General features: G+C 45.0%; 2 protein-coding genes across 5 annotated transcripts; both read left to right on the forward strand.

Annotated features, from left to right (window-relative positions):
- Positions 1 to 117,737: 117,737 nt before the first annotated feature.
- MEIKIN (meiotic kinetochore factor) lies at positions 117,738 to 755,268 on the forward strand. 2 transcript variants are annotated; one of them, XM_069202007.1, is made up of 15 exons: positions 117,738 to 117,996; positions 150,313 to 150,403; positions 243,037 to 243,121; positions 269,007 to 269,073; positions 314,959 to 315,099; positions 402,626 to 402,763; positions 492,078 to 492,117; positions 524,316 to 524,374; positions 578,508 to 578,602; positions 608,554 to 608,715; positions 630,673 to 630,756; positions 661,581 to 661,718; positions 685,690 to 685,782; positions 686,596 to 686,704; positions 754,643 to 755,268. In XM_069202007.1, exons 1-15 carry the CDS (start codon positions 117,846 to 117,848, stop codon positions 754,660 to 754,662), a joined length of 1,473 nt encoding a protein of 490 aa, XP_069058108.1. In that variant the 5' UTR covers positions 117,738 to 117,845; the 3' UTR covers positions 754,663 to 755,268. The 2 variants fall into 2 exon arrangements, with proteins under 2 accessions (XP_069058108.1, XP_069058109.1); XM_069202008.1 differs by lacking the exon at positions 754,643 to 755,268 and adding an exon at positions 686,861 to 686,984.
- A 99,455-nt stretch (positions 755,269 to 854,723) lies between these two features.
- FNIP1 (folliculin interacting protein 1) lies at positions 854,724 to 1,130,040 on the forward strand. Of its 3 annotated transcripts, none has more exons than XM_069199195.1 (18): positions 854,724 to 854,988; positions 950,644 to 950,770; positions 975,182 to 975,319; positions 989,976 to 990,076; positions 991,454 to 991,528; positions 998,190 to 998,281; positions 1,007,587 to 1,007,670; positions 1,008,716 to 1,008,787; positions 1,010,119 to 1,010,254; positions 1,017,948 to 1,018,149; positions 1,024,245 to 1,024,330; positions 1,052,222 to 1,052,368; positions 1,066,505 to 1,066,674; positions 1,078,585 to 1,080,001; positions 1,088,759 to 1,088,927; positions 1,106,685 to 1,106,882; positions 1,115,834 to 1,115,949; positions 1,125,269 to 1,130,040. In XM_069199195.1, the coding sequence occupies exons 1-18, from the start codon at positions 854,900 to 854,902 to the stop codon at positions 1,125,345 to 1,125,347; spliced, it is 3,498 nt and encodes a 1,165-aa protein (XP_069055296.1). In that variant the 5' UTR covers positions 854,724 to 854,899; the 3' UTR covers positions 1,125,348 to 1,130,040. The 3 variants fall into 3 exon arrangements, with proteins under 3 accessions (XP_069055296.1, XP_069055295.1, XP_069055297.1); XM_069199194.1 differs by lacking the exon at positions 854,724 to 854,988 and adding an exon at positions 930,886 to 931,103; XM_069199196.1 differs by lacking the exons at positions 854,724 to 854,988; positions 1,007,587 to 1,007,670 and adding an exon at positions 930,886 to 931,103.
- Positions 1,130,041 to 1,153,433: the final 23,393 nt, after the last annotated feature.

Genomic DNA, 1,153,433 nt, shown 5'->3' on the forward strand with positions numbered 1-1,153,433 from the left:
TGACATATGCAGAATGGAGATCAGTGGTTGAGAAAAACTTTGAACGCCCAATATAAGAGATCATTTCATGAATATGTAGAAGGGGATGACAATCCACCACCATGTTCTGATTGGCGGATCTCAAATCCACACACAATCTTAACTCACCATTTTTTTCTTTGTGATCACGATGGGAGCAACCGATTCTGATTAATCAGTTGGAGCAATTATGCCTTCAGATTGTAATTCATGTAGCAAATTCTTTAAATCCGTTCTAACTATTAATGGTACTGTTCTAACTTTGTGAACCAGTGGGATCACACTTTTCTTTAGCTTGATGTGATGCTCAAAGCCACATACAGAACCCACTTGATCTTTAAAGTCTTCAGGGAATAAAGTGACCATACGATCAGTAATATCATTAGACATAGTCACATTTGAAACATGATCATTCAAATCTAAATCAGGTAAATCTCCTAAAGTTATGCGAACATCATGACCATGGCGCCAAATAATTCCAAGAACGGACAAATCCTTCCACCCTATAATGTCCCGACCTTTGACAGCAACATATACCTTGGTAGATATGGATCTGCCTAAGCATTGCAAACTGGACTAAAAATAACCTAACAAATCAATGTCATGGTCCCCAAATGCCTTAGGGTTGATGTCTGCATATTGTCCTTCCACAATTTAAAGAACGTATGATTAGCTAAAATGGTGATTTGACCCCCCTAGTCAGCTAAAACGGAAATGTTTTTGTTATCAATGAGCACACTCAGGTTTACCAAAACATTCATTAGGAAGATCAACTGTTAATAAAACATTAGAGAATTCATTATAACATTGTGCAATATCTTCGTTCACATCCACATTGCTAATTCTCACTTTGTTATAACTACCCTTGTTACTTATCTGTGCCAAACAAGCACTTTGAAAATGGCCAATTTTCCAACAACAATTGCACCTTTTTCCTATTGCAGGACAAGAGGAATCATTCTTAAGATGATATTTAGAACAACAATGAAAACATGTCTGAGAATGTTTTCCTTTTTGTCCGTGACATGCTTTACTTTGTTTTCCTTGTTTATTACTCACTGTGCACACTACTTCTCCATTACTCACACAATCTAGAGAAGTGTTTTGGTTAGCTAAAACCATAGAAGTAGTTATTGATCTTTCTATTCCCTTCGCTATGTTAATAACTTCTTCAAGTGTGGGGTTGCGACAAGCTAAAATTCTCTCCTGAAGTTTGTTATGGAAACAATAGAAAACAAATTGGTCATGTATATAAATATCACCATTACTCCCAAATTCGCATTTGGAAGCTAGAACACTCATGTTAGCTAGATACTCTTCAATGGTTTCATCATCCAATTGCTTACACATGGCAAAATTAAAACGTTCTGTTAATACACAAGAGTCATCTCAATACTGCTACCTCATTCTTTCTTTTCCTTTTATGTAAATGTCCCACAACGTATCCCCCACCTCCAGGTGAAGGAATCACAGGTAAATTGTCAAATACACATTGACCTGCAACCCCAAGATGATTAAATAATAAAGCCATCTTCCTGTTAGAATAACCATTCTCATCAATAGCTGTGAGATAGTTCTAAAAAATGCATTACCAATCAGACCATTTAATATCAGGCTTTCGAGGTTTCTGTAGAAACGCTGGTGGTTGAATAATTCCTTGATTGGCCGCCATGATGGTTAACAAGTTAAATATTAAGCAAACTGAAGGCAACTGAGGCAGGTTGCTATGCAAGTTCTCCTAATACAGTGCTGGTAAAGGAGGAATACAAAAAAAACAAAAAGACAATCCAATGTGGCTGACGTAATACATTGTGGAAGTAACCAGGGCAACACTCTAGACAAAGCGCACGCGTTGCGTTAATGAAGGCTGATGATAACAAGCGCATCACATGATGCGAGCTTCGAAGCGAAGAAAGGTCTCGCCGACAGAAGAAACCACCAGTCCTCCAAAGTATATGAAACAAAACAAAAAAAAAACTCAAAGATTTGCCCATAACCACCAGAAAGCAGGTTTCCAAATTACGCAGGGTAAGAACAGCAAGCCATGGTCTCTCAAAGGAAACACAGAAGTCGTTGGTGGGTCCTTCCTCTCCTGAGTTACAACAAGGTGTACCCCACTTCTGGTACCAAATTGTAGCAGGGGCAGCGCTTGCGTATGGCGGGAAGAATAAGTAGAGTGTGACACCAAGCAGAGTTACGTTGTAAGAAAAGTTTATTCCATAAACAACGAGGACCCACAACCACAGCAGCAGCAAACGGTCTCTGGAACAAAGGTCAAACAACCGTCTACGTGACTGGAGTTGCAGAGCCATAGAGAGCCACCAATGAGATCGCAGTTCCTTTTAGTATACAAACAGAGACGACACAATAACATAAGGCTTAGGGAAAAATTATAAAATTACAATCAAAATAGAAAATAGCAATATTACTACACAGCAGCAAAGCAGGTTAGCAGGAATGCTACCTTTGCAGTGAATCTGTGCCGTGCTGCTGGTCAGCTTTTTCTGGCTGCTTGCTTGCTCCTGCAGTTGCTCTTACCAGAGGTGTTAAATTTCATCATCTAAGGATATGTGTAGTAGAGCACTGTGTATTGATAAGACCAGTTATACCAATAGCCTCCTAAGCAAACGTAATTCAAAGTATAACATGCATTTCTTTTTAGTATGCAAATGAAAAAGGTAGACCCAATCTTCATGTATATTTCATTTAGGTTTTTACTTCTTCATTAAATATTGTTCAAACCAATAGCAATCAAAGCTTGTCCTAGTGGATATCTTCTGCCTGAGGCCGTTGAATGTCCATGTCTAAACAAGCAGAACAATGTTCTTTATGAAGAGATTGTCAGCCGACATGGTACTAACTAGTGTTCCAAAAATCATAAGCAAAGACTCGTGAAAAGCAGTTCACAAAATGTTTTAATCAGGTTTAAGGACAACATTGGGGTGAGGTGGTCTGGCATTAAGATTTGAAGACTATACATAGAGTCCATATTCCTGGGTCATCTGATATGTTCTTGCTCATCATTGGAAGCAGGTTGGGCAATCTCACTGAAATTTTGGGGCATACTAATGAAAGACCAAAGACTTCTACGCTTAAGCTAATTGTCTGCTTTTTTGACGTCCACTGTGTTCATACCAAAATCTCATTTAGTTTTTTACCTTCCCCCTGTTTTTGAGCCCTAGGTGGGCAGTATTAGAATGTGCTTTTAAGGACTATGCATTATTTGCAGCTGTGGCTCGCGAAGGGGCAGTGCCGCACACGGGGTTAGAGGGGTAATAAAAATTAAATTATAAAATTACAAGAAAAACACTTACCTTTTTTGCCACCGCTGCACCACTCTATCCGCTTCTCCTCAGCAGGCAGGCACAGGCTCCCAGCCTGCCCTGCTGCCAATCTTGGCGGGCGCTCTCAGACAGACTGGGAGCCTGTGCATGCTTTGTCCAGCCCGGCAACACAGTGCCAGGCTGGAGAGAGCCCACTGCGTATGTGTGTTTTGCTGGCGCAAGACGGCCGGCCAAACATACATGCACAATGAGGGAGAGTGCTGTGCACGCCCCCCTCAGTGCACATCACAACCTGTGGCACCGCCCCTTTTACCAAAAAATGATAATAAACAAAGTTTATTATCATTTTTTGGTAAAATGTTTGCAGCTGCTGCTGCTGGCGGGGGCAACGCTCCTCCACCCTAATAGACGAGCTGCCCCTGCAAATTTGTATGTCATTTTAATCGTGTTCATCTATTGTATTTGTATTTGCATCATTTACACGGAAGACAAGTAGATGAACCTGTTGAATAACTCAGACATCGCAGGCAAAGTCCCCACTTGATGTCTTTATCTCTAGAAGCAACCTGCAGGGATTATGAACAGTGTGTAATCCTGGTAGCCGTGTCCAGGGCTCTTTCAGCTTTTCTATTTACCACTTCACCCTCAAGTTCTTTAAATGATAACCACTTTGTAGCACTGGTTCTGGATTTGGTTCCAGGATCTCAGGTTACTGGACTTATTATCACAAAGAGAGACATTACTGAGGAGGCTCTATAGTATCCTACCAGTGTAGAAGGGTGCTCTTTCATTCTCTAGTGGCATTTTACAATTTAGTCAGAAGAATGTCATGATACCGTTTGGTTGATTTTTGCAGACTGCAATGAAAATCCACAAATCCTCCACCAATAGAGATTTGTAAGCCAGGGACAAACAAAACCCAAACCAACTTATGTTGTCATGGAAAATGGAAATACGAATGTGAGAGAAAAAGCACTGCATGTCACTCCTTTATTTCTTGAAATTCAAGATGGCTCCCAAAGACTCGGATCTCAAACTAGAGGAAGCAGCAGCAGTGTAAATCCGCACATAGTAATGGGAGCATAGTGGTCAAATGATATAAACACATAGGGCCTCATTACGACGGTGGAGGCCGGAGGTAGCGCCGCCAACAGGCTGGCGGTGCTACATCAGGTATTCCGACAGCGGCTGTGAAGCCGCGGTCGCCCAGCCAGGTCCGGCGGTTTCCCGCCGGATTTCCCCCGGCTGGGGGAATCCTCCATGGCGGCGCTGCATTCCCGCCAGCCTGTTCCTGGCGGTTTACACCGCCAGGAAGAGGCTGGCGGGAACGGGTGTCGTGGGGCCCCTGGGGGCCCCTGCACTGCCCATGCCACTGGCATGGGCAGTGCAGGGGCCCCCTAACAGGGCCCCATTAAGATTTTCAGTGTCTGCTTGGCAGACACTGAAAATCGCGACGGGTGCAACTGCACCCGTCGCACCCCAGCAAATCCGCCGGCTCCATTTGGAGCCGGCTTAATCTTTGCTGGGGCTTTCCCGCTGGGCCGGCGGGCGATCTTTTGAAGATCGCCCGCCGGCCCAGCGGGAACGTTAGAATGGTCCCCGCGGTCATTTGACCGCGGGGCGGTGTTTGGGCGGTTTCCGCCCGCCGGGGTCGGAATGACCCCCATAGATATTTGTGCCAGTTCAATCAGTGTTGTAATTTGCTCAGTGTTATCAGTTGCTCCAAATGTTAAAACTTGTGGCAAACACATATCTTTCCTTTTTAATGTGCAATATGTGTTTAATGATTGATTTAAAATCACAATTAGGAGGGGACCTCAAGGGGGCATCCCTTTCTAATTACAAATTGCAATGGCTTGTAACCGCAACTACAGTTTCAAACATTTGAAACTGTACGATTTTTCTAGGGAGGTGGTAACCCATTCTCTCAATAGAAGCTCTCCAATGAAGAACGGTGTTGGGCGGCATTAGGGTGGAGCATGCAGGGTTCCCCAATGCCATGCCAAATATTTAAAAAAAAAGAAAAAAGAAAAAGCTTCTTTAAGGAACATGGGCTGCTCTTTCTTGTAGGCCACTACCCCAGTGTTTGTAATAACAGGGGTCACAAATAGTGAGGTTCCTAATTCATATTTATTATGCAGGCTGTTCTGTGACCCCTTGAGATCGACGGTTTTGTAATGCAACCTCTTTGTAGATAGGATGCGTTGTAAAATTAAAGCTGATACACACTTCACATCCCCTACTTGCAACTTGCCCGTTTATATATAAGGTACCAAGAGAGTATTACAAATACCCAAATACAATACTACATTGCTTTTAGGGGGATCTCGATAAGTGTGGAAATTCTGAATTCTTTGCTGTTGCACAGCTTAACAATCAAAAATGTAAAAAATATATAATGATTTATAAAGGCAATACAGCATGCAAGCCACAAATTCCTAAAAATAATGAACCATACAGTAAACAGAAGGTAAAACCAATTAACATTAAGAAAAGTGACTCATAATATGTTACATAGCGTATATATATAAGATGGAAAAGTATAGATTTGCTTTGTTATTAAGAGATAATAGCTGTTTGATTATTCAAATCACAGTTAATTCGTTAAAAAAGGAACGTAAGGCTCATCAAAAGATCTTGGAATTTGGTATTATGTGCTGCAAGACTGCAAAGGCAAGGTAAAGAAGTAGCAAGAAAAAATAAGGCAAACAAAATAGATGTGTTTAAAGTGAATTGCTAAAAGCCATTAAAAAGAACTGAGCATATGGATCATTCCTCTTAATTGCACAATCTAAGCTTTCTTGTACTAAAAAAGCTTCTATCATTTCAATACACAAAACTAGTAAGCAGGGCAAATAACAAGTAAATGGTCCAGAGTTTTACCTTTTTTGTCACAGAAACAGAAAAATACCATGTTGAGTTGTATTTTTCTGGTGTTCTACCACCTTGCTCAATCGCAAAGGGTCTACGCTCTTCTGAAACTACAGCTGGTTGTTTTTGACCAACAGAACAACACAGTTCTAATGAATCGAACAACTGTTGATATTGAAAACTCCAGAAGACCTTCTACTCTTAAAATATATAAGACATTGGGAACATTTTGTTAATTGTTGTACAACAAGAAATATACAGGCTGATTCCTGTGATTGTTTTAAAATATTGGACTTTCTAAGGGATATTTGTATTAGGCCTTTCCATATCTACTTTACGTAGTCAGTTTGCATCTACTAGACATTGAAAGACTTGAAAATGTAGAGTTTCCACAGCCTGGTGGGCAGAAAATCTGGATTTTATTAAAGACACAGAGGCTAATATTCAATCTCCTTCATTGACATTACTCCTGCAGTCATTTTAAAGAACACCGAACTTTGAAAACATTCCACAAGTCAATAAAAGCATAGACCCCTCAGCCATCTTCCTTATTTCTTTGCTAGTCAAACATGTTATAAATACATCTTCTTGAACAGCCTTAACCTCATCGGTTCGTGTGTCGGCCGACGCACGCACACCCTCCTTGGTGCAGGTCACGACCAGTGGCCGACGCCAGGAAGGGATTTAAAAAAATACTCTGGTGGGATATAGGGAGATCACTGGTGCGTATATAGGGAAACCACACCCACATATAAAAGTGATCTCTTTACACATGCCACCAGTTGTCTTGCAGCGCACGTCTTCTGAGCAATGCACATACTTCAACTGACTCATTTCAACTGTAGCTTTTAGGCAGCAATAAAAAAAGTCAAGCTAACTCTTGTGATTATGTTTCTGCTAGAGAAGGATAGGACTTTTGTCTAGCAGCAGTTTTGATGCCATAAAATAGCACAGATAGTTTATATGCCTACTGTAAAGATCAAATCTGTATTTTATGTGAATAGCTGAGTGGATTAGTAAAGCCAGCCATGTCCTGCGGTATAATGCAATTGAAATGTATGTGCAAGAGGGGCTATGGAGAGATGAAGGACACTTATGCTGGGTGGTAGTGAGGGAATTGAAGGAGGAGGAAGTCATGGGAGGGGGAGCACCAATAATGACTGTCAGACTGGGCCCCACAGGCGCAAAAGACTGTGACGATGGGTATGTGACAAGGTGAAGTAATAGTGTGTCTTTTTTGTTTTTTGAGTGTCTGGAGAGAACGTGCTGATTGAGGGAAGAAGCAATAGTAAGCTGACTGACCTTTGCTGTTGAATGCATCACACACCCCCGCCAGCAATTTTGTGACTGTCTATGTGGGCTAGTGTCTTAGAGCGACAGTTTAGCCAGTAGCAGAGATGGCATCTCGTTGGATGACTGCTGCTCAAGCCCTAACTCGGGTTATGGAGGACAGCTCTGACGTATGGATAAGAGATTGAGACAGCATCTGAGGTATAGGACAATGGAGCAGACTCTGGGAGTGATTTTTCAGTTTTCTACCCAGAATACCCTGCAAAGTTGAAATGCTGAATAAAAACTCTATTTTTATGGCATTTCTGTCACACAAACTACAGGAATATGCTGGGATCCACACAATTCCCACCACCCTGTGTTTCCTCACCTGTTCTGATAAAAACACTACCCCACTTGAGTGCCTGTACCTAGTGCCTATGTCAGGAATGGATCACTCCAGGGTCAACAGTTGCCCTCATGTAAGGACTAACATTGACTGTTGTGTGATCAATTTCTGTCACAGGCACTAGGCCTACCCACACAAGTGAGGTACCATTTTTATCAGGAGACTTGGAGGAATGCTTGGTGGAAGAAAGTTTGTGGCTCCCCTTAGATTCAAGAATTCGCCATCACCAAAATATGCAGCAAACTTGTTTTTTTCGCCACATTTTTAGGTTTGCAAAGGACTCTGGGTGACAGAACCTGGTGAGAGCCCCACAAGTCACCCCATCTGTATTCCCCTATGTGTCTATTTCCCATAAATGTATTGATTTGGTAGGTTTCCCTAGTTGCCGGCTGAGCTAGAGGCCACAATCCACAGCTAGGTACTTTGCAAAAAACGTGTCAGTTTCCATGATGTGTCTACTTTGTGTTTTGTGGCATTTCCTGCTGCGGGCACTAAGTCTACCCACACAAGTGAGGTATCATTTCTATTGGAAGACTTGGGGGGATGCTGGGTGGGAGGAAGTTTGTGGCTCCCCTCAGATTCCACAACTTTGCAGTACCAAAATGTGAGGAAAGAGTGGTTGTAGCCCAATTTTGAGGTTTGCAAAGGATTCTGGGTGACAGAACCCAGTGAGAGCCCAACAAGTCACCCCATACTGGATTGCCCTAGGTGTCTACTTTCCATAAATGTATAGGATTGGTAGGTTTCCACAGGTGCCAGCTGAACTACAGCCCAAAATCCACAGTTCGGTACTTTGCAAAAATCACATAATTTTGCAATGAAAAAATGTGATGTGTCCACATTTCATTTTGGGGGGTTTCCTGTTGCAGACTCTAGGCCTACCTAAACAAGTGAGGTCCAATTTTTATCTGGAGACATGGGGGAATGCTGGGTGGAAGGACGTTTGGGGCTTCCCTTAGATTCCAGAACTTTGCAGCACCAATATGTGAGGAAAGAGTGTTTTTAGCCCAATTTCGAGGTTTGCAAAGGATTCTGGGTGACAGAACCCTGTGAGAGTCCCACAAGTCATACCATCCTGGATTCCCCCGAGTGTCTATGTAGGAGGCTGGACTGCCTTGTAGTGAGTATCAAGGGGTACTTACACTTTGCACCAGGCCCAGGTATCCCTTATTAGTGTAGAGGGGTGTCTAGCAGCTTAGGCTGATAGAAAAGGTAGCTTAGCAGAGCAGCTTAGGCTGAACTAGGAGACGAGTGAAGCTCCTACAGTACCACTAGTGTCACTTGCACAATATCATAAGAAAACACAATACACAGATATACTAAAAATAAAGGTACTTTATTTTTATGACAATATGCCAAAAGTATCTCAGTGACTACCATCAGTATGAGGATAGCAAATATACTCAAGATATACGTACACAATACCAAAATATGCAGTAATAGCAATAGAAAACAGTGCAAACAACGTATAGTCACAATAGAATGCAATGGGGGCACATAGGGATAGGGGCAACACAAACCATATACTCTAGAAGTGGAATGCGAATCACGAATGGACCTCAAACCTATGTGAGCTCGTAGAGGGTCGCTGGGACTGTAAGAAAACAGTGAGGGTTAGAAAAATAGACCACCCCAAGACCCTGAAAAGTGGGTGCAAAGTGCACCTAAGTTCCCCAGAGAGCACAGAAGTCGTGATAGGGGAACTCTGCAAGAAAGACCAACACCAGCAATGCAACAACGATGGATTTCCAGACGAGAGTACCTGTGGAACAAGGGGACCAAGTCCAAAAGTCACGATCAAGTCAGGAGTGGGCAGATGCCCAGGAAATGCCAGCTGTGGGTGCAAAGAAGCTGCCACCGGATGGTAGAAGCTGTGGATTCTGCAAGAACGAAGAGGGCTAGAAACTTCCCCTTTGGAGGATGGATGTCCCACGTCGTGAAGAAGCTTGCAGAGGTGTTTTCGTGCAGAAAGACCGCAAACAAGCCTTGCTAGCTGCATGGGTCGCGGTTAGGATTTTTGGATGCTGCTGTGGCCCAGGAGGGACCAGGATGTCGCCAATTGCGTGAAGGGACAGAGGGGGCGCCCAGCAAGACAAGGAGCCCACTCATAAGCAAGCAGCACCCGCAGAAGTGCCGGAACAGGCACTACGAAGTGGAGTGAACCGAAGCTCACCCGAAGTCACAAAGGAAGGTCCCACGACGCCGGAGGACAACTCAGGAGGTCGTGCACTGCAGGTTAGAGTGCCGGGGACCCAAGCTTGGCTGTGCACAAAGGAAATCCTGGAAGAGTGCACAGGAGCTGGAGCAGCTGCAAATCACGCGGTTCCCAGCAATGCAGTCTAGCGTGGGGAGGCAAGGACTTACCTCCACCAAACTTGGACTGAAGAGTCACTGGACTGTGGGAGTCACTTGGACAGAGTTGCTGAGTTCAAGGGACCTCGCTCGTCGTGCTGAGAGGAGACCCAGAGGACCGGTGATGCAGTTCTTTGGTGCCTGCGGTTGCAGGGGGAAGATTCCATCGACCCACAGGAGATTTCTTCGGAGCTTCTAGTGCAGAGAGGAGGCAGACTACCCCCACAGCATGCACCACCAGGAAAACAGTCGAGAAGGCGTCAGGATCAGCGTTACAAGGTCGCAGTAGTCGTCTTTGCTACTTTGTTGCAGTTTTGCAGGCTTCCAGCGCGGTCAGCAGTCGATTCCTTGGCAGAAGGTCAAGAGAGAGATGCAGAGGAACTCTGATGAGCTCTTGCATTCGTTATCTAAGGAATTCCCCAAAGCAGAGACCCTAAATAGCCAGAAAAGGAGGTTTGGCTACTTAGGAGAGAGGATAGGCTAGCAACACCTGAAGGAGCCTATCAGAAGGAGTCTCTGACGTCACCTGCTGGCACTGGCCACTCAGAGCAGTCCAGTGTGCCAGCAGCACCTCTGTTTCCAAGATGGCAGAGGTCTGGAGCACACTGGAGGAGCTCTGGGCACCTCCCAGGGGAGGTGCAGGTCAGGGGAGTGGTCACTCCCCTTTCCTTTGTCCAGTTTCGCGCCAGAGCAGGGCTGGGGGATCCCTGAACCGGTGTAGACTGGCTTATGCAGAAATGGGCACCATCTGTGCCCATGAAAGCATTTCCAGAGGCTGGGGGAGGCTACTCCTCCCCAGCCCTGACACCTTTTTCCAAAGGGAGAGGGTGTAACACCCTCTCTCTCAGGAAGTCCTTTGTTCTGCCTTCCTGGGCCAAGCCTGGCTGGACCCCAGGAGGGCAGAAACCTGTCTGAGGGGTTGGCAGCAGCAGAAGCTGCAGTGAAACCCCATAAAAGGTAGTTTGGCAGTACCCGGGTCTGAGCTAGAGACTCGGGGGATCATGGAATTGTCTCCCCAATGCCAGAATGGCATGATCCTAGACATGTTACATGGCCATGTTCGGAGTTACCATTGTGACGCTATACATATGTCATGACATATGTATATTGCACGCGTGTAATGGTGTCCCCGCACTCACAAAGTCCGGCGAATTTGGCTAGTGCCAGGGTGCCCAAACACTAAGTAACTTAGCACCCAACCTTTACCAGGTAAAGGTTAGACATATAGGTGACTTTTAAGTTACTTAAGTGCAGTGGTAAATGGCTATGAAATAACGTGGATGTTATTTCACTCAGGCTGCACTGGCAGGCCTGTGTAAGAATTGTCAGATCTCCCTATGGGTGGCACAAGAAATGCTGCAGCCCATAGGGATCTCCTGGAACCCCAATACCCTGGGTACCTCAGTACCATATATTAGGGAATTATAAGGGTGTTCCAGTATGCCAATATGAATTGGTGAAATTGGTCACTAGCCTGTTAGTGACAATTTGTACAGAGAGAGCATAACCACTGAGGTTCTGGTTAGCAGAGCCTCAGTGAGACAGTTAGGCATCACACAGGGAACACATACATATAGGTCACAAACTTATGAGCACTGGGGTCCTGGCTAGCAGTGTCCCAGTGACACATAACAAACATACTGAAAACATAGGGTTTTCACTATGAGCACTGGGCCCTGGCTAGCAGGATCCCAGTGAGACAGTGAAAACACCCTGACATACACTCACAAACAGGCCAAAAGTGGGGGTAACAAGGCTAGAAAGAGGCTACTTTCTCACAGTCTACTTTCCATAACTCTACAGGTTTGGTAGGTTTCACTCCGTGCCGGCTGAGCTACAGCCCAAAATCCAAAGCTAGGCACTTTGCAAAAAAACACATTATTTTTCAATGGAAAAATGTGATGTGTCCATGTTGCGCTTTGGGGCGTTTCCTGTCACGGCACTAGGCCTATCCACACAAATGAGGTACCATTTTTATCAGGAGACTTGGGGTAACACAGAATAGAAGAACAAGTGTTATTGCCAATTGTCGTTCTCTACATTTTTGCCTTCCAAATGTAAGGCAGTGTGTAAGAAAGAAGTCATTTTGAGAAATGCCCTGTAATTCACATGCCAGTATGGGAACCCCCGAATTCAGAGATGTGCAAATAACCACTGTTTCTAAACTCCTTATCTTGTGCCCATTACGGCAATCCTTGATACCTATTTTACACTCTTTGCATTATACCAAATGAATTGCTGTATACCCGGTATACAATGAAAACCCATTGCAAGTTGCAGCTCATTTATTAACTCTGAGTAGCTTGGGTTCTTGATGAACCTACAAGACCTCTATATCCCAGCAGCCAGGAGGGTCCAGCAAAAATAACGGTATATTGCTTTCAAAAATATATCATAGTTGGAAAAAGTTACGGAAGAAAACATAGTCAGAAAGGACTGTTTTTTCAACTCAATTTCAATGTTTGTTTATATCAACTGTTACTTTCCGTAGGAAAATCTTGAAGGATCTACACAAATGACCCCTTGCTGAATTTAGAATTTTGGGGGTTATTACGACTTTGGAGGAGGTGTTAATCCGTCCCAAAAGTGACGGTAAAGTGACGGATATACCACCAGCCGTATTACGAGTCCATTATATCCTATGGAACTCATAATACGGCTGGTGGTATATCCGTCACTTTACTGTCACTTTTGGGACGGATTAACACCTCCTCCAAAGTTGTAATAACCCCCTTTGTCTACTTTCCAGAAATGTTTACCTGACCAGAATCCACCATTGTTTTCACACCCACTTCTGTCACTAACTGGAAGGAGGTTGAAAGCACAAAAAAATAGTAAAAATGGGGTATGTCCCAGTAAAATGCCAAAACTGTGTTGAAAAATGTGGTTTTCCGATTTAAGTCTGCATGTTCCTGAAAGCTGGGCAGATGGTGATTTTAGTACCGCAAACCCTTTGTTGAAGCCATTTGCAGGGAAAAAACAGATGCTTTCTTCTGCAGCACTTTTTCCCATTAAAAAACAAATAGCTGTTTTTGGCTAATTTCTTGGTCTCCCCCAGGGAACCCATAAACTCTGAGTACATTTACAATCCCCAGAATGTTGAAAAAAAAAGGGACACAAATTTGGCGTGGATAGCTTATGTGTTGAAAAAGTTATGGGAGCCTAGATGCAAACTCACCCAAATTGCCAAAAAAGGGCTCAGCACTGGAGGGGAAAAAGGCCCAGCAGCTGAGGGGTTAAAAACCTTTAAAGGATAAATCCAATATTCTCTCCTCCATCTTTCTGAATACATCACCAACTGTGAATAGCTAGATGTCTTTCTTCAGTTTACTTGTCCACAAGCTTCAAGTTAAGCAAAAATATGATTAAACAACAGAGAGATTAAAGGGAGGGATAATATTAGCCTCAGTGTCTTTAATAAAAACCAGATTTTCTGAACACCAGGCTGTGAAAAATCTACATTTTATGGCAAGATCCAGAGACTATCATTATGCAAGTTTAAAGCTTTTCAATTAGACAACGAGCTGCATTATCAACAGGTTTGAAATAAAACCTTCTGAAAGTACTGTAAATCGACAATTCTGCACACTTTAAAATGTCCTGAAGTGCACCACCTATCATAAAAACTTTCAAAGGAGCCACAACCACAAACACACTCACATCCACACCTGCTCTTAACATCACCCCCACAACCCACCTAGCAAGAGTGTGGGAAGTCACAACTCTCAAAGGCTTCTTAAATGAAATTAATAATTGTGACACACCCACTGGCCTCAAATTTGTTTCTCCTCTCATACTTCTTTACACAATGCATTGCACACAAGTTTTCATTTTCATTAAAAAATTTATAAAATATAGTTTTACAATTCGTTTTCGTACTCATGGATAAATAAAAACACCCCTTCCGAGGGTTACAATCCTACTTGTTACATCAAAAGTTTTCACGTCACATACTTTCCTAAATTATACTAAACACAATAAAGTGGCCAACTTCATTGACTGGTCCCTAACAGATAGAACACTAGTCAGTCCCCAACTCGCAATATATGTCAACACTTTAGTAACATCCCAAACAGAATTATGTCTGGAAAGTGGTGGTATTGCAATTCTAATGCTCTCAATAATCTCTGACCCACAGATAATCCATTCATCTGGACACAACTTGCTGCAATTGCTGCCCTATGAACATTAATAGTCTGATAAACTATCTATCTGATTATCAAACATTTCTCATAAATAATTAACAATCTCAACTACAACCACTGAAATGGGATCAAAACACTCCTCTCCAAACACCGGCAAACTCACTTCTTCCAACCCAGTCTACCCATCTTCCTTGTTCCAGGAACCCAAGATTCCTTGAAGAGATCTGAAGCCTTTGCTAAAAGACCTGGCACTTCCTAAACTCTCCTGAAATTCTCCAGGCCACTAGACTCAAATGACCTGTCCTCACCAGATTGTGTATTCGCCCTTCTGGACCCATCAGATTTTCTTGAAACATTAGTAACAACAGCAGAATATTCAAAGACAACTCCAATAGTATTGGAAACCATCTGAGATCTCCAAAGAGGAGTTACCACAGTCTCCTTCCACGTGTGAACCGTTAGAGCTACCTGAGCAATCATCACAAATGAAGAAAACGCATAAGGATGAAGATGTCTCTTGTCCTGATGAAATGCATCTACCCCTGCTGTCTCCGGATGCCAACTGAAAAATCTCTTCACTTGATTATTCAACCTGTTTCCAAACAGATCTACAGCAAATGGGCCCCAAACTCTCTCCAATTGCAAAGCCACTTCCCTGTTCAGTCTCCAATAGCTGGAATCCAGACACTTCCTTGAAACCCAATCTGCTTCTGAATTGGTCAGACCTGGAATAAGCTCCGCTTGCACAGATACTTTCCTCATTAGGCAGTAGTTCCAAAACACTCTTTCCAAGTTCGCTAAATCCTTTGACTTCGGAGCCCCCAATCTGTTTACACATCTCACTGCTAACACATTGTCCATTCTTAACAGATCTTAACAGAACCAAATACCGCACCTTGTTGCTTGTGAAACGCCTCTTTGCAAATCACCCTCCCAGCAACTCCAGACAATTTATATGCATCTTCGTTTCTTCCTCTGTCCAGCAACCTCCTTCTGACACAGCGCCAAAATAGGCACTCCAACCATCTAAATTTGCATCTTATTATATAACCAAATCTGGACTCTCTCCAAAAATTGCTCTCCCATCATCCCAAGCCTCCATATTTCTTAACCACCACTGAAGTTCTTGCTCACCTCCGAGGTATTATTGTCTCTGAATATTTCATCCCACTTCTCACATGAATAGCCTTCAGATGCTGAAGTGCTCAATAATTCAAAGTGGACATGCACATCAATATTTTTCCTTTTTCTTGACACCTTACCCTTTTTCTCTAATAGAGCATTTACCTCACCAGAAATTATCTTCCTCAGAACCAATTCCTAGTCTCCTCTCCAACCTACTGCCAACCTCTGAGGAAATCTTCTCAATTGCCTTCATAAATCCATCCTCTAACACCATCTCCTGTTTATTTTACATCCTCTCCTCAGACATTCAAGCTATCAAGCAATTGCTTCTCAAATCTCCCTAATCTTACAAAATAGCCGACCTACATTGTAATGCCAAAGGCTCATAAGCGGCTGAGTCGTACTTCTATTTCCACAGTCTCATAGTTCAATCCACTATGCCGCCTATGCGCTGAACCAGTGCATGAACCTGTGCTCTCCCGAGGAGCTGCCGAACCATTCAAGCAGCATGGCTTGAACCTGCACAAGGAGCTTAGAGCACGGAAGAACTCTCTCAGCAGAGCTGCAGAGCAAGGAACTCTGTTCCTTGCACGTGTACACACCAACAACGAAGCAGCTTTTAAAACTGCGCACAAGCCGACTTATGAGCTAAGCAGTTTTCAAAATGCGCACAAGCCAACCTGAACATAGCAGCTTTATTGCAACAAAAAAAAAAACACAATTAAGTCAAAATAAATGAGTTCTAAAGTGTTTTACGAATCCTTGAATCATGCTCAAATAACAATACCTAATTAGATAATGAGGTATTGGAAATAAATATTTTATAAACATATAACGTCTTCAATCACATCCTCAAAGTAAGAAAAAACAATCCATATACAAAGCCAAATCAACCCACATATTTAAACTCACAGCTTATTTAAAAATATACACAACATTTACACAAAGCACAAATAGTACTTATCTGCATGGAGCAGCAGCAAAAAAGAAGACAGGTTGTTAGGGTTCTGGCCTTTTATTGACTTGTGGAATGTTTTCAAACTTTTATCTTATTTAAAGTGGCTGCAGGAGTAGTGGCAATAAAGGTGATTGCATAATGTTAGCTTCCAGGTCTTGCCATAAAATTGTAGACCAATAGTCTGCTAATGTATTCCACACTAGGGGTTGGCACTGGTATTATCAGCTTTGCAGAACAGTAGATTTGTACGCTTGGAACTTGCTCCTATACTCCATTTGGCATATAAAGCTGTTTTCAGTTGCTGTGTGCACTACTATGTACAGCTCTGTTCATTAGATTTTATACAGAGATAGTGATAATAAAAGCAGATCCCTTGTTTTATTCGAATATGTTCACATTCCACCTAGCAAAGGATATTGGGGGTCATTACAACATTGGCGGTAAAAGCCACTTACCGGCGTGCAGAAGACCGCCAATACACCGCCACGGCCGCGGAATTCCGCCACAGCTATTATGACCCACATCTCGGAATCTGCCGAAATTCAGACACCCACACAAGTCCGCCACACCAAAGGTCAGTGATAAAGTGGCGAAAACAAATCCTCCACCGTCACGCCAACAGAAACACGCCCATGCTATTACGACCCATGAATCCACGTGGCGGTTTTTTATAGGCGGTACACACCGCTGCGCTCAAAATACACACACATCTCCAAAACACCACCACATTGGACAATTCAAAATACACACACCTGATACACATACAAACACCACTCCCACACACCCAACACAATATAAAACACACACCCACATCATCCACAAACCCCTACGACAAAACATTTGAGACGAAGGCGAGAGAGAGCACGGCAATAGACAACCCCACCACACAGAGGCACACAACACCATCACCCACACAACATCTACGCACAAAACACCCCACACCACTACACATCACCACACTCATCACCACATAACCACCCCACACATCAACTACTCCACCCCATGGCATGCCAAAGACACCCCAGGTTTTTGGAGGAGGAGCTCAGGGTCATGGTGGAGGAAATTGTACGGGTAGAGCCACAGCTATTTGGATCACAGGTGCAGCACACCTCTATAGCTAGGAAGATGGAGCTATGGCGAAGAATAGTGGACAGGGTCAACGCAGTGGGACAGCACCCAAGAAATCGTGAGGACATCAGGAAGAGGTGGAACGACCTACGGGGGAAGGTGCGTTCCGTGGTCTCCAGGCACAACATCGCGGTTCAGCGGACTGGCGGCGGACCCCCACCTCCTCCCCCACAACTAACAACATGGGAGGAGCAGGTCTTGACCATTATGCATCCTGAGGGCCTCGGAGGAGTCGGTGGAGGAATGGACACTGGTAAGTCAAATCTTAACTATCATATCCCCACCCTACCTGCATGCCATCACACACACCCACCTTCACACCCTCCCCTATCACTCCAACTCCTCACTAATGTACTAATAACACAAACCACCCATCTCAACACCAAGCCCTGCATGACACAACAAAGCAAGGACACCCATCACTAAAGCATGCCCACTGCACATACCCATAACAACCCTTAACCATCACCACACAAACCCCCACACAGGAATGCTAGCACTAGGGTACACGCTCACCCACCCATTGCACACCATGACACACACAGATGCAATAATCATGCTTTTATACCCCTGCAGGACCACTACCTAATGTCACCAGACAGTAGGGTCCAGACATCTCTACCCCACCCACAGAAGAGGCCCACAGTGATGACAGCAGCTCTGGCCAACTGGATCCAGATGACCAGCCCGGACCATCGTGGGCCTCGGGACAGTCGGTTCCCCTCGCACAGGCACAGCCCAACACTGACCTTCCACCCTCTGGTAACACCAGCACAGCACCCACCCAGCGGGCCCATACCTCCGTCTCCAGGACATGTCAATCAGCTGTGTGTCCACCACTACAGGGAACCCAGGATAACCCACCACCCCAACAACAACAGGGACCTGGGGGCAGTGGTAGTGGGCACACTGTCCAGGGGACGGAGGCACAGGAACACAGGGGGAACTGGGAGGTCTGCAGTGCAACAGGGGGCGGACAGGCCAAGGGAACCCACTCTCCACGAGGCCCACTCCTCCATTATGGGAGCATACCACCACTCCCAGGAGACAATGGCTACGGTCCTGGCTAAGTTTCAGGAGACCCAGCGCCTGCAGGAGGAACAGTATTTGGGGTTCAGGGAGGAACTCCGAACCATCAGCTCCACCCTGGGCACCATCGTAGGGGTGCTGAAGGACATACAGAACACCATGAGGGACACCGTGGCACTTCAAGGGGCCCCTGACACTAGCCTGGACGATGAACTGCCCACCACCTCCGCCGGCGCTAGTGGACAGGACGCCCCGCCACAGGACCACCACACCAGCACCCCACCCCCTGCAGACGGAGAACCACCATGCAAGCGGTCCCTGAGATCCAAGAACAGGACAGAGCACGATGGCAAGACCCCCGCCAAGAAATGAGACCATCCTGATTGTCATCCCACTGTCCCACTTTGTAACCCTGTCCATATTGAAACTGCCCCAGCTCCACTTCCTATGCCCATATGGGCAATGCACCTGTGAGACTAATAGACTGGACTCTGCCATGGACATTTCTCCACCATCACCCATCACCATTTTGCCACCCCCTCCAATAATTAGCACTTCAATAAACACTCTTGAACCACAAAACAATCTGGAGTCAGTCTGTGATTTTGAAAATGTGTATTAGCTATGACAATGACAAAATCCGTTCGAAAATGTAATGTCAACATACCTATGTCACACATCACAAGTCCATGAAGGATGCAAGCAGATGACACACGTTGGTAACCACACCTGTGAAACCGTAATGGAAATGTACAACTCAGTTACCAAATACTGCTTCAAATTGACAGACAGGATAGAGGTAGAAGTGTGAAAGTAAATGTACTAGTAAAGAAAGTGTTCTCATCTGTGTGTCACTGGAAATATTGCTGTATGACTGAGTCCCTGTTGTCAATGTCTTCTTCCTCTGCTTACTCCTCATCACTGTCCACAGGCTCCACAGCTGCCACAACACAGTCATCTGGACCATCCTCCTGCAGAAAAGGCACCTGGCGTCGCAAAGCAAGATTGTGAAGCATAGAGCAGGCGATGATGATCTGGCACACCTTCCTTGGTGAATAGAATAGGGAACCAACTGTCATATGGAGGCACCTGAACCTGGCCTTCAGGAGGTCGAAGGTGCGTTCGATCACCCTCCTAGTCTGCCCATGGGCCTCATTGTAGCGTTCCTCTGCCCTGGTCCTGGGATTCCTCACTGGGGTCAATAGCCATGATAGGTTGGGGTAACCAGAGTCCCCTAATAGCCACACCCGGTGCCTCTGGAGTTGACCCATCACATAAGGGATGCTGCTATTCCGCAGGATGTAGGCGTCATGCACTGAGCCAGGGAACATAGAATTTACCTGCGAGATGTACTGGTCTGCCAAACATACCATCTGTACATTCATCGAATGATAACTCTTCCGGTTCCTGTACACCTGTTCACTCCTGTGGGGGGGGACCAAAGCCACATGGGCAAAGAAGTCACCTTTAACTGTAGCCAAATCCTCCACCTGAGGGAAAACGATGTAGCTCCTCGTGTTTCAGCAGGGCAGACAACACTCTGGACAACACGTTGGAAAACATAGGCTGGGACATCCCTGATGCCATGGCCACTGTTGTTTGAAATGACCCACTTGCTAGGAAATGGAGCACTGATAGCACCTGCACTTGAGGGGGGATTCCTGTGGGATGGCGGATTGGTGGCATAAGGTCTGGCTCCAACTGGGTACACAGTTCCTGAATTGTGGCACGGTCAAACCTGTAGGTGATGATTAAATGTCGCTCCTCCATTGTCAACACGTCCACCAGTGGTTGGTACACCGGAGGATTCCGCCATCTCCTCACATGTCCCAGCTGACGGTGCCTAGGAAGGACAACAGCGACCACAGAGTCAAGCAATTCAGAGGTATGTACCCACAGCTACACAGAACACAAAACAAAATCCAAAAAGTCCAGACCTAGGTATGTGTGACGCAGTTGAAAATGAAGCCATGTGGGCCACTGAAATGGCGGATGCCTGACCTCTAAAGTGGGACAATGGGATGTGAGGTAACTGCACTGGCGTTGTACACCGTCGCGGTAGGTGGTCGTAGACCACGGCGCAATGCTGCATTGGTTAACATTGGACCCTATGGGTCCCAGGAGCCAATGACGAAGTGCGCCGGCGGTGATGATACGCACCGCTGCGGACGTCACCGCCATTTTCTATCTGTTCATTCACTCGATACCTGATCTTCGACAGGAGAGGACCTACACTGCAAGTGCTGCTGTGACCTCGGTCTGGAAGAGACAATGGCACGTGCGTTTGGGGAAAGGGCCCCTGCCTTCACTGCACAGGAGTTGGAGAAACTCGTGGACGGGGTCCTCCCCCAGTACACGCTACTCTACGGTCCTCCAGACCAACAGGTGAGTGCACAGGGTGCAAGTTGTATGGGCTATGCCTGGGTGGAGAGGGCTGTATGTAAGAAGGAAGGGGGCAGAGTTCTGCGAGCATGAAGGAGTGTGAATGCATGTGCCACATGGCAAGGGCAGGGATGTGGGTCACTCACTTCGACGGTGCAGTAGGTAATGACTTCTCTTCTACCCCTGTACATGTCATGTAGTTCAGCGCCCACCAGAAGAAGGATATTTGGCGTGCCATCGCCAAGGACATCCGGACCCTGGGGGTCCTCCAGAGACGGAGCACCCACTGCCGTAAAAGATGGGAGGTCATTCGCCACTGGACGGCGTAGTCTCAGCTGGGGATGGCCTCCCAATGTGGGAGGGGTGCCCGTCGCACCATGACCCCCCTGATGTTCCGGATCCTGGCGGTGGCCTACCCTGAGTTGGATGGGCGCATGAGGGCATCACAGCAGACACAAGGGGGTGAGTACACTCTCATTCGGCTGACTTTGCGTGCAGGGAAGGGGTCTGGGTGGGGGAGGAGGGCTGTGGGTTTCCCTAGGCCAGGGCGAGTTCCGTAGGCTAGGCCCCTCCGTAATGCAGGGCATGTGCCATTCCACCCCACCTCTGTAGAGTGCCAATTACAGGTATACATGCCCCTGTGTCATCTATGTGTGCAGATGTCCACCATAGCCATGTAGGCCATATCCCAGGAACTGCATCTGTAGTGCCCAAGAGCGCGGTGTAGTGCAGGGGGCTGCTGTGTCTGTATTGTCCGCCAACGGTAGCGGTAAGCCATGCACTCAACCTGTCTTTCTTCTGTTTCCCCACCCCTTTTTGTGCTCTCCCTGTTCTTGTGTGCATCAGCATCATCAGGCGGAGGTACAGTGGCACCAGAGCATGAGGGGGCTGCATCCCACATGGCCATGGAGGGCCACACCACGGACTCAGAATACACCAGTGGGACGGAGGGCGAGGGGAGCTTCACGGCGGTCACCGGATCAGCAACCAGCGACACAGACTTGTCCTCCGATGGGAGCTCCCTTGTGGTGGCGGCACCATCTGTGCCCCCCATTTATACAGGTACAGCTGCCACCCCCCTACCAGCACCGCCCTCCCAGCAGCCCCTCTGCCTTCGCCCCGTGCCCGCTCACCCAGGAGGATGGGCATCACCTTCGCCCCAGGCACCTCAGCCCCTGCCCCTGTCACCCCTGCTGCCCTCAGTGAGGAGGCCATTGACCTCCTCAGGTCACTCACTGTTGGGCAGTCTACCATTGTGAATGCCATCCACGGTGTAGAAAGGGAGTTGCAACACACTAATGCATTCCTGGAGGGCATTCATTCTGGTCAGGCTGCCCATCATCGAACCCTGCAATCACTGGCCTCAGCACTGATGGCAGCCATTGTCCCTGTGTCTAGCCTCCCCCCTCCAACTTCCTCCACCCAGACCCAATCTCCTGTACCTCTGCCTATCCCAAGCACACCATCAGACCAGCCTGCACACACCTCAACACCAGGGCAGCTCAGGCAAACATATGCACCACACATCACACAGGCACTCACACAAGCATCACCCACATACAGACACAGCAACATCCACTGCCTCCACTGTGTCCCCCTCCTCGTCTCCCTCCTCCCTCCCAGTGTCGTCTACACTCTCACCTGCATGCACTACCACTACAGCCACTAGGACTCGCACCAGAACACCCAGCACCACACCCCGCTCACCTGCACTCACCACCCCCACTACCATTTACACGTCCCCTGTGTCCTCTCCCAGTGTGTCTGTGACGCCCCCTCCCAAAGTACACAAACGCGGGCACATACACACCCAACATCCATCCACCTCACGACAGCCTCCAGAACATGCACCTGCACCCAAATCATCAAAAGTTACACCTCCTACAACCCCCTCCTCTTCCTCCACTCCCAGACCCCCTCCAGCTACCCGTCCCAGTGTTCGTCAGAAACTTTTCCTGAGCAACGTTGACCTCTTTCCCCCCCCCCCCCCCTCCATAGGTCCCGTAGTAGCACCTCAGCCAAAAAATGTCCGGTACCAGTGGTGCCTGTTAGAGGTATGTAGAGTGCACCGGGCACCAGGGCAGCCAGTGTGACACCGAGCCAAAGCACAGCCAGTCCCCCCCCTGTGAAGCACCAGAAGTTGGACAGTGCCCGACGGGAGAGGGTGAAGACTCCTGCCGGAAAAGCCGCTCACAAAGGTCCCAGGATGAGTGTCGAGTCAGCTGTGACTCCTCCCAAGGTGGGGAAGGGGCCGAAGAAGTCACCAAAGTCTGGGAAGAGCAGCACAGCGAAGAAGGCCACCATCATCCCCGCTGCCCAGGACACCACCGCCAGCCCTATCATCACTGGTCAGGAGACCACCGCCAGAGTCAGTGCCCAGGAGGGCAGCACAATTGTCACTGGTCAGGGGACCACCGCCAGAGTCAGTGCCCAGGAGGGCAGCACAATCGTCACTGGTCAGGAGACCACCGCCAGAGTCAGTGCCCAGGAGGGCAGCACAATCGTCACTGGTCAGGAGACCACCGCCAGAGTCAGTGCCCAGGAGGGCAGCACAATCATCACCGGTCAGGGGACCACCGCCAGAGTCAGTGCCCAGGAGGGCCCCGGCAGCCACAGCCCCACTGGGCAATGAGGGACCGCCATGGCACACACCGCTGCACAGGTCAGAGACAGCAAAGTGAAGCACCGCTGAACAGGGCAAAAACCGCCATGGCAAGCACCGCTGAACAAAGCAAGCACCGCTGAACAGGGCAAGCACCGCTGAACAGGGCAAAGACCGCCATGGCACACACCGCTGCACAGGTCAGAGACAGCAAAGTCAAGCACCACTGAACAGGGCAAAGACTGCCATGGCAAGCACCGCTGAACAAAGCAAGCACCGCCGAACAGGGCAAGCACCGCTGAACAGGGCAAGCACTGCCAACTCAAGCATCGCTAGCCCATGTGCGGCAGGGGCAGTGACGGAACTGGGACCGTAACGGGGAGAGTGATGCACTCTGGGCACCAGTCCCCCTCCAGAACCAGTGAACAGCATCCACTACCTGAGTCCTTAACAGGATGAAGCACTCTGGGCACCAGTCCCCCTCCAGAACCAGTGGAGACTGTTATCCACTTGAGAGTCTGTGGCTTTGCACTCCCCAGGATGGTACATTGGGCAAACCACCCACTGCAGAGACTTGAGAGACTGTGGCTTTGCACTCCCCAGGATGGTACAGTGGGCAAACCACCCACTGCATAGACTTGTGAGACTGTGGCTTTGCACTCCCCAGGATGGTACAGTGGGCAAACCACCCACTGCAGAGACTTGTGAGACTGTGGCTTTGCACTCCCCAGGATGGTACAGTGGGCAAACCACCCACTGCAGAGACTTGTGAGACTGTGGCTTTGCACTCCCCAGGATGGTACAGTGGGCAAACCACCCACTGCAAAGACTTGTGAGACTGTGGCTTTGCACTCCCCAGGATATATCAATGGGCATGGAGCCCCGTCATGGATCTGGCGTGGTGCTGTCATCCAGCTGAGGTGCCCCCCCTTTCCTTCCCCCTGAGGTGCCTGTTGTATTTCTATCTGATGCCCCTGCAGTGTTCTCTCCGTTTCTGGACAGGTATCGTGTGTGGGCCTCGCCCATGCATTTTGGGGCCAGTGGTCCACGGACATTGAATGGTGCATACCTGTACTACTAATGGTGATGTATATTTTTGGAATGTGTATATATTTCTGTATATATTAGCTTACTGTATTTTGAAACATTACAATGGTTGTACACATTTCCATTTGTCTTTGCATTCTTCCGGGGGGGTTGGGGGTTGTTACTGTGATGTTTGGAAATGCATTGGTGTGTGTGTTGTAGTGTGCGAGGGTCGGGTGGGGGTGGGGGTGTTGCGTGTGTGTGTCTCTGACTTTTGCCTCCCCTATGTCGTAGGTGCAGTACTCACCGTTGTCTTCGGCGCCGGCGTTGCTGATGTTCGTAGAGGAGCAGGAACACTATCGCAGGGAGTATTTGGAGTTCCGGCTCCATGGTGCCCTCCTTCCTCGTGGAGTGTGTTAAGGTGAGCGTTTTCCCATTGAAATGGATGTTTCCGCCGTGTTTTTATCCATGGTGAATCCGCCTCGGAAAAGGTGGCGGATTGGCCTGTTGTAATACTGTGGGCGGTACTTTGTCTTCCGCCTGTCTGTTGGCGGTGACCGCTGTGCTGCTTGTCTGTACCGCCGTGGAGGTCGGAGTGTTAAAGTGGCTGTCTTTGTTGGCGGTTTCCGCCACGGTCATAATTCCCTTTTTTTTCCGCCGACCTGTTTGCGGTATTACCACTGCTTTAACACCGTCTGCCAGGGTTGTAATGACCCCCATTGTGTTGCCTGCCTTCCACCCTAATCCTCCTACGAAATTTTATACATTAGATGTGCACAGAACATTGTCAATCTATTCAGACATCTTGAAGATATGTCTCACTGTTCTTGTATTAAAAGAGATCCTAATCATTTCAGTTTACAAGCACAGTATCAAAACAAACAATGAGAAAATGGTCCAGATTTTTTTTTTATCACAGATTTAAAAAACCTTACCATTTAGGCTTTAATTTTCTGTTTCTCTACCAGCTCGCCCAATAGTAAATTATCTACTGTCTTCTGAAATTAGGGATATTTATCTTTGACCAATGGAATCAAATCCTTTGTAATGGTTTGTGATTTAATGATGGTACTTACACAGCTCTGTCATCATGGATGCATGCAGTACCAAGTGATCTAATGTGGACCAGTCCCAGTAAAGAAGAGAAAATTATTATATAAATAAAATGTGGTTTCTGGCTTGTATCACAATCATACCCAATTCAGCATTGATGAAAATGCTAATGTATCAGCTGTGAAACTGCTTAAACAGATTAAGTGAAATTAAGATCATTGGGTTACTCTTAGGGCCCTTGACCAAGTTCCTCAAATAGCATTTTACGTTTTAGTAAAGACAGGGCAATGAGGGTGCCACCATCGCTCAGCTCCAAAGAGAACTTTTGAGATGGCTCAGTGTTTATAAACTCCTATTATTGTTTCCAGATAGTATTCCCCAAATATCAAACGGAACTTTGATATGCAGCTAATAAGAGAACTAATATTAAAAAGCTGTGAGTTGCCTGTGGTGTACAGCTAAATTACAATAATACTTACGCTACAAGAAGAGCTAAAAAAAACTGGTAATACCTCAGAAATCCTCATATGATCCCAGCTCACAGATTCAGAGCATGGGTGCTCAAAAAAACACATATTACAGAGGCGTTTTGTAATTTTCATGCATCCACGTTCCACAACCCGAAAATAATAGTTCAGGAAAAGCAAACATTTTGCAACACAAAACATTTAAATGCCAGCAATGCAAACATGTAAAGCCCCAAGTGAATAATTGAGATAACAAATGGAACAGGAATAATCCCAGAAGAAAATGTATCTTACTATCGTTTAAGGGTTAGACATATGTAGGGTGAGAGAAAATAGGTAGCTGGTAAACAGTTGCTTCCATCCATCAGAACGGATTATAGAGCACCAAACATACCTCTATGTGCTGATAAATGTTCCTATATCTACTCTGTTTTTTTAAAACAGGTACTCCGGGTAGTATAATTCCATGACTCCAATAAAACATATCCAAATTAGTCTTTCAAAATCAGGGTTTCGCTCCTAACCTTCATATTCTCAACGAGCTGCCAAGATTCAACATTAATGGAAATAGAATCAATTTAATTGTTTTTGAAACCTTCGTCAACCTCACTGGTGTATCATCGAAAGATGGATCACAACGGTAATGCCACCTTATCTTACACCCTGGAGTCAACATAGGAGTAAATCCCAATTTAAGCTGGTTCTTAAAGTCGCCTGTAACAATCCAAGCTAGCAGAGGCAATCCAAACTCACTACAAACTCTGGTGAAAAGTTAGATTTCTTGTACCCAACACTGAAACTAAAATAACTTTATCATCCCTAACCATGGCAGAGTTATTCTGGTATCGACTATATCAATCTTAGAATCTGGCAATATGTTGATCACTCCTATATGCGGTCACTGTAAAGTTTTTCCATTTCTAGTTACTTTTATTTTCTCCCGAGGACATAAGAGGGATTGTGATGGATGTTATGTCCCTGTGTTTACTGGGTTTTCTATTGCCCCACTTTTTCAGGCAAGGCCACATTCTTTCAAATGTTCTACAACTTCAAATGTGGCAATAGTGGAATCACAAGTGTTTAAAGTAGAGGTTTCAACGATTCTTTTTCAAAAGATCCATGGGAGTTGTCCTGTTTTTCTCTATTGTTCTGTTCACTGCAGTTAACTTAACCAGTGCTTTGAGACAAGTGACCTGTGTAAACATCTATGATATGTAGAACATACACCTTGTGCAGATAGGTGGATAGAGGCTTCCCTAAAGTTCTCTACTGGGAAATCTTTATCTAGTTCCATCCATTATAAACTAGCCATCTGTTGAAAGCCTCCATCACATCACAAAAGCCTTTCCTAGACTAAGCATGTACCTTTTAAGCTGTACCTCTGGTGATATAATATTTGTAAAGTGATTTCTCATAATACTGGCCAAGCAAGTCTTATCCAGCCATGTAGTGCCCAACTCCTCACTGCTTGCTTCAACAAAAATAAGATCTGGGTGTAAACTTGGGTCTGCAGTAATCAGCGGAAGAGGTACTTGGCTGCATAGCCATAGGATCAAACTCTACGGCTCAACCCACAGCACCCTTTTGTTGTGACACCACTCCCCACAACCAAGCGAGGCAACTCTTTGAAGCTGCTGAGAACCCTGATTCTGGGCAAATTACTTAATCTACCTGTGCCTACAAAATAAATGAATTTGTTCTTGCGTAATATAACTGATGCAAATGTAAAGCACTTCAATGTCTTCAGGTTGAGTTTGGGCGATAAATAACTTCAAAAGAAAGAAAGGAAAAAGAACCCTTCAAGACCAAGTGGAGCCACAGTTTTTCTCATAAATGACTGGTGTGCGGGCCAAGCACTGCTCCACCACTACAATCTTAACTAACATCATCGCTTGCAGTCCTTTTCCTCAACATTAGTAACAGAGATTGAGAGGGTCCAACTAAGGGGTGGTGCCGGAAATCTGGCATTAGAGTTCCACAAAGTAGCAAGCAAAGCAGTGCAAAACCTCATGCAGGGATCTGGATTTTTAATGACACAGATAAACTAAACTCTGCTTGGACAAGTATACATTGCAGCCACTCTCTAAATTATCTTCTCTTGAAATACTTCCAGCAGCACCAGACCACATAAGCTCTTCAAACTAAAAGTTGCAACCACAACGTTACAGGTGTTGTGATTGTTAGTTGAAGTCAAATCATCTGTGGAGCAAATGTAACCTTATGCTCTTCAACTTCTATCAACACAAATTAATGTCATAGCTGATCAATGGTAAATGTCTACAAAGGATATACTTGAATCTCATGCATGTCTTCATTACAGACTCTTAGTCAGTTCCAATCTTACTTAGGAGCAAGCGTATGCTATATTCAACATCCTTGCTAAATTTCACTTGCCGGCTTTCTTCCATCTTGCATACAGCTACACCCTATTTATCATTACAATCTTGCTTTTGGAATCTCAACTCGTAAACCACAGAAAGGGTTTATCATCCAGATAACATAACATCTGACAAAATTGGCCAATCTAGTGGTACGCCACACCCAAGCCTCCATATCAGCCCATTGAATGCAATCCATTTACTGCATAGAAAATACTGTTGTAAGGATCATGTCTTCCAGCACTGAGACCCTTTTTTCATTTCAGTTTGAAAACGTGTGTTATTAAACATGTAACAAGTGATGACTTGCTATTTCATCAAATGCACTTTTCTTACATGCTTTTATTCTGTAAATTTATAATGAAAATGTCTGATTAGCAAGATCAATCTAAAACACATTTGGTGATAATTTATTGACTATTTAGCTTATAACTTATCCCAGGAATATCGTAAATCTCATGTCTGTTTCGCTCCATAATTCTATTATTTTATATATTTTAATCACTTGCTTTAGGCTTCTTTCTTTTAGTTTAAGGTTCTTAAACACATTCAGGACAGGTTCCATTTGATCTATACTCTCCATTATAGTTAGCCTGTCTAGTTTGTTTACTTGTCTTCATCTTAGACAACTGAGGCTGCCATTCAGATATAGACATCAAAAAAACTCCCAGTCTCAGTCTCGGACAGGTACTTTTTTCAATGTCATATAACATCCACAGCCAAAATAGTGTAATCTGAAATGAAGTCCTTTCACCTTCTATGTACATAAGGAAATTCTGGGGCGCACAACTTGAAGCACATAATCTATGTCAGACATGTATCCCAGAATCTCCAATCTTTGATAAGATTCAGTATATAAGTACTGTCAGTTGACAACTTAGTTAAGACAGAAACTTCACACAGGTCACAGATGAAGATCCAGGAGAGCTCGGCATCAGATTCCATCTCAACCGAAGGAGCCTCAAGCAAGACTCAGAGAGGCTTACAAAGCATTCTATTCTGCCTTCATTAACTGGTGCCAAGATTGTGTTCTCTCATAGTCACAAACTCCTAGCTCTTGTCCTTGTGCTCGAAATAGCTGACAAGCTGTTCCAAACAGACAACAAACTCCGTTGTGAAGGTATGCGCACCACGTCCGAAACTCAGGCTTATTTATTCATCTGCTAGAACTAGCATAGTGCTTAGAGATAGCACAGTAACGTGTAAGGGCTATAAATAGTGATACTACGATTTTTCCCTGTTTTCACTGTCATAGAAAAGCTTAGCTACTTTTTATTACATTCTATGAGGTTACCAATATGATGTGCACTAGATGCTGGCATTTTAAAATAAGTATTTGAAAACAAATATGTTGAAATACATATTCCTCATCTAGTGGCCTTCGGTGTGTGAATCATTAATGAACAATTGTTTGGATTCCCACTGTTCCCTGTTAATAACCCAAAAGCATAGACGCCACCTCATTTATATATTAGATGGGGTTCTGCGGGGCGAAAATAACCTGTCTTTCACATTCAGCGCTGGTGCATTGGACTAAGTTCACCTGTGTCACTTGTGGTTGTGAAAACAAACCTTGTGGAACTGAGCCAGAGATTCAGTTTATGGAACATTACAACTACTGCTATAGTGATTTGGATCTTTGGCACTAGCGCTCTACACAGAAACCTTATAATGACCCAACCTAATGCTCCTGGCATGTGCCTCATTAAAGCCATCCCTGTCAGCTTTGAAATAATACATCCTTCGACAGTGACATCAAAAGTAGCAAAATCAAGTTTAACCTCCTCCTTGGATATCATAAAATTCCCCTTCCTGAAAAGGAGAAATTACTACAAATCTTTGGTTTTACACACTTGACTTCAATACACGAGACAACACCTTTAAATGTATCTTTCTTTAGTTGAATAGACTAAGATTTTGGTGGCCTGCTGTGACTACACAGAACACCTTCTGTACACTGTTCTCAAGAAACAGTTGTAAAACTCTGCCTTTCACTTTTTGGCCACTGCTAAAATGTGATGCAATATTGCATCAACACTTGATATTCATGACCTACCCTCACTGAATTATAAAAAACATCCTACCTGTTGAATTATAAAAAAAAATCTTACCAAAAACAGGGGGCGGCAGAAGTGAAGCTGCCTCAATTTATCCCAAAACGTTCACTTGCAAGGAAATTCATGGCCCATCTTATGAATCATTTCTGCACACAGTGATCAAATGCATCACCAGCTCAACCATTATGATTATCTATCACTCACCTACAAAATGACACACATCCTTTCCATCTCTTTGACCCTGCACAATATACATTAAGTATCTCTTAATACATCTTCATTGTCAGTAATCTTAACATCTGGGTTGACAATCCAACTGAAACCTACAGCATTCATATAATTGGGAAGCTGACAACTAAGGTAACTCCCAATTGGTTGACAGTCCAAACATTTTGAGTGGTTACAGCTTGGACATACTCTTCTCGATAATATCTGAACTTCACTAAAATGGTTAATAATGCTTCTCCGGGTCAGACTATGGCTTAGTTAACATTTTGATTGAGAAATAGCTTAGGACTAATTCATGGCCAGGACGCAGGCATCCTTAAGGAGAAAACTAGACTGTTAGATGGGTTAGAACCTGAGAGCGCCCTCTAACCACTTTCTACTAGAAACCTACCTTAAGCTCCATGTCAATGCGCCATCATCAAGGGAACGGGGTGGGTGGGAGGTATGGAGGATGGTAGGACTGCACAGGGGATGTGGAGGGCCCTCCCAGGCAGGGAGGGCTTTGGGGCACAAGGAGAGTAGGAAGGGCTGAAGGAAGCATGAGGGGCACCTGATGATGAGGCACAAGAGGTAAAAAAGATAATAAGAGGAAGCTATACAGTGCTGGGGCAATGCTGGCAAAGAAGACCTTTTACTTCTATGCTGAGGGCTAATGGAGGGGCAAATGCAATAAGTTCATGATGATTAATCATTGTTTAACTGAGAAACAAATTAGGATAATTTCAAGTAATGCAAATGGTATTAATAATCTGAGCAAACATAGATCCATTTTATTATGGCTCTGATCAACAGGCATGCAAATAATTCTTCTTCAAGAAACGCATCTTAAGGTAACTACAAAACAGCCAGCTTTACCAAATTATATATCACAGGCTTTTTTTGGATCAGCGAGTGCGGCAGTCGGGGGGGGGGGCACTATTTTGTTCACTCAAACGTTTACGGGTGAAGTGCTACGGGTTGTGTGCGACCAGAAAGCCCAATGCATCTTAGTGTCAGTAATAACTAATATCACTACAATCCATCTAGTCAGTTTTTATGGTCCCATTGAAGATAAGGTGACACCACTGCAGAATCTTTACAATCTTTTATCCTCTTCAATGGGACCAGTTTTGATTGGAGGGGATTTTATCTTATACAAGAGATTACTCATGACTGCTCTTGCCAAAATAAAGCACAGAATAAATTGAAATCAGCAAGGGTTTTGACACAAATCAAAAGGGACCTAGCTTTGATAAATTCCTGGAGAGCAAATCATCCCACAGAGCAGGAATTTACGTGTGTCTCTGAACTTTCTAATGCAGCATCTCTCATTGATTATTTTTTGGTATCATACAGCTAACGAACAGCAGGCTCTGGCATTATGTCGGATCCTTTTACCGATCACTCCGCCCCATATGTGGATTTAAAACTCAGTGACCCAGGGAGAGGTTCGATATGATGGGCTTCGTTGACTGAGGAGGACAAAGTAGCTAACATGTGGCTGGCATTAATCAACTTTTTACAAAGGAATCAAGGCACAGCCTCAAGCTATTTGATCTGGGGGACATGTAAGGCCTTGATAAGAGGAGACTGCATCGCTTAAATAGCTGGTTTAAATAGACCAAGATGCCAAGAAGTCGATACATTGCAATGGGAATGTGACCAGCCAGGAAGATGGATGCCAACTCAAAGACAGCACAATCTAAGGCAAGGCTGGTAAGAGCCTGCCAATAACTCAAGGAATACTTCATCTCACACAAGATCATTAATCAAAAGACTTGTTTCCAGAAAGAATACAAAGAGAGTGAACATACTGGGTGCTTTTTATCATGGACTATTAAACAAATTGCGCAATCAGGAGATTATCAGAGCTGTATCAGATTTTAAACGTAAAGTAATAACTGATAGTGAGCAAGTAGACAGAATATTTTTAGAGCATTACACTGATTTATATTCTTATAATCAAAGCCCCTCACCTGATCTAGTCAATACATTTCTTAACTCAGTCAGATTTCCTGTCATGTACAGGAAAGTATAGTCGCTCCTATTACATGACTGAAACTGCTGGAAGCTATCAAAACACTTCCTAACATCAAAGCATTCGACAATGACGGTAAACCATCAGAATTTTATGAGATATTCGCTGCCCTAACTGTAGACCCTCTGCTTACCTTATTTCATACATTATTTTTTTTCTTTTTTTTTCTTCTTTAGTTGTCCTCACAAATTGTCACCATTAAAGTCTCTTCAGGTGCACCAACCTCGAGGGTACAGGAAGCCAATAACCATCTAGGTCCCAGAATAAGACAAACTCCCAACCTAGCCAGGTGTTCTGCCTTCCTACTTATCTCGTATCAGAGCTTACAGAACCTCTCTGGAATGCACTTCTGAGTTCAAACAAGACCTTTATTGTTGTTAATTCTTCCCCACCCACAAGTTCTTGAGAGACAAATTAATAGATTTCAAGCACAAAAGTAGTCGCAGCAAGAAAACAAAATATATCACAGTACTTCTCAGTTGCAATGTACACAGCAGATTATATATTCAATGCAAAGCAAAAAAATTAAATTGCATCACCATTTGAGCAAGGCGGCAGGGCCTAACTCAGCTTCATCTTTCTGGGGTCTGCAAGTTGATGACTCCGGTCAACTGCGAGAAAGATATTATCTACCCAAACGGGAGACTGGCAACTGGCGCCTAGTTCCAGCCTGAAGTCAAGCAGATTCGAATCTAAATCTCTGAAGCCCCGAGTCATCCTTACAAAAGCGTGCCCCCTCCTCTCAGACTCGGGAAAACTACGCAAGCCTTCGGAGACTGACCAGATCTCCTATACTTCTCCTCTTCCCAAGCCTGAGCAGAAAGGAAAACACCAAATGTACTCTCTCTTATCAGGTCTAGTCTGGTGCGAAGAAAACAGCTTGGTTCATCTTGTGGAAAAACACAGCTTGGAAGAATACAGACATCTGCGATGTTTCAACTGCAATGTCTAACTCCACATTAAAGCCAATAGGCAGCTAACCTAAATATCAAATGTAATGTCTAATGTCATGTCAAAGCCATTAGGCAACTGAGCTGAATACAAAATGTGATTTCTAATATCATGTCAAAGCCAATAGGCAGCTAAGCTGAATACAAAATGTAATGTCTAATATCATGTCAAAGCCAATAGGCAGCTGAGCTGATTACAAAATGTAATGTCTAATATCATGTCAAAGCCAATAGGCAGCTGAGCTGAATACAAAATGTAATGTCTAATATCATGTCAAAGCCAATAGGCGGCTGAACTGAATACAGAATGTAATGGCTAATGCAATGTCAAAGCCAATAGGCGGCTAAACTGAATAAAACATATAGGTGGTCATTCCAACCTCAGCGGTCTTTTCAACAGACCGCCGAGGGACCGCCGTACGGTCTTCCGCACGGGCCATTCTGACTGCGCTCCGCCCGGTTCCGGACGAAGAGCCGCCAACAGCCATACTGGCGGCAGGCGGGGAAGTGGAGGTAGCTCCACCTCCACCGCCACGCCAACAGAACACCGCCCAGCGAATCACGACCTGTGATTCGCTGTGGCGGTGTTCTGTTGGCGTGGCGGTGTCGGCGGAGCTGCCCCCATGGGTCCCGTCCCCTCCCAGAGGATCACCGGAACAGGTAAGGTGATCGTCCGCTAGGGAAGGGGGTGTGGGGGTGTTGTGAGTTGTGTGCGTGCATGGGGGTGTGCGTGTGTGTATGTTGAGGGGGCGTGTGAGTGCGTGCATGAATGCGGGGGGGGGGGTGTATGTGCAGTGTGTGTATGTGCATGAGTGCGTGCATGAATGCGGGGGGGGTGTGTATGTGCAGTGTGTGTATGTGCATGAGTGCGTGCATGAATGCGGGGGTGTGTGTATGTGTATATGTTGGGGATTGGGGTGGGGGAGGGGGGTCCTGCAACCTTTTGGGGGTGGCAGGGGTGGTGGGGGGGTAGGGGAGGGAGTTGGGGTGGGGGTTGGGGGTGGGGGAGACCCCTATCAGTGCCAGGGAAGGGATCCCCTGGCACTGATAGTGCTTACCGCCATGGATTTCAAGGCTGTCCCAAACCGCATGAAATCCATGGCGGTAAGCCGCGGTCAGGCGGGTTGGAATACCGCCGGCGGTATGTGTCGACCGCCGGGCTGGAGACCCAAGTCTCCAGCCCGGCTCCAGCCCGGCAGTCGTTACCGCCGTGGCGGTCAGAACGGTGAAGCGGCGGCTGGCCATGGCGGTAACCGCCATGGTCAGAATACATGAAAAAAGACTGCCAGCCTGTTGGCGGTCTTACCGCCGCTTCACCGCCGACCGCCAGGGTTGGAATGACCACCATAATGTGCTACTGGTGAACATTAAGCAACTAATATGCGCAGTGGTGAAACACAAAGTCATTGGTCAAACACAATTAATAGCAGCACACCAGGTCAGGGCGAATAAGCTTTGGACACTGAACATTAAATGGCTCAGATCTTTAAAATATCCTGTGTCCGATCTCCAATCCTCCTTGGTTCTCTTTTATCTTCTTCTTTAAAGAAAAGAACAGAATGTATCCATTCCTTCCAATTGTGGGGGGGGTGTAATTTGAGCACAACTTCTACACACTTCTCTTCTCGCAAGTAATATTAGATAAAACACCAACCCTCTTTGATATAGGTTAAGATTAAGGGAGGGGAGAGGGAGGGAAGTAGGAGGAAGGGGAGAGGAGGGCGGCGTCAGTGTCTATATTTAATACCCCAAATATAATCAACTGAGGGGTCATTTCTACCACAAGACCCAGGGAGTTAGAAACTGTCTGACCCACCTCCGACCAAAATCCCAGTAGTTTTGGACACGAGGCAAACATATGAACATCATCTGCCTCCGAGCTGCTGCACTACTTACTCTCTGAAGTTGCGCTACTTCTCTTTATCTTTGCCAGCCTCTCAGGGGTCCAATCCGCCCTATGAAGGGTAAAAAGATGATTTTGCCTTAATGCAGATGATTTAACCTCGGAGTACAGTGTGGCAAAAGATACTTGCTATAACATTTCCAGCTCCTCCTCCAGTACATATCGCCCTATTTCCCATATAGTGGTTGTGATACAGTCTCAACTCTTGATAACAGATGTTGATACCATCGAGAGACTTCTTTCTTTATGTCACAGTTTGACAGTAAATCCTGCTCCATTTGAGTTAGTTCCAGGCCGAGACCTCCCTGACGTTTAAGCCACCCATTAATCAAGAAGACCTTGAATCTGGACAAAGTCCCTTGCGTCTTGTGGTTCTGAGAGAGCGTAGTTTAATATTACATATTATAGACGTGAAATGCTTATGATTAACAATACTGCATTAAATAAAATATTCATTGAAACATATTCATTAACGTAAAGGATTTTTTTCATATGTGTAAACTAATGTCGACTGTAAGAAATAATCGTTCATAGTATGCCTAACTGAGCACATTAAAACCGTATAAGACTGCATTCATTAGAACCGTATATCTTAAGTTAGCGTGAGTCAAAGAAAGCTGTGTAACTCTCATATTAAAAGCGTATTTTTCTGTCTCTTCAGTGTGCTGACTTGCAAAAGACCATGACCCAGCAATTGTTCTTTTCTTTACTTAATTCGTTACAGTACTAGAATCTCCCATCCGCATGCTAGTAGCTTTTAGTATAAAAAGATATGTGCTTCGAAATAATAATGGACACTTCCAAGGACGGTAAAGCGAGAAGAAGAGAACTTTTGACCCGAAGTGTGCCAAGACGGTGAAGTAACCCCGGATGAGCCACCTACGAAAAACGTCAATTATGAAGACCAATTAGAAAGTAGGAAATTATTGTGAAATGACAAAATGCATTACTTAATGTATAATTTGATAGGTTACCAATGGTGGGGTGTATTGACTGACCAATAGAATTTTGGGGGAATGTATCACGAAAAAGGGATAAAAACCCATGACACAAGAGACAAAGAGCATTAGGTAGGGAATGATATCGATTGCATCCCGAAACTCTGTCACTCTATTTGGTGATTTGAGACCTAGACAAAACCATCCTTGCCCATAGACTGCCCCATTACACTTTCCTCCTTATGAAGAGAGTGACCCTTGCCTTTAACTTAGATAGACTGACGGTGATCTAACTGATGTCCTTAAGACGAAGACTGATCCTGTATGCTGACCTATCTTGAGGAGGGTAATTATAGATGTTGCTAATGAAATCTACTTATATGCCTTTTCTTTCTAGGTACCAACTGCTGTGTGTTTTTGATTAGAGACCTTAGTTAGGTGTTTTCCAAATTGATGTTCTAAATTGTTTTGCATGAAGCCCAACATGCTAATGCTAATTAGAGGTTAGAGGAGGTATTCATTCCGACTGACAAACTGACGTGACTGACGTGGTGCTATGCTGAACTAGTATCTTTAGAAAGTTCGATGTATTACGATTCGCTTATATCCATCTGATTGTCTATGCTACTGATCTTTGCATTATTGAAAGCTTATTATGGTTGTCACCTTGCGATTATGCTTATTTGCTTCTTGGTTTTGAGATTGATGCATTTGCTATTAGATTGTAATCAATAGGGAATAAAATTCACAAAATTCCATTAAGGTGTGGTTATTCATGACTGAAAGGTCATGGTTGCGCCGAATGTTTATTAATGCCTAAAGTAAGATATATTTTGGTGTTAATTGTTGACAATGTTATTGACAAATTGATTGATATATTGATCAGTTACCTCGTCTTACGGTGTCTCACCACTGGGTCCAAAGATTCATCGGCCTAAAACGAGTCCTGATATGTATAAATTAACATAGACGGACGCGTTAACAGTTCCAAAACTCCCAGCTCAAAGCTATCCCATCTCCAATTAGCTGCCCCCATCTGATATCTCCACTGCTTTTAAAGGGCAGAGCCAAACCGTCAAGCAAACACTCCGGGGTCCCTGGTGTAGCCCAGGTAGGAGCTAATTTACTATAATGACCAATACCAAGAAAACATCTTATTTCATACCAACTAGTAGCAGCTGCTTGTAGGCATTATTTCATGAATTCTTGAATGGGAGCAAAATTCCAAAATACTTTACTGAAGCAATTATAGTGAGCTTCCTAATGAAAGATAAGTCACCCAAGTCTCCGGGCTCCTATCCGCAGATAAGTCTGCTTGACGCATACTATAAACTTTTTGCCAAAATCATGGCACTAAGACTTGCCCCTGCTGCTGCGTCAGTGGTAAATGGGGACCAAAATGGGTTCTTGCTGGGCAGGTCCATCTCCAGTAAAACAAACTTCATTGTTCAAGCTATTAATTATTTCCGTCAATAATATAAAAAAAATGCTAGATCCTGAAAAGGCATTTGATTGTGTTCAGTGGGAGGTCCTATTTACGATCTTCTCACACTTTGGCTTTCCTGCCAAGCTAATCGGGTTGCTGCATAATCTATATTCTAAGGCTGCAGCCAAGATTATGATCAATTCGCAGATAACTGGCTCTTTCCCCATACTTAGGGGCACGGGCCATGACTGTACGATGTCACTGGTTCTTTTTTCTTTGTTTTTGGAACACTTGGCTTCTGCTATTAGACAGGACCCGGACATTTTTGCACCTTTGGATGGCACCCCAAAACTTAAATTATTTGCAGACAGTATTGTGCTCTATTAGCAGGAAACGCTCTAAACACCCAGAACACTTTAGCAAAAATCCAGTCTTTTTCAGACGTTGGGGGCTATAACATCAACGAAGCTAAAACTGAAAGCCTGTTGTTCCACTGTTCACCTGAAATATTGCCTAGAGAGATGCAAGAACATTACTCAGACCCTCGCCCCATAAGATACCTAGGAATTTTTGTTACACATGATTTTTCAGAGCTTTACAAATTGAACTATATGGCCACTCTCAAAAAGGCATCTTCCATTTCGACCAATTGCCATCATCTTCAATTATCAATAGTGGGATGGGTTGCGTTCATCAAAATGTCAATCCTCCTCTGATTTATTTTAAGTTTTTCAAATGTCATGATCATTGTTAAGCAACTGTTTTCTGCAGGAATCGATCAGATGATATGGAAACTAATATGGCAAGGCAAAAAAACACACACAAAATTGCCCATTCCTCAACTCACTGTTGAAGATGGGGGGACCAGCACTTCCGCATATGCTTAAATATTATCAGGCAGCATGTTTCGAATGGCTGAATCGCGCTATAGCAGAGAATGTCTTTTCAAGCTATTTTTATCTACAGAAAATACTTACTGAGTTGGGGTCGCAGCTACGGGTATTTTTGAAAATACCACAATTGCCCCCAAAAATCTCGCTATAAGTTCCCTAATGCACTCATTAAAATGTTTTCACAAATTCAAGAAGGTTATCAGTTCCTCTTGATGCATCTCCAGATGCCTAGAGAGGACATCAGATCGACAGGCCTGAATTTGCAACAAAAATATCATTAAAAATGGGCCAAAATGGGTAATTTTAATTAGCAGTCAGATTAAAACATGGCGACGGATAGTGACAGATCATGAAAAAATCCCAACCTATTTAGCGTTTTTTGCCTCCAGATTCATCAACGCCTTCAGACCAACATAGCAGCTTCAAGTGGAGTAAAAGAGCACATCAACAAGGTGCATTTTGTTAAAACACGTACAGGCCCAGGGAACATGTATCAGACATTATGCCTGTATTCACACAATACCACTGCGCGACTGGCATTTGATTCTATTTCACAATTTATTGAGGGAAAGCTTGATTTCGCTTGTTGGGTCTGGTTTAACTGTATGTCCTATAAAGCCCTGCAGGGTGCCAACTTCAAATTCATAAAAAAAAAATCTAAATGGGCTCCATATGACTTTCCACATCACCTGCAGCAAATGATTCCAGATGCCTCCGCCAGGAGCTGTAGATGTAATCACCCTTGAGACGACTTGGTCCATACGGGCATTCTTTGCCCAAGACTGTTTGATTTTTAGAGTAGGATCTTTGGCTTTATGAGTGACAAATTGCAGGTACAATTCAAACAAGACATACAGGGAGCCCTGTTGGGAACTGCCCCGGCATATTGTCAACTGGGTCTGCGAAAACAACATTTTTTTTTATTTTTATCACTAGTAGCCAAGTCTTTGATTTTGAAAAGATGGAAGTCACAAGCGCTCCCACATTCGAGTCTTGGGGCATTAAAATGGATCAGGTTAGGGAGCTAGGAGAGGTATATGCGCAGTGGGAGCTGGGAAGAAAGCCGGAGGTATTTGGAGTCTTATTCGCAAAACTGATCAGAAGGGTGTGGTTGAAGAAGATGACGCACTTTGTCTTGTAAAAGTTCCTTCTTGTACCAGTGAATGAAATGTAAATTATATATTTTTTATTTTTATTATGACATGTACTTGAATTTATGCATCTGTATACCTGATTATTTAATAAAAAAATTAAAAAAGAGAAATTGGTTTGCAATAACCCCGAGCCTTTGACCAACCAAGGTAACAAAAGCAAAGAATATTATTTCCACTCAAGCAGCACTTGTCATTGATACCCTCAGCTTTATAACAGCACCAAGATCCTTGCAAATCGAAACCGAAAGCCAAAGCAGACTGTCAATACCTTTCTCCTATCATTACCCACAAATCTGCTCTGAGCAATAAATGGTTCACTGATAATCTTCCCTAAATGAAATGTAATGGAAGAGCACTGGAGAGACGTTAGTACATATCTGTACTCCAGATTAATAGCATTGACTGTGTGTCTTTAACCCCAAAACCTTCATGTCATCATCAGGGCTAAAAAAAGGTGAACTTCCAGACTCGCATTGGCTACTGCTGACAAGAATACAGTGGAACTTTCACTGCAGTGGAAAACACCAAGTCCCCCTAAAAAACTATGTGATACACTCCTTTTACAGTCTTTCAGTAAAAATCAAGTCCACCGGGGCAAGGACTGTCTCTCCTTCCTATCATTTGGAAGATTTCAATTTTCTATTGCTCAACCAGCAACTCCCTTTTATGTTTTTAAATGATTCAGTGTTCTGCATGACTAAGTCTGTGATAGAGCAGGGAATAGCGGGGTAATAATGTGACACAGTTTGTGGGCACACAAATTCTAGGGGTCATCTGCAAAGATTAAGGGGGTCATTCCGACCCCGGTGGGCGGCGGGCGCCGCCCGCCGGGCGGAGACCGCCAAAAGACCGTACGGCGGTCATTTTGACTTTCCCGCTGGGCAGGCGGGCGGGCGGCCTTTTGGCGGTCGCCCGCCTGCCCAGCGGGAAAGCCCCAGCAACGACGAAGCCGGCTCCGAATGGAGCCGGCGGAGTTGCTGGTGTGCGACGGGTGCAGTGGCACCCGTCGCGATTTTCAGTGTCTGCTTTGCAGACACTGAAAATCTTAATTGGGCCCTGTTAGGGCCCCACGACACCCGTTCCCGCCAGCCTCTTCCTGGCGGTGTAAACCGCCAGAAACAGGCTGGCGGGAAGGGGGTCGGAATCCCCATGGCGGCGCTGCTTGCAGCGCCGCCGTGGAGGATTCCCTGGGGCAGGGGAAAAACGGCGGGAAACCACCGGTTTCCCTTTTCTGACCGCGGCTTTACCGCCACGGTCAGAATTGCCCCTGAAGCACCGCCAGCCTGTTGACGGTGCTTCCTCCGTCCCCGGCCCTGGCGGTCCATGACCGCCAGGGTCGGAATGACCCCCTAAGTGTGCGGTATTCACAGAGGTTTGGAGCGGAATAGGAAGGACTTTCTCCACAGAAAAATAATGTTTTCTCTTTGTAGAAAAACATAAATTATTACATGTCAAATTTCATTTCAGCAGATTTTCTGCCTAGTAGACAACTGCAAATGAAAATATAAAGCTGCTAGAGTACTAATGGGAATCTACAGCTTTTGTAAAAGTAGGAGGGAATTTTGTAGTAGATTTCTGACTTTTACATAAATGTATGAATTTGTAACAATACGTTTCACAAGAGTGAATAAAAGTGAGGCTGGGATTCAAAGTATGAGACAGGCTTCTAACAAGCAAGAGTTAAAACTGAAGTAGGAACCTCATCATCTGATGTGAGATGGGATTCAAATTTACAGACTTGCTTTGTTAGTCACCCTGATTTGACGGAACAGAACAATCGTCAATCTATGAAAATCAGTCATTAAAAAGAGGTGGTAAATATCTCCTTGTAATCATGTATACTTCAAAAGACGAATACGAAATGTGAAAACATCGTGCAAAGGGGCTACTCCGCTGTTCACCATCAAAAAGCAGTTTAGGCCGAAAACTGACATGAGATAGGTGAAAGGTTCATTCAAAGATGTAGCAGAGTAAGAAACACGAAAGGGTAATTTGTTAAAGGCCAACTCATGTCTGACCAAACTGCAGGTATTATAGCACAGGAAACACAGACAGATCAGATACTGGGCCATAAGTGAATTTGCATAAAGCACACAGGTGCACGATTTACAATGGGTGCAGCGAAGAAACCAAATTCCAAACGCTCTGAAGCCTCGGACCCACAATGCTATCAGCACACACTTCAAATAATTAACATTTACAAAAGAGTATGTACACATTCATAGGTCAAAGAATGCTCAGTCAAACCTTTGCCGAATGTAGAATAAAGAGGGAATAATGTCTTAACCTAGGAATTAGGGGCCATGAGGTCACATAGTTTCGAGTGTTTTCCATGTTAATCTGTAAACTTGCAAGTTATTATTTGTTAATCATGGGTAATAAAGTATTGTACTGATTTGTATATAAGAGTCTGCTTGTTAACAGGCAGGTGAGTAAACCATAGAGGCAGGTCGTGCAGTGCTGAGGTGCAGTCCGAAGTGGTTTCCTGACAGTTAGTTAATACTGTCTTTGTAACTGCCAAGAAGAACCTGCGTGGTAATTTCTGAGCCAAGGGAGTGTATTAGTTCGCCCTGCTGCAGTTGGCGAGCCAGCCATGAGGTTCTTTTGTGCCCCCACCTGACGGCAGGAACCAGAAGACCAATTGCCCCCTGCTGCAGAGTGACCAGTGCAGACAAACTTTATGAGGTGAGCAGAAGCTGAGTTAATTGAAGTTCTGCCTGTGCATAGGGGGCTGAAAAGGCTCCAGGGACACCATCCCCTTGAAGGTGAGGACAAAATGAACCACGATCCTCCTTTTAAATAAGCGCACTCTTGCTGGCAATACTAAATGCAGAGGTAGCTGTAATGTAAGTGTGTGCTATTTTTATTTTTTTTACTTTGGAATCAGTAAGGTCATAAGGGTAAATTTGTCTTTTATCTTTGTGAATCAGTAGGACCTAACGGAAACGCATGCGAATCACATGCAATTTGTGTTTTTTCTTTGTGAATCAATAAGTCCGTAAGGGTAACACATGCGAATTGCCTGAGGTTTGTGTTTTTTCTTACTGACTCAATAAGACTGTAAGGGTAACACATGACACTTGCACGTAATTTGTGGTTTTCCTTAGTAAATCAGGAAGGCAATAAGGGTAACGCATGCAAGCTGTTTTTTTTAAAGTTTGGTTTGTTGAGTGACTGAAAGGTGACCGCATGTAGTAGAATGAAGTGTGGCCACAGTGCAATGTTGTTGTGCGATATTGTATAAATATGCAAACTGTTTCTTAATGTACTTTGCATCTAATGGAAAATTGAACTGTAATGTGCCTCGTCAGACTGGGTGGATAGAACTAAAAACTGAAAATCTATTGTAAAAATGGTACAGTAGAAAAAGTAGGCAACATTATTTTGCACCAGAAAGGTCATGTGTGCCCACTTTAAACGTACGGAAGCCTGGTAGCAGAAAAGGTAAAAGATTAAGAACACCTGAACATGGAGACCCCTCTTATAACATATGCAGAAGGTATACCCCAGTAACAGATTATAAAAGTATAACCTGGAGTGGTCTAAAGCCACCCAAAAGCATCCATATCCTTGGCCAAAAGAAGGAACGTTCGATGATAGAGCACTTGAGCATGTTGTTGCGCACTCCCGAAGTAAGTATGCAGGAGCCAAATTAAATAAAAGAGGATCCACCTTAACGTTGTGGAAATAATTATCTGAAAATTCAAAAGAATCCTCATCGGAAGAGACCTCGACTACTCCTTCTGTTCCCCCACCTCCATATGACCCTACAAGCACTACACCCACTGTTCCCAGAATCTACTCATTAGTGGAGCTGCAAGAAGCCACAGTAGGATTTGAAAACCCTGAAACTTAAACTCCTTCACACTTCCCTAAAGTGTCCCCAAGATGGCCCCTACGAATACTAAAACAAAACAGGGCAAGCACTCCTAGACAGCAAACCAGGATAGGGGATCCACAGTTTTCAGGGTTAATTAGAGGCACAGTTCGTACTTCATCTAGACCCTACCTTTCCCGGATAGGGGAAAAGCAAAGAGCAGACTTCAGGGGATAGCAATGACCAATCGCATTTTTCATCAGCTATGTCACAGTTGCTTCAGAAAAAGGACACTTCAGGTAAGATACTTAGGAAACCAGCATCCACCCCACAACAAATGGATGCAGGGAATACAGGGTGGAGAGACCATGTGCATGGGGCTGTCCTGTGATGCATACAGAACTATTAGAACAACTAATAGAGGCACTATCGCTACCGCAGGCAGTGGCAGTTGTGAAATGTGCAACACACACAAACGGATAGGATTTCGTGTCCCAGGGTAACGAGCTGGCAGATCAGGCAGCTAAGGATGCAGACAGACCTGCGCCCCCAAAGGTACCATTAAACTTACAACCTGCCTCTGTCCTGGTGGCTCAGACTGCCCGACCTGTGGAGACCAAAGCAAAGACTACCATAGACAAGGAAACACCCCACTATACTGAGTCCACAAGTTTACACCTGAGGGAATTACAGGAAGCTGTGTCATCAAACGAAAAGCAGCTATGGAAAAACAGAGGGTCCGTCCAGCCCGGAAGCAACCTAGTGTATAGACAGCTTCTATGGGAAAGCCAGTTATCCCATAGGCTTTGCTTGCAATTGCCATGGATTAGATTTAATTACCAGCCCACACTTCCAGGGACCATTTAGCAACCCAAATCCAGCATGACTGGTTTGCTCCCAATTTACATGATACAATAACCATGTAACCACCTAAGCTGCACGATTTGTCAGCAGTATTTCGCTAATCCCACTCCAAAAGTGATAAACTCCACTATTCCACAATGGCAAAGTCCCTTTAAGGCCCTCCACTTGGACTTTGCGGATATGATTGACTGGTGCAACAACTACAGGTACCTCAAAGTGGTGGTCTGCCCATTCTCTAGATGGATTGATGAAGGACCATGCATCCATTGTGATGCCAAATCAGCAGTCGCATTCCTGGTTCGGGAAGTGATTCCCCAATGGTGGTTCCCAAAAGCCATAAAATCTGACAATGGTATTCATTTTTGTAACACAAATCTTTGAACACCTAACAGTACTACTAGAGGTAAAGCACAAAATATCCTTTGCATACCACTGACAAAGTAATGGCATTGTAGAGAGCCTGAATGGCCCCTTAAAGAGTAAAATCAGCAAGTTGTCCACCACCCTAAATAAAAAGCTACATTGCTTGCCAATAGCACCGTTCTCCCTAAGGAATACCCCGAGTTCAGACCATCAACCTGACACCTCACCAAATAGTAACAGAAAGAACCATCAATGTGCAAGTCCCTTCCAATAGAAATAAATTCAGGGAGAAAGTTCGTCCCAAGCACTGAGAGATGAAATGCATATGTATTTGTGGAAATTAACAAAATGTACAAAGTTCATTTCCAAACAGATAACCAAAGGAAAAGAGCAGCACACCAACACTGAGGTAAACATTCCAGAAGTAAAAGTAGGAGATCAAGTGTTCATACAGAACTTTGTTCGCTGATGGGATGAGAACTTTTCAAGGGTCCCTACACCGTCACCATAATTATACAATCAGCTCTCAAAGTGGATGGTAGGAAACACTGAATTCATCACAGCATTGTGCTTCTCGACCCAGCTGCTCGTAAAAAATAATGGACAGTTCAAATTAAACAAGAAGGGGGATGAAGAGTGTCACCCTGAAATAGCCCTCTTCCAACCATATTGTTGGACTATTTTTTGAATGGACAATACCTAAGATATGTATTTTTGTTTTTGTATTACTTTTTTATCTCCTAAATCTATCCTTTTTTCTCTTTGCTTTCAAAGTACTCCCAAATTCTAATATCTGTATTGTCCAAAGAGAGGGCTCTAGTCACAATGTGACCCTAATGCTCATGTTAAGTTGTCAGTCAGACAATATATAGTATCAGCACGTCAGAAATAGACGCATAAGCCACAAATGAGTCATGCTTTGTGTGCTCCTTGATTCCCCATGCTACTAGTTCAAACAGACTACACTCCACAAATGAAGTACCATCATACATACCTCGTAGCCTATTACACCTCTACTGTGTAGAATAAAAGGCCATATGCAATTGACACACAGAGTAGTATGCTTTCTAGTTAACACCATAAGATATGACACGTTGCCAGAAGTACTATACATCCTTACAGACAGACAAGAGAGGAAATAAAACATATGATAAAAACAGGTGCCCCACTACCATAGATTGGTCACAGATAATCTTAGATCTAGGTTTTCTGGGGGTAAATGCCCACCAACTGAGTGTAAGAGCTATCTTGCAAAGCCCTTGCACCCAGATTGTGTCCCCTCAGCGTCAGAGGATCAGTCTTTGCTCATAACCAGTGGCATCCCGACATCGAGTTTTCCTGTAGGACCATGTCTTTGTGGGATGGCACTGACGTTAGCCGGGATGCTGTAAGGAAATGTACCCCCATCTGGGACAAAAACATTCCACCCTACAACTGGGTAGACAACATTGTAAATCCTCATACTGTTGTGAAACAAACCTATGTTTCCTTATGTTTCAGGGGAAACAGGACCATGGACGTAGGTCGTAATATTGGTTGCAAGGTCACAGTTTTCTACGCTGACATGCTGTATGTCCAGTTACCACCTAACTGGGGAGGACTTTTTTCCATGGTAACTTTGCATGCTTCAGTTTTAGTGATACCCGGAATAAGCATATCCGCTTTGCAGAAGTACCCATTAGCCATCCAGCAACCTTTCTACATCAGAGCCAGAAGAAGAGCACTGCAGAATACTATGGTACAAGCACATGGAAAGAAATCCCTTACGAACAACACTTGTTCAATGACATTGAACTTTTCTTTTGGAGCATCTTTCCATTTGTTCAAGCTAAGACAACCGCTTTTTGGCTCCAGATCACGAGTTAGGAACTCCTCAAGGTCATTAACACCACAAACGAGGGCTTCAACGCCATAAAAGAAGAACTGCGTGCCCTAAGAATAGTGGTGTTGCAACACCGTTATGTACTGGACCTTCCATGGAAGGGGTGTTTGTAAGAAGATAGGTACCGCATGCTGCATGTTCACTCCAGCAAATGACACAGAGAATGGAACTTTGTCAGAAGTAATACGGACACTGCATAATCTACAGACTAAAATTATAGATGAAGGAGTTGCCCCAGATAGTTGGTTTAGTGGTTGGTTTTCAGCACTACCATTCCAGATGCCAGGACTGTTGGAGGGTCTGTTACCAATGGCTGTGATCTTGCTACCAATATAGTGTATTACAGGCAATTTTAGCATGTGTTAGGAAACTAGGCATGCTGGAGGCTGGCTCATCCCCTGTCAATCACCACCACAGGGGTGGTGCCCTGAGCTCCTTCAGGTGGCCACTTGATTCTGCCATCTTGAATCCAAGGTAGGCAGAGGCCCCTGGGAGCATCTGAGTGGCTAGGTCAGACAGGTGATGTCAAAACTCCTCCTGATAGGTGGTCACTCTGATAGGTGACCAATCCCCCTTCCTGGGCTATTTAGGGTCTCTGGGACTGCAATTGGACCCTCCAGGAACCAAAAATCTGCAACTCCAGTGATGACTCCGCTCTGCAACATTGTTTCCCTGGCTCCTTCCAGCAACTGCAACATTTCCCTGGCTGTGCATCATCTGAGGGAGACAAGTCTTCAGCCTGCACAAGAAGCATGCAGGAGTCTCCCGTGAAGTGAAGGATTCACTCCCCTGCATCCACGGGCACCAACTGCAATGACGACCGACGTCATGGATCCTCTCTCCTCCGCAACTGCATGGATCCTGCATCACAGGTGGTGGTCTGGAGTGGTCCCCTTCGTCCTCTCCACCAGCTGTCCAACTTGGGAGACAGTAAGCCCATGCCTCTCCTTGCAGGACAGTACCACTGTGCACTGCAACGCTTGAAGCTACCTGGGCTTGTTGGCTCTTCTTCCAAAGGATCTTCAGGCTTCTTGTAGCCTCAGCCTCTAGCACTCTTTCCTGCAAAGCAGTCTTCCTGCCTGCTGCTCCAGCGACGTGTAACTCCTCTCCAGGTGTGCTGAGTGGGCCTCTCTGTGACTCCTGTGCCTGCTGCATGTGAGTTGCCTGTGGATGCAGCATCCTCGTCTTCCAACTCTCCTTACTGCTGAAGGGCACCTGCAACTCCCTTCCTTGGGTTGAGTCCCCCTGCACCTTCCTGGTCTCCAGCAGCTCTGCAACTCTTCATCTGCTACCCTTGCCTTTGCCAAGGCTTGTTGGTATTTTTTTCACACCACTGACTGACTGCAACTCTTCTTCCAACCTGGGACATCATCTGTATCACTTCTGGAACTGTTCTACGGCTCCTGTGCTGCACCACTGACTCCTTGTCTTCACTGTTGACTTGGTCCTGCATCTCCAGATGGGTGGGTAGTGGCTCCTGCCCCTACCGGACACTCCCACTCAAACTGGCCTTGGTCCCCTTCTTTTGCAGATCCTCTTCTGTCAGGATCCACCTTTGGGTTCTTCCAGTATTGTTTGGGTCTTGCACAAACCTTTTCCAAAATGTACCTGTAGGTTTGGAAAACTCCAGGTACTTACCTCTTCTCTCCTGGTCACAGGGGCACCATGGTACTTACCTTTTGGGGTTCGTAGTTCCCCCAGCTCCGTTCTACAGATTCCACTTCCTTGGGTGGGGGACTGACTTTCGCATTCCACTTACTTAGTATTTGGTTTGGTCTCCCTCAGGGTCTACATCATTTTCTGTTTTTTTCTCTGTTTTCTAATGGTTTCTATGTCAATCCCTGACTTCTGATATGTATACAATAGTGTGTTTACTCACCTTCTAGTGGGGAATTGCCTATATAGTATCTTAGTAATTGTGTTACCATAATAAAGTACCTTTATTTTTGTAACATTGTGTGGTTCTTTCATGTGTGGAAGTGATGTATGGCTGTAGTGGTATCACATCATTTGCATGTCTCCTAGATAAGTTGTGGCTGTTCATTCACAGCTACCTCTAGAAAGCCCTGGCTTCCTAGAAACTGCCTACACCTCAATAATAGGGGATACCTGGACCAGGTAAAAGGTGATAATACCATAGGTGCTCACCACACACCAGGCCAGCTTCCTACATAGTCTTGTCTTGGTTCATGGAGAAGTCCAGCAGCAGAATCCAGTGTCCAGGTCACAGACGAAGTTGTGAAGACAACTCTGGGGTCCCACCCTCAGAGTAGTCCTTAAATAACCCAGGAAGGGGGATGAACACATACTGCAGTAACCCACCTATCAGAGGTGGGGTAGGGGCACTATTCAACTGGATGAACCAGTCAGCTGCTCCCAGAGGTCTCTGCTCATCCTGTTTCCAAGATGGCAGAATCAAGTGGACACCTGGCAGAACTCTGGGCACCTCCCCTAGAGGAGGAGATGAACAGCAGGGTGGTCACTCCCCTGTCCTTTGTGAGCTTCGTGCCAGAGCAGGAGCTCGGGGTCTCCTGCACTGGAAGGAACCACTTGTGGAAGAAGGGCACCAAATCTACCCTTCAAAAAAGTCTGGTGGCACCTCAGGGGCACCCCACCCTAGCCCAGAGACACATATCTTTAAAGGAGAGGGGGTAACACATCTCTTCTATAGGAACTCATTTATTCTGCCTTCCCCTGCCCAAGTTAAGCTCAGCAGCAGGAGGCCAGAACAGTGTCTGGGGTTGACTGCAGCCCTGGCTTGCACACAGACCCTGCAAGGCTGACCAGGCAGACATGGGGGATCCTCCAAGGAACCCCCAAAGTACATGGTATCATGCAACTAACACTGGAACCAGTGTAGTTGCATGAATCCAACATGTTTGATACCAAACATGACTAGGGTCAGAGAAACCATTAAATAGTTAGACATCTTGTGAATGACCAGTGTCCACTACATACCTTAGAATAGTTTCCCCGCACTTACAAAGTCCACAAAATGGAGTCTGGGGTTTGTAGGGTTTCCACTGCTCATGCAGAAGTACCCTCACACTTAAAACCATGCACCCTGCCCATGGGCTGAAAGGCCCACTTTATCTCAACTAATTAATGCTGCGCTGAGACTCTACTGAGTTTCTTGAACCTGCATCGATCGATATTTGATATTTGACTCCAAAGATTTAGGCTTGAACCTCTCTATTTGGAGCTCTGTATGGTTTCTGACTGACACCGTTTTCTCATTCTTCCTAGATCCATTCCGAATCTTCGATTACTGACTCTTTCCTTCATGGAATGTGCTTAATGCATTTATTCTGATATTGATTGATTATTTTGACTCATTAACTATTGATTGATATTATTGACATTGCATGCTGGTTTAAAAAAAGATCAAACTAGTAAAAAGATTGCTAAATAAAGCTTTTGAACTCACACCAGCTCTCATCATTGACTGAAAATAATAACTGAAATCGTGATGACTATTTAATTGATGTGCAGCTCCTGGTTAATCTCATCTTACGTCAAAGGTTCATCGACCTGAGACACGGCTATTTCTCCTTGATGAGTTGGTAAGCCTTACCTCATCCACCAATATTTAATTGAGAACCCTGCTCCAGCAGAGGCGACCTCAGGAAGCTTAAGAAGAGCCAACCAAAGATTCAGGTTGCCTAATAGCATAAGATTGGGTGCTCTTGAGATTTTGTGAGACACAAGCGTCAGTAATGTGAGGCATGGCTTTAAAGAAAGGCCCAGGAGCTCTATGGATCAATAAACCCCCAACCAAAAGAGTCTGAGTAACAGAAATAGAAAAAGACAGATTCTCTGAGCCATTCGGAAGCCAATATACCATCATGTTGAACAATTACACTTCATATGTTGCATCAGTACTTTAGCCTGCTGCCTAAATGCCAGTGCAAAAAGTAATATATATATATATATATATATATATATATATATATATATATACGGGCATAGCAATTTCCACCAGTATTAATTTGAAAAAAATATTTTTTGTTGCATCACTTTGTTTTTGAGTGAGTTACATCAATCTGTATGATTTTTATTAAGTATATTTTTATGAGGCCTCTGTATTTTTATGGTGATGATATTACAATGCTTCCCTGCACTGTATAGGGGTTCTTTTCCATCTCTCCAATCAAACTTCCATTTCAGGTCCCTCATCTTCAATTTGAAGCTGGCAGCCAGGAGCTTCGATATTGGGAAGGTGGAGATGAGGGGGAATCTGTGGTTTGATATATTCAACCAGAATCTGCCATGTAGTGATAGCAGGACTGGCTCTTTGAATCATCATACTTCAAGAGGCATTTCCAGTATTTCATAGTAATTACTTACATAGCACTTCATACTTCTCTTCAGGCTCCGAAGCAGATTATAGGACAGGTACATAGGGTAGTGTTTAGTTTGAAAACTGGCGCAGTTCTGTGTGGTCCATATGGAAAGCATTTGGTTTTGCTTGTTTGTGACTAGAGGTGCTCTTATTTTTGATCACTGAGCCTAAACGAAGAACAGAACAGACAGCCAGACACGGTGCACTACCTGTCAAGCACCCAGTTCCATTCAAAGGCCAATAGATGTTGGTGGATTACTTTGCAGTTATCATTGTTTTTGGTGGCTGGCTTTGCAACTTGGATAGAGCATCTCTGCACTAAAGATCCAAGTAGTAAGGAAATTGTAGGAAACTCTCACCCTCACAATAAGCATAAGGGAGAATGAAGTATGGTCAATGATAGGCAGAGGGGTGCTCAATTGGGTGGGTTTTGCCTGGACTGCTATCTGAGGAAGTATCAAGCCTTGGGGTAGACTTGCACATTTCAGTGTTTTTCTCCGCATCAGTAATGTACTAGCCATGCAAATTAGCTCATCTAGAATTTACCAGCAGCTGCTTTGCAGAATGGTCACAGTGCTTTAGCACAAGCATGTCTTGAATCTCTATGGAAAGTGATTTGACTTTCACTCCTGTATCAGCTGGAGCATTTTCATCCTTCACAGGAATCAATGCTCATCAAGGTCAAAGGATCTTTGGACCCTGCTAAGAGTGAGTTAGAACCATTAACACCTTTTGCAATACAAACCAATTTCCTCATATAGCATGACCCATATGGCCATTCAAAGAAACCTCCAGTCAGGAAAAAAGTTAAGGGGGTTTATTACAAATTTCATCTCAGAGTTGTGTAGAAAATTCTCAAAACAAAATCATAAAGTTACAGAATCACCAAGGGTTGCCCAATGTGATGAAATAGGTAAGGCAAACTAACATTAAAAGAACTAGGTAGTCAATAAAGATGACACAGACCATCAGCAAAAGTATCTGATGAACAGAAAACAAGTGTTGTTCAGATTTAACAAGCATCAGTCAATTTCAAATTATAATTTCAGCTGGGCAGAGGGTAAAACCTACCATTGCCAAATTAAGGATTAACGTGCAAGGAGGAACACATGTGGGCAAAAGTCAAAAAGGGCACAAAGAATTTGAAAAAAGGTAATTTCGGGTCACAAAGTACTAACTATGGTGGGCAAAAGATAGGTAAAAAGGAAAGCATCAGCATGTTCGATCAATAGACTTGTGCAGGGGTCATGCTGGGGAATTGCAAACAAGCAATGCAGAGAGGGGCTCAGCATTCAGGATTCTTCATCAACAAAGAATCTGGGCATCCAGAGATCTGACCTCAATCTGATCAAAGTCCAACTAGTAACTGGTATATTAAAGTTCATAAAGCAATCTGATTCAACAAAGATGACAGTCCACTTTACGTTGCAGGGCATCTTCCAATTGCAATCGATCACACTACTCCAAGCTGGAACATCAGCATATCTTCCGAGGACTCTCAAGGGAACCTGATCCATCCATATAGCTCCACACAGGATTGAAACAATTGTATATAATGTCAGTCCATAGTTCTGGTTGCTCCATACTCAAGGACATTGTTGCACTTCTCTCTATGTCTAAAACAATAGGGGGCTCATACCAAAGCTAGTCTTCTCAGGAGAACAAAGTTGGAAGTAAAGCTCATGTTATGAAAATGAATCAGCATTTCCTGCAGTCATGAAATACTAGACCAACAGGCCTCACTTAGACTAATGCAAGTGAATTAAAGCAAAACATTTAGGGCCTGATTAAGAGTTTGGAGGTCGTGGATCGCCATGGCAGCGGTGGTCTGACCACCGCAGGCTTGACAGTCGAACCACTGTATTACGATGCATGAACTTCCATAGTGGAAAGACCTACACAGTCCCACCGGCACCGCTAGGCAACTCAGACCGCCGCAGTGCCAAGATAGGCTGATGAGGCCATCGGAGGCAGTATTTCGGACAGACACATTATGATACTGCCTTCTGCCAGCGTGAAAGTGGTGGTCCAAACACCACGTCCCAGCTGGCGGAAACAGAGACATTAAAGGAAGGAACTCACCTGCAGCCAGCATCACACATCCTGTGCCGCCATGGAGTGGATCACATACGTCCTGCTGCTTTGCTGCTCATAGATGGAGCATAAAATCTCCATTTATGTCCAATCCACATCAGGGGATCAAATCTAACACAATACATGCTGCTATTGGCCAACCCAAGATGAAATACTTACCATATCAAACAAAACACAATGCACTGACACCAAAATTGGATTGCCACCCACATATCCATACAGTGAACATCTACCCTTGTCTTGGGTGACACCAGCACTGCGCACAAAGTCATATCTTGCAAACCACAGCAAATGGTCAGCAATCAGGGTGGAAAACACACAATTGTAGGCAAACAACACAAATGATGCAGGCACAACAAAAACATAGAAAAGTAAAGGCATGACAAATGTGTACCCAAAAAACTACAACTTGAGTTTATTAACAGTAAATGCTGAAGAGCAAAAGCCATTAGCTAGCCCGAATAGTAGTCCATGCACAGTAGTGTGTTTAAGCTTGACTCCAATCACAGCCAGAAAAGCTTCACAGGAAGGGGCAACAAGTGGGCATGCAGGTACCTCAGGGATCATGCTTGGGTGGGGTCAGATTTGGGAGTGGTGGGCTTTTTCTTCGGGTGGGTGGGCTTCTTCTTTAGGGGGAGCGGTACAGGTGTTTTTAAGAGGGGCACTTGTTACAGGGTAGGACCTGGATATGGAAGGGATGGGTTGGGAGGAGAGTGGGATCCTCTTGGGTTTGGGAGAGGGGTGGAGGTTACAGGGGAAAAGGCACTGTCAAAAAAGAAACTTTCCTTGGAAAAAAGAGTAGGGTCTTCAAAAGGTACTGAGGTTTTGGAGGTTGAGGGAGTGGTGGTCTTGCCTGTGGGTGTTGATGGTTTTGGTGTGTGCATGTGTGAGGTATGCTTGGGTTTGGGAGGTGTCTGTTGCATGTGTGATTGTGGGCATTTGTGTGTCTTGGGGGGCTGTGAGGTGGAGGTGCTAGGTGATGGAGTGGTGGATGTGTGTGTGGGTGTTGGAGTAGAATCTGGGGGTATGATGGATGTGTTTGTGTGTGGGTGTTGGGGTGGTGGCTGGGGGTATGGTGGGTGTGACGGATGTGTCTGTGGTAGTGGTGTCTCGGGGTATGGCGTCTGAGGTATCTGGGTCTGTGGATTGTGAGGTGTTGTCTGGGTGCATGGTGGATGGGTCAATGGGTGTTGTGGTGGTGTGTGGGGGTAGGGTGCCTGAAGTGTGTGGGTCTGTGGGTTGTGAAGTGTTGTCTGGGTGTATGGTGGGTATGGTGGATGTGTCACTAGGTGTTGTGGTGGTGTCTGTGGGTATGGTACTTGTGGTGAGTGGGTCAGTGGAAGTGTCTGTGGGAATGGTGGTTGTTGTGGTGTCTGTGGGTGACTGCTGCGTGCCTGCGTGCCAGTGTGTCTTGTAGTGCACGTGTTTATGTGTGTTGCTTGTGTGTGAGTTGAGGTGGGTGTGTGCAGATGCGTCTGCAGGCTTCGGACAGGTAGGGGAATAGGGAATTTGGATTGAGAAGAAGGTGGTGTGAGGGATGTTTCTGGGGGTTGAATGGCTGTCGCCACTGAGGAGGCTAAAGCCTCAAAAGATCTTGGTAAGCCAGACATGGCACTATCAATGTCTTCCAGGTATGCAACCATCTGCTGGAGCGGGCTGCCCTACACCTGGATGGTATTCAGAATGGCAGTTTGACCCACAGAGACACTCCTCAGGAAGTCAATAGCCTCCACTCTCAGGGTAACAGGGGTAGGAGATAAGATGCCTGGGCCGAAAGAGGCGCCCACCCTCTTGGGTGCGGGAGCGCGGCCAACCGGTGGGGAGCAACATGGAGGGTGGTAATGGAACTGGGGTTGGCGCACAAGGATGGTACAGGAGCAGGTCCTGATGTGTCTGCCACCACTAGGTAGTGGCCATTGGAGGTAGAATCAGAAGATGACGAGGCTGATCCTGTGTCCTCCATAGCACTGGGTCCCTTCATGTCAGTGATGTCATGACTGGAGGTACCGTGGTCAGATGCTTCCCCACTTGATTCTGCCCTGTCTCCTTAGCTTGTCTGGGACGATGCTGAAATAAGAAAGAGAAATAGGGTCACTACATCTTTCTGATCACACTTGAACAACAGCTGTGATTAGCAAACATTATCATGATGTAAAATAGTCCCCTGCAACAAGGTCTACATTTGGCACACCATATGCATGCATGCTACATGAACTGTCAACAAATGACCACTGGAAATTCAGAATCACAAACATTGCATGGGTGATGTTGTGCTATCACAGTACCCATTGTACAAATAGGAGACCTAATCACCTTCAATGATTTGCCTCAGGTAGCATTCCTCAGTTACCTGTTGTCATACAATAGTAGGGCAATGCCAAGTTCATTTACACAGATCCCATACAAGTTCATGCACACAGATAATCGTAACATACACAATACCAGATCATTGATAAATGATGGTAAAAAATCCTGCCATGTTTCTGGCAGAAGCACTGTAGCCTGAAGAAGGTGACATAGAAATACGCATGTCACACTGGAAACAAATCAGCAATGCTCCATTCACTAAGTGTAAATTGTCCTGATGGAGTCATGGAGGTTGTACTAAGGTTGTTCAGATAAATAACACATCTTGCACGGAAATGTACACTGGAGACAAATTGTGTAAAACATCAGGGAGATATGTCTCCAAAACCCAAAACACAGCTAGCCCTAGTGATTACACCTCTCGTGATTGGTACCCCTGACAATAAAATACTCTGATTGCATCAGTAGAAGCCAATAGTCTTTTGAATGTTAGAGAGGCCCAGGGATTCTCAACTACTTGTAGGAGGTCCTCAACATGTTGCCCAATGGGAAGCCACACCATTGTCTCCATTTTCGGCACACAAACACAGATTTCCTTGGATGAATGGTTATATGTAGGAGGCTGGCCCTCTATGTAGTGTGCAAAGCTAGGCACACTGTGCAGGGGGTCCAGGCAACCACACACTGGTTTACAGAGGGAAAGACTAGACCACCTAATGCGCTAATCTTTGTGGTAGCTTGGCTAAGCAGTTAGGCTAATCTTGGAGTAGTGCAAATAATTTGTTGTACTCACAGTATCAATGAATGAAGACACACACTCAAAAGAATACCTCAAGACCTATTTACAACAATACTTCACATTTGTGTAACATTTTTAAGACCAAGTTCATGAAAATCAGGTAAGTTATGAATTTTTGAAGTTTTAATAAAAATTGTCTTTTTGTGCATAATTACGCACCATTGGAATCAATGGAGAACATACTTTGAAAATACATATAAAATCAGGCAATGCGTTTACCAATGTCTCCTTTTGCAGGTATGTCGAGGTCATCGGTGGGCACTATGGACCAGCTGGAGAATTTCAGCCGGCTCCCGGTTTCTGCAGGAACAGCTGGAGAAATTTGTTGGAGCTGGTGCCAGGCCAGTGTAAGGGGTCATTTGGGAAAGCACTGCACAGGAGGACTTAAAGGTAAGTCCGGTGGGTCCCCTTGGAGTGTTGAGGTCATAAGGGGTGGGGGACCCTTACAGCACAGCTGGATCTTGAGTGCTGGGCACAGGGCAGCTGGGTGCAAAGCAAATTGGTGAGCCAGGAGCAGGTGGAAGGTCTCTTTGAGGGTCCCCTGCAGGTCAGCAGGGGCTTCCTCTTGGTTCTTTTACAGTCCGGAGTGGACTGTCCTTCTGGGGGTCTGACGTTAGATGGTGAGTATCTAGGGTTATCGCATAGTTTGGCCACTGGAGGGTGCAGTGCCACCAGACTTGGCACACTTGCAGGGTGTGTCCTCACGGTCCGTTAGGTTGAGGTTGGTCTGGCTGTGGCATCCGGTTCCTTGGTCAACAGCTGGTCAGTGAAGTGCCTTTCACTGGGTCTTTGGTTCTTTGTTGCAGTAGAGGGATGCCTTCACTCTGGAGGGAGATATTTGGTGATTTTTGAAGAATAGAGGTCCTCTAGCGGTTTGTAGAGTCCATCCAACATCCAAGCAAACCCTCAGCGGTAACTGTCAATTCATGGGTGCAGCAGGCCGGGTTTGGCACCTTTTCTTATTTTGGCAGCAGGACTTCAGTTCTCGAGCCTTGGGTCTTCTTGTTGCTGGTCTAGTTTTGTTCTTGGAATCTGATTTCTTGGTCTAGGGATGCCCACTAAACACTGTATTTAGCGGGTGTTTAGGGTAGTACATGGTAGTGACCAAGGGGTCATCTACCTTAGGGTGGCTACACCCACTAAGTGACCACCTCCGGTGGGTAGAGGTCACTTCCCTACACCTGATTGGTTATTTTCCTTCCATGAAAGAAGGAGGAAAATGAAATGGAGAGGTCACCTCACATGCAACACCTTAGGGGTGATGCAAGCCGGGGATGAAATTTGTGTGGTTTCCTGTTGTTACTCCTGCCAAACGTGGGGGTTTGCAACGGGGGCACCCATCTGCTGCTAGTAGCAGATTTGGGGGGTGAGTTTCAAGGGCGGTAAGCCCTTTGAAGCTTGTTAGCAGGGCAGTGCACATTCCTGAGGGAGGGAGTATTTGCACCTCCACCCAAGAAGGGCTTTGTTTTGGGATCCAGAAAGCAGGATCTCTCACCCCAGGGTTCCACAATCCTGTCTGGTAGTGGCAGGCTGGTTGTGACCGGGCAGCAACTATACCAGGGTAGTTAGCTTTTGCAGGGGGGACCTCTAAGGCGACCCCAGGGTACATTTTGTAATATATCCAATACTGGTACCAGTTTGGATTTATCATTCTGAGTTGTTTGATACCAAGCAACGCAGGCTACAGAGTGGCCTTCATGCAGCTGTAAAACTCGTACTGACCAATATCCAGCACATGCATTCAAAATGGCCACTCTGTACACTTACTGTGTCCCTGGTTAGGCAAGGACACAGTAAAGGCAGAGGGTTGGCTTGCCTATAATGCATGCAGTGTTGGCCATGTCATGTTTGTGTTTTAGGATTGCACCAGGACACTCAACCTGGAATGGCAGCGCTGAGTGCACTTAGATGCAGGGTCCATGAGGGTGACACAATCTGAGCTGCTTCCCTCAGGATACTACCCTTAGTACCCCATGTCCTGGGTACCTAAGTACTATTTACTAGGGACTTCCAGTGGTAGCTAAAGGTGTTGCCAATAGTGTCAGTGCATCACAAACGTTGTAGGGAAAGAGATCTGGCCCAGGGAATCTGATTAGCAGGGGACCTGGGCACCAACATCTTTGAGACTACATCAAATACCAGGCAAAAGTGGGGGCTAACCACGACAAAATATGCCTGTTCTCACATTGTACACAACCACATATGATTCAGACGTAACTGCATGTCACTACATGATGCGTGCAACACTTAGGTAACAAACCTTCCCCATTTCACATGTGCAAAGCACTTCGCTACATGTTGACACAATAATTGCATCGAAATGCTCATTGAGGTTTAAAACAGTAGTCCTACCTGTCATGTCCTTCATTGCTACTGCAGTTGTGCATACCAAATGACATGCATTGACAGATGAGGGTACGTGTGAGCCACCAATCAATGGTGACACACTCCTGTCTGTGGCACCACATGAAATGTAACGCCATGACGTATGTCCAATAACAAACACATGTTGGCATGCACACATATGTGAAGGAATACAGAAACCATCCCATGAAGACAGGAAGACCATGCATGAAACAGCAGTGAAAATTATTTGGCAAAAGTGAAAGGAATGCATGCTAACATGTCGGCACAAGGAACATCATGTGGCCATCATCAATGTGGTTTGTGTGGCACTCTAAAGGGCACAGTGAGTTACACTATGCCTCTCATACAACAGTTTGGAAAGGCCATATGTGGACTAAATGATCTGTGGCATAATACACATTGCTTACAAAATTCTCAAATGACTCAAACAAGATGCATACATAGCTCATGCCGTCATGCACATACATGTTGTTTGAAATTTGTAACCATCATATCCAAAGAAATGTCATTGTTTGGCTATAAAGTCTCCTTGCCTAGATATATGCATGCAACACAAGGAGGATCTAGGCCTCAAAACACATCACACAACACAATGTGAATGTCCAATACATACAGTACTTTTCTCTAATACCTGCACCATGTACATCCCATTTATGCCACCCAAACTGCGGCAACAGGCACACAAGAAGTCTAACTGGCACACAGGGGCACATTGTAGCCTGGGAGGAGAGAAAGGATGATGTTGAACAGAGTCAATTGGGCCTATGAGATTCTTGCCTTCTTCTCGGGTGAGCCACTGAGCTGGCCATACAGGGGAAGGACCTCATGCACAAGCTTCTCCTGATCCGTGGAGGTGTTGATGGGAGCAGTGTCAGGAGTCAAGTGATTAATTTAACAAAACAGGCGTACCACGTATGCAGTCATCACCGCTGACAGTCACAGCCATTAGCCCACCTCCGCCACAGGCAACAATGTTAGTCTGTGTCTTCCGCGGTTGGTACCACACACCGCACAGATGACTTCTGCCGGCAGCCCTTTGGTGGTTGGAAACACAGTAAGGGTCCCCGTTAAATGAGTCACAACACCAATATATTTGTTGGATCATCAGAAACATCCCAAAGCAGTCTTGTGGTGTAGGTCCTACTACACAATCACCAGTGTAGTGTGTTGCTGAGCACAGGTGGCATATGATGGCGGTGCACTGTCCACCGCCGCTGATGGTATTTTTGGTGGTCAGAGAAAACTGTTAAATTTCGAGGGGCAACTGAGGAGCAGATAGTTGGCTGTTGCCCGTATCCATGATGTGGACACATATTTTGTCAACCAGAGGGGTCACATTTGACCCTTGTGTAGTTGACAGCTGTGATGTGTACTGGGTGTAATGTATTTCCAGTCAGAAGTGCTCTGTCAGATGATTTTGTTGGTATACATCATGTATGCTGGTGTGGACACAGTGACCAATGCTTCAACTCATGTATTTGCACACATAGGAACCCTGGGAGAGGGAGGATGCGACAAGTTCCAGCGTACCATCCATTGCCATACCTTCAAACCATGGAGGAATGCCACAATATAAAATTGTACCGTCTGAATTGGCAAACAATAGTGGAATTATGCCGTCAGTTGGAGCCAGATCTGATGCCTGACAACTTTAATCCAACCTGCCTACCACCCATTGTTCAAATCATGGCAGTATTGCAATTCCTGGCAATGGGGTCTTCCAACATACCGTGGACATATCTGCTGGTATGGCCCAACCTATGTTCAGTCTTGTGTTGAGAAATTTCCTATCAGCAATGTTGAAACACATTGACAGCTTTATCAGGTCCCCCAAAGTGAGGATTTAGCCAATGTGAAGACTGACTTGTATGGTTCTGTTCGCCTCCCACATGTGGTGGGAGTCACTGATGGTACACATGTTGCCTTGGTGCCACTGCAGGCCAGTGAAGAAGTCTATTGCAACAGGAAATATGTCCAGTCTATCAAAGTGCATGTTGTCTGTTTATCGGATCTCTACATCTCAAACACATATGCCCGTTTCACTGGTTCAGCCAATGATTCCTTCATAATGTGGATCAGCACCATACCTCAGCTGATGTCAGAACTGCAACCAGAGATGGCCTGGCTGGTTGGTAAGTCATATCTGTCCTGATTGATTGTGAGCAATGTCAGTTGCTACAATCATGAACCTTTCTTGGTTATGGATGCCGCTGAGGAATCCAACTACGCCAGGGGAAGCCCGCTTCAATGAGGCCCAGGAAAAAACACGGCATCTGTGGAGTAGGCTCTTGGGTTCCTGAAGGCCTGATTTCGCTGTCTGGACAAGTTTGGGGGAGCCCTTCTCTACTCACCCGGGAAAGTGTGTCAGATCACTGTAGCATACTACATGCTCCACATTGTCCTGCGGGGGAATACCCCTTACATCTGAGAGCAGGGGGCAGCATGCAGTGCCACCGGGTGAGAATCCTGAAATGCCAAATGAAGATGACAATGGAGAAGAGGAAGAAGGAGGAAGAAGCTGACTTTTGACGAGGTCTTATCAACAGCTTCTTCTCATCAATGTAAGTTTGTCATGTGATGTCATGAATTTGACTGTACAATGTTCTGTAGTTCTTTTTTTTTTTAAAACAAAGTTTTGATTAGCAGGCATGACTCGTATTCAACATTACAGTAGTATTTCAGTATACATCTGTTAGTCTGCACATTTTCAATGTTGCCCCCAATTGGAGCCAAAGCAATAAACATTTATTACTCAACTATCCCCTCTCTTTCCTTCTCCCCTTTCCCTAATGAGTCAAGTCCAATATGCATGGGGTGTGGTGTATCGTTGGGCCATCTAAGGCTAATATTTCTGTAGGTGGTGTAGTTCAGTGCCCTGTTGAAGTTGATCAGTAATATCATGGTGGAGGCGTCAGGTCTGGGATCGGTCCAGAGAAGGGTCAGGGGTGCTATGGGTAAATTCTTTCATACAATCTACCAAGGTCTCCCATGCCAGTGGTCTCTACCCGCTCTTGGTATCTCGGAAGACAGAGTCCCCTTCACAGAGTGCCCACTTTTCTAGTTCCCTGTGCCACCTAGTTACTCTTGGGCCATGCAGGTTTTTCCAGTTCATGGTTATTTCCCTCTTGGCCAGCATGTAGGCAAGGTCCTGGAATCTGCTGTTTTCCTTCATCTTAGGTGTATGCAGAAACCATCCAACAAACAGTGGCCCAGTGTGAATCACCTCCTCCCAAGGGTGGCTCCTCCATTAGGGCGGAGGAGTGTGGCCCCACCCACCAGTAGCGGCAGCTGCAAAACACTGAAAAGAAACAGAAAATAAACTTAGGTTAGTTTCCTTTCCTTTTAAAGGGGTGGGGCCATGGGGGTGACAAGCAGCGAGGGGGAGTGCTCAGCACTCCCACTCACTGTGCATGTATGTTTGGCCAGCTGTCTCTGGCCGGCCAAACACACATGCGCAGTTGGCTCTCTCCAGAGAGCCTGCACAGTTTCCCTGTCTGCCTGAGCAGCGTCAGGAATGGCCGCAGGGCAGGCTGGGATACTGTGCTCGCAGCCTGGAGCGACGAGGGACAGAGAAGCGGTGCGCAGCGGAGGAGGTAAGTGTTTTTGGTTTTATTTTTTTTCATTACATTTTTATTTACACTGCCCCACCCCACGTGCCGCCGTGCCCCGCCCATTCTCGTGAGCCGTGGCTTTCTCGTCCCCGTATGCTCCAAGTTGTGGGCAATCCCAGAACATGTGTTTGCATTCTGCTCCTAGTGTTCCACATATTGGGCACTTCGCCCCGTTGCATTGAAATGTCAGTTACTCTGCCCCGATGTCAAGTATGCTCTATGTAACATGAAAAGGTTCACTAGCCTAAATGTAGAATTTCTCAAAACCTTGGTGGTTCTCTCCAATATAATTTCCCAAGTTTTGTCTGGTATATGGGTTCCCAAATCTTCCCATTGAAGCTTCAGCGGTTCAAGGGGAAGGGTCGTATCTGTTCGTATTCTATTTTATAAGTTTGTGACTGCCTTAAACGTGCTTGACGAAACTGATAGATAGGTACTGGTAGCCTGTGCTTTGGGCTCAGTTAAGCCTGCACTCCAATGGTGACAAATGGCTGCAGTAACCGAGCCATGCAACAGAAAATGCCCCCTCGGTAGGTCAGCTCTGAGATCTTCAAAGGGGATCGGAGTGCCCTCTCTAAAAAGGCTACCAATTGTTGACACTCCAGCTGAGTTCCAAATATTTAACCCTTCCCATTTATCTATATGTGGCAAAGCTCTCAGGAACAATAAAGGGAATAAAGGGAAGTCCGGCGAGTAAGGAATTTTTGCCTTAGTTTTACGCAAATAGCGTGCCCAGCAATGAGTGAGCACCTGCAATTCAGGTGTGTCAACAAACCCCTCCCCCCACCTCCCCCCCGGGTTGTCAGATTCTCACCAAGACTTCTATCAGTCTCATTAGTGCAGGGGTAAAGGACTTCATCAATGCTTCAGGGATATGTCTACTCGCCAGCCACTGTGTTAACCACTGTTGCGCAGCAAGATGATCTGTCGACTGTCTTTGTAGTTTAGTAACAGCCAACCGTTTCCGATTGTTTCTGCATAGAAATTAAGTTACCAGGGTATCTAACTCCTTAAAGATGGTCCTGGTTATCCACACCAGCAGTACTTAAAAGTAGTATAGCAGTCTTGGTAACACTCTCATTTCAAGGAGTGCCACCCTGCCGACAAGCGTCAAGGGCAGTATCTGACAGAAGGCCATCCTTGCTTGAATGGATTGGATAGCTTGCCCCACATTACCGTTCAAAATATTGTCCATATCATGATATATTTTAACTCCCAAATAAGAGAGGCAGCGTGGTTCCCACAGTAATGCACCCAGGTTTGGGGGGGCCACACCAGTGGACCCCAGGGGGAAAAGACAGGACTTCTGCCAGTTCACGCCGAATCCCAATAGGGTATTGAACCTCCGGCAGATCTCTCCGCATATTTCTTTGGAACATAATCATCATCCGCATATAATGCACCATCAAGCACCACCTGCATGTATCCCCTGGTCCCCACCTCCCCTGTGGGCCAGGGCCACCAATGGTTCCATAGCTATCGCAAACAACAGCGGGGATAGGGGGCAACCCTGCCTGAGCCTCGCTCATCTGCATAGCTGTATGAAATTCTTCGGCCGGTGCAGACCATAGCCACCCGCTAAGTATTTTTCACCCAATCCCATCCTTGCCATCACGGCATAAAGAAAGCACCATTCAAGACTGTCAAATGTTTTTTCAATATCCATAGCCAGTACCCCCACCTCTGTCTTGTCATAGGTGGGGTCCTTCATGACAGCCAGCAGTCAAACAGATGATACCAACTGTATTCCGTCCTGGGACAAATCTCGCCTGGTCGGGGTGCACCAAATGTGCCATATGAGGGAGAAGCCGCATTGCCAGGATTTTGCTAAGAATCTTATAACCCAAATTCAGAATGGACAATGGCATATATGCACTTCACTCAGTCGCGGCTCTGCAGGGCTTTAAGAGGGGCCCAACCAGTGCCTTCCTCATCGTAGCTGGCAAGAGTCCCCTCTCCTTTGCAGCTTTATAAAGGGTGACTAGCTGTGGGCCTAATAGGTCAGAATATGCGGTACAGAACTCAACTGAGAAGCCATCTGTTCCAGGCGTCATACCCCTAGCTAAGTCCTTAATGGCGCTTCTAATCTCCTGCAATGTGATGCCCCCCCAGCTGTTCAGCTGTCTACTGTGTGAGTGAAGTGAGTGGCACCTGGTCCAAATATGCATGAGTGGGCTCTACATCACAGTGGAGGGTGCTTTTATATAGCCTCTCATAATGTTGCAGGAAATGGGCATTAATCTCTTCCTGTTTGTAAAGCTTGTCCCCCGTGGCTGTATGTACTTCCATATTGATCGACCTTCGCTTGGTTGGTGACGATATCCAGGCAAGCATTCTACCTGCGTTATCTCTCTGCATGAGCCCGCGAGACGTAGTTCTTGTAATCAAAGCAGCGAAGTCGCTCCACGTGGTCTGCTACTATCTCTTTTAATTCTAATAATCTATGCTGAACTTCTGGCTGGCCTGGCCTATTCTTTTCCTCCTCTCTCAATTTAACTTCCACCTCTAATGTGTCCCTAATCAATGCTCGCCGTACCCCCACTGACTCTGCTATACTTCTCCCCTCAACACCGCTTTGAAAGCGTCCCATTCAACTAATGGGCTGTTAGCTGTGGCAGTGGTTTTGATGAAGAAATGAGCAATATGGTGTCTCACTGCTTCTTGGTGGTGTGTATCTTCTAATGATTCTGATTTTAATTTCCATGTAAGTATACGAGGAAGGGCAAGCCCCCACCTCAGTGACAATAATATGGGGTTGTGGTCCGATATGGTGCGGGCCAAGTAATCAGCATTATGAATGGTTGAAAATACATCAGGGGTGCAAACGAAGGAATCCAGGCGTACGTGCAAGTCATGTAAATGGGAAAAGTATGAGTAGTGTTGGGTATGCAGGTATAACATACGATACGCCATGCATGTATGAGTCCCCATTGCGTTTGCCAGGTTGTAAACTGTGGTGCTACCCTTGCTACAGGGGAATCGTTCAATGGGGGGGTGGGACTGGTCCATGCCAGGGTCTGCCACACGGTTAAAGTTCTCTCCCAGCACTACTGACTGAATAAGAAGTTGAGCCAATCTGTCAGTAGGTTTTGTGAAAAATTAACCTTAAATGTATTAGGTACATAGACACTGACCAAGACTAAATCCTGGCCCTCTAATTTCCCCATGACAGCCACATAGCCCCCTTCTGGGTCGATGGAGCTATCCATGGGCTGAAACAGGACCCCAGCCGGTAGCCAGATCAGAGTACTTCTGGCATAAGCTGAATAAGTGGTATAATATACCTGTCCCCTCTGACATTTCTGAATAGGCCTCCCCTTAGTTAGCGTCATATGTGTTTCTTGGAGCATTGCCACATGAGCGCCTCGCCTCTGTAAATGGGAGAAGACCTTATACCTTTTTGACATCGTATGCATACCCCGGACGGTCCATGATATTAATTTATATGTTTCAAGTGTAGCCAATATCCTGCCTTAAAACTATGTTCCTCCGCACCCTCCCCCTCCATCCCAGTTCCATCAAATATTCTTTGATCTACCCCAAGCCTAGTTGTTTTCCCACAGAATCATGTGACTCATGGTTCCCCTTATAAACAAACTTCCCAACTCCCCTTGCCCAGGACAAAAAGGCAACTGTCTCTGATCCAAACTACAAATTATCAACTGTTCTCAATAAATTGGTAGCTGGCCACTTGAGTTGTTTAAAGAGTTCTACATCACCACCGCCCCCCCCCCCCCAATCATCCCCTCTCTAGAGTTTCACCTTCCCCAGCGCCCCCAACCAAGATCTCCCCCACAAATCCCTCCCTTCTCTCCGGAGATTGCTGGGCAGGTACTCAGCAAGTCAACTGTGTTTGTTCGACATTCACAGAGATCATGGGGGAGAGAGTCAAAAGATGCAGTCCGATGTCCCTCGTGTCAGCTCTGGTCCAGCCTCCTCTGATATACGTGTGATGACTGAGTCTCGGTCAGATCTTGAATGGTCTATCTCTTCGCCAAGTGTTGGGGTTGGGCTTTGGTCTCGACCGTTAGGAAAGGCTACTGCCCCCATCGCTTTTTTTGCATTCTTGTTGGACCTCCAATTTCGAAGGGGCTTATGTCGAGGTCGTCTATGTTGCGAGCTGTTACCCGTTTTGATGTCCATCCCAGTCAGCGCATGAGTGTCTATCCATTGCCAGACGTCTTCCGGACAATTAAAGAATTGCACCCCCTCTTCCGTTACAACACACAGCCGTCCGGAAACATCATGCCATACTGTGTGCCCCTCTGTCTTAATCTTTGTTTAGCCTCTTTGAAGGTAGCTCTCCATTTCTGCACTTCTCACAAAAAGTCTGGGAAAAGGCAAACTGTGCTGTTTTCCACTGTACAGCCACCTTTCTTCCTCGCCTGCCCCAGAAGACAGTCTCTGTCCCTATAATGTAAAAGTCTTGCTATGACCAGTCTTGGGAGAGCCCCTGGTGGGGGAGGGCACGCTGGGACCCTGTGTGCCAACTCCACGGCGAAAAAAGGCAAAAGTCCTTCCCCTGCTACTGTCTTCCGAAGCCAGGAATCCAGGAAATCCACAATATTATTCCTCTCTACGAGCTCAGGTAAGCCCATCACAAGGAGATTATTTTGCCTAGATCTGTTTTCAGTATCCTCTGCCCTCAGTTCCAGATCATGAATTTTCCTCTCCAACTTGCGTAATTTGTCAGTCGAATCATTTACAACTGGTAGAACCTCTTTGATTTGTTTCTCCAATGTAGATCCTCTTTCGCCAGCCCGCAGTGATCATATCGCAGTATGGTCAGGTCTGTTGCCAGTGCATCAATTTTTCCCTTCAGGGCTCCACAATAGGCCGTTATTACTGTAGAATGTCTTGGAGGATAGTGTCCCCAGAGCTCTCCCCAATGCAGTTGGTGCGTTTAGCGTCCACGCGTGGTATTAAGGAACCTGCAACTGCTTCCTCCCTTATCTCCGGGTCTCTCTTGCATCCTGTTTTCCCCATGGTTGGCTCTCACCAGGATCACAATGGTTGTCCCAGTCTGTTCTAGATTCTTATGGCGGGTGTTCATGCACCCAACCCAGTAAACTAATGATATAGCGTAGCCCGTGGCCCACTTCTCCACATTCAACTGGTGTGCAATTGTGTCTGCACCTCCATCACAACCCCATCAGTGCGCTCTTTTTGTTCCTGTTTACTTTTGCCTCCAAAACATTCAGTTCTACGTGTTGCCCGGGGCCCCCGGGCCCGTGCTGAGAAGCACAGGTGCAGTCATGGCCTCAGGGCTCTTGTTAGTCTGGGGCACAGCAGAGCACCATCCCAAGGCTCCTACAGCCGGGCGCCTCACCACTTCCAGACCCTACTTCCAGCTCCAGGCCATCCCGTCGTCAGAAACACCGCTCTCCGCTTACCCTCCATGGTATGTAGCGGGCTGTCCCCGAGTTGTCACTGTACCTCTGCGGGGTCACTTCAGGCAGGTAGATGAGAGGGGCCGTAGTTTATCACCTCCATGTGAGCCCTAATTGCTGTAGTGTCGGAGGTTCCATCTGGCTCCTCCTCGCTGCACACACCCCTTTTGACCAACCGCACCTTAAGGGTCTGTGGCGCCATATTGTTCGTAGCGGCCTCCACTGTGTTAGCAACTTCTGATATTAGATTTGCAGCTGCGCCGTTTTGAGCTCATTCTTCGTGGGGACCTTTAAGGGACATTGGCTGCACTTTTGGGGGCTTGGGAGGCACACTGGAAGTCAGGGCGTCATGGGGTGGGGAGATCACTGGCAGGAGCCTCATGGAGAGGCTCCTTCCTCCATTGGCGTCAGACCACGCCCCCCATGTACTGTAGTTGTGATAATGTGTGGAGTTAATACTTTGAAATAGTTAGGGAGCTGATACTTAGCCAAAGGTTGTTTGATGAGATAGCTTTTGACACATCCCTACTTTGAGAATGTTGCTTTCTTTGTGTCAGATTTATTGCAACGCACTTTATTTTCCAGATGCTTGCTCTGTGTCTTGTGTCATATGTATGGTTTCATGCATACATTCCTTGTTTTGTTCTTTGTTCAGGTACCTTCACCATGGCATCTTCATGTAGGCATTTCAGAATTGTGACATTGGTAGATATGTGAAGCTGGTCTGACATATGAAGTGGCCAAGGATTGTGCCAGGGAATGTAGGTCCCAGACTTTGGGTGTAGGAGATCTATGCCATGACAGCTTGCACAGTGATTAAATGGAAATGTAATAGTCTCCATTGGACTTGTTTCTTGTCCCGTGTTGGACCTGATGCATCATGTGCTTCATCATGTGGTCCGAAAATATGTAGTCGTAGGCTAAAATCATGTCAGTTACCCTTCACATTGGCTAAACATTATTTTTGTATGACATGTATGTAGCTGTTGATGTGTTTCATCTTTGTAGGCCAAAGAGTCGGTGCCAAATCACTGACATATGTATGTAACGCCAGATGCATAAGCACTGGATAATAATGACCGTGTGATCAGGAACTGTTGCACTGCCATCTGTTTGAGTCTTGTATGATAGGACTTTGAATTACTTTGGCGTGGTATGTGATATGGCCCCAGCTGATGACATCAACCACTTTAATGTTTGACTAGTCTACAGGACAGTGTCTGACAAATCCCTTCCTTCCATGGTCTGGAGGTCTGTACCTGTAAATATGTTGATTTACCCACTATGATTCAATCATGTATGATTTGCTTTGTTTCAGACATACTGACAGCCTATGTGCTGAAAAATGTAATAAAATATTTCCTTTGATAAGACACTTATAGGTATGTGTTTATGTGGAATGGTTGTAATCCTGAGCTGGACACTGTGTACATGAAACATATCCCATCTTGGAGAAGTACTGTGGATCATTATCATATGGTTCACGTGGTCAGACATATTTACATGGCAAAAGGTGAAATTAAAGACAGCAGAAAATGAGTCAGAAACAGGTGCATTTATTGGGAAGCTATAACTAACAGAAAATATATGTGACATGACTTGACTTAAAAAGTTAAATGTGAAGGGGTCAGTCATGGTGAATGAAATCAATGAAGTAGATCCCACACCACTGGAAGTCCAAAGTGCAGAGTACTCCTCTCATTGGAAATGTAAAGTGGTTCAGGATCAGTCATCAGAGTGAATATGTGACACAAGAAGGAGGACATTAAAGACTAGGATTACTACTGGCAATAGTGGGTGTCTTACCATCGGCGCCCCCTGGATTCTTGCAAGGACATTCCGCTTAAGTGGCGTGGGGGAGATCCACTGCTGCAGAGGTAGGAGTGTCTGCAGTTGTTTGTGCCTCTGGCAGGGCCTCCCTTCCTATGTCTGCCATAGATATAGTTTGGCATGATGTACTTGCCACACAGGAAGGGGTAGATGTTGGAAGTAAAACCCTGATCAGAGTGGTGTTAATTTCCCTCAGCACCCCTGTTAAGGTGCCCATTTCATTATGGACAAACATTATGTCTATCATGACCCTCTGCAGCTGCTTAATGTCTCACAGTTCAGCCAACACTTGGCCCATCACGCCTTGGGACTCCTGATAGACCCCCAAGACATGGCTTATGGTGTCCAGGCCAGAGCAGCCCCAATGGCCTCACTCCGTTGGCCCACAACATCCTTCCCATGCACCCTACCCCCACAAACCTGCACCCTTGGTACAGGGTGCCCTCTCCAACTGGGTCCTAGACCCTCAGTGTCCGAAGTGTCGAGGTGCACCTCAGGATCCAAGACTGGGGGATACATGATGGTGGAAACTTTGCTGGGTACACAAGTTGGGGGGTGCATGGTTGCCTGTGATGTTGAAGCAACACGGCTGGGAGGTGACAGGGTGGCCACAGTGAGATTCACTTTTGCTGTCTGACCAGGTGGCCCAGCTGGACCAGGACCTTCCTCCACATCCACGAGTGTTGTCATTACTGAGGGCTTCATCCAGGGGAGAAGAGGTAGTCTGTTCTGTGGCCTCCATACGCCCAGTGGCAGCTTGACCTGTTGATGAAGGACGTACATTGTTAATGGTTGAAGTGTGGCATTTACCTCCAAAGGTTTTCTGTTACAGTAGAGACATTCAACATTCTTAAGTTGTAGGTTAGTCTATTGTTCCATGTTACCATGGAATTGGGATATGTGACAAGATATGTGTGAAGATTGTCTAAACTATTTGATTCAAGCAGCTTATGAGATGTGCATTAGTTGCACTTTGGAAGATGTAATGAAAATGAAATCTTACCACCTGTGACACCAACACAGTGGAGGCAACATATGACTTTGAGCATTCGGAGACCAAGTTGAGTGAGATACAGACAAACACAGGACTTTGTTGTATATGTGACTGGAGTCATCACAGTGCTGTGTCAATGCAGCTTAAGGCTTTAGGAATACCTGCTGTACACACTTGGTAAGTTGTCATTCCCATCCTCAATAGTTTCATCTTGGGTTAGCAGGTCAAGATGGAGCTAGGTAGACAGACACGTCTCTGAGTTGAGCATGATCTGTATATTTCCCACTACCAGGTGAGTACACTTCAATTGAGAGTTAACAAACAGGGGTATATGGGCACGTGAATACTGGGCTGGTGGTTGGAGTCACAAAAACAGGGCCTCCTGGAGTTTCAGTCAGGTTACTCCCTCCACTTCCCAACACTTGACAAATTGTATCCTCCCAGGTGAGTGAAGGGCATTAGAGAGATTACAAACAGGTGTATTTGGGCAAGTGAAAAATGGGCTGGTGGTTGAAATTACAAAAACAGGGAAGTTCCAGTCAGGTCACTCTTCTACTTCACTTGGTACCCTCCCCCATAAGTACACTTCATTTAAGATTTGACAAATAGGGATATATGGGTAAGTGAACACTGGGCTGGTGGTTGGAGTTACAAAAACAGGGCCTCCTGGGAGTTCAGACAGGTCACTCCGTCTACTTCCCAACACTTGACAAATGGTATCCTCCGAGGTGAGTAAATGTGTCTGAGAGCTAACAAACTTGGGTATATGGGCAAGAAAACACTGGGCTGGTGGTAGGAATTATAGAAACAGAGCCTCCTGGGAGTTGCAGTTAGGTCACTCTCTCTACTTCCCAACACTTGACAAATGTTGGGTATTACATATCTGTAGGCAGACTGCATTTAGGTTTGAGCATACATTTACATGTTGAGACATACCATGATTCCTGGGATGATTTTTTGATATGGAAAGACTTACAGGCACCATTTCGACTTACAGCATGTGATGGGCCTTGGTAGCTGAGCTGATGTGTCCAACAACACACATTGATAGTTTTATATCTCAGATACGCTGGGCATTGATTGCTGGTGAAGCACATGAACAACACAGTGGCAAAAGTTGAGCTGTGGGCATGCAGGACATTGCATTTTTAAAAAGTTTTTGTGTGGTAACTTACCAGACTCCACTTCCCCAGGTATTCCTGTCAAGCCCTCAGGATGCGGGGTGGCCGAGATCTTCTCCACCCTGGGAAAGAATCTTAATGGGTTACTGGGAGGGCCAGTGCGTACAGCGTTCACTCTGTTGATGATCCTTTGTCACATTTCCATTTTCCCACTGAGAGGAATGTGCTGAACTTGGGCACCAAACAATTGTGGCTCTACTCTTATGATTTCATCCACCATGACTCTCGACTTAACTTCAGAAAAAATAGGTATTTTTGTTACGTGACATGGTGAACAACTAAAGTGGGTGGCAGGGACTTACTTAACAAAGAAATTGCAATAGAGATTGAGGGGGGTCATTCTGCCGGGGCCAGGGTCGGCGGGAGCACCGCCGACAGACCGGCGGTGCCCCGCAGGGCATTCTGACCGCGGCGGTTCGGCCGCGGTCAGATGCGGGAAACCGGCGGTCTCCCGCCAGTTTCCCGCTGCCCTGCAGAATCCTCCATGGCGGTGGAGTGGGGATTCTGACACCCCCTACCGCCATCCTGTTCCTGGCGGGTCTCCCGCCAGGAACAGGATGGCGGTAGGGGGTGCTGCGGGGCCCCTGGGGGCCCCTGCAGTGCCCATGCCAATGGCATGGGCACTGCAGGGGCCCCCGTAAGAGGGCCCCACAAAGTATTTCAGTGTCTGCTATGCAGACACTGAAATACGCGACGGGTGCCACTGCACCCGTCGCACCCCTGCAACTCCGCCGGCTCCATTCGGAGCCGGCATCCTCGTTGCAGGGGCATTTCCGCTGGGCCGGCGGGCGCTCTTTTGGAGAGCGCCCGCCGGCCCAGCGGAAATGTATGAATGGCCGCCACGGTCTTTTGACCGCGGTGCGGTCATTTGTCGGCGGGACCTTGGCAGGCGGCCTCGGCCGCCCGCCAAGGTCTGAATCAGGCCCTGAGTGTACAAAAGTGTGTGCAAGGTCTTATATGGGATGGCCAATAAAGGGTGCCTATTCTTTGTAAATTACCAAAAACGGTACTCGGGCTTCTTTGGGCTCCAGTTGAAATACAAAGCATAGTGGTGTGTGAAGGGGTGTGTTTAATATTGTGATTTGCAGGTGTGTCCACTGGACCAATGTGTCTCAGCTGTGTTGTTTTTTAATTTATCCAATGTGCACTTGTCTTTTACTTTGCTGGACGTATACCGCAGTGGTTGACTGCCTTTGGCTAACCGTCACGAGGAGACCGCCATGGTGACTGTGTGTTTGTAACAGGCTTGGTGGTTAGCCACGGTGCTGACGCGCTGGAGGTTGGACCACCTAGATACAAGGCTGCAGCGCCGCTGGATATCTGCCTTTTTGGCTGGCGGCAGTTCTGCCTGTTTGCATCCTAATACGGTGGGCTAAGGATCTCTGGTGCAGCAGTCTTTCCGACACCACCAACATGGCGGTCTGGCAGTCCGACCGCCAATCTGGTAATCCGGCCATGGATCAATACATTCTAATAGACACATTTGAATATGCAGACCTATGAATTCAACATTAATAATGATTCTTTAATATGCACATTTCAATCAGTATAACACAACACTGCATTTCTCTGTTTTTGCACAAATATTTAAATCATTAATCATTAGAAATTCAATATTGTTTTAATACATTCTGTTAGTCCAGGGTCTACATTATAACATAATATCAATTAAATCCTGCAAACATTAGATTTATCAGCGATACTACCAGGGTTTCCATCACAAGTTTAAACAAATGCAGTTTAAATGACTTCTCAGTGCATCTTTCTACATTCAAACTATTTTATTAAAGATTTATTTATTGGTTAATCAATGGTATCCGAGACATTACATAATAGCACATCATTAGACAATCATTCACTGCCACAAGCAGCCCCAATCTGTATACATCTGTGTAATTGATATTCTTTCAACAGCAATCTCAAGGAACAAGCGTGCAGTCATCATTGTCAAACAGTTAACAATTAACAGTTATGCCTAAATCAAAAAGCTCATGGAACTATGTGCATTGTGAAGGGATGGGTCGTCCGTGATCGAAGGTTAAGGAATGTGTCTGGGCCGGGGACCTCAAGTGGCATGAGGGTTAGGCCAAATCAGAGTGCACAAAGAGAAGTACTAATCTCCCATCGAGTGAAGTGAAGCACTTATCCTCCTAGAGTGTCCCCTCTTCATGGAGGGTGGAGATCGTTTTGGCCTCGACATTTAATACCAGGGGCTCCCAGCAGTCCCGATCTTGAACGGATAATTCCGTATGTCCACAGCCATTGAATGTAGTGTGCTTACACCCTTGCCCAAGTTAGCAGGTCTCATAGCAACTGCTGAATAGCCGGGGACACCGGAGTCTTCCATGCCATGGCTATCCTACGTTTGAAAGCAAGATCAATGAATCTATGTAGATAGTTGATGCCTTTTTTGTGAGGGCGAAGATCGAAGAGGCAAGAGGCGGGTGTGAGGGATGTGCAGTCAATTCTGTTACAATCTCAGTAACCTTGTTCCATGTACTTTGTAATACCGGGCACTCCCCTATCATATAATAAAAACTGCTGAGGGCAATGTGCATTGTGAGCATCCAGGGGTCAGTAAAGGAAACATGCGTGGAGTGCGATGAGGATCTAGATAGGCCTGATGTACATAGTTGAATTGTGTGAATCTGAATCTAGGGTTTCGGGATATCCCCTTTACTAGCTGTAAAGGTCTGTCCCATGCTGTGTCAGACAGTGGTTGCGGCTGCACTGCATCCTATTGAGCACATGCCGTCACCATGAGAGCTGGCCCTGGCACGTGGAGCGCTGTATAGAGGGGATACATGGCGTATCGTGTGCCCTCAGCCAAAAGTATGGTGTGTAACACCTGTGATGTGGGAGTTTCCCTTTCTGCGGTGCCCCAGGATACATGCATGGCCTGTTGCAGCATATAATAGGTGAGAAATTGCCTGGACACAATAGCATACGTTTTGGTGATGCCCTGGAATGTCATGAGTGTGCTTTCTAGTATAGATCTCCCGCTTGGGTTACCCCTGCCTTCATCCACCTGTCAAGATCAATAGCTCGGCTCTTTCCCTTATCTTAGATACATCCCATATGGGAACCTCCGATGAGTATGGAATGTGGGGGCCTTTAGAATGTGTAAAACGGCACCAACATGCGTGAGCCACTCTCATCTGTTGTGACACTTGTCTGTAAGGACATCAACCACTTTAAGGTTTACCTATTCTACAGGACAATATCTGACAAATCCCTTCCTTCCCTTCCTTCTGGAGGTCTGTACCTGTAAATACCTGTAAACATGTTAATTTACCCAGTATGATTCAATCATGTATGATGTGCAATGTTTCAGACATAATGACAGCCAAGTGTACACCTTAATTCTCCCCAGCCTCGCCTGGACAGAGGGCAGTTCCAAGCAGCCAGTCGAAGATAACCAAGCCAACAGCCATTGCAATTGTGCTGCTGCGTAGTACAATTCAAAATTTGTAGCTCCCAGCCCGCCTTCTGTCATCTGTCTAGAGCTTGGACAGGGCCACCCAACGGCGTCCGTCATTCCAAATAAGTTCGAGGAGTAGACGTTGAACATTCAAAAGAAGCCTCGTGACACAACGGCATCATCCGCGTAGAGAGAAATAACATGGTGATTTCCCACTTCTGGGACTCCCCAAGCCACAGCACGTTGGAGCGAGTAGCAAGCGAGGGGTTCCATTGCCAAAGCAAAGAGAAGCGGTCTGAAACAGGACACCCCTGACGTGTCTCTCTTTGTACAGCGAAGCGAAGCTGTCTGGTATCACCTGACCTTTTTTTACTGTGGCCAACGGTTCTGCGTACGTGTGAACCCATTGCAGAAATCAAGGTCCAAATCCCATGGCCTTAAGAGTCGAGAAGAGGAAATCCCAGCCTAAGGTGTCAAAGGATTTCTCAATGTCCAGTGACACTGCCACCTGGTCAAGGGCGTCTGGTGGGGTGTTGTGGATTTCCCGCAGTAGGCGTCGTATGTTGTGGAAAGTGCTACGGCCCGGTATGAAGCCTGACTGATCAGTATGGACTAAGTTATATAATACAGGAAGCAGTCGGTTCACCAGGATCTTCCCCAATATCTTGCAATCAAGATTCAATAAGGAAAGGGGACGATACGACCTAACATTTTACATTCAAACTAATAGCACTTTGATTAACATAATGCATATATTTTCACATATTGATGACATCTGTGACATGAGGGACAGCACTAAATTATCAATTACATCAGTCCCCATTTGATGGCGAAATAAACCATCACAAAATACTCCAAATCTCACTTTAATGAGACAATTCAAAATTTCAGAAGCTTGTTCAGGCAAGGTCTTCTGTAGTTCTCTAACCGCTTAAGGGTTCTATAATAAATACTTCTCCTAGTCTCCATCTTAGTCCCCTCCTTTGTTTGTCTATTCCATGCTCTCTTTTCTTTCAGCCTTTGTAAATACCAACAGCACTAAGACAAGACCATGATCATTAGGGGTCTCAAAATGGTTCCCACGTTTCCTCTCCCAAAGTTTTCAAACCACCTTCTAATGGCTGAAAAATCACTACCTATTGCTCCCCATGCACCTTACTGGTCCCTTTACAGGTCAGTCACGTTTGCAATGTATTTTCTCATCTCTTTACCCTTGTCAGGTATGTAAATGCAACATTGTTGCGCATGCAACATTTCCAAACTCTGCTTTCTTTTGCAAGGAGGATGTCTAACACAAGGTGATTTTGCAAAACCATTTTGGCAACCATTCCCATGCCCATTAACAATATGGCACCTGCAGTGTCTGTAGATAACCTATCTCCTATGGTAGACAGATTTCTAATCTTGCTATCATTCAGGGTAACACCTATTCATGGAATTATGGCACCAAAATTGTCTCCTATGATCTCTGAAGCACTAGTTCCTCTTTTGACTCTGGAGTTAGATTTCTCATCCTGGAGTGGATCATTAAAGTGGTCCACATGATATATCTTTGGAAAAACTACTCCCATGTAACATGTAACACACCAGCCGTTCGGCAGTTCGTAATAGGCATTTTTCCCACATATGAAATAAACACCTGGTATGGAGGGGTCTTGCCCAGCTAATATAAATGTCCAAACACTATTAAACAAAAACACATGTCTATATCCTCTAGTTCCTACAAAAAGTGTGCCCGTCTTGATCTAGGTCTATATATCCCTATGTGATACCAATTTGAAGCCAGGAATCCCTGATTTACAGTCACTGAATGTGTTGAGTCCTTTTCCCAATTTTGTAATACTATTCCTTTTTCTATTGTAGCCTTTGTAGCTCTTTTTCTTTCCTCAACTTGTCCAATTAACTTCTTCTCTGCTAAGAATGTATGTTAAATTGTTCTTGTGGGCATAAACTCTACCAAATGTCAATGTAGGCTCAAACAAACCTCCCACTGTGTCAATGTTCTTTGCAGTCTTACTTAAATGTTTCATGATGGGGACAACTAAAAACACTAGGTCATAACTTGAATAGAGGTATTGATAATACCCCTGCTGATATAACATTGCTAATAACAACCTACAAGAAATTGATATGATATGTGTACACTACAATATGCAATTCCTTCACTTACTGATGAAGACACAGTGGTATCTACATACTCATAAAGGAGCCTGTAATGCACATCTCAATCATTCACTATGGGCAAACTCAATCCAATGAGCATTACTATAATCATGTTACCTGCCACTACTACTATGCATATGTATTTCCATCTACTACCTCTATTGCGATACTACTCCATGAGTTCTCCAATTTCACACCAAGAATACGAATTCAAAAAATAAAAAATGCATCAAGCGGCTTTAATGTATCACTGTCTTTTTTCAGTCCTTTTTATTTGCAAACAAAGCAAAAATAAAAAATAGTCTCTTAAAAATTCAACTTATTCATAAAAAGTTCCTTAAAAGTTCATCAAGAGTTTTTCTCTACTTGCAAATGTTCAAAAAACTTCTACTAAACGTTCAACTGTCTCTAAAAAAGGCACAGCTCATAATCACTAATAATAACCTCCAAAACATTTGTCTTTGTTCATCAAGCAGCAATGAGATTCCAAAGTTCAGCTCCAATGCAATTTCAAACTCAAGAATGTTGAACTGGATTCAAATTGTTAAAGCAAACATTTGCAAATTCCTTCTCCTAGTCATTGGCAGCAAAATATGTCCATTCAGTTACTCAGCATCTTCGACTTGGTACTCTGTCTTTGATCTTCTGTTAACTTGCCCCTCAGTATCACTGTCACTCTGACTCAACTCTTCAGAGGTACTTGTACAGCTGGCACAGTTTGCTCTTTAGGCCAATTGTCTCCTGGTACAGCTTGTTTATATAACCCAAGTGGTCCTTCGTTAGCAACCGAGCTAGCATGAGTCAACTGATTCTGTCTCAATCTTTCTGTGCCATCTACTATTGTTGACTCGCTCAGAACCCCAACAGACCAAGTTTCTGCTTTAACAGCACCTTGTCCCATCCCAACAGCTTGGCCAACCTGATCCCTCTCACTCATTGTAACCAACCCTTCTGGAACAGATGCTGTATCATAAAGGGGACCTGAAAGTTTGCAAGTGTGTCTCGCATGTACCCAGGTCAGGAGACCTGCACACTTAACAGCCACACTGGCTACTAAAACCACCTGATGACCTTTCTGATGCAGTTCCAAGCATGCTTCCCTGATGTGCTTCTTGATCATGACCCAGTCATTTGAACATAGGTCATGGCAAAGCCCCTGATGCGGCTGTGCAGCAGCTTCTCCAACCTGGTGTGACAAAGAATGAACCACATTGTCCAGACCTTTGCAATAGTTCAACACCAGGTCAACTGAAATGTTCACAAGCGCATGTGCAGGTACTGATGGAAATCTCTTTGCTCTCCCCATAATAATTTAATGCGGGGACAATCCAGTCTTTCTGTCAGATGTACTGCACATACTCATCACGACAAGAGGCAGTGCGTCTGGACATTTCAAAGTGATGGATGCAAATACTTTCGCCAGTTTGGACTTCAGGGTTCCATTAATCGTTCTTTAAGTCCTGAAGCCTCAGGTCTGTAGCTGCAATGCAATCTTTGCTCAACTTGTAATGCCACACACCACAATATAAGGATCTTGCTGTTGAAATGAGTTCCTGTCTGGCTCTAGAGAAATCGATCGGAAAACCTAAACGCAATAGCAACTCCATACTTTCTACTGCAAGACTATCAATTCTCCTGATCGGGTAAGCTTCAACCCAGAGTGAAAAAAATGCAAACAATGACTAAGATGCTGCAGTCTATTGAACGGTCCTCCTGATCTACTTATATGACTCAGTGTGACAACTGTGCGTTTCTCTACCTTCATCTGTTGGCATGTGACACATCTTTGGCACAGGGCTTTTGCAATCATTCTGAATTTGGGTTAAACCATGTCTGCCTGAACGTTCTGATTATTGCATCCCTACTTATATGTGCTCATCCATGATAATGTTTAGCCATAGGCGACAATAAGCCAAATAGGCAACACTGCTCTTCAATCGCTTGAAACTCAATCATCATCCTCATTGCTTTTGACACATACTGCTCTGGGCCAACCCTGCTGTTCTCCCTCTGTCACTTCCTGTAATCTCTTAACTTCTTCCCAAGTATCAATAGTGGTTAAAAGGAAACTTTGACTTGTCTCATCATTTATCTTGTTGTCCCATTCTCCATTAAAAGAGGTGCAACTAATTGTGCAACATCTCGTCTCTTCATCAGCGTATGTTTTACCTAAGGTTACATAATCAGTAGATTTTCTGTGGGCCATACAATGTACTACTGCAGTTTTTGAAGACAGCTGTAGTGCATTCGACTAAGTGTAAATCTTATCATCATTCCAGATAGGGGCTCGAGAGGAGGCTATGCACCCTCTCTGGGTTCACAACTGTCCGAAACCATGAGCAACACAAAACCATACTGACTATCAGTGAAGAGGGTCACTTTAAGCTGTTCAGAAACACAGCAGGCGCTGGTAAGAGTGACCAATTCAGCTACTTGGGCAGAAAAGACTCCCAGAAGCCAGAAGACTTCTATCACACCTGAGACTGAGCAAACTGCATAACCAGCTCTCAGGGTACCATCTTTATCTCTTAAACAGGAGTAATCAATAAAAATGACAATCGTTTTCATCTAAGGGGACATCTTGAATATCAGGTTTTGGTTTGGTACACAATTCAGTCACACTGAGATGGTCATGCTCAACCTCATCCTCGCGGTCATTTGCATTTGCAACAGGATCTGCCAATAACCTAGCTGGATTCAGAATTGTACAACGTTTGAGATTAACATTCGATAAAGCAAGTATGACTTGTTTAGAATTGGTCAAACATGCACTTGTTAAGTATTGGGTCTTTTTACAGGTTAACAAAATTTCCACTGAACGGGGAATAAAAACGTTCAGGGGATGACCCATAGCAATGCCTTTTCACTGTTCTATGTTGACGCTCAGTGCGGTGACGCCTTTTAAACAACCAGGCAGAACCGAAGCCACAAGATCAAGACTGGCAGAAAAATAAGCTACAAGCTTGTTCACATTTCCATGTAGGTGTGTTAAAATTGAGAGAGCACATTCATCTTTCTCAGAGCAAAACAAAGAAAACATTTGTTATAATCAGGCATTTGCAGAGCTGGGGCTCAGCATAGGCTTTCTCTCAGCTCTGAGAAAGGCATGCATGCAGTTGTCATCCAATCATACCGGATAAGACACATCCTGGTGTGTCAGCCTCTGTAAAGGCTTGGCCAAAAAGGGAAAGTTTTAAATCCACTGGCGACAGTAGCCAACCATTCCCAGAAAGACTCAGACTTCTTACTGTTTGACAAGGGGATTCATTTTCAAAACTGCTGAGATTCTTGCCAGTCACGGCACGTGGCGGGGAGAGGACGTGAGCGGGGGTGGAGATGAGTTAATATTAAAATTAAAAACTCAAAAAAGTAACAAATAAATCAATAAATTCATTAAAAAAAAACAACAACAACAAAAAACGTACCTGCTTGCCGCACTGTGCTGCTCCTCCGTCCCTTCAGCTGACACAGGCTCCCAGCCTGCCCTGCGGCTAATCCAAACACTGCTTGATACTGCTGGCAGCATGAAAGCACTGTTCAAATTGGCTGGAGCACCTTGGCTGGGTACTCTGACGCAGAGAGGAAGTCTCTGTCTGCTCTCTCCAACCGGGCAACACAGTGGAGAGAGCCCTGTGCACGTGTGTTTGGCCGGCCTGAGACAGCCAACCAAACATACATGTGCACTGAGGGGGAGTGCTGCACTCCCCCTCTGTCTCCGTCATTCCCCACGGCCCCACCCCTTTTACAATAAGGTAACAAACTACAGGAAATTCCATATGATATGGGTACACTACGATATGCAATTCCTTCACTTACTAATGAAGACACAATAGAGTCTAAATACTCATAAAAGAGCTTGTACTGCACATTTCCAGATAAATCACCCGTAGACCCATCAATGTGTAAACATTTCTCATCTTTTTATATGGAGCATACTGATTCGCAATTAAATTTGCTAAATTTGGGGCACTTGTGGGTGTAACTTTCTCTGAATCACTCGCTTTGGGCAAACTCAATCCAATGAGCATTGCTATAATCATGTGACTGTCACTACTACTAAACCTATGCATGTGTATTTTCATTTACTACCTCTATCGGAATCCGACTCCATGAGTTCTCCAGTTTCAGACCAAGAATACGAATTCAAAAAAATCAAAAATGCATCAAGCTGCTTTATTGTATCACTGTCTTTTTTCAGTCCTTTTTATTTGTGAACAAAGCAATACACACATGCACACACGCATACCCACCTCCACCCACGCATGCACACATACATACCCACACACCCCAACATACCTTGTCGCACACATGCATCCACAACACACAACACTCACAATCGCTCACACATGCATGCATCCAACGTGACTCACACCCGCATGCACGCATCCCAAAACATATACCCACCCACCCACATACACACAACACCTTCCACTCCCCTCTCCAGGCAGTACCGTTGTTGGAGCAGGGGCAGCTGGAAGATACCATGTTACACGACAAAAGTAAACAAAGTGCAAGGAAAACAAAAGTACAATTACACAAATGATCTGATACATTTTAAATACATTAAAGCTTTTTTTCTTTCTTATTTTTAACACAATACCACACCACCTTCCTCTTCCAGAAAAATAAACATATATATATATATATATATACAAATATACATTATTTAACTTTGACAATCCTATTGAGATTCCACACATGACCATCATCCAACTTAACAGCACCTCTGTAAACTTCAATAATCTTAAAAACTCTACTAAAGTAAGGCTGCCCTCCACTAGTTCTTCCAGGCAACCTGACCTTAACCGAATCACCCACTCCAAAATGCAACTCCTTTACAGATTTCCTCATGTCATACACTTGTTTTCTTTTCTCCTGACAAGACAAATGGTTGCTCACTGCTGAATCTCTCCGACCTTCATAATTGAGTTGTTCCTTAGTGTAAACCTTAACCCACGGAGGATATACCATCGTACATCGTTGTGTAACATGGTATCTTCAAGCTGCCCCTTCTCCAACAACGGTACTGCCTGGAATGTGGAGAGTTGGCGAAGGAGCAGAGCAGGAGTGCAGCTTTCCTTCCGTCTTTTTTATATATCATCTACTTCAGACACTCCCTTCTCCGCTGTCCAAAATTTCCACAAGTGTGACATGGATTAGTCATTTTCAAAGCCTGAACATCAACAACACCTCCACTCTAATCTACGTGAGCACCACATCCTCTACCTCTGAGCTGAATAACATTTGTCACCTACTGTGGCATACCTGGCATTCCACCAGTATTCACCATCACCTGCAGGCTCTAACTTTCTATGCAGCCTTCAATTGCATCACCATTACCTTCTCTTTCAACTTTTTCTGTTTATTTTCCAATTCATTGCTGCAGCCTTTTGATTACCAGTGGATCTCATCAATCGGTTTGTTCTGCCAACAAATCAGATGCTGCTGAATGATCTCACTAATGTCTGGTTTCAATCCTTGCACAAACCTGAACACAAAATTATCCATATCTTTAGCTTCTATTGTTTCTATACCACTATGCTGTTTGAAAGCTTGCTGCATTTCTTTCCTAATGTGCATGGATTGACTCCTTGATCTCCTGAGCTGTTCTGTCAATTTCTGCCACTCAAAATCTTTAGGGGACACTTTGTTTTTCAGAAACACAATTACCTTATAATACTTTTTCATCATTTTTGCAAATGCTGCACCTGTAACTGGATCTCTTAAAGGTTCACTATCAGGCTAATTAACATTCCCTTTGCATTCATTCCGCAAATCAGTCAGAACCACAATGTCAAAAAATAGGTTAAAATCCTCACACAGGCATTTGAAAGTTTCACAAATCTCTCTGTATGCTTATACCACTAAACTGGTTTCTCTCTCAATCTTGAGTCATCAGGAACACCAAACAACATGGCCTTAACAGTGTCTCCTATGCCGATGATACCCAACTGATCCTCTCCCTGTCCGATGACCCTGTGAAGGCCCAGAGAAGTTTCCACAATGGGATGAGAGCAGTTGCCGCTTGGATGGATGCCAGCTGCCTCAATCTCAACTCGAACAAGATGGAGATCCTCGTAATTGGCTCCACCCTTTCCACCTGGAATATTTCCTGGTGGTCCACTGCACTGGAAATTGCCCCCACCCCCACGGAACACGCACGTAATCTAGACATCATCCTTGCCTCCTCTCTACCCATGACCTTCCAAGTTAACGCTGTCTCTTCGTCATGCTTCCACACCCTCCAAATCCTTCGAAAGATCTTCAAGTGGATCCCCTCTGACACAAGGAAGACAGTCACCCACCTACTCATCACTGGCAACCTGGACTACATCAGCGCACTCTATGCCGGCACCAACAAGAAGCAGCAATCATAACCACAAAGAATCCAGAATGCAGTAGCCAGACTCATCCTGGCCATTCCCCGACACAGCCACATTATCTCCCACCTCAGAGATCTACATTGGCTCCCAGTCAATAAGAGCATCACATACAAACTCCTGATCGACACCTACAACATAAGACCGGCATACCTCAACCACTGTCTCGCCTTCTACGTACCCAACAGACAACTCCGTTCATCCCAGCTCACCCTCACAGCCGTTCCTAAGATCTGGAAAAGCACAGCAGACGGAAGATCCTTCTCCTACCTCTCAGCCCGGACATGGCACACGCTACCTCTCAAACTCAGGCAGACAGCATCACTCAAGCAGTTCAGGAAGGACCTCAAGACCTGTCTCTTCGATTGAGCAGCATGTCCACAAACAGCTCCTTGGGACCCTACATGTGATTAGCTGCGCTTTAGAAATGATTGATTGATGGATTGATTTGCAAATGACAAAATATCACTCCTACTCCAAGGTACATGAACATAATCTCCACCTTGTATTTCTCGCATGGGCATCCTTTTCATATTGTCCTTGGCTTGTTTTGCTCCTCCCAGAGGCACAATGGTCATTAGTTTCTTATGATCTAATTTTTTGGCCCATCTGCCTTCCCACTTATCTATAGCTTCCCATTTATGAATGTATGTAATCAATCAATGTGCAATTTAATTCAAGGAGACATCATGTTGACTATGGGGGTCATTATGACCCCGGCGGTTGGTGATAATGTGGCCGTAGTACCGCAAACAGGCTGGCGGTACATACCACCACATTATGACATAGGCGGGTTGGCTGCAGCCAACCTGTCAATTTACCATACCGACCGCCATGGCAGTAGCAGCCGCTGGGCTGGAGATAGGAATCACCAGCCAGCGGCCACTATTGTATCGCCAGCGGCATCATGACCCTGCCTACTGCCATGGGTTTTGGTGGCGTTCGCAATGCCAGGAAAACCATGGCAGTAGGCCCTACCCTTGACAGTGAATTCCTTCCCTGTCATTAGTAGGAGGCTCAACTACCCCCCCACACTCCCCAGATGCCCCCCTCCATCCACACTCCCCCCCCCTTCAGATACCCCACACCCCTTCACACACACTCGCAGGCACGCACCACACATGCACTCACTAAAACAGGCATACACACATTCAGTCACGCATGCATCCATACATACATTCTCGCACACATCCGTACACACATTCACACTGACACGCATTCACATATCCATTCATACATGCATTCTCACACATGCATACACCCACGCAAAAAACACTACACACACATTCACATTCACCCACACACTCACACATTCATGCACACATCCCCAAACACACAACACCCCCTGGCCCCTCCCCTGTGGGAAACCCGACTTACCTGCATCCATGGGGTCTTCCGGCAGGGGGACGGACCAGGGCGCTGCTACCGCCAGCAGCGCCCCCAGCAGAACACCACCAGGCTGTATTATTTTTCATAATACGGCTGGTGGCGGTCTACTGGCGTGGCGCTGCTGGTGGTAGCAGCGCCAACTTAACACCGTCCGCAAGTATGGCCACAGCCGAATTTCCACCCTTCCTGTGGCAGAAATCCGTCTGTGGTCATAATTTGCCAGACGGATGTTCGCTTCAGCGACGGTCTTTTGGCAGCCATCGCCGCGGAGGTAGACGGCATTTACCGCCAATCTTATAATGAGGACCTATGTCTTTTGTGCTAAACTCCAATGTGTAACTTCTCTTCAGAGTTTTTAATTTTTCTAAAGCCACATCATATTTCTCTGCTACTTGAGCTAATCTCTCATAAGCCTGCCCTGCACGTTGTTTAATTTCTTTGCACATGAACCGCAGTTTGTCTTCTGTGTCAGTTTCCAATTGGGCTGTGTCCAACGTGCCTAAAATCATTTTGTTCAATTCTAATTTTAATCTGGACATATTCACTGATCTATCTCTCTCTGGGGTCTCTTCTGTTCCTGTACTGCAATTCGTTACACCTATTACACCTTAAGGATTCAAATTATTTAATCAATCTGTCAGCTGTTATGCAGTAAAACCTTGCAAACTGATTTTATTTCTCTGTGGTACTTCTGCTCTTGACTGTCTCATATTCTGCTGACTCGGGGCATTAACGTGTGACATGCTTTCTGGTGTGTTAAAAGGTACTCCTCTTTGCTGAATGCTGCAATGTGCAATTGAAATCTGATCAGGTCTGAGCATAAAATAGGGTGGTGTTCCCTGACGAAACCTTGCATCAGCTATAAATACTGTCTGACTTGTCCTTAAATTTGGGTCTACAATTTGTATAGGGGTTAACTGTCAAAAAAGAGAACCGCTTCTTCCCATTTCTGAATTGGTCAAATATATGTATCTCTGCATACCAACTGGTGAGATCATAGCTTATGTAACTGGTGTACTGGGAACTGTCTGAACATTTATAGAGTGGTCATTGCTTCCAGGCGTGCCTGAAGCATACAGAGAGACAATGAGACCTATAGTCATGGGAACTTTCAATGTATGTGGACTTATACTATTTGTCTGGTTCTGATGAATCCTCATTCCTACGCCCTATTCTGTTAAGCTTTGGGAGACCTCCTAGATGCAATTTCCTCGAGAAATCAAAAAAATATTCTGGGAAATAATCAGATGGGGTTGTGAAGGTCTTTCAAAGAACCTGGAAGCGAATTTCAGCCCACAACTTTGGGTCGGCCACTTTACTACCTTGTACCAAGGAGAAGGCAAGACTGTATTGAAAGGTCTCAACGATCTATTAGGCCAACACCAGGCCCTGAAGAGGGAAATTATAACTCAAGTGAGACAATATTACTAGGGAAGAACTGTGCCATCACGGCCCAGCAGCACAAGGAGCCCGTATATGAAACAGATGATCAGCTAATTACCATCAATATACCTTGCGCCATGAACACTTCTCAGGAATTTAGCCTAAAGGAAGTTGCCCAAGCCATCCTCTTGCAAAAACCAGATAAGGCAGCAGGCCCAGATAGAATTCCATCAGATGTCTATCGCAATCATTTAGCATTATGGTTACCAATACTAACTCGCTTTTATAATAGCATATGGTCCTCAGAATAAATTCCCTCATTGTGGAGAGAACCAGTAATTATTCCAATACAAGGATCCAGGGAAATGGTATGAAATTACAGGCCAATCTCATTGCTTAATAGTGCAGGAAAAATCTTTGCCAAATTGATTCTATCTCGCCCAGAACAGTGGTTAGAAGCAGGAGACCTAATATCACCATTCTAAGCAAGTTTTAGGTGGAGCCAGAGCACTACTAATCAACTCTTTAAGATGTATCTAATCTGCTCTAAATATGTCTCTTTAAAAAAACTCTCCACTGTATCTGGTATTTGTTGATCTTCAAACAGCATTCAACACTGTTGATCGACCTGCATTGTGGCAAACCTTGATGGATGGAAATGGGTGCTCCAGAAAGGATCCTGGAGTTAATAATCTCACTGCAGACTGGTACCACTACGAGGGTCAGATATAGTGCGAGAAATGACTACAAGTCAGAGATTCCGATTAAATGAGGAGTCAAACAAGGGTGCGTTTAAGAAGGAATTAGCATTACACAGAGCAGCATTAGCAGATTTTTTTAAACTACAAAATTACCAAAGGCTGCCATGGTTCACCCATGTGTCAAAAGGTCTGGCTGCCATTGCACTAGAAGAGCTTTGGCTCCATCCTGAAAAAAAAAAATCACAAAAGCCAGTTTTATGTTTGGTCCTTAAGGCATATTGGGACAATAAAAATCAGATGACTTGCAATCAACCCGGCCCTTAGCTAAAATGTTATTTAATCAAGAAGACAACCCGGCCCTCTTTAATGACAATGTCTCTCCAGCAGAAAGACGATCCCTCTATTTAAAAAAAAATTATGGGTACATTACTGGTGGCATCAATGACTAAAAGGTGGTCTCTAGATCCTCTGGGGGTGCGTGACTGCTGCCCCTGTGCTCTAGGTGTCCAAGAGACGTTAGCTCACTTCTTCCTGCTATGTCATTTCACACTCCATCTCAGCAAGCTGTCTCTGCAGCCACTGCTTAAAAAGCATGTGGATAGGAAATGCAAGGTGACTGAAGCTATGTGTATGTGATATGATGATAAAGACATTGTAATGACTATTTCAGCATACATTTCAGAGGCATGGAAATTAAGAGTGGCTACACCAAAAGATATTAGCAGCAACACAATAACTGCTGAGATATTATCTTAACAGTGCAACAGTGTACCCTGAGCTGGACATACCATCTGGCTAAGTATTGTGGGAAGTAATCCAAATGGTGCTATTGAGCTCATAAGTTGAGAAGCACCCATTGTTAGAGCAGCAGAATCAGTACTGAAGGGGGACGGTGCTCTAGGCCAGTAGCATCCTTGGAGCCTCCTTTATATGGGGTCATCTCCGGTTTAGTTTTAGGATTGTTATGTTACATACTTAAAATAGGTACTTTTAGATAATATTTATATACAATTATGTTGGAAATTTCAGTACTGACCTAAGAACTATTAAAACTTGTTTTCAGCTGACAAGAGCACCATGTGGGAAGGTAGCCAAATTAATTGGTAGACAAAGAGTCTATTCAGGACCTTCTGTCTTGTCAGGTCTTCCTAGTTACATCCTTTCAATATTCGCACATTAGTACTTTGGAAATATTGATTATTGGCTTTTATCCTTACATTCTTTTTAACCTTTTACGGGTTGGTCTGAGTACAATGTGAAGTTCCAACTGAATGAATTGGTCATCAAAGAAATTGTACAGGGCTATTGACAAAATTGTTCCACTATCAAACTGGGGCTATTTTTATGTATTTTGGATGTGATGTTTTAATGCTAAATTATTTAGTTGTTATGGTTGGTTAGGCTGAAACAATAAAGATTTTGATTTTTTTGAGTAAGTGCCACAATCCAATGCGTACGATGACTCCACAAAACCTTTAATAACCTAACACTTCACAACAGTCTTCAGGCCAAAAGCAATGCAAGCACCAAACCCTATTAATACTCGCACACCTGTCATCTGAAGGGAGGACGCTGGAATTTCATCAATCTCCAGAACGGACCATGGGACTAATATAATCCCTGCTACCTGATACACTTCTGTAAAAAGAATGTCCAGAGATTTTCATTTTTGATTTGTGTTTTTGGATCATTACAGAAGTAATATAACTTGGGCAGACAATGCTGATCCCGGACAAATTTTTCTGGACAACATTTTTAAAATTTCGGATGTGTGTATTGCTCTCACTTAAACTAAGAGGACACGATGCCAAAAGAATTCAAAGCTCTTAGTCTAAATAATAAATTTATGAAGGCACTTCCCAAATATCAAATAAAAGTAATACAAATAGATGAGAATAAGCATATAACTCAAATGCAGCAGAACATGTCTATATTCAAAGATAAATGCATATATAAGTGATCAAGACTGAAAAAGAAATGTGCAATGTGTTAACAGAGCCTGTATACATAAGCTAAATAATTAAGATTTAAAAATACATTGCCATGGGGGTTGTTAACAACATCCTCCCCAGCGCGACTTAGGCACCCTTGATCAGCCAAGACAGGAGACCCCCAATTGGGATCATAAATCAGATCCTGGGCAGTGCGTCCACTCCACAGCAAGCTCATGTCTTAGTGCCAAGTCTCTCAGTGTTTTATACCTTAAACCACCTCAAGAAGAAGATTCTAGAAACCCCCCCTCCCATCTGTTATGGAATTAAACACTGGCTGTGCTTTGTCTGTGTCGAAAACACCCAGAGGACCTGTCCAAGCACCCAATGTTTGCTCTGAGACAGACTTGTACATTCCTCTGATAAAAACAGTCTCAGCCTTGTGAACTCACATCTAGTCTGCATCTCACATTATATGTTCCAGGACTGCCCGACTCTCCGCAGGTGAAGAGAAAAACATGTTTTGTAAGGAAAAAATACTTGTGCTGCACTGCAGCAGGGCATGAAATGGAGTCACTCGCACAAAATGGATTTGATGGTCAAAAGATGGATAAATCTAAATAGCATCACACTCCACCCGTTGACCATTGACTCTCATAACGTACAGGTTTGAAATTAACCCTCTTAGGTCGAAACATGACGATTAGATTAGGCATTCATTGTGCACAGCAACACAGCATTATTATAACACAGATTACCATATTTGTCCCACCTAAAATAAAACAGAGCAGCCAAAATCAGGGAGCCATCCAAAGAACCGGTCGCACCACCCTTTGTCTATGTTTTGCATCACCCTCTTTACCAATTCATGCAAGGCTCCAATGTGAGACTGGATAGATTTAGAATGGTCCGACAAGTTAAAAGAACACATTCCTTCAAATTCTGAGCATCCATGATCGTGTTTTGAAAGCAAATAATCGATGGCGGCGCGATACTGAAAGGCAGCTTTTCTAGTACCTCACATATCTAATAACAATTCTGCTAAAGCAACAGATGTGTGATTAATATTCTTAACCATAAAACCCAAGTTTATTAATAACTCGAGTGTCATAAACAGCTAATCCTGGGACTCATACCAAGAAAGTCCTAAACTTACATATTCTGATCTAGATAATAACTGGACTCCAGAGTCACAGCCTTCACTCAGTTGAACTGCTTCCTTTGTTTTTCAAGTATGCAACGCTGAATGAAATGGAAACATAAGTCCTAGCCACGTGAAAGCAAACATGCTGTTATATCTGCTGGGATGTCAGTGTAATTGATATTACCACAAGAAAATAACCATCCGACAAGTAATTTAACATGCTTGATAGGACTAGCAGCTGACACTACATTCTTGCAGAACATACAGGGAGTGCAGAATTATTAGGCAAGTTGTATTTTTGAGGATTAATTTTATTATTGAACAACAACCATGTTCTCAATGAACCCAAAAAACTCATTAATATCAAAGCTGAATATTTTTGGAAGTAGTTTTTAGTTTGTTTTTAGTTTTAGCTATGTTAGGGGGATATCTGTGTGTGCAGGTGACTATTACTGTGCATAATTATTAGGCAACTTAACAAAAAAAAATATATACCCATTTCAATTATTTATTATTACCAGTGAAACCAATATAACATCTCAACATTCACAAATATACATTTCCGACATTCAAAAACAAAACAAAACAAAAACAAATCAGTGACCAATATAGCCACCTTTCTTTGCAAGGACACTCAAAAGCCTGCCATCTATGGATTCTGTCAGTGTTTTGATCTGTTCACCATCAACATTGCGTGCAGCAGCAACCACAGCCTCCCAGACACTGTTCAGAGAGGTGTACTGTTTTCCCTCCTTGTAAATCTCACATTTGATGATGGACCACAGGTTCTCAATGGGGTTCAGATCAGGTGAACAAGGAGGCCATGTCATTAGATTTCCTTCTTTTATACCCTTTCTTGCCAGCCACGCTGTGGAGTACTTGGACGCGTGTGATGGAGCATTGTCCTGCATGAGAATCATGTTTTTCTTGAAGGATGCAGACTTCTTCCTGTACCACTGCTTGAAGAAGGTGTCTTCCAGGAACTGGCAGTAGGACTGGGAGTTGAGCTTGACTCCATCCTCAACCCGAAAAGGCCCCACAAGCACATCTTTGATGATACCAGCCCAAACCAGTACTCCACCTCCACCTTGCTGGCGTCTGAGTCGGACTGGAGCTCTCTGCCCTTTACCAATCCAGCCACGGGCCCATCCATCTGGCCCATCAAGACTCACTCTCATTTCATCAGTCCATAAAACCTTAGAAAAATCAGTCTTGAGATATTTCTTGGCCCAGTCTTGACGTTTCAGCTTGTGTGTCTTGTTCGGTGGTGGTCGTCTTTCAGCCTTTCTTACCTTGGCCATGTCTCTGAGTATTGCACACCTTGTGCTTTTGGGCACTCCAGTGATGTTGCAGCTCTGAAATATGGCCAAACTGGTGGCAAGTGGCATCGTGGCAGCTGCACGCTTGACTTTTCTCAGTTCATGGGCAGTTATTTTGCGCCTTGGTTTTTCCACACGCTTCTTGCGACCCTGTTGACTATTTTGAATGAAACGCTTGATTGTTCGATGATCACGCTTCAGAAGCTTTGCAATTTTAAGAGTGCTGCATCCCTCTGCAAGATATCTCACTATTTTTGACTTTTCTGAGCCTGTCAAGTCCTTCTTTTGACCCATTTTGCCAAAGGAAAGGAAGTTGCCTAATAATTATGCACACCTGATATAGGGTGTTGATGTCATTAGACCACACCCCTTCTCATTACAGAGATGCACATCACCTAATATGCTTAATTGGTAGTAGGCTTTCGAGCCTATACAGCTTGGAGTAAGACAACATGCATAAAGAGGATGATGTGGTCAAAATACTCATTTGCCTAATAATTCTGCACTCCCTGTACTATTATTCACATTTTTACATGTTTTGTCAGTTCGTATCTGACATAGCACTTGTTGTTCCCACAGGATCTTTTGAGGGGGAACTGTTGTCACTTCAAGGTGCATTTGAGCACATTTTCCAATCTGTCACAAGCTAAACTGTAGCAGACGTCACCTGTGGTAATATTGTAGGTGATTAATTGGGTCAAGTTATTCCAATTATCAGTTGTTTCTTGACAAAGCCTGCATTACTCATAAAGTGAAAAATTAGTTTGTACATCACTTGCCTCCAGTGCCTCATCTTTATTGTTAGCGTTAAGTAATTGCAGCAAAACACTATCAGGATTTGGAATGGCAACTAGGCAGGTGGAAATGACATGGGTGGTGCTTTTCATATTAGTCATGCAAAAATCCGACGTGTTAACCACAGTCTTTCCTAGGTATATCCACACATTCTCCAAATGGTGAAGCAGAGGGGTCGATCGGTGCTGTCGGTCGGTCACTTTGGAGTTGGGGGCTTTCAGTCCCTGTGATAGGTTGGATTAAAGGACAACACGAGGTCTGGGAGTATAGTTAAAATGTGATTTATTGAAGAAAATAGTGACATAATGATTATGCTTTTCTCTGGGTTTCTTGGAGATTTTTCCTTAGGCAACTTCAGTCTCTTTTCCCTGGATCCTTACTTCTTTGTTATTTTTCTTCTCTTTCAGGGCTCCCAGGAAGCACATGCGGGGAGAAGAACAAGAACAGTATTGGTAAGTGGTTCTCTTCTTTACCTGTCTCTTATCCTTTTCTACCTCTTCTTTTCCTTACTCCTGTGTCTCACGCACATCTTGCTCTCTGTCTTCTTCCTTTTCTCTGTATTGGATATTACTAGCTCCTTTTCTTTCTCTCTCTCTCTCTTTTGCCTCTGTCCTATCTAGGACTCTGTGTCTCTTTTCTTACATTCCTGACTCTTATCTGTGGTTTTCCCTTTCTGCAGGTAGCTTTTCTGCCCTTCCTGTGAGTTCCTTCTTTCTACGCCCTCCCCTTCTCTTATCGTGCCTTCAGTGATTTCCTGGCAAACACCCTTTCTGCCGGTGATGTGCCTACGCTAGCTTTGTAAGCCTTTAATTGGTTTTATACCGCTGTGCCTTTTAGTGCAGACGTGCTCGTGAGGTGCCCGGTTTCCCTCCCCTTTGATGTCGTTTTCCTCCACCCACTCCCCCTTGTTTGGTGTTCCCGTTCCTCCCGTACCCCGGGTTGTTCTTAGTGGGGCGGACACACACACCTGAAAGTGCCACGCTTCTCCAGAAGCCTCCCGGAGCTGCTGCGGTGTTCCATTCTCCTGCTACAACCTCCTCGTCTTCTTCTTTCTTCCTGGACGGACATGACTCTTCCTCCTCCTTGCCGCCTCTCCCGTCCTTCTCGGGCATCGCCGTTTTCACCTCCTTCGATGTTCTGTTTCCATCTCGGCCCCTCCACGTCACCGCTGTCGACGATTCCTGATTGGGTCCTGCCCCAGGTCATTCCAGAGTACCTGGGGCAGGGTCAGCACCAGTTACGCTTGTGCACGAGCCGGTCAGAAACAGCCCGTCACAGTCCCTCTCGGCCCCACTTGGACACACCCAAACACACTGCACGTAAAGCATACAGCACAAAGGCACCTTGTAGTATGATCTGTTAAAGAGACAAGTATGATTATTCTCACAAATCACATTTATCAGCTGGTACATGTTCCCACTTTTCCTGTCTAACAGAATATTGTCTTTTCCTTTCACTATGATATCTGCTGGTTCATGGAGATGATTTTGGGGTTCTGCCCACACCTTAACACTAGGACTATTATCAGTGGAGCCAAAGCCTCCCTTTCCTCGCACTGTAAGAAAGACTAGGGCAGTTACCTTTTTGTCTTTTCCTCCATACACTGGAATGATCATAATTTGAGCAATTCTGTCTCGAGTTTGTATTACCAAATAAGCTTCTCTACTGTTCAATAAGAATACTTTAATTTCATCTTGATAGTCTGCATCGATCACTTCCCCCCAAGACCCGAATACCCTTGAGTGGCACCCCACATTGAGGAGCAATAAATCCGAAATGCTCCGGGGGGAACTTGCATTCCGACTCCTGTCTCAATGAGTACCATATCTCTTGGTTTCTGTCTATATATGTTCAAAGCATGCAAATCAAGACCTGCAGCCTCTAGGAAGCTGGTCTGATGTGTGGTGGACACCTATGTGTAACCCTATACCAGGTCCAAGTATCCCCTATTAGTGAAGTGTGGGCAGTGTCTAGGAAGCCAGGGATCTCTAGAGGAAGATGTGGATGAGCAGCCAAGACTTATCTAAGGGACATGCATAACTTATGCAATACCACTATAGTCACACAGCGCTATCACACATGAAAGAACCACACAGTGTTACAAAATAAAGATACTTTATTATGGTGACACACATACTAGAATACTAGTAGGCAGCCCCCCCAACTGGAAGTAAGTATACACACTATTTACATACACAATAGCAATCAGTAAGAAACAACAAGCATTGGCAAAAGAATGAGAAAATAGTGAGGGCCCAAGGGGAGAGCCAAACTATATACTAAGAAATTGGAGTCCCCTACCCAAGTACCTGGTTTTCCCCAAAATTAACAGGAGGACTTGGGAAAAGGATTGTGCAAGACCCAGAATAGATGGAAAGATCCCAAAGGTGAATTCTGGGGGAAGAGAACCTGCAAAGGAAAGGGACCCAGTCCAGTTCACAATGGAATGTCCGGTTGTGGCAGGAGCCACTATTCACCCTTCTGTGGATGCAGGACCAGGTCGAAGGGGGAAGAAGAAGAAGACCAACTGTGTAGCACAAGAGATAAAGAGGAGTCCCTGAAGTGATTCAGATGGTGTCCCACGATGGTTGTCGGGTTGCAGTAGGTTAATGGTGCCAGGGAACCACCAAGAAGCCTTGGCAAATGCAAAAGAAGAAAAGGAAGAGTTGCAAGGCTGAAGAGGACCAGCAAGGTCCAGGGGACTCGACCCAAGGAAGAGAGTCCAGGGTAACCCTCGGTAGTCACAGTGAGGCCCAGTCAGCACACCTGAAGAGTAGTCCCACACTGCTGAAGCAGCAGAGAGGAGACTGTGCTTGGCAGGAAGAAGTGCTGGGGGCAGGGGCTACATGGAGCCTAAAGAACCCTTGGAGCAGAAGCAAACAAGCCTTGGTAGCTGCAAGAGTCGCAGTGCACAGGGGTACTGTCCTACAAGGAGAGGCAAAGGCTTACAGTCTCCCAAGTTGGTCAGCTGGCACAGAGGACCAAGGGGACCACTCCAGACCACCACCTGTGATGCAGGAACCACGCAGTTCCAGAGGAGAGCAGATTCACAGAGCTAGTCGGGGTTGCAGTTGGTGCCTGCAGATGCGAGGGAGTGACTCCATCACTCTGAGGGAGATTCCTTCTTACTTCTTGGTGCAGGCTGACGTCTTGTTGACCTCAGAGGATGCACAGCCGGGGAAATGTTGCAGTTGCTAGAAGGAGCCGGAGAAACAATGTTGCACAGCGCAGTCATCGCTGAAGTTGCAGATTGTTGGTTCCTGAAGAGTACAGTTGCAGTTCCAGTGGCCAGAAGATGAAGTAAATGTTGCAAAGGCATCCTGGTGGAACCTTGCACATCAAATCTGAGGACCCACCCAAGAGAGAGAGACCCTAAATAGCCCTAAACTGGTGGTTTGATCACCTAGCAAGGTGACCACCTACCAGGAGGGGGCTGTGACGTCACCTACCTGACCTGGCACTCAGATGCTCCCAGTAGGAGCAATACTGGGGGTCCTCTAGGAGCCACCAAAGTGCCTGGAAACATATAACCAATACTGGCAACAGTATTGGGGTATGATTCTGACATGTTTGATACCAAACATGCCCATGTTCGGAGTTACCGTTATGTAGCTGGACACAGGTGTCCAGTACACGGGTAAAATGGCTTCCCCACACTTACAAAGTCCAGTGTAATGGAACTGCAGTTCGTAGGGCACATCTGCTCATGCAGGGGTGCCCTCACACACAGGGACCGGCACCCTGCCCTCTGGGCTGGAAGGACCTACCACAGGGGTGACTTACAGTGACCTGGTGCAGTGACCTACAGTGAAAGGGTGCGTGCACCTTTTCACGCAGGCTGCAATAGAAGGCCTGCAGACACGTTTTTGCATGGGCTCCCATGGGTGGCATAAGACATGCTGCAGCCCATGGGGAGCCCCTAGTGCCCCAATGCCCTGATTACCTAAGTATCATCTACTAAGGACTTATAAAGGGGCACCAGTATGCCAATTATGGGGTGTGCAAAGTCCCAGGTACCCAAATTTAGAAGGAGAGAGCACGATCACTGGGGTCCTGGTTAGCAGGTTCCCAGTGAAAACAGTCTAAGCATACTGACAGCAGGCAAAAAATGGGGCTTACCATGCCAGAAAGAGGGTACTTCACAGCAAAAGGTACTGTCTTTGTTTCCCAATACGTAATGGTATTGGTTGCCATATGGTGTTGTATTTGCAAAGCTGGGGATAACATTCGCATCAACTGAGTCTCTGCATTTGTCAAAGGTCTATTGTTCAGTGTTTGTAATGCTTCATTTAAATGATCACTCCAATTTTTCAGAGATCCATCTGACAGTTTTCTCTACTGAGATGTCAACAATCAATTATTAATTATCTCAATCTATCATGCAGATTGTGGGTAATATGGAACATGATAAATCCAGTGTATATTGTGCTGCAAACAGTAATCTTGCACCAACTTACGTTTGAAAGGGGATCCGTTATCACTTTGGATCTGGAGTGGGACTCCATAGTACAACATCAACAATTTACATGGAAACGCTATCAAGTAGCTAGAATAAGTATCCACCACTATACAAGCATTCTGACAACCTCGACTAACGGGCATTGGCCTGATGAAATCAATCTGCCCTGGCATCTTTCCTCTCCCCAACTGACTTCGGACGGTCTGCGGGACAGATCTCCGTTGTGTGTGTTGACAAATAGGACATTGGATAATCACAGTTTTGATCAAGTCTAGGGGAATGGGCATTCCTCTAATCTCTGCCAACCTGTTAGTGGCTGTCTCTCCTAGGTGTCCACAATTTTGGTGACCCAATTAGCCACCCCCCCAAGTTGGGATCCTGTGTTGCCACTTCTGCTTCTGAGATTTGGGCATTTTTGTCAGTAAGGGAATTAAACCACTGTTTAGTGAGTCAGTGGGACAGTGTGGGAGTGTTCATGATATACAGTGATTGTACTTTGCTGTAAGATTTCCCAAATGTCCTGCCACAATTATTTGCCCCACACCTCCAATGAATGTATTTGCCAGTTATCTGGATGCCATGTGGGGAACCAGGTAGCTAGTCCATTGGCAGGAGACCAAGAATCAATATAAATGTGACATTTCCCAGGTAATTCTTGTTTTAATGCTTGATACACAACATACAATTCTGCATATTAAATGCTTTCGTCTTCTCCAGTAGTAAAAAGCAACTTCTTGGTTTTTGAATTGTATGACACTGCCTTCCAATGCCTCTTGGCCCCCACATACTTGGCTGAAATGTCGGTGAACCACGTATGCTTCCTCTCCTCAGGATAGAAGGACTCAAATGGCTCACCCCACTTCACTGTTGACTCTCTTACCTCAGGCACCTCCTGCAACACCTCATAATCTTCTCTGGGGGCCTGTGCCACCTTTTCATGCAGGACCGCGGTTCCTGCTGGTCCCACCCAGGCCCTGTCCTGTATGTACCATTTCCACTTAATAACACTTGCTTCTTGTAGATGACCCATTCGGTGAGTTTTGGGTGAACTTATCACCCACAGTATTATCAGAATCTCAGGCCACAGAATCACATCGTGCCCTATTGTCATCAGTTCGATATCTGCTAGAGCCCAATAACATGCAATTAACTGCTTTTAAAATATTGTGTACCGCTCTCCAGAGTCTGGTAACTTTTTAGTCCAGAATCCTAGGTGTACCCTCTTTTTTCCCAGTTTTTCCACAAACTCCAATTTGCATATTACCCTTGAACTGTCACATGTAACTCAATGTTTCCCTCCTGTACGGGCCACAAATCTGAAGCATGTTGAATCACCTCCTTTGCCAATTCAAACGCACACTGCTGCTGCTCTCCCCATTCAAACTCATGTTTCTTTCAAATCACTTTGTACAAAGGGGCCAAAATCTGACTCAAGTGAGGCATGTGCTGCCTCAAAGATCAAACAGTCCAACGAACTGCTGACTTTCCTGCTTATTACAGGGTGTAGCAAATTCCAATATCTTTTGACTCACCTGCGGGAACACCTCCCTATGACCGATTCCATTGAATTCCTAGAAACTTTACACTTTGGGAGGGTCCTTGTAACATTTTGAGATTTATTTCCCACTACTTCCTTTGCAAATGTCCCACAATCCTGTCCAACTGAGTCTGCACCTGTTCTTGAGTTTCTCCCTGCACCATCATGTCATCAATGTAATGGGAAAGCTTGTGGCAGAACACCTGGAATGACAGATACTTCATCCAGGTGTTCTACCACCAGCTGGTGACAGATAGTAGGGCTATGTACATAGCCCACAGGAAGTTTTGAAAATTTAAATTGTCTCCCAATCCACGAAAACGAAAATTGCTCTTGATTGTCAGGGACCAACGGTACAGTGAAAAAAGCATTGGCAATATCAAATGCCGCATTCAAAGTCCCTTTATGTTTCTGTATCTTTTCAATCAAAGTGATGGTGTTTGGTACGGTGGCAGTCAAAGGTGGTGTATGTTTATTTAATTTGCAGTAATCAACTGTCATTCTCCAGCTCCCATCAGGTTTGCCCACGGGCCACACAGGATTATTCCACACAGTGGGGACCGAGGGCCACCACCCCGCTTCTACCAAATCCTGTATGGTCTTACTTACCTCCTCATGCTCTCCTTGGATCCGATACTGCTTCAAATGAACCACCTTGGTGGCTGGGGAACCTCCATCGTAAGCATTTTCAATTGATCCACCCTCATTGCTGCCGCTGAGATGTATCTTTTCAATCTGAATTGATAGCACCCATCTTCCAAATATAGAGTCATCCGCTTCAGAATATCAATTCCAAGAATATATTCAAAGAGGGGCACTATCAAGAAGGCGTATTCTCGTTTTGGCATTCTCCCTATTTTCATGTGGACATTGGTTTTCACTGTGGGGTTTTCTTTTTCACCTTACCCTGAATGGGGTACTGCTGTCCTTTAAACATTTTATTATTTCCAAATATCAAAGAGGTCTCCACTCCGGTGTCCACAAGGACCTCAGACCTTCTGAAGAATCCTGTTTTTCCAATACATTTCTAAGTCAACATGAGGTCTATTAGCCCTGCGAGCCCATCTCTGCATCGGAGCTTGGCCTATTTCCTAATCTGAATCTAACTTGTTGACTTGCATACAAGTCAAATCTGGATATATGTTCTTATGCCTGTGGGGCAACTACTTTTCCCCCCAATTGAACTTGATCAACCAGTGCCCGGTCTTCCTCTTCCTTCACTTTTGAGGGTCTCCTTTTCTCTCCCTCTCTGTCTTCCTCCTTAATTTCTGACTAGCCCTGACTCAGCCGCTTATTATCCTGCTTATTCAGCTTCCTGCGTCCCTCCTTTCTATCCCGCCATGACTTTTTATACATTTCCCACAGACTCTTGGTATCTATTCCATTTATCTGTTCTTTCATCACACCATTCTTCAACAATGCCATAAACATATCTCTCCTAAATACCCTGTTATTTTTGGTATGGCCCTCAGACCGAGAGGCTCTTTCAGGCTTTATCCGTTCTCCCAACTCACGGACTGCCTCAAGTATATCTTTCAATATGTTTCCTGTCTGATTAATTAGCAGAGTCATTATCATCTGCAAATTATTTGGTTTTGCACTGACACCATCAGTGGTGCATCCAACAAATTGTGAGCCTCATTCAGGCGGGCAGCAGTTTTCATACTTTCTTTCTTGATTCTCTGCATAGCATCTCTCAATGTGTACCAGGGCTTACCATTTGGTGGTCAGTCTGTTTGATATTTGTGATTACACTCTATAACCGCCAATTGTAACAAACTAGTCACTCTGTCATCCTCATATCCACTAAATTGCTCCTGTATAATGGGGTCAGTGCTAAGTGTACAGAACTTCTGTGCGTCTTCCACAGCGCCAATCTAGAAGCTCCTGTGTCAAACAATTGCACCATCAATGTAAGCAACGCTTGCCCAAGTTTTTGACAAAACCTATCCAAAACACTGATTACCTGCTGAGAATAATCTTGTAGGGAGAGCATCTCAACAAACACCTGCCAGATTCTGAGGGTTGTCTTGTATTTTCCGCCCAAATATGGGCTGTGCACGGACCACCTTCTGCTCTTCTGACTCACCCTGACCACCACTATTTTGATAACACTCTTCCCCAAAATCTGAAAACTCTGAAGAATCCCAAATATTACCATCCCAATCCTCTGGCTTCCAGTGTGACACCTTCTTTGGCAATGGCTAAATTAACCTTCCTTTTATTAACTCTTCACCATCTCTTCTTGTATTTAGACTGCGACATACGCACTCCGGCTCACTCAGCCGCGGTCTGATAAGTATTGAGTTTATCTTACAACAATTAGTTCTGACATGATAACATTGTGGAAGTATTTTTGGCTTTCACTATCAGTTTTTCCATCTGTTCACGTTCTGTTCTAATTGAACACATTTCTAAGGCATTTTACGATAAGCACATAAGAGGATTCAGCCTCTACGACCTAAAGTGGAAAGTTATTTTCATTTTTCAATTGGCACTTTCTACAAACAAGTTAATACATTTGCTGGCTCTGCATCTGCCATACACACATTCCAGTTTTCACTCAAGCCAGCACAGTGAGACCACTCATGCGCAAGCACACCATACGGAGCTATATCCCAACCCGGTATTTCATTTAGTGTATGGGAAGCTGCCTTTGTCTTTTTGCCAAATATTATTCAATGTAATATTTTAATTGGTATCCTGCAAAGTGATGCCAAAATGTATTACTCTTACTTAAACTAAGAGGACACGATGCCAAAAGAATTCAGCACTCTTAGTCTAAATAATAAATGTACTAAGGCACTTCCAAAATATCAAATAAAATTCATACAAATATATGTGAATAAGCACATAACTCAAATGCAGCAGCAAATGTGTATACACAAAGATAAATGCATATATCAGGTGGTCAACACTGAAAAAGAAATGTGCAATGTGTTAACAGAGCATGTACACATAAGCTAAATAATTAAGATTTAAAAATATATCACCATGGATGTTGTTAACATCATCCTCGCCAGCATGAATAGGGAACCCTTGATCAGCCAAGGCAGAAGACCCCCCGATTGGGATCACAAATCAGATCCTGGGCAGCACGCCCGCACCACAGGCAAGCTCCTGTCGTAGTGCCAAGTCTCCCTGTCTTTTATACTTTAAACCACCTCAAGAAGAAGATTCTAGGAACCCTCTTTTCCCTCTGTTATGGAATAACAACGTTGGCTGTACTTCGTCTGCGTCGAAAACGCCCATAGGAGCTTGCCAGGCTCCCAATGTTTGTTCTGAGACAGACCTGTAGATTCCTCTGATAAAAAAGTCTCAGCCTCGTGAACTTGTATCCAGTCTGCATCCCTCATAATATGTTCCAGCACTGTCCAACTCTTCGCAGATGAAGAGAAACATATGTTTCATAAGGAAAAAACACTTGCGCTGCCCTGCAGCAGGGCACAAAATCGAGTCACTCGTACAAAATGGAGTCAATGGTCAAGCGATGGTTAAATCTAAATAGCATCACAGTGTGTTGCAGTGATTATGTAATATTTCAGAAACCATGAGGCCTATATAGTTCAATTTGGTGTCAAACCATAGGTTTTAGGGAACAAGTAGTCCTATAGAGACAGAAAATATTTCATCAGAACAACCATTCTGTCATTTTCCAAAATGTCAGCTTTAGAATTATGTGTTTTAGCCATCATATTTCTTTTAGTTTTGTTTTTGCTTCAGGTTTTCTGTTGCTTCAAATTTGTAAATGTGAGTGAAACGGGTGATATCAGAGGATCTTTAACCCCTTGATAACTAAAAAAAACTGAGGACTCCTTCAACAAAGAAAAATGTGTCATATGACAAACTAATCTGAAAGAAAAGCTAACATCAACTGTGGCTGGACAGAAGAGTGCTTGAGATGCTGCAGAAATGAGGCAAGATGACGTTCACAAAAGATTGAAACTGATGGGTGAAGAGGATCAAATATTTTATCACTGTAACATCATGGCTACAAGGTACTAATTAAGGTGGGAAAAAGATAGGTAAAAAGGGAAAACATCAGCATGTCAGAAGCTCGATCAAGAGCTTCTTCTACAAGGTTAAGGAAGAAAGATCTGTAAGTCTCAATGGGGCATTGCAAAAGGGCAATGCAGAGAGGAGGAGGGGCTCAGCCTTCAGGATTCTTCATCAGAAACGCTTCTGAGCATCTTTAGATCTGACTTGGATCTGATCAAAGTCCAACTGGTCATTTGTATATTGAAGTATATAAAGCAATCTGATTCGCAAAAGGTGACAGTCTGCGTTACGTTGCAGGGGTATCATTCAACACCAATCAATCACACTACTCCAAGTTGAAACATCAAAATATCTTCCGAGGTCTGTCATGGAAACCTCATCCATCCTTGTAGTTCCACACAGGATTGAAACAATTGTACATAATGTCATTTCGCAGTTCTGGATGTTCGATATGCAAGGATATTGTTGCACATCTCTCTGTGTCTAAAACAATAGAGGTCTATTACCAAAGCTAGTCTTCTCATGGAAGCAAAGTAAGAAAGAAAGCTTACATTATGAAAACGAATCAGCAATTTCTGAATTTGAGGACTTACTAACACATAGACAAAAGGACATATCAGGCTGGCGGCTTCAAAGACTGGGGTGAGAAAGGCAGCCCGTGAAATTACAATATCCAGAATGCCCTTTACCTGCTTGTGGTTGGGACCTGTAATCAGCACTCCTAAAGGCGATTAGGCATCCTGTTTTGCGGCTATCGACTTTTTTATTTGTGTAAGCATGCTTTGTTGGTAATCTGGTTGACAGGAGCTCTAAAGACCTCCGCTTTAAGTCTGAAAGGTACCGAGCAGACCCTTTTATATTACTCTTTTTTCTATCAGCCAGGTTTTAATTTGCCATAGCCTGTTCCTTTTGTCTGCTCTTGGTAAACAGTTTGTTTTAATATGGGAGAAGTAAAAGCCAGCTGGCTTGGGCTCTTGCCTGGGCCTCAGCCACAGGCAAGAACAACGATCAACAGTTTTTTAGTTAGAGCAGTTGATGTCATTACAAATTAAATATTGCTGGCAGAAAGAAGACTCTCTCTTACATCAGAGGACTTGGTTACTTCGCTTTCAATGCCGGAAGTACAAATGAAAACGTCACAAATTACAAACTTTCAAGGAAGAGCTGCTGCTTCTCCTGATAACTCTGTTATTTGCCCTTCTGTACCATTAACATGGCGTTCGGAGGCGGGCTGGGTTGATATTAATGTGAAGTTCTGGGGAGAAATGGGAAAAGGTGCGGCCCCTATGGCTAATTCTGATTCATCTATTAACGTAATGGATGACCCTCTCCTTTCTTCTGTGTTTGAACTTGCTGCGAAGCACTGGAGGTGGGCACCAATTGTAAACACATCCACTGATTACCAAATGATGCTGGGGGTAAAACGGCTTGCTAAAGCTGTTTCTTCATCAAAGTCTACTACTGCCCAGGATTCGCTTTGTAAAGATATCTGTGGCCCACTTGATGATTTTTTTAAAAAAAAATTTAAATCTGTTTATTAAACACAAATTCCACACAACATTACCAGCTGTACATTCTTTTGCGATATATTTGCATACTTGTATAATTTTACACAGCATTGCCACACCAAAAGGTGTAAGAAGAAAGGAGGAAAAAGGGAAATTGAAGGGGAAAACAAGGGTAGCTGGGAGGGGAAACTTTTACAACTAAACCTAATAATGCGTAGGAGTTAAGGGCATAATAGAAGGAGAGTACGGCAACATTTAGCATGCAAGCTATTGTGATAAACAATTACAGCTTAATAAGATTGGCCAACCATTGACGATATCCGTGATTAATATAGAAAACACTTCCAGGCTGTAGAGGGTGTCTATGGAGTTGACAGTTTCAGGGGCAGGAGCATTTTACCTGTTGTGGTTGTATGTTTCATGCTTGTATGAACGTGTGGGGAGTAGTTGGGCGCAGTTGAGAAATGCCTTTTGAGGAGGAAGAGGGATATTAGCAGTGAGTGTATGTAAAGACAGTCAGAGTGAGTGCCGTGCGGCTAAGGTATTAGCAGTATCAGCACAAGCTGTAATGTTCGTGAGTTGAGACCCGTTCATGGGGGATACATGTCGTCTCTGGCCTCCATTGCCACCACAAATGTATCCCAGACCTCCGGGCCAACTAGGATAAGGCCTCTATGTTGTAGCAGGTGAAGTGTCTGGGCTTCAGCTTGAGATCAGCTATGTAAGTCACGTAGCCATGTCGCGTGAGAGGGAGCGTGTGGAGCTTTCCAATGTATTGCTATCAAGCGTTTATACACTACGAATGCCAGGTCAATGAATCTTTGCGTATGTTTGTCTGCTTTAGTGCGACGTCTTATACCAAGTAGGCAGGAGTCAGGAGTGGGCACTAGGGTGTGAGAGGAGATCTCTGCAGTGATCTCCGTCACTCGTTGCCAGGCCGAGTTTATTGGATGGCAACTCCAAACCATATGGTAGAAGTCAGCTGCTGGTGTAGCGCATCTAGGGTTGCTTGGTGTTGTATTGGGGTAGATTTTTTTAATGCGGGCTGGCGATAGATATGATTGGTGGAGGTAATTAAATTGAGTGTACCGCAGATGAGGATTGCGAGATATTGATTTGATTGTTGCAAGGGCAGTAATCCAAGCCTTCTGTGGTAATGGGGTAGGAAGGACAGCATCCCATCAAGCCTTTGCGTGTGGCAGTGTTGTGCATATTGCTCCGAGCAATGCTTTATATAATATGGTAATAATGCTCTTTGAGCTGCCAATGGTTAATATAGTGGTGAGCAGCGAGGACTCGGGAGGTTCCGAGTCTCCTGCACCCCAAATATCACTGAGCAGCAGCTTTATGGCATTAAATGTTAGGAAGGCCCCTTTCTGTATAATGCCTGCTGCCGCCAGTTCGGTAAAGGTGCGCAACACGGAGCTAGAATATAAGTCGCCCAGTAGGAGAGTGTTCATTTCACGTGTATCATGGTGCATTGACAGGGCTTGAATGCCCGGTAATTAGAGTAGTGGAAACAGAGGCGAGTAGAGGGAAGATGTAGACTTTGTTTGGACATATCTACGCCAGCAAAATCGGGCTACCTCTAGTAATATTAGTCTAGGAGATGTGTGGGGGGTGCTGGTTAGTATCGAGAGTAACAACTACTGTGGTGCTATATGTGACTGTAACATCCTACTTTCAGCTGACGGAGTGTCGCATAACCATTTAGACAGCCATGATAATTGGGCTGCTGCATAATATCTTTCGAAGTTAGGCATTCCTAATCCGCCCATCTCCAACGGATGTTGTGTAATTGACAGCGCTACTCTGCGTCTGTCTTTACCCCAGAGTAAATCCGTTAGTACTGATTGCAGCTTATGAAAAAAGGAACGTGGTAAGCACAACGGAAGTGCTGTAAAATAATATAGAAACCTTGGAAGGATGAGCATTTTGGCTATTGCCACTCGGCCCATTGGAGATAGGGGAAGTGAACTCCAGAAGGGTATCAAGCCACGAACGGACCCAAGGACCCTGTCTATGTTTCCTTCTTTTAGATCCGTGATGGAGTGATAAATCTGCACCCCCAGGTATTTAAAAGTTATGTGTGACCAGGGTAGTTTGTATTGCGGCAATAACATATGGTGTGCTACCGGGGACGGAGAAATCGGGAATACACTTGATTTGGACCAATTGACGTGTAAACCAGAGGCGACAGCGAAGGAGTCCAATAACTGCAAGACCTCAGCCAGATAAGCCGAGTGGTCGCGCAGATATATTAAGGCGTCATCCGCATACATAGATATAATGTGGTGGGTGTTAGCTTCCGGGATACCCCATATGTGTGCGTAACTCCTAAGTTTAATCGCTAGTGGCTCCATAGCAATAGCGAACAGCAATGGAGATAGTGGGCAGCCTTGTCTGGTGCCTCTGCCTATAGCAAATGCTTCAGAGATAATGCGTCCATTTTTAACCCGAGCAGTGGGCCTAGAATAAAGCGTTTTAATCCAGTTAGTGAAGCCGGCACCAAAGCCGAATGCTTTGAGTGTGTGTAGAAGATAGTTCCAGCTGAGTGTGTCGAATGCCTTTTCTATGTCTAGAGATAGGGCCACTGCTTCCGAGTTTGTATTACTATGTATTATGTGTAAGAGTCTCCTAATGTTCAGGAAAGTACTTCTGCCAGGAATGAAGCCTGATTGATCATGGTGTATTAAAGCCGGTTAAATAGGGGAGAAGACGGTTGCAAGTATTTTCCCTAGTAATTTACAGTCTGTATTCAGCAAGGAGAGCGGTCTATATGATTTGACATCTAAAGGGTCACGGCCCATTTTTGGGAGGACGACTATCAGTGCTTCGCGCATTGAGTCCGGCAATTGTAGTTTATTGTGTGCTTCGTTGAATACTTCTGTGAGTGGGTGTAATAAATGGGCAGCGTGAGAGTTGTAATATTCTATCGGCAGGCCGTCAGAGCCGGGTGTTTTATTACGTGCCATTTGTGATAATGCAAGACGCAACTCTTCAATAGTGATGGGACCGTCGAGTGCAGCAATATTATCAAGGATAAGTTGACACTTGGGGACCAGGCTTAGAGTGTTGATAATATGTTGTTCTGGAGGTTGTGGAGGGGACGTATAGAGGGTCCGATAATATGTGGAGAAGGCATCATTTATGCCTGCCTGGGTATTAACGATCGTATCAGAGTTTAAGCGTATTGCACCAATGGGTGTTGATTGTGGTGATTGTCGAGTCAGCCAAGCTAATAGTCTGCCAGATCTGTCGCCTTCAGCGTGTTGTCTGGTCATATAGTGTCTGTAATCGTGTTTGCTCAATCTATTATCTAACTCCTTATGAGAGGTCCTAAGCAAGTGCAGTGTTGTTAGTGCAGATTCACTATTATCATTTGCATTTTCTGCGTTACGAAGCTTTGTTTCTAAGTCTTGTAATTCCTTAATGAGTACCTTTCTGACCCCAACCGTGGCCGAAAGGCAGTGACCCCTTATCACCACTTTATGAGCATCCCATTCTATAGCACGGGATGATGTTGTATTTTTATTTGATAGAAAATAATCGGTTATACTTTTGGAGATATCTTTTTGAAAAGGAGGATCTAGGAGGGCTTCTGGTTGCAGCCGCCATGTTGGTATACGAGTGTGTATGTGTCCCCATGCCAATGTCAAACACAATGGGTTGTGGTCTGAGATCGTGCGTGCTAAATATTCAGATAAGCATATTTTGTGAATAACAGTGGCGGATACAAAGAATATATCTATCCTGGTATGCAGTTTATGAACTGGGGAGAAATAAGAGTACTCGCGGTGAGTGGGGTGATGCACCCTCCATATATCACTTAGGCCATTGTTCGATGCCCATTGCGCCAAAGATTCTGATGCGCGATTGGCGGGGGCTGCTATAAGTGGGGGGAATGAACGATCCATTTGAGTGTCCGGAACGCTATTAAAGTCGCCTCCCCATATGCATTCCAATGTAGGATCGCTGAGATTACCAGTAGTTAACGTGGACAAGAAGTCACGCTGGTTCGTGTTTGGGGAGTATAATGCGACCAGGGCTAATGAGGTCCCGTCTAAAGCACCTTCCAATATTACATATCTACCGCTCGGGTCACATTGCGTGTGGGAAGGTACAAACAGGACATTGGGTGCTATCCAGATGGCCACTCCGCGAGCAAAGGACGAAAAAGTGGTGCCGTATAGTTGCCCCTTCCATTTTGAACGTGTGGTGTCTAGGATAGATTTGGTGAAATGTGTCTCTTGTAGCAGAGCTATGTTTATTTGATGTCTTGTGAGAAAGGCGTGAACCCTTTGGCGCTTCCGAGGATTTGCCATACCCTTAACGTTCCATGTGAGTGTTTTATATTTTAGGGTACCTGGGTGCTTGTGAGTGGCCATAGTTGTTGTTTATGTGCATTACATAATTGGAATTATAATTATCTGGTGACCCTATATTAACTTTATAATGGGACTCAGTCGCTGCGATTAGCCAGCTATCAAGAGATAAGCTGCGAGCTGTGTTATTGTTGCTGCAATTGGCGTTGCTTGTGTATCTGCTGCTGCTTTTATGCTTGGCACGCCTACCATAGATCCCTACTCCTAATGGGAAGATGCACACTAAAGTGACACAAAACAAATAAGCTATTAACATATAAAAAAACAATACCGGAAAGTTCCAGTGTGAGGTAATTGTCCATATGGAGCTGGGGGGTGCCAGATAACGTTGATGCAAAGGTCCAGTCTTACCCTGCCCGGGTTACACATGGTTTAAAAAGGCGAAGCGCGACGGGTGGGGGGCACCTGTTGACTGCAGGACTGCGTATAGAAGCCACGAAGAAGCTGTGATGAGGCTTTTAGGCAGTGAGTGAGCCAGGTCGTGCATACATCAGATGTCGTCCGCTGTGCGTGGTGTAAGAAGCGGACCACATGTGGACTCAGTTGAGTCAGAGTTAAGATCTTGTTCCTGTTCAGTTTCCGTTTGCAGAGGTAGAGCGGCGGTGGGAGCATTGACAAAATTGGATGTCGTACGAAGGAGCCGAGAGCACTCGGATTTTGCCTGCTCAGGTGAGGGTCTGGCTCCCTGTCTTTTGCGTTGTTTACGGTATGGCGTGGAGAGGGATCTATTGTCGTTTTGAGTGCTTGCGTCTAACTGGTCCACCAAGCCCTTGGCGTGTAGCCAGGTCCAGGCATCTTCCGGGGTGGTGAAGAAGAGAGAGCGGGAGTCATCCTGTATCCGAAGTCAGGCTGGGAACATCAGTGCATATTTGATATCATGTTTGCGAAGGCATATTTTAACTTGGTAAAAGGAGTTGCGGTTTTTTTGCACTTCTGCTGTGAAGTCTGGATAAGCTGTTATCGTAGCATTTTCGTAGCACACTGGGCCTGATTTGCGGAATAATTGAAGGATAAGATCTCTGTCGCGGTAGTTAAGGAGTCTTATTATCAGAGGGCGTGGTTGCGAACCAGGTGTTGGAGGTCTGCCTGGGATTCTGTGTGCACGTTCAACCGAGAAGAACTTAGGGATTTTGTTTTTAAGGATTGTATCTATGAGCCATTGTTCAATAAACAGTTCCGCGCTGGAGCCCTCTGCGCGTTCAGGGAATCCCACTAGGCATATATTGTTACGGCGAGACCTCCCTTCTGCATCTTCTGTTCTACGTTTTAAGAGATCAACTTCTGTTGACAGCTGCGTTAGCTGTAGTTGCATGTCTTTCATAGAGCTGGGTAAGGACGCCGTGTCTTTTTCAAGTTCAGATACTCTATCAGCTAGAGCGTGTTGGTCAGTGCGGAGAATATTGAGTTCTTCTGTTACCGAGCCTATTTTGGCTTCCAAGGTGGTCTTAGTGTCTAGAATAGCTTGTAGGATTTTCTCAAATTGTGAAGTATGTGATTGCAAGGTTAGTTCCAACTTCTGTAGTGTTGATTGTGCATTGGGATGATTTTCCAGAGGAGGTGTTGTAGTGTGATCCATTTTGGCAAGAGGTGCACGGGTGGTCTTTAGTTTCACCATTTGAGAGATGCGGCAATGTCTGTAAGTTAGTATTACACTGAAGGACCCTCCGATGAAAGCTACCAAATCTGATGATGTGACAAGCCGGTCAAGCGGATCTTGCGACTGGCGATTAGCTGGGGGAGGAGCAGCTAGAAGTGTTAGCCTGCTGTTTAAAGAAGTTGCAGTTAGCAGTGTCAGCCGTATATAGTGGTGCTGAGGAGGCGTATATTTGTCGCTTTCAGGTCAGGCAGGGGCTGTGTTTGTGCGTATTATAAAGCACCAGCTCGGGAAGTATCGCCAGGAGACACTACTAATGTTTTTATCTGCCCTGCTTGCGGCCCAGTAATACGTGCGCAATTTACACTGTCACTGGCGTAGCACCGTTGCACCAGCTACATTGGTTTCATCCAGATTGGCTTCCCTAATGCTCTATGGAGGTGCAGTGGAGTTTAGGGTAATGACGTTGGGTAGAAGCGGTATTCCTGGGCTATAAGAACACACTCCCAGCTAGGTCTGAGGCTCTCAAAATGGCGGCTTCCGTTTTTGCAAGTGTTCGGTAATATCTTTTACTCGGGCTGCCTCCCGGGCCATCAACAGCTTCTATATTGTGCTTTGCAGATCTCGGTTGTAGGGCAGTGCCTCAGGGCGGAGCGCGGGAGCTCAGTGGTTGCCAGCAGGTAAAAGGAAATCGGACTAATCAGGCGCGCTCCGGCGCACCGTGCATTGAGGCAGGGCTATGCACGAGAGGGCTCAGCCGGCCCCGGGCGCGCCAGGCAGCCCCACGCAGGCTAGCGGACGGCTCCGACCCTCGCGGCGGGGTCGCGGCGTCAAGCCCTCACCTCGTTGCTGATGATGGGGTCCGGGTAACAGCTCCGGCGCGTCCGGAGCGCCGCCCCGTTCAGCTGGGCCAGGCAGACGCCGAGGTCTGCTAGGTAAGCGCGGGCCTCAACGGCGTTTTTTATTCTGCTTCTTCAGGATCGCGGCGCTCCCGGTCCCGATTGTTGAAGCCGCTCTTCGGGGTCTCTCGAACGGACACTACCCCCTGCCCCAGGGGGGGGCAAGGGCCGCGATGGCAGGATAATTGTGCGGGCTGGGCGACGGAGCTGTGTTTTACACAACTGCTCCGGTCGCCATCTTGGCCACGCCCCCACTTGATGATTTATTGGACTTGAAACGGGGCCCAGTTTTTACTTGTCTTGCGGCCCTAGAGTCCGAGCTACAAGTCTTGAAAGACCTTCGTAAAAGTGTCACCTGCCCTACCAGCTCCAAGCATCCTGGGGGAATTACAAAGAGGTGGGGTTGGAGGGGTGGGGGTTTGGCAGATACAGATGTCGTAGTAAAAGCTAACACAAGTATTGAGATAACAAAGGTCCCAATACAGGGTATACGCCATATTAGGAGAAACACGCCCAGGCACCATATGATAGCCGAGGGACTCAGTCCAAACGGTTGGCCTTGCAGGTGAAACCAGAAAAGGAAAGAAATACGTTACCTGTGATACATCTTACCCCGGCAGCAGGCCTATATGTAGTTATTTTGGTGAATCTCTCACCTTCAGCAGACAATGCAGTTGAGTCAACACAGGCCCTAATGAATAAGGCGGCTCACTGGTTATCACACAATTTACTGGGTCAGTGAAATTTGATGCAGGAGATCATTCTGGCATGGTGGGTGGGAGGAATTGGCCCCCTATCTCAAGTAACTCCAAGAGATACAATTGTTATTAATTTTTGCAATCCAAGTTTGGTGGGGGAAATTCATGCCAGAGTAAGAGTGGGAGGGGTGAAACAAAGTGAGATAAAAATCCTTCTGCTTGTTTTTCTTCTATCGTTATTTGAATTAGAACTTGTGGAAAGTACGTTTTGTCCTTTGCCGCTCCCAGGGGGCTTTTAAAGGAGGTAAAGATATGTATATTTCAACCCCAAATAGATTTAGCGTCTTTGCCTCCCTGGATCAAAATGACGAATGACAGAGTGCTCCTTCTGCCAAAAATGCTAGAGATAGGGATAATCCAAACCTGGAACATACCAAGCAGGAGAAATATACCATGCAGGAGAAATGTAACCAAGCTGCCCAAGTAGAAGGGATAGAAGAGCAAGACGAGCATAAAGAGCAAACTAGATTCACCGCTGGTGTGGCTATTGCCTCCCAGTTATAACCCTGTCAAAACCGGGTGGCAGTAAATGCCGGCCTGAGCATTATGTCGTGGAATATAGCAGGAGCATGGGAAAGGTTTTATCAGGACTGGTTACGTTTTGTTGGTATGCCTGATGTGATCTGCATGCAAGAGACCTGGATGGTTGGTCCTTTGGACTTGGAGGGCTTTTCTTCTTTGATCCAACCAGCCATACCTTTGACGGCCAGTAGACCCAGGGGTGGCCTTGCCACCTTTGTTTCATGAAGACTAGATAAGTTAAAAATGTCTGTAGTGCGGTCAACTCTGCAATTCTTGGTTTCCCTGATTTCTTTGGGGGGTAAGTGGGACATTTTGATAGTAAATTTCTATAATAGCATTTTTAGCAATTACGTGCATAGAGCCCTTCGAGAGTTTGATACATTTCTGGATAGTTTTTTATTAAATACGAGGGAGAAAATAATTGTGATTTGGCTGGGGGATTTCAACGTTCAACTATGTGACTTGGCCAAGACAAATGCATGTGGAGTTTGGTGGGATGACAAGGTTAAGTACAGGGTCCACTTCAAACATAATGCTTTGGGAGATGCATTGAATATGATGCTTTGCAAATTGGATTTGTTCATACTTGAACCGTTGGGGTGGGGGGTTTCAGGACAGAGACAATCCCCAACTTTTCTGGTGGGATAAATGGCAGTATGATAGATTTTGTAATTATTTCAGCTGATACTCGGCATTTGATGTCAGAATATAATATTGTCCCAAAGCAACCATAATCCGGTTTGCACTTTCTTAAATATTAACACTCAATGTAACCTTCCAGTGTCCAAGCAAAACTGGTCCTTTATTAAGAATAACGGTATCAGGATCGAATGAGAACAAATGAATCAATCTATTTTCTTAACTAAAATTATACAGGAAAATAGAAATCTGACTGTAAAGTGCTTGTCAGAGGAGTCTACTCATTCAACTGTCTTAGACGGTTTTAATAAAATATGTTCTGTAGTTAGTGAAGCCCTGACAGCCCGTAATCCCCCTAGGTCCACTCCTATTTACCGCTGGTTTAATAAGGCATGCTCTGGGGGCCATAAACGGCTGCTAAGTGCTTCAAGATCTACTCTTAGATGTTTGCAGGTGGTTAGTAGGGCAATCATTTTGGAGGCTAGAAAAGAAGAAATCAGGGCATTAACATGGGAGGATTTAACCGCAGCAGCTGCTACAAAAACCAACGTAAAGTTCTGGGAGGTTGTAAATCGCCCTTTTTTTTGCAGAATCCGATAGCCCAAAGTTGGAATCATACAACCCTGAAGCCAAAAGGGTCGCACATTACAAGGGAGTTTTTCAATCTAGTGTATTGGGACCATAGAGTAGTGAGGCCTAAGAGGCAGAATCTCCCCCAGTACCTTTAACACCCATTGACGTGGGGGAGGTTGTAATGACTTTAAATATCTCTGCCTCTGGTAAAGCCCTGGGCCCAGATTGGGTTCGGTTGACCTTTTTAAAACAGATATAAAACCACAGGTCCCTCTTTTAACAATAGCGCTTCGAAGTGCAGTTGATGGAAAAATTACAGATTCCTGGCGACTGGCTGCTCTTGTGCCGACTTTTAAGAAAGGAGATAGATCCTTGCCAACCTGTTATAGGCCAATCTCCCTGATAGATGTAATAGCTCAACTATTGGGGAGGGTAATTTTGGCTCACTCAGAAACATGGGTTGACGAACGCAAGGCTTTAATTACAGTTCAGTTTGGCTTTATGCCAGGGGTGGGTACTATGGAACAAGTATTAAATCTGCATCTTATTATCAGCAAGTTTGCCATTCACCTGGCTTTTATAGATCTGTCTTGCGCTTTTGACCTAGTAAACAGGGATAAATTATGGGCTATAATAGAGACTATGGATTCTGAACATGATTTGCTCACTTTGATTAGATCCCTTCATTATGACCTAAGAATAGTGAGAGAGCAGAAAAATAACGATCATAATTTGTTTTTTCATAGTCATACTATGTACTAATGAGTAAAATAATTTGGCTATCAATTTATGTTAGCACGAAAATAGTGCTTTACTTAGTGGCCGCCATTGATTGAAAGGCCTGCATATGTTTTCTAATGTTGAATTAAGGATGTAATGGAAAATATTCTGTCTCTTTAAGAACATGTTCTCTGCTAAAATAAATGCTGAAATAATAAGAGTATTTCTTGGTCTCTGCTGGGCCTGAAGAAGAGCATGGCCACTGTATTAAATGTTTCTAGTGTATTCCATGCTTATGACTTCATGTCCGTTGTATAACAGACTTCATTCATTGAATTTGCATACTTGTCTGCAGTTATGTTTCGAACTCATGTATTTCTCTTGAGGAAATGGTGTGGAGGAATGTTTCCATATCTTTGTAGCTACTGTCCAGCAACAGCGCATTCGGAAGATGCCGAACAAAAGGGCCTACAGATCGCAACCAGAGAAGGAAGTGTGCAAGATACATTTTGTAGAAGTTTGAATTACGTTAATAGTGTAGAAGCCAATCAGTGACTTTCAAATATTTTTTGTACCTTCTTTAGTGTATTCTTGATAGCTGATGTCTATGTAATTCGATGTTTTCTCCTGGTATAAGGTTTTTTACCCAATAGAATTGTTTTGTGAGTTTAATTTAATGTTCAGTTGCCATTGGTTTGGAACTCTTATTTTTCGTGGGTCCCAGAGACTTCACTTTATGCATTTGGTGTGATCTGTCACTTTGACACTTCATGCTTTGCCAGTCCGTCTACTGACATTCTGGTGTTTTATTAATTTCTAAATTTACTATGTCTGTTCAATACTGAACTAATGCTCTGATGGTTTATTAATCTATAGTCCAAACTCTAAACCGTCCCCCTTTTCTTGTTCCTGTCCTGATGCTGACTCTGTTGTCCTCCTGATGAAGTAGAAGTTGTTGCTGATTACCTTAGAGATTAAGTAAATGTATTAACTGTGTTGTTATTTGTCTTTTGTTTTCCAGGTACCAACTGCTACTGTTTTAATACTGCTGCTATTTTCATAGCGCCATAGATAGATGTTTTTTAAATTCATGTTACTAAATCTTTTACCTTAAGCCCAACATTTTAATGCTAATTAGTGGTTAGTGAGTGTTACTCTCATACTCATGAGTACTCATTGACTCTTTTCGTTTGTTGATTCAATGGATTCAATTTCTCTTGCTCAGATTCTATTGCTATGGTTTTGTGTATTCTCTATTGAAATAAAAATTCTCATTGCGTTGATTAAGCTTAGGTTCATTCGCCGACTCAATCAGCCTTTAGTGTTTCTTTACATGTATCAATTGAACTTGCGAATAATATTTGTGACTTTAGCATTGTTAATATATGGAAATAAATATTTTAACTTCTTAATAAACGTGTGTGGTTATTAATGGTAGCATTGATCTTGGTGTATCTTCATTGGTTTTATAATGGTGTATTGTTTGATATTTGACTTGATGCTTCTGACGTTTTCTTTAAAGTAGGTTTGTTATGGTTCATCGACCTATAGCTTGAAATCTACTATCTGGTCTGTTGTGACTAAAATATAGCAGAGATTTCTGCTTTAACAATGGCAGTAAGGTATGACCCCCAGGGAGAATTGTCATCCCATATTAATCGATCTAGGGGTTAGAAAGGGATTCATTTTAGCCCACTTTTTATAATTGGTCTATATTAATGGGATTTTGGACCACATGAATCATGTTGCTGCTGATGTACCTAGGATTGGAGAATGTGCAATTCCAATACTTTTATATGCAGATGACACAGTCTTATTAGCCCGCACTTCAAAGAGTTTGCAACTATTAATTAATTATTTTGGTGACTTTATGGAGGGGTAACATTTAAAAATAAATCATGATAATTCATTCATAATGTCTTGTGGTCCAAAATATTAAAAACATTATGACTCACACGATGGGGGAACTGCTCTGCAAAGAACAAATGCCTTTAACTATCTAGGAATCATTTTTAGCTCTAGCAATGCCTGGAAAGCTCATGTTGAAATAAAATTTCAACAGATGACAAAGAACTTGGAGGCAATCTTTCACTTTGCATGAAGTCTAAGACATAAACCGCTTCCAGAAATGCTTAAATTTATTTAAGGCAAATGCATTTCTGCAGCTACGCATCTGGGGCCTCCAAGATGTAGAACCTTTACAATGCGTTGAAAATGGTTTTGCAAGCTGCCTTTTGGCTATTCTTAAAAACACTGCTAATTTCAATTCACATGAGCAATTGGATTTCACCTATACGGAGGATCAGATTAAAAATTGCCTATGTTACTTTGGGCTAAATGTTGGTTGAATGCTGAAGGGAATTTCACTAGAGATTGTATTAGGGACTGCTTAGCTTTACACGGTATGGAGAAATTACCATGTCTTAAGTATGTGAAGAGTTTTGGCTGAGATTGGGCTCCCTGATATTTTTTTAGATCCAGAACACATGTGACGGGATGCCAAGACACTGATAAAACAATATAATGTGGAATTTTCTAGGACTAAAAGACTGCATAATATTTTAAACTTGAAAACAGTTGAGTGGTATTTCTCGATTGTGAAAACAGATTACACAGAGCCTTATTTATCTTGGTTCACAAATGTATATTATCATACTTTGCTATTTTTTTTAGGTTAGATCCGATACATTTTAAGTTTGCGTTTCCTGTGCAGTGTGGTTGTGCTACTCCAGCCATTCTACTAAACAAAGCACAAGTCACTTTATGATGTTTTGCCCTCTATATGAATCTCATAGAAAAGCTTTTTTAATTCCCTGTTTGAGAACGACCAGTTTTAGAAACTTTTGAAGAACCTTGTCTCCATGGAAATAGTTGCGCAGTCATGAATTTTATTAGATTTGCCCTTTGTATAGGCAATTGGTATGAGTTATTGTCATTGTAAATGGTAATTTAAGTAATTGTTGCTTTTAATGTTCTGGCTGTTTTTATTTCTTTTGGGTTTAATGAACAGTTACTGTTTCACTTGTGATTTTATGGCAATGATTTTGCCCAATAAAGATTATTTGGCTGACTGACACGAGGAACTTGAAAACTCTGAAGACATGCCCTTTAGAAGCCTTACATCAGTTTTAAATTTATTTCCAGTCAATTGTGTTGCAGGGAGGGGCTAATTTCTGAAATCTGTCTCACTAAATTGGCATAATTTTTATCCTAATTGCGTTAAGGTTGGAAGTATAACACACTGTAACACGTGTAATTGAAAAGTCACAAACAAGCAATCAAAAAAAGTAGGACCTTCGGTAAAGTCCAGCCCCGAATACCCCAAACTTCTGCCTCAAAGTTTCTTACCCAGCCTCCAAATCTATAATCTGCCCAAATCCGAACTCTGAAAACGCAAACCACCTTCTCTGGCTCGGAACATTGAACACTATCCAGCAGGAATCAGAGTGTATATCACCAGCTTTTGTAAGATTTTCTGGGACAGGCCGACGTTGCACAATGAACCCACCCACCTGTCTTCCATTGGACCAGGCCGACATTGACAGGCACCCTCTTCCCCACCGGCTACCTAATTAGGGCTGTCTTGCCCACGTGATCCAGGCCGAAACGGTTGTCTGACCCGCGGCTTCGAGGCAGGAGGCACTTATAGTTGGGACGCTGTGTACGTTGGTCGGGTCTTGAGGTCGAGTTGTCTGATTTTCCTACCCCCATCTTGATGCCAAAATGAACGCGTTGAAGCTGCGGAGGGCCAGCGCCACTAAAAAGCGAGCTGGGATTGGCCGGTGCTCATCTCCCGTGCCCGTGGCACTTCTGCCCCTGAAGAGAGTTGGTCGACTTGATGTGGTGGTTGCGACGGAGACCCGACGCTCAAAAAGTACAAGTCATATATATATATATTTGTGTATGCTCTTGAGTTATCATACATCCTGAGGCGCATATAGTCATACACATGGCTGTGTTTACATACCCCATGCATGCCAACATTTCAGAATAGGTAGGAGAATAAAAAAAAAATAATCGGGAGAATATATTTTTCCCATTGACTTCTATTGATTAAGAGGCAATTTCAGGAGGGAGACAGCCAAAACGGCTTACAAAACCGAGAGTCTGCCGGCTGAATATGGTCTATTTGCTCCATTCATTCATTTGTAGGGTGTGAGTGACGCCCTTTACTCAGATTGATCATATAAATAAAAAAGTGCCTAGACCGAAATCGGTTCATTTCTAGTACAAAAAAATCAGCCAGTTGCTTTAATAAAACCTCTAACTAGTCGAGCCGATCCAAAGGCATGGTTTGGCTCTAAGAGCCCTTCTACGACCTGAGCCATGAACGTGTTGTATATACTGTGTAAAAATATGATTACGTATTTTATCATTTGAAAAAAGTGTATTTGTTATATGTGCGGATGATTTGAAGTTTAGTAGATCAGAATGCATCACTGCATTAAGGAGCGTTCATCACAGGTACTTACAAACGTTCCTACCACCTTCTGTCCTGACTATAATGTCAATAGTGAACTATGGAAACTCAGTTGTATGTGCAACCTAAATGTGGGCTGGGTTTCTATGCAGTTAAAAAACAAAACAACAATAACAAAAGCCCTGGAAGCTGCCCTTGTCATTTTGTCAGCACGCACACCTTGCACGCGCACACCTATAAAATGGGCCACATTATTTGTTCTTTTTGTTTTTAGTTATTTATCCGAACAATATAAAACGTGCATAGATTTTTGTTTTGGTAAACGAGCAAGTAAATGGAGAAACAACGCTGATAGTGGTGGTGATTGTGGGGGGGTGGGGGGGGGGTAAGCCACACTATGTCTCGCAACAGACAGAGCAAGCCCTGTAGTAAGCGCCACCTAAAAGGGAGGTGAACTGAAATACATCAATTGCTTAGGATCAGTAATTGTACCACTCTTGTTTGTTCTTGATCTGGTATCTGCTCTTGGGTCTGTTAATGTTTTTGGTCCATTTCAAAAGCAGTTCCTCAACTTGGGTATTTCTCGAGTGTGTTTATGTGTTGAGGCTTTCTGACTGGGATTTACCAAGGTTTTTTTTTAGAGTGACAGTTTCACATAACAAGACCAGGGAAACTGCTTTCAGTTCACTAGTTTCCCAAACTTTTAGGAGTCCCTGGGTAGTCTAGAGTGTCTGGGCTCATTGTGCCAATGTGATCATTTTACCAGTGGTGTCCAGGAGCTTAACTTTGCAATAGACCGCACAATCGAACACCATTAAACCTCTTTTGCAGTTGATCTTCCTGGTAGCAAATTCCTGCCTATTTAGTAAGCTGGCCTGAATATCCCAACTTCCAGCCTATACTTTTACTTATGAAAAAGAAAATTACTGTACCTTTTTGTGCAACACTACACTGTACACTGACATCATGTTTAAGGGTCATGCTGCAACCAGGAGAACAGTCCCTGTTCCTCTAGAGCAGAGTTTAGTTATTAAATGTGCAAAACGGACTTTGTCCTCTTGAGGAAAGCCTTGGGAGAACAGTTTCTACTTCGCTCTTTTCCACTCCTGGGAACTGGTTAAGATCAAATTTGATGAGATAAGACGGCTCACCCTCTCCCATGTTAGTTTAAGTGCCTTCTGTCTATGCTGTTAGTATTTCACAGGCTGGGCCTGCGCTTATCTTTGGGGCAACACCGCTTGAGGTTGTGGAGATCTGATGTCTGTCCTGGCTCATCCTAAGGGACTGCTGTATGGATGTCTGAACACGCCCAGTCAGGGGAGTGTAGACATTGCCAGTACAAGCAAGGAAGTGGCTATTCCCGGTCATGCTGCTCGCTGTACACTGGCCCTGGCTTTGTGGGTTGTGCTTTGGGACCAAACAGAAGCCTCGTCTACAGAAACAAAGCTAGCAGCCCTTCTTGGGTATCTTGGCAGATATGATATTCTCTTGTGAATCACTTTCCTCTGTGATGACAGGGAATGCCTTCTTCCTGATTACAAATTGAAACTGTGAAATTCTGTTGTAGTTCAGTCAGTGCCTCGCACTTCTGTGCTGTAGTTTCTTTCAGCTGTATACCTGCAAACCATGCTAATAATCTTTAGGAAGGCCCCACGGGCACCTATGGTTAGTAAGGACACCCTGAACACAAAGCCAGACCCTTGGATATGAGTGGTGTATATCTTACCTGAGTTGCAGCATCTGCTTCTTTACTATTTCCCTCTATTAGGCAGTGTCCACATTCAAGGACACCTTTAACGCCCTTCCTAAACTGTCGGTCTGTTTGTTCATTAAAGGAAGTCCTCAGGGTAGCTTCTTTAGCCAGAGTGTAGAAGTCCCCAGGTTTCTTGTGCTCAAACCGGGCAAATGGGAGTTGGCAGTCAAGGCCCCAACCATGGAGCACTAAAGAGTTTCACAGTTGCCAGTGAGGAAGAATTTAATATTCTGGTAGAGAAACCTTGGAACACTGGCTGGATGTTTCAGTCTTATCTTTTGTACTAAAGATGCAGACAACGTTTGTATATATCAATAGTCCGCTCTGAGACTAAAATTTAGCAGATACAAACATTTGTTTACTTTTCTCGGATTGCACTATTCACAGGCTTTGTCTTTAGGTATCAACAGGAAGGCAGAGGGAAATATGGGGTCTTCTGTCAGGAAAGAACAAAAGACTGGGCACTTAAGAGAAAGCCCCAATAATATGTCTGGAATGAGTAGTAGACACTTGAAATTAGGTCGATTTTCGGTATGTTGATAACTTCAATATTTTGTCCTGGTTTCAGTTGGAAACTTCGGAGACCTTTCGCAGCCATTTCGGAAAACTAGATGCCTAGAGGAGCTTATGTAGATGCGGCCAGTGGTTCTTGCACTGAATGCCCTGCAAAAGTCAGAAACTAGCTGAAAAATAAAACTTAATTTCTCCACATTTCTGTAATGGTAAATTCCAGAATTTGTGGGGAACAGAAAAAGTCCCACCAAGTGCCCACACTTTTACCAATAAAAAATATAATTCACTTTGGCTGTGTGACTATTATACCTGATAGGAACGCACCAAATCTGTGGCCACGTGAACTCAATGTGAACTTCACCAGGTCACAATTTTGGACTATTCCTCTTCTGTTCAGTAGAGCCATTTACATGTGGAGTACTGTTTTTATTTGGAGAAGTGTGAGAACATTGACAGTAGGATTTGTGTTATTTTCCTGAAGTTCCTGAGTTTTCTGTCACAGAAAAGTGAGGAAATTGTGATCGTTTTTTTAAAATCCATGCTTTGATATTTTCAGAGAATTCTGGGTAGAAAAAGCGTTGGAATGCATGAAAGCCACATCACCGTGATCTCTTTGAAAACTCTAGTTTTCAGACATGTCAGAGGTTTTAGGCTTCACTGGGTGCTGACTGACAATTGGGCCCAAATACTGCAGATATCCTCCGTGCTCAAATATACTGAAAATCCATAAGTCTTACCTCCACACTTAGGCAAACTTTGGAGACCCAGAGAACACCGATTTAGAAACACTGACCATTGTCTTATTTAGTGCATTGTCCCGTCCAACCAAGCAGGAAAAGGGCGGTCTGGCACCCCGCAAAAGAAACCACATAAATGTGTAAATGTTGAAAACATGATTGTGCTAGGTTTCCATACATCTAAGGGGTGATATCTGTGAACAACAAGACAGGTACCGTAAACTGGCATTCTGATCACACTTAGTTTACAATTTTCCCAGAAACACTGCACTCAATTTCCCAAAAAGCACTACATCCAGTTTATCGCCTTTGGACACTTTCACCCCATAGAAAAAAATCCATACACTGCATTTCATTTTCCTTCAAAACGTCTCTGATGCTTTGTATCCGGTTTACCACATCTAGGCACACTGGACTCAAAGAAAACGTAACTTATCTGGTAGACCATTGCAGAGAACATGCAAAGGAACTAAGATTGGGGTGGGTCAAGCTTTAACAGGGCTATGTTCCTGCATGAAGGAGACTGGAGGAAATTGTATTGTTTTGGAAAAATAGATGCTAAAAATCAGTCAGGATGAGGGAGATATAGAAGTTGTGAGAAGACACATCAGGATGTGTAGATGATTAAAAAAACACATGGATGTGGTATGTTTCCATACATGCAAAAACAAGGTGATTGGATGATTGCTTGAATTAATCTCATCCATTGGTAATTGGTATGGGCCATGGGCTATTGCTTTTTCGCCCAACATGCCATTCTAGACAGGGACCTGCCGTATGCAAATCAATTTTGGTCCTGCTCCAGTAGGCACTGTCCAGCCTGAACTGCCAGCCAAAGTCCCCTCCAGATAGGAACACAAGCAATCCACATCGGTTTTACCTACTGAGGCCTCATCAGTGAGGTATAGTTTGAGTCCCATGGCACAGTGAGCACTGGATACAAATCTGGACATAGCCTTGCCACTTAGAACGTCTGCTGCAAAAATATAAAACTGAGGTGGCATGGTGGCCAAAGGAACAATGGGGTGGCATGCTACGTTGAGCTATTGCCAGTGGTTAGACTTATTGCAAGTATTCCTCCCTTTACCTTCCGCGAGTCTAATGTTTCTGTATATGCCAGGTATGATACTTTTTACTAAAAAAACACACACACAGAATTATGGTATCCCTATATAAATGGACATCTCTCATTTCTTTATAATTGGTGCCCAGTGACACACTCGGCCACCTATTATAAAGAAAAGACCTCCGAACTCGGCTGTAATAAGTTATTGTAGTCGTATTCTGATGTCACAAGGTAGCTGAGGTGAAAGATAGGTCAGGTCATGGAGCAGGTCCTTAACGCAACAAAAATGAAACATTGCTTTTCTTTCTTCTGCCTCTATTTTTCTAGCTTATGCTAACAGAAAAAAATGATTATTTTCTTCATTGCTTAGGTAATGATAGGAAAGTTAGAATCTTTCTGCATGTTTCTACATATTCTGAGCTACAACAGTTTTTTTCTTCTTTTTAAACTGCCTATTGAGCTGTTTCTATTATCTTTTTGCAACAAATATTTATTAGTGGTTTTATTTTTATTCGGAATGTTTGCAAATATGCTCTCTCTTTCTGGAAGAGCTATGCATCAGTGTTTTAAGTGGTTTGTGGGAAAGGTAATGAAAGGTGATTGTGTGACCATCTATTGTATGGGATATAATACCCCATGCCTTGGAGTTCCATAACCTAGTAAATGTCGTGTGATTATAGAACTCCTCGGTGACTTTGGATATCCTTATAATGTACAACAGGGGGTACTTTATCCTATATATTTCATTAAAAAAAATAATGAACGTTATATATAGGCTCATATTTTAAACATACAAAACCATACAATTTCAACTGTTCTAGTTAGTTATCTCAAGTAACTATAACTCATGCCCTAAGGTAACTATAGCCCACGCCCAAGCACAGTTTTTTCTTCAAAAGTTTTACTGCAAATATTACCATGATATTAGCCATGATGTTATCAAAGATGTCATGAGGGCCATAATTTGTGTGGTAATTAGCAGTGCATGGCCAGGGCACGAGTTAAAGTTACCTTAGGGCATGAGTTATAGTTACATGAGATAACTATACCAGCTGAGGTTCTATGGTTTTGTACGTTTAAAGTATGAGCCTAACTATAATGTCCATGTATAGACCTAGTATAGTCCCCAAAGGACAATCTGCGTATTGACAGCCAGCTTTCTGCCAAATGTGGTATAATTCCATCCAGTGGTTTGGGCTGTAGTCGTGTTCAAAGGTCCTATGGTAATTAACATGGAAACACAACTTTTTAGACCCCCCCCCCCCTTTTTGCTTGCCCTGCCCACCACCCTCGAGAGATCACCCTGAAACTTTCTGTGCACAAGAAGAATCATCGGTACCCTTTTGCTTTTTGAAAAGTTTGTGAAGATTCATCAAACGGTGCCAAAGATACAGGCAAGTCAAAAAATACTTTTTCTATGGAAACATGATCCTAAGTATAACTACCTACTGTCTTTGGTCTGTAGTCAACAACGCTTCAACCTCTACTTAGCATAAGGTATTCATCAGGACGGAGGTGAATAGACGAGCACCGCAATGTGGGGTGTAGCATCCACATAAAAGGAGGGGAACCGACTGGTGGAGCGGTGGTCACAATGATGGGCCAAGGGTATAACTCCTTCATGTGTCTTATTTTATTTTTTTAAATATATTTCTTTATTGGCATTTTCTTATATTACAACAGCAGGTCCCAATCATGTATCAGCAAACATGTCAGCACGTAGGGAAGCACCAATTGTAACAGTATAGACGTATAGCAACAAGCAGATGGAAAAGCAATAGGAGCACATGTAAACTTGCTGTTTCAACATTACAACAAAAGAAATGAGCTAAGTCCATACATTTCCCAAGGTGGCACCAAATATAGCAAAACTAATAGGAGCAAAAAAAACAAAAACATAATTATGGTAATATAAATTGTAAACAATGAACCAGGACCTCATGGGCTATAGGGATGCGTAACATCATAGTCCATGTAACTAGAATAAGAAAAAGGACAGGAGCATTTGTGACAGAGGCGACAAGCGTAGGGCACACTTTGCAGCCAGCCGTTCAGTGCATCGGATGGATTATAGGTGCCCGTTGGTTTTCTTGGGACCCTTCATAGTGGGCACAGCCTATGCTGATGCAACCCTGAAATAGTGGGTGTAGTCAGTAAATACGCAAGGATGTGTAACTTGTCCTAAAGTTTCAGCACATGTGTTTTTTCCACAGTATAGCAGCATCTCCTCCTCCCCAGGAGCTGTAAACCATGTAAAATGGTGTCATCTTCAGCTGTTGCCAATCCGTGTACCGCACGGAGCCAACTTCCAACCAAGGGTGGCTGCACTGCCTTCAGGTCATTGGTATCAAGCTCTTAAATAGGGCTATGCCCAGGTCTGCTAGTTTCATGTGGTGTTTGGTGCGTTTCGTTCGTTTAGTATTCCCCAACAGGCACAGCAAGGGGTCAGGTGGTAGTTGCACATCGACCACTGCTGATAGGTGCTCGATCGCCTGCACCCACACTCTTGCCAGCATCAGGGCACTCCCATATCCTACGGGGAAAAGTTGCATCCTAATATTCGCAGCTCGGGCACCACAGGGCCACTTCTAGGAACATCTTGTGTAACTGGTGTGCTGTAAGGTAGGTGTGGTACAGGTAATTGAACTGCATACATTTCAGGTGGGCATTGGGGAAGATGCGCTTCATCTGCTCCAGGGCCATCCCCCAATGCTTGGTTGACAGTACCACGCCCTAAGTACTCATACCATTGTACCTTATTGTGTACTGCATGACCTGCATCAGTAGCCTGCAGAGTCGTGTAGAGCCTTGTGAATGCTTTCCTACCTAGACGGTGTGTAAGAATGCACTGTAGCCCGTGGTGTAGGGCTGGTCCCTCCTGTCCCACTGCCCAAGTACTTCTTATCTCCAAGATAAACTCATTATGGGCTAGTAGTAGGCCTGCCCCAATCCCACACGCACCTCCTGAAAGAAGCGCAAGGCACCATTGTCGCATAGGTTCTCATTATCCTAATGAGACTACTGTATTGGGGCAGCAGAATCACCTGTACTGCGGGGGACTGAGTCTGAAACCGCTCCAGGTGATGCTTGTCGGCCTAATCTGGGTTTGTTCTGGCTAACTAGCAGTGCCTCATCTCCACCCAAGAATAGGGATGATTGGGCAACACATAAATGACTCCTCTGGGGAATCGTGGTTGCTCAGATCTCATCCGTTTCTCTCAGTTACATTAGTCTCACGTATGCAAGGACAGTCAGAGGTAGAGTATAGTTCAATAAGGTTTTATTGAAGTAACTGCATCTTAGATAAAACATGTTTTGCAATAACTAGGACGATGAAGCACAACAGGATTAAAATTGTGACAAGGAGAGTAAAACACAAAAATAACGCTACCATGTTGTCACTACAGTTTTTAAGAATAGTTCCTACCTAGGCTAGGATAGAGCACAGCATGTTCAGCTCTAATTCTGCCCTTCAGGTTCCCCCTGGGAAGACATCATCCCTCATACCTGATCAAGAGGCCTGTAGTCTACATAAGCAGCTGCAGTGAAGCATTCAGCAATCGGCATACAGTCATGGTCATATGGCTGGAATATCCCTCTAACGCACATGGGTCAAAAGTAGTGTTTTTATAATAAAACACCTGATGTTCCAAGAAAGGATCCCCACGTAAGAGTATATATGTTTCTGGGAACATTGGAGACAAAAAGTACCACTTTTGCCAGCAACCTATCTTATTGCAGCCTTGAGAAAGCACAGAGTGAAAGAAATGTCTTGTTTAAGAACGGGGTGCTGACCTAGGCTAAGAAGAGCTAGATAGAGAAAATAAAACAAGACCGCAAATGTAGCTATTGTTAAAATAATATAACAAAGCTAGAATAAAACATATCTAGGTTAAAGTGCACAGCGGAGGGCCTAGTTTGCTAAAATAACATGTCTAAAACTACAGCTAAAACGGCTACACAACACCCTCCCCTTGCCGGTTCAAAGGTTGTTCAAAGCCTAATTATGTACAAAAGCTACTAAAATTCAACCTAAGGCATTTATACGGGAATGACAATAATGACAAGTTAAAAAGACACTTGAGCATGTATGAAAAGGACAATTTAAAATGTTAATTGTGGCGTCAGGAAAATCCAAATTTCAAATGTCAAAGTCTGTTTTAAAGTTGCCAATTGAATCCGGGATAATTGAAGATAGGAAATCTTCCACTTTGGAAGTTGGTAAAGTAGGAAGTTCATCGCCATGAAAAACCAAGGAGCATTCGTGTTCCAAAGCCTGAGCTCCAGCCAAGGCAGCAGCATTCCGTGGTATGCCCAACAGTGCGTTTAGAACTGCATGATCTACAAAGGGCAACTCATAAACAGCTTCCTGTAGCAAACTCACCCTCAACGTGCATGTCTGGTAACGAGCCCTCAGCGAGACCATCAACAGATCAGCGTCCAATGAAAGGAAGCACTGTGTAGAAAGACATACTTTCAGTGCATATTCAAACTAGCACCAGAGGCACCAAAACACGGGCTGCACACCATGTAAAACCGGGGTTAATGACAGCGACCAGTCACACTCCAGTTGCTCCAGGAGCGATGCTCCAAAGTACTGCATCATGCGTTCACGACACAGCTGCGCTGGCGGAAGCACTTTCAGTCCTCCTTGTTGCAGCGGGACAACCTTTGTGCAGAGAGTGTAGCAATAGCAAAATGCCACCTATTATAGCCAAAGTGATCAGAAATCCCCCGAAAATACTGGAGCATATTGAGTGGTCGGCTGAAGATATTAAGCCGAATATAGAGGAGAAGTTGTAAACGAAACCAGAGTCAACACCCTTAAAGAAATTAGCAATTCCAGTAGTACTGGACGCAATAAATATCCATCCCACGAGTTCACCATAGTATCTCTGAAAGTTAGTACTTTAAAGGGACTGTATCTCTGCCGATGACCTTGCAACCTGAAGCGCATAGGTCTCGTGTGCAGATGTAAGCACCACATGTTTTTGAAACAATAAAGCCTTGAGTCTGCTCAACTTGTCAAAATTCACATTTGAAGTAGCGATATGGAGCCAAATCTCAGCTACTTCCCTCTGTCGTGTAGGAGGAAAAAGTAAGTTCCCGCAGCATGTAACAATTTTAGAGACCGAAACGACATAAACTATTCCGGCTGGCATTCCACAACAGCTCTCACTATTGAGGAGAACAAAGCTGCCATTCGAGAGCACCTGGAACACCGGTCTAATCAAGGGGCCTGGTATTCCCTTCAGGTAACAAGCCAAGTTTGCTGCTGAAGCGTTGCACACCCCGTGCAAGGACAGCTGTTTACAAACCATTGAATGGCTGACAGAAGTTTCGCATTTACTACCACTAAGAAAGATCTCTTTCATGCCACTGAGACATTTGTACGAGATGGGTAGCTCCCACACCTCATGGATGTAACTATCTCCTAGCAACATCACAAAACAAAATAAAATAAAATGATGGATGGAGTGTTGAAACTTTTCAAACACTCGCCCCCAGTCACAGATCTGGGTTTAGTCAATTTTTCTTTTGGTCGCCTAGTCACCCCAGTTTGAACCCAGCCATATGCAAATCAGTCTTGACCCTGTTCCCCATGGGAACAGTCCAGCCCGAACTGCCAGGCCAGGTCTTCCCTGGAAAGGAAACAAGCATCCTGGGACCAGTTTCAGGGTATCACCCTTCATCAGCCAGGCTAGCTTGAATCCAGTGGCACAGCGAGCAAGGGACCCACGTTGGGGCATACCCCTGCCACTTCGGGCACACAAAGCAGCATCACAAAACAAAATGATGGACGGGGTGTTAACTTTTCAAACACTCACCCCCTGTCACAGATGTGGGTTTAATCCATCGTTATTTTGCCTGCCACGTCACTGATTTGCATATGGCTGGGTCCAAACTGGGGTGGCATGGTGAGCAAAAGAACGATGGATTAAACCCAGATCTGTGAATGGGGGTGAGTGTCTGCATTGTTCAGCACTCCGTCCATCATCCTTTTGTGTTGTAACTATCTCCTAGCCTTTCATATCGGCCCACTGGAATGTGTTTTTAGCAGGATGTGAATTGAAGTGTTGAAATAGGCAGGTTGATAACCTTGTGTATTAACCACTCAGCAGATGGTGTTTCAGCCACAGTAAAAGGCAACTTTTCTAATTTCTCAATATTTAACATGACATAAGTAGCTTCTTTTTTAGCCATTAGTTGTAGTTATATGTCCCTTGCTCTAACGTGTTGCCAGGGAACGCGACCTGCCTTCAGTGTTTCTAGTGTCCAACCTAACTGCATAATGGACCTTATTTGACTCTGTCTGAGGTGTAAAGAGGACATGTTGCTTTGTACTATGTCTATCGCAAAAGAAACAATGTTGCTTAAGGTGTATATCCGGTCGGACAGGGTATTAATTCCATTATCTACCACAGCTAATGCCTTCTGTAAGTTTTCCTGATCTATTTGCCTTAACCGGACGACAGCTTCTTGTTGAGAAAGCTACCAAATATCATTATAGACTTCATATAAGAAGCGCCTTCTGCGTTGTTTTCTGGGGCCTAACAGGAAATCATGTAAGTCAGTGTTATTAGACAGGAGACTGAGGTGTTCTCTAACAGCATCTAGTGAGGAACCCTTCAACCATTGCTGGCATAGTTTCCCTACACTGTATTTTGTTACTATACCCACATGTTCAGATGACATATAGTGAGGGTCAGGCCTACTTGTTCTAAAACCCCCTGTGGAGTTTATAAAATGTTTGACACCCATTAGTATCTATTGGCCACAATAATCACCCACCAAAACGTGAAAGTGAAGCATTAAACGTGCCATTCTGGACCCATTCATCGAGCTGATCTTCAGTAGCATTTATATACTTTTGCCATTTGTAAAATTTTGCAGGGGCAGGAATACTGGGCGCATTAAAATTCCTAATTTTCCCTAAGCCTAAACAACCTGTGTGGTGTTCAGTTTCATTTAAAAATATCATTTGAACAGGTATCAGGCATGCTCTGAACAAAGCTTCCTTTCCTCTTATTTGCCAATTTGTTGTACCCCACACACTTTTTAAGTCAATCGACTTCAACCAATATTCATAGCCTTCTATAGCCAACCGGGAAACAAAGGAATCTGAATAAATGAATTTTGTATCTGTCAATAATATGTATACATTTTCCATAAATGCCAAATTGAAATAATGATTTAGCATTTTTAACATTGTGCTAAGAAAAATATGCAAAGTTTTCAGAATATGTTCTAGAACTTCTTTGTGGAGGAGTTGGACAATGTTCCCATTGTGTGTAATTAAATATAGCCTTTAGAGTACTTGCTCTGTGAATAAAATGGTTTCCATAATAATAATAGCAGAACATGTCACCATAATCTTCTTTGGATTGATAAACATCCTCAATTTCAAATACAGTAAAATACTGTAATTCAGTCAACATAGAATCAACTGTTTTCACATCCCAATCATCAGAAACAACTGTGGGTATTAATACATTGTTCATAGAAAGTTTAAACACATATGGTATATGAATGACCTCCGTCGGGACGTAAATATCAAATGTGACTCTATCCCAAATAATCCCATCAGGAATTGGTATAGCGGAAATGTTCACAAAAGACATGTCTCTGCAGATCTTGTGAGAAGAAAAATGGGGCTTTAGGACCTCATCCACCAGTTCAACGGTTGGTCGTTCAGGAAGGCAATGACCATGTATCAGTAGAAAGAAAGTAATAAAAAAGCCAATCTAAAGGAGGAAAACTAATATAGTCCAGGAAAGCCACAGATAGTTACACGGGAAAATAAAGTAATTTGATTTTAAGCCAATTTATCAGCTTACATGTTTGTGGCATTTCAGGTGTAGAAGAGGCAAATGAGTCCAAAAAGGTGTTGTTAATGTTGGCAAAGTATCCAGAAGCAGTTTGTGCAAAAACTGGAGCCGTATTTGAAGGAGGAGAACTGGTAGGGGTCTCTGCGGTGCTTCACTGTAAATGACGCCATCCGTTTGTGTAGAAGTCGAGTCAAATCGATCAGCAATTTCCGTGTTGCTTGTAGTAGATGTTAGTGTAACTAATGCAAGATCATTTCCCACCCTCCCCAAGCTCGGAGAGGTGTCAGCGTTGCTGCTCAAAACTTGTAGATGGACATCTTGACCAGTAGTGAGAGGGATTCGGGTACTACTGGTTGGTCTTCTTGGTCTGCTGGGCATGATCGGCCACATGGTGTAACTTGACATTGTCGATGGAGACAATGCAGTTTTCTTGAAAGGCAGCGGTGGTAGAATGACAGTTCTGGTACCGTGTACTACCAGGACTGGGACCGGTACATGATAGGAAGGACCAAACTCCTTTTTCACATCAGCTTATTCACGTATTAAATCCCCAACCTTTAGAATCCAGCCGGTAGACGTCATTGGTACTTCCTTAATTCCTACGGAGGCAGCACTGGCAAAAGCGTTGTCATCACGGAATTGTTGTAATTCCTATAAGACAGTGGCACGTTCATTTATGTCAAAAGGTGTTTCTGCCATCTCCGTGCCAGGGCCATCAAGATCTGGAACATAGAGTTCCAAGCAGACACTTGTATGAAGTACAACCGCCACCCCCCCCCCCGGGACTTTCTAGGCAGATTATTAAGTGCTCTCTGGACTCCATGCAGGGGATTAAGCCAACTACGAACCATACCTAATACTCTGGCTGTTAAGGATTGCTTTAAATCTCGGTTTCGTCGCTCCACGACACTGTTTACCTGAAATGGAGACAAGTAATGGAGTTGGACCCCTAACAAAGCCATGGCATCCCTGGATGCCCTTGAGGCGAAAGTAGGGCCCTGGCCCGAGTGGAAAGCTGCAGCTTATGTGCCGATAAAGACTTGCAAATCTTTAATAACAGTCTGAGTGTCAGCCGAGCGTTGTGGCCACACCCATAGAAATCTGGAGCAAGAGTTGACAGCAACTAAGATGTATTTAGATGCACTGTCTGCTGTTAGGGGACAGCAATGGTCCAAGTACACACTTTGTAGTGGTTTGTTAAAAATTAGGAGGGGTGTCTGCGGTGGACGTTTGCCATTGGAACCCTTAATTTGTTGGCAGATATCACAACAAAGGACATACTGCTTGGTCTGTTTATATAGACCTGGTCACCAATAACGTGCTTGCAATGATTATATTGTAGCCACCACACCTGCAGAAGCAGAGGCAACCCCCTCATGTGCTGCTTTAATCAACTCTGGTCTAAGGTCTTTATTTGGAATTACTCGAACTCCCATGCTTGGTATTTTTACTTCTGCATCAAGGAAGCCTCCTATCTGGTAGGAATATTTAGCAGGGAATGCTTTTGGTAAAGGCGTGCCTTCAGCCGTGGCTTTCACGGTAGCCCATATGTCATCATCCGGTTTCGTTCTAGAACGAGTTACTGCAGCAATAGAAGCCGTAGCTACTGCCAATTTGGCTACTTCATCAGCCAGCGTATTCCCAGCAAAGTTTATTTCAATGCACTGGTGTCCAAGTGTATGTACAATATGGACATTTGGTAGCGTTTCCTTTAGATCGCTACTTTCCCCCACAGAAGTCTGTGTTTGATGGTGTTAGCTTTGGAATCTCTGAACCCATTCTGGCGCCAGTAATGCAGATATTCATTAAAGGACTTGATACAATAGTATGAATCACAGACAATCAGCGTTAGCTGGTCAGGAGCCGTATGTTCCAGTGCCATCACCAGAGCCTTTAGCTCTGCTAGTTTTGCAGTGCAATCCCGTAGGGTTTGCATGAAAGCTTGTTGTGGATAGAATTTACTGCCCTCCATATAGCCGCTTACGACTGCGCAAGCAGCGGAGTATTGATGCTTAGTGCCTATTGCAGGTTGAGCGGAGCCATCGGTGTACATGAATCTTTGATATTGATCAATAGGCCAAGTATTTGCCAGAAGTGGGTATTTTAGTTCATATTGCAAAAATTCTTGAGTTTGTAACTTTGTATCAAAAATATAGTCAACATCAGTGGGTGTCAGAGACGTTGCCCATTGGCTCAAGGGCTGGGATTGGAGATATGACAATAATGTGATTCCCTTGGGCTAGTTGTCTTTCTTTAATGTTCACAAAACAAAAGAGGGTGGGAAAGTGATTGAAATGGCGCTCCTACTTTCAACCTATTTTCCTATACCCAAAGATAGTACACACGGTGCTCAAAACTAAGGTTTCACCCCCCAACACCTTACCTGATAACACTAATGTTATCAACACCATACAATAAGTAATGGCACACGTGTAAATCAATAAAGTAAATCAGTACATGATGTGTTACAAATATAATGGAATGACAACAATATATTCACAAATCCTGTCCTTTACATAGTTCAATAACTGTTTAATTCACATTATTGAAATTCTGCAGTCTGATCAACATGTCCCATCCAAAGAATTGTTTCACATGAAATGAACTCCTCATAAAGGTCAACACGTGTTTCATCCGGGGTGTACCCCTGGATTTCCTCCGGACCTCCTAGAATAATATTATCCATAATTAACAAAACAATATTTAATGTCAGTATTACATACATTATCTAGTCAGTAATCATACCATTTCTCCTTATCCAGCAGTGGTAACCATGCAAGTTATCAATCTCACCGGACCGTGAAGTCCCCCTATCTTAGTGAATAACAGTGTAATACCAAACATAAATAAAATGTGGCAGAAAATAAGCAATACAACCAAAAAGTAAATAATAGCCTATGTGCCATATGTTATACATGCTCACAGATTGAATCAATTTATCAGCCTTGGGGGTGCCACCAAAGTGTGTAGACCCGAAGAATAGATGATATATACCTTAGAATCTCATAGCGTATTGCTGTTCGGTATCTTGTACACTCTTGGTTTCTTTAGAGTATCAGAATGTTTACATGTAAGCTAGAGACACATGAATAAAAGTATTACTCAATACCCAGTGATCAATGTTCTACCAAAACTTATGAAATGGAATATTCATAATTTTCGCTTACCAATCTCTCAATATTGTCCATACGAGCAGTATACTAATTAGCCCAAACCCATATTCAACTTTGTTTCCTAAATTATTATAGAAAACCTAATTAAAACGCTGTCCGCTCCACGTAGTTGAAAAGAGCTTCCCTCCTGTAATTAGATAGATCCCTTACCCGAATCAAGTCGCCAATTTAGTTTAGTTTTCGCTCCCCGTGCCGCGAGTACGCCGACGCACCGTATTCGGACCCGAATCTCTTCGGACGAGTAATTTTAAAGCCCGCGATTTTATAATAAAAATAGAAAACGGACTCCAAACATGTTCTTGTGTGAATTGGGAAACACAAAGGACAGACTATTCGTATTTATTATAATCCCTTATCCCAGTAGACATAATAGAAAACGGACTAACCGACTAAGAAAAAAACCTAGTGCAGATTACAAACCATACATGATGGACCATTCTAACTATTAGATTGCCTATTTTAGATTCAATATCTTGCTGCCTTGTACTCAAGCTCATGATATTTGCTACAACTAAGTTAGCTCCATTGAACTAATTGTATAAAGATTATTAATAGAACCATTATACCTAAATTAAGATACACCAAAGTTCCCAAGTCACTAAACCATTGACCAGGCACAATATCAAAACGGGTCCAAACGGATGCACCGTATGTGCTACATGTGAAGTCAAGCCAACATGGCTACAACCCAAACTAAAATTAAAGAATAAATAAAATCCCCCATCCCTATTTTGAACTATATTTGTAAGAACTCAATTGCATTATCACCTTCCATCAATAACCTTATATTACAATACATTCTCCAAATCTTAAAGCACCTATTTACTAGTCTCCAAGGAAATACTCCATCTCATAGTCCGTATTCAATCCTTGCTCCACTGCTCCTAATTTAATAATCCAAATCGACTCTCTTCTCCGTAAGGCCAATTCCCTATTACCTCCCCTTGGATTCTAATCACAGTATTCAAAGCCAAAAAAATTAAATTCTTTATGAATTCCTTGTGCGTCACATACTCTCATATGTGAGGCTATAGGGTACCGCTCGTCTTCTTGCCTAATCGCTCTCCAATGTTCGGCAATTCTCACCTTGAGAGGGCGTATCGTACTTCCCACATAAATTCTCTCACATTTACACACAAGCATATACACTACATATTTAGTGTTACAGTCTATATGTGATTTGATATCCACTTTATGCCCACTCCTGTCATGGAATAATTTAGGTATAATGGTTCTATTAATAATCTTTATACAATTAGTTCGATGGAGATAACTTAGTTGTAGCAAATATCATGAGCTTGAGTACAAGGCAGTAAGATATTGAATCTAAAATAGGCAATCTAATTACAGGAGGTTAGCTCTTTTCAACTACGTGGAGCTGACAGCGTTTTAATTAGGTTTTCTATAATATTTTAGGAAACTAAGTCGAATACGGGTTTGGGCTAATTAGTATACTGCTCGTATGGACAATATTGAGAGATTGGTAAGCGAAAATTATGAATATTCCATTTCATAAGTTTTGGTAGAACATTGATCACTGGGTATTGAGTAATACCTTTATTCATGTGTCTCTAGCTTACATGTAAACATTCTGATACTCTAAAGAAAGCAAGGGTGTACAAGATACCGAACAGCAATACGCTATGAGATTCTAAGGTATATATCATCTATTCTTCGGGTCTAGACACTTTGGTGGCACCCCCAAGGCTGATAAATTGATTCAATCTGTGAGCATGTATAACATATGGCACATAGGCTATTATTTACTTTTTGGTTGTATTGCTTATTTTCTACCACATTTTATTTAGGTTTGGTATTACACTGTTGGTATAACAGTGTAATACCAAACCTAAATAAAACTAAGATAGGGGGACTTCACGGCCCGGTGAGATTGATAACTTGCATGGTTACCACTGCTGGATAAGGAGAAATGGTATGATTACTGACTAGATAATGTATGTAATATTGACATTAAATATTGTTTTGTTAATTATGGATAATATTATTCTAGGAGGTCCTGAGGAAATCCAGGGGTACACCCCGGATGAAACACATGTTGACCTTTATGAGGAGTTCATTTCATGTGAAACAATTCTTTGGATGGGACATGTTGATCGGACCACAGAATTTAATAATGTGAATTAAACAGTTATTGGAAAGGACAGGATTTGTGAATAAATTGTTGTCATTCCATTATATTTGTAACAGACCTTCATGAGGAGTTTATTTCCTGTGAAACAATTCTTTGGATGGGACATGTTGATCGGAATGCAGAATTTCAATAATGTGAATTAAACAGTTATTGAACTATGTAAAGGACAGGATTTGTGAATATATTGTTGTCATTCCATTATATTTGTAACACATCATGTACTGATTTACTTTATTGATTTACACGTGTGCCATTGCTTATTGTATGGTCTTTCTTTAATGACTGCCATCTGAACAGCAGTGAGAATTTTATCAGTGGGAGCAAAGCGTTGTTCTGCTGTTGAATACAGATGTGATTTGTATGCAGTCGGGACTGTCTCACCCTCATTGAATGTTACATAGGTGAAACCAATGCCACCATCAATTACTCTGATGACCAGATGATTTTTTTATTGCTCCTTGTGTGTAGGTGCTGTGCTGCAGGCATGTCTTGTTGCAATGCCCTGAGAATCTGTGTGTATGTTCAACTGTCCAGAATTTACTGGAAAAGTCTGGAGGTATTAAGTCATATAAGGGTTTTATGCGTGATGCGTAATCTGGAATGTAAATTCTGCCAAAATTTAGGAAACCCAATAGGGATTGGGAGTTTTTTTTAATTGTATTTGGAGGTTGTAACTGCGCATTTTTCTAAGAATTGCGGCGCTAGGCTCTTTCCATCACTTAATAATTCGTATCCCAGAAACAGGCCGCTAAGGAAGGCTATTTTTGAAGTTGAATTTATAGCCAAATTGGGCAAATCCCACAACAATGCGGGCTACCATCTTAGATGTTGTAGTAATTCATCATCTGTAAGGTAGATATCATCTACATAGGACAATGCCTCAGGGTCAATGTTGTGCAATATTGAAGTTACACGAGCTGAGAACAGCCCTGAACTGTTCTTATACCCCTGTGGTAAACAAAATATTATTTTCTGAGTGCCTAGTGGGCTGAATCTTGTTAGGTCGCTACTCTCGGGCACTATGTTTTGGCAGAAGAAACCATTGGTAATATCCAGTGTTGTTTCTGTATTTTTTGCGCACTGTGTTGTTCATAAGTGCCATGCTATGAGAGTTTTGTATAGCATATGTGAGTGTGTGACTGTTTAAGTGTATGTAGTCTAAGACTATTCTGTATAAATGGTCCGGTTTAGCTACAGGGAATAAACGATTATTCATTGGTGAGGCAAAGGGTTTGATTATGCCCTGGTACTCTAGTGTGAGGATTTCCTTCACGGGTGCTTTGGCATCATGTTTTATTGGATACTGGGGTTGAAGTTGGGGTTTATTCATAATTGCAATTACATGATAGAGGGAATCTTTATCGCACCCTACGTGGTAGAGATATAACGCGGGTGCCTGCGCCAATGCCCAATCAATGGCGTAGGATTCTGAGAGCATACCTTGAAAAAGGTGTGAGAAAGAATGTTTGATAACCTCTTCCCATATGGGCAAGTACAGACAAATTCAGGTGGCCAATCCCTTTCGGCCAGTAGAATATCATATATGTTTACAACAAGGTCCCAAAAGATTGCGTCGATTGTGCGTTCAATGTCTCCTAACTGCAACATTACTTTGTATACTCTGTCGGGTGTGGAGACACGCATGTCCACAGTTTCAACTTGTAAGAAGTCATCAGTTGCTTTCACCTCCAGATGCTCTTGAAGATTTTGGCGAACTATTGTGACCTCTGCTGCGCTGTGTAGCAAAGCTAGTGCCCACTTCTTGTTCTTCAATAGAGCCCTCTTCTTGAGTGGCATGACAAATCACAACTGCTGCCACTTTTTTCTTTTTTATTTGTGTTTTGTGTTGGGGAAGTTTCTCTTCTTTTTTTTAACAAACTTCTGTAGAGCATTGTGATTCCTGTCTCGGTTTCGCGTACTCAGTTCTTTGTTCTGACCACCCACCTCTCTCTCTGCGTTTTTCCCGTGAGTCCTGAAAGGAACGAGATTGGCGTGTATCACTATATCGATATCTGTCAGGCGTTTTAATATTATCTCTATTTCGGAGATTATATCTATTCTGTGGGGTCTCCGTATGCGGAGATTATCCCCTTTTTTTTAGTTGTTGTTTTTTATCCCAGTGTTTTTTAGAGCTGTCAGGAGCTTGCTTGGTAGTATCTTTATTAGATTTACTCTGAAACTGTGGTTTTGTGGGTCTGGCCCCGAGACTATCTCGACCAATACTAGAGTAAGTCTCAGAGATAATCTTTGGCAGCACACGTTCTTGATCCTGTAGAGGAACGTTCCGGAGCCACTGCTTCCCCTATAAGGTTACTTAATATAATTGAAGATACAGTGGCAAAATTGTCCATGATTTGCATCCCCAAGTCCAGGGACGGAGCAGTCCCGTATTCATCTTGAATTTGTTTTAATACTTCTGGTACATTGGCAAGTGTTGGTGTACAGTGTGCGGTAGTATAGAGCGTGGCAAATACTGTGCCCTAAGTATTGCAGTTATCTACTGTGGGAACCATCCCAAATGGCAAGCACATAGGAAATATTCTGTGCTTATCCTGAGGTCCTGCACGGGAAAATACTGCTTCCGGTGCACCTATTTTTTTTAGCTAACCAAAACTGAATCTCTTCTCGTTTGGCGGGTACTTTACCCACAATCGCATCTACGTTAGCAGGATTAATACCAGGCGTTACTGCATGTGGTTGCGCCTTGGCAGCATGTGCTGGGTTTGTATTTAATGTTTGCATTACAAACTGTACTAACAGTCTATATATTTCTGTAAGCTCAACATATAAGCTCCGGACTTCATCTACCGTCAAGTTTGTTGCATCAGGGTGCGGTGTATATGTGGCCAATAAAGGCCAGGTAGAACCATCATTACTTAGAGGACCTAACATAATGTGTAAGATTGTATGTGGTATGGCGCCATCAAGCCAATTATTATGTTGTTGATAAGATAAAGGTATTTGTAGATATGCATATGCTCTAAATTGTGCAGGCAAGTTTGCAAGTGTATAATGATGAAATGTATTTGTGTTCCCATCAGCTGCTGGAAATGTGATCCAAGAATAGGAAATTTCTGTTCTATAGGCTAGATGAGTCCCAACAACAAATGTTGGCCCCCTGGGCTGTTAGGCCATGTGCCAATAAATGTGCCAATAACTGTGCAGTAAGGGGTGGTCACAGATTGACTGCAATTGCTACCCGTTGCGGGTTCGCCATGAAGAATGGTAGATTTCGTTCAGAGATAAGCACACGAAATGGGGATTATCCTTTTAGAGTTCAAGCTTGAACAGCCTACAGCGTTAGTTAGATATTCCCTATTTAGCTGAGGAGGTAAATCCACAATACCACAGACGTCTCCGTAAATAGTACTGAGAGGTGTTTTTGCATGTAGTGAGACAGAGATACTTAGGAGGACCCGAAAATTAGTGCCTGACCAAATGTTGACGGCGCCATGTCACGTAGGTTCTCATTATCCAAATGAGACTACTGGATTTGGGGGGCAGATTCACCTGGACTGTGAGGGACTGAGTCTGAACCCGCTCCAGGTGATGCCTTTTGGCCTAATCCGGGTTTGTTCCAGCTAACTAGCAGTGCCTCATCTCCACCCAAGAGAAGGGATGATTGGGCAACCATGCACGTGACATAAATGACTCCTCAGGGGAATCGTGGTCACTCAGATCTCATCCATTTCTCTGTTACATTAGTCTCACGTATGCAAGGACAGTCGGAGGCAGAGTATAGTTCAATACGTTTTTATTGAAGTAACTGCATTGTAGATAATAAAGCATGTATTGCAATAACTAGGACAATGAAGCACAACAGGATTAAAATAGCGGCAAGGAGAGTAGAACACAAAAATAACGCTACCATGTTGTCACTACGGTTTTTAGGAATAGTTCCTACCTAGGCTAGGTTAGAGCACAGCATGTTAAGCACTAATTCTGCCCTTCAAGTTCCCCCTGGGAAGACATCATCCCTTAAATCTGAGCAAGGGGCCTGTAGTCTACATAGGCAGCTGCAGCAAAGGAATCAGCATAGAGTTGTGGTCATTAGGCTGGAATCTCCCTCTAACGTACAAGGGTCAAAGTAGTGTTTTTATAATAAAACAGCTGACGTTCCAAGAAATGATTCCCACTTAAGAGTATATATGTTTCTGTGCACATTTGAGAGCAAGTGTACCACTTTTGCAGGCAACCTATCTCACTGCAGCCTTGAGAAAACACAGAGTGAAAGAAATGTCTTGTTTAGGAATGCAGTGCCGACCTAGGGCAAAGAACAACTAGATAGAGAAAATAAAACAAGACCGCAAATGTGGCTATTGTTAAAATAATATAACATCCCAAGAATGGTCCAAGCGACATTTGTGGGGTGTAAGTAGTCCACGCACAGCGCGGCTGGATGTACCGATTCCAGCAAAGGTTAGCAACGTGTGCCTATCTGCCCAGACTCCTGGATGGTCCCCATGTGTCAGTAGCCAGTCCAGTATTTCAACATCACCCAGCTGCTCCCAGATAGCCCACCTTTCTCCCATCTTGATACCACCTAGCCACTACATGAGCCACTGTAGCTGTGCCGCCACAGAGGAGAGCTCAAGATCTGGCATCTCCAACCCACCCTCTATTATGGGCCGCTGGAGTGTCTGAAAGGACACACTCTTGCGAGCCCTGCCCCATATTAGTTCCGATAGTAGGCCTTGCAGGTCTCCAAAGAATACCCTGGTTGAGGTTACCGGCACTGCTGAAAAAAAACATAAAACTGCCATAGTACTATCATCTTTGCTATAGAAGCCTGTCTCATAGGTGATAGGGGCAGACATGTACAGAAACCCAAGGACTGACGCAGCAATGTAGGGTTCTACCATAATTACCGACTATAAGGTCTTTGTCAGTGTGGTATACATTGATACCTAGGTAGGTTTTGCTGCGCCAGGGCAGGTGGCTGGGCTCCAGCTCCCCCAAATTATCATGCTCTACCTAGTACACCCGGAGGCCTGACATTTCTCAGAAGAGATCTAGGAGATTAAATAAAGCTGGTAGTGTACACTTGTGTTCCTGGAGGTAGACCAACACGTCATCTGCTTTGAGGGAGACAGTGTGCCAGTCCTTTCTACCGCCACGCCACAGTCTGGGCCCTTCTCCAGCAGCAGCACGGCAGTGGCTCCATAGCCAGTTCAAGGATTATGGGAACTGCTCCGGTGTGTACCCCTGCCAAACCTGAACTGACATATTTGGAATCCCATTTGTACCCTGGCCTGTGGTGCAGAATAGAGCAGTTTGACCCAGCCAAGAAACACCAGACCCATCCCCATGGCCTCCAGCTCTAGTAATACATACAACCACCCCCACTGGTCAGGGAGGACAAGTGACTGAAATAGTGGAAGCAACCTATTGGCAAGCATCTTAATCAAGATTTTATGATCAGTGTTGAGCATTGATCGCGAGCGGTATGAAGTCATCTCTAATGGATCACTGAGTTCTGAGGGCAACAACATTAGGAGAGTCACACATAAATCTGTCATAAGGACTCGGGCAGCATGCTGCGCTGGTTCAACTGTGCTGGTTCACCTGTCAATAAACCACAAGTACCCTGGGGGCCAGGGTGGCTCTGAACATTGCATAATATTCCGCGTGGAACCCATGTTTTCCTGGAACCTTGTTCCAAGGCATCTGACGCATTGACACCTGTATCTCCTCGAGTTGTAAGGGCTGTTCCAGCTCCTGGAACTGCAGGGGGGTCGAGCGGGGGAGGGAGGCCCCTCGGATATAGTTCCTAATGTGATCTGAGGGTGGGGTTCACAGGAGGGGAATATAGCCCTTCATAGTACTGGACAAAGACCTCATTTATCTCCACTTGCATGTTTACAATGTCTCCAGCGGGGTACTAATCACAGGCGCATCTCAAGCTCCAAGACTTTACAGAGGAGGAAAGATCTCTCCCCAAGTAGTCTTAATGCAATGTCTCTGTATGATCATCCCACCCTACTCACTTGGATCTCACTGATCCCTCATTTTCCGCAAAGTATTGGGTTAAGTGTGTGCCAATAGTGTCTCTGTATGTTGTGTCAAGCAGGGCCTCTGTTCGCAGTTACCAAGTTGGTATCTCTGCCCTGAACTCCCCCAACGAAAGGCAATTTAGATAGGGCTATGTTCAGAAATTGTCTGGCCTAAGTATTCAGAGCTCAGCATACAGAGCCAGAACTCTGCGTTACAAAGGATATTATCTAGCCTTATGCGTACATGGTGACCGGAGCATAATGCGAGTATCCTGCCTCCCCTGGGTGACCCAACCACCAAACATTGTGGAGCTGCGCTCTGTCGGTCCTTTGTCTAATGTGTCCAGTCACCCGGTGACCATGGGTCCTGAGAAAGGGGGAGGGGTAATGAAGCCGTTGTAGGTCCAGGGGCCCATTGCTTGAAACAGTTGAAAGAGGAGATCCCCGTCTCCACAATTGAGCCTAGAAGAGGGGGTGGGGCAACAAGGAATCCTATGCATCCTCTTGATGGAAAATAACTTTGGAACCTGGTTAGCCAGGACAGTGGATGTCAGCCAATCCTCCAAGAAGAGCTCAACGCTGGGCCCTTCCGATCCTTCAGGTAAGCCCAGAAAATAAACATTGTTGTGCCAAGAGCACCCCTCAGCATCCCCCACCTTCGTCAGAAGCTGGAATAAGGGGGACCAAGCCATGATCATTAACAGTGCCATGGAGGGAGGAGGGGGTGAGAAGCACCTGTGCAGCCCGCAGTAGAGTAGCAGCATGGCAAACGAGGCCCCAGGCACAGTGTATTATTTCTACAGTATTGAAGGCTGTCACCTCTGCCAACTTTGGATGTGCCTCCTTCTGAAGCGGGAAGGGTTGGACACATCACATTTTTCCCACAGAAAAAAGAGGTGTTTTTTTGCAAAGTGCCTACCTGTGGATTTTGGCCTCTAGCTCAGCCGGCACCTAGGGAAACCTACCAAACCTGTGCATTTTTGAAAACTGGAGACCTAGGGGAATCCAAGATGGGGTGACTTGTGGGGCTCTCACCAAGTTCTGTTACCCAGAATTCTTTGCAAACCTCAAAATTTGGCTAAAACACTTTTTCCTTACATTTCGGTGAAAGAAAGATCTGGAATCTGAGAGGAGCCACAAATTTCCTTCCACCCAGCGTTCCCCCAAGTCTCCCAAGAAAAATGATACTTCACATGTGTGGGTGGGCCCGGTGCCTGCAACAGAAAAAGGGCAAAAACCTGTAGAGATTTAGGGGATAGCACAGCGAGTTGATAAGCACATATTTTTATTTTATACATCTTTAGGCTGACTCTGCTTTGGGGACTCACACAAGTGAGGTGTCATTTTACGTGGAAGACTGAGGGGAACACTGGGGAGTAGGAATTTTGTGCTGGAGCGGTGATCCTACAAAGAAAAGTCAGGAAAATATGCTTTTATTAAATTTTGAAGCTTGCAGAGGAGTCTGGGTAAGAAAATGTTGGGGGATCCATGCAAGCCACACCTCCTTGGGGTGTCTAGTTTAAAAAAATGTCTGGGTTTGGTAGGTTTCTCTAGATGAAGGCCGCACCCAGGACCAAAAACATAGATCCCCCCTTCCCTCCCCCAACACAGGTAGTTTTGTAATATATAATTTTGATGTTGCCACGTACGTCTGTGATGTGCCAAACACTAAAACTGTGAAAAGAAACGCACTTAGGTTATGTGAAAAAGACCCCACACCCACCAACCAAGTTGGTGGCATGCTTCATCATCGGGGTCCCACCTGAGATACCTAGCGTGTCACAAGTGTGTTGCGACGCCTGATTACAGCGGAGTAGGTTTTGTCATTTTTACCACACATACTGGTTGGATTTGGCACGAGGGTGAGTGATGGTTCAGTAGATCAAATTTTATTAACAAGAGATTTCACAAAAGTGAAATGCACTGTTAATAACTGTGAAAGACCAAAAAAACTGAGCCAGCTCGTGAGCTGTAAAGCCGTGTCAAGGCACCAACCGTTTTACAGTCCATTCACACACCTTTCATACATGACATGCGCAAGACCCTTCACGCCGCCAGCCACGGGCCCAGCACATGACAACACTCTCCTCGACAGACAGTGCCACTCAAGGGCCCATCACTTACATATGCCCACATACTTGATACAGCAATCACACTAGCTGATGGGAGTGTGTGCACCACCAGCCAAGCGCCACCCCACCCACACCGCCAGCCAAGCGCCACCCCACGCACACCGCCAGCCAAGCGCCACCCCACGCACACCACCATCACTTTTTTTTTTGTTTACAAACAACAAAGAAACCACTAACTAATTATAAAACAAGTACAAAACTATAAACACACAAGCTCTAACTAAATACATGACAGTAATGCCAGCCGTGAAACTGAAAATATAAAATAGGCAGTTTACGCTCACGGTATTTCCCAAAAATGATTTTTTGTGTGGTAACTCCTGAAACAGCCGGCCACACACAGCCCAGTCTTTGAAGGGCAATCGGGGCAGTACATCCGGCTCTCCTCTCTGGATACCTCTTCGGGCACATACTCTACATTTCTTTGTGGGCAAGTCTTTTTTTGGAAGTGGGAGGAATGTGATCTGGAAAGTGGTGATCTTTCAATCTAACCACATCCTCCACAACTGTTACTCTAGAAACTCTTGCCTGTTCCACCACAATAAGGCTCTCTATCACTGACTCCTGAAATTTAACAAATTTCATCCTTGACTCTGGTGAACAAAGTTGCCAAATGAAATAAATGTAGGGCCAACTTTTTATACCACTCGTAAGACTTACGAAGAGCAGTGTAAGGTTCCAACCTCTGATCTAACCTATGAACACCACCCATTTGCCTATTGTACTCCAATACACGCAGGATTGCGCACTTAGACAACCTGACCCCAAACAGTCACAGGGGAAGTACTGTCATCATGGATGGTAGTTAGCATGTACACATCCTTCCTGTCTGAAAATTTCAGAGCTAGCAGCTCATTATTCCGCAAGACACTGCACTGTCCCCTCTCACGTCGTTTACAGACCAGCTCCCTTGGATAGCCTTTCCGGTTAGGAAGGATTGTGCCAGAAGCAACAGTGTCCACTCTAAACAACTCCTTGAACAACTGTACTCCAGTGCAGAAATTATCTACGTACAAATGGTGACCTTTGTTAAACAGTCGTCTAGCAAGTTCCCACACAATTTTCTCGCTAACTCCAAAAGTATGTGGACAACCGGAAGGGGGGGGGAGGGTCAATACTGGAATCCCTACCAGCGTAGACCCGGAAATTATACATGTATCCGGTACTCCTTTCTGACAGCATATACAATTTAATTCCCTACCGTGCCCTCTTACTAGGAATGTACTGCTTGAAACGCCCCTTGAACAGGATCAAAGGCTAGTCCACACTTATCTCTTTCCTTGGAACATAGACCTCTGAAAACCGATCTACAAAATGATCAAGGACAGGCCTAATCTTAAAAAGACAGTCACAATCAGGGTGATCTTGTGGCAAGGCTAAAGCACTGTCTACAAAATGCAGCATACGAAGAGGAAGCAAATAGCGATTACGAGTCATAGTTGCATGAAATATAGCCGTTGCCATCAAGGGACTAGTAGACCAATAAGAAGCCTGGGACGGCTTCCTTATCAACCCCATCAAAAAAATCAGACCTAAAAACATTTTCATCTCTTCCAGATATGTGAGAACCCACTGAGTAGCTCTAGACTGAGGCCTAAGTCTGGCAGCGTGGTCCCTCAAATATTGCTCCGCATACAAATAAGTCTACGAACAATCTCTTCCAAAAATACATTGTCCATAAAAAAAGTGAAAGAAATTAAGTTTTCCGTATTGACTACACCCTGGGAGACCAGTAAATGCAGGTAACTGTGGCTGCTCCATGTTTGGGGCAATCCAGGTGTCAGGTCTTCTAATGGGAAACCCTTCAGCCCAGGTTGCTGCACTCTTGGCACATCAATGTCCTCCTCTAAAACAGGCCCTTCATCTGCACTGAGAGTGGCTTCCTCATCAGAAGAATCCTCTCTGACAGAACACTCACTGCCAGAATCTTTCACTTCCTCCTCTGCCTCAGATGCAGAGTCTGTCTCATCATCGTGGTCAGAAGACGACTCAAAAAGCATGACAACAACCTGCTGAGAAGTCACTCTGTGGCTAGCCATGATCCTTTCTCACGAATGAATTGCCAACAACAACCAGCACTAAAATAAGTAATAAACAAAGTGTAGCTTTATCATAAAGAGTTATGTACTAAAAAACTATACCACTCACTTGCCTGAATAAGCTACTTACCAGCAACTACTCTGCACAGACACAGCACTCGCCAATGATATCCCACTAAAAAGAAAAAAGCAAATTAGACATATGACAACACAAATACCATTGTGCTCAAATCTAAGGAAAATTTCACACACAATCCTGCATTAACTACACCACCTACAAACATGTCATTCATGCATGTCAACAATACTCCTTTGGAGTAAATTGCTTATACTTACCTAAAACATGCAACTATGCAAACCACGGGACAACTACTGCCAAAACCGCAAGGATCCACAGCAAAGGAAGCAAAAGCTTTGAACTAGAACAAAAAGAAGAAATAAACTGTTATAATCACAAATACTTCGCCAGTTGACAAACACCCCACCACCAAGGACTTAGAAATTATCCCTGGTGCCTAAGTGGCTTCTGCCCCCTTGGGGGTAGGTGGGCCTAAAAAAAATAGGTCTATCTGCTCCCCCAAGGGGAGCAGAAATGGCCATCAGTAATGTGCCCCCCTTTGGGGGGGTGACCCTTGCAAAAGGGGCTGCCTCTTCCCCCTCCTCCCCCACAAAACACACATAACATCCCTAGTGCCTAAGTGGATTCTGCCCCACTTGGGGGCAGATGGGCCTAAAAAAAATAGGCCGATCTGCCGCCAAGGGGGGCAGAAATGGCCAACAGCTCTAGACCCCATTTGGAGGGGGAGACACTTGCCAAAGGGGGTGCCCCCAGCACAGAAAAACTAAAGGGAACAAAAAAATAATTCCCTCCCATTTTGGTGGCTTCTGCAAAAAACAGCCCAAGCCCAAGGGGGGCAGAAATGGCCATCAGTAACGTGCCCCCTTTGGGGGGCGACCCTTGCCAAAGGTGCCCCTCCAACACAAAACACACAGGATCCCTGGTGCCTAAGGGGATTCTGTCCCAAGGGGGGCAGAAATGGCCAACAGATCTGTGCCCCCTTTAGGGGGCGACCCTTGCGAAAGGGGGTGCCGCAAGCACAAAAAAAATGGGGGGGGGGGGAAATCCCTGGCGTATTGGTGGTTTCTGCCCTCCTTGGGGGCAGATGGGCCTAAAAGAAATAGGCCCGTCTGCCCCCAAGGGGGGGCAGAAATGGCCAACACTAGTTCCCACCTTTGAGGGGGTGCGACCCTTGCCCAAGCAGTGCCCCCAAGGCACAAAAAACAGAAACACAATCCCTGGGGCCTAGTGGGTTTCAATTTCCCCCACCCGGGAGCGAGATTGGCCAAAAACATGGCGATCTAGCCCCAGGGGGAGGGGGGGGAGGGAGAACCATATCAAAAAATATTTCCCCTGGGGCAACGACCCTTGCCTAAGGGGTTGGTGCCCTAAAACTTTGTAATGAACATTTTCCCTGGTGTCTAGTGAGTTTCGACTCCCCCCTGGGGGCAGATCGGCTGATCTGCCCCCATGGGTGTCCAAAACAGGATTTATAATTGCTAACAAGGGGAGCGACCCTTGCCCAAGGGGTCGCTCCCCAAAATAAATGCCAGCGTAAATCTCTGGTGCCTAGTGGGGATTCCTGTTTCGATCGTGAAACAGAAATCCATTGAAAACAGGCACAGGGGGAAAGGAAAAACTCTTTCCTTTTCCCCCTGTGCCTGCTTTCCCCCCAAAACCCCCAAAAAGAGAAGGACTTACCAAAAATGCGTCCTTTCTCTATACGCGTTGGAAGCAAATTGCTTCCAGTGCGTCTTCGGCAGCTTCTGATTCTTCTTCCATCTCCGAGTGGGGGATGTGAGTGGGAGGCCCACAGGGGGAGCACGGTAACCGCGTGCATGGACGAGACCAGCTCGCCCTAGGCACCCGTGGGTAATCGGTCTCTTTAGGGCTGCTTCCATACGAGACGGGCTTTTGATAGTTCCTTTGTGTACCCATCATGAGGATATCGGCCAGGAACCTTCTGATTCTTCAAGGTTCGTTCTCTGAGCTTTATTGATGCACACCCTTGTATTATCTGCCCTCGTACCTCTTCCGCCTCATCTGCGAATCTGCAGGTGTTGGCCAGGTCTCGCAGCCTCATGTGTAATGAATCGATAGACTCTTCTGGTTGCTGTCGGGCTTGTCTGAAGACGAAACGCTTGTTATAAGTGTTGGCCATTGGTTCAAAATGCTTGTTTAGGGCTGCTATTAGGGTGGTATGCATTTTGGGAATGTCTTCAGGGAGGTTTTTGGAGATTTTATAAATATCCTTTCCTCCTAAATGGAGGATAATGGCCCGCTTTTGAGCGTCCTCCACTTTCGTTGCTTCGAAAAACAGTAGGACCCTTTCCACTGAGTCTCTCTACCTTGGAGCTTGTGCCAAAGGAGCACCTTCCACTACGAAAGGTTCTACAGGCGGAATGACAGACATGATGGAGGAGGGTGGGCATGTCTGCTTAGTGGAGGACACATGTTTGTACCAGAGAGCGACCTTTGTAGCAGTGGAACGTCAGTTGTTGGCTAAGTCGTAGGGGAAAGGGAGAGCAGCAGCTGTGCAGGCTCTGACAGGTGTACAACACGCTTGGTGGAGCAGCACTCCCTTCCTTGAGTGGTGCGTGTGGCTGAAGCGGTGAACTTTTGAAGTGGGCCTCTGGTGGGGCCGGCAGCGCAGCACCAGGAGGCCTTGGGGCGTGGTCTGGCCTTGTGGGTGGGGCGGAGGAGACAGGCCTGCTGTCATGAGATGTGCCCCGCAATCGGGACTCGCGCACGTGTTACCAAAAAATGCTGGCAGACGAATGTCAGCCTCCAGGCCAAGCAGGAACACTTACTGGACTCTGAGCGTTCATGGTGGGCAGTGACACTGCAGCAGTGCGGGGCAGCGTGGGTGCTGGAAAAGGCGTTGCAGTCCTCGTGGCACGAGCACGGGGCGAAGAGCACAGTGGGAACGGCTCCCTTGTCGCCAAATTGTAGTGTCGCCCGTGGCCGGCACTCCGTGTAACATAAATACTGCACACAAACACTGTTGGGTTTTCTTTGTGGCTGCGGGTGTTAACGCTCAGACACTCTGCAGCGAGGCTCTCACATGCGTCCTGCCCTTGTGTTACCACATCCACACTTTTATTTATTTTCTTGGTCACATGACCAAGGTCAAGATCAAACATTGCATAATAGAGAGGGGGGAAAACCCGTTGTTACAATACGTCACAGCACCCCTCCAGTCTCATCCATATTAGTAATGACCAGCATCCAGTTACCTCACTGGCGCGACACTACAGTGTTAGTGTGGGCTGCTTTGTGCTAGTAGATAGCCTATGTTTCCCCATTACAGTAAACAGTGCGTATATAGGCTTTAGTGGAAAGGGAAATAGTTAATAAGGTGATGAATTTGAATTTTCCAATAGTACGTTTTCGTCCCCCCTACCTCCTCCGCTCAGTAGATAGAAGCATAAATTACTCACAAAAGGCACGGGAGCAAAGAAAGGCACATGCCAACTTGGATCCACCTTCTCTTGCTGGAGATGTTAGAGAGGTGGTCCAGCCCAACCTCTTCCAGGCAATGACAGCTGCAAACAGGCCAGCGCCTTCCCCCGACGTAGTCCACGCAGCGATAGTCCTGCAGGCGCTTTCAAGTGCGTTTTGGCAGAAGACCCACCTCTTTTGCATTGTGGTGTCCATTGGGGGTTGCAGTTCCCAACAGCAGGTCACACACAGTCTGGGGCTCAAGACCCCCTTCAGTGCCCACAAACGGCCAGGTGAAGATGTCCCCTTACTTATCATTTACCTTTTTTATCTTTATTTATTAACTTCTTTGCTTGAGCTTACCGTTCCCTTCCCAGGTATGTAGTAATGAGGGATTGACATGTAAGTACAACCTGATTGTAAACTGCAATTCTAAGTGATTCGTAGTGGTCTCATAGGTTAAGCACATGGTGCTAGCCTTAATCTAGTAAAGTTGCGGAGTCCTATCTTGCGTCTGTCACACATGATCTGTTAGCCATAATTAGAGATTTCTCTATACTGACATAGTAAGAAGTGGAATGGAGTTACGTGTACAACTGTGCAGGGAAAGGAACAGGGCTACATAACCATATGTGTCACTCTTGATTTAAATTGAGCTGCAGCACCTTGGGCTTTTGAGAAGCAATACCCTACCGTTCTCTATTGAAGGCGATATGTTAGGAATACGAGAGGGGCACGGAGCACTAGAGTACTAGAGTTTACATTAAGGCATCATTTTGCAATATGTAAAAAGACGCAAACCAGGTTAGTAGTACTAATTTTAAGGTTATTGCATACAGGCATCGGGACTTTGTAACATCTATTTTTTTTGTTTGTTTGTTAAGGAAAATGGGTTAAACGCACTGGTAAAGTTTTGCCAAATATAGTGGAGAACTTTATTTCGGATGAGAATGGCAACCCATCAATGCAATGCAGGTTAGTAAAGATCATTTAAAAGAATGCACTATAATGTCGATAGCTTTTTATTTTAACCCAAGTTTACATGTTGCGGCAGTTAGGTGTGTTTGTTTGCTATACCTTTTTATTCTTATAAATTTAGTGGACACTGCACAGTGGCATGTCTGTAAAGAAGGTTTCTTTGAATTTTTCCTGCTTAGAATGTCTGTGGTAGCACCAAACAAGCATTAGCAAGCCAATAGGTCTCCCTTTTAATGGTCTCCCACTGAGTTATTAGCTTAGTCAATGCTGTGCACATATAAGTGGCCCTTTTAGGACTGGGTTACCCATCCTGTAATCTTAATGAATTATCGCAAAATCCATTGAAATCTGAATGGTCTTGGTGTTCTTTTTATTATTATTATTATTAACTGTTCCTAGATGGCTTACACTTTGTTTTAACGAAAGCATTGGCAAAGCCATTTGAACTTAGGTTTTCATTAAAATGCTTCTTCTCATACTAGCAGGTTTGTGGATGAATGAGTGAGTGAGTGAATGTAAGAATGAACCTTGACTAAACGGATGGACGAATGAGAGAGCAAAGGGTTGAATTAAGTGGTCGAAGAAGTGTCGAATGAAGTAAGATTATCAAAATAGTGAAGGTTAACAAACTGGTAGTGTGAGAGGACAATGGTAGGTGATGTCACAATGTATTGGACTGCATTTTGTGACGAAGGTAGTTGCATTGGCAAGTGTGACACTGACCATTTGAAACAGTGTACTTGTAAAAGGGGTAGCTTTCCTTGGTATTTGAGATTATTCTGCTTGTGGAGACGGGTGTCTACAAAGCAGCGACAGCATTATCTTTGCAGGGCATATAGACCTTTTTTTTGTTTCATTTTTTTGTTGAGTTGTTTTTTATATAGTCTTAACAAATAAAGGGTTTACTGTTTCCAAGCGTTGTAAATAGTTTAAGATTACCTACTTTCATGGCATTGTATTTACTGAGATTAGGAATACTAGTCTGTCAGAGCTTTCCAACATTTAAAGCCTTGACCCATAAGTAACTGCAGAGGTCAACAGCGAGCAAATACAAATATGCAACACAAATGCACTTTTATATACACATATTAAAATGCAACCTCTTTGCACACACGTTTACCAATAACAGACTTCGGCAAACAGAGAAATGCATAAAAACAAACACACCCAGAGGGCAGCACAAATAGACTAACGTGCCAACATGGCCACAACAATTATTATGGCCAAACCCAACCAAGAACATGGACACCTAAACCACGAACATAAACATAGACACACTCATAGACAAACATGCAAATAGCCACACATGGTACCACGTAAGGCGACAGACTTCACAAAGAGGCATGCAGACAGAACAGCTGCCCATTCCGTACAAACGTTTTGGACTTAAGGTGTCCGCTCAGTGGTAAATGTCCTTATTCCTTCTGCTGTGACAGCAGCAGGCACTGGATAGGGTCAGTATCTGTATCACCCACAAAAATTCTGCGAAGCAAATTGCCACCTGATACAACCTAAATTATAACAATCACAACAAATTCTTCTAACTCCTTGTCCCTCTCTTCATAAAGGCACACATACAAAACAGAGATATAGAGAGAGGAGGAGGAAAATAAAGAAAATGGGGAAAGAGAATTAACTCATTTAAAAAGTAACAGCTACCAAAAATATAATTCTGAAATGCTTCAATGTGGAAAGAGTGTAAGAATTCAGGTATTGCAATGCAAAATGAAGAATATAGGAGTATATGACACAGCAGACTTTTTCACGGAGAAGAGCAGCACAACGTATGCGCCTGCTGAGAAGGGGGCACCTTTTAAACGTGAGAGCAAAATATTTCAGATTAGGGTGCCCTATGCAATTCTGTGTTTTGATGTAGCACGGTGGAGGGGTAACAAATCCCACTTTAAACCAGAGACCTAAGATATAATTAATTATTTACCAATGTTGCCTTTAATTTTTGCTGTCTTTTGAAAGGTCAGACAAATATCTTGTGGACATAAAGCACATTAAAAGAAAATAATGTCACAACTCTTACACAGGTAGACACACAGATTATCCACTCCCCACAACCAGAACAGATTCCAGAAAAAGTGAATCTTGGTTGCTTTAATGGTAGATGGTACCTGGAAAATCCACAGGAGTCGTTCAAAAAGACCTTTTGGAGCTCTATGTTGCAGAGTTTTGGAAAATCACTGAAGAGGCAACCTATTGAGCTTCAAAAGTGATGCTGAGCTTGGAAGTGCCTCTGCCAAAAATGTCTTGGAAACTGATAATGTCATTTACTGACGAAATTCCCTAAGGTGATCCTGGAGATGAGAAGGGAGAACTTTGTCTTTTGAAATCTGCAGAAGTGGTGTCCTTACCATACCATGAAGGAGATCTCAATCTAGAGACTCTGGACCTTCTGATATCGCTCCTTGAACAGTGTTTGTGCAATAAACAAATGTTTACTAATCTGAGAAGGAAAGCAAGTGGAATGCTGATGAGGCTGTTCTCTGGGATGTTCCTGTTATCCACACAACTGCGGCCTGACTGGTGATGTACGCTGAGGGAGAACTCCCAAGTTGGTCATCTCAATCCTTTTTCTAGGAGGACTTTGAGAAGCAGGCATGAGTGTTTTCTAGGTGTGATGGCAGAAGTTTGAGGAGCTGACTACTCCGTTACTAGAATCTTATCTGCTAGTGCATCTGAATATTATCTGCTTCACATAACAGAGATATATTCTACCAAGGAAAGAGCACGTAATAGCCTGCAATAAAAGGACGTCTTCCCTGAGTTGTTTGTCTTCACTTCCATGGCAGTAACATCCACGACATCAATGGTATGCTTGACATCTGTCTCTCACTTGCTGTCTCTAGCTATGTACTTCTCGACATCCAGTGTCTTCCTGACATTAACTGTGCTCTTTGTATTGACCTTCTTCCCACGAGAGAACTCCTCCTCAATGGCAACTTTGATTATGATGTATTTGGCATTGATTGCAGCGATGCAGAATGAGAGTTTGATGGTGAATTCTTTGGTGTCGAAAAACCTGCTGATGCCAGCAGATTTCTTATTGTCTATATAAGTGCTACAGTACATTACAATCCATCATTTAAAATGCAGAAAAAACTGTGTGCTATGAAGTGTTGTATAAAACATTCACTATTAGCGCTTATTCGTCTTCATGTTAAACTAACAATGCAAGTAAAACTTGCACCTAGATAGTAAATATGACCTACGTTCCCCACCACCCAGCAGAGTTGCCAAACATACTATACTAGAAAAAACGTTAAGGAATTGGATCTCAGCTCCGACTAGTATTGCACATTAAAATTCCTTATTTGAAGCTGCTTAAAAAAAAACAAATTTAGATATCAATACAGTTCAAAGATTATTTATTACGTATTGGCTAGTAATAGTGAGTCATAGTTAATGGCATGTCTCGAATGATTGCAGAGTTTGACCAGTGGCCTTTAGTAAGTGTGTGAGGTCTCCACCGTAAAGATAATGATACTGTAAAAGGAACCACAATAAAAAAACTCCTAGATATATGGGCTATAAAACTTCAATGACACATATGCAGAGCCGGCCTTTCAGCCTATTAGGTTGTAACTAACCGATAGGTTAAGACTTTTACAAAGCAGCGCGCAAATACTCCCTATTGTACTAGCGAGACCTTACATTTCTGAGCAAATAAACAAGAGTGCAAATAACATCAGCTCAGCTTGAACGTCCCACAAGCCAAACTAGAAAGAAGGGAGCCACACAGATCAGGCTCACTCTGTCTCCGACTTTCTGAATCCCTTGAGAAAGCACTAGTGATGCCGCTGTCCGATGCCCTTGAAAATTAAGGAAAATGTTCAAACCATTGCTAGTTTTCCTTCTTGCCTACTGAAATGTAGTCCGGAAAGTGATAGGCAGTGTAAGGTGCACTGCAAAGAGCTGCCTACCGAGATACCACCCGGAGGAGGCATTTAATGAAGAAATAGAGGAGAATAACCTCACACACGTCACACATATGCTGCAAACAAATTAAGTAAATATCACTGAGCGCACAGTGACCGTGAGCCCGGCATCTGAAATGCACTTCTTTTTAGCGCACATGTGCACAGGTAAAATGAAGTACCTCACAGTGAAGAGTGCCAAGGAGCTGACCCCTTAGTGTATGCTAGGTACTGTGGTGGTCGAAAACAAAAGAGAATGGCACTTGAACAGACTAATGAATAACGCCCATTCACAAAAGTCCTGTATGTATGTACGTATGGATACATATGTTTCAAAAGTCAGACCTAAAAATAAAGCTCTTGGTCATTGAGTCTAACAGTTTGTCCTCTTGTCACACCGTTATTGATAATGTGTTACCTGGCTTTCACATCCCAAGTGTTTTCTGTGATGCTGATGCTGTGATATCCGTTCAGGAAAATACAAGCTGCTATAAAATACCACTAAAGAAATTTAGGGTGTGAAGGGGGACGGTGCCTGCATTTTGGAGGCACTTCTTCAGTTGAAACACTTAACGTTTTATCTCTAAATTTTCACTAACATATAACTTACAAAAGGAGCAAAAATAAATGTTTCACCTTATTAGTATTGGAGTTTACAAAGGTTACACATATGCGTATTCACTACCTTTTGCTTATGTTTGCGCTATAAAAATACCAAATACATTCAGACCACATGGCAGGATGGGTGCTAGAATACAGGTCCCTTCGGAGGCCTATACAGACATATTTTTTAAGTGTTTGGGGGGCAAAATTAATGATCTAAAAGATCTCAAAATTCGCAAGCAGTATCTAAGGCAGTAAGTCTCGCCATGATGTGTTTAAGATTTAAGTCACAGTTATCTACGACAAACTAAATGTTGTAAAAAAAATAAATATTGAATGTACAAAAAAACAATAACATTTTATTTCTCGTCTGACTTTTTTTAACCTGGTAACTAGGACGATTACTCCTCTTCTCAACCCTAGGTTTATTTTTTTCAAAGCTTGAACAGAAAAGTGCATTCTTTTGCAATATAAATGATTCTGTTTTCAAAGTGACACCAGCAGTAATGTTCTTTTACTGCTTACATAGGGGGCTTCTTCGATAGATATCGTAGTGACAACCGTCTTGCTTTGCACACAACAAGGTAACCTAACGCCAAGCAGGTGTTTTATATTCTGTGCTTAAATAATTATAAGATATGTTATGTTATAAGATATGTTATCCAGTTATTTTGTTATATGTAAATTGTGGCATTCTGTGTATAGAACCTGCTATATAGAACCTGCTTACGGAACAAGGCAACTGTCACTAAGAGATCCCAGTGATGGTAACCAAGGGATCTGATAGTTGGTGAGGAAGCAGAGAGAGCTTGTGTTGGATGGGGTGTTTGATTTGACCTTTAACTTTAATAAATGACAAAGGATTCCGTCGTAAATGGTGTCAACCCTCATCATTTCATTGGCGACGAGGTAGAGGAACCAACCTTGTGAAGTGTCAACACCCCAACACCACTGGATTTGTAAGTTGTGTGAAATCTTCGATGAACTCTGGTGAAAACACCGTGACGATGCGCATTGGTTGTGTGGCAGAGACTTATTACACAACTTCTTCAACTTACCTTCAATGCTGCTGTTCTCCATCTCTGTGCTGCTCTCCGTGAAAGAGTGTGGTAGCATTTAGTTCTGCCTGGTCGCATCCAGACCCGTGGACCGGACCGGAGGTGTGAATCCGTCTTCGTGGGCTGTTCTCCGTGAACCGGAGGCTTGCGCCTGAAGAGGAGGCTGCGGCCCCTGTCGCTGCTGCCCCGGTGAAAGAAGAGTCGGAATCCGTGAGGAGGGGCCCGCTCCTCCTCAGGCTGCCATCCTTCCCCGCGCACACTCGGTAGCCCAAGAACTCTTCGAGGCGAGGCGCTCGTTGTGCCGGTACGGCCGCAGCGTAAAGACTGGCTCAAGCAGTCTACGCGCCACCATCTGATCGGGCGCGGCACTACCATACTACGGAGCTGCGCAGAGTTGATTACGGAGCTGCGCAGACTGGCTCAAGCAGTCTACGCGCCACCATCCGATCGGGCGCGGCACTGCCATACGACGGAGCTGCGCAGAGCTAATTTCAAAAAGGTTCTTGACAGTTTTGAACAACGTGAACTTAGACGCTTGAAGTGTCAGTAGGTGGCGCTATTGCGCTGAAGAAGGAATAGAGTCGTGGGAAAGTACCTTCTAGAGCTAGGATTGTGATTTTTATGAATGTGCTCATTTATGTTCTATGTTCTACTTTGTAATCTATATATATATTCTTAAAATTTCTAGTTTTAAGTCATAGAGTGGTATAATGTTTAAAATTTGTATTGAAATATTATTTAATAGTACCATTCATCATGCAGAATGTTACTTGCCCTCCATTCTTCTTACCTTCCCCTGGTGAACCACAGATTCCGTGGAAGAAATGGAAAGGTGTGTTTACACATTATGCAAGAGTTTGTGGCACTTCTTTGAGTGCTGAGCGCAAGATGTCACTCTTGTTACACTGTCTAGGGGCGGACGGCCAGGAGGTTTTCGAAAATCTTCCTGAACTTTCTGTGGATGTTGCGAGTGAGCTCAATGACTTTGAGATTTGTATCAAAAAACTAGATTTACATTATTTACCTAAAGTTTCAACAGTTTTAGAAAGGTATCACTTTGGGAAAAGAACTCAACAACCAGGTGAATCTGTAGAGGAATACATCACAGTTCTCAGGAAACTTGCCTCCTCATGTAGTTTTGGGAGTAATAATGAGGAGAGGTTAAGAGACCAGTTTATGTTGGGTTGTAGTATTGAGAAAGCAAGAGAATCGTTTTGGAACAAAGATAATCCTCCTCTGAGTGAAGTGATTGGTATTGCTAAAATGCATGAACAAATTTTCAGTTGAAGAAATTAGGAGGACTAATCTATTTGAAAGAGAGAGTGATGTACATATTGTCGGTCATAAGAAGAACTCACAAGAGAGGATGAAATCTCAGAGGTTGGTCAAAGGGAGTTCAAAAGTCATTAAGGAGAAAGAACATTTCCAGGGAAGGTGTTATAGGTGTGGAGAACTGGGTCATTATGCCAACTTTAAAGGTTGTGTTGGATGGAAAGCTTCTTGCAAAAAATGTGGCAAGAAAGGACATGTTACTTTGTGTTGTAGGAGTGTAGACATAAAGAAAAAGAGGGTTCAAGAAATAAGTTTAGAAGATGATGATTTTTGTGAAGAATTTGTTTTACAGGTCAAAAAAGGTAACGGTGGTCCAATAGAGTCTGTACAAATTGAGGGAGTAAATATTCCCATGATGTTTGATTCGGGAGCAAAAATTACACTTATTCCAAGAGTTCTTTTTGAAAAACATCTCAGAGCTTTGGTGGTTCTTTTCAAGCCTGATATTTCACCTAAAGGGTATGGTGGAAAACCTATTAAGTTATTGGGTTACTTTATTGGCTCAATCCAATTCAAAGATAGGGTTACAGTTGGTAAGATCTATGTTTCCATGAGAGGTGATTCTCTCATTAGTTGGTTTCATCAGAGAGATCTCAAGGTGTACCTTGACCCCAATGAATCTCCATCTGTAAGATTGAAAAATGATGTATGCATTGATTCGGTGGAACATAATGGGTGTTTCAATGTTATCAGTTCGAGACCATCATTTGAACAAGAATTTCCAAATCTGTTTCAAAACAAACTTGGATGTATGCAAGGTTATGTGCATAAAATTAAGATGAAGAAGGGTGCCATACCTGTGGTCAGCAAAGTAAGAAGTGTGCCTTTAATGGTCAAAGAGAAAATGAAGACAGAATTAGATAAACTTATGCTGAATGGCATTATCAAGGAAGTGGAAGCTACTGAGTGGTTGGCTCCAGTGGTCATGGCTGTTAAGGCTAATGGCGAACCAAGACTTTGCATTGATTTGAGAGAATTGAATAAGTGTATAGTGGTGGATCATTATCCTTTGCCTAACATTAATGAAATGTTATCTTTAGTAGGAAGTGCAAATTGTTTCTCTTCTATAGATTTGACATCTGCCTACCACCAGATCACTTTACATGAAGACTCTCAGGATTTGACGGCGTTCATCACCCCTTTTGGCAGTTATAAGTTTATTCGTATGCCATTTGGCCTAGCTTCGGCTGCAGCTGTTTTTCAACGTGCCATGGAAAGACTGCTTGGAGGACTGCAAGGTATCAAAGTATACCAAGATGACATTCTTGTATATGGTAGAGATGAGAAAGAACACAATGAAAGAGTACGCCAAGTTCTCCAGAGACTTGAAAAGAGCGGTTTGACCTTAAAGGCGGGAAAATGCAAATTTAATCTTCGTGAAATTGATTATCTTGGTCACAAAATGTCTTCCAAGGGTATTGAACCAAAAAAAGAATTGGTTGATACCATTATTAATTTTTCTAGTCCTTCCTCAAAAGATGAGGTAGTGAGATTTCTTGGCATGGTTGAGTTCTACAGTAAATTTGTGGATCATTTTGCTGATAAGACTGCTTGTATGAGACAGTTGGTGAGGAAAGGTGTCACTTTTGATTGGAGTGAGGAGTGTGAAAAGGAGATTGTCTCATTAAAGCATAGTTTGAAATCTGCTGCTAGTTTAAATAGTTTTGAACCGGGACAGCATACAGTAATAATGTCGGATGCTAGCGTCAAAGGTCTTGGGGCTGTCTTGATACAAACATATGGTGGTGTTGAAAGAACAATACTTTTTTTATCAAGGTCCTTGAAAGGGGCAGAGTTAAACTATTCAGTTATCGAGAAGAAGGCATTGGCTGTGTTTTGGGCGGTGAACAAACTGAGGAAATTTGTGTGGGGTAGCAATTTCATAGTAAGAACGGACCATAAACCATTAAAATAAATTTTTGAAAAAAAAGGGTTAGATGCTGGTTCTGGTAGGATCAGAAAATGGGTAGTGGCCTTGCAGGAATTTACGTTTGGTGTGCAGTACATACCTGGGATTGAAAACAACCTGGCTGACTGTTGTTCAAGGTTGGTAAATGATGATATGAAGTCTGAGGATACTTCCTTGGATTGTGGGGATGACTTTGATGTGTGCATGATCAGGGATGGTATAATTAAGGAAAGTGACTGGATATTGGAGTTATTAGGTGATGAAGTTGTACAGAAAGTTATTAACAAAGTCAGAGGTGGTTGGGATGGTACTGAGAAGAATGATCAACAGTTATGCAGCTTTTGGAGAGTCAGAGATGAGTTATCAACTCAAGGTGATTTCTTATTGAGAGGAACGAGGCTTGTTCCTCCAAAGAAGTTGAGAGATGAATTAATTTCCATGGCTCATGAGTCATCCTGGTATTTCCAAAACAAAAGAGAGGTTAAGACTCATGTATTGGTGGCCAGGTATGGACTTATCAATTGAAAGATGTGTTGGGGAGTGTGCGGAGTGTTCCAATGCGGACAAGACTTTAATTTGTAGAACTCAACCCATGAAAGTGAGGGAGCTACCAAAAGAACCTTGGCAGGAAATTTCGTTGGACATTTTGGGTCCGATTAGATATTCGGGCTCTGATAAATATATTATTGTATTAATGGATATGTATTCAAGATGGCCCGAATTCAAAATCTCTAACTCTGTTGAGACACACAATGTAATACGTTTTCTTAATGATATTTTCGATAGAGAAGGGTTTCCTTCTTCTATTCTGACTGATAATGGTGTACAATTGGTCTCACAAGACATGGAACGCTTCTTGAGTGAAAGAGGCATTAAACGTAAGAAAACTTCTCTTTATCATCCTGAAACCAATGGAATGGTAGAGAGGTTAAATAGAGTATTAAAAGAAACTATTCAATTGGCTTTGGCTAATAATAAATGTTGGAAAGAGGAAGTGTCATGTAAAATCAGGATTTATCGGTTGACCCCTCATTCTGTTACAGGCATTTCACCTTTTGAGTTGTTCAGAAGGAGAAAACCAAACACATTAGTGTGTCCTTCATGGGTTAATGACAAGGTGGGTTTGAAATCTGCAATTGTATGTAATGATAAGTTGAAATGTTTAAAAGAGAGGAAAAAAATTGCTGACAGAAAGATTAGATTTGATATGCGCAGGCCAGTCAAGAAAGTGGTGATTCGAGTAGGTGATCTTGTCAAGGTAAAGAATCCTCGTTTTGGTCTTTCAAAAGAACATTCAAAATTCTCTAGACCACTTGTAGTTAAGAAAGTTCTGGGTAATGCTGTAAGAACTGAGGATCACAAAGTATGGAATGATGGAAGTGTAGTCAAAGTGAAGTCTGCTTGTGGGGAAGGTAAATCTGTGAGTGATGATGTAGAGGGAAAACATGATTTTGTCAACGATCATTTTTCACCAAGGAAGTCTTCAAGAATTATCAAGCGACCTAAAATTTTAGATGACTTTGTTTAGTGCTTATGTTTCCTTATCGTAGGTATCTTCATGTAAAAGTTCTCTTTCATAATCGGATACTCTTCATTGTTATTATTTTTCATGTCTTCTTTTGTTAATGAAAGGAGGGAGATGTGTGGCATTCTGTGTATAGAACCTAGTATATAGAACCTGCTTACAGAACCTAGCAACTGTCACTAAGAGATCCCAGTGATGGTAACCAAGGGATCTGACAGTTGGTTAGGAAGCAGAGAGAGAGAAGGCTTGTGTTGGATGGGGTGTTTGATTTGACCTTTAACTTTAATAAATGACGAAGGATTCCGTCGTAAATGGTGTCAACCCTCAACATTTCATAAATTCATTGTAAGTACAGGTTAAGACCTTGTTTTCAATTGTATCACACTGTACTGTGGCAACTGTTTAGAATATAGAACCTAGAGAAGGAGATCTCTTGCAGCTGTAGAAACAGATGGTCTGTTTGATGCTGTGCTGGCAATACATTCATCATATTACATTTACATTTACTCTGAACTGGAAACTTAATGCAACAAATATGGGGACGAGGGCCTGGAGTGTGTACCTGTTATCACCTTTGACTGCAGCACAGGAAGGGTAACATTTCTGGAGAATAATTTCTGGGGCTTTGAAACGCGCTCCCATATAATTCCTGGAGGCTTAAGGGACATTCTCTGTGTGCGCTAGTTTCCCTTTGCTGCTGGTGTCTGCAATATTATATTTGGGCATTTGGAGGTGCAATTTTAGCAAAGTACATATTTGAACGCTCTTTCCGCACGCTCCACAGCATTCATCGACATTGTTACTATCAGCTGTGTGCTGCTGGTGGTTACCACAATATTGTTTGAACTCCTGCCTACACGCGCTGCTGTCCTGTGCCCACAAATTGAATGTTTGTACAGGTTTGCGTTTTGCCTTTGCAAGCCTGTCTGAATTCGGAAAGCTACTTCAGGCTATGTTTGGGGCACCCTGTTTTCATCAGAACATTCCAGGCTTATTTTCTGTTTTTCAAGACGTGCTCTTTGGAATAAATAAGGAAACTGATCTGCTCTGAACTGCTTCATATGCTTGCCCCTGTAGATAAATACCTCACATTTCATTAGAGATTCTTACCGGAAGGATGGGTACTATTTGAGGAGACACGGTACATGCACTGCCTTGCCGTTGGACTGACTTCACCTACATTGAAAAAGGACTAACAGTGGATATGGGATTGTGTTGTTTGTAATAGAAATAAAGATGGGACAAATGCTTCTACAGGATCTATCCACATTAGGCAACGGTGACTACTTTATTAATAACAATTAGATAATTTTCTTTTCAGGGCTAATTAGCAGTTTCACAACAGTGACCATTTTGATAATTTTTATTTTATTAGTGACCACAGTGATTTCATTTAAAGTTGAGAGTACTTTAAAAGTGAAACATTTAGTCCCAGCCACGTTTTACAAAACAATGGGGAACTTGCAATAGGATGGATAAGATGGAAGAAAGAATTCATAATTTATATAAAGGCTATTGATGTCCAACAAATGAGTGCTGAGAGGAAGATAGCCATACTATTGCATTGTTTAGGGTCAGAAAGCCAAGTTGTGTTTAGAACTTTACTGCTAGTGGAAGGTCAAGGGGGCATTGACGTGTAACAGAAAGCATTATTAAGAATGGAACTGAGATTTAAGCCTACACCAGTATTGCACTAAACAGGTTCAGATTTTATATAAGATCACGGAAGGAAGGACAGTAATTTGATGAATTTCTCACTGTGTTGAGAATTCTTTCGGTGGCATGTAATATTGGGTCCATGACAGATAAAATGATCAAAGATCAGATTGTGGCACATTTAAAAAATACTGGAACAGTTATAGTTCATGGGCGACCCTGAATTACAAGATGCTATTGCTACTGCAAAAGCTTTGGAACAGTCAGAAAAGTGGATTACTTCAGTGTCAAACTAAAATTGTGGTAGTGAAGATGTTTGTACTGTTAACCACTCTGAAGACATTATATGTAGTGTGTATGCTGCACGGATACAAAATTCTAACAAGAATGGGGAAAAACGACACATGTTATACGTGTGGTAGCACCAGTCATATTGCTTTATTTGCCCAGCATCCTGCAGTTGGAAAATAATGTAATAAATGCATCCGGGGAGGACACTTTGCCTGTGTACACAAGGATATCGTAGGAAAGTACCCTCTTTTTGGCATGGTTCCCCCCACTTTTTGCCTGCTCTGACTTGACTGTTTTCAGTGGGATCCTGCTAACCAGGACCCCACTGATTGTGCTCTGTCCCTCTTAATTTGGTTGTCTAGGACTTTGCCCACCCCACAATTGAGATGCTGTTGCCTCTTTGTAGGTCCCTAGTATATGGTACTTAGGAACCCAGGACATTAGGGCACAAGGTTTCCTCATGGGCTGCAGCATGAATTGTGCCACCCATGGGAGCCCATGCAAAATGTGTTTGCAGGCCTGTCATTGCATCCTGCATGAAAAGGTGCATGCACTCTTTCACAACAGGTCACAGCACTAGGTCCCTGTAAGTCACCCCTATGGCTGGCCCTCCAAGCCGAGAGGGCAGGGTGCAGGTCCCTGTGTCTGAGGGCACCCCTGCATGAGCAGAGCTGCCCCTACAAACTCCAGTTCAATTACACTGGACTTCGTAAGTGTGGGGAAGCAATTTTTCCTATATACTGGACACAGTCTCTACCTGTGTCCGGCTACATAAAGGTAACTCCAAACTTGGGCATGTTTGGTATCAAAGATGTCGTAATCATACCCAAGCACTGTTTCCAGTATTGGTTGTATGATTCCATGCCCTCGGGGGGGCTCCTTAGAGGAACCCCAGGATTGCCCCTACCAGTCTTCTGGGATTTTCCAAGCAGCCTTCCCTGCTGCCACCCTCCAGACAGGTTTCTGCCCTCCTGCTGCTTGACAAGCTAAGGCAAAGGAAGGCAGAACAAAGGATTCCCTGTGGGAGAGGGAGGTAACATCCTCTCCCTTGGAAATAGGTGTTACAAGGCGTGGGAGGTGTAGCCCACCCAAGCCACTGGTTTGCTTTGAAGGGCACATTTGGTGCCCTCCTTGCATAAATAGGTTTGCACCAGCCCAGGAACCCTCGCTCCCTGCACTGCCCCCTCTTGATAGGTGGTCACCTAGCAGGTGACCAGGCCCCCTTTTAGGGCTATTTAGGATCTCCCTCTTAGGTGGATCCTCAGATTTGATGTGCAAGATTCCAGCAGGATTCCTCTGCATTGTTTACTTCATCGTCTGGCCACTGGAACCACAACTGGACTCAACATGTTTTTTCCGGCTCCTCCCAGCAGCTGCAACATTTCCCCAGATGTGCATCCTCTGAGGTTGACGAGAATCCTGCCTGCACCAAGAAGTAAGAAGGAATCTCCCTCGGAGTGAAGGAGTCACTCCCTTGCATTTGCAGGGACTAACTGAAACCACAACTGGCTGCGTGAATCTGCTCTCATCCAGAACTGCATGGATCCTGCATCTCAGGTGGGGGTCTGAAGTGGTCCCCATGGTCCTCTGTGCCAGCTGTTTAACTTAGGAGATGGTAAGCCCTTGCCTCTCCTTGAGGACACTACTCCTGTGCACTGCGACTCTTGTTGCTACCAAGGCTTGTTTGTTCCAACTTCAAGGGATCTTCAGTCTTCGTGTAGCCCCGCCTGGCCCCCAGAACCTCTTCCTGGCAAACACAGTATCCTCTCTGCTGCTCCAGCGGGGTGGGACTCCTCTACAGGTGTGCTGAGTGGGCCTCACTGCAACTTGGAAGTGGGTTGCCTGTGCAGTCTGCATCATCATCTGGTGACTTTCCCGACTGCTGAGAGTCACTCCGGACTCTCCTCCTTGGGCCAAGTCCCCTGGACTCTGCTGGTCCTCTTCAGCTTTGCAACTCGTCCTTTTCTTCTTTTGCATTTGCCAAGGCTTGTTGGTGGTTCTTTAGCACGACTGACCTACTGCAACCCAACAGCCGACATGAGACACCATGTGCACTGCTTCAGGAACTCCTCTTCATCTTCAGCACTGCACCGATGGTGGTCTTCTTCCCCTGTCAAGCGCGTCCTGCATCCACAGAAGGGTGAGTGGCTCCTGCCACAACCGGACACTCCATCACAAACTGGACTTGGTCTTCTTCCTTTGCAGGTCCTCTTCTGTCAGAATCCACCTTTTGGGTTCTTCCATTCTGGCCTTGTTCCTGCACAATCCTTTTCCTAAGTCCTCCTGTTGATTTTGGGGAAACCCAGGTACTTACCTCTGATCTCCTGGTCGCCACTCTGGTACTCTCCTCTTAGGGTTCCTAGTTCCTCCAGCTCCCCTCTAACGATTACACATCCTTGGGTGGGGGATGGTATTTCGCATTCCATTTATTTGGTATATGGTTTAGCCCTCCCGTAGGGCCCTCACTATTTTCTAATACTTTTGCCAATGCTGGATGTTTTTATGCTCCTTACTGATTGCTATTGTGTATAATTGGTGTGTTTACTTACCTCCATTTGGGGGTACTGCCTAATAATATTCTAGTGTTTGTGTTACCATAATAAATGAACTTTTTTTTTTTTTAACACTGTGGTTCTTTCATGTGTGATAGTTTTGTGTGACTACAGTGGTATTGAATAAGCTTTGTATGTCTCCTAGATAAGTTATGGTTTCCCATCCACAGCCACCACTAGAGAGCCCTGGCTTACTAGAGACTGCCTACACTTCAATAATAGGGGATACCTGGAACTGGACCATAGGTGTACACCACACATCTGGCCAGCTTCCTACAGATATAAAAAAAATAGTAATGTACATCCTAGAGGAAAGGTATCTTGCGTTGGAGAAGGTAGGGAGCAAAACAAAAAATGTGATTGTGTCAAAACAGAAGTGTGTAGTAGAGGAGTAGTGTTATCGATCAGGCATTTTACCACTGGTGAAGGGTAACATGAAATCAAAAGTCAAAATTCAAAGGTGGAGTGGCTCAAGTCAAGTTGTATATTGCTGAAAAGCGCCTGAATGTCCTTTGATGGAGGGAACAAATGAAATTGGGCATAATCCTTAATCCCAGGAATAAAGAACCAGTGTTGTTGGCTGTTGACAGTACTAAAGGAGGAACTGTGGTTTTTCAGTTTTAAAACGTATTTACAGGAGAAACAAAAATTGAGGAATGTTTCTACGAATGTTAGGGAAAAGTTAAGGTATACATGAAATGAGGAAAGAGGATATTATAGAAGAAATCGGGTCCTCGAAATGGGTGTCTCCCATAGTTTTGGCAAGGAAAGGAGATAATTCTTTGAAACTGTGGCCCTCATTATGACATTGGGGGACAGCTGACTGCCACACCGACGTTGGTGGTAGCACCATCGCCTGGCTGGCGGTGAAGACCTCCAAATTATGACCATGGGGGTGATCCCTCCTATAGACAGCAAATGTACCATCCAAACGGCCAGTGTGGTCTGTCCACTGACCATGACGGTTGCCTTCTTCAGGCTGCTGGAAGACACCGACCTGCCTACCATATTATGACATAGCAGACCGCCAGGATTTCCGGGCGGGGCCACCGCCACCGAAAGCCTAGCGGAAACACATCATATAAAAGGAGACACTCACCTTCAGGGACACAGAGGAGTCCGCGGCCGCCATGGAACCTGAACTGGAAGTCCTGCTGCACCACGAGATGGCAGTCCAGAAGCGCCAACGAAGACGACAACGGTGAGTACAGCCGCCTAGCCACTCCACTGGCAGGGGCATCATGGTGATGGTAGACAGGCAACTCAGGGGCAGAGGGGGTGATAGTGGTGCGGGGGTCCTTGGACTTGGGTTTGGGAGGGGCCGGGTCCTTGCTCTGTTGCTTAGGGGGCAGAGGTGGTTGCTTGGGGCCGGAGTGCCACTCTTGTGCCCCTTTGTGGCAGGTGTAGATGCAGGGAGAGGGACATGAGTGGACTTGGAGCTGGAGGTACTGGGCTGGGGGAGAGGGATTTTTCTCTTTCAGGCAGGACAGGGGGGGAAGAGGTCAAGGCGGGAAAGGAAAAGTTTCTTAGGTCCCAAGGGAAGGGTTGTGGGAAGAGGTTTGGGAGTGGAGGTAGAGGGAGTGATTGTAGGAGGAGTAGGTGTGCTGGACTTGGGTGCCAGTGCATGGACAGTGTGTGTGTATGTGTGTGAGGTGGATGGATGTTGAGTGCCTGAGTGCAAGCGTTTGTGTCATTGGAGGGGGGGGGGCAGACAGGGTGGGTGGTGTCTGCAAGTGAGATGGGTGTGCTGCATGAGGTTGTGATGGTGACTGTGCATGTGGTGTGTGGGGTTCTAGTCTGTGTGTCTGCTGGTGTGGTGACTATGGGCAAGGCTGTACAGATTGCAGAATCTGGGACTGATGATGCAGTGCTTCCAGGTATGAGTGTTGATGTGACTGTGAGGGAGGAGGAGGAAGGGGCTGCACTGGCTGTTGTCGTATGTGCATCTGTGTGTTGGCTGTGTGTGTGCGCTTGGGGAGTGAAGTGTGGTGCCTGTGTTTCTCTGTGCGAGTCCTGTCTGTTGTTTTGGGTGCATGCTTGTCACATTGTGTGTGTGGGATAGGTTGGGGGAGAGGGCTTTGGGGCTGGGTACAGGTAGTTGGAGGGGGGAACGGAAGAAACAGGGACACTGGCTGCCATCAGAGAGAAGGCCAGAGGCTGAAACGACCAAGAATGCCCTCCAGGTAGGCATTGCATTGCTGCATCTGGGATGCCAGCCCCTGGAGCATTCACCATGGTTGACTGCCCTAAAGAGATGGATCTCAGGAGGTCAATAGCCTCCTCAATGAGGGCAGCAGGGCTGACTGGGGCAGGGCCTGAGGTGCCTGGGGCGAAGGAGATGCCCAACCTCCTGGGTGAGCGGGCACGGGCAACTGGGTGGGGGCTACTGGGAGGGCAGTGCTGGTATGGGGTTGGCAGAAGATGAAGTAGCTGGGGTAGTCCCAGAGGGGTCTGCCACCACCAGGGAGCTTCCATCAGAGGAGGAACCTGAGTCAGATGTAGTTGCCCTGGTCTCCCCTGTGGTGCTACCCTCGCCCCCCCAACCCACTGGTCCCCTTGAGCGTCAGTGGACTCTGCCTCCTGGGTCCAGTGGGCTGCAGCTCCTCCACTCGCCTGTGCCCTGCTCCTTTATCAGATGATGCCAAATACACACAAGGACAGGATGAGAAAAGGAGAGAGGGTTGGGGAGAAAAAAGTGAGCCCAGGGTCAGTCACAGCACCAACAGCACATATGGCATACACATCACAATCTCTCAGTGGGACTAACACTGTGCAATATGGACCACAATAACAAACCATTACCTCAGGACACAGCAGTAAAGAACCCAAACACTTCCATCTGTACACCTACTGGGACTCAGTAAGCCATGTCTGCCATGGCATGCAGCTACTTACCAATACCAAATATACATACCTCCCTACATTGCTAAGCAGGACCACACAAGAATAGTCAAGCCCGCATATTGCGGTATCTACTGACTAGAACCTTGGTTTCAGTCAACAAAACAAAATACCATTGGGGGGGGGTGTGTCCGGCTCCGACAGGCACCCCTCTCTCGTTGGGAGGCCAGCCCCAGCTGGGCTTACATGGTCTTCCGGGCCCAGCGTCTCAGGTCCTCCCACTGTTTCCTGCAGTGGGTGCTCCGCCGGCTATTGACCCCCAGGGTCCGCACGTCATTGGCACGCCACAACCCTTTCTTCTGATGGGTGCTGACCGGCAGGGGAGACACAGGTAGAAGGACACCACTAACTCAACACTCCATTCTGTCACAGAAATGCCCTTCATACTGCATAGAACCCACATTAAGCACACACATGACCCGTACCTCTGCATACACATTGCGTGCAGCCAAACCCCGCCCCCCCAAATTACACACTGCCAGCACACACATACATTTTCATGCAGCCATGTCGCATATAATGTACCCATTATGTACTAACCTGTTGGTCTGGAGGCCCATACAACTGCCCATACAGGGGTAGGACCCCATCCACAAGCTTCTCCAACTCCTCCAGTGTGAAGGCTGGGGCCCTTTCCCCTGTAGCACGGGCCATCGCAGGTTCCAGACACAGGACACAGCAGCACACGGAGTGGAGATGTTAAAGTGTAGAGAGTGAGGAATCCAGTGAAGTGGTAAGGAGAAAATGTTGGTCACGTCTGCGGCGGTGAACACAATCACTGCCGGCGATGATCATTGTTGGCTCCTGTACTCCATAGAGCCCCAAGTTAGTCAATGAGGGGGGTTGCTCGGCGGTGCAGACCACCTCCCGCCAGGACAGCAAATGCCGGCGGAGTGAGGTCGCTTCCACCTGTCCCTTCATACAGGACAGGGGGTTGTCATTTCCTCATACTGGTACTCATGTTGGCCACATTTTTGTGCGTCATAGGTATCGATTGTACACACCAAGACACTTCCAGTCTTCTACTTACTGTGTGTACTGTGCTATTTTGTGTCCATACTTCTTGTAGTCACATCTCATATTTGGCTTACTTAAATACTGTGCTTGGAAGGGGTTTGGCTGCCTTCCTTAAACACATGAGCAGCTACATCGCATTCCCCCAGAGTGAAGATTTGCCCACTCTGAAGGCTGGATTCTACGAAATTGAACACATACCAGGTGATTGGGGCGTTTGATGGGACCCATATTGCCATGGTCCCTCCCAGGGCAAATGAGCAGGTCTACAGGAATAGGAAGAGTTACCACTCTCTGAATGTCCAGATGGTATCCCTTGCTGATCAATACATCTCCCACATCACTGCCAAGTTCCCTGGATCTGTGCATGATGCCTATGTATTGAGCAATAATATCGTCCCACAGGTGATGACATGACTACAGAGGCACAGAGTGTCACTTATAGGTGAATTTGAGTCTTCACAAAGTGCATGTCAGTGTACACTCACTACTTCCAAGTGACTTAAATACCCAAACCTGTCCTGGCTGTTGACCCCCTTTGAGGAATCCGGGAACAGGGGCAGAAAATCGGTACAATGAAGGACAGGGCCGTACCAGGAGGGTAGTTGAACGCACATTTGGTCTACTGAAAGCCAGGTTCCGGTGCCTCCATTTGACCGGTGGATCCATGTGCTACTCCTACGAGAAGGTCTGCCAGATAATGGTGGCTACCTGTATGCTGCACAATTTGGCACTCAGACGCAATGTGCCCTACCTGCAGGAAGAGGATGGAGACAATGCACCTGTGGCATCAGAGGACACTTGAAGACAGTGAGGAGGAGGAGGATGTGGACAACAGGACACATACAGCAGTACTTCCAATGACACTCAGGTAAGACTGTAAATCTATTCATATCTCCATTTAAGTTAAGTACAGTGTGCCAGCTGTGTTGTGCCAGTCACTACCTTTTCATGGCAGTTGACCGTCATTTATGACTTACCTTTTTGCAGATGTTGGTGTGGTCACAACTGTGTACTGATGTGATGACTACAGACTGCTTAAACACATTTTGTAGATGGATTCACACATTACGGGACATTTGCACAGGATAATACAGTCCAATACATTGCAAATGTATGTGTGATAAAGCACAAATACTCCAGTTGTGTTTAAGGGTGTTAATTTAAGTGACAAAAAGGAAGGGATAGTGCAATTGAGTGGGGTGATGGTGGACAAAAACTTGAGTGTAGTGGCCCAGTTGGTTTGTACCACAGGTCCAGTGTCAATGGGGACATAAGAAAAGGAGCAATGGCAGTCCAAAGTCTACAAGGTTACTCAGTGGCACAAAAGAGGGACATTCTGGAGTGGCTCATTTCCTGGCGGTGGTCTTGGTCTTGGCAACAGTCTCTGTCTGTTTGGGTTTCAGGAAACATTTGCTGGGTGGTTCACCTTCTGTAGGGGAGGGGTGCTGTTGATGGTGTTGCAGGTCCTCCTGTCCACGAGCTGCAGCCGATGTTGATGGCTGATGAGTGGACTGGCTAGTGGAAGTGGGCAGCTGGTGTGCTCTGTTCTCCCACATGGTGTTGGACATGTCACCCAGCACCCCTACAATAGAGGCCATGATGGCATTCCGGCCCTGCAGCCGCTGGGCCTCCTACATGATGTTGATCACCTGGCACATCCTGTCCTGGGATTTTTGGTATGCTCCCAGGACATGTGTGAGTGCCTCCTGGGCAGTCGGTTCCCTGGGCCTGGCCTCTCCGTGGCGCACAGCTGTCCTCCCACTGTCCCTGGCCCCCTGTGCCTGTGTCCCCTGAACGGTGTGCATACTCCCACTAAAACCAGGACCTTCACTGTCTTGCCTGTGTGTTCTCGACTCTGGTTCCTGTATAGGTGGGCACGCTATTGATGAACGTGTCCTGGGGACAGTGGTTTGGGGACTTTTGAATGGCTGCTGTGGTGTTGTAGTCGTAGGAGGGGCCCTGTGGTGGACTGGCTCTGGAAGCCAACTGACCTGTGGTCCCAGATGGGCCAGGGAGTTCATCCAGCTCGGGACATCCAGAGTTGCGGTCATCACTGAGGGCATCTACTGGTGGAGGACTGGGTTGCCGTGGCACCTGTAGAGATGTACGTGATTGGTTAGGGTCATTCTCTGTCACATATTCCCCGTTTCTGGCTTTCCCTGTGGTTTTGGTGTTTGTCCTCCCACCTTTGGTTAGTATATGGTGATGCATCGTGAGATTGGTAGTGCTACATGCTGTCCATGCATTGCTATTGTGTGTGCATGCAGAGCTGGAAGGGGTTTGCTTGCATGTTGTAGTGCATGCAGGGGTACATAATTGAGGGTGGTCATTGGGGTGGTGCACTGTTTGGGGTGGAGTGGGGTGTCTGGAGTCAGAGTGAGGGGGGTGACATGCCATGCCGGTATCGGTTGAAGTAGGGTAGGAGTGGTGACTTATCGGTGTCCAGCACCCTCAGGATGCAGGATTGCTAAGACTTGCTCCTCCCATGCTGTCAACTGTTGAGGAGGAGATGGGTGTCCACTGCCAGTCCTCATGATGGTGACCTGGTGCCTTGATGCAGTGGAAAGCACCTTCCCCCGTAGGTCTTTTCACCTCTTTCGAATGTCGTCCCTTTTGTGTGGATATTGTCCCACGGAGCTAACCCTGTCGACGATCCTCCACCTTAGCTCCATCTTTGTGGCAATGGAAATCTGCTGGACCTATGCCCCAAACAGATGTGACTCTACCCTGATGAGTTCCTACACCATAACCCGCAACTCCTCATCATTAAAATGGGGGTTCTTTTGTGGGGACATGCTTATTGTGTGGTGTGTTTGTTATGCAGAGAGTGTTCAGTGTTGAGGTAGGGTGTGTGATGCGTGACGGATGTATAGGTAGATGTGTGTGTGTGAACCGTTTTCTGAGGGTTTGGCCTGACAAGGTGTAGCAGTCTTTTCGTGTTTGCAAAGGATTGTGGATTATGTGAGGGGGTGTTTTATACTGCTGCTGATCGGTGTGTAGGGTGTGTGTATATGTGTCAGGTGTGGGTGTTTTGATCTGGCCAATGTTGGCTTCAAGTGGCCCATTGTGCCGCAGTGGTATGCACCACAGATGGGTGATGGCCGTTGAATGTCCACTGTGGTGATCCGTGGATCACAATTTGTAGGGCAGTGTTTTCCTGGCTTAGCGGGGAGAGTGGTGGGTCCGACATTTTTTTTCCTTCGTTGGATCTGGCGGACTTGTGGTTGTGACTGGTTTCTGTCAGTTGTGTGTTAATAAATCCTAATCTGGCAGGTGGATTATTGCCTCTGCGGCGGTGTGTTGGCAGCCGTCGCCATGGTGGTCTTCGCAAAAGACTGCCAATGTCATAATGAGGGCCTATATGTTGACTTGAGAGCTGTAAATGCCAGTTTTACTATGGGTTGTCTTCCCCTGACCAACATTAATGAGGTGGTATGCATGCTAGAGGGAGTAGTGGTATTTTCCACTCTTGATTTAAGATCTGCACACCATCAAATTTAATTTGAGGAGGACTTCAAACACTTGACTTCTTTCCTTATGCTGTTGGGGTTATACCAGTTCAAGAGGATGCTTTTTTGTTGAGCCTCAGCAGTGTCAGTGTTCCAAATGGCAAATTGCCACATCTTTAAGGATATGGACAAGTTTGTAAGATGTTTTCAGGATGATATTATCATATTTTCAAAGGATCATCATGAACACTTACATCATCTCAGCAAAGTGTGCAGAAGTTTGGAAGAACATGGATTAACCTTGCAAAGAAACAAATGTAAACTATTTTGTAGTTCTGTGGAGAATTTAGGACACACATTGTCTGGTGTTGGAGTGCTGCCTAAAAAATCTCTAGTGGATGTAACTGTAAAAGCACTGGCACCAGACACCTAAGAAAAGTTTCTCTCTTTCGCAGGAATGTGTGAGTACTATAGTAAATTCATTAGAGACTTTGCAACCAAGATAAACCTTTGCATGCATTAACAAGGAAAGATGTGTTATTTAACCAGATGGAAAAACAGCAACAAGCATTTCAAAGAATCAGAAACTATATTGTGGATGCCCCCATGCTGAAACCTTTTTGTAGGGGAAAAGAATGCATAATCAACGGCAGAAGCAAGTTTGTACGGGCTGGGAGGAGATTTGTCCCAACGACGAAGAAAAAAAAGAGTTGAATGTGGCCTTTGCATGAAGACCCCTTGATGACACTGAGAGATGATATACAGTGCCTGAAATAGAGTAGGTGGGGTGTGTTTGGGTGATTGAGCATGTTCACAATTATGTATGGGGATTTTCTTTTCTTTCGAGAACTGATCATAGGCTACTGCTGAAGATTTGTCACCAGGGGGTTGATGGAATGCTAAGGCTCTGATTGCAAGACTTACCTTGAGGTTGCAAGAGTATAGTTTTGAAGTAGAATATGTACTAGGAAAGAATAATGTCATGGCTGATTTCTTTTCCAGGTTGCCATTGTAGCAGTGGAAATGAGGATGTGAAGGAAGATGTGGGCATGATTGCCACCATTAAGGATGTGATGGAGAATGAGTTTGAAGGGATTGATGCAAAGTTATGGGTGGAAGTTAAATCAAAGATGAGCTATGGCAAAAAGTTCAGAAGTATATTGAGACTGGCTGACAGTGGAAGGCAAAAATGTCACATGAGATTTTACCCTTCTGTAAGGTTTCAGGGGAGTTAGAGCTGCAAGGAGCAATGCTTTTCAGGTATGGCAAGTGTGTTCCTGCTGCTGTGATGCAGGATGTGGTTCTTCGGTTGGCTCACGAAGAACATTTAGGAGTGTCTTCTATGAAGAGAACTTATTGGGGCAAGATTTTGGTGGCCAGGATTAGATAGGAAATTTGGCAGGGTGGTAAGAGAACGTAATGACTGTGTGAGAAGAGAAAAGACTTTTAGAGTGGCCTCAGCACCTTTGCAACCTGTGAAATGGACAGAATTTCCATGGCAGAATGTTGCTTTGGACATTTCAAGACCATTTTATTCTCTGCCACAAGATGCTAGGTTTGCTTTGGTACTCGTGCTATAGTTCGTAGTGACCTTAGATTAAGTTTGTAATGAAAATTACTACCAGTGTTGTCAAAGAAAGTTTTGCAAGAGAATGTTACCCAGAGGTGTTAATAACGGATAATTGGGTGCAATTGACGTCTAAGGATATGGAAGATGTCCTCAAGCTTTGTAAGATTTAACATGTTAAAACAGACTTGTGTAACCCTGAAAGAAATGGACAGGTGGAAAGGTTCAATCGTGTACTGAAGTACTTGAGTGGTGGAAGCATGGAAATTTAGTAGAATGGAAAAATATCCTGAGAAATAAATTGTGGTTGCATTGGATAACATTTCATACTATCATGGAGTCAGTCCTTTCAAATTGTTGTGGGAGCTCAAGAAGAAGTGGGTAAAGAAGAGTGTGAACGTTAATTGTGTGGCCAGGAAAGTGGAGCAGAAACAAAACATGGTGAAGAAATTGTATTATTTTAAGTGGAGAGTGAAAAAACCCAAGTTTGAAGTGGAGGAATTGGGTGAGAATCTGGTTACCAGGAATATTGATGATAAGTACATTAAAGTATGGCCAAGCAATGAAGGTGTTAAAAGATAACACAAATGGTGTCGTCACACAGGGTGGGAAAGTATGGAATGTCAGACGGGTAGCAAAGACTAAGGAGATGATGTAAGAGAGAAAGAAATTTGAAGAAAGTTCCCTGGTCAGGATTGGCAAATCTAAATTATATGAAGGATGCACAACAGAAGAAGAAAGGGTAGACATTGCTGAGTTGGTGATTAAGGGAGGAAATGAATCCTTGTGATTCGGTGGCATCAAGAGTAAAAGAGACAAGTGGAGACATGCCCCTGGAAAGTATAAAGATTTTGTGTCCTGCATAGTTCTTTAATTCTAGGCAGGAAGTTGTTATAGTCTATGCTTAAATAATTATAAGATATGTTATTCAGTTATTTTGTTATATGTATAGTCATTGTAAGCATAGATCCAGACTTTGGCCCTCATTACAACCCTAGCGGTAAATGCCACCTACCTCTGTGCTGACAGCCGCCAACATACCTTGACCGCGTCGCTATTCCGCTACGGGTATTATGCCCCACACTGAGAAATCCTCCACAATACAGACACCCACACAAGTCCGCCACACCGAAGGTCAGTAATAAACTGGCGATAGCAAAACCTACACCGTTACGCCAACAGAAATACTCCCACAGTATCACGACCCATGAATCACTGCAGTGGTCTTTCAAACGTGGTAAACTATTGGCGGTACACACCGCTGCGCTCAAAATACACACACATTTACAAAACACCACCACATTAGACAATTCAAACTACACACACCTGACACCGATACACATAGGTCACCCACACACTCACACCACTATAAAAAACACACCCACATTACCCACAACCCTTTACAGCGAAAAAAACGATAGCACAGAGAGAGAGAGAGACAAGGCAGGAGCACCCACTCAATCAGAGTCACAGAACACTATCACCCATACACCATCCACGCACATCACAGCATACACCGATACACATCACCCCAGACATCACCCCACACATCCCCACACATTTCATGCACACCACAACCATGGCACCCCAAAGACACCCCAGGTTCTCAGAGGAGGAGCTAAGGGTCATGGTGGAGGAAATCATCTGGGTAGAGCCTCGGATCACAGGTGCAGCAGACGTCCATAGCTAGGAAGATGGCGCTATGACAGAGAATAGTGGACCGGGTCAACGCCGTGAGACAGCACCCCAGAACAAGGGATGACATCAGGAAGAGGTGGAACGACCTACGGGGGAAGGTGCGTTCCGTGGTTGCAAGACACCAGGTAGCCGTACAGAGGACTGGTGGTAGAGCACCACCTCCTCCCCCACAACTAACAACATTGGAGGAGCAAGTCTTATCGATAATGCATCTTGAGGGCCTCGCAAGAGTAGCAGGAGGACTGGACTCTGGTAAATCATATCTTTAATATTATATCCCCCACCCTACCTGCATGCCATCACATACCCCAACCCTTACCCTCACTCCCATCACCTCACATATACCTCACCATCACAACCCACCCATCCCAATACTAAGCCCTGCATTCAACACCAATGCATGGACCCCCATCACAGACTTGCATGTGCACCCATCACCACAGCATGCCCAGTAAATCACCACTCACACAAGGCCAAGCTGACAGGGAAATCACAATCATAGAGGGAAACACACCCATGCACAATATGGCCCACGCAGATACTGCATTTGCATCCCCACAGGACCCATAGTCCACGTCACTGGAGAGGAGGTGCCAGCTACATCCAGTCCCCCCACAGAAGAGGCCCACAGTGACGACAGCAGCTCTGCACGCCTGGATCTCGATGACCAACCTGGCCCATCCGGGACCTCTGGACAGTCTGGTACCCAGGCACAGTTCCAACCCTCCACAGAGCCCCCTCCCCCCCCAGGAAACACCACCACAGCACCCACCCAGCAGGCCCATGCCACCGTTCCCAGGACACGTCAATCAGCAGTGTGCCACCACTACAGGGACCCTAGGCAACCCCACGAACCCAGGACGACCATGGACCTGGGGTCAGTGGCAGTGGGCACACCGTTCAGGGGACAGAGGCACAGGACAACAGGGAAGCTGGGAGGACTGCTGTGCGACAGGGGGAGGACAGGCCCAGGGAACCCACTCTCCACGAGGCGCACTCCAACATCATAGGAGCATAAGATCATTCCCAGGAGACGATGGGCCAGATACTGGCCAAGCTGCAGGAGTCCCAGCGGCTGCAGGAGGGGCAGTACCTGGGGATCAGGGAGGACCTAACAAAAATATACACCATCCTGGTCACCATTGCAGGGGTGCTGGCAGACACGGGCAGGACAATGAGGGAGGCTGTGGCATAACAACGGGCGCCTGACACTAGCCAAACTGAGGAACAGCCTTCCACCTCTGCCTGCGCTAGTGGACAGGAGGCCCCGCCACAGGACCAACAGGCCACCAGCACCCCACCCCCTGCGAAAGGAGAACCACCCCGCCAACGGTCCCTGCGATCCAGTCGGAAGACAGAGAACATTGCCAAGACCCCCGCCAGGAAATAAGACTCTCCTGATTGTCACCCTCGTGTCCCACACTGTCACCCTGCCCACCTGTGATACCAAGAGACTGGACTCTACCCTGAACTTCCTTCCACCATCAGCCCAGCCCCGTGCACCACCCCCTCTACTTATGAGCACCTAAATAAACACCCTTAGAACAAATACCAATCTGGAGTCTGTCAAATGATTCAAATATGTATTAGTACAACATTATCAAAGCATTGCAAATCAAAAGTACAGTGAAATATACTTTAAAATGACCGCTGGTGGGCAGCAGTACACATAGCAGGAGCCAGAGTGGGGCACAGACATCTGAAAAAGGAGACGCCAGAGGGTACAGTCAGTGGCCATAGACATAGGGAAACAGGCTGCCTTGTACAATGTCCAACAGCTAACTGAAATGTAAAGTGAAGTTACAGTGTCTTACCTGTGCATCACTGGAAGTACTGCCGAATAATATTGGTTCTGTGGTCAACATCTTCTTCCTCTGCCTCCTCTTCCTCACTGTCAACAGGCTCCACCGCTGCCACAAGACCATCTCCAGGCTCATCCTCCTGCAGAAAAGGCACCTTGTGCAACATGCAACGATGATCTGGCACACCTTCTTGGGTGAGTAGTACAGGGATCCACCTGTCAGATGGAGGCACCGGAACCTGGCCTTCAGGAGGCCGAAGGTTTGTTCTATAATCTTTCTTGTACCTCATTGTAACGTTCCTCTGCCCTTGTCCTGGCATTCCTCACAGGGGTCAGTAGCCCTGAGAGGTTGGGGTAACCAGAGTCACCTGGAAATATCGAGGGACAACTGTTAGACACACACTAACCCTTAGGGACAACCCCATACCCAGACACCTACTCATACTGTGTGGGGGCCCTTTGCTCACCTATTAGCCACACCTGGTGCCTCTGGAGTTGGCCCATCACATATGGGATGCTGCTATTCCTCAAGATATAGGCGTCATGCACAGAGCCAGGATATTTGGCATTCACATGGGAGATGTACTGGTCCACCAAACACACCATCTGCACATTCATTGAGTGATAGCTTTTTCTATTCCTGTAGACTTGTTCATTTCCCCGGGGAGGTGGGGGAGGAAAGACGACAAATGCCACATGTGTATCATCAGTGGCACCAGTAATGGGGATATGTCCCAGGGCATAAAAGTCAGCTTTCACTGTGGCCAAATCCTCCACCTGGGGGAACACTATGTAGCTGCGCAGATGTTTCAGCAGGGCAGAAGACACTCTGGTCAACACGTTAGAGAGCATTGGCTGAGACATCCCTGATGCCATGGCCACTGTTGTTTGGAAGGAACCACTTGCCAGGAAATTAGCACTGACAAGACTTGCACTAGAGGAGGGATACCTGTTGGTTGGCGGATAGCAGACATCAGGTCTGGCTCCAATTGGACAGACAGTTCTTGGATTGTGGCACGATCAAGTCTGTAGGTAATGATAATGTGTCTGTCCTCCATTGTCGCTAGGTCCACCAGGGGTCTGTACACCGGAGGATGCCACCATCTCATAATCTGCCTCAGCGGTTGAAGCCTATGGAAGAGCACGGTGAGCAGAGGGTCATATTCACACTTAAATTGCACTAATGATGAATTGTTGACTTTACAGAAACAGTATGTGAACTCGAGAGTCCGTTGATGTGCCAATGTCTGCTGTGACGCAGTTAGGTGCCATGCCCTGTGCCCCCCTGAAATGGCGGCTGCCTGACCTGTGAGGAGGGACAAGTGGAAATAAGGTAATTGAGCTGGCGTTGTGTGCCGTTGCGGTAGGCGGTTGATGACCGCAGCACAAATTCGCATTGGTTATTATTGGGCCCTATGGGTTCCAGGAGCCAGTGGCGATGTACGCTGGTGGTGACGGTACGCCCCGCCACGGACGTCACCGCCATTTTCTATCTAATCACTCACTTGCTACCTGGCCTTCAACAGGAGAGGACCTACACTGCAAGTGCTGCTGTGACCTGTGTTTGGAAGCGACAATGGCTCATGTGTCTGGGGAAAGAGCCCATGCCTTCACTGCGGAGGAGTTGGAGAAACTGGTGGTCCTACCCCAGTACACGTTGCTCTGCGGTCCTCCAGACAAGCAGGTGAGCACACTGTGAGCATGATGCGTGGGCCATGAATGTATTGACTGCTGTGTGTGTAAGCCATATGTAGGGGGGGCAGAGGGGTCCTGGCCAGAGTGCAGCATGTAAGGTGGTCAATGTATGTTTGTCAGGGGATGTGTGGGATCTGGTGGGCAATGAGTATGATGGTCCGAACAGCTGAATAATTCCTGTTTCTGCTGTCTTTTCCCTGCAGGTCAGCGCCCACCAGAAAAAGGGTATTTGGCTTGCCATCGCCAAGGAGGTGTGGACCCTGGGGGTCTTTGACAGGCGGAGCACCCACTGCCGCAAGAGATGGGAGGACCTGCGCCGCTGGCAAAGAAGACGGCGGAGGCCCAGCTGTGGCTGGCCTCCCAATGAGGAAGGGGTGCCTGTCGCACCATGACCCCCCCTGATGTTCCACATCCTGGCGGTGGCCTATTTGGAGTTGGATGGACGCTTGAAGGCATCACAGCAGCCATGAGGGGGTGAGTACAGAATCTGAAACATGACTTTTTGGTGTTGCTGGCATTGAACAAGTGTATCCTCTGTCTCCCCAGTCCTCCTTTTTTTGTTTTGTTACCCTGTCCTTGTGTGCATTAGCATCATCTGGTGGAGGAGCAGAGGCACTGGCGACGGATGGAGCTGCATTCCGCATGGCCCATGAGGCCAAATCCACCAAGGGTGAGGGCACCAGTGGGACGGAGGGTGAGGGGAGCACCACGACCGGGACAGGAGGGGAGACCACAGACAGCGACTCCTCCTCCGATGGAAGCTCCCAGGCGGTGGCGGACACCTCTGTGCCCGCCTCAACAACAGGTACCATCGCCACTCCCCCTACCAGCCCTGCCCTCCCAGCAGCCCCTCAGCATGTTTCCCGTGCCCGCTCACCCAGGAGGGTGGGCATCTCCTTCGCCCCAGGCACCTCAGGCCCTGCCCCAGTCAGCCTTGCTGCCCTCAGTAAGGAGGCTGTTGACCTCCTGAGATCCCTCTCTGTTGGGCAGTCAACCATACTGAATGCCATCCAGGGTTTTGCAGGGCATGTGCAACAAACAAATGCATACCTGGAGGGCATTCATTGTGCCGTAGCGGCCCAACAGAGAGCATCTCAGGCTCTGGCCTCAGCACTGATGGCAGTCCTTGTCCCTGTGTCTAGCCTCCCCCTCCAACTTTCTCTACCCAGACCCAATCCCCTCAACCCCAGCCTTTCCCAGGCACACCTTCATACCAGCATTCACCCAAATCAACACACAAAGGTGGCTCAGGCAAACATAAGCACCACACTTCATCTCACAGGCACTCACACAAGCACCATACCCATGCAGACACACCAACATCCACTGCCTCCACTGTGTCCCCCTCCTCCTCTTCGTTCACCTCCCTCCACCCACACCTGCATGCACTACATCCTCATCCACTACCTCCATCACCAGCACGCCCATCACAACACACCCCTCAAAGGCAGTCACCACCCCACAAACCACGTACACGTCCCCTGTGTCCTCTCCCAGTGTGTCTGTGACCCCTCCTCCCAAAGTACACAAACGCAAGCACCCACCCACCCAACAGCCATCCACCTCACAACAGCATCCAGCCCATGCATCTTCACCCAAACTCAGCAGAAAGACACCTCCTACAGACACTCCCTCTTCCTCAACTCCCAGACCCTCTCCATCTTCCGGCCCCAGTGTGTCTGAAAAACTTTTCCTGGAAAACATTGGCCTGTTCTGTAACCCCTCCCCAGCCCCCCCACCACCCTTCCCCCTGACCCCCATCCTTCCCCTCAGGCAAGGGTGTCCAGAACCCAGGCCAGCAGCTCAGCCACCAAGTCGGCGTCCGCTGTGGTACCTTCAACTCCCAGGGGCTTCAAGGGGGAACCCGTCAGGCTAGCCAGTGTGCCACCGACCCCTGCAAAGGACCATTCCATACTGCCACCTGCCGAGGTGAAGAAGGGGACAGCATGCACCAAGGGCAAGGAGCACGACCCACCCAGCAAGGCCTCCTCCAAAACTGCAGCTTCCAGAGCCAAGGTCCCAACAGCAGCTGCCAAGGTGAAGAAGGGGCCGAAAAGCCAAGGCAAGGCACCTCAGGAGTTGGATGGCCACCATCAGAACTGACAGCCCCGCCACATGCACTGCGGGCAGCACCCCATCACAAGCACCGCCACCTGCACCGCCACTACCATCACTACTGTCAGCAGCAGCATCCCCAGTGGCCAGCTGTCCGAGGCTGCAGGAGAAGGGCTGGTGCCTCTCTCCACCACTGGCAGCACCTGCACCACGGGCAGCACCGCCAGCATCCCCACCGCAAGCACCGCTGACAGTAGGACCACTAACAGCAGCAGCAACACCAGTGTGCATCCGTCCGGGGCTGCAGGAGACGGGCTGGAGCCTCCCACCACCACTGGCAGCAACCCCACCAGCACCACAACAACCACCAGTTTGCAGCCTTAGTAGCCGCAGGATGGAGTCTGGCCCTGCCTCCATGGACTTTCCTGCTACCTGTCCCCTGCAAATCCTGTGCCTCAGACACCCAGGTGAGGGAATATGAACTGCCACACCCCATGTGCTGCATCACTGGGCACCAAGCCCCCTCCAGACCCAGTGGAGAAAGGCATCCCCTCACCCAGTCCTTGGCAGGATGAAGCAGACTGGGCACAATGCCCCCTCCAGAACCTGTGGAGAAAGGCATCCACTCATCCAATCCTTGGCAGGATGAAGCACACTGGGCACAATGCCCCCTCCAGAACCTGTGGAGGAAGGCATCCATTCACCCAATTCTTGGCAGGATGAAGCACACTGGGCACCAAGCCCCCTCCAGAACCTGTGAAGACAGGCATCCACTTGAGAGACTGTGGCCTTGCATTCCCCAGGACCAAGCAGTGGGCAAACCACCCACTTGAGAGACTGAGGCTTTGCACTCCCCAGGACCAAGCAGTGGGCAACCCACCCACTAGAGAGACTCTGGCTTTACACTCCCCAAGGCCAAGCAGTGGGCAACCCACCCACTTTAGAGACTGTGGCTTTGCACTCCCCATGACCACTCGGTAGGCATGGAGCCACCTCGAGGAGCAGTGGCGTTATTCCATCTTCCGGCTGAGGTCCCCCCCACTTCCCCATCCCCCTGAGGTGCCTGTGTTTTTGACCTGATGCCCATGCTGTGTTCTCTCTGTATTGAGGCAGGAGTCAAGTGTGGGCTTGGCTCATGATTTTTGGCCCAGTGGGCGACGGACATTTGCAAAGGACAATGTACGACCTTATGTACATATTGTATATTTTTGTAAATACCGTTTTTTGAATAGTTACATATGTCTGCCTATTTCTAAAATATCACTGTTTAACTCAATTCCTTTTGTCCTTGCGTTCTTCTAGGGGATTACGGGGTGTAAATGTAATGTTGATGCATGTGTTTGTGTGTATGGTGTTGTGGGTGAGTGTGTTGCATGTGTGTGTCACTCTTTTTCCTCCCCCCGTGTGCATTACTCACCATGGTCGTTGCCGCCGCCTTTGATATTCCTTTTGTATGAGGAGGTACACCAGCATGGGGAGGACCTGTAACTCTGGCTCCAATGCGTCCTGGTTCTTTGTTGAGTGTTGAGAGGTGAGTGGTTTCCCTTCCGAATACTGTTTCCGTCGTGCTTTTGATGGCGTTGGTACCGCCCCGGAAAAGCTGGCGGATTGGCGGGTTGTAATGGGGTGGGTGGTACATTGTCTCCCGCCTGTCTGTTGGGGGTGACCGCCGCGGTGTTGGTTGCTACAGCCGTGGCGGTCGGAGTGTTAAAGTGGGTGTCTATGATGGCGGTTTCCGCATGGTCATGATCCCATTTTGTTTTTCCACCGGCCTGTTGGCAGGATTACCGCTGCTTTAACACAGACCGCCAGGGTTGTAATGAGGGCCTTTGTTTTCAATAGTATCGCACTGTACTATGACAGCTTTTTAGAATATAGAGCCTCGAGAAGGAGCTCTGTAGAAGCTGCAGAGCAGGGTGGTTTATTTGATGCTATGCTGCCAATAAATGCATCCTATTTACATGTGCTTTGGACTGTAAACGTAATTACCTCAACAAGGTCCCAGGCCAGCTCTCTCCCTGCTGCTGCATCTCTCTTGCTTCTTCCCCTTCTGAATGATTTCTCCTACTTTTCCCTCATTTTCTAATGCTTTGTCTCTAATTTCCCTGTTTTCTGAGTGCTTTCTCCTGCGTTCATTCATGATCAGCACACTAACGAGGGTGATGCCAAGGTTGCAAGCCTAGTCTGTGGGAGTGGGTCCAAGTTCTGCTAGCTTCCAGCTACGATCCCATATGGAGGTGTTTTTCCCGACGATCAGGACTTCGTCATGTGAGAGGTGAGCTTCAGGCAGTTAATTTTCATCCAGTCAGCTACAGTGGTCATGGCTTTGCAGAAGTTAGTTGTGGTGGTGGAGGGGTCTTCAGGATCAGTTAAGTATAGTCTTTGTAGGAGATGATGCTGAGTCTGTGTGATCTAACAATGTCAGCCAGGGGGATTAGGTAGGTATTGAACAATGTAGGGCTGAGGGAGGAACCTTGCAATATGCTGCAAATTATGCTTTTGGAGGCAGAGGTGAAGGGGGTAGTCAGATGCTCTGAGTGCACCTTGTCTGGAAGGAGACCATCCATTTGAGGGCGCTGTTTTGTATTCCGGTGCAGTGGAGTCTGTTGATGAGGGTGTGGTGGGAGACATTGACAAAAGTGGCTGATAGGTTGAGGAGGATCAGGGTGAGCTGCTGATTGATAGCCTTTTTGAGTAGTTTGGCCCGGTAGGGGAGTAGAGAGATGGGTCGGTACTTCTTGAGTTTGTTGTGGTCGGCGCAGTGTTTTTTTTCTGGAGGGGTTTGATTTCCGCATGTTGATGCTTGTCCGGAAAACTGCTGAGGTGATGGAGATTTTGAGGTTTTTGGTGAGAACCTAGCTGATGAGGTTGGTTAAGAGGTTGAATAGGTGGTGGGGGCATGGGTCGGTGGGTGCCCTGGAGTGAATGGATGACATGATGGCCGAGGTGGATTACTGGTGAGCTGTGTCCACTTGGAGATAGTATAGTACTGTTGGTGTGTGCTGGGGGGTTGAGAGAGCTGAGGCTGGAGGTGTGGTGAGCAAAAAACAATGGAATATACCCAGCTCTGTGACTGGCGATAAATGTTTGATTTGTTCCGCATTCCTTTCATCATCTGTTCTTTTTGCAGGAGAAGCGGCAGCATTAACAGTTGAAGAGTCCTTTGGTTACACAAGGGGAATGCGGTACAGCAATTGTTGTTGTGGCGCCCAGGATTCATGACTGTGAGCTCCTCTGTGGAGTAGCGGAGATTGGCTGCAGAGCCAGGGTCGCTGGGCGCAGTCCAGGCGCAGATGGGTGTTGACTGGCTTGCCTTTGTGGCGCCAGCGGCACACCAGCACTGCGGCCTCTATTAAGTAGATCCTAGGGGTGACGGGAGGAGGGAAAAAGTGGGAAGCAGGGCGGAAAAAGAGACAAAGAGAAAAAGAGGCAGAAAAGAGACAGCAATGAGGCAGAAAAAAAGACAAAGAAAAAAAGAGGCAGAAACAAGGCAGAAAAGAGACAATGAAGAGATCAGATAGAATAAGGAAAGAGGCAGAAACAAGTGCAATAGGCAATAAGACCAGGAGGAACGCTGGCAGCAAAGGGCACAAGGAGCAGCAAAAGGGAAAAATGACACAGAGGAGAGGAAGCGGAATCAGAAATTAAAAATGGCACAGAGAGGAAAGCAAATGGCACAGAGGAGAGGAAAAAAGTGCGTGAAAAGAGGCAATGACAATAGGGGAAGACAGCTAAGTGAAGGAGGGGGGCACATGAAGGCAGTGTCAGAAGAGCTATTGCAAGGACCTGCTAAATGGGGTCCTGCTGCGGCCTCCATTAAGTAGGTCCTGGAGGAGGCAGGGGTGACGGAAGGAGGAAAGAAGTGGGCAGGAGGGGCTGGGAGAGCGGGCTAAAAAAGAGAACCCGAGAAAAAGAGGCAGACAAGAGAAAAATAGAAAAAGGGGCAGAAAAGAGACAATAACGAGATAAGATAAAATAAGGAAAAAGAGGCAGAAACATGTGTAATAGGTAGGGGGAGGCACATGGAGCAGCAAAGGGCTTTGGAGAATAGAAGGGGATAACGGGCACGAAGAGGAAACTGCAAGGAGCACAAGAGGCAATAGAAATGAAAAATGGCACATAGAGGAGAGGAAACAGTACAGAGAGAAGAGGAAAAAAATGAGTGAAAAGTGTCAATGGCAGTGGGGCAAGAGAGCTAAGTGGGCGGATGCAGGATGGCAGTGTCAGACCTGTCGCAAAGAGAGCTGGTGCAAGGACCTGAGATCATCTGTGGCGTCCCAGAAGGATCCTCCCTCAGCCCCACCCTCTTTAATATGTGCATGATCCCCTGGTCAACACTGTCAGATCGTATGGACTCAACATGTGTCGATAAGACCAAGCTTATCCTCTTGCTGCCAGAAGACCCTTCCACCACCAGAACCAACTTTCACAGATGTATGGCGAATGTCACTGACTGGATAAGGACAACTGTCTCAAGCTCAACATGGACACAGTGGAAGTCTTCATCTTTGGGAACAACATGGAACGACACTTGCTGGCCTGCTGAACTCAGTCCTTCCCCCCACCCTGACTGACCACGCCTGCAACATCGGCATCAGCCTGTAGGGCAAGTTATCTATGGAGAAACAGTTAACTACAGTCTTGTCCATCTGATTCCACACGGTCTGCATGCTCTATATGATCCTCAGTTGGTTCCAGTTGACACCAGAAGGACCATCAATAAAGTCCTCGTACACCAGCAGGCTGGTCTTCGGTATCACTCTTTATGTAGGAATCACTGTACGCCTCCAGAAGAGAGTACAGAATACAAACCTCAGCTGCAAGACTTACCCTTGACCTCCCCAGATGGACTCGCATCACCCCGCACCTCAAGAAACTACACTGGCTCCCGAACCAGAAGAGATGCCAATTAGAGATGCTGACCCACACATACAAAGCCCTGCATAGCGAAGGATCAACATACATCAACAAACGAATCACCCTCTATCAACTGACCAGACACCTGCGATTTCCCCTTCCCTCGCAGACACCCCCAGGTTCTGCCGATCCAACAGCAGAGGATGCTCCTTCTCCCATCTGGCGGTCAAAGCCTGAAACTACCTTCCCCTGCACCTCAGGAGTGCTGCATTGCACAGGGTATTCCGAAAGGGTCTTAGGACATGGCAGTTCGAATTAACAGAGCACCGCATACCAGCTAGCAGCTTCAATGCCTTGAGACCATCACGGGTGATTTGCCGCCCTTTATGAATCCTGATTGATTGATTGATTGCCAAGGAGTAAGTAGATAAGAGAATGGTACTTCTTTTACCACTTCAGATATCTTTGAGGTTTCTGGTTCTTCCATTTCTACAATGAAACTATCTTCATGTCATTCACCACTTAGAGCCAAACTGTGGACACTTAACTAGGTAACATGTTTTTATTCGTTGATGGAGGCTCTTAAGGAACCCAAAGGATCCTCAATGGTAGTCACTTATTACTCTGCATCGTATTATATCGGTAGTAGTTAAAACTCAGCCACTGCTTTGGAAATACATTTACTTATTACTGTAAAAAAAAATGCGTGTGTAAAATTTAATTATAAGCTATCAATATTTTAGTTTTAAAAATGTTAATTGTTAGTGTCATCCCATTATTTCTTTAGCTATTTTTATAAGTTTAAAAACAAACATTATTTCTTATTTTACTGGTTAAACTCCAAATAAGGGATAAAACACCCCAAACCCACTCTTGTTTTTTTTGTTTTTTCCCTTCTAATACGATATATATCTCCATATACACACATATATATATATACACACACACACACACACAAAGGCCATAGACGAGAAACACACACATAATATATCACATATGTTAGAACCCCTAGAAATTAACCACACAAGTATATTCATACACAAACTTCTAATTCTCTGATTCCATAAACACGTATGTATGCACACATGTAAGTATATACGTTCATAATTTTATGTATACATATAGAAAATAGAAATATGTTTACTTTTTTTATTGTTACATATATATATATTTTTTTATAACAAGTGGTCCTCATTGTGGCGCGCATATTATGTTGGTGCCAGCGTGGGGAATGAACCCTTCCTCCCAATTGATTGTAAAACAAAACTGTAACTAGTTATGACGCTGCACTCCAGGAAGGTTTTCTTTGCTATTTAATCAACTACTATTCTCCCCTCCCTTTTAAATGCATGTCAGTGTACCACAGCAGTGGTGTGCCCTAGTCTTAAAAGTACACAATGCTGCTCCTTCAGTTGACACCGTGCGTAACTTTATGTTTAACTTTCACACTAAACTATCATTTCACTTTCTTTGCTCAGACCATGTAACTTTAACAGCAGTATGTTCAGATATGGACAAATTCGCTATGCTCATGTTCACCACAGAGTAGATTAGCTCCTGGGATAGGAATCCATAATCTATTCTTCATCTATGTACTTTCGAGCAGAATAAACATTCCTTGCTTTCTGGATGGAACACATGGCATGTTTTCACCAGACCCTGATCCTGAGGTTTTCTTTTTGACTTTTGGACAATGTCCCAGCATACGCCTACCTAATACCTCTCTTGTCTTTATCAGGGTCTCACACCATATTTACATCTCCAACAGGATCACTTTACCCTCAGTAGTAGCTTCCAAGTTTACTAGTACTTCTCTCGGAAATTAGATCTGCCCTACTTTGTGACCACAGATTTTAATTAGTGACACTTACTGCTGGAACACTTGCTTATGCACCCATATGTGTCTGTCTTCTGGATTTCTTTACTTTCAAGCATGCACCACTCTGTGCTTGTTTTCACAGTATGGTTAAGCCTGCTGATCTGGGTGATGCTGCAGTCCAGAATTCTAGGGGATAGCATTTGTGTTTCATCTGTAAAAGGTGCCCAGACATGGGGTTCTTGTAAGAATAATACTTGAATTCTGGATTCTGATGTAAATCTAGAGCTGGTATCTATTCGTGGGAGAATGAGACTCCTTCAAATTGAGAGAAACTTGAGTGTGGCGAATCATTGGCAAGCCTTAAATTTCTATACCTGTCTCCCCTCTCGTTTCCCCCATCACCCGCACATTCGGCAGTCAATATCTCTCTGTATTGATCCATCCACCTTCAACTAAACTATTAAACCTGACCTAGACTAGTCCTTTATGCCGGGGTACAGTAATTTATCTATTTTAATGTTGTAGTTCGTTCCTCACCCCATATAACAGTGTAATCTTGGAGCTGCTACTCCAGTTGAACACATTCATGAAAATCAAACGTAAAAAAGGCAGATTATATTAATTCCGATGCATAGAAATTGAGTTGTCTCATCCACAATAGTCTGGTAGTCTTTGAACAATGCTATAGATTTACTTCTTTAATGTTAAATCTATTTTGAATTAATGATTAATGAATATCGACTGAATTGTAAAAAGTAAAAGGTGGATGGACAACATTAGTACGTATGGTTGTGGTATTCCAGATGAGGGCTGTTGACTTTCCGTCTGGGTCCTCATAAACCTGTCTTGCTCCAGTCTCTTGCGCTGTCAGTGAAGAATGAAGTGCTGTCTCTTCTATTACCGCCTTCTTTAACCTAGTACTAATACTTACCCATGAGATAGCGCCACCTTTCAAGACAGGAATACACTACAAAAAATATTCTTTTCCTCTCAGTAGTATTAGATGACTACAGTTTCATGCCATGCAACACAATAATAATTCAGGCAGTGGCACAATCGTTTTTTTGTCAGTCTTCTCCAGACAAATCAGGCAGTGGATGTTTGTGGTTGCTTCTAGACAATTCGTTCCATCCTAAAGTGATATCACCTTTTGATGCTCTGTGGGGCTTGGCTTGCGGGAATGGATATCAGCACTGGAGACCCTTTGTTTGCGTCCTGCAGTATTAACTGTGATGATACCATATCTTCTACTGACGTCAGGGACACTGCACATTAAGTCAGTCCAAATCATCCTTTTTGCCCTTAGGCTTGTGGAAACAAAAGTTTATTTAGACTTAGGGCCTCATTATGACTTTGGTGGTCCTTTCATAGGACCACCGAAGCCGTGGCAGGCAAAAGACCGCCAGTAATGGAGGTCTTTTGCCCGCCATATTATGAGCTTTTCACTAGGCCAGCGGCCGAAAACCGCATTTCCGCCTGCTGGCCCAGTGGAAAACTCACCACAACATTGACACCGACTCGTAATCGAGTCAGCGGCAATGTTGTGGTGCGTCGGGTGTGACAGCACCGTCACGCGTTTCACTGCCCGTAATTCAGGCAGTGAAATGTGCGACGGTGCTGTCCACGGGGGCCCTCGCACAGCCATGCAAAGGCTGCTTGTAATCCCCAGGGCAGCGCTGCTTGCAACCAGGGGGTGCCGGCGGTCGGGCCGTGGCCCATCTGCCATGGTCATAATAGGGCAGTCGGACCGCCCTGTATGCGGCGGTCCAACCTCCATTGCGAGTGTGGCAGTCTTGAGACTGCCACTCTCGTAATGATGGCTTTAGTGTGTACTGAGGTATCCACTTGTCACAAACCCACTATTTATGGCACATAGAAGGACTGTTAGAAGAGAGAGTGTTAAGAAAGGCTGCACTGGATGTTTAAATCAGTGGAAAATACATAAATGGCATGATTGGCAGAGATGAGCATTTGGTGAATGGAGGAGGTGGCGAAAGAGACGGGATAAGGGAGAGGCAGATCAGTAGGAGAATTATAAGGTCCCAAGGCAGGTTTGTAAGGTCAGTGAGAAGCTAGGAGCCACAAAGGAGATTCCAGGTTCATTGGAGATGCGCTAGCAGACAGGAGAAATGGCTTCAAAATTTAATTTGTTGTAGGGCCCTCTGTAGCTGTAAGTTCATTCACTGTTGGTGTTTTCCCCACACGTTTGTTGGGTTTCCCTTTCTCCTGGTTTCTGTCATCTCAGGACATTGTATGCTCTGAAGGCTTGTTCCTGGCAGCTCCTGTTTGGGGTGCTGGATGTTTGTGACTGCTGGTGCTCCAGAGTCTGAGGAGGTTTTCTGGAACTTTCTGGGGTCTTCAAATATCTTTAAGCAGATTATCAGGTAAGCTAATGATAGAGTTCTGTCATGTTATGTCTTTACGGTCACTCTGAGTAAACAGTCTTTGCATTGTTTTCTTTAAGTGCTCGCACAGCGTGAGAAACTAGTGCCGATTTGAACCTTGTGAGGAGTGCCAAGCAGTATGGCGCTAATCTTACAAAGTTCAAGTCACTGTTGCCACATCCCTTATTTTTCTCTCTCTCGCTCCAAATCCCTCATTTCTCATTGAACAACAGTGGTTACAGAATTACTTATTTGAATCGTATTTTGGCATAATCATCCCACTACAGTGAAGATGCTGTTGAATTAACAGTGGAATTCTTTTTCACAGCATTGACTCGTGAGATTGTTTCGCGACAAAACTCTGCTGGTCTAGCATCTTATAAGTGATTTGTGTTGAATAGCACTGTCCGACCCTGCCACTCGTCTTGTTCAGACCTTTGACGCTGCTCTTTGCTTCTAATCTTGGGGCCCCTGATATACATCATATTCGTGTCTGCTTCCAAATCATCATTTTGTCCCGCTCTTCCACTTCAACTTCCTTGCCCTCCAAAGAATCTTCATGCTGATCATGAGATGTGTTTTTTGACAGATGGCAATTCTCACATCTAACATAAGGAAATGGTGGCCTTTGCATTTCAAATTGGACATAAAGACCTGTTTTAGTTGTTCATCTCTGTCAAAGTGGGCAGCATTGCATATTTGTGTCTATTTCCGTACTCACTGTGCCACATATTTTGCTCCTATTAGACATGCTCTGGAACCAGCAATAGACTTATCTTTTCTGCTGTGATGGGGTTGGTAAAACAGCTAAAGAGAGCTTCTGAAACCTATTGCACAGAGGCTTCAGTACTGGTAATATTGCTCTTTTTAAGGAGCCCCCATCCACCTCATAGAGGCCTTCATTCATGACCGGAAAGGTTTGCTTTTCCTGTGTTGCTTCCTATAGTTTGTAAACAAATTCCTACTCTTTTTGTCTTTACCAAATGAAAGCACCTTTTCAAACCTCCCTGAAAAACCCATTAAGGCTAAACCATATAAGCTAAAATCCCATGATGTTCTTGGGAACCTGCTGGAGGGCCTGTATTCCACCCTGGAAAGTTCTACTATCCTGTATACTATGATGATGTGTACACCTCTACGTCAATGAATCCAGCCAAAAGAGATTTACCAGGGAAAAATATCCAAAAGATATTCGAATGTGTGAAGATCAGCCTTCTGCAGGACAGAGAACAGAGTGGACAGGGCTGAGGCTGCGCTAACTGGTGTCATGGCATGTGCTTTATGAAATGCCATGGAAACGCCCAAGTGGAACAGACTGAGATAAGGCTGCAGCACTTAGCTCTCAAGTGCCTCTCCCTCTATTGCCCTTTAGACTTCGGCAACTAAGGAGTGTTAGAAATTGTCTCCAATTGGCAGCGGTATGCACCCTATCCAAGTAGGGACCACAATCCTAGTCTGGAAAAGTCTCAACACAACCAGAATTATCCTGTGCTTACCCTCCAGTAGCTTGGCATAGAGCAGGCAGGCTTAACTTGGAAGGCAATGTGTAAAGTATTTGTGCAATAACACCACAGAAAGTACTCCACACCAGTTTAGTAAAATAGATAATATTATGAATAAAATAAGACCAAAATGTTAAGAATCCAATATGCAGAAGTCAAGATATCACTTTTTACAGGTTTAGGTAAGTCTTAATCCACTGGAATCACTGGTTGTATCTTTTTAGCACAAAGTACCTGGGATGCATCAAAAATAACGATGCAGAGGGCCACAAAGAAGGTGATGCGTGGAAAAGAAGAGATGCATTGATTTTTCTGGTGCATGTAAGGTGATGCGTCAATTTCCAGGTGCGCAGCCTTGGCTCCTTACTGTGGTGTGGGGATATTTTGACGCGTCAAAAATCCAAAATGTGCTAGAAGTATGAAACGGGTGCTGGGTTGATCCGGTAGTCGATGCACTGATTTTATTTCCTGCCATCAGACAGGCACTCCATTGAATTTTGCAGGCATTGCGTTGATTTTCTTATGCAGCGGATATTCTTTTTCTGGTGAAGTTTTTGTTGGCCCTGAGACTTCTTAATGGGAGGCAAGCTCTTGGAGATCATTTTTGTGGGAAGGTAGTCCTTCCAGCAGAGTCAGGGAGAAGCAGGGCAACAAGCAGGAGAGCAGTCCTTCCAGAAAAGCAGTCCAGATGAGTCCTTTGGGCAGCACGGCAATCCCTCTGACAGACTCTAGTTGTAGGTCTAGAAGTGTCTGATTTTAGGGAGGAACACCAGACCCAGAATATATACCTAAATGTGCCTCTCAAGTGGAGATTACTTCAAAGAATGGTTTTGAAGTGCAGCAGTTCCTCTTTCAATCCAATCTTGTCTGTCAGGGCTCTATGAGAGGTTATCAGTCCTTTGTGTGGAGTCAGCCCACTAGCCTTTGAATTGTAAGTGAAAGCCCCTCCACCCTTCCCGCCCAGGATGACTCATCAGTATGCAGATGAATGCAGATGCAGCTGTGTGTCCTGTTTTCATGGCTGTTTGAGTGTAATGCACAAGAGGAGCTGTCAACCAGCACAGACCATATATGGATTGGAGACAGGCTGTAAGGCACAGAGAGCAGTAAGTGTAGAGAAATGCCTACTTTCTAAAAGTGGAATTTCTAAACTAGTATTGTTAAATTCAACTTCACCAGTAAGTAGAAATTGTCACTACCATTCCAACCATACCAAACATGACAATACCACTCCTTTCAGATCAGAAATTACCACTTAAACGTGCATAAGGGAATTTCCAATGCTGGCCTATGAGAGGAGCTGGCTTCACAGTAGTGAAAAATTACTTTAGGAGTTTTTCACTACTGGGACATGTAAAACTAACAAGTACATGTCCTACCTTTTAATTACACAACACCCTGCCCTATGGGCTACTTCGGGCCTGCCTTAGGGGTGACTTGTATGTAATAAAAGGGGAGTTTAAGACTTGGAAAAGCCAAGTTGAAGTGGCAGTAAACTGCACACATAGGCCCTGCAGCGGCAGACCCGAGACATGGTTAATGGGCTACTTATGTGGGTGGTACAATCAGGGCTGCAGGCCCACTAATAGCGTTTAATTTACAGGCCTGGGCACATGTAGTGCAATTTACTAGGGACTTACAAGTAAATTAAAATGCCAATTGTTAAGAGCCAATGTTACCATGTTTTAGGGATAGAGCACATGCATTTTTAGTGCTGGTTAGCAGTGGTATAGTGCCCAGAGCCCTAAGGCCAGCAAAACAACGTCAGAAAAAGAGGAGGAAGATACAGAGTTTGGGCTGACACTTCATAGAGGGCCAATTTTCAACAAGATGTAAAACAACAGCACTCTTTCCTTTCGCTGATGCAGTTGTAGGCTTTTCTGACATAAGGCCAAGTTATGGCTCACTGCTCTGAAGACATGCAGGAACCTTTTTTCGGGGAAACAAAGAAACAATCTTGCTACTTTAGCGAAACTAGTGAAAATTGTATTAATAACCATGATAAACATATTGAGTGATCAATAAACCCAAAATAAATAATTACACAACAACAACTTAGCACTAATCCATGGCCATAGAGGAGCCTGAAAAGAGGCCAGTATAGAGCCGGAAGTAGACTTTATTGAACTAGATGGTTGTGACTGTAGTTTAAACATCCCTGGTTTATAGGAAGTTATTTTTTTTTAACTTGTTGTGTTGGTGTTTTGGGCTACTCACTAGCAAAGCGAAGGAAAGCATAATCCATGGCTCCTGGCCTGACTTTGCATTATGAGTTTTTTGTAGGTTTATCCAGGTTAGGGCAAAGCTATAAACCACACACCAAGGTAGGGCAAGTATGTGACTCGCACCATTAGTTTCTGGAGATGTAATCTCCTGTACACTAATTCCCTACTAATACTCCTGCGTGGACAAATATTATTTATGGGCGGAAAGGCCTCACACAAGTGATCGTGGAATGCTTCATTTTTGACCGGTCTGCCCTGTCGGGTTAAGATGATACTAACCTGACAGTCTCAAACTTAACCCGAGAAAACTTGTTGGGAAAAGGGAGCTGAGAATAAAGTTTATCTTGGTAAATCCCAGGAAACAGATCAGTATACTAAAACTGCTTCAGTGTGTATCCAGGATCTCTCTTTTATTAGTTGGACCGCACAGGGTAGGATTAAAAATTGGTTGCTCCTATCTCAGGAGTGTCCTTAGAGGGTTGTCTATGAGCGATAAGGAGTCACAGTGGCAACATGTTTCAGCTCACCAAAAAAAAGGATATCCGCCTGGAGGAAAAATATTGCTTCCAGGGAAAGGGTCCTAGGCCTTCGTCAGGGCATGTCCGTCACTAGGTCCCTACTGTTTGTCATAAATGTCTAAATCATGCATGGAGATAAGTCCAATTCTTACCTAGCCCCTGTTGACACACCCTTCAGCTGTCATAGGGATGTGGCAGCACTATAGAGGCATGGTATTAGGTGTAATATGCCAGACCTACACCTTGATGAATGTGTGAATAAGGGTGAGGTCCCCCTACTTAGGGACTGAGGTTTAACCTGAACGACTGTACGTGGGGGGTGTGGTGAATCCTTATCACTCATAGACATCCCTCTAAGGACAAACTGGCTTACAAAAATGGACAGCGCTCTGCGTCACAGCACAAACAAATGTACTCAAGTTGGTCCAAGGTTGGTGCAAAATAAATCTTTTGTTTCATTCCTGTGAATTGCATTGGCACATATTTTCCCTCTGAGTTTAATGATAACATCAAGCCTTTGGGTATTCATGTCCTTATTTCTGACTGCCCCTAAATGCCCTAAGACTGTATATTTCTTGCTCAGTTAGTTACTTTTGCTGACATGTCTTATCACTACCATATTTTTATTGATTTTTGCCTGTGGTTATGACATTGGTCTGCATTTGTCTTCCTTTTTCAAATCTTTATATCTTGTCAGGGTTGACCATTGATTATCATTTTTTTTCTTTCTTTTTTTTTTACTTTTTCCTCACTCCAAAGTAAATTTTCTTGTGAAACTTACTTTTGATCTGTTTCTTGTAGGAAAGTATTCTCTTATTGGCATGGTTACCCCCACTTTTTGCCTGTCTGTGTGTTTTGACTGTGTTCACTGGGATCCTGCTAACCAGGACCCCAATAGCTGTACTCTCTTCCTCTATATTTGGTTGCTTAGGACTTGCACACCCCACAATTGGCATACTGATGCCCTTTTAGAAGTCCCAAGTATATGATGAGTAGCTATCCAAATGTGTCTGCAGGCCTGCCATTGCAGCCTGCGTGAAAAGGTGCATGTACCCTTTCACTACAGGTCACTGCAAGTCACCCCCCATGGTAGGCCCTCCTACCCCCGAGTGCGGGGTGCAGGTACATGTGTGTGAAGGAACCCCTGCCTGAGCAGAGCTGCCCCTATTAACTCCAGCTCCATTACACTGGACTTCGTAAGTGCGGGGAAGCCATTTTACCCATGTACTGGACACCAGTCACTACCTGTGGCCAGCTACATAATGGTAACTCCAAACCTGGGCATGTTTGGTATCAAACATGTCAGAATCATACCCCAACACTGTTGCCAGTATTGGTTGCATGATTCTATGCACTCTGGGGGCTCCTTGGAGGTCCCCCAGCATTACTCCTACTAGTCTTCTGGGGTTTTCTAGGCAGCCCGTGCTGCTGCCACCCCTCAGACAGGTTTTTGCTCTCCTGCTACTTCACCAGCTCAGGCAGAGAAAACAAGAACAAAGGATTTCCTGTGGGAGAGGGAGGCAACACCTTCTCCCTTGGAAGGAAAGAGGGGTTACATGGCTTGGGAGGGGTAGGCTCTCCAAGCCACTGGTATGTTTTCAAGGGCACATTTGGTGCCCTCCTTCCATAAACTGGTTTGCACCAGTCCAGGGACCCCTGGTCCCTGCTCTGGCGTGAAACTGGACAATGGACACTCACTTGTCCATCACTACCCCAGGGGTGGTGCCCAGAGCTCCTCTAGGTGGCCACTTGATTCTGTCATCTTGAATCCAAGGTGGGCAGAGGGGCCCCTGGGAGCATCTGAGTGGCCAGGTCAGGCAGGTGGCGTCACAGCCCCCTCCCAATAGGTGGTCACCCTGCTAGGTGACAATCCCCCTGAATATATAGGGTCTCCCTCTTGGATGGGTCCTCAGATTTGACATGCAAGATTCCTGCAGGACTCCTTTGCATCGTTTACTTCATCTTCTGGCCATTGGGGCTGCAACTGGACCCTTCAGGAACCAACAATCTGCACCTTGAGCGATGACTCTGCTCTGCAACATTGTTTCTCCGGCTCTTTCCAGCAACTACAACACTTCCCTGAGTCTTCAGCCTACACAAGAAGTAAGAAGGAATCTCCCTTGGAGTAAAGGAGTCACTCCCCTACATCCGCAGGCACTAACTGCAACGACGACAGGCTGCGTGGATCTTCTCTCCTCTGGAGCTGTGTGGATCCTGCATCACAGGTGGTGGTCTGGTGTGGTCCCTTGGTCCTCTCTACCAACTGTCCAACTTGGGAGATGGTAAGCCCTTGCCTGTCCTTGCAGGACAGTACCCCTTTGCACTGCAACTCTTGCAGCTACCAAGGCTTGTTTGTTCCTCCTCAAAGGGATCTTCAGGCTCTGGGTAACCCCGGCCTCCAGAACTTCTCCCTGCAACGCACAGTCTCCTGCCTGCTGCTCCAGCGACATGGGACACTTCTTCAGGTGTGCTGCGTGGGCCTCACTGCGACTCCTTTGCCTGCTGCCCGTGGGTCACCTGTGGGGGCAGCCTCCTCTTCTTGTGCCTCTCCCAGCTCCCGAGGGTCACCCCAGACTCCCCTCCTTGGGTTGAGTCCCCTGGGCCTTGCTCGTTCTCTTTAGCCTTGCAAAACCTCCTTGTCCGACTCTTACATTTGTCAAGACTTATTGGTGGCTTTCCAGTACCACTGACTGAGTGCATTACGACTGCTGACGTGGGACACCACTTGCATCACTTCTGACTCCTCTTCTGCTCCTGTGTTGCATGTTGACTTTCTTTGTCCACCGTCAACCTGGTCCTGTATCCACAGAAGGGTGGGTAGTGGCTCCTGCCACAACTGGACACTCTACCTCGAACTGGACTTGGTCCGATTCCTTTGCAGGTCCTCTTCTGTCAGGATCTACCTTTGGTCAATGTCATTGTCATTGTCATCTTTATTGTTCAGTTAATTAAAACCATTACAACAATAAGAAAACTAAAAACAAAATAAAAAAAATAAAAAGCCATTATCCTAATTTTAAAAAGTGTAGACACTTAAATTACCATTGAGCATATCATGCTGGTCTTACCACTTGTGCAGTTGCCTACACTATACGACTTCGTGAATTATATTACTCCACCTGCTGAGTTATCTACTGTTCCTTCTTTATACATTAAGGTCTAAAAGAGCTTGTGCAACTGACCTTCGGCTACGAGACTGTCTGTGACCCAGGTTTCTCAGAGAGTTCTTGTTCTTCTCTTAAGCCTCTGTACTCCATGCTAGCCACCACCACTGATTGGGAGGAGAGCCACATCAATGCTGCAACATTATTTTCACATCTGGCCCACGCCCAGACCCCCGGGTGTGAGGGGCAGATGTACAAGTGCACAACCCCAAGGCCAAAGCTACTGATTTAATTAACTGCCTCTTCCAGGAAGTTAAAGTGAGGCAGCAGCTTAAAAAATTTATGCTGAGGGGGCACAAGTGCATGTGCAAGTAACTTTAAGCTCCAAAACTGTCTGTGACCCAAGATTCTCAGAGAGTTCTTGTTCTACTTGTAACCCACTGTGCTCCATGCAAGCCACCTCCACTGACTGGGTGAACTGCCACCTCCAATGCTGTAACATATTTTGCACATCTGACAAAGGCCCAGATCACTGAGTGAGAGAAGCAAATGTTAGATGCCTCCAAACAAGTGTGCCCACCAAGGCCAGAGATACTGGTTTAGTTAACTGTCTCCTCTGAGAGGCTAAAGAGGGGCAGCAGCATAAAAGATGTAACCAACTTTCATACTGATAGACGCAAAGTCTGCAGACTTTTTTTTTCTTATGTGCAGGCCAAGAGGGGTTAAAGTCCTTGATTGGTAAGGCTAGCGTTCACATGTAAAGTATCTGCCGTCGGGTTTCCGCCTTTATTGACTCTAAAAGATATGGCTGAGGGGCCCCAACCAAGTGGGAATCATTTAGTTCTGGCACTCCTCGAGGGGATGGTTAATAAGTCTTGCTGCCTTGATATTTCCTTTGATCTTCTGTTAATTGTTGTTTTCCAGGTTGTAAACAAAACTGTTTCTGCCATATGAACGGTGTCTCCCATTTCAAAAGTTCTAAGTGCATCATTTACATGCAAATACAAGGGATTTCCAGGAGTTTAAAAAAATAGGTCTGAAGTAACTTTTTAAAGACTGCGGGTTTGCCTTCCTGAGCCTGATTTAATACTCAAGACGGATGCTTGGCAGTCTACCTTCTGCAATACGAGGCCCAGTTCTAATCTTAGCCCAGAGTGACGAACATATTTAGGTTGTTGTAGGATTTTTTTGTACGCTCTGCAGTGTGCTTGTTGTATAGTAGCTTCTGGGGATCCAGGATATGTCAGATTGCCATACTGCGGGGCTGGCAGTAGTCTCGCCTTCGTTACCCTCAATATTGGGGCTGCTGAAACACTTCTTAATTGGTTATTCAGTTGGGCTGTCCAGTATGTGATTGTGATTGTGATTGATTTGTTTCTATTAGCGCTTTTCTGTTTCCCTGCCAGGTTATTTTCAGTGAACCACACGCCAAGGTAGTTGTACTTCCTGGCTGTGCCGATGGTTTGACTTCCAAGTTATGATGTTTCTGTTCTTGTACCTTCCGAAAATGAGGACCTTTGTTTTTTCCTGATTTATTGCAATTGATTGGCTATGTTAAATGTGTTCATGGCGTTTAGCGCCCACTGTAAGCCCATTTTTGCACAGTCCATTATCACAATGTAGTTTGGCATGTTGCATGATTTGAAGCTTTGTGGGGACAATCTTTGGTGGGACCAAACAGCTAGCCTCCAAGTGTTTCCCTAGATCTGCTGTAAACAAAAACAGCAGTGGGGCCAGGACGCAGCCCTGCTTCAGGCCTCTATCTGTTTCTATTTTCCGAGTCATTGTGTCAGGACCAGCTGTTGATCAAACCCATGTGTGTGTGTGCAGTGAAGGAGCTGTGTGGGAATGCCCCATGCTGTCAACTTCCACCAGAGGGCGTCAGTCAACCCTATTGAAAGCCACGCTGTAACCCACAAAGCAGCAGATAATGGAAGATGGTTGTTTTTAACTGCTTGCTGCTGCAGGTAAGAGAGCGCCACAACATTATCCACTGTAAGGCCCCAGATCTGAAGCCAGATTGGAAAAAAACGGCAGGATATGAAACTCATGTACCCAAGCCTCTAGGTGGTCCAGCAGTATGCAGGTGTAGATTTTTGCCTCCACGTGCAGGAGAGCTATTAGATGATAATTTAAGGCAACTGTGCGATCTTCCTTTTTGTAATTTGGACTGAGTATGGACCCTCTCCAGGAGACTGGGACTGCAGTCGACTGATAGACTGTTAAAGAGCGGGAACAACCCCTTTGCCCAGTCCGTCGGGTAGCATTTGAACACAGAAGCTGGCAGACCGTTGGAACCTGGTGCATCGTCCTTACTTATACTCTTTATGACATTTTCTATCTCTCTGGCGGAGATGTGATCTAATTCTGCCCTTTTTGCTTCATCAGAAGCAACTGCCTGATCTGACCCATGGGCCTCCTTGGACCTTGATTCTTCTGCCTCCAAAGAGGGTACTTCATCATGGGGGAAAATGTGTACTGGGTTGTCTTGCATGACCCATGCAGCCTTTGAGACACCATACTCTCTTGGAACATTGCTACTCTTTAACTTGTTTACATGCTTACAGAATCAGGCATGGTTTGAGTCCTTTTACAGATGAAATAAGGGTTTCCCATTCTTTTCTACCCTTTGCCACCCTGCTCTCCCAAATTGTTTTCTTAAGAGATCCTCTATTGCTTGCTATCTGTGCCTCTGTGTAACTTGTGGGCTTTTGTTTGTGCACACGCTGAGCTCTGCTGATCACCCATCTTCCCTTAAGTATGGCTTTGTCTAGTTTTGATGCCGCACTTCTCAACGAGTCGCATTGAGATGGGTGAGCACTGGGAGATTTCCCTTGTAGCAAAGGTTTGAGATCAGCCACTGACTTCTCCCACCATGCGAAATCCAAGTGAGGTTCCAGGAGCCAGGCTTTTAGCCAGGAGTTTATGTGAATTGGGTATTATGATCTTCATTTAATTCTTCTTACTTGATGCAACTTTTCTATACCCGTTGATGGCCCTATCCTGATGATTTCTCCTTGTGAGTGAACTTGAAGATCTATAATGCATTTTAGCGTATTATGATTGCTCTCCGCTTTTCGGGTGCTTCAAAGTGGGTGAGCCTCGGAATCAACCTTTCTGACAAGAACACATAATAAATAATTGAGCCTTCCTTGAGAGTCGGGGTAAATACTAGCCTTCTGTTTTGCCAAGAACTCATGGCGAGATGATTTTAGTTCAAAGGATGTCCAGAAATGTTGTATTAATTGCCTCGCTATCTTGGGGGTTTCTTGTGACAGATCACCTAGCCCACTATACGTGACTATTTTGTGTCCAGGGTGGTCATAGATGACTGATTCCAAGGTATCCAGAAGTTCACAAATTGTTGCTGACTGTTAGAAGTTCAGTGCCCACCAAATTGGCTGAATGCTTAATGAAAATGGATAAACCATGAGAGGGACGGATGAAAATACTTTGGTGAGTTGCTGGCAAAAAGATCTCATAATAGCCTGAAAGATGAGACGGTGCAAGTTCCCAGGGTTCCTGCATGCGGATAATGTTGTTTTGAGTTTAAGTCACTGCTTCCCTGGACCTAGTAATTTTTCTAAGGCCTGCCGCATTCCACTACAAAATTAATAAAGATTTTGTTGATTTCAGGGAGTAGTGCACTGCACCCTCCACAATTATAGGGCCTACGGCTCATTCCATCTGGTGCATGAAACTCCTGTTCCCCCTGGAAACCTTGTGATACTGAGTGTATAACCGGGAGCACCTCTCTTCTGTTGTGTGTACAAACTACAGTTAAGACCTGCAAGGCCGCTGTTATGGAGGTCCTGCCATTCCCCCTCCCTGAAACTCCCCCCCCCCCCCCCCCGGGTTGATCCTCTTAAGACTGTTTTTGGCATTTCCCTGGTGCTGGTGTTTAGTAGAGCAAACAGATATTTGACAGGCGTGGGGATATATGTCGGTGCCCTATTCTGTGAACGACTCTTTCGGCCAATACCCCAGCTCTCTGAGCAGTCCTCTTCCAGATTGTTTTTGTGACATCTCAGGTAGCATTTGGAAGAGTGGCTCAAACCTAACCTAACCCAATTGATGTCCTCCAAGGAAATATGCCTAAGTGCTGGAACATGACTATAGAGCCGAAGTAAGTTTCTCCTGTTTAAGGAGTCAATGGGTCCTTTTGGAGTATTGCGTGTGATGAAAATTAGTTTGAGAGTCCTGTTCTATTAATTCAGTTGAAGCCTGCTTGATGGCCGACGGGGCGGCCTGTTGAGCCCCTAGCGAGGTACAGGGAGCTCTATACAGTAGAAGGGTATCTGTGAGAAACGTTATTAGTTGTAGTTGCAGCGGAACATTTGGCAGACACCCTGCGGCTTGTGTCGGTGGATAGTCCTGCAGACTCCCTTGGGCTGTAAAGTTTGCTTATATCTTGTAACAGCTTAGGGTGCGTGCTGGTGTGCCTGTGCACTTTTTTGACTAATGTGCTCCCAGGTGTCCTCTTCCGTGAATGGGGCTGTGATGATTGTTGCTGGATTTACTTTTGGGTGATTCCCAGTAGCTTGAGTGCCCTGATCCAGGGAAATTCTCTGGTTGCCGGGCACCCAGGTGTTGTTGATGCTCCTCTGGCGGCGGTTTCAGTTGATGAAGTATATCCAGTAGATTCAACTACCTCTAACCCCCTTGGAAAGGCTGACTGCATGTTCCTGAGGCTGGCCTTTTTCACTGGGCTCTTGTAGTCGAGCTTGCCCAATGAGTTTGATGTCCCCAGTCCTTCTATGGGAAGCTGGCAGTAACTCTTTCCACTTGGCCTTGTAAATGGCCTTTTCGTGTTGTCCGAGGCAGGAAGATTGGGAACAACTTCACTCAGCTGCTGTCTTCCTCGGCTTCGGGTGCCTTGCTTGCTTTGTGTCTATTGGCCACTCTGCTTTGGCACCTTTGTTTCCTGACTTGCTTTTTTAGCCTTTTCTTTGCTCTCCTTGAGAGGCCTGTTGCCAGATCTTGTAGGGACTTAGCAGGCTGGTTGCTGGCGTTTGCTAGATCTCCTTGGTTTTCAGGAAATTCTTAAATTTTTAGTTCCAGGTTAACCCTCTTGGGAGCCTCTACGTTCCCGCTTCGCATTATGACTAGCAAATCTCTATCTCCTTCCCAGACTGAGAGGAGCCCTTGTCCACCCCTGTTTTTTTGTAGTGGGCACTCTGCAGTACAGGAAGATTCTATGGCTGTTAGACCCCTAGCCTTGTAGTTAACTGAGGGGAGGTTACATGGTGTTGCCGCTGAGTCTGTGGTTTTTGAGCCTTTATCTGCCCTGCATACTTGGAGAGGAAGAGAGGGTGTCTCTGCTTTGATCTCATCTCTCTTTATGGTTGCCTTGACTACTCCAACTAGTTCGCTTAATATCTTGGGTAAAGTACTTATCTTGTCAATTATTGAGGAGCTTTGACACTGGAGACCCTTTGTTGTTGCGATGAAGTGACTTTTCAGTAACACAAACTTTGCTCCAATATCGAGTAGATGCATTGCCAGAGACTGAATCAGGTCAAGTTCTAAGTCCACCTTATTTGACTGCCACAGGAGGGCCCTTGCCATGGTGTCCTGCGAGGCTCTAATCGCTGCCAGCTCTTGTATTTCTGGCATGTTCTTGGATGTTACAGCGGCTCCCTCCCCATCTGAGGGCCTCAACGCTATTAAGGTATGTCTGAGTGTTTTATCGATCTGTGCCTCTGTGTTGTTGCGAAAGTGTTCCGACTGCACCCCAAGTTCCTGGTCTATAAAACTTGCCCTTTTCAAGCTGATGGCCAATGTTTTTGCTTCCGGAGCAGGGCTTTCTGGAGTTCCCAAGTGGGTTTTTCCCACCGCTGAATACCCATGCTCAGGTGTTAACTCAAGGTCATGAACAACTTGGGCGGTGGTCGCCATCTAATGTATTCAGTTTTCAAACCCTAGTATAGGGGAGCAAGCCACAAGTGAATTTAATTTCTGGGTTGCTTTGTCTTAGGTTATACTGTCACTACTATCTAGGAATACAGGTGTAGCAGAGCATACTTGAGTTATATACTCACTAGTGATGTAGGGATCATGAAGGATTGTTGTAAAGGCGAGGCTGAAGAAGATCTTTGCACTGTAGAGCTCCGAAGGGGGAACCTCTACGAATGCACCGCCAGTCAGTGTAGATGACAACATGTTTTCAAGTTGATTGTCTGAGGGCCCCCACTTCATGTGAGCCTTCTGGGTCACACTCTGATCCCGCTGCTGCAGTTTTGTGAAGGAATCGGATTATAGAGTTCTGTGCTTCTGGGCAGCCCTGAGGGGCTAGGTGGACTCTACTGCCAACTAGGGGGCCTTTACTGCAGTCTTCAAGCACCTTCCTTTCTGGAGATAATGGGGCACTTGCCCCCTTGTGAGTAGGTTGCGGGGTCGAGCTGTATCCCTGCCCTTGCCCTTACCTGTGTGTGTAATACTTCCTCTGTCATTCCTTGGCAAGATGTGCTTCATTGCTTCAGTGGGACTGAGTTCCACACTATTTGGTTCACATTGCACCTCGACTCTGTTTTTTTTGTTTTTTTTTGGACGGTTCAATAGCTCTGTACACCTGGACCTGATCCTGGACCTGGTGGTTAGCTGAGCAGCCACACCTCTCTACCTGTAGACCTGCAGCTTGCATTGTGTGGAGGGGCACAAGCACGAGCGAGAGTGTAGTGTGTGGTCTGGTTCGTGGACTCGGCTGGCCTGGAACTTGAGCGTAATTTGTAGTCCGGTTTCTATTCCACTGCGTTGCCACACCTCCCTGGTTGGCCCCTCAGATGATGGAGTTGCGGAGGGCCACGAGCACGCAGTTGCAGTTAAAGAGGCTTGAGGGTCATTGGCTCATGTATGAATCAATGTCCAAATGCCCAATGTCCAAAGAGACTGAGCAGCCCAGATGTATTAAACGGCAGCATATTAGGAGCTGATGGGGGTTGATAAAAACTGATGCAGCAGGGGCGGCAGAGCAGGTAAAGCAGGTATTTTATATAATATATTAATAAAAGGTAGGTCAAAAGAAACTCGCCTCAGTGCGGGTTCTTTAGTTGCCATCAGCATCCATTACTGCTCTGCCCAGGCTCGACGCACTCACTGTCGTGGTCTCTGAAGCTGCATCTCCGAGGTTGCCTGCCACTGGTATCCCTGTCACCTCCACTGCCTGCTCTGGGACCTGGAGTCTGGTGGCGTGAGGATGATAGAGCTTTGGCTTAATGGAGATTAGGCCCCACTTGGTGCTCGTGCCTGAGCTGCTAGTGCTGTGAGCCGCAAACCACAGTCTTGAATGCCACAACCTGATCTCTGTGCGGCTGTGCAGGTCAGCGGCTCACTGGCAGCGGCTCAGCCTGTCTCAATTTTGGTTTTGAGCTACACCATGGGGTTGGTAGCGATGAACGGCAGCAGCTGGCAGCAAGCTTCTCCTCCTCATCCTCTGTGTCTGGCACGTTACAAGCACATCAGGCTTTCGATTGACAACAGCGCTCTCCTACCATTAACACCTTGTTTGTTACAGCTTTTCCCATAAATATTTTTGCAACAGGTGTAACCTTGGCTGTGGCAGTATAGTATCATAACACTGTAATACTTTCACTGGAGTAGGTTCTTCCAGACTTGTCTGGGTCTTGCACAATCCTTTTCCAAAGTCCCCCTGTTTGTTTTGGGGAAAACCAGGTACTTACCTTGGCTCTTCTGGTCGCTGGGGGTCACTCTGGTACTCACCTCTTGGGGTTCTTAGTTCATCAAGCTCCCCTCTACTGATTCCACTTCCTTGGGTAGGGGACTGGCTTTCACATTCCACTTTCTTAGTATACGGATTGGCCCTCCCCTAGGGCCCTTACTATTTGCTATTGCTTTTGCCAGTGCCTATTGCTGTCCATGCCATTTACTGATTGCTAATGTGCATATAATAGTGTGTTTACTTACCTCCATTAGAGTATTGTTTATACAGTATTTTAGTATTTGTGGTACTAAATAAAGTACCTTTATTTTTGTAGCACTGTGTGGTTCTTTCATGTGTGTAAGTGCTGTGTGACTGTAGTGGTATTGCATAAGCTTTGCATGTCTCCTAGATAAGTATTGGCTGCTCATCCACAGCTACATCTAGAGATCCCTGGCTTCCTAGAAACTGCCTACACTTCACTAAGAGGGGATACCTGGACTTGGTATAACGTGAGAACACAATAGGTGCTCACCACACACCAGGCCCGCTTCCTACGTTTCACTTTCTTTGTATCCTCGTTAGTTGGTCTCACCTCCAAACTTCCTTTTTCCTTTTCTTCAAGACTATGCCTACACTTCCATTGGATACTTTATTTTTTTTTAAAATCTTTGCAAGCATTCTTCTGCTGTATATTATTACACTGAGCAATTCTGTTTGACCCTCAGGAGTTTGGAAACAGTGTGTTCCATTTCAGTGACATTTTGTTGAAGGAGCATGTTGTTTTTTTCTAGTGGTACAGGGTAATCTGAATCATTCCATTCTTCGTGTATACCTCTGATATAAAAAACATTATGGCCCTCATTACAGCATTGGCGGTAAATGCCGCTTCCCGCCGTGCAGAAGACCGCCAACACACCGCCGCGGAATTCCACCACAGCTATTATGACCCACATCTCGGAATCAGCCAAAATTCAGACACCCACACAAGTCCGCCACACCAAAGGTCAGTGATAAACTGGCGATAACAAAACCTCCACCGTCACGCCAACAGAAATACGCCCACACTATCACGACACATGAATCCATGCGGCGGTCTTTCAACCGCGGTATTCCATTGGCGGTACACACCGCCGCGCTTAAAATACACACACATTTACAAAACATCCCCACATTGGACAATTCAAAATACACATACCTGAGACACATACACACACCACTCCCACACACCCATTACAATATAAAACACACACCCACATCACCCACAAAATCCCACGACAAAAAATTCAGAAAGAAGGCCAGAGAGAGACACCACCAGCAAGAACAGCAGCATCCACATGCACACAACACCATCACCCACACAACTTCCACGCACCTTACACAACACACCACTACATATCACCACACTTATCACTTCACACTCCACCCCACACATCACCTACACCACCCCATGGCACGGCAAAGACACCCCAGGATCTCGGAAGAGGAGCTCAGGGTCATGGTGGAGGAAATCGTCTGGGTAGAGCCACAGCTATTAGGAGCACAGGTGCAGCACACCTCAGGAAGATGGAGCTATGGCGAAGAATAGTGGACAGGGTCAACGCAGTGGGACAACACCCAAGAAATCGGGAGGACATCAGGAAAAGGTGGAACGACCTACGGGGAAGGTGCGTTCCGTGGTCTCAAGACACCACCTGGTGGTTCAGCGGACTGGCGGTGGACCCCCACCTCCTCCCCCACAACTAACAACATGGGAGGAGCAGGCCTTGGGGATTCCGCATCCTGAGGGCCTCGCAGGAGTAGGTGGAGGAATGGACTCTGTTAAGTCAAAGCTTTACTATTACATCCCCCACCCTACCTGCATGCCAGCACATACCCCCATCCTCACCCTCATCCCCAGCACTCCAATTCCTCACACATGTCCCAACATCACAAACCACCCATCCCAACACCAAGCCCTGCATGCAACAACAAAGCATGGACACCCATCACCAAAGCATGCCCACTGCACATACCCATACAACCCCATAAACCATCATCACACAAGGTCCCACACAGAAATGCCAGCACTGGGGTACACGGTCACCCACCCATTGCATACCATGGCACACACAGATGCAATAATCATGCCTTTTCACCCCTGCAGGACCCCTACCCAACGTCACCAGACCGGAGGGTCCAGACATGTCCACTCCACCTACAGAAGAGGCCCACAGTGATGACAGCAGCTCTGTCCAACTGGATCTAGATGACCAGCCCGGACAATCGGGGACCTCTGGACAGTCGGTTCCCCTCACACAGGCACGGGCCACCACAGACCTTCCCCCCTCTGGAAACACTAGCACATACCTCCGTCCCCAGGACACGTCAATCAGCTGTGTGTCCACCACTACAGGGAACCCAGGCTAACCCACCACCCCAACAACAACAGGGACCTGGGGGCAGTGGCAGTGGGCACACGGTCCAGGGGACGGAGGCCCAAGAACACAGGGGAACTGGGAGGGCTGCTGTGCGACAGGGGGAGGACAGGCCAAGGGAACCCACTCTCCACGATGCCCTCTCCTCCATCATGGGAGCATACCACCACTCCCAGGAAACGATGGCAACGGTACTGGCCAAGTTTCAGGAGACCCAGCGCATGCAGAAGGAACAGTATTTGGGCTTCAGGGAAGAACTCAGAACCATCAGCTCCACCCTGGGTACCATCGTAGGGGTGCTGAAGGAAGTACTCAGCACCAGGAGGGACACTGTGGCACTACAAGGGGCCCCTGACAATAGCATGGACGATGAACTGCCCACCACCTCCGCCGGCGCTAGTGGTCAGTACGCCCCACCACAGCACCACCACACCAGCACCCCACCCCCTGCAGACGGAGAACCACCCCGCAAACGGTCCCTGAGATCCAGGAACAAGACGGAGAACGATGCCAAGACCCCCGCCAAGAAATGAGACCACCCTGATTGTCATCCTACTGTCCCACTTTGTCACCCTGTCCATAATTAAACTGCCCAAGCTCCACTTCCTATGCCCATATGGGCAATGCACCTGTGAGACTAATAGACTGGTCTCTGCCATGGACACTCCTCCGCCATCACCCCTCACCATTTAACTTCCCCCTCCAATATTTTGCATTTAAATAAACACACCTAAAGCACAAAATGATCTGGAGTCTGTCTGTGATTTCAAAATAGTGTATTTGAAATTACAGTGACAAAATGTTTTTGAAATAGTAATGTCAACATACCTATGTCACACAGCTCTAGTCCATGAGGAATTTAAGCAGATGACACACAGTGGGACCCAGATCTGTGAAACCGTAAGGGAAAGTGACAACTCAGTGACCATACACTGGGTGAAAACAGACCGGATAGAGGTAGTAGTATAAAAGTACATGTAGTAGGCAGGATGGTATTCTCACCTGTGTTTCACTGGAAATATTGCTGGATCACTGAGTCCCTGTTCTGCATGTGTTCTTCCTCTGCTTCATCCTCATCACTGTCCACAGGCTCCACAGCTGCCACAACACCGCCATTTGGACCATCCTCCTGCAGAAAAGGCACCTGTCATCGCAAAGCCAAGTTGTGAAGCATACAGCAGGCCACGATGATCTGGCACACCTTCTTTGGTGAGTAGAATAGGGATCCACCTGTCTTGTGGAGGCACCTGAACCTGGCTTTCAGGAGGCTGAATGTCCGCTCGATCACCCTCCTAGTTCGCCCATGGGCCTCATTGTAGCGTTCCTCTGCCCTGGTCCTGGGATTCCTCATTGGGGTCAGTAGCCATGACAGGTTGGTGTACCCAGAGTCACCTGCAAATGGCCAGGGACAACTGTTAGACACACACTAACCTGTAGGGATAACCCCAGACATCCATTCCCACTGTCTCGCTTCCAGGTGCTCACTTAATAGCCACACACGGTGCCTCTGGAGTTGACCCATCACATAAGGGATGCTGCTATTCCGCAGGATGTAGGCGTCATGCACTGAGCCAGGGAACATGGCATTCACATGGGAGATGTACTGGTCTGCCAAACATACCATCTGTACATTCATAGAATGATAACTCTTCCGGTTTCTGTACACCTGTTCACTCCTGTGGGGGGGGACCAAAGCCACATCAGTGGCACCTATGATGTTGGGGATATGTCCCAGGGCATAGAAATCACCTTTCACTGTAGGCAAATCCTCCACCTGAGGGAAAACGATGTAGCTCTGCATTTGTTTCAGAAGGGCAGACCACTCTGAACAATACGTTGGAAAACATAGGCTGGGGCATCCCTCATGCCATGGCCACAGTTGTTTGAAATGACCCACTTGCAAGGAAATGGAGCACTGACAGCACCTGCACTTGAAGGGGGATTCCTGTGGGATGGCAGATTGCTGACATTAGGTCTGGCTCCAACTGGGTACACAGTTCCTGTATTGTGGCACGGTCAAACCTGTAGGTGATTATCAAATGTCGCTCCTCCATTGTCGACAGGTCCACCAACGGTCGGTACACCGGAGGATGCCGCCATCTCCTCACATGTCCCAGCGGGCGGTGCCTATGAAGGACAACAGCGAGCACAGAGTCAAACAACTCAGAGGTACGTACCCACAGTTTACACAGAACACAAATCATACACAAAAGGTGGCCTGTATGTGTGTGTTGAGACTAGGCCTAGGTATGTGTGACGCAGTTGAAAATGAGGCCATGTGGGCCCCTGAAATGGCGGCTGCCTGACCTCTAAAGTGGGACAATGGGATGTGAGCTAACTGCGCTGGCTTTGTACACCGTCGCAGTAGGTGGTCAGAGACGGCGGCGCAATGCTGCATTGGTTAACATTGGACCCTATGGGTCCCAGGAGCCAATGACTATGTACGCCGGCAGTGATGGTACGCACTGCCGCGGACGTGACCGCCTTTTTCTATCACTTCAATCACTAGATACCTGATCTTCGACAGGAGAGGACCTACACTGCAAGTGCTGCTGTGACCTCAGTCTGGAAGAGACAATGGCTTGTGCGTCTGGGGAAAGGGCCCCTGCCTTCACATCGGAGGAGTTGGAGAAGCTCGTTGATGGGGTCCTCCCCCAGTACACGCTACTCTACGGTCCTCCAGACAAACAGGTAAGTACACAGGGAGCATGTTGCATGGGCTATGCCTGTGTGGAGAGGGCTGGATGGAAGAAGGAAGGGGGCAGAGTGCTGCGTGCATGTAAGATGGTGAGTGCATGTGCCACATGGCAAGGGTATGGATGGAGGCCACTCACTTTGACGGTGCAGTTGGTAATGACTTCTCTTCTTCCCCTGTACATTTCATGTAGGTCAGCGCCCACCAGAAGAAAGATATTTGGCGGGCCATCGCCAAGGACGTCCGGACCCTGGGGGGTCTACCACAGACGGAGCACCCACTGCCGGAAAAGATGGGAGGACATTCGCCGCTGGAGCAAGAAGACGGCGGAGGCTCAGCTGGGGATGGCCTCCCAACGTGGGAGGGGTGCCCGTCGAACCATGACCCCCCTGATGTTCAGGATCCTGGTGGTGGCCTACCCGGAGTTGGATAGGCGCTTGAGGGCATCACAGCAGACACAAGGGGGTGAGTACACTCTCATTCAGCTGACTTTGCGCGCAGTGGAGTTGTCTGGTGAGGGAGGAGGGCTGTGGGTTTCCCTAGGCCAGGGCGAGTTCGGTAGGCTAGGCCCCTCCGTAAGGCATGGCCCTGTGGCCCCCACCCCACCACTGTAGAGTGCAAGTACAGCTATTCATGCCCCTGTGTCATCTATGTGTGCAGATGTCATCCATAGCCTTGTCGGCCATTTCCCAAGAATTGCACTGTGGAGCCCAGGAGTGCGGCGTAGTGCAGGGGGCCTCTGTGTCTGTCTTGTCCGCCAACGGTAGGGGTAATCCATGCACTCAACATGTCTTTCTGCTGTCCCCCCCTCCCCCCCCCTTTTTTTTGGTCTTCCTGGTATTGTGTGCATTAGCATCATCAGGCGGAGGAGCAGTGGCACCGGAGCACGAGGGAGCTGCATCCCACATGGCCCTGGAGGGCGAGACTACGGAGTCAGAATTCACCAGTGAGACGGAGGGCGAGGGGAGCTCCACGTCGGGGACAGGAGCTGAGACCAGCGACACAGACTCGTCCTCTGATGGAAGCTCCCTTGTGGTGGCAGCAACATCTGTGCCCCCCCCCATCTACAGGTACAGCCGCCACCCCCCTCCCAGCAGCCCCTCAGCCTTCGCCCCGTGCCCTCTCACCCAGAAAGGTGGGCATCACCTTCGCCCCAGGCACCTCAGGCCCTGCCCCAGTCACCCCTGCTTCACTCAGTGAGGAGGCCATTGACCTCCTCAGGTCCCTCACTGTTGGGCAGTCTACCATTTTGAATGCCATCCAGGGTGTCGAAAGGCAGTTGCAACAAACTAATGCATTCCTGGAGGGCATTCATTCTGGTCAGACGGCCCTTCACCAAGCTTTTCAAACTCTGGCCTCAGCACTGATGGCAGCCATTGTCCCCGTCTCTAGCCTCCCCCCTCCAACTTCCTCCACCCAGACCCAATCCCTTGTACCTCTGCCTATGCCAAGCACACCATCAGATCAGCCTGCACACACCTCAACACACAAGGGAAGCTCAGGCAAACATAAGCACCACACATCCCACAGGCACTCACGCAAGCAACACACACATGCAGACACACCACCATCCACTGCCTCCACTGTGTCCCCCTCCTCGTCGTCTCCCTCCTCCCTCCCAGTCTCGTCTACACTCTTACCTGCATGCACTACCGCTACAGCCACTACGTCCCTCACCAGCACACCCCGCTCACGTGCAGTCACCACCCCCACTACCATTCACACGTCCCCGGTGTCCTCTCCCAGTGTGTCTGTGATGCCCCCTCCCAAGATACACAAACGCAGGCACTCGCCCACCCAACAGCCATCCACCTCACGACAGCCTCCAGCGCATGCACCTGCACCCAAAGTCACCAAACGTACACCTCTTACTACCACCACCTCTTCCTCCACTCCCAAACCCCCTCCTGCAACCTGTCCCAGTGTGTCCAAAAGAATTTTCCTGTCTAGCCCTGGCCTTTTTCCCACACCTCCCCCACCCCGTCCATCTCATAGGTCCTGAAGTAGCACCTCAGCCACATCATCTACGGGACCAGTGGTGCCTGTTGTCACAGGTATGTGGAGTGCACCGGCCACCAGGACAGCCAGTGTGGCACGGAGCCACAGCACAGCCAGTCCCCCACCTGTGAAGCATCAGAAGTTGGCCAGTGCCTGGCGGGAGAGGGGGAAGACTTCAGCCACCAAAGCTGCTCACAGGGGTCCCGGTGGGAGAGTGGAGTCAGCTGTTCCACCTCCCAAGGTGGGGAAGGGCCACAAGAAACCTGGCAAGTCTGGGAAGAGCTGCACGGCGGAGAAGACCGCCATCATCCCCGCTGCCCAGGAGGGCCCCGCCAGCCCCAGCCCAGCTGCCCAGGAGGGCCCCGCCAGCCCCAGCCCAGCTGCCCAGGAGGGCCCCGCCAGCCCCAGCCCAGCTGCCCAGGAGGGCCCCGCCAGCCCCATCCCAGCTGCCCAGGAGGGCCCCGCCAGCCCCATCCCAGCTGCCCAGGAGGGTCCAGGAGGGCCCCGCCAGCCCCATCCCAGCTGTCCAGGAGGGCCCCGCCAGCCCCAGCCCAGCTGCCCAGTAGGCCACCACCAGCCCCATCCCAGCTGCCCAGGAGGGCCCCGCCAGCACAAGCCCCACTGGGCCATGAAGGACCGCCAGCACAAGCCCCGCTGGGCCATGAAGGACCGCCAGCACAAGCCCCGCTGGGCCATGAAGGACCGCCAGCACAAGCCCCGCTGGGCCATGAAGGACCGCCAGCACAAGCCCCGCTGGGCCATGAAGGACCGCCAGCACAAGCCTCGCTGGGCCATGAAGGACCGCCAGCACAAGCCCCGCTGGGCCATGAAGGACCGCCAGCACAAGCCCCGCTGGGCCATGAAGGACCGCCAGCACAAGCCCCGCTGGGCCATGAAGGACCGCCAGCACAAGCCCCGCTGGGCCATGAAGGACCGCCAGCACAAGCCCCGCTGGGCCATGAAGGACCGCCAGCACAAGCACCGCTGGGCCGGGCACGGCCAGCACAAGCACCGCTGGGCCGGGCACGGCCAGCACAAGCACCGCTGGGCCGGGCACCGCCAACTCAAGCACCGCTGAACAGGGCACCGCCAACTCAAGCACCGCTGAACAGGGCACCGCCAACTCAACAGGGCACTGCCAACTCAAGCACCGCTGAACAGGGCACCGCCAACTCAAGCACCGCTGAACAGGGCACCGCCAACTCAAGCACCGCTGAACAGGGCACCGCCAACTCAACAGGGCACTGCCAACTCAAGCACCGCTGAACAGGGCACCGCCAACTCAAGCACCGCTGAACAGGGCACCGCCAAATCAAGCACCGCCGGACAGGGCACCGCCAAATCAAGCACCGCCGGACAGGGCACCGCCAAATCAAGCACCGCCGGACAGGGCACCGCCAAATCAAGCACCGCCGGACAGGGCACCGCCAACTCCAGCACCGCCGGACAGGGCACCGCCAACTCCAGCACCGCCGAACAGGGCACCGCCAACTCCAGCACCGCCGAACAGGGCACCGCCAACTCCAGCACCGCCGAACAGGGCACCGCCAACTCCAGCACCGCCGAACAGGGCACCGCCAACTCCAGCACCGCCGAACAGGGCACCGCCAACTCCAGCACCGCCGAACAGGGCACCGCCAACTCCAGCACCGCCGAACAGGGCACCGCCAACTCCAGCACCGCCGAACAGGGCACCGCCAACTCCAGCACCGCCGAACAGGGCACTGCCAACTCAAGCACTGCCGAACAGGGCACCGCCAAATCAAGCACCGCTGGGCCAGGCACCGCCAACTCAAGCACCGCTAGCCCATGAGCGGCAGGGGCACTGATGCAACTGGGTCCGTCACGGGGTGAGTGATGCACTCTGGGTACCAGTTCCCCTCCAGAACCAGTGAAGACATGCATCCACTACCTCTGTCCTTCACAGGATGAAGCACTCTAGGCACCAGTCCCCCTCCAGAACCAGTGGAGAGATCCATCCACTACCTCTGTCCTTCACAGGATGAAGCACTCTGGGCACCAGTCCCCCTCCAGAACCAGTGGAGAGATCCATCCACTACCTCTGTCCTTCACAGGATGAAGCACTCTGGGCACCAGTCCCCCTCCAGAACCAGTGGAGACATGCATCCACTACCTCTGTCCTTCACAGGATGAAGCACTCTGGGCACCAGTCCCCCTCCAGAACCAGTGGAGACATGCATCCACTACCTCTGTCCTTCACAGGATGAAGCACTCTGGGCACCAGTCCCCCTCCAGAACCAGTGGAGTGATCCATCCACTACCTCCTTCCTTCACTGGATGAAGCACTCTGGGCACCAGTTCCCCTCCAGAATCAGTGGAGACTGTTATCCACTTGAGAGACTGTGGCTTTGCACTCCCCCGGATATGGCAGTGGGCAAACCACCCACTGTAGAGACTTGAGAGACTGTGGCTTTGCACTCTCCAGGATTGAACAGTGGGCATTGAGCCCCCTCGTGGATCTGGTGTCGTGCACTCATCCGGCTGAGGTGCCCCCCCCTTCCCTTCCCCCTGAGGTGCCTGTTGTATTTCTATCTGATTCCCCTGCAGTGTTCTCTCTGTTTTGATCGGGTGTCAAGTGTGGACCTCGCCCATGCATTTTGGGCCCAGTGGTCCACGGACAATAAATGGTGCAATACCTGGACTTGTATTATTGGTGTATATATTTGTTTATGGTGTATATATATTTTTGAGTACTGGATTTTAATATATTACAATGGTTACACTCATTTCCTTTTGTCTTTGCATTCTTCCGGGGGGCTTGGGGGTGTAACTTTAATGTATCAACATGTATTAGTGTGTGTGTTGTAGTGGGTGAGGGTGGGAATTTGGGTGTTGCGTGTGTGTGTCTCTGTTTTTTGCCTCCCCCCTCCCCTGTGTCGTAGGTTTAGTACTCACCGTGGTCTTCGCTGCCGGCGTTCGTGCTCCTGGTAGAGGAACAGGAAGACTATCGCAGGTAGATTTTGGAGTTCCGGTTCCATGGTGTCCTCGTTCCTCGTGGGGTGTGTAGAGATAAGCGTTTTCCCTTCAGAATTCCTGTTTCCGCCGTGTTTTTATCCGCGGTGAAACCGCCCCGGAAAAGGTGGCGGATTGGCCTGTCATAATAGTGTGGGCGGTACATTGTCTCCCGCCTGTCTGTTGACGGTGACCGGCGCGCTGTTTGTTTGTACCACCGTGGCGGTCGAAGTGTTAAAGTGGCTGTCTTTGTTGGCGGTTTCCGCCACGGTCGTAATTGCAATTTTTTTTACCGCCGGCCTGTTGGCGGTCTTACTGCTGCTTTAACACCGTCCGCCAGGGTTGTTATGACCACCTATATGTTTGTCACTTACTTCACATGTGAACCTCGGGTTGAGATCTTTCTCATTGTGCATTTTAAAATACGTTTAGAACCCCTCTTCAATTAATTCCCGTAGAATGAGGAGATTCCCCATATTTTTTTAACCAAATTGCTATTTTGTTGACCGATGTTTCATTGTCCTCACACCACTCAAATATTTTCTCACCAGCCCACTGCCATATTTGCATAACTTTAGGCGTAAAACTGAATTACAATTTACCTATTGTGGGTTCCACATACCTGTTCTACATCACTCTTTTTAATAGGCACAAGTTACTGAGACAAATTCCATAATTTCAAATAGCATTTTAGTATGTTTATCTATTGTGCACTGGTCTTCCCTTAAGAAAATAACTACATGCATTGAGCCCTCATTGGTGCAGTATGATTGTGTAAAGTGATATCATGTCTAACTTAGACATTTTGTAGATATTGAGCTAGGTCATGCCATGAATCTCTTGCAATAATATTCGGTAGTATCATTTTATATATGTTTGTTACATTTATTTATTTTTTTTACTTTTTTTTTAAATGGAGGTGCCGATGCAGTGATAAATATACTCTGCTGGTATCTCCAACAACGATCGAATTGATTAAAGTTATGAATTTCTTGGAGTGTTCTGTTGTTTCCCATGCACTTTGGGAATAAGACTGTTGAGGTGATTGGGAATACCACTTTTAAATAATCATACTTTTTTATAGTAAATCCTTTGTTGCATCAGTTCGGTAACTTCCTACCAAGTTCCTTTTTAATTTTCACTATTGGATTATTATTTGCTCTGGAATTGTCATCAGACTTTCTTTATGTACTCCCTCTACCACCATACCACTATGTTCCTTGTTTATCTGCCTGCTTATTTTTTTTCTAGAATGCTGTTATGATTTTAAAGTCTCTTCTGCACTTTTTCTGTAGGTTATATCTCTAATTGTTGTAACATTTCAAACTTTTTAACTTCTTTTACTTGGCTGGTTTAATCCTGTGTCGTATTCCATAGTGGTTCACTGGCAGAGAATCACAGATGACCTCTTGGAGAAGCGAGTGAGTAGAAGAAGCAAGTGGAACTTAACAAGAGAACGTAATCACCAGTGATAATGCAGGATCCCTTCAGGACATACCAGGGAACACTAGGGCAGCCAGTTTGAGACTAGGGGCCTGTTTGAGGAGGTAGAGTCGTGGAGAGGGGGTGGACCTGGAGAGGGGCCACAGCAAACTAAGGCAAGGATGGGAATACTTCAGTCGGGCCTGCAGCAGTACCCCACAAGATCGCAGATGACTGATCTGGAGGATTGAAGACGTTAAGAGTGGAGCGTTCCACTACTTGTGACCACACCGGTGCCTTCCTTTCCACCATTGCCCATATTGTCCAGACTGACTACTGCCCCCTTTGCTCAAGCTAGCTCTGTCATTTTTGCCTCTTGCATCCTGAAGCAGCTGTTGGATTGTCCCTGCTATAACCATGAACTATCTTCCATCATCTTTCTTGCTCACTGGCCCCCTGGGACACTCCAGTGTGCCAGAGGGAGCAAGTCCACTATTGAAGGGAAGGAGGCAGCATAGCTCAGTATAATTATTGTTTTTAAATATCAAAATATTTGTTTTTAAACCGAGTAAAGTACATTTATATACGTATTTCTCTGTCGCAATATAGCATGCTAGCAACAAGTAATATTCCCAGTCATAATAGCTCCCTATCTCTGCCATACCTTGTTGTATTTCTGTGGACACCCTTGTGCAGTGCAAACAGATTTTTCAAGTTGGGCACACCAGTCCACTCCTGTTCTCCATCCCGCCAGGGTAGTGGTGCCGGGGGAATTCCACTGCTGTACAATGTCTCTTTTAGCCACCATTGTTGCAACACCTATGAACATACGGTCGGCCTGAGACCCTCCCAGGTCAGCCATCCCCAGCAACGCCACCCTTTGAATCAAGTCAAGATCTCTCTCAAGTATTTCCAAGATCTCATTGGGCACTCGTTACTGATACATAAAAATGATGGGGCAAGCCCAAACAACATAGTAAAAATCGTCTGGGTCCTCCGAGCAGCAGAAGCAGGTTGGGTGGGGGAATCTTACCAGCCTGATGCAGGCATATCATGGTTAGGTGTGTTGGGTACAAGTTGTTCAGCTGGGTAAATCGAAGGCGAGCAGAGGTGGCCGACATGACTGGTGCTATTTGGGCCTCCCTCCAATCCACCTTGTCAATTTCGCTAACTCATCCTTCCCAACAGATTTGGAGTTTGTCACCGTCATGTGGAGCGTTTGCAGTGAGTGAACGCCAAACCTGTGAGATTGTGCCCCTACCTATGTGGGCTATCGGGAGTTTGGCCTCCAAGGAGCTAAACGCTGGTACTTCCGCAGCCGGAGGTATGTTGGCCAGAAGTGCGTGTTTTAATTGTAGATATTTATGGAAGCGACCCTGTAGTTCTTGGACAGGAAAAATGTTTCTGTGATGCCACTCGTGTCCCATTTGAGGAAGCACTCTCAGCTTGCTTAGTGATGAAGCCAGCGGCCCGTCCACAGGGGAGTCATCCCCATCAGTGTACTGTTCCAACCAATAAATGGTAGTGCTGAACGCCAACAAATAAAAATCACGAGTGATGTCTGGTAGGGAGAGTGACAAAGGAGCGCCATGTAGCAGATCCAGGATGTAATTGAAGCTTAAGGAGCAGAGCTCCCCGCTATACGTCAGATCATCCCACCTGCCGCAGAACCATTCATTAATCACGACCATTTGGGAAGCAAGGTAATAACTCCTCAAGTCTACCATCCCCATTCCAACATCATAGAGGGTCTGTCAGCCATTATGAAATGCTATCCGGGAGCTACCACTGGATTAGAGAAATGAGCGGAGGGTGGAAATAAGAACACCAAACCCACTCTGAGGGATCAGAAGCAAGAAGTTTTTAAATACATAGAGAAAATGGGGGAGAACTGTAATTTTGAAGAGAGCGATGGAACCCATCACATGTAGGGGAAGCCGTGATTACTTCTGCATGTTGCTCTTCATTTTGGACACCAAACAGGATCAAATTAAGGTGACTAGTAAGTTCAGGGAGAAGGGAAACATGGAATGCTGGATACTTGAAAGAAAGGCATCGCAGAGGGCTGTCCAAGCTCCAGAGATGGGTGCTGGCGTCGCCTCCAGTTGGGACCAGCAGAGATTTGAAAGTGTTCATTTCGAGGCCTAAGGCCTCAGCAAATAAGGTAAGGAGGTGGAGTCAGTGTGGTTGTGAAGTGGGGTGTCGGCCAGGAATAGCAGAACATCGTCAGTGTAGGGAACGATCCTCTCCTCCGGCTCACCGGCCCATCTTCCCACCTAAGCTGGGCATCACAGCAGATGAGCCTCACTAGGGGTCAGTTGCATGGGCAAACAGTAGTGGGGACAGCCCTGGTGCATGCCCCATCGGATAGGGAAGCAGAGAGACAAAGCACCAATTACCCGGCCTTGGGCACAGACTTGGGAATAGAGGGCCCGATAAAGCTTCTCTAGTACCACCCTAAACTTGGGCTTTTGAGAACAGCCTTGGGGTAAGATCAGTCCACTGTATCAAACACCTTAAAATCTAGGAGACGCAATGCCACCAGAGGGCGGGATGTGCCCAGCCTGGCGAGTGCCACTTTGACTCTCCTGATACAGTGTCTTGTACTACCTCTGGGCATAAAGCCGCATATCACGAAGAATCAATAAGGTATAGTGGTTGTAGCAGGATGGCTAGGATTTTAGCATACAGCTCGATTTCAGTGAGATAGGCCTATAAGAGGAGAGTTTCTCAGTAGGGTGTCCCGGCTTGGGAATGACTACTGTCGAGGCAACGTCAAATTCAGGGGGGTAACATGTGCAGTTTGGCCACAGCAGTATATTCTTTAAGCAGAAATGGAAGTAGTTCAGTGCGGAACCAAAGGTAATACTTGAGAGGAAGGCCCAGGTGTTTTTCTGTTTTCACACACCGGCAAGGGCAGTAGTAATCTCTGCCAAAGTGATGGGTTAGTCTAATTTGAGGGCGAGGAAGGAAAGGAAAGCAGGTAGTGGTATATCACGTAATATGGGATGCTGAAGCACCTGGGGAGGGCGTGGTTGTTTGGCGTAAAGGTCTTAATAGGATGTAAAGGTCGGTAAAATGACAGGGGTCCGAGATAGACGTTAGCCCTCTGCATCTGTTAGCTGTGAAACAATGCAGGGAAACAGTCACTAAAGATTTAATTTGGATGACAAACATACATTAAGTAGAAACAGAAATGGAAAGGCACAAAGAAATGTTAAAATGGGCCACAGGTATATTATTGATAAAACTGGAAATTGAAGCACAGGAAAAGATCAACCACAAGGCAGTGCCCAATGACTGTTAACAAAAAGTGAAAGAGTGAAAAAGACCACAGTATGTAACAAAAAAATTAAGCAAAATCTTTAAAACTAATGTAAAGTCATTAAACCCTTTTCCCATCTTTGAAAGAAAAGATCCTTTTAACTCTGGGCAAATTGCTCCAGTCATTCAAAATCATCTCAGAAGCCAACATACTATACCAAAACGTATGGTAACAAGCTTCTAACGCAATTATATCAGAAGCAGATTTGATAAGTTATACAATCCGAGGGCACAAGAGGAAAAATGTGCCAAAACCAATGAAAGAGGCAAATAAAATAGTTGGTGATACTGACCAACATGTAGAGAGTCCTCTAGCAAAACTGGCAAGGCAATACAAAACAGCAGTTGCTCTAAGGTAATCATCACAGAACTGCACAAGGAAGTCCACAATAAATGTTCTGCAAAAAGAACAGCAGATGTAAAAAACATAGAGAAGATTTATATAAAACAGGGGTGGAAGCCCAAAAGCCTGAGCTACGAAAAAGAAAGAGTTACTGGTACCCTTAACAAGGGAAGATATGGGGGGGGTGGGGAGGGGGTCGGAGAGCAACGATGGTTGACAAATTTTAACGGGGCTCAGCAACGAAGCACTGATTATCCTTCATCTATCCATTAAAAGGCATCGCATCGAGAATCAAAACATCTCTGCTGATGCCGTTGACCCGCATGAAGAATCAGGCATCGAACGCGTTGGGCTGCTGTGTTGCTGGCTCCCAGTGCCTGGGTCTACTAGCGTGCATGTGAGCTGAAGCCAGGCGAGCCGTACTGCCTTTCTGCTGCAGGGAGAAACAAGAGCGCATCTACTTTCCCCCCTAGACAGGTGCCAAACTCTCTGGGTGTGAATTGCCACCCGGCAACTCACCTGACGGACCAGCGATGAGGAGCAACATGAGGCAGACCTGCTGCGGGGAACGGCCACCTAAGGTCTGGACCTGATTGGAATCACTCCTCTATGATATCGCAACTGCAGTTTCACAACTAAGTGGGCTGCGCTGATAAACTTGCACCTGTGTCGAGGCCGAGACCTGCAGCGTATTCTTCCTTGGGCTCCAGTGGAGGAGGAACCTGAGCGGCTGCTGCAGATTTGGCCCTCAACTTCTCCAGCCTAAGCGATTGTCCCCCACCCCCTTCTCTTCTTTGGGGGGTGGACAACCCCGTGCCTGCCTCGCTGTGTCCACACTGAGCCCCGCCTATCATTAAAAAGCAAAATCCCACTGTAATCAGCTGCTCCCCCCACCTGAATCCACCCCCCCCGGGTGCACCGGCCCAAACTTTGAAAGGGGGGGAGCTTCAGGACACAGACCGTGCACCAAACTTGTACTCCCTGCCAGAGCTTGATCATAGCATGCTCATATACCCCATTGCACATCACTACCCAATCACCAAGAAACCACAAAAAAGATATGTGACCCTGTTGGCTCAGGCAATGAAGGTGGCTCATCCAAAAATAGCCCTTCGATTCTTGACTCTTCATCCCCCTCTGATGTGACTCGGCAGACAATATAATTTGAAGTGCCAATTGCTCTGGACCCTGCCTGTACATTCTCAAAGAGGTCTCCTGTTGCTACTGCTAATACCCTGACTGAATCTGTGTCCAGTTGACGTTCACTTGAAATTGTCAGCTTTTATGCTGGGTGTGGTATTTACTTCTCTCTATTCCTTTCTCTTCCTACCCTCTTCCACACTTCTCCCATACTTCCCTTTCCCTTCCTTTCTAATTCCCTCTGCTTGCATTATTTATTAATAGTCCGGATCTATTTCACAGCACTGCTGTACACCATACTATGTAAAGTATCCTGTTATCACCTACACAATTGCTACTATTGATGGGCTCCCGCGGACATCCCCCCCTTTGGGTATGCTCTTCCTTTAACTTAGTTGCACTGGACTATGCATTTCGGCAGTTTTGGCAGATAACGGTTTCCCCTCATGCTTATATGGTATTTCTACTCTTTGTTCCTTGCGACCTAGGTTCATTTTTTGCCACATTTGTTGGTTACTGGAAGGAGCCTGGTCCCTTTCCTGCCCCTCTCCAGACTGGCAGCAGTGTTTGGGGTGCCCCTGTGGCTACTCTGCAACACCATGCTACTTTTCAGAAAAAATCCCGGTATTGATCAATGGCTCCCATTAACATTCTCATATGGAATGTGAGGGGTGTACACACAGCCGCGCGCAGGTTTTCCATCAACTCATACCTTAAAAGGCACTCCATCCATATTACGCTCCTGCAGGAAACACACTTCACGCTTACAGAGCACACTAGATTGCAGCAACGCTGGCGAGGACAGCTGTTCGCGACCCACTTCTCGTCCTATGCAAGGGGGCCCTTTATATGGATCAGGCCAGGTACCCTTTTTGACGAGCACAACTTAGATGCTGCGGGCCGCTGTGTGCTTGTGCTCACTGTTGTTGGGGTCAGTCTACATGTCAAACACAGAACAAGATCCCTTCTTTGCCACATTATCAGGCACCTTTTCCCGATGGAGTGGCCTTCCATGGCTTATAGGTGGTGACTTTTTGTTCTCGAGCCGGGACTTGATGCTCCAGCATTGGTGCTGGACCTATATCTGGTGCCAACGGATTGCTGCTGTCAGAGTGTACTCATTTGTCTCTGCCCCACACCAATTACACGAATGGCTAGATAGGATCCTCTGTACAGATAATCTGGTACAGACACTGCTTCACACTGATTAGTAGGGTCACACCCACTCTGACCATAACCCACAATTCCTACAACTGACGGACAATACCCCCCAATCAACCACTCACAAGTCATCCTCACAAGGCACCCTGACCCCCTTTGACATATTGACGGACAATACTGGCCTATCATAGGGTCAGTTTTTATTATACAACTCCCTATTAGTGTCACTGACCCAACACTGGGGTGACCTATCGACTGAACCGCGACTTACTTAGTGGTACAATACTTACAGGCCATGGGATCCTGAAGATGCCTAGTGCGCTGGCTAGCTGGCTCATTAGAAACTCACACTGCACACATGCATGCTGCCCTGCGCGCCGGGTTGGAAGATGACCTAGCCCGACCCTATACAGACAAGGAATGGGCTGCAGTCTTATAAAGCCCCACTAATGTACCATGCAATGCAAGATTTCGCCTTACTCAGTTTTGTATACTACATAGGACCTATTTCCCCCCTGCCAAAATCAAGCAATATTTCCACCACACCGGTGCAACCTGTACCCCATGTTCTTTGAAAGCAGCAGACCTGCTCCACATGCGGTGGTCCTGCCCTTCTCTTCAATCATACTGGCAGGGTGTATCGACTCAACCTGCACAACATGCACATCACTGCAAACATGGGAACCATGTACAGGGAGTGCAGAATTATTAGGCAAGTTGTATTTTTGAGGATTAATTTTATTATTGAACAACAACCATGTTCTCAATGAACCCAAAAAACTCATTAATATCAAAGCTGAATATTTTTGGAAGTAGTTTTTAGTTTGTTTTTAGTTTTAGCTATGTTAGGGGGATATCTGTGTGTGCAGGTGACTATTACTGTGCATAATTATTAGGCAACTTAACAAAAAAAAATATATACCCATTTCAATTATTTATTATTACCAGTGAAACCAATATAACATCTCAACATTCACAAATATACATTTCTGACATTCAAAAACAAAACAAAAACAAATCAGTGACCAATATAGCCACCTTTCTTTGCCAGGACACTCAAAAGCCTGCCATCCATGGATTCTGTCAGTGTTTTGATCTGTTCACCATCAACATTGCGTGCAGCAGCAACCACAGCCTCCCAGACACTGTTCAGAGAGGTGTACTGTTTTCCCTCCTTGTAAATCTCACATTTGATGATGGACCACAGGTTCTCAATAGGGTTCAGATCAGGTGAACAAGGAGGCCATGTCATTAGATTTCCTTCTTTTATACCCTTTCTTGCCAGCCACGCTGTGGAGTACTTGGACGCGTGTGATGGAGCATTGTCCTGCATGAGAATCATGTTTTTCTTGAAGGATGCAGACTTCTTCCTGTACCACTGCTTGAAGAAGGTGTCTTCCAGGAACTGGCAGTAGGACTGGGAGTTGAGCTTGACTCCATCCTCAACCCGAAAAGGCCCCACAAGCTCATCTTTGATGATACCAGCCCAAACCAGTACTCCACCTCCACCTTCCTGGCGTCTGAGTCGGACTGGAGCTCTCTGCCCTTTACCAATCCAGCCACGGGCCCATCCATCTGGCCCATCAAGACTCACTCTCATTTCATCAGTCCATAAAACCTTAGAAAAATCAGTCTTGAGATATTTCTTGGCCCAGTCTTGACGTTTCAGCTTGTGTGTCTTGTTCAGTGGTGGTCGTCTTTCAGCCTTTCTTACCTTGGCCATGTCTCTGAGTATTGCACACCTTGTGCTTTTGGGCACTCCAGTGATGTTGCAGCTCTGAAATATGGCCAAACTGGTGGCAAGTGGCATCGTGGCAGCTGCACGCTTGACTTTTCTCAGTTCATGGGCAGTTATTTTGCGCCTTGGTTTTTCCACACGCTTCTTGCGACCCTGTTGACTATTTTGAATGAAACGCTTGATTGTTCGATGATCACGCTTCAGAAGTTTTGCAATTTTAAGAGTGCTGCATCCCTCTGCAAGATATCTCACTATTTTTGACTTTTCTGAGCCTGTCAAGTCCTTCTTTTGACCCATTTTGCCAAAGGAAAGGAAGTTGCCTAATAATTATGCACACCTGATATAGGGTGTTGATGTCATTAGACCACACCCCTTCTCATTACAGAGATGCACATCACCTAATATGCTTAATTGGTAGTAGGCTTTCGAGCCTATACAGCTTGGAGTAAGACAACATGCATAAAGAGGATGATGTGGTCAAAATACTCATTTGCCTAATAATTCTGCACTCCCTGTATACTGGGTATTTTCCCCAGGGCTAAGAAACATAAAGCAACCTCTAGGTTCCTAGACTGAGGCATTCTGACGCCTAAACATTTTAACACCAGACGATGGAAGTCCCCTGAGCCCTTCTCTCTTGTTGCTTGGATGCGATCCCTACTGGTGTGGGTACAGGCAGAGGGGGGGTGGCTTTGCGGAAAGATGATAGAATGGGACTGTGCATATACCCACTGGCCTCCAGCTGGGATGTAATACTGACTGAGCTCGAGGCATTGCTGCTTGCTGAGGAAGGAAATACTGCGGACCTGTAACCTACAATGGGGGCCAAACATGACTTGAGGGAGTGCCCCACGAGCTGCCTGGGGTTTTGTCATCCGCTTTCCTTCCCTGCCCCAACCCAGATTGATTACACCTGGCCTGAGCTTGCCACAGCAGCATTGGATATTTGTCTGAATGAAGCGGACCAATGCGTGGGAGATGGGAAACTGCTGGGACTTATAGATACGGGCTCCAGTTACAGTTGTTACTGTTATTAAAAGAATTGTTATGTTCTTCAGAAACACTGAATCTTTTTTCCATGCCGTAAAGACATGAGTAATCGATCACTATGAGACCTTTCTGACTTACCTGTTATTTTGCTCTATCATGTATCCAGATGGCCGTGGGTACAAGTAAACCATCCGGCGCCTGCACGAGTCCTTGATTATAGAGTTTATACACAGGACTGCATCCCCGATTGTTGTTCTTGCAGAACATGTATGTTGTATGAAACCACTTCAAATTTAATGAAAAGACTCATGGAAAAAAAGAAGAGAAGACATGACATCTTAAATCGGGGACATATCATCAAGCTACTACTAAACACCCATGACGAATTATCTCCTCTAAACTCGACATACATAATTGCCATAGAAATCCAACCACCATGAGTTGTCCTCAATGTAATGAATATATGCTGGTAACCTGGTATTCAGAGGGTAGTGAACCCCATGTTTCCTAAAGAAAGTCTGTATTTTAGATATGTTGAATTAAAATAGAAAAATTAATAGAGCATGCATAATCAGAAATCCTATTTCTTAATTCGAGTGGGAAATTTTCTAAAAGAATTGGCCATTAGACCAGAAAACCTCTAATAAGAGGAAGAAGTAGATACTTCAACTTATAATAAACATTCCATTGGTGTGGAAAGAAATGAACAATAGGATAAAGCACTAAACATATCAATTTCCTGTGATCAAATTATAGGAAGACTGCAACAAGAAGGATGAACAACTGCTGTCAGGAGTAGAGTGAAGTTTACTTTTGGTTGCATTAGGAGCTACGTCAGACAGTCGAATACTGGCTCAAACTGCCTGGATATCATCTCCTGGAAACTTACAGGTTTGTTCTTGGAACATAGGTTGATTAAAAAGAATTACACAAAACCCAGAAGTAATATTCTGTTGAATGCAATTTTAAGTTACCTCACTGCAGAAAACTTGGGCCCTTATTACGAGTATGGTGACCCTAGGATCGCCAGACTCAGTGGGTGGTCGGATCGCTGCCAATATGATGGTCTGGCCTCCACATTACGACTGTGGCGAATGCACCACTGTTGGACCGCCAGCCCTGCCAGGCGACCTGGCGGCAAAAAGTGGCAGATCAGGCGGTCTGACAGTGGCGCATTCTTAATCCGCCAGAGCAGCATTGCAAGCAGTGCTGCCCTGGGGATTACGAGTCCCCTCTCTGCCAGCTTTTACATGTAAAAGCTAGTTTAGACGGGGGCACCATGGGCTGCACTGCCCATGCATTTTGGTATAGGCAGTGCAGGGGCCCCCATGGCCAGCCGTGTCGTGTTTTTCACTGTCTGCTTAGCAGACAGTAAAAAGCGCGATGGTTGCTGCTGCACCCGATGCACAGCAACTTTGCCACCAGCTCTATTATGAGCTGGCGTCCATGTTGTGGGCTGTTTCCTGCAGGGCCGGCAGGCGGAAACTCTGTATCCGCCCGCTGACCCAGCGGGAAACTCGTAATAGTCCTCGCAGCCAGGCCATCAAACTGGCGGTTTTCTGACCGCACGGCTTCGGTGGACGGGCTTTTCCGTCTGCCAGAGTCGTAATGAGGGTCCTGGAGTCTTCAAGCCTTTCCACTGATAGGTTACATTGAATTCCACAACTATGCAATCAAGGAATCAAATAAATGATGCAGTTGAGGAGGACTTCCCATCTACGTCTCCTCTGAATTACTACTTCAAACTTCATGCATAGTAATAAGTGAACCTTGAGTTCCAGTGATAACATTGAATTGGATGTCACAGGACACAGCAACCATATTCAGACTAAATATGTACGTTAATCCATTACCCACAGAAAAGAGATCAATTGTGAATATTCTACTACTTTTAATCATTTAATTAAAATATAAGAGTTATGATGCTCTTAAGATAATATCTGGTAATTTTATTTCTAATTTAATAGTGGACCATAAAGAAGGTGTACAAGTATTCCTTCAAAATGCCTACTCTAATGTCTCAGACCAGACCTTGGCAAATTTCTGCAGACACAGTAAAATAGAAGGACATCCTATCATTATATTTTTCGGTGGGAACAAGAGTGCTAAATGCAAGCTTCAAAGAAGATCAACTTACCATCCAAATGCATATTTCACAAAAGGTCACTCCATTTTAGATTGCAACATAGCAAGCCTGCCGTTAATAAAGTTTATCAACACCTTTCAAATAGAGTAATGTACAGAAAGAAATAATTTGCCACAGACATTTACAAATCTGAATGGCTGCCAGAAAGAAGCAATTTGTTTAATAGCATAACCAGAAACTGTTAATTGGATGAGGGAAAGATTAAATGGAGCAATACCTCAAAACATTCTTGTTGTTGCTGTATTTTATTAGGATCATGACAATTTGAGAATGAAAATTTTACTAACGAGTGGGAGTTATTTATAGAAAAGATTTTCAATAAATACCCGAATGTAGATTAGAAAAATGGAGCTATAATGTTTCCATCAATATCCAGTAATTGTTGGTTCACCAGCACCCTCACAGCAGGAAAAAAGCATTCAGTCTAGAATTGAGAAAAATGAGCAAAAAGCTGTTGAACACTTCACATCATAAAACAGTAAAGGATCCAAGACAGAAATATAAAAAGGCTGTATGTACAGCAAGAAAAATTATTTGAGAACCATTTTTTTTTTTTTTTTTTTCATTGGCGGTCGCCAATGAAAATAAAAGAATTTTGGTCAATCCTAAACTAGGCAATTAGCAAATAACACAACTATATCAAAGGATACATAGATTCACTTACTTGAATCACAACCTGGCAATCCGTAAAATGATCTGAGTAAAACTGATAGAAAGCTTTTGAAAGCAACCCACCTGAGGTCCAGACGACGTGGGAAGAATGCGATTAAATATCCTTGGAACGCAATCGGGACAATGACAGAAAAAAAATCTTTTCCGTTTCGATGGTGCATAACTTAAAAAATAAAAAAGGCAAAAAAGAGCTGAGAAGGATCAACCCTGCCAAAGGATTCTTTAAATTTAATATAAAATTTTGGTCAAGGAAACTAATCATCCTATTTAACCTTAATTGCTCAATAAAGAAATCCTGCATGCATGGAGGTGATCTTTTATACATCCAATGTATCAAAAGGGCAAGCAGTCAAACCCTAAGAACAACATACTGATTGCTCTGTAGGCAAAGCTAAATATTTTGCAGGCTTACTTCAAAATCTAGAAGCCTGGGAAATGGATCATAACTTAGGGCCTGATTTAGATCTTGACTGTATTACTGCCAATCCGCAGTGGCAGTGGACCTGAGTATGCTACTAAGTCGACGGTGTTCCGACTACTGTATTTAGATGTATTGAGGCTGACAGGCTGACCACCACAACAGAATGCTGTTCCTAGCTGACAAGGCTGGCGTGTTCCCACCGACCAGATTTAGATGTCACACTTATACAGGAGGGGTACTGGCATCGAATTGCTGATGGAGAGAACCCGTTCCGGGACCCAATGTACGTCCTACAATGACAGTAGCTATGGCATAAAGGTAAGTCTCAGTCTCTCTCTCTCTCTGTCACACAAACACGTCCAACTGCACAATACATAGATACTATTATCCATTGCCATTCCACCACAACACGTACATGCCGAAAATACACATTGTATTACATCCATGACACCACTTATCCACACTAATACACCCACACACGACACAACCACAACCAACACAACTACACACTCATCTACACAAAAGCACAACTGCACACATCACGACAATGACCACCACACAACACTCACCTGAATGTTACACACTCCAACACACAACCAAACATACACAATAACATCTGATCGATATGCAAGAGGCACACATATTGACACAGCCACATTACCCACTCCAGCTCCCTCCGCCTCAATCAGCCAATCTAGTCTCAACCACACATAGACGTACTGACTAGCATCCACAACTTGAAGCACAGCATTACAGGTACAGGTCCCCTTGCAGTGTGCACACATGAACATAAAAGACCAGTGTGACTGTAACACAATTGTGGTGCCAGCATTAATTTGATAATGAATACTGACACCAGAATGACATTTGTGTATGTGTTCAATGTCTTGTACTAGTGTGTCCCCACCCGTGTCCAACACAACAAATTTACTGTGACATGTATATGACTGCAGTGGTCCTGAGCTCATTTTCAGTGACCACACAACCGTATACTGGCAATGCGGATTACCTAACTTTGAGTCTGTTAATTAGGGGGTGGTCGTGTCTTCTCCATGGTCCAGTGGCAGCAGCCACAGAAGGTCTTGACCAGTCCCGTCCAGTTGAAAATAGTAGTGGAATCAGGGGGACAAAAGGTAGGTTTTTAGCTAATTTCCTCTCTAGTCCGCCAACTCAGGTATGGAGGTAGCACTGCCACATTTGGCTTGGGGGGAAGGCACATCAAAGTCTTCTCATTGGGAAGGGTGGCTGGAGTCCTGCCACCAGCCACTATTTCCAGTGGCGCCATCGACACGGTGAGGGTTCCTGGCGGAGTTGGTGGGGATTCGGACAGTCTATCCCATATGGTCCCTTAAACATCTAAATCGGACGGGTGGATGGCCAATGTGACGGACAAGTTTTCAATCAGAAAACCGAGGGCTGGACAGTTACCGCCAAGATATAAATCAGCCCCATATTCTCAATAAACCAAACAGGTTTTTGCCCAGGCAAGGACAAGTTATCAAATCTCTTGGCCCTGTCTTCCATTACTAGGAATGCCCTTGGAGGTCACTCCTTATAAAATGCCTGCTATGTGAAGCTTTAATCTGCAATTGATAGTCTTAAAAACAACATTATGGCCAAAATTGACCCATTGGGGAACACCAACTGATGTATTAAGAGGCATTCAACTACTTTATACAGACACTTGGATGCAAGTGAAGATCTGAGATGGCTGGATGGGTTCTGCAAAGAAACACACTATGAATGACCGTTAGCAGTGTTGTGTTGTGATACTAATCTTATTTACCCTTTAAGGTACAGATTTGCCCTTAGTTTTGACTAGTACCCTTCTTCCGAAGCTAGGAGGAAATCAACTATTGTGTTTATTCTATGCTGACGATGTAGTATTGCTCAGTAAAACACAGTTAGTTTACAGAGTTACTGACTACAGTAGCATATTACACCCAAATAAATGAGATGGAAATCACTGTCGGCAATATAAAAGTATTTGTTTTTTACCGAAGAGTAAAATGGTGCAGCAACAAGTTGCCATAGAACCAGAATGTACATATTTAGGTATTCTGTTTGACAATCGTGGAAGCTTTTTGCCACTTTGCATGCTTTTAAAATATAAAGCTTGCACTTCAGGGCTGACGTTTTTTAACACTCTTGAAGAACCTTGGAAGCCCATCATTACAACTTATTTTAAGAATTATAAGAGAAAAACTCCCCCCAACCATCATATACGAGTTCAAGGCATTATATGAAGGGAAGTAAACTTACTGGATGCAATTATAAGCAATACGTATAGGCAACACTTTCACCTCCAGAAGAATGTTTCTTAATCCCAAATCAGGTTAATGAAACCAAAAGGTTTGTTGCAACCAGCACTAAGGATGCGTTACAATTCACCACACCATACACTTTTTAAAAAAAAAAAAATATTTTTATTGATTTTATGTTCCAGTCATGTAATACAAATTGTTCAATTTTCAACCACAGGATAACCCAGTACAATATCTGGTAACTAAACCATTTAACAATCACAAACCCCCCCAATAATCACAAGACGGATCACTTCCAATTTTACAGTATCATTCCTAACTACACCCGCCATGAGTTTACCCTTGCTTTTTATCTTATGAAGGTATTCGCCCGTGACCAGTGTGGGCCCTGTTTTGCATGCGTTAGTTCCCTGGCTGATTGACGGGGGCACCATTCAAAATAATAAATGCGGGCAGTTGCCCATGTTTCCTACTCCTCGTGTATCGCTGGTACTACAGTAACGGGGATTTGACGGTATGTTGCTATGAGAGAGGGGGATAGGGGTGATGCGCATATGCTGTAGAGCCTGGGTGTCCTCTGGGTTTTATTTTGGTAGTGGGAGGTGCAGGGTAATTTGTGTCGTAGTTATTGCAAGTGTGTGTTCCCACATTCAAGGGGGCATCTCATCGTTTTTGGCCTCCAATTTTGTTACCAGATCGTCCCAGGTGGTGCACCCTGTGTGTTGTCTCCCCTCGCGTACCATACGTTTTAGTACCTGGTGTTCAGTACGAGCCCAGCGTAGTATTAGAGAGTGCCAGGATTTCAGATCGGGAGCCTTGGGGGCTTTCCAGTGTATCGCTATTAGTCTTTTATACATTAAAAAGGCTAAGTCTATAAACTTGTGTAGGTATCTTTGTTTTTTTGGTCTCTTTCTCAGACCCAGTAGGCAGGACCTGGGTTCTGCTATCAATGCAAGCCCCGTTAGCTCGGATACCTCCCCTACCACCTCCACCCAGGCCGTTTGTATTTTAGGGCAATCCCATACCATATGGTAGAATGGTGCTGACGGTGTTTTGCATCTTGGGCATACTGGCTCAGAATCGGGAAACATACGCTTTATCCTGGCTGGTGAGAGATATGTTTGATGCATGAAATTGAATTGAGTGTACCTAAATCTGGGATTCCTTGACACACCGCGGGTGTGGGATAAGACTTCTGGCCAATCTGCCTGTGGGATCGGTGTGGGGAGTACTGCGTTCCAACTCCCCCAGGCTTTCCCCGCCTGTGGTTCAGGAGTCTTGTTAAGTGTTTTGTATAAGTTGGATATTATTTTTGTTTGGTCATTATATTGTAAAAGCTGGTGAATTACTGGGAAAATCGCTGGTTCCAAAATTCCTGCCCCCCATATTTTCCTTATTTCGTGGCATACAGCGTGGTATGTCGGGAACTGACCCGGGCTTATCTCCGTGAGGGCCTGGAGAGCCTCAAACGACATTAATTTGCCATCCTCAAAGCAGTCTCCTACTGTCTGTATTCCTGCTTCACTCCACACCCTCGCAGCTTGCATTCCGGCTGCTGTCCCCACCAATAAGTAGTTGAGTGGTATGTGTGGGGAGTAGGGAAACTTATCCGCTCCTTTTTGCACATATTTAGCCCAACACACGTGTGCAACTGCAAGCAATGGGTTGACCTGTTCCGTTTTGGGGGGCTTAGATGACAGCCAATTTATGAGAGGGGTCCCGTTCCGCCGAGGCTCTAAGCTCATGGGTTCTGCCTGCTCTGGTCTGTGGATCCAATGTTGGACCCACTGAAGTTGCGCAGCTGCATAGTATCTTTCAAAATTAGGGGTTCCCAGGCCGCCATTATCTAGCGGGCGCTGTAGCGTGGTTAGTGCCACCCGTGCTCTGCCTCCACCCCAGATGAGCCGCAGTAGAGCTGTGTTTAAATTGCCAAAAAAGCTTTTGGGAATCAGTATCGGCAGGGCCGCAAAATAATATAGCAGTCTAGGTAGGATCAACATGTTGGCAATCGCCACCTTGCCGGGTGGCGAGAGCGGGAGCTTATTCCAGAATTGCAGGGAGCCTTTTATGGAGATTAGCGCCCTCCCCAAATTCCCGTCTCTCAAATCTTCTGTGCTATGATATATGTTTATCCCAAGATATTTAAATGTTGTCGGGCACCACTTTAGGTGCCCTAGCCTAGGGGCATCCTGATTGTTGGGAGTCCTCTTCGCCAGGGGAAACACACAGGACTTCTCCCAGTTTACCACAAGGCCTGACAGGCTTCCGAATTCAGCCAATAAGGATATTACAGCGGGAATAACTGCACAGCCATTTCTGATATATATTAAAGCATCATCTGCGTATAATGAGACCGTGTGGTATAACCTGTTTCTAATTATTCCCTATTCGTGTTCCATGAGGCGTATTCTCGCCGCTAATGGCTCCATTGCTATGGCAAACAATAGCGGGGATAGGGGGCAGCCCTGCCGTGTACCCCGGGAAATCGGGAAACTATCGGAAATCACCCCGCCCGTCTTCACCCTCGCACTTGGATTGGAATACAATGTCCGGACCCAACGGATGAAATTAGGGCCTATTCCCATGCGCACCATCGTTGCCAACAAGAAATCCCACTCCAGAGTATCAAAGGCCTTTTCTATGTCTAGTGAGAGCACCATTTCCTCCTGTGCATCACGGGGGTGTCCCCCATTATACTCAACAGTCTGCGAATATTTAGGAAGGTGTTACGCTTTGGAATTAAGCCATTTTGGTCCGTATGTATCACTGAGTGCATATGGGGGGCCAATCTATTAGCTAATATTTTGCCTAATATTTTGCAGTCGGTATTTAGAAGCGACAGTGGTCTATAGGATTTGACGTCCGTATGATCTCGGCCCTGTTTAGGGAGTACCACTATCATAGCTTCCCTTTGGGATATAGGTAGGCTTTCTTTAGTCCATGCCTCTGTGAACACTCCTAGCAGATGGGGTTTCAGGCTGGGTAGATAAGCTTTATATATATAATATTCCGAGGGGAGGCCATCTGACCCGGGTGCTTTGTTCCTGGGCAACTGCGCAAGGGCTAGTTCTATTTCTTCTGTTGTTATGGGGGATTCGATTATGTCTCTATCTGTTTGTGATAGGTGGGGCAGGAGGGAGTTCGCAAGAAAAGCCTCAAGTTGTGTAGCTGTGCACGAGGTGCGTTTAGTGTATAAGTTTGAGTAATAATTCCTAAATGTCTCGTTTATTTCTACTTGAGTGGTAGCCATCGCTTGCGCGCCCGCGCGAATGGCACCTATCGGGGCTTGCTGTCTATCTTCGCGGAGTAGCCAAGCTAGCATTCTGCTTGATCTATCTCCTTCCGTATGCAGTCTAGTTAAGTAGTAGTTATAGTCGTGACAGCGAAGTCTGCTGTCTACATCATTATATTTTGAGCGCTTTTCTTTGAGGACGGTGTTGGAAATTTCCCCTAGTGCTACCGCTTTTTCCGCTGTTCTTAGCTCCTTCTCTAGTTTGCTAATCTCTGCCTGTAGGGAGCGTCTCACTCCCCACGTAGTGGATATGCATACTCCGCGTGTTACTACTTTATGGGCGTCCACTCTGTCGCCCGAGTTGTTGCAAACATAGCGTTTATTTCCCAGTATTGGCTTATAGACTTCCCCAATATTTCGGTGAATGCTTGGTCTTGTAAGGCCTCCGTCTGAAATCTCCAAGTGGGGACTGCCTGACGTGCCCTACCCCAGTTCAGTATTACTCTCAGAGGCGCATGATCCGAGAGCGTCTTTGCTAAATATTCAGATTCGGTGACCAGTGCCCCTATTTCGCGAGTGCCCCATATTATGTCTATTCTAGTATGGGTGTTGTGTGGTACTGAGTAAAATGAATACTCTTTTTGTTCTGGATGACCTAGTCGCCATATGTCATGGAGTCTCATAACGTTTGCCCATTCTTGCAGGGGACCTGTAGGTTTCCTATTGGTTAGTGAGCTTGAATAGGTACTGGTTCTATCCAATACTGCAGATGGGGTACTATTAAAATCACCGCCCCAGATGGTTAAGGCCATGGGGTGGGACAGCAATGTTGGAGTGAGAGTGGAAAGAAAACCCGTGATGCCACTGTTTGGAGCGTATACCCCGAACATCGCCATTTGTCTGCCATCTAGTCCCCCTTCCACCACTACGTATCTCCCACCCTGATCTATCTTGTGTGCTGTCAAGAGGAATGGAACTCCTGCCGCGATCCAGATCAACACCCCCCTTGCGAATGCCGAGTATGTTGTGCCTATCAGCTGACCTCCCCATTTTGTGCGCAGGTCGCGTAGGTCCCCCTCTAACATGTGTGTCTCTTGCAAAATAGCTATATGTACTCCTAGTCGTTTGAGTCGTGCATGCACTCTGGCCCGTTTACTCAGCGCCCCAAGACCCCTAATATTCCATGTTACTATGATATACTGGTTTTTAGTGTTATTGCGGGAAGACATCATTTGGGATTCTGAGGGTGCATTACTGTGTTACGGATCTGGGGTCTAGGATTGGCCCATCTGGTCACTGCCATTCTGTAGCTGGTATTTAAATATAGCGGGCGCAGGTGTTCAACTTGTGCATTAAGTGATTCCGGAGCTTGCGTTTGTACTGGGCTATCAACCCCTACTTCCCTTATTAAACCCCCTACACTACTTTCAACTACTGTGAAACTACTAAACTTAAAAAAATGTGAAATAACCCATATCCGGTTGGATTTGCATAGTGGGATTCTCATATCGTTCAGATGTGGCTCTTATAGGGGGCTCACATCTTTCCGCAGACTTAGTCCGCTGATTTCGTCAGGCGCCCCACCTAGGTATGAATTTGTTCCCTCTGGCCCCGCCCGCCAATCATATTCCGCCCCCGTGCGCCCCCTATCCCTTAATCTAGCGTTTATGTCAAAGATACATATTGTTGGAGGCACCGTGTCCCCACACCTCGGCGGTACCACAAAGTCTCTGCAGAGTTACGGGTTTCAAGCATCATCGCTGGTGGTCTCACTGGGAGTGTGCGTATAGTTTTAAAGTTCGTCAGCAGTTCTGGGGGTGACCTTTGGGCCACCTAGTTCTCCTGTTAACGTGGATGTGGAGCTGGCTGTGTCTGAGTCCGATCCCAGCTCTGGGGGTTTTCTAGTTATTGCACTGTGACTTTGCATGTGTAACGGTGTCTCTTTTAGCACTTTTGCTCTTTCTTCTGCTGCTTGCCAGTCATTGGGCTGGCCCCTGGTGCGTCTTTTGGATCGCTTTCTTGCAGCAAGAGTTTGCCATTTCTCATCCCCTTCCTTGTCTTCCCGGGGGTGTGCTAGGCCCTTGGCATGGAGCCATGTCCAGGCATCTTCGGGGTTTGTGAATAAATGGGTGCGGTCCTCCATTACTACCCTTAGTTTGGCAGGGAAGAGCAGGGCGTATTTTATGTTATGTTCCCGTAGGCGTTGCTTAATTTTGATGAAAGAATTGCGTTGGTTCTGCACCTCTTGTGTAAAGTCTGGGTATGCGTTAATGTTCGAATCTTCATATTTGAATGGTCCTTTACTGCGGAATTGTTGCAATATTGCATCTCGATCTCTGTAGTTCAAGAACCTAGCAATCAATGGCCTGGGGGACAGGCCAGGGGCCGGGGGTCTACCCGGAATTCTGTAAGCCCTTTCAACTGAAAAAAACTTAGATGGAGCCCCATTTAACACCTCCTTGATTAGCCACTGCTCTAGGGAAATTTCTGATTCCGGTTGTCGCATGCTTTCTGGGAAACCCAGAAACCTCACGTTATTGCGACGCGCCCTGCTCTCCATTTCCTCTGATCTCCTAAGTACCTTCAGCTCCTCATCCATGCGCTGGATCTGCTTTTGATTTCCTTGCGCTATTGGAGTTAAGTCGGCTATATCAGCTTCTGTTGTTTTCACTTTTTCAGCTAGGCTTCGGTGGTCCACTCGCAGAAGGTTCAAGTCCTGCGCAACTGCGTCTATTTTGCTCTCCAGAGATGACTTAGTGTCCAATATTGCCTGCAGTACTTTCTCAAACTGAGCAGAATGCGCAAGAAGTGTACCCTCCAGTGACTGTAGGGATGGGTTAGATTGTTGGTCGGCTGACGTTAATCCTTGAGTGGTTCGGTCTGAATTCTTAGTTGCTTTGGCTCTGCCGGCCATTTTGGCTGTTTCGAGATCTCCTCTCAATCTACAATGAGTTTGCGCTTTTAGTCCACTTAGTTAGTTATTTTAAACTCTTACTGAGAGACCTGGGCGTGGTGTACACATTCGTTGTTAAGAGCGTGAGATTAACCAGCAATGCCAAGGGATGTTGTAGCCTTATTCAGGCGTGTGGGTTGCCTGGGGCCTTGTAGCCATAAACAGGCGCTGCAGCCATTGATTAATTTAGTGGTCCGGTGCTGGGTTCTCGTGGGACTGTCTGCAGGACCCACCGGGGCGTGCGGGGAGCGTAGGAGCTGGCGGGGAGCACTCTCTCCCACTTGTATGATGGCTGGGCTTGGTGCCAGAGGTTCCCCCTAATGTAGGGGGAGCGTATTTGAGGGCCGGGGGAGGCGGCATCGCGTGGGAAAGACCGCAACACAGGATAAACGACAGGCGCCGCGGATGGGCTTCATTTAGTGGAGGACAGTCATGTCAGGTGCCCAGCGCAGTCGGGTCTAGCGCAGGCCACGCGCCCGCTTCGTGCACCAGCCGTCCGCACCGCGCTGATTACCAGATCCAAGCTCTTGGGGGCACGCGGCCCACACCGGTCTTGCGCCCCTGAATTAATGGTGAGGTGGGGTGGGGGGTATGTCCAATAGTCCAGGAGCTTCCCCGCAGCGTTAGTTTTAATTTTTTCACCCCCCCAGATGCCCTCCTCACCTCATTCCTCTCGCTCCTTCTTTAAACCTCCTGCGTCCTTTTAATTTGCCATAGCGATGAATCTTCACTCCTGTGCAGGGATGCCCCTTCTCTGTGCTCCTCTGGCTTATGCACGTCCAAGATGGCGCTCTGGCCCCTCGGGCCGGCACCCGCCTCGCGCACCTCGGTGCGCCTCGAAAAAAAAAAAAAAAATTAAAAAAAGTTCTCAGTGCGGCCCGCTCGGCCGTGGCGCCTCAGCCACCCCGGGCGCCTGCACGCACAAGAGTGAGAGGCGGCCGAGCAACGCGAGAGCGCGACCGGGGCCGCAGGAGCAACCCCTCCCGCTCCTCACAGCATCCGGCGCGAGCCCGCGAAACACGGCTCCGGTGCGCGGAGCCCGCTACACACATCGGACGCTCCGGTCCTCCCCAGTCGGACCGCCGTCCCAGCCACACCAACAAGGCTACGGGGGGCGCCTTTCAGGATGTTTTCATCCAGCCGGGGACGGAGCGATCAGATCAAGCGACCGTCCCGGCCGCCATTTTGGCTCCTCCCCACACCATACACTTGACTATTTTATCTGAGCAGAAGTAATGACCTCAAGAGGAAAACATTCTGTAAGCACTATCTTACAACAGCTTTACAGAATGTGTAAATTAAGGTTCTTCAGTCATCTACAGTGGGATTTTATGTATTTAAAGAAGGATGTAAAAAACATTTGAAATGTATGTCTCCCCTTTAACACATAAAAAGCCTTCTGTAAGCGCTCACACTCCGGGGAATCTTAATAACCATAAGTTTACCAACTGGCAGGAGTAGCTTTGCAAGATATTCTCAAGACATATAAAATATGAATTGATGTCTTTTAGGTTTGGAAGATTTCTTATAGTAAACTTCAGTCCACTGTGGATTAAGCCATTGAATTACAATAACTGCTGGTTATGCCAATAAAAGACAAAAACAATTTTACATATCTCATGCATATGTCCTGCCTTCTCAAATGAACTAAGACGTTTGCTACGAGTGACATTCACTCAAATGGGAAACACTAATCCAAATTTTACATTTGCAATTAAATATGAACATTTCAATTTATGACACAAGCATTATGACGGTAATGCACTTGTAACACCTACCTTCTTGATCCTTTGATCGATAGTAGCTACCTTTTAAAAAAAGAAAAAAATGCCGTGCTAGGCCTTAGCTTTACGTTAAAAGAATTGTAAATAGTTTTATGAATTCACGATTCATAAATATGATGTATACCAAGTTTCTGCTTTTACTGTGCATATATTTTAACAAGTCAGAAAGCAGATTATAGTAAAAGAAATTGAATTTTTTTTAAAATAATTTCAACATTTTCTTAAGGTGAATATGTCTAATTTTACTGTGAATCGTGTAATGTTTTTTATTGACCAAGCAGACTAATTTCTTTCAATATTATTTAATGGAAGAGGTTACTTTGTTTCCCGGACAGAATATCAGTTTTCTTTTTAAGTTGCTACTACCCTCTTCATCAGCATTCAAGTCCACACCTTGGTTCCAATCCATATTTCCTCTTGATTCTTGTTTTCAGGGAACTAGAGCGTATGTATGTTTTTTTATTTTTTATGTCTGTAATCTGAATATTAATTCTCTCAATCACTCTTCTCAGTCCTACTCTAACACTTTCCTTTTTTTCATTATAGCTTTAAAGCCTGCCATAGCAGGCTATACCGGCCATTAAAGGCCCCCTCCAGCCGAAGGCGAGGGCCTTTAACAAGGGAGCATGACCTTAATGCTGGTATAGCCCAGTTGTGGAGGGATATAAGGCGATTAGAACATTCCACCACTTGAGAGCAGAATGCTCTAAGAAATAAAACAAAGGCCTTACAGAGCCCAAGGGGATTGAATTCCCCTCAGGCTTCGTGAGGCCTTTGTTCACAGCAGATGGAGCTATGAACCTGACACCATTGGAATGTTGGAGCTCCGGGCTTCTACCTGCCATAAGAAGCCCGCAGCTACTCCATTGTTTTCAGTGGAGCTCCCTACATTCCAATGTTCTAATATAGCCTTAGAACCCGCCGTAGCGGGCTCTGCCAGCTATTAAAGGCCCGCTCCCCGCGTTAAATGCCCGAGCCGAAGGCGAGGGCATTTAACAAGGGAGAGGGACTTTAATAGCCGGTAGAGCCCGCTACGGCGGGTTCTAAGGCTATTAGAACATTCTGCCACTCAGGGCAGAATGTTTCATTAAAAAAACAAATGTTCACGGAGCCCGAGGGGATTAAAATCCCCTTGGGCTCCGTGAGGCTTTGTTCACAGCTGCTGCTGTGAACAAAGCGAACATTGGAATGTTGGCGCTGCGGGCTTTTACCGGCCAGTAAAAGCCTGCAGCACTCCATTGTTTTCAATGGAGCCCCCAGCATTCCAATGTTCTAATATGGCATGAGATTTTAATAAACGTAACAAGTCGATTCATCTTCATTTCACCCGTATTTAAGTTTATGGTTTTGGCAAAAGTGAAGACCTTTCTTAATTACTGATTTCTCAGTTGGAGTTAACATTCTGCCTGATAGGTTTTATATTGCACATTGGCATTGCACACTGTGTAGTTATGTTTGAGTTGCATTTTCGGTTGAAAAATCATTTTGAGTTGCTTAGAACTTTGGTCTCTATGGATGAATCTGCAGCCAATGCAGCATATGCAGCCAATTGTGTGCACTTTTGTTAAGGATAAAATATGTTAATTGGTGAGGGGGGAGTCAAAAGATATTTTCCCATGTTTAGCTTCCATACGAAATTTTGGCACCATCTACAACAACAACAAAAAAACATCTACTAAACAGATTTACAACAGACGTGGCATGAAAGTACAACTTTACTCAGTCTGCTTTTCGTGGTTTGGTGTAAAACTATTCAGTAGTTTTTGTGATATTACTGTTTGAACAAGGTGCCCGGTGGGCTCAAAAGTGTTAACACTTTTTTATACCTTGTCAGTTGAAAAGGAATTTGTTTGGCACCATTGCCAAATATGCATGAAATGTGGCAGACAGGCACTCATTTTGAGTGGCCTGGAAAAGGGCCTGGATTTTCCGTACCCTGAGGGTTACCGATACGGGAATTCTGAGAGTCTCTTAAAAATGAGCAGTTAGTGAAGGAAATTGTAACTCGGGGTCAGATTCCCTCGGTAATTCCTCATTGCCCTGGATTTTCACACAATTTTTCACTACTTTCAGTAGCCAAAGTCTCCCTGTTAAAAAAAAAAAAAAGAAAAAAAAAGCACCACAGAACTAGGGGAGATGTTCAGAGAGAATCAAGTGTTCATGTAGTAATAAATTTATCACCATTCGATCAATTCACAGAAAATGTGGCAAAGAATTTGCAGGTTTCTAATTTTCTGTTAGGTCAGTTTTTAACCAAACCTTTGGGGTGAATCAAATATAAATGGTGTCAATAAAAGTTCCATTGACTAAAAACTTTGGTGCTGTATGATAAATCTATGAAAAATTAGGAAAAGTTAGTAAATTAATTTGGGTGCAAAGCCAGGCAGATCCTGCGAACCCCACTGCATACAGCTGAGGAGCACAGAATGGGTACATGGCAGGTAAATGTGATATATTATTAAAAACGCTAATAAAATTCATGGAAAAAAACTCAGTTAAAGGGTATAGTTCAATGAATACAAAATCAAAACCTCCCTGGAATTTGCTAGACATGATGGGAAGTTCTACATGCACACCATAGCTCATGCCTTACGCCATGCTCAGGGTACCCCTTAGCCAACAGCATGTTCAAAAAAGCTATGTACAAAGAACAAAAAAGGCCAGTACAGTATAATGCAGAAATGAGAGCATTTCTATAGAATAAGGCCATGTCACCTACTTATATAATAGTAGCAAAATATGACCCACCTACATTTTTTTAAGGTCTATTGTGGTAAAGGTTATGTTCAGGCCTTATTTAACACCAAATTTCCCTCAGGAAAATGTGCAATTCTCATTTGTAGTGAGGTTTTTAAAAATACCATTTCCTTTTTGCAAGGTGGTTATTTACAATTTGCTTCCTTGGATCCTGTCATGTACAAATAATGTGCCATCTAGGATGGAGAAGTGCATACAATAAAATGGTGGTGAACGTTTACTTCAGTGTGGATTTAGGTAATGGTAATCCTCACTTTTCTTGCTTCATAACATTTACCCACCAAGCCACCCTGTTGTCGTATCCTGGAGGAAAAAACAGGGGCAGCCACTGTGTGACACTTCGTGAAAACTTGAAACCTGGTTTTGAGTGGGGTGTTGGGGATATACACAACCACCTGGAAATCTGAGCAAGTGGAAGATAACACTCTGCCTTAGTCATATTTGGTGGTGGGATTCCCAAATAAGTTGCTCAAGAGAGATCAAGGACTTTTTCACAAAAATGAATGTTTCATATTTAATCTCCAGCGAGTTAAAGCAATTGGAAATACAAGCCGGCAGGTAACAGTTACCTTTTTAGTTTTGGTTCTCAATATTATTGTTCATCCTGATATTTGGTAATTTTTCAATAATTGTTGTAAAGAATCCTGATTTCTAAAACGGAAAACCACATGTTTTCATCCTCCTCATGCTGTCTGATGTGTAATTTAGGTGTCATTACAAGTGTGTTGCAGCTTCCCTACCTGCTAAAATAAAAAATGTTTGATATAGCTTATATTTAATTTATTGTTTTAAATTGACTAATAAATTAGAGTGTCAGTGGTGCTGTTTTCCAAATCCACAATAATGTGTATTCTCACTGTTATTTGAGAATAAGAATAATTCAATCTGTCATGCTTCTTTATTCATGTAATTTTTCTTTGAGAGTTTTCAGCCGGGTGACTAGTACTTCATTAAAATGATTCCGCTTTAGAGATAATAAAACAAAGTGCTGTTTGCAAGATAGAAGAAATTATTGTGAACATATCAAATATATCAAGAAATATGTTCTCTTGCCTCATGAGAAGAATGGCTCAACCACCTATATTATCTGATTGTATAGCACTGAAAACCCAGGAGTGGGCGAAACGTCTGAGCCAAATGAAGAAACCAGCCCTGTTAGTCAAATGACACTACTGCATGGGACAGTGAGTACATCTCTTTGCTCAGCTTATATTTGCTGCTTTGTGTGAACAATGCAGGTTTCAATTTTAATGCTTTGATTTGTAAAGATTAATCAGGCCAGTTTCTTAAACTACTCTTTGAAATGGGATCATTGTCTTGTTTGTAGAAATCTAGCTGATAGGAGAGTGACCAGAGATGATTATGGCTAAGGTTAAGCTCCCAAAAGAATGTTGATAGTTTCATTGCAGGCTAGGATTAATGCAGGCCATGCTGACCGGCTACTGGAAAGGTGTGTTCAAATGTGAGAGTGCAGAATAGTAAGTTGTGACGACTGGTTACTTGTTAGGTCAGGGGAACACAAACTGAATGATCCAAGTGAGCAGTCATTCTCCGTGACTGGTTTCTTGAAAAGTAATTGGGGGTCTTGTCTCAAGTACACTTTAATTTGTAAAAAAAAAAAAAAATTAATTGATGGGACAGATATGTGAACGCGCCTGAGAATGCTACTCAGTTGTGTATTTGATTTTCTGTACCAGACCAAAAGTGACATCATTGTTGGATTCCTGACTAGTTATACTGTATATTGTCTTAATCAAAACCATATCTGGTCGGAAGGGGGAGTAGGAAATCATTTCTTTAAAAAAAGGACCTTTGCAATGTTTCTACTGGAAAATATTTGGGGGAAGGATCAAGAGGATTCAGCAAACATAAATAACAAAAAAAGTTATAGATAATTGTAATACTACAGGGAAAGTTAAGTTGTCTTCAGAGTGGTAACTGTTAAACCAGTTTGTCCACAAATGGTTTACATGTGAACCAAATATAAAATAAACTACAATACCGAGTTTCTTCGGGATAACATTTTTTTTTCTTTTCCTGGCTATCATAAAGAACATTTTTGGTTGGATTATGGTTCTGCACTCCCTCGATTAGAGAAAGCAACAAAATGCAGAGTTTGAAAGCAAATTTCCTAGAATACCTTTGAAATCAAGTAGAACATGTGCAACATTTGGCTTACTTTCCTGCTCATCCGTATTGAATAGGTTCCTATGTCAGCCAGATTTGACCTCTTTCTTTGGTCCTCGGTGATTGAAACTCATTGGTAAACTTCTATGCTAGAACACCATTTTCTGCAGCAAAGACTCCTAAATCTAGAATAATTTCCCCCACATTTTTAAAGCTGAATTCTCTCAAATAAAAAAAACTTTTTTCATTACAGCATAGAAAAACATTTTCTGAAAATGGGAAAAGAGGCGAATTTTATTACATTTATTTTTAAAGGCTGTGGAGCCCACACTGTCTTTGAGAGATTAGCTCCAGAACTCATCAGGTCATTTTTCAGTGTATTAGTCTGCAGACAATTCCTAATGTGGGGATTAGGAGCGGGCTAGGTAGGAACCTGGGAAGGATGCAGTTGCTAGAGAGCTAATGTTAAAGTAAGTATCCTTTCCGCTCCTTGAAAGAATCTTTGGAAGATAAAAGATATTCTAGATAGGGCAGAACTTTTTTTTGTGATTCCAGTTGCCGCTAATCATCCAACTTTGTGAACCATATTTAGCCTCCATCTATAAGCTTCAGGAAACTCCTCCTCCTTTTTTAAACACATTTATGTTTTCATTCAAAAAAGTAAGCATTACGTGGGCGATAGATACTCAATGTAGTAGCAATGCAATAAATGGTAATACGACTTACAAAGAATACATTCTAGTATACTCGTCTAACAGACAGATAATAAAGGTTTACAAATTATGGAAAGCAGGTGTAGAAACAAATATGCGTAGAGCGACAAGCTTCATAGATAACAAACTTGAGTCACACAGCAGAGGAAACATGTACAGCTAAATAAAATAGAGAATAGGAAAAAAGAGTAGGAAAAGAGCGGGGGCAGTAAAAATGTATCTGCTACACCCTTGGAAGAAAGCTTATGTAGAAATGGAAGAGGAGTGCTGAAGCTACATAATTCCTCGCCAGGTTGAGGAGTGGGAGGGAGACATGAAAGTGTCTATAGTGTTTCAACTGTTTTGGGTAGGAGGAGCAAGCTTAAGGCAAGTATGGTGGCAGTGGAATATAACAGAACATGACGGACTAGTAGTGGAGAAAGAGGCAATAACATGGCATAGAAGAGCAAAGGATATGTGTCCATTGGTTGGGATGAATCAAACCACATAAAAAGTTGCTGAATCTTAACTCTTACCTATCATAGCCAAAACTAGAGACCCTTGTTCTTGATAAACTACCCCAGCCATCAGCTGTTGGGCTAGAAACGATTCTACTGGAAGGCAGTCAAAAATTACTGCTGTGTGCAGTTGTAAGAAAGGACATAATTTTTTATTTAGTCCCACTATTTCCTGCCTGGTTTTACTGACACAGTGTATGTACTTTCGCCTTCAAACTGGTACCTTGCATTGGTTTTACCTAATTGGCGTTGCTTTTCTGTAAACCCATGTTAGATAGCTAAGAAAATGTGATTATTAAAAGTTGTTTTCTCCTGAATTTTAAACATGTAAATCAGTGGTGAAAGTAGATGTAATATAATTGTAGTGGAAAAGCATTGTTAGATAAGTGTATCCTGCGCTGCCTGGAACTCGTTTGCCTCTCAGTTCTACTCCAGGGACTGACTGCACATCCCTGTCTGACTAACAGCCCTCCTCCTTGAAGACAATGGATTGGTCGTTGGCAGCAGGAAAGCCAGAGTGGTGTTAACAGAGGCATTTTAGCAGGCATCAACCATGTGGGAAGTGGAGGGGGACAGGAACAACTGATATCACAAAAGTCATTTTTCACAGCTCTTCCTTTAAAGTGGAAATGTCAAAAGGGGCTATAAGGAACTGCAACCATTGATTCCCAGAGCCACAATACAATTTCAGTCCACCGCAAGCAGTAGAGGAAATACGTGTTGACATTGACACATGAGAAGAAACCTCATTTATTTATCTGTGTGGCTAGAGTAAGGAACAAGCCTCCTGTAACTGGAGAAAGGCTAGGTCCGTTTTGATTGGACGGTTCAGGAAAGGTTTGTGGTAAAAAAAGAAAGTGCTGAAAAAGACGGGGAAACTGATTAAGGAAGTAGCCAAAATTGGATGTGGGGAATTATTCTGTCTCAAGCTGGTGCACAAGGTAAGAAAGGTACCTCTTCGCCATTTCATGAGAACGTTCCTGGGCATGGGATTAAGGCATTTGAAAGTTGGAAGAAAGAACACCCAAGGACCCGTGACGCCTGGTACCCCAGGACTTTAACTGCTCTCTAAGGGGCATTTGGTTGATTTCTGTTGCCTGCTACTGGTACACAAAAGCAGATGGACTTCTGCCTATAAGGAGTGCCTGCAGGAGTCCCGACTGGGGAGAGAGACCTGATGCCTTTAAATCTTTTTTGGGATCTGAATAATGCAGGAGTGTCCAGGATGAACATTCCCAGCAGTTGGAGACATTTGAAACTTGTTTATTCTTTTTACTCCTCAGGAGGAGCTGGGGAATTAGTTTTCCTCAGGCATGGAGCATCCTGGATGAACAAGAAGTCTAGGTGCATCCTGCTGGAAACTTTTTGCTGCGCTGAAAAATGCTATCAGTACGGTATCCGTACTCTTGCAGCCCTGCCCAAATGGAATTTCCAGTCTTGCCCCACTAGTGGATTTTGTGACCCAAATAGTGACTAAGTGTGAAGGTAAGCCCTTAAACTGGGACGAGGCTGCAAATCTAGTGGTAAGGTGGCGTTGGTAGCTACCAAATCCTGCTTTGTCATACTCTGAGCTTTTGGCACTAAAACTGGAAACTTCAGCTGGAACTCAATGATGTTGTATCCAGCTTTGAGGGACCCTCACCAGCTTCACCTTCTTGCCTTGTGCTGATGAAGTATTTGTTGCTCTGAAAAGTTGACCACATTTGAAAGTAAAAACTTTGAACGGTGCAGCTTACTTAGGCATGCCATTGTGGTTGGCCAGAAATTACAGTGAGATCTCCGTTGTCCACAAAATATAATGATGGACAATTTGTACTTCTTTAAAAATGTGTATATCAGTTCCTCTCATCCAATTGTAATTATTTTGGTGTCTTTTTGCTTCATATTGTCTCTTTTTTTCTAAATTGGTTTGGGAATTTTATTGTGATCCTGACTTTCTGTACTATGCTCTGTGAACTTAACATGTTTTTCTTGGGAAATTGCCTGCTGCTTGTGTGTTGCTACCAGAGGTTTTTTTTAAACAAATTTTTATTAATTTGAGGCCATTAAATACAGAAAACTTGAAATGACACACCTATCTCAGGACAGATTCTGTGCAGGAACAGTCAGTGACAAGGCAATGGTTTTGATCAGGTATATACAAAAGGTATGCATATATATGAAAAATGCAGTTACGAGAGCCCACCACAGTAACATGTACAATATTTCGCCCAGCCATTTTCCCGCGATCTTGGCATACTTACGAGGGGCAACCCTGTACTTCATAAACTGGTTTCTCTTGCCTAGCACAATACCCCACCCCTCTTCTCCAACTCGAAAGGGTTGGTGGTGTAGCGACCTTCCAACCTGCTGCAATGTCTCTTTTGTCAACCGTAAGGGAGGTGCCCAGGAAGATCCAATCCATTTTTGTTCTCCCTATACTTTCCATGACTCCCAATATCACAACCAACTGGGACAGTGGAACCTTTCATCCCAGGAGCTCTGAAAGTTCCTCCAGCAGCTTCATCCAATAATGTTGGATATGAGGACATGACCATATCATATGGTAAAAGTCTGCCAGGACTGTATCACATTAGACTAGGATCTTTGCTGCTATTCATGAACATGGAATATCCCGTATCTCCACAGCTCTACAAGATAGCACTTTCATTCATGTTTTAATATGTTTTTGTTCATGCTTTTCAATTTTAAAAAAACAGAAAGCAACACCTGTTGCCTTCTCCACCCACTTGCAGCTTCGTCCACCTTACCTGCTTGAGAACACCTTACATTCTAATGTTCTCCCTGATTGGCATCTTTGTGAAGTTTTAAGTACTCTACAACCCCACTTAGTATCTCAGTCTTATTATAGGATGGGTCTTACATCGTCTTGTAGTATAGGTTCATATTGGTGTCTTTGAGGATGTTTAATGCTCTCTGCCTTTTTCAGCACTGTAGTTTTTTGTAATCTTTTCCTAAGTTTCTTGTGAGCACGCTGCACAGTTTCTTAAAAATGGTTTCATTTCTCCATTTCAAACTAATGTCATTGTCTGTTCACCCATACGTTCTCTCTTAGGGTTGTTGCAATACTCTAGTCAGCCAAATGCAATATTTTTCGCTGCTAACAGCATATGTGAGAAGAGCTTTCTTTTCATATTGTGTAAAGCATATATGTTTTGATGGGCTGCCAAGAATTGCAACCTATAAGAAATTAGATTATTATTTTGAGAAGGGGTTGGTGATTAGCTTCTTGAGACTTTATCAAAACCTTCGGCAGGTGAACTCTGTCACTAAATGAATCAGAGATGAAACCCCTGGTAGCTATGGCACAGAGCTGAACTGGTTTCATTGACGGTGGTGTGTAAAGTAATAAAACTCCCAAACCAGATTAGAAAAATAGAGTAAAATTGTAAAAAACAAAATGGCAAAACTCCTTTAATGGGAATTGGAGAAGTGAATTTTTAAACTTGTAAGCAGGGCTAGTGGCAAAAAGCACAGTGTGCCAATGATAATCTTTGGTAGCGGTAGGCCAGAACCTAGGCATAATTTGATGCTGACGACAATGGAGCATGGTTCAGATACACTACCAGGTACGTCCTGGTCAAAGATTTTACCTTCTAACTTTAATCCCAGTTCACCAGAGGAGTAAACTTCTAAAGCCCCTCCATAGCCTCATGAGAGACACCCAGAGATTCACAGGGTGCCAGACAGCGGCCAAACAGCAATGTCTAGTCCAGATCAGACTGTCACTGGTTATCTGGGCAGTTAGCTACAGAGGTCTCTTGCAGCTTGTTGTGTGCCTGTAGCTTTAACAGGAGGTTGATCTTATGGCCCTTGGAATTCGCTTATTTTCTTGGATACACAAGGGCAAGCAGATCTAGTCCTTTTAGGGCACTTGTCAGATTTCAGAGAGCAGGTTCAGTCCTCTTCCGATCTTCCTCAGGTGCAGTATGGTTCTAAAGTGTGTAGCTGGAGATGTCACATTTATGCCTGTCATGAGCTAGTTGGTGGGAATGTCTTCTGGGCACCCATTAACCAATGGGGTAACAGTTCCTGGGGCCTATCCTAACCACGTTAGGCATTTTGAAGATGGCAAAGGTTTTCGGCCACACTAAACTTGGACTATGAGCACTGTGTTTGTTGGGGGGTGAGAGTGTACTATTGTAAATCTAGCATCCTCCCACATCAAACACTAAAATCCAGTTTTGGGCAGCCAGTGTACCCACAAACTTAGATACAGAAGTCTGGCAGAACAAAGCAGGGTTGTCCAGCAACCAGACAAGTCATACCCAAAAATTATTTTGCCATCCTCTTTCCGCCTTTTGAAGTGCACCCCATTATATGTAAAATCCCAGTAGACATTTTAAACACAATTTGATACTGTAATTTCAAAAGGAATCCTCACAGCCCCACTGTGCATATTCTACCAGGATCAGAGGGGTCATCCCTGCCCAGCCAGGTGAGCCTAGTGTTTACTCATGGGAAGCACTCCACACCTTTTCAATATGCTATCTACTAGCTGAAAGAAATTGTAGAGCAAATGCAAATAGGGCTCCATAGGCTTTTTTGGAGGGGTGAGGGGAGAGTGACTTTCTAAATGTACACTTTTGCTTAATATGTAACAAAAATCCGATTTCACAATTGAATTTGATTCTTAATAACTATTAAATCAAAATTATTTTTCTAACTGTTTCCTGACCAATATTAGCATTGTTAAATGTATTAATGAAACTCCACCCTTGCTACAGTGAAAATAGCTTTTGGGACATTTTCATTGTAAGGATATGTTTAACATTTGAATTCTTACATATCCTACTTTTAAATACCATGTACCTTGCCTTATGGGCAACAGGCCCTGAAAGTAAATAGGCTTTTTGCATGTTCCTCCCACTTTTTCCCCAATTTAGACTATTAGCTGCTGTTCATTTGAAGTTGAGAGTGCAGGGAGGCCTGCCAAACAGATCTCAGTGCCTGTTTTCTGACCCCTTACAAATTATATGTTAAATTGTCTGTCTATACTCAGTTGTCAAGGTCGGACTTACTTATAAATCCATAGCATATGGTACCCGGAGCACCAAATGCATGTAAGGCAGAGTACCCACCCAGGACTGCAGCATTGTTTGTGCCACCCTGAGTACAACAAAGTACAAAATGGCTTCCAGCCTGCCACTGCAGACTGGAAGGACAGTGTTTACACTTTTAGTTCAACTTTGCCATTTAAACTAATGGCAGAACCATCACTTCCTTTAACAATATATGTGTCTTCCCTAAGGAAGGCCTATAGAGCTCTGTGGCAAGGAGCTGTATATTATTAAGTAAGACATCTATTTTTCATATCGTAACAGCGACTCTTCGAAATTGTTGTTTTGCTGTGGAAAAGTTGGTAGCCCCCCGCTGACTAACTCGGGGTTACCGGCTGACACCCCAATCTGGCTAATTCCTGAATGGGACTACCTAACTAAGTACTGTAAGGTATCAAATTATTTGTGGCATTAAACCCAACCTGATGCTCAGGTCGAATGAAATGTCTCAATTAAATTTCTGCAACTTTTAGAAAGTTGACACGCTGTGCCTCTGCTAGTCCATTGGCCTCACAAAGGCTCTGGCCCACCGACTTTTGCCCACCTGGGGAAACATGTGAATGACTCCCAGGCTTAAGAAAAAAGGCAGTTGCTGCAGAGCAAGGTGTGAACTCCTCCTCTCAGGATGACCACTCAGGGTGCTGCTTTTTTTGGCAAATGGGGATAACACTCCTGGGCAGGCTGGCTTTTGTTCATGAAGACAAGTAGGAGACAGGGACAGAGAGGGAAACCCAGTGCCCTAACTGGATTTCCCAGCGACATGTAGCCCTCAGGTAGTCACCCCTCAAGGGAAGTCTACCAAGCGCCTGATGACCGAAGAAGGGTTCCGACATCTTGAAAGTGACTAGAGTAGCATGTTTTTGGTTGCATTTAAAATTGATAGTACCTCCTAAAATCTGTATCTCCAAAACCCTCAGTTGGATTTTGCTCATCAAGGTCTCTAAAAATTCATAAAAATTATACTCTGTTTATAAATTGGTGTCCTCGTTCTTTTGTGTTGTGTTAATTCTTTGTCTAGTACCGTTAAATGCTTCACACCAAGTTTCTTTGTTAATCCTTGCTGCTCGAAGCCAGAGCTACCCAGGGTTGAGCTAACAGTGACACAAATGAGCCTGACTGGACCCAATATAGTTTTTGCTAGTGTATTCCATGATAAGGCCCCACAACTATATCATATAATATACCTAAATCCTCACAGGGTCTATTAAGCATGACTTACAGAAATTTAAAAATAGGTTTTAGGCTTCACAAAATGGGTTATTTTGATAGTTTGAATTTTCGGTTTAAAAGTGCAACAGCCAAGATATAAATGGTAGGTGTGAGTTCATGTTTGAACTGCCACTGTAGTGGGGGGCCTGGAGGGTGTTACACTTCACTACTGACATTTAACTTACAGGCCCTGGGTGCACTTTGTACACTATACTAGGGACTACAAGGTAAGTTAAATCTGCCACATTTTGGGTATGCCGATTTCACCCTGCTGAAAGGGGGAGCCCAAGCACTTCATCACTTATTAGCTTGGATAAAGTGTTTATAGTTGTACAGCCAGCAAAAGTATATAGTCCAGCAAAAGGTGAAAAATCGGAGGTGACCCTTCAGAAAAGGCAAATTTCTTTCACAACCTATGTGCATTCCGCTGTGCAAGATCTTTTGACCTCCTCAATAGCCTAAATTCTTCCCAAAAGTATTTTATGCATGTTGAGTGGGACCAAAGGATTTGTTAGGGACCAATGTTGCTACAACCACTCCAACAGAACGTGACTCCTTGAAGCCCTATATTTACCAGTCTTGCAGGGGTGTGGTGCCTTTGGTTTAATATTTCCAACATTTCTTCTTTATCCCCTGTTCAACATAAAAAATCTATTTCCATTGCCCCTCGTTTTAATTTTATCCCAAATAATTTTTTCTACATTCTATGGAATGAAAATTTCTCTCCTTCCTTTAACACATTTAATAATCTGTGTATCCTGGAGATTGTCTGTCACTGTCATGATTAGGAAAAGGTTTTTTGAAGGATGTCAAATCCCTTATTGCTGCTCTTCAGTTTGGTATTGCTGGATACAGTGTCGAACATGGAAGTATCAAAAACTCTTCATCTCCAGCTGCTTAAAATCCTTTTTAAGTTGATTTAATAATTTTACCTGCACCATCCACATCATGTTCTTCAACGTTGTGCAACCTCCCTCCCACTGTTTCTGAAGGTCTCCGTATTAATGTCTTTTGTAAAATCAATGTTCCACCCTTAAAGGTGTAAATTGGGAAGGTATGAAGTCAGGCTTTTATGTGTGGCCAAACTCTTAAAGTGGTTACCTGCAGGAGATATGTAGAATCTGGGGTCTCTTAAAGCTTTGATGTCCAAGGCGCCTTTTGTGTCCAAGGTGCCTCACATAACAGCCCACCTCCTAACACCAGATCTTTCATACAAAAGTTTGACCCTTCGTTGGTTTCTCTTCTAGTATAGCCAGTGAGAAACATTGGATGAGTTGCATAATAATGAAGTAGGGTTGGGACTCCCATCGCCCAAATATCTTGACCCTTATTGTGCATTGCTTCTTAAAAACTCATCCTCTACCAAATGAAATGACAGTAGGTTTCTTTTTCTGCTGTACAGTCTTTGCGTATATGTAGTGCCATTGTTTGAAATAACATATGGCAGCAATGTGCTTTAACCAAATAAGGTTTTGTATTTCGAGCTTTTTAGACCTTTTCAGTTCAGTGAGGTTGATTTCCTAAATTTTTTCCAAGCACCCTGATAAATTAATACTCAGGTGTTTAGTGTATGTGCTCACTCATAGTAGACTAGAGTCCCGCACTTTAATGTATATATCTTGGTTTTTGGGGACTGAAAGTTTGGGATTTTTGATTCATATGGGATCATTTTAAATCCTTTGGTATTCTTATAATTCTTTCATTAGGTGGGGTAGGAAGTAAAGGGGCTATGTCAGTAAAAGAAGTAAATCACCAGCAAACACGGTGAGCTTAATTTCTTGTGGCCCTAATTGTATTCCCTTTATCAATTTATTAGCTCGAATCCTTTAGGTAAGTGGTTCTAGCATGAGTGCAAATAGGAAAGGTGAAAGGGGACACCCTTGCCTATTTCCTCACTGGATACGGTCATGTCAGGAGAGGGTGCTTATAGCCCTATCATGAGGGTACCCGGTAGAAAGCTGTTGCCATAACCGCTGCTCTGCTCACAGGGTATGCTCCGTAAAGTGTCAGTCGACCCTGACAAGCTCTTTCGATATCCAGGATAAGTACAACTGCTTTTCTGTTGCTTTTACTTCTGATGTCAGTTAATTGGAGGTCTCTGATGGTGTTATCAGTAGCTTGTCTGCCTTGAATGGAAATAGATTTATTCGGATGGACAAGATTCTTTATAACTGTTTCCAACCAAAGCATTGCTATTTTTAAGAGAATTTCTGCATACATAGTCGGTAACGAAACTGGTCTGTATGAAGGACAATCATCAGTCTATCGGGTTTGGGGATGAGGGATAATATTGATTCTGATATCACTCTCCCCTTGAGAATTATCTGCCTAGTAGACTTTGAGGAGTATTAACAGCAGTGTAGCACTGAAAAGGTTACACCTTCTCATAGAACTTTTCAAAGCACTATTTTTTTTCATTTCCTTCCCTCATACACAAATGGCCCCCCTCTTTTTTGACTTTCACTATGTGACTTTTCGCCTGGATTGCTCTAAGAAGGCTTATCAACAATCTACGATTTAGTTTTTGCCCAATCCATAAAATCAGTTATCTAGTCTTGGGGGTAAAAAAGCTAGTTCGGTCTGTTTTTAGCTAGAGCTCCAGTTTGTTCCCATACTGTTATACCTTTTCTCAATATTCTCTGATACTCTGTACTACTGTGTAGTTTTCCTAATCTTGTTAATTTGTTTATAACTTTCATAAGGGGAGCTGTTGCTTTTTATGAAATTTCCAAGAAGGACAGAATGTAGGGCCTTTCACTGCACTGATTTCCTCATGCCATTGTCTGTAGAGTGTTCCTTGATACTGTTGCATATGTTTTTTGTGACTGGGTCTCTTAATACTGCATTGTTGATGCATCAGAGTACCCCTCATTCCATGACAATATAAAGGGTCCACGTGTCATATCTTGAAATTCTAGTACTAGTGTTTTGTCTAGCAGGATGTAACCTGTACGGGCACAGCTTGCGTGTGCTGCTGAAAAGTGAGTGTACTCCTAGTGAATGGCCGGCTCACCACCCATCTGCCAATCCCAGTTCTTCCAGGGAAGTCATTGCTGAGATTGAAAACAGTCCCTTCCCCTCCAAATTTTCTTTGTGCTCTATGGAAGCTATTGTTAAAGACTCCCTATTGTGCATACCTTTTGCCGCCGCACATCCTAATTGTCTTTTAAATGCCCTTATGCTCCTAAGGCACATTTTAAATTGATTGGTACTCTTACACAAGCCATTTTCTTTTCTCCCCTGATGAAAAGTCTGGTACTGGAACATCTTTGTATTTGAGGTGCTTTAGATTCTGCTGCAATAAGTGAGTTTAACAAGTTAGCCCTAAGTCCATGTTTAATAGTGACAGTTTTTTAAAGATCCTTTTTCGCTTTGTGGGGCTGTTTAATCCCCTTGCATAAGGTGTAATAAACAAACTGTCGTAGTTTGGACTCTTGCTCTGTGCAAGACTGCTGGTTCCAGGATGACAGTACTGATGTTTGTAGGCGACTATGCCTATCCTACAACAAGTCGCAACTGTAATCCCAACCCCTCCGGCTCACTAGCAGTACTTCACCAACAACCCAAACAGTTAAAGGTGATTTGTGGCAGCCTTTACGCATGGACTCAGAAGTATGACATCTCAGGGAGTGTTGTGGTTAAACAGAGATTACCCGTTTCTCACAGATATACCATGTCTCAACCAAACACAGGTAATAACGAAGATGCAGTAATGTTTCAATACCTTTTATTTAATACAATCTGCAATCTGCGGTAAATCGCATGGGCTGCAATGATTAGGATAATGAACAGTGCAAGAGATAGAATTGTAAAGACGAGAGTCATGATTATGAAGACCCCCACCATCTTGCGTTAGCATGAAAAGACATAAAGTGTATAATATGCCCTAGTACCCTATCATAATAGGCCTAACCTTCTACCTAGAGGAGAGCTGGGTTTGTTAAACCTAATCTGCCAATGCCATGTCCCTGGAAGGAACCCTCAACCCTTGTTACCTTGAGATGAGGTCTCGAGCTTAGACCTCGGAAGAACACGAAGTCCGGGTCAGCGTCAAGGCGACGTGCAGCATCGATAGCAGCGATGGTATCAGGTCGGGATCCCTCTGATTATCTGTCTAAAGTGTGATGTATTTATACAGATCTACTTGGACCCCTGACGTAGATTGTTCCAAAACAATAGATAACACTGCATGCTTGGGACGGTAATTTCTAATGTGAGCACCTACAGTTTGTTTGTCTTTGTTGCATGAGTTGGCGCCTTAGCGCGGTGACACTGATAACATAACTCTAAACAAAAGGGCCCAACTATAAACAAGGCAGCCATCTTAGGAGAATTAATTAAATATATGGTCTAAGACAGAGCAAGCTACGTAGGTTAAATGTCACTAGGTGACGAGAGCACGAGTCTGTAAGCCAAAGGTTAAGCTAACTCCTGTTATCCCATTAAAACAAACTAGGATTCACTACAAAACTAGTCATTTGTGGCCATTCCAAGCGCTGTTGTCTTACAATGTGTGACACCTGAATGCTCAAGAGTAGTTTCAACTCTCCCACAACTTTACCCAACTCCTTTTTATTCCCTCTCCCATCCCAGACAACCAACAGTATAACATCTAAGTGACCTATCAATCCACAATAATGGGTATCTGATGTCATATCTGTCCTTTACAGGAGGCTGGCTCTGGCTGCACCCCTGAGGGAAAGACTAAATGTAAAGCAAAGTATGTAGAGCAAAGCAGCCCCTTTTGGACCAGTGGACTGGTGGCCTAGCCACCACACGGTCTTTTATTTGCAGTCTAGATGGTTTGAGGTTCCATCCTTTTTCTATTCTCAAGGATCTTAAACTGACTGTAATTCTTCGCCCCTTATATAGTTGTCCCCCGAGTCTTGGGTGTCTTTTGTTGGCTCTCCACTGACTTTTTGACAGTGTCCCTACTCATCACTGCATCTCACCAATATTTCTCCTTTCCTCTGTGCTTGTCTTTTGTGAGTTCAGGAGACCTTGCACTCTCTGGTTGAAGCAGTTCTGGTTATGTTATTGTCCTTCTCTTGGCAGGCTGAGGCTCGGTATTTGCAACTCCAAAACTAATGCGCGGGTAGAGGCACCATTTATAGTTGATGTCTTTGTTGCTCTAGAATATTGTTTTTCACCCGATAGCTTGCTTTTTTTAGGGTTATATCTGATAGATCCTGAAAGATCTAATCAGTTTTAAGAGACTGATCTTTCTCTTGATACTACCTTCAGAACCTTGTCAATTTGTTTAAAGTGGTGGAGATGTGCATGAAGATATTTGGAGATATTTTTGCTCCCGGGCTTTCCCCGGTGTCCTAGGATTTGAACAGGTTCTCTTTCTCCTTGGTTGAGAATAGCATCCAACACTTACTTTGTTACACCTTTCTCTTCTCTGCCTCTTTTGGATCTCTCTACTCTCCACATGTGACATGATCTCCAAGATACTCTTTCCACTCAAGACCATGATTGGAACTAACACAGTTGAACCTTTCTACCTGGCCATTAGTTTGTGGATCTTATATGGCAGTGGTGACATGCATGATGCCACAATTTCTAAGGAAATGTGTCATGGTAACAGACACTAACGGAATGCTTATCTCAGTGGCTAGTGGCCTAGGACGTCCTTCTCTGGAAAAAGCACTTTGAAACACTCAAAAGCTACTTCTGTGGTGATTTTTCAAACAAACTTAACCTCCAATAAATGGCTACTTAATCTGCAGTCAGATGGCAACTGTTAAGATGGTCCTGGAATACCAAAAGCTAACTTTTTGTGAAAGGTTGCACCTTTGTAATCTATTTTCTAAATGTTTCTGCTTCTTCTGAAGTCTAATCTGCTTTGAGGCGGGCCCTACATTCTTTAAGGTCGAGAGTTTATTTGTCTTGGACATTGTTCAGTGTTTTCAGCCTATTGCCTTACTCTTCACTTCTTTCAGACTGCATTTCAGGTCCATTCGGACTACCTCTATTTTTGTCTTTATTTCAAAGTAAAATTGCTTCGTAAAACGTTTATCTCTTACTCATTGTTTCATCTGTGTTCAAGGACTCGCCATCTTTCTTTTTAGTATTTTTTTTTTATTGTTTTGTCACGAAGAGACTTCTGATCCTGCTGAAATTGGTCTCTAACATTGATATCCTTCTGGTTGCTTTCTGCTACCATTTTGAGACTAGAGGGTCTAGTTGTGGAATGCTGGGAGGACTTGTATTGTTACATAAATACAACTGGGGAGCCATTTCCTTCTATCTTTCAGATTTTGTTGGGGCAACCAAATTTTCTTCTGTTGCACAATCGTTGCCTTTTTAGTTCTTCATGGGTTTGATATTCCCTGTATTTTCATCAAGGGGGATTCTACCTATGAGAGGGGGCAGGGAGTTTTCATGGTTGTCCATTGTTGTCCTGTCCGAGGCATATTTGTATTACTGCCTTTAATGGTTAGTTGACTAATTTGCACTGATTTTATAATTCAGTTTAAGTTCCTGTGGTGCCAGATTTTTCAGTGCGACCTGATCAGTCTATTGGAGTAAGCCTGCTGTGGACTCCCTTAGCCTCCTTTCCCCCACAAACATTGATCCTAAGTATTTGCCCAGTTTTTCTTGCTGACTGTGCTCGCCTGTTATTACAAGCGTATCTCATTTAGTATTTTGCCTGATTTTGTACATTTCTTGATCTAACCTCTGGCTGCTATTGTTGGGAATTTGGTGCTCTCTTCTAGACCTTACTGCTAGTTTGCACGTTTATTATGCTTCTTGGATATCCTTGGGAATCACCTTTTTTTCCCTTTGTTTCTACACTAATGGGAGCCCAAGCTGTCGTACACTTATCAGGAGTGTCATGTCGGGAATCTTAGACCAGTCCACATTGTCAATCAGGCCCACTGCTCTGTCCACAAACACTTTAGCTCCTGTTGAGTGTCTGCTTTCGGAATCACTCCCCTGTAGCTCCAAACTGCTCTTAGGAACTCTTCGTGTCTTTCTTGGCTGCCTTTTCTCAGCAGTGACAGCCTCTTGCATGTCCTGAGGCTTAAGTGCCATTTTGGTACAGTGCCCACCTGGTTGAGGCCACGCTATGTCTTCTTTCGTGGTTCCCTCACCTCCAGTTCCCCTGCTGGCTTACACGGGGTTTCTGTGGCTGTCATGATCTCCTTCTCTGGCATCCAGTATGTCATGCATATACTACTTTGCATCTTTCCTTAGATGGTGATACCCACCAGTGTAACTTGATACTCAAGCATTCTCGCTCCTGCTGGTGCTGCCATTTTGGCACAATGCTCACCTGGCTGTTGTTTGCCTGGCTGTCATTTTCTGCCTGTAGGGGGCACCTTCCTTCTTGTCCACTACTTAAACCGATCAACCTAGTTTGTTGCCAGACACCAGTCCGACCACCCAAGGGGTGGTTTTGGTTTGTGGTGTGAGGATATTCTTTCCCTGTGGCCAGAGCAGAGCTGCTGGACTATACGCTCTCATTTGGATAAGGCATAAAAAAACTTTGTTTTAATTCTTATGATCCTAAAGAAGGCATTTTATTAAGTCGATTTTTAAAAGAAAACCTAAACCTACTTTGCCCATTTTAATGAAAAATCCTCAACTATTTTTATTGAAGAAAGGCCAAACGTTTACCTTTTAAAACATAGGAGAAACGAAAGAACAATGTTGGTACAGGCATAGCTGGCTTAACAGCGCGGGCTTTGTAGAAAAACTGTGTTGAACCTTTAAGGCTAACCTGAGTATCAGAGAGTTAGTCTTCAGTTCATCATTTTGCACTGCTTTGTGAGGATCCCTGGACACGGACCATTTTTTAGTAAGAAGATTTTGCCCCTTAAGCTTTAGGATGTTAGTGTAGCTCATCGACTTCATCTTGAAGTCGAGCTTACCTCTTTCAAAGTGCCTTCTTTCATGAGAAACATCCCTTCATTAGTTATGAAATGCCTTAAATATGGGAGGGAAATATCTGAAAGACCCCCATGATCTTGGTGTTCTGTCTTACTGAGACCCATGGCATTAAGCAGTGTCCTCACTGTTTGAAGATGTCAAAGAGAGCTCTGCGAGACCGTGATGAATTAAAACTGAGAACAAGAAAATATGGCAAGTCAAATCCTCCTGTTAACTTTGATGGTCCTTTCTCATCTATAAAAAGGTTGGGTAGTCTACATGAGTTTCTGCCTCCTCCTTAAAGGTTTTACTGCTGCAGGAAGGTCATCACATGAAATAATGGTTAAAAGTCTTAAATTGACACTCCTGATCGCTGTCTGGGAAGTGGGCATGAGAGATCCGATGCCAAGTTTGCTGACACTATAGAAGATAAGAAATTTGCTGGCATCAGCTGAGGCAACCATCATCAAACTCTCCTTCTGCATTGTTGCAATCGATGCCAAAGACATCAAGATCAAAGTCACCATTGAAGATGTCATCTCTCATGTCAACAAGGTCAATAAGAGCACAGCTAATGTCAGAGGGATGCTGGATGTCGAGGTACATCACCAGAGACAGCAAGTGAGCGATAGATGTCAGGCATACCATTGATGTCGGGGAGATGATCGCTTTGGAAATGAAGACCTACAACTCAGGGAAGATGTCCTTTTATTGCAGGCTGATACGTTCTCTTTCCTTGGTAGAATCTCTCGCTCATGTGAAGCAGATATTATTCAGATGACTAGCAGAGAAGATTCTAGCAACGTAGGAGTCACCTCTTCAAGCTCCTGCCATTACTCCTAGAAAACATTGTCTGCTTCTCAAAGTCCTTCTAGAAAAAGGATTGAGATGACTAACTTGGAAGTTCTCCCTCAGCGTACATCAACAGTCAAGCCGCAGTAGTGTGGACAACAGGAACATCCCAGAGAACATCCTCATCAGCATTCCACTTGTTTTCCTTTGCAGGTTGGTATGCATTTGTTTATTGCAAAGACACTGTTGAAGGATCGATATGAAGTGGTGCACAGTCTCTAGATTGAGATCTCCTTCTTCATGGTATGGTAAGGACGTCCGTTCTACAGATTTCAAAAGATACAGTTCTTCTTCCTCATATTCAGGATCACCTCCGGGAATGCCACCAGTAGATGACTTTATCAGTTTTGTAGAAGTTTTGAGCAGAGGCACTTCCAAGCTCAGCATGACTTTTGAGGCTTGACCGGTTCCCTCTTCAGTGATTTGCACAACTCTGCAACATAGACCCCATCCAAAACCTCTTAAGCCTTTAGTTGCAGGTCTTTTGGAGCTACTCATGTGGATTATCCCGGCACCATTTGCCACTAAAGCAACCAAGCAAAGCTATTGGAAAAAAATATAAAAAATCCCTTCTCAAGCATCACTTTTTTCCGAAACTGATCTCGTTCTGACTGTCATCCTGGCTAATCTCTTGGCTTTTGAATACTTCTGTGGCCTTTGTATAGGGCGAGTTTCATGGCCAAGTCTCCCTGTTGTAAAGCCAGATGCCCAATCCTGTTCTGAGGTGTTTTTTGGATGTCAACTATTCATCTTCTTCACAAAACTTGAACTTTTCTTCAAGTAGGTGCTTCAAACTAACCAGTATATCACAGACACCTAAAAAGGGGCTATTCAGACCTTGTGCTACCTGCATGAAGAAGAGGTTTCATGTTGATAACCCACATGACAACTACATATACTGTCTCTACTCAAACCATAAGACCAGAGACTGCAAGGTATGTCAAACTTTCTACTAAAACCTTAAAAGATACAGAGTGTGTCTTCTCCTGCAGCTACAGACTTTAAAGACCAGAAGCAACCCTGTTTCTGACGATGACAGTGCCTCCTCTTCTCTGTCAGTCAGTAAAACTCCAGTGAAGAGGCATAGGGAGGATACCACCAACAAAACTCCAAAAAAGGTACTTAAGAAATCATCTGAGGGCTCCTGTAAGTGTTGCAGCGCTTCTAGAAACATTCTGCCAAGATGGATAAAATGAGGACAGATTCCTTATCAAAGTCTAAAAAGTAATGTCAGTCTGAGCCTCCAACACCACCTCTGCAGGTCAAACACAAGTAAAAAAAAAAAAAAAAACATTGTCTACACCCTTGATGGCAACATCGTCGACGATATTACTGGTAACAGCACAGGCATCGAGGAAAACTTCTGCCGTCGTCACCATTTCGGTGTCGACAGCAGCATCCACAGAGTCCTTCTCAACAGTCTTGCCATCTTCATCAGCGGTGTGTACCACTAAGTAGCTGTAACAATCTCTGTCGATGATATGTACCTTGTCGACGGTCATCCCATCATTGACGCTGCCGCCGAGGAACATCCTGATTACACTACTGCTGTTGACAACAATCCCATCTAGGATGCACCTGTCGACAACACCCCCATTGATGACCATCATGACAACGCCACCACCATTGATGACGACGGTTCACCTAACATCAACGATCATTGAAACACCGGCAAAGAGACCGAGACCATCAACACTGCCGCTTTTCTCGTCAACTATACAGAACCCGCTTGAAAGACATAAAAAACATAGCTTGAGACCATCTCAAATCTCCTAGTAAAGTCTCACGCCTATTACCGTCCCACCTGTTGAATGAGGATGATTCAGACAAAAATGGATTATATGGAGTATTTAAAAGCCCTTCCCAGTTGCATGTCAAATGTCTGGAATATTCAGACGATGACTCCTATTACAACCAGCAGTATTATCACCAACCATCTCGGCCACAACAGGAACTGGTATGTCTACCTTCTGGTTCGGTGTTGGACCTACAGGCTATGTTAACAGACTACAGAAAACTCTTCCTGCCAGTACCCACATCTGTACAACAACAACAAACTGCTGTGATGCCATCAAGACCACAGCAACCCCAAAACCCTCAGGTCTGTCCTCCGCCTTATTCGCACCCATCAAGACGAATGGGATGTATTTATCATACGAACACCTGCTTCTCCCATTCAGCCTACAGTAGAATTCTCCCCCAAGTCCCCCCACCCCCCCACCCTGGAGGATATAGGGGTTTTTCATAATTTATTGGAAAGAGCGGACACACTTTTTAATTTGCCAATGCCATCAGCACAGCAGGATTGTTTCCTGTATGTTTTTAAAGAGCTCTGCAAAAAAACAATCCGGGCTATCCCAGTCATTGATTACGTTTGGAACCAAGGTTGAAGATCATGCGCAACCCTGCAGCAGTCCCAGCAGTCTTAATAAAGCTAGACAAAAAATATATGGCCACAGACGACGCTCCGGCATGTTTTATAGGTCATCCAAAGCCAGACTCTGTTATTTCACAAGCAGCGCAACACCACTCTAGAAACCCTTCTGCACCTTTAACTACACCACCAGATAAGGAAGTAAGGCGCTTCTATAACCTCTGTAAACGTTTTTCTTTGATGTCTGCCATTGTAGTGCGAGCTGCAAACTCTCTGGCCCTCCTTGGAAGGTATGACGGGCAGCTATGGTCGAACATTGCCCAATATTTCGAAGAACTCCGGGAAATCATCAGGGGTGAAACAAAAAAGATATTATTGCAAGAACAACTTTCTTCTGCTGAGATAATTCACTGTGCACTCTATCGCAGCCATGGGTTTTAGACAATTGGCTGGGGCAGCAGTGTTAAGGCGACAAGGATGGCTTAAGGCCACTAATTTCCGGCCTGAGATGCAGACAAAGATTTTGGATCTCCCTTATGATGGGGAAGCATTATTCGGGAAGCACATTGATGATGCGTTTCAGGCTATAAAATTAGATACCGATACTGCCAGATCGCTTGGCACTCTCCAGTTCAGAAAAACAAGTTTTTGTGGAGCCTGGGGGAGACGCCAGCCTTCATTTTGTGGACGATACCAGCAATATAGATATCCAGTATACTATTCTGCTACCCATACCACCAGGCCGCAGTATCAGCAGCGGCAGCCACTTTCGGCGGCATACAGCAGGTCTCCAGAAAGAGGAAAGCCTAGGAGACAGGGCAAGGATTCCTCCCGTAGACAATGACTATGTTCGAGCACCAGCCACCTCTTGCTGTTCCCCATCAAAACCTCATGGAACTCTGAAAAATCACCTCCATCGCTGGCGTCAAATAACCAAAGATCAATGAGTACTAGATATAAAACAATTCGGCCACCTCCTACAGTTTATACAAATACCGCCATTAACACCACCTTCTCGGGTGCAACAACAACACCTGCGTTTACTCAACTTAGAAATGGATATTATGTTAAAAAAGGATGTAATAAAGATTGTGCCTTTTTCCCAAAGGGGGAAAGATTTTTACTCCCGCTTCTTCTTACTTCGAAAAAAGTCTTGATTATGGAGGCCGATTCTGGATTTAAGGAAGGTAATCAAGTACTTGAAAAAGAAAACTTTCTGCATGGTCACATAGCAGGACATCTTGCAACTTCTCGACAGAGTGGACTACATGGATTACCTAGGTCTTCAGGACACCTACTTTCATATACCCATTCATCCAAGTCACAGAAGATTACTGAGATTCACGGTAGCCGGCTAGCTCTTTCAATTCAAATTACTTCCCTTTAGCCTCAAATCCGCACCCCAGATTTTTACCAAATGGCTAGCTCGAGTCACAGCTTACCTCAGACGCAACCGACACCAAGTCTTCCCATACTTGGACGACTGGCTAGTAAAAGCACCCAATATCCAGGCAGCCCACACATCCATTGCAGCAACCCTGCTTTTTTTAAAGCAATTGGGCCTCAATTTCAATCAAGAGAAATCGATACTCCAGCCATCCAAACATATAGCATTTTTGGGAGCTATATTAGACACACAGCAGGCCAAAGCATACCCAACATTGGACAGGCAAGAAAAGTTGATCGCACTAGCGAAACGTCTGCAAACAAAAAAGTCTTTCAGTTCGACGATACAAATCATTATTATGAATGATGTCATCTTGTATCAATCTGATCCCATACTGTCATCTGCATATGCGCCCACTACAGGAGGAGCTGCACAAGCAATGGAAACAGGCACAAGGGTCTTTCGAAGACCTAATACAGGTAAGTCCACTAATGATAACATCTCTCAAATGGTAGACAGTTTGTGTAAATGTCTCGGTAGGACTACAATTCTTGTCTCAAATTCCCCCATTAACAATAACAATAGATATGTCAATGGACGGATGTGGCGCATACCTACAGGATCTTCAAGTAAGCGGCAAATGGCCCACCTCTCACCGCACTCTCCATATCAACCTCCTCGAACTGAGAGCAGTATTTTTGGCGTTACAAGCCTTTCTTCCAAGAATTCGCTGGACGTCTGTGCTTGTCAGAACAGACAATACCACGACAAGGCATTATATCAACAAGCAAGGAGGAACTCATTCCCATCTTCTACCCCAGGAAGCACAAACCATTTGGAATTGGTGCATTCAACATTAGGTGCACATAAAAACAGAATACGTCCCAGGCCATCAGAATGCCATTGCAGATTGTCTCAGCAGACTACCAACATCTACCCATGAATGGTAATTAGATCAACAGACACTGAATTAAATATTCCTTCAGTGGGGCAAGCCGAACCTGGATCTCTTAGCGACCTCCCAGAAAGCCAAATGCCGATTTTACACAAGCTGGCATTACCAGAGGGGTTTTGGGGAGATGCCTTTTTAATTGCATGGTTATGAGTCTATGCTTACGCTTTTCCTCCAGAAGGTGATCAGCAAGATAAAGTCAGAGTCCTGCCAGATAATACTAATAGCCCTTGGCTGGCCACGCCAACATTGGTACACAGAGCTTCTACTAATGTCCCTATGTCCACCCATAAAGATAAAGCCAATTCCGCCACTGGTCACCATGAACCCGGCCCAAGTGAGACATCTGAATCCCAAATTTCTGAGCTTGTTAGCATGGCTCCTAAGTTCATTGAATTCAGCCATTTAAACATCCCTAATGACTGCAAGGAAATAATAGACAAAGCCCGGGCAGACAGCAGAAACAAAACATGCTGCCTAAAGTGGAAACAATTCTGTTTGTGGCGTAAGTCTGCTAAAGTGCATCCTCGGTCTTCCTCTCTAGAAAAGATCTTACCTTACCTGTTGAATTTAGCGCGCTCAGGATTGCAACATGAATCTATTAAAGTTCAGCTGGCAGCCATCTCTTGCTTTAGAAGAATATCCGGTAAGTCATCTCTTTGGTCTTACAGGCTTATAAAGCAATTCTTAAAGGGTCTTTTTAAATCCTTTCCTTCAGTCAGACCCCCTCTTCTGACATGACAATTGAACATGGCTTTGGCCAACTCATAAAGGAACCTTTTGAGCCCATTCATAGGGCGGACATGAAATATCATACATGAAAGGTGGCACTCCTCCTAGCACTTGCTTCTACACATAGGGTTAGTGAAATGCAAGCGTTCACAATACAGGAGCGTTCTTTTACAATTCAGAGACGACAGAGTCCTTAAGTACCAACCCTAAATATATACCCAAGGTCCCCTCAGACTTTGATCTTAATGAATCTGTGGTATTGAGGACTTTCTTCCCTAGGCCCCAAATGGCGGTGGAAAGATCACTTCACTCGCTAGACCTGAAGAGATGTCTCAAGTTTTTTTTGGACAGAACTAAATATTAAAAAAATAAAAACAACACATTTTTTATAGCCTACATAACCTTAGAAAAGTGTTCCCAGTGACTAAACAGACTATTTCTCAGTGGATTACAAGTGCAACTGTTCATTGCCATCAGAAAGCTGGTTTACCTTTAGACTTTAAGGTATATACATTCAACTAGAGCCGTTTCCACGTCCTGTGCGCTATTTTCAGGAGTGTCATTACCGGACATCTGCCGAGCTGCAACGTGGGGAAAGGCACATACCTTCACAAGACACTATTGCTTAGATATTGAAACGCTTACGGATGCAGCAGTTGGGCAGTCAGTACTCAGACATCTGTTCCAATGAAGGTGAGCCCTTTGGTATTACCCACCATCCGCTTTGTTACTGTATAAATGCACATTTTCAATAATTTTGCAAGTCTTCTGTTACCATATTTAGAGCCAAACATTGCTGTAAAGGATGCTCATACCGTCTTATCATGCTAGAATGTTTATTTCGCTAATTACAGAAAATGTGCTACTTACTGCTTGCTATTCTTATTCAAGCATGTAAATCTATGAAAGTTCCAATACTGGAGTCAGAAATAAGTTACTTACCTGTAACTGTAGTTCTCCAGTATTGGAAAATTTCATAGATTCACATGCGAGCCACCCACCTCCCCTGAGCAGCTCACCTTCATTTCATCGGTATGGTCTTCCCATTAGCTCTACTGCTCAGAAAATCTGAGGGAATTCAGTTCCTCTCTGGAGGGTTCTAGAGGGTGGTGTAACCTGATTGGTGGATTCTGGAGTTTGGTCCATTTTTACTAAATGGCTGTGTGATATGTTACCAATCTAAAGGCCTAATGCCTGTAATGTGTATATACGTTACAGCACTGCTTTTGTATATCACCGGGGACTCCCATCTTGACTACGGGGAAGGATTCAAGCATGTGAATCTAAAAAAGTGTCCAATACTGGAGAACTATAGCTACAGGTAAAAAATGTATTTCTTCTCTGGCACATCTCTGTTTGGCTCCTATGCGGATTGTGGTATGCATAAAATGGAGTTGGAAGTGGATACCCTGAAAGTAGTTGGTCTGGAGAAGAAAAAGACTTCAGTCATACTAGTAGATAACAGCTGATTCAACACTCTTACTACCAGCCAGATATGTACTTGCAAAACAGGGGCAGCATTACCATCACCGCTCACAGTACAGGCAGATACGTCAATCGAGTAGGAGGATCGGCAGCCATCAACATTTACAGGGAAAATCCAGTCAAACACAAGACCATGATTCCTCTATTCCATCGTCATTGTTAACCACTTGTCAGAGAGGCAAAAGATTACAAGATTCCTGGGTGCTCTTATTTGTAAACAATGACAGAGCTTTGGGGCTCAATCTTTCCCCTCTGGGTGTTAAGCTTATAAATTCGAGCCTCCACAAGCTCCGTAGTTCGTTCATTACTGGCAGTGAGAGCTACAGAAAGAGTGCCAGATTCTCAGAGAAACTGAGGCAGAATATTTGGAATTGGCGAATATCCAAGAACCTTCCGATTCAAATGCATTCAAAAGGTTCACCTGCCAAGAGTTTAAAATTAACAGGCGGATACTCTAACCAGGTATATGAGGCTGTGACTTGGTCATCAGTAAAGGTTATCTGTGATGTATTTGAATGCTTGGAAACACCAACCATAGATCTCTTTGCCATGGCTGATACAGAAAATGTGAAGATTTTCACATCCAGGTTCCTGGAACAAGTCTATTGATGAGGTGTTTTACACCAACCCTTTCCCCAGCCCCCTCACATGGGAGTGCTGGCCAAAGTTAAACAAGATAAAACTAAGATTATTCCAATACGGCCTCAAAGGCCAATGGAGTGGAAGTACAAGGATTGGCTGCACCTGTCCAATGAAACCTAGGATGAAACCTAACAGGTACTTCCTGATTAGAGGCCAAGAGGAAGGTTCTGCTCTACAGTTTGATATTTCTGTGTTTGACTGCTTGCCTCCTGAACACTTGTAAAAAGTCCAGGTATAGAGCTTTCTAAGCTGAAAAGGCATGGATGGCCAGTAGCGAACCCTAATACAGTACAGAAGTCCTTCCAGTAGGTGGTAACTTACACACAATCCCAGACCATATTCTTTAATCCCTGCAGAGCGCTTACTTGGAGGTTCAGCATACCTTTTGCTAAACACTTTTTTCTGGATTCAGATTCCAGAAGGGAATATCCAAGTTGTTCCAAGATATCCAGGTTGGTCAAGGCTCTTCCCCTTGAACCCGCACATTGAAAGAGCTCGATTATTCTGTTCTCCATTCAAGAGTATGAGCAAAGATCCTATGATGGAGAAGAGGAAGCTTCGTACCTATATAACTTGTTCCGCGTCATAGGAAACCTTCCTGAATTCATGGACAACCCTTCCTGTTCCCCGAAACTCAGGGTGACATGCAATCTAGTAACAGTAAAGTTATGGGTCATTAAGGTGTCAGTGTAATCAACAACTTTAAAACTGAGAAACACTCGAAAATTAAAGAGAGTCAATGAAATGCAGATGCCTCTTTCTTTGTGCGGTGTTCAGTTCTATAGAGATCACACTTCCCATAATATATTCGTAATGCCTGCAGTGTATCAGAATCCTTGGTAATGGGAGAATTTCAATTTGAATATTAAACCTAACTTGACAGGTTGAAACTTTACTAGTTGTGTTAATATGTACATATTGCAACTGCAACCTTGAATGAGCACATTTTACTTTAATAAAATAATGTTAATAAAAAAAACTGAAATGTGAATTGGCTGCATCAAATGTTAATAGACTGGTAATTGGTACAGATTTTTGCATATTTGAATGGGCAGCATTCTCTACAAATGTGGATTACATGTTTTCCAAATGTGACAAAGCCAGCACGAGTTTCTTTTGCGCATGGGTAGCTACAAAGAATATACGTATTTTTTATTTCAGGAATCCATCTGCAGCAATTTGGAAAGTAAAACAAATATGAAGACTGTTGAGACCACACCAGATACGGGTACTTTTGACTGTCTTATACCTTTTGTTTCGATTTCTAAGTGGCGATCCAGTAGTCATTAACATCTGCATAAAAACAGTGTAGCTTGCTTACACATATTCTGATTGCACAGCATCGTCCAGACTTGGATAAACCTATTTAATTATAGCAGAAGAACCAAAATGGCAATTGCCTAAATGTAGATGTAATTTGATGTATGCTCATCCTTTGTTTCCGCAAAGGTTGATAATGTAAATATGCTAAATCTCTGCTTAATTATATTCTGTCCATTTTAATCATTCCTGTTACTAGTAGATTTTGGGCAGACTACATTAGCACTCTGTACTTTTCAACATGTGCTCTTTCTTTCAGTTTGATCATTTATAAACATATAGGGAATGTGCTATTAGTTTACAATTCAAATATAACGTGTCAAATATACATGCAGGTGCCTGTACCAAATACAGTTACCGACCTCGAAGATCCTTCTCCATGCAGTCTGTCTGCAGCAGAAATGTGAACCACATTTTTCCTCCTAAGTCGTTTCGACCTTTAAACATGTTTATTAGTTTTTTTTTTATAATAGCTGCTACAGGCATCACAGCAATAGGCGTCATGCCACCACATGCGGCTTGTGCAGATGTACAGTAGTGCTATACTCGCCCAGTTGTCTGGCTGTGACCCGGGTATCAACAATAAACACTGTAAAAGCAGGTAAAACAATCAAACAGAAATAAACATGCTTATGTAATCGTATTTGTTGTAAGACTAGTTAGATCATGCAGAAGGAGAGGGTTGGGTGTCCAGTTGGGGTAGTCAATAAGTGTGGCTGGTGGTTGTACATGTAGTCCGTGAGTGCAGTATCACACACCAATGATTATGGTGGTCATTATGAACAAGGCGGTAAAAACCGCCCTGGCGGTGGCGGTAACTACCGCCAACAGGCTGCTGGTACGGACCGCCAAATAATGAAGCATATGAAAAACAAGTTGTGGTCCATCCACACACTGCCATCTTTGTAGTCCCAACGAGGACAGAGGAGGCCTCCCACAGGCCGGCGGAAAGGACCTAGCCACCCACCAAATAATGAAACAACAGACCGCCATCAGTTCCGGGGCGGGAGCCACCGCTAGGCAAAGTGTGGCAGAAAAAAACAATATAAATGGAAACAGAAAACGCTGACGCAGACATGGAGTGAGAATTGGAAATAATGCCAGTGCTGCTTCTTGCCATATTCCTTCAGGACCATGACCGAAGACGACAGTAAGTACAGCCGCCTAGTACACATGGGAAGAAAGACCTACCCCACCCACCCTGCAACGCACTCCTAACCCCTCCCACATCCCAAGCTATACATACCATAACAAAATGTACTTACCAGACACAAGCCAACAAAGACCTGCAACAAAGTACACACATGTGCACACCACATCCCCACAGTGAAACGCTGAACAACATCACTATATTGTGCCAACAGCACTAAGGGCACTGAAATTTATTTACATGAAAAAAGTAATGTCCAAATAAGGCCTTTGGCCAGTCCATTAGAAAATCCCAGAATGGCCAATGTAGGCCGAACTTCACTCCCACATATTCAAAGGGTACTCCACTTGAAAGGAGCATCAATGGGGCAGCCAGGCACCTCAGGGAACAGGGACGGGTGGTAGCAGGGGTGGGGACTTATGTCTGGAAGTGGGGAGGGGGTTCAGCTTAGTTTTGGGAGGTGGAGGGGGTTTGGGCTTGCCCTTGGAAGGAAGGGGAGTGGGCTTGGAACGGGGGTGGCATAGGGACCTGGGGCAACACTGGGCTTCCTCCCTGGGGAAGGGGCTCAGGAATGGTAAGGGCGGACATGGACGAGGAAGGAGTGGACTGGGAAATGGCATGGGCACGTTTAGGTACAAGACTGGGTGGGCCAGTGGGCTCAGACAGGTCAACACGGGATAGGAAAAGCTTCTTTGGAGGGGATTTGGAGGCAGATCTGGGAGTTGAGGTTGAGGGAGTGCTCGTATCAGATGTAGGTGTGCCAGACATGGAGTCAGGTGCCTGTAAAGTATGCTTATGTGTGGTGGATGTGTGTGTTGTGGATGTGTGCTAATGTTTTTGTGTTTTGGGAGGGGGGGGTGGGCACAGTGGGACATGACAGGCTGCCAGTGTGTATGGATGTCTGTGTGTTGCAAGTGTCAATGTAGTCGTGGTGAGTGCAGGTGTAGTGCCTGGGGTGCATGTCTGGATGTCAGATGTGGTGACTGCACGAATGGGGGCAGCAGCAATGACTGAGGGTGCAGAGCGTGTGGGTGTGCATGGTGAGGTGACAGGGCGGCGGGGGAGGTCGACACACGGGGAAGTGGATGTTGTTGTGTGTGCTTTTGTATGTTGGGTGTGTGCATGCCGGTGGTGGGAAGTGTGGTGCTTGTGTTTTTCAGTGTGCTTCTTGCGTGTTGATCTGTGCGCATGTCTCTGTGTGCTTGGGATGGGTGAAGGGAGTGGGGTGCTGGAAGGGATAGAGAGGGTGGGAGTGAGGACGGAAAGAACAGGGTTACTGGCTGCCATCAAAGAGGAGGCCGGAGCCTGAAAAGATCTCTGTAGGCCAGACATGGCACTGTGAATGCCTTCCAGGTATGCATTGCTTTGCTGCATCTGGGGTGCTAGCCCATGGATGGCATTCACAATGGTTGTCTGCCATACAGAGATAGTTCTCAGGAGGTTAATAGCCTCCTCCGTGTGGGCAGCAGGGCTGACTGGGGCAGGGGATGAGGTGCCTGTGGCGAAGGAGACGCCCACCCTCCTGGGTGAACGGGCACCGGCAACTCGATGGAGAGCAACCAGGAGTGATGGTATTGGGGATGGCGGAAGATGGCAGAGAATGGGTGCGCCCAAGTATGGTCCGCCCCCACCAGGGAGCTGCCATCGGAGGAGGTATCATAGTCACTACCTCCAGTGGTAGTTGCCTCCCCTGTGGTACTCCCCTTGCCCTCCAACCCACTGGTCCCCTTGACGTCGCTCAACTCTGCCTCCTTGGAAATGTGGGCTGCTGCATTCCCACTCGCCGGTGCTTCAGCTCCCTCGCCAAATGATGCTAAAGTACACAAAGGACACAAGAGCACAGGGGTGGGGAAACGAAACACACACTCCCATCCAGGTCACGCACGTACCCTCAGCACAGACAACATACATAATGAATGTGCCCCTGACTAGTGGGCATGACCCCAGAATACACCACATAACCCTCATGAAACACGAACCTGATACACTGTGTGGAGTACACCCATGAGAGACCATGCCCAGCCAATGCACTTACAAGTCCATAAGGCCACAATGAATACCATTTGACAGAAAGGGGAACTCCCATTGGGCTATAGAGCCTGCCAAAACTAGCCTTTACACCATCCCAACGACTTGGAGAGGACAGGACTGCAGGAACACACCTGTCCAAGTGCCTGGCACTACAATGCATACATACCACGGCACCCAAATACATCCATCAAAGCGGTATCACACCAGTGTTGCTACTCACCTCCCTGTGGCTGCTGTGCTGCCTTCAAGCGCCCATCCAGCTCCAGGCAGGCCACCGCCAGAATGCGGAAGCCATTACGGGGGCAGGGTCCGACGGCCACCCCTTCCTCATTGGCAGGCCTTCCCCAGCTGGACCTCTCTGATCTTCCTGGCCCAGCGCCTCAGGTCCTCCCACCGCTTCCTGCAGTGGGTGCTCCACCGGTTATAGACCCCCAGGGTCCGCACCTCCTTGGCGATGGCTTGCCACAGGCCTTTCTTTTGATGGGCGCTGACCTGCATGGGACACACAAAGCAAATAAACAGACGTCAGTATGTGTGCACCGAATACAAATGCCATGTTGTTCCATATGGAATGGTCATTGTTGACAGGCAGGTTTTCAACTCACAGGTAGAACGTGCCAGACAATCTACGGCTGGGCAGTCACACATCGAACCCACATGCATACAGGCATCCGCCACAATCACACACATCTAAGGATGACAGATGCCAACTCACCTCCTCCTCTGGTCGCCCATACAACTTTGCATACAGGGTTAGGACCGTGTCCACCATCTTCTCCAGCTCCTCTGCGGTGAAGGCCAGGGCCTGTTCCCCTGTAACACGCACCATTTCAAGGACCAGAGTCAGGACACAGCAGCACACGCAGTGGAGTACTACCCTTTACGGTAATCAGGAGTCAAGTGTCTGACAAAATGGCGCAGGTACCGCATTGGTGTGCCCCGCAGGCAATGATCATGATTGGCCCAGGTTTCCCATTGATAACCATGTAATCCAATGATCAGGTGCATAGCGGTGAACACCGCCTTCCGCCATAACGACTAACGCCAGCCAAATTAAGTCACTTTCACTCTATCATACCTGGATGGCAGGAGGCTGCCATTTTGCTACCACCACGTCTCCATAGCCTGGCCAGGGTCCTCATCCAGGGACCCAATTTCTCTCCCCTTTGTCGTTTGCTGACATGATTCTATAATCCTCACATGTACTCATCTTTGGAAGTATGTCCACACTGTGATGCCATTATGACAGAGGTAACTCAGCATACAATTGCCTGATGGTGTACCTCATACATTCCGTTTGTGTGTGTCACCTGCGTGTTGCATTTTTAAAAAAACAGTGACATCATGGGATTCAAGTGTAAGTTGACATTCAGAATGTGTTCTCCCCATCCCCCCCATAGGTACAGACCCATGTGGTGGGGGAGGGCCCCATCTGTATACAGACCCCTGGTATATCTGGAAACTATGGAGGAACTTAGACTCAATAGAGCTACAATCCATGACCTATGTGCATTAATGGATCCTGCTCTGAAACCAGCAAATCTAAATCGGCATGCCATCCCTACAGCTGTGTAAGTGCTATCTGTGCTCCATTTTTTGGCACAGGCTCATTTCAGATGACAGTGGGCATGGGTGCAGGGGTCTCACAGGCAGTGTTCAGCCAAAACCTTTCCAAATTCCTGGATGCCTACATTCAACACTTGCTAACAAATGCCCAGTTTCCCCAAAGGGCTGAACTTCCCGGCATCAAATCTGGATTTTATGCCTTCGCTAATATCCCCCAGGTGATAGGTGCCATTGATGGAACTCACAGAACTCTCATACCCCCAAGAGTGAATGAACAGGTGCATTGAAATTGTAAGAACGATCACTCCATGAATGTACAATTGGTGTGTACTGCTGATCAGTACATATCACATGTCAGTGCCAGGTTCCAAGGCTTAGTCCATTATTCATTTGTCCTGAGAAACAGCAGTGTGCCACACATGATTGAACAACTACAAGGGTCAGAGGTTGGATCATAGGTGAGTGTGTATGACACTGTATCAGTACATAGCTGACAGCCAGGCTGTATGCAAGTAAGGGCAGTTTGTTCAAGTCCTCTTTCGCCCACTTTTGCAGATGATTCTGGCTACCCCAACATGCAATGGCTCCTGACACCTGAGAGGCATCCCAGGACAGATGCAGAGAGGAAGTATAATGAGGCCCATGGACTTACTAGGAGGGTGATTGAGCACTTTATAGGTCTCCTGAAGGCTAGATTTCATTGCCTCCATCTCACTGGGGGATCCCTGTGCTATGTCCCTGACAAGGTGTGTAAGATAGTGGTGGCCTGCTGCATGCTGCACAACTTGGCTGTGAGGAAAGCTATCCCATTTCTGGAAGAAGAGGGTGCTGCCCAACCAGCCCTGCAACTTCAGAGAGGGAATGAGAGTGATGGTGAGGAGGAAGAGGGGGAAGATCTCAACTCCATGACCCAGCTAATCCGCCTATACTTCCAGTGATTCTAAGGTACTGTTCAATGATGCTGATGTATTCACTTCATAGTTTGTCTGACTCAAGTGATAAGTACTGTGGTGTTTATTGTCCGCGACAATGCTAAATGATGATTGAAGTGGCATATGCTAGGAAACCCAATATTATTTACAGTGTGACATACTTCAGACACTACAGTCCGTTGGATCCCCTCATCCTATAAAGGTGTGATTATGATATTAAGTGGCTAATGCATACACACTCACAATTCCTATCTCATATTGACGAGGGACATACAATTTCAGTGCATAGGTGTATTTATTGAATGTAAGTGTCTTAGGACAGGGCAAGGTAGTGGGCACATGTTGCAAATATATATACTCTGGTACATATGCTCAGCTGTTGGTGGCACTGGATTTTGGTCCATGTGGCCATTGGAAGATGGTGTGATGGCAGTGGCATGTCAAAAAGGTATCTCAGTGGCACACAAGGGAGACAGTTCAGGGCAGAGTCACTTCCTGGCGCTGGGCTTGGTCTTGGCTGGTGTTTCAGTGCCATATCTGGGTCTGAGGGCACGTTTGCGAAGGTGCAGCTGGGCTGCAGGGGTAGGGGTGCTGGTTTCCTGCGTGTCCCTTGGCAGTGCCACCAGTCCAGTAGCTGCTGCAGATGTAGATGGCAGGACAGTGTCCTGGCTAGTGGTCGTGGCTTGCAGGTGGGCGCAGGACTCAGACTGGCTGTGGTACTGGTGCTGCAGCACCCCTGCTATGGAGGCCATGGTGGCATTGAGCTGATTCCATTGTTCCATGGCCTCCTGGTGGTGTGCTATCTGCAGCCTTTGATTCTGCTCCAGGGTGGCCAGGATCTGGCCCATCCTGTCCTGGTTATGGTGGTATGCTCCCAGGACCTCAGATATCACCTCCTGGGCTGCTGCATCCATCCTTTGGCCACACCCCTGGGCCACTGATGCCCTCGCACTGGCCCTAGCCTCCTTTGCCTGTGTCCCCTGCACAGGTCTGGCAGTCCCACTTGCAGTTGGCTCTTCATCATCCTGCCTGTTGGTGGGGGGAGAATCTGGCCCTGTACATGTAGGCTGCCAGTCTTTGGCCGGGAGACACTGGTGTGGCGTTGTTTGGCCAGAGCTGATGATGTTGGCTGGGTGGTAGGGGTGTCAGTGGTATCCTGGGTGGGGCTGCAGGAGGGTGACAGTCCAGGACTGTGTGATTGACCAGGGAGTTCCTCTATTTCCAGACATCCCTCTGCACTTTCCAGAGTGGGGCCTCTGTTTTCAGGTGGAGCGCTGGCACTCCTTGACGTCTCCGTCTGGGTGGCATGGATGGTGGTGCCTGTGTGTGGGGGAATAGACAGGTGGGTGCTGCGCTGCTCTGCACTATTTGATGGTTATATTCCCTCTGTCTTGGCATGCCAGGTCCCTTTGTGTACATTAGTTGCATTTTATGTGGGGGATGAAGGTGTGCGTTGTGTGTGCTGTAGTGTCACTGGAAATCCATGCAGGGGTAGGTGACTGTGCACAGGGGGCTGGATGGAGGTCTGTTTGTGGGATTGTGTGCATGCAGGGAATGTGGACTGGGTAGGGGATGGGGCCCTGGTGGTAGTGAGAGGGGTGGGGTGATACATGCATTATAGGTGGAGTGACTGTTACGTTATTGTAGTTGACTTACCCAAGTCCAGTCCTCCAGTGAGTCTGGTGAGGCCCTCCGGGTGCAGGATAGCCAGGACCTTCTCCTCCCAGTCGGTGTATTCGGGGGGGAATATGTGGGGGCCCAACACCAGTCTTCTGTATGGTGATGTTGGGCCTGGATGCCATTGACCGAACCTTCCTGCGCAGGTCGTTCCATTTCTTCCGGATGTCGTCCTTTGTGTGTGGATGGTTTCCCACTGCGTTGACCTTGTTGACTATTGTCTGCCATAGCTCCATCTTCCTGGCCACGGGTGTCTGCTGCACCTCTGCCCTGAATAGTTGTGGCTCATGGTTCTTAGCTTCCTGTCTGTGAAGCGGGCGTTCTTAGGGGGTGCCATGGTGTGTGTTGTGGGTGTGTGTTGTGGGTGTATTGGTGAGGATGCTATTATGTGCTTGTGTGTAGCTTCTGATGGTGTTTGGGGTATGTATGTGTTTTGGTGGTGTATTTGGGTGTGTGACTTGTGTGATGTTGGGTTCAATGTATGTGTGTTGTGTTGTCAATATCTGTCGTTCTGTTGGCGATGTAAAGGATTGTGGGGTGTGTATGTGAGTGTTTTATATTGTTGTGCATATGTGTCAGTTGTGTGGGTTTCAGATTTGCCAGTGTGTGCATTTGTTGTTGGTGGGTCCCATTGCTGGCTGTGGCAGTCTGTGCCGCCAATGGTCGTTCGGCATTCACTATCCGCCACGCTGATTTGAGCATCCTTATTTGGTGGGCGGAGGATTTGTCTGCATGGCGGTGGCGGGGTGGGGTGTACTGCCTTTCCGCCGTCGTAGGCCTCAGCGGTGGGTGGAGGTTGCAGACTTTTTGGAGGTTTAACTTTTTGGAATCATTATTCGGTGGTGTACAGTCTACCGCCACTGGCGGTCTTCTGTTCATCATCGCCACGGCGGTGACTACCGCCAAGTTCATAAAGAGGGCCTATATGTCTTGGGTTAGCGCAGCCATCCGGGGGACGAGAGTCATTCTTAGCTTACACGTTTAGTAGGAAGGTCTCCCACCATTTTACCCCCCCTCCAGAGCAGATGATTCTGCATGTTTGAAGCCACTGGATTGAATGGGCTCCGCGCCTGTCCATGTCAGCAGATCGCAAAGACATTGATGAAGGTCTGGGGGGACAGGTCATTTCCATGCCATAGCCACTCTGTGTTTATACAGGACAAAAGGAAGGTCAGTTAATCTGTGGAGGTACTTATTGCCTTTTCTGCGGGGGTGGAGACCTAGTAGGCAAGAGGAAGGTGTCAGGAGAAGGGCATGTGTTGTCAGTTCATTAACAGTCTCAGTCACACTGTGCCAGGTTAATTGTAGTATCAGACATTCCCATTCACTGTGTTGAATCCTGCCAGTTGCCGATTACAGCGGGGGCAGGAAGGGGAAAGCAATGGGAACATACGTTTAATACAGTGGAGGTTTAAATAGGCAAGGTGGACATAATTCAATTGTGTGAACCTGAACCTAGGGTTACGGGACACTCCTTTCACTAGTTGGCGCACTCTAATCCAATCTTTATCTGATAGTGGTTGTTGCAGCACCCCCATAACTCTATTGTCAGGGATCCCAGAGAGATGTAGGATTACATTCATGTATGCTATTTTTCAGTGGCAGGAAAGATTTATCCTTCACTTGTGACAGGCCTTCAACAGCCTTTATAAGTCCTGCTCTGTTTGATTGCCTATGGTGTAATGCACGGGGCCTGTTGCTGAGGTCCACTTTGTTTGATCGATGATTGTTCCCGTCACTTGTGGGTTTCTGATGATCCATCTCCAACAGAGTTTTTGCACCCAAAAAAGTCTTCAAGAATGTTAGAGTTGTGGAACTCTGAAGTTTGTCCTTTGAAAGTGATAAACATCACCGCTGGAACAAAAAGACCATATTTGAATGAATGTTGGTGGAACTGTAGATGCAGGGCTAAGAATTTCTTGCGCTGTTTTGCAGTCAAATGGGGAAAAACCTGCAGTAAGATGGATCTGGTGACTGTCCAGCCAGAATGGGCACTTGTGCTTTTTAGCTGCATATAGAATAGTCCATACCTAGGTGTCACTGTGAGGAGGTGGTACTGGCTCGGCATGAGCAAAGTTTAAGCGCACTCTGGAATTCTTGAGTTTCTAAGCCATTGTTTAGGAGACATGATAACATAGATTGTAGAAAGGTTGACATATCATTCCCCTTGCCTCTTCCCGCACTCTTCTTCCCATACTCCATGGATGCATATATTGTTCTTCTGGGAGTGGCCTGCAGGGTCCATGTCCTTCTTTGTGAGGCGCCAGAGCAATTAACCCCCCCCACACCCTAACCCCACCCCCATTCAGGTTGTTGACTCACATGTTATCAAGATCCTCAAGGCATTGGTCAACTACATCCACATGTTTATGGACCACTCCGAAGTTTCACTTTAAGAATTTTATTGCACCAGGTAAGCTGAAAATTGTGGTGCCAAAGCTGAACATTTTGGAAACTCAGCCATGTAATATCTGAAGATCATGTCAAGGGCTATGTCTGGTGTGGCGTTTGGAGGATGATCCCACTTAAGTGCCCGGAAGCTCCTCAGAAAATTTGAGTTAATGTGATGCCCTTGGGGCGGACAGATGGTAGTTCGTGATGCAATGACTTTCTGGTATGCCTGAGATCTTCGGCAAGCATAAAGCAAATTCAGAGTGGCAATATCCACCTGATAGAGGCACTGTTCAGACCTAAGTGTGGTTAGCGGTAATCAGATTGACCCCAGTGTATTACTCAGATCATCAGGTTGCTGAGGGACTCTGAAGAGAAAAAAAAAAAAAAGATTTTGGTCACCAAGAGGGCTATCACTCCAGCAGCTGGGGTCTTTGCCACATTTCCCCATATGAACAACAGAATACGAATCCCGGGTCAAGGGCCCACTCCTCTGACCTTTTCTGTGTGAAGCAGAATTCTCTTCAAACGAGGAATGGTGCAAGTGCAGATATGCGGCCTATCACTGGCCACGCACTAAATCAGTCTGTCAACGAACAACTAGGGGCTATACAGGGGAATCAGTGGGGAGCTGCACCCTTATGAAAGCAGAAGATGTCCTAAGATATGTCTTGCTCGGGTAGTAGGTCTTGACGTTTATGAGAGTAGGATTGCCTTTGCTTGTCTGTCACCCCCTATGCTCAAGGTAGGCAGTTCAGTTGATCCGTGTTCCAGCAGTGCTCATCCTTATATGTAAGGTACCCGGCAGGTTGTCTTTACGGAGACGCAGGCCTCCACCGCCTGAGCAGGCCTTGGCGACCTGGTGCTTACACATCTGTACTCGGTATGCAGATGGGGGAAGCAGCAGCAGGAAATCCTGTGGAAGTTGCCTAGAGTGCTCAGCAGTCTTCACAGGGGCTCAGGTTGGTAAGGACCATTCCATAACCTTGGTCCTTCCCAGCTGTAGGAAGGAGCCCAAGTCTCAGTTAAAAGCACCTTGTGCCTTGGCACAAGAGCATTTCACTGAGCAGTTGTCTTGCTCTGCTGGTGGCTTCACTCTCATGTATCCTCATTTTAGCTTTCTAGAGCACAGCCATAATGTCTGACAAAAGAACCCACTTATGTTGTTAATTTTTAAAAGAGATGCTTTATATTTTATTCCGTCAGGATGGCTTTGGGAGTGCCACCGTTTGTGAGGAATACAGAATGTTAGCACTGTAGTTTTTCATTAGATTGAAACCTGTTATCACACTTTATATGTGCTCCTTTTTTTAACCCTTAAAACCTGGCATTCACTACAATGCATTTCATTGAGGACCATGTCCCAAAGTCCTGTAAAGGCTGCCTAAATATGTTGTTGTCTTTGTTGTGGTCAACCAATGAAAAGGGGGAGGGGATCATTGCCCCTCCTACTCCTAATTGGCATTTGGTATCAGAGTGTGCTTAACTTGCCCCGCGGTTTTGGTTGAGCATAGCAGCGTGCAAGTGCTGCTTTTCTGACATGTTGGTAGCTAGGTGGGTTTTTAACCACGTCCGCCTCATGCCCATCACTTTTGTTCCTGGGCTTGCCTTTCAAAAATCCTTTGTTATCATTGGTAAATGCTTTGCATTTGTCACTCCTTGAGGCGTTTTTGTTACCGCCTTGGGGACGGACCCTGTACATGGATAATTGCTCTTTTGCTGATCAGTTTGACTGTGAGCTAACTTCTTTTTCCTTTTGTTTCACCTTCGAGCCCATGTTCGTGGTGGCCATGACGCTTTGAATCGACTCGCTTATGTTAACTGTTATATTTTTCATTTTCAATTTATGTGGCAAGTAAAGTCCAGTTAGGAATTAATAACTCTATCTCGAGGAAACAGGAGACCCATTTCATTGCAAATGCTTGGTTTTTACTTCTATCATATGACTGCTTTCAGTGAGCATGCCCAGACATTGACCCACTAGACCCCTCCAGACCACAAATTATGCTGTGGCAGAATCAAAGCTAAGGTTCAGTGGGAAAGCAAGTCTGTTGATGGCTACTCATTCAGGCTAGTCCTTTCAGGTCTGACTGAAAGACGAAACCCTCTGGTGGGAACATAAAAGTGAAGCATTTTGTGGTGCTCGAGTGCTTTTTAACGAGTTTTAGGAAACCAAAAGGTCACGGTGTTGTAACATAGTTCTCAGTGCATTGTGACACTCATTTCATATGTTCTCTTAGGATGCTTTTCCATCGTCTACACTGTAAGGGCGGCATTAGCAAAATAGATTGCTATGTATCATTTTGTTGAGCCAGTTTACTTTGGTGGTGCCTTTGTGTACATCATATTTTGCAGTGTAGAATGGAATTAAGAAACTTCCTATTTGTGGTTTAGCTTTAACCTAGATCCATGAGATAGTGGCAGATTTTTAGATGTCCATCGGGCGTATCACAGAGAGGGTGCGATTTACGAATGCATAGATGCCTTTACAAAATGTCTTGCCATAAGACGAATAAATGCATGTGTAGGAGGGAATGTCTGCTAAGTTAGAAGTAATAAGTGAAGTTCTGGTGCCGAGTATCATGTGGTTTTAGCATTGTCTACTGGAGCAAGGATTTCTCTACCATATCCAGTCTTTGTCGGCAGGAACCATGCTGTGCTTTTTTGGGTTTCAAAGACTTCTTTTGTTGGCTGTGCATGCAAGAGCTAATATTTTATTTGTTCCATTTGCCACCTTTTCCTGGCTTGCATGCGTCATGTTTCAAGTCCAGCTCCTGGCGCAGATAGTCCTTAGTCGCCACTGGAAATAAGGTGCCCAGTTTGGAAATTTTTAATTAGACCTACAATTGCTTCATTGAAAAGATTGATACATTCTGCAAGACCTTTGTGAGCAGCTCAGATTGCGTCTGCGTCACCATTAATTCTTTTTACGTTGAGCGACTAAGGGCCAGATGTAGCAAAACTAGGTTTTGCGACTCGGAAATTGTGACTCGGAGCGACTCGCAATTTCCGAGTCGCAAAACCATATGCAGAATGGTGTCTCAGACACCTTCTGCGAGTCGCTATAGGGTTGCAAAGACCCATCTCATTAACATTAATGAGGTGGGTCGCATTTTGCGACCCCATAGCGAGTCCCTGCACTCACAGGGATGGTGGCCTGCTGAAGTCAGCAGACCTCCATGTCTGTGACTGCTTTTTAAATAAAGCAGTTTTTTAATTTTTTATTTTGCAGCCCGTTTTCCTTAACGGAAAACGAGTTGCAAAATTAAAAAAATAACGAAACCTTTTGGTTTCGTTTTTTCAGAGTAGGCAGTGGTCCATTGGACCACTGCCTGCTCTGCAAAACCCTTTTTGGCAACATTCACAAAGGGGAAGGGGTACCATGGGGACCCCTTCCCTTTTGCAAATGGGTTACCACCAGTGTGACACTGGTGGTAACTGCAAATTGCTTTGCGACCGCATTCGCGGTCACAAAGCAATTTAGCATAGCGATGCGAGTCGCAAATAGGAAGGGAACACCCCTTCCTATTTGCGAGTCACATTCACAATTAGCGAGTCGGTACTGACTCGCAAATTGTGAATGTGCATCACAAACGGCATTTTGCATGGCGCAAACTGCGATTTTCGCAGTTTGCGCCGTGTAAAATGCTTTCTACATCTGGCCCTAAGACTGTATGAGACTCCTTTTAGTCACCCATCCGTACTTTGAGCTCTCAACCAGTTGTGTGATCTTGTTAGACTTTAATAATACAGGGATCCGTTTAATTTGGGGACCTGCTCATTCTTCAGTTGAGTGTGCAAGCTCTTTGACCTGTTGTAAGTATTGTGGGCTTTTAACCACGCCCACTGCATGTCCTTAATGCTTTACTTAAATGCTTTACGTTTGTCCCTCCTTGGGGAGGTCTTGTTAGTGCCTTGGTGACTGACCCTGTTACATGTATAATTGCACGATTGCCGACATATTTGTTTGAGCAAACAGCTTTTTCCTTTTGTGTGTCTCCACGCTTAAGGCGGTCATGGCGCTTTGAATCGGCTCGCTTATGTCAACTGTTTTACTTTTAATTTTCAATTTATGTGGCAAGAAAAGTCCAGTTAGGAATTTAGGTTTAAGATCTCTTTTATTGATTTTAAAGAGGTAAGAACAATACAACTTCTCCCACCTACAACCACTGTCCGGTGGGGAGACAGGTGAAAAAGGGGGAGGGTAAGATAGAGGCGAGGAGAAGGGAGGCACATAAGTTACAGTAAAATAGTTACATCACTCAATGGGCATAATCATAACGTACATTGCAAGTAAGAAATCCCTGTTGGGAGGACATCAGCCAGACTGATCAAGAGGGAGTCTTAATGAGACTCGTTAGTCGAAGGATGCATAGGTATGATAGGCATGTTGATTCCCTGAATTTGTTCGACATATATTGGATACATGGGTACCATGTTATCAAAGAGGGGCAGCGAGCTGGCCGCTGCTGCTGTCAGTTTTTCCATACCCATAAGGGCCCATGACTTGTGCAGCCAATCAGTATGAGTGGGAATGGTGCCAGAGCCCCATTGTGAAAGTAATAGTTGTTTAGCAGCCCCAGAGCCAAAGTAATAGCCTTAACCTTCGGTGTGCGAAGTGGAGATGTTTGAGGATTGGGAAGTCTCAATAGCACGTAGCTTGGGTATTGCGGTATGTTAGTGTCATGTATGTCATCTATCGCTTGGAGTTGCAGAAAGAGGTGATCTTCGGGCAGTGCCACAATATGTGAGTGAGTTTACCTTCCTGTCTGCACCGACACCAGCATCCGCCGTCACCGTGCGCCCTCCGCTTGGCCACCCATGCAGGTGTGTAGTACATGTAAAGGGCTATTTTCAAAATCATTTTTTGGTATTCATGGCACGCGCTATGACTCCTGCCCGGTGAAGGACATCTCACCACTCCCTGTGTGTAAATGTGCACTCGCATTCCTTCTCCCATCTGTGCCTTGCTGGTGTTGTGGAAAGTGCAGTCAGTGTGAGTAGCAAGTTGTAAATGTTAGACAGGAGCCGTTTGTCCGTATCCCTAGTCAATAACCATTTTTCAGATCCCGTGAGGGGTCGACTTGCAGGCGGGCATATCGCAGGCAAGTTTACCCAGTGATGAACGGCCATATACTGCCAGTATGTGGATGTCGGAAGGCTATACCTTTCCTGTAGATTGTGGAAGTCCATAACTTTGTCTTCGTCAAAAAGGTCACCTATCCCCTTGCAGTTTGCTACCTGCCAGGGTGTAAAGGCAAGTTCGCCAAATGCAGGGGGAAAGTCTGGGTCGCCAATGAGCCCAGCGTGGGGAGACCAGCGTGGATAGCCCTTTCAGAACCTGTACTTTGTCCCATTCTCCCATTGTGGCCCTCAAAATAGGGGAAACATACACCCGTGGTGGTCGGTCTTGGGGAGCCAAGGTACCATCCAGATGTTGATTCCTGCCAGTACCTGTTCGATAAAACACTAGTATTTCTCTGTAAGGGGTCGGGCCCATTCGACCATGTAACGCAGCTGTGCAGCATAATAATAGCTCAACAGGTGTGGGTCTCCCAACCCTCCCTCGTTTTGCGGGCGTTATGCCTGGGTCTTGGACATTCTAGCCCTCCCACCGCTCCAAATGTATTCCCAGATAAGTGCTTGCATTTTGTCTGGGAGGTTCGGGGGCGGTTGCAACAGCGAGGTCTAAGTAAGGTGAATTATTTTAGGCAGAAGTGTCATCTTGACCGCAGCTAGGTGGGCTAGCCAGGAGAGACTGTGTGCCTTCCACTTTGCGAAGGATGAGCATGCAGTGTTTAGTATCTTATTGTAGTTACTGTCTACTGTTGCCTGGTGGGACGTATCTGAAGGCCCAAGTACGTAATCCCTTGTGTAGGCCACGAGAAGGAAAAATTGGCCACTAGGGGCACCCTTTCAACGTCTGGAGTGGTGAGGTTCAGTATGGACAATATAGCAAGATTGGTTTTAAAACCTGATACCTTACTAAAGATGGTTAGCTCTGCCATGACCCCAGGGAGAGAAGTCTGAGGCTGGGTCAAGTAGGAACACGTTGTCTGCGTAGAGAGCCAATTTATGCGATCTACCACGCATTGGCACGCCTAAAATGTCCGGGTGCTGCCGTATATGCACAGCAAAGGGCTCCATATATAAGGCAAATAATACAGGCGAGAGGCGGCATCCTTGTCGGGTGCCCCTTAGAATAGGAAATTGCTGGGATAGTCCCCCATTGATGATGACCATGGCTCTAGGTTTATCATAATTATATTGGATCCACTCACCGAACCTGGGGCCACGTCCGAGTTTCCTTAAAACTGTGTGAAAATACTGCCAGTGTACTCGGTCAAAGGCCTTCTCTGCGTCAATGGAGAGAAGGAGGGCTGGAGTTTTAGAGCGATGAACCTTGTCCAGCAGGTGGCATAATCTCTTAGTATTGTCCCTACATGACCGTTCGGGGATGAACCCGGTTGGGTCCGGGTCTACCAGATCCTAAATGTACGGGTTCAGCCTATGAGCTAGGATACCTGTGAAGATTTTAGTGTCCACGTTTAGTAATGTAATGGATCTATAGGAGGAGCATAGTTGTGGGTCTTTCCACGGTTTTGGGATAACTCACTATACCCAGTTGCATCGTAGGTGGGAGGGGGTAGGATGAGCCCAGCACGTCACACAGCCGGGCCAGCACAGGGGCTAGCTGGGCTGCAAAGAGTTTATTTTAAAAACTGCTCCAAAACAGTCAGCGCCTGGGGCTTTACCCAGCAGCAGCCGGTGTATGCTTGCAAGGACTTCTGTGGATGTGATATCCCTCTCCAAGGTGGCAATGTCTACAGGTGGGATTCGGGGAAGATGGGCGGAGTCCAGATAGTCCTCCATTCCTTTATGGTCAAACTTCTCTGCGAATTATATGTCTGTGTAGAACCTCTGAAACTGATGACGGATCAGCTCTTCTTGGCATGTCAGTGTACCATCAGGCAGCCTTAGCTCTGCCACCTGCCGTTCCGTAACCTGTGTAACGGAGTCTGTGAGCCAGCAGGCGACCCGCCCGGTTTCCCCCAGCTTAGAACTTTTGGTTAGTCCGGAATAGGGCACACTCCACCTTATCTTCATCTAAAGCCCGTAGCTGCTTCTGATGAGTAGCTAGTGGCCTCCTCGTTGCTAGGGACCCAGTCTGGCTCTGTGCCACCTCCAGGGCCATGATGTCATCTTCTAGTTGTTGACGCTTATTCCGGCGTGTGACATTCAGTCTTGCTGCTATTGCTGTGAACTGACCTCTGATGACTGTTTAAAGGTTTCCCAAAGGGTTGTGATATTGGTTGCGGGGGTATCGTTTATAGTTAGAAAGTGGCTTATCGTGTCCTTAATTTCCGCCAAAATATTCTCATACGCTAAAAGTCTTACGCCAGTGTCGTCTACTTGGAGTGTATGTGGGTAGAGCAATGGAGAGCGTGAGCGGGGAATGATCTGAGATTGAGGCCACTCCAATTGCATAACAGGTAGTCAGAGTGGTAATACGTGGAGAGCTGAGGAAGAGGTCTATATGGGCATATGTCTGATGGGCGGCAGAGAAAAAGGAGAATGTTCTATTCGCTGGAGGTTGCCGGCGCCAGATGTCAGTCAGTCCTGCTCCCTCAACCCATTCCTGAAAACCCTTTGAGAAGGCTCCTGTCCGGCCGTATCTCTGGATGGACTTATCTAAGTGGGGATCTGTGACTGTATTAAAGTGTCCACCCACTACAATGTCTTTGTCAGACATCACTAGGATCCTCCCTAATGCATTTTTGAGGAAGCATTCTTGGTGCTCATTTGGCCCATAAATATTAGCTATCGTCAGCCTGCGCCCCTGCATGTCAATTTGCAAGGAGAAAAGCCTCCCAGGAATCTCAACCTGCACCTGGATCACCTTTCCTGGGAAGTTTGTGGCCAGTAAGATCGCCATCCCCACCTGCCGCCCAGGACTCGATGAGTGGAACTGACGGTCAAACCAGCCTGTCCTCAGTCTTTTCCAGTCTGAGCGAAGTGAGTGAGTTTCCTGTAATAGACATATGTCACTCTTCAGGTCTCTAAGCTGCAGTAGAAGGGCCTGTCTCTTCACTGGAGCGTTAAGGCCTCTTACATTAAGACTATGTACGGTTATCATTGGGGAGGTGGATGGGTGTCACTGTATTGTGTGTCGTATGACCAGTGCGTTATGAGTGTCCCTACGCATGAGCCCCTGAATGATGAGGAAAGAAGGTGCCGCACCCTCTGGGTCAGTGTGGGAAGGTTGTAAAAATGAGCAGTCAACATGGGATAACCTATTAACAGCGTTCCCTGTCTTGGGAACAGTCACTAGCAAGTACGGGGGTTTGGACCAGATCATTAGTCCGTTGGTTGTTTGAACACTGCTCTGATAAGTCGAAGCTCCGCCATCCGGTTGTCTAAGTCTATTGTCGCTTTGCCTTTACCATCTTGCGACTGCCTGCTTGAGTTATTCAATAAGCATCACCTTGTAAGCAGGGGGAGATCCCACACAGTGAGCCAGTTCATATTAATGGTCTGAGTCTGCTTCTGATACGCTGTCACGGCTGCGTAGACTTCTGAGTAGTGCCGCCCTCTCCTTTTGGCTCTCCACGTTGTAGGTTTGTGCGATTTATTCTATCGGGTATGTGTTTTCGGGCGTCCCCCGTCTGCTCTTGACGATTGTAGCTGTGATGCTGATTGCTGGGTTTGGTCTCCAAGATGCGGCGGCATCCCATCTAGGCCTTGCGCTTCTTCCAGTGTGCGGATGCTACGGGTTTCATTCTGCCAGGTGAAGTGGAGGCGAAAGGGGTGGCCCCATTTATATCTGATACATTCCTCTCTGAGAAGGTTAGTCACTGGCTGTTGTGCTCTATGCTGTTGCAGCGTTAACATCAATAAGTCCTGAAGAAAGCCGATCCGGGGCCCTGAAACTCAGTTGATGCTGTGTCGCAGTCCACTGCCATTATGACCTCTCGTTTATAATAATGCAGACAGGTTAGTATGTCCTGGGCCTGGCCCGGAGTGCAAGCAGGACGGCCAGCTCTGTGTTCTGTCCGGTACAGTGTTCTACTCCTTCGGTGCAAGGGCCACGTGGCGAAAGATTCGCACCATGAAATCCTCCAGGGCCCCTGTCACTGCTTGTGCCAGCACTCCTTTTATGCGAATGTTAAAGCAATGTGATCTGTTGTCTAGGTCCTCTAGTTGATACTGCAGCTCTTAGTTCTTGTCTTGTAGGGTGAGGAGTTCTCTCCAGTGGCAGTCCAGTTCCTCCTCTCGTGCGTCATATGTCTGTTCCAGCATGTCCACCCGCTGTCCCAGGTCGACCACCTCTCTCTTAAGGTCTTAAACGTCTACTGCTATTTCCTGTTTCAGTGTTGCAAAATCTTCATGTAGAGACCCAAAGAGTTGCTCAATGAATGCTCTTGTTAATGGCGCTCCATCGTCTTCTGATAGTCATTGTTCTGCTGTCATCGGGACCCCAGGTGGGGGTGCTTTTTTGGCAGGGGTTTTATTGAAGAGGCCTTTAAGAGAGCCCTCCTTCTTGTTGTGTCTCTGGGACGCCATTCCTGTTAATCTGTGCCTTATTAAAGGCTTTATCTGGACTGCTGTCCTCCTGTTGCTGCCTCAACCTACTCGCCACCCTAGGACTCCTGTTTGCATTTATATCTTCGGTATTTCACGGATGTGCGGTCAAGTGCAGCCATGTTCCTTCAAACATGCAACGTCTGGCCCCGGCGCGCGAGACGCCAGGGCAGGTGAATCTCCACCGCCGCACCAGCTTCAGTTAGTCCTTGTTCAGCTCGAGCCAGGGCCCGCTCTCAAAACACCATCTTCCTCCCATCTGAGCCTGCCCAACTCTCCAGGTCAGCAGGGCTCTGCTGTTTAGCTGCTAATCTAGGCCGCGCCGGCCGTTGCAGGCCCCGGTCACTTTCACTCTGTGCGACCGCGGCGATCGGTCGCATGCTCCGTCCCCACAGCAGTCCCTGCACAGGCCTTCTCCTTGGCCCCAGCTGGGACTTCTCACCTGGTTCTCCTATCCTGGGTCTTCCAGGTGCTCTCACCAGCAGCCTCACAAGGGCAACCAGGCCTGCTGTGAGCAGGTGAGGACCACTGTTCTCCAGGCGCCCGTCCTCTCTCTTTTACGCTCGTCCTGCACTGCAGCCCGGGTGCGCAATGCTCCGGGGCCCACCCGATGGACAGGGCCAACTGGGTACTACATGCGCATGCCTGTTGCGATCCGCAAGGTCAAGGTGCGGACCTCTTTGTCCTCCGCCCTATGAAGCATCCCCCCAGTTGGGGTTCTTCCTCCATGCTCCCCTATGCTCCAGGATCCACCCGGGCCCCGGCGCCTGCTCCAGCCGGCCCGGTCTCTTCCTCACACTATTCCAGTGGTGTCCAAGCCCACAGCCCAGCGGGGATCACACTCCAGGCTACAGCACCCACTGCGCTGCAGTGTCAGGCTCCCCTGCATGGTGAGCGGGTGGCGGTCCCACTGCGACTGCTCCGGATCTCATCCTACAGGGACTGCAGTCTTCTTGCAGCGCCACCAGCAGCACGCCGCGGCCAGCTCACCTGCCCCTTTGTAAGCCCCCCAGCGGGGGTCACAGCACCCGACAGTGGGACTCCTGGTCCATTTCTAGGCTCCGGTGCCTCCAGGGGACTCAGCGGGCACAGCTGCACCACCGGATGGTGTCAATGGGCGCCCAATTCGGTCTGTTCCACGGACCGACGGCAGAGCTCCGAAGGAACACTCCTACTCAGTGGCCATCTAAGCCACGCCCCCCAGTTAGGAACAGTCCTGAAATACCTAACTATGTAACTTTTTCATGACCACCCGGGCAAATCTTTAAGTGTAAACTCCTCATTAAAACTAACCAGATTTACGCAAATTAATGCTAATCGGGCTTTCTGAGTAAAGTTTTATTAGCTTGTCTGTCCTAGAGAAAGGATGAGCATCCATTTTTGTTACAGTACTGAGACCTCTATAATCTACACAGAACCTCATCTCTCTTTGAGAGTGGGGTTTTCGTACAAGGACTACATGACTAAACCAAGGGCTGTCTGAAGGCTCAGTAACTCCCAGTTCTAGCATCTTTTGCACTTCAGCTTTGACGCATTCCCTGACATGGGCAGATTGCCTGTATATTTTACTTTTGACAGGCAGGCTGTCACTTGTGTCAGTGGTGTGTTCACACCATGTAGTTTGATTAGGAGACAAATAAAAACAGTTCAGAGAACTGACCTAGATTTCTGCAATCTTCCTTTTGTTGCTCAGAGAGGCAGCCTGCCAGTACACCCCCATCTACTGAGACATCCACAGTATTGTGAGAGAAGAGGTCAGGGAGAGGGTCATTCTCTTCTTCCTGACCGTCATCAGTTGCCAGGAGCAGTCATGTCAGCCCTATCATAATAGGGTTTTTAGGCGATTCACATGAAGCTCCCTGTGGAGGCTTCTGGGAGTGCCTAGGTCAGTCAGGTAGGTGACCTCCCTTTTTCTCTCTACAGTAGTGTGTGGGCCGCGCCATTTGCCTTGGAGTACCCTGGGAGCCACTTGCTGGTAAACAGTCAGCACAGCCATCTGGGCATGCCACTGTTTCTGCAGTTCTTGGCTGGCCTGAAGATTTTTGGATGCCATCTTCATGTATTCGGCCATTCGAGATCTGAGGCCCACTACATAGTCCACAATGTCCTGTTTTGGATGCTTGAGAGGTTACTCCCAGCTGTCCTTCACAAGAGCAAGTGGACCCATAACAGGGTGTCCAAACAAAAGTTCAAAAGGGCTGTAGCCACTCTTGAGGCACCTCCTTGTAGGCAAAGAGGAGGCAAGGTAACAGGACATCCCAACTCCTTCTGAGTTTCTCTGAGAGTCCCCTTATCATGCCTTTGAGGGGTTTGTTGAACCTTCCAACTAACCCATTTATTTGAGAATGGTAAGGAGTGGTGAATTTATAAGTGACACCACTCTTTCCACGTGGCATAAAGGTAAGCAGACATGAAGTTTGCACCTCTAATACTATCTCTTTAGGAAACCCAACCCTTGAGAAGATTCCCTTTGGGCCTTAGCCAGTGCAGATGCTGTAGTGATCCTAAGAGGAATGGCCTCTGGATACCTGGTGGCATGGCCCACCACCACCAGTATGAATCTATTTCCAGAGGCAGTTGGAGAGTCCAGGGGGGCAACAATATCTACCCCAGCGATCTCAATAGGTACCCCAACCACTGGTAGTAGAATTAAGAGGGCCTTTAGGGATGCCACCTGACTTGCCACTGGCTTGACAGGTCACACAGGAACCACAGAACTCCTTGGGGTCTTCAGACGTAGGGCCAGTGAAAGTGAGGTACAAGCCTGTCCCAACTCTTGCTTAGCCCCAAGTGGCCTGCCAGTGGTATGTGCATGTGCCAAGGTTAACATGATCTCCCTAAATTTCACCAGGTTTAGTGTCCCTTGCAACTGAATAAAGGAGGCTGTTATCCCATTATACCCTATGGGTACCACTGACATCCCTTGTGCAGCCTCTTGTGCTGCAGCTTGCTACCTTAAGTTTTCCAATGTGGGACAGGTTTGCTGTTCCCGTCTGAGTTCCTCCCTGGTGGGCCCCCTAAACCCAAGATCTCAGCTGTGTCAGCTTTGAGCTCCTCTAGCGTAGGTTCCACCCAAGGAGTAGATTTCTCTCCCTCAGGAGTAGAATCCTTACTAGAAGCTTGAGCGGGGGTATATGTTTACCCTGATTGCCTTTCTTTTTAGGGGTCATTGCTCTGGGCTCCAGGGCTTCCTGTTCTCTTTTCTTTTTGGCCTGTGCTCTGGTCATGGCAAAGATGTGCCCAGGGCTGCCCAGCATTGCTGCATGGGCATCCAATTCCACTTCAACCCAAGCTAAAGTCTCCAAGTCATTACCTGTCAGACACTCTACAGGTAGATCAGAGGACCCTGCAACCTTTTTAGGGCCAGTAACCCCCCCACCCCAGGCTAAAGTCAATAACTGCCATGGAGTGGCACACAGTGGTATGGTGAGCATCAGTCACGTGGTACATGTAACCAAGAAGGTGTTGTTCCAGTGACACCAGTTTTTCAGTCACCATAGTAACACTGGCACCTGTCTCTGTAGGCTGCAGCCTCAACACCATTTATTAGAGAATGCTGCCTGTACTTAGCCATATTAAGTGGACAAGCAGCTAGGGTGGCAAAGTCAATGCCACTCTCAGAGGCCCACTCAGCCTCAGCGTTCCCCTTGACTACCCCAGAGCTCACTACAGTCCCCAAGGTGAGCCCAGCTATACTTTTGGACTGACTTCTATTATTACCACTACTATTGCTATTGCTAGGGGCACTAAGGGTACTAGTAGTAGTAGTGGTAGAAGGCTTTGTGCTCTTTTTAGGACAGGTTCATTCACCTGCCCTATGGCCTTGTTTTCTACAGATGTAGCACCAAGGTTTCTTGTGGGAAGGGGAAGAGGACTTATATCCCCCAGAAGAGTTTTGTGGGCCTGATGAAGATTCTTTTCCTTGTTTTTGTCCCCACCCATATCCTGATTCTTTCCTGAATCCTTCTTCTTGTGGGCACCCCCTGTGGGAGCTTTCCTACCAATCCTGGTGCGGACCCATTTGTCTGCCTTCTTTCCTAATTTTTGGGAAGAGATTAGATCAGAGTCTCTCTTTGAATCAGATTGCACTTTGCTTCCATGCAGTCAGCCTTCTAGAGCTTTAACAGAGCAGTCCAAAAAATCTATAAAATCCTGGAGGGACTCCTTTTTAGTCTACCTGAACTTGATTCTATATTGCTCAGTGATTAGCCCAAATCCATCTAAGAGTGCATTGCTGAGTGCTGCGTAATCATTTGCATCTACTTCTCTGACAGTGAGGAGTTTCTCTCTGGCTTTGTCAGAGGAGAGCCACAGGATTGCCGCCCACTGTCTCTGAGGGACCCTTTGTACTTTACAGACATTCTCTAAGGCAGTGAACCACTTGTGGATGTCATTTCCCACCTTGTAAGGTGGAACTATCTTAATTAGGTTCCTAAAGTCATAGGAGTTGATATTGCTGCCACCATGGGGAGCTAGCCCCAAATTCTGTCTCTCCCTCTCCACTGCTAAGGCCTCCCTATCTAGGGCTAACTGCTGCTGCAGTCTCGGCCTCACCTCCTCCAATCTCAGCTTCCTGAGTTCCCTATCTAGAGAATCTTCCCCTGAGGTGGAGCAGTGGGTCCCATCAGATACTGATGAGACATTGGTATTGACAGAGGAGGACCTGTCCCTCCTCCTGGGGACTCTCTGAACTATCCCTCTAGGAGTAAAAGTGGGCCTACTTTACTGTCTCCCCCCTTTTCATTACATGCAGTGCTCCTAATAGGGCTGTGGTGTACCAGAGATTCTTCCTGACCCTCTCCAGAGTAGCCTAATCTACCCTGTCTAAGGTTGGGGGGTGGGGGGGGTCATCCTCGACTATCTCCTCCCTCTGGATACATGAGTTGTCCTGGTCAGCCTGGAGGAGTAACCCCAGAAGTAGTTGGGATTTCTCCCTGTCATCCGCTTCCTGGAAGCGCACATCTCCCACAACTCTTGAAGAGTGCAGCTCTCATATTGCGAGTCTGGGACCTGAGTTGTGTTTTCCACTGAAGACATCTTGCTAGAATGGTGTGAGGGCACTGGGCTACTCTAACAACTACACTCCCTGAAAGTTTGGAGAAAGGACTACGCTAGACCCCCCAACTCACCCAAACTAAGTGACTAGTGATCCTGATCACTAAGTGCAGTGTGCTCCTAAAAACTATCAGTGGACTTTCCTGTGGAACGTTACTAGTGACAAAGTGGTAAGGCAATTGCAAGTGTCTTATTCCATCGCCTCAACACTAATGTAGGAAGCTGGCCTGGTGTGTGGTGGACACCTATTGTGAGACCACCCTATACAAGGTCCAGGTATCCCCTATTAGTGAAGTGTAGGCAGTGTCTAGGAAGCCAGGGCTCTCTAGAGGTAGCTGTGGATGAGCAGCCAAGACCTATCTAGGAGACATGCAAATCTTATGCAATACCACCATAGCCACACAACAACTTATCACACATGAAAGATCCACACAGTGTTACAAAAATAAAGGTACTTTATTATAGTAACACAACACTAGAACACTTATAGGCAGTCCCCCCCCCCCCCCAACTTGAGGTAAGTACACACTAATTATATACACAATAGCAATCAGTATATAGTATAGAAACAACAAGCATTGGCAATACATAGTAAAAAAATAGCAAGGACCCCAGGGAGCGGACCAAACCATATAACAAGAAAGTGGAATGTGAAATAAATTCCCTACCCAAGGATGTGGATTTGTTAGAGGGGAGCTGGAGGAACTAGGAACCCCAAGAGTGAGTACCAGAGTGAACCCCAGTGACCAGGAGAGCAGAGGTAAGTACCTGGTTTTTCCAAGGTCTAACAGGATGATTTACAAAATGGATTGGACGAGAAAAGGACCAGACAGAAAGAACCCAATGGAGGGTTCCAGTAGAAGAGGACCTGCAAAAGAAGGGGACAAAGTCCAGTCCACGATGGAGTGTCCATTGGGGGGCAGGAGCCACTACCCACCCTTATGTGTATGCAGAACCAGGTCGAAGTGGGGGAGAAGAAAACCACCTGTGGAGTGCCGGAGCTGAAGAGGAGTCCTTGGAGCAATGCAGATGGTGTCCCACTTCAGTTGTCGGGTTGCAGATGGTCAGTGGTGCAGGAGGACCAACAATAAGCCTTGACTAATGTAAGACAAACAAAAGCATAGTTGCAAGGCTGAAGAGGACCAGCTAGGCCCAGGGGACATGACCCTTGGAGGGGAACCCAAGGTGACCCTCAGCAATCGGGAGAGCCAACAGAAGCAGAAACAGCCCCCACATGCAACCCACTGACAGCAGGCACAATAAGTCTCAATAAGGCCCAGTCAGCACAGCTGAAGAGTCCCACGTCTCTGGAGCAGCAGAGAGGAGAGACTGTGCTTGGCAGGAGGTTGTGCTGGGGGCAAGGGCTACACAGAGTCTGAAGATCCCTTGGAGGAGGAGTAAAAAAGCCTTAGTCGCTGCAAGAGTTGCAGTGCACAGGGGTACTATGTCCTGCAAGGAGAGGCAAGGGCTTACTGTCTCCCAATTGGCCAGCTGCAGAGATGACCAAAGGGACCACTCCAGACCACTACCTGCAATGCCGGATCCACGCAGTTCCAGAGGAGAGCATATCCATGCAACTGGTTGTCATTGCAGTTGATGCCTGCAGATGCAGGGGAGTGATTGCCTTCACTCCAAGGGAGATTCTTTCTTGCCTCTTGGTGCAGGCTGAGGTCTCGCCGACCTCATAGGATACACATTCGGGGAAATGTTGTAGTTGCTGGAAGGAGCTGGAGAAACAATGTTGCAAAGTGGCGTCATCGCTCCAGTTGCAGATTGTCGGTGCCTGAAGAGTCCATTTGCGGTTCCAGTGGCCAGAAAATGAAATAAACGATGCAGAGGAGTCCTGGTGGAATCCTATACATCGAATCTGGGGATGCACCCTCAGGGCAGTCCCTAAATAGCCCTGAAAGGGGGTTTGGCCACCTAGTAAGGTGACCACCATCAGGGGGGGACTGTGACGTCCCCTGCCTGACCTGGCCACTCAGATGCTCCTAGAGGCCTCTGCACATCTTGGTTTCAAGATGACAGAATCAGGTAGTCAGCTGGAGGAGCTCTGGGCACCACTGTTAAGGTGGTGATGGACAGAGGAGTGGCCACTCCCCTTTCCTTTGTCCAGTTTCGCGCCAGAGCAGGTACCGGGGGTATCTGGACAGGTGCAAACTGGCTTATGCAAGGAGAGTACCAAATGTGCCCTTCAAAGAAAACCGGTGGCTTTGGGGAGGCTACACCTTCCAAGCCTTGTTACACCTATTTCCAAGGGAGAGGGTGTTGCCTCCCTCTCCCACAGGAAATCCTTTGTTTTATCTTCCTCTTCCTGAGCTGGTCAAGCTGCGGGAGGGCAGAAACTTGTCTGGGGGTGGCAGCAGCGCGGGCTGCCCGGAAAACCCCAGAGGACTAGTAGGAGCATGGAATCATGCAACCAGCAGTATTGGGATATGATTCTGACATGTTTGATACCAGACATGCCCACGTTCAGAGTTACCATTGTGTAGCTGGATGCAGATGGACATCTGTGTCCGGTACACGGGTAAAATGGCTTCCCTGCACTTACGAAGTCCATTGTAGTGGAACTGGAGTTAGTAGGGACACCTCTGCTCATGCAGGGTTACCCTCACACACAGGGACCTGCACCCTGCCACGATTTCCGGGGCAGAACCAATGCCATCAAAAGCCTGGCGGAAGCACTGCGCTATCAGAGACACAGAGAAGGACAAAGCCGCCATGGAACCGGAACTGCAAGGCTTCCCGATGCTCTTCTACGCCATGATATACCTGAAACACCAATGCCGACGAAGACAACAGTGAGTACAGCCGCCTAGCACACAAGGGAGGGAGGAAAAGGAGAGTGACACACACACACACATGCACAACACACATGATTTACACACACACCATTCACACGCACACCATACACCCAACCAGCTGCAGACGAAAAACAATAGTACACAACACACTGCATAATAATGCTAAGACAACAAGAAGGCAGTAATGAGAATGTATTGAATGGGAAGAGCCACCAAATGAACTAAAAGAGATATGTACAAAGGTCCACAAAGGGCCAATGCCCAGTCTAAAGTACAAAGGGGCCACAGGGCACAGTCCAAGGCCCAACTTGTTTCCTAACATCATCCGCACAGAAATCTCAGGTGGATGACTTGCCCACTGCTTCTGGAGGAGGCTCCTTGTACAGCAGTCCCAGGAGGGTGGCCTACATGCCCTCTGCTGGAGGGGAGGGCTGCACTGTCTCATCTGAAGGTGAGGACTGCACTGTCAGCAGGTGAAGGTGCCTCCTGGGCAACCTCTGCTGGAGGTGAGGGTTGCACTGTCTCAGCAGGTGAAGGTGCAGTCTCTGCAGGAGAAGTGGGCTGCACTGCCTCAGCTGGATGTGAGGGCTCCGTGACCACTAGTGGTGGTGTCACCCTGCCAGCCTCTGCTGGAGTCGAGGGCTTCATCCCCTTCATGGCAGGAGGTGCGGGCTCCTTCCCCTTCATGGCAGGAGTCGAGGGCTTCTTCCCCGTCATGGCAGGAGGTGAGGGCTCCTTCCCCTTCATGGCAGGCGTTGAGGGCTCCTTCCCCTTCATGGCAGGAGTTGAGGTCTCCTTCCCCTTCATGGCAGGGGGTATGGGATCCTTACCCTTCCTTGCTGGTGGAGTGGGATCAGTCACTGTCTTGCCTCCACGACTAGGAGGTGCCTCCACTGTCCGTGTGGACTGTTTGGCTGAGGTGCTGGGCTGGTTCATTGGGACCCTGCTCTTGCGGGCAGGACAGGGGAGGGGGAGGGAGCAGAGGTTGAGGGGAGTGGTTGTTGGAGGTGTATGTTGCTGGGCTTGGGTGCAGGTGCATGGGCAGTGTGCATGCCTGAGGTGGATGGGTGTCGGGTGTCTTGAGTGCTTGCGTTTGTGTCCTTCAGGAGGGGGGACAGACAGGGTGGGAGAGGACGTAGGGGACGCATGCATGGATGTTGTGGCGGTGTCTGCTAGTGAGGTGTGTGTGCTGCTTGGTGTGGTGATGCTGGTGGTGGATGTTGATGCAGTGCATACAGGTGGGAGTGTGGACGTCTCTGTGACGGAGGAGGAGGGGGAGACAGTGGAGGCAGTGGATGTGGTTGTGTGTGCTACTGTCTGGTGTTTGCATGAGTGCTTGTGGACTGAAGTGTGGTGCCTGTGTTTGACTGTGCTATTCTTGTGTGATGTCTTGTGTGCATGCCCGTCTGTATGTGTGCATGGGATGGGTTGGGGTTGAGGAGAATGGGACTGGGAAGTGGTAGTTGGAGGGGGGACAGTAGGAACAGGGACAATGGCTGCCATCAGAGCGGAGGCCTTAGCCTGAATCGATCTCTGTTGTGCCGCCAATCCACTGTGGATGCCCTCCAGGAATGCATTGCATTGCTGCATCTGGGATGCCAGCCCCTGGATGGCATTCACAATGATTGACTGCCCTACAGAGATGGATCTGAGGAGGTCAATAGCCTCCTCACTCAGGGCAGCAGGGCTCACTGAGGCGGGGCCTGAGGTGCGTGGGGCAAAGGAGATGCCCACCCTCCTGGGTGAGCGGGCACGGGCAACTCGCTGAGGGGCTACTGGGAGAGTGGTGCTGGTATGGGGGGGTGGATTTACCTGCAGCTGGGGTGGTCTCAGAGGTGTTCCTCACCACCAGGGAGCTTCCATCAGAGGAGATATCTGAGTCAGTGTTGTCAACTTCTGTCTCCACCGTGGTGCTCCCCTCGCCCTCGAGTTTAATTCACAAGTATAAAATCAATTCAAATACAGAATTTCCAAGCTAGCATGAAGGAAAGTTTCAATTCCATGAAGGATACCTACCTTATTAAAATAATAAACAAATTAAAAAAGGGTCATGCACTTGTTAGTACCTTGCTTTCTGGAAGGCTGTAAGCCTTATGCCAGACCTCTGTAGATACCACAATAGCTTATTTTTATATGTCCTATCAACATTTAGTAGTGGCAGCAGGCGCCATTTGAAAATGGTTGGGCGTGAAAGTTGTGGATGAGTGTAATGTCGCAGGCAAGCATGATGGACAAAAGAGGATGTTCTCATGCAAACAAAAATTGAAAAAAGGAGTAGCAAATGGTGCATTTTAAAGGACATTTGTGAAAGCAAAAAGGGTCATAAGTGTGAATGTTTGGTCTCGTAATATTTGAACACATTAAAAACTGTCCATATCTCACTGCATTAAGTATGTTCAACAATCGGTGTGCAAAACAAGGATTTAATTTTCACTGATTTTCTACTCTTTTCTGTCTGTATGCAGTCAAAGCTTTGTGTACATGCTGTGCAACCTGGTTGTGCTTCTCTGTTTTGTTGATTAATGGTTGGTGCACTGTAGGCAGACTGTTGCCTACCCAGCCACCTTTGCCTCCCACCAAACTGTCTGTATCGAGTGCAGCATATTTGCTAAACCTAGTGGTCAGAAGAGCAGCGAGCAAGATACTTCAAAGGGAAAGCTGGCTGAGATTACTTCTCCCAATGTTTACAGCCCAAGCCCATATGTGTCATCATGGCCATTCATTTATTCCCACCACCCGCCCCATGTAATGCTATTTGTATTTAACCACCAGATCCATCTTGACAACTGACTCCATTTTGTGTTTAACTTAGCTTCATACACCGTCACCGTCCGGTATTTTTCTGTGCACAGCTTGTGCAACATGTTTTCACTCTTTCTCCACAGGGCAAGTAAATAACATGGGGGAGTGAGGGAAAGATAAGGATGTCCTAGAAGAATGTTTATCGTACAACATGGAACATTTTGGTCTTGGGAGCGCACCTTGGGATGTGGCCAATCTCTAACGTGTTCTTTCAACACAGACTGGTACAGACTTACAATATGGGAGGGGGAAGTTTCTAGAATTCTCCTCTCTAGCTTGTTTAAGGTATTTAAGAGGGAAGCTTGATTACTGTGGTTAGACAGAACTCATTCCAGGAAAGGGATGCTTTTGCCCGGTTCACATGGAGTGTTGTTTTCTCTCTTTCGGCAGTCGTCTCGGTTCTCGACTTGAAGTTGGCAGGGAGATGATGGTCCTATCTTGCCCCATGGTGATGCATTTTTATTTCTACTTTATTTTTTTTAGCTTTGCATTGTGAATCAATATTTAATCACTGTATATGTAGATATATTATCCATGTTTGAAGTAGTGTATTTTCATTGTTTGTTTCCATGGTTTCCACTATTTATCTGCTGCTGTGATTATTTTCAGAAATGTATTCAGGTTGCTGCATTTGACCTGCATGCTTTTCCTTTGCGAACCTTGCAAAGTGGTTTAATAAATGTATCACTCAGACTAAGAGTGCTAAGTTGTTGGCATTCCTTTTATTTGTTGTTGTCTCAGTCTGAAGTAAATCAAAGCACCCCATCAAACACAGCATCTGTTACTCTGCCCATGTTTATGGGCCCACTCCTGACAAATGGTTTGTATTCTAGAGACTATGGCCCTCATTACAACCCTGGCGGTCTTTGACCGCCAGGGCTGTTTTGTCCGAAGCACCGCCAACAGGCTGGCGGTGCTTCACTGGGAATTATGACCGCGGCGAAAGCGCTGCGGTCGCACCGCCGGGACCGGTGGTTTCCTGCCACTTTTGTCCCAGCGGTTTAAATCCCCCAGGGCAGCGCTGCTTGGAGCCCTGCCCAGGGGATTACGAGTCCCCCTTCCGCCAGCCTTTTCATGGCGGTTTGAACCGCCATGAAAAGGCTGCCGGAAAGGGGAGTAGCGGGCCACTGACATGGGCAGTGCAGGGGCCCCCTGCCACGGCCCCATGCAGCTTTTTACCGTCTACATAGCAGACAGTGAAAAGCGCGATGGGTGCAACTGCACCCATCGCACAACCACACCACTGCCGGTTCCATTTGGAGCAGGCTCCTGTGTTGCGGCCCAGCGGGGATCTCCAAATAGACCCCGCGGGAGTGCGGCTGCATTGCGATTGCCACCAGCCAAGGTTGCAATGAGGGCCTAAGGGCCTGATTACAAGTTGGTCAGTCTTGGCACTGACATGGCCACAGCACAGGTTATACCGCTGCAGTGTTGGCAGTCCGACCACCGTATTACGATACATGCGGTTACATAGATGAGACTGCAGTGATCCCGCCCACATCACCAGTAAATCTAGACTCGGGCATTGGCAAGATAGGCCTTTGTGCCTGTCAGGAGGCTGACTGCCAGTGTTATTGCCAGACCAATTTTGAGGTAGCTTTCCGCTGACATGACTGTCGCGGTCCAACCACCACATCTGAGCTGGCAGAAAGAGAGAGCTATAAGGTTGAAAATCATGTGTACTCATCTTCACGCATCCTGTGCTGCCATGGAGCTGGTTGTACACGCACTTCCACTGTTTGTGCTGCTCAATGACTCCCAAAACTGATGCTGTTGTGTGCACAACAGACCATAAGCTAAACACGTATGCGTTTCCATCAACTCCACAGCAAATAGATGCCCCACCATGGACTTGGCGTAGGGGCTGTGGCCTGAGGGCCAAACATATTTTGTGGGCCCCTGTTAGGCGTTGTACTCAATGTATGACCCAGTCACAGCCCTATAATGTCCTCTTTGGACATGACACTGACACTGCACAGCCACACTACAACAATTGGTATGTGTGCACATCCCATAATCAGGAATAGTGATGTGTCTATAACATTGTGTCACACAACAGTCACTCCTCATCAATATCATGTCTACAAATCTAAGTGACACCATCACATTGCTCACATGTCATGGCCTGTCATGATATAAAAGAAACATTTGTAAGGATGTGCAATTTGAACTGAAACACACGTTCTCTGCTAAATCTCTGCAATGGACTTCCACATATCACCCACATTTCAAGATAATGTTACGTAAATGGAATGCAAAATAATTAGTGTGAAAAAGATTCAAAGGCCACAAAGTAAAGAATCCCTGCAGAGTAGGAACGCTTCCACCAGGGGGACCCCTGGAAGGCTGGTACCCTGGGCCACATTCCACTTCGCACTTGCCTGAAATGCACTATTTGCACAGGAACTGTGGCTTGATATATATCAGGGACAACCAATAGTATAACCAAGTGCCATGCATATATGGGAGATGTGTCAGTGCAAGTTATGAAAGGAAATACAGCATTAACAGCATGGGTCACACATTTAGATAAAGTATGTGTAAGGTACACGTGCATTAAAATGTATACAAAAGTATGAACATTGAACACCCTCTGTGTGGTACACAAATCTCTAGCTTGCACACATTAAACAAATGCCCAACCCACATCATTGGGAGAAAAGGACCCCAATTGATGTTAACACTGGCCAAGCCAAGATAACACACTTAACATATGAAACATCACCCAAAACAGTGTCAGCCCCTTTGGATTACATCCCACAAATCCATCCACTGAATATTTCCCCTTGTGCTGGGTGACTCCACCTCTGGTTCCAAGGTCAGATTATACCAACCACATCAGGGTGAAACAAACTGCTTGATCATTGCACTCAGCCATGTGTTTTGCTTAAAAGAGCATATTGGTAGTGGACTGTGTTCTTGGTCATTAGAACAATAGGTAAGGCACATCAGCATGCAGCTACTACCAGACCCACACAAACAATAATTATTCTTGTGTGTCGCACATGGGCCACCCCCAGTATTCATGGGGAGATGGCTGCCTCTACCACACAAAGATGCCAATGTAACATACATCAATCTGTCCAGGACTCAACCCTGGAGCTGCTGTGATTCCCTCAACTCCCCCTTCAAGCTCCGGGTAGGCCACTGTCAATATGCGGGCCATTAGGGGAGTTTAAGGGTCTGGTGTGCCCATTGTCCATGTTGGGAGGACAGGCTAAGCTGGACCTCCGTGGTCTTCAGGGCCAGCATCTCAGGTCCTCCCACCTTTTCTGACAATGCACGCTGCGCCGGTGATAGATTCCAAGGGTCCATACCTTCCTGTTGATGGCTCTCCAAATGGCTTGCTTCTGATTAGCGTTGACCTGTTAAGCCAACACAGTAGCGAAGTAACGTGTATTTGACCATTCCAAGGCCTAGATGTGTGAGATACAGGCAAACACACAACTTGGTGGGTAGATGTAGCAATAGACATCATGTGAGCAGTGCAGAGCCAATAGATAACCTGTAGGTGTCATTCATGACATCAGTAGTTTAATTTGGGGATACCAGGACAGCATCAAGATAGGTAGGCAGACACGTCTCCTAGTTAAGCATGGTTTGTACATTGCTTAGTCCATGATGAGTGAACATCAGTTGCCTCATGGTAGTTGTAAACATGTCACTTTCTAACTCCCAACACTAGACAAATGGTAAACTCCATGATGAGTGAACATCAGTTGTGACATGGCAAACAACTGTATTTGGGCAGGAACTCAATAGCCTCTTGCTTTGAGTTACAGAAACAGGGCCCCATGGTAGTTGTAGTCATGTCAGTCTCTCTACATCCTAATACTCGACAAATGGTTAGCCTTACATACCTGTTGCCACATTACTGTTAGGTTGGACCATAAATCCAACTTATACATATTGACACATACCATGGGTCCTGGGATTATGTTTTGATATTAAAACACTTACAGACCCCATTCCAACAAATGGCATGTAATGGAGATTGATACCTGTGATGTTGTGTACAATAATACACATTGACAATCTAAGGTCTCTGATATTTTAGTTATTGCATGTTAAGAAAGTAGATTAATAACACAGTGGCAGAAGCTAAGATGTGAGCATACAGGACATTGAAGTTTTGTGACAATTTCTGTGGTGTAATTTACTAGTCTGTGCTCCCCCAGCTATTCCTGTCAAGCCCTCAGTATGTAGGATGGCCAAGACCTTCTTCTCTCAAGGAAAGAGTTGTAATAAGTTGCTGGGAGGACCACCACCATAGGCCAGGGAACGTACCTTCCCCCTCTGGTCATTCCACCTCTTCCTAAAATCCTCCTTTGTGCACAAGGTGGTGCCTACATCATTCACTCGGTTGACTACCTTTTGCCACATTTCCATTTTGCTATTGAGAGGGGTATGTTGGACTTATAACGTCTACTCTTATAATTTCATCCACCGTGACTCTTAACTCATCTTCAGAAAAACATGGATTTTTAGAACGTGACATGACTGTAAATTAAAGTGGGTGACAAGGACTAAGAAACAAGACGTGATACTGGGAATTTTTTTTAAAGTTTGTTAAAGGTGTTAGAGGGGATAGGAAAAAAAGGTCTTCCATATCTCACAAAAATGAAACTATGATGTGTGGTCTCTGTCTTGCTCTGCTGCAGTGGAGAGGCAAAGGATCATGGTCTGTGATGGAGTGTTTTATGATGTGATTTGAAGGTGTGTCCACTTGGCCAGTGGACGTCATCTATGTTGTTTCTGAATCCATTCAATGGGCACTGTACTGGTGCTTTGCTTTGCTGAGTGTACCGCAGTGATCAACAGCTTCAAAGGGGCTGCAGTGTCAACTGTGTTTTTGTAATAGGCTTGGCGGTTGGCCGCGGCCATGATGGTGTCGGAGTATGCACTGCCAGCATTGCATCCAGCCGCGCCGCTGGCAGGCAGCAATATGTCGACACATTCGACAGTTGCGCCTATACACATCTTAATACAGAAGGCAGGAGAGAACCAGCACAACAGTCTTCTTGGGGCTGGCACCACGTTGGACCGGCGGACCCACCGACATAACTCGTAATCAGTCCCTAAGAAAGACATCACTGGCCCACTCTTTACTGCTCCTTACCATGTAAAAATTCAAAAGTCTGTGTTGAAGCTGATTCCGCAGGTTTCTTGATCCTGCTTCCACCCATGGGATCAATTTGCCTGTTTATGCCTGGATTGTAAGAAACACCCAGTGGACCAGGGGCTTTCACAACTTAGCAGCGCTGTGGCTTAGCTGCAATTCAGGATGGAAATTAGATGTAATTTGTTTTTTGTCCAGAATGAATCTTAGACAAGTTCAAATGAACGTGTAACATGGGCCATGTCACAGAGAGTTTTAAGGCCATATGTTAAAAAGTATTTTTGCGGTCGGAAATGGCCTGATTTCCAGAATTGAGCTGTTTCCGACCGCAGAAATGCTTTTACATATGACAGAGGACAAATTGTGATTCAGTAACATGTTACCAATCGCAATTTGTGTTGAATGATTTGGTATTTGTAAGGGACGTGTTTAGGTCATTCCTTCCAAATACCCAATTACAGTGTTATGTATGAACCGAATTACAGTTGCAAAAACAATTTTTTACGAACGCCACATGGGTGGTGGTAACCATTTGTCATTAGGACCCCCAGGGACCCCTTCCAATTTGTGCATTTTGAAACAAATAATTTTAAGAGTATATATTGGTCCAGGGGACGAGTACCTACTTAAAAAAATGAAACTTAAACATTTCATTTTATTTTTTGACACATCCTGTTTTTCTTTAAGGAAAATCTACTGCATTTAAAAAAACAAATAAATAAAAATTGCTTTATTATAAAGTAGTCACGGACAATGGTTGCCTGCTGACCCCAGCAAGCCACCATCCCTACGATACCTGCATTCATTTTGGGTCATGAACTACGACCTACCTCATTATCATTCATGACGAAGGTTGATTTGTGACTCAATAGGAATCACTATTTCAAACCTATATATTTTCTTTCATTAGGAATTGTGATTATCTTTAGGGGGAGAGTTATATGCAAAAGTGTCTGTGCCTGGTATTAGGTGGCATATGCATTTGGGACTAACCTTTTGATGCAGAGCTTTGTTTATTACGGAGAGGGCTGTGTGTACAAGTCACTTAATCTACCAGTCCAAGGAATGTGTGGTCTGGAGTGTAACACACTGCCCTGCTCAGAAAAAAAGTTGTAAATTAAAGAAGCTCGGGCCTTTTAACACCTAATACGTTTAATAGGGTAGTACATACTTGGTTGTAAACAGTGCTTTGGGGTGGAGTTGTATGCAGAAGTATGTCGACATGGAATGTATTGTTTGTTCACTGGGATAATGGCCTTAAGATGCAGACCTTTGTTTAGGGGAGCTACTGTGTGTACAGGTGACTTCATGTACCAGAATATAAGTATGGTGGAGCACTGAAGTCTTCATGCTAAGTTTTGAAGTCGGAGAGAAACTTGAATACTAAAAAGGCTCAGGCCTTTTTAACACCTAGTAGGTCTAGAGGGAAGTAGACACTGAGCTCTTAAGCTTTGCTTAGGAGGAGAGTTGCATGTAGAAGTGCCTGGTATAAGGTGATGAGTGCACTTGGGGACTGGCATTTTGCTGCAGAACCTACTAGTACAAGGTATGTATGACCTGGGACGGTAGTGTACACACTAAGCTATGTTCAGGGGGCAACTTGTTTATTAAAGCAGCTCTGGCCTTTTAACACCTAATATGTCTAGTAAGTGAATACCCACTTGTAAGCTTTACTTAGGGGGAGAGTTGTATGGTGAAGTACATCGGCCTGGAATTAATTGATGAGTTCACTGGGAGAATGGCATTTTGATGCGGACCCTTTGTATAGGGAGGCAACAGGTAACTTCATCCACCAGTACATGGTATGTGTGGTAGGGGACTGAAGTATTCATGCTCAGTTCTGCTCTGAGAGAAACTTCAATGTAAAAGAAGCTTAGTCCTTTTGGCTCCTAATGTGTCTAGTAGGGGACTAAACCCATAGGTCCTGTTTTTGATCCTGGCAGAGGTGTAACTCCATCACAACAGTCACGGATATTCTGGCCGCTGAAATATAAATCCCATTATATCCAGTGGGATTTATATTTTGACGCACAGGATATCCGTCACCATTGTGACGGAGTAACCCCTCTGCCAGGATCTAAATCATGTCATAAGTTCTGAGATTCCTTTAGGAGGACAGTTGTGTGCAGAAGTGGATGTGCCTCGTATTAAATGATGTGTGCACTTGGGAACTGGCCTTTTGGTGCAGAGCTTTGCTTAAGGAGAGAGCTGTGTGCACAAGTCATTTCACCTACAAGTAAACTGAATGTATGACCTGTACTGAAGTGTTCGAATTCAGCTCTGCTCAGAGAAAAACTTGTATGTTAGAACACCTAATGTGTCTAGTAGGGGACGAAACACTTAATTGTGAGCTTCCTTTAGGAGGAGAGTTGTATGATGAAGTGGGTGTGCCTGGCATTAGGTGATGTGTGCACCTTGGGACTGGCCTTTTGATGCGTTGTCATGTTTTATTTTGCATTTTATTCTATTAGTTTCATGGATATTATATTTTAAACAGTTTATGAAGACTGCTATAAAAAGCAAAGAAAGTAAAACCATTTTCACCTCTGCAGCAGTCAGTCTTCTTCCAATATCAGTTTGTTAGAACTAAAGGCAATCCGATTATCCTTTAGAGACTTCCTACTTTTTTGCCAGAAAAACTGATTTAAACACTGTTGGAAAACGTGTTAACAGTGTATGATCTCAACAAGGTAAGCAGTGTAGGGTCCAAGCAAGTATGTGAAGAAGCAATTAAGGTGTGCATGTGTGTTGTAGATGTCTACCTACAGCTTTTTTAGTGGGTGAGGAGAACGCAACATTGGATCTTCTCAATGGGATATTGAGAACTGCTCTCAGCTATAATCTGTGGATGAGCCACTCCACACATTTTTTGTCAGTAGAAAGAACACGAAGTGCAGAATGTTTGGTCCCTCAAATCCCCAAGAAAAGATCCAAGAAACGCACACCATCACTGATTTGTAAAAGTATCATGCTTTTACCCTCATTCCTTTTTTCAAGGGGTTGTTAAAAACATTTTGATTTGAAAGGCTCATGTGATTCTCATTGTCGTGGACAGGGCTAGAGAGCGATGATATATATATAGGATATTTATGCCTTTAGGTGTCTAGGGTCTTAGTCGACCCCCAAAGGGGAGAACATTTCAACATTCTACAGTTTGTGATTTTGCTTAATGATAAAAGATGGAATATTGAAATGGTTAGTCTTTCTGCTTGTTTTCACTTGCCTGATCACAGCTGGTCGTTTAAACTATCAGCAGTTTCTACATTCTCAAAAGAATTACACACTCATATTTCCTCCGGTCCCTTTCCATGTTCCCACATGTGACCAAGACCTAGCCTTGACGTGTTTCCTGTGTGAGAGGAACGTAATTGAACTACATCACTGAGACATGCAATCCAGACATCCATCTACACAGTGTTGTGTTTTAATAGCACTGTGTAGTTGGTTCATGCCTCGGCCCTCTCAGCCCCCTCCTCCTCCTCTTTCCATGAGGAGCTTTAGACGAGGCCGAGAGGGCTATCCCGCACACTAGCAGTGCTCCTGAAAAAACTAAAATCATGTTTTCAGGAACACTACTAAATTTAACGATGCACAGTTTCAAGACAGGGAGGCAAAGTGCAGAACGTCGGGCTTCACAGGAGACAGGCAAGCTGCGTACTGGAGCTCCTGACAAGGAACCACCAGTATGTGTTTGTCTATCAGTTGTGATAAAAGCATACTAAATCTAGTACCCTTTAGTCGGCTGTTATTTTTTCCACAGTCGTAAGAAATGTTAATTTCAGCGTCATGGAAAAAACAGATGTCCTACACGCTTTGGAGAATCAGGTTAATTTCATGTTGTCAGGTTAATTTCATGTTGTCTGACCATTCCTGTGAGCCCTTTTTGTGTCTGAGTAGCTGATAGGTATAGGATGTTTGTTACAATCAAAGGCGTTGCTGGGCTTTTTGTAGTCTGCAGATTTTGAAGGTAGTACTTCGAGCAGTCTTGAAGCACTAAAGAAAGCAGGGTGCCTTGGTCTGAAAAACACTAAAAAAGTGGGCTTTATGTGTTTCTTAATGCCCTGCGCAGCCTTTTACACATGCTTTCTACTGGTAACCAGGAATGAGAGGGAAACCCTTTCAATGCACTGGTGTTCAGTGTTTGCTTGTGTGTTCCCATCTTTCACTTGGTGCCTAAGTTGATCTGCAAGATGAATAGAAAACCATGTACTCTGAACCTACTGATCCCTGTGTGGCAAGAAATATTTGGTTCATGGATCTGATCCGAGCGACCCACAGTCCAGGAATTGCATTCATGAACAGTTCAGACCTGGAAATAAGTCTGTGTGCTACATTACAAATTTGTATCGATCATTTAATTCTTAAGGGTCTTGAGCACCTAGAACACAGACATCTTGAAATTCCTCCAGCCTTTGTGAAAATACTTGCGCAAACAAGAGCTTTTGACCAATAGGGCTTTGCTGAAAAGGAAATAATTTTACAACTGGTATGCTGAGCAAAGATTGCATGCCATGTCCTTCTAACCTCATCAGCTAATGCCATACTTGATGTAAATTCTTAAATTAGGTTTCAAACGTAAATCCATAGAGGTTCATTACTCAGCAATTTTAAAATGTCACAAGATCCATATTTCTACTTTGCCATTTCCCCATAGGATTTTAAAGGTTTTGTAGGACATTCTTATTCAGTCTTGTCATAACAGACGTGACTACCTTTTTAAATCCATCCACAAGACTGAAACAAAATTTCAGACTTGGAAAGTTTGCCCTATAGATAGCCCTAAGGTGCTTCATTCTAGTCTGAGAGACCGGCTTTCTCCATACAAGAACCTTGCTTTGCTTTAGATAAAAGAAAACTTTATTGTCTTAATGTGTGTTATTGACTCATGTCATATTATATAATACACACACACGCGCTCACTCACTTGATCTGTCGCTCTTGATCGATCAGGTAGTGATTACTCGGGATAAATGGATTATTGGACTATAGAGCTAATCCTGAATTCCCCCGAAAAGGACACCAAAACCAGAGACTGTCCTATTAAAGCTAATCTTCTAAAATCCTTAGTCTGTTAAAGAAAGAAAACAGCAACTCAGTAATGTACCCCCTCAGCAAACCATTAAAAGCGCTAAACAGCACAACTTAGAACATCTATCCTAAACTATTGAAACGGGGGTGGGTAGCGTTCCCACAATTAATGACAACAGGGTAAAATACTAAATTAGTTATATGTAGCAGATTCACCACTGATAGTGTAACAGAACACTTGTTAAATGCCAAATTAACTTTTAATTTATTTTTAGCCAGGACCTTTCTTGTGAGAAATTGCAGGACCCTATTCATTTACATTGGATATACTGGCGTTTTAGAAGCTATGCCAAAATATTTAATTTCCATACATATTGTACATTTTATTGTTTAGTGCTAAAAGTTGTCTGGAAAGGCACCCTTCTAATAGATCAATAGCAAGTGGCAAGAGTCGTAAAACAAAGGTATCCAAGACAGCCTCTTAAACATCTAAATTAAATGCCTGCATTTTTTAATGTACAGTTTAGGGCTGATGTCACATGTAAAACTGTTCTCATGGTTGGGCTGCATTCAAAAAGAAAAGGGACCTTGAGGATAAAATAACCCCTCCACACTGATGATAATCTGTACATGGATTTGGAGGAGGTCAGTAGATTGGGCATTTCCCCAGATACTGAGTTGTTCTCCCCCCAAAGCCATCAACATAAAAGAGTACTTTCTTTGCTGTGATCACAAGATTTGCAGCTGAAATATTAAATCTAGAGCTTCCATCTATGGAAGTTAGAACTAAGGTGTTAACAGAAGTTTTGCAAACTGGGCAGCCTTCCTCTGAACCTCAACTGCCATTCAGTGAAGCCCTGACTGATAACCTAATAAGCACCTGGTCTACGGCTTGTTCCTGTTCACCGTTGAACAGGCAGATAGCCTGTTACCACTGGCTGATGCCGGGCGACCCTTCTTGACGCAGAACATTGCACCATACATTCTGGTGGTTCAGGCTTCCATCTGCAGGGTAAAACTGAATTGATTCCATTATGGCTCTTACCCGCTCCACCAACCTGCCCCCATAAGTCAGAAAGTCAAAGAGAATTGAAGTATTTAGGAAACAAATTACTTCATGGGCCAGCCTTGCCATTTGAGTAAGTGCCAGCTCGGGAGATATCCAGTTGCTTTACTAGACATGTTTAGTGAGAGTTTGCCTGCAGTCCCTGAGAAATGTTGGGCCAACCTAAATCAGCCCCTCTAGGATTGTCAGGATGGGGCAAAATACTTCATCTTTTCTGGCCTGGACATTAATGATTGCTTGGGCAGGGAAAACAGCAATATTCTTCAGCTTCACACATGAATGAGATCCACAGGCTTTTCTGGTGACATGCAGGCTTCTCTGATGTCCCACGGATCTCGTTTCTATGGCGATATGACCAATACTGCACTAGCATGCTTTTAAGAAAGGCATGCCACAACACATTCCTTGCACCCCTCTACTCTGGCACTTAATACCCCCAGCAGTTTCACAACTTTTGAGGCAACTTCAGAGGTTTTACGTACCGGCATCGCAAAGTCTAACAGCCTCTACAATAGGCACACCAGTCCTTTCAGTGTCAGGGTGCAGACCAAGCAGACAACTTCCAGGCCACTGGAGTCGGTGAACTTCCAGTTTCCTGCGCCTGTGGCATCAGCCTCCAAACTGCTTTAGTTGTCCCTTGGTGGCACAGGACCATGCTGTGTGATGCAGGATATGACATCTTCTCTAAGGGTGACAAAATATATAATCTGACAGCTGAATCCTTCATTTTTTTTAAACGGAACTTTGTCCTGTCATTCCTTTTTGTCCCATCACATCTTCTACCCACATGAGAGCAGATTTCAGAGAAGCACTTGTCTATCTTCTTATAGGAGGTGTAGGTTCTCTTGGATAAAAGAGACCTAGAGATGGTCTTTAAATAAGAATTGGCTGCTATTGGTGCTATTTCCTCACACTAAAGGAGAACGATATCCTTTTACCTATTTTTTTTTTATGTCTGCCCTCTAGAGGCCTTCTTGTGTAAGGGCACATACAAGATGCTCACATTGTTCTAGGTTCTGTCTCCCTTGAATCCAGGAGACTGGATGATGGTTTTAGACATGCAGGATTCCTACTTTTATGTGCCCTTCATGGAGTTCTACAGGTGCTACTTGCGGTCAAGGGTAGGCCAGGAGCATTGTACATTTGGCATGCTCCCCTCCGGCCTCACCAACGCCCCTCAGGTGTTCTCGAAAGTGGTGGCAGTGGTCACAGCACACCTTCGGAGGTTGGGGATTCCAGTTTTCTCTACTGCTATGTCTAGCAGTTTTAGAACGGGCTCGCCACAGTTGTACACCACCTCCACACAACGGCTAACCTCCTAGCATCATTGTGGTTCACTATCAACATTTTGAAATCCCACATGACTCCTTTGCGGAGGCTTACTTTCATCTGGGCGGTTCTGGATACAGTGCATTTATGGGCCTTTACTCTTTGACGGTGAGGACATTGAGGCAATGAGTCTGATGTCTCATCCTTAGTCTAGAGACTTACAGAGAGTGGCTCTGAGGCTTCTTGCATCCTGCTCATTGGCTATGCCAGGTGACACATACCGGCTCCAGCAGGGGAACCTGAAGTCTCCGGGGGCCCAGAAGCAGAGGAACCTGTCTGATTCCTACCAGGTTTCGAAGGAGACTGCACAAGATCAGCTACTTGACTGCAGTTGGACCAGAGTCAGACCACTCTTTCTGCCTGACTCAGAACTATTGGTGGTTCTGGATACATCATCACTGGGATAGGGGGGTTGTCTGGGAGAAATGGAGACCTGTGACTCTGGTCTCCACCAGAAACCCGTCTTCACATCAACCTGTTGGAGTTGTAAGCCCTTTTCCTGGCACTGAAAGCCTTCCTGTGGCCTATTATAGGAAGGGTAGCTCAGATCCTCATGGACAGTACCTCCGGCATGTGGTACTGCAGCAAACGGGGTGAGGTGGGGTCCTGGACTCCGTGCCAAGAGGCAGTCACTCTCTTGAGCTAGCTGGAGCATCAGGGCATTTCCCTGGTGATGAGCCACCAAGCAGGATTCTTGAACACCGGGGTGGAGTAACTCAGCCAACAGCATCTAGAAGATTACGAAAGGCAGTTAAATCTTGAAGTGTCTCAGGGATCTTTCTAGCAGTAGCTAGTACACTGGCTAGATCTTTTTGCCACTGTTGAACCTTTAGTGTAAAAACCCTTACATGATAGAGTTTTCAAGGAAGCTCTCTCTTAGAGACACATTCTGGCTAGAGTGGAGGAGGGGACTTTGTACTCATTTCTGCCACTGCCTCCCCTGCCCAAGTTTTGAATTTTTTTGTTATACTTTATTATATTGCCCTAATTGGGATGAGTATGCCCGGACGTGGATCCCTTGCACACTGTCTCACTGTAACCAAGCTATACCCAGCTGATAAGCCCCATAAAAAAGGACAAAATCAGTCCTTCGTTACTTGTGTTCTGGGTTTCAGGGAGGATCTGGATTGGCAGTTTGGTCTGGAGTGTTCCTATTGGAGTTGGGTTAAAACTGATTTGCATATAGTTGGGTCCAAACAGAAGTGGCATGGTGTGCAAAATAATGGTAAATTGGGATGTGGCCCGAGTAATTACCAGTGACTGAGATTAATTCAAGCACTCCAGCCATCACTTTTTGTATACTTTAGCAGGTTCTGAATTATGCACAAATCATCATAGTGGCTCCAGTGTGGGCCGGGAGTGTCAGGAACCTGGATTTCTGGGAATGAGCACCTGTCCTTTGAGCAGGCTCCAACTTCGAGAGTCTGTCCTGTCAACACAGGGTCCTGGACCCCAACCTGCATAATCTGCACCTCGATATACATAGATTTTGAGTTGCAGCAGTTGGTTGGATTTGATCTTCCTCCCATAGTTGTGGATGTCATCGCTGTTGCCCAGGCATCCCTCTACGAAGTCTGTATGCCAGGTGTTGGGACAAACTCTAGTTTATTGCCTGGTGTGTTGTAAGCCTAACTGTCAGATATCTTGTTTGTTTTATATCTGTTCAAGCAAGGCATTGCAGCAGGCACCATTGATGGTTACTTGTCGGCCCTTTTGCGCTTGCTGGCCCAGCTATTTTTGTTCAATCACCAGTTGTGATGAGGTGCTTCAAAGGTTTGACACATGTTTTCCCCTGAACCCTTTAAGGTGCCACAGTGGTAAGTGAGATTCTGGTTTTCAGTTTCCTTATGTGCAGTCCCTGTAAACCGATGCACAACTGTCCTCTGTTTTCTGACTCTGAAGAGTGTATTCCTGGTTGGGATAACTTGAGCCAGTTGCTTGAGTGAACTCTGAGTGCTCTCGGTGCAGCGATTGCACCTACTTTTTCTTTAAAAAAAAAAAAAGAAATTTGATGTTGAGGACCAGGGCAGCCTTTTTTCCAGAGATCATGGCTCCGTTTTACATTGGACAATCCATCATACTCCTAATGTTATTTGCTCACCCTCAACCCTTGGAAGAGGAAAAGAGACTCTATTAGCTATACCTCATGAGAGCCTTAATCTTTTTCATCGATTGCATCATGAGACAAACAGTCAGCTTTGTGTGAGGTTCTCTGGGGCAGAGCAAGACAAGGCGGTGCAGAAAACCGTGTTCTTCAAGGTAGTCATCTGCCTTAGGATCTGCTATGCATTAGCCAAGAATCAGCCTCCAGTATGAGAGGGCCCACTCCACCAGGGCCAAGGCTGCTGCTTTGGCATATGGAGTGCCTATTCATCATTTCTGACAGGCTGAGAAGTGGGCATTAGTGCATATATCACAAAGTACTACTGGCTTGAGAGTTGGGTCTATTGGAAAAGTCGTGTTGCCGTTTAGTCCTACAGGACTATTAGATCTGTCCCCATTCCACAGACTCAGTGCCCTGGAGGATACTGGTTTGGTATCTGTTCTAAAGTTGAGGAATCTACAGTTAGAAGTTTCCATCTGAAGTGCTAGCTACTTACTTTTGATAACGTTGTTTGATTATCCATCTAATCACATATTCTTCACAGCCCTCCCGCCTCCCTGTTCTGTGGAGTGAACTACTTTTTTCAATCCAAAGAAGACCCAAATTAGAACGCTGTACACTGGTACCTCTGCTTATGGTTGAGATACTGTACTAGTCCTGAACAGTGACAAGAAAGAAACTGATTTAAATATACAGCAGTGGCACTTATATGAGGCTCCATCATCACTTCCAAGACGGAATGAAATTAACATGGAGCTGCATGACACCACCTCGTGGTGCGCCACAGCAGTGCTGTTTTAAATTTCCCAGATTCAGTGTGTCACCTGGGAATATTCTAAAAGTGAGGAGTTTATATAGAGTATTCACTAGAATGAGCACTACTGAAGGTAAGTAAGTTGTTCTTCAAGGACTAAGTTACCTGTTCTGAGAAGGCTATTGATACTGTAGTGCAAAACTAGTGTTTTTCGGTGGATTGTAGTGCTTGTGGTACATATTTAAGTATCTGCTCATCTTTAAGTAAGGCTTAGAGAAACCTTATCTTTATTTATGTCATCAACTTCACTACATGTATTACTATTATAATTCCAGTTAATCAGTGCACAAATTAATAATACTGCGGAGTGTAGTTTTTGAATATTACTTTTTTTGTCTTGCAGGGCTTTCTGTTCCTACTGGTGTTTCTTCATATTTAATTAATTGTTTAGACACAGTGTCTATGTCTGAATCCACGGAGTTGACCAGCAACTTGACTATTTTCTCATCACCAGAAGTATTTAGGGGTGAAGATGAAAGTTCAGGTAAATGTGACAGTGGATTGTAATACTTTTTGCTCAGAGTGATTAATTTTTTAGTTACCTATTCTTAGGCCATTCTGTGCTCCAGTGGTCCAGTTCATTCACATTCCCAACTACCTGGTAATCGTCTGCATTTGTGTGATACACTATAAATGTACGTTTTCCATTAGATCTAACTTCAACATTTTACTTTTGAAAACAGTGATAATGGTATCCAGTGGTGTATTTAGGGACGTACATAGAGTTCAAAGGTTATAAAACTTCTGATGTGGAGAGTGAAGCTGAGGCTCTATAGGGAATGAAAGATGAAGGATGACTGCTCCTCCCCAGACAACTCTACTATTGCTATTTCTGCTTCATAGGATCTTAATTGATCGTCATAAATGTTAGAATAAATCCACTCTGTATTTGGACTCCATAACACTTCAATTGAATATAATTTTTCAAAGATTTTTCGTCTGGATTGTATAGATCCATAGGAAGTACAGATCACTTGAAAGCATATTCAAAGCCAATTTTTGTTCTAAATGTAGCCTTTTAGTGTAAAGTGCCCATTTCCAGACTGTGTTTGGGGATCCAGAAGCAAAAAGGCTAAACACTATTATGAAAGAGTAAATGCAATAGACTCACATTGAAACTGAGTAAAAGTGTCCTCTCTGTTTAAAACTCTAGAAGATTCCGGATCCATGACCTATTGGAATGGCAGTTGCCGCCCAGATCAATTTATTTTTTCCATCTTGTGAGGCAAAGATCTCAGAGAATTTGAGATGCTTCACACCTCTTGTTTTTTTTTTTCTCTCAAATTCTTCCATGGAAGTTCAGTTTGTTTTTTTACTCAGTGATCTGCTCCCTAGTAAAGACCTTTTTTCCTGTTTGTGGTAGAAATGCCTTCTTTGTTTTCCAGATGCCCATCCAGTGGAAGACCGAAGGCAGTGTCAGACGTAGACACAGGCACATTTCAAATTGATAGTTTCTTGCCCACCTTCGCCATCAGAGATGACAAAGGGTCCCACGCCCTTAGCATGTTCTCCACTGATGTCAAAGAAAACACATTTTACAGTATTGACATACTCAAGTCCCTCATCAACATGCAAGCAAACAGCCTTCAAGATATCAAAACACCCCCTATCTCCGTCTAAGTGATCCAGGACGGTGACATTGCCATTTCTCACAATGTTGATGGTTTTGTCTACAACAGCTCGGTCACATCATTATACGCACTTGACAACTACTTTCCACTCACCCAGAATGGTATCGCCATGCTCTTTGGATTAGTCTAGCGTTACTCTAAGAGTCTTCCTCCTTATTATCGCTATCACCTAGGTTGTGCTAGAGCTACACAGAAAGAAAGTCCATCAAGATCAGCCTATGAACCATGACCAGTTCTACTTCCTCTTTGACCTATAAGACCAATTACTCCACCTGAAGGTCTGATGCATACATGGTTAAGACCTCTCAGTTTCTCCTCCAGCAATGGTGTCCTGACCCACATCAGTGTCCTTTTTAAGGAGGCCTAAATTGACACACCCCTCTCTCCCCCCCCCCCCCCCCCAGCCATTACAGCCACCCCATAGGAGTACGTAGAAGACATCCTCCACTTGCCTGAAAGAAGAAAAGGCTTAGATCACAATCAAGAGGAAAATCTCCTTATACACACTTTGATGTTCATTCATCACAGCCTTCTTCCTGTCTAGCTGCCTCACCATATTGGGTATTGCCTTTGATGATATTACTAAGTTTCAGAAAGATCGTGCAAGGGGAGTGTTGAAACTTAATATTCAAACAGACTCTTCAATCTCATGTTATCTGTCATCTTTCAAGCTTTGCAATCTAGATCTGCTCCAAAGCCACTTTTACCTTCAGTGTTGGTGTTGTTAGATATTGTTGAATACAAGTTTTTTTGTTCAGCTGTTCTTATGCTTAATAAGAAAAAAGCAGTGTGTGCAGCAGGCACAGTCTGAAACATAACACAAAGGTTCTTACTCTGTTCCTAAAAGCAGGAGGCACCCTAGAATGTTGTTGATAGTGATGGCTTGCTGCACCCTCATTATACTGATGATGCCTTATACATCGATTTACGGAATTTCAGTGGGCTTGATGACTGATACCGACATCTGAGCCATTGCTTCCTTGTAATGATGCCATCACAGATACCTTAATGGCTACTTGGTTAAAGCCTTTTCCTTGCCCAACTGTGAATAGACAGGTGACCAGATATCACAGACCGGCACCTGGTAACCTGGAATTTTTCACCAAGTACCCCGCCCCAGAGAGTTTGATTTCATGTGCTACAAACAGTAAGGTGAATCCAAACCGATTTCCTACCACTCCTCAGGATAGGGAATACAAGAGGATTGATGCTTTTGGCAAGTGTATGTATTCTGTCGCCTCTCTAGCACTGCTGTCCATAACTGCATTTTTTCTGCAGGGCCACTTAACACATGTCCTTTGGGACAGAACTAGTGATATGTTGCTGGAAACCTGGAAGATCTTTGGGCATCTTTTATTCAGATACAACATGTTGTACAGGATGCGGACAAATTGGTGATCTGTACAAGTCAGATTGCCTCAGTATTAAAGTTGTTACCAGTGTTCTTCGTAGACACAGAGGGATGTGATCCACATTATTCACTTGAACCATGATCCCTAATGTGTACTTTCTTTAATTGGCCTACTTCTTCAGAGAAGAGGCAGGCAACAGAGGTACAGTGCGCTTCTTAGAAACGGTAACTCCCGCCAGACAGTTCCTGTATTAGTGCTCAAAATCTGTAGGCTATTCCTTAGTGCTGACATATAGTCAAAGAGATTTCCTAGCAAGTGATTCAGTAGGCATTCAGTTCCTTTCGAGGCTGTGGAGGCGGGTCTGGCAGGCAACGTGCAGGGGCCTCCATGTTCCAATTTCTCCTCTCCTGCTACAAGTTCTCCAAGGTCCAACAAACTACTTGAGTTTACCTTGATGGTTTTGTGCACAATTAGTGGGATGGAGGAGCAGGACTCCCAGATTGGCAATCCATCAAGTTTGACAGTTGGGTTTTACAGTTTGTTCAAAATGACTATTTTATCTTAACTCTTCTCCTCGTCCAATATTACCCCCACACCAGAAAGGTTTTCTGATGAGCAGATATTGGTCTTGTTAAAGGAGGTGCCCCTGTTGCTCTCTAAGGATGCCATTGAGATGTTGCCAGGCTCAGAACGGGTGGAGGTTGTTACACTCTATATTGCCCTGCCCAAAAAACAGATGGGGTCTCCCGGCCTATCTTGTACTTTTGATCCTTGAATGCCTTTCTGCAGGAGGTCAAATAAAATATGCTTACACTGGCCCAGTTGTTGTCTGCCGTGGACTGGGGTGGCAGGATGGCATCCTTGCACTTGCAGGATGTGTATGTTCATATACACTTTGTGCAGTCCCACAGACATTATCTTCCCTTTAGCCCTATCAGTGCCCCTAAGGTGTTAATGAAGCTGATGGTGTGGTTGCTACTCATCTTCCCCGTATTTTCATACCTCGACCACTGGCACCTGAATGTGGGCTCACCACAGTCAGTCATGGAGAACCTCTGGATGACAGCAGACTGCTTGACATTGTTGGGTTTCACTATAAACAAGCCAAAGTCCCACTTGATTCCTTCACAGTGCCTTCCATTCACTGAAACGGTCTTGGACAAAGTGGAGTTTGGGGCTTTCCTTCTGGTGCAGTGAGTCCAGGACATTCAAGCTAATATCCTGATGTTTCGGGCTCAATTCTGGATCACAATAAGAGTGAACTGAGGATTCCTGGACTTTTAGCCTTGTGCAACCTCTTCCTCGGCTATGCCAGGCGCAACATGAATGCTCTACATTGTAACTTGAAATTATAATGGACCCAGCATCAAGACACACTTGTCAACACAGTCCAGGTCTCAGAGGAAATAGTTTGAGATTTGCAGTAGTGGCTGCAAAAACACATTTGGTCCAGCAGAAGATCCCTCTCCCTTCCCCACCACGAGCGAACAGTGGTGGCAGACGTGTCAATGGTAGGCCGGAGAGGTCATATAGAGGAGCTAGAGATCAGGGGACTCTGGTTGCTGGCTGAGGGTAGACATCAATTTGTTGGGGCTGTGGGCTGCTTGTCTGGCTCTCAAGGCCTTCTTGCCATTCATCAAGGGGATGAGAGCTACAGATTCCTTTAGAATTTCCTGGCATCAGCTTGGAATCCAGAACTTTTGCAGAGCAATACCCTTGCATGTGCCATCAGGTGGCGTTCTTCAGATTCATGTGGCGTCGTCAGTCATGGTCGCCTATAAAGGCACCACCCAGGTGCACGTACGTCCGTTCCTTTTCAACAAACCTCCACGCCAGAAGTGCAGAGCCATGGAAATAACTAACAGTTTGTCTGTGCCAGCAAACCAGGGCCCTGAAAGTGACAATCCCTGATCCTAGCAGACGTATCCACAGAGCGGGGAGGCATAGGTGGGTGTAAGGAATCTGCAGCTAGATTGTCTCTACCAGATAATGCGTTACCGAAGGTAAGTAGCTTGTTCATCTGATAGAGACTCCTAGCTGCATATTCCTTACCTTTTAGAATATATACCCAGGCCACCACCCACGGAAAATTCAGCTTGTCTCCTCAGGGTCAGCCTCTTCTCATCCGTCCACTCCATATTTAAAGATAAAGGAGACTAGTCATTGTTCTCCTTCCTCTGAACCGTCAACATCAAGAAAAGCATCACTAAAGTTCTAGTCGACGACAACACCAATGTCGACGATGCCTTAGACGACGACCAATACATCCACCGTCATCATCATCTTGTCGGCTCGGCGATCGTCATTAGCATCGTTGACGACCATACAGGCACCAACCTCCTCAACAATAGTACGTGCCACTGTGGATTTGACATCACCACCAGTAGAGAAGAAACTGCCGTTGACAACCTTACCTTTTGGAGTCGTCAACAAAGACTCCTCCACCAACTGTGTCCCATCCGTTGATGAGGACACTGTCAATGATAACACAGTCGTCGATGACATGGTTGACCGCATCAACCTCAATGAGTCCATCATCATTGACACCACCAGCAATGAATCCATTGTCGATGACAGCACCATCGACGGTGCCACAGATGACATCATCTGCCTCAAAAGAAATAGTGCCACAATACTCTATTGCGGCCACCTCCTCAGATTCTGCTACCACAGTCGGGATTACTAAAGTCACAAAGACTACTTTGCATACTGATGACACCTCTCCTAGCAAAGTTTCACCCTTACTACCTAGCCATCTCTTGGACTGGGAAGAGTGTGAGGATGAGAGACCATCCTGGGACGCGCACAGTCCATTGGAATTACACATCAAATACCAAGGTGATGATGAATGTGACCAGCAGGACTATGAGTCATGTTATACCCCTCATGGCAGACAATACGAGCCGTTCCAATAGATTTAACCACGCAATACAGTGCATATGCCTACATCATTGATTCAAGACCTTCAGTCCATGCTTCAGGGCTACAAACAAAGGTTTCCGGATTTGGCTCTGGACCAACCACAACAGCCTCTGCCACAGCAGGCTACTTCTCCGGCTACACCAAGAAACATGCCTCCACCTCCAGTGTCACCTAGGTTTACACCTGCTTCTACTATAGCTGGACCTCCCAGAGAGGATGATTTGATTACTGCAACTCACAGTGGTTCCTGCTTCTACGCGACGCATGTACACACGCAATACTTTCACTTCAATTAGTCCGCCTCAATGCGTTTTGGAGCAACGTCTGCAGCATGCTTTGCCTAGTAACAACGTTTTAAAGACATGTGCTGATTTCTGCATGATCCAGAGAGTCATGAGTCATTTTTAGAAGGAGTTCACATTTGAATTGATACCAGGAAGCATTTCACACAACAAATACAAATATATATATATTTTTTTTTATAAAGAACTCTTATTGAGTAAAATAATCAGAAAAGAAATACAAGTTAAAACACAAATAGTGTGGCACCATTAAACCAAAATACATTGTTCGTCCCATTGGCCCCCTTAGGCTCCACAGACACTGGAAGTGTGTATTCGTCTAGTTTTGAGACTTTAGTTCACAGTATAACAACAGGTAGCGGTACTATATACGCGCACCCTGGACCCCTCTCCCTCATCACGGAGGCATCATGTCCGAGGCTGGTATAGTTCGTCATTCATGGGCACAGACAGGTTAGTTGTCTAACGTGTTTACCCATTTCCCCCATATTCTATTGTGCTTGTTTGGGCATCCCCTTGCTTCATATATCGGTTTTTCGCATTGCGCGCACCAGTCCACCCCTCGCCTCCACTTGGCTAAAGCCGGCGCTGTTTCGGCCTTCCAATCTACCATGATGTCTCTTTTTGCCACCAAGCAAGCCACTCCAAGGAAGGTCCGATTCGCTCTAGTTAGTCCCGTTTCCCCCGTAGCCCCCAGCAGAAGCCATGTAGGAGACATCTCCACCTCAGATTGTAGGACTTCTGAGATCTCTCCTATGACTGCCCTCCAGTACGTCTCTGACTGGGCTGGCCCAGACCATATGAAAAAAGTCGGCCTCCGGGTTGGGGCATCGGGGGCAATTAGCTGTAGGCCGGAGGCCTGCTTTAAAGAGTCTTTTGGGGGTGAGGTATGCTGCATGCAGATAGAGGGTTTGTAACATTTGGAATCACGAGGAGATGGCCAGTGATCGGGGAGCCATCAACGCTTCTCTCCAATCTGTTTCTTCTATTGGACCCACCCAGCTCTCCCATTTTGAACGGAGTCCCTCAAGAGGTGGGGAGGTGTTGGTAAGTATAGTGCGGTATAGCTGAGAGATTCCCCCCCTGCCCAGGCTTCCCATCAGTACCTTCGCTTCCAGTGGGCTGTGTTCTGGAAAATGGTCCCCTGGTCGCACATGTACTAACAGGGCGTGTCTAAGTTGTAAATATTTGTGGAATTGGGTGTTGTTCAGTGAGTAGGTTCCTTGGAGTTCCCCAAATGATCGCAGGTGTGGCCCTCCCCATACATCTCCCAGGGTGGATATTCCAATGTTGTCCCATTTCTGGAAGCCTTCCAATGCGGTGACTTCCGCCAACCACTTCCCTTGCCAAAGAGGGGTCTGCTGAGTGAGACGGCTCCACCAGCCCGACACCCTATGGGCTGGTTGCCACCCTGTGAGAGTCATCCTAGTCACTTCCGTAGTGTCTCGTGAGATCGGGCCCCCGTACATCGCGTTCAAAATTCCCTTGTAGCCTATTGTTTGGAGTTCCAGTCTGTATGCTGGGTCTGTCCAGCCCCCCCCCCACCCCCCCCCCCCCCCTAACCAGTCGTTAATCACCAGCAGGTGTGTTGCTAGATAATAGAAATAGATGTTGGACATTCCCAGCCCCCCGTCGTGGATATATCGCTGACAAATAGTAAGGGATAGCTTGGGGCGGGAGCCATGCCACAAGAATTGGCGCGCTGTTGATTCCACTTCCTTGAACCACTTCCTAGGGATTGGGTGTGGGAAGTTCTGCAGCTGGTATAGGAACCTGGGAAGTATCATCATTTTATAAAGTGCTATCCTGCCCAGTAGATTAAGGGGAAGGCTCCGCCACCGCTGGAGATCGTCTTTAATTTTCCTAACCAGTGGGGTGATGTTTAATTCCCATGTCATTTCAGGTAAGAAGGCTATGTGTACGTCCAAGTATTTAAAGCTATTGTGACGGATCAGTATGTTTTGTTGCCAGTCAACACAATCTCTAGAGGGGTGCAGGGGGATCAACAAGGATTTGCCCGGGTTTAAGGTCAGACCTGAGGCCTGTGAGAAAAGGTCTAGTAATTGTAGGATTCGTGGGCCACTCAAGGCAGGGTTAGCAAGGTAGATGAGGACATCGTCTGCGTACAATGCTACTCGGTCCTCTGGGCCAGCAGGCCATGACCAACCCTCCAGTAGGGGGTCCTCCCTTATCAACCTCGCCAGTGTTTCTATCGCTAGTGCGAATAGTAACGGGGACAGTGGGCATCCCTGTCGAGTTCCCCGACGGATGGGAAACGGTTCGGAGGCTACACCGTTTACCTGGACACGTGCGGTTGGGTTAGAATATATAATAGCTTTACAAGACCGCAGAATTTAGGCCCACCGCCGTTATTCCGTAGGACGTGTTCCAGGTAGGACCAGTCCACAGTGTCAAAGGCCTTTTAGAAATCAAGTAGAAAAAGGGCCAAAGGGGAACGGGTCAGGGTCCCGCGGTGTGCCAGGGCAGCGTGTAGTCGTCTGATGCAGTGTCTAGTGCTACGTGGCGGCATAAACCCACACTGGTCCGGGTGTACCAGCGATGGGAGTATAACCCTCAATCTAGTGGCGAGTACAGTTGACAGCACCTTAATCTCGGTGTTCAGGAGAGAGATAGGTCTGTATGCCGAGCGGTTGTGAGACGGGGGTTGGGTTTTCGGGATCACCACTATTGTGGCTTGGTCAATCCCGGAAGGGAAACAGCCATTCTTCTCAGCCTCATTGTACATATTGAGCAGGTGAGAGCTTAGAATGTCCCCACACCTGTTGTAAAGTTCCGACGGGAAGCCATCCGGGCCAGGTGTTTTGCCCGTTGATAAGCTGGATATTGCCGCTGTAATTTCAGCCAGTGTTATGGCAACGTCTAAGCTTTCCCTGGCCGTTTGTGTAATTTTTGGAAGAGCGATGTCATCTAGGAGGGGGGGCTTCCTTCTCGGCCAGGGGGCGGGGGCGTTCCGCATATAGTTGCGCATAATAAGAGGCGAAGCTTTTGGCAATTTCACTCGGTGTCTTCGCAATTAAACCTGTCTCATCCGTGATTTCCGGGATAATTCTATCGGCTAGTGGACGTGAGGCCAACCAGTGTAGGAGTTTACCATTCTTGTCCCCCCAGCCGTACATATGGGCCATTGAGGCCCTCCAGGAATGTTTAGCAGATTCCAGTACTACCTGCCTTATCTCTTCCCTGACCATGGTAAGTTGCCTCGGGATAGATGTTGAAGCGGCTGTGGTGTCCAGTCCTTCAAGGTATGTTACCCTGGCTTCGAGTTTCTCCACCCGTGAGTCACGGGCACGTTCCCGTATACGGACAAGGTGCTTGGTGTAGCCTCTGAGTGAGGCCTTGCATGCGGCCCAGATCGTGCCCGGGGATTGTACAGATCCTACGTTAAGGTCAAAATATTGGGTGAGGTGGTCCCTAAGCTCGAGAGTGTATTCCTCTTCTTGTAGGTGCCAAGCGTTCATGCGCCACATCAGGCGCTGGGTCGGGTCAATGCCTCCCAGTCTGATTTGCACTGGAGAGTGGTCAGAAACCCCTCGAGGTAGTATTTCCGCATAGGTGACCTTAGAGACATCGAGAGCAGGCATGAACACAAGGTCAATTCTGGCCTGGGATTGGTGGGCAGCCGATTTGTGTGTGTGTATTGCCGCGTCCTGGGGTGCCAGGTCCTCCACACCTCACACAGACCTAGACCATTGGCCCACCCATTCAAGATCGACGCCCTTCCGGACTGCGCGGTGGATACAGATCCAGAGACGTCCAGTCTGGGGTCTAAGACGGAGTTAAAATCCCCTCCTATTAGTGTGGTGCCTTGGGGGAGGTCTGTCAGAACCCGGCGGAGCGCGAGTAGAAAGGCATTTAGTCCGGCCGGAGGGGCGTATGCACTCACGACCTTAAACGGTGGGCCGTTTAACGTTCCCGTCACCACCACGAGTGTGTGGTTGTGACTACAATGGGCAATGTGCGGTGGAATAGGATGGCCACCCCCCTAGAACCTCTTGTGAACCCTGCGTGGAAAACCTCATCGTATCCCCCCCTCGCCAGCATAGGGCATTTAGTACTGAGGAGGTGTGTCTCTTGTAACAAAACCATTGATGGGGCATACCTGCGCAGGGTGCTAAGTACCGCGGATCTCTTGATTTTGTCTAGTAGACCGTTTATGTTCCATGAAAGGACCTGTGTCAGTGAGGATGCCAGGTGTATGTTGCTAAGGTCGTGAAGTATTGGGAGCCCATTCGGGGGCCCAGAGACCGACTATCTAAACGCGAAGGGTCAGTGTGACTGGTGCAACAAAGGAAACTTAACAAAACAACTGTACTAAGCCTTAAAGAACCTCCCCTCCCACCCCCCCCCAACCTCCCTCACCCCATACTTCTACCCAGGAAGCATCTGTTGCCCAAGTACCCAACTGGGGTGTCACAGCCAGGTGGGCTGTCACTAAGTGGAGTGATGGACCCCTCCATTCAGAGGGATCAGTTGCAATCGGCTAGTAGTGGCCAAACTTTGGATATTGCTAGAAACCGCCACTTTGCGGCGTGTGTGTGTCCCTATTTCAATCTGCGCGGGTCAATGCCATGTGTGGTAGATTCCCCCTAATATAACAGAACCCAACATGTTGAACCGCCTTATCCAAGTGTGGGGGATTGACTCAGGCAATCTCCCCCTGGCCCTTGACCCGGGACTTGGTCTCCCAGGGAGCCCCTGGGGTCCCAACCCACGAGTCCAGGTTTGAAACACTGTCCTTGTCCTTCTCCGCCGGGGCGTCCGCACTCCTCTGCCTCCCGCGTCTGGACCTTGTCCTCCTGCAGCCTCTCCGTATGTTCAGGTGGGGAGCTGGTCCAGCACTGGGGCCTCCCCGGGTTGGTCCGCGGGCCCCTCCAGCTCCTCACCCCTTCCTCCGTAAGCCAGTCCCACGCCTCTTCAGGCGACTCGAAGAAGTGTGCCTTGCCGGCCAGGATAACTTTGAGGCGTGCGGGGAAGAGGAGCATGTAGGAAAGTTGCATCGCTCTGAGTTTTTGTTTTACTTGTTCGTATGACAGACGTTGGGCCTGGACCTCTCGGGTGTAATCGGGGAAAATTAGAATTTGGTGGTTGTCCCAGAGGAGGTCGGGGGAGCGTCTAGCCTCCCTAAGAATAGTGTTGCGGTCTTTAAAGTTTAGAAAGCGAGCAATCATGGGTCTCCTAGGCCCGCCCGGTGGAGGCCGCGGGGCCAGGGCCCTGTTAGCCCGTTCAGTTGCGAACTATGGTGAAAAGGTGTGTTCTGGCATCCAGGACTTAATCGAGCCCTCCAGGAATTCAAGGGTTTTGTTTTCTTCCACTCCCTCCGGGAAGCCCACAAAGCGCAGATTGTTGCGCCTAGAGCGGTTTTCGGCGTCTTCGGCCCGGCGATGCAGTTCGCCAGTTCGAGTTTGTAGTTGGTTTACCTTGGTCCTGAGGTCCGCCAGGTCGTCTTCGGTCTGTGAGACGCTATTTTCCACTTCCGTAATCCTGCCCACTGCTTTTCTAAGGTCTTGTCTGATGAGGCCCACATCTTCTCTCACCTCCCCAATTTTTGTTTCTACCGCCTGCTGTGATATTTGGATTGCCTGAAGGATAGCACTGACTCCGTTCGGAGACGGGTCGCCAGGCGTGGTCTCCCCCGAGGGGCCGCCGGCGCGGTGAACTGATCGATCTTTTGTTGGGACGACTGCGGCTGCCTGGAGGTCCTATCCTTCCCCATGGTCCACTCAGGGGACGAGCCAAGTATCCGCGGCGTTGTCCGACTGCGTTGGCGGGGTCCGGTCATTCCAAGTACCCTCCGCGCACACCGGTTCCCCAGAGGGTGCGCCCAGGGGGGGTTCGTGCTCAAGCCCGTCTCCAGGGCCGGGCACCAGCCCGCAGCACCGAGGCAGAAATCCACAGCCGTGGGGCGAAACCCCAGAGTCCCCACACTCCTCCACCTCGCAGTGGGGCAGGGTCACTCACTGCGTCAAATAGGAGGAGGAGGAGGGGGTCTGGTCCAGTCGTCCTTGCCTTCGCCCCGTCCGGTCAGGGCCACTCCTGTTCCCCAGGATATATGGGGGGGGGGGGGGTCTCGGGACCCTACGCTCCCACCAGACGGCGCGGCCCCTCTCTGGCACTGCTCCCTCGGCTCCTTCGTTGACCCCCGGCCTCGGTTCAGGCCCAGCCGGGGGGCATGACACACCCCCAGTCTCGACTGGGTCTCAAATACAGTGCGGGGCCGGGGGGGGGGGGTGAGCAATGTTCCCTCAAATTTTTTTCCACTGTGTGCGGCAGTGTGCGGTCTCTGTGCGCTGCAGCCAAGGATACGTGCGCCAAGAAATTGACCATTCAGGCGCGCGCAGCACATAACTAGCCAAGATCTTTGGCATTAGCCTCTCCATACCACTAAAGCAAAAAAGGGATATCATTGCTCCATGCAATAGGGCATCAAGGCAGTTTTGTGACCTGGTTGCACACCCCAAGGACATGACCTGTTAAGTGCCACCTACACCCCAGTTAGAGAAAACAGAGGAACATTGCCCGCGGCCTCTAAACGCTGTTTTCATTGACTTCAATCCAGATTCAAATATGAGCATTTTCTGCAATAGGAGAGCACGACTATCGCTCTAAAAGACTTATTTGAGCTGAGAAAGTGATAATGCATATAAACAACTATGAAGTATGACAATGATGGAAAAGTTGATAACAGCACATTTCCTACTGTTCTGAAGCATTTCCTAGCTCATTAACCATTAATTTTCAACATAAATATCACTTGCTCGCTTGTATGCTAAAGTACACCAAATGATATTTAAAACACTCCCCGTGGCATTTAAACGCTGTTTTCATTCACTTCAATCCAGATTCAAATATGAGCATTATCTACCTTAGGGGAGCACGTATATCGCTCTAAAAGGCTTTTTTATTAACATGCGCGCTTGCCGAAGGGGCCTGCGTGATGGGGGAAGGAACGGTGCGCGCGCGCCTTAAAAGAAACATTGGGGGTGAGTCCGCTTCCTCTCTCCCCGATCCCCGACTCAGTCAAGACTCGAGAGGGGGGGGCCCAAGCGTCCATGGGTGCCCCGACGGCCGTCTTTATTCGGGCCTCCTGCCCATATGCACCCAGCTGGTGCACGGCTCTGCTGCCTCCTCTTCCCGTTCCTCGGGTTCGGCTCCGGTGCAGATTACATCAGGGGGCTGTCCGGCTCAGGGGGGCCGCTCCAGGAGATGTCAGGCGGGGCCGCCGCCTCCTCCCTCCGCCGCACGGGACAGCACTGCGCCACCTCCGGGGCACCAGCAGACACGATGCGGCCTCACCGAGCCCCGCCCGGCAATGCGGCCAGGCCGGGCGCGCAAGGCACGGTGCCGCAAGGAGCTCTGGCCCCAGCCGCTGGAGGTCCGGTTAGTTTTCTAAGGGAGCACGAGCTGCCGGAAGCCGCGGCTCACGGCCGATCGGGAGCCCCAACTGCCAGAACACCCCCGGGGGTCCCGTGAGTGAAGGGACAGGATCCAAGAGGTCGATATATCTGGGCGGATGACGGAGGGGTCCGGAGCACTCTGAGTGCGACCGCCATCTTGACGCCCGTAGCCATCTGTGGAAATACAAATATTTTTACGTTTTGTTGGTGTATTATTATTGCATTTTAAATATACCTGCTACAAACAGCTTGTTGGAACCTCAGTGAAAACAGACATGGCTTCATTACTTTCTATGCAACATCAGTTCATTCAGCCTCCATCTTTTATACAAAGGCCTGGAAAACCACCAATAAAATGGAAGCAGTGGTTTAAACTCTTCCAAAATTATCTTGTTGCAATAGATGCAAATGCATTTTCTCCGGCAAGAAAGTTAGATTTATTATATGGTAGTTTAGGACACGCTGCTCAAGAAGTGTTTGACAATTTACCTGTTGTGAATATCACTAGAGGGCAAGCAGGAGATAACGCAGTGGAGCTGGACCAATGTCAAGAAGCAATTGAGAGACTTAGCAAACATTATTGCGAGGAACCCAGCATTTTGCTTGAAAGACACACATTCGTAAAGAGAAAATAGAATGCTGATGAAAGTATAGAAGAGTACATCTCAGTGTTGAGAATTTAGGGGGTGATTCTGACCTCGGCGGTAAAATGCCCTTACCGCCGGTCAGAAGACCGCCATAACACCGCCGCGGCCGCGGTCAACCGCCACGGTCATTCTGACCCACAACGGCCAAACCTCCAAAAATCCGTCCTCCACTGCAGACCGCCACATCGGCGGGCAGCGATAAACTGGAGATGACCAAACCTCCACCGTCACGCCAACAGAAATACGCCCATGCCATTACGACCCACGAATCCACACGGCGGTCATTCAAACGCGGTATTCCATTGGCGCTACACACCGCCGCGGTCAGAATACACACACATCACCAAAACACAGCCACATTGGACAATTTGAAAAACACACACCTGATACACATACACACACCACTCCCACACAATCAACCAACTATAAAACACACACCCACATCACCCACAAACCCCTGCGACCCCAATTACTGAGAGAAGGAGAGAGAGACACAGCAGACAATCCAAAGCAAGACACACTGAGGCACACTACACCATCACACACACACCACATAGTAGCACAAAGCACCACTCACCAACACACTCCTCATCACATACACCACCCCACACCTCACCCACACCACCCCATGGCACCCCAAAGGCATCCACGATTTTCGGACCAAGAACTCCGGGTCATGGTGGAGGAAATCCTAAGAGTGGAACCCCAGCTCTTCGGCTCGCAGGTGCAGCACACCAGTATAGCCAGGAAGGCGGAGCTATGGCAGCGGATCGTGGACAGGGTCAACGCGGTGGGACAGCATCCCAGGAATAGGGAGGACATCCGCAAAAGATGGAACGACCTACGGGGGAAGGTCCGGTCGATGGTCTCCAGGCACAACATCGCGGTCCAGAAGACTGGCGGCGGACCCCCACCCACCCCTCCCGAATTTACATCGTGGGAGCAAGAGGTCTTGACCATCCTGCATCCTCAGGGCCTCGCAGGAGTAGCCGGAGGAATGGACTCTGGTAAGTCCCATCTCAACTACTATATCCCCCACACCCCACCAGCATGCCAACCCACACCCCCACCCTCACCCACAACCCCCCAGCACACATCCTTCCTGACAATGTCTCACCAGCACAACCCACCCATCCCAACACCAACTCCTGCATGCCAACACAAACCATGGGCACCCATCACCTAAGCATGACCACTGCACTAACCCCTCCCCCCCACTAAATACCCTCACAACACCTCCCTCCAGGGAATGCCTGCACTGGGGGACAAGGGCACCCACAACACGCATGCTATTGCACACACAGAAACAATAACCAAACTCTCTTACCCCATGCAGGACCCGAACGACAACACACCAGCCAGGAGGGTCCAGAAGTGTCCATCCCACCACCGGAACAGGCCCACACTGAGGATAGCAGCTCTGTCGACAGTGAACCTGATGACCAGCCCGGACCATCGGGGACCTCTGGGCAGTCGGTTCCCCTCACCCAGACACAGGCCACACCAGACCCGACGCCCTCTGCCGACACCAGCACAGCTCCCACCCAGCGGGCCCATGCCTCTGTCTCTAGGACAGCTCAATCAGCGGTGTGTCTGCCACTACAGGGCACCCAGGCTAACCCGACACCCCAACAACAACAGGGACCTGGGGGCAGTGGGAGCGGGCACACCGGCCAGGGGACAGAGGCCGGGGGAAACCGGGCAGCTCGGAGGGCTGCTGTGCGACAGGGGGGGGAGGAGAGGCCCAGGGAACCCACTCTCCAAAAGGCCCTCACCACCCTCATGGGGGCCTACCACCACTCCCAAGAAACGATGGCGACGGTACTGGCCAGGTTCACTGAGATCCAGGCACAGCAGGAGGAACGCTACATGGGGTTCAGGTAGGAGCTGAGAATCATCGGGACCGCAATGGGGACCATCGTCCTGGCCCTCCACAGGATAGAGGACGCGTTGCGGGACCATGGTGCACCACACAGGGCCCCTGTCACTAGGCCGGACCAGGAACAGCCTACCACCTCCGCCGGCGCTAGTGGACAGGAGGTCCCAACACCTCGACAGCCCCCCAGAACCCCACCTCCTGCTGAAGAACAACCACCCCGTAAGAGGAGCCTGAGACCAAAGAAAAAGACAGAGTAGGATGTCAAGACCCCCGCCAGCAGGACATACCCCCTCAAGTCTTCCCACTGTCCCACATTGCCACCCTGTCCAACCATGAACTGCCTATGCTCCATCCTTCCACAGGCAAAAGAACAATGCACCTGTGAGACTGAGAACTGGACTCTGCCATGGATATTCCTCCACCCCCACTCATCACCCTTAGAATCACATGTACCGGTATCTAGCACTGTAAATAAATCACATTTTGCACACAAACCTGTTTTGAGTCATGCTGTATTATTAACAAAGGGATAACATATTACTGTTCAATTTCTGTTCTGTCAATTAGTCATGACAACATACCAATGTCAATACGCTGTATTTCATGGGCGAACCAAGCAGAAGTCAGGTACTGAGTCAGACAGCACTGAGAAGGGAAGGGAAAGGCATAAATTAATAAAAAACATCTGTGGGGAACTACAGAAAGTACAGATGCAGGAGGCTAGAAGCAATTGTGAAATGGCGTGGGTGATTCTTACCTGGGTGTTACTGGAAATACTGTTGTATCACTCTGTCCCTATTGTCTGTGTCGTCCTCAGAGTCTTCCTCCTCTTCACTCTCCACAGGCTCCACGGCTTCTACAACACCACCATCTGGACCATCCTCCTGCAGGAAAGGCACCTGGCGTCGCAAAGCCAGGTTGTGAAGCATACAGCACGCCACGATGATATGGCACACCTTCTTTGGTGAGTACATTAGGGATCCACCAGTCATATGCAGGCACCTAAACCTGGCCTTCAGGAGGCCAAAGGTTCGCTCAATCACCCTCCTTGTACGCCCATGGGCCTCATTGTAGCGTTCCTCTGCCCTTGTCCGGGGATTCCTTACTGGGGTCAGTAGCCACGGCAGGTTGGGGTAACCAGAGTCACCTATTAGCCACACACGTTGTCTCTGTAGCTGCTCCATCACATAGGGGATGCTGCTATTTCGCATCACATACGCGTCATGCACTGACCCTGGGAACTTGGCATTTACATGGGAGATGTACTGGTCAGCCAAACAGACCACCTGGACATTCATCGAATGATAATTCTTTCTGTTTCGGTACACCTGCTCATCGTCTTTTGGGGGTACCAAAGCCACATGGGTCCCATCAATGGCACCAATGATGTTGGGGATATGTCCAAGGGCATAGAAATCACCCTTCACTGTGGGCAAGTCACCCTCCTCGGGGAAAATGATGTAGCTCCGCATGAGTTTCATCAGGGCAGACAACACTCTGCTCAAAATCTTAGAAAACATAGGCTGAGACATTCCAGATGACATGGCCACTGTGGTCTGGAATGACCCACTGGCCAAAAAATGGAGGACTGACAAACCTGCACCTGTGGGTTGGCGGATGGGGGACATCAGGGCTGGCTCCAGCTGGGCACACAGTTCATGGATAGTGGCACGGTCAAGTCGGTATCGAAGGATTATATGGCGTTCTTCCATTGTCGACAGGTCCACCAGCGGTCGGTACACGCGAGGATTCCTCCTTCTCATCCCAAGTCCCAGCGGACGGTGCCTAGGAAGGACAACATGGAGCACAGAGTCAGCCAAACCACAGGTACGTACAGACAGCTTGCACAGTTAAAGAATGGCAATGGGTTGAAAGGCGTGTATGTGTGGCAATGCAAGGCCTAGGCCTGTGTGTCGCAGTCAAAATTAAGCCATGTGGGCCCTTGAAATGGCGGCTGCCTGACCTGTGAAGTGGGACAATGGGATGTGAGGTCACTGCGCTGGCGGGGCAAACCGTGGCGGTAGGCGGTCGAAGACCGCGGCGCAAAGCCGCATTGGTTAACATTGAAGCCTATGGGTTTCAGGAGCCAATAACTAAGTGCGCCGGCGGTCGCGGTACGCACCGCCGCGGTACGCACCGCCGCGGACGTGACCGCCATTTTCTATCTGCTTAATCACTCGAGACCTGATCATCCACAGGAGAGGACCTATACTGCAAGTGCTGCTGTGACCTCGGTCTGGAAGATACAATGGCTGCTGTGACTGGGGAAAGGGCCCCTGCCTTCACGTCTGAAGAATTGGACAAGCTCGTGGATGGGGTCCTCCCCCAGTATGCGCTACTCTACGGTCCTCCAGACCAACAAGTGAGTACCCCGGGTGCTAATGGAATGGGCTATGCCTGTGTGGATTGGGGTGGATGTAAGTTGGTGGGGTGGGGGGCGAATGAGGAGTGCAACGCCCGACAGATGAGAGCATGTACCATAGATTACATCTAACATGCAGGCCATTGATGATTTCCTCCTTTCCACCCTGTACATGTCTAATAGGTCAGCGCCCATCAGAAGATCGAGATATGGCGTGCCATCGCCAAGGAAGTCCGGACCTTGGGGGTCCACAACAGACGGGGCACCCACTGCCGCAAGAGGTGGGAGGACATCCGCCGCGGAACAAGGAAGACCGCAGAAACACTGCTGGGGATGGCCTCCCAACCTAGGAGGGGTGCCAGTCGCACCATGACCCCCCTGATGTCCCGGATCCTGGCGGTGGCCTACCCTGAATTGGATGGGCGCTTTAAGACATCACAGCAGACACAAGGGGGTGAGTATCAGCACATTCTCCTATCTTTCTGCGCAGTGGAGGCGTCTGGGTGGGGGAGGAGGGCTGTGGGTGACATTAGGCCAGGGCGCTTTCTGTAGTGTAGTCCTCTCCCTTAGGCATGGCCCTGTGCCCCCGGCCCCCACCTCTGTAGGGTGACAAGTACAGCCATTGAAGGTCCAGCATCTCCCATGTGCGCCTTTGACGTCTCTTGGCCTGTTGTCTTAGTCAGTAGTACTGAGTAGTGTACCCCGAATGCGCGGCTTAGTGCATTAGGCACCTGTGTCTGTCCTCTCCGCCAACGGTGTTGACATTGCATGCACTCAACCTGGTCTTCTTTTTTCTCCCCCCACCCTTTCTCTTCATCTTCTTGTGCATGTGTGCATTAGCATCATCAGGCGGAGGAGATATGGCATCGGAGCACGAGGGAGCTGCAGGACACAAGGCCCCGGTGGGCCCAGGAACAGACACCGAGGGCACCAGTGATCCGGAGGGCGAGGGGAGCACCACGACGGGGACCGCTGGTGAGAGCAGCGAAAGCGACACGTCCTCGGATGGGAGCTCCCTAGGGGTGGCGGCAACATCCGTGCCCCCGCCTCTACAGGTACAGCCGCCACCCAGCGCACCAGCCCCGCCCTCCCAGCAGCCCCTCAGTCTTCGCTCCGTGCCGGTTCGCCCAGGAAGGCGCGCGTCTCCTTCGCCCCAGGCACCTCAGCCCCTGCCCCTGTTGCCCCTGCTGCCCTCAGTGCGGAGCTCATTGACCTGGTAAGGACGCTCATTGTTGGGCAGACGACCCTTCTGAATGCCATCCAGGGTGTGCAAAGGGAGGTGCAACAGAGCAATGCGTACCTGGAGGGCATTCATTCGGGTCAGGCTGCCCATCAACGAGCGTTCACTGCTCTGGCCTCAGCACTGACGGCAGCCATTGTCCCTGTTTCCAGCCTCCCTCTTCTGACTGCCTCCAGCCTGTCTCTGTCTCCTGTTCCTCAGCCTATCCCATCCACACCATCAGACCAGCCTGCACACACCTCAACACCCAAGAGCAGCTCATCCAAACACAAGCACCACAGATCCCGCAAACACTCACCCGAGCAACACCCAGATGCAGACATGCCAACAGCCACTGCCACCCCTGTGTCCCCCTCCTCCTCGTCTCCCTCCTCCCTCCCTGTGACGTCTACACTCACACCTGCATGCACCCCAACATCAGCCAGTGCTTCCATCACCACCTCACCCTCCAGTACAGTCCACACTCGTGCAGTCACCACCCCCACTGCCATGTACACGTCCCCTGTGTCCTCTCCCACTGTGTCTGTCACCCCCTCTTCCAAGACACACAAACGCAGGCAGCCACCCACCCAACAGCCATCCACCTCACGACAGCCTACAGCACCAGCACCTTCACCCAATGACAGCACACCTGACTCTCCTACAACCACCTCCTCTACCTCCACTTCCATCTCCACTTCTCCTACCCTTTACCTTGGCCCTAAAAAACTTTTCCTGGCTAACCTTAACCTCTTTCCCCCCGATGACCTCCCCCATCCATCTTCAAAGAGTCCCAAGAGCACCGCAGCCACCACCAGCCCAGCTTCGGGTGTCACTGTTGTGCCTGGGTTCTGGAGCCCACCCTTTGCCAGCAGTGACACATCAATCAGCAGCAAGGACACGTCCAGCCCCCCCCGGCAAGAGGACCCGCAAAACCAAGGACCGCCGTGCGAGGACCGACAGGGCTGCCCCCAAGGAGCAATGTGCGGCCACTTCACCACCCACACCATCTGGGGGAGGCAAGGGCCCGAGAGCCCCATCAAAGGAGCGGAAGGGCAGCAGGAGCGCGGAGAAGGTGGACCCCACATGCCACATCCCAGCTGGGAAGGAGGACACTAAGGAGGCCAGGAGTCCGTCCCCGAAGGGTCCAGAAACGTCACGGTCCGAGGGCGACTGAACAGGGAGTCCAGGCCAGGTCTGGCTCCCTTGACCTGCTGGATGGGCACCGCTGAACAGGGCCCGCGGTGCAGAAGAGCACCGCTGAACAGGGCCCCGCCGTGGAGATAGGCACCGCTGAACAGGGCCCGCGGTGCAGAAGAGCACCGCTGAACAGGGCCCCGCCGTGGAGATAGGCACCGCTGAACAGGGCCCGCGGTGCAGAAGAGCACCGCTGAACAGGGCCCCGCCGTGGAGATGGGCACCGCTGAACAGGGCCCGCGGTGCAGAAGAGCACCGCTGAACAGGGCCCCACCGTCTCAAGCACCGCTCCGCTGGGCCCTTCCTGTCAAGCACCGCTCCGCTGGGCCCCGCCGTCTCAAGCACCGCTCCGCTGGGCCCTTCCTCTCAAGCACCGCTCCGCTGGGCCCCGCCGTCTCAAGCACCGCTCCGCTGGGCCCTTCCTCTCAAGCACCGCTCCGCTGGGCCCTTCCTCTCAAGCACCGCTCCGCTGGGCCCTTCCTCTCAAGCACCGCTCCGCTGGGCCCCGCCGTCTCAAGCACCGCTCCGCTGGGCCCTTCCTCTCAAGCACTGCTCCGCTGGGCCCCGCCGTCTCAAGCACCGCTCCGCTGGGCCCTTCCTCTCAAGCACCGCTCCGCTGGGCCCTTCCTCTCAAGCACCGCTCCGCTGGGCCCTTCCTCTCAAGCACCGCTCCGCTGGGCCCCGCCGTCTCAAGCACCGCTCCGCTGGGCCCTTCCTCTCAAGCACCGCTCCGCTGGGCCCTTCCTCTCAAGCACCGCTCCGCTGGGCCCTTCCTCTCAAGCACCGCTCCGCTGGGCCCTTCCTCTCAAGCACCGCTCCGCTGGGCCCCGCCGTCTCAAGCACCGCTCCGCTGGGCCCTTCCTGTCAAGCACCGCTCCGCTGGGCCCTTCCTCTCAAGCACCGCTCCGCTGGGCCCTTCCTCTCAAGCACCGCTCCGCTGGGCCCTTCCTCTCAAGCACCGCTCCGCTGGGCCCCGCCGTCTCAAGCACCGCTCCGCTGGGCCCTTCCTCTCAAGCACCGCTCCGCTGGGCCCCGCCGTCTCAAGCACCGCTCCGCTGGGCCCTTCCTCTCAAGCACCGCTCCGCTGGGCCCTTCCTCTCAAGCACCGCTCCGCTGGGCCCTTCCTCTCAAGCACCGCTCCGCTGGGCCCCGCCGTCTCAAGCACCGCTGAACAGGGCACCGCCGTTTCAAGCACCGTTGATGGTTCATTGTGCCCACCATGCCTCCTCCTTGACCAGTGGAGACTGTCATCCACCTGATGGACTGTGGCTTTGCACTCCCCAGGATGGTCCAGTGGGCAATCCACCCACTGCAGAGACTTGAGAGACTGTGGCTTTGCACTCCCCAGGATGGCCCAGTGGGCAGCCCACCCACTGTAGAGACATTGAGAGACTGTGGCTTTGCACTCCCCAGGATGGCCCAGTGGGCAGCCCACCCACTGTAGAGACATTGAGAGACTGTGGCTTTGCACTCCCCAGGATGGTCCAGTGGGCAATCCACCCACTGCAGAGACTTGAGAGACTGTGGCTTTGCACTCCCCAGGATGGTCCCGTGGGCATGGTGGCTCCTCGTGGATCTGGCGTTGTGGACTCATGTGGCTGTGGTGCCCCCCCCTTCCCTTCCCCCTGAGGTGCCTGTAGTTTTTACATCTGATGCCCCTGCAGTGTTCTCTCCAAAGGACTCAGGTCTCCTGTGTGGGCTTTGCCCTTGTTTCTCAAGACTTTGGCCCACGGACATGCTGAATTCGTAGGATGTGCAGGACTTGGTACTTCAGTTATACACTGATGTGTATGTCATTTGTTTTGTTGTGGATATCTTTCATGGTTGTACGCTAATTTTCTGGAGCTTTTTGGTACATAAATATTTATTCCAAATATGATTATGTCCTAGCATTTTTCAGGGGTGTTTGGGTGGTGTCACTGTGACTTGGTGCTCTGCATTGGTGAGTACATGATTGGGGGGGGGGGTCGCATATGTATGTGCCCGTAACCTTTCGTCCTCCCCCTCCCGTGTGTCGTAGGTGCAGTACTCACCGTTGTCGTCTGCGCCGGACTTCGTACTCGTGGTAGATGAGAAGGTAGACGAGAGCAGGTAGGATGTTTAATTCGGGTTCCATGCTGTCCTCCGTACTCGTGGAGTGTGTTTTGGTGAGCGTTTTCCCGTTCGTAGTCTGTTTCCGCCGTGTTTTTATCGGCGGTGCTCCCGCCCCGGAAAAGGTGGCGGATTGGTGAGTTATGATAGTGTGGGCGGTACATTGTCTGCCGCCTGCCTGTTGGCGGTGACCGCCGCGCTGTTTGTCTGTACCGCCGCGGCGGTCGGAGTGTTAAGTTGGCGGGCTGTGTTGGCGGTTCCCGCCAGGGTCAGAATTCCATTTTTTGGACCGCCAGCCTGTTGGCGGGTTGGCCGCCACTTTAACACCGACCGCCAGGGTTAGAATCACCCCCTTAATCTGCCACATGTGAATTTGGAGCAAACATTGACATGGCTATTTGTGATCAATTTGTGTTTAATTGTTGTTATTCATGCAAAATTCAGGAAAGATTACTAGCACGTAGGAATCCTACACTTGCAGAGGTTATTGAGCTAGCTAAAGGTTTTGAACGCTCCATGATTTCTTCAAAAGCTCTAAACGAAGAAGTCCCTGTAAATTAGAAGAGTCTACACAAATGTTATGCGATGTCAGTATGAATGATAAGACAGGAAGAAAATTTGCAAGAAAACAAGTCATGAAATGTTTCAGATGTGGGTCCAAGAGTCATATTGCTAACAATCCTACTTGTCCAGCAATATCAAAGCGTTGTATGTTATGTAAAAAAGTTGGCCATTTTCAGGTAGCATGTAGAATGAATAAGACTAATGTTAAGATCAACAGTGTGTTGAAACGAAAGAAAGTGTACTATTAACTGTGGAATGCAATTCAGTTACTGAAACTGGCAGCATTAAAGGTCCAGTGGTTGATGCCAGAATTCATAATGTCACAATACAAGTTATGGCTTATTCAGGGTCTCCCATAACCATTTTCCGAGATTCTACATTTTTAGAGATGTACGACGCTAAAATACAATTATTGCCTTCTGATGTTAATCCGTTGGCATTTGGTGAGAAAGAAATTGAAATGCTTGGGTATTTTGTAACTGACATAGAATGTTTGGGACGGAATACAAATTCCAAAGTATATATTGCCATTAAAGGGAGAAACATTGTCGGATGGAAGGACTCAGCCAAATGGGTTATTATCTAGTCCCTAGTTCTGACAATCCAATTCGAAGGGGTGATGATAATGTGGAACAAATTGTAAGTGTGAATTCAATTTCTCAGGATGTAGAAGTTATTTTAAAGAAATTTGACAATGTATTCCTGGAAAGAATAGGTCTGGTTAAAGGATTTGAACATCATATTAGTCTTAAATCAGATGCAAAGTCAGTTATTCAGTACGCAATATGCCTCTTAGTATTAGAAAGGATTTGAAGAAAACTTTAGAGGATTTGTGTTCGCAAAATATAATTAAACCAAATGAATGTTCTCAGTGGGTTTCTCCGGTCGTTGTAGCTAAGAAAAAGTCAGGTGAACGTAGGTTGTGTGTTGATTTGCGCACATTGAATAAGAACATTGTTGTGGATTGCCATCCCATACCTAAAATTCAGGAGTTGTTAGCAAACTTAGGTGGGGCGGAAATTTTCTCTCTGTTAGATCTGCGTTCTGCATATCACCAGATTACCTTGTTGTCTACTTCTAGGGAACTTGCCACATTCGTAACGCCGTTTGGAGTTTTTGGGTACTGTAGGCTTCCGTTTGGTGTGGCATCAGCGGCTAGCGTTTTCCAAAGATTAATGGCCAAATTGTTTGGTGTTATGCAGGGTGTACACGCATATGAAGATGACATACTGATTTATGCAAAAAGCACTCTTAAATACAATCAAATTTTGGAGAGAGTACTAAAACGTTGTCTGAGGTTGGAATGAATGTAAGGTGAGACAAATTTAAGCTTGGGGTGAGGAATTTGGAGTACGTAGGTCACACAATTTCGTCACATGGTATAACACCTAAATTCTCTTTAAGTGCTATACAGGAAGCCAAATGCCAAAGGATGGAAATAGCCTTAAGTCATTCTTAGGACTTGCTGAGTATTACGCACGGTTTGTACAAGGATATTCATGTGAAGGAGAACCATTGAGAATGTTGTTAAGGAAAGGATGAAGTTTGAATGGACAGAACAATTGGAAGAGACATTTAAGAAGGTGAAGAACATGATAATTGAAGCTCCTGCATTGTACCCTTATAAATCTGAATGTAAGTGCATCATCACTGTAGATGCCAGTTAGACAGGGTTATGTGCAGTTTTAAGTCAGAGGGTTAATAATAAAAAGCAAACGGTTGGGATTGCTTCATGGACTCTCACACCATCAGAAAAACTGTATAGTACTATAGAAAGGGAAGCGTTGGCAGCTGTATAGGCAATTCAAAAATTAATAGTAGACATATTGGGGCGTGAATTTGATTTGTACACAGATCACAAACCCTTGATGCATAATCTTTGTGGTAAAATTTATAGCAATTTATCTTCCAGATTAGTAAGGTTATTATTCAAACTTCAAGATTACAGTTTTACAAAATTTTCAGGCTGATTGCTTTTCTGGGATGTCAGTAGAGAATAATGATGCAGAAGTTTTAGATGATATGGAATGTGTAGTTGCGATTCTAGATGCAATTGAGGAAAGTGGTGGTACAATTACAGAAGAGAAGTTGTTAGAAGCAAGCCAATCTGACGCGAATTTATCTAAAATAGTCCAATATATTTCACAAGGATGGCCTGAAATAAAATATTTGTCTGGTGACTTAAAGAAATACTTAAAAATAGCTAATGAATTAGCTGTAGTTAATGGCATAGTGATGCGTGGAGAGTTGTTTATTCCACCTGAAAACATAAGATATAATTTGGTTATGATTGCGCATCAGGGGCATTTAGGATTTTCTAAAACATGTAAAAGGATAAAACAATTTGATTGGTGCCCATCCTTCAAGAATGATGTAAAATCTTTGATTGGCAGTTGTCCCAATTGTTTAGTCTCAGATAAGCATTGGAAGACAAATGAACATCCTCTGTAACCTGTTCCTTTTCCTGTATGTGCTTGGGAAAAGGTAGGTTTGGATTTCTTTGGACCATTTTTGATGTTACCTTATGGTATGAGATATCTCATAGTCTTAATTGACTATCATTCTAAATGGATTTATCATTTGTTTGTAGAGGCTCGTAATACAAATTCTGCTATTACATTTTTGGAGTCTGTATTTAAAATTGAAGGGACGCCTAAAGTGATTGTAACTGATAATGGGACTCGCTCTGTGTCAGAACGAATGATGAACTTTTTGAAAAGACATGATATTAAAAATTACCAAGTTGCTTTGTATTCACTGAGTTCTAATGGGTTAGTAGAGAGAGCGAACAGGATTATGAAGGAAGGGATACAAACCGCGCTTACTTCAAGACGCAATGTAATGGAGAAGATATGGCATTATAATGTCACTCCACATTGTACAACTGAAGAGTCACTTTTTCAGTTATTAAGAGGGCGCAGTGTATATATGAATTTAAATCCTAGTTGGTTAGAAGAAACAACTGGTGTTCAGCAAAAAATACAGAACATTGATGAGATTTCAGGCAAGGTGGCTTTGAAAACAGTTTAAAATGAAAGAGCTTTTCGACAGGAAACATAGTTGTTGTAGTAAAGAATTCCAGGATGGAGATTGGGTCTTGATCAGAAACCCAGGAAGAGTTTAAAAAAAAAAAAGGAGAGTCTCAAAGTTTTCCATTCCAGTGAAAGTGTTGAAAGTTACAAAAAAATCTCTTCTATTGGAAGGGAAAGGTTGGTGGAATAAAAGGAAAGTGGTTAAACTTTCGGCAATGCACGCAGACATAATTAAAAGTAAGAGACGAATGGAGGATGGTTGTGATTGGCAGTCCTGGTTTCTACCGCGAGTGGAAATATAAACAAAATAATAGGGATGTAAATATTCAATAAGAAGGAAATTTACATCAGGCTGATCATCCTAGAATGGTTTCTTTTCGGTGAGAGAAATTAGAGTACCACAAAAGTTTCAGGACTACGTCGTGTATTAAGAGGGGGACTGTTTCAATTTATTTTGGTAAAAGGGGGAAAAGATGTAGTGGGTGTAATTGGAAGGAATGTAGAATGGAGGCAGTGGAATGATCGGAGTCGCGTAGCATTCTGGCAGCGACAGGTTTGTCAGTTGTGACCAGGACGCTGCAAGAGCAGGACTTCGGAGGATCTGGTGGGCATGTGCTTTTAATAAATCAAAATCAGAATTTACCAGTTCCTGCCGTGTGACTTTCTTCTTCACACAGGGTTCAAGTTTTCCCCTACTTAGATGATTGGCTGCGAAAAGCGCCAACTCCGCAGCAGACCTCCCCAGTCACTAATGCCTGCCTTGCCTTGTCACAGTCTAGGGCTAACAATAAACCACCAAAAGTCAGCTACCATTTTAACACGCAAAATGATTTTCCTGGTTGCAAAACTCAACAGAGTCGAAAACAAGGCTTACCTTTCAGAAGAAAGACAGCAAAAATTATCCAATCTACCTCCGAAATGATCCAGAAGAAAGTTTGTTCCTCTGAGACTCTTCAGGTCAATAAACCTTGTACCTCTAGCGCCCCGAAGATGAGACCACCTCAGGAGGAACTGCAACGTCAATGGATCCAGTCTCAAGGGTCCTTCGGGGACTTCATAAATGTTACACAAAGGATAGTAGAAGCATTACAGTGGTGGACTTGCATCAATCACATTTCTTAGGGGGTTGACGTTCCTTACCCCAGTTCCAGAATTCATCATCACAATGGACGCTTCTCTTCAGGGCTAGGACGGTCATTTGCAAGTCATGTGCATCTAGAGAAAGTGGTCCAGCTATCAGAAACAGATGCAGATCAGTCTCTTTGTGTTAAAGGCAATTTTTCTCACTCTCCAAGCTTTTCTCTCACAGATATCAGGTTCATCTGTGCTGGTGTGCACGGATAATTTGACCAGCATGTATTACATCAACAAGTAGGGAGGAACACGATCCCTATCCCTTTCACAAGAAACTCAAGCTCTCTCTCAGTGGCCCACATTACACAGGATTTCTCTAAAAGCAGAACATGTACCTTGCGTCAGCAATGCTCTTGCAGATGCACTCATCAGGACGGAGGACAGGTGCCACGAATGTGAGCTAGATCAACAAGAGGTGGACAAGACCTTTTCGTTCTGGGGCCGACCGGCATTGGATCTCTTTGGTACCAACAAGTATGCTTAATGCCGGTTCTACACCAGTTGATATCCACTCCTGGGATCGTGAGGAAATGCCCTTTCGATGTTATGGTCTGGGTTCTTTGCCTACGCTCCGCACCCCCTCCCCCCTTCCTGCTGATCTCCAGGGTTCTCAACAAGATAAAAGTAGAGCATTGCTGGCTCATCCTAATAGCTCCCAGGTGGCCTAGACAGCATTAGTTCACAGAGCTTATCCTCTTATCTGTGACCAAACCCATATGACTTTCCAAGAAGTGGACACTACAACGAGGAGCAGAGGTCAGATATTACACCTGGAACCTGCCTCTCACCAGTGGCACGCATGGATCCTGAGTTCTATGAATTCCAGAACATGAATATTGACCAGGAATGTAGGATAATACTTTCCAGAGCATGGGCCGAAAGTAGGAACAAAACTTACAGGTTGAAGTGGCGAAGATTCTGCGTTTGGTACCAGAAAAACGAATTGCACCCATTTGTGGCTTCTCCTGAACAAATTATACCTTACCTGCTCTCACTGGCCAAGTCCGGACTCCTCCATGCCTAGGTTAAAGTGCACCTGGCTGCAATATCTAGATAAAGGCGTTTAACAAACACAGCTTCTCTCTGTTCCTCCAGACTCATAAAGCAGTTTATGAAAGGGTTCTTTTGCACATTCCCTTCTGTCTGACCACCTCCTCTGGAGTGGCATCTCAACATTGTTCTTTTCTTTCCCAACTAATGAAATACCCATTCGAGGTCGGAACTCTTCTTTCTCTCACTTCTACCAGGAGGGTCAGTGACATACAGGCTTTATCGATTAAGCTCAGATGACTTCCTGCTTTTCTCAGATGACTTTGTCCTTCTCTGAACATACCCAAGATATCTTCCAAAGGTTTCTTCTCATTTTCATTGGAACGAGCCAATCATATTGTGGAAATTTTTTCCAAATCATATCCGTCTACTCCAGCTGAAAGAACTCTTTACACATGAGCCTCTTTCTCAGTTAATGGTTTACTGATTAATGATTGTTTTCCTTGTGTTCCTTCTCCAAGTATTCATTAATGCATGTTGTAAAATTTTGCAAGTATTTTCAATCAGATTGAACATATTATTTTAAATACTGCCTATGCATAGCTATTTTGTTGCTTATGTTTACTGTTGTGAACTGTTTTTGTCTTGGCCCACCATCCACTAAGCGTCATGACAGTTGCTTTAAGTACTGCTTACTATTTTGATTGAAGCATGTGACTCTATGAAAGATCCAATATTGAATAAGAAAACAAGTTACTTACCTGTGACTGCAGTTATCCAGTATTGGTATCTTTTATAGATTCACATGGCATCCACCCTCCTTCCCTTTGAGGCTCACCTTCTATTTCAGTATATACCTCACTGTTGTGCTAGAAAATCTGAGGGAAAGAGCCTCTATTGGGAGTATTTCCAAGAGAGGCTGGCACCTGATTGGTCATAGGTCAAGTTTGGTTCTTTTTTCAAAATGATATAGATAGGCTATTTGATTGAAGGCTACTGCCATTCTAGCCTACAGTGATTCCTACATGCTGCTTTCCTAAGGTACCATGGGACTCCCACTTCGGGGACTGATTCAAGCATGTGAATCTATTAAAGTTTAAAGTTATTGATACTGGATTACTACAGTTACAGGTAAGTAACTTGGTTTCTCTTCTGCCATAACTAGGACATCAGTAGAGGTCAGGAGTGATGTAGAGAGGCCTATAAGTATGCCGTTTACGGACATGCCGCTTGGAGAACATGTAGTGCATTGCGATGCATTATGCCACAAAAATGGATAGGAAAAGGAGGAGTTACCAGACCATACTGTATTAACTAATAGCAAAGAGAGGTTAGACAACATCCAAACCAGGGGTGCTACCCCGGTCCCGGTATTAGCTGCTACAAAGAAAGCAAGAATATTTCAGAAGGGTATGATTGACAAGGAGGAGCGGCCCCCAACTACTGTTAAGGAGGATGTTTTAACTCAAAGGGGGAAGGAATATTAAAAAGCAATGGATCTAAAAATGAATTAGCAGATCATACAGGTATAACATCAGTCCAGAGAAGTATAAGTAAAAATCATGCAACTAATGTTAAAGTAGGGGCTAACCCTACCTATCCCATTTGTAAGACACGTCTGTAGGCCAGATGGTAAGGAAGATGCCCTGAAGTTGGAAGAAGTATCCAACTGACTATGTAACAAGGCTGAAAGTAAGCGGCCTAAAAAGCGTAAAATACTGAACAAAAAAGAGATTTACAAGAGAAGGAAAAACCTTTTTGTTGGACCGGTCAGTCTTAGGGTGGTCTTCCCACAAACATTTTATCTTCACCTTTTCTACTTTTCTGAAATTGTTTGTGCTGGACTTAGGACTTTGTGCACCTTACCACTGCTAACCAGTGCTAAAGCGCTTGTGCTCACTCCCTAAACCATGGTAAAATGGGCTTACACTTGATTGGCATCTTAATTTACCTATAGCCCCTTAGAGTATGTCCCAGGTCTGCCATTGTAAGCTGTATGCAGTTTTAAACTGCCAATTCTAGTTGACCTAATAACACTTTTGCCATACCTAAAACACCCCTTTTCATAGCTTTAAGCAACACCTAAAGTAGGCTGTTGACAGCCCATAGGACAGGGTGCCTTGTAATTAGTACTTGGATATGTACTTTTACGTTTTACATGTCCTGGTAGTGAAAAACTGGCAAATTCATTTTTCACTACTGTGAGGCCTACCTTTCCCTTAGGAAACATTATATTTAATAAGTGTTAACATTTGATTAAGAGCAGATTGAAAAATAATATTTGGTGTCTGGTGAAATGGAATTTAAAACCCCTTTTTATTGGTAAAGTTGTATTTTAAGTGAAGTCTCAAAATGCCACTTTTAGAAAGTTGGCAGGTTGGTGGGGAGATGCTGTGAACAACCCCACTTAGACTATGCCCTGCTGTTGCACATAGAACTTCACACTAGCATGTTGTGTCTGCAGACAGACTGTAACCAGAGCAGGGAGGCAGGAAATTCAAGACTTGAGAGGCCTTTAGAAGTTTCTCCAGCTTCAAAGGAGGTGCCAGGAATAAAAATGAGACCGTGAGACCCCCTCTTCATTTCACTTTCTGGGCCTGCAAAAGGACTCTTCGGACTGCCTGCTGCTGTGGCCTGCTGGGCCATTCTTGGTGCAGCAAAGGACGCCTTTGCTGCACCAGAATGGCTGTTCTTATGCCGGAAGCCTGCTCTGATACACCAGAGGTCTGCCCTGCTGCTTGAGCCCTTTCTCTTGTCCTTAAACTTAGGGCTTCCAGAGAGACTTCAAGGGCTATTTGGCTGGTCTCCTGATCAGATACTAGGGGACAGAAAAGGCTCCAACCATCTTGAACCCGCACCTGGACCCTGCCTGAGGGAGTCTTGACCCTCCAAGCAGTGCATTTGCAGTCCTGGACCCTTTACAGTTGTGTTAAAGGTTCATGGATAGCCTAAATCTAAAACTTAGGACTTTGCCCTGCCTGCTCATCAGTGCACCTAAGTTACATCGCCAATCGGCTGACTATGTGACAGCTCCTGATAAGTTCTTCTCCACAGCAGCAAATCCTGTTTAGTGGCTCTTCACAGAAGGGTTATCCGGCCCTGTGGATCCTTCATCGGCTGCAGCCTGAAGCTTCTTTCCGCAGGAGATTTTCAAATTCCAAAAAAGAGACTACTTCCGAATGTAGGAAACTTAAACACAACTTCACCCATTGGCTCGCCTACGAGAACGCAGATACCACCATCTGCCTTGCCCTGCTGAACTTTATTTCCTCAGACGCTTTGTTTAAAAATGTCTTTTATGTTCAAAGTTTAGCAGAGACCAGGCCCAATCCATTTTGTGTATCCAACCCCCCACTCCATCGCGATCAGCCATAACTTTTGACTTTGCCCCGATGTCATGCAACTAGATGTCTGCAGTTGGGGCTTTGATAGTTTAGGTGGTATCTTCCACTTTAAACTTTAAAAATCTATAACTCTGGTTCTACTGATTGGACTTTTGTTGTTTTGGTTTAAAATAATGTATTAAAATGTATTCTATGTTTATAAAGTTGTGTGGGATTTTTCTTTTGTTGTTTTCACTTTATTACTGTTTATGTGATGCATAAATACTTTACACATTTAATTAGAAGTAAGCCTGACTGCTTTTGTGTCAAGCTGTCAGAAGGTTAATTTAGTGACTTTTTGTGGTTCACCCTGGCAAGGATTGTGGCTGTTGCTTGAGTATGGGTTTACCCCTCCTTAACTGGCAAAACATAAGTTCTGGTGAAGTTACAACCTGCCAAGGCAAAGGCACCCCGTCCGCAATGGAGATGGAAACTCCATCACAAACCTTAAACCCACCAGCCTTGCCTTCCTGACCCATGACAGTGATGACTCCTCATTCTCCACACCCTTCTCCTGTGCAGCAAATCCACACTCACTCGCCCCTTACAGGGCCCCAGCCCAATGCAATTCCCAGCCCTCCTAGTTGCCACTACTATCTCTCAAACCCTCACAGATCAATATTATCCAACGGATACCTGCTCAACTAGTGCTGTCCTGATACGCACCTACAGTATTTTTCTCCACTAACATTCCCGCCCTCCTGCATGTCTTCAAATCATACCAGTGTTACGACTGTCCTAATTATCATATCTACCTCGATTGCTATTTTCTCTTATATGGGCCGAGTGGTTACAAAGGATATACGTTAAATCGCTTTTGTTTGAATCAAATGAATTTGACATGGTTAGCCAAGGTCTGATTAGATATGCCCTGTTTTGCCTTGATCGGTCTTGATTTCACATGTCCTGATTTCGCTTTGTGTGACTAATTATATTGATTGCTATTTTCTTCCTTTGTTGCACCTAAGTTCTGGCCACGTTATATTAAGTTAGTACTGGCTTTGTTTGGTTGAAACGTAGACTGTAACCACATCAATCTCTGTACCCCGGAGTATGACTGGTATCTCTAAAAGTGATAACATTGAAAGATATAGGAATAGTAATGTAGGAAGCTGGCCCAGTGTGTGGTAGACACATATGGGGTTACACCCTATACTGGGTCCAAGCAAACCCCCATTAGTTAGTTTTAGTGTCTAGACAGCCAGGGCTCTCTAAGGTAGCTATGGTGAGCAGCCAAGACTTATCCAGAAGGCATGTGCAGCACTTGCAATACCACAGTAGTCACACAGTAACTTATCACACATGAAAGGAACCACACAGTGTTGAAAAAATAAATGTACTTTATTACAGGCACACCAAACTAGACTACCATTGGTATGCCTCCCTCTGGAGGTATGAACACACAAGATATACATAGGTAAGTAATCAGGAAAAGCATAAATTAGCAAGGGCCCTATGGGGGCTAGCCCATATACTAAAACAAATTGAATGCAAATTGGTGTCCCCCACCAGAATGTATGGCATAGATAGACAAGGGCTGGGGGAGAGTGTAACCCCAAAAGGTAAGTACTTAGAAGATCCTCAGCGGCTGGGTGCAAAGAGGTAAGTTACCCAGTTCAACCACAGTCTAACATGAGGACATCGCGAATGGAGAATGCAGAAGCAGGACTGGACCATTGTAACCAAAGGGCAGATCCTGGGTGAAGAGGATCAGCAAAAGAAGGGGACAGAGTCCAGTCCACCCAGGAGGATCGAGGCGGGGCAGGGGCCAATGCGCACCCTTCTGTAGCTGAAGATCCAGATCGACGGTGATGAAGTCCAGCTGTGGGGTCCAGGAGCTGCAGAAGAGTCCCTGAAGTCACCTATGAGCTGTCACTCGTTGATCGCCGGTTTGCAGACACGTCAGTGTTCAGGAAGACCGCCAACAAGCACAGGCAATTGCAAAAGAAGCTGTCTGAGGTTTTGCAGAGAGGTGGATGACCAGCAAGGTCCTGCGGACTCAACGCTTGGGGGGAGTCCAGGCTGACCCTCAGAAGATAAGAGCCTTCAGAAGCAGTCGGAGTCCCCACAAGCAACCTACTGTCAGCAGGCACAGCAAGTGGTAGTGAGACCCAGTCAGCACACCTGAAGAGGATTCCCACATTGTTGAAGCAGCATAGAGGAGACTGTCCTTGGAGATGTACAGTGCTGGGGGCTAGGGCTACTTGGAGTCTGAAGAGCCCTCAGAGCAAGAGTCAATAAGCCTTGGTTGGTGCAACATTTGTTATGCACATGAATTCTGTCCCAGAGGCAAAGGCTCACATTCTTCCACTTTGGATAGAAGGCAGAGAGGACCCAGGGGATCCCTCAGAACCATCACATGTGTTGGAGAATCTTCGCAGATCCAGAGGACAGAAGATCCCACTAGCTGGACGTTGTTGCCTTAGGTGCTTGCCGGTGCAGAGGACGGACTGCTTCACTGCAAGGGAGATTCCTTCTTGCTTCGTGGTGCAACTGAAGTCTTGCCGACCCCAGAGGATACACAGCTGTGGAAATGTTGCAAAATGCGGACAGGAGCCGCGGAAGCAATGTTGCAAGGAGAAGTCTTCTCAGGTGGTGAAGTCTTGTTTGATTTCTGCGCAGCCCAGCAGCGGTTCTGGAGGGCAGGAACAGAAAATGTCTTTTACAGAGAGGTCCTAGTGGAGCCTTGCACGATGAATCAGGGGACCCAACCTCAAGGGAGTCCCTAAATAGCCCACAAAACAGGGTTTTGTCACTCTCTGGGGTGACCACCTATCGGGAACGGTCACTGACGTCAGCTACCTGGTGTATCCAGTCAGATACTCCCAGAGGCCTCTGCCCATCTTGGTTCCAAGATGGCAGAACCAAGTGGCTCCCTGGAGAATCTCTGGGCACCACCCTAGGGGTGGAGCTAGACAGGGGAGTGGACACTACCCTTTAATTTGTATGCTTCGCATCAGAGCAGGGACCAGTGGTCCCTGGACTGGTGCAAACTGGATTATGCAACAAAGACACCAAATGAGCCCTTCAAAGCAGGCTCAGGGTGTGGGGAGGCTACCCCTCCTCTGCCCAGTAACGCCTATTTCTAAAGGAGAGGAGGTTGCATCCTTTGTTCTGCTGTTCCCTCATTGAGGTCAATCAGAAGGAGGACAGATTTGTGCCTGAGGGGCTGCAGCAGCATGGGCTGCCCACAGACCCTGGAAAATTGGTAGGAGCAGAACTTGGTGATCCTCTAAGGAACTCCCAAAGTGCATGGGATCATGCCAAAAATACTGTTATCAGTATTGGGGTATGATTCTGACATATTTGATACCAAAAATGCCCAGATTTGGAGTTACCATTATGTAGCTGGGCCACAGGTATCAACCTGTGGCCAGTACATAGCTAAAATGGCTTCCCCGCACTTGCAAGGTCCAGGGAATTGGGACTGGAGTTCGTAGGGGCACCTCTTCTCATGCAGGGCTTCCAACACACACAGGGACCTACACCCTGCCCTTTGGGCTGAAAGAGATTACCATAGGGATGACTTAGAGACCAGGTGTAGTGACTAGCAGTAAAAGGGTGCATGCACCATTTCACACAGGCTGCAGAGGACAGGCATACAGACACAGTTTGCATGGGCTCCCTTGGGTAGCTTATAACATGCTCCAGCCCATGGGAGACCTGGTGTACCAATACACTGGGTACCGAAGTACCATCTACCAGGGGTACACCAGTATGCCAATTGTGGGGTATAAGAAGTACCAAGACAACCACATTTAGAGGAGAGGAGCACAATCACTTGGGTCCTGATTAGCAGGATTCAAGTGAAAACAGTTGAAGCACACTGACATCAAGGAAAAAGTGGAGGTAATCATGACAGAAATAGGTGACTTTCCTACAGGTATGTTTTCAGAAACATCTAGCAGCACATGGAGAAATGTAAGCAACAATATTGCAGTTTATTTCCTTTAATATAAGCAGACTGATTTTTATCCACCTGGATGACTTCCATATCCTAGTTATAGATGTCTTGCTATGCCACCAACCTAGAATATACAGCAAAAAAGGACCAAAGTTCAGCAGGTTGTCCAGCACCAAAACAAGAAAACTAGAACCAGCGCAAAAGCAGGTGCATAACTGGCCCGAAGTAGCTATTGAAGCTTCAATGACTTTACTATATCACAGTGGTTGATCAGTCAAAGGTTGTCAAACTACTCGTTCTGAGGGGATCTTCTACCTTCGTGTTCCTCATCTTTTGAATATCTAGGGTACCAGTCTGGATACAGAAACTTTCTCAATAGCTTTCCCACACTGGTAGGTGGCACTTGTTCCATAACAGCGCTGCAGGTAACACCCTGTGATGTCAGTGGGCTCATGGAGCACCCCTGCCGGTGTACCAGCATCAGTTCCCTTTTTTCTGTTCCATTGACACGTTCCAGAGCTCTTTGACTCTCCTCAAACCTGTGATTGTTACTCAGTGATTTCTGTCTTCTAAATAAAGTTATGCAAAGTTTTCCCTCTCAGTGTTGTCAACAAAACGATCCGATTTCAAGCCATGTTGCAGCCTATCATGGATTACTTCATCATGGACCCTCAAAATCTGTCTCAGGTGCCCATGATCGGATCAGGACATAGACTGCCAAAAGATGCCTCCGAGGGTCAAAATGTTAATGGCCCGAGCGCGGGATGAAACCTGGGAACCGCGACGTCCTGTCCCAGTCACCATCACCACTGTCTTTGAAATCTTTGCAAAAGAACCACACGAAGTAGAGGCGCAAATCCAGATATCAGCACCGGAATTAGGTCACAAAGACCTGCAATTTCACCTCGATGAGCATCGGACTAGGAACATCCAACAGAAGAGGATTCTTCACCTGCGACTCCATCGGACCCAATGCCTGTGGCTCTATGTCGAATCCTGATAATCCTCCATCTGTGTGGCCGATTCCAAGGCCCCACATTTGACAGACGTACCCAGAGATTCCAGCACCTGGGACAGATCTGACTTTCTTTTTAAACTCAATGTTCAGCATGTTTAATAGAGCGATGCTTCTGTCTGGTGTGCTAACTGACCCTATGGGACTGATGGCCTATCCTATAAGAGGCTTGCCAATACCTTACAATTGGCACACATCACACCATTTTTGCTATTGTCTCAGGTGTCCTGGATAAATCCTACTCCAGGGCTGAAGACACCAATGCTGTCGCCTCCACTTGTTATGCCGACAACCTTACCAATGCCATCAGAACACAACCTATCTTTAGTGTCATAATGGCTGCTACCAGTGCTGCAAGCGTCTCCTCCAACGCAACTGCCCTGCAAGCAACTTCAACACAACCGCAGATTTTTCTCCCACCCTTTTGGCACTTCAGCTGGATACTCTACCCCTGATTCCCCACTGGTGTAGAAAGGAGATTCAGATGCTGATTAAAAAGGGCAGACATTTCTTTCAGGACTCAGAATCTCAAGAAGATCCAAATACTGATGAGGTATCCAATAATGGATCCACATTTTGAAGGCTTAAAGGAGGTCAGTGACCTTGACACTTCTCCGGAGTGGAAACTACTATCTCCTCAGGGGATTACCGCTCCCACCACTGTGTAATAAGGCAGCTGAAATGCTAGATTTGTAACTTCCAACAGCAGAGGATAATTTGAATATTCTTAAAGAAGATCTGCATTCCACCTCCCACTCATCAGAACCTCTCCTTCCTTTCATTGAAACTCTGGCAGAGCCTATATTGGCAATATGAGAGAAACCAATGACTTTCACCACTGTGTCCAGCTCAGTAGCTTGGCACTACAAACTGGCTTCTGAAGACCTTGATTTCCTTTCAACACATCCTCCTCCAGAAAATCTAATAGCACAAGCTTCCTCTCCATCTAAATTGTCCCCTGGATCCTTCCCTTTCACACCATCTGGCAGAGTGAAAAAAGATGTAATAGTATGTCAAAAATATGTTTTCATTGGGGAGTATGGCTTTTAAGTCCATCAATACTACTTGCCTTCTGGACAGATATGTTCATACTTTGTCGTACTCTGCTCAGGCTGCCCTCCCTAACTTGTCATCTGAGCTCCAACTCCATTTTACAGAGCCTAAGGGGATGGACATGCTGCTGCAAAACAGGTTATTCAATCTGGCCTAGATACTGCAGACTCAGTGGTAAGAGCCAAGAAGACATCTGTCTCCCTCTGTCAACATGCCTGGTTGAGGAACTCAGGCCTTTCACAGAATGTCCAGACCACACTTATGAACTGATTATTTGACAGATCTTATGTCTTTGGTGCTGAAGGGGACTCAATGCTAGAAGGTTCAAAGACAGGAAGCCACAGACTGATCCCATGGTTTGCAGTCTCTACCTAGAAATTACCGACTGTTTAAGAAATTTCTGGTGTTATGCAGAGGTTTTTCCTTTTCACATACACCCGCAATACCCAACTCACCAACGACCACAGCAGAAGGCGAACCCGTTTTGCAGACAAAACAGAGGATGTAACTGATTCAGACAGCGTGCCCTACCTCTTTTCCCCATATGTTCCTCCTCCTCCTCCTCCCCAGTCATTGCAGGGTACCAGCCCTAGTTTTTGCCTTACCTAAACACACACTCAGTTTTTTGGAGGACAGGTATCCTCCTTCCCACAAGTATGCAGGACCATCACTTCAGAGCTTTGGGTCTTGCAGTTTGTGAAGTGGGGCTATGCCCTACCCATCCAACAATTACCACCTCTCATCTCCCCTCGACCATCTGCACATCTTTCAACAAGAAGTGCACAATCGGGTTGGTTCCAGAACAGGAAGGAGGTCAGGGATTGTACTCTCAGTACTTCTTGATCCACAAAAAGGATGACGGTCTTTGTCCGATCCTAGACCTCATAGTTTTGAGCTAGATCCTCTAAAAGGAAAAGTACAAACTGCTGGCCCTTGCTCAAGTTCTGCTAGCGCTGGAAGCAGAAGACTGAATGGTGTCTGTCAACCTGCAGCCAATCTTAGACAGGTGGGAAACCCACTATTCCTTTACCTGGATCACTGGCTCATCGAGACCAGAATTTCACAGATAGTGTCTCGCTGTTAGCAAGATATAACCAAGTTGTTGTTCGACTTGTTTTTTTTTTTATCAACAAGCCCTTTCAGTACATCTTGTTTATCGAGTAGTTCTGGACACCACATACAGATAGTATGAGCACCCTCGTATTGACTCAGATCGTCCACGACCCTACACACACTGCAGGATACAAACTGGACCCCATTTTCTCCTCAAGCAATCACGTCAAGTACAGCCATGTCACAGAAATCACTTGGGCCGATCACTCTATTGTCCACTTCAGCATTTCCAGCCCCACACCTCCACTTCCAAGATGATGAATGCCCCCCACCAGAGGTGTATCAAAATCCCAGAGACCAGTTGGGCAGATGCCCTCAGCACCTCCAACCCCGCCAAACCACCTTCTTTGAACAGGGAGTGAAATACTTCAATGCCTGTATCCCTAATTGCACCAACAGAATCATCCCCATCAAGAGCAAACAACCAACATCGTTAAGGAATTAAGGAATTCTACAACACGGCTGCCAGCGAAAACATCACACCCTCACAGGAGATGTGCGACAACATCACCCACTTCTTCCACGACAAGATCGCAACCGTATAAAGAAACTTCAAACCCCAACCCACACCTCGATAGATAGGCGATAATCGACATATCCCACACACGGACTACCTGAAACATCCTCTCCACCCAGGAGATCACCTTTACCTTGAAATCCATCCACTCAGGAACTCCCACAGACCCATGCCTGCACCATATCTTCAACCTTAGAAATGAAAGGATTGGCCAGTAACTCGCCACCCTGCTCAACAGCTCTGTCACCACTGCAACATTTCCTGACTCCTGGAAACACACCTAAGTCAGACTACTACTCAAAAAACCCTTTGCGGACTCAAAGAAACCCCAAAATTACCACCTAATCTCACTGCTCCCCTTCCCACCGAAGGTACTGGAAAAGATCATCAGCAAGCAACTCATGACATACCTGGAGCAGAGCTAGCTGCTTGATGCCTCCCAGTCTGGCTTCCGCAACAATCACAACACAAAATCTCCCCTGATTGCACCCTAGATGACATTCAAACCCTCCTCGACTGAGGAGAAACAGCAGCTTTGATCCTCCTCGACATCTTGGCAGCCTTTGACACCGTATCCCACATGGAGATCGAAAAGACTCCACCACATCAGTGTCCAAGAGGACGTGCTCAGATGGATCACCTCCTTCCTCACCAGAAGAACCCAGAGAATCCACCTCCAGCCTTTCAACTCTGAACCCAAGGTGATCACCTGCGGCGTCCCCCAGAGCTCAGCCCTGTGCTTTTCAACGCATATGGGACCCTGCAGGTCAACATAGTCAGATCACGCAGTCTCAACAGAATTTCCTCCGCAGATGACACATAGGGGGTTATTCTAACTTTGGAGGAGTGTTAATCCGTCCCAAAAGTGACGGTAAAGTGACGGATATACCACCAGCCATATTACGAGTTCCATAGGATATAATGGACTCGTAATACGGCTGGTGGTAAATCCGTCACTTTTCCGTCACTTTTGGGACGGATTAACACCTCCTCCAAAGTTAGAATAACCCCCATAACCTCTTATTCATCGACCCCTCCACCACCAGAACCTACTTCCACAGATAAACGACAAGCGTCGCTGACTGGATGAAGAACAACTGCCTGCAGCTGCACACAGACACGACGGAAGTACTGATCTTTGGCAATAGCAGCAACACATGGAACGACTCCTGGTGGCCATCAGAACTAGGACCCGCACCCTATCCCTCTGACCATGCCAGAAGCCTCAGAATCATCCTTGACCACAAGTTCACCATGAAACCGCAGATCAATGCAGTCTCTTCCACCTGCTTCCTCACTTTGCGCATTCTATGTAAGATCTTCAAGGGGCTACCACTACACACGCGATGCACCGTGACACAGGAACTCATCACCAGCAGACTGGACTACGGCAACGCCCCTTACGTAGGAATTGCTGCACACCTCCTACAGAGACTTCAGACCATACAGAACGCCGCAGCCAGACTCGGCCTTCCTAGGCGAATCCACATCACACCCCACCTCAGGCAACTCCACTGACTCCCCGTACAGAAGAGATGCCAATTCAGGCTGCTGACTCACACACACAAGGCTGTACACAACCAAGGACCTGCACACATTAACCGCCGCTGGAGCTTCCACCAACCGTCAAGAAGACTACGCTCTGCCTCCCTTTCACTTGCCTATACTCCTTGCATCTACTGAAGCAGAAGTGGAGGACGCTACTTCTTTCCTATTGCAGCAAAAACCTGGAACAGCCTCCCCACGCACTTCCAAACCATCATCTCAGTTCTGGACTTCTGAACGACCCTCAAGACCTGGCTGTTTGAATAGGCCTCCAGGACCTGCAAGTGACTCAGTACCCTATTGGGTGATTAGCTGCACTTTATAAATCTTGATTGATTGATTGACGTTGAGTCTTCCTTCCACCTTAGTGGATTCAAGATATTCAGGCTATGATTCTGATGTTTCAGGAATGAGCAGTTATTCTTGTCCTGATATACTTTTGTCTACTCAGTCTGCAAGTCACCAGCATTGCACGCTGACACATGAAGGCCCTCTAGTGTTTCCTCCACAGGAAGTGGCTGCAACACGACAAAGATCTTAAAATCCATATCAAGATCTCCAGGGACACAGCAGCGGATCTGCTGTGGTGGAATGTGAACAGAAACCTTTCTCAAGGAAAGCCATTTCACCTTCTTCCTTTGGTGGCAACAGTGATCACCAATGCCTCTGCTCCCGGTGTGAAGCTCATCTGGAGGAACTGGAGATCAGAGGATTCTGGTCTCCTGGAGAAGAGTTTATACATATAAATCTACTGGAATTGCAGGTGATGCATCTGGCTCTCAAGGCCTTTCTCCCTTCCATTTGCAGTCAGTCCATCCAGATCTTGACAGACAATACAACAGCAGTATAGTTCCTTAACAAGCAAAGGGAAGTAGGGTTGCTTCGCCTCTTCAGAGAAGCTTTGCAACTCTGGTCCTGGCTTGGTAGAAATCATGAGGTCGGAATGCTCAACTTGCCTATGGACAAACGCCGCCAGCATCATCCTGCCAACCCAGAATGGCAACTCCATACAGGAAAAGTCTGACATTTTCCAGCTGTGTGGATTCCTCAGATAATGCTTTTAGCCACTCATGCCTTCCAGTATATAATGTAGGGAGCAATGGGGGAACGCGTTTCCCCTGAGGTGGAACTCTCTGCTTCATTACACGTTTCATCCCATACCTCTCATTCTTTGCATTTTGATGAAGATTTGTTTCAACTGGGCCCAAATAATCATTGTTGTCCCAGACTGACCACAAAGGATGTGGTATGCAGACCTCATTCACTTTTCACTGTGCCCTAGGCTCTGTCTCCCTCACAGAGTACACTTCTTCTGGCGATAACAGGATCCGGTTCTATTCCCCAGCCTCCAGAGACTCCACTTACATGTCTAAGTTATTTTTCCTTGTCTCCTTAAGCGGTGGATATTAATTTATGTTTTAGAAGAAACTCCACCAAAACTGTTTATTGTGGCAGATGGCTCGAATTTGTTTAATTGGTGTACAGACAAATCAGCAGAACCTCTTCAGGCTCACCTGTCTGACATTCTTCATTTTGTTCTCTCGCTGCCGCAGAAGGGCTGCACAGTTGCTACCGTTAAGGGTTATTGGTCTACCTTAGTGCCTATCTATTTACTCACTCAACCATCTCTCTTTAAATATTTAATTGTTCGGAGATTCCTTAAAGGGCTCACAAACAAGTACCATGCTACTCCCTTTTATTATGACATAATTCATTATCAGTTTGGTTCTTAGCTTTCCCCTTTGTTTACTAACATTTAAGATAATTTTCTTAATCACTATCTACTCTGCAAGGGGCAAAGCAAACTTCTAGCATTAAGCATGAATCCTCCTTCACTTCCTTCTTCCCCATCAAGCTGGTATTAAGAACCAGGGCTGCCGTCCTGCCTAAACTAATTACCCCCTTCCACATAGGTCAATCTGTTACCCTTTCCACATTCTATCCTCCTCCCATATACAACTGAAGAGGAGGAAAGACTTAATCGTATTGATCCCAAGAGAGTGGTTAGCTTCTGCGTGGACCGAAGATGTGCTTTCATGCTTGAGGATCAGCTTTTTATGGGGAATGTTGTAAAGATAAAGAGCAAGGCAGCCCACAAATGAACAGTGTCAAGATGGATAATCCTGTGAATCACGATCTACTATGCCATAGCGCATAAGGAGCCTCCAGAAGGTATTTGTGCCCACTCTAACAAAGCCAAGTCTTCTACCTCAGCTCTAGTGAGATGAGTCTCTGTAGCAGTTATCTGCAGAGTAGCAAGTTGGTTATCGCTCCACACCTTTGTGAAACACTATTATTTGGACTCCAAAGTGAGGAGGGATGGTCACTTTGCTCGCTCAGTTCTTCAGGATTTTTTGATATAGGTAGCCTTGCACACTCCTCCGGAAGTGGAACTGTTTAGGGAATCTATTCAAAAGATGAGGAATCTGCAGGTAGAAATATCCATCAGAAGAACAAGTTACTTACCATTGGTAACACTTTTTGTAGTGGATATTGTATCTATATGCTGATTCTTCACCGACATACCCACCTCAACATTGCGTGGTTGTCTGTATCAGAAGACCTGGTTCCAGTTTTTCAAACATCTGTTTTGCAGCAGTACTGTTGATTCTCAAGATTTTTTGCTTTGATCTGAGAGGTAAATACCTTCCTGTAACACGCAAAACCTGTACCTATTTGCGAAATAATTTGGCATAGCAATATTTCCATGAGGTTAACAGCAGTCATTGTTTTTGTAGTTAGGTGGAGGGTTTGCTTCCATTGTATATTGCATTTTGAAACCTTTCCTTTTTTAATCTTCATTTCAGAGTGCATTCAACAGATTGAGCCCATCCCCCTCACTCGCCATTGGCTTTATTAATTACGAACACGAGTTGTCTTGTGTGAAGACTATTTGAAATTTAGAATCTATTTGTAAGAAGTAGGACTATTTGTAAGAAGTAGGATTATTTGTAGGCGACTACCCACCTCAGGAAATGATCACAACCCTTGCTATTGTGAACCTTTATTGTCACTAAAGTACTTTGAGCTCAACCCTCTGGAGCTATGGCACAGAACAGATACTTAACGCACTGCAACGTGTAAAATATTTATGGAGTAACAAAACAATTATAAACTCAAAATGCAAAACAATAAAAATCCCAAACTGAGGTTGAAAATTAGAGTATGTTTTAATAAACAAGTTGACACCAAAATGACAAACATCCAGTAAGCAGAATTGGAGATATGACTTTTCGAGTAGGAATAGTGCCAAGAAGCACAAAGTGCCACTGATACTCATTGGTTGTGGTTGGTTGTGGTTGATTGGGCCCTGGGTGCAATGCGAGGCTGACTGCGATGGAGCACAGGTAGGATAGACCAATCTGTTTCGTTTTGTCAAAGATTTTACCTCATGACATAGTCCTTGAAGTCCCAGTCCACCACAGGAGTATAGTTCTAAATGCCCCAGGATCTCAGGGGAGCCACTTAGAGACTCAAAGGGTGTCAGGCAGAGTTCAACAGTAGAGTCCATTCTTGGTCCACTGGTCAGCTGGGCAGTTGCAAGAATGCCCACTTGTAGCTTGTGATATCACTGTAGCTTGAACAGGAGGTCGTCCTTATGGCCCTTGGGGGTTCAGTTCTTTGTTCTGGGTACAAGAAGTGGCTAGTCCTGTCCGTCAGCCTCTTCTCAGGTCAGCGACAGCAGGTCCAGTCCCCTACTGTTCTTCCTCAGGTTCAGCATTGTTCTAAAGTAGGTTCCTGGATGTGCCTCTTTTATGCCTGGCACGAGCTAGTGATTAAGAGTGACTCCTGGGCATGCCCTAACCAATGGACATGAACACATGTTCCTGTGGCCAACCCTACCCATTTTTAACTTTTTTAAGATAACGAAAGTCTTGGTCCACACTCCACTTAGGCTTGGGGAACTTCTGGGGTGTGTGTGGAGAGTGTTCTGTCGTAATCCAAATGACCTTCCACACTGAACACTAATGTCTAAATTAAGGCAGCTGAGCCAACCCAAAAATAAGTCTGGTAGGACAAAACAGGGTTCTTCAGCAGCTAGACAGTAGCTGCACAAGAATTGTCATGGCATCCTGTTCCCTTCCTTTCAAGTGCATCCCAGGTGTTGCGAGTGAACCCAGCAGACTTGTCAAGCAGGATTTTAAACTCAAGCAGAATTTTACACTGTGATGTCAAGAAGGATGCTCCCAATCCCGACCTTTCTGCTCATCCCAAGAGCCATCCCTGCCTATTAGGGTCAACATGTCAATCACAGTGATCTGTTGTGCAACCCCTACAAGGAATTGCACACCTCTGTCACACATTACTCAAGCCAAGTGCAGGTTGTGGAAAGCTGGAGAATTAATGCAAATTAGCCTCCAGGGGCCTCACGCGGGAAAAGGGTAACTTTTCAAAAGTTACTTTTCCTTAACATTTATTAAAAATGTAACTTAACATTGAATTTGATTTTAATAGCTATTACAAATAGTTGTTGAATTACTTTTTTTTTTAGCTAGTCCCATTTCCAAGTTACAGTTTAAGAATTGTAAAATGTACTCTGGTTTTCTACACAAAACAGCTAGGATTGCCATAGCTTTAGGATGTTAGTCACTGTAAGTACATGTTAACATAACATTACATTTCTACGTTTCCTACTTTTAAATACCATGTGCCACATCTTGTAGTCCACAAGGCCTACATGGGGGGGGACTTGTTAATGTTTAAAAGATAGGTTTTTACCTCTCAAAAGGACTTACTTTGACAGGATGAATCGCAGTTTTACACTGCTACAGTCAAGGCCGCACAGGGTAGGCCTAAAGATGTTTGCGCGCCACTGTAGATGATGGCACAATAGGTGCTGCAGTCTACTGGTTGCATTTACGTTTCTGGCCCGGAGTACATCATGTACCATGTACTAGGGACTTCGAGGTGAGTTACATATACCAATTAGGAGTATGCCAGTTCGATTCACCAATATTTAAAAGGTGAGCAAAAGCTCTTTGCTACTGGTTCGAAAGGGTAAAGGGCACAGAGTTCAAAAGCCAGCAAGAGGTGAATAGTCCCGGGTTACAATGCAGAAAATGCATATTTCCTGCATGAATGATATCAACACTTAAATGCATCCCTTGAAAATCAGTGTTGTTTGCAAATTAGAACTATGTTTACAGCAGTGCACATTAAAACAAAAGTGTTCAGTTGACACCACTATGCACAGTGTACTGGCAAATATTTTATTTTAGCTATATATGTAGATTTGTACGTTTACATTGAAATGACTAATTGAGAGAGTTGTTGCTTATATGCTGATGCACAAATTCAACACATGAAAATATTGCCACCCCAAGATCATCTTGAAAATGACTTTGTGTTTCTACATGTCAACAGGCAATTTGTGTTCATGGCGTCCTTTCACTGTTGACCTCTGGCCTATGTCCTATTTAAAAGTAGAATGAAAACGTTGTATTTTACTTTTTCTTAAATTAGAACTTACATGCACAGGTGATGAAAGAAAGTGGCAAATTACTACCAGACACCAAAAATACATTTCTTCAACATGTCTCATGAGTGTAGTCACACTTTTCCTATTTTGTGGTCATAAAATGCATAAATGCTGATGGGGTGTATTGGGAAAGTGTGTAATTATCCCTCATGGTTGCAATTTCCTGCATTAAATATGTCTGCCGTCAAAGTTGAGTCTAGTAAAATTACTTTGGTGATCGTGGTTAAAAGTTTTTATTCCATTTGTTGGCTCATTTCCCTAGGTGATGGTCCTTGTGATGTTTCAGTTTTTAAATGCTCAATTTATGGAGCCTAATTTTTTGTAATTATTGAAACATTTTTTGTGTAATTTTGTAGCATCTGTTTGAGAAAGGTGTCACATCGATTGTAGTGTACCAAGTGGTTATAACATTAGCAGTAATTTAAGTTTGACTTATATTTTGAGAAAGAAATGTCCTTACTGACAAGCATGCAGAGTGCGAAGAAGCTCTGCTAGTTATCTTGTGCTAAAAGAAGCAGTGTAACTGTTTAAGGAGCTGTGCAATATTTGAAGATGTCAAGTCTCCAGTAGATGGTTTTACCATAATCCATCTTCACACAAATCCACACATCCAAAATCCCTCTTGCTACTATGATCTCCCTAACTCTTTCCACAGACTCTTGTCTCCTCCATCTCTTTTATTCATCCCAAGCCTCTTATAATTACTATAAACTCCCAATTAACACTTCTAGATTCCTCCCTCCTCTATCCCTCCATTAGTGTAGTCAATCCAACTAACAAACTCACACATCCTCTGCTCAAATTCCTTAATAATAATACTAATACTGTACTCGTATTTTCCCTGTACTAATCGCCACTAATTCCTCTTGGGTTCCAGAGTAGCATGCTACTCACCGAAAAGCTCTTCGACGCCTAGTCAGGGGTACTAAGCGCTATATAAATACTATTACCATTACAATTATATCCTCTTTGTTGCATTAAAAAGTGCACTATCTTATAAAGTCTGTTTCATTTATTTGCCTTTAACAAGTTCAATAAAATGGGTGATTATTGACATCAGCACGCCAGTATAGGCACTTTATGGCCCCAGTAATGTCACAGGTGTTGTGTGCAGCGCCATGATGGAGCTAGGTAAGGAAAGTAAATTGTTCATCATGGAGTTAATGTCAAAGTAGGGGGTGCCACCAAGAGCAGTGGCCAGGAGTGGGCTTGGTTGGTCACTGCCCTGGCAGGTAATAACAAAGGTACAACCACAGAAGGATCAGACTGAAGTCTGCATAATTACAATCTCTCTGACCAAGTAAATGACCCTTGGATTACAAGTTCTGTGACCAAATATATGACTCTTGGATGCATGCCTCTACAGGACGAGGAATGGTTAAGGTTTATTAATTACTGTGATTTGCTGCTTTCCTGAGACTTAGGTTCTGTCCAAAAGTGGTATCGATGGGTTCACAGTGGTATCAATGGGTCCACAGAATTAAGTAGTGGCACAAGGTTCCAAAAAAGGTCAACCGATGGGGTGATGGGCAATTCAGTATGCATATCCTCTAATTCTAATTGTGAGATGCTCAGAAGTCCTATGATCTTAGCCAGAAAGCTTAATTGACTATGTCATCACAAACATGGATAATTGGGGAAATGTGATCGATATGGTAATTGTAAGGAGGATTAAAAGTGGCCATTGTCCCCTTGTAGCTAGTCTTACACTAAGCATTAGGGGACAGCCAGACCACAGTGAAGACATTTGTATAGCCAGTCTTCCTGGTGCTCTGTTTAATAATACGAGAGCTATACATTGGAGCTCTGTAAATACCTTGATGAGATCCCAGTACTCAGTGGTATTCTTGTGAATTTAGAAAATACTATTCTTAATACAATTAATGTTAGAAATAACAATATATTAGTTCTGGACGAGTCAATGTTGTCTGAGATCAGAGCACTGTGGACATATACAACTATTAATCGTAAGCCACTAGCAAATACCTTTAACAATTACACTTGGTAGAGTGCTAGGATATGAATCACAAAGTCTCACTAGTGTTTCTCTAACAACATCTTAATATGCAAGTGGCGCTCTAATTCCAAGTATGTAGGTGGGAATATAAACCACTATTAAAAGCTAAAAAGCAAGCTGCATAAAATACACTATGGGCTGAGGTAAGTGAAGTGGCTGCTGAGAATTAATCCAAGAGGTTCGGGTAAGTTGTATTGTACAGAGAGCAACAGTAAATAAACAGGAATGTCATATTGGTCCAAAAGAATGTGTTACTATTATATGAATCTATTTATGGACAGCAACTCGGGTAGGCATTATCAATCACCCATGGGCAAGAAGCCCACCGGGAAATATCCTCCATTGAATTTTTTAACAGGAAGTCAAGAAAACCTTGCCCAGTTTGAAAAAGAACAAAGCCCCTAGCCCAGACTTTGTCCCTATTGATTTGTTCCAGTCGAGCCCAATACTTTGGCCCCTATACTTGCCACACTCTTAAATGCTGCCATTGCCATTGCATATTTACCTCGCCTTTGGCGTTATGCTATTCTGATATCATTATACAGGAAAGACGGCTGGGGTAGCACCTCAAACAACTGTCCAGTCTCATTATTAGACAGGTCTGGTAAGGTATTTGGTAAAGTTACATTGAACAGACTCCAGGGTTGGGTGAATAACTGGAGTATTCCTTCCATGACCCAATCAGGTCAAGGATTGAAACTATAGGCCAGGCCATCCTTTCTAGACATGACGTGCTACAAATACTTGGTAGTTAAGAGGACGCCTTGTTGACAGTACAAATCTATGCCACTCCTTGAATGGCAGGGAGACCTGAAGGTGATAATGGGTTTACATGCCGGCAACACAGCCAAAGTTTGTGTTGGGACGGCTGGTGAATGCATCAAAACATTTCTGATTGAGAAGAGAGTAGGGCAGTGATGCGTTCCTCTGCATCCATACCTTTTTCTAAACGACCTGGTAGCCTTTTTAATGGAAACCCCTCTTGATGTCTCTGTTATTGTAGGTCGTACGTCCCAGTGTTCCTCTTTGCAGATTATGCATTTCAACTACCTGGAACCGAAAACTCAATGCACAAGCTACTGGGGAGATTTGTCGGCAATTGTGTCAAGAAATGGTTAACAATTATTGCACAGAAAATCAAGGTTCTGTCACTGAAGCCGCCCCTAATTTAACGAGAAAATTAATGGTCTATGGAGAACAATATGACTATATAGGCATTTGCTTTACTAAACTCCTTCACTGGTAGAGTCAGATAGCTACGGCGTGTACTGTATTGCTACAAACATCACAATGGTTGTGCTCAAATCTTTACAGAAAATTGCCAGCCAGTAAATTAGCACCATTCTTCAAATATATAAACACAAAGTTAGAGCTGCTGCCACATATGGTGCCGAGCTGTGGGGGCATAACAATTTATCAAGCCTTGCAAGCAGTTGAGAACAATTTTGTAATAGCTCTGCTAAGATTATTCCGGGCACCGACTTATTGGTACTGTATCTAGAAATTGGTCTAACAGCAACTTCAGATCTTGCTGAAATAAAACCTGTCTTGTAATGGATTGGGCTGCTGCGAAACCCGAAAGCCACCATATGTTTACAATCAGTGTCAGAAGTGGAAAATAATGGTAGGTTTGGTTAAAAGAAAAAAAAAAACACTCGTTGTAAGTTAAGGGACTATTAACTACCCTGCAACTGGAATTTCTTTGGGCAGACCCCAGAAAGGGAGATCATGGCACAGCGAAAATTGTGAAAGAACTCTGTCAGGCATTCAAGTGGGATACAATTATTCCCAGGGTCAGATCGTGTAGCCTGATAGCAGATAACACTGAGCACAACATGGGACTGGGATATAAAGAGCTATTTAGATCTGAACCATCCTGAGCTGAAACGCCACTTTTATCTTTAGATTGGAAGCTTTTCCCACCAAAGAATATATTGTGAGATTTGCAGATCTCACTATGGAAAGTGAATGCTGTAATAAATGTTTGGGTAAGAAAAGTATCATGCATCTTTTGCTATTCGTACTAAGCATGGAAGACTTTATTAAAGGTGTCTCCTACCCTTGTTTAGGTTTTATAAAATGAGATCATCCATGAGCGCTATGTCCCTCTATTACAAGACTGAAAACGTTATGATTTTTAGTTCTATATCCTCCTGTGTATGCGCAGTGTGGCCATCAATTATCAGAACCCAGCACTGCTCCTTTTAGTACATTAGCCACAAACTGAATGTTGATTGCCCTATATTGGTATTGCACTAGCTTTTAACTATATTCGCTACAGATGACTGCACCTTATTGAAGTTAGTTGGGGCATGGCGAGAAATATGGTTGCTGCAACCTAGTATATATAAATCTGCACCCTACGGTTTTGTCTTTGTACTAGTGGATTAGGATGGAATTTTAACTTTGATGCGTGTTTGTATATTACTGAAATATGGCAAGGAATTTAAGACCCTATAATCTTGTTTACACACTTTCACTTTATTGTGCCTCCATGTCCAAATGGTGAGGTTATGGATGTTGCAAAACTTCAAAAATAAATGTATTTTACTGTGCACCCTTGTAATAATGTTCCATCTTTGAATTATACCCATAATTATTGACTGCATTTTATTGAAATAAGGCGGACATTAATGGATTTTGCATTTTTACTCATTTATTTCACTTTATTGTCTTTTTTTGTACAAGTTATTGTGCCGGGCACTGGCAGTAAATTTGTGCCAAGATGTGGGGATCGCAAAACCGAATCCTTGGAGGCAAAACTGTCGAATGTCCTCTTTTGTTTTGTCTTTAGCCCAGCAAGACCTACCATCAAGGGCCAAGCAGTCATGTAAGAGGAGCCTGTTAGGAAACATGTCCTCCTTCTGCCAGATGGACAGCCAGAGTAACAAGGGGTGCAATTTGATTAGGTCGGAGATGTACTCCAGACCCACTTCCTCATGAAGCATCTCAGAGGGTGTACTCTGGGGGACATTAAGAAGGCCTCTCAAGAAGGAATTCTCAAAGACCTGGAGCTGAGAAGAGGACACATAGCCTCAGATGTTACATCGAAAACAGGCCATCGTGACATACTCAGTCTTGAAAACTCTTGACATTGTCTCCACATGAGTCTCTCACAACTGCCTAGCCAAAATCCCATTTATAGCAGAGTTAAACCTGACTGTATTTGTCTTCAGCAAAAGTTTCCAGGAGAGTCTAGAGTCTAATAGATCCCTAAATACGAAAAAAATTCCACCCTCTAAATGGCCTGGCCCTTAAACGAGAACTTTTTAGACCTAGTGTTCCTTAACACATAACATGGGATTTGGAATAATTGGTGGTGAAATCAAGGCCATCCATGAAGTTGACAAAACAACCGAGGAGCGGCTACAGGCCCTTGGCCATACGTGATAAAAGTACAGCATCATCCGCATATAGGAGAACAGGTAGTGTGCGACCATCTTCAGTACATTCACTCCAGAATCTGACAGGGCCATCTCCGGACTGGTAGTGTAGAGAGTGAAGAGAAAGGGAACACCCACCTCTTGCGCTTCAGGGGCTGGGTGCATCCCCCATCCAGCCCATATTAACAGAGGCATCTAAGCCCTCATGAATGGTGTGCAAAAAGGAAAGCAGGGCTGGTTTGACCCCCATAACTCCAAGAACAGCCCATAGCTTACCTCAATTTACTCTATAGAAGGCCGAACTTAGGTCCATGAAGGCCCCTCTCTTCACCTGGTATACTTCATGACCAGCATGTAAAGATTCAGGGTCTGGTCAACAGTGTCCCGTCCAGCCTAAAACCATATGGGACTTCTGAAAGGACATTGTTGTCTTCGGCCCAGGTTAAAAGGCGATTCGTCAAAACCCTTCCCAACACCTTAACCTCCCTATCCACCAGTGAGAAGACAAAAGCAAGCAGGGTCAGCCATGTTTCCTTTCATAAGGATCAGGATGATAATGGAGTGCTTCCAGTTCGATGGAAACAACCGCCCACCCCCCCTACCACCAGCCGCATTAATATGTGGTGTTAAAATAGGTGCCCTTGGATCAACCTCCAATTTAAATGAATCACCAGAATACCATCAGGGTCCAGAGCCTTGCCCTCTGGGAGGGACATAATGGCTCTCCTAACCTCCTCCCATTGAAAACGAAGATCAGGTGATACCTGCTCAACAGGCATAGAATCTTCACTAGACTCAAGGTAATAAATGGCTCTGAAATTGTCTAGCCATGCCTGAGGGGAAATTGTCAGTGCCTGTATGCTCACTTGCTCGGTGGAAAAGAAAGGATGGTTCACAACCCTCCAAAACTATGTGCTGTTGCGCAGGACACAAGCCCCCAACAACATATCCGAATGCTTTCTCTTAAGAGTATTCTTCCTCTCCAAGCGAGCCATGCGATAACTCACCCTGGCATTCCTCAATTCCTCCATGTCCTGGGGCTGCCTGTGTGGAGCAGCCATCAGCACCCTGTGAGCCTGGGAACATGCTTTATCAAACCATCCAATAGGCTGTGCGGCATGAGCTGCAGTGGGGGCAGTAAGGGCTGACTTAATATAAGTGACAATATTAGAAAGAGCCAGCAAGATGTTGGAATCAGAGGCCCCATGTAGGATGCTGGCCTGGTTTGTAGTGCGTACCAAAGGTACTTACACCTTATACCAGGTCCAGTCATACCGTACTAGTGAAATGTAATCAGTGTTTAGAAGCCAGGCTGTCTAGGGGTAGCTGTAGCTGAGCAGCCAAGGCTGATCTAGGAGACATGCAAAGCTCATGCAATACCACTGTAGTCCCACAGTTCTCATATACATGAAAGAAAATACTCAGTGTTACAAAAATAAAGGTACTTTATTTTGGTAACACAAATTCCAAAAATACCTTAGAGACTATACTCCCTTGGGAGGTAAGTAATATACATGGTATATATACTAGAATGCAGAAATAGCTGTAAAAACAGTTAGAAAACAGTGCAAATAGTAGAAATCACAATAGGCTGCAATGGGCCTAGGGGAAACACAAACCATATACTAAAATAGTGGAATGCGAAAGTCGGTTCCCCACCTAGGCAAGTGTTGTGTGTAGAAGAGGGCAGGAGTGTATGAAAACACCAAAGGTAAGTTATAGAACCAACCCCAGAGCCCAGGAAAGTAGGAGTAAATCACAGTAAATTTCCTAGATCACACAAGAACACATGATAGAAGAAAATGCCAGAACCAGAAGAGACTGCAAGACACCAACAATGGATTCCTGGACCTGAAGACCTGTGGAAGAAGGGGACCAAGTCCAAGAAGCACTGAAGAGTCCAGGGAGAACAGGAGCCCCTGAGAACCCAGATGAAGGTGCAAAAGAAGACCCCACCCATGAAGAACAGTCAGTACTGCACCCAAGAAGACGGATGTGGGTTCCTGGTTGGTGCAGATGGTGTTCCATGCTGGATGGATGATTGCAGTCTGGTTTATGTCGCTGGATTCTGCCAACAAGTCTTGGCACACGCAAAGCATGCAGTTAGTGGAAAATGGCGCTGCCCGGGACCAGGAGGGACCTGGTGGCCTCTACCCAGGATGGGAAGACAGAGAGGGCTCTCAGCCACCCAGAGAGCCCTCAGAAGAGCAAGCAGTGCGCACAGGAGTCCCACAGCACGGGGACAAAGGAGGTGCAAATGGAGGCCCACACAGCGCAACACAAGGGGATCCCACGCCGCCGGATAACCACTCAGGATGCTGTGCATTGCAGGATGGAGCGCTGGGGGCCAAAGCTGTGCTGTGCATGAAGAACTTCGTGGAAGGTCACACACAAGCCTTGGCAACTGCAAATCACGCAGTGCAAGAGGGTACTGTCTTGCATGGGGAGGCAAGCTCTTATTTCCACCACAGTTGGACTCCTGGACCTTAGGACAGTGGGGGTCACTTTAGTCCCCCCGACTGTCGTCAGGAGAGGGGACCCACGCCACCGATTGTCGTCAGGAGAGGGGTGCCTGCTGAAGCAGGGAAGTGTCTCCTTCACTTCAAGGGAGATTCCTTTGCTTCTTTTGGTGGAGGCTAAAGACAGGCAGTCCTTGGAGGATGCACGACCTGGAAACAGTTGCAGTTGCTGGCAGGAGCATGTTGCAGAAGTCATCTTTGCTTCTTTGTTGCAGTTTGTAGAGTTCCTGGGGGTCCAGATGCAGTTTCGTCGGTAGAAGATGAAGGAAAGGATGTAGAGGATTCCTGCTGGAGTCATGCAATCCGAATCTGAGGAAACACCCAGAGGAGAGACCCTAAATAGCCCTGAAAGGGAGATTGGTCAGTTACACAGGTAAGCACTTATCAGAGGAGGGCTCTGACATCACCTGCTGGCACTGGCCACTCAGATGTTCCCAGAGTGCCCCACCACCTTGGAATCCAAGATGGCAAAACCCAGGGACACTCTGGAGGATTCTGGGCACCACCCCTGGGGTGGTGATGGACAGGGGAGTGGTCACTCCCCTTTCCTTTGTCCAGTTTTGCGCCAGAGCAGGGACTGGGGTCCCGGAACCGGTGTAGACTGGATTATGCAAGGAGGGCACCGTCTGTGCCCTTCAAAGCATTTCCAGAGACTCGGGGAGGCTACCCCTCCCATGCATGTAACCTCTATTTCCAAAGGGAGAGGGTGTAACACCCCTTTCCAAAAGGGAATGCTTTGTTCTGCCTTCCTGAGCTCGAGCTGCTTGAGCAACAGGAGGGCAGAAACCTGTCTGTGAGGTGGCGGCAGCTGGGGCTGCCTGGAAAACCTCAGAAGGCTGGTATGGCAGTACTAGGGGTCCACTGTGGAGCCCCCAGACTGCATTGAATTGTAAAACCAATACTAGAATCAGTATTGAGGTACAATTTATAGGTGTTAGACACCTTACATGGCTATATTCGGAGTTACCATTGTGAAGCTAGACATAGGTACTGACCTATGTCCAGTGCACGCGTAAAATGGCGTTCCTGCACTCAAGAAGTCAGGAAAAATGGTCCTGGATAACATGGGGGCACCTCTGCTAGTGGAGGGGTGCCCTCACACACAGGTACTTTGCACCCCGCCTTTAGGGTTGGAAGGCCTGATATATAGGTGACTTATAAGTGAACTGGTGCAGTGAAAATGGCAGTGAAAGAGTGCATGCACTATTTCACGCTGGCTGCAATGGCAGTCCTGCGGAAGCCTTTGCATGTGCTCTCTAAGAGTGGCAAAAGTAATACTGCAGCCCATAGGGATCCCAGATACTGGGTTACCAGTATGTAGCGACAAATTTGGAAGGAGAGAGAGCATAAGCACTTGGGGTCCTGATTGGCAGGATCCCAGAAGCACAGTCAAACACACTGACATCAGGCAGAAATTGGTGAAATTGGGGGTAACATGCCAAAAAGAGGGTACTTTACTACACCCCATCATCATGACACATGCTAAAGTCCTGTGGGCAGCACAAAAGGGGAGAGGAATTAAACTCTGTTGGTACCATCTTGGCCCACTTAAGTCCACGCCCCTGGGCTATAGTAGGAACCGGTTCCAGGCGAGAAAAAAGGCCTCTGGCCCAGTCACAGATGCGGACCACGTAAAGGAAAATGAAAAGGATTTGTGCTCACTCATCAGGTGCCAAACTACCCTATAGACGATTAATGATGCAAATAAACAGTTGGAACCATAAATGTAATCAATAATGAAGCTAATGTCTGTTCCCATAAAATCTGCAACTCATTATTAATGTCCCACTGAAAAAAAAAAAAGAAATCACAAGAGAATGATCTACAAACAAGTGGAACCGGTCACCTAAGTGAGCTATGTTTCAGGTGTACCTGATCCCACACCTCCGAACTGCCAGAATGCAGGGGCAACAAATGGTGAGGAGGACTTTCAGAATACCTATAAGGCACGCTAAAACAAAAGTTGTAGTCTGGGGGCTTTGTGTTGGTTGAGCTAAGTTTGGTTTTGTGAAGAGAATGCTAGGTTTTTATTTTTTCCTGACCTGAGCCATAACAGATTATCTGTGAAAAAGGCACTACTGGACCGGAGACCAAAGCTGGAAGCCAAGAATGAAACAGCGGCGTTCTCTGCTATTCTGAGTAGAGCAACAGGCTGAAGTTTGCAAAGGTTGATTCTGCTAAGCACTTTTTGGAGGGTCTGTGAATCTAGTACAGATGAGTGAACGTCAGCTTCCTAATTTGCGGTTCTGAGGAGTGTGTGTGGGGGGGGGGGGGTGTCTGTCATCCTTAGTGGACTAAGGGCATATTTGTTTCATCTCCTTCTGGGGAATCACTGATGAATGTTTAATCTACTGTGGATCTTATGTTCTTTCTTCTGGCACTCTTCTTCCTATTCCATTGAATTTGTGATTCGACATATGAGTTTATTTATTCTGTGCGTATTCTTATCCGTATCCGTTTTATTGACATGTTTGTGGTTTGGAAACAATTTTGTTTAGCAATATCTTTCTCTCTTGCATTGCTTTCCTATACACAGTTAAAAAGATCGAAGCCTGCAAATTCTTGAATAAATATTTACGTAAATGAATAGCTTCTTTTCTCGCTGCTCACAACACTTTTTTGCCTGTGTAATTTGGTTCCAAGACACTCTACTTCACAGAAACTGATTTCATCCTTGTATCCAGTTTTCGCTGAAGCCTGATGTCTTCTATTTTAAAGTTGTTTTAAATATTTTCTCCAGACTGGGAATATGCGTACCTTGTGAGGGTGTCTGTAGCATTGTTTTTCCTTCAATGGGAATGACACATTAGAAATAGTGAAGACATAGTGCTGGAATGGGGGGGAAACATAGGAAAACACCTCTAGATGTTACCTAGCACTGCAAAACTTTGAGTGGAGTAGAAAAAAATTGCACATTTTGTAAAATAATATTTCCCAAAAAAGTTCAACAGACACCTGGAGTGTTCCAGGATGCCCCTCAAACTAAAAAGGAAAAAGAAACATACTATAACGAAACTACTGTTACAAGGCATTGTGAGATTTTGGAAGCTTCTGGGCTGTTAAAAGGGCTTGATGTTTTTTAAATTCTTCTAATATAAACTTTCAGGATTTGGGTGTATTATATGGTTTTCCTGTGTGGCCTTACTGTGGAATATACTCCAAAAAACTGTCTTGGGTCCAGTCAGGCTCATTTGTACAACCTTTAGCTCAACCCTGGGTAGCTGTGGCTTCAAGCAGCTAGGCTTATCAAAGGAACTTAGTGTAAAGCATTTAACAGTACCAAAACAATTAAATAAAGTCATACAACATGAAGGAAATAGGACACCAATTTATAAAAATAGATTGTATTTTTTATGAATTTTAAAGACCTTGATTAGCAAAATCCATCAGAGGGATCCGGACATACACATTTTTAAAGATATAATCACTTTCTTTTAAATTCAACTGGAAACAAGCATTGGTCAACAAAAAGTTTGGAAACTTTTCAAAAGTTTGTAAAATTTACTTTGACTACTTGGCCTAATATGGATCACCAAATCCAACAGGATGATGAATTTCGGGAGGGCCAGTGGGGTGGATGTAGACAGTTAACTGGCCACTGTAGCATTTTCCAGTCCAGTTCCAAACTTTACAGCATGACCGCCATAGACTATAATGGAGTGGTCCTGATGCTGGGTATACAGGATTAAAAGATGCTTTGGTTGCTGTGCGGTTGACAGGGGTGCCTTTGTGGTGATTCCTTGGCCTAAGTCGCTCAACAAAGGGCGGGATTCAACAAAGTCTTCTGTAGGACATTAGAAGCACAGCTGCTGCTGGGCTACTGGTCTCCGGACACAGGGGTTGGAGTGAAATCCTTTGGTGGAGGTTTGTGTCCCTTTTGGGTAACTAATCTGGACTCTGACAACACTCTTGTGTCTGGCAGACTCGGTGCAGCTTTTGACTGTTGAAGATTGGTCTCTTGGGGGACCTAAAGGTAGGTGTAAGGAAATGCCTCCTTGGCATGGTTGCCCCCTGACTTTTTGCCTTTGCTGATGCTATGTTTACAATTGAAAGTGTGCTGAGGCCTGCTAACCAGGCCCCAGCACCAGTGTTCTTTCCCTAACCTGTACTTTTGTATCCACAATTGGCAGACCCTGGCATCCAGATAAGTCCCTTGTAACTGGTACTTCTAGTACCAAGGGCCCTGATGCCAAGGAAGGTCTCTAAGGGCTGCAGCATGTCTTATGCCACCCTGGAGACCTCTCACTCAGCACAGACACACTGCTTGCCAGCTTGTGTGTGCTAGTGAGGACAAAACGAGTAAGTCGACATGGCACTCCCCTCAGGGTGCCATGCCAGCCTCTCACTGCCTATGCAGTATAGGTAAGACACCCCTCTAGCAGGCCTCACAGCCCTAAGGCAGGGTGCACTATACCATAGGTGAGGGTACCAGTGCATGAGCATGGTACCCCTACAGTGTCTAAACAAAACCTTAGACATTGTAAGTGCAGGGTAGCCATAAGAGTATATGGTCTGGGAGTCTGTCAAACACGAACTCCACAGCACCATAATGGCTACACTGAAAACTGGGAAGTTTGGTATCAAACTTCTCAGCACAATAAATGCACACTGATGCCAGTGTACATTTTATTGTAAAATACACCACAGAGGGCACCTTAGAGGTGCCCCCTGAAACTTAACCGACTGTCTGTGTAGGCTGACTAGTTCCAGCAGCCTGCCACACCAGAGACATGTTGCTGGCCCCATGGGGAGAGTGCCTTTGTCACTCTGAGGCCAGTAACAAAGCCTGCACTGGGTGGAGATGCTAACACCTCCCCCAGGCAGGAGCTGTAACACCTGGCGGTGAGCCTCAAAGGCTCACCCCTTTGTCACAGCCCAGCAGGGCACTCCAGCTTAGTGGAGTTGCCCGCCCCCTCCGGCCACGGCCCCCACTTTTGGCGGCAAGGCTGGAGGGAACAAAGAAAGCAACAAGGAGGAGTCACTGGCCAGTCAGGACAGCCCCTAAGGTGTCCTGAGCTGAGGTGACTCTGACTTTTAGAAATCCTCCATCTTGCAGATGGAGGATTCCCCCAATAGGGTTAGGATTGTGACCCCCTCCCCTTGGGAGGAGGCACAAAGAGGGTGTACCCACCCTTAGGGCTAGTAGCCATTGGCTACTAACCCCCCAGACCTAAACACGCCCTTAAATTTAGTATTTAAGGGCTACCCTGAACCCTAGAAAATTAGATTCCTGCAACTACAAGAAGAAGGACTGCCTAGCTGAAAACCCCTGCAGAGGAAGACCAGAAGACGACAACTGCCTTGGCTCCAGAAACTCACCGGCCTGTCTCCTGCCTTCCAAAGATCCTGCTCCAGCGACGCCTTCCAAAGGGACCAGCGACCTCGACATCCTCTGAGGACTGCCCCTGCTTCGAAAAGACAAGAAACTCCCGAGGACAGCGGACCTGCTCCAAGAAAGGCTGCAACTTTGTTTCCAGCAGCCTTGAAAGAACCCTGCAAGCTCCCCGCAAGAAGCGTGAGACTTGCAACACTGCACCCGGCGACCCCGACTCGGCTGGTGGAGATCCAACACCTCAGGAGGGACCCCAGGACTACTCTGATACTGTGAGTACCAAAACCTGTCCCCCCTGAGCCCCCACAGCGCCGCCTGCAGAGGGAATCCCGAGGCTTCCCCTGACCGCGACTCTTTGAATCCTAAGTCCCGACGCCTGGGAGAGACCCTGCACCCACAGCCCCCAGGACCTGAAGGACCGGACTTTCACTGGAGAAGTGACCCCCAGGAGTCCCTCTCCCTTGCCCAAGTGGAGGTTTCCCCGAGGAATCCCCCCCTTGCCTGCCTGCAGCGCTGAAGAGATCCCGAGATCTCTCATAGACTAACATTGCGAACCCGACGCTTGTTTCTACACTGCACCCGGCCGCCCCCGCGCTGCTGAGGGTGAAATTTCTGTGTGGGCTTGTGTCCCCCCGGTGCCCTACAAAACCCCCCTGGTCTGCCCTCCGAAGACGCGGGTACTTACCTGCAAGCAGACCGGAACCGGGGCACCCCCTTCTCTCCATTCTAGCCTATGTGTTTTGGGCACCACTTGGAACTCTGCACCTGACCGGCCCTGAGCTGCTGGTGTGGTGACTTTGGGGTTGCTCTGAACCCCCAACGGTGGGCTACCTTGGACCAAGAACTGAACCCTGTAAGTGTCTTACTTACCTGGTAAAACTAACAAAAACTTACCTCCCCTAGGAACTGTGAAAATTGCACTAAGTGTCCACTTTTAAAACAGCTATTTGTCAATAACTTGAAAAGTATACATGCAATTTTTATGATTTAAAGTTCCTAAAGTACTTACCTGCAATACCTTTCGAATGAGATATTACATGTAGAATTTGAACCTATGGTTCTTAAAATAAACTAAGAAAATATATTTTTCTATACAAAAACCTATTGGCTGGATTTGTCTCTGAGTGTGTGTACCTCATTTATTGTCTATGTGTATGTACAACAAATGCTTAACACTACTCCTTGGATAAGCCTACTGCTCGACCACACTACCACAAAATAGAGCATTAGTATTATCTCTTTTTACCACTATTTTACCTCTAAGGGGAACCCTTGGACTCTGTGCATGCTATTCCTTACTTTGAAATAGCACATACAGAGCCAACTTCCTACATTGGTGGATCAGCGGTGGGGTACAAGACTTTGCATTTGCTGGACTACTCAGCCAATACCTGATCACACGACAAATTCCAAAATTGTCATTAGAAATTGATTTTTACAATTTGAAAAGTTTTCTAAATTCTTAAAAGACCTGCTAGGGCCTTGTGTTAGATCCTGTTTAGCATTTCTTTTAGAGTTTAAAAGTTTGTAAAAGTTTGAATTAGATTCTAGAACCAGTTGTAGATTCTTAAAAAGTATTCCAACTTTTAGAAGCAAAATGTCTAGCACAGATGTGACTGTGGTGGAACTCGACACCACACCTTACCTCCATCTTAAGATGAGGGAGCTAAGGTCACTCTGTAAAATAAAGAAAATAACAATGGGCCCCAAACCTACCAAAATACAGCTCCAGGAGCTTTTGGCAGAGTTTGAAAAGGCCAACCCCTCTGAGGGTGGCAACTCAGAGGAAGAGGATAGTGACTTGGAGGAAACTTCCCCCCTACCAGTCCTATCTAGGGAGAACAGGGTCCCTCAAACCCTGACTCCAAAAATAATAGTCAGAGATGCTGGTTCCCTCACAGGAGAGACCAACACCTCTGAAATCACTGAGGATAACCCCAGTGAAGAGGACATCCAGTTAGCCAGGATGGCCAAAAGATTGGCTTTGGAAAGACAGATCCTAGCCATAGAGAGGGAAAGACAAGAGATGGGCCTAGGACCCATCAATGGTGGCAGCAACATAAATAGGGTCAGAGATTCTCCTGACATGTTGAAAATCCCTAAAGGGATTGTAACTAAATATGAAGATGGTGATTACATCACCAAATGGTTCACAGCTTTTGAGAGGGCTTGTGTAACCAGAAAAGTGAACAGATCTCACTGGGGTGCTCTCCTTTGGGAAATGTTCACAGGAAAGTGTAGGGATAGACTCCTCACACTCTCTGGACAAGATGCAGAATCTTATGACCTCATGAAGGGTACCCTGATTGAGGGCTTTGGATTCTCCACTGAGGAGTATAGGATTAGATTCAGGGGGGCTCAAAAATCCTCGAGCCAGACCTGGGTTGACTTTGTAGACTACTCAGTGAAAACACTAGATGGTTGGATTCAAGGCAGTGGTGTAAGTAATTATGATGGGCTGTACAATTTATTTGTGAAAGAACACCTATTGAGTAATTGTTTCAATGATAAACTGCATCAGCATCTGGTAGACCTAGGACCAATTTCTCCCCAAGAATTGGGAAAGAAGGCGGACCATTGGGTCAAGACAAGGGTGTCCAAGACTTCAACAGGGGGTGACCAAAAGAAAGGGGTCACAAAGACTCCCCAGGGGAAGGGTGATGAGACAACCAAAACTAAAAATAGTAAAGAGTCTTCTACAGGCCCCCAAAAACCTGCACAGGAGGGTGGGCCCAGAGCCTCTTCACAAAACAATGGGTACAAGGGTAAAAACTTTGATCCCAAAAAGGCCTGGTGTCATAGCTGTAAACAGCATGGACACCAAACTGGAGACAAGGCCTGTCCCAAGAAAGGTTCCACTCCAAACTCCCATCCAGGTAACACTGGTATGGCTAGTCTCCAAGTGGGATCAACAGTGTGCCCAGAGCAAATCAGGGTCCACACTAAAGCTACTCTAGTTTCTGAGGGTGGGGTGGATTTAGCCACACTAGCTGTCTGGCCGCCTAACATGCAAAAATACAGACAGCAACTCTTAATTAATGGGACTAGAATAGAGGGCCTGAGGGATACAGGTGCCAGTGTCACCATGGTGACAGAGAAACTGGTTTCCCCTGGCCAATACCTGACTGGAAAAACTTACACAGTCACCAACGCTGACAATCAGAGAAAAGTACATCCCATGGCAATGGTTACTTTAGAATGGGGAGGGGTCAATGGCCTGAAACAGGTGGTGGTCTCCTCAAATATCCCAGTGGACTGTCTGCTTGGAAATGACCTGGAGTCCTCAGCATGGGCTGAGGTAGAACTAAAAACCCATGCAGCAATGCTGGGTATCCCTGAACTGGTGTGTGTGAAAACAAGAGCACAATGCAAGGCACAGGGTGAAAAAGTAGAGCTGGAGTCTGGAAAAATGGCCCAGCCTACCAAGAGAACAGGAAAGTCAGTTGGGAAACCAACTGCAACACAGCAAAAGAAAGGGAACCTCTCTTCTCAGGAAGAAGTTCTGCCCTCTGAGGGAACTGAGCCTTTGGAGCTTGAACCTTATCAGGTTGAGCTCTTAGGCCCAGGGGGACCCTCAAGGGAGGAGCTGTGTAAGGGACAAGAAACCTGTCCCTCTCTTGAAGGCCTTAGGCAGCAAGCTGCTGAAGAGTCCAAGGGCAAGAAAAATGGAACACATAGGGTCTATTGGGAAGATGGACTCCTGTACACTGAGGCCAGAGACCCCAAACCTGGTGCCACTAGGAGAGTGGTAGTGCCTCAGCGGTTCAGAGAGTTCATCCTAACATTGGCCCATGACATTCCCCTTGCTGGACATTTGGGACAAACCAAGACGTGGGAGAGGCTAGTCAACCACTTCTACTGGCCCAATATGTCCAACATGGTTAAGGAGTTTTGCCTCTCCTGCCCCACCTGTCAAGCCAGTGGTAAGACAGGTGGGCACCCAAAGGCCCCCCTGATTCCACTTCCAGTGGTGGGGGTCCCCTTTGAAAGAGTGGGTGTGGACATAGTTGGTCCACTGGAACCTCCCACAGCCTCAGGAAATATGTATATCCTGGTAGTAGTGGATCATGCTACCAGGTATCCTGAAGCTATTCCCCTTAGGTCGACTACTGCCCCTGCAGTAGCCAAGGCCCTCATTGGTATCTTTACCAGAGTGGGTTTCCCTAAGGAGGTGGTGTCTGACAGAGGTACCAACTTCATGTCAGCATACCTGAAACATATGTGGAATGAGTGTGGAGTGACTTATAAATTCACTACACCTTACCATCCACAAACTAATGGCTTAGTTGAGAGATTCAACAAGACATTAAAGGGCATGATCATGGGGCTCCCAGAAAAGCTCAAAAGGAGATGGGATGTCCTCTTGCCATGTCTGCTTTTCGCTTACAGAGAGGTGCCACAGAAGGGAGTAGGATTCTCACCCTTTGAACTTCTGTTTGGTCATCCTGTAAGGGGACCACTTGCTCTTGTTAAAGAAGGCTGGGAGAGACCTCTTCATGAGCCTAAACAAGACATAGTGGACTATGTACTTGGCCTTCGCTCTAGAATGGCAGAGTACATGGAAAAGGCAACCAAAAACCTTGAGGCCAGCCAACAGCTCCAGAAGTTTTGGTATGACCAAAAGGCTGCACTGGTTGAGTTCCAACCAGGGCAGAAAGTCTGGGTTCTGGAGCCTGTGGCTCCCAGGGCACTCCAGGACAAATGGAGTGGCCCTTACCCAGTGCTAGAAAGGAAGAGTCAGGTCACCTACCTGGTGGACCTGGGCACAAGCAGGAGCCCCAAGAGGGTGATCCATGTGAACCGCCTTAAGCTCTTCCATGACAGGGCTGATGTGAATCTGTTGATGGTAACAGATGAGGATCAGGAGGCAGAGAGTGAACCTCTCCCTGATCTTCTGTCATCAGACCCAAAAGATGGCACAGTAGATGGAGTGATCTACTCAGACACCCTCTCTGGCCAACAGCAAGCTGATTGTAGGAGAGTCCTACAACAGTTTCCCGAACTCTTCTCCTTAACCCCTGGTCAGACACACCTGTGTACCCATGATGTGGACACAGGAGACAGCATGCCTGTCAAAAACAAAATCTTTAGACAGTCTGACCATGTTAAGGAAAGCATCAAGGTGGAAGTCCACAAGATGCTGGAATTGGGAGTAATTGAGCGCTCTGACAGCCCCTGGGCTAGCCCAGTGGTCTTAGTCCCCAAACCTCACACCAAAGATGGAAAGAAAGAGATGAGGTTTTGTGTGGACTACAGAGGGCTCAATTCTGTCACCAAGACAGATGCTCATCCAATTCCTAGAGCTGATGAGCTCATGGATAAATTAGGTGCTGCCAAATTCTTAAGTACCTTTGACTTGACAGCAGGGTACTGGCAAATAAAAATGGCACCTGGAGCAAAAGAGAAAACAGCATTCTCCACACCTGATGGGCATTATCAGTTTACTGTTATGCCCTTTGGTTTAAAGAATGCCCCTGCCACCTTCCAAAGGTTGGTGAATCAAGTCCTTGCTGGCTTGGAGTCCTTTAGCACAGCTTATCTTGATGATATTGCTGTCTTTAGCTCCACCTGGCAGGATCACCTGGTCCACCTGAAGAAGGTTTTGAAGGCTCTGCAATCTGCAGGCCTCTCTATCAAGGCATCCAAATGCCAGATAGGGCAGGGAACTGTGGTTTACTTGGGCCACCTTGTAGGTGGAGGCCAAGTTCAGCCACTCCAACCCAAGATCCAGACTATTCTGGACTGGGTAGCTCCAAAAACCCAGACTCAAGTCAGGGCATTCCTTGGCTTGACTGGGTATTACAGGAGGTTTGTGAAGGGATATGGATCCATTGTGACAGCCCTCACTGAACTCACCTCCAAGAAAATGCCCAAGAAAGTGAACTGGACTGTGGAATGCCAACAGGCCTTTGACACCCTGAAACAAGCAATGTGCTCAGCACCAGTTCTAAAAGCTCCAGATTATTCTAAGCAGTTCATTGTGCAGACTGATGCCTCTGAACATGGGATAGGGGCAGTTTTGTCCCAAACAAATGATGATGGCCTTGACCAGCCTGTTGCTTTCATTAGCAGGAGGTTACTCCCCAGGGAGCAGCGTTGGAGTGCCATTGAGAGGGAGGCCTTTGCTGTGGTTTGGTCCCTGAAGAAGCTGAGACCATACCTCTTTGGGACTCACTTCCTAGTTCAAACTGACCACAGACCTCTCAAATGGCTGATGCAAATGAAAGGTGAAAATCCTAAACTGTTGAGGTGGTCCATCTCCCTACAGGGAATGGACTTTATAGTGGAACACAGACCTGGGACTGCCAATGCAGATGGCCTTTCCAGGTTCTTCCACTTAGAAAATGAAGACTCTCTTGGGAAAGGTTAGTCTCATCCTCTTTCGTTTTGGGGGGGGTTGTGTAAGGAAATGCCTCCTTGGCATGGTTGCCCCCTGACTTTTTGCCTTTGCTGATGCTATGTTTACAATTGAAAGTGTGCTGAGGCCTGCTAACCAGGCCCCAGCACCAGTGTTCTTTCCCTAACCTGTACTTTTGTATCCACAATTGGCAGACCCTGGCATCCAGATAAGTCCCTTGTAACTGGTACTTCTAGTACCAAGGGCCCTGATGCCAAGGAAGGTCTCTAAGGGCTGCAGCATGTCTTATGCCACCCTGGAGACCTCTCACTCAGCACAGACACACTGCTTGCCAGCTTGTGTGTGCTAGTGAGGACAAAACGAGTAAGTCGACATGGCACTCCCCTCAGGGTGCCATGCCAGCCTCTCACTGCCTATGCAGTATAGGTAAGACACCCCTCTAGCAGGCCTTACAGCCCTAAGGCAGGGTGCACTATACCATAGGTGAGGGTACCAGTGCATGAGCATGGTACCCCTACAGTGTCTAAACAAAACCTTAGACATTGTAAGTGCAGGGTAGCCATAAGAGTATATGGTCTGGGAGTCTGTCAAACACGAACTCCACAGCACCATAATGGCTACACTGAAAACTGGGAAGTTTGGTATCAAACTTCTCAGCACAATAAATGCACACTGATGCCAGTGTACATTTTATTGTAAAATACACCACAGAGGGCACCTTAGAGGTGCCCCCTGAAACTTAACCGACTGTCTGTGTAGGCTGACTAGTTCCAGCAGCCTGCCACACCAGAGACATGTTGCTGGCCCCATGGGGAGAGTGCCTTTGTCACTCTGAGGCCAGTAACAAAGCCTGCACTGGGTGGAGATGCTAACACCTCCCCCAGGCAGGAGCTGTAACACCTGGCGGTGAGCCTCAAAGGCTCACCCCTTTGTCACAGCCCAGCAGGGCACTCCAGCTTAGTGGAGTTGCCCGCCCCCTCCGGCCACGGCCCCCACTTTTGGCGGCAAGGCTGGAGGGAACAAAGAAAGCAACAAGGAGGAGTCACTGGCCAGTCAGGACAGCCCCTAAGGTGTCCTGAGCTGAGGTGACTCTGACTTTTAGAAATCCTCCATCTTGCAGATGGAGGATTCCCCCAATAGGGTTAGGATTGTGACCCCCTCCCCTTGGGAGGAGGCACAAAGAGGGTGTACCCACCCTCAGGGCTAGTAGCCATTGGCTACTAACCCCCCAGACCTAAACACGCCCTTAAATTTAGTATTTAAGGGCTACCCTGAACCCTAGAAAATTAGATTCCTGCAACTACAAGAAGAAGGACTGCCTAGCTGAAAACCCCTGCAGAGGAAGACCAGAAGACGACAACTGCCTTGGCTCCAGAAACTCACCGGCCTGTCTCCTGCCTTCCAAAGATCCTGCTCCAGCGACGCCTTCCAAAGGGACCAGCGACCTCGACATCCTCTGAGGACTGCCCCTGCTTCGAAAAGACAAGAAACTCCCGAGGACAGCGGACCTGCTCCAAGAAAGGCTGCAACTTTGTTTCCAGCAGCCTTGAAAGAACCCTGCAAGCTCCCCGCAAGAAGCGTGAGACTTGCAACACTGCACCCGGCGACCCCGACTCGGCTGGTGGAGATCCAACACCTCAGGAGGGACCCCAGGACTACTCTGATACTGTGAGTACCAAAACCTGTCCCCCCTGAGCCCCCACAGCGCCGCCTGCAGAGGGAATCCCGAGGCTTCCCCTGACCGCGACTCTTTGAATCCTAAGTCCCGACGCCTGGGAGAGACCCTGCACCCGCAGCCCCCAGGACCTGAAGGACCGGACTTTCACTGGAGAAGTGACCCCCAGGAGTCCCTCTCCCTTGCCCAAGTGGAGGTTTCCCCGAGGAATCCCCCCTTGCCTGCCTGCAGCGCTGAAGAGATCCCGAGATCTCTCATAGACTAACATTGCGAACCCGACGCTTGTTTCTACACTGCACCCGGCCGCCCCCGCGCTGCTGAGGGTGAAATTTCTGTGTGGGCTTGTGTCCCCCCCGGTGCCCTACAAAACCCCCCTGGTCTGCCCTCCGAAGACGCGGGTACTTACCTGCAAGCAGACCGGAACCGGGGCACCCCCTTCTCTCCATTCTAGCCTATGTGTTTTGGGCACCACTTGGAACTCTGCACCTGACCGGCCCTGAGCTGCTGGTGTGGTGACTTTGGGGTTGCTCTGAACCCCCAACGGTGGGCTACCTTGGACCAAGAACTGAACCCTGTAAGTGTCTTACTTACCTGGTAAAACTAACAAAAACTTACCTCCCCTAGGAACTGTGAAAATTGCACTAAGTGTCCACTTTTAAAACAGCTATTTGTCAATAACTTGAAAAGTATACATGCAATTTTTATGATTTAAAGTTCCTAAAGTACTTACCTGCAATACCTTTCGAATGAGATATTACATGTAGAATTTGAACCTATGGTTCTTAAAATAAACTAAGAAAAGATATTTTTCTATACAAAAACCTATTGGCTGGATTTGTCTCTGAGTGTGTGTACCTCATTTATTGTCTATGTGTATGTACAACAAATGCTTAACACTACTCCTTGGATAAGCCTACTGCTCGACCACACTACCACAAAATAGAGCATTAGTATTATCTCTTTTTACCACTATTTTACCTCTAAGGGGAACCCTTGGACTCTGTGCATGCTATTCCTTACTTTGAAATAGCACATACAGAGCCAACTTCCTACATTGGTGGATCAGCGGTGGGGTACAAGACTTTGCATTTGCTGGACTACTCAGCCAATACCTGATCACACGACAAATTCCAAAATTGTCATTAGAAATTGATTTTTACAATTTGAAAAGTTTTCTAAATTCTTAAAAGACCTGCTAGGGCCTTGTGTTAGATCCTGTTTAGCATTTCTTTTAGAGTTTAAAAGTTTGTAAAAGTTTGAATTAGATTCTAGAACCAGTTGTAGATTCTTAAAAAGTATTCCAACTTTTAGAAGCAAAATGTCTAGCACAGATGTGACTGTGGTGGAACTCGACACCACACCTTACCTCCATCTTAAGATGAGGGAGCTAAGGTCACTCTGTAAAATAAAGAAAATAACAATGGGCCCCAAACCTACCAAAATACAGCTCCAGGAGCTTTTGGCAGAGTTTGAAAAGGCCAACCCCTCTGAGGGTGGCAACTCAGAGGAAGAGGATAGTGACTTGGAGGAAACTTCCCCCCTACCAGTCCTATCTAGGGAGAACAGGGTCCCTCAAACCCTGACTCCAAAAATAATAGTCAGAGATGCTGGTTCCCTCACAGGAGAGACCAACACCTCTGAAATCACTGAGGATAACCCCAGTGAAGAGGACATCCAGTTAGCCAGGATGGCCAAAAGATTGGCTTTGGAAAGACAGATCCTAGCCATAGAGAGGGAAAGACAAGAGATGGGCCTAGGACCCATCAATGGTGGCAGCAACATAAATAGGGTCAGAGATTCTCCTGACATGTTGAAAATCCCTAAAGGGATTGTAACTAAATATGAAGATGGTGATTACATCACCAAATGGTTCACAGCTTTTGAGAGGGCTTGTGTAACCAGAAAAGTGAACAGATCTCACTGGGGTGCTCTCCTTTGGGAAATGTTCACAGGAAAGTGTAGGGATAGACTCCTCACACTCTCTGGACAAGATGCAGAATCTTATGACCTCATGAAGGGTACCCTGATTGAGGGCTTTGGATTCTCCACTGAGGAGTATAGGATTAGATTCAGGGGGGCTCAAAAATCCTCGAGCCAGACCTGGGTTGACTTTGTAGACTACTCAGTGAAAACACTAGATGGTTGGATTCAAGGCAGTGGTGTAAGTAATTATGATGGGCTGTACAATTTATTTGTGAAAGAACACCTATTGAGTAATTGTTTCAATGATAAACTGCATCAGCATCTGGTAGACCTAGGACCAATTTCTCCCCAAGAATTGGGAAAGAAGGCGGACCATTGGGTCAAGACAAGGGTGTCCAAGACTTCAACAGGGGGTGACCAAAAGAAAGGGGTCACAAAGACTCCCCAGGGGAAGGGTGATGAGACAACCAAAACTAAAAATAGTAAAGAGTCTTCTACAGGCCCCCAAAAACCTGCACAGGAGGGTGGGCCCAGAGCCTCTTCACAAAACAATGGGTACAAGGGTAAAAACTTTGATCCCAAAAAGGCCTGGTGTCATAGCTGTAAACAGCATGGACACCAAACTGGAGACAAGGCCTGTCCCAAGAAAGGTTCCACTCCAAACTCCCATCCAGGTAACACTGGTATGGCTAGTCTCCAAGTGGGATCAACAGTGTGCCCAGAGCAAATCAGGGTCCACACTAAAGCTACTCTAGTTTCTGAGGGTGGGGTGGATTTAGCCACACTAGCTGTCTGGCCGCCTAACATGCAAAAATACAGACAGCAACTCTTAATTAATGGGACTAGAATAGAGGGCCTGAGGGATACAGGTGCCAGTGTCACCATGGTGACAGAGAAACTGGTTTCCCCTGGCCAATACCTGACTGGAAAAACTTACACAGTCACCAACGCTGACAATCAGAGAAAAGTACATCCCATGGCAATGGTTACTTTAGAATGGGGAGGGGTCAATGGCCTGAAACAGGTGGTGGTCTCCTCAAATATCCCAGTGGACTGTCTGCTTGGAAATGACCTGGAGTCCTCAGCATGGGCTGAGGTAGAACTAAAAACCCATGCAGCAATGCTGGGTATCCCTGAACTGGTGTGTGTGAAAACAAGAGCACAATGCAAGGCACAGGGTGAAAAAGTAGAGCTGGAGTCTGGAAAAATGGCCCAGCCTACCAAGAGAACAGGAAAGTCAGTTGGGAAACCAACTGCAACACAGCAAAAGAAAGGGAACCTCTCTTCTCAGGAAGAAGTTCTGCCCTCTGAGGGAACTGAGCCTTTGGAGCTTGAACCTTATCAGGTTGAGCTCTTAGGCCCAGGGGGACCCTCAAGGGAGGAGCTGTGTAAGGGACAAGAAACCTGTCCCTCTCTTGAAGGCCTTAGGCAGCAAGCTGCTGAAGAGTCCAAGGGCAAGAAAAATGGAACACATAGGGTCTATTGGGAAGATGGACTCCTGTACACTGAGGCCAGAGACCCCAAACCTGGTGCCACTAGGAGAGTGGTAGTGCCTCAGCGGTTCAGAGAGTTCATCCTAACATTGGCCCATGACATTCCCCTTGCTGGACATTTGGGACAAACCAAGACGTGGGAGAGGCTAGTCAACCACTTCTACTGGCCCAATATGTCCAACATGGTTAAGGAGTTTTGCCTCTCCTGCCCCACCTGTCAAGCCAGTGGTAAGACAGGTGGGCACCCAAAGGCCCCCCTGATTCCACTTCCAGTGGTGGGGGTCCCCTTTGAAAGAGTGGGTGTGGACATAGTTGGTCCACTGGAACCTCCCACAGCCTCAGGAAATATGTATATCCTGGTAGTAGTGGATCATGCTACCAGGTATCCTGAAGCTATTCCCCTTAGGTCGACTACTGCCCCTGCAGTAGCCAAGGCCCTCATTGGTATCTTTACCAGAGTGGGTTTCCCTAAGGAGGTGGTGTCTGACAGAGGTACCAACTTCATGTCAGCATACCTGAAACATATGTGGAATGAGTGTGGAGTGACTTATAAATTCACTACACCTTACCATCCACAAACTAATGGCTTAGTTGAGAGATTCAACAAGACATTAAAGGGCATGATCATGGGGCTCCCAGAAAAGCTCAAAAGGAGATGGGATGTCCTCTTGCCATGTCTGCTTTTCGCTTACAGAGAGGTGCCACAGAAGGGAGTAGGATTCTCACCCTTTGAACTTCTGTTTGGTCATCCTGTAAGGGGACCACTTGCTCTTGTTAAAGAAGGCTGGGAGAGACCTCTTCATGAGCCTAAACAAGACATAGTGGACTATGTACTTGGCCTTCGCTCTAGAATGGCAGAGTACATGGAAAAGGCAACCAAAAACCTTGAGGCCAGCCAACAGCTCCAGAAGTTTTGGTATGACCAAAAGGCTGCACTGGTTGAGTTCCAACCAGGGCAGAAAGTCTGGGTTCTGGAGCCTGTGGCTCCCAGGGCACTCCAGGACAAATGGAGTGGCCCTTACCCAGTGCTAGAAAGGAAGAGTCAGGTCACCTACCTGGTGGACCTGGGCACAAGCAGGAGCCCCAAGAGGGTGATCCATGTGAACCGCCTTAAGCTCTTCCATGACAGGGCTGATGTGAATCTGTTGATGGTAACAGATGAGGATCAGGAGGCAGAGAGTGAACCTCTCCCTGATCTTCTGTCATCAGACCCAAAAGATGGCACAGTAGATGGAGTGATCTACTCAGACACCCTCTCTGGCCAACAGCAAGCTGATTGTAGGAGAGTCCTACAACAGTTTCCCGAACTCTTCTCCTTAACCCCTGGTCAGACACACCTGTGTACCCATGATGTGGACACAGGAGACAGCATGCCTGTCAAAAACAAAATCTTTAGACAGTCTGACCATGTTAAGGAAAGCATCAAGGTGGAAGTCCACAAGATGCTGGAATTGGGAGTAATTGAGCGCTCTGACAGCCCCTGGGCTAGCCCAGTGGTCTTAGTCCCCAAACCTCACACCAAAGATGGAAAGAAAGAGATGAGGTTTTGTGTGGACTACAGAGGGCTCAATTCTGTCACCAAGACAGATGCTCATCCAATTCCTAGAGCTGATGAGCTCATGGATAAATTAGGTGCTGCCAAATTCTTAAGTACCTTTGACTTGACAGCAGGGTACTGGCAAATAAAAATGGCACCTGGAGCAAAAGAGAAAACAGCATTCTCCACACCTGATGGGCATTATCAGTTTACTGTTATGCCCTTTGGTTTAAAGAATGCCCCTGCCACCTTCCAAAGGTTGGTGAATCAAGTCCTTGCTGGCTTGGAGTCCTTTAGCACAGCTTATCTTGATGATATTGCTGTCTTTAGCTCCACCTGGCAGGATCACCTGGTCCACCTGAAGAAGGTTTTGAAGGCTCTGCAATCTGCAGGCCTCTCTATCAAGGCATCCAAATGCCAGATAGGGCAGGGAACTGTGGTTTACTTGGGCCACCTTGTAGGTGGAGGCCAAGTTCAGCCACTCCAACCCAAGATCCAGACTATTCTGGACTGGGTAGCTCCAAAAACCCAGACTCAAGTCAGGGCATTCCTTGGCTTGACTGGGTATTACAGGAGGTTTGTGAAGGGATATGGATCCATTGTGACAGCCCTCACTGAACTCACCTCCAAGAAAATGCCCAAGAAAGTGAACTGGACTGTGGAATGCCAACAGGCCTTTGACACCCTGAAACAAGCAATGTGCTCAGCACCAGTTCTAAAAGCTCCAGATTATTCTAAGCAGTTCATTGTGCAGACTGATGCCTCTGAACATGGGATAGGGGCAGTTTTGTCCCAAACAAATGATGATGGCCTTGACCAGCCTGTTGCTTTCATTAGCAGGAGGTTACTCCCCAGGGAGCAGCGTTGGAGTGCCATTGAGAGGGAGGCCTTTGCTGTGGTTTGGTCCCTGAAGAAGCTGAGACCATACCTCTTTGGGACTCACTTCCTAGTTCAAACTGACCACAGACCTCTCAAATGGCTGATGCAAATGAAAGGTGAAAATCCTAAACTGTTGAGGTGGTCCATCTCCCTACAGGGAATGGACTTTATAGTGGAACACAGACCTGGGACTGCCCATGCCAATGCAGATGGCCTTTCCAGGTTCTTCCACTTAGAAAATGAAGACTCTCTTGGGAAAGGTTAGTCTCATCCTCTTTCGTTTTGGGGGGGGTTGTGTAAGGAAATGCCTCCTTGGCATGGTTGCCCCCTGACTTTTTGCCTTTGCTGATGCTATGTTTACAATTGAAAGTGTGCTGAGGCCTGCTAACCAGGCCCCAGCACCAGTGTTCTTTCCCTAACCTGTACTTTTGTATCCACAATTGGCAGACCCTGGCATCCAGATAAGTCCCTTGTAACTGGTACTTCTAGTACCAAGGGCCCTGATGCCAAGGAAGGTCTCTAAGGGCTGCAGCATGTCTTATGCCACCCTGGAGACCTCTCACTCAGCACAGACACACTGCTTGCCAGCTTGTGTGTGCTAGTGAGGACAAAACGAGTAAGTCGACATGGCACTCCCCTCAGGGTGCCATGCCAGCCTCTCACTGCCTATGCAGTATAGGTAAGACACCCCTCTAGCAGGCCTTACAGCCCTAAGGCAGGGTGCACTATACCATAGGTGAGGGTACCAGTGCATGAGCATGGTACCCCTACAGTGTCTAAACAAAACCTTAGACATTGTAAGTGCAGGGTAGCCATAAGAGTATATGGTCTGGGAGTCTGTCAAACACGAACTCCACAGCACCATAATGGCTACACTGAAAACTGGGAAGTTTGGTATCAAACTTCTCAGCACAATAAATGCACACTGATGCCAGTGTACATTTTATTGTAAAATACACCACAGAGGGCACCTTAGAGGTGCCCCCTGAAACTTAACCGACTGTCTGTGTAGGCTGACTAGTTCCAGCAGCCTGCCACACCAGAGACATGTTGCTGGCCCCATGGGGAGAGTGCCTTTGTCACTCTGAGGCCAGTAACAAAGCCTGCACTGGGTGGAGATGCTAACACCTCCCCCAGGCAGGAGCTGTAACACCTGGCGGTGAGCCTCAAAGGCTCACCCCTTTGTCACAGCCCAGCAGGGCACTCCAGCTTAGTGGAGTTGCCCGCCCCCTCCGGCCACGGCCCCCACTTTTGGCGGCAAGGCTGGAGGGAACAAAGAAAGCAACAAGGAGGAGTCACTGGCCAGTCAGGACAGCCCCTAAGGTGTCCTGAGCTGAGGTGACTCTGACTTTTAGAAATCCTCCATCTTGCAGATGGAGGATTCCCCCAATAGGGTTAGGATTGTGACCCCCTCCCCTTGGGAGGAGGCACAAAGAGGGTGTACCCACCCTCAGGGCTAGTAGCCATTGGCTACTAACCCCCCAGACCTAAACACGCCCTTAAATTTAGTATTTAAGGGCTACCCTGAACCCTAGAAAATTAGATTCCTGCAACTACAAGAAGAAGGACTGCCTAGCTGAAAACCCCTGCAGAGGAAGACCAGAAGACGACAACTGCCTTGGCTCCAGAAACTCACCGGCCTGTCTCCTGCCTTCCAAAGATCCTGCTCCAGCGACGCCTTCCAAAGGGACCAGCGACCTCGACATCCTCTGAGGACTGCCCCTGCTTCGAAAAGACAAGAAACTCCCGAGGACAGCGGACCTGCTCCAAGAAAGGCTGCAACTTTGTTTCCAGCAGCCTTGAAAGAACCCTGCAAGCTCCCCGCAAGAAGCGTGAGACTTGCAACACTGCACCCGGCGACCCCGACTCGGCTGGTGGAGATCCAACACCTCAGGAGGGACCCCAGGACTACTCTGATACTGTGAGTACCAAAACCTGTCCCCCCTGAGCCCCCACAGCGCCGCCTGCAGAGGGAATCCCGAGGCTTCCCCTGACCGCGACTCTTTGAATCCTAAGTCCCGACGCCTGGGAGAGACCCTGCACCCGCAGCCCCCAGGACCTGAAGGACCGGACTTTCACTGGAGAAGTGACCCCCAGGAGTCCCTCTCCCTTGCCCAAGTGGAGGTTTCCCCGAGGAATCCCCCCTTGCCTGCCTGCAGCGCTGAAGAGATCCCGAGATCTCTCATAGACTAACATTGCGAACCCGACGCTTGTTTCTACACTGCACCCGGCCGCCCCCGCGCTGCTGAGGGTGAAATTTCTGTGTGGGCTTGTGTCCCCCCCGGTGCCCTACAAAACCCCCCTGGTCTGCCCTCCGAAGACGCGGGTACTTACCTGCAAGCAGACCGGAACCGGGGCACCCCCTTCTCTCCATTCTAGCCTATGTGTTTTGGGCACCACTTGGAACTCTGCACCTGACCGGCCCTGAGCTGCTGGTGTGGTGACTTTGGGGTTGCTCTGAACCCCCAACGGTGGGCTACCTTGGACCAAGAACTGAACCCTGTAAGTGTCTTACTTACCTGGTAAAACTAACAAAAACTTACCTCCCCTAGGAACTGTGAAAATTGCACTAAGTGTCCACTTTTAAAACAGCTATTTGTCAATAACTTGAAAAGTATACATGCAATTTTTATGATTTAAAGTTCCTAAAGTACTTACCTGCAATACCTTTCGAATGAGATATTACATGTAGAATTTGAACCTATGGTTCTTAAAATAAACTAAGAAAAGATATTTTTCTATACAAAAACCTATTGGCTGGATTTGTCTCTGAGTGTGTGTACCTCATTTATTGTCTATGTGTATGTACAACAAATGCTTAACACTACTCCTTGGATAAGCCTACTGCTCGACCACACTACCACAAAATAGAGCATTAGTATTATCTCTTTTTACCACTATTTTACCTCTAAGGGGAACCCTTGGACTCTGTGCATGCTATTCCTTACTTTGAAATAGCACATACAGAGCCAACTTCCTACAGTAGGTAACTGTGAATCTTCTGTGGTGGCTACCAACATGCCGGTTTGGGCTTCTTCAGTCCAAGGAGTAGTAGGTGTGGTCCAGCAAGACGGTGCAGACTCTTTGTGTGATACAGGGAGCAGCCGGATAGTCTTTCTTTGATCCTTGTTCCATTTCTGATGTTTATGTAAGGTTCAGAATGCCAGAGGTGCCATATTTATCCCAGGAAAGGGCTCTGAGGGGGCAACACTGTCACTAGCCAATGGGCCAGCAGGTTCCCTCCTTCTTGGTGTCACATTTTCAGCAAAGTGTAGCATTTGGCAGTCCCTGGGTGAACTCGTGTAGCCACCCTTAAGATGTCTGAACGCTTCCGCAACTGTGAGGAGCTTGGTAGCCCACCCTAGAGGTTTAGTTATTTGAGGGCTACTCACATACATACACACACACACACACACGGAAAAAACGGTTTGAGCACAGGCCTTCCCTCTCTGGATTGTCTCCAGCCTGTCTACCTGAACAAAGAGCAGCCTCTCTGGAGTGTTATCGCCATTTGCCCAGCAAAGTGGGCTTCCCCTTTGAAGCTCGCCCTTTGGTAATGCCCCAAATGCCTTCCTGCAAAGGGGAGGTAACACCTCACTCTTTTACGGTCTGCTATTGTTCCTAAGCCTGGGAGACATTGACACAACTCCTCAAGGTGTGGGGGGGGGGGGGGGGGGGGGGGGAAGCAGTCTGTTGGCCAGTGGCCCGTGTGAGGATACTGGACTAGCTGGATCACAGAGTAGCAACTTTATAAAAGTTGCATTAGGTTAATATTGAGGTTCAATTCGACCTGGGCATTGGGCCGGTTGTAATGCCATGATTAATTTGATACCTTACAGTACCCTGATAGGTAGTCCCATTCACAAGTTATCCAGGCTGGGGTGCCAGCCGGTAACCCTGTATTAGCCAATAGTGCTACCAACGTTACCACAGCAAAACAACACCAAAGTGTTGCTGCTAAGACACATGAAAAATATATGTCCAACGTAACAATATACAGCTCCCTGCTATAGGGCTCTACAGGCCTTCCTTAGGGGAGACTTGCTTATAATGTCAAGGAAAGAGGTTGCTTTGTCATTAGTTTAAATGACAAAGTCGAGCTTGCAGTGTGACCACTGCTCTTCAAGTCTGCTGTGCCAGACTGGGAGCCATTTTGTACTTTGTCACACACGGGGATCTATTTATGTTACTCTATAAAATAAATACTATAAATATTTTACAGAATTCATAGAAGCACCCCTCAGCCAGCACGTCTTACGTTTTTTTAAACCAGAGAAATGGATTCCTTTGCACGTCATTGTCCTTGGAGAACAAGAAGGAACACATCAGCGTGGGTGCCACCCATGCCTACAAATCAGCCGCACTCATTTTGGTGGTTCAACACCATTAACTTGCAAGGCCAAAATCTATAATCTTAAACATTTTATTTCTAAGTCCAGCATTCTCTACCTTCTTGAGTAAAAAGGACTGAAATACAAAGAGGAAAACACACCTGCTTAATTAGTGAAGATTTTAAATGTGAATGGCTTATTCTAGTCATGAGGGAATACCCTTCCAGAAAATCCTATCATATGCCTCAAGGGGTGGGGATAACCGTACTAGATTTAGAAGAAGCTCATTTGAGACTTTTCAATCCAAGGAGAAACTGAAAAATATAATCTACCTATGGTCGAATTTGAGAGACAAGGGCTGGAGATGAGATTGTCCAAAAAGTTTTACCCCAAGTTAAAGACTTAATTTCCCTTTCCATACATGATCTACTGTTCTTACTATAAATATTATATATGTTGCTTCATTTGCAAATCACAAACTATTTCATCTTTCTCATTTGTACTTTTCTGTAAGAATTTTCTTTTGTAGGCTGTTTTCCATTTGGTAGAATTGTTCCATCCCCGAAAAGAAGGAATTCAGAGGTACTAGTTTTAGAACGTTTCATGAGCTCTCCTTCAAAATGAGTATGTTTGGAAAAACAACCTGCAAAATTCATCATGTGACATTTTTCTGAGGAAAAAAGTTAGGAATTATTTTTTGGAAAGCATGTCGACACTTTGAACGTGTTTACAATTTCTACGTTCGACTAAGATATGCCAATCTATTTTAGTTTTTAATAGAACAGGATATACTTTTGTTAGTGCCGTCAATATTATGTTCAACATAAGGCATATAAAGAGTGACTGCTATTTGCTTTAACCATCCACACTGTGTAGAAGAGATGACCTGAGTGATAGAGGTACTTCTAATAGAGCTGGGGTCCAGCTGGTTATGATGCAACTGTTGTTGTATTCTTCTACTCGTAGTCCACCAATTAATAAATAAAACAAGATAACACATACCGCCTGCAATTTTGAATGCAGAAAAATTCTTAAATCATTACCTTGAATAATATATATAAGCAACATGGCATGGCCTTCAAACCTGTTCTTCAGCCATCAGAAACCAAGAACCTGCCTTGAAGTTAATTACTTTTCTCAAGAGGAGCAAACCACGCTTCTCTACTGATAACATACCATCAGAAGGTGAATCTGATCAGTCAGCATTTGGAAGGCACCAGTACCACAATAGCACTGTGAGGCCACAACAACAGCAGAATGAGACAACACATCAAAACATAGAAAACAATGTGTGTTAGAAATGGGGTCTTTGGTTGGCAGTCAGATTACCCCCTGTCCAAGCAAGGACCCTCACTCTAGTCAGGGTAAAAGAGAATCACCCTCAGCTAACCCCTGCTTTTACCCCCTTGGTAGCGTGGCACGAGGAGCAGGCTTAACTTCAGAGTGCTAGGTGTAAAGTATTTGTACCAACACACACAGTAACTTAATGAAAACACTACAGAATGACACAACACAGGTTTAGAAAAATAGAAAATATTTATCTAAACAAAACAAGACCAAAACGACAAAAATCCACAATACTCAAGTCAAGTTCTCAATTAAAAGCAAAAAGAATCTTCATGTAGTTTTAAACACACACTAACACTGTTAGCGTGAAAATGTACCTTGGGTGCGTCAAAAAGGGCTTGCGATGCATCGATTTCACTCACGAGCAAGACCTTGCGTCGTTTCTCCTTTCGTCAATTCAAGGTGTGTCGTTTCTTCTCTCTGCAGAAGAGCAGTGCGTCGATCCGGTCAGCACTCTCGGGTCCGGGCAAGCCTTGCGTTGTTTTTACACGCCCAGTGGTACTTGCGTCGGAAATCCAGCCGCACAATGATCTGAAAATCAGGCAGCAGGTGTTGCGATCCCACCAGCCTCTGTGCAGCGATGCTGCACAGCATTTCTCCAGCTCCGTGTGTCGATTCTTCGGTTGCGTTGCAGGCGAGCGTCTATTATCAGCCGCAGATCGGAGTTGCGTCGATCTTTTCCCAGCATGGCGTCCTGTGCGTGGATTTCTTCCTCGTAGGCTGCCAGTTTCTCCTTTCAGGGTCCCAGGAACTGGATGGGCACCACTTGGCAGAGTAGGAGTCTCTCCAGAGACTCCAGGTGATGGCAGAGAGAAGTCTTTGCTGTCCCTGAGACTTCAAACAACAGGAGGCAAGCTCTATATCAAGCCCTTGGAGATCTTCACAAGCTTGAAGGCACACAAAGTCTAGTCTTTGCCCTCTTACTCTGGCAGAAGCAGCAACTGCAGGATAGTTCCACAGAGCACAGTCACAGGCAGGGCAGCTCTTCTTCCTCAGCTCTTCATCTCTTCTCCAGGCAGAGGTTCCTCTTGGTTTCCAGAAGTGTTCTAAAGTCTGTGGCTTTGGGTGCCCTTCTTATACCCGTTTTCTCCTTTGAATAGACCTGCTTCAAAGCAAAGTCTCTCTTGAATGTGAAATCCTGGCTTGGCCAGGCCAGGCCCCAGACACTCACCAGGGGGTTGGGGACTGCATTGTATGAGGGCAGGCACAGCCATTTCAGGTGTAAGTGACCACTCCTCCCCTCTCTCCTAGCACAGATGGCTCATCAGGATATGCAGACTACATCCCAGCTCCCTTTGTGTCACTGTCTAGTTGTGAGGTGCAACCAGCCCAGCTGACAAACTGACCCAGACAGAGAATCCACAAACAGGCAGAGTCACATAAATGGTATAAGCAAGAAAATGCTCACTTTCTAAAAGTGGCATTTTCAAACACACAATCTTAAAATCAACTTCACAAAAAGATGTATTTTTAAATTATGAGCTCAGAGACTCCAAACTCCACATGTCCATCCGCTCCCAAAGGGAATCTACACTTGAATCAGATTTAAAGGTAGCCCCCAGGTTAACCTATGAGAGGGACAGGTCTTGCAACAGTGACAAACAAATTTAGCAATATTTCACTGTCAGGACATATAAAACACATTACTATGGGCCTCATTACAACCTTGGCGGGCGGAGGTTGAACCGCCGTGCCCATTTCGACATCCCCGCTGGGCCAGCGGGCGGAAACAGAGTTTCTGCCCGCCGGCCTAGCGAGGATGTGGGCCGCAACATGGGAGCCAGCTCCAAACGGAGCCGGCGGTGTTGCAGCCGTGCGACGGGTGCAGTGGAACCCGTCGCACTTTTCACTGTCTGCTGTGCAGACAGTGAAAAGCAGTGTGGGGCTGTGCCAGGGGGCCCCTGCACTGCCTACCACCATGGACAGGTTGGCAGGAAGGGGACATTTAGACTGCCGGGACGACCGTGGCGGGAAACCGCCGGGACGACCGTGGCGGGAAACCACTGGGACGACTGTGGTGGGAAACCGCCGGTCCCTGCGGTGCGACCGCTGCGCTTCCGCCGCGATTGTAATCACCGAGTTTGGACCGCCAGCCTGTTGGCAGGACAACCTCCAAAACAGCCCTGGCGGTCTTTGCCCGCCAGGGTTGTAATGAGGGCCTATATGTCCTACCTTGACCATACACTGCACCCTGCCCTTGGGGCTAACTACGGCCTACCTTAGTGGTGTCTGATATGTAAGAAAAGGGAAGGTTTAGGCCTGGCAAGAGGGTACAGTTTCCAATTCGAATTTACAGTTAAAACTGCACACACAGACACTGCAATGTCAGGTCTGAGACATGATTACAGAGCTACTTATGTGGGTGGCACAACCAGAGCTGCAGACCCACCAGTAGCATTTGATGTACAGGCCCTGGGCACCTCTAGTGCACTGTACTAAGGACTTACTAATAAATCAAATATGCCAATCATGGATAAGCCAATTACATACACATTTTGTAAAGGAGTACTTGCACTTTAGCACGGGTTAGCAGTGGTAAAGTGCCCAGCGTAACAAAAACAGCAAAATCAGAGTCCAGCACACATCAACAACCTGGGAAACTGAGGCAAAAAGTTAAGGGAGACCATGCCAAGGATGAAAAGTCTAACAATGTGACTGTGTTCTCCCTTTCCACCCGAAAAAACCCAAAACCCTCAGTCGTTGGCACTTCTGCCCTGAAACTAGCATGCAAATCAGGGTAGAAAAAGCAGCAGATGGAAAAGAAGAATCTACCTGACAGAAGATCTCCTCCCTAAAGCAGAGCATTTTAAGATATTCATGGAAATTTGTTCTATAAACGAAAGCCAACTAGCACCAGCCTCCAGAGCCCTAGAAATGACCTGGCAGTGACAAGCAAGTGCACAGTGGCGACATCTCTTCGCCTGTTGCCAACACTTTTTTAGGTTCTGAATGGACAGTGAACGTGGATGTGGGGCAGTCTGTGACAACCATTGGAGAAAGTGGAAACAAATATATTGCTGTCCAACCTTTATGAATATGGTCCTATTAAAGTAAATGGGGAATAAATCCACTTTAGGTGAGTGGTACAGGTTTAGAAAAAGGAGGGCCTTATTGAAATCTGTTGAGGCACATTGAGTTTTTTAGGGGTGAATATTTTGAAGTGAGTGACACCATCCAAATGGTGAGATGACAAGTGTGCAACCTTTTACGCATGTTTAAAATCCCTTACCGCCGTTGAATTTGTGCAGCAATTCAGGTAGGTCATGTTGGAGTGCTTTGGCTTAGCCAATGCATCTCAAGCAAGTCAAGAAGAACTGCCAAAACCAAAATAGGAGCAAGCTGATGCTAGGTAGACCACAGTGCAAGGGCCACATCCTGCACAGGGGGGTTGAGAAGGAGTAGTTGTAGGTGTGGCTGAGTGAGAATAAAGAAGGGCAATATAGTGGTTAGTTGACCACAAAACTTTAAGCCCCTAAATGTCATGGCTTCAAGGACAGACCACCCAGCCAATAGCAACTTAAAAATAAAAAACAAGCATTGGCAAAGCTATTAGGTCTCGCAGTGGCTGAAAGACTTTTGGCAATTCTTGTTAAGTTTTGTCATGGTTTTTGCAAAACGTTATTGTTCTGGAAGCTGTTTTGCCCTCATTAAATCTAAAAAACACATTGGCTAAAGGAAAAGGTGATTTTCCTGGTTTCATAAAAATACACATTACTGTGGTACACCTGACATGGAAGGAAACTACCTTGTGTGTGGCTATGGTCAAGCCGAAACTCATAGTAAAGTCAGTCAGTGGCTGAGGCTACATTGCCCCTTGATGCATGGTGGAGTGAGTGGAAGAAAAATGTGAATGACGCAGTCACAGAGTAATGGATGTAGTCTGGTTGAAAACCCCTATAAGTAATTATGGTATACATACTTTAATTAAAATCAAATGATGTTGGCTAACACAGACCTAAAGAAGCCATCGATCTGACTTTGGCTGCTAGCCTCGCTTTTCAGAAGGCAAGAAAAAAAGGGAGTGGAGGCAGGAAAAAAAGAATAGGCAGCCAAAGAAGGAATGAAGAAGGGCCAAAAATAAAGGAAGGAAAGCAAAACTGACGGGAGGGAGGCAAAAAAGCAAGGAAGGCATAAAGGAAGAAAGGAGAAAAGAGGCAAAATACGGAAGAAGAAATGAAAGAGCAAAAGGAAGAAGACACCATTGAAAAAGGAAGGCTAAAAAGAGAATAGGAAATAGTGCGAAAAAGAAAGGAGAGCATGCAAAAGGAAAGAAAGAATGAAAGAAAGGCCTGGTTATGGCAAAAAAATAAAAATAAAGAAGGTAAAGATGGAAAGGAAGAAGGCAAGGTTGCAAAGAAAGAAGGAAGCCAATGAGCGAATGAAAGAAACAAGGCAAAACAAAGAAGGAAAGAAACAAGGGAAGAAATAACAAAGGTAAGAAAGCAGAAAAGTTAACGTAAAAAAGGCTAAAAAGGAAGAGAGAAAGACGGCAAGAAATAAAGATGTATAACCGAATTTAAAGGGAAAGAAGGATAGAAAAGGGAAGGCAAAAAATAAAGTAAAAAGAATGAAAGAAAGAAAAAATTAAAGCCAGCAAAAAAGAAGGAAATAATGAAGGGTGAAAAGGAGAAAATAGGCAAAAAATGAAGGCAAGAGAAAGAAGCAATGAAGGAAACAAAAAAGAAAAAAGGGTGAAGGCAAAAAGAGGAGAAAGAAAGAAGGTAAGAAGAAACAGAAGGAAAAAAGGCAAAAAAGGAGGAAAAATTGAAAAATTAAATAAAAAAATATTAGGAAAGAAAGTATGAAAGAAAAGGGGGGAAATCAATAAAGGAAAGAAAGAGGGTTCACAGTATAAAATACTGGATACTGAAACCAAAATTACACCCTAGTTATGTGCAAAAAAAAAAAAAAAAAAAATGGTAAACACTTGTGCTGCAAATGAAACACAAAGTTTTTTCTTTTTTCCCCTTGGTATAATTTATTAAAGAACCATTGCTGAAACAGAGACCAGGAACAGAATCTGTTATGCTGTGTAGTAGGAGCAGTCCACTTCAAAAGAAATTTACAAACGCATTGGCAAGAGACTGGGACTGATGAAGCTGGAATATACCCTGTGTTCACTTCAAATGCGTTCTACTATCACATCAGCCAGCTACTAACAGGAACTAAACTGTAGGAAAGCGCCCTCTTTCTTGGCACGGTTACCCCCCATTTTCTGCTTTTCAGTGTGTTTGACTGTGTTCACTGGGATCCTGATAACGAGGACCCCAGTGATTATGCTCTTTCCCTTTTAACTTGGTAACTGTACCGTTTTCTTCCCACAATTGGCATTTGGTCTCCCATGTCTCCCCTAGTATATGGTTCCTAGATACCCAGGGCACTGGGGTACCAGGGGATCCCTATGGGCTGCAGCAGTTTTTCCTACACCCACAGGGAGCTCATGCAAAGGGTTCAGCAGACCTGCCATTGCAGTCTGCGTGAAACTGGTGCAAGCACTCGTTTTCACTACAGGTCACTGCACCAGGTCACTGTAAGTCACCTCTGTGGTAGGCTTTCTCAGCCAAGAGGGCAGGGTGCAGGTATCTGTGTGTGAGGGCACCCCTGCACTAGCAGAGGTGCCCCCACAAACTCCAGGCCCATTGTACATGACTTACTGAGTGCGGGAACACCATTTTAAATGTGTACTGGACATAGGTCACTACCTATGTCCAGCCACATAATGGTAACTCCGAACCTGGGCATGTTTGGTATCAAACATGTCAGAATCATACCCCAATACTATTGTAAGTATTGGAAGTATGATTCCATGCACTCTGGGGGCTCCTTAGAAGACCCCCAGCATTCCTACCACCAGTCTTACAGAGTTTTCTGGGCAGCCCAAACTGCTGCCACCACTCACAGGTTTCTGCCCTCCTGCTGCTTGATCTGATCAAGCCCAAGAAGGCAGAACAAAGGATTTCCTTTGAGAGAAGGAGGTAACACCTTCTCCCTTTGGAAATAGGAGTGACTGGCTCGTGAATGTTAGCATTCCCAAGCCACTGGTATGCTTTGAAGGGTACATTGGTTGCTATAAACCAGTCCACACTGGTTCATGGACCCCCCCCAGTCCCTGCTCTGGCACGAAACTGGACAATGGAAAGGGGAATGACCACTCCTCTGTCCATCACCACCTCAGGGGTAGCGCTCAGAGCTCCTCCAGAGGGTCCCTGGGTTCTCCCATCTTGTAGTCAAGGTTGACAGGGAACTCTGGGAGCAGCTGAGTGGCGTGGCCAGGCAGGTGACGTCAGAGCCCCATCCTGATAGGTGCTTACCTGGTTAGGTGACCAATACCCCTTTCAGGGTTATTTAGCGTCTCTCTCTTGGGTGGGTCCTCAGGTTCGGCTTCCAACACTCCAGCAGGATTCCTCTGCAACCTCCACTTCGACTGCTGACCACTGGAACTGCGACGGGACCTGCACAAGAAGGAGGAATCTCCTTTGGAGTGAATGAGTCACTCCCCTTCATCCGCAGGACCTGCTGCAACGATGACCGGCTGTGTGGATCTTCCCTCAACTTGAGCTGCGTGGATCCTGCGTTATGGGTGGTGTTCCGGTGTAGTCCTCATGGTCCTCTCTGCCAGCTGTCCAACTTTGGTGGAGGTAAGCCTTTTCTTTCCCACACCGGACAGTACCCTTATGCACCGCGTCTCTAGCAGCTGCCAAGGCTTGTTTGCATCTCCTCCAAGGGATCTTCAGATGACATGTAGCTCCAGTCTCCAGCACTCCTTCCTGCGAAGCACAGCCCTCTGTGTGGTTCTCCGGCGGCCTGGAATCCCTTCCTGTAGTGCTGTGTGGGGTCCTTCTACGACTTCTGTATCCCCATCCTGTGGGTGTTGTCTCCGCTCCTGTGAACTCTGTGCGATGCTGAGGGTTCCTTGTGACTCCCCCTCCTGGGTTGAGTCCTCCTGGGCCTTGCTGGTCCCTGGCAGCACCACTTTTCCACTAACTGTGCATTTGTCTTTGCCAAGGCTTGTTGCTGGAATTTCTGCACCAACACCCATCTGCAATCTTCACTCCAGTGTAGGACATCTGCATCCATCAGGAACTCTTCTCCATCTCCATTGCTGCAGTGGTGAGCTGTTCTTCATAATCGTCGACCAACTCCTGCAAGTACAGCAGGGTGGGTAGTAGCTCCTACTCCTCCTGGACTCCACTGCGACTCTTGGACTTAGTCCCCTCTCTCCACAGCTCTTCTTCTCCAGGAATCCACCCCTGGTTTCTTTCAGTTTTGTCTGTGCGTCATCTTTTCTTCTTTTTCCTCCTTTTGGGTGGTTTGGGGAAATTCCAGTGATTTACTCCTGCTTCCCTGGTCGCTGGGGGGGTACTGTATTAGTTACCTCTTTGGTTTTCTAGTACTTCCAGCTCCCCTCTACACCTTCCACTTAGCTAGGTGGGGGGGTCCTGTGCTGGCATTCCATGTGTTTAGTATGTGGTTTTGGCCCCCCATGGTCACTATTGGTTATTGCTATTTGCACTGTTTTCTAACCTTTTCTATGCCTATCTCTGATTAATAGTTTGTATTTTTAGTGTATTACTTATGCCGTATTGGAAAGTTGACACTTTTAGAAATTTGTGGTATAGTGTTCCAAAAATAAAGTACCTTTATTTTTGTACAACTGGGTGTTTTCTTTGATGTGTTTAAGTGCTGCGTGGCTACAGTGGTATTGTATAAGGTTTGCTCGTCTCCTAGATAAGCCTTGGCTGCTCATCCACAGATACCTCTAGAGAGCCTGGCTTCTAGACACTGTTACACTTCACTAAGAGAGGATACCTGGACCTAGCATGAGTACCTTAGGTAGCCACCACACACCAGGCCAGCTTCCTACATAAACTACCTGGTTTGGGATGATGTGCTCATTATGAAAGAGCAAAATATAGTCACTCAAAGTGACGATACAGAGGTTTAAGTAGGATGGCCCATTGCCCTATGCTGTTTGCTGTAGTGGGTGGAAGCAAAATGGGAATGACACAATAGACCAGTGGGTGAAGAGAGGTGGCTAAAAGCTCGTTTAGGAAAGTATACCACACATTATTTCAATAAAATCAAAAGGTCTTGGCTAATGGCAGACCTAAAAAATGCAAACAGCCACTGGATGAAGGATGAAGGCTTACAGACCACTTTTCTTCTGCCTGTATGTTTGTGTATTGGTAACAAGGTCTCAGGCAGAAGGCTGCAGCTTTCTGTCGACGAGATGTTTCTTGCCTTCTGTACGCATTTGTTGTCTTTGTAGTGGTGCCTAATTATTTGGTTTTGAAATGACTCGCACATGCCTATAAATATTCATTTTTATGAATTAAATAAAGAGACCCATGATGAAGAACTACGCTTATAGTAATTGATATTCTCCTTAAGAACTAAGAATATTAGGAATGCTATAGTAATTAGCCTTTTTTTGCTGTTCGTTTATACCTGTTTTTGTTACTTTATTTAGGTACATCTTCTCTGAAAACAGTCATGACCACGACTGTGTCAAAGTGGCTTAAATACAAGAATTCCACACTATTGGATTCAAGCAATGCTGTTGACATTGATGTACTGCCTCAACTTTCCAACGTTTCAGAAATTATAGGTAATGGTACCCGTCAGTTTATTTTTAAAAGGTTCTTAATGCACCATTGGTACTGTAAGATTTAAAAGTGGAGCTTTTCAAAATTTCCTTTCCTATCATCTAACACTTTTCTGTGTCTATTTAATCATTTGCATTTTTTAGGTCTATTTAATTCCCACTTGTGCCAGCCTGTAGTAGGCCTACTTTGTAACCTTCGTTGTTTTGGGGGGGGCAAGTAGGTCACCATTCTTTCAACCTGTGAAAGGCGACACCGTGGCACATTAAGTGAGGCGTCTTACATCGCTACATTAGCTGTCATCTAAAACATGTTGACATATCGTTGCTTCTAAATTAATTTGCTAGTCACCTATATTTCAGAATACTGCATGTGAGCCTATCCAGAGTTCTCCAAAGTTTTTCTTTTCGAAATATGAATGAGGAGGTAGCTGGGTCTGCGTGGTTTCCTTCCTGCTAACGATGTGATTGATGCCTTTGATCGCCCTTCTACTTAAATCTTCTCTCCTTTTCAATTTTAACGCTTCTTAGATCTCTCTAATGATTTGTAGAGACTGATAAAATACGCTTACTTTGTAAGTAGTGCGCGTTGTTATTGGAATTAACAAGCGCACCGGAGCAGGTCTTATATGGTTGTACGATGGAATAAGCCAGTGTAAGTACACCAATATTAGTTGAAGAGGAATCAAGAAGGCGAAGGCCTACAGTAAAAAATGTATCAAATAAAAAATAAATCCTAGCTATTATAAAGGAAAGATTAAATTATCTTAATGCACAGAGCCTAAACGTGCTCCTTTTTCTTTTCAGGATAACTCAGCAGTGAAGAAGAGCATAAGTTGTTTCACAATGAACCGCTACTTTTCCAAAGGATCTGGAAAGTAGAACTACGACTTATTACTTTTCTTCTGCCATCCTGTTCTTAGAAATGTCCTATATGCACCATTCCGAACAGTTTTCTGCAACATGGCACTCTATCGATCTCTGATTGTACTTGATTAAATCGCGCTGTCGGTGCCTGCTTGCATTCTAATCATATGGAACGAACAGTCTCATTAATAAACCAACCTATCTTTATGTTGTTCTTGTAGGCCGTTTTAAGTTCTTTACTTTAGATTGCTCGTCTTTTATTTTGTTATTTTTTCCTTTCTCGGTAGGCTAGGGAGGAGCAGCTAGGCTGTAGTTTTATGTCAGTTCGCCTCCCCATGTTTTAATTTTCGTTGAACTGACGACCTACTTTCCACGAAGTTCTAGTTGTTTGGCTTCTCTCCATTTTCGGGGGGCGGGTCCGACAGACTGCTTTTAGCTGGCTGATTTGTGGGGCTTGAGGCGTCCGTGCGCAGCGCGTGCGTCGAAGGCAAGTCGATCTGTAGCCTGAAAATGTGCGGTGTTAGGAGCGCTGTTACTTCTCGCAAATAACAGCGCCAGGGAGGAGAACTCATCCTCTATTCCAGCCAAGTTCCAGTAAGTGCTATTCATTTTCCAACATCGGCAACCTTCTTGCACTTGTACTCCAGGCCGAACCTTCTGCCACTGGTGTCACAGCCGGTCTTCCTTCAGTTTCAAGGTGGATTCTTATTTGTCTTGTATTTGCAGTTTACCGGATACCACCGCTACTCTGCTAGCCTCTGCATCGTTTGATGTGCCCGCTCCTAATATCCTTATTAATACAACCCCTTGGTGGCTCCTCTTAAACGCGCACTTCACAGATTCATACTACAGTACCGCTGTGATTTGATTTTTGTCACCAACACGTGGCTTCTTGAAAGTTTAATCATCCGACGTAGCCTCTGCCAACTCATCAGGATTCAACGTCCACCATAGGAACCACCTTTAAGGCGGGATTGCTATCCTCTTTAAATATGTGCTCTTCTCCTCAATAGCTTGGTAAGGATCTTCCTTTGTTTAGTATCTTTACCTATACCACTGCCATCTGTGCTGAAGTTTACCATCCCATGGACCGGATGGCTTTTTCCCTGAGACCCCTCCAGAGACTCGCAATACATTCCAGTCCAGGTCTACAGTTTTACTCCTACTTTAGACCTCAACCCTTTCCATTTTGAGGTCAACTCGCTTTTTCGTACCTATGACTCAATGTGGAGCAATATGACAAGAGCTCCACACACTAAGTAGGGTCACATTGTCGGCCCTATTATTTGACCTTCAATGATATTCCTCCACTACATCTTAGTCAGTAAGATCACCTTAGCATACCCTTTTGTATCCCTTTATGTTCTAACCCTGTACGTTCATTATACACCCTGTTTCTGTCCCACCTCCTACTTCCACTTCAAAATCATTCTAAAACCACTCCAGCTTCCTACTTTAAAGCCTTGTCTGACCTTTGCCGCCCACCCCTTTATATAGGTAACGTTCTCTGAGGAGGCCTCTAACTTTCTTGTTGGATTAAACCTGCTCTTTATACCCCTAGCACTTTAAAAAGGCAACATCCTTTACGTTGTCTGCCCCTCAATGCCTTGGTTTTCTCCAGAGCATGTGGAAGCCAATTGGCAGTGTAAAATCCTGGAAATGCCTAGGTGTTCTACTTGCTGCCAAGCTAATAAAATATTGAAATGAAAGGCTCCAAGGCCTTACGAACCAGCTATTTCCTCTGCCTGTGTATGCCATTTTCATTACCTAGGCTGCCCTTTTTGCCCTGTTTTTTTTGTTTTTGTTTGTTTTTGTTTTTTTTAAATTGTCAACAGCTTTATATTAACTTCCTGGCCTACCACTTTTGCTCCTTTATGCAGGAGTTCACTAAATCTCTCTCAAAACTTTTCCAAAATAATATTAATAGAATATGCTTCCTCTTTACCAGCAACACTGACCAGTATTACCCAAGCTTCCCCTACGACATGGTGCTACTTTCTCCAGGCTGTATCTGGCCTCAGCTCACAGAGTTCCTTAAACTTACCCTGGATCCTACTTCTATTTTTTACAATGCTAAAATGTAGTTCCCCATCTGAGATTGCCAATTAGCAAAGATGTTACCTGTCCCTGCTTCCAGGTTCTTTGCAACACTTCTCTCCAAACGGCCAAGGTTCCTACAGAGTGGAAAATATCACAATCCTTCTAAAAAAAATTGACAGCCAATCTTACCATTCTGTCTAAATTTGAACTCTTTGTGTTGCTTGTTCTGCCTTCCAGTGTTCTAGAAAAGTATGTTAACCTTCAACTTACTGAGAGATCAACAATTTTTTCTGTTCCAACCAGTCTTTCTTTTGCCCCGTCACAGTACTGAATCTGCCTTGGTTTCTTTCACTGGTGCCTTGTAACCTGTTGGATCTGGTAGTTCTGCCACCCAGATGCTTATTGATTTATCTGCTCCCTTCAGTAGTTTCCCCCGCTTTACTCCTTCACCGGCTATCATATTGCGGGGTGTCTGGTGTGGCCCGTCATGGGATCAAGTATTTTATTTGATTGCTCCAAGGTAGTGCATCTCCTGCTGTAAAATCTCCTTTTCTTGTGATGTAGGGAAATAATAGAAATACATTTTATAGACTTTTCCACAAATATAAAATCCCAAACGCAAATACAAACATTTCAGGTGAGGGATAGGTTTAAAACCTTTGTAAGTAGTGAACTGGCCTAATCCTAATAAAAGGATGTACTGAAAAAGATTACTGTTGGTCCTGAAAAAACCCATAGGTCATAGTGCACATTAGTTTTAAGAAACACAATGAGAGATTTGACAGCAGAAAATTGTTTTGCATAGTCTTTGAGAATGGAGCACATGGTGGTGTAAACAAAGGTGGATTCTGCCTTAGCACAAGCCTGTTGAGAATATGTTAAAGTGAGATAGGCTGGGATAAGTCCAGTGACATCAAATCCTAATATCTATATGGCCTCTTTTGTATGCCTAATGGTGGCCTAAGGGCTAATTGTTGCTGCTTATGCCAACTATAGCCCTTTTGCTCTCAGTCTTGACTCTTAATTTACATACTTTGCCTACTTTTTCCACTCTTGTATTTTGACTGTAGAATCTTGGATGAATACTGTAAGGAAATCCCTCTTTTTGCATGATCACCCTCAAAGTTTTGTATTGATGCTGCTGGTTTTTCAATCTGAGAGTGCACCAAGGCCTACTCCTCAGACCTCAGTGCCAGTGTTCTTACCCATTACAAAATGTATTTTGAACTGGCTACCACCAATTGGCATAAGCTGACTTACTTATACGTCCATAGTGTATGGTACTGAGGTAAATCTTTTGCGAGGTCCTGCAACCTACACCTCACTCAACAGCATCTCTGCTTCCTTTCAGTGAAGCCTTAGCAGATCCTGTCCTGGCCGCTTGCGCAAAGCCATGGTCATCTCCATCTGCCACCAGGACCATTGCCAAATATTACATACCAGCATAGGCGTTGAATATCATAAAAATGTTGCTAAACCTGCAGGTTGAGTAACTTGAATGATCTACTCTACCATAACTGTAATATACTTGACCGATAAACATGTCTCAAATTGCGTGAACCTAGGCAAATATTTAAGTTTACAGTCTCGCCTTTTTCTTCATTCTCACATGAAGTGTGCCTTCAAATATGTGAGCTCAGTATTTCTGCTGTACAAAAACACTTCTTTCTCTGATTAACAAAGTTTAGTTTGCTAATAGCATTGCTACCAGGGCAGGAGTGTTTCTAGGTTTATGTGTAAACACTCGTGTTTACTAAATATATTACTAAAGCATGATATGGTCGCACCCGGTCATTTACAGACAGAAAATTTCCATAAACTTTCCCTCTAACTTGCAGCTTTGCTGATAAAACTATATAATGTATTAACAAATCTGTGAAAATCGGGTTTCAGAAAATATATTTATTATTTGCACATCACCAAGTAAAGTCTTCTGATTTGGTTTAATCCTATTAAAATATTTTATCATCACACGAAAGTACAAACAATGGGCTTTTACAACTACTGAAATACATTTTGAAATGTTTGTACAGTTGACTTGGCTATTTAAATGTTGTGTGTTAGGAAAAAACTGATAAAATGCTGGAACTCTGCAGTCAGAAGGAAAATTAATTGTAAGACAGACCGACTTTTGACCTCTGTCTCAGAACACAGAGCAAATGTGACAAGAAAAAGATTTAAAGGCCTCCAATTTCTGACTGAACAGAACACCTGTTTTTTGTCAACTCGTCAGAATGCGCGAGTAGGTCCTAAAAATAGATTGATCTTGTAAAATATGACTCGCCATGGTGAGTGGGTGAGTAGAATGTTCGGGGCCTGCAGCACCGGGTGACCTCCCAGTTTCTCTCTGAGCGCTCTTCCCCTGAAATCCTAGTCTTGCAGTCCTTTTCATCCTCCAAATTCTCAGCTGGCAACTTCCTTTCTGATCCGGTCGACAGAAAATCTAAGTGGTTGGAAGCACAGTCCTAAAGATGTTCACGTCTGGGTGCCTTGCTCTGAAATTGTTAAACATCACATATCTTCTTGGCAGATATAGCCACCGCTTATAGGATTTGGCCAGTCTCGTAAGATCTAAACTGCCAGACAATCTTAAGTCTCACTTTTTGGACATTATTTGTTATGGCCGTGCTGCTGTAGGTCATGTAATCCAGTCTGGCCTAAACAGTGCTTATTCTCTTGCCACAGGTATAGGAACGTCGGCAGTGGTACACAGACATGCGTAACTCAGGACATCAGGATTGTGTAATGAAGTCCAGTCAACCATAATTGACCTGCTAATTGACAGCTTAAAGCTTTTTGATGATGGGGCAGATGCTGCCCTGGAACTCTTTAAAATAGTTTGACGACTGTCTAATTCTTCGGGTTACAGACACAGAAGAGAGACACCCAAGGATGTCACAAATTTCAGGGTTTCGGAAGAAGCCTCAACTTCAATGAGTGTCAGTTGGGTATCGCAAAGCCGTGGAAAGGACAGAGGTCTGATCCAGTCAGCCATTTCCTTGTCCTTGGCCACCAGGAAGAAGCAGCTCTAACTTGTCCTTTTCGGAAGTCCTTCTCAGAACATTTTTCCAATGGGAGGCAGGGTGTCCTTTTTTCCTCTATCCTAGAGGGCAAAAGCTCTGAACCAGAGGGTACTACAAATTGTAGAAGGCTGGTATTCCCCACCCTTTTGCCAGTTCCTTCCCCTTGTTCACACTGACCATTCAGATCCTTTGGATTATCACCTCCTCCTACTGGTACTCTTATTTTTATATGCAAATCCTGAAGTACCACAAGTGGCACTTATGATTTGTAGTTGGCACAAAATCAGTTTGCAATACTCCCTTCGAGTTTAACATCTACACCATGGATCCTCACAGGGTGGTAGCAGTAGCGGCCCCCATCTCAGAATGTTGGGGATTCCAGTCTTTGTCTACCAGGGTGACTGATGCCTAAAAGTCAAGACTCTGGCGAGGACTCTTTACATCTGCATTCAGCAGTATCTCGTCTGCATAACCTGAATATTCCATGAAAGTACCTAAATGTCTCTGGGAGCCCCTCACTCCCTCCTGTTCGTAGGAGCAATACTGGATAACACATTGACGCAATCCTTTTCGCCTGTGCAGAGGATATGTTACATCAATGCACTGCCTCCGTACTTTCAGGAAGGTGCTTGCATTACAGTCCTGTATGCTCTAAACCTTCCTGGTCTTCAGGCTTCTTACATTGTTCTGGCCATGCATGCCCATTGGCACATCAAGGCCCTTCAAGTATGTAGCTACAAGCAGGGATTCCAACATGTTTTGGTTTAAGTGGAACTTTCCTCTGCACTACGCATTTTCTTCCATACCCTTGATTCCTTGATTTCTGATGAAGATCTGCCAAGACTAGTTCCAAGTCATCTTAGTAGATTCAGATTGTCCAAGAAGGTTATGGTACGCAGACCTTCAACACCCCTCCCTGTGTCCCCCCACTTCTTCTTCCGTTAATGGTGGATCTTCTCTCCAGGTGGAGATATATATCCTTCAAGTGGGTCCTCTATCAGAAACCTCAAAGTGTATATCTTCATGCATAGAGATTGAGCAGGACTCTTGATTGCCTTCCAATTGCCTAATAACATGGTGAATGTGATCTTATCTGCCAGTTATTACTCTGCAAAAACTGCTTATTTCGAGAGGTAGCATAGTTTTGTCACTTGGTGCAGATTGGGTGATTAAAAGCACAGCTGTCTGGCATTCTTAGGTTCTCACTTTGTTTGGTCTAGGAGGGATGTGCTTTAGATACAGTGAAAGTGTTCCATTGCCTCCCAGACCAACCACCCCTTTTTCAGTCCGCCCTTACTGTTCTTTAAAGGTCTGACCAACATAGTTCTTCCTTCTCTTTTTATTTTGCAGGAGTGTAATTTAAAACTGGTTCTTAAATTTTTTAATGGGAGCAACATTTAACCCCTTTCACAGGCTCTTATCCATTAAAATATTTTTTTTCAGGTGGCCTTTACTTCGGCCAGACATGTTTGTGAGCTGTAAGCATTGAGTGTCAAGCCGCCCCTCACCTTTTATTTTTTTTATCCATTCTAGATAGACCTGAGAACCAGAGCTGCTTTCCTCTCAAAGGTAGTAATCCCTTTATATCTGGATCAGTCCATCACTCTACTATCCTTCTTTACCCCACCTCATCCTACAAAGTAAGGTGAGAGTTAGTTGCAAAGGCTGAATCCAAAAAGTGTGGTGAGATTTTATTTTGACCTCATGAAGAACATCATTGTGGATGATCACCTTTTTATGGGCTCCATAAGTAGTACAAAAGGAAAATCAGCCTTATCTAGGTGGATTATGTTGTGCACTAAGATCTGCTTTGTCTCTAGTGCCATAAAGAACCACCAGAGGACATTGGGGCACACTCCATGAGAGCTAAGGCCTTAATATCTATCCAAGCCAGGGTAGAACCATGTAGGTAACATCTCCAAAGTTGTCGCTTAGTGATTCCTCCACACCTTTGCCAAGCATTATTGTCCGGATTCAGAGGTGAACCGCAATAGACATTTTGCCCAATCTGTGCTACAGGCCTTTCTGGTATAACCATCTATCAAGGCCCTCCATTCAATAGGTGGATATTGCTTGGGAATTGTAGATAACTTGCCCTTTCTGCACCGGCACCCCGGATTTTTTTGGTAAACTTATCATTTTGTTGACTGTAGAAGTTACAGTTTTAAATTGCAAATTTGTCCCATCAAAACAACCCCTTTTGCCTGATCAAAATGTTACTTTCACCCCTGTGTCAGCCCCATTGCCCCTAAGGCCGGGTGCATGGCATTTAAAACTAGGACATGTAGGAATTGAACCTAACACATGTCCAATCAGAAAACACAACAAAAAAGCTAATTTTGCTGTAAGAAGGCTGGCTGTTTCACAGCAAAACAATGGATTACAATATTGCATTTAATAATAAGTTGGTTAGGAACTAATAGAAAAATAATTAAACAGCTATTTGAATTAGTTATTAAAAATCACATTCAATAGTTAAGCTGGATTGTTGATAATTAAGGAAAGTGTTCTTTAAAAAAATTCAATTTTCCCTGCCTAAAGCATCCATAGGCCCATTTGCCTTATTTCTCCTCCTTACGCCAACCAGTAATTAACAGTTACCTTTGGAGTGATGGTGTGATATGCTTCCCAGGAACAAACAGTAGGCTGACCTGAATGGGAAGAGATGACCCCTCTGAACCTGACCGAATTTTCAGGATTAGGGCTGTGAGCATCCTTTTTTACATTAGTGTCAAAAATTGCCAGAGTGCCAAATCCTCCTTGACAGATCGACTGGGATTTTACATGAAACACTTGGAGTGCACTTGGAAGGAATTGAAACAGGATAGCAAGAAAATTCCTGGGTATCCACTGTCTCATTGCTGGAAACCCTGCATTGTTCTACCAGACATCCAGCTCTGCATTTATTGGGGGGTACAGGGATTGTCCCAAACTTGATTTTAGTGTTGGATGTGGGAGGACCCTCCACACACATCCAGCCCTTGGAGTCCAAATGTAGTATGGCTAAAGATTTCCATCATCCTGAAAACACCAAAAGTGGATAGCGTTAGCCCCAGAAACTTTCACCGCATTGGTTGGCTAGAGCTTGACTAGGGGTTATTCCAGTCCACTAGCTTGTGCCAGATAGAAATGTGGCTTCCCCAGCCATCTACTTCAGAACATCCCTGGACCTGTGGAAGATCATATTTGGACTGAACTTGCTGTCTGAGAGCTAAGAAGAATATAGAAGACTGCACCTACACTGTCTTGTACCTAGAACAATGGTGCCTATGAAAGGCCTTTTCCTGCAACTGTCCAGCTGGACAGTGACCACTGGAACTGGACTACATCCTACTGTTCTGCCTATACTTGACAAATTGTGAGTCTCTAAGTGCCTCACCTGAGGTCCTGGAGGGCATACAGTGGCCAGCCTGCCTTTACACAGTTTTGTATGATTCAGGTCCCATTGGCCACCTAGAGTCTTTGACGTACATTGTGGAAAATGTTGTGACCATCAACATCTGCCTGTTTACTATTTATAACTTGCGGTTCCATTCTGTTTTCACCGCTATCAGCTCTATAGCTGGTACCATTTAAAAAACAACACACTTACTCCTGTTAGGCACTGTTCTGCAGCAAATACCTCCGCATTTGCCTCTTGCTGAGCCTCCAGTCAAAGTCTTACATCTCATGGATACTTCTACCTTCAAATACCTTTCCACTTGACTTTCCAAGGCACTAGACTGGAGCAGTGAACCTTAGATTTAGCTCTCCATTGCGGGTAAGAGTACTAGCTCCATCTTGATGGATGAGATAGAGTTATGGGGACATCAATGGAGCCATATAGTGCCCACTCCAGTGCGCTGTTACTTTGTACCTTCCTATGGAGATCCTGAGCTTCTCTCCACAGGTATGAGCTGAAATTTGCTTGCAGGATAAGTTGTTTAGTCCACCTAAAAAAAAAAGAGGGGTTAAGTTCTGTCACAAGCGCAAAAAATGTCTGTCCTTGATGCCTTGGTTCTAGGCAGGAATCAATACCACATGAGAAATGCCTTAGCATGAACTGTAAGACAATCAAGGAAAGGGAGGCTAAATTCTTTATGTTCGTGTCCAGGATAATCAAGTTCAGAAAAGTTGAAATGAAGATCCAATATTGCTTCCAACGCTTCAGCTCATCCAGTTCCTCTATATTTAAAAAAGTAAGCGAGGCCCAGAAACATGGGGATGGGTCAAAAAAGATGTGTTTCCAAAGTTAATTCCCATAGGGAATTTGGTGTATATCTGTTCAGTAGTTTCTGAGAAATTAAAATCCAAATTTGTTTCTGTAGGGAGTTGAAGGCTCCGCGAACCCCCCTGATCTCGTGCTGAGATCTGATTGGCTGCCAACACTTCAACAAGGAAGTGTTGGCAACCATGTTGGGACTCTGTTTCAGTCGAGTCCCAGAAAAAAAGATGATAAAATGAAAAGGGGCCAGGGTAGGGACACCCTGATCCCTTAGTTCTGGTACTGGGTGTAGGCAGCTTGACTGGTCTGAGGTGAGCACTTGTGGTGTTATCACCTTATACCAGGTCCAGGTATCCCATTTAAGTGTAGGCAGTGTCTAGAAAGCCAGGACTCTCTAGAGCTAGCTGTGGATGAGCAGCCAAGACTTATCTAGGAGACATGCAAAGCTTATGTAATACCACTACAGTCACACAGAACTTCCACACATGAAAGAACCGCACAGTGTTACAAAAATAAAGGTACTTTATTATAGCAACACAAATACTAAAATACTGTATAGGCAATACCCCAACTGGAAGTAAATAAACACACTAGTAAATTCACATTAGTAATCAGTAACTTGCATAGAAAGCAATAGACATTGGTGAAAGCAATAGCACACAGTAAGGGCTCTAGGGGAGGGTCAAACCATATACTAAAAAAAGTGGAATGTGAAAGGCAGTCCTCCACCCAAGGAAATGGAATCAGTAGAGGGGAGTGGGAGGAACTAGGAACCCCAAGAGGTGAGTACCAGAGTTACCCCCAGCGACTAGGAGAGCAGAGGTAAGTACCTGGTTTTCCCCAAAACCAACAAGAGGACTTTGGATTGTTCACGACACAGACAAGACTGGAAGAACCCAAATATGGATCCTGACAGAAGAGGACCTGCAAAGGAAGGGGACGAACTCCACTTTGAGTTGGAGTGTCCGGTTGTGGCAGGAGCCAATACCCACCCTTCTGGTCATCCGGGACCAGGTCGACGGTGGAGGATGACGGTCAGCAGTGCAGCACAGGAGCAGAAGAGGAGTTCCAGAAGTGAAGCATGTGATGTCCCACATTGACGGTCGTAAAGCAGACGGTCAGTGGTGCTAGAAAACCACCAAAAAGCCTTGACAAATGCAAGAGTTGGATGAGAAAGTTTTGCAAGGCTGAAGAGGACCAGCAAGGTCCAGGGGGCTCGACCCAAGGAGGTGTGTCCGGGGTGACCCCCAGCAGCTGGGAGAGTCACAAGAAGAGGCAGCTTCCACAGGCGACCCACGGGCAGCAGGCACAGGAGTCACAGTGAGGCCCACTCAGCACACCTGAAGAGGAGTCCCACGTCGCTGGAGCAACAGGCAGGAGACTGTGCATTGCAGGAACAGTTGCTAGGGGGGGGGGGGGGGCAGGGCTACACGGAGCCTGAAGATCCTTGGAGGAGGAACAAACAAGCCTTGGTAGTTGCAAGAGTCGCAGTGCACAGGGGTACTGTCCTGCAAGGAGAGGCAAGGGCTTACCGTCTCCCAAGTTGGACAGCTGGTAGAGAGGACCAAGGGGACCACTCCAGGCCACCACCTCGGATACAGGTTCCATGCAGCTGTGGAAGAGAGAAGATCCACTCAGCCAGTCGTTGTTGCAGTTGGCGCCTGCAGATGAAGAGGAGTGACTGCTTCACTCCAAGGTAGATTCCTCCTTACTTTTGTGCGGGCTGAAGACTCATCGCCCTCAGAGGATGCACAACTGGGGAAATGTTGCAGTTGCTGGATGGATCTAGAGAAACATTTTGCAGAGAGGAGTCGTCGCTGAAGTTGCAGATTGTCGGTTCCCGGAGGGTCCAGTTGCAGTCCCAGTGGCCAGAAGTAAACAATGCAGAGTAGTCCTGCTGGAAACTTGAACCTCGAATCTGAGGACCCATCTAAGAGGGAGACCCTAAATAGCCCAGGAAGGGGGATTGGTCACATAGCAGGGTGACCACCTATCAGGAGGTGGCTCTGACATCACCTGCCTGACCTGGCCACTCAGATCCTCCGAGGTGCCTCTGATTACCTTGGATTCAAGATGGCAAAATCAAATGGCCGCCTGGAGGAGCTCAAGGCACCACCCCTGGGGTGGTGATGGACAGGGGAGTGGTCACTCCCCTCTCCAATGTCCAGTTTAGTGCCAGAGCAGGGACTGGGGGTCTTTGGGCTGGTGCAATCCAGTTGCTGCAAGGAGTACACCAAATGTGCCCTTCAAAGCATAGCGGTGGCTTGGGGAGGCTACCCCTCCCAGCCATGTAACACCTATTCTGAAGGGAGAGGGTGTTATCTCCCACAGGAAATCCTTTGTTATGCCTTTCTCTGCCTGAGCTGGTCAAGCAGCAGAAGGGCAGAAACCTATCCAGGGGGTGGCAGTAGTCCCAGAAAACCCTAGAAGACTAGTAGGAGCAATGCTGGTTGTCCTCTAAGGAGCCCCCAGAGTGCATGGAATCATACAGCCAATACTGCCAACAGTATTGGGGTATGATTCTGACATGTTTGATACCAAACATGCCCAAGTTTGGAGTTACCATTATGTAACCCTCACTTACGAAGTATCTTTTCACACAGGCTGCAATGGAAGGCCTAAAGAGACATTTTGCATGGGCTCCCATGGGTGGCTCAATACATGCTGCAGCCCATGGGGATCCCATGGTGCCCCAATGCCCTGGGTACCTAGGTACCATATACTAGGGACTTACATGGGAGCACCAGTATACCAATTGTGAGTTGTGCAAAGTCCTAAGCAACCAAATCTAGAGGGAGAGAGCACAGTCCTGTTTTGCAGGATCCCAGTTAACACTGTCAAAGCACACTGACAGCAGGCAAAAGTGGGTGTAACCATGTCAAAAAGAGGGTAATTTTGTACACTGGGGTCCCAGAACCTCCCCCAACGAGAGAAAAAAAAAAAAAAAGATAAATCAGCAGGAGCTGCAGCGGCCAGCCCCTGCTGCGTACGGCCGGAGGCTATAAGTAGCAGGGGTTGAGTGGTTATAGGGGTTGGCCGAAGGACCTGGCTGCAGGCCAGGCCCTGTGGCCAGTGGCCTCCGTGCACTGGTTGGATTAACGTAATATAGTTACTTGAAATAATTGTAACTATAACAGGCGAATTTCTGTGGTTTTGTACATTTAAAATGTGAGCCTAACTAGAACATCCCTGCAACCTTAGTTTTTTTCATTGAATTTTTGTGTTTTTAAAAATTCTGTTTCTTAACCATAGATTCCTTGCAACTTTTGTTTTTTTCAGTGAAAATGTGTGTGTGTGTGTGTGTGTGTGTATATATATATATATGCAAAAAACACTCTATTTTTGCTCACCTCAAATGTCTGCTTATCTAGCAAAGTTTTTAAGCATAGGATCAGCACAGTGCTATCTACGCTGAGCTAGATAGTGACAAAGGCCCTCATTACAACTCTGGCGGACTTTGTTAAAGCGGCGTTAATACCACCAACAGGCCGGCGGTAAAAAAAAAATGGGATTACGACCACGGCGGAAACCGCCATCACAGACAGCCACTTTAACACTCCGACCGCCACGTCAGTAGCAACAAACACCGTGACGGTGAGCGCCAAGACAGGCGGAAGCAATGTACCGCCCACCCCATTACAACCCACCAGCTTTTCCGTGGCAGTACCAACACCATAAAAAGCACGGCGGAAACCGTCTTTAGAAGGGAAACCACTCACTGCTCAACACTCAACGAAGAACCAGGAAGCCATGGAGCCCAAGCTGCAGGTCCTCCCCATGCTGGTGAATCTGCTCATATACCAGGAACAATAAAGACGGAGGCGGCGACGACCACGGTGAGTACTGCACCTAATACACAAGGGAGGGGGAGAGGAAAAAGAGTGACACACACAAGCAGCATCCCCACCCTCACCCACAACACCATACACATAAACAGATCCAACAACATTACAGATACACCCTGTAACCTCCTGGAAGAACGCAAGGACTAAAGGAAGTGAGTCAAACCAGTGATAGTTCAGAAATAGGCAGATACACAATAGAATTCGAAAAACAGTATTTACAGAAATATACAAAATGTACAAAAGTCCATACACTGTCCTTCACAAATGTTCGTGGGTCACTGAGCCAAAAATCATGGGCCAAGCCCACACTTGACTCCTGCCTCAATACGGAGAGAACACTGTAGGGGCATCAAGTCGAAAACACATAGGCACCTCAGCGGGAAGGGGGAGGGCACCTCAGCCGGAAGATGGGAAAACACCACTGCTCCTCGAGAGGGCTCCATGCCCACTGCTTGGTCCTGGGCAGTGCAAAGCCACAGTTTCTCTAGTGAGTGGTTTTCCCACTGCTTGGTCCTGGGGAGTGCAAAGCCACAGTCTCTGGAGTGGATGGCTTCTCCACTGGTTCTGGAGGTGGCTTGGTGGCCAGAGTGCTTCATCCTGCCAAGGATAAGGGGAGTGGATGCCTTTCTCCACTGGTTCTGGAGGGGGCTTGATGCCCAGAGTGCTTCATCCTGCCAAGGATAAGGGGAGTGGATGCCTTTCTCCACTGGTTCTGGAGGGGGCTTGGTACTCAGTCATGCAGTACTTGGGTTGTGCCAGTACACATTTCCTCACCTGGGTTCTGAGGCATGAGATTTTCAGGGAACAGGGAGCATGATAGTTCATGGAGGCAGGGCTAGACTCCCATCCTGCGGCGCCTAAGGCTGCTACGGCCACACGCTAGGGCTGCTGGTGCTGGTAGTGGTCCTACTGTCAGCGGTGCAGGTGGCGGTGCTTGCGTCGGGGATGCTGTGGGTGCTGGCCCTGGTGCTGGTGCTGCCAGTGGTGGTGGGAGGCTCCAACCCTTCTCCTGCAGCCTCAGACGGCTGCCCACTGGGGATGCTGCTGCTGACCGAATTGGTGGCAGCGGCGGTGCAGGTGGCGGTGCTTGCGGTAGAGCTGCTGGCGGTGCTGCACGCGGTGCAGGTGTCGGGGCTGGCACTTCTGCTGGTGGGCACCAGGGCTTCACCTGCAGTGCCTTGCCATTGATTTTCTTCCCCTTCCTCACTTTGGCAGATGCTTTTGTGCCCTTGGCTTTGTCAGCTGGAGGTTTGGAAGAGGCCTTGTTGGGTGGGCCGTGCTCCTTGCCCTTGCTGCATGGTGGCCCCTTCTTCACCTTGGCCGGTGGCGGAATGGTATGATCCTTTGCAGGGGTTGGTGGTACACTGGCTTCCCTGACGGATACCCCCTTTGAGCCTTTGGGAGTTTCAGGTTCCACGTTGGATGGCGACTTGGTGGCCGAGGTGCTGGGCTGGGTTCTGGACACCCCGACCCGAGGGGAAGGACGGGGACGGGGACGGGGAGGGATAGGGAACAGGTCAGTGTTTGCCGGGAAAAGTTTTTTAGACACACTGGGGCGGGAAGATGGAGAGGGTTTGGGAGTGGAGGAGAGGGAGTGCTTGTAGGAGGTGTCTTTCTGCTGAGTTTGGGCGAGGGTGCAAGTGCTGGATGCTGTTGTGAGGTGGATGGCTGTTGGGTGGGTGCTTGCGTTTGTGTACTTTGGGAGGCAGGGACACAGACACACTGGGAGGGGACACACGGGACGTGTGCATGGTTGTGGGGGTGGTGACTGCTAGTGAGGGGCGTGTTGTGATGGGCGTGCTGGTGATGGAAGTAGTGGATGAGGATGTAGTGCATGCAGGTGTGAGTGGAGACGAAATTGGGAGGGAGGTGGACGAAGAGGAGGAGGAGGAGACAGTGGAGGCAGTGGATGTTGGTGTGTCTGCATTGGGATGATGTTTGTGTGAAGGTCTGTGAGATGAAGTGTGGTGATTATGTTTGCCTGAGCCACCTTTGTGTGATGATTTAGGTGAATGCTGGTCTGAAGGTGTGCCTGGGATAGGCTGGGGCTGAGGGGATTGGGTCTGGGTAGAGGAAGTTGTAGGGGTGAGGCTAGACACAGGGACAAGGGCTGCCATCAGTGCTGATGCCAGAGCCTGAAATGCTCTCTGTTGGGCCGCCACGCCAGAGTGAATGCCCTCCAGGTATGCATTTGTTTATTGGAAATGCCCTGCTACACCCTGGATGGCATTCAGAATGGTTGACTGCCCAAAAGTGAGGGATCTCAGCAGATCAATAGCCTCCTCACTGAGGGCAGCAGGGCTGACTGGGGCAGGGCCTGAGGTGCCTGGGGCGAAGGAGATGCCCACCCTCCTGGGTGAGCGGGAATGGGGAACACGCTGAGGGGCTGCTGGGAGGGTGGTGCTGGTGGGGGGGGGGTGGCGGCGGCTGTACCTGTTGGGGTGGGCACATAAGTGTCTGCCCAATGAGCTTCCAACAGAGGAGTCGCCGCTGTCTGTGGTGTCCCCTCCTGTCCCCTTTGTGGAGCTCCCCTCGCCCTCCATCCCACTGGTGCCCTCACCCTCGGTGGATTGGGCCTCCAGGCCCATGTGGGATGCAGCTCCCTCCGTAGCCGGTGCCTCTGCCCCTCCACCAGATGATGCTAATGCACACAAGGACAGGGTGACAAAACCAAAAGGGGGGGGGGGGGGGGAGACAGAGGATACACTTGGTCAATGCCAGCAACAACACTACTGTTGGTGTACAAAACACACAGGGAATAGCCCTATGCACTAGGCCATGCACTAACCGTTACAATGCCATTCACCAGCTCATGGGGTACAATGCCTAACGCCATCAACTGCACACCTGAAACCCATAGGACCCTGCCCAGAAGTAGATGGCCGCCAACACTATTGAGGTAGGAGTGAATCAGATCCTGCCCAACAAGGGACCTACTCTGTCATGTTCGCCCTGGCCTAGGGGCACCCACAGCCCACATCCCCCACCCAGGTACCTCCTAACGAGCGCAAGGTCAGGGTTCAGATTCTGTACTCACCCCCTTGTGGCTGCTGTGAGGCCTTCAAGTGCCCATCCAACTCTGGATAGGCCACTGCCGGATGCGGAACATCAGGAGGGTCACCCCTTCCTCATTGGGAGGCCAGCCCCAGCCGGGCCCTTGCCGCTTCTTTGCCCAGCGGCGCAGGTCCTCCTACCTCTTGTGGCAGTGGATGCTCTGCCTGTCAAAGACCCCCAGGGTCCGCACCTCCTTGGTTATGGCACACCAAATACCCTTTTTCTGCATGGAAAAGACAGCAGAAAAGGGAATTATTCACTCCTCCGGACAGACATACTCATTGCCCACCAGATCCCACACATCCCCTGACGCACATACATTGACCCCCTTACATGGTGCACTCTGGCCAGGACCCCTCTGCCCCCCCCCAACATGTCTTACGCACACAGCAGTCCATACATTAACAGCCGACGCATCATGCTCCCGGTGTACTCACCTGTACCTGTTTGTCTGGAGGACCGTAGAGTAATGTGTACTGGGGTAGGACCCCATCCACCAGTTTCTCCAACTCCTCCGCAGTGAAAGCTTGAGCCCTTTCCCCAGACACATGAGCCATAGTCGCTTCCAGACACAGGTCACAGCAGCACTTGCAGTGTAGGTCCTCTCCTGTTGAAGGCCAGGTAGCAAGTGAGTGCACAGATAGAAAATGGCGGTGACGTCCGCAGCGGTGCGTACCGTCACCGCCGGCGTACATCGCCATTGGCTCCAGGAACCCATAGGGCCCTATAATAACCATTGCGAGCTTGCGCGGCGGACATCGACTGCCTACTATGACGGCACGCAACGCCAGCGCAATTACCTCATTTCCACTTGTCCCTCTTCACAGGTCAGGCAGTCGCCATTTCAAGGAGGCACAGGGCATGGCACCTAACTGCGTCACAGCAGACATTGGCACATCCACGGACTCTCAAATTCATATACTGTTTCTGTAAAGTAAACAAATCCTCATTAGTGCAACATAAGTGTGAATATGACCCTCTGCTCACCGTTCTCTTTCATAGGGTTCAACCGCTGAGGAAGAATATGAGATGGCGGAATCCTCCAGTGTACAGACCCCTAGTGGACCTAGTGACAATGGAGGACAGACACATTATCATTACCTACAGACTTAATCGTGCCCCAATCCAAGAACTATGTGCCCAATTGGAGCCAGACCTGATACCTGCTATCCGCCAACCCACAGGTATCCCCCCTCTAGTGCAGGTCCTGTCAGTGCTCCATTTCCTGGCAAGTAGTTCCTTCCAAACAACAGTGGCCATGGCATCAGGGATGTCTCAGCCAATGTTCTCTAACGTATTGCCAGGGTGGCTCCCTGTACTACTCACCCAAGAAGGTGTGCCAGATCATCGTAGCATGTTGCACAACCTGGCCTTGAGACGCCAGGTGCCTTTTCTGCAGGAGGATGTGCCTGGAGATGGTCTTGTGGCAGCGGTGGAGCCTGTGGACAGTGAGGAAGAGGAGGCAGAGGAAGAAGATGTTGACAACAGAACCAATATTATTCGGCAGCACTTCCATTGACACACAGGTAAGACACTGTAACTTCATTTAACATTTTAGTTATCTCTTGGACATTGTACAAGCCAGCCTGTTTCCCTATGTTTATGGCCACTGACTGTACCCTTTGGCGTTTCCATTTTCAGATCTGTGTGCCCCACTCTGGCTCCTGCTATGTGTACTGCTGCCCACCAGAGATCATCCTACAGTATTATTCACTGTACTTTTGAGTTGCAATGCTTTATGTTGTACTAATACATATTTGAATAATTTGACAGACTCCAGATTGGTATTTGTTCCAAGGGTGTTTATTAAAGTGCTCATAAGTAGAGGGAGTGGTGCAAGGGGCTGATGGTGGAGGAAAGTCCAGGGTAGAGTCCAGTCTCTTGGTATCACAGGTTCATTGTCCAAGGGGGCATAGGGAGTGGGGCAATGGCAGTTCAAAGTGGACAGGGTGACAGAGTGGGACACAAGGGTGACATTCAGGAGAGTCTTATTTCCTGGTGGGGGTCTTTGCAATGTTCTCCGGCTTCTGCCTGGATCGCAGGGAGCGTTTGCGGGGTGGTTCTCCTTCTGCAGGGGGTGGGGTGCTGGTGGCCTGTTGGTCCTGTGGCGGGGCCTCCTGTCCACTAGCGCCGGCAGAGGTTGAAGGCTGTTCCTTGGTGTGGCTAGTGTCAGAGGCCCGTTGTTGTGCCACTGCCTCCCTCATGGTTTGCCCATGTCAGCCAGCACTCCTGCAATGGTGACCAGGATGCTGTATATTTTTGTTAGATCATCCCTGATCCCCAGGTTCTGCCCCTCCTGCAGCGGCTGGGTCTCCTTCAGCTTGGCCAGTATCTGGCCCATCCTCTCCTAGGAATGGTGGTATGCTTCCAGGATGTTGGAGTGTGCCTTGTGGAGAGTGGGTTCCCTGGGCCTGTCCTCCCCCTGTCACACAGCAGTCCTTCCAGCTTCCCTGTTGTCCTGTGCCTCTGTCCCCTTAACCGTGTGCCCACTGCCACTGACCCAAAGTCCCTGATTTGCATGGGTTTGTGGTGTTGCCTAGGGTCCCTGTAGTGGTGGACACACTGCTGATTGACGTGTCCTTGGGACAGTAGCATGGGCCCGGAGGGTGGGTGCTGTGCTGGTGTTTCCTGAGGGGGGAGGCTCTGTGGTGGATTGGGAATGTGGCAGGGGAACCGGCTGTCCAGACGTCCCTGATGGGCCATGTTGGTCATCCTGGTGCAGGGGGTGCAGAACTGCTGTAGTTACTGTGGGCCTCTTCTGTGGGGGGACTGGATGTAGCTGGCAGCTCCTCTCCGGTGACGTTGAGTAGGGGTCCTGTGGGGATGCAAATGCAGTGTTCGTGTATCTGCGTGGGCCATATTGTGCATGGGTGTGTTTCCCTATGACTGTGATTTCCCTGTTGGTTTGGCCTTGTGTGAGTGGTGATTTACTGGGCATGCTGTGGTGATGGGTGTCCATGCAGGTCTGTGATGGGGTCCCTGCATTGGTGTTGCACGCAGGGCTTGGTATTGGGATGGGTGGGGTGTGATGTTGGGGTATATGTGAGGTGATGGGAGTGAGGGTAAGGGTGGGGGTAGGTGATGGCATGCAGGTAGGGTGGGGGATACAGTAGTAAAGATTGACTTACCAGAGTCCAGTCCTCCTGCTACTCCTGTAAGGCCCTCAGGATGCATTATTGCCAAGACTTGCTCCTCCCATGTTGTTAGTTGTGGGGGAGAAGGTGGAGGTCCACGGCCAGTCCTCTGTACTGCTACCTGGTGTCTTGCAACCACAGAACGCACCTTCCCCCGTAGGTTGTTCCACCTCTTCCTGATGTCATCCCGTGTTCTTGGGTGCTTTCCTACGGCGTTGAACCTGATCACTATTCTCCGCCATAGCTCCATCTTCCTAGCAATGGACGTCTGCAGCACCTGTGATTCGAAAAGCTGTGGCTCTACCCATATGATTTCCTCCACCATTACCCTTAGCTCCTCCTCTGAAAACCTGGGGTGTCTTTGGGGTGCTATGGATGTGGTGCGAGTGATATGTGTGAGGATTTGTTGGTGATGTGTGGGGTGATGTGTTGTGGTATATGCTGTGATGTGCGTGGATGGTGTATTGGTGATGGTGTTCTGTGCCTCTGATTGAGTGGGTGCTCCTGCTTTATCTCTCCCTGTGTGCTATCTTTTTTTCGCTATAAAGGGTTGTGGGTAATGTGGGTGGGTTTTTTATAGTGGTGTGAGTGTGTGGGTGTGTTGTGTGTATATGTGTCAGGCGTGTGTAGTTTGAATTGTCCAATGCGGTGTAGTTTTGTAAATGTGTGTGTATTTGAGTGCAGCGGTGATTCGTGGGTCATGATACTGTGGGCACATTCCTGTTGGCGTAACGGTGTGGGTTTTGCTATTGCCAATTTCTCACTGACCTTTGGTGTGGCGGACTTGTGTGGGTGTCTGTATGGTGGCGGATTTCTTTGGCGGCCTTCAACACGGCTGTAGGCGGCATTTACTGCCAGGGATGCAATGAGGGCCAAAGTCTTTTGCCATTTGTACAGGAAAATCTTTAAGCATAGGATTGACACAGTGTCATCCTCACCGAGCTGTAAAAAGACAAAAGCCATTTACCACTCCAGTATTGCAGCTTTGGACTGGTAAAATACTGTCCAAGCCAACCTGGAATGAGCAAAGCAACCTCCGACACTTGCTTTGCTCTCACTAGAGTTCTTCAGAGGGGTTTAGCTTTGTCCAGACTTTGCTGGTGTTGCAGGGTGCTCCTTACTGGAGCTGCTGTCCACCTAAATTTGGGAACTTCCCAGATCACTCTCTTGTTTTGTTTTTTTGCATAATTTATGCGTTACTCTAACCCTGAAAAGGCCTTGTTCTTTTATTTAACTATCTAACTATATATATATATATATATATATATATATATATATATATATATATATATATATATTAAACCTACTGGAGGTGTTTGCTAGTTATATTTAGTACCAAGTTTCCATTGGAAAAGTGTTTTGCTAATAACTGGTGCTTTTTGATTAATATTTACGAAATTTTCAAAACTAATACAGCAGTTGGTTCAACTCCTGTCCTGTTAGTTTTGCAGTGATCTGTCAAGCGGGGGCTGAGGAAAGGAGGTTGTCTCAAAACGGGTTTTCCCATACATTTTCCAATAGAGATTTTGAGCACGAACTGCTGGATGGAACTACACCAAACTTGGCAGGAAGATAGCTCTTGGTCCAGAAAGCATGATTTTTGTGATTTGGTGTAAATCCGTTTAGTAGTTTTTGAGATATTAAAAGCAAACCAAATTTGTATACCTAGAGGCACAAACAATTCTCAGATCTTTGGACCACATTGCAAGGCAAGATTTACTGCAGCTGCGCTCAGCATTTCAACAGGAATAAACTGATTCTTCACAGCGGGTAGAGCGCCAGGGGACAGAACAGGATGATCCCGCTCACACTGGAGTTCTCCCTGAGGTGAGCTAAACTAGCCATGTAATTGAAGCTTACTATGCCGAAGCGGGCCAGTGTATGCCAAAGGTGATATTAATTGCAGCATTAACATGTGCCAAAACTAATCAGACAAGGAACTTCTATATCTTAACATGGGAAATGTAATCAATATAATATGCCAGTAAGCAAAGTCTACTGTAATCTTCTGACTGAGACAGAGAAATGAAATGCACTGAACCGTTACAAAGTGTCAACTTGCCAGATCACTATGAACAACTCAAAGCAGCACCACAGTGGTTTCAGTGCATGTACTGACAACATCTGATAATTACATGTATGCTCACGATTTTCGTAACCAAAGCCGCATTTGGATAATTGCTACTAAACAAACACTGTTCTTATCAGACAAACTTCAATTACGAAACAAAGTGAGACCAATAAATCACATATGGAGAGTATCACTGAACTCATTAAGTCATTGTTCTGCAAAGTTGAATGTATATGAATATTGTGAACTACGCCACTGCTAGCATGATCAGCAGCAATCCATGCCGAAAATGCAGACTTTTAATGGAGTGCTATACAAAGTACTATACAAAGGACCAGCTTCACAACTAGACCCTGACAGGGTGGATAAAGTATAAATCAATTACATGGTATGTGAAGGGGATAAGAAGTAGGAAAGACATGTCCACGAAACTGAGGCGGATAAAATCTGGTTGTTCCGGTTGAACAAATGTTTCAAAAGTAATTGGGCGAGGAACTACTACAAATTAATTATTTCTAAAAGTGACATGGTGAGAAACTTACCCAATATGTGTTAATATGCTGAATTTACTGTAATCCTCTGACTGATGTGGACAGAATACACACAGTGAACCACTACAAAGTGTTAATTTGTCAGATTACCATGAACAACTTAATCAATGGCGGAGCAACTTTCAGTGCTTGTATCAACAATAATTGAGAATTACATTTATGTTGATCATCATGGTAACCAAAGCACATTTGGTTAAGTGTTGCTAAAATAAACAGCATTCGCAAGCAGACAAACTTAAATTACAAAATAAAGTGAGACCAATAAACCACACATGGAGAGTATCACTGAATTCACTAAAGCCATCTCTTTGCAAAGTTGGATGTTTATGAAAACTGTAAATGATTTACCTGCAAGCATAACTGGCAGCAACATACACTGTAAATTCAGAGTTTAAATGACCTTGCTAATGACATGAAAATATGATATGAAGAATTAGCGTCACAACTAGCTTCGGACAGAGTGGAAGAAATGTAAATCAGTTATGTGGTTTATAAAAGACAAGAAACCATAAAGCTGTCTCTATAGCAATTAGCTACACTGAGACTGATAAAATTTACTTCTTCAAACTGCAACATTGTCTCCAACTCTTGACATCGTTTGATAATATTCACACTCTATTTGAATTTCCAAAAGACAAGGCACCGGGAAGCGTCGTCTATGGCAGTTCGTTTACTAAAACGGAGAAGTTAAATATACGAACGGCACATTGTCTTTACTAAGAGAATCCTCTCAAATGACTCAGGTTGCCTTGGAGTGGCTATATCACAAAAACTCAACACTGCTTGAAAGTCATTTCATATAATAAGGGAACAATCACCACCCAATATATAAAAATACCGCCAAATTTATTGTATATACAGTAATACATGCTTATAACCAACACTTTCACAGCCTTGATCATTCATTATGAGGTATCTTCACATTAACTTATGAAGTGAAAGACATACATTTTTGTTGAATCAAAAAACTAAACTAATTACAGAGCGGTACATGCAGCTATTTACGCAATAGAGGCCATATAAGGTAATCAAACCAACAAAGCGGCGTCACAGTGTCAGTTTATAGGATCTACTGATAATGTTGTTGATGGATCGAATGAAACAGTAACAGAGGCTATCCTAAAACAATTTTTTATTCAGATAGTATGAATGTAAAGTAAAGAGATTGGATCTGCGGATCAAGCCCTAATACGAAAAATACACTTACTCGTAGACACACTTAAACACTCTGTCACACACCCATGCTATTACTCACCCGCCCACTCGTAGACTCACAGAGGCTCTCACACAAGAAACTTAGGCACCCACAAAAAAGTCACACACCCACTCAGAGACCCATACAACCACTCACACACCCACACAACCTCTACATACCCACTAATAGACCCATATAGCCAATCATACATCCATTCATACAGCCACTCATACAGCCACTAAAGAGCAATGGTTACAGGGATGTTATAGTTAGGAAATCGAATTCAGTAATTTGAGATGCCTTCAGTGATGTCACTGACCATGTAATGAGTGATGTAATATGTGTGATCATAAGCAGTGCATTGTGAGGGGGTTAGTTATAGCTTAGGTAACTATAACAGCTGAATTTCTATGGTTTTGTGAATGCAAAATTAAAATGGTCCTGTTCCCTTTTGTTTTTCTAATGTGTGTGTGTGTGTATGTATAAATGTATTTACATTGCACATATGCAGCCTATAACAGGGGATAAAAATGCCCATTTTGTACTGCGTTTTTATTTGAAAGCATCTCACAATTATGAAAGCTTTCCGTAATGCAGAAACAAGATACCATAAAATGTAATCACAGCATTTATTTGAAAAGAAAACTGAAAGGGAATTAAAGGCATAGTTAACCTATAGGCTGAATTTAAAGCGTGACAGAGAAAAATGGGTTCAATGCCTTTAAAATCTCACAGGACCATGTATCCTATCATGTCCCACAGGTGACAGGTCAGTTCTTTTTTCCGGCTCCTACAGTTAGGATTCTGGAACACTGAGCTCTGCAGTTTCTTTAACATTTTATCAAGAAAGTACACAAAACTGTTTTTCTGACTGAAAAATATATTTTTTCTGTAAAATCAGGTCTTCACTTTTTGTGAAGTGCCCTTCTTGTGGAAAAAATAGGCGCAGACTGATCTATATTCGATTTGTATTGTTTATCTCCCCGATTCTCACCTTCCAGAGACATGTCATCACTGTCAAAAGCTGTGTAAAAGAACTGAGAGAAGATCAGGCTGCACGGCCTGCGAGAGAGAGGAAAGGTAGGATCTTCAAGTGGCTTTGGGGAGTATCAGTCCTCCTACAGAGAGCCTTTCTCGCAGAAGATCTCATGAGGCACAAGAGAAACACCACCCATCCTCAACGTTGGCAGGGAGGGAATTGAAATCCATGGAAATTTCCTTCAATGACAACAGATACCCATAAGGAGATGAGGAGTTTGTTGATGTTGAGTTCACACCAGTTGACATCGAGACAACCAGAGGGGCTAATGTCGACATCGAAGACTCCACCTAATGGACTGTTGAGGTCAACAGCAACTCCCATTCATCACAGCTGCATGTTTTGCCAACGTAGTAAGTGGAGCCTGGATCTCTGGCACCGGTTAGACCCTCTGCTGATCCCCCTGTGAATCCTTCACCACATTGGATGGAAAGTTGGTGCTGGTACAGTGAACCTCCTTAGAGTGCTGGCTCAGATTATTCAGACCTGCTCTCCATCCAGGGTCACTCCATGTACTCCATCACCAAAACGTACTCTTCCTCTGGCATTCTCTCCAGAGTTGCCATCCACATTTCTAAGGAGATATATAATTTCCCTGCAGTCTCCAAGCAGGTCCAACACCCCCACAGAGGCATAGATCACCCAGGTCTGCCTCCAAATTGCGACAATCCCATTGATCCAGATTGTGCTGTAGTAGGTGTAGTACACTTTCTGGGTCTACCACGTTCCTCTGTAAGGGATTACTCACCAATACTGTAAGACACATGACCTGCAAGGGGTATCTCATGTGGATGACTTAATTGCATTCAATTATGTGTCAGTCAGAGACGCAACAGAACTAAACATTGAAATACCAGTGCCTACAACATCGTTCTCGGTCATATTTAAATCTCTGCATCACAGAGCAGGATCAAGACCACTCCTACGTCTGGTCCCTGGCTTGCTAGAAGTGGTGATGCAACTTTTCCTGACTCCAGCTGCTCTACGAAATGCGCTGTTATGGATCCTGAAAAGAATAAGGCACCAGGACCTGTTATGTCTAAGGACTGATTCACCACCAGACTCAGTCATTGTAGCCGCTGCTCGAAATAATCACTCTGCTGCTGCCTTGTCATCAGTGCCTCCAGATAAGGACAGCCAGCAGAAGAAAGCTATAGGAAAAAAGATGTGCAGCACATCCGCCTCTTGCAGGAAGGTGGCCAGCGCCTCTGCCTTGCTACGGAAGTACAACAGTCAAAATGGGGAGCACCCTGTCTTCCATTCCAGCATTTGTGTGCCCAAGGCATCATGGTAAATGCAGTCATTAGCACGAATTTGAATAGAGTTTTGAAAGTTTTTCACCATAAGTTGGTGCGGCGAGTGCCGTATCTTCGGACAAGTGTTTCTGGCTATTTGGCCGTCATCAGCGAAGAGCAACGTGTAGCTGGCGGGGTTGCTTGAAATGCAGCCTTGAAAGTATTCACAGGTTTAAGTACCACTCAAGAAGGCGCACAGGTGCTTCACCCGAGCTCGTCAGCTCAGAGGCTCACGGGAGCCTTAATTACAACAGTCAAAATGGGGAGCACCCTGTGTTCCATTCCAGCATTTGTTACCCCAAGGCATCATGGTAAATGCAGTCATTAGAACGAATTTGAATAGAGTTTTGAAAGTTTTTCACCATAAGTTGGTGCGGCGAGTGCCGTATCTTCGGAAGTACAGTAGGTCTGTCTGGGACTCGCTTCCCAGGATCACAGAAAAGCTACCAAAATAGAACAGCCAGGACTTCTAGAAATCCTCCATGAGGGAGGCTTAGTCTCCAGCCAGGTCATTAGTGCAGCTGCGGATTTATCAGACCTGGCAGCACCCCGATATTCCCATGGCATCAGTGCCAAAAGGTCATCCTGGCTAAGCCTCACAGGACTGAATCCTGAGGCACAACTTCCATACACTGGCAACTCACTGTTTGGCTCACATGCGGACAACAAAATAGGCAAGGTGAAAACTGAGCTAGATACACTGAAGGCTGTGGGCCTCGAGAAACAGAAAGATTTCAGAAGACGATACTGGCCTTATGAAAGCACTCTTATCAGTAGAGGGTGCAAACCCCTCACTTGGTTACACAACAGCAGCACCGGCTTGATTGCATTATCATCCCTGCAGACTGGCTTGAGGGAGAGGAGCTCCTCGTCAACCTGCACCTTCTTCCAAGACACCTGCCAAACAGTGAGCCTATGCTTCCCCTTATCTGGTTGGGGGAAGTATCATCAGACACCTAGATGCATGATGCTCCATCACAAGAGACAAGTGGGTTTTGAATATTGTTCAAAATGGCTACTCACTTTGATTGAAGTCTCCTCCGCCCGCTGTCCCACCTACAAAAACATAATGTCATCAGCGAGTCCTCCTACAAAACAAAGTTACTGGTCAGCTCCAAAAGGAGGCCATAGAAGAGGTCCCATTTTTTTCAAAGGGGACGGGGTGTTTACTTATGCTATTTCCTAGTGTGCAAAAAAGGCCTAGGCCAAGAATTTAGACCCATTCTGGGCTTGAGACTTCTGAACAAGTTTATATGCAAATTAAAATTCAGGATGTTTGCCCTGTACCTGATCTGCACCAACTTCATCAGGGGGACTGGATGTGTTTCTTCGATCTACAGGATGCCTACTTCCACATTCAGATTGCCACAGCCCACCGAATGTTTCTACCATTCTCAGTGGCAGCATACCCAAGGAGGAAATGGGTATTCATCTACCTCTACTTAGACGACCAACTCATGAAAAGCTCCTCCTGTCACAAACGGCAAGACATTATTGTATCTGTGTCGAGACCCTGTACAATCTAGACATCCAAATCAATTTCAGGAAGTCGATGCAAACACCATGCCAACAGATACACTACGTGGTGGCAACTCTAGACACAAAGGCCGCAAGAGTGTATCCTTCGGAGGAGAGATTATCCTCAATCAATTTTATGGGTGTCACAATCTCCTGAACACTCATCCTCCATTGGCCAGACAAGTAGCATCTCTTCTAGCATCAGTGTCCTCTTGCCTCTTCAGTTTCCCACATGCTAGGTTACACATGAGACCTCCACCACAAACTCTAGAGGATCAGTGACCTCAGTTCTTGGACCGCTGGGATGATGAGTTGACCCTCTCACAAGATGCTCTTCAATCGGTACCATGGTGGTCTTACTGTCCAGAACGACTAATAGGAGTCCCCTTCCACCAGGACCCTCCTACACAGACTCTCATCACGGATGTCTCCCTCTAGGGTTGGGGCTCCTACATGGGTCCCCTACAGACTCAAGGACTGTGGTTGGACAAGGAAAAGCAGTATTACATGACATGCTGGAGCGGAGGGTGTTCTATCTAGCCCTCAAGTCATTTTTTCCATCCATAACAACAAGTTCTCTCCTGGTCCAAACAGACAACACAACCACAATGCATTACTTAAACAAACAAGTTGGGGCTCGTTCTCGCCCTCCTATCTCCAGAGACACAGGCCATTTGAAACTGGCTAATAGCCAGGAACCTGCCAGGAGTCCAAAACACCCAAGTGTTCTTTCAGTCGCACCTTCACTGAAAATCACAACTGGATTCTACACAACAAAGTCGTACAAGACATCTTTTGATAATGGGGGCAGCTGCAAATCGACTTGTTGGCAGATGAAAACAACAAAGAATGGCTAGACTTTGCATCCAGGTTTTCACGACCAGGGTCCAAGGGGAATGCTCTTTTGATAAACTAGTCAGGGAAATTTCTTTACGCATTTCCCCTAACTCTGCTGATCCCTACAAAAATTAACAAACTGTATAGATCCAGGACCAGGATGATCCTCGTAGCTCCGGAACGGTGGTTCCCAGTTCTCCTGTACCTTTCAGAAAGACCACACAAAAGGTTGTCAGGCAGACAGGATCTCCTGTACAAGCTCGGAGGACAGATTTTCCATTCCAACCTGCCCTTGCTGAGCTTGACAGCATCGCTCCTGAATTCCTCCTGTAATGGCATTTAGGCCTCTTGCATGATTGGATGGACATTCTCAGAGTCCAAAAGACCTTGCATTCAAGTCGAAGCACTTTTATTTGTGATGTGCCATAAATGATCATCTTCCAATTTTGGGTCAACAGAATGTCACCTGGTAATATATGTTTATTAGTTAATAAAAACTATAAACCTGTGTTCAGCACATCACATGTAAATCACACATTAAAATTGATAAAACATGCACAAATAACATATTCTAATACCATAAATCATTAAAATCCAAATACACCCGCAGAGACAATGCCTTGTGGCCCTTTCCAGATGCTAAGCATGAAATAATACATTCAATCTAAAGGTGCTTCTGTGCCTAAAATACAAAGTGCAAAGATTCTTGATATGGCAGGATGGTTATCTCCTCAGTAGTTTGTTATAACTGTACGGTGCATGTGAAAATAAAGTATCAGGTGCAAAAATGCATGCGTCAGACTTTTGGTTTAGCAGGATAGGGTACTATTCAACTTTTTACCCATAGCAGCCCGCTATGACAACACCAGAACTCCATTTGAGATTTCGTGCTTAAACCCACTAATTTGGGTACTCCCCCATTGAGCCCTTACAACCCCCCCATCATTTTACACACAACAGAGAACTTGCCACTGTGTGCCCCACACCACCGAACCCTGCCCCCACCCCCATACACTCTACCCTGCCTCCCCCTGCCCCCCAGCCCGTCTGCACTGGCTTTTATGACTTAAGTTTAGGGTGTGTAGACACTATGGGGGTTATTCTAACTTTGGAGGAGGTGTTAATCTGTCCCAAAAGTGACGGAAAAGTGACGGATTTACCACCAGCCGTATTACGAGTCCATTATATCCTATGGAACTCGTAATACGGCTGGTGGTATATCCGTCACTTTACCGTCACTTTTGGGACGGATTAACACTCCTCCAAAGTTAGAATAACCCCCTATGTTCCCTTCTTGGAGCCCATCCTTACTGACTTCTAATGGCCCTGGTTGAGACACACACATCTTGATAACAAGTTCTTTAAAAATGTCCAGGAATTGCACTAGCTGGAAATATAGAGCGTCATGTTCCTAGGATCCAGTGATTGAAGTACAGCCGATCTGCATGTTCTTATCCCCAGCACCCTAAATTCCTTCTTCAGCAGGGACCTCTGCTGCTAACCCATGGCTGGGCAGATACAGAGACTATGCAGAAACATCTTGTTCGACTACGGAAACAAGCAATATTGCATATCCTGACTAGGGTCGTTTCTTGCCATTTTGGTGCAAAGTGGAGAGTAGGTAGTTCTTCTAGTCCTGTTCTTAGAAACGTTAGCTTGACCTTCATAGTGTATGCTGCTTCCAAAAGTATCTGGACCTTTTCAGTGTCATAGGAGTTCAGCACTAGCCCTTCCATTAGTGCGCCTGGCTACTGCTTCTTTGTCTTGTAGCCAGCTTTGCAACTTAATACTTTTATTTAGTAGCCTTTTGAACTCATGTCTTTTTATCCAGTCTCCAAAGATTGCCCAACCCAAGCATTTCTATACTGTCTTCCAAGACCTTTTTGTATAACCTTTTCCTCTTTGTAGGTTAATGATCCGTCCAGACCAGGATGGCTAGAGTGCACTTTGCAGCAGATCTCCATTTCTGGCAGCATTTTATATACGCTCTAGGCCTAGCTAGTAACTGCTTTATTAATGAAAACTCTAACCTGACTTGAGCTGGTGATGCAGAATTTGGCAGCTGGAAGACTTGCTTGTATGCTTTACCCACCATTGTGTCCAGTAGGGTTGCGTCAGCACCCATCATCACTCCACCTCGATAGGAGAAGGTAGTAATCAACTTAGCCTTCATTATTTCAGCCAGTGTCAGACGTTATGAGCTTGAATTGTTTTTTGCCAGTTTCAGAAATGCAAAGGGCCTTTTCCTTGATAGCTTCTGTTTGGGGGGTATATGTGGTGCACAATTTATGCTGATTCAAGATCCGGCAATTTAACCAGACCACCTTTGTTTTCTTTAAGTGGATTTCAAGCCGATTGTCCTCTGCATATGTCGCTAGGCGATCTATCAGCCTTTGCAGACCTATCCTGGTGTTGCTGAGAAGGAGTAGGTCATCTGCATTCAGGATGTTCGACAGCAGTGAGTCACCGAAGCTGAGTGCATGTGATGCCAACTCATCAAGAGCCAGTGAAAGATCTGAAATGTACAAATTGAATAGAAAAGGGGCAAGAGCCCACCCCTGCTTTAAGCTTGTCGAGGATTTTACTTCTTTTGGCTGGCATGAGCCTTCTCACACCTTGATTTTGTCCCGGGGGTCTGTATAGCCCATCTCAATTGCCTTTAACAGGTTTTCTGGAATTCTCCACTGGCGAAGCTTTGCCCATAGCTTACTGCGTGGAACACGGTCAAATTCTGCTTTAAAATCAACAAAGCACATGCACAGCAGTGTGTGGGATATGTTTGCTCAACTGAGAATTAGACCCACTGCTGTAAGGGAAGTTAGCTTTCCTTTTGTAAACGTGGTTTGGTTTTTTGCGCCCACGCTTCTAGATCTTGGAGCAAAAGTGTTGAAAATAATTTAAGGCCTGCATTCACAAAAGCTAGTAAGCGGTCGTTACTTGAAGAGGAGGCAGCTCTCCCTTTGAAGAATGGATATATTCCAGCTTCCCAGAGTGGAACCCTGTCTTGAGGATCGTGTTAAACATTATAGTTCAAAAAAGTTCCCACTCTTTTGTTTGAAGACGCCTGATCGATGCCGTTTGGGCTTGGGGCAAAATCAAGACAGGGTTTCTCAATGGTTTTAGTCACTGCCAGAACAGTATACTCTAGTAGTATACTTGTGGCGGCTGATCTACGATTCCCCGGGTAGTGTTCTGGGCATCTGCCATTTCACAAGATCTGGTTGATTGCGACTTCAAGTGCCCCACTCAGTCATCCTCACTAATGTTTGCATTGAAGGCCAATCTGGGGCCTTTCTCAATGTCATTGATCAACGTCCAGAACTGATTTGAAATTTTCTTTTTTGAAGCGTAGAGGAGTTTTGCCTAGATAACTTCTTACTTATTTCTTTTGTGGGCTCTTATCTCTCTTTTAAGCTCTCGTCTCTCTTTTCGCAGGGAGGTAAAAAAAAAATTCTGATTATATGGGTTGCCTGCATAATTTACTGACATTGGCCCTCCTTACATGAATATATGTTGGCATGACTGTGTTCTTACAGGATCCAACATGAGCGCTCTTGGTTGTGCACTTAGCCAGATATTTAGTAGTTACATAATTTGTGAAATGTTCACAGGCTTCTATCGGGTTCAATTCATTTTGAGTGAAGAGCTTGAGGGTTTCTGCGGCCTCTCCTATTAGGGCTTGTATGTCTTTTGGGTCCCACTGTAGGCGCTTTAAGTTTTCAGTGTGGGCATTTTCTAGCAGGGCCCTTGGGGCCTCCAATTTATATTTTCTGGTTCCAGTAATTGATTGTGGGTGATGGCATTCTCCGAACTGTGAGTGTTACTAAAGCTCACTATGCTGGCTTATAATTCATGATTTACCATTGTGTAATCTAGGTAGGAGTCTGACCTGTTGGCTGCCCTGGACCATGTTGGCTGATTATCGCCTGGCAGAGGTCCATTTAGCAAAATCAATCAAGCAAGCTCACATGCTTTTACTAGTTTTCCCCCCACCTTGTCCTTTCGTTTATAATGGGGATGACTCTCGACTGAAAGTGGGCCACAGTGGCCTCGGCGTGTTCCTCGTTTCGCTGGTGGAACAGGTTAAAACTGAAGTTTCCTGTAACAACCCGGTGTGTTTGCTGAGATAGGTTTTTAAAATATATGATGTTTTTGATAAACTTGTCTGCTGGCTTGGCTTTTTTCTTTTAGCTGATGTACACGTTTACCAGTAACACTGATTTACCAGATTGAGGTGCCCAATTACCCAGGAGCAGGGCCAAAAACTAGGGATCATTCATAGGTAGTTTCATGGCTTTTATGTGTAAGTTGGAATTGACATAAACTGCCAAGCCTCCCCTTGCCCTTCCAAAAGGGCTTCTTTTCTGTGCTGGTGTGGTGAACTCCACAAATCCAATTAAGGGGATGCTACCTTGGACCCTTGTTTCCTGTATGACTGCGATATCAAATGAAAAATATTCCACCATGACAGGATCTTCATTTTTTGGCTGTAATCCTCCCATGTTCCTTGAGCAGATGCTTAGACCACCCCACTCCATGGTACCAGTAGGGCCTCTATTCAGTCTTTTGAGTCCGTCCAGGAGAGAATGGCTGGCAACCAACCCCAGTCTGCCTGGGGTGCCTGCATCCTTACTTTCTGGTGTCACTCCACAAATGCTTCCTCTCTGCTAATATGGATGGTGAAGCCGGGGGGGTTTCCTATGAGTTGGGGAGTGAGTAACCAAGGGGTTACCGCCTGAATCGCCTCTCAATATAGAGGCAATTCGGGCTTAACCGTCATAAATCTGCCTCTGTTCTCTCAACGGTGGGGGGTAGCTGTCCCCCGCAAAGGGGATCACTTCTATTCCCCAATTATTCACTTGTTTCTTATGCTGCAGGATCCTTGCTGGGATCTTCTGGTCAACAAATGTGATTAGCGTTAGATATGAATGCTGCCTTCCTCTTGCTGGCAGGAACTTATTTGATTCAATGTCTACTGAAGGGACCCTGTTTAAACCTGGGAATGCCTTCATTAATTTTAATATGTTTGAATGATTTAGGACATCCTGCAGCCTCCTAGATTTGAATTCTGATATCCATAGCACCACCCAATCTCCAATCGGAGGCTGGGATCGTCTCTGGCCGTTAACTACTGACATGTCATTGGATCCCTCCCTGGTGCCCACCCTGTTGGTGCTGCCCTTATCCTGCTCTTGGCTCCACTGTTGTCCGTACTCCACTGGAAGCTGTCGTGGGCACAGTGCATCTCTGGGCCATCCCAGGTGCTAGTTACGCAGGTATTACCTTCTTCTTGTGTTAGATGCCGAATTGCAGACTCAGGTTGCCTCTCCCCAGGTGCAGCAAGCAGTTTCTCTCTTAAATGGTACCATCTCAGGGGTGGCTGGATGGTAGTACCTGAAGACGTGTCTTGTTCCTTAGTGGTGGTGTATCACCTTCCTTGCTCACTTTATCTGGGATTATGCCCACATTTGGGTCGGGGTCAGAAAAGGTACCATGGTGCCAGTGGGCCAGAGGGCTACTTTGTTTGTGCTCTTCCTTACCTATTTCCTTTCACTTTGTCAGTGCTAGGTGAACGCCATTCGGGACCCTGTGTGCAACAGGTGCGGTTTGTCCTTCAGGGACCGGTCATTGTTGGACTGCGGAGGCAGACTGCCTATCCCATCGTCCTTAGGGTCCACAAGCTTGTGCTATTCTCTGATGGTGCTTTGCTTGTATAACCTGTAGATGAATTTGCACGTTAGGTCACCTGGCTTGCCGCCTTTAGATGTAAGGTTAACTTTTGCTTCCCCAAGTATGACCTTGAGGATTCTTGGAAGCTGCACTAACTTGCCAACCACCGCCTTGCAGGTACCCAGGGTGAAGTCATTATCTTTGTTGGCTTGGACTTGTGTGATCATGGTGTTTAGCTTTTCCAACTTGTCATCAATGCCTTACACAAAGACCACCATGATTGAATAGGTCCGCCTGAATGTCCATTTTATTGGCATGGTGGTTGAGGGCAGTCACTGTCACTGTCACTTGCGTAGAGTTCAAGATGGCAAACCACAGTTAATTTGTATCAGTTGGTCATGGAGAATCAAACTGGTGTCCTGTTAGACTTGCCATGCCCTCGGCTTGCTGTACCAGCACGGATCCACTGGCAGACTTGACTGGCTTTGTGCAGCCGAATTTGCTGGTGCTGGGGCTGTACTCTGTCAGTTCCAAGCCCTTGGCTATACTCAACTCTGGGAAGAAGCAGAAGCCTGAATAGGGGCTATGGGGGGGGGGGGGGGGGTTGTTGTGCAGTGCCAGTGTTTTGCTTCTGATCAGACCCCAATAATGACTGGCCATTACATTGAGTAGATTAAATCGAGCAATTTACTTGGTGTTCCCTTCCCTTGCATGCTGCATCCTCCATAGATCTGCGGCTGGCTCCACTGTAGTGACCCAGGCTGAGGGGGTGGGGCCCTCATTTTTCAGGACTACTTTGGTGAAATAAGGGTCCTGGGCAGTGAATCCATTTGTGTGACCATTGTTTAAGGGCCACAGGACTGCTGTGGCCACAGCATCTTTTCTGTCCCCTTCAACAGAATGGACGTCACTGTTGAATGGCAGTGTTGAATCTTCCATTCCTTATCTCATTTAGCGAATGAAAGGAATATGATATCTTTGCCACTTTTGGTTGTATTTGGTATCCCTGGGGCTGTCCGACCAGTAGGCCACATTCTGCAGGATCCATTTCCAGGCAAAGGTCGAGCACCTCTGTACTCTCTTCAGTTTCTCCTGCTTGATTACCCCGTGGAGTGTCCTTAGTTATTGTGCATTTGGCTCTCCTCTTTAAAGAAGTCTCTTTCACCTTTGTCTCTCTTTTTCTTTTATTGGGGTCCTGCTGGCCCTGATTTCTGTTTGCCTGACCTCACTTTTTGCTGGGTGCTTTCCCAGTGGGAGCCAAAGATTTTGCTGGCTGTCCACACAGGGGTCCTGGACTTTTGTCTCCTGGAACTCCTGGGTCAATTATCCATCCAGGCTCCCACAGTCCTGCGCCTCCTCACCCCCCTGACTAATAGTCTCTGCTCCCTTGTCAATGCACAGGATTTTTTTTATTAGCAAACAATGTATTTCATTCCCTTGTTGTTTTCTTTTCGAATAAAGGCTGTGATTACACTTTATGGTCTCATGTTTCTGCATTACAGAAAACGTTCATAACTGTGAGATGCTCTTAAATGAAAACTCAATGTCATTTTGGCTTTTTAGCCCTTATTATAGGCTGCTATATATAAATATAGTTATATCAGAGTGTGGACCATGTTTCCAAAGAAAAAACGTTTTTTGACTTGCCAATATCTTTGGCACCTTTTGATTAATCTTCACGACATTTCCCAAAAAGTGTGCCAGTGATTCTTGTTGCACATGGGAATTTTTGGGGTGAACTGACAAGCGAGGGCCGAGAAGAAGGGGCAGGTCAAAAAAATGTGTGTTTCCCATGTTAGTTCCCATCGGAGGTTTTAACACGGCTACAGCCCAAACTGCTGGACAGAAGTACACCAAATTTGACATAAAGCTAGATTTTGTTCTGCAGATTGTGCTTTTGGTTATTTGGTGTAAATCAGTTCAGTACGTTTTGAGATATTAAGGCGAAAATACATTTGTATATCTGTGGCTGTGACATCTTTGTGAATAATGACAAACCTGTTCGCAGAGCACTGATTGGCTGCCAACACTTCAAACTAGGAAGTGTGGCAGCCATCTCCCAGGGAATAAGTGAGAAAAAAGAAAAAGGGGCCAGGGCAGGTAAACTCTGACCCCTTAGCTCTGGGGTTGTAGCGGGACACTGACAGGGCAAAATAGCACATAAAAGAAACATATAGCCACAATTTTGCAACAGTTGCAAACATGCAGGAAAAAAAAAAAGAAGCAAGGTCTCCTGCGCTTGCTTTTATGAAGCCCCGGGTGGTCAAGGTCCTGGGGAGATTTTGAAATAAAGGAGGGGGGCCCACTGGACTCTCCTCCTAGGGCATTTTGATGCCCTGGGGACCATCACCTCCCCGGGGCTTATTTATAATGAATGTGGGACTCCCCCACAGCCCAAGGGGACCGCCACCTCCCCGGGGATTTTTTTCAAGCTCTCCCTGCAGGTGGGAGCAATGCCGGCTCCTGTAGGATGTGAGGAGCCGGCTAGAACCGTGGGGCCTTCAGGCTCCCCCAGCAGTCCTGTCACTCTCTCTCTTCCATCCCATAAATGGATGGAGGTGAGGGAGAGATTGTTAATTCAATGGTCTCTCAATACAATGACTTCAAAGAGTCAGACTAGCAAGATATTTGGTAAGAATGTTATAGTTCCGTTTGGATGCAGAACAGAGACACTTCTGGCCTAATGGTCAAGGTCTTGTGCTGTCACTCAGTAGGCTTAAGGTTCAAATCCTAGTATAGCTTGGCAGTGTCGGTTTATTTTTTTAGTGTTTTCACGGTTAACCATTCCTAGTGATGGAACATTGAAGTATTTTTCCCCTCAAAATCTGTGGGTTGATAATCATAGCTAAGTCTGGATACTGCACAGTAAGAAGCTACTTCTGGCCTAGTGGTTAAGGTCTCAGACTTGCAGTCTAGGTTAGTCTGTGGTAATATCCTGCTTTAGTTTATTTTCAACCACATATATTTAAGTTACATACTGAAAGTTGATGTCACTCTTTTTAATTGACAAAAACATTTTTATTTTAAATTTTTCTGGAAACCTCTCATTCTAAGAATATCATTCATCAAAGCCTAAATTGCTCTCTCTCAATCTCTCACTTTCTCTCTCTCTCTCTCTCTCTCTCTCTCTCTCTCTCTCTCTCTCTCTCTCTCTCTCTCTCTCTCTCCCTCTCTCTCTCAATTGCTCTCTCTCTCTCTCTCTCTCTCTCTCTCTCTCTCTCTCTCTCTCTCTCTCTCTCTCTCTCTCTCTCTCTCTCTCTCTCTCTCTCTCTCTCTCACTCCCTCACTCCCTCTCTCTCTCTCAGCAGTGGGTGGTTAGGCGCAAGGTTGGGTGGTTATAGGGGGTCGGCCAGACTACCTGGCAGAAGCCCAGCCCTGCGGGCATCTTCCACCACGCACAGACAGCGGTGGTTGGATTAATGTATAGTAATAAAAATTACTATATTAAAAAAAAAAAAAAAAAAAATCACTGAAAAAAACAAACGTTACAGGGATGTTATAGTAAGCCATATTCCTCCCAGTATCCCCCTTCCCTTCTGAACTGCCTGAAGAGCGGCATAGATTCCCCTTGAAGGAGTATATGCATCCCATTTGCAGGGAGTGTATAGATTCTGAAGGTCTGCAGCCGTATAATTGGGCCAATGGATATTTAAGATTATGAAAAACAGGTATGCCCTAGCGTTCTGCAGCCAACTTTCCTATTTATCACAACAGTCAGAAGACAGTCTACAAATATTGTAGCAGGAAGTGGCAGCCTTCAATACGCAGAGCTTTCATCAAGGTAATGGTCACAGCCCATCTCAGAAGTCAGAGATCCCTGTGTTCCTGTACCTCAAAAAGCTGCTGCTCAAAGCTGTCACTACAGTTGATTTCACATAACTTGCAGGCAATAGTATCTCTGCCGTTCAACTTGGGTTTTTGCATCAGTAAGTCCACGGCTTAAACTCTCTCATTGACTCCTGTTTTTAGGGAAAGTGCTGGATACAGTATTGCTTCAAGCCTTCCCTCCTCTGCAGAGGATATAAGATATTCTGGAAGTGATTGAGTTGTTTTGATAGAAGCTTGGATTCCAGTGATGGTGGTTCTTATCCTGCTGGGTCTGCTGGCTCATTGAATCATCCTGGCTGTGCACACATGCTGGCATATAAAGGCTCAGCAGGAAGTGGTACTAGCACAAAAAAGATCAAACGGACTCTATTGCGATCTTCTGGGATACTGCTCTGGACTGCCTCATTTTTGGCAGATGATGTCCTCCAGCCGTGGCCCTGATGGTGATGAATGAATCCACCCGAGTGCAGCGCTCATATGGGGCAACTGGAAACCAAAGGAGCAGGTACTTCATATCAACCTGCTTGAATTGAGGGTAATTCAGGCCCTTGAGGCCTTTCTCCCTTTCTTTCTTGGCCAGTCCATCCAGATCTTGACTCACAGTATGACTGTTATTTCATATATCAAAGAACTCGGAGGAATGTACTCGTAACCTTTTCTGTTGAAAAACAGTGAGGCTCTGGACCTGGACACATCGTCATGGAAAGCGGCTAGTCATCAACCATCTGGCTAACTCTCTAAACACCAGGGCCGACAGCCTCAGTCAGCATAATTTTCCAAACCTTGAGTGGTGCCTCCCTCCAGAGGTGGTTCTGCACATCTTTGCCTATCGGCACACACCTCAGGCAGACCTCATTGATGCTAACAACAATGTATATTGCTAGATGTTCTGTACCCTCCTCTATCCATAGCAATGAGCCATGGGGGAAACATTTCGGTTTAAGTGGAATTTTCCACTTCACTGCATGTTTCGTCTTATTCCCTTTATTCGTTGGGTTCTGAGGATGATCCTTCACGACCTGGCCAAAGCCATAGTCATTGCTCCTGACTGGCTGAGGGTGGTGTGGTATACAGAGGTGCCACACCCCTCACTGTGTCCCTGCTCACTCAGACCTCTTCCAGGCTGAGTGGCAGATTCTGCCCCCAACCTTCACAACTTACACTTTCATATCTGGCGATTAAGCAAGGACACCTAATCTCTTTACAAGTGCTATCAGTGGTGGATGACATGATCCTGTCTACTCATTACCCCTCAGGGAGGTCAGGAGGTGAAAGAGATGTCAGTTGTTGTGCTGAACAACATGCTGGTCCCTTGAAGGCTTGTCTGTTTTAGATTTTCCAGTGGGTGCTCGGGCGCTCAGTGGCCCACAAGGGTTTTGTGGTGGGCACTAATAATAAGCACATGGCAGCCTTGTCAGCATTTCTGTGCCTATCGGATCAACTTTGCATCTTTAGGTGGCTTCTAGTGATGACATTTCATGAAATCATGAAATGTGTTTTCTCTTATTCCCTTTGTCATGCCCCACTGGGATCTGAACTGGATGTTCACATTTTTGATGGGTGGTTCCTTTGATCTCCTCCAGTTGTCACCAGCATTTATTAACTCTCAGGACTGTTATTCTGGTGGTCATTACTGTGGCAAGGCACATCCTTGAATCACTGGCACTGAACATCCGCCTGCCATTTACATGCTTCATCATGGACAAGGTTTTCCTCAGAAATAATGTGGCTTTCCTACCCAAGGTGGTGACTTCCTTTCATCTGAGGGAGCAGTTGTTCTGACTGGATCCCAGGCGTATGGTTAGCTGTTACTTTGACTGCACCATAGAGATCAGTTCTGACAACCAGTGCTTCACAGGGTCTATGCTAGAAGTGCAGCTTCAGAATCTATTCAAGACATGAAGACTCTACAGGTGGAAAGTTCAGTGAGAAGAACAAGTTACCTTTAGTAACAATCTTTCTGGTGGATATTCTGTTTCCTTGCAGAGTATTCACCAGTCCACACATCTTGCTGTTCTGGTGGATAGTCATAAGCATGATTAATAAGAGTCCAAATTTGATTGGCGCTCCGCACCACCATAATATTTGGCTTTTTTCCTGTTTCCACCTCTAGGGACACGGATAGAACAAGCATTGGCTAAGCCAGTAGGTCTTGCCTTTGCAAGAGCCATTGGCTTTTGGCAATATCTTTTTTTAAATATTAGAAATATTTTTATTTTTCTGTGAAAACAAAACAGCCAGTGGCTCTTCTAGGATAGACGATTCGTACATGATTCAACCCATACCTCCCCCTTTCCAATCCCCTGGATGAAACCTAATTTGGATAGGAACTGATTTGTGAGTCCGCTGTAGCCTCATCCATCTAGGCCATAGTGTGTCTACCATTTATTCCAGACTCTCTCATATTTACAGGGCTATCCTCTTGCAGTATATATGGTCTCCTTCTAGGCACACCAGTCCATGCCATTCGTCCAGGCCACTTTAGTGGGAGCCACAGGGGAGTTTCACTGCCTGGCTATATCGCTCTTCACCACCAGTGTGTGACAGCCCCGCAAACTGTCCTGTCTCCACTGGGGACCCCCAAGATCATCCAAGATGCCCAGCAGCGCAATCCTAGAGTGTGCTTCAATGTGCATTCTCAATATGCAGGCCAAAGTGACTACAACAGTACCCCAATATCTGTGGATTATGAGGCATGACCACACCATTTGTTAGAAATCCCCTATGGGATCATGGCATTCGTGGCATGCTGGGGAAGACCAGCTTTCCACAGATGAAGGGGTGTAAGGTATGCCTGGTGGAGAAACTAGAACTGTACAAGCCAAAGTCTCACTGAGGTCGCCATCACTCAGCTGCCATACATGCGTCCCACCAGTTGGCCTCATCCAACGCTCTCACACATTCTTCCCATTTCACCCTCAAGGGACCCATGAGATCCAGGGAGTGTGCTACCCAGGGTCTTATAAATCTTTGAGACTCCGCCTCTCACATGGAACCTATAAGTAAATGCCCTTCCAGTGTATTACATTCTGGAACTTTATCCAATTCACCCTGATATTCAAGAAGCTCATGTTGAAGCTGTAGATATTGAAGGAACTGGGAAGTAGTCATTTGGAAGTCCATGTGGAGGTCCTGAAAGGATTTGATATAGTCCCGATCCCATACATCCTTCAGGCATGATATCCCTATACAGTCCCATCCACGAAAGTCCTCTTGGTTTTTCACGTGGACCAGTCACCAACCCTTCGGTAGGGGAGTCTCAAGTGAGGGTTTGTGATCTCAGCAGATCTTCCACACCCGGAACACTACTTGGGTCAATTCTGGAAGGGTTGCTGGTATGGGCGCCCCATAGAGGATGCCTGTTATATTATTCAAGTCAAGTAGGGCCAATTCTCCCTTGTAGGTTGGGTCCCCCCATCTCCAATGCGTTCAGTCATTTATGGTCAAGAGTTGGGCTCCCCAGTAATAAAGGTAGATGTCCTTCATGATGAGCCCTCCCATATATGGTACAAACACATTTGCAAAAGCAAACCTTGGGGTGTTTGTGCACCCATATAAACCTTCACCCCATGGCTTCCAGGGAATTGAACCAAGACTGTGGCATACAGAGAGGGTAGTTCTGGAGAACATCCAGTAGCCTCAGGAGGATCATCATTTTGAAAAGAGCTATTCTACCGAGAGGGTTGAGGGGTAATTTGTCCCACCAAGACATATCTTCTCAGGCCTTCTGTGTCAGAAGACATAGTTTGGAGCTGCAGGTATTGGTAGTGTCTTTTAGATATATTGTAAGCAAAATGCATCACATGCGCCTTCTATGTCAGACCTAAAAAGAATGAAAAAATAAAATACGGTGAAGAACAATCTAGAATATAGTGTATTATAATATGACCTCCAGAAAAACCAATCCCAGTGCAAATATAAAATTTCTGGCAGTGAGGAGTCTACTGAAAGAAATCATAAAAAGGGATTCCTCATGCACACACACACACACACCTCTGCCCTACCTCCAACCCCCTACTAAGGTGAGGCCTCAAGATCGAAGAAATAAAGGGCAAACACACATTCTTACAACAGGTAATTAAGTTAGAAAAAATAATACATAAACATACCTGCAGGACAAGCATTGTATGATCAAGCTCTCTCCTATGAAAAACACAGCAGGCTCTTATAATGCACTCTGCCTGGATTGCCCCTTTGCAGCCAAAAATAAATCACGGGGTAAAGCTCAGCAGCATTAAAAGGTATATTCATATGGCGCTCACACGTCAGCAGGATGTCACAAATATAAGCCTTAGGAGAAAGTAATAAACTTTTCCCAAGGCTGTGTGAAAGATGAATAAAAGGAAGGAGCCTAGTCAGTGTGCAAATTCACGGCATCCTTACTCCCTTAACCAACACCACAGAAGATGACCACAAGCCTCTGAAGAACAATAAAGATCTCTGCGGGGGGCATGGCCAAGGGCGTCAAGATGTGAGGCGCATGCTTAGAGTGCTCGCAGACCCCTTTGTCGCCATTGCTGCCTCTAAGCTGCTCAGCTGATCCCTTGTACTGTTTCTCAGTACATGCTGCCTGAGTAGCAGTGAGCTCCTAAAGACTGTGGCGCCAGCAGTGGGCTTGAAATGGAGACATGCGTGAACGTATCAAAATGGCAACTGGCATGGACTGACAACCCAGACGGCCGCGAAAGACCCAGAATGAAATGCGTCTGTGGCCAGATGGGCCTGAGTTATTCTGCAACTCCAGTAAAGTGCCTTCCGCAAAGATTCTCCCCCACCCTGACTACCTACAGTGCTGCCTGTTCCTCCCAGCCCATGACCTGGATTGATCGCCGGAACTCGGTGAGTGTAGCTGCCAGCACTTTGCCTCCTGCGCTGAGCTCCACTGCTCTGCTGCAGCGACCGGGTGAAAAGGCCCAAATTAGATGTGTGACCGCCCTCCACTGAAGTAATATTAGCCCTGCTGGGAGCTGCTGGGCCTGACGGCCCCCTTTCCGAGCCCTGTAAAACCATTGAGACGTAGGCTTGTGGCCCGGACTAAGATTAATCGGCAGACTCCTGCTGAGGTACAACATATCCCCCCCCCAACCACCACCAACGATATTCCTATTGGAGGGACGGAATGCCAAAGGCAAAACTTTGGTTGACCACCATTCTTCATATGTTTGTAGCACGCTGCAACTTTGGAATTTGCAAGATGGCAGACGCGTCAAGGAAGTCAGCACAAGCTAATCAGAGGGGTCACCTTGGAAGGCGGCACACTTGAACTGATCCTTTGGAGAGGCTGGTAGCGTCTCTTCAGCACCCGTGTATTTCCTTACAGAAAGAAAACTCCCACCATTCGAAGCACCTCAGTGCATGTCCTGCCTCATAGTTCTAGGCTTCACAGGTATCGCAAGTACTGTCTGTATCTCCATTCTCACAGTTTGTGAAGAGTTTGAGTCTTAATCCGTAAATTAGAAGGTCAAGACGTATTTTCCTTGTTTTCTTCTTCTTTTTTTTTTTTTTTTTTTTGCAGAAAACATTCAATTGAAGATAACAATTACCAGCAGCATCGATATTTCTCACAGAAAAAACTTTGCAGACTGTTTAACCTGGCGAATATTCGATTACCCCAAAAACTTAAAATATTATTCGACATTGTATTGCAATACAGAAAAGAAAGATCTAATTTACAATTGAATCCGACATATCACTCACTCAAATAATACAATCTATAATATCATTCTGTTACAGGGTTGTTACCCTGTTCATGTTAACTGTGATTTTAATTTATTAAGTGACAGAACCCTACATGAAAGAGAGGAGCGCTAGTCTTGCTAAATGGGGGAATGAGTTATTGAAGTATACCAAATAGGAAAAACTTTTTCCCTGACATTAGCATATCTGTTAAAATGTAAATGGTTTGTTTGTGTTTGCCTTGCAGGTCGCTGTTACATATAGCACCAGAGAAGCAAGACGCTAAGAATTCCCTGCGAGGCAGTCTCGTTCAACTTCCCCTTTCCCCCTCGTTGATGTCGTGGGATGACTGTATTGTTAGTCATTGTGGATATTAGTGTGGGGACGTTGGCTCCAGCTTCTGCTCCTGAGGAACTCAGCTGTTCGGTCCTAACACTGCGGCCTAAGCATAGAACCGACAGGCTCAAACTGATGCACAGTACACCCAAAAGCGAAGCTAGGGGCTGGAGAAGCATGTAGACAGAGATTGGACTTTGGTTAGTGTTGCAGCTAGCATCTCGCTTCTTGTGCTGGGCTCTGCTACCGTCCTGCTGTTGCTATCTGGGTGAAGATGCCTGATTCGGATGCGCTAGGGCCCCCCCCCTTGAAACATTAGTAGTGCTGCTGTGAGCTGAAAGTCCTCTACCTGCGCCCTGTAACATCCTTGCGGCATAGGCCCGCCCCCTGAAGAAGCCACATTGGCAAGCTCCAGTTGAGGTGCAACATACCCCGGAGCTGCGCTCCTACTGCTGCGATGAGGGTGGGGAGGCCTGAATTGAACGAGCTATCCCTCAGCCCCCTTGAAACATCCCTGACGGCTCCATGATTGTGCTCTGTCACATTTTTGAGCGTAGGCCTTTGGCCCATAGCATGGAACTGGCAAGCCCCATCTTTCACACAGCATACCTAGGAGCGGCGCTGGGAGCCTCAACACCTGGAGAAGTGCCTGGAGGGATAGGAGAGGCCCTTAAACAGCCCACAACATCACTGCTTACCTGTTGCCACAAGAATGTGTGGAGATCAGAGTCCGATGTACTGCCCCCTGGAGCATTCTTGACCCTGTTGGGGCCACCGACCCTGAGGACCTCCTTACTTATGCCACATAACACCTTAGGGCATAGGCCCACGACCTGGAAACTGGAACCAGTGAACCCCCAACTGAGGTGGAATACACCCTAGAGCAGCACAGGGGAAATTCAAACCTGAAGAAACACCTGGTGGGGTAGTAGCTGAAGCTGCCCTGGGGCTCTGTGTAAAAACCAGTCAGCTGCTTGTGATTGAGTGCCCTTGAAACTAAGATCTAGTTGGGGAGTCGGCCGTTACCGGATGGTCTGAATTACACCTTTGTGCTTCACGAGACACAGAGATCGCCTCACTCCCCCCGTCCATAATACCCTCCAAGAACTTTGATCTTGCAGTGAGGTACCTCCTCCCTGTACCTTCCTGCGCTGTCTAATCACAGGTAGCAGAGCTACAGACTTATAGATCAATACCCCTGACTCGCATTCTCTGACCCAGAGTGAGAACGGAGACCCTTTGACCTGTGAATATATGTGGACACAGAGATCTGAACGGACTGACCATTAAAAGCCACCTACACCCATTCAACACCCCCACATGCTTCACTGTGCCGAACATCATCTATTCAGACCTGCTGACCCCTCAAGGCCGGAAACAAGCCCTTGTCACGCCGCTGCCACTTACTGTGGCCACACTACATTTATCTATTTTTGACAAGACCAGTTCTCCTCTTCCAATCCTCTCCACCACAAAGTGAAGGAGAAAAAGCTGTGTAGTCTGTTAGCTGTACGCCTTCTCACCTGTGATTGGTTCCATTTCCTCCCCCGGCTATACGACAGCTTGAACTGCTGCACCATAGTGGCAAGCAGACCGATGCCCTGGAGGTAAGCTAAAAGCCAGGAGCAAAGCTAAACTGGCACATTCAATACCTGCTCAATCGTGTATGGACCAATACACTACTAGCCCCACCACTGGTGCTGTTGGAAAAGACACAATGGAGAAAACATCTGGGGCCTCCAGTGATCTCTCTACTATCCTCCACACCATTCAAACATCCCAGTCAGCTGTAGAAACTATATTTGGGGAAGTGCGTGAAGATGTCGCCCTGCTGAGTCAAGACCTGTGCTACGCTGCAGCCCAAATTATTGAGGCAGAAGCACGGCCATCCATAGTGGAGGATGATGTCAGCACTCTAACACCCAAAGGTCAAAGCTGCTTGCCGAAACAGCTGAACGCCACGCTGAAGATGCCAAAAATTGATGTTTTGCAGAAATAACATCTGAATCATAGGCTTCCCAGAAGGAAGAGAATCGCAACAGGCTGCGGGCTTCCTAGAGGCTTAGATTAAAAGCTGGCTGTTGGCTGACCTTCTCTCACCGTGGTTTGCAGTTGAACGGCCTCACCGCGTCCTAACTCCTAATCCACCACCAGGTGCGCCTCCTAGGCCAATTATTGCATGCATCCTAGGTATCTGTGGCAGAGATGCTGTCCTTTGAGAGGCCCGTAACTCCCTGGATCTTCGTTGCGGGGGAGCCAAGGTCCTCTTATTCCTGGATTATACATGTGAAGTCCAGAATCGCAGATGCTCCTTTTTTAAGGTCAAACAAAAACGGAGAGCTATGGTTCTCCAATATCGCCTCCTCTTTCCAATTAGGCTTCGAGTGATTCACATGGACAAATCCCACTTCTTTGACTCACCAGAGACAGATTGGCAGTGGCTCACAGAAGATTGCCACCAGTGTCATCCGATGGGGACTCCCGCACATCCCTCCAACAACCTTGGGCTGCCCCACACTGAGCTAGAGCTGGGGCCCCAACAACGTCAGACCTGCACCCGGCGGTGACATCGTGGACCCCCTTCGGAGTCCTGCTCCAGGTCCCCTGTGTCTGTTGAAACCCATCAACCTTGACAGAGACAGAACAACTCTCTGAATTAGACAAGGATCCTCTCCTGACTACAAAAGATCCTGGAATACCACTACATGCTCCGTTGCAGGGCAAAGTAGATTTTGATTTTTGTCGTAGCCCCGCAATGTTTTTACTCTGTAAAGACCCATGACCGTGCATACAAGAACATTATCCACCTGAAATAGCTTATTGAGCTATAAATCAGTGACTATCATGTGTCTTTCATAGAGGAGGGGTCCACTCCACCATGCTCCTGTTTCTACAGTAATGTTTTACTACGCTTTTGTTCAGGAGGGTGACAGATGCTTCTAGGAGGGAAGAATGGGGAAGGAAAGGTGTTGGAGGGGTTGGGATTAAGTAAAGTTTTATTGTTTGATTTGTTAAATGTCCCACCTCATATGGCACTATTTATTTTCAAGATTCCTCATACACAGACACGCTTCTTTTATAAATCAGCCCAGAAAACACATTTTGACTGGCACCAGATGGTATATACTACAGCTCATTCAACACTTTGCTAGATGAACGGCTACAGTAGTGGTCACCCTTCCCCCGCGTACACATATCTTGGAACATCCCTACAGTCACACATATGCGTGTCCCATCATGGAATGTTAACGGTCTGTTAGACTGTGTTAAACATGCAGCAATCCTCACCTTTGCCCATACCCACTCTAAGGATTTACTACTACTTCAAGAAACTAATCTCCTGGACACCCTATGTCCCTTACTGGCCTGGAGAGGTTGCAACAGGGTGTATCATGCGGGACATGCCAGAGGATCCAGAGGACTAGCCATATTGCTCCGTATGTCCTTCCCTATGGTGGTCTTCCAGGAGATTGGCAACCCCCAAGGCCGCTACTTAATCCTTACTGGAACAATTTAGGGACGCTCCATTAATCTGGTGAGTGTATATGTTCTGTCAATAGCTCTCCTTATGCCTTTCTCCCTGACCTTTCTTCACACTTACTAGTCTTGCCTTAGGGGTTGACAATGATAGGAGGAAACTTTAATTCAGTTCTGGCTCCTGCACTTACGCCTTAGGGCCTCCCTCCACCTCTCGACATACAAATGCTCGCCACCTAAACAACTGGACAGCATCACTGGGCTTGTGTGATGTGTGGCGCACATGGCATCTGAGACGCCGGCAATTCACACGTACCTCTGCAGCACATCATACTCACTCCTGCATAGACTTAGTACTAATGCCGGCATTCGACTGCCGCTGCATAACCCAGATTCAGATTTTACTGAGGCACTTCTGACCATTCTCCGATCCTTATTCACCTCGGTCCTAGGGACGGAGTACTCCCAATGTGGCTCCTTAATGCTTGGTGTCTACAGGATAAAACCTATGTAAGCGCCTTGGAAAAAGCACTCCAGAACTACTTTAGAGATAATATGGGTTTAGTCTCCTCTACAAGCACCATGTAGGTGACTATAAAGCGACTTTGCAAGGATTCTCCAAGGGTTATCTTCAGACTCATGCACAGAACCGTTTGCTTGAGATTACCCAACTAGAGACCTGTGCTCTTCGGTTGGAAGCTGATATAGCAAATGACCTCAACAAAGTTTTGACCCGCACGCTGAATCTGCTGAGAGAAGAACTGCGTCAGTAGTCTCTCAAGGCAGCCAAGTGTGTCTGGCGAGAAACCCAGGCCAACATTTACAGATGGGTTCAGAAAAACGGTGATCTACTATATTCGCCCGTCTCCCACCAACAAACCTTGAGGATTGTACCTGAACTTAGATGGCGATGGCAAAAAAGTATACACCCTAGTTGATGTGGCACAAACCTTTGTCTGCTATTGTCGTAAATTTTATGCTTAACCATGACTCGGCATACTCTATACAGTTGCCTCACAGAGCTGTCCCTCCCCTGTCTATCTTAAGCAGAAGTCCCAGTGCTGGACGAACCTCTCACAGATTTAGAAAAAAACGCAGCCCTCTTAGAAATGCTTTCCAACTGACTATTATACCACTTTTCAGGAAACCTTAGTACCAAAATTGTTGGCCCTTTACAAAGAGGTGGAACAAACTGGCACTTTCCCACCTGAACTAGAAACAGCAACAATTGTTGTAATACCGAAAACTCAACCTCCTTCTACGTCCTGCGTGGCCTAGTGGCCCATATCCCTCATCAATTGTGAGGTTAAACTATATGCTACTATATTGGTTTACCAGCTTAAACATGTCCTTTCCACCTTCATCCATCCAGATCAATGTGACTTTATGCCTATGCGAAGCACAAGGCACTGCATCTGGGGCCTCTGTGTGGCCCTTTCCCAGTGGCATTGCCTCCCAATTGAGCTGGCACTGCTCTTTCTTGATTTTGAAAAGGCGTTTGATACAGAGGACTGGAGCTACTTGGGGGGCAGTCTTGGAGTTCGGGGGATGGGACCCCATTTTGTAAATTGGTTAGAGCCCTTTAATTCCACCCAGCAGTACGGGTGCAGATTATTGGAGTCTTATCAGATGCCTTCCCTATTCAACAGGGAACTAGGCAGGGGTCCCCCATCCCCTGTCCTATTCACTCTAGTGATTGAACCATTAGCCTTTTTGATCTGCAGTGATCCTCAAATCCAAGGCTGGAGGTGGGAATGAGAAGAGAAGATCCCATCGCATTATATGCGGATGATCTCCTCCTATACCTGGCTAACCCTGCCCTTACAGCCCCCTGCTGCCTCCACATTCTTCAGTGCTTTGGAGATGCCTCAGGCCTCCGATTGAACTTCAAGTCTGTGCTCATGCCCTTGGCTTCCCCTCGGAACTGCTTTGCCTGGCAGAAGGACATCCCCATAATCTCCTTAGCGTCAAGTGCATGGGTATCTGGATAACTCTACACCCAGAACTGACTTGGTGTCTTAACCTGGAACACCTGATGAAGAAAACTAAACAGGACCTCACTAGATAGCTCTCTGTACCTCTAAATGTGATAGGCTGAGTCTCTCTTTACAAAATGATGATCTTACCACGGTTCCTCTACGTATTCCAGAATACTCTACTTAATATACCACAGAGGTGGTTTAGACTACAGGACAGACATGTAACCTCATTCCTGTGGTGAGGTACCCGACCCAGACCTGCTTTTAAGACATGTCAGCGTATGGTATATGACGGTGGTTTGGGAATGTCAAACTTGTAATTTTATTACTTGTCCTCTCACCTCATTGTGATCCACGACTGGTTCAATGGTGGCTAGGCAGACCCTGCTTATTAATTAGAATGTCCTTTCAAGGTTTTCCTCCCATCTTATCTATCCTGTATGGTTCACTGATCCCACGAGATATGGCGCCCATTACTAAAATAGTATTGTTGGCCTGGAGAGCAGCCCTTACGACACATCCACTGGACAAACAAACTTACACAACAAACGCCCCTCTTGCTCTGCACTTGGCTTCCCAAGGCTGCACGATTGCAAGGTTTTTGTGCAGTGGGATCTCATTGGCCTGAGCGGCTGGGAGATGTCTGGTTGCGTACACATATACAATCGTTTCAGGACCTACAATCTGAATACCCACTTGCGCACACACAATTTTATAAATACTTACAAATGCAACATGCCCTTCACACTATGGTCTCTGGAGATGACCCCCTACTGCAGTTTAGCCCCTTGGAGGCCAAACTCATCTTTGGAAACATTAGGCAGAGGAAAAATCTCGCAAATTTACCGCACACTTGTCATCAATACCCCTGGAGACTTAACCTCTTAGATTCCTTTGGGAGGGTTTGATAGTGCCATTTGACGATGATGATTGGCATGATGCATTAATGTCCCCCAAAACCCTTACCACTTCTTCACGCCTGCGGTTGGTTCAGTTTTACTACCTCCATGCTGCCTACCTCTCCCCGCAGTGTCTTGGCTGGGCACGTCTCCTTGAGAAGCCTGATTGCCCCCGCTTTGGCTCTACCCTAGCAGATTTTTATCATATGGTGTGCGATTGTCCCCTAATTCAATGCTGCTGGTCAGCGATCACAAGCAGCCATACTGAGATACTGGGCTGGGAGGTTCCCCTCTCTCTCCTTGTGGTTCTATTGGGGTGGTTTTTTTAGGGTTAGGATGGAACAGGAGCTGATGGAACATGTTTGGGAACGGCCCTCATGGTTGCCAAACGAGAAATTATGATCCACTGAAAAGCACATTGATCCCTCACTCTCTCACAGTGGAGCCGAGGAGTTGACTGGTATGCTCAACTGGAGAAGTCAGGCTATGAGGTCAGAGGGTGCCCTAGGAAACACAATAGAGTATGGGGGAAATGGTTGGGACAATATCTAAGATCTCTCTAAGACACTTTTTGCAAGGTGAGGGGATGATCATTCGACAACTAACGAACTATAATTGCGGTGTGTCAATCTGTTTGTATAATCCTGATATGAGTAATAGAAGGAAGTGATGTAAATCAATGGAATTTCTACTGTTCTCTAAATTTGTTACTAAAAAATAAAATCTCTGGAGGCCGCTACAAAAGTAAACAAATGGCAGAGTCCGTCAGGCATGTGCACCATGGTAGCATTGATTACCATGTATCTCCATCTCCACAAGAACTCACACATAGACATTTGCAATATACAACAAATATAAAAAAGCAGGTCTGTGCACTCAGGAGAGATGCCATGACCTACATATGTTGGTAATAAGTGCTAAATGCTGCCACTCTTTGTTCCTCTGTTTGAGCTTTCTCTAATCCTGGAAAAGCTTAACACCAAAAAATAAGAGAAGCCCTGCGCCTGAGGCTCGGAAGTCATTGATGAGAACTTCCTCCACAAACCATAAAATAAAAACCACACTATTAAATAATCAACTCAGAATACCATGCCAGAGAAAGTGGAGGTAATAGCTCCCAGTGTGCTGACTGCGCACTTGCTGCTCAGAGCACGTGAATTGTGCTTGCCGTATGTGCTGTGTGGTACAGCTTCTGGTGTGATCATAATGTGTGTAATGTTCTCACACGTTGTGTGCTTGAGCTGCTTACAGCATGCAAAGCGTGCTTGCAGTGTGTGATTTGTGCTACAGCATGCATTGTGCTCAGAATGTACAGTGTTCCCAGGTGCTGAGTGGGAAAAGAAGCAACATGACCCGGGATACGGGAGTTGCTGAAAACACAAGCACTCATGTGGAGTGTTTCAGAACACATTTAAAATGTAGCTCCAAAAACTGCAGCAGTGGAAGGACACAAGTACTTAGTCCATGCTCCAAGGAAGGGGCAAACTCAAGAGGCGATATGATATACACATATTGTGCCAAATAGAAAAGAAACAAATGCTTTTCACTCTGAAGCTGACAGGGCCTATGGGCCGGCTGTAGTCCACTAACTGTAAACAAAATTCCTCCAAGAGACCTGTTATGCGCTTTCTATGTAAGACCTAAAAATGAACTGAGAACTGACGTCAGGGTGCTGTTTATCTCCAATGATGTGACATTAACTTTACCTCTGCCATCAAGATGAACCAGTGCCCCTTTCCGGCACAGGAGAACCAATACAAAGGTTTCTGGATCCGGTCTAACATCTGGGATGCTCAATAGGTGAGGAATCTGCAGGTAGATAGAGTTCCCACCAGAAAGATCACTATCAAAAGTAACTATCTTTTTCTTCTCACCCCCAGGAGAAAAGGAGAACCAACAGCATCCTGACACTGATATTTCAGACTATGGTTAGAATGACAGTGGTGGTTAGGGTGATATTCAGGACAGTGTCCTCCATGATGAGCTGGTGCCTGAATTCATTGAGTAAGTAATGAGTGATGGTGCAAGCTAGAGTCTTAACCTGGAGATTCACCTCCTGATGACATTAATAATTTTTACAGTTTTTTATAGACAGTGCTGAAAAATTAAGGAGTGTGTCAAAAATTGTCAGCTTATCACTACAGTAGAGATGGAAACATTTCTCATCAACTTTAAAGACAGGAGATCAGTCAGTCATTTTGTTACTCGTCTGCTTGTGAAAGCACTTACTTGCATGAAAAATCCAACAACAGGCACACCTTTCATTGCTGGACTTGAGAAAAAGTGTGAAGCAACAGAATATGCTAAGCTTGCCTTCTTAACCAAGTAAAATTAAAACCAGCCACATCAGTAACTACAAAGAGACATTTTTGTCATGCCTCATTTCCTTGTTGACACCATCAGACAAATGGGTTGAAGCCTTTGGTTCAGTTGCATTCAAGATTTTGAAGCATGCTACGGTAGGCAGCTATGGCACTGTATCTATCGCACCTTCCCTTGATAAATTGCTTATAGGTGCAAGAAAACATGCCAGATCTTTATTCTTTGAATGTGAACTAGTTTCACCGGCATGAATAGTTGGTTTCTTAGAAGCCTCAAATAACCGTTTCAGGCAGATGGCAACAGAGAATCTCCAGTCGCCTCCTAAGAACACCCCTAAAACTAAAGGGAGCTGGTCAAGCTGAGAGTAATAGCTTGTAGGAAAGTACCCACTTTTTGGCATGATTACCCCCACTTTTTGCCTGCTGTCAGTATGTTTTGACTGTCTTCACTGGGATCCTTCTAACCAGGGCTCCAGTGACTGTGCTCCCTATCTCTAAATTTGATTGCTTAGAACTTAGCCCACCCCACAATTGGCATACTGGTTCTTCCATATAAGTCCCTAGTATAGGGGCATTGAGGCACCAGGGGTTCTCCATGGGCTGCAACATGCATTGTGCCACCCATGGGAGCCCATGCAAAATGTGTCTGCAGGCCTGCCATTCCATGCACCCTTTCACTACAGGACACTAAGTCACCCCTATAGTAGGCGCTCCTACCCCAAAGGGCAGAGTGCAGGTACCCATGTGTGAGGGCACTCCTGCACTAGCAGAGGTGCCCCAACAAACTTCAGGCCCATTTTCCTCAACTTCGTGAGTACAGGGACGCCATTTTACACATGTACTGGACATAAGTCATTACCTTTGTCCAGCTACATAATGGTAACTCCGAACCTGGACATGTTTGGTATCAAACATGTTGGAATCACACCCCAATACTGTTGCCAGTATTTATTGTATGATTCCATGCACTCTGGGGCTCCTGAAAGGACCCCCAGCATTGCTTCCTCTAGTCTTTTGGAGTTTTCCAGGCAGTCCGCACTGCACCCACCCTTGAGACAAGTTTCTACCCTCCTGCTGCTTGATCAGTTCAGGCAGAGGAAGGCAAAACAAAGGATTTTCTGTTGGAGAGGGAGTTAACACCCTCTCCCTTGGAAATAGGTGTTACATGGCTTTGGAGGGGTAGCCTCCCCCAGCACATTTGGTGCCCTCCTTGCATAAACCAGCTTGCACTAGTCCAGGGACCGCCTCTGTTTCTGCTCTGGCGCGAAACTGGACAGTGGAAAGGGGAGTGACCACTCCCCTGTCCATAACCACCACAGGGTTGGTGCTCAGAGCTCCTCCAAGCGGCATCTTGATTCTGTTATCTTGAATCCAAGGTGAGCTGAGTGGCCAAGTCAGGCAGGTGACGTCACAACTCCCTCTTGATAGGTGGTCACCTTGCTAGGTGACAGACCCCCTTCCTGGGCTATTTAGGGTCTCACTCTCGTGGGTCCTCAGATTCAACATGCAGAATTCCTCTGCATCATTTACTTCATCTTTTGGCCACTGGGACTGCAACTGGACCCTTCAGGAGCTGACAATCTGCAACTCCAGCAACAACTCCACTTTGCAACATTGTTTCTCGGGCTCCATCCAGCATCTGCAACGTTTCCCTGGCTGTGCATCCTCTGAGGACGACGAGTCTTCAGCCTGCACAAGAAGTATGAAGGAATCCCCTTTGGAGTGGAGTCACTCCCCTACATCTGCAGACACCAACTGCTCCATCTGCCCGCTTAAAGAACGGATTCAGGAACACATTAGAGCTATTAGGAACAATCACCCTAACTACCCCGTGGCAGCACATTATAATTCGATACACACTGCCTCTGAGGTTCTAAATTTCATGTTTCCTGGTATTACACACATTACTAGGGATGCAAGAGGGGATATTTGGTCTCTAAGCTCAGGAAGTGTGAAGCTAAGTGGATTATCAAACTTCGTGCAGTTGACCTGGGTTTGAACACTGAAAGAGAACTACATGTGTTCTTTTAGTACATACTGTAGACGGGTCTCATCGCCCTCGTCTACGGCATCGTCGGAATGGCGCCTTTCGCGTACCTCGTCCGATTCCCTTACGCGTCTCCATGGAGACGCGTGGAGGCCGGACGACCGACACCGGATTTCCGGGTCGCCGAGGTCAAAGTGAGAGAGGAAGGAACCGCGAGAGATGAAGGAACTGCGAGAGAGGAGAGAGCCGCGAGAGAGGAGAGAGCCGCGAGAGAGGAAGGAACCACGAAAGAGGAGAGAGCCGCGAGAGAGGAAGGAGCCGCGAGAGAGGAAGGAGCCGCGAGAGAGGAGAGAGCCGCGAGAGAGGAGAGAGCCGCGAGAGAGGAGAGAGCCGCGAGAGAGGAGAGAGCCGCGAGAGGGGAGAGAGCCGCGAAAGGAGACAAGCCCCGCCACGACCCAGGAGGGTCGTGGCTTAACAAGGTACAGTCCCTGTTGAAGGGACAGCTGTATACCGAGAGCAGCCACAAGGGGAACAAAAGGGAGGGGCTGGGTAGAAAAGAGGCACCGGGGACGGAGCACGGAAACGGGACAGGCGGGGCTGAGCACCAGAAGCCGGGTGGCGCCACTCAACCCTAAAACCCCTGTCACAGCTTCACAAGGGCATAGCTCTATACCTGCAACCCCTAACCCACTGGCCTCAGTATTTTTTCCATTCACCCTACCTCACCCTTACTAACCTAACCCAAGCCCCACACACACCGCCACTTACCGGTTTTCCTGTTCATGTCTTCTTCTTTTTTCCGGGATCCCCGAGAGAGAGAGAGAGAGACAGAGAGGAAAAGGCGTGACCAGGAGCCCACCACTACCTAGAAAAGAAGGAACAAGACAGAAAATTAAATCAAGAAGACCCTACAGAAAGCAACTCCAACACTAAGGACAATTTGTACGGACAGTTCAAATATTCATACGGAACCAATTAAACAACCCCTTTTTCCACCCCTAAAACGGGTTTGAGTCCTTTGTACCGCCGAGTCTTCCACAGTGGTGTCAGAAGTAGGATTAAGGTCCCAGGCGGTACAGAAAGCTCGACACCATGGGAGAGAAACCCACAATAGAGGACATGATAAAACAATTGTCCGAGGGCCAACGCCACCTACAATTGGTATGGGAGGCACACCAGAGGGAGGCTAAGGAGGACCGAGAGGCCCTTCAAACAGCTTTGAAAAGCCAAGCCACCATAATGGCTAATAACCAGCTGGTGCACGAGACCGCACTTCAGAAATTGACCGACACCATTGCAGCCAGCAAGGTCCACCCGAACGTTCCCAGCTCGGTACTGCAAAAATATCAGGAGGGAGAAGACCTTGACTCCTTCTTTACAAACTTTGAAAGGGTGGCCTCTTCAGCTCAATGGCCGGAAGACCGGTGGGGTCAATATATAGCCCCCCTTTTGACAGGTATCCTCCAGACCGCATACCAGGCTGCGAATCCAGGGGGCACAACCCCATATACGGACATTAAGAAGAGTATTTTAGAGAGAGTGGGGCACGACACTGAATATTACCGTATGAAGTTCCGGAAAGTAAAATGGGGACCGAATGAAGATCCCCGCACCTTCTACTTCCGAGTCAAGGACTTAGGCCTGAAGTGGTTGGGACCTTTAGGGACCGACCGCGAAGACGTCATTAAAGCCATTATCTTGGAACAATACCTAGACTCCCTTCCTGAGGGTACACGAAATTGGATACGACAGCACCCTAAGATAGACACTGAGCTGGCAGTTGATCTGGCCTGTGCTTACCACCGGTCTGTGGATGTTAAGACCCTGGCTCCCCGGAACCTAAGCAAACCATCCATAGGACCCCTTAAGTATACACCCCGACGATCCCTCGAGGAACCTGGGCCCTCCCGAAGCGGAGAACCTAGCCCCATGCAACAACCCCAATGTTTCAACTGTGGCGAATGGGGCCACATCGCAAGAGGATGTCCTAAAAAGCATGAGGGGGTGGAGCCCATGGAAATAGGGGTCACCCGGGGTAGTGTGTTATGTATTGGGAAAGGAAGTAGTATTTTTAAACAGGTCATAAAGATAAATGGAACCCCAGTAGAGGCCTTGATTGACTCAGGTTGTAGCCAGTCAGTGATACGCCGGGATGTGATAAAAACCGTAAGCTCGACTCCGAGGGAGTGGGTTACAATATGCTGTATCCACGGAGACAGGGCCAATTACCCCTTGGAATTGGTCAGAATATAATGGGCAACATATCACGATTCCCTTCCTATAGGCATAATGGACCACTTAATAGAAGAATGCGTCATTGGCACTGATTATTCTAGATTCACTGATCTCTTAGATCAATCGAGAAAATCCAAGCCAACCACCGATTGGTGGTTGGATGCCCCGTTTGCTAACAGCCACATTGAGGGTTCTCCATTTAGGAGGAAGCTAACCCGGAAGGAAAAAAGAGAAGAAAAACTAAAGTATGCCATAGACAGAACGGAGAGTTCCCCAGAAAAGAGAGTAGCCAGCCTTGACAGTGTCCCCGTCTCTTTTAAAAGGAGTCAGCGCGAAGACCCTACCCTCGTACACGCTTGGAAGAATGCCAAAAGCACCTTTACCGGAGAGGTAGGACCATACTTCTTAGTCCATAAAAACCTATTATATAGAGTCATGACCACGGCAATAGGAGAGAAGAAACAATTAGTGGTACCAGAGGCCTACCGGACACAGGTGTTGTTCCTAGCCCATAACCAACCAGGGGGGTGGGGTGGGGGGCATTATGGCCGAGAAAAAACCGATGAATATTTATTGAGGCGTTTTTATTGGCCCGGAGTCTATGCACACATCCGAAAGTATTGTACCCAATGTCCTAGATGTCAGTTGGTTGAATCAGGAACTTTAAGGAGAGCCCCTTTGCAACCTCTACCTATTATAGACACTCCTTTTAGACGCGTGGGTATGGATCTGGTCGGCCCCCTTTTACCATCTTCTAAGAGACATACACATATACTCGTCCTCGTAGACTACGCTACCAGATACCCTGAGGCGCTACCTCTGACCAGCACCACCACTAAATCGGTTGCCCAAGCCATGATAACGTTTTTATCCCGCGTAGGTTTCCCTCAAGAAATCCTCACTGACCAAGGTACTCCCTTTGTATCAAGTCTTATGAAACAGATATGTAAGACCCTAGGGATTTCCCAGATAAAAACCGCAGTATACCATCCTCAAACGGACGGGTTAGTAGAAAGATATAACCGCACCATTAAGACACTACTACGGAAAATAGTAGATGACTCTGGGAAAGACTGGGACCAAAAACTACACCTGGTTATGTATGCCATCCGAACGCATGAACAGTCCTCCACTGGACATAGTCCGTTCGAACTGGTATTTGGGAGGCAACCCCGTAATTTACTGGACATGGCAGCAGAAATGTGGGAGGAGGAGAATTCTGAAGAAAAACCCCTTCTAGAATACATTCACAAGTTAGAAACACAACTACAAACAGTTTGGGAAGATGTGCGATATCATTTAGAAAAAGCACAAGAAACACAAAAGACATATTATGATCAAGGCACCAAACTACGGGTTCTCCAATCCAACTACCAAGTTCTAATAATGCAACCCACGTCTGAACATAAACTACTGGCCAAATGGCAAGGTCCTTACCGGGTAATAAAAGCAGTTTCTCCCGTCACCTATCTTATTGAAATCAATGACCATCCAAAACGAACCCAAATCTATCATATTAATCTTCTAAAAAAAAATGGGAAAAGCCTGAATTCAACCCTAACCTCCCGGCTATTGGGTGCCTAATAACACCAAACACGGGGTTAGGACTTAATCTGTGTCCCACGCCGAAAGCAGAACAACCCCAAAGCCCCTGTATCAATGATTCCCTGTCCCAGGCAGAAAAAAGCCAACTAACCACGTTGTTACAACAGTACTCAGGGTTTTTCTCAGAGACCCCAGGCCGGACGTCTCTGGTTCAACACCATATTAGAACACCAGAGGGTCAGACAATACGCCTACGGCCATACCGGATTCCCGAGGCAAGGAAACATATAATCGAGGAAGAAATAACGAAAATGTTATCCTTAAAAGTTATTGAACCCTCCACCAGCCCTTGGTGTTCCCTCGTCGTTCTTGTTCCAAAACCGGATGGGACCATCCGGTTTTGTATCGACTTCAGGAGGCTAAACGACATATCCCTATTCGACACGTATCCTATTCCCCGGGTAGACGAGGTATTGGAAAAAATAGGTAAAGCTCGTTATATGTCTACCATTGACCTAACGAAAGGTTATTGGCAGATTCCCTTGGCCCCAGCTGACAAAGAGAAGACAGCCTTTGCAACCCAATCCGGTCTATATAATTTTACTGTTCTTCCCTTTGGTCTTCATGGTGCACCTGCTACATTCCAACGCTTAATGGACCGGCTCTTACGACCGTTCCAAGCATTCGCGGCCGCATACCTCAATGATATTGTCATCTTTAGCGATTCTTGGCCGGAACATTTACAACATCTAGAAAGAGTGTTTCATTCATTAGTGAGGGCCGGCTTAACGGCCAATCCCAAGAAATGTGTACTCGGACAAACTCAAATTGCTTATCTTGGGTTCATTATTGGAAAAGGGGTCCTGCGTCCTCAAAAAGATAAGGTTGAGGCAATTACACAGATACCCATCCCCAAAACCAAGAACTCCGTTCCTTTTTAGGATTGGTAGGATATTACTGTAGATTTATCCCACAATATTCCACCATTGCAGCCCCCCTCACCGACCTTCTAAAGAAACATTTCCCCACCAAACTTCCCCCTTTTTCGGCCTCTCAGATTCGGGGGTTCCACTTACTCAGAGATTCCCTTACGACAGAACCAGTTTTACGGTGTCCGGATTTTTCCAAACCCTTCCACCTCTACACAGACGCTTCCAACGTCGGTCTTGGCGCCGTATTAGCCCAGCCCGATGAGATGGGTCATGATCACCCTATTGTGTATATTAGTCGCAAACTCCCCCCGAGAGAAGTGCACTATCCTACCTTCGAGAAGGAATGCCTGGCCATAAAATGGGTCATTGAATGTTTACAATATTACCTTTTGGGTAGACCTTTTGTCCTCTACACTGACCACGCCCCTTTGACCTGGCTGGCCTCCCATAAGCACACTAATTCCGGGGTTTTGCGCTGGTTCCTTGAACTCCAGCGTTTTTCCTTTCAGGTCCGGCACATTTCCGGAACCCGACAATGCCCTGCTGATTTTCTCTCCGGCTGTCCGGACTCTGCGGTCCTCTACCAGTCCCGATCTTGGGATGGGGAGTGTAGACGGGTCTCATCGCCCTCATCTACTGCATCGTCGGAATGGCGCCTTTCGCGTACCTCGTCCGATTCCCTTACGCGTCTCCATGGAGACGCGTGGAGGCCGGACGAACGACCGACAACGGATTTCCAGGTGGCCGAGGTCAAAGCGAGAGAGGAAGGAACCACGAGAGAGGAGAGAGCCGCGAGAGAGGAAGGAACCGCGAGAGAGGAAGGAACCGCGAGAAAGGAGAGAGCCGCGAGAGAGGAGAGAGCCGCGAAAGAAGGAGACAAGCCCCGCCACGACCCAGGAGGGTCGTGGCTTAACAAGGTACGGTCCCTGTTGAAGGGACAGCTGTATACCGAGAGCAGCCACAAGGGGAACAAAAGGGAGGGGCTGGGTAGAAAAGAGGCACTGGGGACGGAGCACGGAAACGGGACAGGTGGGGCTGAGCACCAGAAGCCGGGTGACGCCACTCAACCCTAAAACCCCTGTCACAGCTTCACAAGGGCATAGCTCTATACCTGCAACCCCTAACCCACTGGCCTCAGTATTTTTTCCATTCACCCTCCCTCACCCTTACTAACCTAACCCAAGCCCCACACACACCGCCACTTACCGGTTGTCCTGTTCATGTCTTCTTCTTTTTTTCGGGATCCCCGCAAGAGAGAGAGAGAGACACAGAGAGACAGAGAGGAAAAGGCATGACCAGGAGCCCACCACAACCTAGAAAAGAAGGAACAAGACAGAACATTAAATCAAGAAGACCCTACAGAAAGCAACTCCAACACTAAGGACAATTTGTACGGACAGTTCAAATATTCATACGGAACCAATTAAACAACCCCTTTTTCCACCCCTGGGTTCGAGTCCTTTGTACCGCCGAGTCTTCCACACATACCTTACAACTTTATTGGATGTTATGTACACAGTCACTTGACTGATATATTTTTCACGTTTTAAACACTAACCCAAAGGAGCCTCCCCCCCAACAAACCCCCCCCCTCCCCCCCCCCCCCCCCCCTCCATCGTTTTCCCATGTCCCATTAATTGTATTAGTTATGGTATTACATCTCTGTGGGGACTCTTCTGGAGTCAACTGACAACTGATTGTAGTAATATGTCTCTCTAATGTCCATTCATTTAGGCTTATTTACAGTCCTTATTGGCACTTTACATTTCTCTGTTCCAAATACTTATGTACATACTTGAATATTTTTGTATTGTCACTAGTCACTCTGTAAGTTGACACCTCAATTTTTGAGGATTTTTTTGTAAGCCATTATCAGGATGCCATAATGTTCATATAATTTGTTCACTCTTTTACTGGTTTTACCATTTTCCTTTACATCACCACAGATCGGTGTTTCTTTCAGCCCTTTTTCAACACTAACCATCAGATTTTTACAACACTCCAAAATGTCTCTTTTACCGTTCCTGACTTCCCCACTTGTCTTCCCCTCATTTTTCTATGTTTACAGGACTCTTAAAATCCCATCATCATGGCTGCCCTCGGCACAAACGCTTCTCTCCCGCACTGACAGCAGGCTCACTTTTACCGAGGTAAGCGACGTGTGACTGTTTGGTTTTCTCTGGCCTTAGGAGCACCGCTCCACAATTTTGGTGTTACCATTAGTACCATAACTCTGTTTCTTGCCGCCCGTGTAGCTACACTTGTACTACGGCAGACATACGCCTGGTTCCACGCTGCCGTTTTAGTGACCGCTTTACTGAGTTATTTTTTTGACATGGGATTGGGTCCTTGTGTCACCGTCTTCCTGCCTTATACCACTGTGCTCATGTAACCTTGATTTTATTCAAGCGTTTTTTTGGTGATTTGCTCGCACACGTTTCTTATAATGGAGTTACATTATACGTAGCAGCTGGAGTCATTATCCTTTTTTTAAACAGTATGCTTTGTTTTGCCTCCATCGACTCTCCGTATACTACATTATATTTTTTCAGGCTACATTTGTGGCCATTTACCTTTGGGCTGTGCCTATGTTATGACGCACCTTAGGACTATGAGGATTATGATTATGGAATGACGACCATCCGATGGATTTGATGTCCATGTCTTTAAATAAAAGAACCTACTACAACTAAACCTAACTGGAGGACTTTTTTTTGTACAAACTCTCATGAGTGCTGCGGTATCTGGGACAAACCTTGCTTGGTGTTTCTTCTGAACACCACATTATGCTCTGGGGTAGTGGAGCTTATCTCACCGCATTGCACCATAGCTCTCCGTTAATACAATATTTGGGAAGTGCACCCTGTTCTGCCACCACTACCTACTATTCGCCGTGTATACCAACTGCAACAACAACAGGCTGCATGGATCCTCTCTCCTCCAGAACTGTGTGGGTCCTGCATCACAGGTGGTGGTCTGGAGTGGTCTCCTTGATCCTCTCTACCAGCTGTCCAGCTTGGGAGACGGTGAGCCCTTGCCTCTCCTTGCAGGACAGTACCCCTCTGCACCACAACTCTTGCAGCTACCAAGGCTTGTTTGTTCTTCCTTCAAGGGAACTTCATGCTCCGTGTAGCCTCAGCCCTTAGTACTCCTTCCGGCAAAGTACAGTCTCCTGCTTACTGCTCCAGCGACGTGGGACTCCTCCTCAGGTGTGCTGAGTGGGCTTCACCGCGACTCCTGTGCCTGCTGCCCATGGTCACCTTTGGGGGTTGCCTCCTCTTCTTGTGACACTGCCAGCTGCTGAGGGTCACCTCGAATTCTCTGCCTTGGGTTGAGTCCCCTGGGCCTTGCTGGTCCTCTTTAGCCTTGCAAAACCTTCTTCTCCACTCGTGTGTGCCAAGGCTTGTTGGTGGTTTTCCAGCACCACTAACTGACTTAGGACATAACTTGTCCACCATCATCCTGGTCCTGCATCCACAGAAGGGTTTGTAGTGGCTCCTGCCACAGTCAAGACACTCCAACTCGAACTGGACCTGTCCCCTTTGCAGGTTCTCTTCTGTCAGGATCCACCTTTGATTTCTTCCAATCTTGTCTGGGTCTTGCACGGTCCTTTTCCAAAGTCCTCCTGTTGGTTTTGTAGAAAGCCAGGTGCTCTTCTCTCTTGGTTGCTGAGAGGCACCCTGGTACTTACCTCTTGGGGTTCCTAGTTCCCCCAGTTCCCCTTTACTGAGTCCACTTTCTTGGGTGGGGAACTGCCTTTAACATTCCTCTTTTTTACTACCCTCACTATTTGCTAGGGCCTCACTATTTGCTATTGGTTTTTAGGCTATTTCCTGATTGCTAATGCATATATAATAGTGTGTTTATTTACCTCCACTTGGGGTATTGCCTATACAGTATTTTAGTATTTCTGTTACTATAATAAAGTATCTTTATTTTTGTAACACTGTGTGGTTCTTTCATGTATGTAAGTACTGTGTGTCTATAATGGCATTGCTTAAGCCTTGCATGTCTCCTATATAGCTAATTCAGAGCTACCTTTAGAGAGCCCTGGCTTCCTATGCACTGCCTACACTTCACTAATTGGGGATACCGGGACCTGGTATAAGGTGATAAAGCCATAGGTGCTCAACACACACCAGGCCAACTTCCTACATAGTTCCCAGCTTAAGTTAGGATGTTTTAGTAATCAGGCCTGCTAATCAGGCCTGTGAGCCCTGCCGTTGAATTTCCTACTTCAGTTCAAGGGGTATTCTTGTCTGTGGTCCAGTAGTACTCTCCAATTCACTGCCACTATTTCTTACTGCTTGGCTGCTACAGACTTAGAATAGGCTCCAGATCCATTCTCACAACAAATTCTTGTTTAATGGCTAAAGCGCTGCCATCCTATTTAAACCAAAATATCAATCTTCCATATTTTTCCTACAGTCATTCACAATGGCTTATAGGGTCCTGCAGTATTTGGATCTAAATTACTCCTTAAATTCTACACTGGCAGGAAAAAGACTTTCAGAAAATCACATCCACTATTTGTGACATTTGATAACACCAATAAATATTCAGCAGAAGCAATGTACATGTTCACTCCACCCGAAGCATGACTGCCATGGCTGCACTCTGTGGAGGTGACAATCTCAGACATCTGTGAGGCACCAACTTGTTCTTTAGTGCACACCTTTGCAAAGCATTACTGCCTTGACATCCAGAAGACTTCTGAAATGAAAGGATAAGCTGCAGTGTACAATTGTTATTAAAGCATGTGAATCTATGAAAGATCAAGTGTCTGAGATGAAAAATATACTTACCTGTAACTACAGTTCTCCACGTTGGCATTTTTCATTGGATTGCTATTTTTCATTGATTTACTTACAACCTTCACCTCTTCAAAAATTAGGCTATTTTAATGAAAGAATTCAGGTTTGAGCACATAATGGGGTGTGTTTCTGGCTGTTTCAGTGTTGTTTGAATGTATGGGGATGACGGCTGGAAATATTAAAGCACGTGACTCTAAAAAAGATACTAAGTTTGGAGAACTGTTTTTAAAGGTCACTTTTCCCCCCTGCATGACCCATCACTACTAAAGTGCTAGAATGGGCAAAGAAACTGCAGCAGAAGACTTTCTCAAATATAAGATTGTGCTCCCCAGGTTGAAATTCTACTATCATACCCTCAAAAACCCTAAAATACTTTTCCACACCAAGCTTCAGAATGCCTGGAAAACTAAGATAGGAAGTTAAATAAAACGTGGGTTTGGTCCTTTTGACAATAGTAAATGTTACCCCCTCCTGGTTAAGCTTCCTGCTTGACAAATACAGTTCTCAGACATCTTCCATGCCAACAATTTAGTCAGCGGATTGATTGTTTCCCAAACCTATCTTAATTCAGCACCCTCTTAAGAAGCATATGCCATACTTTGTTAGCATCTGAAACCTGAATTGCTGCAGATCAGGTAATTAATCTGATGAGCTTGAAGACCAGGCCTGCTGTATGAGATAGGGTGCTTGTCAGAATGGCCTGGGATTATGCACCATCTCTTGTAATCTTCTTTGCCACTAGTCAAAGACTGCTATCAAGCAGCATCAGGTGAGAATTTAGAAATAGACAATTTCTCAGGCACCTTTGAAGGCAATCCTGCGACATTCCAGAAGAAATAGAAATCCGACTCACCACCTCCAAAGTAGTATTATCAGGATCAAGCTTGAATTCTGCCCCTCCTGTTATTACGAATGGAGAAAATATGTAGTTGATCACTTTGACCAGTCCTACTCAAATGGCCCACCTCTGCTGTGTCTAGCTCTCGCCTTCAATGTCTAAAGATGATTATCTGAACATTAAGCCCCAAAGCAACAGTTCTGCTGAGCAGGGAACACATCGGTCTATTCATGCTCTGAATGACCTGTGTCAAGTTTCAAATTGCTGAAGCTCTTGAGATACTACAAATTCCAATCAACAATCATGTGCGTTCCTTGCAACACATTCCACTGTCACATATATTTCTTGGGGTCGTGGCCAAGACGGTGACCGGTGCGGACAATAGCTGAATAGCTCTGCTCCCAACTCAGAAGTTATCCTGCTGGAGCACCCCACCCGGACACCCCAAAATGTCAGACTTGTGGTCCTGATCAACACGGGCAGACTGAGTTGTGCAGTATGATCTCAATCCGCCTGCTGGTGACGGCCAGTGCACCCGGTGGCCGTGTAGCCTGCATGACCGACTCAGGAGAGGAGACAGAGCCCTACCGTGGCCTGTTTTGGTGCTGAGTGGGCAGCGAGAGTGCGGCAGGACGCAGTCTTGCCTGCCAGCTTGTGTTCGGCAGTCGGATGGGACCGCAACACCGGTACTGGACGTGGCATCAGGAGGAACGTACGGTGAGCTGGAGGTGCTTTGTCGCCTCGAGGAGATGGAATATGCGCCACGTAGTGTAGGCATGCTCATCAGAGGACAAGCTGTGCTTGCCATGGCACTAAGACCCAGGTGAGAGCGCATCTAGAGTTGCTGGCCTCTCCTTTGGAGCGGAAGGCTGCCCCCTTCGACATTCTGCAAAGTCCTTGGCAGGGACACGGATGGAGTCCCATAGGTGGGAAGCCCTGCACGAACCGGCACCAGGGGACATCAATATAGATTGCAGGAGGTGGATGAGATGGGCTCCTGACTCCCATCGGCTGTGCTGGGCGTGGAAGCCAAGCTGCAAAAGGCACTGTAGAGTGGAATTGCTCTGCCACAAGATCAGCCCTGGGGGAGGGCCGCCAGCAAACTGTGTGGGCTCAGTACAATACAGAGGACCTGGAAAATAAGGACCAGCCCTGGTGCACTCAGGGCGTTTACTCCCAATCAACTCACTCGGACAGTGACATGAGGCGAGTGAGGAGCCATGAAGGGTTGAGAGCTTTGGCCCCCTGTTATAGGAATGGTACCTGACTGTACCCCTAACTATCTGGTCGTTGAGAGCGGGGGAATGAGAGTTGCACACCAGTGGGTGGGAATATCCCAATCAGCTGCACTCATGGTCAAACCAAAGGCAGTTCGGTTGCCGCCACTTGCTGAGGGAACAATGCCACTCCTTTCCACCTCCACTAAAGACAGCGTGGCAACCCTACATCAGATGAACGTGACTCCGTAGGCTCATTCTGCACTATTCGATAAGCACCTTCAGGCAGTATTAGGCACTAAAACGACTTTGGAAATAAAAATGTACTTTGTGGTGCAGGAAGTCAATGTGCTCCAAGTAGATCATCGGAAACTTGAAAGGGTGTCTGAGAACGAAACCTCATTGGCTGTGGTATAACCAGAGGTTAAAGACCTTCGGAAACAGTTAACACAACTGATGCCAGAGGTCTCCTGTCTGCAACGCAGAGCAGAGGATGCTGAGAGATGCTCACAGAGAAATAACTTTCTTTTTCTGGGGTTTCTGGAGCGTGCGGAGACGCCTAATGCCGAATTATTCCTTGAACAATGGTTGAAGGCGAAGGTGTTGGCAAATGATGTACTGCCTTTCTTCTCAATAGAATGTGCACATCGGATTCCGCCATGACCTGGCGCCCCACCCCGACCATTAATAGCCCGTCTCCTCAATTTCCGTGACCGCAGTTTGATTCTTCAAAGCTCCGAACACAGGGCCCCTGGAAGTTTGACAATATTTCCATCTTGGCCTACCCGGACTACAGTATGGTGGTGCAACACAAGTGAACTTCATACATCAAAGTCAAACAGCTTCTTTGTGAATGTAACATCACTTAGTCCTTGTTGTTTCCAGCATGACTATGGGTAGTGGATGAGGGAAAACTCATATTTTCCCTTCACCTGAAGATGCATGGATGTGGTTGCATGCTAAGGGCTTGGTTAAACTGCATCGTGAGGACCCTCTATAGGGAGCTTGGCTGACACCTCAACTCAGGAGCAAAAAGAGATCTGGCATCAAGGTGTACTCCTCCAAGGCACAAGCCACTGAGGGCCAAGCACAGGCACTACTCGAGGCAACCAAACTTCCTTTCAATCAATATGCTGCCCTCCTCAACCATAAAGTATTGGATTCTAACTCGTCCATTGGCCGCTCTAGCAAGTCCACAATTCCCTAAGTGCTAGGTTGGAAGTAACTCCACGTTCAGCTGATGAACTCTAATACTACATAATAACTACGGATGATAACATTCCATTCCTAAACTACGAGTAAGGGCGAACTCGCCTTCAAAAGCATGGATGTCGGAGCTCAGGTCTTGCACTTATTGTGTCGCTCTGTGAAGTTCAGCTCCTGAGCCTGCTGACCACACGTGCTCGTTTTTACGCCGTCTCCCTGAGGGATCTGGTATTCCTGGTGCAGGCATAATCAGATGGCGAATAAGGGGGTCCGAGAGGGTGATGAAACTTCAGCAATTGATACAGGCTGGAAGAGACATGGGGCCTGATTCTAACTTTGGAGGACGGTGTTAAACCGTCCCAAAAGTGGCGGATATACCACCTACCGTATTACGAGTTCCATAGGATATAATGGACTCGTAATACGGTAGGTGGTATATCCGCCACTTTTGGGACGGTTTAACACCGTCCTCCAAACTTAGAATCAGGCCCATGATGTCAACGTCTCACGCCTACGCCCCCCACTTTACGTGGATTCCCGAATGGACACATTTCAAAGCATTATTATTAACGGTGCCTGTTGTGCTCACACATTACGGGGTGGTTAAGGCCCTGTTGGCCATAGCCCTGGTGGGTCGAACACTGTTTATTGGTTTTTGACACTGACATTGAGTAACGGTAGGGGAGGGGCACTTGGATGGGGGTCGGAGACCTACTTCTTTTATTGTCTTCCACTGTGGCCATAGTGAAAGATCACAAGACAACAACCCACACACTGTTCCACATAATCACGCACACATGAAGATTGACAGCTATAATGTATTAACGTGGAACGTAAGAGGTATGGCCAATCCCATCAAATGCAATAGGATATATGCATACTTAAAACGTCACAGGGTCCACATAGCGATCCTGCAAGAAACGATTCTCACAGATAGAGACTTGCATAACATTAAAAGTAAATGGCGAGGGCTAGCGCATGGTACAGTAACGTCAGCATTTGCCAAAGGGGTGTTAATATGGTTGGCTTCAGAGGCTCCCTTTGTAGTAGAACATTCTACAGTGGATAGGGAGGACAGATACGTGCTGTTGGAGGGTTCTTTAGATGGCAAATCCCTATCAATAGCTGGAATATATGCCCCCAATTCAAAGCAGGTGGATTTCCTGAGGTCAATCACACCTACGCTGTTCCAGGACCCAATGGCTAATGGCATATGGGGGGGAGGGGCACGACTTTAACTTCGTACCGAATGGGGATATGGACAGATCTTATCCTCCATTGGTAGGCGCTCCCAGCAGGACAATGGTGAGTGAATTGTACCATTGGATGTCCGAAAGAGAACTCTATGACATATGGTGCCTTTTACATCCTGAGGATCGAGAATACTCCTTCTGTTCCCCAGTACATAGGTTACATACCCGTATAGACTTGCTGTTAGGTCCTGCCGGTCTGGCCCATGACGCTTAGGGGGTGGACTACTTAGCCAAGATGCTGTCAAATCACTGCCCATTGAGGGTCAACATGCACTGGGGGAGACTGCACACTTGCATACCTACTTGGTGTCTACAGCCCGATATGTTGGTGGATTCTCCCTTCCGCCAAGAATTGATTGATTGGATTTCCAAATACTTCGAATTAAATGGAAGGACAGCCAGAACATGTGCACGGGCAGTGGAGTGGGATGCCCATAAGGTGGTTGTGCAAGGTCATTGCCTCATGACTACAGAAGGAGTACAAAACACTCTGGTACGGGAACTAGCCTCACTAGAAATAGACCTGCGCAGCATGGAATGTGCAGTAGCACAGGGCTTATCTGACCCTGATGCTCTCCGCAAACCATGCGCACGACATAGAGAGGTAGACATGTGTTTGCGCATTTATGATTACCGACATTACATCTCTAGGTCACATGCGGAGGGCGATCGCTCTGGCAGGCTGCTGGCATGACTGACCCGGGGCGAGCAGCAACATACTCCCATTGGGGCAATAAAGCTTGACCCAGGAATTGTGATCAATACTCAAATGGCTATAAACAATGCCTTTCGACTTCACTATAGCACACTTTGGGTGTCATTCTGACTTTGGCGGGCGGTGGAGGCCGCCCGCCAAAGTCCCGGCGTCAGAATACCGCTGCGCGGTCAAAAGACCGCCGCGGTAATTCTGAGTTTCCCGCTGGGCTGGCAGGCGACCGCCAGAAGGCCGCCCGCCAGCCCAGCGGGAAACCCCCTTCCATGAGGATGCCGGCTCCGAATGGAGCCGGCGGAGTGGAAGGGGTGCGACGGGTGCAGTTGCACCCGTCGCGATTTTCAGTGTCTGCTTGACACTGAAAATCTTGGTGGGGCCCTGTTAGGGGGCCCCTGCAGTGCCCATGCCATTGGCATGGGCACTGCAGGGGCCCCACGACACCCATTACCGCCAGCCAGGTCAAAACCGCCAGAACCAGGCTGGCGGTAAGGGGGTCGGAATCCCCATGGCGGCGCTGCCTGCAGCGCCGCCATGGAGGATTCCCTAGGGCAGCGGGAAACCGGCGGGACACCGCTGGTTTCCCGTTTCTGACCCCGGCTGTACCGCTGCGGTCAGAATGCCCATGGATGCACCGCCAGCCTGTTGGCAGTGCATCCGCGGTCCCCGGCCCTGGCGGTAGACAACCGCCAGGGTCGGAATGACCCCCTTTATGTGGCGGGATCGGACCTCCCCAGCTACACAATTAGCAGACTTTTTTAATTCGCTTCCCCTTCCTCACCTTACTCCACTACAACGAATGGGAGTTGAATGAATCTATAGAGATTGATGAGATCCAAGCAGCATTGCGTCAATTAGCCCGTAACAACATGAGTTACAGATGGAATATTATGCCACGTTCACTACACAATTATCTAAACCATTTCTGGAAGTGCTACACGGAGCACAAACGCGAGGGCAACTCACAGACTCATAATGTGGATCTATGATTGTGGTTTTGCCCAAGCCAGGCCAGCCCCTATAGGTGTGGTCCTACAGGCCCTTGTCATTGCTTAACTTGGATTGTGAGATATTGGGCAAGGACCTTGCGAACCGGTTGCTCCAGCTGATGACATACTTGGTCCACGAGAACCAGTCAGATTTCATTCCAGGACAGAACACTTTACCTAATTGTCAGACGACTCTTGTGGTTAACGAAAGACACGCCAGATGGGGAACATGATAGAGTTGCAGAGTCATTAGACATTGAGAAAGCCTTTGACACCCTCAGGTGGCATTTCCTAAAAGAGGCTATACGCAATATGGGATTTGGTGAGGGATTTTAAAGTTGGATCGGTATCTTGTACTCAAACCTCATTGCCCGTGTTAAAACAGGCCAGGTCATTTCTGAATGCTTCCCCATCTGTTGGGGCACCAGACAAGGGTGTCCCTTATCACCACTGTTACTTGTGTTAGCGATTGAGCCATTAGCAGCTCAGCTCTGACTGCGGGTGCAATAATGGGGGTTACCCGAATTTGGCAAACAACATATAGTATCCCTTTATGCCAATGATGCGCTAATATACTTATATAAATGTGTGTTATTTCTCACTGAGCTTTTACAACTACTAGATTACTTTGGGGATTTATCCGGCTTTCATGTAAATTGGTTGAAATCTTGCTTGTTCCTGTTGACTCTGATACCGGAAAGTTTGCAGCCTGTTCTCCCAATCCATAGACTTCCATGGTGCCACTTTACTTTCAAGTATCTTGGCATCCAAATCTACCACACTAAAGAGGACCTAGTGGAGGGTAATTTTGGACGCGCAGTCCGTGCGATTAAGGGATCCTTACTGTTTTGGGGGTCATTACCACTGTCGCTTTTGGACAGAGTGCCAATTGCGAAAATGATAATACTCCCCAGACTGCTATATTTCTTTACTGCACTTCCGTTAGCAGTAGCTTGCTCATTCTTCAGAACCCTGAATGGCTTGATGCTAGGCTTAATATGAGGGAATGGCTGTCGGCAAGTCGCGCTTACTGAAACACATAACCCGCTTGCAAAAGGGGGCCCGGGCATGCCGAATTACGAGCTGTATTATGCGGCGGCGCAACTGCAGTGGCCACTTCAATGGCTATAGAACTCCCCCAGTATGGAGACAATGCTAGTACATGACAGTCTGGGAAGGACAAGTACACTTACATGGTTACAGGACTACACTATCCCTCCCCTGCGAGGAAACAACCTGATGGAGGTGGCTCGCACATGCTGGAGCCGTTACGTACACGGACGGGACTTAATCTCACCTTACTTGCCTAAGATTCAGCTGCTAGATATCCCAGATGCATGGAAACTACATACACAACACATCTTAGAACCATGGCTAGAGCTGGGAATACATACCATAGGTGACCTATTTAAGGAAGGTCTCATCATGACGTACACGGAATTAGATGACACTTATGGCATAGGCCCAGGGCGATTTCTAACCTACTGCGCACTAACAACTTATACATAACATCTGGCGAGGCAGAGATGCGGAAACCTTGATTTCACCTATATTACATGACATATTGTCTGGCATAGGTTCTAAATACATCATATCCCAGTTGTGTAGCTCTCTCCTTGGGAACCTTGACACAGATAGGCAGGGGCGCGGGTGAGATGGGATGGGCCCCTCCATGAACCACTAACGCAATCTGCATGGACCACAGCGCTTCGAATGATAAAGGAGGTATCACATAACCCAAGATTCCGCTTCACTCGGTTTAATTATTTGCATCAAACCTACCTGTCCTCACACCGGCTCCATTGCATGTTCCCTCACACTAATTAAGTCTGCCCACGCTGCAGGGAACTGGATGCTACTTTCTATCACATGATATGGAATTGCCCACCTGTACAACGGACCTGACATGAAATTATCTCCTTGACAGGGGAATTGGTTGGTCATTCATTATTTCCTACACCGGAATTCTGCCTGCTAGGCATACGTACGAGGTTGAAGAAAGATTGACAAATGCACAGGTGTGTAGATTTGGCATTTATATTATTCAAACGCCTCGTACCAATGCAATGGAAAGCACCAGGTGCACCAGACTCACACCACTGGCTGGGTGATTTGTTGAAGTGGGTGATGGTGGAAGCACAAGCACTTCATTCTCTCAACAATAGGGCTGGGGCTCTGGGACAATTTTATAATTAAAATTGAGGCCAAAAACGACATTCCACCTCACCCCTCGGAATAGTTGTGTCCCACTATTGTATCGTGTCGGGGGTGAGATGACGGGGTTGTTCTTCCTCTTTTGAACTTTGTTTCTGTACGTGAATGTTGTACTCTACATTTTCAATAATTGTCATGATGCTCGGATCTCCCTTTATTGGTGACCCTCCCCTTTCTATGTTGTACTTTTGTTCTATTAAGGAAGATATGCTTACAGTAGCTTAAGTCGGATGTCGGTTGTAAGTGTTGCACTTAATAACTAATAAAGAGATTTACAAAAGAAACCCAAAACATATATTTCTTGCTTCAGATAATGTTGCCTGAAGTTCATGGCTAGATCTGCTAAACGGCTGTACTTAGGGCCTCATTACGACCGTGGTGGCCGGTGGTAAGCTGGTGGTGTACCATCAGTAGATTATGACCGTGGCGCATAAGCCACGGCCATACTGCTGGCCCCTCCAACATACCGCCAGGCTTCTTTCTGGTGGTCATAATCCCGAGGGCAGCGGTGCAAGCACTGCTGCCCTGGGGATTAGGAGTCCCCAACCTCCAGCCTGTCCATGGCAGTAAAGACCGCTGTGGAAAGGCTGGCAGTAAGGGGGACTCGGGGTGCCCCTGGGGCCCTTGCACTGCCCATGCACTTGGCCCCCAGGCACAGCCCCATTGCGCATTTCCCTGCCCAAATTTCGGGCAGTGAAATGCGCATCCGCTGCACATCAACATTGCACCGGCTCTATTATGAGCCGGCAGCAATGTTGATGTGACTTTTCTGCTGGGCCAGCGGACGGAAACACTGTCTTTCTGTAAGACCGCCGAAGTCGTAATGATTGCCTTAGTGCCACCCATGTACTTGACTTACCGTACTGCTGCTGCTTTGTCTGCCCTTTACAGCATGCAACATCTCTCTCTTATTTTTGTACAGTTTTTGTTTACATCAAATGTACCCAGGAGAAAGTAAGTGCAAAATGTGTGTGGCGGTTCAGCTCTTTGCCTGACCACCTTTCGAGTGCATAAAGTTGTCCACCACTGCCTTCCCAAGCTGCCCCACTCATCTGATTTTTTTTTAATGAATTCTAATGTCATACCAAAAAGTGCTCTGCAGCTCTAGTTCTCCATATGGTCCATTCAGAATTTGATCTCTGTCCTGCCCCTCCATTAGAGGTCGATGATCTACTTGTAGGACCAGTCTCCCAAAGTAAGAGTCTTCTGCCTCTAAATAGCTTTGTAGCACGAGGACTCTGAAGACTCACCTGGGTAAAGGATGGCAGAAGGCTAACTATTCTTGCTAACTGTTGCAGCAAAAGGTTGTCTCTTCTCAACATCTCCCTGAGTGCTTTCTTGACCCTTAACACAGTGGGCTAGTAGGTAAAACTCCAGGGACCTTTTGGAAACTAAGTCTGGCCTATCCTTGTTTATGAGTAGCTGCAAGTTTAAAAGCATGTCACAGCCATTTGCACTTGCTTATGAAGACCCTCCTAATCTTAAGCCTTCAAGATCATGTTGTCCAAGGATAGGTCTCATACACTCCTAGCTCTCAAATAGGCCTGTCACTACCACTTTTGTGAAGCTTCACGCCACAAAGAAGGGACTGAGTGGTAGACCACAGATGTTTTAAAGTGAATTTCCAAAATCTGTGATGTTGACCGAAGAAGGGCAGTGTTCGATGGGCATCCTTGAGGTAGCAGCCTCATCATCCAGTTTCTTAGAAGATTGGTTGCAACCATCTTGAATTGTCTGTAAACATGTCAAAAACTGAATACTTTTCAGGTTACCACTGATCTGCAACACTAGTGTTTTTTCTTAATTATTTACAAACTGCAAAGAAAATCTGGCAATTGTTGATGAGAATGATTGCTTATTGCATTGCCATTTCTGCAACTTCTTCTATCTACAGCTGCTGTTTATTCGAAAGGTTAATACATGACTGACAACCTCGAGAGTTGAGTTGGAGATCCATAAAACTTTGTGCAGAAGCCACCCTCACTTTATTTCAAAATCCTGGTGTCCCTTGCCAGCCTGCCCCAGTTGTGTATAAAATACATGTGCCCCTAAGTTTCCATGGGAAAATATTTTACTTTCATTTGTCTTCATTCCAGAATAGTTTCATTTATATTTGTGGCCCCTTCCCGACCTCATTGAAAGCACCTGTTTCAAGCTATGCCTTGTGGATGGAAGAACTTCTTGATTCACCTCTGGTCCTTCTTTGCCCACTCCATTTCATGGGAGCTCTGAAACCTATTGTCATAAATCTTCTATCCCGGGGTAGTAGAAGTATTCCCAAACTTGAACAGTTACTTCTCAAAGGCTTCCCCAAACGGGCATCTCTTTGCCATGGCCTCTGTCTTGGATATGGCTAGGTCTCATATTTTATCCCCTTTGCGTGGAAATAGGATGGTGAATATTACTTAGCAGTCAGTTTTACCCCAATTGCAAGTATAATATCTGGCAACTACAGTATCTCTGAACCTGTTTGTTTGCCTCTGAAGCAATATCCAGAATTTTTAGTAAAGAGCAAGACATGTCTCGGAGTTTGCCCTGGCAAGCCTTCCAAGAGCATGCTTATTTCTTTGTTGAAATCCATTGAAAATGCCCCCATAAAACATGAACGTTTTTTACTCAGTATCTGGCGTGTGTTCCTCCTGGCCATCCAGTGATTGTCCGAGGCATTTAGCGCTTCACTTATTTCTATGGTTTCTAACCATTTTGTCAACTTTTCACAACACCGCTGACGTACTGCCTGATGACGCTGAGTGATATATTTCTTCTAATCTCCTGACCGTTCAGGCTTGTGCCATCATAAGTTGCTTTGAGGTACTCTCTGTCCCTTAAAAGATATGTCTCTGATGCCAAGAGTGGGTTTTTACAAACACCCCCATCTCAGAGTCATTAGAATGATGATTCTCCAGTATTGGATCTTTCGTAGGTTCACATGCTTGAATCATCCCCATCGTCGAGGTGGGAGTCCCATGGTACCTTTCAATAAAGCAGTAAGTGAACTACCCTAGGCCTTAATGGCAATAGACAGTCACTAATATAGCATATCCATGTTCTTTTTTTGTTAAAAAAAAAAAAAAAAAAAAAAAAAAGAGCCAAACTTGAACTACAACCAATCAGGTGACAGCGCCCTCTAGAACACTCCCAACAGAGGCTGATTCCCTCAGATTTTCTACCACACGTCGTGTGAAGGGAGTCTCTCTGGACTCTGCTCAGTTACTATTCTTTCTCAGTGAACTGACAGGATAAATTTGTTTCAGAATCATCAGATTTTCACTGGACATTATGTCCCAACCAACTAAAAAAGGACTTTTCAGAATCTGTGACACCTGTGGGAAGAAAAGACTTCATGTTGATGACCCACGCAAGAGGTGTATATATTGAGAGGTGTATATATTGTCTACATCCGGATCACAAAATGAGGGACTGTAAAATATGTTGCACCTTTACTCATAAGACTCTTAAAGACTGAGAAGGGAGACTATTACTATGGCTGTAGAAGCAAAAAGCAAAAGAGTGCCCTTCTTCTGATGAGAGTGAGGCCTCTTGACAGGTCTCTCACTCTCTAAAAAGGCCTGAACTCAAAGAGAAACTCTCCTCAGAACCACCACAGACGGCACTTAAAAAATTTAAACACCTTTCACTGGAGTCATCATCTTAAGAACGTTATCCACAGGTCTTAAAAAAAGTTCATTCAGAGCCTGCGACTCCATCTATAGACAAAAGCACCCCCACAAATTGCTTCACTATCTTTACCGTTGACAGCATAAATGAAGAAATTTCCTCTGGGGTCTGAAAAAAGGGCCTTGTCGACCAGAGAACCGCTGATGACACACTCGTTGATGATTGCGCCCATGATGACGACAGCCACATCAACATTTACTACAGCGGTGTCTCTGATGATTAAGTCATAGCCGAGGGACATGTAGACGAGAGACCTGTCGACAATGGATTTGTCAATGATTCCACTGACACTCCCTTCGATGACATCCTTACCGCCGCCGAACAAATCACCTGGAAACACTCAAACAAATTTTTGCTGCTGTCTTTAATATCATTGAAGAAAAAGTTGTCCATAATATTACCTATACATACTTTTCCAAGCAAGGCATTACCATATCTCCCCCAACACCTTTTGGATGACAAGGATAACGGATTTACTGAGGACGAAGGCCCCTTTGGTGCGGCTAGCAGTCCATCTGAACTTCATGTCAAATGTCAGGGTTAGGATGACGATGACAACCAATACCACAATGACTACATCTCTGCGAGAGACCAAGCAGAACCCTTGCAGTCTGAATATTGCGATTAGGATACCTCTATAACTATGCCAATGTCCTTGGCTACAAACCTTCAGAACATGTTGGATTATTATAGAAGGCTTCCACCCTCCGCTCCTGCAGCACCAGTTAGACAACCTTATGAGCCGTAAACAGTACCTCAAACATGTCTCTCAATTCAGACAAGGTTTTCACCTACACCGGATGTTACTATCTCCTTGACCCTACCGCCACAAGATTGGGAGGGAAGGATAATGGATAATACAGTAAGGCCTAGTGAGTGGGACGACTACTTAATACCCACTCCATCTTTACCTTTTGCAGCGCCTGTAGGCTCTCCACCAGAGGATATAGGCGGATTCCACAATCTGATGGAGAGAGCAGCAAAACGTTTTTAGTTACACATTCTTACTAGGGTTACAGATTGTTTTGTCTATGCCTTTAAGGGGCCAGCAAAAAAGTCAGTGACAGCCATTCCGATTGCGGATTTCATATGGGATGAGGGCCTAAAATCAATTCTCAGTTCATATACCACGTTTGGAGAAGAAATATAAAGCCCTAGAATATTCTCCAACTTGTTTGATAGGCAGTTCTAATCCGAATTCTGTGGTGTCTCAAGCGGCACAACGCTGCTCAAAGAATCCCGCCACACCAGGATCATTTCCTCCTGATAGAGAGGGACGTTGGCTCAAACGTCAGTAAAATAAATTCTCCACCATGGCAGGTATGACAGTTAAAGCTGCAAATTCTAGCCAGGTATGACTAACAAATGTGGTCCGATATATCAACACACATGGACCACCTACCTGAAGATGCTAAGCTGGACCAAGGAAACTACTACAAGAAGGGGAACGGGATTCAGACAACTGGCTGGGGCCGCAGTTTTACGCAGGCAGGGTTGGCTAAAATCCACCTCCTTTCGCTCGGAGATACAGAGCAAAATGCTGAATACGTCATACAATGGGGAATCCCTCTTCGGTAAATACGTGGATGAAGCTTTGCAGTCCATCAAGGTGGACACGGATACAGCAAGATCTCTGGACACATTGCAATATAGAAAACAGCCCTTTCGAGGGGTTAGAGGCAGAGGAACTTACTCCTTTCAGGGAGGATACCAACCATATAGACAGCAATTTCGAACATGTCAGACATCCTATCGACTGCAATATGGACAACAACAACAGCAGTATAGATTACCACCAACAGCAGTGTACAAGCACCCCACAAGGGGAAAGCTTTCTACCTGGGGCAGGGAAGCAGACAGATTGCAATGACCACACATTGGTACCAGCTACCTACCCCTCTCCTGTATCCAAGATCGGAGGCCACATAACAAATCACTTCCTACAGTGGTCAGCGATAACATCGGATAGATGGGTACTAGATATAGTTTCCAGAGGACACACTTTGGAATTCCTCCAGAAGGCTCCAAATACCCCTATTCAAAAAGGCCGGGGGTTTTACTCCTGCTTTTTACTGGTGAAAAAACCTTCCGGAGATTGGTGTCCCAGTCTAGATTTGCAAGCTTTAAACAAGTTTCTGAAAACATTTCGTATGGAAACACTTCAGGACATTCTAATCCTCTTAAATGCTGGAGATCACATAACATCTCTAGATCTCCAAGATGCGTATTTTCATAGCCCAATACATTGAAATCATCGCAAATTTCTCCATTTGCAGGTAGCTGGTACACATCTACAAGTCAAGGTCCTACCATTTGGACAAGTCAGCCCCCAGAATTTTTACCAAAAATGCTGGCCCAAGTAGCAGCTCATCTGAGACAGCTAGGAATCCAGGTGTTCCCATACTTGATGGAGGTCATAAAGGCATCAACACACCATCAAGTGTTGGAACACACGTCCATTTGTCTTACAGTTACAAAAGTCTGGTCCTTACTGTCAATTATCAAAAGTCGCATATCCATCCCACAACAAAGTTGAATTTCTTGGGAGCACAAAACAAAGTATTTCCATCCCAGGAATGGTAGCGAAAAATCTACCAGATGGCTCACAAGCTCTCTGCAAAACAAAAGTACATTTCAGTACGGACCTACAAATCGTTCATGGGAATAGTTTCTTCATGCATTACACTTCTCCAGAATTGACGACTACGTATGTAGCCACTTCAAGAAGAACTAGAGAAGCAGTGGCTCCAGGTAAATGGCTCCTTTGAAGATCAGATTCAGATCACATCCGAGATAAAAACTGCAATTTCTTGGTAGACAAAACACTCAGATCTGTCCATGGGGCTCCCAAATCTACAGCAAATTCCAAATTTTATCATAACCATGGATGCTTCCCTCGAAGGTTGGGGTGCCCAACCTTCAGGATTTACAAATAAGTGGCAACTGGACTCGAACAGACAAAAAGCGTCACATGAACCAGCTAGAGCTGAAAGTAGTCGAGCTCGTACTCAAGGCCTTCTTAGCAAAAATTCATCTGTCAACAGTCCTCATAAGAACAGACAACACCACTAGTATGTTCTACCTGAGCAACTGGAGGAACGATATCATTAGCGTTATCATATCAGGCCTGACGCATTTGGAAATGGGCCCTGGAAAATCAAATTTCTCTGAAAGCAGAACATGTTCGGGACAGTCCAACCTCATGGCAGCCTCATTAAGCAGAACGATCATCCTGTATCATGAGTTGGAACAGGACTATCAGATTCTCAACAAGCTTTTCCAAAGATGGAGCAGGCCAAATTTCGATCGTTTTGCCACAAACGAAAAAAAAAATGCCTATATTACGCAAGCTGGCATCCCAAAAAAGGGTTGTGTGCGAAATGTCTTTAGATGAGATGGTCAGGAATTTATGCCTATGCTTTTCCCCCGTTTCCATTGATCTCCAGGGTGATCAGCAAGATGAAACAGATGTCATCTCCTCATAGCACCCAAATGGCCCAGAAAGTTCTTGTACACAGAACTCCCTCTGTACTCTGAAAGACCACATGTTCAACTCGGACAGACACCAGCCTTACTGACCATCATGAACCAGGGCCAAGTCACACATCCGGACCCATCATCTCTAAACTTACCGGCCTGGCTCCTGAATTCAATGAATTTTCCGGCATAAGCATTCCACAAGAATGCAGAGAGATACTGGCAAAAGCCAGGGCCGATACTACCAATAGGACCTATGAGTTTGAATGGAAGCTCCTCTGCTTGTGATGTGTCACTTCAGGGATCCACCCTCTAACATAGTAGTCGGAGCAGATACTCCCTTTTTTGTTCCACCTAGAAAAATCCAGACTTTCTTATTACTCATTAAAGGTACATTTGGCAGCAATTTCAAGGTTCAGACGTTCTCAGGATGCTCCTTCCTTATGGGCTTCCCAAATTACAAAGCAATTCCTCAAAGGACTTTTTAGGGCGTTACCTTCAGTTCAAAAACCTCCCCCGTTATGGTTCTTAGATATAGTGCTAGGACAGCTCATGAAGCCGCAATTTGAGCCTATTCACAAGTCAGAATTAAAGTACCTTATTTGGAATACATCACTTTTACTAGTTCTCACATCAACTAAGAGGGTGAGTGACATCCATGCCTTTACCATCAAAGACCCTTTTCTTCAGTTTATGGCAAACAGTGTGATACTTTGAACAAGTCTTAAGTATATACCGAAGGTTCCATTGGAACGCTATCTAAAGAAGCCAGTAATCTTGCAAACGTTCTTTCCATATCTGCAAACAGCTGCAGAAGAAGCCCTACATTCGCTTGATGTGAAAAGATGTCTAAAATTCTATCTACAAAGGACCAATCAAATAAAAAAAAAACAGGCCAACTGTTTGAAGCTTGTGGAAATGCAAAGAAGGGTTGCACCGTATCAAAACAGACCATCGCCATATGGATTGGTTTGACTATACAGTTTTGTCATTGTCAGGCTGGGAAGCCCTTACAGAGCAAGGTTAAAGCCCATTCCACAGGAGCTGTAGCCACATCTGCAACTCTCTTAGTTGGAGTGCCTATACAACACATTTACCGGGCAGGAAAGTGGTCCAGTGGACACATGTTTACGAAGCACTATTGCCTGGATGAGACCTACAAAATGGATGCACCTGTGTCGGCAAGCAGTGTTAAGACATCTATTACACAAAGGTGAGCCCCTAATTTTTCCCACCTTCCACTTAATAGATGTTATAAAGACTTGATTAATATTATTATTATTAAGATTATTACAATTATTTGTGGTTATTATATGTTATTGTTATCATGATTAAAGTTATTGTTAGGATGAAACATGCTGCTCGCTATTCTAATTCAAGCATGTGAATCTATGAAAGATCCAATACTGGAGAAGAAGATTGGTAACTTATCTTTAACTATTGTTCTCCAGTATTGGCATCTTTAATAGACTGACATGCAACCCACTCTCCTCCCCTTAGAGGCTTCCATCAAATCAGCAAATAAGTACTTCACACTCATACTAGAACATCTGAGGGAATCAGTCTCTGTTGGTAGTGTTCTAGGGAGTTCTTTTGCTGGATTGGTTTTAGTACTAGTTTGGTTGAAAAATGACATGGATAGGCTATATCAGTGACTGCCTATTGCCTTAAGGCCTAGGGTAGGTCACTTAACTGCTATATTACTGCTATATTAAAAGATACCATGGGAGTCCCACCTCAACGACTGGGATGATTCAAGCGTGTGAATCTATGAAAGTTACCAATACTGGAGAACAATAGTTACAAGTAAGTAACCAGTTATCTGATAGAGACTTCTAGCTGCAGCTTCCTTACCTTAGAATTCCCTGGCGTCTGCTTTGAATCCGGAGCTTTTTCTGAGCAGTAGCCTGCGCGCACAACGTTGGGCGGCATCGTTCGGATCCTCGTGCGTCGACCAGCTCCGCGTGCATCGTCAGCGTCGTTTGAGCAGTCTATGATGTCACGGTTGTCTATATAGATGCCGTCTCGGCGCGTGTACGTCAGTTCTTTTCCTTTTTTTTGGAAAGAGCTACCCTGCTTCGACGGTTTGACAATGATTTTTTTGACTGTTTGAAGTCATATCTTCGAGAAAGACAGGATTCAAGCCGTGTGGTGTGTGTCATCGCACCATGTCGGTGACGGATCTGCACCAAGTTTGTCTTTGGTGCCTGGAGAAGGACCACGATTCCACCTCGTGCTCCGACTGTCGGGCCATGGCGCCGAAGGCCTTGAGGGAGAGATCCCTTAAGCTTCTTGCGGCCTGACATTCGTCTTCGGTCGGCGCGACTCTGTGGAGGTCACGGTCCCGCAGTAGGAGGAGGTCGCGGCACAGCTCCCGGAGCCCCAAGTCCTCTTCCTCGCATTCGAGGTCATCCAAAGTTAAGAGGCACAAGAAGAAGAGGTCCAAGCTCCACGTCTTCCCCCCCTTTCCGGGGACTGGATAGACCCCTGCTCAAATAAAAGAGTTTTACGAGGCCATGCGTCTCGTTTTTGAGCGGGTTGCACCCTCGGGTGGGTCTTCGAGCCCTGCGGGGTCAGCAGGGGCCCCTTCGGATTCGAAGCCGGTGGCTTCGGCCTCGGTGCCGTTGGGGACCCCGGGATCAGATACCGGATCCGGACCGGCGCAGGTCTCTCACAGTCGACTTCCTTCGGCGCCGGGTCCGACGTCGACGATTCCGGTGGCAGCCCCACCCTTATTCCGGATGAGCCGGAGCGACGTCGTACAACGTCGACTCCGACTTCGACTGAGCCAATTTGACCCAGATCATTGTCTGAGCATTATTTAGACCAGCCAGACGCAGGAGAGGAATGGGAGGGGTCTGCGTACCCTTTAGAATCTGGATTGCAACAGGACTGGTATGAGGATCTAGGGGAGGCCAGTGGACTGGACACGTCTCCAGATACTGGTATGCTCTCTCCTAATGTGGCTACGGAGGAGGGTACTTCTTTCGCTATGGTGGTGCGTAGGGCAGCTGAGGTCTTGGACCTAGATTTGCCTACGGTGCCAGTCAGGACGAACATCCTGACAGAAGTGCTTGAGCCGGGGGTGTCAACATCAGAGCCGTTGTTGCTCTTCAATGAGGCTCTTACAGACGTCCTTCTGGGTACGTGGTCAAAACCGAGCACAGGGGCTCCTGTGAATAGGACGGTCGGCCGCCGCCATAGACCTGCTCCCAGTGATCCTAGTTTCCTGACACAACACCCCACTCCTGAGAGCTTGGTTGTCCAAGCTTCTACTTCTTCCCGTGGTGCCTTCCCTTCCGCTCTCTCGGATGGGGAATCCAAGAGGCTGGATCAGCTTGGGAAGAAGATGTTTTCTTCCACCAGCCTGGCATTTGAGGCCCGTAAACACCTCTTGCCTATTGGGCCGTTATTCCCATACTTTATGGGATACGGTGGCACAGATGCTGCCCCAGGTCCCGAAGGGTGTACGGGACACTCTCACCCAGGCTGTCAAGGATGGGAGAGATGCAGCCAAGTTTACGATCCGGTGTGGTTTGGACACGACCGACTCGCTGGGCACAGCGATTTCATTGTCAGTGGCCCTACGTCGCCATGCTTGGCTACGTTCTATTGGTTTTTCAGGTATTGTCCTGTCCAGCTTGATGGACATGCCCTTTGATGGCTCTCGCCTTTTTGGCGAAAAGGCAGACTCCGTGCTTGAGAGGTTCAAGGATTCTCAGGCCACGGCCAGATCCTTGGGCCTTTTAGCGCCAGCATGACAGCAGTCTGCCTTTCGCCCCTTTCGAGGCTTCGGAAGGGGTGTGGTACCACGCCAGCCACAGTTCAGCCACCATCCTCAGGCTTCACAGCATCCCGAAAGAGGACGTGGTCGTGGTACCATCAGACCCAGTGGGTCTGGCCAGAGGTCAGCCGCCACACAGCCCCCTCCACTGCGCCCAAGCCCTCATAGTGTGGTTCTGCGGGATCATGTCTGTCCAGTTGGAGGGAGGATTCATTTTCATCTTCCTCACTGGCTTTCCATCACCACGGACAAGTGGGTCCTGCAGATCATACAGAAGGGCTACTCCCTTCCCTTCCAGTCTTTCCCCTCCTTCTATCCCTCCAACAAAGGAATGGCCGATGGAGGACCATCTAGCTTTGCTCCGCGAGGAAGTTACAGCTCTCTTGGCCAAGGGAGCCATAGAAAGAGTCCCGATAACAGAAGTGGGCAGTGGTTGTTATTCCCGCTACTTTCGGATTCCAAAAAAGAACAAAGGCCTTCGCCCTATCTTGGTTTTAAGGTACGTCAAACTCTTCCTCAAGAAGGAGAAATTCAAGATGCTCACTCTTGCTCAGGTTTTGTCTGCCCTAGACCAAGGAGACTGGATGGTAGCGTTGGATTTGCAGGTTGCATATTTCCATATTCCTATCCTGCCAGCCCACAGGCGTTACCTGCGGTTCAAGGTGGGCCACGAGCACTTTCAGTTTACCGTGCTTCCTTTTGGTCTCACCAGTGCCCCTCGGGTGTTCACAAAGGTGATGGCGGTGGTGGCAGCTCATTTGCGCAGGTCAGGGATTTCAGTCTTCCCCTACCTAGACGATTGGCTGTTGAAGGCTCCTACGCCCCAAGCTCTTGTCACCCACCTCCAGACGACGGCGGACCTCTTGCATTCGCTGGGGTTCACTATAAATGTGCGGAAGTCACACCTGACTCCCTCTCAGAAGCTTACTTTCATCGGAGCTGTTCGGGACACAGTGCAGTATCGGGCTTATCCTCCCGATCAGCGGGTCCAGGATATTCAGGTTATGATTCCGATGTTTCAGCCTCTATCCTGGATCTCTGTGAGACAGACTCTGAGGCTGCTGGGACTCATGGCTTCCTGCATCCTGTTGGTCAAGCATGCCAGATGGCGCATGAGGGCTCTGCAGTGGGACCTGAAGTTCCAATGGGCACAGCATCAGGGAAATCTTACCGACGAGGTTCAGATCTCGGAGGGGACTGCAAAAGATCTGCAGTTGTGGTTAGTGAACTGTGAGTGGGTCAAAGGCAGACCCCTCTCCCTTCCCCAACCAGATCTAACGGTAGTGACAGATGCGTCACTTCTGGGTTGGGGCGGCCATCTGGGGGAGGTGGAGATCAGAGGTCACTGGTCTCTGGCGGAATCCGGACTCCACATCAACTTGCTGGAGCTTCAGGCGATCCGGCTAGCATTAAAAGCATTTCTTCCTGTTGTGAAAGGGAAGGTGGTGCAGGTGTTCATGGACAACACTACCGCAATGTGGTACTGCAACAAGCAGGGCAGTGTAGGGTTATGGACCCTTTGTCAAGAGGCTTTACGACTCTGGACATGGCTGGAACAGCAGGGCATGACCCTGGTGGTTCAACACCTGGCAGGCTCTCTGAACGCCAGAGCAGACAAACTCAGCCGAAAATGCTTGGAGGATCATAAATGGTGTCTCCATCCGGAGGTGGCGCAAGGACTCTTTCAGCAGTGGGGAGAGCCTTGGTTAGATCTGTTCGCCTCCGCAGAGAACGCGCAATGTCAGCAGTTTTGCGTGTTGGAGTTTCCAAGGGGGCTATTGCTAAGTGATGCTTTTCGTCGTGAGTGGAGTTCAGGCCTCTTGTACGCCTTTCTGCCTATACCACTTCTGCCCAGAGTTCTCAAGAAAATCAAGAACGACCGCGCCCAAGTAATCCTAGTGGCTCCAGATTGGGCATGGAGAGTTTGGTATCCAGAGCTTCTCAAAATGAGTATCGGTCCTCCAATCAGGCTGCCTCTTCGGGAGGATCTTCTGTCGCAGCAGCAGGGGAAGGTTCTCCACCCGAACCTGTCAACTCTGCGCCTTCATGCGTGGAGATTGAGCGGCGACAGTTGATGGTTTATGACCTCCCTCCCGAGGTCTGTGATGTCATTCTGGCAGCCAGGCGTCCCTCTGCTAAGTTGATCTACGCCTGCCGTTGGAAACGTTTTGTTTCATATTGTTCAGAGAGGTCTATTGATCCTCTTTCTTCTTCTCTGTCTAACATTCATTTGTTTATTTTGTCTCTTGCCCAGCAGGGCTCCTCCTTGGGGACTCTCAAGGGCTATCTTGCATCCTTATCGGCTTTTCTTCAGTTGCCCGATCAACCATCTCTGTTTAAATCACCTATAGTACAGAGGATTTTGAAAGGGCTTGTGCATCTATTCCCGCCAGTGCCTTTCGTTATGCCCCAGTGGGATCTTAATTTGGTTCTTACCTTCCTTATGTGTGCTCCCTTCGAGCTCTTGCATAACTGTCCTCTTTGGCTGCTCACTATTAAGACAGCCTTTTTGGTGGCAATTACATCTGCCAGAAGAGTTAGTGAGCTACAGGCTTTGTCATCAAAACCGCCGTATCTCACAATCTTTCCTGAAAAAGTGGTTCTCAGTACTCCTGCCTCTTTCCGCCCCAAGGTGGGGACCCCTTTCCATCTGGGTCAAAATATCACCCTGCCCACCTTCTTTGCACCACCGCATCCCTCTAAGGAAGAGGAGCGTCTCCATCAGCTGGACCCAAAAAGAGCGTTATCGTTCTACCTTGACCGCACTAAAGAGTTCCGGGTGGACGACCAACTCTTTGTGGGGTATGTTGGTGCAAAGAAGGGTCGGGCAGTGCAGAAACGATCCATTTCATGCTGGTTCGTTCTCTGTATAAAGATATGCTATGCTTTGGCAAAGAAGCAGCCTCCAGAGGACTTGAGAGCTCATTCTACTAGGGGGAAAGCTGCTACCACTGCGTTAGCACATGGCGTACCGGTGGTGGACATCTGCCAGGCTGCAACGTGGGCTTCTTTGCACACGTTTGCAAAACACTACTGCCTGGATAGTCAGGTGAGAAGAGAGGGGCATTTTGCCCGGTCTGTTTTGCAAGACTTTCTGGTGTAAAAATCTCCTTCAGACCCACCCCATAGGTTGAGGCTTGGGTATCTATTCTAAAATAAGGAAGCTGCAGCTAGAAGTCTCTATCAGATGAACAAGTTACTTACCTTCGGTAACGAGGTATTTGGTAGAGACTCTATCTAGCTGCAGATTCCTTACACCCGCCCAAACCTCCCCGCTCTGCGGATATTTTTCTTATGTAGATATATTATTTATATATATATATATATATATATATATATATATATATATGTGTGTGTGTGTATTTATGTGTACATACGTATATTTTTGATCTTGGCATTTTTGCCTTCCTTAAAGGCATGAAAGAATTTTTGCTTCAAACAGTCAAAGAGGTGAAATCCATAATGGTTGGTTCTTCCATGACTGCGCTTCTGGCGTGGGAAGTTGTGGAAAAGAACTGACGTACGCGCGCCGAGACGGCGTCTATATAGACAACCGTGACGCCATAGACTGCTCCTACGACGCTGACGACGCATGTGGAGCTGGTCAACGGCGCACACGCAGAGTACTGCTCAGAAAAAACTCCAGATTCGAAGCTGACGCCAGGGAATTCCAAGGTAAGGAATCTGCAGCTAGATAGAGTCTCTACCAGATACCTCGTTACCCAAGGTAAGTAACTTGTTCTTCTTTGACATCTGTCACAATCTCCTCACATTTTGAAGAGACATTGTCTCTGGTGGTGTCTCTTGCACGCCTAAATTGCACTGATGAGTGGAAAAGTCAGCCTTAGATGTGATAAGTTACCTCATCTTAAATTCCTGGCCTGACACCCCTTATTACACAACACGGTTGCATGAGTGCAAAGAGACATGGATTGACAGGCACTAGACAGTGAAGTGTCCCACTATGCTTTCTGGCACATGCGTAATAGAATTGATTCTGGTGAAAATCAGACCTCATCAAAGAGTTTGGTTTGTGTGGAAAGGAATGGAAGTAAGAGATTAGAAAAACAAGCTGGCACATCACCAGTAAATATATCCAAGTTGTTTAGTGTAAATAAAATCTACAAGTTTGTCCACTACAAAACATTATGGTGTATATTTTAAAGCAGCTTAGCTATTCAATGTAAGCGTAAGACTAATATTGTTCATTTTTCAGTACCAGGAATGTCATTTCAGTTTAACAGACAACCGATTTGACTAAGAATTGTGTGAACTCCTTACATGAATTTACGTGAATAAAGCAAATGCAATGGGACAATTGGTAAACTGTCAATAGGCATGTAAGTAAAGAGGTAATATTGTCAGAATATGCAACCAGGTTGCGTAAATTATGTGGCAAGAAAATGATGCGACCGGGTACATTTGGTGATATTACTTTACAAATGTTCTTTTTTCACGTGTCAGTACGGTCTGGGTAAATGATTTGCATCATTAGTACCAAATTAGCACCCAAATGCATTAAAAAGCAACTGTAAGATGGCCAGTCAACCTTTGCACAAGCCCTTCCACTGCATGACAGCAAGGGGCACCACTATTTTAGTAATTCTTTATCTGTTTGAGCTAAAAAGAATTAAAAAAGAACCTACAGATTGTGCAGCAGGTGACGGATTATGTGGCAAATGTGGCGTGTCTTTACTTATGTAGAAAATTCTGTTGCTGTAGAAACACATAATTCCAGTGGACCTGCATTGAGGTTGAAGCTGCATTGTTGCACAGCTGCACCAAAATGTTCCTTCCTTTGAATACTTGCCACTTACAAATATCAGCATACTATTGCTTGGGCCTTGATATTCAGCCGGCTCCCAGTGGCCCTTATGTTTGTGCAAAAAACGAATTGCAAAACAAGACAGACTATGTATAGTATTTTATAGAAAACAGTTAAATAAGACTTAGGCTGTCATTACAACCCTGGCGGTCTAAAGACCACCAGAGCCACGGTGGCAGTCTAACTGCCGCCAAAGTTGTGGGCCGACCTCTTGGCGGTGGTCAGACCGCCATATTTTGACTGTGGCAGTTGGGCCACGATCGGACCGCCAATTTCCCTGCATGTAGCGTTGCCCTGGGGATTATGACCCCCCTCTCTGCTAGCTTTTACATGGCGGTTGCACCTCCATGTAAAAGCTGACAGAGATGAGGTGCAGGGGGCCACATGGGGGTCCCTGCTCTGCCCATACACTTGGCATGGTCAGCCCGTCACACTTTTCACTGTCTGCTGTTGCACCCTCCGCACCACAACATTGTTGACGGCTCAATTATGAGCCGGCGTCAATGTTGTGGGATGTTTTCAGCTGGGCAATGGGAGAAAACACAGTTTCCTACTGCTGACCCAGTGGGGAACTCGTAATGGGGCCTGTGGGAAGGCGGCAGCCTGACTGCTGGAGTTTAGCAGGCAGCCTTTTCCGCCCGCCAAACTCGTAATGACCCCCTTAGCGTCTTATATATAAAATATATTGTATACTGTGAAGGTTAAAGAAACAGAATGTAATATGTTCAGCTAAAAAAAATTTGCTATATTTATTTTAGATCCTTCTTCAAAACATCTACCAGGTGAACATACTGAGAGGTAAGGTACGGTGGACTGCAGTAAATTACTGTTCTTAAGCACAATCACTTGAAAAAGCATTTATGTTGTGATTTAGGCAATGCAAACATAAGTAACATTCTGTTTCCATTTATTATTTTTACATTTTGTGTAGTGCAAATCAGGCCAGCCGAGCGTTGGAGAGCTTTACCTAGCAGCGACGTGGCATTGCGAGTCATACATGCAAGAAGCATGTTTAGGCAAATAATTTACAGTATAAAAAGATTAGGATGGTAAAATCTTTAAAAGCATACCACTGAGAAAATTACAGATCCAGCTCAAAGGCAAATTATTTATATTTAGTATAAATTAAAATGCTTTGAATAAGAGGAACAAGAGCCAACACTAATTGTATATTGTCATATGTTTTTGTTGTAAGAAATGTGTGTGCAGTGCCCAAAAACTTTTTTTATATGAGGTAATTGCTCACTTTTGTATTTGTTTTTCTGTGTGCGATAAATGTTATTCAATTACAGTTGTTCTGGATAAAATGTATTAATGCTAGGGAGAGGTAATTGGTTTTGCCTTCTCAATGCAAATATTTTTTTTCAAGTTAATTACAGTGTTGGCTCTTGTTTCTTTTGTGTAGTTTGATTGCCCTAGCTCGCTGTTTTATAGGCCATACCCCTCTTCTATTACGTTTGAATAAGAGGAAGCCAGGTGGCAACATGTACATCACTTGACCGTTACTTGCATTATTCCATTTCATACGTTGCTTGGAATTAGTTTGCATTCCATAAATTTAACAAGTATGATAGATCTATTTCTAGAACTATTCTAAAATGAAGCACATTTCTTTTAGTAGTATTTAGAATGTGATTAATGCCTAGAAAGGTCAAAAGAGCAATGTAACTAAGTTAGTAAGACTTAATATGACGCTGTATCGGTAGGCTTTTCAGTAGAGTAGGATAATGTAGCCCTTTAGACAGTGTAGGAGGGAGTCCCAAATCTGGCACACCTCCTGTGAAGGTTGGGTAGCCTTTCAAGGTGTCTCATAAGAAGGGATACCTGCATTTGAAGCTATCAATTTCCCCCAGACATTGTAACATAATGAGAATGGGGTAATAGGAACAAATATTTACCTTCCTGTAACCTGTCTTGCCCCCATGTGAAGGACTGCTTTGATGGGTTTGAATTTCATATGAACCTATCAGGAGAGAATGGCATGGCAATTGCCTAGTCTTGTGAGTAAGAGTGATTGCTCTGTAGGTTCGGTATCCGATTATGGTATGAAGAATTTAATCTCTCCTAGAAATCTCAAATGTGGGTGTGCATTTCTAGATGGATTATTAATGTCTACTTGAAACTTTTCTGTTATCAAGGACACACATCAGGATTTGTCATGCTCTGTAATTTCAGTCATTGATGTTAAAGGGGTTAAGGCTGAAGTTGAGATCAGCAAAACTACGTTAGGTTGACTTTTTGATGATGTGTAATCATTGATTGTAAGGTCCTGATTGTCTAAATTGAATTAGATTCTTTTTTCTAGAGGAAATCTTTTGTTACAGCTGATCAGCAGAATAAAGAAAAGGAACATCTGGCATGTTGAAGTGATAATAAAGGTTTCATATAAAGTTTAAAAAAGGTAGCTGTAAGGATTTAGCATTGAGATCTATGTCATCTAATCTTTGAAGATATTTATGAATATTGTATATCTCTGCCTTCTTGTGTAATCCTGGAGCACATTTTATTAGAGAAAATGTTCGCTTTTGGGGACAAAAACTTTTTAAACTATCTTAATTGTGTCACAGTTGGACTAAAAAGCATATTTTAATTTAAACTATTTTTCCATTATTTTTACAGACCAAATTTGTGCCCGTCACTAACAGCAATGTAAACAATATCTTAAAGTACTCTTAATGTGTGCCTTGGAGTACGCCTTTGGTCATTTCAGTTCCAACTCCTGATTCAATTGCTTTCTTTCCTTGTGTTTGTCCCTCCCCTAAAGCTTTTAGTTTTCAGCCTGCTTTCTGATTGCTTGAGTGTATCTTTCCATGACTAACATTAGTGCATTATTATTCTTGTTGCTTTTCCTATGCCATTTACACTAGGAGTGTTCATTGTGCTTGTTCCTCTCTCTTTTCCAGCCACCCAGTCATTCTTGGTTCCCTGACCTCCTGTTCCTTGTTCCACTCTGACACCAATCATTGCTGGACGTCAGTATCTCTCACTCAACTCCCTTGTCTCTATTTACCTCACCAGTCATTCTTTGTTCATGCACTGCCTCCTCGTACTGTGTGCATATTACTCTCTACGCTGATGCTTCTACCGTTGCACCAGCCATTCAGCTTAAATTGGTATTTCTTATACTTAGAGGCTTGTGACTCAAATTTACAAGAACTGGCAAAGCTGGTAATGGCCTTCAGATGAAATAATTGTGCTCTCTCCTTACACGAACATAACAATCAAGAAAGAAATAGATTATTTGATACAAGACAAGCAAGATCATAGACTGAATTCTGGACAATTTATAAAATACTGAAGTTCTCATTTACAACTCTCAGTGCATAGTGAGAATAATGAAAAACTATGTTAACACAAAAATGTGAAATGTGGATTCTAAGCACAGCTAGAACTTTAAAACTTTGTCATGTTAAAATGGACAGAGACAGAACTATCTATTGTGGTTTATCTTGATGCTGAAAGGCATTCAACTTTGTTGAATGGCCGTTTTTCAAAACAATGTTAAAGAAAATTGGCTTTGGTCCCTAGTTCTGAAGCTAGGTGGAGCTCCTTAGGTCTGTTGGCTAACACGGAGCTTAATGGGACCCTATTGAAACCATTCTTTATAGGAAAAGGTAATAGACAGGGATGCTCTCATCTCCAGTTTTATTCAGTTTAGTTCTTAAACTATTAGCACACTGGAAATGGGGAGACCCTTTACTAAGAGGCGTAAGGTAGCACAATGACTGGGAGGGCAGGCAGAACTTCTGTGTATGACGACGATTTACACCTGTATTTGGCAGGCTCTTAGTTCTCTCTGAACAGAATAGGGCACATCCTTTGAGTGTTTGGACAGTATTTTGCTTTCAGAATTAACTGGTCGAATTGGATTGTGTCCTCTCACTGAATGAAGACCTCCAACAAAATGCTGGCCCTCCCTGCATGGTCACTGCAAACGTTTGTCTTCACTACCTTCCTTTGCTGAACCCTTTTTTGTTGGCTTTGAATACTCTGGCCCTCATTATGTCCCTGGTGGTCAAATGTGACGATATTACTGCCAACAGGCTGGAGGTACATACCGCCATATTATGAGTTTGGCGGTTCAGCTCAAACAACCTGCCACTTCTCCTCTCATACTGCCATGGCAGTATGAGCCGCCGGGCTGGAGATGTCAATCCCCGACATGGCGGCCCACAGAGTACCGCTAGCGGCATTATGAGCCAGCCTACCACCATGGTTTCCCTGGCGTTAGCAACGCCACAAAAACCATGGCGGTAGGCCCTACCAGTGACAGGGAATTCCTTCCCTGTCACCAGTAGGCGGCTCCCCCATCCCCCACCAACACTTACCATTCACCCCCACTCCCTCCATCCAAACCCCCCCCCCGATTCATGCACCTCCCCACCCCCTCTGATACACACATTCACGACCCCCATAAACATGCACGCACACCACCCCCATCCCCACTACAGTCACAGCATCTCTCACCCCCCTCCCTGCATACACGCACACATACTCCCACTCGCACCACGCATACACCCATTCACATACACTAACATACACACATTCACTGGCATACACACATTCACATACGCATTTGTCCAGACATACTCACACACGTTCTTACACACAGACGCCCTGACAATCAGACATGCACTCATTTCACCATACTTACACGCATCCACTCACATGCATACGACCAAGCATACAACACAACATACACGGACGCATTCACACAGGCACTCACACACTCGGACACACACATCACCACCCATTCTCCCACTACCCTCCCCTGTCGGATGCCCGACTTACCTTGTCCGGCGAGGAGGTTGTCTGACAGGGAACAGGAAGGAGCACTGCTACCGCCAGCAGCGCCCTGCCAGTAGGACACCGCCAGGCCGTATTTCTGCTCAAAATACAGCTGGCGGCGTTCTACTGGCGGGGCGGTGCTAGTGTTAGCAGTGCCAGGTCTCCACCATCCCCCAGTTTGAACATTGCTGGATTTCCACCCTTATTGTGGCGGACGTCAGGCAGTGCTCATAATCTGGCGGACAGATGGTTGCCGCCATGGTGGTATGTTGGAGGCCATCATCCGCCAAAGTTATAATTAGGACCTCTGTATTTTACCATGGCTAACCAGTGCTAAAGTGCTTGTGCTCTCTCCTGCCATGGTAACATTTGGCTACACCTAATTGACACATTTATTTTACTTGTAAGTCCCTAATAAAATGGTACTACATGTATACAGGACCTGTTATTTAAATGCTACAAGTGGGCATGCAGCAGTCATTGTGCCCCCCACTAAAGTCGCCTTTTAAGACAGGCCTGCATCTTCATACCATAGTACGGTTTTAAACTGCCATTTCAACCTGGCAAAATAAACCTTTTGCCAGGCATAAGCGTTTTAATACATACAAGTTACCAAGGGTAGGTCTTAAGGGACTTATGGCAGGGTGCGTTGTATTTAAATAGTAGGGCATGTGGTTGTAAGTTACATCCTGTATAGCGTTTAAACTCAGATTAAATGTAATTTAACATCCTCTTTAGTGATAAAACCGGATTTTAAGTTACAGTTCTGAAAATGCAGTTTTGAGAAAGCTGTCAATTCCTTGCCCTAATTATTTGTGCTTTCTGCCTGTATCCTGGATCACAGCCGTGAATGGCTCTGCTGTTAGGATTTGTGTATTTCTCCCAGACAGTGACCTAAAAGGATGGAGATGTGTGTAGTATGGGCTATTTTCACAGGATGGCTGTGGGTGGAGCTGTGCTTTGCCCCACTTACACTTCAAAGTGCTTACCTGCAGCACACACAAACAAATATGACAAGTCTTTTTTCACCTCAGACGTCTTGGTGCCCTAACAGTGCAAGTGAAGACATTTCCAGAACCAGACGTAAGGGTAGTATATGGGATCCCACTACTTCAAAGGTTGGCACCAGGTATAAATATTGGCTGCCTTAACCTGTGGATAGCACAGAAGGACTTCCTTGTTCCCCAGAGGGCTGCCTTTCTGCTACCAGAGGACTGCTCTGCTGCTTAAGGACTGCTTTGATCACAGACATCTTGCTGACCTCTTGTGTAAGCTTCAGGGACCCAAGAAGTTCAAGAGGCCTCCCTGCAACTGGCCAGCTGACCAACTGTACTAGATCTGCCTGAACCTGCAGCTGGACCTATCTGATAGAGAGTTCTAGTTGCAGATTCCTTACCTTACAATTCCCCCCAGGCGTCAATCTGTATCCGGAGATTTTTCTCAAGCAGTACCCCTGCATGCTGTCAGGTGGTGTCTGTTGGCTCCGGATCCACTATCAGCTTCATGCGTGCTGGCTATGATGTTGCAGGACCTATTTAGGCGCCACCCCGGCATGCTGACGTCAGCAAGTGCAGATCCAAAGAAGACCTAGCCCTCAATCACTTTTTTACTGGTCTTTTTTTTACTTTTTGTTTAAGATTTTTGAGTGTCCACACTCCTGGTGCATCGAGGATGTTGTCATGCAAGACCTGGTTCAATCCCCTTTGAACCTGTCATCGGGCGATGTCTGTGACGGAGCCACATCTCATGGGCTTGTGTTGTCTGGGGCACAAATATGACCCTAAGTTGTGTTCCAAGTGCCAAACTATGAATCCGAAAGCTTTGAGGGAGCTGTCCCTAAAGCTCGGCACTCGGCTCAGCTTTGCTCCCGATCTTGCTCAAGAGGAAGGTCCCTAGAACGGTCGTGGAGCCCCCATTTTTCACCGCCCCACTCCAAGTCCTCGGGGTGGGGGGTCGGGAAAGTCGAAGCAGGAAAAGAAGTTGAAGAACAGATGTTCTTCGACTTCATCTCTGTCCGTTGACTGATAAGGAAAAGGAGCGTTGTCGTTCCAGTCCTCTGTACTCGGAGCCTGCGTCTGGGTCGACTCTGCGCCTCCTCGAGTTTCTGGGCACCCTTGCGCAACTCTGTGAGTTTTATGAGGCCATGCACCTCAAATTTGGGCAGTCTCACTCTGTTGGAGCGCCTTCGGGCAGCTCAGAGTCATTGAGGGCCCCCTCGGGTTCCACACCTGCAGCTTTGCCTCAGCTCTGAGGGTCAGCCATGGGTCCCTGGACCAGCTAGAATTTTCCATAGACTGGTGGACGGAGCTGGGTGAGCCCAGTCGTCTGGATTCTTCCCCTGACACTGGCATGCTTTCTCCCCTACTGTGGCTATGGAGGAGGGAGTGTCCTTCTCAATGGTGGTGCAGAGAGCAGCCGAGGTCCTCGGCCTAGAGCTGCCTTCAGTGGCAGTCAGGGCTAACCTCCTGACAGAGGTGCTTCAGCCTGGGGCTTCTACTCTTGAACCCCTTTTGCCCTTCAATGAAGCCCTCACTGATGTCCTGCTTTAGACCTGGTCCAAACCCATTACAGGGGCTCCTGTGAACAGGGCAATTGCCAGTCTCAATAGACCTGCTCCAAATGTCCCAGTGTTTCAAATGGAGCACCCAACCCCTGAGAGTTTGGCTAGCCAAGCCTCCACATCCCCTGGAGCATTCCCTTCCGCACCCCCAGATAGGGAATGCAAGAGGCTGAATCCGCTTGGGAAGAAGATGTTTTCTTCTCCAGCCTGGCATCAGTGAACACTGCTTGCCTTTTGGGCCGTTACACCCGTAGTTTATGGGACACAGTTGCACAGGTGCTGCCACAGGTCCCGGAGGAGACCCGGGCCATTCTTTCCCAAGCTGTTGCTGATGGGAGAGACACAGCGTGGTTCACAATACGACGTGGGCTGCGTACAACCAACTCACTAGGCAGATCAGTTGCATCAACAGTTGTCTTGAGACGCTAAACCTCATTGAGGACATCTGGCTTTTCAGGGGATGTCCAATCAACCCTTATAGACATGCCCTTTTGTAGGAAAGCACTCTTTTTGACATGGTTAGCCCCCACTTTCTGCCTGGTTTCTAATGTGACTTTGATTGCTGGTACTGAGTCCCTCCTAACCAGGTCCTCAGTACCAGATCTCTTTCCCCAAAACTGCACAGTTGTTTTGCACAATTGACAAACTCTTTAGCTACCACTGTAAGTCCCTAGTAAAAGGGCTGAAGCACCAGTTGTGCCCCACACAGTGCTGCCATTGCAGACTGCGAGTGTTGGTGCAGGCTAAATTTAAAACATGACCTGGCACACACCCCTCTGTGCCACATCCCCTATCACTTTATGTGCCAGGTGCAAGTCACCCCTAAAGCAAGTTGCATCAAGACACATGTGAAGGCATATATGCATGAGCAGATATGCCCAGGCTATGTCTCTGTTAATTCTGAGACATAGTAAGTGCACAGGGAAGCCATTTTAAATGCATGTGCTGGACACTGGTCATTACAAGTTGAGGTCCCCAGCTATATATTGGCCTCTCTAAATTCTGGGATGTTTGGTATCATATATCTCAGAATATTAAACCTTCACTGACCCCAGTGATGGATTTATTAAAAAAACATAACCCAGAGGGCACCTTAGAGGTGCTCCCTGGGAACCTACCAACTACTGGTGTGTTGACTAACCAGGTGAGCCACCACAGATGCGTTTATGGCCCCTCAAGGTGCGAGCCAGTGCTCTTGAGGGCCTGGGTCAAAGGCTTGCACTGGGCAGAGGTGTGACCTCTTCTCCCAGGCAGGATGGACATTCCATGGCAGGAAGCTTCAAAGGCTTTGCTGCCTTTGTAATGCGACCTGGGTCTCTCCAAATGGCGGAGACGACCAACCCCCGTGCCCTGGCCCCCCTTTTGGTGTCAACACAGGTGGGACAATTTGTTAAATTATGAGGAGTGCCCACGTCATGCCAGTTCTATGCCTAAGGTGGACTAGCTGAATTGGACCCTGCTTTTCAAATTCCTCCATCTTGAATGGAAGGAATTAGGCCACAAGGGTTAGGGGTATGCCCACTTCTCAGTTGAAGTGGTCATGAAGTTGTAGTCAACCTAAAGGGGGTCAGCTCATTGGCTGCCACCTGGTACTCCCTGTAATTCCCCTAAATCCAGTATTTAGGTGGCACTCCTGAACCCCAGAACTCATATTTTGACAACCAAAGAAGACCCAGACAAATAAGAGTTGCATCTGCAGATGAAAAGAAGCAGCAGCTGACCACGAAGGGCTGTCTGCTGAGCTCAAAAGACCCTGCACAAGAAGCCAGTTCATCCAGCCTTCAATAAAGACTCAAGTGTCCCAGGGGCAGAGGATCTGCTCAGCAAGAAGAAAACTCTAAGGAAAAGACTGCAGCTGCTGGATCTCAGAAACCAGACACCAGAAGTGGCCACTGCATCCGACATCCATGACCTGCGGTGAAGCCAACCAACGGTCCCAATGCAGGTCCCCTGCTGCCCAGAGACCGAGCCCAGTGTGGTGTCCCCTATCTTGGACTCTCCCGTCACTGCACTCAAGCCCCCTTTCCCATGTGCTTGTGGTGAGAGAAAATCCAACACATCCAGCAACCACTGCACTTGTGACCCCAGCTGAGGTGGGTCACTGGTGCCAGTGACATCCCCAGGCACCTAAGATCTTGATTCCACCCTGGGTCCACCCCTGCCAGGCTTCCCGACGATGCCTGCAGCCTCAACACACAGGACCCCCTGTCTGCGATTGCTCCCGGAAGTGAAAACCCAACGCCTAAAGACACCCCAGCATCCGTTGCCCCTGGGCACAGGAGAAGAGGACCAAAGGTGCACCCATGTCCTCGTGCACCCAAGTCTACTACTTACCTGCTTGTTGTCCCTGACTGGCTTCCTAGCCAGAGCCTGAAGCCGGTTTGTCACGAGGTCCAACTCCCATAAAGAACTATTAGGCACCCGACGCCTTACTGCATCTTTGTACCCGGCCACCCCACTGCCGCCTGGGGTGACCTTTTGGTGTGTTTCTGATCAGTTCACAGTACTTACCTTTGTTCTATGAGATTGGCTTCGTAAGTCTTTGTTAACCCTAGATTTGCTGAATACAGCAAATACAGGGTTTGTATTTGCAGTATTTGTTTTTCCTCCATAGGATAACATTGAGAGAACTGTGAAAATTGCACTGTTGATTTTTTTTTTTTTACTGCAAAGTATTTATGCTTAAAATCTACTTCCCTGATTACAAAGTTCTTGGGTTTGAAACATGTAAAAATAATTATTTTTCTAAATTGGTCTCTGATTCATTTATTTATTCATTGAGTGTTTGTCTCATTTATTGCCTCTGTGAGTACAACAAATGCTTAGCACTACCCTCTGATGAGCCTAACTGCTCGTCCTCACTACCACAAATAGAGTATTAGTCCTATCTACTTTTGCCTCTGCAATATCAATTGGGGCCAACCGGACTCACTGCACAGTGTGCTTCATTTTAGTGCACTATATAGACAGCCAGCTTCCTACACCTTTCTTTCGAGACAAAGCAGACTCTGTGCTCGAGCGCTTTAAGTAGGCCCGGGCAGCAGCCATGTCCCTAAGTCTCACAACTGCTCCTTACCCCCCTCGGTCTGCTTTTCTCCCCTTTTGTGGCTACAGAGGGCGTGCCCAACCACATACATTCCCCTCTAGCAACTGTGCTGCGGATGCTTCCCAGCTTCTGTGCGGCTGGGCTAAACGGCTATCCGATGTCCTCGTTGATCAGGGAGCCCGAGGTTTAGCCAGTCCACCGATTTCACCCCCCCCCCTCCCCCCAAACATCAGGGAAATCTCTCTGACATGGTTCAGATGTCAGAGGAAACTGTGCAAGATCTGCAGTGGTGGCTTTTAAACTGCGATTGGGTCAAAGGCAGATCCCTGTCCCTTCCCCACCCAGATCTAACAGTAGTGACAGATGCGTCGCTCCTGGGATGGGGCGGCCACATGGGAGAGTCGAAGATCAGAGGTGTCTGGTCTCTGGCGGAGCCCAGGCTCTATATCAATCTTTTGGAGCTCAGGCTGGCATTGAAAGCATTCCTTCCCTCCCTCAAAGGGAAAGTATTGCAGGTGTTCATGGACAATACCACTGCCATTTGGTACTGCAACAAGCAGATCTGCGCCTCTGGACATGGCTAGAACATCAGGGCATTTCCCTGGTGGTTGAACACCTGGCGCTCTCTTTGAATGCCACAGCGGACGAACTCCTCCGATAATGCCTGGTCAATCACGAATGGCGTCTCCATCCGGTGGTGGTGGAAGGACTCATTCAGCAGTGGGGAGAGCCTTGGTTAGATCTGTTCGCCTCCACAGAGAACACGCAGTGTCTCCAGTTTTACGCGTTGATGTTTCCACGATGGCACTCGCTCAGTGATGCTTCTCGTCTCGAGTGGAGCTCAGGCCTAGTGTACGCATTTCCATCCATACTACCTCTGCCCATAGTACTCAAGAAGATCAAGAACGACCGGGCCCGTAATACTTGTGGCTCCGGACTGGGCATAAAGAGCCTGGTTTCCGAAGCTGTTGAATGTGGTCAGCGATCCACTTATCAGACTCCCCCATCAGGAGGATCTTCCGTCACAGCAGCAGGGGAGGGTTCTCCACCCGTACCTGTCCATTCCCCACCTTCTTGCGTGGCGAATGAGCAGTGGCAGGTCACAGCTTTTGACCTACTGCCCGAAGTCTGTAACGTTATGTTCGATGGCATCTGTTGCTGCAGATACACATGTTGTGCACAGTCCGCCATCTGGTGTTGGGTCGGAGTGTTACAAGTTGTTTTTCTTCGAAGAAGTCTTTCGAGTCACGAGACCGAGGGACTCCTCCTCTTTGCTTCCATTGCGCATGGGCGTCGGCTCCATCTTAGATTGTTTTTTTTCCGCCCTCGGGTTCGGACGTGTTCCTTTTCGCTCCGGGTTTCGGGACGGAAAGATAGTCAAAACTTCGAAAAATTACGTCGGTATTGTTTCGCTCGGGATCGGGATAGTTGGAATCGACACCGAATCGTGAAGAGCTCCGGTAGCCCTTCGGGGTAATTTCGATCCCCCGTCGGGCCTGGTCGGCCCGACCGCGTGTAACATCGACACCGATGGAACGGACCCCGTTCCGATTCTGTCCTAAATGCCACAATAAATATCCATATACGGACCAACATTTGGTCTGTAACTTGTGCCTGTCACCCGAGCACAAAGAAGAAACTTGTGAGGCCTGTCGTGCGTTCCGGTCCCGAAAAACTCTCCGTGACCGTCGAGCCAGAAGACTACAGATGGCATCCACGCCGACAGAACACCGAGAGTTCGAGGAACAAGGAGAAGAGGAGGAAGCCTTCTCCGTCCATGACTCGGACTCGGATGAATTCGACGTCGACGAAACTGTGAGTAGGACGTCGAAAAGCACACAGCACAAGAAAACAGACAAGGGCCAGGGGACGCCACTGCCAACCGGCCATGGCTCAACCCATAAAGGTGACCGTCCGTCGGCACCGAAAAAGGCCGAACTGGTGCCCAGATCGTCCGACTCGGGTCGAGACACAGGCACGCAACATTCTCGGGACCGAGAAAGTGTTGCCGAAAAAGATCGACGCCGAGAAGGCGGAGCCGACGCTGCTCGACGCAGAGACAGCGGCACCGAGGATGATCGACGCCGAGAAGGCTCGACTCCGAAAAAGAAGAGATTTGCCTCGGAGCCGAAAACAAAAAAGGACACAGTTTCGGTGCCAAAACAATCACCAACCGAAACCACTACCGGCTCATATTCAGAGGAACATTCATTGTCCTCTCAAATGCGTAAGCACAGGTTTGAGGAGGAGCTACAGACTACCGATGTGGACCATACACAAAAGAGGATCTTCATCCAGAGTGGCACGGGGAAGATTAGCACTCTTCCACCAATCAAGAGGAAAAGGAGAATAGAGTTCCAAACTGAACTACTAACACCACAAGCAAAGGTGGCAAAGAAAGCAACTCCGCCACCCTCTCCTCCACCTGTAACTCAAATTTCACCGGCACAAACTCCGTCACATTCACCGGCTCACACCACCATGAGCCAAGATGACCAAGATGCTTGGGACCTATACGACGCACCAGTGTCAGACAATAGCCCAGAGTCATACCCTACCAAGCCATCACCACCCGAGGACAGCACAGCATATGCGCAGGTGGTAGCTAGGGCAGCAGAATTCCACAACGTGTCGTTACACACAGAACCTGTCGAGGATGACTTCCTTTTTAACACTCTCTCCTCCACCCATAGCAACTACCAAAGCCTGCCTATGCTTCCGGGAATGCTAAGGCACGCGAAGCAAATCTTCAAAGACCCCGTCAAGAGTAGAGCAATCACTCCAAGGGTAGAGAAGAAATATAAAGCACCTCCCACAGACCCTGCTTTTATCACCTCTCAACTGCCACCAGACTCAGTCGTGGTAGGAGCAGCTCGCAAAAGAGCCAATTCACACACATCGGGCGATGCACCACCCCCGGATAAGGAAAGCCGAAAATTCGACGCAGCTGGGAAAAGAGTCGCTGTACAAGCTGCCAGCCAGTGGCGCATCGCCAACTCTCAGGCGCTCCTAGCGCGCTATGACAGAGCCCATTGGGATGAGATGCAGCATCTCATCGAGCATCTCCCCAAGGAATTTCAGAAGCGGGCAAAACAAGTGGTTGAGGAGGGACAAAACATCTCCAATAACCAAATACGCTCCTCTATGGATGCAGCGGACACAGCTGCAAGAACAATAAACACTGCAGTTACCATCAGAAGGCACGCATGGTTGCGCACATCTGGCTTTAAGCCAGAAATACAGCAAGCAGTACTCAATATGCCGTTCAACGAACAACAACTGTTCGGACCAGAGGTTGACACGGCGATTGAGAAGCTGAAAAAGGACACTGACACAGCCAAAGCCATGGGCGCGCTCTACTCCCCGCAGAGCAGAGGCACTTTCGGCACCTTCCGTAAAACAACATTCAGAGGAGGGTTTCGGGGTCAAGCCACACAAGCCAGCACCTCACAATCAACACCGTCTACCTACCAGGGACAGTACCAAAGGGGAGGTTTTCGGGGCCAGTACAGAGGAGGACAATTCCCGAGAAACCGGAGGAAATTTCAAAGCCCCAAAACACCAACAACCAAACAGTGACTTACAGGTCACTCAACCCCTCCACATAACACCAGTGGGGGGAAGACTAAGTCAGTTTTATCAATCATGGGTGAATATAACAACAGACACTTGGGTCTTAGCAATTATCCAACATGGTTATTGCATAGAATTTCTACAGATCCCTCCAAATATCCCAGCCAAAACACAAAAAATTTCAAAACAGCATTTAGACCTCCTAGAAATAGAAGTTCAAGCACTACTGCAAAAAGAAGCGATAGAACTGGTACCATGTACAGAAATAAACACAGGAGTCTATTCACTGTATTTTCTAATACCCAAAAAGGACAAAACACTGAGGCCAATCTTAGATCTCAGAATACTAAACACCTACATCAAATCAGACCACTTTCACATGGTCACACTACAAGAAGTGTTACCACTGCTAAAGCAACAAGATTACATGACAACCTTAGATCTCAAAGACGTGTATTTCCACATACCGATACATCCTTCGCACAGGAAATACCTAAGGTTTGTATTCAAGGGAATACACTATCAATTCAAAGTCTTACCGTTCGGTATAACAACCGCACCAAGGGTGTTTACCAAATGCCTAGCAGTAGTAGCTGCACACATCAGAAGACAGCAAATACACGTATTCCCGTATCTAGACGATTGGCTAATCAAGACCAACTCGCTAACAAAATGTTCACAACACACAGAGTATGTCTTACAAACCCTCTACAAACTCGGGTTCTCCCTCAACTACACAAAATCAAACATTGTGCCGTGCAAAATACAGCACTACTTAGGAGCGGTAATCAACACAACAAAAGGATTAGCCACTCCGAGTCCACAGAGGGTTCAAAATTTTCACAAGGTCATACAGGCCATATTATCCAACACTAAAAATACAGGCAAAAGTAGTTTTAAAACTCCTAGGCATGATGTCCTCATGCATAGCCATTGTCCCAAACGCAAGACTGCACATGAGGCCCTTACAACAGTGCCTAGCATCACAATGGTCACATGCACAGGGTCACCTTCTAGATCTGGTGTTGATAGACCGCCAAACATACATCTCGCTTCTATGGTGGAACAGTACAAATTTAAACAAAGGGCGGCCGTTCCAAGACCCAGTGCTACAATACGTAATAACAACAGATGCTTCCATGACAGGGTGGGGAGCACACCTCGATCACCACAGCATCCAAGGACAATGGGACGTACATCAAACAAAACTGCATATAAATCACCTCGAATTACTAGCAGTATTCCTGGCGCTAAAAGCATTTCAACCCATCATAGCCCACAAATACGTTCTTGTCAAAACAGACAACATGACAACAATGTATTACCTAAACAAGCAAGGGGGCACTCACTCGACACAGCTATGTCTCCTAGCACAAAAGATTTGGCAATGGGCAATTCACAACCACATTCGCCTAATTGCTCAGTTTATTCCAGGGATCCAAAATCAACTAGCAGACAATCTCTCTCGAGATCACCAACAAGTCCACGAATGGGAGATTCACTCCCAAATCCTAAACACTTACTTCAAAATTTGGGGTACACCGCAAATAGACCTATTTGCCACAAAGGAGAACGCAAAATGCCGAAACTTCGCATCCAGGTACCCACACAGACAGTCCCAAGGCAATGCCCTATGGATGAACTGATCAGGGAAATTTGCATACGCTTTTCCCCCTCTCCCTCTCCTTCCATATCTAGTAAACAAATTGAGTCAAAACAAACTCAAACTCATATTAATAGCACCAACATGGGCAAGACAACCTTGGTACACAACACTACTAGACCTGTCAGTAGTACCACACGTCAAGTTACCCAACAGGCCAGATCTGTTAACACAACACAAACAGCAGATCAGGCATCCAAACCCAGCATCGCTCAATCTAGCAATCTGGCTCCTGAAATCCTAGAATTCGGACATTTAAACCTCACTCAAGAATGTTTGGAAGTCATAAAACAAGCTAGAAGGCCATCCACTAGACACTGCTATGCAAGCAAATGGAAAAGGTTTGTTTGCTACTGCCATAACAATCAAGTTCATCCATTACACGCATCCCCAAAAGATGTAGTGGGATACTTACTACACTTACAAAAGTCAAATCTAGCCTTCTCTTCCATAAAAATACACCTTGCAGCAATATCTGCATACCTGCAGACTACTCATTCGACTTCACTGTTCAGGATACCCGTCATTAAAGCATTTATGGAGAGCCTACGAAGAATAATACCACCAAGAACACCACCAGTTCCTTCATGGAACCTTAACATCGTCTTGACAAGACTCATGGGACCACCTTTTGAACCCATGCATTCTTGTGAAATACAATTCTTAACCTGGAAAGTTGCATTTCTCATTGCCATCACATCTCTAAGAAGAGTAAGTGAAATTCAGGCATTTACAATACAAGAACCTTTTATCCAAATACACAAAAATAAGGTTGTACTAAGAACCAATCCTAAATTCCTACCAAAGGTTATTTCACCGTTCTACTTAAATCAAACGGTAGAGTTACCAGTGTTCTTCCCACAGCCAGACTCAGTAGCTGAAAGGGCACTACATACATTAGATGTCAAAAGAGCACTAATGTACTACATCGACAGAACAAAAGAGGTTAGGAAAACAAAACAACTGTTTATTGCATTTCAAAAACCTCATACAGGAAACCCAATATCAAAACAAGGTATAGCCAGATGGATAGTTAAATGCATCCAAACCTGCTATCTTAAAGCAAAGAGACAACTGCCCATTACACCAAGGGCACACTCAACCAGGAAAAAAGGCGCTAGCATGGCATTCCTAGGAAATATTCCAATGCACGAAATATGTAAGGCAGCCACATGGTCCACGCCTCACACATTTACTAAACACTACTGTGTAGACGTGCTATCCGCACAACAGGCCACAGTAGGTCAAGCCATACTGAGAACTTTGTTTCAGACTACTTCCACTCCTACAGGCTGAGCCACCGCTTTTGGGGAGATAACTGCTTACTAGTCTATGCACAACATGTGTATCTGCAGCAACAGATGCCATCGAACTGAAAATGTCACTTACCCAGTGTACATCTGTTCGTGGCATTGGTCGCTGCAGATTCACATGTGCCCACCCGCCTCCCCGGGAGCCTGTAGCCGTCGGAAGTTATCTTCAACATCTGTACATTTGTATATATATATATTACTTAACCTTAATTTGTACATACTTATTCATTCCATTGCATGGGCACTATTACTAACACACACAACTCCTACCTCACCCTCTGCGGGGAAAACAATCTAAGATGGAGCCGACACCCATGCGCAATGGAAGCAAAGAGGAGGAGTCCCTCGGTCTCGTGACTCGAAAGACTTCTTCGAAGAAAAACAACTTGTAACACTCCGACCCAACACCAGATGGCGGACTGTGCACAACATGTGAATCTGCAGCGACCAATGCCACGAACAGATGTACACTGGGTAAGTGACATTTTCATTTGGCAGCCAGGCATCAATCCACCAAAACGGTAAATGCCTTTTGTGACAAGGTGCCCAGACAAGTCTGTTACTCCCCTCTATATCCCTCTTTCCAAGGTACTTCTTTTTATACTTTCCTTGCCCCAGCAGGGCTCTGCTTTGAGCACCATCAAAGGTTATTTGTCTCCTATCTCTGCATTTCTGAGATTACCTGACCAACCCTCTTTGTTTACGTCTCCTTCAGTTAGTAGGTTCCTTAAGGGACTTACCCATATGTTTCCTCCATCACCATTTACAATGCCCCAACGGGATTTGAATTTGGTTTTTACTTTCTTAATGTGCGCTCCTTTTGACCCACTTCATAATTGTCCTCTCAGGCTTCTGATGTTAAAAACAGCCTTCTTTGTGGCTATTACACCTGTCCGCCGGGTGAGTGAGCTGCAGGCATTGTCATCTGAGCTACCCTACCTTTTCATCTATCCTGACAAAGGCTTCCTTTTTGCCAAAAGTGGTCACGCCCTTTCATGCAGGCCAATCAATCACCTTGTCTACATTTTACGCACCCCCCTCATGCTAGGGAAGAGGAGAGACTCCACCGCCTGGACCCAAAAAGAACGTTGGCATTCACCTTGATCGTACCAAAGAGTTCCGGGTAGTTGATGAACTCTTTGTTCAATATGTGGCTGTGAAGAACAGTCAGGCAGTGCAGAAGAAAAACATCCATAGAATGGTCGTTCTCTTCATTAAAATGTGCAATGCATTTGCTATAAAGCAACCCCGGATAGTTTGTGCTCTCACTCTACCAGAGCTACCGCTACAACAACCACTGCGTTAGCACGCGGAGTTCCAGTCGTGGACATCTGTCAGGCAGCTATGTGGACTTCACTGCACACCTCCACTAAACTCAACTGTCTGGGCAGTCAGGTCTAAAGAGACGGGAACTTTGCATGTTCGGACCTGCAGAACTTCCAAGTATGATAGTTTGCAGACCCAACCCTGTGGATGGTATTGCTTGGGTAAAAGGAATCTGGAACTAGAAGTCGCTAGCAGATGAACAAGTTACTTACCCTCAGTAAGACATTGTCTAGTAGAGACACATTCTAGTTGCAGATTCCTTACCGACCCACCCTTCATCCCTGCTCTTTGAACTGATTTCTAGGCACAGGGACTTCCCTTTCAGGGCCCTGGTTTTGACGCATCAGTGGTCAGTGTTATTCATGGCTCAGCGCTTCTGGCATGGAAAGTCGTAAAAAGAAACTGACATCAGCGCACAGGGGTAGTGCCTATATAGGTCCTGGATGTCATTTACAGCACACACCATGTCGACTACGTAGGCAGAGCAGACCAGTTCCACCTGAGAAAACTCTCTGGATCCAGACTGACCCCTGGGGGAAATTCTAAGGTACGCAACCTGCATCTAGAATATGACTCTACCAGATAACGTGTTACCGAAGGCAAGTAACTTGTTCACCTGAGCCCTTCTGGGTGCTGTTAGAGTGAGTTCCTGATCCCCAAAAGGTTCCTTTCCAAATCCTGATCACTTGGCAATCATCAGTTGAACTCCTGCTTTAAAAGAAAAAGGTGCAATCCTGAAGTGTTGGGCTCTTCTCAACCACAAATAGGCTTGTTCGTGCCAAGACTCTGCTGCATATGATGACTGCCAAAGCAGAGCTCCAGTGAACCTGACTCCTTGTGCTATAGCGACCACCGGTGATGAGAGAGCTGCGTATCGCACTACAGCAGTGAAAACCTTTGGTGACCACCAAGATGAAGCTACAGTAACTACCATCTGAAACACAAAGCCTGCTCTTTGCTCTACAGTGCCAAACATCTGATGCTGCTCTACGCAGCCTCCTCCACCGTGAACCGAAATCTTTGCGCCACACTTTGAGAAGGTAACATTTTCAGGTGGACTAACCTGGTCCCTGTATCCGGCCTGCACTCCATCGTAGTTGGCCTGAACTTGCGACTTTCCCGCAGTCTAGCACGGCCTAGCACCATCAGATGACTGCAAGTGGCACACTGTCCTTTTATGCACTATGTCTACCTAAAACGTTAAATTTGCATATCTCTGTTTCTAGTTATTGGATTTTTATTGTTCTGGTATCATATTTATTAAAATATTCTTTATTTTTCTAAATTGGTTTGGGATTTTTCTTTTCTTGCTTTGTTACTTTATTACTGTTTATGTGTTGCATAAATACTTTACACAGTACCCTGCGTTAAGCCTGATTGCATTGACTTTTGTGGTTCGCCCCGACAAGGAATGTGGTTGTTGCTTGAGTAGGGTCAGTCAATCAATCAGGATTTATAAAATGCTGCAAATCAGCCTTCAGAGGGTCTCATGCTTGTGGGCAAGGATCTTCAACCCTCCTCACCAAACATCCCAGTTTCTTGCAATAATCCATGACAGTTTTCTGATAGGGGCTTAAATATGTGCATGTTTGTTTAACTCAGTCCATTAAAGAGATTTGGAAAAGGTCCTAACCAAATTTAAAGGCGATGTGGCACATTGGAGGTTGCTTCTTTTTCTTTGTCCTGTATTGAGTGGCTGTATTTAGATAATTTATCTGTCCACATTTTTATGTAAATGACAGAATATGCCTTGGGGGCCTAGAAAGCTGGTATGCTAGATGGCTGCGCCTCTGTGAGGTCCGGTGGTCGGGGGCAGCATCTGCACAAAATCGCTTATTTGCGCACCCACCTAAGTTAGATGGGGCATTTGCTTTTGAGGATCCTCTCAAGACAATCCAGCAGAGGCAGTTGGTCACCAAGAGAGCTGTGTCCGATGGACTGCAGCTGTGCAGGCTACTATCTGGCTTGTACTATCCAAACTGGATTATGTTAATGGCCTCTACCATGGATCATCTCTATCTATTGTGAATAAACTACAATGTATTCAGAACTCTGCAGCCAGGCTACTATTACATGTAAAGCCACAAGCCCACATCTCCCCTGCCTTGAGAGCACTACACTGGTTACCCGTTGGAAGAAGATGCACCTTCAAGCTGCTTTGTATCACCCACAAAGCTATACATGGAACAGGACCGCTTTTTATTAGAAACAAAATAACGAAATACATTCAACAAAGAAACCTCTGCTCAAAATTGGCACCCCGCCTTAAAACACCACCATACAAGAAAAAGACTATAGGTGGTACATCCTTCTCCGTTCAAGCAGCCAAACTATGGAATTCATTACCCCCAACTATAAGTTCCACAGATAGCTATCTTGTCTTCAGAAGACGACTCAAGAGTTGGCTCTTTCCTTCATAACCACCATATTCAAACAGATATGGACTGCATATGCCTGTGTTGATAAATATTTTTTTATCTGATTTGTTTATATTCTAAATATATATAATTCTTTAGAAAATATGTATCGCTACTATGTCATAACAATAAACTACACACGTACTCTTTAAACCTGTTTAACTAATGTATATTAACTCACGGTTTAAATATGTATGGGCATGTTCGATGGCATGTGTTGCTGCATATACACATGCTATGCACAGGTCCTGCCATCTAGTGTTGGGCTCGGAGTGTTACAAGTACCGTAGTTTTTCTTCGAAGAAGTGTTTTCGAGTCACGGGACCGAGTGACTCCTCCTTTTCGGCTCCATTGCGCATGGGTATCGACTCCATCTTAGATTGTTTTCTTTCCGCCATCGGGTTCGGACGTGTTCCTCTTCACTCCGGTTGTTCGAGTCGGAAAAACTTATAATCCATCGAAAATGGTTGGTATTGTTTTCGATCGCGTGCCATCCAGCATCGACACCTCGGTACCGGCGGATACACATCTTCGGTTGCCCTTCAGGGCACCCGCGCCTAACTTGGGCCTGGTTTACCCGACCACAAGTATCGGTGAAGCCTCATGGACTGGACCCCGTTCAGATTCTGCCCTTGGTGCCACGCCAAGTATCCCTACACAGATCAACATCTGGTTTGTAATCAGTGACTTTATCATTGCCTTCCCTCAACACACTTCCCCTGTGGGAGGAAGACTGAAAATGTTCCACGACCAATGGTTAGACATCACAACAGACACATGGGTACTATCCATTTTCCAACATGGTTACTGCATAGAGTACACACAATTTCCTCCAGACATTCCCCCAAAAGCGCACAAACTTTCATCGCAACATCTTGCAATGTTACAAACAGAAGTACAGGCACTATTACTCAAACAAGCCATAGAACTAGTGCCGCATCATCAAAAAGGAACAGGGGGTTTACTCCCTGTACTTCCTTATTCCCAAGAAAGACAAAACATTAAGGCCAATATTGGATCTCGGGACTCTCAACCTCTACATCCGATCAGAACACTTTCACATGGTAACACTACAAGATGTAGTCCCACTTCTACAACAGGGAGAATTTATGACAACACTGGATCTAAAAGATGCGTATTTTCACATACCCATCCATCCAGCTCACAGAAAATACCTCAGGTTTGTTATACAAGGAAAACATTACCAATTCAAGGTATTACCCTTCGGGATAACAACAGCCCCCAGAGTCTTTACAAAATGCTTTGCTGTAGCCGCAGCATAAATAAGGAGACAACATATGCATGTATTCCCATATCTCGACGATTGGCTAATAAAAGCCAACACTCAAAAGCAGTGTCAACATCACACACGTTATGTAATAGATACCCTACACACACTAGGGTTCTCAATAAATTACCACAAATCACACCTGCAACCATCGCAAATTCAGCAGTACTTAGGGGCTACACTAAACACTCAAAAAGCGCTTGCAAATCCAAGCCCACAAAGAGTGCAATCGTTCCACACCATATTGCCAAAAATTCAGCCAAACCGGCACTACACTGTCCATTTTGTCATGAAACTGCTAGGTATGATGGCATCATGCATCGCCATTGTCCCAAACGCAAGGTTACACATGCAGCCCTTACAACAGTGCCTCGCAAAACAATGGTCGCAGGCACACGGTCATCTCCAAGATCTAGTGTTGATAGACCGCCAAACACACATTTCGCTTCAGTGGTGGAATCCCACAAATTTAAACCACGGGCGGCCATTTTAAGACCCTGTTCCTCACGCCATTCTCACAACGGAAGCATCAATGATTGGGTGGGGAGCACACCTCAACAATCACAATATTCAGGGACAATGGGGCAACAAACAGAAACAGCTTCACATAGATCACTTAGAACTGCTAGCAGTCTCCCTAGCACTAAGAGCCTTTCAACCTCTTCTTGCTCACAAACACATTCTTGTCAGAACAGACAATATGACAACAATGTACTACTTAAACAAACAAGGAGGAACCCACTCATCACAACTTTGCCTTTTAGCACAATAAAATTGGCATTGGGCAATTCACAACAACATTCAGTTGGTAGCTCAATAAATTCCAGGGATTCACAATCAGTTAGCAGACTACCGCAGTCGAGATCACCAACAAACTCGCGAGTGGGAAATTCACCCCAGGTACTTCACAAATACTTTCGTCAGTGGGGGACAACAAACATAGATCTGTTCGCCACCAACCACAATGCAAAATGCCCAAACTTCGCGTCCAGGTACCCACACCCTCAGTCCAAGGGCAGTTCTCTATGGATCAACTGGTCAGGGATATTTGCTTATGCTTTTCCCCCTCTCCCGCTCATTCCATTTTTGGTTAACAAACTACGTCCAAACAAACTCAAACTCATACTTATAGCACCAATGTGGGCACGCCAGCCATGGTACACCACACTGCTAGACCTGTCAATAGTACCACACGTCAAACTCCGAAACAGGCCAGACCTGCTGACACAGAACAAACAGCAGATCAGACACCCCAATCCAGCGATGCTCAATCTGGCTCCTGAAATCTTAGAGTTTGGGTATCTAAATCTTCCACCAGAGTGTATGGAAGTCATTAAACAGGCAAGAAAACCTACTACCAGGCAGTGTTATGCTAACAAATGGAAAAGATTTGTTTTCTACTGTCAAGCAAAACACATAACACTTTCAGACCCATACAAGACATCATAAGTTATTTACTCCACCTACAAAAAGCAAATCTAGCTTTTTCATCCATCAAAATACATCTCACAGCAATTTCTGCTTATTTGCAAAATAAACAGACCAAATCCCTATTTAGGGTACCAGTCATTAAAGCTTTCATGGAGGGCCTAAAACGAATCATACCTCCAAGAACGCCACCAGTACCCTCATGGAATCTTAACATTGTACTTAGACGACTCATGGGTCCACCATTTGAACCCATGCACTCTTGTCATATTCAATTCCTAACTTGGAAAGTAGCATTTCTAGTGGCAATCACTTCATTATGAAGTGTTAGTGCGATACAAGCATTCACTATTGGCTAACCCTTTATACAAGTACATAAACATAAGGTTGTACTCCTCACAAACCCTACATTTCTACCTAAAGTCATCTCACTGTTTCATTTAAACCAAACAGTGGAACTCCCAGTCTTCTTCCCACAGCTAGACTCAGTGGCAGAAAGAGCACTACATACATTGGATATTAAAAGAGCTCTAATTTATTTACATCGACAGAACAAAATCATTTCGTAAAACTAAACAGTTGTTTGTCGCATTCCACAAACCCCATACTGGTAATCCTATATCAAAACTTGGCATAGCCAGGTTGATAGTGAAATGTATACAAACTTGTTACCTAAAGGCTAAAAGACAAATGCTAATTACGCCAAAGGCGCACTCCACTAGGAAAAAAGGAGCAACAATGGCAATTCTAGGAAACATACCAATGACTGAAATTTGTAAGGCAGCCACGTGGTCGACACCTCATACATTTCCTAAGCATTACTGTGTAGATGTGTTAGCAACACAACAAGCCACAGTAGGACAGGCTGTACTAAGAACATTATTTCAGACAACTTCAACTCCTACACGCTGACCACCGCTTAGGGGATGATTACTACTTTGTAGTCTATGCATAGCATGTGTATCTGCAGCTACACATGCCATCGAACGGAAAATGTCACTTACCCAGTGTACATCTCTTCGTGGCATGTTCCGCTGCAGATTCACATGCGCCCTCCGTCCTCCCCGGGAGCCTGTAGCCGTTTAAGTTACATTTAAAATTTGTACATATGTATATACATCTCTATTCCATTGCATGGACACCTCTTTATTTAAACTCTGTTTATACATCTCTATTCCATTGCATGGACGTCTCTTTCTTTACACTCTATCACTCCTACCTTATCCTCTGTGGGAAAACAATCTAAGATGGAGTCTATGCCCATGCGCAATGGAGCCGAAAAGGAGGAGTCACTCGGCCCCGTGACTCGCAAAGACTTCTTCGAATAAAAACAATTTGTAACAATCCGAGCCCAACACTAGATGGCAGGACCTGTGCATAGCATGTGAATCTGCAGCGGAACATGCCACAAACAGATTTACACTGGGTAAGTGACATTTTCCATATGTGTGTTTGTGTGTGTATTCGTGTGTGTGTGTGTGTGTGTGTGTGTGTGTGTGTGTGTGTGTGTGTGTATATATATATATATATATATATATATATATATGTTATTCTATGCTTAACATGTTCATAGGTCATTGCATAGCTCCTAGATAAGTTGTTTTATTAGATACTTATGAGTCCCAGATCTCGTTTTATAGCACACCGATCAAATGTTTGTTATCATAGGTATTTGGCTATTCAAAAATTGTGTAAAGATAAATATATGTTGGAAAAGTACACTTATTAATTAACTTCAAATATTACAAATCTTGTAAGTCTGTGTTTATACAATACTACTTTTCTTCTCATATTATAAATGCCTTGGACATATATTCCTTTACTATGTACTTACATATCTATTTAATACTCTAGTCCTACTGTACTAGATAAAAAAATAAACAAAAATACAATAAAATCTATAAATAAAATTAAAATTATAAATACATCTAATAAAAAATATATATATTAATAATAAAGAATAAATAACTTAAATGAAAAAGATGAAAAATGTGTGTGTGTATATATATATATATACATATATATATATAAAAAATTATAAATAAAAAATATTATATTTTTACTCTCTCGTGAGCTTTACTTTGTCTACTCATCACCATGTCATGTCTCTATCAATCTATCCTCCATTCCCACTCTGACTCATCCCAAATCCATTCTTCTACTTTCATCTCCTAAATAACCCTGCCTAAGCTCTTCCCACCTCTTCCACATCTAACTCACCCAATCCTCAGTTTACTACCATGATCTTCCAAACAACCCTACTAAATTCTCCCTCATTTATCTCACCTTTAACTCATCCAAAACCCCTCCTGCTACTTGATCTCCCTAACAATTTCCAGACTCTTCCCTCCTCCATCCCCCCCTTTACTCATTCCAAGCCTGATCCTATTACTATAAACTCCCAATTAACACTTCTGTATTCTTCCCTCCTCCACCCCTCCATTACTCCAGTCAGTCCAACTAACAAACTCAAATGTCCGCTGCTCAACTTAACTCATAATAATACTAAAACTGTACTCCTATTTCCATATACTAATCCACCACTCTACTACTTCACTACTCCCCGAAAAGCGCTTAGACGCCTCGTCAGGGGTAGTAAGCGCTATATAAATACTATTAAAATACAATACAATATATGGAGTGCTGCAGAGATAAAAAACCTGGTGTCTGAGGAAGGACTCTATGGTTTTGCTGGAGAGCTGTGTTGAGTGGCTCCTCAGGGCTAAAGGAATGGTAGCAGTCATTGCTGGACCACAACGAGACGCTTTCTCTTATTGTACTTTGCCTCTGTTTTAATTTATTTCTCTTGCTACATTTTTAAGTATGCTACATAATGTGCTTTGGGAGCCCCAGATAGTTTACATGGAAGATGGTTGCACCTCAGTGAAGTCCTGGTGTTCAGATGACAGAATCTGCTCCAGTTTGCTTATTTGCGCACCTACCTAAAGCAGAGCCTGGTACAGACTGTGATGTACAGAAAACTGGTGAGAGTGTGGCGGTGCCATGCTGGTTCTTAGGCTGCCACCTGGATGAGATTGTGAACCTGGAGCTTACTATGCACATTTCCTCTCTGGCTGGAGACTGTTGCGTCCAGCCCTAAACCTAATTGTGGTCCAGCCTCCCCTCTAAAATACTCTGCAGCCTGGTTGGGGCTGCTTGGTGGGAGTGGGAATCGCCGGGGTCAATGCATTACCAGAGTGTCTTGAGATTGCATGTGACATTTCCGACTAGAATAAGAAGCTGGTTTGGGAAGCCATAACCTCCTACCCTGACAAAGCACAGCGGTGCCATACTTCAGATGAGAGCTTGCCGCGTCTCCTGTTCAGCTGTGTGTTATACCTTGCATGCTTAGACTTCACATTGTCGGCACTACTCGACTTTCTCATGATGGGAAAAATGAACAATCGCCAGGACAAACTGCAATTTGAAGCCTGTTGTATTCCTCACACCACATCTACTACAAAATGTGCCTCTCTGGGTCTACAATCTGATTTCTTTACCAAGTTAGATCCGGTGCTTCAAACCTTACTATGAGATAGGGTACACCTAGAATTGGCTCAAAACACTACAACAGGAGATATATGATGGAAACTTTGTGTTGTCAGATGTGAGGAGATACTGCTGGGCAGCCTAACTGATGACAATGAATAATTGGCCCACCTCCTGCTGTGGGAACTATCTGTTAGTGTGGACAGGTGTGTGATGGACAGCAGTGGAATATGTGAGCAGACCACTGTCAGAAAAGCATTGGGGATCCTGACAAATCTTACAGAAGCAAAATTGATGTTGTGGAAAATGGCACTGCTATTGATATGTTGGAAGGCAAAGATTGTTTTAGGCGCTGTTAGGGTACAAAACAGCATTCTGTGAAGTTCATGGCTTGAAAGGGTTCAACAATTGGGACATGATTAGGATCCTGATGCTTGGAGATCTGAGGCTACGAAGATATTTAAGGCCTTCAAAGATGAATATTATCTGCTGATACTCAGAGGTTCTGAAATATATTGAAACACACTTTAGCTAAGTACTCTAAAGAGCTGATGGAAGTTCAGGATTTCTTATCCCTTAAACATAGAGTGCTCAGCCCCTGTGCGAAACAAGACAATACATCAGCTGTAGAGGACCTGGCTAAACAATGTCCTTGACACATTGAATACACTGAGGGAAAAGTGAGACATTGAGCTTAGATTAGTAGTTGAGAGAGAATAGGAAGAGGCTTGTGGATAATCTCATGTATTTCCGATAAGATCTGTTTTTAAATGAGTCTACTTGAGAATGTTTCATCATATTAACTATACCAGAATACAATTTGGCAGAACCATTGACCGGCAATGCTTAGGGTATCTAGGGAAGAGGGTATGTTTGGCCACATACTTTAGCAATGTCCCTGGACAGAGGGGTTCTGCCAGCAAAGCGATGGTGGGTCATCAGGTGATGGTACGAAGAGGCTGTGTGGATTGCGCTCCACAGATAACACTGTTGGGCATATGGTGTGAACATGCTTTTGAAATGTTCAACAATGATTTATATTGTAGGTTTAATGATTTTTAGATGGGATGTGGCCAGGATGTGCAAGAGTCTGCCTTCCCAACAATTTAACACATAGCAAAGCAATATGGATTGGGGTATGACAGCCAAAAATATATTTTGATTGAGATTTCTAGCTTCAGATTGATCACCTTGTGAATTTCCCCAGGCTGAATTTGGAAACTTCAGTAGGGAGTATTCTCATGTGCGTTCACAGATGATATCCAATGGACATGACACTGGGGTGACTATAACTGCATCACTGCCGCTCGCTGATGCCGCTTTGCTTTCCACACCTGCTGATGCGGATCCAGAGCTTCTTGAATCCTGACAGATTTTTCCCTGAAGTTTCTTCAAGTGTGTAGACAGTGTTATGTTATGTTATGTTTTTTATATAGTGCATGGCTACCCGAAGGCCTCCCAGCGCTAGAGGGACAACTCTCCAAAAATAGGGAAGCATAGCAAACATATTAGAACAGCCAGGTTTTTAATCCTTTCCGAAAACTCAATTCATGACTTGTGGAACAAAGACTTTGTGGGAGGGAATTCCACAGTTTGGCTCCAAGATAAGCCATTATGGTGCCTCCCCATCTGGATTTCTTAACTCTAGGTACGTAGGCAAGGGCTGCTGAGGTGGATCTAAGTTTTCTGGTTGGAATGTAGAAAGATGCAAGGGTCTTTGAATGCCTAGAACCTCTGTTATATAGTGATCTGTGCATAAAGCACAGGGTTTTAAACATTATACGTTGTTCCACTGGGAGCCAATGAAGGTCAGCAAGAGCAGTTTTAACCGAGGGATGCCTCGGTATATCTAAGATAAGCCGGGCCGTGGCATTTTGAACTACTTGCAGTTTCCTTTTGACATATCTTGGAGACCCAAGCAATAATCAGTTTCCATAGTCCAATCTAGAAATAATGAGAGCCTGAACAATGAGTCTTCTTGCCAGAAACGGAAGTATGGCAAAGATTTTTCTCAAGAGCCTCTTTATACTAAAGCACGTGGCAGAGATTTTCTTAGCTTGGTGTTCCAAAGTGAGTTGAGGGTCCAGCCAAACTCCCAGACTTTTAATGTAGTTCTTTGGCGCTGGTAGCTCCTCCAAGGAAATCGGCAGCCAAAAATATATTTTGGCAGCCTGGGGTTAATACCCGGATGTGAACTCTGGCGTAGTATCATTACTTCAGTTTTATCTTTGTTTAATTGAAGCATACTAGCGGTCATCCATCTTAATACTGCCTGTAAACAGCGAAGCAGAAGGCAGTCATCGGGCCTGAATTGGAGGAGAAAGAAACCACCAACTGTGTGTCATCAGCATAGGAGACCAGAGAAATCCTGAATGACTCCACTGTCTTGGCCACTGGAGCCATATATATGTTAAATAATGTGGGTCTGAGGGAGGAGCCCTTTGGCACCCCACAGTTGCTTTTAAATTTACTGGAAAGGTATGACCGATCCAGAACCTGGAATGTTCTTCCCTTCAGAAATGCGGAAAGCCAGTTAAGTGCATTTCCCTCAATTCCCATTTCCTTTATCCTCTGACACAACAGCTGTTGATCTACTGTGTCAAAAGCTGCACTGAGGTCCAGGAGTATAATTACCGTAGGGCGTCCCATTTCCAGGCTCTTCCTAGCCTCTTCCATAACAGTGGTCAAGGCTGATTGAGTATTGAGAAAGGAGGGGGTCTGGGTCGAAGGGGGATCCTGACTTGAGAGCTGATAAAGAGGAAGCTACCTGATCCTGGTACATAAGGGAGCAATGAGAAAAGGAGGCCGCACCTCTGAAATAAGGATGTATCACTTCCTCCGAGAGAGGCTCATTGTTTGAAAAACTCAAAAAAATATCTGCAATTTCTTGTTGAAAGAATAGAGCTAAATTATTGCTGTGTTCTTGTGAGGCTTCAATTAATTTGTCCTCCGAATGTGAATTAAAGATTTCTTTAAATAACGTAAATATCTCTATCGAGGAGTTGGGAGATTGTTCAATCCTATCAGCATAATAGGTACTTTGGGCTGATTTAATTTCTGCATGATAGTCTAATAGCCTTCCTATATTCTTCCTTTAAAGCTGGTTCATAAGTTTTTCTCCAACGTCTTTCTAAACGTCTACATTTCCTTTTTAAAGTTTGCAAATGAGGAGTAAACCATGGGGTGCCCGTCTTCTGGCAACTGCCCTTTTTCTTGTTGTAAGGGAGTAAACTATCTAGACCATCCTTGATCCATTCATTAAATGAGTCTGTATTAATGTCATTCATGTCACTATAGATGGGTTTACTGTCTATCAGGATACAGTTCCAGTCGCTGGCATTGAGTTTATGCCAGTGCCTGAAAGGTTGACCTGATACTTTCGTAGAACTAGGGTTGGAGGATATGACTTAAGTTTAGTGAAATTAGGAAGTGATCTGACCAGGCTACTGGAAGTGGAGGCTTAGAAAATAGGCCAACTAAATTGCTAAAAACTAGGTCAGTAGTGTGTCCTTTCTCATGAGTAGGGCATCTAACTAATTGATCCAGTTCTAAAGCCTCCATACCAGCCAGTGGCACCACTTGAGATTACAGGTTTTAAGTAATGTTGTGACTGTAGCCAGCAGATATCAGTGATGGACCCCCAGCAGGTCTGCCTATGGTGCCTTGGCTCCAAACACGGCTTGGCGTAGTGTCTGGGTTGTGCCAAGATGAATAAGAAGGCCATGTGTGACCGCTCGAAACCCAGTCGATCCAAAAAGTGCACATGGGTCCCCATTGAAGTCGAGACTGTGACTGGTCACCATCTTCTTCATGGAGCTCAAGTAAGTCCAAAAAGTCACTCAAAAAGCATAAAAAACATAGGTTTCTTTTGCCCCGCCACTCCCTCCAAGACGCTCCAAGCACCCCTAGGCCACGGGATTGTTCCTCTAACGCGGATCTGATTCCTATGCTAGTTCCACTTCAGTTGTTTCCCCGACCAGTGATTACACAACAGCTCCAGTAGCAAAGGGTGACTGTGTGTGAGATTTTGGGGGCTGCACCTGAACTCTCTGGAGCCGCATGGAGCAGATGGATCCCATAGACGGGTTATCGTCAGCAAATGCTTTCTTGCCATGTACTGTGACCCTCTATCTCTTACGAAAGTCAACACCTTTACCGGTGTCTGCTCCACCTGTTAATTCCACCCTCAGCGGCACGCTCGACATCATGACTGACAGTACCAGCTCGAGTATTGACGACTGCACTGATGTAATGGCTTTTTCCAAACGTCAACTGAGCGCTGCTGATGAATCAGCAGCGGTGTTAATCCATTTAGGATTTTGTTGCACTTCACTCGATCTGGTCACCCGGAAGCAGTTCATGATCAAATAGCATTTCACAGTTGAGTGTAAAGCATATTAAGATTCGCAATAAAAATGGACAAGTATAAAAGTCAGTCATGAAGACCAAATTCAGTTGTTAGAATCAGTCATTTAAGTCAACAGTGTGACATAAACCTCAGAATATGTGCAGAGAATAAATGAACAGAATATACAGCGTTCAGTTCTAGGAAAATGAATAAGTTATAAATTAAATGTCGGACTGACAGAGTGATGCCTTCTAAGGATCAGGGAAACTGAGCCCAACACCCTCAGGGTAAGGCTCATTATATGAGGCGAAGTACAATAAGGTCCATACATTTGATTTGAAAGTACATAGGCCCAGAAATCTCACCCAGTCACGTTAAAGAAATAAGAATACATTTTAAAATCTGGCCATGGAAAACATTCACTATGCTAACACAGCACTGTGTTTCAAAACACTGTTTCCACATCATCAGGCAGGTGCTGAGCAATAAGGTAGGGGGGAAGGACCGACAGATGACTACTTGAAGGGGAAAGATGTAGACAGAGAGCCTCACCCATTTTGAAATTGAGGCATACATTAACTGTATTAAAATAAACACACTTGTCAACAGAGTAGCTTGCTTTCAGTATGCTTTTTAATACAATTATACATTTTTATTAAAACCACTACACCATCACTGACACTGAACACAACACCATTAGTCTTATCAGATTCAACGACCTTTGCCCCAACTCTCAGGACTCAGCATTAGGAACCAGTCATTTATGCGCAACAAGATACTGGGAATAATGACTATGACAACCAGTATGACAATGAAGGCAGCATATTTGACAATCTTCAGGATGCAAGTGGTCTGGACACTTTACCAGACCTTGGGTTTTCTGCACCTAAAACCTATGGCTACTGAGCTGTCCGCCTCCTTTGCATCAGTGATTCGGATAGTGCATGAGGTGATAGGCCTTAATTTACCCACTCAAGAGGTCAAAGCCAACATACTTACAGATATCCTCAACCCAGCTCAATCCAGCAAAGAGCCTCTACTCCCCTTTAATGAGGCCCTGTCTGATATTTTGGTGGGCACTAGGGGCCAAACCAGGATCTTGGCCATCTCTCAATAGACAAGTGGTAAGGTGGGTCAGGTCTCCTCCTAGAGATACAAAGTTTTTAGTTCAACACCTTAGTCCAGAGAGCTTTGTGGTACAGGTGTCTTCCAACCACCTGAACCCCGTTTGGTTTCTTTCCACTCGAAAGGTAATCAAAAAGAATGGAGACATCAGCCTCGCTTTCAGGTCAGTCAACATAACATGCCCTTCTAGGCAGGAATTCACACATTATGAGGCAGAGTCTTGGATAACCTGCTAGCTATTGTGGGGGAATTCCATGCAATCTCACAGAGGCTTTTTTTGAACGGGCATAAATAGTTGACAGAACAGTAAATGCAGAAGCCCCAAATGTTCCACGGATGAACGATCCTGTAACTTAGACTGGGGTTTGTGGACACAGGTAACATATTCAGTCCAAAAATGTAGTTGAAACAACCATGTGGCAGCGAGCTGCAGTAATTGAGACCAACCTATAAGTAAGTTGTAAGAGGTTTAACAACAATAATAGTAGTATATGAAAGGTGAAAACGAATAGCACCTAGTATTTGTAGTTTTATTGGTAGGAAATTGTGCAGACAGACAAGGCCTAGCATTTTTCTTAAGATTGCCTTTGTTTCTGTTTGCATGTATGTCATTGATTCTATTTTAATTGTAGGGACCGTTGTGTTGTCAAAGAAGCTTCACCATTTGTCCACATATCCACCACCGTAGCAGGTAATTGCTGCCTTACTAGTGTTTCAAAATCTTCTGGTATGCATGCACAGTATTTTTCAATACACTATTCTATTTTATTATTTTGGATACTCGTTCCTGTAGTATTTTTCCAACTCGCTGATGACTTCTTTGTGGCAAAATCAATACCAGATCTAGTTAACGTAAATAAAGCTTTCTAAGTTTGAAAACCTACATGTGCACCCTTCCAGCTCCCTACTCTAACCTTACCTATCAGCCTCTTCCTCAGTTAAGTGAGAACATAATCATTTCACATCTGCAGCTGTAGGTTTTTGAAGCCACCTACAGTTACCATTAAGCCAGTTCTTCAGCATTGCTTCTCTGTTTCTACTCTTGGTTACACCCCTCTCTTCCTCAGCCCCATCTTTCGTGGCCTCGTAAGTATGGCTAATGAGGAGGTTACTACAATGTATTTTCAACACTTTTGATCACTATTTTGCACTGCCTTTATTTCTGTCCTTCAGTATATGGCTCAAAGCTAGGAACCCCCATGACACTTGCTTGGACAGTTTAAACTAGAATGTTTCTGTTAAATGTTATAGTTAGGCTAACTTTATTAGCCAAGGAGATTCGGAAAGATACAAAGATAACTACTACTTCTGAAAGGTCCCATTTACTCCAGTCACCTGCCTTTAGAAAAGGTGTGCCCAGTGTTTTCTATAATGATAGCTATTTCTGATCAATGAAAAAAGTCCTGAGCAGCTAATGGCTGTCACCATTGTTGCAGTACTGACTAGATGAAATACAATCACAATTATGACCACACCTTGCAGGATTAGTAGTAGTGACTAACCAGATATATGTCATTTTTTAGAGAGGCAAAATATTGTCATACACAAATATCAAATCCAGCATATTGGCTAATAAAATAACATGAAAGTACTTATGATTAAGCATAGATTTACTAATATTATTTCCACATCCACGTTCCTTAGAGGTAGATATTTCTTATGGATACCTCTAACCACATATGAACTTTCCCGAGGCATTAGACTGGATCCGGAAGCTTTAAAGCAGTACTCGTGTGTTCTGGTAAGTGGTGTGGGCTCCGAACCAAAGTCGTGCTGCTCCGGAGGTGATGAGTGCCAGCCATGCCTCCCGACATCAGTTACTTTCTTTCTGTGCCTTTAGATGCAGATCTGAAACTTCTCCTTGATCTTTCAGACCACTATTTTTCTCCAGATATAACCAGTGTGCATAGGAACATGTCACTCCGAAGATGACTGTTGAAAACAGATGTCTTGACATACCCTCTTGAAGTCTTCTTATTGAGCCTGGGGGGTCAGAGCACAACTCCAGAGCCTGCACATCCTGCTCCTAGATGAAGGCCATATGGGACAGTGAGACCAAACTTTATATTGCCAAACACAAGCAGTCCCAGTTCAATTTGAAAGGAAGGTCCCAACTCTCTACCAAACCTGTTCCTACTGCAGATCATCATTGCGGTCAATCCTTTGGATAGCGCCAAGAAAAAGCATAAGAATTTGAAGTGACAGTATGCCTCTTCCTGATACTCTCGTGCTCCAGAAAGGGCACAAGGGCATCAACATTTCTCCTATTGCAGCTCATTCCAAGTCTGGTCCCAGCATACCCTGAATTCCCAGGGTGAGCTGACATTCTAGCAAGTAGAGTCCTTCAGAGAGGCCATGCTGTGAATTTTCAGTACTTTGCAAGCTCCGTCTAGCACGCATTCTGACCCCAAGGATCTGCAGTCGGATTTCAGCTGGCAGGTCAGTCCTTCGTGCCGTCTGTGCATCTTGAACCTGTAGCGAGTCCATCACGACTCTGATGCAGACTTCTGTCCCGGTGCCATTTCCTGCACTGCACCGGTATTATTTACACCAATGCCACAATAGGGTGCGCTATACGGCTCTGAGCAGAATCCACCTCATCTGAGATCACACCAGCTCTGACGAGCCCGCTACCACTAGGCAATCCTTTATATTCTATATATAACCTTGCCCTTACCACGTGGTAGGGTCTAAACTTTACACAAACATTTTGGCACTGACTCAGACAGTGATAACTATGGTAAAGGGGATGATTATGTTCCTTAATATGATGAGGAAAAACTGGTATGAAGAAGTTCAAGATGTCAGTGGCCTAGAGACAATTCTCCATATGCTGGCCTTGTGTTTTCCCTGCTCCTGCCATGAGGAAAGTGCCTCCTTGGCAGTTGGTGTGTGAAGGGTGGCAGATATTCTAGACTTACAGCCCTCCAATATAGATGTGAAGACTAATGTGTTAAGTGAGGTACTTCCCCCTGGTCAGGCTCCTGAAGTGTGCCTGTTATCATTTATTGAGGCCCTTACAGATACCCTTATGGGCAATTGGTCAAAACCATGAAACCATGTTCAGGTCAGCCTGGTAATAGACAGGTTGCTTGTCGTCATTGTCTTGCAGCTGGGGACCCTGGCTTTATTACTCAACATCCGATGCCGGAGAGCCTCATGGTACAGGTGTCCACAAGGAAAGTGAATCCTAATGCTTTCCCTCCACTCCACCTACTCACAATTTTACCCAAACATAAACATTTGAGAAACAATTTTTTTCCCCTATGAGCCTTCTCTTTAGGTCAGTGAATGTCAGCTGCCTTCTAGACCGCTATTCTCATGCTCTTTAGGATGCAGTCACTTTCGGTCTCCTTCACTGAGGCTACTGAAGGTGGTTGCGATGCTGCAAAGTGAATTATACGTTCTGGCACCACAGACTGCTTAGATCCAACAATAGGCATTGGTATTGGTCTTCTGTGCCACACCTGGATGAGTCACAGGCTTTCCTAAAATGTCCAGGCATCCTTAATGGATATGCAGTTTAATAGCTCTCTCCTTTTTGGTGAGAAAGTGGACTAGGAACTGTTTAAGGACAGCAGAGCCACAGCATATTCCTTGGGCCTTTTTGCTCCAGCTGGACAAATCTACCTAGAATGTGGCCCTCCCGTAGCTTTGATAGAGGTTTTCCTTTAGCTAATGCCAGACCTCCCTTCATCAACCTAAGAAGCATTTCAGCCCTTATGTGTCTTAGGCTGCAGTTCTCTTAGACAGCGCTCAGGACAGCAGAGACAACATGCTGCTGAATCCTCTGGTCTCATAACAGATGCAGCTACAAAGCCTCCTTTTTGTGTCCTTGCAGGCGCAGCCAACCAGTCGAAGCCAGGATCTCATGTTCTCTCAAAGGGTGGTAGGCCTCCGTCACTTGCGGAGAAGAACAATGTTGATGCAGATCCACACAATACCAGCTACCGACGTGCATGAGTACTGCTTTAAATTTTCTGGCTCCAGTCCGACAATGGGTTAATATTCACAAGGTGAGGATTCTTCTGTTAGCTAGAGTATCCACCCAAAAAAACATTACCAAAGTTGGGTAACTTGTTCATCTTCAAGATAAATATGGATTCTGATAGCGACTCCCCACCTTTTGAAAATTTGCCTACGCATCAGACTGCATCCATAAACTTTTCAGCAGCACCCCTGCTTGCCGATGGGTGGTGCTGTGTGGCTGTGCCATTCCGGAAATGACATCCAGAGCCTGTGGTGCCTCGGATTGAGTCACGGCTCTTAAGGCCTGCAGTGACTGAATATCGATGAACCTAAAGGCGGTGCAAGACTGCGAGGCCAAGCTACATCATCAAACACTGGAAGACTCTGCAACAAGACTGGCCCAAGTTGAAAATTTGGTTCCAGTCCCATTCAAGATCTAGAAATCTCCAGAATTGTTTCAGGGGTCTGTCTTCCTTTTGATCCAAATCTTCAGTTAATTTGAAGAGAAACCACAAGAAATGCAAGCAGGACTTGGCCTCTTCCTGCCACTCACACTCCCATGAGAAGGAACTCTTGAAGTTGTTTGAATTTCAAGCCAATCTTGCAGCTTGTTCAGGCTCAACCTGAGTTTTCTGGGCCATCCACCATTCCAAGCAGATGGAATAGCTCAGCCTGGCTATTTCCAGGCTCTTTCAATTAATCAGTATTTGTAAAGCGTGGTTACCGTGAGGGTCTCAAGGCGCCGCCTCCGAACAGCCATGTCTTGAGGTTCTTCCTGAAGATGATTAGCGACGGGCTTTGTCTGAGGTGCAGGGAGAGGTTGTTCCAGCTCTTCGCTGCAGTGTAGGTAAAGGATCGTCCTCAGGCGGTGATTTTGCAGATGCGAGGGACGGTCGGCCAGGGCCATCTGGGCGGAGTGGAGGGAATCTGGCGGGGTGTAGAAGGAGATGAAGTGGTTTAGGTAGGCTGGTCCTGCGTTATGTATGGCCTTTTACATGTGGGTGAAAAGCTTGAAGGTGATTTGTTTCTCGACCAGTAGCCAGTGGAGGATCCTCAGGTGTTGGGAGATGTGTTCTAAGCGAGGGAGGTCTGCCGGCGGTATTCTGGGTGCGTTGAAGTTTTTTGATGTTCCTAGTTGAGGTGCAGCGTAAAGGGCATTGCCGTAGTTGAGTTTGCTTGTGATTAAGGCTTGGGTGACTGTCCTGCGCCAGTCTGCTGTGATCCATCTGGAGATCTTCAGGAGTTTGTAGTGTGTGTGCCAACAGGAGGAGGCAACAGAGTTTACCTGGTGGGTCATGGATAGGGAGGAGTTGAGGATGATTCCTAAATTGCAGGCGTGTTCATTTGGTGCAGGGGGGGGTGAGAGGGTGCTGAGGGATGTGGGCCACCAAGTCTCGTTCCAAGCTGAGGTGGCGTTTCCGAAGATGATGAGCTCCATCTTATCGGAGTTGAGCTTGGGGCAGCTTTCTCTCATCCAGGTGGCGACGGCTTCCATTTCTGCCTGAAAGTTCCTTTTGTCCGTGTCTGGTCAATGATGAGTTGTGTGTCATCGGCATGTGACACTATGTTCATACTGTGGCTTCTGACGATGGCAGCAAGAGGGGCCATATATACTTTGAACACTCAGGGACTCAGTGAGGATCCTTAGGGGGCTCCACAGTTGACTCCTGTGGGTCTGGAGGTGTAGGGCGGGAGTCTGACCCTCTGCATCCTCCCGGAGAGTAAGGAGTGGATCCATTCAGGGCTTTTACGCATATTCCTATGCCGTGGAGTCTGGTGTGCAGAGTGCTGTGGGAGACCGTGTTGAAAGCTGCTGAGAGGTCAAGGAGTATGAGTGCTGCGGTGTGGCCGTGGCCTAGGAGTAATCGGATGTCGTTGGTGGATGCTAGGAGTGCTGTCTCCATGCTATGATTGCTGCGGAAGCCGGACTAGGAGCTGTCCAGGGAGTTGTGGGCCTCCATGCAATTCCGTAGTTGTGCGTTAATTGCTTTCTCTAGTACTTTGGTGTGGTAGGATAGCAGCGAGATGGGCTGGAAATTCTCTAGTTCTGATGGGTCGGCTGAAGGTTTCTTCAGGAGAGGGCGTATTTTGGCGTGTTTCCAGTCCTCCTCGGAAGGTGCCCATGCTGATGGAGCAATTGATTGTGTCAAGAAGAGCTGGCTCTGATGTATATGTGGTGCGGGCAGGGGTCTGAGGGGGCTCCGGAGTGGGTGCTGTTCATGATGGTGACTTTTTCCTCTGTGGTGAGCGTGACCATTTGTGTATGGTCTGGGCGGGTTCTGGGGTGTGTCGGTTGCAGGTTCCGGTGCCAGGTGACAGGAAGCAGTCCTGGATCTTGTGGTGGAAAAAGGAGGCAAGTTTGTCGCAGAGGTCCTGTGACAGGGGGATGCTGGAGGCTTTGGAGGGGGGTTCTGTGAACTCGTTGATGACTGAGAAGAGTACCTTAGAGTTGTGTGCGGAGGAGTTGATGTGCTCCCGGAGTGTGTTCTTGATTTTTCGTCGGTGGGCAACGGCAGCGGCTCTGAGTGAGGGGAGGTCTTCGCTGGATTGGCTGTTCCCCCATTTTTTTTCTAAACGTCTGCGGGTACGCTTTGATTTTTGGAGTTCGGTGGTGAACCAGCTGGCCTTCTAAGGTACGCATTTGGCCGATGTCAGCCTGAGAGGGGCTAGAGTGTCTACGCATTCAGTGATCCATCTGTTGAGATTGCCTGATGCTGTGTTGGAATTGTCAAAAGGGGGAGTGAGGGATTTGGCGAGTGATAAGGTGAGCTGCTCGTTGGTGATTTTGTTCCATTTCCTGCGGGGGTTCTAGAGGTGGAGGTGTGGCTGCTGGGTGTGGTGATTGTGAAGTTTATGCAGCGGTGGTCAGTCCAGTTTCGTGGTGATCCAGTCACTTGAGGTGAAGATGGGGACCAGTGTGTGTCCTGCGATGTGTGTGGGTGCGGAGACCAGATGTCTGAGGCCGATGGTGGTGAGGTTGTCGAGTAGAGCGGTAGTGCTTGGGTCGGTGCAGTCCTTGAGGTGGAAGTTCAGGTCGCCGAGGAGGAGGTAGTCGGTTGATGCCAGGGCCTGGGGGATAGCGGTGTCTAAGATGCCACCTGGCCCATGCCCAGTTTTTATAGACGATGTCTAAGACGTTGTCTATAAAAACTGGTTGTGGGCCAAGTGGCCTCTATACCAGGGTGCTGCTGCTGAAGGAGTTGTGGTTGGAGTGGACCAGGAAGCGAAGGTGTTCCATGGTGGTGCAGTAATCTTCTTGGACGGCCTTGACATGTAGTGAGGACTTGTGTACGATGGCGAGTCCTCCACCTGGGCGGGAGGGCCAGTCCCTCCAGTAACCATGGGAATGGCGATGTCTGGAACGGAGGTGGGGTTGGTCCAGGTCTTGTCTGCTGCCCTCCCCAGCTCCTCTGGCTGCTGCTACCTCTGTGTCGTCCCTGCGCCTCATCCCAGGTGGTTTAGTGGCCATCACAAGTAAGTATTTTCCTTTTCTTTTCTTATCTCTGTCGCTCTTTCACGCTTGCATTTTCTGCCTTTTTCTTCTATCATCCCTAATTGTTCCCTAGAGCTTTTTCCTTTCTCCCCTCTTTCTCTGCCCCCGCAAAGCACCTTTCCCACCCTCATACCTCCTAGCTGACAACTCCCTCCCCCCACCCCTTCCTAATGACGGCCACAGCACTGTGAGAGGGCAACTGCACTGACCTCCTGGTCAGGGTCTGCTGTCCTTCCCAGCTCATCTGGCTGCTGCTGGTTCTGACTTTTGCCTGGGATGAACTGAGAGTCTCCTGACTCTCAATTTGAGGCCCTCCTCCACACAGTCTAGTGGCCATCACAAGTAAGTATTTTCCTTTTCTTTTCTTCTCTCTGTCGCTCTTTCACTCTTGTCTGCACCCGTCCGTGCCTGGACTGCGCCCAGCGCCAGGAACCTTGGATCTCTGTTAAACCTCCCCCTGGACTGCCTCCGTTACAACTCCAAGACCGTCCTGTGCCTCAACATCGGACGTCTCAACAACTGCTGCACCATCTCCCCCAAGGACACCCACGGACCTTTCACGTGCAGGAACTGCATCTTCAGCACCTCAACAAACAGAAGGTACTCTCTGTACACACAAAGATAACAACCACCTCCACAGCTCCATCAACTGCCTGCTCCTGAAAACCCTCTCCCTCCAGAAACACGCCACTGAACTCTGGGACCTGATCAAGACCAACCGACCGGACATCGCCTTTGGTTCCTTGTTGACATCCTCTGCCACTCCTTTGCACTTCAAGGAACCAAGAGGTTTCCAGCTGGGTTACCACTAAAGGGTTTGCCCACAGCGCCTGTGGGACCCTCTGAGCACATAACAGGCGACATCCAGCTCCATTCTTGACTTCACCTCCAGCGCCACGGTCCATGCTAGTTCTGGCACATTGCATTGGACAATTGAGGCCTCCTTTATTGGAGTCAACATCAAAGTCATGTCAGTGCAGTTCCACCTCAGAGTGGCACCTGGCTGCAGTTGAGGCTCCATCTTCCTCTGCTTGATCCATCTTTACAGTGAAAGCAGCACACCATGCATTCCATGTTGCACACATATTCAGATAATGATTATGATGCGGGTAATAAGATTGCCCAACCTTATCATGAGGAGAATTGTTATGATAACCAACATTAGGCCTTTGGCATTGATACCTCCCCTAAATCCAGACTCCTCTCACCTGCATGGCCCTGCCATTAAGAAGAATGCTTCTTACACCATGGTGATGCGTAGGATGGTGCAAGTCCCTAGCCTCCAGCTACTCACCCTGAAGGTCAATACCAATTAACTTATGGAATCTTTCAGCTGCTGTGGCAGACATCTGCTGAGCTCCTCCTACCATTTAAGAAGACCCCTACTGACCCTTTGTTGGGTGCATAGGACAACCTTTGCTCTAGTCCCGCGGTCAACTATCACATCGCATGACGCCAATGCCTGGCCCTGGGCAACCCAGCATTTTTACCTCTTCCCACATCGCCTGCAAGCTTGGTGATACAGGCGTCTGCAAGCAAAAATAATCCTAACACCTTTCCAACTACTTCCCCTGATAGGGAGCTGAAACTATTTGAGATGTTCGGAAGGAGAGTCTTTTCATTCACCAGCTTTGCGCTCAGATTTATAAATGCCTGCTGGTGTGCTATTCTCAAGCCATTTAGGACTCAGTTTGTCAAATTTTCCCAAGTGTCCCTGATGATCGTCGAGTTGTCCATCCTTGGGCCATACAGGACAGTTGTGACGCGTCCAATTTTACAATTCATTGTGGCTTGGTGACGACTGATTCTATCAGGTGGGCCATTGACATTAGTGTCACAATTCTCTTCTGCGCATAGCTGTGGTTCACCGGTTTTTCAGGTGATGTCCAGTCGCCCCTCATGGACATGCTGTTACTCGGGACTCGTCTATTTGGGGACAGGGCAGTCTCCGCTCTTGAGCAGTTCAAGGAGGAAGGGCTACAACATGCTCCTCGCGCCCATGTGACCCACATCGCCAACCACACCTTTTCTTTAGTGGCTTTGCCCCATCCTGTTAGCCAATCCAACCCCAGCATGGTGCCCAACAGTTTTGTGGTTGTGGTGTCCACCGCCCTCGAGGTGAAGATAAATGGGTGGTCCAGTCCACTTTTCCCCTGTGCCATCTGGATCCATGCCTTCTAGGTCAGAGCCAGAGCCCTACTCCTGTGGGCTAGGACTTGGGGAGGAATGGGAGTCACTGGACCGTGAAGAATACCAGCACTGTGAAGAAAGGCCTAACATGGACTGGTGTGAGGAACTGGGTGAAGCAACCAGACTGGATACTTCCCCAGATACTAGCATGCTTTCTCTCCCTACCATGACTACTGAGGAGGGGGAGCGTCTTTTGAGATGGTGTGGGAGGGCAGCGGAGGTCCTGGACCTTAGACTGCCTTCGGTGGCAGTCAAGACTAAGTTGCTGCAACTGGGAGTCTCCCCTTCAGAACCGCTTCTCTGGTTCAACGAAGCCGACATTGACGTCCTACTGGGGACACAGTCCAAATTCAGCACAGGGGCTCCGGTGAATAGGAGGATTGTCTGTCGCCACTACCCAGCCCTAGACGACCCAAAACGTCTCACCTAACCCCTCTACCCCAGGGAGCTTGGTGGTCCAAGCGTCTATCTCCCATTTAAATCCTGGTGCATTACCTACCGCATTCCCAGACAGGGAACCCAAGAAGTTGGACACGCTGGGGAAGGAGATGTTTTCTTCCACCAGCCTGGCTTTGCAGTTTGAAAAATGAATGCCTTTTGGGCTGCTACCACCACGCCTTGTGGGATACGGTTGCACAGGTGCTGCCAACTATTCTGGAGGAGGCCTGGGCCATATTCTCTCAGGTTGTCGCCTGTGGGAGAGATGCTGCAAAGTTCACCATACGTTGTGGTCTTGACTTGACCTACTCACTGGGCAGAGCGGTTTTATCAACAGTGGCCTTGAGGAGCCACGCCTGGTTGAGAACAGTTGGCTTTTCTGGGGATGTCCAGAAGTCTCTAATGGACGAGCCCTTTGATGGCTCCTGTCACTTTTGGAGAACAGACGGATTTGGCGCTTTAAAGACAGTCAGGCTAGTCCCTCCCGTTTGTGACCAGCACTCCTCCCATGCCACCATTTTACGACAGGCTTACAGAGGATCACATACCCATTCTCTGCCAGAAAGCCTCGGCTCTGTTGGCCAAGGGGGCCATAAAGAGGGTGCAGATGCCAGAAATGGGTCATGGTTGCTATTCCTGCTACTTTCTGGTGCCGAAAAATGATGGAGGCCTGCTTCCTACCCTGGACCTACAGCCCCTCAACTACTTCAAGAAAGAGAAGTTCAAAATGCTCATGTTAGCCCAGGTCCTGTCTGTCCTGAGCCCAGGAGATTGTATGATAGTGTTGGACGTGCAAGACACCTACTTCCACGTTCCCATCCTTTCTGCCCACAGGCATTGCCTGCGGTACATGGTAGGCCAAGAGCATTTTCAATATTACTGTGCTCTCCTTTGGCCTCACCAGCACCCCTTGGGTGTTTACCAAGGTGATGGCTGTGATTGCAGCTCATCTGTGGAAATTGTGGATGCCAGTCTTCCCCTTATCTCGACGACTTACTGTTGAAGGCGGGCTCGCCCCAGGGTGTCATCTCCCACCTCCAGACTACAGTGGACCCTCTTGTATTCACTAGGGATTCACTATCAAGGTGCCAAAGTCACACCTGATTCCTTCTCAGACGCTCCCTTTCATCAAAGGAGTTTCAGACCTATCCTCCCGAACTGAGGGTCAAGGATATTCCGGCTATGATACTGATGTTTCAGCCTCTATCCTGGATTTTTGTGAGATGGACCTTGAGGCTGTAGGAACTCAACTTCCTGCTTCTTGCTGGCAACACATGCTTGCTGGCATATGTGGGCTCTGCAGTGGGGACCTGAAGTTTCAATGGGACCAGCATCAGGGGAATCTCTCGGACACGGTCTCGACATCGGAGGGAACTGCAAAAGATCTACTGTGGTGTCTAACAAATCGTAATTCTGTCAGCTGCAGACCACTCTCCCTTTCCCAACCAGATCTCACAGTAGTGACAGATGTGTCATTCCTGGGATGGGGCGGATATATGTAAGAGGTGGCGATCAGAGGTCTCTGGTTTCTGGTGGAGTCAGGACTCCACATTAACCACTTGGAGATCCGTGCGATCCAACTGGCATTGAAATTCTTTCTACCCTCCAAGAAAAGGCCAGTGTAGGTGTTCACAGACAACACCACTGCCATGTAGTACTGCACCAAACAAAGCGGGTCAGGGTCATGGACCTTTGTCAAGAGGCCCTGTACCTTTGGACATGGCTGGAATATCAGTCCGTATCCCTGGTGGTTTACCACCTGATGAGTTCTCTGAATGCGAGGTCAGACTAACTCAGCTGTCGATGCCTAGCGGGTCACAAATGGCATCTCCTTTCAGAGGTGGCTCAATGTCTCAATGGTGGGGAGAGCCTTTGTTTGAGCTGTTGGCATGTGCTGAGAATGCGCAGTGTTAGCAGTTTTGGGTACTAGAGTTTCCAAGGGGGCTCTTATTAGTAGATGTTTTTTGTCTCAAGTGGAACTCACGCCTCCTCCACACCTTTCTGCCAATACCTCTCCTGCCAAGTGTTCTCAAGAAGATCTAGAACGACCAGGCCCACAAGTAATCCTTGTGACACCAGACTGAGCACATAGAGTCTGGTATACGGAGCATTGCCATCTATCCTCCGATCAGGTTGCCCATTCAAGAGCATCTTTTGTTGCAGCAGCAGGGGAGGGTCCTCCCCCCAAACCTGTCCATTGCCTTTGTTATGGAGATTGAGCAGCAGCAGTTGATAGCTTTAAACCTTCCTCCCGAAGTCTGTGATGTCATCTTGGCAGCCAGGGATCCCTCCACCAAGATGGTATACGCCTGCTGTTGGCAAAAAATTGTGGCATGGTGTGTGCAGAAAAACAAATTGATCTCCTTTCTGCCACCTCCCCCCTCACCTTTCTTACTCAAGTTCTGCTTTTTATTCTCTGTCTTGCCCAGCAGGGCTCTGGTCTAGGCACTCTAAAGGCTATTGATCTGCCATTTCTGCCTTTTTGCGCTACCTGACCAGCCCATCCCTCTTCAAGCCTCCAATTGTACGTAGGTTACTAAAAGTTCTGGTTCATCTTTTTCATCCTCTACTATTTATCATGACTCAGTGGGATCTTAATCTTTTAAAAACTTTTTTGATGTCTGTTCCCTTCATGCCACGTTACAATTCTCACCTCAGGCTCCTTACGATCAAAACAGCCTTCTATGTGGCCATCACATCTGCCCAAAGCATAAGTGAGTCTTTATCCTGCAAACCTCCATGCATTTTCATCCATCCTGACAAACAGGTGCTTCGCAGTAGGGCCTCCTTTCTCCCGAAAGTGGTGACTCCATTTCAATTAGCCCAATCCATCACTACTTTTTACATTGCTCCACATCCCTACAAAGAAGAAGAGAGATTTCACCACCTGGACCCAAAAAAAACATTGCTGCTCTACCATGATCGATCAAAAGAGTTCCAGGTGGGCAACCAACTCTTGCTAGGGTATGTTGGAGTGAAGAAAGGAAGGGCGGGGCAGAAGCGCACCATCTCCAGATGGCTTGTACTCGGTATTAACATTTGCTACGCACTGGCCAAAAAGCAGCCCCGTGAGGGCTTGCAAGCTTATTCCAGCAGAGCTGAAGCCTTGAACACTGCATTAGCACATAGATTTCTGGTCTTGGATATCTACCAGGCAGCGATGTTGGCCTCCTGGCACACATTTACGAAGCACTACTGCCTGACCAGTTAGGCCTATCGAGACAGGCACTTTGCTCATTCGGTCCTGCAGGACTTCCTTGTGTGAAATATTCCCCAGACCCACCACTAGGGATGGTATTGCTAATGTATCTATCCTAAAGTAAGGAATCTGTGTCTAGAAATCTCTATCTGATGAACAAGTTATTTACCTTTGTCAACTCCTTATCTGGTAGAGACGATCTCTTGCTGAAGATTCTTTACTGACTCTTCCATCCTCACTGTGCTGCAAATGGATTTCTAGGGCAGTTCTGTTCCTGATCAGGGCCCTAGTTTTCCACACCAGTGTCTCAGCTCTTCTGACATGGAAGGTTGTGGAAAAAAACTGATGTCAGCGCACCTGGGTGGTGCCTATATAGACACTGTGAGTGTCACTGGGCAGACGAGTCAACTCTGAGTCGAACAACGCCAATTACTGGCATGAAGGATTGCTGCTTATGAAAAATCTTCTGGATCCAGCCTTATGCCTGGGGATAATTCTAAGGTAAGGAATCTGCGGCTAGACATAGGGGGTCATTACAACATTGGAGGTAAAAGGCGCTTACCGCCGTGCCGAAGACCGCCAATACACTTCCGCGGTGGCGGGAGACCGCCACAGCTATTATGACACACATCACGGAATCCGCCGAAATTCAGACACCCACACAAGTCAACCACACCAAAGGTCAGCGATAAATATGCGGAAACAAATCCTCCACCTCCACGCCAACAGAAACACGCCCATGCTATTACGACCCGCGAATCCACGCGGCGGTCTTTCAACCGCGGTATTCCATTGGCGGTACACACCGCCACATAGGACAATTCAAAATACACACACCTGATACACATACAAGCACCACTCCCACACATCCAATACAATATAAAACACACACTCACATCACCCACAAACCCCTACGACCACCAATTAGAGACGAAGGCCATAGAGAGACAGCTCAGAATAGATAACACCATCACACAGAGGCACACTACACCATCACCCACACAACATCCACGCACAAAACACCACATACCACTACACCCACCACACTCATCAACACATACACCACCCCACACATCACACACACCACCCCATGTCACGCCAAAGACACCCCGCTTCTCCGAGGAGGAGCTCAGGGTCATGGTGGAGGAAATCATCAGGGTAGAGCCACAGCTATTTGGCGCACAGGTACAGTACACATCCATAGCCAGGAAGATGGAGCTATGGCAAAGCACCGCTGAACAGTCCATAGGCAGCCATGGCAAAGCACCGCTGAACAAGGCCAAGACCGCCATGGTGAAGACCGCTGAACAGGGCAAAGACCATGTGGGTATGAATAGTGCGGCACATCAGGCATCGTTCTCCCATGTGCAGCTGGGACAGTGACAGGACAGGTACTTTCACGGGGAGACTCATCCAGTCTGGGCACCAGTCCCCCTCCAGAACCAGTGGAGACCTGCATCTACCTGAGAGACTGTGGCTTTGCACTCCCCAGGATATGGCAGTGGGCAATCCACCCACTGTAGAGACTTGAGAGACTGTGGCTTTGCACTCCCCAGGATGGCACAGTGGGCAACCCACCCACTGTAGGGACTTGAGAGACTGTGGCTTTGCACTCCCCAGGATGGCACAGTGGGCAAACCACCCACTGTAGTGACTTGAGAGACTGTGGCTTTGCACTCCCCAGGATACATCAATGGGCATGGAGACCCGTCGTGGATCTGGCTTCGCATTCATGTGGCTGAGGTGCCCCCCTTCCCTTCCCCCTGAGGTGCCTGTAGTGTTTCTATCTGATGCCCCGGCAGTGTTCTCTCGGATTTTGGTCAGGTATCTATTGTGGGCGTCGCCCATGCATTTTTGGACTGTTGGTGCACGGACATTGTTGTGTACATATCTGCACTACTTCTTGTTTTGTACATTTATTTTTGACAGATTTCGTGATATATATCCGTATATTTTTTAATGAGTTGTATATTGGCTAAATACAAAGTTTGGGCGCTATTCGCTTTGTCATTGCATTCTTCCGGGGGGGTTGTGGGTTGTTACTGTGATTTTTGTGACTGCCTTGGTGTGTATGTTGTAATATGCGAGGGTGGGGGTGTTTGGTGGGTGTCCCCGTAACTTTTGCCTCCCCGTGTCGTAGGTGCAGTACTCACTGGTATGTTCTGCGCCTACGTCGCTGTTGGTCGTCGATGAGCAGGAATGCAAGGGCAGGTAAGATTTGTAGTTCCGGGTCCATGGAGTCTTCGTTCCTCGTGGGATGTGTTGAGGTGAGCGTTTTCCCATTGCAAAAGCTGTTTCCGCCGTGTTTTTATCCACGGCGAATCCGCCACGGAAAAGGTGGCGGATTGGTGTGTTGTGATAGTGTGGGCGGTACATTGTCTTCCGCCTGTCTGTTGGCGGTGACCGCCGTGCTGTTTGTCTGTACCGCCCTGGCGGGCGATGTGTTAAAGTGGCTGTCTATGTTGGCGGTTTCCGCCAGGGTCGTAATTCCATTTTTTTGTCCGCTGGCCTGTTTGCGGTATTACAGCAGCTTTAACACCGTCCGCCAGGGTTTGTAATGACCACCATAGTCTCTACCAGATAAGGCATTACCGAAAGTAAGTGACTTGTTCATCAGAAGAATAAGTTGCTTTCTTTCGGTAACGCTCTTTCTGGTAGAGAGACAAGCCAGCAGGAGATTCTTCACCAGCTCTCCCATCCTATCTTTCATGTGATTGAACGCTATCTGCTAATAATATCCCAAGTCTAGGAATCTGCACACTTGTCACACTCGTTTGCTTTTAAGGCTCTGTATCTGGGAGCACGGACAGCCTTGAAAGCAACTGTCAGCACACAGGAGTTACTCCTGCATAGGTTCTGCACATCATTCCATGAGCGGAATGGCGTCACTGGAGCCGCACAGCACCATCTACGGATGCACAGAGGTACCATTGAAAGTTTCCAGATCCAGTCTGTCACCTGGTCAGTATTCAAAAAGTAAGGAATCTCCGGTTAGATAGTCTCTTCCAGAAAGAATATTACTGAAGGTGAGTAACTAATTTGTTAAGAATGTAAATACAATTACTTATAAATGCCTACCTTAATGATTTAATGGTAATCCATATTCTGGATACACCATTTTGGCTGAATAATATTTAAAACTTGGTATTGTAGTGAAACACCAAATAATGCAAAGCATCAGACAGAAGTGTCCATCATAAACTGCTGTTAGTAACCCTAAATGCAGGCTCCTCATGTTGCAAATATTCCCTGGTGTCGGACTAGATCCACAAACTGTTCAGCAGTACCTCTGGGTGCCAGTAGGTGGTGTTTTGCCACTCCACGATGGCAGCTTTCAGCTCCAGAAATGACGTGCAGAGCCACATATAAGCGGCACCCATGTGCGCTATCAGTTCTTTTTTTCTATGCCCCCAGACACAGATCTGGAAGTATTCTCTTGTCCTGGACAAGACTGTTTCTCTAAAAATATCTAATATACCAGTGTGCCAAGGAAATGTCACCTCTTAGGACCCCAAGATTCAAGCCCAGTAGGGATTGCTACAAACACATGTCTGTGACAGATACCTTTCAGGTATGCCTTTTTTGCTCGGGGTCAGAACACAACTCTGGGTCCTGTAGCAATGTGCCTAGGTAAACCCAGTGGGTAGACCGGGACTGTGTGGCAAAGCTTTACATCACTAACAATAATTAAAAAAAAAAATCTAACCTTGATTGATTTAGATTGATAAGAAGATCCAGTTTAAGCTCACAAATGTGTTCCTGCAGCAGATCTTTGTTGCGGTTGAAGTCATTTGGTAAGTCTAAAAAGAAATTCAAAAAGCCCAAGCTTGACTCGCCCCGTCCCACCATTCTGGAAATCCAGAGAAGACACAAGGCTGTCACTTGCCTCTCTGTGTCTCTGATGAACGCTTTAATTTTCATAGCCAATTCCGATCAATGTCCCAAGGCAGCTGAAATTGGTGGACCTTTTGGGATATCCCAGTAGATTTTACAAAGTCGACCATCGTCCCAAGGCACCCCGAATTTCCAGGCACATTGTTATGTTGCAGTAAACGTTACAAAGCACAGCTGTGCTTTTTTGGCATCCTGCCAACTCCCTCTGGCATGCCCCCAGGCCACATTAAACTGTGAAGAACTCCAACTGGATTATTTGCAGTACTTTCACTTTTAGCACCAGTAGAACCCTCTGATGCGGGTTCCGCACCAGCTTTGGTACTGCCCTAGGTGCCGGCATCGCAATCTGTGCCAGACCCTTGAGTAGCAACACCATCGACACTGGAGGAAAACACACAGCCAATTGTGCTCTCTGACTTTGTGCGAAACTTAAGGAAAGCAAGGCTGCACCCTGAAGCCAGCAGGGTGCAATCTTCTGGCAACCCTTCTGACTCTGACACATTGCCATGGCCTCAAGAAAGGGCTCAAATGCTCTCTTATCATTTCAGACTGACTCGGACCAGTCAGTTCAATGAAGAAGATGTGCTTGTACCGAAATACGTAGATGACAATTGGTATGAGGTATTATAAGATACTGGACACTTCTCCAGGCTCTGGGGTGGTCTCTTCCCCTGGCCCTGCTACATAAGGCAGTGCTTCCTTTCACTTTGGTAATATTGAGAGTGACTCAGGTACTTGGCCTCCAACTTCCAACCATGGAGGTAAAGGCAAATGTCCTGACTTGGGCCCATTAAATAGGTCGAACACACACACAGAGCACCTACTCCTTTTTAATGAGGCCCTAAGAGGGACCTTTCTAGGGGCATGATCAAAGCCATGCTCTGGGTCCCCAGTAAACTAGTAAATTGCTCTGCATCATGATCCTACTCTGGGTGACCTGGCTTTTTTGACTAACCACCCCACTCCGAAAGCTTAGTGGTGCAAGTGTCTACCAGTTAGATAACCCAGATACTTTTCTCACAGCTCCCCCAGCCCGGGAATCATAAAGTGTATTGAGACCTTCTACAAGCACATTTGCCTCCACCAGCCTTGCCCTGCTCTTGGCTGAGGCCATTTGTCTCCTAGGCTGCTACGTCTAAGCACTTTAAGATTCTGTGGCATAGGTTTTGCATGCTGTACTAGATGATCTTCGGTCTTCTCTCACTAATACCATTCAGGACGGCCTTGATGCAACAGTTTGATACACTGTTGGAGTGGACATAACTAATTGCACAGACTGGCCAACAGGCTTCAGCGCAACACTTATACGACCTGTCTGGATGCAGTCTACCATAATGTCAGGGATGGTTCAGACTTCATTCATGGACATGCCCTTTTACGGCTCTTGCCTCTTCGAAAAGAAAACAGACCCAGCCCTTGATTGTTTTAACAATAGCATAGCCACAGCGTGCTCCTTGGGCGTATGTGCCTTTGTGAGACATTTTCATCAACAATTTCACCCCCTCTAGAGCTTCGGTAGGGTCTACAACGGTCAACAACATCCTACGCCCCCAGCCCAGCAAGCTTCCCAGCCGTTTCATGGCTAAGGCTACTCGTCCCACAGATCACGTCTAAATCAAGTACAGCTTACAGCCCAGTCACCTGCCCTTTCAACTGCTGCTTCTGCAAAAAAGCTTTGGTTTAGCCTTCCAGACATTCAGTCACCTTGTCTGGTACAGGAACTGTTTTTTTTTCAAGGGTGGCTAGCAATTACTTCGTATAAGCAAATTGGCTGGCAGGGCTACGCCCTATTTCTGTCCACTCCGCCACACAGTCCACCTGTTAGACCTGACAGCCTTAGGGTGGTCACCCCTAACTTTTTGCCTCCCTCCCTCCACATTTTGTACACTGTTTTTGCTGGTTTTGGATGGACGTTACCACTGCTAACCAGTGCTAAAGTGCATATGCTCTCTCCCTTAAAACATGGTGACATTGGTTCATACCCAATTGGCTTATTTAGTCTACTTGTAAGACCCCAGTAAAGTGTACTGCAGGTGACCAGGGCCTGTAGATTAAATGCTACAAGTGTGCCGGCAGCACTGATTGTGCCACCCACATAAGTAGCCCCTAACCATGCCTTAGGCCTGCCATTGCAAGGACTGTGTGTGCAGTTTCATTGCCACTTTGACTTGGCATTTAAAAGTACTTGCCAAGCCTTAAACTCCCTTTTTTCTACATATGTCACCTCTAAGGTATGCTTGAGGTAAACCATAGGGCAGGGTGTCATGAAGGTAAAAGGCAGGACATGTACCTGTGTAGTTAAATGTCCTGGTAGTGTAAAATTCCTAAATTTGTTTTACACTGCTGTGAGGCCTGCTCCTTTCATGGGCTAACATTAGGGCTACCCTGATATACTGTTTGAGTGTTAGCTTCTGATCTGAAAGGAGCAACAAGGTCATATTTAGTATGGCCAGAATGGTAATACAAAATCCTGCTGACTGATGAAGTTGGATTTAATATTACTATTTAAGAAATGCCACTTTTAGACAGTGAGCATTTCTCTGCACTTAAATCCTTTTGTGCCTCACAATCTACGTCTGGCTGGGTTAGTTGACAGCTCTGTTGTGCATTTTACTCAGACAACTCCAAACACAGGATGCTCAGTCACACCTGCATACATCTGCATACTGAATAGGTCTTTCTGTGCTGGGAGGGTGGAGGGCCTGACACTTACATGTCAAATGACATTGGCCTGCCCTCACACAATGGACTGCCACACCCCCTACTGGGACTCTGGCAGACAGGATGGAACTGAAAGGAGACCTTGTGCACTTATAAGCCACTCTTTGAAGTCTCCCCCACTTCAAAGGCACATTTGGGTATTTAAACTGGGCCTCTGACCCTACCAACTCAGACACTTCTGGACCTCAACCTGCAACCTGTCAAGAGGAACTGTCTGGCTGCCCAAAGGACTCACCTCACTGCTTTTCTGCAAAGGACTGCTGCCCTGCTGTTGCCCTGCTGCCTTGCTGTCCTCTGGCTCTGCTGAGAAGTCTCTCCAAGAGCTTGGATTGAGCTTGCCTCTTGTTTTCTGAAGTCTCAAGGCCAAAAAGACTTCACCTCTGCAAAGAACTCCTTGTGCGGCGAAATTTCAACACACAGCCTGCCAGAAACAACGCACAGCCTGCATCACGATAAGAAAATCACTGCACGCCGAACCGGAATGACGCAGCCTGGCTCCCTGAGTCGAGATTGATGCAGCGTCAGCGTTGCGACCAGAACTTCGATGCACAGCTGACTGGATCGACGCATAGCCGAGCCAGAACGACTTCCTGTGAGAAGAATCGATGCTGCGCCTGCCGTGCAACAGAAATGTCCCTGCATCACCCACCGGATCAACGCAGCTGTGACTTTGTCCTGAACACCCATGATTTCTCCGCATTGTTCCCGGGGCATCTAAATACCCCGCAACCCAAACAGGATCCAAGTCTGCACGCGGGAAATCGATGCAAGGCCCTGGCTGTGTGAAAAATATCGACACATCGTCTGTGTACGCCCGGAGAAACCGACGCATACCTCCCTGTTTCCATGCATATCCTCTTCTGCGGTTCTTTGCGGATAATTTAGATGCAAACCAGGTGCTTTATGATTTCAAGAGACACTTACTGCTTTTAAGAACTTAAAACTCTTTTTATCATCCTTTAAAGTTATATTTCAACGCGTATTTATCAAATCTTGGTCGTTTTGACCTTATTTTATCCAGATAGATATTCAATATTTTTTTAAACCTGTGTGGTGTATTTTTGTGGTGTTTATACTGTGTTATTGCATGATTTATTGCACAAATGCTTTACACATTGCCTTCAAAGTTAAGCCTGACTGCTCAGTGCCAAGCTACCAGAGGGTGGACACAGGATAATTTTGATTGTGTGTGACTTACCCTGACTAGAATGAGGGTCCTTGCTTGGACAAGGGGTAACCTGACTGCAAACCAAAGACCCCATTTCCAACACCACCATTCTCGAGGCGTGACATAAGACCATCTCTCCATCTTGTACCAGGAGGTGGAGGCCCTTCTGGCCTAAGGGAGCATAGAGATGGTCCCGACATTGGAACTGGGCACTGGCTGTTACTTGTGCTACTTCCTAGTGCCAAAAACGTCATATTGTAGACCTTCGCCTTTTCAATACCTTTCTGCAAAAGAACAAATTTAAAGTGCTCACCCTAGTCCAGATCTTGTCTGCCCTCATCCCTGTAGTATATAGTAGTGTTGGATCTGCAGGAAGCTTATCCCCTATCCTGGAGGTCCACAGACATCTGTGTTTTATGGTGTGGGAGGAGCCTTTTCAGTTCTTCTCTTTGGCCTCTTTAGTGCTGGTAAGGTGTTCATGAAAGTGATGGCAGTGGTCGCAGGACATCTTTGGATGTAGGCAGTCCCGTTCTTCCCCTACCTCAATGACTGGCTATTGAAGGCTGACTCGCCCGAGGCAGTCGTCATCCAATTCCAGACATTTGGCAGAGACTCTCCCGTTCGTCAGAGCCATTCTGGGCATGATACAGTTTCTTGCCTTCCTAAAAGAGGGGAGAGTTCAGGATATTCAAGCTATGGTCCAATTATTTACACCTCGGTCCAGGTTGTCAGAGTAGGTGACTTTGAGGCTGCTGGGACTACTAGCCTCCTGCACCATGCTGGTAAAGAAAGCCAGATGGAATATACAGGCTCTGCATTGGGATCTGAAGTCCGAGTGGACATAGCACCAAGGAGATCTCTCTGATCAGGTCCAAATTTTGGAGGCGGGTGCAAAAGCCCAGCAGTGGCGGCGGCTGGATTGCTATTTGATTAGCCTCAGACCCCTCTCCTTATCCCATCCAGAGCTTACAGTGATGATGAATGACCTACTTCTGGGTTGGGAAGGTCATCTGGGATAGGAGGAGATGAGAGGCTTTTTGATGAAGTCAAGTCATTTTCTAGGCATTGAAAGTCTTCTGCCACCATAAAAGATAGTTCAGGTGCTCATGGAAAACACCACCGCCATGTGGTACTGCAAAAAAGCAGGACAATATGAAGTCATCAGCTCTTTGTCACAAGACGCTGCAGATCTTGCTGGATCGCCAGGGGATTTTCCCATGTGGTACACCACCTGGTGTGGTCTTTAAACAACAGGGAAGACAAACTCATTTGTAGATGCCCGGCAGATTATGAATGCCACCTAGAACCGGAGGTGATGCAGGGAATCTTCTGTGACTTGGGAAAACCCTGGCTTGATCTCTTTCCCACTGCAGAGAACATGCAATTCGCAATTATGCACGCTGTAGTTTCCAAGATGGCTCTCTCAGAGACTCATTCCATCTAGAGTAGAGCTTAGGACTCCTGCAAGCCTCTCATTGCAACCTCTTCTGCCATGATTTCTGAAGAATATCAGGAACGTCTGGACCCATGTCACCCCAGTGCTGCCAGACCGGGGAAGGAGAGTTTAATACCCAAAACTCCTGGGCATGAGCATCTGTCTTCTAATCAGGCTGCTACTTCAGGAGCGGTTTTTGTCACAGGTGCAGGGCGGAGTCCTGTACTGAGACTAAGCAATCTTCATTTCCATGATAATTTTAAGAGCATTTGATCTTCCTCTTGATGTTGTAAATGTCACCTTTGCAGCAAGGCGTGTCTATATGAAATATGTATACACCTGCTGATGGGACAGGTTGGTCGTTTGGTGCTGTACTTGGCAGAGTGACCTACTGCAAGTCAAACTGTCCGAAGTATTGCTTTTTGTGTTGATCCAAGCTCAACAAGGACTTGCTTTGGGCACAGTTAAGGGCTATTTATCAGCTCTTTTGGTCTTTTTGCAGTTGCCTGATCAGCCTTCCTTATTTCTATCACCTGTGTGATGTGTTTTTGAAAGGTTTGTAGCATTTGTTCCCATCTACATCTTTCCTCATGCCTAAATGGAACTTGAATGTAGTCTTCACTTTCCTGATTTATACTCTTAGAGTTGCTACATAGCTGTCAATTGCGGCTCCCGAATCTCAGGATAGTTTTCTGTATCGCTATAACATTGCACAAGGTGTGAGTAAACTAGAAGCTGTCTCTGTCAGACCGTCCCTGACATTCTTTCCAGGCAAGCTGGTGCTAGGGACTCAAGCTTCTTTTCTACTAAAGGTGATAACCTCTTTTCATGTTGGGCAAACTATCACCCTCCTGATATTCTTCATCCCACCTCACCCTTCTAGGTAGGGGGAAACACTCCACTGACTGCAACCTAAAAGAGCTCAAAGTTTCTACATTGATCGTACCAAGGAGTTTTTTGTTGAATATGCTGGGGTAAAGAAATGGACCATCTCCTCCTGGATCAATATCTGCATTGAAATCTGCAACACATTAGCTAAGAAGCACTCTGCAGAGGGTTTGCTGGCTCATTTTAACATAGTCAAGGCTGCTACCACTGTTGCAGACATATGTCCTGGACATTTGCCAGTCTGCTTTGTGGTTTGATACGCTCACAGAGCTCTACTGTATAGAATGCCAGGTCTGTCAGAGAGACAGTTTACCCAGAGACAGTTTACCCACTTTGTCTTGCAGAACATTTTGATCTGAGCTAGTTCACATGCTTTGGCATCTATTCTCACGATCAGGAATCTGAAGTTAGAATTATAGATCAGAAGATCAACTTGTTTGCCTTCTGTAATGCATTTTCTTATGGATACTTTTTCTAACTGCAGATACCTTACTGAACCTCTCACCAACCCTGTTCCTTGAACAGGACCTTTTTTCCCATCTTAAAAGGTCCTGAAGTCTAGAGATCTGCACACTGGTCACCCCAATCTGCTGCTGTGCTCTGTGTCTGGGTGCTCAGACGGCCTAAAAACCAACTAATGTCAACCTGAGTAGGTGGCATTGGTATGTGGCTTGGCACATTGCTTCTGGAGAGGAATAGTGTGGGTACTGAGCTGCATGATGCCACGTACCGGTGTTTAGAGATACTGTTGAAACGTTTCTAGATCTAATATGACACCTGGGGAATATTCACAAGGTGAGGAATCTGCATTTAGAGTATCCACTAGAAAGATCTTTACTGAAGCTAAGTAACTTGCTTGTCAATAAAATCTTTATCTGTATAAAATGCCTCTGTGTGAATAATGCCACACCAAAAAGGAAATATAGATATACAGCTCCTCAAGTTGGTTTGAATTGTCATTCAAAGATTAGCTTTAAATATAATTTGGATTTCTAGTCCTTTTGTTTTCAAACATCAGCATATCAGTTTCTCAAAATACATGTTATTCTGTCATATCAAATATGCACTTTCCATATTGAGTTAACCCACTTAAAGAACATCATGTCTCTTTTGGGAAAAAGTTTTGAGGATACAGATGTGTAGTGTTGCCGTCTTCAAAATGGCTGGACCGTATGAATTACTGTGCCAAGCTTCACTGCACGAAGCTTACTGACAATCTACTAGTAGCTCTTGAGCTAGTCTCTGAAGATCACTGCTCTTGTTATTTGTATAGATGACTTATATATGATATTGTATTCTGTGCACTCCTGAGGATTATTGCTTAAGAATTTTAATGATCAATTTACACTGGTGAGCCTCAACTCTTTGCCTTCTTGTCAAATGAAAGGATGGCCAAGGCAATACTGCTGCATCTTTTGAGTGATAGTCCATATAGTAGGTATACTTTCTCATTCATCTTGTTTCAGTTTCCATGTTTGTTGACAGATGTTGATCTCTGCATTATTAATTGTGCATACCCTTTGTTAATGGTTTGGTTCCTGAAGGCTGGCTAATGGTTGAAAGGTACTGAGGAGAAAGTAAAAGAAAAACTATGTTCACTTGTTGACGAGGTAGCAGGAATTCTACTCCATGACTGACCCTTGAATTTTAGTATTTCTGGTGGACACTTCCCCCTGCATATTCCTCACCTATCGACTGGGTCCAGAAACATCAAAACTCTGTCGCTGGTAAGGTGCTTTGACTTTTTGTCAAGGCCCAAAGTGGCGTCAAATCTATGTGATGCACCTCACCCACAACTAGAATGTAAAACTGATTTGTAGCAGCCTGACACAGGACATTCTGTGTCTCTTTAGGGAAGTTGTGGTTAGCAGAGCCTATCCCTTTCTCTCATTATCACAAGTCTCACACACACATAGACCGACAATAAAATACAGAACAGTTTTCACTGCATTTTTTTTAAAAGTCTGCAATCAACAAAAAACTATATGTGCTGAGGTTATTAAGAAGATGAAACAGAGCACAATCAGGATTGTTACCACAAGTGAAAAGAAAATAAACAACCCCAGCATATTGAAATAAGCATCTGCATAGGAATCCTACCCAAATACCTAGCTTCCAAGTGAGAGCATTGGTGTGATAGCCCAAATCTGCCTGTACTTACACCATGAAAGGAACACCCACCCCCATTACCTGAAAAGGGTTTTCTCGCCGTCTCCTTGGTTGGCTGCAGAGCCAGGGATGAAGTCAGCAAATGGGCAGTGAAATGGCATACAGCATGGGTGGATCTCCTTGCTGGAATGAACTCTTTAACCTTCTTTGGTCCGGTATAATGTTTTTATAACGAAAGATGTTTGTGTTCTGGGAAACAGGCCTGAAGTGATCATGTGTCTAAGTGTTGGGCTGTCTGCGCACTCTTGTGGCAGCAATACTAGATAGATTGTCATGTACCGCCTTGGACAGAGGTACACAGTGAAATGTTGTGCACTGAGAACAATAACAATGCTTTCGCAGAATAACAACTTATTAGGGAAAATAAAGCATCCACACTAAAAGCAGGCTGTGCTAAAATGAATAAAAATGGATGAGAATAGAGCGTGTATCTGGGTAAAAGGGCAAGGCCACAGACCTAAGCTAAACTACCTTAAGCAAGGCTCTAAAATGAGTCCACAGCAGTATGGCTACTTCTTCTGCTGTTTGTCCCTACCAAACATTTGTAGAGCCGCTAAATGGAGTAAAAGGGATACATTTAGCCGGCATTACTGAATATAACAGTTACAAGTGATGCACAGTAGGTAAGCAGTGGTTTTACACCGATTTCAGTGAGATGAGCTCCTCTTTCTTTTTCTTTTCTACCATAATGCCTGTCCCCTCCCCCTCCCCACCACCAATATAGTGTTCTGTTAATTTTGATACGTGCTTGCTATTCAGAACCAAGCATGTGAATCTATGACAGGATCAATTCTGGGGTAAAAACAAGTTAATTACCTGTACACTGTAATCCTTCAGCATGAATATCTTTCATAGAGTCCCATTCAATCTGGCCTCCTCCCCAATAGAAGCTCACAACTCTTGACTACCTCTAATATTTTATCTCTACACTGGTGTTGACAAATCTGAGATAGGATGACCCTTAAGAAAAAGGGTGCCTCTTGAGCTGCTTCCTGGTTGGCTTGAGTTTGGTTCTTCTATAATGTGAATTGGTTATCAAGGACACTGTTTTAAGCTTAGATAAGCTATGCTTTTCCCTTATAGTGCTTATTATGTTTACCATGGGACTCCCACATTGACAACAAGGAAGATTAAATCATGTGAATCTATGAATGATGTCAATACCTGAGAACTACAGTGTACAGGTAAGTAAGTTGCTTTTCCTGCTTTTGGCTGGCAATCATTTAAAAAAAAGACATTTGTATGATACTAGAATGAAAATAAAGCCCATGGATGGAAGGCTAGGAGTTTGTGAAGGCCCAGAGAATGGAATTTGGGTTATTTTGTGGATACAATGCCTTCAGGGACAGGGTCACAGAGGGCAAGATCTAAGTATCAGTCAGAGGAGATGAGATCCTGACTTGGCCGCAGTGGAAGGAGTTGGGGAGAGTTCCAGGGCCTCAGTGCTAAAACATAAGTCATAGTGTATGAGGTTATGTACAAATGCTTTGATGCTTAAAGGCCTTTTATTGAAGTCTATCAGAATTTAGTATGTCTTAAAACCTACATAAAAAAAGGCTGAAGAGGGATGCAATTCCTCTTGTGTCAAAGATGGGTAGGTAACCTGTTAGGGTGCAAGCTCAACTGAAGGATTAATTGGAGAGACTTACCAGCCTTTGGGGGTGGTGGGGGGTCATCGCCCCGGTGGAGTCAGACGAGTTGGTGGCTATCATAGTTGTGGCTAAGAACGAATGAGCGGTGAGGCCCACTTATGGAATGACCTAAGGGATTTAAATAGAGAAGTAGCAGTTGATAGGTACCCCTCTCCAGTATCTTGGTGATGTTGTCAACATTAGGGGACGCTAAGATTTTCACCACACTTGACATAGCATCTGCCTAACATCAGGTGTGCCTGCATGAGGATTAGCTGGAAATCTTTGTTCATTACACCTGTGGGTGCGTTCAACTTCCTGCACATTCCCGAAGGCTTTGTTTCTGCTTCCTCTGTCTTCATGAGTGCCTTGGTTTCCTTTCTAGATTGTATAGGAGGTATAAAATGCTCTCTGGGTGACAACTTATTGTATGGACGTTCTTGGTGTGAGCACAACAAAAGGTTAAGGTGGGTTGTAGGCTTTGCTTTGAGGGCTAATAAGTTGTGGTTTGGCTAAAGTAATATTAGCTATCCAGTTCATCATGTATCACCTGGGTGTGTACGGCAAAAAGGAAAGTTGTGTGCACCTTCAGCAATCTTTCCTATAAACAAGGGTAAATTGCTCTCTTTCTTGGTCATGGTGAAATTTTGTAGCTGGTTTGTGCAAGGATAAGCTGAATACAATAGCCACATGAGGATTCTGCTAAAGAAAAGGTTATTTTCCAAACCTACTTAAACTGAAAACATTTTGCAGGCTCAGAGGCTGGTGGTGTGCATCAAATGTACATGCTGTGTGGCAGTGGAATGGAAGGTGCACCTTGCAACGCTGAAACACAACGGACTAAATGTTCACACTGTCCTGTGAATTCTGACAGGAGTTTGAGACTGCAGCAGGCATCTTAGATTGCCAAGTATAACTTTCTTCTTGTTTCGTTAAAACCCAGCCAGCCAGAACCCTTATTTCGTGGATTTTTGCTGGAGGACCAGTCATCTTCATTGGAGGTTTTAGACATTCTGATTCAGAGTTCTGTTTTGGAAATCCAGTCTAGTGTGAAATAAACATGAACTGTTTTTGAAAATAGACTTTTTTGAATCTGCATGAAACTTGCCAAAAAATAAACAAGAAAAAAAGCTAAAGTACACCTGCTTTGCTTTTTGATGGCAAGGCTTGTGCGGGGATGAGGGTTTAAATAGGAGTCCCAAACCTGCACATGTCCCATTTTAATGCCCTTGGGACTCTTTGCTCCTCAACATAGAAAAAAACAGCCGACAGAACCAACCACCATCAGTGGCACATGACTGAAGACCATGTGCAGAGTGGGTTGGCCACCTGCAGAGGTTGAGGTACAGGGCCTGGCCAGAGCTCAGGGCATGTTGCCAACCGCCAGCGAAGAAACTCTGGGATGAGCTTGGTGAGCAGTAACAATAGTAATTTTATGATGTTAAGGGAGTCCATTCTTTGGGTTGAGACTTCCATCACTCTTGGAAGGGAAATAACAAATTCTTTAAAGATTATGGACCTACAATTTGCCTTTCTGTCCCCTACTATCTCAACCGGTCATTAATTGCACCCCATTTTCTCAAATTTGAATGGCCTGAAAGTTGGTAACCAAGGCTCGATAACCTGGAATGACCACTTTGTGGTCCGTTTACCTTTACATTAGCTTTGGTTCCAGCAAAAAAAAAACTCAAATTACATCCGCAAAGGGAGGCGCTAGAACAATTTCTGTCCCTCCTTGTGGATTAAGAAATCTGTACTAAATGGGAAGCCCACATATGTGATTAGGTTGAAAACTTTCCTAGTGATGTAATTACTTGTTAAATCTCAATAAAGCTATGACTGACTCCTTAAATTAACCACACCCTTTGAAATGTATAAAGAAAGCCAGTAGTGGGAAAGAAAACCTTTGGTTCACACCATAACTGGTCAAGAGAAAACTAAAACTCCGCAGAGCCAAGAGACACTGGCGTAGGACTTACAGGGATCAGTCTGAAATGAATTTCCTAGATAAAGCAAGATAACATCACTAGAAAATTAAAGTAGCCATGGCCAATTACATAAATAACCACATAGGAGACATTCCCAATGTCTCAAAAGAACTATTCAGGATTATTTACCAATTACAGTGTTAGAAATGAGGTCTCCAGTTTGCACCCTGTCCAAGTAGGGACCCTCACTCTAGCCAAGGTAAGGGAGTCACACACCTAAGATATAACCCCTGCCCACCCCCTTGGTAGCCTGGCTCAAGCAGCCAGACTTATCACAAAGGCAGTGTGTATAGTATTCGTGTACACACACAAACACACAGTAACACAGTGAAATCTCCACAAAAAACACTCAACACCATTTTGGAAAAATACCCAATATTTATCTGAGTTAAACAAGACCAAAACAGCAAAAGTCCAACATACACAAGTAGAGATATCACTTTTAAAGATCTAAAGGAGTCTTAATCTTGAAGAATCAATGGTTGTATCCTTATAACACACAGTACCTTGGATATATGAAGAACAAAGACAATGCAGGCCGCAAAGGAGGACCTTCGTCGGTAAAGCAAGCTGCTTTGATTCTCTTCCCGCATTGATTTTTCAGCCGTGGTACAGGCGCTGCGTCAATTTGTTTTTAATTTGTTTTTTTTTTGCCACAACGGTCTGGTGCATGGATTTTTCTTCAGGTCATCAGCTTCCACTTCCAAGGGCCCAGGGACTGGATTTGGCAACACTTGGGAAGTCAGGACTCTCAGCAGAAGAGCCAAGGCACTGACAGTTGAAGTCTTTGATGTCCCTGGGACTTCTTAACAGGAGGCAAGCTCAGTTCAAGCCCTTGGAGAACCTTTGCAAGCAGGATGTAGAGAGCAGGGACCAGTCCTTTCACTCCCAAGACAGAAGCAGCAGTTTAGCAGAGCAAGGCAACAGACGGAGTGGCAGTTCCTCCTACAGCATCAGGCTCTTCTCCCTGGCAGAATGCCCTCAGTCCAGAAGTATTCTGAAGTTGTTGTTCCAGAGGCCCAATACTTATACTCATTTCTCATTTCTGCCTTTGAAGTAGGCAAACTTCAAAGGAAAGTCTCTATAGTGCACAAGATCCTGCCTCTCCCTGTTCTGGCCACAAACACACTCCAGGGGGTTGGAGACCCTATTTAGGTGCAAGCGTCAGCTACTCCCACCACTCTGGCCCAGGAAGACCCATCAGAATATGCAGGGCACACCTCAGCTCCCTTTGTGTGACCATCGTAGAGTGATTTCACAAACAGCCCAACGGTCCTCATGACCCAGACGTGTATTCCACAGCCAGACAGAGGAACAGAATGGCATTTTCAAACTTAGTATTTAAAAATCAGCTTTGCTAAAAGAGGTATTTTTAAAAATTGTGAGCTCAGAGTCCCCAGACTCAATATTTCCATCTGCTCCTAATGGAACATTACACTTAAAATATATTTCAAAGCAATCCCCATGTTACCCCGTGGGAGAGATTGGCCTTGCAATAGTGAAAACTAAATTTAGCAGCATTTCACTATTAGGACATGTAAAACACACCAGTACATGTTCGACCTTTTACATACACTGCACCTTGCACATGGGGCTGCCTTGGGCCTACGTTAGGGGTAACTTACATGTAGTAAAAGGGAAGGTTTGGGCCTGGCAAGTGGGTACACTTGTCACGTCAAACTGGTAGTTCTAAATTGCCCTCACAGATACTGCAGTGGCAGGTCTGAGACATGTTTACAGGGCTACTCATGTGGGTGGCACAATTAGTGCTGCAGGCCCACTATTAACATTTAATTTATATTCCCTGGGCACACATGGCACACTGTAATGGGAACTTAGTAGTAAATCAAATAAGCCAATCATGGATATAACAATTACCAATACAATTTAAAACAGAGAACACTTGCACTTTGGCACTGGTCAGCAATGGTAAAGTGCCCAGAGCCCTAACACCAGCAAAAACAGATGAGGAAAAATAGGAGGAAAAGGCCCAAAGTTTGAGGATAACCCTCCAAAAAGGGTTATTCCAACATACAAGAACTCCTGTTTATCTATGAGGGAGGTGGTGGTGATGATGGTGCCTCTGAAACATGGTCAAGACATGCCAGTCCAAACCCTTGCTCTCTAAGATAAATGTGGGCAATAACTTTTTAGGCAAAATAGCAGAATCACTGAACGGGGAAGACACATTAACTGGTACTTCAGAACCATTTGGGGTTTATTTCAAAATGCACCTTTTCACGCAGCCTGCAATGGCAGGCCTGCAGACACATTTTGTTTGGGCTCCACTGGGTGGCACAATACATGGTTCAGCCCATGGGGAACCCCAGGTGCCCCAATGCCCTGGATACCTAGGTACCATATACTAGGGATTTATATGGGGGGGGCTATTATGCCAATAATCGGGTGTGCTAAGTACTGAGCAAACAAATTTAGAGGGAGAAAAGTGCAAAATCATTGGAGTCCTGGTTAACCGGATCCCAGTAAACACAATCAGTACACACTGACAGCAGGCCAAATGTAGGGGTAACCATACCACAAAGAGAGTACTTTTCTACAGGGAAGCCGTTCAGGTTCCCATGGACACCACCACTGCCATCAACTGCCATTTGTTTCAGGAATAAGGAAGTGGGTGGGGTCCTAGGTCCTGTGCCAGTAGTCACTTAGTTGCTGGAGTCTCAGGGTACTTCCCAGGTTGTGAGCCACCTATCAGAATTTTTGAATGTCAGGACAGACTAACTCAGTGGTGCCTGGATTATTGTGAATGGCAGTCACACTTGAGGTGGCGCAGGGCATCTTCCAGCAATGGGGAGAAGCCTGGCTACATATTTTCAGCACCACCGACATGGCACTGTGTCAACACATTTGCATGCTGGACCTTCCAAGAAGGTTCTCTCTGAGACGTACTCCAGATAGAGTGGCTCACAAGATTCTGATATGTCTTTCCCCCGCTGTCTCTCCTGTTCCAAGTTCTGAAGAAGATAAGGAATGACCAGCCCAAGTCATCCTAGTGACCCTGGTCTTGGCCAGGAGAGTGCGGTGGGTGGTACCTGGAACTTTTGGGCTTGAGCATGTCTCCTCTGATCAGGCATCAGCTTCCGAAAAATCTTCTGTCGCAGTAACAGGGCACGGTCCTGCATCTGAAACCTGCACAATCTGCACCTCTATTTTTTTAGATTGAGGGGTGGCGAGCTATTCTTCTTAAAGTTGTGGGATGTCATTCTGGCTGGCAGATGTCCTTCTACAAAGTTGGCCTACACAAGGCACTGGGACGAGTTTGTAGCTTAGGCTGGCACCTACAATACCTGCCCCTTACAGGTCAAACTGTTGGATGTCATGTCTTTGTTTGTTTGATCTGTGGCCCGGCAAGGCATTGTAGTGGACACTGTTAAAGGTTATTCTTCAGCTCTTTTGGCCTTTTTTGATTACTGCAACAGCCGTCCTTGTTCAGATTAGCCATTGTGATAAGGTTTCTATTAGGTTTTACTCATTTGTTTCTCCCAAATCCTTTGTGATGCCATAGTGGGAACTTAATTTGGTACTCACTTTACTCATGCACGTCATTCAAAGCAATGCACATCTGCCCAATTCATCTCCTGACTCGTTGAGTTTCTTGTCACAGTATTTCTGCACTGATGCTAATTATTTGTCCCAGAAGAACCACACAAAGAGCTGATCGTCCACCCAATGGCCTTTGGTAAGACTGATGTAAAAACGTAAAGCTTGTTTGGGGTCCAGACAATAACGTTTCTCCTCCTCTTTTAAAGGGAGGGACAGAGCAAAGAACATTAGGAGAGTGATGTATTTTCGAACGTGAAAAGCAGTCATAGGCCACCCTAGTCCTCAGCACCACTTTATCTGTGAATATGAGTGTGTAAAGCGGCTGCACAGAGAGTTTGGTTCATACGATGAGCCAAAAGGATTAGTTACTTACCTGTAAATCCTAGTTCTCTTCCAGGGGTATCCTCATCAAAGTCATAAACATTGAATATTCCCGCCTTTGTGCGGGGACCCCGGAGCATATATATATAAAATACATACATATTATCATGTGTAAAACAGCAATGCAGGTTATAATCATAAATAGGCTAAAATGCTTTATTTCTATGCAAGTTTTTTTTTTTTTTTTTTTTTTTTATATTATATTATAAAATCACAATAGATCATAAATATCTACCTAAGCCCCAAAAACTGGACTTAGGGAAGTAAACAGCAGTAAATAGCAGAGAAAAATAGAAAAAACCACATTGAAAAACAATGAAGCATTCTTAGCCAATAGGCTGCATGCAGGTTAACACAGGAGAACCATAAAAACTTTGGCACCGTGCCTTTAAGACCCTGAGCACCTCCAGTATCCCACCATGCCTCAGGGGTGAAGGGAAGGTGACAGTTGGTTCACAGTTAGGTCAGTTCTTTTTTCCGGCTTCTTCTGAGAGGATCCTGGAGCATTGAGCTCTCAGTTTTTCTGAGTTTTCCTCAGAAAAATTCTTTAAAAAAGCGTTTTTCACTTTTCACTCGACAAGTAATATCTTTGTCTGAGCTAGGAAGGTTTTTTCTGACAGAAAAATGCCTTCTCTTTTTGTAAAATGTCCCTCTTGTGGGAAGAAGAAAGCCCAGTCAGACCCACACTCTCTGTGTATTGTCTGCCTGCCACAGAGTCACTGTCCTGACACCTGCAAGTATTGTAAGAACATGTCAAGGAGGACTCTCAAAGACAGAGAGAAGATCAGGCTACATGGGCTTCAGGAGAGGAAAAAGTCAACATCCTCTTCACTTCCCAGACCTACAGCAGAAGGAATGACCCGTTCGACGTCGACAGGTAGGATTGTACCTGTTTGTTCTCCATCGACGTCATCGGCACCACCGTCTCACCGGCATAGATCGCCGTCGACGGCGACCAGACCGACGTCGAGGGACAAAACGTCGAAACATGGACACAGGGGTACATCTCCGTCGACGGCAGGCCGCCGTTCGACGTCGAGTCATCTCCGGCGCTCCCGTTCGCCGTTGAGAACGTCTCACCCCTTGGCGTCGAAGGACACGACACCAAAAACACCTCGACGGCATGAACATCCGCCGTCGACCACTCGCCACTCAACGTCGAGGCACACGACGGCGAGTAGGTCCAGGTCCCGTGATAGGCGATCGGCGTCAAGACACTCGACGGCAAGACCTCCGACGTCAGGACATTCGACGTCGAGAGCAGATCAGCCAGCGCAACCTTCGACGTCGAGGATACAATCGACGTCGACACAACCTTCAGCGGTGTCACAGGCAGTGGAGCCAGCGGACAAAGCTCCCTCACCGGTGGTCTCTATAAGGAGTGCATCATCCCATTCCAGAGCATCGGGGCATGTTTCTCCCATCACAGCATCCCCGGATTCACAATACTCGAGGATGTATTCTCCTACCGCCTCATTACCGAGAACGCCATCGCCTACAGCTAGAGCAGGACGGGCTCGTTCTGCTTCTCGTCAGCCGACCACAAGACCTGCGCACTCTGCTACAGCCTCTCGGAGCAGGTCCCGTTCCCGAAGGAGAACCAGGTCACGAACACCACGCAGAAGATCACCTTCTTGGTCTTCTTCAGGATCGTCTGTGGGGCGCTACTCCCCCACACTCACAGATTCTCCACCTGCTAGGATTTCCCCGGTGGATGATATCACCACTTTTAATGAGGTTCTTCTAAGGGGAGCGCAGAAGCTAAATATTGAGGTACCAGAGCCGGCCACCTCATCCTCAGTTATCTTTGAGACCCTACAACACAGATCAGTCTCGAGAAAACTGCTGCCACTAGTACCGGGTTTGCTGCAACCGACTATGGACACTTTTCTGTCTCCAGCCACTCTCAAGTCTGCCCCTGCTAGGATTCAAAAGAAATACAAAGCTCCGGAACAAGATCCTTTATTCCTGCGGAAGGATCCGCCACCGGACTCTGTGATCTTAGCCGCAGCCAGAAAGACACACTCTGTGGCATCATCTTCCACAGTCCCCCCGGATAAGGAGAGCAGACACCTAGACTCTCTGGGGAGAAAGATGTGCGGTACGGCGGCATCTGCTATGAAGGTCTCCAGCGCCTCAGCACTTCTGGGCAGATATGACCGCTCTCTGTGGGACTCACTCCACAGATTTACAGAAAAGTTGCCCAGGGAAGATAGACAGGACTTCCAGGAAATCTTGCAGGAAGGAGGCCTAGTATCTAACCAGGTCATCAGCGCGGCGGCGGACGGGGCGGATTTGGCTGCGCATGGGTATGCGCACGGAATCTGCGCTAGGAGGTCTTCCTGGCTACGGCTCACGGGTCTGAAGCAGGAAGCACAGCAGCGCATTTTGAACCTCCCATTCAGCGGGAGTTCGTTGTTCGGTACCCACGCGGATGAAGAGATGGCCCGAATGAAAACGGAAGTCGACACGATGAGGGCAGTGGGCCTGGAACGTAAAAAAGACTTCAGGCGGAGGTACAGGCCGTATGACAGACGACCATTCCAGCAGAGGGTTCAAACCCCTCACTGGTCTCAAAGGCCACAACAACGACAGGGACGTCCCCTGTTTCAGGCACGTAGATCCACAAGAGACAGAGGGTCAAGTAGACCTCAACAGTCTACAGCAAAGACGCCATCAAAGCAATGAGGCATTGCTTCCCTCAGCACTGTGCACCACTCCGGTGGGGGGAAGTGTTACGCATCATCTTCGCGAGTGGCACTCAATCACAAAAGACAAATGGGTGCTCAATATTGTCGAACATGGCTATTCTCTCCTTTTCAAAAAACCTCCTCCACACTTGCCGCCAGCAAGGTGTTTTCCTTCTCATCTCAGCCTGCTACGCAAGGAAGTTCTCGCACTCCTACAAAAGAAAGCTGTAGAAAAGGTTCCTCCGGCACAAAAAGGAAAAGGGGTGTACTCCCGTTACTTTCTGGTGGCGAAAAAAGGTCAACAGGGCCTCTTCAGACCAATTCTGGACTTACGGCTCCTGAACAAGTACATAAGAAAACAAAAGTTCAGGATGCTAGCCCTTCACCAGATTGTCCCGCAACTGCATCAGGGAGACTGGATGTGCTCCATCGATCTACAGGATGCATATTTTCACATCCCAATAGCAACCAAACATCGGAAATTTTTACGTTTCCAGATAGCGTCACAGCACTACCAATTCAGAGTCCTTCCATTCGGCCTGAAGTCTGCACCCCGAGTCTTTTCAAAATGTGTAGCAGTGGTAGCGGCACACCTTCGAAGACAAAAAATATTCGTCTATCCCTACCTGGACGACTGGCTAGTGAAGGCCTCATCTCCGGATCAGGCGAGAAAACATCGAGATATCGTTCTAAGAACTTTCGAGTCTCTAGGTCTTCAAATCAACCACGACAAGTCAACCTTGATTCCAACACAAAACCTCCGCTACCTGGGAGCGATACTAAACACAGAGCTCCAAAGAGTGTATCCTTCGGAGGAACGACTTTTATCAATCCACAGGAAGTGTCAACATCTATTAACAGCCGATGCACCTACAGCTCGTCAGGTGACATCGCTTCTGGGCTCCATGGCTTCATGCATCTTCATTGTCCCGAATGCCAGGCTACGCATGAGGCCCCTTCAGGAGGCATTAGAGAACAATTGGAGCCAAAAGACTGGTCACTGGGAGGACAGAGTTCGACTACCAGCAGTGGCTTTTCAATCACTACAATGGTGGATGCACAGACCTCACCTGTCGATAGGTTCTCCGTTTCACCAGACAATTCCAGTCGACACTCTGGTGACGGATGCGTCTCTTCAGGGTTGGGGTGCTCATCTGGGTTCCTTCCAAGCTCAGGGTCTGTGGTCCGACAAGGAAAAGAACTATCACATAAATCTACTGGAACTCAGAGCAGTCCATCTGGCTCTCAAATCTTTCTCTCCATTGGTTCAGGGGAAATCTATCCTAGTTCAGACAGACAATACAACCACAATGTATTACCTGAACAAACAGGGGGGAACAAGATCACTACCTCTGTCTCGAGAATCCCAAACGATATGGCATTGGCTCCTGGCCAGGGGAATGTCTATCACAGCGGTACACCTGCCAGGTCAGCAAAACGTAGAGGCAGATTTCCTGAGCAGACATCTGGAAGACGCGCACGACTGGGTGCTACACGACGAAGTCGTCGAGGACATCTTCGGTCAATGGGGTCGACCTCAGTTGGATCTCTTTGCAGACGAAACAAACAAAAAATGCCCAGACTTCGCGTCCAGGTTCTGCCGTCCGGGATCTCAAGGGAATGCCCTGTTGATCAACTGGTCAGGGACATTTCTCTACGCCTTTCCACCGATTCCCCTCATACCGGCAGTAATCAACAAATTTTACAAATCCAGAACCAGAATGATTCTGATAGCGCCACAATGGCCCCGCCAATTCTGGTACACGGACCTACTCAACTTATCGGAAAGACCTCACAGGAGGTTGCCGTGCAGACCGGATCTCCTGAGCAGGATGGAAGGCAGAATCCTACATCCCAACCTTCCCTCTCTGAGCTTGACAGCATGGCTCCTGAATTCCTACAGTATGGGCACCTAGGGCTCTCACAGGAGTGCATGAGCATCTTGAAAGAGTCAAAACGACCTTCCACGCGGCGTTCTTACGCTTTTAAGTGGAAGAGATTTTACATCTGGTGCTCTCAACAAGGTATAAATCCCATACGAGCTCAGGAGGACGTCATACTATCCTATTTACTTCATCTGGCGAAGTCTGGTCTGCAGGTATCTTCTATTAAGGTTCATTTATCTGCAATTACAGCGTATCGTAAGTCGCCTTCTCAGGAATCCTTCTTTACGATACCTGTAGTCAAGGATTTTTTAGAAGGCTTGAAAAAGGTTTTTCCTCCCATTCGGAGACCTTCTCCTCCATGGGAACTGAATGTAGTCCTGTCAAAACTTATGGGCCCTCCCTTTGAACCTATCCACAAGGCCTCTTTACAGCACCTTACGTGGAAGACGGCTTTTTTGGTGGCCATTACTTCAGCGAGGAGGGTCAGCGAAATTCAGGCTCTGTCTTGTAGAGAACCGTACACGGTTTTTCACGATAATAGAGTGGTTCTGCGAACTCACCCATCTTTCCTTCCGAAGGTGGTGTCAGAATTCCATATCAATCAGACTATATCTTTACCGACTTTCTTTCCCAATCCGGAGACTCCGGCTGAGAAAGCATTGCATTCTTTAGACTTAAAAAGAGTGCTGAAATTCTATTTGGACAAAACAAAACCGATTAGACATTCTAACCATTTGTTTCTGAATTATGGTCATTTAAGAACAGGAGAGGCAGCGTCTAAACGAACTATATCAAGATGGATTGTGTCTTGTATTGTTAACACTTACCAACTGGCTAATAAGCAATTACTGGCTAGGCCAAAAGCGCATTCCACAAGGGGAAAAGCGGCTACTGCTGCCCTCCTTAACAATGTACCAATTTCCGAGATTTGTAAGGCTGCTACATGGAAGTCTGTGCATACCTTTACTAAGCATTACTGTTTAGACTCGGATGCAAGAGCGGATGCCCAGGTGGGGCAGGCCTCTCTTAGAAATCTATTTGCATGAATATGTATTCTTTCCTGCACTTCTTTCGGACAGTCCGCAGAGTTTAGGGATGGGCTTGCTAATCTATTCAATGTTTATGACTATTGATGAGGATCCCCTGGAAGAGAAGGATTAGTTACTTACCTGTAAATCCTAGTTCTCTTCCAGGGGTATCCTCATCAAAGTCATAAACAACCCACCCTCCTCCCCGGACTTAAGTCTCCTAGAAGTGCAGGACAGATTATCTTTCTGATCAGTTACACAGATTGTCACCGTAAAAAAGTACTGACCTAACTGTGAACCAACTGTCACCTTCCCTTCACCCCTGAGGCATGGTGGGATACTGGAGGTGCTCAGGGTCTTAAAGGCACGGTGCCAAAGTTTTTATGGTTCTCCTGTGTTAACCTGCATGCAGCCTATTGGCTAAGAATGCTTCATTGTTTTTCAATGTGGTTTTTTCTATTTTTCTCTGCTATTTACTGCTGTTTACTTCCCTAAGTCCAGTTTTTGGGGCTTAGGTAGATATTTATGATCTATTGTGATTTTATAATATAATATAAAAAAAAAAAAAATAAAAAAAAAAACTTGCATAGAAATAAAGCATTTTAGCCTATTTATGATTATAACCTGCATTGCTGTTTTACACATGATAATATGTATGTATTTTATATATATATGCTCCGGGGTCCCCGCACAAAGGCGGGAATATTCAATGTTTATGACTTTGATGAGGATACCCCTGGAAGAGAACTAGGATTTACAGGTAAGTAACTAATCCTTTTGGCTCATCGTATGAACCAAACTCTCTGTGCAGCCGCTTTACACACTCATATTCACAGATAAAGTGGTGCTGAGGACTAGGGTGGCCTATGACTGCTTTTCACGTTCGAAAATACATCACTCTCCTAATGTTCTTTGCTCTGTCCCTCCCTTTAAAAGAGGAGGAGAAACGTTATTGTCTGGACCCCAAACAAGCTTTACGTTTTTACATCAGTCTTACCAAAGGCCATTGGGTGGACGATCAGCTCTTTGTGTGGTTCTTCTGGGACAAATAATTAGCATCAGTGCAGAAAATAACTGTCAAGGTGTACACACTGGGGAGAAAGCAGCCTTCTGAGGGGGTTGTGGTCCCATTCTATCAGGGCCAGAGTTCCACAACTGTACTGCAATGCAAAGTGCCTGTCCTTGGCATCTGTCAGACCGCAACACAACTGATAGTACCCCCTTCATGAAGCACTACTACTATGAGATCAAGGTCCAACAGGAGGGGAATTATGGCTGTTGGGTCCTGCAGGGCTTTTTGGTCTGAGCCATTGCACAAACACACCCCTTTGGGAGGTACTGGATTGGTGTCTATTCCAAAGGTGAGAAATCTTCAGAAGAAGTATCTATCAGAAGACAAAGTTGATTGCTGTCAATACTGCTGTTGCTGGTGAATAGTCTAACAGTAGATTCCCCATTTCCCTCCCTTCTCCCCATTCTGTGGAATGGTCTCTTTCTTTGCCTAAAACAAAGTCCGAAATTATAGATCTGCACACTCTTACCTATGGTTATTGTTAGGCTTGGAGGGTGCAGACAAAGTCAAGAAAGAAACCTATTAATCGACATGGGTGACTCGCATACATCAATATCAAAGTGAAACCGCACAGTACCGCCTACTTACATCTAGATTTAATTGCACCACTACAGTGATTATCAATTCCCTTACTAAAAGTCATGAAGTGAACATAGTTATTAATGTGTGGTTAAAAAGCGACCAAGCTTAGAGACATTTGTGATATGTATTTTCTACAGTTAAGACTGTGGGGATTTTTTCTATTTAACTGATGCCACTCACAATTGGTGCAGGAGAGGGGAGCAATTGACTGAACCATCCTTAACAACACCGATTTACAAAAAAGGGTCTGAGGCACACAACACATTTGTGAATTACTGGTGCTTAAAATATTGTGGCGCTCGAGCCTCGAGGACCAACTATCTCAATCTTCTAACCCAGGAGAAAACTCAATAAAATTGAAAAAGGTGATTCGGCATCCACATCCAGGTAGTATTTTCAGTTAATATGCACAGTAAACATTCATGATTACACAGCACAATGCACAAACTCCCTGAATTTTTTCAGCTTTTGGATCTTTTTCTAAGAGTCTTGAACCAGTGCACTTTTGAGCATACTCTGGTTGTTTTTTAGTGATTTACCAGCTGATACTATGCTTTAAGAATGCACACTGAACCAGCCCTGAAGAAATCCTTTTTGGATAAAACGTGGTGGCTACAGCAAAATCAGAGAAGTAAAAGAAATATTTTAAATGAAAGAAACATGAATAAGGAAACCCTTTCATTGAGGAAAGCAATTCTGGTAGTATGTCAATTGTGCTGTCTAACCATGAATGTTTACTGTGTGTATTAACTGAAAATACTAACTGGATGTGGGCGCTGAGTCACATTTTTTCATTCTTAACGTTTACAAAGAAAGCAGATTAATGGAGTTACAAGAGTGATGTCATACATAACGGTGACAAACCTATACCCCTTGACATATAGCACTATAGCAGCCACATTTAGTAAAATTTCGCCAGGACTCGTAAGGGAACTTAAGGTTCACCCCATCAACATAATATTTCGCCAACTGGGAGATCTTGGTAAGCTAATGTCTAGTATAGAGAAAGGTTCTGTCTTCAACACTCCTACGTCTATAAAAAGAATGAGGGCTGAACAGGAAGCAGACTAGGGGTCACCTCTATTGGATAAACAAATTGGGAACTGGTTAACTGTAGATCCTTAACCCGAAACTCTAGATTCAAGCTAATACTTTTAAGGGATTTCACTTGGTGTATTACATAAATTGAACCCACATCTTGATGGCCAATGCCTTATATTCTGCATTGAAATGGGCACATTCTATCAAAGCCGTGGAAGCGCCTAATAGTGTTTACATTTTGATAGCTAATCATCAAAGTACCACACGATTGATTTCAAGTTGGAAAGTGGCCATGTATTGGCTCGGTATGGTGCCAGTGAAGAAACAAAAAATATTAACTACTGAGTCTGGGCACCTGGCATTAGTGTGAACGAAAAGATGCAGTGTCAGGCAAAAAGTGACATTTAATATGGACTTGTACCTGCTGAGTATGATGAAGCATATGACTTGCAGCACATACTGTGCTGGTATATCCGTCAGGCATACTGCCTCCATGATGTGAATCTATGAGATTACAACCATAAGATTCAGATTCTGTTGTAATTGAAGATTCCTTCTTAGTAAGTAGGAGTTAAGTAGCCAGTTCACGTAGGTTAACAAGGTATGGGTTTATTGAAGCTGTTACGTTACTTAATAAAATACCTCAACAGAAGCAGCATCCTCTCTGCTCAGCCTACTCTTTCTGTCATCCATCCTTCCAGTCACTCACCAACATTCTATGACTTCTTAAACTGGCTGAGCAGAGTAGGAAAACGAGAGCTGTGTACAGAACGCATTAGAAACACAGCGGATTATAACCGATTCTCCTCTTGAGACAAGGCTACATCATATATTGTCAAGAACTGTGTTTTATTTCATTGTAAAAGGTCAGGCAAAATAAATGACATGTGAAAATGCACAATGCAGTTGCTGCTTTTACAGATATTTTCAGAATGTGATACTGTATAAGATAAACTTATGTAATGTGTTCTTCTACTGACAGTGCTGAGCAGTTGAACTACCTCTGTGTTAAGGACACTATTGCAAGGATCAAAGGAACTGCTGGAGTCACAGTCACCAAAAACAGAAACTGCCAAAACATGGAAAAAATGCCAGCATAAATTCTGCTCTCACTGGAAAATCCAGAGACCTCATCTGTTGCACCTACTTAGGCTGTTGTTTAAGTTCTGTAGCAATTGATTGAAAGCAGAAATTCAAGCTGGCGGGCACCACGACTGAGTCTAGGGTTCATGCTCTAGTCTTCATTTTTAGTGCAAGTACTGAACTGCCTTAGAATTCAAACAGTGCAGCGAGTAGTGTCTCCTCATTTCTCCTGCTCATTTAAGAGTTTTTCGCGGGTTATTTCCTTTTTTTGGGTCCCAACTTCTCAGAATGTTTAGTGTGCACTCCAGGGTTAATTCCCAATTTCTCTAGTTCATGTTTTGAAGGAAAATAATTTGAGTTCTTGTAAAGTTGTTCCTTAGCTTTTCTAAGAAACCGAAGACATTACAGTAAGACTATTTTTCTTGGATCGGGAAAGATTTGTTTATGTAAAGAAAAGAAGGTGTGCAGGAAAATTATAACAGAACATTTTATGTCTCAATCTTTTTGAATAGCAGCATATAGACTTGAGAGACTTTATTGTAACTCAGTGCCTATGTACTGCAGAGACTGTTTCAGAGATGTCATACTTCTGCTGTACAGCCACTGATATTTCTTAATTTCTGAGAGAGAAGCTATTGCCTCATATATAAGTTAAGAGTAGCTTCTATCTTATGCTCAGTCGTAGAGGCTGAACTTCCCTTCAATGCAGCCCTCCTTTAGTAACTTGGGAAAGACATAATTAGCGGAAAAGAATAGACGGTTGGGCATCTGTTGCCAGAGGCAGTCTCTCTTTCTATCCCAATCCCTTTCCCCCTATGGGTGCATGCAGTCGAGAAGTAAGTTAGAGCCACTCCTTGCGTGTAGCAGCAGACAAGGATTGGGAAATATAATCTGCTCCTATAGAATCTGAGTTACAAGCTTTGTCTTGACAGTCTGTGATTGTAGTCTGTTGCTTATTGTTTATGGTACACAACCCTCTAAAACCAATCTGAAATATAAAAATACCCAAGGCATTTTAGGCATTTATATGTCACCTATGGACCCAATTCAATGGGTATAGTCATTTGAAAAAGATGAATCTCCAAATATATAAATTAACTAGTTACCTGGTCCTTGACTAATCAACCAAAAGCCCACTCTGCTCTATGTATTGCAATACAAGCAAATTTGCTGAGGAACAATTCTTAAACTCAGCGTACACATTTCCTGTCTTGTATTGTAGTATTCTGATGTGGTTTTGTTGTTTTGCTGTCGCTCAAATTACTACATTTTAATTGTGAAGTTAATGATCTTTAACTGACTTTGGAAACTATTCAAACTCATTTTTCATTTTCATCTATGAAAAGTCATAGAAATTGATACAAAAGGTTGTGCTACCTATTTCAATATTATAGTGTTTTTCAAACAGGTAATATCTTTGTGACCATTATTTGAAAAAAGTAGGTTTACGAGGTTTTAAATGGTTATAAGAATAGTATTTCTTCGTCATGAGCCTCTTCTCTCTGCTTGTCCCCTCCCCCCAACTTCTTGGTTTGACCAGTATGGACCGATACACATCACTGTACCCAGTATGGTCATATATCACTAGGAGAGAGTTGTCAATTTCCCCCCCTCTTCTTTTTTGCGACCTCTCCGCCCACTAGCCTGGCTCCTGGTCTCCCTCTCCCTATAGCCAGACCCCTTGTATTCTGACACGTTATCCACTGACTCACCCATTCTGTCCTGGATCTCTGACAGTTGGCTTCTTTCCAGTTCCCCAGTACTGCGGGAACTGGGGTCTTTACCAGGTCTACAAGGTTTAAATACCCACCCCATGGGTGCAGGAGCACTGAGTTTAGTGCAACATTGCTTGTGCAAGGAATTCCAGGTTACTGTGGCCGCACACAACCCACTGAGCATATCTGTTCATGTGGGTCCATGTTTTATGGGATACTAACAGACCTTTCAAGGGTTCAGGGATGCAGTGGTGATCCAGACTATCATTTAATGATTTACACACTCAAGGATCACTTGTAACAGTATATGCATTTTGATGTTTATTTCAAAGTAATACGTTTAAAACTCATGAATGTATTGCACACAATATTGTCTGGTAACATACAAAAAAAAAAAAATTTAAAGCAGCTAAGCGTTTCATGAACAGTTTAAACAGCCAGCTAAGATTGTGTCTGCAAGATCACTATCCTTGCACTAGTCAATGAAAGCAAAATGCTTTGCAGAGCCTCGGAGTCTTGCTGGAGCATTCTTCTGTTAAGATGAAATATGGTGCTGCACCCATCTGGATCTGTGTCTGTATCTATGCTCTGTCTGAAGTTTTTGTCTCTTCAGTGGTCAGTTCTGGAAGGCTTGCATATGATTGACTACTGCCATTTGGCCTGCATTGCAGAATTAAATGGGGACACTAGATCTAACCTGCCTGAACCTGTGGGATGTAAAGTACATCACCAATGTAAATGTAGATATTGCGAGGATGTTCTAGACTTGTCACCCGAGAGTGTAGCAGATCAGGCTGAATGATGCTTAGGCATAAATTCCACTTTTAAAAGTTCTGTGAAATATGACAACAATGTTGACTGTGAATAAAAGTGCAGACAAACTAAATGGAACCTGTCTTGTATGTGTTTAAGAAACAAAGACTAAAATAAAGAAGCCTAAAAGCAAGTGATTAAAAGAAATTAAATAATAGAAATATGAAGGGGAACTGTGATTGTGTTTGACATCCCTGGAATAACTTCAAAACTATACAATCCCTGAATGTTTTTGCATGATGTTTCTTACCATAACTTCATGACACATTTACAGAAAAGAAGCAGAGGCTAGAAACATCTGTCTGATGGAATTACAGTTCATCACTTGTTGCATTTTCAATAAAACATGTTTTTAAATTGAAATGAAAAAGGTCTCTTCTTCAGAAGACTTGAGTTTAGGACAAAAGTGTATTACTAGTCCCGCCCCTTCCCTTCCTAGTTTGTCACTTTCAGCTACATCTACATGAGTCTGCACACTCACATATTTCAAATGGCATCTTTTATGAACTGATTCTTACTTTACATTTCCTTTACTGTCTCTTAGAAGACTTACTGTAAGTTTTGATTTTAAGGAAGTCCTGCTTTCCATATAATCGTGCATCTCTGACATACACTGATGTAACCCAATCAGCCATTTTTGTGACAGCTGTTATATCTGATAAAGACTTCTAGTTGCAGAGTCCTTACCTTAGAATTTCCCCCAGGCGTCAGAGTGGATCCTGAGATTGTTCTTCGAGCAGTACACTTGAGCGCTCTTGCGTGGCGTCGATCGACACTGCATCTGTCGTTGGTGTCTTGGTCGGTCTCATGACGTTGTGGTCGTATATAGATGCCACCTCGCCACTCTGACGTTAGTTCTTTTCTTTCCGCACCAGCCCATGCGCAGATCCGGAGAAGAGCTACCCTTAGTCGGTTTTTGACTGACTTTTTGAGCCTTTGTGACCTACTTGGCGCATCAAGATGCCTTCCTACAAGACCGGATTCAAGCTGTGTGACTCCTTTCACCACATGATGTTGGTGATGGATCTGCACCTCATGTGCTTGTGGTGCCTGGAGCGCAACTATGACCCGAAGTCGTGCTGCGGATGCTGGGCCATGAACCCAAAAGCTTTGAGGGAGTGGTCCATAAAGCTCATGGAGGCCTGGCGCTCGGCTACGCGTCGCTCCTGATCTCGTTCGAGAGGAAGGTCACAAGACCGTTTGCAGAGCCATCACCACTCATCCTCGTCCCACTCCAAATCGTCTGGACACTTGAGTGGCAAGAAGAAGTTGAAAAGGGCCTAACATTTTTCGACTTCACCCCAGGAGAATGATGCTCTAGGCCTCCGTCCTCAGAGCTTGCATCTTGGTAGGCTCTGTGCCTTCTCGAATTTCCGGGAGCCGGAGCCACCCCTGCCCAACTCAGAGTTTTACAATGCCATGTAAGCCTTCAGTCCCAGTTGGGTGGGAGGAGGCACCCTCCTGTTCCGCAGCTTTGGCCTCAACTCTAGAGGGCACCCTTTGGATCCATTCCAACACCAGCCATGCCATCGTGACCTTTCCTGACTCTGGGAAGCACGTCAACACTTCTGATGCCGATCAAGCCCATGATCGACGTCAATCCCATACTAATTCCTGAGACTGATCCGGAGCTGGAATGATGTCACCCAACACCAAATCCGTTCCGCAGATTGTAGCCTGACTTTTATGCCTATCGGTACCGGTAGGGTGAGAGTATGGAGGGGTTGCTGGACCCTTTAAAATTCCAGCTAGAAGATCCTGAAATGGACTGGACTCAGGAACTGGACAAAGCCAGTGGTCTTGACACCTCCCATGACGCTGGTATGCTTTCTCCCCCTACTGTGGCCATGGAGGAGGGAGCCTCATATTCAGATGTGGTAAGGAGAGCAGCCGAGGTCCTGGGCCTCGAGATGCCTTCCGTGGCTGTCAGGACTAAACTCCTGACTGAGGTGCTTCAGCCTGGGGCTTCTACGTCTGAATCCCTGTTGCCATTCAATGAAGCCCTTACTGATGTCCTGCTGGAGACATGGCCTAAACCCAGCACAGGGACTCCTATCAACAGGACAACTGCCCACGGCCATAGGCCTGCGCCTAACAACGCTAAATTCCTGATCCAACATCCTACACGTGAGAGTTTGGTCATCCAGGCTTCCTCCTCTTCTAGTGCGTTTCCTTCCACACCCCAGACAGGGAATCAAAACAACTGGACCAATTTGGGAAGAAAATGTTCTCTTCCTCCAGTCTGGCTTTGTGGTCCGTGGACACTGCTTGCCTTTTGGGCTGCTGTACCCATACTTTATGGGTTACGGTCGTGCAGGTGCTGCCACACGTCCCGGAGAGGCCCGGGCCATTGTTTCTCAAGCTGTTGCTGACGGGAGAGATGTAGCCAAGTTTGCGATTCGTTGTGGGCTGGACATGACCTACTCAGTAGGTAGATCAGTTGCGCCATGGGTGGCCTTGAGTCTCCATGCTTGGCTGAGGATGTCTGGCTTTTCAGGAGATGTCCAGCAATCACTTATGGACATGCACTTCTATGGCACCCGTCTCTTTGGAGACAAACTGGCTCAGCGCTCAAGCGCTTTAAGGAGTCCCAGTCTATGACTCTGTCCCTTGGTCTCGCAGCTTCTCCTCACCCCCCTAGTCTGCTTTTCGCCCCTTTCATGGCTATGGAAGGGGCATCTAACCACTTCCATGTCCCTCCGGCCACCATGCCATGCACGCTGCCCAGCCTCAGCATGGCTGCAGATGCAGTGATGCAATGCCCTTATGGATCAGGGAGCCAGCAGTCGCCAACACCCCCCGCGCAGCCTCTAAACCTTCCCGGTATGTCGACCCATCGCCATCACCGCCCCACTGGGAATCCATCACGACGGACAGGTGGGTTTTGCAAATAGTCTGAAGGGACTACTCCCTCTCCTTCAAGACTATCCCTCAGACCATGCCACCACCCTCCGGTCGGATGACGGAGGATCACTTGATGCTTCTCTACGTGGAAGTTACAGCTCACTTGGCCAAGAGAGTCATAGACAGGGTCCCTGTGCGAGAAGTAGCTTGTGGTTGTTATTCCCGCTAGTTTCTGGTGCCCAAAGAATACAAGTGCATCCGCTGTATCCTCGACCTCTGGTCCCTCAATCTCTTCCTCAGAAAGGAGAAGTTCAAAATGCTCACTCTGGCTCAGGTCCTATCTGTCCTGAGCCCTGAAGACTGGATGGTAGCATTGGACTTGCAGGACGCCTACTTTCACATTCCTGTCATGCCTGCCTACAGATGTTATTTGCGGTTTGTGGTAGGTCACGAGCACTTTGTTTACCGTGCTCCCCTTTGGCCTTGCCAGTGCGCTTCAGGTGTTCATGAAAGTGATGGCGGTGGTCTCAGCTCATCTGCTCAGGCTAGGGGATGCAGTCTTCCCCGTACCTCAGCGACTGGCTGTTGAAGGAGGGCTGGCCCCAGGCTGTTGTCTCCGACCTCCTGAGTACAGCGAACAACCTGCGATAGCTGGGGTTCACTATAAATAAGCAGTAGTCTCACCTGACTCCCCCTTCCATCAGAGCTGTTCGGGATACAGTGCAGTTTAGGGCCTATCCTCCCAAGCAGCAAGTCTGGGGTATTCAGGCTATGATACCTATGATTCAGCCTCTGTCCTGGTTTTTCGGTGACTGAGGCTGCTGGGCCTCATGGCCTCCTTTATCCTGCTGGTCACACATGACAGATAGCATATAGAGGCTCTCCAGTGGGACCTGAAGTTCCAGTGGGCGCAGAATCAGAGTAATCTCTCTGACATGGTCCAGATCTTGCAGGGAACTGCACAAGATCTGCAGTGGTGTCTTTCGAACAGCAATTGGGTCAACTGCAGATACCTCTCATTCCCCCAACCAGATCTCACAATAGTGACAGATGCAGCACTCCAGGATGGGGAGGCCATACGGGGGAGGCGGAGAACAGAGGCGTCTGGTCTTTGGCGGAGTCTGGCCTGCACATAAATCTTCTGGCGCTCAGATAGATCAGGCTTGCATTGAAAGCATTGCATCACTTAAAGGGAAAGTGGTGCAGGTGTTCACAGACAACACAACCGTCATGTACTGCAACAAGCACGGCGGAGTGTGATCGTGGACTGTTTGTCAGGAGGCTGTATGTCTCCTGGACATGGGTGGAACCTTAGGGAATATCCCTAGTGGTTCAACATCTGGTGGGCTCTCTAAACGTCAGAGTGGCTGAACTCAGCCGTCAATGCATGGTCGATCAAGAATGGCGTTACCATCTGGAGGTGGCGCAAGGTCTCCTTCAGCAATGGGGAAGACCTTGGTTAGATCTCTTTGCCTCTGTAGAGAATGTGCAATGTCAGCCCTTTTGTTCGCTGGAGTTTCTTGTGGCACTCGCTCGGTGACGCTTTTCATCTTGAGTGGATCTCAGGCCTCCTATACGCCTTTCCTCCAATACCCCTTCTGCCCAGAGTTCTCAAGAAGAGCAAGAATGACCAGGCTCAAGTAATCCTTGTGGCTCCAGACTGGGCACAAAGGATGTGGTATCCTGAGCTTCTAAGCATGGCCATCGATCTCCAACTAAGACTACCTATTCGGGAGGATCTTCTGTCGCAGCAGCAGCAAACGGTTCTTCACAGGAACCTGTCCAGTCTCCGCCTCCTCTTTAGCGGTGGCAGTTGACAGCTTTCGACCTTCCACCTGGTCTGAAATGTGATCTTGGCAGCCAGGAATCCCTCCACCAAAAAAGGATATGCCTGTCGTTGGGACAGATTTGTGGCTTGGTGTACCAATAAGCCTTTCTGCACCTCTGTCTGAGGTTCTTTTTTTTGCATTCTCTCTTGCCCAACAGGGCTCTGCTTTGGGCACCCTTAAAGGCTATCTGTCTGCCATCTCTGTTTTCCTCAGCCTGCCAGACCAACCCTCCTTGTTTAAATCTCCCATTGGGAGATTCCTCAAAGGTCTTACCCACATGTTTCCGCCTATCCTGTTCATAATGCCCCAGTGGGATTTGAACTTGGTACTCACATACCTCGTGTGTGCTTCCTTTGAGCCCCTTCATAATTGTCCTCTTCAATTTCTCACTTTAAAGGCAGCCTTTCTTGTAGCCACCATCTCTGCTCATACAGGGAGTGAGCTGCAAGCTCTTTCTTCGAAGCCACCCTTTATATCTGTCCATCCTGACAAAGGGGTGCTTTGTACCAGGGTCTCTTTCCTCCCTAATGTGGTCACGCCCTTTCATATAGGCCAAGCCATTACCTTACCTACTTTTTACACAACCCCCACATCCTACTCATGAAAAGGAGAGACTCTACCATCTGGATCCAAAAAGAGCCTTGGTGTTCTACCTCAATCCGTCCCAAAATTTCCAGGTGGACAATCAGTTCTTCGTTGGTTTTGTCGGTGCGAACAAAGGTCAGGTGGTGCAGAAAAGGACCATCTCTAGAGGGGTTGTTCTCCTCATCAAAATGTGCTACGCTTTAGCTGAGATGCAACTTCCTGAGGGTTTGCTTGCTCACTCTACCAGAGCAACTGCTGCAACCACTGTGTTAGCACACGGAGTTCCAGTCCTGGACATCTGGCAGACAGCAACATGGGCGTCCCTGCACAGCATCGCTACATACAACTGCCTGGACAGTCAGGTCCGCAGGGATGGCTATGTGGACTGTTCGGTCCTGCAGGACTTCTTAGTGTGATCTTGGTTCACAGACTCACCTCTGGGGATGGGATTGCTTGGATATCTATTCTAAGGTAAGTTATCTGCAACTAGAAGTCTCTATTGGATGAACAAGTTACTTACCTTCGCTAACAAATTATCTGGTAGACATTTTCCTTACTGACTCTGCTCTGTGAACTGATTTCTAGGGATAGGGACACCTTTTTGTTCAGGTCCCTAGTTCTGGCACACCAGTCTGTGTTCATGGTTCCGTGCTTCTGGCGTGGAAAGTCGTGAAAAGAAACGGACATCAGCGTGCCGGGGTGGCACCTATAGACGACTGCGACGTCATCACAGCAACCACAACGCCACCTGACAGCGTGCAAGGGTACTGCTCAAAGAATCTCTGAATCCTGTCTGACGCCTGGGGGAAATTCTAAGGTAAGGAATCTGCAACTAGAATATGTCTCTAACAGATGATTAGTTACTGAAGGTAAATATCTTGTTATTCATTGCAAGCTGCTGATTTTTAGTGCAAAATAAATAAAAAAAAGATGTTTAAAGTAGGTAGGTTTCACATGAACTATGACAAAAAATACTTTGTCTTCAGAGATAGTTATATAACACACACACATACATATATATATATATATATATATACAAATTAAATCATCCATAAGGAATGCCTAAGCATTCAATTGTAATGGATATTAAAAGTATTAACATTGATATTGAACAAGCATCTAAAGTGCAAATTAGCGCAAGACAGTCGCAACATTTTAAAAAAGCAGTCCTTACATTTTTTATTGCAAACTCTGATAGACACCTTTCTGGGTTCAGAAGTAATCTTTTTAAGCATCCAGACAGTCTCAAAATCTGTTACTGCAAGCTGGTTAATCTGGTTATAGTGTGGCTTTGCACTAAACATACTCAGTGTAGAAGCTAGAACCCCATAGGGTTTACTAGTTGAAGCACTCGCAACTGGTGTGCCCAAAGGCTAATCACTGTTCTAGTCACATGTGAAACGTCACTTAAACAGTTCATCAGACTCCAACTAAAAGATGGTGCGATACTTCAATTTATTTTAGTGTAAATAAAATATTATCCTTTAAAAGATCAAATGTTACTTCACACTTGAATGAAAACGAGGACTTTTAAAAACGCATACTTTATCCCAATGCATTTCGGGTAGAACCCTTCATCAGGAAAAAAAAACCGGCAAAATATTTGTTATACACGGAGGTCAGGCATGGAAATCGCAAAGTACATAAATACATTAACCCATGAAAAAAGGTAATAAGGAAATAAAGAAATAAACTCCAGTTCACTGCTTTGCTAGCATGCAACATGCCCACAAGCTATTTTGTGTATCCGTCAAAGCATTTTTAAAAGTGCACGGATGCGTCATGAGAACCATTTGCGCCCAAAGTACAGTGCTAGTACAAACGTAGCTCATCCAAACCAGCATGCGCAGAGCGCGGAACCACCACATGCACCTGGTGCCAAAATGTTTGCCAGTGGTGTGTTCTACAAAAAAAACTACTATATCCCCATGCATATGAACCTGCGTGCAAACACCAAACAATGAACAATACTTCAAACATACCGAGTGCTTCACAGTGGATTGCTCACAAAGCAAGGTATCCAACAAATGAACAAATAAGCTTGTAGTGCAGGGGGAAGTTGAAAACAGCGAGATTTTAAAAAACAAAAAGAAAACAGGATTAGTGTATATGAAACAGCACGGCGATGTCGCCGTGTGCAAACAAGTGTCAGCGAACCATTAATGTCAGACCAGCTTCAAGCAAAAACATTCATGTGCACGCAGTCACCATGTCGTGCAAAAACGCTTGCCTTTCCAGGTGTTCTCGTGACCGGACCGCCGGTGTAATTGAGTTTTTACAATGTGCACGGCTCTCAGTGAACACGTATTAGTATCAAACAACATGGCGTGCACAGAGAAAACAGACTCAACTGAAGTGTGAACCGCAGCGTGCACCCCAGTGTGACCGGTGAAGAAAAGAGATAATGAAACAAACGAGTAAAAGCTTAGGGCCAGATGTAAAAAGGGTTTTGCGACTCGCAAACGGCGAAAAACGCCGTTTGCGAGGCACAAAAGCCTCTCCGCTATGCAGAAATGCATTTTGCGAGTCGGATCCGACTCGCAAAATGCATTTCCGACTCGCAAATAGGATGGGGTGTTCCCTTCCTATTTGCGACTCGCAATGCTTTTCAATTTCATTTGTGACCGCAAAAGCGGTCGCAAATGAAATCGCCGTTACCATCCACTTGAAGTGGATGGTAACCCAGTCGCAAACGGGAAGGGGTCCCCAGGGGACCCCTTCCACTTTGTGAATGGAAACAAAAATAATTTTTCAGAGCAGGTAGTGGTCCTATGGCCACTGCCTGCTCTTAAAAATACCGAAACAAAAGGTTTCGTTTTTTTTCTAAGTGCAGCTCGTTTTCCTTTAAGGAAAACGGGCTGCAGATAGAACAAAAAAACTGCTTTATTAAAAAGCAGTCACGGACATGGTGGTCTGCTGTCTCCAGCAGGCCACCATCCCCGTGAGTGCCCATACTCGCAATGTGGTCGCAAACTGCGACCCACCTCATTAATATTAATGAGGTGGGTCTTTGCGACCCCATTGCAGGTTGCAGAAGGTGTCTGAGACACCTTTCTGCATAGCAAATTGCGACTTGCAATTTGCGAGTCGCACGGACTCGCAAATTGCAAGTCGCAATTTGCTTTTTTGCTACATCTGGCCCTTAGTGTGTTGACAGTCTTAAGAACGAATAAGAATCAGCACACGTGGAAAATAAATAGAATTGAAATATAAACAAATGGATTGCGGATATAAGGTAAATGCCCAAATTGACTGAGCTGAAGTGAGGTAGCTTAAAAGTCCAGCAGACACAGAACAAAGAGGTAATATAACACACGTGTGAAAATGAGAAAAAATATTGAAAATATAGTACAAGGTAAATACTGTCTGTTTCTAAATAGAATAACAGTTGTAAAACGTGTACGTTCGGTGGTGTTGTAAATTCAGTTATGTAATAAACATATGTGCAACATTGCCGGACAAACAAAGAACAATGAACATATGTAAAGCATGCCTGAAAAAGAAAACGAGAACATGAAAAATGCAATACAAAGTGGATGTTGTCCGCTACTAATTAGAGTAGAAATCATAAAGTGTGTATGTCCAGGGATAATACAAATGCCATTATATGGTACACATGTATGCAGCAGGGCAATCTGTGTTTATGATCAAGTGGTCATTGGGTTGCCTGTGCAACATAGAGCAGGCATGTCCTAATCTGAGGCAGGGGATCAGATGTACGGTTCACCCAGTGCAACTTCATCAATAGTTTTTCACCAAAGGAAAGCCCCTCCCAAAACCCTATCAAGTACACATTCAAAACATGCTAAAGCTGCGATAATAAGTTACGTGCTAAGAGTTACATTAACAACGCTGAACACGAATCATGACTCAACAAAATAGCATCAAAGAAAACAGAACATTTCCAATTTGTCATTCAATCCATAAGGCAAAAGACTGTTTAGGTACTTTATCTAGAAGGTTTGTCTTTGCGCTAATGCTCTGTGATTGTCAATTTCTGGTTTTAACCTCACTGCTTCTAGGATGGTGAACCTTATTTGAGCAACGGTATGGTTGCGTTCAAGCCAATGGACCACTAAACTGGAATTTCTGTTCCTTTTTTGGATCATGCTTCTATGTTCAGTCAACCGATTTTTGATCTTTCGTTCAGGCACATAAAGGCGGCCACACGGGCATTTGATGGCATAGATAACGTGTGATGTGTTGCAATACAATGTGTGATATAACTTTACCCTGTGATCAGTTATTGGGTGAGTTATGGTGTCTCCTACTATTACATTATTGCAATGTACAAGGTTGAAGCATTTATTTAGCCGGTGTAATGTAGTCAGATTGTTGTCAGATACAACACTCTCACAGCAATCTATGTGATGCATTTATGTGTTCATGCTATAAAAAATGAACTCTCGCATTTTTGTAGGAAACCATCGGTATAAAATGAAGCATCCTAGGTCTGTATAAAATGGTGTAGATGTTTAAAGCCTTTATAAGTGTTCATGTTGCCAAAATTAAAACTCTTGTATTTTTGTAGGAAAACATCTGTATAAAATGAGGCATCCTAGGGAGAATACACCTACAAGTACACGAAGGGCAAGTCCCAGTCTGCCTGCAAAACCTCATAAAAACGTGAGTGACTTGAGAAAAACAGTCTGCAGTCATTGTTTTTGGTTTTGCGTTAGTGGTGTCTGTTTTAGAGGAACTGCAGTCGCTATTTAATGATGAAGATAACTTAGTGTTTTTGGCATGTGTGGCTGTAGATCACATGCTTTGCATAAGTCCGCCATTTAGTGTTGGGCTCATTATTGAGTGACTCCTATCGGTGATGGGGCACATGGATATCGAGATTGTTTTGTCTACGCCGTCTGGTTTGGACGTGTTTCCTCTCGCTCCGGTAGATCTCTGTTCGGTCTCTCTCGAACTTTCCTTTCTTTCAAAGACTATACTATTTTGATTGTGTATTTCTAAAATTAAACTAAACTATCTGATTCTCATCATCTGGGTCAGTTAGATGCCCTTAGGGGCATCCACGCACCTTCTAGGGCCTACTTTGTCAAGTGCTGTCGAAATATGCAGGGCTAATGGAACAAAATCAGTTTAGGTTCTGTCCTCGATGCCACTCCAAGTTCCCGCACACAGATCAACACTTGGTATGTAACTTGTGATTGTCCCTGGAACTTATAGTGGAAAACTGCAATTCTTGTAGGTCTTTTTGATCTAAAAAGACTCTCCGGGATGCGAAGAGCATGTCGGTTGAAGATGGCATTGTAGACACTCCCGACATCTTCGGAGAGGAACATTTACAAGAGGAAATTGGCCATCGAACTGAGACTGTGAGTCGTACGTCGAATCTGACATCCAGAGCCAATCGATTCCAGCAGCACAATACGTCAGTACAACAGCCCCATAGTCCCACATAAAAATTTCCAAAAAGACTTATAAACTGGTCATCGGTCCACCACTGCCTTCGGGCCAAGGTCTGATCCAAAAATTACATTTGGATGCCCCACCCTCCAGCTCGCCACCGAAAATTGCCAAGACGCCTTCGGCATCGACCAGAGACTCGCCATCATCCCACTCAATTTTGGGATTGAGTTGAGCTTTGAATTGAGCTCTTTGGCTCCGAGAAAGAAGCTTTAACCATCCGCTTCGGAGCCGACACCTTAGTTTCAACTAGAGGCTCAGATCTATAAACTGTGGAGCCAATTTTAGAAGTAATGGATGCTCCTCATCACCAAATTCACATGCAAAAAGGAATGGGGAAAATCATTGCTTCTCACCCTGTTCCAATCAAAAAGAGGCTTACCTTTCAAGAATCATTGGACACTGCTCCTCCTCCTAAAAAATGTCTCCAAGGAAAAGGACAAGGCTCCAGATGAACCTCAGCCTTCTCCACCTCATTCTCCTCACACTCCCGTACTTCCTCTTACTCCTCCACCAGCACAATCTCCTACATTGCTTATAGAACCACAATTTTCTCCACAATGATCATCATCACCTCATAGAGATGATTTAGGTGATGTTCCACAGGTTGTACAACCATGGGATGTATATGATCCAGATCCCATACTCTCTATTGTCCAAGATTTATATCCAGCAAGGCCTTCACTCCCTGAAGATGCAACAGCATACAATCAACTTATTTCAAGGGCAGTGGTATACCATAATGTACAGCTACACATCAAAGAGAATTTTCTCTTTAATATATTAACCAACACTCGTAAAGAGTCAGTTCCTACCAATGCTGCCAGGTATGCTTAGTCCTGACGGAGATTTTCAAAGAACCTGTTAGTGTAAGGGTTATTACCCCAAGGGTTGACAAAAAGTACAAAGCAGCACCCTCAGATCCAATATTTATAAAATCACTACTACCCCCTGATTCTATTGTAGTGAGGGCCGCGGCGCGGAAGCAAGCTAATAGTCAGACCACAGGAGATGATCTTCCTCCTGATAAGGAAAGTAAAAAACTGGATGCAGCAGACTAAATTGTAACTGTGCAAGCTGCTAATCATTGGAGAATTGCAAATTCTCATGCACTCCTAGCAAGGTATAAAAGGGCCCACTGGAATGAGATGGAGGAACTGCTCCAGTACCTTCCACAGGAACATCAAAAAAGAGGTCAGGAGATAGTCTCAGAAGGGCAGGACATCTAAAATAATTCAATTAGATGTGTCATTGATGCAGCGGGTACAGCAGCACATTGTGTAAACACCAGTGTTCTTAGCAGAAGGCATGCTTGGCTTTGGTGTTCAGTCTTCAAGCCAGTAATACAACAGGCATTTCTCAACATGCCTTACGATAAAGAAAGCTTGTTTGACCCGGAGGTTAATACCACAAGTGACAAGCTGAAAAAAGATTCAGAGACAGCTAAGGCTATAGAGGCCCTACTAACTCCACCAAGTACAGGTACTTTTCGTAGATCACAGTTTAGGTAAGGTTTCAAACCATCAACTGTCCAGCCTTTCAACTCCCAAACAAAACAAGGAACACATTTTTACATCAGAGGCTCTTACAGGGGCGCAAATAATAAGAACAGAGGTAGAGGTTCTGCCTCAAATACAAGACACTGACTTCTTACAGAGCCCCACAGCACACACCTCTCTAGTGGGGGGGGGGACGGTAGACTAGGAAATTTCTATCCTCAGTGGTCCAATATCACCACAGATCAATGGGTTCTATCAAATATCCAACATGTTTATTGTCTAGAACTCTCTACCACTCCACCAAATATTCCCCCTTGTGTCACAAACTCTCAAACAACCATCTCATTCTCTTGAAAGAAGAGGTGCAATCCTTTCTTCTCAAATGGGCTATAAAACCAGTTTCCATGTCTCAACAAGGGTTAGGAGTATATTCCCTATATTTCCTTGTATTAAAGAAAGACCGGTCATTAAGAGCAATTTTGGATCTCAGCCCGCTCAATCTATACATACTTTCAGAGCATTTTCATATGGTCACTCTGCAAGATGGTATTCCACTAATACAGCAAGGAGATTACATGACGGCATTAATTCTCAAAGATGCTTATTTCCACATTCCCAGGCATCCAACTCATCGCAAATACCTCAGATTTGTCATTGCCGGGAAATATTATAAATTCAAGGTTCTACCATTTGGGGTAACGACCGCTCCAGGGTTTTCACCAAATGCATAGCAGTAGTGGCTGTATTCCGCAGAAGACAACATATTCATGTTTTCCCATACTTGGACAATTGACTCATCAAAACCAGTACCATCCAACAATGACTCAAACATACTCGGTGCACAGTAAACCTTATACACACTCTTGTATTCACAGCCAACTTTCTCAAATCCCATCTCCACCTCTCCCAGATACAGCCTTATCTGGGAGCAATTCACAATTCTCACCCAGGGTTGGTATATTCAAACCCAGCAATGGGATCAAGCTTTCCAAAATCTCCTGTCTCAATTACAGGAAAACCACACTTGCGTGGTGAGACTAGTGATGCAGCTATTAGGGGTGATGGCTTCCTGCATTGCCATCGTTCCTCATGCCAGACTACACATGCGTCCATTGTGCAGTGTCTGTCTCGTCAGTAGTCTCAGTCATAGGGTCATCTTCAGGATCTAGTGTTGTTGGATCGCCAGACTCACCGCTCTCTGCAGTGGTGGAATCCCGCCAACCTTTCAAAGAGGTGGACCTTTCGAGACCCTATGCCTCAAATCACTCTCACTACATATGCATCACAGATAGATTAGGGAGCTCACCTCAAAAACCTTACAATACAAGGAAGATGGGATCCCATTCAACAAACTTATCACATCAACTACTTGGAGTTACTAGCAGTCTTTCTAGCACTCAAAAGCATTTCTGCCACAACTTTCACAAAGTGGTTCTAGTCCGTACAGACAACACAACAACCAAGTATTATCTTCAGAAACACAGGGAGGGGGACACTCATCTCAATTGTCTTTTCTATCTCAGACAATTTGGAAATGGGTAATTCACAATCACATTCAGTTACTTGGCAGAATATTTCCCACAAATGGACAATCTGTTTGCAGACTTCCTAAATAGGATGCAACAAGAAGTCTAGGAATGGGAACTTCACCCACAAGTATATCACCAATACTTTCACCTGTGGGGAACAACAGAAATAGATCTCTTTGCTACCATTGGAAATCCAAAATGCAAAACTTTGCGTCCAGATACCCACAGTCCAAGGGCAGTGCTCTATGGATAAATTGGTCAGGGATATTTGCTTATGCTTTTCTGCTTCTCCGACTCGTTCCATTTCTGGTTTGCAAACTGAGGCAAGCATCGCTCACCATGATCCTTGTTAGCCCCCACATGGGCACGTCAGCCTTGGTACACAACACTGTTGTATCTGTCCATGGTTCCACACCAGAATCTTCCGAACAGATCAGATCTTTTGGCTCAAAAGCTAGGTCAAATCAGATATCCAGACCCCAAAACACTCAATCTCGCGATATGGCTCTTGAAGTCATAGAGCTTGGGTATTTACAACTTCTCTCTGAATATATATATGGACATTCTTAGAGAGGCACGTAAACCTACAACTAGACAGTGTTATGCTGCAAAATGGAAACATTTTGTGTGCTACTGGCAACCTAAACACATTGACCCACTCAAAGCATCAGTGCAAGACATTGCTTTTTATCTGCTACATTTACAAAAGGCAAATTTAGCATACTCATCTATTAGACTTGATTTAGCAGCTATAGCTGCTTACCTCCAAAACAGACAACATATTTCTTTGTTCGGAATTCCTGTAATTAAATAATTTATGGAAGGACTTAAGAGGGTTATTCCACCCAGGGTTCCTCTATCTCCAGTGTGGAACCTTCATGTTGTCCTTACTAGACTCATGGGTCCACCGTTTGAATCTATGCACTCCTTTCTTTGCAGTTTCTTTCTTGGAAAGTTGCCTTTTTAGTGGCTATCACTTCCCTATGACATATACGTGAATTACAAGCTTTCACTTTAGAAGAACCCTTTTTTTACAAGTACATAAAGATAGACTAGTCCTTAGGACAAACTCTAAATTTCTCCCAAAAGTAGTTTCACGATTTCGAATTAACCAACCAGTTGAGCTTTCTGTTTTTCCCCACAGCCAGACTCATTCGCTGAAAGAGCTCTGCACACACTAGATGGTAAAAGAGCTCTTATCTATTACATTGATAGAACCAAAAGTTTTAGAAAATCTAAACAGCTTTTTATAGCCTTTTGAATGCCTCACAAAGGCAAACCACTTAAAAAACTGGGATAGCTTGATGGATAGTCAAATGTACTCAGACTTGCTTTCTGAAAGCTAAAAGACAATTACTTACACCTCCTATAGCACACTCTACTAGAAAAAAAAGGTTCTTCTATGGCCTTTTTAGGAAACATTCCAATAGCAGATATTTGGAAAGCTGCTACTTGGTCTACACCACATATATTTACTAAGCACTATTGTGTAGATGTGTTAGTTCACCAACAGGCCCCAGGCAGAGCACAGGACACTTTTTCATACTACTCCAACTCCTACAGGCTAGCCACATTTACTTGGAGGGTTTACAGTTGATGCACAGCATGTGTATCTACAGCCAAGCATGCCATTGAACGGAAACTGTTACTTACCCAGTGGACTTCTGTTAGTGGCATGTAATGCTGTAGATTCACATGCACGCACCCTCCTCCCCAGAAGTCTGCGGTCGTTGTAGAATTTTAAGGCAAATATTGTACATATGTATGTTCAATGGCATGTGTAGCTGTGTATACCCATGCTTTGCATAATCCGACATCTAGTGTTTGGCTCAGAGTGTTACACTTTGTTTTTCTTCAATGAAGGTTTCACAGGATCGAGTGACTCCTCTTCTGCATAATACTGTGCATGAGCATTGAGTCCTTTGTTAGATTGTTTTCTTTCCGCCGTCTGGTTCGGATGTGTTTCTGCTCGTTCCAGTGAATCTTGGTTCGGTACTTCTGAACTTATACTATTTTTCTAGAATACCATCGGTATTGTTTCAGTCGCTTTTTCAATCTATTGTCGATCTGATTTAGACTTTCGGGTCGAATTCTTACCTTAAAGGGGCCTCGCCCTTTAAGGGTCTACTTCAATATCGGGCTGATGGAACGAACTTCGATTCAGTTCTGTCCTCTGTCACGCTAAATTACCAAACATCTACCAATATTTCGTGTGTAAACTCTATTTCCCGATCATCGAGAAGAAACTTGCGACTCTTGCAGATCATTTGTATCTAAAAAGACTCCCCGGGACCGCAGAGCTCGTCGTCTCGAAATGGCGTCCAAGTCCACAGAAGACACACCTGACATTTTTGGTGAAGAACACACACAGGATTATTGTATTGTACTGTAAATTATTTATAGAGCGCATTCCGGCCGTAGCATCGTATCGCTAACATAACATCACAAGAGGAACCTGAAAAGATTGGTAAAAGAAAAAGATATGCCAAAAGCTAGGATATCAGCAGAGTAGAAAAACAGCAAAAGGAGAAAGAGGGCTGCAAGAGTGAATGGTGCTTAATCTAGTCTGAAAATAACCAGGTTTTGAGCGGCTTTCGGAAATGGAAGTACATCTCCTCCATCTTGATGGGAAGGGGGAGAGAGTTCCAGGTTCTTGCCGCTGTAACTGAGAAGGCTTTATTCCCCCATCTGGCCGTACGGCAGCGAGGGATACATTTCATTTCCAGTGCCGACGATCTAAGCTGACGTCCTGGCTTGCAGGGCCGTAAAGTTGAGCTTAAATAGTTACAGCCTTCCTGATGAATAGCCTTATTGGTAAGATAGAGTACTTTAAATGTATTCCATTTGTCCACCGGTAGCCAGTGCAACTGTCTTAAACTACTGCTATCTAATGAGGAATTCGGTAGTTCCAGAATTAAGTGAGCCGCCGCACTCTGAATTAATTGTAATCGCTTAAGAGAGACCTACTTAATGTTAAGCATCAGTGCATCACAATAATTTAGTCTGGAAATCACTAATGCTAAGGTCACCCGAATTTTGAATTCTCTTTGAAGAAAAGGAAAAGTTTTCTCTATCATTTTCAGGCACCAATAGCAACTTTTAACTGTGCTACTAATTTGATGCTCGAAGGAGAGAGTCCTATCAAACAAGAGACTGAGGTTTCTAACCAAGAAGCTAGGTGCAGGGCATTCATTGCAGGACTTAGCCACCAGCGAGTGCCCCATATATTGGTATCCAGGCCAAAAAGGAGAATTTCCATCTTTTCTCCGTTCAATTTCAGCCAGTTGTTACTCATCCACTCACTGATTTCATTCATACATATGTGAACTCTGTCTGCCGCCTCCTCCCAGTTCTGATTAACGGTACAATCAGCTGGGTGTCATCGGCATAGGAAACCACTTGAAATCCAAAGGAGCGGATCAATCTGGCAAGAGGAGCCACATATAAATTAGACAAGGTGGGGCTGAGTGATAATCCTTGTGGAACTCCACAAGGAAGTTGAAATGGAAGAGCTCTGAACTCTCCGCAGCTAACCGTATTAGATCTATCCATCAGAAAAGACTCTAAAATATCAAGTGCCTTATCTCTAAAGCCAGCTTGATAAAGACGTTGTAGCAACAGATGGGGAGATATAGGGGGTCATAGGGACCGCCGTGCGGAAGACCGCCAGTAGTGGCGGTTTGCCGCTCGGCATATTATGACTGTTGGCTGCTCTCCGTCCTTTTTACGACGGAGAGCCGCCAACAGCCATACTGGCGGGCGGCGGGGAAGTGGAGGTTGCTCCACCTCCACCGCCACGCCAACAGAACACCGCCCAGCGAATCACGTCCTGTGATTCGGCGCGGCGGTGTTCTGTTGGCGGTGTGGTGTCGGCGGAGCAGCCCCATGGCTCCCATCCCCTCCCGGAGGATCGACGGACAAGGTAAGTCGATTGTCCGTTAGGGGAGGGGGTGGGGAGGTGTTGTGTGTGTGTTGTGTGGGTGCATGGGGGTGTGCGTCTGTGTATGTAGAGGGGGGTTTGAGTGCGTGTATGCTTGCAGGTGTGTTGCGTGTGTTGGGAATGAGTGCATGTATGTCTGTATGGATGTCTGTATGGATGTGTGCGTCTATGTCTGTATATGGGTGTGCGTGTCTGACTGAGTGTGTGGATGTAGACATGTATGTTGGTGTGTGTGCGTGTATGTGTGTTGGTGCGTGCGTGTCGTGTGTGTGTGAGTTATGTGATGTTGGGGGTCGGGGAGGGGGGCCCTGCCACCTTTGGTGGGTGGCAGGGGTGGTGGGGGGTGTAGGGGAGGGAGTCGGTGTGGGGGTGTAGGGTGGGGGAGACCCATATCAGTGCCAGGGAAGGAATTCCCTGGCACTGATATGGCTTACCGCCATGGATTTCATGGCGGTTCCTACCGCTGGAAATCCACGGCGGTAAGCCGGGTCTAAATACTGGCAGCGGTATTGTGACGGCCGCCGGGCTGGAGACCCAGGTCTCCAGCCCAGCGGTCGTCTCCGCCCTGGCGGGCGGAACGGTGAAGCGGCGGATGACCATGGCGGTAACCGCCATGGTCATAATAAAAAAAAAAAAGACCGCCAGCCTGTTGGCGGTCTTACCGCCGCTTTAACACCGTCCGCCAGGGTTGTAATGACCCCCATAGTATCAAATGCCGCAGAGAGATCTAAGAGTACCAAAATAGCACCTTCCCTCTGATCAACTTTCCTCCGGATCATGTCTGCAGAGGAGAGCAGGGCGGATTCAGTGCTGTGATCTTTACGGAACCCATGTTGTGACGGGTCCAGGACCCCACTCATCTGAAAAGAGCTAGCCAGCTCATTATTAAGATGTTTCTCCAGTATTTTAGCTGCAGCTGGCAGCACGGAGATGGGACGTAAATTATTTAAATCATAGGATTCCTCGCCCGGTTTCTTAGGGAGAGGAATAACAATGGATTCCTTCCAAGCAGGAGGAAAGCGTCCTTCCGTCAAGATTTCTTGATAAACTGGTACAAGGGCGGTCAAAATCAAATCAGGAACTAGATTTAAAATCTTAGACGAACATGGGTCTAAAGGAGAACCTAATTTCAATCCTCCTAGAAGTTATTTAATTGTAGGTGCCTGTAACATTGAAAAGCAAGTGAGCTTAGGGCCAAGATCTTGAACCAGAACTATTCCATGGTCATCCCCTCTCATCTCCGTAAGTGGCTGCTTAAAATTGGCATGAAGTTGAAGAATTTTATTCTTAAAAAAATCAGCAACCCTTTAGCAAAACTCCAAAGAGTTCTCTAACACCGGGGCAGAGGGGGGGAGAAGTGAGAGTCCGGACCATCTTAAAAAGTTCTCTGGGCCCATTATCCGCTTCTATAATTTTATGGATATAGAATTCTGTTTTAGCTTTTTCGATTGCTGATTTATAGTTCTCTAACTGAGCCCTAAGCTTGGCTCTCTCCTCTGGGTCCTGGTGGAACCTCCACCTCCTTTCCTGACATCTATAAAGTCTCTGAAAAGTTTTTAGTTCCTCCGTATGTCAGGGGGAGGATATAGTCCTCTCAGCCTTAAGGTCCTACTTGACCAGGGGGGCCAACCTATTGATGGCCCCTCTAAGTCCTTGTTCAAAACCCTTCCACACTGACATGGAGGTTTCTCTAGCCTGGTTCCACCCGGCCTTGAGGGCATGAGTCAAATTCTGCTCCTCAATCTTGTGCCAGTGTCTAGGGAATTTAAAGGCAGGAGATACTTCAGGAGGGACCACGAAGCATGCAGCTTTTATAGTAAGCAGATGGTGGTCTGTCCAGTCCATGGGAGAGTTGTCTAGTCTGCAGAAATTATCATGACGCACAAAAATGGCATCTAATGTGTGTCCTGCAAGATGTTTGGGAACTGTGCTTTTGCTATCACAATCCAGACTTGCCCTTAAATCAAGAAACTCCTATATTGCTGAGTCCGCTGTGTGTTCTAGATTAATGTTGAAATCCCCCAGTATTAAGGCCTTTGGAGCTATAGCAATGGGTTCAATCAGAGCTGGCCAGGAGGATAAGAAGGCATTTTTAGGGCCTGGTGGACAATAAATTAACAAACCCTCAAAAATTAACAAGTGTTGTTGTCTTCTCTTAAAATAGCCCCATTCACAAAGTGCAGCATTGACCTTTAGAGGTTCCAGTGTACAATGCAAGTTATTCCTAAAAATTGTCAAACCTCCTCCCTTCTTCCCAGCCCTATCAATCCTGGCAAACAAATACTCCGAGGGAGAGGCAGCCAATAAATCGGAGGTAGAATCCTCTCTGGCCCATGTTTCAGCGATGAAGAGGCAATTTAAGTTATACACTTCAATCATCTCTCTTATTTCCACACATTGTTTGCTAAATGAGCGTACATTAATCAGGCTAAATTTAATAAATTGGACAGTCTTATTTTCTAAATTAGCTGATTGGATAGAAGCTTTTAACTTCACCACCGGATAATCTTTGTTTCCCATAATGTTATGTTCCCAGTTACATATCCCACACTTCCATCCCTTAATCTGATTAGGGTCAGCCTGGTCACAGCCCTTATGCGAGTTACTAGCATGAATGTGCAAAAGTTCTTGTCTGGTATAATTATATACTGAGAGGGCTGGGAAGGCAGCATCAAGGAGCCTGGGCCCTGGGCCCTGTCGGGTGCGGATGGGCGCAGACGGGCTTGCGCGCCATCAGCGTGCATCCCCATCAACTTAAATGCTGGTTGGTGATTCGACCGCGAAAGCCGTACGAGCTACTAGACCGCCCCCAACCTTTACCCCCAAGATGGCTGCCGCTGCTACCGACCAGGAAGGGCTCTCACAGGCCCTTCACCACAGAAAGTTGACTGGCAGTCACGCAGCAGTCAAAACAGTTGTAACAGGACCCAAATTAAGAAAAAGTCTAATATCACAATCTAAAAAACATCACCTAAAATAATACAGCACCAAAATAAAAACTGTTTTAAAATTGTCCCTCAATATAAAAAGATGCTAAAGCATTTAGCAACAAAGGTGCAATAAAATGCACTAACACAGAAAGAAAAGCGAAGAAATATCATAAATACTTGCGATGTATGCGCTGCACGGCTGCATCCCCATCGGCTTAAATACCGGTTGGTGATCGGACTGCGAAAGCCAAGTGAGCAACTAGACTGCCCGCCCAACCTCTAACCCCAAGATGGCCGCCACTGCTACCGACCGAGGAGGGCTCTCACAGGATTAAGTATAACAAGGGGCAGCATTGTCCATCCAAGACTCCGACTCCGATCAACACTTCAATGATAATAGCCACTACATACCTCTGGCGCAGTACGTAAGTATAACTGCCCTGTCATACCAAACATAAAGACACTAAGAAAGACTCCAGCACTGGCCGTTGGTCCTCCACTGTCTTAGGGCCATGGTCAGATCTGAAAAATTTGTCCGGATGACCAACCTTTGGGTGCAGCACTGAAAACAAAGACTAGAGTGCACTCAGGATCGATAAAACAGACAGCTGAAGCTGTCTCAGCACTGAGCTGAAAATTTGAAGGGTCATCGTCGGTGCCGGAATAAAATGGCAGCAACTTCGGAGCTGACATTTTCAGTTTGAGTTAAACACTCAGGCCCTCATTGCGACCTGGTTGTCGGTGATAAAGTGGTGGTAATGCCGCCAACAGTCTGGCGGTAACTACTGCCAAATTATGACGATGGCGGAAAGATCTCTGAAAGACAGCCAATGTACCACACTGACTGCCAGGGCGGAAAAAAGTCACCACGGGTGTAGCTGCCTACAGCCAGGTGGAAGCCAAAGTTCTGCCCACCATAGTATGACAACACAATCTGCCACCTTTTCCGGGGTGGTACCAATGCCATCAAAAGCCTGGTGGAAACACAGTACAGAAGTGAATGGAACCCGAACTGCAAGTATTGCCGATGATACTCTATGTTATGCTCCACCACGAACATCAACGCCGACGAAGACGATGGCGGTGAGTACAGCCATCTAGCACACAAGGGAGAGGGTTAGGAAAACGAGAGTGACACACACACGCACAACACACCCCATACACACACAACATACACACAACCAGCAGCACAAGAAAACAATTTATCCCTGTAAATCGGCTGAATAATGCAAGGACAACAGGAATTTATGAAAGTGATTGTAATAAGATCAACACAATATTGGTAATAAATTTACCAATGCAGCAGATATGTACAAATGTACAAAAAAGGGACACTGCCCAGTCCTCAGTTCACAGGGGCCACATGGCCACAGGGCAAAGTCCAAGGCCCCACTCGTGACCTGCATCAGTACGGAGAGAACACTGCAGGGACATCAGTTGTCAAATAGGCAGGCACCTCAGGAGGTGTGGGGGGGGGGGCACCGCAGCTGGATGCGGAAACAAGACCACTGGTTCTGGAGGGGGCAACATGCTCTGTGCTTGGTCCTGGGGAGTGCAAGGCCACAGTCTCTCTGGTGGGTGTCTTGCCCACTGGTTCTGGAGGGGGCAACATGCCCTGTGCTTGGTCCTGGGGAGTGCAAGGCCACAGTCTCTCTGGTGGGTGTCTTGCCCACTGGTTCTGCAGGGGGCAGGTCGCACAGCAGCCCATGGATGCTGGATCACACTGCGTCTGCCGGCGGTGACAGCTACACTGTGGTGGTGGTGGTATTGGGAGGCTCCTGCTTTGCCCAGGCACCCTGCAATGGCTGCACTGTGGTGGTAGTAGGAGGCTCCTCCTCTGCCCCTGCACCCTGCGATGGCTGCACTGTGGTGGTGGTGGTGGGAGGCTCCTGCTCAGCCCCTGCGCCCACTGATGGCTGCACAACCACGGTTGGTGGTGGGGGCTCCGTGATAGCTGCTGGTGCAGGCTCCTTCCCCTTCTTGCTTGCTGTTGCAGGCTCCTTCTTGCTTGCTGTTGCAGGCTCCTTCCCCTTTCTGCTTGCTAGTGCAGGCTCCTTCCTCTTCTTGCTTACTGGTGCAGGCTCCTTCCCCTTCTTGCTTACTGGCGAAGGCTCCTTCCCCTTCTTTCTTGCTAGTGCAGGCTCCTTCCCCTTCTTGCTTGCTGGTGCAGGCTCCTTTCCCTTCCTGCTTGCTGGTGCAGGCTCCTTTCTGCTGGCTGGTGCAGGCTCCTTCCCCTTTCTGCTGGCTGGTGCAGGCTCCTTCCCCTTTCTGCTGGCTGGTGCAGGCTCCTTCCCCTTTCTGCTGGCTGGTGCAGGCTCCTTCCCCTTTCTGCTGGCTGGTGCAGGCTCCTTCCCCTTTCTGCTGGCTGGTGCAGGCTCCTTCCCCTTCTTGCTTGCTGGTGCAGGCCCCTTCCCCTTCTTGCTTGCTGGTGCAGGCCCCTTCCCCTTTCTGCTGGCTGGTGCAGGCTCCTTCCCCTGTTTGCTGGCTGGTGTAGGCTCCTTCCCCTTCAGTATTTGTGGCCTGAAATCCTTTCCACCACGAGTAGGTGGGGATGGAACTGGGCCAGTGGACTGTGTGGCTGAGGTGCTTGGCTGGGTTCTTGATGCCCTGGCCATACGTGCAGGACGAGGGGAGTAGGGACGAGGTCTGGTAGAAAGGAAAAGCTTTTTAGAGTGCTTGCGTTAGTGTACCTTAGGGGGGGAGGACAGACACGGTGGGAGAGGACACAGTGGACGTGTGCATGGATGTTGTGGATGTGTCTGCCAGTGAGGTGTGTGTTCTGCTTGGGGTGGTGCTGATGCAGGTAGTGGATGATGTAGTGCATGCAGGTGTGACTGTGAACTTAACTGGGTGGGAGTTGGAGGAGGAGGAAGAGGGAGAGACAGTGGAAATAGTGGATGTTGTTGTGTCTCATCTGGATGGTGTTTGTGTGAGTGTCTGGAGGCCCATACAGCAGTCCGTATTGGGGTAGGACCCCATCCACCAGTTTCTCCAACTCCTTCGAAGTGAAGACTGGGGCCCTTCCCTTTCCCCGGTCACATGGGCCATGGTAGGTTCCAGACACACGTCACAGCAGCACATGCAGTGTAGGTCCTCTCCTATGGATGGTCAGGAAACAAGTGAGGAATCTGATAGAAAATGGCGGTCTCGTCCGTGGTTGATGCATACCGCCACGGCTGGCTTAGATCACCTTTGGCCACTGTACCCCATAGGGCCCAATATTAACCAATGAGGAATAACACCGCGGTTCCCGACCGCCTCCCGCTATGGCACACGTCAGCGGAATTACCTCGCTTCCACCTGTCCCTCCACACAGGACAGGCGGACGCCATTTCAGGGGGGTGCAGGCCTATAAAATACTGCTGCGTCACATTTGAAATAGGCACATACTGGACAAATCACACTGACCCATTACATGTTTACAGAATGCAAACTACTGTTGTGGCCCCATTGTTCAGTTTGTGACAGGCTCATCACTCTTTTGTCCCATAGATTTCTATCGCTGCAGATGAATAGGAGATGGAGACATATCCCTGTGTACAGACCCACAGTGGACTTGGCTACACTGGAGGACAGGCTCATAATACTCACCTATATACTGGACAGCACCACAATCACAGAGCTGTGTGCCCAGTTGGAGCCAGACCTGATATCAGCTATCCGTCAGCCTACTGGGATCCCTCCTCTTGTGCAAGTGCTATCAGTACTCCATTTCCTGGCAACTGGTTCTTTCCAAGTGACAGTGGGCTTGGCAGCAGTAATGTCACAGCCAATGTTCTCAATAGTGCTGGCAAGAGTATTGTCTGCCCTGATAAAACATGTGCAGCTACATTACATTCCCCCAGGTTTATCATTCGACTACTGTGAAGGCAGAGTTTTATGCAATGGGACATATCCCCAATATAATTGGGGCGATTGATGGCATTTTTATCCCTCCCCCGCCAGAATAAACAGGTTTTCAGGAATCGTAAGAGTTTCCACTCCATGAATGTGCAGATGGTGTACTTGGCGGACCAGTACATTGCCCACGTAAATGCTAAGTATCCAGGGTCGGTGCATTATGCCTTTGTCTTGAGGAATAGCGGCATCCCAAATGTTATGGCCCAACTACAGAGGCACAGGGTGTGGCTAATAGGTGATCCCTGGTTCCCACCCAGTATATGTTGGTGTATGGTGTGGGCCATGTAGGATAGTGAAATGTTGTCCCTCAATAATTGCAGGTGACTCTGCCTACCCAAACCTATCACGGCTGCTGACCCCTGTGAAGAATGCCAGGACAAGGCCAGACGAACGTTATAATGAGGCACATGGGCGAACCATAAGGATAAATAAAAGGATCTTTGTCCTTCTGAAGGCCAGGTTCTGGTGCCTCCATCTAACAGGTGGATCCCTGTGCTACTCACCCAAGAAGGTCTGCCAGATATTAGTAGCATGCTGCATGTGGCACAACCTGGCCCTCAGACGCCATGTACCTTTTCTGCAGGAGGAGGAGACTGGAAATGCCCCTGTGGCAGCAGTTGACCCTCTGGACAGCGAGGATGAGGAGGCAGAGGATGAGGACAACAGAACAACTGTAATCCGTCAGTACTTCCAATGAAACATACAGTGTAAATTTACATTTCAATGGCTGTGGTTGTATTCTGTGTGGCATTGGCATGCTGGTAATTCCCAATCCCAATCCAATGCCCACTTACTGCTCCCTCTGGCTATTCATTTTGCAGATGTTGGTGGTTTAGCAAATACTCTTGGTGTGATCACTACAGCCAGCTACAGGTCATTATTCTTTGCTCATTCTATGTACAGTTCATTTGCAGTGGTTTTACCTGTTTCAAACAATACATATTTGATATACATGACATACTCGCGATCAGTTTTTTTCTAAGGATATTTATTGAAGTGTTAACATATAGGGAGAAGGTGCAATCGAATGGGTTGATGATAGATGAAAGTCCAGGGTATTGCTCCAGTCCGTTTGTAGTACAGGTGCAGAGTCCAAGGGGACATAGGAAGGGGAGCAATGGCAGTTCGGGGTGGAAAAGGTTGCCTGTGTGGGACACAAGGGGGACAATCAGGAGACTCTCATTTCCTGCTGCAGGGAACGTTTGCGGGGTGGTTCACCTTCTGCAGGGGGAGGGGTGCTGGTGGCCTGAGAGTCCTGTGGTGGGGCCTCCTGGCCACTAGCCGCAGCAGAAGTGGAAGGCTGTTCAGATGACTGGCTAGTGGCAGGGGCCTGCTGATGTGACACTGCCTCCCTCATAAAGTTGACAGTGTCTGCCAGCACTCCTGCTATGGAGATCAGGGTGTTGTTGATGGCCTGCAAGTCCTCCCTGTTCCCCTGATACTGTCCCTCCTGCAGCCGTCCAGGATCTGACCCATTGTGTCCTGGGATAGTTGGTAGGCTCCCAGGATCTCGGAGTGTGCCTACTGGGCAGTCGGTTCTCTGGCCTGTCCTCTGCCTGGTGCACAGCAGTCCTCCCAGTGTCCCTCGTGGACTGTGCCTCTGTGCCCAGAACCGTGTGCCCAGTACCATTGACCCCAGGTCCATGTTTGTTTTAAGTATGAGGTGTGACCTGGGGTCTCTGTACAGGTAGACACAATGCTGATTGACGTGTCCTTGGGACAGAGGTGTGGGTACGCTGGGTGGGTGCTGTGGTGGTGTTTCCTGATGAGGGATGCTCTGTGGTGGTCTGTGACCAGTGCTTGGGCTGTCCAGTGGTCCCTGATGGGCCAGGTAGATCGTCCAGATCCTGAAGACCAGAGTTACTGTCATCACTGTGGGCCTCTTCAGTTGGGGGACTGGATAGTGCTGGCACCTCCTCTCCAGTGACATTGGCAGAGGTACCTGTGGTGATGTAAATGATGTGTTATGGTTAATGTGTATGATATATTGTACATCCGTGGCTTCCCTCTATGGTTGGTGTTGCCCTGCCAACTTTTACTTGTGTATGTTGGTGTATGGTGGGATTGTTAGTTCTCTATGCTGTGCATGCTTTAGTGATGAGTGTCCATGCATCGGTACAGCATGCAGGGCTTGGCATTGGGATTAGGGAGGTGTGATGGTGGAGTGTGTGGGATGTAGTGGAGTGATGGGAGTGAGGGTATGTGATGGCATGCAGGTAGGGGGTGATAATAGTTGAGAGTTGACTTACCAGAGTCCAGCCCTCCTCCGACTCCAGCCAGGCCCTCAGGATGCAGTATTGCCAAGACTTGCTCCTCCCATGCTGTGAGTTGTGGGGGAAGAGATGGGGGTCCACCGCCAGTCCTCTGGATAGCGAGCTGGTGTCTTGCTGCTATGGAACGTACCTTCCCCTGTAGGTCATTCCACCTCTTCCTGATGTAGTCCCTTGTTCTGAGGTGCTGTTCCACAAAGTTGACCCTGTTCACGATTCTCCGCTAAAGCTCCATCTTCCGAGTTATAGATATTTGCTGCACCTGTGCTCCAAATGTCTGTGGCTCTACCTTGACAATTTCCTCCACCATGACCTTAACTCCTCCTCTGTGAAACGGGGGTGTCTTTGTGGTGCCATGGGTGTTATGTGAGGGTGTGTTGGGTAATGTTTTGGGTAGTGTGATGTGGTGTGTGGCTCTAGTAGGCTACGTGGTCTTGGTGTCAGTCTCATGCCAATGATTTGTATTCATAAGGGGTTGTGGGTACTGTCGGTGTGTGTTTTAAAGTGTTGTGGGTGTGGTGTGTGTATGGGTGTCAGGTGTGTGTATTGTTTGAATTGTTTCATGTGGTGGTGTTTTGTCTGCGGGTGTCCATTGTGAGTGTGGGGGGGTGTACCGCCAATGGTTTACTGCCGTTGAATGTCCGCTGTGGTGATTTGTGGGTCATATTGTGGTGGGCGTTGTTCTGTTGCCGTAACGGTGTGGGTTGTGATACCGCCACTTTATCACTGACCTTTGGTCTGGCGGATTTGTGTCTGTGACTGAATTCTGTTGGATTGGTGTGTGTGTGTGTGTGTGATGATATGGTGAACGGATATCCGCCGCGGTAAGTTGTCAGCCGTCAGCGTGGCGGTAAGCGGGATTTACCGCCAACATCATAATGAGGGCCTCAGTGTCTAAAACGTCAGATTCGCAAGCCACAAGTAGTAAACATACTACTTCTACCCAAGAATCATTGGACATACAACTTATTTTAGAGGTGATGAATGCTAAACAGCAAAAATTGCACATTCAGAAGGACACAGGAAGAGTAATTGATACTTCTCCAATGTCCTTTAAGAGGAAATTAACTTTTCATGAGACCTTAGAGGATGCACCTCCACCAAACAGGGTCTCAAAAGACTAGAAGCAGGAAAAGGCTACAAAACAAAAACAGCCTTCATCACCACTTTCTCCTACTCTTCCTTCCACACCACCACCATTACCCACATATGAAACGCAGTTTTCACCACAGACATCCTCACCAGATAGGGATGACTTTAGTGATGACCAGCAGGATATGGATCCATGGGATGTATATGATCCTGATCCCATTCTTACACATGGCCCAGACCTGTATCCTGCTAGACCTTCCCCACCAGAAGACACTACTGCACATAACCAGGTTATAGCCAGAGCAGCTGCCTTTCATAATGAGCAGATGCATACATATCATATAGAGCAAGATTTCCTCTTTGACAGATTAGCGTCTACAAACAAAAAATAGCAATGTCTCCCAGTGCTCCCAGGAATGCTCAGACATTCATCTGACATTTTCAAAGAACAAGTGAAGACCACAGCAGACCTCCATGTTCGTGACTGCTTTTAAATAAAGCAGGAAAACGAGCTGCACTTAAAAAAAAAACGAAACCTTTAGTTTCGGTATTTTTTCAGGGCAGGTAGTGGTCCCTTGGACCACTACCTGCCCTGAAAAAATTGTTTTGGTTCCATTCACAAAGGGGAAGGGGTCCCATGGGGACCCCTTCCAATTTGCGAGGGGGTTACCATCCACTTCAAGTGGATGGTAACTGCGACACCAAATGGTATTGCATACCACTACCGGTCCCGACTAGCAAAATGCATTTCTGCATAGGAAAATGCGATTTGCGACTCGCAAACGGCAGTTTTTGCCGTTTGCGACTCGCAAATCCTTTCCTACATCTGGCCCATAAAAGCCTTTATGGGGGGGGGGGGGATCTTAAGAGTCATTCCACCAGCTCCTTTGTGGAATCTTAACATCGTACTAACAAGATGCCTGGGGCCACCATTGGAACATATGCATTGTTGTACTCTACAGCAGTGGTTCCCAACCTGTGGTCCGGGGTCCGTGAAGCCTCCTCAGGGGGTCCGTGACTGATTAGTAAATTAAATAAGATCAACAGATTAGGTTCCCAGTTTTCAGTACTGAATCAGGGGGTCCCCAGATTCCAATAATGATTCGGTGGAGGTCCCCTGGATCCAGTAATGATAACGTTGGGGTGCACAGAAGTCAAAAGGTTGGGAACCACTGCTTTACAGTTTCTATCGTGGAAGGTTGCTTTCTTAGTAGCAATCACTTCTTTAAGAAGAGTTAGCGAAATTCAAGCGTTCACTTTAGAAGAACCTTTCTTTCAAATCCAGTTCTTAAACAAATACAAAATTCTTACCAAAGGTAGTTTCACCTTTTCATATCAATCAGTTAGTGGAGTTGCTTTCCAGTGCCAGATTCAGTTGCTGAAAGAGCTCTACACACCCATGATGTTAACAGCTCTCCCATACTGTATAGACAGAACAAAAGATTTTAGGAAATCAAAACAACTCTTTTTGGCATTTTCAGAACCTCACAAAGGTAATCCTATCTCAAAAAATGGGTTACATGGCTAGTGAAGTGTATTAAAACCTGCTATCTTAAAGCTAAAAGACAGTTACCAGTAACTCCTAAAGCACATTCCACTAGGAAAAAAGGAGCTTCAATGGCATTCTTGCGGACTATACCAATGGCAGGCATATTTAAAGCTGCCACACGGTCTACGCCATACACATTTACTAAACACTACTGTGTGGGTGTGCTATCTAGCCAACAAGCAAAGGTTGGACAGCTAAAACATTATTTCAAGCTACTTCAACTCCTACAGGCTAACCACCGCTTACTTTGGAGGGGACTTCTTTACAGTCTATGCAAAGCATTTGTATCTACAGCTACACATGCCATCAAACTGAAAATGTTACTTACCCAGTAGACATCTGTTCGTGGCATGTAGTGCTGCAGATTCACGTGCTCTCCCTCCTCCACGGGAGCCTATAGTCGTAGTACAATATATTGTATATCTATATATACATTGCATAGACATTTAATTTCTTTACTATACATGTACTTATACATTTATACACTCTTTACTTCATCCGCCTGCGGGAAAACAATCTTGACAAATGACTCAATGCCCATGTGCAGTATTACCGAGAGGAGGAGTCCCTTGACCTCGTGACTCAAAAAGATTCTTTGAACAAAAACAACATGCAACTCTCCGAGCCCAACACTAAATGTCGGACTTATGCAAAGCACGTGAATCTGCAGCACTAAATGCCATGAACAGATGTCTACTGGGTAAGTAACATTTTCCTTTCTATTTTTATTTAATAAACCAAAGGTAAAAGAACACAGTAACAAAATTCTGACTGTCTTACTGGTCACCACTATCCTCTTCCCTTCTTTTCCAAATTAATTTCAAGCATGATATTGTAAAAGATGACTGAGCATTGGACCTAGAAAAGTAGGACTTTTTTTAAGAGTAAAATGAGGGCCACTCAATTTAAGACAAAAAGTCCAAACGGACTTGCAAAGGACGGGAATATGTTATTTATGAAGTGATCCTTGGTGATATATCACAATTTGCTTCCTTGACATTCTGTATTTATTGACAAACTATGATGTATTTGAGCAAAAATGTTTGCTACTTATGTCTGAAAGATTTGTACTTTGTTGTGGAATGGGCTTCTGCCTTGAGTCGATAAATGGTGAAATGTTCATACATACCTTTTAGACTAAATTACTCATGCAGAGTTCAAGTAGTGGAAAAATGCTTCAGTAAACTTTTGGCAGTTGGTGGAGTCCTTGTACATGGTTCATATAGTGTTGGGAATACTGTTTATGATATTTGTGAGTCCACAAAATATTAGAAGTGTACTCCAAATGTAGGTTGTAAACTACAGAAACGGATTTCCAGCAATATTTTCAGCATACATTGTGAGAGCCTGACGGACTCAGTTATGATGGAGAAAGCTTTTATCAATATTAAGTCTTTGAAGAAAACCGAGAGGGAAAGGTCTTTAGTATGGCATATAAGGCTTTCTGAGGAAAGGTTAACTCTATTTGTGAATGTGCTTGGTAGATGTTCTGAATACAGCAGGTGCAAAACCTCGTCGGTTTGAAAGCATTTGACAGCATGGTAGATGAATTCATCGCTTCCATTAAAATGTCCATACATCCTTGCAGAGGATATAAATGTCCAGGTTGTAACAGTTCCATTGCCAGACTGCCAAGGTGAATGATAGAAGGTTGCAATGCTGGATCTGACTACTTATCCTGAAGAGGTGGACATTGTGAAAAGTGTAGAAGGTCTGTAAACCACCAGTGACAATTATTCTTATATATAGTTCTGCTTGCAGTTTCATCCCCTCTTGAATATTCTAGACACCAGACTGAATCTGGAAACTTGTGACAGCTCTCCCACACAAGTAAGGGGCACTTGTTCCATCTCAACACCACAAGTGGTACCACCCGAGCACCCTAATGTCACTTCGGGATTTTGTTTTTGTTTGCTTTTTTTTTTTACACCTTTCAACGTGGGCCAAGAGTTTCTTTCCTTAGGTTTGAGGTCCTTTTCGTTGCTCTCCAATTACCTACTTCAAAATAGTGCCTTGTTGTAGGGCAATGTGCCCCATCTCCTTCCTTCCACCAAAAGGAAGCAGAGTTTTAGCCTTAACGCACATATGACAGCCAGATGTCAAACATAGTCTCCTATGATGACAGTCTGTGGTGCCTCCATTCGAGTCTTCCCCGCCCGAGCGATTGCCAGTGGCTGAGATGAATTCAAGCATTCCATCCATCACCATTTTCTTTATGCATTTGCCATCCTCAGTCCACTGGGTATGCCCAGACATGGGTCACTGGTTCAATGTGTCACTGAAACCAGCCTATAGCAGGCTGAAAAGCCCTAACTAGGGCGAAACCGGTCCTAGGTTGCTTGTTTTCCGGGTCAGGGAGGGCCAGGCCTGGCAGTTCGGGCTGAACCGTTCCCATGAGGAGCAGGGTCAAGACTGATTTGTATATGGCGGAGTCCAAACTCCGGTGGCACGGTTGGCAAAAAAATGATGTATTGGGATGCAGCGAGCGATTGCCAGTGGCTGAGATTAATTCAAGCATTCCATCCATCACCTTGTTCTTTTTGCATTTGCCGCCTCTGTTCGTGGCACAATTTCAGATCGTGTGACCTGCTTCTCTGGATGATCTCTAAGAAGTAAAAGAATGGGGGGTGGGTTGTTGTGCTCAACAGTTGTCCAGATTTTGCTCCATTCTGCTCCATTTTCCATTCTTCTCCTTCATCAAAGTCCTCCAAGGAACAGGAGGAAGCATTAAAAAAAGAGATAACACTCCTAGGAGACGATTGAGCTCAAAAGGTAGGTCGCCTGCAGGCTCTCTCGACTGAAGTGAAATAGTTGGAGATTATTCCTCCACAAGAGACCCCCTCTGTAAATGCCTTTGACGACACTTGCACCAGATTACCTGAAGTTTATAACTTCAGTGTCTGGCCTGAATTTATTCCTCTATGCTATTATGAAAATGTTAAGCTGCGTTGGTCCCCTCTCGAGGGCCATTAGGCCCCTTTCAACTGTTTAGGACACTGCTCGGGAGCTCAGTGACAGGACCACCTTTGGCAATGAGAATCTTTTTGTTCCAATGGAACGCCTTTGTTCTGCAAGACATTGTTCCATTGCAGGGGACTTGCCAGTTCCTCTTTCCCTATTGCCTACACCACCACCTCCTCCGCCCGTGTCAAAACGCGCAATCCAAGAGGGAGGTTCAGCAGTTACTTGTTGAGCATACATGCAGGGAGGAGCATATAGGTGTCTGTCAAAACCATTGGGACACCGTATTATTCCCACAAATCCTGGTATTCCTGTACCTCACCGACTGGCTTCACAAAGCCAAATCATCAAAGTTGGCATCACACCACTTGCAGGGGACACCATTCCTGCTGTCCGTCTTGAATTTTTACATTTACGCATCCAAGTCTCACCTAGAACACAACTGTGAAAACTTCCTCCTCCACAGAGATATTTGGACTTTCGGAATATGATTATGAATGTTTTGTGCAGAAGCTCTGATTTTATTCCTGATGGTTCTCTGCCTGCTGGATCTGGCTTAGCATCCTCTTAGTCACAACGTTCACTGGCATATGACGAGGGTGCCTTGCAAGCGGTGGTTCCAGCTCGCAGGAGTTGGGTCGTCTCCAGAAACACAGCAGCAGACTCGGATTGAGGGTCAGCAGAGGAGAATCTCATTCAAGGGATGTTCGTCTGTCTTCCTCCTGCTGTGGTCCAGGTACTAACAGGTTCACCCTCAAGTGGGTTGAGCATTTAGGTGACCAGATATCAGAGGCTTAATCCTGCTCAGATTTAGGGCAGTTAAACAGCTTCCAATTACTTTTTCCCTTTTCTTCATCTTCAGTCTGTCCAGATCCTGATGGACTACATGACTGCAATGTGGTATGTCAACAGTCAGGGAGGAGTTGGGTTTCATTTTCTCTGTCTGTCAGCTCTGAAGCTTTGGGCCTGAGTGTACCAGAATGAAATGGGGCTCTGAGAAACCAGGCCACCATCCTCAATCATCTTGCTGCCTACGAGTGGCTCCTCCACTCAAATGTGGTTTAGGACTCTTTGCTCACTGGGGGTCACCTCAGGTGTATTTCTTTGTCCTTCACAACACTGTCCAGTGGGGAGACGCTGTTCCCTCCAGTATCCTTATGGGATATTTTTCAGTTGAAGTGGAGGTTTCTGTTTATCCTCATGTTTCCTCCCATACCCTTGATTCATCAAGTTCTGAGGAAGATTCACCAAGACCAGGCCCATGTCATTCTCATCTCCATGGACGGGCTGGGAACTATGTTGTATACAGACCTGCAACACCTCTCCCTGTGTCCCTACTCTCCATTTTCTTCTTAGGGCATATTTCCTCTCCCAGTTGGAGGGACAGATTCTGCACCTCAACCTCCAGCACCTACACCTGCTTAGAGACTGAGTGAGAGCATCAGAGTTCTTACCAGCTGCCACTGGAGGTAATCAGTCGGATATTTTCTACTTGTCACCCCTCCACGAAGTCGGTGCACTGAGGGAGGTTAAATAGACTCTTTTCTTGGTGTGCTGAACATCATGCAGACACCTTGATGTCTCACTTGTAGAAGACACTCCTGTTTGTCCTCACTTTGGGCCATTAGGGCTGTGCAGAGGACACCGTTAAAGGGTACACTGCAACCTTGTTGGCTTTTCTGTGCCTCCCGGAACAGCCGTCTCTCTTCAGGTAACCTGTAGTGTTGAGACTTCTGAACATACTGGCAAACAGGTTTCCTCTAACTCGCTTTGTAGCACGCCAGCGGGATTTGGACCTGGTTTTGACTTTCTTGATGGGTGCTCCCTTTGAGGACCTCCAGAGTTAGACTTCAAGACCATTTTCTGGTTGCTGTTACCTTGGTAAGACCTTGGTTACCTTGGTAAGTACCAGGTACTAAGCCTTCATCCATCGTTTACATGCTCCTGCTGGGAAACTTTACCTTAGAACTGAAGCAGCTTTTGTCCCTACGGTGGTGACTCGCATTCATCTGGTTCACTGTATCTGTCTCCCTACCTTTCATCTCTCCTTAACACAAACCCAGAGAGAATAAATGGTTGCGCTAGCTGGACCTCTGTTGTGCGGCTAACTCTTTGATGGACCATGCCAAAGCAATTGGGCCTGATGACCAGCTTTTCATGGGTTACATAGGAAATAAGAAGGTCATGATGGTAAAGAAGAGGACTTTGTCTTGCTGGATGTTCTTGTGCATCAAGATGTGTTACGCCCTTGCAAAGAAAGAACTGCCTGCTGAAAGCCGGATTCATTCCACCATGGCCAGCAGAGTGCCTGTAGCTTATATTTGCTGAGTGGCAACATGGACTTCCATTCAGACCTTCACCAAACATTACGGCTTGGCTTCAGATATGGAAAGTGATGGCCAGTTTGCTCGCTCAATCCTTCAGGAGTTCCTCTTTTGACCATTCTTTCACACCCACATCTGGGTGTGGGTAGTACTTTTAAATCCCTTCAAGAGGTTTCTAATTTGCAGGTAGAAACATCCATCAGACTCAAAAGTTACATTTGGTAACAATCTTTCCGGTGGATACTGCACCTGCAGCTGCCTCGCCTACACCCCCTCATCCTCGTTATGAAAGGAAGTCTAATAGGTCTTATAATAAGGTTCCAAGATAGATTGATGCACTGTACCGCTATGTTGCTGATCTCTTCCTTTGAATCTATCTTGAACAGCACTGTAAATGTACATGGGAGCAGACGTCTGGGGTCCAGAGTGGGCGCTGAATGGCTCCAATTAGTTCACCACAACTCCACTTCTGGTGTCAAGATGGAGCCAGCACTCCCTTCCAGCGCAGGAGAGTTTTGTCAGAAGTTTTGGAACAAGTCTGACGCCTTGGATATACAAGAGATCAGAGTTCTATTAGAATTATCCTAACTTTGACATTTCTGAATTTGATGGTGACCCTTGGAATCAGGTATATTGTTGAAAAAGCATAAACAGACTTTAGTGACCAGCTTATCAAAATGGAATTCCCCAATAAGCCCTTTTAGTAGAATCTGGAGGTATAGCTTGGAAATTTTTTCCTTTTCTGTGTTTGCAAATAAATCTGGGGAAAACTTCATCCACAAAAGCCATCATGCAGCACTTCCTTTATAACCCACTTGTTACTTTTTTGAAAGCTTCAAAACTTAATTCCTATTCAGGTTCCTTCCATTTTGTTCAGGTAATGCACTGGAGTGGTGTTATCTATCTGAGTAAAAAGAGTTTGACTTGATTTTTGGGAGAAATACTTTGACATGTGGTGGGTCGCTTTTAGTTTTGAGAGATTGATATGGTATTGATATGGTATAGCTTCTTTTCTGACCATATGCCCTGAACCCATGGATGTTCCATGTGAGCTTTCCATACCACAAGGAAGACATCCATAAGTACATTCTGTGACGTTGTATCTGAAGAAAAGGAACACCTTTCGGAAGATTCTCTGAAGAACACCAGGGAAACTAATGGATGCACAGCTTCTGTTGGAGTTTGTATTAACAGCTGATTGAGACTTGGCACAAGTGATCCACCAGACTCAGTAGCACTGGTCTCAATGTCCTTTTGCATGAGGAACCAGGAAGATGCACAGTGCCATGGACCCAGCAGAGAAGAGATCTGACGGGCCATCGCATATAAAGTCTTTGGAAGATTGAGATCCTTCAGACAGATAAAAGAAAATCTCTACTTCAAAAGATACTCCTTTGCTGACTTTATCTTGGAATGCTCCCATATAGTGAATGAATTGGAATGGGATTGATGTTGAGTTTGCTTGATTTACCCTCATGACTTTAGGGTAGTCACTGCTGAAGCTCTTCTTACGGGGACAATTTCAGCAGTCCGTCATCCAGGTAAGGATAAATGAAAAACCTTTTTGTCCTAAAGTGTGCAGTGATCTACGCCATGCATTAAACAAATATATGTATATATTGTCAGAGATTTGAGTCTGGTAAGGATTGTTGCCCACCATCAAGTTCAGGAATGTGCAATATTTCTTTACAATCAGAATGTAAAATTAGCGATCCTGTAGATCTCTGGTGCACATCCAGTCTCCTTACTGTGGCTCGATCTGATGGAGCAGTAACATGTGAAATCTTTCTTTTCTACCTATCTGCTTGCTGTTTTGTGGTTAAGAATGGGCCTGAAATCTTGTGCTGGTCTTTCCTGTTCCTTTTTGGGAAGTAGGGACCTTTTCTTACAATTTTCTTGTTTAGTAAAATGTTAACATTTTCTGAAGTAGATTTTGGTGGATTTGAGCAGGCTCTGTGGGGGGCATGGTGGAGGAGAACCTCCGAACCTCAGAATAGCTATTTTCTACAATGTTGGGAACCCATATGTGTAGTGATAGTTGTCCACTGATTCTCCTGTCTCTCTCTCTCTGTCTCTCTTTCTCTCTCTGAAGTGGCAAATAGAAAAGAGGCAATGGAAGTGTTGATGCCTAACAGGAGGCAGAAGCCTGATATCCTCCTCTGTCTTTGATGTCCTGAATTGGTCAAGTTGTTTCTTTTACTTCTGCAGTATATACTATTGCGACCACTGACTGGTTTGAACCCTCTGTTAAGAACAGATGTGGTCTTAAGTCTAATTGCTGTACTGTTTTCTGCATTTCTTTCCTTTTTCAAGTCATCTGCCTTCAGGGTCTCTAACTTCATGCCTTGCATGTTTTCATCCGCATAAGAGCCAGATATAGAAGTCTCAGAAGAGGGTAGATTTAACTTCTTTACTGGGTTGCTGGCGTTGTGCCGAAAAAGTGAGAGTGTTTCATTGTCTATTTTCTTGAATCTTTTGACTTCAAAGGTTGTCTCCACTTTGCACCTGCTTCCGACAGCGAGCATGTGGCAGCTATTCCCAACCTCTGTCGTCCAGGAGCATCAGTACTTCTTTCGGCAGGGTCTCTCCTGAACTACATTTTGGGGAGTATTTTGAGGTGATGAAGCAAATTGTGGTAGAATGGGCACCCATTCCATGCCTCTCTGACCTTCCAGAAGCAGATTATTGGCACCACTGCTGGTCTTCAGCATGATCTTCACCCTATCTTTCTGTCCTTAAGTGTCCTCCCAGACATTTCTCCCCATAAGGGCACTCTTCGGGGTGGTGAGAATCTTGACGGTAAACAATGCAGATGCTGTGGAAGTTTGGTGTCTGGCTTCTCGATCACTGAGCTTGGACTTCGACTTGTTTTGCCTTAGACATCTTTCCAAACCATTTACAAAGGAAAGTCCTACAGAATCTTGCTCTTTGGCAGGACCATTTAGTGCTTATCACTATAATGAAGATTCCTATAGAGGCGAACTAGGATTACATGTACATAAATATTCCTTTTCAACAACTCCTCTTTATCTTCTGATCCATTCATCCTAGAGTCTCATTATGAAGCAGTCATGGGGGAATAACATACCTTGACTTTGCAGTTGATGGATAACCTTGATCCATTTTTAGAGGCGAAAGATCTGGTATCATACATTGCCCAATACAATGTTCTCTTGCAGGATCTGTCTGAAAGCTGCAAAATACAAATCATTGTGGGTTAGTCATCTCAGATGTGTACTGTTGCCATACTTCCCTCATCTGTGAGCAGTAAAGTGGATGCAAATGGTGGCCAAGATACGTTTAAAGAAGCCACCATAATTTTGGCTGTAAATGTTGTCATAAAAATTTGGACCTCACACTCATTTTCAGGAAGGTCACTTGAGGTTGAAAACTATTGTATACTTGGCCTTCACAACTCCACTGACCCAACTATCTGCTTTCACCCCTACCTCAAATAAACAAATGAGTATTTTATGAGTTATACTCACCTTGTGGGCCTCTGTAAGCTAGTATTGAATACCCTTCTTAGGACAAAGTTCCGAGCTAGGATCTAAAAACTAGGCAATCTTATCTGTTTAGTATGAAAAACAACACAAATGATTGGATAATGTGAAGGTTTATTCGTATATAAACATCACACAATGTACAAATTAAGGTGTGTAATTCCATTTGTTGTAATATTTTCTCAAAATGGGAAACTTTTTATCAAGTATGCTATAGATGCTTTTTACTAGGTTATAGGTCAACTCTGACACCTCTAGGACATTTGGTATAATTTTGTGTCTATGTTGTTAGAGCTATTCGTTTTTATTCTTTTTTTATTAGGAATTGTTGTTATAGCGACTGAAGCGCGTAGGCAGAAAATACTGTTCATTTTAGCTTCGGCATGGTACATAAGCATTTATCAGGGTGTTAGCATTTACATTAAGAAATGGGTGATAAACATACCCTTGACAATACAAATATGTTTACTTTTGTGTACATATTACAATGGCATATTTTCATGGAAGTAAGGATTTGCTGTGGATAGTTACTCAATTTTTTACAAGATGGTGTGTTTTGTGAGAGCAGTCTTGCAGGTGGTGAGCAAAGAGATCAAGAGGTTTCAGCCAGAGGAGAGTTCCAGTCCAAAGGTCCCAGTAAATCGTATCACTGAAATCGGGGTGCATATGCAGATTTGGGTGTACTTAGGCAATTAAGGTCGGCTAAGTGTGAGTCTTTTTTGTAACATTTTATTGAACAATTAAAGGGATCCTGCATTATTTGTGACAACAAGGGATTACTGTGCTATACAGCTCATGGTGCAGGCTGCGGATAACGGAGAGCTGCTTAGTGATAATAACATGGTGTAGCTATACATACAAAAGGCATAGCTGTCAGAGCAGAGTCTTAATGGACAGTCATTCACACCGAATCTTATATCAATAGGTATGAATGAAGGGAAGCCACAAAAATCTTTAGTCTAGACTTAGGGCAAAGTCCCTCTGCATAAATATTTATTTGAGCTTGGCAGTAGGTCATATCTTGGATATAATTACTGTTTTTTGCGATGGATCCACTCATCCAGATTATTGCCTCCCACCTGTTGGCAAGTAGAAGGGCCATTTTGACAATTGTCTTGCTGCGGTGGGCACGTCAGCTGTAGCTCTGAGAATTGCCAGCTGAGGGTCCGTGCCAAATGGATATTAGCTAACAGTAACTTAACAAGTTGGAAGACTTCAGCTCAAGGGGGATTTGAGGATTATCATTTATGGCTTTCAAAACAGGCCAATAATTAGTGGAGTTCTCTATTTGTATCTGACACCAACAAGCCTTCTTGGTGATGGTAAATGAAGGTAGGAGTGTGCTTCTGAATAATGGAAGGGGGTGGTTTGTGATCGGGGTTAAGTCGTTGTCTAATGCTTCACAAGAGTATTTGCTGGAAGTCCACCATACAACTGTTAGTGGTCAAGCGTGCTAGGGGTAATTGAGGAAGTAAGTGTTAAGTAACTGAAATCTGACTGCTGTAGCTGCTGAGTGGTGAGGACTTAAGTGTATTGAGTTTTCTGGCTGAGGGCTTAGATGTTTGGGTATGCGGTTTAGTCCTTGTCTTCTGGATTTTGAACTTTTTTTTTTAAAGGATTCAGCATATGTATTGTGTGCTCTTTTCACATTTATTCCAGCTCAGCAATTCAAATAAAATAAAGAAATCTCGATGCAAGAAAAAAGTGGTGTTTTCCCTCCCTCTGGACTACAGAGCTCCTGCATGCACCTGGGGTGAATGTTCAAATGCCCCCACCAACGCATCTGTACGCGAACCATATGAAAATGTCAATACTTATTCGGTATGTATTGATGACTTTTAAAATTTAGATCTTTAATTAAAGTATTGTTTTTGTTCTTGGTACAGAGGTAACAAAGGTTCATATTATGAGCCCTGGTATAGTTTGGCTAGACATGCTATAATTGGAAAACAGAATGCAGTCATCTCTTACAGCTGTACAAATATGAGACGTCATACTTTGCACATGGAAATGAATTACTGACATGCATGCATTCTGGGATGGAATTCAGTTATCTTATATTTCATTCATTAAGGACATCTGGTCTCCAGAAAAGTCGAGGTATTACCACTCCAACATGGCAGATTTGCGTTAGGATCTGATTTGAGCTCGCCTGCTTTTGGCATGAATTGCTTGAGTCACTTGAGTTGTTTTCAAGGTACTTAAGGAGATTGCCTACGTCGTATGGCTATTTCACCAAACAGAAACTGTGTTTGTGGCACTGTGGTGTAGATACACATGCTGTGCGTACTCCTACTATCTAGTGTCGGGCTCAGATGTGTGCAACTTGTTTTGCTTTGAATCTTTTTCGAGTCTCGGACCTAGTGACACCGCCCCTATTGCTGGTAATGTGCTTGGGCATCAACTCAATTGTTTGATTGGATTTTTTTTCCACCATCGTACTCGGAACTGCTTCTTTGGGACTCCAGTTTTAAATTGTGTTGCGTTTGTACCAGGTCTGTTAGGATCTCTCTTTTCCAAAATGGTTGAAGAAACAGTGTATTTTCTTTGTATGTTCGCATCATCTTCTTGCCTCAGCCCTGGTCCATGGTGTTGACATTTCCATTGGCTTGGCCTTCCGGGCCCTCTTCACCGGCCCCAGCTTTAGAAAATGAACAAGTAATGGACAGAACTCCATTGCGCTTCTGCCTGACCTGTCAAGTGGTGTACCCCAGGACAAACCTCCATCCAGTTCACAAACTCTGTCTGTCCCAGACCATCAGGAATTCTTCTGCTCAGCATATTTTAACTTCAAGTCTAAGAAGACCTTTTGATACTGCCAAGATCAACGTCTCACATCGCAGCTGTGGTGCACAGCCATTCTGAAGGCTGTCCGAACCTGTTTGGGGAACAGTTTCTAGACGCTGAGCAACTCCCAAGGGTTCCTGGAGCAGTTCAGATCCACATTCTTGAACACGAATCGGACTTGGATGTTGATGAGTCTCCACCTGTTCAGCCTGCTTCCGTCAGATTGACCTCAGTGAGTACCAACTCCCCTCCTCCTAATCCTGAACAAAATATAGTACACAAGAATTGCCCTTGAGGGCGACGAGCTTAGGGTTTGCAGGCTAAACATAAGGCCTTCGGTCTGCCACTGCCTCACGGCCATGGTCAGCACCAAGAAACCAAGTTGAGCTGAAGAAACTATCCTCAACTTCAAATCCCGGCTGTAAATTGTACTTGTCAGCTTCGACAGTCGCCTTGAGGCCGCCCTCAGTGTCAGAGCAGGTACAACCTCCTCTAAGCCTCACTTTACATCAAAGCGTGTTTCCAAAACCCACCAGGTAACTTTGACTTCAGCAAGCTCCTCGGCACTGATGCTTTGCTCCAAGCAAAACACCTGATGACTTCTACAAGCTCATCCTCCTGGGCACCAAAAAAATAGGACACGCAGTGCAACCTCCTCTCTAGTCTCTGATGATTAGGAGCAGCCTATTCTTTAATGGCTTCAACAGGAGCTCGACTCCAGGCATCACTGAGCTCACCTTCAGCCTGGGAATCGACATACTCTGTCTAAGCCTGTTCCTCCAAAGGGGCAGCTGACTTTTGAGGAGGCCATCTATCCACCCTTAGACCCTGTGCCCAAGAAACCTCTGCGCCACCTCATTCCTCACCCTCTCCACACCTTGTCACCCCATACACGTCCACCCTCATCCATGCTTACAGGGGCTGCTTCCTCAGTGTCTTTTAGTGTTCCCCTTTTTTAGACTGTGAGGGAAATAGTTCTACGTCTTCTAACTAGTACCATGACACATCAGGCGCCCCTCATCCCTACAGTGTTATATGGGACGATTATATCCACCTGGTGATACCGACCCTCTCCCTGATGATACCCCCTCTTACTACAAAGTGCTGCAAAGGGCTACCACTTACAATAAAGTCATCATTCGTGAGGAGCTAGAGGATGCAGACTTCCTCACAAAGACCTTGCCTTCCATGCAGAGGTCTATGCAATTCTTTCCAATGCTTACACTTATACCTTTATGGAGCTGGCCAAAACTTGTGTTATTACGCCCAAGGTGGACAAAAGGTTTAGTGCGGATCCAAGGTGTTTACCAACTGCATGGCCATGTTGAATGCTTAAATGTTGAAGCACACCAACCACATCTTTCTTTACCTGGACGACTTGCTGAACAAGAGAGCCATGCAACACCAGTACCTAGCACACACCCAGCCTACCCGTTTACTCCCTCATGGCCTTGGGCTCCGCACCAATATGATTAAGTCTCATCTTCCTGTATTTTGTGAGCTCAATGCTGCTAGCACTCTCAAACCATTACCATCTTTTCAGCCAGTTTGCCAGGTAACATTCAGCAGAGGGTTGCGCTTCGTTATCATGATGTCAACCATCATCGCTATACTCCCTTACGTCAGGTTACGCAGGTGCCCGCTGCGAAGTGCCTAGGGACATAAGAGTTTCATGTGGAGAGTTTATATAGATAATCTAGTATCTAGTGTTGGTATTTTGACCCTAAAACATCACTCTGCAGTTGGCAAATGCAAATTACCTGTTGCAGAGACAGACTTCTTTTTCTCAAACCGGTTCCGCAGGAGACCCTAACCAGGGTCTCCTCACTCACCGGCTGGAGAGCGTACCTATATCATTTCACCATTTGCGAGATGTGAACGTCTGACCCATAGACCCTCTAAACCAACCACTCAGATGTCCTTTACTAGTTTTATTCCGAACAGACTTACTACTGGTCTGTTTTACAATGCAGGGAGTAATCCACTCACCATAGTTGTCATCACTAGCTAAGAAAGCAAGATGGCTAAGCTTCACCACACCATCCACACCCACAGTCCATAAGCAGTGCACTGTTGGTGAATTGGTCAGGAATATTTGCTTACATTTTATCCGCCTTTCCCACTCCGTCCACTCATGGGTCAAAGGCTGTGGTTATCATGATTCGCTTCCCTTCTGCCCTCTCTAACATTGGTACGCCATTTAAGGTTTTGCACTCTGTGATTTGTCCTTCAGCTTCTCATTAGAAGCTCCAACAGGTTGGACCGTCTCACCCAAAAACCACAACACCCTGTAGCACCTCACCTCTCAGCAGCTTAACCTTCTGGTATGGTTCCAGAGGTCTTACAGTTTACATACCTTAACCTCCCGAAAGACTGCCTGGCAATTCTCAGGGACACAAGCAGGCCCATCAATAGGGACTGCTACACACTCAGTTGGCAACGGTTCCTGCAGTACTGGTTTGGCTACACGTGGCGTTCTTTTGCAACCTCAGTACAGGACCTTGCCTGATACTTCCCCCACCTACTGAAAACAGGACTTAATTACACCTCCATTATGTTACATTCAAGTGACGCATTGCCTATTTATAGAGTAGGTGACATACTACCATGCTCCCACTTTTAGCTATTAAGGCTTTTATAGAAGGCCTAAAACAAATCATTCCACCTTGTCCCTCCACTCCTGCATGGTGATTCAACATGGTTCTCATGAGGATCTTGATCCCTTCTATGAAACAACTTCACTATTGCTCACTTTAATCCTTTTCTTAGAAGGTGACTTTACTCGTAGCCATAACTTCTCCCAGGTGGGCAGTTGGGTATCGAACTCTTGGAAGTACTTTTCTTTCAGGGCCATCATGTTAGTGGTTTTCAGATCCGAATACTAACCTCCTCTTCGAGATGGTCTTTAAGTTTCTTTCCAATGAAGCCCTTCCGTTAGACACTTGAGCTTTTTTGTGTCCCACTACAAACCATATAAGGGGCATGCTATTTTCAACCCAAGTGTTGCATGCTGGCACCCAAAAGTGTGCAAACCTGCTACATATCTATCGTATTCATCATCCTCAGGCTAAGCCACTTCTTTTGGGAGGGATGCTTTACAGTCTAAACACAGCATGTGTACCTACAGCCTCACATGCCACAAATGGAAAATATTATTTACCCTGTAAGGATCTGTTTGCGACATGTAGTGCTGTAGATTCACATGCGCGCACCCTCCACCTTGGTCACCGGTTTGTTGACCTTTTTACTTACTAACATTATCGTTGAAATACGTTGCATGGTCATCTTTGCTACATCACTATGCTCCATCTACAATTTTGCCCTCTGTGCAGGTAAATCAATCTAACAATGGAGTTGCTGCATATAGGCATTACAAGCAGTAGGCAGAGCCACTAGGTCCTGTGACTCAAAAATAGTTTGTCAAAGGAAAACAACTTGCACATGTCCAAACCCAGTACTAGATGGCAGGAGTAAGCACAGCATGTGACTTTACAGCACTACATGCCACAGACAGATAATTAAAAGGTGAGTAATATTTTCCATCTCTGTCCAAGGCTGGGCCATTTTAGATGTGGTTAGATTAGTTAAATTTATCATTACCAGGTATTAAACCAGACTCTTAACTATCCCATGCATAACCTGCTCAGTAGCAGAACAAATGTATAAAAGAACAATGACAGGACCTCCTTGTTTTTACTGAACATACACTTTATTTCAAGGAGTTCCATTGATAGTCGTAAGCACTGTATTGCCCAGTGCACTTTATAAAAAAAAAAATATAGATTCCTCTAGAAAATTGAATATTTTCTCTTAAAAATTAATACTTCTGACTTCTTGTGCTGAAGGCTGGATTGTCCATTTTATTTAGAAAACCATCCAGTTTTTTTTTTTTTTTTAACTCACTACGAACAGAACAGTGGCAAGAAAACCTTACAAACATTTTTTAAAAGAAAATGTGGAAAAATAGAGTGCAATGTAGGTAGGGGCTGGAAATCAGGCATTGCTCCTTTAAGGGAGCATATACCACAGGTATCCGGGTCATGCATTGTCAGCGACAGTGCTTCAGTTCTTTTTCCGTCTGCCTGCAACAGAATTGTGGAGTACAGAACTCAGCCTTTATTGTCCTTTTTGTGAAAAAAAATATTTCAAAACCCTTGCTTAAAGAATTTCATTCGACATCAGGAGTATTTTTTTCTGACCGATAACTTTTATTCCACAGAGATATGCTGTCTCTTTTTGAAATTACCTTCCTGTGAAAGGAAGAAGGTTCAGACTAATACACATTACATCCGCATAGTCTCTCTCCCTGAATTCAGTTGTCTTGATAAGTGTTCCCACTGTCAGAATATGTCAAGGAGGACCCTGGGGAATTGGGTGTAGGTTAACCTCTATGAATTTGCAGACCAGTGTAGGGAATAACAGTCCACATCAGAGAGGAGTTGTAAGGGGGCATGGAGAGGTGGCTCCTTCCATCTTCATTATATAAGAATGCCTCCAGACGAATATCTAGAAGTAAGGTCATTATATTTTTAATAATCGGGTAATAACTTAATATGTAATGTGTTCAGACAACATCTTGTAATGATTTTAAGTAACTGATCATGAATAAATTAATTCATTCTTTCATGTTGAGGTTGAGCTTTGGGTAAGTACTGGACATCAAGATCTGGCTGAGGTGCTGGCAGTGTTTAAGATGTTGGATGTCTAAAGCGGAGGAGACTTTCAAGTATCGTTCAAGTATTCGACTTTGTGTTTTGTCGATGCTGACATACTGGTGAATTTTAATGCCTTTATCTGTGATTTGAGCCCAGTGGGTCTCCTTGTAGAGGTTGTAAATTATTGGGACACTATAAAACTAGAGGGGACTTCACAGATGTTCGGTATCTTTTAGGACCAGGAGGTGCTCATGTGAACAAACAGCTGTCCATTTGAAAAGCAGGAATAGAACCAGTTAGGGACATTGGCAGTGAGTCACATTTGAGACACCTGGGTGTGGATGAGAGTACCATGGCTGACTATGTCGAAAGCCAGATAGTTCTGTCTGCAGGTAATTGTTAGCATTGATGTGATCTTGGAGTAGACTGCTTTTTTGATCCTCTTGCTAACGAAAGAAAGATGAGTAATGGTCTGTAGTTGGCAATATAAGGTGGCCGGTGGTTCTGGCGTTAGTCACTTCTAGACTTGACTGTTGTAATTCATTGCTGCTCAATGCAAACAAATCTTCTTTAGATAAATTGCAGTCAATTCAGAATGCAGCAGCACGTTTAACCTTGAATCTCCTTCAGTCTATATCTGCCAGTAGATGTGTAGCATCTTTACACTGGCTTCCGATTAAGAAGAGAATTATCTTTAAAACACTCTGTCTCACGCACAAAGCATTACAGTCGGAGGGATGCGACTATTTGAAGTCTACTCTGCATCTTTATCAACCGTCGAGACACCTGAGATCCTCTTCCAAATCTATGATCAAGGTGCCTCGTTGTAATAAGGCCAGATGGGGAGACCGGGCCTTTACGGTGGAAGCAGCTAAGCTCTGGAATGGCATGCCCCTCTCACTTCGTCAAATTACGATTCATCTCTCTTTTAGGAAAAGCCTTAAAACCTGGCTCTTCGCAAATTAGATTCTTTTGGGGTAGTCTTTGTTCTTTTTCCCTGTATCTCTGGTTTGACTAGCGCTACAATGCTTTTGCCGGAATGCGCTCTACAAATAGCTCAATACAATACAATACAATCTAATCACAGTCAAGTATAGGTTTCTTTGGGAGTGAGAGAATCTTGCCAATCTTGAGTGTTGCTAGGTGACTCGAGGTAACAGCTTCCACGATGAGAGCTTTGATGAAGGAAGAGGGTAATACATCTTCATCATAGGGAGCGACTTAAATGGAATTGAGTATGTCTGAGAGATCTGCAAAGGATGGGACTTTGAAGGATGTGCATAGTGGGATCCTGCAAGGAGAGGTTGAGTGTTTATGAAAGAGGCTGTTGAAATTGCATTTGTCTGTGAATTGTGGGATTGAAGGATCAGGCAGGGGGATGATTGCTTCAAAGAGCATTGTGCTTCTCTTGGTGGCTTTATTGATGCTGTTCATATAATACTCAGCTTTGGCGGATGTGATGAAGTGTCTACATGTTTCTAGGAGGAACTTCAGCATCATAATGTCATAAGGAGGTTTAGATTTCTTCCATTTTCTTTCCTGTTTGTGGATGGGTGATCGCTCTCTGCCTCTGCCAACACTGCAGCTTCCTGGTGTGGCAGTTCCAACTTCATTAGCAGGGGAGCCCTCAACACAAACTTTGTCATCTTCTTCTCCAGTTAATTTGGTGAGTGACAAGGAAATCATACTCTCCTTCTTAGTGCCACAAACACTGCTCCACCCAATCACACTCTACTTAGAGATTACATGGCTTTCATGGACACCATACACGAAGGACCATCTTCTCTAGGTCATCTGCTTCCTTTTTGTCTTACAAAAGATACTATCCAAACCTAAATGATTCTCTGCAGTTTACAGTTTCACCAATTGATGACCTACAAAGAAGGCTTGACTGGGTTGGGGGAGGGGGACGCTGCAAAATTAAATATTCTTTTGTCTACGGTTTCATCATCGGTAGCTGTTTTTGAAACACTGTGTTGCCACTCTGCAGCTCAGCCATTGCTTCTTGCTCCTGGGGTTTTGGAACCTGTTATGGACCTCTTTTTGACACTAGGTTCCACCAAAGCGGCTCGAGCAACACTACAGAAAAAATGCTTGGTCCAAGACAAGGATCCTCTTTTGTTAAGAGCAGATCATGTAATTTGTTTTATTAGTGAGGAGCTACCACTGTACTGCACTAACGTTAACATTTCCTGCTGTAAAGGACAGCAAGCTCCTAAAGTCTGTAGGTAGGAACATCTGGGCCACATCTGGTCCTGTTTTAAAAGCGGCCAATTGTTCATTTTACTTGACAAATATAACAGGTACTTTTGAAAATCATTACAGTCTTTGTTGGTCAGATTTCATCATGAAGACAGAAGATTTAAAGGCGGGGCTGAGAGAAGGCTTGATGTTCTCAATCCAAATCATTAGTTCACCTGAAGATTTTTCCCACCTTGATCACTGCTACTCCCGTGCCCTGGCTACTTCACCCAGAGTTGCCTGATGTATCTTTGATCTTTGGGGCACACATCAGGTGTACTTTTTCTCCAACCAGTCAATGCCTAGTTTTCTGTGCTCTCTGTAATCCCTTACAGGGAACCTTCAGGGACACATTTTGCTTGAAGTCGAGCTTTCCTCTTTACTGTGCCTTTGCTTCCATGCCCTTGATTCCTCTGATGGGAGGATGATCCGCCTGAACCAGGCCCAAGTCATCTTAATAGCCTTGGACTAGCTAAGAAGGTTTTGGAAGGCTAACCAGATGCACCTTTCTTTATGCCCCCTACTTGGTCTCCATCACAAAGTAGACCTCCTCTTGCAGCCTCAGAGGCAGGTATTGCACTTCAAACATCCAGAGCCTCTATCATTATACCTGGAGATTGAGCCGAATACTTTTAGCTCTACCTCCTGAATTGGTGAATTTCATGCTAAATGGCAACAAACGGTTCACTAAAATTCTATATTCTGCATGCCGGATTAGGTCTGTGAGTGTAGTGTAGAAAGCAACACCTTAAATTTCAAGGTATTGGCAGTGCTGCTCAGTCTTCCCAGGGTTCTTACCACTCCAAGAGCACGAGTACATCTCAAAGCTCAACAGGAAGCTAATCACAAAAATGAAGCACACAGTATGGCATACTTGCGCAAAATTTGTCCAGATGCATTGTGGTAAATGTAGTGCATGATAACAGTCACTTTAGTTGAAAGCTTTTAGTACCTAACACTGGTTGTTTCAACAATAGTGAATGGTGTTACTCTCTACTGAAGAAAAACAAATATCATGAAATGTGTCTAGACATACTAGGGCACTGACTGCACCAACACTGGTGAATGTTAGACTTTCAGCTACAAGGTCAATGTTTCACTGCCGCTTCAGAACTGGCCCCATGGGTGGCAGCAGGGGTACTGAAAATGGAAGATCTGTATGAGGACGGCACACTTAGCCTTTTGCGCTTTGGCGTCAGCAAAAGGCTTACCCCCGGGCAAGTTTTACTGCACGCCTCCCTTACTGGCGCATTACAGAGACAGTGGGGTGAGATATGTAATGAACCACCCATGCACCTTACTATACAGCACCTCCATGGCATGGGCCCGGGACACCACTTAGTATGCTGGCTAGCTAGCTCTCAGGGTGTACACACAGCTTCATCGCTGGTGTCCTTGCGTGAGAAATGGGTGCTAAACCTTTCCCACCCTTGTACTGATTAAGAATGGTCTACTATACTGCAAAGTCCCACCTATATCCCATGAAACGCACGGTTTCGGTTCATTCAGTTATACATCGTTCTAAGGGCTTTCCTCACCCCCTCAAAAATTAACAGGTACTTCAACTCCTCCAACGCCGCTTGTCCACGCTAGGCACTGGTTGATGCAGTTATAGTACATATGTTGTGGGCTTCGCAACAGCAATCATATTGGGATGGGGTACTGCATTGTGTAATACAATGCACCGACTGAACCATTTCAAACACTTGGGAGGTGTGCATATTGGGTGTACACGCAGAAGCAAGAAACATAAGCTTACATCCCACTTCACGGATTTGGGACTACTCTTAGCTAAGAGAATGATCACACGAAAGTGTAAGTCAACGATCCTCCGCACCTGGTGGCCTGGCTTCACTCATTCACAAATTGGTCACAAGCTGAAAGTGTGGCACTATGGCGTGAGAATCCATGGGATTGCAAAGACAACCTATGGCCAGCGAGTGGGATACCATAATGGTGTGCCTCCATGAGGATTCTCCTGAAGTGTCGAAACCATGTGACACCCAGCTGTCTCCAGACATCGCGGAGGGGGGAATGGCACTAACCTAAGCTCTGTTCTGCACTCCTACGATGCACTCATATACACGCTGGCGGTCCTTACACTGCACCTAGTTACCCTTAATTAGGTAATAATTAGATGAGGCACATCCGTTTTTTTTAGGTAACGATAGAGGATGGAAATGTAACTTAGCATTTGTGGGCAAAGTTGTTATTGTTATGCCCCTGTCTGTTCATACTCCGAATAGTTTCTTTATAATGTTCTAGTTATAGGTATACACTGCTGTATATTGTTGGCGACGCTGGATGTTTCACACCTTGCTCAGCTCTGGCGTAACTGCTTGAAACTGTGGTAGGATAGCTCTGCCGTTCTGCAACACTTTTTGTAACCAGACAAATGGGGTTGGGTGGACATTGCTGCTGCAAATACTCTATGTATCCAGAAATATTATGTTAAGAATTGCAACTTGAGAGCGAGTGTTACCCCAATGAAGTGCGGAAAGTAAATATCAATCTCACCATATTACTGAACACTCTGTAAAATGTACATGCAGTTATCTGTAATACTTATACTAAAAACAACAATAAACAGATTAAATAAAAAAGACTTCCAGCTAAAGTCATTATCATGAACCGCGTTTAGCGCAATCTCTGTGAATTATGTGCTAGTATGCCAGGCAGTAATCTCCCTCCCATCTTTTGTGATGGGCACCTTTCGATCTCGTAATTACTCCTTGGAATTTCACCACATGTATGGGAATCGTGGCTACCCTCCTTCACAAACAGATGAATTTAATTTAACAATACATGGGCAGTTGGCTTATCAAGTCCTACAATACACAGAAGAAAAGTTAAAACCTTCAGATAAGTATATCTCCATCATATAGGTCTTACGGTCAACTACCCAAAGTATACCACCATTATAGTCCTGATTGTAACACAAGTAGGAGTTACATTGGATACAAACAAATACAAATGGTTTCCTTTGTGGAGACATTTCATCCATCTCACAACTGTCTCCAACTGATGGCTACACAGAACACAACAGCTCAACAAATGTTCTGCCATCTTGGTTCAAATCATAAAGATTGTTCCTTGGCAGTTTGACTATCCCATTTAAATGATCTGCCTTTGGTTAAAAGAAACAAACTGCAGCACAGCAGCATCAACGTGCTAAGGCTCAGAGCAGTCCACCTGGCTCCCATGGCCTTCCTACTGTCTCTGATGACAAGATCAGTCCTATTGATGGTCTCAACCACCACGAGGCACCTGGTCCAGGACACTGATTGGACGTTCTTACAGCCTGTAAATGACCTCTGTTAAGGAATCTCTCCATAAAATTGGTACACCTTCCAACTGTTCAAAATTCTCAAGTGGATATACTCATCACATACTACAAAGAAAATCACAAGTGGTTCATCAACGATAACTGACTTCTGCACTTCTTTGCAGTTTGAGGTTTCTGGGAAACAGATCTTTTTGTCTCACCCAGGTGACTGGGGGGAGTCGAAAGAGGCCCCTGTGAGACAAATGTGCCCTTGTTGGTCATCCTGTCGAGCTATGTCATCAATAATCTGCTGGGAAGACAAAGGGTGCAAGCTTGGCAGGGGAATCTTCACTTATAGTATTTGCAGGTGTTCAAAGTGTGACAGGATGAAGTCAAAGTGATAGATGGCAGGAAAGCAGCTATAAGCTAGTTGATCCATCATGTGCATGTAGTTTCACTGATAGATCTGGCTGGTGGTTGACACTTACCTGGAAAGTTGGAGTCTCACCGTATTTGTTCACAGGCCTACCTTTCAAATCTCAGAAAGCGGTTGCACATCACTGTTCTGTAGCATAGAAGGTTGAGTTGATCCTGAGAGTGCACATCACTGGAAAGATGGTGTTGCTCTTGACAGACAGTAAGGCAGCTGTGTTCTATATACTAATGCCAGGCAGCACTCGCTCAATGAACCTGTCCACTGAAGCTCGGTAAATCAAGAGCCGGACTTCCAAACTGAATATTGGCCTGACAGCAAGACACTACCAAGTCATCTTAAGTGACAAAGCACACAGCCTCGGCAAGTCAGCTTCTGAGTCACATAAGCGGTGTTTTTTTTCTTTAGTGCAAAGTTAAGATAGACCTCTTTCTGAGAAGGAAAAGCTGCATATGCTTTACCGTTGTCTCCAGAGTCTACAAAAAAAAGGTCGCTTGAGGATGGGATCTCTGTCCATTGGGTAGAAAATGTATTGTACCTTCAGCCGAGAATGGAGTGCTTGTTGAAGTTTGTAGTAGCCTGTGATAAGAACAATTGATGTGGATGTTTCAGCCTCGAAAAGAACTGATCTCAAGGCCATCTTTGTCCGATGGCTAGTGGATTGCACCAAGTTTGCTTACCAGAATATGGTCAGAAAATTACCCAGCTGGATGACTGACCATTTGATGACCATTTGAAGACGTGTTTACTGTCAATGTGCGGCTGATCTTAATTTGCAAATTAGTCACCAAGAGTTAAGTGCAGAACTTCTCCAAACATTACTGCCTGGACACTGAACCAGTACATTTATGCTGCCTTTGGACAGTTGGTGCTAAAACGCTTTTTTCTGGATAGAGCAACTACTCACCCTTCTCTCAATTACTTACTCCTTCAAATAATAAGCAAATCGATAAAAGATCCACTGCAGAAGAAGAATCCATTGCTTACCTCTAAAAGTGGTTCTTAACCAGACAATTCCCTTGTTGGTACAGCATTTTACAAACAGTCGCCTCTGATTTTGAACAACGTAATGGTCAAGACTGGTATGGCTACAGTGCAGGGAGGTGAGATTAAAGTAAGCTTAACTGACTGCAGAAAGTATGATCTCTGGGGTATCATCTGTAAAGATATAAGTTCCATCTTTATTTGACTTTAAGTTTCCCTACTGGGTGTGGGGTAAGGGATGTTGAGTGAGTTAGAGGGGATATTGAAATAGCATGTAAAACTATAAAAGGCACAGATGCTGAAGAAACACCTTTATATATTGATAACAAAGTCCTGCTACCCACCCTTCTGAGGCCTTTTTGAATTCATTAATTGCCCCCACCACTTCTTTTCCTGTTCAGTGACTGAAAATAAATTTGTGTAGCTCGAACAACTGCTTCCCAAGGAAGCATCCCGGCGCTAATTCAGGTGGATAAATTAAAATGATAACAGTTTCACTCTCCCGCAAACAATCTCTGCACTTCCCTGACTAAACATGTTTTTAGATTTGATTTAAAAACCGTTTCTGAAGCTTCACCTCGCAGACTCTCGGTCAGGGAGTTCCAAATAGATGCCAAAAAGGCAAAAAAACTCCCACCTGCTCTCGCCTTTTGTATCCTGGTAAGACAGGAGATTTTGACTTGATGAGCATTCTTAAAGGTGTATATTTGATTATTCTCTTCTGAATATACAATGGGCGTTTTGTGTAAGGCTCATATACAAAAGCCTTAAATTTGATTTGTGCCTGACCAGTAACCAATGCAAACATTTCAGGCCTTTTCACACCAACTGTCTTTTAAGGATATTTAAAACCAGTCAAGCTGCAACATTCTGCATTCTTTGCAGCTTGTTTATCAACTTATTTGTTGCTCTCAGGTATAGTACATAGCCATAATCTAGCCTATGTGTAATTAGAGCATTTACAATATCTTTCAGAGTGGAAACTGGGAGAAACTTTATTGTCTTTCTTAATGATTTTAATAGGGCAAAACCTACTGCTGCGGTCAACTGTACCAGTTGTTGAAATTATAAATTTGTGTCCAGCTTCACCCCTAGAATCTTTGTTAAAGACGTTTGGGTCTGTGAGTCTCCTAGCTCTACTGGCCATAATTTCGGTATGTCCAATGGGGATACAGTGCCAAAGACTAAGATGTCCGATCTGTCTGAAATCAACTGCAGGCAACTATTGCCCAGCCAATTAGCTACTGCTGAAAGACAGCAATGGAAGTTTGCATTTCTAGTAACATCTAGCTGCTGGATCTGCTAGGTGTCATCTGCACAGGATACAATATTAAAGTCTAACGGCTCCACTTTTAAGGCCAGTGGATCTAGATATATATATATGTGTTCGATGGTATGTGTAGCTGCAGATACACATGTTGTGCACTGTTCCTGCCATCTAGTGTTGGGCTCGGAGTGTTACAAGTTGTTTTTCTTCGAAGTTTTCGAGTCACGGGACCTAGTGACTCATATATATATATATATATATATATATATATATATATATATATATATATATATATGTTCGATGGCATGTGTAGCTGCAGATACACATGCTGTGCACATCCCGCCATCTGGTGTTGGGCTCGGAGTGTTACAAGTTGTTTTTCTTCGAAGAAGTCTTTTCGAGTCACGAGATCGAGGGACTCCTCCCATTTCGGCTCCATTGCGCATGGGCGTCGACTCCATCTTAGATAGTTTTTTTTCTGCCATCGGGTTCGGACGTGTTCCTTTTCGCTCTGTGTTTCGGGTCGGAAAGTTAGTTAGAATCTCGGAAAAATCGTCGGTATTGTTTGCGTTCGATATCGGGTTAGTTACAACAGATCGACACCGATTTTTGAAGAGCTCCGGTGGCCCTTCGGGGTTTTTTCGATCCCCCATCGGGGCCTGGTCGGCCCGGCCACGTGTCTCTTCAAGGCTGATGGAACGGACCCCATTCCGCTTCTGCCCAAAATCCGTATACAGATCAGCATCTGGTCTGTAACTTGTGTCTGTCTCCAGAGCACAAGGAGGATACCTGTGAAGCCTGTCGAGCGTTTCGGTCGAGGAAGACACTAAGAGACCGAAGAGCAAGAAGACTGCAGATGGCATCGGCGCCGACAGGACAAGGTCGTTTCGAGGACGAAGAAGAAACCTTCTCCATCCAGGAATCGGACTCGGACGAGCTCGATCCGAAGAAACGCCGAAAACCGTGAGTAAGACGTCGAAACATAAAACTCACGAGAAGTCAACAAAAGCCCAGGGGACGCCACCACCAACAGGCCATGGCTTAACCCGAAAAATAGGTGACCGATCATCGGCACCGAAAAAGGGCACGCTGGTGGTGAAGTCATCCGACTCCGGTCGAGATACAGCCACACAGCAATCTCGGGCCCGAGACAGCGGCTTCGAGCAGATTCGGCACCGAGACAGTGGCACCGAAATGGGTCGGCACCGAGACACCACGACGCCGAAAATAAAAAAGGTTTCCTCGGAGCCCAAAAAGGCTACCGAAAAGGTTTCGATTCCGAAACAGCCAGCCTCGGAACCGAAAACAGGTTCCTACACAGAGGAACAAGGATTGTCCTCCCAGATGCAAGGACATAAGTTCGGAGAAGAACTTGAATCAGTAGAGCCAGACTACACTCAAAGACGGCTCCACATTCAAAAAGACACAGGGAAGATAAGCACTCTTCCCCCAATTAAGATAAAAAGAAGACTTGCCTTTCAAGAAAAGGACAAGCAGCCACAGGCAAAGGTGGCAAGACAAACAAGTCCACCACCATCTCCACCACCATCAATGCACACATCACCAGTAGCCACTCCACCACTGATGCAATCCCCGACTCATACTGCAATGAGTCAAGATGATCCCGACGCATGGGACCTTTATGATGCTCCTGTATCAGATAACCAGACTTTTACCCTGCGAGGCCGTCACCACCTGAAGACAGTACATCCTACACGCAGGTGGTCGCAAGGGCAGCAGCTTTTCATAATGTCAGCTTGCATGCAGAACCAATTGAGGATGACTTTTTGTTTAATACACTATCCTCCACTCATAGCCAATACCAAAGCTTACCTATGCTCCCTGGAATGCTAAAACATTCCAAACAAATATTTCAGGATCCTGTAAAAGGCAGAGCCATAACCCCAAGGGTGGAGAAAAAGTACAAGCCACCGCCAACAGACACTATTTATATTACGCAGCAATTAACACCAGACTCTGTGGTTGTCGGGGCAGCTCGCAAGAGAGCAAACTCTCATAGCTCGGGAGACGCACCACCTCCAGACAAGGAAAGTTGCAAATTCGATGCTGCGGGTAAAAGGGTTGCAGCACAAGCAGCAAACCAATGGCGCATTGCCAACTCACAAGCACTTTTGGCAAGATACGATAGAGCTCATTGGGACGAAATGCAGCATTTCATCGAACACTTACCCAAAGAGTTCCAGAAAAGGGCACAACAAGTGGTGAAGGAAGGACAAAGTATCTCCAATAATCAGATACGGTCAGCAATGGATGCAGCAGATACTGCTGCAAGGACAGTAAATACTGCAATAACGATAAGGAGACACGCATGGTTGCGTACGTCAGGATTCAAGCTGGAAATACAACAAGCCGTGCTGAATATGCCTTTTAATGAACAGCAGTTGTTTGGGCCGGAAGTCGACACTGCTATTGAAAAACTCAAAAAGGATACTGATACGGCAAAAGCCATGGGCGCACTCTACTCCCCACAGAGCAGAGGCACTTTTCGTAAAACACAATTTAGGGGAGGGTTTTGAGGTCAACCTACAAAGACCACAACCTCACAAGCAAGGCCCACTTATCAAAGCCAATATCAGCGGGGAAGTTTTCGGGGGCAATATAGAGGGGGACAATTCCAAAAGAATAGCGGGAAGTTCCAGAGCCCCAAAACTCCTCAAAACAAACAGTGACTTCCAAGTCACACATCCCCAACACACAACACCTGTGGGGGGGAGACTAAGCAAATTTTACAAACATTGGGAGGAGATAACAACAGACACTTGGGTACTGGCAATTATCCAGCATGGTTATTGCATAGAATTTCTCAAATTCCCTCCAAACATTCCACCGAAAACACACAATATGTCGAAACAACATATAGATCTTCTAGGACTAGAAGTTCAAGCATTGCTACAGAAAGAAGCAATAGAATTAGTACCAAACCAACAGAAAGGAACAGGAGTTTACTCTCTGTACTTTCTTATACCCAAAAAAGACAAGACTCTGAGACCTATATTAGATCTCAGAACATTAAATACCTACATCAAATCAGATCACTTTCACATGGTGACATTACAGGACGTAATTCCACTGCTCAAACAAAAAGATTTTATGACAACACTCGACCTAAAGGATGCATATTTCCATATACCGATACATCCTTCACACAGAAAGTACTTAATGTTTGTATTCCAAGGGGTACATTACCAATTCAAGGTGTTGCCATTCGGAATAACAACTGCGCCAAGAATTTTTACAAAATGCCTGGTAGTCGTAGCTGCACATATCAGAAGGCAGCAAATACATGTGTTCCCGTACCTAGACGATTGGTTAATCAAAACCAACACGCTACAACGGTGTTCACAACACACAAAGTATGTCATAGAAACCCTCCACAAACTAGGGTTCTCAATCAACTACACAAAGTCACACCTTCTGCTGTGTCAGACACAGCAATACTTAGGGGCAACAATCAACACAACAAAAGGGATTGCCACTCCAAGTCCACAAAGGGTTCTGGCATTTCACAATGTAATACATGCCATGTATCCAAAACAAAAAATACAAGTCAAAATGGTGATGAAACTCCTAGGCATGATGTCCTCATGCATAGCCATTGTCCCAAACGCAAGGTTGCACATGCGGCCCTTACAACAGTGCCTAGCATCACAATGGTCAACTTCTGGATCTGGTGTTGGTAGACCGCCAAACATACACCTCGCTTCAATGGTGGAACAGTATAAATTTAAACCAAGTACGGCCTTTCCAAGACCCAGTGCCACAATATGTGATAACAACAGATGCCTCCATGATAGGATGGGGAGCACACCTCAATCAACACAGCATCCAAGGACAATGGAACACTCAACAAAAACAGTTTCACATAAATCACTTAGAACTATTAGCAGTATTTCTAGCGCTAAAAGCATTTCAACCCATAATAACACACAAACACATTCTTGTCAAAACAGACAACATGACAACGATGTATTACCTAAACAAACAGGGAGGGACACACTCAATGCAGTTGTCTCTCCTAGCACAGAAAATATGGTATTGGGCGATTCACAACCACATTCGCCTAATAGCACAATTTATTCCAGGAATTCAGAATCAGTTAGCAGACAATCTCTCTCGGGATCACCAACAGATCCACGAATGGGAGATTCACCCCCAAATACTAAACTCTTACTTCCAAAGTTGGGGAACACCACAAATAGATCTATTTGCAACAAAGGAAAACGCAAAATGCCAAAACTTCGCATCCAGGTACCCACAAGATCAGTCTCAGGGCAATGCGTTATGGATGAGTTGGTCAGGGATATTTGCTTACGCTTTTCCCCCTCTCCCACTCATTCCATATCTGGTAAACAAGTTGAGTCAAAACAAACTCAAACTCATACTAATAGCACCAACATGGGCAAGACAACCTTGGTACACAACACTACTAGACCTCTCAGTAGTGCCTCATGTCAAACTACCAAACAGACCAGATCTGTTAACGCAACACAAACAACAGATCAGACACCCATATCCAGCATCGCTGAATCTAGCAATTTGGCTCCTGAAGTCCTAGAGTTCGGACACTTAGGCCTTACACAGGAATGTATGGAGGTCATAAAACAAGCTAGGAAACCTACCACTAAACATTGCTATGCAAATAAGTGGAAAAGATTTGTTTATTACTGCCATAATAATCAAATTCAACCCTTACACGCATCTGCCGAAGATATCGTAAGATACTTACTACATCTGCAAAAGTCAAAGCTAGCTTTTTCGTCCATTAAAATACATCTTACTGCAATTTCAGCTTACCTGCAAATTACGCACACAACTTCACTATTTACAATACCAGTCATAAAAGCGTTTATGGAAGGCCTAAAGAGAATTATACCACCAAGAACACCACCAGTTCCTTCATGGAACCTCAACATTGTCTTAACGCGACTCATGGGTTCACCTTTTGAGCCCATGCACTCTTGCCAAATGCAATACTTAACATGGAAAGTTGCATTTTTAATTGCCATCACATCTGTAAGAAGAGTAAGTGAGATTCAAGCATTTACCATACAAGAACCATTTATTCAAATACACAAGCATAAAGTAGTTCTACGGACAAATCCTAAATTTTTACCAAAAGTCATATCACCTTTCCACTTGAATCAAACAGTAGAACTACCAGTGATCTTCCCACAGCCAGATTCCGTAGCTGAAAGAGCACTACATACGTTAGACATCAAAAGAGCGTTAATGTATTACATTGACAGAACAAAACTAATTCGAAAAACAAAACAATTATTTATTGCTTTCCAAAAACCTCATACAGGAAATCCAATTTCTAAACAAGGCATTGCTAGATGGATAGTTAAGTGCATTCAAACCTGTTATCTTAAAGCAAAAAGAGAACTGCCTATTACACCAAAGGCACACTCAACTAGAAAGAAAGGCGCTACCATGGCCTTTCTAGGAAATATTCCAATGACCGAAATATGTAAGGCAGCTACATGGTCTACGCCTCATACATTTACCAAACACTACTGTGTAGATGTGTTAACGGCACAACAAGCCACAGTAGGTCAAGCAGTACTACGAACACTGTTTCAAACAACTTCAACTCCTACAGGCTGAACCACCGCTTTTGGGGAGATAACTGCTTACTAGTCTATGCACAGCATGTGTATCTGCAGCTACACATGCCATTGAACGGAAAATGTCACTTACCCAGTGTACATCTGTTCGTGGCATGAGTCGCTGCAGATTCACATGTGCCCACCCGCCTCCCCGGGAGCCTGTAGCCGTTTAGAAGTTGATCTTGAACATTTGTAAATTTATAAATATATTACTTTAAACTACATTATGTACATACGTATTCACTCCATTGCATGGGCACTATTACTAGCATACACAACTCCTACCTCACCCTCTGCGGGGAAAACAATCTAAGATGGAGTCGACGCCCATGCACAATGGAGCCGAAATGGGAGGAGTCCCTCGATCTCGTGACTCAAAAAGACTTCTTCGAAGAAAAACAACTTGTAACACTCCGAGCCCAACACCAGATGGCGGGATGTGCACAGCATGTGAATCTGCAGCGACTCATGCCACGAACAGATGTACACTGGGTAAGTGACATTTTCCATATATATATATATATATATATATATATATATTCAAACAAAAAATGGTCTAAAGGTTGCTGGGTGGTGCACTCCACTGCCGGTGCTCGTGATGGAGAGGACCAGTCTCGAAAAATATAATTCACCAAAAGTATTCACTGCACTCCATGAAGTTCAAATAGTGCCTATTTATTAATGCCAAATTAACAACCACCAACGCGTTTCAACTCCCCAAGGAGTCTTGTTCACAGTGAATGAGTCCCTTTTCCCTTTTGCTATTTATACCCCATAGTGCCTCATTATTTACAATGCATTCTGGATAATATAGTTTTACATTTAAAAGGCATTTGTATGATTTTCCTATCCTCTACGAAACAGACAGAGGAAACAATAAATTACATGGAAGGGATTGGAGAAGAAAAATTTGTGATAAATCTATCCAATCACGTATTAACAAAGGAAGAAGAAAATATATTTAACAAAGGCTTGTCATTTTGTCCAGAACATCATATGGACAGAGTGGAAACCAAAATAGACACTTATAAGTTCATCAGAAAGATCAAGTTAGCAAAACACTTCAGCAAACACCAACAGAGACCCAAGGATAAATAAAGTACACAAATTGATGTGGGTCTAAGAATTGATCAAATAGAGGATGTAAAAGTTTGTTCTGACCTAATACACAACTTAGAAGATGATGAAATGACGTCAACTCAGATATTGGAAACTATTGGAATATCAACAAATGTTCATAAATATAGTCAGTTTAAACCAATCTCAGATTTTGCCCGATTTTAAGCCCAGGAAACAAAGTGGATCTTAATTGGTTAACAATAATGTACTAATATGAAAATGCCTTTTACAAGCTTTGTCTGTGATCTACTTTTAGTCAGTGATGACTATCTGTACTTCTTGGCTCCTGCAAATGCAACGTACTTCAGTGCTTATTATTGTTATCTAGCTTTGGGTTGGTGGGTTTCTCTACAGCCGCACAAGTCTATTATTAATCTTCTCTTTCTTACAAACAATGCTATTTAATTGTGCCTGGACTCTGGGCTCCTTTATTTTGAGGCTGGGTCACAAGTAGATCAGAAATCAGACAGGGCGAAGAGAGGCCATTAGTAACATGAGGACGTGCACTAGAGGTTCAACTACGTAGTTGCTGGTGGTGAGACAGAGAGTGGGGGAGCCAGAGCTAAAGGAGGGGATAGAAACACAAACAAGGAGGGGAATAGAAAAACAAATAAGGAGGGTTACAGCATTCAGTGAAGGATGAGAGAATGGGATCTATATCCACCACGGAAGCAAGACTGCCCGTAAACCTAACAGACGGGACCGAAACAAGCTCTTAGATCAAAACATACACAAGAGACGTAAGACACTCCAGCAAGACCTAGAAAAACGAGAACACAGTAGCTTGCAGAATACTCTTGCACAAACCTCTCTTGTGACAATTTTGTATTTAGTTCTTTTGTTTATTCTGCAGTATGTGTAGGAAACGTTTTCTGGTAGCCCTAGGATGTTGTGTTGTGCTGTTACTTCTGTACATGTAAGGTCCAGCCTTACTATTTTTTTTGTGAACTTGTTCAGGTCCTACTGATGTAATACTGTAATTTTAGAAGAACATATAAAGGTCTAAATCCCTGTGACCTCCATTCCCCAGGCACAGTTGTACGATTGCTTTTTGCATTATCTTTTAAGCTGTCATGTCATTGGTCCAAGGGGCGTAACAAAGGCCTCCGCAGCCCCTGCGGAGGCGGGTGGTGAACCTGGGGGGTGGGGGAGGGGCTCAGCACAGTACACTGTGCAACCGACAGAGGGCCTCTGGCAGTGTCCACCTAGCTGGGTCCTTAGTGTGGGGGCCACATTTTGCATAACCCTTCTCATGTTTCGTTGCGCCACTGATTGGTCCATCATTCTAATGATGCACAAGAGTTGCAAACTTGTTATGAGTTTAAAGTAAGTAAAGCATTCAAAACGAGTCTTAGATAAACTGTTCTGAATACACCATTTTTCTTTTGTACATACAGCAAGCTCAATGTAGTGAAATAGTCACAGAGAAAGACAGAGCGTTACTAACAAGTACACCATTCTGTAACAAAGAAGATTTAGCGGTAAGTGAAAAGTAAAAAAAAAGTACTGTTAAAAGCTGCTTAAGAAAAATGACGTGACAATTGGCCTGAATGTCGCACTATTATTTGTGATTTGATTGCGATTGTCTAACCTAGTGTTTGTAGGAAAGATGTTGTTTTGAAAACTCCCCACTTTTTAGTAGACTAAACATGTTAGCATGCATTAAGTATGGTATGTAATTTGTCCTTGTCCCCGTACCATAAAGAAGAAACCTGCGATGCCTGTCGGTCTTTTCGATTCAAAAAGATCCTCCAGGACTGAAGAGCAGGTCGATGTGAGATGGCGTAGAAGACACCGGGCGACACTCCAGATATTTTCAGGGAAGAGCATGCACAGGATGAGATTGAACAGGAGGAGGCCTTTGCCATAGAATATTCGAAGTCGAACACTCAATCTAACATCGAAAGTCAGCTGCTCACCTCAGCGCAACCTGTGAGTACATCAACACGACCTCCCATACAAAGACTCTAAAGAAACCCCACAAACAAACAGGTTGTCAGTCCACCACTGCCTTCGGGCCATGGTCGGATCCGAAAGTTACCTTCCGATGCCCCTCCTTCTGTCTCTGCACAGAAAATAGCCAAGACTCAGCCGCCTTCGACTTCGACCTCTGGCCCGGCAGCATCTCACAGAGCCTGGGGATCAAGTCGACCCTTTGATCCGAGCAAGAAGCCTTCCACATTGGCTTCAGAGCCGACAGCTTCAGGTTGACACAAGGTTTCCACTCTGAAAACTTCGGAACCAAACATTCTGTCTTCCAGAGACTCCAGTAATTTCTCGGAAGCAGCTTCTCACCAATGGAGCCAATCCTCAAAATAATGGATGCTCGTCAGCACCAGCTCCATACCCAGAAGGGAACAGGAAGAACAATTTCTTCTCCCCCGTCCTAATCGAGAGGAAACTTACCTTTCAAGAGACCTTGTACACCTAGAAAGGTCTCCAAGGACAAGGCTCTAGTTTGCCCCCAGCCTTCTCCACCACACTTTCCTGTGCTTCCTCCTACTCCACCACCTCTCCAAACTCCTCCACCTATTGTTGAGTCACAGTTTTCTCCACAAGGTTCACCACCACCTCAGGGAGATGACTTGGGGGACATACCACAAGATATTGACCCATGGGATCATGCGATCCAGATCCTGTTTTACCAAATGACCCAGATTTTTACCTTGCACACCCTTCACCTCCTGAAGATGCAACTTTATATCAGCAGGTCATAACACCAGGAAGTGCATATCACAACGTATAAATGCACACTGACGCTATTGAGGAGGATTTTCTCTTCAATACACTGACTACCACCCATAAAGAAAGTCAGTTTTTGCCTATGTTACCAGGTGTGCTTAGACATGCTACAAACATTTTTGAAGAACCTGTTAGGTCAAGAGTTGTTACCCCAAGGGTCGATAGAAAATATAAGGCTGCATCTACAGACGCTATATTTATTCGGTCACAAATATTTCCAGTCTCTTTAGTCGTCAGCACAGCACGGAAACGTGCTAAAAGCCAATCAACGGGAGATGCACCTCCCCCTGATAAGGAGAGCAAAAAACCTAGATGTAGCAGGGAAAATAGTAGCAGCACATGCTGCCAGTCATTGGTGTATTGCCAATTCGCAGGCACTCTTGGCACGTGACGACAGGGCCCCCTGGGACAAAATGGAGGATCTTCTCCAGTACCTCCCTGAGAAACATTGCAAAAGGGGACAGGAAATAGCTTCTGAAGGACAAACTATTTCAAACAATTCCATTAGGTATGCCACTGATGCATCTGATACTGCAGCATGTGGTATTAATGCCAGTATGATTATCAGAAGGCATGCTTGGCTCAGATGTTCAGGCTTCAAGACTGAAGTTCAGCAGGCAGTTCTGAACATGCCTTTTGACTGGGGAACACTTGTTTGGTCAGGAGGTTGACACCATCATAGAAAAGCTCAAGAAGGATTCTGAAACAGCAAAGGCTACGGGGGCCCTACTCGCTGCACCACAAAGGGGTAATTCTCATCACCCACAATTCAGGGGAGGCTTCAAACAATCGTCTACTGAGCCTTCTACCTCCCAAACCAAGCACAGCACCAATTTCTATAATAAAGGTCCCTTCAGAGGTGGAAATAATAAAGGTAAAGGAAATGCGTCCACCTCTAGGGCGACTGTCTCTAATGCATGCTTACACTTACACTTTCCACTGGCTTACACCTCTCCAGTAGGGGTAAGACTACTGCATTTCTATCCACAATGGTCTTCTATCACCACAGATCAGTGCGTTCTATCAATTATCCATCATGGTTACCGTCTATAACTCATCTCCACTCCACCAAATATTCCCCTTGCACTCATAAACTTTCACAAGACCATCTTACTCTTTCAAAAAAAAGAGGTACAATCCCTTCTTCTCAAAGGGGCTATAGTGCCGGTTCCCCCTCACAACAAGGGGTAGTATACTCGCTGTACCTCCTTGTATCAAAGAAAGATGGCTCACTAAGACTGATTCTAGATCTCAGACCACTCAATCTAGTCATTCTATCAGAGCATTTCCTTATGGTTACTCTCCAAGATGTCATTCCGCTATTACAGGAAAGTGACCTAATGACAGCTTTAGATCTGAAGTATGCATACTTTCACTTTCACATTAATCCAACACACCGCAATTACCTCAGATTTGTCATTGCGGGGAAACATCAATTCAAGGACAATGCCCTGTGGATATTTTCTTACGCCTTTCCATCTCTCTCGTTCGCAAAATGAGACAAACATCACTCACCATGATCCATGCAGCTTCCACATGGGCACGTCACCTTTAGCTCACAACACCTTTGGATCTGTCTGTAGTTCCTCACGAGAAACTCCGCAACCGGCCTGACCTTCTCACTCAAAATTATGGTTAAATCAGAGATCCAGACCCCAAAACACTCAATCTTTTGATATGGCTCCTGAAGTCATGGAGTTTAGTTATTTGCATCTCCCATCAGAATGTATGGAAATTCTTAAACAGGCATGGAAACCTACAACTCAACAGTGTTATATTGCAAATGGAAACGTTTTGTCTGCTACTGTCAACCCAAACACATTGACCTACTCAAAGCCTCAGTTCAAGACATTGTTATCTACTACATTTACAAAAAGCAAACTTAGCATACTCATCTATTAGGCTTTATTCAGCGGCTATAGTTGCACCTCCAAAATAGACCACAAATCTCTTTATTCAGGTTTCCGGTTATCAAATCCGTCATGGAAGGCCTCAAAAGTCTCATTCCACCCAGAGTTCCCTCAGCCCCATTATGGAACCCTAATGTTGTACTTACTTGACTTGTGGGTCTACTATTTGAGGCATTCCTGTTGTTTGCAGTTTCTTTCATGGAAGGTAGCCTTTTTAGCAGCTATCACTTCTCTAAGACGTATAAGTGAAAAACAGGCCCTACCTTTATAATAACCACTCTTCTAGTTACACATATATTACATTGATATGACTAAGAAGTTTAGGAAATCTAAAGAGCTTATTGTATTTTCCATTCCTCATAAAGGCAATCTAATTTTAAAAAATGGCATAGCCAGATGGATAGTCAAGTTTATTTAAACGTGCTATCTTAAAGCCAAAAGGCAGTTAATTATTGCTCTCAGAGCACATTCCACTAGAAAAAAGGGTGCTTCCATGGCTTTTTAGGTAACATTCCAGTGGAAGACATTTCTAAGGCTGCTACTTGATCTACATCACATACTTTTACTCAACATTATTGTGTAGATCTTTTAGCACACCAACAAGCTAATGTTAGCCAAGCGGTGCTCAGGACACTTTTTCTAGCAACTCCAACAGGCTAGCCACCGCTTACTTGGAGGGGACTGCTTTACAGTCCAGGCAAAGCATGTGTATCTACAGCCACACATTCCATCAAACGGAAAATGTTTCTTAACCATTAGACATCTGTTCGTGGTATGTAGTGCTGTTGATTCACACGTGCCCTCCCCGGAAGCTTGTGCATGTTGTAGGGGCATTCTTGTATAAATATTGTAATACACTGCATGGACATCTTTTTCTTACTCACTATATATACTTCTTACCTGACCTGCCTGTGGGAAAACAATCTAACAAAGGACTCTATACCCATGTGCAGAATCACTGAGAGGAGTCACTCTACCTCGTGACTCCAAAAGATTCTTCAAACAAAAACAACTTGCAACACTCCAAATCCAAAACTCAATGGCGGACTTATGCAAAGCATGTGAATCTACAGCACTACATGCCACAAGTAGATGTCTACTGGGTAAGTAACATTTTCATTTACTTATGCCACTGAAGCTCTGCTTAGGAGTTAGGAGAATCTCCAAAACCCTATCACATTGGGAGGTGGGGGTGGTGGGTGCATCCTTCGTCACACTTCATCTACAGCTTCACCAGGTGGTGGGGGAAAGAGGCGAGGTGGCACGTCACAGCATTTTCCTGAATTCAATTTATTTACATTAAAGTGCAAAATCAGAGGAAAAAAATATCTGACTCATTTCAGCTAAATAATCTACTATATAGTGTTGTGTGTGTTTATTTTGATATATATATATATATATATATGTATGTTCGATGGCATGTGTAGCTGCAGATACACATGCTGTGCATATCTCACCATCTAGTGTTAAGCTCGGAGTGTTACAAGTTGTTTTTCTTTGAAGAAGTCTTTTTTCGAGTGTTCGGGTCTACTGCGCCATAGCCTGATGGATCGAACTCCATTCCAATTCTGTCCTCGGTGCCCCGTTAAATTTCCTTATAATGACCAGCACTTGGGGGGTCATTCTGACTTTGGCGGGCGGCGGACGCCACCCGCCAAAGTAACCCCGTCGAAAGACCGCTCCGCGGTCAAAAGAGCGCGGGGGTCATTTCGATTTTCCCGCTGGCCCGGCGGGCGACCACCAAAAGGGCGCCCGCCGGCCCAGCGGGAAAGACCCTGCAACAATGAAGCCGGCTCCGAATGGATCCCGGCGGAGTTGCAGGGGTGCGACGGGTGCAGTTGCACCCGTCGCGATTTTCACTGTCTGCAAAGCAGATAGTGAAAATCTTTATGGGGCCCTGTTAGGTGGCCCTGCGCTGCCCATGCCAGTGGCATGGGCAGTGCAGGGGCCCCCAGGGGCCCCACAACACCCGTTCCCGCCATCCTGTTTCTGGCGGTGAAAACCGCCAGAAACAGGCTGGCGGGAAGGGGGTCGGAATCCCCATGGCGGCGGAGTTGCAGGGGTGCGACGGGTGCAGTTGCACCCGTCGCGATTTTCACTGTCTGCAAAGCAGACAGTGAAAATCTTTATGGGGCCCTGTTAGGGGACCCTGCACTGCCCATGCCAGTGGCATGGGCAGTGCAGGGGCCACCAGGGGCCCCACGACACCCGTTCCCGCCATCCTGTTTCTGGTGGTGAAAACCGCCAGAAACAGGCTGGCGGGAAGGGGGTCGGAATCCCAAGCAGCGCCGCCATGGAGGATTCTCCAGGCCAGGGGAAATCCGGCGGGAAACCGCCGGATCCCCTTTTCTGACCGCGGCTTTACCGCCTCGGTCAAAATGGCCCTGGAAGCACCGCCAGCCTGTTGGCGGTGCTTCCGTGTCCCTCCACCCTGGCGGTCCATGACCGCCAGGGTTGGAATGAGGGCCTTGGTCTGCAATCTCTGCCTTTCCCCTGAACATCGTGAGGAAAACTGTGAAGCATGTCGCTCGAAGAAAACACTACGCGATCGAAAGGCACAAAGACAGGAGATGGCGTAGAAGCACACAGAGTCCACCACTGACACCCTCAAAGAGGAGCAGGAACAGACGGCAGTTTCAACCCCAGATTCCGAACAATGATCAGACAACAACAGCCAGCCAGTAGCAGCAGTGCAGTGTTGCGTGGCCTCTCATTATCCTAAATGAGACTACTGGATTTCTAGGTAGCAGGATAGTTCCTGGTGTGGGGGACTGAGTCTGACCCACTTGGAAGGACTTCTGTCACCTTCATTCCGGTCTTGCTACGGCTAACTAGCAGTGCCTCATCTCTCCCAAGGGGAAGGGATGATTGGGCAGCCGAGCGCATGACATCTTTAGAACTTCTCAGGGAAGTCGTGGTCACTCAGGTCCCAACCAACTCTCTCATTTACAGTATGATCTCATACACAAATGACATAGGCAGTTTAAGTTTTATATATTGTTTTTAATAAAACAACTGCATTTTAGATAATAAGGCGGGAGCCGCAATAACCAGAACCATACAACACAGTAGGATTGAAATAGTCACGATGAGAGTGAAACATAAAAACAACGCTATCAAGGTGTTAATAGATTCTATTCTCTCTCAGTAGGTTATATTTTGAGCACAGCATGTTAAGCTACTAACTTGCCTTTCAGATTCCCCGGGAACACATCAACCCTCATACCTGAGCAAAGGCCTGTGATCTGGTTCAGCATCTGCAACAAGGCAGTCAGCGTCTAGTTGTGGTTCCCTGGTCGGAATCTCCCTCTTCCTTGTATTAGGACAAGGAAGTGTTTATATAACTAACATGTCAGTGTGATCACAAAACGTCCCTACGCAAGAATGTATCCAGAGACTAAACTCCTACCACGTCTATCGGCAATGTACCAGACTGTATCCTTGACTGAAGCACAGAGTGAGCAAGAATGTGAGAATGTGTTATTGAGAACTCCAGTGCTGAAGTAGGCTAAACAGTGTGATATAAAAAATAAAACAAGACCGTAGAACTGGCTATTTAAAAAATAACAGTACGAAGCTGAATAAAATGCATTTAGAGCAAAGTGCACAGAGGCTCTATGCTGCAAGCAAGGAATAAAATACATCCAGGGCAAAGTGCGCCAAGGCCTAATGCCAGAAGCGAACGCACAAAGGATACATAAAAATGACCACACTACTCCCTCCCCTTGTCGGTAGTAAGTGGTTCTAACCAAAAACAAAAAACAAAAATACTATGCCCCAGATATAAAAATATACAAAACATATTTCGACAAGTCCAGAGGACAGCAAAGCACAGAACCATATTTAATTTTGTAAGCATGTGACGGTAAAGCCGAATCAATACAATGTCAATTTAGAGGAAAACCCAATTTCAAACGGAAGCCACGGAAAGCAGGATATCCTCCACTTCGGCAGATGTCAACACCGGAAAATCCAATCCAAATACTATCATGGAGCAGGTGTGTTCCAAAGCCCCAGAATCATCCAAGGCGGCACCCCGTGTAGGGCCCAAGAACGAGACCATACCATCTTCCGCCAGGAAGGGAATCTCGTAAACAGCCTCACGAAGCAAACGCAACCGCAGTGCACATGTCTGGAAATGAGGCCTAATCTGGAATATCAAGAGATTAGCATCAACCACTGGGGGGCACTGCAGTGAGAGACAGAGAGCCATCGCATGTTCAAACGAGCACCAGAGGCACCGAAACACGGGTTGCACACAATCCAGAACTGGTCGGAATGACAGAGACCAGTCACACTCCAAATATCCCAGGAGTGTTGCTCCAAAATGCTGCATCATTCGCTCATGACACAGCTGCGCTGATGGGAGCACCCATTTTCAATCCTGTCGCGGTGGGACAGCCATTGCGGAAGAACAACAGCAACAGCAAAACACCAGCCAATAAAGCCAAAGTTATCGGAAATCCCCCAAAGATGCTTCCGAAAATTTAATGAATAGCCGAAGGTATCAAACCGAATATGGAAGAGAAGGCATGAGCAACCCCAACACTAAAGGCTTTAAAAAAATGTGCAATTCCAGCAGTGCTGGATGCATTAAATATACGTCCCACGAGTTCACCAAAGTGACTCGGAAAGTTAGAATTTAAAAGGGACTGTATTTCTGCTGATGACCTCGCCACGTGAAGTGCGTAGGTCTCGCGTGCAGATGTAAGGGCCACATGCTTTTGAAACAATAGAGCCTTTAGTCGACTCAACTTGTTGAAATTCACCTTGGAAGTAGCAATGTGAGGCCAGATGTCTGCTACCTCCCTAAATTGAGTGGGGGGAAACAAAACATTTCCGCAGCACGTAACGGCCTTGGTGACAACGACCACGTAAACTATTCCGGCACACATGCCACAACAGGCTTCACTGTTAAGAAGGATGTAGCTGCCGTTTGAAAGCACCTGGAATGTGTTTTTAATCACGGGGACTGGAACTCCCTTTAGATAGCAAGCCAAATTTGCAACCGAGGCATTATACGCCCCATGCAAGGACAGCTGCTTACAAACCATCGAATGGCTGACAGAAGTTTCACATTCGCTACCGCTAAGAAAAACCTCCCTCATACCATTAAGACATCTGTATAAAAAGGGAAGCTCCCACACCTCATGTATGTAACTGTCTCCCAATTTCTCATATCTGCCCACCGGAATATGCTTCAAACAAGAAGTGAATTGCAGAGTGGAAATAGGCAAATTTATAACCCCGTGTATCAACCATTCAGCTGACGGAATCTCAGCCACAGTAAAAGGCAACTTCTCCAACTTTTCAATATTCAACATCACATATGCCGCCCCTTTTTTAGCCATCAGCTGCTGCTGACGCGTCAAATTAAAGAAAAAAAAAATCGCCCTGGCTTTGATGTGCTGCCACGGAACGCGACCCGCCTTCAATGTCTGTAGAGTCCAACCCAACTGCATAATGGACCGCGTTTGACACTGCCCATGATATAAAGAAGACATATCCGATCTAATAATGCCTATAGCAGAGGAAACAATGTTGTCATTCGTATATACACGGTCGGACAAGGTATGCATTCCATTATCTACAACAGACAATGCTTGTTTCAAATTCTCCTGATCTATCTGCCTCAACCGGGCCGCTGCCTCCTGTTGTGAAAGTTTACATATCTCATTGTACACTTCATACAAAAAACGTTTTTTCCAGGGCATTCTTGGACCTGACAAAAAAATCTTGCAAGTCAGTATAATTAGACAGTAACATGAGATGTGTCTTAACTGCATCTAGTGTGGATGACTTTAACCATTGTTGACAAAGTTTCCCTACGCTATATGTAGTAATGATATCAGCATGTTCTGGTGATATGTAGTGAGGGTCTGCCCTACTAGTCCTGAAACCCCCCGAAGAGGTGACAAAACGTTGATGACACCCATTAGTGTCTATGGGCCACAATAACCACCCGCCTGGACGTGTCAATGAAGTGTTAAGCGTACCATTCTGGACCCAGTCTGTAAGCTCACTAAACGTGGCATTAATATAATGTTGCCAATCTTTCAGTTTGGAAGGGACAGGTATGCCAGACATATTTAATTCTATAATCGTTGCTAAGCCTAAACCGCTAGTCTGTTGTACAGTGTCATTTAAGAAAATCATCTGGACAGGAAGAATACATGCCCTAAACAATGTGTCCCTACCCCGCATTTGCCAATTTTTCGTTCCCCAAACACTTTTCAAATCAAGAGTTTTGGACCAGTATTCATACCCCTCAACAGATAGTTTGGATACAAACAAATTGGAATACAGTAATTTAGTATCAGTCAACAACATTTGCTTATTAGCATGCGGAGTAACTCTAAAATAATATGACTTAGCACTCTGTTGATGATGCCCAGAAAAATATGCAAATTTGTCAGAATAAGTTTTAGAACTCACCTGTGGAGGAGTCGGGCAATGTTCCCACTGCATATACTCAAATATTGATTTAGGGCTACTGGCTTTATGAATAAAGTGGTGTCCATAATAATTGTAACAAAACATGTCACCATAATTATCTCTAAACTGGCAAGCATCTTCATTCTCATAGACAGTATAATACTGCAATTCTGTTAACATAGAATCAACTGTCTTCACATCCCAATCGTCAGATACAATGCCTGGTATAACAATATCATTCATTGATAATTTGAGAACATATGGTATTTGAATTATTTCAGTGGGACTATAGATATCAAACATTACTCTATCCCACACAATCCCATCCGGAATTGGTACAGCAGAAATGTTCACAGAGGACAAGTCTCTTCGAACCATGTGTGATGAAAAATGCGGTTTCAACACCTTCTCCACCTGCTCAATCTCAGATCGTTCAGGAAGAAAATGACCATGTATCACCAGAAAAAAGGTGAGAACAAACCTCAGCCACAGGAAAAAAGCCATCACAGTCATAAACAGCCACAGATAGTTCCAAGGAAAAACAAAATACGTATGTTTGAGCCAATACGACAGCTTACATGGACCCAGGGCTGGTGTTGAAGAGGACGAAGAGTCCGACACGGCATCATCATTGTTATTAAAGCAGTCCTCGCAAAAAGGTACAACCGTAAACAAAGGGGCAGATTGTGTCTCTCGGCGTGGTACACTGTAGATAACAGCTTCAGTACCATCAGTACTCACAGCAACTTGATCAAAAGATTCCAAACTATTCGCCGTCAGTGGAACAATCGCAAGATCAGCGTCCACCCTCCCCATGCTCGGAGAGGAAACAGCATCGGTGCGAATCACCTGCAGTGGAACATCATCCCCAGTAGTGAGAGGGATTCCGGAACTACTGGGCGTTCCTCTTGGTCTGCTGTGCAGAATCGGCCACATGTTGTAACTTGACATTGTCGATGGATACAAAGCGATTTCCTTTGGCCCCTTGCAACTGCGGCAAAATCACAGTTCTTGTGCCGTGGACCCCTAACACAGGGACTGGTGCTCAATACGAAGGGCATTATTTTTTAACTGCGACCTTTTCACGCACAAGATCCCCAACTCTGGGAATCCAACCAGTGGGCGTCACTGGTTCATCCTTAATTCCTGTGGAGGCAGCACTGGCAGAAGAGTTATCTTCACGGAATTGTTGTAAATCCTGCAAAACAGTGACACGATCATTTATGTCAAAGGGCGTATCTGCCGCCTCCACACCAGGACCATCCAGATCAGGAACATACCTTCGCGTTCCAAACAGGCACTCATATGAAGTACGACCCCCCAGGGACCTTCTAGGAAAGTTATTCAGTGCTCTCTGTACTCCATACAGGTGGGCTAGCCAGCTACGACCTGTACCTATAACTCTCGCCGTTAAGGATTGCTTTAAATCACAATTTAAACGCTCCACGACAGAATTTCCCTTGGGATGAAATGGAGACGAGAACTGGAGTTGGACTCCCCAATGAAGCCATGCTTAGAGGCAAAAGCAGGGCCCTGGTCCGAATGAAAAGCCGCAGCTGCATATGTATCGACAAAGATGCGCAAATCTTTAATAACGGTCCGAGCTGACATTGAACCTATTTTGGAAGTTATGGACAGTAAGCAGAGAAGAATACAAATCCAGAAAGAGACTGGAAAAATTGTTTCTCCACCTCCACAGACTAAAAGAAAGCTAGCATTTCAGGAGACTCTTGATACTGGCCCACCACCAGCCAAAAAATTTCAAGCGGAAGGAAAAGCATTCACCGCAGCTTTCTTTCTCACCACAACCTGTCACTCCACTACCACTACCGTCAATATCATACTCACATACTTATTCACAGGGAGACACTGTGGACCCATGGGACGCTTAGGATTCGGATGCTATACCGTCTAATGATCCAGATCTCTACCCTACTAAGCAATCCCCACCAGAGGATAGTACGGTTTCTAACCAAGTTATATCTAGGGCAGCTGCATATCATGGGGTACAAATGCATTCGGAACCTTTAGAGGAGGATTTTATTTTTAATACACTATCCTCAACACATAAGCAGTACCAGTGCTTACCAGTGCTTCCTGGTATGCTTAGGCACGCAGAGGAAATATTTAAGGAACCAGTTAAAGCTAGGGTTCTAACTTCAAGGATTGATTAAAAAAAAATACAAGCCTGCACCAACAGATCCAATGTACATCACACAACAATTACCACCAGATTCTATTGTGGTCAGTGCGGTCAGGAAGTGTGCTAATAGTCAGTCTTCAGGGGATACCCCACCCCCTGACAAAGAAAGCAGAAAATTTGATGCTGCGGGGGGAAAAGGGTGGCAACACAGGTAGCCAACCAATGGCGTATTGCCAATTCCCAGGCCCTGTTGGCGAGATACGACAGGGCACATTGGGATGAAATGCAAGAATACTTGCAATACCTACCCATAGAACACCAAAAAAGGGCGCAACAAATTGTAGAAGAAGGTTAGGCCATACCAAATAACCAGATTAGGTCTGCTCTAGATGCAGCTGACACTGCAGCTAGAGGAATTAATATCAGCAGCACAATAAGACGACATGCATGGTTGAGGTCCTCCGGTTTTAAACCTGAAATACAACAGGCAGTGCTTAATATGCCGTTCGATAAACAGCAACTCTTTGGACCAGAGGTAGACACAACCATTGAAAAACTCAGGAAAGACTCTGATACTGCAAAAGCCATGGGAGCCCTTTATACCACTCCTTTTTGAGGTTCCTTTCAGAACCACAGTTTAGGGGAGGTTTTAAAAACCAAACTGCAGAGGCTTCCACCTCCCATCAAAAACAAGCACAGCAGTACTATTCAAGAGGGTCATTTAGAGGTTCTTACAGAGGACATAATCTCAGGGCCAGAGGAAAATTTACAGCCTCAAAGGGTGCTTCCACACCCACTAAACAATGACTTCCCAAACATCCCACAATTCCATATGTCTCCTGTGGGAGGAAGACTGCAACAATTCCATTCCCGCACATCAGTGGGTATTCTCAATTATCCGCAATGGTTACTGCCTAGACCTCATCTCCACTCCACCAAATATCCCCCCTCGTTCTCACAGACTCTCTCCAAAACACACTGTTCTATTAAAAAAAAAAAAAGAGCTGCAATCTCTATTACTCAAGGGGACAATAGAAATGGTTCCCATCTCACAGCAAGGGACAGGAGTATACTCTCTATACTGCCTTATACCAAAAAAGGCTGGTACCCATTCGAGATCTCAGACCTCTAAATCTATATATCCTGTCACAACATTTTCCCATGGTCACTCTACAGGTTGTCATTCCCCTGCTACAAAAACAAGATTACATGACCATGTTAGATCTAAAAGACGCTTACTTCCACATTCCCATGCATCCAGCTCACTGCAAGTACCTAAGGTTCGTAATGTCAGCCAGCCACTACCAATTCAAAGTACTACCCTTTGGAGTAAAACCAGCACCTAGAGTGTTCAAAAAATGTCTAGCTGTAGTAGTAGCATACCTCAGAAGACACCACATACATGTCTTCCCTAATCTAGACAATTGGTTAATAAATTCCAGCACCATTCTACAATGCCAACAACACACACAATACACAATAAATACCCTAAACACTAGGGTTCACAATCAATTAGCAGAAATCTCATCTTCAACCAGCACAAACTAAACCGCTTTTTGTTGCTTTCCAACAACCTCATCAAGGTAATCCCATTTCAAAACAAGGATAAGCTAGATGGATCATAATAACTCCAAAAGCACATTCCACTAGGAAAAAAGGTGCCCCTATGGCATTCTTAGGAAATATATCTAATGGCAGATATATGCAAAGCTGCCACATGGTCCTCACCACATCCATTCACAAAACATTACTGTGAATATTTGTTATCTAGACAACAAGTTAATGTTGGACAAGCAGTGTTAAAAACACTATTTCAAACCACTTGAACTCCTACAGACTAACCACTGCTTATTTGGGAGGAGAACTGCCTCTTAGTCTATGCACAGCATGTGTATCTGCAGCTACACATGCCATTGAACGGAAAATGTCTCTTACCCAGTGTACATCTGCTCTTGGCATGTAGTGCTGCCTATTCACATGCGCCCTCTCTCCTCCCTGGAAGCCTGTAGTCGTAGTACTCATTTGTACATACGTATGTATATATTTGCATGGACATCTTATTTACTTTTTATATATCTATAGTTGTACATACACAATCTTTCACTCCTTATTTCACCCTTCTGCTGGAAAACAATCTAACAAAGGAGTCGATGCCCATGTGCACTATCAACGAGAGGAGGAGTCACTCGTCCTGTGACTCTAAAACAGACTTCTTTGAAGAAAAACAACTTGTAACACTCTGAGCCCAACACTAGATGGCGAGATAGGCACAGCATGTGAATCTGCAGCACTACATGCCACGAACAGATGTACACTGGGTACGTGACATTTTCAAAAAAAAAAAATATATATATATATATATACATATATATATATATATACAAAAAAGAATAGAGAACTCTGGGTAGTTCCCAAGTTTAGGTGGAGAGCAGCTCTAGTAAGGAGCACCCTGCAACACCAGCGACACTCTAGATTTGCTCACCTCAAATGTCTGTTTATCTAGCAAAGTTTTTAAGCATTGGATCAGCAAAATACCATCCAAGCCATTTTACCAGTCCAAAGCTGTAATACTGTGTCTGGAGTGGTAAATGGCTTTTGTCATTTTACAGCTCGGCAAGGTTGACACTGTGTCAAACCTATGCTTAAAGACTTTGCTGTACAAATGGCAAAAGACTTTGTCACTATCTAGCTCGGCGTGGATAGCACTGTGCTGATCCAATGCTTAAAAACTTTGCTAGATAAACAGACATTTGAGGTGAGCAAATCTAGAGTGTCGCTGGTGTTGCAGGGTGCTCCTTACTAGAGCTGCTCTCCACCTAAACTTGGGAACTACCCAGAGTTCTCTATTCTTTTTTGCATAATTTATGCGGCACTCTAACCCTGAAAGGGATTTCTTTTGATATATATACATATATACACTCTCCATAGGTAGTTAAAATCCAGTGATGGTTTAGAATTAAACCCAAAACCCACTACAATGTGCATGCTATGGTCAGGATACTCTACATACTCTCACAACAGTCATGCAAAACATAACTCGCAGAGCAAATGTTTTTGACCTAACCCCTAATGAAACAGATGCATTTATAAAGGAAATAAATCATCTTACATATTGTCATTGCCACTTTGTCAGACAACTATGACTGTAGTACATGTCAGAACTGTTTAAGAAAGAACTCTTCAGACCTTGTGACACCTGTGGCAAGAAAAGACTACATTCAGAAGATCCTCATACAGAATGTGTATATTGTCTTCATCCCACAAGGTGACAAACTGCAAGATATGCAGAACTTTGTCCACAAAAACCTTAAAAACCTTCAAGGACCATGAGGGAAGGCATTTACTTTGGCTTCAGGAACTTAAAAACAAGACTGCCATAGTTTCTGAGGAAGAAGATAGTGAGTGTTCCATCTCCTCACAAACTTCCAGAAAGAGGGAAAGGTTTTGCCATGATTCCCCTCATTGCAGTAAAAAAGCTGTGTAAAAGACCCACCATGGATCTGCAGAAGACTCCTTTCATGAGGAAAATAAAAATTGGTTTCTTGATACTCTAAATCTGAGCCCTCAACTCCATCTGCAACCTTTCTTATAAAGCCTAAGTCATTATCTGAACAAGAAGCCAAAAATCCCTACTAAATTATAGTTGTTGACGCAAAAAACATAGTCGACGGCACTCATGAGAAGCCCGACGACGATTTCACCAAAATTATAACAAAAAAGTATAACCACCGTCAACAACCTCATCGTCATCAGTGCCACCGTCTACGATCACCTCGTCGACGACACCATCGTTGACGCAGATGTTGGAAAAATCATCCTCGTCGTCGGCAAAACCAAAAAGAAGCCCATCCGCCTTATTGTTACCTTACTGTCTACAGACTGTTTCCTCTGTGATTTCAAGGATCAGTCTAGAAAGACAGGGCAAAACCAATTATAGGAATGAAGGAGTTATAATCATGAAGACACCAGCAACCGTCATTGCCATCCTCCCTAGAATAGACAAAAAATATAAAGCGCTGGAGGATTCACCTGCTTGTTTGATCAGACATCCAAAGCCTGATTCGGTCATCTCTCAGGCCGCGCAACATTGGTGTAAGAATCCTTCCACCTCAATAACTTCTTTGCCTGACAAAGAGGGCAGAAAATGTACAGTCATGTCAGGTATGACTGTCTGAGCTGCAAACTTACTGGCCATTTTGGGACATTATGATTGCCAAATGTGGTCAGACATCACCCCATACCTAGATTTACTGCTATACGATAAGAAGACCAAGGCCTCACACATTTTGCAGGAGGGCAAAAGAGCAGCATCTGAGATTATTAATGGCACAATAGATAGTGCATCCATAGGTTTCCAGCAATTGGAAGGATTGGCTGTACTTCAACGCCAAGGTTGGCTTTTGGCCACCTCATTCCGCCTGTAAGTGCAAACCAAAACCCTGGAAATGCCCTTTGATGGCGACTCTATTTGGAAAGCACGTCGATGACGTGCTACAGACCATAAAGACAGACACAGAAACAGCTAGATCCCTCAGAACTCTCCAGTTTCGTAAGACGCCTTTCCGCAGCGCACGTGGCTGCAGATCTTACTCGTATCATGAAAGATACCAAAGATACCAGTTACAATCTTTCCAGCAGCCCTTTCAATCACCCTACCATCAACATTAACCTTATTGTGCTGCATCATCGCAGCCTACTCTAGGCAGCCCAGAAAAAGACAGCCCGCTTCGGCCAGAGATACTACTAGAAAGCAGTGACAGTTTTAAAGTACCGGCTATCACCCCTTCTCACCATTCAGTGGGTGTCAGAATTTCTCATTATTCACATCAGTGGACCAAAATAACTATGGACAAAGGGGGTCCTGAATCATATCAAACATGGACATTGTAGCAACATCCCTCTTTTTGGCATGGTTACCCCTACTTTTTAGGGTCAAGCGCGCAAGTGCTCTAGCCTGTTGTATTCTCTCAGTGGGCTTTTAACCATGTTCACTCTTGCTATTTATTCTCTGGTGTACTTGCCTTAAATGCTGCATGTTTATTGGTGCATTTCGTGAAATGTCCCACCCTTGTGTGCGGAGTTCCTTCCCCAGGCGCTTTAACTAAGTGAACATTTCTGTTGACCATCACACTACGTCACGCTTTCTCCTGTTACAGCGTGTGATGGTCCCTCCTCCAGTTTCGGTTTGCCTTTCATCCGAGCTGCGATCCTTTCTAGACATTAATTCAGGGAGCCAATAACTGTTGCGCTCGTGGCGGCGGTGGCACTTTGAATTGGCTTGTTATTCGCTACCCTTCGCTTAGCCACATCTCGCGTGCCTGCATGTTGTACATGCTGAACTAAGTCTATCTAAATTGGCACTTTGTGTCCTTTTTCACACACGTCTGCATGACGGGCAGAAGTACGTAACGTATACCTCAGACGTGGCCGCCTGCCTTGAAAACGCAAATGCGACGTTTGGACTGAAAAGTATCAGGAATCACATTTACTAGAGGGCGTGTCTGACACCCAATCATTCCCTCGACAGCTTACACGATCCGTATGTGTATCCCGCCCCATCACTTCTCGTCCACCCATGTGATATGTTCTGCTTTCTGCCTACAACCAGCGCTCGAAGTCAGAATAAGCATGTGCGCTGCATGAGTCAAACTACTAGAAATCGCACATTAGATGTATTAGTTTAGTGTGCAGACAGCTAGTTAGAAAATGTAGTACATGCACTGTAAAGTTAGCAGCGGATTGTGTTTCAGTGAATTAGAGCAGTCTGCTTAAAAATGCGCTTTGAAAGTTCAGAGGAATAGTCTTAGTCCAGATCAAAAACACTATTCTGTGATGTCTGACCTTAATATGACCTTGAACGTATGAAGTTTTGCTCCAAAGCCACACCAAGCCTGCCCTGCATCAGTGGCGTAAAGCACCATGATGAGGCTCCACTTCAGAATTTGATGAGGGGCTTCCGAGTATTCCATATTTCACAGATGTACATTGGCCTTGGAATGAATGGGGTGGGGGTGCCTTGAAGGGTTGGGGCCCCTTGAATGTTTAACGCGCTGTAGAGGCCGGCGTTACTCCCCTTCCCACATGGAGAGCAAATCTGGCAATTTGCGATGTTGCTCTTTTACCGAAAGGGTTTATAGGTCTTGGCCTCATAAATAGCTCTGGAGCAGAGCAAGCTAGAAAAAAACTTCTGCCCTAGTTTATGGGAAGGAATGTCAGATGAAGAGGGCAGATATACTTTCCACCATTTTGCCCGGGACATTTTTAATAGAATACTTGCGGGTACTCCAGGGAATTTAAGTCTTTCTGATTAGGTTATTATTGTACTAATGAAAAAAGAAAATTGTAGAAGAATATAGTCGCTTTTTAAAAAGGGACATAATGCTGAAAACACGGCAGAAGGATGACCGTTCAACTTCCTTAAATAGTGTTTTTTTTTGTTGATTGACTTCTATAGAAGCAATGTAAATGCTTTATGCACAGCTTTGGTCCACTTTTAATGTCTGCTCCTATATGGAAAGAGATAGGTCTGAGCCACGAACAGGTAATGTGTATGTGCAGTTTGTTTTTTAAGGAGATTTTATAAAACCAAATCTAAAAAATATTGAATTAAAGAAGTCTAGTGAGCTACACAACCTTAACAGTGAAATAACTTGTATCCAATTATAAAGATATGACCACAGCACACGACTCATAAAGAGTACAAAGGTACAGAAGTACACATATGATAATGAATAGTGTAGTCCTCTTCTTAGTGTTCCAGATAAATATTTAATTGGCTCAAGAGTTGTGTACCAGTATGTACAGCCAACACGTGTTTCGTCACACAGTGACTTTTTCAAGGCGATATATTAAATGAAAAATCAAGTGTCTATCAGAGGAGATGAAGCAAATGCGCGGTCTGTATGTGTATTCTAATAAATGGTTGAATAGATACATGATTCCATTCTTAATTAAGCGTTGAGCCAGATGAACCTTGGTAAGTCCTATAGAGCAAGTAGCGGCGAATGTGTCGCGTTATGGAATGTCATGTATCTATTCTGTTGAAGGGGGTCAGGCTCAGGGATGATCTCTGTGGAAGGTGTATGGTGCCAGGCTGAATGACTGGGTCCTTCCAGTAAGGAGGGAGCAGGTACATCAGCACGTGTGTCCTTGGATTCCAATGTCACGTAGACGTTGGGTGAGGATGGATGGCAGACCAGATCAGATGTTGTAGAGAGGTCTATGAGGGTGAAGGCTGCTGTGTCTCTTCTGTCGAAAGTCATGCAGCTGTCATTTGTGGCTGCAATGAGGGCTATTTCTGTGCTCTGTTAGGTCTGAAACCAAACTGAATCCTGCTGAGGAGTTGGTGGTCATTGAGGTATTCGGTGAAGTGTCGGGTGATGATTTTCTCTTAAGACCTTGGCAGAAATGGTAGCTGTGAGATCTGTCTGTAGTTTGTGTGCGTTGAAGGATCCACATAGGGTGAGCCACATTCTTTTCCATACATTTTCACATATATAGTTAGAAGGGATATTTGCGGGTATGATGTGCAGTCCCAAATTTCTTTTTTATTGCAATAGACTAGAATTCTTGCCAACTACTATTAAGGGGGATTATCCCATATGAAGTTCTTTATTGCACTAACCAATGGACTATAGGCACAACAGTTTTATATACAAATTGTAATGTTCCATAGAAAGACCATCTGTTCCGGCCACCTTCCAATTTGAGAAATATTGCATTGTGACTAACCCTCTTAGAGCTGTTTTGCTGTGTCAGAAATTGCAAACCAGTTGGACTCTGTGTAAAACATATGTATTGCATTTACTGTAATGCACTTGGGGCAAACTGGGTGCTGGAAGGGATGTAAAGCAGTGTGCTCCCACCCTTCTCCTGTTTTAAAAGGCTCCCTTGAGGTAATGAGCTGACGAGCTCTGGCTGATGCACCTGTGTGCCAGTCAGCGGTACTGAGACTTCAGAAGACTTTGGAAGCTTTTTCAGCAACCTTAAAAAACAATTTCTGCTCTCTACTGAAGAAAGACGAACTCAAGAAACACACCAACAAGGGTGAAAAACTAGTCCACCGCTGAAGGAAGCATGAACCTGTTCTGCATCTCCCATACTACATCGGGGCAAACTAAATGCTGGGATGTGAGGCAGTGTGCTCCCACCCTTCTTTTGTTTAAAACATATATACATCCAATATATTTGCTCACGTTTTTTTGTTTTTAAAAAAACAGAATTTTATTGCATTTTTTTGCATCAATAGATAGTACATTGTTAAAACAATAGTGTGTTGTCAGGGGTATTTTTGAGAGGGTCTATAGTGACTTCTATTATATACGGATAGCCCCTATAAGCCTAATCTCCAATATAATGCAGTCACCACTTTCTGATTCCTTACATAGTGTCATCTTGTAGTTGGTGTTTTATTTCTTAAACTACATATTGGCGGTACATACCGCTGCACTCAAAATACACACACACATACAAAACTACACCACATAGGACAATTCAAACTACACACACCTGACACACATACACACACCACACCCACACCACTATAAAACACACACCCACATTACACACAACCCTTTACGACTCAATTTTTTTTTTACAACTGAGAGACACACCAAGAGCACCCACAGAATCAGAGCCACAGAACCCCACACCCATACACCATCCACGCACCTCACAGCACACACCCCAACACATCACCCCACACACCCTCACACGCACCACACACACTACACCCATGGCACCACAAAGGCACCCCAGGTTCTCAGGAGGAGCTAAGGGTCATGGTGGAGGAAATCATCCGGTTAGAGCCACAGGTATTTGGATCACAGGTGCAGCAGACATCCATTGCCAGGAAGATGGAGCTATGGTGGAGAATCATGGACAGGGTCAATGGCGTGGAACAGCACCCAAGAACAAGGGATGACATCAGAAGAAGTGGAATGACCTACGGGGGAAGGTACGTTCCGTGGTTGCAAGACACCAGATAGCTGTACAGAGGACTGGCGGTGGACCCTCTCCTTCCCCCCCACAACTGACAACATGGAAGGAGCAAGTCTTGGCAATACTGCATCCTGAGGACCTGGCAGGAGTAGCAGGAGGACTGAACTCTGGTAAGTCAACTCTTTATTACTTTCACCCCCCCTACCTGAATGCCATCACAAACTCCCACCCCTACCCTCACTCCCATCACTGCCTCACCTCCCACATACCGCACCATCACAACCCACTCATCCCAATACCAAGCCCTGCATGTAACACCAATGCATGGACCCCCATCACAGACCTGCATGGACACCCATCACTAAAGCATGCACATTAGAGAGAATCACCAAGCCCACAAAATCTCTACTCAAAAAAGGCAAAGCTGACAGGGCAATCACAACCATACAGGGCAACACACCCATGCACAAAGTGTCACATGAAAAAGCTATAGCACTGCATTTACATCGCTACAGTTCTCCCACCCAGCGTCACTGGAGAGGAGGTGCCAGCAACATCCAGTCCCCCCACAGAAGAGGCCCACAGTGATGACAGCAGCTCTGGACGCCTGGATCTGGATGACCAACCTGGCCCATCAGGGATCTCCGGACTGTCTGTTACCCAGGCACAGTCCCATACCACCACTGAGCCTCCCCCCTCAGGAAACACCAGCACAGCACCCACCCAGCGGGCCCTTACCTCTGTCCCCGGGACACGTCAATCAGCAGTGTGTCCACCACTACAGGGACCCCAGTCAAACCCACAAACACAGGATAATCAGGGACCTGGGGTCAGTGGCAGTGGGCACACAGGTCAGGGGACAGAGGCACAGGAAAACTGGGAAGCTGGGAGGACTGCCCAGGGAACCGACTCTCCACGAGGCACTCACCAACATCCTAGGAGCATACCACCATTCCCAGGAGACGATGGGCTAGATACTGGACAAGTTGCAGGAGACCCAGCGGCTGCAGGGTGGACAGTACATGTGGATCAGGGAGGACTTGAAGCACATAAACACCACCCTGGTCACCATTGCAGGGGTGCTGGCTGACATGGCCAACACCATGAGGGAGGCAGTGGCATACCACCGGGCCCCTGACACTAGCCAAACTGATGAACAGCCCTCCACCTCCGCTGCCGCTAATGGACAGGATGCCCCACCACAGGGACAACAGGCCACTAGCACCCCATCCCTTGCAGAAGGAGAACCACCCCGCAAACGTTCCCTGCGATCCAGGCAGAAGCCAGAAAACATTGCCAAGATCCCCACCAGGAAATAAGACTCTCCTGATTGTCACCCTTGTGGTGTCCCACTCTGTCACCCTGTCCACCTTGAACTGCCATTGTTCCCCTTCCTATGCCCCCTTGGACAATGCACCTGTGATACAAATAGACTCTACCCTGGACGCTCCTCCATCATCACCCCAGCCCATTGCACATCCCCTTCTACCGCTTAGCACTTAAATAAACACCGTTTGAAAAAATACAAGTATGGAGTATGTCAAATGATTGAACTATGTATTCGTTTAACAAGGTTTATACACCGCAATACAACTGTACAGTAATGTATACATAGGAATGACCTGTAGTTGGCAGCAGTCAACACACCAGGTGCCAGAGTGGGGCACAGCCATAGAAGTGGGAGAATCTGCCTGCCATGTACAATGTCAAATACAAAACTGTCAATGCAAAGTGAAGTTAGTGTCTTACCTGTGTGTCACTGGAAGTACTGTTATATAATAGTTGTTCTGTTGCCCCACGCCCATCTCCAGCCCCCTCCTCCTGCAGAAAAGGCACCTGGCGTCTCAAGGCAAGGTTATGCAGCATGCCACGATTATCTGGCACACTGTCTTGGGTGAGTAGCACAGGGATCCACCTCTTAGATGCAGGCACTGCAACCTGGCTTTCAGGAGGCCGAATGTCCTCTCAATTATTCTCCTTGTTTGCCCATGTGCCTCATTGTAATGTTCCTCTGCCCTTGTCCTGGGATTCCTCACTGGAATCAGTAGCCATGAGAGTTTGGGGTAACCAGAGTCACCTGCAATTATCGAGGGACACCTGTTAGACACACACTAACCCTTAGGGCCCACACCATAACCATGCACCAACATCCACTGGGTGGAAACCAGGGCTCACCTATTAGCCACTCCCGGTGCCTCTGGAGTTGAGCCATCACAAATGGGATGCTGCTATTCCTCAGGATACAGGCATCATGCACAGAGCCAGGATACTTAGCATCGACATGGGAGATGTACTGGTCCGCCAGGCACACTATTTGTACATTCATCAAGTGAAAGCTCTTTCGATTTCTGAACACCTGTTCATTTCTCTGGGGGGGACAAATGCAATATGTGTACCATTAATTGCCCCAGTAATGTTGGGGATATGTCCCATTGCATAGAAGTCCGCTTTCACTGTGGCCAAATCCTCAACCTGGGGAAAACGATGTAGCTGTGCATGTGTTTAATCAGGGCAGACAACACTCTGGACAGCAGTATTGAGAACATTGGCTGTGACATTACATCTGCCAAGCCCACTGTCACTTGGAAGGAGCCAGTTGCCAAGAAATGGACCACAGATAGGACTTGCACAAGAGGGGGGATCCCGGTGGGGTGACGGATAGCAGATATCAGGTCAGGCTCCAGTTGGGCACACAGCTCTGTGATTGTGGCCCTGTCAAGTCTATAGGTGAGGATAATGTGCCTGTCCTTCATTGTTGACAAGCCCACCATCGGTCTGTACACGGGGGGGATGTCTCCATCTCCTCTTCATCCGCACTGGTTGTACTCTGGGGGGCAAAATGGGGAGCAGCTGGTCAGTATTCCACATTTCCAAACACTATACTGCATTACATGTTGTGACTGTAATAGTATGTCGTTGGATAGGCCCAAATGGTGCCTATGTGTACTGTGACACACTTAGGTGTCATGGCCTGACTGTGGGTGCTCCTAGGCCACGCCGGACATCACAGGGTAGGTTCCATGTTGGGCAGGGGCTGATGAATACCACCTCCAACCAAGCTAGTTGGCATCCACTACTGGGCAGGGGTCTGTGGGTCTCGGGTATGCTGCTATTGGCGTTAGCTATTCCTGTCCATGGGCTGGTGACTAGCATTGTGACTGGTAGTGCATTGCCTAGTGCGTAGGGCTGTTCCGTGTGAGTGTGTGTGTAGGGTACGCCAATGGTGGTGATGTTGCTGCCATTGACCAAGCGTATCCTTTCTCTCCCCTCCACTTTGTGTTCTGTCACCCTGTCTTTATGTGCATTAGCATCATCTGGCGGAGGAGCAGAGGCACCGGTGATGGAGGGAGCTGCATCCCACAAGGCCCATGAGGCTGAATCCACCGACGGTGAGGGCACCAGTGGGATGGAGGGCGAGGGGAGCACCATGGTGGAGACAGGAGGGGACAGTCCGGACAGTGATACCTCCTCCGATGGAAGCTCCTTGCTGGTGGCAGACACCTCTGTGCCCACCCCAACTACAGGTACAGCCGCCACCCCCGTGCCAGCACCGCCCTCCAAGCAGTCCCTCAGCGAGTTTCCCGTGCCCGCTCACCCAGGAGGTTGGGCATCTCTTTAACTCCAGGCACCTCAGGCCCTGCCCCACTTAGCCCTGCTGCCCTGAGTGAGGAGGCTATTGAGCTCCTGCGATCCATCTCTGTTGGGCAGTCAGCCCTAGTGAATGCCACCCAGGGGCTGGAAGCCCATTTGCAACAAACAAAATGCATTCCTGGAGGGCATGCACTCTGGCATGGTGGCCCAACAGAGATCAATCCAGGCTCTCACCTCCTCCCTGATGGCAGCCATTGTCCCTGCCTCTAGCCTCCCCCCTCCAACTTCCTCTGCCCAGTCCCATTCCCATCAACCCCATCCTATCCCAAGCACACATTCAGACCAGAAATGCACCCAAGACAACACACATGAGTGGCTCAGGCAAACACAAGCACCACACATCATCCCACAGGCACTCACACAAACACCATCCAGATGCAGACATAACAACACCCACTGCCTCCACTGTGTCTCCCCTCCTCCTCGTCCATCGGCCTCCCAGTAGCGTCTCCAATCACACTTGCATGCACTACATCCTCATCCACTACCCCATCACCATCATGCCTATCACTACACACCCCTCACTGGCAGTCACAACCGCCACATCCATGCATACGTCCCCTGTGTCCTCTCCCACTGTGTCTGTGCCCCCCCTCCTAATTTGCGCAAGCACTCAGACACCCAACAGCCATCCATCTCAGAACAGCATCCAGCCCATGCACCTGCACCCAAACACAGCACAGACACCTCCTACAACCACTCCATCTTCCTCCACTCCCAAACCTTCACCCTCTTCCCACCCCAGTGTCCGTAAGAAGCACCTCAGCCACCCAGTCTGCAGCCACAGTAGTGTTGGCAGCTCTTCAGGTGGCAGAGGCTCCAGAGAACCAACCATCAGCACTGACAGTGTGCTTGCATAAGCTGCCAATGGGTAGGGCAAGGAGGCACGACCAGCTGCCAAGGGGAAGGGCAAGGAGGCACCACCAGTTGCAAGGGGAAGGGCTAGGAGGCACCACCAGCTGCCAAGGGGACGGGCAAGGAGGCACCACCAGCTGACAAGGAGGCACCACCAGCTGCCAAGAGCAAGGGCTAGGAGGCACTACCAGCTGCCAAGGGGAAGGGCAAGGAGGCACCACCAGCTGCCAAGGGGAGGGGCAAAGGGCTTGCACCTGCAGACAGGACAGACAGGAGGCCTGGTGCTGGGACTGATTCTGAGCCCCCACCGCCAACCATGGTGGTTCAGCCGTCCGAGGCTGCAGGGGAAGGGCTGGAGCCTCCTCCCAACCTACCTGCACACCACCAGCACCTCTGCCAGTAGCAGCAGCCCCAGTGGGAAGCCGTCCAAGGCTGCATGGGTTGGGCTGGTGCCTCCCCCCACCACTGCCAGCCCCGACACCAGCACTGCCACCACTGAGCAGCCCTCACCGCCGGCGGGCAGTGTGTAGTCCTACCTTTATGGGCCGAATTGCGTCCTGGACCCTGCAAATCCTGTGGGTCTGACACCCAGGTGAGAGACTGTGCCCTTGCACTCCCCAAGATCTGCATCACAGGGCACAATGCCCCCTCCAAAACCAGTGGAGAAGCCATCCACTCACCCCCCCCTTGCCAAAATGAAGCACACAGGGCACAAGGCCCCCTCCAGAACCAGTGGAAGAAGCCATCCACTCACCCTCTCCTCGTCAGGATGAAGCACACAGGGCACAAGGCTCCCTCCAGAACCAGTGGAAGAAGCCACCCACTAGAGAGACTGTGGCCTTGCACTCCCCAGGACCAAGCAGTGGGCAAACCACCCACTTGAGAGATTGTGGCTTTACACTCCCCAGGACCAAGCAGTGGGCAAACCACCCACTAGAGAGACTGTGGCCTTGCTCTCCCTAGGACAGCGCAAAGGGCATGTTGCCCCCTCCAGGACTAGTGGTGTTGTACCATCTTCCGCCTGAGGGCCCCCCCCATTCCCTGTCCCCCTGAGGTGCCTGTGTATTTTCGACCTGATGCCCCAGGAGTGTTCTCTCCGAGATGTTGCAGGAGTCAAGTGGGGCCTTGGCCTATGTGATGTGGACCTGTGGCCCACGGACATTGAGGACTGGGCAGTGTCCCTCCATTTGTATATATGTGTATACTGTTTTGATTTTGAAGCACGATTTGCTAGTATTTTATCCTTTTGCAATTACTTAAATCAATTCCTTTTATCCTTGCATTATTCCTGAGGGGTACGGGGTGTATATGCAATGTTACTGCATCTGCTTGTGTGTATGGTGTTGGGGGTGGGGGTGTTCTGTGTTGCGTATGTGTGTCACTCTCTTTTTCCTCCCCCCTCCCTTCTGTGCTAGGCGGCAGTACTCCCCGTGGTCGTCTTCGCCGGCATTGATGTTCGTAGTAAATGAGGAGGTATATAATCATGGGAAATATGTGCAACTCGGGTTCCATGGCGTCGTGGTTCTTCCTTGAGACTCCAGAGGTGAGTCTGTTGCCTTCTGTGTTGTGTTTCTGCCGTGCTTTTCGATGTCGTTGGTACCGCCCTGAAAAAGGTGGCAGATAGGTGGGTCATATTACTGTGGGCAGTACATTGTCTTCCGCCTGGCTGTTGGTCTTTAACGCCACAGTGCTTGTTGGTACTGCCGTGGCGGTTGGTGTGTTAAAGTGGCTGTCTGTGTGGGCAGTTTCCGCAGTGGTCATAATTCAATTTTTTTTTACCGCCGGCCTGTTGCCGGTATTACCGCCGCTTTATCACCGCCTGCCAGGGTTTTAATGAGGGCCTTAGTTTAGTATTGGCGGAGATGTCCACCAATCAATGTCGAGGAGGTGGCTGCAGTCAACAGCTTACATCCGGCCCGACTTACCCCCACCCACTAGCATTGTCATCTTATGGCTGCTCCCCGGCTTTGTTCTATAGTCTCTGACCAAGATTGTATCCATCACTGATATCACATCAGTCGGTCACCTCAAGATCTGGTCCTCCATGCCCAACAGCTGTGCAATTAGTTCCCTTAATCCAGTGCTCTTCTTGGGTAAATAGTGAGTAGGGAATGCCCCCCAACCACCGTCAGGTGCTAGGCCATTCGTAGTAGTTATCAGTGAGTCTCAGAAGCATTCATCTGCTATGTTGGGGGTGATTTTGGGCATCTCAACTGCCGAATGGTCCGAAGAGCCACCTTCACTAGATATTGAGGCCTTGCTATTTGTTTTTGTCGCCGTCGAGCTGGTGCCTTCTCATCTCTTTCGGCTCATCTCAGCCACTATTTCCATCGCTCTTTGCTGATCTTTTCATGCCTCCTTTTCAGTTAATGTGCTTCCATTTGCGCTTTTGTCTACCAGAGGTGTACGGATAGGTCCAGGTTGCTCTTGGAGGTCCAGCCAGTCCCATACTTCCTTGGGTGATTGAAAAAAATGCGTCCCCTTAGCTTTGGAGACTCTAAGCCGGGCAGGAAACATCATGGCATACTTCACAATCAAATGTCTTAGTCTCGGCTTTGCTTTAATGAACGTCACTCTTTGTTTTTGTATGTCCTTAGTAAAGTCCAAGAACATCATCACTTTTTGATTGTCCACAATTATCTCATGTTTCGCTCGCACCTTTGCCAGGATGAGGTTGCGAAATCGGTAATGGTAGAGACGAGCTACAATAGGCCTTGGAAGCATTCCGGGTTGCAGTGGCTTTGCAGGGACCCTATCCGCCCTCTCCAATGCATAGAAGGTGGAGAGTCCCTCTGGTGCTATCTCCGCTCTCAGCCATCTCTCCAGGTAAGATAATGCATTTCCCCTGCTCCACTCTTTCGGGCATACGTATGATGCGGATATTATTCATCCGGGACATATTCTCTCTGTTCTCTGCTCGGAGTTCTAGGGTGTGCACCTTCGCCTCCACCATAGCTAGCCTGGTCTGCAAGCATCCTTCCTAGGGGTTAAGCTCCATTAGTGTTTTCTCAGCCGCAGTTACTCTTTCGGCCAATTGCCGATGGTCGTACTTAAGAATGCCAAGGTCTACTCTCAGTGCATCTATCTTGGTTTCTATTGATTCTCTCGTGGTTGTGGATGGCTTGCAGGATGTCCATCAGTGTTGGGTATCGCTGGGGTTCTTCTGTTGTGGTATTCAGTCTCGTTGAGAGCGTCCCACTGCCCTCCGCTGCTCCCCCGATCCGTCCTTTTTTTTATTCATCTTTCCCATGCCGGCAATTAGGGGCAAATAGCCTCTCAGGGACATCTCCAGTCAGATGGCGGCCTTCTAGTCTACATGCACTCTGATCCATTCTATCTGAGGGCTCCAAAGGTCTTAATGTGTCGCTACTTCGGCGGGATTGAGCGCCTTTCCCCCTCCTTGTTCTTTTTAGATCATCATGGTGCTCTGGGCGATAGCCCATGATGTCGTGCCAGGCCATGTTCTCCTCTCAATGTGGGCTTCTTGTACCGGGTTTGTGCTCATCTCTGGTACCCTAGGCCCGGTCCACGGCTCCTCGAAGTTTTAGGCCCAGGGGTGCACAGAGTCAGCCTCCCCCATGGCTTCTAAGTCACTCTAGTGTTTCTGTCACGTTTCCTTACTATTTGTCTTCAGGGCGCACTCTTAGATCTGCTGCATGTCTCGTAGCTGTGGGTCCTCTGCTGCCTCCAATGCTATTGCCATGGTCTCCCTCCTAAGTTCCCCCGATGCTCCGTCAGCGCCATCTGTCTAGCAATCCAGCTCCTCACCTCTGTCCTTTATTTCTGCTGGTGTTCTTTGGGAGTGCTGTCTGATGCTTTGCTCTGCAATCCCCTTGGTTTTCTTCTGTCTCTTCTTCCACCGGACAGTACTGTCGGCAGTTAGCCAGGGTCGCCAGTTGCTCACAGGTTCTTCTTTCCGGCCTGGGTGTCCTCTGCTGTTCTGTAGGAGTCCCTTTAGCCATGTTCTATGCCATTTTGTCTCAGCCCATCGCGGTTGCGTGGGCCGCTCAGTACAGGGACTCAGACGGCATCCTTTGTTCCCTCGTGCCGTTTTCGGGGTTTGCAGCGGGGGCCCAGGCTAGTTATAGGGGGAATACCGGAGAGCCCAATCTCATTAGTGCCTCCGTTTGTTCAGGATTGCTAGGGATGTGGGGTTGACAGCTGGGAGCTCAGCAATGCACGTCGTATTGCATCGGCCACTGGCCACGTGCCCTCCCTGCGCCTACCCTCCCCTCTTCTAAAACTGGGGATGTACAATTTTTTCCATTAATTCCATTTAAACAAATGTCTCAAAAAATTGAGAGTTGGATAGGAGAGCATGTTTGAAGATTCAAGCAGACAGTCGAGCAGAACCCCATAATAAATGGGTCTAGACATGAATATTTGGCAAGCATTGTCTATTTAAAGAGTAATGCTTGCATGATGTTTTGCTGTGTTGCTAAATATCAATATCAACTGTGCCCTAAATGTCTGATTTTAATGATACTTTGGCATAATTCATTGGAAATTATTTTCTTTATGGGTTAGTAAGACCATGACGGTGAACATCAAGTTTTTAGTTTGTAGCCACCGGATGCTCCTAAGGGTCAGTAAAGACAGCATTAATTTACCACATTACCCCTCGGGTGACTCACCTAACTCCTTCGTTGTACTTGTATAGCCCATAGAGCATAGTAGTGTTTCTGTGTGTGTATATCTTTTGCCAGTGATCTTTTATGTCATTTGTATTTAATGTGTATTGAAAATAGCTAGCTCAACTGAAAAAATGTGAATTCATTTGGATTTTAGCTCCATAAAAGTGCTTATAAAAATATTCTGTAATGATTCAGATGCCATGAAAATATATACTCATCTGCTTATATTTGGTGATCTGTCTTATAGTTTAAAAATTAGACTGAACTTTAGGTGAGCATAATTTTGTTCTCACTTATAGTCATAACATTTCATAAAGCCAAGCTTCCTACTATTTAAATTTGAATGCCCTGGGTTACACTGAATGAGGACTGAATGTAAGGTCAATATATTTACGGTGTCATCAGTGGTAGTCTTAATCCCCAGGATGTTTTCCTATTTCCTAAAGCCAAGCTTTATACCATTCTGATTTGAGCACACTTAGTTAAATTTTTCCACCAGAATTCGTTACATTCAGAAGTGTTAGAAAGTGTTCAGTGGTGATATGGATGGAGAGGCCCACTCCAGAGCTGGGATTACGCTGGAGGACTGTACATATGTTGATAATCATCTCTTATGAAATAATCAGAATTTAGAGCTTAAATAGCTTATTATGGGTCTTCATTAATGTTGTTTTGTTTTAAAAAAATTATTGTTGGTTACGATTTATCACCACAGCACCACACTGACCACAGTCAATGGGAATACAGACTATTACGTGTGGTCCTAGCATGTACAGAAAAGGCATTGTACTGAAGTATGGCCAGCATTGTAATTAGCCTATCTGTCTGCATTAGTAGAATTTGGTTTACAAATAAACCTTATACGTAATTGTGTGACCTGTTGTGTTTGGAAAACCATTGCATTCATTTATCAAATGTTTCACAAAGATGTTGTGTTGTCCTTTGTATAGTTTTTACTTTCAATAAGTGTTTAATAACTGTAACTTTTTTTATAGCTGGATATCTCACCAGTACACATGCCAACATTGGATGAAGAACTGGTCCCGAATGAAACTGGTCCTTTTGTTTGTTCAAGTGAAATTGTTGCTACTTCTTCCAGTCTGGAAAATAGCCGACAAAGCAAAGTCCCACAGGTGTTAAATCTGCATTTGTCTGTGTTTTTGTACAAATTATTATAGTAATAGAATAAGGCTAATGTTGTTGCTATCAGTGCATCTGCTACTACTATTACATAATTATCAGCATTTACAATGCATTCTGAGCTAGCTACAACTTGTGGGTCAGGTACAGTCCATATTGGGTGATTTACAGTACCCCAGGCATTGCTTATTGATTGAAACAACATCCATGGCAATCTTTCACTAAGGGAAAATTCCCTCGCCTTTTTGGACAACTGTACAAGCAGCTGCACAGAAATTAGTTCAGCACAGCTCCTTAGCGTTTTTCTTTCTCTTTTAGAAACTTGTTTGTACACTGATCCAAGGGACTATTACGTGGGACTCATAAATGAAAACTGTATACTAAACACACAAGAGGTCCTTGTTGTTATGGTGTCAGACGCACTTTGCTATCTTAGGCACTGGTTGAGATATTGAGCATGGAAGGGATGCCTGCAGTGTGGTTGCCTTTTTTGTGTGAAAAGTGGATTTTTTGTGTTAGGGTTGGAACACATCTGGTTGTACTGCATACTGTGTAAATCATGAATGTTTTGAGAGTAAATGAGACAGTTGTTTTATCATGAAGGTAGAATATTTGCCATACATCCAAATTGAGTAATATACAGAACAGCATTACTCTGCTCTGAAGCAAATTGAGCTACAAGCAATGTGTTCTTTATTGACGTCCTTTTTTTATGTAATGATATTCTGTACTAAGCGGTGTTTTGGCTAAATGTTGCTGTCTAGTAGGAATGGCGGCTCTGCAGCAGCAGTTGTATGCCAGTGAGGATGTTATATGCCAGTGAGGATGTTATTCACGTCCTCTTACTATGCACACTTTTAGTAGGTCCCACGCCCACTCCGTCTGCAAACGTGCCACAGAAGTCTGGGGCACCATCACCAGCCTTTCCAGGGGCATCAGCGTCATCTCCGAAACATGGCACAAACCATCTGGAAACCCTGATATCGCCAACACCACCCTCAGTGGTTACAAGATGATACACAGTGGCCGCGGCAACAAACAAAACGGCGGAATCGCCATAATTTTCAAACACATCATCAGGTGCTCCATCATTGACGACCCCACACCGCTCATGGAACACCTCAACTTCCTACTTCTGTTGTGTACCTATTTTAGCCATATTCTAAACACGTTGTTTTAGCTAAGCCTGCGGCTGTGCACTTTAACCCGATTACATTTTATTGAGCGTTGCTTTTTTTTTCTAGAAATAGCTACATTTGCAGTGCTGTTTTATTTTCTCTATCTCATTGTTCTTTCGCCTATGAAAGCATCACATTCTTAGGAGGGCATGTAGTTCATTGTGTGCTTTCTCCAAGGCTACAGTCAGATAGGGTTGCCGACAAACGTGGTATGCTGTGTCTCTAGTATTCACAGAAACACACTCCTACATGGGGACCATTTCTTAGAATGTCAGCTGTTTTATTATATAATCAGCACTTAGCCCCAGACACGTTAGAGGGAGATTCCAGCCAGAGGACCAGGACTGTATGCTGATTGCTGCAAGCTTTGCTACAGCTACTCGCTTAGACGGCCAAGCCCAGAACCAGATGGGACGGTGTCTCTTTAGACCTCAGGCCGATTCTTCAGGTATGATGATGATGTTCTCCCAGAGGGAAACTCGAAGGGCAGATTAGGCTTAGTATGCTGCGCTCATACTTAGCGTAGGTAAGGGGCTCTAGATCCACTCCCCTGTTTAGACAGCATGGTAGAACTGTTATTATGTTTTACACTTTTAGTCACATGCCTGCTCCTATTGGTTTTTATCATCCTTGTTATTTCTATGCATCTGCTTTTATCTAAGATGCAGATATTTTAATAAATAGTTATTTAAATATATTCTGCCTCCGTTGTCTTTGCCTGAGTGAGATCTTGGCTACTGAGAGAAAGGGATGCGATCTGATGTACCACAACTCCCTGGAGAGTCTATCTTACCATGAGCCCGGTTGCCATAATTATCTTGGTCCGAGATGGGGCGCTGCTAGTTAGTCGGAAACCCTGGTTTAGGCCGATAGGTGTCACCTGGTGTGGAATTGTACTCAGAACCCACAACCCAGGCGATCTTACCGCGCAAATCCAGTCACCTCATTACCCTAATGAGAACCTACACGACACTTCAACCTGACCCAAAGACCACAATAGGAGACACCCTTGCCTACAGACCTCCAGGACCCCGTGCCACTTTCTGCAACATCTCCAACTCATCGCCCCCCGCCCCCTAGTCATTGGCTCCCACCTCTACATCCTACTCTGCGACCTCAACCTCCACATCGACGACCCCAGTGACACCAACGCCACCACCGTCCTGGAAAGCCTTAATAACATTGGCCTTACCCAACTGGTCACACTCACTATGCCGGCCACACACTCAACACCATCTACACCTCCAGAAACAGAATCAAGTTCAGCCACACCACCGAACTCACCTGGACTGACCATGCCATTGTGCACTTCACCATCGCAGAAGCCAACCACACCACCTTCAGGCAACAGATCTCCCACCACTCCTTGGCCAAGGTCACCGAAACCACGTGGACACGGGCCCTCTCCTCCTCCCACACTGAAGCCACTGCTGACCTCAGCCAAGCAGTTCAGAACGTCACCTCCTTGATCACAGACTACACCAACAGGGTGACCCCACTGAAACCAGCAAAAACCAACAGAACCTCCAAACGAGCCAGCTGGTTCACTACAGAGCGCCTACCCGTGAACCACAAATGTTAGCAACTTGGGAAGTGATAGCGCACCACCAAGAACCCTGCCAACAGAGCCACCTACAAAGCAGACCTCAGCACCTACCACCGACACATCAAAGAGGCCAAGAAAGCAGCCCTGGCCACCCACATGAACTCGGCAGCCAACCACACCATGGAACTTTTCAAAATAGTAGAATTTTTCCATCCTGACAGCCACAGAGAACACCATTCATCCCTCCCAAGAACTCTGCAACACCCTCTCGGATTTCTTCCACAACAAGATTATCAACATCTATCACAGTTTTAACTCCCAGGCGGCTACCTTCAAACCTGGCAACACGAACCAACAGGCTAACGTCAGCCCGACTATCACCGCCTGGACCCCGCTCACCCCCTCAGCCATCATGACCTCCATCCACTCTGGTGCACCCACTGACCCCTGCCCCGACTACCTCTACAACCTCAGAACCAACTAGATCAGAACGCACCTTATCAGCATCAATGCCTCCTTCTCCACTGCAACCTTCCCAGACAATCAGAAACATTCAAACGTCAAACCCCTCCTGAAGAAACGCTCCTCCGACCCCACAACCTAAAAAACTACCGCCTGATCTCCCTGCTCCACTTCCCGGCCAAGGTTCTAGAGAAAGCCATCAACCTCCAACTGAACACCTTCCTAGAACGGAACCGCCTCAGTCAGGATTCCGTGCAAACCTCAGCACTGAGACTGCTCTGATAGCCACCACAGATGACATCAGAAGACTCCTCGACTGTGGAAAAACATCTGCTCTGGTCCTACTCGTCCTTAGGAATACAAGATGACACCTGTAAAAATTTGTAAAAAGACACCCTCAAGTGGATCGCCTCCTTCCTCACAGGACACACCCAAAGAATCTGTCTGCCCCCTTCACTTCAGCACCCAGATATAATCTGCGGTGTACCCCATTGATCAGCCCTACCCTATTCAACACCTACATGACCACCCTCGCAAACCTCATCCGATCCCATGGAATCAGCATCATCTTCTACACCGACGATACACAACTTATCCTTTCCCGCACCCATGACCCGGCCAATACCAACTTCCCGAGTGCCATGACTGACTTAGCCAACTGCATGAGAGACAACCACCTCAAGCTGAACTCTGACAAAACTGAAGTACTGATCTTCGGGAGCAACACCTCCGCCTGGGGCAATAGCTGGTGGCCAACCCAACTCCGACCCAGTCCTACCCTTGCGGACCACGCCCACAACCTAAAGATCGTCCTTGACAGTCAACTGACCATGAAACGCCAGGTCACCATAGTCTTAGCTCCTGTTTCCACATCCTCTTCATGCTCCACAGACTCTTCAAATGGATCCCTACCAAAACCAGGAAGACCGTCACTCAAGCTCTCGTCACTAGCTGCCTCGACTACAGCATTGCCCTCTAAGCCGCCATCTCCACCCAGTTACTCAGAAGACTACAGACCGTACAGAACGCAGCAGCCTGACTCGTCCTAGACCTCCTAAGACGCACTTGCATAACCCCTCACTTGAGGAACCTCCACTGGCTCCCCATCCAGCAGAGATACCAAGTCAAGATCCTCGCCTACATGGCCCTCCATGACCTCAGACCCTCTTACATTAACCAATGTCTTATGTTCCATCAACCCTCCAGACCACTCTGCCTCTGTTTTCCTCCCACACACCCTCCACAAATACTTTGCAGCCACTGTAGCGGCCGCACCTTCTCATACATCGCTTCAAGAGCCTGGAACGACCTGCCACCCCGCCTCCAGAACTCCTCCTCACTGAGAGACTTCAGGAAGAAGCTTAAGACCTGTCTCTTCGACTAGGCAGAGCGCCCAGATAACCAACAAGATGATAGTGTGCACCATACAAATGCGTATTGATTGATTGATTGATTGATCATTGTGGCAGACTACTACACCAAGGAGAGAAAGCAACTTTTCAAATTGCGTGCCTTATGCTAATATTCTGCTTAGTTATTGTTTGTATTGTCTACACCAGTGGTTTTAAAACTTTTTAGTGACAGACAAGGTGTGAAGGGCAGAGGTTTGAGGAATATGTAGAAACCCTGCCCCTTTGACACCCACTGCCAGCCAGTATATAGATGACAAAAATGTTAGTGATGGCCCACTATAGAGTGGTTTACTGCCACTAATTGTTTTCACTTAAAAGAAAGCACTCTTATCAGCATGATGCTTCTCTTGGCTCCAACCCCCACCCCTATCCAAAATCAGTGAAGACCCCATAGGGGGGCCCACACCCCAGTCTGAAGTCTTCTGGTCTATAAACCGTAAACATATGCTGAATGACTGCCTTATTTGCTAAACATTTTTCACAAGTCATTGAAGCACGCAAAAAGGCCTGCTTTCTTACTCAGATGTACTAGAAATACCCTACATCAGGGAATGATTCAGAAACAAGTGTTCCACTTTCTTCTCCATCAAATAAGGCACAAGGAACTATGAATTTCACATTATTGGGCATAAAGACATGAAAGGTTCCATTACCCAAATCTGTTTACATGCTAAATATTACTTAATTCAAATCCAATTTACCTTCTTAGAAGACCTCATACAATCTCACTGTATCTCTCTCGGAGGCTATTGATACAGTTGACCATTCGACATTCTATCCCTTTTGTCATCCTGGTTGAATTTTAGTAAGAGAGTCTTTGATTAGTTACATCATTCCTCTGGCTGTACTCAATGCTACCTGATGAATACCCCCATGTCCTACGCTTTACCCATACATTGTGGAATACCCCAGGGTTCCATCCTTTCTCCAGCGTTTTTAAGTCCAAACACTAGGGCATATGGTAGCCAGGTTTAGGGTGTCCATTCATCAGTGTGCTGTTGACACCCAACTCTATTACATGTCACCACAGTTGATATTTGACCTCCAGCGTGCTCTCAAGCGATCAGAACCTGGATGGCACAAGGAATTTTCAAATTCATTCCTAGTAAAACAGCCTATCATATAAAATAAACCTCAGTTCTCATCCTTGCCCTTTTTCTTGTTTAAAATGGTACCAGATTTTTGGTTGCTGAATATGACACGCCTCTTGCGTTTCTTCCTGATTTAAAACATTCTCTTGTGAGCACACACCACCAAAAAAGTAGGCTGTCCACTTTCAATGTTCTCTTCCCCAGTCTGTGAAATCATTCCTCTCTGTTCAAGTAAGTATTTCCTGGTGCCAGCTGTTGCTTATGGGGACTATGCTCCCATAACCAAGGTCTCTAAATGTTCTCTTCTACATTCACCTACAATACTGATCAAGAGAAGCAGATTAATCCTATTCTTTAATATTTGAACTGCCTGCTGTGTAGAATTTACACTTACTTGCCTTACAATATAAGGTTCTTACCTTGCAACAGCCCTCATATTTAGCAGCGTAACTCCTGATCTCTGTTGAGTTGCGCACCAATAGTATTACGATTCGTGCTCGCTTTCATGTCGGATTTGCCAGGAAATCACACATGGCCAGTCAAGCATTTTCACTGGCCACGCTGTTTTATCCCTCTCTTAGACTTAGTCACTATTTTCACCCTCTATTAGACTTGGTCCTACGCTACTTGTTGATTTTTCTTCCTCCCTTTAGCTGATAATGTATTTATTGTGATTGTAGTATTTGTTAATGAAATTTCGTAGTTACCTTTTTTTAAAATTTATTTTATTGACAGTTTAGATAGTGAATAGTCACAATGCAGAACTATCTGCAGGACAATCAAAGAACTAGACTTAATCTAGCAGCAGTCAGAAGACCTCTACTGAAGAAAACATATCCTACATGCTGCAAGAAGACCACATTCATATATCAAGCTCAACTTAGAAAAATTTGCCAGGGCACCCCACATTTTAAGATTATTTTGAAGGCATCTGGGGTTCATAAATCGAGGTCCCATTTCGATCTACTCCAGTTCCTCATCTTTTAAGTCTTTGGTTGCTGGGACCATAACATTTTTGGGCAGTGACTTTTTTTGTCATGACCACTTGTAAGTTGACAAAGACTTGTAGAAATCATTGAGTTGGAGCTCACCAAAGATTTTAGGGGGTTATTACAACTTTGGAGGAAGTGGTAATCCGTCCCAAAAGTGACGGTAAAGTGACGGATATACCACCAGCCGTATTACGAGTCCATTATATCCTATGGAACTCGTAATACGGCTGGTGTTAAATCCGTCACATTTGGGACGGATTACCACCTCCTCCAAAGTTGTAATAACCCCCTTAGTGTCTTAGTGTCCCTATCCCAAAAGGTCTCGACTAATACGCAGTTCCAGACAATCTAAAAGAAACTGCTTTCAGTAATTGGCAGCGTATATTTAGTTATACATTCTGGTTATAGTGAAATATAATCAGTGCTGATTAAATTAGATGAGCCAGAAGCTGAACAAGATAGTTTGGAATGACTATGGTCTTGTAGACCCTGAAGATGTTTTGGTTAGACTTGCCATAGTGCATTCAAACCCTAAGGGAACTTAAATCAGGTTCATATTGTAGGTCTCGGATTCCAGGCTTGGCGGTCCTTCTCTACTTGCATGCTGTGGGTCACCGGTACTTGAGGGTTCTCCAGTGGTGTCTCCATGTGGAATGGTTTCAAGATGGTGGTATACTGTTAGACATATCAAGATCTCTCTCGGACACTGCAGCAGATCTCACGTGGTGCTTGTAAAGGAGAGCCTGTCCTGTGTGCAATTCTTTTGCCCACCAGCAGCCTTAGTGGTAATGGAGATGGATCAACTTTATTGGGTGAATGTGGGGGAGCAAGTTGTTTGGGGGCCACTAGGAGGAGCTCTCAAAGGAAAGGGGATTCCATATCAACGTGCTTGAACTGTGAGTGATTTACGTGGCCTTAAAGGCCCTCTGCCCCTTGCTTTGCAACAGCATGGGGCAGAAGTAATCTTGCGACCACATGTGGCATCTCCACCTGCAGGTGGTACACACCAACTTTACCCTGTAGGCACTCCTAAGGTCGACACTTGTGCAAATATGAATTGTCTGCTGTTCCGTGCCTTCCAGTTTTGATTGCAAGGGGCATTTCGTCTGATATGGTGTTTTCCTCTGCACTACGCATTGCTCATTCCCTTGATTCCTCGAGTTTTTAGGAAACTGTGCCAGGACCAGCCAGAAGCGATTCTGGCTGGCCCAGACTGTCCAGTATGGTAAGAAGAAGACCTGCACCTGTCTGTATTCTTCAGCGAGTAGTCATAACAGACTACTTCCTGAAGTCCGTGGGGCAGGTGCTGCATCCCACCTCTACCTCCTTCATGCCTGAAGATTGAGCAAGGACATTTTATTTTATTCCATCTGCCATCAAAGGTGGTAGATATCACCCTCCCAGCACATTTCCGGGAAACCCCAAGTGGGTAGCTGAGTGCTATATTAAACTCTTTAATAATAATAATCACCCCTCCACAAAATCTGTCTATGACAAGTATTTTGTTTCCTGGTGCACAGGGGAAAGTTATGACCTTCCTGAAGAATGTGCTTTTCTGATGTGTTCCGCTTTTTTTAGTCCTGCAAGTTTGTGTAGTGGGCACAGTTAAAGGATTATGTTTTTGGTGTATTCTATGGGAAACGTTTTGCTGCAGGTAAACTTTACTTGACTGGAACAGCAGACACTCCCTTCTCCATGGAATCTCTCTGTACCTGAGGTAAGTGTCCATTGACACAAAGTTTTTCAAGCACCTCAGTAGGCACATCTTGGGGCGGTGGTGGCAAATGGCTTGCGATGATACTGTGCAGTTTCTTGAGCAGTTGTCTGGCAGTGAGCATCTAGTTGCCCTTCTCTATTCACTACATTCCCCTGTAATTAGCAATCTCTCAATACTGTGCCAGAACAGCAGGCCCTGGTTTTGTTTCCCTATTCGTAGGCTCTCTGCTGGGAAGCTATCCATATCCCCAATCCTTTCAGTGGGCTGCAGTCTTGAGTGTCTAACTCCCAAAATATCATACTGCCCCCAGCAGCACAGTATTGCGCTTCTAGATGGCTTCCAAGTTGATGGAATAGCTTGAATTTTGTATTTATTTAGTTTTGGAGGTGTAACCCACAGTTCTACCTCTCAGCGCTGATCTGTAAGGGTGTTTACAAAGTTCTCTTTAATGAGAAACAAAATAGTGCTAGTTAGTGCAAAGTTTTTTTTTTTTTTTAATTTAAATACACTACCAATGCTGCCAGCTTGTTAGGGGGAATGGTGTGATAGTCCTCTTACTAAGAAGGGGGATTCCTTGATCACATATAAGTATGTTACTGGCATGAAGGAATATTCTGTTAGTAAGGAACTCCCACAAATGTGGGGCAACCCTGACACTAGATGGAAATCTAAATGACATAGGGAATGGTCACCATAGTGGGCCTGTTGCGGACTGTATCAGTTGAGAGGCTAATTCACCGTCCTGTAAAAAACCAGTCCGGATGGGGCCTATGATAGGAGAGAGCCCAGAATTTGTATGAAGGTTCCCTACAGTGATGGTGAGGCATAGGCATTTAGGAAAGATCAGCACTACCCCACCTACCATTCCTGTCATCATAAGAAATTTGCCCAGCTGGTCCTGCCGATACCTGCTAACCTAATGTGTTGATTTTAAAGTAGGCTAGCTAGGTTTCTCAGTCATCACCAGTGTGCATAATTGTATCCAAACGACATTTTCTTAGTAATTACAAATGATGCCCTCAGGACCGCTTCTATGATTTGGTCATATAGCATGTTTATGTAAGTGATCCGGCTTTCCGACTGTCAGCCCTAACGTTGCCCTCCTTCAGTTGCTCATGACCACAGAAATGCAAATTCTGTGTGCAAATAACGAAAAACTAAATACAAGCAAGCTCACACAAGTGTAACATCTCCTTCCCACCACCTTCCCCACACATGTAACGAGGAAGCATCTGAGTTTAAATTGGAGATAGGAAAAACACTAATGAAAGACCTGTCTAGCAATACCAGTCCAACTACGTTCCCAAAATAACCCGTTCCATTTTGAGAAACAAAATGCAGGATCCTCGGGTGAGTCATAGGTCATCACAAACTGTTTAGTCTTCTCCACTCTAGAAGGGTTGTCCACCTCTATCAGCATCTTGGTGTGAGAACGTTGATTCTTAGTTGCAGCGGATGGTAGTCCTCTTCAAGTAATAATGGCACCATTCTTTACTAGGTGTAGTTAGGTCTCAATTTAAACCAGAGCTAAACCCTTGGTACCTATAGCACAGAGCAGGCAGGAGAAATGTGTGGTACATTTATCAGTAACAGGAGTTAAAAAATAAAACACAACATAATAAAAATCCCACTCCAATTTATAAAAATAGAGAACATTTTAATGAACAAATAGACACCAAAACAACAAACATTGGATGTGGTGAACCACAGATAAAATTAGTTTTATCTAGTGCAAAAAGGCACAAAGCGCCAACTGCAGGTATCTGGTCATGCCAGAGTGGGGCCAAGTCAAAGATTAAGGCTAACAATGAAGGAACACGGGTCAAATACAGGGGCCAGTCCCGGTGGGGAAAAGTCCTCATCAGTGGGTTGGGCTGTAGGGGCTCGTCGACGGTGGCCAGCTGGAATGCAGGCCCTCGGTGGGAGCCCCAGTTCCTGCAGAAAGTTCAAGGCTGTTGATGTCAGAGGCAGGAAAATTCTGAGCACTAGAAGTCTGAAATTGGGCCCTGAAAGGCATCCTCCGGACTGCTGCTCGATATTGGTCCCAAAAAAGTCACCCAAGGTTTGGACTTGGAAACTTTTCTAAAAGTCAGGATCCTTTCATAGGGACAAACCAGCGAGTTGAATCTGACCAGCAGTTCACATTGGTGACTGTGGCTCTGCAGCAGTCCAGTGGTAGCTTCTGGCTCTTTTGCAGAAAAGTTCAGAAATAGTTGTACAATATAAAGGGGTGGAAGGGTTCACACTAACACCAGCCAAGGGTCCAGTAACTTTTGGGTACCACTTAGGGGTTATGGAAGGACTAGCTTTTGAAGTCCATTCTTCTGACCTGTGTACAAATGGGGACTAGATCCAGTACTTGATTTATTTTTTTGTTTTGTTCTGAAGAGGGTACTGAAGATGTCACTTTTATGCCAAGTTCAAGCCTGTTAGTGGGGGAAACTCCTGGCCATTACATGACCAGTGTGGTAAATGTTCCCACTAGTGTCCCTACCCTTTTCTGCAGCACTTCTTGTGAGTTTTAATGTAGACTATTCCACAGCACTCCTCTCTACCTAAAACCAATAAAAAGAACATTTCCCTTGTACAGACCTACCTGGGTCCACCCAGAAGTGTTGCAAGGATAACAGGCAAACCCTCCCTTATGTTAACTAAACTGATTCTGAGGCCAGACCCTATGCCAGTGGGATTAAAAAAGGGGGAAACCTAGGTGTGAATTGCATCTGTGTGTGACAGGGTAGGCAGATTTTGAGGTTTAATTAAGTTCCTAACCACAGCCTGATGGCCATCCTGTCGGAGTAGGAGGGCGAATATCTCCCCATACCCAATCCTTTTGTTCACTGTCTGGGAGCAATACACATCTCACCCCAGAAGATCCATTAACAGTCAGGTGACACCGAACAGAGACAGAAAGGCACATTCAGCTTAGGCAGGAAAATGCAAACTTTCAAAAAGTGACTCTTAAAAAAAGTAATTTAAAATCCAAAGTGGACATGAGATTGAATTTTAAATGTCTATTAATGTGAGCCCTTGAATCATGTTTCTAGCTATTCCGAAACTGATGCTATGCATTAAATTGTGTTCAAATATAACCCACAGCTTTTCTGTGGGCGAACCAGCCATGCCACAGTGAAAAACAACTGGAGATTTTTCACTGCCAGGACATGTAAAACTTGAATATATATTTCCTGCTTTGTAAATACCGTACATCCTGCCCTGTGGGCATTCAGAGCCTACCTTAGGGGTGACTTATAAGTATTAAAAGAGAAGGTTTTGGCCTGGCAAATGTTTATTTTACCTGTTTGAATTTGCAGTTTTAAAACTGCACACTCTGGCTACTGTGGCAGACCTAGAAACATGCTTTGCCTTGTCACTTTAGTGGTGGCACAATGCCGCAGTCCACTAATGACTTTTATCTTAGATGCCATGGAAACACTTGCGACCATATATTAGTGACTTCTAGGTAAGTTAAATATGCCAATTCGGATTTTTAACTGGCTCAGTGACTTTGTAGAGGGTCCGAGCACATGCATTGGGACCTGGATAGCAGGATCCCTGTGTATAGAGTCCAAAAATTAACAGCATCAGTTAAAACAATTTGGGGATGATCATGCAAAAAGGGACGGTCTTGTACAATTGTCAACAACCACCAAGTCAAGTCTGTGACACATTGAGACAGACAACTAGGTTTTCACTCCCAAATCTTTGGTTAACTATCAAGACTGACTGGGCTTCACACTGAGTGTCTCAATCTTTTCATGTAGTTCTTATGAAACCTGCCAGCTATTCCAGGCCACAGGGGTGTTTAGATTTAGCGCTGAGATTCTTGTGCGCCATCATCCAGTCCCAATCATTTTTGAGACAAAAAATTCAGCTTGCTGGTTAAACAAACACATTTATCCCCTCAGCTGCGGAGTCTCTCTCTCTCTAGAATGCAAATACCTTTTTTGGCTATTTGGGGTTGTTTGCGCTTAGGTCTCCATAAATTCTTTACACATAATCCATATTTGCGTTCTTTTCTCCCAACATCCAGGGGAGTTCCAAAGCTACCCAGGATTTAGTGATTACCATGGCCTTCGAGGAGACTGAACGAAATAGCCAAAATATAGGTGAATTTGGGGATTTTTGGGAAAGATTGAATATATTTATCCCTTCCGCTGCTAAGCCTTTCCCCCTAGAATGCAAAGCCCTTTTTTGGCTGTTTGGGGTTGTTTGCGTTTAGGCCTCCATAGGTTTTTTTCCACATAATCCAAATTTGCATTCTTTATTCCCAACATCCAGGAGAGTTCCAAAGGTATACAGGATTTGGTGATCCCCTTGGCCCTAGATGGACTGAAAAATAGTCAAAATATAGCTGAATTTCGGTATTTTGTGGAAAGATTGGAAAAAAGTGCTCTGCAAGAAGCGTCTGTTTCTGTTCCTAAAAATGGCATCAACAAAAGGTTTGCTGTGCTAAAGTCCTCATTTTCCTGGCTTTCGGAAATATGCAGGGTGGAGTAAAAAAAAACAGGTTTTTTAACCACAGTTTTGTCATTTTTCAAGGAGGCAGCCCATTTTTCCACCTTTTTGTGCTTTCAACCTACTTCCGTTTTGTGGTAGAAATCAGGGTGATCCTGGCAAGCTATAGATTTCTGCAAAGTAGAAAAAATAATTTGTTGAGCAAGGGGTCATTTGTGTAGATCCCTCAAGGTTTTCCTAAAGAAACTAACTGTTAAAATAAAAATAAATATTAAGAATGAGTAGGAAAAAAATGTCCTTTTGTAATGTTTTCATTTGTAACTTCTTGTAAAAATTGCTGATTTACAAAACCAATATACCAATATGTCTGTTAGACCCTTCTGGTTGTGGGATATGTAGGATTTGTAGGTTGTCCGAGAACCCAAGATACTCAGAGCCAACAACTGAGCTGCACCGTACAATGGATTTTCATTGAGTAGAGACAAATTGATATAGTGAAATACATAGTAATAGGTACCAAGGAAACCTTTGTATTTCTAAAATGGGGAAAAGATACAGCGTTTAGGGCCAGTGGTTATTTGTACATTTCTGAATGTGTGAATATCCATACTAGCATGTGATTCAGACTGCATTTTTCAAAATATCTTCTTTCTTATGCACTGGCTTACAATTGGATTGCATAAATGCAGAAAAATTCAATTGATAATATAAAAATGTTCTACTACTCTCTATTACCACAGGTCTCCTGATAAGAATGGTATCTCATATGTGTAGGTAGGCCTAGTGCCTGCAACAGGAAAAGGCCCAGTCCACAACATGGACGCCTGACATTTTTTCACTGAAAACGGTCTCTTTTTTGCAATGTGCCTACCTGTGGATTTTCGGCCCTAGCTCAACCAGCACCTATGAACATCTTGGAAATCCTGTCCATATTTGCAAATTGGACACCTAGGGTTATCCAGGGTGAAGCGACTTGTGTGGCTCCCACCAGGGTTTCCTACCCAAAATCCCTGGCAAACCACAAACTTTGGCTAAAAACACATTTTCCTCACATTTCTGTGATGGAAAGTTCTGGAAACTGATGGGAGCAACTAAGGCCCTCATTACAACCCTGGTGGTAAATGCCACCTACCGCCATGCTGACGGCCGCCAACATACCGTGACCACAGCGGTATACCGCTACGGTTATTATGACCCACACATAGAAATCTGCCACTATACAGTCACCCACACAAGTCTGCCAACCCAAAGGTCAGTGATAAACTGGCGATACCAAAACCCACACTGTTACACCAACAGAAATATGCTCACAGTATCAGGACCCACGAATCACCGCAGCGGTCTTTCATCTGTGGTAAACCATTGGCGGTACACACTGCTGTGCTCAAAATACACACACACATACAAAAATACACCACATTGCACAATTCAAAATACAGACCCCTGATACACATACACACCACACCCACACACTCAGACCAATATAAAACACACACCCACATTACCCACAACCCTTTCAACGAAAAAAAAGATTGCCAACAGAGAGACAAGCCAGGAGCACCCACTGAAGCTGAGCCACAGAACACCATCACCCATACACCATCCACGCACCTCACAGCACACACTCCAAAACATCACCCCACACACCCTCACACATACCACTCACACCACATCCATGGCACCCCAAAGACACCCCAGGTTTTCAAACGAAGAGCTAAGGGTCATGGTGGAGGAAATCATCCGGGTAGAGCCACACCTATTCGGATCACCAGTGCAGCAGACGTCCATTGCAAGGAAGATGGAGCTATGGTGGAGAATCGTGGACAGGGTCAACGCCGTGTGAGAGCACCCAAGAACAAGGGATGACATCAGGAAGAGGTGGAACGACCTACGGGGGAAGGTGTGTTCCGTGGTTGCAAGACACCTGGTAGCTGTACAGAGAACTGGCGGTGGACTCCCTCCTCCTCTCCCACAACTAACAACATGAGAGGAGCAAGTCTTGGCCATCATGCATCCTGAGGGCCTGGCAGGAGTAGCAGGAGGACTGGACTCAGGTAAGTCAAATCTTTACTACTATATCCCCCACCCTACCTGCATGCCATCACAAACTCCTACACCTACCCCCATCACTCCAACACCTCAAATATACCCCACTATCACAACCCACCCATCCCAATACCAAGCCCTGCATGCCACACCAATCCATGGACCCCGTTCACAGACCTGCATGGACACCCATCACTACAGCATGCCCATTAGAGAGAATCACCTAGCCCACAAAATCACCACTCACACAAGGCAAAGCTGACAGGGCAATCACAACCATTCAGGGAAAAACACTCATGCACAACATGGCACACGCAGATACAATAACACTGCATTTACATCCCCACAGGACCCCCACTCAACATCACTGGAGAGGAGGTGCCACCAACATCCATTCCCCCCACAGAGGAGACCCACAGTGATGACAGCAGCTCTGCACGCCTGGATCACGATGACCAACCTGGCCCATCAGGGACTTCTGGACAGTCGGTTACCCTGCCACAGTCCCAACCCACCACAGAGCCTCCCCCCCCAGGAAACACCAGCACAGTACCCACTCAGTGGGCCCATCCCACTGACCCCAGAACACATCAGTCAGCAGTGTGTCCACCACTACAGGAACCCCAGGCAACCCCATAAACCCATGCAAATCAGGGACCTGGGGTCAGTGGCAGTAGGCACACAGTTCAGGGGACAGAGGCACTGGACAACAGGGAAGCTGGGAGGACTGCTGTGGGACAGGGGGAGGACCGGCCCAGGGAACCCACTCTCCATGAGGCACTCACCAACATCCTGGGAGCATACCACCATTGCCAGGAGACCATGGGCCAGATACTGGCCAAGTTGCAGGAGACCCAGGGGCTGCAGGAGGGACAGTACCTGGGGATCAGGGAGGACCTCAAACACATCTACACCATCCTAGTCACCATAGCAGGGGCGCTGGCTGAAATGGCCAGCACCATGAGTGAGGCAGTGGCAATCAACGGGCCCCTGACACTAGCCACACCGATGAGCAGCCCTCCACCTCACCGGCACGAGTAGACAGGAGGCCCCGCCATTGGAAGAACAGGCCACCAGCATCCCACCCTCCGCAGAAGGAGAACCACCCACAAATGGTCCCTGTGATCCAGGCAGAAGCCAGAGACTATTGCCAAGACCCCGCCAGGATATAAGACACTCTTGATTGTCACCCCATTGGACAATGCGGCTGTGACACCAAGAGACTGGACTTTATCCTGGACTTTGCTTCACCATCACCCCAGCCCATTGCACACACCCCTCTACTTATTAGCACTTAGATAAACACCCTTGGAACAAATACACATTTGTCTGTCAGTCTGTCAATTGATTGAAATATGTATTAGTACAACTTTCAGAAAACATTGCAATTCATACGTACAGTAATTTATACATTGGTATGGCCTGTAGTGGGCAGCAGTAAACATACCAGGAGCCAGAGTGGACCACAGAGATCTGAAAATAGAGATGGCAAAGGGAACAGTAAGTGGCCATAGACATAGGGAAATCATGCTGCAATGTACAATGTCCAACAGAAAACTGAAAAGTAAAGTGAAGTTACAGTGTCTTACCTGTGTGTCACTGGAAGTACTACTGTATGATATTACTTCTGTTGTCCACATCTTCTTCCTCTGCCTCCTCTTCCTCACTGTCCACAGGCTCCACCGCTGCCATAAGACCATCTCCAGGCTCATCCTCCTGCAGAAAAGGCACCTGGCATCTCAAGGCCAGATTGTGCAACATGCAACGTGCAACGATGATCTGGCACACCTTCTTGGGTGAGTAGTACAGGGATCAACCTGTCAGATGGAGACACCGGAACCTGGCCTTCAGGAGGCCGAAGGTTCTCTCAATAATCCTCCTTGTTTGCCCATGTGCCTCATTGTAACGTTCCTCTGCCCTTGTTCTGGCATTCCTCGCTGGGGTCAGTAGCCATGAGAGGTTGGGGTAACCAGAGTCACCTGCAAACATCGAGGGACCACTGATATGGTTGGCCATGAGTGTGATGGTCTGGACGGTATTACTAATCCCTTTTCTGCTGTATTTTTCCTCAAGGTCAGTGCCGATCAGAAAAAGGGTATTTGGCATGCCATTGCCAAGGAGGTTCGGAACCTGGGGGTCTTTAACAGGCGGATCACCCACTGCTGCAAACGTGGGAGGAACTGCGCCGCTGGGCAAGGAAGAAGGCAGAGGCCCAGCTGGGGCTGGCCTCCCAACGAGGAAGGAGTGCCCGTCGTACCCTGACCCCCCTGATGTTCCGCATCCTGGCAGTGACCTATCCGGAGTTGGAGGTGCGCTTGAAGGGATCACAGCAGCCACAAGGGGGTAGGTACAAATTCAGATTCATAAGTTGGCATGCATTAACGTTTTACCTGGGTGGGGGATGTGGGTGCCCCTAGACCAGGGTGAACATGGCAGGGTCGGTCCCTTGTTGGGCAGGCTCTGAAGCACTCCAAACCCAATGGTGTTAGAGGGGCATCTACTACTGGGCAGGGTTCTGTGGGTTTCAGGTGTGCAGCTGATGGCATTATGCCATCTTCCCCATGGGCTTGTGACTAGCATTGTAACTGGTAGTGCATGGCCTAGTGCATAGGGCACCTCCCTGTGTGTTGTGTACGCCAACGGTAGTGGTGTTGCAGGCATTGACCAAGTGTATCCTCTGTCTCTCCTCCCCCTTTTTGTTTTGTCACCCTGTCCTTGTGTGCATTAGCATCATCTGGTGGAGGAGCAGAGGCTCCGGCGAAGGAGGGAGCTGCATCCCACATGGGCCTGGAGGCTAAATCCACCAATGGTGATGGCACCAGTGGGGCGGAGGGCGAGGAGAGCACCACGACGGAGACAGGAGGGGACACTACAGACAGTGGCGACTCCTCCGATTGAAGCTCCCTGGCAGTGGCGGACACCTCTGTGCCCACCCAAAAAACAGGTACAGCTGCCACCCCCCTAGCAGCACCACCCTCTCAGCAGCCCCTCAGCGTGTTTCCTGTGCCTGCTTACCCAAGAGGGTGGGCATCTCCTTTGCCCCAGGCACCTCAGGCCCTGCCCAAGTCAGCCCTGCTGCCCTCAGTAAGGAGGCTATTGACCTCCTGAGATCCCTCACTGTGGTGCAGTCAACCATTCTGAAGGATGTCAAGAGGCATTTGCAACAAACAAATGCATACCTAGAGGGCATTCACTCTGGTGTGGCGGCCCAACAGAGAGCATTTCAGGATCTGGCCTCCGCACTGATGGCAGCCATTGTCCCTGTCTTTAGCCTTCCCCCTCCAACTTCCTCTACCCAGTCCCAGTCCCAATCCCCCCAACCTATCCCAAGTACACCTTCAGACCAGCATTCATCCACATCAACACACAAAAGTGGCTCAGGCAAACACAAGCACCACACTTCATCTCACAGGCACTCACACAGGCACCATCCCCATGCAGACACACCAACATCCACTTCCTCCACTGTGTCCCCTCCTCCTCCTTGTCCACCTCCCTCCCAGTAGCATCTCCACTCACACCTGCATGCACTACATCCTCATCCACTACCTCCATCACCAGCACGCTCATCACTACACACCCCTCACTGGCAGTTACCACCCCCACGTCCATGCATACGTCCCCTGTGTCCTCTCCCACTGTCTGTGACTGCTCCTCCCAAAGCACACACCCACCCAACAGCCATCCACCTCACAACAGCATCCAGCTCATGCACCTGCACCCAAACACAGCAGACTGACACCTCCTACAATGACTCCCTCTTCCTCCACTCCCAAACCTTCACCCTCTTCCCGCCCCAATGTCCCTAAGAAATGTTTCCCAGCCAACATTGACCTGTTCCCTACCCCCTTCCCCCTCCCCTGTCCTTCCCCTCGGGCCAAGGTGGCCAAAACCCAGCCCAGCACCCCAGCCACCAAGTCCACGTCCGCTGTGGTTCCTGCAGTTGTCATAGGCTCAAAGGGGGCAGCAGTCCGTGGCTGCAAGTGAAGGGCTGGAGCCTCCCCCCCACCACTGGCAGCACTGGCACCTCCACTGAGGCAAGCACTGCCACCTTCACCGCTGACAGTAGCACCACTGGCAGCAGCAGTACCAGTGTACAGCTGTCCGAGGCTGCAGGAGAAGGGCTGGAGCCTCCCACCACCACTGGCAGCACCCCCACCACCACCGGCACTACCACCACTGTGCAGCCGTAGCCAGCGGATGGACTGTAGCCCTGCCTCCATGGACTATCATGCATCCTGAACACTGCAAATCTCGTGGCTCTGACACCCCCGGTGAGTGACTGTGACCTGGCACCCCCCAATTGCTGCATCACTGGGCACCAAGCCCCCTCCAGAACCAGTGGAGAAAGGCATCCGCTCACCCTATCCTTAGCAGGATGAAGCACACTGTGCACCATGCCCCCTCCAGAACCAGTGGAGAAAGGCATCCACTCACCCTATCCTTGGCAGGATGAAGCACAATGGGCACAAAGGCCCCTCCAGAACAAGTGGAAGAAGCTAACCACTTGAGAGACTCTGGCCTTGCACTCCCCAGGACCAGGCAGTGGGCAAACCACCCACTTGAGAGACTGTGGCTTTGCACTCCCCAGGACCAGGCAGTGGGCAAACCATCCACTTGAGAGACTGTGGCCTTGCACTCCCCAGGACCAGGCAGTGGACAACCCACCCCCTGGAGAGACTGGCTTTGCACTCCCTAGGCCAATGCTGTTGGCATGGAGCCCCCTAAAGGAGCAGTGGCATAGTACCATCTTCCGGCTGAGGTGCCCCCCTTCCCTGTCCCCCTGAGGTGCTTGTGTGTTTTCGACCTGATGCCCCTGCAGTTTTCCCTCCGTTTTGAGGCAGGAGTCAGGTGTGGGCTTGTCCTATGTGTTTTCGCCCAGTGGGCCACGGACGACTTTTTGTATGGACATTGTCCCTCATTTTGTATATATTGTACATACTGTTTATTTAATTCTGAACGTATTTCTCTTCATTTCTAATATTACACTAATTTGACTCCATTCCTTTTGTCCTTGCGTTCTTCCAGAGGGTAACCGGTGTATATGTAAAGTTGTTGCATTTGTTTGTGTGTATGTTGTTGGGGGTGAGAGTGGGGATGTTGCGTGTGTGTCACTCTCTTTTTCCTCCCTCCTCCTCTGTGTGCTAGGTGCTGTACTCACCGTGGTCGTCGTCGCTGCCGTTGGTACTCCTGATGTATGAGAAGATACACCAGCATGGGCAGGACGTGCAGCTCGGGCTCCCTGGTGTCCTGGTTCTTCCTTGAGTGTCAAGAGGTGAGTGGTTTCCCTTCCAAGTAATGTTTCCCCCGTGCTTTTGATGGCATTGGTACCGCCCGGAAAAGCTGGCAGATGGGCGGGTTGTAATGGGGTGGGCGGTACATTGTCTTCCGCCTGGCTGTTGCCGGTTACCGCCGCGGTGTTTGTTGCTACTGCTGTGGCGGTCGGAGTGTTAAAGTGGCTGTATGTGTTGGCGGTTTCCGTGGTGGTCGTGATTCCATTTTTTTTATTTAACACCAGCCTGTTGACGGTATTACCGCTGCTTTAACACCGACCGCCAGGGTTGTAATGAGGGCCTAAGTTTCTACCACATACTATTCCCTCAAGTCTCCTGATAAAAATTATGCTTCACATGTGTGTTTAGGGCTAGTACCTGAGACAGGAAAGGCCACAAAAGGCAATGTAGACATGTCACATTTTCCACTGAAACCTGACCCTTTTTATATTTTTACAATGTGTTTAGCTATGGATTTTGAGCCCTAGCTCAGCTAGCATCTAGAGACATACCATAAACCTGTAAAATGTTTTAAAACTAGATACCTAAGGGAATGTAGGGAGGTGTGGCTCCCATCAGGTTTTCCTACCCAGAATCCCTTGCAAACCTCAAACTTTTACTAAAAACATGTGTTCCTCACATTTCTGTGACAGAAAGTTCTAGAATCTGCAGGGAGCAACTCATTTCCTACCACCTACCGTTCACCCAAGTCTCCTGAATAAAATGATACCTCACTTGTGTGGGAAGGACAAGTTTTTTAGTTTTGGACCCTAGATCAGCCAGAATGTAGAGAAACGTAGTACATTTCTTAAAAACTAGCCACCTAGGGAAATCCTGGGTGGGGTTACTTCAGTGGCTACCACCAAGTTGTCCTACCCAGAAGCCTTTGCAAACCTCAAACTTTGACTACAAAAATACATTTTCCTCACCTGTCTGTGATGACAAATTCTGGAATCTGCAGGGAGCTCCTAATTTGTATTTAAATAGGGAGCGACCCTTGCCCAAAGGGTCGCTCCTCGCAAAAAAAAGAACATCCCTGGTGTCTAGTGAATGCATTTCTGCTGCACAGTTGCTGTCCCACTTGCAATCCTGCAGCAGGAATACACTGTAGAGAGACACCAGGGGATGTCTCCCTGTCCTCCTGGGACCAAAAACATATTTGTATCCTGGACGCTGGAAGTTTTTGATGATTTCAATGCACCATGCACGTGCTGATGTCATCAGATCTCAGGGGAAGGGATCAGGGGTGGCAGCGGAGTCGTTTAGGTTTAGGCTGCCATCCCTGGTGGTGGTTGCATGAGCGGGGTGCCCCGTAGACAGGTGCGAAGACATGCTGGACATGTCCTCAGTATCCTAGCGCCAGTGCTGAAGACATGTCCAGCATGTCCTTAGCACCCAAACAGTTAATGTTCATATTTTATGTTCTTGCTTGACACTAAAGTAACTTCAGAGGATTTTCTTTCACTGAACCTCCCTTATATATGCTAGAAAAACTGACTCAGAACTCTAACCTTATTGTTCAAAACATTTTTTTTTAAATCTCAATTTGGTCTTTGTAAATGAGTGTTTTGGTACTCATAAGCTCTGAAAGATCCCTGCAAGAGATTTCTTCAGGAGTGCACATTGAGCTCAATCAGTTATGAAGCATGGGATAAGTCATGCAGCCACTCCTCCAGAAGTCATTCCGGATGGATCCACTCTGCACCCTTTGAGTTCCATGACTGAGAGGTTGTTATACTGCATCCTTCTTTCTCTGAGAGAGAAGGGTGCAGTATGACAGAAAAATGTTGCATGCTGCCGTTACAGGACTCTGGAACTTAATCACCTGTCTTAATGCTATTTAAAAAAAAAAAAAACATAATAATACAAGGAGGCAGGATGAGGATACCCTGCCCACTTAGTCCCTGTGGGACTGACCTAGAGAGAGCACTACTGGGGCCAAAGTATTTAAACAAATAAAAATAAAAAAAAAGGTTCACCATCCCCAAGGGCTGAAATGTGCGCACACACATCTACCCCATCCCCCCATCCACGACGTTTGGTGACAGAATGTAGCAAAACATTTAAGTGTTGATAGGGGTCAGCTTGGCAAGTGGAGGCTAGCCTTTTTCTGTAAGGCACAGATTGCAGTTTATTTAGAAGGCAACAAACTAACCCCCCCCCCCCCACCCCACACACACCAAATAGGACTAAATGAATAGTAAAATAAAATTCGACAACTATGACAGCTGTGCCACCAGACTAAAAATCATAACATTTTATTATTTATCAAAAAGACATGTATTATAAATGCCCATATATGTATAAATATCTGAGAGATTAAAAAATAAACACCATACAGTTTATAGGATTAGTAAACCTTCTCAGTTCTTATCATCAGAAAGTTGAATAGATCCCAATTCCTTATTTCAGACACACAGTCGTGAGGAATGAAGTTCAAAATATTAGTTGATGTATTGCATGGTATAGCTTGTTGACCACTTTCTTCAGGACATTTGTTTGTACATTTTCCTCACACAAATTCTGATCGAGTTATTGGCATGTAAGGAAGTTAGGAACATGCCTACAAACAAACAAACATAAAACACAATAACCATATGCAATATTATTTGCATAAACAGAACATTACATAACCTACATCGCTTAAATAAGGAGGATATTCAAAAAACCCAAGGCAACAACTCTACATGGAACATTGTTGTCTCAACAAAAGGTTTTACAGTTTGATTATCAAAAAAAGTCCATATTTCTTTTAATTAAACGTCAAAAACAGGTATTTTAGCTATGTCCTTCCACCTGTTAATATACCACCACAAACCTCTGTCCGTAGAGCGAGGGAGGGGAGGCGCTCGCTGACTTAAAGCAGCGACAGCAGGATTTTCTAATCTTGCTGTGTGATCCAACTCGGTGGTTTTACACCTTCCGTCGCAGTTGTTTAATGATATGTCCAAAAAGTTAGTGAAAGCAGTTTTTTAAGTGTTTGGACACGTGCTGGAAGGGGTTTAATTCCAAGTATCGCATTCCAATGTGGCTCGTGGACGAAATCAAGTTGAAGCTCAGGCGAAAACTGTACCTTCTTTATAGTTCTTCCTTCCTTAGCTGCGCTTAGATTTAGCCTGGACATTATTACGCTTCCTGTGCCGCGATGCGTTTGACACTGTTCTGGATGTAGTCGTTGTGTTTAGATGTGATGCAGGTTGTGATTCTTTTAATATTTTGTACTTTGTACCCATTTGTTGATTTAGTGGAATATTTTCACTTTCTTTCCAAACAGTGAATCACTATGTTCCATTGATGATATTGCACCACAATTTCCGCCGTCATTAGCATTTGCACGTGGTACCAGTGTTTTTTAAACTCCTCCGAATATGGCATTCTGTGCAAAATTTCGCATGGTAATTTTTTGCCCCCTCAAAATGCCTGCCCCCCCCCCCCAATAGTTATTCCCCCATACTTAGGACTTTGACTCATAAGTGTTCGGTGCTGGCAGAATGTTACTGAGTGGTTAATGTAATTACATGTATCTGATAATTAAGGCCCTAGTGTCGGGTTCTCTTGTCTCTACGTAGAGTGCATTCCATAGGTGGATTCAACATAAGAATGACTAAATGGAAAATTAAAACATGTCCTTGTAAGTTGTTTCAGTGCTGCAAGAAAAACAAGAGTCACCAACAGTTGTGAATAATTATAAGAACAGCAGTTCAGTGCACCGTTATTACATTAATATTTTTGATAATTTGCTTAAATATTATTTTGTTTGTCTTGTTTTTATGTACCACCTTGGTACAGTCAGTGATGGATATCAGCACCAGAAAAGCCGAATTTGAGGGAACGTCCCAGAACATTGAAGATAAATGCCAGAATATCCAACAAAAGAGAGAGGTGACGTGGGTTTAATACGTTGGAAGTATCTTTTTAACCTTATAATTGTTTCCCTGAATTGTTTTGTCATTTAATTGAGAGCCAAAATATCGATCTGCAACAATATTGAGTGTAGAATATTTGCTAACACTATGATCTGAAGGTAGCTATGTATAGATAAGTGTAAATATACTATTTGTGATTCCTCCTATACGTACATTGAAGATATACATGTCAAGAGTAAAGATTTACTTACTTCTAAATACTTACATTGAACATTATAATTCGTAACTACACTTCTGTGGGACTAGATAGTGGCAGTCTCTTTCCATGAGTAGGACATTTCAGAAGAATGTTCCAGAAGTTTATAGTTGGAAAAAGTATATTAAGGTAATTTTGTTTTCTTGAGAACAAATGTGAGAGATGCATCAGCCGTGATGCTCAGTAAATAGGTGGGAAATATGCTATTTGAAAGCTGTATAAAAACATTTTGCTGTCAGCATAGATATAACGAGAACCCAGACATACTGATCGGGGCAACTTGGTGAGCTACATGTGTTCTGCATCGCTTAATGCATCAGACAAAGAGTGGCATAAGGAGGACTGGCTATATGTAATCCATAGCCTCTCATATTGTTCTTATTCACACATGTGATACGTACAGCACATCGCATAGAAAAACTTCTGATTTTAATAAACACAAGTTGTTGCTTGGACTGTGCAGTTGAGTGTTGGCTCTTTTATTGTTTGTCAACTTAAATATTGTGAAAGTGTATACAAATAATGTATTAATTGTTCTTTATTTTCTGGTGCTTTGTTTTTATCTGTTACTAGCCCAAGAGCTACCCAATTTGTCCACTTCTAACGTTTATGGAAAAAGATGTTTACCCTAAACCTAAAGTTGCTCCGACGTACAGACCCATACCAAAAGGGATACCTATAGGTAATAGAAGTTTAACTTGTTTCTGGGTGTGATCATTCTGTGTCACTTGTTAATTGGTTAGTCATCACAAGTGATAATTTAGAAAAAGTGAGTTTTTTTTAATACTAATACCACTGTAATGCTCTTTTAATTTCTTCATGTGTTTCCCTCGTTTAGGTTACAAACTCTGAGGCAGCATCAGTGATGTATTGGTTGAAAAACCCTTGACCATCGATAGAATTGCATGGGCCACAAGGGAAAACATGTCCTCTTATTTTCAATCAATGTCCCCTGACTGTCCTCATTTTCTTAAATCCTACATAAATCATTTGTTTAAATCTTTTGCCAGTTCTGTCCTGATTTCTGATCTTACCCAACTTCACAGTGTCAAGTGTAACCTTTAAATTATTTGTTTTAATAAAAAGCTATTTACTTTTTCTAGATGTTGCCACTAAGGTTGTTAATAATGCAGTTTCCACCACAATAATCATTTCCATTGAAAAGGTTAAAATTGAGGGCACTCCAAATAGAGAGGAAAAAAACTTGAAAGGTCTATTTAGCGGATGATGAACTTGTAATCCTCTGGTCAGCATCTGCTTTAAGCCTGGAAATGGGCAGTGAAAATGACATACAGAGCATGTACACAGTTTAGAGACTGGCCATGATCCACCTGGAACAGAAATTCCTGCTTAAAAAAAAAGAACACAAAATATAATTTGGAAAGCTTCTTGGCAAAAAATAACTGGTGAGTGCTATAGTAAAGAAATGAAGACTTAGACACCCTGGTAGGTTTGATTCTGCAGGAAAACTGAGTGAAGAAAACCTCATTTAGAGAAACCTACACTTCAGTGACGCACTGACTGATAGCTTGTGGGATATATGGATCAAACCCTATTCTTCCCTGCAATTAATTGGGCAAGAGACCAGATGACAAGCCCGTGCCAGGAGACATGTTTGTTCACGACCTCTTACGTCAGAAAGTTTGCTTGTCGAGGCATCTACCAGCAGACTGAATCCAAACACTTTCCCCACTGCGCCTTGGGATATAAAGTACAAACACATGGAGGCTTTTGGGAAAGAGATGTTCACCTCTGCCAACTGTGCCTGAGGCTCTATTATTTCCATCTGTGTCCTGGGTTCTATCACGCATTGTCGGACATAATCGCCGACAGTCCCAAAGAAAACAGAACAAATCTGACAACACATTATCCATGATGAGCAGAATGTGATCAGTACTGGACGCTACTTACTACTTGGGCTGGGCAGTCCTTGGCAGTGTAGTGTTGGTGTCATGCCTCGATGAGATCCTCAGGTTTTTCATAACATTCAGGTACACTGATGGAAATGCCGTTTAACAGCAATCTGCTTTTTGCAACAAAGCATATTCTGCACTATAACTCTTTCAGGAATTCAGGGTGACTGCACACTCTTTTGGTCCATCTGCAACTATGTGGCAGTATCCCTAACAGTTTTGCGCCTTTAAAGGTTTTCAGCAAGGGTTATTAACAAATCCAGCTCCAAGAACCACCACAATAGCAGAATGCCCTCACCCCTTCCCTCGCCAACGTTCTCAAGGCCAGAGTCGGGTATCAAGCCAGCAGTTGTTTGGCCTTCATGGACAGCACACTGACCAATCACCTGCCACTCATGCCAGTGTTACTACATCGCTTTAAATGGCAGTGTTTGGCAAGTTGTTACTCAATTGGAGGCAGGATACAACATTTTCCCCGGTAGTGGCAGAGCATCAGTTGGTGCTCTAGGTAGTCTAAGTATTCAGCTTGCCATTCTTTGCGCTTCCATCAAACATACCACCAGTTACAGATCATTTTTCAGGTGGCTATTTGTCTGCCCTCTAGCAAGAGGTTCTGGCCAAAGGAGAAACAATCATTTGATATGCAGTAAATCTTGCATTTGTGAGAGTTAGAGGAATTGGCGTTGATAAATGACAATGGGCCTGATTACAACTTTGGAGGAGGTGTTAATCCGTCTCAAATGTGACGGATATACCACCAGCCGTATTCCGAGTTCCATAGGATATAATGGACTCGTAATACGGCTGGTGGTATATCCATCACTTTACCGTCACTTTTGGGACGGATTAACACCTCCTCCAAAGTTGTAATCAGGCCCAATGTCTTTTATCAGTGTGTTTTGGTTTGGAGTGTAGTAGATGTATGCCAGGCGCCACAGCAACCCTCCCAGGCCTGTCGCTGCAGGAGAGAGGACACAAGGCCACCATCTTAGGAGTGCTTTTACCTCATTCCTATACACTGGCTGTGATACCCTAGCGATGCAATTCTTTCTAGTGTGTTTACCTAAACTTTTATTGCACCAATCAAGCCACAAAGAGGCACCTTCATGGCATTTAACCTGGAGAATGTGGGTGTCAAAAGAGTTAGGAGCAAAGAATAGGGGGCAGACATATATTTCTGTGTTAACCTTTAAAAGGAATTATTCCTCTACATTGGCAATACAACCTAACTTTTAAAAACATTCACTGTGTGACAAGAGAATAACAGAAGAGGCAGCTTAACTGCAAAATAATAATAGCTATTTTATCTGATAGAGATTTCAAGTTGTAGATTCCTTACCTACCATCTGCAGGAGCACGGCCCCTGGTTGGTCCCCGACTCATGCTTGACGTGGACGTTACCACACTCTTGGCCTTGTGGCCTGTGTACTCCCAGGAAGCCTGTACCTTGGGATGGGATGGGCGACTTGCTGACTAGACTGACTATGACGTGCAGCTTACATGAGCAAGTGACCGACCAGTACTTACTTTTGCATACCCTCTTTGGGTTTTAGTATCATTATAGGAGAAGTATTAATAGTGGTCCTGAAGAAGCGTCACTGGATCATTTGTGACCATCTAGATGCAAAACATGTTGACCTAGCATCATAGGATCTGGGGCACGACCCATTATCCTTTACCAGAGTGCAGCTGAGCATTATCTCCACCAGCACTCCCTTTTTCATTTTTTAATCTTGACCTTAACCTATTTCTGAATTATTAAATATGATGGCAATGAATCTGAGCCAATTTTATTATTTTCTTTTTTTTCTCTCTCCTTCATACACCTGTAGTCTGTGTTCATCATAGATCTGACCATTATTGGCATAAGATCTTCGGTTAAGAACCACCACCTTTACAAGGGGTGGCCCGTCAGACATTGCAGCGCCGGTCTGATGAGGAGCTTGCCCAGTGATGAAGCTTGACATCCTATTGGGTGTGTGAGGGCTCTCCTTGCTCCTGACTATCAATAGCCCTGTGTCTTTTTCAGCACTTTCATTTTTGGAACAGTGTACTTTGTAATTTTCATTGATTCCTTACCTTGGACTTTCCTCCAAGCGTCAGACTCGATCTGGAGATTTTTCTTCAAGCTGTACTCTCCGCGCCATCAGGTGCCATCAGTCAACTCCACGTTCGTCGTAGGCATCATGGTTGCCATGATGCTGTAGCGGTCGTACTTAAGCGCCACCCCGGCGCTCTGACATCAGCTCTTTTCTTTCCACGCCACTCGCCGACTCTGAGAAGAGCAAACCTGGTCAATTTTTAGACCGATTTCGACCTTTTTGTTTGACTTTTTGGTGTACATAAGAATGTCTCGTAAGATTGTCTTCAAGCCCTACGACACCTGTCACCGCATGATGTTGGTGATGGACCAGCACCTGGTCTGTTTGTGGTGTCTGGAGCGCAACCACGACTCGAAATCGTGCTGAGTGCCAGGCCATGAACCTGAAGGCTTTGAGATAGTAGTCACTAAAGCTAATGATGGCTCTGCGCACAACTCCGCGTCGCTCCCGGTCTTGCACGAGAGGAAGATCTCGAGACCACTCGTGGAGTCATCACCACTCCTCCTCCTCCCATTCAAAATCGTCCGGACATTCGGGTCATAAAAAGAAGTTGAAGAAGGCTAAGCATTCTTTGACTTCACCCCGTTGCACGGGAGATGCGACGCGGGGATGAACATCAACCCTCGATGCCTCAGTCTGCAGAGCCTACTTCTAGGTCAGCTCCAAACCTCCCCAAGTTTCCGGTAGCCAGAGCCACCCCTGCCCAGCCTAAGGAGTTTTATGGGGCCATGTGTCTTGTTTTTGGTCAGACTGAATCCCCTGCGGTGTCTGGGGGGTCTGGGTATTTGAGTGGGGGCCCTTAAGTTCTGCGCTGGCAGCTCCGGCCCCAGCTTTCGAGGGCCCCTCCGAATCTGTTCTCAGATCCGTGCCATTGCTGGTCATACCATAGCGACTTTCCCTTGCACCAGCTAAGATGTCGACTCTCCTGAAGTCGGTTAGGCCTGTAATCAACGTCATCCAAATCCTGATCCCTGATGACCCGGAACAGCGTTGATCTCTCCCTACCGTGGCTACAGCAGAGGAAGCATCTCACCCCATGGTGGTCAGTAGGGCAGCTGAGGTCCTTGGCCTTGAGCTTCCCACTGTGTCAGTCAGGACTAACCTCCTGACAGGTGCTTCAGCCTTTGGCTTCTACTTCGGAGACTGTACTTCTATTTAATGAACCACTCACTGATATCCTTCTGGGTTCTTGGTCCAGGCCCAGCACAAAGGCTCCTATGAATAGGACAATTTCGCCATTGGCCTGTCCCGAATGAGCCTCAATTCCTGTCCCAACACCATACGCCTGGGAGCTTTGTCTTCCAGGCTTCCTCGTCATCTAGCGCATTTCTATCTGCTCCCCCAGATAGGAAATCAGAGACTGGACCAAATTGAGAAGATAATCTTTTCTTCCTCCAGTCTGGCATTGTAGTCCATAAACACTGCATGCCTTTTGAGCCGCTACACCCGTTCACTGTGGGATACGGTCGCACAGGTATTGCTGCAGTTCCCGGAGGAGGTCCGGGCTGTCATCTCCCAAGCTGTTGCTGACGGGAGGGAGGAGGCTAAGTTCACAATTTGTTGTGGGGTGGACATGACCGACTTAGTGGGCAGATCAGTTGTGTTGACGGTGGCCTTGAGGCGCCATGCCTGATTAAAGGCTTCTGGTTTCTCAAGAGATGTCAAACAGAGTCTCATGGACATGCCCTTCGACGGCACCCGTCTCTTCGGAGACAAACCAGACTCAGCCCCCAAGAGGTCCAAGGAGTCCCAAGCAACGGCTCATTTCCTTGGCCTAGCGACTGCCCCTCGCCCATCACAGTCTGCTTTTCGCCCCTTTGGTGGCCACAGAAGAGGCTCCCTGTTGCATCCTTACCCTGCCAGCCACATGGCCGCACATGCTTCCCAGCCACTGTGCGGCTGTTGATGCAGAGTCCCACGGGCTCGTGGAAGAGGGAACCAGAGGTCTGCCCAGTCCACCACCACCCCAGCAGCCTCCAAGCCTTCCTAGTCCGTCCCCCCATCTCATACCAGTTGGAGGCAGTATTCGCCATCACCTACCCCACTGGGAATCCAATGTGACGGACAGGTGTTTTTTTTTAGATGATCCGAAGGGGCTGCTCGCTCCCCTCTGGGACTGCCCCTTTGGCCATGCCTCCATCCTATGGACGCTTATCAGAGGCTCATCTGGCACTTCTCCGCAAGGAAGTCACTGCTCTCTTGGCCAAGGGAGCGATTGAGAGGGTCCCCGCCCCAGAAGTAGGTTGTGGTTGTTAATCCTACTACTTTCTGGTACCCAAAAAGGATAAGGGCCTTTATCCTATCCTATCTGTTCCTCAAGAAGGAGAAGTTCAAAATGCTCACTCTGGCTCAGGTCCTATCTGCCTTGGACCCAGGAGACTGGATGGCAGCGTTGGACTTGCAGGACACTTACTACCATATACCAGTCTTGCCTGCCTATAGGCGCTACTTGAGATTCGTGGTAGGTCACAAGCTTTTTCAATTTACCATGCTTCCCTTCGGCCTTACCAGTGTCCCTTGGGTGTTCACGAAAGTGACGGCGGTTGTTGCAGCTCATCTGCGCAGGTAAGTGGTTTCAGTCTTCCCCTACCTCAACTGCTGGCTGTTGAAGGCAAACACGTCCCAGAAAGTCTTCTCCTACCTTCAGACTATGGCAAACCTTCTGCATTTGCTGGAGTTATATAAAGTGCCGAAGTCACACCTGACTCCTTCTCAGACACTACCTTTCATCGGAGCTGTTCTGGACATAGTGCAGTTTCGGGCTGATCCTCCAAAAAATTGAGTCCAGGATATTCAGGCTATGATTCTGATGTTTCAGCCTCTATCCTGAATTTTGGTAATAACGACTCTGAGGCTGCTGGGACTCATGGCCTCCTGCATCCTGCTGGTGAAATATGCCAGATGGCATAAGCGCGCTCTGCAGTGGGACTTGAAGTTCCAATGGGCGCAGCACCAAGGGAATCTCTCCCACATGGTTCAGATCTCGGAGGGAACTGAGAACGACCTGCTTTGGTGGCTTTTGAATTGCGACTGGGTCAGCTTCAGATTCCTTTCCCTTCCCAAACCAGATATCACAGTAATGACAGATGCGTCACTCGTGGGATGGCAAGCTACACAGTAGTAATCCACCAGGGCAGCGCTGTTAGCAGCGCTGCCCAGAGGATTACGAGTCCCCCTACCGCCAGCCTTTTCCTTGAACCGCCAGGAAAAGGCTGGCGGTACGGGGAGTCGCGGGGCCCCTGCACTGCCCATGCCACTGGCATGGGCAGTGCAGGGGCCCCCTGACAGGGCCCTGTGCAGCTTTTCACTGTCTGCATAGCAGACAGTGAAAAGCGTGACAGGTGCAACTGCACCCGTCGCATGGCCGCAACACTGCCGGCTCCGTTTGGAGCCGGCCCCTGTGTTGCGATCGAAATTCCCGCTGGCTGGCGGGCGGAAAATATGTTTCTGCCCGCCGGCCTAGCGGGGATCTCTAAATGGCCGTGGTGGGGCCGCCCAGTGGTCCAATCTGGGCCATAATCTCCCCTTGCTACCAAAAAATAATGTGTTGTTGTGTAATGTAACTGGTGCTCATGTAAAAGCGCTGTAATACCTTTGTATCGAGTTCACACTACATAAAACTGCAAAATAAATGGATAAAAACGACCCCACAGACATGGCAAAGAAACAGCAAGATGCTCGAAACCAAGGAAGATGAAGAAACAACATACCGCCATGAGCAAAGCGGCGAGACAAAATCAAAAGTAGCACGCCACACTATAGTACATGGATGATCATGCAATAATCCATGTAACAGGTTCAGTCCCCAAAGTGGCAACAAAACAGTCTCAAGGCGGGACAAACAAAAGCATTTATCAACAACATCAAGGGATTTTTGAAAGGCAGGCCCAGGAACAAATGAAAGTGATGGGTGCGGTTAAAGCACACAGAATGGATTACAACATGTTGAGATGAGCAGCGCTTTTTCCCTGCTATGCTTGACCTAATAAGGATTAGATGTTGTTCTTGTTATTTCCTGGTGCTAAAGAAGGATGGAGGCCGTTGTCCGATTTTAGATCTTCACCCTCTCAATTCTTTCTTGAAGTACAAGTTCAAGATGCTTACACTAGACCAGGGTCTATCTCCCCTGGATCCCGGAGACCAGATGGTAGCGCTTGACTTGCAGGATGTCTAATTTCACATCCCTTTCCCGCAGTCCAATTGTGTTACCTTTGGATCAAGGTGTATTTGGAGGATTTACAGTTTTTGATGCTCCCACTTGAGCACATCAGTGCCCCTCTAGTGTTCACAAAAATTATGGCAATAGTCAGAGCACATCTTGGAGGTTGGGAATAGCAGTCTTCCTTTACCTTGCAAATCGTTAATGACAATAGCTCATGACAGTTAATTGTAGACCATCTTCAGACGACAGCAAACCTCCACACTTCTTTGGTGTTCTCATCAATGTTTTAAAGTCACACCTGACTCCTTCCCGGATGCTCCCTTTCATCAAGGCTGTTCTGAGTACAGTAATTATTTAAGCCTTTCCACTGGCTCTAAGAGTCCAGGTCATTCAGTGTATGAATCCATCCACAAAAATCATCTGTGCTGGGGGAAGTTTGTGCTTGATGCACTGATTGTCAGGTAAAACTGTTGCATGACAGATTATCATATGTGCTGCTTTTTGAGTTATCTTTAGCCCAGCACAAACTTGCTGTGGCCACTTTTAAAAGTTTTCTGCCTTTTTACATTTACTAGTTCAGCCTTTCTTGTTCAAATCGCTTGTTGTGATGCATTTAGGTTTTCTGTTCTTGATTGTATGGCGTTTCTCTCGTGTCATGTTTGTCCCACTCAAGAAGCATCTTGGTCTTACCGCTTTTTGATAGGATGAGATGTATCCTTTGCTGTGTATGATGGACTATTTTGTGTTGCTTTGTGTCCCTCCATGCTCTCCCCCTACTGTTGTGGCCTTCCACTCTCTATAAAGTATTAGTCCAAAGCACTTGCCTGTCCACATACCAGTCGTGTGCTGTCACCGCCACCCACCCCTGTATTGGTGAGGACCCATCTTTAAATGGATTTGAACTATTCCAAGATGGCTACTCTTGTCTGTGCATACGTGTGGTAGCCATCTAGGAATGGTTTCTTTTGTTTTAAGAAAACTCATTTGCAAATGGCCTTTTCATGTGCACACACATTTTTAAATGGATTTTCTTAAAATAGAAATCTTCCCAAGATGGCAGCCACATATGCAGGTGCACAGTCAGTGGCCATCTTGAAATAATTTTTCTTCAAACAAAAGAAAAAAGTAAGATGGCTGCAACTCCTGTATGTGCACTGTAGGAAGCTGACCTCATGTGTTGTGAGCACCTGTGGTGTTATCACGTTATACCAGGTCCAGGTATCCCCTATTAGTGAGGCGTAGACAGTGTCATGGAAGCCAAGGATCTCTAGGGGTAGCTGTGGATGAGCACCAAGACTTATATAGTAGACATACAAAGCTTATGCAATACCACTACAGTCACACAGCACTTACACACATGAAAGAACCACATAGTGTTAAAAAAATAAAGATACTTAATTATGGTAACACAAATACTAAAATACTGTGCAGGTAGTACTCCGCTAAAATGTGAGTAAACACACTATTATATACACATTAAAAGTCAGTGGTTAGCATAGAAAACAATAAAACAATAGACAAAACTAAAGGCACTAGAGGAAGACCAAACCATATACTAAGTGGAATGCGAAAGGCAGTGTCCCATCCAAGGAAGTGGAAGCTGTAGAAAGGAGGTGGAGAAACTAGGACCCCCAAAAGGTAAGTACCAGGGTCCCCCCCAGCGACCAGGACAGTAGAGGTAAGTACCTGTTTTTTCCCCCAAACCCACAGGAGAGCTTTGGAAAAGAACTGTGCAAGACCCAGACAAGACTGGAAAAAACTAAATATGGAGCCCGACCGAGGAGGACCTGCAAAAGAAGGGGACCAAGTCCAGTTAAAGATGGAGTGTCCGGTTGTGGCTGCAGGACCAGGTCCACGGTGGAGAAAAGCAGTCAGCTGTGCAGCACCGGAGCAGGAGAAGAGTTCCAGAATTGATGCAGGCGATGTCCCACAACGGAAGAAGAGTTGAAGTCAGTCAGTGGTGTTGGAAAACCACCAACAAGCCTTGGCAAATGCAAAAGTTGGAGAAGAAGGTTTTGCAAGGCTGAAGAGGACCAGCAAGGCCCAGGGGATTAGACCCAAGGATGGGAGTCTGGGGTGACCCTAAGCAGCTGGGATAGTCACAAGAAGAGGAGGGGGCCCTCACAGGCGACCCACAGGCAGCAGGCACAGTATTCTCAGTGAGGCCCACTCAGCACACCTGGAGAGGAGTCCCCTGTCACTGGAGCAGCAGGCAGGAGACGGTGCTTTGCACGGTAGAGTGCTGGAGGCTGGGGCTGCACAGAGCCTGACGATCCTTTGGAGGAGGAACAAACAAGCCTTGGTAGCGGCAAGAGTTGTGGTCCAAAGTGGCATTGTCCTGCGAGGCAAAGCAAGGGCTTACCATCTCCCAAGTTGGACAGCTGGAAGGAGCCGGAGCAGCAATGTTGCAGAGCAACGTTGTCACTGGAGTTGCAGATTGTCGGTTCCTGCAGGGTCCATTTGCAGTCCCGGTGGCCAGAAGATGAATTAAACGATGCAGTGAGTCATGCTGGAATCTTGTATGTCGAATCAGACTATCCACCCGGGAGGGAGACCTTAAATAGCCCAGAAAGGAGGTTTGGTCACCCAGCAGGGTGAGAGCACCTATCAGGAGGGGGCTGTGACTTCGCCTACCTAACCTCGCCATTCAGATGTTCTTAGGGGCCACTGCCCACCTTGCATTCAAGATGGCAGAATCAAGTGGCCACCTGGAGGCACTCTGGGCACCACCTGGGGTGGTAATGGACAGGGGAGTAGTTACTCCCTTTTCCATTGTCCTGTTTCACACCAAAGCAGGGACCAGCGGAAGCTGCTCTATGCAAGGAGGGCACCAAATGTGCCCTTCAAAGCATACCAGTGGCTTGGGGAGGCTACCCCTCCCAAGCCATGTAACACCTATTTCAAAAGGGAGAGGGTGTTGCCTCCCTCTCCCAAAGGAAATCCTTTGTTCTATCTCCCTCTGTGTGGACTAGTCAAGCAGCAGGAGGGCAGAAACCTGTCTGTGGGGAGGCAGCAGCACTGTCAGTCCGTAAAAACCCAGAAGACTGGTAGGAGCAATGCTCTAAGGAGCCCCCCGGGTGCATGGAATCATACAACTAATACTGGCAACAGTATTGGGGTATAATTACCACATGTTTGATGCCAAACATGCCCAGGTTCAAAGTTACCATTAAGTAGAAGGACACAGGTACAATGGCTTCCCCGCACTTATGAAGTCCAGAAAAATGGAGTTGGAGTTCATAGGGGCACCTCTGTTCATGCAGGGGTGCCCTCACACACCGGTACCTGCACCCTGCCTTCTGGGCTAGGAAGGCCTGTCTCCTTATAGGGAGAGAGCACAGTCACTTGGGGTCCTGGTTAGCAGGATCCCAGTGAACACAGTCAAAAACACATTGACAGTAGGCAAAACGTGGCGGAACCATGCCAAAAAGAGGGTGATTTCCTACATGCACTGTGGCTGTCTTCAAAACAAAAACATTGGCAAAGCCCAGTACATGCCAGGGGTGAAACTAAATTTGACTTACCAATGATGTTTTTTTACTTTTTTAGTAGATTCAGCTGCAAAGATAGGTGTTCACTATGTGTCTAATTGGTATGTTGAATACGTTTTACATCCCTCATGAGGCCCAGATTACTTACATTTGTTCTCCAGAGAAATATTTTACAAAAGAAAGTAGTGGAGACCAGAGTAGGGTAATTCAATTGGGAAGGTATCTAATGATTTTAGGATTGCAATTTCAGTATTTGAAGTATTTGATTTTAGACCATTGTTTCCAGCTCTGGTCTCAGATGCCTCAGGGCACTAAAATTCATCTTTCTTATGACAGTTATGTGTGTGTCACTGGCACAGGAGTGTACAAATATATGGTAGGCATGTCAGTGATTCAGCTGGGCCTTAATATAAATGGCTAAGCCATATCATATGCACAGTATGGATTGGTCCAGGTTTATGATTTCGTAGGCTTCACTGTGGTATTGGACAATAACAACCTTTTCTAGTCTTTTTGCACTCCTGTGAAGTCTACTGTGCAGCTGTTCTGAGCTGGGCTTAAGTTGTCTTTCGTTCGAGAAGGGGGATAACAATTAGTATTTTACAGATGTTTGCTGCTTTGAGAGAGCCCTTTGTGAAGGCAGTTGTTGGCGTAGCAATAATTTTTTTTGGTCTTCAGCATCTGTGACAGATGAGTCTTTGCCAAGCAGTAGTCCTTTTAACCATGACACTATATCTGTGAAGCAGGCTGGTGTGATGAAAAAGCTTCTGAGAGAAGGCGGTAGAGGTATTGTGGATGTCTGTGGCAGATCTTTGTTAATGAAGAAGATGCCATAGATGTTGCAACCTTCTTTCATATGAAGAGTGCCAGTCGGTATGCATTTGGGTGTGGTGACTTTTTAAACTGCCTTGAAATGTTTGCAGACACTGTTGATGGCTTCCTTATCATCCAGCAAAATACTGTAGTTTTGTGCCATAGACTTTCTTGTGGTGGGTGGTGCACAATCTTTCTTATCCAAATTAGGACCTGAATGTTTTAAATATTTTCTGTGACTTTAATATTCATTGTTCTTGGTTTGTTTAACGTAATCCTGATTCCAGAAAGCATTTAAAAAGAAAGTTCACTCATAAACAATGGTAGGGTAGTGGTTGTGTCGTGGGGAAAAGCCTAATAAATCATCCACAAATTGTCGATTTTTAAGTGCGTGGGTTACATCGGTCTGCTTGATGTTGCTGTTATGTCTAATTTTTGGTGAGGTGATTACAATGATAACACAGACATGAGTGGAGATAAAGGAGATCCCTGGCACGTGTGCTTTTTTAGCTGGACTCTCAGGGAAAGCTATCTGTTCAATTTAATCTTCCTGATTTATGAAACTATGCTAAACTACGTTTCTTCATAAATGTTGCAAATCCAGATTTATCCACTGTAGCAAAGTAGCCTTTTTCTAACTTGGTTACCCCCACTTTTGGCCTGTTTGCCAGGGTGTTTGACTGTGTCTATTGGGATCCTGCTAATCAGGACCCCAGTAGTTATACTCTCTCCCTTAAATTATGTTTGCTATCTACTGTTAACCCAGTATTTCACCCACAGTTGACAAACTGGTGCCCCATTATAAGTCCCTAGAATATGGTACTTAGGTACCCAGGGTATTGGGGTTCCAGGAGATCCCTGTAGGCTGCAGCATATCTTTTGCCACCCATAGGGCGCCCATGCAAAGGCTTCTACAGGACTGTCATTGCAGCCTGTGTGAAAAGGTGCATGCACCCTTTTCTCCACCACTTACACTGCACCAGGTCACTTATAAGTCACCCCTAACGCAGGCCCTCAGGGCAGGGTGCAGAGTACTTGTGTGTGAGGGCAGCCCAGCACTAGCAGATTTGCCCCCATGACCTCCAGGACCATTTCCCCGATGTCTTGAGTGCGGGGATGCCATTTTATGCATGTACTGGACATAGGTCACCACCCATGTCCAGCTACATAATGGTAACTAGGAAATGGAACATAGGCAAGTTTCGTATCAAACATGTTGGAACCATACTCCAATGCTTTTCATGCATTGGTTGTATGATTCCATGCACTCTGGGGGTTCCTCAAAGAACCCCCAGTATTGCCATTCCAGCCTTCTGAGGTTTTCCAGGCAGCCCCAACTGCTGCCACCTCTCAGACAAGTTTCTGCCCTCCTGTTGCTTGAGCGGCTCAAACCCAAGAATGCAGAACAAAGGATTTCCTTTGGAAGAGGAGTATTATACCCTCTGCCTTTGGAAATAGGTGTTACAGGCTTGGGAGGGGTAGCCTCCCCAAGCCACTGGAAATGCTTTGAATGGCACATTTGGTGCCCTCCTTCTTGCATAATCCAGTCTACAATGGTTCAGGGACCCCCCCAGTCCCTGCTCTAGCTAGAAACTGGACAAAGGAAGGGTGAGTGACCACTCTCCTGTCCATCACCACCCCAGGGGTGGTGTTCAGAGCTCCTGCTGAGGGTCCCTGGGTTTTCCCATCTTGGATTCTAAGTTGGCAGGGAACTTTGGGAGCATCTGAGTGGCCACTGCCAGCAGGTAACGTCAGAGCCCTCCCCTAATAGGTGCTTACCTGTGTAGCTGACCACTCCCCCTTTCAGGGCTATTTAGGGTCTCTTTCTAGGTTGGTTCTTCAGATTCAGATTGAAAGACTGCAGCAGGAACCCTCTGCATCCTTTACTTCACCTTCTCACTGAAGAAACTGTATCTGGACCCTCCAGGAACCCTACAAACTGCAACAAAGATGCAAAACCGACTTCTGCAACATTGTATCGTCAGCTCCTGCCGGCAACTGCAACTGTTTCCCGGTCATGCGTCCTCCGAGGACTGCCTGTCATCAGCCTGCACCAGAAGACCAAAGGAATCTCCCTTAGAGCCTGCATAACGGGTAGTGGACTGAAGTGGTCCTGATGTCCTACGGTCCAACTTTGGTGGAGGTAAGAGTTTGCCCCCCCCCCCCCCAACGGAAGACAGTACCCTCGTGCCCTGCATGTTTTGCAGTTGCCAGGGTGTTGCATGGGCTCTCATTATTCTAAATGAGACTACTGGATTTCTAGGTAGCAGGATCGTTCCAGGTGTGAGGGACTGAGTCTGACCCACTTGGAAGTACCTCTGTCACCCTAAATCCGGTTTTGCTCTGGCTAACTAGCAGTGCCTCATCTCTCCCATGGGGAAGGGATGATTGGGCAGCTGAGCGCATGACATCTTTAGAACTTCTCAGGGAAGTCGTGGTCACTCAGATCCAAACCCGCTCTCTCATTTACAATATGATCTCATATACAAATGACAAAGGCAGTTTGAGTTTTATATATATATTGTTTTTTAATAAAACGACTGCATTTTAGATAATAAGGCATGAGCCGCAATAACCAGAACCATACAACACAGTAAGATTGAAATAGTCACGATGAGAGTGAAACATAAGAGCAACGCTATCATGGTGTTAGTGGATTCTATTCTCTCTCTCAGTTAGTTATATTTCGAGCACAGCATGTTAAGCTACTAACTTGCCTTTCAGATTCCCCGGGAAGCCATCATCCCTCATACCTGAGCAAAGGCCTGTGATCTGGTTCAGCATCTGCAACGAGGCAGTCAGCGTCTAGTTGTGGTTCCCTGGTCGGAATCTCCCTCTTGCGTGTATTAGGACAAGGAAGTGTTTTTATAACTAACATGTCAGTGTGATCACAAAATGTCCCTACGCAAGAATGCCAAAGACTAAACTCCTACCACGTCTATCGGCAATGTACCAGACTGTATCCTTGACTGAAGCACAGAGTGAACAAGAATGTGTTATTGAAAACTCCAGTGCTGAAGTAGGCTAAACAGTTTGATATAAAAAATAAAACAAGACCGTAGAACTGGCTATTTGAAAAATAACAGTACGAAGCTGAATAAAAAACATTTAGAGCAAAGTGCACAGAGGCTCTATGCTGCGAGCAAAGCAATAAAAGACATCCAGGGCAAAGTGCACAAAGGCCTAAAGCCTGAAGCTAACACGCAAAGGATACATAAAACTGACCACACTACACCCTCCCCTTGTCGGTAGCAAGTGGTTCTAATCAACATGATAATAAAAATGTGCCCCAAATGTAAAAATATACAAAATACATTTCGACAAGTCCAGAGGACACCAAAGCATAAAACTAAATTTAAATTTGTAAGCATGTGACGGAAAGCCAAATCGCTACAATGTCAATTTAATAAAAAATAAATAAAAAAATCCAATTTTAAATGGAAGCCACGGAAAGCAGGAGATCCTCCACTTCGACAGATGTCAACACTGGAAAATCCACGCCAAATACTGTCATGGAGCAGGTGTGTTCCAAATCCCCAGAACCATCCAAGGCGGCACCCCGTGCAGGGCCTATGAATGAGACAATACCATCTTCCTCCAGGAAGGGAATCTCGTAAACTTCCTCACGAAGCAAACGGAACCGCAGTGCACAAGTCTGGGAATGAGCCCTAATCGGGAACATCAACAGATCAGCATCAACCACTGGGGGGCGCTGTAGTGAGAGACAGAGAGCCAGTGCATGTTCAAACGAGCACCAAAGGCACCGAAACACGGGTTGCACACAATCCAAAACTGGTCGGAATGACAGAGACCAGTCACACTCCAACTGTCCCAGGAGTGTTGCTCCAAAATGCTGCATCATGCGCTCACGACACAGCTGCGCTGATGGGAGCGCCAATATTGGATCTCGTTGCGGTGGGACAGCCATTGCGGAAGAACAACAGCAAAACACCAGCCAATAAAGCCAAAGTTATCGGAAATCCCCCAAAAATGCTTCCGAAAATAAAATGAATAGCCAAAGCTATCAAACCGAATATGGAAGAGAAGGTATGAGCAAAACCAACACCAACAGCTTTGAAAAAATGAGCAATTCCAGCAGTGCTGGATGCATTAAATATACGTCCCACGAGTTCACCAAAGTGGCTCGGAAAGTTAGTATTTAATAGGGACTTTATTTCTGCTGATGACCTCGCCACCTGAAGTGCGTAGGTCTCGCGTGCAGATGTAAGGGCCACATGCTTTTGAAACAATAGAGCCTTCAGTCGACTCAACTTGTCGAAATTCACCTTGGAAGTAGCAATGTGAGGCCAGATGTCCGCTACCTCCCTAAATTGAGTGGGGGGAAACAACACATTCCCACAGCACGTAACGGCCTTGGTGACAACGACCACGTAAACTATTCCGGCACGCATGCCACAACAGGCTTCGCTGTTAAGAAGGACGTAGCTGCCGATTGAAAGCACCTGGAAAGTGTTTTTAATCATGGGGACTGGAACTCCCTTTAGATAACAAGCCAAGTTCGCAACCGAGGCATTACACGCCCCATGCAAAGACAGCTGCTTACAAACCATCGAATGGTTGACAGACGTTTCGCATTCACTACCGCTAAGAAAAACCTCCCTCATACCATTAAGACATCTGTATAAAAAGGGAAGCTCCCACAGCTCATGTATGTAACTGTCTCCCAATTTCTCATATCTGCCCACCGGAATATGCTTCAAACAAGAAGTGAATTGCAGAGTGGAAATAGGCAAATTTATAACCCCGTGTATCAACCACTCAGCTGACGGAATCTCAGCCACAGTAAAAGGCAACTTCTCCAACTTTTCAATATTTAACATAACATATGTTGCTTCCTTTTTAGCCATTAGCTGTTGTTGACGTGTCAAATTAAAGGAAACAAATATCTCCCTGGCTCGGATGTGCTGCCACGGAACGCGACCTGCCTTTAATGTCTGTAGAGTCCAACCCAACTGCATAATGGACCGCGTTTGACTCTGCCCATGATATAAAGAAGACATATTTGATCTAATAATGTCTATAGCAGAGGAAACAATGCTATCTATCGTATATACACGGTCAGACAGGGTATGCATTCCATTATCCACAACAGATAATGCTTGTTTCAAATTCTCTTGATCTATCTGCCTCAACCGGGCCGCCGCCTCCTGTTGTGAAAGTTTCCATATCTCATTGTACACTTCATACAGAAAACTTTTTCTCCAGGGCACTCTTGGCCCTGACAAAAAATCTTGCAAGTCAGTATGATTAGACAGTAACGTGAGATGTGTCTTAACTGCATCCAGCGTGGATGACTTCAACCATTGTTGACACAGTTTCCCCACGCTATATGTAGTAATGATATCAGCATGTTCCGGTGATATGTAGCGAGGGTCTGCCCTACTAGTCCTGAACCCCCCCGAAGAGGTGACAAAACGCTGATGACACCCATTAGTGTCTATGGGCCACAATAACTACCCGCCTGGACGTGTCAATGAAGTGTTAAGCGTACCATTCTGGACCCAGTCTGTAAGCTCACTAAACGTGGCATTAATATATTGCTGCTAATTTTTCATTTTGGAAGGGACAGGAATGCTAGGCAAATTCAAGTCTCTAATTGTTGCTAAGCCCAAACAGCTAGTCTGTTGTACAGTGTCATTTAAGAAGATCATTTGGACAGGAATAATACATGCCCTAAACAATGTGTCCCTACCCCACATTTGCCAATTTTTTGTTCCCCAAACACTTTTCAAATCAACAGTTTTGGACCAGTATTCATACCCCTCAACCGAAAGTTTGGATACAAACAAATTAGAATACAGTAATTTAGTATCAGTCAATAACATCTGCTTATTAGCATGCAGAGTAACCTTAAAATAGTAAGACTTAGCACTCTGTTGATGATGCCCAGAAAAATATGCAAATTTATCAGAATAAGTTTTAGAACTCCCCTGTGGAGGAGTCGGGCAATGTTCCCATTGCATATACTCAAATATCGATTTAGGGCTACTAGCTTTATCAATAAAGTGGTGTCCATAATAATTGTAACAAAACATGTCACCATAATTATCTCTAAACTGGTAAGCATCTTCATTTTCATAGACAGTATAATACTGCAATTCTGTCAACATAGAATCAACTGTCTTCACATCCCAATCATCATATACAATGCCTTGTAATACTATATCATTCATTGATAATTTGAGAACATACGGTATTTGAATTATTTCTGTGCGACCATATATATCAAACATTACTTTATCCCACAAAATCCCATCCAGAATTGGTACAGCAGAAATGTTCACAAAGGACAAGTCTCTTCGAACCATATGTGATGAAAAATGCGGTTTCAACACCTTCTCCACGTGCTCAATCTCAGATCGTTCAGGAAGAAAATTACCATGTATCACCAGAAAAAAGGTAACAACAAACCCCAGCCATAGGAAAAAAGTCATCACAGTCATGAAAAGCCACAGATAGTTCCAAGGAACAACAAAATATGTGTGTTTAAGCCAACACAGCAGCTTACGTGGACCCAGGGCTGGTGTTGAAGAGGACGAAGAGTCCGACACGGTATCATCATTGGTATTAAAGCAGCCGGAGGCAGTTCTCGCAAAAGGTGCAACCGTAAACAAAGGAGCAGATTGTGGCTCTCGCCGTGGTACGCTGTAGATAACACCTTCAGCAACATCAGTAGTCACAGCAACATGATCAAAAGATTCCAAATTATTCGCCGTTAGTGGAACAATCGCAAGATCAGCTTCCACCCTCCCCAAGCTCGGAGAGGAAACCGCGTCGGTGCAAATCACCTGCAGCGGAACATCGTCCCCGGTAGTGAGAGGGATTCGGGAACTACTGGGCGTTCCTCTTGGTCTGCTGTGCAGAATCGGCCACATGTTGTAACTTGACATTGTCGATGGAAACATAGCGATTTCCTTTGGCCCCTTGCAGCGGTGGCAAAATCACAGTTCTCGTGCCGTGGATCCCTAGTACAGGGACTGGCACTCGAAAGGAAGGGCCATATTCTTTTTTCACTGCGACCTTTTCACGCACAAGATCACCAATTCTGGGAATCCAACCAGTAGGCGTTACTGGTTCATCCTTAATTCCTGTGGAGGCAGCACTGGCAGAAGAGTTATCTTCACGGAATTGTTGTAAATCCTGCAAAACAGTGACACGATCATTTATGTCAAACGGCGTATCTGCCGTCTCCACACCAGGACCATCTAGATCAGGAACATACATTTGTGTTCCAAACAGGCACTCATATGAAGTACGACCCCCCAGGGACCTTCTAGGCAAGTTATTAAGTGCTCTCTGTACTCCATACAGGTGGACTAGCCAACTACGACCCGTACCTATAACCCTGGCCGTTAAGGATTGCTTTAAATCGCCATTTAAACGCTCCACAACAGAATTTCCCTCGGGATGAAATGGAGACGAGAACTGGAGCTGGACCCCCAACAAAGCCATGGTGTCCCTGAATGCCTTAGAGGCAAAAACAGGGCCCTGGTCCGAATGAAAAGCTGCAACTGCATATGTATCGACAAAGATGCGCAAAACTTTAATTACAGTCCGAGCGTCAGCCGAGCGCTGTTGCCAGACCCACACAAATCTGGAGCACGAATCTACAGCCACCAATATATATTTGTATGCACTATCTGGTGTCAGCGGACCACAATGATCCAAGTACACACACTGTAAAGGTTGATTCGATATTAGAAGGGGCGTCTAGCCGTAGAAACTTTAATTTGTTGACAGATGTCACAACAAAGGACATACTGCTTTGTCTCCTTATAGAGACCAGGCCACCAATAACAAGCCTGTAAGAGTGAAATTGTGGCTGCCACGCCTGCATGTGCAGATGCCGCCCCCTCATGTGCTGCAGTAATTAATCGCGGTCGCTCAATTTTATTGGGCATCTCACGTACACCAACGCCTGGGATTTTAACCTCCGCGTTCAGCATACCACCCATGGAATAGTGATATTTGGAAGGGAATCCTTTAGGATATGGCGTGCCATCAGCCGTAGCCTTTATGGCAGCCAAAATCTCTGTGTCTGGTTTGGAACTCGAACGAGTTACTGCGGCTACAGTGGCAACTGCCACTGCCGATTTCGCGGCTTCATCAGCCAAAGTATTCCCAGCAACGTGTATTCCAACACGCTGGTGTCCAAGTGTATGCACAACATGGACTTTAGGAAGCGTTTCCTTCAGATCCGCAACCTTCCCCCACAGCAATCTGTGTTTTATGGTGTTACCCTTGGAAACTCTGAACCCATTCAACCTCCAGTAATGTAAATATTCATTGAAAGACTGAACACAGTAATAGGAATCACAAACAGTGTGAATATTGCCGGATTCGCATGTTCCAAGGCTAACAACAGAGCTTTCAGCTCAGCCAACTGTGCCGTACAGTCTCCCAAGGTCTGTGTATAAGTATGTTGGGGGCAGAACTTCTCCCCCTCCATATGGCCGCTCACCACCGCACATGCAGCAGAATACTGTTGTTTAGTCCCAACCGCTTGTTGCGCAGAGCCATCGGTGTACATGACCACCTGATATTGATCAATAGGCAATGTGCCAGCGGGAACTGGGTACTCCATTTCATATTGAAGAAATTCCTGAGTCTGCAGTTTAGGGTCAAATATGTAATCTACATCAGTGGCTGTCAAAGACGTTGCCCATTCTATCCATCGCGGGTGTAAAGCTTTAGAATTAGTAACACTCGCTTTTGTAACAGTCTCTAAGGCTGGAATCGGGGAGACGACAATGATGCGTTGGCCCTGGGCAAGAGGACGTTCTTTAATGACAGCCATCTGTACAGCAGTGAGAATTTTCTCAGTTTGTGCAAAACGTTGTTCTGCAGCAGAATACAAGTGGGACTTGTATGCTATTGGGACTGTCTCACCCTCATTAAAGGTGACATATGTAAACCCAACGGCCCCAGCTATAACCCTGATGAGAAGATGTGTCTTATTGTCCCGTGTGTGTAAATGCTTTACCGCTAAGAGATCAGTTTGCAAATCTCGAAGAATATATGTATGCTCAATTGTCCAAAATATACTCGAAACATTTGGGCGAATACACTCATATAATGACTTTATACGTGTAGCATAATCAGGAATGTAAGTTCTGCCAAAATTTAGAAATCCCAATAACGACTGGAGTTTTCGAATCGTATTAGGAGGTTGCAACTGTGCACATTTTTCCAAAAAGTGTGGCGCTAAGCTCTTGCCCTCATTCGACAGCTCATATCCCAGGAAAATGACGCTGAGGAAGACCATTTTTGATTTTTTAAAATTAAATTTGTAGCCAATTTCGGCAAATCCCACAACAATGCGGGCTACCAGCCTTAAATGTTGTAGTAACTCATCATCTGTCAGATATATATCATCGACATATGACAAAGCTTCAGGGTCCAACTCGTGCAAAATTTCAGTCACACGAGCCGAAAACAGTCCTGGGCTATTCTTATACCCCTGAGGCAAACGACAAAAAATTTTCTGAGAGCCAAACACACTAAAGCTTGTAAAATCCTTACTTTCGGGCGCTATATTTTGGCAGAAGAAACCATTCGAGATATCTAAAGTTGTTTTGTATTTCTTACACACAATATTATTCATGAGCGCTGCGCTGTGTGAATTTTGTATTGCATATGTGCGTGTATGTCCATTTAAATGTCTGTAATCCACCACTATCCTATAAGAATGGTCCGGTTTAGCTACAGGAAATAAGGAATTATTCATCAGGGAGACACAGGGTTCAATAACTCCCTGGTACTCCAATTGTGTAAGAATTTTCCTTACTGATGCCCTTGCTTCAAATTTTATAGGATATTGCGGTTGCGGCTGAGGTTAGCCCTTAATCGGAATTACATGATAAGGTGAATCCCTATCCCACCCTACATGATTTCTATATAAGGCGGGTGCCTGTGCCAGAGCCCATGTAGTACTATAGGACTCTGCAAGTTCTCCCGAAACAAGTGGTGAGAACGAAGGTGTAATAACCTCCTCCCGAACTGGACAGTCGCTAACAAAGCCTGGGGGCCAATCCTGTTCGGCCAGCAGAATGTCATACAATTTGACTACACGATCCCAAAAGATGGTGTTTATAGTGCGCTCAGTGTCCCCTTCTAATTGCAAAGTTACTGTATAAACTCGATCGGGATCAGAGACACGCATATCTGCTGTTTCGACTTGTATGAAGTCATCAGTTGCTTTCACCTCCAGATGCTCTAGAAGATTCCGGAGAACTATTGTGACCTCTGCCGCGCTGTCTAACAGTGCTAATGCCCATGTATTGTTCTTCAAGAGAACTCTCTTCTTGTGTGGCATGTCTAACTGAGACTGCCGCCACCTTCTTCTTTTTAAACTGCTGCTTTTGTTGGATCGGTTTCTCTTCTTTCTTGACAGAAACCTCTGTTGAGCGTTGTGATTCCTGTCTCGGTTTCACGTACTCTGTTCTCCGCTCTGACCGCCCACCTCTCTCATTTCTCTTTTCCGATGAGTCCTGAAAGGAACGAGATTGGCGTGTATCAGTATATTGATATCTATCAGGCGTCTTCAAATTATCGCTATTCCTGATATTATACCTAGTCTGCTGGGTCTCCGGTTGCGGAGATCCTCCCCTTTCTTTTTTAGGCGTTTGTTTTTTTTTTCTCCCAGCGCTTTTTAGTACCCTCAGGTTGCTGTTGTTTAGTAGTATCCTTACTACCCTTACTTTGAAACTGTGGTTTCTGTGGTCTAGCCCCTAGGCTATCACGACCGATACTGGAATATGTTTCCGCTATTATTCTCGGCAGCTCCCACTCCTGATCAAGTTGCAGGACGTCACGAAGACGCATATGCACCGCTAGTGCCACTGCTTCCCCTTTTAGATTACTCAGTATGAAGGAAGAAACCTTGGCAAAATTGCCAATCAGTTGCATCCCTAGATCTAAGGCTGGGGCAGCCCCCTATTCATCTTGAATTTGTTTAAGCACTTCTGGTAAATTAGCTAATGTTTGTGTACCGTGTGCTGTAGTGTAGTGCGCGGCAAACACCGTGCCCCATGTATTACAGTGGTCCACAGTAGGAACCATACCAAACGGTAAACACATCGTCAATATTCTATGTTTATCCTGAGGTCCCGTATGGGGAAATACTGCTTCCAGCTTATTAATTTTTTGCGCCAGCCAAAATGGAGTTTCCTCTCGTTTTGCCAGTACTTTACCCATAACTGAGTGTACAGTGGCCGGATTGATACCCGGAACCACTGCATGTGGTTGCGCCGGAGCAGCACGCGCTGCGTTTGTATTTAGTGTCTGCATTACAAATTGAACTAAGCGTCTATATGTAGCCGTTAAGTCTGTATATAAACGACGAACTTCAGCCACCACCAATTGAGCAACCGTAGGATGTGGTGTATATGTAGCCAATAAAGGCCAGGTCGGACCATCATTACTTAGTGGACCTAACCTAACTTGTGCTATGGTGTGTGGGAGGGCGCCATCAAGCCAATTATGGTGTTCTTGATAAGATAAAGGTATCTCTAAGTATGCATATGCCCTGTATTGTCCAGGGGCATTTGCAACAGTGTAATCATGAAAAGTGTGTGATGCCCCATCAACTGCCGGAAATACGACCCAAGAATAAAAAAGCTCTGTTCTATAGGCTGCATGGGCGTCCACCACAAACGTGACCGGACCCCCCTGGTTCGTCAGACCATGTGCTATCAGATGTCCTGTGAGCGGGTGTCGCATATTAAGTGCGATGTTCACTACTTGGGGATTCGCCATTATGAAAACAGCACTAGGTCAGAGAAGGCACACCAAAATCAGGGTTTTCCTTTCAGAGTTCAAGCTTGAACAACCGACCACAAAATGATAGGACGTACCTATATTGTGGTGACGGAAATCCTCAGCGCCACGGACGTCTCCGTTAACGGAACCGAGGAGTCAATATATATATGAGACCGAGAGAGTCAGCCGGACCCGAAAATTAGAACCAGACCAATCGTTGGCGGCGCCATGTCGCGTGGGCTCTCATTATCCTAAATGAGACTACTGGATTTCTAGGTAGCAGGATCGTTCCAGGTGTGGGGGACTGAGTCTGACCCACTTGGAAGTACCTCTGTCACCCTAAATCCGGTTTTGCTCCGGCTAACTAGCAGTGCCTCATCTCTCCCATGGGGAAGGGATGATTGGGCAGCCGAGCGCATGACATCTTTGGAACTTGTCACGGAAGTCGTGGTCACTCAGATCCAAACCCGCTCTCTCATTTACAGTATCATCTCATATACAAATGACAAAGGCAGTTTGAGTTTTATATATATATTGTTTTTTAATAAAACTACTTCATTTAAGATAATAAGGCATGAGCCGCAATAACCAGAACCATACAACACAGTAGGATTGAAATAGTCACGATGAGAGTGAAACATAAGAACAACGCTATCATGGTGTTAGTGGATTCTATTCTCTCTCTCAGTTAGTTATATTTCGAGCACAGCATGTTAAGCTACTAACTTGCCTTTCAGATTCCCCGGGAAGCCATCAACCCTCATACCTGAGCAAAGGCCTGTGATCTGGTTCAGCATCTGCAACGAGGCAGTCAGCGTCTAGTTGTGGTTCCCTGGTCGGAATCTCCCTCTTGCGTGTATTAGGACAAGGAAGTGTTTTTATAACTAACATGTCAGTGTGATCACAAAATGTCCCTACGCAAGAATGCCAGACTAAACTCCTACCTCGTCTATCGGCAATGTACCAGACTGTATCATTGACTGAAGCACAGAGTGAACAAGAATGTGTTATTGAAAACTCCAGTGCTGAAGTAGGCTAAACAGTGTGATATAAAAAATAAAACAAGACCGTAGAACTGTCTATTTGAAAAATAACAGTACAAAGCTGAATAAAAAGCATTTAGAGCAAAGTGCACAGAGGCTCTATGCTGCGAGCAAAGCAATAAAAGACATCCAGGGCAAAGTGCACAAAGGCCTAAAGCCTGAAGCTAACACGTAGTGCTGCGTGGGCCTCCTTTTTCACCTTCTTTGCCCTCGTGCTGTTAGGACTCCTGTGCGCGCTGCCTTGTCTTCTGTGGCTCTCTGAGTTGCTGAGAGCCCCCTCTGATGCAAACCAGACTGCAATCGTCCATCCTTCGTGGAACATCATCCTGTTCTCCCGGGACTCTTCTGTGCTTCTTGGACTTGGTCTCCATTTTTCACAGGACTTCAGGTCCAGGAATCTACTCTTGGTGTCTCTTTAGTCTCTTCTGGTTCTTGCATAATCCTCTTTCTCGTGTTCTTGTGTTTTCGGTGAAAGTTACTGTGATTTACTCCTGCTTTCCTGGGCTCTGGAGTGGGTACTATTACTTACCTTTGGCGTTTTCTAATACTCCCAGCGCCCCTCTACACCCTGCACATGCCTAGGTGGGAAACCGGCATTCACATTCCGCTTTCTTAGTATATGGTTTGTGTTCCCTCTAGGCCCATTTCTAACTATTGTGATCATCACTGTTTTCTAAAAGTTTTTACACCTGTTTCTGCATACTAGTGTATATAATGTGTGTATTACTTACCTTCTCTTTATGGTATTTTCGGTATTTATGTCACCAAAATAAAGTACCTTTATTTTTGTTACACTGAGTATTTTCTTTCATGTGTGAGTACTGTGTGACTACAATGTTATTGCATGAGCTTTGCATGTCTACTAGATAAGCCTTGTCTGCTCAGCTACCCCTACCCTTAGAGGGCCTGGCTTCTAGACACTACCTACATTTCACTAACAAGGGATAACTGGACCTGGCATAAGGTGTAAGTACCGTAGGTACCCACTACAAACCGGACCAGCCTCCTACATCCACAGATTGGAAAATTCCCTGTATATTGACTTGCTCAGAAGGCTGTCATCCAGAGGAAAAAATTGGTACCTGAATACTTAGGCTCAGGTTAATATTTTTCATATTAAGTAGTGTTACGTACATATTTATTGTTTCTGTTAGAGACTTAGAACCACATATTCCTCAACTTAGAATGTTATCCTGGCGTTGGAACTGAATCCGGAAATTCTTGAGCAGTACCTCTGCGGGCCAGTAGGTAATGTCGATCAGCGCTGCATCGGAAGTGATTTTGCAGTGTCCATATAGGCGCCACCCTGGTTCGCTGTCATCAGTTCTTTTCTTTCTTTTTTTTTTTTTTTACATGTTTATTGTTTTTTTTTTTTGCATCGTACACAATAATAATACAGGGCATTGCAGCCCATCGCGTAAAGGAAATAGCATAATGAATGAAGGCAATAGGTGGACAGTACACATTAGCTGTTTCCTCTGGGAACATTTCTTAATCACCAGTCACTTCGCATACTGTAGGGAAGTAGCCTCTTTCTAACATGGTTACCCCCACTTTTTGCCTGTTTGTCAGTATATTGACTGTGTTCATTGGGATCCTGCTAACTAGGACCCTTGTGATTATGCTCTCCCTTTCAAACATGGTTTCTGGAACATTTTTCAACCCACGTTTTGCATACTGGTGCCTGATCGCGTCCTCTCACGATGCACTCTCCCTTTTTCTCGGCAAAAAATGGGGGTCAACCATGTCAGAAAGAGGATACTTTCCTACACATAGATTCAAATTTAGAGCCATTTGTTTCACCGACAGTGCTAGCAGTGAAGTTTATTAAATGTACGTTGCATACCTGTCCATTTGTATTGGCCTTGACATTCTAAACAATGAGCATCCTCCAGGTAATGTGAAAATCTTATCAAACTAGAACATGTAACTGTTTCAACATTAGTGGAACTAGTGGTCTCTGAGGGGGCCAGATAAAGGATGTCTCGGTGTATAATGTTAGCGGGGATGGTGTGCATGTGCTTATTTCTTGTATGTACCTGATGGTGTCACCTACACATTTGTCTGTCATGTCCTATGCAATTAGGGAGAGTGGGAACAGGGCCATCTTAGTAACCAGCATCTCACCAGTGATCTGTTCCAAGTATGCAACGTCTCTTGTCGTAGTGGTAGAGTCAATGATGTACAGTGGCATGTTGTGTCTCATCTAGTGCTGCCCAGTCTCCAGACCAGCAGTTTCCTCTCTGTGGGTGGGTGCGGCTTCACTTTTTCCGTCGGTCTCACTCTGCTTAGACCCCGTGCCCCCCATCTCCTCTTCCCAGGTGTTCCCTACTCTCCGACACCTCAGCTTATAGTCTCACTATGGGACGTCTTGTGAGTCCACAGGCAGCTTCCCACCCCAGAATGCTCTCTTCCGCCCTAGACCACAGGGTTACATCTTTAGCCTAGGCCTCTACCAACCGTCGCGTCACAGATTTCCAGTGCAGTGCGGTTTTATGGCAAGTGCCAGGTCCAAAAATCTAGAGCCTATTTTGAGCCTTTTGGGCCTGGGAAATCCTCCGATCAAGCATATTTCTAAGATACAGGGAAGAGAAAGTTTCAATGTCTCACAGAGAAGGAGCAACACCTCACTCCAGTAAACCTATAGATTTGGACATTTCCATATCATGTGACCAAAGTCCGCAGGTGGCATGTGCGGCATTCCTGAGGTTCTCTGCCGTAAATCACTTGTAGTCTGTGCGGTGTAAGGTACGTCATGTGCAAAATGTTAAATTGCGTGTACGTGAGTCAAATTATGGGAGATTCTTTGTGGAGAGGCCAATATCCTATCCCAGTCCCTATTGCTTACCTCTCAGTCCAGCATCTCTTCCCATCTAGCTGTAAGTATTGCCAGTGGTCTCTGACCCATCTCTAATAAGGATCTGTAGAACAATGTCACCTGCCGTCGTGCTGAGCCTAGTGTAAGCAGTAGTAGAAGCACTGCATGTTGTGGGGGGTTATTCTCTTTTCCCTCCCCATAGATTTGCATAGGTCCTCACTAGCGCCTCATATGTCAGGAATTGGCCATGAGGTACAGCATATTGCTCTTCCAGGCCGTCCAGTGGTAGAAAGACATCGACCGAAAAACAGTCTCCCACTGTCCCCACTCCAGCCTCCGCCCAACTCTGCGGCTGAGCTGAGGTAAAGCAGCCAACCAAGATACCATGAAGCAATTCCACCAATGGCAAGAAAGCAATCCCACCAGTGGCAAGGTTGAGGCTTATAGTGGCGCCCTCTGTGTCCTCGCGTTGCTACACCACCAGCTGTACAGATACACCTGCAGTAAAACAACCAGCCACATGATTAAGTCATGGTAATGTGGCATTAAGCCAAGAAGGTCTAAAGCGCCTCTGTGGGTGCTATCCAGCCACCTAGCCACCCAGTGCTGTTGTGTGGTCAAGTAATATAATTCAAAGTTGGGGCACCAAAGCCACTGCATGCATAAGAGCATCTCAGTACTGTCAACCACACTCTATGGTGGTCGCCATCGCAAATCAGCTCATATAGGGGGGCATTCAACTGCTGGAACCATGCCACAGGAATTTTAACAAGTAGGTTTGTGAAAAAGTATAGTAAGCACAGCAGCATCACCATCTTGGAGATGGATACGCGGGCCATAAGCGACAGCTGTAGGGACCTCCAAACGTCAACACAGGATCGAAGAGAACATAGTGCTTGCCCCAAGTTACCTTTCAGCAGGTCATCTACCCGATGGTAGACTTGTATGCCCAAATATTTAAAGGTTTCTGGTGCCCAGATTAGTCCCGTGGGAAGATCGGGCAGTCTGAGGGCTCCTTAGACTCACAGGAACAGGCATGTCATGGCCCACTGGACTTTTAGCCAGAAAGGGCCCCAGAGGTCTCCAGTTGGCTCATCATCTCGCCAGGCCCCTTCGTGAGATTTGCTAGGTATAGGAGGAGGTCATTTGCGTATAATGAAATAACATGTTTATGCCCCTCTAGTGATATTCCATCCCCCTCCATTTATCCAGAATAGTTCCGCCAATAGCTCAATGGCTACTGCAAGCAATGGGCGACGGGGAAATCCCTGCCACATACCTCTAAAAACTTCATAAGCAGTGGAGATGACAATCCCAGTCTTTACCCGTGCAGTTGGTACAGCATAGAGGAGAGCAGAGCAACCCACTTCATCCTCTCCCATACCCATCCAGCGCATTAATTTCATCAAAGTCTCACCTTAGCGAGTCGGAAGCCTTTTCAAGGTCTTGCCGGCATGAGCATCACATTTGGTGCGTCCTGGACCTCTGATTGGTAGAGAATATGGTAGAGCCTCCTTAGGTTGAGAGAGGTGCTACGGTGTGGTATGAAGGCATTCTGGTCTTCGTGTACTAAGGTCTCCAGATAGGTGAGGATCTGGTTGATATTTTGCTCAGTATTTTGAAGCCTCTGTTGAACATAGACAGGGGGCAGAACGCTGTAACAGTGGCCCGAAGTGTTGGTCTTGGGGAGAGGAATGATTGTCATGCTGTGTGTGATGTCCTTGAGGGTATCCCTTTCCCAGTCTTTGGGCCAGAAGGCCCACAAAGTTTTTATAGAACTCCGCTGGGAGCTCATTGGGCCCTGGGGTTTTACCCCAGGCCATGTCTTTTATGGCTTGCCAAATCTGCTGAGTTGTCACTGGACCCCCAATATTACGCTGTGCCTCTTCTGTCAGTCGGGAGGAGGAGGTAGGTGGTCTAAGAACTTGTCTTGCCTATTATCTGGGAGAATTTTTGGGCTGCTTTATGGGGTTGCATAGTAGTTGCTGAACTCATTATTAATTTGTCTCGGAGAGAAATATGCACACTGATCGCCACCGTAAGGTGATCAGAGTGCCACACACAACGATGAATAAGCCAGGCCAGTAGTCGTCCCGACTTGCCCTCTGTGTCATGTATTTTGGCTACATAGGTCTTCTAGTCATGGCATCTGTCTTTCTAGTATGGTTTTGTAGTGTTCTTTTGTATCCAGAAGGAGACTGTGAGAGGCAGGGCCTGCTCCCGGGGTATTATCTATTGAATGAAGTGTGGCATCTAGTGTGCATAGTTCTGCCTTAAGTTCCTTGCTAATGCCAGTTGTTTGTCCCATGCATTTACCCTGGACCACCACCTTAAAGGCCTCCAATTCTGTCAAAATGGATAATGTGCAGTGATTCACAGTGAAATATTCAGTAATGGCTGTGTGCAGTGTTTCTCTGTAGCAGGGATCTTCTAGCACCGGCGGCTGCAGGTGCCAGGTGGGGATCACCGGTCTGCTGTCCATGAGCCGCAGGCCCAAAAGTATAGGGCTATTGTCAGACAGTGTCCAACCTAAGTACCCTGTAAAGGTGACGTGCTAGCATAGTCTACTAGAACATAGGAATTTGTTTATCCTAGTTTGAAGCGACTACAAGTAGGAGTAAAAACGAGTAGTCCGGCTCTGTACCATGTTGGACATGCCAGTCTACCTCTCACCAAGATATTTAGCCCTGCTTCATCGACCCAGGATTGTAGAAATTCAAAGGGGGAACCCGGCCCTAACCCAAATCAGCACACACCATGCATAGGCGGAATAGGCAGTGGATAGAGTTGGCCATGCCATCTGTAGCGAAGCCTCTCTACTTCAACCCCTTTAAAATGGGTCTCCTGTAGCATAGCGATCTGTACACTTCTGTGAGTCAAATACCTATGTATTTTGTGTCTCTTGGCTGCAGATCTCATCCCCTGGACATTCCAGGTCATACAGTTGCAGCCTGTGGATCCATCAACCATAATGGTACATCATTCATATGAAACATCCATGCACTCATCTGCATCATTTGCATCATCATCCCCCACTCTTCTCAAATAGGGACCCCGCAGAGACAAAACATATTTCCCAACAGGTAACTCCCAGTACCCAGGGCCACACAGCAGTGGCCGGCCACCCAAACTTACAGTAACCAACAGTGAGTGTCATAGTCAAAGCTCCACTAGACTCTTGGAAGGGGTCAAGTGGGAGGGTGCAAGTAAATATGGCACAAAGGATGTGAGTCTGCTCTGGCCCTTTAATAGCAGTTTTGCTGAGAGGGGATCTAGTTCTATCCTCTTTTTGTTGTTTGTGAGGACCCATCTCATGCAAGCCCTGGCCCAGTTAATGCCATTTGTTCTGCAAAGAATCTTGCGTCCTCACGTGCTGTCCTCATGGTGCTATGCCCCACCAGTGACTGAGATTCTGTATATTTTTTAGCATATTAATTGTAAATGGGCCTTCTGCAAATTTCCAAGAGGTCAGTCCAATAAAAGGGTCTACCTAGTGTTAGGCGAAGTCATCAGCATTTTTCCGGGTCACCACTGGCAAGTCGCCCCTGGCCAAAAATGAGTTGCCTGAATCCACAGAGTGTTTGTCTGAAGCGTGTTCTAATTTAGACTCTGAGCGATACCGTGTCGCTAAGACAGCTGCTGCCTACAAGCATGCTTTCACTCTCCTTTCGCCTCCTCTCCGATTTGTCTTTGTGTGAGACTCTTGCTCCTAGACCTGTGGTCCCGCTCCCTCTGTCTGCGTTTATCTCCACCTTCAAGCCACAAATCTACTGCAAGTGATTCCACTTTATAGTTGCTGAGCAAACTCCATGCTGACTGAGGGTCTTTATAGTCCAGTATGATCTTCATTTTGGCTGGGAATATCAAGGAGTATTGTGTAGCGCTTTCTTCACTTCTACATAAGAAGCTCTCTTGGACTGCACCATAGCTGTACAGTCCAGGAACAGTGACAGTTTTCCATTTCCAGCGACATTTGGGCCAGTCGTCCTTGCTTGGTGCAGTAGTGTGTCTGTCTCAAAAAAGCAGGAGCCTGTCTACCACCAGACGTGGTGGATGGCCAGGGGCCGGCTGTTTGGTAGGCATGTGCGCGCTCAAAGGCGAAGAAGGGTATCAAGTGTTCGGGGCAATCTCAGTCTTCATCCGACGTTCAAGGTAAGTTACCATGCCATTCCCTTCGGTCCCTTCTGCGAGGCCCACTATGTGGACATTATTGCGCCTATCACTGCCTTCAGCATCCTCATCCCGATGCTCTAAGGTGCACACTTTGTCCGACAGGGCCTCAACTATTATCACTAGTGGGATGCAGAAGAGAAATTAGGCCAGTGTTAAAATCTAAAGTTGCTACCTGAGGTGAGGCAATTGCGTTGGTTTAGTAGTCAGACCTCATAGAGCAGAGCAGCTGCCACTCCGAGGCACCAGCGTTTAGTTCAAGGTTTTCAGATACAGCATAGGCCTCAGGGTGGGAGTATTTGCAATCTGCCGGTCCTCTCACCTAGTCCACTCCCCTTGCCAGCATTGATGTTCAATCTGCGTCACCTGGGGACACTGTAAAACTGGGCATGGGAGGTAGACAATCACTCCCTGGTTTCTTTTTCATAAAATCAGTTATTTAGTGGGATTCCAAGCAACAGTCTACTGGAGGTTTTGTGGCAGCCACTTGTGTTGGCGCACCAAGAGTACAGGGTGGCAGCCACAGGATTGGTCCAGTCCTTCCTCTCGTTATATGAGGGCCACAGCTCAATACTTCAGGGTGCACAAGTAGCTGATGGCTACCAGAATTGTCAAGTGCTGCAGAATTTTGTAAGCAGTAGGCAAAGGGGGTGGGCCCCCCTTCGCTGTTGTCATTTCTTGTCCTTTCAGGAGCGTGGGGAGCATGGGGTGGGGATATATAAGGGCTGCTCGGTAGAGCAACCCCAAGTGCCCGTTGTTCCCAAGTTCAAGTGTCTCTGCTCTAGTAGTGTGGCGCATCCTGAGTCCGAGGCGGCAGTGGGGCTGACTGTCTTCGTTGGCAAGTATTATTTGGCTCAAAGACCCCTGCAGCGGAGCATTACCTCCTCAGGTCACCATGGGAAGCCAGTATTTTCCAGGGGATGCAGTTTGCTGGCAGGGTTGTCCCCTAGGCGAGGCCATGAGGCCGTCCCACACCTCGCCCTGTTGCGACATCCTCCTACAAGGACTGTAGCCGCAGCTCCCTGGGCTCCACTAGCAATGCTCATAAAGTTGTGCGGCAGGGTAGTTGGGCAGCTCTGACAACGCTGCAGGCGCCTGCCTCCCCTTCTATGTGCGGCCCGGCCCAAGCCATCGTGTAGGCCCAATTTATGCAATCTTGCCTGCCTATTTCCATATTCCCATTCTCGTGAGGCACAGAAAATATCTCAGATTCGAGGTGGCCGGATGTCACTACCAGTTTAGAGTACTAGCAATTGTGTTAAAATACGGCTCACAAATTTTCACCAAATACCTGCCACCAGCAGCAGCCTACTTCAGACTGAGTGGACATCATGTTTCCATACTTAGACGATCGGTTAATAAAAGCACACTCCTGCAGGGTTGCAAGGGACCTCACAAGGGCTTGCCTACAACTGTTCAAGAAATTTGGCTGTTACTTAAAAAATGAGAAATCCATTGTAATCCCACGAATTACAACAAAATTTCTGGCAGCTATCATAAATACAAATATTTTCAAGGTGTTTCCCACAGAAGAGACCGTAAGAAAGATGATTAAACAGGGATCTTCCCTGTCGCAAAAAAGGTTGATTTCAGTACGGAAATACAAATCATTCCTAGGACTGATGTCTTGCATCCCTCTCATACCAAACTGCCAGTTGTACATGAGGCCACTTCAAAAGCAACTGGACAGGCAGTGGACACAGTACAAGGGAGTGTTCGACATTGTCCAGATAATGCCAGAAATGGTGTCAGTGATGCTTTGGTGGACAAAAAGAGGAAACATGGGGAAAAGGGTCAATATTCTTAGTCAAAACCACAAATCTCATTATATAAACAGATGCATCAATGGAAGTATGGGAGCACATCTCCAAAATTTATAAGTGATCCGAAAATGGTCATAAGAAGACAGGAAGAAACATATCATGCTTCAGCAGCTGCAGGCAGTAGAGCTGGGTCTGAAAGCTTTCTTTCCAAGGCTAGATGGGTTGGATGTTTTAATCTGCAACGACAACACAACCACAATGTTTCACTTAAACAGAAAGGCACAAGATCATAAGAGCAGGAGATTTGTTCCTGGTGCCTAAAAAACAAGATTACCATGAAAGTGGAACATGGTCAGGGCACATAAAACCAATGGGAGCGGGCAAACTAAGCAGGGCACTGGATGAATTGAATGAGTGAGAGCTGTCAGACGACCAACTCAAGAACATTTTCTACAAATGGAGAAACTCATTCCCTGGATCTTTTCACAACTCACAAAAACCAAAAAAATGCTGGCACTGCGCAAGCAGGTTCCCCACACAAAGGATCATTGGGGAATGCACTTCAGATGACTTGGGCGGGCATGTTCGAGTACACTTGCCAGCCGATACCTTTGATTCCACAGATACTATTCAAACTGAAACTGGGGTCGTGCAGGATCATACTGAAAGCCCTGGTATGGCTGAGACAGTGCTGGTATTCGGAGCTGCTCCTAATATCAGAACAGTGACACTCGCAACTCAAACCAGTCTTGAGATGATGGCATGGCATACATCCAAACATAGCATCCTTACATTTAGCAGCCTACATTCTGAATACTATCAATTCTATCAGTTAGCTATCCCTCAATAATGCAGAGACATCTTAGCAAAAGCTAGGGCAGAATCTACAAACTAGCGATATTGTAACTGGTGTGCAGCTAATGATTGTCATCCTTTTTCTTCAGAACCTGCACAGATCTTGCCATATCTTCTCAGCTAGTTCGGCCTCTGCAACACTTCTGTTCGAGTTCACCTCACTGCGGTTTCCAGATACAGATGCTCTTGCAATAAGAAGTCTGATAGATTATTAAAATAATTCCTAATGGGATTATTTAGAGCTTTACCACCAATAAGAAAACCACTGATAACATGGCAGTTAAATAAATACGGTCATGTCACAGTTAATGAGGCCTGTTGAGCTGATTCATATAGCTGACATCAAGCACCTTACATGGAAAACAGCACTTCTCCAGCACTCACATCTGTCAGGTGTGTCAGCGAGATACAAGCATTTATGATGCAGGACCCTTATATGCAGTTCAGAAAGGACAGTCATCTTACGTGCTAATTGCAAGTTCATACCCAATGTTCCCACAGATTTTCACCTCAATGAATCAGCTGTCCTAAAGACCTTTTTCTAGAATTCTCAAATGAAGCGGAAAGATCATTTCACACCTTCGATGTCAAGAGATGCCTTAAATTTTATTTAGAAAACAATAGACCCTTCAGAAAATCAGACCAACTTTTTGTCTCATTTGCGCCTCCAAGAAAAGGTCATCCAGTCTCAAAAGCAACCATAGTGAGATGGGTATCAACAGCTATCCCTTTTAGCCATGAAACAGTGGGAAGACCACTGGCATTGAAGGTGCACACCCACTCTACCAGAAGCGTTGCAACCTCAGTTGCTCTGTTCGCAGGAGTATCACTGTTGAACATTTACAAAGTGTGTAGGAAAGTGCCCTCTTTTTGGCGTGGTTACCCCCACTTTTTGCCTGCTGTCAGTATGTTTTGACTGCAAACCAGGACCCCAGTGATTGTGCTCTCTCCCTCTAAATTTGGTTGCCTAGGACTTTGCACAACACACGATTGTCATACTGGTGCCCCTAGTCTATGGTACTTAGGTACCCTGTGCTTTGGGGCACCAGGGGTTCCCCGTGGGCTCCAGCATGTATTATGCCACCCATTTGAGCCCATGCAAAATGTCTCTACAGGCCTGCCATTGCAGCCTGCGTAAAAAGGTGCATGCACCCTTTCACTACAGGTTGCTACACCAGGTCACTGTAAGTCACCCTTATAGTAGGCCCTCCTAGCCCAGACGGTAGGGTGCAGGTACCTTTGTGTGAGGACACACCTGCATGAGCAGAGGTGCCCCGACCATATCAACTCTATTACACTGGACTTTGTAAGTGCGGGGAAACCGTTTTACCTGTGTACTGGACACAAGTGACTACTTGTATCCAGGAACATAAGCTACATAACTCCGAACCTGGACATGTTTGGTATTAAACATGTCGGAATCATACCCCAATACTGTTGCCTGTATTGGTTGTATGATTCCATGCACTCTGGGGACTCCTTAGAGGAACCCCCCAGTAATGATCCTACTAGTCTTTCAGGGTTTTGCAAGCAGCTCGTGCGGCTGCCACCCCACAGACATGTTTCCACTCTCCTGCTGCTTTACCATCTCAGGCAGGGGAAGGCAGAACAAAGGATTTTCTGTGGAAGAAGGATGCAACACCACCTCCCCTTGGAAATAGGTGTTACATGGCTTGGGAGGGCTAGCCTCCCCAAGCCCCTGGTATGCTTTGAAGGGTACATTTGGTGCCCTCCTTTCATAAACCGGTTTGTACCAGTCCAGGGACCCCCGGTACCTGCTCTGCCATGAAACTGGACAAAGGAAAGAGGAATGACCACTTCCCTGTCCATCATCACCCCAGGGTTGGTGCCCAGAGCTCCTCCATCTTGAATCCAAGAGCTCCTTCGCAGTCTTGACAGCCAGGCTGTGGGAAGCACTCCTGGTGAACCTGCGTAGAGCTCCCTCAGTTTCGATTTTCATGAAAGAACTGAAAACCTTTCTTTTCAACAAAAGCTGCCCCCTCCCTTTCCTTCACTATATTTATTGATAATCAGTCCTTCCTTGAGTGCCAAGACGCAATTGACGGAGCAGCTGAGCACTCTACAAATGGCTTTTGATTGAAGACCTTAAATATATTCCTAGCTCTAGATATAAGCCGGTGGTGGTTCACAGACCACCTACAGCTGTCCAGTTGATCCACACAGAAAGTTGCAATGCAGACGGCAGATATCCTGCTTTAGTTTGTGGGCCAGGACTTGCATCCCAACGTTGCATTGTTAACCTTAACAGTTTGCCCCAAACTCATTCAATTTGGTATTAAACCCTTGCCAAGGCTATTTTGTCATTCTCAATAGAGCTAAATGTCCACTAACCATAGTATTGTATACTCTTAAACTTAAAGAGAGTCTATATCTGTGGCAACCAGAACCCTTTATCCATCTAGACACCATGGAAACGTAATACTCTATTTAAAGTACACCTTTCAACTATTTCTTATGGAATGGTCAGTCACAAACCTTTTTCACAAAGATTTTCTAAAGGGTATTAGGAAGTTCTTCCACCAGTCAGCCCACCCTCACAACCTTGGGAACTTTTTAAAAATATTTTTTACTGAGTTATAACAAACCATCACATTATATGGAAACAACTATAGTCATTTGTAAATATTACATCACAATATATCATGCATACAAAATGTAATGTGTGTCCATCTTAGTCTTAGTCAGTGTACTAGTACAGATAACTAGTGTGTGTGTCGTAGCTGTACATACAAGAAATATCATCACACTCTGCAGCATACGTATGGTTTCTATCCGGTTATTCAACGTCCCCTGTTCCATCGCCTGTGAACACTGCAACCTGTACCTCTGAGCTATATCGGTATGATTGTGCAAGAAATCACCTTAGGGGCCGCATATGTCATTGGATCCAGAGGTGATAGGTTGAAGAAAGGTGTAAATGTAGCATTGTTGCAGGTAGTTATATCTCAAATTCACTCTTCCTTACTCTGGTCTGTTGCTTTACACCAGTACATAGCCACTCTCTGTTCAGTCTTTCTTTGAGTGTTGTTTTTACATATCTGCAGATCCAACTCTCTGGGAACGTAACATTGTCCTCTTTAAACTAACTTGTCTTCCTTTTGAACCAATACAAAAACATCCTTTCAGCTGTTGAGTTGTCTTGGAAAGCTGTGCTCCAAGTTGGTATTACCTCTGTTCATTTGGTCAGTGAGATGCACATTCCTTGTTGTCATAAGCTTTGACAGTTTTCTTTAAAAACAAGGTAGTAGAACTCATTCCAAATTTTCTACCAAAGATAGTGTCATATTACAGTGTCAATAAACCCATTTCCTTGCCAACCTTTTTTCAAAATCCATCTTCCCGAAATGAAAAATCCATTCAACACTTGATGTGAAGAGAGTTCAGAAATTCTATCTTGATACCATGAAAGACCTGTTTGCCAAGCACATATCTCTTCTACAGATGTCTTCTATTGGGTTTTGCCACAAGAAGGCAGTCCACTTCTAGATAGATAATTTCTTGTATTTTGCCTTGTTAGCTGACAAATAACATTTCCCCTGCGAGGCCTGAGCTCACTGTACTGTGGCAAAAGCTGCAGCAACAGCTCTACAAAGGAATTTGGCCATTTCAGAAGTGTGTAAAGCTGCCACTTGGAACGTGATTTACCACACTGTTGGCTGCACAGGTTTACCGCTATGTTACAGTATTTGACATGGATTCAGTCACAAGGTTTAATGGTAACTCTTAGGCACTGATTCTGTAGGTCCCTCTTAGATAGACCAAGCAAACTCTGAGGCCTTACAGAAAAGGGCTTGCTCCTCAATACTGTTGTTCATTAGATGTCTAGTGTATGGTTTTATGTTTGACAAAGCTTATGTATCTGTGGAGAATTTAGTGTTGGCAAAAAAAAAAAGATACTAAACAGATCTTTTTTCCAACATTTTTTTTTAATCTTCCTTAGATTCTCATGCTTTTCGTAGTTAACCCTGTTTGCCATGTCTTTGTTTCAATTACTTTCCGCTTCTACTAAACAAATCTGAGTACTTTTTTACATCAGTTAGTTTTCCTATGCTAGATCTTTACTTGCCAGAGAAGAATTATTCAAATAAGGTTGTACATATAAATGATAAAGACTAGTAGCAGTACAGGGTAGTAACTTTTACTTAGCAATATTGGCTTGAAACTTCAGTATAAAGTGGGTGTACCTGAATAATATCAACAAAGGTAATAAATAGCAAGTCAGCCCTCATTTTCCACTGTTGTAATGCTCTTAATGTTATGGCTAGTGTGCAATTTAATTTATATACTGATGTTAACGGAGCTTATAATTGCGCTAGACAATCTTTCATAGACTCTAACATATAAAGCCAATGGCATCTAATGAATGACCCAAGACAATGGGCCAGACCCAGATAATAAATGTGGCCTAATCTGATAAGCCTTAGGAGTAGCCACATTGTATGATCCAAACAAAACACCTGGTTTCCTAACTACCATGTCTCCAGTAGGTAAATCCCCACTCAGTTATAACAGCATATCTGATAGAGAATTCTAGCTGCAGGTTCCTTACCTTAGAATATTCGTCAGACTGGATCTGGAAAGTGTTGCAGAGTTCCCCTGTGCCTGGTAGCTGGTGTCGAACAGCTCTGTGTCAGCGTGATAAGCGCCTTCCACACTGCAAGAGACACGTGCAGTGGCTTTATAGGCTCCACCAAAGCACGCTGACGTCACTTTCTTTCTTTCTGCACCAGCTGCCTGTGTAGTGTGGTCAGTTTTATGTTTCCTTTGTGCGTTAGCTTCAGGCGTTAGGCCTTTGTGCACTTTGCCCTGGATGTATTTTATTCCTTTGCTTGCAGCATAGAGCCTCTGTGCACTTTGCTCTAAATGCTTTTTATTCAGCCTCATACTGTTATTTTTTAAATAGCCAGTTCTACGGTCTTGTTTCATTTTTTATATCACACTGTTTAGCCTACTTCAGCACTGGAGTTTTCAATAACACATTCTTGTTCACCCTGTGCTTCTGTCAAGGATACAGTCTGGTACATTGCCGATAGACGTGGTAGGAGTTTAGTCTTTGGCATTCTTGCGTAGGGACATTTTGTGATCACACTGACATGTTAGTTATAAAAACACTTCCTTGTCCTAATACACGCAAGAGGGAGATTCCGACCAGGGAACCACAACTAGACGCTGACTGCCTCGTTGCAGATGCTGAACCAGATCACAGGCCTTTGCTCAGGTATGAGGGTTGATGGCTTCCCAGGGAATCTGAAAGGCAAGTTAGAAGCTTAACATGCTGTGCTCGAAATAGAACTAACTGAGAGAGAGTAGAATTTATTAACACCATGATAGCGTTATTCTTATGTTTCACTCTCCTCGTGACTATTTCAATCCTACTGTGTTGTATGGTTCTGGTTATCGCGGCTCACGCCTTAATATCTAAAATGCAGTCGTTTTATTAAAACAATCTATAAAACTCAAACTGCCTTTGTCATTTGTATATGAGATCATACTGTAAATGAGAGAGCTGGTTTGGATCTGAGTGACCACGACTTCCCTGAGAAGTTCCAAAGATGTCATGCGCTCAGCTGCCCAATCATCTCTTCCCCTGGGGAGAAATGAGGCACTGCTAGTTAGCCGGAGCAAAACCGGATTTGGGGTGACAGTGGTACTTCCAAGTGGGTAAGACTTAGGGGGTCATTCTGACCCTGGCGGTAAAATCCGCCAGGGCCAACGACCGCGGGAGCACCGCCAACAGGCTGGCGGTGCTCCCATGGGCATTCTGACCGCGGCGGTACAGCCGCGGTCAGAAACGGGAAACCGGCGGTGTACCGCCGGTTTCCCGCTGCCCTGGGGAGCCATGGGGATTCTGACCCCCATTACCGCCATCCTGTTCCTGGCGATGGCGGTAAGGGGTGTTGTGGGGCCCTGGGGGCCCCTGCAGTGCCCATGCCAATGGCATGAGCACTGCAGGGGCCCCCGTAACAGGGCCCCACCAAGATTTTCAGTGTCTGCCATGCAGACACTGAAAATAGTGACGGGTGCAACTGCACCCGTCACACCCCTTCCACTCCGCCGGCTCCATTCGGAGCCGGCATCCTCATGGAAGGGTGTTTCCCGCTGGGTGGGCGGGCGACCTTCTGGCGGTCGCCCGCCCACCCAGCGGGAAACCCAGAATACCCGCGGCGGTCTTTTGACCGCGCAGCGGTATTCTGGCGGTTCCAGCCAGGCCGGCGGCTTCCGCCGCTGGCCGGGGTCAGAATGACCCCCTTAGTCCCCCACACCAGGAACAACCCTGCTACCTAGAAATCCAGTAGTCTCATTTAGGATAATGAGAGCACACTCGACATGGCGCTGCCAACGATTGGTCTGGCTCTAATTTTCGGGTCCGGCTGACTCTCTCGGTCTCATATATATATATATTGACTCCTCAGTTCCGTTAACGGAGACATCCGTGGCGCTGAGGATTTCCACCACCACAATATAGGTACATCCTATTGTTTTGTGGTCGGTTGTTCAAGCTTGAACTCTGAAAGGAAAACCCCGATATTGGTGTGCCTTCTCTGAACTAGTGCTGTTTTTATAATGGCGAATCCTCAAGTAGTGAATATAGCGCTTAATATGCGACAACCGCTCACAGGACATCTGATAGCACATGGTCTGACGAACCAGGGGGGTCCGGTCACGTTTGTGGTGGACGCCCATGCAGCCTATAGAACAGAGCTTTTTTATTCTTGGGTCGTTTTTCCAGCAGTTGATGGGGGTACACACACCTTTCATGATTACACTATTGCGAATGTCCCTGGACAATACAGGGCATATGCATACTTAGAGATACCTTTATCTTATCAAGAACACCATAATTGGCTTGATGACGCCCTCCCACACACAGTAGCACAGGTTAGGTTAGGTCCACTGAGTAATGATGGTCCTACCTGGCCTTTATTGGCTACATATACACCATATCCTGCGGTTGCTAACTTAGCGGTGGCTGAAGTTCGTCGTTTATATATAGACTTAGCGACTACATATAGAAGATTAGTTCAGTTTGTAATGCAGACACTAAATACAAATGTAGCGCATGCTGCTCCAGGGCAACCACATGCGGTGATTCCGGGTATCAATCCGGCCACTGTACACTCAGTTATGGGTAAAGTACCGGCGAAACGAGAGGAAACTCCATTTTGGCTGGCGCAAAAAATGAATACGCTGGAAGCAGTATTTCCCCATACGGGACCTCAGGATAAACATCGAATATTGACGATGTGTTTGCCGTATAGAATGGTTCCTACTGTGGACCGTTGTAATACCTGGGGCACGGGGTTGCCGTGCTCTACACTACAGCACACGGTACACCAACATTGGCTAATCTACCGGAAGTGCTAAAACAAATTCAAGATAAATATGGGGCTGCCCCAGCCTTAGATTTAGGGATGCAGCTGATGGGCAAGTTTGCCGCAGTTTCTTTTATTATATTGAGTAATCTCAAGGGAGAGGCAGTGGCACTGGCAGTGCGTATGCGTCTTCGTGACGTCCCGCAGCTTAATCAAGAGCGGGAGCTGCAGAGAATAATAGCGGAAACATATTTGAGTATCGGTCGTGATAGCCTAGGAGCTAGACCGCAAAAATCACAGTTACAGGGTTAGAGTAGTAAGGATACTATTAAACAACAGCAACCTAGCAACCTGAGGGTACTAAAAAGCGCTGGGAGAAAAAACAACAAACACCTAAAAAAGACAGGGGACAATCTCCGCAACCGGAGACTCCACAGAACAGGTATAATCTCAGGAATAGGGATAATTTGAAGACACCTGATAGATATCAATATACTGATACACGCCAATCTCGTTCCTTTCAGGACTCATCGGAAAAGAGAAATGAGAGAGGTGGGCGGTCAGAGCGGAGAACAGAGTACGTGAAACCGAGACAGGAATCACAACGCTCAACTGAGGTTTCTGTCAAGAAAGAAGAGAAACCGATCCAACAAAAACAGCAATTTAAAAAGAAGAAGGTGGCGGCAGTCTCAGTTAGACATGCCGCACAAGAAGAGAGTTCTCTTGAAGAACAAGACGTGGGCGTTAGCACTGTTAGACAGTGCGACAGAGGTCACAATAGTTCACCGGAATCTTCTAGAGCATCTGGAGGTGAAAGCAACTGATGACTTCATACAAGTCGAAACAGCAGATATGCGTGTCTCTGATCCCGATAGAGTTTATACACTAACTTTACAATTAGAAGGGGACATTGAGCGCACTATAAACACCATCTTTTGGGACCGTGTGGTCAAATTGTATGACATTCTGCTGGCCGAACAGGATTGGCCCCCAGACTTTGTTCGCGACTGTCCAGTTGGGGAGGAGGTTATTACACCTTCATTCTCACCACTTGTTCCGGGAGAACTAGCAGAGTCCTATAGTAATAAATGGGCTCTGGCACAAGCACCCACCATCATCATCATCATCCGCTTTATTCGATCAATGACCATAAAAGCACATAAAAACAAAGATAATAAGTAATACTTAAGTAAATAAATAAATACACATCTATAAATTGGTATAAAAACATTAAAACAATAACTTGAATTACACATAAGACTCTAAAACTTATCTATAAAAGAAATGAGGCCTTAAATTACTTTTTGAAGATGGCATCGTATGCGCCAAGCTGTTACTAAATACTTGCTTACTAAAAGAATTACGTCGGTTGAATTATGGCTTTTTAGAACCCGTAGAGCCAAAGAGCAGTTCTTAAATCCCATAGCCCTGCAAAAATTGCGAATCCATTTTGATCGCGGAATCGCATAGGCTGGGCAGAAGAACATGAAGTACTCAATGGTTTCAAAAGTACTGCCACAGGCAGGGCATATATCGGGAAGATTAATCGACCCCCACCTATGGATCAATGACATCAAGGGCAAAGAGCCAAAACGAAACCTTGCATATAAGCTCTTGCCCTGCAAATCCGGTATAATATCCAGATAGGATTCAAACTTTGGGGACCATTTAATATCAATGAAGGAATTAATTAAGCAACCATGGGATTTGTGGGTTATGTAGTTATCCCTAACATAAGACCAATAGGTTAACTTTAAAACATTTTTATGCCGTCTCTCTAGTTTATGGGGATTTTCCCAATAATCACCCAGGCCCAATAGCCGAAGCCAATGGGCCACATGGCGAATCCAGGGAAGAGTGATAGCGTTTTGGCATTTTAATAGATCGAGTAATGAGGTCTTATATATATCTAGTTCGGGGGTTATCCATAACCTGATCCAATAAAGGAGAGGTCTTAGAGTAGCTAGATCTGCCACTCGGCTTAACCCCAGATCTAGAAATAATGGAAGCAGGGGTGTGGTGCGTGGGCATGCAGTTAAAGCCCTTGCAAAATTGTTTTCCCCCACACTAATCTTGTTACAGTTAGCGTAACCCCATACCTCCGCTCCGTACAGGGCTGCACCTTGAGCCTTAGCTGTATAAATTTTTATTGCTGGGGAAACAACTTTTGTAGAGGTGCTTTGATAGCAACGCAATATAGATGAGGCTCTGTGTTGTAGGAGCCCTGCACTTTTTGTAATCTGCTCTTCCCATGATAGTGTACTAGTTAGCCTGACTCCCAGGTAATCTATAGAGCTTACTTCCTTCAAGGGTACTCCCTCAATATGAATGGAACATTTTTTCCTAGGTCCCTTGGATAACACCATCAGTTTTTTTTTGTTAATATTAACCTCCAACCCATGATCGCTACAAAATTGGTTAAACCGGTCAACGAGGGTTTGCAACCCCATTGGTGTCTTAGAGATGAGAAGCGAATCATCGTCTAAGAGCAGGATGGGGATTTTTTGTGTGTTCAGGGAGGGGGCATCATTCTGGCCTATGGACACAGCCTTTACTACTTCATTGATAAATATGGTGAACAGTAGGGGGGCTAGCACACAACCTTGGCGAACTCCCCTTCTAATTGGGATCTGTTCTGTCAGTTCGCCTTGTTCACCCCACCTCACTTGGGCACCCACCTTATATAGAAATCATGTGCGGTGGGGTGGGATAGGGATTCACCTTATCATGTAATTCCGATAAAGGGCGAACCTCAGCCGCAACCGCAATATCCTATAAAATTTGAAGCTAGGGCATCGGTAAGGAAAATACTTACACAATTGGAGTACCAGGGAGTTATTGAACCCTGTGTCTCGCTGATGAATAATCCCTTATTTCCTGTAGCTAAACCGGACCATTCTTATAGGATAGTGGTGGATTACAGACATTTAAATGGACATACACGCACATATGCAATACAAAATTCACACAGCGCAGCGCTCATGAATAATATTGTGCGTAAGGAATACAAAACAACTTTAGATATCTCAAATGGATTCTTCTGCCATAATATAGCGCCCGAAAGTAGGGACTATACGAGCTTTAGTGCATTTGGCTCTCAGAAAAAGTTTTGTCGTTTGCCTCAGGGGTATAAGAATAGCCCCGGATTATTTTCGGCTTGTGTAACTGAAATTCTGCACGAGTTGGACCCTGAAGCTTTGTCATATGTTGATGATATATATCTGACAGACGATGAGTTACTGCAACATTTAAGGCGGGTAGCGCGCATTGTTGTGGGATTTGCTGAAATTGGCTACAAATTTAATTTTAAAAAATCAAGAATTGCCTTCCTCAGCGTCATTTTCCTGGGATATGAGTTGTCGAATGAGGGCAAGAGCTTAGCGCAACACTTTTTGGAAAAATTTGCACAGTTGCAACCTCCTAATACGATCCGGAAACTCCAGTCGTTATGTAAGTTCTGCCAAAATTTAGAAAAATTTTGGCAGAACTTACATTCCTGATTACGCTACACGTATAAAACCATTATACGAGTTGATTCTCCCGAATTTCTCGAGTAGATTTTGGACGAATGAACATACACATATTCTTCACGATTTGCAAACTGATCTCTTAGCTGTAAAGCATTTACACACTCTGGACAATAAAACATATCTGGTCATCAGAGTTATACCTGGGGCCATTGGGTTTACATATGTCACCTTTAATGAGGGTGAGACAGTCCCGATAGCATACAAGTCCCACTTGTACTCTGCTGCGGAACAACGTTTTGCACAGACTGAGAAAATTCTCACTGCTGTACAGATGGCTGTGATTAAAGAACGACCTCTTGCCCAGGGCCAACGCATCGTTGTCGTTTCCCCGATTCCAGCCTTAGAGGCTGTTACAAAAGCGAGTGTTCCTAATTCAAAAGCTTTACACCCGCGATGGATACAATGGGCAACGTCTTTGACAGCCACTGATGTAGATTACATATTTGACCCTAAACTGCAGACTCAAGAATTTCTTCAATATGAAATGGAGTACCCAGTTCCCGCTGGCACATTGCCTATTGATCAATATCAGGTGGTCATGTACACCGATGGCTCTGCGCAACCGGCGGTTGGGACTAAACAACAGTATTCTGCTGCATGTGCGATGGTGAGCGGCTATATGGAGGGGAAAAGTTCTGCCCCCAACATACTTATACACAGACCTTGGGAGACTGTACAGCGCAGTTGGCTGAGCTGAAAGCTCTGTTGTTAGCCTTGGAACATGCGGATCCGGCAATAGTCACACTGCTGGTTTGTGATTCCTATTACTGTGTTCAGTCTTTCAATGAATATTTACATTACTCGAGGTTGAATGGGTTCATAGATTCCAAAGGGTAACACCATTAAACACAAATTGCTGTGGGGGAAGGTTGCGAATCAGAAGGAAACGCTTCCTAAAGTCCATTTTGTGGATACACTTGGACACCAGCGCGTTGGAATACACGTTGCTGGGAATACTTTGGCTGATGAAGCCGCGAAATCGGCAGTGGCAGTTGCCACTGTGGCCGCAGTAACTCGCTCGAGTTCCAAACCAGACACAGAGATTTTGGCTGCCATAAAGGCTACGGCTGATGGCACGCCATTTCCTAAAGGATTCCCTTCTAAATATAGTTACTGCATGGGTGGTATGCTGAACGCTGTGGTTAAAATCCCAGGCGTTGGTGTACGTGAAATGCCCAATAAAATTGAGCGACCTCGATAAATTACTGCAGCACATGAGGGGGCGGCATCTGCACATGCAGGTGTGGCTGCCACCATTTCACTCTTACAGGCTCGTTATTGGTGGCCTGGTCTCTATAAGGAGACAAAGCAGTTTGTCCTTTGTTGTGATATCTGCCAACAAATTAAAGTTTCCACGGCTAGACGCCCGCAGCAGACGCCCCTTCTGATATCAAATAAACCTTTACAGTGTGTGTACTTGGATCATTGTGGTCCGCTGTCACCAGATAGTGCATACAAATGTATATTGGTTGCTGTAGATTCGTGCTCCAGATTTGTGTGGGTCTGGCCACAGCGCTCAGCTGACGCTCAAACTGTTATTAAAGATTTGCGTATCTTTGTCGATACATATGCAGTTGCGGCTTTTCATTCGGACCAGGGCCCTGCTTTTGCCTCTAAGGCATTCAGGGACACCATGGCTTCGTTGGGGGTCCAGCTCCAGTTCTCGTCTCCATTTCATCCTGAGGGAAATTCTGTTGTGGAGCGTTTAAATCGCGATTTAAAGCAATCCTTAACGGCCAGTTTTATAGGTGCGGGTCGTAGTTGGCTAGCCCACCTGTATGGAGTACAGAGAGCACTTAATAACTTGCCTAGAAGGTCCCTGGGGGGTCGTACTTCATATGAGTGCCTGTTTGGAACACAAATGTATGTTCCTGATCTAGATGGTCCTGGTGTGGAGACGGCAGATACGCCCTTTGACATAAATGATTGTGTCACTGTTTTACAGGATTTACAACAATTCCGTGAAGATAACTCTTCTGCCAGTGCTGCCTCCACAGGAATTAAGGATGAACCAGTAACGCCAACTGGTTGGATTCCCAGGATTGGGGATCTTGTGCGTGAAAAGGTCGCAGTGAAAAAAGAATTTGGCCCTTCATATCGAGTGCCAGTCCCTGTGCTAGGGATCCACGGCACAAGAACTGTGATTTTGCCACCGCTGCAAGGGGCCAAGGGTAATCGCTTTGTTTCCATTGATAATGTCAAGTTACAACATGTGGCCGATTCTGCACAGCAGACCAAGAGGGACACCCAGTAGTTCCAGAATCCCTCTCACTACTGGGGACGAAGTTCCGCTGCAGGTGATTTCCACTGATGCTATTTCCTCTCCGAGCTTGGGGAGGGTGGAAGCTGATCTTGCGATTGTTCCACTTGCAGCAAATAATTTGGAATCTTTTGATCAAGTTGCTGTGAGTATTCCTGATGTTACTGAAAGTGTAGTCTACAGCGTACCAAGGCGGGAGCCACAATCTGCTCCTTTGTTTACGGTTGCACCTTTTGCGAGAACTGCCTCAGGCTGCTTCAACACCACTGATGATGCCGTGTCGGACTCCTCGTCCTCTTCAACGTCAAGCCCTGGGTCCATGTAAGATGCTGTGTTGGCTCAAAAATACATATTTTGTTGTTCCGTGGAACTATCTGTGGCTTTTCATGGCTGTGATGACTTTTTTTCTGTGGCTGGGGTTTGTTGTTACTTTTTTTCTGGTGATACAAGGTCATTTTCTTCCTGAACGATCTGAGATTGAGCACATGGAGAAGGTGTTGAAACCGCATTTTTCATCACATATGGTTCGAAGAGACTTGTCCTTTGTGAACATTTCTGCTGTACCGATTCCAGATGGGATTGTGTGGGATAGAGTATTGTTTGATATATATGGTCCCACTGAAATAATTCAAATACCGTATGTTCTCAAATTGTCAATGAATGATATCGTTATACCAGGCATTGTATCTAATGATTGGGATGTGAAGACAGTAGATTCTATGCTGACTGAATTGCAATATTATACTGTCTATGAAAATGAAGATGCTTACCAATTTAGAGATAATTATGGTGACATGATTTGCTATAATTATTATGGACACCACTTTATTCATAAAGCTAGTAGCCCTAAATCAATATTTGAGTATATGCAATGGGAACATTGCCCGACTCCTCCACAGGGGAGTTCTAAAACTTATTCTGATAAATTTGCATATTTTTCTGGGCACAATCAACAAAGTGCTAAGTCTTACTATTTTAAGGTTACTCTGCATACTAATAAGCAAATGTTATTGACTGATACTAAATTACTGTATTCAAATTTGTTTGTATCCAAACTTTCATTTGAGGGGTATGACTACTGGTCCAAAACTGTTGATTTGAAAAGTGTCTGGGGAACGAAAAATTGGCAAATGCGGGGTAGGGACACATTGTTTAGGGCATGTATCATTCCTGTCCAAATGATTTTCTTAGATGACACTGTACAACAGACTAGCTGTTTGGGCTTAGCAACAATTAGAGACTTGAATTTGCGTAGCACACCTGTCCCTTCCAAATTGAAAAATTGGCAGCAATATGTTAATGCCACATTTAGAGAGCTTACAGACTGGGTCCAGAATGGTACGCTTAACACTTCATTGACACTAATAGGTGTCATCAACGTTTTGTCACCTCTTCGGGGGTGTTCAGGACTAGTAGGGCAGACCCTTGCTACATATCACCAGAACATGCTGATATCATTACTACATATAGTGTGGGGAAACTTTGTCAACAATGGTTAAAGTCATCCACGCTAGATGCAGTTAAATCATATATCACGTTACTGTCTAATAATACTGACTTGCAAGATTTTTTGTCAGGTCCAAGAGTACCCCGGAAGAAACGCTTTTTGTATGAAGTGTACTATGAGATTTGGAAACTTTCACAACAAGAGGCGGCGGCCCGGTTAAGGCAGATAGATCAGGAGAATTTAAGACAAGCATTGTCTGTTGTGGATAATGGAATGCATACCCTATCCGACCGTGTATATACGATTGATAACATTGTTTCCTCTGCTATAGATATTATTAAATCAGATATGTCTTCGTTATATCATGGGCAGAGTCAAACGCGGTACATCATGCAGTTGGGTTGGACTCTACAGACATTAAAGGCAGGTCGCGTTCCGTGGCAGCACATCCGAGCCAGGGAGATTTTTTTTTTCCTTTAATTTGACACGTCAACAACAGCTAATGGCTAAAAAGGAAGGGATGTATGTTTTGTTAAATATTGAAAAGTTGGAGAAGTTGCCTTTTACTGTGGCTGAGATTCCGTCTGCTGAGTGGTTGATTCACGGGGTTATCAATTTGCCTATATCCACTCTACAATTTACTTCTTGTTTGAAGCATATTCCGGTGGGTAGATATGAGAAGTTGGGAGACAGTTACATACATGAGGTGTGGGAGCTTCCCTTTTTATACAGATGTCTTAATGGTATGAGGGAGGTTTTTCTTAGCGGTAGCGAATGCGAAACTTCTGTCAGCCATTCGATGGTTTGTAAGCAGCTGTCTTTGCATGGTGCGTGTAATGCCTCGGTTACGAATTTGGCTTGCTATCTTAAGGGAGTTCCAGTCCTAGTAATTAAAAACACTTTCCAGGTGCTTTCAAACGGCAGCTACGTCCTTCTTAACAGTGAAGCCTGTTGTGGCATGCGTGCCGGAATAGTTTACGTAGTCGTTGTCACCAAGGCTGTTACGTGCTGCAGGAATGTGTTGTTTCCCCCACTCAATTTAGGGAGGTAGCGGACATCTGGCCTCACATTGCTACTTCCAAGGTGAATTTCGACAAGTTGAGTCGACTAAAGGCTCTGTTGTTTCAAAAGCATGTGGCCCTTACATCTGCACGCGAGACCTACGCACTTCAGGTGGCGAGGTCATCAGCAGAAATACAGTCCATATTAAATACTAACTTTCCGAACCACTTTGGTGAACTCGTGGGACGTATATTTAATGCGTCCAGCACTGCTGGAATTGCACATTTTTTCAAAGCCGTTGGTGTTGGTTTTGCTCATACCTTCTCTTCCATATTCGGTTTGATATCTTTGGCTATTCATTCTATTTTCTGAAGCATTTTTGGGGGATTTCCGATTACTTTGGCTTTGTTGGCTGGTGTTTTGCTGTTGCTGGTATTCTTCCGTAATGGCTGTCCCGCCGCAACGAGATCCAATATTGGCGCTCCCGTCAGCACAGCTGTGTCGTGAACGCATGATGCAGCATTTTGGAGCAACACTCCTGGGACAATTGGAGTGTGACTGGTCTCGGTCATTCTGACCAGTTTTGGATTGTGTGCAACCCGTGTTTCGGTGTCTTTGGTGCTCGTTTGAACATGCACTGGCTCTCTGTCTCTCACTGCAGCGCCCCCCGGTGGTTGATGCTAATCTGTTGATGTTCCCGATTAGGGCTCATTCCCAGACTTGTGTACTGCGGTTGCATTTGCTTCGTGAGGCAGTTTATGAGATTCCCTTCCTGTAGGAAGATGGTATTGTCTAATTCATAGGCCCTGCACAGGGTGCCTCCCTGGATGGTTCTGGGGCTTTGGAACACATCTGCTCCATGATAGTTTTTGGCGTGGATTTTCCAGTGTTGACATCTGTCGAAGTGGAGGATCTCCTGCTTTCTGTGGCTTCCGTTTAAGAATTGGATTTTTTGTAATTGACATTGTAATGATTTGGCTTTACCGTCACATGCTTACACATTTAAATTGTTTAATGCTTTGATGTCCTCTGGACTTGTCGAAATATGTTTTGTATAGTTTTGTATCTGGGGCATATTTTTATTTTTTATTTTTGATTAGAACCACTTGCTACCGACAAGGGGAGGGTGTAGTGTGGTCAGTTTTATGTATCCTTTGTGCGTTTGCTTCAGGCGTTAGGCCTTTGTGCACTTTGCCCTGGATGTATCTTATTCCTTTGCTTGCAGCATAGAGCCTCTGTGCACTTTGCTCTAAATACTTTTTATTCAGCCTCATACTGTTATTTTTCAAATAGCCAGTTCTACGGTCTTGTTTTATTTTTTATATCACACTGTTTAGCCTACTCCAGCACTGGAGTTTTCAATAACACATTCTTGTTCACTCTGTGCTTCTGTCAAGGATACAGTCTGGTACATTGCCGATAGACGTGGTAGGAGTTTAGTCTTTGGCATTCTTGCGTAGGGACATTTTGTGATCACACTGACATGTTAGTTATAAAAACACTTCCTTGTCCTAATACACGCAAGAGGGAGATTCCGACCAGGGAACCACAACTAGACGCTGACTGCCTCATTGGAGATGCTAAACCAGATCACAGGCCTTTGCTGAGGTATGAGGGTTGATGGCTTCCCAGGGAATCTGAAAGGCAAGTTAGAAGCTTAACATGCTGTGCTCGAAATAGAACTAACTGAGAGAGAGTAGAATTTATTAACACCATGATAGCGTTATTCTTATGTTTCACTCTCCTCGTGACTATTTCAATCCTACTGTGTTGTATGGTTCTGGTTATCGCGGCTCACGCCTTAATATCTAAAATGCAGTTGTTTTATTAAAACAATCTATAAAACTCAAATTGCCTTTGTCATTTGTATATGAGATCATACTGTAAATGAGAGAGCTGGTTTGGATCTGAGTGACCATGATTTCCCTGAGAATTTCCAAAGATGTCATGCGCTCGGCTGCCCAATCATCTCTTCCCCTGGGGAGAAATGAGGCACTGCTAGTTAGCCGGAGCAAAACCGGATTTGGGGTGACAGTGGTCCTTCCAAGTGGGTAAGACTTAGTCCCCCACACCAGGAACAACCCTGCTACCTAGAAATCCAGTAGTCTCATTTAGGATAATGAGAGCCCACGCGACACCTGAATCTGGAAGAGCTATTCTGGTCTTTGGGGGTGTATAGGGATGTTCCCCAAAATATCTGTGGGTTGCCTATGTTACCTTCAAATGTATATGATGGACCATCACCTGATTTGCTTGTCATACATGTCTCTGTGGCCTGCCCGATGGCTGCATTATGAATCTGAAAGCGATTCAGGAGCGGGTGATGGAGCTCCTGGCAGCTCAACATCGAGCTACTTTGCACAGCTCTTTGTCTACATCACATGAAAGACCCTGGGATTACTCTTAGTTATTCCCATCAGTCGTTGTCGCAGTGGAAAATGTCAGGTAAGTCCTACAAACACAAGGTCAAGAAGTCAAAGCTCTCTTTACTTCACGGCATCGTTCCAAGTCAGCGCCGGAACGGTGCCATAACTCTAGACCTTGCTCGGCATTCCACCTGTGAACCCCGCGTCTGGGTCTACTCCACACCTCCTCTAATTTCCAAGAGCTGGCACAATCCCACCCAACTCAGAGTTTTATGAGGCAGAACACCTTATATTCGGATGTGTGATAAGCAAGAAAAATCACAAAAGCATTCAATGAACATTTAGTGACTGTACAGCATAGAAGTTATTCCAGGAATGTTGTAAATCTTATGACTGTTTCCCTCCATAATTCTATTATTTTATCTATTTTAATCACATGTTTTTAGTCTTCTTTCTTTTTTAGTTTTAGGTACTTAAACACATACAGGAACAGGTTCGATTTGACCTGTAGTCTCCAATTTTAGTTAGCAACACAAAAGGATGATGGACGGAGTGCTGACAATGCAAACACTCACCCCCAGTCACAGATCTGGGTTTAATCCATCGTTCTTTTGCCCACCATGCCACCCCAGTTTGGACCCAGCCATATGCAAATCAGTCTTGACCCTGTTTCGCATGGGAACAGTCCAGCCCGAACTGCCAGGCCAGGTCCTCCCTGACCGGAAACAAGCATCCTGGGACCGGTTTCGGGGTTTCACCCCTCGTCAACCAGGCTAACTTGAATCCAGTGGCATGGGAAGCACGGGACCCACGTCTGGGCATACCCTTCCCACTTAGGGCGACAAAGCAAAAACAACAAGTTCTGGACGGAATGCTGAACATTGTCAAACATTCACCCCCAGTACAGTGATCGGGGCCTAAATCCATCGTTTTTTTGCTGCCCATGCCATTCCAGTTTGGACCCAGCCATATGCAAATCAGTCTTGACCCTGTTCCCCATGGGAACAGTCCAGCCCGAACTGCTAGGCCAGGTCTTCCCTGGACTGGAAACAAGCATCCTGGGACCGGTTTCGGGGTTTCACCCCTCGTCAGCCAGGCTAGCTTGAATCCAGTGACATGGGAAGCACAGGACCCACGTCTGGGCATACCTTTCCCACTTAGGGCGACAAAGCAAAAACAACAAGTGATGGACGGAATGCTGAACATTGTCAAACATTCACCCCCAGTACAGTGATCTGGGCCTAAATCCATAGTTTTTAGCAAAGCGAAGCATTCTATTCTGCCTTCACAAACTGGTACCAGGATTGTGTTCTCTCGTAGACACAGTCTCTTAGCTTTTTGCCTTGTGCTCATAATAATTGATAATCTATTCCAGATAGACAACAAACCCTGTTGTCCAGGTATGTGCACCACCTTCAAAACTCAGACTTATTATTTATTCATCTGTTGGAACTAGCGTAGCGCTTAGAGATAGCCCATTGAGGGTTTAAGGGCTATAAATTGTGATGTTACTAATTTTCCCTGTTATTGAAAAGTTTAGCTGCTTTTTATTATCTTCAGTGATGTTACCAATGTTATGTGCACTAGATTCCGGCATTCTAAAATAACTATTTTAAAATAAATATACAGTTTCCCCTGATCTTGAGTGTGTAGTAAGTCAAAGGCATTGACACAACCTCATTTATGTACTGGGTAGTTTTCTGTGGGGAAACAATAACCTGTTTTTCACATTCAGTGCTGGTGCATTGAACTAAGATCACTTGTGGGTAAGAAAACAAACCATGTGGAATTAAGCCAAAAACTCAGTTTCCGCAACATGGGGACCTAGCATTCTTCACCCAGCATCTCACTCCTGAGAGGCTGGTGGTTCAGACATCAGCATCCAAGGTCACACTGGATAAGGAATTCAAAGGGCTGGATACCTTTGGGAAGTGGATATTTTCCTCCACCAGCCTTGCACTGCTGTCAGTGAACACTGCATGCCTTGTGAGCTGATACAGCCACATGGTGCTGGATTTGGTTGTGCAAGTGCTGTGTGCGGTCTTCGAGGGGGCCCGAGCCATCCTGACCCAGTCTATTCTGATAGCAGGGACACAGCAAAGTTCACAATACAATGCAGACTCGACATGACAGACTCACTTGGCTCCATTGCCACTCTGAGCTGAGATCAGCTGATTTCTCTGAAGATTTCCAGGCATCTCTTACAGACATGCCCTTCAGTGGCACTCACCATCAAAGGGCATGTCTGTAAGTGGCTGCTTAAGTGCAACAACCAATCAGTCAGTTACTTGTTAAGTGTGCTACTCACCCGGTAGGGTCTTAAGGCGGCGGGGGTCTACTGCTCGAAAAGCTAGGTCTTGAGATGCTTCCAGAAGGTCCTTGGTCAGCCGTAGGTTGACGGGGAGGGAGTTCCAGGTCTTGGTGGAGAGGTGGGAGAAGGATCTGCTGCCGGCTGTGGTACGGTGGATGCGGGGAAACGCTGAAGAGGGCGAGGTTGGCGGAGCAGGCGTGTCAGGATGTAGAAGTTGAGACGCTCGTTGAGGTAGGGCGGTCCGGCTTCGTGGAGAGCCTTGTGAGGGTGGATCAGGAGTTTGAAGATGATCCTTTTGTTGACGGGGAGCCAGTGGAGGTCTCTGAGGTGGGCTGAGATGTGTTTGTGGCGAGGGAGGTTAAGTATGAGTTGTGCTGAGGCTTTCTGAATGCGCTGAAGTTTTCAGGCTGCTTAAGCGCTTCAATGAGAATAGAGTCTCTGCCCAGTGGTTGGAACTTACCGGGCCCCGCACCACCTACATTCTTCCTTTCACTCCTTCATGGCAATGGTAGGGGCTTTCAGCTGCATACTTTCCAACAGAGCCACCACAGGCAACAGGCTTCACTGCCTTTTGTGGCCACAGACACAGCTTCCACTAGTCCCATGGGAACCGAGGCCAGAGTTCTGCCCAGTCTGCCACCGCCTGGCAGCCACAGCCTCAAAACACCTTTAAAATGCTCTTGCAACAAAACGGGCACCCTGTTGGAGGTAGGATCATGCACCACCTACCCCAATGGCAAGCTATTTAATTGGACAAGGGGGTGCTCCAAATTGTCCGGCATGGTTACTCCATTCCACTCCTAGAGAACCCACTGCCTATTCCACCGCCCTCAGATCGACTCACTGAGGACCACCTCGCCTTGCTGCACCAGGAAGTGTAGACACCTTCTGCCAAAGAAGCCATCAAGAGGGTGCCGATATCATAAGTAGGCCATTTCTGCTACTTTGGTGCCCAAGGAGGACAGAAGACTCCACCCTATTATAGATCTGCTCCCTCTCAACACCGTCCTGAGAAAGCAGAAATTCAAGATGTTAACATTTGCCCAGGTTTTTTCTGCACTGGACCCTAGAAACTGTATAGTAGTATTGGGCCTAGCAGAATACCTGTGGACCAGGATCATCTCCAGATTACGGTGCTCCCCTTTGGTCTCACCAGTGCCCCTTGGGTGTTCATGAAGGTAGGGGCCGTGGTTGCAGCACTCCTGTGGAGGTTAGGGGTCCCAGTCTTCCCCTACCATGACGACAGGTTGCTGAAGATAGGCTGGCTTCAGGCAGTCATCACCCACCTTCAGACTGCGGTGGACCTCCTGTATTCACTGGAGTTCACTATCAGCATTCACACCTGACTCCTCTCAGATGCTCCCTTTCATTTGAGCCATCCTGAACACAGTGCAATTCTATGCCTTCCCTTCGCAATGGAAAGACAGAGACATTCAGGCCATAGTACTGACGTTTCATCCTCAGTCCTGGATTTTGGCAAAACTTTAATTTAAAACTGCTGGTTCTGATGGCCTCTAGCATCCTGTCAATGAGGTACGCTTGATGGCGTATGTGGACTCTGCAGTGAGATCTGAAGTCCCAGTGTGCGCAGCATCAAGGGAATCCAGTAACATTTTTGACGGACTGCAAAAGATCTGCAGCAATAGTTACAGGACTACGATTGAACATTAGGCCCCTCTCTGTTCCCCACCCGGAGCTGACAACAGTGACCCATGCATCACTTCTGGGTGGGTGGCCATCTTGGAAAGATGGAGATCAGGGGCCTCTGGTCTCCGGCGAGGGGTCGGCTCAACATCATTCTTCTGGAGCTGAGAGTGATTGACTTGGCATTGAAAGCCTTCCTTGAAAGGGAAGCTGGTCCAGCTTTTTGCGAACAGCACTACCACCATGTGGTACTGCAGCAAGCAGAGTGGAGCGGGATGGTGGACCCTGTGCTAGGAGGCTCTCGCTTCTGGACATGGCTGGAACGTGAGGACATTTTTCGGGATGTACACCACCTGGCCGAATCTCTAAATGCCAGGGTGGACAAATTGTCATCAATGCCTCCTGGCAGCTGCATCTGGAGGTGGCTCAAGGTCTCTTTCAGGACTAAGGAGAACCTTAGCTAAATCTATTGTCCTCCGCAAGAATGCGCAATGTCGGCGCTTCTGCGTGCTGGAGTTTCCGAAATGGCTGTCGCTCAGCAACATGTTCCAACTAAACTGGAGTACAGGACTTATTTGTGCCTCTCCCCAATACTTCTCCTCCCTAGAGTATTCAAGAAGATCAGAACCGATTTGGCCCAAGTCATTTTGATGGCTCTGGATTGGGGGAGGAGAGTATGGTATTCGGACATCCTGAGCATGATTATCTGTCCTTTGATCAGGCTGCCCTTTCGAGAGGATCTGCTGTCACAGCAACAGGGCGGGATCCTGCACCTAAACATGCGCACACTCCACCTTTATGCATGGAGATTGAGAGGCCTTCCTCCCAAGGTCTGTGACTTCATCTTGGCAGCCAGGCGCCCATCAACAAAAACTGTATATGTTGCTGTTAGAAAAAGTTTGTGACTTGGTGTGCTGAGAAACAAACTGAATGTTTCTGCATCCCTGCCCGAAGTGGTGGTGTTAGTTCTTTCCATAGGCCCAGCAAGACCTTGCTCTGGGGTCAGCTAAGGGGCACCGTTCAGCTTTTTGCTGTTGATGTTCGTCCCTCCCTATTTAGGTCACCAGTTTAGTAAAAGGTCTTCATCATATATTTCCTCCCACACCTTTAGTTAAGTCCCAATGACACCTTTGTTTGGTTCTGATATTGTTGATGTGTTCTGCATTTGAACCCAGGAATATCTATCCTCTCAGACTTTTGACAACAAAAAACATCAATCAATCAATCAATCAAATAATTTCTTAAGCACACTACTCACCCAGTAGAGTCTCAAGGTGCTGGGGGGGTGGGGGGGGTTGGTGGCCGATTACTGCTCGAAAAGGCATGTTTTTATGTGCTTTCTGAAGGTTAGTAGGTCCTGGGTCGTGCGTAGGTTGGTGGGGATGGAGTTACAGGTCTTGGCGGCGAGGTGGGAGAAGGATCTGCCGCCAGAGGTGGTGCGTTGGATGCAGAGGACTGTGGCGAGGGTGAGGTCGGCGGAGCAGAGCTGGCGATGTGGAAGTTTACTCGTTCGTTGAGGTAGGCCGGTCCAGTGTCGTGGAGGGCTTTGTGAGCGTGGACGAGGACCTTGAAAATGATCCTTTTGTTGATTGGCAACCAGTGTAGGGATCTGAGGTGGGTGGATATGTGTTCATGGCGAGGGAGGTTGAGGATAAGTCGTGGGGCTACGTTCTGGATTCGCTGGAGTTTTCTTTGAAGTTTGGCTGTTGTCCCTGCATACAAACCGTTGCCGTAGTCCAGTCTGCTGCTGATGAGGGCGTGGGTGACTGTTCTTTTTGTTTCTAGGGGTATCCATTTGAAAGTCTTGCGTAGCATGCGAAGGGTGTTGAAGCAGGAGGATGATATGGCATTGATTTGCTGGGTCATGGAGTGGGATGAGTCCAGTATGATGCCAAGGTTGCGTGCGTGAGTGGTGGGTGCTGGGGATGGTCCGACGGTGGTGGACCACCAGGAGTCGTTCCATGCTGTCTTGTTGGGTCCGAAGATGATGATTTCTGTTTTGTTTGAGTTCAATTTGAGGTGGCTTGTTGCCATCCATTTGGCGGTGTTGAGGAGTCTGGCGTGCAGGTTAATCTTGCCGGTGGCTGGGTTCCCGGTGAGGGAGATGATGACCTGGGTGTGGTCAGCGTAAGAAGTGATGGTGATGCCGTGGGGGCGGAGGATGTTGGCGAGAGGAGCCATGTAGATGTTGAAGAGGGTGGGATTGAGAAAGGATCCTTGGGGGACCCCACAGATGATCTTGGTGGCTGTAGACCGGAAAGGAGGGAGGTGAACTCTTTGGGTTCTTTCGGAGAGGAAGGAGGTGAGTGTAAAGATCTTCCCTCAAGAGTCCGTTTTAATCTTCTTTTATTTTCTTTAATGTGATACAACAAATTTAGACACCTTCAGCACAGCCTCTCCACACCTCGTACTCCACGACCGTTTTCCCCTACATTCCATCCTTCACCCCATCATTACCTCATCACATTCCACATTGGATTAATGAAAGATGACATCATTACACACCTCCCCCTTTCAATATAACAAAATTTTTAAACCCTGTTCTATAGAATTAAACAATCCTACGCAATGACATTTAACGATATGAACATATTAACAATTAACTTTAAAAATGCGTCCCATGCTCCATGTAGAACCATTCTCTAAGATCACAACATTTTTTTTTAACATCCTGCACAAATTGCGGAGGAAAATACTTGCTTTCTCCCTTCACAACAATCCCACTTTTTTTCACTGCTACCCAATCTCCCTTTTGTATATGGCAACCTTTAGTACACATCCTTTTGTTATATTGTAAAGCACTTTTCTCCTGTAATCTCTCTACCCTAGCTTTTATAGACTCCCTGTCCACTATCACTTTTTGATTGCCCTTTAACCATACTGGACATTCCAATACTCCAGGCTCCCTACCCTTCAATGATACAAATGGTGACACTCCTGTCGTAGAATGGGGAGTGGTACGATACGTCCACATCATTTTATTTAATTCTCTTTTCAAAGGAAGTTGGTTAGCCAAGGACAATTAGATGTTATCCAAGATCAATCGATTTATTCTTTCCACTAAACCATTGGCTTGTGGATGGAAAAGAGCTACTTTCTCATGCCGGATTCCCATTTTTCATAAGTAACCAACCATTTCAGATTATATAAACTGTACACCATTATCAGACACTATTGACTTAGGAATACCCTCTTCCAAAAATACCTCTTCAAAGAACTAAATAACCTCCCTGGTTCTCACATGGTCCACCACTTTGGTGACAAACCACGTGGAGTGGTAATCAATTAGTACAAGTAGATACCTACACTTCATACCCAACTTAAACACTGGTCCAATAAAATCCACTGCCATTTTCCCCCAAGGTCCACTTGGAAACTTTATAGGTGCTAGGGGAGCTTGTCTTATTACCTTGGTCTTATCACTATTGGCACATGCAAAACAGTCCTTCACTACATCTTCAACCTGTTTATCCATCTCTGGCCAGCAAAACGACTGTCTTACCTTTCTCTTCATCATTCCCCTGCCAAGATGTCCCTGATGCGTGATCTCTATAATGTGTCTCCTTATGCCAGCAGGAGGAACAAGCTGATCCCTTCTCTGTAATCTACCATTAGCTGGTCTTTGACTTTAAAATACCCAACCAAGTCACCACAATTGTTCCCACTGTCCTCCCTCCAACAATTTACTACCTTTTCCTTCACAATTTTTAACACCGGATCAGTGGTCACAGCATCTTCCCATTCTTGAGCCGTTATGGCCAACTCACCCAAAACGGTCCCTATAATATCTTCCATTCCATCCTCTACAAGCTCCCCACTATTCTCGGGCACTCTAGAAAGATAATCTGCAACAACATTCTTACTCCCTTTCACAAATTCCACCACGAAATTATAACTCAACACAGATAGTAACCACTTAGAAATTCGTGGCGTAACGCTACCTTCAAGCCCACGACCACCTTTGAAAATATACGTTAATGGTTTGTGATCTGTCCTCAATTTAAAGGGTAACCCCCATAAGTAAAATCTGAAATGGTTAATTCCCCAACAACATGCTAGGGCCTCCCTTTCAATTAGAGAGTATGACATTTCAGCACCTTGTAGTCTTCTAGATGCAAAACCAATTATAAGTTCCTCACCCTCCTTAATCTGCGTTAATACAGCTCCAATGCCCACATCACTAGCATCAGTGGTTAAAAAGGTTTTGGCATTTATATCGAATATGCCCAGAGTGGGAACCTTCAAGATACAATCTTTTAATTTTTTGAAGGAATCTTTACAACTCTCATCCCACTTGTACACTACACCTTTTTTCATGAGCCTTCTTAATGGTTCCACAATCTCAGTAAAGTTTTTCACAAATTTTGAACAATATTCAGCAAGTCCCAGAAATGATCTCAACTCATCTTTTGAACTCGGTTCAGGGGCATGTTCAATTGCAGATACTATGTTCTTTTTAGGCCTGATTCCATTTTTACTTATGACGTGTCCCAAGTACGTCACCTCCTGTTTCCGAACTTGACATTTTTCCCTCTTAATTGTTAATCCATTCTCCTTTAACCTTTCCATCACTTCCAGAAACAAAAGATCATGATGGGATTCGCTCTCGCCCACAATCAGTATATCATCCTGAAAACATAATATTTGAGACATATCACCAAAGATTCGCTCCATCATCCTTTGAAATACCGCGGAAGCAGAGGCAAGTCCAAATGGCATTCTCTTATACCGGAAGGCCCCCAACGGAGTCACAAAGGATGTCAAATGTCGCGAATCTGGATGTAAATTTATTTGGTGGTACGCGGAAGACATATCTAAGACTGTAAACACATTCCCCTTTACTCTTATTGACAACATTTCTGCAATGTTAGGCAGTGGTTGCCGATCGACCCATATGCACTTGTTGAGATCCCTAAGATCTATACATAAGCAGACTTTTCCGCCCTCCTTCAGTGCTACAACCACCGGAGCTAACCACTCCGAAGATTCTATGGGTTCGATGATGCCTTCCCTCAACAGCTTTTCTAGTTCTTGCTTTAAAGGCTCCCTCATCAAATTCGGAATGTTTCTCATTTTGTGTACTACAGGTGTAACGTTCTTCTTCAGTATGATTTTATGGGAAAATCCCTTCAGAAAGCCTAATTTTCCAGAAAAAACCTCTGGAAACTTAACAATAAAGCTATATTGTAATGATTCCGACACCACTTCAATATCCACCTCTTTGGTCAGCAATACCGGTTCCTTTGCATTGGGATTTAGAATTATACCAAGGTCTTTTTGATGACGCCAACCCAGGAGATTTGTTCCATAGTCTGTAACATATACTTTACCGCTAATGATCCTTCCTTTGAAAGAGATTGACATCCAGCGCATTCCGACAATCTCTATTCTCTTTCCCGCATAACCCACAGCTTTTATATCAGGAACCGATAGGTTTTTATGCGCTGAGTCCATCCATCTGGAATCATACATTTCTCTAGATATAAGGGTAAACAAACTTCCCGAATCCACTAGGAGTTTGACCCATACATTGTCCAACAATATTTCAGCATGAGGCTTCTCTAATACATCTGTACTCTCTTTTTTTATCATTTTAATTGACGCTCCATTATGGTCATCAGGAAACACTTTTTCATTTACAGTCAAAATTATGTCTTCCATCGTCTCAAACACATCTTGAACTTCCTGTATGGTCTTATTCCCTACATTGCTGCTTCTTAACCTACAAACCTTAGCAAAATGTCCCCTCTTACCACAAGAACGACAAATAGCATTTCTGGCCGCACATGTTCTACTTGATGCTATGTGCCCAGGTGCATCACAACGGTAGCATTTTATTACTCTCCATTCCTGTACTTTACGTTTTTCTTCAGCATTTACTTTTGTTGTTTCAAAATTCTTGGTTGGCTTGCTCCACTCTACTTTGATATGTGGATCATCCTTCTTTCTGAGTTCTGTTACAATTCTTGGTTCTCCCTCCTTAGGAACTTCCTCAATTTTTTTTTTAACCACACAGCCGCATGTTCCATCCCTTTAGCAATTCGTATAGCCTCCTCCAGGTTCGGGTATTTCACTAATAATTTCTCTCGTATCCTCTTATCATATGCACACCGTACAATTTGATCCCATATAAGAGAATCTAACAATTGATGAAATTCACAAGATAATGCCAAACCTCTCAAACTTGCTGCATATGATGCTATATCTTCATCTTCTCGTTGTACCCTAGAAAAGAACTTATGTCGTTGTAGCACAAGATTCGTTTTTGGCGTGAATTGTTCGTTGAGCATTTGCATAGACATATCAAAGACGTTAATTGGTTGTCCATCGCCCAGTCCCAGAGATACCTCTGGGAAGTTTTCGTATATCCTTCTTCCCTCAATGCCAAGATGATGTAACAAGATAGCTTGTCGCCTTGGAGGAGCATACCAGTCACTACCTATGGCCAACATATAAGTATTAAAAATCTTTTTCCACTGTTTCCAAGGAATTGGCGGATCCCCAGGAGTTGCCAGGAACGGTGGAGGCGCAGATATCCCTTGATCACTCATCTCTACTAATATATATATTATTACTATAATTGTTTTTTTTTTAATTTTATTTTACTTATACTATACTATACTTTTCCTTAATTATTTATTTACACTCCTCTATTATTTATTTATATCACTCTATAGGTTTCCTTTTCATCGTAGCTTGAAATCCTTCCTATTGTTCCTTGACCTCTAGTCCTTTCTTAGTTTCCAATGTCTTCAACGTAGTCCTTCTTCAGTGTTATCAATTTGCCTGGATCTGGTTTTCACTGATTAAACCTTTAATCAGTTTTGGTTTCAGGAGCGTCGAGGTGTTTCAAGGTATTTCCAAAATTAATTGGTTTATTTGTTTGAAGTGCGCATCTAGTTTAATATGTTTAATTCACTTGACTCCGTAAACTTCCTGACGTCGAGACGCATTGCTTTAATCACCATGCAGCGCGATCCGTGCATGCGATTAAGGACCGTTGATTATTTTTAAACGCTTCAGTTTTCACGCGTTTAAAGATTAGTATCGTCCACTTGTTTACAATGTAACTCGGATCAGCGCATTGAATTCTTTTGACACCTCTGACCTTTTAATCGACGCGATTACTTAAACAATGAAGATCAAGCTTAGCGTGTGCAGTATACGCGATTAAGCACTGTCTAAAAATGTTCGTGTTTCCATGCTCCGCATTTTCCGCCCAAGCTCCGTTTAAAGGGCAACGTCTTAAAAGTTCAGTCTCAGTATTATTTGACATGAATTGTTACCTTTGAATAACCATCCAGCAATCCAGGAGTGAAGGTGTCCTTTACCTGTCTCCTGCACAGGTTGCCTGCATCCTCGTCGCCAATGTAAAGATCTTCTGTCAAGAGTCCGTTTTAATCTTCTTTTATTTTCTTTAATGTGATACAACAAATTTAGACACCTTCAGCACAGCCTCTCCACACCTCGTACTCCACGACCATTTTCCCCTACATTCCATCCTTCACCCCATCATTACCTCATCACATTCCACATTGGAATAATGAAAGATGACATCATTACAGTGAGCCAGTCCAGGGCCCTGTGGCGAATTCCGGCGTCAAACAGGCGTGCGCGAAGTGTTTGGTGGTATATTGTGTCAAAAGCTGCAGAGAGGTCTAGGAGGATGAGGGCGACGGTCTCGCCCTTGTCCACTCTGGTCATGATGTCGTCTGTGCAGGCGATGAGGGCGGTCTCAGTACTGTGGTTCTTGCGGAATCCAGATTGGGAGGCGTCGAGTATATTGTTTTCTTCAAGGAAGCGAGATAGTTGTGCGTTGACTATCTTCTCGGCGACCTTTGCGGCAAGGTGGGAAAAAAAATGGGTCGGTAGTTGGTGAGGTCTTCCGGGTCTTTGGGTTTTTTGAGAAGAGCGTTGACTTCGGCGTGCTCCCAAATATCTGGGAAGGTTGCGGTTTGAAGGAACTGTTGATGATGGCACGGAGCTGGGGAGCGATGATTTGGCTGGCCATGTTGAAAATGTGGTGGGGGCACGGGTCTGTTGGGGAGCCTGAGTGGATGGAGTTCATGGTTTTGCCGATTTCTTCGTTGGTGGGGGTCCAGGTGTTCAGTCGGTTGGTGCGGCAGGGTGTTGGTTGTGTCGGTGGTGGTAGTGGTTGGTGCTGATGATGAGGGTGATGAGAAGCTGTCGTGTATGTCTGCAATTTTGCAGTGGAAGAAGTTGGAGAGGGAGTTGCAGAGGTCTTGGGAATGTGGGGGGCAATGGTGCAGGATTTGGGTTTGGTTAGTTCTTTTATGATGGCAAAGAGTTCCTTGCTGTTGTGTGTTGTTGCCTATGCGTTCTTTGTAGAATGATCGTTTGGTGGTCCGGATGAGTTGGTGGTGTTTGGGCATGGCTGTTTTGGGGGCGGAGAAGTTGCTCATTGAGGGTTCTTGGCGCCAGGCTTTCTCAGTTTTTCGGCATTCTCGTTTGGAAGATTGAAGTTCTGTGGTGAACCAGGGGGCGGTCTTGGCGGTGCGGGTGTTGTTGTTTGTTTTCAAAGGGGCGAGGGAGTCTGTGCAGGTTTCTAGCCATCGTGTGAGGTTGTGGGCAGCAGTGTTGGGGTCGTTCGTGATGGGTGGTGGAGCTTGTGAGAGGTTGGAGAGCAGGTGTTCCTTGGAGATCTTATTCCACTTGCGGTAGGGTGTGGTGAGTTGTTGGTGGTGGATTTCATGAAGGAGAAGTGGACGCAGTGGTGGTCAGTCCAGTGGAGTTCGGTGGTGTGAGCGAAGGTGATGTGGTTGCTGGAGGTGAAGATGGCGTCTAGCTTGTATCCCGCTGAGTGGGTGGGTGAGGTGACCAGTTGCTTGAGGTCGAGGTTTGTGAGGTTGTCCAGCAGGGCTGTGGTGTTGCAGTCGTGGGTGCTTTCCAGGTGAAAGTTGAGGTCACCAAGGCGTATGTAGTCTGTGGAGGAGAGGGCATGGGAGCTGATGGTATCGGCGATGGTGTCACAGAATGGGGGGTGGGGTCCTGGTGGTCTGTAGATGAGGGTTCTTCTAAGGGTGGTGTTAGCGTTTATGTGTATTTGAAAGTGTAGGTGTTCTGCATTGTCTAGGGAGTCGTTGGTGTTGGTGGAGATTTTGATGGAGTTTTTGTGTATTATGGCGATACCTCCTCCTGGTTTGTTGGTGCGGTCTCTACATGTGATTTTGTAACTCTCTGGGATGGCGATGGCGATGTCAGGTTCTGATGAGGGGTTCATCTATGTTTCAGTGAGGAAGGCAATGTCAGGGGAGTTTGTGGTGAGTAGGTCTTACTGGTGGCCATCACATAGGCCAAGAGAGTCAACGAGATGAAGGCTCACACTATCCAACCACCATATTACAGTTTCTTCCCAGACAATTTGGTTTTCGGAACCCTTGCCTCCTTTCTGCCAATGGTTGTGACATCCTATCACACTGGCCAAACCATCATGCTGATGACTTTTGTGCTCCACCCCCCTCTCTCCAAGGAAAAACGATTCCACCTGAACTATAAGAGAAGAGTGTCTTTCTGTGTAGACAGTACAGAGGAACATCGGGTGGACAATCAAGACTTCAGGGTTCACTGCTTCAAAGAAGGCAAAAGAAGTGCAGAAATGGACCATTACCATTGACCAGAAAGCACCCCCGGAGGGCTTGCGGATTTATTCAACATGATGCAAGGCTGCATCTACTGCGTTAGTTCACGGAATTCCTGTTCTGGATATCTGTTAGGCTGTAATATGGGAATCTTTACATTAACAATACATTACTGCCTTGAGAGTCAAGGGCGTTTCGCCTGTTCGATCATCTGACTTTTTTTTTTGGTCTGAGTCAATTTGCAGACCCACCTCCGAGAAAGTATTGCTTTGGTATCTATTCCAAGGTAAGGAATCTGTAGCTAGAAGTCTCTATCAGATGAATACGTTACTTAGCTTAAGCAGTGCCTTATCTGGTAGAGACTTTATCAAGCTACAGATTCCTTACAGACCCTCCCATCCTCGCTGTCCTGTGACATGACCCTTTTCAACTTCAAAATGTCCTTATAGGTCCTAAGAATCAGCCCACTGGTCATTGACTTTCCGCTGTGGCTACGTACTTCTGGTGCTACACCAATCAGAAACTGAAGCTGGGGTGGTGCCTATATAGCTACTGCATACATCACATATGGCGCAGCCTATCACACTAGTGCATAACCATTAGACGCCACCTACGGACAAGCATGGGGACTGATCAAGATTTTCCAGATCCAGTCTGATGCCTGGAGAATATTCCAAGGTAGGGAGTGTGTGACTAGATAGTCTCGATCAGAATAGTTGTTACCAAAGGTAATTAACTTCTTTGTGGCTATTTTATGCACCCCCCTTGTAACCCTCCATGACCCATGTACTGTAGCAAGCATTGCCTCCACCCTTTCTACACTCCAAAACAAATACCCTCTTCCTTTTAAGGCATAGAAATCCTACCTTAAACTGAGGTGCAGTGGTTCTACCTTTGATGCCCTTTAATTTAGTCCTTCTCATTGTATTTGAGGAGGCAGGGAGGCATATTTTGAAAAGCATGTTGCTCATACTCCCTTTTTTCTTCATTACTCCCAGGACTTCTCATTGTCATTATCATCTGTGAGCTTTAGCCGAAGCAAGTACGCCCATTCTGGTCTCAGTTCGCCGGCCTCTGATGTAGTTTGAGGGTTGTTTTTTTTGTTACCCAACAAAATGAAATGAATCTTGTCTTATTCTCCCTCTAATCCCTTTGGCCCTGAAGAACTGTACGCTGGAGTCCTCTAAAACAGTTATCCAGTACAGTATACCAAATATTTGTCAAATGTTAATAATATTTGTAGTAGTTTATTAGTTGCTACAGCGATGTCTCTACATTTCAGTTGGTAGGGCAATTGATTTGGGGTGGAGGAGGTACCGGAAGACATGGAATAAAAAATGCTAAATAGGAAAATGATAACAGATAAACAAAAACATAATCACAAAAACAATACCAAGGTTTCTCTTGACAGGCTGCAGAAATTTGCCATGTGAGAGTCAACAACCTTGTGTGTAACAAACAATAAGTGCAACACCACTGGGAATGCAGCACAGGAATCTCACTAAAACTGGTGTAATGATGAAACTACATGCAGTAAATGTCGTCCAGTTTCTTTGTATTTTCTTTGTAACTATTTTGAAGTACATTTTGAATAATTGGTTTATAATGCCATTTTCCAAATATAGTGATATGGTATTGGAATAGAGTATTTTGCAGATATTTGTAGTATATTTTGATCTGCTTGCTTACTTCAGGACTAGTCCTAGTAATGTGTTTTAATTACATTTGAGACAGTGTGTTGATAAAATGGCTAACATAGTAGAAGGTTCTAGTGTTATAATTTGTCCTGAAATAAACTTCGGATAATTTTAAACCAAAGCTTGCTTTGCACATTATTTACCAACATCACTGTGGAGAACAAGGATCTGTTCCTTTTTTTATTTTCCATTTCAATTAGCAGTTAAAACACATTTGCCTGTCCCTGCAAGAAACCAGCAAGTCACCCATGATTCAATCGGTTCATAGTTCATTCTGTTATACCAAAATCTAACTTTATACTAAGATTCTATGACAATAGGATGAGCAGAAGTAGGACTTTCACTTGGCCTAAGCCTTGAAGCAAGTCTTCTCTACCCTTTTACCCCATGTGTTCCATTTAAAGACATGTGACAGTGGCTGTGCACCCCTGAGCAAGTGATTAACAAAGCTTTTGAAGAAACTAGTACACATCTTTTATACACAATACATTTATATAGTGTGTTTCTTGTCTTTTTCAGATTTTCTGACCCTACTCTAAGTTGGTCCTACAGTAACTTCCTGGCTGATCATATGTTTCCAGTGGTGAAAAAATTGTGAAGAGTGAAATCCATTTTGAACATATACGGGCAAGACTCAGAGAAGTCTTATTTTTTGTTAAAATCCAAGCTTTAGTGGGTGGTAAAAAAACATATCACCCCACAATGCTTTTAAAGTGGCATGCAAATGACTTTGTATTTTGTAAACAGGTATTGTTTGGTTTGTAAGTACCAGAGAACCTTGTTTAAAAAAAATAAGAATTGCACCATTTAAGCTTAATACTTGTCCTTGTCTTCAGATGTGTGCTTACATCACACCATGCATTAGCATTGATTGGTTGTATTTTGGTTCACTCCCTAGCACTAACGCTTCACAGACTTTGAATTGAAGCATGTGCTTTATTTTTGTTTCCTTTACATGGGTTTTTTGGCATCCTTGAAGATGTTGTGTATTAGTCTAAAGTTTGAAAAATGTTACTTAGAAAGCAAAAAGATAAGTATTTGTAAAGTTTCTTTTCTGTATTGAATTATAGTGGAAAAAAGTTTTTAAAAAAGTGGTCTAAAATGTACATTACTAAAAATAGGAAGTACTTTGGTTTGTTAAAATAGTTGAAACACTGAATCTTGAATAAATGTGAAATATATATAAAAAAGTTTATTTGTCAACAGGCTCATAATGGCAAGGGTGCTGCAAGGTGTCAGTTACAAAGGTGCATTGCCAGTCTTCTTTTTCCTCTTTCTTCTGGATACCTCATTTTGAATATAATCCTATATATTAGTAACAGCTTGATGAAAGGATGTTCCTGTTTACTTTAACTTCTATCATGCCACTGCCAAAAAATATCACTATTTAGTGGATGATTTACTTCAATGATTTAAGATATGCCCTGCCATCAGTACAGGGTTTGAAAATGTACAAGCAGCTTGTTTTTGTGAGAAGTCCTTGGGATGCATCATGCCTTCTCTTTTTTACCACCCAATGTCACAGTCATGAGAGTATCACTCATCGCACCTTCATTCCCTCTACAAAGTCATTCTTGGTCATGTCATCAGTATTTTGGTGCCTTACAAATATCTGGTTCTTTTTTCCTAATAGTTTGTCTCAGTAGGGGGTTTTAAAGTCTCCATAATTAACTCCTCTAATGCTGTGTAAGTTGAGGTCAGGTCCTCAGCACTCGCGTGTTTCAAGGAGGATCTTCCCTACCAGGATCTTCAGCAGATGTGCTTCTGCTGCAGCTTCTATGATCTTCAATACATTGATGACATTAACGTGATTATTGGGATGCTGGCTACAATCTGGGAGAGGATTGCCGCCTTAGAATGGTTCATTAACTTAATATCCTTTTGAATAAGGTGCAAAATTAACTTTCAGCTTTCAGCATTTAAAGATTTGTTGTGTTTGCCTGATTTGCTGTAATACAATTTGTCCTTTTGAAGACCCCATTTCTAAGTAACCTTGGGGTGGAAACATCACCAAGTTTGTGTCTGGCTCAAAATGGAATTTGTAGAATGAGCATTAGGATCTACTAGACCGTTGCCGTGGCTAATGTGATATTGATCCAGCCATTGACTTACACTTTTTGAGTGATTTCCAATTTCTAATGTCAGTACAGTACTTTGACAACTTATGTGTACTGTGCTGTTTTTTTCACCTAATCTTTTCCACCAGTTAAGTATTTTGGATTTAAATGTATTCCATTAATTATCTTTTCTGATGGCTATTTCTGACTGCAGATTCCTCCCCTTGTGAATACTCCCTATGCATCAAACTTTATCTTGTAATATTTCAGAAGTACCTCTGCGTCTCAGCAGATGGCGTTGTGTGACTCCATTTCGATGTGGTTCTGCTCTGGAAGTGAAGTGCAGAGCTTCATAGAAGCTTCACCAATGTGCTCTGATGTTATTTCTTTTATTTCCACACCTTCTGGAGCTGATTGGGAGTGTCTCCCTTGTCTTTTGATCCTAGTTTTCTTCTCAAATTATCCAGTGAGCAAAGAAAATGTCCCCCCTAACTGACAGGGTTCAAACCGTGCAGAGTCTGTCACAGATACCTGTGTTGGACCTGTACAAACTTGGTTTATGGTGCCTAGGGTCTGGATCATAGCTCAAAGGCCTGTGGAGTCTGTGCCCAGATGAACCCAAAAGTTATTTTGGAATGCATAAGCCAAACACTACATCACAAAGCATAAGCAGACCCCGCACTGTGAGAGGTCTAAGTCAAAAGAATGGTCCTGTTCCCAACCATGAACTTGTTCCCTCAGCAGGTCTCTGTCCTAGTCGAAGTCTTTGTGGAGGTGAAGAAGAAATATAAAAAATGTAAGGAGGAAATGGCCTTACCCTGCCACTCTCAAACTCCAGAGAGTGTGCAAAGGCATCAGCGTGCTTCTAGGTCTTGGTCCCATCTCCATCACAGTCTATTCCGTCGCTCCCCATGAATCACACTGACTTTTCAGGTCATTGTCAATGTTGCAGCAAGTAGAAACCTTCAGGGAGGCCACTGTATGGATATTCAACAGTTTACTGATTCTGAATGGATCTCCTTGGAGCCCTAAGGAAACCCAGGGTCCCCCAGTTAGACGTTGCCAGCAGGTCCACACTCTGCACCTTCTGTGCCCCTTGATTCCACATCTGGTCCTGCACTGACTTCGGTGCCCACTTCAGCTCTGCTGCGACCAACTGTGTCGGACCCATTTGCATCAGTGCCATTTAAAACAAAGAAGGATGTGCAGCATGTAGTGCTACCCAACACCTAACTGAATCCACCATGACTTCAACCTAAGGTGGTGACTGGCATGCAACCTCTTGTTAATTCCTCTAATACTTTGCCCTTAATGCATGGTAGGTTCCAGATTTTGCATAACTCAGTTGGCACAGATTTTGACAGTGACAACCATGAGAAAGTGGACAGTTATTTTCCCAGTATAATGACAACAGCTGGTATGAAGAGCAACAGCATTCCATTGGGTTTGACACTTTGCTTGATGTTGCTTTTGTGTCTCCTCCAGGTCCTATTATGAAGGAAAGTGCTTCTTTCACTGTTGTGATGCGAAGGGCAACTAAACTGCCAAGCATAGAGATTAAAACTCGTGTACTACCTGAAGTTTTGCAGCCTTCTCAGACTCCCATTGAGTCACTGCAATCCTTCAGAGAGGCACTTATGTTTAACACTTGGGCCAAATCCTTTTCAGCACTACCGCTCAGTAGGCCAGTTGCCTATCCGCCTGCGCCTGTCAATCCAGCCTTCCTAAAACAGCATTCCACTCCAGAGAGCCTGGTGGTCCATGCCTCCAACACTGGCATCAGTTTAAATACTTTTTCTCCCACTTCTCCCGATTGTGAGTCTAAACAAATTGAGTCTTTTTGGAAAGAATGTTCCCCTTCACAAGCCTTGCCCTTAGATCAGTCAATGCCAGCTATCTTCTTGCCCATGCCCTTTGTGATACAGTAGCTCAGGTTTTCGGCATCTCTCACTCAGGCCATTCAGGACTTCGGCGATGCGGCAAAATTTGTAATACGGTCAGGACTGGACACATCTGATTGCTTGGGACGTGCCTTGGGCATCTGTGTGTCTATCCATGGCCACGCTTGCATGAGATCCACAGCTTTCCCGGGGAATGTTCACTCATCTTAAATTGATATACCCTTTGTCAGATCCTGCCTTTTTGGGGATAAATCCAACTCCACTTCAGATTCCATTAAAGAGAACAGAGCCACAATACGTTCCTTGGGACAGTCTGCTCCCCAAAGGCAATTCCACCAACAATTTCAAACCTGTTTGTAGCTATGGTTTTCCCATCAGCCAAAACTAGACTACTCTTCCACCCTATCTGGCTTTTCAGCCCTTTCATGGCTGCTCTACCCAGAGACATTGAGGTCCGCATGGGCAATGCCGCAACTGCAAAACCGCTTTTATGTGTCCTTGCTGGCAGGAAGCGACAAAATAATTGTCTGGTAAGGGGAACCGGCATGTACACAAACAAGTGGAGGAATTTAGGGAGGGTAATCATTTTAGTAAGGGCGACTGGACCCAGCCATAGAAAGTAGCAGTCTGGTCCACACAGGTTTTCTGTCCTCAAGCCTCAGGAGTGTCCTGTTGTAGTTGTCATGTATGACGGCATCCAAGTCTTTCCCAATCCAATGGCTGTAAGCATCCTGCCTCCCTAGCCTCCTCATACATGGCCAGTAGTTCTTATGGGCCAGGATATTGGAGTATTCTTTACAAAAGAGGGGAGTGAGACCATTGTCTCCAGGAATACTGCAGATTACTTGTTGGAAGTCTTCAGTGGAAAAGGTACTGAAGAACGGCATATGAGCATCATCAAGCCAGAGAAGTTGAATAGTGTCCAAGTATTGTAAATTCTGTTCAGGGGTGGGGTTTGTGCATGTGCTGACACCGCGGCTAGTGTAGATAAAGTGAAAAGTGTGCTTCACATTGTCTCAGCCCATTTGGGCTGTGCCAAAGCAGTTGACCAGTTCAATAATATGAGCTGGTCTGGAGCTTACAAATGAGTTGGGCCAGTGTTTTCCCAACCCTATCTCCCACCCAATATCGTCTTGCAACTGTGTCTTTGCCAAGATGGTGGGTCTGTTGCATTGCTGCTTCATATTGTCAGTTTACGTCTGATGTTGACAAGCTGTCGTGAGTCTCATTCCATCCTCCCCTAAAAGCAGCTCAGGGCTCTTTGGCCTACTTGGAGTTTTCCCTGTTCCCTCATATAGCCAGCCTAGCCATGGTTGCCACATCTCACTCTGATTATATGGTGTGAGCACCCCCTTTCCCCTCCCACTCTGCTGAAGACTAGCTACTGTTTTGGCTCTTTCTTAGGTTGAGCATAGCAGCGCACAAGTGCTGCTTTTCTACCTGTTATCTTTTCTGTGGGCTTTAAGCATGCCCATCTCACACCCATCACTGTCATTCATTTCTGGGCTTATCTTTCAACAATCCCTTGATGTCATTGGTATATGCTTTACATTTGTCCCGCCTTGAGGCTATTTTTTTGTGCCATGCAGACTGACCCCTATTACACAGATGATTGCACGATTGCCGATGTACATTTGTGAATGTGAACTTCTTTTTTTCTTTTGTCTCTCCCCTTTGTGCTTCATGGCAGCCATGGCACTTTGAGCGTGAACCATGCAAAATTGATGCTGGTCTCATTGTTCACACTGTTAACTAATCAGAGTCATTTCAATTTTGCTTTTGTCTCTCCCGTTCATGCTCCAAGGCTTTCGAAAAACCCTTGTAATTGGTAAATGCTTTACCTAAAAAAACAAAAACACAGAAATCATTAAAGCAGCTTTCCCGGCATAGAGGGAGAGACAATACTACATTATTCACTACACTCTGGGAAACTCGCCCCATAATGCTCTGCAGGCATTCTTATTCAATACATCTTTTACCATAACTCAGCATGGCATGTGGTAGTCCTAGGACAATAGGACCCCCACCAAAGCGTTCAGCATAACATACTCTTTCTGTTTAGGTCATATCTGGGTCCCTCACACTAGGTTAGTGGTGACCCTAAAATAATAACACATCCCACCTTTCAGTGTATTTTTAAGCTCTCTTATGGCTGGAATTTTTGTTTTGCACCTGGGAGTAGTTTGTGTTTTAAGGGCCTTGTTTGTAAAAATATTCCAGTAGGCTTACTAGCCCTTCAGGTATATGCAGGTCCACAGGAATTATGTGACAGAAAGGACCAAAATATACAGCAGGGTTGACTCATTTATGTGGCAAACAAAATCCAGTTATGCATTTGCAACGCCAAGAGCTCCAACTGAAGTCAATGTGAGACCTATTGCATTGCAAATGCTTGTTACTCACTTCATGTGGCGTTCTGGATATCTGTGCGGCCTCATGGTGAGACTCGTGTGTCACAGTTGCGGCTGGAGCAGCCGCACAGTGATTGTGTAGTGGCTGTCAAGTGAGTGGGGGAGTGATTCAGCTGGGAGGAGCTACTATGCTCCAATTGGTGGACTAGCCGTCGCTTGACCGGGGGCACATTGCTCTGGTGCTGTAGACAGCTAGTTCTAGCGCACCTTTAGTCACTCAAATGCTTGGCTAAATCTTTTCCCCGTACCTGGAATGCGGATGGGTTCCCCAATGCTGGATCCATTGCTCCTGGACTCCTGCCCTCTTCAGTGCCTAACACCATTTCCTGCCGGCCTGATGGCGTCATGCTTTCTGCTGCATGGACCTTAGCAGTTCCCTTTTGACATGCGTGGAAGCATAAGACTTCAAACATTTTCTTTTCTCACCTTGCTTCTTTTTCCCTATTCCCCTTCCCGTTCTGTGCACTGTGTTTTGTTTTTGGGGATACTACTTGCTTCCTTGGATGTCCTACAGAGAGCTGATACTTTACTGTATTACCTGTTCGTCTCCCTTCCTGCTCCTTTTTTCCAACTCCTACGAATACAAGGCTGCTGTATAATTTCTCCCTCCTCGCAGTCTTGATTGTTTTTTTCCCAGGAATTGGCTTGTCCTATTTCTCATTGGGTCCTGTGCTGTTAATAGGAACATTGTCGCAAATTCACTCCTATGGATAAACAGGAGTATGGTGTTCATCTGTTTACGGTGGTATAATGGGAGTATCATATTGGATGTGAGGCACTCCATAACGTGGATGAGGATATACTTCTGATGTTTCATTTGAGTTCGTTGGATGGTGTCACTGTCTGTGGCGCACGTCTGAGTGCACTGATACTCACCTCCTCTGCATTTTGTCCCTTTTGTAAGGACACCTGTTCGGAGCATACCACTCTGTCCATTAGAACGCAGCCTGCAGAACCTATATCGAACATCTACCTCGAGTGAGTTGACTGTCGTCAGGAATATTCCTTCTCGTTTCTCCCTTTTTCCCCCTTTCGGCTACCCACCCTCATCTGTTTTCTACTCTGTGTGGAGGGTTAGTCCTGAGGTGAAGGGACGGACTATCTCAGTTTCTGGAAATCGGGTGACTGGGACCCCAAAACAATGATAAAGATTCAAGAACAGTGGCTATCAAGGAAGCTTAGGGAGTTCTCCGATCCTGCATCAAGTAAATACTGGGTATAATTTTGGTTTCAAACATTGGGAGTAAAGCCAAGGATGTGTAATGAGGAAAAGTAAAACACACAAAGGATTAGTTGAAGGCAAGTGGGTGAAACTAGAAATGCTTCTGACATACTCTTTCAGTGCTATTGCAGCAACAATGTTGCAAGTTTGAAAATGGTAAGGAAGGAACTGATGGATCTAGGCAGGTGGTCTGAAGGATTCAGAGGATATGAAAAGGGTGTGGTTTGCGAGGGTTTGGGAAATAACACATTATAATACATTGGTGTGAGTCATTACTTAAGTAACAAGCATTACTTTCACCATGTGCAACCCTCTCCCCAAAACCCAGAGTGATTTGCCTTCATGCAGCATTGAGGCAATACTTTAGAAAGGTGTGTGAAGTTGTTTTTCTTCGAAGAAGGCTTTCGAATCAGGAGATCGAGTGGCTCCTCCTGTGGGTGATAGAGTGCATGGGCATTGAGTCCTTTGTTAGATTGTTTTCTTTCCGCCATTGGGGTCGATTATACACCCTTCGGGGCGACCTTGCTCTTTTTGGGCCTTGCTTCGATGTGTTGTAGTCGAACAATGTTAGGCTGATGGAATGGACTCCATTTTGCTTTTGCCCTCAGTGTCACGCCAAGTTTTCATACACCGGTCGGCACTCTGTGTGCAATCTCTTGTCTCTTTCTGGATCACATAGAGAGGGCTGTGATGCTTGCCAGTCATTTCATTCCAAGAAGACTCTTAAGGATTGAATAGTGCATTGAGTGGAGATTGCGCCAAATTGGCACACCATGCAACCATTTCCATTGCAGACTCTGATCCGGATCGAGATTCCAATGTCGACGGCCAATCCATCCCACCGACGCGGTAGGTGAGTACATCAGCCCCTTCCCATCCAACAATCAAAAGAAAATAAACTTTCCAAGAAACTTTAGGAGCTGGGCCTCCACCTGCTAAAATATTTCTACAAAAGGAGAAACCAAAGGGACCACAACAGCCTTCGCCACCACATTCTCCTTTACTTTCTGCTTCTCCACCTCCTGATACTCCACCACCTTCACCTACACAGCTTCCTCCACAATCCCCTGTTTCACCACATAGGGACAATTTATACCACACTCAAGAGGATATAGATCCATGGTACATATATGACAGATCCTATTCCTCTCAATGATCATAATTTATACCCTGCAAGGCCATCTCCCCCTGAAGATATCACTGCTTACAATCAGGTCATAGCAAGAACAGCTGCGTATCATAGTGTACAACTATGTACAGATTTTTTATTTGATACCTTAACCTCTACTCATAAAGAGTATCAGTGTCTCCCTATACTCCCAGGCATGCTTAAACATGCAGAGGACATTTTCAAAGAACCAGTAAAATACAGAATCATTACCCCCAGGGTGGATAAAAACTATAAACCTGCACCCTCGGTTTCGGTTTTTAATAGAACACAATTACTGGCTGACTCTATACTGGGCAGTGCAGCAAGAAAGAGGGCCAGTAGCCAATCTACTTGGGATGATCCTCCTCCAGACAAGGAAAGTCGCAAATTTGATGCAGCGGGTAAAAGAGTAACAACTCAAGCTGCTAACCAGTTGAGGATTGCAAACTCTCAAGCACTTTTAGCAAGATGTGATAGGGCTCATTGGGGCCAAATGGAAGTAGGAAGGGCAGGCTATTTCCAATAACCAAATCGGATCCGCTATAGATGCAGCAGATACATCGGCAAGGGGTATCAACATCAGTATCATCATTAGAAGACACACGTGGTTAATGGCTTCTGGTTTTAAGCCAGAAATACAACAGGCAGTGTTGAATATGCCCTTTAATTTATTATTTATACAATAGAGAAGCTGAAAAAGGACTCTGAAACAGGTAAACCTATGGGGGCGTTATACACTACACCTACTCTGGGAACTTTTTAGGGGTGGTTTCAAATCATTAACCACAGAACCATCCACATGACAACAAAAACAATGGCCACACTTCTACAACAGAGGCTCCTTTAGAGGCTCTTACAGAGGAAATAATTATAGAGGAAAGGGTAAATCAGCTGCGCCAAGAAGTTCTCTCACCTCAACAAAACAGTGGCTTCTTACACATCCTCACAGTGCATACATCTCCTTTGGGAGGAAGACTGGATTTGTTTTACCCACAATGGCACAACATTATTACAGATCAATGAGTTCTGTCAATTATCCAACATGGTTATTGCCTAGAACTCATCTCTACTCCAACAAACATTCCCCCGCGTTCACACAAACTTAACTCTGGAACATCTCAATTTATAAAAACAGGAGGTCCAATTGCTACTATTCAAATGTGCCATAGAGATGGTACCTATATCCCAACAAAGGTCCGGAGTGTACTCACTATACTTCCTCATACCAAAGAAAGATGGTACTCTCAGACCAATCTTAGATCTAAGACCCCTCAATCAATATATTCTTTCAGAACACTTTCACATGGTCACTCTACAAGATATCATTCCCTTACTACAGAAACAAGATTACATGACCGCATTAGATCTAAAAGATGCTTATTTTCAGATTCCCATACATCCAGCACATCGAAAATATCTAAGATTTTGTTATAGCAGGAAAGCACTACCAATCCAAAGTACTACCATTCGAAGGAACAACTGCACCAAGGGAATTCACCACATGCCTAGCTGTAGTTGCATCATTCCTCAGAAGACAACACATACATGTCTTTGTATCTGGATTACTGGCTCATAAAAGCCAGTACAATTCAAATCTATCAACAGTATACAGTGGACATCTGTAGGAGGCTGGCCTGGCTTATAGTGGGTACCTTGTGGTACTTACACCCCGTGCCAGGTCCAGTTATCCCTTATTAGTAGAATAGAGGTGTTTCTAGCAGCCTAGGCTGATTGAAGGTAGCTATGGCAAATCAGCTTAGGCTGAACTAGGAGACATGCAAAGCTCCTACTATACTACTTATATCATACAGCACAATATCATAAGAAAACACAATACTCAGAGTTACTAAAAATAAAGGTACTTTATTTTTATGACAGTGTGCCAAAAGTATCTCAGTGAGTACCCTCAGTTAGAAGGTAAGTAATATACACAAGTCATATGTACACAAACCCAAAAAAGGTAAGTAATAGTAAGAAAGGTAATGCAAACAGTGTAGAATTACAATAGGATGCAAAAGGTGAACATAGGTCTAGCTGCAACACAAACCATATACTCCAAAAGTGGAATGCGAATCACGAATGGACCCAAGACCTATGGGAGCTTGTAGAGGGTCGCTTGGACTGTAAGAAAACAGTCAGGGTGTCCAAGATACCCCACCCCAAGACCCTGAAAAGTAGGAGTAAAGTACCCCTACTGCCCCAGTAGGACACAATAGTCGTATTAAGGCGATTCTGCAAGAACCACAAACACCAGCAAAACACTAAAGACGGATTCCTGGACCTGAGGACCTGCAAGGCAAGGGGACCAAGTCCAAGAGTCGCGATAGTGTCCAAGGGGGCAGAAGCCCAGAAAACCCCGGAGGAAGGTGCAAGAAGGCTGCTTCTGGGTGGAAGAAGCCAAGGATTCTGCAACAATAAAAAGGGCTAGGAACCTCTCCTTTGGATGGAAGATGTCCTACGGCGTGCTGGATGTTGCAGAAGTGTTTCCACGCAGAAATACGGCAAACAAGCCTTGCTAGCTGCAAGGGTTGCAGTAGAGGTTTTTGGGTGCTGCTGGGGACCATGAAGGACCAGGATGTCACTCCTTGGAGGAGGAGACAGAGGGGGCGCTCAGAAACTCAGAGAGCCCCCACAGAAGCAGGCAGCACCCGCAGAAGTACCGGAGCAGGCACTTACAAGATTTATGAACCGGAGCTGGCTCAGAGTCACAAAGGAGGGTCCCACGACGTCAGAGTCCAACTCAGGGGGTTGAGCACTGCAGGACGGAGTGCTGGGGACCCAGGCTAGGCTGTGCACAAAGGAATCCTTGGAGAAGTGCACAGAAGCCGGAGCAGCTGCAAGTCACGCAGTACACAGGTTTGCAGTCTAGCGTGGGGAGGCAAGGACTTACCTCCACCAAACTTAGACTGAAGGATCACTGGACTGTGGGAGTCACTTGGATAGAGTTCCTGTGTTCCAGGGTCTGAGTTAGTTACTTCAGGGCATGAGTTAGTTACATGAAATAACTCGTACTATAAAAACTGAATGTCTATGTTGTTTGTGTGTAAAATCTGAACCAAACTATAGAGTCCCAGTAAACTTCGTTTTTCAGTGAATTTTTGGTTTTGCTAATTACGTTGATGCCGTTTGACAAATCTTGACACATTTTTAAAAAATCGTATGCTATTCTGTTCACCTTCTAGTCTAGTGGGGGCCAAGAAAGGTGGGGGAGGTGCCCAAAACGCTTTTTCCCCTATGCAATATCTATGGGGATTTTTCATTTTTGAACACGACTACAGCCCAAACTGCTGAACATATTTACACCACATTTTGCAGAAAGCTAGAGCTTGGCCAAGAAATGTGTTCAGTAGTTTTGGTGTTATTAAAGAAATTAAAAATAGATATCTCGGGAAGAGGATCTACATGATCTGGGCGAAAAGCAAGGTCCTGATTGATTGACCGCAATGGAAAGTTGCAGCCTCCATTTTGTTTCTTGGCTGGGCTCCGGAGTGAAAACATAAATAACCATTGGAAAAGCTAATAGGTCTTGCCTTTTCAAGAGTTTTTTCCTCTGTTGTACTGTAGTTATGTGGTCATTCTATAGATACTGTAGAAACTTTCAGAAACCCTTCATATAAAACTGATGGGCTGCACATGCCCCATCAGTGTTAGCTTTAATTGGGACTAGAGTTCTCTGGACCTGGTGACGGCAGACTGCTCCTCTCAGCACCGTTCGTGGCATCTCAGACGGTAGACCAGCCAGCCAGCTTCTGTGCTTGCCCGCCACCACTGTAGACACAATTGCCTTTCAGAAGGTGCCTGATGCTTTATAATATTCCAGTTGCTCTGGCCGCCATTTACGGTAACTCTTAGAATTATTTTGTGCAGTCCTGAAATGTGAATATTTTATTTTCACTTGGTAAACAGCCAAGGATGTCACAGCAATTCCAATATATTCTTTTTTGTTGTAATGCAATCCAACAACTATTGCTTTTCATGCTCTTTTCCAGAGGAGAATATAGCCATCCCTCAGAATGTGTTCACAATATAAATTACATTAATAACTTGTCCCCAGAGTTGGATAAAGCCAGAGAGTGACTTACAAAGCAGGGCCTATGCTTCATAGGGTGTCACTTAGACCTTGTATTAGCCTTTCATATACACAAACACAAGAGTGCGCTGCCCTTAGCAACGCTCACTAGCTACTTGCGATGAAAGGAAATAACACCAGGATTTATTCTATATTTTTTTAAGTCAAATGTACAGAAGCGAAAGAAAAATGCCCACCCATCCCCTTAGAAAGACAGCATTCTTGGAAACCTGACCGCTTCAAATGTTTGTTGAGCCTCTAATTTGGTGTCCAGACAAAAAATGTGTCCTTTTTCCCCCAAGCAGTGTAAATTCTCTCTAGTGGACGGAAGTAAGAAGGCAGGAGGGAGCCTCGGCCTGGGGAACTTATTGGGGCAATAAAGTTCAGCTTGAAAGCCATTTCAGGGCAATGTGTGCCAAAGGCAAACGGAGAAAAGCTTTCCCTCTTCTCCAAATGTGCGTGTTTCTGCTTTTACTGTCTGCTGGCGCTTGTTCGGTCTATGTGAATGTGTGCGCATTGTCATCAGTGTGCAGAGTACATATTTTTGTGGAGCTACACCTAGGTGCATGCAAAAACTTTATGTGCAGAGACAGACAGTTCTGAGCCACATGCGTGTTGGTATGTAGTAAATACGTTTGTGCTGGTGCGTGAGTAATTATCAAGCTGAACTCTTGTTCTATGAAGACTCACGTGCCTCCCTTTCTTTCATGTGTATCCCCAAACGGACAGTTTTGAAACTGTGCAGGCAACATAGCCATTTCTGATAGTGAAACATCTCCATCAATTTAGACGTCTTCTGGTACGCGCTAAATAAAGTATTGTGGAGTCTGTTCGCACATACTCTGGTGGAGTATATAGACAAGAACACATGCCTCCACGCATATAAAACTTATATATGAATGCTGAACACGCTTTAAAGATGGAGGCATGTGGATACTTCTACCACCAGTTAAGTAAGGCCTGCCTCACATCTGCAACCTTCACACACTTTCTCTGCAGTGTTCTGGTCTTCAAAGAAACCCTATGATCTGCCTTTGTTTCCATGAGCTAACAAATAAACAGCCCAGGTGGACTTCAGAAAGAATGCCAGGGCATGTAGTGTGAATGCACTAAATACATTTAATAAACAAAAAAATGAAGGGGAGCAGGTCAAATTTCGGAAAACAAACCCGCTCTCCGGAGTCAAGTCAAAATAACTACATATGCAAAGTCCGTCTTGTTCTTGGTCACAATGACAGGGTAATATGGCCCATCTTACTAAACTGAGCGAAATCGGTTTTGTCGTGTTTTCCATTCAGATAAAAGCACCAAACAGAAAAATAGGGCATTAGTCAATACTACCCAAAAAAACATTACATTTTTGGAGTATCTTTCATGTGGCCTTATGTTTGACAATTCTCATATTGGTCTCCTCAAAGAAAAAGCAGCGCATTTCTGAAATTATACAAAATGGCTCATGTCTTCCTCTGGGTACCTAAACACATGTTCAAAAGTGAAACTTAAAAAGTTTCTGAAAGCATTTTACACGTTTTTTTCTTATTTCATTCTTTTTTTTTATTTCAATGCAGTCTTCTTAAGCGATAAAACCGAGTCTTGATGTGTGATTTCAGACAGACCCGAGTGTTTTGAGTAGCATCAAAGGTAATTATGCACAAAAGGACGTTCAGAACAGCAAAAATGCATTTAGGATCACGTCGGTGTCGAGCAGGATTCTGTTTAAATTATACTCGCGCAGAGCATCACAAAGCCAAACTGTGAATATATGACCAGTAGATGGCAGCAAATAGCATGTTTTCACATGTCTTTGAATTGCTATTTGCAAAGGGAAATAGACTATGCTTTCTTAAATAAACCAAAAACACTCTACTTTTACTACAAACTCTCCTTAATTAGTGTGTAGTCTCCTATTTATGAACAAAAACATTGAACGTTATTTTCTTTCTTACGACAAGGATGTGTTCAGTTCTCTCCGGGTTCAGATGAGAGGTTAACAAAGTACCACAAATCTTAACAAACAATATCTTCCATAAAGTGGCTAAAGTAATTTTTTTCCCATATATGCACAGACAAAGGGTATTACATCCCACACTGAGCACCTTCAGCTGAACCTTTAGAGCAGGCAATGGAGGGGGAGGTGCGGAAAGTATGGCAGCAAACAAGGGGTTGGAGAGGTCAGGAGCAAAGATGCAATAAAATATGGGCACTGAAGCTGAACACACACCCACAGTGTAACACGAGCAGGAATGAAAAGGATAGTCCCCCAAACTAACAGATAAACAACCAGTGCGTAAAGATACAGTCCTTGATCCCTGCTCCTTTGGAGGAAGCAAAAGACAAAAAGGTAGGACAAAGAGGAAGGTTTGACCACTAGCAAGCAAGGATTTTTAAAGGACACTGAGTCAAACAAATGAAAAGCAGTGGGGGGGTTGCAAGCCCGTGTGCGAGCCACTCACCTGAATTCCAGGCATCCTGATGGGGCAACAACAATCCCCCAATCCTGGTGAGCCATATTCCTTTACTATTGTCTCTCTATTACAGGAAATAAATGATCTAAGGTAGAAGATGGAAAAGGAGAGAGGGGACTCTGCAGGAAGATGACCGGAGGCTGTCCAGAGGATGAGAAATGCCAAAACTTGACTGGAAGCTGGTCAAAGAACGAGAAACACTGGAATTCAATTGGGGGCAGGCTGGAATTTGACTTGACTGGAAACAGGTGAGCAGAGCAATAGGTACAAAGTCGAGCAAGGCCTCAGACTCACAAGCATCCTTAAGTAAGCAAATGTCCACGTGTGCATTTTTGGCAGTTGATTGCGTATTAAGGAAATAAGCAATTATCCTCCTAATTCTGGCACATGTTCAATACAGATTACATTGTGATTTCAGACATGCCCCTTTGCGAGTGTTTTCAGTAGCCTCAAAAGTAATTATGCACAAAATGACGTTCAGAAAATAAAAAATGCATTTAGGGTCATGTCTATTTAAATTAGACTCACACGCAGAGCTTCACAAAGCCAAACTGCAAATATATGACCAGTAGATGTCAACAAATAGCAAGTTTTCACATGTCCTTGAAATGCTGTGCACAAAGGGAAATAGACTATGCTCTAATTTTACTACAGAATCTCCTTAATTAGTGCAACGTCTCCTATTTATGAACCGAAACATTGAACGTTATTTTCTTTCTTATGTGTTCATTTTTCTCCGGGTCCAGATGAGGGGTTAACAAAGCACCAGAAATCTTCACAAACAATATCTTTCACAAAAGTGGCTAAAGTGATTCGTGGCACATGTTCAATACAGATCACATTGTGAAGAGCACATGTTTTGGCAGTTACAGTTGGCACAAGTTTAGCAGGTGGAATACAATGTGTATAATCAACATGCATTAGTTATAATAAATGAGACATTTAACAAGCAGTGGTTATTGCAAACTTGATATTCAAGGATGTAATGAATATACCCAAATAAGTCTGAGTGTTGCAGGCAACAGCACCTTACTGTAATTGAGCTCTTGGATGTGTCTGTGTACCCACAACAGTTCTCCCCCTCCAAAAGCCGACGTGCTGGGGGTGGTTTCATAGCATTTTTTTGGGGCCTGCTGGGCTAATTTTACGAGTAGAGAGCTATGCTAAATCTCCAGTTTGGTACATGAGTTCAGGGCTTCTGTGTTAGTCAGAATGTAATTTTGTTTGAGTCTTGTGTTTAGCTGGCTTGTTTTTTGCTTTCCTTTGGATGTCCTGTAATCAGTGACGGAGGGGACTGAAAGGATTAAGTTTGGAGGGGTTACTGGAAGATTATGGGGATGGGTGCTGGTGAGAAAATAAAATGGTGAGCACCCTAATCCTGAGTGGATCAAGTTGTATGTGGATTCTGCCAATGGTAGGGCTTGGTCCCATGTCCCAGTTAGTGAGGACAGGAGGCACCTGAGTGTTTTTTCTAATGTCAGATTTTTTTTTTTCTGCTTGACCATCCATTTGAGGGTGATAACCAATGTATAGGGATAAGAACAAGGCCTTCCAGAATCTTGATGTGAATTGACTTCCACGATCGGAGATCATTTTCGTGGGCAAGCCATGGAGTTTGATTATATGGTGTAGGAACAGAGCGATGAGCTCAGCAGCTGTTGGTAATTTCTTGAGTGGCACGAAATGTGCCATTTTTGACAAGAGGTCTAACACAGTGGTATATTTGTTAGATTCTGGTAAGTCTGTAATAAAATCCATGCTGACTGTGTGCCATAGTTTAGGGGGAATTGGCAATGGTTGGAGAAGGCCAGCGAGGTGTGAAGATTTATTTCGAGCACAGGTTGGGCATGAATTTACATGGTCATAAACATCTTGGCACATGGTTTTCCACCAAACCTTTCGTGAATAGTTTTCTAAAGCCTTTTGTATACCCTGGATGTCCAGCCAGAGCAGAATCATGACTCTAGACTAGTACTTGATGTTGCACTTCCTGCATTGGAATATACAATTTCCCTGAATGCAGGTAATAGTCCTGTTCAATCGTATTATATGGTTTTCTGAGCCACTGTTTACGGGGAGGTCTTTCGACGCCTTCTTGACATTATCCATGAATGTATCTATTGTGGTTAGAGCTAGCACTTTGTCTGCAGGTATTATACTGGAAGGGTTACAAGAACTAGCTTCCTTTGGGTGCCCTATATGTGACAAGATATCTGACTGAAGTTATTTGGTCCCTGGTCTATATGTGATAATGAAATCAAAATCTCTGAAGAAGTGAAGCCAGCACATTTGTTTAGGGGTCAAAGCCTTAACTGAACTAAAGAATTGCACATTCTTATGGTCGGTGTACATGGTGGCAGTGCGCTTTGCTCGCAGCAAATGATGTCGCCACTCAGTAAATGCTGTTTTAATAGTTCTCTTTCAGCAATGGTATAATTTTGTTCATCTGGAAGGAGTTTTTACGAATAAATGTCTGCAGGATGGAGATGCCCTGTTTGTGGATCTTTTTGCAATAATGCACCTCCCAGAGCGGATTGAGAAGCATCAGCTTCAGCATAAAATGGTTGCTCAGGATCTGGGTGGCGTAAAATGAGAGCAGGGGTGAAACTTCTTATGAGAGTTCTGAAAGCATGTTCTGCTGCTCAAGACCAGATAAATGGTTGTCTCTTCTTTAATAAGATGGTTCTAGGGAACACTGGGAATTGTGGGATGAAGGGCCTATAAAAATTGGCGAAACCAAGAATCTTTTGAACATCTTTAACAGATATAGGGGTTGGGCATGAAAGAATAGTGTCTACATTTTTGGGGTCCATGGTAATGCTACTGGGTGATAAGTGATATTCAACGAACTCTACTGAGTCAGTGTTAAAGGTACATTTTTGTAATTTGGCATACAGGGAGTGTTCACATAGATGTTGCAGAATGGCCCTAATGTGCGGAGTGTGTTTTTTCTTATTTTTAGAGAATATCAAGATGTCATCTATATAGACACCAGCACAAACATCTAGGAACTCATGTAATACATCATTGATGAAGTATTAGAATGCCACTGGGGCATTGTAAAGCCCAGAAGGTATCACTGTGTATTCGAACAAACAAAACATTGTCTAAAGGCGGTCTTCCATTTGTCTCCTTCCTTGAGCTTGGTGTAAATGGTCGACCCCTGGACTTGGTCCAGCAAGACCGGTATCAGAGGCAAGGGGTAAGGATTTTTTATGGTTGCTTTAATAACCATTCTGTAATCAACACAAGCCTGCAAATCTCAAGATTTTGTTGCCACGAAGAAAAGAGGTGACAAAATGGGAATGTCTTATAAACCTCAAATCCAACAACTCATCCGAATACTTTTGCAGATATTGATTCCTAGGTTCTGTGAATGCATATATTCTACTGCAAGGAAGGACTGCACCAGGAACTAGGTCTATCCGACAATCATAAACCCCATGGGGTGGCAACTGAGTTGCTTTGACTGAGTCAAAGACGTCTTGGAAAACCTGATATTTTTCTGGTAGAATAGTGGGAGAAGGGTCATTGGTTGCAGCAGAATGTAGGGGTGTCGTCGGACAGCGGACTTCTTGATAGCATGTGGTCATGCAGAAGGTGGAGTCCAAGGTGACTATTTGAGGAACCCAATCACTTTTAGGATTATGGTGTTCCTGCTAGGGAATATTAAAAATAACACCAAAGGTGGGGGTTTCAGTTAAGTCAAAGGTTGTCTCTTCTGTATGTCCATTGTCACATAGTATAGTTAACGGGTTAGTGTGAAACCGAATAAGGCCAGAGGACAAGGCTGAGCCACCAACTGCCCTAACTGGTTCAGGTACGGTTTTGGTAGCACGTGACACTCCCAGATCGGCTGCTAGGGCCAGATCAAGGAAGTTACCTGTAGCACCCGACGCTATGGGCACTACTTTGTCTATTTTGAAGGGATAGAATGAGGGTTACTCTAATAGTCAGGTGTCTAGGTACACGGTTTAGGACATTAATCAAGTATTGGAGATCAGGTAAAGGGACCATCTCAGAGAGGCGATCTCAGTTCTCTCCGAGAGCATTTCTTTTCCTGCTGCAGTTCGGGAACACTCAAACTAGCAACAGCTTTTTTCTTTTTAGGTTTTACTGTGCAATCTTGTGCAAAGTGACCGGATTTACCACAATATAGGCACAGATTGGCCTTACAGTGCTGTTCCTTCTCCTCAATAGGTAACGGACTTCTAACTCCCCAATTTGCTTGGGTTGTGGTTTCTGTGCATTTTATTCGATTTCTTTATCTGTTTTTAAAACAACTAACCTGTGTTTGCTCCAAGAGTGTTCAGATTTCCTTTCTCCTAACCGAAGATCTAGTCTCACCACTAAATCAATAAATTGTGTGCAATTTTCTGGTAACACAACGATATGGGATAAACTATCTTTTAAATCATCCCTCGAGCCTCTGTTAAAAAGTGAGGTTTTTTCCAAGCTATCTAGTCTCAGTAAATAACCTGTTGAAAGTAGTAATGTAAGTGAGGAGGTCCTTGGACCCTTGTCGTAAATGTAATAACTTGTTACCACAAGACTGGATAAAACATGTTTGTGAATAATCATGTTAGGGCTGCCTTAAAGTCAGCAAAATTATATAGGATGGGATCATTGTTAACAATAAGTGGAACAGATCAATTGGCGGCAACACTACCAAGATAGGAAAGTTCAAAAGCTACCTTAGCAGCATCAGATGTAATATTTGAGGTTTACACAAGAATGCATTGGCTCATGAAAGAGGCAAAGTGAGAACTATCCCCAGTGAATTTTTCAGGGTTGGCCAACAGCACACATGTCAGAGTGGTCACTGTTACATGTAGATTCTGGTCAGATGAATTATCAGGAGTGGAATTGGAGGGTTGAGTAACGAATTTTGGGGTTTAATAATGTGCAGTCGACCTGAGGGATCCCAATACTGCATAAAGGATGTGAAACGTGTTAGTGTCTCCCTAAGCTCCTGATTCTTAGTTTGTAATTTCAGGTCTTGTGCCTGTAAATTTTGTACTAGAACTGCCAACTGCTCTGTAGGGGTTAAATGATCTGATTCAGTTACAGACTTATGATCTATGATGAGTTTTCCCCAAGGGAATGTTGAGGCTTTGTTTTCTGTTCTTTGCGAGCCACTCACCTGAATTCCAGGCGTTCCGATGGGGTGATGACAATTCCTCAATCCCGGTGAGGACTAACGTGACCGTGATGAAGAGTACATTGCCCTCTCGCAAGTCATCAAGGGGAACGGGTTTTGGGAAGAGAAAAAGAGAAAATACCAGCTTCTACTTCATGGACTGCAGAATTGGACTTCTGGACCCTGGACTGTGTGCCGTGTTGGGCGTCAGGACTTCTGATTTCTCAAAATACTGGGTTCTTCTTTTTTAGGATTCTGGGCTGCAAAAGATGTACTTCATTAATATATTGAATTTGCATAAGCTACTACAAAATGTCAGTTATTGTTCACACATTGTGCATACGTTTCTATAAGGCTGAACAAGTCTCTTCCTCTTTTTACAATAGTTTCATAGTCTCTGAAGCAACGTCCAAACTCAAAAACAATCAACTGGAATAGAGGGCGCCTTTGTGTTCTGTCATAATCTCTTGCCAATAATAGCTTTGATAAACTTGCTCTATTTCTGATCTCCTATTTCTCAGGGCAGAGCTTGTTCCAGGAAATATGTCTTTCTTTAATGTCTTTTTAGGGGTATCTTGGATTCCTTCCCAAACGATAAATCACGCTAGTTCTTCTTGTCATAAATTATTTAAAAGACCGAGCTCTGTTTTGTTTCATTTAAGCAATTAATCTTTCTTTGCCTTGAAATGAAGGTACTCGCCTGAAAATTTCAGCAAGAACCCAGACTGGGTTTTTTCACCTTTCTGATTTTCTCTCTTTTTCAGGAAATGCGGGATCATAGGCACAAGACGTAAGAGAAGAGCCGACTGGAGGGCGGGTATCGACAGAACTCGACTGGAGGCTGGCAGGAGTATGAGAAATGCTGGAACGTGACTGGAAGCTAGTCGGAGAACGAGGAACACTGGAAATCTACTGGAGAAAGGCAAGAGGACAAGGAACTTGACTTACACTGGAACTCCACTGGAAGCAGACTGGAGAACAAGTGACTTGACATACTCTGGAACTCCACTGGAAGCTGGCTGGAGAACAAGGAACTTGACCTGACTGGAAACAGGTGAGCAGAGCAATAGGTACAAAGCCAAGCAAGTCCTCAGACTCACAAGCATCCTTAAATAAGCAACAGTGCACATGTGTTTTTTCCAGTTGATTGCTTGTTAAGTAAATGAACAGTTATCCTCCTGATTGTGGCACATGTTCAATGCACATTTTGAAGAGCACATGTTTGGCAGTTACAGTTGGAAAGGCAATTGGTAGCTTGTTAAGGAAATGAGCAATTATACAGATCACATTGTGAAGAGCACATGTTTTGGCAGTTACAGTGGGCACAAGTTTAGCAGGTGTAATACAATGTGTATAATAAACAAGCATTGGCTATAATAAATGAGACATTTACCAAGCATTGGTTACTGCAGACTAGATATTCAAGGATATAATGAGTATACCATAAAAAAGTCTGAATGCTGCAAGCAACAGCACCTTACGGTAATCAAGCTTTTGGATGTGGTAGTGTACACACAACAGCCCACAAAGAAGTATATACAAAATAAATGCAAGCTCTACCTATGAAAACACACAAGGTGCCAGGATTGAGGTACAGATTGAGGTGTCTCTGAGTGACTCCTCATGGACAAAAAAAGTTGCCCAGTTTAAAAAAAATAATTATTGTTTGCCAATCTGCTGATCCACCGTGGTGCACAGTGCGACCTGCCCCCCATTGTAAACCTGCAATCGATCCACGGATCCGAAGCACAAGGAATTAAAAAACAAAAAAACTCACACACCATACTCCCGCCGCGGACAACCAAAGGTTGTGCACAGTGTGGGGTTGGGAGCAAGCAGGTGACAGGTGGCTTCCAGAGTTTAGGTGTGTCACTAGGAAACATCCGGAACAACTAGGTCTAAACCACTACTTGCCTGAACCACTACTGCTAAACAACTAAAAAGTCTCTACAACTAAGTACTGAACAACTACTGTCTAAACAACAATTGTGCCTGAATAACAATTGCCTGAACAACTAATTTTAAGGTAAGGTTTTCCTTTTGGTTTTTATGGTTTATTAGTTGTTTAGAATGTATATATATATTAGTTGTTCAGGTAATTGTTATTCAGACACAATAGTTGTTCAGACAGTAGTTGTTCAGTACTTAGTTGTAGAGACTTTTTAGTTGTTTAGCAGTAGTGGTTTAGGCTATAGTTGTTTAGGACCTATTTGTTCTGTCACATATTCGGGTCACTTGTAAAGGGCAATGGGGTTGCACTAGTGGAAATGTGGGAGACCCAGCTAGATCCTAGGATGTGGCCACCACCAGCGCACTGTCACAGCTCTGTCCTGGTGTAATCTTCCAACATGTACATAGCGGCACTCGCAAAGCAGTAACCTACAGTAGAAAAAGGAGGTCCTTTATCTTATCCAGCTGGAGCCAACCCAAAATTCTCACCTAAAGGACCACTCACTCTCTTTTAGTTTGAGTCTTTCTCTGCCAGGGAATACTCTGGAGCACCCCGATGCCATTGAGGAAACAAAGGCGCTTAGCTTGTTGTCTCTTCACAAGTGCTTAACTGCAGATAAAGTATGTTTTCAAGACAGGTATTTTACATTTCAGGCTTTGTAGGAAAGTGATGTGCATGCAATATAATAATGTCAGCTGTATCTGAATATAGCAATAATTATAGTAATAACGATATATGTAGCACATCAATATATATTTACTACTTAATGGAATAATTTTAGTGATTTTTGAATGGCGATAGATTAAGAAAACCAACAGTAAGTTTGTAAATGTAAGCCTTGCAGCATGCATGATACTTCTTGGTGTTGGTTTCAGGTTTTTAAAGGCTGCATTCTCTTCATGTAGACACATGGGTGTTGTGGATTCAGGAAATGAAAACGACACAACTCTGATTGGCAAATAATATGAGCATTTATGAATAACGGACGGGAGGGCACCACAGCTCAATGACTGATACCACACTCAACTTTGTCATCATGAACCACTTCTTTCAAAATACCTTGAATGCATCTTACCACTTGTCATGCACATTGATTTAAGCGCTTGCTTGGTACATTGTTATCTCTACTTACGTTAGCACAAAGCAATATTTCTCCTTGAGAAAGCATCTAATTACAGATTTACAGAAAAGCGAAGGTTACACATCTGTCATGGACACATTTGCTAATAACCATAGTGCCTTTTGATCTCACATTCTGAAGCCTATCAATATGTCCTTCCTCAGCTAACTCCACGCTTGGAAACATTTCTGTCTATCCTCCCTTGCACAGCTGCTGGCCTTCAGCATCAAAGCTTATCATGTTCCCTTTCCAAAACCACCATGGTGTACGCTTTCCCTTGTGACCGTGGATCAGAATGTGTGCTCTCCCAGTGAGTGTGTTATCAAGTTATGGCTCAAGCTTTCGTGTTGTGGCCTTCTGCATCCAGCTGCATTATGAATAAATGTTTCTGCTTATCCCTGTCCTTACACCCCTGCATCCTCTCTATCCTTGGCTCTCTATTTGGACATAATGAACTTTTTAGGCCTGTATTCTTCTCTGATCGTGTACGATTCTGCATATTTTCCTCCTATTTCATGCATTAGCAAAAGTGTGCCTTCTCTTTTTTCCACATTTTCAGTAACATTCCATCCTTTAGTTGAACTTTCAACTACTATCTCACCTTCCTTGCTACATACATTCATTAGATGGTATTTGTGGTCCTTGTCCTCCTTCACTTTCCTGACCGACCTAAAAGTGAACATCCCACTCAACTTCTGGCTAACCCTCTTGCAGAATCCTACCACTACCTGGAAGATACAGTACATCAATAGGATCACCTCGAGGATCGAGAATAACCCCTTAAACAGTCCTGACAACCAGGATGGCATCCATACAAACCACCCTGAAAACCCCCCGTCTGCCATCTTCTTCCACAGGTTATGTAGAATTTGTATGGCCTCCGTTATTGTTCTGTTGTCTGCATCGTTAGCTGGCACGTACGTACAGCAGACAGTTCTGATTTTGGCACAAACCCCACCCTCCATGGCCGTCAAGTCCAGCACATCACCCTCACAGCCCTCATTTCGTCCTTGACTGCATTGAAACCATCTTCAGTCGCGTTAATGGTCTTCATCAGTTCCCATTTGGTTATTTGCAGCCAGCGGGCAGTTGCCTTTGCTTTGACGAATGGGAAGATGCTTCCAAAGAACAACTGGGCATCATCAAACAACCTGTGCTTTTGTGGAACTTCTTTCCAGGTTGTAGTGCCTAAATAATCTGCAGATCTCTTCTTCGGATGGTGTGGCAATGTGGTGGGACGGCTCAAGGGATGTAACTTTGACCACCCCTAGACCAAGGAGCATGTCACCAAGGAGGGGATGTGCACAGTAACGAAAGAACAAAGACCTCTCCATCTGGAAGGAAGTCGCATATACAGCCATTCTTTTCACTGCCAATAGTAGTCCATCAGACTGGAGGTGCACCATTGCATGTCCGCATTGTAGCTTGTGGTGATGCAATTGATGTTCCTCCGCACCGGACGGTTCCATTTCCCCTGAAACATAAAAAGAAAACAGTTGGTGTTCTACCTGCTCGAAGAGTGGATGGCGTTTCTTCCCCAGGTTAATCTGGATATATTTTCGTCCCATATAGCCTGACATTTTTGTTATTGCTATTGTTATTATAGTTATTTTTTGCTATTGTCACTCTGATTTCCCATCCATAAAGAGAAAGCTTTACATCCAAATGTTGCACCATGGTGCCACTGACCATACACGCAAACTGATCCGTTCGACAATATGGCCTCTCCTGACAATCATGGGGGATAGGTGTGGCAGAGTAGTTCATACAGAAAAGTGTAGGTCGTGAAATTCCCAGGATTCTCTGCTCTAATATTCTAGTTTTCCATTTCTTACTCTTACACCTCATGACTCCTCTCCCAGCCATTGTTTCTAACTTTACTATTAACTCCGTGTGGTCTGTCAGGACATTCATTATATCGGCTAACTCCTCCTCATATTGTGTGGTGTTTACTAGGAACGCCCCCTGCCTTATTTTGTAAGGGTTGCATCTGTGCTCACATTCTACAAAGATACAGGTGTAATAAACATTGAATAACATTCAGGGGTACCTCTTTTGATGATTTCAGCCTGTCTGTGTCTCTAGCATGTGGAATCAGGGAACAAACAAAACATGACTTATTAGTAGTCTGCATGCCTATCTCTGTCATATGTTGGTACCACATGTTATCTAGCAAACTAACATGGATATTATGGGCTACATTTTCATACTTATATACATCTCTCAGCAGGCACTTAGTATACTGACATATTGCCATGCATGGGCTAAAATACTATTGAAATGCAATTGCTAGCATAACAAGACATGAACAAAATTGAAATACATGGGGAGGTTGTCCTTCATCTTTTTCTTTGCCCTCCTCTAAACGTTCCTGTGAAGATGGCGATGCGTGACATGAAGCAGGGGCCATTCGAACGTCTGACAGATGTGTCCATGGCTTCCTGCCCTCCACTTTTACTGCTGTGGAGGTGCTCTGGATAGCTAAGTAGGGGCCCTCTTTCCTGCTGTCTCTCCATCGTCGTACGGAATTGCGGACGTACACTTGCTGGCCCACGGTTTAGAAAAGAACTTGGCAGACTTCAATAACTGAGATAAATAACTACTCATCTCCTGTCCTAAAACCACAGCTGTCTTTTGAGCATCTGTTTTGTCGAGCTATTGTTAAGGGAGTTGGCATAGGACGCCCTGTCACTATCTGGTGAGGGGTCAAGTGATGATTACTTCCTGGTTTGTTTCTGAGTGCAAATAAAGCTTGTGGTAGGCAATATAGCCAGTTTTTCTGTAGTGTGGCACATAGTTTACTGATTTTGTTTTTTAAAAGGCCGTTAAGGCGTTCCACTGTACCATTACTTTGGGGATGATAAACAGATGACAATTTATGTTTTATTCCTAGAGAGGTGCAGATGTGCTGAAACATTGCATTAACAAAGTATGTGCCGTTATCTGAGCAGATCACTTCTGTGATTCCCCACCTAGGTATCACCTCTCATCAGAAAATTGGCTGCTGCTTTAGCATCATTATGTACACATGGTCCTGCCTCGATCCACCTCGAAAAAGGGCAGACCACCACAATAAGGTATCTATAATTGTTGCAACTCTCAATCATGTCGACACAATCTAAATGTAAATGTTTAAATGGGCGCGGTATTGTTGAGGTAATGACTTTTAGTGTGGGTTTAGGGCTGTATTCTGAAATGTACATAGTAATCATTTCAGATAATTGTGGAATGAACCAATCTGTCTGTAGCGTAGCAAGAAGATATCCCTTGGTAGTGTGCAGGGAGGTGTAGTTGCTCTAGGACTGTGTATAACAGGGCTTGTGGTATTACTGGTTTACCTGTGCTTTCTTGAATATAGATGAACTCTTTTAGTGACTGTATACACCCTCGCTGTTCCCACGGCTCCCTTTCATGAGGTAGTACTTGTTCTTGCAATTCGCGTAAATGTAATTGTGCAGTCTCTGTATATGGGAGTGGTAATTCAGTAGCATTCTGTTCTCTGCTTGTCATCATCCCTAATGTGTGTTCATTCTGTTCAGTATAATTTGGAGATGTTTTGCTGCCCAGTCTGCCAAGGCATTACACCTGGAGACAAGGTCTTGCTGATTGGTGTGTGCTGCACGTTAACTGCCATCTTAGATAGTAGAGTTAAAGCCTTTATCAATTGAGCCACTAAATCTTTATGCCTTACAGGGGATCCATCAGATTTAAGAAATCCCCTCCTTTCCCACCTGTGAATCCTAGAATGCACAGTGGTGGTGACATAGTCTGAATCTGAATAAATGGGGACCTCTATTAATTCGGCTTGCTGCAGCGCTTCAATAATGGCCACTAATCCTGCAGCTTGTACTGAGAAATGGGGTGAAAGTGGTATATGAATCACTATCTGTAAGGTGTCAGATGATCCCTGCTGTTCGGCTTTTACAACGGCTGCTCCAGAGTGCCTAACCCCAGTCTCCTGATCTGTGAAAAAGGACCTATCAACAAAGAGCAACGTGCTCCCAGGGATGGGGTCTTCTCCCACCTTACTCTCTTCTGAGGTGTAATTGGCACAGTCATGTACTTGTTCATTGTCCAAAACTGGGTGTGCAAAGAATGTTGCTGGATTAACTGTATGACTTGCAAGAATGGTATTGAAAGTATTACTTCATATCCAGATACCCTTTGAGTTGTAAGGGTGCTCTTGCTTTTTTGCAAGATGGGGAATACAGCATGCTCTACATACAGTGTTAAAGGTGATCCCATCACTATGGTGGTGCTTTTCTGGACTGCAAAAGCTGCTGCAGCCAGTGCTTGCTCACATGGATAATGCCCTTTCATGACGGGGTCTAGCAGCCCACTGTAGTAGGCAATTGTTTTGTGTCCCATGGATGTTTGATGGAGTTAGTACCGCTGTCATCGTCATTCCATTATAGTGACAGAAGAGTTAGAATGTTTTATTATAATCAGGTGTACCTTACACTGGAGCTTTTGTGATTGCTCTCTTTAGCTCCATGAAGGCTGCCTCCCTTTCGTCAGTCCAGTCGATGTTGTTTGAATTTGTGTGGGGCTCCTTTAAGGCAGTTAGAAGTGGTACGGTTGCGTAATGGAATACCCGCTGCCTCACATAATTGCAGGGTCCTAAAAACGTCTGCATTTGTTTTATGGTTGTTGGCTTAGGCAAGTTCCTGATGCTCTCTACTCTGTCCGGTGTCACCCTCCTCCCATCTTTAGATAATATCTGTCCCAAATAGTGGACCTCTGTCTGCTGTATTGCAATTTATTTTTGTCCACTTTGTAACCTTTTTCTGCAAGCATGCAGAGGAGACCAATGGTGTTGTCTCAATATATGTCTTACGCTGCAAACCATGATATCATCCACGTATTGTAACCGAGTATTCATGCATTTTATGTTTGCTAAATCCTTTTTCACTGTTCTGTTGAAAATGCTCGGAGACTCACAGAAGCCTTGGGGGAGCCATCTGTAGCAATATTGCGTCTCTCTAAATGTGAATCCAGTCAAATATTGGCTGTCAGAATGCAATATAATGGTAAAAAACGAATTTTTCAAATCGATTATGGAAAAATAAGTGGCAACTTTAGGAATGTTTGTCAGTATGACTGATGGGTCGGGTACCACTGGAAATTCTGGTATCACTACATCGTTTAGGGAGCCCAAATCCTGAATCATTCTCCAAGTCCCCCCCCTTGGCCTTGCGTATTAGAAAAATTAGTGTATTGCACGGTGTCCACCTCTCATATTACTCCTTGCTCAAGTAACGCTTGGATTGTAGGTAGGATGCCTTCTTCTGCCTCTTTGGACAAAGGGTGCTGGTGTATCCTGAGCAGTATTGCTCCAGGTTTCAATGTAATTTTCACAGGCTCAGCCCTTTGATCAGTCCCACATCATATGGTCCCTTTGTCTACAACACGTCTGGGACTTTTGCCAAATCTTTCTCTATTATTGTTCTGTCTTGTGCGTGTCTGGACACTGTCCTGTATTGTACCAGTATTATAATCTCAATGTCCATCTCAAACACAACTGTCTCAATTCATGGGCAATCATCAAATACTTCTTCATCTGATATATCTCTTAATGTAACCTCTGGATCTGTGAATACTATCGATGCCCACATCTCCTGCCTTCTGTCAGCTGTCATTAGCACGGAATATTTTGATCTTATTTTAGGGGCGGATATTTCCAATATCATTTCAGGTTCTACTGTGGGATTCACAGGGTCATAAGGTCTGAACAGCAGTTCCTTTGGTAACTGCACTGTTTTCCCTCAAACGCTGGTGTGTGCGCTATCAAGGCATATATGCCTCGCAAAAAAGCCTCTGTCGACAGGAACTGCTCTAACCTGCCGTTCTAGCTCCTCATGGGCTATGAGGGACAGTATTCTGCTTGGTGTGACACCTGGTGTGTGACATACCATTGACCCATCCTCCAGGAAGGAGATGGTCATGTTCAATTTACTCATTAGCTCTCTCCAAAGAAGATTGACTGGTGACTCTGGGGAATATAATAGTGGCCCTTCAATTTGTGTATCTCCACAATCATGCTTACTGATTTGGTGAATGGAACCCTCCTCACAGCCCCTGAAAACCCTTGTGTGTCCACTGAGTTACATAAAAGTGGTAGTGTTCCTTCCTTTATACACAATTTGGTGGCCCTGGTGTCGATTTAAAACCTGTAGGGGCGACCTTCTATGGCTACCGTCACAGTGGGTTCCTCATCTGACCTGTGGGTTACCAATAGTATCGGATACACTGTAGTCCTCTGCGGGCTCTGTTATTGGGTATAATTTTGAGTTGGCGTTCCCCCGAATATTTGGGGTGATGCATAAAAGGGGTTGCCTCCTTGCACTGTTACTCCTCCCACCTGAACCTGTGCTTGTCCTCCCATAGTGTTGCTGACACCTTGGGGCCCGCCCTGTGACATTGGCCCTTGTGGTGCAACCCACTGGGCTTGAGGGCCCTGCAGGGGCCTCTACGTTGCTTGCTGCTGGGGCACCCATTACACCTGTTGAGGCCTCACCTGCCCTTGCTGGGTATTCCAACCTTGTACACTGTCATCATTTTTCCTGGCTCTGTATTCACTTGCAAAATGGCCCATCTTACCGCAATAATAATGTTGTTGTCCTGCCCTATAGCTTCCTTGTCTTTTCCCTTGTGTCGACCCTTGCTCTCCTATAAATCTTCCCTGTCCCTTCCTCGTATCACTTACTGGTTGTCCTCCTGGTGCCTGTACCTGCACTGTCGTTGTGACAGTTGTTGGTGGGCGCGGTCAGGGGTGCTCCTTCTGTACTCAGTTTCTTAAGTTTTTGTTGCAACAGCTTAGCTGCGGCCCTTTCTGTCTGTTCTGTCCTTTTCTTGTTTTCGCTTAAAATAATGTATTATATGGGCTTGTATTTCGGGCCATGGTTTAGCCTCTGTTCCCACCACTCCATCTAAGCTTGCTTGTATATCGGTGGGAAGGCCTGGTTTTAATACATTATAAAACAAAATTGCATTTCCTCCCGTGTTTTTCCAGTTCCATCCTACTTCCTGCACCCATTGTTCTTTCATTCTAGTAATGAATTCTGCAATATCCTCATTAGGCTTTATACTTTCTGCCATAAGGGCTTCAATGTCTGGTCTATCTGGATACGTCCACCGAAGTGCATCCCAAACATGTTGGCGGACATTGTTAAAAGATGATCCGTCAAACTGTGTATTTATCAATGTCACTTGAAGGAACCCTGCCCTAACAAAAATTGTGTTTACTTCGTCTCCCACTAATGAGCTGAGCAAGCTTTTGACATCACCTAAGGCAAGGTTTACCCCAGTAGTGTGTTTTTCAAAACATCCTATCCATTTTCTCGCACCTTCAGACAGCAGGGACAGTGCTCTCCTTAAATTCTCTTTGTCCATCTGAGGCCATGGCATGTATGTTGGCACCTGCCCTCCCTTAAAAATAAGGGCTTCCTGACCTGAGGCCTAACCTTGGATCTGATCTAGTACCGCGTGTCACTTAAGTTGGTTTGTCTATAGTATCCTGCCCCCAGACTGCAAGGCATTCTTGCATGTAGGGGTAGTTCCGCTATGGGTCACCCCGTCCCTGCCGTATGCAATCGTCTACAGTCGCTAAATCAAAGGGTTGAAAAGACCCTTGTTGGGCCATGACTTACTTCCTTCCTTTTTGGTCCACCTCGCCAATTCATCTGAGAAGGGTTGACAATAATAGCTACCCTCCTTTTGTTCTATTATTTCTATAGGTGTCAATTCTGACCTTGTTTTTATGATTGATCCTCTTTCTGTATCTGTGGCACCTCTTGCTGTCATTAATAACTCTTGTGTAGGGCGCGGGTGAAAATTATATAACCTTCTGTTAACCCCTTGTTCGTGTGCACTCCTATTAAACCCATTGTCCCAGTCCTCATCATCTTCTTCCCCTGTTACGACCTGTGAGCCATCCGGGGGCTCCTCATATTGTGGCATCTCTACATCCCTCCCCCACCTTCCTCTTCTATCCATTCCTCTGCTGCCTCTCTCAGAGTGTCTGCAGACGTGTCTCCAAGCCTAAGAACGACATGCCCTGTGATCCATTGTCCCCAGAGGGGGGCAAGGCTCCTAAAACGCTCTGCCTGTCTCACCGTGTGCTGCTACTCACTTATTAGCCTTCCTCACCCATTCTGTTCTGGTTCGGCTCGAGGAATAACTTCTCCTCCTTAGGCTCAACCCGAACTGGATCGTGGTACCCTGCATCTGGCAGGATAGGGTAAAGAACCATAAGGTGGGGGTTCCCCTAAAGACTCTCCTGGGGGTTCTGTTTGTGTTTGCGGCACTACCTCTTCGGGCGCGGTTGACTTTACCTTTCCCTTTTCATGACAGAATACCTGCCATAATGACAGAATAGCTTCCCTTTTCTGTCTCTTCTTTTTCTTATACGTTGAGCGAATGTAAGTCAATGTGTGTTCAGCTATGTCCATATCAAATGTCCCTTCCTTTGGCTATTGTTGGGCATGATCCTCAGTGCCTTTGTGCCACTGCTTACAATATTTTAGTATTCTTAGTTTTCTTATCTGAAGGGAAAGTTTTTATCATATGGTCCACAGGGGTGTCCATGGTCCCCACAGGATGTGTGTTTCCTATGCGTACGTCTTGCAGATGTTGTGGAGTCAGGAAATACAAGAACAACACAACTCTGTTTGGCAAATAATATGAGCATTTATGAATAACGGTCGGGAGGGCAGCACAGTTCAATGATTGGTACCGCTCTCCACTTTGTCATCATGAACAACTTCTTTTATAGTTTCAAAATACCTTGAATGCGTCTTATCACTTGTCATGCATATTGATTTAAGAGCTTGCTTGGTACATTATTATCTCTACTTACGTTAGCACAAAGCAATGTTTCTCCTTCGGAAAGGATCTAATTATGCATTTACAGAAAAGCGAAGGTTACACATCTGTCATGGACACATTTGCTAAAAACCACAGTGCCTTTTGATCTCACATTCTGAAGCCTATCAGTATGTCCTTGTTCAGCTAACTCCACGCTTAGAAACATTTCTGTCTATCCTCCCTTGCACAGCTGCTGGCCTTCAAGCATCAAAGCTTATCTTGTTCCCTTTCTAAAACCACAATGGCATACACTTTCCGTTGTGATCGTGGATCAGAATGTGCGCCCTCCCTGTGAGTGTGCTATCAAGATCTGATAGAGACTTCTAGTTGCAGATTCCTTACCTTAGAATTCTCCCCAGGCGTCAGACTGGATCCGGAGAATTTTCTTCGAGCAATACTCTTGCGCGTCGGTAGGTGGCGTCGGTCGACTGCGGGCCTCGTTGGCATCGTAGTCGCGGGATGACGTCGGGAGTAGTATATAGATGTCGCCTTCACGCAGTGACGCAGTTCTTTTTTTTCCGCGCCACGTGCTGATCCGGAAAAGAGCTACCCTGGTCTCTTTTTGACCGACTTCGACCGTTTTGTCTAGTTTTGTGAGAATTTTTGGTGTGTCGAGGATGTCCCCGAAGACCGGTTTCAAGCTGTGCAAGGACTGTCACTGCACAGTTTTGGTGACGCATCCTCATCAGGTTGGTCTGTGGTGTCTCGAGCGCGACCACGACCATGCACCCGAAGGCTATGAGGGAGCGGTCCTTAAAGCTAATGGCGGCCCGGAACTCGACTCCGCATAAGTCCCGGTCTCGATCGAGAGGAAGGTCTCGAGACCGTTTGTTGTGCCATCACCACTCGTCTTCTTCTAAATCTTAGGGTGCAGGGAAAAAGTTGAAGAGGTCCCATCGCTCTCCAACTTCTCCCGGTCGCTCAGCTGACGCGATGCGGGAAGAGCATCGACGTTCAAGCCCTCCACCCTCTGAGCCTGCGTCTGGGTCCGCTCCACACTTCCCCGAGTTTCCCAGAGCTGGAGCAACCGCCTCCCAGCTTAAAGAGTTCTATGAGGCCATGCGCCTCATCTTTGGGTCGACCTTCGGGCCTATAGAGTTTGGTTGAGGGGCCTTCGGGTTCCGCACCGGCAGCTTTGGCTCCGGCCACCGAGTTCCCCTCTGGAACTGCTCGCGGATCCGCACCGGCACCGGTCGCACCCTTGAGACCTTCCCTGGCACCGGGTCGATTGTCGACGCTCCCAACGTCTGTAGTTAGTGCCCACTATCAACGTCGACCCGATCCTTATCCCTGACAACTCAGAGTTGGAGTGGCATCGGCTGACGCCACCTTTGTCTTCAATGGGGCCTATTCGCCCCAGGTTGGATTCGGACACTATTTCCTATGGGTACCAATTCGGGGAGGGATTTGGGGGGTCCCTGGACCCTTATGAATACCAGGAGGACCCATCTTTGGACTGGGCTCAGGAATTGGGTGAAGCCGTGGTCTGGATACTTCTCCTGACGCTGGTATGCTGTCTCCTCCTCCCATGGATACGGCGGAGGGAGCAACTTATGGTATGGTTGTCAGTAGGGCAGCTGAGGTTCTTGAGCTTCCTACTGTAGAGGTCAGGTCTAATCTCCTGATGGAGGTGCTTCAGCTTGGGGCTTCCACTTCAGAACCCCTTTTGCCATTCATTGAAGCCCTCACCAATGTCCTTTTGGGTACTTGTTCCAAACTCAACACAGGGTCTCTGTGAATAGGACTATCGCACACCGCCATTGGCCCACTCCGAACGACCCTAAATTCCTGTCCCAACACCCCACTCCTGAGAATCTTGTCATCCAGGCTTCTACTTCTTTAGGCGCATTCCCTTCCGCACCCCCGACAGGGAATCAAAAAGGCAGGAACAGTTTGGTAAGAAGTTGTTTTCTTCCTCCAGTCTCGCGCTGCGATCTGTGAACACCGCATGCCTTTTGAGCCGCTATACCCACTCTTTGAGGGATACGGTTGCGCAAGTCCTGTGAACGATGGGAGAGATGCGGCAAAGTTCACAATCCTTTGTGGGCTGGACACGACCAACTCTCTGGTCAGATTGGTTTCTACAACGGTGGCCTTGAGACGCTGCACCGGGTTGCGTAATTCTGGTGTTTCTGGGGCTGTCCAACAGTCACTCATGGACATGCCCTTTGATGGCTCCTGTCTCTTTGGAGACACTGTGGACTCGGCCTTGGAGAGATTCAAGGATTCCTGGGCTACGGCTCGGTCCCTTGGTCTTTCCTCTGCTCCTCGCCCCAGCAGTCCACTTTTCACTCCTTTCGTGGCCACGGAAGGGGCTCCCTGTCGCTTCCTCCACCCAGCCACGTGCCACTCATGCTGTCCAGCCTGTGCGTGGCCAGGTACATGGAATCGCAGGTGGGCGTGGGACAGGGAACCAGAGGTCTTCCCAGTCCACCTCTGCCCCCTCTGCAGCCTTCAAGCCCTCCTAGTCCATCCCCTCATTCCTATCCAGTTGATGGCAGGATTCGCCATCACCTACCCCACTGGTTATCCATCACTAAAGACAGGTGGGTTTTGCAGATCGTTCAAAAGGGCTGCTCCCGCCCTATCGAATCTGCTCCACCAGCCAGGCCTCCATCCTTCAGTCACCTTCCAGAGGATCATTTGGCACTTCTCTGCCAGGAAGTCACAACTCTTTTGGCCAAGGGAGCTATAGAAAAGGTCCCAGTGCCCGAAGTAGGTTGTGGTTGTTATTCCTCCTACTTTCTGGTGCCGAAAAAGGACAAGGGCTTACGTCCTATCCTAGACCTTCGGGACCTGAACTACTTCCTCAAGGAGGACAAATTCAAAATGCTCTTCCTGGCTCAGGTTCTGTCTGCCTTGGACCCAGGGGACTGGATGGTAGTGTTGGACTTGCAGGATGCTTATTTCCACATTCTCCATCCTCCCTGCCCACAGACGTTACCTACGATTCGTGGTAGGTCACGAGCACATTCAGTTTACCGCGCTCCCCTTCGGCTTTACCAGCGCCCCTCAGGTGTTCGCAAAAGTGATGGCGGTGGTTGCAGCTCATCTGCGCAGGTTAGGGGTGTCAGTCGTCCCCTACCTCGACGACTGGCTGTTGAAGGCGGACTCACACCAGAAAGTCGTCTCCCACCTTCAGACTATGGCGAACCTCCTGCACACGCTGGGGTTCACTATAAACGTGCTGAAGTCACACTTGACTCTCTCTCCAACGCTCCCCTTCATCGGAGCTGTTCTGGACACAGTGCAGTTTCGGGCTTATCCTCCCAAAAAGCAAGTCTAAGACATTCAGGCTATGATTCTGATCTTCCGGCCTTGGTCTTAGGTTTCTGTGAGACTGACTCTGAGGCTGCTGGGCCTCATGGCCTCCTGCATCCTGCTAGTCATACATGCCAGATGGCATATGCGGGCTCTGCAGTGGGACTTGAAGTTCCAGTGGGCGCAGCCTCAGGGGAATCTCTCCGACATGGTTCAGATCTCGGAGGGGATTGCGAAAGACCTGCAGTGGTGGCTTTCGAATCCGCATTGGGTCCACACCAGATCCCACTCCCTTCCCCAACCAGATCTTTCTATAGTGACAGATGCGTCACATCTGTGTTGGGGCGGCACATGGGAGAGGTGGAGATCAGAAGCTTCTGGTCTCCGGTGGAGTCTGGGCTCCATATAAATTTTTGGGAGCTGCAGGCGATCAGGCTTGCGTTGAAAGCATTTCTTCCCTCTCTCAAGGGGAGGTGTTCATGGACAATACTACCGCTGTGTGGTACTGCAACAAACAGGGCGGAGCAGAGTCCTGGACCCTTTGTCAGGAGGCACCACGCATCTGGACATGGCTGGAACATCAGGGCATTACCCTGGTGGTTAAAAATCTGGTGGGTTCTCTCACGCCAGAGCGGACTAACTCAGCCGTCGAAGCACAGCCGATTACGAATGGTGTCTCCATCCGGAGGTGGCGCAAGGACTCTTTTAGCAGTGGGGAGAGCCTTGGTTAGATCTGTTTGCCTCAGCAGGGAACGCGCAATGTCAGCTGTTTTGCACGTTAGAGTTTCCAAGGCGGCACTCGCTCGGAGACGCTTTTCGTCTCAAGTGGAACTCCGGTCTCCTTTACGCTTTCCTGCCTATACCACTTCTGCCCAGAGTTCTCAAGAAGATCGGGAACGACCGGGCCCAAGTCATCTTGGTGGCTCCGGGCTGGGGACGGAGAGTCTGGTATCCAGAGCTTTTGAGCATGTCCATCGATCCTCCACTCAGACTGCCTCTTCAAGCGGATCTTCTGTCACAGCAACAGGGGACGGTTTTCACCCGAACCTGTCCAACCTCCGCCTTCGTGCATTGAGATTGAACGGCGACAGTTGACAACATTTAATCTTCCACCCGAAGTCTGCAATGTTATCTTGGCAGCCAGACGTCCTTCAACCAAAACTGTATATGCATGTCGTTGGAATAAATTTGTGGCATGGTTCACCAACAAATCTGTTGATCCCCTCTATCCGAGGTTCTTCTGTTCATTCTTCCTTTGGCCCAGCAGGGCTCTGCTTTGGGCACCCTTAAAGGGTATTTATCTGCCATTTCGGCCTTCCTTAGGTTACCTGATCAGCCCTCACTTTTTAAATCTCCTATTGTGAGTTTCCTAAAAGGCCTCACCCATTTATTCCCCCCCCCACTCCATTTATCATGTCTCAGTGGGACCTCAATCGTGTCCTTACTTATTTAATGTGTACTCCCTTTGAGCCGATGCACAATTTTCCCTTGCGGCTCCTCACCTTCAAAACTGTCTTTCTTGTTGCCATCACCTCTGCTCGCAGTGTGAGTGAGCTTCAAGCCCTTTTGTCTAAACCTCCATACTTGTCTGTGCACCCGAACAAAGTGGTGTTGCTCACTAAGGCTTCCTTTCTTCCAAAGGTGGTTACGCCTTTTCATGTAGGCAAGTCCATTACCCTGCCTACTTTCTACGCACCCCTACATCCTTCCCTGCTGGCAGTACCTTTCTCCAAATTACCGCCAACCGCCAGGGTCATAATGAGGGCCTTAGAATCTAAATATGCCCACGAGGTTGACCAAGAGAGATTAAAACAACACAATGGGAGTTGTAAGTTAACTTGTTAAGAGCTAAAATGTCCTCACCCATAAAGGACTTTTTCAATTTGATGAATGATAGAAGTTGCAGTGTCCTGGCACTCGGCGCGATCCGTCCACAAACAGGCTTGCTTTTGGTTCACCAGTGTTGAGTCCGCTGTGCAGACATGCTGCTCGGAGACTTAAATATCCCTCCATTGAAGGGGCGTGGCAGTTTGCCAGTCCTGCAAAGCACAATGGCAAAAACAGTGGGGCAAATAAATAGGTGCAGAAACTTGGGTCCAGCTACCCCTGCAGTTCTCATAGGCTCCTCTGTGCAGAGCTGTATACTGGTAAAAGAACAGTAAGTTAAAAAAATAAAAGAAAAGTGAGAAATAACTAGTAAAGCATAAAATAATAAAAAATGCGAGAGCACTCCCTTCAAAGATGGCGCCTAACCAAGGCAGCCATAGCCAAACACACCCCTTCTTCACATATCTCTGGCTCCTATCATGATCTCATCTTATTGCATGTGCATGTATTTGTCCTCCCTATTTTGAAGGTAGTCCATTTCCTTATTTATTTATTTATTCCCCGCTTTTTTTTTCCCCGTTAACCTCTCTCTACACTTCTCACGTTCTCATCTTTAAATGTATGTATGGCCTTGTCCCTCTCTGTCTTTCTTTATCCGTGTGTCCCCTCCTCTTCCTCCTCTCTTAGCTCTGCCTCTGTTTCTTCTTGTTTCTCCTCAGTTTTCCTGGACCCCCGCTCACTTTGGTCGCTGTTGTTTCTTCCACGTACATACTGGAATTCGCTACCTCTGTTGTACACCTCTTTCCTCCCTCTTTAAAGATCCCCTCTATCTACTGTCTCCTCTTACTTAGATACAGTTCACTTTGATTGTTTGTTCTGCTTTGTAATAGCTTCAGCTAAAGCATCCTATAAATTCAATACAATTAAAAGTGTAGTGAACAACAGGGTCTTTCGTGCTTCCTTCTACCTATCTACAAGAACCTTCTCTAACCATCTTCCTGTCTGTAAAGATTTTGCTCTATAAGCTGTAATTGACTATCAATTCTAAAACCACTCATGGGAAGAAAGTAGTAAGTTAGTGCTACCTAATTGGACAACAGTGAATCTTGACGGTTTGGCAAGGCTACGTCTTTTGCCCCAATGAGGTGCCATGGTTGCTTTTATTTCCCTAACTAATGCTCAACAAGTATTGGCAAAACCACAAAGTCTTGCCTATCCAAGAGCTACTGGTTTTGCCAATGTGTTTTAGCCATGTTGTACACCAGGTTGCCTGCTTTTCAGCATGGCTAAAAGTTAGTGGCCTAGAGGAGAGTTGCGTGGAGTGTCGTAGAGTGGAATGGGACAGAGTGGAGTAGGGTGTTCTGGAGTTTATGACGTAGAGTGCCAGTGGCATTGAATTCAGCAGCATATAATCCAGTGATTGTAGTATGTAGTGGTGTAGAGTGGAATGGTGCAGAGTAGACTGGGGGCATAGTGCAGTGGTGTATAGTGGTGCAGAGTGGAGTGGCTTAGAGTTGGAGTGACACAGAAGGCAGTGACACAGAGTAGAACCAAGTGGCTTAGAACTCAGTGGCATGGAGTGGTGCAGAGTAGCATAGAGTGGGGCTGAGTATAGTAGTGCTGTAGAGTGCAGTGGCGTAGGTTGGACTAGTACAGAGTAGAGTAGCGTATAGTTCAGTTTTGCAGAATAGAGTGGCAGAGTGCAGTGGTATAGAGTGGCAGAGAACAATGGCATATAGTACAGTGACCCAGAGTAGAGTGCAGTGGCATAGAATGCAGTGACAATATAGTTGTTAAGAGTAGTGTAGAGTGCAGTGGCATGCAGTGGCATAGAGTAGACTGAGTAGAGTGAAGTTGTGTTGAGTGGAGTGGCGCAGGGTAGAGTGAAGTTCCATTGAGTGTTATGGTGCAAAGTGGTGCAAATAGATTAGAGTGGTCTGTAGTGGATTGGCGTAGAGTGCAGGGGCATAGAGTTGATTGTTACAGAGTAAAGTGTATTGGCATAGAGTACAGTGTTGCAGAGTGATGTAGAGTGGAGTTGTGCAGAGTAGATTGGTGTGGCCTAGATTGCAGTTTATCAAGCACCCTGCCCTCAGAAGACAGTGCCTGATGTTTGACTTCTGTAGTTGAATGCACTGCAGATGTGATAAGATGAGAACAAGATTTAAAGGCCTGTTTACAGAATAGGATTGTAAGGAGGAATACAGTAAACATGGCAACAGGCGGGGTGTTCTGCACCTGGCGAGCCTAAAGCAAATAAAGCCAGCAAATAGAAAGCCCAACAATGTGAGTTACAAACGGTTAGAAACAGGGTCTCTAGTTGGCAGTCAGTTTATACCCTGCTCAAGTAGGGACCCTCAATCTAGTCATGGTAAGGGAGATACACGGCTCAGATAACACCTGCTCACTCCCTTGGTAGCTTAGCACAAGCAGCCAGGCTTATTACAGAGGCAATGTGTAAAGTATTTGCACAAACAAATACAGTAACACAGCGAAAACACCACAAAAGAACTCCGCACCAGTTTAGAAAAATGGCCAATATTTATTTATCTAAATCAAACAAGACCAAAATGACAAAAATCCAATATGTACAAGTTAAGATATAAAAGTTTAAAGTAAAAAGAATCTTAATCCATAAGAATCAATGGATACGTCGTTTTAGCACAAAATACCTGGTATGCGTCCAAAATAAAGCCACAAAGGAAGGTGATGCATCAGAAAAGCAAACGATGTGTTGATTCCTTACTTGCAAGTGAGGCCGTGTGTCTGTTCCTTCCCCATCGGGTTGGCGATGCATCAATTCTTTCCCTGCAGGAGAACGGTGTGTCGATTTCCAGACATGCAGCCTCGGGTCGGTGCGGTGATGTTGAAGATTTGACGCTCAGGGACGATGCGTGGAAAATCCAGACGCATGGCAACGATGGATCTGTGCTGAAGCAGAAGATGCGTCATTTTTGCAGCCGTGAGACAGGCGCTGCCTTGATTTTTCAGCAGCAGTGAAGGTGTTGCATTGATTTTTCAGCTACGGTGTGTGGATTTTCACTCAGGTTACCAGCTTCCAATTCTAAGGGCCCAGGGACTGGATTTGGCAGCACTTAGAAATGCAGGACAATCAGCAGAAGACACTGACAGATGAAATCTTTGATGTCCCTGAGGCCTCACAACAAGAGGCAAGCTCAGTCCAAGCCATTGGAGAAACTTCACAAGCAGGATGTAGAAAGCAAAGTCCAGTCCGTTCACTCCCAGGGCAGAAGTAGCAGAAGCAGGCCAGCACTGCAAAGCAACGGGCAAAGTGGCAGGTTCTCCTCAAGCATCCAGCTCTTCTTCCTGGCAGAGTCTCCTCTTGCTGCAGAATTGATCTGAAATTGTGGGGTCAGCAATCCAATAGGGATACTCATTTCTGCCTCTGAAGTAGGCAAACTTCAAAGGGAAGTCTTTGTAGTGCACATGACCCTGTCGGTCCGTGTCCTGGCCCCAGGCACACTCTCATGGGTTGGAGAGTGTATTGTGTGAGGGCAGGCACAACCCTATTCAGGTTCAGGTGACAACTCCTCCCTCCCACTCTAGCCAAGGAAGACCCATCAGAATATGCAGGGCACACCTCAGCTCCCTTTGTATTATTGTCTAGAGTGAATTCACAAACAGCCCAACTGTCAGTGTGACCCAGATATGTATGCAGCAGCCAGGCAGAGGCACAGAGTTATTAAGCAAGAAAATGCCCACTTTCTAAAAGTGGCATTTTCAAACTTATAATCTAAAAACCAACTTTACAAAAAGGTGTAGTTTGAAATTGTGAGTTCAGATACCCCAAGCTCCATATGTCTATCTGCTCCCAATGGGAAACTGCACTTAAGATACTTCAAGGCAATCCCACTGTTGCACTATAGGGGAGATAGGCCTTGCAGTAGTGAAAACCAAATTTAGCAGTATTTCACTATCAGGACGTGTAAAACACTCTAGTACATGTCCTACCTTTTAAATACACTGCACCCTGCCCGTGGGGCTGCATTGAGAATACCTTAGGGGTGACTTGCATGTAGTAAAAGGGAAGATTTGGGCCTGATAAGTGGGTACACTGCACACACAGACACTGCAATGGCAGGACTGAAAAATGTTTACAGGGCTACTCATGTGGGTGGCACAATCAGTGCTGCAAGCCCACTAGTAGCGTTTGATTTACAGGCCCTGGGCACCACTGGTGCACTCTACTAGAGACTTGCAGTAAATCAAACATGCCAATCATGGTTAAAATAATTACCAATATAATTTAGACAAATAACACTTTAACTTAACCACTGGTCAGCAGTGGTATAGTGCCCAGAGTCCTACAGACAACAAAAACAGGTTAGGAGGAGGGAGGCAAAACGTTTTGGGACACGGCATCCAACCACATCCATTTCCCTCCAGCCACCATGCTGCGCATGCTGCCCAGCCTCTGCGTGGATGAGGACGTGGGATCCAACTTTCCCGTGTATCAGGGAGCCAGCGGTTGGCCCAGTACATAACCACCACCCCTGCCGCAGCCTGCAAATTTCCTAGTTTGTCAACGCTACACCACAGACCAGTTAGGGGTACGATTCGCCATCACTTGCCCCACTAGGAATCCATCACGAAGGACAGGTGGGTTTTGCAAATAGTCCAAAGGTGCTACTCTCTCCCCTTCGCGAATACCCCTCCAGCCATGCCACCATCCTAGGATCAGATGATGGAGGATCACAAGGCATTTCTCCACAAGGAAGTTACGACTTTCTTGGCTACAGGTGCCGTGGATAGGGTCTCTGTGCCAGAAGTAGTCTGTGGTTGTTATTTCAGCTACTTTCTGGTGCCCAAGAAGGAGAAGGGCCTCCGCCTTTTCCTCGACCTCTGGTCCCTCAGTCTCTTGCTCGGGAAGGAGAACCTCAAAAGTTCAAAATGCTCACTCTGACTCAGGTCCTATCTTGGACCCTGGAGACTGGATGGTTGCGTTGGACTTGCAGGATGCCTACTTTCACATTCCCATCCTGCCTGCCCACAGATGTTATTAGCGGTAGGTCACAAGCACTTTCAGTTTACCATGCTCCCCTTGGCCCTACCAGTGCCCCTCGGGTGTTCACGAAAGTGTTGGCAGTGGTCGCAGCTCATCTGCACAGGTTAGGGGTTTCAGTCTTCCCCTACCTCAACGATTGTCTGTTAAAAGGGGGCTCACCCCAGGCTGTCAGTTCCCACCTTCAGAGTACAGCGAACCTTCTGCGTTCGATGGAGTTCACTATAAACATGCAGAGTCACACCTGACTCCCTCTCAAACACTCCCTTTCATCTAAGCTGTTCTGGACACAGTGCAGTTACGGGCCTGTCCTCCCGAGCAGTGAGTCCAGGATATTCGGGCGATGATACCGATATTTCAGCCTCTCTCCTGGGTTTCGGTGAGAATGACTCTAAGGCTGCTGGGCCTCATGGTCTACTGCATCCTGCTGGTCACACATGTCAGATGGCATATGCATGCTCTGCAGTGGGCGCAGCATCAGGGGAATCTCTCTGACATGGTCCAGATCTAAGGGGAACTGCACAAGATTAGAATGGTGGCTTTCGAACCACGATTGGGTCAAAGACAGATCCCTCTCCCTTCCCCAACCTGAACTGACAGAAGTGACAGATGCGTCACTCCTGGGATGGGGTAGCCACATGGGGGAACGGAAGATCAGAGGTTTCTGGTCTCCGGTGGAGTCTGGGTTACACATCAGTCTTCTGGAGCTCAGGGCGTTTAGGCTTTCATTGAAAGCATTCCTTCCCTCTCTCAAAGGAAAGTGGTGCAGATGTTCAAGGACAACATCACCGCCATGTGGTACTACAACAGGCAGGGCGGGGTGGGGTCTTGGACCCTTTGTCGGAAGGCTCTAGCCTCTGGGCATGGCTAAAACGTCAGGTTCAACCTCTGGCGTGCTCTCTGAACACCAGAGCAGACAAACTCAGCCGTCAATGCATGGTCGATTATGAATGGCGTCTACATCTGGAGGTAGCGCAAGGTCTCATCAGCAGTGGGGAGAGTCTTGGTTAGATCATTTTGCCTCCACAGAGAACGCACAATGTCAGCAGTTTTGTATGCTGGAGTTTTTAAGGCGGCACCTGCTTGACCACGCTTTTCGCCTCAAGTGGAACTCAAGCCTCGTATACGCATTTCCACCAATACCACTTCCTCCCAGAGTTCTCAAGAAGATCAAGAATGACTGGCCCCAAATAATTCTTGTGGCTCTGGACTGAGCTCAAGGAGTATGGTACCCAAGCTTCTGAGCATAGCCGTCGATCTTCCACTCAGATGGACTCTTCGAAAAGATCTTCTGCCACAGCAGAAGGGGACGGTTCTCCACCCGAACCTGCCCAGTCTCCACTTTCTTGCATGGAGATTGAGTGGCGGCAGTTGACAGCTTTCAACCTTCCCCACAAAGTCTGTAATCTTATCTTGGTCTCCAGGTGTCCCTCCAGCAACACACAATTGTGATTGGGACAAATTTGTGGCATGGTGTACCAACACATTTCTTGATCCCATTTCTGCACCTCTGTCTGACGTTCTCTTGTTCGCACTGTCTTGCTCAGCAGGGCTCTGCTTTGGACACCCTTAAGGGGCTGTCTGTCTGCCATCTCTGTTTTTCGCAGGATACCTGATCAACCCTCTTGGTTTAAATCTCCTATTATTGTAAAATTCCTGAAGGGTCTTACCCTCATGTTTCTGCCTACCAAATTCATAATGCCCTGGTGGGATTTGAACTTGGTACTCACTTTCCTCATGTGTGCTCCTTTTGAGCCTCTTCATAATTGTCTTCTTCAGCTCCTGACCTTAAAAACAGCCTTCTTTGTGGACATCACTTCTGCACCGAGAGTGAGTGAGCTGCAAACTCTTTCTTTGAAGCCACCCTTCATCTCTCTGTCCATCCTGACAAAGTGGTGCTTCGTACCAAGGCCTCTTTCCTACCTATTCTGGTCACGCCCTTTCATGTAGGTCAATCCATCACCTTCCGTACTTTTTACGCACACCCACGTCCTTCTCGTGAAGACGAGAGACCCACCTTCTGGATCCAAAAAGAGAATTGGCGTTCTACCTTAAGTGTACTAAAGACTTCTGGGTGGCAATCAACTCTTTGTTGGTTATGTGGGTGCAAAGAAAGGACGGGCGGTGCAGAAACGTTCCATCTCCAGATGGGTTGTCCTCTGCATCAAAATGTGCTACTCTTTGGCTAAAAAGCAACCCCCTGAGGGCTTGTGTGCTCACTCTACCAGAGCAACTGCAGCAACCACTGTGTTGGCATGCGGAGTTGGCTTCCCTGCACATGTTCCATGTTCACAAAACTACTGGCTGGACAGTCGGGTCCACAGGGACGTTTTTTTGGCTGTTCGGTCCTGCAGGACTTCTTGGGTATCTATTTCAAGGTAAGGAATCTTCAACTTGAAGTCTCTATCAGATGACAAATTACTTACCTTCGGTAACAAATTATCTAGTAGAGTCATATTCTAGTTGCAGATTTCTTACCGACCCACCCATCCTGCCCGCTCTGCGAACTGATTTCTAGGGAAAAAGACTTCCCTTTCAGGGTCCTAGTCCTGATGCACCAGTCTCAGTGTACTTCACGGCTCCGCACTTCTGTTGTGGAAAGTTGTGAGAAAAAAAATGATGTCAGTGTGCCAAGGTGGCGCCTATATACGATCACGACGTCATCACGGTGATCACGACTCCAACTATTAATGCAGTCAACCAGCGCCACCTGATGGCGCGCAAGGGTACTTCTCAAAGAAAAATCTCCAGATCCAATCTAATGCCCGGGGGAATTTCTGAGGTAAGGAACATGTTTCTACCAGAAAATTTGTTACCGAAGGTAAGTGACTCGTTCATCAGGAAGCCCAATTTAGGATGTTGCTTTTGAGATGAGAGCTGATTGCCCAAACCACTTTTGCTTTCCGTGCCCATTTCTAGTGTTTAAGGGCCAAGATTTAAGAAACCTTGCGATGCAATGCTTCCTGTTTCAATTTTTCGTGGTGGATTTGTTGCTTTCTACATTACTTTTTCCCCTACATTTTTGGACCAGTTTGTTTCTTCTCCAGAATCTTCATCACTTTACCCAGCTGTTCAAGGGTCCTTGGTTTTCTTTTATCTTTCCATGGCCTGTCAATCACTAATTGGTACAATGTCTCGTGAAAGCATTTGTCCTTAGCTCTGGGTTAAGACCTTCTGGATTGAGGAACAGGTATCTCCATCGCTCTTAACACTCGTGTCATTGGATCTGTATCATTAATTTGTTGTGAAATCTGTGATTCCTTTACAGGAAAATTTGTTTAGTCTCTCCTAACGTGAATGCAAATTATCTTAGAAGTTCTCTCACTCCCCATTACTTTTGACATCACCACAATCAGTGTTACATTTTTAAAATAAATTGCACCTAGCACAAAATATCAGTTTGATAAGTTATATATGATGAGTAACTCACGCCATGCCCTGGCTGGCCTTTACTACCAACTATCCCAACTGTACTAACCACAACAATAACTGTCCTTTGGCAGCACTATCCTAGCCCCACATCACCCCATTGTTGACACCCATTGACGTGTATCATATGGCCACAGAATTTGTACCAGGAATGCTGGTGATGGACGTATGTTTAGCCAATGGATAACTGGTAATCATCATATGTGCATTCCGTGCAGAACTGGTGGTGTGGTAGTGCAAGAGTGGTGAAGGTTCTAGCTGCACGGATGGTGGTGGTGGTAGTAGATGTTCTATCACATATTGTTTGTCTCCTTAATGCAAGGATCGCATTGCTTGAAGGGCCATGACCTGTAGATACGAGTTCCTGCTCTTCTTGCGTTGTCTTACTTGAAAAAGGAATAGTTGACTGGCCAATTTCAATGGTGCGTTAATGAGGCACACGAAGTACTTTGTACATGGATGTGATGATATCAGTTGGTCTATTGCGTTCATGTAGCCTTTATGAATTACCTATTGCGTGCATCTTGTGGGCAGATGGCATTACAAGAATGTAATGTCCCATCCAGTCTTGTCAGACCTTACTGTCATAGGGCACCTTGCACTAAGGGCTGAAGATTCAATTCTCTTATGTATGCCGGAGGCAGTACCTTCTGCATTAGAAAAACTGATAATGTTTCAAGAACATTTCAGTGACTCTTTACTGCTGAGAGTATACACCCAGCACACAATATTCGTCATGGTTCCATTTTATCCACGTCCCCGAGACAAGCTCGCAAAGAGAGCCTACTAAAGTCCACTAATCAGTATTGTCTAGTTTAATTTAGGTTTAGTGTTTCATGTTCGTAGAAATGGACACGTCTAATGTGGATCAAATTACAAATAAATGAAATGTTTACAGGGAGAATAATCTAAATGCATGTAAATTCGCAGTACACTAAAAGCGTACACGTTTCAAGAAGTTTACAGTAGCATTGCAATTATTGTTTAGGCGAAGGTAGAATGTGTTCATGTCCTAATTGCTGTATGGTCCTGATAATTTAGTAAATGACTTGTGGATTGCAGCTGATCATGCCAGGTTTGCACACTTGCTGTCCACCGTCCTTCGTATCTGACTATGTGCTCATCGCTAGTGCATCGACTGAATATTCACCATTGTCTTTTAACGATGAGCACCAAATTATGTGAGTGGGCCATCTCCTTCAGCATATGCATTCATACATTGGGTATTCAACACGTCTTTTTGTCCTGCAACATGTTACTGACCATTGCAATACAACGTGCTGAACTGAAGAATATGAGTGTACCCCAGGAGCAGAAGTCGTGCACGAGACAACCCTAGTGAGAATGCAAAAGTTGGCATCAGTGACAATCTGAATGGCGGCTGTGCTGTTATACAGCTGCACTACATTGTGAGTGCAAATGCACGAAACTTGGCTGAAGAATGTTAGGAAAAAAGCCTCTTCAACAGGTCCTAACAACTAGCTTTATTCTCCATGCCATTTATCTACTTAGTCAAGAAATTTAGCATAGGTGCAGAGAATGTAATTTCTCTTGCATTTTAGATCCATGCACAAGAAAGTTTGAGCAGAAGTGCTGATAAACTAGTTTCATGGACAGGATTGTTCATCTAGTTCACTATTCCAAGGGCAACCAGTGGATAGTGCAAACAGCTGGTGTCACGAGTGTTAGGTCTCTGACCCGCCAACAGAAGAATTATCATCTTCTGCAGCATCTCAAGGTGTTTAATATTTGAGAAGACAAAGATAACTTCCATCAGTGTAGCCTGTTTGACAGTATGTGCACCCGCACTTCGCAAGGTTTTTGTGCTTGTGGCAATAATGGAAAAACAACATGTTGATGGATGGAATGCTTGAATTAATCTCAGCCAGTAACAATCCCTCGGGCTGCATCCCAATCCATCGTTCTTTGTCCACCATGCCACCTAAATTTGAACCCAGCCATATGTAAGTCAGTCTTTCTCTTTAAATTTGTGCTCCAGGAAACCAAGTCTTCAAGTGGGGGCAGAGACAAGGGTGTCATTAAGAGAAGGGCAGTGCAGGGCCTAGTGGACCAGAGGGCAGTGAAGGCTTGTTATGCTTCCGGTGATGATGCAGCAGGGTGGGGGTTTGTGGTTCATGTAGGAGCAATACTGCCTTTGATGGAGATTGACATGCTCCTGCTAAACACTGTTACAACTGTAGGGGCAAAGTTGATGACAAAACGGCTTTTGACACAGAAGAAGGAAGCCCCAGTGCAAGATCGAAATACTATTCTCAGCCAAACCAAACAACACACACACAACTTGACTTCACAGATAGACTATCCGCTTAATTTGTCTTCTTCCTCTTACACTACCTCCAGCTAGACTACATCATCATGCGAGTTCCAACTTTTTTTTCAGTTTGATATGATCCTTTTCCCAGTAGTTAATATACTCTATAACAAGTAACGTTGACATGGAGGTATGAATGAGCAGAGTAAATTAAAACTGACAATTGAAAAGTTGGGAATAATGTTTGGCGGTATATGTGTTAATAAAATAGTGAAACTGGAGAAGGTAGACTAGCCTCAGTGTAATATGAGGTTGTCCGTTCCTATGATGGTAGGGACAGGAACCATCAATACTTACAGCTGTTTACAGATGATAGCTGCCCCCACCCACAATTTTGCCATCAGGCTGGTTATGGTTAAAGAAGGGTTACCTTTCTGGCACTGCTTCAAAGATAACTGGGACATAAACATCGGTGAGCCCTGTTTCAGTAATTAAGAGTATACCTGATAGAGACAGCTAGCCGCAGATTCCTTACCTTTGAATTTCCCCTGGCAACTTCAGGGACCACTCTCTCAAAGCTCTTCGTGCAATGGGCCGGCAGTCCAAGCATGACTTGGAGTTCTGGTCGCATTCAAGACACCATAAACAGACCAAATCGGGTTCTGAAACCAACATGGCATTGTGGCCGGTGCAACACGGCTTAAACTATGTCTTCCTCGAAGACATCCTTGACACATCCACAAAACACTGAATAAATTCTCTCAAAAACTGACAGAGGGATAGCTCTTCCCGGATCAGTGCTAAATGGTGCCAAAACAACTGATGTGTGCTGAGGTGGCACATATATACGTGAATACGATGCCACTTTTGGCACATACAATGCTGTGTGGAACTGAACTAAGCCACCTACCACAGGGGTACTGGTCACAAAAAATATTCAGAATCTAGTTTGACCCCTGGAAAAATTCAAAGGTAAGGAATCTTTGGCTAGATATTGTCTCTACCAGATAATTTGTTAATGAAGGTAAGTAACTTGTACGTCTGGGTTATTGTTAAATATCATCATAAACTGAAAGCCTGTGTTTAGTAAGTGAACAACTAATCATATCTTCAATGCTGATCATCTTGTTTTTTTCAGTTGGAAGAGGTGTTTACAGTGTTAGACCCTGCTGCATCCTGTTTAGTAGAAGATTTAGGGTTAGCCAGAGGTACATGTGTTGTGGTGCTGTTTAATACTGTGAGAGAATTCAAAGTTTATTTGCACATTTGAACAGGGTGGCTGCTCCCTGCTCAACTGCCGAGTCCAGACAGACTTGGTTTGGTTTCCTTTCTGTGTGCATTCTCTGGATATTTGCCTTTGGCGTTCCTTAAGGTCCTTGCACATGCTACGAGCAGCAGCTCCAGAGCTGGACCTCTTACCTGAAAGATGGAAAATGGCTGCTGCAGCTGAATAGAAAAACCCATGTCTGTGCTGAATGAAGCTAAAAACAATAAAAGAGGAATAAAAAAAGGAACAATGTAAAAAGTCCTGTCTTCCTTATAATACAATAGGTGAGCTTTTTGCAAGATTTTACTGGATCCCGTCAGGGATCTGGGGTGAATCAAAGGGTGAAGAACTGCAGGAGGTAGATAGAGAAACCCCAAGACAGAATTACCAAAGGGTAAGTAACGTATTCCCCAGTGCTGTCACCCATTGTTGCAACTAATTAGGCATTGGGGGCCTGACTGGTGTGGCATTGGTCCTTCGACCACCAATCTGTGTGTGCCCTCGAGCTCTAGGCAGGTTTGTGGCTGTGGTCTTAACTCATAGGTGATCCGGTGAATGAGGAAGAGATCTCCTTATGTGGAAGGAGCTGTCGCTCCTTTCTGACTTTCCCCTTTTTACATGCCCATTATCTATCCCTTCTAGAAATCTGTCAGATGATCCATCAACATCTCTCACACCCTAAACATGGATCGTGTCACCAGGGTCTTCTGCACAGAAACAAGATGTCAGTCACCACCCGTCAACTGCTAAGTAACCAAGAATCAATATGCTGTGTAGTGTAACCACAGCTCCTGTGTTTTTGATAGCCCTGTTACAGGCTTACGGTCACCTGGTGGTCAGTTCTAGACAGAAAGAAGGGTTTTTCAGTCTGCATTCACAACAGTGTGAAGAATCCTAAATCAAGCAGAAGATGAGAACAGACAATCTCTTTTAGGCATGTCAATCCCTCTTCCATACTAGCTCAGTTTTTCGACAAACGCCTGCATTTTATGAGGAAATTGCTGGATGCAGTACGTGATCATGTAAAGGCAGTTACAATTGGCTTTACAGTTTGTTTTGGTCCAGTTATGTGAATTGCTTAACATGTTGTGACTGACACCAGATGGTATAGGAAGTGCTGGTATGTCTAATCAAGTAAGAGGTGTTTTTCGCAACTAAATCTAGACAGATGCTGGTGTTTTACAAATTCTCAAACAGGTTGCCTCATCTGAACAGATCTATTAAAAAAAAATATCAGAAGACTTTTAAAGGAAGGTTCTTTGCTTCTTCTATCAACTAAAAAATAAATAATAACAACTGACTCCTTCAGGCTGCCCCTGCTAAAGCCTATTTTTAAGAGAGTGCCCCATAGGTATGTGATCTGTTAAAATCTAAACCGCTTTCATTTAATTAAACTTTAAAACACTAGCACCATTATAAATTGCACTAATGCTTCATCTGATGCAGTAACTATCTAGAAAACAATAAACACTAGGATAGGATCTTATTCTCTCGTGGAAACACTATCCACACAATGATAATTTAACACCTCTGTTGCCCATTGGGCAGTAACACTCCATAAAGAAATGTTACTCTGTGAAATGGCTGCTATATTCTAGTAGCCAACCACTGCCTCCTGCAGTTATTGAGAAAGAAATGTCAGTGGCTTTCCAAAAGCAGTTCCCCATATATGTGACCTACAAGTCAGCCAGTCACTCTACAACATCCACTTGTGAAAGAAAACGTGTTGGGGGCTAGCTGTAAGGTTGGTGCTCTCTTAAACCATGCCATGCTAGACAACGCACTGGGCTAAATTATAATGCTTACTCCCAACCTGTTTCAGTCTGTATGTTACTCATTTTAGGTTTTGTGAATGGTGATGAGAGGAATAGGTATGCAGGAGTAGGTACATTCAGTGTAGTGTAAGAGGCACCTGCTTTCTCTTGGTGGCCCTCACACCACTCCATTTCTCTTATCTCAGTGTAAATTCTAATAGTTTATTATGAAGAGTGGAGCTGGAGAAGGAAGGATGTCTGTGGAAAAAAGGCTTGATTATGCCACTTTTAATCTTGAGGTTGAAATCAGATGTTACTGTTATGACAGGTGCTTCGTTCCCTTTCCCTAGAGAGAATCTACATCCTTGATGTAAGAATAAAGATTACTAGCTATCGGGTACCAGAATGCTCAGCAACAACATTCATTGGCAATCGCTACTTGTTCCTTCACTGCTAGAACCAGCTTCGCTACTTCGAGCAGTAAAGGGAAATAGAGTGAAATGGAGCAAAAGCAACATATACTGGAGTTATGTATGTAGAAATGTTACAATAAACCAAGCAAAAAAATTAAATCTCCACCCTTACGCAGTAGAATCATACTAACTGGGCTCCTCCCTGATGAAGCGAAAGGCCAGTCTGAATTGTCAAGTGAATCCTCAGAAGATCTTGGACGGATGTTCAGCTAAGATGAATATCCCAGGTGCAATGTTAACAAACAAGTCCTGATAGGAAGGGAAATCAATTGGAGCAGAATGAAGCTGGTTAATAACTCAATGACTGCAAGCAAACCTGCAGCATTTCACAGTATTTCCATATTACGGATAACCGGTTCAGTTCCTTCATAAGTCTGCTAAAACAGTAGGCTCCATTTTTTTTTTCTAAAATTGAGCTCATTGCCTTTGGAGAATCTAGATAGTTTTTCCATTTCTAGCATCCACCACAGTCTGTCCACCCATTTGTTTCAAGTGGGTGCCGTTGATTGTCCACACATGGAAAGAGCAGTTTGTTTCACTGCTAGGTGCAAATGAGAAATAGATTTTCCCTCTCTCCCTTGTAGAGAGTATATATTTCAGTTGACATTCTGCCCATGTTTAGCATTTCGGGACAACCGCCAGCTCTGATCATGTGATTTTTTCAATTATTTGAAGCACCTTCTTCCAAAAAGATTGTATCCGCGGTAGGACTGAATGATATTAAGAGTACCTGGTCACCGCAGCCTAGCCACCACTCACACCCCTGGCATTTCCCACCCCCTTCCCGGTGTACCATTGTTGCAAGTCTTGAGGGTGTGTAGTGCTGCTGTATAGCTATTTTAGCCATATTTTAGACACGTTATTTTAGCAAACTAGGGATGTCGTTGCGCACTTTAGCCCAGTTACATTTTTATTCAGCATTGCTTTATTTTTCTAGCAATAGCCACATTTGCGGTGTTTTTATTTTGACTATCTATTTGTTCCTTCACCAAGGAAAGCGTAATGTTCTTAGCATTGCACTCTGTGCTTTCCTCAAGGCTGCAGTCAGATATGGTTACCGCTCAAAGTGGTACACTGTGTCTCTAGTATTCACAGAAACATACGTTTCCTAAATTGGGACTTTTCTTGGAATATCAACTGTTTTATTATAAATACACTCCTTTGTCCCATACACGTTAGATGGAGATTCCAGCCAGGTGACCAGTACTGCATATTGAATGCTGATTCCCTCGCTATAGCTGCTTGCTCAGCCTACCGAATCCCTGGCCTCTATGAAGAGGGTGTCTGTTTAGACTACAGGCTTCCTTGCTCAGGTATGAGGGATGATGTCTTCCCAGGGGGGGGAACCTGAAGGGCGGATTAGGCTTATTATGCTGTGCTCCAACGTAGCTTAGGTAAGAAAACTATATATCACTCCTAGTGACAGTATGGTGGGACTGTTTTTGTGTTTCACTCTCCTTGTCACAATCTTGCTTTTATTGTGTTTATCATCATAGTTATTGCAATACATGACATTTTATCTCAGTTGCTGTTACTTCAATAAATCTTTATTGAACTACATTCTGCCTCTGTTCATCTTTGCCTGTGTGGACTAACGTAACTGAGAGAAAGGGACGCGATCTGATCAACCATGATTCCCCTGAGGAGTCTTTCTTGTCATGCCCCCAGTAGGCACAATCATCCTTGTTCTTGGACAGAGTTGAAGCGCTGCTAGGTAGCCGGAAAACCCGGATTAGGCCATCAGGTGTCACGTGGTGTGGAATTTTGCTTAGCACCCCACAATCTATGCAACCCTGCCGCCCAAATCCAGTAGCCTCATTAGGATAGTTAGAACCTACACGACATGGCGCAGCCAACGTTTGTCCAGGCACTAATTTGCAGATCCTCCTAAGTATCTCTGTCTCACTAAAGGCTAAAGACACCTCAATACTATATTCACAGACGTCTGTGGTATCGAGGATTTCCTCCACAGCTAAGTAGGTAGCACCTATCTAGCACTGTAGGTTGTTCAAGCTTGAACCTCAAAAGGAGTAATCCCTATTTGGTGACCTTATCTCTGAACAAACAGATTTTACTATTAGCATGGCAAACCCACAACTGGTAGCAATTGCATAAATATGCGACCGCCCCTTACTGCACACTTATTGGCAAATGGCCTAATGGCCCAGGTGGGTCAAGACACATTTGTTGTTGAGGCTTATCCAGCCTACAGAACAGAAACATTTTATTCATGGGTCACTTTTTCAGCAGTTGATGGGAACACGAATACATTTCATCACTATCCACCTGCAAACATAGCTGCACAATACATACCTTATGCATATTTAGAATACCTTTATCTTATCAAGACCATAATAATTGGCTTGATGGCACCCTACCACCTACAGTATTACATGTTAGGTTAGGTCCTCTGAGTAATGATGGCCCGACCTGGCCTTTACTGGCCACATAAACACTGCACCCTGATGCAACAACCTTAGCGGTAGCTTACTGGAATATACAGACTGTCAGTACAGTTTGTAATGCAAGCATTAAATACTAACCCAGCAGGTGCTGCCCCAGAGCAACCACATGCAGTTACGCCAGGCATTAACCCTGCAACTGTATATTCGATCATAGGTTAAGCACCCGCCAAGTGGGAGTAAATTCAGTTTTGGTTCGCTCAAAAAATACATGCGCTGGAAGCAGTCTTCTCTCATAAGGGTCCTCAGGATAAACATAGAATCCTCACTATGTGCTTGTCATTTGGGACGGTTCCCACAGTAGATAACTGCAACACATGGGGCAGGGTATTTGCCACGCTCTATACTACCCCACACGGTACACAAACACTTGCCAATCTTCCGGAGGTTTTAAAACAAATTCAACATGAATACAGGGCTGTCCCGGTCCTTGGCTTGGGAATGCAATTAATGGGCAATTTTGCCACTGTTCCTTCAATTGTATTAAGTAACCTTAAAGGGGAAGCAGTCGCACTAGTAGTGCGCATGTGGCTCCTGTACAGGATCAGAACGTGATCTGCCTAAGATTATCGCTGAGACCTACTCAAGTATTGGTCAAGATAGTCTGGGGACCAGACCAATTAAACCACAATTACAAGGAAGATCTAATAAAGATTCTACTAAGCAGGCACCGGAAGTTTCTAAAAAAATGCTGGGTTAAATAACAACAAACACCTAAAAAGAGAAAGGGGAGACCCTTCAAAATAGATATAATGTTAGTAATAGAGTTAATATCAAAAGGCCCGACAGATATCAATTTACTGATACACCCCAATGTCGTTCCTTTCAGGGCTCACCGGAAAAACACTTTGAGAGAAGTGGGTGGTCAGAGCAGCGAACAGAATACATGAAACGTAGATAGGGCTCACAACGCTCGTCCAAAGTTTCTGTTAAGAAAGAAGAGAAACTTCCCCAACAAAACCCCAGTTCAAAAAGAAAAAGGTGGCACCAGTTGCAATACGACATGCCACTCAGGAAGAGGGCTTTACTGAAGAACAGGAAGGGGGCACTGGCACTGCTAGACAGTGCGGCAGAGGTCACAATAGTTTGCCAGGACCTTCAAGTGCATCTGGAGGTGAAAGCAACTGATAACTTCTAGCAAGTTGAGACTGTGGACATGAGTTTCTCCACACCCGATAGGGTGTATAAATTAACTATACAGTTGGAGAGAGGCATTGAACGCACAATCAACACTATTGTTTGGGACCGCATTGTCAGTATTTGATATTTTACTGGCTGAAAAAGATTGCCCACCAGAATTTGTCCATGATCTCCCATATGGAGAAGAGATTATTGAAAAATCCTTCTTGCCCTTGTTCCCAGAAAGTTTGTGGAAATGCACACTATTGATTGGGCAGTGGTGCAGGCGCCTGCGTTATACCGCAACCACGTAGGGAGGGATAAAGATTCCCTCTATCATGTAATACCAATTAAATCCTAACCTCAACCCCAATATCCAATAAAGCATGACTCTAATGCACCTGTGAGGGAAATCCTCAAACAATTAGAATGCTAGGGCATAATTGAACCATGTGTTTCACCAATGAACAGTCCAATGTTCCCTGTCACTAAACCTGACCATTCTCGCAGAAAAGACTTAGACCCATATTTATACTTTTTTAGCGCTGTATTTGTGTAATTTTTGGATGCAAAAGTGGCGCAAACTTACAAAATATAATTGTATTTTGTAAACTTGAGCCGCTTTTGCGTAAAAAAATGAGCAAATGCAGCACTAAAAAGTATAAATATAGGCCTTAGATTATAGACATTTAAACAGACATATACGCACATTTGCTATACATAATGCACACAGCACTTATGAATGATATAGTGTGCAAAAAATACAAAACGACTCTGATATTTCCAACGGGTTCTTCTGCCAAAATATAGCGCCTGGAAGTAGGGGTTTAACAAGTTTCAGCGCATTAGGCTCTCAGCAAATTTCTGCCGACTCCCACAAGGATACAAAAACAGTCCAGGACTGTTCTCAGCTCGTCTTACATCTATTTTACATGACATTGACCCTGAGGTGTTGTCATACGTGGATGATATCTACCCTATGGACGACGACCTCATGCAAACATATAAGACGGGTAGCCCGCATTGTTGTAGGATTTGCCGAATTCGGCTAAAAATGTTACCTCAAAAAACAAAAATAGCCTTCCCTAGTGTCCTGTTTCTGGATACGAATTATCAGATGAAGGCAAAAGCCGTGCGCCCCAATTTTTTGAAAAATGCGCACAACTACAACCTCCAAACACAATCAAAAAGCTACAGTCTTTATTGAGCTTTTTAAATTGTGACAGAACATACATTCCATACTATGCACAATGCATTTACTCATTATATGACTTTATTTGCCCTGACTTTACCAGCAAATACTGGACAGTCGAACACACGCGTTCTCAGAGCATTACAAAAAGACAGGCTTGAAGCAAAAAACCTACATGCAAGGGACAACAAAAAACACCTGGTCATGAGAGTAATTGCTAGTGCCATTGGTTTCACCTATGTAACATTTAATGAGGGTGAGACTGTCCCAATAGCATATAAATCACATTTGTACTGTACAGCAGAACAACGCTTAGCTCCCACTGAGAAAATTCTCACTGCTGTTCAGATGGCTGTCATTAAAGAGAAACCACTGTCCCAGGGAAAATGCATTATTGTCATATCTCCCATTCCAGCCCTCAAGATAGTAAAGCTAGTGTTCCTAACGCTAAGACATTACATCCACGTTGGATCCAATGGGCAATGTCTCTGACAGCCACTGATGTTGACTATATTTTTTGACTAAAAATTACAAATCTAAGAGTTTTTGCAGTATGAATTTGAACATCCAGTTCCAGCAAACACATTGCCCATTGAACAGTATCAAACAAATTTGTATACTGATGGATCAGCCCAACTAGCTATAGACACCAAACATCAATATTCCGCTGCTTGCTTAGTCATGAGTGGATACATGAAAGATAGTAAGTTCCATCCACAACATACCTACTTGCAGACCATAGGGGACTGCACTGCACAACTTGCAGAGGTCAAGGCTCTGGTGATGGCACTAGAACATACAGATCCAGAGCAGATGACGCTGATTGTGATTCGTACTATTGTGTCCAGTCCTTCAATGAATATCTACATTAGTGGCACCAGAATGCGTTCAGAGATTCAAAAGGAAATACCATTAAACACAGACTTCTGTGGGAGAAAGTAGCAGATCTGAAGGAAATGCTACCCAATGTCCATGTAGTACATACACTAGGACATTTGCGTGTTGGAATACACATTGCAGGCAACACTTTGGCTGATGAAGCAACCAAATCAGCATAAGCTACGGCTTCTATTGCTGCAGTAACTCGTTCTAGAACTAAATTGGATGATGAAACATTGGTAGCTGTGAAAGCTTCGGCTGACGGCACAGCCTTACCAAAACCATATCCTGCTAAATATTTCTACTGTATATCATGCCTTAATACAGCCCTAGAGGTTATACCAGGGGTGTGTAATCGTGTGATTCCTAATAAAGACTAAAGACCAGAATTAATCAAAGCAGTGCATGAGGGAGTTGCCTCTGCCCATGCTGGTGTGGCGGCTACAGTATCATTGGTACAAGCCCGGTACTGGTGACCAGGTCTCTATAAACAGACTAAGCAGCATGTCCTTTGTTGTGACATCTGCCAGCAAATAAAAGGATCCACCGTCACACGTCCACCGCAAACACCCCTCCTAATATCCAACAAACCATTACAATGTCTGTACTTGGACCATTGTGGTCCCCTGACACTTTATAGTGCATACAAATACATCTTAGACGCTGTTGATTCATGCTCCAAATTTCTATGGGTTTAGCCACATCACTCAGCTGACGCTTGAACTGTTATTAAAGATTTGCAAGTCTTTATTGGCACATATGATGATGCGGTTTTCCATTAGGACCAGGGCCCTGGTTTTGCCTCAAGGGCTTTCAGGGACGCCAGGGCTTCATTAGGGGTCCAACTGCATTACTCGTCTCCATTTCATCCAGAGGGAAATAGTTTTGTGGAGCTAGGAAACCGAGATTTAAATCAATCCTTAACAGCAGGAGTATTAGGCACGGGTTGAAGTTGGCTTACACACCTGTATGGAGTCCAGAGAGCACTTAACAATCTTCCCCAGAAGGTCCCTGGGGCGGCATACTTCATATGAATGCCTCTTCGAAACTCAAATGTATGTTCCAGATCTTGACGGTTCTGGCGTCGAGGCGGCAGATACACCTTTTGACATAAATGAACGTGTCACTGTCTTGCAGGACTTAGAACAGTTCCGTGACGACAACCCATCTGCCAGTGCCGCCTCCTTGGGAATAGGGGATGTATCAGTAACATTTACTGGCTGGATTCCAATATTTGGGGGTCTAGTGTGTGAAAAGATTGCTGTGAACAAGGAGCTTGGTCCTTCTTATCATGCACCGGTTCCAGTCCTGGGAATACACAATACCAGAACTGTCATTCTACCACCACTGCCTGGTTCAAAAGAAAATAGCTTTGTTTCCAACGACAGTGTCAAGCTACACCATATGGCCGATCCTGCACAGCAGACCTAGGGGACTCCTGGGTAGTACCCAAATCCCTCCAACTACAGAACCAGATGTTCCTCTACAGTTTTTCAGCAGCAACGTTGACACCTCTCCAAGCTTGAGGAGGGTGGAAAAAGAGCTTTCATTGGTTCCACTAACTTCTTGTACTACAAATAACACCAATATTATTGATTATTTTGTATTCAAATTCTACACAAATGGATGGCATAGTCTACTATGAACCACCAAGAGAGTATTCTACAAGGTCTCCTCTTCCAAACACAGCTCCAGTTTTTAATTGAACTTCTTCTGGATATTTTGCCGACATCAATGACACTTTACACTGAGTCATCTGCCTTGACTGCAACAGAACTGTCAAGAGCACGTAAGCTGATAAATTGGCTCAAAATTAATTATCTCATTCTTTCATGGACTTGCCTTTGTCCTTTGGATTGGGTTTGTCATTGTTTTCTTCTTATTCATGGTCATTACACATTTTTCTTAACACAAAGTCCGCAGAGACTTGTCCCTAGTGAACATTTCTGCTATACCAATTCCTGATTCTTTGGAATAAAGTATTATTTGATGTATATGGTCTGACGGAGGTCATTTAAATTCCATATATATTCAAACTTTGCATGAACAATTTAATTACACCCGGAGTGGTTTCTGTGATTGGGATTTGAAAACAGTTGATTCTATGATGTGTGATTTGCAGTGTTATACTCTATTTGAAAATGAGGATGTGTATCAATCCAAAGAAAATTATAGAGAAGTGTTCATACACATAGTGGGAATACTGTCCAACTCCAGCAGTGGGAAGTTCCAAAACGTATCCTTAAAAATTTGCATATTTCTGTGGGCACAATGTTAAAAATGCTGAGTCATGTTATTTTAAATTGCCAGTGATGGAAAGTCAACATGTCTAAATGACTGATACAAAATTGATTTATTCTAATTCCTTTGTGTCCCGGTTAGCTATAGAAGGCTATGATTGCGGGTTAAAGTCAATAGACTTGTAAAATGTGTGGGGAACTAAAAATTGGCAAATAAAGAGAAAGGAAGCATTATTGGGAGCAGGTCTGATACCTGTTCAAATTATATTTTTTAATGAAAATGTACAACAAATGAGTTGTTTAGGCTTCACCAAAGATTAAGGAACTGAATGTGCCCATTATTACTAACCCTGAAAAATTTTACAAGTGGCAAAAGTATATAAATGCATATGAAGATCAGCTTGATGAATGGGTACAGAATGGAACATTTAACACGTAACTTTAACGTCCTGCTGGGTGGTTATTGTGGCCTGTAGAAACCAATGGGTGGCATACACATTTTGTAAACTCCACAGGGTTTTTTTGAATAAATAGGCCGGACCCTCAATACGTGTCCTCAGAACACTCTGGTATAGTAACAAAATATAGTGTAGGAAAACTATGCCAGCAATGGTTGAAAAGTTCCTCACTAGATGCTGTTAAGGAACACCTCAGTCTCCAGCCTAATAATACAGATTTACAGGACTTTCTGTAAGGCTCTAGAAGACAACGCAGAAAACGCTTCTTATATGCAGTATATAATGAGATTTGGAAACTTTCCCAACAAGAAGCGGCTGTCCCGTTAAAGCAAATTGATTAGAAAATTTACAGAAAGCATTAGCTATTGTAGATAATGGTATTAAGACCTTGTCCAACCAGGTATACACTTTAAATAACATTGTATCCTCTGCAATAGACCTTGTACGGAGTGACATGCCATCTTTACACCATGGACAGAGTCAGCTAAGGTCTATTATGCGGTTAGGTTGGACACTACAAACACTGAAAGCAGGTCGCGTTCCCTGGCAACATGTTTGTGCAAGGGACATATTGACAACATTTAATTTAATTTAAAGCAACAACAACAAATAATGACTAAGAAGGAAGCGACGTTTGTCATGCGAAACATCGAGAAATCAGAAAAGTTGCCTTTTACTGTGTCTGAAATACCATCTGCTGAATGGCTAATACACAAGGTTATCAATCTGCCTATTTCAACACTTCAATTTACATCATGCTTGAAACACATTACAGTAGGCAGATATGGAAGGCTGGGAAATAGTTACATATACGAGGTGTGGGAGCTTCCCTTTTCATACCAATGCTTCAGTGGCATGAAAGAGGTCTTTCCCAGCGGAAGTGAATGCAAGACTTCTGTGAACCATTCGATGGTTTGTAAGTAGCTATCCTTGCATGGGGCATGTAACACCTCGGCAGCAAACTTAGCTTGCTATCTGAAGGGAGTTCCAGTCCCCTTGATTAGACCTGCATTCCAGGTGCTGTCCAATGGTAGCTATGTGCTCCTTAACATTGAGAGCTGTTGTGGAAAGCGAACCGGAATAGCTTATGTTGTTTTGGTCTCCCAAATTGTCCTCATGTTGCAGCAATGTCCTTTTCCCCCTACACAACAAAGAGGAGTAGTACACATATGGCCTCATATTGTTACTTCAGATGTGAATTTTGACAAGTTGAGCAGACTCAAGGCTCTTTTTTGTTTCAAAAACATGTGGTGCTTTCATCTGTGCGCAAGAACTATGTGCTTCCAGTTGCGAGGTCATCTGCAGAAATTCAGTCCCTTTTAAACACTTTATTTGAAATTGTGGGACGAATATTCAAAGCGTCCAGTACTACTGGTATCACGCATTCATTTAAGGATGTTGTTTCTGGTTTTGTTCACACCTTTGCCTCTATATATGGCTTAATACCTTCAGCCATAACTCAATATTTTCAAGTGTTTTGGGGGGATTTCCGATTAGTTTGGCTATAATAGGTGGCATCTTGCTGTTGCTACTTTTTCTTCGCAAATGCTGTCCCGTCACATAAAGGAGGGCTGAAATCATTTCTACCAGTGCAACTGTTTAGAAGGCTGGCCTGGTTTGTAGTGGGTACCTTGGGTACTTACACCTTAGACCAGGTCCAGTTATCCCTTACTAGTGAATGTAGTAGTGTTATAGCAGCTTAGGCTGATAGAGGTAGCTACAGCAGAGCAGCTTAGGCTGAACTAGGAGACATGCAAAGCTTCTGCAATACCACTTATAGTTACACAGTACCTGTATACAAGTAAAGACAATATTCAGTGTTACCAAAACTAAAGGTAGTTTATTTGGGTGACACAAGGCCAGAAATAACTTAGAGGCAATACTCCTTCTGGAGGTAAGTACTATACACAATATATACACGAGACACAAAAATAAGGTAAGTAATTAGACATAGGATAGTGCAAACAATAGGAAATGCTATAAAATGCAATGGGAGAAAATAGGTCTAGGGGCAACACAAACCATATGCTAAGAAAGTGGAATGCGAATCACGAATTCCCCCTTAGACAAGTGTAGTGTGTAGAGAATCACTGGGAGAGTAAGAATACAGCAAAGGTAAGTAAAATACCCCACCCCGGAGCCCAGGAAAGTAGGAGCAAAGTACTGCAGGTTTCCTTAGGACACACTACAAGTTGTGTTTAGAGTTATTGCAATAACCAAGCAAGACTGCAAACAGCAAATGGTGGATTCCTGGACCTGAAGACCTGCAAAGGAAGGAGACCAAGTCCAGAAATTGAAAGAAGTTCCAGGAAGGACAGGAGCCCCTGCCAACCCAGAAGACGGTGCAAAAGAAGAGTCCCCGGTTGGACGAACACTACAGAAATGCACCCAAGGAAGATGTCAGCTGGTTCCTGCGTGATGCAATGGATGTCCCACGAAGAGAAGTTGGATGCAGGTGAGGTTTGGCGCTGGATTCGTCCAACAAGCCTTGGTTCTGGCAAAGTCGCGTTTTGCATCAAAGTGGTGCTGTCTGGACCCAGGAGGGACCTGGGGTCCTCAACTCTGCGTGAGGAGGAAGAGGGGGCTCTCAGCACTTCAGAGAGCCCTCAGAAGATCAGACTGCACCCATGGGAATCCCAGGACACGGGGACAAAGGAGGTGCAAAATGCGTTTGGTGCAGCACTACAAAGGAGGGTCCCACGCCGCCAGAGGTCAACTCAGCGAGTTGAGCGTCGCAGGATAGAGTGCTGGGGATCTGGACCAAGCTGTACACGAAGGAATTTTGCAAATAGTGCACAGAGGCCTCAGGAGGTGATAAAGACGTGGTGCACAGGGGTACTGTCGTTCTCGGGGAAGGCAAGGTCTTACCTCCTCCAAAGTGGGACATCAGGACCTCAGGACAGTATGTGTTGAAGGGGTCCACTCTCTGTATTCCAAGGAGCACACTCTTCACCAGGAGAGGAGTCCAAGGGAACCGTACGTCGACATAGAAGTAAACTTGCAAGTAGAATCTGAAGAGAACCCACAGGAGAGACCCTAAATAGCCCTGAGAGGGCGATTGGCTTCCTTATCAGGTATGGACCTATCGGGAGCGGTCTCTGACGTGACCTGCTGGTGCTTGCCACTCAGAGGCCTCCAGAGTGTCTCTACACCTTGGAAAACAAGATGGTTGAAGTTTGGTCCACACTGGAGGAGCTCTGGGCACCTCCCCTGGGGTGGTGATGGACAGGGGAGTGGTCACTCCCCTTTCCTTTGTCCAGTTTCGTGCCAGAGCAGGGCCTGGGGGTCCTTGAACCGGTGTAGACTGGCTTATGCAAGGAGAGCACCATCTATGCCCTTCAAAGTAACTGTAGCACTGTAGCCTGTAACACCTATTTCCAAAGAGAGATGGTGTAACACCCTTTGATTTCTCAAAGGAAATGCTTTTTTCTGCCTTCCTGGGACTGAGCTGCTCAGACCCCAGGAGGGCAGAACCCTGGCTGTGAGGTGGCAGCAGCTGTAGCTGCAGTGCAAGCCTCAGAGAGCTGGTTTGGCAGTACTGGGGGTCCATGGTGGAGCCCCCAGGATGCATGGAATTGGCTCCCCAATACCAAATTTGGATTTGGGGGACAATTCCATGATCTTAGACATGTTACATGGCCATATTCGAAGTTAACATTGTGAAGCTACATATAGGTATTGGCCTATATGTAGTGCACACATGTAATGGTTTCCCCGCACTCCCAAAGTTGCGGGAATTGGCCCTGAACTATGTGGGGGCACCTTTGCTAGGGCAAGGGTGCCCTCACACTTAGTAACTTTGCACCTAGCCGCCATTAAATGAAGGTTAGACATATAGGTGACTTATAAGTTACTTAAGTGCAGTGAAAATGGCTGTGAAATAATGTGTGCACTATTTCACGCAGGCTGCAGTGGCAGTACTGTGAAAGGGTTTGTCTGAGCTCCTTATGGGTGGCAAAAGAAATGATGCAGCCCATAAGGATCTCCTGGAACCCCAATGCCCTGGGTACCTAAGTACCATATACTAGGGACTTATAAGGGGGGGTCCAGTGTGCCAATTGAAAATGGTAAATGAAGTCACTAGCCTATAGTGACAAATTTAAAAGCAGAGAGAGCATAAGCACTGAGGTTCTGATTAGCAGTGCCTTAGTAACACAGTTAAGCACTATACACAACACACACATTAGGCCATAAACTATGAGCACTGGGGTCCTGACCAGCAGGATCCCAGTGAGACAGGCAAAAACATACTGACATACAGGTAAAAATGGGGGTAGCATGCCAAGAAAGATGGTACTTTCCTACAAACTGTGTCGTGAACGCATGATGCAGTATTTTGGAGCACCACTCCTGGAACTAATGGAGTGTGACTATTCTCTGTTAGTCCGACCAATTTTGGATTGTGTGCAGCCTTTGTTTCGATGCCTTTGGTGCCTTTTTGAATTTGCACTGAAAGTCTGTCTTTCTACACAGCGCTTACTTTCATTGGATACTGATCTGTTGATGTTCTCGATGAGGGCTCCTTACCGGACATGCGCATTGAAGATGAGTTTTCTACGTGAAGCTGTCTGAGTTGCCCTTTGTGGATAATGCTACTCAACTCAACATTGGGCACAAGTAATGCTGCTGCCTCAGCTGGAGCGCAGGCTTTGAAACACGAGTGCTCTATGGTTTTCCTTGACAATGATTTGGATACTTTAGCCCCTGCCGAAGTAGAAAATGTCCTGGATTCAATCGTCCCTGACATAATTGGCGACTTCCAAAATTACACTGACTTTTGAATTTGGGTTTCTTTGGCACCACTATTGAAGTTTTAAATTGTCCTTCTTTTCCTGCTCAAATGTCTTTTAACTTGTCATTATTGACATTGATGTTTATATGCTTTTATAAATATAATTTTTCTAGATTTTCTTAGGTTTTATTTTCTTTTAACCTTTTAAACTACGTATGAACTGGCAAGGCGAGGATGTTGTATAGCTATTTTAGTCATATTTTAGACACGTTATTTTAGCAAACTTGGCCTGCCGTTGTGCACTTTAGCTCAGTTACATTTTTAGTCAGAATTGCTTTATTTTTCTAGCAATAGCCACATTTGCAGTGTTGTTTTATTTTCTCTATCTATTTTTCCCTCGCCTAGGACAGCATAATGTTCTTAGCATTGCACTCTGTTTTCCACAAGGCTGCAGTTAGATAGTGTTGCCGGCAAAAATGGTATGCTGTGTCTCCAATCTTCACAGAAACATACATATTCCATATGAGGACCTTTTCTTAGAATATCAACTGTTTTATTATAAAAACACTCCTTTGTCCCATAGAAGTTTGATGGAGATTCCAGCCAGATGACCACGACTGCACGCTGAATGCTGATTGCCTTGCTACAGCTGCTTGCTCAGACTACCAAATCCCTGGCCTCAATGGGGACGGTGTCTCTCTAGACTACAGGCTTCTTTGCTCAGGTATGATGGATGATGTCTTCCCAGGGGGAAACCTTAAGGGAAGATTAAGCTTATTATGCTGTGCTTTAACATAGCTTAGGTAGGAGTACTATATATCACTTCTAGTGACAGTATGTTGGAACTGTTTTGTGTTTCACTCTCCTTGTCACAATCTTGCTTTTATTGTATTTTAACATTGGAGCAACTGTAATACATGCCATTTTATCTAAGATGCAGTAACTTCAATAACCCCTTATTGAACTACATTCTGCCTCTGTTATTCTTTGCTTGTGTGAGACTAATGTAATTGAGAGAAAGGGACGAGATCGCATCGGCCACGATTCCCCTGAGGAGTCTTTCTTCTCATTCCCCAGTTGCCACAATCATCCCGGTTCTTGGACGGAGATGAGGCACCGCTAGTTAGTCAGAAAACCCGGATTAGGCTGACAGGCATCACCAGGTGTGGAATTGTACTTAGTACTTCACAATCTATGCGATCCTGCCACCCAGATCCAGTAGCCTTATTAGGATAGTGAGAACCTACGCGACAGTGCCATCTGTAAAATACTTTCATCATTATCTACCTTCCTCCCACATGTAGGGCAAAATGATTTGTTTGAATAAGGATATCCTTCCACTCCATTTCATCCAGAGATAAATTCCTTCTCAAACGCTTTATGCCGGTATGAATAACTTAAACGTTTTTCCGCTTTACTGCTGGACTCCAAGCAGTGAACTTTGGAGGTGTAGTATGAGACAGAGAGAAGCTACAATCAAAACATTTAACAATTCTCAATATATCATTGGAATTTCATATGAGTCAATGATAAGTTTTACTAGTTTTAGTATTTTGTTTATTAATTTTCTTAGTTTCTCATCTTTATTGACAGAATTAGAAAACACACATCAAAGTTAAACAGAACAATGTGTATAAGTATGTTCCATACAATTTAATTTCCCTAGTCTAATCTAGAGGATGGCTTTGTAAAAGGGAGTAATCAGTTAGCGAGAAGAACCTATAAAGAGTGCATAAATCAAATATGTGGAAGCATTTAGAAAGTCAGTAAAGTTTTAGAGCAAATACGTTTCGGGCAGAAAGTCTTGGATTGACTTTAAGTGTCAAAATTGAAGCAGCTCAAGGTGAGTCTAAGTAGTACTGCAGAGAGCGTCAGTGAGAAATCAGTGTCAGAATGGAGAGTAGGATTGAGCCTCGCTGCTAAGCCTCCAAAAGCTTCTCTGCTAAAAAGCTTCTCAAAGTCCTCTTACAATAATCTAAGAACACACTTTTTATAATCGCACAATTTTTTAACTAGTATGTTCTTTCTTTCTCTCCACCACTGGTTCGTCCAATCAAATTTCGATGTCCTCATGAGAACAGGTTAGCTTCTGTCAACTAATCTATCTAAATAAAGCAGCTAAGAAGCATTTTATTTATTTTGTTCTAACGTTGCAACTAAACTATATACTGGATGCCTGTTCTCAACATTTTGAGAAACCAGAAAAAAAGATCATGGTTAGTGTAATGCATGTTTGCAATTCACAATTCCTTTCTCATATGCTCTTTTCTATCCAACTTATTCACACAGAAACTGACTTTTATGATAATTCTAACATTTTTCATTCATTAGATGAACTTATGCACGTTAAGGTTAAAGAAAATGTTTTACAGCATGGGTCATTAAGAGTTTTCAAGCAAGTTTTAACGGTTATTCATAATACGTTCTTAACCTAGGTCACTAATGACAAATCAAGTAAAATATGTGCCCGATGGTGCATTCTTCAACTAAAGCCTACAGATTATTGTTACCTTGTGCTTTTCAGCTGCTAGGATAGCACAGAAAGAAAAATAAATGCACTTTTCTCTCATTTTCAGGCCACATGTTACTTCATCACGTTTGATTCTGCACCCAATATTTTTGTTAATTTAAAAATAAATGCTCTTCCACAGTTTTTCCATTCCCAGCATCCATCACAGTCTGTCCACCCATTTGTTTTAAGTGGGTGCCATTGATTGTCCCCACAGGACAAGAGTAGTCTGTTTCACTTCTAGGTGCAAATAAGAAATATGTTGTCCATCTCTCCCTTGTAATGGGTTTATTTCAGTTAATGGTCTACCTGTGTTTCATTTCAGGACAGTCTGCAGGCTCGGACACTGTGATTTTACAATTATTTGGAGCACCTGCTTCCAAAAAGATTGTATCAGGGTAGGACTGAATGATGTGTTTAAGTGTCCCTGGTCACCGCAACCCAGATAGCACTCCCACCCCTGAACCCTCCTTCCCAGTATCCCATCTTTGCCAGTCATGAGGGTGTACAGTGCCATATCTAAAATACTTTCATCATTGTCTCCCTTTCTTCCATATGTGTGGCAAAATTGTTTGAATAAGATTATGCTTCCATTGCCATTCATCCAGTGATAATTCCGTCTCAAAAGCTTTTTTGAAAAGGGAATTTGTCTCTCATATATGCTTCTTTAAGAAACTTGTACATCCAAGATATTGAATGCTTTTTGTTTCCACAGATCAGAAAGGACGAGAGCTGTAGAAGCACCCTGTATGATGCTGGTTTTCAGGAACCAGTCTCTTAATTAAATACAGTGGAAGCATTGCACTGCACTCCTTCAAGTATTCGAAAGACTTTGTGTCACTCTGTTCCACCATATCCTTTATAGTTTTACAACCCTTATCCTGCAACTGATGAAAGGCTTGTCCCACAGTATAAAACCTCTGTTGCCCCCCACAGTGTTGTGAAGGGTCCGTTGTGAGTCCACTTTTGACTGCTAGCCGGTCCCTTACCTTCAGCATTGCCCTGGTAACTGCTCAGATATAAAGCTTGGGCTCTCTCTATGCTTTTGGTTTCCATGTGACTTCACATAGTGGCTCTCCGCTCAATGTATGGTCCATCATGCACCAGCCCTTTTCTCTTTGCTAGTCCGTGCACCAGGAAATGCAGATGAGCTGCATAATATTAATCAAGAAGGTTGGGAACCCCACGTTCACCCTGTCTCAATCATACATGCCAACGTTTTATATCAGGCAAGTGGGAGATTAAAGTAGTTGTGAGAATGTAGTCTCTCCATTGAATCAGATTGAAGAATAGGCAACCCTCCTGATGTACTGTTATTTATGGTGACAATCAGGATTTCATTTTTGGCAGTTTAATAACATAGTGCAACCAAATAGAGTTCTAAACTCCGTTTTTTTATGCGCTATATAAAACTGCCAAAAATAAAATGTCAAGGCCTGTCACATGCTCTAATCTTCCCCTTCAAGAATTAATTACGTAACGTTAACCTTTGAACCGAGAGGTAATTCTTGGCGGGGGAGATGAGCGCGTGTGTGACAGGCATCAGCATTTCACTTTTGTCTTGTTTGTAGCAGATCATGATTCAGCAATCCGAATTGGGTTTCTGCATGACGACGGATGGGAAATGGTTCGGAGGCTACCCCGTTTACTTGAAAGCGTGCGGTTGGATTGGAGTAAAGTAGCCTTACAAGAGCGCGGAATTTGGGTCCAATTCCATTATTTCTTAGGACTTGTTCCAGGTAAGACCAGTTCACAGTATCGAAGGCTTTTTCAAAATCAAGTAGGAGAAGGGCCAGAGGGGACCGAGTCAGAGTGTTGCGGTGTGCCAATGCGACATTCAATTGCCTAATGCAGTGTCTAGTACTGCGCGACGGCATGAATCCACATTGATCTGGGTGCACTAGTGAAGGGAGCGCTTCCCTCAACCAGGTAGCGAGCAAGGTTGATAGCACTTTGATCTCGGTGTTCAGGAGGGAGATGGGTCTATACGCCGAATGATTACGCGATGGCGGTTGGGTCTTCGGGATTACCACTATTGTGGCTTGGTCGATCCCAGAAGGGAAACAGCCGGTTTTCTCAGCTTCGTCATACATATTGAGCAGGTGGGGACCTAGAATGTCCCCGCATCTGTTGTAAAGTTCCGATGGGAAGCCGTCTGGGCCGGGCGTTTTGCCTGAAGACAGGCTGGATATTGCTGCTGTAATTACTGCCAGTGTTATGGTTTCATCTAAGTTCTCCCTGGTCGCTTGTGAGATCTTAGGAAGGACAATGTCGTCCAAGAGGGGGGACTCCCTTTCAGCCGGGGGACGAGGCTGTTCCGCGTATAATTGTGCGTAGTAGGAGGCAAAACTCTGAGCAATTTCAATAGGAGTCTTCGTGAGTGAGCCCGTCTCGTCCACAACCTCGGGGATAATTCTGTCGGCTAGTGGGCGTGAGGCTAACCAATGCAGGAGTTTGCCGTTCTTGTCTCCTCAGCCATACACGCGAGCTGCTGACGCTCTCCAGGTATCCTTTGCGGATTCTAGTGCCAATTGTCTTATATCCTCTCTAACCATGGTAAGGCGTCTCAGGACAGACGCTGATGCGGCGGAGGTCTCCAATCGCTCAAGGTCTGTTGCCTTGGCTTCAAGATCCGCCACCCGCGAGTCGCGTGCACGCTCCCGGGCGCACACACGGTGCTTAGCATAACCTCTAAGTGTGGCCTTACACGCTGCCCAGATCGTGCCCGGGGACTGCACGGACCCTAAGTTCTGCTCGACATATTGTGTAAGATGGTCCCTTATCTCGAGGGTATAATTCTTATCCTGTAAGTACCATGCATTCATGCACCACGTTGGACGCTGGGTCGGGTCAACGCCAACCAACCGGATTCGTACTGGAGAGTGGTCTGAGACTCCGCAAGGTAATATCTCCACACCGGTGACCCTAGAGATATCCAGTGCGGGCATAAACACAAGATCGATCCTGGCCTGAGAATGGTGGGCAGACGAGGTGTGCGTGTACTGTTGTGATCTGGGGTGCCAGGTCCTCCACACTTCGCAGAGGCCCAGACCTGCAGCCCACCCATTCATGCTCGACGCCCTCCCGGATTGAGTGGCGGATATAGGCCCAGACACATCGAGTTTTGGGTCCAGGACGGAATTAAAGTCCCCCCCAATTAACGTAATTGCCTGGGGGAGGCCTGTCAGCACCCAGCGGAGAGTAAGTAAAAAGGTGTCAAAGCCAGCTGGGGGTGCATAAGCACACACAAGATTAAACGGTGATCCGTGTAACGTACCGGTCACCGTTACAAACCTACCTTGTGGATCCGTATGTGTGGCGGTAACCACTATGGGTAGCGAGCGGTGGAATAGAATGGCTACTCCCCTAGAGCCCCTTGAGAATCCTGCATGGTAAACCTTGTCGAAGCCACCCTGTGCCAACATGGGGCATTTAGTGCCAAGTAAGTGGGTCTCTTGCAGCAGGACCACTAAGGGGGCATATCTGCGCAGGGTGTTGAACACTGCGGATCTCTTAATTTTGTCCAGGAGACCGTTCACATTCCATGAAAGAATCTGCATCAGTGAGGGAACTGCGTGCATAGTGTTCGTGTGATGAAATGTCGGAAGCCCGTTCGGGGACCCAGAGACGAACGCTGTGAGTGAGGAGGATCGTTGTGGCAGGTGTAGGTGCAGCAAAGGAAACTTACCAAAACAACCTTACTAAACCATAGTGAAAACTTTGTACCCCTCAACCTCCCCCCAACCCATACTTCTACCCTGGAAGCATCTGTCGCCCAAATACCCAACCGGAGGGTCACAGTCATATGGACTGTCACTAAATGGAGTGATGGACCCCTCCTTCATGTCGGATCAGTTGCAATCAACTAATGAAATCCTAACCTAAAAAGGTGTTGGAGCATGCAATGTTATGTTATTGTGTATGCGGTCCTGTTCCGCCTGTGCGGGTCGGTGTCCAGTGTAGTTGGTCCCCCCCAATGTGTTGGAGTCCAATGTGCGTAGAGCCCAATTAACCAAGTGCAGGGGACTGGCTCAGGCGATCCTCTCCCGTCTCCCCCTCCGGAGCCCGGGTCCCCAAGGAGTCCCCACGTCCCCCAACCGCCGGGGAGTTCAGTACCTTCCTCTGTGAGCCAGTCCCATGCCTCCTCAGGTGATTAAAAAAAATGTGCCTTGCCGGCCATGATAACTTTTAGGCGTGCAGGGAAGAGGAGCATGTAGGAAAGCTGCATCGCTCTTAGCTTTTGCTTTACTTGTTCGTATGAACGATGCCTGGCCTGGAACTCACGGGTGTAGTCCGGGAAAATCAAAATTTTGTGGCTTTCCCAAAGGAGGTCGGGGGAGCGCCTAGCTTCTCTAAGGATGGCGTCTCGGTCTTTAAAGTTGAAAAAGCGTGCAATCATAGGTCTTCGAGGCCCACCTGGAGGGGGCCGTGGGGCCAGGGCCCTATGCGCACATTCAATCGCAAACCATGGCGATAGAGTGTGTTCCGGCATCCAGGACTTAATCCAACTTTCCAGAAACTCAGGGGCTTTATTGTCCTCCGCTCCCTCCGGAATGCCAGCGAAGTGCAGATTGTTGCGCCGGGAGCGGTTTTCGGCATCTTCGGCCCAGCGGTGTAATTCACCAGTTTGAGTTTGTAGTTGGGCCACCTTAGTTCTGAGGTCGGCCAGGTCGTCCTCCGTCTGTGAGACACGGCCCTCCACTTCCGTGATTCAGCCCACCTCGTTTCTAAGATCTTGTCTCATGAGGCCCATATCTTCCCTCACCTCCCCAATTTTGGTTTCCACCGCCCGTTGTGATGTCTGGATTGCTTGAAGGATAGCATTGACCCCATCTGGGGAAGGGTCATTGGACGAGGTGTCTCCTCCGCTCCGAGGAACCGTCGGCGTGGTAAATTGGTCAATCCTCTGTTGGGACGGCTGCGTCTGTCTTGAGGCTCTATCTTTTCCCATATTTCCTTTGGGGTTGAGCGAAAGCAATTGAAGCGTTGTTCGATCGTGTGGACGGGGGTCGGCCACGTCAAGGGCCTCCCACTTACCCCCACAGAGGCAACCCTGAGTCCACCAGACAGCCCTCGGAGGCGGGGGTCCAGCCAAAGATGTCAGGGCGCAGGCCAGCAGTCGCGGGGTGGGACGTCAAGCTCCCCGTTGGATCCACGGGCCCAGGGGCAGACAGGGTCACTACCCCCCAGTCACGGCGGGCCCCCAGATCTATCCAGTGGGGGGGGAACACCCCTCCCCTCGGATCAGCAGACCAGGGAATATTCTTTTGGCAGGCTCCCTAGGAACAATGGTCACCTACCGGGTGTCCCCAATGCCATCCTGGCTCAGTGGTTGCTATTCGTCGGACGTCCACGACATTCTGGTGTCCTGGTGCCCCTCCGCGATCCTGGGGATGGGGCCCACCACAGCAACCAGGGTTCCCTTTCCTCCTGTCGGGATAAAGCTGCTCCTGCACTTCCGGGCTGTGCGGCGGAGGCCTGAGGCCCCTGGTGGTCTGTCTGACACAGGTCCGCGACCTCGCCGCCACAGATCGTCGCCGCAGGGCTGGTCCAGACCGGTCGCCACCTCACACAACAGCGGGCCGGCCAGACCTCTTATCTCCCCCCGGTCCAGCCACTTCGTTCAGGCTTGGTCCCAGTCACGGGGCCCATCTCACCCCCGGTCTTGATGGAATCAGGGGGGGGGCAAATCCAGCCTGTGCCCCCTCTCAGGCTCCCCCAGGAGTCAAGTTCTGACACCCCGCGATTCGGGGTGCCTCTTCGGTCTTCGTTTCGGCCCCCAACGCACGGGCCGCTATGTGGCCGAGGGTCCGGCTCGTGCAGCTCCCCCCCTTCTCACCTCCACCCCGGGCTCGGCCTAAACGCTACACGGCCCGTGCCCGAGGGGAAACAGCCAGCCTCCGGGGGGGGGGGGCGCTTCCAGGACCATTGAGCTGGTCTCTGGGCCGGCCGGCCCCGGAGTCTTCCGGGTTCAGCTGCGGTCACCAGGCGAGCGGCAGGTACCGCGTAGACCTCCAGTTGCACCGGATCGGTGCTAAGTTCCAGCCCACGCGCCGGCGGTCCCCGCACGCCTCCGCAGGGATGTCCAGGCCGGGAGCTAACGCCGCAGCACTGAGCGCTGGGCGGTTCCCGCTCCAGACGCTGCACATGCCGCGAGTCGGCTCCGTTTTCAGATGGTGCGCGGCCCCTGAGCGCCACGGTTCACGGCTCACCGGGGACAGCAGCCACTGGGGTACTCTCGGCGGCCCATCGAACAGGGGCACAGGACCAGGGAAGGTAGTGTGTTAGGGCGGATGACGGAGGGGTCCAGAGCACTCTTTGAGTGAGACCGCCATCTTGACGCCCGTCAAGTAGGGAAAGTTTTAAAGTTAGACTATAGTATTTTGTACTGGAAAGGCACCTTTTGTACTGGAAAGGCACCCTTCCAGTACAAAACCAATGCTAGACTCACGCAGCTACTGTTGCACTATTGTGCAAAGGTGTGTGGGTGGTGCTTGGCAGCCCAATTGTGCGCCAGTGCTATGGAGAGAGCAGGATAGAGCCATATCTTTTGAGATATGGTGCTTTCCTGCTCTTTTCCTCTCACGCAGTGCAGCAGTTTTGAGTACTGCAGTGGGTTGTGTGAAAGTTTTGATAATCTGGGCGTTAGTCTCGTCCCCTTAACTCACTCTAACTCACATTCTTTCACTTGCTCATTCTTACTCATACTCAGTCCCAATCACTGTTACTCACTCACATACATACTCACATTCACTGGTTCTCATTCTTGCTTGCTAACACAATTAGACACACTCACTAACTCAAGGCCCTGGTGCACCTGCTGCACCATTGATACTTACATCTAGGAGTCACATCCTCTCACAACCTCCAATCAATTACACATTCTAACACACTCCTACACCTTCACTTACTCCCTCGTATTCACTTTCACAAATTCATACATACGCCCAAACTAATTCTCAGTTTTACTCTCAAACAGACACACATACCTTGACTCAATCCCATTCACGTTCAGTCACTCACAAACATATGCTACCTGGAGGCTCCATGGCATCAGCAAAGCAGGAATTTGATGATTGGCATTGAAACCAGCAAGCCATGATTCCCAATGAGAAGCCAGACAGAGCAGCAACGGAAATATTGAAAACCGGAAGACCCACCTCAGTACCTTTTCCATCTTCATGATAGGACTGGAAGTACAGGCCTAAAGGAAGCTGGAGCAGTACTGTGGATACTGCCCCTGCTGCACAGTTTTGTAGCACGCTCCCCAAAGAGGCAAGACTGCTGGTTTTGGGTGGTGGCAGCACCACCACATGTGGAGGATTGAGTCAATCCCACACCATCTGGTAGCTGTCGGCCAAATCCTTTCAGCTAACTAGCAGCACCTCACCCAAACCTAGAAAGTAAAGGTGATTTGTGGCAGCCTGACGCATGCCACTTTGACTCCTCAGAGAAGTCATGGTGGAACAGATCTTACCTCTTTCTCTTATTTGCTTACAATCTCATACATACAAGACAGAGAAATGCAGGACTGATTTCTACATATCTTATTGAAATAACTGCATTCTATGTAAATAAAAAAAAATAAAAAAAGAGCTGCGATTATTAGGAAAATAAAACAATACTATTGTTATTGGAGCCAAGAGTGTGAAACAAAAAAAGTCCCAGCATCCGGTCACACTAGGGAATCTAAATCCCTACCCACACTTCTGCATAGCAGTGATAGCCCTTTTCTGCCTGTACTAGTCTCAGAAAAGAAGTCCCAGCCCCATACCTGAATAATAATCAGGGGTGATTTGCCTGTAGTCTGCTGGCAGTCCTCCCAAGTGGCTGGAGCAATGAGGCCAAAGTTCAGCAGAGTCGCGACAACATGGTAGAGCATAAAATGGCTGGCTTGCATGTCCCCTCTAACCTAATGGTACCAGAGTGATGTTTGTATAATAAAATGTGTCGTTTTCTAAGAACTGGCCTGATGTGATAATGTGTCTTTTCTGTGTAAGGTGGACTTTGTACTATTGGATAGACATTACATGGTAAATTATCATATACAGCTTTGAGCAGAGCACAAGATGAGAATGTTGTGCAAAAGGAGCTAATAACAATCTTTGCATGGAAAGACAACTGATAAAAAATAATAAAACATCACCACTAAAATGAAGCCATGCTAAAATAATAAAAGGGAATAAATGAAATGTACTCGGTAAAAGGGCACAGGCCCAAAGCTAAAATAAGTGTGCCCATGCAATATGCTAAAATCGACCCACGACACCCTCCCCGTTGTCAGCACAAGAGTGCGGGGACTAACCTAAAAGTCTATGATAATATCGCTATTCCTCAACTGCTATTTTAAAGCAGGCTAAAATATACATTAAAAGAGACAAAGGGCCTGATTCTAACTTTGGAGGACGGTGTTAAACCGTCCCAAAAGTGGCGGATATACCACCTACCGTATTACGAGTCCATTATATCCTATGGAACTCGTAATACAGTAGGTGGTATATCCGCCACTTTTGGGACGGTTTAACACCGTCCTCCAAAGTTAGAATCAGGCCCAAAATGTCCATGTTGGCAATCAGGATAAACAAAAGATAGGCCAAATGTAAACAGTCAATTTAGAATTGAAACAGAAAGAGACTCAAATTAAGGCTAGATGTCAAAATCAACAATAATCGTAATCCTGCAGAAAATCACCAATATCTTCAATAGTGATGGAACCCAGGAAAGATCCCACTCCAGCATCTGATAAGTTAACCAGTTCATCAGTAAAATTGAAAAGGGAGCCCACCTGTTCCGGTGCCTCAGCTATAGGTTAGGCTGAGGAGGCAGCATTCCGTGCAGTGCCAGGTGTTAGAGCGCCAGAAGCCACTAGGTCCATGAAGGGAAGCTCATAGGAACCATCCCGCAGCAACCACATTCTCAATGGGCACGTCTGGCAATGAACCCTCATTGAGAATGCCATCAGACTTGCATCCAAAGAAGGTATATGCTGCTTCGCAAGACACACTTCCGGTGCATGTTCGATTGGATACCACAAACCGAGAAAGATGGGCTGCACACAATTGATAACCAGCCAGATTGACAGTGACCAGTTTAACGCTCATCCATGAGTGGTATTCCAAAGTACTACATCATGCATTCACAACACAGTTGGGCTGGTTAAAGCTCCATCATTTCTCATTGTTGTGATGTGGCAGCCATTGCAAATGAAAATCAGCAACAGAAGAATACTGACAATTAATGCCAAAGTTATTGGGATTCCCCTAAAAACCCTTGAAAATAGTGAGTAAATTGCCAAAGGTATTACTCCAAAGACTGTTTGTAATATGCTAACAAAACCGGAACCAACAGCCCTAGAAAACTGCACAACCCCAGTTGTGTTGGACGCAATAAAGATGTCACAAATCAGTTCACCGAAATGTTTTGGAAAGTTGATATTTATAGGGACTGTATCTCTGCGGATGACCTTTCTAATTAGTGGTCATATGTCTTGCAGGCAGATGTAAGCACCACATGTTTGTGAAACAAAAGAGCCTTCAGTTTGTTCAGCATGTCAGAATTTCCATTAGAAGTTGCAATATGAGGCCATATATCAAACTTTTATCTCTCATGTGGGTAGAAAAAGCAAATTTCTGTAACAAGTCACAATCTGAGAGATTAAAACCATGTAAATGATGTCAGCCCTCATACCACAGCAGCTTTCCTCACTAAGCATCACATAACTTCCATTCAAGAGCATTCATTGGCCACAATAACCACCTGTTGGGACCTGAAAGTGTTGAATTAAAGTTGCCGTTCTGAATCCACCTATTGAGCTGCTCTTCACCGACATTTAAAATATTTTACCATTTATCAAATTTAGCTGGTGAGGAACAGTGGGTGCATTCAATTCTTTAATTTTCGCCAAGCAACTTGTTTGTTGTACAATTTCATTGGGAAATATAATTTGTAAAAGAATACAGCATTCTCTAAATAAAGCTTCCTTACCCTGTATTTGCCAATCTCTAGTTACCCACATACTTGTTTTAATTCAGTTGACTTCAACCAATATTCATAGCTTTCTATACCCAACTGGGAAACATAGGAATCAGAATAAATTTTGTGTCAGTTAATAAAATGTTCCATAATTTTCAAGGTGCCAATTTAAAATAATAAGACTCAGCATTTTTAACATCATGCTCAGTAAAATGTGAAAACTTTTCTTCATATGTTTGTGAACGCCCTACTGGCGGGGTCTGACAATGTTCTCATTGCATGTAATTATAAATTATTCTCATGGGTACTGACACTATGCAGAACAAAATGTCTTTAATGGTGGTAGCAAAACATTTACCCATAATTAGCAGTAGTCAAATAAACATCTTCACTTTCCAATACAGTATAATATTCAAGCTCAGAAAGCATACAGTCAACTGTTTTTATATCCCTGTCTTCAGAAAAAAAAACTTGTTGTTATATCATTCATAGATACTTTGAATACATATGGGATTTGAATCATTTTTGTAGGACCAAAGATATTAAACAGTACTTTAACCCAAACAATCCAATTGGGTATTGGAACAGCTGGAATGTTCAAAGGGACAAGTCTCAATAGACCTTATTTGAGGATAGGTAAGGTTTCAAAACCTCATCAACCAGTTATACAGCATAGTGTTCAGGAAGATAATAACCATGTATCAGCAAGAAGAAAACAATAACAAAACCAATCCAAGGCTGAAAGACAAGCAAAGTCAGGAGTATCCAGAGATAATACCATGGACGAATCAAATAGTTAATTTTAAGCCACATGTAGAGCTTACATGTTTTTGATACAGGTGCTACAGATGATGCTGAAGAGTTTGAAAACGAGTTGTTGATGTCAGAAAAGTAACCAGAAGCCGTTCATGCAACAACTGGAGCTGGTGCAGGTGAAAGAGAACTGGCATACATATCCCTTGGTGGTTTGTAGTAAACTATCCCATCCATTTGTGTTGAATTTGAATAGTATAAATCAGAATTTTGTACATTTATTTTCGATGATGTGGTGGCATGAACTAAGGAAAGATCATTTTCCATCCTTCCCAAGCTCGGGGAAGTTTCTTCATCATTGGTGAGTGCTTGTAGTGGTACATCCTGACTGGCAATGAGAGGGGTACGGGAACTACCCGGGAGTCATTTTGGTCTACTGTGCAGAACTGGCCACATGGTGTAACTAGACATTGTCAATTAAAATGAAACTGATTTCTTAAGAAATAGGCCATGGTGATAAAATGACAGTTCTGGTCCCATGTATTCCCAGGACTAGAACTGGTGCACTGTATGATGAGCCAAATTAATTCTTTGCAGCATTTCTTTTCCACACACTAGATCCCCAACTTTCAGAATCAAGCCTGTTAACGTTGTTGGCAAATCCCTGATTCCCAGGGTGGTGGCATGTGCAGATAGGTTTTCATCATGGAACTTTTGTAATCCCTGCAAGACATTGACACGTTCATTTATGTTAAAATCTGTTTCTGCCTCCACGCACCAGAGCCATCGTGATCTGGGACATATATAGGTATCCCAAACAGGACTTTGACGGAGTATGTCCCCCCAAAGACCTTCTGGGCAGATTTAGTGCTCTCTGGACTCCATACACGTGGTGCAGCCAAATGCAACCTGCACCTAATACTCTTGCTGTTAAGTACTGCTTTAAGCCTTGTTTTTTCTGCTCCACAATCACATTTCCCTCCATGATATGGAGACGAGAAATGCAGTTGAATACCCATCATTGCCATGGTGTCCCTAAATGCCCTGGAGGCAAAATAGGGCCCTGGTCCACACATTGAAGTGGTTTGTTGGAAAAAAAAAAGAGGAGTGTCTGCTGTGGGCGTTTAACCACTTCACTGCTAGAATTCCCCTCCCCATGCTAAGCCTTTTTTTGGCTACTTGGTGTAGTTTTCACTTAGGCCACATAACTTTTTGTCCATGTGAGCTGTCAATGCCAAACTTGCTTCTTTTTTTTTTTCCCCCAAACATCGTAGTGATTTAAAAGGTATCCAGGGTTTGTGAATTCCCCTGGAGGAAACCAAGAAATTACCCAAAATATAGCAACATTTAGGGGTCATTCTGAGTCTGGCGGGCGGCGGAGGCCGCCCGCCAGACTTCCCCCCTCCAAAATACCGCTCCGCTGTCGAAAGACCGCTGAGGGTATTTTGGCTTTTGCTCTGGGCTGGCGGGCGACCGCCAAAAGGCCGCCCGCCAGCCCAGTGCAAAAGAGCCTTCCCACGAGGACGCCGGCTCAGAATTGAGCCGGCGGAGTGGGAAGGTGCGACGGGTGCAGTGGCACCCGTCGCGTATTTCAGTGTCTGCAATGCAGACACTGAAATACAATGTGGGGCCCCCAGGGGCCCCACGACAACCCATACCGCCATCCTGTTTCTGGCGGGAGAACCGCCAGGAACAGGATGGCGGTATGGGCTGTCTGAATCCCCCATGGCGGCGCAGCAAGCTGCGCCGCCATGGGGGATTCCCAGGGCAGCGGAAAACCGGCGGGAGACCGCCGGTTTTCCACTTCTGACCGCGGCAAAACCGCCGCGGTCAGAATGCCCTGCGGGGCACCGCCAGCCTGTTGGCGGTGCTCTCGCCGACCCTGGCCCCGGCGGTAAGGAACCGCCGGGGTCAGAATCACCCCCTTAGTGTTTGGGGGGAAAATGTGAAAACGGTGCTGCAGAAGAGTCTGCTTTTCCCCCCTGTAAATGGCATCAACAAAAGGTTTGCAGTGCTAAAATCCCCATCTTCCCAGCTTTCAGGGTCTGGCAGACTTGATTCAGAAAACCAAATTTTCTTACACAGTTTCGGCATTTTACTGGGAGATAGCCCATATTCCCTCTTTTTTGTGCTTTCAACCTCCTTCTAGTTTGTGGTGGAAATGGGTGTGAAACCCATGGTGGATCCTGGAGAGCTATACATTTCCGAAAACTAGACTAAATTCTGAACTCTGCAAGGGGTCATTTGTGTAGGTCTTTCAAGGTTTTCTTAAAGAAACCAAGTGTTGAAAAAGAAAAATATTGAAAATTAGTAAGAAAAAAACAAGCATTTGTGACAACACATCATTTGTAACTTCTTATCACGATGACCGATTCAGATGCAGATTATATCTGCTTGACCATTGTGGGGATTTATAGGGTTTGTGGGTTTTTCAAGAACTTGAGGTACAAAGAGTCAATATGGTTTTTCATTGTGTACCAGGTATAGAGCAATTCATATGGTAAAATATAAGCAATGAAAAGTAGATATCAAGAAACCTATGTATTTCTGGAATGAGCACAAGACATGAAGTTTAGAAGCAGGGGTCATTTGCATATCTCTGAATTTGTGGATACCCATTCTAGCATATGAATTAAGGGGTACTTCTCAAAACTACTTCTTTCTTACACATTGTCTTACATTTGGAAGATGCAGACAAATACAATTGGTAATAACACTTGTTCTACTATTCTCTGTCCCTCTAAGTCTCCAAGTAAAATGGTACCTTGTGTGGGTATGCCTAGTGCCCGTGACAGGAACTCCCCCCCCCCCCCCCCAAACACATCATCGATACATCACATTTTTCTGCACAAAACTGGCCTGCTTTTTGCAAAGTGAGTAGCTGTGGCGTTTGGGCTCTACCTCAGCCGGCACCTAGGCAAACCTTGCAAACCTGTACATTTCTGAAAACTAGACACCTAGGGGAATCCAGGATGGGATGACTTGCATGGCTCTCACTGGGTTTTTGTAACCAGAATCCCCTGCAAACCTGAAACTTTGGCTACAAAAACACATTTTCCTTATATTTCTGTGATGGAAAGTTCTGGAATCTGCACAATGCCACAAACTTCCTTCCACTCAGCATTCTCCTAAGTCTTCTGATGCAAATGGTACCTCACTTGTGTGAGTAGGCGTAGAGTCTGCGACAGGAAATAGGCCGAAACACAACATGGGTACATCATATTTTTCCATGGAAAACTGACCAGTTTTTTGCAAAGTTGGTACCTGTGGTTTTTGGGCCTTATCTCAGCTGGTACCTAGGCAAACCTAGCAAACCTATCTATTTTTGAAAACTAGCCACTTAGGGGAATCCACGGAGGGGTGGGTTGCATGAATCCCATGAGGTTTTTTTTTTACCCACAATACCCTGCAACACTCAAATTTTGCCTGAAATCATATATTTCCCTACATTTCTGTGTTGGAAACTTCTGGAATCCACAAAAGTCCTACCACCCAGAATTGTTCCACTTATGCCAATAAATATTCTGCACCACTTGTGTGGCTTGGCTTACTGCCAGTGACAGGAGCTTATCAAACCAAAGACAATGGGAGCCCTTGCGTGGGGCCTAGTATTGACATCAGTTTTATCCGTTCCTGTTGCTACCACTAGGCCCAGCCACATAACAGCATTTGTATCGGCAGAAGTGGGGCAATTCTGGATGGTAGGAATATTATGGATTCCTGTGTGTTTTGGAAGTTTTCATCACAGAAATCTGAGGGAAAATGTGTGTGTTTTAGTCAACATGGTATGGGATGCAATGCACACCACCCTGGACTCCCCGAGCTGTCTAGTTTTCAGAACTGTCTTGGTCTGGTAGGTTTTTCCAGATGGCAGCCTATCCAAGCCCAAAACATGAAGCTGTTCACCATTGCAAATGGGATGATAGTGGGAGTTCGCCAAACTCCCCTGGCCTAATCTAAACACAACAACAAAAAATCAAATATCTTTTTGCTTGCCATTGGGATTGGATGCTTTAGTTTGCAAGAAGGACTGTTTCTCCATTTTTGAGGGTTAGGGCATGCCCATGCTGGGCAGCCTCCACCCCTATAAAAAAAAGTAATCCCTGGTGTCTAGTGGGCTTCCTTTTGGGGGACAGGGGGTGGAGTGAGGGGATGCCCATGCTGGGCCGCCCCAACCGATTAAATATTTTTAAAATAAGTAATTGCACCTGTTGCCCCCCCCCCCCCCCCCAGGGGTGCAGAAAGACTATTTCCCTTTTATTGAGGGGATGGGGCATGGCCATGCCCATGCTGGGCAGCCCCAACACCTACGAATAAAAGAAAAACAAATAATCCCTGGTATCTAGTGGAATTTCTGTCCCTCACCCCCATAGGAGGGCAGATGGGGTATTTAACCCTAGGTAATTACCCCATCTGCCCCATAAGAGGAGCCAAGAAAACTACCCTAAACATTAAAAAAATAGAGAGCAATCACTGATGTCTAGTGGTTTTGTGCCCCCTCCCCCACCCCCCCAGGCAGATTGCCCTAAAAATTAGACCAATCTGCTCCCGGTGGGAGGGTCCAAAATTGGCCAACAAAATGGCTGCATACTGGGTAGCGACCCTTGCCCAAGGGGCCACTCCCCCGAGATATATTTATAAAAATCACTGGTGTCTAGTGCTTTTCTGCCTCCCTGGGAGGAAGATCAGCCTAAATATAAGGCCAGTCTGCCCCCAGGGGCAGAAGACAGCCAAAATTATGCCGCTATTATGGGGAGCTGCCGTTGTCCAAGGGGCCGCTCCCTTTCACTAGAAGAAATCCCTAAAGTCTAGTAGGGCGGATCCGTGCTTGGGGATCACCCTCCTTGGGCAATCCCCAAGTAGGGATCCACTTAGGAAAGGTATAATTGGAAAGATTCTCCCCTTTCCAACAATACCTTTCCAGTGTGATTTGGTGCTCAGGGTCTCAGATATCCCCACCAAGCACCGAAGCACTGAAAGTGAAATGAGCCAATTGGCTAATTTCACTTTGTTTCACTGTCATGACATCAGCGCACCATGCACGCTGATCGTCATTACAGTGACAATAAAAATGCCCCGGGCAGCAGGGGAAGATCTTCCCCTGCTCGTGAGCTTAAAAAATAAAAAATGAAATCCCTCTGCTGGTGGTCATGTGATGAGAACGGAACGGTTTCATCATCCGGTCACTTATGGGAACGAGTAATCACAGCAACAGAAGCTGTAGCTATTGCAGATTTGGCTGCTTCTTCAGCCAAAATATTTCCTACGTGTAGTCAACATATTGATGACCCAATGTATGGGCTACATGAGCCTTTGGTACCTTGTCTTTAAGATCTGCTACACTCCCCTACAAGAATTTGTGTTTGATGGTGTTCTATTTGGAATCTCTGAAACCATGTAGGCACCAATGGTGTAAGTCTTCATTGAAGGACTGGACACAGTAGTACGAATCACACACAATGTAGAAGGTTCTGGCTTTGTAATTCTGACACTAGAACAATCTTGAGCTCTGCAAGTTGTGCTGTGCAGTCCCCTTGGGACTGTGTGTAGGAATGTTGAGGGAAACATTTACCATCCCTCATTACCCCACTAACGGCTGCGCAAGCGGCAGAGTATTTGTGTTTGGTACCTACAGCTGGTTGGGCTGAACCATGAGTATAAATAATGACTCAATGTCGTTCAAGATGCAAGATGGTGGTGGACACAGGGTATTCTAGTTAATACTGGAGAAATTCTTGGGTCTGTAGTCTTGGATTAAAAACGTACTCAACATCAGGCATGTTGCCCATGGAATCCATTGTGGATGTAATGCTTTTGCGTTTGGTACACTAGCTTTGGTAACAGCCTTAAGGGCTTGTATGGGGGTAACAACAGTGATAGATTTCCCCTGGACAAGTGGTCTCACCTTTATGACAGCCATTTGAACAGTAGTCAGTATTTTTTCTGTGGGTGCAAAACGCTGTTCCGTATTGGAATACAAATGTGATTTGTATGCTATGGGTATGGTATTACACGCATTGAATATCACATAGGTGAACCCAATGGCACCAGGAATTACACTGATGACCAAGTTTGTTTTGTTGTTACGTGCATGTAAGTGTTTAGCTTCAACTATGTCTAATTGTAATGCCCTGAGGATGCATGTATGTTTAGGTGTCTAATGTTTGCTTGAGAAATTTGGACTAGTTAAATCATAGAAAGGTTTTATGCATTGTGAATATTCTGGAATATAGGTTCTGAAAAAGGTAAAAAAGCCCAGTAATAACTATAGATTTTTGATGGTATTTAGAGGTTGTAATTGCACAAATTTTTCTAGAAAGTAGGGTGCCAAGCTCAGAAAAACTATTTTTGTTTTCTTGAAATTGAATTTATAGCCTAGTTTGGCAAATCCAACAACAATTCGGTCCACTAGGGCTAAGTGTGTTCTGAGTCCTTCATCTGTGCAGTAGATGTCATCGACAAAAAACAAAGCCTCGGGGTCAATATCATGTAATATTGACATGGGCTGAGAACAATCCTGGGCTGTTCTTATACCCTTGAGGGAGGTGAGAAAATCTCCTCTAAGAGCCCAGCGCACTGAAGGTACTCAGATCCCTACTTTGAGGTGCTATATTTTGGCAGATAAAAATGTTGGCAATATCCAAAGTTGTTTTATATTTTTTATGCACTGAATTGTAGCTTAGCTACAAGAAACAAAGGGTTTATTCATTGGTGATATGCAGGGTTCAATTACTCCCTGGTACCAGAGTTGTGAGATAATTTATCTCACTGGTGCTTGGTTGTATAGTGCTGGAGCCTGCGCTAATATCCAATCTGTAGCGTAGGCTTCTTTTAGTGTATCTAGAACGAGGACTGAGAAAGCAGGCAGAATGACATCTTCCCCTCGTGGGAGATTATGGGCAAATTCAGGTAGCCAGTCTTTTTCTGCCAGGAGGATATCATGACTAAGCTTTAATGTTCCCCAAAATATAACTTTCTTAGTGCGCTTTATGTGTCCTTCAATTTGAATTTTTAATTTATGTACCTGTCATGTGGGGAGATGCGCCTGTCCACAATTTCAACTTAAAGAAAGTAGTTAGTTGCTGTCACATCCAGATTCTGGTGAACTTTTGTGACCTCTGCCGCTCTTTCTTGCAGAGTCGCGGCCCACGTCCTGATCTTCAGCAAAATTCTCATTTTTTGCTGAAATAGCCACAACCTTTTTCTTTTCAAATTGGGGTTTTTTGTTTTTGCTGTGGAGGTTTCTCTTCCTTTTTGATTGAATCTTCAAATGAGCTGTGAGTCCTTTCTTGCTTTCATGTACTTGTTTTGGTGTTCTGACTGCCCTCCTCTCTCACTGCATTTTTCGTGAGAATCCTGAAAGGAACAAGATTGGTGAGTGCCAGTATCTAGGGATCTATCTGGAGTTTTTAAAGTTTCCCTATTTCTAAGATTATAACGTCTCACAGGTCTCCGGACGTGGAGATTATCCTCTTTATTTTTTATTATCTTTGTTAGACTTTTATTTATCCCAGCATTTTTTAGAACCCTCTCGTGCTTTTTTGATAGAATCCTTATTGGATTTACGTTTTAATTCCGGTTTACCTGGTCAGGCTCCCAATCTATCCCGACCTATACTGGAATAGGTTTCAGCAGTAATCGTAGGTTGCTCGCTTTCTTGTTCCTGTTGAGGAATGTCACGGAGCTGCTGTTATACTGCCGATCCTATTGCTTTCCCTTTTAAATTTTTTTATATTATAGAGGACACTGTGGTAAAATTGCCCATTAATTGCATCCTCAAGTCCAGGGCTTGGGCTGACCCCTATTCGTCTTGAATTTGTTTCACCACTTCCGGAACATTTGTAAGTATTGGTGTACCATGTGCAGTAGTGTAGAATGCAGCAAATACTGCACCCCAAGTGGCACAGTTGTACAATGAGGAAACCATCCCAAAGGGCAAACACATTGTCAGAATTCTCTATTTGTCTTGAGGTCCCATATGGGGGAACACTGCTTCCAGTGCTCTTATTATTTTTTTGTGCTAGCCAAAACAGAATTTCTTTGTGTTTAGTGGGTACTTTACCATTATTGAATGCACAGTTGAAGGATTTATTCCTGCTGTGGCCACATGTGGTTGTGCTGCAGCCGCCCTCACAGGGACAGTGTTTAGGGTACACATTACAAATTGTATTAAGCGTCTATGTATTACTACTAAATAATTATATAATCAGCGTACGTCCGCTACTGACAGGTTTCCTGCATTAGGGTGTGGTGTGCATGTGGCCAATTCTGGCCATGTAGAACCTTCATTAATTAAATGATCTGGTCTAACTTTTTGTGTAACGTGTTGTAGGGCACCATCAAGCCAATTATGGTGTTCTTGATAAGATAATGGTATTTCTAAATATGCATGTGGGCTGTATTGTGCTGGTGTGTTTGCTACTGTGTCATTGTGAGATGTATGTGTGTTCAATCTACTGCTCGAAAAGTGACCCAGCAATAGAATATTTCAGTTCTGTATGTGTCTTGTGCCCCAACCACAAATGTGACATTTCCGCCCTCATCAGTGACCCCATTAATTAATAAATTTGGTGTGAGAGGTTGTCTCGTGTTTGCTGCAACTGCTACCTGTTGAGGATCTGCCATATTTAAAAAACGGTCAGTACAGAGATAGAAACACCAATCTAGGAAGATCTTTTTCTTAATGTTCAAGCGTGAACAACCTACAGCCTAAGAAATGTACTACATATTTTGCTAAGGAAGATATTGCCCTAAGACCTATGTCTCCGTATAAGGTGGTTAGGGTGCCTTTAGCATATAAAGAGTCAGCAATACTTGGGAGATCTGTAAAGTTGCTGCGTCACCAACGCTGGCAGAGCAAAGTCGTAGGTTTCTCACCATGGAGATGAGACTGCTGGTTTTGGGTGGCAGCACCACCGCGTGTGTGGGGCCTGAGTGGATCCCACACCATCTGGCAACTTTCGGTCTACCCCTACATGCTAGCTAGCAGCACCTCATCCCAACCTAGAAAGTAAAGGTGTTTTGTGGCAGACTGTAGCATGACACTCTGACTCCTCAAGGAAGTTGTGGTAGAACAGATTTTAGCCCTTTCTCTCATTTGCACATGGTCTCACACGTGCAAGACAGACAGAAATGCAGGACTGGTTTCAATATATTTTATTGAAGCAACTGCATTCTATGTAAAAAAAATTAAAAAAAATAAAACTTGAGCTGCTACTATTAGGAAAATGAAACACAATACGATTATTATTGTGACCGGGAGTGTGAAACAAATAAAAAGTGCCAGCATTCTGTCACACTACGTGAATCTAAATCCCAACCCACACTTATAGCGCCTACAGGAGGGCATAGCAGTGATAGCCCTTTTCTGCCGTTACTAGTCACTGAAAGGAAGTCCCGGCCCCATACCTGAATAATAAGCAGGGGTCATTTGCCTGTAGTCTGCTGGCAGTCCTCCCAAGTGGCTGGAGAGATGAGGCCACGTTCAGCAGCGCTGAAACGCCATGGACAGCATAAGGTCGCTGGCTGGAATGTCCCTTCTCACCTAATTGTGCCAGTGTGATGTTTTTATGATAAAATGTGTTGTTTTCTAAGATCTGGCCTGAAGTAATAATGAGTCTTTTCTATGTAAGTTGGACTTCTTACTCTTGGACAGGAAATACTTGGTAGATTATCATATATGGCCTTGAGCAGAGCACAAGATGAAAATGCTGTGCAAAAGGAACCAATAACAATCCCTGCGTGGAAAGACAACTGATAAAAAAAAATAAAAAAAACATCAGAGCTAAAATGAAGCCATGGTTAAATAATAGAAGGGAATTAATGAAATTAACTAGGCAAAACAGCACAGGCCACGGGCCCAAAGCTAAAACAAGTGTGCCCAAGCAATGCGCTAAAAGGGACCCACAACATCAGTGTGGTGTATAATTGGTTCCGGGGATGTGCTTATGTGCTCACTGACACCCCCATTTTAGCAGATATACTGTGCTGTTTGAGTCATGTGCAGTATGCCTGCGAAATTAAATGGATTGTGCCTGTGTGAGGGGACCGTAATTGAACTACGCCCCTCACATGCACAATTCAGACATTCATGTACAGAGTGTTTTATTTTGAAACAACAATCTGTAGCTAGATCATGCCTAATCTCCCTCCTCCCCTCTCCTGTCATTAAGAGCCTGGAGAGAAGGCAGGGAGTGTTGACCTTTGCAGTGACTGTGTTCCTGAAAACATGAAACTTGTGTGGACTGAGAAACCGCAACCAGATAATATTCTGTGGGAGTATGACACATCTCTCATCTGGGCTAATCTTTCACTTGGCCTGTTTCTGGTAGGGAGTGAGGTGGAGAAGAAGGGAGGGAGGATGACAGTAAGAGAGAGAAGGGATTGAGAGAAACGGTTGAAGAGAGAGAGAGAGAGACAAGGTAGATAGTAGTGAAAGAGAATTAAGCATATGTGTGAAAGTGGACAGAAAGAGAGGAAAAAGAAATGAGAGGAGAGTGTGACTGAGATGGAAAAGAACATAGATTGAGTGTGAAATGATAGACACCGGAGAGAAACATATAAACAACACCACAACAATGACTCTATGGCAAACTGTATCTTATGGTATGTTAAGGGTATTTGTGATGTGCGCTGCTTACCCCAGAGAGTATCCTGGTGCTGAGAAAGCAGGAGTTATGTCAGCTGTGACTGGCCTTGTTTCGGTGAAGAGCCATGATTTCAGTTTCTTGCGGAGCTCAAGTACTAAGGCAACTCTAACTTGTAGGAGCAGGTCGTTCCAGGCTTTGGGAACAAGGTAGGAGAAAGCATGACAGCAGAGATTGGTTCTTTGTATGTGAGTGATGTATGTGAGCAGGAGTCTGGCTGAGCAGAGGTGTCTGGTGGGTGTGCTGGAGTTGATACGGCTATTGAGAAAGGTGCAGTAGAGGTCTGTGTCTGAGCAGTTTTAAGAGTGTGGGTTTGCGAATGGGGAGCCAGTGGGGGACTTTAAAAGGGTAAGTGATGTGAACGCATGGGAAAAACTAAGTTCAGAGTGCCCACTAGGTTTTGTATGGTCTGAAGTCTTCTAAAAATTAAGCACTGAGTTGGAGTTAAGGTGTTGCACGTGTGACAGATTCACTTGGCAGCTATGTTTTAGAATTGTAAAAATGTGGCCTAGTCCATTTTGAAATTGTTTCAAGTGGATCATCAAATGTAAACCTTCCAGATACTGAAAAAGTTTACATTTTATATATTCACTTCTGATAGAACGTAAATTTTAGTGCTGTCCATCATGTCACTAAAGTCATTCGACTGTAACAACTTTATTTTATGAATTTAAAAGAGAGGAAAAACTAATGTAGAAAGTTGCACTGACACGCATTTCAATGTGCGATTTTCTTTCATTTCAAAGTTCGAGATAGATGCCTTTTCATTTAAATCACAGGCTAGAAGGTTAAAGTTGATGTTAAAATGTAATTTAGACTCCAAACTAATAGCCCATGTAGAAACAATATTAGATTTCTTGTGTTTAATGAAAGATTAATGACTTTGAAATTATGTGCAAGTGAGAAAAATGCAGTTCTCTGTTATACTTAATAATATAATGCAATAGCAAAGCTTTTCTCATTTATATTAAATCTATTAGCCATACTGATGGGATAATAATTCTGAATTTATAAGTTTACATATTATATGTGGTTTACTAAAAAGTATTATTGAAATTAATTTTATATTTTTCTTTGTGCTAGCATAACTGTAAACTACATAGCTTGCATTTTTCAGTCATATAAAAGTATTTAATTATTTTTTCATAAGGTGAAGTCTTCTTTCAGATTTTGTTCCGGTGAGAAGCAAAGTCCGTTTGTCATAGGTCCATTGTCTAACTGTGGAAGAACTGTACCCATTTGACCTTGAAAATTATGTAGTGCAGGAACATGGACTAAGATCATATACATTTGTTTAGATTCATTTGGAGTCACACAGAAAGGAGATGTTCCCCTAACAGACTCGGGAAATTGTCAGACTGTTGCAACCTAGAGTCTGGTGATCAAATTTAATTGGATGATGCCCCTTGAACGTAATATGAACTGACAGCTTTCACAGATCGGAACGCTTTTTGTGAAATGATATACACATAGACACTCAAACTTTATTCAGATCTGAGCAGTCCTAGTCCTGTCTTGGTCAGAGACAGATGCTTTCCTGATGAAGATTCAGTGATTGCTGTATCCCTTGGAGATGTATCTTCCTCTATGCTGTTTGTCAGTGCCCCTTGAAATGCCGTTTCAAGTTAAAAACTCCACCATGCCGACACTTTTATTTTATTTTTAGTTTTTAGTTAGTGACCTGCAGCCAGAGTAATTATTTTTCCAATTATTTTTGGCCTTTTTGTTTTTGCCCGCATTTGTTCCTCCCCTCACATGTATTTCTCTAATTCTCTAATTTAGTTAGCTGTAGAGTGGACCTGTGCCCAGCCAAAGAATTTTGACTCTGCTAAATTTGAACTGATTAATGATTGTGCAATCTGAGCATCGTGTAATTTCTGTGTCACAGATATTGCTATTGACTTTCTGTATTATTATTCTTGAATGCTTAGTTGTATTGATGTTAATACACCTGAATCTATTTCCTCACCTTGGGCAAACCTTGGTGATTATTTATCTTTATAACAATTTGGTTTGGAGCATTATCTATATGACTTTGAGCTTGTGTTTGTAATACATCTTTGAACTTTACTCCTGATTGGAGTTTTCCTTCTGTGGCCACATTGGTCATGTTGTCTAAATTGTTGGGGTGGTGCTGAAAGATTGTTGATGGTTCACCACACATCTTTCTGTGAACTTGTTATGCATTTGATTCCTGTAAAGGATGAAAAATGCATCTGCACTTCCCTGGCTTGGTTGAAGCAGGCAAACCCCAAAGTGAGTGAAAGGAGGAGTAAAGCATAAAGCTTGTGAGGGCAGCTCAACTTCAAGACTGCAATAGAAGGGATTTCTTGCAGGAGCCTCTGTTAGTGCATGTCCGCTAATCTTTAATGAATGGCTTGGTAGCACCACAAACAAAGGGAAGGACTTTAGTCATGGAGCCCTCAAAGCATGGTCCCATCAGTGGAAAAAGGTTCTGCATCCTACCAGTATAATGCTAGCCGTACCATCCATCTCCCTGTGAGAGAGCACAAGGCATCTGTTCAGGTGAAGGAACATGAGCACTGCACTGGCTGAGGATGCAGGTGTTGGTCAGTGGCTGGAGCTACAGGTGCCCTTTGTGAGTGATGCAGCAGTGTGATGGGCATGCAACATATTTCCACATGCATGGGTCTACTCACAGGTCTCTTTCTGGCTATCTCAATCTAGTCCCGCAGAAGTGTCTTATGCTATCAATGCCCTGCATAACACAAATGCATTTTTTTTACTTGGCTTCAGATCCTTTTCTCTTATGGCTGCCAACAATAATTCCTATGAGGAATTTCTGTTGCTGCATGAACACATTTAAACATGTGCATCTTTGTCTAAACTGCTTTCATTTGGAGAGAAATAAACAGTGACTGAGAGCAAATATGACTTGGGTGTAAGTGTATATTTTTACGAGAAAATTAAGGAAGAGCTAACAAAATGGGGACTGGCTGTGTAGTTATACAATATCACCTCATTTTTCTCACATCATTGCTTAGCCATGGTAAAGAAGTATTGCAGACCAAAAACCAAATAAAAAGATTATTCAGCTGTTTGAACACTATGGCCCTCATTACGACCCTGGCGGTTTGTCACCGCCAGGGCCCCGGCACGCGGGAGCACCGCCGACAGGCCGGCGGTGCCCCGCGGGGCATTCTGACCGCGGCGGCTTAGCCGCGGTCAGAGAAGGGAAACCGGCGGTCTCCCGCCGGTTTCCCGATGCCCCCAAGGAATCCTCCAAGTGCGCCGGCTTGGGGATTCTGACTCCACCTCCCGCCATCCAGTTCCTGGCGGTTCTCCCGCCGGGAACCGGATGGCGGGAGGGGGAGTCGCGGGGCCCCCGTAAGAGGGCCCCAAAATGTATTTCACTGTCTGCCTTGCAGACAGTGAAATACGCGACGGGTGCAGTAGCACCCGTCGCACCTTCCCACTCCGCCGGCTCGATTACGAGCCGGCATCCTCGTGGGAATGGAGTTTTTCCCTGGGCTGGCGGGCGGTCTTTTGGAGACCGCCCGCCAGCCCAGGGAAAAACTCATAATACCCTCCGCGGTCTTCTGACCGCGGAGTGGTATTATGGAGGGCGGCATCCTGGCGGGCGGCCTCCGCCGCCCGCCAGGGTCGTAATGAGGGCCTATGTTAGGAGGCAGAAAATACTAAATTAAGGAATATAGTCATACCCACTACAGTCATTGCTCCACAGGGATGAGTGCAATGGAGATTATTCAGGTCATTACATCTTCAAGTAAAAATGAGTGTATTACATGTTTTGGTGCTTTTATTGCACAAAAAGAAGTGATAGAAAACCCATGTATTTTTAAGGAACCATGGAAAATATTTCATGGTTACACTTGTAATACTGTATTATCATCATAAATGTAGTCCCCTAACCACTGTAGGGAGGTTTTACAATGTCCAGGCTACTAGGATTATGCTGCTTTGTGGACCAAAGTTATCTTTATATTATGATGCAAAAAAATGAAAATGATGTGCCACTTTGTCTGGTGGTATTATTTTCATCAGTTTGAGCTAGAAACAGCAACTTTGGTGAAGTCTGTAAATTTTGGAAATATGTGGCAAAGTCAGTACATCCATAATTATGCTGTAAACTGCGCAGCCACACATTGTCGCGCCGCGGCCGCGAACACGGGCCGCCGCCACGCAGCACTCAGGAAACGCGGCGGCCCGCGGACAGGTTGCGGGGGAAGCCGCGGCTCAAGTCAGGGGTCACGGCACTTGCCGCGCCCCCTTTCTTAGACCGCCGATGCCAGGGCAGGCGCGGCAGGGGAAGAGACACCAAGTCGGGTCTCAAACCTTGCCGCGCATAGCGCGTTCAGTGCGCGCAACACTTTGTTAAACCACACGTTTGGGATTCCCCGGGGAACCCTCTTTGCCCTCACTTACCGGTAACACAGGCAAAAGCCGAATGCCTGCACATGATTGCCTTCTATGCATGCTTTTCCCTTTCCCAGCATGCTGTTCACATCCTCTCTTCCCTGCATGCATTGCTTCTCTTTTTCAGACGCATGTTCTCTATTATTAATCATGCCCTTTTCCCCAATCCAAGATGGTGGTATTTCTACTTCCTGTTTTTCACTTCCTGTCTAGGGGTCTATAAGGGGAATCTAGCTTATTTCTCATTGCGTTGCAACACTCCTGTGGTGGTAGTCACGCTCCGGCTGGTTTCCTCTTGTGAAGCCAGTTATTCTTGACCTGTCTTCCATCTCCAGTATTCCTGAACTCCAGTATCTTCCGTCCTAATGTCCTTGTGTCCTCCTTCTGTTTCAGGGAGTTCCTGTTTGAGGTTTTTTACCCTTTTGGGGTTTTTCCTCTGGGACTCCTTCTGGAGGGCACGGTCTGTAGTGGCTTACTATTGTCAAACAGCACCGTGGCTACCGGAAGGGGTCGCCCCTACCTCGGCCAAAGCAGGACCTGCAGGAACTGGGGCCGTTCCCCACCTCTCACCAACCTCGACGGTAAGCCCAGGGTGAATCGTGACAGATTGCAACGCCCAAAACTCCAGTTGCAGTCCGAAACCATGGATAATCCAGTGATGAATACAGAACCAACAAGCCAGACCCTGCTCCTGACTATACAACAACAGGCTCAAGAACTCCAGCAGCTACGTACCGAAAACACTGTCTACCGACAAGCCTTTGCCTCTAGAACCACTGATGTTCCCACGGTCTCCGCTACTACACCTAGTTTCTCCGGGGATCCTAACAAATTGAGAGAATTCCTGGATGCCTTGACGGTCTATTTCGCATTCCGCCCCTCACAATTTATGCAAGACAAGATAAAGGTGGGGTATTTGATTAGCGCCCTATCTGGCCCAGCCCTAGCATGGGCAACTCCTTTAGTGACAAGCAATGACCCTAGCTTGTCTAATTATTCCAGCTTTGTCACTACCTTTAAGCAGATGTTTGAGCGCCCTGGACTCGAGTCTTCAGCAGAAGAAACTCTCTGCGATATCCAACATGGAAATCAGGACGTATTACAATACATCACTCGTTTCAGACAATTGGCAGCAGAGACGTCCTGGGTGGAACGTACCTTGGTGACTCTGTTTCGCAGGGGTCTCAAAGAGGACATTAAGGACGAACTGGTGCACTCTGCCAGAATAGAGAATCTTAAGGGGTTGATGGATCAGACCTTGATGATAGAATATCGGTTAAATGAGCGAAGAATGGAGAGAAAGAAGAATCGTTTACCATCACACTCAGTGACGTCTCGCACCTTTCCTCATCGTACCGAAGAGGTTCGTCCTGAAACTAAGGGTGCTACCGAGGAAGAGCCGATGCAAATCGATACGGCTTAAGGGCCTTTATCATCTAGTGAACGAGAAAACAGACGAAGGAAGGGACTTTGTCTGTATTGTGGTGCGGCTGGTCACCTAATTCGCACCTGTCCCGTCCGTCCAGCCAAGCCTTTGGGAAACGCCAATTCCCGTCCTCAGTGAGAAGGGTGAGGACGGGATATTGCGAAATACCTTCCATTTGTGCTTCTGGGGAGGAAGGAACTGCTCTTTTCCTTTTACCCGTTATCCTCCACTTAACTGATGGCCAGGAGGAAAGAACTCTGGCCTTGTTGGACTGTGGAGCCAGTGGTATCTACCTAGATGAAGCATGGGCCAGGGAAAGACAGATTTTGCAAATACCTAAGGAGGTACCAGAACAAGTCCACACGGTGGATGGATCACTCTTGGCCTCAGGACCCGTACAGTATACCACCCCTACCTTCTGTCTCCAATTCGGGAAACATCAAGAAAATCTTTCTTTCGATTTAATTTCTTCACCACATCACGTTATGATCCTGGGAATTCCATGGCTCACACGGCATAACCCTTACATTAACTGGGAAACAAGAACTATTTCTTTATCCTCTCACTTCTGCCAACACCACTGCTACCTAGCAGGAGACTATTGGTCCCCAAAAAGTCTCTTAACAGCACCCCCTAAGGTGGGATGTTCTATTAACGTTCTACAGGGAGTACCCAGTCATTATCAAGAATATGCCGATGTATTCCAGAAACCAGAAAGACCTGAACTGCCACCCCATAGAGAATACGATTGCGCCATTCCTTTGGAACCAGATGCTGTGGTTCCTTTTGGGCGAATGTACTCTCTAACAGAACCTGAGAAGCAGATCCTTAAGGAATTCCTAGAGGAGAACATACAGAGTGGATTGATTGCTCCCTCCTCTTCACCTGCAGGGGCTCCTCTCTTCTTTGTGCCTAAGAAGACGAAAGACTTACGTCCCTGTATTGATTTTAGAGGATTAAACAAGATCACTACTAAGGATCGGTACCCGCTACCTCTTATTAAGGACATCTTAGAAGCTGTCAGAGGGGCAAAGAGATTCACCAAGCTGGATCTTAGAGTAGCATACCATCTTTTAAGGATAAAGGAAGGGGATGAGTGGAAGACCGCCTTCAGAACACCTTTCGGTCACTGTGAATACCGAGTAATGCCATTTGGACTCACCAATGCCCCCTCCATTTTTCAAAGGTTCATGGACTCTATTTTTTCTGATCTTCTACAGCAAACAGTGGTTGTTTATCTAGACGACATTTTAATATTTTCTGTCCACCCAGAACAACACTCTAAACATGTTCTCCAAGCCCTAGAGAGACTCAGGCAACACTATTTATTCTGCAAACCAGAAAAGTGCGAGTTTGATCGGACAGAGGTAAAATACTTGGGATATTGCATTAACCAAACTGGCGTCGGCATGGATTCAGATACGGTGCAAGCTATACTGGATTGGCCGTCTCCCTCTTCCATCAAAGAAACTCAGTGTTTTTTGGGATTGGCCAATTTCTATCGACAATTTATAGCGGACTTTGCCCAGAGAACCAGTTACATTACTCAAACCCTTAAAAAAGATAATCTAAAGAAGGGCTTTTGTTGGACACAAGACGCAGAGTTAGCTTTTCAAGACTTAAAGAAAGCCTTAATTTAAGCTCCCATTTTACGGCACCCAGACACCAACAAACAGTTCATCGTTGTCGCAGACGCCTCTGAAAGAGCCATAGGGGCTGCTTTACTACAAAAACAAGACGATGATGAGTTAGAGCATCCTGTATTCTACCTTTCACACATCTTATCTGATTCAGAGGGGAACTATTCAGTGTTAGAACGAGAGTTACTCGCCTTGAAGACCGCGTGCACAGAATGGAGACACTTCCTGATGGGCTCGAAATAACCTTTTGAAGCCCGGACAGATCACCAAAACTTACAATGCTTGAGAAACATTCAGTGTCAGAATAGCCGACAGGCTCGATGGGCTTTCTTTTTCAGTCAATATGACTTTTACATCACATACATCCCTGGTTCTCAGAATATCCTGGCCGATGCGTGTCTCTGCGTTACCCTGAGTGTAGCGATTCTCCTGTACAGAACCTATTTGAAAGTAACAAGATCTTGGTTTAGTACAGACATTTCTAGACCAGGTCAAGTCCGAATATTCCCGCCTAGGAACCACAGAGCTGAATAAGTTGCGCCCGCAACTTCATATAGATCAAGGATACTATTACCATAACAAGGCCCTGTTCTTACCCACTAAGTTAGTACAGACTGAAGCCTTACGTATGTGCCATGATTCCCCCATCGCAGGTCATCGCGGAATGAAAGCTACCCAAGATCTTCTGCTTCGCTCCTTCTGGTGGCCAACTCTCAAGGCGGATACTGAAGACTATACAGTATATCATCCTGTCCTATATCTGCTCAAGCCAAGACGCCCCGTACTAAACCAGTAGGATTACTTCGCCCATTACCTGTTCCCCCAGGTCCATGGCACACTATCTGCACTGATTTCATGTGCTCTTTACCCTCTTCAGTGGGAAATCAAGTAATTATGGTAACCGTTGACTCCTTCACTAAAATGGCTCATTTTAAGGCGTTAATAAAGTTACCAACGGCAAAGGAATTAAGCCAAATCTTTACACAAGAAATCTTTCGACTTCATGGATTACCTCAGGTCATTATCTCGGATCGGGGTCCCCAATATATCTCCCGATTCTGGAAACAATTCTGTAAGACCCTGGGAATAGAAGGGGCCTTATCATCAGGGTTCCATCCTCAAACTAATGGACAGACAGAACGACTAAATCAAGGCCTCAAACAATATTTACACAGCTTCTGCAATGCTACGCAGAGTAATTGGTCTACCTATTTACCACTTGCAGAGTTCTCCTATAACAACTCAATACACAGTGCCTCGAAAGTCTCCCCTTTCTATGGATCTTACGGTTTCCATCCCAAGGCCTTTCCAACTCCCCTGAAAGATATTTCCAATCTTCCGGCCATCTCCTCCTATGTTCGGCAGCTACGGGGTGTCCAACGTGTTATCCATTCTAAACTTGTGGCCACTAAGTCACGCATGAAAAGAATAGCTGATAAGAGACGTTGTGAGGCTCCACAGTATCAGGTCCACGATAAGGTTTGGCTTTCCTCTAAATTTTTACCTCTCCGACTTACCCAGAACAAATTTAAACCTCGTTATTATGGTCCATTCCTGATTCTCCGGAAGATTAATCCAGTTTCTGTGCGTCTTCGTCTGCCCCAGACTTGGAAGATACATCCTGTGTTCCATGTCTCACAACTTAAACCTTACCTTCCTGATCCTTATCACAGGCAATTTTCCTATCCTCCCCCTCTGCTGATTGATGATGTACCCGAATACGAGGTCCAGGAAATCTGTGACTCTCGGTTTTTCCATGGGTGCCTTCAATATCTTGTTCATTGGAAAGGTTACCCTATGAGTGAGTGTTCCTGGGAAGATGCCCCTTCGGTTCATGCCCCTCTTTTGGTCCGTTGCTTTTTTTGGCTTTTCCCTCACAAACCTGGGGCCTCGGGGGGGGGACCTACTGTCGCGCCGCGAGCACGGGGCGCGGCACTCTGGAAACGCGGCGGACAGGTCGCGGGGAAGCCGCGGCTCAAGTCAGAGGTTGCGGCACTCGCCGTGCCCCCTTTCTTAAACCGCCGATGCCAGGGCAGGGGAAGAGACACCGAGTCGGGTCTCAAACGTTGCCGCGCACAGCACGTTCAGCACGCGCAACACTTTGTTAAACCACACATGTTTGGGAACCCTCACTTACCAGTCACACAGGCAAAAGCCGAATGCCTGCACGATTGCCTTTTATGCATGCTTTTCCCTTTCCCAGCATGCTGTTCACATCCTCTCTTCCCTGCATTCATTGCTTCTCTTTTTCAGACGCATGTTCTCTATTATTAATCATGACTTTTTCCCCAATCCAAGATGGTGGTATTTCTACTTCCTGTTTTTCACTTCCTGTCTAGGGGGTATATAAGGGGAATCTAGCTTCTTTCTCATTGCGTTGCAACACTCATGTGGTGGTAGTCATGCTCCGGCTGGTTTCCTCTTGTGAAGCCAGTTATTCTTGACCTGTCTTCTGTCTCCAGTATTCCTGAACTCCAGTATCTTCTGTCCTAATGTCCTTGTGTCCTCCTTCTGTTTCAGGGAGTTCCTGTTGGAGGTTTTTTACCCTTTTGGGGTTTTTCCTCTGGGACTCCTTCTGGAGGGCACGGACTGTAGTGGCTTACTATTGTCAAACAGCACCGTGGCTACTGGAAGGGGTCCCCCCTACCTCGGCCAAAGCAGGACCTGCAGGAACCGGGGCCGTTCACCACCTCTCACCAACCTGGACGGTAAGCCCAGGGTGAATCGTGACATATATGCAGATAAATCCACTGATCTCACCATTGCCTATTGTTTTTATAAAGAATTAATTTGTGACAGATGAACAAAAGCTCAACATTTTGATTTCAATCACTGGCCATTGTTGGCTGCACTTTGAATAAAACAACTTGTAATATAAAACATACATAATAGATACCTTGTCGTTGCCATCTGGGGTTTCTGGCTACATACTGGGCCAAAGATATAGTACTAGAACCTCTCAATTATAATGTTGGGCCACATTAGACAGATACATATTAAGCATACTTTGTATATACTTAACTTTAAACCATTCGTATGTGCAACTAGATAAAGCTGAACTCTAGGTGCTACCCATACATAGCACATAAATATCAAAATAATTTGCATTTGGTCTACTCACTAGAAGCACGAGGAATGTGGCCTAATGGCTATGCTAAAACATTAACAAAACATGAGTATTTACAAAGGGTGGTGAACCTGAATGGTTGAAGTTTTTTTTTTTTTTTTAAAGTACTATTACATCAGCTAAGGAAGGAGATGTGGTTTAGTGGCTAAGTGGCAGATCTAAGGACTTTGGTTTGAATCCAGCTTGCATTGACTAAAAGTTGAGCAGTTTTGGAAATCATTTAATCACAATGTGCCTAAAATTTAAATGTGAGATATATTAATGTGTGTGTAACAAAACGTTTTAAGCCACCACTTGATGAATTCAATCTTGTAGCCCATAATGTGCAACACTCTGGCTATGTAAATGACTTGTGAATAGGTATCCAGCTTATTATTCGCTGTGGATACCCTTTCCTTTAGAGCTCTTGGATAGCCCCCTAATTTTTTGACAGTCTGATAGAAGCCCTCCACAATTTTCATCAGCCAGGTTTATTCTTCCCTCTTCAAGCCTATTTCTCAATGTTTGTGGACTCACATTCTTAGGCACATTGGAAGATTTACCCTACACACATCATCTTGTATCGTAGAAGCATTTTATCATTATGTAATTCATGTTACTTTTAATCAGAAAAGACACTTACAGTAAGCCTACTTTTTTTCTGTGCCTTATGCACAGAATTTGCTTAGTACCAGACATCCAAAGCTGGCAGGCATGGTGGACACACTCTGAGCTCCAGCAATGCTGGTGTCTCAGAGGAATGCACTGGAGAAGACAAAAGATGTGGCTTAAACAGTGCTTTAAATGGGCCGGTACTGAGTACCGGCACTTTTTTATTTTGAGAGGGAGAGTACCTGCACTTCTCAAGAAAAACGTAATACTTTTCATTGGAGAGCACCAGCACTTCTCAGAAACAGCGCTTCTATGTTTCCATTTCAAGCACTGGGCTTAAATATAGTAAAGCATGAAAAAAATGGTAAGCACATACGCCTTCTCCGTGCGTTAGCAGATTAAACCCTGACGTATTAGCTTTCCAAATCATTATTCTAATACTGTTTTAGTCCCACGTGTCTAAAATAGTACGCCCACCCCATATTTAGTTCTACCCACGCCCCACAAATTCGAGTTTAGCTGTATTCCTGTTTTCGCACATGTGATAAGCATAGGAACGAAATTACTAGTCACTCATTTGAAGCGCAAAATGCCTCTAGGACTTCCCAACTAATAAGTGCGTTGTTTTGGTGTTTGGCGAGTTGGGGAGAGCCTTCTGTTTTGCGTACGTACTCTTTGCTCCCTCTATAATACACATGGGATGATGGAAGCCTCCGTACCAAGATGGCCGCCGTGTTCACACGCTGACGGGATTCGGTGTCTGACATTTAAAAGTCCTTTCTTTGTGTCAATAGCTGGCAGTGGTGCTGTTTGTGCCGCCGCGCCCAGCAGCACGGTCCGCCCCCGAGGCTGGCAGCCGTGTCTGCTGTGTGTGACTAACGCCTGTCATATGACTGCAGGCGGATGGAGGCTGATACGTGAGACAGCGCAGAGGGGACCAGCCGCGGCGTTCGCGCCTCCTAGAGGGGCACCAGTATGCCTCCCACTTTGTTCCAGAAACTCTTCAGCAAAAAAGGAGGGCTTGCGTCCCCAACAGGCAGCAGAGATCAGGAGTTCATCTTCAGGTAACGACACAGTGTATGTGGAAGCGAGTATCTCTGCAGCAGGAGATTAGGGGGGCGGGGGGAGTCACAAAATAATTTAATAGATGATTGGAGGACTCCTTCCGCCCAACAGAAGCAAATAGTGGGGATTTCATCTTTACTGCAGGACACTATTTTGTGTACTCCTGTAGATGGGGAAGGGTGAGTGGTTAATTTAGCCACAGGATGCAAGACCTCATCAGGAAGATGAAATGCAGGGCGCTTAGAGCCAAGCTCCTTCCAGTATAAACAGGGACCAGCACAGCACCATCCGACAACAGCTTGTGTGTGTGTGTTTGTGCACACCCTGGGGCTGGTGGCCAAGTGTTGCCCTTCTAATTGCACGACACCAATCCATGCACGTCACCAATCCATGCACGTCATCTGCACGGACGGTGACTGTGCTGTGCAAAAGCGTGGAAGGTGAGCGCTTGGCTCTCTGAGCAGCAGAGATCACCGTCTATTTCCAGGTAACCACACTGCCTGTTGTCACAGGAAAGAAGAGAGGGTTGCGCTACCTGAGCGGAAGATGTAAACTCCACAAGTTCGTTATCTGACAACCAGACAGCTTGTTAGGTGGTGGAGGATGATTTTCAACATATTAGAGCAGCATTTGAGACCAGACCTTAATCTTTGAGGGTCAGCGACGCGCGCCTCTTTTAATTCTACATGTATTAGCCACAAAGCAGTCCAAATAGTTTTATAGTCAGTCATGCGTGACTAGACGTAAAATGCCATTGCACGGATGTCACTGTTGCTCTTTGTAACAGCCACAGAACATATTGTCAAGATGACTTGCCAGTCCTATTTAGTGTGTGTGCGCATGATCACGTAAAATGCCAGCAATAGCCGTAGTGTCCTGCATCATAACTCCGTAATCCAGTGCCTTTGTTGGCTTGTAAATACGTGAAAAAGCAGATGAGTGTTAAACATGTTCCCGTATGTTTGCTATACGACTCGATACTGCTTCTTTTCACAGTTATTTTGTGAAGTGGAGCAGTTTGATCATATTCCTCCTTCACGAGTCAACTGTTCAAGTTTGATTCGCGTCTGCAATGCAGACGCCCTCCCAGCTGCACCTCTCCGGTTTGTTGGTAATTACAAATACTCCATATGTGTCACAGTTTGTGGTACTTTATAGGAAGAGGCTTCTTCCTGGTCTTCACTTGGGTATACATAAATAGATATCTTAGTAGCAGTCATGGTCGTGACGAATCTCTTGGTGCTGTTTTATATTTCTACTTCATTAAGTGTAAATATCGTGTTTTGTCACGTTGCTTTGTGATTTGCAATGACAACATTGTACAAATTCAGTAGCAACTCTGTTACGTTTGACATCTACTTGGTACTTAACTTGGTGTTGCTTTTTTGTGTGAAATCTAACCTTTTAATGCACGGAAGAGCACCAGAGGGCTAGATGACAATATTGCTGTACAATTTCCTGTGCTCAGTGTTGTTTTTAAAAAATTATTATTCTCACATCCACTGCGAAACCCATTTTACAACTTTCATCACCAAAATAACCCTTCCGTCCTCTTCCACGTGTAACTCACCCAAACCTCAGTTTACTACCATGATCTCCCAAACAACCCTACTAAATTCTCCCTCATTTATCTCACCTTTGACTCATCCAAACCCCCTCCTGCTACTATGATCTCCCTAACCCTTTCCACAGACTCTTCCCTCCTCCATCCCCCTTTTACTTATACCAAGCCCCATCCTATTACTATAAACTCCCAATTAACACTTCTGGATTCTACCCCTCCATTACTCCAGTCAATCCAACTAACAAACTCACATATCCGCGGCTCAAATTAACTGATGATAATACTAAAACTGTTCTTGTATTTCCTTATACTAATCCACAACTAATTCCTTTTGGGTTCAGGAGTAGCGTGCTACTCGTGGAAAAGCGATTCGAAGCCTCATCAGGGGTAGTAAGCTTTACATAAATACTACAATTAAAATAATCAACTTCGTGTTGTGATTCTCCTCTCTGGGCTACCACCATCGCCTTGGTGTTCATGATTATTTGTTAAAAGCACACCGTATGACTGAATTGCTTCTAGGTGTTTGTGAGAGACGTGTTCCAGGACAATTGTATTGAATTAGCAATACCCAGCCACCAGGTGAGGGGTATAAGATCAGATTTGGACACCAGCTCAAAAAGAGGGGAAGTTGCGATTTGAGTTGGGACGCAAATAGATATATTTGAAAAAGTCACCATTTGCGAACAAGAGTTCCGAAAAGAGAAGGGTGAAGTCTCCAATCACTGGAACTGTGAAGATATCAGGAATGCCTGTTGGCTACAGCATTGAGATTTCCTGGTATGTGAGCTATGTAAAGAAATAACTTGTGAAGAAAGCAAAATTCCCCAAAACTATTTGCCAGTTCTGGCAGGGGTTTGGATCTGGTACCGCCAAGATGACTGATGTACCGAACTGCAGTAATATTGTCCATAGGGAGAAGAATGGAGCAGTGCACCTTGCAAGAGATCTGAGAGATATGGAGGTATAATGAAGTCTGGGCAATCCCTTATGTGATGGCTTTGACTGTGGCCAAGGTTAAATTAAGAGTGGCACTGGTGGAGTTTATCAGAAAACCCAGAAATTCCATCTGAGTAGAAGCGACTAGTATCTGTTTCTGTGTTGATTAGACATCCAAGGTCTGAGAGGAGAGAACAAGTAAAGTGAACTTGAGATTGAAATGTTTTTGAATGTTTTGGAACATTAAGAGCATATCATCTAGATAAAATGATTAGTCTGATACCTTGAGACCTGAGATAGGCCACAACCGGATTCATGATTTTTGTGAAACACCAAGGTGCAGAGGAAAGGCCGAAAGGAAGAGAGGAAAATCAGTATGTTTGTCCCTGCCATTGAAATTGAAGGAATTTCTGTGATTGTGATAAATGGAAGCTTAGAGATGAGCATCTTGTAGATTCAGGTGCACCATCCAGTCGTTTTGAAGTGAAGTATCTATGACATGGAGAATAGTCTCCATGTTGAAATGATAAACCACAAATTGGTTGTCATTTCCTAGGTTGATAACAGGTTACATTTTTTTGTTTTTCTTTTGTGCTAGGAAGAGATTTAAAAAAAACCTAAAGGCTCTGGAGAGGAAATCTGTTTTCCTTTTTTGTGTAAAAGCTAATCAATTTCTTGAGATATTAGGCGGACATTTCAGATGAGATATTGTTTTTTGTAATGTTTTTTTGAGGTGGCGTAGGGGAATTACTGTTTGAGAAGGAATTGTATAAAGTTTTATAGAGTAGCCTTTTAATTCAGACCCAATGATCTGAGGCTATTGATTGCATCCCAAGAAAAGTGGTCCAGAAGGAAGACTTACTCGCTTGGGTTGTGTTTTTGTCGCTTTTTTGTCCTCTGCCCTGGAAACCTCTGCCTCTTTGCGGGTAGACTAGTTTGTACTCTTGATAGTTTGTGTTGTAGAAGCCTCTAAATCCTTGATTTCTGAAGTTGTGGGTAGTAAAGTGGCTCCTGTCTCTACTGGCCCTGGCAAAAACATGTTGTTAAAATACTTTTTTTGCATTATCATTGGGCCTTATATCCTACGAGGCAAAAGTAGTGATATAATCACTAAGTTCTTTAATAAAGGAATCTCCAAATAAGAGACCTTATGTCTTAATGCTGGGATCCATGGTATGAAACTTTGCTAATTTGGGGTCTAATTTCAACAGAAGGCCCTTTCTCCATTTGTGAGTAATCACAGAGTTGACGTTTCCTAGCAAACAGAAAGCTGTCTGTGTCCACATGGACAGATCTTCAGGATCAATATAAGTATTTTCCAGTCTGGTGGATTCGGCTAAGTCAAGGATACATTTCATGGGACCTATGATGTCCAGCATCTTATCCAGCCATGTAGACCGGTACTTGTCCCCCCTTTTACAAGGACCTTTGGTATTAATAGTGGGAGTAGAGCCTATATGATGACAGAATGTTTGATATTCTTGGTAACCATATCCATAACAAAACAAGATCCAAGCCAAAACAAGACTGAAATGCTTTGAAAAATAGCAATGCTTCAGCAAATTATAGAAAAATGAGTCCATACAAGGTTAAGGATAATGGTTTAGTAAAGAAGCACAGTCTCATCCAACTGGTCGGAAACATGCTGTGCAGAGAACCTGAGGAAACAGTAAAGCGGTTGGGAAGCAAGGCTGCCTCCCAGGGAGTTTCCAAACTGATGTTGGGAACCTGAGAGCCGACCGGAGTTCTGACCACAGTTCAGAAAGGGCAGAAGTGCAGGAGAAGGCCCATGAAGTGCAGACCTTAGCAGGAGGGCAAACAAAGCATCTTTTGTTCTGGGTAACGCAGCAATGGTGAGTGTTGCTGGGGACATGCTGAATAGAACGCAAAGAGAAAGCACTCAAGGCGGCAGTCAAATGACTGTCACCAGAATAAACAATGAAAATTAACGGTGAGCAACGCACAGTAAATATAGAGAACAATACTGCCTAGATAATATACTTAGGAACATATAATGTGAGATAAACTAATATAAAATGCTTATCACGACTGCGAGCAGCAAGGAAAGAGGACTGTTCGGAGTCAAGATAGGTATTATAGAGGATGCCGTCTCCTCGTATGGCTGTTTATGGTACTACTTTTTGTTTCCCATTGGCTTGTTGTTTCTAAGTCTGATGAGATCTGTAGTTTTCATGTTTCTTGAATGCTTCTGTTTAATTAAATGCAAGATTAGAGAAGCCTAATGGGAGCCTCCGGCCTTGCATTAAAATTGCATTGGCCAGTATTTTAAAATTGCTTTTATTATATTTGCACTGATCGCTATAAACTTTTATTTGTGGTTGTATTGTGTATGACCCTAGAGCCAAAACAATAAATAATTGAAAGTGTCTCTGAAACGCAGACATTAGTATCAAGTAGATAACAGTAAACTAAAGTCTTTTCATACATTAGTGTAAAATAGAATTGTCGTGAGAGCCCAGTTTGCACTAGGGAAGCGAAGTGGATGTTTTTGTCATGTAGGATGTTCTTGAGGATTTTAGTGTATAACTAATAATATTGGGCATGGGTGGAGACCTGTAGTGCCCTGTAGTTGAATGGGCTGGTTGAGGAGAAGAGGTTGGACAAGGTGTCTTTTAAGTTTGCTCCTGATTGTTTTTTTTTATTTTTTATTTTATCTTGACTTGGAGGGATGTCACAGATTATTTACTACTGTTGCAGATGAGGCAGAGGATTATGAAAACTATATTTTCTTTGATTGCTTGATCATGATGCAGCTACTTCAATCTGCACAATAGAGCTTGTTCTAAATGGTCTTTACATAAACAGGTAGGACAGTCATCTCAAGGTTTGGCAGTCCAAGTGGAATCAGTAATGCTCCCGCTGACTGAAACAAAGGGACAGAACTAAGCCCTCGCTGTGTGAACTCTAAACTGATGTGGAGGACAGCAATGCAAACTTTGATGCACTCCCATGCAAGGCAAATATGTTCTGTACAGGCACGGTAAACATTCAGACAGAATTAATGGTAAAAGTCAGATGATGTTCAAACTAAGAAAACACAGTCTCCCTGTCCACTGTCAAAGTACTCCTGGGCGGAGTTTGCGGAGTCCAGTTCCTCAGAGTTAAAAAAAAAAAAAAAATGGTGCATTTCCGCAGAGGCTGAGTTCTGTGACCCCTGGAGTCCTGAATGTGGAATGTTCAGCTAGGCCCGAGCCTGCTTAGCGCTTTTTCGATCGTGTGCATTCAGGAGAGGGTCTTTGCAGTGAAAGCTGCCATTTCATGGCTCTTGTGCACTGGCCTCTCCTGTGTGTACTGCACACGGGGCAGGCGGTGCACAAGAGTCATGAAATGGCAGCTTTCTTTTGCTACCTACAGCCCCGGCCTGAATTCAGGCCAGGGCAGTAGGCAGTGAAAGCTGCAAGGTCTCTTGTGCACCGACCTGCCCTGTGTGCACTACACACGTGGCAGGCCTGTACGACAAGAGGCCTGAAATGGCAGCATTCACTGACTACTGGCCTGAATTCAGGCTAGGGTAGTAGGCAGCAAAATATGCCATTCGAATCCTTGTTTGTGCACAAACAGCAATAAAAACTAAGAGATGAAGACCTTGGTCTTACCGGGGATCCTCCTCTCGTCGTCGTCCGACGGACAATCGTCTCAGTGGCTGCCTCCCTCTGTTCTGCTCTGCTGCGTGTTGTATCCTAGTTATGGGCCGCACAGCGTAAGCGTAGACTGTGCTTGCTCATCTGGTGAGCGCTGCTGGCGGGGCTAGCAAAGTTTGTGGACTTACTCCGCGCTCCAAGCAGAGCTAAAAAAAAACTCAGCTAGCTCTGCCAGCGGTGCGGTGATGCCTGCATACCCCTATAGAAAAGTTTATTTTGACACTGAAACAAATTCAAGGCAAATCTGAAAATCTTGAGAGTTGACGGATTTGACAAGATGCATGAAATGGAAATTCCTGAAAGCAGTGAGCAATATGGAACTATTTTTCACGATGGTAATCACTGAACTGTTTGGTACATCTACGATTTCTAGGCATTGTGCTAATGAGCATTTGCCCAGATCTCTCACTCTGGTTCCATGCTACTTCCAAACCAATTATTGTTAGACTCGTCAGCTGCAGGTATTGTGATTCTGCCCATCCAGTTGTGCAAGAATGTCAACAATATAAATGTGTATTTTTCAAGCTTTGAACTCCGGTGCATCCCGCCCAGAAATATTTCCTTACTGTTCAAGATAAACATCACAATATCTAGTATGTCATTTTAGTTCTAGGGAAAGTATGGGTAGATTTGGATAGCCAGTTAGGCTTCTTCTGTACCCACGAAGCTGCGTTTGAATTTGTAAAAATTGAAAATATTTTCCAGTAGCAAATGCTGTAAGTGGGAACTTAGTCCGTAATGGGAGTGAGCAATCGAACAGATTTCCAACTCTTGGTACTCACTAGTCTATGGTGATAGATTCCTTAATACCTACTTATGTTTCTTTGGCTAGCTGTATTTTAATACGTACTTTCAGGAAATTAATGCCATTGTCACTCTTGTGATTTATGTTTACATCTGAATGTTATGTTTTATTTGCATCGCAAGATGAGGAGGTAGGTTGACTCCATCCTGGTGTTTGCTTCCTTGTGGCTTTTATTTCATTGACTGTTTTGTGTTCTGGGTGTGGATGATAAGTGTCACTGAAAGCTATGGGCTTTCGCCGGGGTGGACATATGTTTTATTTTTATATCTTTAAAGGGTTGGGAGATGTCCAGTTGTGTTTCCTAGGCTCTCTCATATGACATTCAATGAAAGTTTGATAGCCAGATACAATATAAATGGGGAAGCTCCATTATTTCCTGTTGGATTCAATATGGTTTATCATGTGATGTATATTGGTTCGCGGGCATGTGTTAATGTAGTGGATATTTTTATGTGCTGCAAGTATCGAAACTCAAAAGCTTTACTATCGTTATATATTTACCAAAGGGTAGATGATAAATATTGTACAAATTGAAATTCCATTAATTCAGACATCTGCATGTGTGTAATGTCTTTGGGGATGTAATCCCTCAAAACTCCTGTGTGCCATTACAGGTATACATTGCAAAATTGTATGCAGTGAATGTTGGTACTGAATACACACAGCTGGTTAGTTTCATTCCCAAATGTTAGAGTGCTTAATAACTATATTATGATATCAGTAGTGTCTAAGTTACCCATGCATTAAATTCCTTGAGACAATATCAGAAATGCCGCTCCAAACCATTGTCCGTAAAGGTGCTAATTCAGCTCAATGTATGCTGTTTCTACTTTGCTCTAATGAACGTGGTGTATATAGAGTTCTAACTAGTACAATGTGGGTTAGTTCATTTTTTTTAAAGGAAGTCTTTAATTGATACTAACATACGCACAGGAAATCTTTTTTATGTTTCTCCAAAGGCAGATTCACATTTGCAGCTGGAATAAGATGTTCTTCTAGCTGTCAGTAACAGTGCACTTTTTAGGTTTCTGTGAAATTGCATCTGGAGAAAAAACTAGACTACAAACAGGTTTTTGGCTCACATTCAATTGTGCAAGTTCAAAATGTTTGTTAAATGGTTCAGTGGCTTAACACACTTGTTGTAGAATTCTGGTGTATCCTGGCTGGTGAGCACAACCTTTCATCCAGTAGCGATTGATTAAGTTTATTTGAATGATGCATGCCATGGTTCATTACTGTAGAATGGCATATCTTTCTACTTCACTTCTGTTAAAATTTTGGGTCAGTCCACGGGCTACTGAGGAATGAGGCAGTCATTACTTTCACCCAAATATTTGAGTGATGAAAGCAGCCAGTATTCCGGGTTACCAGTCTGGACCAAAAGAAGGAATTATCAGCAGAATTTGACCTTATGTTACCGATTTTCCCCTTAAGTTCTCATTTGTTAGTAGCGCCTCAGCGTCCATCTTTTAATGGGCTATATCCCTCCCCGTTACTGCTACCCCTGGTATCAGTAGTTCAGTGGAAAGTACTGACCCATCTCACAAGCCACTCACAATTAGGAGCTGATTGAGGAGCTTGAGAGTTTTGAAAGGGTGTCTGCAGATGGCAGTATGATTGCCCTTTTAAATGAGAAAATGGTTTTATTTAGATGGTCTCTGCGATGACCCAGTGAGATACCACTGTACAGCATTGGACCTCTTATGCCAGAACTTTAACTGGATAGCTAAGGAGTCTGTCGGACCCTATTATGAGATGTGAAGCGCTAAAGGGTTTAAATAGCAAAGTTGAGTGTGTGTTAGGTCCTTAATTGTCACTTATTAGCATTACGTAACTGCAGTGTGGTGGGCTAGAGAAAGATTAAGAAACTTTGTGGGTGAAGGGAATGAATGAATGAATTTCTAATCTTAGATGGCATTGTTTGGGGTAAAAAAGAAGATTGCATGCATGGGAATCACTGTTTAGAGTCTAACCTTGTATGATATTGTTCCCCTACCTGTGGATACCACAGATGCTTTCGCTTGTGTTTAGGAACTGTGTGAGTGAGGCATTTCTTTGTTTATCAAGGGATGGTTCCAGGTAAAGCAATTTGTATTACCTGAGCACTCAAAGTCTGTTTTCCTGCTGAACAACACCTGCCTGTTTACTTCACCATTTGTTAAATCATAGCACACTTTACAGACAAAGCATGGATGGGAACAAACCTGCCTTTGGTAGAAGCATATTTTATATGCTTTTGTTATTTTATCAAATTCAAACCGTGATATTGGTATAGAGTAAATAAGACATTTGAAAGTGTGCCAGACTGGTACACCAAAACCCCATGAAGGGAAATGGATGAGTTCCTGATCTTGAGGGTAAGAGTGTAACCTGGAAGTTTTCTTTTGCCAACATAACTATCCATTCCCAGTGCCCCTAGTTCTCTTTCAGCCAGGAATGCTTTGAGGGTAATTCTTTAGAGATGATCCCACTGTTAGATCTCACAGGCAGGTGGTATTCACCTGACTCTTCCGTTTAAAGTTATTGAGTCTCATCTCTCATCTTCTCTCCTGAATGTACCCCCTACATAGCCCTCTCTCTAACTGTGAGAAGGTCACATTTAGGTAGGGGTCTACAACATGAATTTTCATTGCAATACATTTTTCCTTTATCACCAACCTCTGTAATAGGTAATATTCAGGATCCCCCACCATGAAGTTCAGCAAGGAGGAGAGCTAACCCAAACTTCCTTTACTACTGCTTCTTTGAGTTTAACCGCATTGTCCTCTTCTTTGATGCTTGAATTATGGAGGGCAAGGGAAACTCAACTTTTAAATTGGTCAGGAATGTTATATTTGTTAAATCATATTCCTTCATGGAAGGCTATCTATGTGACCAGCTGATGTGAAAATGGTGGGATGTGTGAATATTTATCAGAAACGAGAAGTAACTAAGCTAGCCCATTTTTCCAATGGATCTGAAAGTCTGATTCTGAAAGTAGAAGAGGATTTAGTCTTCAAACTAATATCAATGGTTCCTGAGAAAGATCAGCCATTCTGAATATCCATTAAAGGGCGTGCAATGTCCTCATTCAGAACTAGGCCACAAACAGATTTATTTTGATAATCATATAGTTTAAAGGCATATCATCTTCAGGATGTAGAGACTATGACTAACGTGATTTCCCTCTATAGTGGGGAAGGACACTAAAGGGTTGTTCCTAATGATTTGCAGTTTTCACAAGATCGTTTTGCTCCCTTTGCAGATATTAATGACTTTCAAATTGTCTCATATTAATGATATATCTTATTAGGAGGAGCGCTCACACAATGGTCATCTTAGCAGTGGAGTTCATAATTTTATTTGGTTAGAAATGCAGGCTTTTTGAGTAGGATGTTATTTCATGATGATTTAATGTTTTCAGGAAACATAATGGCATGATCCTCTTTTGCTTCAGATTTTGTTTCTGTTTGTTGGGAAGCCACTTCCAAGAATACATGTCTTGAATCACAAGGACCTAACTTAAATTCCACCTAAAATAGTTTGTAATGTTGAATAAATTGGTATTGATAACAGTTTTTTGCTTTTAGATTGGTTTATATTAATGTGTATCAAATGCCTATCATAATTTTGATAAATGTATACTTCTAACAACTGAAAATTATATCAAAAGTGAGAAAGGGACATACAATATAGATAGATGTTACCCCTTCCCTAGTGCAATGCATATATTAACGGAAGATTTAAACATACTTCCCTCAGTGGTCGACATTTCTTATCAAGACCTCCTGTCTGCGTGTATTACTCATGGTTGCCCAATTTATGTTCTGCTCCGTTACTACGTGGTCAACATTGATGTGTAATTTGCTAGCCTCCTATGACTGGCGCTTTAAGGGCAGAACCAGGCAGATTTGCCTGTTGTACAGACATTTTAGTTCGGGCAGCACACTAGACCATATTTTTGTATCTGTGTTGGATTCTTCCATGTTTGTTAAACTTGAAATACTAAACTATAATAGAAGTGACCCATGGGCCCATGCATGCTTTTATTAAGCAATCTTAGAGACCAGTTCAATAAAGGTTCTCACCTTTGTCATTGATTATCCTCATAGTCTTATCATGAGGTTGAATAGTAATCCGTTAGAACAACTATCTCAGTTCTGAAGTTAATATTTGCATGCACCCGATTTTACATTAATCCTGGATAAGAATGCATCATATAATGATTTAATAAAGGAAATGTGATATTGAAGCCTGTCCCTGTCCCCAAAGCCATCTGATTACTGATATACCTCAAGCATAGTAAAATGTTTAATAAACTATTTCAACATTTGAAAATGGAGGAAAATGAGATAGCAAGTGAAACAAAAATCAGGTAATTATCGCTTTTTATGAATTCCAAGCACTAAATCTTACATACAAAAATGTAATAATGAAACAGAAGCACGTTTATTATAATAAATGTTGGTCACTAATGATGGAAGCTGTTGTTTAAAATGACCGCAGAAATTCTGGCTTTTGGTAAGACAGAGCTCTCTGTTACCTTTTGGTAATCAATGTATTTTCTGGAGAGGTGTGGATGACTCATTTAGGACATGTTTGCGTTTGGATTAGGGTCACTATTGATTTTTATTTTTGGAGGACAAATTAAGATTTTTTTTTTCCTCAACTGATTATATAAAGAGCATCATCCTTTCTAAATAGGTAGACCTCCTGACCTGGATAACTTGCTAGCAGTGATGATAAAGTCAAATGAGGATTGATGGGCTTCCAGTTTATATATTTTTTTTCCTGTGACTATAAGTAATATCTCCCCAGAATCCTGGAAGGGTGCAGTGATGACAGGTATTCATATGAGCCATGATCTCTGTTCCCTAAGAACTGTAGGTTTATATTTTACATCGATATGTGTGCTAAAGTCTTGCACCAATATTGCTCTCAAAAGGATGGGTAAAAAAAATCGTACTTTGATGCCAGGGGAGTTTTAGAGAAGGCCATTCAGTGCCCAATCATTGCTTTGCTTTATGGGGAACAGCGAACGTATTTTTGAACATATGGGAAATTAGTATTGCCATTTTGTTGAATTTCATGCAGCCCTCAATCTGGTAGAGATGAAGCCAGCATGGCAGAAATTGAATGGGATGAATATCCCTGTTGGTCTTCTCTCAATCCTCAATGCACAAAATGCTTCTTGTTAAGTACTTTGCAATGACATTGAAATCACTCTTGGTGGATATACAACATATGGATGTGACTTTTGGATTGTCATTTTTTAAATGCATCTTAATCTGCTGTGTTAAGCTTGGTGTAAAATGTATTGATACTCATTTAAAGATGTATTATTTATTGTATTTTATCTTTTACTATTTTGATAGAAATTGGTCTAAATTAAAGATATTTAAGGTTGAAAAATCTATCGCAGTCCCAAAGTACTTCTGGCCAAGGTTTGCTCCCTGGACCATGGTTGTGTCACATTCAACTACTTGCTACTGTCACCCACCAGTAGAAGGAGGTTGCCACAGCCTCTACAATCAAGCCTGGTACATACGTTTGCAAAATATCTGAGGAGCCATGGTAAAAAGAAAGCAGTCCCAACATTTGGGATGAAGGTTATGAATAACATTGCATTTTAATGATGGGTTGTGCTTAGTAAAATATTAAGGGGGTCATTCCAACCCTGGCGGTCATCGACCGCCAGGGTGGAGGACCACGGAAGCACCGCCAACAGGCTGGCGGTGCTTCCCTGCCCATTCCGCCGCGGTCAGAAAAGGGGATCCGGCGGTTTCCCGCCGGATTTCCCCTGTCTGGGCTGAATCTCCATGGCGGCGCTGCAAGCAGCGCCGCCATGGAGATTCCAACCCCCTTCCCGCCACCCTGTTTCTGGCGGTTTTTACTGCCAGGAACAGGATGGCGGGAACGGGTGTCGTGGGGCCCCTGGGGGCCCCTGCACTGCCCATGCCACTGCATGACACTGGCATGGGCAGTGCAGGGGCCCCCTAACAGGGCCCCAGCATGATTTTCACTGTCTGCGTAGCAGACAGTGAAAATCGCGACGGGTGCAACTGCACCCGTCGCATCCCTGCAACACCGCCGGCTCCATTCGGAGCCGGCTTCTATGTTGCAGGGCCTTTCCCGCTGGGCCGGCAGGCGCTCCTTTGGCGGGCGCCCGCCGGCCCAGCGCGAAAGCCAGAATGGCCTCCGCGGTCTTTTGACCGCGGAGCGGCCAAATGGCGGTGACCGCATGGCGGGCGGCTCCCGCCGCGTTCAGAATGACCACCTACGTTTTTTTGGCTAGGTGTTAGAAAATAAAGGCAAAAGACAAATACAAGCACAAGAGTTTTCCCCAAGATCTCTAAAGCAACTATTTAGGTGGCTACTTGGTGTTACCCAATACAGTTTACTGAATTTCCCAAAGTCGCTTATATACCCTTCTCTCAACACACCAGGTAGAGCTCTAAATAGTAGACCTAAACCCTTTCTCTTAACTAGCTACCATAGAAAAAACTAAAGGACACTTGAAAGCACAGCCCGCATTCGTGGCCTCCAATTTGTTTGGTTAGCTTGTTTGTAAACTAGTCACAGGCAGTAATTGGATTGTTGTACCATCTATCACTCCACATCTCGTTTGCAAGGCAATACACAATGAGGAAATGGTTATGTACCAGAAACAACTAATTTTGGTGACAGACCTGCATTTTAGACAAAAAGTGCCTCTGGCTCTTGGGAAGCCAAAGGTTGATGATTGTTCATTAAATAGTGGAGCTGTGAGGTTCAGTCTGTTAAATGGTGATGTGCTTGTCTGTGGTAAAACAAAATCCAAATGCAGAAAAATCGTAATAAAAAATAAAAATAAAAGCAACAGTTGCAAGAAACTTGATTAAGGATTATTGTAGGTGAAGGGAGTAACATAATTGTGAACTGGGGACAATGGGGCTTTAACAACAAAAAACAAAAAAATTGCATTTTAGGTACAAGGTCATAAGTAGAGTCTCCCCTGGGAAATAATAGAGGAAAAGGTGCACACATAAATAAATAAAACAAAAGAAAGAATTATTTAAAATGGGGTGAGGAGGGTTGGCGGGTGGCAGAGCCGGCTGTAGCGCTGGTGGTGCCAGGTGGGATTGTCTTTTGGTGCCCACCCCAATGACCTCCCTTTCCACATATTCCCTCACTACCACTCTCCAACAGTGCCCAATTATCTCCCCATAGCCCCTCTCTGACATAAATATAATTTTTTATAGCGCTACCCATATTCACTCATGCAGTTCTGTGATCTGCATGGTACTTGTTTTTTTGCAGCAGGCACATTCTCTGCCCTACTTTATGATGAGTCCAAACCGCCACTAGACAATATAGCGATCTCTTACCAGTAGGGACATTAATCACCAGAGTTATTGTGACATGTTTTTTATTGTTGCCTGAATACTGCTGGACGCCCAAGGAAGTTGCCCTACTTGTAAACCCATAAGATATTTTTAAACATAGCGCCCCCCACCAAAGTGAGCGCCAGTTAAAGCTAGATATGTCGCACTATCCTAAATCTGGCCCTAGAGGGTGGGTATTGTCTCCATGCCCCACAAAGAAAAAGGGAGAAAACTATAACATCTGTTTCAGATTAAGTTTGCATCCTGAAATAATTGACTACATTTTTTGCAAAAAAACATGAAAAATCACTTGAGATTCATTGTTCCCACAGCTTATTAAGGAAGGGCCAACTAACTTGAATCTCATTGCACTTGCTCATTGCTCTCAAACAAGAAAGTTCTTCAAGGCTAGTTTTTAGCACACTCTTTAACCTATTTCTTGAGGCTTTTGGAGGGAGACACTGTTAATGTTTCTACCACACTATTTTACAAATATGCAGATAACACAACTTTTATTTAGGTGTCTCCCGACTGTATTTCCTACCTTGATAAGATTCTAGACAGTGTCCAGTCTTGGATTATATACCTTCACCTTGGAGTTAATCCCAACAAAATTGGCTTTTTGTTCATCTCACCCTATCAGTCCTCCAACCATGGTTCACCAATGGCTTGACTCCACACTTCACTTAATGCAAACTGACCATCCTTCATAGCTCAAAATCTCTTGCTTTTATTCTAGAGAATCTGCGTACACAGGCACATTAATACGACCAAAAATGCTCATTATTAGTTCAAGCGTATAGAGGGAATAAAATCATTCCTGAATGAGAGCTACCCATCATCGTTTCAGCGTAACTTCTCTCCAGCGGTAATTAATTTTACCTTACTACCCCATATTGATTTTGTAGACATGGCTCCCCTCTGAAGGCAGAGCTGGCTACAAACTTATATGTTTATTATAGAAAGCTCTGTACAGTGCTCCTTCTCACTGCCTGGCGTAAAATCTGAAGATATCAGTCAGAGGGTTCTAGCCAGCTGTGCAGCTAGGGAGACCTATGCTTTCAACAAAAAAGCACAATAAATCAATCATTCTCCGGTTCGGTATCCAAAGTTTCAAATTCCGTTGCCTCCTACTACCAGCGCTATTTTTTTTCCAACATAAAACCAAAACAGTTGCTTTTCAAGCGACTGTTGAGGTCCTTGCTCCCATATGGTTTTCTACACAGGCACTGGGGTTTTTGATCTAGTCTTCTCTTTAACGTACACTGTGCCATGAATGTCTGTGAACCACTTATGAACAAATCATTTTGCTTTGGATAAAGTGATCCGTGGGGATCATTATTATAATGGACACGTTAAACTATTATATTTTGTATATTTTATTGTGTTTTTGTAAGAGATGTCCATACTAACATCAGTATTTCGCCAATACTGATGTAGTAGTATTTAGTCTTTTTGATCACCTTGATTCCCACCTTTTGGCACTGTAGTACGGAGAGTTTTGTTTTCATTATTCCAATTGGTTTTCTTCTTATGGTTAACTGTAGGCGCCAGGAGACCCTTGTGGGTGATTATATGCTTTACAAATGCAAATAACTGTATATATTAGTATGCTGAAATTATCTCTGCAAGTTATTTGTATCCACATTTTTGCTGCGTGAGATTATATCTGTTGAACTGCTGCTTTATGTATAGCTCTTTGATCCTCTGGGGCCTTGCATTCTGTATGCAAACCTACTCCATGAATAAATGAATAGACTGACCAAAAGAGTCTGGAAGAGACAGTGATGTGGCCAGATTGTGGCTTAATGATTAGTGTATTTTCCAGGACAGGAGGCCTAACCTGTCTTCGTCCTATCCTCATGGCTGCAGTTTACCTTTGTTAGCATGCAGAAGGTATTAAGTTTCTTAACTGGGAAACTTGCCTGGAGGGGTCGTTGGCCATGGTAAGAACGCAACATCCAGATATAAAAAGCAGATAACCATTATCTCATAAGGCCTGTGATCACAGTGGGTCGTAAGACTTTGGGAATGGCCTGTACAAATTCTGTGTTAAGCAGTTTCCTTTGTGCTGTAGTAGACTGTAGAGTGGTGGCTAGATGTGTCTACTGTTTATTTCTACTGCCACCTAATATAAATAACAAATTTCCTGTTAAGAACTCAGGGAGGAGGATTAGGCTTTATTTTCTTCCATTTATTCATCCAGCAGCCATGAGTTTTAATAAACATATAAACAATCCAACTACATTTCTCATGAGCCATTGGGAAAAAATAAATAACAAACAGTTCATCCACTCAGGGCTGCGAATGCCCCCATAAGGTTCCCTGGAGATGCTGTATCCTCCTCTTTCTTTCTGTGAACACAACAGATCCATCATCAGGTTACTCCTGTTTGTAATCAGTCTCTGATAAGACAAACTGTAGTGTGAGGTACATGCTAACGTACCTTTTATTAAAGCATAAAATAACTTCTACATTAGCAATTAAATTTAACACCTTAAACAACAGCGCTTATACATCTCAGTACTGTCAATCCAGAGTCCTCAAGAGGAGACCCCTCTTTCAAGAATTCCTTACACTGGGTGGGTACAGTACTCAAGCATAAAAGAGTGGGATAATCCTTGCTTCCAGGACCTCAATAGAATTGAAACTTTCTGTTACAATAGCTAGGTAATGGTTCATTCTAGGACAGGACCCAAAGGCGAGGATTAGGCTACTTTATAGCTTTTCCACCACCAAAGTTGCCAGATTCATTGCTAGTTTGAAATAAAAGATTTTAAAAGTAAAGTCTGTGGACCAATCCCCTGCATTAAGAATATCTCCCAACCTGGATCTAAAGAGAAAGCTCTGGAGACCATAGCCCCCCTGACAGAATGAGCCCCAAATAGGGAGGTTTCAATTTCTGTATGTCCTGTCTGACCCACCTTGTGATGGTAAGTGAAGATACTGGCTTGCGAGGCTTAGTGAGAACTATGAGTAATTGGCCTTTCCCTGGAGGATGCAATTCGTCCGTCATAGGCTCATAGTCCGAAGAGTCCTAACTACACAGAAATTGAGAGGATCTGGAAAAGTCAGTCATGACACTACCCTGGAATTACATTTTGTTCTTCTAGTAATGTTGAGGGTCACTTCTTCCCGAGTAAATACTCATACCTATTAAATCCAGGGCCCTCACTTCCGAGACTCTGCGGCAGGATATCGGACACAATAAAGTTGCTAGTGTTGCAGACTACAGTTTCCTAGACCTATACTTGTTAAATGGCCATGACTTAAACAGGCCAAGGATTGTATTGACGTCCTACAATTTTGTGTAATGGAGTCAAGGCAGAGATGACCATCTGATTCTCCTCAGAAGTTTACAAACCAGAGGATGTTCTCCAATTGGGATCCCATCCACCGGTACATAACCTGATGAAATGGCTGATCTAAATGTATCGATATATCTGTAGGCCAGGCCTCCTGAGGCTAGGGAAGCCAGGAAATTCAGGATGCAGATAATATCAGCCCCATCCAACTGTCGTTTGACAACACCAACACAACCATCTTGATCAGGCGGAGTGCTATCTTTTATTTGTGCTATCCTCCCATGTTTCGGAAAGCAAGGCGGCAGCTTCCTGAGAACGTCAGGGGACTTTAAACATTCCCTGTAATCCGCACCGCCATGAGACGGCAAAAGGAAGATAACACCAGATGATGGTGAGTCCCTTGGGGATCCCTGAGGAGATCTGGAAACAGGGGTAGAAGGATTTGGAAAATCCCAAGGAAATTCCATCAGAACTGGAAACCAGGCTTGAGACCTCCAAATCGGAGTACTTACCACTAGATCCACCTACTGACGACGCATCTGAGTGGCTCGTCACATGATCATTGCGAATGGGAGGGGGTAAGGCATAATTCTTCTCTTTGCTCCAGTCTTGGAGAAAGTCGTTGGTCTCTACTTTATTGGGATCTGGGGGCCAGCTGTAATACCTCTCCAATTGGTGATCCAGTGGAGACACGAAGAGGTCGATCGAGAAGGGGCCCCACTGAGCTTGGTGGGCCTGGACCACCCTTTGATGAAGTTTCCAAAAGCTGGCATCGTGCCACTGGCGGGAGTGCAAATCTTCCACCTGGTTGGACTGGCTCGGAAGATGGTTTGCTATTACAGAAATCTGTTTGGCCAGGCAATAATTCCAAAGGGCTTAGGCCAGGTTTAATAGGATTTTTGGCCTTGTTCTACTGCGGTGATTTGCATAGCAGACGGCCGCCACATTGTCCATTTTGAGGAGGGGCACATTGAGCCTAGTCTTTGGTCCAACATTTCACTGCAAAGGATCCCACTGTTAATTCCAGGCAGTTGATATGAAGATTTTGTTCTGCAGAAGACCACTTTCCACCTGTGAAGAAGAATTCCCCCAGCGTGCCCCCCCAACCTTCGCCACTCTAGGAACCAAAGATGGCTCTGCCGCTCCATTTCTCCATATTGGAGCTCCACCATTGCAGTTCCTCCCTCACCTTCTCTGAATAAGGAATAAATGGGGAATAAGAGAGGCCTTTTTGCAAGTGGAAATTCTTCAGGCATTGGAGTTCCTGTAGTGTAATGGGCCTGGAAAGATAGCCTGAATTGAAGATGAGAGGACGCCCCCTACCCAGGCCAGATGATGCAGAGAGATCATTGGTTTGGCCAAGGTTATTTTGAGCTCATGCTTGATCTTGAAGAGATTTCAAGGTGGAAGGCACTGGGTAGCTTTGACCAAGTCTATCATGAACCCCAAAAACTGCATGCTTTGAGCTGGAATTAAGAGGATGTCTGTTAGTTGAATATGAACCCTAGAGATTCCAAGAGGTCTATGGTAATCTGTAAGTGAAAGGAAAGACAACCTGGACGTTGATTGACAATGAGAATGTTGTTGAGGTAGAACTATCAGTCTGATGGCCCAGATCTCAAATGTCCCACCACCGGTTTCATTACCTTGGTAAAATACTACAGAGCGGAGGACAGACCAAAAGGAAGAGAGGTGAATTTGAATATCTTTGACCTCCACTGAAATTGTAGGAACCACCTGTGAAGAGGGAAAATAGGCACCGTAAGATAGGCATCTTTGGGGTCCAGGCGGACCATCCATTCGTTTACTAGCAACAAGTCCCTGAGAAGGGGAAATTGTGATAAATCAACCACTCATTGAACTCTCTGAGGTTGATGACTGGGCTTTGGCCCCCATCCTGCTTCTCCACTAGGAACAGATTGCCCAGGAAACTGGGAATGCAGAGAAATTGGCACAATTGTGGTCTTCTCCAAAAGTTGTCCGACCTTGACCTCTATTAATCCCGCCTGAACAGAAGAAAAAAAAAATGGGCTTCAGGCAAAGAGTTTGTGTTGGAGAACCGTAAAAATCTAGTAAAGCCCGGATTGTCTGAAGGACCCAAGCATCTGAGGTGGGTAGTTGCCAATTGTGAAAGTTCTGCCAACCTGCCCTCGATCTACAGACCTGCAGAGGTCCGAACACTTACCTTGGGGGCTATTGAAGGCATTTTTGCCTCTTCCTCATGCTCCCCTCTCTGTGGGTTAGGGTCTGGTGGGATGAAAGCTCTTTTGAATGGGTCCTGCCACTGTCCATGGCGAGTGTCCAAAGCTTTGGAGGCTTGGTGAGAAGGGCGGCTGGCCAAGTGCCCCTTACCACGGCCGGCTCCAGCAAAAACACAGGGAGATTAAGATGTTCTTGATAGAGGTTTGGGCCTTGTCCAGCAAATTAAATGTATTTACGAACTTGCCCAATTTGTGAATGAAAATCTCCAAAGAGGCCTCCCTCTGCCACGGGCCCTTCCTCTGATGTGGAAAGTTCCCCCAATTTGAGGCCTATTTTTATTTATAGCGGCCAGCGGTGCTCTGTGGAAAGTGTGCAGTTTGCGTTTCCCAGAAATATTACAGCTCTTTGAGCCCAGCCTGACAAGGCATCTAGAGAGCTAAGACAACCTAATCTCTTGGCGTCCTCAACCATGTCTAAAATCTTGGACAAGGAACCTGCTACATCAAGATTGTGTTGGCATGAGCACTAAGCAATGTATTCTCTTTTTGGGATCGCATACAAACTTAACAGAAAACTGTCCCATCTTTGGGTCAATTTCTGCCGTAAGGGCCACTTTGTTCTCCAGAGCAGGTCTAGGATTGTCTGCTCATTGTCGACTATTGACGCCTTGTCTAAAGGCTTCCGTAGGTGACTCGCCATGTATGCCGCCTCCTTAGGACCCGTGGACCATTTTGAGGAACATGGGTATAGAAGGTCCTCTGGGTCCAACATGTCGGATCTGGAGGAGTCTCTTGTACACCTGAATCTCTGCTAGCTGCGTAGGGTCTGGAGAAGGACGCCAGGGTCTGCCTGAATTGCTGTCCCCATCAGAGGTATTAGGGGAATAATTCCCGTCTCCCAGGTCTGGGGAAGGAAAGAATATCGGGAACCCTTCGGAGGTGCCAATAACCTGGGGGTCAACTTGGAATGGGTGGGAGTCCATAAACGCCTTTTTAAGACACTCAAAGGCATCCTGGTCCTCTAGGCATTTGTGCTTAGTCTCCTGACCAGATGTCAAGGGCTGTCCCTAGGGTAAGTGGGTCTTAGGCCCAGAAGTATCTTCCCTCGATCCAAGGGGTTTTTGGCAGTGTGCCTGCAGCTAAAGTATTTTCTTCTCCAGGGAGCAACGACCTGGGACACAGCCTTAAAAATGGAGACACCCTTGATATGGCAGAATTTGTTATCAATAGGGAGGTATCCTCCATGTACTCCCCCAGATCCTCCATAGCAAATATCAGGAGGGTATTTTTCAGAAATAAAATGTATAATAATCCGTGCCTGTTACAGTAAGGTATCTTACAATATTCAATGCTTGTTAGCTTGTTATTGCAGGGTGTAGCCCAAATACAATGATGGGGGTAGTGGTATTGCCTGTCTGAAAGCAAACTTAGTTAGAGGAAGTATGTCCTGCTAGGGCAAACAGAGGAAAAGAGGGCGGCACTTATGATATGGAGTCTTGGTAAGTACCTGTGACATGCCCTGGTGTAAAGCCTCACACGAGGCTGGTCTTACCTGCCATGCAGTTGTCTGTCTCCAGGTGATGGCTCACTTTCAAAAGCAAATAGCCCCAAAGTAGTGCAACTCCACTCGAAGGGGGGCGGGGGGAGTAGGATGTGCAGAGCGCATTTATTGTAATGCGCTGGTCCCCCAGCAGTTAGAAGACCGCAGGCGCCCAGAGCCCTGAGTGATAGAAGCAACCGTGAAGGAGCAAGAAAATATTCCAGTGGCTGAGCTACAAGAAAAAATGCACAGGGACTATCCAATACCACTTATCTCAGGCTCCTGGATCAGCAAAGAAAGGTGGAGGACAGAGTGTCTCCAGGGAACGGAATAGGGGCAATCGCAGCCCTGTTTGGATGAACGGTTTTTGGGGTGCCCCCATGGCTCATGGGAAATGTAGTTGGATTGTTTATGTTTATTAAAACTCCTAGCTGCTGGATGAATAAATCAAAGAAAGTAAAGCTTAATCCTCGCCTCTGGGTCCTGACATAGAATTTATATGGCGTTGGAGTGCATAGTAAGCAGGTCTTCCATTCATTCAGACTTCCTACTGCTGTTGTCTGTCTCACACTTTAGTTAGTGTTTTAAAACATGTGCTCGCGGACAACGTCTTGACACTATTTACAGTGTACATATTCAGTTGTGTTGACCTGCTGGCTTTTGGGGGATTTAGGCATGTCTAATGCTTTTAAGAACTGGATGTGCCCTTTGGTTTCCCAGATCTGCAGCCCTTCATGAGTTTGATTTTATTTTTTGCCATTTTGGCTCAAGAAAATACAGACATTTTAGCGTAGTGTAAACAAGATTAGTACTTAAAATATTCTAATTCTTTTCTTTTATGTTACCAACATCATCTGTAACTGTTACAGAATATGACTCTTTGTGGAACCAAAACCTCTTCAATTTGATACCCAAGCTCTCTGTGATGAAACCAGAGCGGTTTTATGTGTACAAATATAAAATTGCCTCTCGTAGCGCTTGATACTGCCTCATATCTGTTTTATTTTGCTTTTTTTAAACGTTCATATAACCAATGCGAGGTAGATCTCAATCATTAGAGTGTGATCTAAGAACCATGTTGACTAGTAAGGTGTTAACTATGGAAGCATGAGAGGTGACATTGTATTCAACCCTTTTACTTGTAGACAAAGTAAGGCTGTGGAATTGGTGACCTTAATTCTGATTCTTCCCCCCCTCCCCCCTCATTTAGCACTGCAGTGTGTAATCCTGGTAATTCATGCATACCTCGGTTTCCTATCTGCCAAAACTGGAAGTGCCTAGAGGCTGGTTAAATTCCTACATGTTAGCATAATAAAAACAAATATTAAAAAAATCAGAACATTTTCCTTGTACAGTGAATAGATGTGCTCTAAGAGTGAAGGAAAGGGAGGGGATGAAAAGGGTAATGAAAAGCTGGAGAAAAAGCTATGTTTTTAAAACCCTGACTGTCTGGTAGAGCATGATAAGTTTCTCTTCGACAACCATTCCTTTCATGCATTGAACTAGAAATGTTTTTGAAGGATTTGACAGACAACAAAATATTTAGTCAGACATCGAAAATATTGGCTTTTTAAGCAAGAGGCAGACAGCTCACTGGGTTCCTGCAGAGAGAAAGTGAGAACACATTCAATTATTTGGCAGCAGCCAAAACATTGAAAACTTCACCATGAACAACTGTGAATCTTTACTGGTAAGGTGTCCCTCCACTCCAACGCCTGATTGTTCCTTCCTCCTAATACAAAGACCACCACCCAGCAATACAGGTGTCTTAATACACACTGACCAAGACTCTTCTGTGCCACCCCTTTGTTTAATTCTAGCAGATCTCAGCATCCAGTTTATTAAGAATAATCTAATTACAACCACAGCCATCACATACAATCTTGAGCCCTTCAGCCTCCAGCAAAGTGTGTCTTGCCAAAATCATTCTGTCAGTCTCCCGTTGGATGTTTATACTTGCTCTCCTGTGATAGGCCACCATGAGTGACAACTCTCCAGAAAGCAGGAGTGACAGCAACACCAATGCCTTCAACATATCCATCAATAACAACTCTTGAAAGATCACAGTCACCACCAACAACAAACGCATCTGCAGACATTGGGTATCTTAATACTCCTCTCCTATCTCAAAAGAACCCCAATAAATATGCAACCTCAAGACATAAATCCTTTTATAACTGGGCCTCCTCTGCATTGAAAAAATAGATATTGATGTAGACCACATCTACAGTTACTCATATGAAGAAAACCAAATGGAAAATGAAACTCAACTCTGTGTACTACAGTGCAAAAAGTGGGAATCCAGGTGATTGAAGGCTAAATAATACTATACCTGTATAACAGAGGTCACAAAACAACCATGAGAACCACTAAATGACAATATTACTCAATATGCGTTATTTAAATTGTCTGCCCATCTAAGGAACGCCACAAAATTCTACCAGACATCCATAATCCAGAACGCCCACATGCAGAACCAACAGGATTGTAAACTTTGTGTGACAAACTCTCATTGGCATTGATCTAAATTAAACAGTAAAAAACTACTTTAGGAAGAACACATCTAACACACCCATACACATGGCTGAACCACCACAGGAGGACAACCAGCTTCCGCCACTTAATACTTGCAGCACCCTTTCAGAAAAAAAGAATTTGATACCAGTTGTCAGCTTTCAATGATAATGTTATCATCTTCAGACCCAGCGCTCCCAAAAATCTTTATCCTTTACACAACTTGCACAGGAGAGGTAGCTAGACGTTTAATCAATAAGTCTCTGTAACTAGGTTAATTCTCGTCTGAGTTGAAAAACTCCCATGTTAGACTCATGTAGAAAGTCCACCCAGCAAACTACAGACCAATACCTAAATGCGTTGTCTTAAGTAAAATAATTGAATTCTCTGTTTTCACTTAACTTTCCAAGCTTAATGAGGAAAATTAGTTGATGTTGGGATTACAGACTGGATTCAGAGGTGGTAGAAGCACAGAAAGATGACCTACAACTCAGTGACAAGAAGAGACTGCCTGTCCTTTTGCTTGAGGACTTATTGACAGCATTTGCCACTGTCTACCACCAGACACTGCTACAGAGATTCCATCTCAGAATACTTGCAAATGCTCTGAGATTAATTGCCTCAGACTCAGACAGATAAAGCTTGAGGTATCTGCCAACTTTCACAACCGTCCCTGAACCTACCTTGCCCCCCTTACAGACTGGATTAAACTGTTCCACATCTCCTTTTACAACTATGTGGATGATGCACAAATCGCAAAAAATGGATGGATGAGAAGACCTCTACAAGTCAAGACCTGGCTACTGCTTCAGTAAGTTAAATGCCTGGATAATGAGTCACCACCGATAGCTCATCACAGCAAAGACCAAGATCACGAGGACAGTGGCACACATACCAGCATACCACCATATGGCCCATGTCCCTTTAACTACATCAAGAGATGTTTGAAACCTATGGGTAATCATGGATTCAGGCCTTTCATTGATACCACATCAACAAGGTCGAAAAGACCACCTTCTGCACAGTGAAAAGTCTGTAATGCATCCTCCTGTACTTTGAATACCAACAAAAGCTACAATCTAGCCTCACAATTGTAACCTCAAAGCTCAGCTGTGCCAGTAGCCTATTCCTCAACCACCAGTTTAATCATACGCAAAATACTACTAATCCAAAAATCTGCTATAAAACAACTCTTCCACCTCCACAACAGAAAGCACACTACATCTGCTCTGCATGCACTCCTCTAGTTAACTGTAGCTAAATAAGCAACATTCAAATCACTTTGCGTTCTCCCGAGCCTTTCCAAGGAAAAAGATCAATATGCCTACAAAGTAATTTCAAAGAAAATAGGACAATGCCTTCTAGCCTTGCACCTCACTATGAGAATCCACAGGAGGTACTGCTTTCCCAGTACAAGCCGTCAACCTCTGGAACTCTACTAGTTAAGATTCTCAGCATCTTGTATCATTTATAGTTTATAAGAGAGCTGACAGCATGGCTGTTCCCCTTTTAACTGCACAGTCCCATAACCCTGAGATACAACCTAGAGCAGTAATCGTTCTTTCAAGTACAGTCTATACTCCACATATAAACAAGAGCCCGACCAGCACACATTCCTTGTTAATGTAAATAATCTAACAAGCTATGTCCAGATAAGTTATGAAGGGATGACCATAGTCTACTTTGTGTATAGTAAAGTATATGAATACCTAAACCTGATAGCCAGTGCTAATATTAAGTGCAGCCAATCGGAGTTATATCACGCTGCTTAATAATTCCCTTATACTACTTGTCGCTCTTGCACTCACATAAGTCACCGCAACAGGTCAAGTCCTATCCACAGCAAGAAACTACCCATCACAAACCGCACAGAATTACTGAAGAGATGTGCTGCTTAATGCTCACCACAGGAGGACTCCAATTTAGTCTACCACTGCAGGGCACAGCTAACGTCACTCTAGGACACCTTTTCCCTTGGACGTTCATATAAAGGATGATTGTAAGTCTACCCTAGCAGATTTCCTGACTATCCTCTCTCCATCCTAAACCTGCTAAGGGCAATAAACCGAAATCTCAAATCGGTCAAATCTGTGTGGTAGCCATCTTAGTGGACTGTGATCATGTGAAATACTTGTGCCAGCTTCCCACAAACAATAAGCTGCTTGTCTATCTCTTGTACTTCATCCATCACTATGTTAAACATTGCATTCCATAACATAACCACACCTCGGTGACCATCATGCATAACATGGAAACACTTCTCTTTTACAATTTAAGCAGAGACAGCACTCTTCCAGCCACACACCCTTTATGGTGTAGGTGCTACCCATATAGGCAAGTGCTTCAGCCCCCCACGTAGGAGTAGTAAGCATTGAATAAAGTTACATTATTATTAAAGCTTGCAAAGAGGCTAATTCTGCTTTCTCTCGAGCTGTTTTAAGCATAGTGGAGTCCCATGTGCAGGCTAGTTTTGTGCCTGGATTTTTTGAGAGTTAAAAAAATACATACAGCTAATACATAGACATCAACACATATTTGTAGGTTTACCAGTTTTCTTGTGTATCATTCTTAACAATGTCAGAGCCATATTGAGTCTCAAGTCAGATCTTTAAAACACGTTTTATGCCAGTAGTAGCTCCTTGGTATCAGCTCTGAAACGTGGCGAAAAGAGGGTTACAGGTGACCTCTCCCCCATGGCCCACAACAGTGTGTGTGCCATAGAGGACTGGGTCCTCCAAATTAAAACCAGGCTAGGTGGTGGGTGAAAGTTTACCCCTTTTCTTTGTGTAAGTCCCCCTCCTCCTTGTGCAGCGTGAGAGGATTAGGGTGGTTAAACCCCCCATGCCTTATCATTTGGCGAGTTGTCCCCTTTCAGCAGTGGTAATTATCGTATTAAATACACCACATCTGCAGGTATGGCTTATGCTGTGCTGTGTTTTCTTGTGCTAGCAAAGATATTTAACCATTATCTCAGTACAAGGAGTTCCATCTGAACAGTGAGAAATGATTACCGTAATTAGTCCTTGCCAGTTTAGTCCCTGTTTTTGTCTGTAAAGTAAATATAGAATTGAATTTTTGAGACATTAAGTAGTGTTTCTAATGTTCTATATTTAAAAACAAAACGAGTTTATTTATTTTATTTGTCACCAGATGGCAGATGCAAACTCTTACACAACCACACAGGGTCTCATATTGCATATACTGACTAATCATTCGTGAGTCGGTCCTTACCCGTCAGTAAGAACATCTATTGCAGTCGGGAGCTATTTTCTAAGCTGTGCAAGAACGTTCCCTACAAGAACAACACGTCATCTTAGACCACAGTTACATGACATAACATTGGTTGCCTGTCATGGCACAGGAGTGCTCCTCCTCTCTCATCTGTGTCCAGTTATATTAGCTGTGACCTTCGACCAGTCTTGTGCAGTGATTCAAAGTCATGTCTGATGTTTTTTGTCGCTTTCGAAAGGGCTGCCTCCCATGTTCCTAGAACGAAACGTTTGTTCACTTTTAAAACTGTGGTGCACATGAATGCTATCTTGGCAAAGACCCCTCTGTTCTCCATGTCTTTCTAGGTGGCGCTTTACAGGATCAATCAATAGCTGTAACAGTGGATGTTCCCACTACGTCTGCAAATTAGTATTTTTTAGTTTTGAATATAGCAAAAGCCCTTAAAGAATAACTTCCGATGAGGCTGTCAGTCGTTCTCTCAGTGCAGTGTTAATATGAAAAACTATCTCACCCCATTATTTGGTCAGCTTTGGGAAGTGCCATACCATGTGAAACACGTATTTGCAATGCAGTGGGTCTCACCTTTGCTTGAGTTAGCGTTACTGGCGTTGTAAATTCATTATTGGACGTTTCTTGACATATAAATTGGTCAACCCTGCCTCATAATTTGGTCTTTTCCTGCCACATAATTCCAGTAGCCCTTAATATAACTAAAGCAATACCATTTACTACCTTCCTTTATATGCAGCAAAAAAAAAAATTGTCATTTAGCATCCTAATTTATATCTGCCATGCTAATTCCAATAGAATACCTCTTTCACCATCCCACCGTCAGAGTTGCTGGCTGGCTGACACAATTCCCAAAACAAGACAGCCCCGGAGGAGTAACAACAGAAATAAATTAGAAAGGTCATCCAAAGATATCAAGAGTGTTCAGTCATAGGATGTGAAGTTGGCCTTAATCAGTCATAGTGTAATAGAGATGTTAAGTTGGCCTGAATCATAGTCATAATTGGAATAAGGAGAGATTAATAAAACAAATACAACTATCATAAAAATCCAATAAAAACATTTATCTGAAAAAGATTTTTGGCATTAGGTTAATGCTCTGAACATCCCTTATAGGACACCACAGTGAAAATAGCATTTGTAAGAAACATGATCATGTTACGATATGGTTAGCCCCTAGAGGGCATACCTGCATGAAAAGAAAATGACTGAAAGTATTGCAGTGTAACCCTCTATTTAGCCCCTAGAGGGCATATGGCATTATACATTTTCAGGGATAGCAGGCATACAGCAATGATATTGCAAACAAAACTCTTAAAACACAAACTACTTGTAGCCGTAAAACAAAAGTTCTAGCTTGATAACAGTTAAAAAGACACTGAATGGGGGGGGGGAGGGTAATTATTTTGGGGTCACCACTAACCTAGTGTGGGGACCAGGAGAACTAGACAGAACAGGTTTTGATGAACGTTTTGAAGGTGGTCCCATTGTCCTAGGACCACCACAGGCTGAGTTATGAGCAAAAATGTTTTGTAAAAGAATGCCCAGCAAAGCATTGTGGAGTGACTGGGTGCAGCAAACATTGTAGTATGTCGAATGTAATGCTCAGAACAGCCCCCAGAGGACACCACAATAAAAATAGCATTTTTAAGAAACATGGTTGTGTAACCATATTATTACCCTTAAAGGGCATAACCACATAAAAACAGAACGCCACAAAGTAATGTGTTGCAATCATATATTTAGCCCCTAGAGAGCATAGTGCATTACGCATTTTCAGGGCTAGCAGGCCTACTGCATCAGTAGTACAAACAAGACCCTTAAAACACCAGCTACTCTCCGATGTGAAACAAAAGTTCCAGCCATCAGAGAGCTTAAAAACATGTGGAAGGGGTTATTATTTTGGGGTCCCCAAATACTTATGTGGGGACCCAGTGGTGCCCTAATCAAAAAGAATGTGTTGTGCTGAACGTTTTGGTGGTGGTCCCATTGTCCTAGGACCACCACAGGCTCAGTTATGGGCAAAAATGTTTTGAAAAAGAATGCTTACAAAGCATTATGGAGCAAGTTTTCCCGAGTGCAGTGATTATTGTAGTATCTGCTCTCCCGCTATGCCAGGAGAGCTGCATTGCTGATTTCTGTGTGTTTTTAGATAAAGCATTTATCAATTACAAGTATTTTTGTGAAAGTTATTGAGCGTGAAGGAGAGAACCAAAAGAAATGACTCTGATTAGGTAACTGTGAGAAATGTGACCAGCGCTCCCATACCGCCAATCAAGTTTGAGCTGTTGGCACTGTGAGCATCATGGCTGCCATGAACGCGAAGGGGAGAGACAAAAGGAAAATGTAGTTTGCCCACCATGAAATATATTGCCAATTGTGCAATAATCCATGTAACGGGGTCAGTCTGCAAGGCAGTAACAAAACCACACCAAGGCGGGACAAACATAAAGCATCTACCAGTCACATCAAGAGATTTTTTAAAAGGCAAGCCTGCAAACGAGGGAAGGTAATGGGTGTGAACTGGGCATGGTTAAAAGCCCACAATACATAAAACAGGTCGAAGCACTTGCGCACTGGACCTAAAAAGGCTGTCAGAGTAGTGGCACCTAGGGAAGTAACCTGACATTGCTTGGATTTTCTACACTGTCTGCTAGGAGTGAGGTATGTGCAGTGGAGGTAACACAACTGTATCTTTTTAATCTGCTATTTCAGGAAGCCTGGGCTGTTCATTTTTCATGCTAAAGTCTATGCCCTTATCTTCCTCCCATAGTATACGAATCTTAGAGGGTGGTTTCAATGGAGTGTCCCCAAGTTGGCTATGGAAGGGTAATATAATCCTAAATCTTGTCAGGATTGGCTGTAATATGTTATCTGATGGTTCAGTGCTGACGGAGAGCCACAGCATTTTAATTACATGTGTCAGCCTACTTGCTATGTCAGGAAATGACCCAGAAGGTCTCCCTATTTGTTCTTTAATTCCTGAAACGTTGAGAGCTCTGAAAGAGTGTTTGCTGACACAGATTATTTTAGGACGTTGTATAAAAAGTCTTTGTTGTATTGATTTACTTTTCAGCTTTGGAGTGGGCTGTCACCTATTAGAATTGTCAATCATTATGCCCCATAGTTCAAGTGTTTGCGTTGCAGGGGCCCATTTGGCAGCATGCTGCAGCTGGGCTGTTAAGTATAAAATCTCGCACTGCGGTGCTGCTAGTCCCCCTTTATAAGTTGGAGTCACATTTTATCTAATACTACTCTGTGCCTCCCTCATTCCTTAATAATTCAGATGTCATTGCATCTAGTTCTTTAAAGAATGAACGAGAATCATTCCGAGATTCTAATGGCACCGGATAATTTGTATAAGTTCCCTATTATCAGGTAGGGTCCAAGTGGTAAATTTAAATCCCCAAATATTTCAATGTTTTGTACACCTACAATATTGGAGATGCATCAAAGTGTATTTTGGGTTTTCCCTGCAGTATGGCAGAGTGGAAATAGGCAGGATTTTCCTCAGTTGTCTTTCATATCTGATAGTGCTCCAAATGTATTAAGTATTTTCATCCTGTCTGTTGTGTCAGTGGGCTTTTGATATAAAGAGGTATATTGTCTGCATATAATGTTGTTGTGTGCTGGGCACCGGCTATCTCCAGCCCACTCAGATCCTATATTTTCTGAAGTGGCGTCCCAGAAGCTCCATGGTAGAGCAAACAGAGCCGGTGAATAGGGGGCAGTCTTGTCTTATGCCCCTTTTGATATTCTTCTCTGAGGAGTAAGCATAGCCAGTCCTCCATCCAGCTGCGGGGCCTCAATACAGTAGCGTAATGCAGCTCAGCGTTACTGGTCCATGTCATCTTTTCAAACACTCAATGCAGGTAGGATAAATCCAATGAGTTAGTGTTTCTATACATGAAGTGCTGTGACCACGGTCTGGATATTAGTGCAAGGTGTTAGGGCCAATATGTTGAGCAGTCATCTTAGGTTGGGAAAAGTATTGTGGCCCAGTATAAAACCACTGTAGTCCAAGTGAACCAGAGTAGATGCTACCGGGATTCAATAATGTAGTCGCATTCAATAGTGCTTCTCAGAGGATCTTAGCATTTTTTAAGCAAGACCTGTCTGTACTGGGTTTTCCTATTTGCCTTTTCCTAATGTATACTATTATCACTGCTTCTGGGTTTTTCATACTTGCCTTTTCCTAATTTACACTGTTATTACTGCTTCCCTAGTAGTAGTTGGTAATGTGATAACATTTCTCCTGTTACTGTACAAGTCAAGGAGTTTGGGACCCAGTCTGAAAGCAAATTGGTCTCAGAATTCCACAGGTCGTCCATCTGACTCCAAAGATTTGTTCCTATACAGGTTTCTCTTGGCTTCCCTCGCTTTTCTTAATTCTCTAGTTGTTACGGGATCTATTCACACAGCAAAGCCACAAGGCCTGACGAATCCATGTATTCCTGCACCTCTGTAAACGTGCAGGGATGGAAGAAGAGCTAGTTGTATACTAGATCATAGTATTCTTTGAATTTGTCCTTGATCTCCGTCTAACCGTTTGCAGTCTCACCAATTGCTTTCTCTAGGATGCTGATTCTGGCTGCATCTGATATATGTATATATGTGTGTGTGTGTGGAGAGAGAGAGATATGTATATTAGATTTTATTGCTTTTATTTATTAAATTGTTACAGATAATTAAGCATGTAACTATTCTAATAAGATAAGTTGTTGTTTACCTGACATTCATAGATCCCTTCCACCCCCCATGACTCCTGTTCCACAATAGTTGACAGGGCAAGTAATGTACTTGCTTTGCCCCCTCGTAGTGTATTCTGGTTGTTGGTTTTGTATTCATAACTTTAAACCTGTTTGTAGCTGGATGAGTGGGGTTGGTAGCGCTATGCTCGTTTTATACCCCATGACTGGTCTAAGGGACTGTCGATCTTGGTCTCATTTCCTTTTTTGCTTTTTCTGGGTCCCATAGGATATTCTCTCTTATCCCTTTGATGGTCTTAAGACTCTTAATACTCTGTCCCATTCCATCCTTGTATGTCCCGCTGAGTTCTTGTTGACGCTAAAATAGCCCTCTGTTGCCTCTTATGTGTTGCAGAAGACTGGATCCTACAAGACTGCTGCCAGAAATCACCATGAATTTATTGGTGTGTCACCATGAACTTATTGGTGTGTCACCATGGCTTTATTGGTGTGAGTGTTCTGCCCCAACCAATTGTCATCATAAGTGGGGGGTTCTAATCTGATTGTCTTGTTCTAAGTGTTCCGTTGAGAGGACCATTTCCAACAATCCCATCGTTCTAAGTTATGTGTCTACTCTAGTGTGTAGTGGTTGTACTGAGAAGTAAAATGAATATGCTTCGAATCGGGGTGTTGAGTTCAGGATACATGATGCAGTCTCCAGGTTCCCCAGCCACTTTTCAAAGGCTGTAGCATATGTGGTGCTTGCACTAGAACTCAGCAGGGGGGAACGATCTCCCTTAATCCAGGTCAGTAAGTGTATCCCACTCACAGATTACAGAAGTAGGTCCCTCATTCATCACAGTATGCCATAAGTTGACAGTACAGTTGGTGGGTATATACGCACACTGATATAAGTGCAATGCCATCCAGCAGGCATTGAACTATGACATACCTCGCATCTTTGCCTACGATTTATTTTTCAACTTCTGTTGGGACCCCTGATTTCGCTCATAACGGTGCCTACCTGCATATGATGAAAAGCCTAGTTGCAAACAGCCTTATTCCTTCATCTGTTTTTTAATTTGTGAATCTCAGATTTAGCCAGGTAAGGCTTCTGGAGGAAATCAATATTGGGCCCTTTCTTTTTCAAGTAGGAAAGCACTGTATTATGTATATTTAATTTCCAAAACCATTCCAAAGACTTGAACTTGTATGGTATGTAGGTAGGCATAATTTCCACATGGGCTATTAACGAGACCAATGCACCTGCGTTCTCATTCCCTAAAGAAGGGGCTGACGTGTTATCAGACAAGAGGCCATTGTGCCTCAACATTGTCCCCAGAGGTAGCCTGCAAGATTTGAACTCATCTGCCTGGTGTTCTCCTAGCTCTTGCTCTTTCAGCTGTTCTGCTGCACGTGTACTCTGTGTCGTGGTGTACTTTAAACAACCGCTCCATCTCCATCCTTCAGAGCCAACCTTCCCAACTGCTGAAGAGGGGAGGGTCACCATGACCCACTTAAGGCTTTGCCTCTTGTGAGTCAGCACACTCGCACTCACACCCACTCACCAAAGGTAATAAATAGCATATTACACTCGGCACATCTCTCTCATATTAATTTAGAGAGGTGTCTGTGTGTCCTACACAAATACCCTTTTCTGTACTTGCAGACTTATTAGTCACGGTTTGCAAATAATCTAGTATTAGTTAAACTGTTCCCTTTGTTTTTCTTTTAGAGCAGTGGTTCTCAACCTGTGGTCCTTGGACCCATGGGAGTCCATGAAGCCTCCTCAGGGGGTCCGTGATTGCTTAGAAAATGAAACAATATTAACAAATTAATAAAGTTTTTACAAATAAAGTGGCTAAATATACAATTGAAAATTTTAAAACGTATTGTAAATGTCAAGGAACTTGAGCTTGGAGGCTAAAAATTAAATTAGAGAGAGAAATACACAAGCTTAATTCAGTCACTTATAACCATCCTAGCATAAAAATCACAACAGTCCAAAATTTGTATACATAATAAATAGGTAAATATCAAAAAAATGAAGAGCATCAGTCACTAAAAGGTTATTTTTTTTTAAAAACAGATACGTATATACCATGCGGCCACAAGGAACTTGCTAACCGCACAAATTAAAACAGGAGAAGTGTCACATCAACATTCTAACTTCCTACAGACTGTACAAATCCATTTCCGCCGGGCCGAGGCATAAGCTTGGCAAACAAACATAAAATTTGCTACTTTTTCAAATACACAGCTACAGCTAGAGCATAGAATAAGTATTGGTAATAGTCGCCAATTACCGGTAAAGGACTTCAGCGATAAACACCCAAATCTAAAACGGGCACACAAACTTTTACATAATAAATCGGGGATTAAATCCAAGTAAGGCTCAAACTGAGGATACCATTTAAAATCAAGAAATTGTGTTGTCAATCGACCATGAGATGTGCATAGGAGATAGTTATTCCTAACATAGGACCAGTAAACAGATTTCAAATGTTGTTTCTGAGCTCCCCCCCCCCCCAAATTATGGGGATTCTTCCAAAAATCCCCAAGTCCCGGGGTATAAAACCACTTCGAAACGTACTTGAGCCAAGGAATAGAAGCTGCATTAGGTCTATCTAGAAGGGAATCACTATAACCGTGAGCTCTGGAGTAGTCCAAATACGTACCCAAAATCTAAAGGTCTTAGAGCTATCACATCAGAAATGCGGTAAAACCCGAAGTCCACAAAAACCGGGATCAATGGTGTACTGTGAGGACATGCAAGAAGAGCTCTTACAAAATGATTTTCACCTACAGACAGTTTATTAACATTAGAAGGACCCTACACCTCGGCGCCTCCTGCTGTTATAGCATTTGATAACGTATTTATATACCAGGACCAGATACTGGTTCAGATTTTAAAAGATCCCTCAGTAACTTATCGGGCCTGAAGCCTTAGCCAATTTTAAAGAGTTGATGGCAGCTATAGTTTCCATCATCGAAAAAACAATACAATCTGCAGAACCATCAGTAGATATTCTTGAATCAGCAATCCCTTGACGCAATTCATCCAGATACAATGAGGAAGAATCCTGTATCAAAGATAAAGCATAAAGCTGAGAAAAGTGTTCCACCCATCTTTCAGGCTGAATGTGCGTGCGGATGGTGCCATTACCCCCTCTATGTCTATTAGCCAGCAGTTTCCAGAAGATCCCAATATCTTGAAGTTTAATTGCATCCAACAAATTCTGCCAGGTAGTATCTTCCCAACCTTTCTTTGCCAATTGCAGGGTTTTGTTATACATAAGTCTAGCAGTTCTGATCGCCCCCTGTGAGTGAGTCATAATAGCTGATTTTAAAGCTAATTTGGCATTTGAGCAATCCTTATTAAACCATTTCCTGGCTTTAATGTTGTCTAAGGGAGTGCCTAATGTTAGTCTTCCTGTTAAAAAGAAAAAATAAATCATGCAGGCGTCAAAACCCCTTAATATAGTGCCAAGGGGTGCAGGGAATGCTGGGGGATGTGGTTCCCTCCCCAGCCAACAAGCGTCTCTCCTCACTGGCTGAGTATTCTAAGATCGATTCATTGGAGTAGTGCAGGTGCAGCAAAGAGGATATAGTATGGACGATGTGTGGCTTCAATTAAATTTAGAAAAGCTCCAGCCTTCCAACAATTATTATTATTTTTTTTTAATGTATTTATTTTATTTGCAAATGAAATAAAATGTGTGATCATTTGTGTATGTATTTGATGAATGCTGTTCTGTATTTTTTGTGTGTTTTGTTTTGCAGTTCAAATCATCAACAATGTTTAGGCAGGGGTCCCTGGCTTCCAGTAATGACTCACTGGGGGGGACCCCGGATTCCAATAAGGATTAATTGGGGTCTCTGGGTTCCAGTAATGTTAAAGTGGGGGTCCACAGAAGTCAAAAGGTTGAGAACCACTGTTTTAGAGCAATTGTTTAGTGACAGGCTGTGCTTCTGCCTCGGGTAAAACTGTAAGTAACACATTGTTGCCTGAAGCAGAAATACTGTTTCAGGAATTTTATCAGCTAAATAATTTTCAAAGTTAAACTAACCATCAAACAAAGCAGCTTGTAATATTCTGTTACGCACATTGCCTAGGAGGTCTTCTCTCAGGCAGTGTACCGCGAAGGTTTTTTCAATGCCTGTTGCACTTGTACAAAATAGCATGAGTGTGAGCGTGCACGACATCTTGCAGAGCAAAATACGCCCATGAATATTTGAATTTCTCTAAACTGGAAAGGTCACGTTTTAGGTAAATATTTGCTTTGAATCACATGTTAGTTTTCCCATTATTCGTTCTCGTTCTACATCTAGGCTTTCGCCATTTTTTTTTAATGGTAAATAAAGCTTCTTAGGTTGTATGTCTGAAGACGGTTGACTAATTTGATTAAGTTTAAGTGGGAGCGTAAAGTAATTTGCTAAAACACACTGTTTTTCTTTTACATCAGTAGCTGAAAGACTGCACGTTTCCTCCATTTTATTACTGCCTGATGGCAGTAATTGTTATTGGTGCGTGATTTTAATTGCCCTGCTCTTGTAAAAACGCAACGAGAAGCATTTAACTATGGTGGCGGATAGCTTATTTGTCTGATAGAGACCCCCCACAAATAATATAAATACAGATGATGTGGGTTTCAGTTTGGAATCTGCACACTCGCTTCCATTACCAATCTGTACTAATTTGTTTATGTAATGCAGCCTTTAGCATAATTAAACTTAGTTGGGTTAGTTAACCTTGAATGAGGAAAAAGAACTTGTATTTTTGTGATATTCCAGTGTTCATGGGCATTCTGTAAGTATATGTTTGTTCCACCAGACCGCGTGTACAGCCATATAGAACCTCTAAAGACTAAGCCGACTATAAAGTTTTCTGCATTAAAATTAGACTTTGAAAGGCCTGAAAAGCCTTACAAAAAAGTTAAGAAATGCATAAAGCATCACTTAAAACATTTTTGTGACCTAAAATGGTTGCTTTCTAGGAGAGTTGGCGGTTGAGGACGGGGAAATGCACAGCAGTTCCCGAGAGTGGTAGCATTTAATGTCCGTTACAGGCTGATGCACCTCACGATCTTACATCGGTTATACCATTCCGGGGTGCACTGGCTTAAACTAGATAGAGTACCAGATGATGAGTGTTTGAGAGGGTGCGGGCAGAAGGGTACATTCCTCCGTACACTGTGGATCTGTCCGACTCTCGGCGCGTATTGAGGGGGTGACCCTTAGGCGGGAGGGCGCTAGTGGTGTTCAGGTCCATCCGGGGATATGGAGTGACTTTGTTCCACCTCCTATCAGCGGCTACTATTCAGTCTGCGCTTGCTTCTGGCTAAGGTGGAAGTGGCACGTAAATAGGGCTCCTCGGTGGTACTGGGGTAGAAGGATTGGGAAATATAAATGAATGTTTGCTACGTGCAGGAAAAGGTGGTTTACGAGATAACAGGATGCCCCAAAAAGTTTGAAAAAATTTGGAGCAGCTGGGCGGGTAATGACCAGAGTACTCCTGACCAGTGACCTCACAGGGTGCGTGTGTGTTTGTGGAGAAAAGGGACACATTTGTCGTTTTCGTTAAATTGCTAAGGTATTGTGTACTGTTTGTGGAAAACCAATAAAATACGTTTAAAAAGATAGTTGTTGCTTGCTTTGTCCTAACTATACTATTTTGGTTTATTTTTGCAGAATATTTTTGAAAAGGCTTACGTTTAGCATTGCTCTACCTGCTTTCAGGATCTGCCAATGTACGAGTCCTAGTTTCGCACCAGTTGCGGGGGGTGGGGGGGTGTGTGTGTGTGTGTGTGTGTGTGTGTGTGTGTGTGAGAGACACCAAATAATCTGCCGATCGTTCCTAATCGTTTTCTTTTATGTTCGTTCTCAAGAGTACAAATTACCAGTGAGTTAAACGTCAACAGCCTCCTGTTACTCCATTTCGACGAGCTTTTCTGTGTGTGCGATGGCCACATAGCTCAACTTATTCATGGGATGCTTGCTACTGTCTCCTAGGTATTTAAAAGCACAAGTATTAGAAAAATAATAAGCCTAAAGCTTGTATAATAGAAACGTACTCTTAAATTGCCTAGTACGGTTGCCGATTGCCATAGGCCCCTGAAGGAAGACGCCACTGCACGATTAGTGATCCATGCAGATACTTACCTTTCTCTGTTAATGACCTTTGAGAGAAGTATCAACATACTGCGTCACTTCCCTTGAGTGATGACCTGTTCAAAGGGTTTGCAGTCCGACATTCTTTTTTTATACCTGCCACTCTGAAATCCAACTCTTCCTGAAGGCGCGTCATGGAAGGGTCACACGCTGGGTATGTTTCCTGCCAAAATGCTTCAGTTACTACACTTCTCATTCTACATCGAGCAATTGGGCAACCATGCAAGCACGCAGCATTTCAACTCCCCCGACCCCCGTTTGTGGTGAAGCTGGTTAGACCTTGTAATCACATACTGACACATCACACTGCTGTGACCTGCGGCCCATAAAACGATAACCGCACCGTAGTGGTCATCATACATCACAAAAATAGACTCAAAAATAAAACATCACCCTTCCAAATATGCACCCTACACAGTGTAGCTTGCTATCAATGCGGGAAACTGCTTCTGTGCAAGGGGTAGTACATTCTGTACACATGCTTCAGTACAATACACAACGGTTAGTAAATTGTCAAGTATGTGTACCTAACAGAAAGTCAATGTTTACAAGTTGTTGATGTTTCGATGTTGGCAGGTAACACGTATGCCCGATTAACTGCACATATTTGTCATTTTTCTTATTTCTTTAGCTTAGGCAGCAGAAAATGAGCGGAATCACATGATTTTGACTTCAGTGTCAGCCTTTTGCTAGACCTTGAGGCAGTTGAGGACTTGACTCTAGCATAGTCACCAGACCAGCAAGATAAACAACCGGCCTACTTCTTCATTCTTTCTGTTGAACAGGAAGTCTTTTCTGCCTTGCAACTTAACATGTGCTAGCACCTTGATATGTTTAAATTGTCTTTTGTGTACTACTGTTTCTTTCTGATAGGTTCCATTCATTCATGTGTTTGTTATTACTTTGTTTTGTTTTTTTGCATGCATATAAAGACTTTGACAGCTCAGTTGAAAATACCTGCTTTGGTCTTATTCTACCTCACATTAGAATCACAAGGTCGTTCTATAAGTGCTATAATAGATTGATAATTATTGTTTAATCGTTTTTATGGTCTACTCGCAAAATCTGTGTGTTTAACAGCAGACTCAAGCGAATAAGTCCTGATGTAATGTAAATCTAGAGTAAAAAGTTGGAAATGAAGAATAGGTAGATATGCACAATTACAAAGTATTTGTTGTATAATAGAGAGCTAGAATGGAAGTACTATTTCAACACTTATCTTGCTATAGTAGTGTTGTTTAGATGCTCTATTGGCATACGTTGACGAGAGTAAATTGTGCAGATCTTTTGTGCTATGTATAAAAATAAAAGATTGTATGCAGCAAAATCAGCCTGTGAAACTATTTGGGTGTTACCCGTCCTGCTCATACTTCCATGAAAAGTGGTGCAGACGCAGCTCTGGTATTCTTTTTCGTGACAGTCATACAGTCGAGGATGCTGGGAGATGTGTCAAGACTATCAGTACACCTTCCTTATCAGGCTGTATTAAATAAAAAAATAAAAAAAGACTGGATGTGGAATTCCAGTGTTCCAAGAGTAAATGCCCATTTCAGTCACCTTTTGACACCTAAATATGCCCCAATATCGTCTTGGCTGCTCGCAGGCTACAGGTTCATGTAGCCACACATCCCCAAACCCCTCCCTCCAGTGTTGCACTAGATGAATCCCAATGGGGTAATCCAGAGTGGCAAACTCCACTCGAGGGCAAGTAGCCCCTTTGCATGTTAAATGTTTTATGTTGTATGTCCAGACTGGCAGATCCACAACGATTTACGGACATCAAAAAGCCACTGAACATTAAAGTATCCTGCCACCCTTTTTACAGAGCTTCAGAAAAAAAGCGTCCTTCTTCTCCATAAGGAGAACCATTCACAACTGTATATGACGCCTCTCAAACCAAATTGGTGTCGTGCTTCATCAATGATACCTTAATGAGTTACAGAAGGCAGTATCCTGCAGTTCCTAGTGACAAAAAACTCTCTCCCTTCCCCTCCCCTTGCGGGTTTGGATAATATACATCAATAAGCAACAGGCCAAGTAATTTCTGTGGCATGTTACTAGTCCTGATAAAAGCCTGGTACGCTTAGTGGCCTTTCTCTTACAAAGGCTGAAACATGAACACTTAAATAAGGGTGTAGGGCCATAATACCCCGGTATTACCCTAGATGTATAGTTTTTATTCATACCGAAAATGCCTGTTAATAAAAGAGATATCTGGGTGTTTTGTGGCCTTTCTATTCTCTAGAAGACCCCTGCAAACAACAGTCTCAAAAGTAATCCCTGGAACATAATTGGGCCCATCCTATTTTTTAGGGATCATGGTACACCTCAGTGATGAAGCATACCAGTACTAGAGTGGGTGAGGGTCCCAAAATAAAAGCACAAAAGTATTTTTGGCCTTCATGAGTGGATTATCAGATATTCTGCTCAGGCCTAGAATTCGGATACATAGGTAATAAGGTCAGAGGATACCTTGATTTATATTGTTTTACAATTTTAAGCAAATATTCAATAGTCACCACTAGGAAACGGTGGCAGACCAAAATTCAGTTTAGTAGTGCATTAACAAAAGCACGCTCCTGAAGGCTATGTGTTTACTAGAAACAAAGTCAGTTACTAGTTAACATCTTATGTAGACACATCGTGTGGGGCAGTGGAGGAAGACGCCGTTATCTTGCAGACTTGTGCATCGGGTTCTCCCAAGTTTTCAGGGGCTCTTTTTGGGGGAGACAGACTTCTCTACCCTTCTGCTTTAGGGCACAGCCGGCACCAACTTTCCAAAGGATGAGTTTGTTTTTTTCTTGATGTTTCCAAACATTCAGAACCTTTTCTGGTGGTCCGAGCCATTGAATCATGAGGGAGATGGGATTCTCGACCCTTACTTGTTTGGGGCCACTGCCAAAATTCCAGTCCCACTTAGCTTGCTGATTCCTTCTTTCAAGGTGGTCTTGTGGATTTCATGAGGTCAGTTTCTCCGATTCCTTGGAGAATCACTTCCATGAGACCCTAAGCAGACTACTAAACTGAGTAAAGTTCTGAGTCCCAGGTGGGGGTAGCACTAAGATACATCAGTAAGTCAGCAGTGCTAGCTCATCCTAATTTTGGCAACTTTCCTGCCTTATTGCTAAATCATCCCGAAAGGCAATATTCTAGGTGTTTTCCAAAATAGGGGAAAACTGTGTGAGCTGCTGGAGCTCCTCCTCCCAGTGAAAGCTCTACTTAGATTGGTCCTGTCTGTCTGCCCTCCGTTTCACCACCTACAGAGTGAATGGAGCTTACTGGCGTGGAATAGACCAGCTTCAAAAGCTGGTTCCCACCCTATCTTTGCTTTATATTTGGGTGGTGATTTGTTGATTACTTAATTTCTCTACCCTCACATTCCTTAAATAAGCCCCGGTGAATGTTCCTGTAATTTTACTTGTATCTTTCTTTCAGAAACATGGCAGAGCAGCTGTCCCAAATGGCTGTCTTTTTTTCTGCAGGAGGATCCTATTGGAGTTCATTTACACCTAATCCAGATTTGCTCTGGACTAGGGGTATTTATTTATAGCTACTACATTAGGCAAAAGCAAGGTAGACCATGTTTATGCATCATTTGCAGTGGTTCAGGCAAATGGGGGTGAATTTTTTTTTTTTTTTTTTAAAGCCTTGTTTATTGAAAACCAATCTAAATCCATTGATGAATAATCAATTTAATGCTGATCAAAGGGCTGGGCCATTTGAAATTATACCATGTGTCTAGGGCGCATAGGCAATTGGGGATTTTATACTTGTCTTGGAACTTTGCAAACATCAAGGCTTTCCTTATCTCTGTGCAGGAAGTGGCATTTTGGAATGTTACTGCAGAGGAATGCTAGGTTACATATTTACTGTGCCTCAGCTTTACACGTTATGCACCTAGGTCTTATTTATTCAAACACACGATTTTATAGGTGATACCATGTCAGGAGTAAGCTTTTGGACATGTACATTTTTTTATTTATTTTTAACATGGACTGGGGCTGCAGCCTTTCTGCAATATTTGTAAGGTCACTCATGTTGGTGATGCAAATCCCAATTCTAGCCACCATGTGACATCTGACTTTCATACCAGTAGTACAGGTTCTGTAAACTTTATCACGGCCTTCCTTAGGTTAGATGTGCCAATTGGGGTTAGTCAATTAGATGTCATATTTTAGGGAAGATGGCATATGCATTTGAGGGTGTTTATCTCCCATTACCTACAGTCTGACTATGCCAACAAATCCACCCCTTTAAAGCTAAGCATAGTTGAAGAGACCAAAGACACATTATCTGCAGTGCTTTGTGACCATTATTAACCAACTGAAAAACAGCTGAACCAGTTTGCTACCCTAAAGACATACTAAGTCATTTAGAAAACTTGGGGACATTTACAAGCATAGTACAGTTTTAGGATGTATATTTATTAAAAGAGAATACCTCTGGACCCTGTGCAGCAGTTTATTAAATCCATGTACATATTGCTTTCATTTTAGTCCTGACCTGGTTGTATTTAATTAGTACATGGTGTGCTTGGGTAGTTCCTCAAACCTCTAGATTCGTTAGCAGGGGTTAAGCAATTCGTTTGGTCAAATGGTCAGTAGGAGAATGCAAGAACTCTGTGAAGAGCCTTTGCCCCACCCCTCGAACGTGAGTAGCTAGTCTGGTATAGTGAAATACAACTTCTGTCCTTGCAGACGTTTGTGAGAGAATATTCAGTAGCAGTGTTCTCCCCCACTAATGTGCATGACCATCAGGGGCCTTTGTTTTTAAACTAATGTAATGTTTGCCGTTTAACTGGTTGCTTATTCTCATTAATTTTAGAGATGTAAAGCCTCTAACGAGGATTTTTTTTGTGTGTGTGCATGAAGTATATACTTAATGCTGGATTAGTCTGTGGTGTAACTAAAACAAAACTCGTACAATCTTGTGTCAATGGCAGATGAAAACAAGGCTATTCAGACAGTTATTAAAGTTATGTTTAACGGGTAGTGATCACCTCTCACTGAACAAATGAAGTTTGAAAGAAACTAAAAATAAACATGGTCACCCATGTGTGACCATAATTTTAGTTACTGGAAATCGCAACTTTTGTTCCCCAGGAAATAAGTGTTTTTTTAAGTACTCGTGAAGGACTAAACTGAAAGGGCCTTGAGGGATCTTTCATCTCTTTCCACTTTGTTGTGAAAATTAGAACCATACCCAGATGTAACATCGGCAATCGTAAGATTTTTTTTAAAGGGTCACATAGGCCATACTGTGTGTTTGATATATTCTTGATAACTAGATGTTCATGACTGATGAATTCCTTTAGCATCAGACAATTACATTTGAATGCATGTGAGTGCTCTAACAGTTTGGATTAAATGGTGAAGGTATGGAAAATACTAATAAGTATAACATTTTCCTTTGCTTAGTTTCATTATTGTTTAGTCTGGAATCAATTATACCAACCTCGTAAGCTAGCAGTAACACTAATTGTAAATCGGTGGCATACATTTTTTTTTTGTTCATCGCTACAGTTTTTGAGAGTGAATGTGTAGACGTTTTCACCTTTTCCTTCTGCGATTGTTTTTACATCTGTTGTATATTTTTTTAAAGTTGCTAGTCCTTCTATTTCTAGTTTATATTATTTTATAATACGGTAAACATGTTGGCGGTTTCACAGCTACGTACAAAACGTACATTGTATTCTATTGTATTATAACTGTATTTATATAGCGCTTACTACCCCTTGGCTTCTATTGGAGCTCTTGGATTTTTTTTTTTTTAAACATCATTTTTTTAACCACAACAAAACCTTGTGTAGCAAAGTAGAAGAATGGCAGACTGAGAGGCATGGTTGGGTGTGGCAAGCTACTATCGCAATATTTCCTCATTTTATGCTGAGTGTTGGAACTCTCTGAACTTTTGTCAAATGTTCAGTACAATATTTGAATGACTAACCTTCTCGATACCTTGCTTGAAATCAGTTAAGTTTGTTATGAGATACGTTTTCTTCCTCTGTACTTACTGGGTGGTTTACTGACTGGAAGTTTACAGCTTCTTTGGTTTTCATGGTCTCTTCTTGAGATTTCATATGGTGGGCCCTAAAGTGTGAAGGAGCATGCAAGCTGTGATAGATAATTATGATGTTGGTCTCCCTGTGACTAAGGTTTCATGCTTGTGTGGATCTCTTTATGGTGAAGGGCAGCAGATGCTGACAGCAGTGCTCTTGAGAAAGAGGTACTTGAAGAAAAGGGATTGAACAACTGGATTAGTGAGGCAGCCAGAAATTACTAAAAGAAAATTGGCTGTGGTTCTGTTTTAGGATTTTGTTGATAATCTTGAAAAAAATGAACAGGGACATATAAGAAGCTCTTACGTGCTTCTGTTGAATTGTGAAAGCAAACAGAGTTCTAACTTGAGAAATTCTTAAGCATTTTCTGGAAAGGCTACATCTGCTGGGCTCACTGAGGAAAATGTGGGAGCAGGAGAACACGGCTCTGGAGTAAATACGTGTGAAGTCAGAAGCAGACCTTATGGTTTCCATTTTTTATTTACAAGGGTGCAAACCTATAGACAAAAGGTATATGAAGAGAGTAGTTTCACAGGCAAATTTATGGCCTGGAAAGCTCGAGATCGAATTGCTAGCAATATGATACATGCATTGAGGTGCCCTGTCACTGGGGTTAGGCATACTGACCCCAGAGTTGTGGATAAAATTATGCGAGAACATTATAGGCGAATTTACAGCCATACTCCGGATATTGACCTTAAGACCATTAAGGATTTCGTGGGGAAATTGGATTTTCCTAGTCTCACAGAAGAAGACAGTGATGCTCTAATACAGCCATTTACGAAGTTAGAACTCCTTGAGATTGTCAAGAACCTTCCCATGGGGAAGGCTTGTGTACCTGATGGCTTTCCGGCTGAATTTTATAAAGGTTTCATCAAGGTATTTATTGACGATTTTTTGTCTTTAATTAATGGCTTGTTTAAGGGCGAGCAGATCCCCAATTCTTGGCACTCAGGAAATGTGGTTAGTTTTCCCAAAAAGAATAAGGACAGGGAAGACCCTAATGCATATCGTCCAATTTCTTTGCTAAATACGGACTATAAGATTATCACGAAACTTCTGGCTAACAAGCTTAACGGGGTTGTCAATAAACTAGTGCACCCCGATCAGAACAGGTTTATTGCTGGTCGGCAACTTGCAACCAATGCGCACTATTTAGCCGAGGCTCTTGACTATTTCGCTTCTAATAAAATTTCTGCCATCATTTTTTTTAATTTTATTTTTTATGCGGAAAAAGCATTTGATTTTGTTGTGTGGGACACACTGTTTGTAATATTGTCTAGCTATAAGGTGCCCTCTCAGGTCTCTGCATTAATTCAAAGGCTGTATCTAAACTCTGAAGCCAATATCATAATTTAATTATGCTTGTGTTGGTCAACTTCAAGTTCGACGTGAGACCCGGCAAGGGTGCCCCCTATCCCCTATTCTCTTTGCTCTCTTCATTGAGCCTTTAGTGATTAAAATCAGGCAAAACAATCGGATTCATCCCCCGTTGAAGTCAATGGGGAAGATCAAACTTTATGCTGATGATATTGTTAGGTTTTTAGATGAAGAGCGATCCTCTCAGGAAGCGGCTTTTAAGGTGTTTGCTGAATTAGAGTAAATTGGTGGCTACAAGATTAATATGAGTAAGATCGATATTATTCTGTGGTACTTCTTGTATTATAATGCTCCCCGAATTAAAGTATTGTGTGAAGACTAGGCCAAAGTGGTACCTTGGGATTAACTTTTCAGCCGACATAGGAGACATGTATGATCTTAATTACGTTCCTTTGCTCTTGAAAACTCAGGCACTGTTTGCCTCCCCCCCCTCCTTCTATACTTGGCCGAATTGCATTGATCAAAATGTCAATATTACCATTATCTTACTTTGTTTTCGGCCATCCCTTGTGTATTAACATCCATTTTGTTCAAGAAACTGGAGTCTATGTTTCGCCCATTTATTTGGCAAAATCAGAAGGCCCGGGCTGCATTAAGTATATTATATGCTGAAAGAGAAAAGGGGGGTTTAGCACTACCCAATTTTAAAAATTATTACTTTTCCCTTTTCGCACATTATGTCACTAATTTTAAAGCTAATCAACATATAGGCTACTTATTTACTAAATACTTTCGTGAATTAATATGCAGGGAGCACAATATTCTGAATCCAGCACTATTGGTGAAATCTCCCCAAAAAATTTGCTATAAGATTCTTAAATTGCTCTTTAAAAGAAAATCAGATTTTTTTTTTTTTTTTTTTTTTTTTTTTTTTAGAAGAAGAAATTCAATCCTGTATTTGCATTTTCTTACTCCTCTCACACAGTTCAAGCTACGTTCTGGCTCTCAGCTCAATTCAGATTTAGTAAGGAGATGGGATCATGCAGGATTTAGTAAAATTAGGGATTTTCGCATCAATGACAATTGGGAAACTCTCTTAAACATTCAGATGGTTGTCCATAATGATTTTCTCTTGGTGGGATCCTATAGTACTATGCTTCATAGTTTAAGGGATCTGGATATCAATGTAATTATTATTACACAGGCGTTAGTTGCCGAATTGGTGGACCCTCTTGGGATAAGGTGTGCAGGTGCATGGAGAAGGTTACTTCTAGAGCAGGATAAGGACGATCTTGGGGCAAAGGCGGCGAGAAAATGGGGCAGCCAGGAATGTTTTGACCTGTCAAGGGAGTGCTGGAAGAGGCTCAATCATTTAAATCATTTAAACTTCACAGTACTTAGAGGTGCGAATTGGCATTGGATGATATTTTTTTAGTAAATGGCTATTATATTGAACCCCGCAAGCCTTATCCCGTGTGATGCCTAGCAGTCCTGATCTCTGTTTTCGCTGGAAGGCAGTAAGGGTGGCTGGTTGGATACATGTGATTAGGACATGTCGACTTATACAGGAATACTGGGATGGAATATTCAAGATACTAACAACTATTGCTCAGATCATTATAACTCCCAGTATTTGGTTGATGTGTTTGGGCTTCGACCCCGAGGCAAGGCTCCCACCCAGGTGGGAAAAACTCATTTTTATTGCCACTGTAATTGCCAGATCTCTCCGGTTAAGAAACTGGCGATCTGATTTAGCTTCCTCCCCTCAAGAATGGCTGAGTAAAATGGTGCAAGTCAGAAATCAGGAAATTAGATATGCTAGGAGAGTGGGCGGTGGTGAAAAGTTTTCTCTGATTTAGGGCAAATTATTTTTAGACAATCATGGGTTATCTTTTTTAGGTTAAATCACTAAACGAATTTGCGTGGCTACCTAGCCTGATTCTATTCATTTAGAGTTATCTTTTTTTTTGGAAACCATTGGGAAAGTTATTTAAGATAAGTATGGAATTGTAATGTTTTTTGTTATCTGGGTGGAAAAAAGGAAAAAAAAAGAAAGCCAGTTCTTCCGTGCAGTTGGCTTTTATGTAGCAAAATGGATGTGAGAGATGTTGTTAGCTTGTAGTCTCATTGAAGACACTTTGATTCAATTAATTGACTATAGCGATGGAGACCAGAAGTATATTTTTTTCAGTTTTCCAGCTACTTAGCATGTGACTGGTTAAGACAAGAATTATTTTCAAAATTTCTCAATTACGCGCCTACAAGATATGACTTGCTGTCTGTGTTAGCATCCAGGTAAAGGTTGAAGACTGAATTTGTAGCAGTTCATGCAAATCAGCCAACACCATCCCACAAATCTACCTATTGTTACACAAGTTGAGGCCCTGGGCATTGTCAGGAAATGTTTTTTAAATTGCTCTTTTGGATTTGATGCTGATGTGTTCTTTTTTCTTTTTTTTAAAAAAAATATATTGCGATGCCTTTAGGGCACCACTCCAGTGGTACAAGCTGGAGTTGGAAACAAATGTCTGTTTGCGGAGGGAATTGACCTTTAGATTGCTTGTCTTTACATTTAATATAAGCAGTACGAGTTCTGTGCAGTGTTCATGCACTGTTGTAAATCTCGCACCTCCTGAAAATCTGTTTGACTTCTACGCATACTTTTTCCTATTTTCACCTTTCCTCTAAAATCTATGTTGCTGAATTCTTTGAATTTTAACATAACTCTGTCTCAAACGTTGCGTGATGTACACCTCTCAATAAAGGGTACAATTTTATCTGCCGTGCTTTAGTCACAACCGGAATCAGTTCTTTAAACTGACTTTCCTCTTAAAGTGCAGTAGCATTACACCAAGGGTTAGGCTAGAATAGCGCAGTGTGGGTAAAAACGTACGGTGACCCTGAAGAGTTTACTTATCAGGGCTCAAAGGAGCATTTTGGTTAGAATAGGATTTTGGAAGCCCCAGTAACCTGTTTTGATGCTTACCAGCACCTCCCCACCACAGATTCCCCTCCTTGGGGGCTTTTGATAACTTCCTTGCTTATCTCATTTATGTGGTACCATTCCAAGCTAAGCGGGCAGAGAGATCTGTTGCCTGCATCCATGGCTGTGTCTAGCTGACAGTTTGCGTTTCAGCTGCATGAACAATGGTGGCAGTAGGCCACAGAACTCTGTCCTTTAACCATGAGTACGACTGAATCTCCCTACTGCCATGCTCCACTACCTTCTGCTTTAGCCCCACACATGAAATGAGACATTCTGCTATACCAAAGACACTTCACATGTGGGGGACCGCAGCGAGACCGGTCCCATCTCAACCACTCAAACGTTATACATCTACACATCCATGACCACTTCTGCAAGGACACAATACGAGATGCCATTATTGCGTTAGAGAATAAAACATTCTCTGGCCGTATTTATTACATCTCATAAACACGACAAATTTTCTTTCTCATGTTAAGGTACATTATGCACAGAATAGCATCGTAATTATCACGTACATAACTAATACATGAAATTCCTAGCAAATATTCAATAATAATATATGAACAATTTTAGAAAATACCAAATACATGAGGAATCATGGTTGACCACTCCCCAGGCCCCTTGTGGCATTGACTGATTGCATTGACTTGGACCCAAGATGAACCCTGCTGGTCCCTCAATAAGCTGTCCTTTACAAGGCAAACTCACTTGTACCCTCAAGACAGAGGGAGCTTGGGCCAGCCTGACTGCTGGTCCCCCAAACAACCATGCCAGAGCAACCCAATAAATGGGACTTCCCCCGGCACCCATTGGGAGATGGGCCTTGTCAACCGGGACATACCTTGGTCCCCTGGTGCAGCCCACCACCACCCAGTATCCCCAGGGCCATGTAATGGAGTATCCTGGCCGGCTATGGACAATCGCGGTAGCAGATATCCTCAGCCTGTCAATAAAGACCGCAGTACCCCTGCCCCAGCTTCAGTTAAAGGCTTAAAAACTGATTCCATCCTGGATTTGCCTGCACTTATAGCCTTGATGCCATGGTTGTCTACCTGTTTTTGTGGCCAAACATGACTCCTCCACCTCCCCCAGTGGACTTAATACAGGGATGGGAGGGTGGGAAAAGAAGAAATCTGGTTTGAAAAAGGGGAGGGGGCACGTCCGCAGTCACCAGGGGCAGCCAGCAGTGAAAAAGAGGGCGATCAGGTAGCCCTGCTCATTATTTAACTGGTGTGGCTGCCCCTGATGCCTGCCCATGCGCTCCTGCCCATCACCTAGCAGCCAATGGCTGCTGTCCCTGGGTGACCGCCCAAACTCAAACTAGGGTCACCGTTAGCCTACTGCCCCTGACCAGTCCGATCCGGGCCGCACCTGTCTCTGGGGCCCGCTAGCTACCACCTTGTCCTCTTGTTCAGCTGTCACTCCCAGCAGTCACCAAAGCTCCCTTCAACTCTTAGTCTTCCACTCCCTGCGCTAGGGTTTTCCTTCTTATCCTCCGAGAGTTCCTTCCTTTATCTGTTGCATGTGAACTTCTTGGTAACAACTGGTCATTGTCTATTCTGTTGATGGCTCTTCAGCCTCCACTTCGGTGGGATTCCATTCTTTTCTGATCCATATCTCTCCTAAAGCTCCTTAATTCTTCTCTGACTTTTTCTGCTTGCATTGTGCTTCTTGCTTCGAGTCTTGCCCATTACTGGCTATACTTTGTGCCGTGAATGCAGCCAGTGAATGAAGGGTAAGTGTATTTGTATGTACTTGATGCTCCATTATCCAAAGTAAGCTGTTTCCACTTCTCTCAGCCCCGACAGTCACAGGATTGTGCTTTGCTGAGGCTCATTAAAAAAATGGAACAACATTTACTAGATCCTTTGTTTAAGACTATGTATTGTTCAGTGATAACTGTGCCAATACTCCCGTATTTTTCCGTTCTCTGATCTGATTGTGATATGCCCAAGCTGACATGTATTCACTGCTAAAATAGGTCATTAAGCTAGGGCACACTTCTGGCATCTGTCTGACTGTACCTGAAGGTTTGACATTCGCATCCCGCAGCAATGACTTTCGTCCTTCTGAAGGGATAAAGTATTGTAGTGCCTACTGTGAACAGTGCTTCTAAATGATAGGCTGCAGTAAGATGCTGTATATGAACACTTCTTGATAATCCCCTTTTGTTGCCAGTTTAGCTGGTCTCTGCCACCTTTAGTGGTCTGTCTTCAGAGCTCTGACTATCCCTGTCCATCACCCCCTCCCTCATCGTCATTATAATGATCTTTGCAGCTTATGTCGCGGTTCCATGGACATCTGTAAAGTAAAACCTAAACCTTGTCGAGATATCTAGTGTTCCAGTGGCTGGTTAGTACAAGCTAGTACCATCCATGATAATTGTTCTGTTTTTTTAGCCACGTATTTCTCCCGAGGGGGCAAGATGTATCCTGTGATTCTCTAGGCAGCTTGCCTGTCAGTCTTGGACGGTCCCAGCCATTGAGCACCTCCATCATGGTTTCAGTTCAGACACACGGCTGCACCAATGTTGCACATAATCTTCATGTTACATATTAGAATATTGACTTAAAAGGCAAAATCACTATATTTTAAGTTGATGTGGAAACAATAAAATATTATTAGTTCATTTTAAATGAAAGTTCAGAAAAACATTAGAAGAACATTAGAAAAAATGTATGTTAGAGAAGCTGATAAACAATGTGTGTAAAAAGGACAGGTTTCAGCTCGAGATAAAGTCAGTTTACTGTGAAGTTGCCATCTGGAGGTAGCCACTGAGAAGGACACTCCCCTTTCGGTGTGACTGTGCGCTGTATCACACCAGTTGGAGGTTATCTTCGTGACGCAACTGTGCACAATACCCTTCAGAAATCATCATCATTAAACAGTCTCGGTAAAAATATGCCCCGCCCTTCAGGGAGAGCGCGTGGCTTAAAAAGAACTTGCGGCAAAACCTCCCTGTGCTGAGGAAGACTAAACTCTCTCAGTCCATAAAGGAAGCCTGTGTGGTTTAGCGCTTGAAGCTGACAGAAGCCAGACCTCTGCCCCCCTCCCCCTCCTCCCCCCCCCCCCCCCCAAAGGGGGGGGGGGCAGGTTTTGGGGGGGAGGGGGTAGAGAGGAGGAGGGAAGAGAGAGAAAGAAAGAAAATGAGAATGAACATGAATCTACTGGAGTCCATTGTTGCCATAAAATCTAGACAAGGTGCGGGTGTTTTAAATGTATCTGATTTAATGGGCGAAATGCATTGTTACTATGATAATCATAAACCATTGCTGTACAACGGACGTTTGGAAGAAATTCTTCACATTTACATGTTTCTTTTCTGTTTGGGTAGTGCGCTTTTGTGAAATTCGACCCTCTGCTTGTTGAAATGGCATATTTGGCAGTTCCTACCCAAAGAAGGTACAGTACACGCAGTGATTTAATCGTGGGTAATTTTACCGAACATTCTATACAGTGATAAACCGAGGGCAAACAATAGTTCCCAAGTTCTCATTTCAAGCAGGTCCCTTGCTTCCAATGATAACCTATTGGTAAACAGAGCTGCGAGTGGAGTGTATTTCAGAGCTCGGGAAGAGGATTTCCCTTCAAGTGCACTGTGCTCGTGTCTGGCGCATGCGGGACTTGCAGAACGGGTCGTACCGTTCCAATTCTGGGAGTGCTCGGATCCGTATTGGCTCGTGTTCGACGGTGTCTCATGACTGAGTGGCCCATCACATGACTGAGTAGTCACAGAGATGAAGTGCAAAGGCCGCCCACACAGGGGGCATAGAGGGCCGGTGCCTTAACGGCCGCCTTGGCCCGGAAGGGACCGGTTAAACCGGTTTGGGGGGCTCTAAAACGCGGCAAGGACTGGCTGCGGTCAAAGATGGAGGACAAAGGGGTTGACTTAGAAAGCCACGAGGATACACCAACAGCCCAACTGAACGTGACTGACAACACAGGAGCGCCACATCATACTGCGCCCACATCACAGAAGGCATCTAAGCGACAGAGGTCCGATGTGAAGACCACAAGGAAACCGGCCAAGAGGGTTAAAGTCGTGGCACAGGACACCGATGAGGATGAAGCAGCAACACCAGAGGCCAGCAGACCACAAGCGCCAGCAGAGGGTGAGCATATAATCGCGTTGATTAAGAAATGAATTAAATCACTAGCGCTGCTGCTTATGAGGGGCGAGGGGGCTGGGCTAAGTACAGAGGGAAGTACACCCACAAGCAAACAAACCAGCACAGTGTCAGTTAATGGAGATCGCCATTCGCCAGGAGATCCCTCACTGGCCTGGGGCGCGACAACCAAGGGGGGGAGACACAATGACAAACAGAGGTAATCCACCTGAGTCCTACACACGCCCATCCCTGGGTCCCGCCTCCATGACAGCCAGAGCTGGCGGCCTAGCGACAGCCATCCCCCTGACAGTAAAAGAGAGAATTTGGAGAAAAGAATTCATAGATATCTTCACACTGTTAGAAATCCAACTAGAAGGTTTAGACCTTACTGTGTGTGATAAAAAAAGATGATGACAAAGGGAAGAGGAAGAGGGCAAGAAAAGAGGAATTTTGAAAACTGGCTAGATGCATTTAGAATTATGGCATGTGTCATAGAAGAAAAAATTTCCGCACTGCGCCGCTGACCTCTGGCTATACGAGTCCAAAATACATGAAGCACACCGTCAATTCCCGGGGGACGCATGGCTAGAGTACGACGAGAGCTTCAGACTAAAAATGCAGGGGCACCCAGAAATGGAGTGGAACCAAGAGGATGTCTCTAGCTACTGAGTAGTCACAGAGATGAAGTGACTAGTCACTTTGTAGTGGAATCTTACGACAATCATTACAAGCATTCGGGGAGTAATAGTCTCTTGCCCCGACTCCAACGACAGCCCCCTCTCGAAGTGTGGTGCGTTCTGTGGATTCTCCATCCCTTATTAGCAAAGTAGTTTTTGTGAACAACACATACCGCTTGTGATGGAGGTCGAAGGAAATATGGAACAGCGGCCGAGTTCTATCTTTGGAATCTGGATTCCTGTATGCCAGTCCCAGTTTCGGCACCTGTCTAAACCAAGCACTGGCAAAACCAGTAGGTTTTGCCTTTGTTTTTTCTTTTGCATTCTATCTTGCTAACTGGATTATAAATATTAGAAAAAAGTTATGTTTGTTTTAAATGAGATAAACTATTTATAGTTGTTGATGCTGTGATGGAGGATGACCAAACTTGTAATTTGTACCTTTTTTATTATGACATTGTATTAGAGTATAGTCATGTGTAGTTAGTGCCACTGCACCTGCTTCACCATTCAGATCATGCCCATTTTAACAACAAGGTAACCATAATTGTGACTGCCTGTTTAGTATTTAAATAGAGCAATAATCTGTGTCTAGAGGGGTTCGGACACCTTGTGACACCGGTGCCAGTGCACCTGCTGAACTATTAACTCCTGGACCCTAGTGCCTGCAGGATCACCTCTTAGATTTACTACTACTTTGAGTTTAGTGGGCTTCCTAGAGCTTTTGGGCACATTGCCACTGTGCCTGCTGTGCCATTCAAACCATGACCCTAATGCCTGCAAGGTAACTGCACTTGTGACTGCCTGTTTAGTAGTAACATTTAACAATATTCTGTTTAGAGCGGTTCTGACACTTAGTGGCACTGCTGCCACTACACTTGCTGCTCCATTCAAATCATGACCCTAATGCCTGCAAGATAACTGCACTTGTGACCGCCGGTTTAGTTGTAAAATATACAAATAAGTGTTTAGTGGGGTTCCTAGAGCTTTTGTTCTCAGTATTACTTCATCTGCTGCACCATTAAAGTCCTGACCCTAGTGCATGCCAGATAACTGCACTTGTGCCATCCTGTTTAGTAGTAAAATTTAGCTAAATTCTGTGTTTAGAGGGGTTCTGACACCCTGTAGCCACGGTGCCACTGCACCTGCTACACCATTCAAATCATGACCCTAGTGCCTGCAAGATAACTGAACTTGTGAGTGCTTGTAAATAAGTCACTGAAAGAATAACAATTGAAAATAAAATGTTGCCCAATTATACAAACGTTTCTTTAAAAATGAGTGAGTAGTGATTTAAGAAACAAGCACACAAATAATATTAATATTTACAACTGTTATTCATCATAAATGTAATTATTAAGTATTGAAAAACACACCATAATGTGCCACCTTGCTGCTTGCTTTACATCTGCACTTGATACTCCATTGCAAGATGGCTGACCTGCTTACTTAAGGGGTACTGAGGCAGCAGGAGATCTTATTCGTGAGCATGTATGCCCAGGCCTGGCTCCAGGCCCCCCGAGGGAAATATTAGCCACGATCTTGCTAGAGGTTGACCCCCCACTTCATGTCCTACGGGGAGATTTCAGTGATGTGATGGTGTGGGACAGACCGATCCGGGACACCAGGGCAATCTTGCCCCTCTACCCTCACTTTACGGTTTTACTACAGATCTGGGATCTTTGTCTGATTTGTGGCGGTGTGCCCATCCCTTTGACAGGAAGTACTCTTATTTCTCTGGGGCCTATACGGTCTTTCCTAGATTGGAATATATCTTTACCCCAGCAGGAGAGGTGGGAACTATACATCAGACGGAATACCTGGCGCAAGATCTATCTGACCACTCCCCTCTGATGGTGCGTCTGGGGAGTCGAGGGGATGTGGATCAGAGATGGAGGCTGTGGGCATGGGGCCTACAAGATCGAGAAGTGGCACGTGAGCTCCATGTAGACACTGAACTATATTTCCAGGAAAACATGGGGTTGGTCTGGTCCGAAAGTAGTGCTCTGGGAGGCATACAAGACGGTGCTTCGGAATAGCGCCCAGAACTTAGTAGCCCAGAAGAAAAGAAAGTTTGAATACCAGCTGCTTGCACTCGAGGGGGCCTTGGAGCAGGACCCGCCCTTTCCAGGACTCCGACAATTGGTGTTGGTGAGGGCTGAATAGAGGGAAACAGCAGAGAGAGAAGTTAAGTCAGCTGCGTGCTACCCAGCACAGGCTCTATGAGGCGGGGAATAAGGCAGGGAAACTCCTCGCTTGGTTGGCTAGAAGCGAGATGAAAGAAAGGTGGATACAGGAGACAGTGACTCTAGAGGAAGTTAGTGTCCTCAAATAAAGACATTGCAGAGGCCTTCGCCTGCTACTATAGTGATTTGTATAAGTCAAGGCCACTAGAAGATGCTTGTCGGAATGCAGAATATTTGCAGAACATAGCTGTTCCTGTCCTGGATGCAGAGACTAGGACAGATTTAGAAGGGGATATCACCTCGGAAGAGGTTAGAGCCACCTTGACACTGCTTCACCCAGGCAAAGTTCCTGGCCCCAACGGGTTCCCAGCTGAGCTATTTAAGAGATTATGCGATATTCTAACCCCCCCATCTTCTAAATATGGTCCTGGAGGCCAGGCGACAAGGAGTTCTCCCTCCTGATTTGAGAAGGACCAAGATAGTTTTTATTCACAAGGAAGGAAGGCCTAAAATGTCCTGTGCATAGACCAATTTTCTTTCTTGAATGTGGTATAAGCAACCCGCCTCCACGGTATTATTTGTCCCTTAGTTCATGGAGACCAATCTGGCTTCATGCCTGGATGCTCTACAGGACACAATCTAAGGCGAGCGCACAACTGGCAGACTGCCATACTGGAATGTCCGGATCCGCACATATTTTTGGAAGCCACACAAGCACAATTTGGATTTGGCCCTTGGTATAGGAAATGGGTGAGGCTGCTCTACTGTAATCCAGTGGCGACAGTGAGAGTAAATGGAACCCTTTCATCTGAATTCCTCATTGCACAGGGTACTAGGCAGGGGTATCCCCTGACCCCTTTCTTGTTTGCTCTCACTATACAATCCCTGGCATGCAGGATCCGCACCCACCCTGGGCTGCATGGCTTCATGGGACTGACGATGAACGCTTTTCCTTGAATGCTGATGACATACTCCTGTATGTCGGTAGGCCTGAGGTATCCCTTCTGCAACTTTTCCACCTGTTTGAGGAAAACGTGACCTACTTGGGGTACCAGATTAATTGGGACAAATCAATATTATTTGTCCCACAGAAAGACAAAGTGATCAATTCTCTCCCAACTCATCTGCAAAGCTCAGTTGAGGGATTCAAATATCTCAGTATGTATATGACACATAGGGAAGACCTCTATCCTACTAATAATTTGGGAAGGGTGATGAGAGCCTGCCGAGCTGACCTGAAGCATTGTTGTGGTCTCCCTCTCACATTGATGCGGAGGGTAGCCATGTTTAAGATGATCTGTCTCCTGAAGCTACGATATGTTCTGCAAGATACATATTACCAGATCCCCACGGGATTTTTCACGACCTTAGCACGAGACGTGTGGCTTTTCCTGTGGGAGGGGAAACACCTGAGAATTGCTCTCAAAATGCTACAGTGCGATCAATATGCAGGGGGCTTACCTCTTCCAGACCTAGAGGCGTAATTCTGAGCAGCCCACTTGATTAACATAAATGACTGGATGTTTGCCCCTGGGGGTCATACTACCTTCTGACTAGAGAGACTGCAATGGGGAAGGAAATCCTGTCTTCATTGCCTATCGAGTAGGGAGGCGACAACATCTTCTGCCGGCCACTCAGGTGTCCCTCAGGGCATGGTTTAAGGCTACCACGGTAATGGGATGGTATCACCGACCCACGAGGGAGACCCCCTATGGGAGGGATGTTGGTTGCTGGAAATTAGTAAATTGAAAGGTTTTGAGACCTGAGATCACATCGGTATCTCCAAGGTGGGAGATGTTATGGAGGGGGGTGACATCATGCTTTTTGCGTCCTTTCAAGCAGAGTATGCGCTTAGCAAGTCACAGTTCCTCCAGTATGCATGTCTGCAACACGCATGCAAAGCGGAGGGCCACCCGGGGGAGGGGGTACCTGACTACGCCCGCTGGAAGGTAGATTGATGGAGGGCCTGGACACAAAAGTGACGTCTATGACGTTTTGGACTATTAATAATATGGCGGACACACTTCTAAGACTGCGTGGACAGTGGGAGACCGACTTAGGAGAATCAGAGGATGTAGATTGGGAGGCAGCGCTGATGTTCTCAAGAGAAGTGGCTATCCGGTCGAGACTCAGACTAATCCAATTTAAGATCCTTCACAGGATATACTATGACAGACAACTTTTACATACTACGGGAAGGGCGCAGCAACCAAACTGTTTTATATGTTGGGAGAATACTGGCAACTTTATACACACACTTTGTGGCCCTGTGCTCCAGGAGTATTGGACAAAAATTGTGGGGGAGTTGAGGGGGCGGTATCGGAGCAAATCCCTCTTGATTCCCAAATTCATTCTCCTGGGTATCCCCAATGACGATGACCTGCCCCGTGCGAAGCTTTTATTTTGCGGCCTTGGGCTGGTGGTGGCCAAGGGAGATATTGCCCACCTTTGGGGCTCTGAGATATGTCCCACTGTGGATGCATGGAGAAGGGGGATGGATGGGTTTATGATGGCAGAAAAAGTGACTTACACGAATAGAGGCTGTCTGAGGAACATTGGAAGGGTATATTGGGCCTGGTTTCATATTACTCCTTGGATGTATAGATGCCTACTGAATCTTGACCCATCGAGTCATGTTGAAGAATGTATATTGCTGAATACTGAATGGCATCTAGATTATGATGTTTACAGATGGGACGAGAGACCGGTGACTTTATGGATCAACTATACGTTCATGTGTCTGTGGGTTGTGGGTTGTGGGTGGGGGAAAGGGGGGGGGTACTGTTGTTTATTTCTCCCTAGTTCTGGTGCTTTGATGCTATACCAGTATGTAAGGCTTACTTGGATATGCTTTGCACCTGTTGAAGATCAAATAAAAATATATTTTTTTAAACAACACAGTGCTCTATAGTGGCATTACCACAATACAGCAGCAACTTTCCTGCTTCACTTACAGGTTTATCATTGCAACTCCTGCAAAGCGATGACTTGTATTTGCCTTGCTCGCAGCTACATCTTTTGAATTTCGGGGTAACAGCAATACATACATATTTCAGATCCACAGATTAAGTCTCCATTTGTATTACAAAAAGTTATCATCTTCACATGTCGAGCACCTCAGGGTCCAGGTTAATTGAGAAAAGTCTGGTCAGAAAAGGGACCTATATTGAATATGCTCACTCATATATTATCGGCATTTGAAGTGTTCAGCTGGCCAGAGAATAACAGAGTGGGAAAAGAGCGTCCTTTCGTTTTTTTTCATGAGACTAGATTGGTGAGATAGCTATGTACATGTAAGCCACGGAACAGTGGATGTTCATTCCTTTCTAATCAGGCTACCCAGGGAATGGAATGACTCGATATCTCGCCGATGCAAGTAGCACGAGTTTCTCAAAGCATGGTGCATCTTAGAGATGTATTTGTCATGGCCGAGCTGCTCAAAAGAATTTGGAGTGCCTTTACATTCAACACAATGATGATACAGTTGGAATGGAGTTCTAGAAAAGAAAAAAGTCACTTTAAAAACGACGTCTAATACCATGGAGGAAAAAGGGACCATCCAATTATTCTTTCCCGAAGAAGCACTTGAAGCAAAATATTTCAAGTACTCTTAGGAATGACCATGAAGCCTATGGTTTTATGGCATGACATGAGCTTTGAGCATTTTTGGATATTAACAATGAGTCTGTATTTGCTTCTGTTGCTATGTGAACCATAATTTTAAATTATTTTCTTATAGGAGCCAATGAAAGTTGAACAAGTGAAGAGATATGTAGCCGTTCTTCATTGCTTCTGTAAGGAGCCAAAAACTGCTGCATGTAGTATATGCTTTAGTGTGGTTACAGATTAATTAATTAACCCAACAACAGTTCTATTCTCTATCTAGGTGTGAGACGATTGCTTGTGCTGCCAGTTTGAAATCGTTTGGCAGAATTATCAGTTTGTTTTTTGTTTTTCCACATATGTATCTGGTGAAGTTCTGCTTTCACAATTTTTGCTCTGCGATTTTGTAGGGTAATGTGGGACTGATAATGAAGCCAAGATATCTAGCAGCTTTAGCCAACATAAGGGTATTCCTCCTGCATTTAACTGTTCTGGCCTGGATTGTGCATTAGATAATTTACTGAAAATAGGAGCAACTTTCTTTTGGTTGGGGTTCTTATGACTAGAATGTCATGCACAGTTTCATCCTGTAGATAAAAAAACAGTTTCAAAGTGAAAAGCAGAACTATGTGCCATCTGCATATTGGTGAACATGTGTGCCTCCATTTGATCCACTGGCTCTCTGCGGGTCATAAAGCAGAGTCTTGAGGCATCACACAGAATAGTGGCCAAGCGGGGATCTTAATGTCTTGATTTTTCTGGTTTTATCCTGGAAAAAAATGAAGAGGATATGTTCAACACAGTACTCATTATTTCACTATTAGTGAAAAGGTTGTTTAGCAAGGACTCATGATGAGGAGCTCTCTGAGAAACCTAGAAACATGAGAAGACTGTCTGAGCCACACCTTAAACAGAATTTGCATAGTAGCAATCTCGTAGCCTGGTTGTTAGGAGCTGAGTTGCAAAATATTATCTAGAAGTTGGACCAGTCCAATTGTTTCAGAGATCGTGCCGGTAAATTGTAGTTGGCTATGAGTTTAGATTATCTCATATTTGAAGGAATTTGAAAATGTACTTTGACTTACTGAGGCATTTGACCATTGACAGTCTAATGTGTGCTGAACCTACTATTACAGGGATAACAGTGAATGAACTGCTTGCATAGCCCCAAGGATAGTGTGCAGTTTTTCTGGACTCGGTGCAAGGGAGCCGGATATACAAATTCGCCATCCAAGGCTGAGATAAGGTACTCTTTCAACCTAAAGAAACATCTGCCACCAATCAATCAAAAAATGTGTATAGCGTGCTACTCACCCGGAGGGTCTCAAGGCGCTGGGGGGGAGGGGGGACCGCTACTGCTCAAACAGCCAGGTCTTGAGTTGCTTCCTGAAGGAGAGGTGGTCGTGGGTCAGACGGAGGTGGATGGGGAGGGAGTTCCAAGTCTTGGCTGCCAGGTAGGAGAAGGATCTTCCTCCCATGGTGGCTTTTCTAATGCGTGGCACGGCGGCGAGGGCGTGGCTGGTCGATCGTAGCTGGCGGGTGGGAGTGTAGAAGGTCAGGCGGTTGTTGAGGTACCTGGGGCCCAGGTCGTGGAGGACCTTGTGTGCGTGGGTGAGGAGGCGGAACGTGATTCTCTTGCTGATGGGGAGCCAGTGCAAGTCTCTCAGGTGTCCGGAGATGTGGCTGTGTCGGGGGGATGTCAAGGATGAGGCGTGCGGAGGCGTTCTGGATGCGTTGGAGTCTTTTCTGTAGTTTGACCGTGGTTCCAGTGTAGAGGGTGTTACCGTAGTCCAGTCGGCTGGTGACGAGTGCCTGGGTGACCGTCTTCCTGGTTTCGGTGGGGATCCATCGGAAGATCTTTCGGAGCATGCGTAAGATGTTGAAGCATGATGAAGAGACGGCGTTGACTTGTCTGGTCATCGAGAGGGAGGAGTCCAGGATGAAGCCCAGGTTGCGTGCGTGGTCCGTTGGTTTGGGTGCGCTGCCCAGGGCAGGGGGCCACCAGGAGTCGTCCCAGGCAGATGGTGATGATCCAAGGATGAGGACTTCCGTCTTGTCTGAGTTTAGTTTCAGGCGGCTGTTCATCATCCACTCGGCTACGTCTTTCATCCCTTCGTGCAGGTTGGTTCTGGCGGTGGCTGGGTCGTTGGTGAGGGAGAGGATCAGCTGAGTGTTGTTGGCGTAGGAGATGATGTTGAGGTTGTGATGGCGTGCGATGGCTGCGAGAGGGCTCATGTAGACGTTGAAGAGGGTGGGGCTGAGTGAAGATCCTTGTGGTACGCCGCAGATGACTTCGGTGGCCTCGGATCTGAACGGGGGGAGGCGGACTCTCTGGGTTCTTCCGGTGAGGAACGAGATGATCCACTCTAGAGCCTTCTCTTGAATTCCGATGTTGCTGAGGCGCTGCACTAGGGTGCGGTGGCAGACCGTGTCGAACGCTGCGGAGAGGTCCAGGAGGATGAGGGCCGATGTTTCCCCATTGTCGAGCAGGGCTCGGATGTCGTCAGTGGCTGCGATGAGGGCGGTCTCGGTGCTGTGGTTGGCTTGGAAGCCGGACTGTGAGTGGTCGAGGGATACATTAGTCTCGAGGAAGGCGGCCAGCTGTCTGTTGACGGTCTTCTCGATGACTTTGGCAGGAAACGGGAGGAGCGAGATGGGGCGGTAGTTCTTGAGGTCGGTGGGGTCTGCTGATGGTTTCTTCAGGAGGGCGCTGAGTTCGGCATGCTTCCAGCTCTCCGGGTAGGTGGCGGTGTTGAAGGAGCAATTGATGATGTCCCGGAGATGGGGTGCGATGACGGAGTCGGCCTTGTTAAAGACGTGGTGGGGGCATGGGTCGGTTGGTGATCCGGAATGGATAGTGTTCATCGTATGGATGGTGTCTTCGGTGCTGACCGGGGTCCAGGCGCGGAGGGTGGTGTTGGGGGGCATCTGTTTGGTGGTTGGGTGCGTGGTCTGTGCGCCGAAGCTGTTGTGTATGTCGGCGATCTTGCGGTGAAAGAACGAGGCGAGTGAGTCGCAGAGGTCTTGTGAGGGGGTGATGTCGTTGTTTCCGGCGCTGGGGTTGGAGAGCTCTTTGACGATGCTGAAGAGTTCCTTGCTGTTGTGTGCGTTGTTGTCTAGTCGTTCTTTGAATGCTGTCTTCTTGGTGGTGTGGATCAGCTGGTGGTGTTTACGGGACGCGTACTTGAGGGCGGTCATGTTGTCTGTAGTCGGGTTTTTTCGCCAGGCTCTCTCGAGGGTGCGGCAGTTCTTCTTGGAGTTCTTGAGGTCGTTGTTGAACCAGGAGGCTTTCTTGCTGTTGGGCCTGATGGGATGGGTTTTCAGAGGTGCGAGGTTGTCAGCGCAGTTGGTGACCCACTGTGTAAGGTTGTTGGCTGCTTGGTTGGGGTCCGCTGAGCTGGCGGGAGGGCTCTGGCTCAGTGATGTGGAGAGCTGGTCGGCGGTGATCTTGTTCCAGCTCCTGCGTGGAGCCTGTTGTGGGTGGTGGTGAGTCGTGGTTTTTCTGAAGCTGAAGTGGACGCAGCTGTGGTCTGTCCAGTGGAGTCCGGTGGAGTGGCTGAAGCAGATGTACTTGCTGGAGGAGAAGACTGGGTCAAGCGTGTGTCCGGCGTAGTGGGTGGGGGTGTTCACCAGTTGCTTGAGTCCGAGGTTGGCGAGGTTGTCCAGCAGGGTGGTGGTGGTGTTGTCGTTGTTGTTCTCCAGGTGGAAGTTGAGGTCCCCTAGGAGGATGTAGTCGGCGGAGGAGAGGGCGTGAGGGCTGATGAAGTCTGCGATGTCTTCGCTGAATTGTGTGCGGGGTCCTGGGGGTCTATAGATGAGGGTGCCTCTGAGTGTGGTCTTGGGGTCGGTGTGAATCTGGAAGTGGAGATGTTCGGCAGCTGTGAGGGTGTCGTCGGAGTTGGTTGTGATGCGGATGGTGTTCTTGTCGACAATGGCGATGCCTCCTCCTGTCTGGTTGATGCGGTCCCTCCGGGTGATCTTGTATCCGTCCGCGATGGCGATGTCGGGCGCTGAGGAGGCGTTCATCCAGGTTTCTGTGAGGAAGGCGACGTCTGGAGATGTGGTGTCGAGCAGGTTCCAGAGTTCCACGGCGTGTCTGTCGATGGAGCGGGTGTTAAGCAGGATGCACTTCAGGTGGTTGCTGTTGGTGCTTGGTTTGGCGGGCGCGGTGCGGGTCTGGATGCAGGAGAACTTGCAGGATTGGCAGGTGAAGGGTCCGTGGGTGCGTCTTGGGGCGGCACGGCAGCACCCGGGGATCCGGCCGGTGTTGAGTGCGATGAGGGTGGCGGCTTCGTAGGTCCGGCGTGTAGGCTCGCAGCGGTGGGGGCCAGGGGGTCTGGCGCTGGGCGCGGTCCAGGCGCGGACGGGCGCAGACGGGCTTGCCTTTGGCGCGCCTTCGGCGCACCCGCTGCGCGGCCTCCATATGAGGGGAAGAGGGAGGGAGGAGCAGCTGGGAGGTGGGAGCGGGGCGGCCAATGGGGAGCAAGGGGGCGGAGCTACCGGAGTGTAGCGGCGGGAAACGAACGGGCGGCGATGGGGGTGACGCGACGAGGCTGGAAGAGAGAAGAACATGGTAAGGGCAAACAAGGTAAAAACAATACAATACAGTGGAACAATACCAGGGGCACAGGCACTCGGGGTACAGAAGAAAGAGCGGACACAGGCACTCGGGCACAACGAAGAGGGCGCTGGCGCTAGGTCACTGGAGGCGGGAAGGCAGTCAGGGCACAGGAGCACAGGGCACAGGAGCGAGAGCGGTCACGCTGGAGGCTGTGAGGCGGTGAGGGGAGCGACCTGCCTGAGAACCAGGGTCAGAGGTCGCACCACAGGTGTTACACAGGGGATTCAGAAAAGTGGAGATCTCAATTCATGATAAAAAGTAAGAGTGCCTGGAGCACACTTCCTATTAAGCATACAATAACACAAAATAACGTAGTCTGTCTTCAATTTATGTTCAGTGCACAAAAGCCTCTTATTGCTCTATAACGGGCCCAAAAGTGATACAAACATTGCAGTATTACATCATGTGTAGAAACAAACCGCCAAAACGTGTTTTGAATATTCATAGGTATAGGAGAGGGGTGGGCCTTATTGTCACACTTTCGTCGAAGATCAACGACGAGTCATTTTGCCTATTGGATTCCTTCACACCCTTCTGATACTTCCATCGGATTTGATGAGTGTCTTTTGCTCATACAACATGGACTAATTTGACCAATAGGTGTGTGCGTATGAAACACTTGAATAAGTGAATGGCATGGTTGCAAAATCACAAATAGCGAGGTAAATAATCTGAACTAAATAGATCGATGAATCAATTTCAGTCGTGAAAAAGCCAATTCCCCATAAGGGGCAGACTGTATTGGCTGAAACATGGTGACTTCGTGCTGCTGCTGTCAAGCAGTGTTGTCACCTGTTTTTACCTTTCTCAAGGGACCCTTATAATAAATTAGTATTAAAGTATCAAAGACCATTTTAATCATCTTTTGGATCCCTGAAAACTAACCAAGAGCTCCCTTGTATTCATGGTCGAGCTCATACAGACAGAGTTGGTATCTGGGAAGGACTCTATGGTGAAGCAAACCCCAGGTATTTCTAATGGCTCAGAGTCCTTTCAAAAACAACCAGGGTATCATTACAAGTGTGGGAAAAAGAGATAGAATGTTATTATGTCCAGTGGGTCCCCGCTTTTTTAATTGTATTATGGCACTGGGAAGCTGAGAAGACCCTCTTTGTTTCCTCTCACTCCCTGTTTTTGAATTAGGATACTGTTTGATTCCTGCCAGACAGAAAAGATTTAAACCATTCTAAAACACCATCTAGATGACCGACATCCTTGAAACATTTTTGCAACCACTGTTTGCTGAGGTGACCTTTAGGCCTCAAAAGATCAGTTCCTATGCGTCGTACAGATGGACCTTCACTCGGCTTCGTAAGCATGATGGGGGGGGTGGTCCAAACTCCTGATATTGGTACACCTGGGTGGTGGAGAAAGGTCCCCAATAAAACTCATAGTAGTGAGGCAAAAATAGGTCCGTAGAAGAGAGGAGGACGGAACACAACTAGTTCTGATAAGAAGGTGCAACACAAAACTGACTATCGGGGTCACCACACGCCTGATGAGGACAACTCCTGTTGGTTATCTCCTCCTCCTAGCCAGGATGGGGCACTGGGGCCAAAAACAACCGTCCCTAGCGCCGCGTTCAGCAGGTTGTATTCTGCCATGTGGACAGCCGGTGTTACAATGAGCCTGGGGCCCTTGGTTAGGCAGCTTAGCCAGGCACATAAGGGCCAGCTGCAGAACAAGTACCATTCACTGAATACAACAGTCTTTGTTGAGACCATGACAAGGTACCCCAGCCCCAAGGATCCTGGAGGCAGAGGTAATCTGAGCTAATGAGTACAGGCTCACAAGAGAAGGCAAAGGTCGGGAGACCACCGCCAGGGCGTGGGAGACAGCATCTGTAAACAGTTATGTAAAGCATAAAAGCGGCTGGTAGGACGTCGGAGAGGAATGCATTTCTACAACAGTGATCCTTAGGAGGCCGACCGCCAGATTACTGAGCTGCATTGTTGAGAGACGGACAGGACACTGAGTGTGGCCCTGAAAGGAGGAAGAAGGAGCAGAGGATGAAAAGGGGAGCTGCTTGGGGACGTGAGCCCCACAGGCTGCGTGGTGGTAAAGAGGGGTATGTTGTTTGGTGAAGGAGGCACACCGGAGGGCGGTGTGCCGGAAGAAGGCCGGATACTGCCCAACACTTCTCCTTGCTGCTCCCTTTCTGCTCAAATCCAGGTAAGCCTTCAATTGCAAGTTCACTCCTGTTACTACAGTTGGTAATTTGGGGAGTGTTACATATTGCAGGTAATATCGCTTCTCCTGTTTTAATTTGTAGTGACTCCAATACCATTTTTAGTATTAAGTCCTGGCTTCATTTATAGGCCACTACCCAGAGCCGGCTTCAGCGATGATGAAGCCTCCCAACCCCCAATGACCTGCTTCTTCGTCGATTCCACTGCTCGTAATCCAGTAGGGTGTCAGAGCGCTACAGTCATGTTCATCTTACATGAAGACAATATATCCTGTGTCAATAAATATGTGTATAGGAACTGTTACATAAGAAAAAGAAGGACCCCAATGTGTAGTACACAGACTTTGTCTGTATGCCATTGTACTTAGAGTGCCAGGCGAAGCACTAGCTGGGGATTCAAAGTTAAACACCGGATGGAGATGGCTGTACCTAAAAGGATGCATTTGTCTCTACCAACCTTTCTTAGCAAACTTAAGATTGTTATCAACTTTGGAAGTTCTAAAGTTCTAACTTATACCTCACAATGTGCTTGCAGCCCTTTCATCTTGCCTAGGTTACCCTACTATAGGTATCCTTAAACAATGACTGATTGATCCCTGTTGAGTGTCATCAGCAGTTATACCTTATCAAGGGAAAGCCATTAAGTAGACTTGAGCACTGGATTAGCAGTACTAGCCATGGTTGAGGGAGGGTGAAGTATGTTGGGCTGCCTCGGTTATCTTCCCCGCACACACCGAATGTGCTCTGTGCCATCCTCACAGTTATGCCTGAGCATTCTCGGATCTTCTTCTGCCTTGTCCTCTCACAGGCGTCACAAATGAAAGAGAAACAGGAGGGACAGTTAGACACCTGTTTTCGAGGAGGGATCCAGCACACTGTTGCCACACCAAAAACACCTGCTTATCTAATGTCGGAACAGCTCACACAGGTAAGTACAAACTGTCTTTTTTTCATTAACTTCTGCACGGTGGCCCATAGGTATGTGCGCGTGCATGCAGATGTTCTGCTGCAGAGAATGGCATGTCTGAAAATATACCCTGCATATCTGCAAATTTCCTTGCAATGTTAGATGGTGTCTCTAAGCACTCTAGGTCTCTAGTTTACCGTTATCATGTTTAATGCCCCTAGATATAATTGTAGATGCCCAGCATAGCAGAGTTACACAAGGAAATCTCCTAGTGCTAACCGGACTGGAGTTAACCTGAAATTATAAGTATAACACCACATGTTCCACACTAGATCTTCTGACGGAGTGCTCACACGCCCCACAGGAGCTGCTTCTTCACTGTGCAGGTGTTCCTGAACTGTGCAGTGTATCTCAGCCAGATTATCCCTCTAAATCTTACAGAGCATACGGACTACCAAAACAGCAGCAGTATTAACTCGCACTCAGGATATATGAGACTGCTATTGTGAATATTAGCTAATAGCCCCTTCCTCACATACCAACCGAACTACTGCCATGATATGGCCAGGTGCTCTCCTGTCCCCTCACTACTCAAATATGCCTGGGTGCTTATATCCTCAGAAATGTGGGCCAGCACGATCACTGTGTGATGTACACACTGTGCCAGGTGACCAGGGGCACTAACTGGTTGTTGATTGCCCTTCATGAAGATGTCAGCCTTTTGATCGTGCTGCTCAGACATATTGTCATGATGTCTTTCAGATTATGCCAGAGAAGCCCTCATCATGACGCTTTACTAGAACATTTCCAAAGATCCATTTACAAATTCTTGTTGCATGTAAACTATATTTGTCCCTTTGCTTCACTTCCCATATAATGTTCCCGATACGTTGTCTGGAATCGTTCACCTGGCTCAGCCTCTCAGCTCCTTCATTACATTATGTGTGCTCTCAAACCTGGTGCGCTTTCATATCTGATCAAGAAGCGCTGTCCTTGGACCGATGCTTCTGCAGGGTACTGTGACACGCTTTTGTATAGGTGTCAGCAGCCCCAGCGAATATTGTAATAGTGGAGGCTGCCACATTACCAATATTATAAATAACTTAATGTTATCATGAAATAGTAATTATGCTGCCTGCTTTGTAAATCTGATTCCAGGGTCGCCTTTAGTGCGTATTGCTGCGTTAAATTTCCCTAGGCCTTGTTAAATTTTGCTTTGGTTACTGCTTAAATTATTGTATTTATTTAGTGCAGTTTTATTTAGCGTGACTCGACCCAAAAGTATTAGAGCGCCTTACATGAAACCCTGTTACATTACACAAGGACTCATTCCTTGTTTGCTAGGTCTGGGGAGATTAAGTGATCTGCGCAGGATCACAGGATGTTGAGCCGCAGTCACGACTCAAACTTGGTTCCCCAGCTTCAAAGGCGGCAGCTCTGGCCGAGACGCCTCTCTACCCCATACATGTTACATTACATGTTCTCCGTTATCTGTGAGCTTTATCTGCCTTTATTGTAAACCTTTGAATAAACCATCTTTAAGTGATGTTTCCGAAGTCTTAGACTTTATCTTTCTAGTGGGAAAGAATTTAAAGGAGGTAAACCTCTTCAGACACTTTTGGAATAGAACCCCTCACCTCTCAGTGTGAGGGTTTGTGACCTTGACCTTTATGAAACGGGGACTCTAGAAGCAACAAAACTGTTTTGGTCATCTTCAGCACCTGATTATTAGCACATACATCTTTGAGTTTCAGGTCCCTTAAACCAGGAAAAGGGATAATCATCTTGCTGTGCGTAGGCGACAGATCCAGAACCACATCAGTGGCAAGGGCAGACACCATACTGGCTCGTACAGATGACACACAGAGACGAGAACGGCCTTGTGAAGAACTCCATTTAGATATTTGTCGAAATATTGGGCGGCAGCAGGAAATAAATATAACTCTTCTTGTCAGTACAAAGCATCTCCCTTTGGGCTAAACTCCATTCACATAGTTGTCACAGAAGAAGTCACTAATTCCCAGATGTTTTCGTTCACAGTTTCCCGACTTTGGATCGTTAGAAGACCGAGCCTGCCTCGCTTGGGATTCGAACTGAGGCCCGTTTTTCAGGTAACCCCTTTCGAACCGGCAAACTTTCAACACACTGAGCCGTCCTTCCAACTAATAATTATCGGGCGATAGCAGGAAAGAAATCTAACGTGCATCAAGCTCCCCTTGTCAGTCCAAAGTATTACCATTCCTTTCGTGATTCAGTTCCAGAGCTAAGGAGACCCCTCTTTCTGCCCTCAAGCCTAGAAGTACTGCGTCTGGCCGCGCATATTAAAGGGCCCACTGTTCCGCGGCGTTAACTGGCGCACTGCACCAGCATGCTGCCTGAATCTGCTAAATGGCTCAGCGGGTTGAGTGCCTGCCGCACTGACCTGATGTGGCTGAGGATGGGGTTAATGCTGAATAGGAGTGAGCCAGGATGACAGTCCGCATCTCCCAAGTAATTATTTATCTCTGAAAGTTGCGTCCGTGGTATGATAAAGAAAATCATGGATGAGGCAGTGTCTTTAGTTATGCGGAGGGCAAAGGCCTCAGGAACCAGGGGGGGATGATATGCTGGCGGGGCATGGTGGCATGGTCAATAATTGCGCCGCCAGTAACTTCCCTGCCCAGGCCTCCGAAAAATTGAACAGAGCCAACCAGGAACGCTGTCCTCCGTTTTAATCTTTGATTTCCTGTGCGCTGCCCCATGAATGTCCCTTCTGCGGGGCAGCAGAGTCCCTTTAACCCCTACGCCTGTGGTGTTCCAAAAAGGGCCGCAGAGGCGACCAGCAGTAAGCAGCTTACAGCAGGATACCGGTAACAAACGCACTCCACCAGGAAACGATTTGTTGCTCCACACACCGGGGAAAACCTCCCCAGGGTATTTATTGGCCAAACAATTAATTAAACAATTAACTACGTAACGGACTCTACCATCGAAGAATACCACTAGAGGGGGAATTAAAGCCATTCCCTTTCACTAATTCTTCGATGGAAGAGCCCATACACAAAACATAAGATTCCTCCTTTACCAAAAAAACAAATCATGTCTTCACAAAATCATGTATCATATATCAGACAATAAACATACAAAAAACAAAATCAATTCACTACAAAATCACGAAGCCTGGTCGAACACTGTGGACGAGGGCGTAGATTGTATGGACCATCCCCACAGGTTGAGGTAACCGGACCAGCCAGCCCGGATCTAGATGTAATAGGTTCCTCAACCAACTGATCACCTGAACCCTGACCTGTGCCATGATCCAATGCCATACTACCACCAGGACTTTGCATGTCGGGACACAGCACACCACCAGGAAATACATAAATTGGTCTCCAATCATGGACTTTGCAACGTAACATCATCATAATCTTGATCCCCAGAAGAAATGTCTATCGGCACTTGAAAGTCCGAGGCATATACCTTTTTATAGAATGAAATGTTCTGTGTAATCGACTCCGAACCCCGCTTAGCAGTGATCATAGTACCTTTAACATCACTCACTATCCAAGGATCCTTCTCGAAAGGTAATACAAACTTACTTCCCCCTTTTCTACATTTCACGAGAACCATATCACCAACACAGATGTCACGTTCCTTGGCTCCCCTCTTCCGTGACATCTTGTCATTTCTGTCCTTCCTCCGTGACAGTGCCTTCCCCACCTGTTGGTGCAGATCATTACATTCCAAAACATGAGGAATGGTATCCCGCACTGGTCTGTTAATACAGATAGTACTAGGCGCTTCTCCAGTAACAATATGCAGGGTCAAACGATATTCCCTTAAGAACGAATACACAGCACATTCCACATTCTGGCCCTCAGCAATGGCTATACGCAGTACCTTATTCAAAGTTCTCATAAATCTTTCCACTTCTCCATTTGCTTGAGGCCACCGAGGAGTAATTTTTCTATGCACAATCCCCCTGGACAATAAATAATCAGCAAAGTCTTGGCTGGAAAACGGAGGGCCATTGTCAGTACGAATCTCCTGCAATAACCCATGAGTGGCCATGATCTTTTCCAACCGTGGAATAACCTGGGCTGCAGTAATAGAATCTATAATTTCCACCTCCGGATATTTCGAAAAGTCATCTATCACAACAAAGGTGTGACGACCATCTGGCATACTGCCAAAATCAGCACTTGCTCTAAACCAGGGAACAGGAGGAATGGACTCGGTAATAATCGGTGAAGGCCGTTCACCAGGACCAACAGCCTGACACATCATACACCGACGTACCACCGCTTCACATGATCGTCCAGTCCCGGAAACCACACCTTACTTCTCAATCTGGTCTTAGTCTTCACCATGCCTTGATGAGAAGCATGGGCCAGTTCCACAACCGAATGTTGCAATGCCATAGGTATGACAAGCCTGTCTCCTCTCAACAAACATCCATCATGTGACATAGCCAGTTCTTGTCGAACTCTATGTAGCGAGGACAACATGGTATGTGCTGCAGCCGTCCGAAGAGCCAAGTTCCTCAAAAGGGAATGCCACTTTCCGGATGCCACAGCTGATATCACCAACTGCAAGCACTCATCATCCTTCGTGGCTAGCCGAATCTCATCAAGAGACATAGGCAGTGGGCGAGACCGTTCCACAATCAAACGTACGTATTCCTCAACATCCTCTGCATCTGCAACCTCACGAGACGTAGCAGGCCTGGCATGTCGTGACAAATAGTCAGCAGGATTCAAACTACCAGGACGAAATACCACCAAGAAATGATAATCTTGTAATTGCAAAATCCACTTCTCGATACGTGGTGGAGGCTTAGATGAGGATCCATTAAACAACGGAATCAAAGGTTTATGATCAGTATACACAACAAATGGCTGACCATACAAATATAGATGAAAATGTCTACAGCCCCAATGTACGGGAACGGCCTCTTTTTCAATCTGTGAATAGCGTTGCTCAGTCTCTGTTAAAGCTCTACTGGCATATGCCACAGGAGCCCATTCCCCATCCATCTGCTTTTGAGCCAACACAGCTCCCAACCCGGTAGGACTAGCATCAACCGACAGTTCTGATTCTTTAGTAGGATCAAAATAAACCAGGGTGGTATACTCAAAGTGCTGATTTAGTGGCCTGAAAAGCAGCTTCTTGATGAGGCCCCCACTCCCAAACAGTGCCAGCCTTAATAAGATCTGTCAAAGGTGCAGTCAAAGCTGTCAAATTTTTAATGAAACGCCCACAGTAATTCAGCATACCCAAATAACTGCGAACACCCGACACATTGATGGGAGCCAAAGCGGCTTGAATGTCTTTAACTTTATCCGGATCAGGCAACACTCCATCTCCCGAGAACCGATATCCAAAGAAAGCCACTTCTGATTGCAGAAACGAACACTTATCTTTGTGGAGTGTCAAACCATTTTCATAGAGCCTCTGAAATGTGGCTCTAAGTCGTGCAAGATGTACTTCCTTACTTGGCGCATGCACCAAAATATCATCACTGACATTGATGACCCCCGTCAGACCAGCAAGCACTCCACGAATAGTGTCCTGAAAAACTTCAGCAGCGCTAGAAATCCCAAAACTTAACCGTTTATAGCGCCTGAGACCCATATGAGTCGAAAATGTGGTGATGTCCCTAGAATCAGGATGAAATAGCAGCTGATGGTATCCTGCCCGTAGATCCATCTTCGAAAACCATTTCGACCCTGACACCTCAGCAACAAGGTCATCCACAGTAGGTGTCAAATGCCGTACACGCTTAATAGCGACATTGGGCAGGCGCATATCAACACAAATCCTCACCTCCCCTGGCTGACAGGGTTTCCTTGCAATCACAATGAGCAACACCCCATCGACCTTCTCAGTAATATCAGCGAGTTCCAGCTTCTTTAATTCTTCCTCCACCTTGGGCCTCAGATGGAATGCAACCCTACGATGCTTCAAAGCCACGGGTTGTATAGAGTTATCAATATGTAAATGCACCATACGACACTTCAAACAACCTATGCCTTCAAACAGTGATTGAAACTCAGTTATCAAATTCTCCACAGTCCCCAAATGAACACTGAAGGCAAAGGATATAAGTATAAGCTTTTCTGCAGTCCGGCAGCTTAATAACATGTCCGACCCCGTGGTGGTAACAAACACCCTTGCTTGTATCGACTGATTTTCATGAGACAATAACGTAGTAAACACCCCTGCCAACTGCAATGGTTTTGAAGATCCAAACGCATAAACCTGAGTTGTCGTGGGCCGTAAATGGGGCTGGAAAGGAATACGCTGCAAAACTGAAGTTGCTATGACATTGATGGAAGCACCAGTATCAATTAGTGCATCAACTTTATGACCCGCCAACAAAACTGAACATCTTGGTACTCGCTTCCGAGGATGCCCACTAGGCTGCAATGCGTGTATCATATGAACTGCACCTTCACCATTCTCATCATCATCCAAATCGTCATCGTCCAAGACAACGACCGGCTGCACCGAATGAACAGCCTTGAATTTCTGTGATCGAGAACGGGACACGAATTTGCAGACTTCAGCAAAATGATTGAGTTTCTGGCAATTGGAACATGTCTTGCCTTGCGCCGGACACACCCCTTGATGAGGGAATGAACCCCCGCAAGAATAACCGAAACGGGGTGACGTGGAGGTCTTGGACTTGTACTTCTTCCTTTCCCCAGGTGCAGTAGTAACAGCATTCATCAGCTCCACTTTGACCTGCATCTGCAATGCCGCTTCCATATGAGCTGCACGTACCTTGGAAAGCTCTTTAGACCGTCCCAACGTGAGAATGTTCACCATTGACATGCCAGGCACTTGTAGTATATGTTCCCTTAATTTCACAGAGGTACACCCCTGTATAAACTGCGCACATACTTCATCCTCCACATCCACCAAAGTACAGGTACGAGACAAATCCTGAAGCCTAGCATAAAAGGCATCCACTGACTCATGTGGAAATTGCCTCGCTTGCCGAAGAAGAAACCGTTCATAATCTGGATTTGCCAAAGGCTCAAAATGCGCAGTCAGTGCCTGTTTTAATGATTGATAAGTATATGGCGGACCCTCCTCAACTACTGATTGGCCCAACTTATGAACCGCCGCACCCCCAAGATGCAACAACATGGGACGGCATTGATCATTCTCCACAGCCGTTGCAGCAAAATATGTTTCCAATCGATCCACCCATTCCTTCCACCGGGCAGCGAGGGCAGACGGAGGGCCATCAATAACTAAAGGCTCCAATGCAGGGATAGATGCCATAATCACACCAACCACCAAATGAAAGTCCCAGGTGAATACAGATCTCTCTGTCCCACCAAACCCCTGGAACACTTTCATGGAGCCTCTAAAATCCAATTTCCAGAATTCCAGCAATGGAGGGCACACCGCAGAGTAAGAAGGTGCCAAAACTCACCCCTCACCAGGCACGAAAGATAAACCAACAACGCAGCCGGAGTGAACAGAAACTGCCACGGGCCTTTACCAATCACCCCGACAATCACTGCAGCACTGGCGAAGTCCTCCACACAGCAAACCTCCAGGAAAACGCCAAACGCGGCCCAGGCGGTCTCCAGGCAAAGCTAGACTCGGCCCTCACAGCGGCCCCAGGCAGCGTCGAACGCGGTTGCCCCAGCAACCACCCTCCAACCCGGCAGCTCAGCTAGTGGCGTCGCAGGAACAAAGCAACAGCGAGGCTCCCACAGGCACGAAGAAATCGGGAGAGCCTCAGGGAGACACACGGCGGGGCCACGAACCATCCTCGTCGCCAATCTGTGGTGTTCCAAAAAGGGCCGCAGAGGCGACCAGCAGTAAGCAGCTTACAGCAGGATAACGGTAACAAACGCACTCCACCAGGATATGATTTGTTGCTCCACACACCTGGGAAAACCTCCCCAGGGTATTTATTGGCCAAACAATTAATTAAACAATTAACTACGTAACGGACTCTACCATCGAAGAATACCACTAGAGGGGGAATTAAAGCCATTCCCTTTCACTAATTCTTCGATGGAAGAGCCCATACACAAAACATAACAATGCCCCAGCTGAGGGTTGTGTGCCCCTATGGGGTGGGTTAAACATGAATTGCCCTTACTGGGCTCTCAATGGCCCAGTGTCTTCGCGCCAGCTTTGGTGCTCTTTTCGTCCCATTGAGGGGGTAACGGGATACCCCTCCCCGTGTTAGTTTGCCGCTAAAGACGGTAATTTCTGGGTCCCCGGCGGCTGTTATTGCGCCGGCCCCCAAAAAAGTAGAAAATTGAGCCCAGAATAAACGCTTTGAAATGCGCACTCTTCTTGGCAGTGCTTCTGTGTGTTTGCGCAACAGTGGCTTTGATCAAGCATCAAATTAGGTTGTTAGGCAGTAAAGCCAGTCCTCATTAAAAAAAAAAGCCTGCTCGTTATTGTTGTTTACACTTAGTGCCCCGACCAATGGCTGCAGCTGTACGCAGTCCATGTATTTTGGTAGAAATATAAATGACCGAACATTTCACGCAGTTTTCATTTTTGTTACAACTTACAAAAAGAATTGATTTGAACGCTCGACGTTTTAAATATAAGCAAGAAACGCGGGCTATTAGTGCAGCTGTGCCGACGTGGGTGGAGGGGGAGCGTGACACCCACGCGCACTGTAAACGATGCCCCCCTGGCGGATGGACTCGGGGGGTGCTGAAATGCTGCACGTAGGTGAATGCCTGGGGCCGCCTTGTTCAGCGCAGATCTGGGTGGCATGGGCTGACAGCTCGCAGTCACATGATGGCTGTTTAGTGCCTGCGCTCCCCACTTGTCTGCCGCTGCCCGTCAGCGGGGCTGAGCTCGGCATCCCGCAGCTCCCAAGAATGCCACCAGGAGGTGGGGAGGGGGAGAGTTTGACAGGACGCCGCGGCCCCCCTCCCGGACAGCATCAGCCTGAATGCCTGACGGATTTGGAGCCGGGAGCTGCAGCACGACAGCTCTTCTTGCCAGAGGAGCGCGGTCAGGAGGTTGGGCCCGTATCGGATTCTCAGAGAGGGGATAAATTGAGGTGCCCCAGGCAGGCTACCCCGAACCGCCAAAGCCAGGGTGCGTGTGTTTCGATGGCTCGCTTGTTCGCGACAGTGAAGCCCTGGCACAGGCAGCCACGGAGGGGGGAAGAGCCCCCGTTTCCCGTTGCGAGAATGCTGGGCGTTTTAACAGGCCTGTCACGGACAGTTTGCTGGATGTGAGCTGCTGGGTAGCGCGATGGATCTGCGCGCCAAGGGGCTGTTCGGCCGCTCACGTTTGTGAGGGCTGAGCAGGTTGTGTTGCAGCATGGCGAGCCCTTTGTTGTTCCACCCAGATCCCCCAGCAGGTCACCTGACAGTCTTGTGGTTTGTGGATGAATGTGGCTCAATGCTATAATTAACCCCGGCCGGCAACCACACAGGCTCGCAGGCCTCTTCTACGGAGATCTTGGAAAAGTGGAACTGCACAGGGGAACAAGCATGGTACCCAGGTACAGCAGATCATTACTGTAAATAAGCTGGCTGTGGTTAGTTCGTGCTATCGGCAAAGGAAAATGAGTGGGCTACTTCAGGAAATAATCCTATATTATATGCTAAATTATAGTGTTTCAGATAATCTTTTACTAACGTTTACATGTGTTTTTTTTTTATTTTTTTTTATTGTCCTGCGATTACCACAACGTCTGAAAGATGCCTTCTAGATAGCACGCCATAAAGGCAGAATTGTCGTAAATACTAATACTTTTTATCAATGGGACAATTTATTTTCTCCAGCACACGGAACCTCTTCTGTGTCCATTGTCTGGCTAACACATACATATTTATCGCATACATGTTTAATTTTAAACCTCATCGCGTACTATTTGTAGTGCTGTGGGTTTTTAAACTATCCTTCCATTTCATTATCCTCCTTTATATCCTTGAGTTCATATGCTTTGAGTAAAGAAGCCCCAACCTTCAATCTTCATCTCCTGCTGTCGAATACCCCTGGCACTGTGCTGTTTCTCAAAATGGACATAGTAAATTCTGTATGCCGCTGCCTTCCAAGAAAGTGAAATATTAACATTAGAAATTATTAAAACAGCTGTCGTTTAGGTTAATTGTTTTAAGCTAGCTATTGTATTTTAAAATCATTTACTTTGCACTACAAAATTGCTAAATTCGAACTGTTAATAAAAAATTGACAGAACGTACCATTAATACAATCTGTTAACCCACTAATTTCAGTGATCTCACACTAGATGCTTTATTTACTTTTCGATATTGAGCATCCCAAGTTACTTTTGTTTAATCTGTAAATATTTTAATGTAGATGCTTTGTAATGTAATAGTTGTAGTTGTCCTATCTAGCGATCTGAATAAAATTCTGAAGATTCCCCACTTTTAACATAATGTGTGATTCTAGGGAAATCACTTTGCCGTTGTCTCCTTTCCCATATGCCAGCCACTCTCCAAAATGACTAGTATCTGTATGATGCGAGATGCACTAATAATCAATATCAAAAGACCACTCACATTCTGATATAGAAAAGTACTGGAATCGTAAAACGTGTTCGGATTCTGAAAGCAAACCAGGTCACGGAAATTATGCCAATGTGCAATGTAAACCCTCTAAAAATAACAAGTGCAAAAACTGGTAGTGCTTAGAGACCGTCAGAATGCTGTTATTAAACACCATGCAAGTAACATGTTTTACCAGTTCCAAATGGCAATTGTGCATTTAACATGATTTCAATACCTTAATGGTGACACATTCATCCAAAAGGGATGATTTATTGACCATTCTCTTAAATATGTATCTCTACAAACCGAATCAAATTCTGTTCTTTGTTGGAAACCTCGGATCCACATATAAAGGGTACTAAAGGCACTGTAAAGAGCTGCAATCCCATACCAATGGCAGATTACGTGATAAACACACGCCACATAACCACAAAAATATTTTCCTCACTGATTAATCCTTCCATTCTCTTATTACACATCAACCCATTCGAATGTCCTTTTGGGTTGGAAGCATAAGAGATATCAAAGCAATTAGAATGATCAAGCATGACCCTCCTCTTCTACCTCTCTTTCACACCTCTCTGCCATTTAATTAGCCCCTTTTCATATTTTTAAAAGGGACTTGGTCAGCAAAGACTCCAACAGAACCCATCTTGGCACAACATAATATGCTTCATACCCCGTTCTCCTTCTTCGTCCTTCACCTCTTTTGCAGCCCCTCTTTTCTCATCGTATGACTCTTCGCAGATTATCGTGTTGAAGTTTCCTTTTGACCATGTAGGCCTTACCCAGACCCCCAACATGACTTCACATTGCTTTGTTTACTTGCTTAGTTACTGTACATTTGAAAAACGTACATGTATTTGACAAACGTGATTGACATGAGTTTTTGGTCTTTAGTTTAATGTGCTTTGTTCCTCCTTGTGGGGAGTTGGAATCTTACATTTGCTATCAATTCAGGAAAAGCTTGCCACACCTGAATCCCTTCTACAGCACCAGAGGTTACAAAGCGCTTTAGTAGTGAACAGGTGCTTGCTGTGATGCCTACAGGTGCTTTTATGGTTCTTTTAGGATCAAGTTCCACTCCTGGATTGCTTGTCACTAGTACTAGAACCTCTGGGCATAATGCTGTGGGGGAATGTTATCCACTTACAAAATATAGGATTCCACACGCCTTATTAGGATTGCTTTGGAGACCGGCGAACACGTTTGAAAATGCCATATTGCCATGAACCCAGGTATATGAACTCTACAGGAGATATTTTCGTCCCCTGACGTTGCACAGCAGTACAGTACTCTTACATTTTCGACCATGGCACACAGTGGATACAACAAAGCATTCTTTACAAGTATTTTCAGATTAAAATGACCTTAGATCTCTGATCCAGCTGCTGGCCAGCAGAGGAATGGCCTAGACCCCCGGCCTGATGGACAAATATATGCCCCCTGCTATCTAACCTTTGCAGATTAAAGTGTCGTGTTTAATTCTACCATTCTCTAGCTGTACCCCTTTGAACTTAACTTCCATCCCGCCCACTGTTCACATTCTGGCCATTTTTAGATATTCGATGGGGCTGTTGTGTAGTCTGGCCTTGGCACAGCAAGTGCGCATCTCTTTGCCTGTACTTTGAAATCTCTATCCAGTTTTTTGCAACTATATTGTTCCATTCTGTTTAGTTGGGGAGCTCAAAAGAGATTTGTCTAAATCTCCATGAGCTAAGCTGGGAGCTATCCAGGTCGCAGTAAATGTCAAATGGCTGATGGCTCAATTCCAACAGAGGTCTCGAAGGTGAACGTGCAGTTATGCTGCCGCAGTGGAGCTCTGTATAGATTGGTTTCAAGACCTGCTTTTAGAGGGCCGTCGTTTACCGCCAGAAAAAAAAACATAGTGAATAAAGGCAATGTTAATATATTTCTGTATTTTAATATTAAGTAAAACATTTAACATAATATGGTATTCCATTTTTATTAGAATTCCTTTCCCTTCTTCTGAATGACATGAAGATCTGCATGTGTGCTCTTCCTGAATATGTGGTCGTCTCTGATTATGCCATAAAGAAATACCAAAAGGTAGGGAAGAACAGAACCACACAAGCGCACCTTTGTTTCTTGTTGATGCTAAAATGTAGGCCAGCAGTTCTAGCCTTTTGACGTCTTTAGCTCCCCACGGAACCCCTACTGGAGTCCGCGGGTCACCCACGGAGACATTTTTGAAACCTGGGAATACCTTCCTCGGATTTGTTTATGTAGCGACTACTGCTGTCTGATAGTCATTCTTGTTGAGCAAAGGGGCGCTCCTTTCTGGATCAGCAGGGTCAGGATAAACGTCCAGCGATGCGAGAGGCAGGTGTGACAAGGCTGGCGAGAGCCCCAAAGAAGCCCTTTCCTTAATCCAGGCTGCCCTAACATCACCCGGGCTGTAAATCATTGTTCTTAACATTGGGCACTGACAGGGATGGCCTTTACAGGACTATTATTTCTACGGGGCTTGCATGATTTTGCTGATATCATGGGATCGTGGGCTTTGCACAAACAGGTCCTAGCAGTGTTGGATGTATGTTTTTTTTATTCATACATTTATTTATGTTTAAGTTGCGTGTCGCCCACCAAGGCAGTTCTGCGTAGCAGAAATGATCGTAAGATGTAAATGACCGACTTCTTGACTCCAGTTTTTTTTCTCGGTCTCCGTGTAATGCTATATAATTAGTTTGCTTGGTTTTTTAAAAATACATTTTAACCGCAGATCTCTTAGTTGAAAAATCAATTAGAATTTGTTGGTAATTAACAGATTTAAAGAGGGAGGGCATTGAAAAAGTCTCCCGGCTTGTATTTGCTCCAAAGATATATTATTGTTAATTATGACCAAATACGTGCATTGTTTGGGGGCCTACACCTTCCTTTATTGTTGCACCGCACGGCGGTTTCTGCGGTGCTTGTACCGTTAGTTGTCGAGCTGCTTGGTAATATGATTTAACCCCTGGCAGGTGCTTAAAGCAAGTAACCTAAGGAGAGGTTAAGAAGTAAACAGGTTAGTTTACCTTTACCGCATTTGTGCTGCTGCAAGTAGCACATGTTTTATATATAGCTCACTCGCGTGCCCATCATGCGCTTGCACATTTTCCAAAGCTTTGAAATCTTAAACTGTGCCTTCTACGGCTGTCATTCAGAAAACACCTGTCGACAAAACGAAATAACCACTATCCGCATAGAATGCACTGTGATAGCAGGAGGCCTTTTATGTTCACGAAAAGTAAACGCCCGTTATTTTTCCGAAGCGGTGGCACACAGAACTCCCAGCCTTAAGAAGTACGGGGATTGGGCCCTCGAAAGAAGTGCCTGAAACTATATTCACACAGACGTCAGGTCAGCATCTGGTAGTGGAGCTCTGGTCTTCCGGTCTAATGGGAAAGTTGTCAGCTGTGAAATCAGTTTTCCAGGCTGGATAACATCGATTATGGACTTATTGGAAAGGTATGACGTTCCTGACAGTGCGTAAATGTCCGGTCAGGGGTTGTGTTTCTTCCGAGTTTTTTTTTTTCGAAGTCTAAGAGCAGCGGTACTGGAAAGGCAGTTATATTACAAACACCCTGACATACCTCATTGAGCCTTCAAACAGCACTACTACCAGTCATTCTCTAATCATTCAGTCTTGTCAGTTTTGCTGTACTTCTCACTTGTCATGTATGTAACCCACCAATGTGAGGCTTATGACCTAAGCATGGAAAATACTGTTGTGGTTAAAACGTGGGCTGAGATTTTGGACCTTATCTGTAGGGCGCAGCAGTCTTTGATAATGCTCTGAAATTACCTTACAGGCATGGGTGCCAGTGTGCGAGCATGTACTGCAGATGTCAAGGAATTTGCGATTTAAATTGATTCAACACAAATAACAGGACCAGAACATTGCTCATCTGTGATGAGATATCAAATGAAGGGCCAATAGTGGCAAAGTGATCCAGATTCCTAAAACATCAGCCACAAGAGCTATTGTGAGTACCATATTTGAGCCCCACAGATTGGCAAGTGTACTTATGCTCCAACTGCGTCCGCTTGGTCTAATCCTAGCTAGAACAAGCATTAGAAAAGCCAATAGGTCTCATCTATACAAGAGCTATTGGCTTTGGCAATGTGTTTTGCCACGTTGTACACCAGTGTGGTTGCTGTTCAGAATGGCTAAAACTTAGGGGTGTAGAGTGTTAGAGTGGAGTCGGGGAGTAGAGTGTCATAGAGTTGATTTGTTGGAATGTCGTAAATTGGAGTAGGAGGAGTAGAGTTGAGTGGAGATCAGTTGTTAGAGAATGTTGTGGAGTGAGGTGGAATAGGGTGGGGTGGGTTGGAATAGATTGAGGTAGAGGGGTGGATTGGAGTAGAGTGGATTGGATTGGGCTAGAGTGGGATGGATTGAGTGGGGTGGACTGAAATGGGATGAAGTGGATGGGACTGGGGTGGATTTGAGTGGGGTGGATTTGAGTGGGGTGGTGTAGATTGGATTTGGATGGGTGATTTGGATTGGAGCGAAATAGCTGGGGTGGATTGGAGTGGGTGGATTGGATTCACTGGATTGCAGTGTGGGATGTGTGAGTTGGATGTGTTGGAGAGGGGTTGAGTGGATTGGAGTAGGGTGGGTTGGATGGATTGGGGTAGATTGGATTGGATTGCAGTACTGTAATGGATTGGAGTGAGTGGCGTAGATTTGAACGAGTTGCACTAGAGTGGGATACATTGGATTGGAGTGGGGTCGGTTGAAATGGTGTGGGGTGGATTGCATTAGGGTGGATTGGAGTGCATTGGGGTAGATGGATTGGATTGGAGAAGGGTGGACTGGATTGGGGTGGACTGGATTGGAGTGGGGTAGGCTGTCTGGATTGGAGTGTGGTGGACTGGACTGGGATGGGGTGGGCTAGATTAGGGTACAGTGGGTTGGAAGCGATTGGGGTGGGTAGAATTGAAATGGGTTGGACTGGACTGGACTGGACTGGAGTGGGGTTGGGTGGGTTGGATCCTGGGGTGTGGTAGATTGGACCAGGGTGGATTGCATTGAGGTTAGATGTATTGGCTTGGTGTGGGGTGGGGTGGATTTGAGTGGAGTAGGTTGTGGTGGATTGGATTGGTGTGGGATGGATTTTATTGGTGTGCAGGGATTGGATTGGAGGGGGTGGACTGGACTGGAGTGGAGTGGATTGGACTGGAGTAGGGTTGATTAATGTGGATTGTATTGGACTGGAATGGACTGGGGTGTTGTCGGTGGACTGGAGTGGAGTGAGGAGGATTGGAGTAGGGTGGGTTTGAGTGGGGTGGGATGGACTGGAGTGGTGAGGCCTTGATTGGATTGAAGTGGGATGGATTGGAGTGGGATGGATTGGATTGGATTGGATTGGAGTGGAGTGGTGTGGGTTGGGGTGGTATGGATTGGATTGGGGTGAGATGGATTGGATTTGAGTGGGGTGGGGTGGACTGGACTGCATTGGATTGGAGTGGGATGGACTGAAGTGAATTGGAGTGGATTGGATTGTAGTGTTGTAGATTGCGGTGAGGTTTTAAGTATTTGAGTGGGTAGATTGGACTGGATTGGAGTGGGGTGGACTGGGTTTGGGTGGATTGGATTGGATTGGGATGAGGCAGAGTGGAGTGGGGCAGAATGTTTTGGATTGGAGTGGGTTGTTTGGGATTGGAGTGGGGTAGGGAAGGGTGGAGTGGAGCAGGTTGTTTTGAATTAAAGTGGGGCAGACTGAAATGGGCAGATTCGATTAGGGTGCATTGGAGTGGGGTGGATATGGTTGGTGTGGGGTAGATTTTAGTAGGAATTGGCCAGTTTGGAGTGGGATGAATTGGGATGGCGAAGGTGTGGACTGGATTTGGTGAGGTGGATTGGAGGCCGGGTATTGTTTTGGATTAGAGTGGTGCAGATTGGAGTTGGACAGATTGTTTTGGAGTGGAGTGGGGCGGATTGTTTTGGATTGGGGTCAGGCAGATTGGAGTGGGGCAGATTGGAACGGGGCACATTGTTTTGGATAGAAGCGGGGCAGATTGGAGTGGGCATGATGTTCTGAAGTAGAGTGGGGCCGATTGTTTTGAATAATTTGAGTGGGGCAGATTATTTTGGATTAGAGTGGGGGAAATTGCAGTGGAGCAGATTAAATTGGATTTGGTTGGGAGGGGTGGGGTGGATTGGACTGGATTGGGGTGAGTGGAGCAGATTGAAGTGGGGTAGGTTGGAGTGGGGTGGATTGGGGTGTACTGCATAGTTGTGTTAAAGCATCATTTGATAAATTACACATAATAAAGAAACATTGCACTGCAATATTTTGAACAAGATAATCGTTTGATAAGAGTGCCCAAGAGCAAAAACAAAATAAAGCATGAGTGGAAAGTGAGTAAGGAAGACTTGACAAAAAAACAGAAAGTTGGCTGTAAAGAAGACACTTCGCAATTTTGTTTGTCCTGCTGGGCACGTTTATGCCGGTCACAGGCCTTCTGTTTAGAGGGCACTAGAAGTTAAAAAGAGAAAAATAGTACCCCGATCACATCAGGAGCAGCGGACAGGCACTGATTAAGTTGAATCAATCAGTGCATGGTCTCTGCGTTACAGAGAGGAATAGAAATAATGCCAGGCCTGACGTGGACGAATTACGAGGCTGTAAAGCAGAGTGCCAGGCAAGCCAACAAATGGTCAGCCACAGGCAGGCTCCAAGCCCTTTACTGTACAAATCAGAGTCTTGCAAGCGAGACACATGCACTAGCGCATGCACTCGCAAGGCTCAAGCCTAAAAAAGGAAAACAACTTCCTATTTTGGAGGCCTGGGGTTTCTTCTAGCACAACATGGAACACTGCGTAGTGGAAGTTTATCGGAGCCAACTATATTTTTGTATTTGAGAGCTGGCTAAATGGATTACCACATAAACAATCTAGATTAGGAGGGCTGTACTGTCAGATAGTTAGAATCTAGATACGCTGTTGTTGCTTGACCCTTCTGGAACAAGAATTGAAAAAGCCAATGTGTCTCGCCTCGGTCACACATTTTCCAATGCTTTTTGCTGATGCTATGCAGCATTTTTGCAGAGAATGTGCTGCATTGAAAAAAGAAAAGAAAAGGGTCAATGATTCAGTCACTACTGGCACCCCTGTCATTCTGTAAGCGCAAGAATGCGTAATGATGCATGACTCGGTCAGAATGACATGGGAGGCATTTTGTAGGTCGAGCCTGCGTTGGCGCATGCAAGACTTTTGCGTTCAATCAAAGACTTGGAACCAGTTTGTTTTCCACTTGTACGCCTCAGTGCCACATTTCTTTGCTGCCTCATAAGTGGCCAGCAGAGACTGTCACTTCCGTTCTTCTCTGTGGAGAATGGACCAAGCACAGACTGATTCATCTCAATTAGTGCCTGTCTGCTGCTGACCATTTGATTGAGATACTATTTATTTCAGTGCTGCTACCTGATTTTTCTTTTTTATTATCAACATGCTTCTGCCAGGGAGTAGATTTCAGAAGATGGCTTATATGCAGTAGAGTTGTAGCCATTCACTTTTCCTTGTTCCGTTCTCTTGCTGGACCACTCCTCTATTGTGTGCCTGGTGAGTTCCCTATTTGCTCGCTCCTATGTTTAATAGTAGTTAATGTCCCTACTTAGGAATGATGGAAGCCTGGGTTGGCTGTGCTAGGATTCAGTCTTGTGACTTGTGGATCACAGATTGTGTTGGGACATATGTTGGCACTGTCCCAGTTGGAGAAATACGAGGTAGCTGATCAGGTTAGTGGTATGTTATACTTAAATGTACTCCCCCCCCCTTACTCGTGATTAACACTCTGCAACAGAAATACGATTTTTGTCCTCTAGAGCGCCCTTTTCCCAGGCCAGAGGAGAGGGGGCTTAATTGGCTGTTCCATGCCTGATGTGAGGTCCTGCTCCAGCAATGACACCCTCCACTTGCATGTGGCTCCAGAATATCTAGCATGCCCTGATGTAGTCTTGTTTGTTGTGAGTCCATAGCATAGGACCACGGAGGCAAGCGGCATTTAACTGTTATTGGGCTTCAGCCTTACTTGTCAGTGTGGCAAGCGGCATTTAACTGTTATTGGGCTTCAGCCCTACTTGTCAGTGTTAAGTACATGCACATACGTCACCCCACTGAGGCTTACCCTTTTGGCTTTCTGTTTATTTTTGCCACTACTGTGTGCCATTAGCCACAAGCATTTTTTTTCTTTTGCCAATGCTGTGCACTGTTGGAAACATGCAATAGCAAATCGAAAAGGTTGTCTAATGCCTTTAAAATGTGACACCTATTGACTTTGCCGATGCTTGTTTTAAATTAGCGATCAAAAACGTCAGACCACCCTTGGATCAGTAAATTAAAAATATATATATTAGCATGAAAGTGCTTTTTGAATTGCAGAGTGGCTCAGAAACAAATCACTCCTGCACTTACCTCCAGAAACATTAAGTTAAAAAAAAAAAGGAATGCAAGGTGGGGAGCAGTAGAGGAGGGGTTGAGAAGCAGAAGGAGGAGGGGGAAAGCAATGGTGAGTGGCCGGTGGACGATGGAGCAACAGAGGAGTCCTTTGTGAAGAGGCATTGAGGGCTTTCTGGAATGCCGAGCAGCCCAGCAGCAAATGGCAGCTTTTGGGCCCTTCCAGAAAAACCCAGATGGATACGGGAATAAAGGAGGAGGAGGAGGAGGAGGTGGTGGTGAGTATTTGAGATGGGTGAAGCAGCACACAAGAGAGAGCAAGAAAACTTGCATTCTAGAGGAATGTTTAATGAAAAAGTAGTTCCCTAAATGTTAACAGCGGAAGGATGCAGATAGCTCAACTAACAGATGGTAACGAGGTTATGCTCTAGGTGAAGGACAAACATATAAAGAAGACAAGCTAAGGAATAACAAGCAACTGAGTGGCAGTAAAGCCAGCCGATGGTAAGCAGCGTTAAGCCCATTGTAAGTTTTTGAAATGGGCCACGATAATCTTTTGCCTAAAACAGTTTGATAAAAACAACAGATGATGGACAGAATGCAGAACAAATCAAACATTCAACCCCAGTCACAGATCTGGGTTTAATCCATCAGTTTTTTTGCTTGCTATGCCATTCCAGTTTGGACCCGGCCATATGCAAATCAGTATTGACCCTGTTCCCCATGGCAACAGCCCAGCCCGAACTGCCAGACCAGGTCCTCCCTGGATTAGAAACAAGCATCCTGGGACCGGTTTCAGGGTATCAACCTTCATCAGCCAGGCTTGAGAGGCAAGACATAAAAAAAACCCTGATGCTTCCACCAGATGAAAGACAACATTTAAAGGCATTAGTGTAATTTGGCAACCTAATGTATTATGGCTGTTGTGAAGCAGTTGTGTTAATTACTTGACAAAAAGAGTAACAGCTAAAATGTAAATAATATGCACTACATGGTCATTCCTTGCGGAGAACTGGGTTGGTCATAGATTGACCCATCAAATGGCCTCATGTCGATGGGGTGTTTAGGCTATGTGTTTTGCAGTTATTTTAAAAAGTTGATTTAAAAAAAATATAATTATCTGAAGCCTATTTCAATCAATCAATCATGGTATTTATAGAGCGCGCTACTCACTCGTGAGGGTCACAAGGCGCTAGGGGGAGGGGTGGGCCACTGCTGCTCGAAGAGCCAGGACTTGAGGCGCTTCCTGAAGGCGAGGTGGTCCTGGGTAGTCCTGAGGTGGGCAGGGAGGGAATTCCACATCTTGGCTGCCAGGTAGGAGAAGGATTTCCCTCCAGCGTTGGGACGGCGGCGAGAGCAAGGCTGGTAGAGCGAAGTTGACGGGTGGGCGTGTAGAAGGCGAGGCGACTGTTGAGGTATTCGGGGCCTTTGTTGTGGAGGGCTTTGTGCGTGGGTGAGGAGCCTGAAGGTGATCCTTTTGTTGATGGGTAGCCAGTGCAGGTGTTTCAGGTGGGCGGAGATGTGGCTGTGGCGGGGTATGTCGAGGATGAGGCCTGCAGAGGCGTTTTGTATGCGCTGAAGACGTTTCTGAAGTTTTGCGGTGGTTCCTGCGTATAGGGTGTTTCCGTAGTCCAGGCGACTTGTGACGAGGGAGTGGGTCACAGTTTTTCTGGTGTCGGCGGGGATCCAGCGGAAGATCTTTCGGAGCATGCGAAGTGTGTGGAAGCAATAGGACGAGACAGGGTTGACTTGCTTGGTCATGGTGAGAAGGGGGTCCAGGATGAATCCGAGGTTGCGTGCGTGGTCTGAAGGGGTTGGTGCGGTGCCCAGGGCCGTGGGCCACCAAGAGTCGTCCCAGGAGGACGGGGAGTTTCCGAGGATGAGGACTTCCATCTTGTCTGAGTTCAGCTTCAGGCGGCTGAGCTTCATCCATTCTGCGACGTCTTTCATTCCATCCTGCAGATTGGCTTTGGCGGTGGCTGGGTCTTTGGTGAGGGTGAGTATCAGCTGGGTGTCATCGGCGTAGGAGATGATGTTGATGTTGTGTTTGCGAGTGATGTCGGCGAGGGGGCTCATGTAGACATTGAAGAGAGTAGGGCTGAGCGAGGAGCCTTGTGGGACGCCGCAGATGATCTCGGTGGGTTCCGAGCAGAAGGGCGGGAGGTAGACTCTTTGGGATCGGTCCGAGAGGAAAGAGATTATCCAGTCCAGGTCCTGTCCTTGGATACCGGTGGAGCGGAGGTGGGTTATTAGGGTGCGGTGTCAGACGGTGTCGAAGGCAGCCGAGAGGTCAAGGAGGATGAGGGTGGTTGTTTCTCCGTTGTCCAGCAGGGTTCGGATGTCGTCTGTAACTGCGATGAGGGTGGTTTCCGTGCTGTGGTTGGCCCGAAAGCCGGACTGGGAGGGGTCGAGCAGGTTGTTGTCTTCGAGGAAGTTGGTCAGTTGCTTGTTGACGGCCTTCTTGATGACCTTGGCCGGGAAGGGGGGGAGCAAGATGGGGCGGAAGTTCTTCAGGTCGTTGGGGTCCGCCGTAGGTTTTTTCAGGAGAGCGTTGACTTCCGCGTGTTTCCAGCTCTCGGGGAAGGTGGCAGATGCAAACGAGCTGTTGATGATGCTCTGGAGATAGGGGGCGATGATGGTGTCGGCTTTGTTGAAGATGTGATGTGGGCACGGGTCCGAGGGGGCGCCGGAGTGGATGGTGTTCATGGTGGTTCTAGTCTCTTCGGCGCTGATGGGTGTCCAGGCGTTGAGGGTGATGGTTGGGGCTGTGAGTTCCGTGGTGGTCGGCGGGATCTGTGGTCCGAAGCTGTCGTGTAGGTCGGTGATCTTTCGATGGAAGAAGGTAGCGAGGGAGTTGCAGAGTTCTTGTGAGGGCGTGATGGAGTTGGAGCTGGCGTTGGGATTGGAGAGCTCTTTGACGATGTTGAAGAGTTCTTTGCTGTTGTGGGTGTTCTTGTCCAGTCTCTCTTTGAAGGATGCTCTTTTGGTGGAGCGGATCAGCTGGTGGTGTTCGCGGGTGGCGATTTTGAGGGCTGACATATTTTCTGCGGTGTGTTCTTTGCGCCAGGTTTTTTCGACGGTACAGCAGGTTTTCTTGGATTCTTTGAGGGTGTCTGTGAACCAAGGAGGTTTCCTGATGTTGGTCTGTCTTGGGTGGCTTCTGAGGGGGGCGAGGTTGTCGGCGCAGTTGGTGATCCACTGTGTGAGGCTGAGGGCTGCGTTGTTGCTGTCGGAGGTGATGGCAGGTTGGTTATGGTTGAGAGTTGAGGTTGATGTTGATGTTTCCAAACTAGTCCTCTACGTTTCACATGGTGGAATGTAATATCTTGGTCTACAGACTGACTAGCTTGCATAGTTAATGAAAAGTTACAGGATTTATCTTTGTTCTTTTTTAAGATTGCTATTTAATTTACATTTACATATTTGTATAACTCTGCTCTACTCTAGTTAGTATTCAGGATAGGGGCCGGTTGGTTAGGCCGCTGGATTATGATTCTGGTGTCCCAATACTAGGCAGGGGTGGGTGGTGAATCATAGTCCATACAGTCATAGATGTACATCTAATATGTGCATATGTTTACCTATTTTTTGACAAAAGTGCGAAATATGACATTTATAGTTGTCTTTGTCCCTGATTACTAGGCAGGCTGAATTACCATATGGAATAATGTTGCACCTGATCACAATGGGCCCGGTATTCTTGCACCCATTTTTCTCTCGTGCAGAAACCATTTTCAGCCAGTAAACATCTCATGAAACTTTTACTGCAACAGCAGCAAATCCCTCATGGGGGTGAGTGATTGCATTGTTCAGCACTCCGTCCATTGTCCTTTTGTGTTGCTAAAGGTGCCCTAAGTGGGAAGGGTATGCCCAGACGTGGGTCCCTTGCTCACTGTGCCACTGGATTCAAGCTAGCCTGGCTGATGAAGGGTGAAACCCTGAAACCGGTCCCAGGATGCTTGTTTCCGGTCCAGTGAGGACCTGGCTTGCCAGTTCGGGCTGGACTGTTCCCATGAGGAACAGGGTCAAGACTGATTTGCATATGGCTGGGTCCAAACTGGGGTGGCATGGTGAGCAAAAGAACGTTGGATTAAGCCCAGATCTGTGACTGGGGGGTGAGTGTTCGCATTGTTCAGCACTCCATCCATCATCCTTTTGTGTTGCTACAGCAGCAAATTCCTCCTCCTTCCCACTCCCAGTCCATGACAACATTTTTCTTAACCAGGTGGTACAATGTTCCTCCCGCAGTGCTATCCCTCACCCTACCCACCCACCCCCACACAAACTCTTCCTAGCCCCCCCCCAACACACAAACTCTAGCCCTGCCTTGCTGGGAAGCCACTGCTCCGAGCATGTGATAAAAGGGCATGTTAAACCCATCATAATAAAGAATAACATGTTGAGTTTCACACAATTCTATGTCCACACAGTTGGTCCACGTCTGATGAGTATAACTCGTAATTGGTGGAATTCCTTGTGGAGATTCCGGCCTGTGGAAACGTCTTTAACAAAGCGTCCTTAAGGATGCGGACATCTCCCACGTGAGCGTAACCATGCTTGCCTGAACAACACATGGCTTTTTCTGTGCCTTAATCACCCATGTACTGAACTACGCATATGTGTGGTTAAGGCACAAGAAAAGCCATGCATCTTCGGTGGAGGATGTGGTGAGGTAAGTGGGGCAGGGGTTTGGGTATTTTTCGTTTATTTATTGTGGGGGGCGGGTAATTTATTTTGAGAGGGGTGGGGGAGGGATATGCAACGGCGGGAGGAGGAAGGATTGGGATCATTGAGGTAAGTGGGGTTGGGTCAGGTTTGGTGGGTAGTTTTCAGCAGTGGAGGTGGATTTAGGGCTTAGGGGTTGGGGTTTGGGATAGCTTTTTTTAGGGTTCGGGCAGGGGGGGTCAGGGTACTTTGGTCTATTTTAAATGTATGACAGAGATTCTGTGAGGTTTTATGATGGAATCTACATGATGGCTTTAACTGTGCATTAATAAATTTGATTTTATTACTGACTCAATTCTTATCTGATAATGGTATATCTATATGTTTGAACAAGCAACAACCAGAAGGTAATGCCCTCTTGCCACTAGCATGTGTTAATTGTTTCTCCATTCTGGTTCAGTTAGTTATTTTATAAGCTTCCTTCCAATTTCTCCTGAGTGTTTTCTGTATTTTTATTATGTTGATAGATTAAATATCTCGAATGTCTAACACAAAACAAACTACTGGTGTTTATTTGTGTCATGCACTGGAATAGGGAGAACTCTGGGCCGTGTTATCTGTTGGGAACTCAGAGCATTGTACAACCCCAAGCCTATTCCATTCCCATGTTGTTTTTTTATTTTTTTTAGGTAAAGCCTACTATACAGTGCAGCTGTCTGGTTGCAAAGGACATATTGTGGGCTTAACAAGAGCACATAGTGGCTTGGAGCCCACACATTACTTACAATGGTTGGCTTTCCTGTCAAGATTTTTTTTTTTTTCCTGCCTCCTATTGTTGTCTCATGTGGTTTGTCCCTCCCTTGGAGTATAGCATCTTTACCATCTGTCTGGCATCCCTGTTTCCACAGCTTGTAGTTCAAACACTACATTTTTTTGGGGTAAGTGCTCTATCCACGAGAGGGCATGTGTTTCCAGCTGTCATGTACTTCTTGCCTCTTGCGCTCAGTGTTGCTCACTGTCATTTGGGCGCTTCTCTTGCCCCCTTCATGTTGTACTGGCCTTTTGTGTCTTTCCCAGTTGCTTCCTTGTCCATCTGCTTCTCCCCACCTGTTCCACATTGCTCTCTTGCCCTGTGCTTCTACTCCCCACCCAAATTCACTGTTGCTTTCATCCCCTGTGCCCTCCCTGTTGCTACCCCCCACCTGCACCCTCTTGTGTTGTCTGCTTCTTCTCCTCCCCAGTTTCTGTGTGGCCCCACCTGTGCCCTCCCTGTTTTTCCCGGTCTCCCAAACCACCCATGTTGCTCCCAGACCCACGCTTTAAAAAAAAAAAAAATGCTTTTGTTCCCCCCCCCCCCCCCCTTTTATTTACGGATCCAACTCCGATCAAAAAAGTAAAATGGAAAATAAAAGCGGCTACGTCAGTTTGTAGGTGTATGAGGGCTGTGTGTGCCTACAGACCAGCACGGTGCAGGTTTTTATATCTTTTTGTATTTAGCCATGTCGCACAGCATCGGAGAAGCCGTACAGCTTGGCTAAAAACCAGTGACAAAGCCAACTAGTCTCAATTTTGAGTTGCTAGCTTTGCAAAAGCTTGTTTTAGTCTAGAGGTTACCGAGAGGTTTCTGTTCGTTACCACCCATGGGTCTCTTCAGAGTTGGAAGAAACGGTGCAAACTATGTTATGACTGGTAAATTCTAGTCTACTTTTCTGGTGTTACTACAGATTTGAAGCAACATGTCGGAGGCAGGTAAAGCACTGCTGCAGCTCCCTCATTCCCTCTAGTCTGTGCAGACCCGAGGGAAGTGGGTCAAGCCTTGTTATGTTTAGGTAGAAGTTATGTTCAGCTAACAAAAATGTAAATGGGAGCTGTTGTTGCTCCCTGGTCCCAAGTGATGAGTGTAATACGTCGATCAGCGGGGACAGAAGAAGCAGTGCTCCGTGGGATGTGGGTGGCAGGATGCCATATGGGTTTCAGTCCTTGTATGGAGAGAAGGAAGAGAGATCCTTGATCTAGGTATTGGTGAGGAGGAATTGGACCAGAAAGGCTTTGTGTTTTTTAAATAATTAGATTGGGAGAACTCCAAGAGAGGTAGGTAGTCATGATGCCTATTGCTTTTACATAGAATAAGATTCTGCATAGCGCTGTTATTCACAGCTATTGGTTTCCCCCCTCTCTGGTTCCCAAGTGTATTGAGAGACCGCTCAATATTTGCTATTGTTGTCTGCTATGGACCATGAGATCCTCAATGGAAAAACATTTCTCTTTTGGATTGCCCACAGTTGTATTCCAGTGCAACTATACTGAAAGGAGAGGGTGTAATAGGGAATTCGAAGATTCGAGCATATTTATACTTCTACAATAGAGGAGTCTATCTAATAGTGCCATCTTTCAGTTTGAAGACAATATTGTTAAGGCTTTCAGCCATCATTGCTTATTGAAGGTGCTTCGACCTACTCCCAAAATGAGATCCCTGTAGTCCAACTGAGATGGTTAACTGTTAGTGAATGCATCATTTAAGAGAGCATTACCCGCCTTGCATCTTTAGCTTCTTCAGCAATTGTAGTGTTGTTTTCTGTTCAAAATGTCAACATTTAGCTTCCTGTAAGTTACGCTTGTCAACAGGCTTCTCCGTTTTGAATATTTGGAAACTACTGATTGCATCTCACCTCGGTCATGCTTATTTACAGCCCAGTGCTTGACTCTTTGGCTTGCTGAGTCGTATTTAGCTAGCTCGTGCTGTTACATTTTTTCAGTGTGTGCCTTCTGACTTTACCCTTGCTGAGGCTGAGAAAGTCCTAGTTCTTTTTAGTAACTCTCAGGTTTTGGAGTTAAGCATAAAAATATGTAGCTTCAGGGAAATCCTGCCTATGACAACCAAAGTAGTTCATTTGCTTGTAATATTAAATAAAAGAGCCTTAATAGTAGGATTTGTATATCACACGCGGAAGTTGGCTAGGTTCCTGTTACTGTTCAAGCTGAAGCTTGGGATACTTGACAGAAACTTGCTTGTAAGGTCTTCGCTGCCGCAAAGTTTTTGCTCGCTGACACTTTGTAGCACCACACTTCTGTCTTATTAGGCATTTTAAATGGCTTCCCTCACCCATGCATCTCTTTTCCTTTCCACTTTCAGTTCATCAGTGTGCTTTAGACTCTCATCTAATTATTTGCAAAGATTTGGCACCTTGCTATTAAAAAACAGAATAAAGCTGGTACGTAAACTGGTGCTAACGCAGTTTTAGCAGTTTTTGAGTTATATGATGTTGAGTGCTGCTAGTCCTTGGGGGGGGTCTTGTGGTTGGTTAACTTCAAAGTTTGGAAAGAAGATGTTTCTGTTTATCATATTGGTAGGACTGAGTAGTGCCCAGCGCCTTGCACCATACAGGAACATTTGGAGATGACTTGGGCCTAGTTTATCCGATTTACCTTACTTGCCTGTATATTTAGAGCCCCATGGATACACTGTAAATGCTTATCTGCCCCTTTTCTCTCGTCCATTCCCATTGCATGTCCAACGGGGATACATTGGCCAATACCACTGGCAATGAAGTAACAACGCCGGCTAAATGAAATGAGCACTGATAAGGCCAACAGGGTTAGGATTTGGGTGGTGGATGCATGCTTACATAGCAAGGCAGTTACTGGCTTCCTGACACGTGCACTCGCACTCCGGAAACACACAGGTGTCTATATAGCGAGATAGCACACAGGTTCACACACAACTCACACATGATGTGCACTTGCACTGTTTCCAAGTGGCCCCATGTCATGTTAACTTAAATACAAAGAAAATAGTAATTGTCCTCCATGCTAAAGAAGCTGTTGCGTTGACTCGCAGAATATTTGCTTGTAATGAGTTTTGAAGAGTTCTTGTAATGGTATTTTCCTTTCTGTATTCATTATCACTGCTTAACCCTGCAAAGCAGCGCTGCTATTGAAACACAAATAGCGTTATAACTGCAAATACCGATTTGGATGGTTTCTAAATAAGAGAATTTCGTTAACATCACTGCTAATGAGATCATATGCCTCGCTCATGATATGAAAACAAAACTCCATTGCTGATGTTTCACTCCTGCATAAGCTACTTTTCCAACCAGTTGCAAAGCCAGTATGTATGGAAGCCCTCCAAACCCCTTATTCTGTTATCTTCAAAAGCATTTGGCATTAATGAGTACTTTAAACTGGCTTCACAAAGCCAATTTGAACGCTGTGAAAAGTCAGAGGGGCTGTGGTGAATGGTCATTGCCGCTGTACCATCACTGCTATTCCCTTTGCGGTTGCTGTTTCATTGGCCTTGGATGGTGGTTGTACAGGACACTTGTCTTCCGGGGCATCCACCAGCAGTGGCTCGCCTCCAGTGGTAGAGCACCTGCTGAATCTGCCTGTACTTGTTGTATCCTCTTCCCACTTCTGTGCTCATGATCATTTGCGGAGAGGTTTTTGTACAGTGCTGCTATCTCCCCTCGGGATGCTGGAGGCACTCATCCAGCGATCTTCACCTCTCATAGACTCTGGAGGCAGGTCTAGCCATTTTCAGTTTTTTTGTGTTCTGTTTGGGTGCTGCATGCGTGTTGGAGTAATTTTTAGGCCGTTACTTAAACAGTTCGGGTTTGACTGTTGACAGAAAGCGTAGATTGGAAGTCCAAGCTCTGGTGTTGCTCCAGACGGCCGCTGATCATGGAGCTTAAGTACTTCCAGTGGTTGCTTTCATAGTGACGTTGTGTTCTTGAGCAATATAAATGACTTGAGTAACAGTAACAGCTGTTATGTACAGTGCTTAGCTGTGCCAAACGTTGCAGTATGAAACACAATGTGACACAGTTGCTGAAGAAAGCAGAAAAATGTCCCTTTGCTTTGTGCTTTTGCTGTGTATTTTAGAGCCCGAGAGCTGAACGCTGTTCACGAATTGAAGCAACACGTATGTGTTCATTGCCACAGTTCCAAAGCGGCCAGAGTCCCACAGACTGCCCTTCTGCACAAGTGTGTCCATGTGGAAAACCTATGCTATCTTAACATCTTTTTGGTTGGTCAGACCGTGTTTGTGTGTTTTTTGTTTACCCGCAAACCTCTATGACCATACACTCTCTCACATGCTTTGCATTTTGAGACGCTCCAACCATATGTTTTTCGGCATATGTGCGTCTGAAGCATCTAGGTCACTTTATTGCTTGAAGGTGATCATTTGTGGGCAACCGATTGGTTAAAATGTTAATTTTCAAATTGACCAACACAGCCATTCCTCCTTTCAAGGTTGATAAACTAAGAACAGGTTGAATAAGAATACATTTTATCCACACTATTCTGAAACAACAAAAATTAACTAACAAGTGTTTCATCAAAACACATTATTACTCTGATGTACTTTGTGATGATGTGAGCAGGTTTTGTATAAAAGGAAACACATTCTTTTTAGAAACAGAACTAATATTAATAAATGTGTCCTCTTGTTCCAGCTGGCCCTCTCCAGAGTTCGATCCAAGTCAGATACGCCTGGTTGTATACCAGGACTGTGAGAGACGTGGGCGAAATGTTTTGTTTGATTCCAGCGCTAAACGAAAAGCAGAAGATGGATCTGTGTCGGTAAGAGACTTTGCTAAATCCCTAGGATGCTATTATTTTATGTTTTTTCGAGGCTGCAGAGGTAAATGCTTTGTAGTAATCGTGCACTTTAAAGAAAAGAGCGGCCTTTTGTGCTATATATATAAATGCCGCTCGTGTTTTAGGTTCCAACTTTGTTTCTCCAAACGGAGCATAGCAGTCATGTTATCCTTGGAAGACTTTTGCTCTCCGAGTAAGCTTTACGCCATGTGGTGCTTTTGCGTTTTTTTCCTGATGACTTTCAGTAGCCCCATCCCTGCCATTCGAGGTCATAGACTTGGAAGCGCTTTCAATTTAAACGGCAAAGGGTATTTGTCAGCGCCTAAGATAGATTTATTATCATGTGCACGGCTCTTAAGCAGCTGTTTGTTCTCTTTGCATCTTCTTTGTATGTCGGCTCTTTTTTAAACTATCCTGTGTCCATAAATGCAACGTCTGCTTCCCCATCATTGAGGCATGAATGTTGAGCAACCACCTTAAGCTTACATTTTCAACCGGAAAATATCAGTACTGGACACGACACCTACAGTTAGCTGATTTAAGCTTTATTATTTGACCAATTGAAGAGCGATTGCTCTTTCATTGACTTTCCACCTTTGCGTCACCCACCCTTATTTTTCCAATCAACCCTCCATTCAGATCCGTGGCATTATTGCATCCGGCAGATTCCATTCTCAAGAAGGCTTAAGACATTTGTCGCCTTTCCCAATCACTCACCTTTTTCTTTGGCACAGCCCCTTTGTCACTCCAGAATCCACTCTGTGGATAGCAGTAGTGAGAGGTTTATTCACCGAGGTCAACAGTAGTACGACAATGCAGCATGTAGTTGATTTATGCAGTAAAGGACAACAGCAGTCCAAATGTATTCAGACGAGGTATATACATTTGAAGTTCATATCAGGTCATGACCAATGCATGCATTTCTAGTAATCGGTCATCCAAAAATACACCACATCACAAAAAGGATAAATATAATTTTTGACACCAGCTATTATGTGGCTGTACAATAGAGGTGAAGAAATTCCAAAGCCCTAAACTATTTACACTGGCCCTGTCTAGTTAACAGCTGCAATCATGTAATGGTGTAGATTCCAGCTATCCTTTCATTTAAGCTACTGTAGGCCTTTATCCTCCCAGATATAAGTAATTCATGCCTTCTCTCAATGTAAAGGTAATTATGTATTTGTCTGCTGTTAATATTTTCTTTCTATTTTACTTTATCAGGTATGATTATATAGCACTCCACTACCCTCGCTGTGCAGGAGAGTGATTTACTTAAGACAGTGGCTCACATGCCAAAAAGTGCCGGTTAGGAAAGCTACAAGAGGTATTTTCTAAAGCAGGGGGTATTTATTACATAGGGCACATAGCCAGATTTGCAGACTGGGACTGGAGAATGGATTTAATTCTTGTAGGATGCTGATCTGATACCATGCCACTTATTTGTTTTGTGTGTTTAATGAATAAGAGGCATGTGTTGATGTAGAAACACAGGTACTATCTAAGTCGCAAGCATGAGAGAGACTATGTTAAGTAACATATAGACAGGCCAATCTGTGAGCTGTGGTTCAAACGCTCTTCCACTTTATTGTGATCTCGATCTCGGTTGGATTCAGCTTCAGAAGGACTGAGGACATCCAAAATTCAATGGTGGCAAGGCAATGCATCTGGCTGTGGATGTCAATAAAACATATTACATAGTTTTATATTATTAGGGCATTGGTGTTGACTGAAGTCCTTTTCAGGCGGTAGTGTAAGAGCTCCATGGATAGTGTAGCAATGGTGAAAAAAAATCCACATTTGGGGACAGCCATGCTTGAATTAGAGGAAACATGATTTTAGTGTCCATTTGAATGTGTTCTTGCCTGATTGTCAGGAAAGAGACCAACCAGCTGTAGATTTCCATATAGGAGGAGAGGATGTCGAGTAGACTTTGGTTGTCAACAATGGCAAGGCATCTGAGAGGTCCTGAAGTAACTGGAGGCATGCAATTGTCTTTGTTTGTGATTTTACAGTGTATTGGCATCACCACAATGCAACTGCTAAAAGTGTCTAGGTTAGAGAAAAAAGTGAGAGAGAAAAAATCTATGGGATTGTGAGTATCCTTGTGGTCTCTCAGTTAAAGCGCCGCACCTCTTGAGAGAACATTAAGTAAGGTCAACCAGGTTATGGGACAGTAGTTGGTTTGTATGTCTGGGTGTATTTTGGGCTTTTGAGCAGGGAAATAATTTGGCTTGGTTTCAGTGTCGATAAGAAAATTCCAGTGCAGAAAGGTAGTTTAGATGAGGTGTAGATTAATGGCAGTTTTGAGGTAGAAACTTGATGATTCAGGAAAAGGCTAGATCAACTTTTTATCGTGTTGCTTTGAGGGATTGCAAAGTACTGATAAGGTTGGTGGAGATTAGATGTAAGAAAGCATACCAGGGTACTAGGCAGAGATTGTTCTGCAAGGTATGGCATCTTAGGTTATATAGGGGGTTATTCTAACTTTGGAGGAGTGTTAATCCGTCCCAAAAGTGACGGTAAAGTGACGGATATACCACCAGCCGTATTACGAGTTCCATACGATATAATGGACTCGTAATACGGCTGGTGGTAAATCCGTCACTTTTCCGTCACTTTTGGGACGGATTAACACCTCCTCCAAAGTTAGAATAACCCCCATAGTGTTTAATCTGCTAATGAAGAAGAGGTTATTATTGGTTTATTAATTTGTCAACAGCATGTGTGGGGTGATGGAACACAGTAAGTTTAGACACTATTTAACTGCTTTCCTTTCAGATGTTTCTTTTGTTATTCAGTATGTGTGATTTTGGAGGCTTGCTGACGGTCGGGAGAACTGGAAAAGTACCTTGCCTTCCATAGTTTTTTGACTGTGTATTTTGACTCAGAGTTTTATCTTTGGGTTGCATAGGGCTGCAAGGATCTCTGTGGGAGAGGGGTGGCTAATGAAGTACAGTGTGTCAAAAGGAGTATCGGCTTCTTTGGTTAAGGGGAGATGCAGGTGGTATCGGAGTGATTCAGTGGGGAATTTTGCCTAAGATCCTAGTGGTTATGGTTGAACGCTTGAGATTTCCTTTGTAAGAGGGATATTGAGAGATGATATGGAACGCTAGAGCATGTGGACCATTCTGTCAAAAGTGATGGGCTTGAGACCAATTAGCTGAAAAAATGGATTTATAGTATTATAGAATTGATTTGCGAGTTCAGAGATGTGATGGAGGAAGTAGAGTTGAGAACTAGAAGTTTAAGAGGGAGTCGCATAGTTTTAGTGTTGAAACACACATGCTGCTGTATCCAAATAAAGTAACAAGTGCCTCCCTTCCACTTGAGAAATATTATAGAGTAGCAAGGCACAAGGTGAATTGGGCCTACCAAGTTTTACCTTTGCTGTAGTATTTTTCATCCTTCGCATGGAATCAAATGCTCATTGAGGTAGACGGACCTTTTGACCCAGTAAGTAGTGCAGTAGAACCATCAACCAAAGTTCAACTATACTTCAAACAGTTTAGCCACCATGACCAATGGGGCCACAGAAAGAAAACTCCTATCAGAAATAAAGTTAAAAGATTTATTACAAACACAAGCTCAAAGTCATGAAGACAATGCGCAAAACCAAGTTATAAAAGGTGCATAATCACCAAGGGTTGCCGAAGGCGTCGTAATGAATACAGACGAACTAACATTAACAAAACTAAGCATTCATGAAGAATAAGGCATAACATCAGTAAGAATATCTAACACATTAATATAATGCGTTACTCAGAGTTAACAATTATTGGTCAATTCAAATTTAACCGAGTCAATAATCTTTGGCTGGGCACAGTTCAACTGCACAGCTAAGCAAATCAGGGAAATACATGCGGGCAAAACACAAAAATATAAAAAGGACAAAAATAATTTGGAAAAAGTTAATCTTGATCTGTCGGTCACTAACTAAGTTTGGCAAAAGATAATTAAAAATGGAAAGTGTCAGCATATCAGAAGCTCAGTCACAAGCCTTCTGAATGGGAAAATAAAAGGATTACTAAATCTAAAAAGGCATTGCAAAGATAAGGGCAAATAGCACAAAGGAAGATACATCTGCAAGGGATATAGCACTCATGGAATCTTAATCAGCAAGACATAAGGATCAACAAGGCATCTGCAAGCATTTGGGTCTGCATAGGTCTGCTCAGGAAAATGCTGCAGACCGCTCACAACTGACCTAAGTTCAAATGTCCATTTGAATTTTAGACTTCAGAAAACATTCTGATTCGTCACATGTATCAGTTCATGTCATGTTGATTAAACATCATCCAATGGGAAATAATCTTATGACTCCAAATTGAAACAGTCCTATTTCTTCTCAGGTCTGTCATGGGAACACCTCTCTTCCGTGTGAATCGAAACAGGGTTGAAACAAATGTACCCAAGCTCACTCCATGTTCTTGCAAAGTACTGTTTTCAAGAACAAAAGAATACATATTTCCACCTTTAAACTACGTGGTCATTTGCTTCCCATAGTAACGAAATCCGAGAGAAGACTTCACATTATGAAAAAAAAAAAATTCAACACTTTTACGTGACTGCAAAATGCAAGCTCTGCAGGCCTCACTTACGCTAACAAAAAATTATAATACATTTAATTAACATGTTTTAGTAAAACACATGTTTATGTTCAAACTCATAAATTCAACATTAATATTTAATTAAGAAGAGTAATACATTTCATAAAAATGGAAAAACTGTGTTGCTCCATTTCATTAAGTATAACAGAGAAGTGCATTTTTCTAACTTTGCACGTATTTTTAAACTTACTAATCATTTACTAATCACTAAAAGTTCAATATCGTTTCTATGTGCACTGTTAGTCTAGAGCCTAAATCACATTTTAACATCAGTTTTATCCTTCTAACATAATTTAATTCAAAAGGCACCGAAGTCAAACTCTGAAATACAAGCAGTTGCACATTTAAATGGCGTGTCAGTGCAGCTTTCTACATTAGTTTTTCACTCTTTTACTTTCATAAACTTAAACTTTCATCATCCTGATGACTTGTGACACAAGGGGCAATACCTACATTTTCAGCTCTATCACCTTTCAGCAGTTAAACGTGGAAAAAAGTGACAGAAGTTACACAAAATTACTGGACAATTCTGTGCTTGATCAGGAAGCAGTTGGGAGCACACTGCCTCACATTCCAACATGTAGTTTTCCACATTGTGTTATGGTAAATGCAGTACCAATCTGTGCTTACCTCATTTGTAGTCTGTAGTTTTTCACCTTAGTAGATGCAGCTAGTCTGTTTATCTCTAGGCTCTTGTTTCTGGGTTTAGCCCTTCATCGGTAGAGAGCAGCAGGCTTTTCTTTGGGGTTGCTGAAAATGCTGCCAAAGTCTTCTCAGGTCTCAATGCCACTCACTGGCACACAGGTGCATCAACCAAAGGTTTGTGTGCTTGCTGGCTCAATGAAACCTTTTTTAAGCAGGAAACAGTTGGGAACACACACTGACTAACACTCCAGCATGCAGTTTGCCCCATTGCATTATGGTAAATGTAGTACAAATTCCTGCTTACTTTGTTTGTAGTCTGTAGTTTTTCACCTTAGTGGGGTGCAGCTACTGCTGTAAATCTCTAGACACGTGTTTCTGGGTTTAGCTCTTAATCGGTAGAGAGCAGCAGGCTTTTTCTCTGGGGTTGCTTGTTGAAATTCCAACTGTTTCTGTATAAGATACAACGTTTTGTTAACACTGAATGTGATCTCTAGAAAGTAAGAATGTGCATTTCCTGTACTGTTGATCCTTCGCCTATTGTTCCTACTCCAGCACAAGTCAAAGTGTGCGAGGTTCATAAATGCCTAAACTGACCTTTTTAAAAACCATATTAGCAGTCCGATGCTAAAAATCAACCATGGCAACATAAAATAATGTATAGTAGTGCTAGTGTTATGTAAATCATTCTTAATTTGACCATAAAATATTCTCTCTGAAATAAGGAATGAGAACTAAAGGTAGAAAAAAAATACAACTTTCTATGTCTCCAGGCTATTGATTCTTACGAACACTTCTCAATAGGGTTTCACTCTCTGGACACTAGCAAGGCGGTTTTCAAATCCTTCTGATTCCCTCAGACAGATTGGTGAGTCTGCTTGCTTTTCTGGTAGCAGACGTTAATTTACAAAATGTTTCACAAGCCTACACTTTCACCAGAATTTCCTTGTCTACATTAGTTGCCTAGGGACTGGTGCATTTTTTTTCCTCTGTGACTAAACTAGTATAAAGTTTTAGAGGCTGGCAGTTATTGGGGTTAGATAAATAAATCTTTGTGTTCCCTAAAGGCTCTTAGTGCACAGTATTAAAACAATGTATTCTGTAGATCACTCATAAGAAATGTACTCCTGTCTAACAGTTAACAATTTCAGTGAGGGATCTTACAATTTAGATGAGGGATCTAGGGATTCTGCCTCGGCCCCCATACTTTTGATTTGGATACACCTTGTCTGGGTTCACGGGCTGCAAGATGGAGACATCCCTAAGAGGACTGCCTTTTGTAAGGAGCAGCCTAAGAATGCCCCGTATGCAGGGAACATTGAGGATGACTGCATAAGGATCCTTGTGAGTACCCCTTTTAATTTCTGTTGCACTGATCCTTAGTATTCCCTGATGGATGAAATGTATGGCCTGTCTTTCAGGATTTCTCTTATGAGGACATTAAGCTGGCTGAATCGGCTTGAGGAATTGACCCCAAAATGATTCAGCTTTATGGGCTGAAAAGAGTGCACAATCAGCTTCCTGCCTGTATGCGGCATGGCACTCTTGGATCCATGGAGCTCCTGCTTTGCACTGCTTGAATTTATTCTCAATATGGTGGAGAGTGAAATGAATGATAGTCTTCTTATCTCAGAAAATTCTTAATGGGTGAAGGCTGGTTTCTGTCCCCCATTAAAACATTAGAGGTCTTCCACAGCTTTCTTTCTTTTTTGTATTGACCAGTGCGTCACCATCTATTGCAGTACAAGCGCTATACACTTTGAGAACCTGTTGGTTCTCAAGATTTGAAAGATTGTCATATATGATAGTGGGCTTTTCTGTTATCCCAGTCTAGCTGGTTTCTGCATTGACGTAGCTAAAAGCAAACGCTAAGAGTCCTATTTTGGTAGTGCACCACACCAAACAACATAGTGATGGATAGGATGCTTGAATTAATCTCAGCCAGTGGCCAGGGCTCAGTGCTGCTTTCTACTCCATTCTACTACATTCTTTGTCACCACCATGCCACTGTACACAAAGGCCAGCCATTTCCAAATGATTCATAGGCCTGCTCCTGGAGGACCAGTACAGCCCGAACTGTCGGCAAGCACCTTTCAGAGGAGAAGAGTTGTATAGATTTATTCAGTTGTCATTTGATCACTTTGTTGTACCATTTTACTAGTAAAACTATCAACAAGTTACCATTACGTAGCAAACTTGATAGAAATTCTGTGTAGAATTCTGCACACTGATAATATTGTAGTACGAATTTCATACCAGTTTGACCTTACATGTTAATTGACACAGACTACTGGTAGATGTTGCCCTCCAATACGATGGATGGTTGTGCCGCGTTAGTGATGTTAGATTGGGAGAGTGAATAGACCCTCCCACAAAGAAGGAAGGGAAATGCAGTTCTTCAGTGTAGAGGTGCTATAATCACACACTCAATCTAATGTCTAGGTGCAACATATTTGAGGTGTGGCAGGAAGTGTATGTGAGCGCTTATCAAACCCTTTTTCCACCCCTTGTGTGCAGCTGCGATGGCTATTTCACCCTGAAAGGGCAATCTCTTTTGAGAGCATAAAGACTTGGTAAAGGTAATTAAGGGGAATTTATTTGAATAGCTATTTCATTTCTACAAGATGCCCTCCAATCACAATATGGTTAGTTGTAAACTTTAAACAATTAATTACCAGGCCTTCTACAGTGGTGCATTACATGTGGTTAGTACTCGATCTTTGAACTTTACTTTTTCCGTCCCTCTAGTAGGCACTGCACATGTTTTCGTATCCTAAACTGCTGTGGACTTCACCAATCCTACTATAATCATGATGTGAAAATAATCCAATAATAAGTTTGTAGCACTGCTCTTCAAAGTTTGTCCTGAGCAGTCTGCGAGAAGATCATTTAGAGGCACAAACCCATAACTTTACAGCGATAGAGCATCTAGGGAGTTAAAAGCGGCACTTTGTAATTTTCATTTACCCTCGCGTTAGCAGTGATTTGTTTCTTTGAAGTTGGTGACAGGTGGCATCTTGAGCATCCTGGTCACGCAAGTTAGACTCCGGGCTGCTGAATTTATAGAGCAGTATGTACCATTGTCTAAGATAAAACCTTTTTTCATTTGCATAGGTCAGCTGCGAATGAGATTTTTTTCTTCACCATGACGCAATTAAGGAATTAAGGTTTTGGCTTAACATCTAGGAAAGTGGAAATCTTAATGTTTAATAGTTAAATTGATGGAAATGCAGAAGCCCCAAACACACTGATAATATTGTGGTAGGAATTTCATATCCATGTAACCTTGCATGTTAATTGGCACAGGCTAATGGTAGATGTTTCCCTCCGGCCAGAGTTCTATTGTATTAAATGTGATTTGTAGTGATGTCATAACCAGGATAAAAGCTGGGTGATGTAATATTCAGTGATGCCATCATTATGCTATCCATAGTTGTGAAACTTGGAAAAAGAGGAGCAGAGCCAGCCGGGGGTGCACAATAGCCTTTTTCGCTTGATTCTCCCAGCTGTCCATCACTGTGGTAGAGCTGATGGACTAGAGGTGTAGTGTCCTCAAAGGCTCAGGGGTTGTAGGACAACCGGTCACCCACCAGGGAGGATACTGAGAAGCTGAAGAGGCACGCTTGGATGGCATGAAACAGTGCTGTGCCTCGAAGTGGCATCTTTACTGGGTGTATCCACAGAGACGGTAAGCCTAGACCTCCTTGATCGGGTTCGGATCTGTGGAACTTACCAGGACAAAGGAGATCTGTGAAGACTGTAGAGAAAGATGCCATTAGGGCAGTCACGCATGGCACAGCCGGAGCTATGGGTACCCTCTTCAGCTCCCTCACTGAAGTTCTTCAGAACCGCCATAGACTTCAATGAAGCTGTACTGATGCCGAAAGATGCTTTGGGTGCTGTGCAATCAACGGGAGTCATCCTGAAGTTATTCTTTGGTCCTCCGGTAAGGTGGGATGAATTTGGCCACAGAAGTTGGAGTCCCTCGTAGTCCTCTTTGAGCCAGTACAAGCCCAGCAGTGGTGGGGCTATTGATCTCTGGTCCCAACGATTTCCTTTGAGGCCTAGTGTCCATTGTGGGTGACTGTAATGAAGGCGGGAGGCAGCGTTGTGGTATTGCAGGTAAGCTTTATTTACTGAGCTCTCCTCTAACGCGGTGTCTTCTTCCCCTGTCAGCAAGCAACTGCCAGGAGGAAGAATCATCGCTAACATTCTAGGCTTGCGGCATCGATCACACATCTAGCCGCGAGCCACATCATAACACATCCCCCACCGTTGACACCCACGAAAAGAACCACAAGTAAATAACAGGAAAGAACTATAACAAAATAAGAGATAACAAGGTAAAAACAAAAGAAAATCTATACACAGAGTCATTACCCTAGCAATATGCTTTAAGTTACATAGTCATTCAAGAACCCTGGAGGTCTCCTACATCTAGTAGTCCTAGGAAACCCAACAGTTCTAGTTGACACAATACTTGGAACACAAGTAGAGGCTCCCATGGAATCTGAACAGGTATTAGGAGCATCAATAATCACCTCACTCCTGCCAACCACGGCATCACCACTTCCACCACCAAACTGTTTCCTCTCGCCACCACTAGGACCATTCAGATCTTCATCTTTCATCAACATATAACCACTACAATCATCACCCCTCCTTGCACATCCGACATCCAATGCAGAAGAAAATTTTGCGACACGCCTGAAATTCCAACGTTGGCCATTATCAAGCAAGACATGCCACCTGTGAACTTGATCAACTCTAAACGGACCTAAGAATTTGCTAAACCCCTGTCTCACTCTACCAGATTGGGTAAAAATCAAATCACCTGGTTTAATTCTCTCATTGTCATCCCCTGTCTCATTGGCTGGGTCCCCATTGAATACGCCGCCACCTCCCAACAATCTCTCCATCCATGCAGGTCTGAGTTTGCTGACAGGTTTCCTACCTCTCATATCAACAAACGGTACTCTGCCCGACGTTGTGTTTTCTGTGGTTCGATATCCCCACACCAATTCTGAGATCACCGAACCAGCATCCAAATCATTGACCACAGCCAATTGCAGACCACCCTTAATCATGCGATTAGCTCGTTCCACAATACCATTAGCACGAGGATTGTAGAACGCTCTACGGGCGTGCCTTATGCCACACAAGTCTAAAAACCCTTTCATCTCCACAGACGTTAATTGTGTTCCATTATCGGTAATCAACACCGACGGAAATCCCTCCTCAGCGAAAATGTCTCAGTACACTTATGGTAGCAGATGTTGTAACCTCTCCCATAAACTTGACGATAAGCCATTTGGAGTACACATCCACCATAACCAAGGCAAAATTCCTTCCCTTGCCGATGCCAGACAAAGGTCCAATAAAGTCCAAGCAAACACTATGCCAAGGTTTGTCAGGGTCAGTTATGTTACCACTAACCGACTGCTCTCCCACTCTCAACCGTTTCTCACTCTGAATGCACTCAGAACATCTTTCTACCCATCTCACCACATCATCATCCATACCGGGCCACCAAAATTCCATTCTCAACCTTCTCTTGGTAATCGTTTGACCAAGATGACCCTCATGTGCAATATCAAACAAGCGTTTGCGCACCCCCACAGGCGGAACAACCCTTTCACCCCGCAGGATCATTCTTCCATCAACTTCAGAAAGCTCATCCACAACCTTATTGAAAGGCCGTACAGATGCCGGGAGAGTACTGTCTCTCCTCCCACCTTTCCTTATTAAATCTACGACCCGCAACAAGACTTCATCTGCTTTCATAGTCAAATCCCAGTCAGTTTGTTTCACTGCTCCTTTACACCAATGCACAACCTCACCCACAGACGCAACGGCTCCCTCTTGTTCATGCTCCAATACATTGTCTCTATCTACTGTCTGCCACTCAAGAGCCAGACGAGAAAGACAGTCCGCTTGCGCATTCTTCCAACCAGGAATGTACTCAATCTTGTAATTAAATTCTTGCAAACGGGAAGCCAACCTAGCCAGTCTCGCTGACCCTTTACCAGTCCCACCTGGTGACAAAATCTTTAGCAATGGTTTATGATCAGAACGCAATGTGATGGTACTACCCCATATATGTGCGAAAATACTCCACACCCCACGCCGCAGCCAGGGTTTCACGCTCAATAACAGCATAATGTCTCTCAGCAGAAGACAAAGTCCGAGAAGCAAAGGCAACCGTCTTCTCCACAGACCCATGCATTTGAGATAAGACGGCCCCAATGCCCACAGCGCTTGCATCCACCGTGATTATTGTTCTTCTCTTTGTGTCAAAAGGCACTAGAATGCCAGCGTTGCATACATCATCCTTAATCACCTGAAAACATTGGCATTGCTCTCCTCCCCAGACAAAACTAGCCCCTTTGCGCAAAAGTACTTTTAGGCATTCTGTCTTGCTAGCGAAGTTCTTGACAAATTTGGAATAGTACTCAATCAATCCCAAAAAAGATCGCAATTGGTCCTTGTCTTTGGGAGCTGGAGCCGACCTAATTGCCTCCAACAGGTCTTTCTTCGGCTTTACACCTTCTTGCGACAGTGAGGGACCAAGATACTCCACCTCTGTCATCAAGAATTGACATTTTTCACAGCGCAAAGTCAAACCAGATTGCAACAATCTGTCCAGTAGCACTTTCAGAGTTATATTATGGTTCTCAATAGTTTCACCAAACACTAGAATGTCATCTTGGAAAAACAGGATATTGTCCAACCCTCTGAAAATTTGGTTCATCATCCTTTGGAAAACACTGGCGGCAGACGCCAGACCGAACGGCATCCGAGTGAACTGAAATGTGCCCTCCATGGTGATGAAAGCAGTGAGGCCCTTAGAACCAGGATGAAGTCTTATCTGATGGTATGCGTGCTTCAAGTCCAATTTTGAAAAGTATTTAGCATCCTTCATTAGTGTAGTGCTTTCCTCTTATTTAGTTTCTAAGCACTAACATAACACAACAGAAATGCACTTCTGAGGTCAAAGAAGACTTTTATTGTTGTTAATTCTTCCCCAACCACAATATTTATGAATGACGAATTAGTAGCTTTCAAGTCCGCGTTAATCAAACAAAATATATCAGTTTGCAATATACACAGCAGGTTATATTTATAAGATATTGAATGCAAAGCAAAACAAATACTTCACCGTGTGGGAACTATCTACAGCTTCATCTTTCTAAGGTCTGCAAGCTGATGACCCCTGTCAGCCGCAAGAAAGAGATTCATCTACCCACACGGGATTGCTGCCAGCTGGCGCCAAGCTCCAGCACGAGGTCCGGCAGATTCGAATCTGACCCTCTGCAGCCTGTTACATTCGTTACAAAGGTGTGCCCCCTCCTCTCAGACCCGGGAAACTGAGCAAGCCTTTTGGAGACTGGCCAGGTCTCCAAGACTACTCCTGTTCCCAAGCTCAAGCAGAGAGAACAACACCCTGTACCCTCTCTTATCAGGTCTAGTCTACTGTGAGAAAAACATCTTGGTTCAAAAACACAGCTTGGAAAAATACAGCTTGGATTCTCAACTGCAATGTCTAACTCCACGTTAAAGGCAATGGGCAGCTAACCTAAATATCAAATGCAATGTCTAGTGTCATGTCAAAGCCAATAAGCACCTAAGCTGAATACAAAATGCAATGTCTTATATCATGTCAAAGCCCATAGGCAGCTGAGCTGAATACAAAATGCAATGTATAATATGTCAAAGCCAATAGGCAGCGGAGCTGAATATCATGTCAAAGCCAATAGGCAGTTAAGCTGAATACAAAATGCAATATATAATATCATGTCAAAGCCCATAGGCAGAATATCTAATAGCATGTCAAAGTCAATAGGCAGCTAAATTGAATACATCATGTCAAAGCCAATAGGAATGCAATGTCAAAGCCAATAGGCGGCTAGACTGGATACAGCATGTCAAAGCCAATAGGCAGAATACAGAATGTAATGGCTAATGCAATGTCAAAGCCCATAGGCGGCTCAACTGAATACAGAAAGTAATGGCTAATGCCATGTCCAAGCCAATAGGCGGCTAAACTGAACAAAACATACCATGTGCTACTGGTGAACATTGAGCAACTAATATGCGCAGTGGTGAAACACAAAGTCATTGGTCAAAACAAAACTTTATCAAATGGCAGTACAATTAGTAGAACCAATTCATTAATGTTTGGCAAAGGAAAATTGTCTGTAACAATATTCTGGTTTAACCCTCTCAAGTCTACACAGAACCTCAACTTCCCATCTCTCTTCTTAGAAATCACTACAGGTGACAACCATGCTGAGGCCTCCACTGGTTCAATTACCCCACTGTCTAGCATTTCATTCAAGAGCTCCTTTACACCCTCTCTTACCGAGATTGGAACCTTTCTAACCTTGTGCTGCACAGGAACAGCACCGGGCTTCAACCTAATCTCGTGAACATAGCCTCTCAACTCTCCCATCTCCTCTCTGAATCCCCCTTTAGCCCCATTCAATATACCGGCAAGAGAAACATCTTCGATTGCAGCTACCTGACTAGGGGCACACGGATTGATGACTATGCGAAGATCGTACTGGTGTTGCCAACCCAAAATAGGCGGACCAGACTCTGCCACATACACTTTGCCTAAGATCTTTCTCCCCTTGAGCCCTATTTCAGTGAGCATATAACCTATGATGTCTATCTGTTCACCCTGATACCCGCCAGGATTGATGTCCTTTGGCAATAGTCTTGTTGAAGGCCACATTTGGAGAAATAAATCCTTAGGAACTATTGTATATAAGGAGCCAGAATCCACCATCAGTTCTACGGACACATTCTTAACAATAAATTCTGCCTTAGGTCTCTGCATCCTTTCTGCTCTCACCCCTGCCTCATCCAACCCAGAAACACACAACACCCTTCCGAATTTGTCACCAGCGGACGCATCGCCTGAGGCATCACCAACCATGGCCACCTTCCCCTTTGAATGCTCTTTTTCCCTACACTCTCGCAAAATGCCCTTTGCGCCTGCACCTTCGGCACTCTTTCCCTAGGGCAAAGCAATTCTTGGACTCAGAAGTATGATACCTGCTCCCACACTGTTGCACTTCCCATTTTTAGATCCACTAAGCCTTTCCCAGGACGATTTACTCGTCACAGCCACATCACCCTGAACAGAAGATACCTCTTCAGAGGCCTTAACTTCTCTCCTCTCCATTTGTTTCATACAAAACTCTTGACTCCTCAACCCCCTTCGCAATTTCTATAGCATCCTTCAGCTTGGGGTCCTTCGCTGCCCACAATCTTTCTTGCATCTTCTTGCTCCTACACTGTACTATGAGCTGGTCCCGAATCAACTCCTCCGTCATCGCCCCAAATCTGCATTTGACAGAAAGCTCTCTTAAACGAGTGACAAACTCGTCCACGGATTCACCATCCCTTTGAGGTTGTGTGTAAAACTTAAATCTTTGCATGACTACATTCTCAGTCTTGGCAAACCTTACTTCTAGTCTCCGCCTTGCTTCCAAAAATACATCATCTATGGGTTGACCAGACTGATCAACAGCTTTAGGCAAGTACTTGAAGACATGCTGACCTTCATTGCCTAGGGAACTAAGTAAGATAGCTTTTTTCTACTGGACGAGAATCCTAACCCATCTAAGGCTTCAAGAATATTATCGAATATGTCTATCCACTCATCCCAAAGTATTGGCGGATTCCCAGGTTGCACCAAGAATAGAGGTGGAGAGTGCACAGCAGCGGTTGACATATCCATTGTGTGAATCTGTGCTCGGTTTCTGAAAAATACAAATTTGGTATGAAGGTATGCTCAGAAGAAACCCCAAAAAACACAAAAATTAATGTTCCTCCAGGTATTTGTCAGGATAAAAACAATGTAGCAAACAGCAGGTTACAGGTGTGCCTATCACCGTAGAAGACACTTGTACATACAATGGTGAGCAGTTCGTCGTGGCCAGAATCTATTTTAAGTGGAGTTTTCCCAACTCTCTAAGATGGCCGCCACCACAAGAAGTAGTTCGTCATGGGCAAAATGTAATTGAAAGAAAGTATTCCCAACTCTCTAAGATGGCCGCCACCAGTTTACTAGGACGTCTGTGATGTCATTGCGACGTTGTCATGACAGCAAATCAGCAACACTCACGTGACCGAGGCCGATGCAGTCATGTCTCCAAATCCGAGCCGGACTGCAAACTGTAAATATTTTGGTTGGTGATGGATTCCAGGAATGGAACTACCGCTGGAAAGACATAAAACGCCAGTATCTGGTGATAATGCCTCTCGTTATGCTGCGTCTGCGATCCCACAGCAAAACGATGTTCGCGACGTTCGCGGCATCCGCGTCAAGAGGAAAGCGACCTGCTTGCTGACATCTCGTCGTCAAAAATGTAATGAAGGCGGGAGGCAGCGTTGTGGTATTGCAGGTAAGCTTTATTTACCGAGCTCTCCTCTAACGCGGTGTCTTCTTCCTCTGTCAGCAAGCAACTGCCAGGAGGAAGAATCATCGCTAACATTCTAGGCTCGCGGCATCGATCGCACATCTAGCCGCGAGCCACATCATAACAGTGACCAATCCGCACTCTTACTCTTCCGCGCCTGGCAGACACAGGTGCATATTTGAACTCCTGAGCGACGTTCTTCTTGGCTGCACATCGGCAGTCAACAGCGACTCCTAGCGGGTGGCTATTAATTAGCCAGGGCAGGCTACATCAGCTTTTATGGCCCTGGTGTTGGAACAGTGGGTCAGGCGACTGACCCTTTGAGTTCACCTTATCATTCCGGGGCTGGGAATGTGTCTGGAACGACTTCCAAGAGCCGTACACCACAGACACATTCCCTTCTTCACTAATTCTTTTCTCTAGACCAGACGTGATCTGAGGTTTAGGGTGCTATATTTGTGCCCACCAATGGGCCTGGGTGATGATGCAGTCAGTAGCCAATTAGGTACAACGCTCCGTCCTGTGCTGTACTGATTTCCAGCTATGTGTGGCATCTAGCAATCCAATAGTGCGCTATTCTGCCCACTCTCTAAATGTTTGAACTCTTCCTTGGATGTTGGGAGCTTGGTAGCCTACCCTAGAAGTGTGGCTAGCAGTGGACTAAACACCCATGGAAATAGCGGTTTGGCAACTTGTGTTTCCTCTGTTCCCGCGGCCACCCTGTCTCCCTGAGCAAAGGGGCAGCCCTTCTTAAGTGTGATAACTATTTGCCCACCAAAGTCAGCTGTTCCTTTGAAGCTTGTCTTTTGGGCCAGCAACCTTTGTGGCTTTCTTTTAGGGGACGATAACACCTCACTCCGTGGCAGGCATCCATTGTTCCTTTGCAGTACTCCCCAGGAGGACAAAAGGCTTTCTGTTGGCCGGCAACTACAAAAGGCCACTGGATAAACTAAGCAACAGAGTGGCAACTTTCTGAAAGTTGACTTTTCTCAAAAGAGACATAAAATTCAACTTGGGCATCAAGTTAGGTGTAATGTCACAATTAATTTGATACCGTCAAGTACCCATTTAAGTAGTCTAATTCAGAAGTTATCAGGACTGCGATGACAGCCTGCAACTCTGTACGAGCCAATGGAGCTATTAGCTTTTCCACAGTAGTACGACAATTTGGAGGTTTTACTGTTAGGACATATTAAGGTACATGACCTACTTATTAATATACAGCTCCCTGCTTTATGGTTCTCTAGACTTAGTTTTAGGAAGATTTATTATCTATATTGTTAATGAAGTGTGGGGCTTTGCCATTGATTTAAATGGCAGAGTCGAACTAGCAGTTTGACACTGCTCTTCCAGGCTGCAGTGGCAGGCTGGGAGACCTTTTGTACCTGACCTCGCTTAGTGTGGCACAACCAGTGCTGCAGCCCTGGGAGGGCGCTTTCACTTACATGCCCTGGGTCCCCTTGGTACCATATACTAGGGACTTATAAGTAAGCCAGCTTACGCCAATTGGGGATAGCTAATTCAATATACAGTTTGTAAGAACACTCACACTGAGTTTTGGTTAGAAGGCCTTATTGCACTGTAGTTGAAAAACAAGCAGCATCAGTCTACAACTTTGGGTCTGATCATACAAAGAGGTATTTCCTTACAGACAAGAGCCCAGTCAGTGAAGGGCAAGGGATAGCAAGGAAGAAAGCTTTTTTAAACTATTAAGTGTAAAGTGTACACAATGCCCTGGAGAAGAAGGCCAACATAATTGAACAAGCAGTCAATGCAGTAGGATTGAAACTGCAGTTTTTCCAGGAGAAAGTTAAATGGGTGGATCTGTCAGTTGAACTGGATGAATATGTGGCAGAGAAAACTAACTTGGAGGAAACTGATTTCAGGGTCTTTTTGTGGGTCAAAAGCATTGTGTGATTGAAATTTGAACTGGAGGCCCTAGAAAACTAATTGAGAGGGGCTCACTCAAAACTTTTGGGAGTACTTTTGTGGTATTAACTTAAAATCTTTGCGAAGAGATGAGTCTGTTCATTAACCTGTGTATAACTGAAGTAGCATGTGACCCTCCATGCCCCTCACCCACCCCTGATGTGTTGAACACAGATCTGCCCTTGGCCATGATAGGACATTAGAGGAGTGTAAAGATGCTGATGAGGTCAGCTGAACTGAGGGGCAAAGTGCTTCTGTGTGCCTTTATGAAGGAGATGTACTGTGGTGATCATGGCTTACTGTTGTTCCCAGACGTCAAATAGAGATTTTAACCCAAAAGGTAGCTCTTTGAAGTCAGGAAGGAGCTTAACAGCCTGAAAATACCAGCAACCCGTGCATGTCATCCAAAGCTCAAGATTGAGCATAAGGGAGAACGGGTACTCTTTAAGCCAACAGATTTATGTTGCAAGTGAAGGAGGGCCACCTAAGATACTTATCATATTGAGAGGGCTGGCGTGCTGCTTCTCTAGAGGATTAGAGTGGAGATGGGAGTTAGTTGGCAGCCTTAGGGATACTGTGCGCAATTTACTTGAACTTGGTCACTCCTACAGTCCTGGTAACTCATAATTTGTTACGCCTAAACGGCCTGCAGTACAAATCAACGTGGTTATAAATTACCTGATGTATTTTTAATAATTCCAAAAATGTCACTTTGTTTCCAAATGTTGGCATGCATGCCTGGTAAACCCTAGTCTGTTAATTTTCGGAATCCTTTTCGACAAAAAACTCCTTTCAAGCCCCCGAAATCCTGGTGGTTTTAAATTATTAATCTGTAGGCCTGTCTCGGCCGATTCTTGGCACGTTAAGTGCCGACTTGAATAGTGTCTGCTGCTGCTGTCGAAATACTGTGATACTACTTATTGCAGCACGTATTGCTCAATGGCGGTCTCCTTGTGCAAAGTGCCTCAACCCGTAGAAATCGCTGTGGTTTTCTCACGTGATAGTGTACTTGGCCGGATACGTTGTTGTGCTGAAGAGGAAACTCAGAGGTGGCTCACGTGCTCTCGGGCAGTCATGAGACAATCATTCACGGGTTCCACCCTGTGTGTCCTCGCGGCGCGTCACGTGCTCGCTGCTGCGACAAAGCCATGATTATTTCACACAGCACGACAGCTTTTCGTTTCGTCACAGCCAGTACCGCCTGCCCTGGAGGCAGCCAGCGACATGACTGATGTGATATCGCATGTGCAAACCGTTTTTCGCAAAAGAAAGATAATTACAGGCCAAGGGGAGACCCCAAGCCCTCCCAAGCGGTCGCTTTGTTTTGAAAACATTCGAGAGAGACTATGATTATAGGCACCTCTCGTTGTGGTTTATTGTGACAGAACATTATTCTCCGCAGAGGGTCTCTTGGCTCTGTGTCCGAAGACTCGGCCCTCTCCTCTCAATCTTTAACGGTGCCGTACGCTGCCTCTGCTCGCGTTCAAGTTCAAACTGCCTGTAGATCTAACTGAAATGTGTGTTCTCGTGATTTTACATAGAGTACTGGTTTGTCACGGATGAGTCACTATTGCGCTGTTTGCGTTAAGCTTAGCACACCGAAATAGGACACCTTTGTTTTTCTTCAAGAAAAAAGAACCTTCACGTTCTTCGTTTCTAGGGCGTTCGTGTGCAGATAAAGAGATGCTGAGTGTTGGACACATGGTATATACACTGCAGCGCCACCGCCTCTGCATTTGTACACCATACAGTATTGCGCCAGGGACACGCAGTTTTAAAATGCCTTTAGAACATCCGCCACTGCTGGATAAAGGTAGGCATAATGGTCTAGAAGGGAAACCTGATTTTAGATATTTTAGAACTGGTTCTTGATTTTAAATCACGTGAATCGTCGATAACTACAATTATCCGAGACTGTACATGTAGCTACTTAGTAATATGTGCAATTTGATGAGCCGTGCGAACTGTCGTTGTTCTAGGCAGCCGATGCTCTTAGATCGTGACATACAAGATGTCACCATTCCACTGTTCCTGTCACAGTCGTTGAGTAGCGCATGTGCGCTTCCTCTAGTTTAGGCGGTTCCGTGAGAAAGGAAAAAAACAGCAAGCAAGCGTAGCAGAGTAACGCTGAAATACACAACTGAGAGCGAATAACGGGTAAAGTGTGACTCGTTTTCTCGACAGACGAAGCTGGTGGAAGTTGCTGTGGAAGCTACAAATGCAAATTTTTATGAGTTGCTTATGTCACTAGATTGCCCTTGGAAGTGAGTGGTTTTGCAGTGGTTATTGGGGGGAGAGGGACTTCATGCATGTCGATCTAAAGAAAAGCCCCATTGGTGTTACTGGGTGTGTCTGCCTTGTAGCTGAGATGACTGCACTTACAGGACCAGTCCTGAGCTTGCTATTACAAACCACAGAATGGAGCTGCGAGCACAGCATGCAAAGGCATGCCGCAGGAGATGCACAACGTTTGTTGACCTGTCCGTTATTTTCATGGTCCTAGGTAGGAACGATGCCAGGAGCCGTAGATTGCAGAATCCTTACTGCCTGATAGGTTCTCAGGTTATGTTTGGGAGAAGAGGGCACACAGGGTGCTGTTGTACAGCTGTACCCTAGTCTAGCATTTGTTAGTAGTAGTTAGCTACAGAGGTCCTAATTAGCACTTTGACAGGTGTACGGGGTCAAAGCGTGACCGCCTTATAGGCCGTTGAGACGCCCCACACCCGTTGTTGTTAGAGATGTGCATAAAACTCACTTGATTTGTAAATTTCTGGCAAAACTACCCAACATGCAAATCCATCTTTTGGCACTATATTGTAACACAAAATGCATCCTCACGTCCATTTTCGTGACGATAACGAATTTTGCGAATAAAATAGCTAAAAATAACACAAGTTCAGCCAACAGCAACCGCTCTTGTTCTGGTTGTTCAGTTCGTACCTGCGCCCCATAATATTATTTTCCAAGCGCAATGCAAAATTCCTGAAATTATGTGAATTTTGAAAGCGTACTTTAAATTTCACCTGGACCTAATTTTCATCTTATTACTTGATGTTGGTGTGGGTATCTTAGCTCAAATGACTTACTGCTGTATATGGCGAACCCTGCTTCGGTGTTTCAGCTGATGTTTCACCTATTGCTGACACACCACGAAAATGGAGAAATGTTGGTAATATCACACGAAATCGAGAGCAACATTCTCGCAGCAGAACTGTCAGTAAATTGGTCAAAATCTGTACCATTCCCAGGGCTGAACTGTGGGTTAAGTTAAATTTATTTTTACAGCACACAACTGCAGAGCTTCTTGCCACAAAGTTTAAAAACGCAAGATGAAAACATCTATGAGGGATGAGTGTGGAAGGATGGGAAGAATGAATAAGAACAGCAAGAAAATAACAGCAGGAGGTCAACGGGACAGAAAGTAGTAACAGAAGAAAAAATATGAATTTTAAAATGCCAGGTGTTTTAGAGCTCAGTCTTGATTCAGAATACTATTTGCAAGGTTCCTGAGTTTAGCAGTGGCTAACAGGGAAAGCCGATTCGCCAAAGATCACTTTTTTTTTTTTGTAGTAATCACAAGCATAACTTGATTTGCAGACTGTACAAACTGGCTCGGGAATTAAATTTATTGTGGAAGGTATCGTTTGTTTTTCTTTAAGGATTATTTTAAATTGCATAGGCACGCTGAGAAATTGAGATGTTTGTGGTACACAGTTTGAAAGTATACTCGACAACTGGAAGCAGTTGGTAAGCTTTGGCACAATTTACCCTTATTGTTAGCAGATAGAGCTGCTTTATTGTTGGTTAATGCCCATTATCGTTCCCAAGGAGTGTTTTGGTACGTTTGAAATCGTGATGATTTGTCTTTATTGCATAGGACTGCCATGTGAGTCACTCCTCCTCCATTAAGATTATCAACTTCAATATGTTGTGCGCTGTTTTTTATTTTTTTATTTTTATTTTTTTTAACACCTGCATGGCCAAGCTACTACCATGGTAACTTTTGCACATTGCATCAGCCAGACTCGCACCCCTGCCTTGCACAGTTTTCTCTTCAATAATTTTATTGCAAATGTTCCATTGATATTTCAATGATGCCACAGAAGATGTTGTGACTGATGTTATATGTAGGGTAATAAACTGTGCATGGCGAGGGCACGATTTATAGTTACCTTGGGGCATGAGTTCTAGTTTAAGTATAACTACAACTGCTGAATTTTTTGTGGTTTTGTGTGTGTAAAATCTGAACCTAACTATAAAGTCACTCTAACCTTTGATATTTTTTTTTTTTTTTTTTTTTTTAGTGAATTTATCAGGGTTTTTTTTTTCTATTTCCTAACGATAACGTCCATGTAATGTTTATTTTATTTTCAGTGAATTGCTAGGGTGGTTTTAAATGTAAAATAATATTTAATTAAAATACGTTAATCCAAGGCCCATCCAAAGGCCATGCGAGAAGGGAGCTGGGTGCAGGGACCGGCATGTGGCCAACCCCAGCATGCAGCCAACCCCATGCTATGGGTCTGTGAGAGGATGTGTGAGTGGCTGTATTGGTGTGTGTGGTTAAGTGGGTGTGTAAGTTGATGTGTGAGGGTCTGTGAAGTGGATGTGTGTGGTTTTTGTGGGGCTGTGATTGGGTCTGTATCAGTGTGAGACTGGATGTGTGAGCGTATGAGTGACTGGGTCTGTGAGTGGGGTGTGTGAATGGCTGTCCGAGTGGCAGCGTGAGTCTATGACTGGGTGTATTAGTGGCTTTGTGGGTCTGAGTGGATGTGTGAGTGGGTATGCAAGTGGCTTTATGGGCGAGTGAGTGGGTGTGTGTGTGTTTTTTTTTATTTTTTATTTTATTTTTTTTTAAAAATAATAATAATTGGGTTCTGGATCCACTGAGAACTGCAATTTCCTTAACATTTATTTAATTTGAAACTGGTTTCATGTGCAGCGTTTATTAGGTCTGTTGTTAGACAAGACCGTTTGATTCTAATAAACGTATGTGTAATAAGATATTCAGCTCTCTGAAACTGTGTCACAGAGGAGGTAAATTATGCAACTTTAAACTGCACATTTTGTGATGGTATTATTCCGTTATTTTGTTATTTGTACACACAGTAACACTGTCTGTGGAAAGCGTTTGCCCACTAGTACCAATTTAACAACCAATACAACAATAAGAACTGAAAGATGATCATCCAGCCTTTGAGAAGGGCCTTACAATGTGCAGAAACAGGCCTCGGTGTTTTTAGTAAAGTTTGATGCGTTATAGCTGTAAACAATTGCCTTTTTTGTTCAAATCTACAGATTATGCACATATGATGGATCAGCTGGTGCAGAATCTAGTAATTTCCGTGGCCCTGGACATGCTTATAGGGGCGCTCATCCACCCCTTTTCATCTATTGGCCTGTTATTGTGTCATTCAAATTCGTCTTCCATCCACTACAGCACACAACATTGGACACTTAGTCTATTTCAGCAATTGCTTAACTTCACTCTGAATGATGGCATTCTGCCCGTTCACACAAACCGTATCTACACGTAAAGTAGCTACCTTAAATGCTAATGGCTGCTATGGCAATGTGTGCTTTTTGAAGTTAACAATTACTTTTGCTCTTAGCCAGTGTGTTTTTTTTTGTCTTACACTCTCAATGGCCCTGCAGCTTCCTAACAATAAACATGACTAAACAAAACAAGCATTGACAAGTCCAAAAGGCCGGTGGCCATGGCTAAAGGAACCATTACTACCTGGTTTCAGTTACATGTGCCATGCATTTAAATAAAAAGTAAAGCTTACTTTGAAAGTTCCTTTTTACCTCTTTCCTGCAGGCACTCTCAAATATGGAGAAATGCATCAATAAACCGAGAAGTCTTAACCCTAGCAGATTCTGTCTTTCCCATTCAGCCATGCCATCCCCAAGTTTATGAAGTGTGCACTTTATTTACAATATTCGATTTTCGGACTGGATGTATACTGATGAACTCTGTTTGTAAGGTCTAGAAAAGTTTACATCTCCTCACCACCCACCACCTTTTAGACCACATTTTGTTTTCTTCTGTATCGGTGTGTCTCGGGAATGTGGTTTTGTCTAATAGGACAAATGTATTATAAATAGTGGAACATGTTTTATGTATTTATACTGAGAGTTCTGGTAAATGCAGCTTTCCATCCTAAGAGTAATGATGATAACATCCAGCATTCGGGGTTGCAATTTGCTAAATGTGAACAAAGTGTATTGTGTAACTTTACTAAGGTTTTGAGTTTACTTCCAACGGCATCGGTAGTGGATTCAGTCCAAGGATACCCAAGGCTATTTCTCTAACAGACTACCCCAAAAGAGTATCTTTTGCATGTCTTGGATGTATTTGTGATAAAAAATGTTTTACCATTAAGTGTGAAGCTATAATACCCACTTTGGCGCTTTAATGTTATTGTTTCTAATGGCTTATTTTACCATCTGTTCTCTTTATACGGCACAATAATTTGTGTAGTGAGTACCTTTTTATTGACTCTTGTAAGTATATAGATCTAGACAGCTAGAAGGGTTATAATCAAAGTTTGGTAATACCTTTTGTGCACATAAGTTTTAACACACTGCACCCTTGCTGCATACATCAATATTACGGTGGTAGCGTTCAGTTTGAAGGAACTCAAAGTTGATAGTCCAGAACTTAATTTAGTCTAAAAATGTTTGATGTTTCCAGTCGAGAGTATAGGTTTTTTCATATTCTCAAAATATTCATTTCGGAACGTTTCTTCAAAACACAATATGACACCATTCTTTTTCAGAAACTATGCAGTGATGCTCAGGTGAGAGTGTTTGGAAAATGCTGCCAACTGAATCCTGGAGGGGACAGTTCAACGTCATTGGATAGTTCAATAAATTCTTCGACATCTGAAACAAATGAGCCATGTTTGAAATATCAGGTGAGCATTGTCGTCTTTTGTTATTTAGCATGCGTGCATTGTTTAATTCAAGATGCTTAGCTTAACAACTTTTCAAACACATTAGAAGTCATTGACAAAGTGTGTTCACGTTACACTTCACACAGTTTTCCAGCGGTGTCATAGTTCAGCGCTACTGACCCAGCCCCCTCCTTGTGTCATGTACTGTAGTCTTTCCTTGGAAATAAATATCTACTTAATCAGGTAGTAATATTCTCACTCCTCAACACCAGGTTGTGATGTCACTGGGTGCCTTGAAGTTTGTCTTTATTTAAGTTCTTTTTATTTTTTTTAAGTAAGTGCTCGTAGAGTTTGGTCTGTTTTGCTCACTCTCAGTACATCTCTTCCTTTATTTTACAAGGCATGTGTTTCTTGGTAAGGATAGTTAACACTAATCGCCTATGTGAATGAGCATTGATGGAAGGCATTCTCTTCCATTCTGCATGAAGTGGGTGGACCAGAAGTTAATGTACAATCTTGTTTTCTACAACCAGCTGACTAGGAATTGACTGGTCAAGTAAGTGAGCGGTGCGAGTGAGTGACTCGCAAATAATAGCTATGGTTACAAGCAATTAACTATTGTTAGACCTGGAGTATTTCAGTCTTAAGCTTACCTGCCTTTTGGGCAAAATGTTGCATGTATGCATCATTAAGAAGGGGCATGCCCCTTCTATACATTTCCTTCTGGAATGGTCAGATCAACGTTTAGTTATCATAAACTAGCACGAACTCCTGGTCTGATTTCCAGATTGGTAACATGTTGTTATAGATCTTCATAGCAAGATGAGAAGTTTATTTTTATCATCATTATCTGACGGACCCAGAACGACAGAACTGGGTTAGAACATCCAACCCACATATCAAGGGTCATAACAGTCATTTAATATTGCAAATATAGGTCACATAACCCCGAATTGGTATGGGCAGGGACAAAGTTACCATGCTGAAATTAAAAGTAAGTCATTTGATACGTGTGAAGACATTTAAGTGAGTATTTATGCAGTGAAGTTACATAAAGGTGTCCTTCATAACTTATAAACTACAGCACAAAAAAGCCCAAGATGGAATTTCTTACGCTGTTGGTGGTGAAACATGAAAGAATAGACATCCCCCAAACACTGATCAGATGCGAAAATGCCAGGCCATAGTCAGTAGCAGGCCTTAGCATGAGGTTTCCACTGGCCTAAAGGAATCTTCCCAAGCCTGAGCATCCTTCTTCGATTTGCAAAACCCGAAAATAAGTCAAATAAGAAATATAGTGTAGTATCAAGTCTCTACATGCCACGCAGTTCTAGTGAAGAAAGGGATTGTACTTTTTTAAATAGGGAGATGTGACAAATGTGGATGTCTGCTATATGCTGTGAAGAGAGATTTTGATGTTAAGTTGTTACTGTAGGAAGTCACCTACTTCCTGATGCTCCCTGTATCTTGCTCATGCTCAAACATGTTACTCACCTTCAGCATCATCCTGCCCCCTTTGGGAATTGCATGTGCTAGACATCCTCAAAGTATAGCCAGTATTCCCTCAGTTTACACCTGCATGGCTGTTATGAGGACATGAGATCACCAGAGACATTTGAGAGGGCATGCAAAGCGCCGGAGTCATGGCTTTGACCTAGAGACCCAACATTCAATTCCTTCTCCATTGATTGACTGGCATTTTATTTACAAAGGTGTGTTTATTGAGAGTGCTTCTTGGGAGAGAACAAATTATGTAAGTGATGTAATCATAACTAGTATTGTATGTGGATCTAGACAATCCTCCAAAATACCTCCCCTGCCCCCTGCCCCACGCCCATATTAATCTGGGTTGAAAGCCTGAAACAGTGAAAGTGCATTACTGTGTGGGTTTAGCAGTTGGTAAAATCAGGAGAATGCTTTTGGGGTCATGGTCTACTAAATAAAAATGCCCCTTCAGGGCGCTCAGGTTGCACAAAGGGCCAGTTGTACTAAACACTGGTCGTAATTTGCGTGTTATTTTGCAAACCGACTTATGTACTAACAGGTCAGTTGCAAAATCCTGAATCCTAGTCGATCGCAATTTGACCTACCTCATGAATATTAATGGAGTAGGTTCTAAATTGTGACTCACTATGATTAGCTGCCATCCATAGATACTGGAAGTAGGGGTGGTGAGAGAGGAGAGTACTGTAGCACCCCAAAATAACCACCCTGGTTTTCAAAAGGTGAACGAGCAATAAATATGCCTTTAAATTTTATGGTGTCTTAGAGGTCAAATGTCTGACTCTGTCTTCTGACAAATTACTGCCTATTCTTTTAACATTGAAATTTGACTTTTTCTCTGGCAGCAAAGTGGCAGGAGTTTGTAATCCTCTTGCTGAGTGTGAAAGGAAAGGCTGCAGGGTGTTAATTTATTTTCTAACACAGAGCAAAACTTGAATTGTATAAATATACTCAAAATATATCAGTAAGTAAGAAACCACATATGAAGCATTTTCCTTTGTAATTCAGAAGTATGATGGAGACAAATATTTTAATAGGATCGAAACAAATCCAGACACTTTGCTTGGTGTTGTTCAAATGATAAATGTTTATTAAAACTTGGTTTCCACACATTATCATTTAAGGAGTGAACAGTGTTATCAGTAAAGCTACATGTCTGTGCAACTTTAGTCCCATTTCAATGGGAAATGTGCTGTCTGTAATTGACCATGCACTAGCACAAAAAACCACTCCCTTACCACTCTTTTGTTAAATGGGTGTGCATCATTTGATACACTTATTCCTTGTGCGATGCTGCGATTTTCACCATCCCTGTGACTTTAGTAACGTAGTGCTGATTTGAGCACCCCACTCTGGAAATTGTTCTAACACAACTGCTGCCACCACAGGGATGGACATTAAAAAAATCTAACTTTATTTTTTATTTTTAATGTAGCCCATTTTCGCAAAGGGAAAATAAAATGAAACTTTTAATAATCCACTGCCTACTCTTAAAAAACATGTTTGTCATCATTCACAAAGAAGGAGGAGTCACTTGTGGTCCCCTTCCCGTTTGTGAATGGTTTACCACATCCTTTTAGTAGTCAGTAAAATATTAATGTTTTGTGTCTGGATTTCAGTTATAAGACATTACTATATCCCATTTCGAATTGCACCCCTTCTGAATGCTGATTCCTTATGTAGTCGCTAAGCCAAATAGCAATTTGGTAACATGTTACGGAATTGCAGCACGGGTTTGTAATATATAAAATGTCATTTTGTAGTTGTAAATTGACTTATTTTGCGAATTGAACCCTTTGCAACCGCAGAAAACCTTAGAATATCTGACCCTGGACCCTTTATAGATTCGGATCTATAAAGGGCCCAGGGTCAGATATTCTAAGTCTAACTCTGGGGTGTGAATAACTATGGTATTTCTCGTTGTTATGTGTATTTGATTAGCGCACAACTCATTCAGGAGGGTATCCTGAGCGGAAGCCGGAGCTATATGGTCCAAGGCCAGGTTAAGACCTGAAACTTAAGTTTATGCAGAATTTAAAAGCTGAAGAGGTGGCTCTGATGTAATATTTGGAAAGTAGAGGACTGGTGTGTCCCTGCTTATACTGCACCGTGAGGAGTGGACCTCAATAAATAGAAAAGGCTGGAAAAAAAAGTGCAGCACTGCCTGTGCAGAGAGTCAGTCAGATGAATTTTGTGAGTTGCCTTCTTGTAGTTGAAGAGCATGGAGACTCCAGAGCCATTATTTTGTATAGTTGCTTATGTGTGACATTTCTGTGATTTTCGGTGTTCCTGCATGTGACGATTCAGTGTTATTTGTGAGGCATTTTTAATGACATTTTGCAAGCAAAAAATAACAGTTAATTCGATGCAGTGAGATAAGTTTAAGAAATTACCCTTTTCGTGCAATGTAATGATATGGACACAGCTGGACTATTCCCAAACTACCTATTCAAGGCCTCTCACCTACATGACGTATGTCTGTCTCTCACTCAGAATATCAACAAAGTATTGTGTGTACTTGGCCCAGAACAAACAGTTATCCATAGCTAAATAAATACATTAAGTTTCGAGGTCAAAAGGAATGTATTAAAAAAACAGAACTTTATCAGACACCCATTTGCTTTTAAAAATATCTTATTTATTTACTAACAGTCCTCCTTCATAAATTTATAATGAACGAAAGAAAGGCCAGCACGTTTCTCAACTGATTTGGATTACATGTCACTTTACCAGGTCCACCAAACTAAATTTCTTCTTTGACAGCAAACTCGACATGACCACCGAAGTCAATGCCGTCTCCTTTTACCCTGAAGATGCTGAGGAAGATTTTTGGCTCCCAGTCAGCATCCAGAAAACAGTCATGCACGCCCTAATCACAAGAAAGTGAAACTTTAGGAACACCCTTTATGCCGGGATCAATAAAACACTCAGCAGATGGCTGCAGACCATTCATAAATTGGCAGTCAAAATCATGCTCAACCTCCCACGCAGAACTCACATGAAACCACACCTGAAGGAGCTCCACTGGCTCCCTACGGGCAAGCAAGCACAATTCAAACTTCCCACCCACAGTTTCAAGGCACTATGTAATTCTGGACCAGTATGCCTAAGCATCTGCATTCACCAACCTTCCAGATGCCGCCTCTTGTCCAGCCTCCTACTTGCACATATTCCACCCATACTGAAACCCAGATCCGGTAGTCAGACTTTTGCATTTCTCCTAAAGTGTGGGACAACCTTCCACTACAAAGAATAGCCTTCTCGACCTCAGTTCTCTGGTTTTGCAAGAAGCCGAAGGCGTGACATTCCGAGTAGTCCCACTAGGCCCTATGTTTGGCTAGAATTGCACCTACTCAGCGCACAGTAATAGCGTGCTTTACAAATCTGCATAACTTATCGTAATGGGGAGACTGATACACAGGGGTGCACATCTGGCCCAGAGAGAAAAGCAGGGCAGACTAATATATTCTGCATTATATAACCTCGACATTTGATTATTCTTTTGTTCCTTTAGGCAGAGCATAGGGGGAATTCACATTGGTACCAGACCTCGTAGTTCTGAGTGAAGAAGCAGACTCCCCTTAACTCTGACAGATCACACCAAAATAAGATATCCGTGTGGAAACTGAGGATGGGGCTTTAAATCTTCTGAAAAAGGAAGTAGGAATCTTTTCGGGACATCGCAATGCCTAAACTCTGTTTTAAGTCGGTGCCTGCTCTGTTTTTAGGTTGCACCCGCAAGCACTTTTCGACCTGTTGTTAGTATTCTGTGGGCTCTTAACCACGCCCATCACTTTCACTTGTTCGTGACCTTGCCTTACAAAAATCCTGTGGTAAATGCTTTACGTTTGTCTGGCCTTGGGGCAGATTTGTTACCACCTTGCAGACTTGACTCCTTACATGGATTATTGCACGATTGCCTTTATACTTCAGAGAGGGTGAACTATTTTTTTCTTTTGTCTCTCCCCTTTGTGCTCCAGGGAGTGCACAGCGCAAACAGAGCAGAACAGCAGAGTGAACTCCATCGGTGGTATTGAAGGGCTGGTCACATTGTTCGTACTATTAACTCATCAGAGTAATTTCTTTTGGCTCTCCCATTCACGCTCCATGGCTTTCACAAAAACACTTGTAATTAATAAATGCGCTACGTAAAAAAGCACCGAAATCCTCAAAGCGGCTTTCCCGACACAGCGGGAGAGCTTATACTACAATTTTCACTGCACTTCGGAAATTTGCCCAGTAATGCTTAATAATCCCTCCCTCCATTCAGAATCTGTTTAAGCTCTCATGGCTGGAACTTTTGTTTTACAGCTGTGAGTAGTTAATGTTCTAAGGGCCTTGTTTGTAATAGCGTTGCAGTAGGCCTGCCAGCCCTGAAAATGTGTATTGCACTACGGCCTCTAGGGGCTAAATATATGCTTGCACTGCATTATTGCTGCCATTCTCTTTTAATGTGGTTATGCTCTCAGGGGCTAACTGTATAGTTACATGACCACGTTTCTTATTAATGCTTTTTTAGGGTCAAGCCTGCGTTGCATGCGTTTGCACATGCATATCGCTTGTGAGACGCTTTAGTAGTTAGAAAAGGGCTTGGAGCCCCATCCATGTCACATCAGTGTCTTTCATTGGTTCGTAGGTTTGCCTTTTAAAATCTGCTTGCTTTCATTAGTGGAAGGCATGCATATGTCATGCCTTTTCAGGTGGTTAGCCCTCCTCGAGTGCAGCGACCAAGTACTGAAAACATGCAAGGTTTGCTGTTTTCCATCCAGTTTGTGGACTATTTTTTATCTTTTTTTCACAGCGCAATCTCCCTTGGCATAAGTCGAGCGCTTTGCATGACATTGACCCTGCCACATAGTTAATTGCACTTTTGCCAGTTACGTAGATAATTGCACTTTTGGCGATAGGTTTCACTACGAGTGAACTGTAGCAGTGCAATTGTGCTCTTTTTTTTCTCCATTTAATGTGGCAAGAAAAGTCCAGTTGGGAGTTTACAACTGCTAAAGCTCTAACTCCGAGAAATGCGAGACCTGTTTCATTTTGAATGCTTGTTTATTGTGGTGTCCTCTAGGGCTGTTCTGAGCATTACAGTCAACATACTACATCAGAAACTTGTCCCATAATGTTTTAAAGGACATTCCTTTTTCAAAACATTTTTGCTCATAATCTATCCTATGGTGGTCCTAGAACAATGGGACCACCGTTTAAATGTGTTCACCACAACGTGCCCTTTCTTTATAGATCATCTCTGGGTCCCCACACTAGGTTAGTGGAGACCACAAAATAATAACCCATCCCACCATTCAGTGTATTTGTAAGCTGTTATGAGTGGAACTTTTGTTTTACACCTGGGAGTAGTTTGTATTTTAAGGGCTTTGTTTGAAAAAACCAGTAGGCCTTCTAGCCCTTTAGTTATATGCAGGGCCACTGGAGTTAAGTTGCAAAAAGGGGCAAAATATGGAGGCGAGTTGTCCAATTTAATGTGGCAAAAGAAGCACAGTTATAAATTTACAATGCCAATAGCACCAACTCAGGTAAATGCGAGACCTATTGCGCTGCAAATGCTTATTTATTAAGGAATAGGGTTTGGCAAATGATTGCCACAGTAGTGGTTAAGGTTATTTGGGGGGTACGATGAAATCTAGTATTCGAACAGGGCTTGGACTGAGAGGTGGTTTGTGTTAGTAAAAGCGTGTTGTGATTGGATAGAAAGTAATTATTATTCAGTAGACTCGGTTAACACATACATTAATAGAAATCTTATTATATAAAACAGAGCCGCATGAGTACCAGCCATCCCAGAATTGTAATAGCAACTGCTTTCTTACTCTTTCAGAAATTAACTCTTCATGTTCACATACTTACTTACAATCAAAATGTAAAAAATATTTTTAAAAATGAATGCAGATCACTTGGTATGGACCAACATATCAATATTGTCAAGTAGCATACATACATTTTATGCAGCTGGGGCAAAACAATTTTGTATCAGTCGAGTTCTTGGCTCAGAGTTATGTTGTTGGGTGCACTGGTAGACGCTTTTGCGGAGAACATATTTTGTCTCTTAAAGTCCGATTGAAGAAAAGGCACCAGCGTGTACGGAGTTACCTATATGACCTGCCCATTTCCTTTCCTTGATGAGTGTTTAAACGTAAGACTACAAATTGTTACATCACCGCTTTAATCAGTGACTGAAAGTATCATGCAGGTGTGTTATGATGTGCCAGATAGCCCGATTCTTTGATGTCCCATTCTTGATTTAGAATACTGCCTGATTCCCAATAAAGTTAAATTACAATCTTTATGACATGCCCGAACACTATCCACAAGAATTGCACCTTATCAAAATATCCAGTTGTACTGCATATACTCAGTGTGACTGAAGTGTTTTTGCTCCATTGACCAGTACACCCATCTGCATTAGTTCAAAGCTTCCATGCTAGTCATATGACAGTGATTCATACAATTTAAGAAAGAGTTAGTAGTAGGTGCTACATGGAGTTGGGTGGATATGAAAGAATTAGACGCAAGAGCAGTATGGGGTTGGGTGGCTTTGATATATAGTGTATGCAGTGCAGTGCATATAGATAAAAACAAGCTCTGAGCAACAGAGTGCTGAATAGCGGGCAAAAGCCCAGAGGTATGATACAGCATTCTAAATCTACAACCAGTCACACTGGACTCGGCCATACCTAGACCGCTGCACAGAATCCCTTCCGACTGCTGTCTGTTATTAATCTGAACGATGAAGCAAAAAAAACGGGAATTTGTCATTCCTTTACGCTAAAGAAAAGTGTTGCTATCTTTCGCTGCACGTTTTTCACAACTGGATCTTGGAGTCCAAGTGTGTCCCTGGCCCGTAACTAAGGGACACGACCCTTAAAACCCCTATTATTTAGGAGGGCAGCTTTTGGCTCGGAGAGGCAGTGGCATCTGACGAGCATCTAGCTTCCTTTCATATCAGTTTGCAGAGATTACAACCTTTTTGATTTCGCCATCTTAAAATAGAATTGTGGATTTCAGATCTCTTTAATTATTATAACTCAAAGGAAAAGTGTCCTCTTTTAACACACTTTTTTGCGATTCACCACCTGGAAAGCTCAAGATTAATCAAGCACAGGTAGCAGAACCTACTACTTCATGTATTTTTAGTTTTCACACTTCATTAGTCAAGTGATTTGTTCCTTATTTTATCTTTCGTTACCAAGATATTGATTTGTGTGTTTCAGATTGCATGTTTTTTTAAGAATACAAACTTGCAGATTCGTTCTGATTTTCCTCTGCATTCCTTGGATCTTGCAAATAATGTTTTGAGGTAGATAGAGGGGAGGATATTGAGCCGTTAGCTAGGTTCACTCTGCTTTTAGCTGATAGGATCAAATCTCCTCTTGTGGGGATTACTTCTGGCTCTCCGGAGAAGCCCCATCCGCCTACGGTCTTACAGCTGGTCCTGGATCCTATTTCCAAGATTCTGGAAGCTGTCTTTGCAGAAGTGTTGGACTCTGGTATTTCTCTCGACCAGGAAGGAGGCAGTTGTTAAACCGCTGAAAAAAAAATCCTGGGGGTGACCTTGGTGATCTGAAAAATCTATGCCATATCTCTTTCCTGCCTTCGCCAGCTAAGATTCTAGAAAAGCACCTTTATTGTTAGCCATTCTCGAAAAGATAGTTGGAAAGTTATCTTGATCCTTCCCAACATGGTTTCCGACAGTTCCACAGCACAGAATCCACCCTAATTGCCACTTCTGATTTCATACAGAGATAAGTGGACCAGGGGAAGTAGCCATTTTAGTACTTTTGAATCTGTCGGAAGCATTCAACACCATCTCCCCCCAGTTGATAGTGCAGCGGCTGCAGCAGGTAAGGGTAAGAGAGGCTGCCCTAGAGATACCGGAGTCTTTTTTGAGCGGGAGATCTATTATAGTTAGTTGCGGGAACTACAGAGCTGCCACTTTTCAGCTCACTTGTGGTGGTCCCTTTTAATCTGTATGTGGCACCCCTTGCGAAATTGGTCCAATCATATGGTTTCCAGGTCTCTTCGTACGCAGACGATACACAACTTATTGTGTCCGTCAGTGTGGAGTGGAAGAGGTTTCAGACTGGTTCCACAATGGGATGAGGGAAGTCAATCCATGGATGAGCCAGAACTGTCTGAAAATGAATGGGGAAAAAGACTGAGATTCTGGTATTTGGAGCGGATAGGTCGATTTGGGGTAATCACTGGTGGTCTGAATCTTGTGGGGCTCTACCGTCCCCCATAGCAGCAGCCAAAAATATAGTCGTCATGTTTGATAATTCCTTGACTTTCGACCTTCAGGTTAACTGAACAGTTAGTACCTGCTTCTGGATGGTAAAAAGTTTTACCATATCTTCCCAAAGATCTCAGAACTCTTGTGGTCCTAACCCTTATTATATGTAAACTGGGCTACTGCAGTGCATTACTTCTGAACATCAGTCCATTTTTGCTGCATAAGCTTCAGCTTATACAGAATGCTGCAGTAGTCTATTACTAGGACTACCCAGGTCTGCCTTTGCTAGTGAGAGTCTTGGACAACTACATTGGCTTCCTATTAGGAAGCAAATTACTTTCAAAGCTGTTTGTCCCATGTATCTGGATAACTCCAATCCACAATTAGGTGTTACACTCCAAGCCACCTTTTAAGATCAGCTGGCTTTCGGAAGGTCCTAGTCCCCCGCTGTAAGAAAATAAGATGGGGAGACAATGCCTTTTCGGTTGCAGCAGCAAAGCTCTGGAACCCTCTTCCAGAACACATTAGGAGGCTGGATGTTCATATATCTTTTCATAAGCAACCTAAAACCTGGTTGTTCACCCAGTAAATGACTATCCCGTTCACTCTGCTCTGCTAAAGCCGCGTATAAGTGGTTCGATGCCTATTGCCGGAGTGAGCTTTACAAATATCATAGGTACTACACAAAGTACAGATATATTATATATATATGTATATATCATTGGTGTTCAAAGGTATGTACCCTTCCTGTCACACAGACCTTTCATGCACAGTGCAAACACCAACAAATAAATACATTGCTCAACAAGAAATATGCAATTTGCACAACAAAAATGGTGAAAATGAGTTTGGGCTCTCACAGATACTCTGTGAGGTTATGGCACACTCTGCACCTTTGCAGAGATCACAACGGAACTCAGCATCCCTTTTGGTCAGTTCTTGGTACAAATGTTGTTGTGTAGACTCTGTTGGACCTAGATGGTGGTGGAAGGGTGATTACCCTTATATACTGTACTACGTTGATGATGCTAGGCACTGTGCTGGATGACTTCCCAGCAGATGATGTATATATTCCAAGCTGACAATGCTGGTCTCATCCGTCTACTTTGTGTATGCTTGGGATCTGCAATCCTTCTTGATGCAACTCACCAAAAGGGTTACTGCCCTCACTGGTAGTCTAGACTGACTCCAACTTAAGGCGTTTACCAGACCTGCTGGATCTCCCTGAGGGAATGAAGCTGGTGAGCTGATTGGTGGATCTGTTGATGGCACCTGCCTAGTGCAGAATTGCCATAACATGGAAATAGGCATATGACCCTACATTTTCCACTGGATGAGACCTCTGCATTCAGGCTAGAGAGGAGTGTACACTGCTATGAGCAGTTGTCAGTACCTTAGAATCTGTGGCTCCCACCAACATGTTGGAACCCATGATCCCTGAGCTCCCTGACGAGTTGGACAGTTATCATACCTTGATACCTCCGGACAGATTGATGTGACCCACCTGGTGGGTGACTATTGCAATGCACTCTACAGGACCAGTGGCTTGTGGAACCCATTTAGACCCCCAGCTTGGGATTATTATTGTGGCTCCCAATAGGAAGCACAGGGGCAGATTGAGTTTGAAATGTGGCAGGCGAGAGTGATTTTGGGGTTTGAGTTTTGTATCCTGAAGCATCTGCACCCTCATCTCTATGGACCCGAGTCAAGCTAATGCTACCTATTATTTCTGTAATGCGATCAAGTGGAATTCCTGATGTTTTGTCTGTTGAAAAGAATGGAAAATGTTAAATCTTTAAGCAGTCGTAGGGATTTTCACATTGCTTATTCGTCTTTAACTAATCTAGACCTAAGTTGAATCATACTCATATGTGACCAGTTCAGCATTAAATTGAGCCCGACCATCTAAACCATTAAATAATTGAGGCACAACAATGCTCTCAAAAATAAATTGTAATGTAATTTACACATTTGCTAGCCCAGCTGTAGAAACTGAAATGTAGTTCAGCACTGATTTTATTTAAATGCTGTAATCAGAGCACCGAGCTAATTTACACTGTTTTCTGTAAATAAAAGATTAGTGAGCACTCATTTAACATTTTGTGGGGAATACCGTTGGGTGCCACCCTCCACCGATTGATTGTTCTTTCTACTTGACTTTTTCATTAGGTCATCCCAAAGTCTTCTGGCTTTGCAGGGGTGTGGGGGCGGGGTACAGGGGAGCAATTTCTTACACTGGTCCAGATTGTGCGTGTAGAAGTTAGTGTTACTTCAACCTGGGTCGACCATTTCTCTTCAAAGAACCAAAGGTGACGCATCTGTTCATGAACACGGTCTCGGCACCTGCACAGTCCACTTCTTCGTGGTCAGTATGAAATAATGTTGAAAAGGCTCAGTTGTTAAATTGCAGATGTGACAGGTAAAAGTGGAAGTGTTCTCATATTGAAGTGGGTGTCTCCCGTGGCGCTGTGGCACACGAGATGTGCTGCTGCTCAAGATTAATGCACGTTGTCAGCGTATCCGTGAGGCCACCATGTGCACAATGTACCCTTGATTTATGGTAAAATACTCATGTTTCCTGTGCCAATAAAAAGCTTGTAGAGCAATTTTTTTTTACCTTGTCCCTCAGGTGTAAATATTAACTGAACAGGCATCACTATTTCGGGTTAAAGTACGGGATATCCGTGAATGTTTTGCTGGTGTCCGACATCATCCAAACTCTGTATGACTCCCTCCTTCAGTCTTAACGTTTTTCTGGATGAATTGATCAGGAAAATACTTCCTTGTTTTTGTAACATGTTTTTGTTTATTGCCATATAAGCTGATCACAAAGCAAGGCCAGCAGGCCCAGGTTTTTGTTAATTTCCCAACTTTTTGTAATACTTGTAGACCTCGCTTAAACCCCAGTCTTTAGCCGCCTGTCACTGAACTCTCGTCCATTTGTAAATGTAAGACTTCAGGCATTCTGTGTCTTCTTTGCCCTCCACATTTACTTACTCCACATCTGGCTTTTTTATGTTGTTTTTTTATCCTTGCCTAGGATAAGCTAGTTGAGAGAAGGTGTCTGTGCCAAATTAGCTTAACCTGCAAGTTGGAGGACACAACTAGCTCAGAATATCTGTGCTTCCTGAATCATTTTCAGCTTTATTAGAAATAAAGACCACCTTCTCTGCCTTGTTAGTTTTCAGGTTTTGATAGTCAGCGGTGGTCTTGGGAGAGAGCTTATGAACTGTTTAGGAATGAGCAGAGATATGGATGCAACATTTTTCCCAGTTCTGTTTCCCTTGAGTGGGGTGTTTACACATGATCGAAATTCCAGTTATGGAGTCTAGTTGATATTGTCGTTTTAAGGATTACCTAGTTTTTGCGTCTAGTAGCATAGATTCTTCAGCAGTGAGGAACATATTTCCACTTGAGAGTTCCGTTTCGAACAAAGTGGCTGTAATAGGCCTCAAACTATGGCACACCCTGATGCCTCAAATCGTAGGTAAATCAAGATACCCCCGATTTAGGAAATTACTTAAAATTGTAGTCTTCAGAAAACCATGTGCCTGATTCCATCCTTGTGTTCCTATTTGAAGAAGGTGGGTTGGTGAACCCCAGTGCTTTGAAGATATCACATAATTAAAACTACAAATCATCAAAGTAAAGACAAACGTCAAAGAGCACTAATGTTTCCCCAATCAGATGTGTTTCTTGCTAACTACTTACAAAGCTTCCTGTAGGTACAAAGACTCAGCATTCCACTATAAGATAACGCTTTGAAGTGATCACATGAAGACACCTATTGCTATTCAAAACACCTAAATAAATGTATACCTTAAATTGTTTATCTGTAATCTTGCCACAGCCCGAGATGTTTCAAACTACAGGTCAACCCAGGAGGCATACTGGAACAAAGGCCTGGTATACCCCCGAAAATGACCACAACTACAGATGCTAACTGTTCCTAACTGGTCGTCTGCTGACTCCGTGGGACCCACAATGCCTATTCAGGGGTCTGCAGCTGTTTAGAAAATTAAATATTTCAGCAGATTAATGGAGAACATATATAGCAAATAATCTTCCTGCAGCATGAGACCTTAAATCCTGAATTCTGTGCACCTCCTACCCCCACGTTAGTGAGAACCGGAGACTGGTCTCCTGAACACATATTGGCCACATGCAGTAACGTATATATTAATAATCAAGGGTTATTCACGCAGATCACCCCCAAGAAGACTGATCTATGAAACCTTCCAATGGCCATGAAGTGGCAATGGCTCCAGGCTGTTCGACCTGCCTTTCTTCAAACTGTCTCACTCCTAGAGTTGTCTCATACCTTTGAAGCGTCTGCATGCTTAATAGTGTGTTTTACATAAACTGAATAGAATTAAGTGGCTGTGTGTGCAACATTTTATGCTACAGACGAAGAATGAAGTACAAGGACATGCTGTGTTTTGTTAGAAGAGCAAGCAGCGTTAATTTTGCCAATGTGAAGACCTTTCTCGCATACCAACAATTTGTCTTGAAATGCTGACAACACAGTTGTGGAATTATTTCCTCATGCATCAGCACCGTAACGGATCAGGCGCAGACATGGGAGCTTTCTCAGTCATCACTAGGCATGCTAGAGGAAGTAGGTTAATAACATCAAATGCTTTTTACTTCCCAAAAGATGAGGAAACGAGAAGACGACTAATGGGCAACTACATGTTGTGTGATGATGAAATACTCTAAAATGGCTGATTCTGTCATGGCATTGCAATCATTATTAATGATTGCTGACAACATAAATCATGATTGTAAAGACATTGTTTCTTAGAGAAATCTGTTTTTTTTGCATAGTCCGTGTTTCCTGATTATTTGAAAATACCCCAGGTGCACATCCAAATATCAAAGCTCGCTTTTTTGGACAATAATGCATGTTTTTCTCGATTTTTGTAGGGTTCCCGGTGTTCGTCGGATGCCAACATGCTTGGAGAGATGATGTTTGGTTCTGTAGCTATGAGCTACAAAGGCTCGACACTGAAAATTCATCAGATTCGGTAAGAGTACCTGTTAGCTATTACTTTCAAGATGTCAGAATTTGCATGTTATCCATTTTCTTTCTCGCTTAATCATTGGCCATATTGCATACATTAGTGAGATATTGAAAGTTGCCTTAATGCAGATAAATAGAAGAAACCTGTGCTTCCTCCCATTCTCTGTGCTCATGCAGTATGAAGTAACACCACATGACCAACTGCCTACATAATTCGTGAAAAAAAATCACTGGATTTTGTCTGGGGACTTACAACAGTATTTCAAACTGGTAAACTAACCAGATTCCCACGTATCTTATAAGAAAGTAAATAAATACAAACACAACCCCCACCCACACACTTCTTGAAGGCACTGTATGGGGCACAGATGCGTCCTAGTTATTGCTTTTGTGACCGTGCCTGGCACTCCTTGGGATATTCCTTTTTTCCCCATAAATATTTACTTCAGAAAACAAAATCTTTTCCCTAAGTCAAAGCAAATTTCTTTCCATTCTAACAGCATCAAAGATTGCTGTGAGCACTACAGGAGCAAGGAGCTTGAACTGTAAATTGCTGTATCCGGGTATCGTGAATGTGAATGCCTTGTTGAATAGAGCGTTTGGCGTTGCTTGGTATATTCAAGTTTACTGCTTTAAACTTCCTGACCAGTGAATGGTAATCTTCTCACAAGTCATTATAATAATACTAGCAGGGGTCTCAAACGTGGACAGTTCCAGTGAATTAAGTTGCTAGTAATCGGTGTCTAATCTAAATTGGACCAGTTATTGCTCTCACAATCACACAGTCAACTGTGAGGCTGAATGACATCCACAAACTGAGTGACTTGTTGCCTAGTGTGCCTTTAGTACATGGAAATCTTAGAACTCCATGCTATGGCCAGTCGCAATAACAAATTAATTAGCAACGGAAACAGGGGCTTTTTGTTTTCCTTCCCTTGCCCACGCAGGCTGGCATTCTAAGGCTGCTAATATGTTTTGTAACCACAGCGTTTTACATTATTCTTTGAGTATGGTCTTGTATAGATTTTACCCCACGACCTCCTGTCTTGTCCTTTCACAAAATGGACAATGTAATCACAGAAAAATATTAATGCCCCTATTCTCCATTATCCATTAACTTGCTTATAGCTCATATTTTGTTATCACTGTTAACTAATTTTAAACCTGCGAAAGAAATATTACCACCTAAATCGGAGAAATATCCTATTAAAATTGTGCAGATATATAGTTGTTAAAATATTAGTCTGTTTCTTGCTTTGAGATATGCTTTGTTAGCTAAAAGATACACATTCATTCATTTCACATATAGCTTTTCTTAAGATACCTACCTGTAACAGCTGATAGTTGTACCGTTGAATGTACTTCTTAATTATTTTTCTAGATCACCTCCACAACTCATGCTTAGCAAGGTATTCACAGCAAGAACAGGTAGCAGCATCTATGGCAGCCTAAACACGTGAGTACTGAGAAGATCATCAAAAGGTATTCATAAAATGTGATTGCAACAGGGAAGTGCGTAACCTGTCTTACGGAGGAGCTCAGAATTAAAGGTGTCCTTTATGGATTTAATTGTTTGTTATTATAACAAATGGCAGTTACACAGTGAGAACTGCTTGGCGACTGAACAACTTCTCTATCTTAAATTTAATTCAGCCAACATGAGACACACCACTGTGTATATTTAGAGGTTTGTTCCATTGGTCAGTAGTGTCATAGTTTCAAAATTTAAATAATGGTCCAGTGATTGTTCACAAATCGAGATTTTGTAATTCATATTCCTTACTTAATGATTCGAGTTGCTGAGGCATTTACCCCAGTTACTTTAGTATCGATAGTTGGCCTTGACAAATCTCTTTGAGGTAACCAATTTTATAAAAACAAGGCTAAGAAGATTTTGGCAATACATATTTCCACAGGGCTGGCAGTTTGCATAAGAATAGTATATGTATAATTGTGTTTGTTTTAAGGGCTCCAAAATCGAATGACGCCATCAAAAATTTCTTTAACCAGGGTATTTCCCCCCCTTGACTTTGGGCCTGTTTTTTTGTTTTTATATTTGATTTTAGTCATACCTAAGGTTTTCTGAACAGTAGGATATCATGAAGCCACTCCGTTGTCAGCTTTGTACTTATTCGATTTACAAACCCTGTTTAATCAAAACAGACTAGAACAGGCAAAAGTGCAAATGAATTGAGATAAGTGACATAAACCACAGTGAGAAAATTCAGTAGGGGATCTAATTGAGCAGAGATGAAGTTGTGTGAGCGAAATGGGAACAAGCCAAGCAGAGGTTGAGACCCAAGCAAAATTAAACAATTTCTGTGATGTGATTCTTGCAGCTTACAAATTTACAGCTCCAGAATACATCATGCAAGTCACTGCACGGTGAGAAAATAAAGACCACTTTTTAAACAATTAATTTAATTGCCATATTCCAAAATACAGGGCATTTGTCCCAAAGCACCTTTCTGTGGGAATATCAGTGCAGCACAAATCATGCAAGCATCTTTACTGTGGGGTCCCTTGCCTGTTTGTGGTCCTCCACCCACTGCGTACATGTTTTACCTTTCTGCTGCTCTTTCTTCTTTTAGTCCTGGGAGTCTGCAGTGACCAAGACTAGATTGGCTGTGCAGCCTGACCTTTCTCTGGTCCGTGTGCCCCACATTATCTACAATTTTCGCTTTTTCGTTTTCCCTCTTATTTAGGTGGCCTCTTTATACCTACACTTGGCTTTGCTAGCATTTTTCCTTTTCCCAGTTATAGTGATATTTCCACACTGTGGCGCAGGGGGTAGGAAATTGCCAACTTGTGTAATTAAGAATTAATCTTCCCACGAAAATTACCTAATTACCTGATTATACATGATTATACGGAATTGTCTATTTATGCAATTACATTTTCGAGTTTTTTTCCTCCACAAGTTAATATAATTATTTTTTAGCAAATCCCTGCCTTAAATATTGGAATAATCTCTGCACTTTCTCATGATGGTACAAATCTGTGTGCATTTCCCGGATGGAAATGGAAAACTATCTGCAGGAAGTACCTGAATGATCACATCTTACCTGTTTATGGATGTTGAGCTTGGTGGCCTGCACTAAAACGTGTCTGCTCCAGTGCTAAATTTATGATGGTAGAACATCTGCCATTCTGACAGATTTTCCTCTAGTGTAAGCGTGCTTTGAATTGTAAAATACCCCAAATGTTCTTTGAATCCAGATGGAATTTACATCACAGATTGCATTTTTTGCACACATAAGTACACCTAAGAGCGCAAAGGAAATGTGAATTTGGCACTGAGAGGTTGAATCTTATAATAAAAAATGTACACCTTTTGACGGAGTTGGTATTTTTCTGTAATCATTTTAACTATTTTATGCTGTTGAATATGTGACATCATAAAATAGTTTGAATACTCTTTCATTCTTCAAGTCAAGCATTTTCCTGCATGGTGATATTTTAGATCCAGTGCTGTTCCAATTCTGGAATTACGGTGTGTACAGCCTTGAAAGAGGTTGCATATTGGGAGTCTTGTAAATGTATGTAAGATTGAGGCTGGTGGTGCAGCTCTCACATAATTAGGCAAAAATTGTATTGCTGATAACCTGTTAAGAATCTGTTAAAGTGCTGTTAAGACACAGTTCATAAAAACACTTAATAAGCCCTAGACCTTTTTCCTTCTGTATAGTTGTTGAGTTTCTTGAATCATGTATTGTATGTATAGCCATATTGCTCGTAGTAAGTCAAATGTAGCCCCCTAATTTTTATGTTTGCCTGAACTGCGCACATGAGCTATAAACAAAATATATTGTTAATAAGAAATAAAAGCTTTAAAATTAGGTTTAGCACCCGCCCATTACTTATCAGTGCTTACCATTGGCTGGCTTCCACGGCACACTTTTTTCCTTGTTTCATGTTCCAACTCCCTAAAGACTTTAACCGGGACATAATAGGGTAGGTTGGAGAAATAATATAGCAATTGTGGGAGGACCACCATCTTCAGGAGAGCGACTCTTCCCATCAGCTGTAATGTTTGCCAAAAGTTCATTTGAGCTTGGATAGATGTTACCGCTCCTGCTTCCTCCCAGCTTCTTGCTGCCTTCTGCTTTCTTCCCTGCATTTCTGTCTCTGCTGTAGAGCATGGACCTCTCACAGCTTTCTGTTTCTGGCTAGTGACTTTCCACTGGCCAGACCCTTCTCCATGTACCTTTTTTTGTTTATTTTTAACTTTTTGCCATACACTCTACAAGTGTGCATGGCACTGTAGGGTCACCTCCACCCTCTTCCTGCTCGGTTACTGCTCCCTCCCTTCTCCGATGCATCTCCCTAGTGTTGCTTCCCCCATGTTTTAGGAAATGTACAGTACAGGGACTGATTTTTTTAAATATGAATACACTAGCAGGTGCAACCCAGTCCAACATGCCTGTGATGCACTCAAGGTTAACAACAACCCGCAAGATGGATACAAAGAAAAGACAACAGGAGACACAGCTGATATTTGTTAGTAGTTGTGCTGCTCCTGACAGACATTCCCTTGTGTGGCCACCTTCGCTTGTGAGTGTGCAAGCCTGGCGCTATGAGACTGCAGCAGGTGCATTGTGCAGTTTATCACACAACAAGCCATATTAGAGATTTGGAATTCCTATAGCCCGACGCCTAGGACATATTGTTTTAGGTCAAGGACAACTAGTTTTGATGTATATCTTGTTATTGGGATAAGTAGGCCCAGCCCCCTGCAACACAAATCATTTGGCTGGCAGTTTACACAACATTGTGGATCAGGGAAGGGCACTGTCTAAAGTTAGGGTAATATTTGTCTTCATTTGTTAATGCTGTTCAAACTTGCATATATAGTTCATTAATTCAAAGGCTTTATTATCAGGGTGAGCTCTTTAGGCAAATGTTGTAAGCCTTGGACTGTGTTCCTTACAATGGTTCAAATATGAAAATGTATGCACATTTGCAAAGTTTACCATAATGAGGCTACATATGATGCTCTCTGACAAGACGCAAATATTTGCAGACTCTTGAAAGCAAGATTGATGGTTCTTTGCTTTCAAAATAAATTGTTCACATAAAATGCAACTAGGAAAATAAATGTTTTGTTAAAGTGCTATGAAATTTTACCTACCATTTCTTTGAAGCATTATATAGTGAAATGTGTAGATGCATGCTAGTATTTCCAAAAATATTCATAATGGAAAATCAGGGTAGCAAGTTTAAACTGGATTATGTAAAACATGAAAATAAACAAGCATTTGCAAAGCCAGAAGGTCTGAGCTTGATGGTCAGCCTTTTGGTTGTATTAATGCTTCTCTTGTTTTGACATGGTTTTTGTACAGCTTCATAACTGTGGGAGCTGCAGGACCCTCACCATTATAACAAACATTGCCAAAAATAAAATTATTTTTTGTTCTCAAAAAGCACACATCGCTAAGGCCTTCCTGGTACTGAATAAAACTACTTTGTGTTCCCGATATGCTCCTTGTGAAAGAGCTGAATGCCGCCACACACAGTGAAGCCAGTCAATAGATACATAAATAAAGAGATAGAATTTATTAAAAACAAAAGGTCTTGGTTAACCCGAGACCTAATTAAGGGCCCAATTCTTATAGAATGTCAAAAAAGTGTACCCATGGTATGTCTTTGCATTAGTGTAGAAATTTGGCTTTAATTAGTTCACAGTGTTTTACAGAAGTTGGCCAAGAAATTGTACTCCTAGAAAATATTTGTAAACTGCATTTTAGCATGAGCAAATATTCACATATAGATTTGTTAATAAGTTAGCACAGACTTAAAAGGGCATTTCAACCCTGGACCTATTAGTTACCGTTATCTCCAGCCCTAGTATGTAGATCTGCGGATAGGTGGCAAAATATGTGAATTGCTAGTATTTAGAACCTTCTATAATATAAGCTTGTGCATAATCAGAGAGACTATAATCAGAGCTCTTATATAATTAAATTGCTGCCATAATTTGTTGTAGCACTAAGTGGCACCAAAGGGACAAGTGGATTTTTTGTTTTTGGGGGGGGGTAGATTTATGAAGCAACTAGTCCCTTGGACAAGTAGATATCTTATTAAATTCCACACCCCTGCTTATGCCTGAAAACATTGGGGATACAGATATCCTACTTTCTCTTCTGTACATAATAGCAGCAACCATGTGTACATAGGCGATAAACAGCATGGGAGAGTTATGGAACAGATGTATGGTGCACGACTGGGGAAACTGGAGATGCACCTGGTAAGGCAAATCTGAAGTCAGGTGCTTGGTGACACACACGTATGAGTCCACAAAAGTGAAAAGGAAATCAGAGAAGTTATGAGCCACCATTGAATAGGTACACACTTCTAACCATTACAGAAATAGACATATCCATCTAGTGCAGAGGTCTTCAAACTGGGGGGTGGCCCCCCCCCCCCCCAATGGAGGCCTCAAGTGATCCCAGGTGGTGCGCCAAACTCTGGCCACAAAAAGCATTATACAGATAACAGGCCTTTGTTTTAAGCAGAAGCACGTTATTGCATTTTTTAAAAGGGTAACAGTACTTAACTGCAATGTCTAAATAGGTCTAGACATATTTAAACATTGCTATCTTTATAAAATAATTGTGAAAAATTCTGAGGGGGCCCAATTATTTTTATTTTTTAACTGGAGGGGGTGCGGCATTAAAATGTTTGGAGACCAATGATCTAGTGGTTGAAGTTCATTGCACTGGAAGATTTAGTTAGTGCCTTATAACCCTATCAAGGCTGCAAAGCATTTACTGAAGAGACGGTCTTTTCCAAAGCCAAAATAATTATTTTGCTTCCCCCTCAGGTACCTTGTGTTGCTTCCCCCAACCCTTCTCCCGCTGTCCATTATTAGTCACTCCCTCCTCTCACACGCTTCCCTGAAGTTGCTTCCCCCACCCACCCTGCTTCCTGTTGTTTTGTTCCCTCCCACCCAAGCTCTTTTTTTTAGACCTGTTTCACAGCAACATGCCTTAAAGAAAGAAAAAAGTAGTATGACGTGGTATACACCGTCCGCGTCATCACTTTTTTCCCTTTAATCCTTGCTGCACAGTAGCCCACGCTGTTGTGCGATTATATTTAAAAAAAAAAAAATTACAATGATACTAGATCTCATATAGGCAAAACCTATTGGCTTTGCTAATGCTTATTCCAATATGGCATCTTGTGATGTGTTGAGTGAGGTAAGGAAGACGTGGACCAAATTGTGCGTAACCGAGATCAACCTAGAGTTATTTATACACAACTTGTATCTTTGCATATTGTCAAAGGTAGACACTTTATTGAAATCGGTTTCCTGAATGTAAAGTTCCCCCGCCCCACTTCCTGTTACCTGACACTTCTGTGGCCCTCTGTTGCTTGCTATGTGTGTGCTGCATCATTTCCCACACTACCCGACTGATCATGTTCGTTACTCCTCACCAATGACAGCAGTAGCTTCAGCACCAACAGAACTCCTTTCAGTTAGTCATCCCTTGCTTTATCTGCTCAAAATCAGCCGAAGCCTTTTGCTCCACCTCAAATTAATATATTAACCACGCTTGAACAAAAACATAGGTTTGTTTGGAAGGATGTAAATAGTATTGTGTGCAGACTTAAATGGTGCGTTTCTCGTGTTGTTAGTTGTAGTTCGACATAGCTGCTTAAGGTTCTAATGTTGTTGCTTAGTTTCATTTTGGCTAGTGCAGTGGTATCCTACACAATACAAGAATTGGAACAGGCTTTTTTTATTGGTTTTTTAAAAAGAAGCTTAAATGTCATGTTAATTGTTTAAAGATCGCTTACGCAGCAATCCATTCTGACTTAGTAAATAAATTCCGTAATGGCGAGAAGAGACTGTTGATGAGTCTAAACACGCGGCAGAGTGTACCAAAGCAGTGCTTTGTGACAATCATACAGTCACATTCTCTTGTGACTGCTGCACTTAGGCCCGTTGATGCGTTTCATCTGTTAGTAATGCATTCCTCTAATTCACATTTGATTAAATTGCTGCGAGAAAATTATCTCTTGCACTCTGTGTCTGCTATGCATTTTTCCTTGATGCAGAAAATTTATTGCATAAAGTTAAAACTATACTATTGTACATTTTCTTGTTTTTATAGTTTGCAGGACAGCCTTGAGATTATCAATCAGGACAATAACACCCTGAAGCCAGACCACAATACGCTTATGAATGGATTGCTCGGAAACATAGGTACTGTGCACCGATTTCAGTACTCGTGTCTTGCGAGTGTTATTAATGATATTGCCATAAAACCCAGTTACTTTAGTTGAAAATCGCATACTACTTTTGCTGCCTGCTAGCTATCTGGATGTACAAAATGATTTTACACCACGAATTAGAGTATCTTTATCAGTTTAGGTAACAATTGGATGGCTGTATTTCACACTTACTGAGTTCGGAAAAGTCTTCCAAGGCTTGTAGGCTATTTATTGCTGTTGAGCAGATGTTAATCAGCTGAGTAATGCCAGGTGGTTCTTTGAAGCCTCGACCTTCTTCTAACGATTGTCCTTATTTGTGTATGCTATAAAGGCGTTTTGTGTATTTCTTGTGTGCATGGTCGTGGTCTTGTGTTAGTGTGACTTTTTTTTTTTTTTTTTTTTGCATAAATCTTTTTATTCTTTATTTATATTTCATCCATCAAAAGAAGCTGATTTTAAAAACATTCATTGCAAGGCGAAAGGTCCCACAGAGGCGGCACTTCTGGTACAGGTCATCTGTGTTAAGCACATTAGCTAACTGATTACATAACATGAAGAGCTGATTGTAAGTTACCTCCAGTGTCCTTGAATTTGTGCGTCAGTTTTGGGATCCATTACATACCTCCAGTACCGGGTGCCCATCTTGCAGAGGCAAGGATGTCCTCTAGGTGGGCAGCCATTTTGCGTTATGTAAAAGTGAAGATCCAGCCTAACAGTAGGAACAACAGTATAACCACAGAAACAGTAACCATAAATGGAGTCTGCTCCCAACCCCCCTCAGTCTGTAGCCATGCCGACGCTTCTCGCCAGTAGGAGCTCAACAAGGGGCAAGATCATAACATGAAGCAGATCCGCATCCACCAGTGCACAACCCGGTGGAAGTACTGATTGATTTAAGCAGGGGTAAGATAGGCTCTATGGAAGATATAGAACGGAATAAGACGAAACGAGAGTTGTATGGAATGCAAGTGTGACTTTGCAATGCCATGTCCCACTCTGTCGGTACAGGGCCTGGCCAAGTTGCCCTCCCAGCTAGCCCTCAGTGTGGTGCAGACATGTTCTGTGTGCATCCGGAGTGCGTCGGTGAGCCATCGTATTAGGTGAATGCCCTGCTCCATAACCTGCATATAGTGTACCAGTAGGTGCATTGGCAGTTCAGCAGAGATTTCCCCCCAATGCCGGGATAGTGTTGTTATTAAGGAGTTATGCAACAGGACTTGCCCTGGGGGCAGGCCCGTCTCCGCAGCCAGCTCATTAAAAGGAATTTGCGCACTCTAGCTTTAGAGGTCTCCCAGTTTCAACTTCATTCTGTTAGTCTGCCTCGCACTGTGTGGCATGCCCAATAGAGCCATTGCCGGTGCGTAGGGGGTATCAGCACCTGCAGTAGCATCGATGAGCTACACCTACCAGAAGTGGTTCTGGCACCCCAGTCTACGTAAAGGGGTGAAATAGATGTAATATCTCAGGTAGTGTCCAGAGCTGCTTCACTGAAGCTGTGTCGGACAGCTGGAGACCCGAGAGCCACCTGGTCATCCACTGCCGCTGGGAAGCCAGGTAGTAGTGCTCCATATTTGGTATTGCTAGACCGCCCGCTCCAGAGGCAAGTACAGCTTTTTTTTTTTTTTAAGCGCCACTCTGCATCGGCCCTTATTCCATATGAACTCCCTAATTATGGATTCCAACTCCCTAAAGACTTTAACCGGGAAATAATATGGTAGGTTGGAGAAATAATATAGCAATTGTGGGAGGACCACCATCTTCAGGAGAGCGACTCTTCCCCTCAGCTGTAATGTTTGCCAAAAGTTTATTTGAGCTTGGATAGATGTTACCGCTCATTTAAGGTTAACATCAAGGAGAGCTTCCTCAGTATGGGCTGCTAGGGGATGAGTACCCCAGAGAAGTGGAGACCCGGATCTAGCACATCAGGGCTGAAGGGAAACAAGCACAACTTTTCCCAGTTAACCCTCAGCCCGAGAGCACAGCAATTTGTTGTAGTTTTTCCGCAACTTTGTCAGGGACATTGTCAACACTGTTAAAGTACAAGAGAAGGTCATCAGCATATAGTGACACGGTATGTCAGCCGTCTCCTAGCAGGATACTCCAGGCCTCCCCTCTCCTGTGGAATTCCGCTGCCAACGGTTCCATCGCCAGCGAGACAGTAGCGGGGAGAGGAGGCCAACCTGTTGGGTACCTCTATTGGTTCGAAGATAGCCGTGCTGGTCCTAACCCTGTGCCGAGGCCAGGTATATAACAGTTTTGCCAGCCGTATGAAACTGGGGCCCGTTTGTGTGACCTTTATTTGGTGTTAAAAGATTGTGGCATGTTGAAGTATGTGGTACGATTTGGAATGAAGGTGTGATGACAGTTATAATGCAAGGTATGATAAGGTTGTTGCATGCATGTGTGGGGGTGGGCGATGATATAAAGGAGTGTGAAATAAAGGTTTATTGTGTTTGGACTGTCCTGGGTATTGATTGTTCAAGAGAACATTTGTTCATTTATCTTGAGGTGTGGCATTGTGGTCTGTAATAATAGATTTCTGTGGTGTTCCGTGTTCTAATTTGGTGGTCCTTTACTGCTGTGGACTTTATGTGGTAATAGGTAAGTGGGTGTTGGAAGATGTGGTCCTTCAATTACTGCTTTTTTTGGGAGAAAGAGTATTGTGTAAAAGTTTGGATGTTTTGTGTGCTGCAATGGTAAAAAGAAGGATTTTGTGAATGCGGTTGAAGGATGGATTACTTGGTATGGGTGGAGACAGTATATGTTGCGATACAAAGAAAGTGATTATGTAGGGGCTTTGCAGATAAGGAAAATGGAGCTCCTCTGGTCATAGTGAAACAATCACAAAAGGAATCGCTCTTGAGTTGTTTCTTTTGCACTGTTGGATAGTGCGATGGAATATTAACATTGGTGTTCCAGGGGATTGGTTAAGTGTGGGAGATGGCCTTATCTATGCAGGTTTGTGCATGCTGCTTTAGGGTGTTTTCAGAAAAAAATAGTCAAATACCTAATGCCCTTATCCTGATTTGGGTGTTGTTGTAGAAAGACATACATTAACTGTATAAGGTGACATTAGGATAAAGACAAATAGAGGTTTCACACCACCTTATATCCTGTAATCAAGTCCAACACCATTCAGTGTTTTCTTATGTTCCGGTGGCTTTCACCCATATTTAGAGCTACCCAATTGTTTTTTTTATTTATTTTAAAGTCAGTAATGTGTTTTGTATGTGACCAATTGAGTGATTACTAGTTTGTATTTGAATACCCAGTGGTATTTTTTAGTGTTTACATATATGATCTCTTCAACTGTACCATAGAAATAACATTAAGGTCTGAAATGTAATGCACACCATTGTTGAAAATGTAAGATGTATAGTAACTATTAAAGAACCTGTGGGCTTTGTCGGCTCCTGTTGTCTGTTTACATTGGTCTGGAATAAACTTTCCAAGCCTGCAAGGACACCTTGCACTACAGTGTCAATACAAAAGCAGTTGTTTTTACATATTTCTAAACAACATGCCTCATTTTGAACTTAGATTGTTTTTCAGATGTTTCAACAAGTAGTTTCTCATTCCCATAAGAACATTTTCCCAGATTCACAGTCTCATCCAAACGATTAGTTCTACAGGTGTATGATTTGTCTTCAGTTTTATCAAATCAGTGTTAAATATAACTTCAAGTGAGGCTAGGTCTGAAGAAAAATGCGACGAAGGACGTACTACAAGCCCATCGAAATACATCATTCTAATTTTATCAGTGGGGCAGCCACTGAATCAAAATATTGTTTTTACCATCCTTGAGAAACTAACTTGCTTAAGCTGTGCTTAAAAATAAAGATTAATTAGTAGAAACAACCCAAATTCTTGCCTTGCCACAGTACACTTTATTCTGATCACTTTTGTCTACAGTTGATTCGACCCTAAAACCCAGTAGAACAATGGAATGTGGCAATGCTTGTTGTCACGGCTTAAGCACCCAGGCTCACTGGCAGACTGATACCTGGAATTCGGGTTTACTTGGAACATTACAATGTTCTTCTTAATTGCTAGTTCAGGTTCAGACTGATAAGAGGCAGATATATTCCACGGTAAACATCCGAGAGGACCGCTTCATTAAAATAATTAAAGTAATTATGTAGTTAGTTCTTCTCTTTAGTCTCCCACAGTTTACAACAGATTGGATATCCCAATCTTCAGGTACAAGAGTGAAGTGGATCTATTTCACAGTGGATACATTAATTTCTTTCCAACTACAGCCTCAAGTAGTAATTTGGTTAACCAGTTAATACAGGTGTGTGACGTCTAAAGAGGTGTGTCCCACACTGATCCATCCTTTCAAACCTACCTCTGTAAAACTGTTTTTGCCACGGGCACAACTTACATTAGAGATCATCATTTTTTTATCCAGTCATCGGAAGGAAAGATATCCAAATCTGTGTCTGCATTGAAATTAAGCCTTATAAGTTACAAAGTGTGTGGACCAAGTGGACTTTTAGGTTAATCATAAAATTTCGAATGCTGCACAGTCTAAGATTCTGATTGTAGATGATACACAGGGCTAAGCCTACCTCATTCATTTGGCCATAGGTCGTAAGAACATCAAGGCCCATAATAAAAGAAACTAGGACATTTCTTCCATCTTGGAACTCTTTCTTGTCACAAAGTTTAGGGTACCACTTTCCAATCCACAATTGTACCAAGAAGCATTTAGCTAACTTTCACTATTTAATGCTAGTCACAGTGTCAGAGATTTTGGTTATGATGTCCCTAGAGCCCAATACCTTCAACAACTGCAGTCGCGTTTCATAGACAGATTAAATAAATATGAATGCTGATTTAGGAGAAAGCCAAAAGGTACACAGCATACAATGAACACTCAGTCCTCCTTGCACATTCATATTTCTAGATTTTTAGAAATAATGAAACTTTGCGCTCACCACTGTGTGGGGAATGGTCTGAAGTACTCACAATGAGATTGGTTTACAGTTTACAATAGAGTACTACAGATATACTCAGTTTTGCATGTGCAGCAGAAAAGATTCAAGCTTTAGCTTGTTCTAGCATGTTGCAGATGCAGACATTGACATATAGCACCATATTAAAATGTAGTTTTTAATGTCACCAGAAAAGTACCTCCTGCTTTTAATGTATGGTTATGGAATGATGGGTTATTCCATTTAGACGACCCATACGTCCGCCTCATGAGTATATACTTGAGATGCAATAGTGATACATTGATCTGCCTGAGTTGAAATAGTACATCTCAAGAATTTCAGGTAAAAATATGAATTTTATTTCTGCCAAACATATCAGAAAAAGAAGCCAGAGTGCTCAATTTTTTTTTTAGCTTCTATTTTCGAACAACAGGAGCCAAAGGATGGTTTAAAGTACGGTGTAGAAGTGACCATTCACTCTTTGTCCTCCTGGTATTGTTACACTATAGCAGTGTACCTACTTGTTAAGAAACTGGATCTTGCCTGGGCATTAATTGTCCACATTTTCAGTCTGCAGACCCAAAGATTTTTTTAAATATGATAAAATTTGGGATGTTGGCTATAATTCACCTAAATGTGTAAGATTTAATTTAGCTGTTTCGAAAACTAAAACAACACAAATGTCTAGGCTCTTGTAAAAGTGGCAACTGTTATGTTGTCTTTCAGATAATCTGTAGTCGAAAGCAGCACAAGATTCTTCAAATGTAGCCACAAGCAGTGTAGCTAGCAAAGTATAAAAGACAGTCTTGGGCTTGCTTATCACAGTACAGTGTGAACCGCCAGTGAGATCTCAAATTACTGTGACATTACTGCCTTTAAAGAGATGCTGATCGTACACTAAACTGGTGCATTGTTTAGGAATGCATAGCATGTTGGCTATTCACACCTCCATTGCAGCAAAGAAGGTGCTGCCTGATCTTATGTAAAGGCATTATGTTTGAAATCACAGAAAGGCAAATAGATTGTTGAAGTAACGAGAACAATGTGTATATTTGAACATAACACACACGTTTTAGTTGCCGTGTTTTCATGTGTGAATATAGATTATACTACAATTTTTAGATGAGGTGTCTGTGATGTCACGCAGAACCCTGAGGTGAAAAACATCCCTGTAATTGATTTGTTACCCATCTAAAAGTTTGTTATGTAAACCCTCTCCCAAATCATATGTCCTTACTTTCAACTGCTGCGCAGGGGATGAGGAGTAATGGGGGAGCAAAAACATAACATAGCCCTCTCTCTGCAACCCAAATGTGAAAAAATACCTTACCAGTCATCCTTAACAGGACCCACCACCTTTCCTGCTTTCCTTCTCCGTCCTGCAGCTGTGTTTTCTGCTTTCAGGCAAAGTATAGAAACAGCGCTGCACTGACAGGCTCTCAGAGAGCCCCGCTAGCCGGGCCTGCAAGGCTTTTGTGATGTAGCAACATTAGGTAACGAGTTTTATCATCTGTTGCTACGTCATAGCCGTGAGATATCAGATCAGAAACGTATATAGATGATAGTGGCGCTCTGCCAGAGCCATAAATAACAACTTGTTTGAAACTTGCTGACTAGCAGATCATGCGTGTGACCACTCATCACTCCCTGACTGTGCTTGGTACGTTTCTGTAAAAGGGTGACTGTCTAGAAACGTCATATTTTCTATTATATTTAAATGATGTAGGGCATTTTAAAATCCTTGATATGAAACTCCAGCTGTAGCTTTCTAGGAGCATGTGTTCTCACCATAAACCTCATGTTCACTATTGTTGCTTTAAACAGTGTTTATTGATTTGTTGTTTGGTTCTACGAACTCCACTTGTACGTGCTTGGATGTTTCTTGGTTTTTCAAGTTGAAGTACAGTTATTGTCAGATTTCCGTTCTTGCTAATTTAATTTTAACTAGCATTCTTAATCTTTAGATTTGCTCTTATGAGACTTATTTGAACGTTAACTGTATGTAGTGTTTTTATTGAAAATAAAAATAAAACCTTGATTAAAATTTGATTAAAGCAAACCTTATTTAGCAAATCTTAGTTGAGATAAACTGAGAAATCTGAATGTTTCTATATCACTGACATTAATTTTCCCTGTGATGAGTACTTCAGCTTGAAATCACATTGTGAAGTCTGAAGAAGCCTTTGCTCTGTCTGTTGGGCTTCTGTTAAAGTGCCCCTCTGGTCAATTGTTAGGCCATTAATACGATATAGCAGAAATCTGACTCCATGTTTGCTTCTGTGCTGTTTTTATGCTGATCTGCTTTGCTTTCCCACAGTAGGCTGAAGCTTGCTTTCATTGGCCTGCACCCCTATCAGAAACATATTCCCTTGTTCTTGATGATGTGGGAAGGTGAGAAAGAGTTGGCAGATTCTCCTCACCTTCTGTGGCTCTGCAGTTTCTGAGACTAACAAGTGTTCTTAAATTTTCATGCTAACCAAAGACGGCACAGAAGTTATTCAGAGGATCAGATTAATGCAGTTTCGCTTGTTTCTCCAAAGAAAACCGACTTCATCCAGATATAGATTTCTTATTTGTGCAGTTAAGCCCATTTTAAGAAAAGAAACGGTCACTATCAACATGCACTCTTGAGCGCCATACCAAGAGTATCCGGTTTCCTTTTGGTAAAAATGTGTTTTGTGAAGGTGCTGAAAACAAAACCCTTAAAAAAAAGTTTTCGACCTTTGAATTCCTGCCTTAGGATGCCACCTCCTTCGGGACAGGGACCCTCTCCATAGGGTCCTGCTTTTATGATATTTATTTTTTAACATTTCCGTTAGTAATTATTTATCCATATTTATTTTTTGGCCATCTTATTTGTATTTATCCATATTTATTTTGTGTTTTGTGAACAGATCAGATTTATTTAACGGTTAAATGTGCTCTCCTACTTTGATGCCTATCAGATTTTAGCATATTACACAGCCAAAAATAATAAACCTACTTTAAAAAAATAGCATAGTAGCACAAATACTATTGTGATATGTAATAATTTAAGCAAATCTCATTGAGTTTTGTGCCATGCAAGTTTTGCCATGCTGCTTATATGTAGCTATTGGCCTGAAAGTAATTCATCTCAGCAAGGTGAGTCACTCAAAAGAAGCCAAATTATGTATTTTTCCGCTTTTAAAAACATACATACAGGAAACATGTTTTTATCTGTAAAAATCAATAAAAATGGAAATCGAGGAGCCCTAGTTATAAATCATGTAAATAATCAAATACATGGACAGGTCTTTATGGAAATAGACTTTACTCAATTCGTAGGATATTCTGCAAAAACTCTTAAATAACCAGACCTACACTTTATCACACAAAACTGTGGACCCAATGCAATACAATGCATGGGTATTTATGATGGCCATAGTTGGGAGGGGTTATTCTCCTTTTTTAGGGCACTTCTGAGAGTAGCGCTGGATGTGTTCCTGTAGTTATTACTGAAAGCTGATGTCTAACTTTCCGTTGTATGCATATGCCTGTGTCTATAGAGATGGCATCCTTACTCTCAACCAAGCCTCTGTAGGCTCTTTTGGCACCTGCTCTAATGATAATATGAAATAGAGCACCTATTTATTACGTTTCCATAGGGGTGTTGAAATTTGCGTAACCTGCTTTCACATAATTCCACGAAAGTTTGTCAAAACTGCACAAAATGCAAATCCATAATTTTGTGCTACATTTTAGTGCGTAATGAGACTGTCAGTTTTTGGCATAAGGGCACATATTGCATTAAAAAAAGTGTGGAAAAAATAAAGGAACGGTAAACAACATTCTCTCACTTCCTTTTGTTCCTGTGCGTACACGTACATTTTTGCTGTAAATTGCACATAATTACGTGGAGTAGCGTAATGGTGTAATATCAGGAATTTTGCATAACTGACGTAATGTGAAATTCCCCAAATTACACAAATTATACTGACATAATTTCATTTTTGCCCATGCCTAGTTTTTAGTTGTGTTACTCCTCTTTCGATTAACCATTTTCTTTCACTGATCCCGACACACATTTTGGTACTTATTTTAGACGCTTTGCATAGCACTGACATGTCACCTTACAGTGATTTCAGCTTTAGGAGTTGCAGTTTGTCACAGCCAAATTCCCAAATTTGCTCTTGTCATTTTGTGGTGATGGAGGTTCCTGCCACAAGTTCTTGTAGTTATATTTGCCTCAGCGGATAACTTTGTAGGAAGGAGTAGTTTTAAATCCACCAGGACAACATTTGACCAGATGAACACTTTAAAAACTGCAGATCGTTTTCCAGACTTGTTCTGCTTTACTAATTTCATTCTTTCATTATGTATTTTACATTTTGCCATGTAGGTCTCTCTCAGCTTTGCAGCCCCAGGAGGGCATTCTCTGAACAAGGTCCGCTCCGCCTCATCCGGAGCGCTTCTTTCTTTGCAGGTTTGCAATGTGCTGTATGGGTAGTCTAGTCAGAGTTGCAAAATGGTTGCATTGTGTGACCCAGCTTTGGAAATGAAATGTTCTAATACTATCTATCCCATTAAACGCCTTTACCTCACTGTTGTGAGGTCTGTGCACACATTTTAGATCTTGCATGTGCTCAGTCATATTCATGTCTGTCTTCCGTAAAGACTTCTTGAAACGTTAGAGACACAGATTCTGTTGTTGACATATGTAAGTGTTAATATGATGGGCGTCCTATAGATTGCCATTGCAAAGTCCAATGGGCTTTGTAAAGTTTTCCCCCAAGATACTTAACAATCACAGCTGTTAGCTGACCATTACTTTAACAGCCACTGTTAACCTTTTGCTTTTGAATATAAAACGTTTTATTTCCATGGTGGGGCCACATGACAACAACCACAGCACTGATAAAAATGGAAAGGTCATGAAGCACTGTGGTGTGTTGCTTTTGAATTGGCAAGTATGACAATTAATACATTGGAAAACTTTCCTAAAAAACGAATGAACAAGGTCTTTAGAGGCAATCATTCGAACCCTTTGTTCCTTACTTTTATCCCCCCCCCCCTATCTCAAGCCTGCTACTTTGCATTCTCCTTAGGTGCACTATATTGAAAATGACCTCACTGCATGGACGCTGGTTGCATTTGCTGCAGTTGATATACGTTTGATTCTAAGTACATAGACTACTTGAATTGTGTTTTTAATTTTTAAGTGGATTCGGTGGCGAGCTTATGAATTTTGCTACTAAACATTTTTAATGAATTTATTCATGAAAAAGGAGCTCTACACATTTTATTGGGAGGAATAATATTCCTTTTAGTTTAAGTATTTGGCTATCTCTAAAGAGGACTGAGTGGCGTGTTCAACTTGGCAGCAATTCTTGGTGATGGGCTTTTGCATTCCATTAAAATAGATAATTTGAAATAATTAAGTATGCATGATGTAGTTCTAGCATTGCATGGCAAAGCATATGGTAAAATATTTCATATTAAATGGTTAACGAGTGCATTTTGTTCTATAGTTCACAGTAACCCTATGGACATGCCTGGGAGAGGACTAAATGATGATCGAGACAGTGGCATTGCAAGATCTGGTAATGTGTTAACTTTGCTCAGTATTGCTACTCAGTTAACTATTGTGAAAAGAACACCGTTTTGTCAAGGCAACCTTCCATTGTAAAACATTACTTGTACATATGTTGGCCCAAAATTATCTGATTAAATATTTTATGGAGTAGAATAAAACAAGTGAATTCTTTAAATTATCTCTGCAAAAGGTCCAAACAAAATCTATGCTACATTTGTCCATTTTCCATTGCAGATTATATAATAGTTAAAATAACTATTAATCTCCTTTTTTTCTTTACTTATCCGAAGTTTGTATAGCCATTTTAGTGACCATGTTTGTGAAGAATTGGGTAGCTGCAGTAAAAAAAGCAGCTGTGGGTGGGTGAAGCATACATTTTGTTTATAATAATAATCAAGTGCTATTTTAGTGGAAAAATCCAATATCATTCATAGTCACTAGTTAGTTGAATTTTAAGATAAGAATATTACATGAAAGTAGACTACAATAGAGATTGTTTTTTTTCTAATGGGATGTCGTTATTGGAAGCTAGTGCATTTCAACTAGTATTGTTTAGTAGAGTTGGTCACTGCAATAAAAAAAACATCTTTGGTGAATGTTTTAAAGAGTAAATGTAAAATACTGCATTATTCCTTTGTCCATTCAAGTCACAGACTCTCAGTAGAGCTGCTTTATACAAATCTAAAAACCGTGACATTAAGTAGATTGTCTTGGATAAATTCAAATTCTTAGTTTGACATAGTAGTAGAAAATGACTAATTATGAGAGAAATGTAGAACTACATAACTTCCAGCCCTGATGCATCTTTATTCTTCATAAACACTCCTCATATACATTTTTGGGCTTTGATGTTACAGTTTTTGTTGGCTGTGGATGATCACATCCTTAACTGGGTATTTCTGTATTTTGTATCTTAGCCCTGGAAGAGTTACATAACATCAACCGAGTTTTTTTTTTATTGTTGTTGTAGATTTAATAATTTCTCTGTTTTTTTAAGATGGTACAACAGAAACATTAGATGAAAGTCAATATGATTGTGTTTCTTGTATATCAATTTTTTGAGTTTCCCAAAGAATAAATGTTTTGATTCAGACAAGAGAATATCAGTGCACTGTATATTTAGAGGATGTTCAGCCACTGAGTTTTATTATAGTTTTTTTTCTTTAGATAAATAATGTGCATCTCGAAGGTGGTCTACTTTTCAAATTAGTTCTGTAAAATAGACATGTATGCCTTTATGGAATTAGGTTTGGTAGTTGGGGATATAGCTTTCAGTGGGATTTATTCCACAATCTGACTTTCTGCCTGTTCTCCTTGTTTTTTTTGCCACTCTTATAGCATCACTTAGTAGCCTGCTCATCACTCCTTTCCCTTCACCAACCTCCTCTCTTACCAGCAGCTGTGCCAGCAGCTATCAACGACGCTGGCGACGTAGTCAGACCACAAGCTTGGAGAATGGAGTTTTTCCCAGATGGTAAGATATCCTATTATGTGCACTCCATTGCATGATGATTTAAGACACAATATATTGGTGCAGACATTTTGTGATTGTAGTTTATAGTTGCTATTGTTCCTATAAAAGTAATTTAGACAAAATTAGCCAACACTTTATTGGATTATATATTTCAGATGAAATTTGCTTCCAGACACTCTCCCTAAACGCATGCATGGCCAACTGAGGGATGATTACAATTTTTTCATCGGCTGGCTTCTATGAAATACTTTTTATTAAATCTTATTTACTTGATTCCCAGGCGTTGCTACAAAAAAAAGCACCCTGATAACTTCTCCATTGTGTACCATTGAGAGTAATCCTCTGTATTACATAAATTCACAGATCGCATAGTATAGTTAAATCCCAAAGGTGGCTTAATGATCTCTACCACTTCTTCTATACGCAGATGACCTAGTATTTCATATCTCACTCCACAAATTAATTCACTTAACTGTACTGATCAACTGTGCTGTGCATATACAAAATTGACATTTTGGCCATGGTCCCACAAACCAAAGTGTGTATTATAAAGCGAATTGTTATAGAAAAGTTTCCCTCTTTTCCCCATTTGTGGTATTTCTTGATAAAAGGAATTGGTTTGCTTTGTTATTAACGACAGGAGAGAGAATAAAGTTGTCATTTACTTTTGAGCGTTACTATGGGTGAAAGACATTTTCAGTGATGCTGAAGATCTGTTTAGCAAAGATCCTTCAATTCAAGATATTTATATATCTATATCACAGCTACTTATGTTATGTAGAATATACTTTTTTGCAGACTGAAGATAATAGGTGTTTGATACACATGCAAACTCCTGCCATCTGGTCTTGGGTCTAGAGTGGTGGAACTTGTTTTTCTTCAAAGAAGTATTTCAAATTGCAAGTGATTCTTCCTCTTGATGATACTGTGCCTGGGCATCAACTCCTTTGTTAGATTGTTTTCCCACAGGCGAGTGAGAAAGGATTGGAAGGAATGAGTAGGAAAAGAAATGAGGAGGGTGGATGCACGTGGATCTACAGCACTTCATTCCATGAACAGGTGCTTTTGCAGGGTAGGTAACATAATCCGTTCGATGACATGTGTGTTGTAGATACACATGCTCTCCATACACTGTAAAGCATTCCCTCCATAAAAGTAGTGGCTTGCCTGTGGAGTTGCAGTTGATTGGCAAAGTGTATGTAGCTCCGCCTGACCTACACTGGCTTGTTGGTGTGCTAAAACATCCACACAGTAGTGTTTTGTGAAGGTGTGTGGTGTAGACCATGTCGCTGCCTTACAAATGTCCTCTATTGGAATGTTTCCAAGGAGGACCATAGTAGCTCCCTCCTTTTTTCTAGTAAAGTGTGCTCTGGAAGAAACAGGTATCGGTCTTTTGGCCTGCTGGAACACCATCTAACAAAGTAGTGGATGCCTGTGTGCAATATTACAGAGAAGAGGAGTCACTCGATCTTGTGACTCGAAATATTTTTTCACACAAAACAAGTTGCACCACTCCAGACCCAATACTACATGGCAGGAGTATGCAGGGCATGTGAATCTAAAGCACTACATGCCACGAAAAGATGCTTACAGAGAGAGTAACATAATCCTTATATGGGAACTATTACTAGTCCCTCTTCTATGTCCAGTTTTGCCACACACCTAAAACCCATATTTATCTATGTAGGAGACACAATTGAATTTGGATCTCTGAGCATGTTTAAATTCAATGGTGTTTTAAATCAAGGCAATGCTTCGATATATTGGACTTTGGATGACACATGTCAAAGATCTTGGCTTAAATACATGAAATGCCTAATTGATATATTGAGTCCCCTTATCTTTGCTGATCTATTGTCCTTTCTTTTCGGGAGGTACCTTGGTATGTGATCTGGTTCTTGCCCATTTTCAGCTTTTAGGGACAATGCTGAAACCCTCAGTAAGATCCTTTATCTTACTATAGTACTGTCTGGAAGTGAATAATTATGTATAATGTGACAACAATGTTTATGGTAACAATTCTCATTTTTGGATTGCTATATTTTTATTTCCACAGGTTAGGCATTTGCTTGCGAGATTACCCCTTATAAATGTGACAAACTGGCTTCTGTGTTAGCACCTGCTCTTTCTTGCCTTTTGACAAGCCTTTTCTTCAAAATGTCTTTCCAGAGTGCAATTGGACATGCTCCTCCTAAAACTACAGAGTTTAAACCTTGTAGAGACTGTGGCAAACAAATGTCTGTCTCTCTGGTGCTTGGAGTAAGGCTTCAACTCCAAGTCATGTGAGCAGTGTGCCCTAATGCACCCCAAGGCAAACTAAGACCCCCAAAGGCAAGCTGTAAATCATTGAGCACCATCAGAAGTCGTGTAAAGGCCATTCCTGCTCAAATTCTAGGATCTGGTCCTGGTCTCTAGTACAGTCCCAAATAGATCATTGTTGAGTTCAAATGTTTGGGTAAGTCAAAGAAAAGACACAAGAAGTCCAAGCTGGCATTATCCTAGCCCCGCCATTTTCCACCTGAGAAGTTGCCAGGACGTAATGATGCCCGCAGTCTCGCTTCCAGTCACTGACTAAGGAACAGATTTGGCAACTGAGCCCTATTCACTAAGAATTCCCGGGCCAGTTGGTGACACTGCAGCAGGTTGAGACTTTAATTGAGGCTATGCTCCACATCTCCGGCACTCTACTGACACCTTCTGACATGGCTTTGGTCCCCATTGATCTACAGAGGCCTCGATTTGGGTTACTGTTGGCTGGTTTGTCTTCCTCTGAACCACCGATATTGCCTTTCAGTGAAACCCTGACCAACACCCTACATGCACTTGCGCCAAACATTTGCTCCTATCCACCCTACAGAGGTGGAAAATCACCACAAACCAGCTATGGGTGTCCCTGCTTTCCTGACACAGCATCCTACCCCTTAGAGCCTGGTGAAAAATGCCTCCACTGACAAAATTAAACCTAATTTTTTCCACTATTAAACCCCAGAGAGAGAGCTGAAAAGAACTGAGTTATTTGGGACAAGGATGTCTTCTTCCCATAGCCTTGCCCCCAGATCTGTAGGTGAAAGCTGCTTGCTGAGTAAGTACACTCATGCATTAAGGTACATGGTCAAGAAATTTTACAGACTCAGATGACCTTTGCACCAATTTGGCACAGACCGTTCCAGATGGACAGATGTGCTGTCATACAGTTTGGCCTGGATATGTCTGACTGTGTAGGCTGAGCGGTCGGAACTAGTTCATTGCTGGGGCCTTCTCTGTCAACTACCAAGCATTGCTCATAGAAAAGGCATTTAACGGGTCTCACACTTTTATCCAAAAGGCCTACTCAGCCCTGGAAAATTTTAAAGAGATTAGAGCCACTGCATGCTCCCTCCATCTCTCCACACCCGAGGCAATATCCCAAATAATTTTGGCCCTTTCGAGGCACCACTAGCAGTTCTCCCTACAGGCAGCATAAAGGCCCAAAACTCCAGCTCTTTTAGAATCAGGGTAAGTGATCCAGCAGACAACGTCCAGCACCACAGGAACAGTGTACCACTTAGTCCCCCACTCTTACAGCATCACCCGACTTTAGTTAAACCTGAGTGTGCATGACCGTTATGTGAGAGGCAGGAGCAGTTATTTTCACCACTGTTGGCAGGCAATAACATCTAACAGACGGGTTCTACAGGTAGTCAAATAGGGCTACACCATGCCATTCCTTTCCATCTCCGTATCTTCCAACCATATCAGAACGGCTCTCAGGGGACCTTTTGTTAATTTTGCTGCAGGAAGTGCAGACTCTTTTGACCAAAGAGCCATAGAGAAGGTCCCTGCCTCGGAGGTCAGAACTGGGTGCTATACCTGATATTTTCTTGTGCCGAAGTACGATGGGGCCTCCATTCTTTTCTAGTCCTTTGACCCCTCATGTATTTCCTGTGGAAGGTCAAGGACTATTTGCCCAGAAGACTGGACGGTGGCATTGGACGAGCAGGACATTTTTCATTCCCTTCCCTGCAAACTCTGATCTGTGCTTGAAAGTGGGCCACAGTCATTGTCAGTTGCCTCACAGTGCACCTTGAGTGTTCACTAATGTGATTGCAGCCCATTCGTGGAGGTTGGAGTCTCCAGTCTTCCATAACCTCGACGACTGACTGTTAAAGGCAGGCTTGCTACAGTCAGTTGTGTACCACCTCCTGATGATAGCAAACGTCCTTACCTCGCTTGGGTTCTTCTTCGCAGAGACTTCCCTTCTTCTGAATCTTTCTGGATATGGTGCACTTTCGAACCTTTCTTCCAAATGAGCAAGCCCAGGACATTCAGGATATGATTCTGATGCATCATTTTTCGTCCTGAGCTTCATTTAGGATAACTCTGAGGACTCTTGACTACTGGCATCCTGCTCATTGACCATGAAAGAAGACACATACAAACTCTGCAGTGGGATCTGAAGTGCCAATGTGTCCAGCATCAGGGTAAGTTGTCAGTATGAGATTCCATCCAGGTTTCGGAGGAGTGTGCAAAAAATTTGCAGTGGTGGCTATTTGACTGTAATTGGACCAGCTGCAGACTGTTGTCCCTACTCCAGCCAGAGCCAACAGTGGTCATGTATGAATCACTGCTGGACTGTGGAGGTCATCTGGGAGAGGTGGAGATTAGACTCTAGTCTCAGGCGGAGGCCTACCTCCACATCAACTTGCTGGAGTTGCAGGCAGATGTCTTGGCATTGAAAGCCTTCCTACTGTCAAGGAAAGACTGGTTCAGGTCCTCTACGGACAGTGTCCATGCAGTATTGGAACAAGTAGGCAGGATGTGGTCCAGGGATCTGTGCCAGGAGGCCTTGATTCTCCAGCCACAAACATAATTTTTTGGGGACTGGCACTTAGTTTTCCTCATCAGATAATTGACTACAAGCAAGAAAGAGAGAAAACACAAACTGGAGAGGAGGAAGAAAGACAGAAAAACAGGTACAAAAGGAGAGAGCAGGGACTGGCAAGTGTAACCTAAAAGGGCAGCAGTGTCTGGTCTGGTAGTGGATTTAAGAGGCAAAAGGTGGAATAAAGGCTATGTATCCTTTGTGTTTGGTGCACCAATATTTAATTGGAACAGCCTTGGGCTTCTTAGCAAAGCTTTGGGCATCAGCACTCATTCTGTTACAAATCAAGCACTGGATGTTTTAACAATTGTGTCTGTCCTTGGTTGAGCAAGAACTTTCTTTGGGCACAATTAAAAGTTTTGGGTGCCCTTTTGACCTTTTTGCGTTTACCCGACCAACCTGCTGTGATCCGTTTTCTCAAAGGATTGGTCATTATTTTTCCCTCTAAACCTTTTATGATACCAGAATGGGACCTCTGTTTGCTCCTTATTTTTCTTATGTGCATCTCTTTTGAGCCATTGCAAAGCTGTTCACTATGTTTCCTGACCCTGAAGATGGACTCTTTGTGACAACCTCAGCTTGTGTGACTGAGCTTCAAGCTTTTTCCGTCAGCGTGCCCTACACCACCCTCTTTCCGGACAAACTGGTGCTGAGAACTACAGCGCCTTTCAGTTGACAGTAGTAACTGCTTTTCATGTTGGACAGTCCATCACTCTTATGATTTTTCTTTTTTGCCACCTCTCACTTCTCAAAAGAGAAGGAGAGACTTCACTGCTTAGATCCTGAAGAGCGCCAATTTGTTTACATGGATCGTATGAAAGACCATTGGGTGAACAATCAGCTCTTTGTGGGTTCTCTTGGGTAAAGAAGCACAAGGCTTTGCACAGTAGAAGAGGAGTTTGCCAAGTGAATAGTCCTCTGCATTTAGATCTGCTACGTGATAGCCTCCAGGGCCAATGCTTCTACCACTGCCTTGGCACATGGAGTGCCTCCCCTGTATAGTTATGAGGGCATTTTGTCCTGTAGGACTCTTTTGTTCTGTCATATTCTACTAACCCACTCTGGGGGGGAGAGGGAGGCAACAGGGTGGATATAGAGGAGACAAGGGGGTTAGGATCTACTGTTCGATGTATCCATCAGGAGGACAACCTATTTACCTTTGGTAACCTTCTTTCTGGTGTATTCCCTCTCAAACTACAATTTTCACCCTGCCCTCGCTCCCTCCCGTTCTGTGGAATTAACTCTTTTCCATCTAAAATTAAACCATATATGAGATCTGAGCACTGACATGACCCAATAGTTTTTGGTTCTGCGTCTAAGGGCGTGGATAGTGCCCCAAAACAAACTGCTGTCAACATGCTCAGGTGGAACCTATATGTGGCTTCAGTCATAATTTTCAGCGCTGAGCGGAGTCTATACTGATTCACAAAAACGCCACCCTGAGGCATGCAAGGATATGCTGAAAATTCTTCAGGATCCAGTCTTCCACCTGGGAATGTTCTAAGGGTGAGGATATTATGCTTAGGGTATCCACCTGTAAGGGTGTTACAGGAGGTAAGAAAATTGTAAATTTTTAGTTTGAATATATTAGAAGCTGTAGAGTCTATTAGGGCATAGAGTGGCGTACTAAGAAGATAGTGGGGCTTGGAGCCATGATTGAGTGGCTTCCCTGTCACTCATATTTGCCTACTTCCTATGTCCCAACTTGTCAGTCTTGTGCTTGTCATACCCATGGAGCATTGCCTCTTATCTATTTCTTTAATTGGCTGGCATCTCTGATACCACCTTTCCCTTTTTGTTTATTTTGTGTTGAGCACTCCATGGGTGTGCATGTGTTTTTAATCTCTCTCCCTCATGTACTTCTCACTCTCTGCACGCCCTGCACCCCGTGGTGCTTTTCCCCAACCCCCCAACTCCCACCCCCACCAAGCCTCTCTGTTTTGCTTCCTCATCCCCCTCACCCTCTCTTGTCTTGCTTACGCAGTCGCCTGCCCTCAGTCGTCTTGCTTATGCATCCTGTGTAGCTTTGCCATCAGCCCGTCATTCCCTGTGTTGGTGTAGCGCCTTTCCTTTTTTTACTTCTGCTATGTCGACCATTTAAAAAAAAAAAAAGCTTTTATGCATTTTTTCTTTTTAGTTTCTGATCCAACTCAGACTGGTACCTAAAAAGAAAAAAGTTCATGCATCATTTTGTGGGCATAAACATGCTTGGGGTGTCCATCTGCAAAATCTCACATGCTTTTTTTCTTTTTTTTTTTTCTAACACTTTGGTCAGTCTGCACAACATCAGGGATGCAGTGTAGTGTAGCTAACCATTGGCAAAGCCAATAGACCCAAAAAAAAAAAGAACTGTTGGCTTTGCCACTGCTTGTTTAACTTCACTGTATGATTGTTACTTCTGTATTATCGACTGTACTTCTTAATATATCAGATTTTGATTATGTTTGTTGATGAACAATTGCCAAATCAGGAAAAAGAGGGATATGGATAAATAACTAGAATAGATGTGTTTGATTACTAGCATCAGTGCTTATGCCCATCCATACCACGCATATCTGCCCCCATGCATGATGTAAGTATTGAATGAATACAGTTTTACTGAGAAATCCACAGGTGTATGCATATAGTCTGCTACTTTCATCTGTAGTTTGTCTAATCATTGGTTGTCACTGTAAATTCGTATAGTAGCCACTGGGCTTATTTATATATTGTTCTGGAGTTTTATTTGTTCATTTCAGTGTTTCTAATGAGTTTGTGTTGTAAACACCTACAACAGACTACCTTCAAAGCACAAAATGATGCCACCAACTGTCCCATCTCCACTTTTTGTAGGTCTGTAGAAGAAAGCTTTAACATGTCAGATGAAAGTGGAGGTTCTACCTCCGGAATTGTGAGGAAAAAAAAGATTGCAATTGGTGTCATCTTCACGCTGTCAAAGGACGAAAGGGAAGAAAACACATTTTATGAATTCTTTTTCTCACATTTTCCTCTCTTTGAAGGACACATGAATAAATTGAAAAGCGCAATAGAACAGGTAATCTTATTAACATTACTAAATATATCGGTTTTCCTTCTGTACTCTGTTGTTCTTGGTCAAGGTCACTGGAATATGCTGCATAAAGTAGACACTTGGATTTGGAAACGTCAACCATTTCCCCTGTAAGGAAGACTCATAGAAGAAATTTGGAAAATAAGGTGCTATTTAAATGCATTTAAAAGAATAGAAGATGAGATGTGACATGTGAAACAGATAAGAAGTAGAGATACATCAATTAAATGATGTATAAGATTCAAAGACTATTTGTAAGACAGATAAGATTAATTAAGAAAATCTGGAGAGTAGACTTTAATAAAACGAAATAGGGCCTATTGTGAGGTGACACTAGAAAGATTGAGTCAAAAAACTGCGAAGCCTAAAAAAAGCATTTGCTACTAATTTTATTATTGAAAGAAACAAATCTATAGTAGAAGGCAAGATGGAATAGGCTGTAATTGATGTTAACTCTAGGAAAGCTTATATAGAATCTAAAGAAGGCCTGGCATAATGTTCACCTGAAACCTTGTATACAAAGACAGTGAAATAAAGGTATGTATTAGTTATAATAATATACATGAGAATAACGAAATTAAACATTCACAGTTGAGATGAAGTTTACAATTACAACTGATTTCATTTCCCTGTGTCCAGAAATACTGTCAAGAAGCATGTAAACGTTGATGATTTGTCTGTGTTGGAATAGGGTCTTTTTCTGTTATATGTAATAATGTTTAAATGTGTCATATGCGTTAATTGGAATATAGAATTTGAAAACAGTTTCAAGTGAAAATTCTCTACAACGTAGTATTTCTAGATGAACAAAAATAAGTAATTAAAAAAATGCAATATCTGATAGAGACTTCTAGTTGCAGATTCCTTACCTTCGAATTTCCCCAGGCGTCAGACTGGATCCAGAGATTTTTCTTCAAGCAATACCTCTGCATGCCGTCTGGCGTTTTGCCCGCTGTTATGATGTTCAGTCATATATAGGCGCCACCCTGGCGCTCTGACGTCAGTTCTTTTCTTTCCCCGCCAGCCTACGTGCTGATCCGGAGAAGAGCTACCTCAGTAATTTTTTGACTACGTCGACTTTTTTGTCGTATTTCTGATGAGTTCATGGATATGTCGAGGGATGTCCCGCAAGACAGGATTCAAGCCCTGCGACTCCTGTCGCCGAACTATGTCTGTGACGGATCCGTACCTCGTGTGCTTTATGGTGTTTGGAGCGCGATCACGACCCGAAGTTGTGCCCTGAGTGTCGGGCCATGAACCTCATGCTCATGGCGGCCCTACACTCTACTCCGCTCTTCGTCCTCCAAGTCATCGGGACATTCAGGTCACAAAAAGAAGAAGTCAAAGAAAGACAAGCGTTCTTCGATTTCACCACGTTGATCGGATGATACAACGTGGGAAAAGCGTCAACGCTCTAGGCCTCTGTCAATGGAGCCTTCTTCTAGGTTGGCTCTGCGCTTCCCCGACTTCCCCGGAGCCACCCCTGCCCAACTCAAAGAATTTTACAAGGCCATGCGCCTCATTTCTGGGCGGTCCGACCCACTTTCAGAGCCTTTGGGCACAGGTGAGTCAGTTGGGGTCTCTTCGGTTTCAAAGCCGTTGGCTCCGGCCTCTGCTCCGGAGGGCCCCTCCGGAGCCAATCGCGGATCTGTCCCGACGTCGGTCGGGCCTACAATCGACGTCTATCCCATCCTCATACCCAACGAGCCGTAATGACATCGATCAACGCCGATTACATTCTCTATGGGCTCTCCTGAGCCCAGGGTTGATACAGACCCTTATTCTTGCGGATATGGAGAGTTTATGGAGGGGTTGCTGGACCCTTTAGAATAACCGCTTGACCCACAAATGGACTGAGTGCTGCGGGATTTGGATGATGCCAGTGGACTAGACACCTCCCCTGACACTGGTATGCTCTCTCCTCCTAGCGTGGCTACGGAGGAGGGTGCTTCTTACTCGCTAGTGGTGAGAAAGGCGGCTGAGGTCCTGGACCTCGAGCTTCCTTCTGTGGAGGTTAGGCCTAACATCCTAACCGACGTGCTTCAACCGGGGTCTTCCTCTTCCAAACCCCTTTTACCCTTTAGTGAAGCACTGACAGACGTCCTTTTAGGTACTTGGTCCAGACCCAGCACAGGGGCTCCTGTAAATAGGACGATTGGCTGCTGCCATCGCTTGCACTGTAAGACCCGAAATTCCTGACCTAACACCCTATGCCTGAGAGCCTTGTCTACAGGTTTCTTCATCTGACGCATTCTCCACCGCACCTTCGGATAGGGAATCAAAAACACTGGATAATTTGGGGAAGAAGTTGTTTTCTTCCAACAGTCTAGCACTGCGGTCCGTGAACATTGCATGCCTTTTGGGCCGCTATTCCTATACCCTCTGGGATACGGTTGCACAAGTGCTTCCTGCAGTTCCGGAGGAAGCCAGGACTGTCCTGTCCCAAGCCGTAACAGATGGGAGGGATGCAGCTAAGTTTATGATTCATTGTGGACTGGATACAACCGACTCTCTGGGCAGATCGGTTGCATCGACGGTGGCATTGAGACTCCACCCCTGGCTGAGAACGTCTGGCTTTTCGGGGGATGTCCAGCAATCCTTGATGGACATGCTCTTTGATGGCACACGTCTCTTCGGAGACCAGGCGGACTCAGCGCTTGAGCGCTTTAAGGACTCCTGAGCCACGGCCCGGTCTCTTGGCCTCGCGCCCGCACTTAGACCCCAGCAGCCCGCCTTTCGCCCTTTATCGTGGCTACGGAAGGGGCACCCAACTGCGTCCTTTTCCACCTGGCCAGAGACCCGCACATGCTGTACAGCCCCTGCACGGACACAGGATCCTATGTTCCTAGGGATCAGGGAGCCAGCAGTTTGCCCAGTCCACCCCCACCCCCTTCCTCAGCCTCCAAGCCTTCCTAGTCCGCAGGTACATCAGGAGCCAGTAGGTGGCAGGATACGCCTTCACCTGCCCCAATGGCAAGCCATTACCTCGGACAGGTGGGTACTCCAAATTGTCCGAAGGGGCTACTCCCTCCCCTTCACGACATCTCCTCCAGCCTTGCCACCTTCATACAGTCAGATATCGGAGGATCATATAGCACTTCTCCGCGAGGAAGTCCAAGCCCTTTTGGACAAAGGAGCTATAGAGAGGGTTCCGTTGTCAGAAGTAGGTCGTGGTTGCTATTCCCGCTACTTTCTGGTTCTGAAAAAGGACGAAGGTCTTCAACCTATATTAGATCGTCGGTCCCTCAGTCTCTTCCTAAAAAAAGAAGTTCAAAATGTTGACATTGGCTCAGGTCCTATCTGCTCTTGATCTCGGAGACTGGATGGTAGCGTTGGACTTACCTACGATTCGTGGTAGGTCATGAGCACTTTCAGTTTACCATTCTCCCCTTTGGCCTTGCCAGTGCCCCTCGGGTGTTCACGAAAGTGATGGTAGTGGTGGCAGCTCAGCTGCGCAGGTTAGGGGTTCCAGTCCTCCCCTACCTCGACGATTGGCTGTTGAAGGGGAAATTGCTCCAGACAGTTGTCTCCCACCTCCAGACTACGGCAAACCTCTTGCATTCCCTGAGGTTCACCATCAACGTGCCAAAGTCACACCTGACTCCTTCTCAGACTCTCCCATTCATCGGAGCTGTCCTGGATACTGTGCAGTTTTGGGTATATCCTCCCGAAAAGCGAGTCCAGGATATTCGGACTACGATACCGATGTTTCAGCCTCTATCCTAATGACTCTGAGGCTGCTGGGCCTCATGGCCTCCTGCAACCTGCTTGTTCAAAATGCCAGATGGCATATGCAGGCTCTGCAGTGGGACCTGAAGTTCCAGTGGGCGCAGCGTCAGGGGAATCTCTCCGACAAGGTCCAGGTCTTGGAAGGTACTGTGAAAGACCTGCTGTGGTGGTTAACAAATCAGGATTGGGTTAAGGGCAGATCCCTCTCCTTTCCCCAACCAGATCTTATGGTCTTGACAGATGCATCACTCCTGGGATGGGGTGGCCACATAGGAGCGGCAGAGATCAGAGGTATCTGGTCTCCAACAGACACCGGACTCTGTATCAATCATCTGGAGCTCCGAGCGATTCGACTAGCATTGAAAGCATTTCTTCTCTCCCTCACGGGGAACGCAGTGCAGGTGTTCACTGACAACACCACCGCCTTGTGGTACTGCAACAAACAAGGCAAAGTGGGGTCGTGGACTCTTTGTCTCTGGACTTGGCTGGAACATCAGGGCATTTCCCTGGTGGTTCAATACCTGGGAGGCTCCTTGAATGCCAGAGCAGACAAACTCAGCCGACCATGCTTGGTCGACCACGAATGGAGTCTTCATCCGGAGGTGGAGCAAGGTCTCTTCCTGCAGTGGGGAGAACCTTGGTTAGACTTGTTTGCCTCCGTAGAGAACGCTCAATGTCAGCTGTTTTGAGCATTGGAGTTTCCAAGGCGGCACTTGCTCGGCGACGCTTTTCGTCGCGAGTGGAACTCAGGCCTTCTGTACGCCTTCCCGCCAATACCACTTCTGCCCAGAGTTCTGAAGAAGATCAGGCCCAAGTAATACTGATGGCTCTGGACTGGGCACGGAGAGTCTGTTATCATGAGCTTTTGAACATGGCCATAGCTCCTCCAATCAGACTGCCTCTTCGGAAGGATCTTCTGTTGCAGCAGCAGGGGAAGGTCCTCCACCCGAACTGCCAACTCTACGACTTCTTGCGTGGCAGTTGAGCGGCAACAGTTGACATCTCACGACTTGCCACCCGAAGTCTGTGATGTTATCTTGGCAGCCAGGCGTCCCTCAACGAAAACTGTATACTCCTGTCATTGGAAGAAATTTGTGGCATGGTGTACCAACAAATCAGTTGACCCCCTTTCTGCCACTCTGTCAGAGGTTCTTCTGTTCATTCTTTCTTTAGACCAGCAGGGCTCTGCTTTGGGCACCCTTAAAGGGTATTTGCCTGCCATTTCGGCCTTTCTTAGGCTGCCTGATCAGCCCTCACTCTTTAAATCTCCTATTGTGAATAGGTTCTTAAAAGGGCTCACCCACCTATTTCCTCCCACTCCATTTATCATGCCTCAGTGGGATCTTAATCTTGTACTTACTTATTTGATGTGTACCCCCTTTGAGCCAATGCATATTTGTCCCTTGCGGCTCCTCACATTCAAAATTGTCTTTCTGGTCGCTGTCAACTCTGCTCACAGGGTGAGTGAACTTCAGGCCCTTTCTTCAAAGCCTCCATACTTGTCTGTACACCCCGACAAAGTGGTATGGCATTGCTTGGGTATCTATTCTAAGGTAAGGAATCTGCAACTACAAGAATCAGATGTACAAGTTACTTACCTTCGGTAACAAAATATCTGGTAGAGACATATTCTAGTTGCAGATTCCTTACCGCCCACCCATCCTCCCCACTTGGGAACTGATTTCTAGGGACAGGGATTCCCCCTTTCAGGTCCTTAGCTCTGGGGCACCAATCTCGGTGTTCTTAGCGGCTCTGCTCTCTGGCGTGGAAAGTCGTTAAAAGAAACTGACATCACTGCGCGAGGGCGGCGTCTATGTACTACTCCCAATGTCATCACAGCGACTACGACGCCTGCGGAGTCGACCAACGCCACTTACCGACGCACCAGGGTATTGCTCGAAGAAAAATCTCCGGATCCAGTCCGACGCCTGGGGGGCAATTCTAAGTTAAGAAATCTGCAACTAGTATATGTCTCTACCAGATATTTCGTTACCGAAGGTAAGTAACTTGTACTAAAAGTATATTAGCAACAAATGTTCATTAATTAGATATTTCGGCAATCCTTGTGTGTAATTTCTTGCTTTTTGATGAAGGGAAGACGTCTTTTACAAATGCACAGTACAGTTTCCTTTCAGTTGTTTGCACCAACTCTTTCCACATTGATCAGTTAAATAAATAATTATTTGCTTCTTTTGTGATTACAGGGCTTAGTAGCTTCCTTCATAGAAGCTTTAGTTGCCTAACGATTTTATGTAAACTTATTTTGCATGATAAAGATAGCCATGATTATTTTGACACATACATCACAAGCTTTTGTGCAAATGTTGACCTCCCAATGTTTACTTTTTAAGGCCATGAAAATGAATCGCAGATCAGCTGATTCCAACCAGCGGAGTTTGGTGTATAACAAAATTGTTGATGGCCTGAATGAGTTCAGGTGAGTGTCTGAAATAAGACGTTTACATACATTAATATATACAGCATCTCTCCCCCCCCTTAACTGTTCGTAGTATGTGTTTCTGGTCATAAAACCTGTGGCTGTCATTTCTCCTAATACAATTAGAAGCAATATATTCATCTTCAAACTACTTCTGCATTAGAATGCAATTTCCCCTCCAAAAGGTGAGCACAGTCTTATTATTGATGATGATGTCAATATCTGTGACCTGCTGCCTTGTTACTGATTGTGTATCATAGGTTGACAGTGAACTCTAGAGATATGAGTTATGAATGTTTTTTTTGTAACTTTTTGATAATTTTAAGTTTACACCATAATTTGCTTTATTGTACCCATTGGCAGATTTCTCGGTCTTGGAACCTTCCCTGACAGTTCTCTACCATAATTATCTTGGTATATCTCAACTAGTAATGGACCCAAAGGGAAAGAAAACAATCCCCAACTCTAGCTTCTTGCAGACAGGCGGTGCATATTACAATATATGTCTATGTGGGGTTGGAAGTTGCCCAGTCATTCAGCTGGCAGTTAAGACTGAATGGTGGCTCTCAATGTATTGAATGTACAATATGTCCTCCGGTGGCAGGACTAAGCTTTTATGTGCTGTCTCCCACGTGAGTGCTACCTGGCATTCAGCCCTCATCCCTGGTTTGTCAGGCTTCTTTTGGACCTAGTTTAATACCCTCCTGAAGATGGCCTGCTCTCCACCCTTCTGTGGTGGTGGCTGCTAATTATCAACATCTGCGTTTCTCTAAGGGCCCCAGATTTTATCGAATTTGCGGGGCTTGCGCAAGCACTTTAGACCTGCTCCTCTGCTCTCATACACCAGTCCATGTTAAATTCCCTTTCTCGCATTATAGGAACAGAGGTTCATCCCAAGCGTCTGGCTATGTCACGTCGCACAACAGCAAGGGCCACATTGCAGAAAAGCAGAGCAGTGTATCCTTCCCCAGAGCCTAGTATTTCCAGATGCCCAGGGCTACTAACTGTGGTGTGATCTGCACCTTTTCTCCTGTCACTTCTGACAGTCTAGTCACAGCCTTCTTCCAGTATCTCTGCAGAGTAGGAACCCCCAGGTAGTGTGTTGCTAGGTACCCCTTTGGTAACAATCCCTTAGGAGACATCTGAGTCACTGTGTCGTATTTTGGCAATGTTGTCCTCGTGTAGTTGGCTCTGTGTAGCAGGTTGAGCTGGTCCAGGCAGAAACTCTCCCCAAACGCCACTTCCCACGGGTAGCTGCAGGCCTTGCCGAATGCATCATCCTCCAGTTTACCCAGGTCCTGTTCCTAAGTGAGTCAAGCTGGGCAAGGCTGTGGGCAATATAGTGTATACTAAAGAGAAGGTGTGTTTGTGTAGGGGCAAGGCTAGAATCCTAAAGTTGATGGGTGATTCCTCCTCTAGATCTTCCAAGAAGTTCTGTAGTATATACTGCATCTGCTGGTCTAGAAGTTACTGTCTCCCCATCAGTTTGCATTCGGCCTGCAGTTCGGAGAAGGGTATCATCCCCATCCTCTCTATAAACATCCCCACTCTTAGTTGCCCTGAGCTCTTTCAGTGCGTCTTCCTCCCATAAGGGTGTTGCCACAGTAATCTTCCTCTTCCAGAATACGGGCTGTAGTGCCTTTCTTCAGATGTCCACCACCATGGCTGTCGATGGTGGAAGCCCAATCGTGTCCCTCTCACTGTGCAGGCCTCGGAAGTATCCCCTGGATCCATTGCCCTTCTATCTGCCAGCAGGATAGTTCCCGCTGATCTGTGAAATCCCAAACATTTATGACTTCTAGCTGGGCCATCCAATAATAAAGCTTCAGTATGGATAGGGTGGTACCCCAGTGCCAGGGCTTTCTAGTCCGTGTTACCAGGTCAGTCTGAAGGGGGCCCCACCATTCCAGAGCCACAGTCTAGTGACTTTGACTTTGAAAAAAATGATCTGGCTCACAAAGAGGGTGTTCTGTATGGCATAAAGAAATTTGGCCAGTTAGATCATCTCCTGTAATGTCTCTCTGCCTAGCAGCGACAGAGGTAGGCACTGCATCTGGTCTATATGCCTCCAGGACCTTGCCAAGGTTCTCACTAAAGATAAGCTCCCAGTTAGTTGTGATATTTATCCCCAAGTAAGTAAAACTAGTAGGGGCCCAGTTTGGGCTGTCAGTCTGTCAGGTTTGCCACTGATGTGTTCCAGTTTATACAAACTCTTGTGTACAACCCATAGATGTGCAGAATCTCCAATATGCGTGGGATAGACTGGCATGGTTCCGCTAGGTAGAGAAGCATGTTGTCCATGTATAGGGAGATTGTTCTCCCAGTCGGGGTCCCACACAGGGCACAGATCTGAACATTGTTTTCCTATCCACCCAGCTAGTGGCTCAGTTGCCACCTGGAATAGTAGCAGGGATAGCGGGCAGCCTTGCCTGGTGGCCCTTCTTAGCAGTATTTCTTCCGGCTTTTCATTCCCACCCACGCTACAGGATCTCTGTAAAGCAATTTGACCCAACCAAGAAGGACCGTGGAAAAGCGCATCTTCCCTAGAATGGTTATCGGATATGGCCATTCCAGTGAGTCAAACACCTTCTCTGCATCTTGACATATGAGCACTGCAGTTCCCTGATCCTGCTGCTGTGGGCCATACAGGCCTCTGAAGATATGTCTCATGGACCTATGAGGCATGAACCCCAACTGATCTGTTGTCACCAAGGAATCCACCATGTGCAGCATGCATGTCCTCCTAAATATATAAAGGTTTTCATAAAGTCCTAAAGAAGTGCATTTAGTGTGAGGAGAGACTGCAGTTAAGCATCTTCCCTGTTTCATGGGACACAAAGCACATGGCTGAAAATTACTGGAGTTGCTGTTCTGAGTACTTCCGATTAAGGGCTCCGCAAACATAACCCAAAAATAGAAAAAATGCAGATTAATTCCCTAGGACAACAGCCAAATAACAGGATAAAACTCTTGGTACAAACACCTGCAGACTTTTTTCCTTGCTTCTTGGACAGGAGGTTTGCAAGTTTCAAGATACGTGCATGCAGTTGTTCCTTTTTATGTAACTAGTAGGAACTCATTACCATTGCAGTGCAGATTTTGGAGTCAATTGCATCCCATTTTAAAAATGCCTAAGACTGTACTCTTGGGAACCCATTTTCTTTATATACCTATTTGTCTCTTCCCTCGTGCTACATATTGATTAAGTTTATTTGGGCCTTTTATTTGGACTGATAAATTATGGAACAGTACTGTAAAACTGTTTGTTCTATGGATCAAAATTTGGCAAAGTTTGATGTATGTTGACTGTTGCGTTATTTGCAGTATCGTAGCACTACGCATATTGTCACTTCATAAATGTGATTAAATTGGTTAAAAAAAAAACAATTTTTTCATGCCGCCTTCTCTCTTGCGACAGTCTGTTTCCTAGCAGCTGTGCATCTAGCTTAAATTAAATGTACCTGTTGCATACCTAATTTGGCATGTTTACCAAAGTTCTATTACATGAAGAGGCTTATGGCGCATTCTTCAGCCTTTTAGTGGTGCACATATTTATTTATGGTATCCTTGCCCAAGTGGCAGTGTGTGCCATCTGAAAACCACAGAACTGTGGTTTTACTGCTTCCTTGAAAGAATACAAACTTAACCATTCACCTTGTTTGCCACACATGGCATTGGTAATTGTCAGAATTGGCGTACCTGGTATAAAAGGACCAAGTAAGACATTACAGGTCTGTTTGTTCAAGGTGAAATTTGCTTTTTTTGGAAACCAGTTTTTGAAAGCCACTAGCTCCTTGAGAAAACACTACAGCTGTTAGGATGTTTGAGAAGATCTGCATAATTCATAATATTAGGCCATTTGTTGGAGATTGGTTTACTGGTTTAGGGGGTGAAACCCTACTCAAGCAGCACCCATACTCTGTGTGAGGATAAAGCACAAGCAACCCCCAAATTAACCTGTGCTTGACTCTCTTGTAGTTTGGTACAAAAGCAGTTAGGCTTAATTTAGAGGCAATGTGTAAAGTATTTATGCAGCACTTCAAGCAGTAAATGCAACACAAGAAAAATCCCACAACAATTAGGCGAATAAAGCAATATTTAATAACTTATATGAGATTAAAACATAAACATTCCAATCAGTAGAACCAGAGATATGGAGTTTCAACATTTTAAGTAAAATGATACCTAGAAGCACTGTTGGAAAGTGGTTTATTGGTAAGGGCCGGTATCTACCTACACTTGGTAATAAGGCCACAATCTCAAATAAGGGCCACTCAGTAAATTAATCCTTTCTCAACCTTTGGTAGCTTGGCCCACAAGCAGTTAGACTTAATTTAGGCGACAAGTGGGTAAAGCATTTCATATCAACAAAACAGTAAACAATACACAACACACAATAAAACTCCAACACCAATTTATAAAAATAGGAAATATTTTTTATCTTGAAAATTACACCAAAACTAAAAAAAAACAATGTAGGGAACTGGAGATCTGACCTTTTAAAGAATAAATTAAAAAATGTGCTTTCTAGTGCTTAAAAGGAAAAAGTGACAATCAATGCTATCTGGTCGTGCTGAACAGGGATAACATTTGAGGCTGACAACGATGGAGCCCAAGTGGAATACACAGTGATAGGCCTCAGTCAAACTTTTTCCTTCAGACTTAGGGGGTCATTCCGACCCTGGCGGTCATGGACCGCCAGGGCCAGGGACCGCGGATGCACCGCCAACAGGCTGGCGGTGCATCCATGGGCATTCTGACTGCGGCGGTACAGCCGCGGTCAGAAACGGAAAAACGGCGGTGTACCGCCGGTTTTCCGCCGCCATGGGGATTCCGACCCCCTTACCGCCATCCTGGTTCTGCCGGTTTTGACCGCCAGAACCTGGCTGGCGGTAACGGGTGTCTTGGGGCCCCTGGGGGCCCCTGCAGTGCCCATGCCACTGGCATGGGCACTGCAGGGGCCCCCTAACAGGACCCCACAAAGATTTTCAGTGTCTGCCAAGCAGACACTGAAAATCGTGACGGGTGCAACTGCACCCGTCGCACCCTTTCCACTCCGCCTGCTCCATTCGGAGCCGGCATCCTCGTGGAAGGGGGTTTCCCGCTGGGCGGGCGGGCGGCCTTCTGGCGGTCGCCCGCCCGCCCGCCCAGCGGGAAACTCAGAATCACCGTTGCAGTCTTTTGACTGCGCAGCGGTGTTCTGGCGGGGGTACTTTGGCGGGCGGCCTCCGCCGCCCGCCAAAGTTAGAATCACCCCCTTAGTCTCTTTCCTTGTTCTTTTCCCCTCAACGTCGAGTGAGGCTCCTCGGCAGGCCAGATTGCGGTTCAACGGCTTCGTTCAGCATGAGACATCTGTGAAATCCTTGAGGTCTTGGTTCTAGTCGTTGATGACAAAGAGCTCCAGAGCTTCAGCTTGACAAACATGAAATTCAGGCCTGGTTACGGTTCTATGTTGCCGGCTTGACTCTTCATGATGGGTAAATCACCTTATGGAGTTTTTTTTGCAAAAATTATTCAAATGTCTCCAAACGCCTGGATCTTCTTTAAGAAGGTCTTTTTTGGGGTCTTGAAGGGTCCACAACACCAGCCAAGGTTCCAAAAGCTCTGAGTTGCTCCTTGGAGAGTTGGTAAAACAATTCCCACAATGCACCTGGTCAAACCCTAAAAGTCCACTGGATGCTGGTCAGCTGGGCTCTTCTTGCAGGAGTTGATACAGAGGACTCTTGGCAGCTCCTTTGTACTGGTTGCTTACAGGGAGGCCACAATTCCAGCAAGGAAAACTCCCTTTTGTAGTGAAGCCAGAGTGTGCAGCAGGTGTAGTCCTTCAGAGTGCAGTCCTTCTTGGTGCACACCAGGGGTTCAGCAGGGCAGTCCTTCTTCTGATTTCTTACAGGAGGGATCTGATTTGCTGGGCAGCTCTTACTTTAGTCCAGGTTCATGGGCTGGCAAGCAGGGGGCATCCCTGACCAATGGGATATAGGGTGCCACCCTCTGTGATGACCCCTTCATGTGAGTTGTGGCACATTTCTGTACCAGAAAGCACTGTTTCTCAAAATCTCAAGATGGAGAAAATCTATCCTGGAGGTTCAGGTCTGGCTATGCCCCCCCATCCCACCTCCCCCAACCACCCTCATGGGTGTGGCTAACTTTTCATTACACTCCCCTTTCAGCCCCTCTCCTAATCTAATTACAGGGCTCCCATCTGGCTCTGGGTGCAGGAAATGGTGGTGGTCTGGTTTCTGTCCCAGCTATCTTTCCCCCTTGAAGACCAGTTTGACCACCCAACCCCCTTACTACTCTGGCTACTGCTGCTGCAGTTGTCACCTCACCCGATGGTACCATTGTCTCAGCCCAAGCCACTTCACACCTCATCAAGGCAGCCTGTCAAAGGCTGATCAATCAGGAGAGGCTGCTACAGGGCGAACGTTCGGTAACTTTAGGAAATAGTTCCTAAACTCTTTCCCTGTAATAGTTATAATAATGTAACATTGGCAAGTTGTTGGATTTATCTTCACTATCAATTTGACACCTTGAAGCACATTTTAGGTTACTCCTATCTAAAAGTAGACTTTATTAGTTCCCTTTTTTCCGTGTCTTCGACGCTAACGGTTTTCTCCTACCTCTCGCTACTGTTAGAGGTGTTCCATCTTGTTTCTGGTTACAATGTCTCCTCCTAGGAAGTTGGAATTTAAGCCTTGTCGAGAGTGCGGGGTCGCATGTCGGTCACTGACCCTCATGATGGTTGCCTTTGGTGTTTAAGCTCCGAGCATGACGTCGAGGAGGGTGTATCTTGCCAGAGCATGAATCCAAAGGCTCTGAAGGAGAGAGAAGCCAAACTCTTTTTAGCTAAGGCGACAAAAGGACAGAAGAGCCATCACAGGTCGTCTTCTCACACTTCGTCGAAGAAGCACAAGAGGCGATGTCATCATGACTCTTGGTGTCGTTCAGCTCGGAGCCGTTCAAGGGTCCAGATCTCCATCTAGACGATGCCTTGGCACATAGGAGGTTAGTCCGACTGTGACTCCGCAACCTCAAAGCCCTCAGGCTTGTCCGGCGCCGTCAGTCCTCGAGGTGGTCACCGCCTCCAGAGAGTTCTTGCTTATCACCTGTGGCGCAGGAATCGGATGCTCAACCAGCACGAGTGCAGCATGGAGGCCAGCGGTATCCTGCCTTTCCGGGAGCAGATCCAGCGGCATTTTTAAATACCATGTTTTCTATGTTTAATGCTATGGCCCCTGCTGGTGCACTGGCTGGTCCCACGGGTCCTTTAGCATTTAAATTGGCCTCCCTGGCTCCTTACAAGGTGGCGGCATTTATGCCTGTCTGTCTGGCTGAGGGTGCCGGTTCGGCACCGATGACGTCGCCTCAATGACCTGAGGCTCCAATGATGTCACCTTTTAGACCTGCGGCGCCAATGTCATCACCCTTTCAGTCAACGCCAATGACGGAGCCTCAGGTGACCACGGCGCCGATGCGATCCGCTCAGTCACCGGATGTCTCCGGATTAGACCTTAGTCAGCCTTCCTCTCCTGGTCCGCGGCTTTCAGTTCTGAAGCCGATGTCATCGACGTCGGCTAGTTCTGTGTCAATGCCAAGTTTAGAGGCCAGGCTGAGGTCGTGCAGAAAGGTTTTCAGAGTTTTGGAGGAACAGGAGTAACAAAGGCAGTTGCTGGAGAAAGGAGAGATTGTGGAGCCCTTGGGGGAATAGCAAGGACTTGATGCAGCCAGCGGGCTAGACACTTCCCCGGAATAGGACCTTTCTTTTCCAGGGAAGTTTATGGTGGAGGTTGCCTCTTTCCATACTGTGGTCAGGAAGGCGGCAATTTTTTTTAATCTTCCGTTGCCTACTGCAGAGGTCAAAACAAATATCCGAACTGAGGTCCTGCATCCTTCTTCGACTTCAGAGGATCCATTTCTTCTGTTTAATGATGCTCTTACAGAGCCTATCTTAGAGGTATGGAGAAAGCCTGTTTCGTCCTCAGCTGTCAACAGATCTGTGGCAAGGAGGGATAGGGTGGCTCCTGGAGATCCGGGGTTCTTGTCAAAACATCCTACCCCGGAGAGTCCAGTTGGTCAAGCCACTTGTTCCACACGGTCTGCACCAGGCTCCTTCCCTGTGATTCCGTCTGACAGGGAGTCCAAGAGGATGGAGCAGTTGGCGAAGAAGACTTTTTTTCTTCTTGTAGTATGGCCCTCCTAGCAGCAAACGCTACTTGTGTATTGGGTAGATATGTGCATGCCCTGATGGATTCAGCTAGGGTTATGGTTCCGGAGCTGCTGCAGGAGGTGCAATGACATTTTGGAGAACTCCTGTCGGATGCTCAGGCCACGGCAAAGCAGATAATCCAGTCTGGTATGGATTCTACAGATTCGGTGGCCAGGGCGATGGGTACCTCTATTGCTACCAGGAGGCATGCATGGTTGAGGTTCTCTGGCTTTTCCTTGGATGTCCAGACTGCTCTCTTGGACTTGCCTTTTGATGGGGGAAAAACCTTTTGGTGCTAAAGCTGACTCTGCCTTACAGCGCTTTAAGGACAGTAGGGCCACAGCAATGTCTTTGGGTCTGCAGGCTTCCACTACTACCCCTTTCAGGTCTTTTTCGGAGGTTCAGGGGGTTTGGGTGTGGAGACGTTAACCGTGGGAGACCTCAGTCCACAGTCCAACAACCTGCCAGCCTCCTTTGGAGGTCCTTTAGAGGCTGGGGGAGGGTTCGGACAAGAGGGGCCACCCAGTAGCACACTGCATCATCCTCTTCCTCTGGAGGACAACAACAAGGGAAGCAGCCCTAGTTTTCTGCCAATTTTCAGCCATATTGTTCCTGTAGGGGGAAGATTAAGGGGGTCATTCTGACTCCCGCCGGGCGCGGTCACCGCGCGCCCGGCGGGAGCCGCCAAAATACCGGACCGCGGCGGGTATTTTGAGTTTTCCCCTGGGCTGGCGGGCGGCCTTCAAAAGGCCGCCCGCCAGCCCAGGGGAAAACGACCTTCCCACCATGAAGCCGGCTCGTAATCGAGCCGGCGGAGTGGGAAGGTGCGACGGGTGCTACTGCACCCGTCACGTATTTCACTGTCTGCTATGCAGACAGTGAAATACAAGCGGGGCCCTCTTACGGGGGCCCCGCGACACCCCCTACCGCCATCCTGTTCCTGGCGGGCGAACCGCCAGGAACAGGATGGCGGTAGGGGGTGTCAGAATCCCCAAGGCGGCGCAGCATGCTGCGCCGCCTTGGAGGATTCTGACGGGCAGCGGAAAACCGGCGGGAGACCGCCGGTTTTCCTGCACTGACCGCGGCCAAAGCGCCGCGGTCAGAATGCCCTGCGGGGCACCGCCGGTCTGTCGGCGGTGCTCCCGCCGACCCTGGCCCCGGCGGTCTGAGACCGCCGGGGTCAGAATGACCCCCTAAGTCTTTTTCTCCACGAGTGGGAGTTAATCACATCAGGCTCCTGGGTTCTGAACATTGTGAGGAAAGGATATGCTCTTCCTTTTCATGAGTTTCCCCGTCCCTTGTTTTGTTCAGAAGACCGTCTCCTATTGTTGCAGCAGCATGTTCAAATTCTGTTATCAAAAGGTGCAGTGGAGTTGGTTCCAGAGCAGGAAAGGGGTCAGGGTTGTTATTCTAGATATTTCCTGATTTACAAGAAGGATGGTCGATTGAGACCAATCCTGGACCTAAGGATTTTGAATTGGTTCCTCAAACAGTAGAAATTCAAGATGCTGGCTGTAGCGCAGGTTCTTCTGGCGTTGACAGAGAGGATTGGATGGTGTCCGTTGACTTGCAGGATGCTTACTTTCATATCCCTATACTCAAGTCGCACAGGAAGTATCTCCGGTTTGTGGTGGGGTCGCAAAACTACCAGTTTGCGGTACTTCCGTTTGGTCTTACTTCAGCACCACGAGTCTTCAAGAAGGTGATGGCGGTGGTTGTAGCAAGTCTCAGAAGGAAGGGAATATTGGTATTCCCTTACCTGGACGATTGGTTGATCAAAGCCAACTCCACAGAGCTCGTGCTGTATCACTTGCAGATGACAACTCAGTTGTTGTTCAGTCTGGGCTTTTCGGTAAACGTGCCCAAGTCTCAACTGGAGCCCTCTCAACGCCTCCTGTTCATAGGGGCAGTACTGGATACAACATTGAATCGGGCCTATCCTCCGCCTCAGCGGATTCAGGGAATCCAGGATTTGATTTCAATGTTTCAAAATGGAGCGGTTGTTAAAGTCCTCAAGGTCCTACGCCTGCTCAGTCTGTCCGCTTCTTGCATACTGTTGGTCACTCATGCACGTTGGCACATGAGGGCTGTCCAATGGTGCCTCCGCAAGCAGAGGTTTCAACACAAAGAAGATCTCGAGGAGTCGATAACCATCTCCAGAGACACTGCAGCAGATCTACGATGGTGGGCTGTGGACAGCAACTTTTCTCAAGGAAGGCCATTTTCACTGCTGCCTTCGGTGGCCACGGTTGTGACGGATGCTTCCACTCTAGGGTGGGGAGCTCATCTGGGGGACCTGGAGATCAAGGGTCGTTGGTCTCGGGTGGAACAGACTTTTCATATCAATCTGTTAGTATTGCGGGCAATACATCTGGCTCTCAAGGCCTTCCTCCCATCCCATTGCGGTCAGTCAGTTCAGGCCCTGATGGACAACACTACCGCAATGTGGTATATAAACAAGCAGGGAGGAGTGGGGTCGTACATTCTAGGCAGAGATGCTCTGCGGCTCTGGTCCTGACTTTAGGACCATCGGATTTGCTTGGTAGCCGATCATCTGGCCGGAGTGCTCAACGTACGTGCGGACTCTCTCAGTTGACATTTATCAGCCGATCACGAGTGGCGTCTCCATCCGGATCTGGTCCTTCACATCTTTAAGATGTGGTGCTTTCCAAGGATAGATCTGTTTGCCACTCGGGAGAATGCGCGCACTGCCTGTTATTCTGCAGCCTCCAGTATCTGGTGCAAGGAGCGTGGGGGGATGCATTTCAGATCTCTTGGTGTCACCAGTTGCTTTACGCGTTCCCCCGCCCCATACCCTTGATTCCTTGGGTTCTGAGGAAGATTCGCCAAGATCGGGCTCAGGTCATTTTAATAGCCCCAGAGTGGCCAAGAAGGGTTGGTACACAGACCTTCTCCAACTCTCACTGTGCCCTCTGCTCCGTCTTCCTCTCAGGACGGATCCCCTCTATCAGTTGCAGGGGCAGGTTCTACACCCCCACCTCCAGAGCCTGCATCTTCATGTCTGGAGACTGAACGGGGCAATCTGAGTTCTTTGTCTCTCCCACCAGAGGTAGTGGATGTTATTTTATCGCCCAGGTGACACTCCACTAAGGCTGTTTATGCCGCCAGGTGGGCAAAATTTGTGGCTTGGTGTGGAGAGAAGCAAATTCATCCCTTGAGGGCCCATCTGTCCGATGTTCTGTTGTTTGCATTAGTTTAGCACAGAAGGGTTGTGCAGTTGCTACTGTTAAGAGCTATTTGGAGGCACTGTCAGCCTTTCTTTGCCTTCCGGATCAGCCCTCCTTGTTTAAATCGCCTATTGTTATTAGGTTCTTAAAGGGTTTAACTAATAAATTTCCTCCTACTCCTTTTCTTATGCCTCAGTTGGATCTGAATCTCATTTTAAATGTTTTAATGGGTTCACCGTTCGAACCCATGCGTTCTTGCCCGCTAAGGTTTCTAGTTCTTAATATGGTTTTTCTGGCAGCTATAACATCGGCTAGGTGTATTTGTGAGCTTCAGGCTCTTTCTGTTAAACCTCCCTTTACTTTATTCTTTCCTGATAAAGTGGTGCTGAAAACCAGGGCGGCTTTCCAACCTAAAGTTGTCACTCCTTTTCATATGGGGAAGACCATTACCCTTCCATCTTTCTACCCTCCTCCTCGCCCCTCGAAGGAAGAAGAGAGGCTCCATCGTTTAAACCCCAGATGGGCTCTCAGTTTTTATATTGAGAGGACAAAAGACTTTCGCTTGGAAGACCAGCTGTTCGTGGGATCTATTGGAAAGAGGAAGGGCAGAGCGGTCCATAAAATAACTATCTTCAGGTGGGTCATTCTTTGTATCAAGGTTTGCTACTCGTTGGCAAAGAAGGTTCCCCCTGATGGTCTTAGAGCCCATTCCACCAGGGCTAAGTCAGCCACTTCGGCCCTGGCTAGAGGGGTTCCGGTGGTGGATATTTGCAAGGCAGCAACTTGGGCGTCCCTCCACACCTTCGCAAAGCATTACTTCTTGGACTCGGAGGTTAGGAGGGACGGCCATTTTGCACGATCTGTATTGCAGGATTTTTTTGTGTAGCCGGTCAGGCACCCACCTCCGAGTGCGGTACTGCTTTGGGACTCTATTCATAAGGTGAGGAGTCCACAGGTAGTTGTATCCATCAGAAGAACAAGTTACTTACCTTTGGTAACTCTTTTTCTGGTGGATACACTAGCTACCTGTGGATTCCTCACAGTCCCACCCACCTCCCCGTTGCCTGTCTGGTCATACCAAGATTTTTGTTTTACACGTGTACATAGGTTTTGGTAATTATATTTAAATATAATTGATGGTTATATTTCTATTGCATCATTATGGTTTTGTTGTATATATGTATTCATTTGAGCTATTGCGTGGTCGGTGTTCACCTGTTTGCCTCAAAGGCACGTAAAAAATGGATGCTACTGACATCAGCACGACAGCGAGGACCTCTTATTGGCACTGTGACATCAGACGGAGTTGCGTGGAGCCGTGCAATTGTGACATCCTCGTCGTTGTGGAGAGCTGGGAAGAAGATTTTCCATTGGATGCAGGCGCATGGGAGAAATCATAAGGTGAGGAATCCACAGGTAGCTAGTGTATCCACCAGAAAAAGCATTACCGAAGGTAAGTAACTTGTTCATTTGATTGATTTTTCCCCTGACCAGGGCTTATAAAACATCATAATGTCCATGCTTATAATTACAAGGCATCCTACCGTTAGAAATATGTAAAAATAAGGTAGTTTGAGGCTCTGTAAGTACTTATAATTCCAGACTCGAATTTGGCTTTAATTTAATTTTTAAAGCAGTTTGCAAGGCAGGGCTGACTTTAAAATGCCAGCGCAGATAACAGCAGTGCACCTATATGTGCCATAACTCCACTAAGGTCCCAAACCTACATGCCCTACTATATACTAGCGATAGAGCACTGGACTTGGGCCTGGTTATCAGAGCCCAGGTATAGTCAGAGTCAGTAAGCATCAATATCAGTCAAAGAATGGGGGTGATAAGGACAAGCAGAATGACTTTCTCACAAGCACAATTCGCCATCTGTAGTTATCTGGTAGCGCCTGATTGGGACAAAGCCAAAAGTTCAGGCTGACCGCAATGTAGTGCGCACCATATATAGAAACCAAGTTAGGCCCACTGAACAGGAGCACCTTAAATCCTGGTTGTAGAGCGTTGTAAGTTCCTGCGTCAAGGATGTGTCAACAACTGTGGTTCTTGTCATTGAGAATAGTGGAGGAAGGGCTTGCATTACGAAGTCCTGCGTCATAGATTCTGCTTAAACCGGCAGTTCCAATGAGACTGCAGGCCTGCATCGGGGATTCATTTCGCAGCAGCAGTTCCAAAGCAGAGGTGCAAGGAGATGCATCGCACTGCATCAGCTCTGCCCACAGAACCAAAGCTGGGCTGGCCGAGCCCCTTCGGGTCCAGTTCCAGGACTGGGTTGGCACCATTTGGGAGACAAGACTCCTAGCAGACTGAGTCCAGTTTCTGGGGTCAAGATGGTTGGACCCTGGTTTTTCATGGAGCCAGTCTGGTAGTCCTGGGATCATGATGCAGATCAAGTCCTTCTTATTCAGGAAGCAGGGCAACAAAGTAGCAATCCTTTTGACAGAGCAGCCACAGTCCTTCTGAGTCTTCCGCAGCTTCAAAGGTGTACTGAAGAGTTGGGCCTGTGGGACCAGCTCTGAAGTAGGAGGGGGCTTTGCAGGCTCATTTAATTTAGAGAATTGGGGTACATGAAGTACCACTTTACTAGGGACTTAAAAGTAAACTAAGTGTGCCTATTGGTTGTAAGCCATTTTTACCATATTTAGAGGAGAGAATACCAGCACTTTAGCACTGGTTAGCAATGGTAAAGTGTGCAGAGTTGAAAAAGCCAACACAATCGGATTCTGGAAACAGGCTGGTGAAGTCAAAATGTTAGGAAAGACCCTGCAGACAGGAACGAGTCCAACACCACCTGACCCAGTACTGGAGACCCTCATCGTACTAGTTTCTTCTCTTGATGAGTTGACTGATACAGATCATCTTATGTCAGATGAGGTTGCCTTATCGCTTCTTACTGTTTTCAAATGTGGTTCACTTGATTACATCCGTCGGGCTCTCTTTAGGCCCAAGTTCACTTCTTACTTTCTCTAGTGGCACTCTTCTGAATGCCTCTTTTGTTAACAGACCCCCTTCTGAACTGGTGTGGAATATAAGCATTATAAGACCCGACACTGGGGAAAAAAACTCACTTCACTGCCAGGGATGACTCAAATTAGCACCTTATTTCTCATTTAACATTTTAGGAAAGTGCCAAAAATATTGCTCCCATGCTCTTAGACTATCTTGAATTGTTAGGTTTCTTTGATTTCACTCAAATAGGTTTTGGCCTGGGCATGTGGTCTTTGTGTTAGATGATTTGGACTAGAGCCAAGATACACAGCCACTTCCTTGGCTTGTACTTTTTGATCTTGCTACAGTCTTTGATAGGTGGATCATTCCATTCTTATCCAATGATTCGAAATTTGGCCTAAGTGGTATGGTCCTTTCTTGCTTTTTCTCTTTTTAACTCACAGCTACCAGTTCCTCACTCCATTTCTCTTTCACCCTTAGTCTATTGTATGTTGTAAATTGTTACAGAGTTCTTCCCTCATACTATTTTATTTGATACTTATGTGTTAGTGACCTTAGCAGATGCTTTGGTTTGTCTTCAGTCACTTTTGCTAATGACAGCCTTCTGGCACTATATTTTCATCAGTACTTTCCTGATCTTCGTCATTGGTCCCAGGTCTGTCTGCCTGCCATCCAGAAGGTGATGAATAATATCTGCTGAAGCTTCTTGGTAACCAGGCTGAGGTTTTGGTTGTTGGTCCAGAAATGGTGTTGAACCATTCCTCTTGGCTTGCTAACATGAGATCACGATGGTTCCAGTATTTAAACACAAAAGGTCCGTTCTCTGCGTCATTGGGTTTAATTGCTCTATCACACCGATCAGACTAATTCTGTTTTGTCTGCCTGTTTTTTTACAGTTTTGTCTTGTGATAAAGATATTACCATTTAATTATAAATAAGTCCATTCTACTGTTGTGGCCTCAACTGTGTAAATGCCTTCTATCGAGGCTTACGGTTTTAACTAATAAAAGGATGTCTCTGCTTTTCATAAATGTAACTACCTTCACTACGTTCATTGTCTTGGTTGCACAAATCACTTGCTTTAAACACCCTCTCCTTAGTTCATCCGGCTGTTTATTGATTCAGTGCCAATTTATAATTTTTTACTTCTGTATGTTCTGCATTTTCTTCACTCTGTGGCTGCTGCTTTTTTTTTGGTTACATAGTTCACTCTCCGCAGCTGATATTCATGCACAGCTAAATGATTAATAAAGCTCCCTGACCAGTCAGGCCTCACTCAAGGAAATGGTATAGATGTGGGCCTGGGTACAATATATCCGTGATCACCTACAGTACGATCAGTGTTCACTCTATAACTTTAATTAAAATAAGGAAAATATAGTGCTGCTAAGATGGACACACAACACTGAGAGGTCTGTGCACCCCCGTATTTCAACATATGAAACACTACGTATTCAAGAGTTTTAAATGTAATTAATTGTTATGTCTGCTAGAGACTCCTAGCTGCAGATTTCTTACCTTTGAATTCTCCCCAGGTGTCAGACTGTATCCAGGAGAGTTTTATGAGCAGTTCCCCTTCATGCCAGTAGGTGGCCTCGATCTGCTCTGCATCCGTTACCGTCCATACCAGAAATGACATTGCGGATTCGCACCTTATGTGTTGGTGATGTTTGGAGTGCGACCACGACCCAGATTCGTTCCCCCAGTGCCGGGCCGTGCATCTGAAGACTTTGAGGAAACAGACCCTTAAAGCTAATGGCGGCCCAGCACGCAACTCCGTCCGCGCAGATCGAGTTCTCTGTCAAGAGGAAGGTCCCTAACTGGACGGAGAATCTGAACTGGCTGTTGTCACATTCAAAGTCCTTGGGGCGATCGATTAAGTCGAGGCACAATAAGAAATCTAAGAAGTTGAAGTGCTCTTCAACTTTGTTTCGTCTGTTGGCCGACTTGATGGGGGAGAATCGGCATTCTAGGTCTCGTTCTGCGGAATCTGTGCATGAGCCAACTCTGTGCCTCCCCGAATTTCCGGGAGCCGGAGCAACCACTGCCCTGTTAAAAGAATTCTGTGATTCATTTTTGGGCAGTCCAACCTGCTGGAGGGCCTTTGGCTCTGCAGGTCGGAGGGGGCCCTTTTGGGTTCTCATCCCAGACTCCGAACTGAGCCAGGTGAGCATCACCTGACTCTGGCAGGAACTTTGCCTCCTCGCTTAGATCCTGAGCCTCATTTCTCTGGGCTAGGCCTCGGGGAAGAATGGGAGGGGTGACTGAACCCTTTAGAATGCTTGCCTTATGATTGTGAAATGTACTGCTGTGAGGACTTGGTGAAGCCAACGACTGGACACTTCTCCAGAAACTGGCATGCTTTCTCCTCCTACCGTGGTTACAGATGAGGGAAGCTTTTTATGCAGTGGTGGTAAGGAGGGCAGCTGACCAACTCGGTGGCCATCAAGACTAATCTCTTGACAGAGGTGCAGCAACCAGGAGCTTGCACCTCAGAACCCTTGCTCCTGTTCCGTGATGCCCTCACTGACGTCCAACTGGGTACCTAGTCTAAACTCAGCACAGGGGCTCATGGTGACCTGATTTTCCCGACGCAACACCCCACCTCTAAGAGCTTGGTGGTTCAAACCACTACCTCCCAAGGCACGTTCCTTACCTCTCCCCCGGATAGTGAAATCAATCATTTGGGAAGAAAATGTTTCCTTCCGCCAGCTTTGCATTGCCGTCAGTGAACACTGCACGCCTATTGGGTCATTATTCCTACACGCTGTGGGATACGGTTGCTCAAGTGCTGCCATTGGTCCCGAAGGAGGGCCAAACAGTAATCTTTCAATTGCCGATGGGAGAGATGCAGCAAAGTTGACAACTCGTTGCAGACATGACACAACTGACTTGCTAGGCAGAGCGATTTTTCACGACAGTGGCCCTAAGACGCCACGTTTGGCTGAGGACTTGTGGCTTTTCAGGGAGTGTCCAGGCTTCTTTGATGGACATGCCCTTCAGTGGCACCCATCTCTTCAGAGACAAGGCAGACTGAGCTTGAGCTCTTCAAGGATTCTTTTGCTACGACCAGGTCCTTTCGCGGCTACAGAAGGGGTTACCAACTGCACCAATCCCATCCAGCCACTGTTCCTCATTTGCAGCCCAGCCTCTGCATGGCTGAGGGCGCGGGATCCACTGGCCTCCTGGGTGAGGTGGCCAGCAGTCTCGTCAGTCTGCTGCCTCTCCCTGTGCAGCAGCCCCTCGGTTGTTTACCAAGGTGATGATGGTGGTTGCAGCTCAACTGCGGAGATCAGGGTTGTCAGTCTTCCCCGATCTTGCCCACTGGCTGTTCCCACCTCCAAACTATGGCAAACCTCCTGCATTCACTGAGGTTCTCTGTAAACGTGACAAAGGTGTCTCCCTCTCGGATGCTCCCTTTCATCTGAGCTGTTCTGGACACAGTACTGTTTCAGGCCTCCAAAGCGGCGAGTTGAGGATATTCAGGCTATGATATTGATGTTTCATCCTCTATCCGGATTTCAGTAAGAATGACTGAGGAGGCTGGGCCACATGGCCTCCTGCATCATGCAGGTGACACATGCCAGATGCCATATGTGGGCTCTGCAGTGGGATCTGAAGTTCCATTGGGCGCAGCATCAGGGAATCTCTCCGACATTGTCCAGATTTCAGAGTGAACTACAAAGGATCTGCAGTGGTGGTTAATGAACTGCAATTGAGCCAGGGGCAGAGCCCTCTCCCTTGCCCAATCAGATTTCACAGGATTGACAGATGTTCACTCCTGGGATGGTGTGGCCATCTGGGTGAGGTGGAGATCAGAGGGATCTGGTCTCCAGCAGAAGCGGGAGTCCACATCAAGACGTTCAAACTGTGCGATCCAACAGACATGCAAAGCCTTTCTTCCCTCTATCAAAGGAAATATGTAGCAGGTGTTCATGGATAACACCACTGCCACCAACAAGCAGGGCGGGTGGGGTTCATGACCCTTTGTCAGGAGGCTCTGTGCCTTTGGACGTGACTGGAACAGCAGAGCATATCCCTGGTGGTGGGCCAACATTTGGCAGGCTCTCTGAACGTCAGAGCGGATGAACTCAGCTGAAAATACCTAGCGGATCATGAATGGCATCTCCATCCAGAGGTGGCACAAGGTCTCTTTCAGCAATGGGGACAGCCTTGGTTAGATCTGTTTGCATCTGCCGAGAATGTGCAATGTCAGCTATTTTGCACGTTGGAGTTTCCAAGGCTGCCATCGCTCAAGATGCTTTTCATCTCTAGAGGAATTTAGGCCTCCTGTACTCCTTTATGCCAATAGTTCTCAAGAAGATCAGGAACACCAGGGCCCAAGCAATCCTTGTGGTTTTGGACCGGACATGGAGAGTCTGGTTTCCCGAGCTGCTGAGCATGTCCATTGATCCTCCAGTCAGACTGCCCCTTGAGGAGGATCTTCTGTCGCAGCAGCAGAGGGTTCTTCATCCAAACCGGTCTACTCTGCGCCTTCTTATGTGAAGATTGAGCAGCGGCAGATGACCGCTTTAGACCTTCCTCCTGAAGTCTGTAACGTAATCTCGGCAGCCAGCCATCCCTCCACCAAAATGGTATACACCGTTCTTCGGAAGAAATTTGTAGTATGGTGCACATACAAGACTGTTGACCTCTCTTTCTGCCCCCGTCTCTAAGTTCCTATTGTTTATTCTTTCCCCTGCCCAGTAGGGCTCTGCTTGGGGCTCTCTTAAGTGATATTTGTCTGCTATTTCTGATTTTCTTTTTTGCAATTGCCTGATCAGCCTTACTTTCTTAAGTCTCCTATTGTATATAGGTTCCTCGAAGGTCTTAATCATCTCTTCCCTCCTTCCCAATTTGTTATGCCTCAATGGGATCTGAATATGGTTCTGACATTTTTGATGTGCGCTCCCTTCGAGCCCCTCCACAATTGTCCTCTCAGGCCTCTCGCATTGTAAACAGCCTTCCTTGTGGTGATTACATCTGCTCGAAGAATGAGTGAGCTGCAGGCATTAACTTAGCTACATTACCTTTTTGTCTTTCCTGACTTGAAAGTGGCACTTCACACTATGGCATCTTTTCTGCCAAAAGTGGTCACTCCTTTTCATATCGGCCAATCCAACACCTTGCCTACTTTATACGCACCCCTGCATCCTTCTAAGGAAGAGGAGAAACTCCACCATCTGGACCAAAAAAGAACATTGGCGCTCTACCTTGATCGTACAAAAGACTTTCGGATGGATGACCAACTCTTTGCAGGGTATGTGGGTGTGAAGAAAGGTCGGGCAATGCAGATGCAGACCATTTCCAGATGGGTCGTACTCTGCATTAAGATGTGCTACGCACTGTCCAAAAAGCAACCTCCAGAGGGTTTGCATGCAAATTCTACCCAAGCTGCATTAGTATGTGGAGTTCCAGTTCTGGATGTCTGTCAAGTGGCAATGTACTGCTCTCGAAAATCTTCCTGATCTAGTCTGATGCTTGTGGATAATTCAAAGGTAAGAAATCTGCAGCTATAGTCTTTTAAAGAAAAGGCGTTACCGAAGGTAAGTAACTTGTCCACTAGATTTCATTCAATAGGCTCTGAGAATAATTTTTGGAATATCACATACACTCAACAATAGATGGAGCTCCCTTTCACCTTAGGAATATTACAGTTTTGTTTCCTTGTTTAGATGAATTGCCTTGTATCTCTATCTTATCATCTGGGTTTGATTCCTTGATGGAGTAGTTGGTAGGGTGGGAAAAGGACTTTTGCCACAGCTGTGGTAATCATCTCAAAAGCCACTTGAACCAGCAGGTGATTTGGGACTGGAAATTGACTCTTCTGAATAAGTTATACTGTCCTCAAGCTCTTGTTAGAGATTAGTGGACACCAAACAGTAATAATGGTGAGTGTGGGGTGCTAATTTAGTTTAGTCTGTTTGGAGCTCATTCCATGGTTTCAAGGGAGGTGATGGAATGCGGTTGATCCCTTAAGGTTTACATCCAACGGTCTATGCTGACTTCAAATGCTGTGTCTTGGATCCTACCAGTTAAGGTAGAGACTTACAGGTGCCCGTAGGACCCAGAAGACCAGGCATCCACAAAACTGGGAAAACAGTAGATTGGGGTCAGGATGACGTCCAAATATGTTACCACTAACACTGCACACCGGAACCAGTAGATCGAGGAATATTGATTCTTTGTGGCCAGGACTATCTAATGGATGGGACAACAGAACCAAATGTCCTGTTAAGAAACGAAGTGACCTATTGTTCTGCTCTCACCAGTAGCAATCAGGCTTAGGCGCCCTCAACTCACAAAGGTTTCACATGATCTCAGAGAAATGTCAGAGCCCTGAATAACGCCAAGTGTGCTTTCGTCTACACTTGTGTGTTTTGGGTGAACCACAGGCCACCCACATCAAAGCCAGCAGAGCACAAACAGATCACCCTAGCCCAAGACCTGGTGCTCATCCCTTTAATGTTTGTACAATGGTCTGTAGCCATTTCTGAAAAACATTGTAAAGCCCTTTACAGTGCTCACTTGATGGTGGCTTCTTATGTAACCGAACTAGATAAAGTAAAGCCATGTGCCTGTGCTGAAGGAGTCAGACAATATACATTTGATCTGTCGCCTAGAGTTGAGCAACCACATCTCAATGCTCCAAGCAGCGGCGTAACGAAACTTGTGGGGGGGGGGGGGGGGGGGGGGGTCAGCCAGCCGCCCGTCGCCCGTGTGCTGAAGGGTCCCCTGGAGCTCATGTGGCCCCGCACTGCGGGGGCCTTTGTTATACCATTCGCTCTAAGGTAACCTTTCACATTGGATGGAACATTGTGGAACAGTAGAAGGCCCTGGGGATTGTGCTTTTTGAAAACCTCAGAAACTCGGCCATGCTTGTCTATTCCTTCTAGGTTGCTGCTCCTCAAAAATATTATAAAGGTATGTGAATGGTCCCGGTGCGAAAAAAGAAAACCATTGGCTCCTTTCCGGGCAGCCTATACATGAGAACCACTTTGCTAGTAGACTGCTTCTTGGGCTCCAGCTTTATCATGCGGCAGAATACTCGTGACGAGGCCACTTGCGTGCCTGCTCCTAGATTTACAGTCGGATGTGTTGGCAAGCTGTGGGCTAAAATCCTTTCCTAAATTTAAACCACTTTAGCATTTCTTGAACCCTCATACGAAATTGTAGTCCCCTGCTGGTTTTATTTTCCCTGACTTCTCTCGGTTAAGGTCAAGGACGTCCAAGCCAGATATGTTCCGCTCTGCACCTGCGCATCCATCATACTCGCCAACAGCGTCCCCAGATGGCGGAGGAATGAAGTTTTTACATCGAGCGAGTCCTTTTGGAGAAACGCGGTGCTCATGCATAATGGGCGAAAAAGCAGTTCACAGGGACAAAATCACTCATGCGTAATCACTCGTTGCAAAAACTCATTTGCAGCTATTAATTGAATAGGCAGGGAGGCCAATCACTGCGGACCCTCCAAGGATACAGTTTGATGTGGAGAGAAGACCCCACCGATGCAAGCCTCAGTGTCTCTTTCTAGGGAATTGACTTGGTACTCTCTTACTAGTTTGCTTTGCCGTTTGTCTTCTTTAAAAATGTTTGGATGTAAAACAGTGAAAGTATAGAGTACAAGTTTGTGGTTTGAGAAGGACTACACTAATGGAACCGCTGCCAAGATAAAGGTGCTGAAATCAAGACTTTAAACATCAAAATGCAAACCAGCTGCAATATTCCAAGTACCGTGAGTGTGGAGAGGTGGGCATGGCATGGCAGTCTCCCCAGCTCCGCTGACTGCAGTGCCAGGCTCGCCAGCAGGCTGTAGGGAGTCAAGGCGCCCTTGTTGAGTGAGGAGTTGAATCGCACATCAACTCGGCAGCCCCCACCCCCCCCTCACCCTCGGTTTCTGCTCTGTTGTTGCTGAAATGTCTGGTATTGAGGATTCCCTTCTCTGCAGTCACATGCCTGCTGGGGCACAGCCAGCTGGAACCTGATCTCCCTCAGAGGAAACACTATCAGTTACAGATCCAGCCACTGTTACAGGAATAGTAAATAATGTGTCATGGGACCCAGGCTGACTTTTCAACACAAACACGTATTTGAATGTCGTGGCATTATGCAAAGAAGGGTAAAGTGTGAAGCTTGTACCTACGTCTGTCTTCTCTCAGTTGCTGTGAATCAGCTCTAGAATGTTCGCTGCGCTGTGGTCACCGCGCTCCGCCGAGCAGCCTGTAAGCGGCCTGGGAAAAGAGAACTCCTTCTGGTCAAGAGGTATTTTTCCACGACTGACGCATGCGATTGACGGTCTGGCAGAGTCTGGCCTACGTCAAGCTGCGCCATAACTGGGCACATTCTGCCCCAGACTTTACAGCCTATCTGTGAGAGCCTGTGTGGGAGTTTTCCGTTTACCTCTGATTGGGAACACAAGGGGTGTATTTTGAGGGTGCATTTCCACTGCTGCTCTCAGCACTTTGGCCCTCATTACAAGTGGCCTTGTACGTTCGACAAGGACAGGTAACAGCAGTAACCATCCCCACCTGAACTATGAGATCTGTGGGTACACTGAACCTCCTGACTTTTGAATTCTCCATATGATAGTATGAGGCAGAAGTATTGGCAATCGCAATACGTCTTGCTTTAAAGGAGTGTTATATGGTAATGTGAAGCATTACACAGAGCACGGGAATTGATGTGTGTGTGGAAGCACACAACCATAGAATAATATTGGTGTTGGTTAAAAGGCCAGGTAATGTCAAGCCAGACCTCAAACTGCATGTAGGTGGATGACTGCCCTCTTTTCCCTCTGTGCTGCCGCCAGAGAAAAACACCTTAAATTATCTAGTTATCTGAGATACTTTAATACCATTACAATGCGATGTGGGTGCCACTGAAAGGGTAAGCTCCTGCTGGCTTAGGCAGCTGGATAAATAAACACATTATCACAGCTGTGTGAAGGGCAAGCACTTTTTGTGGAGAAACATTGTCTGCCCAATCAAAAAGTGTACTCGTGGCTTTTTAACCGGTGGGTGGAGCCAAAGCCCTCCTACTGGGAACTGTCACATAACTGTGTGCCAGCAGTTGCGCTATCAAGCCAGACCATAAACATGAGTATTTTCCCAGGTACACCCTTACTTCTTTGTGGAACTACTGTACTGGCTCTGACTTATGATAGGCCAGATTGTCCACACTGCCGGTGTTTGCAGTTCTCCTGGAATTGGTAACTGCGGGGTGAAGAAAATTAGACCAATTTCTCGGGACACTCACAATGAGGTCCTTACTGATTATTTTCTACTGGGGATATCCCCACTGCCAAGACGAAAATGAAAGAAAATAGGAGAGAGGAGAGCAACACAGGGATGAAAATGATAACGTTTGTGCAGGGTGGATTTTCCCACATATTTGGCAGCCATTTTCTGGACATTAGCCTAAGTTTTTATTGGTGCCAGTAAATTAGTGTCTGGATAATTTGTTTAGCATCTCTTGACTCCATGAATCTTTAAGGTGCTTGAAAATGTCTGAATAGTTGTAGAACAGCTGAAAATACAATTTTCAGAAAATAAGTTGGAATAAGAGCCTATTGTAGTTTGTGCAAAGCCTCACACTGAATCTTTGATATTCAGTAACTGTATTTTCCATTATTTTGGTAATGCAAATGCAGACGATACAAGTTCTAAATCAAGTTTGGGGCATTTGCAACACAGTACACTCTAGCATAATGTGGAATCTAAAATTACAGTACAATATGTACAACATAAATCAGCAACTGAAAAATAAAGATGGAGCACCTTTAAAATAGATGAGCCAGTAGTTGTCCTCATATTTCCCCGTTTTTCAGCAACTCAGGAGAACAGTTTGAAAAAAGGGGTTCTCAGCATACCTTAAAAACAATTAAACAGTGGGTTGGCGAGCTGGCAGAGCTGCCAAGCTTCATAATGGCCATATTCTTTCCGTGCTTCAGCATAGATGCATCCTTGGGCCACAGTCTGTCGTCTGGGGCATGAGGAGTACTCCTGAATGCCAGTTGATGATCTACAGAGGTGGTGTCACCTCTGCTAGCTGACGACGGATTCGGGAGTCACCAGGAATCTCCTTTAGTGGAGCTCCGCACCTTAAAGGCACACAAGATGAGTCTCCCAGCTCACAGAACTGCTGAACCCACACAGAGCAGTAACACTGTGGACACTACGCAGATCTGTTTGAGAAACCCAGTAGAACCAAATACGCTGGGCTGGTCATGGTGGCAGAAGCAGCTGTGCCACTCGAGCAGGGTAGAATTTGCTGGAAGGGTTAAAGTGCAGGATGTGCCACCAGCAGAGTGTCCACCATCTGTAGATTGATGGTCCGTCTCTTTAGCAGAGTACAGTGTTCTGTCGCTGCTCAGGGAGACTAGGCAGCGGCCTGTAGTGGAATGCATTTTTTAATTTTTTTAGGTTGACGTTGAGGGAGTCAAAAGAGGGTTTCCTTGCTTCACCTCGGAAAGCAGATGCTACTCTCACACACAAGTGTTACCTATCACTACTAGTACAATAAGACGGAATAATGTCATTAGAGGGAGTATTGGAGGAGATTGAGTGCAGATCTGAAGGGCTTGTGTCACTTACAGAATACATCAAAAAAGGTAAATCAAAAAAGGTACACACGGTTCCAAAAAGCGCCAGAAGGTTTCTTTCACTCTAAATGGTTCAGCATTCGATGGGAACCAAAAATGATTGAAGCAAGAGCCCTCACTCACCTACCGGTGACATACTTCATCATAGGGCCAAGCTCCTCGTTAGGACGGCACTGCAATACCTGACGGGCCCCACACAGGGGCTCTTTGCCAGAGATCTTTTGATAGTGATGTACAACCGGTCAAAAAAAATAAAAAATTATATGGAGGATTGGTGTAAGGATAGTTAAAAATGACTAGAGGTAACAGTTATGCAAGTTTATTCTAATGCTGGAACCTCTGACATGATTAAAAACAATACATAGGGATACAGTAGATTAATGCCTACACTCCCCATATAAATAAAGTACTAATTCTCACAATCGAGAGTAGTAAAAAAAGGGAAAGTAAACACAGGATCCCCTGTGTTACTCGATATCATTGGTCAACATGTTTCTCGCCTTTTTTTAAGTCAAAAAATGATCTTAATGCGATTCTTCAGGACCACAGTACATACCTAATCCTTTAAGTAATCAGGACTTCCACAGTACGGAAATCCAAAAACCCTCCAAATATTAAAGGTAGGGCCTCATCGGGGAGACTTCAGGCTTTGAAAATCCACTATGGTTTAATGTAGAGACAAGGGTACTGGACCACCTACGCCGAACTCTGAGTTACGGGGATTAACAGCAGGCGTAGGTGGCTCCTTTCCGGGAAGCCTATATCCTGGTAAAGGATTAGGTATATACTGTGGTCCTGAAGAATCGCATTAAGATCATTTTTTGACTTTAAAAAAGGCGAGAAACATGTTGACCAATGATATCGAGTAACACATGGGATCCTGTGTTTACTTTCCCTTTTTTACTACTCTCGATTGTGTGAATTAGTACTTTATATGGGGAATGTAGGCATTAATCTACCGTATCCCTATGTATTGTTTTTAATCATGTCAGAGGTTCCAGCATTAGAATAAACTTGCATAACTGTTACCTCTAGTAATTTTTAACTATCCTTACACCAATCCTCCATATACATTTTTTTTTTTTTTTTTTTTTTGACCGGTTGTACATCACTTCCAAAAGATCTCCGGCAAAGAGCCCCTGTGTGGGGCCCGTCAGGTATTGCAGTGTCGTCCTGACGAGGAGCTTGGCCCTATGATGAAGCATGTCATCGGTAGGTGAGTGAGGGCTCTTGTTTCAATCATTTTTGGTTCCCATCGAATGCTGAACCATTTAGTGTGAAAGAAACCTTCTGGCGCTTTTTGGAACCGTTTGTACCTTTTTTGATTTATTGACTGTCGGGAGCTTTACACACGGGACCAGGAGTATTTTCTCCGAATCTCCCACGTTCGCTCCTCCTTTTTGTTGTTTTTTGACGTACAGAATACACCAGAACTCCTGGAGAATAAAGCCAAAACTACCAAATTAAAGAACCTAGTGTTCCCCTCCCCAGTAGATGACAAAAGTCGTCTGAAATGTGAACTACATTTAAATTCCCTGGTATTTAGAAAACATATAATTGAGTGTTACTTTACAGAAAGTATGCTTTTTATATGAAAGCCTCAGAGGCAGTTGAGAAGGCTAAGGCACGTGGTAGCTAAATGTCGAGATTCCAAACAATGGGAGCTGGCGACGTGCAATACCTTGATGAGAATAGTTTAGTGAATCGAGCTGAAGCCCAAAGTCAAAGATAGCAATCCGGGATATATGTGCCTGCACTGCCAATCTGGACCTGAATAAGTAATTCCTGGAGAACAAAGCAAGTGCCTCAGAGATTTGTTTCTTCTTGATGATAGCTCCACTAACAATATCCAGGATGAAGTACAGCCCACAGGATTCTCAAGTGAAAGTTACGAAGGTTGCTGAGATTCCCATGAAAATCCCTTCTTGAACAGAATCGGAACATGTACGCTGATATTGCAACTAGCTATCGTCAACAGCATGAGGTGGTAACAAGTATTGTGTAAAGAAGAGGGACTCGTCAATGAGGGTCCCAGATTGCATAGTTTTTCTAATTTGAGTCCTGCTACATTTATGAGGAGACTAGAGTCTCAGGCCTCCAAAAAAGAGATGGGTTTCCGGAAATAAGAATGATGCCTTTTTATGGTACCTGGCCAGGGTAATGTGCACATATTTTTTTTTTCTAATGCAGAGGCTTCCTGAGAATATGTGTGCTTGGAGAGTCTTTACATTTTGCGTTTTTGCAGTCTTCTCTACCTGCTCCTTTCTTTTCTCAATCTCCTTTTTCCTCTTCTTGGAAGAATTTTTGGGTGTCAGGAGTCTCTTTTTGGTGGTTATTGTAGAATGTTAATTATTTTCAAATTGACATGTTTAGTATTTATCTTTGAGGTTTTATTCAGAGTAGGCTATTTATTCTGATATGTCTAATAATATTTAAAGTTAAAAAGCTCAATTTGCAAATACTATTTTACGTTCATGATTGACAGAATTTGTCTACTGCAAATTGTGCTTAATTTCTGCTATAAAAGAAGAACTTTGTTGGTTTTTACATTCAGTTTGCATGGCTATTGATACCAAGGAAAAAACATACGACTCCAATAACCAGTAGAAATATATGCGTTTTCAGGGTGAAAAAGGGCATGCAATACCAAGATTTTCTAAGGGAAGGTTTCTTGGATTTTTTTTTGCACGTTAATTAAAAAATAAGTGCATATGCTAATGCTCACTCCTTCTATATGGACTTCAGATTTCCCGCTCTGTGAGACAGTCTGGAGAAGTCAGAAAAGATCATTATCTACTCTTAATTTTTGCAGGTTTCCTAAACGAGGGAAGTCCGTGCAAATAATGACGGACACAAACGATTTCTCATTTCTTTAAAACATTGTGAATCTCTACCACAAGTAAAAGCCCTTTCTTTACCATGCACATGTCTTCATCTTGTAGGACGACCATTTGTAATCTGTACACTATGCCGCGGATCTCTGAGCCTGTGTGGCTGACCATGATGTCTGGGACCCCGGAGAAGAATCAGCTATGCCACCGCTTCATGAGAGACTTTACTTTCCTAATGGAGCATACTTCCAAAAACCAGTAGGCTATTTTTATGCTTAATTGTGTAGAGAAACATCAGCTGTAATTATACCTTACCGATGCATTGTTCTTCCTGTTTTTTCTTTTTAACTCAAAAGCTTTTTTTTAAAGTGGCAATGGAACTGGAAAAAGCACATTTTGCATGTGTGTGACTCATGACTAAATTACTTGTTCATAGCTCAACATTACAGTCGAACCACCTTAGTGTGCAGCTTAAAATATGTGAAGTGGTGGTACCAATGAGCTTCAGGCAAATGTCTTTACAAAATGAACTGGATGTCCTATCAAATCTAACTAATCCTCGTACAGCACAATCTGGTTAAAGAAGTAGTAAACCTATAGTTGCATTAAGTAAAGACAACACTTATAGCAACACTTTGCATATTGCACCCAGTGCTTTTACGGTCCACATTTGTAGCATATTGGCTGTTAACACAGCAGTGGCTTATAGCAATCTTCCTGTTATCCACCCACCCAGTAGTACTCAAAAGCAATTGGTGACAGCCACATTGGAGTTCTAAATGTCACACATTGTAGAACACATAGATTCATATTCATTCTTCAATGCATCCTACAGCCTCGCTTTTATTTTCTGATTTCCTGTGCTTGTGACCATATCTGACAAATTAGTTATTTGCCCTTATCCATGTTAATATTGTGCTCCAACCTATGGCATGGAGTCTTAACGCAGGGATTGCTAGCTGCATGCACCAAACCTAGAGCATGCCATATATGTGAAGCGCGTTGTGTAGTGGACATATGGAGAGCACTTGGAGGTGGGGTCTTCTACACCAGTGCAGTTTTCGTCTCGCAGCCTGTAACCAAGCTTCAGACGTGCTTGATTGTCATGAATTCCTTGGCCTTTTGGCAACTAGTTAAAACACAACATATTTTAGCTCTAGATATGGTGGTTTCGAGGGAACTAAATAGAAAGTGTTGTGCACACCATACGAAAGACAGAAGTCTGTGGTTATCGTTGGTTAGGGGAGTCTATGAGCCTGTCATAAAGAAAGGCGGAGTTCCTCTTTTAGTGAATTTTAGTGACTGGAGTTTGTGACATCTACCCCTGTATGAGGCTCGGGGCAGTCAGGGACAGCAGAAACGTGTGGGGAATGGATTAAGGTGAAACAAGTTTGACCTATCGAGAAGAGTGTTTACTCGTTTTCAAGAGTGAAGCAAAGGTAAATCTTCTGTTACATCCCAGTATAAACAGACATACCACTGTACTCCAATTTCTTTTGTCCCTGGTGAATTTGTCAACTCTGCGTGCAAATGTACTCTAATGTTGGTGTCTATTCTCCATTGTGAGCTTCGTGATTTACTGTCCCACTTGCCATAATCAGGATGTTTTTCTTTGGAGGTCTTGTTGTCTGAAACGTGGTTGCCCTTCTTTTGGTTCAGGATTGTCTTCTATGAGACAGTTCACTTATACTCGCCGCTACCCACTTGACGGCTGTCAAATGGGGGTTGGTATGGTGTATTTCGCCGAAGCGGCTGACAATAAATGCAGCAATATTTTTCTTCGTAGTCTTTAGGAATCGTTCCGGAGGGTCTCATTTGAAGACCCTTAACTTGAAGGTGCCATCCTTACTTACCTATGCTTATTTCTGAACAGCAGCAGCAGCAGCATAAAAATCCCTGCTATGTAGTCACCCTCCTGTTGTCATTGGTAATGCATTGACCCTATTAAAAAGCAATATTGAGAAAATTCAAAATTTTGGAGAACTGTTGCTGACAAACCTAAATTTCAGTATTCCCTGTCTAATAACCGGAGTTCCATATTGTACATTCAATCACCAAAAATCTTCAGGGGGCCATAGACCAGCAAAAAGCTCAGAATTGTTGTATGACAACAACAAAAAAATCATAGGAGGCTTCCGGCATTCTCGACCTTCTTGTAGCACCCATCCTGCGGGGGCATGGAATGAATGATAGACACGAAGTTCATGTCTCTGAGAAAAACTCACAGTACTTAGAATGGTAAATGGGCAATCTGTGTTTGACTAAGAGGTTTTCTCACTAATGTAGTTAGTGATCCCCCTAAACACCCTGTCTTCTCTTATACGGAAGTAATGAGAAAAGTGTACATTTTCTATATATCACTTCACAGCATAGTACCGTTGTTTCTGAGCACTGTAAATAATAGTTGTTGCTATTAGCAAATGTAATGTTTCTTGTTAAAAATTCTCAGAATGGTGATCTAGTAATGTAGGTTGTATGTTGCGAAAAACTGTCTGTTCTCTATCCCAGTAGTTCCCAACCTGTGGTCCGGGGACTACTGGGGGTCAGCGAAGCCTCCTCGGGGGGTCTAAAACTGTTTAGAAAATTAAAGAATATGAACAGATTAGGTCCCCAGCTTTCAGTAATAACTTAGGAGGGGGTCCCTGGATTCCAGTAATCATAGCATGGGGGTCCACAGAAGTGAAAAGGTTAGGAACCACTGCTCCATTAAAAAAGAAACTTAAAAAAAATAAGAAAAGAAAACTGTTTGAAATTGATCGTTATTTTGGGTCTCTGTCTTGGCAACTGTGTTGCATGTTGACTGAAAGGCTAAAGGTCATCAGACTTTGACCAGTCCCATGGTCTGAGCACGTAGCCAGCAGAGCAGGCCAACCAGTTACAGAAGTGAAGTTCGGTCTCAAATGTAATTTCATAGAGTGTATATGAAGGGGATAACAGATAGATTGAGTTGCAATGAGATTGTATTGTATTGCATCATTTATATAGCGCGTACTACCCCTAAGTGGGATGTTGAAGTGCTTGCCTATATGAGTGGCATTCTACACCAAGTTGGGTGTGTGGTTAGAAGGATGTTGTTTTTGCTTTGATCCTATGTGGGAAGTGTTTCCTTGCTGTGTGTGATGACCACTGCAGTGTGGTTATCGTGTTATGGGACGCAGGGTGTTGGATGATGAAGTGTAAGGCAGACACGCAGTTTTATGGTTTTCAACATGTTTTTAGCTTTGTACAGCTTTGCAGGTTGCTTCATGGTATTTCATGTGATATAGTCTACTTTGCTGGTTACTTCAGTGGGTTGTCCCATCTAAGATTTTGTGCGAAGTTATGGTCCTGAGTTGGCACAGTTGGAGAAAGAATGAGGTGGAGAGATCTGGGATGGGCATTTTTATTATCATCCCATATCTGAGTGTCTGTGTGAGCTGTGATGAAGCTGTTAGATAGTATTGATATTTGGGACCTGCAGTGAATGGACTATTTTAAAGTCCTCCAAAATTGTCCAGTAATGTGTGATGGATCTCTTCAGTTATTTCATGCCAGATCATTTGGTGATATTTGTGTTTTTTGGCTGTACAGTACTAGCGATAGACAACCCTCATAGAAGATATGTAATATGTGAATTTAATAAGTAAAAGTTACAATTTGTTGCTGACCCCTGCATATTATTGTTTTAGTATTATTGTGGACAATAACAGTTACCTATGGAAATGCACAGCTATGTCATGCCATGGTAAACCAAAGGGAGGCCCTTTGTTTTGCTTACCTCCATAACAAAAACAACTTGCTGGTTAAGGTGTTTGCAATTTATGGGTTGTAAGCTGAGGATTGTTTTTGAAAGTGTGACTGTTTTCTTTGCTCTGTTGCTTTTATGGAGGTGGGGAATTTAACTTGGAAATAGCCAAATTTTCAATTGTCTTCGGAAGTGTATATGATCCTGGGTGCTTCCAATTCTGGCTGGTAGAGAGATCCAGAGCTTGGTGGCTTATATTGAGAAAGCAGTGCCTCCAATAGATTTTTTGTGGTAAGATGTTTTGAAGTGGTGGAAACCTTGGGCGCAGAGTTGTTTGGTTTGCGCTGCTTGAAATAGGTATAGCAGTACTTTTCAGTTGGAGTCTCCATGAACAATGCAGAGTGGCTTGAACATCGCTCTTCTAGATATAGGTAGCTAGTAGGGGGATTGCAGGACAAGGGGTCCTGCTTTCTCTTGGGTGAAGGCAGAGAAGAAGCCTTGCAGAACCATTTTGGAAGAGTTGCATTTTGCGTACAATGATTGCGTGTGTGCCAAGTTATAGGATATTGGCAAAGTCACTTTTGAGATTATGAACGAGAGGATTGCTTGCCGTTTATGTCGATGTGCAAGGAATGGGAAGATGCAATATTGTGTTTTCATTGTGTAGAAGACACTCTTTGTTGTTAGCATAAGGTATCAAGGATAAGTCTGAATCCATGGTTACTCTTAGTTTTTTAACTTCTCTTGATGTCGGGGGGACTTCAAGTTTCTTAGGCAACATGGCGGCCGGCTGGCAATTTTGCTATTGCCTGCATGTCATAATCTTTTTTGGAGATATTGAGCTTTAGATGGTTGTTCATGATCTGTGTGGTTTTGGTATGAAGGTAGTCACTGACTTTTGGCTTCGAGGACTTTGGAGCTATCCATCAGCATACAATAAAAAGAAACAGGCCACACATAAATAAAAGTCTTCACAAAGCGGATGGTGATGCTGATTAAAAGAATGCAGTGAAAATAGATGAGATTATTTCCCACCAAGTGCTGTATCTGGCATGCTAAGTCTTCTTAGAGCTATCTGAGGTTTTGCAAAGATTTTCTTTTATAATCCGAATTCAATATTGTGGATAATAAGGCAGCAAAACCAGATGCTAAGCAAATTATTAATGCAGTTCGGCCACTTAACCAATTATCTGTTATATTTGTCTCTAAAGCAATGTACATTGTTTAAATATTAACTATGTAAGGGTACTCTCTCTGTACGTTTTGCTTTTTTACCTATATCAGATGTCTTAAGGAGAAGTTAAATCACCCTCCACAACCCACTAGGAACAATCTAGACATTCCTGATAAATTGCTTGTTGATGTAGCTCAAATATCATCCTATGAACTGAGTTACTTCCTAAGCTCTCCGTAAATCGCTTGGGAATGGACATTGCAATTACTGTTCTTAGGAACTGTACACATTCCTTACTTATCACTTCTGGATACATTTCTCGAGTAAATATCTATGTTCCATGGATCTCTCACTGAGGAAGGGCCTCAAATCTACCTCTCCTTTTGAGCTCAAAACACACAACCATGCATGTTTACAGATATGCTCATTAAGCTTTTTTCTTTACAATTTAAATTACAACATTTGATCAAAACACCCATTTGCCGATATGACCTCTTTGTGAAGTTTGTTGTGTCTTGGTGCAACCTTGTTACCCATAGTGATGTAACACTGTTTGAACTCTCAAAAAATGTCTTTTTTTCTGGAGACCGAACCAAAGCTGCCATGTTCACAGGGACATGTAAAGTTATACATTTCAAGAAGTGGATACACAGATACAATTTGTAGACAACTTCAGACATAAACGTGCAAAGAGTTTGAGCCCCAAACATGTATTTATCAACAGCAATATCACACACGCTCTGAGAATATACGTATGTTATGTATTTGAACACATTAAATCTTAAATGTAGAAAGGGCAAAACATTGTGCCGTATATACCATATTACAATGATCTCAACTGGTTGAAACAGATCCAGTAATGGACACTAATTAATGCTTACTCAAAGCACTTCAATTATGTGGACTGCAAAACAATTGCATAAGTGTTACTTCGATATTAGGATGTGGTCAGTAATTCACAATGTTGGCCATCACTGACATAACGTTTCACCACTTTGTGGCACTGTTCATGCTATTAGGTGGCTATTTCAAGAATGTTTCACAATCTGGGAATTTCCAGCATTACTAGACTCCTCTCACATTGCACTTTCCTTGAGTACCTACCCCAGTTGTTTGGGATCATTTGCAGGCTCATTGGTTATGAATAAAACGAATAATAACAATACCTCCATAAGTGAAATGCGTACTAAATGCAAACCAGTCTCGCTCCCTCATATAGAAAAGATCTCTGGCTTACTGTTTTCCTGATGAATAAACTAGTTTCTAAAACATGTTGCACAGAAACGTAGGTGGGATATCCACGATTAGCGCACTCTCTTAATGCTCTCTTCTGCAGCCATTAAAAATCTCTGGTCTTCATCTTTTTCCTCTTCATGACTTCCCATTCCTTCTACTGGACTGAAAGGCTGTCTATGGAGCTCCTTCACCTTCCTTTATCTCTCAGCATCCCCTTCCATGATGTGTGTTTTAAAGCAGGGAATCTGTCTGCCAAGGTCAAACTTCAAATAGATTTTATGGATTTTAATGTTTTTTGCGAGGAATAAAAGGGGTTCTCCACTTGGCTATGATTTTATACCTGAAGACTACATACAAACTAATAACATCTTGTTGTATCACGCCCTTTACAATTGTTGGATTCCCGCAGTTTCTCCTTTCATATACCATACATTTGATCATGTTTTTTTTTTTTTCATTGCAAGCAGTCATTGCAGTACTACTCCGACTGTCCGTTCACAAATTTGTTTTGTGATGTTATGATCGAAACGCTTTCCACTTTTTATAGGTTTGGTGATATAATTTGCTGGACCAACTTCATGTTTCCATCAAAATGCATTGCACACTAAAGGAACATGTTGTTGCATTTTTATTAAAAATAAAATAAATGCTGTCTATTCCTTACCGTTGTGGATTCCTTCATGTTGCTAAGGGTTCCTAACAGTTTGAAAAGAGCTCTGTAATATGTAAACACCTTTATGTTGGGAAGAAAAGTAGAGCCAAGCGATGTCACTAGTGCAACCTCCTGTTGCTGTTTCCCATTAAAAAATGTAATTCAACAAACGAAAAAAGTGACTGCAAAGCTTGTTAACTTTGGTTCAAAGAAGTTTATAAGACTTTGAGTGAATTCTCACAATCATAAGTAGTGCAGCTGCACAGTTTTGGGGTGCCCCTCATATAACCCTGTGTATGGCGTGAAAAATATTTCTCAGAGAAACTCCAAGCAACACTAATCTAGCTATGCACAGCAGGCTTAGTAGCTCCTTATTTGACTTCCTAAAAGTATGTTGGGACTTAAACCAGGGACACAAAAGCAAAATGGTAATGCTACTTCACAGAACTATTAAAAAAGAACGATGGTGGGCCTGACATCAGCTTGCATGTTCATATTTAATATTACCCCCACCATCCCAGAATCTTTTCTTTTTTTATAGCTGTTATTTAGTCAGAAGTGTACTTCTGGTAAAAACAGACCCTAGAGATCCCCTGACTCCCACGCTCCTCTCCCGCCCCCCCGCCCCCCCCCCCAACCCAATACCTACCACTAACTCATTTGTTTGTGGCATGTACAGTTGTAGAGACACATGCTGTGTAGACTCCTGCCATCTAGTGTTGGGCTTGGACGTGTACAGCTTGTTTTTGTTTCGAAAACTTAAAGTGACTCCACCTATCTCTGGTTATGCAAATTGGCTCCATTGTTTTTCTCCACTATATGGATTCAGACGTGTCTTCGTGCCAAGCCCTTGGAGCTATTCCTCATCGGTTTGCTCCTCAGTCTCACCTACCCATCGGTCTCCACCTTTGCATATCTCTTTGATTCTGTCCCCCCAGCGCGGTCTCTACCATTCAGTGCTCAGCCCCGGCAGCCTACCACCACTTCCATATCCGAGAATGCCCACATGATGGAAAGGGCTCCATTTCAATTCTGCCCTGTTTGCCATGAAAAGTACCCGAGGTCAAACCTTATCAAAGTTTGTAACCTCTGTGTGTCCCCAAAACATCGAAAGGACTGCTGTTCGGCATGCCTAACATTCCTTAACAAAAAAGGCGCTTTGGGATCAACAGGCTCATCACATTGCTTTACATTCAATGTGCATCGCCAGAAGGAGGAAGATACTCCTTATCTCTTTGGGGACCAAGAGGAGGAGGATCTTCTTCAGCAACCCAGTGTCTCTGTTGGGAGATCGAAGAGGCTTTCTTGCTAGAAAGCGTTGACTCCGAGACCAACGTTGAAGCAGACATGCCCCGGATGGCCCAGCATCCAACAACGAAGGCCGCAGTGAGTACTTCTCTCCCACAAGCCACCCATCCTAAGGAGGCACCAGCTTGTATCTCCCTGCCTTATCAGAGGCCTCAGATCTACCAGTGCCTAACGGTCATGGTCGGCACCAAACTTCCAAGCCGGACCCAATGTCCTCCTCACAATCAGTACCAAAGTCCTCCTCGAAGCCTCTTGTGCCAGAATCAACCTCCAGATCCCTCTTGGGTCTGAGTCAAGACATTCAGGGGGTTATTCCAACTTTGGAGGAAGTGGTAATCCGTCCCAAAAGTGACGGTAAAGTGACGGATATACCACCAGCCGTATTACAAGTCCATTATATCCTATGGAACTCGTAATACGGCTGGTGGTAAATCCGTCACATTTGGGACGGATTACCACCTCCTCCAAAGTTGGAATAACCCCCTCAGTGTCCAAGGCTTTGGAACAGAGATGTGGAGACCCACCAAGCTGAAGCCCATTTTAGCGTCCTCTGTCTATTGACCCTGCTCGGCTCTTTCCAGACCACTGTCCCCAGCTATGTCCTCTGCTGACTTTGAGGATCTCGACCAGCCAATTCTACCAAGGCTTCAAGAACGCCTCAATGTAATGTATACACATTTAGCCTGGCCGAATACTGACTAAACCTCCAACTAAGGATGCCTTTCCTCATAAGAAGTTGACTTTTGAGAAGGCCCTCAACCCTCCTGTGAAACCGGTGCTCTAGAAACCTCGGCTCCACGACAGAGGCATATATCTCTCTGCTGCTTTATGTTCCTTCCCATACGTCTCCTTCTTCTCCCTCTATACCTACATCATTTCTGCTGCCTGTTGACCCTCAGTCACACTCACCACAGGGTCCCCCCCCCTCACAGCCCCCACCACATACACAGACTGTCACCAGAACATCATCACCCTGCTCCAGGAGGAGATGTATGCACTAGTTGCCAAGGGGGACATAATTCATGCTCTCTGCAGTGGTGGAATGCAAACAACCTATTGCAGGGATGCCCTTTTCTCAACCCAGTTCCGCAAGAGGCCATTACAACTGGCGCCTCGCTCAATGGCTGCAAGGGTGCAACTACAGGACATCACTATCCAAGGGGTGTGGGATGCTACACAGCAAAGGCTGCACATTAGTCACATAGCACTGTCAGCTATCCTGCTACCCCTCAGGACATTCCTTCCTCTGATAGTCTTGGTCGATACAGACAACACAACTGCCATGTTTTGCCTGTAAAAACAGAGGAGAACTCATTTAACTCCAGTTGTCTGTGTTAGTCGAGAGCATTTGGAGTTAGGTGATACATCACAGGGTGCATCTACTGATTCAGTACATTCCTAGGATGGACAAGGACTTAGTAGACCTTCATGCAGGTTGCATCAACAAATCCACGAATGGGAACTCTACTCCCATGCCCTACTCGTGTATTTCCATCTTTGGGGGTCCTGCAGACAGACCTCTTCGCCACCACCAAAAGTGCAACATTTCCAAGCTTCATTTCCATGCTTCCACACCCATAGGTCATGGGCAATGCACTATGAATGAATTGGTCAGGGATATTTGCTTAGGCTTTTCCTCTGCTCCCACTCGTGGTTTGGAGGCTGAGCTAGACATCCTCCACTCTCACCCTAGTGGCTCTAACTTGGGGATGTCTGCCTTGGTTCACCACTCTACTCACTCTCCCTAGCCTCTTACGAGAAGGTCCCTAGCTGGTCAAACCTATCTCAAAACCAAGGGACTCTCAAGCCCCAGCAGCTCAATCACACCAGCCTACAATTAAAGCCTGCTACGCTGCTAAGTGGAAGCAGTTTGTACACTATTATCTCCCTAGATATGTTCACTATCTCACAGCCTCTGCACAGGACTTAGTCTTCTCCACTTGCCGAAGTCTGACCTCGCCTATATTTCTATCAGACTGCATTTGTCTGCCGTGGCAGTACATCTTCAAAACAGGCAGTACACTTCACTTTTCAGAATCACAGTCATTAAGGCTTTTATTAAAGGGCACGAATGGGTTATCTTACCATGGGTGCCCCCTGTTCCTGTGTGGAACCTCGACATACTACTCAATGAACTAATGGGTTATCTTTTTGAACAAATTCACTGTTGTCTATTAAAATTTATTTCTTGGAAAGTAGCTTTCCTTGTGGCCATTATGTCCCTTGGATGTGTCAGCGGAATACATGCTTTTACCTTGGAAGAACATTTCTTCCAGGTGCATCATGATAGAGTGGTTCTCAGAACCTCTCCTAAATTCTTGCCCAAGTTAGTTTCTGGTTGGTTTTCTTCCCACATCCTGAGTCTGTTACAGAGCATGCTCTTCATACTTTCGATTTCAAGAGGACGGTCACGTACTACATTTACGGAACAGAACATTTTTTGTAAGACACAACAGCTCTTTGTGTCTTATTCCAGGCCAAATAAGGGCCATGCGATTTCTAAAACAGGTGTTGCACGTTGGCTTGATAAGTCCATATAAGCCTGTTAGGCCAAAGCAAAAAGACCCCTACCCTTCCCTTTCAGGCCACACTCTACTCGCAAGAAAGGAGATTCAATGGCTTCCTTGGGCAACATACCTGTAGCTTTGACCACCCCACACACATTTACTAAACATTATTGTGTGGCTGTATTGGCCCGCCAGCAAGTTAGTGTTGGCCAGGCTTTATTACTTACTCTTTTCCAATCGTCTTCAACATTCTGAGGATAAGCCATCCCTTTTTGGGAGGATTGCTTTTATAGACTTTGCTAAGCATATGTATTTACATCTACACATGCCACAAATGGAAAACGTTACCCTGTAGTCATCCTTTTGAAACATGTAGTGCTGTAGAGTCACGTGCCCACCCTTCTCCCCAATCACCTGTGGTTGTTGCAGATGGTGTTAACTCCTTTTAACTTCATTTTTATCTCCCCTGTCTTCTCCCCGATCAGCAACAGATGAAAGTGGAAGAGATAGACGTCGCTCTTACCCTAGAGATCCATCTGGTTACAAAGGGAATACCACAGATATAATTATATTGGTGCACCTTTGACTTTTTAATGCTATAAGCAACACCAAACAAAAGGGTAGCTGTATTGCTCAGTCAAGGGTTGGCATATGATACGGAATTAAAGTGTACAAATAAAGGGGGTAGATTCGTAGGGATTAGGAGTGCTCTTGGTCGTTTAATAATTACTATCTTCTTGCTGTACCCCCAATGAGGAGAACAAGATTATTCATAGCTTTCTCTCCAAAGATAGCCATTTATAGGTGATTTTAACTTTGCTCTGTACTCCACTGATGCAAGATCGCCAATGGGACCCCAGGCCCCAAAGCCACAGAGTTATTATCACAAAGCGTGATAGATTTAAACTTGCTAAACAGCATTTATGCCTCACCATGCCTCCTGTCACAATATTCGACTGTACAATGTGCTGCCGCTTGTCGCAGTTTGGGGGCTCCAGCTGTGATTCTCTTGGCTAATATTAGCAAGCCTTTATACTCCGTGAGCTGGGAATATCTATTCATCCCCCTTCAACGCCTTAATTTCGTCCGTCGATTTCTTTCCTTTTTTAAATTACTGTATACTTATTTACCAGCATTGGTTTGGGGGGGGCTGGTGCCAAGTCAGAATCATTCCAGATGCAGCGGGGGACGTGGCAGGGTTGCTCCCTCTCTCCCCTGCTGTTTGCTCTCACCATGGAGCCTTTGGCCGAGTGGATGAGGATGGACGTCCAGGTGCAGGGCTTCGAATGGGAGGAGTAACTGTTGGATACAATAGTATTATACCCAGGTGATGTCCTCTTCTTCCTCCCATCCCCCAAAACGTCGGAGTCACGTGTTCTACAGATCACTTCTAATGTTGGGGAAACTTTGGGCCTCCACATTAATATAATCACTGTGTTCTCAACTGGTGCTTGTATCCAGTTGGTTGGGTGTCTGGCTTACAGGAGGCAGTGAACAGGGTTAGGTATTTAGGTGTCTTCGTATATCCTGATGCGACTCTGGCATGGTGGAGCAATCTGGGGCCCGTTCTGGTCCGTCTGCATGAAGATATCCAGATCTGGTCTGTCTTGTCCCTGACTGGTCGGTCTGCCATCTTTGAAATGGTGTCCTTACACCAGTTCCTGTTCCAATTACAGAACTTCCTGTACGACGTCCCACAACAGTGGTTCCATAAATTGAACTCCATCCTTGCTGCTTTTCTGTGGGAGAATTGCCCTAAATAAATGTTTCCATTCAACATAATGTGGGGGAATTGCTGTGGCGGAAATTTGAATCCTGCATCCCATCTTCTGATAATTAACGACTGGTGGTATGATGTCCAGGGCGACCCTGCTTATGCATCAGAAAAGTGGGAAAAGGGGAACACTCCTGTTTTTTCTCACTTACATGGTGACGACAACCGGGATAATCTTAACCCAGCGATGAGAGTGGTTCTAAATTTATGCCGTTCCTTCCTCCGGTAGATGGGTTGGTGGGGCAAGTTGACCAAGTGGACACCTCAAAGGAGGGGTTGTCTGCTTCTGCAGGTAGCGGCACTGGGGGTTCGTAAGTGGGACAAGTGAGACCTCACTGGGATCTTTACCCTGCTGGATGTTATGTGCAAGTCAGACATACTCTACAAACGGAATATCCGCTCCACTGTAGCCAGTTTCATAGATATCCGCAGCTCCTCCGTGTACCGACCCCCTACATTACTGCCCTGGCTGACCTCCCTGAATTGAACCCGTTAGATGGGGAAACTTCTTATGGGTGACCTAGGTGATCATAAACTTGCAAAGAAATATCAAACACTTATCTCCAATCACCCTGACATGTTCCTTGCCCTCATGGCTGTGGGAGCGACAGATGTAGGGGTTCTTGAGAACAAGTAATGGACTGAGGCACTGGAGGGCACCTCGGATGGGTGCTGTTGCAGCCCGGCTCAGGTTGATCCAGCTTAAGTAGTTCCACAGGGTATATTTTACATGCCAAAAGCTCTGGCACATGGGTGTGATTGCTTCCTGACCCGTCTTAAGTGTGGCACAGGGGAAGGCACGTTTATTCATATGGCGTGGAGCTGTCCTGAGTTGCATAGATTGTGGCATGGGCTGACTGTCTGTCTGGACGGGATTCTCTCTCAGTTGATCCCAACGGACCCAAAATGTAACCTTCTGCATCTCACCAACAATTTGGGTGGTATTAGGTATCGATTGTCTCTTTTGTATTTGGGTCTGTCTTTAGAAAAGTGGGACACAACACAGGAGTGGAAGGCAGTGACTTCCCCTTCCTTGGCAGTTTGGAAGAAAGGACTAGACCATTGTATGGGTTTGGAAGTGGCAGTTTATAAAGCAAGCGTTTGCCCCCAGAAGCTCCCCAAGATATGGCAGGTATGTGCGGATTACCAAGGCATAGAGTTGGAACTTGTTCATTCCAGGTATCAAATGGGTCATGATGAAATCCAGATTTTTATGGAATGCTAGCCAGCTAGGTGGGTAGAGGATACTGATTGTCACGTGGATTTCGTTTGTGTTTTGTTAATGGATGTCAGGTGGGGGAGGCATGTGCGTGCAGGTATTTGATTTTTCCTTTTTATTATTATTTGTATTTTTCCTGTGGTGTTGGCCTAACAGCCCCCATTTTCCATTTAAACTGCAAAATCAATTAAATGTGTTTCCAAAAAAAAAAAAAATAATTTTGAGGCTCAGCTATATACTAAAATAAAATATTGGTAAGTAAGCTTCAACTTTTTTTTGCACTACTATATACATGCACCCTGACTAATCAGGATTTTTACAGGACAGATGTTTCATATTGTTGTACAGTGTAGATCACTATGTCTGAGTGCAGATGAAGGTGTATTTATCTAATTGCTTTCCAAACTTGTCACTTTCATAGATATGGCAATATTTGATATACTTTGCTTTGTAATGCCTATCCCTGCGTTGCGCAGAGTTATGACTTTAGTCGTATTCCTTACTTTAACAAGTGCCTCCAGTCCAACTCACCATTCTGCTGGTAGCTCTCATGTTCCTGTCTTTAATCCTGTGCCACAGAAAATCGGCGTTACTGACAGAATTTTTTATAATAATACCATCCTACAACATAAATGTGCTATTTGCAACCACAGATGGGATTTGAAAATCAATCCGTGTTAAAACTGTGAAACTCAATTTGTGACATCATAGTGGAGTTATTTTATGCTGTGTCGATTTGCTCTTGGTTTAAAGTGTTGGGTGCAAAAACGTAACATGGCGGTCCTTTTTTCTTTTCTCAGATTTTTACCAGCCCTGCTCACTGCCGTTCTGACAAACCACCTAGCATGGGTCCCAACTGTAATGCCCAACGGACAGCCGCCCATCAAAATCTTCCTCGAAAAACATTCCTCTCAAAGTGTGGACATGTTGGCAAAAACTCATCCGTATAATCCACTCTGGGCACAGTTGGGTATGTCTGAAAGACGTGGCTAAACAAAATTATTTTTTTTGTCTTTTTATACTTTATATGAAATTAGGTTGGTGCTATTCATTTAAATAATGTAAGTGCTCCACTGTTCAAGCACGAGTAGAGATGCCTTTTTAGGATTAGTTTTCACTAGTAAAATCTTTGTAAGGTGGTTTGTTTGGCCTCACTCGTCAAATATTAAATGATCCACTTTTTCTTTGACAGCAGGATACTTTTCTACAATTCAGAAGATGGGACACCTAGGTGGTATCATCTCATAATGCCTCTTGGCAACTGTGATTTTTGCTTTAACCTTGGTATAGGCAACCATAATAACATTTTTATTCGTTTACTTATAAGTAGTTTTATATTCTCTTTTCTGTAAATGCCTTTGCTCTTCTTGAACACAAAAGAAAATGCTCTGTGCAAAGTCTTTCCATTGTTAAAGTCTGCCCATACATAGATCCATCTGTGCTTGAATGAAGATCAAACCTGATGATGAAGAATGCTACTTTGAAGGGTGAGGGTCTTGCGTCCTGAATATAGGCCTGTCCTTTGAGGTTAGAGTAAACCATTGTTATCTAATTGCTGTGGAAGTGTTGATTATCCAGTTTTTCCTCTATTGTATTTTTGGTGGTTACTTTTGTTTCTTAACTGTTTTTGCATAGTTCGTCTTTATGGTTTTCACATCACTGTGCAATGTTAGTAATTTAATAAGATCCCATGCAGGAGGTTGAACAGAGGTAAACTTTTTGAGGTCTAAGCTGGGCCTCCTCAGTCATTCCTGCCCACTTTCCTAATGATGAAAAGAAGTTATCTGTCACCACAATGGTTTGGTCCTGTAATCCTATATAAGGTTATGAGTAGCTGTTGGGTCACTACTCCAACATTTTACACATCTATGGAAGGTGTGCCCTGCTGGGTTTGAGTGATTGTTCGGAGTGCCAGTTTTCAAATATGGAAGAGGCCATACTCCACCCGTTCAAATAATGGCCACACCCTTCCATTTTCCTGGCCGTTTGCTATTGCACCTCAAGTCAAAACTCTATAGAGAATGGACTATCTAAATGTGCAAATTTATTGGTCTGCACCTAAGCTGAAATAAGGCAGATAAAAGAGCGTTGGCTCCTTAACCCTCCCCAGATCACCACCACCCCACCCAGGAAGCTGACATCCCTCATCTCCGCTGAGGGACACGTAGAAAAAATGACTCAAGTGCTGTATTTCTCTTTCAGGTGATTGAAAATGGTCCATTGTAAGTCCTAGCCACCATAGGGACCCCTCTTACTCATTATGGTTACTCATTATGGTTAGAAATCGGGATGCTTATAGTAACTGATTGAGGAACCCACTGGTTTATTCTATTTAAGTCTTAAATACTGCACCTACTCAACCCAATCCCTCCTCCCGCGTATGCCACACCATACACACTCAAGTTCGTCCTAGGGCCAGTAACCCACCATGTGGCACTCTAGGGTCACAAACTTGCTGTGCTGCATCCTAGGGATACTTAATCACCAAAGAGCACTACAGGGTCACAATTATGGTGCACTGCATCCAAGAGACACTAGCCCCAAAATATTTTTCATGGGGCAAATGCAATCTACTTCAACCTCTGAACTTTAACTCATCATGCTGCACTCCTTTGTAGAGACAGAAAACCCACTGTGGTGTTAGGACGGAATGTCAGCATAGAAGGTTGGGGGGTTGGCCGGGAGACGCGGGGAACGGTTGGAAGAGGGAGCGGAGGAGCGCCATTCGTGCGTCGGCACCACTTGTACACTACATGACGAATAAATACCAGATAATCATCTAACCGGATTGAAGTTTCTCCCTCTATTACAACAGTGGTGATGAGGATGGGATCCTCTTGGCGGTGCCGGCATTTCTTCGCGCTGCCAGCAGGTATTTGCTGTGCTGCTTGTGCTAAGGGAGCGGACGCGGAGTGTCTTTCCCGACGTCCAGCCTGGTGTGTGCGGCACCTTGTTTCCTGTTGCCTCTTCCGGCGTCCGGCTGGGGGGCGTGTCGCCTAATTTCTTGTAGGCGTGCCGCTTTCTTTCTCCTCTTCTTTCGTTGAGTGCTTCCTTGAAACGTCCTGGTTGCTATAATAGCGGTCGGATGTGTTGTCAGCAAACCTGCTTCTAACTCTCCTGCGTGTTGGCAAACAAATGTTTTACTTGTTGCCATAGAATGATTTGAAGCTCTTGGACTGTTTTTTTTTTTAAATCGTACTTGTGAAGAACCTCAGCGTTGGTGCGTTATATTACACTAACGGCATTATACATTTCCAGAAAATTTAATTGTCAAGCATTCAACCCCCACCATTTTTCTTGTCGGAACCTGGTGAACCACCTATTCAATGGGAATTATGGGTTGATATGTTTGATGCATTTGTGGAGGTTTTAGAAGATCAAGAATGTTCCCCAGAAAGATACTTAGCATTGTTAAAGCACAGACTTGGCGCGGTTGGTCTACGTGAATTTAAGAATCTACCGCAGGTCGATAATGCTGGGGAAGCGGATGTATATCAATTAGCCAAGAAACAACTGCAAGAACGTTATGGCAGAAAGATTAATGTCGCGTTGGAACGGTATAAGTTCTATTCTAGCATGCAACAGGATGATTAATCAATTGACCAATTTGTGGCAGCACTTAGAGGATTAGCTGTTACTTGCAAATTTTAGCAAATATCTTACGACCACGTTTTACGAGACCAACTACCAATGAAGACCAAATCTCACAAAATACAGGAGACGTTATGGTCCTGTAGTGGTGACCTAACGTTGAGAGGTGCAATTGATCCGGCAAGGACCATTGAAGTATCAGAGAAATGTGTTCAGGCTGTCAGGAAGAGTTTTAATGACTGTGATTCCGGAACTGTTGCTGTTAGTTCCGTGAACAAGGATTCTAAAGGGTTGGAGAAGAAATTGGACTGGAAGAAAAATACCGCAAAGAATTGTTATAGATGTGGTGCTGGGGACCACTTAGCTAATTCTAGAAAATGTCCATCTTCTACGAAAATATGTAATGCATGTAAAAAAAATTGTCCATTTCAGCAAAGTATGCAAAATGAATACAAGGGGTATTAGTTATATATCTGAGCATGATGAATTAGATGATTGTAGGAACCAAGAGGTTGTTCTGAGTGTTCGTGAGGATGATAGTAATGTTGAGGATAATTTTTCAAAATTATCTACATCCAAACTACTTGTTAATACAGTAGAAGTAACAGTGATGGTTGATTAATGTGCATGGTTCACTATTATGAATGTGAATATGTTTAAGAAATTATGGCCTGGTAGAAAGTTGTTACCAACCGATGTGAACCCTGGTAGTTATACAGGGCACAAAATTCCCAAATTGGGTTATGTGAATGTACACATTCAGTTTCAAGGGAGCAAATGTGAAGGCAAATTGTATGTGACAGAGAAGGGACAGTTAATTTTGGGTTGGCCACATATTAGGAAGTTTGATATAAAAATTGATTCAACAAGAATGTCTCCAGTTTAGACTGTAGTTGGATATGATTCAGAACAGCAACTGATTTATGATGAGTTGGACAAAAGTTTTCCGGCGGTATTTTCTGAATCTTTAGGTAAACTTAATGGTTTCAAACACAGAATCATTTTGCAAGACAACGCAGTTCCTGTGAGGCATAAGGTGCGGAATGTACCTATGAATTTTAGGGCTAAACTTAAGGAAATGCTGGAAGATCTATGTGTAAAGAATATTATAGAGCCTGTTGAGAGTTCAGATTGGATTTTGCCTGTGATGATTTCTTAGAAAGCGAATGGGGACCTTAGGTTTTGTGTCAATTTGAGGTCCTTGAATGAAGCTATTTGGGTTGACACATTTCCTCTGCCAAATTTACAGGAATTGGTATCATCTGTAAGTCAGGCTTCTGTATTTTCTACAATAGATTTATTGAGTGCCATCATCAGATTGAATTAGATGACCGTTCTAAGCATTACACTGCATTCATAACGACCGATGGTGCATTCCAATATAAAAGAATGCCGTTTGGCCTTGCTAGTGCTTCAGACCTTTTCCAAAGGGAAATTAATAGAATTTTCTGTGGAGTACCAAATGCAAGAGTTTTCCAAGATGACATTTTGACTTTTGGTAAGGATAAGTCTGAACCCGATGGGGTGTTAAGAGATGTATTGGAAATACTCCAGGAAAATGGATTGACTGTAAGGAAGGAGAAATGTAAATTTGGTCAGAAAGAGGTAGAATACCTGGGCCATATTATTTCACATGAGGGTATTCGTCCAAAAGTGGGACATGTGAAGGCTATTATGGACGCTCCTGAACCAAGTAGTAAGGACTAATTGATGTCATTCTTAGGATTCAAGGAGCACCTCCACAGACAGTTGTTTCGTTCAGTGCCTTGAACTACCTGTTGACAATAAAATAATTTTTCCCAGGACACACATTCAAACGCAAGTTGCTGTTGTCACTTTAAAAATAGTCTTGCATGCTTCTTTGGCGAGCAGCACAGCGCCGATGTTGCCCTATTCAAATTGTGGGGGGCTGCACTCTTATCAATCCTTGTCTAATGTGGTCTACTACCAAAGTACCCTGTGTTGTATAATATTTAATTATTAATTTTATGTAATTATTATACTTTGGACGTTGTCACTTTACCCAAATATGTATAAGGTGCCTATATGGGAGTAGTCGAAACCTCAAATTTACAATAGGGATAACTACGCGAGAGAGCATTTCATGACCGTTCTCGAGCTCCACCGTGAAAGTGTACTCTTATAATTATAAATATGTTTTAAATTTGTGTGGTATAATTGATGAAGTTTCTAGCAAGGACGTCATGTCTTATTAAAGCACACATTTATTTTCTGTGCACTGCTGGGCATGTAAAATTATCTCTGGTCTGTAAATTGCGGGTTTAAGAGCGCTTTCTATAGTATTCACATTTAACCATAGTTCCTGGCTCTCATGAAGCACTGTTGATCCGCTAGAGTGCTGCTCCGGTTGAATATGGGTTTATAGCTCAGTTGTAGAGCATTTTGGCTGTATATATTTTATTTCTGTTAGTATTCAGTAATTATCCAGGAACAAATAAAAAAAAATGTCAAAAACCAAACCGTTGCACATAGGCATGGAGGAAGGGTTAAATGGAAGAAGTACAGAGGCTCACAAAGTAGTTCTTTTCAATGATCAGGTCTAATAAGACAGCGAGTGCTTTTTCAAACCAAAAAATATTTTTGCGTTTTTCCAAGGCCCAGAAGTTTCCACAGGAAAGGTTAATTGGAAAAAAAGTGGCAAAATAAATATTGACTAAGATAAAAGGCTTACAGTCAACGACAGCCCGAGCGACTTTTCTATCAGACGTGGCCCGTTCATATGGGCTGAGGGACCACACCCCAACCTTTATTCCCCCAACAAGAAGAGTCTCTTTCAGGCTGAGCAAAGATTATCCTGGCAGACCCCTCTTGTTCAGGACTGGCAGCCAGCAGCCTGACATGCGCTTAATACACATGCTCCTGATTTAGGGTGACCAGATGTCCTGGATTTCCCAGGGCAGTCCCAGTTTTCCAAGGACTGTCCTGGCGTCCCAGCATTTTTCTTAATTTTAAATAAATGTCCCGGTTTTTGCAACAAAGGCAGATCTAGCAAATGCATACGTTAAAGGTATGACCTCCTTTCACAGGTGCTTACAAAGTCTGAAATAATTGAAATAATTTACTTATTTCTGTTGGGCAACACAGTTGCGCACACACACACACACACACAGACACATACACACATTTACAAAGCTAAGCAAAAAAAAGACTGGCCAGATATAAAAGTGAGACTAAAAACTTTAGTCCTTCTTTTATGTCTGACTTGTCCCAGTCTTTGCGCCTCAAAATGTGGTCATCATATCCTGACTGCCTGAGGTGAACTTTGCCAGGCTGAGGATTTCAGAGCCATGTCGGTATGACCTCCTCAGCCTTGCAAAAGTGCCTTGAAGCCCTCCCCCTCATGACAAGGGGAAGCATCACTGATTGTCTCGGACTTGGGCACTTCAAGTTTAAAGCCTTGATGTGCCCAGGGCCGAATGTCGATCAATAACACCTCATCACAGACTGGGGTGGGGTCAGCAGTTTAATTGTTCCTCCCCCCAGCATCCTACGCTGTGGGGATTAGGGAGTAGGGACTGCCGTCTTCCCTCATTGGTTGATACTAGGTCAGCCAGTGAGGGAAGGTGGCAGTCCCAACCCTCCTTCGACCTCATAGGCTTCCCTGTCTACAATAAAGGTAAGTTTGTCTTTTTTTATGTTTGATGCGTGCGTGTGTGTGTGTGTAATAATGCATGTTCTTATGAATGCGTGTGTGTGTGTGTGTGTGTGTGTGTGTGTGTGTGTGTGTGTGCGCGCGCGTGCCCGCGCGCCAATACTTGTTTTCTTTGATGGCGTGCAGAGTCCCTGATGGCAGGTGGTGCTATTACGTTCTCCTATAGTTTAACCATCTGCCGTTATATTTTAGAAGCCATGAAGCGGAAAGTTGTGTATGCGCTGTATACTTCTCGTATAAGTCAACATTGTTTAAGCTGGCCTACTTTTTTCTTTAAAATTATCCACCTTGAAAACTTAACTCGAAGACATTCCCCAGTAGGCACAGCTTTCATTTTATTCCAGGATTTGCTTATTTTATTCAACTGTGAAACCAGGGTTTTCCTGAAAAGTTGCGCAAGCGTTTCTAACTATTGTATGGAAGGTATAACTGCTCTGTGAAACACCTTAAGGATAAATGTTACTGCTTCGAAGCTAGGATATAATCGCTTCCTTTTTAGTCAGACAGGGCATTTCACCAAAAAAGTGGCTAAAAACGACTTCCTTCTCACGGATCAGTCAGAGATAATTTGGCCATCTTTGTCTTGACGCAAATTGTAAGGGTTAAAAGTAGAAGTCTAATAAAAACACACTATGGAGGGTGGAGAACATTTGTAAAGCACAAGAACAACACATTAAATAAGTGAAAATAAGTTATTCTGTTGCAGTACGGTACTTTGCTCTGAAGGGGGTGGGGGGAGTGTGGCAGATCACTGTTCATAGTGCAATGCTGCCACCTAGTACCCATTTGGAGAATGACAGCTATCGTGTGACTTCTTGCTTGAGTCACAAGCACATTAAAACCTCATTACTGTTTTAATTGCCCGTGCAAGTCTAGTGAACAAAAATGATGGACTCAGCTTTCCTGCTTAGCTTGTTTTAATTTGTGCTTTGCACACTGTAGTGTAGGAGTTGCTATAAACGTTTTACAACATACATCTGCTCAACATTCGCGTAAGGTTCATTTGCAGTTCTCCCGAAACAACATTTTCCAGTTTGTCTAAAGTAGGCATGGATGGATAAGGCCGCAAGCCGAAATCCATGCTATGAATACATTCAAGGGGCTGCATTTGTTTGTGTCACTCTTTACAATTCAAGGAAATCGCCCCAAGACGTGGTTGCACAACGGAATATTTCTGCTGCCCATTTCATGCTGAAGACCTTCCCGTCTGAGCAGAAAAGGAATGGCGCGATCTTGCGGACCACCTACGGTCTAGCACTGTGCGTGCTCACATATAACTGCAGGAAGGATAAAGGGATCTTGCTTTTAGTAGTAAGTTAACTTATTAAACATCTACTTTCGAGGGGCGAGTGATATTGCAACTCGTAGAGTCCAGTTTTTTCTTGTGATATGAAAATGTCCCTGTCTGCCTGGGACCGGACTGGTGAGCCCTTATAAGGGAAAATCCGGCCCTGGGTTGCTTTTGTTCCAGTTCAGGGAGTACCTGGCAGTTTGGGCTGTACTGTTCCCATTGGAGCCGGGTCAAGACAGAGTTGCAGATGGCGGGGCCCAAACCAAGGTGGCAGGCATGATATGCATTTAGGTGGGGATTGTTATTACTCTGTTTAAAGCCTGCACAAAGGTATTCTGTTGAATGGAATCTCGCAGATTACTGTAGTAGACACATGTTTTGACTTTGGACACCCACTTTGACAAACCCTGTAGGTTTAACTGTGATGATACTTGTTTGGCCCTATTAAGAGGCGTTGTATATTGTTTTACACTCTGTTTTATGTGCATATTTGTAGTTTTATAACTGCCTGCTCAGTGGTTGCCAGTTTATGTGCACTTGAACAGTACAGTGTTGGGTAAAGTTTAAAGTCAATGTTTAGAGGCTGAAGGTTTCATCGGTTCATTGGGAAAACATGCAAGATTTTATGGGTATGATCTGTTTATTATGAAATTTTATGAAAAAGCCAGTAGGCCTAACCTACTTATTGTGAAAAGCATCAGTTAAAAACAATGGGGTATCAAGGATGGAGTTTTATTATACCAAGCTAAAGCCCATAGGCAGCTACTGGTACATAAAAATTGCACAGATTACTGTAGTAGGCAAGGATTGTGGTGTTGGTGATCAACCCAAGCAAACTCTGAAGATAGAAGATATGCACTACAATAATACTTATTAGGCTGTCTTGGGAGATATAGTATTTTGCTCTGGCAACTGTAACTTTGTATATATTTTTACTTTTATGACTGTTTGCCAAATGGTTGCTGTGTGGAAAGATTACACTCAGGACAATGGGCTTAAGTTAGTTACGGTGACAGCCCAATAATAAGACTATATGCCTGATTGTTTATTATGAAATGTTATGATAAAGGCAGCAGGCCTGACATGATGATTGTGAAATGCATATGTTAAAGTCAATAGGCATTTACGGGTGGGTTGTTATCACTCTGAATTAAGGTCTAGAGATATATTTTTGGTTACATGGAGTCTCATAGATTAACTTAGTAGGCATTGGTTTTAGTGTTGGTTACCCCCTCTGACGAACCATGTGTAGAAGATGTGAACTGTGAGAATCCTTGTTAAGCCCTGTTAAGAGAGATACTATTATGATTTGTCAACTGTAACTTTGCATACATTTACAGTTGTATGGCTATATGCTCCATGATTGCATTGTAGGAAAGCTTATCCTCAGTACAGTAGACCTGAGTTAATTATGGTGGCAAGCCAATGATAAGAGCTATAGCTTTAGTGTGCAGGGAAATGTTTTGCCTGATGCCACAGGTCTGGCCTGTTTATTATGACCAGTTATTACAAAAGCAGTATGCCTGGTTAATGTATTATGAAGAGCATTTGGCAAAGCAACTGGACCTCTAACAGTGGATATTTGTCACATTATGTTAAGGCTATAGAAAAGTATTTTGTTAAAGTAATCACACAGATTACCATTGTAGGCATAGATTATTTTATTGGTCACCAACTTTGATAAACTGGGAGTTGAATACCTCTTTGGTGATTCTTAGGCCCTGATCAGAAAGGCTGTATATTGTTTTGTTAGCTGTAATTCTGTCCATATTTGTGATTTTATAAAGTGGTATTTGATGGTGGCCCGCTTCTGTGAACTTCTGTAAGCCTGTGTTATATATAGTGTCAAGCTGTTAGTAACGAGTATAGGCCTTTTCAGTTCACTGCAAAACATTGTCTGATTCCATATAAATAATCTGTTCATGATGAAAGGTTATGACAAAATAAGTAGGCCTTATTTACTTATGGTGAAAAGTATGTGTTAAAGGTGATTAGCTTTTACACTGAATTGTTACTACACTGTGCTAAAGCCTGTAGGCAGGCATTTTGTTACATCGAATCCTGCTAAGCTTGTGACTCATCTGAAGAAACCATGGGGGATAGATTATTTAAATGTGGTAATCTTTATGAGGCTATATTAGTAGGAATGTTGTGTTGTTTTGACAACTGCATTTTGTGCATCTTTGTAATTTTATTGCAGTATACCAGACGTTTGCCTTGTGAGCTGGCTTTGTTTGCCTTGTGAGTAGGTGTAGGAATAAAAAAAAGTAGGTCTGAGTTGCTTATTCTGACTAGCCAAGGATAAAGGTTATAGGCTTGATTGTTGATGATGAAATGTTGCAACAAAGGCTGTGCAGGCCTGATATATTGAGAGTAAAAAGTGTATGTTAAAGTCGATGAGCTTTTAAGGGTAGATTGGTAATACCATGTATTAAAGCCTACAGATAGGTATTTTGTTACACGGAATCTGACAGATTACCACAGTACACAAGTCTTTTTAGTGCTGGTTACCCCTTCTGACAAACTTGGTATAAAAGATTTGTACTATCAGAATCATAGTTAGGCCCTCTTAGGAGAGAAAGTATTTTGCTTTGCCAGCTGTAATTTTGTATACTTGTGTAATTTTTGGACTGTATTCTTTATGTTGCCTAGTGCAGAAGCCTGTACCCAGTACAGGAGGCCTCATCTGGTAATGGAGATAAGCCATTCGTAACAGCTACAGACCTGATTGGTTCACTAAGAGCAAAATATTTCTGTTGCCATAGGTCTGATCTGTGTTCTGAAAAATTATTATAAACACATTAGGCTGGACATATGTATGGTGAAAAACATGTTAAAGTCAAAAGGCTTTTAAGGGTGGATTGTTATTTTTTCAGTATAAAAGCCTACAGATAGGTATTTTGTTACATGAAATATTGCAGATTACCTTTTGTAAGGAAGGATTTTGGTGTTGCTTACCACCTCTGACAAACCATAGAGGGAGAAGATTTGCACTGTAATATTTCTTTCTAGAATGTCTTAGATGACTGCCAGGATTGTGTAATTAAAAAAAATTAAATAGTGTCTATGTATGTATATATATATATATATATGTATGTATATATATATATATATATATACACATATGTGTGTGTATCTATATAGATACATATACATTTATAATTCCGCCATTGGTCTGTCCCTCAGTTAGACTCTGCTTCCATCCATGACAGTGAACTGCATGGTGTGATGGTTCAGTCTACATCAGTCATTGGCTATTTTGCCCTGTGAATGATGCAATTTTCCAATCACTTGTGTACATCCGCCTGAAAATGACTGTTCTTTAGTGTCAAAGCGGCTTGGTCATTCCTTTAGTTTTTAATTTTCTCCTTTTATAATTCCCATTTAATTTTTTCTTTTTTTTACTTTTCCTCCTTTTTATTTTAATGTTCCTTAAGAGGATAGTACTGCTCTCCAGAATGTGCTATTGGGTTGCTTGCTTCCTGCTCATTTCATCTGCAGTGTGCAGCGTTGCCTGTGGCCACTTCCTCTAAACCAGGAAATCATTATGGAATGCTGCTGTCTATAGTGTGCAATTGTTTCACCGTTCCAAGATGGCCAATACGCTGGGTCTGAATGTGGTGGGCATATTCAAACTTTAAAGCAGCAATAGACTATTTACAATACCTTGCAAGTCAGACACCTGCTGCTATGCTTAATTTTGTTATTGCAAATGTGACCGCCGTATTTAAAAGGCAGCATGTTTTTTATTTTGCTTCTATTCTTGTATATGTTGTGAAGTTTGTATTTATTTTACTATTTTTGTTTTAGAGGGTGAATGGAAGGATGAGTCAATGTATTGATGAACTGATGCAGGAGTGCAAAAATGAGTTTCAGAGTGCATGTATGATCACTTTTTGAGTGTCTACACCAATCGGTGATACTTAGGGCACTTTAAGTAATAAATCAGACGAATTGGCATTGCCAATGTTTGTTACAGAATTTTTGTTTTTAAATATAAAATGCAGTAATTTTTTCAGTTATGTTTGCTTTTACAACGTTGACTTCTGCTGTGAGAAGCTAACTTCTACATTGCGTATCCTTTTATCATCATTTTTCTTTTGACCAGATCTTCGTGTTTAAGCAATTGAAGATTACCATAAGGTTTTGACAATTTTTGACCAAGGGCGGGTTAGAAAAAGTGTTTAATACACAGTTTCTGGCACCTGGTTTTAGGAGTACTAACTAGTTTGCAAGTTTTCTTTTTTTCTAACACTAATATCTAATATGAAATGAGTCTGAATAATGAAGCCAAAAATGTAACTAATGTGTTTTATTATTTACAGGAGACTTGTATGGCGCTATTGGATCTCCAGTCAGACTCGCAAGAACAGTTGTTATTGGCAAAAGACAGGATCTTGTCCAGCGACTTCTGTATTTTCTCACATACTTCATCAGATGCTCTGAGCTGCAAGAAACCCACTTGCTGGAAAATGGTGAAGACGAAGCCATTGTTATACCAGGGACCGTCATCACCACCACTCTGCAGAGAGGTGAAGTAGAGGAATCCGAATATGTTTTTATCACTATGCATAAAAACAAGGGTTGTTCCTTCTCAAGAAATGTAGAAGAATCAAGTACAATGGACAGTTACTGTGTTTGTTGCAATTGTCCACTGTCTGCTAAACAGGATAAAGGGAGTGGTTCCAGAGAAGAGGCAGAAACTATGCCAACTAATCCAAATGAACTGTTGAACACTCCTTTAAAGAAATCCCAGGACGTTGTGCCTTCTCTCGGTCTGGAAGATAATCTACAAATCAGGCTGCACAAAGATACTTCAAGCCCTTGCTTGGAGCCTAAGCTGGAGTGCATGATAAGTACAGGCTCAGCTCCAGTTATTAGTGCATCTGCTCTGGCAGACAAAGGCATCTTAGTAGAGACCGATTTAGAGGTGAAGCCAGTAACAGAGGAAAACAGATTGTTGCCAGACACTGGCCCAGTACTCGAAGTTTTGAGATCACCTGGGATTGCTGTGGAGAAGAAGCCTCCAGATAAGTCTTTGTCTGCAGCAGTACCATGCAGTTCCGCCCAGGCTCAGTCCAAGGTGATGTTCCTCATTGGAGACTCCATGTCACCAGACTCTGATACTGAGACCAGGAGTCAAGCCGTGGCAGAGCAAATCAATAAACACCATAACAAGCCAAAGAAAGAAATGGCTTCTGAGAAGGACCAAACCCAATCTTGTGGAACATCACGAGTGTTTCCAAAAGTTGCCATCACATGTCCAGATTGGAACCCTTTCAAAACTGACACCAGTTTATTTGATGAGTATTTTCCAGATGATGGTTCAATAGAAACTAGGACTATTGACGATATTGCACCACAAAATAATAAAGTGATTTTGGGTCACAGTTGTAGCTTGCAATTTCCTAAAAGATTGTGTACAAAGTTATGTAAAGCACCTAGCGATTTTTGTACTTTTAAGTGCTCCCGAATTAATCAAGACTTATGCAAAAACTGTTTTGCTGAGTGGGACCAAAAATCGGAAATATCTATTCATGTCCCCCATGGGGAAAAGGAGGGTTTTGGGAAGGATGTTGCTGCCAATCCTGAGTGGGATATTCCAAGGAATGAAAGCTCAGACAGCGCCCTCGGTGACAGCGAAAGTGAAGATGCAGGTCATGATGGCCAAAGATCAAGCAGCGGCTTTTATGGTGGTGGCAATGAAGAATGGACAGAGGAAGATGAAATTCCTTTTCCAGGGTAAGCTCTACCTCCTCACAATTTCACCTCTAAGAATAGATGCGTGTGGATAGGTAGCGGAGTACGCTGCCCTCAGCACTTTTGTTGTGATGAAGACATGCACTTCTCATCGGTGCCACACAGAATACAGCTGAATAACATTAAGATGTGTACTCATGTTTTCTTGATACAAAACTGTTTATATGAACCATTCTTTATAGCTTGTCAAGTGTGATTTAGAAAAAGTCAACAGGATGTTACTACACTGTTGAGTATATAGATTGTTATAAATAATTCTGACTTAACCATAAATCAGAGTTAGTTTATTATTCTATATAGAAAAAGTATTTGAAGAAAGAAAAGTTCTGGCTATTTTTGGTTATTTCCGGTCAGAATTGTGAAGCAACGACATGATCTTCTGTCTGCACACTGCTGGCAGAACCCACCTTTTGTGACTGAATTAACAGCTTATATAATGCATACTAGAGATTAAATGTATTCTAGTCGCTCATTCTGTTTGTTGGTAGCATGTGAGAGAAACTAGTGGCACTAGTGCGTGAGCAAGTGTTTTTCCTTCACGTCCCTAGGTCAAAGCTTTAAGCCAGCCAAGGAAATTCAGTGTGTTGGGACAGTAATATTCATGCCAATGATAAAAGGATTGACAGAGGGACGTGTTTAGGGAATAAAATACATGATTCCTATGTTTGTGCCGGGATAGGGTGGTTCAGGTCATAGTTTGATAGACTGGTACACTGGTGGTGTTGTACATTCCCCTGAAATGACAAACCAAGCTATACACTAGTTCTGTGGAGTGATTGCTGTAGTCTCATTTGGGCCCCAATACCCAGGTTAACTGACAGATTTAAACATCATCTGGCTTTGAGTGCAAGTCAAAACCTTGAGAGGTCAGGATTTTACTCCGATTGTCATTTGATGTATTGAAAAGATGCTGCTCTGGCAGGATATGGATTGCATTTTGATGTTAATATGTGAGTATCCATTGGTGGGCAATGAGGCGTTGCAGCACAGAGCAATCAAGTGGCCCCCTCATGTTTTTCTTTATCGTATTGAAGGCAGGATGTTTCTAACACTTGTGTACATAACCGTTCCGCTACACGAAGCAGTACAAAGCAGTAGGCTTATTGAAGTTTCACAGAGAAAAGATGTTTGATATTGGAAAATCCTGGAAGCGTCTACATCCATGCTCCTGATTTATTAAGTTAAAGCAGTGTTGAGGTGGTTGTTGTCGTGGCCATCTTATACTTAAGTAAGAGTGTAACGTTCACCCAGGTGGGGATGTGTCCCTTTATGCCTCTTCCACACACATTGCCTGCCATGGTACTGTCTTGGGTTTCCAAAAATGGGTGTTCTGACTGAACTCAAGGTGATCCCTAAGCCATTCAATCTACAATTTAAATCACTGTTCCCTCAACAGACTGCTTAGGTCAGATTTGTTGCTTGAAGACCACAGTCCATAACTCGCACAACAGCTGTGAAAACCACAACTCACACACCAAATTCAGTGCTCATGAGCTCAATATTGACATCAATAAGTAACAAACCTAAAAGCACAATACAACTAACTAGAAATATTTACACAAATCAATAAATAATACTGCTTTGATAGTTGGCTCTTTCAGTGCTAAAGGTAGGATTATAGGTATTCTCATTAGTAATATTATTTATGACATTTGTGATTGCTTCTGTCACATCAAGTGTGAGGTCATGAGCATTACATTTGATGTACAATTTATGGTTTGCATGACTTTTGCGAGAGTTATAGATTGCAGTCCTAATCATAATATGCAAATTTAGACTTTTTTTGTTGGTCTAATTTGCAACCATAACTGCACTTTTAACCATGTTTACATGTATAAATTATAAATATGTATGTAATTGTGTAGTGAAATATGCTATTTATCACAATGTTGCATGTGGGCAAGGGCCTTGAGTCACAAGAGGCGAAGGTTCAAGAAGGCGATGATGCCCCTCCCCTGCCTCAGCAATTGTAATAAAATAGAATATTATACTCTGCATATATGGTTTATGCCATGGTAATTGTTCATGTGTACTTGTTTGAACAAAAAATATTTTACCAAAAGCAAGATGCAAGCGATTACATTTCTGCTATATGGGTCAGTTGCATTGCAGAGACCTTGACTGTTAGATGAGGAGTTGTTGAGGCAGTAAAACGTGTTTTTCTAAGCTCTGTTTTGCTGTACTGTGGTAATAAACTTGAATTTGACCTGTGCACATTTGTAATTACGTGAGTGTACCTTTAGCACAGTGGCTTTAAACATAGTGTTATTGTGCCACATTTATTTTCACTTTCATGTCGGTCTGTCTCTCTCTCTCTCTCTCTCTCTCTCTCTCTCTCTCTCTCTCTCTCTCTCTCTCTCTCTCTCTCTCTCTCTCTCTCTCTCTCTCTCTCTCTCTCTCTCCCCTCCCTCTCTCTCTCTCTCTCTCTCTCTCTCTCTCTCTCTCTCTCTCTCTCTCTCTCTCCCTCCCTCCCTATCTCTCCAAAAGGAACACAGAAACCAAATTATGGTTCTGGATCCAACACAAAACTGCTGAAAATCACCAATTATGGTTCATGACGCACACACCTCATTTGCCGTAACTGAGGTCACATGCCACGTTGCCTAGACTGCAATTGAAAAATAGGTGTGGCGGGTGACATCGGTTATGGCTTGCACTGGGTGTGCTGTGAACCATAACATAACTGGTTAGTTTAAGTAGTTTATGCATTTGAGGCAGAATAATAACTCGTTTCTAGCTGTTTTTTGTGTGAATTTCTAGGGTCTTTATGGCACGCTTTATGCACAACCGCTGCTGTGCATGGTCTTTAGCAGTGAATCGCAGGGCTTTCCCACAAAGCCTGGCTTGCAATCATACCCCGCGCCTAACCCGCTGTTGATGGCCAACCTTGTCTTTGGCAAACAGTATGGTGCAGGGTCCTCGCTCTGCCTACCCTCCATTCCGGCTTTCAGTGACTTTTTTAAATCGTTTTTTTGGTGAAACTTGCAAATTCACAGACGTTTGCTAGTTCTTGAAAATAACACCTATTTATGTCAAAACAGTGGGCATATGCTCATGAATTTTTGCAAGTTCACACGTTTACTGAACACCAATTCTGTTATTCTCATTTTCTTGTTAATTTTTTTATTTACGCCTCTATATGGCATGACTTCCCAATGAAAATTAATGTGACCCAATAACACGTTATTTACAGCAAGTAAACTAATAAATATACATTCACGAGCATATCTGGTACTACACTGTAAATATCCAATTCCAGTTCATTACCACAGGACAGCATAAATAACGTGAGAAAACACTGCCTATTGTCTCTCATAATGCATTTTCTAATCATTTGTCAGAACAACACAACTCTACTGGTAATCATTAGGCCTGTTCACAGTGATTTTCTCTCAATGCATGGATTTAACCCACCTTATTGTGGTTAATTAAGTGTATGTATAAGCTAATGCACAGACAAACCAGTATGCAAGTATTTCTATACATATTATATTAATCTATTAGACATATACAGTATACTCAAATGTATTTAAATTACTTAACCAAAATATAATTGGTTAAGTGCATGCTTTGAGAGAATCACTCCAAATTGACCCCCTGCACTCTGAATAGGCCACATGCTTAATAGCAGAGATGCTGTATAGAGTATAAGTGAGAGTGTACATGTTATCTTCACCATTACCCCTGCATTTATTGTAATCTACGTGGCAAGATGATGCACCACTAAAATCCATTTTGGTCCTTTTTTTTTCAATCCAGGTTCACCTGTAGTAAAGACAGAAATTTCATTTAAAAATTGTGTTTGCGTATTTCTTTAAAAGAAATTATACAAAGTCAAAGCGAATCCTGCAAACCGGTTCCTCTTCCTTAGACTATAAACTACTGAATCCAGAGTGATAATTGAAAAAACATTACTTTGTGTTGCATCACTTAGTGTGAGCCCACTCAAATGAAATTTCACCCCTCGCTGCTAGAAAAACAATAAAAAAAAATACAAAAGCCTTATGAGGATCCCAAATTGAGGCTATCCAACAGAACCTTTTCAAGAAGTTATTATGATCTTAAGCTACAGATGTCCAAGTACATTGCCTGTTAGATGGATGGCCTACAGAGTAGATAAACTACATTCATCTAGCTAGAAAGTGCAAACAAAAAAGAGCTAGGCGGTTTGGAGGAATTGAAGAGTGGAAATGAATGTCCCAAGACGACTGAATGCTGAAACATCAAAGCCCTCATTATGACTTTCCCACCAAAGCGTTGACTGCATATGCGGGCGTCCTTCTGCAGTACCTCTTACGAATTTCCTGCTGGGCCTGCGGGCGGAAGCAGCTTTTCTGCCCGCCAGCCCAGGGGGAAACACACCACAACATTGACACCAGCTCGTAATAGAGCCGTCGGCAATGTTGCGGTGCATCTGGTGTGACAGCACCTGCTGCGCTTTTCACTGCCCGTAATTCATGGGGGCCCGTGCAAGGGCAGGGCAGGGGCCCCTTGTGCCCCCTTTCCGCCAGCCTTTGCATGGCGGTGGGACTGCCATGCAAAGGCTGGCAGAAACGCAGGTCATAATCCGGAGGGCAGCGCAGCTTGGCGCTGTTGTTGGCGGATTGAGACCGCCGGCACCACAAGGCTGTCGTCAGCCTGGTGGTGCCGGCAGTCAAACCGTGGCAGCTCCGCCACAGTTATAATTTGGCGGATGGACCACCAGACTCGTAATGAGGCCCCAAGTATTAATGACTTTTAAAAGTCAGTCTCAAAAAACTAACCAAAGCGTGCAGCACCTTGACATCTTCATTTTTTCAAGAATTTTCTTTTTGAGCACGTTTTTTCCTATGTGTATGTTGTGTGTAGTATAAATGTGGTTTATTTTATTGCATTATAACCATTGCTGCTGGTTATACAGTCTACAGGCTATTTACCAACATATAGGTATAAGGTAGGTCTTTAACTACAGCTATACCCCTAGCCAGGAGAGCTACAATGCTATTAAAACGTTCCACCCACACAGAACAGACTGTTCTAAATTAAACATGAAGAAACTGAAAGATCAGTTCTGCTGTGTGAAGCATAACATTATTGGCCCCAGGCCTCTACTGTTTTCAGTGGAGTTCTTAACATTCTAATATTCAAATTAACAGTGGGCAGTAACAGTTATTAATTACTGTCCCTGCAATAATGGACTGAAGCCACTGGTGCAGGCACACATCAAGAGCGGTTAATTAACAGCTATTATTGCTCTGTAGATAATGTCAATAAGGCTATTAACACCTTTCTGCCTCTTATTTTTTATTTTAATTTCATTTATTTATAAAGCTCAATCGTCCCAATAGAGACATCCCAGCACTGCACCGAACACATAAAAGCTCTGCTAACTCAATGCCACTTGTTGGGGAAAAGCCAGGACTTCAAGCGCCTATGAAACTCAAGGAGGCGCTCTGTAAGGCAAATTTCTAAAGGTAGGGAATTCCAGTGAAGTACTGCTAGGTGACTAAATGAGCAGCCTCCCAATGTGGCATTCTTGATACATGTACTGCAAATCAAGGCTTGACAAGAAGAGCACAAGGTTCTACTGGGTTTATAGAAAGCCACTTTGCCACGCAATACTACTGGGCCTAACTCATGGAGTGACTTGCGGATATAAAGAAGTCATTGAAACCTGGCTCGTTCAGCACTGGAAACCAGTGGAGCCGATTAAGGCAGGCAGAGGCTGAGCTTCTTTTGGGGCTATTACAGATCAGTCTGGCTGCCTAAATCTGTAGGAGTTGCAGATGACTAAACAAGTAGTCCGCCATCCCTAGGGCATTGCCATAGTCTAGTATGCTCAAAATGAGAGCCTTGCTAATGGTCCTGTGCTAGGCAGTGGGGATCCTTCAAAATGGTTTTCTCAACATGAGTAGAGTTGCAGAACATCCCCCAATCACCAAACTGATCTTGCATCAAAAGAGTCATCTAGCACAAATCTCAGACTCTTGGCAATTCTTGTTGATATCTGAGCTACGCCAAGATGGGGGGGCCACCAGGGTCTTTCCACACTTAATCAGCCCCTCCAAGCAGCTTGCCATGTCAGAAAGGCAGCTCAAAAGATTTATGAGTGCCTGGCTGACTCATCAATGGAAATAATAAGCTTGGTGTCATAGGTGTAAGAAAATGTCTCCGGCGTAACAAAATGTCTGGATGCCACTGGACTTAACAATACTTGCCAAACCAGCGACGTAGATATTAAACAATGACGGGCTGAGAGAAGGCCCTTGAGGAACCCCGCAGTTAGACAGAGGGGGAGTAGATTTAAACAAGGCCAGGAATGAAATCTGTTGGACAATAAAAGCTCCAAACCACTGTAGAGTGGTAGAGTGCTGTCCTACTTTATGTAACCTTTAACAAATTGGGAGTGCAAATCCATGTCAAAGGCAGCGGCCAGATCTAATAAGATCAGGGCAACCACCTTATCTTGGTCTTGATCTAATTCTGTCCACTGACACCAACAAGGTGTATTCTGTACAGTTAATGGCTGTAAAACCAGTTTGGTGTGAGAGTGGAATGTTGACTAATCTTTCTAATACTTTAGCCATGTACGGCAAGAGTGAAATGGGGTGGTAGTTGGAAAGTACAGCAGCTTCCGCTCTGACCTTTTTAATAGCTGCAGCACAAAGGCATATTTCCAGCATGATGGATAGTCTGCAGTTTTCAAGGAGGACTTGAACAACCAGGTGATATTGAGGCACTTGGAACTGAGGCTAACCTTGAAAAGATGAAATGTGGGCATAGATCCAATGGTGAGCCCAATTTTACCTCTTTAATGTTTTTTTTCCCACCATTTCTGGTGTAAGTTCCTGAAACTCACCCCAATGGATGGACATTGTGGCTTGCAGGTAAGCCTTTGAAAAAAAAAAAAAGACTCTTCCAAGGTGGATTGAGTCTCGAATGTAGAGTAGATCTTATCGATCTTATCATAAAAAAAAAACAATCTGCCAGTTCTTCACAGTGCTGTTATGAAGCTGAAATATTTTGGCTTAAGGCTGCGTGGTGTGATAATTCTTGGACTATTTTAAATAATTCGCTGTTCTCTTCTAATCTCCCCACAAAATGTTCTTTTTTTTAGCTTGTCTGAGCTTTTTTAGGTGCAATTTTAATGCAGCAAAGCCATATGATCAGCAGGGAGTTTGGAGAGCCGCCAACAGCGCTCCAAAGATTTACTCTCCCTCTTTGCAGTTCTAAGATTATTGGTGTACCATTTCTCAGACAGAGAGGATCTCAGCTGCCTCCTCAATTTCTGGTGATCGCATTTGTCTACTGCCTCAACTATTGCCATCTCTAAGGCCTTGTGATTCGAATCAACCACCAGGTTCTCATTTAATGAATGTGCACAGAAATATTTGACAAATGACTCAAGATTAAGGGGGTTATTCTAACTTTGGAGGAGTGTTAATCTGTCCCAAAAGTGACGGTAAAGTGACGGATATATCACAAGCCGTATTACGAGTTCCATAGGATATAATGGACTTGTAATACGGCTGGTGGTAAATCCGTCACTTTTCCGTCACTTTTGGGACGGATTAACACCTCCTCCAAAGTTAGAATAACCCCCTAACTCTGCTCCTCATAACTGGAGAGGTAACGTGATTGACAGAGGGCTTATTTCGAGCTAAGAGCCTGAATTGAATGAAAAAGTGGTCAGATCATAAAATAATCATCGGGAACGGCCCTGCTGATAGTTTAGCGGTAAACTGGGAATCATAGCCCGAAGGGTCATAAAGAATCGCTGTCCCCAAGATCGGCCACATCGTTCCCCGCTGCCCAACTTACCGAGTGAAGCAGGAACAGGAGATCGTTCTCACCAGAAACATAAATATCATCAAAATGATTGCTTCTCCTGCTATGCTGCTTCAGCTTTCCTACTCCAAAGCACCTATTCCAGAAATGGCTGTATGGGCTCTTCCCCTTGCTATTGGGTGGTAAAGCGAACAGTTTTTCATTTTTATGTCTTTCCTACCAAGCAGTGCAACCTGTCTCTTGGCGAAAAGACCTATTGTCAGCTTACTGTGAGCTTAGACCCCATCTACTGCTTAACATTGGTTAGCTTTTCTGGCACTTTCATTTACTTGCTTTTCATTTGTTAGCTTGTGTTGGCTTTCCTTCCTCATAATGTGTCCCTCCGTTGAGCATGGACACACATACTTGTGTTCTTATAATGCTTGCATTTCAAGCACAACCTTTTTCTTTTGGGTTAAGCATTCTCTCTCTTGCATGTTGCTTCCCCAACCCCCACTCTGTGTTGCCTCCTGATTTCAAAACCCTCTAGATTGCCCCCTGACACTGCCCTCCTTGTTGCTTCCTGACATCTGTGCCCGCCATGTTCCTTCCCACCCACCTGCAGCCTCCGAGTTGCTTCCTCCACCGGTTCCCTGTTTTGCTTCCCCATACTCGGCTCTTTGGTGATGCTTCGATCACCAGCGCTCTGTGTGTTGCTCCCCCACTCATGCTTCAAAAATAATAAAAACACACACTTATTTAGCGGATCAACTGCATTAAAAAAAAAAAGCTTGTCACAGTGTTTTTTTTGTTTGTTGTTTTTGCTTTAGCCAAAGTGACTATCATCTATGATCGTGATGGCTAAAAACCACTGGCAAAGCCAAGGGGTCCAAATAGCGAGACCTTTTGGCTTTGCCAACGCTTGTTATTTTCACTTAGGTGTTATAATGTGTATTAAAATGTTTACAAGTGTCATACATATGTGTCCTGCAGGTCAAAGTTAATTGATATGAACTCCGTCATGCCCAGCATTGCAAATTTTGGAAGATCACTGCTAGCTGGTTACTGCGCATCCTACGTTCCCGATTTTGTTCTGCAAGGAATAGGAAATGATGAAAAAATAAAACAGCGTTTGATGTCCGACTTGTCACATGCTGTGCAGGTATGTAATACTGTGTGCTACTCAATATGTTGTAATATGCTTACAGAAAGGCGTGGTTGCTCACACTGTTATTTTCACGGATTTATCAGTAGGTGAGATTACTCAACAGTAGTAAGAACAGAAACCTGTTCTAAAATAAGCATTGGCAAAACCAGTATCGTCGGGCTTACAAATTTCAGCCCTGAATAAAACACTTAAAAAAGCCTGCTACAAAATATAAATAGAACAAAAAAAATATTTATTTTGTACAGTGATTCTATGAGGTACTACTTGGTGATGATTCAGCCTATTATGCTCTGTTAGAATAGTTGCTCATGCAGTGCAACCCCACCAAACAAGCCGAAATGATACAGCGAACAGATAGTAGCTTTAGGTTAAATAGAATTACTGCTCTAGGTGGAGCCAAAGCCCATTGTGTGTATGTTTTAAGGCACTGGTAACAGTAGGTCTGCAGACCGCTTGTGTGAAACTTAACCCCTTCTGTGCCGCGGACGTAATGGTTACGTCCCGCGGCACAGTGCTCATGTGCCGAGGGCACTGAGCACAGAGGGAGCGCTAGCGCTCCCTCGGTGGGCATTCCCCCCCCCCCCTTCCGATCATGTGATGGGGCCCTGAGAGGCTTCAATAGAAGGAAAGGAATTTCCTTCCCTTTGAAGTCTCTCAGAGCATTCTAAAGCCGGATTGTAAAGCGATCCGGCTTTTGAAATGCCCACTAGACACCAGTGATTTCTTTATGTATGCAAACTGGCATGAGGGGAGCGACCCCTTGGGCAAGGGTCGCTCCCCAGGGGGGGCAGGTCGGCCTATTGTTAGGCAAATGACTCAAGATTAACTCTGCTCCTCATAACTGGAGAGGTAACGTGATTGACAGAGGGCTTATTTTGAGCTAAGAGCCTGAATTGAATGAAAAAGTGGTCAGACCATAAGGTAATCATAGGGAGGTGCCAAGGATCATTATTTTTGTTTGGCTTTTTTTTTGTATGTTTTTTTAGTTGGGGAGCGAACTCTTAGGCAAGGGTCGCTCCCTAGGGGGCAAATTATATTTAGGCCTATTTTTATGAGGCCAGTCTGCCCCCAAGGGGGGCAGAAACTACTAGACACCAGGGAGTTTTTTTTTTACGCCAAATTCACGGAAAGGGATCGCTCCCAGGGTGGGGGGGAATTTTAGGCCATTGTTATTTGGCTGATCTGCCCCCGGGGAAGGGGCAGAAACCTCTAGGCGCCAGGGCAAAAAAAAAGTGTGTGTTTTTTTTTTTTGTTTTGTTTTTTTGAGAGATGGGGAGCGACCCCTTAGGCAAGGGTCGCTCCCCTGGGGGGCACATTGTATTTAGACTATTTCTGCCCCCCTTGGGGGCAGATCGGACAATTTTTATTAGCCCAATCTGCCCACAAGGGGGGGCAGATACCACTAGGCACCAGGGATCTTTTTTTTGCGCCAATTTCACGCAAGGGGAGCGACCCCTTAGGTAAGGGTCGCTCCATGGGTGGGGGGGGGGCAAATTTATTTTAGTTTTCTGCCCCCCCCCCATGGGGGCAGATTGGCCTATTGTTATTAGGCCGATCTGCCCTCAGGTGTGGCAGAAACCTCTAGGCGCCAGGGATAAAAAAAAATGTTTTTTATTTTTGGTTTTTAAGAGGTGGGGAGCGACCCCTTAGTCAAGGGTCTCTCCCCTGGGGGGCAAATTGTATTTAGACCATTTCTGCCCCCCTTGGGGGCAGATCGGCCGATTTTTGTTCGGCCAATCTGCCCCCAAGGGGGGCAGAAACCACTTAAGCACCAGGGATTGGTGTGTGTATGCGTGTGTTTTCTTTACTGGGGCAGCCCCTTGGGTAAGGGTCACTCCCCATGAGAGCATATTACTGTTGGCCATATCTGCCCCCAAGGGGGGGCAGAAAGCCCACCAGAGGCCAGGGAAGTTTTTTTTTTCAAAAATAAGAGGGTGGGGGTATGGCCATACCCCCACCCCAAATAAATGAGGCCAAAGTTGTTCTGCCCACCAGTGGGCAGATGGGGAAATTACCCCTGATCCACACCGGGGGGGGGCAGAAAGTCTACTAGATGTTAGGGAATTGTTTTTAAAAACAAATAATATTGGGGTGGTGGCTACCAACCAGTATGGGCCTGGTTACGCCCACACCCCAACTGAAGGGGGGTAACAGTCTTTCAGCACTCCCCGCACTCTAAAACATCTTATCCCACAGCAAGCAAGAAGACATTTGATTATTTTGGGTTTTAGTTTTACATTTGGGCCGTGAGAGCTTGGCTAACTCTCAAAATCGTCCCACTTGGAATGGTGAGGGCTGCACTTTATGGACTTTGGGACGCTGCCATGTAGAAAAATCCACAAGACCTAGACACATCTGAAAACTAAACATCTGGGTGATTCCAGGTGGTGTGTTTCACATGCACCCGCACCATTTTTGTACCCACAATCCCCTGCAAACCTCCAACTTTGCTGGAAATCACAAATTTTTCTCATGTTTTTGTGCTGGAACCTTCCGGAATCTGCAGGAATCCACAAACTTCCTACCACCTAGCATTGTCTCATCTATACTGATAAAAATTCTGCTGCACTTGTCAGCCTAAAAATTTTTTTTTGTTGCAAACTGCCCTTTTGGACCCCCTTTGGTTCCCCCTCAATATTGACACGTTTTTGGCTCTTCCCTTTTACAAGCACTTGGCCCACCTACGCAAATGAGGTATAATTTTTACTGGGAGACTGAGGGGAACATTGGGTGGTATGAAATTTGTCCCAGTGCGGTGATCCCACACAGAAATGTGGGGAAAATTTAATTTTTTACCTAAATTTGAGGTTTGCTGAGGATTCTTTGTAAGAAAACATTGGGGGAATCCAAGCAAGTCACACCTCACTGTGCTCCCTCAGGTGTCTAGTTTTCAGAAGTGTCTTGGTTTGGTAGGTTTCCCTAGAAGGCTGCTGAGCCCAGGACCAAAAATGCAGGTGCCTGCCCCCCCCCCCCCCCACAAAAACAGGTAGTTTTTGATAATTTTGCTATGTGCAGATAGTGTTTTGGGGCATTTCCTTTCGCGGGCAGTAGGCCCACCCACAAAAGTGAGGTACCATTTTTATCGGGAGACTTGGGGGAGCGCTGGGTGGTAGGAAATTTGTGGCGCCTCTCTGATTGCAGAACTTTCTGTCACCGAAATTAGAGGAAAAGGTGTTTTTTGGCCAAATTTTGAGGTTTGCAAAGGATTCTGGGTAACAGAACCTGGTCAGAGCCCTACAAGTCACCCCATCTTGGATTCCCCTAGGTGTCTAGTTTTCAAAACTGCGCAGGTTTGCTAGGTTTCCTTAGGTGCCGGCTGAGCTAGAGGCCAAAATCCACAGCTAGGCACTTTGCAAAAAGCTCTGTTTTCTTTGTGAAAATGTGATGTGTCCATGTTGTGTTTTGGGACAGTTCCTGTCGCGGGCGCTAGGCCTACCCAGGCAAGTGAGGTACCATTTTTATCGGCAGACATGGGGGAACACAGAATAGCAAAACAAGTGTTATTGCCCCTTATCTTTCTCTACATTTTTTCCTTCAAATGTAAGACAGTGTGTAAAAAAGACTTCTATTTGAGAAATGCCCTGTAATTCACATGCTAGTATGTGCACCCCGGAATTTAGAGAGGTGCAAATAACCACTGCTTCTCAACACCTTAACTTGTGTCCATTTTGGAAATACAAAGGTTTTCTTGATACCTATTTTTCATTTTTTATATTTCAGCAAATTAATTGCTGTATACCCGGTATAGAATGAAAACCCATTGCAAGGTGCAACTCATTTATTGGCTCTGGGTACCTAGGGTTCTTGATGAACCTACAAGCCCTATATATCCCCGCAACCAGAGGAGTCCAGCTGATGTAACGGTATAGTGCTTTAAAAAATCTGACATTGCAGGAAAAAGTTAGAGTAAAACGTGGAGAAAAATGGGTTTGTTTTCACCTCAATTTCAATATTCTTTTGTTTCAGCAGTTATTTTCAATAGGAAACACTTGTAGGATCTACACAAATGACCCCTTGCTGAATTCAGAATTTTGTCTATATTTTCAGAAATGTTTAGCTTTCTGGGATCCAGCACTGGTTTCTCACCCATTTCTGTCACTAACTGGAAGGAGGCTGAAAGCACAAAAAATAGTAAAAATGGGGTATGTCCCAGTAAAATGTCAAAATTGTGTTGAAAAATTGGGTTTTCTAATTCAAGTCTGCCTGTTCCTGAAAGCTGGCAAGATGGTGATTTTTACCACTGCAAACCCTTTGTTGATGCCATTTTCAGGGGGAAAACCACAGGCCTTCTTCTGCAGCCCTTTTTTCCCATTTTTTTTTTTTTTTTTAAAGCGAAGTTTTTGCTGTTTTTTGGCTAATTTCTTGGACTCCTTCAGGGGAACCCACAAAGTCTGGGTACCTCTAGAATCCCTAGGATGTTGGAAAAAAGGATGCAAATTTGGCGTGGGTAGCTTATGTGAACAAAAGGTTATGAAGGCCTAAGTGCGAACTGCCCCAAATAGCCCCAAAAAAAGCTCGGCACAGGAGGGGAAAAGGCCTGGCAGCGAAGGGGTTAATGTGAGCTGTGTTGGTGATGGCTGCCCTGCCGGCGGCAGATTAGTGGACTTTTGAAAGAAGAAGGTATTGGTGCTCCCAGGTACCTTCAGCTATCACTTGCAGCCAAACTTGGATGACCCACTGGGTAGTGTCGCTTATAAACTCTGGAAGAGTCGAGGCTACAGATTAACCCACTCGAACTTGAATAGATGAATCTAGTGCTGACAACTCAAGGTTCTGGGTTGAATAATATAAATTATATCTGTCAAGGACGTGTGCATAGGCTTTTTGTTTTACATAGAGGCCATAATAGTGTGTTTAGTCGCAAGGACAGTCAATGTAGATTTGACTGTCACGCATCATTGAAACATATCCTCCAGACAAAATTCTGAACGTAAACTAAACACTTCAGAACCAGAGTTGGGCCAGCCAGTTCTGACACACATATTTACCGCTTTACGACAAGCCAGAAATGAGTCATGTTTCACATAGAACAGGCTATGTAGCCATAGTCTACATACATAACCACCTCTATAGGACACAATTTACTGAGGGCAAACTTGACAGTCTTGTGAATGTCTTCTAGTGTCAGTTATGTATAAGGTGATTGACAAGCCGAAATATCACAGTTTAACAATAAGATAGTGTCATAAGTACTTGCTTAACAGATGACCTCTTGCTTTATATTGAAATTTACAAAACTGTTATTTGTTGATTTTGGAAATGCCCACTCGGAAAACCAGAGGCATCTCATTAGAATAAACATCATAAGGATTCAAAGAAACTTCTGCATTCGTAGGAAGTGCTAATCTCGTGGAAATATGTAGTATTATTTTATGTACTTCACTGCACACGTTCTCTGTGCACAAGGTATTGTGGCCAAGACAAATGGCAGCTTTAGCAGAACACTATTGAATAACCTTTTCATACCTTTACAGTGTTTCTTTAGTGCATTTTTGAGCGATTGTAATTAGTTTCCTCCTGTTAATATGGAATGGCAACACGCTTGAAATGGTGTCATCATAACATAGCCACAGACGAATACAATTTCTGTTTTAAAGTCCACCGTTTTATATTCTGTGTTGTCATTTTCATAAATTTTGATGGTACTTCATTGTTGAGTGAGAAGCAAGTTGGAGGAGCTCATTTCTCTTGAGGTAAATTGGAAGTTATTGTTTACAGTGGGAGACATTTCCTTCCTGGATTCCAATTTACCCTTTTTAGGGTCGAGCGCGCAAACTCTCTGGCCCCTGTTGTAATCTCTGTGGGCATTTAACCACGCCCATCTGTTTAGTTGGTTCTTGGGCTTGCCTTTTAAAATTTGCTTTATTTCATTAGTGAAAGGCATGCATACGTCATGCCTTTTCTGGTATTTAGTCCTCCCGAGAGCACCGGTAAACTACTGTAAACATACGAGGCTCAGTGTTTTCCACATGGCTCCTGAACCACTTTTTATTTTTATTTTCTGCGCAGCACGATCTCGCTGGGCAGTAGTCGAGCGCTTTGCATGACATTGCCCCGGTTACATGGATAATTGCACTTTTGCCTGTATGTTTGACTGCGAGCGAACTTCTGTTTCCTTTTATGTCTCTCCTTCTCGTTCATGGCGGCCGTTGGCTCACTCATGTGAAACTGTTTTACTTTTCATTTTTAATTTATTTGACAAAGGTCCGGTTAGGATTTTACAACGCTGATAGCTCTAACTCGAGCAAATATGAGACCCATTGCATTGCAAATGCTTGTTTAATAAAGTTTGTCCATAGTTTGGCAACATGCCTCTGGAGGCGGTGTTGAGAAGGGCTGCATTTAAAAAAAACACTTGCCTTATCCTCGCAACAATGGGGTTTCCTTTCACATTTGAAGATTTATAAATACCACTTTGCTAATCAAGTTGGTACCATCATTGTTGAGGTGCACAACGGAGACAACTTGGGTGCAATACATTTATTTCAAATTGGTAATTCCTCAGCCTGCTATTCTGCGTTCCATTTTCATAAATTTGATATATATATACATATATATATATGTTCGATGGCATATGTTGCTGCAGATACACATGTTTGGCACAGTCCGCTGCCTGGTGTTGGGCTCGGAGTATTACAAGTTGTTTTTCTTCGAAGAAGTCTTTTTGGTCACGGGACCGAAGGACTCCTCCCTCCTCGGCTCCATTGCGCATGGGCGTCGACTCCATCTTAGATTGTTTTTTTCCGCTGTCGGGTTCGGACGTATTCCTTTTCGCTCCGTGTTTCGGTTCGGAAAGTTAGTCAGAATCTCGGAAGAAAGCGTCGGTATTGTTCCGTTCGGTATCAGGATAGTTAGGTACATCGACACCGATCATCGGAAGACTTTGGGGTAGTTTCGATCCCCCATCGGGGCCTGGTCGGCCCGACCGCGTGCGACATCGAAGCCGATGGAACGGACCCCGTTTCGTTTCTGCCCAAAATGTCACAGTAAGTATCCTTATACAGATCAGCACTTGGTCTGTAACTTGTGCTTGTCCCCCGAGCACAAGGAGGATACCTGTGAAGCCTGTCGAGCCTTCCGGTCCAGAAAAACACTCCGGGACCGAAGAGCCAGGCGTCAACAAATGGCGTCCACGTCGACAAAACAACGTTTCGACGAGGAAGAGGAAACATTCTCGGTTCCGGAATCAGAATCCGGAGACTCCGACGTCGAACAGCAGCAACAAACTGTGAGTAAGACGTCGAAAAGTAAATCCATCGACAAACCGAAAGCCCAGGGGACGCCACTGCCAACAGGCCATGGCTCGACCCATAAAACAGGCGACCCGTCGAAGGCGCCGAAAAAGGGCACGCCCATAGCGAAGACACCCGACTCCGGTCGAGGGACCGCCATGGAGCAACCTCGGAGCCGAGAAAGCGGCTCCGAGAGACAAAAACAAGATACCGGCACCGAAAAACATCGGCACCGAGAATCCATGCCGAAAGGAACAAAAATTCTGTCGGTGCCGAAACCGAAAAAAGATTCTCTCTCGGCGCCGAAAAATACCACACCTTCATCCTACTCAGAGGAACAAGGAATAAGTGGCCAAATGCACAGATTTGGACAAGAGCTCCAAAGTGTAGAATCGGACTACACACAAAAGAGACTGTACATCCAGCACGACACAGGGAAGATATCAACCCTTCCCCCAATCATGAGGAAAAGAAGGATCGGACTTCCAAAGGATGACGCACAACCACAAGCCAAAGTGGTTAAAAAAGTCACGCCTCCGCCCTCTCCACCACAGGCATCGCCGGCACAAACACCGCCACAAATGCACTCACCAGCGCAAACTACCATAAGTCATGACGATCAGGATCAAGACGCTTGGGACCTGTATGACACCCCAGTGCCGGACAATGATCCCGAGTCATACCCCACAAAGCCGTCACCGCCAGAGGACAGTACCTCATACTCGCAACTGGTGGCTAGGGCAGCAGAATTCCACAATGTCCAACTGCATTCCGATCCTATAGAGGATGATTTTTTATTTAACACCCTCTCGGCTACACACAGCCAATATCAATGTCTCCCAATGCTACCAGGGATGTTACGGCACGCAAAACAAATTTTTGAAGAGCCCGTAAAATCAAGAGCCATCACCCCAAGGGTGGATAAGAAATACAAACCACCACCCACAGACCCAGTGTTTATTACTTCGCAGTTACCACCTGACTCCGTGGTAGTAGGGGCAGCTCGCAAGAGAGCAAATTCACATACATCTGGCGACGCCCCACCTCCGGACAAAGAAAGCCGAAAATTTGATGCGGCAGGGAAAAGAGTAGCATCACAGGCAGCCAACCAGTGGCGCATCGCAAATTCACAAGCGCTGCTGGCCAGATATGACCGCGCACACTGGGACGAGATGCAACTTCTCGTAGACCATCTTCCCCAGGAATACCAAAAAATGGCGCAGCAAATAGTGGAAGAGGGACAAACGATCTCAAACAATCAAATCCGCTCTTCACTAGACGCAGCCGATACTGCAGCAAGAACAGTCAACACTGCTGTCACCATAAGGAGACACGCTTGGCTACGCACTTCAGGCTTCAAACCTGAAATCCAGCAGGCTGTCCTTAATATGCCCTTCAACGAGAAACAACTTTTTGGCTCTGAAGTGGATACAGCCATTGAAAAACTTAAAAAGGACACAGACACGGCCAAGGCCATGGGCGCACTCTACTCCCCGCAGAGCAGAGGCTCTTTCAGAAAAACTCCATTTAGAGGGGGGTTTCGTGGCCAACCCACAGACACCACCAGCCAACAAACAAGAACCACACCATATCAGGGTTCCTTCCAAAGGGGAGGTTTCAGGGGATATCGGGGGGGTCAATTCCCAAGGAGTAGGGGAAGATTCCAGACTCCAAAAACACCTCCACCTAAACAGTGACTTTCAAGTCACGCAACCCCTTCACTCAACACCAGTGGGGGGAAGACTAAGCCAATTCTACCAATCTTGGCAACAGATTACAACAGACAATTGGGTATTAGCAATAATCCAACATGGCTATTGCATAGAATTCCACAACTTCCCACCAAACATCCCCCCCAAAACACGCAAAATGTCACCACAACATTTAGAACTTTTAGGACTAGAAGTTCAAGCACTACTGCAAAAGGATGCAATAGAGTTAGTACCAGTACAACAAAAAAACACAGGAGTTTACTCCCTGTACTTTCTAATTCCCAAAAAAGACAAATCATTAAGACCAATATTAGATCTCAGGACACTAAATACCTACATCATATCGGACCATTTTCACATGGTCACACTACAAGACATCATTCCACTGCTCAAACAGCAAGATTACATGACCACATTAGACCTAAAGGATGCGTACTTTCATATACCAATACACCCTTCTCACAGAAAGTACCTACGGTTCGTATTCAAAGGAATACATTACCAATTCAAGGTGTTGCCATTCGGAATAACAACTGCACCAAGAGTGTTCACAAAATGTCTAGCAGTAGTAGCAGCACACATCAGGAGACAACAGATACATGTGTTCCCTTACCTAGACGATTGGCTAATCAAGACCAACACAGTAAAAAAATGCGCAAACGACACCACATTTGTCATACAAACCCTTCACAAACTGGGGTTTTCCATCAACTATACAAAATCACACCTAGAACCGTGTCAAACACAACAATATCTAGGAGCAACCATCAACACATCAAAAGGAATTGCCACTCCAAGTCCACAAAGAGTGCAGGCATTCCACAAGGTAATAAGTGCTATGTTTCCAAACCAAAAGATACAAGCAAAACATGTGCTAAAACTTCTAGGCATGATGTCATCATGCATAGCCATTGTCCCAAACGCAAGACTACACATGCGACCCTTACAACAGTGTCTAGCATCACAATGGTCAACTTCAAAATCTGGTGTTGGTAGACCGCCAAACATACCTCTCGCTTCTATGGTGGAACAGCAAAAATTTAAACAAAGGGCGGACATTTCAAGACCCAGTGCCTCAATACGTTATAACAACAGATGCTTCCATGACAGGGTGGGGAGCACACCTCAATCACCACAGCATTCAAGGACAATGGGATATACACGAAACAAAATTTCATATCAATTACCTAGAACTGTTAGCAGTATTTCTAGCGTTAAAAGCCTTCCAACCCATAATAACACACAAATACATTCTTGTCAAAACAGACAACATGACAACAATGTATTATTTAAACAAACAAGGAGGAACACACTCAACACAATTGTGCCTCCTAACACAAAAAATTTGGCAGTGGGCGATTCACAACAACATTCGCCTAATAGCACAATTTATCCCAGGAATACAAAACCAACTAGCAGACAACCTTTCGCGAGACCACCACCAAGTCCACGAATGGGAAATTCACCCCCAAGTTCTGAACAAGTACTTTCAAATTTGGGGAACACCCCAGATAGATTTGTTCGCAACAAAAGAAAACTCAAAATGCCATCCAGGTACCCACACCGCGAATCACAAGGCAATGCTCTATGGATGAGTTGGTCAGGGATATTTGCGTACGCTTTTCCCCCTCTCCCTCTCCTTCCATATCTAGTAAACAAGTTGAGTCAAAACCAACTCAAACTCATACTAATAGCACCCACATGGGCAAGACAACCTTGGTATACAACTCTACTAGACCTTTCACTAGTACCGCATGTCAAACTACCCAACAGGCCAGATCTGTTAACACAACACAAACAACAGATCAGGCATCCAAACCCAGCATCATTGAATCTGGCAATTTGGCTCCTGAAATCCTAGAATTCGGACACTTAGACCTCACACAAGAATGCATGGAGGTCATAAAACAAGCTAGAAAACCTTCCACTAGACACTGCTATGCATCTAAGTGGAAAAGATTTGTTTACTACTGCCATGCCAATCAAATACAACCATTACATGCCTCTACTAAAGACATAGTAGGATACTTACTACATTTGCAAAAAGCAAATCTCGCTTTTTCATCTATAAAAATACACCTCGCAGCAATATCTGCTTACCTACAAACTACTCATTCATCGTCTCTATTTAGAATACCAGTTATTAAAGCATTCATGGAAGGGCTAAAAAGAATTATACCACCAAGAACACCACCAGTTCCTTCATGGAATCTTAACATCGTCTTAACAAGACTCATGGGTCCACCTTTCGAACCCATGCATTCCTGTGAAATGCAATATCTAACCTGGAAGGTCGCATTTCTCATTGCAATCACATCCCTCAGAAGAGTAAGTGAAATACAGGCATTTACCATACAAGAACCATTTATTCAAATACACAACAATAAAATAGTTCTCAGAACAAATCCAAAATTTCTGCCAAAAGTAATCTCACCATTCCATTTAAATCAAACAGTAGAATTGCCAGTGTTCTTCCCACAACCAAATTCTGTGGCTGAAAGGGCACTACATACATTAGACATCAAAAGAGCATTAATGTATTACATTGACAGAACAAAGCTAATCAGGAAAACAAAACAACTGTTCATAGCTTTTCAAAAACCACACATAGGAAATCCAATCTCTAAACAAGGCATTGCTAGATGGATAGTCAGATGCATTCAAACATGCTATCTTAAAGCCAAAAGAGAATTGCCTATTACACCAAAGGCACACTCAACCAGAAAGAAAGGTGCTACAATGGCCTTTCTAGGAAACATTCCTATGAGCGAAATATGTAAGGCTGCAACCTGGTCTACGCCTCATACGTTTACTAAACACTACTGTGTAGACGTACTAAATGCACAACAAGCTACAGTGGGCCAAGCTGTACTAAGAACATTATTCCAAACTACTTCAACTCCTACAGGCTAAACCACCGCTTTTAGGGGAGGTAACTGCTTTATAGTCTATGCCAAACATGTGTATCTGCAGCAACATATGCCATCGAACTGAAAACGTCACTTACCCAGTGTACATCTGTTCGTGGCATTAGTCGCTGCAGATTCACATGTACCCTCCCACCTCCCCGGGAAGCCTGTAGCCGTTTAGAAGTAGATCATAAATCTTAAACATCTGAACATTTGTAAATAATTATTAGAAACTCTTAACGTACATACATATTCACTCCATTGCATGGGCACTATTTATACCAAACAACTCCATCCTCACCCTCTGCGGGGAAAACAATCTAAGATGGAGTCGACGCCCATGCGCAATGGAGCCGAGGAGGGAGGAGTCCTTCGGTCCCGTGACCAAAAAGACTTCTTCGAAGAAAAACAACTTGTAATACTCCGAGCCCAACACCAGGCAGCGGACTGTGCCAAACATGTGAATCTGCAGCGACTAATGCCACGAACAGATGTACACTGGGTAAGTGACATTTTCAATCTATATCGCACTCATCTCATAACGACCTTCATAACACACCCAACTAACCCATAGTATACAACACATCTCTTCCCTTTCACATATAAATTAAAAAAGAAACCAATAGGATACTCTCGGCATCTCTTGTGTGTAACTCAACGAGCAAACATGCTTTAGGTTTTCTTGCTCTTTCGCCACACAGTTAATATTTTTGCTCTTCAGACCTTGTCAAGGTCTCCTCATTTGTTGTAAGAAAATTCCCCCACCATCCATACACCCACCCTCCTGCCCCATGACACCCTCTTACTTTTGGAGGAATCGTGTCCTACTCCTCAGAAATTCACACGTGCAATTAAATCGCTTCACGTTTTGCTTCTGTCAATGTTTCTTACAGTCATCTTTCTATAAATGAATGAATAATTCGAGTCCGTTTGCTAGTACCAACATATTTTGGCTTAAAGTTATTTCTGAACTTATTTGCATCAGCCTTGCCTTCACCACTCACAAGTGCACCCTTTCCATGTGGTAAACTTCCCTGTATACCACATGCGCCATCCACTAGTGACCTCTCTTGGTACTGAGCCTTCTCTGCAACACTAATTGTATGTTACCCTTAGCGTGTTGTTGATCCTGTCTGCCAACTCCCTAAGACGAGGCAAAGTAACTCTGTGTGGTTTCAACCAAAACCTTTAAAGTAGTAACGGTTTATCTGTGGGTAAATGGCACCACATTATCTATCAAAAACACACCAAAGTACCGTCATTATCTAAGTACACCTTCAAGAAAACTCTTCGCATGCATGTGAGACACAGCTATGTAACCGCTGCAGTGAGCATCAACCACCACAGTCTGATATTTCAGTTTTGTACTTATTTGTTGCGTTAGTTCAAGTACAGCCGCCACAAACGATACCTGTGAAAGCATTTCCGTACTCAGCAGTGCTCTTACAAGTTATTAGTACCTCAATTTTTGTTTGAACTTTTTCACAGCACTGTTCATCTACCTTATGTAAGTCCCAAGTATATTTTCCTGAATTCTTGTTAGTCTTTGAGCCACAAGTAGCCACAGTGTGCACTTCATTTTCTGGCCTGTATCTTGCTTGTCTCAAAATGACCTCTATACCATCATTCCCGCATTGTCGCCAAAAAACATCTACAACCTTAAAATACTATCTCAAAAGTTATCACCTTGAGCTGGGTATTTGGTCACCCCCTTCCTCATCTATTGTCTGACCTTTTCCGTTTCATTCATCCAAACTGCTAGAGTCAAACACTGATTGACTTCTGACACTCTAGGCATCTCTTCAGTTGACAATCTAACCGAGCAGTCTGCCATTTACAGTTTATAGTTGCTCACTTGGTTTTAAAAGATTTTTTTCTGTCTTAAGTTATGCCAAACTGTTCCAAACGTATGTGTACTTGCATTAACACTCAAAATAAACCTTTTTATACCAGGTGGCTTTAAAGGGGGTGTGTTGCAAATCTCATCCCTGATGTACCTGAAAGTTATTTTGTGTTGCACATTCCACTTTACCCATGTCTTCTTTAAAGTCCTCAATGAATTCCTAAATTCTTCAGAAGTACTAACTTGCACCCATGAATTTGCACAGCCTCAATTGCTATTTTTCTGAAGCTCCTGGTGTCAAGCGTTCCATCCTTTTCTACTGGTATTGGCGGATATTTGCTCTTGTTCCACCTTTCCTAGTTTTGAGACCGAGTGTTCCACTTATTTCAGTTTTCTGCTTTCCGAGAGAAGCCATATTCCTGCAGTGTAATCAGAACTCCTTCACTCGTTTTCTCCTGGAATTTTTCGTACATAATTAATAGTATTTAGAATATTCTGAAATTATTAAAATTTTTGCAGCATGAATCCCTCTCAGCATTCACGTGCTGTGCATCTATTCCTCCATCTAATGGTTGGGTCTGGAATCATGTCTTGTCTGTCTTCCACTTTTTATTCCCTTTGGGCATCATCGACCACCATCTGGTGGTAAGTCCACCCCTTGCATGATGTCAGGCATACACACTGGAAATTCCCATGCATGATTGTCATCTTGAAATTCTCTTTTCCGCTGCTGGGTGTGGAAACATGATGGAGGAGCTCCGAAGAATTTCCTCCGAAAATAGAATCCACCGTAGGTTTTTTACACTGAGAAACACTAAAGACTACTGAGAGACAAGACCTTTGGTATACAGAGAAAAGGGGGATCCTTGTCGGCCAGACGTGGGGCACCACGTGGTCAAAGAATGCAGAGGCATTTACCAGAATGTTATCGCACCTGGACTGCAGCCATGTTGTCCCCAAACAAGTGTTATAACATTTTGCATTGTGTAATCTAGTAATCATTTCCTTAGTTCAGCAGTTAGGTGGCTGGCCTCTCATTTTCAGCAGTTCATTGATCCAGGAACAGCATACAGTTTTACATCACCTCGTTCTCTCTCCATCATTAGATTAAATTCAATTCCAGTAACTGGTTAATGAAATGGACCAGGAAGGAATGTGAGTGAACTGCGTAAAGGCTTACTTTTCAGAACACACACTCTGTTCTGTTACATAAGATTATTTTTAATAAAATGTAAAACGTATTTTTTACTCTACCTTCAGTTTAAGGATATATATGTCAAGAGACACTTTAGTGCACCAAAGACAATACAATCTCGAATTCCATTCCTATATGACGACATTACATTTTCTAGGACATCTACAATTGTTACTTCTGCATATATTGGAATGGTTGGACACGTTTGAAGAAATGTTGCCACCATGTGCCGTATATGAGATTCTGTGTTGGCAAAAGAAGTAGCTTTAAATCAGCATGAAATAAATAAAGATCCAGCATACTATTCGACCCTAAGCAGCTCTAGGAGCTAGGTTTTTGTGATTAGTTTTGTACCTCTAGTCGCCCTCAAACATACAGCACAGCAGCATGGATTTTGTTACAAACAGCAGTAAGTCCAATGGTCTCAAACCACAGTTTATATACTTCCTTATGCACCAGAATACTGAAACATTAGGTCCGTATTGAATGTTTATTACGTGAACCAGTTTCTGCTTGTGGAATATTTCCTGCATGATCACTTTAACTCCAAGTTTACTGCATGTCATTTGAGAATTTCATACAGAAGCATTTTTCAAAGAATTTGACTTCCATTGTTAAGCCTTGCTTCATTAGACCAAACACTAGTTTGGCCTGTGACTGGACAAAGGCTTTTTAAAGACAAAACTGATTCCTGATTGGCTAGCTATCGAGGGAAGCTTTCAGCGCCCTAAACCCAAGTGTCAGTTTTGCCTGTTCTATGATCAACAGCTCAAGTACTCACTGGCAAGGAATTTTTGATTTAGTCATAGCTACAGGGAGTGCAGAATTATTAGGCAAATGAGTATTTTGACCACATCATCCTCTTTATGCATGTTGTCTTACTCCAAGCTGTATAGGCTCGAAAGCCTACTACCAATTAAGCATATTAGGTGATGTGCATCTCTGTAATGAGAAGGGGTGTGGTCTAATGACATCAACACCCTAAATCAGGTGTGCATAATTATTAGGCAACTTCCTTTCCTTTGGCAAAATGGGTCAAAAGAAGGACTTGACAGGCTCAGAAAAGTCCAAAATAGTGAGATATCTTGCAGAGGGATGCAGCACTCTTAAAGTTGCAAAGCATCTGAAGCGTGATCATCGAACAATCAAGCGTTTCATTCAAAATAGTCAACAGGGTCGCAAGAAGCGTGTGGAAAAATCAAGGCGCAAAATAACTGCCCATGAACTGAGAAAAGTCAAGCGTGCAGCTGCCACGATGCCACTTGCCACCAGTTTGGCCATATTTCAGAGCTGCAACATCACTGGAGTGCCCAAAAGCACAAGGTGTGCAATACTCAGAGACATGGCCAAGGTAAGAAAGGCTGAAAGACGACCACCACTGAACAAGACACACAAGCTAAAACGTCAAGACTGGGCCAAGAAATATCTCAAGACTGATTTTTCTAAGGTTTTATGGACTGATGAAATGAGAGTGAGTCTTGATGGGCCAGATGGATGGGCCCGTGGCTGGATTGGTAAAGGGCAGAGAGCTCCAGTCCGACTCAGACGCCAGCAAGGTGGAGGTGGAGTACTGGTTTGGGCTGGTATCATCAAAGATGAGCTTGTGGGGCCTTTTCGGGTTGAGGATGGAGTCAAGCTCAACTCCCAGTCCTACTGCCAGTTCCTGGAAGACACCTTCTTCAAGCAGTGGTACAGGAAGAAGTCTGCATCCTTCAAGAAAAACATGATTTTCATGCAGGACAATGCTCCATCACACGCGTCCAAGTACTCCACAGCGTGGCTGGCAAGAAAGGGTATAAAAGAAGGAAATCTAATGACATGGCCTCCTTGTTCACCTGATCTGAACCCCATTGAGAACCTGTGGTCCATCATCAAATGTGAGATTTACAAGGAGGGAAAACAGTACACCTCTCTGAACAGTGTCTGGGAGGCTGTGGTTGCTGCTGCACGCAATGTTGATGGTGAACAGATCAAAACACTGACAGAATCCATGGATGGCAGGCTTTTGAGTGTCCTTGCAAAGAAAGGTGGCTATATTGGTCACTGATTTGTTTTTGTTTTGTTTTTGAATGTCAGAAATGTATATTTGTGAATGTTGAGATGTTATATTGGTTTCACTGGTAATAATAAATAATTGAAATGGGTATATTTTTTTTTTGTTAAGTTGCCTAATAATTATGCACAGTAATAGTCACCTGCACACACAGATATCCCCCTAACATAGCTAAAACTAAAAACAAACTAAAAACTACTTCCAAAAATATTCAGCTTTGATATTAATGAGTTTTTTGGGTTCATTGAGAACATGGTTGTTGTTCAATAATAAAATTAATCCTCAAAAATACAACTTGCCTAATAATTCTGCACTCCCTGTAGAGCCCCTGACAGGAGCTGCTTTCTTTGACGTTAGAAACTCAAGGTGGAGTGTTGCCCTTGAAGCGAAGCATATGCTTCACTTGAACCTTGCGTGTTGGAAAAACATGAAGGAACTGGGTTAAGTGAGACTGAGACATGTCTTGAGGAGATGCTCCAAAATGCTGACGGTCACTCAAGCAAAGGAGGCTTTAGGTAAAACGTAGTTGTTGGATTTATTAAGAGACGCTTCCTTTTCTGACTGACACACCTAGGCATGTCCCAACCAGTTGTCAAAAAGGAACAGCAAGAATTAAGAGCAACAGATTCACCTAAATGTAATTTTCCCATTCGAATGTGTCCTTTTATATTAGAGAACTCAATTTCATGGTCAGGCACTCAATAAATATGAAAATATTGATCATTGACTGACTTTTATATGCAAACCTAAAATGTGAGCAATACTACTATGAATATCAAATTCTTAAACACAACTGCTTTCTTGTAGCACCCAGTTTTGGATGAGCCCATTGCTGAAGCTGTCTGCATTCTCGCAGACCTGGATAAATGGACAGTCCAAGTGGCCAGTAGTCAACGAAGGGCAGCTGAGAATAAATTAGGTAAAGAAGTGCTGGTATCAAGCCTGGTATCCAATTTACTTCATTCTACGCTTCAGCTATATAAGCACCAGTTGTCACCAAATTTTGTAAGTATGCACGCATTTTTTGTTTGGAATTAAAACCTATTAGAGTAAGAAAAAATAGAGCATTATTTTTACTTTTCAGTTTTTTTGTTTTTTTTAAAATAAAAAAACGACTTTAATGTTTAGCAGTCCCTCTTTCATTATCGCCCAGTTGGCGTACCCACTTAAATATATTTTTTGGGTTAAGTGTAACTGTGGATTTTGCATGTGATGTTGTGAGCTGCAGCTAGTCTTTCATAGTATTTTGAAGATGAAATCATTGTCAAAATCCATTTCATCCATTCAAAATATAGCTTGCTACTGTTACAACAAGTCCGTTTTGGCTTACTATATTGTTGAAAACCTATTCTGAAAATATATATTTGGTATTCTTTTAATTCAGCTGTCTTAGACATTCTAATTCAAAGTTTCAGCCACCTAACCTATGTTTTATCAGAATATCAGACTTTACAATGCAAGGCATTATCCCTTGAACATTACATTATGTTGACCTTAGCAAAGCTTTCCAATGCATACCTTTACTCACAATGCAGATGGATTGTCTGATAGTCTCCTTCATCTGTATATATTAGGGCTCCCGGTTTTATGGTATTTATGTTTTTTTAACATTTCAGTCTGTAGCTATCCATATTTAGTTTTTGGTCATTTTACCCATATTTATCCACGTTTTATTTTGTTGCAATAAAAAAAAACGCTGCAGCTAGTATTGTTTCAATTTTATTTGAATAGGCAATGCGCGCTTGGTTGTTTCAAGTTTGGATAGATTTATGTAGATGGGTTAATGGGTTATTGCTTTTAGCAGAGAGATTCTTTTGTTACTTGAAGTTAATACATTACAATCCTTCTAATATAACATAGTGAGCTATGAAGGACCCTCACTGTCTTCCGTAACATTCCCTACACATTGATTAGCAGACATATGATTTATTGTCAAATAACGTGTGATGTAAGCGCCCTGACACTCTAAATTGGGATGAATAGCACTATAGTGGAATTTAAATTGCTATTTGTGTAAAGACTGGGACAGATCAACACATCTAACATTCCTACCGTGCATCCATATCTCTTGGCTCCAGGGACTGAAGAAAGTCAAAAGCATGCTTCTCAAGTATCTGTGAAGTAATAAGCTGTGTGCATTTGTTTTCCCTCATTGCTTTTAGGTGTGCGTCTCCCCCGCCCCCTCCCTTATAGCTCCCAGCCAGGACACTTAAACAAAAGGAGGCCTGATGGTCCCTTAACTTGACCTTTGTTATTGGCTCAGCTGAAATCGGATAAGATGTCTCCCTCCCTGCACTGGGAAAGGCTCGTCTTCTCCTCACAAACAGCAGTAAAGTTATACATATTTATTGGCATTTTTCTGTTTCTATTTATAAATAGACAAAGGAAAAATATTTTTCCGTCTCTATATGCAAAAATCTGTTTAAACAGTAAACCGGGAGCCTTATATATAACCTAGTGGCAGTCGCCCCTAGGTAGTTATAGTTAAGTCCTAGCTTCTATATAAAAAGCGTTTTTTACTTGCCTATATCTATAGCGCCGCATGACTAATCTACACAAAACGTTCCCAAAAAATTTGCCAGTCACGTCAGCTGCTGCCTGGAAAGGTGCGGGGTGATCTGTCCAGGAGGAGACAAGAGAAAGGGAGGGGTCCCAAAACACGTTTTCCCCATTCATTTTTCTATAGGGATTTTGAACAGCGATAGCGCAAAAATCTACTGGACAGAATTACACCAAATTTGTCAGGAAGGTAGGTTCTGGTACAGAAAGAGTGTTTATTTGTTTTAGTGTAATTCCATTCAGTGGTTTTAGAGAAATTAAAGAAAATCCAAATTTGTATATCTAGGGGCGCAAAGGCACAATACCTCCCAATCACTTTTGAGATCTGATTGGCTGATAACACTTCAACAACAGAAGCCTTTGAAGTGTTGTCAGCCATCTTGGACTCGGCTGAAGCTCCTGCCCCCCGAGGCTTATTCGTTGCATGCGGGGGGGGGCGCATGTACTCCACCCCCTTCCCCTGGAGACCGCCACCTCCCCAGGGCTTTGTTGTAATATGCGTGGGGGGCAGTCCTCAGGGTGTTCTTGTAGTAATATCTGGGGGGTGGGGGGATCCTGTGGCACCCCCACTGCCCTGAGGACTGCCACCACCCTATGGGTTTGTTGTAATATGCGGAGGGCGCGCGCCCCCTGCCACTGCCCTGGGGATCACCACCTCCCCGAGGTGTTCACGTAATATGGGGGGGTCACAGACCTTCATACTGAGCTTTCGGGGTTTGAGTCCAGCTGGACTGGTTTCCTTTTTTTTTTTTAATACATTATAGTTTCTCTAAAATAATAAAGATACTTTTTTTCAAATCCAATACAAATATCTCATTCTAAGTATATGAAATAGTAAACCCTGCCAAAACTCTTTCCCTCTCACTTTGTCTCTTTTTCAATTTCTCCCACTCACACTTATGCACCCACTCACAGACCCACTCCGACACTCACGCACCCACTCAGACCCACTGACCCACTCACAGACCTGCGCACACACTGACGCACCCACTTAACACTGATGTACCAACACTCATCCCCACACAGACAATCTGACAGCCACTTTTACCCCCAGGTACACCCTCTCACACCTGTTGTCACACCCAGAGAAGCTGAAGCCTACTCCCGCCACACACAGCCAAAGGGCTGTACACAGCATGGGTTTGGGTGGTTAGGGGGTGTTGGCCATAGGGTCTGGCTGCAGGCCAGGTTTTGCGGGCAAACTCCTCTGCACACGGGTGAAAGCTGTGCATGGTGCAATGGTTGGATTAACGTATAGTAATTAAGATTACTATACGTCAAAGAAGCATAGAAATTCACTGAAAAAAAACAAAGGTTGCAGAGACGTTATAGTTGGGAAATATAATTTTTTTTAAACAGACATTGACTTAAAACCCCAAAAGTTACAGGGATGTTATAGATAGACTCCCATTTTAAACATACGAAACCATAGAAATTCACCAGTTATAGTTGGAGTTACCTCAAGTAACTATAACTCGTGCCCTAAGGTACCTATAACTTGCGCCCTCGCCATGCACTGGTAATTACCCCACAAATGACAGCACTCATGCCATCTTTCATAACATAGATAATTTCAATATAATATTTGCAGTAAATTTTTTGACAAAAAAAAATGTGCAGAGCGGGGCACGAGTTATTGTTCCTTGAGGTAACTACCTGGTGAATTTCTGTGGTTTTGTACATTTAAAATGTGATCCTGACTATAAAGTTCCTCTAACCTTTGTTTTTTTAAAAGTGAATATATATATATATATATATATATATATATATATGTTTGATGGCATGTGTAGCTGCAGATACACATGCTATGCATAGGTCCTGCCATCTATTGTTGGGCTCGGAGTGTTACAAGTTGTTTTTTCTTCGAAGAAGTGTTTTCGAGTCACGGGATCGAGTGACTCCTCCTTTTCGGCTCCATTGCACATGTGCATCGACTCCATCTTAGATTGTTTTCTTTCCGCCATCGGGTTCGGATGTGTTTCTTTTCACTCCGGTAGTTTGAGTCGGAAAAGTACTACAAACTCTCTAAATTCATCAGTATTGTTTTGATCGCGTACCATCTATCATCAACACTTCGGTACCGGCGGATCCAGCTCTTTATTTGCCCTTCGGAGCACCAAGGCCCAACTCGGGCCTGGTCGGCCCGACCAAAGCCTTGTCGAAGCCTTATGGACTGGACCCCGTTTCGTTTCTGCCTTCTGTGCCACGCCAAGTTCTCTTATACGGACCAACATCTTGTCTGTAACCTGTGTCTATCTCCAGACCACCGAAAGGATACTTGCGAGGCCCGCAGATCCTTCCGCTCGAAGAAGACTCTGAGACCGAACAGCGCGAAGGTTGGAAATGGCGTCGAGAAGCACCGAACGTCTCGACGTGGAAGAGGAGGAGATTATGCACACCGCAGTCTCCGTTCGGGGGTCCGACTCCGAGCAAGAGTCTGACAATGACAGACCAATCACAGCAGGACAGCACGTGAGTACGCCTGCCCCGTCCCGCCCAAGCACAAGGCCTCGGGGACGCCACTGCCAGAAGGCCATGGCTCCACCCGTAAAAAGACTTCCGGTGACCAAGCAACAACTTCAGCACCGAGAAAGGCCACGCCACCGAAGCCTTCGGACTCGAGCCGAAGCACAGGCTCCGAAATAGTCAAACACCAACCCATCGAGTCGAAGCCTCCAAAATCCCTCTTGGAGCCGAGGCCAACGTCTACTCCAGTCCTTTCGATCCCGAGGAAACCGGCTTTGGAGCCAAAAAGACCCATATATGTAGAGAAGCAAGGACTTTCCAAACAACATAAAGAAAGCCATAGATTTGCTGAGGAACTTAACGCAAATGGAGGAATTTGATGAAAGGCAGGCCAGAATTCAAATTCATAAAGACACTGGCAAGATCCTCACTGCACCTCCTCTAAAAACAAAGAGGAAGCTGGCCTTTCAAGGACATTTGGACACTGATCAGCCACCGACTAAAGTGCCAAAACCCAGACAAAAATCTCAACCTCCTCAGTTCTCACCTCACCAGTCTCCTCCTCATTCTCCTCACATAACTGTCTCTCCACCCACTACCCCCACGGCACAGTCTCCAGTACACTCTGCAGATTCACACCAAGATAATGTCGACACATGGGACCTTTACGATGATCCCATTTCTGACAACAGTCCAGACTGCTATCTGTCAAAACCATCACCCCCAGAGGATAGCACCACATACACTCAGGTTCTAGCTAGGGCAGGGTCATACGTAGCGATGCACACAGAACCTCTTGAGGATGATTTTCTATTTAATACATTGTCCTCAACTCACACCACGTACCAGTCTTTACCCATGCTTCCTGGCATGCTAAAACATGCACATCAGATTTTTCAGGAACCAGTTAAGGCAAGAGCAATCACTCCTAGGGTAGAAAAGAAATATAAGACGCCTCCTTCTGATCCAGCTTTCATTACCCAACAGATACCTCCAGGTTCCGTAGTGGTCAGTGCAGCAAGAAAAAGGGCTACCTACCAGTCGTCTGGTGATGCACCGCCACCATATAAAGAAAGCAGGGAATTCGATGCTGCTGGTTAAACAGTAGCATCACAAGCAGTTAATCAATGGAGAATAGCCAACTCCCAAGCACTACTGGCTAGGTACGATAGGGCCCACTGGGACGAGATGAAAGATATCATCCAGCATCTCCCCAAGGATCAACAGAAAAGAGCCCAGCAAATAGTCGAGGAAGGGCAGGCTATTACAAATAATCAAATTAGGTCAGTGCTAGACTCCGCAGACACAGCAGCAAGAAAAATCAATACTGCGGTCACCATTAGAAGACACGCATGGCTTCGGTCATCAGGCTTTAAACCGAAATCCAGCAAGCTGTCCTTAACATGCCATTTAATGAAAAATAGCTGTTTGGCACACAGGTTGATACAGCCATTGAAAACATGAAAAAGGACTCTGACACTGCTAAAGCCATGGGGGCTCTTTATTCAACACAGTATAGAGGCTCATTCCGGAAGCCCCAATACACAGGGGAAGTTTTAGAGCCCAAACATCTGAGGCATCTACCTCACAATCGAAACAACCTTACCAGCCACAGTACCAAAGGGGGGAGTTTCGAGGAACCTACAGAGGCCAATTCCCCAGAAGTAGGGGAAAATATCAGCCCTCAAAGCAAACCACACACACAAAGCAGTGACTTGCTCCACATCTTTACTCACCACACTTCCCCTGTGGGAGGAAGACTGCAAAAGTTCCACACACACTGGTTACCCATCACAACAGACAATTGGGTCTTATCCATTATCCAACATGGCTACTGCATAGAATTCACACAAATTCCTCCAGATATACCTCCAAAACCACACAAACTCTCCTCCCAACACGTTTCAATGTTGCAAACAGAGGTGCAATCATTATTACTCAAACAAGCCATAGAGCTTGTGCCACATCATCAAATAGGAACAGGGGTTTACTCCCCGTATTTCCTCATTCCCAAAAAAGACGGAACATTGAGACCAATACTAGATCTCTGAACTCTCAATCTTTACATCCTATCAGAACACTTTCACATGGTAACACTACAAGATGTAGTCCCACTGTTACAACAAGATTTTATGGCAACACTGGATCTCAAAGATGCGTATTTTCACATACCCATGCATCCAGCGCACAGAAAATATCTCAGGTTCGTAATACAAGGAAAACATTACCAGTTCAAGGTGTTACCTTTCGGGATAACAACAGCTCCCAGAGTATTTACAAAATGCCTTGCCGTAGTCTCAGCCTACATAAGAAGGCAACACATCCTTGTCTTTCCATATCTCGACGACTGGCTAATAAAATCCAACAGTCAGACACAGTGTCAACACCATACACGTTATGTAATACAGACCCTACACACACTAGGTTCTCAATAAACTACCAAAAATCTCACTTCCAACCAGCGCAAGTTCAACAGTATTTAGGAGCCACATTAAATACCCAAACAGCACTTGCAAGCCCAAGTCCACAAATCGTACAATCATTCCACAATATACTACCACAAATTCAGCCAAACCAGCAGTACACAGTCAAGTTTGTCATGAAACTGTTGGGCATGATGGCATGATGGCATCATGCATCACCATTGTCCCCAATGCAAGACTAAACATGCGGCCCTTACAACAGTGCCTTGTGAAACAATGGTCACAGGCAGATGGTCAGCTTCAAGATCTAGTGTTGATAGACCGCTAAACACACATCTCACTTCAGTGGTGGAATTCCACAAATGTAAAAAAAGGGCGTCCATTTCAAGACCCTGTGCCCCAAGCCACACTTACAACAGATGCCTCAATGATTGGATGGGGAGCACACCTCAACAATCACAACATTCAGAGACAGTGGGACAACAAACACAGACAACTTCACATAAACCACTTAGAAATGCTAGCTGTATTTCTGACTTTCAGAGAAAAAATAAGAGGTGAGAGAGTGTGTAAGAGTTCAGTAGATTTATGCCACCCTTTCCGACGTCCATATAACGGTTAGAAATCAGATGCTTCTCACACGTTGAGAGGTCATCAGTTTCTGAGCAAAACCACCCCTTTCAGTCTCAATAAAGCCCTAAATATGCCAACTCAAGACATTGCACCATGGTGGCTTGATTGTGCCCACAAGGGACCATCTTTAGGTTTACTTTGAGAACCGACTTTTCTAACGTTCATCTCCTGATTGGCATATGAGTTAAGATTTTCCATGAGTCAGTAACCGAAGATCCATGCTGTACTTTTTTAAGAGCCTGTTGCTCTTTGAGGTTTTGTTATATACTCCAGATACTGTTAACTATTTCCCCGTCACAGAAGTAATTGTAGGTGTATAAAAACGATATGTGGCTATTTTGAAGTGTGGAGAAAGATGACGTTGGTTGGAGAGTATCCACATGACTTTTAGTCTGAATTTTCCCCTCATGCCTGAAAGATGATGAAGGTCTTACAAATTCTACTCGCCTTTCGTCAGAAACAAATTATAGATCATCCAAAGAGGGTACTACTCTTTTAGTTTTCTCTCTTTATACACTTATTATTCAGATCACCATCTTATCTTCTTAAATGCTAACTCATTTAACCTCAATTAAATTTTGTGCGGTAACAGCTGCCACATCCTTTCTGGGACAATACTCAGAGGTAATTAGATATTATTATGATAGAATTGAAAGCAGTATTCATTTCACAGATGTAAACCTTTCCTCCCATTCTTTCTTGGGAAGGTGATTCAAGTATGCAATCTGTCTACTTCCACTGACTCACAAAGTACTTCAGAGGATCCGTCCCAGCCTGACCTCAGGATTTTTGTTTTCAAATCATCATCTGGCAGAGAACATGTCCTGTACTTAAACTGGTCTCACTGTCTTAGCCCACTTAATATGCATAGTATTATTACAAGACTTACTGCAGCACGATGTATCAATGAAAGGCCAACTCATGCTTGCAGGTGTTGCTATCTGTGACCTACAGTTCAAACCACCGATGCCTGTCTGGAGTGAGCCATCAACTCGCTAGGTTATTGTGAAAGCTTAACATACAAAAAAGGTGTACACTGTTCCAAATGGAAAAATATAATCACTAGGGGAACATTAAAGTTCAGGAGCAAGAGCCCTCACACATCCGAGAGGATGTCATGCTTCATCATCGGGTAGCTATTGTGAAAGCTTGCCTTTTGTGATTGATGCACTTGTTCCCCGCTGTCTGTTAATCTCTGCCTCATGTGAGATCACAGTTTGGTCTTAGTCATGATGAGCAATAAATCAGCGCATGTGTATATATGTATAACATATTTGTGTGTGAAATGTGGACTCCAATTCTGGTATGTGTGGGTTATCACTGACAGAGGGGAAGTCTCTGTTGCTTGACTTGCAGAACATAGCTTGATGCAGCAGGCTGAGTGTTAATTGTTGGGATCAGTATACAATTGAGTGCATATTTATTTGATGTGCCCACCTTTTTTCTAAAATGTACCTTTATTTCTGCTAAGATGAATTACGTTTTATGGTTCATAAAGTACACAATGCAATACAATACAACATATTGAGAAAGTAAACTGTTGTATTTTAGAATAAGTGAGCAGAAAGTAAAGATTTAAAGCCTGAAGTGAGTTTTTGTATCACTGAAGTGAGGTAGGAGGTGGGGGGTGAACATAACAAAATGAGTTTTCAATTTGATTTACCTTTACAGTCCATGTACAATGCACGTCAGTGGTGTATAGACTGTGTGGATGTACATTTTCAGTAGTTGAGAACTAATCGTACATTGAAGCTAGACGAGGGCAAATTCACTACTTTTTCTTCCCTTACAGATCTGTTTTTGGGATTCATAACAAGCTATGTACACTGGTGCAATACTGAGTAATTTCAATGCGCTTTTTTTGTTTCCCTTTAGTGCATCATGCACCTTGAAGATCGATTGCAGGAGTTATATTTCAAAAGTAGGATGCTCTCAGAATACCTAAAGGGACAGACACGAGTCCGTGTGGAAGAATTGAGCAAGGTGCTGGGGTATGTCTTCCTTTTTAATATTTTGGCAACTCCTCGACGGCTCCATATAAACGTGTATCAGCAACAAATGCTCTGGGTATATCACTGTACTTGTTTGATTACCGAGAACATCTTTGGTAACTGTTCATTTGATGAGAGCGAAAGAGAACAGTAAAGAGATTAAGACTGTGTGTGTTGGAGGGGGTGAGACTTTTATGGACACAGCTGATGTTACTACAGTGGCTTTTTGAGTGGACAATTGGCAAAACGGCTGCAGCACATTTATGCGTACAATTCTACTTCCCTAGCAGTTATGTAAATGGGCACTTGGTCACGGGTCTCAGTAATCTGAAAATGTAAAGTGTCATTGTCAACGGGATTCTTTGCTGCCACGGAACTCTGAAGTTGAAAGCCCTCCTGTTACTCAATCTGTGGGTGAAGAATAATACCCAGTAGGTCTGATTCTGATGTGGAATGGTTATGTTATGAAACAATGACTGGCATCCACGACTCTTTACATAGAGGTATTGTGCAATATCATGGGTAAGGACTCATGACGGATAAAGCCTTCTGCTCTACGGAAAATTACAAATGTCCAAATGCAGCAACCCCATCCTAAGACGTTTGTTCAAAAGAGAGAAAACATGCAGAGTTGACTCCGTTCAGCCTTAATGTAAAAGTTGATATATCTAAGACATGTTCGGTTAAGGTTGGCAATGTTTTTCTAAGATTAGAGTGTCATCCTCAAAGCAAAGGCTGTGAAACAAAGTCTGTCCCAGTGAAGTAATCCTTGCTGATTTCTCCTGAAAAAATATGTATTCATCTTTCTTCTGTTCCCAAAGTGAGGGTGTCCTGTCAACAAGTAGCTAGAAAAAGATTTGCTTAACCGGGGGTCTATGCTACCTACCTCAAGTGCAACACTGCTGGTTTGTGAGATTGTTCTGTAAGAGGATGGGAAGTGGGTAAACAATTGTTTCTCCAGTATTGGAACATGCTTGAATCATTCCCAGTTGTCGAGATGGGAGACCGTGGTACCTTTAATTAAGTAGTATTAACATAGGCTTAAACCTAAAGGCCCTTAGGCCTCTCAGTTTACCACTCTATCAGATTCATTTTAAGAAAAAGGACCAAACTTAAGGGTCCACCAATCAGGCGACACCACATTCTAGAGCTTTACTGAGCGAAGCTCCAGTTCCTCAGAATTTCTACTGCACGTCGTGCTAAGGAGTCTCCTCAGAGCTCTGCTCTTCTAATCTTTCGGAATAACTTTAAGGTTATACTCTTAAAAACAAATTTTTACTGGCCTACACCATGTCTGACAAGGAAAAGAAGGGCTTGTTCAGATCCTGCAAGACCTGTGGGAGAGAGAGATTACACTCTGAAGACCCTCATCAGAACTGCATATACTGTCTTTACCTAGACCACTCTGCCAAAGACTGCAAGGTATGTCGCATCTTCTCTTCTAAAACCCTGAATGATAGAGAGGGCAGATTATTAATATGGCTACAAAAACTTAAATCTAGAGACAACCCAGACTTTGATTCCGACAGTGATGATTCTTCCTCATCGTCCAGAAAATCACCTAAAAGACCTAGTTCTCCTTACTCAAGGTCTTCCTCAGAGCAGCTAAGAAACGCCTACAAAAAGACCACCTCAGGGTCTTACAAAGGCTGCATCCTCCTTCATCGCCTCACGAATTCTCCAGAAAAGTGGAAAGAGGACATGTCAGCAGTTCAGAAAGGTCTAAAACAAATTGTCATCTGTGCCTCCTCCTAGCTCAGCTGAACCGTTTAAAAGATCTTACTCTGCTCCTACAGTTGACAGAGTTGACAGACCACTTGCCAAAACCCCACCGTCCACAACATCCTCATTGACGACAGCAGCAGTGATGTCTATTACACTGTCAGTGACTGTTTCTGGATTAATACCGGCGACGGTCCCTCCGACAACAACGTCGAGTCATCCACCGTCGACATCGTCTATGATGGTAACCGCTGTCTCCTCATTGCCGTCTTCATCGACGGTAGCTTCCACCACAAAATCATTGACGGTTAAGATTTCAACACGGACAATATCCACAACTGCTCCTGTCATGCAGTCGACAAGGGTGTTTAAAACTCCGTCGACGAGCTCATCGACGACACCATTGATGAGGGAACAATTGTGCAGAAGTCAGGAAACAATAATAATTACTCCAGAGCATACTTCTCCTAGTAAGATAACTCCTCTAATTCCAGTACATCTCTTGGAGGGTGACGAATCAGATGATGAGGGTCCAGTTGGAACAGCACCCAGCCCCTCAAAGTTGAACGTGAAGTACCAGGACGACAATGAGGAGTACGGTGAAGCTTATGACTCACAGTACTACGCAGGTGATCAAGCATATCAAGAGGATTTGTATATGCCAAGCTATTTAATATCTGAGACCAATGTTAGCCGACTAAATGGGTGCTTTCCTGCTACAGAACAGGTGCAAACTAGTCCTCCTTCATTGCAAGTTTCTTGGGTAGCCACCCTGCTTCAGAGACCAACCACTCTACCGCTGATGAATGTGGCCACATCGGATATGACCCTAGTACATGAGACTGGCATATCGGAAGGCGAACAAGAGGAAGGTGAGCTCCTAGACAACCATTCGGAGTGGGATGAGTATATTATTCCAGCTCCTCCTTCTCCTCCACCTTCAAAAGTAGACTCACCTCCGAAGGACATCGGAGGATTCCACAATCTTATGGAAAGGGCTGCTAAGCGTTTTGCACTTCCAATGCCATCCAAACAAACTGATTGCTTTCTATATGACTTTAAGGAACCATTTCAGAAGTCGGTACGCTCCATGCCACTAGTCAGTTACATATAGGAGGAGGGTTAAAAGGTTATGCAAAACCCAGCTACAGTCACAGCAGTGCTTCCATGCCTGGATAAAACGTACAAAGCACCTGAAGATGCCCCAGCATGCTTGACTGGTCATCCTCACCCAGATTCGGTAGTAACGTAAGCAGCCCAGGGAAGATCCAAAAATCCCTCTGCACCAATTTCCGCACCTCCTGACAAAGAGGGTAGACGATTAGACAATATTGGTAAAAGATTTTCCTCAATGTCTAGTCGCACTATAAGAGCAGCTAACTCCCTGGCAGTGTTATCCAGATATGGTAGGCAATTATGGGCTGACAACGCCCCATATCTTGATCAGTTGCCGGAGGACATTCGATCGAAGGCCAGAAAGACATTACACGGGGGAGAACGCACATCGGCGAAGATAATATATTGTGCGATGGACATAGCCACTACTGCGTTTCGTCAGCTTGCAGGGGCTGCTGTCCTCAGAAGACAAGGTTGTCTGAAGGCCACTTTGTTCCGTCCTGAAGTGCAGGACAAAATACTAGATCTTCCTTTTGATGGTGAAGCACTGTTCGGCAAACATATTGGTGAGGCATTGCAGTTGGTTAAATACAACACTGAGACGGTAAAATCTTTGGGAACCCTCCGATTTCATAAGCCTCCCTTTCGAGCGGCGAGAGGAGGGTGGGATGCCTTCATATAGGGGAGGCTACCAGCAATTTAGATATCTGTTGTTTGCATCCTCCTCCCGGCAATTTCGACAGCAATACACCCAAAGACAGCCTCCGCAAGTGGCATATAGTAGGTCTACCACCAGGGGACACTCAGCTCATCCAACTGAAGACTCGGCTCGCAGAGCATGATGTGTCCAGTGCTCTTGCTACCCCCAACCACCTGCCCTCAAAACTAGGGGGAAAGATCTCATTTTTTCTCCAGCAATGGCAAACCATAACATCGGACAAGTGGGTCTTACAGCTGGTAAAGTGTGGACACACACTGGAGTTTTGTTCAAATGCCTCTTCCGACTCCTCCTCGCAAAACTTCCCCAAAGTATCTACAATAACTCAAGAGAGAGATCAACAAAATGCTCCTCAAGGGTGCAATAGAAAGGGTACCTCTGTCACAGTGAGGAAAAGGAATTCCGCTCAGACAGTAACCTAAGATTCATGGTAGCCGGAAGCCATTTTCAATTTCGAGTCCTTCCATTCGGTCTAAAATCAGCTCCCAGGATATTCACGAAGTGCTTGGCTCCTATTTCAGCCTTTCTCAGGAGAAGAAAACATCAAGTATTCCCATACTTAGACGACTGGCTGATAAAAAGCAGACATTTTATCGGCAGCACGCAGGTCAACAAGAAAGTGCATTGCCTTACTCAACAGCTCACCACAGATGCCTCTCTGGGGGGTTGGTGAGTGGTTTTATAGGACCTGCAGATAAGTGGCAAATGGCCACCGGCGTTACAAATGATGCACATCAATCTGCCAGAGCTGAAAGCAGTCCACCTAGCCTTGCAGGCTTTCCTTCCGAAGATAGCCGATTCAGAAGTGGTAATAAGAACAGACAATACCACTACCATGCATTACATCAACAAGCAGGGAGGCACAAGATCTCTTCATCTCTCCTAGGAAGCTCAGGACATTTGGAACTGGGTTGTACAGCATGGCATACTCCTAACAGCAGTTCACCTTCCAGGCATCCAGAACAAGGTAGAGGACTCGCTCAGCCTGTCACGAATGGGAACTAGACTTGTCCATGGTCAACTACATATTTTCCCAGTGGGGATCACCCAACCTTGACCACTTCGCCAGCCGGTCAAACACCAAATGGCAATACTTCGCAAACTGGCATCACCAGAGGGGATCATGGGTGAATGCATTTTCCATAGCATGGTCAGGAATCTCTGCCTACGCTTTTCCACCCATTCCCTTGATCCCGAGAGTCCTAACAAAAATGAGGAGAGAACCATGCACACTAATATTAATAGCCCCATACTGGCCTCGCCAGCATTTGTCACGGAGCTTCTTCTCCTATCTGTGAAGTCTTGCATCCCTGGGAGAATATCTCCGCATCTACTGACAATGAACAACAGACAAGTCTTACATCCGAATCCTCAATCAATGCAGTTATCAGCATGGCTCCTGAGCACCTTGAGTTTGCACACCTAAATATTCAGCAGTCGTGCAGAGATACTGTCCAAAGTTAGAGCAATTAGCAACAACAAGACTTGTTCATATAAGTGGAAGAGATTTTATTTGTGGTGCCAACACCACCAAATTGATCCTCTTTCCTCATCACTGGAACAAACATTGCCTTATTTGCTATATTTAGCGCACTCAGGTCTTGCCCATTCCTCCATAAAGGTTCCCCTGGCAGCGATTGCATCTTAGACGGTCAGACTCTTCACATCCGTTATAGTCCTCTAGATTGATTAAGCGATTTCTAAAAGGGCTTTTCAGAGTTTTTCCACCCTTCAGACCTCCTCCTCCCTCCTGGAATTTAAATATTGTTCTTGCACAATTCATGAAGCAGCAATTTGAACTAATTCGTAGAGCTTCTACGAAATTCCTTTCCTGGAAAGTGGCTCTCCTTATTGCTCTAACATCAGCCAGGTGTGTCAGTGAGATACAAGCTCTACCCATACATGATCCATTTTTTACAAATTAGACAAAATAAAATAATCTTGCGCACAAACCCACGTTTCATTCAGAAAATCCTCTCGGACTTTCATTTAAAGGAGCCCTTAGTTTTCGGGACATTCTTTCCAAATCCTTCAACTCCAGCGGAGAAGGCATTACACTCCTTAGACATTAAAAGATGCATTAAATTCTATCCGGACAGGACCAAAGCATTTCGCAAAACCAGTCAACTATTTGTGGCTTTCAGTGCACCCAGAAGGGGCCAGCCACTCTTTAAACAGAGCATGGATAGATGGATTTAGTCAGCAATCTGATTTTGCCACCAGGCAGCGGGCAAGCCACTGCAAACCTCTGACCGTGCACATTCAACGCGGGCAGTTTCCTCATCAGCAGTACTGTTTGCAGGTGTACTGCTCCAAAACATTTGTAGTACAGCAACTTGGAGGAGCTGTCATACTTTTTCCAGACATTACTGCTTGGATGCATTATCTCAAAGAGAGGTAGCGGTGGGTCAAGCAGTCCTCAGTAAGGATTTCCAGTGAAGGTGAGCTATATCTATCATCCCACCTAATTTCAGGTATGCACATTGCCTAGAAAAAAGGGTTTTGAAATACATGGTAAATTCTTATTAAAGTATTAGCCTATAATGTTTAGAATTTTATATTATGTATTAGTTTATTTAAACATGCACTTAATGTATGCATTGAACAGACAGCTGTTTAATGCAATGTGCATCAATACTGCTTACTACTCTGAACCAAACATGTGAAACTATGAAAGTTCCAATACTGGAGTAAGAAAATGAGTTACTTTGAAATCTTCAATAGATTCACATGTGACCTGCCCACCTCCCCGGAAAAGCTCACCTTCACCTCTCTTTTCTCTTTTATATTTTAAATGAACTTGTGCCTAGAAAATCTGAGGAACTGGAGCTTCTCTCTGGAAGGTTCTAGAGGATGGTGTTGCCTCTTTGGTGGGCCCTGAAGTTTGTTCCTTTTTCTTAAAATTACTCTGATAGAGTGCTAAACTGAGAGGCCTAAAGGCCTTTAGGTTTAAGCCTGTGTTAATACTACTTAATTAAAGGCACCAGTGGCTCCCATCTCGACAACTGGAATGATTCAAGCATGTGAATCTATGAAACATTCCAATACTGGGGAACTAAAGTTACAGGTAACTAATTTTCTTCTCTGTTCCTCATGGCTCTTCAGAGGTCTAGTGAGTGTTTGCACCTCTTGCTTGTGACACATCTTTAAGATTATAAATCTTACTTCTTGAGACATTATCTGGTTGTGTGAGATGATCACCCCCTGTCCTCCAAATGATAGTGCATTATTTGTATAACAAATAGTTATCTTTCCATTGTCTACTCAGAGACACCATAGGCCTCAAGCCACTGAGTAGTTATCTACATGGACCGAAAAACACAAAAAAGTGATGGGTTGAATGCTTGAATTAATCTATTACACTGGACCACATTCTAGTCCCTCATTTTTTTCGGCCATCACACAACTCGGACAGAACCAGCCATATGCAGATCAGTTTTGATTCTGCTACAAATAGAAACGTCCAACACAAACTGTCATGCCACGTCCCCTCTGAACAGGAGTGCATGCAACTCTTATATTGGCCTTGTCTGTAGCATACAGCTATGGCACAGTTCTAATCCACAGTAAGCATGAGACCACTGCTTAATTTCAGCCGGTGGTTGTAGGTGGTGGCTACCAGCATAGTTTTTTGGGGGGGGACCAGGACTTATTTTTAAACATCAGGCTTTGACCCAGAATAAGAGAGAAAGGCAGAAAAGGGGAAAGAAGAAGGAGGAAGAGAAATACATGAAACCAGTTTTAAATGGAGAAGGTAGGGCTAAAATAACCTGGCAAAGTCCGATAAAGGATCAGGAATTGTTGTCATGAGTTGGAAGGAAAACTAAACAGCATCAGTATTCTGTAAGAGCAATATTGGGCAGTACGAGTGGTGGGATTCTGAGAGAAATCTGGGCCCTGGCTCTACTAATTATGCAGTGCATGGGGCCTATGTCTTGGCTTATTTGTTATTATCTAGATGCACAGCATGTGTAACATGTCTACCCTAAAAGAGATGTGCAACGTTTTTTCCCTCCATATCAGGTCAAATATCACAATTAAAAAGGATTATATTCTGGACAGGTTAACACAATCCTAGGTCTTGGTGAAATTAAAGAGTAGTTAGTTTATGGTGGAGCATGTGCTTGATTACGATGTTAAATTTGTGGCCACATGAAGATAAAACTAGTTCATCCAGGTATTAAAAGAATAGATCACGTTCAGTCTTCAAATGATTTGATGGTTAAGAAATACCTAAAAGCTTAACACCCAAGAAATGATCATGTGGTTATCATTCCAGGAGGTTTCATCTAGATGTATGTAAAGCGATTCTCTTCAGCTGGGTGAGCCAGGGAGGGGGAGACAGTTAAACATGCCATTTCCAACCTACTGCCACCTTTTTTTATTGAGCTGAGTTGCAGTTGTACTGTTGTCTGTTTTTAGATTGTTTGTTGGCGGCCGGAGGCTGAGTTAAACCTGTTCCCCAAAATCAAGTAGTTAATGGTGGTGGCCCTTCACCACTTCACCACTGCACCACTCAAAAGCATGTAAACTCGATGCTTATGAACCACCCCTCCCTCTCCGCCCCCCCCCCCCCCCCCCCTTCCCCAGTTTGTCTGGGGCGCTTACAAGCCCAATGAAAAGTATATTAAAAATCTTTCAATAAAATATAGGTCCAAGGCTGAGCACCTTTGATAGCTTTAAATAATAACCCAATTTATAGACTTTACACTGGTTAGCAGATGACACTTGACAAGGCCTGTTCTGATTAAAATCTCTGTATCTCACATAGGCAAGCCCTAAAGGAGTGGAGGATTTTCTGACGATGTTGTTTTTCTGAAGGCATCATCCATCCTCCATTTTGGCTACACTGTCATACAAATTTAAGTTTGCAATCATTCACTGGAAAAATCAATAATCCAGTCTTTTTTATCACAATCACGCCTTGTCAGCAGTCTCGCTGTTAGTCTTGATCCAAGACCCAACTATTTGGTGGTTGATTGTGGCAGAGAAGTAAGAGAGTAAAAGATTAGGAAGACATGTTCACAGTCTCCCCTATCGAAGGGAACACCGAGGGTGCCCAGGTTGAGTATACGAATTGCTGTTCAGGGTTTACAGCTATGTTTTTTCTTGTTGAAGATAAAACAAAAATAAGTTATAAAAAAAAGGTTGCTTCTCAGGAGATTTCTGACGTTATGGGGCCCTCAAACAGAGCATAAAATAAAAAAATGACTTGCTTTAGGGAGCGAAAAATAGCAAAGTGGAATAGTTATTAGAAGCTGCTGCTGGTTTTCATCCTTAAAACACAATGTAATAAATATACTTTTTAGGTAGGTGTTTTTTTTATTTATTTATTTAAAGGAATTCAGAAAGAACTAGGTACTGCCAAGGAGTAAGGTTTATTCATGTTAAGTTGCATATGCTAGTGGGCGGAGAGCTAGTGCTCAGCTCTCGTTGGGCCTTCAGTGGTGGGAGCCAGATGCACCTGGGCATGGTTAAACATCATTCTATGAAGCTGTTCATGACCCTGCCAAAGGTTGGTAATCGAGTCTTTGGAAGCAATTTCATCTTCGTCGCCTGTGAGTAGGGCTTGGGGGCATTAACAAAAAAGCTCATAAATGCAATGTGTAATTTTCATATACTTTCTGACACACTTTTATTTGAGAACATGGGAACTGACAACGAAACGGGAATGTATTGCCTTTTAATGTCATCATTGTATTAATATTACATATAGACCTCATATTAGCATGTAGATTGAAATATTGTTTTGTTTGCTTTTAGAATTGAATCCAACGACCTTCCATTATTAGCAGCTGTTGCAAGCACTCACTCTCCATATGTTGCGCAGATACTACTTTAAATGCGACTCTGCAGAAAGAATAGCCTGTTTCGTTGAAAAGTAAATGAAGATGATGCAAAGCCTGCAGAACCCAACTCCTTATCCGAAGGTCTTTAACTGGCAAATTCGCACATGGACATGAAAACAAATTTTTGTACATCGGGAAATAATAAGAAAAGAACCCTTTTCAAAGCATCATATTGATGATTGTACAATATGGACGACAATGGTACAGCAAGTCTGCAAACAAGGAAGACTGGCGCCAGGTCCCAAGTTGGGTACTAAATTACAGTCATAAATGCATTGTCGCTCACACTTCTGGGCTCCGGTGCCACTTGACTACTAGTGAACATCCCTTGGTTGATCAGCTATTTGCCCCTTTTGAATATTTGCTAGTAAGACGATGTTTATTGAAAAATCGAATAATTTTCAGTAGTATGTAGTTCTCTTGAAGTAACCCTGCTAGTAAATATGAATTGAAGAACTACACACCCAAGGTGTCCCGTTTTCTGAGCTGGACAATTTTTACATTTGATTTGAACACTGCAGGTGACAGTGTCCTTTTGTTTTGTTTTTTGGAAGTTGGAAGATCAAAATAGTTTGTTCTGACATCCAAACAGTTCCCTTTGGGATTAAAAGTTTGTTGTACATAGGATTTTACACTTTGCTCACTAAAACTAAAATATGTATTGTCATAAAATGATTTGTTTGATGGCTTAGGCTGTTAAACGACCTAGGACAGCCTATCAGCGAACAGTTCTTATGCAAAAGGGAAACAAATATATTGTAAGGCAAGAGGGTCTTACAAAGCTTGGCACTTTTGTTAAATATTTTATAGGTACAACCCATCATATCTTTAAAAAGTATCTTGATTTTCAGTGTCTCATTGCAAATCCATTTGTATTCATTCTTGGAGAAAATAGATTTGTATTTTCTGAAGAGTTGCTGCAAAATGATTGCTATATGTTGAATTTCACGGCCTCGTATGTTGATGTCACAAGTATACTTAAACTGAAAATCATACTGTTCATAAATTGTTAAGCAGTTTCCATGTTTTCCAAAGTCTTGCATTCACCAGCAAAAAATAAGTGTGGTTGTGCCTCTATATGTGATGGTCACACCCTTTGGCAAGGAGCTGCCAGAAGCATTGTGTACAAACACCGTCCATGTGGAGTCTGTGTTTTGTATTGTATTTGACTCGCAACAGATGGATTACGTTGTCACCAGTCTGTACTACCTCAGTCTATTTGGACATCTTGTCACTAGTGTTTGTATTGTGCTTCTTTCTATATTTTGTATGTTTGTTTCTAGTTCGCCTTGGTGAATTTCTCAAATTTCTCTGCTTTCAACGATGACTGAATCTGCTTCAACAAAGCAGCATTCATAAATTATCTTTATCTCCTGTTACTTATTTGGACCGTGCAGCATGCAAGATTGGTGGTAGTCTCATTGTAAGCACTTAACTGAAGTTAAGGCTGCTGAGATTATCAATGAAACAACTAATAAAATGCCTTTTCTGGAGGGATGCAGCAAATGGGTCTTGTTTCAGGCTCCTTTAGAACTCGTTGTTCGGAAATGTAGATGACATACATGTGCTATGAATCTGATCTGCTTTCGGCAACCTCCTTGAAATTGTCGTGTTCAAAAGTTGTCTTTCAAATCCAGCACATCATTAATTAGCAAGCGGACTAGCATCAAGATGGAATGTCCTTAGTGCTGTATACCGTTTATATTCGTACATGGCAATTGTATGGATAAGAGTGCAAGGCTTCTCCAGTAGTCTTTTCTTTGCCTGCGCACAGGGTGGACACTGTTTAGGCTCCAGCTCTACCTTTTATAGTCCAGCTCTATTGACCATTCAAATATAATGTAATAGAAATGTTTATGAAAAATTTGCTGAATTTATTTTTAACATTAGGCACAGCTTTCCACCACTTATCAGGTGGTGTGGCTGGACAGCTCAAAGGTAGATCAAGATGTGTTCTAATTCAAATATGTTTTCCCGCCACGCTTGCTTGGTCATCTTGTTTAGCTGGTTAGATAAGCATATCCATGTGTGATTCACTTTTTTTCTGTCTATTTACTTCCTAGTTCTGAGAGTTATGCACATATCCTTAGAGTTTTTACTGTTCTAGGCATGACCATCAGTCATCTTATCAAAAGTATTCTTAAACAAAGCATGAACATCAAAGTCCTGTAGCTGTCCATGTGTATGTACGTAATGACCTTGTACTGCATGATTTCTGTTGTTTAAAATAGCACATGCTCAAACCGAAAGTTTTTTTGCTTTGACACAAATTCTTGACTTTCATTAATAGTACTACATGTCATTTCTGTTATTCCAGAACAAGGTATGACATTTTCCATTCTCAGTGGATTAGTTTGTTTAAGAGCTCCCTAGCCAAAGTGGCGCCTTTGTGCCATTTCTGATCTCATGCACTAGAAAATATATTAATAATAATATGGCTACACTTATTGCTCATGCATGTTTGTAGGATTTGGATTTGTTAATTAAAGAGTTGTTCAAACTTGAATTTGATCATGACCATGAAGAGAGCCCTGTGATTTATCTTTCCTCCTATCACTGTGACTATATTGGTACACAAACAAGGGCCAACGTTTCATGATTGGGCAGCCAGCTTTGTGCTCTGAATGCAACCAGCAGATTATCTTTAAAAGTAGATAAACAACAACAATTTTAATTTAAATTGGCATATTGGCTGCATAATGGATACAGTTGTTGAGGATATTATGGAGTTTTGTCAAATCCTATTCGATCTATTCTGGGTTAATGTAGTATTTGTTATATTCACCTGTACAATGGTTTCCCTCTCACTCGTAAATATACCTTGAGCATATCCACCTTTCCTGACATTTTCCGTCAGTAGTAAATTTTGAGACAAAAAAGGGGGGAATCTTAACAATAAAATAAAATGCATAACCACTTATCCTGCAGCCATCAAGCTCGAACTATATGTTCCTTAGTAGAAATGTTTCCAGAGCATGTGCTTCTTACTTGTTTAAATCCAAAAGCAAGTTTTGACTTAAGATATGTAGAGGGGCATAGCAGGTGGCATAAAAGGTCATGTGCAGCACCTCTGTTCTCATTCCTATTTTAAACCTGAATGATACTCTTTCAAAAATGCATGTCAATGTGTAGCTTCATGAGGCGCTCTTACAGGCGTTTTCTTTGTCTAACCTGGCAATAATGCATCTATAGCAAGTGCTGGAATTACCTGGTTGTTGCACTACCACAGACTTTGTACAGTCTTGAGGCGCTTTCTCACCAGCACATCACTGAGGACATTGTGTTCTCTGTATCATACCAATTTATATTGAGAGGTTTCACCTATTATCTTTGTTTAGATTGTATTTCCTTGTTTCTGTGATCTATCCCCCACCCCAAACTATTGTTCTTTGTTTTATTCACTGCCGCTGCCTCTGCAAAACAATTCTAGGATTTATAGAAACTAAAAGCATTTACTACTTATATACATCATAACATTATTTTGTAAATAAAACAGGAACATATAGGCACCACATGAAATTTTTGAAAAACGTCATCTTCACATTGAAATCATGTATTAAAATAATAAAGACAACTATTTTTGTAACGCAGCACTTACAAATACAGTCTTGACTTTTGTATATATTTTTTCTCCTTTATAGTAAAGACTCTTCTGTATTGTTCAGAATGCACACTTCGATAAATAGTCCCATATATTTATATCCTCAAACATGAACAAACATAAAATCGTACAAAAAATATTGCATCTTTTCACATACGGTTTCTGAAAGTTGGATTGTAAGCAATGCGCTCACTCTGTCGAACTTTAGATGTAATAGATCATAACAGTATGTGTTTGTAATTTCAGAGCTCTGTGTTTTACTGTACATTTGTATGTCTTCAAATACTTCTTGTGTATGATCTTTCTTACTCTTCCTGTCAGCTTCAAGCACATATAGTGTATTTGCAGACATAAAGGGGACAGATCTACAATGATTATGCTGATACATATATACAGTCACATAGATAAACATCCATTCATAGCTGGGCACTTTAAGAACTTTGCACTGCACAGAGACACATTAGAGACATGCATTTCTTTTATGGGGAAAAAACTTTGCGCTGTAATGTGAGGAATCACTCATTGTTAGATTGCCCATTGGTGCAAGGTGGCCAGCAAATGAACAGAATTGTTTAGATTCATCATGTACACTGTCAAAATAATTTTGTTGTTGCAAAACACGTGTTTTTCACAAACACACTGTGTCTGTAAATAAATGTATAGCAGTCGCACCTTTACAATACATTACAAGAAGAGTGTATTTTTTAACAGATTAGTTTTGACATTTTCGCAATTCGTCGGCATGTAAACACGTACTGTTGCTGATTTACAAATTGTTAAAAAAACATTTTAGAGCATACGGTCTGGGGCTTCCTGATTTTTAAATCCACAAACATTGGGATAGCAAACAAAAAATATGCAAGCAATGTATGACAGATATTTTTCCTCCATCTGTGGCAGATGTTTTGTATCTATTTTTGCTTTGTTTAAATTATTCAGATGGCATTATGTGTAAAGTGCTGGATACGTGTACATAGCTGTTCTATACTTGCTTTGTAAATATTTTTCAAGATGTGCACTGTATTGTAATAATCATTCTCAATTTTTGGGGAATTTTGTGCAATAAATACAGACTGCAGTCTCAATGACCTTGTTACCTTTTTTCAGATACGATGTTTGAAAGTTCAGTGTGACGGTTGTGTTAATAAATTAGTTTAATGTATTTGCTCTAAACAAAATCACAGTCCATTTCAGAAATTTAGATCGCACGTGACACGTTGTTTGCATATTCTCTCTTGAGGATTATGGTACAATCAGTGGTTTTGGTGCTATCCCTCGCATACTGTGCAAATGAAGTTAATCTACACTATGTGCTAAAGTAATATTCAAAGCATACATAAAATGAGTCTCGCTGAAAATGTTATCTTCTTTAACAAAAAAGGAACGCAGCTTTGAGGGACTGAATATCTTCATTTCATATGCCATAGTGTTGTTTTACATCCAGATTGATAATATATGCCCTGAAATTATGATTTGCTTTGCCCTCTGCATTGGAGACCCCTGTTTCAGCAATCCTTGATGAATATAGTAGTTTAGAACTGTATACAGAAGATGTCACTAGTGTGCAATTACAAAAGTTCAGACATATCCCACTGTGCTTCAAAAGTGCATGATATTGGTCCTTAATATAATATAAGTAAAGTTGATAACAGAAGTAATTATTGTGCATCAAAAGATAAGGAGGTGGATTGTTGGAAATAAGTAAAGTGTTTATATATGATAGCAAGAAGTACTAACCACTATGAGTTGATATTAGTGGCGCAAATAAAAAAACAAGCATAGACAAAGCCAACAGATCGTTTTGTGGCACACTTAAAAAAATTACATAAATGACACAGGCCTTTTTTCCTTTTATTTGCCAATCAGTGTTGGGTTGATTTTATTTATTTATTTTTAAGGAGGTGTCAGGAAGCAAAACTTAGGGGACGGGGCAAAGCAACACAAGGGGCACAGGTGGGGAGAAGAAACACTGCAAAGGCAAGGGGAAAGCAACACAGAGAGTGCAAGTGAGGGGTAGGAAAAGCAAACTGCAAGATTGAGCAATATGGATGGAACTGGGGGATAAGCGCATGGGTGAGAAATCAGTGTGCGGGGAGAAGCATACAAGGCAAGCACATCATGGAGGCGTGGAAGAATCACAAAGAAAAGCAAGCAACATGAGGCGCAAAGGAGAGAAGACATACACTAGGGAGATAGCTGGAAAACACATGCACTCTTTTTGAGTGCTTATGACAAAAAAATACGTATTTTACTAGCAGTACCAGCGGAAGGACACAATTAGATCGGCAATACTCCACGGCAGGGACAGACACAGGATGAACAAGGCAAGTCATCAAATAAGAAGCAGGCAAATGAGTGACATCAAAACCAACCAGTGTATAAGCAGTGAGTGGGCGGCAAGCCCCTAAATTCCTACCATAGCTCTTACTCAAATAGACCACTGTGCTGCCTAATAAGCTGGACGTAAAAATCAAGAATCTGCAGCAAATTTATTTTTTATTTTTTGTTGCTTGTTTCTCAAGTACAAGAACAGATTGAGAGCAGTACACTCTATTTGTAGATATGAATTCCAGAAATAACCAATCAGTTCAACATGCATCACAATAAATCGAACAGTTGTGCATTATTATACAGAATATAAAATGCATTAGGATTCTATTTAGGCTGTGCACTAGTACTTGTGAACTTCAAAAAATAAAATGCGTAGTGTGCTTGTGGAGAATCAGTTTCAGATTTAAGTTCAGTTTTCGAAACTGTTAACGTCTTCTCCACAGTTGCAATAGAAACCTGAGTGCTGCATAAATTATATAAATCACTGTTGTCAGCTCACAAAGCTAAATTAGTAGTCGCTGCACTCACCTGGCAAAGAATGTTAATCACTAAAAGCCCATAAAGTAAAAATGGGATAGACACAATAAGAAAAACATGAGTTTACGTTTCCGGGGTGTCATCACAAAATGCAAAGAAAGGTAGACAGGCCCAGGGAGTTCCAAAAGGCCTTTAAACTTCACAGTGGTAACATCCCCAATCGAACTTTTAGACACAAAACCTTAAAAGCTTGTATTTAAATGTAATCGAGATACTCCTTGAAACCCCAACTTGATTTAAGATTTTCATAACTAGAAGTTAGTAAACTTGTTTTTCTGCCCTTAAGTAAAATATTCACTTTTTATCATCTCGGTTATTAAATTGGTGGCCAAGGATTCATAGCCTAAAGTGGCTAATGTGTGTCACACATATTTGAACTATGGGAGATCTGGACCTTTGGAGCCATCCAAAACGTCTTTCAGACCCATCCTGTAGTCAAGTAGAGTGGGTGAAACCTGGGTTGTGAGCCTTGGCTGCACGCATTATATGTACACTACAAATGAGAGATGGCTACCAGGAGACTTTCATGCTTGTTCCGACCTGTATGAAGAAGGAAAGTAGCAGCAAGCTTCTGCAAACAATTCTACACAAACATATATTATTCTAGTATCTTATACAATGATTCAGAAGACAAGCATGAGCTCTCCCCCACCTCACTCCATTGAAAACAGTGCCAAGAAAAAGTATCAACATAGTTAAATTAGTATACGCAGCAGGGTTACACAGAGACTGCTTGCTGGAGAAAGTGTGAACCACGATGCTCACGCTTTGAGTCTGAAGGTCTCCAGTCATTATGCGGGAAGACATTGCATAACACAGCAATTAGCATTAGCATATTGGTGTATAGCCAAAACAAACTCAATCATGCCATTAGAAGGCTGGTTACAATCAATTAAGGTAAAATTGTTGGGAGTAGGGATGTGTGAGGAAATGCGAGTGAGGCAAGTTTGATCTTTGCCCTAATATGCATAATTATAGCAGAGGCGTTTATTGTAGTTAAAATTATTCTAATACATTTGATTTATAGACAAATAGTGTACAATAAATATTCATATAGTGAAATGCCCTCTATTGTGCGTGCCTAATGATTTTGTGGGTTTGGCAGGGGTTCCATGGAATCCACCTGTGAGTGAAAAATTCTCTGATCTCTAAATAATCTCTCTGACTCAAGTTTAACTTGGTTATGGCAGGATGCGTCATCTGCCAGTTCTTGTCGCTGAAAAAACTGTTTGCGCTTTTAGGTGCTTGAAAGATCTAATGTGGTTGACCCCAATAAATTGAGGAGTGGTTACACAATACCATGAGGGATTATATACGAGTCATCATGAAGTCAACAGTACTACTACAAAACCCCATTCTGTGTTCCCCATATTCAAATATATTTTTTCCTCTGTTAGGTCTGGAAGTATTCTCTAGTTCACTGTTGGGAGTTTTAAATTACTTCACTGAGTTCTTAAGAACTAAGGGCCATATGTACGAAGACTTTTTCCCATAGACACAAAATGGGTAAAAACCTTTACTACATCTGGCCCTAAGTTTCTTGTAGTAGATCATTTTTTGGAAACTCTGCATTGATGCTCCAAAGCCACGATACTGAGGAGGAATTGAAAACTTTAGACTGTGTCCTGCACATTGGAAGTCAGACTATTTCCGGAACTTTTTTTGAGAACTTCGACTATTGAAGCTCTAAAAATTTTACAAAATGTCTGTTGTAGGAGATAATGTTTTTATCTCTATATTCAACATTGTTGATTTTCTTTTTTGTGCTGAACTGGACTTCGGTGCAGATATCGTTTTCAATTACAAGTCACACACAACGTGTTTGACTTGTGTCTGCCTCTGGATGGGAACTTGCTCGGGCGCAAACATTGTTGTAGTGTTAAAAGTAAAAGACTTTACAACTAATGAGGGGAAACTCTGGGGTCACAATACCAGAGCACAGAGATCAGATCTACGAGCCCTTGTTATACTGTAACCCGAGGGGCACCAGATTCTGATTTTGGTTCATTGATGAAGGCTCAGCTGTGTGTACTCGGTGGCACAAAGGCAAAACGTCTCAGTATCTTGATAGGAAGAAGATACTTGAATTGTGACTGAATCTCTTTTGGTATTGAAAATGGCGTAATCCGTGCAGAAAACTGCTAAGCCAGCAATGCCTCCACCTAAAATTTCGGAGTCTAAGATTTTGAACCAGAAACACGAGAAGATTCCTTTAACTTAAGAAAAATCAAAGAGATTGAAAGATAAAAGTGCTTGAAGTCGTTTTAAAACTAATTGTCTGGATCATGAAAATGAGGTGACACTGTCAAAATTAATCAAGAGTTCAGACAGCACTTCCAAACAGGATGATCCAAATCAAATTGAGAAACTTTTTAACACGAGAGGGAGGGCTAGCCAAACCTGAAGATTGACACATCTCTTTGAGGCTTAGACACTCGCACACTTTTTGGCCCGGTTCCCTGACTGGTGTTGGGGATGGTCTAAAAGGGGGCTATAACAGTTGAACGCCCACTGATGTGGGTCATTTGACAGTGGGTGAACTCCGACTGCCAGTGACAGTCTGATCACCATCTCCCTGGCTGCTGTGCTCCGGACATGTGCGGTGGTGCTGGTGCAACCTGTTGCAGAGTTAGTCCACAATGCTGTCGGGATCCCTTGGGGGCTTGCACTGGCATCAGTGAAGATCCCCTAAATGGGGCGGACAGCTGGGGACTCCAGGTTGCAGGAGGCAACCGATTAACAGGGACTTTTTGGCATGCCTTGGGGTTGTTTAAGAACAGGTAGCGGAGATGCTTAGGGAGCTGGAAACCGGACCGGGAAGAGGAGAGCTCCATCTAGTGGTTTTCAGCTTCTGTGCCTTCTGTTACGTGACACAGCTAGTCCAAGTATCATGCATCAGGGATAAGACTAATGCATTTTAGTGTGGTGTCCCCGTCACCGCAGGAAAGTACATTAGCTACACATTATGTTGCCGCACTGATCACCCCATGAAGGGTGCACGAAAGTGCATTTAATTAGCAAGCGCAGCAGTAAGTGCACTGTGCTGCTGACCAGAAAACACTGTGGCCTCCTATTTAACAATATGACATGGACAACCTGACTGGGACTCTAAAGTATTATTATTGGCATTCGCAGGCCAGGGCTTTAATCATACCGAGCTGGTCGCCTCCCTTCCCGTGTACCCATTTGATCTCAGTGTGTTTTGATAAGCGCAATCCAGCATTGCATCTGTTTTGAGGCAGATTCAAACTCGTCGCATTTTACACAAAACGGGCCCTTTCTTATATTTACATCAAAATAACTGCTTCGTTGAACTCACTGTAAACTGTCACTCAAAAAGTCACAAATATGACAGTAAAATGTCACTCTTCATGCACTGAAAACCTGTAAATATGACACATAAGCAAACTGAAAACTTGGCAGCTATGGTGACAGCGTTGTGATGTTGCAAACTGTCCCTACAAACTCCTCTGTAATGACCAACTCATCAAAGTTTTATATATTTTTTTAATCGGAGATCATGGTTTCACTTTAATGTTGGATGTTGTGAGCGCATCTGACCTTATTTGTTGTTTGATAATTTATTCATAAGGGTATGCGTTAGAGGTTCGATGGACCTTTTGACTCACACTAAGTGTTCTACCATGGACACAAATCTAGTCATGACCTAAACCAGCAACAATATAATCTGTCTAATAAATCAAACATCAGAAATTTTGAGTCAGTAATCTTTACGCACAATGACCTATGTGGCATTAAATAACTGCACTTTTTAGTAAAGTTAGAAAATGTATTTCCCTAGATCAACAATGCTCATATCATGTACATTAACCTCCTGACCAACTGTTATACATATATAAACAACACAGGCTGACCAAAGCGGCAGAAAAATCTTAATCTTACGAAAGCATTTATCATTAGACTAGACATTCAAGAGTTACCGTACAAATTAATAACAGTAACTAAACAACAGAGATGGCATACATCTAGATTCAACAGATGAATAAAATCAGATATTTATTAATAATATTTGTTAGCACGTGGAACTCTAACTCTCCCATTTGAATGGCATGTTTGGGCTTCATGCAAAAGTAATTTTAAAAGTTAAATTGGAAATCATCTTTCTAGGGCTCTACCAAAATAGCAGTTGGTACCTAAAAGAAAGAACAAAAATCTATAACGATGACAATAGCATTTCGTTATACCTCATCTTAATGGATAAGCAAGCTGTGATTTCTTCGTCAGTTGGACATTCGTCTGGTCAGCTTTGGCACTGGACAGTGAAAGGGACTGGCTCAGCCACAAACTGGGCTCTAAGTTAACTGAACAAATTTAAAAAGACATCAAGCTAAGGAAACGGCATTAATAGCGTTATCAAAATTATGCGATGAGGCTAATGCTAGGAAGAGAACTGTTCTGCTTCATGAACTGGGACTGCAACTACTACTAACTCTCCTGCTGAGTGTAGTTGGGATAAACTAAAAATCCATAAAGTATTTTCTCGCATTGTCATTGGTCACAATATCGTGTGTTCACAGTAGAAGCAATAAACATGAATTCCCAAATCTATGATATAACTAGACGGTCTTTCACACGTTGATTGGCTCCTCTTCTCCTGTTCACATCACCAGTTTTGTCAGGTAACTTTTTAGTTGCAATCATAACTCCAGGCAGTGAAGCCATTGTCAAGTCCTGGGAACATTTGCTTCTCATGCACCAAAGATATATTGGTATCTGTAGATACTACACTGTATTACAGCAGGGAGTTCTCACAAGAAAGTTTAAGACATCAACGTGTTTAACATTACAACGTTACAAATCTATTTGGTCAGCACTGTGTGAACAATGAATAAGTGTTAATTCTCCACTTTTACAAAAAATTTACGAACATTTATGTGTGCTATGAAGCTTAACATGAGGCCTTGTCAACTAGGCCCACAATTTCATAATTATTCTATGCCTAGTATATTTAAGCAAACACATTTCGTTACTACATTAATATGATCCACTAATACATTTTATTCTACATGTGCATATTAATTCTAAACAGTTAATGTAATTTCTTTATTAATGTAACACACGTAATGGCTGCCACCTAGGTGGGCACATTTTCCAAAACACTCAGTTTCTCTGCATTAGCATAATTCATGTATATTCTTAGCTATTAATCGATGCATATTTATTATCAATTATTTAAGCTTTCAACATTCACTGGGGGCTCTGTGCAGTCTCTGTGACTCCCATTTTCTTTTAGTTTTAACCTCTTGTGTCTAAAGGTGAAAAAAGAAGTGTTGGCTGGTGATTTCCTAAGACCCACGCATGTGAAGAAGGTGCTCAAAGAATGAGAAGGACCTCTCAGTATGGTAAAAGGTACTACTGAAATTCACCATAAGCATACATTTGTAATTGAAGTCAAGTCTGACTAGATTGTTATTCAGTTACAACATTGGAGACAAAACTGGAAGAACTGCTTGGTGGGATCGGGGGGGGGTCAAGCTGGCCTTGACCAAGACTGATAAGAAAGTAGGTGTTCTGGTACATTCTGAAAGTACAGTGTAGGTCAACCTAGGTGACAATGATCTCAGTGCTGGAATCCAAAGTAGAAGTCTCAGAGAATCTGTGTGGGGGCTCACTTATCACTGAGATTGAAGTCCTACATGATCTGACTAACGATAATGTTTGTGTCTCTTAAGGGTCTACTGAATGATTTGTTGATTCCCAGGTGGACCCTGGACTCCAACTTGTTTAGATAATTTGTATACTTCCTTGTAGGACCCTAAATACAGATGAGCATTGAGCAAGTGTAATGAAGTTTCCTGAATCCGATAATGCGAGCTGTATTCAAGAAGGAGCTATTTTGGGGAGTTGTGTCCTGATTTGAACATTAAGGGCCTGATTACGACCTTAGCGGATGGGAAACTCCATCACAAAAGTGACGGATATCACTCCCGCCCTTTTACAAGTTCCATAGGATATAATGGAACTTGTAATACGGCAGACAGGATATCTGTCACTTTCGTGACGGAGTGTCCCATCCGCCAAAGTCTTAATCAGGCCCTAACTCCCCGAGTAGGAAATCTCTTTCCGGTGTCAAGAAAGAGCTGCAGAAATGGAAGTAACCAGCTCAGGGTCCCACAACAGTGGAACGATTTCTTATCCAACCACAAAAGTTTCAACACCGAAATATGTCTGGAACATTTTATTTATTTATTTTAAGCATTATTTATAATTTATATCATAACACAATGTAGCCAACTCCAACAGTTTACTTAATAAACAATGATATCTTAAGCAAAAAGATATATTCATTGAGCAGATTCTAGCCACGATGCCAGCCCCATAGCATGTTCCCATCCACTCATCTTTCCTTTGCTTGAATCCGTCTGTTGTCAAATCATAATGCATAGCGAGCAAGAATTTTAGACCTCTACATAGGGTCTACTGCATCTTCGTACTCGGCAGTTGTCTTGCAAGGTGACTTGTTAGTGGCCCACAGATATCTTTGGGCCGAGGCTTCCAGGGCGGCAATGTACTATAAACTTCAGTGTTTGAATTGCACAGCGCGAAGTCTAGTAGCCATGTTTCCACCTCAGTGGCCACCCCCTTGTCCTATGCCATGGTCACCAGCCTTTTACCCAGCAGCTAAACCAAGCTAACAAACTTCCTGCTACGTTTTGGTTTTTTTGTTTAAATATCCTAAGCGTGCAGGCAGTGCCTCCATCTGTAATGTTAGCTTTGTTTGTCGTTCAGTTTTTGGAAAAGCCGAGTCCAATAGTTTGCAATTGGTTGGCATTCAAAGGCCAGGTGGATACAATCCTGCAGCTGAGTTTCCACATCCCTCACAATTAGCATCCTCGCTCGCGCCATATTTATGCATTTTAACTGGCATGTATAATAACTGATACAGAAATCTGTAATGTAGTATTCTCTGTCTGTCATTCATATCTGCCTCTTTAATACGACGGCAAAAGAACTCCCTCTGTGTATCTGACAGTTGTTTTCCCAGATCCCTGGACCAATTGTCTTTAGACCGGCATGTCTCAATGTTATACACCATAGTGATTGTTCTGGGAAAGATCGAGCCAGCCACGAGGCTAAACAGCCTCTAGCCGCTTGTTATTGGGGATACGTGGAAAACATCTCCATAGCCGATTCCTTTAGCTATGGTATAGGGGCACATCTGGAGGTGTGCAGCGCCCCTCTTGCAGACAATCCGCAATTGAAAGGAATTGTCTCTCAGTGTACAGATTGCCCAGTGTGGTAGGTTCTCTGTCTTGCAGTCTATCAGCAGTTCACTTGTGCTGGGCAATTTGCGTTATTGTACTAATTGTATATATGGTGAGCATAGTGTATTTAACCAGCACATCGGAACCAGTTGTGCCTAGACCCACGTTGTACAACTTAAAACATGGATTTCCTTTCGTGCCGGGCCCTTGTTTTTAGTATCACATTTGTGAGTCGCTAGTCCCAATTCTAGGTCCCTCTGAAGTACTTGTCTGCTATTATGAAACCAATGTCTGGCAAATTGCGCAATATAATAATAACCTTTAAAATATGGTGCTGCAAAACCTTCCTCCTCAAATGACCTCTGTAATATTCTCTAGCTAATCCATGTTTGTTTGCCTGCCCATGTTAATTTGATTAACAGTGGCCTGGAATATTTTAGAGATGTATATGCAAAAAAGAGTTACAAGATTGAAAAAGAAAATGGCATTTTACAATGCATCCTGAAAGAGTATTTAAAAGTTAACTAGAGAAGAAAGAGGAGGCAGAAGATCTGAAACATCATTCCCATGCTCCTCTTAATGTGTCCTCCACTGGCGGCATGATTCTTCAGGTACTTTTGTTTTACTTTTGGTCATGCACTCCGTAAGAGTTCATGTGACTGCAGGCGACCTCTGCCCTAAATCCATGTAGCACAGCAGCAGTTCATACTGCTCTGCAGCATGTCTAAAAACATTGAGAAATCCAACTGATCTCGCAAAGGCTAAACCTATTGACTTTGCCAATGCTTATTACCAATGTTGCCAAGCGTAATAGAACAGGGTGAGGAAACGTTTAAGGTACCGGCAATGACTAAGGCACTGACTCCAGAGGTGGGATAGAAAGTTCACGACCTGATCCTCTATTTGTGCATTCGCATGTGGAGCCAGAAACATTTAAAGTCTATAGAGCGAGGAAAGGTTTTTGAAACCGTACTATTACAAGTTGTCCAACACTCCATGAACAAAGAAAGAAACAGGGCAATGTTTGAAAGAAAATTGAAAATCCGCAGCAATGCCCTTTCGCTTATCGAATTCAACTGCTCACTTAAGTGGATATCGTCTACGGCAGAGGGTAGATATAGAGAAAATAATTCAACAACTTCCAGACAACAACAAAAGTCTTCCATCCATAGTTAAAGAGGTGGAAATTAAGTGCTTTACATCAGCACTGAATAAGGTTGACACAACATCATTTATTTTAACTAAGCACAGACAATGTAATAATAATAGTTTTTCTTAATCTGGTTTCAGGCCGACATTATTTACATGCCTTCCAGTGGTGAATATTTGTTTGATCAGCCAATAAATCAAGAACAGGTGAAACAAATGAAACAGTTAAAGCCATTGCAGCCTTACAACACAAAAAGACTCTTATCCTCGTGGAGCACTGTTGGAAAATGGCCCACTGAAGGGTTACCCCAACATTTTACCGTTCTCCTCCTCTTTTTCTGACCTTGTTTTTGTTGGCTTTAGGACTCTGGGCACTTTACCTCTGCACACCAGTTCTAAAGTGCATCTGCTTTCTCCTCTCATACCTATTGGCATAAATAATGTACTTATAAGTCACTAGTAAATTTCACTACATGTGCCCAGGGCATGTAAAATAAATGCTAGTGGTGGGCCTGTAGCACTGATTGTGCCACGCACTTACGTAGCAACTTTACTATGACTCAGGCCTGACATTGCAGAGTCTGTTTGTGGATTTTTAAACTGCCATGTCGACCAGGCAAGTTAACCCTCTTGCTAGGCCCAAACCGTCCTTTTTAATACATATTTCACTCCCAAGCTAGGCCCTTGACAGCCCAAGGGAAGGGTACAGTGTAGTTAAAAAGCAAGACATGTACTTTAAAGTTTTGCATTTCCTAATAGAGAAAAACGTTTAAATTTGTTTTTAACTACTGCAAGCCTATCCCTCCCATAAGATAACTTTGGGATTATCTTATTATATTTGATGAGTGTAAATTCCAATTGGGAAGAGATGGGACCCCAAGTTTGGTGTCAATGGATTCACAATTTAAAATCACAACTTATGATGAAATCAGATTTTAAATTGTAATTATGAAAATGCCACTTATAGAGTGTTGACATTTTCTTACTTTAACCATCTGGTGCCTTCTGCCTGTCTCTGAATACACACCTGGGTGGGTGGCAGCTGGGCCCCTTTGCATTTCCTCCAGACACCCACAAATAAAAGGGAGCTTAGGTGTGACTGAGGGGCCATCCACAGCCTGATGGGCCATGCTTTGCAGGATGGGACAAAGGAGCTGACACACCTGAATGGGCTGTGTCCTGATACCACACAAAGGGTTACATATCCCCCGGTAGTGAGTCTGTAGCCAGGGCAGGAAGGATAGGGACTCTGTTCACTTCAAAGGCCTCTCTTTGAAGTCTCCCCCACTTCAAAGGCACCACTTGGTATAAGAATTGGAACTCCGCCAACTGAATACAGTGCTGGACCTGTGAAGGCCTCTGCCAAGAAGGACTGCTGTGGTGTTACAAGGAGTGTCATTCTGGACTGCTGCTGTGGAAGAACTGCTTTTATGCTGTGCTGCCCTGCTGAGAAATGACTGGACCCTTCACATTTGAACCCAGAGTGACTCCAAGGGGTTTCTGGCTTGCCTCCTGTTTTTTGAAGTCTCAGGGACACATAACACTTCCAACTCACCTGCTAAATGCTCCTGGACCTGTATTCAACTAGCCCCTGTCCCCAAAAAGGTGCCTCACCAGTCCTGGGCACCTGAAAGTCATTTTTGCCTCCTGAAATCAAGTTTTTGGGCTCTTCGCGACTGCGAATGGGTCTGCTTACACCGGAACCCTGCACGTCACCTAAAGAATCAGCGGGAGTGCCACAGTTCACCTCTTTGTACAGCAAGCATCGCTACTAGCCATCGCAAGGCTCCAGACTGCCCATTAGCAATGTCTGGCTCCTTGTGCCCGGTGACCACCACCAGCAACGCTTTCCTTGCTCCCAGCTTTTTCCCTGTTCAATTCTTGAGAAGGTAAAACTTCAGCTGGACTTTTCTAGGACTGTATCCGACCCGCACTCCATCGTGGTTGACCTGAACTTTTGGAGTTCACCCAGTCTAGCGCAACCAGATAACCCCAATGGGTGCTTTATGCACTACATTTCAGTTTATTTTTTTTAAATGAATGTCTTGACTCCTACTTATTGGATTTTTGTTGTTTTGGTCTTGTTTTGTTCATAAAATTAAGCTCTGTTTTTCTAACCTGGAGTAGAGTCTTTTTGTGGTGTTATCACTTTGTTACTGTTTGAAGTGTTGCACAAATACTTTACACATTAACTTTTAAGATAGCCTACTCTGTGCCAAACTACCAGAGGGAGAGCACAGGTTAATTTATGGTGTGTGTCTGACTTACCCTGACTAGGATTGTAGTTCCTGCTAGGACAGGGTGCATACCTCTGTCAACCAGAAACCCAATTTCTATCAAGCACCTACCTAAAAAAGGCCACAGGACAGAGAACCATTTAGTCTCTACCAGTGTGGACAACGACTGGGTCAATGTAACAAAAATCAGATTGAGGCATAATGGCAGGAGCCTTCACAACATTGAGCACAAATATTGGAATCAAAATAGATCAGAGCGTGAGAGACTCTACCAATACCAGTATGTGATGATTTATACATTCCCTTAATGATACCAAACAGGTCCAGGGTGATCTAAAGTACTTATGGAAAGCTTCAGACCACAACAATAGAGATTGAGGGGGTTCTTGCGATCATAAACCAAGGATTCTCTGTAGATTTCCTAAACTCACCTCCTAAAATCAGACCAAAAAAGAGAAACCAAAAGTAGAATTTTCTTCTGTTATTGGAAGAAGTTCAATTTCTGTTTAAAAATGATTCTATAGAAGAAATAAATCAAGTGATGTAATCAGCATGTTTATAACAGAGAGAGACTAGGCATTTTGACCTGCCCTGGATTTATATCCATGCCAGTCTTTAAAATTAAAAATGAAGACTTCAAAGGTATAATCCCATTGTTGGAAAAGCATGACTGCCTTGCCACGATTGATCAGTTTAAAAGATGCATAATTCTCTCTGTGGTATAGGGAGCTTGGTACCCTGCCCTGAGTTCAGACTGTCTGTGGATCAAGTATCCTGACTTTTATTCTGTCCTTGTCCGTTGTGCTAATCTAACAGATGTGCAGAGGTTTAAGCCTGCCGCCTAAGGGAGGCCCAGGACCTGTCCTGTGACCTGGAGGGGTGCACCAATCATGCCCTGACAGTGGAGAGAGGAACACTCTTGCTGCCCTTGGTGTAACATATGAAGTGGTGGTGACAGAATACCGTGCTTTAAGATCGATAGTCTGACCAGACCTGTTTATTCCTCTCAGTAAGAGAGTATTCACCTAACAACAGAATTTTACACTAAAGGGCCTTTTGTGTAAAGTTCTGCTGTAATGTGAATACCCGTAACATTTAATTGATATATTGTGTGCATATTGAGCGCATTTAGCACATGTGAAATAGTAGCATTCTGCGTGTACGGATAACCAAAGTGAAGCCAGTGGGATCCATTTTAGATAACTCTGGTTTGGCATGGCAGAAGAGGGAGGTTGAGTGCAGCTTCCCCAAACAATGAAACTGCATTACCTTTATTCTCGTGGTTAGAAGAGGAAGAGCCAGAATTTGAAGCAGGAAAGATGGAGACACTCCAGCCTTTAGAAATTTCCTAAAGACTTTGTAAGCAAGGGCCTGCTGATTATTTCTTCTTGAACACTGCCATTTGGTGAATGGTAGGGATAAAGTGTGGGACTGCACTTTCTGTTGTTCAAAGTGGGTACATTTTCAGGTCATGCCTGTCCTTTTGTTCAGCTATGATTACTGCTTTCGAGAGGCTAAAAATGGGAAGGCGAAGAAACGTCACACTTCACTGTTCCCTTTTTGGGGGTGTTAGCACGTCTGACCTTAATAAGTAAACTTACAAGGGGCCGCAAATAGGTTGATGAACCTTTTGACTCACAATTGAGAAGTTCTTACCATAGATCCAGTAAATAATCAATACACAATAATCAGTAATAATCAATGGAGTCAGTAATTGTCACACAGCATGACCTTTTAGTCATGAATAACCACACCTTTAGTAAAAGTTTAGAATGCTTTTTTCCCTATATTAACAATGCTAAGGTCGTGTAAATTAATCTCAATATCAAATGAAACCCATACAGAAACAATACTGGTTGTCCAAAGCGGCAGAAGAAACGTAAACTAATCAAAGCTTGAACAACAACACATTCTAAAGTTATGGTGCAAATCAATAACAAAGTCCACTGGTCAAAGTTATAACATACATGGAATTCAGCAGAGAAATTCAATAAGCATTAGTCCCTGTTATCATAAGTCATTAGTGACAATCCTTAACTAACATCAGATTAGCATCAGCATGTTGGGCTTCATGCAAAACAATTTAGTAACACAAGTTTGGAAAACATCTAACTATGATAGAGCCATAGACAAAACAGCGCAGTTGGTAACTAGAAAGAAAACGCAAATAAGCATAATAATCACAATCTGGCTATAACTATCCTCAGGGTAGATCAGCAAAGCAGAATCAGTCTTCGTCCTCAAGACATCAGTCGATCAGCAAGGTATCAGGCTTCAGCATAAGAATTTAAAAGGGTAAAGTCTTTAAGCATTAAAGATAAGCACGTCTCTTGTCAAGACGCATAAGAAAGTAGTATCCTCTTGGTCAAAACGAAAATGGGCTGTCTTCTTTCTGTGCGGTGTCGTTAAGTCAAAGTTACCTAAACGTCCCCCCAAATCCCTATTGGTCAGTTAATCGTATGTTCACACTCTGTCCAATAAAACAAAAACCCCAAATCTACTAATTCTAATATTACTCCGTTTACATATCGTTGATTGGTTTGTCTTGCGATGTTCTCATCATCTGGCTTGTCAGGTAACAATATTGTTGCAGCTTCTACTCTAGTCAGTATCGTCATTGTTCTTGTCCTGGGAAAAGTCGGTCTCACAGAAACATTACACATATAGGGGGTGATTCTAACTTCGGCGGCCGGCGGAGGCCGCCCGCCGAAGTTCCCCCACCAAAATACCGCTCCGCGGTCGAAAGACCGCTGAGGGTATTTTGGGATTTGCCCTGGGCTGGCGGGCGGCCGGCAAAAGGCCGCCCGCCAGCCCAGGGCAAATCAACCTTCCCACTAAGATGCCGGCTCAGAATTGAGCCGGCGGAGTGGGAAGGTGCGACGGGTGCAGTTGCACCTGTCGCGTATTTCAGTGTCTGCTAGGCAGACACTGAAATACTTTGTGGGGCCCTCTTACGGGGGCCCCGCGGCACCCCCTACCGCCATCCTGTTCCTGGCGGGCGAACCGCCAGGAACAGGATGGCGGTAGGGGGTGTCAGAATCCCCCATGGCGGCGCAGCAAGCTGCGCCGCCATGGGGGATTCTAAGGGCAGCGGTAAACCGGCGGGAGACCGCCGGTTTACCCTTTCTGACCGCGGCCAAACCGCCGCGGTCAGAATGCCCTGCGGGGCACCGCCGGTCTGTCGGCGGTGCTCCCGCCGACCCTGGCCCCGGCGTTAGAATGAGGGCCATAATGTTGCATTATTAAGAACATCATCTCCTAGCAGTCAGTTCACACAAGAAACTTCCGTTATAAGCACATTTGCACAATACAATAGAAATTCACAGTTTAACTTTCTTGGTCAGCTATTTCATTAAACACTAAGAAATACAGCTTTTACATGAGGCTTGGCAAGAAGGCCATGAAACTTGCTAAGTTAAGGCGTACAATTAATAAAGCTAATGCTTATTGCATAACCCTCAATATGACATATTACTGCATTAGTCTAATTATTTTCAACATTTCATATTATTCAATCATTGATTAATACCCTTCGTTAACATTTATGGCCATTCCTCGTGCTCACATTTTCAAATGCATGCATTATTTTTGTACGTTATCATATTTTCTACATAAACCTATTATTCAAAATACATAAGCACTCATTAATAATTCATATTAAAACATCTGCGCCAGCAATCCCTCCTCTGATGACTAAATATGTCATCACACTATCTACTACCCACAATTTATTTCCCCAACTAAGATTTTTACAATTCAATCTCTTCATAATTTTGTTTCCCCCTTGAATTTTCCCTGTAAAATGTTTCCCTTTTCTTTTCTTCCCTCCTGTGGTTATTCTTTGACCTTTTCAATTTAATCCTTTTGCATAATTTGCACAATCCCCCTATCTCCAATAGACAAACCACAACAATTAAGATTCCCTGTAATATTTTCAATAGAACCACATTCCAAATGTTGCTGAGCCAATTTCCCACTGAAGCAAACCCTTTCCCAACCTTTTCCCAAACCCCTGGTTCCTTCAATCCTTTCAAATCAGCACTTGCATTAGTCAGATTAGTAAGTAAGCCTCTTATCTCTTTACTATTATCCGGTATATACGAACAACAATACCTAGAATTTATCATTCTACAGACTACACCATCCTTCGCTAAAAGAATGTCTAAAGCAAGACGGTTTTGAAGAGTCATATCTCTATCAGCAGCTAATTCACTATCTATCAGGAATGTGGCTCCTGAAAAATTTGTCAGCATGTTATCCACAATAGTAGACAACTTTCGAATCTTAATCGGATTCAGAATGACTCCCACTGAAGGAATCACTGCTCCATATATATCTCCCACTATAGCAGAAGAGAACTCCTCCCTCTGTCTCTTATGATGTAATTCAGTCACTTTTGGAAACTTTTTCAAATCCTCCATTTGATAAATCTTTGGGAAAACTATCCCCAAATAACATATCCCATACCATCATCTTGGAAGATGGTAATACGCATTAAGACCAAAGATATAGTAAATCCCGGGATTTGCAGGGTCCTGTCCATTCAACATAAAGGTCCATGTACTCTGAAACAAAAACACATGCCTACATTCACTCGTTCCCAAAAATAAAGTGTCAGTGTGCAACTTAGGCCTATATAAACATAGATTCCCTACATGTTGTGTGCTAAAGCTAATTTCCCTTGCATTTTAATTGCACTATAAGCATAATCCTTCTTGTAAATCCTTTTCTCTAAGCCTTTTTCTAATTTCTCTTTTAATACTTTTCTCCTGTCATCTGTGTGATCTAAGAAGCTTTTCTCTCTAAAGGTGTAAGCAAGCATGTCAAATTATTTTTATGCACATAAGCTGTGCCAAACGTCCATGTAGGCTCAAAGAAACCTCTAACTATTACTATGTCATTATCTGTAGCTACTTTACTCCAATACCTAATTATAGGAACAAACGAAAACACAACATTGTAGTTTGAGTAAAAGTACTGAATGTACTCCTGGTTATAAAATCTTATTAATAACAGACTACAACTTTTCCCGTAGGTTAAAGGCAGACTATGATAGGTGACTCCTTCCTCGACTGATGAAGGAATCTGTGTACACATAGCAATTCTTCGCATCCATTGTCTCAATATACTCACTCAATAAGCAATAGAAAACATTAGAAGAAAGTTCTCCCTGCGCATTAGTATCCTCATGCAAATATTTTTCATCGAACCTAAACTTCTATAATGCAGTTAGTGCAGTAGTTGTTTCAAAAGCAGAAGTATGGTTGGCTTCTCTCTTATCAAGAACAGACATACCCACCCACAGTCAACACCACAAACAATATCCCACACATAATCACCAAACCAATGCTCATATATTTACAGCGTCTAGCATCTTTATCTTGTTGACAAAGCAGAAGAACATGTAGAAAAACTTGCAGCAAAAAATCAAAAATAGACAACTCTTCTTTCAACAGTTCAGTTTCACTTCCAGGATCCCTTGTCAAAATCGGTTAGCAGATTTGTCAAGATCAGGTTTCAAAAAGTCCAATCAGGTTAACCATGTCTCTTCCGGTTTCTTTTAACAGTTTCTCTTCTCAAAAATGTTCTCTCAGATTGTTTCAACAGTTCAGTTCATTAGTTTCCTTCACATGCCAAAATACTGACCCGGAACTTCTCTATCAAAACAAAAAGACATACACTCTTGCTACCATTCGTTTGTAGATGGCCATTCAGGACCTGCGTATCTTCGACTTGCTATTCTTTCTTTTCAGATTTTGATCACCATTCAGTTCTCCTTCACTTGGATCTTCTCTTCTTGTGGTATCAATTTCTTCTTCTATTGTTGGTTCAACAACAACCTCTTTCCCTTTCTCCACTTGTGACTCGGGCCACTTATCTCCTTTCAGTGGACCCTTTGTAATGTTCTCTTCAGAGTCGAATTTGAACCTTCTCCTTGTTCTGTGCTGTCTTCTCTTGATGGACCTGCAACCGGTTCAGGAGGAGTCAGATCACATTGACTTTGATCCACCTCATCTCCTTCCCCTTCTGGGTCTGGCAGTTGCTCTGGTAGCATTTCAAGATCGTCAGCTTCTGGAGTAGCCCTCCTCTGACTAGGCTCTCCTGCTGCCTCAATTGAGATAGGCTCTCTGTCGCCCTCCTGGAGGTCTCCTTCCTCGTCTCTCACAGGAGTGACTGAACTGTCCTCGACGAGCTCAAATCCGGTCTCAATTCCCCTTTGTTCTCCTTCCGGGCCCGAGACTTGTCTCACTGTTGTTGGTGCTCTCAACAACGCTTCTTCATGATCCAGTGGACATGCCACTTTCTTCGTGTGGCTTGCATGAATCCAGATCAGAATTCCAGCACACTTCACTTCTGTGGTAGTTGTCAAAACTACCTGATATGGTCCCTTCTAACGAGGCTCCAAACACGTCTTTCTCACGTGCTTTGGGATCACAACCCATTCCCCAGCTCTCCGGTTGTGTCCTGGGTCATGGATCGGTGGCAGTGTGGTGGCTTCCACCTGCTGAGATAAAGAGCGAACCACATCAGCCAGACCTTTGCAGTAATCCAACACTATATCATCTGTAATGTTGACAAGTGCATTTGCAGGTACCGCTGTCAACCTCATTGCTGTGCCCATGAGGATTTTGTGCGGCGACAATCCTGTCAGATGTGTTTCTCATTGACATCAACACTAAAGGCAATGCGTCAGGCCATTTCAAATTCATGGATGCACTCATCTTTGCAACTCTTGACTTCAATGTACCATTCATCTCTTCCACTAGTCCTGATGCTTCAGGGAGGTAACTATAATGCAACATCTGCTCAATGTTCAATGCTGCACACAGTAATTTAATTGCTTCATTGTTGAAGTGACTTCCCCTATCTGATTCTAAAGAGATCGGAAACACCAAATGTGGTATCAGTTCCCCAAGCAGTAGTTTTGCTACTGTGAGACTATCATTTCTTCGTGTAGGGTATGCTTCTATCCAATGACTAAAGATGTAAACAAGCACCAACACCTCCATACACAGGCATCTCAATAAAACCCATTTGCATTCCGCTGAATGGACCTCCTGCTCTTCCAATGTTCGCAAATGACACATCGATGGCAAGCTGCTTCAGCAACCTGTCTAAACTTTGGGTTGAACCAATCATGTTTCAACTAACGAACCATCGCATCCCTCCCAATATGTGCTTGGCCATTATAATACCTTGCCATTTGAGACAACAGACTATTTGGCAAAACCAACTGACCATCTTCTGAAACCCACAAGTCATCTTGTCTTTGCACACATTTCATTTTGCTCCATGAACGTTTTTCCTCCCGCTCAACATTATTCTGCAACACTTTTAATTCTTCCAAAGTGTCAATCATTTTCAATGCATAGCTTATACAAGTTTCGTATCCTTCAGGTAACAGTTCCCACTTGTCCTTGAAATATATACAATTCAGTGTGCAAAACCTAGTGACTTGATCCACATATCCATTTCCCAATGACACACAGTCCTGCGACTTCAGATGTGGACTGCATTTCACCACAGCAATCTTTTCAGCATGAAACAATTCTCTGATTCTCTCACCATTTCTTACTAGTGAACCAGAAGAAGTCATGGAACCTCTCTCTGACAACAACTGGCCAAAATCATGAAGTATTCCAAATCTATACTGGCTATCCGTATAGATTGTAACTTTTAACTGAGCAGCGACATGGCACGCTCTATTAAGGGCTACCAGTACCGCTACTTGAGCAGAATACACTCCTCGAAGCCAAGACGCTTTCAAGGTACCTGTAATTGTGCCCACAGCATATCCTGCTCTCAGTGTCCCTGTATTGTCTCTCAGACAAGAACCATCAACAAAGATAATTTGGTTATTTTCTTCCAATTGGGTATCCCTAATGTCCTGTCTTGATTTTGTGCACAAATCAGTTACTTCAAAACAATGATGCTCAACGTCGTCCACTTTTTCAATTTCAGCATTTTCACCCAGAAGTAAGGTTGCCGGGTTCAGCACTGTACATCTTTTCAATGATACATTTGGTGACCCAAGGAAACTCGTTTCATATCTAATCAACCTTGCAGCAGTCAAATATTGGGTTTTGGTCCTCGTCCGTAGAATCTCAATAGAATGAGGGACCATTACAGTCAGGGGATGTCCCATCACAATGCCCTGACACTGTGTAAGGCTTTGACCAACTGCGGTAACTGCACGCACACAACCAGGTAAGGCTGCTGCAACTGGGTCCAAAGTAGCTGAAAAATATGCCACTGGCCGGTTTATGCCTCCATGGACCTGTGTCAAGACAGACAAAGAACATGCATCACGCTCATGACAAAAACAATGTGAAAGGTTTCGTGTAATCAGGCATATCCAACGCTGGAGCCCTGCACAAACTCTCTCTCAATTCAGTGAGCACTTTTATTTCATTCTGGTCTGACACTATGGGATCACTGACTTCCTTCTGAGTCAGCTTCTGCAATGGTCTTGAAATGACTGAAACATTTGGAATCCATTGGCGACAATAACCTAACATTCCCAAAAACATCCTGACATCTCTCTGTGTAGTTGGGGGATTTATCTGCAATATGGTTGTAATCCTTTCTCTGGATATCTTTCTTGAACCCTTTTTAATATGATGACCCAAATATTTCACTACTTTCTGACACTACTGTAATTTCAGCAGAGACACTTTGTGACCATTCTTTCCCAAATGGTTCAACAGGGCAATTGTATCATACTTGCACTCGTCCCTTGTTTTGGACGCAATCAGTAAGTCATCAAAGTACTGCACCAAGGTCGATTGGAAAGGCAATTCCAATGACTCCAAATTATTTTTCAAGATCTGATTGAATATGGAAGGTGACTCTGAAAACCCTTGAGGAATTCTGCACCAGCAATAAACTCGGGCCAGGAATTTGAAACAAAAGAGAAATTGACTATCCTCATGAAGAGGCACAGAAAAGAATGCTTGTGACAAATCGATGACAGTGAACCACTCCGCATCACATGGAATCTGGAACATTATCACAGCTGGATTTGGTACCACGGGACAACATTTGACCACAATCTCATTTATTTTTCTCAAATCCTGAACAATCCGCACCTTCCCACAGGGCTTCTTCGAACCCATTATTGGAGAGTTACATGGACTGCTCAATACTTCTTTCAGAACACCTTGCTGTACAAAGTCTGTAATTATCTGGGCTACTTTCATAAGGACATCTTGAGGCATTTGGTACTGTGGTAGTTGAGGGAAAACTGGATTCGGCTTCACAGTAACCTTGACTGGCTCCACTCCCTTTATCAAACCTACTTCTTTTCCTGTCAGATCCCACACCTTCTCTTTTACCGTTCCCTGCAAATCAGGATGAAGCTCTTTCACTGTGAACATCGGGAAAAATTCAATCAAAGGGTACTCCTCATTTGTAGTTTCACATTCTATCTCTGGGGCTTGTTCTTCTTTATCATCACTATTCGTCTGAATCTCAATTCCATCATTTGAGCAAGTAATCAAACACCTTGTTTTGCACAACGTCTTTTCCCAGTAAGGATACCGGACTTGAATCGCAGACTACAAATTTATGCAATCCCTGAAAATTGCCAATCTCAACTTGAACTGGATCTGTAATCAGGGTTGTCAAATATTGATTTGCTACTCCCACAACCTGTACTGTTCTACCTGAAAGGGGCAAATTTGGGACTTCTGCACTTCCCACTGTAGAGCGTGTAGCTCCTGTGTCAACCAAGAATGAAACTCTGTGACCCATAACCTTTCCCTTCACGTAGGGTCCTCTTTGATTCTAAGGAAGTCACAAGCACACATGGCTCCTCATTTGAACTGTCACTCGTCCGTTCATCATTTATTCCATTCTCACTATGTAACGGGATTTGGTGCACTGTTTTATTATTTCTGTTATGCCTCTGACCTGTGACCTGCTGAAAAAGCATCATCTGTTGCTTCTCCATCGGGCTTGAGGTATTTGGATTTGCTGTATAGGTACCATGGGAACCTGCTGTTGCATCTGATGCAACTGTGACACTTGTGCACGGGGCATTTGCACCTGCTGCATGGGCTGAAAATTCTGCATTTGATTCACAGGATTCTGAACATTTGGATTAGGACCCCTTACTCTCGGTCCTCTCACATTCTGGAATGAATTGATGTCATTACTCTCATGAACAACACCTTCCTTTACCATCATTGGACACTCCCGTTTCCAATGTGCAATGGCCCTGCAAATGTGACATGGCAATAGCTTCTTCATTCCCTGCACATCATTCTAGACCACTACAGTATTCAAGTCTGGACCACTATTCATATTGCCTCCACGACCTCTACCTCTCATCTGGGGCTGAAACATCATGCTTCCCTGCTGCTGCTGTGGCAATTGCTGTGAAAAATTCCCCTGCACTCCTGTTTGAGCGGCTTTAATCTGCACCACCATCACCTTCTTTCTGCTTTAACTCAATCTCATCACTTCAGTATTTCGCATACTGCAACACTTCATCAATCGGCTTTGCCTGCCAGCAAATCAAATGTCTCTTAATCATCTGGCTAATTTCAGGTCTCAGTCCCTCCACAAATCTGAACACAAAATGAAGCACGTCTTTCGCCTCAATTGTCCATGTACCACTGTAATGCTTGAATGCCTGCACAAACCTCTCATAATACTGATGTATCGACTCCTTTGCTTCTTGAGCTGTCCTGTCAGTCCTCTGCCAATCATTATTCTTGGGCGAAATCCTCAATTTCAGAAACTCAATCACCTTATAGTAATATTTCATTACTTTAGGAGGCGGTGCACCTGTGTTCTTGTCTCTCTCTGGTTCGCTTGTTGGCCAGTCTACACTTCTTTTACACTCGATCCACAAATCAGCTGGAACCACTAGCTCTAATAATGTGTTCAAGTCCTCCCACAGACACTTCGCAAGTTTCACAAATTTGTCTGTCTGCTTATACCATTCTAGTGGCTTGTCTCTCAATTTTGGATAATCATTTGTAAATGATAGAA

The sequence above is a fragment of the Pleurodeles waltl genome, chromosome 7 (genome assembly GCF_031143425.1).
Source record: "Pleurodeles waltl isolate 20211129_DDA chromosome 7, aPleWal1.hap1.20221129, whole genome shotgun sequence".
NCBI lineage: Eukaryota > Metazoa > Chordata > Amphibia > Caudata > Salamandridae > Pleurodeles > Pleurodeles waltl.

Bases quoted from the DNA above. Each gene is read 5' to 3' on its own strand.
- MEIKIN (XM_069202007.1), top strand. From the start codon at position 117,846: ATGAACGCGTTGAAGCTGCGGAGGGCCAGCGCCACTAAAAAGCGAGCT. The intron at 269,074-314,958 runs GTACTTTTGACT...TTTGTCTTGCAG, and splicing joins TGAGACCACACCAGATACGG to GGCTTTCTGTTCCTACTGGT. The intron at 402,764-492,077 runs GTAATGGTACCC...TATTTATTTTAG, and splicing joins CAACGTTTCAGAAATTATAG to ATCCTTCTTCAAAACATCTA.
- FNIP1 (XM_069199194.1), top strand. From the start codon at position 930,991: ATGTGGCTCAATGCTATAATTAACCCCGGCCGGCAACCACACAGGCTC. The intron at 991,529-998,189 runs GTGAGTACTGAG...TTGTTTTTATAG, and splicing joins ATCTATGGCAGCCTAAACAC to TTTGCAGGACAGCCTTGAGA. The intron at 1,088,928-1,106,684 runs GTATGTAATACT...GCTTTCTTGTAG, and splicing joins ACTTGTCACATGCTGTGCAG to CACCCAGTTTTGGATGAGCC.